Source organism: Bos javanicus, chromosome 7 (genome assembly GCF_032452875.1).
Source record: "Bos javanicus breed banteng chromosome 7, ARS-OSU_banteng_1.0, whole genome shotgun sequence".
NCBI classification, from domain to species: Eukaryota; Metazoa; Chordata; class Mammalia; order Artiodactyla; family Bovidae; genus Bos; species Bos javanicus.
The window spans coordinates 83,306,846-84,460,278 of NC_083874.1; the positions used below are offsets into that span (position 1 = coordinate 83,306,846).

Sequence of the window (1,153,433 nt, forward strand, 5' to 3'; positions counted from 1 at the left end):
GAGCAAATGTCTTAATTTCATAGCTGCTGTCACTGTCTGCAGTGATTTTGGAGCCCAAGAAAATAAAATCTGTTACTGTTTCAACTTTTTTCCCATTTATTTGCCATGAACTGATGGGTGGGGCAGGATGCCATGATCTTACTGTTTTGAATGTTGAACTTTAAGCCAGCTTTTTCACTCTCCTTTTTCACCCTTATCAAGAGGCTCTGTAGTTCTTCTTCACTTTCTGCCATTAGAGTGGTATCATCTGCATATCTGAGGTTGTTGATATCTTTCCTGACAATCTTTATTCCAGCTTGTGAGTCTTCCAGCTCAGAATTTTGCATCATGTACTCTGCATATAAGCTAAATAAACAGGGTGACAATATACAGCCTTGCTGTAATCCTTTCCTAATTTGGAACCAGTCCCTGGTTGCATGTCCAGTTCTAACTGTTGCTTCTTGACCTGCATACAGATTTCTCAAGAGACAAGTAAGGTGGTCGGGTATTGCCATCTCTTTAAGAATTTTCCACAGTTTGTTGTGATCCACACAGTCAAAGGCTTTAGTGTAGTCAATGAAGCAGAAATAGATGTTTTTTGGAATTCCCTTGATTTTTCTATGACCCAGCAGATGTTGCTAATTTGATCTCTGGTTCCTCTGCCTTTTCTAAATCCAGCTTGTACATTTGGAACTTCTTGGTTCATGTACTATTGAAGCCTAGCTTAAAGGATTTTGAACATTACCTTGCTAGCATTTGAAATGAGAGCAATTGTACAGCAGTGTGAACATTCTTTGGCATTGCCTTTCTTTGGAGTTCTAATGAAAACTGACCTGTTCCTGTTTTGTGGCCACTGCTAAGTTTTCCAAATTTGCTGGAATATTGAGTGCAGAACTTTGATAGCATCATCTTTTAGAATTTGAAACAGCTCAGCTGGAATTCCATCACCCCTACTAGCTTTCTATGTAATAATGCTTCCTAAGGTCCACTTGACTTTGCACTCCTGTATGTCTGGCTCTAGGTGAGTGACAATACCATCAGGGTTATCTTGGTCATTAAGATCTTTTTTGTATAGTGCTTCTGTGTATTCTTGCCATCACTTCTTAATCTCTCCTGCTTCTGTTAGGTCCTTACCATTTCTGTCCTTTGTTGTGCCCGTCATTGCATGAAATGTTCCTTTGGTATCTCCAATTTTGAAGAGATTGCTAGTCTTTCCCAATCCTTTGCACTTGCAAAGATAGAAGTCTGTCTTATCTCTCCTTGCTATTCTCTGGAACTCTGCATTCAGATGGGTATATCTTTCCCTTTCTCCTTTGCCTTTTACTTGTCTTCTTTTCACAGCAGTTTATAAGGCCTTCTCAGACAACCACTTTGCCTTCTTGCATTTCTTTTTAATGTGGAGGGTTTTGGCCACCACCTCCTGTACAATGCTATGAACCTCCATCCATAGTTCTTCAGGTCTACCAGATCTAATCCCTTGAATCTATTCATCACCTCCACTGTAAAATCATAAGGGATTTGATTTATGTCATACCTGAATGATCTAGTGGCTTTCTTCAGTTTAAGTCTGAATTTTGCAATAAAGAGCTCATGAGCTCATGATCTGAGCCTCAGTCAGCTACAGTTTTATTTCTGCTGATTGTAGAGAGCTTTTCCATCTTCATCTCCAACGAATATAAGCAATCTGATTTCGGTATTGACCATCTGGTGATGTCCATGTGTAGAGTCATCTCTTGTGTTGTTGGAAGAGGGTGTTTGCTATGACCAGCACATTCTGGCAAAACTCTGTTAGCTTTGTCCTGTTTAATTTTGTACTGCAAGACCAAACTTGCCTGTCACTACAGGTATCTCTTGACTTTCTACTTTTGAATTCCAATCCCCTATGATGAAAACCACCCTTTTTTTGTTGGTAGTTCTAGAAGGTCTTGTAGGTCTTCATAGAGCCATTCAGTTTCAGCTTCTTTGGCAGCAGTGGTTGGGGCATAGACTTGGATTACTGTGATGCTTTGCCTTAGAAACAAATGATTTGCCTTAGAAACAAACTGAGGTCATTTTTTCAATTTTGAGATTGCACCCAAATACTGCATTTTGGACTCTTGCTGACTATGAGGGCTACTCCATTTCTTCTAAGGGATTCTTGCCAACAGTAGTAGATATAATGGCCATCTGAATTAAATTTGTCCATTCCTGTCCATTTTAGTTCACTGATTCCTAATACAATAGATTCTCAAATCAATACATCCCAGTCAACATACATTTAAATAATTTTAAATGTTAAAAAAGCTCATGAATTGGATTTAAATATGATATATGTGGCCTAAAACAGCAGAAATTATGAAAAAAACAGACAAATGAGTCCATATGGCACAAATTAGAAAAAAAGGAAAACATTAAGAAAGCATTATAAAAAAGATAGAAATTATTTAAAAAGTAAATGTAAGTAAAAATAATACAATTATAAATGCAAATGGGAGATTAGACTGTAAAATAAAATCCTAAATGACATACTTAAAGAAATGCAAAACGATTAAGTATTGAAGCACTTAAAAAGCATATATAATGCATTCAAGTTGTAAGAAGGCCTTGGTCTCCAATCAATGTTGCATGGCAGCCTGAATAGGAGGGAATTTTGGGCAGAAAGGATACATGTATGTTCATGGCTGAGTCCCTTCGCTATATACCTGAAACTGTCACAACATTGTTAATTGGCTATACTCCAGTATAAAATGAAAAGCTTAAGAAAACAAACAACTTTGATCATAAGTAAAAAGGAAAAAGATGGCATTGGTTACAATAATTATATCAGCAATGAATTAAAAGCAAAAGGCACAAAATAGAATAAAGGTCTCTTTTTTATATTTTAAATTACATAATTTATATAAAAGATTAAGTGATATGAATCACCCCTTAAATAAAATCTTGTTGAATTATATAAAGCAACAATTTGTAAATGTAAGGAGAAATTGAAAGAAATAAAGAGTTAAAAATATCATGTAGTATTTGACAAAAATAATGATGCATGTGCTCTGAATGAAAGAATACAATTTATTTAAATATATTAAAACATATGCTTTACAATGGAAATGAAGCTTCTTTACCAGTGGCTATTAATTTGCCATGGCAAAAATGGACATGCTAATAAATTCCTGAGAAGAGATATTGTATGATTTATATTCCCTATGTTAAATGCTTGACTTTATATCAGAAAATTGCAGCAACAAATTAACATTAAAGATATAATCATTTAGAAATCTTAAAATAATTTACATAGTATTTGTTGGTTCAAAGTAGAAAGACAAGTACAGTATAGAATATTAGAAAATCAGTAACCATAATAAGGTATATAGAATCTGGCCAAGGGAGTAACTCAGAAGAAAATTCATGGATTAATAACTGTATAGAGCTAACTAAAAAAGCAGGAAAGAGTTGCACTATAAAATAAGACCATAAAATAGTTGCCCTATAAAATAGGACCATAAAATAAGAAAATAAGGAAATGAGAAATATGGTTAGATATACTTTTCTAGAAAAATATAAATTACCAGAATAAACTGAAAGAAGGTACAACTACATTAAAAAGGGTGGAACTCATTCTTACCCCAAACTTGCCTAAAAGGAACATCTCTTGATCCATTCTAAAAACCAAATTTAGGGCTTTCCTAGTGGCTCAGTGGTAAAGAATCCGCTTGCCAATGCAGGAGACACAGGTTTGATCCCTGCTCTGGGAAGATCCCACATGACTGGGAACAACTAAGCCCACGCGACATAATATTGAGCCTATGCTCTAGGGCCTAGGAGCCACAGCTACTGAAGCCCGTGTGCCCTGGAGCCTGTGCTTTGCAACGAGAGAAGTCACAGCAAGAAGAAGCCCTCACACTGCAACTGAAAATAGCCCCTGCTCTCCGTAACTATAGAAAAGCCTGCACAGTAACAAAGACCCAGCACAGCCAAAAATAAATAAAAAGAAGAAATTTTTTTAAAAGAAGAAAAAATCGAATGTGTTCTATTATTACTCTGACACCACCCTTATGGCAGAAAGTGAAGAGGAACTCAAAAGCCTCTTGATGAAAGTGAAAGTGGAGAGTGAAAAACTTGGCGTAAAGCTCAACATTCAGAAAACGAAAATCATGGCATCCGGTCCCACCACTTCATGGGAAATAGATGGGGAAACAGTGGAAACAGTGTCAGACTTTATTTTTCTGGGCTCCAAAATCACTGCAGATGGTGACTGCAGCCATGAAATTAAAAGATGCTTACTCCTTGGAAGGAAAGTTATGACCAACCTAGATAGCATATTCAAAAGCAGAGACATTACTTTGCCAACAAAGTTTCATCTAGTCAAGGCTATGGTTTTTCCAGTGGTCATGTATGGATGTGAGAGTTGGACTGTGAAGAAGGCTGAGTGCCGAAGATTTGATGCTTTTGAACTGTGGTGTTGGAGAAGACTCTTGAGAGTCCCTTGGACTGCAAGGAGATCCAACCAATCCATTCTGAAGGAGATCAGCCCTGGGATTTCTTTGGAAGGAATGATGCTAAAGCTGAAACTCCAGAACTTTGGCCACCTTATGCGAAGAGTTGACTCATTGGAAAAGATTCTGATGCTGGGAGGGATTGGGGGCAGGAGGAGAAGGGGACGATAGAGGATGAGATGGCTGGATGGCATCACCAACTCGATGGACATGGGTTTGAGTGAACTCCAGGAGTTGGTGATGGACAGGGAGGCCTGGTGTGCTGCGATTCATGGGGTTGCAAAGAGTCGGACACAACTGAGCAACTGAACTGAACTGATAATGCCATTCTAACAAGAGGATGGGAAAGAATGTAACTATGTAGGTGCAGTAGATGGTTTCCATCCATGACTAGTCAATATGGAGCAGACTGCTCTTGTAGAAATGTGTCTCCAAATGATGCACAGTTCTCCATTATAAGAGAAACATTTTACTTTGAAAGACCAGCCACTCCTAAAAGGCATGAACCAGTAAGGCCCTTACACGTGGGTGAATTTGTCCAGTTGCTTTGCTCCACATGACAAGAGAAGTGAGCCCAAATGGACTGTTTAATATGGTCTGCGGAACACATCTTTGAATTGGCTTTCACTCCTTTCCTATTTCTTCAGTTCCTCTGCCCTTCATTCGTTCTCCCTGAATCACTTCCAAAACAATCCCCCACACGGAGGGGATTGTAGACACCACTTTCAGGAGAACCCAAGTTAAAACTTGAGAGATGGTGACATACTGAAAGGAAAGATGAAATTGTGTTTTACTGGAGACTAGCTTTTTCTGTGGATGCTAGAAATGACTGCAGAGTAAATGTTTAATGACCTAAATTTATACCATGTAGAATCCTACTACTTTGGGTAGATAGAGTGGATCATAAGAGGGAAAGAATATTCCTTTCTATTTCATTTTGCTTTCACTCGTTACTATTATATAACAAAACTAATTTGAAAGTCCCTTTACATATCCATAAATAAACTTTCCTTATGAGAAAACACTCCCCTCAAATTTTTAAGACTAAATCATGCCTGATGTTGGTAATACATGTGAGCTTTACTGGTCTTTAAATACATATACTTTTTTCAAAAGCCTTAAATTTAGAATAAAAAATTTAAAAAACAAATTTCAGGAAAGTCAGGGATACAATGACAGAATCTCTGCATGAAAACCCTTTGGCATTGTTTCAAAAATTTTTTAACTTATCATTCAACAAGAGAAAGTCTGTTTAACACCCTCTGTACTTTCAGAGAAATTAACACTTCAGCAGATGTCAAGGATGCTTTTTTTTTTTTCTCTTTAAGTGACGGCCTTGTTCAGATTCAAGCTTTAGAGCAGTTTTTCTAAATGCACATCCATAAAACATTTATGGACTATAATGAAGATCTATTGTAGGAAATGTCTAAATTACCAGTTTGGGGAAGGGGAGGAAAAATTAATAGCAAAGGGAAGAAATAGACGAATGCCTCTGATTGACATGATTGTTCATTGTTCTTTTCACTCCTCAAATTAGAGCTTTCTTTATAGCCGGCTATAAATACCTATTCCTATTTTATAATGTATGTGCTCCCATTCCATGGGTGACCAAAAGGAGTTTTTCCTGTTGACTGTGAACTGTCCGTCTTGCTGACAGTGCTGGAAATGAACCGCCTTGCAGACGTGAGACAGATTATCAATCCTGGGGAGAGTAATCTGTTCAGAATTGAGGGGCCCCATTGCTCTGAGATTGGTCTGGATGTGTACGATTATGAAGTCAATCCTGAGAGAGAAGATCTAGAACCTGGGGAGGAAAAATAAGCACAAAGCTGGAGATAAACAGAAACAGTGGTAGGCTCTGACCTGGAATGATACTTTAGATGAACTCTTACATTCTTCCTTTCTTCAGTGTGAAGAGATTTTGCAGTTTTATGGCATAAATTGTCAAGTCTCCAATTTGGCTATGGGGAAAAGTGAAAAAATAATTGACTAGAATTTACCCTCAGATTTACCCTTTTTATTTTCTCCCTTGTGGGTCAAAGTAGTTACGTATAAACCTTAACTAATTGTTTAGGGGTTAGAGATATCATACCGGAGAAGGCAATGGCACCCACTCCAGTACTCTTGCCTAGAAAATCCCATTGGCAGAGGAGCCTGGTGGGCTGCAGTCCATGGGGTCTCTAGAGTCGGACACGACTGAGCGACTTCACTTTCACTTTTAACTTTCATGCATTGGAGAAGGAAATGGCAACCCACTCCAGTGTTCTTGCCTGGAGAATCCCAGGGACGGGGAAGCCTGGTGGGCTGCAGTCCATGGGGTCACACAGAGTCGGACATGACTGAAGCGACTTAGCAGCAGCAGCAGCAGCAGCAGAGACATCATACAGGGCTTCCCTGTAGCTCAGCTGGTGAAGAATCTGCCTGCAATGCAGGAGACCCCTGTTTGATTCCTGGGTGGGGAAGATCGGCTGGTGAAGGAATAGGCTACTTACTCCAGTATTCTTGGGCTTCCCTGGTGGCTCAGCTGGTAAAGGATCCTCCTGCAATGTGGGAGACCTGGGTTCGATCCCTGAGTTGGGAAGATCCCCTGGAGAAGGAAATGGCTACACCCTCCAGTATTCTGGCCTGGAGAATTCCATGGGCTGTATGGTCCATGGGGCACAAAGAGTGGGACACGACTGAGCAACTTGCAGTTTTCTTTCTTTTCTTTGGAGAAGGAAATGTGTACCCACTCCAGTATCCTTGCCTGGAAAATCCCATGAGCAAAGGGGCCTGACAGGCTACAGTCCGTGGGGTTGCAAAGAGTTGGACATGACTGAGAGACTAACACTTTCACTTCAGAGATATTAATGATTAATCACCAGTGGGCTCCTGGTGACTCAGACAGTAAGGAATCTGCCTACAATGCGGGAGACCAGGGTTCAATCCCAAGGTAAGGAAGATCCTCTGGAGAAGGGAATGGCAAACCACTTCAGTATTCTTGCCTGGAGAATCCCATGGACAGAGCAACCTGGCAGGCTACAGTCCATGGGGTCGCAGAGAGTCAGGACACAACCACGTGACTAACACTTTCACTTCAGAGATACCAATGATTAATCACCAGTGGGCCCAGAAATAAAACCTGTTCTAGGATCCACACTCTATTCTAATTTTCCTTTGGTTGGAGGGAGGGCACACCAAGAGTACAAATTAAAATTTTTGTTCCATAAGGGAAAACAATATCCAAGAACCAAATTGTTTGTCTTTGATCATCAAAAATAGTATCTCCAGCTGCTCAAGTTCCATTATGAATTTCCCTCATAACAAAAAGGCTATGGAGGGCAAGGTGTTAAACATACCCTAGGATATAGGTGACATTATCCTGCAGAGTAGTAAGTGCCTGCCATGTCTCTTCTAGATTGCCAGAAAGCACTTTATAAGAAGAGTCTGGTGGTACTTTCAAAACTCTTTACCAACTGCAATGTTTGAGACTTCCTTTTCTTACTTTTATATTTACAGATAAAAATCTAACCAGCCTGGCAGTTTTCTAGTTAATCTGATTATTTGGGACAGCCAGATTAAATAATTCAGTTCCCAGCTGGAGTATGATTGACCTGAATGACCTGGTTTGGCAGTTTGCAATTCTCCAATTGACACACATATTGCCAAATCTCCACTTCATGGCAGTTTTGCAGTGTCTGGAGCCACAGTTTTAAGCATCGATCCCATGAGACCTAAGCTGGCTCTTGCTGCTAATGGGTTTAATTACACACATGTTGCCTGCTCACAGCCTCTTTTATTGCCCCAAATCCAGTTACAGAACTAGACAAGAGACAGTAGGGGAGTCAGAGAACCAGGGTTAGATGGCATTTTGAAAGGTTGGGCAAGGTCATGCCTTTATAATGAAGGAGGAGCAGGAATATCTCAGGAATTCCTGAGGAGGAGAACTGATACTTATTCTCTCCTCAGCCTCATTGGGGACTTGAGTTAAAGCAACCAACAGACACACATGGCATCTGCAGTGACTGAGAGTGAGTTCCGTGCAGGCTTCACCTGATTGGATTGAGCGTTTCTCAGGAATCCTATGAGGGTTTTCGCTTGCAGAGTTCTGGCGAGACAGCAGGGCTGCCCAAGAGCCCCACCCTTCTGGCATGTTCTGTTTGGCAGGGCCGCCTACCTGAGTGGCCCTGAGCCCAGGCTGAGTGGCCAGAGCCACCCAGCCTGGCTGTGGAGACGGGCAGAGTCTGCAAGTCAGCAAAGCCCTGGTTCCAGACATTTTTGGTCATTGATTTAATTTCTGCTTTCAAAAATATCCCTGAAGCAAGCAGTGAGCAGTGCATAAGAGATCTTGTGTCTTTTTTTCCCCCTCCTTCTATATTAACTATGTCTAATTAAGAGGCATTTCCCCCCCATGAGCTTAGTTTCAAGTAGAACACTCCATAGGGAAATACAGTTGTGACATAAAATTGCTGCAGAAACTGAATTGGAGGAATCAAGTCACAAGATGAGCTTTTACCTCAAGAATTTTCTTCACCGCCATCCTTGGCACTGAAAACCACCCAGGTACACACCACATAAAGAGGCATATTTATAAAGATTGAATTGTCACTAACTTAAGCATCAAAAATGACAGTGCAATTCTAAAAAATTCTAATCTTATAGCCAAGGTAAAAATCATCTAATATCTTTACCTAAAATACAACAGAAATAGGCATACATATGTGTAAATGTAAAGTTTAAAGTAATATGTAAAATGTTGAAACAAGATAAAAAAATAAATTATTTTAAATTACAGCCAAACTTGACTTACACATTGGAAGATTTCTAAACGGAACATTTTATTGAGGAGAAACAGTGGTTGTCAGAGATATTTTAGATAAGATTTTATTTTTATTTATTAAAAAGATTTCAGAACATCTTACTTACATGGGAGAAGAGGTAGGAACTAACTGATTTTTAGGAGCCCCTTGTAAATCTATAACTCAATAGTCTCAGTTCTGATAGTCTGCCTGCCATGTGTAGTTGGGAGACTAAAACACAAAAGTGCATGCTAGTCTCTGACTACTCTTTAATTCACTCTTTAATATTAAGACTGGAAAAGGAAATGGCAACCCACTCCAGTCTTCTTGCCTGGAAAATCCCATGGACAGAGGAGCCTGGTGGGCTACAGTCCATAGGGTCACAAAGAGTCGGACATGACTGAGAGACTTCACTTTTACTTTTAATATTAAGAAAGTCCTTCTTGGACTCATTCAAGGGCATTCAGTTGTTATTGCTTAGTCGCTAAGTCATGTCTGACTCTTTTGTGACCCCATAGACTATAGCCCGCCAGGCTCCTCTGTCCATGGGATTTCCCAGGCAAGAATACAGGAGCGAGTGGCCATTTCCTTCTCCAGGGGATCTTCGTAACACAGGGGTCAAACCAATGTTTTTTTTTTTATTTATTTATTTATTTATTTTTTTCACTTTTCACTTTCTTTTTTTTTTTTAATTTTATTTTATTTTTAAACTTTACATAATTGTATTAGTTTTGCCAAATATCAAAATGAATCCACCACAGGTATACATGTGTTCCCCATCCTGAACCCTCCTCCCTCCTCCCTCCCCATACCATCCCTCTGGGTCGTCCCAGTGCACTAGCCCCAAGCATCCAGTATCGTGCATCGAACCTGGACTGGCAACTCGTTTCTTACATGATATTTTACATGTTACAATGTCATTCTCCCAAATCTTCCCACCCTCTCCCTCTCCCACAGAGTCCATAAGACTGTTCTATACATCAGTGTCTCTTTTGCTGTCTCGTACACAGGGTTATTGTTACCATCTTTCTAAATTCCATATATATGCGTTAGAATACTGTATTTATGTTTTTCCTTCTGGCTTACTTCACTCTGTATAATAGGCTCCAGTTTCATCCACCTCATTAGAACTGATTCAAATGTATTCTTTTTAATGGCTGAGTAATACTCCATTGTGTATATGTACCACTGCTTTCTTATCCATTCATCTGCTGATGGACATCTAGGTTGCTTCCATGTCTTGGCTATTATAAACAGTGCTGCGATGAACATTGGGGTACACGTGTCTCTTTCCCTTCTGGTTTCCTCAGTGTGTATGCCCAGCAGTGGGGTTGCTGGATCATAAGGCAGTTCTATTTCCAGTTTTTTAAGGAATCTCCACACTGTTCTCCATAGTGGCTGTACTAGTTTGCATTCCCACCAACAGTGTAAGAGGGTTCCCTTTTCTCCACACCCTCTCCAGCATTTATTATTTGTAGACTTTTGGATCGCAGCCATTCTGACTGGTGTGAAATGGTACCTCATAGTGGTTTTGATTTGCATTTCTCTGATAATGAGTGATGTTGAGCATCTTTTCATGTGTTTGTTAGCCATCTGTATGTCTTTTTTGGAGAAATGTCTATTTAGTTCTTTGGCCCATTTTTTGATTGGGTCGTTTATTTTTATGGAGTTGAGCTGTAGGAGTTGCTTGTATATTTTTGAGATTAGTTGTTTGTCGGTTGCTTCATTTGCTATTATTTTCTCCCATTCTGAAGGCTGTCTTTTCACCTTGCTAATAGTTTCCTTTGATGTGCAGAAGCTTTTAAGGTTAATTAGGTCCCATTTGTTTATTTTTGTTTTTATTTCCAATATTCTGGGAGGTGGGTCATAGAGGATCCTGCTGTGATGTATGTCAGAGAGTGTTTTGCCTATGTTCTCCTCTAGGAGTTTTATAGTTTCTGGTCTTACGTTTAGATCTTTAATCCATTTTGAGTTTATTTTTGTGTATGGTGTTAGAAAGTGGTCCAGTTTCATTCTTTTACAAGTGGTTGACCAGATTTCCCAGCACCACTTGTTAAAGAGGTTGTCTTTAATCCATTGTATATTCTTGCCTCCTTTGTCGAAGATAAGGTGTCCATATGTGCGTGGATTTATCTCTGGGCTTTCTATTTTATTCCATTGATCAATATTTCTGTCTTTGTGCCAGTACCATACTGTCTTGATAACTGTGGCTTTGTAGTAGAGCCTGAAGTCAGGTAGGTTGATTCCTCCAGTTCCATTCTTCTTTCTCAAGATCGCTTTGGCTATTCGAGGTTTTTTGTATTTCCATACAAATTGTGAAATTATTTGTTCTAGCTCTGTGAAGAATACTGTTGGTAGCTTGATAGGGATTGCGTTGAATCTATAAATTGCTTTGGGTAGTATACTCATTTTCACTATATTGATTCTTCCAATCCATGAACATGGTATATTTCTCCATCTATTAGTGTCCTCTTTGATTTCTTTCACCAGTGTTTTATACTTTTCTATTATAGGTCTTTAGTTTCTTTAGGTAGATATATTCCTAAGTATTTTATTCTTTCTGTTGCAAAGGTGAATGTAATTGTTTCCTTATTTTCTCTTTCTGTTTTCTCATTATTAGTGTATAGGAATGCAAGGGATTTCTGTGTGTTGATTTTATATCCTGCAACTTTACTGTAGTCATTGATTAGTTCTAGTAATTTTCTGGTGGAGTCTTTAGGGTTTTCTATGTAGAGGATCATGTCATCTGCAAATAGTGAGAGTTTTACTTCTTCTTTTCCAATTTGGATTCCTTTTATTTCTTTTTCTGCTCTGATTGCTGTGGCCAAAACTTCCAAAACTATGTTGAATAGTAATGGTGAAAGTGGGCACACTTGTCTTGTTCCTGACTTTAGAGGAAATGCTTTCAATTTTTCACCATTGAGGATAATGTTTGCTGTGGGTTTGTCATATATAGCTTTTATTATGTTGAGGTATGTTTCTTCTATTCCTGCTTTCTGGAGAGTTTTTATCATAAATGCGTGTTGAATTTTGTCAAAGGCTTTCTCTGCATCTATTGAGATAATCATATGGTTTTTATTTTTCAATTTGTTAATGTGGTGTATTACATTGATTGATTTGCGGATATTGAAGAATCCTTGCATCCCTGGGATAAAGCCCACTTGATCATGGTGTATGATCTTTTTAATGTGTTGTTGGATTCTGATTGCTAGAATTTTGTTAAGGATTTTTGCATCTATGTTCATCAGTGATATTGGCCTGTAGTTTTCTAGTTTTCTTTTTTTGTGGGATCTTTGTCAGGTTTTGGTATTAGGGTGATGGTGGCTTCATAGAATGAGTTTGGAAGTTTACCTTCCTCTGCAATTTTCTGGAAGAGTTTGAGCAGGATAGGTGTTAGCTCTTCTCTAAATTTTTGGTAGAATTCAGCTGTGAAGCCGTCTGGACCTGGGCTTTTGTTTGCTGGAAGATTTTTGATTACAGTTTCAATTTCCATGCTTGTGATGGGTCTGTTAAGATTTTCTATTTCTTCCTGGTCCAGTTTTGGAAAGTTGTACTTTTCTAAGAATTTTTCCATTTCTTCCACGTTGTCCATTTTATTGGCATATAATTGTTGATAGTACTCTCTTATGATCCTTTGTATTTCTGTGTTGTCTGTTGTGATCTCTCCATTTTCGTTTCTAATTTTGTTGATTTGATTTTTCTCCCTTTGTTTCTTGATGAGTCTGGCTAATGGTTTGTCAATTTTATTTATCCTTTCAAAGAACCAGCTTTTGGTTTTGTTGATTTTTGCTATGGTCTCTTTTGTTTCTTTTGCATTTATTTCTGCTCTAATTTTTAAGATTTCTTTCCTTCTACTAACCCTGGGGTTCTTCATTTCTTCCTTTTCTAGTTGCTTTAGGTGTAGAGTTAGGTTATTTATTTGACTTTTTTCTTGTTTCTTGAGGTGTGCCTGTATTGCTATGAACTTTCCCCTTAGGACTGCTTTTACTGTGTCCCACAGGTTTTGGGTTGTTGTGTTTTCATTTTCATTCATTTCTATGCAAATTTTGATTTCTTTTTTGATTTCTTCTGTGATTTGTTGGTTATTCAGCAGCGTGTTGTTCAGCCTCCATATGTTGGAATTTTTAATAGTTTTTCTCCTGTAATTGAGATCTAATCTTACTGCATTGTGGTCAGAAAAAATGCTTGGAATGATTTCTATCTTTTTGAATTTACCAAGGCTAGCTTTATGGCCCAGGATGTGATCTATCCTGGAGAAGGTTCCATGTGCGCTTGAGAAAAAGGTAAAATTCATTGTTTTGGGATGAAATGACCTATAGATATCAATTAGGTCTAACTGGTCTATTGTATCGTTTAAAGTTTGTGTTTCCTTGTTAATTTTCTGTTTAGTTGATCTATCCATAGGTGTAAGTGGGGTATTAAAGTCTCCCACTATTATTGTGTTATTGTTAATTTCTCCTTTCATACTTGTTAGCATTTGTCTTACGTACTGTGGTGCTCCCGTGTTGGGTGCATATATATTTATAATTGTTATATCTTCTTCTTGGATTGATCCTTTGATCATTATGTAGTGACCTTCTTTGTCTCTTTTCACAGCCTTTGTTTTAAAGTCTATTTTATCTGATATGAGTATTGCTACTCCTGCTTTCTTTTGGTCCCTATTTGCATGGAAAATCTTTTTCCAGCCCTTCACTTTCAGTCTGTATGTGTCCCCTGTTTTGAGGTGGGTCTCTTGTAGACAACATATGTAGGGGTCTTGTTTTTGTATCCATTCAGCCAGTCTTTGTCTTTTGGTTGGGGCATTCAACCCATTTACGTTTAAGGTAATTACTGATAAGTATGTTCCCATTGCCATTTACTTTATTGTTTTGGGTTCGAGTTTATACACCATTTTTGTGTTTCCTGTCTAGAGAATATCCTTTAGTATTTGTTGGAGAGCTGGTTTGGTAGTGCAGAATTCTCTCAGCTTTTGCTTGTCTGAAAAGCTTTTGATTTCTCCTTCATACTTGAATGAGATCCTTGCTGGGTACAATAATCTGGGCTGTAGGTTATTTTCTTTCATCATTTTAAGTATGTCTTGCCATTCCCTCCTGGCTTGAAGAGTTTCTATTGAAAGATCAGCTGTTATCCTTATGGGAATTCCCTTGTGTGTTATTTGTTGTTTTTCCCTTGCTGCTTTTAATATTTGTTCTTTGTGTTTGATCTTTGTTAATTTGATTAATATGTGTCTTGGGGTGTTTCTCCTTGGGTTTATCCTGTTTGGTACTCTCTGGGTTTCTTGGACTTGGGTGATTATTTCCTTCCCCATTTTAGGGAAGTTTTCCACTATTATCTCCTCAAGTATTTTCTCATGGTCTTTCTTTTTGTCTTCTTCTTCTGGAACCCCTATGATTCGAATGTTGTAGCATTTAATATTGTCCTGGAGGTCTCTGAGATTGTCCTCATTTCTTTTAATTCGTTTTTCTTTTATCCTCTCTGATTCATTTATTTCTACCATTCTATCTTCTAATTCACTAATCCTGTCTTCTGCCTCTGTTATTCTACTATTTGTTGCCTCCAGAGTGTTTTTAATTTCACTTATTGCATTATTCATTATATATTGACTCTTTTTTATTTCTTCTAGGTCCTTGTTAAACCTTTCTTGCATCTTCTCAATCCTTGTCTCCAGGCTATTTATCTGTGATTCCATTTTAGTTTCAAGATTTTGGATCAATTTCACTATCATTATTCGGAATTCTTTATCAGGTAGATTCCCTATCTCTTCCTCTTTTGTTTGGTTTGGTGGGCATTTATCCTGTTCCTTTATCTGCTGAGTATTCCTCTGTCTCTTCATCTTGTTTAAATTGCTGAGTTTGGGGTGTCCTTTCTGTATTCTGGCAGTTTGTGGAGTTCTCTTTATTGTGGTGTTTCCTCACTGTGTGTGGGTTTGTACAGGTGGCTTGTCAAGGTTTCCTGGTTAGGGAAGCTTGTGTCGGTGTTCTGGTGGGTGGAGCTGTATTTCTTCTCTCTGGAGTGCAATGAAATGTCCAGTAATGAGTTATGAGATGTCTATAGTTTTGGGGTGACTTTGGGCAGCCTGTATCTTGAAGCTCAGGGCTGTGTTCCTTTGTTGCTTGAGAATTTGCTTGGTATGTCTTGCCCTGGAACTTATTGGCCCTTGTGTGGTGCTTGGTTTCAGTGTCGGTATGGAGGCATTTGATGAGCTCCTGTGAATGAATGTTCCTTGGAGTCAGGAGTTCCCTGGAGTCAGGGTTTGGACTTAAGTCTCCTGCTTCCGATTATCGGTCTTATTTTTACAGTAGTTTCAAAACTTCTCCTTCTATACAGCACCATTGATAAAACATCTACATTAAAGATGATAAGTTTCTCTACAGTGAGGGTCACTCAGAGAGGTTCACAGGGTTACATGGAGAAGAGAAGAGGGAGGAGGGAGTTAGAGGTGACCCAAATGAGATGAGGTGAATCAATAGTGGAGAGAGTGGGCTAGCCAGTAGTCACTTCCTTATGTGCACTCCACAACTGGACCACTCAGAGATGTTCACGGGGTTATACAGAGAAGAGAAGAAGGAGGAAGGTAACAGAGGTGGCCAGAAGGATAAAAGGGGGGAATGAAAAGGAGGGAGACAGATCCAGCCAGTAATCAGTTCCCTAAGTGTTCTCCACCGTCTGGAACACACAGAAATTCACAGAGTTGGGTAGAGTAGAGAGGGGTTAGGGAGGAGACACAGGCGACCTGGTGGAGAAAAAGGAGGGTCCAAAGGGAGAGAGAGCAGTCAAGCCAGTAATCTCACTCCCTAGTGAAAAATGCGTCCTGAAGATTGGGTCCTTAAAGGTACAAAATTGGTAACAAATACATAAAAGCAAAAATTAAAAATCTAGAGTAGAGTTTGGAATTTCAAAAATACGATGTTAAAGAAAAGAAGAAGGAAAAGAAAGAGAGAAAAAACGAACAAACAAAAACAAACAAGGTCGCGAAAATTATAAAGAAAGTACAGGTACAAAATTGATAACTAATACCAGAAAGCAAAAATTAAAAATCTAGAGTAGAGTTTGGAATTTCAAAAATACAATGTTAAAAAAAAAAAAAAAGAAGAAGAAAAATAAGGAGAGAAAACAAACAAACAAATACGAACAATGTCACAAAAATTATAAAGAAAATACAGGTACAAAATTGATATCAAATACCAAAAAGCATAAATTAAAAATCTAGAGTAAAGTTTGGAATTTCAGATATACAATGTTATATAAAAGAAGAAGAGAAAGAAACAGAGAAGAAGAAAAAAAAAAAGTCACAGAAATTATATAAAAAAAAACTATAGGTACAAAATTGATAACATATACCAAAAAGCGAAAATTAAAAATCTAGAGTAGAGTTTGGAATTTCAAAAATACAATGTTAAAGAAAAGAAGAAAAAAACAAAAACAAACAAACAAAAAAAACAAGGTCAAAAAATTATAAAATATATATATATGAAGTTTGCTGAAGAAGAAAAAAATAGGGTCTCTTTTTTTTTTTTTTGCAAAGTAATAGGTTATAAAAGTGAAAATTAAAGGAACAATAGAGGACTTAAAAATTTTTTTTTTTTAATTAAAAAAAAAAAAGAAAGAATGATCGTAAAAATAATAAAAATATATCTAGGACTTTTTTTTTTTTTTTTGTGGGTGTTGTGGGTTCAGTTCATTTTTGGCTAGTTCCTTGGTCAGATTTATATTTCTCAAGATCTATAGGCCCCTTCCTATGTAGTCCGTAGTAACCACAGGGTTTTGATCTATTGCCTGTAGCTTCCAAGGCGTTTCCCTCTGTTATATCTTCTTCTGTTTGCTAGTCTCTTCAGTATCTGGTTTCCGCCCTGACTCAAAGGGCACGGTGGAGGATACTTTTTTTTTTTTTTTTTTAGGCTTACTTGTTCAGTCGCGTTGTGGGGAGGGAGGGAGGGAAGCTGCAAACAAATAACACTGGCGTGGGCTCGCAGTGCCTCAGCCACCCTGGGTCTGCCCCTGCTCACGGCGCGTGTAGCCTCCCTGTCCACACTGCTCGGACTCTAGGTTGTTCCGCCGGGAACAATCCGAGGCTGGCCCTGGGCTGCATGCACCTCCCAGGTCCAAGCCGTTCAGGTTCAGGCACTCGGGTAGTCCTCAGAGGCGCAGACTCAGTTGGGCCTGCGTTTTGTGCTCTTCCCAGGTCCGAGCGCCAATTTGCTCTTCCCAGGCGAGCGCCAATGCTGCGACTTATCGCCTCCCCGCCACTCGGTTATCTGGATGTAAAACCGGCGCACCTTCTCAGGCAGATGTTGACCGTCCAGACCCCCAAGAAGTTTTAGTTAGCAAAGAAGCCTGCTTACAATTTTATAGATAATGTCTCTCTGGGGCTGCGATTGCCCCCTTCCGGCTCTGGCTGCCTGTCACCGGAGGGGGAAGGTCTGCAGCCGGCTATCTCTGTTCAGTCCTTTGTTCCGTGCGCGGGCCTGGCGGTCTTAGGTTCGGGCTGGCTTTTCGCGTGGTAGGTATCCCACAGTCTGGTTTGCTAGCCCAAATTATTTCGCTCAGATAGCGCTCAGGGTATTCAGGCCAGATTCTTACTCTCAGCGATGCAGCCCACGCCGCGCCTCCCTGCCCAGCCCCGGTTTGCTAATGGCGGATGCAGGCGTCTGCGCTGCTTCTCTGCTGGGGGAGTTACCGTAGGGCTCGCAATCTGCGAGTTTTAAATTGTTTATTTATTTTTTCTCCCTGTTATGTTGCCCTCTGTGCTTCCAAAGCTGGGCACAGATTCGGCAGTGAGAAGGTTTCCTGATGTTTGGAAACTTCTCTCTTTTTAAGATTCCCTTCCCGGGACGGAACTCCGTCCCTCCCTCTTTTGTCTCTTTTTTTTTTGTTTTTAATATTTTTTCCTACCTCCTTTCGAAGAGTTGGGTTGCTTTTCTGGGTGCCTGATGTCCTCTGCCGGCATTCAAAAGTTGTTTTGTGGAATTTACTCGACGTTTAAATGCTCTTTTGATGAATTTGTGGGGGAGAAAGTGTTCTCCCCGTCCTACTCCTCCGCCATCTTGGCTCCTCCCCCCCAAACCCATGTTTCATGCATTGGCAGGCAGATTCTTTACCACTGAGCCATCAGGGAAGCTCAATACTTAAGTTCAAAGCAATACCAAGAATTGGCAGTTATAGTGGCATTTTAGTGGCAGGGGCACCCCACTCCAGTACTCTTGCCGGGAAAATCCCATGGATGGAGGAGCCTGGTGGGCTACAGTCCATGAGGTCGCTAAGAGTCGAACACGACTCAGCGACTTCACTTTCACCTTTCACTTTCATGCACTGGAGAAGGAAATGGCAACCCACTCCAGTATTCTTGCCTGGAGAATCCCAGGGACGGGGGAGCCTGGTGGGCTGCCATCTATGGGGTCGCACAGAGTTGGACATGACTGAAGCGACTTAGCAGCAGCAGCAGGGTATACAGATCCTGTATTTCACTATAATTATCTTTTCTCTTTCTCTGCATCCTCCTTCCTCCATCTAGTCTGGAAGCAATTTTGTGAACGCATCATCATAAGGATAGTCATTCTTGACAGGATTTGAGTTTGGATTTCAAGTCTTGGAAGGATTCTTGGATTGTTAAACAAGGCCAAGAAGCATGTTGTTTGGTGCAGGAGGGGAGGGGGCTCTAAACACCTGAATGTGTTAGAATGCCATCTGTGTCTTTAAGATGCCCATTGAGAAAGGTCCTGGGAGTGGGAATTACCTAGTAAATATCACTCCAGTGAAAGGCTTTGGGAAAGATGACCTAAGCGGTCCCAGAAATAATTCTCTTTCTGACTGATATATCTGTCCCATCCATCAGGTTTCCAAATAGACCTTGTCACTGCTGTCAGATTGCTGGTTCTCTGTGGAATATCAATAACTTAATTTTTTGAATTCTTTTTACCCATCTCTGTGTTTTCCACAGACCTCTGGAATGTTGGTCAACATGGCATCGGTTGTATACACTTACAGAGACTCAGTAGCTTCCTGAACTTTATTTGCATCTTATTCTTTCTCAATGGATTTTGGCAAAAGACAAAGAAAAGTTCATGGAAACAGGGAAAAACTGGGCTTGAAGGGTATTGAGGACAGAGATATTGTGAACTAACTTTAGATACAGAACAAGACACTGTTATTTAATGTTCAGTCTGAAATATGCCAGAATACAGAAACTCATTTTCATTGGATTGTTATTTTATCAAAATCAGACAAAATGAGATTGTCGGAAGCTCTGCATTGTCCTAGTAATTGCCTGTGCCATCTGTACTGTGATTCTTAGCGATGGGTTCTTATTATTAAGCAAAGGGTATGTTAAATGCCCAGAAGGTCTCCATATTCTATGGATATGTTGTTTTAAAAAGCATGCTTTTATTCTGACAAATAGGAAAACAGAAATTATATAAGAACATAGCCAAAACCAGCAAAAGTTACATTAACCCTACCTGCACTGTCATTGATCTTCATCTTGTCAACGCTCATATTCCAGTATATTCCTTTTGCTATTTTATAATCAGATGGGCTCTCATAGGTGCAATTCCCAGGGGTGGGTACCATTGCTAATATGTCTAAGTAGTCTTGGTGTGAAGTGGGCCCAAAGTACAACCCTATAAACTTACATTCTCCTGGGGATAAAGGTGAGGTGCTTGCCACCAACAGTCGGAATCTGTGTCACTGTCCTCTCCAAGTTACTCTCTTGGGCCAGCTTCAGGCAAAGATGTGAAAGAAGTAAAATGTGCCCCTGGTGCTCTAAGTCTTCTCATTTCCATTCTTCTGCACTCGTCAGCATTCACTCTGCTTCGTGTCTTAACCTTGTCAGAATTTTGCTCTCAGAAAAAGAGCTCCTTGAAATCTTTTTAAGTCTTAGTATGAAATTCTTTGTGTCACCTCTCCCAGGGCGACTTGAATGTTAGTTTCTAATGCTGATTATAGAATGAGATGCTCTTCCCCATCTGAGTCATTCCATGCATCTCTGGGCAGATTAGGAAGAGATTCTGGAGGGACACCAAAGAAAGCCTTCTCAGCACTGTGATATATATCTTGACTTCACACACACACACACACACACACAATGAAAGAAGACATTAACAGCCATCACCTCCCCATCTTGTGTTAGAGGGTACAGTTATAGTCATTTGTAGGTTTCTCACTAAATTCTGTACTATAAGTAAGGAAGACTCAAGTGAGAGATCAAGTGATTTTGTCAAGGTTACACAGTTAGTCAATACAAGATCCAGGATAAAAAACCTCAGCCAATGCCCAATCTCCTTTCTCTGTATATTCTAATCATTTTTGTTGATTTGAGTGTGTACTGAAAGAGAGGCATTTTCTGGGCTTAAATGCATATAAAACTATGGGAGAAACCAAGTGACAAAAATATAAAATCTTCTCAGAAATCCCAGGGGGAAGCCAGATTGATTTTAATGTCTGAAGTCTTCATTCATTTTTTACCATTTCTAAAGAGACACGTCATCTATCATCTTTGTTTCATCTCTTGCTTTGGTTAACGAATGGTGTTGCTCTTTGATTACTGACTGATCTCTCATAACTTCTGTGCTGTGAGGCATGAAACATTTCAGATCACAAAACATGGCATTCTCACTATGGAGTAACTAAATATTTATTTCCCTCGAAATGTTCAGCAGGATCTGGGTGGTTTTTTTTGTGCATTTTCTTACATTCCCTCTTTTGTTAATTTCATTACTGTCACCATTTTGTCATAAAATTCTTTTCTTGAAGATCACACACAAAACTAATTCAGTGTTCTTTCATCAGTGCTACTGCCTTCTCTATTCCCAATGAGTGTCGTGTCGTTAGGTGGACTTAAAAGAACTCAGAACAGGTAGGAAGCCCTTGATAATGAAACTTCTCAATGTCTGACACTCCTACATTTACTGCTTCTAAACCACCTATGCCTATCCCAACAAGGAGAAGCTAGAAACACAATTTCATACTTTAATTATTGCTGTATTAAGCAAAGAGTATTTTAAGATAATGGTTGACTTGCATTAGCAATGCAGTGAAAACAATGTTTCATTTATTTAGCAAGTATTATTGGCCTCCTGTATTACATATGCCAGGCATTGTTTTGAGGCTAAAAGGAAACACCGAAGAGCAATAGATGCAGCCCTGCTCTATGGACTGGTTGGGAAAAGCGATATTAGTCAAATGAGAGTGCAAAAGAATGTAAGATTATGAACAAAGATATGTGCTAGAAAGGAGGGGAGAGAGGGAGATGGAAAGGGAGGGGCTTTCTATGTAGCAAAGGAACCTGGCCTAGAACATGAGGAGGTAAGGCGAAGCTTCTAGCGTTCATAGGAGGCAGTGGGATGAAAAAGAGCTTTATAAACAGAATGGTAAGATCAAAGGCCTGGTGTTTACAAGGAAAGTGGAGAATTTAGAGAGAAGGCAGTTTGGCCTGAGTGCATAGACAACGTGAGAGAGTGGTGATTAAGGAGACTAGGGAGATAAGCAGGTAACAGGCCTAGTGGACACTGAGGCTGTGCTTGGGATGCAGTTGTTCTGTTTATCAGCTATGGGAAGCTACTGTGGGATTTTAAGCTTGGGGGATAATGTAATTGGTTGGCTTTGTATTTGAAAAGATTCCTTTCTGCTCCTGGCAGACTTTGAGTTTGGTGAAAGGGAAATCAGTGATCAATTTTCTTCTCTAGTGTCCAATTATTATTTATGATTTTATCATTAAGGAAGAGAAAACTGAGAAACATGTTCTATAATGCCATCAGTGAATTTCTTTCTTTCTTTCTCCCCTCCCTCCCTTTCCTACCCTCTCCCCTTTTTCCCTCCCTTCCTTTCTCCCCCCATCTTTCCTTTCTTCCTTCTTCCCTTCTTCCCTTCTTGAATTAATGCTATTAATTAATACTTCTTGAATTAAGGCTGGCTTATTCAAATAGAAAAAAGCTCTTTGGAGAAGGCATCGCTAAGCTTCACTTATAAAGATGTATAGAAAATTTTAAATTCTCATACAGTGCATGAAGAAAGACTGATTATAATAATCAATGGCCAAGTACAGGTTTATAAGCTAGGAAAAAATGTATTTCTCATATGAAAATAATGTACAGGGAAGACATGATATGCTTCCATATGTACAAAGATATTTTAATCATTTTTGGAGTGTTCTTCTAAGAAATGTGGCTGTTTTTAGAGAAACAGGAAATCTCTTTACCCAGGGAGAAGTACACCAAAGCATACTGGACAGATGGTTATGATATTTCTCTTAGTGTGAAAGGAAGCTCGTATTTGATTGACCGATTCATTCACTAAATAACACATTCTTATGGATGTCCACCCTGTGTTAGATACTGGTTCAAGAGATATACTAGAGAATAAGAGATAGCTGCTCTTCTTATGAGGCTTTTATTTTGGGTGGAGTACATATTAAATAATCAAGGAAATACATGGTATGTTAAATGGTATAAACCAAAGAAAAGCAGGGAGGGGGTGGAATAAGATATCATGAACGGTACTTGCAAATATGTATATGCTACCATAAGGTTTTTTCTCAGTATGCATGTACATACACATATGTATACGTACATATACTTGTAAATACTTGTTTTTGTACAAATTCGTATGGAGAGAAATATCTCACTGATGAGGTGGCACTTGAATCAGTCAAAATACTGACACCCTGAATGAAAGAAAATCAGAGAAATCTCTTTAAAAATTTTTGCTCCACCAACTGGTGAAAGACACACCAGTTCAGCTGCTGAGTTGTGTCCTACTCTTTGCAACCCCATGGACTACAACACGCCAGGCTTCCCTGTCCTTCACTACTTCCTGGAGTTTTCTCAAACTCATGTCCATCAAGTCAGTGATGCCATCCAACCATCTCATCCTCTGTCATCTCCTTCTCCTCCTCCCTTCAATGTTTCCCAGCATCAGGGTCTTTTCCAATGAATCAGTTCTTCCCATCAGGTGACCAAAGTATTGGAGCTTCAGCTTCAACATCAGTCCTTCCAAAGAATATTCAGGGTTGATTTTCTTTAGGGTTGATCTAAAGGCAGTTTAGATCAATTGGGCTCTTTGATCTCCTTGCAGTCCAAGGGACTTTCAAGAGTCTTCTCCAACCCCACAGTTCAAAAGCATCAATTCTTTGGCTCTCAGCTTTCTTTATGGTCCAACTCTCACATCCATACCTCACTACTGGAAACCAAAGTTTTGACTATACAGACCTTTGTTGGTAAAGTCTCTGGTTTTTAATATGCTGTCTAGATTTGTCATAGCTTTTCTTCTAAGGAGAAAGCATCTTAATTTCATGGCTGCAGTCACAATCTGCAGTGATTTTGGAGCCCCCCCAAATAAAGTCTCTCACTGTATCTGTTGTTTCCCCATCTATTCGCCATGAAGTGATGGCACCAGATCTTCAATTATCTATATGTTGAGTTTTAAGCCAGCTTATTCATTCTCCTCTTTCACTTCATCAAGAGGCTCTTTTGTTCCTCTGCACTTTCTGCCATTAGGGTGGTGTCATCTGCATATCTGAGGTTATTGATATTTCTTCTGGCAATCTTGATTCCAGCTTGTGCTTTCAGTCCAGCATTTTGCATGATGTACTTTGCACATAAGTTAAATAAGCAAGGTGAAAATATACAGCCTTGATGTACTTCTTTCCCAATTTGGAACCAGTCAGTTGTTCCATGTCCAGTTCTAACTGTTGCTTCTTGACCTGCATACAGGTTTCTCAGGAGGTAAGATGGTCAGGTATTCTCATCTCTTGAAGAATGTTCCACAGTTTGTTGTGATCCACACAGTCAAAGACTTTAGAGTAGTTAATGAAGCAGAAATAGATGTTCTTCTGGAATTCTCTTGCTTTTTCATGATATAACGGATTTTGGCAATTTGATCTCTGGTTCCTCTGCCTTTTCTAAATCTAGCTTGAACATCTGGAAGTTCTCGATTCACCTACTGTTGAAGCCTGAGTTCAGTTCAGTCACTCAATCATGTCCAACTCTTTGTGACCCCATGAACCACAGGATGCCAGGCCTCCCTGTCCATTACCAACCCCTAGAGTCCACCTAAACCCATGTCCATTGAGTTGGTGATGCCATCCAAGCATCTCATCCTCTGTCGTCCCCTTCTCCTCCTGCCCCCAATCTTTCCCAGCATCAGAGTCTTTTCAAATGAGTCAGCTCTTCATGTCAGGTGGCCAAAGTGTTGGAGTTTCAGCTTCAGCATCAGTCCTTCCAATGAACACCCAGGACTGATCTCCTTGAGGATGGACTGGTTGGATCTCCTTGCAGTCCAAGGGACTCTCAAGAGTCTTCTCCAACACCACAGTTCAAAAGCATCAATTCTTTGGCACTCAGCTTTCTTTATAGTCCAACTCTCACATCCATACATGACCACTGGAAAAACCATAGCCTTGACTAGATGGACCTTTGTTGGCAAAGTAATGTCTCTGCTTTTGAATATGCTGTCTAGGTTGGTCATAACTTTCCTTCCAAGGAGTAAGTGTCTTTTAATTTCATGCCTGCAATCACCATCTGCAGTGATTTTGGAACCCAGAAAAATAAAGTCAGCCACTGTTTCCCATCTATTTGACATGAAGTGATGGGACCGGATGCCATGATCTTAGTTTTCTGAATGTTGAGCTTTAAGCCAACTTTTTCACTCTCCTCTTTCACTTTCATCAAGAGGCTCTTCAGTTCTTCTTCATTTTTCTGACATAATGGTGGTGTCATCTGCATATCTGAGGTCATTGATATTTCTCCCTGCAATCTTGATTCCAGCTTGGAGAATTTTGAGCATTACTATGCTAGCATGTGAGATGATTGCAATTGTGCAGTAGTTTGAACATTATTTGGCATTGCCCTTCTTTCGGATTGGAATGAAAACTGACCTCTTCCAGTCCTGCGGCCACTGCTGTGTTTTCCAAATTTGCTGGCATATTGAGTGTAGCACTTTCACAACATCATCTTTTAGGATTTGAAATAGCTCAGCTGGAATTCCATCAGTTCCACTAGCTTTGTTCGTAGTGATGCTTCCTAAGGCCCACTTGACTTTGCACTGCAGAAGTCTGGCTCTAGGTGAGTGATCACACCATCGTGGTTATCTGGATCATTAAGATCTTTTTAGTATAGTTCTTCTGTGTATTCTTGCCACCTCATCTTAATAACTTCTGCTTCTGTTAAGTTCATACCATTTCTGTCCTTTATTGTGTCCATCTTTGCATGCAATATTGTCTTAGTATCTCTTAATTTTCTTGAGATCTCTAGTCTTTTCCATTCTGATGTTTTCCTCTATTTCTTTGAACTGACACTGAGAAAGGCTTTCTTATTTCTCCTTGCTGTTCTTTGGAACTCTGCATTCTGATGGATCTGTCTTTCCTTTTCTACTTAGCCTTTTACTTCTCTTCTTTTCTCAGCTGTTTGTAAGGCCTCTTCAGACAGTTATTTTACCTTTTTGTGTCTTCTTCTTGGGGATGGTTTTGATCAGCGCCTCCTGTATAATGTTATGAAAGGCACATAGAGTCATCTTGTTTTTTTTTAAACATCATGCTAAAGTGGATCATTGGTGTGTGATATTGGAGCATCACACCACTGCAACCTCACCTCCACTGCCACACTGTCTTCTGCTTTATTCTTAATTCCTTATGGCTGATCTACTTCTGGCTCTGTCTGGAGTGCCTGCTATTTGATGATTATGGATGCTGTGAAGAGCATGGTTGGGAAAAGATCCACTTCATTTGCAATACAATTTAATTATAAAAGAACTTTTTAAACTAATGTTTTCTTGCTAATTCCTTTCTCAAACTTGGTCTCTCTCTTTTGTTTAGCAGATGTGTTTTCATTACATACCCATTTGGCAATTTTGAAACAAGTTCACAACAGAGCCCATTTTCTAAACAAATCTGCACAAATATGCAAACTGTGAACTTGACATTCAGCTTTACAGCTGCAACAACTGAAGGATAGATAGTTTTGTTAGGAATTACCATCATGAGTTGAAGATTAAAATTCCCTTTCAGGGCAGTATCACCAAACACTATTACTTATCTTGATATCTGGAAACAAAATGGTATATTTATTTTTAATAGAAATGACTTCAAAGTATTTAAGAATCTATTTCTTCAATTCAATAGTCTGAAAATATGTCATGTCTAAGCACATTTTAAAAATCACTTTCATGTAAATACTTTCAAGTTGTAAGTCTGTCATTGGCCATAATATTGCATAGAATTTTAAAACATGGATCAGATTGCTGAAAGCACACATATGGGGTTGTATTACAAGCTGTATGTTCTATGTTAATAAATGAACTCATGGATAAAAGTAATATGACTGAAATACTAATCTGAAATTTCCATGTGGGATATCAGCATAAGGAAGCAAAATTACAAAATGAATGTGGCAGGACATGCACACCTGGTATTCAAATCTTCTGATTTGGAACAAGCAAGTATTCAAGAAATGCTTTATCACAAGGGCCCCAATTCATCTTGCAGACCCTTAAGATTCACAAACACATGCAAATAAATTGCCCACTCACCATGGTGATGATATTTGTTTATCACCCCCAATTTAATTCTTTTATTTTAAAAAAGCATGTGGAAGGGCCTTCCTGGTGATCAGACAGTAAACAATCTGCCTGCAATGCAGGAGAACTAGGTTCAGTCCCTGGGTCCAGAATATCCCTTGGAGAAGGAATGGCTACCCACTCCAGTGTTCTTGCCTGTAGAATTCCATGGACAGAGGAGCCTGGCAGGTTACAGTCCATGGGTCTCAAAGAGTTAGACACAACTAGTCCATGAGTCTTAAAGAGTCACACATGACTAAGTGACTATCATTTTCATGAAAGTTTTACATTATTTTTTGAACTAGCACAGAACTAACTGAGGGACAATTCAAGAACCTACATGAACTTACTGATATGATTTAAATACTTTTATTCTTTTGTGGAATTCTGAATAACATGATATAGAAAGTTTGAGTTAAGAACAGCTGTTATACCCACCAAAGTGATCACTGTATTGTTTTTCCCCCAAGAATAACATGCAGGAATTAAAATTGAAAAAAAAGAAAAAGAAAAACAGTTGTTAAACATGGTCTGACTTAGAGTCATGACTAAAAAAAGTAAATTCCCTCAAGGATTTACGAAAGATAAATTATGAAAGATAATTCACATATAGAAAGACAATTCACACATAAACATCTTCCCCCTGTCCTTCTATAACCTAGAAATGAAAGGTAAGGTTACTGATACCTAGAGAGTAAGGATATGAGAGGAAAGTACTGAATATAGTTTTTGAATTATATGTAAAATTATGTAGGTGTTTGACTCTTGGAAAGTCACTTTCCCTTCTCATTCATAGGGTCCATAATAGTGAGTTAATGATTAATTACTAGGTTTTCCAAAAATTTTGTTGTTGTTCAGTCACTCAGTCATGTCCGATTCTTTGCAACTCCATGGACGACAGCATGCCAGGCTTCCCTGTCCTTCACTATTTCCTGGAATTTGCTCAAAATCATGTCCATTGAGTCAGTGATACCATCCAACCGTCTCATCCTCTGTCGTCCCCTTCTCCTCCTGCCTTCAATTTTTACCAGCATCAGGATCTTTTCCAGTGAGTTGGCTCTTCCTATTAGATGGCCAAAGTATTGGAGGTTCAGCTTCAGCATCAGTCCTTCCAATGACTATTCAGAGTTGATTTCCTTTAGGATTGACGCGTTTCATCTCCTTGCAGTCCAAGGGACTCTCAAGAGTCTTCTCAAGCACCACAGTTCCAAAGCATCAGTTCTTCAGTGCTCAGCCTTTTTTATGTCCAACTCTCATATCCATATATGATTACTGGAAAAACCGTAACTTTGACTATATGGACCTTTATCAGCAAAATAATGTCTCTGCTTTTTAATTTGCTGTCGAGGTCGGTCATAGCTTTTCCTCAAGGGAGCAGGCATCTTTTAATTTCATGGTTGCAGTCACCATCTTTAGTGATTTGGAGTCCAGGAAAATCATGTCTGTCCCTGTTTCCACTGTTTCCCTTTCTATTTGCCACGAAGTGATGGGACCAGATGCCTTGATATTCATTTTTTGAATGTTGAGTTTTAAGTCTACTTTTCCACTCTCCTCTTTCACCTTCATCAAGAGACTCTTTAATTCCTCTTTGCTTTCTGCTGTTAGGGTGGTGTCATCTGCATATATGAGGTTATTGATATTTCTCCCTGATATCTTGATTCCAGCTTGTGCTTCATCCAGTCTGGCATTTCCCATGATGTACTCTGCATAGAAATTAAATAAGCAGGGTGAAAATATACAGCGTTGATATACTCCTTTCTCAATTTGGAACAGGTCCATTGTTCTTTGTCCAGTTCTAACTGTTGCTTCTTGACCTGCATACAGGTTTCTCAGGAGGTAAGGTGGTCAGGTATTCCCATCTCTTTAAAAATTTTCCACAGTTTGTTGTGGTCCACACAGTCAAAGGCTTTAGCATAATCTGTGAAGCACAATACATGTTCTTCTGGAATTTTCTTGCCTTTTTAATGATCCAACAGATATTGGCAATTTGATCTTGGGTTCCTCTGGCTTTTCTAAATCCAGCTTGTATATCTTGAAATTCTTGGTTCACATACTTGTACATCTGGAAGTTCTTGGTCCTAGATTGAAGGATTTTGAGCATTATCTTGCTAGCATGTGAAGTGAGTGCAACTGTATTATAGTTTGAACATTCTTTGGCATTGCCTTTCTTTGGGATTGGAATGAAAACTGACCTTTTCCAGTTCTGTGGCCACTGCTGAGTTTTCCAAATTAGCTGGCATATTGAGTACAGCACTTTCACAGCATCATCTTTTAGGATTTGAAATAGCTCAGATGGAATTCCATCACCTCCACTAGCTTTGTTCATAGTAATGCTTCCTAAGATCCACTTGACTTTGCACTCCAGTGTGTCTGGGTCTAGGTGAGTGATCACACCATTGTGGTTATCTGGATCATTAACATCTTTTTTGTATAGTCTGTGTATTCTTGCCACCTCTTTTTAATATCTTCTGCTTCTGTTAGGTCCATCCTATTTCTGTCCTTTATTGTGCCCATCTTTGCATGAAATATTCCCTTGGTATCTCCAATTTTCTTTTCTTTTTTTTTTTTTTTACTTTTATTTTATTTTATTTTTTATTTTTATTTTTTTTTTATTTTTAAAATTAAAAAAATTTCAGGTATACACGTGCTCCCCATCCTGAACCCTCCTCCCTCCCCCTCCCCATACCATCCCCCTGGGCCGTCCCAGCGCACCAGCCCCAAGCATCCAGCATCGTGCACTGAACCTGGACTGGCATCTCGTTTCATACATGACATTTCACGTGTTTCAATGCCATTCTCCCAAAACTTCCCACCCTCTCCCTCTCCCACAGAGTCCATAAGACTGTTCTATACATCAGTGTCTCTTTTGCTGTCTCGTATACAGGGTTATCATTACCATCTTTCTAAATTCCATATATATGCGTTAGTATACTGTATTTATGTTTTTCCTTTCTTGACCCATCTTTGCATGAAATATCCCCTTGGTATCTCCAATTTTCTTGAAGAGATCTCTAGTCTTTCCCATTTTGGTGTTTTCCTCTATTTCTTTGCATTGATCACTGAGGAAGGCTTTCTTATCTGTCCTTGCTATACTTTGGAACTCTGCATTTAGAGGGGTATATCTTTCATTTTCTCCTTTGCCTTTCACTTCTCTTCATTTCTCAGCTATTTGTAAGGCCTCCTCAGACAACCATTTTGCCTTCTTGCATTTCTTTTTCTTGGGAATGGTCTTGATCACTGCTTCCTATACAATATCACACACCTCTGTCCATAGTTCTTCAGACAGTCTATCAGATCCAATCCCTTGAATCTATTTGTCACTTCCTCTATATAATCATAAGGGATTTGATTTAGGTCATACCTGAATGGCCTAGTGATTTTCTCTACTTTCTTCAATTTAGGTCTGAATTTTCAATAAGGGGTTCATGATCTGAGGTACAGTCAGCTCATGGTCTTATTTTTGCTGATTGTATAGAGCTTTTCCATCTTTGGCTACAAAGAATATAATCAATCAGATTTTGGTATTGACCATCTGGTGATGTCCATGTGTAAAACCAAAGATTTTAATGCTAGCTATGGTGGTGGTTTAGTTGCTAAGTCATGTCTGACTTTTGTGACCCCACAGACTATAGCCTGTCAGAGTCCTCTGTCTATGGGATTCTCCAGACAAGGATATTGCAGTGGGTTGCCATTTCCTTCTCCAGGGGATCGTCCTGACCCAAGAATAGGATCTCCTGCATGCAGGCAGATTCTTTACCAACTGATCTATGAGAGAAACCTCTATGGTTAGCTATAGAAGATAGCAAATACTAATTTAGCCCCGGGTCATAAATTTCCTTTTCAAATTCAGTTACTTTAAGGTTTAATTCTATCTACCTGTGTTTGATCCCTGGGTCAGGAAGATCCCCTGGAGAAGGGAATTGTTACATACTCCAGTATTCTTGCCTGGAGAATTCCATGGACAGAGGAGCCTGGTAGGCTGCAGTTCATGTGGTCACAGAGCCACACATAACTGAGTGACTAACACTCATTTTTTCAGTTTTAATTCTATCATTACTTTGCCAACAAAGGGCCGTTTAGTCAAGGCTATGGTTTTTGCAGTGGTCATGTATGGATGCGAGAGATGGACTGTGAAGAAAGCTGAGTGCCAAAGAATTGATGCTTTTGAACTGTGGTGTTGGAGAAGACTCTTGAGAGTCCCCTTGGACTGCAAGGAGATCCAACCAGTCCATTCTAAAGGAGATCAGCCCTGGGTGCTCTTTGGAAGGAATGATGTTAAAGCTGAAACTCCAATACTTTGGCCACCTCATGCGAAGAGTCGACTCATTGGAAAAGACTCTGATGCTGGGAGGGATTGGGGGCAGGAGGAGAAGGGGATGACAGAGAAGGAGATGGCTGGATGGCATCACTGACTCTACGGACGTGAGTTTGAGTGAAATCCAGGAGATGGTGATGGACAGGGAGGCCTGGCGTGCTGCAATTCATGGGGTCGCAAAGGGTCGGACATGACTGAGCAACTGAACTGAACTGAATCTGAAATGAATCTTGCACTTGAGTGTGATATCATGTTCATAGGGAAAAAAATGTCTCAAAATAAAATATAAAATACATACCACAGATAATTCAGTAAAATGTGATTGAGGAAAATCTAAAGCAATAGCATTTCAGGATTGATCTTGGACCTTTAAGAACACTGTCCCACAAATTATGTGTATGCATTAAACCTTAACCAACATTCATTAGCAAAAGGCACATAAATTCATGTAATCTCTTTTTTAAGCTCTCTGTCCTTCTAGGGGCTCAATTTGTATAAATAATTAATCATCAGTTCGTATAAATTAAAACACACACCCAGCCAAGAACAGACTGAAGAAGGCAGCTGGACACTCATACTACATCTGCGTTGCTTTTGCCATATGTTGCTTTGGTTGAAGCATATAAAGAATCTATCTTCACAGAGATATATTGTTGGAAAAGCAGCCTTTAATAGCCTTTCCAATTGTGGATATTCTTCTTTGATACCATACCAATACTTGACATATGGTGGTTTCTTTAAGATTAGTTGCCGTGTAGAATTTGAAATCCTATCAATGAGCTTTTTTATACTATGTAATATTAAAACCCATAGGTCTGTCTTGCATTTTGAATACCAGTTACACATGTACGATTGATTTTGTAACATCATACGTTTGTGACTTGGAAAATATTGGTTTATTGAGTTACATAGATTTTTCGAATGTTGATATAATTTACAAAGTCAAAAAATCATATCATTTATATCCCACCAATCCTATCAGAAATGTCTAAGTTTGGGGACACTTTCAAGTTCACCATGGTAAATACAGTTTTTCAAAATAAATTTGCACTTGGCAATCTTATTCTATTACTTGCAACAAATATTAGGAGTTGCTTTTCTGAACTGATGGATTCACATCATTCATTTTTGGGAAAAAAAGACCCCAAGTACTCATATGTGTAGCCATAATTTTTCTTCAGTTGTTCTTTAAAATAAAAATGGTATTCTGCCAAAAATAAAGGAAGAAAGATGGGAAAGAATTTGCGTAAGTGTTTTACCTAGAGATCATTGTCATATTTCTTTGTGCAGTAAAAGTGCTTTATGTGTATTTTATATTCAGTTATAAAGAATATTTAAAAAGATATTTACTTAAGAACAGGACCTTAATAAATAAAATTCATTTTATTTATCAAGGACCTTAAGTAAAACTGACTTTTTGAGAACTAGAAGTACATACAACTAGAGAATACACTGACCATTATTAAAGTTTGGCCTGCTGCCCTGATTTGTGTCAAATATCAGTAGATTTATTTACAGTTGCTTTTGCAATATCAGTGCAAATGTCAGCACAACAAAAATAAAAATAACCTTGTTTTATTATAGAAATAGCTTTTATCTTTCAGATACCCTCGAATGTTCTGGGGGACTAAGAGCTCCACAGAACACACTTTAAGAACTGCTTATTGTTCTATATCAATGATTCTTACCTTTGTTTTGTTCTTAGAGTAGAAACAAATCATATAGTATTGAGAAATTGATTAAAAAATTATAGTGATAATAGTAACTGCCATCTATTTAGCACATCTACTGTGGCAAGTATATACTAAATATCTTAGATGCATTATCTTATATAATCTGTACTGGAAAACAGAGATGTTTTATTGTGCCCATTTTATAAAAGAGAAAATTGATAAACTTAAAAGGTTAAGTAGTTTTCCAAGATCACATAACTTGTAACTTGCAGGATCGAGAATAGAATGTTGGAATTTCTGATGTAAACCCTAGCTACTCTTAACCATTAGGTCAATTCATTTTTCAGTAGATGTACATATTTAAATATAAATTTAAGGTGATTCAGAGACCCAAAGAAGTCAATTCATATAAACAGTTGTTGTTCTGGAATCTAGATCACTTTATAAAACTTCCAAGGAAGACTTCCTAAGATGCTTTCCATGGAACAACATCCTTTACACTTTTCCTACAGAAAATTTCAATTTTTGTTTTATCCATTCATTCCCATTTCTTCGTCACTTTCCACTCTTTGAAAATTTAGTCCCCCATTCAATACAGCTTTACTTTTAAAACTTTGGTGTAGAACATTGACCATGTCCTCTTTAAAGCTTAAGTCCTTTTTGAAACTGATGGAATTTCAGTAGTTCACACTCACTCCAGACCTTCATATCACTCTAGATTAATCAGGCATAACTGACTTCCTTTTCCAGAAGTGTGTTATTTTCTTTCAGATGCTAAGCCTTTGGGAACAGGAACTTGTTTCATCCCTATATTGTTTCCTGTGTGACATCATTGGTGCTACTCCTGATTAGTAAGACGGGGTGATAAGGGGGTGTCCCCTGACAGGAATTGATAACCCAGCAATGTCTGTTCATTTCCTAGTTGAGTTGATACTTCCCTCTCAGATAACAAGGTCTCGAATCTGTGGGAACTCTTCTTCCCGAGTGGTAACCAAGAGCATAGTGAATAACTGACATCAAGGCGGAAAGAGTTTGACTGATCACCAAATGTAGCAAATGCTAGCTGTGTGAATGCTGCATCTCCCCAGCGCTTAGTTCCCACGCACTTACTGCAGGCACGGTGTTAGAAGCTGGAAAGCGACAGTGAATAAGACAGCAGGTTCCTGCCCTCACGAGACTTGCTGTCTATGGGAGAAGTCAAATAGTCAGCGTGCAATTAGACACATACATGACTGTTCTCTACAAGCAAATATTTTAGTGGAGTTCTTACCCTTGCTTGGTTGTAGGGGGAAAAAAATCTCAGCAAAGAGGAAAATCTTCCTTTGGAATCAGGACCTGATAAAACCACCTATCTGGTTTCAAAATCAGCCTCTGCTGTGGGCAGCAACTTGCTGGCATACAAAACCTCTTCCTGACCATTCCAGGCCTTCCTTTACTTGGAATGACTGTGCCCTCGGGCTCCTCTGTCTTCAGTTTTCCAGACAGAGCAAACCAGCCCTTCTGTTGTATCCTCTGGCATGGAGTAAACCAGAAAGCACAAGCTTTCGTTCCAAGGAGTCAGAATTCAAGACGCTTGTGTTTGAAGGCCAGCTCTTCTCTACCTACAGTGTGATACTAGACTAGTTTCATAAACTCTCCAAGGTTCAAGTTTCTCAAACTAGATTATAGGATAGGTCGACTGTGTACATTGGTGAAGTAACCTGGCACATAGTAAATGCTCAGAGTTTATTGGCTAATAATATATTAGTGATTGCATTCATTCTTTGACAGCACTTCCTGAATCTGTATGTGAGTACTCAAAAGCCTCAATGACAGCACTTCTCAATCTGCTCTGACATCTACCATGGCTTCCGTCTCACTCAAAGTCAAAGTCATTCGAATGACCTATAGTAGGCCTCTAAGCGGGCTTCCCTGGTGACCCAGTGGTAAAGAATCTGTCTGCCAATACAGGAGATGTGGGTTTGATCCCTGGGTTGAGAAGATGCCCTGATAAGAATGGCAACCCACTCCAGTGTTCTTGTTTGGGAAATCTCATGAACAGAGGAGCCTGGTGGGCTACAGTTCTTGGGGTTGCAAAGAGTCAGACACGACTTAGCAACTAAGCAACACCAACAGGGCTCTAGGTAATCTGTCTTCTTTCACATCTCTGGCCTCACCTCTTGTTACTTTTTCTCTCCCTCCCTTTCCTCCAGCTACACAGGCTTCCATGTTGTTTTACATTTCAGCAGTTTCTGTCTTTGATCCTTTGCATTCCTTGACTTTTCCTGGCCTGATCTTCTCAGGGATCTTCCATCTTTTCAGTGAAGCACCACCTGCCCCAGTCAGCTACCATTGCTCTACTCCTCTTAATGTTAATCCTTAGCTCATTTCCTTGCTTCATTTTTCTTTATAGCACTTACTATGCCTGTGCATCTTATTTCTTACCTAATCCCTATATTAAAATAGCCTTATGAAGTAGACATTTATGACTTTCATTCACCACCCAAATCCTGAGCACCTAGAACAGTGCCTGCGTCGAGTAGGTGCTCAGTAACTGTCGCTGAAAGACAAAAGAAGTGGTTTTCTTCCCTTTCCTTGAACCCCTTCATAGTTTCATTTGTAGGAGATATTTAGCAAACACCAGTTTAATTTATGCAAATAAATTGTGGTGAATGAACTGAATTAGCAGGTTACCTAGTCAATTTTTACCTTTAAAGATGAATATGAAAGATGCTTTCCTGTGTGAACAAGTCTTTCTACTCTATGGAACTATGGGTTTTCACTGCTCATACCAGAATCATTTTCAGAAATACCTTATGAAAGTATTTATTATCCAATGCTTCCCCCTCCCCATAACCAGAACACTCTATAACTCAAAAGTATAAAAAATATTTATATGACATTCAAGTGTGTTTGTTTTGTTTTGTTTTTGAGCCTGGAGTCTTGAAAAATGTAGAACTTTATATTTGCAGTTGTGAAATTTTCATTTCTGAATAATAATTTTTCATCAAAACGTTTTAATCGCTCATGACCAGTTTTTACTCCAAGAGGCAGTATCATATTTATAAGGGCTTCAAACACATAATTAATTCTAAAGCAGTATCAGGTTGCAGCCAACTCTTACAGGAGTTGGCTTTACTGTCACTTCACTGTTATTACCATGTAAAAATCAAGTCTATAGCTAGGTTGCTGTTTGCTTCTTTCTCAGTTTCTCAGTAGTTTGAGCAAATTATGTAATACTATTTTTAAAATATTCACTCTCAGATGTATCCATTCAAAACATATCTTTCAGTCTTAAAGGCATCAGTTTTTTATCTTAATTTTATTATTGGAAGCCTTTTCTTCCCTTGTAGCTCAGCCGATAAAGAATCCACCTGCAATGAGGAAGACCTGGGTTCAATCCCTGGGTTGGGAAGATCCCCTGGAGAAGGGAAAGGTTACCCACTCCAGTATTCCGGCCTGGAGAATTCCATGGACTATAGTTCATGGGGTAGCAAAAGAGTCAGACACGACTGAGCGACTTTCACTTTCACTTGCAGAATATAGGTGATGTATGTATACATTGCAAAGAGCTCCAGAAATAAAATACATGGCTAAAAAAGATGAACACATATTGGTGGAGTATAAGACTCTTTGACAGGAGGAGAAGTGAGTAAGTAGAATGTTAGTGATGCTTAGACAATAGCTACTCTAAAAAAATACATATTACAGCTCTCTAATACTTAATTATTAAAGAGACTACAGAGATTAATGGTAAGGGAACTTGGGAAGAAACCAAATTAATTTTCTATCATGTTTTATTATCATTATGAATTTTTGATCACTGAAGAAGAACATACTTATTTTACTGATTTAGTATTATAATTCCAAATGTAAAATGAGTTATTAAATATAAGTTATAAGTATGAGGGTAAGAAATTACAAAATTTAAATGACTATAATTTTGAAGGAAAAAGCGAGAAAAGCAGAAATGAGCCTCCATTTGCTCTGGGGAATTTGCAAACATGGGTGTTCTGAACCCACTCACAAATCTCTCTTCTTTGATGCTCTTTCCTTTTCTACAGATCCTTTGGTGGCAGAAATGGCTCATGACTTTCTGAAAAGCAGCTCTCCAGCCAAATTCTGTCTGCTGGGCCTGAAACTGAACTTTAAGGGTGATATATGAAGGCTGACTTTCTCATCAGGGCTGAGGTTAGATCTGTGGGTTCCAACTAGTCAGGCATGTCAAGAAAGACTGCATATATCTTGTGTATGCCAGGTTGAGTTTTATCTGGTTTGTTCTATAGTTATTGTCATGATTGTTACCTAATTATACTTGAGCAGTTGTATGCAGGACTTTTTTCATATTAGTAAACCAGAGACTATACTAGCAAGGGTGAACTTTACATGTATATTTTATTTTCCCATCATAATTTTATCATCTATTGGAGACAAGAAAATATATTCCAGGGAAAATGGCCATCCACTTTACTGGCTATGAAACTGTATACAAATTATTCTCTCTGGGACTCAGTTTTCTCATTTGTAAAATGGGAAATGTTAAGGTGATTGTGAAGATAAAATGATTTCATAAATGGAACACACTTAGAATTATGCCTGGCTTATAATGCACTCCTTAGAAGGAAAGTTATGACCAACCTAGACAGCATATTCAAAAGCAGAGACATTACTTTGCCAACAAAGGTCCGTCTAGTCAAGGCTATGGTTTTTCCAGTGGTCATGTATGGATGTGAGAGTTGGACTGTGAAGAAAGCTGAGCTCCGAAGAATTGATGCTTTTAAACTGCGGTGTTGGAGAAGACTCTTGAGAGTCCCTTGGACTGCAAGGAGATCCAACCAGTCCATTCTAAAGGAGATCAGCCCTGGGTGTTCATTGGAAGGACTGATGTTGAAGCTGAAACTCCAATACTTTGGTCACCTGACTCAAAGAGCTGACTCATTTGAAAAGACCCTGATGCTGGGAAAGATTGGGGGGAGGAGGAGAAAGGGAAGACAGAGGATGAGATGGTTGGATGGCATCACTGACTCAATGGACATGAGTTTGAGTAAACTCTGGGAGTTGGTGATGGGCAGGGAGGCCTGGAGTGCTGCAGTCCATGGGGTTGCAAAGAGTCAGATATGACTGAGTGACTGAACTGAACTATAGTATATGCTTAATGAGCATCAGCCATTTTAGTGTTGGGGGAGGGGTTTAATTTTTGGTTTAATGAAATTGCTCTGCAATATAACATCCCAGGTAGTAGCACTGCTATTGGTCAAATGCTGCAAGTGAACATTTTTTGGAAATAAAATTATGCATGCCAACCCACTCCAGTATTCTTGCCTGCAGAATCCCCATGGACATAGAAGTCTGGCAGGCTACAGTCCATGGGGTAGCAAAGAGTTGGACATGACTGAGCAACTAAGCACATCCGTACGTACTGCTTCTCTAACCAAATCCAGGTCTTTAACTTTATTTCTGGTCACTACCATCACATTTTAGTGAACAAGTCTAGAATCTAGGGCATACTTCATTCTTTACTAGAAGAACTTCAGGCATTTCATGTAGATAAGTGATTCTCAAATATCAGCATGCTTGTGGAATACTTGTTAAAACACTAATCATTGAGCCCTATTCCCAAGGTTTCTGACTCATTCCCCTAGGGTATTGTCCAAGAATTTGCCTTCCTATCAAGTTCCCAGGTGGTACTGATACTATTGATACATGGACACACTTGGAGAATCAAAATGCAATGGTACACTTTTTTAGGTGTCTTATAATTCTTTTTGTTGTTGTTCAGTCACCCGGTTGTATCTGACTCTTTGTGATCCCATGGACTGCAGGCCTCCCTGTCCCTCACCATCTCCCGAAACTTATAATGCCATCCAGCCATCTTATCCTCTGATGCTCTCTTATTCTTCTGCCTTCAGTCTTTCCCAGCATCAGGGACTTTTCCAGTGAGTCAGCTGTTCGCATCAGATGACCAAAATACTGGAGCTTAAGCTTCAGCATCAGTCCTTCCAGTGAGTATTCAGGGTTGACCAGTTTGATCTCCTTGCAGTCCAAGGGACTTTCAGGAGTCTTCTCCAGTATCACAGTTTGAAAGCGTCAATTCTTTGGCTCTCTGGCTTCTTTATGGTCCAGCTCTCACAACTGCATGTGAACACTGGGAAGACCATAGCCTTGACTATATGGACTTTTGTCAGCAGAGTAGTGTCTCTGCTCTTCAACTCTGTCTAGGTTGGTCATAACTTTCCTGCCAAGAAGCAATCATCTTCTGATTTCATGGCTGCAGTCACCATCCACAGTGATTTTAGAGCCCAAGAAGAGGAAATTTGTCTCTGCTTTCATCTTTTCCCCTTCTTTTTCCCATGAAGTAATGGGGCCAGATGCCATGATCTTAGTTTTTTTTAATGTTTAGTTTTAAGCCAGCTCTTTTGCTCTCCTTCACCCTCATCAAAAGGCTCTTTGGTTCCCCATTGTTTTCTGCCATTAGAGTGGTATCATCTGCATATCTGAGGTTGTTCATGTTGGTCCCAACTATCTTGATTCCAGCTTGGAGCTCCTCCAGCCCAGCATTTCTCATGATGTGCTCAGCGTATAGGTTAAACCACAGGGTGATAGCAGACAGTCCACTTGTACTCCTTTCTGTATTCGTCCTTAATCTCTGTGTTTGTCTTTACTTGTTTACATATCAGATCAGATCAGATCAGTCACTCAGTCATGTCCGACTCTTTGTGACCCCATGAATCGCAGCACGCCAGGCCTCCCTGTCCATCACCAGCTCCTGGAGTTCACTCAGACTCATGTCCATCAAGTCAGCGATGCCATCCAGCCATCTCATCCTCTGTCGTCCCCTTCTCCTCCTGCCCCCAGTCCCTCCCAGCATCAGAGTCTTTTCCAATGAGTCAACTCTAAGCATGAGGTGGCCAAAGTACTGGAGTTTCAGCTTTAGCATCATTCCTTCCAAAGAAATCCCAGGGCTGATCTCCTTCAGAATGGACTGGTTGGATCTCCTTGCAGTCCAAGGGACTCTCAAGAGCCTTCTCCAACACCACAGTTCAAAAGCATCAATTCCTTGGCACTTAGCCTTCTTCACAGTCCAACTCTCACATCCATACATGACCACAGGAAAAACCATAGCCTTGATTAGATGAACCTTTGTTGGCAAAGTAATGTCTCTGCTTTTGAATATGCTATCTAGGTTGGTCATAACTTTCCTTCCAAGGAGTAAGCGTCTTTTAATTTCATGGCTGCAGTCACCATCTGCAGTGATTTTGGAGCCCCCCAAAATAAAGTCTGACACTGTTTCCACTGTTCCCTCATCTATTTCCCATGAAGTGGTGGGACCAGATGCCATGATCTTTGTTTTCTGAATGTTGAGCTTTAAGCCAACTTTTTCACTCTCCACTTTCACTTTCATCAAGAGGCTTTGTAGTTCCTCTTCACTTTCTGCCATAAGGGTGGTGTCATCTGCATATCTGAGGTTATTGATGTTTCTCCCGGCAATCTTGATTCCAGCTTGTGTTTCTTCCAGCCCAGGGTTTCTCATGATGTACTCTGCATATAAGTTAAATAAACAGGGTGAAAATATACAGCCTTGATGTACTCCCTTTCCTATTTGGAACCAGTCTGTTGTTCCATGTCCAGTTCTAACTGTTGCTTCCTGACCTGCATACAAATTTCTCAAGAGGCAGATCAGGTGGTCTGGTAGTCCCATCTCTTTCAGAATTTTCCACAGTTTACTGTGATCCACACAGTCAAAGGCTTTGGCATAGTCAATAAAGCAGAAATAGATGATTTTCTGGAACTCTCTTGCTTTTTCCATGATCCAGTGGATGTTGGCAATTTGACCTCTGGTTCCTCTGCCTTTTCTAAAACCAGCTTGAACATCAGGAAGTTCACAGTTCACATATTGCTGAAGCCTGGCTTGGAGAATTTTGAGCATTACTTTACTAGCATGTGAGATGAGTGCAATTGTGCAGTAGTTTGAGCATTCTTTGGCATTGGCTTTCTTTGGGATTGGGATGAAAACTGACCTTTTCCAGTCCTATGGCCACTGCTGAGTTTTCCAAATTTGCTGGCATATTGAGTGCAACACTTTCACAGCATCATCTTTCAGGATTTGGAATAGCTCCAGTGGAATTCCATCACCTCCACTAGCTTTGTTTGTAGTGATGCTTTCTAAGGCCCACTTGACTTCACATTCCAGGATGTCTGGCTCTAGGTCAGTGATCATACCATCATGATTATCTGGGTCATGAAGATCTTTTTTGTACAGTTCCTCTGTGTATTCTTGCCATCTCTTCTTAATATCTTCTGATGTGTTAGGTCCATACCATTTCTGTCCTTTATCGAGCTCATCTTTGCATGAAATGTTCCTTTGTTATCTCTGATTTTCCTGAAGAGATCTCTAGTCTTTCCCATTCTGTTGTTTTCCTCTATTTCTTTGCATTGATCTCTGAGGAAGGCTTTCTTACCTCTTCTTGCTATTCTTTGGAACTCTTCATTCAGATGTTTATATCTTTTCTTTTCTCCTGTGCTTTTCGCTTCTCTTCTTTTCACAGCTATTTGTAAGCCCTCCCCAGACAGCCATTTTGCTTTTTTGCATTTCTTTTCCATGGGGATGGTCTTGATCCCTGTCTCCTGTACAATGTCATGAACCTCAGTCCATAGTTCATCAGGCACTCTATCTATCAGATTTAGTCCCTTAAATCTATTTCTTACTTCCACTGTATAATCATAAGGGATTTGATTTAGGTCATACCTGAATGGTCTAGTGGTTTTCCCTACTTTCTTCTATTGAAATCTGAATTTGGCAATAAGGAGTTCATATAGACCTCTTGATTTCAGGTTTCAAATTAGAAACTGGTGAAAGCTAGGTCCTGAAAGCATTGAAAGAGAAGCAATAACAGAAAATCACAGAAGATGACAGAAATTTTGACAAAATGGCATTCTTTACACTTTTAATATTGTGTTTTAAAAATCATATTATATTTACTTTCCCTTTAATAGCTGCTTTGAAAAATCTTACAGAGATTTCCTCTTATACCTATCTTGTGGATTACAGGGCCACCATTTCTAGTCCTGTGGAGCAGCACAAGATTTAAGTAATAAGAATAATTAACTCTGAGCATTTCTCTCTAAAAAGGTAACAGAATATTTTGCTTTATTAATCTCCTTTCATTTGCTTTTCTTTTGAGAATCCACATTGCCTAGCAAATCAGGTTTGGAATGTAATGTGATGTAGGACATATTAGACCCAATATATGAGTGGCAATTCTGTTTTTTCATAGCTATTTTCTAAGCTTTTGTGGCATATAAGAACATTATTAAGAGGAATGGCAACATCTCAGTTCTAAGAGTACTTAAAAAAAAAAAAATCAGCCCTGGATGAGTACTTTTGGGGCTGAACATTACAATCTCAAGATGAGTCACAATGTTCTTGTTTTTTGAAAGTATTAAAAAAAAAAAAAAAAAAACCGTAGATAAAATTCAGTGAATGTTGGGCCATTTGAAATGAGCAGTTGATGGGTGATAGAAGGATCCAATCAGCTAATCATGGCAGTATCTAGAGACTGTGTCTTTTTACAGTTTGCTATTTTAAGAAATATCTTTTAAGAAATAGCCATTAATACAAACTACAAACAAAGCACGTTCGAGTCCAAGGATATACTTTCTTATTTAACACCACAGACCTTTCCTTAAAGGATGTATGAGTTTCCATTACACCTGTAACTAAATTTAACCTTATATTGGAAATACTTCACCTTGTTGGGTATACACATTTTAAAAAGAAACACTCATTTTAATTTAAGATATCTAATTTATTGTATTTAACCCAGTGTTAATACACAGCGACTCAGGAGATCTTCTCCCAAACACCTCAGTCAGGAGGCCATTTGTAAGACATCCAAAGACAAGCGACCACAGGCATGAGGCCTGGGAAGGGGGTTTGAAATAGCAGCCAAAGAAAACTGTATCTTGTTAAAGGGGCGTGTTACTTAGAAACAAAGCTGCCCTTTGGAAAAGTGTAGGTTTGGAATGTTTCCAACATTGGGGTGATGCTAAGCAAAATAAGAGTTAAAATGGAGTCCTTCAACCTTGCTGTCTCATGATTTTGGAAGTTAAGCATCAGGCTGTCCACCGGAGATGCCATTTTAGGACTGGAACAGAGAAGCAGCGGAAAGGAAAGCAGAGCACTTTGCTGAGACAGGATGTGCCTGCGTGCGAGCTCCCAACAGCTGTGTCCTCAAAGAGGATAAATGAGGGCATATTCACTCATTAATCAACGGAGAGGGATCACACACACAGAAAAAGGCTTCAACTGAGTTGCTCGGATGTTTTGGTCTTTAAGCGCAATCTAATTGCCTGGAAATGTGCCCACAATTCTTAGAGACGGCCCTGGGCTCCTCTCATTGTGAGTCCGGTCCAAATAGCAAGAGCCAGCTCCCAAAATTCTGTCTACATCTGGAGCCTCAGATCTCAACACACTCAGCTGCTCTCCCTGATTCTGCCAGAAACAAAGTGGCAACCTGGTTTGAAGTGGCTGGAGAGATAGGGCTGGGAATGAAGGGGTGGAGCATGCCATCTCTTTCAGAATAGTCTTAATGACTTAGTTGGGTTCCTCTTGGGTTTTTGTTTTACATCCCATGTAGCTTTCCTTCCTACAGGAGAGGTCGAAGATGCCACATTTAATGCTTGTCAATGAGACATTGAGAGTCTGCTTACAGCTGAGTTCCCTATGAGCCCAAGAGAAGAGCTATTTCCAGTTTGGAGTGAGTTATAAGACGAAGCTGTGCTGTGGGATCTAGACAGCAATTCTTCACAGCAAGACTTTACTATTTAAAGAGGAACTCGGAGACACTTTGATTTGCTATGCTGTGAGGGGCCCTAGATTAAGTTTCTGATCTCATTCTTTGTTTTCCCTAAGAGAAAAAAGGAGGCCAGAGAGGGGGAATCACTTACAGAGGTTACTCAGTCGTGGATCCAAGACTAGTTCCCCAGGGCTGTGGTTCTCAGCTACAGTGCTTCAGTTTGAAGTGAATTTCCAGATTATTCATATTCAAACGGGAGAACCAAAATACATTCTGAAGTGAAAGATAAAGGTTTCTTCACAGAACACTGGCTTGCTTCGTCTTCATTAGGAATAGTCAAGTACTAAATATTAATTATTTACAGTGTATATTTTAAAAAGAGAAGGAATGATTAAGGCAAATATCTTGTAGGTATAGTGAAGAAGTAACAATATTTTAGAAAGACTTAAATTTAGAATAGATTAATTAATACTCTGAATTTTATATCCTACTTAAGCAAGATGTGGACAGGGGGGTTTGGTTGGGGACTGAGAAGAAGCAAGACTTTATTATTAAAATCCCCTCACCTTTTTGCATTCATCCACTTTCCTTCAGCTCTCTAAACATGGCATGCTGCTGCTGCTGCTAAGTTACTTCAGTCATGTCCGACTCTGTGTGACCCCATAGACGAGAGCCCACCAGGCTCCCCCGTCCCTGGGATTCTCCAGGCAAGAACACTGGAGTGGGTTGCCATTTCCTTCTCCAATGCATAAAAGTGAAAAGTGAAAGGCAAGTCACTCAGTCCTGTCTGACTCTTAGCGACCCCATGGACTGCAGCCTACCAGGCTCCTCTGTCCATGGGATTTTCCAGGCAAGAGTACTGGAGTGGGGTGACATTGCCTTCTCCATCAAACATGGCATAGGTGTTCTTTTTTAAATTTTTATTGAAATATAGTTGATTTATAATATTGCGTTAGTTTCAAGTGTACAGCAAAGCAATTCAGTTATACAGTATATGTAAATCTATTCTTTTTTCAGATTCTTTTCCCAGATAGGTTCTTTAAAAAGTGTTCTTATATCCTCTACCCTATATGGGCAAGTACAAGAGGTAGGGTTGAATCTCCAAGCTTTGGTCAAGCTGGGTAAGTGTCTGCTGAGGCATACGTGTTTTGCTGAGCCTTACAAAGACCCTTCCTGGGAGGAAGCCAGCCCCAAAACTTAAACAGCAAGATAATAACAAACAAGGAGTTGTTAACAAACTTCTAAAAGAAACACTGTGTATATAACAGGAAAGACAGGAGAGATTCTGCCTTTGTAGATTCTAATGTGACAGGTCTAATCACGCTAGGACCACAGCCTTGTCTATCTCAGTGAAACTAAGCCATGCCCGTGGGGCAACCCAAGGTGGGCGGGTTATGGTGGAGAGATTTGACAGAATGTGGTCCACTGGAGAAGGGAATGGCAAACCACTTCAGTATTCTTGCCTTGAGAACCCCATGAACAGTATGAAAAGGCAAAATGATAGGATACTGAAAGAGGAACTTCCCAGGTTAGTAGGCGCCCAATATGCTACTGGAGATCAGTGGAGAAATAACTCCAGAAAGAATGAAGGGATGGAGCCAAAGCAAAAACAATACCCAGCTGTGGGTGTGACTGGTGATAAAAGCAACGTCCGATGCTGTAAAGAGCAACATTGCATAGGAATCTGGAATGTCAGGTCCATGAATCAAGGCAAATTGGAAGTGGTCAAACAAGAGATGGCAAGAGTGAATGTCGACATTCTAGGAATCAGTGAACTGAAATGGACTGGAATGGGTGAATTTAACTTAGATGACCATTATATCCACTACTGTGGGCAGGAATCCCTCAGAAGAACAAGAGAGTCTGAAATGCAGTACTTGGATGCAATCTCAAAAACGACAGAATGATCTCTGTTCGTTTCCAAGGCAAACCATTCAATATCACAGTAATCCAAGTCTATGCCCCAACCAGTAATGCTGAAGAAGCTGAAGGTGAATGGTTTTATGAAGACCTACAAGACCTTTTAGAACTAAAACCAAAAAAAGATGTCCTTTTCATTATAGGGGATTGGAATGCAAAAGTAGGAAGTCCAGAAACACCTGAGTAACAGGCAAATTTGGCCTTGGAATACGGAATGAAGCAGGGCAAAGACTAATAGAGTTTTGCCAAGAAAATGCACTGGTCATAACAAACACCCTCTTCCAACAACACAGGAGAAGACTCTACACATGGACATCACCAGATGGTCAACACCGAAATCAGATTGATTATATTCTTTGCAGCCAAAGATGGAGAAGCTCTATACAGTCAGCAAAAACAAGACCAGGAGCTGACTGTGGCTCAGACCATGAACTCCTTATTGCCAAATTCAGACTTAAATGGAAGAAAGTAGGGAAAACCACTAGACCATTCAGGTATGACCTAAATCAAATCCCTTCTGATTTGTTGACCATGATGGCTACTCCATTTCTTCTGAGGGATTCCTGCCCACAGTAGTGGATATAATCCCTTATGATTATAGAGTGGAAGTAAGAAATAGATTTAAGGGCCTAGATCTGATAGATAGAGTGCCTGAGGAACTATGGAACAAGGTGCGTGACACTGTACAGGAGACAGGGATCAAGATCATCCCCATGGAAAACAAATGCAAAAAAGCAAAATGGCTGTCTGGGTAGGCCTTACAAATAGCTGTGAAAAGAAGAGATCAGATCATATCAGTCGCTGAGTCGTATCCGACTCTTTGCAACCCCATGAATCGCAGCACGCCAGGCCTCCCTGTCCATCACCAACTCCCGGAGTTCACTCAGACTCATGTCCATAGAGTCAGTGATGCCATCCAGCCATCTCATCCTCTGTCGTCCCCTTCTCCTCCTGCCCCCAATCCCTCCCAGCATCAGAGTCTTTTCCAATGAGGCAACTCTTCGCATGAGATGGCCAAAGTTCTGGAGTTTCAGCTTTAGCATCATTCCTTCCAAAGAAATCCCAGGGCTGATCTCCTTCAGAATGGACTGGTTGGATCTCCTTGCAGTCCAAGGGACTCTCAAGAGTCTTCTCCAACACCACAGTCAAAAGCACCAATTCTTCAGCGCTCAGCCTTCTTCACAGTCCAACTCTCACATCCATACATGACCACAGGAAAAACCATAGCCTTGACTAGACAAACCTTTGTTGCCAAAGTAATGTCTCTGCTTTTGAATATGCTATCTAGGTTGGTCATAACTTTCCTTCCAAGGAGTAAGCGTCTTTTAATTTCATGGCTGCAGTCACCATCTGCAGTGATTTTGAAGCCCAGAAAAATAAAGTCTGACACTGTTTCCACTGTTTCCCCATCTATTTCCCATGAAGTGTTGGGACTGGATGCCATGATCTTTGTTTTCTGAATGTTGAGCTTTACGCCAATTTTTTCACTCTCCACTTTCACTTTCATCAAGAGGCTTTTTAGTTCCTCTTCACTTTCTGCCATAAGGGTGGTGTCATCTGCATATCTGAGGTGATTGATATTTCTCCTGGCAATCTTGATTCCAGCTTGTGTTTCTTCCAGTCCAGCATTTCTCATGATGTACTCTGCATATTTGTTAAATAAGCAAGGTGACAATATTCAGCCTTGACAAACTCCTTTGCCTATTTGGAACCAGTCTGTTGTTCCATGTCCAGTTCTAACTGTTGCTTCCTGACCTGCATACAAATTTCTCAAGAGGCAGATCAGGTGGTCTGGTATTCCCATCTCTTTCAGAATTTTCCACAGTTTATTGTGATCCACACAGTCAAAGGCTTTGGCATAGTCAATAAAGCAGAAATAGATGTTTTTCTGGAACTCTCTTGCTTTTTCCATGATCCAGTGGATGTTGGCAATTTGATCTCTGGTTCCTCTGCCTTTTCTAAAACCAGCTTGAACATCAGGAAGTTCACGGTTCACATATTGCTGAAGCCTGGCTTGGAGAATTTTGAGCATGACTTTACTAGCGTGTGAGATGAGTGCAATTGTGCAGTAGTTTGAGCATTCTTTGGCATTGGCTTTCTTTGGGATTGGAATGAAAACTGACCTTTTCCAGTCCTGTGGCCACTGCTGAGTTTTCCAAATTTGCTGGCATATTGAGTGCAGCACTTTCACAGCATCATCTTTCAGGATTTGGAATAGGGAAAAGCAAAGGAGAAAAGGAAAGATATAAGCATCTCAATATAGAGTTCCAAAGAATAGCAAGAAGAGATAAGAAAGCCTTCCTCAGAGATCAATGCAAAGAAAAAGAGGAAAACAACAGAATGGGAAAGACTAGAGATCTCTTCAGGAAAATCAGAGATACCAAGGGAACCTTTCATGCAAAGATGGGCACGATAAAGGACAGAAATGGTATGGACCTAACAGAAGCAGAAGATATTAAGAAGAGGTGGCAAGAATACACAGAACTATACAAAAAAGATCTTCATGACCCAGATAATCACGATGGTATGATCACTGACCTAGAGCCAGACATCCTGGAATGTGAAGTCAAGTGGGCCTTAGAAAGCATCACTACGAACAAAGCTAGTGGAGGTGATGGAATTCCAGTTGAGCTATTTCAAATCCTGAAAGATGATGCTAATCTTGGATCAGTGCAGTCAGCTCACTAATCTGACTGCTGCACTGACCCAAGAAAAGATTAAGTATATATAGGCATATATGTGGAAATCTACTGTCTTAAGGGGGCCTGTTTTTCTCCAAGGTTGTTCAGATTAGTTATCTCTCTTTTTCAGGGTTTTAAAAAAATTTATTTGATTTATTTTAATTGGAGGCTAATTAATTTACAATATTGTAGTGGTTTTTGACAAACATTGACATGAATCAGCCATGAGTGTATGGTGTACATGTGTTTCCCATCCTGAACCCCCCTCCCACCTCCCTCCCTATCCCATCCCTCAGGGTCATCCCAGTGCACCAGCCCTGAGCACCCTGTCTCATGCATGGAACCTGGATTGCGATCTACTCCACATATGATAATATACATGTTTCAATGCTACCCTCGCAAATCATCCCACCTTTGCCTTCTCCTACAGAGTCCAAAAGACTGTTCTTTACACCTGTGTCTCTTTTGCTGTCTCGCATATGGGGTCATTGTTACCATCTTTCTAAGTTCCATATATATACATTAGTGGATCTTCCCTGGTGGCTCAGATGGTAAAACATCTACCTACAACACAGAAAACCTGGGTTCGATCCCTGGGATGGGAAGATCCCCTGGAGAAGGAAATGGCAAACCACTCCAGAACTCTTGCCTGGAAAACCCCATGGACAGAGGAGCCTGGTAGGCTACAGTCCATGAGGTCGCAAAGAGTTGACACGACTGAGCAACTTCACTTCACATACTTGTATACATGCAAAGTTAGTATACTGTATTGGTGTTTTTCTTTCTGACTTACCTCACTCTGTATAATAGGCTCCAGTTTCATCCACCTCATTAGAACTGATTCAAATGCATTCTTTTTAATGGCCGAATAATATTCCATTGTGTATACCTACCACAGCTTTCTTATCCATTCGTCTACTGATGGACATCTAGGCTGCTTCCATGTCCTGGCTATTGTATCTCTTAAACGGCTGGGGCAAGAAATTCTGGAGATTGGCCAGAGGTTGGGACTGGCTGGGAGCTGGTTGTAATCAACCTTAATGTCCATTTTTTTTCCTGCAGGTGAGAGAGTTCTTTGTTTTGCATAGAATGGTGGGGAGGACCTGGAGGGGAGTTTTAACTCCAGGCTATTGTGAGCTGTGTAACTTTCCTTCAGGAGGAGTTAGGGCTGAATCAGAAAGTACCACTTCACTCAGCAAGCAGGTCTTGTACCAAACTTTGAATTTGGGAAGAAAAGTGTCTTTATGAATTCTCATTTTTTATGCATCTCTGTAATATTTAGTAGTAATAACTTACTGCCTATCCTAAAATACTTTAATACAGATACTTCTTTTGTTCAAAAATAAACTCATGTTCATTGTAAAACTCTGTTACATTATAAGCCTTCCTGCTATTAGCCATATGAATACATTTTCAGAACCATGCCCAGGTAGGGGCTCATGGGGGAGGCTGCCCATGGTTCAGGCTATCAGGGATTCATTGTCTGGGGAGAATTTAAGAGCAAAAGTAAAACCTTTAGTGAATCTGCTTTTTATTAACACTATTTGCCCAAAATCCAAAGAATGTCAGTAATAAAATATTCTTCCTCTCCAGAGACACTCATTCCCAGTGTCTTGCACTTTCTATACTACTGTTTTTCTTTCAACAGAATTGGATCATTCTATATTTTTTCAGTGTTCAATGAGCCTTGAACATTTTCTTTTATCACTAATCAATATCCTTCTAGGGCTTCCAAGGTGGCACTAGTGGTAAATAACCCACCTGCCAATGCAGAAGACATTAAGAGATGAGGGTTCGATCTCTGAATTGGCAAGATCCCTGGAAAAGGAAATGGCAACCTGCTCCAGTATTCTTGCCTGGGAATTCCCATGGATAGAAGAGCCTGGCTGGTTACTCCATGGGGTTGCAGAGTCTGACACACAGAGTCTGGCACAACACAATATCCTTCTATATTATAAATTTTGTATTTGCCTATCATGTCATCATTTACTTACACAATCCCATGTTTTTGATTAATATAGACTGCTTCTAATAATTATTTCATATTTAATTACTTGTATTTTAAAAACGTAACTATCGACTTAAAATGCATGGGGAAAATTTGAATTTTTATATTAATTTTTAACATTTATTTTTAATTGGGAGATTTGTTGTGTTAGTTTCTGCTATGTAACAGTGTGAAACAGCTATAAGTATACATATATCCCCTCCCTCTTGAACCTCCTTGCCACACTCCCATTCCACCCCTCTAGGCTGTCACAGAGCACCAGGCTGAACTTACTGTGTTATATAGCAACCTTCCAACTAGCTCTTTATACATGAGCATACATACTCATGTACACACATACATACTGCTAAGTCACTTCAATCGTGTCCGATTCTGTGCGACCCCATAGATGGCAGCCCACCAGGTTCCCCCGTCCCTGGGATTCTCCAGGCAAGAACACTGGAGTGGGTTACCATTTCCTTCTCCGATGCATGAAAGTGAAAAGTGAAAGTGAAGTCACTCAGTCGTGTCTGACCCTCAGTGACCCCATGGACTGCAGCCTTCCAGGCTCCTCTGTCCATGGGATTTTCCAGGCAAGAGTGCTGGAGTGGGGTGCCATTAGCATCTCTTATACATGGTAATGGATATGTTTCTTTTCTTTTTAAATTAGAGGAACACTGCTTTACAGCATTATGCTGATTTCTGCCGAGAAACAAAGGAAATTAGTTATAATTGGCAGTGTATTTGTTTCAGTGTTATTCTCAATTTGTTCCATCCGCTCCCTCCCCCACTGTGTCCACAAGTCTGTTCTTTCCATTTGCACCTCTATTCCTGCCCTGCAAACAGATTCATCAGTAATATTTTTATAGATTCCTTGCATATGTATTAATATATGACATTTGTTTTTCTCTTTCTGTCTTACTTCGCTCTATATAACAGGCTCTAGGTTCATCCACCTCAGTTCAACTGACTCAAATTTGTTCCTTTTATGGCTGAGTAGTATTCCATTGGATATATGCACCACACCTTCTTTATTCATTCATCTGTCATTGGACATATAGATTGCTTCTATGTCCTGGCTATTGTGAATAGTGCTCAATGAACATTGAGGGTGTTGTTGTTCAGTTGCTCAGTTGTGTCTGACTCTTTGTGACCCCAGGGACCACAGCATGCCAGGCTTTCCTGTCCTTCACCATCTCCCAGAGCTTCCTCAAACCCATGTCCATTGAGTTGGTGGTGTTGTCTAACCATCCTCTGTCATCCCCTTCTCCTCCTGTCTTCAATCTTTCCCAGCAACAGGGTCTTTTCCAATGAGTCAATTCTTCCCATCAGGTGGCCAAAGTATTGGAGTTTCAGCTTCAGCACCAGTCCTTCCAATGAATATTCAGGACTGATTTCCTTTAGGAGGGACTGATTAGATCTCCTTGCAGTCCAAGGGACTCTCAAGAGTCTTCTCCAACACCACAGTTCAAAAGCATCAATTCTTTGGTGTTCAGTTTTCTTTATAGTCCAACTGTGACATCCTTATTCCTTAAATTTTATTTCTTTTTTGATCTCTCCTAACAGAGATTCTTGAGTTTCCACTTACTGTAGTCCAACTCTCACATCTGTACACAACTAGTGGAAAAAACATTGCTTTGACCAGATGGACCTTTATTGGCAAAGTAATGTCTCTGCTTTCTAATATGCTGTCTAGGTTGGTCATAGCTTTTATTCCAAGGAGCAAGTGTCTTTTAATTTCATGTCTGCAGTCACTATCTGCAGTGATTTTGGAGCCCAGGAAAATAAAGTCTGTCCCTGTTTCCATTGTTTCTCCAACTATTTGCCATGAAATGATGGGACTGGATGCCATAATCTTCATTTTTTTTTTTTTATTATGTTGAGGTATGTTCCTTCTATTCCTGCTTTCTGGAGAGTTTTTATCATAAATGGGTGTTGAATTTTGTCAAAGGCTTTCTCTGCATCTATTGAGATAATCATATGGTTTTTGTTTTTCAATTTGTTAATGTGGTGTATTACATTGATTGATTTGCAGATATTGAAGAATCCTTGCATCCCTGGGATAAAGCCCACTTGGTCATGGTGTATGATCTTTTTAATGTGTTGTTGGATTCTGATTGCTAGAATTTTGTTTAGGATTTTTGCATCTATGTTCATCAGTGATATTGGCCTGTAGTTTTCTTTTTTTGTGGGATCTTTGTCAGGTTTTGGTATTAGGGTGATGGTGGCCTCATAGAATGAGTTTGGAAGTTTACCTTCCTCTGCAATTTTCTGGAAGAGTTTGAGCAGGATAGGTGTTAGCTCTTCTCTAAATTTTTGGTAGAATTCAGCTGTGAAGCCGTCTGGACCTGGGCTTTTGTTTGCTGGAAGATTTTTGATTACAGTTTCAATTTCCGTGCTTGTGATGGGTCTGTTAAGGTTTTCTATTTCTTCCTGGTCGAGTTTTGGAAAGTTGTACTTTTCTAAGAATTTGTCCATTTCTTCCTCGTTGTCCATTTTATTGGCATATAATTGTTGATAATAGTCTCTTATGATCCTTTGTATTTCTGTGTTGTCTGTTGTGATCTCTCCATTTTCGTTTCTAATTTTGTTGATTTGATTTTTCTCCCTTTGTTTCTTGATGAGTCTGGCTAATGGTTTGTCAATTTTATTTATCCTTTCAAAGAACCAGCTTTTGGCTTTGTTGATTTTTGCTATGGTCTCTTTTGTTTCTTTTGCATTTATTTCTGCTCTAATTTTTAAGATTTCTTTCCTTCTACTAACCCTGGGGTTCTTCATTTCTTCCTTTTCTAGTTGCTTTAGGTGTAGAGTTAGGTTATTTATTTGACTTTTTTCTTGTTTCTTGAGGTGTGCCTGTATTGCTATGAACTTTCCCCTTAGGACTGCTTTTACTGTGTCCCACAGGTTTTGGGTTGTTGTGTTTTCATTTTCATTCATTTCTATGCAAATTTTGATTTCTTTTTTGATTTCTTCTGTGATTTGTTGGTTATTCAGCAGCGTGTTGTTCAGCCTCCATATGTTGGAATTTTTAATAGTTTTTCTCCTGTAATTGAGATCTAATCTTACTGCATTGTGGTCAGAAAAGATGCTTGGAATGATTTCTATTTTTTTGAATTTACCAAGGCTAGCTTTATGGCCCTGGATGTGATCTATCCTGGAGAAGGTTCCATGTGCGCTTGAGAAAAAGGTGAAATTCATTGTTTTGGGATGAAATGTCCTATAGATATCAATTAGGTCTAACTGGTCTATTGTATCATTTAAAGTTTGTGTTTCCTTGTTAATTTTCTGTTTAGTTGATCTATCCATAGGTGTTAGTGGGGTATTAAAGTCTCCCACTATTATTGTGTTATTGTTAATTTCTCCTTTCATACTTGTTAGCATTTGTCTTACATACTGCGGTGCTCCCGTGTTGGGTGCATATATATTTATAATTGTTATATCTTCTTGGATTGATCCTTTGATCATTATGTATTCATTTTTTGAATATTGAGTTTTAAGCCAGCTTTTTCACTCTCCTCTTTCACCTTTATCAAGAGGCTCTTTGGTCCCTTTTTGCCTTCTGCCACTAGGATGGTGTCATCTTCATATCTGAGGTTATTGATATTTCTCCCAGCTATCTTGATTCCAGCTTGTGCTTCCTCCAGCCCAGCATTTTGCATGACATACTCTGCATATAAGTTAAATAAGTAGGGTGACAATTTACAGCCTTGACATAACTTCTTTCCCATTTTGGAACCAATCCATTGTTCCACGTCCAGTTCTAACTGTTGCTTCTTGACCTACATACAGGTTTCGCGGAGGCAGGTAAGGTGGTTTGGTATTCCCATCTCTTTAAGAATTTTTCAGGTTGTTGTGATCCACACAACCAAAGGCTTTATTCTAATCAGTGAAGCAGTAAATGTTTTTCTGGAATTCTCTGCTTTTTCTATGATCCAACCTTCACCATCTCTTGGAGCTTCCTCAAACTCGTATCCATTGAGTCAGTGGTGCCGATGTTGGCAATTTGATCTCTGGTTCCTCTGCCTTTTTTAAATCCAGCTTGAATATCTGGAAGCTCTTGGTTCACGTAGTTTTGAAGCCTAGCTTGGAGAATTTTGAGCATTACTTTGCTAGAGTGTGAAATGAGTGCAATTGTGCAGTAGTTTGAACATTATTTGGCATTTCCTTTCTTTGAGGTACATACATCTTTTTCAAGTATAGTTTTCTCAGGGTATATGCCCAGTAGTGGGATTGCTGGGTCATATGGTAGTTTTATTCCTCATTTTTTAAGGAAACTCCATGCTGTACTCCACAGTGGCTATTTCAGTTTACATTCCCACCACTAGTGCAAGAGGGTTTCTGTTTCTTCACATGCCTTCAGCATTTATTGTTTGTAGATTTTTTGATGATGGCTCTTCTGACTGGTGTGAGATATACTGCGTTGTATTTTTGATTTGCATTTTTCTAACATTGGCAATGTTGAACACATTTTCAAGTGTTTATTGGCCATCTGTATGTCTTCTGTGGATAAATGACTGTTTAGGTCTTCTGTCCATTTTGTGACTGGATTGTTTGTTTTTCTGATATTGAACTATATGAACTGCTTATAGATTTTGGAGATTAATCCTTTGTCAGTTGCTTCATTTGCAATTATTTTTCTCCCATTCTGAGGGTTGTCTTTTCATCTTGTTTATAGTTTCTTTGCCATGCAAAAACTTTTAAGTTGCATTAGCTCCCATTTGTTAGTTTTTGTTTTTATTTCCATTACTCTAGATGGTGGGTCAAAGAGGATCTTGCTGCACTTAATGTCAAAGAGTGCTCTGCCTATACTTTCCTCTTAGAGTTTTATAGTTTCTGGCCTTACATTTAGATAAGACTTTTAATAATGAGAAAATTTCTTTAGATAGTTTTACTACTGACAATCCTACAGCAGCATAAGACAATAGGCATTCCCCAATAGCTGTGCCAACACTAGAATTTGTCTCACAACAAAGCAACATAAAAACATAAATAAAGACTTGATCAGTTTGGTAAATTGGTGATTGCATTTGATTGTGTTGTAACTTATTTTACTTTGACTAGTTGTGAGGCTGATTATTTTGGTATATTTATTATTTTTAATTATGCTCTTATAGTCATCCTCTTAACGTCCTCAAATGATCTTGCCCCTCTTTTGAACTGTGTATATTTGTGTTCACACATTCATAAAAATCTGTGTAGGTTAGGAGCATTACTGTCTATTTGTGTATGCTGCCAATATTTCTATAAAGTTTATCATTTGTTTACTGATTTTAAGTCTGAAATTTTGGGTTAACTAAAAATTTTTAAATTTAATACTATTGTATTCTATCCTTAATAACATCCAAAATCAGCAGTGGAAAGGTCAGTTTTCATTCCAATCCCAAAGAAAGGCAATGCCAAATAATGTTCAAACTACCACACAATTGCACTCATCTCACATGATAGCAAAGTAAGGCTCAAAATCCTCCAAGCTAGGCTTCAACGGTTGATGAACCGTGAACTTCCAGATGTTCAAGCTGGATTTAGGAAAGGCAGAGGAACCAGAGATCAAATTGCCAGCATCCATTGGATCATCAAAAAAGCAAGAGAGTTCCAGAAAAATGTCTACTTCTGTTTTATTGACTGTGTAGATCACAACAAACTGTGGAAAATTCTTCAAGATATGTGAATACCATACCACCTTACCTTCCTCCTGAGAAATCTGTATGCAGGTCAAGAAGCTACAGTTAGAACTGGAACAATAGACGGTTCCAAATTGGGAAAGGAGTATGTCAAGGCTGTATATTGTCAGCCTGCTTATTATCCCTGTTGGGATTCCCTGGTGGCTCAGATGGTAAAGCGTCTGCCTGCAATGCGGGAGGCCTGGGTTCGATCCCTGGGACCCTGGGTCGGGAAAATCCCCTGGAGAAGGAAATGGCAACCCACTCCAGTACTCTTGCTTAGAAAATTCCATGGATGGAGGAGCCTGGTGGGCTTCAGTCCATGGGGTCACAAAGAGTTAGACATGACTGAGTGACTTCATTTTGGGTAGAATTATTATTGCTAGTTCTATCTTCCAAATTCTGTATTTTTCCTTTGCTTTGACCTACTGCTTCTTAATTTATTATTAACAGTTATTTTTGTTTGTTATTTGGATTCCTATTAATCCCTTGTGGATTGGAACACATTATCAATAATTTTTATATTTTGAAAAGCCAGAGAAAAGTATATGTGTTTATATTTATAAATTTCTTATATTTCAGACAGTTTAACTTCATTTATGTTGCTATTTTATTAGGTGGCATATAAATGTAAATGATTATTGTATATTTGTTGAGAACTGTGTCTCTCAGCAATATAAAATAGTGAATTTCTATCTCATTTAATATTTGTCCTTGAACTTGTTTTGTAGGCTGTTTATATCACGGCTTTCTGTTTATTTGCATTTTCTTATAATCCTGTGTTCCCTCTTTTATTTTGACTCTTTTACCTACTTTTATCTTAGATGCTTCTCATATGAAAAGTGTTTTTATATTAGAGGAAAATTGTTAATTTAAAATCCAAATAGACTAAAACAGCATCTGTCTTTAGGAACTTAGGGAGGATATGGGAACAGGTGATGGACTAATTCATATTCAGGGAGGAAAGCAAAATCTCTGATTCCCTTGCATTTACATAGGCTTATAGAACAGTCAAAATGAATAGTGAAATTTCAAAGCCTATTCTTCTGGATTGCTAAAAGGTGAGACCCAGAGTAAAAGAGCTATTTGAATAGTGATATTAATAGAGTCTGGAAAAGCAAAGGCAGGATGGAAGACTATTTGTGGTTCAAAAGCTAGATAGATTGCCCTGTTTAATGTAGGGAGCTTAGCTGAGTTTTCTGTAAGTATAATAGTGAAGAGTTCTTGGAAATCTGAGGGACCTTGTGATATGCAAGGCGTCTTGAGAACAAAAGAATATGCAATAAACAGATGTGTTGGGGCCCTGCCATGGTCCCAAAGCTTCAGTGATGTCTGCAACCCACACCATTGCTTATCTAGGGAGCTGGACATGGGGAAAACCCAGGAGGGAGGCAGGAGTAAAAGCTGGAGAGATAGGAGGTTAGATGCAAGTGAGATTTAGAGTTTAGAAGTTAAAGACCTTGACTCAAGCAAAAGCTACAAGAACATATCAACTCAGAACATTGATCTTCCTATAAACTGTGAGGTGATACAATGACTATTTCTTTTAATCTCATAGAGCATATGATCTCACCTGATGTCTGGGTTACATATATTTAAAATTTTTGTTTAAGCTAGACTGGCCATCTTTACCTTTTAATAGGAAGCATAATCTACTTATATTAATCATCTTATTTGATATATTTGTGTTTATTACCATCACATTTATATATATTGGGCCTATATTTTAACTTAAAATATCAAATAGTTTTCAGAATGGATACATGGACAGTTGCATATTTTTAAAGCACCTAACTAAAAATGTCTTTATAACTTTTTTACATGAAGAGAATCAAGAATGGAAAAATAAATCTTGGGTTAAATTTTTTTATTATTGTTGTTTACTTTTCAGAACTCAATAAACATTGCTTGATTGCCTTCTGGAGTTAGTGTTGGGAAGGAGATATCTAAATTCAATTTGAATTTTGTTCTTTTGAGCTTCCCTGGTAACACAGCTGGTAAAGAATCTGCCTGCAATGCAGGAGACCCCAGTTTAATTCCTGGCTCGGGAAGATCTGCTAGAGAAGGGATAGGCTACCCACTCCAGTATCCTTGGGCTTCCGTAGTGGCTCAGCTGGTGAAGCCAGCTACAGTCCACCTACAATGCAGGAAATGTGGATTTGATCCCTGGGTTGGAAAGATCCCCTAGAGAAGGGAAATATGATGCAACCCAGTATTCTGGCCTGGAGAATTCCATGGACTGTATAGTCCTTGAGGAGTCGGACAGGACTGAGTGACTTTCACTTTCACTTTTGTAGATTATCTGCTTTCCTATATAGTAGTTGAGTGTCTTCTACCCCTCAATTTTGTGAAATATAAGTCATAACTAGGATATATTACTGTATTAACTCTTTTCATTATTTGTATCTTATTTTTGTCCAGTCCTTTAGATAAAGACTTTGTCTTTCTTTAGCTTAAACCTTTTTTTTTTTTTTTTAAATTTCATCTATTACTAATCTTGGAATTAAGTTTTTTTTAAAGTTCTGGGATGTCTCATATAGGTTGGATTCTCTGACTCTTTCCTCTGTACCTAACACATTTCATGACACTATTTTTATCTTTTTGTCTTTCTTTTCTGAATTCAGGGTAGATTTCTTAAGTTCATCTCCTACCACACTAAAGTAAATATGCAAAACCCAATGTACTGTTCACTCTCATTGTCAAGGCTCAGAATGCAAGTAAGTAGGAAGCATATTTTCTGTAGAGACTTTAAAAACAATAATAAAATCAAGTTAAATCACTTTTCTTTATCATTATGTGGTAGGAACTGTAATAGTGCTTGCTTAGGGTACAGATTATGTCTCTAATCCTAATAGGACTACATATTTATGCACTAAAATAGTCATTATAAGAATTAACAAACAGATCATTAATTATGTCAATTCTGCTTTTCTACGTGGCCAATTGAGTTTTGTTTTTGTTTAGAATTTAAATCAATGAACTGCTGGTATGATATTTTTAATTGGTAAGTGAAAATTTTAGCTTATAAGTAAAACATTTTATTGCACTTAAATAGTAATAAATATATAAATTCTAAAAATAAAATGCTATTCTTTTAAATGATAATTAAAAAGTAGCGACAATGATTACTTGTTACTACATGATTGTGGTTTTTGTCATATAGAGGAAGGAGATTTTAAAACATGATCTGATTTTGTCATCAAATATGCTAGTCATGTCACTGCCAACCATGGTGATATCAGCTTTTTTCAGTAGCTCACTCTATGAGGAATTTTGATCAATTAGCTTTTCTCTTTGAAACCCTATTAACATTGACAATCTGCTTGCTGTGGCCATCTGGTCTACCCAGTCTCCTTTCTCTCCCTGCACTCTGATGCTGTATAAGTGAAAAAGTCTCCTACCCTTGTTTCCTAGAAAAGCTGAATTTTTGCAGGTCTCTATGCCTCTTTTTTGAGAGTCGGACACGACTGAGTGACTTCACTTTCACTTTTCACTTCCATGCACTGGAGAAGGAAATGGCAACCCACTCCAGTGTTCTTGCCTGGAGAATCCCAGGGACAGGAGAGCCTGGTGGGCTGCCATCTATGGGGTGGCACAGAGTCGGACACAACTGAAGTGACTTAGCAACAGCAGCATGCCTCTTTTAGTGCAGTCCTGTCTCCACTTCCTCTTGAAGAAATTCATCAAAGCTTTCAACTCTTTAAAAAAATTGTATTTATGTATTTTTGGCTGTGCTGGGGTTTGTTGCTGTGTGCAGTATTTCTCTAGTTGCAGCAAGGAGGGGCTACTCTAGTTGTGGTGTGCAGGCTGCTCGCTGCAGTGGCTTCTCTCGTTGTGGTACATTGTCTCTAGCACGCAGGCTTCAGTAGTTGCGGTGCACGGGCTTAGTTGCTCCATGGCACGTGGGATCTTCCCAGACCAGGGTCAAACCGAGATCCCTTGCATAACAGGGCCAGTTCTTAACCACTGGACCACCACGGAAGTCCCCAACCTTGGATGGAACCCTTTCTACTTTCCAAATGGGTAGGAATTTTTCTGCATTTTGCTTTCTATTTCCATATACACAGAAAATATGAGGAAAATGTGAGAATGGTGGGGGCCATCTATGCTCCTGTCATTATCTTTCCCTCAGTTTTCTGCTGCTTATTGATTTAAATCCCCCCTACTCTTACTCTCATTAAATGCATTTCTGGAAGAGGCGTTAATAAGCAGGCATTGTGTGTGTGTACACGCAAGTATGTGTGATAGTGTGCATGTATGTGTATATGGATTAATTTTAAAGACTTACAGCTGTTAGAAGAAAGCTCTTGAGTAATCCTGTAATTACAGTGCACTGCATAGTTTAATGAAACCATACGGTTTTTTTCTTTCTTTTAAAGGAGTTAATGTAAGAATCTGAATAAGTGTACTGTTACAACAATTTCTCGACAGAAATTTTAAAGTTTATACATGCTTGCATTCATAAAAGAGGAGACCCAGAAAACCACTTTGACTAGTTCAGGAAATATAAACTTTATTTTCTCAAAGAGAACACCCACAGTAGCTTATGGAGGTAGTAGAACAGCTTAAGAATTACTGTTTTGAAGCTGAAAGTTCAGCATCAGTTTAGGGAATTGTGGTATCCCTAAGACTTTAAAACTCTTTATTTCTAGCCTATATATTTCAGAGCTGGTGTTTTTCTACTCTTAGATTTATCCAATATAATGGACTTTTGATGAAACTGATTCTACAGAATGTGACCAAATAACTGGCTTCTGAGGGAAGGCTAACAAGTCCCTATATTGGCAGCAAGTACAGCAAGGGTATAAAACACCTAGAAAATGTTAGTGGAATTTAAACAATTCAGGACTAGGCTAGAAATCTAGGATTAATAGGTAGAATCCTGTTGTTGAAATAGTATTATTTGCCAAGATTAATAGTTAATTCAGTGAAAAATTAGTATCTATGATGTATAAGAGTTAAGTCCATATAGAAGGAAGACAGAAGGCTATTTCATAATAGCAAATTTTTAAATGAGAATAGTACCCTGGGGGCAAAAGCGAGGTACCTATGTGCGTGGGGTTGGGGAGGAGGAGAAGACATATCAAATTTTGACTCCTTCTGGAGTCTCTCTAGTTCACCTTCTGAGTATAAGCCTCATTCCAATGCCACCACTTCATATATATGTCTGTTTTCTTGGGCTCCAAAATCACTGAGGACAGTGACTGCAGCCATTAAATTAAAAGATGCTTGTGAAAGTTTGCCTCTATGATCCAAACCGTGAATGATGTGATTCCTGGCCTCTGGTGGAGAGGAATTCAATCCGGGGCCAGAGACAAGGTTTGATCACTCAGAGCTTTTGTGTAATATTAAGTTCTATTAAAGTATAAAAGAGAGAGAGAAAGTTTCTGACATAGACATCAGAAGGGGACAGAAAGAATGCCCCCTTGCTAGTTTTTAGCATGGAGTTATATACCTATTAGCAAGCTACTAATTAGAGAAAGGAAATGCCTCAAAGCTGAGAGTTTCACCAAGCCTTCCACCCACAACATGCATTTTGAGATAGCTTGCATAAGGTGAGTCATCCCTGGCCATAAAACAATTGACATGAATCTTGAAGAAAGGCAGTTTTCTAAGCAAATACATAGTTCATTAACATAGCTTAAGAAAATATTTCCATATGGAAAAATGCAGTGGTTAGCTCAAGGTTTGAGATAAAGGTAAGTTCAGGTGGAACCAGGTGTCGCCATGGCAACACAGGATTAGAAGAGAAAAGAAAAAAAAAATTGAAAAACGCCTGCCACTTGCTGTTTATTTTTTCCTGCCACCTGGGGACCTCTGACCTCCCTACTGAGGCTATTAACACCCTCTCTTGCTCCTTGGAAGAAAAGCTATGACAAACCTACTGCATATTAAAAAGTAGAGATATCACTTTGCTGACGAAAGTCCATATAGTTGAGCTAAGGTTTTTCCAGTAGTCATGTACAATTGTGAGAGTTGGGCCATAAAAAAGGCTGAGCACTGAAGAACTGATGCTTTCAAACTGTGGTGCTGGAAAAGACTCTTGAGAGTCCCTTGGACTGCAAGCAGATCAAACCAGTCAACCCTAAAGGAAATCAACCCGGAATATTCATTGGAAGAACTGATACTAAAGCTCCAGTAATTTGGCCCCCTGATGCAGAGAGCTGACTCGTTGGAAAAGATCCTGATGCTGGGAAAGATTGAGGTCAGGAGGAGCAGGGGATGACAGAGGATGAGATGGTTGGATGGCATCTTTGACTCGATGGACATGGGTTTGAGCAAACCCTGGGAGATGGTGAAGGACAGGGAAGCCTGGTGTGCCGTAGTCCATGAGGTCACAAAGAGTCGAACGCAACTGAGCAACTGAACAACAGGGTTCTATTTTTGATAAACTGTGGATCATTTCCTAAACACACGTTTCATTTCATAGCACTCTTTCTTTGTGTATGCTAATCCCTCTCTTGGAATGCTTTTCCTATTCTTGCTTGCCTGAATAACCCTCCTCATGTATTAGGGCCCACTTCACATGTGCCCTGTTCCATGAAGCTTTCTCATCAACTATAAGTAAACAGAATAAGTTGCTAGGATCCCTGTGCCCAGTCCCTCACATTCACCGAGCCTAGCATTTTGTTTCCACCAGCACCTACCACATTGTTCATAATGTTTGTTTTTTTCGTGTATCTTCCTACTAGACTGCATGGTCCTTGAGGACTGAACAGTGTCATGCATCTTTGCATTTTCATTATCTTATATAGGGCTTGCTTCTTAGTAGAAGCTCATATATGTTAAATGCATGAAGGAGTGAAGGAAACACCCCTATAATGTTAGATTTACCTCCATAACAAAGACTTAATTTTTCTAAGAATGGTGAACATAGAATTGTATTTATATTATTCAGGAAAAAAAAAAACTTCAAGTGCTATGCTGCTTCCTTTGGGAGATGGGCTTTCTAGAACAATGGAAAATTAGAGATACTGATATTGTTCAAGGGTACCTAGGTACTAGGGCTTCCCTGGTGGCTCAGTGGTAAAAAAAAAAAAAAAAATCTGCCTGCCAATGCAAGAGATGGAAATTCTATCCCTGGGCTGAGAAGATCCCCTAGAGAAGGAAATGGTAACCCACTCCAGTATTCTTGTCTGGAAAATCCCATGGACAGAGGAACTTGGTTATAGTCCATGGCATCACAGAACAGTCATACATGACTTAGTTACTGAACGATAGCAACCTGAGTACTGACAATGCTTTCTCCTTATAGACGAGAAACTCCCTGTTTTATGCTGTTTGTATGTGGAACAGGATATTTATGAATAGTCCCTTCTAAAGAAGAATATAGATCATTGGTAAAAGTTTTTGTGGATTGGGGATGAAAAAAGACTAAGGGCACTGGCATAACACTTTTTGCTTCATTCTTAACACTTACAGACACCTAAAAGGCTAACCTGGAAGCTCCAGAGGAGGGACAGAAAAACCACACTGTGTGCTATTTCTGCAGCATCTTCTCTAATGCCACGTACACATCTTCATAACTTACAAATTCATAGCAAGTGTACATGTAAGATCTTTCCCTGCCATCTGTGATCCACCTGCAGTGATGCAAATTATTTATACTGGATTGTGTTGATCACTCTCATTAGTACTGCACTTATCAAAGATTGTCTATACAAACAGAAATATCCTTGATTTCATAGAGAAACTCCTTGGGTCCCCAGTTAAGTTTTAATGGAAGTGAACTTAGAGTGAGTGTTAGTCACTCAGTCATGTCTGATTCTTTGTGACCCCATGGACTGTGGCTCACCAGGCTCCTCTGTCCATGGAATTCTCCAGGCAAGAATACTGGAGTGGGTAGCCTTTCCCTTCTCCAGGTGATCTTCCTGATCCACAGATTGAACCCAGGTCTCCTACATTATAGGCAGATTCTTCACCATCTGAGCACCAGGAAAGCCCATAATGAATTTACTTTACACTTAATATGTATCTGTGTAAATCAGCATCTACTTTTTGGGTATTCACAAACATGCTTGTTGCTTAATTAAGATGATATTCTGAGTCAAAATAACACAGCTACCCATGACCTAATTGATTTATCTACTCGTGAGCTCATCTTCTTGATGCTTTCATGCATCCTTTGTATGATAGTTCCTATTTCTAAAATTGGTTGCAGTTTAAGTGGAATGTTTCAAAATCTGACTCTGCCTTGAACAATTCTATCTATAGTAGCTAGTTATAGAGAATTACGTCAGCACTTCTTAATTGTTGCACTAAGAAACACTTGGGTGTCTACAATTCCATGATATTATGCTGAGATACTGATTTCTTTAATCCCAAGCATAGCCAGAAAGAAAACACACACACACACATGGAATGGTACTTCTGGCCACAAGCAATCCTCAACTTTGATTCCAATCTGCTGGTCAAATGTCATCTTTTTTCTTGTCTGTGCCATCATGTGAGAAATGAAGAGGCACTGAATTGTAGCATGTCGATATAAAAAAATCCACAAGGTGTATCTGCAAGAGAACTATAGAGATGCTGAGAGGATCATGGAATAGTGGTTGGGAGCCTGTACTTGATGTGCTATGTGAGTTTGAATCCCTGGTCTCTTCTTTACTAGTTAGTTGTGTGGAATTAGACAAATTACTTAGCTTCTCTATGCTTCACTTTTCTTATCTGTAAAAAGGAGATAATAACAGAACCTAGCGTACTGGACTGAGAAGATAAATTAATATAGCCAGAGTGCTTAGAACATGCCTGATATACAGTCAAGGTGATGAAAGTATTTACTGTTATGATTTATTTTCTTGTTGAGGAATAAGTTCAATTATCATATAACTGGAAGGAAAATTTGTCTCTTGTGCTTAGTATACCATCATTAAGATGCATTCATCTCCAATACACCATAAATAAGTATAATATGTTTATAGGTATTCATGTAAAATACATAGCATTAAGGGCTTCCCTTAATATTCTCATACTCTCATTGACATCATTTTGCAAACAGAAATTGCTTATTCTAGAAGAGTCGTATAAAAATTCAAAAAATTTTTTCTTGGGCCATACAAATGACTTATTAATTAGATATATGGCAGGGATGAAAAATATGCTGATGAATAGCAATAGTTTGTTGGCCAGATAATTAGGCTCACCAGAGTGTTTTACTAGGAAAAACTGGTGGAGCATACAGGACACCAGAAGCCCCATCATTCCTAAAAGGGCAATCAGGTTGATGGATCAGCGCATCTGCTTGGTAGAAGAACAGACTTTTCTTCGATAGATTAGCACAAAATAGAGCTAAATTTGTGATTTAATTGACTCAAACTATAAAGTTTCATACATAAAATTAGGCCAAAAGTGATGGTTATAAGATTCCTTTTAAAACTGTAGGTGGTGCATGTGTAATTTTTTAAATTTGTAATTAAAATTGACAAGGATTTAATATTTCAACAGCATCTTCATTTGTGGTACCCTAAGATTTGCAGTATATGTTGATACAGTTCAGGAATCTTTTTATCTATGCTACTGCGTGCGTGCTAAGTCACTTCAGCCGTGTCCGAATCTGCAACCCTGTGCACTGCAGCCTGCCAGGTGCCTCTGTGCATGGGATTCTCCAGGCAAGAATACTGGAGTGGGTTGCTGTGCCCTCCTCCAGGGGATCTTCCCAACCCAGGGGTCGAATCTGCATCTCTTACATCTCCTTCATTGGCAGGCAGGTTCTTTACCACTAGCGCCACCTGGGAAGCCCATCTATGCTATTATGTTTGAGGAATACCAAGAAAGATTTTTTTTTTTCATTTCATACTATCAACTCAGTGCTTCAGTTCATTTCCATCCAACACACATCTGATAACTGCTTCCTCTCTGAAAATTAAGTCTACCCGTTAACTAACATTGCAATCAAACCATAAATTAATCATGTAGTTTATTCACCCCCCTGCTGCCATCATCCCCCAATAGCAACTTAGATGCCTCTGAGAGTATGTTGACTATGGAAGTGCACAAAATGGCATCTTAATGACCTGAAAGAGCTAATACCCTTCTGTAAGTGCCTTGCTAAATATCACAGAGTGACTTGGACGCTGGGGAAGCTTGGCTCATTATTCCACTGTGCTGAGCTAAATCATTTGGGTTCTCTTTATTTGCTGTTGGCCTTTCTCTTTGCCTCTCTCTGCTCATGCATAAAGGATATTGATTTAAATAAAAGATACTGTAAACATGCACTTTGTTAGGGAAATCTGACTATGCAAGTATAATTTCAAAGGTCAGAGTTCTAACAATGCTTGATTTACATTAATTTGTGCTTGAGGAAAATGCCTACTTGACTAAAAGAAGAAAAGAAAAAGAATTTTATTCACACATATTGCCCTGTGTTTTTCTATCATGTTTTCCAGAGCTGATCAAAGAGGAAAATCATATTTACTGGAAAGATCCCACACTTGGGATCACTCAATGTAGCAGAATAGATTAAACCTCTGGGAGAAATATATAGTCTGAATGTAAGTCTGAAAGAATTTGGGACCTCCATCCTAAAATGATTGCCATAGTGAAATAAAAAATTTGTATTTTTAAAGATTATTTTACAGCTTTTTCTAGGACAACGTAATTGTTTAATTCTGTAAAGGTATTTTCCATAAAGGTCTATCTTTACTGACATGGAAAAATAGAAAAGAAATTTAAAAAGATGATTATATGCTGTGTGAACTGCAAAAATGGCAAATAATTTAACTATTTTGCATACTTCAGTAGCAAATCTGCCTTTCAATGCCCTTATTTTTCTACATAAATTCACTTTTTAGTGCTGATTTGCTTGTATTAAAATGTACTTCTATTAATATGGTTAATAAGTATTTTTTAGAGTGCTGTTCCTTTTAAAGTATTTTCAGAATTTTTAATTTACCATTTTATTACTTTATTCTGTGTAGCTTTAAAATATTTATTTATGGCTGCCCTGGATCTTCATTGCTATGCAGGCTTTCTCTGGTTGCGATGGGCAGGGGCTACCCTCTAGTTGGAGCCTGCGGTCTTCTCATTGCGGCAGCTTCTATTGCTGGAGAGCACAGGCTCAAGGCACGTGGGCCTCAGCTGTTGAAGCGCGTGGGCTCAATAATCGGCGGTGCGCTGTTTCTAGAGCTCAGGCTCAGCAGTTGTGGTGCACAGGCTTAGTTGCTCCACGGCATGTGGGATCTTCCCGGACCAGGGATCGAACCTACATTGCAAGGTGAATTCTTAACCACTGGACCATCAGGGAAGCTCCTATTCTGTGTATTTAAAAGATAAACAGGAATTAAAACTTTGTAAGTTAATGATCAAATGCACAATAATATCAGAAACATAAAATCCCCCTATGTAGTATCATGTATTTTTTTTTTAACTTAGGGTTTGTTTGCTGTTATTGCTGGATTTGTTGTTGTTGTTTGATGCCAGATTTAGTTCCAATTTGCAGATTTACTTCTTACTAGATAAATTGTGAAAGGGAGGTGACAAGTACCACCTTATACATTGTTGAGGAACTTGCTGATAATAAAGTGATCGTTTAGTGATCATTTTATTGTGTTCACTCTCCTTGCAAAGTATTAAAGACAATACTGTTCCTTTTCATCCTTATAACAAACCTTTAAGGTAGACAGTGAGATTGTTATATTTACTGATGAAAAATGAGAAGTTAAGAGAAGTGAGGTAATATTCAAGATCAGATACCTAACAAATTGCAGAAACAGGATTGGAATCTTGGAATCTGATTTACACACACACAAAAGCTTAACGACTGAATTGTATTGTTCCTAGGGATGTAGGAACAATACATTTCTACATTCTAGGGATGTAGAAAATCATCTGGAATCTGAAAGAGTAATAATTGATTACTATATTTAAATATTTGCTATTGCTTTGATATTCAATAAGAGATGGTTGTATCCTCAGAATTCAAAGTTATAATATAATACTGAAGTTAATGAGTTTTTACTTATCTTGGTAGTTGAAATTTTAGACCTACAATTGACTTAGCTTATTGTTACATTAATTATCTTTGGTGGCATTTATTTTTCTCTGCTTGAATTCTGACTTTAAGACCAGTACTTCTCTTCATTGTCAGATCCTCTGAAATTATATATACTTTTGACAGATTTATAATCCTTCAGCTGTCAGATGCTAATTGTAGTATAGAGAGTCCATTTTGTTTCTATTTGAGGTATATGCAAGTCATGTATCTTTCCATGCCCATAAGATTTCCTTAGGCTTCCTGACCTAGTTCATGAAGCCTTTCATTCATGAGTAGTATTTGCCACCCCAATTTATATCTCTGCATTTCTGCTGCTGCTGCTTTTTTCATTGACTCCATACTCATTTCCTCCCATAAAACTCCTACAGTACAGAATATACATAATATAATTTTTATGTTGCTGTAATATTACATTACCATTTGCTTCTGTCTCCACATGTTGCTAAAATCTTCAATAACTTTGCCCAGGAGGAGGATATTAGTGCTCAGATAGTTCATATAAAATGTTTTCTGAATATTCTTAATTGTTATTCAAGTATTTTCAGTCATTTTGTTCCAAGGCGGGCATAACACTTTGTTTCGTGTTATAGCTTATTTTTCCTTTATAAAAGCCCAGAGTATTGTGCACAGATAATGGAATCATGATGAAGTTTTGTAAACTTGACGTGTGCTTGTTGTTTTCAAATGAGTGAAAGCTATTCTGTCTTAGGGATATTCCTGAGTATCCTTGTAAGACTGAAATGAATGGTCATTGCTAGTTCTATTGCTCCTTAAACTACTGTATCTTGAATTTTTTCTGGAATAGAGAGCTGGGAACAAAGGTCAAAAGACTGTTTAATCTCTGTAATGACATTATTCAAATCCATTATGTTATACACCATTACACACCAAAAGTTCATTCATTAAAATACACATGCCTGAAAAACATAATTGGAACAAACTGTATTACATGCATAGATATATATCTCGTTCGTGTTGTAAATACTTGTGTATACATAAACATGGGCTTCCCATGTGGCACAGTGGCAAAGAATCTGCTTGCCAATGTAGGAGATTCAAGAGACTTAGGTTCGATCCCTGGATTGAAAAGATTCCCTGGAGTAGGAAATGGCAATCCATTTGAGTACTCTTACCTGGAAAATCCCTTGGACAGAGGAGTCTGGCAGAGTTGGCGGGGTACAGTCCATGGGGTTGCTAAGAGTTGGACATGACTTAGCATACACACACACACACACACATAATATGTATATATTTTTCACATATGTATATATATACAATCATATAAATTCTACAGAAATAATATTACTGTGTATATTACACTAGAAAATATATATAATTCAGTTGAGTAGTTCCTTTCATCAAAAAGAACTAGATAATTAACTGTTTTTATTTGGCTTCAGTTATGTGGATAATAGCTCTAGTTTTCCATTTCTGTCTGTGCATTTGTATATGTGTGCATCTGTGGAGTCAATTTATTTAATACAATAAAACCTCACTGAACAAAGTTTTTCTAGGTCATCTTTTCAATTATATCAATGCAACAGAATGTATTTTGAGCATTCACTATGATACTGGGTAGTTCTCTCTCCTTTTAAGAGTGAGAACCTGAGAAATAGATCCATGTCCCTCAATATCACATATTTCTTAACTACTTATATTAAGCATTTGGGTTTAACTGTATCACCATCCCCATAGTTTAAAAATTATAACAAAGGCCCAGTCAAATAGTCACCAAACTTTAGAGTTGTAGTGAACTCTATGGATTGTTTAAACCAGATTCTTTATTTTATGTGTTTTAAAAGGAGCTTTGTATGTGTGTGTATTATAAAAATATAAAATTTAAAAAATTAGAACAAAATGCTTGATATTAAAAGATGGGAATTTTTAACTTTCAGAATTTTCTGTGACATTTTAATGAGAAAGTAAAAATTATCCTTTACTTAATTTTAAAGTTTCTCTTTGCACTTTTATAATAGCATCCCTCCCTGGGAAAGAATCTTCTAAAATGTTCTGGAGTAGCCTCTATGGGATAATGGTTTATAAATACATTTTAGTTAGTTCAGTGGTAATTAGTGACACATGAGTGAAGAACCATATTTTAAGTTCATGGATACTGAGCTTAGTGAATGATGTTTTGCTTTATAAGAGTCTGTTGGGGGCTGTTATGAATAATAATGAGGAAAGAACATATATTTGCATCTGTAGTGAATGCCCCCTGGCAGCAAGGCCTTGAGAATCCTCAGTGTCCATGTCCGGCTGCCTGAGTGACACTCCAGACTACCCTCCCCAGCGCAACAAAGCTGCAATCTGCGTATTGCTTCAAGGATCATTACCTTTTTGACACCACTTTCATTGCTTCTTTCATTCTAAATTTCTCTGAGAATGAGTTTTATTCATTCTATAACTATAACACATCTAGTCTTGACACTTTTTATCAGTAATTACAAAAGAAGCAGAGACTGGAATTTGGAGCAATTCAGATATCGTCTAACTCAAGTGTAACTCTTGCTTTTGGAGAATTCCCTGTCTGAATTAGGACCAGCGCACTTTCCTGCTTTGTACACTAAGGCCTAAGGAGAGTATCTGCTCCAAATCCCCTCATTAAGGCAACCGTTTCTAAACCAACACCTTTCCCATCCTTCTCTGTGCTCTTTCCCTGCTTATGTTCGTTCTACCATACATCACTCCCTGACACACTGTTTAATTATTAATTCTCTCATTTTCCAGTGGAAAGTAAGCTTCATAAAAACAGAATTTTACCTATTTTACTCACCTTTGTATCTATAGTTCTAGAACACTGGCTGACACATTATTGTTGGATGAATGAAAAATAATGAATTATAAGAACTTTGAAGCTGGTTATATATATTCTTATGGTTCACAATTCCAAAATAGATTTCAGCATTTATTCCTACACTAATTGAATTCTGACTATGTGCTTAGGCATTATGACAAGTGAAGATGAATAAGATAGAATTCTTGCCCACATAGAACTTACTGACTCATGTGCTGTGCTTAGTCGCTCAGTTGTGTCCAACTCTTTGTGACCCCATGGACTGTGGCCCTCCAGGCTCCTCTGTCCATGAGGTTTCTCTAGGCAAGAATACCGGAGTGGGTTTCCATGCCCTCCTCCAGGGGATCTTCTCAACCCAGGATCGAACCTAGGTCTCCCACATTGCAGGTGGATATTCTTTACCATTTGAGCCACCAGGAAAGTCCAAGAATACAGGAGTGGGTAGCCTATCCCTTCTCCAGGGCATCTTTCTGACCCAGGAATTGAACTGGGCTCTCCTGCAATGCAGGTAGATTCTTTACCAGCTGAGCTACCAGGGAAGCCCTACTGTAGACTCATAGGGTGTTCTATTAATCTGATTTTCTGAGAATGGATTTTAAGGCTGCATAATTGGAAGAGTTTCCTTTACCTATAAAGTAAGGAGCTCAATTTGAATGTCATGAAAGATACTTAATACTAATCCCAGAATAGAGTTATTTTTATGAATTAAGCCATTGTTTATGTCAGGCAGTGTTGAATGCAAACATGTTAGCAAGGGGTGGTAATTTATTAATGCAATGACTCTTACGTAGTACATTTTCTTTACAATTTTTTATTGAACTTACTTCTGTACCAGGTGAGTCTATATCTATAATCACAAAAATACTTAGAAGTGGCACTGGAGAAGATCAGGTTTATGGAAGGCACAGGCTAAGGACTGAGAGAAGTCTAGGTGGAGCACAGAGTTTTGTCAGGAGTCTCACTCTTACCACGGATGAGGACCTGGGCTAAGCAGGGAAAAGTATGAGGCCAGAGCACCTGGTAGGCAGGCATTAAAGGGAAGGGACATTTATGAAATATCATCAAACTGTATGGTAAATTCAGATATTAGAAGTCATCCAGATCAAACCTGCATCTTTAAAAAAAAATTATCTGTTTTAATTGAATGAAAGATGATTTATAGTGCTTTGAAAGAAAGAGAGTGAAAGTGAAGTCGCTCAGTCGTGTCCGAGTCTTTGCGACCCGATGGACTGTAGCCTACCAGGCTCCTCCCTCCATGGGATTCTCCAGGCAAGAGTACTGGAGTGGGTTGCCATTTTCTGTCTGAATTATAGTGCTTTACAATTTTCAAAAATTTCACACACACAATTTGATATAATCCCATAATAACCCTTTTTTAATCCCCTACTTCTATATTACTCCCCCTTCCCTTTCCCCCACTGAGAACCTCTAGTTTGTTCTCTATATCCATGAGTCTTCTTTAAAAACAATTTTTTATTCACTAGTTTGTTGTATTTCTTTTTAGATTCTATATACAAGTGCTATCATACAGTATTTGTCTTTCTCTGATTTATTTCAATTAATTTCACTAGCATGATGCACTCCAAATCATCCATGTTGCTGCAAATGGCAAAATTTCATTCTTTTTTATAGCTGAGTCATATTCCATTGTATATGTGTGTGTGTGTGTATATATATGTTTGTGTATATATATATGTATATACATATATATATATACACACACACACCTACCTCTTTTTTATCCATTCATGTTGATGGCCACTTTAATCGCTTCCTTTCCTTGGCAATTATAAATAATGCTACTATGAACATTAGGGTGCATGCATCTTTTCCAATTAGTGTATCTGTTTTTGTCAGATATATATCCAGGAATGGAATTGCTGGGTCATATAATTGCTTCCCTGGTGGCTCAGATGGTAAAGAATCTGCCTGCAATGCAAGAGACCTAGCTTCAATCCCTGGGTTGGTAAGATCCCTGGAGAAGTAAATGGGAACCCATTCCAGTATTCTTACCTGGAGAATTCCATGGACAGAGGAGCCTGGCAGGCTACAGTCCCTGGGGTCACAAAGAGTCAGACATGATTGAGTGACTAACAACTTTCACTTTCTTTCATAATAGTTCTATTTTTAGCTTTTTAAGAAACCTCTATACTGTTTTCCACAGTGGCTGTACCAATTTACATTTGCACCAACAGTGTAGGAAGGTTGTCTTTTCTCCACACCCTCACCAATATTTGTTATTTCTTTTCTTTCTGGTGACAGGCATTGTGAAAGATGTGAGGTGATATCTCATTGTGGTTTTGATTTGCGTTTGGCTGATGATTAGCAGTGTTGAGCATCTTTTCATGTGCCTGCTGGACATCTTTGGATTTTTCCTCTTTGGAAAAATGTCTACTCAGTTCTTTTGTCCAATTTTTAATTGAGTTGTTTGTTTTTTGATGTTGAGTTCTATTAGCTATTTATATAGTTGGATATTAACTCCTTATCAGTCATATCATTTGAAAATATCTTTTCTCATTCAGTAGATTGTCTTAATTTTGTTTTTGGTTTCCTTTGCTGTGAAAAAGTTTGTAAGTTTAATTTGATCTTTTTTTTTTTTTTGCTTTCATTTCCATTTATTCTACAAGAGGGATCAAAAAATTTTTTGCTACAATTTATGTCAATGAGTATTCTGCCTGTTTTCCTCTAGGAATCTTATAGTATCTGGCCATAAATGTATGTCTTTATTCCATTTTATTTTTGTATATAGTGTTAGAGAATGTTCTAGTTTCATTTTTTTTACAAGTAACTGTCAAGTTTTCCCAGCATCATTTATTGAAGACACTGTCTTTTCTCCATTGTTTATTCCTGCCTTTTTTGACATCAATACCCCACTCCAGTACTCTTGCCTGGAAAATCCCATGGATGGAGGAGCCTGGTAGGCTGCAGTCCATTGGGTCGCAAAGACTCGGACACGACTGAGCGACTTCACTTTGACTTTTCACTTTCATGCATTGGAGAAGGAAATGGCAACCCACTCCAGTGTTCTTGCCTGGAGAATCCCAGTGACAGAGGAGCCTGGTGGGCTGCTGTCTCTGGGGTCGCATAGAGTCGGACAGGACTGAAGCGACTTAGCAGCAGTAGCAGCAGTTGACCATAAGTGTGTGGGTTTATTACTGGAATGTCTATCCGGCTCCATTGATCTATGTGTGTGTGTTTGTGACAGTACTGCACTGTTTTAATTACTGTAGCTTTGGAATATAGCCTTAAGACAGGGCATGTGATTCCTCCAGCACTGCTATTTGGCTATTTGGGGGTCTTTTGTGTTTCCATACAAATTTTTCTATTATTTGTTCTAGTTCTATGAAAAATGGCATTGATAATTTGATAGGGGTCACATTGAATCTGTAGATTGCCTTGGGTAGTATGGTCATTTTGAGAATATTAATTCGATTTGCATATGGTCAGTTGAGTATGTGATTGCTATGGTTTTATGATCATTCAACATCCACTTTTTCTTTTGGTAGTAAGTACTGACTGTGTTTAAGGATCTGCCTTTCTTATATCCCCAGCACTTGTGGCATAGTGAGTACCAGACTCCAGGGGTGGCGTATGAGACGTCAGCCTAACCCGATCAGAATAAACCATCTCCCTGAACACAGTGACGTCTTACCATGACTCATGCTGCGTGACTCAAGTGACACTTCGCTACTTCCAGTCTTTTTCTGGTCCCATGAGGAAGTTTTCTTTATTTCTAGTGGACTCAGACTTGAAAGATGAAAGACCAAAGCTGCTTCAAGCGTCTTGAAGGTAGAAGTCTGTTGTGACAGGTAGAGGCAATTTGTGACTGGAGCCAAGGTTGAGGGCTTGAAGAGGGGGAGGGAGGACACAGCCTGGTGCCATTGTTGGAAGCCCTGTGCCAGACAGTGTTTGGAATAGAACAATGCCTCCTGGGCTTCCCAGTTTCCTCAGCTATTGAGCTTCTTTTTCCCCCTCTTTTTCTTTTTTATCCATGCTTGGATTAAAGATTGGGTTTGTTTGGTTTTTGCAATGTAAATGTCCTCACTGACACAGTGGTGGATTTCTAGTTTAGTTCTTACTTGTTTGGTGTTTTTGTGTGTTTTTTGAACCCTGACATAAAGAGGCATATAGGTGAATGTATCTGTGTAGTACAATTTGGTGGGACTAGTTTTAATTCTAATGATATGACCACAAAAATATTAGTATAGTACAGAGGTTAATAATACCAAGTTTGGAGTAGAAAACTAAGTTCCAGTCTTCTTTCTAGTTCTGAGATCTTCAGTAATTTCCTGAAACTCACTTCTTTTGTGTCTTTTAGACACACAGTGGAAATAATGGTTATCCTTGCATGGTGGGCTCACTGTGAAGATTAAGTGAGACTATATGCCTATAGCATTTTACAGAGCCCAGCATGTGGTAAACAATCACAGTTGTGTTATGGAGATTGATATTATGTTGTGCTAACAACTGCTTAGTCATTGCTAAGGAAATGATACATTGCAAAGAGATTGTTTTAATTTGGGATCAGAAGAATTTGACTGTATTCTCTCCTTCAAAGATTTCATTTTTAAAGTCTCATTCTGCTCCTTTTTCAATTTTGTAAACTTTATTTAGGCAATTATTTTTTAAGCTCTCATTTTTTCATATTTTTCTCAAAAGATCTTTTTGGGATTTTATTTCCATCCTTGATTTCCTTCTGCATAGCTAGATATTTAATGGACAGCCTGCCTGCTAATAAAACATACTCAGAGAAACTATGCCTAATCCATTTATTTTTATTTACAATTGTTTTTATACACTCTCTAAAGATGCTACTTGCAAGTTTTATTTTGAGATCCCAGTCATTTTTTGGTCTAATAAATACCATTTTACGTTTCTGAAACATATGTTAGAGTAGATAGAGAAACAGATCTTTCCTGTGTTTTCAATTATGCTATCTTCACAAAGTAATGGTAAAACTTCTTTTGGATTGATAGAACAATTTTATGTATATATTTTTGCATTGAAAGTTTATCTTCATTTTTGGTAATTACACTATTCAGGGGTTTGAAATTCTCTGATTATGTATTAACTATCTCTCATTTTGTGTTAGCATGTACCGGAAGCATGATTTTAAATTAGAATGGATCACATGCTGAGAAAAATGGGATAACCCAGGCAGTGAGAACTTAATAAGTTTAGTAACCTGGGACTTTCCTTGTAGTCTCCTTACTGGGTGATTAATGAGGAGCTGTGTACGTAAGATAATCCTAAGGCAAGATTTTCCAAATTACATTTTTTTGTTCTATATAATAAAATTTTGAGTGTGTGATGTTTTCTCATATCCTAGCAAAACTCCAATATGGAGAATTATTTTGAAGAAAATGATATTATTTATAGGTCTTCAAACAAAACAGCTTCTACTGTACTCTAGGGTCTGAGCTCCTAGGATCTAAACAAAAGTCTGCAACTGATTTAGAATCAAGAAATTTTTAAGAGCATATGCAAACCAATGGACCTAGCAGCGCTTCTATCAACCACTGTCTTGAGTGTGCCATTTGGGTAAAAGCCCATTAAATGTTCTTATCAATGGTACATGAAAATATAATTTTTTAGGATAAAGAATTCTCTTAATGTGATTCAGTAGCTTGAATGATATAGATTTTTATGAATTTTGTGCAATCTAGTTTGGGAATTAAAATGGTGATATCTATAGTTGATAGATTTATCCTCTAGTGAATTTCTCATTAGCAAAAAAGGATTGTCTGAAAGACAAAAGTATACTTAAGTAGTCTGGTTTCTTCCTGCAGCCAGAGTAAGTTGATCAGTCTGGAGTCTTAACTACAGAAAATAAAATGCATTCTAGATGGTTTAAACTCAAGGGATTATTATGGCTCGTATAATCATTGGTAGACCTGATGAAAGAGATGCTCAGAATGTTCAGGAATAGATTCCCAAACTGTAGAGCAGAGCTGGACTGCAGATGGATCATGTAACTCTTCAAGAACCTGTTGAATGAGGAAGTTGTTACCACATCTGTTAACTCCAGCCCCCTGAACTTGTCACTATGTGCACCAGAAAACTTTATGCCATACATCCTACTCCTCCTATGAAACAGCTTCCCTGGGATTCCGTCTGATTGACAGAACCTAAATTGTCTGTACTGTTAGCTGCAAAGGAATCTGGGAAATCTAGCCTTTAGCCTTCAAGCCAATGCAGATGGAAAGGGATGTAGAAGCAGGTGGGAATGACTGCTGAGTGAGCCAGCTACAGTGTTTGCTATGTGTAGCCTGGAAGTGCACATGTTTTAACAGTTAAAAAATCTGATGTGTGATAGCCTTAAAAGCAGATTACATTACAGAAAAGTGTAGGTTGTAAATATCTGACGATTTGGCTGAGGCACATAGAAGGAAGGGAAAGAGATTGGAAGGAACAGGAAGAGTTTACAGGAGCCATGATTCTAAGATCAGACAGATTCACGTTGGTGAGATCTTGAGGTTCTTGTCTCCTTTTACCCCTATCTCTGCCCTGCTTTCTTCATGGGCAGTTGCTTACATGAAACATCTTCTTGCCTTACCTTTTTACCTTGCTCATTCAACCTCTTAGCAGAGGACCAAAGCCACCTGTGAGCGAGGAATAGTTTTCTCTGTGGCCCTTTCATTTTCTGTACAACTAACACCAAATGCACCATTAAATGCATCGTCATTCTCCTACCATCACCACTATACAAGAAGAGGGCTAAACTAGTTCCTTACGAGAGGTATCCACTCTGTGCATTTGGATCTCTCTTTGCACAGCCTGGGGATGTTACCAGGAATGTCTGCTTGGGGAATGCTAAAAAATTGGCAGAATCTGGCATTGCTTCAACTACAGGGTCTGAAATGTGAGATTTTAGCCCACATCTTATGGCCCCGCACCAAGCTCTCAATTCCCCAGCCCTGACCAATTAGCTGTTTCTTTCCTCTCCTCGAGTGGCAGCATCTGCACAGTCTTCAAGATGAGAAGCATCTAATTTTTCATTTTTCCTGCAACTCAGACCCAAAGCCTAGTGCACAGCTGAGCCCATCAGCAAGCTATGTGTTTGAGTGGCAAATTGGGGTGTGCGTACCCCTTTCTGAGCTGTTTTGCAACCTCTCTCTTGTCATGATGCACACTGGGTCCATTGTCTGTGGCTCTCTACAGGCAAGGCTGAATTTTGAAAGCACAGAGTTCTATTAGAGCTTCCTCTTGATGCTCTTTTGATTCTGATTATCTTTAAGATGAGTGACTGAGATATTATGATCAAGATGAGGAAAACCCACAGTCTTTCCCCTCCCAACACTGAAATTATCAGGAGACATTTTCTTTTGGCTTCATTGGAGTGTGGAACAAGAATTTTCAAAGAATTACCTAGTAGCTCTTAGTAGAGGGTTTCTGAGCATTTTTGTTTCCCTTGTAAAACAGACAAACTAGTAGGAACACTTTGTCGATTGTTATTTCAAAAATTCTGAATCCTCTGTGAATTTTTTTTGTAAGATGCTAGACATTATCAAAGGTCTACAAAATAGGCTGTTACCTTGCCCACACGGATGACCTTGTCCTTTTAAACAATTTAGCACAGTTGGCTGGGTGAGTCAATCCTATTTATGTCTGCTCTTTGGGAGAAAGTAAATGGTCATTTGAGTCTACTAGAGGACAATAGTTATCTTCTAATAGGGACAGGCAATATTAAGTGTTGGCTTTAATTGTGGAAGTGTCAACTGTATGTCAATTGGATAAATGCTTTACCAAGTGAAAGGAAAGTTCAGATGGTTAGAAATGTTTTCTTTTTTAGACTCATAGTCTTCAAGTTAATAAAATTTAAATTCAATAAGTAGTTTTCCACATGAATGTAATTCTGAAAACATTTGTCTAACGCTTGACTTATCTCTAATGGTATTTATAACAAATATGCATTCATTAAAACATATTGCAACAATAATTTTTTGTGTGTCAATATTAACAGAGTTTCTTTTGAAATGAATACTCTTTGTAGAGGAAGGTTGGAGGTTTTATTTGCTGTAGTAGGATGTCATCGATGTAGTAAAAAGCATACAGGGTTGAAATTCTGAACCCTTTTGTTTTGGGGAAATTTGGGCTAACATTCTGCTTCTGTCTTGTCATAGGTACTATAAGGATAATTATGGAGAAATTAAAAATTTATTGGAAGATTAAATACAGTCATTGATTTACTCAATAGCAATTTATTGGGTACCCACTCTGTGCCAGGCACTAAACTATTATTCCAAAACAAAACTCACTACTGCCATGAAGAAGTTGTAATCTAGACTATGAAAAAGCACTTTGGGTGTATAAAAGATGTTAAACAAATACTTGTAGTTACTACTAAAAATGTAAAGATGGAGTAGTTATCTATTCTGTCTTTGAGCTAAAATATTCAATACTCTCGTCTTAAACAGTAACTTGTCAATGTTAGATCAGTTTAAGCAGTGTGTTCTCTCAAAGAGAATCTCTACTTTTCCGAGACTCTATCACAAATAATTATAATAATAGTATCTAATTCCAACTCTTTCATGTGACTTAAGCAAAACCTTTATTATCTCACCAGTATCTAATTTCCAAGAAGACAACTCACTAGTTTTACTAGTCATAGACGGATTAATCTTTATAGTGCCGGAAGCATATACAAATTTGCGAGTTCTCTTTAGAAAAGAGAATCTAATATCAAAAATACAAAATTAGGTTCAAATTAATATAGATTTAAAATAAAATGATAAATAAAATTACATATATGTAAAAAGCCATCAGATACCATAAATGTCACAAAATTCAAAAGTAATGCTTTATTAGTTAATTTTTTCTAAAAGTTAAGATAATTTTCCTTATAATTTTGGCAGCCTAGTCCTTAATCAGGCTTCCCAGGTGGCACTAGTGGTAAAGAACCCACCTGCCAGTGCAGGAGACATAAGAGATCGGATTCGACCCCTGTGTCAGGAAGATCCCCTGGAGGGGAGAGCATGGCAACCCACTCCAGTATTCTTGCCTGGAGAATCCCATGGACAGAGGAGCCTGGTGACCTACAGTCCATAGGTTGCAAAGAGTCAGACATGACTGAGAGCGACCTCTCAAGCACATGCACATTCCTTGATCACCTATCCATATGACAATAATTTTCTAACACCACTTTCTATAGAGATAATAGAATTCAATCTTTTATCAAACATGGATAATTGAAATCTTCTCTTTGTAAAAATGTTTCTTTCAGCTTCAGCTGAAGCTCTCAACTGATGATGTCATATACATTTTTAGGATTTCTATCAAATTTGGGGAAACTTCTATCAAATGTCTTTTATACATGAATTATGCAGTTTGGAAGAATTTTCTCTGGTCCAGTCCATTTCAAGCTGCCTTTCTCTTTGACTGCTGGTAGCTTCCAGGCATTAAAATAGAAGTTGATATTCTAATCCAATTTCAGGTCTTACATGCATATCATGGAGCTGGATGAGTAGGCATAACTAGGGTAAATGTGTTCCTAAAATTGTTCCTACATTGGTCAGTAATAACTTAAACATGTGTGAAGTGTGAAGTCGCTCAGTCGTGTCTGACTTTTGCGACCCCGTGGACTGTAGCCCGCCAGGCTCCTCTATCCATGGGATTCTTCAGGCAAGAATACTGGAGTGGGTTGCCATTTCCTTCTCCAGGGGATCTTCCCAACCCAGGGATCGAACCCAGGTCTCCTGCATAGCAGGCAGACGCTTTATCCTCTGAGCCACCAGGGAAGCCCATATTAAGCCCACAACTTAATCATATGTGGAAATAAATGAAACTATATATATCTTACTAAACCCAAGCTAAACATATTTTCAATTCAACATTCCCCTAACTGTGCTTCCCAAATCCCTATGACGTCTCCCACATGAATGGAAGGGAAGCAAAATGGAAATAAGTGTAGAATGAGATACACGTAGTTATATGTACAGCATCCTATGTTTTTAAATATTAAAAAAAGTGCAAACGATCCTGTGAACATATTGCTGGAACTCCTCCAAGAACTGTGGAAGCGGCCTCTGCAAATGAAAGTGTCCAAGATTATGCTTCATTATTTCATGGTAAAGTTTCCTTTGTATCTAGCATATCTCTTTCCTTATAGAGCAGAAAATGTATCAGATGACTGTTACCCTTGCAGTAGTATTATTTAATATAAAATGGTAGTATTTTAATGTGAGAGTCATGTAGTTCCATTTTCCTGAGTAGGGCCTTTATTTCAAATACTGTCTTTATCAGCTGTTGATTTGCTTTGAACCATTTGTTCTTAATTTATTCACACGGATAACCAGTGGATGTCACCTATGCGATGTAGTGTACTGACCTTGCAGAAGATGAGAGGTAGAGAAGAGTTACTGCCCTTCAGGGGTGGTGGGCAGGTTTTTAATAGAGAGTGCACAGTTAGTAAACTGATACTCTAATTCCTTGGAATTCCAGCTTTTCTCTGATATTTTACAAAATAATGCAGAAAAATCTCTGCTTCCCCAAATGTCTCTTAGTTTTGTATGTTTCTTTCTCAAAGCCACAGTAGTACATTTCTAATATTCTCCAACACTCTCTAATATCCTCTATTTTTAAGTGGATAAGCCACTTCCTACCACCATTATGCAGATTCCAGAGGCTGTCTCTCTCTGCTCCGTGTAGCTTTATAATTAGATGTTTACAGTCATGTCCTTTGGCAGAGATTGATGATGGACAAAAATCTTTGAACATTGCCAATGGTCTTGAAATGCTGTCTCATTACTAGATACATGGGGCTACCAAAGCACCTCATTTCCTTGTGATGTTTCTTTCTAACATTCTCCCCATGGTAAAGATATTTCCTTGCACACTTGCTTTAGATGTTATCATAATCATTCTATGTCTTCTGGCATGTGAGTTGGTGAAACAGAGATGCTGAGTGATAAAATGTTGATAATTTCTATCAAGTATCATTGTATTTCATTTCTGATATCCTGTTCTTGCAGGGGGGCTATTTATTTTTGTTAGTTTAGTTATTTGTGTGGAATAGTGTCATGCATGTGAATAGATTTTCTTTTTGGGGCCACGCCTTGCAGCTTATGGGATCTTAGTTCCCTAACCAGGGATCAGGCCTGGGCATAGGGTAATAAAAGTGCCAAGTCCTAACCACTGGACCACGAGGAAAGTGTGTGTCAGTTGCTCAGTCGTGTTTGACTCTGCGACCCCACGGACTGTAGCCCACAAGGCTCCTCTTGTGGAGCCTCGAGATTCTCAAGGCAAGAATACTGGAGTGGGTTGCCATGAGATTCTCCAGGCAAGAATACTGGAGTGGGTTGCCATTTCCTTCTCTAGGACCACCAGGAAATTCCCACATTTTCTTTTTCTTAAAGAAGAGTACTTCAGTTAAGAACTATTCTATTCATCTGAAGAACTAACATTCTGCAGAAAGAGAATCAGAGGCCTAGGATGAACTTGGGAGGGCCCTCTTGTACTGGGCCAGGATTATCGTCTAATTAATCAAGATAGATTAAAAACAGTATTTTGTGTTTAAAGAAAGCATCTGAACAATTTTTCTAGTTACCCATTCCAGTTTTAAACAATTCTCACTCTTAGGCAGTCGTTTCATTTATAATAAAATGACCCAGTAGTGAATTTTGGAAAGGAATACAGGTGGCTTATAACATGAGTTCTCCAAAGGGTACCATGAATTAAAACAATGATATTGAGGCTTGGAGTTTTGAAAACCTCCAATAGCTAACAGGGGAAATGAGGTAAAGAATTCAGCTTTGCAAAGGATTCCTATTAAGACCCTGAAAACACAAATTTATAAAAATTCACTGAGTCTCTCTACAAAAGGCAACTATAATTCTGTTTCTCAGAAGTGACTTCTTCCTCGTTCAAATCTCTCTGCTGTCCTTTGGTGAAATGTTTTCTTTTGTATGCACTTATTTTTTCATTCAATATACTTTTTCATGATCCCCAATAGTGTTCATGGGCTTCCCTGATGGCTCAGATGGTAAAGCATCTGCCTGCAATGTGGGAGACCTGGGTTTGATTCCTGGGTCAGGAAGATCCCCTGGAGAAGGAAATGACAACTCACTCCAGTACTCTTGCCTGGAAAATTCCATGGACGGAGAAGCCTAGTAGGTTACAGTCCATTGGGTCGCAAAGAGTTGCACACGACTGAACAACTTCACTTCAATGGTGTTCAAGACAAAACATTAAGGATCAAGAGATAAGCAAAGGTCCACAGCCCCTGACCTCTAGGAACACTGTCTAGGAAATGATAGACATGACATTGGGTATAGGATTGTTATGGGGGAGTTAGGCCCAAACTGGTTGAAGCCTATCAAAAGGTACCACTATATAAGGGAGAAATTGCAGGAGTTCTACCCACCCTTACTATAGTGGCATTTTGAAGCGGCTTTTCACATTAGAAAATAAAATACCAACCTCCCCAAAGAGTATGTTCCATTACATCTCTGAAGTCTAGAACAATCAAAATCTAGTAAATGGATACCTGAATGAGGAGGCTCACGAAAGTGATGCCCTCCAGACAAACTTGTTTTCAGAATTAGATTTCTCAACTAACTGACTTACAGGAAGTAAATTCTTGGTAGTGTTACAACGAATTGTTGATCGTTTCTTCAATTTATCAACACTTCAGAAATACTGAGATCCAGTCTCAAAGTACTTATCTGTGCAAGCAAGAACAATTAATTATGCAAAACATAGATTCTAGAATCCATTTAAAATTAGTCTGATCAGTAGATAATGAATGGGAGTAGAAACTTCAATAATGTTTTTAGGCATTCTGAGTGAGATTGAAACAGACTTGAAACTGTACATAGAATAGTAATTCTCACTTTTTTTATATCATAGATGAAGGATGGATCCTCTTACAAAAATGCACATGCACAATTTTAGGGGTTTCATTGAAACCTTTTAAATGGAGTTTCCATCAGTTTTTTCAGACCCTTTCCTTGTTTTGGACTAGCTTGCTAGTACTTCTTTCATCAAGAAACCATATGCCATATAATTACTGTTGGAATACAAGAAACACTTGAGAATAATGACATCATGCAGCTAAATATTTCTGTTTCCTGAAGCTTTGGGGTTGGCCTTAATAAGATCAACTTCTACATTTCCAATGTGCTTTCTTCCCGAGGCTTGGTCAAAGCTTGCCCTGGCTATCTGAATAGCCTCTTAGCTGTTTAATTTGTCACTCTCCCCATACCTCCCACCCCTCTGCCACATTAGCTGTCAGAGTGATTGGGCCAAAACATGCGTCTCATGATTGAAAACCTTCACTGGCTCCTGAAACCCATATATTGAAGCCCTGCATCATGGAATTGAAAACCTTAATCATTTCTCCCTGGATATCTCTCCAGCCTCATGGCCCCCTGTTCCATCTTCTACTTCTTTATCAGATGCTTGTTACATTCCATTATGGTAAAATCCCCCAAAACTGTCATAGCTTATACCTCCATTCTTTGCCTTTTTGCTTGAAATCTACTTTCATCTCTTGCTCTCCTGTGAACTATTTCTCATTCTATAAAATTCAATGCAGAGGTCAGTTCACCTGAGGAAACCCTCCCAGGCAGCGCCAATCACTTTCCCTCTGATTCATGGTATTGTGAACAGAATTCTACTGATGCTTTCATCATATCATATTTAAATCTTTGCTCATTTATTTGAATCACCACTAGATTCTTGTGAGCATTAATTTTTTGGTTTTATAGCCCAGTACCATAGTCAGCACGCTGGGCAAGGTAACTGAATTGAGAAATACAGTGTCATTCTTCTGACATTTTAAAAAATCCATTTATTTTTAGGCATAACTATTTTGTTGGCAGAAGAAAGGACTAGTAACACTTTAGTTAGTTGTCTATTACTGCATTAAAATATTAATAGTAACATAGAAACAGTTTTAAAATCGTCCAAAAGCCAGTGATGTAAAGCGGGTCCTTAGAAGAGAAAATCATGGATAATGTATTGGTAAAGCCAGCCCTAAAATATGGGCAGAAAGAGCAGGAAAAACACATAACATACACATGAGTGCAATAAATTGACACATTTATTGGTGCAATAAATTGACAAATATTTCTAAATATCACTTGGAAGTTGACCAAAACTCCCAAGATCAATTTAAAGTGTAGAAAGTTGGGGAATGAATGGCATGACTTTTATCTCATAGAATAGCAGAATTGACCTACTAAGCTGGCAAATAAATCATTTCAAAATAATTTTTGAGGCATTTGGTAATTTAGTTTTAATTAGTAACTATCCACATGTAGAATTAGATCAGCATTATTATCCTAATTTTAAAGACCAGTCTTTGTCTTCTAAGTATTTATTTATTCATCCTATATTATTGGTTTAAAAGGGCATTTTTTCCTTGAAATATAGCAGTTACTTAAAAAAAACTTTTTACTCATAAAAAGTTATTCTTGGTATTGTTGGGTAAATATCTTTATAATACTATAATTACAGGACAGATACTGATTAATTTTGTAGTTAATTGAATCTTTATTTTGACCTTTTCATGTTTCCTTGAAATATTTTTCTTTAAGCATTATTATTATTAAATAATAAAATATTCCATTATTTTAAGGATAACAACATACCAGTTTACTCAAAATTTTAGTACAAATCACAAAACAACCAGAGAAGAAGAAATGTTATGCTGGTGCATTAGAAAGGCACTTGTTTCTATTTTGTTTTTAACATTAATCTTGTTATATTTTCTCAATATGTTATTATTTGACTCAAAAACTGCCTAAATATATTGCTACATATAGAATTGATACTTTCTAAAATGTGAATTGGATAAATCTGCTGTTTCAACTAGAAATAATCTTAGTGATGATAATAAAATATGATTATAGAATAAATATGAGGAAAGTGAAAGAATAGGACTTGTGGAGGTTTTACTGACTAGGAGAGCAGGTTAACTTTTGGAATGAAGCATCAAAATAATTATTAGCTCCAGTGATTTAAGTATGTGTGTATACAAATGTATGTATATAGGGGTATGTAAGTATATGTGTGATTCCATAATTTTATATGTACAAATAGTATCTATATATTATACATAAATATTTATATAATATAATACACACAAATGATCTACTTTATATAATAATATATTAATATCAGTATTGATACATATTTTATATATTATATATATATATATAATGTGTATATACATAATATCCCTAAGCCCGAGGCCAAGGGCGGCGGGTGGGAGGAGCTACCCCACGCCCCCACGCCCAAGGAAAGTGGAGAGTGAAAAAGCTGGCTTAAAGTTCAACATTCAGAAAATGAAGATCATGGCATCCAGTCCCATCACATGGGAAATAGATGGGGAAACAGTGGAAACAGTGTCAGACTTTATTTTTCTGGGCTCCAAAATCACTGCAGATGGTGACTGCAGCCATGAAATTAAAAGACGCTTACTCCTTGGAAGGAAAGTTATGACCAACCTAGATAGCATATTCAAAAGCAGAGACATTACTTTGCCAACAAAGGTCTGTCTAGTCAAGGCTATGGTTTTTCCTGTGGTCATGTATGGATGTGAGAGTTGGACTGTGAAGAAGGCTGAACACCGAAGAATTGATGCTTTTGAACTGTGGTTTTGGAGAAGACTCTTGAGAGTCCCTTGGACTGCAAGGAGATCCAACCAGTCCATTCTGAAGGAGATCAGCCCTGGGATTTCTTTGGAAGAAATGATGCTAAAGCTGAAACTCCAGTACTTTGGCCACCTCATGCAAAGAGTTGCCTCATTGGAAAAGACTCTGATGTCTCTGATCCCTCCCCAATGGGAGGGACTGGGGGCAAGAGGAGAAGGGGACGACAGAGGATGAGATGGCTGGATTGCATCACTGACTCGATGACGTGAGTCTCAGTGAACTCCAGGAGTTGGTGTTGGACAGGGAGGCCTGGCGTGCTGGGATTCATGGGGTCACAAAGAGTCGGACACGACTGAGGGACTTTCTGATCTGATTTGATATACATAATATAAAGCAACAAAATATCAAGATATTTACATATTTAAATATCTTGTTTCATTTATATATACACACATATTTATATTTGTTTATTTATATCCAAAAAGATAAATAGTGGAGTCTTTAAACTTTATGAGTGGAAGCTGTTTTTCAAAAGTTAAAGAAATCAAAGCATGGTTTTATGTCTTTAAATAATGCACCTGGACTGCAGTTACTTGATTTATCAGCTTCAGTAGTCTTTATTGATCTCTTGCTGCAAAATGTGGGCCAATCACCTTTATCTACCTTCCTTCCACTACTCCATCTCCCCCCTCCCCTGTTTTTTTTTGGTGGCTATTTAAATTATTTCTACATTTCCAAATTCCTATGGTTATGCTTTGATTTGCCCTTAGAAGAATGACTCAAATCAGAAGCTGCTTTGAGTTTACTTTACATGCATTTTTCTCATATTAGACAATATTTTCTCCCAGAGGGAGAGAAAAATCTATTGCTTATAGTGAAAACAGGTAAAATTCATGAAACAAAATAAATGAAATTAAACAGGGCAACAGCTTATTAAAAAGCCAGGTTCTTATAGGCCTCTGGAAACATCAGTGTTACTGACCTATAAAGTATTTATTTACTCTGTGAAAGGCCGCATGTCCTTCGTCCTCTGAGGGTGGGTTGTCAACCAATATATCTTTGAACCGTTACTATTTTGAAGGAGTCACCAAGTTATTATCCTTTCAGTGTCTTCTCTATATAGATTGACAGCTAGGCAGACAGCAAGGGTGTAAACCCATGTTTCTTAAAGTGAAATAGTTTGTAGGGAATTCTAGGTCACTCTAATTACTATCACTCTAACTTACACATAATGGCAGGTTGCTTTTTGATTCAGAGTCTGATGGTGTGAAGGGATTTGAAAGATGAAACAAGCTTTTAATCCAGTGTGTTCACAGAAGGTTGAATTGACAATCACATGGGCAGAAGCAGGGGCAAGCTTTGAGTCAAACTGAGAGAAATAATCCATTTAATTTCCATTTTCCCATAATTATGATTGTCATGCTGATTAATCACAGACCATGTCGTGAGTATCTCAAGATTTCTGGACAGGTAAAATTAGAATAATGCCTTTGATCAAAAACTGTGTGTTAATGCTTATAAACGGAATTGGTCCTCTTGGACTGTCTCTTGTCACACAGGAAGAAGGTTCCTGCTTGATCCTCTTGAGCCCTGTTTTGTTGGAGCATCTGCTTCCATTGGCACTGACAGGAGCACTTACCTGAGGGAGCCCCACTTTTCACTTTCCCTTCTAATTATTATTCAGAATGTTTCCACCCTTCTCTTAGCTACCTGCATTGGGGCAAAGCTGTGTTCAGTGATTTCTCCAGAGATGAAACTCAGCTGGCAACTTACCATAGACAACACAGATGTGACAAGAAGTTATCTAAGAATTCAAAACTATGAACAAGAAAAAATGTATACCCAAGCAGCTTAAGCAAAGAGGTAATCCACGTAAATATCTTTCCTGATGCTTCAAAGACCTCGCAGAGAAGGAGTTTTTATTATCTTGCATACACTGGGTACTTAAACTTTGCATCTTGATACTACTAATAATTGTTGTAGCTCTGTCTCTTTAGAAAGAAATATGATATAATAATTGTAGCTGGCTAGCTGCTGAATTGAGTGGCTGTGCAAATTTTCTTAGCTGGTTATTCATTGTTCCTTAAAGTTAACTGCACATAGAATAACCTGGGAGGTTTGAAATATGGATGCCTGGATCCCATCTTCAGAAATTCTAATTTACATGGGCCAGTGTATAGCCTGAGCACTGGAACTTTTAAAACCTCCCAGGTCGTATGTACAAGGTTGAAAATCATTGTTTGAATTGTATTAGCTCACATGTACCGAGTGCTTATTTTGTTCTGGCTCTATGTTAAACACATTACCCATGGCATCTTGTTTGCTCAGCAAAATTACACTTTGAAGTTGCAAATAGTATCTCCAATTTACAGATGAGGACTCTAAACTCAGACAGGCCAAGTAAATTTCCCTATGTCATGTTCCTGGTGGGTAGTAAAGAAAGGATTTGAACCATGTCTGCCCACAGTACTATAGAGCTGACCATCCTCATTGGTGGAAGTTGTGAGGCCAAGGTAGAACAAATGGCTTATGACATATTATTGGGCTTCCCTTGTAGCTCGACTGGTAAAGAATCCACCTGCAATGTGGGAGACCTGCGTTTGATCCCTGGGTTGGGAAGATCCCCTGGAGAAGGGAAAGGCTACCCATTCCAGCACTCTGGCCAGAAGAATTCCATGGACTGCATAGTCCATGGGGTCGCAAAGGGTTGGACATGACTGAGCGACTTTCACTTCACTTCACTATTAATAGTTTAGGGAGGCACTAGACTTGACGACTGCTTCAGAATCCTGGCATTCTGTGTGAGCCTTTTCCCAGTCCTTCCAGGGAAAAGTCTGAGAAATGATGGTTCTGAATCCTGTTGAAAACTGGTGACAAAGACAACCTTTGTGCTATATACTCCTAAGTACAAGCTCAGGGTGTAATCCTGTCCCAAGGGTTTGGAGGCAGCTCTTAGGGTACCCATCTTGGCAGTATTGGGACCTGATCCTGCCCCATCATTTGAGCCCCTTTCTCTTAAGAGTTGATTGTGCTCAGCTCTGCCTGTGTTTCCTCTGCATCCAGTGATATCACATTGGTAGTCTGAAGTTGGCCATCTTGGAGTTCTTAATTTTTTAAATCAACTTTTATTTTAGGGTAGTTTCAGATGAGCAGAAAAGTTGCAAAGATAAAACATGGATTTCTCCCACCAAGGGGAGAATTTGGGTTGGGGTTTTGACATCACAGAAATCAGCAAATACTAAAATCAGGACGTCATCTCTGTTCCCACTCATCACCCTCCAGCTCATTTTTTTAAATTGGAATATAGTAGATTTACAATATTATGTTAGCTTTAGGTATGTAGCACAGTGATTCAATTATACATATATATGTATATAGTGAAAGAAAGTGAAAGTTGCTCCGTTGTCTCTGACTCTTTGTGACACCATGGACTGTAACCTGCCAGACTCCTCTGTCCATGGAACTTTCCAGGCCAGAATAGTGGAGTAGGTACTGTTCCCTTCTCCAGGGGATCTTCCCAACCCAGGGATTGAACCCAGGTCACCCACAATGTGGGCAGGTTCTTTATAGTCTGAGACACCAGGGAATCCCATATATGTATATTTAAATCTATTCTTTCCCTGTATAGATTATTACAAAATATTATTACAAAATATAGTTTCTTGTGCTATACAGTAGGTCCTTGTTGGTTATCTATTTTATATATAGTAGTGTGCATATGTTAATCCTAAACTCCAAATTTATTTCTTCCTTTCCTGTCAGAAACCATGTTTGTTTTCTATGTCTGTGGGTCTTTCTATTTTGTAAATAAGTTCATTAGTATCCTCTTTTTTTTTTTAAGATACCACATTAAGTGAGGAAATGGAAACCCACTCCAGTACTCTTGCCTGGAAAATCCATGGACAGAGGAGCCTGGTAGGCTACAGTCCATAGGGTCGCAAAGAGTCGGACACAACTGAGCGACTTTACTTACTTTAAGTGATATCATATGATATTCGGTTTTCTCTGTCTCATTTACTTCACTTAGAATGATAATCTCTATGTCCATCCACGTTGCTACAAATGGCACTATTCCATTCCTTTTTTAAGGCTGAGTAACATTCCATTGCATGTATACACCACATTTTCTTTATCCATTCATCTGCTGATGGACATTTAGGTTGCTTCTATGTCTTGGCTATTGTAAATGGTGCTGCAGTGAACACTGAGGTGCATGTATCTTTTCAAGTTAAAGTTTTCTCCAGCTGTATGACTTGGAGTAGGATTGCAGAATCATATTTTCAGTTTTTAAAGGAACCTCCATACTGTCCTCCACAGTGGTCACACTAATTTGCATTCCCCCCAACAGTACAGCAGAGTCCCCTTTCTCCACCCTCTCTCAAGCATTTACTATTTGCAGACCTTTTGCTGATAGCCATGCTGACCAGTGTGAAGTGGTGCCTCACTGTAGTTTCCGTTTGGTTTGCTCTAATAATGAGCAATGTTGAACATATTTCTATGTGCCTGTTGGCCATCTGGATGCCTTCTTTGGAGAAATTTCTGTTTCGGTCTTCTGCCCATCTTTTGATCCTCCAGGCAAGTTTCTAAACATTTAGCAGCAATCTCCTGCTTACGCATCCAAAGATGCTTACAAAGGGTATTAACATTTCTGCCTGGAAAAGTTAAGCTTTCACTTAGCGCTTATTTTCAATTATTCCCTGACTTTTGGTTTTGGTAAGATTCTACTATAAAAATTTTCAAATGTAAGAGATAGGTGCCCAAAGGTTGAAAGATAGAATGCAGTGCTCTTTCCTTCTGATAAATTTTAAGTGATGTTGAACATGATGAAAAAAACAAAATAATGCCTCTGTTTTATATTTAACACGTCTCAAGGGAACCACTAGATAAACTTGATCAAAAACTTCCGTAGAGGCCTGACCTCAGCTCAACCTAAAGTTATAGGTACGAATGTATTATAATGCTTTCATTTTTTATGTAGTACTTCAGTTCAGTCTCCTAGTCATGTTAGACTCTTTGTGATCCCATGGACTGCAGCATGCCAGGCTTCCCTATTCATCACCAACTCCAAGACCTTGCTCAAACACATGTCCATTGAGTCCATGATGCCATCTGTTGTTCCCTTCTGCTCCTGCATTAAATCTTTCCCAGTATCAGGGTCTTTTCCAATGAGTCACTTCTTGCATCAGGTGGCCAAAGTATTGGAGTTTCAGCTTCAGCATCAGTCCTTCCAATGGATATTCAGGACTGATATCCTTCAGGGTTGACTGGTTGGATCTCCTTGCAGTCCAAGGGACTCTCAAGAGGCTTCTCCAATACCACAGTTCAAAAGCATCAATTCTTTGGTGCTCAGCTTTCTTTAGGGTTCAACTCTCAAATCCATACATGACTACTGGAAAAACCATAGCTTTGACTAGATGGACTTTGTCAGCAGAGTAATGTCTTTGCTTTTTAATATGCTGTCTAGATTTGTCATAGCCTTTCTTCCAAGGAGCAAGTGTCTTTTAATTTCATGGCTCAGTCCCCATTTGCAGTGATTTTGGAGCCCAAGAAAATAAAGTCTCTCATTGTTTCCACTGTTTCCCCATCTATTTGCCATGAAGTGATGGGATCGGATGCCATGATCCTTGTTTTATGAATGTTGAATTTTAAGCCAACCTTTTCACACTCCTCTTTCACTTTTATCAGAAGGCTCTTTAGTTCCTCTTCACTTTCTGCCATAAGGGTGGTGTCATCTGCATATCTGAGTTGATTGATATTTCTCCCTGATATCTTGATTCCAACTTGTGCTTCATCCAGAAGAGCATTTTGTATGATGTACTCTGCACATAAGTAAAATAAGGTGACAATATACAGCCTTGAGGTACTTCTTTTTCAATTTGGAATCTGTCCATTGTCCCATGTCCAGTTATAACTGTTGCTTCTAGACCTGCATAGAGATTTCTCAGGAGATAGGTAAGGTGGTCTGGTATTCCCATCTCTTGAAGAGTTAAAGGCTTTAGTGTAGTCAGTGAAACAGAAATAGATGTTTTTCTGAGATTCTCTTGCTTTTTCGATGATCCTACAGTTTTTGGCAATTTGATCTCTGGTTCGTCTGCCTTTTCTAAATCCAGCTTGAACATCTGGAAATTCTTGGCTCAGGTACTGTTGAAGCCTGGCTTGGAGAATTTTGAGCATTACTTTGCTAGCATGTGAGATGAGTGTAATTGTGCAGTAGTTTGAACATTCTTTGATATTGCCTTTCTTTGGGATTGGAGTCCTATGGCCACTGCTGAGTTCTCCAAATTTTCTGGCATACTGAGTGCATCACTTTCACAGCATCATCTTTTAGGATTTGAAATAGCTCAGTTGGAATTCCATCACCTCCACTAGCTTTGTAGTGATGCTTCCTAAGGCCCACTTGACTGTGCACTCCAGCATTACCAAAATAGAATTTTCATTGCAACACAATATAGAAATTTGTTTCATAATTACTTCGTTATAATTTAGTATTTCTAAGTTTCTGTCCTGGAGACTTTATGACTGAATCTAGTATATTAAGGGTTTTCAGAAAGAGTTTCTATTTAAAATACAAAAGAATACCCACCAGTTATAAAAGCCATATTGCATGCAATATCACTGTGAACTTAGCTAAATCAGACTCCTCAAAGACAAAACCATTTCTCACTTCAAAATAATGTTTCATCCCTACTCCAGTGAAGAATGATCCTTCTGCCTTCTAATTTATTGCTACTTCCTGCAATCACCAATCTATTCACTTGGCACTTAACACCAAAAGATTTGTCTGGACAAAGTTGCTTTTCAGGTTTCTTAAGACAGGTTCTGTCTTTTTGCAAATTTCTTGCTTTGATATTCATCTTAGGATACATGTTATTTTTTTCACTTACAGTAACTTCTTAAAATCTCCAATTCTATAGTATTCTTTGGTTTTGGGGAGAGTGTACAGGTTTTCTTTCCAGCATCTGTTTGATGATATCTCCTCATACATGTTTCCTCTTTGTAACTATGTAGTCACTGAGCCAGAGTTGACTTCAAGGTTGAGTGACCCATATGATGAGATGGGACCCTGTGTTCAAAAGGACCTTGTCATTGTTTGTTATTTAGTAACTCAGTTGTGTCTGACTCTTTGTGACCCCATGTTCTGCAGCACACCAGGTCTCCCTGTCTTTCACTGTCTCCAGTTTGCTCAGCCTCTTGTCCATTGAGCCAATGATGCCATCCAACCATCTCACCCTCTGTCATCATCCCCTTCTCCTCCTGCCCTCGATCTTTCTGAGCATCAGGGTCTTTTCCAATGAGTTGGCTCTTCATATCAAGTGGCCAAAATATTGGAGCTTCAGCTTCAGCATCATTCCTTCCAATGAATATTCAGGATTGATTTCCTTTAAGATTGACTGGCTTGATCTCCCTGCTGTCCAAGGAACTTTCAAGAGTCTTTTCCAGCACGGCAGTTTGAAAGCATCAATTCTTCAGTGCTCAGCCTTCTTTATGGTCCAACTCTCACATCCATATATGACTACTGGAAAAGTGGTACCTTTGACTATACGGATCTTTGCTGGCAAAGTGATGTCCCTGCTTTTTATACACTGTCTAGGTTTGTCATAGCGTTTCTTCCAAGGAGCAAGAGCCTTAATTTCATGGCTACAGACACTGTCCACAGTGATTTGGGGACCCAAGAAAATAAAGCCTGTCACTGTTTCCATTGATCCCCCATCTATTTGCCATGAAGTGATGGGACTTGATGCCATGGGCTTAGTTTTTTGAATGTTGAGTTTTAAGCCAGATGGACCTCACACTTTGTTTAATGCTCTACTGTTGTGTCTTAAAATTCTTCGTAATTTTTGGACACTGAGTCCTGAATTTTATCAGTGCTAGACCTGTAAACTAGGGGACCATTTCTGCATCCAACTGTTCATTGCTGGAGGACATTGACTACCTCTTTCATTTCTTTATAATACTCATTGCTTCAGTTCAGTTTAGTTCAGTCGCTCAGTCGTGTTCGACTCTTTGTGACCCCATGAATAGCAGCACGCCAGCCCTCCCTGTCCATCACCAACTCCCGGAGTTCATGCAAACTCACATCCATCGAGTCGGTGATGCCATCCAGCCATCTCATCCTCTGTCGTCCCCTTTTCCTCCTGCCCCCAATCCCTCCCAGCATCAGAGTCTTTTCCAATGACTCAACTCTTCCCATGAGGTGGCCAAAGTACTGGATTTTCAGCTTTAGCATCATTCCTTCCAAAGAATACCCAGGGCTGATCTCCTTTAGAATGGACTAGTTAGATCTCCTTCCAATCCAAGGGACTCTCAAGAGTCTTCTCCAAAACCACAGTTCAAAAGCATCAATTCTTCAGCGCTCGGCTTTCTTCACAGTCCAACTCTCACATCCATACATGACCACTGGAAAAACCATAGCCTTGACTGATCTGATCTGATCTCTGACTAGACAGACCTTTGTTGGCAAAGTAATGTCTCTGCTTTTGAATATGCTATCTAGGTTGGTCATAACTTTCCTTCCAAGGAGTAAGCATCTTTTAATTTCATGGCTGCAATCACCATCTGCAGTGAGTTTAGAGCCCCTAAAAATAAAGTCAGCCACTGTTTCTCCATCTATTTCCCATGAAGTGATGGGACCAGATGCCACAGCATGTATTTATTACTTATTAGATTAGATCTTTTCTGATTGTATGGAAAAGATTCCCTGCTGATCCTTTCTGATTCCACCCAAAAAGATAGAGGGTGGGGGTATATACAATGTGTTTGAATGTATAATAGAATGTTTTCACAGTGCTAATAGCTTTTACTGTATAATTAAATGATTTGATGTTAGGCATAGAAAAGGAGACTTGTGAAATAAATAGACATTATCTTACAAGGTGACTAACATTAAAGACCATTTTTTTTAACACTAAAAAGTTAATGTTTTAGGTTTTGTGTATAATGTTGGTAATAATAATTTTTGCTAAAAATATTTATAACATCAGGAAAAATCCAACTGAGATTCCTTGTCTCATTTTCACTTAAGCCTGAAGGTATTAAAAACACCAGTTGGCAAATGTAGGTTTTGAACAATCAATTAGCAAAGTTAAACCCTTTATTTAATGTTTCATGAAAATTTTTTAAAAAAGATTTTTATCAGAGACTCAAACTGAGCTATACAACTCAGTGGGAAACCTTAGTCAGTTCATTTTTGTGTTATGTTATTTTCCTTCATTAGGTAAATGAATATTGAAGAATAAAATAAGGAGCAAGAAAATGGTCTTAGGTCTGTACCTCGAAAAAGCAACAAAAGATCCACCAGCCATTTAAGTGCAGACTCTAATAAAATTGGAGATTTAGATTATAGTATTTTCATGTTTGAATGTACAAGTGGTAAGCATGCATGACATGTAAATAGAAATGCTTACTGCAGTTTACTGCTGCTGAGTCGCCTCAGTCGTGTCCGACTCTGTGCGACCCCATAGACGGCAACCCACCAGGCTCCCCCGTCCCTGGGATTCTCCAGGCAAGAATACTAGAGTGGGTTGCCATTTCCTTCTCCAATGCATGAAAGTGAAAAGTGAAAGTGAAGTCGCTCAGTCGTGTCCAACTCTTAGCGACCCCATGGACTATAGCCTACCAGGCTCCTCCGTCCATGGGATTTTCCAGGCACGAGTACTGGAGTGGGGTGCCTTTGCCTTCTCCACTGCAGTTTAATATAGTTTCTCAAATACTGAGGTGTGATCCAAGCAGTTTTATTTATGCATATATATATATATATATTAATAAAACACATCTCACTTTTATGATGGAGAATAGCATAACTGAATGAAGGGAAGTACTTGATGATATATAATATTGTTGCAATAGTGTTCTGGTTCTGCTGCTGCTCAGTCATGTCTTACTCTGAGACCCCATGTACTGTGGCCCTCCAGGCTCCTCTGTCCATGGAATTCTCCAGGTAAGAATACTGGAGTGGGTTGCCTTTCCCTTTTCCAAGGGTTGTTCCCAACCTAGGGATCGAACCTCCGTCCTTTGTGTCTCCTGCATTGGCAGACAGATTCTTTACCACTAGCGCCACCTATATATTAATAAAATATATTATTGTTGCAATAGTGTACTGACTTCCTTTTTAAATTTTATTTATTTCTGGCTGTGCTGGGTCTTCATTGTTGTGCAGGATTTTCCTCTGGTTGTGGCGAGGGTGGGGCAACTCTCCAGTTGCGGTGCACTGGCTTCTCATGGCAATGGCTTCTCTCTTGCAGAGCACAGGCTCTCACACGTGTGGTTTTCAGTAGCTGCACCTCCTGTCCTCTAGAGCACAGACTCAATAGTTGTGCTGCACAGGCGCAATTGCTCTGTGGCATGTGGGGTCTTCCCTGACCAGGGATCAAACCAGTGTCTCCTGCATTGGCAGGCAGTGAGCCACCAGGGAAGTGTATGTATAGACTTCTTAACATGGATAATAATGCTGTTTTATGTTTGGAAAATGAATAAACTAACAATCTTTGTTATCTACTGATTTAATTTAGCCTCCCCTGAAATCATGTAACTGAAGAAAATTAGACTGCATTACATTTTAAAGACAGAGGTGATATATGCATAACAGTAAACACTATAGGGACAAAAAAAAAAGGCATTACATTAGTGACTATTATTGTAATATTGAAAGCTTGCCCTTTCTGGCAGAGCAGGTAGTTTTCTTCTGAAAATCCAAGCTACCCTTTGTTATTTTTATCTATTTGAGTTCCATGCTGAGAAATATTACAGGGTAAGTGTTCAACAGTAAGCATTATACTAATGATTTCTACCTAGATGGGTACTTTGCCTAAAAAGAAAGCATTTGTTTGCTCTGAAATTTTGAGATTTTAAGAATTAAATCAGATGCATCATTCCTGGTAAGTGGATTAAAAGAGGCAGCACTCTGAGTTTTTAAAAGTTAAGGAAAAATTATAAGCTAATTTTTGGTTTAAATGTGAGAGAGCTCTCATATGGAAACATGTAAAATGTATCAAAAAATAGTGACGTTAGAAACAACTTAGTTGAAAATCCTCCCCCCCTCAATATTACATTCTGTTTTAAATAAGTTAGTATTCATACATACATTCATTTATTTGGTAGACTGTAACTCCTAGTGGCAGGGCTAATGTCTGTACAATTTTTGCATATATTTACTAAGGATACATTTGTGAAAGGAACTGTAGAATTTTTTCATATTTTCCATTGTGGTTTATTATACAATATTGAATATAGTTGTCTGTGCTCTACAGTAGGACCTTGTAGTTAATCCATTCTATATACAATAGTTGGCATCTGCTAATCCCAAACTCCCAATCCCTCCCTCTCCCTTGGCAACCACAAGTCTGTTTTCTATGTCTATGGGCCTGTTTCTGTTTTGTAGATAGGCTCATTTGTGTCATATTTAAGATTCCACATATAAGTGATATCATATGGTATTTGTCTTTCTCTTTTTAACTTAACTTACTATGGTAATCTCTAGGTTCATCCATGTTGTTCCAAATGGCATAATTTCATTCTTTTTTTTTTTTTAATGTCTGAAGGAATTGTTGAATTATTATAGATGTGGTAAAAACTGATAGCCTGATGAAGCAACTATACAAATCACCCAAGAGAAAAATCAAAACCATTGACAATGTGTGAAAATGATATAAACAGAAATGCTGAAATATTCATTTTGGCCTTCAACAGACACATTATTATATGAAATGCAGTAAATGAAACTGTTGGATTTCTCTCTTTCACTGAGAAGTCTCTTCAAAAAAAAAAAAAAAGATTCCTCAAACTCCCCTTTGTTAGGAACCCCAAGAGACTAGCTCCTTCAGTAAATCTAATCCCTTGGACTACACCTAATTTGCATGTCAAGTACGCTTTTCCATAGTCATACATCTACAATTTATATCCCCTGAATATTTTTCTTGGAAGTTCATAGGATGTTGAATTTCAAATCGTATCTGTGATATCTACATTTAATTTCCAGAAGTCACACAAAATTAGGCTCAAAAGTAATAAATTGGCCGCATGAGTGGGAATCTTGCTAATTCTCAGGGAAAGCTGATCCCTGCTAGGGCAGAAGTGGAGGCCAGGCAGGCAATAGCCAGGCTCACTTCCTTCCGAGCTCAGGGATAAGCTATCTCACCCTGCAGAGCGAGAAAGCAAGAAACCTGAAGGCCGGAATTTGGGAAATGTTATGTGAAATCTGAAAACAGGCTTCCCATGAAATGTAACATTTTCTCATTAAACTAATGATTGGAGAACAGCTGTTGACTTTAATTCAGTGAGCTTTGGGGCTTTCTCTTATTGCAGCTTTCATAATGTACAAGTGTTAGTGGAAGGATAAAGTCTGGGGCCTGCAATTAGGTGACCTGAATTCAGTTCCCTTTCCAGCACTAATAGGCTCTGTGATCTTCATCAAGACTTTCCCCTGTCATGCTTCATTTCTACTTATGAAAGACAGTAAGAAGTTATCTTTTCGATATTTTGTAATTTTTGTCATTATATTGAAAGGGAAACAGATACTTTAATTAGATACGTTCTTGTCTTTTTTTTCTAATTGATTCATTCTCTACCTCAAGACGTGTGTACACACACACACACACACACACGCAAATACATATCTTGTGGCTAAATGGAAAATATTTGTGGGTAACCCTCTAGGCAAAGGTACTTCAGTGTTAAACATCTAAAATGTCTTTGTGCAAGTCTTCATGCGAGTTTCTTTCTTGTCACAGTGAGTTTATTTTATTTTGCAGTTCATATTACCTGCTCTGTATTTATAGGTATATATTGTACACACCCTTTGGTTAAAATCTCAGCTTACAGATTATTTTTGCTCACATCAAAGGGTCCATTAATTTGTTTTGGTTCATAAAAGTCTGCATTTAGTTCATAGGAAAAAGTTCATAGGAAATATTTAAAGAATGTAACTTTTAGAATTAAATGTACTCTGAGAAAAAGGTAGGGTGTCAATAGATCCTTTTCCTGTGGTTACACAATGACTTTCTTTTCTGAAAATATTAAATTATTTATAGAAATGATTTAATGATTTTAAACAGCACACATTTTATTTCTGTTAATGATAAAACAGTATGTGAAAGAACCTGGATACCCCATGTATTTATTTATATTATTTATTAAACGCAATTTGGGTTCAAAGTGATATGGTAAACTGGAGAACTCCTCAGAATTCATATGTTACAGATGGTAAACGTGGAGGGTCTTTAAGCTCCCTGGTTACTGGATTTAAAGTCTAATCTCCTGACTTAAAGTGTTTCTATTCAAAAGAATTCAGTGGACTCTACTATTCCAAATACTTGGCTTCTTGTTGTGGTATAAATCACCTTTTTCCATTTTCTTGGGATTCACAAAACTTTGTGCAGTGTTGAAATAGTAAGTGCACTTATCCAACTACAAAACTTTCAAGCTAAAGAAAAAAATACTGGATTTGAGAAAACCATAATTCAAAAAGACACATGTACCCCAATATTCACTGAAGCACTGTTTACAATTGCCAACCCAATAAAGCAACCTAAATGTCCATTGACAGATGAATGGGTAAAGAAGATGTGGTTCATGTATACAATGAAATATTACTCAGCCATAAAAACGAAAGTGATTCATTTGTAGTGATGTGGAAGAACCTAGACTCTGTCATACGGAGTGAAGTAAGTCAGAAAACCAAATATTGTATATTGACACATATATATGGAATCTGGAAGGATGGTATTGATGAACCTATTTGTAGGGCAGGTATAGACACACAGACGTAGGGAAGAGACTTAGGAATGCAGATGGGTAAGGAGAGGGTAGGACAAGCTGAGAGAATAGCATTGACATGTATATACTACCATGTGTATTAATAAAATACTTAGCTAGTGGGAAGCTACTGTATAATACAAGGAACTCAGCTTGGTGCTTTCTGATGACCTAGCGGAGCGGGATGGGGGCAGTAGGAGGGAAGCTCGAGAGAAATGGTTATATGTATGCATGGAGCTGATTCAGGTTGTTATACAGCAGCATTTAGAGCAATTATAACGCACTGTACAGCAATGATACTCCAATTTCAAACCTTTTTTTTTTTTTAAAGGGTTGCAGTAAGACCAAAACTACCATGAAAAAAATGGAACCTATTATCAAAAGGTAGGATGTGGCATTTGGCCAATGCTTATAGAAGTCAATGGTCTTATGTTCTTGCCAGCCTGAAGCAGCTGGTTTCATAGAATGATGAAATGGTGTTTTGAAGACTCAGTTAAAACACCAGCTAGTTGGAAATACCTTGCAGAACTGGGGCCAGGGTCTCTAGAAGGTTGTATATGCTTTGAATCAGCATCCAATATCTGGTGGTGTTTCTTTCATAACCAAGATTCACAGGTCTGGTAATCAAGGAGTGGAAATGAAAGCAGTACCATTCACTAATACCCTGAAAGTGAAAAGTGGAAGTGAAAATTGATTAGTCCATCTGACTCTTTGTGACCCCAAGGACTATACAGTCCATGGAATTCTCCAGGCCAGGATACTGGAGTGGGTCATATTTCCCTTCTCCAGGGGATCTTCCCAACCCAGGTCTCCCGCATTGCAGGAGGATTCTTTACCAGCTGAGCCTTAAGGGATGCCCAAGAATACTGGAGTGAGTAGCCTATCCCTTCTGCAGGGGATCTTCCCGACCCAGGAATCAAAGCAGGGTCTCCTGCATTGCAGGCAGATTCTTTACTAACTGAGCTATAGTGACACACTACTAGTATTTTTTTCTTGTTTCTGTAACTTTATGCTCTGCTGGCCTACTGATCTTAGTTCCAAAGGAAAGATGCTTCCACCAACAAGAGTCCATTGAATTGGAATTTATGACTGTCATCTGATTACACTGGGCTTCTCACTTCTTTGAATCAACAGGGAAAGAACAGTGTTACTCTGTTGGCTAGGATAATTGATCATGACTACCACAGGAAAAGGGCTTCTCTGATAGCTCAGTTGGTAAAGAATCTGCCTGCAATGTAGGAGACCCTGGGTCAATTCCTGGGTCAGAAAGATCTGCTGGAGAAGGGATAGGCTACCTACTCCAGTATTCTTGGGCTTCCCTTGTTGCTCAGCTGGTAAAAAATCCACCTGCAATGCAGGAGACCTGGGTTGCCTGGGTTCAACCCCTGGGTTGGGAAGATGCCCTGAGAAGGGAAAGGCTACCCACTCCAGTATTCTGGCCTGAAGAATACCATGGGATAGCAAAGAGTTGGACATGACTAAGTGACTTTCACTTCACCACAGGAAAATTGGAGTACTACTCTACAATGGAAGTAAGAAAGAATAAGTCTGGAATACAGGAGATCCTTTAGAGTATCTCTTGGTAATACCATGGACTTGTGAATAAAACCAATGAAAAACTACAACTCAATTCAGGCAAGATTGTTAATGTCCTAGATCCTTCAGGTATGAATTTTGGGGTCATCACACTGAGAGAAAATTACAATGAGAAAAAGTACTTGCAGGAAGCAAAGGGAATAGAGATTGGGTAGTGGAAGGAGGTTATAAGTAGTGTTTATAACCGCATGATCAGTTACAGAAATGAGGACTGTGATTTTCATGAATATTTCTTTCTTATTTTGTTGTAAATATGTTTGTGTATATACACACACAGAATAAGCAAATGCATTTGTCTTCTTCCTCTTTAAAATCTCTTTATCATTTAACAAATACTATGACACAAATGTATTCACTTTGTATCATGATGTTTAAGTTTTATTAGTTTTACATCATAGTACTTAAGTTATGAGATATCAAGGAGAAACTAAACATTACTTAAGTGTTTTATCTCCTCTCACGAGGAAAAGTTCAATGTGTTTTCATCTGCCTTCAGGATACCTGTATCGTGTTCAGTGGAAGTATGATGACCACGCTTTTGTCTTTATTCAAAGACTAAGTGTGGCTTAAGAAGATGTGTTTAGATGCCAAGTTGACAAAGGGTGAACTTGTGATGGTTAATTTTATGGATCAACTTGGCTAGGCCACAGTACCCATATATTTGTTCAAACATTATTCTAGATACTTCTGTGGTATTTTTAGATAGGATTAATGTTTAAGTTAATAGATTTTGAATAAACCTTCAAAACATGGGTGGACCTCATCCAATCACTTGAAGGTCTTAATAGAAAATGACTGGCTTCCCTGCAAGAAAAGGGAATTCTTCCAGAAGAATGAGCTTGAACTGTGACATTGACTCTTCCCTGGGCTGCAGTCTGTCTGCCTAATCTGCAGATCTGGGACTTGCCAAGTCCCCACAATTACATGAGCCAATTCCCTAAAATAAATTTCTCTCTCTATATACATACTTCCTGTTCTGTTTCTATGGAGAACCCTGACACCTTAAAAACCAATAATAACAATTTGCTGTAATATAATGGAGTTCCACTAGAATTAACTAATATAGTGGAGTTCCACCAGAATTAAGTTCAATGAAGGCAGGGGTCTCTCTTTATTATTATTACTTTGAATGAAAGATTCTTTCAATTATATAGTGCTTTAAAACTTTCAAAAGTTTCCAATACGTGATTTTGTATAATCCCTTAATGTTGCTGTTGTTGTTCAGTCACTTGGTTGTGTCTGATTCTTTGCGACCCCATGGAGTGCAGCACATCAGGCTTCTCTGTCCTTTACCATATCCTGGAGCTTTCTAGCTCCTTTTTAAATCCCCTTTCCCTGTTGGCTCAGTGGTAAAGAATCCACCTGCCAAAGCGGGAGATCCAGGTTTGATTCCTAGGTTAGGAAGTTCTCCTTGAGAAGGAAATGGAAGCCCCCTCCAGTATTCTTGCTGGGCAATCCCATGGACGGAGGAGCCTTGCGGGCTACAGTCCATCCTGCAGTGGCAAAAGAGTCGGACACTCCTGAGTGACTAAACAACAGTAACAACAGCCCTTATATTGCCGCTCTCCCTTCCCTCTTCCTACTGGTAGCCACTGGTTTGTTCTCTATATCTGTGAGTCTGCTTCTGTTTTGTTCACTAGTTTGTTGTAGTTTTTGGATTACACATAAAAGTGATATACAGTATTTGTCTTTCTCTGTCTGATTTATTTCACCTAGCATGATGCTCTTCAAGTCTGTCCACATTGCTTCAAATGTCAAAATTTTATTCATTTTATAACTGGGTAGTATTCCATTGGGTGTGTGTGTGTGTGTACACACATATATACATACCACCTATTCTTTATCCATTCATATGTCCATGGTCACTTTTGTTGCTTCCTTACCTTGGCAATTGTAGAAATGCTGCTATGAACATTGGGGTGCACTCATCTTTCCAGATTAATGCTTCTGTTTTTGTTGGCTATATAATTAAGAATGGAAGTGTTGGTCATATGGTAGTTCCATTTTTAAGTTTTTTGAGAAACTTACATACTGTTTTCCAGGGGCTCCCCAGGTGATGCTAGTGGTATAGAACTTGCCTGCCAGTGCTGGAGATGGGTTTGATCACTGGGTTGGGAAGATCCCTTGGAGAAGGAAATGGCATCCCACTCCAGTATTCTTGCATGGAGAATCCCATGGACAGAGGAGACTGGCAGGCTATGTCCATATGGTCACAAAGAGTCAGACACGACTGAAGTGACTTAGCCTACTGTTTTCCACCAGTGGCTGTACCAATTTACACCTTTACCAACAGTGTAGGAGGGTTCCCTTTTCTCCACATCCTCGTCAACATTTGTTATTTGTGCTCTTTTTGATGATAGTCATTCTGACAGGTGTCAGGTGGTATCTCATTGTGGTTTTGATTTGCACTTCCCTAATGATTAGGGATGTTGAACATCTTCTCATGTGTCTGTTGGCTGTCTGCATTTCCTCTTTGGAAGAATGTCCATTTAGTTCTTCTCCCCATTTTTTAATCAAGTTGTTTGTTTTTTGATGTTGACTTCTATTAGCTATTTGTATCAATATATGTGGGATGTTAATCCTTTAGCATTCGTATTATCTGAAAATATCTCTCATTCAGTAGGTTGTCTGTCATTTTTTCAGTGGTTTCTTTTGCTGTGCAAAAGGTTGTTAGTTTAATCAGGTCCCATTTGTTCAGTTTTGTTTTTGTTTCCATTACTGTAGGAGATGGATCCAAAAAATTATTGCTGCAATTTATGTCAAGGAATTTTTTGCCTATGTTTTCCTCTAGGAGTTTTATAGTATTTGATCTTACATTTAGGTCTTTATTACATTTTGAGTTTGTTTGTATGTGGTGTTAGTGCTTAGTCACTCAGCCATGTCCAACTCTTTGCGACCCCTTGGACTACAGCCTGCTAGGCTCCTCTGTCCATGGGGAATCTCCAGGCAAGAATACTGGAGGCGGTTGCCATGCCCTTCTCCAGGGGTTCTTCCCAACCTAAGTATCAAACCCAGGTCTCCCACATTGCAGGTGGATTCTTTACTGACTGAGCCACCAGGGAAGCCCACATGGTATTAGAGAATATTCTAATTTCATTCTTTTACAAATAGCTATCCTGTTTTTTGAGCACCATTTATTGAAAAGACTGTCTTTTCTTCATTGTAGACTCTTGCCTCCTTTGTTGTAGATTAATTGACCACAAGTGAGTGGGTTTATTTCTGGGCTTTCTATCCTATTGTATTAATTTATGTGTCTATTTTTGTGCCAGGGCAATACTGTTTCAATTACTGTAGCTTTGTAATATAGTCTAAAGTGAGCAGGTGTGATTCCTCTAGCTCTGCTTTTCTTTCTCAAGATGGTTGTGCTATTTGGGGTCTTTTGCGTTTTCATACAAGTTGTGAAATTATTTGTTCTGTGAAATTGTGAAATTTTGTTCTGTGAAAAACGTCACTGGTATTTTCATAGAGGTTACACTGAATCTGTAGATTGCCTTTGATACTATGGTCATTTTAACAATATTGATTCTTCCAATCCAAGAATGTGGTATGTCTTTCCATCTCTTTTTGACATCTTCAATTTTTCATCAACATTTTTCAGTTTTCAAAGTACAGGTCTTTTGCCTCCTTTGGTAGGTTTACTCCTAGGTATTTGTTTCTTTTTGATGCAGTGATAAATAGAATTGTTTCCTTATTTTCTCTTTGTGATATTTCATTGTTAGTGTATAAAAATGGAGCACATTTCTGTATATTGTTTTTTGTCCTGCAAATTTACCAAATTCATTGATGAGCTCTGGTAGTTTTCTGGGCTTCCCAGGTGGTATTGGGGTAAAGAATCTGCCTGCCAATGCAGGAGACCTGGGTTCAATCCCTGGATCAGGCTGATCCCCTAGAGTAGGAAATGACAACTCCTTCAGTATTCTTGCCTGGAAAATTCCATGGACAGAGGGGCCTGTTGGGCTACAGTGCCTGGGGTCACAAAGAGTCAGATATAACAGCACACGCCATCTGCACACACACACACGGCACAGTAGTTTTCTGGTGGTATCTTTAGAATTTTCTACGTATTGTGTCATGTCATCTGCAAATAGTGACAGTTTTACTTTTTCCTTTTCAGTTTGGATTCCTTTTATTTCTTTTTCTTCTCTGATTTCTGTGGCAAGGAATTATAAAACTATATTGAATAAAAGTGGTGAAAGTGGACATTCTTCTCTCATTCCTGATCTTAGAGGAAATGCTTTCAGCTTTTCACTAGTGAGTATGATGTTAGCTGTGAGTTTTTAACATATGGCCTTTATTATGTTGCAATATATTCCCTCTGTGCCCACATACTGGGAAATCTTTATCATAAATTAATGCTGAACTTTATCAAAACTTTTTCTGCACCTACTGAAATGAGCATATGTTCTTTATTCTTCAATTTACTAGTATGGTATTCACATCAATTGAATTGTGGATGTTGGTATCACATCCCAAGGCAGGGGTTTCTTGATCTCTGCTCTCTCTACCACTCAAAATATTGCCCAGGAAGTCAATATATACTGTTTAATTAATGAATGATAAGTTTTCAGAGGGATAATCATTTGGTAAATGAAAAACTACAAAGTTTATGAAGGGATTAATCAAACCTGTTAAATACTTAAAGTTTGGATTTGATGATGATTGATAGTCATTGATAGAGAGATGGCCTTAGAGGAATAGTAGAGACAGAAGGCAGTTTAACATTGATTTAGGACTTGGTTAAGAAATTGCTACAAATGTATATCTTTCAAAGAATTTGGTAATAGCGGTTCTTTCTCTGTATATGTTTGTATCTCTCTCTTTCTCACATACAGATATGCATACATAAAGTAACAGGTGGGCCATAGCAAATTTTCTTAAAAATTAAGGGAGTTCAGTAGACAAAATTAAAGACTGTAGTGGAAGAATGATTCACACTTGTTGGGAGTAATACTTAAGAAGAGCTTTAAAATATAGGTTTACTCACTAGCTAGCTGTTTGACCTTTGGCAAGTCCATTTGCTGTGCTGAGACTCTGCTTATTCATCCATAGAATAAATATAATGATTTCTACCTCACAGGATATAACTGGGGACTAAAACACAGCAGAGTTCCCAGAATGTTTAATTGGTGAGTGTAGCAGTTTTAAAACTTGGCGATAAATTCTCTAACACTCCTTGAGATGTTCTACCCACTTGAATCTGGTTTGAACAATAGGGTATCAAAACTGATGATGTGCTATTTCTGACACTAGGTCAAAAAATGCTAGACAGCTTCTGCCTTGTGCTGTTGCAATACTGAACCATCATGTAAGAAATCTGACTACCCTGAATCTACCTGTTGTGCTGGAGAAGGCCGTGTGCAGGCACTCCAGCGACAGTGCTAGCTAAGTCCAGTCTACTGCCAAGATGGGCTCAGATGGAGCTGGATGCAGATGGCAGGGAGCTGTCATAACCCCAGTCTTCTCTGTTCTGAGTGAAGGGCCTTTCATGGGGCTGAGGAAAGAGGAAAATGGTAAAGGTTTTAGATTTAGACCACTACTGTTGGGCACAGGAGAGGGAACTGCCTAAGCAGAGGCAAAGACATTACTGAACAACACTGCATTATGAGTCCACAAGGAATTTTAGATGGAGAATCTGTCATGGCAGCAAACTACAGCACTGTCACTTCCCTCTAGGGTGATATCAACCAAATACAGACTCTGAAGAGGAAATGCTTGTGCTTGGTTGAAGGCTAGATAGTTGCAGGATCAGTGTGCTGGAAGTATGTGGTAAGACAGGCGAAATGAAAAGAAATTCAATCAAGTTTCTATCTACTTCGTGCCAGGCACTCAATACGTATTGACATACAAGTCAAGAATGCTGGGGAGGCAAGGTCTAGATTAGTGAGGGTGAACTCCCTCAGTCTTGGGAAGGAAGGTTTGAATGAGAACAGAGAGCAATTGTAGGAGAGTGAGGCAGTGAGAGATCCTGACAAGTTGGAGACGATGGTGAGAGAGTGAGATTCTAAAGTTTAAAATATCAAAGAAATACTGTATCTTCTTGGTGACAAGGTCTTGAAAGTTGAGAAGCTGTCTTTAATGAACTAAAGGAAAGGGTAGACAAAAGGGATTCAAAGAACAGGGAGGCTAGACATATTTGTCCCATCCTTCTGGACCTTCAATCTGCCTGACATAAAGATAAGATGACTGCTACGGACTAACTATCTGTGTCACCTCAAAATTCACACGTTGACATCCTAAGCACTGTGATGGTATTAGAGGCTTAGCCTTTGAGAGGCAAGTGATTAGGTCATGAGAATGGCATTCTCGTGAATGGGATTTTTCTTTCATAAGAAGAGATCCAAGGGAGCTTGCTCCACTCCATCTCTGCTTTCCATTGTATGAGAATGCCAGAGACAAAATTCTGCAAGGCCTGATGAGGATGCTCTTCCTCACCAGACACTACAAGTGCCAACATCTTCATCTTGGAGTTTTGTGCCTCTAGAACTGTGAGAAATGTTTATTATTTAAGCTTCCCAATGTATGGTATATTTGTTACAGCAGCTTCAGCTGGCTAAGACTATGACTTTAAGGGTAAGCCTTGAAGGATGAATAGGATGCTTCCATATATATTTTTTATAACAGTGAGGAAGGATATAATAGTCACAGGGAACAGATTCAATAGAAAATCAGAGATAAAAGCCCAACTAAGTGCTTCCATGGTGGCTCAGATGGTAAAGAATCTGCCTGCACTGCATTAGAGCCCAGTTCTATCTATCACTGGGTTGGGAAGATCCCCTGAAGAAGAGAATGGCAATCCACTCCAGTATGCTTGTCTGGGAAATCCCAAGGACAGAGGAGCCTGGTGGGCTACAGACCACGGGGTTGCAAAGAGTCGGACACGACTGAGCGACTAACACGCTTTCACTCAACTGTATTCAAATAGTATTAACAATGAGGCTGCTTGATTTAGTGATTAGATAAGCTATGAGCCAAATTAGCCCAGCTGTTTTCTTAGATAGTGGCAACAGGAAGTGTTTGCACAGGGCTAAGTGGGGTTAAGCTCTATATGAGGCAGAAGACCCCTCTGAGTGTCAGCTTTTCAATGAATTTAGTAATATTAGATGTCTAAAAATGATCATTTCTGTTTCTGACACTAAAATAACTCACTTAATTGTGACTGTAAACACATTGGTTATAAAAATATACACGAAGTGTGTGGAAAGCTATGTGAAAGTATATAACCCCTGTAATATAACTATGTTCTAAATTCTGATGCTCATACACACATAGAGGGCAAAAGAAATCCTGACTTCTAGCCAAATGACATTACCAGTGAAACTTGAACGAACGTGCTTAATTGAGATTTTAGGAGCCATCAGACAGCTGGACAAAGGTTGTACTTTTCCCTCTATCCAACCAAGAACGTGAACGACGGGCTTTATGAGTTCATCATTCATAGTGCATTGTACTGTCAGTCTGAAAAATAACAGTTGAGCTAGAATCGCTCTGTAGAATGAAGATCCCCGAAGGCAATGCGTGCGGAAATCCTACCACTAATTACTGCCTGTGCTGAACACGCTCATCAAGCAAGCCCAAGCCCTGCATGCTGCTTTAGGCTCAGGAGGGCACTGTGATTCTGAGCACAGAGGGCAGCCAGTGAGCTCCCAGTGACCAAAGGGTATGTCAGTTAACATGGATCATGAGAGAATTGCCTAAAGTAGCTGTTCTCAGGCTGCTGCTCAGCGGAGCAATTCAGTAAAGCAGACAGAAGCCATGCTTTCGGCATCGCTTGTCTTGATCCCAGATATGCCGGCTGCTGAGTCTCTCTGAGGTCTGGCCTGCATCGCTGCCTTCCTCTTCGCTGTTTCTACAGTCACTGCTTTAATTAAATTCATCAGCCCTCATCGAGGCTATGTGATGTTCTGATGGATCTCCTCCTTCCCTCCAAATACTCTACTCACTTTTAAAAAGTATGTTTCTCAAACACAAGTTGATTATTTCATTTATTTAAAGGTGAGGTTGCTATTTAGCTGAAGAATCCTTCTTTGGGTCCAAGGATGTGACTAGATTGTGTCCAAAGGGACACGAATTGATGAGCGCATGTTCCAGCCTATAGACTTGGAAAGGGCTATGTCTTTGTTCACGCCTGTCACGTTTCCCTCCCAGGGTGCATATATGATCTTGGGGGCTGGATCAAGCATTTTAGGACAGCTATTCAAGATGCCAGAGCAACAAGATCCAAGAGGTCTGGAACTCCAAAAGCCCTATGCCGCCCTGTCAGCACTGGCTTGCTTATGCTTGGATCGCTGTGTGAGAGAGAAATAAACTTTCAGATTGTTTAAGACACTATTAATTTGGCCCTTACTGTGGCAGTAAAACCTACATTCTAAGACACTTTGTTTCAAAAGCTCTCCAGGGCTTGAAGGTAAGTCCCTCTCTCTAGGGAGGACATTTAGTATCTAGGTTCAACCCACCTTTGCAATTTAATTCCCTGCCACTTGTCCTGTGCTCAGTCGCTTCAGTCCTGTCCAAACTTTTTGTGACTCTGTGGACTGTAGCCTGCCAGGCTCCTCTGTCCATGGGATTATCCAGACAAGAATACTGGAGGGGGCTGCCATTTCCTTCTCCAGGGGATCTTCCCAACCTAGGGTTTCAAACCCATATCTCTTTCATCCCCTGCATTGGCAGGCAGGTTCTTTACCAACTGTGCCACCCGGAAAGCCTATGGATACACTCCTCTAGCCAAATTAGTCCTCTCTGTCTACCACACATACCTTTATTTAGTGGTTTGACACATGTTGTTCCCTCTTTTCCCCACTTACAAAAAAGCTTCTCATTCACCTTTCAGATTCTGAAGGGATGTGCTGCTTTCTTGGGTTTCTTGCAATGATTTTTCCTGGCAGATTTAATTTCTTCTTCCTCAGGGCTTCTAGAGCACCGTGTGTGTGTGTTTGAGAAAACGACAGTCATATACTCATTTCCTATAGTTTCTTGAGTTATTTGTGTTTATCTTCCTCACTAGGAATTATTCCGTTACAGTGTTATTGGCCAGAATTGGACGACACCCCAGTCCTCCAGCTTCAGTCTTGTCACAGCAAAGTAAACAGTGAATGATCAGAATGGACACAAACCTGAGCCATCTGTCTCTCATGAGGAGTGGAACCCTGAGTGGAATTGACATTCTGTTTGCAAGGAGGAATGGAGTGATGGTTTGGAAGTACTTTTTTTTTTTTTTTCTCCAATGAGTATGTTTTTGACAATGGTAGGGAGACTGGGAAATTGAACAGCATGGGGCAGATGCCTTGGATTACTGGATTCAAGCTGGAAAAACAGTCCCTGACAAACTACAGTCATTATTGTGTATTTCTAGAACTTTGAAAGATAAGGAGGAAATCTGCAGAGTAGCCCCCCTAAGGGATAGGAAGGGAATTGGGCCATTGCAGTCCCTGAAGACAGGCTTTTCTTGTTTCTCTGGTTGTGGAGATGTCTTCCTTAGTATCCAACATCAACAACTGCCTTTTGACACTGAGATTCTGACATGTCTGACTAGGACAGTCCCAGTTGGTGTGGAGTGCAAAAAGTCACAGCTGGTGCATTTGGTTTAATCTGCTTTACCCTGGTCTCAGCCTTAAACAAAGAATTGTTTAACCTCCTCCACTCTCAACATTTGTAAATGAAAAATCTATGCATCTTAGCATCTTTAATTTCTGTGGAAAAACACTCTGCTCTCAGGTGTACCCCAAGTGTCCAAGCTCTGTGAGATGGATCTATGGACAAGACGTTAATGAATTCTAGTTATATTAAACCAGGAGACATTGGAAAGATAATGCACATGTTTAAAGTTACAAATGATTTTGAAAATAAGCCAGTGGTATAATATTGTTCTTGTCTTCCCCTCCACCACCTCATTGCAATATCTTAATAAGCTTTGTAGAGTAGAGAAAGCCTAAGTTTGAAAAGAAAGAAAGGAAGGTAGTCACTTAAATATAATGGTTGAGAACTTGGGTTCTGAAGTCAGAGTGTATGGGTGGATGGCTTGGTTTCATTGTACAATACAGAGAAGGAAATGGCAACCCACTCCAGTATTCTTGCCTAGAGAATCCTGTGGACAGAGAAGCCTGGTGGGCTGCCATCTATGGGGTCACACACAGTTGGACATGACTGAAGCGACTTAGCAGCAGCAGCGACTTAGCAGCAGCAGCAGCAGCACTGTACAATAGAAGGCTACTTAAACCTGCTGTACCTTTAGCTTTCTTATGTTTAACCTGGAGATGATGTTACTGTCACCTCATAGGTCTTCTTTAAGAATTAAATGAGCTAAATATATAAGATCTTCCTTTAGTACTGGCACGTAACTAGTACAATAAATATTAGAGCTATCTATGACTATTTTATGTAGCATTCATTTGTCAATTAATACTCCTTTTCCTTGATCTCTTAACAGCCTGAGATGCTGGACTGTTTCAAACATCATATCATATTGCTTGCATTGGTGACCTTATAAAAAGAGAATGTCAAGAATTTAATATCTTCTTTTCTAGGATACTAAAACATGAGTTGGTAGGATATAAGTTGATGTCTCAGTAATGACTCCAGATTGGATTTAGAAAAAAAGAGTGTCATTATATTGGTTCTTGTGAAAGTGTGAATCAGACTGCATATGATGGAATTTTGTAGGTAGACGTTTGGAGGTGGTAGTGGATAAAAATCATAAATGTGGGGGAGGAGAAGGGTTTTTAAAATTAACCCACACAGCATTTTTGGCACATAACTTTCTTTTGGCCACCCCTGAGACAGTGTGAGGGTTTGAAGTGGATTTATGCCCAAATTCTTCAAGGCATAATTTAAAAGATTTTAAGCAAAATGTGCTGCCACAATGAACACACACTCTATGCTTTATGAATGGCCTGTTTATTGCTGTGGTTCCACACAACTGGAAGAAACTGGTCTAAACTAGTCAAATTCATGCAGAGTCACGGGCTTGTGCTCTAAATCTATCCCTCACTTCTAAATCCACTTTCAACTACTGTAATGTGTAGATATTGCAATGAAATATACTGGGTTGTGCACCTTCTAAACGACTCCCTGTCTCTCACTGTTTAATGTGGAGCCTGAAGGAATTTCTGCTTCCCAGGCTGCAGTGTGTTCTTCCGCCCGTGCAGGTCTGGCTGCAGGAAATAGCAGCTCAATCTTTGAAGCAAAGACTTTTCCTCTGCCTCTCCGAGTAAATAGCCCAGGAGAGCTTCCTCACTCCAAGGAAGTCGAGATAAGTGTGTGATAGGAAGGGAGAGAGCTGTCTTTGTGTCTGTCAGAATGGCACCCGGAGGAAGGCAGCTGGTCTGCTGAGTGATAAGGTTAAGGTTACAGAGGCAGAGATAAAAAGCCTGCTTGGTCAAAAAGCATTACAAACCAAACGATTACCAACAGGAGTTTTTAGCATTACACGCCAAGCCTGTTTCTGAACAAAATGACGGTCTGTTCTGTTTTTTTTTTTTTTGAGGGGATGTGAGACGTATACATCACTAAGTGGAAGAAATGCAGGACACACACGCACACTGTCTCTCTCTCTCTACTGGCTTTACTAGCTGTAGGTGGCTGACTCCTTCCCCAATGCAACACTTTAAGAAATCATTGCGAAGGACCAGAATAGATGGGACAGAGGATTTTATTGCTTGAAGCAGGAACTTGTATTGCCGGCGTTGGTGGTGGTAGTGCTGGTGTTGGTGTTAGAAGTCAGGCAGCGCTAGGAGTAAAACACCCAAATGTAAGAGCTGTGGCAAGCAGTACGAACTCAGTACCCTTACCTGCATAATATGAAATGATACTATCACCTTGACCTGGCTCCTTTCACACTGGGTGTAAAACAGTCCCTCATACCCCATGGATGGGGTTGCCATCCTTCCTCACCCTCATGTATGCTGGAATAACGAGTGAAATGACTAACTCTGCCTACAAGAGACCTGGCAAAATATATGCCGCAATACAGGGGCCTTAAAGGGAAATCCCTATTACTTTCCAGTTTTAAAGAACAAATAGAACTTTTCTCTCTTGCTAGTTTCCTTCCTTGAGGTGTGATTTCAACCCTTATGTTTTTTCCATACCTCCAAGCAACAGTCCCTAGTGGAGCAAGAACTCCTGAACAAGAGCTTGTATTTTGTTGACTCCTTGCCAAGTCAGATCGGTCTTACTGAGCAAGGCCATCAGGGGGAGCTCTCTGAGCTTCTGTGAGTCTGGGAGAAAGACAAGGCAAGACTTGTTCAAGGTCACAGAGTTGCAGGACCAATAATTTCTGCATGCAGGGACCACAAAGGGCTTCCCTGGGGCTCAGCTGGTGAAGAAGGCATCTGCAATATGGGAGACCTGGGTTCGAGCCCTGGCTTGGGAAGATCCCCTGGAGAAGGGAACGGCTACCCACTCCAGTATTCTGGCCTGGAGAGTTCCACGTATAGTCCATGCGGTCCACAGAGTCAGACACGACTGAGCGACTTTCACTTTCAGGGACAACAAAGACCACCCTTCCCTTCCTACCCAGTAGGTTTGCTGGGTAGAAAAAGAAGCAGCCCAGCAGAAATGAGGACCTGGTCAGCATTTAAAAGGAAATGCGTACAGAGGAATGCTTGATGGTTGGATGAGGAGGAGATTTTTGAGTAGAGAACAGTGGGCATTCCTGTTAGCTGCAGGCATAGTTTGTAGGAATCTAGACCTGTAAACATGGATGAGAGAGGCCCCAGCAAAGACTCTAGCTTCAAGGGTGGAGTCAGCATCTAGTGGTGGCCTACTGATGGAATAAGTACCGGAGGTGATTAAAAAACAAAGGATATTTTTGTTGCCTCCTTTACAGGGTTTGTTGGGGGCAGAGTGGAAGAGCAGCTGCGATGATACTAATGCAGAAGACCAGGTTAATTGGTTTTCAGAATGATGGAGGAAATGGCAGATGACACAAGATGATAGAAAAGGGGGAGATGTATATATGAACCCTTTCATGAACCTCTGTGAGCCAGAAAGCAGAGATCTGAAGAAACCAGAAGTTCCAGAGATGTTGCTCCCAGTGGGGGAGTCAGATTTACTGTTCTGAGGCCCAATTAAAACCCTGTCATCTAGGATGACTTGGGAAAGTGTGTTTGGTTTACACACAGCCATCTAACAGTATCTCTCCATCCCATCACAAAGACATTTAGAGCTTCAGATATCACTTTCCATCTCCAATATGTCCAATTTTATGATTTCCCCACCCACAGCCTGAACTGTATTTTTGTTGATAAAACAAAAATGCAAAAAAGCAAGAGAAAGCAAATACAAGGCGTAGCTTTTTTCTCTCTCAGATTCCGCAGAGAGAATCCCACCAGCGATGCCACATTTACCGGTCACCGCCCTGTAGTAATACTGTCTCCTAGAGTCTCCTACGAAAATGATTTCTCGAGAACTTTCCATGAGGCTAAGCGCTGGCCTTCTGCCCGGCAGAGTGAATGACAGGCTCGTCAGTGGCGGCTCTGACCTCAAGTTCTGGCTGGCACAGCCCAGGTGCCCCGACATTAGGGAGACGCCACCGAGATGCTCACACTGCTGCTCTGTGAATAGCTCCTTGCAGTTATGGTTGTTGCTCCTGGAACAAGCTGGATTGAAGGAGTTCTGTGTGCAGCAGGCTTTGCCAGACTGTGGGCTGCATGCGACTTTTTATTCCCCCCTTTGGTATGTTCAACTTGACGGTTGTATTTTGACCTCCTTGTTGGAAACAATGGGACAGTTGGGGCACATTAATGACTCTTTTCAAAAAACATGTTTTCTAAACTGAATTTGGAGATTTACGGCTTCAGATGAGTGAAACAGTTCCAAGTGTTATTTGCTTTTTCAGCTCAACCAGCTATTTCTGAATTTATAAGTACTTAGAAGAATTTCAGAATAAGAAAGAAGTCCAGGAGGAAAGAGAGGCTCACAAATGGAGAGAAAGGGGAAAGAGAGAAATAGATAAAAAACAGGGAAAGAGAGTACAGTGAAAAGAAATTACTTGTGGAAATATTTCAAAGGTCAGAGTGGTTTTTTCTTCTTTTAGTTTATCTTCATTTATTTATCAATTCCCACTGCCTTAAACTGTAACTACAACAGTGATAATCATTTGTTTTAGTAAATACGAATAACTTCTACAGCTTCTACCTGCAGAAAATAACTATTAAGAATTTTCATATGTATTTCAAACTACTTAAGCTTACATATAGTTACTAAATATAGGATTCCTGCCAATTGTGTTTAAAATCTTCAAATGAAGAAAAAAATCATTGTGCTTTAATTCAATAAAGCTTCAAAGTGCGGGGCCTTTATCTGTCTGCAGGTTACTCAGCTCTTTCATTTTACTGGTAGGGAGGCTGAAGTCAGACAGGTTTAGTGTATTTTTGTTTATGCATGTGGCTCAGTGATATAAAAAGTATTAACTGATAGGTTTCTTCCTCACAGGCCTTCATATTTTTAATCATTGTCTTCTCTCAATTCTTTAATTTCAAGTAAAAGGAGAAAAGCCAGAGTCTAGGGGTCACTCACAACATCTGAGACTCCCCAAGCTCCTTGGAGCTTAGAGGGAAAGGGCAGAGGGAAGAATGGCCCTTTTGGAGCAGGTCTGTCTCCCCTTCGGTAATGGGATGCTCAAGAGCAGAAAGGACCCGTGACTCCCATCAGTCCAGAAGGCTGGGAGTTGGCGGCCTCACAGAGTGCTTATACCACATTGTCTAGACTAGAGGCGGCTGAATGAGCATGCAGAGCTGCTCTGAGGAAAGTTGCATGTCTTCCTCTCTAAAGACAATCTCAGGAGAAGCTGTATTCATTCTTTCATTCATTCAACAAACTTCCAGAGAATAGACATGTGTGCAGGGCTGAGATTCAGGAGCACATAAAAGTCTTCATGGAGCCCAGTATCCTAGTGAACCATCTCAGTCACCCAAAGAAGGGCCCGTGTCAGCTTAGGCAGAGGACAGTGGTTTGAGAAGTAAAGAGCAGTAACTTATAGCATGATGGAGAAGCAAGAGGCCCAGTGGAAAAAGGCCACCCCCATGGATGACAACAGAGATGCCATCAATGAGATAGGATGATTCTCTATATTCCACCAGATGCCAGACAAGGAGGAGACCTGGGTATTCCCTGTCCCACTCACTCCTGTAAACTTCTAAATACCCTGAAGCTTAAGCTTCATCTCAGGCAGGAGAAAATTAGTACATTTGCTGAGAAATCAGTAAATTCATAAAATAACTTAAAATTACTGAAGTAACTTAGTTTTATTGGAAATGACTAAAGTACTTTCTTTCTTTCTTTTTTTTTGGAGGGAGGCCTTAGATGAAATACAAAGAACAGCATTTTGTACACCTAAGTTTGTGGTCTCTGAAAAGTAAGCCTGCTACAGTGACAAGAGCAAAAATCACATCCAAAAAACAAATTTACTGAGTGTGTGTTTATGTGTGTGTGTGTGTGTATGCATATATCTATACATTTATATATCTATATATATATTTCCAGGGGAAAAAGTCCTAGAAAGCTGCCCAAAGAAGATCTGATATCTAAACTCAGGACTGTCTAATTTCCAAACCTGAGATTTCTTTTTTATTTTTTCTTGGTAGGGGAAAACATAGGTTTATTAATTATTTGCACACATCGATGCCTTGGATTTACTAAAGAAGGAATAGCCACCAGAAAGAAAAATTTGGCACTTGTCAACAGATGCTGCTCCTGTACGAAGTCTGGTGCACTCCCAAGGGATAGATTTCCTCCCCAAGGGGATCTTTCCTACTCAGGGATCGAACCCAGGTCTCCTGCACTGCAGGCAGATTCTTTGCTGTTTGAGTCACCAGGGAAGCCCCCAGATAGATTTAGGTTTGTGGCTCAGATGGTAAAGAATTCACCTTCAGTGCAGGAGACTCAAGTTCAATTCCTAGATCGAGAAGTGCCCTTGGAGAAGGGAATGGCCACCCACTCCAGTATTCTTCAACTTACCTGGTGGATCTGATGGTTAAGAATCCACCTTCAAAGCAGGAGACCCAGGTTTGATCCCTGGTTGGGAAGATTCACTTAGAGAAGAGAATAGCTACCCAATCCAGTGTTCTTGCCTAGAAAATTCCATGGACAGAGGAGATTGTCAGCTACAGTCTATGAGATTGAAAAGAGTTGGACAAGACTGAGCAACTAACACTTAGGTTTGTAAATTTCTTGGTCAGCTGCTCAGTCATGTCCGATTCTTTGTGACCTCATGGACTGCAGCACGCCAGGCTTCCGCGTCTTACACCATCTAACACAGCGTGGTAAAACTCATGTCTATTGAGTCGGTGATGCCATCCAACCATCTCATCCTGTTGTCCCCTTCACCGCCTGCCTTTAGTCTTTCCCAGCATCAGGTCTTTTCCAATGGGTCAGCACTTCGCATCAGGTGGCCAAAGTATTGGAGTTTCAGCTTCAGCAACTTTCCTTCCAATGAATATTCAGGACTGATTTCCTTTAGGATGGACTGGTTGGATCTCCTTGCAGTCCAAGGGACTCTCAAGAGTCTTCTCCAACACCATACTTCAGAAGCATCAATTCTTTAGCACTCAGCCTTCTTTATAGTCCAACTCTCACATCCATACATGACTACTGGAAAAAGCATAGCTTTGGCTACACAGACATTTGTCAGCAAAGTAATGTCTCTCCTTTTTAATATGCTGTCTAAGTTTGTCATAACTTATCTTCCAAGGAGTAAGCGTCTTTTAATTTCATGGCTGCAGTCACCATCCACAGTGATTCTGGAGCCCAAGAAAATAGACTGTCACTGTTTCCATTGTCTCCCCATCTATTTGCCATGAAGTAATGGGACCAGATGCCATGATCTTTGTTTTTTTGGATGTTGAGTTTTAAGCCTGTTTCATGCTCCTCTTTCACTTTCATCAAGAGGCTCTTTAATTCATTTTCATTTTCTGCCATAAGGGTGGTATCATCTGCATATCTGAGGTTATTGATATTTCTCCTGGAAATCTTTATTCCAGTTTGTGCTTCATTCAGCCCGGCATTTTGCATGATGTACTCTGACTATAAGTTAAATAAGCAGGGTGACAATGTACAGGCTTGACATACTCTTTTCCCAATTTGGAACTAGTCCATTCTTTCATGTCCAAGTCTAACCATTGCTTCTTGACCTGTGTACAGGTTTCTCAGGAGGCAGGTCAGGTGGTCTGGTGTTCTCATCTCTTGAAGAATTTTCCATAGTTTGTTGTGAGCCACACAGTCCAGGGCTTTAGCAAAGTCAATGAAGCAGAAATAGATGTTTTTCTAGAATTATTTTGCTTTTTCTATGATCCAATGGATATCAGCAATTTGATCTCTGGTTCCTCTGCCTTTCCTTAATCCAACTTGAACATACAGGAGTTCACGTACTGTGCAGCCTCACTTGGAGTATTACTTTTCTAGCATGTGAAATGAGAGCAATTGTGCAGTAGTTTGAACATTCTTTGGCTTTGCCTTTGGGATTGGGATGAAAACTGACCTTTTCCAGTCCTGTGGCCACTGCTGAGTTTTCCAAATTTGCTGGCATAGTGAATACAGCATTTCAACAGCATCATCTTTTAGGGTCTAAAGTAGCTCAACTGGAATTCCATCACCTCCACTAGCTTTGTTCGTAGTGACACTTTGTACAGTCCCCTTGACTTCACATTCCAGATGTCTGGCTCTAGGTGAGTGATCACACCTTCCTGGATAACCAGGTCATTAAGATCTTTTTTGTATAGTTCTTCTGTGTATTCTTGCCACCTCTTGTTTAATATCTTCTGTTAGGTCCATATTGTTTCTGTCCTTCATTGTGCCTACCTTTGCATGAAATGTTTCCTTGGTGTCTCTAATTTTCTTGAAGAGATCTCTAGTTTTTCCCATTCTATTGTTTTCCTCTATTTCTTTGCATTGTTCACTTAGGAAGGCTTTCTTATTTCTCCTTGCTATTCTTTGGAACTCTGCATTCAGATGGGTTTATCTTTTCCTTTTCTCCTTCACCTTTCACTTTTCTTTTCTTGGCTATTTGTAAGGCCTCCTCAGACAACCATTTTGCCTTTCTGTATTTCTTTTTCTTGAATTCTGACTTAAATTGAAGAATGTAGAGAAAACCTCTAGGTCATTCAGGTATGACCTAAATCAAATCCCTTACGATTATATAGTGGAAGTGACTAATAGATTCAAGGGTCTATATGCCTGAAAACCTATGGACGGAGGTTTGTAACACTGTACAGGAGGCAGTGATCAAACCATCCCCGAGAAAAGGAAACATAAAAAGGTTTGAAAATAGAATTTTACAATTTAAAACACCAAACTTGCAATGTGCTAATGATATTGAAGTTTTTATATTTCTATTCCTTGAATACTGTCAATGCTTGAGCCTGAATACTTTTTGGGGAGATAAAATAGTTAGCAGAGGTAAGAATATAATTCTTAAAGTGAAAGTGTTAGTCGCTCAGTGGTGCCTCACTCTTTGAAATCCCATGTACTGTAGCCTGCCAGGCTCCTCTGTCCAAGGGATTCTCCAGGCAAGAATGCTGGAGTGGGTAGCTATTCCTTTCTCCAGAGGATCTTACTGACCCAGGGATCGAACCTAAGTATGCTGCATTGCAGGCAGATTCTTTACTGTCTGAGCAACCAGGGAAGCACTATAACTCTCAAATGGATAAGTAATGTTATTGAAAATTAACATGTAGAACTGAACCATTCCAGTGGAATGAATCTATCCTAATAAATATTCTTTAAGCTAATGTAAATTTCAGCTGAACCAGAGTTATTATTTCAGGGCTTGATATTGTGGTAGGGGCCAATTACACTTTTATTTAGGCAGCATTATATAAATTCTGAAAAAACCAAAGGGTATGCCAACAGAAAGAAATATGACTTGTATAGAGAAACCATTACTTTTCTTTTCCTATGATTGTGAGGAATAAATTTGTTTAAACCAGAAGCTAACTTAGGAGACATGTGTTTTTAATATTTCAAGAATTTTTTTAGAATATAAATCAGTGAGTCTCATGCCCTATTAATTATGGAAGTGTTCTAATAAAAGTTTTTGTGGAATCACCTAGCAATTCAAATTTGCAAAAACAACACTCTGCCTTTCATTCCATGTTTCTTGGTAATATGCAATATAAATATAAACTATAATATAAATGTGTGGATATTTGGTTTTATTTGCATTCTTAAATAAAATTTTGATTAAAATATTCCAATAAACGTGCTTTGAAGGAAAAAGTAACTGAAATATTTTATAGATAGAATGAAAGGTAAATATTGAGAGATTCAATATTTTACCAGCTATAAGCATATTCTTCAGGAAGGGTCAGTAATAAAGGTCTCAGGCACTTAATCAAGGTGCAATTTAAATCAATGCAATAAAAAAGCTTTTACATATGGAGGGGTGCAATTTGCATCAGTTCTGCTCCAAATTCTACCATTATTATTAGCAAGCTCTCTGAGTTCAGTAGAATGTCAGCTAGTTTATGTGGTTCTTCAAGTCCAAGCCACACTGAGTAGACACTTAATTGTTGTTTAGTCGCCAAGTCAAGTCTGATTCTCTGTGACCCCATGGACTGTAGCATACCAGGCTTCCCTGTCCACCACTATCTCCCGGAGTTTGCTCAAACTCATGTCCATTGAGTCAGGGATGCTACCTAACCATCTCATCTGCTGCCCTCTTCTCCTTTTGCCTTAACTCTTTCCCAACATCAGGGTCTTTTCCAATGAGCTGACTCTTTGCATCAGGTGGCCACAGTATTGGAACTTTAACTTCAGCATCAGTCCTTCCAGTGAATATTCAGGGTTGATTTGCTTTAGAATTGACTGGTTTGATCCCCTTGCTGTCCAAGGGACTCTCAAGAGTCTTCTCCAGCACCACAATTCGAACCCATCAGCCTTCTTTATGGTCCAGCTCTCACGTCTGCACATGAGTACTGGAAAAAACCATAGCTTTGACTATATGGATCTTTGACAGCAAGGTGATGTCTCTGCTTATTAATAGGCTATCTAGGTTTGTTTAGAAAGAATAATGGAGTGGGTAGCAATTCCCTCTGGAGAAGGCAATGACACCCCACTCCAGTACTCTTGCCTGGAAAATCCCATGGATGGAGGAGCCTGGAAGGTTGCAGACCATGGGGTCGCTAAGAGTCAGACACGACTGAGCGATTTCACTTTCACTTTTCAGTTTCATGCACTGGAGAAGGACATGGTGACCCACTCCAGTGTTCTTGCCTGGAGAATCCCAGGGACGGGGGAGCCTGGTGGGCTGCCATCTATGGGGTCGCATAGAGTCTGGCACGACTGAAGTGACTTAGCAGAGCAGAGAGCAATTCCCTCTGCAGGGCATCTTCCCAACCTAGGGATCAAACCTGGGGCTCCTGCATTGCAGACAGATTCTTTACCATGTTAGCCACCAGGGAAGCCCCAGACACTTAGCAGTAACTTATTTAATGAATAAAGAGGTTTCTAGAATCTTTTTTTGTTTATTTTTCTGTCCAATATATGACTTATCTGATATTCTTACTATAACTATTCTAGCTTTTTAAAATGGTGTGTATACAGCAGGCTTTTTTTTTTTTTACTATTATATATTATATTGAAGTGTAGTTGATTTACAGTGTTTTAGGTATACAGGAAAATGATTCACTTATGAAAATATATATAGTTCAGAATATTTTACAATGTGGCAAGATATTAAATCTAATTCCCTGTACTCTTCAGTATGTCTTTGTTGGTTATCCATTTTATATGTTCAGTTCAGTTTGCAAAGAGTCAGACACAACTGAGCAACTTTTACTTTCACTTTTCGGTTCAGTTCAGTGGTGCAGTTGTGTCTGACTCTTTGTGACCCCATGGACTGAAGCACAACAGGCTTCCTTGTACATCACCAACTCCCAGAGCTTGCTCAAGCTCATGTCTATCGAGTCAGTAATGCCATCCAACCATCTCATCCTCTGTCACCCCCTTCTCCTCCTGCCCTCAATCTTTCCCAGCATCAGAGTATTTTCCAGTGAGTCAGTTCTTCACATCAGGTGGCCAAAGTATTAGAGTTTCGGTTTCAGCATCAGTTATTCCAATGAATATTCAGGACTGATTTCCTTTAGGATTGACTGGTTGGATCTCCCTGCAGTCCAAGGGACTCTCAAGAGTCTTCCACAGCACCACAGCTCAAAAGCATCAATTCTTTGGTGCTCAGCTTTCTTTATGGTCCAATTCTGATATCCAAACATGACTACTGTAAAACTCATAGCTTTGACTACACCAGACATTTGTCAGCAAAGTAATGTTTCTGCTTTTTAATATGCTATCTAGGTTGGTCATAGCTTTTCCTCCAAGGAGCAAGAATCTTTTAATTTCATGGCTGCAGTCACCATGTGCAGTGATTTGGGAGCCCAAGAAAAATAAAGTCTGTCACTGTTTCCATTGTTTCCTCATCTATTTGCCATGAAGTGATGGGACCGGATGCCATGATGTTAGTTTTTTGAATGCTGAGTTTTAAGCCAGCATTTTCACTCTCCTCTTTCACTTTCATCAAGAGGCTCTTTAGTTCTTCTTCACTTTCTGCCATAAGAGTGGTGTCATCTGCATATCTGAGGTTATTGATATTTCTCCCTGATATCTTGATTCCAGCTTGTGCTTCATCCAGCCTGGCATTTTGCATGATGTACTCTGCATATAAGTTAAATAAGCAGGGCAACAATATATAGCCTTGACATACTCCTTTCTCAATTTGGAACCAGTCCATTGTTCCATGTCCAGTTCTAACTGTTGCTTCTTCACCTGCACACAGATTTCTCAGGAGGTAGGTCAGGTGGTTTGGTACTCCCATCTCTTTCAGAATTTTCCACAGTTTGTTGTGATCCACACAAAGACTTTGGCATAGTCAACAAAGCAGAAATAGATGGTTTTCTGGAACTTTCTTGCTTTTTCAATATTCCAACAGATGTTGGCAATTTGATCTCTGGTTCTTCTGCCTTCTCTACATCCAGCTTGAACATCTGGAAGCTCATGGTTCATGTACTACTGAAGCCTGGCTTGGAGAATTTTGAGCACTGCTTTGCTAGCATGTGAGATGAGTGCAATTGTGCAGTAGTTTGAACATTCTTTGGCACTGACTTTCTTTGGGTTTGGAATGAAAACTGACCATTTCCAATCTGTGGCCACTTCTGAGTTTTCCAAGGTAGCTGGCATAATGAGTACATCACTTTGACAGCATCATCTTTTAGGATTTGAACTAGTTCAGCTGGAATTCCATCACTTCCACTAGCTTTGTTTGTAATGATGTTTCCTAAGGCCCACTTGACTTCAGAACCCAAGATGTCTGACTCTAGTTGAGTGATCACATCATCATGGCCATCTGGGTCATTGAGATCTTTTTGTATAGTTCTTTGTGTATTCTTGCTGCCTTTAAAAAAAAAATCTTCTGCTTTACTCCTAATATCCCCTCACTTTTCCCCTTTGGTAATCATAAGTTTGTTTTCTGTCTGTGAGTCTATTTCTGTTTTGTAAATAAGTTTATTTGTATCATTCTTTTTTGATTCCACATATAAATGATAAATGTCTTTCTCTGATTTACTTTAGGATGATAATCTCTGTGTTCATTCATGCAAATGGCATTATTTTATTACTTTTTATGGCTGAGTCTGGCACCCCACTCCAGTACTCTTGCCTGGAAAATCCCATGGATGGAGGAGCCTGGTAGGCCGCAGTCCATGGGGTCGCGACTTCACTTTCACTTTCACTTTTCACTTTCTTGCATTGGAGAAGGAAATGGCAACCCACTCCAGTGTTCTTGCCTGGAGAATCCCGGGGACGATGGAGCCTGGTAGGCTGCCGACTATGGGGTCACACAGAGTCAGACACAACTTAGTCGGAAGCGACTTAGCAGCAGTAGCATTCCCAGGTGGTGCTAGTGGTAAAGAACCTATCTGCCAATTCAGGAGACATAGGAGATATGAGTTTGGTTTCTGGGTCAGGAAGATCCCCTAGAGGAGGGCTTGGCAACGCACTCCAGTATTCTTGCCTGGAGAATCCGATAGACAGAGGAGCCTGGTGGGTTGCCGTCCATAGGGTCACAAAGAGTCGACACAAATGAAGTAACTTAGTATACACACAAGCACTATTTCATTTTATGTGTGTTTGTGGGTATGTGTGTGTATAAGTTTCACTTGTGACTCAGATGGTAAAGAATCTGCCTGCAATGTGGGAGACCCAGGTATACACTACATCTTCTTTATCCATTCATTAGCTGAGGGACATATAGGTTGCTTCAATGTCTTAGCTATTGTAAATAGCTGTTATGCATGCTGAGGTGCGTGTATCTCTTTGATACATGCCCAGGGATTGCATGGTAGCTCTATTTTTAGTTCTTTAAGAACCTCCATACTGTTTTCCATAGTCATGCACCAGTGTACATTCCCAGCAACAGTGTCAAAGAGTTATCTTTTCTCCACACCTTCTACAGCATTTATTATTTGTAGACTTTTTGTTGATGGTCAGAATGACCATCAGGTGTGAGGTGGTACCTCATTAGAGTTTTCATTTGTATTTCTGCAATATTAGCAGTGTGGAGAATCTTTTCATGTGCTTGTTGGCCATCTGGATGGCCACCCCTTTGAAGAAATGTCTATTTAGGTCTTATGCTCATTTTTTAGATTGGGTTGTTTTTCAATATTGAGCTGTATGAACTGTTTGTATATTTTGAAGATTAAACACGTCAGTTGCACTACTTTCAAATAGTTTCTCTCATTCCATAGCTGGTCTTTTCATTTTGTTTATGGTTTCCTTTGCTGTGAAAAAGCATTTAAGTTTAATTAGGCCCAATTTTGCTTTTATTTCCTTTACTCTAGGTTGTTGTTGTTGTTCAGTCACTCAGTTGTATCCAACTCTTTGTGACCCGAGGAATGCAGTACACCAGGCTTCCCTGTCCTTCAGTATCTCCTGCAGTTTGAAAAATTCATATCCATTGGATTGATGACGCCATCCAACCATATCATCCTCTCACCCCCTTCTCCTCCTGCCCTCAGTCTTTCCCAGCATCCGGGTCTTTTCCCGTGAGTCAGATTTTCACATCAAGTGGCCAAAGTATTGGAGTTTCAGCTTCAGCATCAGTCCTTCCAATGAATATTCAGGACTGATTTCCTTTCAGTTCAGTTCAGTTCAGTTACTCAGTCTGTCCAACTCTTTGCTATCCCATGAATCGCAGCACGCCAGACCTCCCTGTCCATCACCAACTCCCAGAGTTCACTCAGACTCACATCCATCGAGTCAGTGATGCCATCCAGCCATCTCATCCTCTGTCATCCCCTTCTCCTCCTGCCCCCAATCCTTCCCAGCATTAGAGTCTTTTCCAATGAGTCAACTCTTCGCATGAGGTGGCCAAAGTACTGGAGTTTCAGCTTTAGCATCATTCCTTCCAAAGAAATCCCAGGGCTGATCTCCTTCAGAATGGACTGATTGGATCTCCTTGCAGTCCAAGGGACTCTCAAGAGTCTTCTCCAACACCACAGTTCAAAAGCATCAATTCTTCAGTGCTAAACCTTCTATATAATCCAACTCTATATAATCCAACTTCTATATAATCCAACTCACATCCATGCATGACTACTGGAGAAACCATAGCTTTGACTATATGGAGCTTAGTTAGCAAAGTAATGTCTCTACTTTTTAATATGCTGTCTAGATTTGTCATAACTCTTCTTCCAAGGAGCAAGTGTCTTTTAATTTCATGGCTGTATTCACCATCTGCAGTGATTTTGGAGCCCAAGAAAATAAAGACTGTCAATGTTTCTGTTGTTTCCCCATCTATTTGCCGTGAAGTGATGGGACTGGATGCCATGATCTTCATTTTTTGAATGTTGAGTTTTAAGCTTGTTTCACTCTCCTCTTTTACTTTCATCAAGAGGCTCTTTAGTTCATCTTCATTTTCTGCCATAAGGGTGGTGTCATCTGCACATCTGAGGTTACTGATATTTCTCCCAGCAATTTTGATTCCAGCTTCTGCTTCATTCAGCTCTGCATTTCCCATAATGTACTCTGAATATAAGTTAAATCAGCAGGGTGACAATATATACCTTGAAGTACTCCTTTCCCAATTTGGAATCAGTCCATTGTTCCCTGTCCAGTTCTAACTATTGCTTCTTGACCTGCATACAGTTTTCTCAGGAGACAGGCAAGGTAGTCTGGTATTCCTATCTCTCGAAGAATATTCCTCAGTTTGTTGTGATCACATAGTCCAAGATTTTAGCATAGTGGGTGAAGCAGTAGTAGATGTTTTTCTGGAACTCTCTTGCTTTTTCTATGATCCAGTGGATGTTGGCAATTTGATCTTTGATTCCTGTCTTATGTAAATACAGCTTGAAGATCTGGAAGTTCTTGGTTCACGTACTGTTGAAGACTCGCTTGGAGAATTTTGAGCATTACTTTGCTAGGCGTGTGAGATAAGTGCAATGTTTGGTAGTTTAAACATTCTTTTTCATTGCCTTTCTTTGGCATTGGAATGAAAACTGACCTTTTCCAGTCCTGTGGCCACTGCTGAGCTTTCCAAATTTGCTGGCATATTAAGTGCAGCACTTTCACAGCATCATCTTCTGGGATTTGAAATTGCTCAACTGGAATTCCATCACTTCCACTAGCTTTGTTCATAGTGATGCTTCCTAAGGCCCACTTGACTTCACATTCCAGGATGTCTGTCTCTAGGTGAATGATCACCCTTTCATGGTTATCCAGATCATTAAGATCTTTTTCATATAGCTCTATTGTGTATTTTTGCCACTGCTTGTTAATATCTTTTGCTTCTGTTAGGTCCATACCACTTCTGTCCTTTATTGTGTCTATCTTTGCATGAAATGTTCCCTTAGTATCTCCCGATTGTCTACAAGAGATCTGTAGTCTTTTCCATTCTACTGTTTTCCTCTATTTCTTTACATAGTTCACTTAGGAACGTTTTCTTATCTTTCCTTGCTATTCTTTGGAACTCTGCATTCAGATGGGTATATCTTTGATTTTCTCCTTTGCCTTTCACTTCTCTTTTCTTAGCTCTTTGTAAGCCCTCTCAGACAACCGTTTTGCCTTTTTACATTTCTTTTTCATGGGGATATTTTTGATCACTACCTCCTGTACAATGTTACCAACCTCCATCCGTAGTTCTTCAGGCACTCTGTCTATCAGATATAATCCCTTGAATCTATTTGTCACTTCCACTGTATAATCATAAAGGATTTGATTTAGGTCATACCTGAATGGTCTAGAGGTTTTCCCTACATTCTTCAATTTAAGTCTGAATTTTGCAATAAGGAGCTCATGATCCGAGCCACAGTTAGCTCCAGGTCTTGTTTTTGCTGACTGTATAGAGCTTCTCCATCCTCTCCTGCAAAGAATATAAACAGTCTGATTTTGGTACTGACCATCTTGTGATGTCCATGTGTAGAGTTGTCTCTTTGTGTTGTTGAAAGGTGTTTCTATGACCAATGTGTTCTCTTGGCAAAACTCTGTTATCCTTTGCCTTGCTTCATCTTGTACTCCAAGGCCAAACTTGCCTGTTGTTCCAGGTATCTCTTGACTTCCTACTTGCATTCCAGTCCCTTATGATAAAAAGGATGAAAGGGACTTTTTTTTTTTTTGGTGTTCTAGAAGATCTTGTAGGTCTTCATAGAACTGTTCAACTTGAGCTTCTTTGGCATTAATGATTGGGGCATAGACTTGGATCACTGTGATATTGAACAGAGATCATTCTGTCATTTTTGAGACTGCACCCAATACTGCATTTCATACTATGAAGGCCACTCCATTTTTTCTAAGGTATTCTTGCCCACAGTAGTAGACATAATGGTGATTGATCTGAATTTCACTGTAGGAGATTAATCCAAAAGCTTTTGCTGCAAGGTATACCTATGTTTTGCTCTATGAGTTTTATACTATTTGATCTTACATTTAGGTATTTTTAAAATTTATTTATTTTAATTAGAGGCTAATTACTTTACAATATTGTATTGGTTTTGCCATACATCAACATGAATCCGCCACAGGTGTACACGTGTTCCCCATCCTGAACCCCCTCCCCACCTCCCTCCCCATACTGTCCCTCTGGGTCATCCCAGTGCACCAGCCCCAAGCATCCTGTATCTTGCATCAAAACTGGACTGGCGATTCATTTCTTATATGATATTATACATGTTTCAATGCCATTCTCCCAAATCATCCCCCGCCCGTTCCCCTCCTCCCCACCCAGAGTCCAAAAGACTGTTCTATACATCTGTGTCTCTTTTGCTGTCTCCCATACAGGGTTATTGTTACCATCTTTCTAAATTCCATATATATGCGTTAGTATACTGTATTTGTGCTTTTCTTTCTGGCTTACTTCACTCTGCATAATCGGCTGCATTTAGGTATTTAATACATTTTATCTTTTGTGTATGGTATTAGACAATGTTCTAATTTCATTCTTTTACATGCAGTTGTCCAGTTTTCCCAGCAGCACTGCTAAAGAGCCTATCTTTTCTCCACTCTATTTTCTTGCCTTCTTTGTTCCAGATTAATTGACCATAAGTGTGTGGGCTTATTTCTGGGCTTTCTGTCCTATTCCACTGACCCGTGTGTCTCTTTTTTCATATCAGTATCATACTCTTGTGATCCCTGTAGTCTTGTAGTGAAGTCTGAAGCCAGAAAAGGTGATTACTCTAGCTCTGTTCTTCTTTTGTAATATTGTTTTGGCTATTTGGGGTCTTTTGTTTTTCCATAACAATTTTAAAATTATTCTGTGCCATGTTGATGTATGGCAAAAATCACCACAATGTTGTCAAGTAATTATCCTTCAATTAAAATAAATAAATAGGGACTGCATTGAATCTGTAGATTGCTTTGGGTACTATGGCCATTTTAACAATAGTGATTCTTCCAATCCAAGAACACAGTATACCTTTCCATCTATTTGTGTGATCTTCAATTTCTTTTATTTGTATCTTATAGCTTTCAGAGTATAGGTCTTTTGCCTCTGTAGTTAGGTTTATTTCTAGGTATTTCATTCTTTTTGATGTGATGGTAAGTGGGACTGTTTCCTTAATTTCTCTGACATTTCTTTGTTAGTGTATAGAAATGCAACAGATTTATGTATATTAAATTTATATCCTGCAACTTTACTGAATTAATTAATGAGCCCTAGTAGTATTCTGGTGGTGTCTTTAGGATTTTCTCTGGGCAGTTGTCATTTCATCTGCAAACATTTGATAGTTTACTTCTTCCTTTCCAATTTGGATTCCCTTTTTTTCTTCTCTGATTGCTGTGGCAAGGACTTGGAAAATTATGTTAAATAAAAGTGTCAAAAGCAGGCATCCTTGTCTTGTTTGAGATTTAGAAGCTATGCTTTCAGCTTTTCCTCACCATTGAGTATGATGCTAGCTGTAGGCCTGCTGTATATGGCTGTTACTGTGTTGAGGTAGTGAAAGTGGAGAGTGAAAAAGTTGGCTTAAAGCTCAACATTCAGAAAACGAAGATCATGGCATCCAGTCCCATCACTTCATGGGAAATAGATGGGGAAACAGGGGAAACAGTGTCAGACTTTATTTTTCGGGGCTCCAAAATCACTGCAGATGGTGACTGCAGCCATGAAATTAAAAGACGCTTACTCCTTGGAAGGAAAGTTCTGACCAACCTAGATAGCATATTCAAAAGCAGAGACATTACTTTGCCAACAAAGGTCCGTCTAGTCAAGGCTATGGTTTTTCCTGTGGTCATGTATGGATGTGAGAGTTGGACTGTGAAGAAGGCTGAGCACCAAAGAATTGATGCTTTTGAACTGTGGTGTTGGAGAAGACTCTTGAGAGTCCCTTGGACTGCAAGAAGATCCAACTAGTCCATTCTGAAGGAGATCAGCCCTGGGATTTCTTTGGAAGGAATGATGCTAAAGCTGAAACTCCAGTACTTTGGCCACCTCATGCAAAGAGTTGCCTCATTGGAAAAGACTCTGATGCTGGGAGGGATTGGGGGAAAGAGGAGAAGGGGATGACAGAGGATGAGATGGCTGGATGGCATCACTGATTCGACGGACGTGAGTCTGAGTGAACTCTGGGAGTTGGTGATGGACAGGGAGGCCTGGCGTGCTGCGATTCATGGAGCCGCAAAGAGTCGGACATGACTGAGGGACTGATCTGATCTGATGTTCTCTAGTCCCACTTTCTGGAGAGATTTTATCATAAATGGATGTTGAATTTTATCAAAAGCTTTTTCTGTACCTATTGAGATAATAGGTTGATTTTTTATTCAATTTTTTTAATGTTGTGTGTCACACTGATATTTGTGGATATTGAAAAATCCTTGCATCCCTGGGATAAATGCCACATAATTATGGTGCATGATAAATACATATGTATTTTATGTATTTATAAAGTACATGAAACATTATACTATGTTTTAATGTATTCCAACATAGGAGGAACTCAATATAGAAGGCAAATATTAACAGACATAAAGGAGGAATCAACTGAAATACAATAAACCTAGGGAACTTTAAAACCCCATATCATCCAGATTATTCCAGAAAATCAATAAGGAAACACCAGCCTTAAATAACACATTAGACTATGACATTTTCTTCTGAAAATTTTAGTCCATACTGATTCCTCCAGTATATTTTTCATTTCATTTATTGTATTCATCTCTGATTGTTTATTACAGTTTCTGATTAAAAACTCTAACTTCTTGCTCTGTACATCCATTCTTCTCCCAAGTTCTTTGATAATCTTTACAATCATTAATCTGAAATCTTTCTTGGGTAGATTGCCTATCTTCCCTTAGTCCTTCTGGGATTTTATCTTGTTCCTTTTTCTAAAATATTTGCCTCTGCTGCCTTATTTTATCTAAGTTTCTATTCATATTTTTATGTATGAGGCAGGTTAGTTACATTTCTCAACTTTGGAGAAGTGGCCTTCCATAGGAGACGTCCTATGCATCCTAGCAGTTCACTTCCCTCTCGTCACCCAAGCAGTATGCTCCATGGAGTTGCGTGGGTCCTTCTGTTGTGGTTAACTGACTATGTGGGTGGTCTGGTAGGCTTGGTTGGCCCATAGTCCAGTTGGTTGCCAGGCCCTGCCTTCTGTGGATGCTGCTGGTTGCTGTTTAGTGGGTCCTGGTCATGAGATATCTGGTTGTAGAGCCCTAGTGGCTCTGGAACTAGTGCTGGCTCACCGGAGGATGGAATCAGAGTTCCTAAGATTCTGGGGTTTGTGCCTACTGGCAGGCAGAGCTGCTTCCTGGAGTCTGGCTGCAGGGCCCACAGGTCTCTGGGCTCATTTCAGACTCTTGGTTTTGGGGGTGCAGTGTTCCTGACACTGTTGGCTTTGGAGTCCTGGGTATCATGAAAGTTGTGTTGGCCAGCTAGTGGGCAAGGCCGGGGCCCAGCTAGTCCCAGGATGGGGTCTAGCTTGCTGTTGGCAGGCTCAGTCTGCAGGTTGTTGGGATCATAATTTTTGTGCTTCTTGTGTGCCCTAGTGGGTGATATTGGTCTAATGGCTGCAGCTTCCTCTTGGGGAGGGATGGTCCCTGCTCATTGGTGAGTAAAGCTGGGCCTTAGCCTTCTGATGGGCAGGACTGGGTCTCGGGGCATGTCTAGAGGCAGCTGTGAACTCAAGAAGTCTTTATGAAGGCTGTCTGCTGATGGGTGGGCCATCTACCCATCCAGTTAAGTTTTTTGGCCTGAGGCATCCCAGCGCTGGCACCTACAATCTGTTGGGTGGGGCCAGGTCTTGGTGCTGATAAGCCAAGATGGCAGCCACGAACAGCACCATTCATGTGTTTGAATGCTCCCCAAAATGCCTGCCGCCATTGTGTAAGTCCCTAGGGTAAGCCACAGCCTCCTCCCTAGCTCACCGGGAGACTCTCCAAGACCAGCAGATAGGTCTGGCCTCCCTGGTCAGGCTCCTAGCAGATTGTTCCTTTTTTCTGGGATCTGGTGCACTTGGATGTTGTGATGCCCTTTGAGTGAAGTCTCTCCCCCAGTCCAATGAGGCTCCTGCAGTTAAGCCCCACTGGTCCTCAAAGCCAAATGTTCTGGGGGGCTTGTCCTCCCTGTGCTGGACCCTGGGCTGGGGATCCTGATGTGGGGCTCAGAACTCTCACTCCTGTGGGAGAACCTCTGCAATATAATCACTCTCCAGTTTGTAGGGCGCCCACCTGGTGGGTGTGGGATTTGATTATATCACAGGTCTGTCCCTCCTACCCATCTCCTTGTAGTTCCTTCTTTATGTCTTGAGTTACAGAAAGTCTCTTCTGGTAGTTTGTAGTCTTTTTCATCAATAGTTGTTCCGCAGATAGTTGTGGTTTTCATTTGCTCATGAGAGGAGGTAAACTCAGGGTCTTTCTACTCTGCCATTGTGAAAGTGAAAGTTGCTCAGTCATATCCAACTCTTTGCATGTCATGGACTATACAATGCATGGAATTCTCCAGGCCAGAATACTGGAGTTGGTAGTTTTTCCCTTCTCCAGGGGATCTTCCCAACCCAGGGATCAAACCAGGGCCTCCTGCATTGCAGGCGTATTCTTCACCAACTGAGCTATCAAAGAAGCCATTGTGACCACTCCCTTATTCTAGCCATTTTTAAATTCAGGAATAAGTGTTAGGAAAACAGGACCTCCAAACTCAATTTAGGTGCAACTTGTGATCTAAAACACAGAGGAGAGGAAACTGAAGCAAAATCTGGAATTTTCACTTTTATGCTTAAGATTATGCTGGGGTGTCATCCCATGGACTGTAGCCTGCCAGGCTCCTCTGTCCATGGAATTCTCCAGGTAAGAATACTGGAGTGGGTTGCCCTTCCTTTCTCCAGAGGAAATATGTAGAATATGCTAAACATATTACAAAAATGTAAGATAATAACAGTCTCCTATACTGGAAGATTGGCTTAATAGAAGTGGTAGTCAGGCACTGAAACTAATCAAGCCTCTACCCTCGGAATATAAGATGCTTATTAAAATTGGCAAAGGCACCTCTTGCGGGAATGTGATACACACAAAGGCACTTTGTGTGGACAGGTCTTCCTCAGGGTTTGAGCTTGCCAAATGGGAAAGAGGCTAGATACCAGCCTTCACTCATATCTCTTGGCCTGTCTCCTTTGTGCATGGCACAATCTATTTGGCCATACACAGATGTTGTGGACATAAATTTCACACTTGATATTTTTATGAGTCCTTTTGCCTTTAGTAGACTCTAAATAAATTTCTTAGATGAGAGAGTGCCTGCAGCACAGGTTTCAAATCATTATTTACCGTGAAAATGGTTTTGAAAAAAGAAAATAGGAATACATATATGACAATGTGTATAATAAGGAAAAGAATATTGGCCCAAAACCAAGACTCAGAATAACTTAACGTGCAGAAATGCATTAGAGATAATCAGGTACTCATATTAGACTACAGATTGAATATCTTTCAGGCTTATAGGTGCTACTGTTAAATAAGCCTACTAAAAGCATAAACAAGATAAGGATCATAAATAATCTTTTCATTATAGTCAATGTACCTTATCCAGTCTAACATTTTCAGAAGATTATTTAAAATATTGAGTAGGTTTAAAGAAAACGTTAAAGAGAAGTGAAAGGGAAAAAACAAGGTAGTCACAAAAGACCATAACTACCAGTTTTCTGATTTTAGAGAAATATATGATTTCAGCTTTACCAAGGATATAATTCAAATATTGGGGTTAAGATTCATTAGTCATTAAAACTATTAAGAACTCACTTCAGTTCAGTTCAGTCGCTCAGTCGTGTCTGACTCTTTGCGACCCCATGAATTGCAGCACGCCAGGCCTCCCTGTCCATCACCAACTCCTGGAGTTCACTCAGACTCCTGTCCATCGAGTCAGTGATGCCATCAAGCCATCTCATCCTCTGTCGTCCCCTTCTCCTCCTGCCCCCAATCCCTCCCAGCATCAGAGTCTTTTCCAATGAGTCAACTCTTCGCATGAGGTGGCCAAAATAACTCACTTAGGTTATACTGTTTTTTCTTGAACACATTTAGATATTGGATGAATACAACCTAGGGAATTAAACATTTAAACAACCAGAGTTAATGGTCCCTTAGTTCCAGTTGTCTAAGATTCTTTCAGCTTATCCTGCTTCACTGATGAAACATTGACAGAGAATTGACTATTTAAATCAAGTTATAGAAATTTCATTACTAATTACATGAAGTTGCACAGGGTTATTAGTCACTGGTTAAGCCCCTAATTCTACTAATTGAAAAATCATCAGGGAATGAAAAAGATAATGCCTTCTATTTATTGTTAAGATGTCGGTTCCTTAAATTGGGTTAGTAGACATACTTTATTTTCTAAGATGTTGTTCACTACTTAGCTTCTCTTCTGATCAAGCAACTCACAGATATTGGGTACTAGAACTCAAGAAGAGGTGGTTTTATGTTTTATTTATTTTTTTTGAATGTTATTTGGAATTCTTTTTAAAAATTGAAAATATCTGTGGATTCTGTTTATATATTGAAAGCTATTCTCAAAATTTTCTTAAATACAAATGTTTTGATTATTACATTAACAGTCTCATGCATTACACATGAAGACAGGCCATTATTGTGCCTTGGCATAGTAGATACTTTGACATTTGGGGCTTATTATTCTCCTTTTAAAAAACCGATGCTATCAAATATCTCACAGTAGTCATTAGCTGTTCATCATTTGACGATTTTTCCTCATATATTCATGTGACGATCAACACCTCATCCACTAATGAATTATTTCAAAAACCTTACAAGTTAATACTAGTATCTTCAATTATTCAGGACACTATGAGAAGTTGCAAAGTAATGACAGCTGTCTGGAGGCAAATCATTGCTGTTGTTAAGTACTAGTGTGTAATGAAATGCATTTTCAACAGCCTCAGACTTGGGCATTACAGTGGGAAGGAGATGTCATCAGATCTCGGTGCAGATCAGAGAGCGGTGTACCTTGGGCAAATCTCTTAACCTCTTTTAGCTTCTCTTTCTCCTCTTCTACAAAGGAAATGTTAATCAGTTCTTCCTAGAATTGTCATGAATAGTCAATTATAGTTTTCAGGGGCCATGAATATTAAAGTGGACAGTTCTGATGTCATTTCAGATGTTCCTCCCCCCTGCCCAGGGTGCTTTGCCTCACATACTTCCTTTACTTGTGTGAGTGCTCGTGTTCTGTGTTCTCTTTGCTTTTGAGCATATTTATGTCACAGCACCAACTGTGACTGTTGGGTTCCTTGTCTCCCCCACACCCCCACCCTCCAGACTATGAGCTCCTGAAGGTCAGAGTCTTTTCATCTTTGTATTTTTAGAAACTTACATCATTCTTAAATTTCTCTTAAAGAAGGATTTTTTAAAATGGTTGGTTAATCTTTTCTTAATATTGATTTAGTAGTTTCCATAGCATTATTTATGAAAGAAAAAAAAGTTTTTATATCTCCAGTGAAAGATTTCAATAGCTTACAGGTTGTGAAATACAGCCTAATGCTACCATTTGGAGGTATAAGTATTTTTGATACTAGGTTTAGGTAGGAAAACTCTCAAGCACAGAATGATAAGTTTCTGAAAGACAGGCTTAAAAAGTTAGATTAAGGGTATTGGCAGGGATCAGATTATGGACTTTTAAGCCAGAGAAGTTTTAAAGTCCATTTTAAATATAGAAAAATCCTTAAAAAAAAGAAAACCAAGCATCAATATCTTTTTGCAGAAACAAATTGATATATAAATCAGCAGTATATTTAGCCCCTCAAGTGCCAAGTCTCCACTTGCAGCCTCTGCTCATGCTACAAACCCACCTTTGAGCTGTACTCAACACCTGGGTACATCTTCCCTAGCAGAATAAACAATGAAATAGAAGAGAGACAAATTTATTAAAGTATTTTAAGGGGAAAAGGACAAAGGGTTTTGCCCACCATATAGGAAAACTTGACACAATTTTCTGTGTAATATCTTTATTTGTTTTCTTAGCATCTCTTAGACCTCCAGCACCACATGCCTTCTCTGTCTCCAGCCAGGCCCTAAAAGCCTCCTGTTGATAGGATCCATCTAAACCTGACTCTAAACTCACATTCAGCCCCGAGCATACCTGGCAGCCAGGAGATGCCACCCATTTAGAAGGCTATTCAGGGACCATACGGCAGTGGTTTTCAAACTTCAACTGCTATATAAGAGGAAGAAAAATAATGAGCATGGTGATCAGGAACAGGTATATACACAGGATTATAACTGAAATAATAATGCTTTGTGAAAGAACTTTAACAATGCAGTCATTCTGCTCCCCCACCCGCCCTGTAATGTATTTACTTAAAAAGTCAAATACTGGGCCTAACCCACCAATTTATCTTCATTGGAAATCTGAAAAACATTTTACTATTGTTTAGAAGTCCACATCCCCAGCAGATTATCCAGGTATTTATACCACTAAAACCAGATTCCTTTTTGGGATGTGTCTTAGTCCATTAAGGCTGCCATAACAAAACGTAGGATAGGTAACTTATAAACAACAGAAGTTCATTGCTCATAGTTCTGGAGGCTGCTAAGTCCAAGTTCAAGATACCAGCATGGTCACTTTCTGGTGAGGGTCAGCTTCCAAGTTCACGCTAGTGTTTCACTTGGTAGAAGGGGCGGGGAACTCTAACCAGGCTCTTTTATAAGGGTACTAGGCCCGTTCATGAGGGTTCCACTCTCATGACCTAATGCCGTACACCAAAGTCTTCACCTGCTATACCATCACATTTGGGGGTGAGGAGTCCAACATACGGACTTCTGATCACAGCAGGATGCTTCTACTGTTTTTTTAAAAAATATCTGTCATTATCTAAGAAACTTGAGAACTGAGGAAATTAAACTCTTGGAGTTGATTCTTTAGTGCTTACTTTGTAATATACCGTCTTTAACCTCTGTTCAATTCTTTCCCAGGCTGAGGTGGAAACCACTATTAGCCTTGAGAAGTGCTGTATGAATTCTCTCTGCCACAGGTGCTGGGCCGCTATGGTTGTCTTCCTGAAAGGCAAGTCTTTTTTTTTTTTAATTTTATCTTTAAAATTCTAAAAAGTGGGAAAATTATAAAATATGGGTAAAGCTATGTTTAATTGGTCACTTAAGTAATTTATCACCAAAAGCACTCCTTCTCTCTCAGGCATGGAGACTACTCCCAGTTGTCTTCCTGTTAATCCTCTATAGCGTTTTGGCCTGATGCCTAGGGAAGTTTCCCAAAGCCGCTCCCACAGAGGCTGTGGGGGACACATTGTTTGAATGCACCACCGGTCTCACTGCCTCTACTTCTTTCCCAGGTGGCAGCAGGTTGAGCTTATGTTGCCATTCATCATCATTATTAACACATTTATATGTGAGCATATGTATGGTTCTATGGGGATTTTACATAAATATGGAAAATATGGAAGAGTGTGGTTCATACCCTTGAGGACGGTAAAATAAAATTAAATTAGTCAATCACCATATGCAATGCTTAATCATGTCATGTGGTGACCGTTTGCTGACACTCTATGCCATATTTCCACAGCATTAGTGTTTTCAAATGGCTCAATCAACTCCTGCCAAGATATGCAAAAACAACTAACTGAGGAGTGTTTTCCAAAAATGTTTTCCCATTTCTGCTACCAAATTCACCTAACAGAAATAACTCTGAGTAAGTGCTCCTTGCCTACTGTGGAAAATACTTTATTTGGTGGAAGTGTTGAAACATCCAATGTGAATTATAGCCTCTTACGGTGGCGGTAGAGTCAAGGAATCCAAGCTCCATTTCAAAACCAATGGAAAAATTGCTACCTACACTTGGTATTCTTTCTTTGTAAAGACAAATGACAATGCATTCTCTTTCAAGGTCAGATATTTCTCAGCTAGCAAAGTGGTTTAATCCTCCACTGGATTCTTTTGCATCTCAAAGGAACCTTTGTGACAATATTTTTCATAAATAACATACTACCTCTATTGTTAATATTATTTCAAACTAGCATTTGGGAAGAGAGAGAGGGTATGGCATTTCTAACAGTAAAAATTAATGTTTCTTTACCAAAATATTAAAATCATGTACTCAAAGCTGAAGTGTTGGTTGTTTTAAAATTTTATGTTATATAGAGGGAATATTTTCCATTCATGAAGCTATTCTTAGTAGATTTTTCAAGTCAAACTTCAGTATGATCAGACTTTCTGCCCTGAAAATGTTCTTGAACCAGTAATTTCAAAAGTCTCATAGTAGAAAATTTTCTGTTGAATAATTATTCTGTTATCACAGAATTTTATAAGATATGCTATGCTACGCTAAGTCACTTCAGTCGTGTCTGACTCTATGCGACCCCATAGACGGCAGCCCACCAGGCTCCCCGTCCCTGGGATTCTCCAGACAAGAACACTGGAGTGGGCTGCCATTTCCTTCTCCAATGCATGAAAGTGAAAAGTGAAAGTGAAGTTGCTCAGTCGTGTCTGACTCTTAGCAGCCCCATGGACTGTAGCCTAACAGGCTCCTCCGTCCATGGGATTTTCCAAGAAAGAGTACTGGAGTGGGGTGCCATTGCATTCTCCGTTATAAGGTATAGATGTTGAATTTTACCCTCTATAGATGTTGTCGTAATTTTTATTGGCCTTATTGAAAAATATGTATAATTGCTTATATTTGAACACATTGGGTTTGTGAAAATCAGGCAAGCAATGGAACCCCACTGAACCATTCATATTAAAATGCAGTTAAATAGGAACATGTATGGATACATAAACATATATAATAAGCTAGTATGTAACTATCAGATTCATTGAAGCTGATAGTTCATTCATTAAAGTTGAGACTAAGGAGTCAATGTTTAATATCTCAAGTTTTTTTCCCCCTAAATTTTTTGAATCTTAAAATATCTAAAAAGTAGGAAGTTCTCAGACTATTTACCAGTGACTTTCAGAGAAGGTGAAACAGGGTTTATGAAGAATCCAAGTGTTATGATTTTCTTTAAGCGGAAGCTAGAGTTACACAGATAGATATATTAATAGCATTTGTATGATAGCTTACTATTGACTAGATCTCTTCATTATATGCCTGAGAATCATGTACTTAAAACCAATAGAAATACCAGCAATAGCATCTGCTTACCAGTGGACAGATCAATCCTGGAGCACAAGACTTTAATTATGCATGAGGCAAAAAAAAATGACTTTGGGTTATTAGTATTCCAATAAAATTTCCACAGCTAAAAGCAGGAGAAATGCACAAATTTTAATAATTTTGGAAAGGCCAATTTGGCAGATATCAATGTACATTTGAAGGCTATTTTGATTTCCTTTTTCTGTACTTCTTTAATTTTCCTGTACAAAGAGAAAGTAAACCAGCATGTAGTTAAGAGTAGTGCGTATTCACATTCAGACAATTTGTGTGTTCTTACAAATGTGTTTGATTACAACTGCTTCAATAGTATCCCAGATTTTCAAAAGTTTATTTTAACTTTGAAGACTAGACAAGGTCATACTGATTTTACAACATCCTACATGATTTAAGTAAGTATATATTACAAAGAAAAAACCCAACATTGGAATATTACACAGCTTGAAAGTTTGCAAAGGTTATTTGTATCTTACTTATTTCTGTACTTACTGACACATCAGACGCCAGCAATGAATATTATATTTCATATTTTGTTGATTAGCAAAGATACAATCATTAGTACCTTAAGTCTTCAAAATTCACATAAACCTTTATGAAGCCATTCAGAAAGAGAAAGTCAACCCTAAAACTAGAATTAGTGATTATGATAAATGCTTTTAATAAGATATACTGGAAATGTTTAAAATTATAATTTAATAGATTATAAAATTAGCATGTTAGAGTTACTCATGGTGAAGGCTAGGTGATCTTCTGTGCCTTGTGCTTATGAGGTTTTACTTGTTTTACTGTGAATTTAAACAGAATAAATCTGCTTCACTTTAATGTCATTGATAGAAATTACACAAAAGCTATATACTACCTCACAATACATATCTACAGGGAATCTCTTTATTGTCATTAATCTGGGGCATTGTGGGTTAAAGAGATATTCCATGTTGGTGAAAAGCATATACAGAAGAGAGAAAATGCACAAAAGCCATTTCTATGTATTTCTAATAAAAGGTAGCAACATTTTAGCAAACTCTTTGAAAATATTTTTTTTTGAAAAAACTACCAATAAAATAAAACATCATAAGAAGCAATGAATAATTCTGAGAAAGTAAATCATTGCAAAAAATTACTCATAACTTTAAAAATACACTCTGTAGAGAATCAAGAATTGTGCATAACCTACAAGGGAGAGTTCGGCGGGACAGTAAATCTTTAAAGACATAAGGGCCGTTGGCTACAGAGTAAATGTGTATATACCTTTGACCCAAAGTATTTATTTGTGATATGATCTTACAATTTAGTAAACTAAATATAGTTACATTCCTAATTTAAAGCTATCCTAAGAAGATGTTATTGATGACATGGCAGCGCTTTTTCTTTAATATGCTAAAAACTGATCACCATTTCAGATGCTTCAAATTAACAATTTTACAATAAGAGTCTGAAGTAGAAAGCATGTAGGCATAGGACAAATATGTGGCCAGCCAGTCCTAATTTTGCTTTTATTAAAAATGCCATTATGATTGACTTTCTCTTTATAAATCATCACTATGATTGAAGACCACTCTATATATACATCATCAAGAAATTGCTGTTAACACATAGACAGACAAGACAGTAACAGTCTAGTGGGTTTTGTAACGCAGCACAAATAATAACGAAAAAAAAAAAAAACAACTTAGTGTTGCACAGGACCTCAAAGCTTTGTACACATACCATACTTTCTTTTCCAGAACCCTTAATTTAAAACTCCAATAATTCCGTGTCTAAGCCTTAATAAAACAAACACTGGTAAAGCTTATAAATTAGATGTTGAGGACTTTCATGGAGGCAGTGAGAACTTTAATTTGTGAGAATGTCAATGAAACCTCCATTATCAATAACAAATCGTTATGATAATTGCTTATTTTTTCAGGACCTTTGAAGCAAAATAAATAGAAATCAATTTTTACCTTGAAAATGGTTGACTACTTTGCCATTAGTAAGTACTTTTCTCCTCACAAATATCTACACATTGTGCTTTCCTGAGAAACCATCACCAGTTTCAAACCTCAATAAAATTCTAGTTTCACAGGAAATGCAGAAATGAACAAAGAAATGACGAGTATGCTTGGCCAAGTTATGCAGTACTATGTCAATATTTGCTAAATTTTTTTTAAAATAGACAAATAATTATTCTATTATTTTAAAGTGAAGATAAGACTATTCGTAAATACCATCAAAACAAAGATTTAAATTTTGCTTTAAAGAAACATAATGGGATTTTGCTGTTTATTTTGCAAGATGATAGTACTGGGGTCTTTAATTAAGGAAGTATTTGAAGATTACATAGCTATAGCTTCCTTCAAAAACAAAAGAATTGCAGATTTAATCTACTGATATTAAATATGCTCAATCTACTGATACTCAATCCTGTTTCACATGTATACGTGTGTGTGTGTATATGGGCACATATATATATATATACACAAGCATACTTTTTTAGGCAAAAAATAGGACAAAAATCAACTGGGAAAAATATGAACTTATTCAGGCAGTATATAATATATAGAATATAGAATAGCACAGAAAGTAAGATCATATAATCTCTGATTAGAAATAAAAGTCAAATGAAAATTATAATATCAATTAGTACTGCATGTTACAGATTCATCTTCAAAATTCGATTACAAACACTGACAGTGTTTGGTAGGCACCGGGAAATACTTAGGATAATATAGACTCATTACAGAAGGACAAAACTTATTGCTAACATTGCAGTATTCTTTTTATAAGTTCAGTATTGATCATGAAAGCTCTGACAACTCTTGCTTTTATTTGATAACTATAAGATTGTTTTACCCTTGCTATCAAGAGTGCTACTTTCTTTGCCTAATGCATTTCAACCAGTATAAATAAGAAAACAATGAAAAAACGAATTCACAGTTAATGTGATGTTGCTTAAGGAATTTAAATGATAAAAATCAAATTAAACCATTGAAAAGGCAGGCTTAGACCTCCTTAAGAAGACAGTTAGTGGCCTACCATAATTTGAGCACTTTTCATGAAAAATCCTGTTCAGTTTCCTATAGATTTTGCAGAGTTCATTCCATGGAGATACTTCAGGAAAATAGAGAGGAGGCCTGTGACGTGTCTTCACTCTTCCTCTGTGCAGCCCAACAGCTCCGATCTCAGTGTGATCCTCCCGTACCAGGACCAAGGAAGGATCCTTATGTGCCGTGCATAGATGGGAGGATCAATGACGTTTTTTCTGTGAGTATCATTGTCAAAATTGCCCTGGAAAACCTAGTAAAGAAGAACAGACTATTAATCATTTGGCCTTCCTTTTCTTGGGAGTTATTTTTATTATTTTCTTGTTTGGATTTCCCCCCGCCACATGTGAGGTCTGATAACCATGTTTTTTAAAACACACTGCTGCTGCTTTCTTAATGATCATTTTAAAACTGAATGGGCGATGCATGAGCTTCCCAGGTGATGCTAGTGGTAAAGAACCCGCCTGCCAGTGCAGAAGTCAGAGACGCAGGTTTGGTCCCTGGGTGGGGAAGATCCCCTGGAGGAGGGCACAGCAACCCACTCCAGTATTCTTGCCTGCAGAATTCCATGGACAGAGGAACCTAGAAGGTTACAGTCCGTACAGTTGCAAAGGAACCTAGAGGGCTACAGTCCATAGGGTTGAAAAGAGTCAGACATGACTGAAGCAACCTGCATGCAACACAGGCAAGGAATATTTAAAGAGTTCAATAAGTTGAAGATTGGTTTTCTGAAGCAGGAATACATAGATTTATCATTTTTATGTGTTTTAAAAAGATCTTTTTTTTTTTTTTAATGCAACAGATATTTATTTTTTGCTTCTGGCACAGGCTATTGGTCAGGCAGCTTGCTGAAGGTGGTCTCTTCTAAAGAGTGATTCAGAGATCCAGGCTGTTGCAAATTTTAGCTAGCATCTGAAAAATGCAGCATTCACATTCACAATGGGCAACAGGAAAGAGTTGTGAGATTATACAGGGTGTTTTTAAAAAAACCCAAGGTATGGAAGCAGCTTAAATCATTTCTGGATACATTGCATTGACCTTAACTAATTATATGACCTCAGCCAAATTGCAAAGGATGTTGGGAAATGGAGAGGAGCACGTGGATATCTGGTGCACAAAATGGTCTCTATCACAGTGTCATTTGTTCATTTCTCCCCTAGAGAACAAAATCAACCCAGTATCAAGAGATAACTCCAATCAATGCTATTTTTAAAATACTTTTTTTTTTTTGCCTTCTGTATTAATTCCTAGATCCATACAATACTCTTGAGATCACTGTGACCTATAGTGTCCTGATACAGGGCATTGCATGACTTTGTTCCAAAGATTTTTGAACTTTGTATGTCTATTTTTCTCCCAGAAGTCTTTTATAATAGTAAACTTTGAGATGTGCTTGCTTCAGAAAGAAACAAAACAAAATTAGCAGCTGGTTGGTAGAGCATGGAGTAGTGGTACGTGGCGTGAATAACTGAGGTTTTCCCATGTGCTTACTTGTGCTGTGAGCACTTGGAAATTGAAAAGGAAAAGTTACAATGGACACCACAGTAATACAAAATGTCAACTGCAAATTGGCACTGGCCAAGAGCATCGCCAACGACTGAACAGCAAGGGCATTTGCCATCGGCCTCTGCAGAGACTGAATCCTGTGCTGCTGAGCTGTTGACCTTCAACACCCGCTGAGGGAGTTCAGGGTGGGGAGAGGCACTCTGCGCTCCAGGGACTCTGGTGGCACAGGTCTTTGGATTGTTGAATATTTTCAGGAACAGATTTTATGACCCCAATCCTGGTACCTCCTCATATCTAGAAAAGCACGAAGTCCCTTCAAGATGACATCAGCTCCTCCCGACTAGCAGAAAACCTTTTGTAAAATGAGTGCTTAATGGTACTGAACTCCACCTTCACCAAAACCTTAACGATGACCTTCCCTCACTGTGTCTTTGGAGCAGTCTCTCAGAAATCTCTGAGGTGCTGCTTCCCAGGCTGCAGTCCTCATTTTGCCCCAAAGAAAACTTAACTCCTAACTCTCAAGTGGTCAAATTTTTAGTCGACAGTATGACAACCGCTAAAATGACCCAGAGTGGAATTCCTTCCTTCGTCTGAACCCCGTGAAGAACTGGAACTTTGGTACCAGCTGCGGCACCCTGAGCCCATCTACCTCCTCAGGGAATGCAGATGAACTTGGGTAAGTCTCTTCTGGTTCTTGAATCTCCTGTATTGGTTGAGATTCTGAGTTTTATTTGGTGGTGGAGCAGGTAACCTGCCCCCTCCCAGTTGGAAAGATACTGGGGGTGGGTGAAACATTCAGGGCATAGCCACCCAAGAGCTAGACATTGAGTTGGGCTCGGTTGGAAGACCACGAGAAATTTCCACCCAGTGGAAAGGTACTGGGTGGGGCTCCCGCTGACAGATGCCAGGGGAATTACCCACCCAGTGGAAAGGTACTGGCGGTGGGGGCTGGATTGAAAAAGATCAAGGAGTACCTGGGTCTTGGCTGAACGATGCCGAGGTTGCTCCGTTGTATGGGACTGAGTGGTTTTGTTGAGTGGTTCGGTAAGAGGCAGATCTGACACTTTTCCTCAAATCAACTGCCTTTATAGAATTTGTCAGGATAAAAGCGAGGAGAATATATGAGAGCTTTGCTCTGAAGAAAAGTGATAATACTCCTCCCGGCAGGTTTCGGTGTTCTCAGGTGACAGAAATTTACCGGAGTGCTGGCTGCCTAGTCCTCCTCCCATGCAGTGGTCCCACAGGGAAATCCACTCATTAATTAAAATACTTGCTCACCCCAGGGTCGCAGATAAAAACTGGCCAGTCAGCGACCTGAGAAGCCATGGTGGTCTTAGATTGCCAGAGGCAGAATCTGAGCCACGTAAGACGGGCTGAAATGACTCTGGGGTGACTCCTGAAGGAGTTAAGCTCACAAGCAGCACACAGGCCCACTACACAATTTCACTAGTGATTTTTATCCCTGACAAACTCAACTTAATATGGGAAACAAAATGTCTCAAAAACAGAAAACAGGGGCATCAGAAAGCCCACCTCTGACTTACACTCCAGCCAGATTCATGTACAGTACGTGCAGAACTCATACTTGCAAGTACCTACTTAGTTGGAGAAATTATACTAAAAGAGATCTCAACCTAAAATGGCCAAAATGGGGCTCTTTTGATATTCCAAAATTGATATTTTTCATGCATGATTAGAAAAGGCCAGCCATGCTTGCTTTTATTGGTTATCTAGAAGTTTCTAAAAGAGGAAACAATACAGTAACTTCTTTGTAGGAAACAAACAAGAAATTGCTTGAAGTTATATCAGAGCTAAAAAATGGCTGCTAGCACTGACGCCGGAGAAGGTAATGGCACCCCACTCCAGTACTCTTGCCTGGAAAATCCCATGGGCGGAGGAGCCTGGTAGGCTGCAGTCCATGGGGTCGCTAAGAGTTGGACACGACTGAGCAACTTCACTTTTCACTTTCCTGCATTGGAGAAGGAAATGGCAACCCACTCCAGTGTTCTTGCCTGGAGAATCCCAGGGACGGGGGAGCCTGGTGGGCTGCTGTCTATGGGGTCGCACAGAGTCGGACACGACTGAAGTGACTTAGCAAGCACTGACTCTGCCAAGTTGCAGGTCTAGTGCGACTGGGAAGTCACATTTGACATTTATGCCACTTGATTTCTGGGCATCACTTTGCTTTCTGCTTTATTTAGAGTGTGACTCCCAGCTGGTAAGGTGCTGGTTTGGTTTTGTTGGTTTGGTTTGAACACACAGACATCTGGTACAAACTGCTCAAGCTAATATGGGAAGACCTTCTTCTAAGGTTCTACACTCCACCTGGGTACCCCTTGGAAAAAATGTTTTAAATGACTTGTCAACCTACAGCTACGATCCAAAGACAAGGAAAATGGCCTAAAAATATTAGATCTTTATTGACACAGGATAGGAAAATGGATCGAAGTTCCCTTATGTCCAGGACTTTCTCCTATAATCAACAGCCTGGGTCTGATCAAATTAAGACCCCCTACTTCCCCATAGGGACACTCCCAGCTGAGGCTAATCTTGTTATTGGCCCTTGTTATCAGGGTCAATTTGAGCACTATCTATCTGAATCTTGGCTATAAAACTATGACCATGGCAAAATATGATTTTTGACAGTGTATTGAAGACTTCAGAGAAAGTTTGAAGAAAAAAAAAATCTCTTTAAGAATTCTTGCCCTAAGGAATGAACTCTTCTTATGCATTGAGACCAGAGGCCTCTGGATCATTTATCTAGTGCAGTCATGTTAGTTGTTCAGTGGTGTCCGACTCTTTGCCTGCCAGGCTCCTCTGTCCATAGAATTCTCCAGGCAAGAATACTGGAGTGGGTTGCCATTTCCTCCTCCAGAGGATCTTCTGGACCAGGGATCCCATATTGCAGGCAGATTCTTTACCATCTGAGCCACCAGGGAAGCCCTTATCTTATCTAAACAATCTCTAATTCTTGAAACCAAAAGAGAAAAGGGATCAAAGCCTTTAAAAAATCTTCTTATTCCAACTGTTGTTAACAAGTAGTGAGTTTTGTATTGTGATATCTGATTTATAACTAAGTTTGGAAAACAAAGCTGAGATCTCTTTTGTGTCTATTTGGACATATGTCTGCTTATGGTCTCAGTGTGTGTCTTTGTTTTTGGATAAGATTGCTGAGATTGGTTTGTAAATAAGCTCTAATTGGCCTAAAGAAAAGTAAGCACTTACAAATCAAACAATTCTAAATATAAGAGAAATTAAACCTAAATGAATTTCAGGTTCATGTGAATTGGGAAATATTCAGTATTAAATACCTGGTATTATTGTTTGTTTGTTGACCTAATATAGACATTTCTAAGAGTCATTAACATGAAGCATATTTTCATTGTGCCTAGGTTTAATACGTTAAATATTATTATATCTGTTACAAGTTTGTCAGCAAGGAAAAGTACCTTGAGTGAGGAAACTTCAGAAAATAATGTAAATGATATATGAGCTTTTAGACAAACTCTATTAAGAATAATTACACTTTAGTAATGTCTGTCTAAAATAGTTTCTCCAGATTAAGGTAACTTGAATTTGTAAGGGTTGTGCTAAACTAAGTGTTGGAAGTCTATTGAATAGCTAGATCATTTCCAAATAAAATAAGATTTTGAAATATTTATTACTGAACATTAATTTTCTTTTACAGAGAAACTAAGGAGATTTGGGACTCTTAATGAATAATGTTTTGTGTCATCCTAAGATGTTCTCTGTAAGAAATCAAATGTTTTTAGAAATTGTCACTGGTATTTATGCTTACCAATCTATAGAATGCTAATATAAGGGTCAGTTCTTGTTTGCTTAAGGAAAGTAGGATGTGTAGTTTTCAGTAAAGAAGGTATGAGGAATGGAATTGCATTTTTTGAGGGAAAAGGAAGTAGGTCTGATTTACAGGTGGCTGTTTCAGAATGGGAGAACAGAGTAACCGATACAGAAAGTGATAAGGTTTGTGGAAAGTGGACCCTGAGAAAAGAGTTTTGTGCATGGTTAGCAGCACACCTCAGTCAGTAAAGAACCTGCCTGCAATTCAGGAGACCTGGGTTCGATTCCTGGGTCAGGAAGATCCCCTGGAGAAGGAAATAGCAACCCACTCCAGTATTCTTGCCTGGAGAATCCCACTGACAGAGGAGCCTGGCAGGTTACAGTCCATGGAGTCGCAAGAATCGGACACGACTGAGTGACTTTCACTACTACTACTAGGACTAAGTTTAAAATTAATTTAATTAAGTTTACCTTTAAATGAATTTAAATGCAAGCTGGTACAAAAACTTGAATTTGGTTTTTTCTCTCTGTTAAGGGCACATACTTTCTTCAGATGTTGAACTGCCTCTGATAATAGAGAATCAGTTCTATATTGCCTCTGAAATCCTTTATTGTTACTTTGACTAAGTGAATAGCTATTGTTTCACAATGACCTTTAATCCTATCTGACTGAGTGTTCTAAACCTTTTTGACATTTGTTGACAAAACTTCCTAAATCATTCTAATATAGCACTTTTGACTTCTAGCTACCTTTGGGATGCTTCAGGGGGCCCCTGAAACATCCTTGAAGAGATATGACACTAATTAGGTTCATTTTGTATGCAGAATTACATGGGAAGTATTGTCAAGTCAGTCCTTAAAGAATCTGCCTACAATGCAGTTGACCTGGGTTCAATCCCTGGGTTGGGAAGATGCCCTGGAGAAGGGAAAGGTTACCCACTCCTGTATTCTTGCCTGGAGAATCCCCATGGACAGAGGAGCTTGGCAGGCTACATACAGTTCATGGGGTTGCAAAGATTCGGACATGACTGAGTGACTAAGCACACAACACACACTGTCAAGTGAGTAATAAATCTTGGCTTATATTGTATGGTAAATGTTACTAATATAGATATCCTAGAAACTATATGGAGTTCTTAAAATTCCGATATGTTTGGGTAAAATGTTATCAGTCATAATTCTAGTTAGTATCATAGCATATCATAGTATCCGATATGTCTGGGTAAAATGTCAGTCATAATTCTAGTTAGTATCATAGCATCTAGTTAGTATCTAGTTAGTATCTAGTTAATATCATAGAGTTCTTAAAATTCTGATATGTCTGGGTAAAATGTTATCAGTCATAATTCTAGTTAGTATCATAGTATCTTCAAGAAGCTTCTAGAAAGGACTTTTAGATAAATACAAGTTTATGAACTGGGTAAAAAATGAAAGGATTCTAATGGAACACTGATAACTTCACAGAGGTTAACAAAAGGACTGAATGAACTGGCAAATATGTTTATAACTTTTATGGTTTCTATCATAAAAATTATTGGTTTGAGTCTATGTTTTCCAGGTGTAAGAAAAACCTTCCCCTCAGACTATTATGGCAGTACTTTCAAAAAACTTCCCTGGTGGCTCAGACAGTAAAGTGTCTGTCTACAATGTGGGAGACCTGGGTTCGATCCCTGGGTCGGGAAGATCCCCTGGAGAAGGAAATGGCAATCCACTCCAGTACTATTGCTTGGAAAATCCCATGGACAGAGGAGCCTGGTAGGCTACAGTCCATGGGGTCGCAAAGAGTCGGACACGACTGAGTGACTTCACTTTCACTTTCTTTCAAAAAACTATACTTTATAAACAAATTGAAACATTTATTTTTTTCTATCTGGCCCGTCCAGGGATTGTAAACCAAGAGTTTCCAATAACTTTATCAGATCAGTCAGGAAGGTTATCTCACAAACAGGTACAGAAATCTCAAGGAATTCTGGAGACCTTGAGAAAGGGTGGACTTCACTGTTAGGCAAAATCTGTGATAAGCCTTTGGTGTGACTTTCCTAGCCCTGAAAGGTTTTATTTTAAAAGTTCAGTGTGAGACTCTATGAAAGTTTCAGCAAAAAGTCTATGATCAATTATGATTATATAAATAATCAGGCCAAATTTATTGAGACCAAACTGATTTCACAAACAGGTCTATTGGTTATATTTGGTAAAAATGAAAATGATTTTAGGGAGAAAAAGATATTTCAATGAATGTTAAATCCCAGTTTGTTAATGGAGGTCTGTATCTACTAAGACTCATTTATTGAATAGTTCTTTTCTGTTAGGGTATTTTAATGTAAAATTTAATTGAATTATTAAAGAACATTCTAAGTTTATTTCTGAAGCTTAGCCCAGTAATCTATCTGGATGATAATCAGATGCCTCATGAACTGCAACCAAGACTGGAAAAAGACGTAATTTAAGAAACTATCTTTAACGTGGATGGAAAAATCTTTTTATCAGGTACTCTCTTAACTGTCTCATGCACAGTGAAACTGAAGGGAAACTGACTCTTGGATTAACTCCTACTTCCAAAGGCCCCTACACTGGACTGGTCTATAGAGAGGCCTGCTGACCTCAAACTCACCTTAAAATGATGCTCAGAGGAAACTGCACTATACTGGGATGAGAAGAAAACGACATCAGAAGTAGACAGCTTGCCCAAGATGCTAGACCTGATTTGTATGATCATTTATAATGTTTTTTGTTTTTTTTTTTTAATTTCTTGGATCTTGGCATATCCATCAAAATGTTTTCTATCATGGACATGATTCTATGCTAGTTTACAACTCAATCCAATTGTTGGGTTGTGGCCAGTTACTTGTGTCTAGTATTTCTGGGTTGCCTTGGTAGATTTCTCCCCTCCAGGGTTCTGATTGGATACCCACTAGGAAAATACCACTTTATTTTAGAAGAGTGTTCAGGCTTTTTCTGTCTATTTATATTACTAGATGAGATCCTCTCACCAGGCCAATTAATAATACCTGCTCTGACCTTGGCCATTTATTTAAGTTTTCTCTTAGGGTCATTCAAACTCAATCAGAGTGATAAGCTAAGTCTCAACCAAAACACTGTAACTTCTTGTCTAGTAAAAGGAAAACTCCCATAATTATGGGATGGATCTATATGGTTGACACCAAGCTATCATCATTTAAGTTTAAAAGCTCCTCTACGTTGGGAACAATTAAATCATGATCAACCTAGTAATATTACAAAACTAGGCTGGGTACTTTATGAACTATGCCTATTATTACCCTTAGAAAGAGGATTTGTGGGGTGGTTCAAACAGTAAAGAGTCTGCCTGCAAGGCAGGAGACCTGGGTTCAATTCCTGGGTCAAGAAGATCCCCTGGAGAAGGAAATGGCTACCCACTCCATGGACAGAGGAGCCTGGTGGGCTACAATCCATGGGGTCACAAGGAGTTGGCACGACTGAGTGACTAACACACACAGGCTGGGTATTTTATGAACCATGCCTGTTATTACCCTTAGAGACAGTGATTGGTATGGAACTCAGTGGATTTGTGGTACTAATTTATGGCCTTGGTATCTACAGAGATGGATTAGAAGGTGTAGCCATGAACTTAAGGTTATACACGTTAACAAATTAGAGGTAATCTCAACCAATCTACCATTGATATGAGTCTAATGGATCAAAAGATTTGTATTCTACTGATATGACCATTTAGCAGCTTTTTTTTTTTTTTAATGTGTGTCTGTGCCTTCAATGAGATTGGAGGATGTAATTGGCCATATCGAGGCGAGCCTTAACAACTTTCACTCAACAAGCTTTAAATGATGGTAACCAGGCTATTAGCCTATTGAACTCTGAGGTCTGCATAATGAGAAAGGCAGTGCTACGAAACTGCATGTCCCTTGACGTCCTTTCGGCACCTCAGGGGGCACCTGTGCCACAATTCAAACTGAACGTTGTGTTTTCATACCTGATGAATCCTTTAATGTAACACATTTGATGAACCATATGAAAAATCAGATTTCTGCCTTAAGTGACCATTTCCCTGGTCTTGATCTTAAAACAAAAAACTGGTTTGGTGTGGGAGGCTCATGGCTGAAATATTTACAATTCCACTAATGTTATTAATTTGCATTTTGCCTGTTTTATAAGATTATTGTCTTGTATTACCGAGTGTATGACTGAGCCTCCAACAAAAATAATGATGACTAGACTTAAAGCAGTTGATCGAATGTATACTTTGATATGTGATCAATGATTGTAATAACTCTAGATTATTAATGATTACACAAGTAATGATTGTGTAACTCTAGATATGGGAAGATGCAACGAGAGGGAATATTTTCCTGGACCATAACTAGAAGACAGGTGTCCAGAGATCTGTAACTCTTAAGACTTAGGCCACTCAATGTGCTATTACTGGACTATCAGCAAAAAACCTTCTTCAGAACTGGGAATGAACTGTTCTGGGAATATGGGACAAGATGGTCATGAAATGCCTCCCCAAATATGGTTGAATTTATGACCACAAGGGGGCCCTGTCAACTACAAATTGGCACTTGCCAAGAGCACTGCCAATGATTGAAAAACAAGGGCATTTGCTATCTGCCTCTGTGGAGACTGAACCCTGTGCTGCTGAGCTGTTGACCTTCAACACCCACTGAGGGAGTTCAGGGTGGAGTGAGGCACTCTGTGCTCCAGGGAATCTGGTGGGACAGGTCTTTGGATAGTTGGATATTTTCAGGAACAGATTTTATGACCCCAATCCTTGCACTGTTATTTTTGAACTGTGGTATTGAAGAAGACTCTTGAGAGTCTCCTGGACTGCAAGGAGATCCAACCACTCCATCCTAAAGGAAATCAGTCCTGAACATTCATTGGAAGGACTGATGCTGAAATGGAAACTCCAATACTTCAGCCACCTGATGCAAAGAACCAACTCACTGGAAGAGACCCTGATGCTGGGAAAGATTGAAGGAGGGAGGAGAACGGGATGACAGAAGATGAGATGGCTGGATGGCATCACTGACTCAATGGACATGAGTTTGACCAAGCTCTGGGAGTTGGTGATGGACAGGAAAGCCTGGTGTGCTGCAGTCCATGGGGTTGCAGAGTTGGACACAACTGAGTGACTGAACTGAATCCTTGCATCTCCTCATATCTAGAAAAGCACTAAATCCCTTCATAATGACATCAGATCCTCATGACTGACTAGCAGAAAACCTTTTGTAAAATGAGTGCTTAATGGTATCCACTCCTCCTTCACCAAAACCTTATATATTGATGGTCCCCCACTGCATCTTTGGAACAGTTTCTAAGAACTATTTGAGGTGCTGCCTCCCAGGCTTCAGTCTTCCTGTTGCCCCAAAGAAAACTTGCATCTCTCAAGTTGTGCATCTTCTTTAGTCAACAAAAGGATTGTAAGATACTACTACAAGCAACTGTATGCCAACAAAATGGACATTCTGGAATAAATGGATAAATTCTTAGAAACATATAATCTCCCAAAACTGAACCAGGAAGAAATAGAAAATATACACAAATACCAAAATTGAAACTGGGATTAAAAACCTCCCAACAAAAAGTTCCAAAACCAGACAGTTTCACAGGCAAATTCTATCAAACATTTAGAGAAGAGTTAAGAGCTAGCTTTCTGAAACTATTCAAAAAAATTGAAGAGGAAAGAACACTCCCCAAATGCATTCTATGAGGTTACTATCACCCTGATACCAAAACCAAAGATACCACAAAAAAAGGACATTACAGGTCAATATCACTGATAAATATATATGCAAAAATCTTCAATAAATACTAGCAAACCAAATCCAACAACACATTAAAAGAACATACACCATGATCAAGTGGGATTTATCCCAGGGATGCAACAAGTCAATATATACAAATGAATCAGTGTGATACACCACACTGACAATTGAAGAATAAAAACCATGTGATCATCTCAATAGATGCAAAAAAGCTTTTGACAGACTTCAACACCCATTTATGATAAAAACTCTCTACAAAGTAGGTATAGGGCAAACATATCTGAACATAATAAAGGGCATAAAAAGGGCATGAAAAATTTCAAACTTAATAGGGTAAAGGTGAAAACATTTCCTTTTTTCAAAAAGGTCAAAAAGAAGAATAGGATGTCCACTCTCACCACTTTTATTATATACAGCTCTGGAAGCCCTAGCCATGGCACAGAGAAAAAAAAATGAAGGAATCCAAATTGAAAAAGAAGTAAAACTGTTTGTTTTTGAAGTCACTGTTTGGTGATGACATGACACTGTACACAGGGAATCCTAAAGATGCTACCAGAAAACTACTAGATCTCATCAACAAATACAGTAACGTTATAGGACACACAAAAATCGGATGCATTTCTATACACTAACAATCAAAAGTTAGTAATCAATCAAAAGAAAGATAAATTAAGGAAGCATTTACCATTGCAACAAAAAGAATAAAATACCTATGAAGGAATCTGCCTAAGGAGACAAAAGACCTGTATAAGACAACTGTAAGACACTGATGAAAGAAATAGAAGATGACAGAAACAGATGGAAAGATTAAACCAAGTTCTTGGATTGGAAGAATCAGTAGTGTCAAAATGACTACACTATGCCAGGCAATCTATAGATTCCATGCAATCCCTATCAAATTACCAATGTCATTTTTGCAAAACTAGGTAAAAAATTTTAAATTTGTATGGAGACACAAAAGACCCTGAATAGCCAAAGCAATCCTGAGGAAGAAAAGTGAAGCTGGAGGAATCAGGCTCCCTGACTTCAGACTATGCTACTCAAGTACTGTAATCAAAATAGTATGATATTGGCATAAAAACAGGAATATAGATCAATGGAATAGGATAGAAATAACCCCCCACATCTGTGGTCAGTTAAACTATAAAAAAGGACAGGAGTTTGCAATGGAGAAAAAATAATCAATCTCTTTATAAATGGTGCTGGGAGAACTAGATAGCTACATGTTAAAAAATGAAATTAGAACATTATCTAACACCACACACAAAAATGAACTCAAAATGGATTAAAGCCCTAAATGTAAAACTGGATATACTATAAAACCCTAAGAAAACATAGGCTATATATATATATATATTTTCCTATAGTAATAGAAATAAAAATAAATAGACCCTCATTAACTCAAAACCTTTTGCACATCAAACCATAAACAAAATACAACCCACAGGATAGGAAAAATATTTGCAAATCAGGGAACAGAAAAGAGATATTAATCTCAAAAAATAATAAAAAGCCCATGCAACTATGTCAAAAAAACAACCCAAACAAAAAATGGGAAGAAGATGTGATAGACATTTCTATAAAAAAGATATACAGATGGCGAGGAGGCACATGAAAAGATGCTCAACATTGCTAATTATTGGAGAAAAGCAAATCAAATCTACACTGAGCTATCACCTCTCAGCACTCAGTATGGCCTTCATCAAAATGTCTGCAAACTCTAAAGGCTGCAAAGGGTGGCAAGAAAAGGGAATCCTCTTACACTGTTGGTGGGAATATAAATTGGTATAGGTACCAATGGAGAACATTATGCTGCCAAGTCGCTTCAGTCGTGTCCGACTCTGTGCGACCCCATGGACTGCAGCCTACCAGGCTTTTCTGTCCCTGGGATTCTCCAGGCAAGAACACTGGAGTGGGTTGCCATTTCCTTCTCCAATGCATGAAAGTGAAAAGTGAAAGTGAAGTCACTCAGTCCTGTCTGACTCTTAGCGACCCCATGGACTGCAGCCTACCAGGCTCCTCTATCCATGGGATTTTCCGGGCAACAGTACTGGAGTGGGGTACCATTGCCTTCTCCCGGAGAACATTATGGAGGTTCCTTAAAAAAAACAAACATTGAGGTGCCATATAATCCAGAAATCCCACTCCTGGGCATATCCAGAGAAAACCATGATTTGAAAGGATACATGTACCCCATTGTTAATTGCAGCATTGTTTACAATTGCCAAGACAAGGAAGCAATCTAAATATTCACCGTTAGACAAATGGATAAAGGAGATATCGTACATATATACAACGGAATGTTACTCAGCCACTAAAGAATGAAATCTTGTCATCTGAAGCGACATGGTTGGACTTGGGGATTACCAAACTAAGTGAAGTAAGTCAGACAAATATCGTATATCACTTATATATGGATTCTAAAAAAATGTTACAAATGAACTTATTTAGAAAACAGATTCAAAGAATTAAAGAAAGAACCTATGGTTACTAGGGGGTAGGGTAGTTGGGAGGGACAATTTGGGAGATTTGGATTGACATATATATGCTGCTATATTTAAAACAGATAACCAATAAGGACATACTGTATAGCACAAGGAATTCTGCTTAATATACTGTAATAACCTAAATGGGAAAAGAACTTGAAGAAGGATAGATACATTTATATGTATAACAGAATCACTTTTCTGTACACCCAAAACTAACACAGCAGTATTAATCAACTGCACTCCAATATAGTTGGAGTTGCTAATAAACTATACTCCAGTACCAACAAAGCCAGCGGATGTGATGGAATTCCCGCTGAGCAATTTCAACTCCTAAAAGATGATGCTGTTAAAGGGCTACACTCAACTGACTGGTTCCAAATTGGGAAAGGAATACATCAAGACTGCATATCGTCACCCTGCTTATTTAACTTATATACAGAGTATACCATGCGAAATGCTGGGTTGGATGAAGCACAAGCTGAAATCGAGATTAATAGGAGGTATAACAATAACCTCAGATATGCAGATGACACCACCCTTATGGCAGAAATCGAAGAGGAACAAAAGAGCTTCTTGATGAAAGTGAAAGAGGACAGTGAAAAAGCTCTTTGTGTCACCAGGGAGATTCTTTAATTCCCTGTACCTCAGTTTCTTCATGCAAAGATGGGTACAATAAAGGACAGAAATGGTATGGACCTAATAGAATCAGAAAATATTAAGAAGAGGTGGCAAGAATACACAGAAGAACTGTACAAAAAAGATCTTTATGACCCAGATAATCATGATATGGTGTGATCACTCACCTAGAGCCAGACATCCTGGAGTGTGAAGTCAAGTGAGCCTTAGGAAGGATCACTACGAACAAAGCCAGTGGAGGTGATGGAAATTCCAGCTGAGCTATTTCAAATCCTAAAAGATGATGCTGTTAAAGTGCTGCACTCAACATGCCAGCAAATTTGCAAAGCTCAGCAGTGGTCCACAGCACTGGAAATGGTCGGTTTTCACTCCAATGCCAAAGAAAGTTTAAACTACCACACAATTGCACTCATCTCCTGCGCTAGCAAAGTAATGCTCAAAGTTCTCCAAGCAAGGCTTCAACAGTACATGATCTGAAAACGTCCAGATATTCAAGCTGGATTTAGAGAAGGCAGAGGAACCAGAGATCAAATTGCCAACATCTGTTGGATTCTAGAAAAAGCAAGGGAATTCCGGAAGAACATCTACCTCTGTTTCACTGACTACGCTAAAGCCTTTAACTGTGTGGATCATAAACTGTGAAAAACTCTTAAAGAGACTGGAGTTCCAGACCATCTTTCATGCCTTCTGAGTAGCCTATGTGCAGGTCAAGAGGCAAAAGTTAGATCTGGACATGGAACATTGGACTGGTTCCAAATTGGGAAAGGAGTACATCAAGGCTATATACTGTCATCCTGCTTATTGAACTTATATGCAGAGTATATCATGCAAATGCCAGGCTGGGTGAAGCACAAGTTGGAGTCAAGATGGCTAGGAGAAATATCAAAAATCTCAGATATGCAGATGACACTGCTCTAATACAGAAAGCGAAGAGAAACTAAAGAGCCTGTTTGATGAAAGTGAAAGAGGAGAGTGGAAAAGTTGGCTTAAAATTCAACATTCAAAAAACTAGGATCCAGGCATCCAGTCCCATCACTTCATGGCAAATAGCAGGGGAAAAAAGTGGAAACAGTGACAGATTTTATTTTCTGGGGCTCCAAAATCACTGTGCATAGTGACTGCAGTAACGAAATTGAAAGATGCTTGCTCCTTGGAAGAGAAACTATGACCAACCTAGACAGCATATTAAAAAACATAGTTATATCACTTTGCCCACAAAGGTCTGTAGAGTCAAAGCTATGGTTTTTCCAGTAGTCATGAATGGATAAAAGATTGGACCATAAAGAAGGCTGAGCACCGAAGATCTGACGCTTTTGAATTGTGTTGCTCAAGAAGACTCTTAAGTATTCCTTGGGCAGCAAAGAGATCAAACCAATAAATCCTAAAGGAAATCAGCCCTGAATATTCACTGGAAGGACTGATGCTGACGCTACAATACTTTGGCCACGTGATGTGAACAGCTGACTCATTGGAAAAGATCGTATTTCTGGGAAAGACTGAGAGCAGGAGGAGAAGGAGGCAACATAAAATGAGATGATTGGATGACATCACCGACTCAAAGGACAGGAGTTTGAACAAACTTTGGGAGATTGTGGTGGACAGGGAAGTCTGGAATGCTGCAGCCCATGGGGTCACAAAGAGACACAACTATGTGATTGAACAACAAAACTCCAATATAAAATGAAATTTAAAACTGCAGTTAATAAAAGTAAGCATATAAAACATTGGGGAAAAATAAAAAGAAAGTTCCAGAGAATAGTAAGGAGAGATAAGAAGGCCTTCTTAAATGAACAATGCAAAGAGATATAGGAAAACAATGGAATGTGAAAGTCCAGAGAGCTCTTCAAAAAATTGGAGCTATCAAGGGAATATTTCATGCCATGACAAAGGACAGAAATGATAAGGACCCAACAGAAGAGAATAAGAATAGGTGGCAAGAATACATAGAAGAACTATACAAGAAAGCTCTTAATGACCCCCATAATCACCATGGTGTGGTCACACACCTAAAGCCAGATATCCTGGAGTGTGAAGTCAGGTGGGCCTTAGGAAGCATTGCTATGAACAAAGCTAGTGAAGTGATGGAATTCCAGCTGAGCTTTTTAAAATTCTAAAAGATGATGCTGTGAAAGTGCTGAACTGAATATGCCAGCAAATATGGAAAACACAGCAGTGACCACAGGACAGGAAAAGGTCAGTTTTCATTTCAATCCCAAAGAAGGGCAATGCCAAAGAATGTTCAAACTACCATAAAATTATGCTCATTTGATATGCTAGTAAGGTTAAGTTCAAAATCCTTCAAGCTAGCCTTCAGTAATACGTGAACTGATAACTTCCAGATATACAAGCTGGGTTTAGAGAAGGCATAGCAATCAGAAATCAAATTGCCAACATTTGTTGGATCATGGAGAAAGTAAGGGAGTTGCAGAAAAACATCTGCTTCACTGACTATGCGAAAGCCTTTGTGTGGATCACAACAAACTGTGGAAAATTCTTAAATAGATGGGAATACCAGACCACCTTACCTGTCTCCTGAGAAACTTGTATGCAGGTCAAGAAGCAACAGTTAGAACTGGACAATGAACGATGGAATGGTTCAAAATTGGGAAAGGAGTACATCAAAGCTGTATACTGTTACCTTGCTAATTTAATTTGTATGCAAATTACAATATGTTTGAAGTGCAAGTTGGACGAATCACAAGCTGTAATCACGATTGCTGGGAAAAATCAACAACCTCAGATATGTGGAGGACACCACCCTAATGGCATAAAGTGAAGAGGAACTAAGGAGTCTCTTGATGAAGGTGAAAGAGGAGAGTGAAAAGCTGGCTAGAAACTCAACGTTCAAAAAGCTAAGATCATGGCATCCAGTCTCATTACTTCATGGCAAGTATATGGGGATAAGTGGAAGTAGTGACAGATTTTATTTTTTTGTTCTCCAAAATTACTGTGGACAGTGACTGCAGTCATGAAATTAAAAAACGCTTGCTCCTTGGAAGGACAGTTATGACCAACGGCGACAGAGAATTAAAAAGCAGAGACATCACTTTGCCACAATGTTGCTGGTGCAGTCTGTGGGGTTGCAAAGAGTTGGACAGGACTTAGCAACTCAACAGTAACAGCAAACAAGGCATGGGAAAATAAAAAAGAAACAAGAAAACCAAAACACTGAGATCCTGATAGGAATGGCATTAAATTATAAATTACTTTTAGAGACATTAATGTATTTGTAATATTTAATTTCACTTGAAGATTTTATCGTGTTTAACCTATAGATTATGAATATTTATTATTAAAGTAATTTCTAACCATTGTATATTTATATTTTTGTCCGAATTCAACTAGGGTAGTGAAAATCGCTTCAAAATTTTCTCTCTTAGTTTCACAAGGCTTCTTACAATTAGAAGATAATTTTTAGCTTGCTAGAGATCAAAAGATAACTACATATCCAATGAAAGACTTGAAAATAAAAGTCCCCAAAGGAAAAAAAAAGAAAAGAAATTCCATTATCTCTTGCCAGAGTATTTAACCCATATCTTTTAACAATTATGAAATTAAAGGGAATGTTTTACAAATGGCCTTCTCCAGTTGGTTCAGTCTCACATGGTCACAAAAAGTCCCCAGGAAAGAGGAAAATAAAGATATTCTTCTTGATAGCACTAAGAGAGTGTGACACTGATTAATTCCATGAAAATATTATGTGCCACTGACAGTGAATCCAAAGTGCCATCCCCATCTTGTGGGGGAATAACTTTTCAATGCAACGCAAACTATATCTCAAAGGCTGTTTTTGAATAAATATTTGCTGAAGAAAGGAATACTGAACTGTGCCAAGTCTAGCATTCTGACATATCTGAATCCATGTTTAGTACAAATTGTATCCTCAGCAATGTTCTGGCCTACACTGACCAAAAAGGAACTAGTTTTGGACTGAAATGTGTTACTAATAGCAATGTCTCTGTTAGCGAAAGTTCACATGTATAGGATATACCACATAAACACTCACAAAAACATCTTGAGAAATATCATTGTAACGGCAGAAAATAAGAGTACATTCTGTGGTTTCCCGACTTTCTCTCTGACATATGGTGTTGGGATCAATGCTTCACTGAGACTGTGGTGTTACAATTTAATAGAAATTCTAAAATCCAATTTCATAGCCCTGCTAGTAAACTTAATGCATATCTTTGGAATAATAGAGTTTAAATTCATTAACTTTCATTGCAAGATCTGCAATAGTCCAAAATATAATGTTATACCACTTCTTGGGAAGGAAATACAGGAAGAAATAATTTTCTTTTAAATCGCTGGTTTTCAGCACAAGTTTCAATAAGGAACTAGCAACCCACAAAGCAGTAGCTGAATTATTAGTTTTACTTATCTCTTTACACATAATAGAGAACACCTAGAGGGAAACTACAGCAACTCTGAAATTGCATACAGCTATGACATTTCCAATTTAATGTGTGAAAGTTATGGACACTTGAATGCCCATTAAAAAATAATTAAAAACCAAAAATGCTCACCAAAAAACAGCCTATATCTGTATTGTTAGGCCCTCAGTGGTGTCTGACTCTTTGCAACCCTGTGGACTGTAGACTACCAGGCTCCTCTGTCCATGGAATTCTCCAGGCAAGAATACTGGAGTGGGTAGCCATTCCCTTCTCCAAGGGGTATTCCCCACCCAGGGATTGAACCCTTGGACTCCCACATTGCAGGTAAATTCTTTACCATCTGAGCCACCAGGAAAAACCAAGATATAAAAGTACTAACAGTATTATTTTGCTTTCAGAGTCCTCTCAGTGATGATACAGCACGTGACACAAGGCATACATTTGCAAATTCTAGCACTGACATCTTGTGCTTGCTGTGCAAACATGTGGCACATGTGCTGTTTTCTTGTCTCAAGCACGAGGAAGATCCTGCTAAATAATGCTATTTCAGTGTGTTACCTGGCAAAGGAATGCACACTCAGTATTTTCAGTTAACTAGAAGTTCTTAGAAAGAGTTTGTACCTATTTGCAATAGTCATGACATGGAAGCAATCAATCTGAATGTCCATTGACAGAGGAATGGCTAAAGATGTGTGTGTGTATACACACACACACACATAATGGATACCCACTCTAATATTCTTCTCCAGATCAGAATACTGGAGTGGATAGCCTTTCCCTTCTCCAGGGGATCTTCCCAACCCAGGGATCGAACCCAGGTCTCTCACATTGCAGGTGGATTCTTTACCAGCTGAGCCACAAGGGAAGTGCGTCAAGGAGTATGTGAAGGCTGTGTGTTGTCACCCTGCTGATTTAATTTTTATGCAGAATACTTATATGCAGAGTGCATCATGTGAAATGCAGGGATGGATGAAGCACAAGTGGTAATCAAGATTGCTGGGAGAAATATCAATAACCTCAGATATGCAGATGACACCACACTTAGGCAGAAAGTGAAGAAGAACTAAAGAGCTTCTTGATGACAGTGAAAGAAGAGAGTGAAAAAGTTGGCTTAAAACTCAACATTCAGAAAAGTAAGATCATGGCATCAGGTCCCATTACTTCATGGCAAATAGATGGGGAAACAATGGAAACAGTGACAGATTTTATTTTTTGAGGAGGCTCCAAAATCACTGCAGATGGTGACTGCAGCCATGAAAGTAAAAGACGCTTGCTCCTTGGAAGAAAAGCTATGACCAACCTAGACAGCATATTAAAAAGCAGACGTTACTTTGTGAACAAAGGTCCATCTACTCAAAGCTATGGTTTTTCCAGTAGTCGTGTATGGATGTGCGAGTTGGACTATAAAGAAGGCTGAGTGCTGAAGAATTGATGCTTTTGAACTGTGGTGTTGGAAAAGACTCTTGAGAGTCCCTTGGACTGCAAGGAGATCCAACCAGTCCATTGTAAAGGAAATCAGTCCTGAATATTCATTGGAAAGACTGATGCTGAAATGGAAACTCCAATATTTTGGCCACCTGATGCGATGAACTGACTATTAGAAAAGACCCTGATGCTGGGCAAGATGGAAGGCGTGAGGAGAAGGGGGTGACAGAGGATGAGATGGTTGGATGGCATCACCGACTCAATGGACATGAGTTTGAGTAAGCTACAGGAGTTGGTGACAGACAGGCAAGCTTGGCATGCAGCAATCCATGGGGTCACAAAGAGTTGGACCTGACTGAGTGACTGAACTGAGAGATTATTAGGCACAAAAGCCAAATATAATATGACATCACTTGTATGTGGAATCTAACAAGTGATACAAATGAACTTATTTTCAAAACATAAACAGACTCACAGACTTTGAAAACAAGCTTTAAGTTACCAAAGGCGAATGAGGGGGGAGGGATAAAATTAGGAGTTTGGGATTAACAGATACACACTACTGTATATAAAATAACCAGTAAGGACCTACTGTCCATCAGAGTACTACATTCACCCTGTTGTAACAATTTATAAGGGAAAAGAATCTGAAAAAAAAATTATGTGTATGTATAAAGAAAGTAGATGGCAACCCACTCCAGTTTTCTTGCCTGGAGACTCACCCTGGACAGAGGAGCCTGGCGGGCTACAGTCCATAGGATTACAAAGAGCTGGACACAACTGAAAGACTTAGTGCACAGATAACTGAATCACTTTGCTGTTCACCTGAAACTAACACACACTGTAAATCAATTACACTTCAGTTTTTAAAAATTGAATATGAGTATGCACAAGTTTCAGGTTTGGGAGAGGGCTTAATTAGCTGGTAATAAGTTTGCTGAGATACTCAAACATGATCTGCTTAGGAGTCTATTAGGTTTTCCCAACACATGGGGCCTGGAGATAAAGGCACTCAGGGTACTTCGGAGAGGCTTCCACAATAACAAACCAAGAGAAGATAAGAAAGCAAATAATGAAACTGCTTCAGTGTGACTGAAATCTTGGATTTGGTTTTCTTATGTCAACTCTCCTGTGATACTAGATAAAATTCAAATCGGATTCTAGTGAGGATTCAAATCTCAACACAGAGAGACTATCAGATAAAATAAAACAAATGTTGCTGGAAGCAACACTTCTTTGTAAGATAAGACTTGTCATTCTTTGGTAGGGAAACTGGTGTGTGTAGGCCAGGGTTGTTGTTGGTTAGTCACTAAGTTGTGTCAGGATTCTTTTGTGACCCCATGGACTATAGCCCACCAGGCTTCTCCGTCCATGAGATTTTCCAGGCAAGGATACTATAGTGTGTTGCAACTGGCTCCTCTGGGGGTCTTTTTGACCCAGGGATTGAACCCGTGTCTCCTGCATTGGCAGATGAATTCTTTACCACGGAGCTACTAGGGAAGTCCCTTCGGGCAGAGCAGTTGTCATGGATAGGAGGCTGCCAAGCAGCACAGAGTAAGGCAAGGTTATCCTCCTACTAGTCAGAGAGCTGAGGCACATATCAGCTTCTCTTAGCAGTCATGTGCTATGACTCTGCCTCTCATAAATACCATGGATTCCTCTGGGGATTTCTTGTACATACTACTTATTTACTAAGTCATTGGGTTTGTAAAGATGTACTTTTTATTTGTCTTAAACCTAACTCATTAAAAGTTTTAAAGAGATTCTCATTGTCCTAACCTTTTGGAATTTACATTCACATCATCCAAATAGCAAGTGGTTTTAAGCATTTTTCTATAGTGTCCCTGAGCTCTTCAAGGCTAACAGGCCAGTGTTTTAGCAAGGTCTCCAGTGACCATTGTTTTATCCCTGTTGGCCTTCTGGTTATCCCCCTCTAGGTGTCTTTATTTCTCTTCTGATATGCGGAGACTAGAACCATATTTGGGATTCCAGATATTTTGGAAATAAAAGGGATGAATCAAGCTTTCTCAAGTTTCCTCTATTTTTTGCATTTGCCTTGTTAATATTGTCAAACAAAGCGTTGACTAGATTGAGTATACCTGTATAGTGATCGGATGTCTTTAAAGGAGAAAGGGCAAAGATAAAAACCCATTTCCCTATGGCAGCATGTGTGTGTATGTGCATACTGAGAGCAGGGGTGCAAAAACTAATAATTCTTTTCCTAGCGTGTGTGCATGCTAACTCACATCAGTCACGTCTGACTCTTTGCAACCCTATGGACTGTAGCTCACCAGGCTCCTCTGTCCATGGGATCCTCCAGGCAAGAATAATGGAGTGGGTTGCCCTGTCCTTCTCTAAGGGATCTTCCAGACCCAGGGATTGAACCTACCTCTCTTGCATGGCAGGCAGGTTCTCTGCTACTAGCGCTACCTGGGAAATCCTTTCTTAGCATACATATTTCAATTATTTGTCCTTTCATCCAAAGTGCATAAAAAAAAGTTGGGAAAAAAACATCTTTTCCACCTCTGATCCCTGAGACAGACTGTTTTTATGGAATTCTATCCATCCAATGAGAGATTCTGAGACTTGGAAGAGAGGGCATAGATATGCTAGTGCCAACTTCCTTCTCTAACATTTCTAATGTGGAACTTGCAACTTCCTTCTCTAACATTTCTAACGAGGAACTTTCAGCTTATCCATGAAACCCTCAGTATAATAGAGCAGCCAGCCCCTCCCAGCAGGAAGCTTGTACAGCCTATTGTCCTCATCCATCAGAAGGCAGACAGAATGAAACCCACAATCACAGAAAACTAACAAAAATGATCACATTCATCACAACTTTGCATAATTTAATGAAACTATGAGACATACTGTGTAGGGCCACCCAAGACGATGGGTCATGGTGGAGAGTTTTGACAAAATGTGGTCCATTGGAGAAAGGAATGGCAAACCACTTCAGCAGTCTTGCCTTGAGAAGCCAATGAACAGTATGAAAAGGCAAAAAGATATAACACTGAAAGATGAACCCCCCAGGTCAGTAGGTATCCAATATGCTACTGGAGAAGAGTGGAGAATAGCTCCAGAAGGAATGAAGAAACTGAGCCAAAGCACAAAGTACTCCCAGTTGTGGATGTGTCTGGAAGTGAAGGTAAACTCTGATGCTGTAAAGAATAGCACTGCAGAGGAACCTGGAATGTTACATCATGAAGCAAGATAAATTGGAAATGGTCAAACAGGAGACAGCAAGAGTGAACACTGACATTTTAGGAGCCAGTGAACTAAAATGGATGGGAATGGGCAAATTTAATTCAGATGACCATTATATCTACTACTGTGGGCAAGAATCCCTTAGAAGAAATGGAGCAGCCCTCATAGTCAATAAAAGAGTCCAAAATGCAGTACTTGGGTGCAATCTCAAAAATGACAGAATGATCTTGGTTCATTTCCAAGGCAAGCCATTCAATATCACAGTAATCCAAGTCTATGCCCCAACCAATGAAGCCAAAGAAACTGAAGTTGAACGGTTCTATGAAGACCTGTAGGACCTTCTAGAACTAACACCAAAAAAAGATGTCCTTTTCATCACAGAGGACTGGAATGCAAAAGTGGGAAGTCAAGAGATACCTGAAGTAATAGGCCAATTTGGCCTTGGAGTACAAAATGAAGCAGGGCAAAGACTAACAGAGTTTTGCTAACAAAACACACTGGTCATAGCAAACACCCTGTTCCAACAACACAAGAGACAACTTTATTACATGGACATCACCAGATGGTCAATAGTGAAATCAGATTGATTATATTTTCTGCAGCCGAAGATGGAGAAGCTCTATACAGTCAGCAAAAACAAGACCTGGAGCTGACTGTGGCTCAGCTCATGAACACTTTATTGCAAAATCCAGACTTGAAGAAAGTAGGGGAAACCACTAGTCCATTCAGGTATGACCTACATCAAATCCCTTACAATTATACAGTGGAGGTGACAAATAGATTCAAAGGATTATATGTGATAGAGGCAGAAAAACTATAGATGGAGGTTTATGACATTGTACAGGAGACAGGGATCAACACCATCCCCAAGAAAAGAAATGCAAAAGGGCAAAACGGTTGTCTGAGGAAGCCTTACAAATAGCTGAAAAAAGAAGAGACATGAAAGACAAGAAAGAAAAGGAAAGATACACGCATCTGAATGCAGATTTCCAAAGAATAGCAAGGAGAGATAAGAAAAAGCCATCTTAAGTGAGCAATGCCAAAAATAGAGGAAAAACAATAGAATGGGAAAGACTAGAGATCTCTTAAAGAAAATTAGAGATACAAAAGGAACATTTCATGCAAAGATGGGCACAATAAAGGACAGAAATGCTACAGACCTAACAGAAGCAAAAGATACTAAGAAGAGGTGGTAAGAATACACAGAAGAACTATACAAAAAAAGGTCTTAATGACCCAGATAACCATGAGAGTGTGATCACTCACCTACAGCCAGATCCTGGAGTGTGAAGTCAATTGGGTCTTAGGAAGCATTACTAAGAACACAGCTACTGGAGGTGATGGAATTCCAGCTGAACTATTTCAAATCCTAAAAGATGGTGCTGTGAAAGTGCTGCACTCAATATGCCAGCAAATTTGGAAAACTCAGCAGTGGCCACAGGACTGGAAAAGGTCAGTTTTCATTCCAATTTCAAAGAAGGGCAATGCCAAAGAATGTTCAAACTACTACACAATTGCACTCATTTCACATGCTAGCAAGGTAATGCTCAAAATCCTTCAAGCTAGGCTTCAACAGTATGTGAACTGTGAACTTCCAGATGTTCACATTGGATTTAGAAAAGGCAGAAATCAGAGCTGAAATTGCCAACATTAGCTGGATCACAGAAAAAGCAAAGGAATTCCAGATAAACTTCTGCTTCATTGACTATGCTAAAACCTTGGACTGTGTGGATCACAATAAACTGTGGGAAATTCTTAAAGATGATATAGCATGGGATGTGGTATGGGAATACCACGACACCTTTCCTGCTTTCTGAGAAACCTGTATGCAGATAAAGCAGCAGCAGTTAGAACTGGACATGGAACAATAGACTGATTCCAAATTGGGAAAGGAGTACATCAAGGCTGTATATTACACCTTGCTTATTGAACTATATGCAGAGTACATCATGAGAAATACCAGGCTTGAAGTTCAAGAGGGAATCAAGATTGCCAGAGAAATATCAATAACCTCAGATACACAGATGACACCACTCTAATGGCAGAAAATGAAGAGGAACTAAGCAGCCTTTTGATGAAGGTGAAAGAGCTGAGTAAAAAAAACTCAACATTCAAAAAACTAAGATCATGGCATCCAGTCCCATCACTTCATGGCAAATAGATTAGGAAAAAATAGAAACAGTGACAGACTTTATTTTCTTGGATTCCAAAAGCACTGTGGGTGGTGTTGCAGCCATGAAGTTAAAAGACGCTTGCTCCTTGGAAGAAAAGCCATGACAAACCTAGACAGTGTGTTAAAAAGCAGAGACATCATTTTGCTGACAAAGGTCTATGTAGTCAAAGCTATGGTTTTACAGTAGTCATGTATGGGGGTGAGAGATAGACCATAAAGAAGACTGAGCACTGAAGAGTTGATGCTTTTGGACTGTGATGCTGGAGTAGACTCCTGATAAAACACTGGACAATAATAGGATCAAAGAAGTCAATCCTAAAGGAAATCAACCCTGTATATTTTTTGAAAGGACTGATCACCTGACCTGCTTCTTGAGAAACCTATATGCAGGTAAGGAAGCAACAGTTAGAACTGGACATGGAAAAACACACTGGTTCCAAATAGGAAACGGAGTAGGTCAAGGCTGTATATTGTTACCCTGATTATTTAACCTATATGCAGAGTACATCATAAGAAACACTGGGCTGGAATCAAGATTGCCAGGAGAAATACCAATAACCTCAGATATGCAGATGACACCACCCTTCGGGCAGAAAGTGAAGAGGAACTAAAAAGCCTCTTGATGAAAGAGGAGAGTGAAAAAGTTGGCTTATAGCTCAACATTCAGAAAACGAAGATCATGGCATCCAGTCCCATCACTTCATGGCAAATAGATGAGGAAACAGTGGAAACAGTGTCAGACTTTATTTTTGGGGGCTCCAAAATCACTGCAGATGGTGATTGCAGCCATGAAATTAAAAGATACTTACTCCTTGGAAGGAAAGTTATGACCAACCTAGACAGCATATTCAAAAGCAGAGACACTACTTTGCCAACAAAGATCCGTCTAGTCAAGGCTATGGTTTTTCCAGTGGTCATGTATGGATATGAGAGTTGGACTGTGAAGAAAGCTGAGCGCCGAAGAATTGATGCTTTTGAACTGTGGTGTTGGAGAAGACTCTTGAGAGTCCCTTGGACTGCAAGGAGATCCAACCAGTCCATTCTAAAGGAGATCAGTCCTGGGTGTTCATTGGAAGGACTGATGCTGAGGTTGAAACTCCAATACTTTGGCCACCTGATGCGAAGAGTTGACTCTTTGAAAAGATCCTGATGCTGGGAGGGATTAGGGGCAGGAGGAGAAGGGGACGACAGAAGATGAGATGGCTGGATGGCATCACCGACTCAATAGACATGAGTTTCGGTAAACTCTGGGAGTTGGTGATGGACAGGGAGGCCTGGCGTGCTGCAATTCATGGGGTCGCAAAGAGTCGGACACGACTGAGCAACTGAACTGAACTGAACTAATACTGAAGTTCGAATACTTTGACCACCTGATGCGAACAGCCAACTCACTTAAAAAGATCCTGATTCTAGGAAAGATTGAGGGCAAGAAGAGAAGGGAGTGACAGAGGATAAGATGGTTGGAGTTTATCATTGATTCTTTGGACATGATTTTAAGGAAACATTGGGAGATTGTGATGGACAGGGAAGCCTGGCGTGCTGCAGGCCATGGGTCACAAAGAGTTGGACACGACTGAAGGAGTGAACAACAGCAACATGTATTTAGACACTTTGAAAATCTCTTCTCATTAGGCTGAAATATGACTCTTTCCAACATCCATCTCTCATTGTAGGGTTTTATTCTCAGTAGGCATAGAAATCTAGCTATCAAAAGAAAACACTGTTGACATATTTAACAATAACAAAACACAAGCCTTTCAAACTCAGATTCAATGCTTCTGGCTAAATATTCATGGTTCCTTAAAAAAATTCCACAAGTTAGATGATTTTCAGACTTAACTTAATTATGTTCCATTGGATATCCCCTGGCTTAATTGTGATTCTGTTAAAGTGTGGTATTTGCTTGGACATAGTACATAGTTATTATGCCAATGGCTCAAAAAATAGAGCATACCTTTGTTGTAGATACAATGGTTCTATCAAAATAGCCTAAGATTTAAAATTATTATATTACATTTTGGGTCATGATTGATTGTTTATGGTCAAATAAACTCTGAACTTTTTCATAAAATTTTTCTAAAGCCAGGGCTTCCCCAATTTCTTGCTTATAAAATGGATTTATAGTACTTTTAGAAATTTACATTTAGCCTGATTTCATTTCATTGAACTCATGGCCTTTTAAAATTAGCAATTCCTAGTTAAAATTATGATCTATTTAAAAAGTTGTGGAAACAGTGGATATTAGATAATCTGTTTTATAAAAATGTCTTTTTATAAAGTAACCATTTATATATTATGTGAAAATAAAATTTGACTTTTGTGACTAACATAAAGGACTTATATTTACTATAGTTCAGCATCATAAAACTTATTTTTATATACCTAGCATCAAGATACTTGAATTTTTTGACTTAGAAATTTCAGAGTTACAACTTGAATCGATGCCTTAAGTGATTTAAAGTCTTAAGAAAAATTTCAGTGAATTAGTATGCACAAATGACATTAAAACTAATATTTATCCATATGTATAGTGTTTATAGGAGGCTTTATTTCTTTCTGATTCTGTGACTAGGTTGTTAATATTCTTTAGGCTAAGCTGCATTGTAAGTTATGTCCTGCTCTGTGTTATATTGGAGCATTCCAAAAATCAAAACCTTTTATTAAAAAAGCAAACTAAAAGCTGTGTTACAATGTATAGAATTTTTTTTTTTTAAGTTTCAGTGAGTGGCATAAATCTAAATTACGTTTAAAGAAGTCTTACTGGAAGTTTTATATTTTGTTAAACTTCTGTTAGTGATTCAAAATAAAAAGTTTGAAACTAATGTTTGGTTCTTTTATCCAACATAGACTCTAGCTATTATTCAGTGAATTCAATTTTCTAGGAAAATTTACCAGTACCCTGAAACCATTTCATGATTGAATGGCTGGTATATCATTCTTGATGGTTTTCTCTGCAATCAATTCCACTAAACCAATGAAACTCTGTAACAAAATTAGTCTAAATATAAGTACATTCTTTCAGATGTAATAAGGAAACAAGAAACAAGTTTCCAGGTAAATTCCAATATTCTAGGACATGTTCCTTGGAAAATAGTTCATATTGATAATTGCATTCTAAGAAGTACACCGAAGGTGGGAGAGGGAAGAAGGGGAAGGCTTTTGTTGGAAACAGTAGATTGTGTTAGCAAAAGTCTACATACACTGTCACAAAAGAATAAGCTAGGAGATGAGTCGTCACTATGGTACATCCCAACAATGTTGAAGCAAAAATCCTCATTAGCAGAAAGGAATAGGAAGCTGTCAAATTGTCTTTTAATCGAAAGCATCTTGAATAAAATTATGGCTCTCCAAAAAGTGCAGATGAAGTAATTGCCATAGCCAACAAAAACAAGTTAATGTCAGATCAGAACAACAGAAATGTCAGGAGTAGAACATTTCTGTAGAGTTCAGGATGTGTTGAATCTAATGTCATCATAGTTCTTGCAGATACATGTCATTGCAGTGAGGGGTGTACAGTTCATACAACTTTGTGTGATATGAGTGTGCAGTGAAAAATTAAGTTTATCAAGATTGCTGGGAGAAATATCAATAACCTCAGGTATGCAGATGACACCACCCTTATGGCAGAAAGTGAAGAGGAACTAAAAAGCCTCTTGATGAAAGTGAAAGTGGAGAGTGAAAAAGTTGGCTTAAAGCTCAACATTCAGAAAACGAAGATCATGGTATCTGGTCCCATCACTTCATGGCAAATAGATGGGGAAAGAGTGGAAACAGTGTCAGACTTTATTTTGGGGGCTCCAAAATCACTGCAGATGGTGATTGCAGCCATGAAATCAAAAGATACTTACTCCTTGGAAGGAAAGTTATGACCAGCCTAGATGGCATATTCAAAAGCAGAGACATTACTTTGCCAACAAAGGTCTGTCTAGTCAAGGCTATGACCAGATAGTGGTCATGTATGGATGAGAGAGTTAGACTGTGAAGAAAGCTGAGTGCTGAAGAATTGATGCTTTTGAACTGTGGTGTTGGAGAAGACTCTTGAGAGTCCCTTGGACTGCAAGGAGATCCAACCAGTCCATCCTCAAGGAGATCAGTCCTGGGTGTTCATTGGAAGGACTGATGCTGAAGCTGAAACTCCAATACTTTGGCCAACTCATGCGAAGAGTTGACTCATTGGAAAAGATCCTGATGCTGGGAGGGATTGGGGGCAGGAGGAGAAGGGGATGACAGAGGATGAGATGGCTGTATGGCTTCACCGACTCGATGGACTTGAGTTTGGGTGAACTCCGGGAGTTGGTGATGGACAGGGAGGTCTGATGTGCTGCGATTCATGCAAAGAGTCAGACACGACTGAACGACTGAACTGAAGTGAAGGTGAAGTGGGGGCGTTACATTTTGCCCTCAGCTCCTGGGATGATAATCTCCATAAACCCCCTGGAAAATCCTACATGATAAAAGTGTCCTTGTGTGTACATGGGGGTCTTGAGTCACACAAGACAGCCCATGATAACAATGTGATGAATGGTGGGGGCTTTGTGTCACCTTGACCACCAGACGCTGGATACTGAAGTCAGCCATGCAAGTGGTCAATGACATCTACATGATTAAACTTCAATAAAAACTCTAACCATCAAGGCTGAGGTTCTCTTCCCTAGTTGGCGACACATGATTGTTGAGAGGAATTACTACTGTCTGAAGTTCCACCGAGTGAGCAAATGAGAGCTCGTGTTCAGAACCCTCGTGGATTCTGCTCCAGATGCCTCTTTGCTTGGCCCTGTCGTCCCCTTCTCCTCCTGCCCCCAATCCCTCCCAGCATCAGGGTCTTTTCCAATGAGTCAACTTTCGCATGAGGTGGCCAAAGTATTGGAGTTTCAGCTTCAGCATCAGTCCTTCCAATGAACACCCAGGACTGATCTCCTTTATTATTTTTTTAACCTATTTTTATTTTTATCTATATCCTTTAACTATCATAAACTGTAACTATGAATATAAGAGTTTCAGATGAATTCTGTATCTTTCTAGTGAATCATCAAATGGAAGATGGTCTTTGAGATCTCAGAACTCTCAACTGATACCAGGATTGAGGGTGAATTTGAGAACTCACAACGTTGCACTGAGTAATTGGTGTTCAAATGTTACAGGTTCCACAAGGCTTTTTGATATTTGCAACATTCACTTTTCTAAAAGAATTGCGTCCAACACTTCCTCAACATCATATGCCAAGCCTGTGACATATACTCAGGCTTCAAAATTGTGAACTTTTTTTTCCAGATTCTTTGAATAAATCCTGACATGACAGGCTACTAAAATATACTTACTGTGGTCCTGAGTACACTTTCTAAATCCTCTACTCTTAGTTTCTACTCTTTGTTTTATTCTAATTTCTAGATGATATTAATTCTTATGGACAAAAGCTTAATAAATAAAACAACTATGTCTTTAATATCATTTCTTCAAAGGTTTATATATTCTTTGGAGAGTACTACTTTGGCCTTCTATGGGGATTAATTTGAAATTCCCTGTGAAACTATAGTCAGGTTTTCTGAAAACTACAGAGCATGGTGACATATATAAATAAATCTGTACCATATTTCATATTTGATATCAATTTTTATAACTTTCAAAATGTTGTTTTGTTCCATAAACCCTTTAAAAAATATGGCTTGAGATTTCCTTGCTTTTCAAAACCCTCAATGAAATTATATGAGGTTTTCAAACTGCTTATCAAAAGATTTAACTTTAAAGGTCCAATTATAGAACATTTTTGTTTGATAGGGAAAGTGAAAAGAAAAATGTGGGGATAAGTTCAATGTCTTTCTTCCACCAGTACATGACTCATTTTAAACCATTAAAATGAATATATGCATTCTCTGAGAAAATAATTTCCACCCCATGGTTGCTCGCAGGAGATTTCCTGTGATTCTGAAGTTTCCTCTCTTTTGTAATTATGTCCTAGTAAGTCTTTGGCTAGATGGAATGTTAACATTACATTGAACCAATACTGTTTTGCTTCATCCTCCTGGTTATATTTAGATCGCTGATTTTATCCCAAGAAATTTTTTACTCAACCACAAACTTGATGTTCACTTAGATCTCTTGAGGCATTGTTTGTGCTCTATTGTTCTTTCTCGTTAGACATTTGTTTTCAAAATGTACCAATGTGAGATTCAAATAATAATTGGCCTCAAAATGCAAATATGTTGTCTTTTTTCCTCCTACCTTGACAATAAAGAGACTTTTATTGCTTTTAAAATCATCACACAGTCTTCTTCATTTTCTACAATTCATGTGAATGCTGTTGGCTGATAGTTAATTCTTGATTGAGAAAGAGAGTTGTGATATGTTGCTAGAATTCCTCCTATCCTGAGTACTCTGGGAGTTTCAAGTATTGGGAAATGAGGAAATGGCACATCTTTGGGAGTATTTTTGAGAATTTTTAACTGTTGGCCTCTCATAGAAGGGCTCAAATGACTCAAATTGGCATGAGAATAAGGGATATAATGTTCCACTGTTACCTCTGTATTACTGGCAAGCAAGAATAGGTTATCCTGTGATTCTCTAGTCTACTATGAGAATGACAAATTGAGCTAAAGAATTGCTAAAGAAAATAAACAAATGGGACTTCATCAAGCTAAAAAACTTGCATAGCAAAGGAAACTATAAGCAAAACAAAAAGACAACCTACAAAATGGGAGAAAATAGTTGGAAATAATGCTACTGACAAGGGATTAATTTCCAAAATATACAAACAGTTCATAAAACTGAAAAAAACCCACAAACAACCCAATAAAAAAAATGGGCAGAAGACCTAAATAGACATAGATATGTCTCCAAAGATGACATACAGATGGCCAAAAAACACATGAAAAGATGTTCAACATCACTAATTATTAGAGAAAACAAATCAAAACTACAATGATGCAGCAGGTCACACCGGTCAGAAGGGCCATCATCAAAAAGTCCAGAAACAATAAATGCTGGAGAGAGTGTGGAGAAAAGGGAATACTTCTACATTGTTGGTGGGAATACAAATTAGTGTCACCACTGTGGAGAACAGTATAAGGTTCCTTAAACTAAAAATAGAGCCACCATATCCAAGAGTCCTACTCCTAGACATATATCTGCACAAAACACTAATTCAAAAATATACATGCATCTTAATGCTTATAGCAGTGCTATTTATAATAGCCAAGTCATGGAAGCAACCCAACTGTCCATTAGCAGATGAATGGATACACACACATGCGCACACAGGGATATACTCAGCCATAAGAAAGAATGAAATAATGTCATTTGCAGCCACATTGACGGACCTAGAGATTATCATACTAAGTGGAGTCAGCTAGCATCCTCAGTTGCTTCAGTCACGTTCGACTCTTTGCGACCCTGTGGACTATAGCCCACCAGGCTCCTCTGTCCATGGGGTTCTCTAAGCAAGAATACTGGAGTGGGTTGCCACTTCCTACTGCAGGGGATCTTCCTGACCCAGGGGTCAAATCTGTGTCTCTTACATTTCCTGCATTGGCAGGCAGGTTCTTTACCACTAGTATTATCTGGGAAGATCCAAGTTAGGCAGAGAAGGCCAAATATAATATAATATCACTTATATGTGGAATCTTAAAAAAAAAGACACATATGAACTTATTTACAAAATAGAAACAGACTCATAGACTTTGAAAACAAACATGATTACCAAAAGAGGAGCACTAAATTAGCAGTTTGGGATTAACATATATACACCACTATATATAAAACAATAAAATAATCAACAAGGACCTACTGTATAGCATAGGGAACTCTAAATATTCTGTAATAACTTATATGTGGAAAGAAATTGAAAAAAGAATGGATGTATGTATATGTATATCTGAATCCCTTTGTACACCTGAAATTAACCCCACATTTTTAAGTCAACTATAATAAAAAATAAAAGCTAAAAAAAGAAAAGAAACATGCACCTAAATGCTTATAGAAGCACTATTTACCATAGCCAAGACATGGAACCAATCTAATTGTTCATTGACAGATGAATGGATAAACAAGATAAGGCATATAGATACAATGGTCTATAACTCAACCATAAATAAGAATGAAATAATGCCATCTGCAGCAACATGGGTGGTCCTAGAGATTATCATACTAAAGGAGTAAGTCAGAAAGATAAATATGCTATCACCTAGATGTGGAATCTTAAAAAAGTGATACAAATGATCTATTTACAAAACAGAAACAGACCCATAGACATAGAGAACAAACATAGTTACCAAAGGAGAAAGGTGAGGGAGGGATAAATTAGGAGTTTGGGATTAGCAGGTAAATACCCCTATATGTATGAGTAGTGGCTCAGAGGTTAAAGCGTCTGCCCATAATGCGGGAGACCTGGGTTCGATCCCTGGGTTGGGAAGATCCCCTGGAGAAGGAAGTGGCAACCCACTCCAGTATTCTTGCCTGGAGAATCTCATGGACGGAGGAGTCTGGTGGGCTACAGTCCACAGGGTCGAAAAGAGTCGGACACGACTGAGCGAGCGATTTAACTGTTTTTTTTAACCACTATATATAAAAAGGATAACCAACAAGATCTTACTGTACATCACAGTAGGAGATATCTACTTCAATATCTTGTAATTAACCATAATGGAGCAGAAAAGGAACTGCTAAGATTCAACTCAGGCTTCCCTGGTGGCTCGGTGGGAAAGAATCTGTCTACCAATGCAGGAAATGCGGGTTCAATCCCTCGGTCAGAAAGATACCCTGGAGAAGCAACCCACTCCAGTATTCTTGTCTGGGAAATCCCACGAACAGCAGAACCTGGCAGGCTACAGCCTATGGGGTTGCAAAAAGGTCGGACATGACTTAGTGGCTAAACAACAACAAAGATTCAACCCAACCTGAGAAAAGGGGGAATGGGCCTGGAGACCAAATTCCACCTCCATTCCTTCTGTGGTTTTCTAGCATAACCTTTGCACCAAGTAGCTGGAGACCTGACAGCTTGAAAAGAGCCAGAACTCCTCTGAGAAATCACATGACTTTTATTAATAGGTGTTGACCTTGGAAAAAGATGCAGAGAAAAACCAAAGTAAAAGTTCTAACTCTGTTGACTGTTACCTTCCTTCCCCTCAACTGACTGGCATTTTGCATGTTCACTCTAAAAGTCAGTAGGTAGGACACACCACCATATTAACTTCTTTTTATGATGAAAATCTCCTTAAGTAACAAGAATATCCCAGGAAATATATCACATAGGATTATTGCCTATAAAGATTTATGAAACATAAAATATGACATTCTAAATTGTTGCTATATATTTAACCTATCTGCTTTCTAGCCACTGGGATCTTGATTGTCATAAGAAATATTCCAATAGGGGGGAATAAAAAAGAACTGGGGGAAAAAAATCTCTGCTTTTCAAAGATCTCTCTTTCCCATTCTCTATAAAAATACAGAACATTCTGTCTCTCTTTTGAAGCTCAGTGCTCATCTCTCAGAATTTCCTAAATGACACCAGTCATTTTGCATTTTAACAGAACAATCTATGCTATGATTTCAATCCCTTCATAGAAAATATCAAAATGATGTAGCAGTAGAGAAATTGGTATCTGATAATTTTCACCCCACATTAGGAACCTTTTAATCACCGTGTGTCTCTTTGAAAAGTTTCACCTATCTTGGTCAGAAATGACTTCGTACAGAGCTACATGCATGAGAACAGCAGTGATTTAGGCATTCGGCCATGTGTCTTCTTAGCCAAAATAGTACTGAGGAGAAAAGAGTGTTAGGGAGAAGGAGAAGATAATCCTGGATATGGATGAGGAGGTGGCAGAGGGGAATCTCAGAGCTGAAGCAGAGTGTGGGTGTGGGTGAGGTGTGGTTTGTGTGTGGGTGCATGTGTGTTTAGGCACAGAAATAAGGCCTTTTCCTTTCTCCTCTCTTCTGTGTATTCTCAGGAGACCATCTGGTCTAGCTGAGAAATTGGAAGATCTTTAATGGAGACAAGGCTGCAAGATATAAATTATGGGATATACTTATACTAAAATTGCACTGTTTATCTGAAATGCTAATTAACAGATGCCCTGTTGTCTAACTTCCAACCTGGGTCTCCTGCACTGCAGGCAGATTCTTTACCGTCCGAGCCACCAGGGAAGCCCCTGTATTTTATTTGCTAAATCTGGCAACCCAGGGAATCCTGGCCCTGAGTTGAGCAGATACAAACTCTGTTTTGATCTGAACTGACTCCCGAGTCTTTTTATCTCAGTGATGTAAGGGTTTACTGATTATTAAAAATATATTCGATATTAGGAAGGAAAGTCAACTTTGCTATTATAGTGATGAACTATCAAAAAGAAGAAAAAATGGTACAATATTGTATGTAAAAGTAACATTTTTACTCACTCAGGAGGAATGCCTTTTATTATTAACATTTCATTTATCTGTATGAAATTAATTTTGCTTCTAGTTTTATTGGAAAGTAGGAAATTAATTCCTATGTTTGGTCTCTTGGGGTATAGCGATCTGTTCACAGTTATAGAAAATGTGGGAGGAATGCCCTTTCATGCAGGTATAATTCCTGGATTAATCTTTTATTTTTTAAAGATATATTTAAATCAGTTTTGTGCCTCAGATTATATCAGAAGCTTTTAATGATGAGAAATGCATTGCCTCTTTAATAAAGACCCCAAGGGGTTTTGCACAGACATGCATCTCAAGAGTGCACAGTACATATTAGTATGTTTTCTCTTTGAGTTCTAACAAAAGGAAGTACATGAGAGTCACTGCCAAATGGGTCCTTTTATAGGGTGGTGGTAGAGTCAGAAATTCTTTTATGGTTTCCCATAAACATAGACCTGTAGCAGGTATTGTTTATTCTCTGTCAGATTTAAACTATGACAAAATAGACATAAATGTTAATTCATTTTAAAAGGATTAGAGACTTAGTTGCTCGACATATTGTAGTTGATGGTGTGATGGAGGCTAGGAAACTGGCATGTGCATTGTGTACAGTGTCCCTGAGGAATTATTACCTTCAATATTCATTGTTTGGTAATTATTTAGAAATGAAATGGATTCATATTTTTGCTGTATTTTAGTCAAAGGTCAATGCATAGTCCTCACAACCAAAATAATGACATGGTTTCTGTCTTATATTGATCAAGTACTCATTTTCATAGTAGGAGGAATGAAAACTACCAGATTCATATTAAATAGAATTTTGTAATTTTTCTAGTAAAAAATAATAAAAAATTTTTCGCAGTTAGGTTCTCTTGTTTTAATCAGGTTCATCACCTTTTTATGAATAATAATACATGAATTTTTAACAATTTATTAAAGTTTGATGGCCTTGACCATTCTATTGGGAACCTATCACCATTCAACACATATATTTTTTCTTTTGTTGAAATTTAGTAAATTCACAGCACTCAAAAACAGTTTGCCTTTTGCCTCTCCTCCAAAAAATAATGTTTATGTCTTACAAATAACAATGAAAACACAATCATACACAATCTATAGGATGCAGCAAAAGCAGTTTCTAGGAGGGAATTTCATAGTGATAGAGGACTTCTTCAAAAAACAAGAAAAACTTAAGTAAACAACCCAACATATCACCTAAAAGAATTAGAAAAAGGACAAACGAAACTTAAAGTCAGCAGAAAGAAGGCAATAATAAAGATCAGAGAGAAATAAATAGAGATTTAAAAACCAACAGAAAAAATCAATAAAAACAAGAACTGGTTCTTTGAAAGGGTAAACAAAATTGGCAAAGTTCTGGTGAGTCTCACTAATAAGAAAAGAAATAACCCAAATAAACAAAATAGGAAATGAAAAAGGAGAAATAAGGACTGATACCACAGGAATGCAAACAAATAAACAACAAAAAAAGAGAATACAATGGACAATTTATATGAGAACAAATTTGACAATCCAGAAGAAATATACAAGATTTTAGAAACATACACTCCATCAGAACTGAATCAAGAAGAAACCGATAAAGTGAACAGACTGATAGCTAGAAGTAAACTAGAATCTGTAATTAAAAACTCCCTAAAATTAAAAGTCCAGGACCAGATGATTTCACAGGCAAATTCTACCAAATATACAAATAATTTATGCTGATCTTTCTCAAAAGTCTTCCAAAAGACTGATGAGGAAGTGGAGGAAACATTCCCAAAGACATTCTATGAAGCCACCATCATCCCGATACCAAAACCAGACAGACATTACCAAAAACTCAAATTACATGCCAATATCTTTGATGAATATAGATGTAAAATTCTCAATAAAACTATTAGCAAACTGAATCCAATAACACATAAAAAAGATTATATGCCATGACCAAGTTGGATTCATCCCCGGTTCACAAGGATGGTTCAAGATATACAAATTAATGTGATATACCACATCAATAAAAGTAAAAACAAAAACCACATGATCATTTCAATAGGTACAGAAAAAGCATTTGATAAAATTCATCATCTGTTCATCATAGAAACTCTTACTAAAGTGGGTATAGTGGGAACCTTATCTCAACCTAATAAAAGCTCTTTATGACAAACCCACCACCAATATAATACCTTGATGAAACTGAAAGCTTTCCTGCTAAAATCTTGAATAAGACATGAATGCTCACTCTCACCACTTCTATTCAACATAGTATTGGAAGTCCTAGCCACAGAAAACAGTCAAGAAAAAAGTAAAAGGGATCTAAATTGGAAAGGAAGAGGTAAAAGTGTCTTTTTATGCAGATGAAATATGATACTGTATATAGAAAACCATAAGGACTCCACACAAAAACTACTAGAATTGATAAGTGAATTCAGCCAGGTAGAAAGATACAAGATTAACATACAGCAGTCTATTGCAATTCTTTACAATAATCTGAAAGGAAATATAAAAAAAAAAACCCTTTTAAAATCATATGCAAAAAAATAAAATAATTTGAATAAACCTGATCAAGAAGGTGAAAGACTTATATGCTAAGAAATATAAAACATTTATAAAAAATTGGAGATGATTCAAAGAAATGGAAAAATATCCTATGCTCTTGAATTGGAAGAATTAATTTTGTTAAAATGGCCATACTATCCAAAGCTATTTATGGATTTAATGTGCTCCATATCAAATTACCCATGACATTTTTTGCAGAGCTAGAACAAATAATCCTAAAATTTATATGGAACCATAAAAGACACAGAATTGCTAAAGCAATCTTGAGGAAACAGAACAAAGCAGGAGGCATAACCCCAACCAGACTTCAGACAATACTACAAAGCTACTCAAAAACAGTAATAAAATCAGCATGATTTTGACACAAAATTAACATATGGGTCAATGGAACAGAATAGAGAGCCTAGAAATAAACCCACACACCTATGGTTAATTAATCTTTGACAAGGGAGGCCAGAATATACAATGGTGAAAAGACTGTTCTCTTTAGCAAGTGATTTTGGGAAAGCTGGACAGCCACATTAAATCAGTGAAGTTAGAACATACCCTCCAAACCATACATAAAAATAAAGTTGAAATGGCTTAAAGACTTAAATATGAGACATGACAGCATAAAATTCCTAGCAGAGAATATATATTCTCTGACATAAACTGTTCTTATGTCAGTTTCTCAAGGCAATATAATTAGACAAAAATAAACAAATGGGAACCTAATAAAATTTAAAAGCTTTTGCACAGCAAAGGAAAGGATAAACAAAATGAAAAGACAATCTACAGACTAGGAGAAAATATTTACAAATGATGCAACCAACAAAGGATTAATTTCCAAAATATATAATTGAATAACAAAAATATAAACAACCTAATAGAAAAATGGGCAGAAAACCTAAAGAGATACATCTCCAAATAAGACATACACATGGCTAGCATGCACAAGAGATGTTCAACACTGCTATTTATTAGCAAAAAGCAAATCAAAACCATTAAAACATCTACAAATAAAAATGTTGGAGAGAGTGTGGAGAAAATGGAACTCTCCCATGCTGTTAGTGGGAATGTGTGTTGGTGCAGCCACTATGGAGGACATTATGGAGATTACTCAAAAAACTAAAAATAGAGTTGCCATACAATCCATCAACTCCACACCTGGGCATATATCCAGACAAAACTCTAATTCAAAGAGTTACATGCACCACTATGTTCATAGCAACACTATTCACAATAGCCAAGACAGGGAAAAAGCTGTGTTCACCGGCAGAGGAATGGAAAAGGTGTTTCACACACACCCATATATATGCAATATTACTGGAATATATATTATATATATGGAGTATTACTGGAATATATATTATATATATGGAATATTACTGGAATATATAGTATATATATGTGGAATATTACTGAGCAACAGAATATTACTCAGCCATGAAAAAGAATGAAATAGTACCGTTTTCAGCAACATAGATGAACCTAGAGATGATCATACTAAGTGAAGTAAGTCAGAGTAAGAAAGACATCTTTGATATCACTTTTATGTGGAATCTAAACTATGACACAAAGGAACCTATCTACAAAATAGAAACAGTCTCATAGACATAGAGAACAAACATATTTGTCGAGGGGGAGGGCCCTATGGTAGGGATTTGCATTGGGAGTTTGGAGTTAGCAGATGCAAACTATTGTATATAGAATGGATGGATACACAGCATGGTCCCACTACAGAGCACAGGGAACTATATTCAATATCCTGTCATAGACCATGATGGAAAAGAATATAAAAAATAGTGTATGTAAATATAAAAAAATTAGATTAAAAATAAGATACAAGAATATTTTTTATAGCACCGGGAACATAGCCAATATTTTTAATAACTTAAAATGGAGTATAATCTATAAAAAATCAAATCACTATGTTGTACATGTGAAATTTTAAAATATATATATATTTTTATGTCTTAATATTTTTTCCTGTATTTATTTTTTAAATTAAAATTTATTTTAATTTTTTTAAATTTTATTTTATTTTTTAACTTTACAATATTGTATTGGTTTTGCCATATATCAACATGCATCCACCACAGGTATACATGTGTTCCCCATCCTGGACCCTCCTCCCTCCTCCCTCCCCATACCATCCCTCTGGGTTGTCCCAGTGCACCAGCCCCAAGCATCCATTATCATGCATCGGATCTGGACTGGTGACTCGTTTCATATATGATATTATACATGTTTCAATGCCATTCTCCCAAATCATCCCACCCTCTCCCTTTCCCACAGAGTCCAAAAGACTGTTCTATACATCAGTGTCTCTTTTGCTGTCTTGTATACAGGGTTATTGTTACCATCTTTCTAAATTCCATATATATGCGTTAGTATACTGTATTGGTGTTTTTCTTTCTGGCTTAATGGCTGCAATCCATTATTTTAATTTTTTAACTGATGCATAGGCTCATAGTTGGTCTAACATTTGATAGTCCTCACAGTAGTAATCCAAGAATGAACTAAACAAAAAGTAATTCTTTTCCATTAAAAAATATCTTTCTTATGCAACTGTGCCTCATAATACAGAAGTCAAACATGACTATGAGATATTCAGAATTTTCAGTGAGGAAATTTTTATTAATTTTTGGTGAGTGATGGTGGATTAGAAAGACAAAAATCATGAAATTTTAAGTTGTATGGTATTTGAGTATTGGGATAAGTAAGACCATAAAGCCAGTAATCATTAAAAAATATTATTTTTTACTGATGAACATTTTACTTGAATAACTACATAACATATTGCCTGGCTTTTCACACCTTTTGTTTTTATTCATGCAGAAACATCTGTTGACTAGAAAGACTATATTGTTTCAGACTTTAAATTTTTTTAAATAAAGAAGTTGAGTTTTATACATACATGAGACATATATAATTAACACAAAGAACAAACATATTCGTTCCTCATTCCTGCATTTCTCGGTATTGTTTTCTCTTTTCCCTATAAACTTCCCTATAAACTGATAATGATGTTCTCCAGCATCTGTGCTGGGATGTTACCTGTCACTAAATATGAGTCATAGTGGCAGGGATGTTTTTCCTCCTCTAGCCCACTCCCAAATTGGTGAGTTTTATCGATCTTGTACCTGATGTTTGATTGCTTTTTTTCCCCTTCTATTATCTGATGATACGTCCTTAGAGGAGCACTCTGCTTTCCCTTTTTGTTTTAAATGAACATTAAAACTCCAAATGTCTTCTGAGATATTTAAACACTTCACTGGCCAGAATTAACCATATATTTTATATTGCTAGTTTTTAATATTATACAATGTGAACTGACATACAAAACAGTTTTTTTTTGCAACTTCAAAATTGATCCATGAAGAAAGACAGTTAGGTTTCTAATTCTGTCTCCAAATAAACCTAATGTCTTTTCAAAATTAACGAGCACCTTACGATACACTGGCTCGTGACTACTCCGTGGCTGCTCTGTCACTCCAGCTTGGCTTTTACTTCTAACAGACAGGTAGTTACTTGACTGTACACTTGTAGTTCTTTAAGTTACTAACTAACCCTCTCCCTGTTCACCTCCATCCCATAAGCCCCATTTCCTATTCCTTTCTCTTCTGCTCTTAAACTCTTCACATCACCCTAGGTTCAGGAACAAACATCTTGGAGTAGGCAGACCATCTGGAGCCTGCGTTAAACATGGAAATGGAAATAGAGGTCTTTTTACAGATGATCCAGCCCTTTTGCCTCTGGACTTGCATCTGGGCTTTGGCCTTGTTTCTGACCCCAATCTCCCACATCACAACTGACTTTAAGTGAGTCCCCATTATGTTCTTTATGTACCATGAACAACTGCTTTCACAGTGCTAACTGGTGAAAATATGCTACTTTCTGAATTTAAATTTGTTCACTATGGCTGCCCTTTCCAATCCAACAGGCAGATCTTGCTCTACAAACAACATCCCCTTTGATGAATCAGTTCTTTACTGGAATGCTTTCTGAGATGTGGTCTTCTTGGTCAGTGACCTAAGCAAAATTTACAGGGATACCATATTTTTGGCATGATTTTTAAAAGCTATATAAGGAATTGGGTTTCCCAGGTGGTGCTAATGGTAAGAATCTGTCTCTCAATGCAGGAAGCACAAGAGATTCAGGTTTGATCCCTGGGTCTGGAAGAACCTCTGGATTAGGAATTGGCAACCCACTCCAGTATTCTTGCCTGGAAAATCCTATGGACAGAGGAGCCTGGAAGGCTACAGTCCATGGGGTCACAAAGAGTCGGACATGACTGAGCACACATCACATACACATAAGGAATTAAGAAGAGGTGGCAAGGATACACAGAAGAACTATACAAAAAAGGTCTTAATGACCCAGATAAACACGATGGTGTGGACACTCACCTAGAGCCAGACATCATGTAGTGGGAAGTCAAGTGGGCCTTAGGAAGCATTACTAAGAATAAAGCTAGTGGAAGTGATGGAATTCCAGCTCAGCCATCTCAAATCCTAAAAGATGATGCTGTGAAAGTGCTGCCAGCAATAAGCCATCAAATTTGGAAAACTCAGCAGTGGCCACAGGACTGGAAAAAGTCAATTTTCATTCCAATACCAAAGAAGGGTGACATCAAAGAATGTTCAAATTACTATACAATTGTGCTCGTTTCACATGCTAGCAAAGTAATACTCAATTTTGAAGCCTAGGCTTTAGTAGTTCATGAACCAAGAACTTCCAGATGTGCAAGCTGATTTAGAAAAGGTAGAAGAACCAGAGATCAAATTGCCAACATTTGAAGGATCACAAAGAAAGCAAGGAAATTCTAGAAAAACATTTATTTCTGCTTCATTGACTATCCTAAAGCCTTTATTGTGTGGATCACAACAAACTGGAAAATTCTTAAAGAGATGGGAATACTACACCATCTGATCTGTCTCCTGAGAAACCTGTATGCAGGTCAAGAAGCAACAGTTAAAACCAGACATGGAACAATAGACTGCTTCAAAACTGGGAAAGGAATACATCAAGGCTGTATATTGTCACTCTGTCTATTTAACTTATATACAGAGTACATCATGCAAAATGCCAGGATGGATTAATCACAAACTGGAATCTAGACTGCAGGGGAAAATAGCAATGACCTCAGATATGTAGATGATGCCACTCTAATGGCAGAAAGTGAAGAGGAAATAAAGAGTCTCTTGATGAGGGTGAAAAAGGAGAGTAAAAAAGCAGGCTTAAAACTCAACATTCAAAATCTAAGATCATGGCATCAGATTACATCACTTCATGGCAAACAGAAGAGGAAAAAGTGGGAATGGTATCTGGTTTTATTTTCTTGGGCTCCAACATTACTGTGGATAGTGACTGCAGCCACAAAATTAAAAGATGCTTGCTCCTTGGAAGAAAAGGTGTGACAAATCGAGACAGCATATTAAAAAGCAGAGAAATCACTTTGCTGACAAGACAAATATCCATATAGTCAAAGCTATGATTTTTCCAGTAGTCATGTATGGATGTGAGAGTTGGACCATAATGAAGGCTGAGTGCAAAAGAATTGATGCTTTTGAATTTTGGTGCTGAAGAAGACTCTTGAGAGTCCCCTGAACATCAAGGAGAACAAACTGCTGCTGCTACTGCTGCTGCTAAGTCGCTTCAGTCGTGTCCATGCTAAAGAAAATCAACCCTGAATATTCACTGGAGGAATTGATGCTAAAGCCAAAACTCCAATACTTTGGCCATCTGATGTGAACAGCTGAATCACTGTAAAAGATCCTGATGCTGGGAAAGATTGAGGGCAGGTGTAGAAGGGGGCAACAGAGGATGAGGTGGTTGGATGACATCACCAACTCAGTGGACAAAGTTTGAGCAAACTCTGGAAGATGGTGAAGGACAGGTAAGCCTGGTGTGCTGCAGTTCATGGGGTCACAAAGAGTCAGACACAACTTTGTGAATGAACAACAACAACAAGGAATTACAGAGCTTCCTTGAATTTTACAGTTAGTGTATATGTTGAAATAACTGAACTGTTTATCTTTTAACCCCTTAATTCCATGCAGTTTTTATGGCGTTAAAATTGGAATTGTAACATTAACTATTACCTCCCTCTATCTACATGCAGGTCAGGGAGCAACAGTTAGAACTGGACATGGAACAACAGACTGGTTCCAAATAGGAAAAGGAGTACATCAAGGCTGTGTATTGTCACCCTGCTTATTTAACTTATATACAGAGTACATCATGAGAAACCCTGGGCTGGAAGAAGCACAAGCTGGAATCAAGATTGCCAGGAGAAATATCAATAACCTCAGATACGCAGATGACACCACCCTTAGGGCAAAAAGTGAAGAGGAACTCAAAAGCCCCTTGATGAAAGTGAAAGTAGAGAGTGAAAAAGTTGGCTTAAAGCTCAACATTCAGAAAACGAAGATTATAGCATCTGGTCCCATCACTTCATGGGAAATAGATGGGGAAACAGTGTCAGACTTTATTTTTTTGGTCTCCAAAATCACTGCAGATGGTGACTGCAGCCATGAAATTAAAAGACACTTACTCCTTGGAAGGAAAGTTATGACCAACCTAGACAGCATATTCAAAAGCAGAGACATTACTTTGCCAACAAAGGTTCGTCTAGTCAAGGCTATGGTTTTTCCAGTGGCCATGTATGGATGTGAGAGTTGGACTGTGAAGAAAGCTGAGCACCGAAGAATTGATGCTTTTGAACTGTGGTATTGGAGAAGATTCTTGAGAGTCCCTTGGACTGCAAGGAGATCTAACCAGTCTATCCTAAAGGAGATCAGTCCTGGGTGTTCATTGGAAGGACTGATGCTGAAGCTGAAACTCCAGTACTTTGGCCACCTGATGCGAAGAGTTGACTCATTGCAAAGGACCCTGATGCTGGGAGGGATTGGGGGCAGGAGGAGAAGGGGACGACAGGATGAGATGGCTGGATGGCATCACTGACTCGATGGACATGAGTTTGGGTGAACTCCGGGAGTTGGTGATGGACAGGGAGGCCTGGCGTGCTGTGATTCATGGGGTTGCAAAGAGTCGGACATGACTGAGCGACTGAACTGAACTGATCTACATCTACTTCTGGGCAGAGATATTTAATACAATTTAAAATTTAAAAGTGTGAGCTCATCATTGAACTTTATATTCTGCCAGAATTTGAATATTCTCAGGTGGTGTCCTAAGTTTCAAAATCCTATAACACCCCCATTTATGTGAACATAGGCAATTTTGTATTCTTTATACCAACTATATAGTAGTTGGGTCCCATAATATTGAATTACAACAAGGCAAGAAAGCAGATAAAATTGTAAATAACAGCTGATACCAGATGGTGTTTATTTAAATAACACTGTCCTTAAATTCAGACAACGCTGAAACTATATCCTTGTCTCTTTAACTTCCAATTAAGTCACTCACCAGATCCCTGAGTAAGTACACTACTGTGTCTATATCACGAATCTCTAGCAAATAGGGGCACAAGTCACTTGCTATTTTTAAATTCAAGTGTTTTGTGGGAAGTCAATTAATTCCTGGAAATCAGCTTTTCTTTTCCTTCCTGCCTTGTTTGAATACAGCAAGAGGACTCTGAATGAATGAGACGAAGGGTGTCCATGCAAGATGGAGAGATTGCCCTTGATCTTGCTATTCCAAAACATGTAGCTGGTCCTCCTTGAAAGACTAATTCACCCCTTTCATTTTCTCCTGCTAGCATCCTCCCCATTGATTGCCCCTGAGGATTCCTTTTATTTACTTCCTAGTGAAATGAAGCAGGACCTTCTTTTCCTTACTCCGCATGTCCTCTGCCTGCTTTTTCCTGTGGAAAAACTTTAGCCCAAGACTAAGTTTAATCAGAGGTGAACCAATACAGGAACAAAGGGAAACAGTCAAAAGAGACCAAATACTAATAACGTTGTCGTTAATTATAGCCCTTTAGTTCCTTCTCAAGGGCTATAGATAATATTGAGCTATATCTTATGAGCTGTCTTTGAGATGCTGAAACTCGCACTAGCCATGACATAAGCTGCCACAATTCCAAGAATTGGCCTCAAGGAAATGAGAACAAACCAAACGCAGAACTGAAGATTAACTGTACCTAAAATAATCAAGATGATGCTGGTCAGGCCACCAATGACCAATTTCAAGTCAACTGTCAAGAGCTGACTATTGTTTCTACATGTAGCCTCCTCCCTCAGTCTAGAAAAGCTCTTGTCCTCTGATTGTCAGGGCAGGAGTTGGCCTTTGGACCAGCATTAAAAATACAGCAAACTTTCCTTTCCATCAGCTTTGCCTCTTTACTGTTTGTTTTTTTTTTTTTTTTTCAGTGGCAAGCAGCTGGACTCCACTTTTGGTTGCATTTAGGCATTCTTCAGGTTCTAAATTTCTGGTCCAAATCAAATTTCAAAAGAGCAGCATGGGTACTGACTGCGGGAATGATGTCTTCTTCAGTTTGCTTCACTGATGAGCTGGACTTTCAAGGCTTTAAGTATTCAAATTTAATTCCAGCTACCTGGGAGTGCTAGCATCAGCAGGAAAGAGAGCATGCCCTGCGGCATTTGTAATTACTCTCGGATTTGAATATACTCTCCGGTACAGATTTGCAGGCTTTATTAATAAGGACTGTTGTGCTGTTGCTTCTCTTTTTCACACTGAGTTGAGAAAAGAAAGGCAAGAGGGACGGACCAGGAATTTTTTTTCTTCTTCCTATTGGAGAGTCACAAACTTTTTGAAATGGACATCTGTGCTACTTGTTTCCTAGAGTTGTTTTATCAGATAATACACTGGGTAGAGGGTATTTTGGTTCTTCAAAATAAGCTGAATGAATCAAAGTTTTTCCATCTTTCCTGAGTTCCTTATTAGGCTGAGAGTTCTTTGAGCCACTGTGTCATATTCAGACATCCACCCCCCGCCACCTTACATATGGCATGGAGGTGACAATAATTGCAGAACATATATTTCACATTCTTCTAGATGCTTTCCCACAAAATCTGTATTCCTAACTGCTTAAATATATTTAAATGTAAAATTGTTTAAAACTAGTACCTGTTACTTTCTGGTGTTCGTAAGAGAACTGGTAAACATATCAAAATCTAAACCTGCTTTTGGAAGCACCAATTCATATTGATTTCTACTGACAAATTAAAGGCCAAACAAAGTCCTAAGGAATAAGTTCCATTCTCATTAGAAAAATACAAAACTGCATTTAGTTCTGAAAGCTTAATTTGAGTTTTGGTATTGATTAGAGTCATCTTTGCTTATTATTTAAATTAGCTTAGGCTTCTGTAAACATTTAAATTCCCAGAGCCTCCCTGCAGAGTATGAGGCAGAGCCCAGAAAACTGTGTTTCTTAACTAGCTCTCCCATGAGTGTTATAATCAGGAAATTTTGATAACTACTGAATTAGAGAGTTCGCCAAGTTGCAGAATAGTTCTTGATGACTATGCAGAATTCATCTTTTTAAGAACCAACAAAAAGCAGGGTTTTGGATTTTCTTTTACAGAAAACCCAGAATGAAGTTGAAGTTTTTTAACTTATGTTTTTTAAAAAAAGTGTAATTTCAGGGGAGAGACAAAATAGACTATTACCAGCATTTTTTCCTTCTCCCAAAGAAGAAAGCTCCCATGGTGTAAATTCAAGTTTACTTAAAAACCATATTATGACTAATACATTGGTTGAGAAAACCAATTTTCATTTCTACTTTTTCCATAGAAGTACTCTTCCTGAAATTTATTATTATGTTATTTTGGCTTCTAACCTTAAAAATTAAATACAGAAAGTGTCTGTCAAATTTTGCAATTTTCCTGCTAAAATTTGCAGTAAAACAGCTCCAAGAGTACAAAAACAAATGTCACTTTCATGAGAGCAAAGGAACATTTGACTTTTAAATGAAAGAATCTGAATCCATGTTGGAAAGAAATACAAAATTAAATGTTAGAAAATATTGTAGACTAGAAAGAAAAAATATTGATAAGAATGTAGGGATTGTACTGAGAGAAGTATTATCACATGCTCCATAGCAAAAGATTTAATGTAGAATTTTGTTCAAAAATAGAATACTAAAGTCAATTCTTAAGAAAGCTCAGAGAAGGTAATGAGAAAGTGACATTTTAATGATGAGAACAAGGCATCTCTGTTTCTGCAAGGAACTTTTGTTGTATATGTACACACATACACATATATACACAGGCACATTCATGCATATATTTAGATACTCCTATACATATACAGGAGAAGGCAATGGCACCCCACTCCAGTACTCTTGCCTGGAAAATCCCATGGATGGAGGAGCCTGGTGGGCTGCAGTCCATGGGGTGACTAAGAATTGGACACGAGTGAGCGACTTCACTTTCACTTTTCACTTGCAAGCATTGGAGAAGGAAATGGCAACCCACTCCAGTGTTCTTGCCTGGAGAATCCCAGGGACGGGGGAGCCTGATGGGCTGCCATCTATGGGGTTGTGCAGAGTGGGACAGGACTGAAGTGACTTAGCAGCATACATATACATCGAATTGATTGAACTGAAAGTCGCTTAGTCATGTCCAAATCTTTGTGACCCCATGGACTGTCCATGGAATTCTCCAGGCCAGAATACTGGAGTGGGTAGCCTTTCCCTTCTCCAGGGTATCTCCCCAACCCAGGGACTGAACCCAGGTCTACTCGCATTACAGGTGGATTCTTTACCAGCTGGGGCACCACGGAAGCCCACTCCAGTACTCCTGCCTGGAAAATCCCATGGACGGAGGAGCCTGGTAGGCTGCAGTCCATGGGGTCGCAAAGAGTAGGACACGACTGAGTGACTTCACTTTCTTTCTTTCTATACATGTACATAATTTTTCCTTGTCATTGTTTTCCTGACATTAATCCTGTTTCTAGATCTACATTAGATTTCCTCATCCATAGCCCCCAAAATTGATTAGAGGAAGTGTTGGGTAAAAACAGAAAACAAGATAGGTAACTTTTGTGAATATTTCCTTTGAAATGTGCATATATAAAACATTTCACAGGCATATGTTTTGCCGTGAAACATTCATTTATTATATTTATTTGAATGAAAGCTTGTGGTTGAATTTATACTTGTAAGAAATGAATTTATTGAAGACCTTTTCCTCTTATGGCAAGTAACCACAGAAAACAAGATACAAATAATAAGAATCAAGAGAAGATGGTTTATTCAACTTCAGAAAAGTTAATTGCTGAGTTGTGTAGGACCTCTTGAAAGAAGAAAAAGAACACTTCTATAAATATATGAAACTATACTTAATTTCCTAGTATTAATAGTAATACCAACACAAAACACAACTACTTGGAAATATATATATATACACACACACATACATATAAATATAAAAACATACTTTGATTGGTGTGTGTGTGTGTGTAAGATGCCTGTATTTCCAAGTGCTAAAAGAACACATGCAATCCATTTTCTCATTTATTTTATAAAATTGCTTTCTCTGTAGGAATGGAGATGTTTATGCCCTATACTTCCTTCTTATACATAAGGTATGTTTTTATTATGACAGTAACTGCAGCATTCTTATGTTCATTGGTTTACCGGTGCTAGTTGCTTCCTTTGGTAATAAATAGTGAACTTATTAAGGTTTTTCTTCAATGTACCAATCTATAATATTAAAAACAGAACAGCTAAATCTAATTTTAAAACTACCAGTTACATTGGCTGAGTTTAGCCAGCTGTCATATTTATATGTATATTACAAACTAAAACAATCACTAAAAAAAAAAAAAGTTACGGCAAATAAGTCAACAAATGAAACACAATGGAATCACTAAAAAAATTCAATTAATTCAAAAGAAGGCTGAAAACAGGAAAAAAAAATGAAAGAAAAGATGAGACACATAGGAAATAAATAAGAAGATGAGATTTAAACCCAATCACTTCAATACTCATATCAAGCACAAATGGTCTAAATGCTCCATTTAAAAGCAGAGATAGTTGAATTGGAAAAAAGGAAAAAATCTTATACTGGATAGAAAAAATGCATTTTAAATACAAAGCAGAAATAGTTAATAGCAAAAAGATGGAGAAAAACATATACCAATGCAGTACTAATCAAAAGGAAGCTAGAGTATCCCTACGGATAGAAGCAAAGCAGGTTTCAAAGCAGAAATACCACGGGGAATTAGGAAGGTCCTATTCTAATGATAAAAGTTATTTGATTAAAAACACATTACAACCCTAATGATTCATATATTTTTTTAAATAGACTTTCAAAATACATGAAGTAAATACCAATATAACTGCCAGGAGAAATAGAGAAATCAACAATTAAGGTTGAAGATTTTCACATTACTGTCTCTGTTACTAATAGTACAAGTAGATAGAAAATCAGTAAGGATATAGGAAACCTGAACAACACTATCAAATTACTTGGCCAACTTGACACCAAAATTTTATGTACATTTTAGACTGAGATAATGAAATAAAATGAATTCATACACATATGTCCAATATATAAATTAATGAAATTAAAAAATTACTCACAAATAATAATTAAATCATATGCTTAATATAAATGGAGATAATGAAATACTTCATGAGCACATTGGTTTACACCTCTTCCCTAAATCGGACTACATAAGGATTTTAATATTACAGATATATGCTTTTCAGTAAATATTGCATGGATTATAGATGAGAACACTTACCTTAAAAATAATTTTAAGAACTGCATAATTTATGAAAAATTACACCTTACAGAATATATTTTCACTCTTTACACATAAAAATGCCTACTGTAAAAGGTGAAAATGGGAATTGAAAGTTATTTGTTATAAATTATAGCAGATATTTGTCTACACATAAAAAATTTGAAGACATTTTACAAAATATTCAATATTCATTCAATTGAAGATGCCTCTGATTATAAAACATGCCATTATTTTATATTCTTCTAGAAAATAATAAGCTTCCAATTAAATTGTGATATTGAGATACACCGATTTCTGAGATGTTAAAGCTCAAAATATGTGTGTTTTCTGAGATGTTAAGTGAATGTGTCTATCCTGAGATGCTAAATGGGCATGTTCTGAGATATTAAAAGGTAAGTAATTGTGGTTTTTGTAATCTAAAACTAAAAACACATCTCCCCTAAAATGAATTTCCTGTTAACTAAATTCAGACTTTGTAGACCCATTGAAACAGCCACTCTGGTCTTAGTATTTCTGGGAAAATTAAATTTTCTACCTTGGATATTTGAAGAGAGAAAGATATTCCCAACCTTTTTATTGGTAACAAACAACAGTCAGGAAATAAAGGTGTTACAGAAAATGGAAAAAATCATTATTAACACAGAAATGCTGAACTTGAATGAAAGTGTATTATATTTCCCCCCACATCACTGAACTAAGATATTTCATTTCTACTGATGTTTTCAGAAAGCTATATTTCTTTGCACAAAAACTCTAAGCAACAAATTCAATTTCATTAATGTAAGGCCATATTTTAACATCTGATCCAATTAACTATTGATAGTTTCCTTGAGCACTTTCATTCTCCAAGGTCCCAAAGACATTCAGACCATCAAATGCTATGAAAAGATGTTCAACACACTAAGAACTTTTTGAAAAATAATTAGAGACTTTACGGTGCAGTTTAGGTGCACAAATATATGTTGATTATTTTAATATTAAAACATTTTACGGCTCAAAAAATTAAATCTACAAATTAAAACACAATCAAAGAAACTGAACGAGAAACAATGAATTAGTAATCAAATCTGTTCACTTCTAATTATAATTCTACAATCCCTAATTATCAAAATAATCAAGGAAATTAAAAATGTTAAACAATTTGCTCCTCCACTTCTGCATGTCCCAAATCACCAGAATGACTTACCTTATCTTTTCTTTGCTTTTCATCCTGGTATACGGTCCAGTGTTCTCCATCATTGCTGTAAGCTAGTTTGTAGGAGCCTACAAACTGCACATGACCAAAATCTTTAGCTCCTTGTGTGATAATGCCAGTCACTTTGGTAGGGACTAGAAGATCCACCTACAAAAAAGAAAAGACATCATTTAAATGCCACAATAGAGTCTATCATAAATTTGTAATTCTTTTGAACTCAGGAGATTAAGAAACATATATACTAAAGCCAAAAATCCACTTGATTATTTGTATTTTGAAATAGATGACTGAGTCTATTATTGGCTTGTAATTTTGATTATGCCAGTGGGTAAAACTAGTTTAAAATTTGAACAACTACTCTGAGCAGTCATTTCATTCTACCATTTAATTTTATATTACGTTGATTCATCTAGCATGTGGTTTTTGTGTAACTGAGATAGTACAAAACTGGCAAGGCTGACCTTCTTGAGATTGATCATTTTCTCTCAGAGTTTGTGCTTATAATTCAATTTTCTGACTTTACTGGACACTTCAGTAATAATAAACACAAAATTGTAGTTGGTCACTTCAGTAATAATAAAAATAAAATTGTAGTTGTGATCACATCACAAAATATTTGATGTTTTATAATTAAACTTAAAAAAAAAATCAACCCCATTTCCACGAATTTTAATTGGTTCAGTAATAAATAACTTAATAATAGCAATCATGTGAAATGCCAGGCTGGATAAATGACAAACTGGAATCAAGATTACCAGGAGAAATATCAGCATCCTCATAATGCAGATGATATCACTCTAATGGTAGAAAGCAAAGAGGAGCTAAAGAGTCTCTTGGTGAGGGTGAAAAGAGGAGAGTGAAAAAGCTGGCTTAAGAGTCAATACTTGAAAAACTTAAGATCATGGCACCCAGTCCTATCACTTCATGGCAAATAGAAGGGGAAAAAGTAGGAGTGACAGATTTTAGTTTCTTGGACGCCAAAACCACTACAGATGGTGACTGCAGACATGCAGTTAAAAGACATTTGCTCCTTGGAAGGAAGGCTATGACAAACCTAGACAGCATATTAAAAAGCAGAGAAGTCACAAAGGCCCATATTGTCAAAGCTAATGGTTTTTCCAGGAGTCCCGTACGAATGTGAGAGTCGGTCCATAAAGAAGGCTAAGTGCTAAAGAACTGGTGTTTTTGAATTGTGGTGCTAGAGAAGACTCTTGAGAGTCCCTCGGACTTGTGCGGGGATCAAACCAGTAAATCCTAAAGGAAATCAACCCTGACTATTCATTGGGAGGACTGTTGCTAACGCTGAAGCTCTAATACTTTGGCCACCTGACGGGAAGAGCTGGGAAGAGCCGATTCACTGGAAAAGACCGTGATGCTGGGGAAGATTGAAGGCAAAAGGAGAGGAGGGTGGCAGAGTATGAGATGGTTGGATGGCATCACTGACTCAATAGATGTGAATCTGAGCAAACTCCAGGAGATAGGGTAGGACAGAAGAGCCTGGACTGCTACAGCTCATGGGGTTGTAAAGAGTTGGACACAACTTAGTAACTGAACGACAACAAATAGTAATCACTGTCCACTGAAAATCATCTTTTAGAAAGTTACAATCCTAAAACTGTTGAGGAAGTCAAGTGTTCTTTAAAAATGAGAGAGAATTAAAATATGCTTCGATGGCATGTGGGATCTGTACTCATAATGTGTTCACTGTTGCAAAATATTTATTAAAGGGCTTAAGACTCATTGTGACTTAGTAAACATTAAAGTCTTCAAATGCAACACTGAAATGTAAAAGATAGGGGTGATTTTCATCAAAGAAGACTACATAACACTGAATAGTTTAGTTTTCCCCTTTTTGTTCTCTATTTCATGCATCTCTTCTTATATCTTATGATGCTAATTAACAGAAAAATTATAGGAAACTTTGTTTCCATGTGGACAATTCTTATAAGACCTTTACCATTTGTTGTCTTAATGTTCTTTGATCTATAGCTTCCTATATTCCTACAATAGCCTACTACTTCTTCCTGCTTCCTATGACTAAGTACTGTGGCACATCCTTGATCTTATCTTCTTCAACTGTCATCATTCCACGTGTGACCTCAGTGGCTTTCAACCACTCTGACCTCCTGTTTCTATTTCAGTTTCTGCATTCTGAGAGATGTATAGAGCCACAAATAGACAGTCATGGGTCAGACAAAGGCCATGGCTAAGAAGAGGGGACTAAGGAGAATGCACTGAATAGACCATATTTAGTGACATAGATGCTTACCAAGAAGGATATGAAAAAGTTCCCAGTGTTTCCTGGTTTAGGAATATATTTCTAAAAATTCACATGGGCTTTTTGCCCACTTTTTGGAACATTCATTAATGACATCAGGCTCAAATTGCACAATGGATTAAGACAGAAAACCACCTAATGCTGCCTTAAAGTATTCTAGAAAGTTTATAAAAAATATAAAATATTTGTTGTTGCTGTTTTCCAAATAATATGTTATGTCACCTAAAACATCTTGTGTGTCCTGCAGCAAAGAAGGATGGAAAATTATGATATCCTGGGAAGGAGAACTGTTGCTGCCTCATGCTATGCTAAATGCTTTGTGGTATGTCTTCAGTGACTCCTCTGAACATTCTTGTATGGTAGGGTATCATATCCACTTTAGTGAGAACAGATGCCTATGGAGCTAACATGACATGTGATCCAAAGATCAGCGGTCAGTAAAGGGAGGACCCCAAATTCATACCTGTCTTTCTGAGTCGAAGTTCTACCACATGCATGGACTCTCATGCAATGATCTCATTGAATTCTCTTTCTCAGAAATTTATGAAGAGTCTCAAAAGCTTTCTTGCCACACTCATCAAGCATAAAGGCACTCTAAGCTTCAAACAAAAAACAATTCAGGCTTTACAATATTAGGAGAGCCTGTCTTTAAACTTTCATTTCCTCTCTGTTCTTTAGCTGTCTGAATGGATTGCTATTGCAATCCTAAATCCAAATCTAATTGCACAGAAACATATAGGCAGAGTGGCTGGTCTTCAAAGTGCTCTTAATATTGCTGACAATAAATGAAAAAAAAAAGATCTTACAGTACTCTGAGTCACTGTGTTGTCATCAAGGCTGTAAACACACAAGAACTCAAACTGTCACAAGAATAAAAACACCTCCAGTGGAGTTTTCAGTGCCTAAATGTCTGTTAAGTCCTGAGCTAAGATGACGCAGTGAGGAATCTTGTAGCATCTTTTGCAGTGGTATTTCTTAAAGTCACGGTTTCCTGCTGGGTGGAGATGTTTTCTCCTTAAATTGTGTGTCTTGGCTCTTTCTAACAGATCTGTTTTTCTTCCAGTCTAACTGCTCCCCTTCTCAGCTTTTTTTTTTTTTTTTCTGATCAAGAAATGTTTTTCTTTTTTGTTCCAGTGAAGTCAACTCCTCAGATTTAAATAGTCAGCAATCTGTTTCAAGCTGGATTTTGTCCTAAAATTTGTTACATTATAAACTTAGAATACCAGGCCTAAGCAAACCTTCTTTCTGCATAAAAATAACCAGCATCCCACACTTCACATGAGGTTGCTGCAACAGGGATGTACAGATTTTACTCGGAGACATTGCAAGGATATATCACTCTTGTGTTCCTCATGCAGGGTGATTCCAGAGAAGCCCTCTATTTTGTACCTATGCCTATCCCTGGCCCAGGACCACTCTGCCCTCTCACAGAGTGTTTGAGCTAAAGTTGTACTCCAAACATGCTTCTGCTATTTTAGATCCTCACCTCCCAAGGCTTGGCTGAGATACAACAAGTTATTTAGGGCACTAAGCTGGCACATGTGTAGGCTGGCACTGCACTTCATGTCCAAATCTGTGTTAAAAGTGCCTAATGTGTAATGGTCTCTTAATACAGTTTTGCTGGACTGAGCTGGAACTGCTTCCTAAGTATGTTCAATGGACAAAATCAACCCATGGCTAAGGATGTTGCAGAGCATCACAGCAGGAAATGTTAGCTGCTTTTCTCTTGTTTCTCTATACAACATTACTGGTCAAGGAAATATCATTATAGCTGAAGTAACAATTTTTACTGGGGGTGCAACTAGTTAAAAATCTGCTCCAATCTTCAGGAATGTGATTGTGAGACCCAGTCTATTCTAGCAGAACTGAATGGCCTGGGTTCATGAACAGCCACTACCCTTACTAGTTATATGTCTTTGGCAAGCTCCTTTACCTCTATACAGTTCAATGTCTTCATGTGAAAAAATGAGAACAGCCCTGTTATTAGTATTTTACAGATATTATGAGGATTAGATGAGTTAATATGTGTACAAAACAATATATAGGACATAATAATGGTATAAAAAACTTGGTTAACAGTAAAACAATAAGTAATTCTGGGGGAAGAATCTAATATTACTCTCTGAGTACCTGTTAGAAATATAAATATGGAAACAGGGAAACTAGGTTCCCAGCAACTTTTTTATCATAGCACATTTTAGTCACTTTCTCAGGATGTACACAAAGATAGTCATTTCATTTTTCTTAAAGTAAAGAAAATATTACGTAACTACAATTCACATTTATGGGTGAAATGATTAACTAAGAATAAGATAATTTATGAAATATTGTACTTCTCTTTTTAAATACTAAGATCATGTTATAATAAGGAAATGGTCTCACTGTTTGCAGATGACATGTTACTATACAGAGAAAATCCTAAAGATGTTATCAAAAAACTATTAGAGCTCATCAATGAATTCAGTAAAGTTGCAGGATACAAGCTTAATACATAGAAATCTGCTGCATTTCTATACAATAACAATCAAAAATCAGAAAAAGACATTAAGGAAAAAATTCCATTTATCATTGCATCAAAAAGAATAGAGTACTTAGGAATAGATGTACCTAAAGGAGGTAAAAGATCTGTACTATGAAAACTATAAGCTACTGATAAAAAAAAAAAATCAATGCCACAAACAGATGGAATGATATACCATGTTCTTGGCTGGAAGAATCAATACTGTCAAAATGACTATACTATCCAAGGCAATCTATATATTCAATGCAATTCCTATCAAATTACGAAGGGCATTTTCCACACAACTAGAACAAAAAATTTTTTTAATTTGTATGGAAAAACAAAAGATCCCACATAGTCAAAGCAACCCAAGGAAACAAAAATGGAGCTGGAGGAGTTAGGCTCCCTGACTTCAGACTATAAAGCTGTATTCACCAAAACAGTACAGAACTAGAACAAAAACAGCAATATAGATCAATGGAACAGGACAGAAGGTCCACAAATTAACTCACACACCTATAGCCAATCAATCTAAAACAAAAGAGGCAAGAATATACAATGGAGAAGACATGGACTCTTCAATAAATGGAATTGGGAAAACTGGACATCTACATGTAAGAGAATGGAATTAGAACACTCCCTAACAACACACACAAAATCAACTCAAAATGGATTGAAAACCTAAATATAAGCCTGGATGCTAGGCAGAACACTCTGATATAAATCACAACAAAATCTTTGATCCATTTCCTAGACTAATAACAATAAAAACAAAAATAAACAAATGTGACCTAATTAAACTTAAAAGCTTTTGTCAGCAAAGGAAATCATAAACAAAAAGACAACTCACAGAACCGGAAAAAAATATTTGCAAATGAGGTAACCATAGAGGAATCAGTCTCCAAAATATATAAACAGCTCATGCAGCTCAATATAAAATAACCCACTAAATCAAAAAAATGGGCAGAAGATCTACATAGACATTTCTCCAAAGAAGACATGCATATGGCCAAAAAACACATGAAAGATGCTCAGCATCATTAATTATTAGAGAAATGCCAAATGAAAACTATAATGAAGTATCACTTCACTCTGTTTTAAAATGTGCTGTGCTTAGTCACTCAGTCCTGTCGAACTCTGCAACCCCATGGACTGTAGCCCACCAGGCTTCTCTATCCATGGGATTCTCCAGGCAAGAGTGGGTTATCATGCCCTCCTCCAGGGATCTTCCCAACCCAAGCATCGAACCCAGGTCTCCTTCATGGCCATCATCAAAAAGTCTTCAAATAATAATTGCTGGTATATATGGAATTTAGAAAGATGGTAACGATAACCCTGTATGCGAGACAGCAAAAGAGACACAGATGTATAGAACAGTCTTTTGGACTCTGTGGGAGAGAGAGAGAGGGGGGGTGGGATGATTTGGGAGAATGGCATTGAAACATGTATAATATCATATATGAAACGAATCGCCAGTCCAGGTTCGATGCAGGATACTGGATGCTTGGGGCTGGTGCACTGGGATGACCCAGAGGGATGGTACGGGGAAGGAGGTGGGAGGGGGGGTTCAGGATGGGGAGCACGTGTACACCCATGGCAGATTCATGTTGATGTATGGCAAAACCAATACAATATTGTAAAGTAATTAGCCTCCAATTAAAATAAATAAATTTATATTAAAAAACAAAAACAAACAAAAAAATACAATTAAATTAAAAAAATAATAATAATTGCTGGGAAGAGTGTGGAGAGAAAGGAACCATCCTACATTGTTGGTAGGAATGTAAATTGGTACAACCACTATAGAGAACAATATGGAGGTTCCTCAAAAAACTAAAAATAGAGCTACCTTATGATCCATCAATCCCATTCTTGAGAATATACTTGGAGGAAACTAATTTTAAAAGACAGAAACAACTTGATGCTCATAGCAGCACTATTTACAATAGCCAATATAAGGAAGCAACCTAAATGTCCATCAATAGAAGAATGGATAAAGATGTGGTACATATTATTATATTATGACATATTACTTAGCCATAAAAAGGACTGAAATAATGCCATTTGCAGCAACATGGATGGATCTAGAGATTATCATACTATGTAAGTCAAAGACAAATATCATATGATATCACTTATATGTGGGATCTTAAAAAACTGACACAAATGACTTATTTATAAAACAGAAATGGACTTATACAGAAAACAAACCAATGTTCCCAAAGGGAAAATGGTGGGGGAGGGATACATTTGGGATTAACATATACATACTATTATAGCATATATAAATAGATAACCAACAAGGACCTACTGTTTAGCATAGAGAACTATATTCAATCTCTTGTAATAACCTATAATGGAAAACAATCTGAGAAAAGAAGATGCACATTTGAATCATCTTGCTGTACACCTGAAACATTGTAAATCAATTATATCTCAATAAAAAGATGAAACAACCAACATTATAAATATTTGGAGGTAATAAAATAATATTACAAGGGCTGAATCTAATACCCTTATATTAATTTACTTAATGATATATAAATAAAAATAACTTAATTTTCTGTATTTTTGATGAGAATTTTGTAATATTCTATATAAATTTTGTTTTGAATTGTTTTGAAAAATTTTTCTCAAACAATTATAGTTATAAGTAACTAAAACTGACATCAAGTTAATAGGTAATCTATTTCCCAATTTCTCTAAAACCTATGTCAGAAAGATTAACACATTTCTGAAGAGAAATGTAAAACTTTGAACATTAGTAGTGAAAATAATCATATTTTTCTGATTGGGTTATTTAAGTGACTTTATGCTGAGTTCCTAAAAAATAAGACCACACTGAAAAGTAGAATGAACATATCTTCTTTATTTACCTCTCAAGCCTGATTTTGGTTAGGATGGGAACTTTGACTTATTCTATGAACCACTCAGGGTGGTGACTAATTGAATTACTCTGTAATTGATAGAGTAATTATTAATATATTAATGGAGACTTAAACAAGTCTTTGATCAAATAGCATGCTGATAAGTGTTTTTTAAATACCTTAATTATAGCAGTGCCAAAGCCCAAATGAAGTAGAAAACAAAGAAAATGGCCAGTAAATGATATGCATGTAACTTAGAAAACAATAACATAACTTTCAAGTAAGAATTGAAATAGTTTTTTATCCAGTGCTTTTTGAAAGTGCAATGAAAGGACAGCCTATGTACAAACCTGCATCTTTTTATAAAGGTAAAGATTTAATGAACTGGCATGTACTTCAGTAGTCAGAATTTGGTTGGTTGTTGACTTAAAAGAGCTGTTGAATATATATCTTTGACAACTACTTTACTGAATATAATCTTATCAAAGGCATTTGTGTTTTGTATAACCATTACATATCTTAGATACTGACATTTACAAGCACAAAACATCTATACACAAATATGTGTGTCAATATGTATATTTATAGAAATCTCCTTGTTCTGTAACAAATAAATGAAAATCATGAGAATTCTGAAAATAAAAACATCCACAGCATACAGTATGTTGCAATGGCAAATCACATTTCATATCTTCAATATTTAGAGGCCCATGAAAAGTAGGAAGGTTGACAGAAAACACAATATTTTTATGTACCATGCTTGCTGAAGGAACTGTGCATTTTATGTTGATATCAGACTTTGCCATTCCCACAATTTGTAAATCATCCATAGAGTCCTGTACATCATGTTGTTTCATGAGATCATGCAAGCCTTAATTCTAGACTTTTTGGTCTTAACTGAGTATGTGCATGTTTTATCGTGGTTGATTTTTAGGCTAAAACAGCAACAATGCAAAGAAAACCTAGATGTAATTTTCTCTCCTTGTCCTTACAAAAGAAAGTAGAAAGGGGTATGGCCTCTTAGGAATCAGGATGAGGTAAATGCTGGAAATTGCTTTGGGAAAATGTAACATCAACGGCTGAAAAACAGCCTGGGTCAGCATGTTGCCCTGAAGTGATTGGAGGGGAATGGGCGGGTGATGGCTCCGCAGGAAGAGAACTGCCTGCAGATTACAAGGTTAAGAGCCATTGAAACAGAAAGTGGACTGCTCTAAAGCACAACATTAAAAAAATATATATATCTTTTGTACACACTGTACATATCACATAGGTAACAAGGAAACAAATTATTCCCGTTCAAATGCATAGTCAGTAACATTGTCAACATTTTATTTGTATAAAAAGGATAAGCTCAATTCTGGTGGAAATGGCAGGCAAGGCTATCTAACTCATCAGAACTCCAGTCACCACAAATTATAGTTGTCTTCTTGGAGAGCCTCATTAGAAGCCATGGTTATAGAGTCCCTCTCTGAATTTGCATGAAATCAACATGCTTTATTTCTTTATATTAATACATTTATGGTAAAGTGTCTTATCTGTATTCTTCTGCTGTTATTGACATTATTTTTGATTTATTTTGTTTAGAGGCGGAAGTAGAAGCAGCTCATATATACTTGAATTTCATCTCATTAAGATTTTCTTTATGTCTCAATACTAATTTATTATTTATTCTCTTTAACATAGTTTCCAAGGTCTTTTGAGCTTATTAAGCGGAAAAATATAAAACTGGGTGCTGAATGCTGATAAAATCTGAATACTAGCTGATGAACATATTTTAATTAAGCCCCAAAGTGCAATATGACCTGAAATATCTCTAATGAAGTCCCAAACCTGTTAGGTATACGCCTAACAAGTTATAATGATACAGCTCAAGAATAGGGTACATAACTTTCACAAAATGTTCTTGACTGCATGTGAACAATAAGATACTCATACTTCCTTCTTTCTAAAGTTGACATATTATTTAAGGGACTCCTGTATACATGCCTGTCTAGAACAAGTGTTCATTTCTTTGTGCAGTCAGCTCCAAACAATCATATGTGTAATCACATATGATTACATTCTTTAAGACTATTCATGCACTATATTTTCTATTATTATAAAATGGCTCATAAACCACAATCTTAAATTAGGTATGGAATTAGTGAATCCCCTGGAACAAACTTACTATACTAAACTTGCTTAATTTTTTTCTATATGTATTAAAGATTTTTAAAACTCTCCAGGTTATACCTCACTTCTCTGAAAGCCCACTTACAGATTTAAGTGAAGACTTTCATAAGATAGTCCCTGTGGTTGAATATCTCTGTAATAATACTAATTAATATCCCATCTGAGACTTCAGGCACAAAATTTCTGACATTTTAAACATAACATGAAAAAAAATGAAATAAACAGAAAGTTGGGGTATAACTCCTTCTTATTGGATATAAGTGCTTAAGGATCTGGAAATCTAAAGATATTTTAATGAAATTCAAGCACCAATTTAAAAGAAAAGAGGTATCATATAGAAATTATTAGAATAACACTAAAAATACAATTTTAGAAAGTTATTCATAGTGGAAACAGCAGGGAAGTATAAAAACAAAAGCTTAAAAAAAAAGCTGTTCATCTTCATAGACAACTCACAAGATCAGTCTCTTTATCTTGTGGCTTGTCATCCTTAAACAGGTTATTTTGACATGTTTTTCCCGTAACAGAGAAATCTGGTATATTTCAAGAAATGCTGAAATACCTGTTTATGGATCAGAATATAAGCTTTGACCCATCTTTATGGGAAACAGTATCACTACAAGCCCAACACAAATGACTTTTCCAAATCTTCCTTTAGGGGACACTTGGGACAGAGCTCACAAATAGAATTTACTACACTTTAAATGGTTCTAGGTACTTTTACCATAGGAATCTTTGATGTAGACATCTTTGCCACAGATACTTTTGCACGTAACTAATTGGTTATAAGGCAATTTTACCATAAAAGATAAAAAATAACCTAAAATAAAACTGGGACATTATAAAACACATAAACACTAAGCATGAAGAATTAATAACAAAACTAAAATGACTTTAAAATGAAATAGAGAATATTTGAATACACTTAAAATGGGGCTTCCCAGCCCATTCCCAGGTGGCATTAGTGATAGACAACCTGCCTGCCAATGCAGGAGATGCAGGAGACGTGGGTTCAGTCCCTGGGTCGGGAAGATCCCCTGGAGTAGGAAATGGCAACCCATTCCAGTATTCTTGCCTGGAGAATCCCATGGACAGAGGTGCCTGGTGGGCTACAGTCCACGGGCTTGCAAAGAGTCAGACATGGTTGAGTGACTAACACTTTCAACACTTTTAAAATGTGTATAGATTCATAGCTACACACATTTTGAAAGTATTGAAAGTGTTAATCTGACTCTTTGTGACCCCATGGACTGTAGCCTACCAGGTTTCACCATCCATGGGATTTTCCAGGCAAGAATACTGGAGTGGGTTGCTATTTCCTTCTCCAGGAGATCTTCCTGACTCAGGGATTGAACCCGGGTCTCCCTCATTGTAGGTATTGTTCAGTTCAGTTCAGTTCAGTCGCTCAGTCGTGTCTGACTCTTTGCGACCCCATGAATTGCAGCACGCCAGGCCTCCCTGTCTATCACCAACTCCCGAAGTTCACTCAAACTCATGTCCATCGAGTCGGTGATGCCATCTAGCCATCTCATCCTCTGTCATCCCCTTCTCCTCCTGCCCCCAATCCCTCCCAGCATCAGAGTCTTTTCCAATGAGTCAACTCTTCGCATGAGGTGGCCAAAGTACTGGAGTTTCAGCTTTAGCATCATTCCTTCCAAAGAACACCCAGGGCTGATCTCCTTTAGAGTGGACTGGTTGGATCTTCTTGCAGTCCAAAGGACGTTCAAGAGTCTTCTCCAACACCAGAGTTCAAAAGCATCAATTCTTCAGTGCTGAGCTTTCTTCATAGTCCAACTCTCACATCCATACATGACTACTGGAAAAACCATAGCCTTGACTAGATGCTTTACCATCTGAGCCACCAGGGAAGTCATTAGATTCATAGCAATACTGCTGTTGCTGCTGCTAAGTCGCTTCAGTCGTGTCCGATTCTATGCAACCCCATAGGTGGCAGCCCACCAGGCTCCCCTGTCCCTGGGATTCTCCAGGCAAGAACACTGGAGTGGGTTGCCATTTCCTTCTCCAAGGCATGAAAGTTAAAAGTCAAAATGAAGTCACTCAGTCGTGTCTGACTCTTAGCGACCCCATGGACTGCAGCCTATCAGGCTCCTCTGTCCATGGGATTTTCCAGGCAAGAGTACTGGAGTGGGTCGCCACTGCCTTCTCCCATAGCAATACTATACATAACATATTCTTTTTTTGCAGGTTGTACCTATTCTTGTCCTCAAAGTTTTGCATTCATTGAAACATCTTTTTTTTTTTTTTTGCTTGTTGATTACTTTGTTGGGCATCACACTAGTTTTTTTTTTTTTGCTAGACTTTCTTCCTTCATTAAGATAGTATTTGTTTCCATACTAGGATACATATTTGTGTGAGTTAGTATCATATTATGAAAGATTCAGCATTGTTGTTGGTTCTTGACATCCTGTTATATGTCTATTGATATTCCAAAGTTCTGTGGGAAGTGTCAACTCTGCACCTTCCAGGCCTTTGACTCTGGCCACTTCCTGCTCCTACGCAAAGTATTTCAAAATAACCAACTCTTGGGGCATGTCCTCATATGTCTGTTTAATAAAGCCATCAACAATGTCACTATCCAGAAAAAATACTAATTCATTTCAACCAGTTGAAAGCAAATTGTCAAAACAAAACTATAACCAGTTATTTCATGGTCAAACTGCCTGATGAAAAATTAGTTATGCAGTTAAAATGTGGCAAAAAATGCTTATAGCAAAGATACAGCAAAAAAGCTATGGAGAAAATACTGGATATGCTTTTTAATACCATCTGTTCTGAAAAAGCATGACCTTGTAATGCATTGCCTCAAACTCTTTTGTAGAGTAACATTTTCTTTAACAAGTAACATCAAGTGGCATAAAAGATCAGGTAGAAATTATACTTTAAAAGCAAGATATGTCACTGCTGTTGGAGAGATTGGAAGTTAAATTATGAAGAACCATTCTGATATAACATATTATTTTAACTTGCAGATCAAAACAACATCTTGTATTTTCAAGATGGAAATTATAATTAAAAGTAAGCCAACAAAAGGGATTTCCCTGGCAGTCCAGTGGTTAAGAATCTGTGCTTCCACTCAGGGAACACAGGTTTGATCCCTGTGAGGGGAACTAAAATCTCACATGCCTCGCAGTGAGCTCTGACGTGGCTCCCGCCCCCCAGCCACAAAAAGTAATCCAACAATAAAAACATAGACATTGAAACAACGTATCTAATGCTTCTTTAGTGAGAATGCTTTGTGGTATTGCTTTTTTAAAGATATATTTGATTATATTAAGGACTTTTCCTCCTGTGACTTGTTTCAGAATTTAAAAGTCATGAATAGGTGATGAATTGTATCAAATTATTGTCTGTTCATATTGAGACGATTATACATACGTCTCCTTTAATAAGGAGTCCTGAACCCAATCAACCTAAGAATCAGACACTGACAGGACCTATATGCGCATTTTCCACTGTTTTCTTGCTTCTTTGGAACATGTTTACTAGTCATACATTTTCCATTATTTCCTTACTTTTTCAAGCACAGTTTTACTAGATACGAATGGACCTCTAAATAATATTTAGTTCTAAGTGTTTTAAAAATTCATAAAGGAGAGACATACAGTGATATTTTGGGACTTGTCTTTTTCATTCAATATTATATTACTAAATTTATCAATATGTTTGTTTATAAGGCATATTTACTTTAATGACTCTGTAGTATTCCACATGCACATATAAGTCAATACATCTACCTAGTCTATGGATATGAGTATTTAACTATTTCCAGTTTTGTTTTTTAAAATCAGTGCTATGAGACTCACAGATACAGAGAACAAACTACCAATGGTTACCAGTGAAAAGAGGGAGGGGAGGGGACATACAGGGATGGGGGAGTGGGAGGTACAGTTCTTGGGTGTAATAGAGGCTACAAGGATGCATTTTACAACACAGGGAATATAGTCTATATTTTTTAGTAACTGGAAATGGAGTAACCATTAAAATTATTAAAAAATAGAAAAAATCAATGGTATTAACGTTCTTGTACTTGTTTCCTGGTGTATATAGTACTCAGAATATTTTAGTGATGATACTTATGCAGAGTACATCACATGATATGCTGGGCTGGATGAATCACAAGCTGAAATCAAGATTGCCAGGAGAAATATCAACAACCTCAGATATGCAGATGATATCATTCTAATAGCAGAAAGTGAAAGGGAACTAAAGAGCCTCTTGATGATGGTGAAAGAGGAGAGTGAAAAAGCTGGCTTAAAATTCAACATCCAGATAACTAAGATCATGCCATCTGGTCCCATCACTTCATGGAAGATAAGGGGAAAGTGGAAGCAGTGACAGACTACTTTCTTGGGCTTCAAAATCCCTGTACATGGTGACAGTAGCCATGAAATTAAAAGATGCTTGCTTCTTGGAAGAAAAGCTATGACAAACTTAAAGTATTACAAAGCACAGATATCACTTTGCTAACAATGGTCTGTATAGTCAAAGCTATAGTTTTTCCAGTAGTTATGTACAGATGTGAGAGATGGACCATAAAATAGCCTGAGTGCTAAAGAATTGATGCCTTTGAATTGTTTTGGTGGAGAAGACTCTTGAGAGTCCCTTTGATGGCGAGATTAAACCAGTCATTCCTAAAGGAAATCAACCCTGAATATTCATTGGAAGGACTGATGCTGAAGCTAAAGCTCCAATAGTTTGGCCATTGGATGTAAAGAGCCAACTCATTGGAAAGGCCCTGATGCATGGAAAGTCTGAAGGCAAAAGGAGTAGGGGATGGCAGAGGATAAGATGGTTAGATAGCATCATCAATTCATGAAATTGAGCAAACTCCAGGAGATGGTGAAGGACTGAGGAGCCTGGCTGGAGAGCCTGGCATGCTGCAGTCCATGGGATCACAAAGAGTCAGACAGACAAAGCTACTGAATGACAACAATAGCAAACTACAAAGAGATTTTTTGGTTGTAGAGTGCACGAATGTGCAATTTTATAAATTTACTTAGCAATTTCCAAAATGATTTTATCAGCAAGATATATACATTTTCCACTTTCAATTTCCTATCTTGGTGAGTAACATTAGATTTTTTTAGGAAGATCATTTTATGCATTTCTTTGATAAATTCTTTTTTATTAGTAAACATATTTAAACCTTGATGGATTCAATTTAGTAATGTTCTATTGCTTTTTACATTCTTGCATCTTACAAGTGAGATTCTAAATCATTTTCTTTCCTGTACTTTTCCCCAGTTTTAGTATCAGGAAACCATGATTTTATAAAATAATTTGGGAAGCCTTTTTCTTGTATTTTAGAATAGTTCATGTGACACAGAAGGTATATGTTTTTGAAAACTGTAAAGTCTGGCTTGACATCCATAATGATGGTAAGTCTATTGAAGGATTCTTTGCTTTCCCTCTCTCTTTTCTGTGCCATACAGGTTTCCAGTTTTCTTTGAGTAAATATATTTTGATAATGTACCTTTTGCTATAAATATGTGTGTGTATATATACACACACACACATATAATATCTCTATATATGAAGTAAATATGGTATGATGCTAACTATGGTTAGATTTAGGCATTGTATTATTCTCTGTACATGACTGAAATATTTAAAAATTTAAAAAACACAGTAGTCCCTGGGGAAGGACTTAAGTCATCCTTGATTTTACATCTTAAGAAGAATGGAGATGAAGGCTAGCATAGACTCTGCTAAGCTATCTCATTTTCAGTAATATGACATGATGTGTTCCATTTTGCAATATACATTCAAAACATTTTCAATCTTCAAATGAAAAAAATATCATATTTAAGAAACTTCTAACAACAAAAGAGTCCGAAATGCAGTACTTGGATGCAATCTCAAAAACGACAGAATGATCTCTGTTCATTTCCAAGGCAAACCATTCAATATCACAGTAATCCAAGTCTACGCCCCAACCAGTAATGCTGAAGAAGCTGAAGTTGAACAGTTCTATGAAGACCTATAAGACCTTTTAGAACTAACACCCAAAAAGGATATCCTTTTCATTATAGAGGACTGGAATGCAAAGGTAGGAAGTCAAGAAATACCTGGAATAACAGGCAAATTTGGCCTTGGAATACGGAATGAAGCAGGGCAAAGACTAATAGAGTTTTGCCAAGAAAATGCACTAGTCATAGCAAACACCCTCTTCCAACAACACAAGAAAAGACTCTATACATGGACATCACCAGATGGTCAACACCGAAATCAGATTGATGATATTCTTTGCAGCCGAAGAAGGAGAAGCTCTATACAGTCAACAAAAACAAGACCAGGAGCTGACTGTGGCTCAGACCATGAACTCCTTATTGCCAAATTCAGACTGAAACTGAAGAAAGTAGGGAAAACCACTAGACCATTCAGGTATGACCTAAATCAAATCCCTTATGATTATACAGTGAAAGTGAGAAATAGATTTAAGGGCCTAGATCTGATAGATAGAGTGCCTGATGAATTATGGACGGAGATTCGTGACATTGTACAGGAGACAGGGATCAAGACCATCCCCATGGAAAAGAAATGCAAAAAAACAAAATGGCTGTCTGGGGAGGTCTTACATTTAGCTGTGAAAAGAAGAGAAGCGAAAAGCAAAGGAGAAAAGGAAAGATATAAACATCTGAATGCAGAGTTCCAAAGAATAGCAAGAAGAGATAAGAAAGCTTTCCTCAGCAATCAATGCAAAGAAATAGAGGAAAACAACAGAATGGGAAAGACTAGAGATCTCTTCAAGAAAATTAGAGATACCAAGGGAACAATTTCATGCAAAGATGGGCTCGATAAAGGACAGAAATGGTAGGGACCTAACAGAAGCAGAAGATATTAAGACGAGGTGGCAAGCATACACAGAAGAACTATACAAAAAAGATCTTCACAACCCAGATAATCACGATGGTGTGATCACTCACCTAGATCCAGACATCCTGGAATGTGAAGTCAAGTGGGCCTTAGAAAGCATCACTACGAACAAAGCTAGTGGAGGTGATGGAATTCCAGTTGAGCTATTTCAAATCCTGGAAGATGATGCTGTGAAAGTGCTGCACTCAATATGCCAGCAAATGTGGAAAACTCAGCAGTGGCCACAGGACTGGAAAAGGTCAGTTTTCATTCCAATCTCAAAGAAAGGCAATGCCAAAGAATGCTCAAACTACCGCACAATTGTACTCATCTCATACGCTAGTAAAGTAATGCTCAAAATTCTCCAAGCCAGGCTTCAGCAATACGTGAACTGTGAAATCCAGATGTTCAAGCTGGATTTAGAAAAGGCAGAGGAACCAGAGATCAAATTGCCAACATCCGCTGGACCATGGAAAAAGCAAGAGAGTTACAGAAAAACATCTATTTCTGCTTTATTGACTATGCCAAAGCCTTTGACTGTGTGGATCACAATAAACTGTGGAAAATTCTGAAAGAGATGGGAATACCAGACCACCTGACCTGCCTCTTGAGAAACCTATATGCAGGTCAGGAAGCAACAGTTAGAACTGGACATGGAACAACGGACTGGTTCCAGATAGGAAAAGGAGTACGTCAAGGCTGTATATTGTCACCCTGCTTATTTAACTTCTATGCAGAGTACATCATGAGAAATGCTGGGCTGGAAGAAGCACAAGCTGGAATCAAGATTGCTGGGAGAAATATCAATAACTTCAGATATGCAGATGACACCATCCTTATGGCAGAAAGTGAAGAGGAACTCAAAAGCCCTTGATTAAAATGAAAGTGGAGAGTGAAAAAGTTGTCTTAAAGCTCAACATTCAGAAAACTAAGATCATGGCATCCGGTCCCATCACTTCATGGTAAATAGATGGGGAAAGAGTGTCAGACTTTATTTTTCTGGGCTCCAAAATCACTGCAGATGGTGACTGCAGCCATGAAATTAAAAGATGCTTATGACCAACCTAGACAGCATATTGAAAAGCAGAGATATTACATTGCCAACAAAGGTCCGTCTAGTCAAGACTATGGTTTTTCCAGTGGTCATGTATGAATATGAGAGTTGGACTGTGAAGAAAGCTGAGCACTGACGAATTGATGCTTTTGAACTGTGGTGTTGGAGAAGACTCTTGAGAGTCCCTTGGACTGCAAGGAGATCCAACCAGTCCATTCTAAAGGAGATCAGCCCTGGGATTTCTTTGGAAGGAATGATGCTAAAGCTGAAACTCCAGTACTTTGGCCACCTCATGCAAAGAGTTGACTCATTGGAAAAGACTCTGATGCTGGGAAGGATTGGGGGCAGGAGGAGAAGGGGACGACAGAGGATGAGATGGCTGGATGGCATCACCGACTCGATGGACATGAGTCTGAGTGAACTCTGGGAGTTGGTGATGGACAGGGAGGCCTGGCGTGTTGCGATTCATGGGGTTGCAAAGAGTCAGACATGACTGAGCGACTGAACTGAATATTTTTAAAGAAATTCTGCTTGCCTAACATAAGTCTAGATCTAATAAAAGCTAGTATACTTGTGTTTAAAAATCAAAGCTCTTTATTTTATTTTTTGGCATTTCACATAACTTCTTTTCATTACTGCAACCATACCACGAACATTGAGCCATTTGTTTTAAAGAAAGATTTTCTTCTGTTAGATGAATTCATTTTGTATAATTAGTTTTCATGTTTCTAGATTTTTGCTGCCTTTGGCATATGACAGCTATAGCAAATCAGGTAAATATGAAATAACAATAAAATCTGAAATATTTCATAAATTATATTAAAATTTATGTTTCATAATGATAGATAAGTAAAGTCAATAAAATTGTCTTTCATAAAATTTACTATTTTCTTATTATAAGTTTTATGGAAAACAAAACTTAACACACAAACCTTAAAGATTTTTAAAACCATGTATAACAGTAACAAACTTTAATGAAAGTAATTAAAAAGTATTTATTGCCTTCCTAACATGTACTGCCACACCTCTCCCAACCCAGCTTTTCTTATATGTGTGATGCTTAGTACAAAACTAGATGCTCAACAAATTTTGTTTTTCTCAGTAGTGAATAAGATACAAAATTAGTACATCAACACACCAAAATTAATACACTGACATTTGACATTCACGTGAAACTTGAATAAAAGGGGCTCTAAGCCTTTTTTCAATCCAGTCTATGTTGTTCAGCTGATCCCTCCATCATAGTAGATACCTCACTGTGTTCACAATAATCTGTTTATGGATGTTTGTCGTCTACTAGATTTTGCACTCCTTAGGGTCCTCCAATCATGGTTTTTAGTCATCCTTGCATCTTCCAAGTTTATTGCGTGGTCTGCATATGTTAGGTATCTAAGAACATGCTTATTAGATGGTAAACAGATAAAATGGAAAGAAATTGGGTCAGGAACATAGACTGGGTTCATTTTTAAAATACAGCAGAGTCAATTTTTCTTCAGAGATTAGCAGCAAGGAAAAACGATGTGTAAATATGTAAGGAAATGTTGTGGGAAGAAACAGACTTTCCTGAAAGAGAAATTTTAAGACATAGTATTAAGAATTTCATGTTTATAGTCCTTGGCACTGTGAATTCGGCAGCAGTGCCAAACTTTGGCAGGAAAAAAATGAATGAGAATGACTCTAATGCTTTGTCAGTAATGCAGAATGAAGGAAAGGTCTCTAGAATCAAAGAGTGGGAGTGAGAATGGAAAGCCCAGGGACAATCTGATAGGTGAAAGGACAGGGTCTCTCTTGCTTTTTTGCACTGTTCATTCAATTTAATCAGAGCTTTCATCAAGGTAACGAGCACCAAAATGACAGCCAATGACAGCCCTCAGGAATAAGAGTGAGTTAACACATCTAGCTCAGAAGTAGGTAGGTAAAGATGTGGGGACACGTAGGAGAAAATAGTAGAATATCAAGCCCACTGTCATTTTGCCAAGTAAGTTTCAGAATCAGGAGGCTAAGTGAAGCAGTATGGGTTGGATTCTCTTGCAAGGGCTGGAAAGATGGACTCTGCAAATGTGAACTCCACGTTGACTAAAGAGGCTGGATCAGAGGGATAATAAACACCAGGACAATGAAAAGAGGTGAAGTCAGGCCAGTTGGTCCCAAATGTCTTGGGAGACAGCATGTTAAGTGTGGCTGATGGAATTTTGGGGACCCAAGGGTGAGAAAAAACAAGAGACCTGTGGCAGAAAGTTGCAGATCTCAGAGAAGTCCAACAATAAGTTCTATGTAAGCAGTACTATACAAGAAGAGTGAAAGAAGGGGTATCAAATGGGGACTGCCAGGGGCTTTGCAGAGGTCTGGTAGGAAACCACAGGTAAAGTTCCAAACACTGTATATCGTGGAGCAAAGACAGGGGCATAAGACTGTGTCCCCTCAGTGACTGGATTCTCTTCTTAGGGACTATTGGTGAGGCTAACTTTGATAAGGGCTGGAATATCATGCAGAGAATCAACTGAAAGGGCAAAGAGAATTCTTGTCCAAAGCTGCATACGGCATGAGAGAGGAATAGCTGCATATGACCCAGAGTTCATTTGACAGGGTTTTATATGTCCATTGTCTGGGAATAAGATAAACTCCAAAGAATGGGACTCTCAGGGATACTACTGTGATTATGCATGAACTGCCTTCAATTGTGGGGGCCGGAGTACACAGAAGTAAAATGGCAGAGAGGTCATTACACTGATGAACTCCATCCAGATCAATGAGGAGCAGAGGGTCCTGAAAAGTGCTGTTCCAGATGTCATCTGTGCTTCCACCTGTTCCCTGGCATCAATGGCAACCCCTTTGCAACCAGACAGCTTCTAAGCTGCCCATGACAGACTGCACATTATGATGAATCCACACGGGTCACACATCACAGTGCTAAGCAACGATGTACGCACACACGAACATACACAGAAAGACTATGGTTTCTACAATTTTAAAATTTCATTGATTTACTCCTCAAACATTTCTTTGCTCCATCTCCTTCCATTCCAGATTAAGTAAAAGGAAGAATGCAGGAGACTGGGAAGGATCTCTCTGCTTGCTGTCTGCAGATTCTTTTTCATGCTAAGGTATATTATATTCCCTCTTATGCTGATTACTCTGGAAAAAATAATCAGAAATAAATATAATAAAAATCTCTCATAATCAATATAAGGCACTGCACTAGTTTTCTGTTCTGGCATAATTTTTTCTACAATTTAGCAAGTCTCAGTGTGGCATACCCACTAGGAAAAATGGAAGGTATTTTTTGATTGGACAAAATATTCCTTAAGAATAATTCCCATTGTTTTTTTTTACTCTTTGTTGTAAATATGAAGTATGGCCTTTCAGTGATAGGATTTAATTGAATTTAATTGTAATGTCTATATGTTGGTGCTGTGCCCAGAAATCTTTGGGAAATGAATAATTTTTGTATACCAAAGCAATAAATAAAGGTCATACACTCTCTGCTCTAAAATGTCTTGCTTATTCTTGTTTCTGAAATCAAGTTTGGGTTAAAGTAAAAAATACTTTACCTTTTTGAAATAAATAAACTGACCCTGATTTTATGTTTGCTTGAAGTGTCTTGATTGTTTTTTGTATTTCACTTGTCCAGTGTCTGGGCTTCCCTGGTGGCTCAGAGGTTAAAGCGTCTGCCTGGAATGCAGGAGACATGAGTTCGATCCCTGGGTTTGGGAAGATCCCCTGGAGAAGGAAATGGCAACCCATTGCAGTACTCTTGCCTGGAGAATCCCATGGAGGGAGGAGCCTGGTAGGTTACAGTTCATGGGGTCGCAAAGAGTCGGACAAGACTGAGTAACTTCACTTTCACTTCACTGCTGCTGCTGCTAAGTCGCTTCGGTCGTGTCCGACCCTGTGCGACCCCATAGACGGCAGCCCACCAGGCTCCCCGTCCCTGGGATTCTCCAGGCAAGAACACTGGAGTGGGTTGCCATTTCCTTCTCCAATGCAAGAAAGTGAAAAGTGAAAGTGAAGTCGCTCAGTCGTGTCCGACTCCTCGCGACCCCATGGACTGCAGCCTACCAGGCTCCTCCGTCCATGGGATTTTCCAGGCAAGAGTACTGGAGTGGGTTGCCATTGCCTTCTCCGCGTCACTTCACTAGTGCTAGGTAAAAAAAAAAAAAGTTTAATTCTTTACTTTAAAATTCAGTACATTAACTCATGCGCTTTTAAATCTGCTCTTAACAGTTTTTTGTATAGTCGTGTATTATTATTTTATACATAATACATGAATAAAAATATATATCTTATATCTTATATACTATATACCATATTATTATATATGATATGTATTATAGACACAATATATATTATATTATATACATACTAAGATCTGACTTGTTTTCAGTTACCATGATGTTAGAATTGATGCATTTAAAAACTTTCAGGGTCAATTAAGGTTCACAGTGAAACATAAAACTTCATATTAAAAACTATAGGGCTGAAATGCAGAACATGAAAATAAAATCTGGAAACATTATTCATGCTTATTGGAAAAAACTTAAAGGCTCATAAGTGCCCTGGTTTAAAAATATGCATGTAAAGTGCTCATTATTTCTTTTGACCTAAAAAATAAGTGTTATTCCTCAGTCATCTCCACCTCTCTGTGATCCTATGGACTGTAGCCCACCAGGTTTCTCTGTCCATGAGATTTTCTAGGCAAGAATACTAGAATGGGTAGCCATTCCCTTCTCCAGGGGATCTTCCTGAACTAGGGCTCGAACCCAGGTCTCCTGCATTATAGCAGACTCTATTATCTGAGCCACCGGGGAAACCAGCAAACTACTCCAACGATTAAAAAAAAACAAAACAGAACACAATTATTTGTATAACAGATCAGTCATCAAGTACTCACTAATACTTGTAACATTGTTATATTTTTATGAACTGGTAAAATTCCAAGTAACCAAGACATAGCTGATATAACAAAGTTATCTCATCAGATGGTTTATAACATAGAATTAAAGTTTGATGATATGGATTTGAATTTTTAATCTGCTGTATACTAGCTTGGTAACTTTATGTAAGTTAATTAACCTCCTTGAATACACTTGTAAAATGAGACATATAGTTTAAAGGATTTTCAAGTTTCTTTTTATTAGAAAATCTCTGACTCCCAATGCTACATGTTAATCAAAAATAACCACTTCTATTAAATTTCATCTTCTACTCTATTTATCCAACATTGATCCAATATTTATTGAGTGCCTACTATGTGAAGCACTCCGGTGACTAAAATTCCCTTGCGGAGCTCTGGTGTTATAGGAGAAGCAGACTTGGATTGCATAGATTACAGCAGGGGTACTTAGCAGCAGCAGCAGCATGGACCCCTTGAGGCAGGGGAACGAAGTGCCGGGAGCTGCGGGCAGCCAGTGGAGCAGAGGTGAGCCTGAATGTTGAAGGATGCTTATGAGTTAGACAGCGAGAAAAGGAGGGAGGGACATTCCAGACAAGGAAAGGTATACTTGCAAATGTATGGTATCTTCAAAGAATTTTCTGTGTTTACAGAAGGAGGAGGATTTTCTTGTGGCTAGAATATATGGCAGAAGAACCTTAGGAAAGGAGGCTGGAATGGAAGGTTTGAACAATTGTGAAGGGCTTTTCTTAGTCACCTGCCATGGTTAGTAAATGAAGAAATGTATAGCCTATACAGAATTTAGATTTTAACTTTAATGTGCTCTTTTAAAAAGGAAAGACACTTAAGATTTTATCATGTACTCTACTTGAACAAAACCTTTAACATCTCTGGATTTTAGGTTCTTGGTAAAATGCTTAACCCTACCATTCAACACTACATTTCTGCTTTTCAAACTTCTTAGGTCTATCTCTAAATTTGGGCAGTCTCCAGCTATCAATTTTCATATAAATCACTCCATTTTCAAATGGCATTTTTTTCTTCTTGTTTAGTGTTCAAGAGCATAAAATCTATTGCCAATACATAGCTTGTGAGGCCAGTGAGCAATTCAGTAGCATTGTATACCTTTGGGGAAAAAACACCATATATTTATATAGTATGATGCAAATTGAAATCTTTTGACTTAGCCAGGTTACCAAATAGTATTCTATCTTTAATTTCTGGTGACATTTGTATGCTGACTTTTTCATGTTTATTATTTGTCAAAATACACAGCCAATTTTTCATCTAGGGAGAAATTTCCTATAACACCTTTTAGGTATGCTAGAAAAGAAAGCTGCTAAAAATCAATTTTCCATTTCTGAAAAGTGCAGATCCTTTGTGTATATGTGGCTTATATTTCAAAGTATTCGCTTCTTACAGCTTAATCTTTTCAATGGTCACTGCAACTATGCCTCATTAACCACATAGATGTCCAGTATAAGCAGACTCATCACTTGTATCCAAACTTCCACATTTTTGTTATAGTCTCTGAGGAGGAAACAATTACATATTTAACAAAGAATCTGGAAAGAGTAATGTAACACATTCTTTTGCATATTTCTTTGGGTTAAAATTTTTTTGTTTTACAGCTCCTATCAGGGATACATACCTAAGTATCATTATATATATTACACATAACTTATTATATATAACAATTAACTATACATCATATAGTTTATTATGAAAAATCTCAAATGACATTTGTTATAATGTAACCAATGTCTGGAGAAGGCAATGGCACCCCATTTCAGTACTCTTGCCTGGAAAATCCCATGGATGGAGGAGCCTGGTGGACTGCAGTCCATGGGGTCGCTGAGGGTCGGACACGACTGAGCGACTTCACTTTCACTTTTCACTTTCTTGCATTGGAGAAGGAAATGGCAACCCACTCCAGTGTTCTTGCCTGGAGAATCCCAGGGACGGGGGAGCCTGGTGGGCTGCCGTCTATGGGGTCGCACAAAGTCGGACATGACTGAAGCGACTTAGCAGCAGCAGCAGCAACCAATGTCTACTAGAAAGCAAAATAGACCCTGGGCTGGGGTCCCAAACTGGATCCCCGTGAATCTCTCAGGACCTCTCTTGGGTACAGTGGTGTCTTCTGACTACACAGGATACACCTGTCTGCAACTTGCCTTTTCCCACTGAAAATGACCCTCCTTGTTTAGATATTACCATTTCAAATCCACACTAAAATTGATCATGAGGCTATCCTTGTAAGTTCTTTCTCATATTTGAGGGCAAAAGTAATGGCAGCGTTACGTACGGCAGCCAAAATCAACACATTTGTGTGTTGACATTTCAAGTGATTTATGTGCTTATCAGACTGCTCAATAAAACAATGCATAATTACCAAACCTACTGACACATAAAAGAACTAATGATATTTTCTTGACACAGGCGCCTTCTTTTTAAAAGGTAAATGCAATTCAATCAGTTTATGTTTATTAAACTTAAGTATATTTCTATCTTAATGACTAATTAAAATTACGTTCCCATAAGAGCGAGAGGAAAACAGCCCTTCTTTCCGTTTTCCTCTGGATTCGGTGCCTGTCCCATTTTTCAAAGAGCTCATCTGTTCTTTGGAGAAGGAAATGGCAACCCACTCCAGTGTCCTTGCCTGGAGAATCCCAGGGATGGGGGAGCCTGGAGGGATGCCGTCTATGGGGTCGCACAGAGTCGGACACGACTGAAGCGACGCAGCAGCTTAGCAGCATCTGTTCTAGTCAGGAAATACATGGAAGAGCTTTCTCTGTAGAGCTGCAGGCTGCATTTAGCCTGCATTTACTGGCATCTTAGTCATTTTTGGCCTGGGTATCCCTGGATAGGGCTTTTCTGGTGGCCCAGATGGTAAAGAATCCACCTGCAATGCAGGAAACCAGGGTTCAATCCTTAAGTCAGGAAGATCCCCTGGAGAAGGCAATGGCAACCCACTCCAGTACTCTTGCCTGGAAAATCCCATGGATGGAGGAGCCTGGTAGGCTGCAGTCCATGGGGTCGCAAAGAGTCAGACACGACTGAGCGACTTCACTTTCAATTTTCACTTCCATGCATTGGAGAAGGAAATGGCAACCCACTCCAGTGTTCTTGCCTGGAGAATCCCAGGGACGGGGGAGCCTGGTGGGCTGCCATCTATGGGGTTGCACAGAGTCAGACACGACTGAAGCAACTTAGCAGCACCAGTAGCAGCAGGGTTCATATCAGCTGCCTCTGACCTCTTCATCTAATTGCTCTTAGGGTCGAGTGAGATACGAAAATATTTCTCTAAAAGTAAAATTCTGTACCAAGATGTATTTTTTAATATCTTCCTTTTATCAATACATTTAGTCAAAAATATGTTTGTTCCTAAAGAGCAATATAAGCTGAGGTTCCTAGAAATAAAATGACATCAATTTAAAATCCAACATAAAGATGTAATAAGTAGCAAGAGCAGCTGTATTATGACCACCAAGGATGACATTTCTTAAGTTGAGGTTAAAAGCCAACATCACTACTTGTAGGAGTGGTCAGCTTTTCACATTGAGAATCCTCTGAGAAGGGGTATTTTTAAGTCATTGGAAGAAGATTTTTAAGAGAAAATGAAATCGAATATTAAGGTTTTGATTCACAGATTGATTTAGGGTTACAAAGTAAACTTCAGATTGCTTCCTTCCACTTCCATGTGGTTCAGGATAGTTGAATCCCTAGCAGTGCAGTACCAGTTCTCCCTTAGGTCCCTAAACACTAGGACCTGAGATTGTGGGGAAACAGAAATTCTCTTATTTTAACAAATGTTGAGCAGAGAGAAGCAGCAGCTCCTTACCATTTGCTTTTCCTCTTCCAGCTATAAGAAAACATTAGTGCCATTAGATAAAGATCTAGGATCTCACCACCTTCCTTTGTGCTCCTCTGCCCCACACCCCGGAGAAGGTGATGGCACCCCACTCCAGTACTCTTGCCTGGAAAATCCCATGGACAGAGGAGCCTGGTAGGCTGCAGTCCACGGGGTCGTGAAGAGTCGGACACGACTGAGCGACTGAGCAGCAGCAGCAGCAGCAGCAGCCCCACACCCTGTGTGAGGGGTGCCTTTGTTGCCATTGTCCAAACATGAGGCTTCACTACCAGGTCTGTGAAATAGAGATGGCTCCTACACAGAGCAGATATATTGCCTGGAGGAAGGTGCTGATTTCTTCCCTTGCTGATACTGTCTTAAAATTTGTATTACTCCTTATGTTTCAGGAAGGGGAGTTGGAATGTCCCTGATGATTATTTTGAGCCTTTACAGAGTGTGCTTTGGAATTAGTCCTTTGTGTGAAAGGAGACAGAGGATGCAGGGGGTACTGGATGTCTAAAGAGATAAATGGATCTTGTAAGAGGTGTGTGATGAAAGTATGGACTTTAGGTGTGGCAGATGGGTAGTTGGGGTGGCCCCGTGATTTTCATCCTCCCTGCTGTCCACACTGTTGCACACTTCCCTCCACAGAGTGCAGGCAAGACCTGAGGCTTGCTTCTAACCAACAGAATAACACAATGACTATGAGATTTCAGTTTCTGTTCACATTACATTATTTAAGACTCAGCAGACTTCAGCTAGAGTTTCTTTCTAGTAGCTTCATAAATTGAGAGACCATGTTGAGAAATTTACTTGGCAGGAAACTGTGGGTTACCTCTAGGAGAATGTGACCTCCAGCAACTACAGGTGTCCTCTAGGACATACATGAGGGTGGCCTTCAGCTGACAGCCAGAAAACCACTTGAGCCCTCATACGGCAACAAGGAAATGAATTCTGACAACAATTCGAATTGGCTTGGGAGCAGATTTTTCCCCAGTCAAGCTTCTAGACATGAATACAGCCCAACTGACACCTCAATTGCATTCTTCTGAGTCCTTGAGAAGAGGACCCAGCTACTAGACTCCTGACCACAGAAATATGACCAAATAAATATGCACTGTTTTAGTTTGTAATAATTGGATACACAGCAACAGAAAATGAATACACCAAATAACAGGAAGAAGTAAGAAAGATGACTTGGCGAAATGATTAGATGTCAAGTAATGAAGAAAAAGACGAAAGCAATAGTTTAACTGAAGGTCACAGGGCAGCAAGGGGAATGGATAGCATGACTGTTCTGTATTATTTACGAAGAGTAAAGACCTGCATTTGTGAATGTAATGTGAAGCACTGCTGTACAGCCTACCTTTGGAAGGCAAAGCCATTTCAACGTATCCTGTATTTTTCAGATTCTGAATCTTTTCTTCCTATTAAACATTTATATTGCTTGCTTCTTTAGTGCTATCTCTGTATTGCATATTTCATTTCATGGCTTTGTTTAGAATCTCTATAGCAACTGGTCTACTCCCACTTCCTTTCCTTACCTAGTTGAACTGCTAAAACTCTACTTTTCCTAATAACATAAATAGTGAGATTTGACATTGTAAAAGTCTCTTTTATTAAGGGTAAGAGTACAATGAAGTAGTTAAATCTCTTTTTAATTAGGAAAAGCTAGATGTACTTTCTGGTAACCAATCACTCTGTCTTACTGTATTTGCCTCATCGATTCACCATCTGCTTCCAAATTTCATCCAACAACATGTTTTTCTTCTTTGATCACACCTCTTATTTTCTCACTTTTATTTAAATTCACATGAACCTTATGAAAGTTAACACGTTCATGCTCTCAGCACTGCACATATAATCAGTCTCTTGGCCACTCATTGCCAATTAATCTTGAGTTAAACATGAGTTAAGCAGCACAAGGAACACAGTATCTGGACAACTTGGTGATGATGGCACTGGGGGTGGTGCGGGGTGAGGGGAAACAGGGTTATTTATAGTTGCACTCACAGTTACAGATAACATGTCTCATGTTTTGGCAGGATGCTGACATATACTTTGACTATCTTACATGCTTATTACAGGCAGAAGGTGAGGTTTCCTTACTGCCATATTTTCCCCTGCTGTCTTGGCCAAAGGAGCTTATCTCTCCAGACTTCCCCATGTCAAATTGTGAGTATACTCATATTCCCTGCTGCAGTGAATCTATTCGTCATCCACATTTGGCAAATTTGTGAATTCACATAATTTCCATTTTATGCTCTGCAATCTATTAGTTGGACTTTGGAGGTTTCACAAAGCTTAGCAGGTGCAACACACAGGGATTCAATGATATAAGAATGATGGTAAGATGATAAGTGCTATTGTACAGTGCTATATTTCTAGATGGCAATTCACAGCATGGACCCATAAAAGTATCTAAAGGTAGACTGTGTGTAACTCCAAGCCAGTTCATAGCAACAAAGGATGGAAAGAATGTGATAACTGTGTTCAGAAGTCCACTTTATAATTTTTTTTAAAAAAATCTATATTTATTCCATAGACATAAAATCATGATGATCAGCCGTTGAGAGCCAGAAAGAATCCAGCCTCAAAGGACATCTGAAAGCAAGACAGCCCTGTTGCCATCAGTGTGGGTTTCCAGGCTGCCTTGGGCTATGTCTGCTGTTGTAAAGACTTTTTAAGATACTCATTAAAAAGAACCAAACAAAAAATACTGATTTGACCATTGTCAAGTCAATTTAGATAATATGCTCCATAAGTAAGTAAGTAAGTGAAGTCACTCAGTCGTGTCTGACTCTTTGCAACCCCATGGACTGTAGCCTACCAGGCTTCTCTGTCCATGGGATTTTCCAGGCAATAGTACTAGAGTGGACTGCCATTTCCTTCTCCAGCAGATCTTCTGACCCAGGGATTGAACCCAGGTCTCCCGCATTGTAGACAGACACCTTACCGTCTGAGCCACCAGGGAAGTCCTATATGCTCCATGAGACTTCATAAGTAAGACTGAACACACTCCTAATTCTTAAAAGTATCTTCATAATACATGATCTTACAATGATCATTTCAATCAGATTTAAAACATTGCTGTCTAGGCACTGGTTAACAAATTAGCAAGGAAGAGATAGAGGCAAATAAAATAACAGAAATTTTTACAAGCACTCAATACTTAAAATATGCTTATATTCAAGTTATTAATGTAAGTTCATAGCCAATTTCAGTTTTAAGGTACTTTATCAATGATGACACTGTGATATATACACACATTTCAGGGTTTTTTCATTATTCAGTTATTTTAACAAAGTACAGCCTGGAAAAATGAAAGGTGTTTTACATAAATCTATTTATTTTTAATGGAATAGAACACTTATTACTCTATACCAACTATTATTGTTAGTATGTTTGGTGTTAGTCTCTCAGTGGTGTTCAACTCTTTGCGACCCCATGGACTGTACCCTACCAGGCTCCCATGTCCATGGAATTCTCCAGGCCAGAACACTGGACTGGGTAGCTGTTCCCTTACTCCAGGGGATCTTCCCAATCCAGGGATTGAACCCAGGTCTCCCACATTGCAGGCAGATTCTTTACCAGATGAGCCACAAGGGAAGCCCAAGAATACTGGAGTGGGAGCCTATACCTTCTCCAGCAGATCTTCCCAACCCAGGAATCGAACCGGGGTCTCCTGCATTGCAGATGCATTCTTTACCAACTGAGCTATGAGGGAAGCCATCTTCTCTTTTGGATTAGTAATGTACAAATATAAAGGTTTAAAATTTTGGTGCAGATTAAGTGCCTACCCAGATCAACTACTGCTGAAGTATCTGTGGAAGTCCCGGTTGCTGTTTTGGAAGATTCAACTAAATAAGAGAATATCATAAAGAGTCACTAATTTGAAACATTAGAATGAATAATTTCAGTGAGGAAGGAATATAAGAGACCAAGTGCTGAAAAACTGCCCTTTAAGCAAAACTTTAATTATAATAAAGTAATATTTCTTGCCTTTATAAAAGGCATGGTTTCCTTTGTTGGAGAAAAAGGTTTCACAGCCATAATATTATCTGAAAAATTGTATGAGTAAAACCAAATCAAAGTAATGTGACAAAATGATGTTTTATTATAAACCACACCTATTCTCCTCCATTCCTCTTTACATTAAGAAACCCCAGGGGTGCACTACTTTCTCCAACCTGCATCCTTACCCTTCCATTCTGTAAATGACATCCTTTAATCTTATTAAGGGAAAAATGGAGAGAATCTTCAGAGCTTATTGAATCACCTTGTCTACATGCCATAAAACCTTCTTAAATTCTAAACCAGTGGTATCCAAGTATGTCAAATTTTTAATTAATCCCAGTAGGGAATAAATTTCTTTGAAAACCAATATGAGGAATGATTTCTTTGCATATGATTTAGGTTATACCTTGTTTTTTGGGCTTCCCTAGTGGCTCAGTTGGTAAAAGTCCACCTGTAATGCAGGAGACCTGGGTTCGATCCCTGGGTTGGGAAGATCCCCTGGAGAAGGGAATGGCTATCCACTCCAGCATTCTGGCCTGGAGAATTCCATGAATTATTCCATGGGGTCAGAAGAGTCAGACACAACTGAGCGATGTTCACTTTCGCTTTCACACTTTGTTTTTGCAAACATAATCTTCATGGAACCTGGGTCTGCAAAATGGTGAGTGTTGGCCTATTCAGAGGGACTGAGGACGGGAGCAAGGCTTCCCTTAACTCACTTGTTGAGTCTTCCCGCTGCCCTCTAGTACCCACTCTGAACCCAATAACTCCACAGCAGTCCAGAGTTCTGAGGCATGTGTACTATGCTTGGTCACTGAGTCGTGTCCAAGTCTTTGTGACCCCATGGACTGTAGCCTGCCAGGCTCATCTGCCATAGGGATCCTCCAGGCAAGAATACTGGAGAGGGTTGCATACTCTCCACCAGGGGATTTTCCCAACCCAGGGATCTATTTCTGACATATTCTGTTATTGCTCATATTGTGCCCTTCCCCTCTGATTCAATTATTGACCACTTTACTTGCTAAAGAACTTCCTTGGTGGCTCAAATGGTAAAGCGTCTGCCTATAATGCGAGAGACCGGGCTTTGATCCCTGGGTTGGGAAGATCCTCTGGAGAAGGAAATGACAACCCACTCTAGTACTCTGGCCTAGAGAATCCCTAGGATGGAGGAGCGTGGTAGACTACAGTCCATGGGGTTGCAAAGAGTTGGATACGACTGAGCGACTTCAGTTTCACTTTACTTCCTAAAGCTTTCTGGGACTGTGCGCAGTTACCTTAAGGAGACCATAGCAACTGTGTTTTACAACATGGTTACTTTAAATTAGGACACAATTGGAAACCTTGCAAATTAGCTCTCTCCATCATTTTGTATTTAAGTACTTAGTGCCTCCTTTATGGAGCACATAGTCTTAGATCATCCCATAGAGCTAGGAGTTTTAAACCTAATGTATAAGATACTTTCAGATATCCACATTCTTTTTCAATAACTATATGCCTGCTATACTTAAATTATCAGTAGACTACATCAAATGGAAGAGATTTTGATTACTTTATCAAGTGACTTTTTGGAAAGGCATTTGCAACTGACCTTCTAGAAAACCACTGAGGACAATTTCACAAGACATCCCCCCCCCCCATTTCAATTATTCTACCATTTCAGGTTATCCTGCAAAAGTTTTTGTTTGGCAAAATATAGTTCATTTTAAAAGTTAACAACAAATGTAAATTGCATTAAAAGCACCCATTTAATAACATTTCTTTTTCCTATACTGGCTGACAGAAAGAAAGTTCTGAATAAAATCTTAAATTTGGAGTTTGGTAATTGTTATAGACTCTTTTTTGGCTGGCATTTTATGAGGAAAAAATCCCACTGTTTACCAACACCATATTGCTTAGTTCTTTCCAAATTACTTTTTGCCTGGAGAGAAAACCTGGATCTACTGGATGTATTTCCACCTAAATTATGTGCAGAGAAAAACATTTCTCATTTTGTTTTTCAAGGAAACTTGTTTCTCATTGGAATGACTTAAAATTTGGCCTAATTAGGAAAAATAATTGTTTGTAAAACTCTGTATTCCACAATTTCTAACTCTTTACCTATCTCATTTTTTCCTTTATATCCTATTTATGTGGACTGTTGGTAGGTGAAAAATATGGTCTCTTCCATTGCAGGAGCAATTGGAATTAAATACACATACACACACACACACACACACAGAATTTGGGATGTCTTTTCCCTTTTTTTTATAGAAGTAGTTTTACTTTTAATACCTGCTTACTGATAAAAGATATAATGTGAAAAGAAGCATTTAGGAATCCAGTGACACTTTTAAATGCATTTTAATTCCTAACTGCAATATCTATACATATTTTCTTAATCTTGACAATACTTAATGTGTTATAAATTCCAAGTACTCTAGCAAACCCTCTGGGCCTCCTCTCTCCTCTCTTGTTCCCTAATAATAGGCTTATAGGACTCTAAGAGTTACTACATTTGTATATAACACATGTTTCAGGGCAGAAGGGTGAGGAGCTAAGGGAAGTTATTTATTCCACAGATGTAATTTTCTATAGTGTCCCTGCACCAGTATCTGGCAAACAATTGATGAACCATTCACAAAGTTATTTCTACATCAGTCTAAAAAGTAGAATTATCTGGCAATAATCATTAAAACTGCTGAGCTGTTCCATGCTAAAAATAAATGTCGAATCTAGGAAGTTGAAACTTTAATCCATTTTCATATACTCTTAAAATTTTTAATAAAACCCAAACTCTGTAACACTTATCACATAATCACTTTAAGGATTAAAAAATATCATAATCTTGGCTGATGAGTCATTTTAATGGTCAGTGAAATCTATATGCTATCTGGGATCTTACTTAGTGGATATGTCTCAATTTCTGCTTTATTACATTCCATTACCATGTTTTATTCATTTGCGTATTCCTCTCCAGCTCAAAATATCCAACTGAGAACAGAAAATGCTTTAACTTTTATGAAGGATCATTTCCCTCCTACTCAGTAAGCAAGGCTATGAGTCTGATTATGTTCTTGACAAAAGTATTTTTATCTATAATGAGCTAAGACAATGGGTACCCTAAATTTACCTTGGCTTCTGTAATTGATCAATTAGTAAGCATAAAGTATAGCCCCTATGTTCATATTTTCCTCTGACCTGTTTATGAGTAATCTTAAGCTTCTCTCATTTCAGTAGTCAAATTTAATGATCCCTGATAAACCTAAAGATATTTTGAGATGAATAATCTAGATGAAAAGAGGGCAAGGTATTTCTGATTAACTTGAGTAGTTTCTACAAGCATGTCAGCCAACATATTATGTAAGTGACATCAGACAAGTGTAAACCTTTCTAATAATATTGGACACAAAGTGATTAAGTAGTAAAATCCCATACTACAGTAATGAATAAGAATTCTCATGATGTCTATATTTCTGAATAATTATAGCTGTGTTTTCTACTCTGGTATTCAAATAGAATCTACTCTGACAGAAAGGATCTCAAGTACCTCTCCTCTCATCCCAATATTATGTGTAAGAATATAGAACAGGAGAGAGAACATGTCTATCAGAGCAGCACAAAACACCCATGGTGCCAGAAAATGCATGCATCGTAGAGAATGAGAGTATTCTCTAACCGAGAGCCAGCCCTGCAGATGATGAAGGAGAAAAGCAGACACAGCAGCAGTAGTGGAAGGAGCAATATCAGTATGGGACATGCTGTAGCACAGCCAGAATGTTTGGGATATACTGTGATGTATGATGACACTGTTGGTCCATTTGATTGTGGTAACATTATAATAAACTTCCCTGGTGGCTCAGATGATAAAGCGTCTGTCTACAATGCGGGAGACCCAGGTTCGATCCCTGGGTTGGGAAGATCCCCTGGAGAAGGAAATGGCAACCCACTCCAGGACTATTGCCTGGAAAATCCCACAGACAGAGGAGCCTGGTAGGCTACAGTCCATGGGGTCACAAAGAGTCAGACACGACTTAGCGACTTCACTATAATAAAGAGGCACTAACAACAAAGGGCCATGAGCGCTGTGATACATGGGAATACTCCACATGTTATAACAAAAGAAGCTTTCCAATCTTGAAAGGTCAGGCAATCACCCAGAATGAGTGATCTCTGAAGTGAGTTCCAGAACTTTCCTAGTCAGAGTGTCATCTACCAGACTGTTGCCATCATCCAGAAGTGATTGTTAGAAATACAGTATCTTGTGCCCAGCTTGGATGCACTGAACAAATCTGTATTTTAACTAGATCTCCAGGTGATTTGTATGCACACGAAAGTTTGAGAAGCACTTTCCTGGAAGACAACTTGTGAGCAGTCAAGTGAACAGGCAGGAAGACAGGCTTCTAGGCAGAGAAAACAACATGGGCAAAGGGCAGGAGGGAGGAAGAACCTGTCCTGTGCCAGGGAAGGTAGGCATGACCGTGATGCTGGGAAAGATTGAGGGCAAGAGGTGAAGGGGGCGACAGAGGATGATATGGCTGGATGACATCATCAACTCAATAATCATGAGTTTGAACAAACTCTGGGAGATAGGGAAGGACAGGGAAGGCTGGCATGTTGAAGTCCATAGGGCTCCAAAGAGTTGGACATGGCTGAGTGACGGAACAACAGCAACTGGCTAGTATGGGCGGAAGGCAGAGTTTAATGGGAGGGCCACTGGATATGAGGCAGGAGAAATCTGCAGAGGTTGGATAATGATAGATAAATAGCATTGCATACATATAAGCTGGGATTTCTACAAGATAATGGTCAAAGGATTGGCTATGTATTGGCTATGTATTTTAGTAGAATCCCTTCAGCTGTTAATATGGAGAACTTTTTGACAGAGAGCAAATATTGAAGCAGGGAGACCACTTAGGAGCCTGCTGTAGAAGTTAAAGGGAAAAAGGATAATTACTTTAGACAGTGGCCATGAGGGTAGAAAAAAGTGCACACATATATGGGATGTTGCTGCTGCTGCTGCTAAGTCACTTCAGTCATGTCCAGCTCTGTGCGACCCCATGGACTGCAGGCCACCAGGCTCCGCCATTCCTGGGATTCTCCAGGCAAGAACACTTGTGTGGGTTGCCATTATATGGGATAGTAATATGAAAAATCTGAATAGACTCAGTGACTAAGTGAATACAGAGAACTGAGGGGAGGCGGTGAGTGTGAGCAAAGGGAAAACCACAGAAACTGCTAGCTTTCTGGTTTGAGTATTGTTGGCAGCCCCAATCCCTGAAAATAAGGACTGAATTTGGATGGAAAAGGTAAGCAACTTGTCAAGCATGTTGAATTTGAAATATCTGTAGGGCATAGAAGGACACTATCTAGTTAATAGATGGCTCTGTGGGTCTAGAGCTATAAATTTGGGAGTCATCAAAATAGAGTTGTTATCAAAGGATTATATCCACACAGAGGAAGCATGTAGTTTGAATAGCAGAGAAAACAGAAAGAGTATTGAGCAATAGAAAGAATATCCCTAAAAACATACCTGAAAGGATTATCCAGAAGGTTAGGAGAAAAAGAACATAGTATTATTTCCACAACAAGAAGGAACTTCCTAACTATGTCAAATGTAAAATCTTGATTGCTGATATGATCTTGCTGAAAAGCAGTCTCAAGGAAGTGATGGGGCAGAAGAGTGAGTAGGGGGTGAGAGGACTGTTAAAAAAAATGAAGATAATGAATAGTTAGCTGACTATCAGTGGAAATGGAGAGACGGGATATTCCGGAGTCACATGTTAAAAGGCCAGGATTGTTAAATAGACATATCTGAACTCAGTGGGCACACTCAGGTTGCCTATCTTTTTGTTTCATTTTCAACTTCTTCCCAAAGCAGAAAAAATAAACACAGCCACTTTCCTGATAAAAATCTGCCTAATGAGGCTTCTTTCCATTTGCATTTGTTCATGTTATACAAATATCATAACTGGGAAATTATTGCAGTGATCATCATTAACCTGATGATCATTTGATTTAGGGCCAAGAACAGATGGAGCCAATGGGATCTCCTGATATTCTTTCTGAATTTGGAAGATTCTGACTGCAATATGAAGAGATGGCATTTTCACTCCCTGGGCCTTATTAAGCCCTTGTTTTGAATAATAAGTATCTTTAACACATTGAAGTCACTATCAATCTGTGATATGATTATCTGAGGACATAATCTGAGCATACTAACATTATTGTCAGGTTATTAAGCAAAATTCCAGGTAGATTAATGTTTCATTTAATGAGGCTAACATTTGAGTTAAGAACTTGTGAGATTAATGACACTGAGAAATGTCAAGACTAAAAAATACTGTCGTGCATAGGCTGTTGCACAAACATCAAAGAGATGGCTGGAGACTGGGAGGTTTCTAGGAACTGCTGAAAACTATGACTAGAATCAGACACTTGAATTGATGAGAAGGGAGAACTTTCTACTGACCAGGAAGGATGGGGGTTAATGCCACATGCAGTCTTTTTATACAGTATTGGCCCTGGCCCAGATGGCAGCTGACAGCCACCAGTTCAGGCACAGGGTCGAGTTCTTTGCTAAGTTCTTTATTTCATGGACAATTCATTAGTCTGCATAATTACTGCTATTCCGAAAAGGCAAGAACTAAGCATAGTCAGGGGCTCCCCTGGTGGCTCAGGTGTTAGGAAATCTGCCTGCAATGCAGGAGACCAGGGTTCAATCCTGGGTAGGGAAAATACCCTGGAGAAGGAAATAGCTACCCACTCCAGTATTCTTGCCTGGAGAATTCCACAGATGGGGGAGCCTAGTAGGCTATAGTCCATGGGTTGCAAAGAGTAGGACACAACTGTGTGACTAACACACACACACACACACACACACACACACACAAGCATAGTGACATAGTGACTGAAGAACAACAAAGCATAATGAGGTTAGGCAGCTCCTGCAAGTCACACAGTGAGCAGATGGCCCACCTTGGACTCAGGGAGTCTGGCAGATGCTGAGACTCATGCTTGTAACAGTGAGGTTCCTGCCTCTCAGAAGCCCATCAACTACTTATTTTTTAGGTGCATGGTTGGTTGGTTTGAAATATAAGCTTAACGTCCAAACTTTTCATTTCTCCCTCTTTCTCAATATTAGAGTATGTCTTTCTGAGTAATTTCTGTATCAAAGTAGCCTTTTTCTACAATAAATTCACAGGAAATTCTAAGATTTCTGTTGGAGTAGAGTTGATTTACAATGTTGCATTGATTTCAGGTGTACCAGCAAACTGAATCAGTTATACATATTACATATGTCCACTCTTTTTTTTTTTGTTTTGATTCTTTTTCATTATAGGCCAGCCATTACAGATTACTGAGTAGAGTTCCCTATGCTATACAGTAGGCTCTTATTAGTTATCTCTTTTGTATATAGTAGTGTGATATAGGGGCTTCTCTGGTGGCTCAGATAGTAAAGAATCTGCCAGCAATACAGGAGACCTGGGTTCAATCCCTGGGTAGGGAAGGTTCCCTGGAGAAGGAAACAGCTACTTGCCTGGAGAATCCCATGGACAGAAAAGCCTGGTGGGCTAGTCCATGGGGTCGCAAAGAGTCTGACACACCCGAGTGACTAAGCACTCACTCAGTGTGTAGACTTCAGTCCCAGTCTCCCAATTTATCCGTTCTCTTATCTCCTGGTAACCATAAGTTTGTTTTCTATGTCCGTGACTCTACTTCTGTTTCATAAATAAGTTCATCTGTACCCTTTTCTTTAGATTCCACATATAAGTGATCTCATATGATATTTGTCTTTCTGTGCCTGTCTTACCTCCCTCAGTTGTTTAGTCACTAAGTCAGAATTGTATTGTGACCCCCTGGACTGGAGCCCACCAGGTTCCTCTGTCCATGGGATTTCCCAGGCATGAATACTGCAGTGGGTTTCCATTTCCTTCTCCAGGGGATCTTCCCTGGAGATCAACTGCATCTCTTGCTTTGCAGGAGAATTCTTTACCATGGAGCCACTAGGAAAGCCCACTTCACTCAGTACTCAAATGCAATTCTTAATCAGCAGTCTGGGGACTTTGTAACAATCATTCTTTCTCATTCTTTGTAACATTTTGCTTGTACTTTTCACTCATACTATGACAGGCTGCTCATTTTCTCTAGCTTTGTCTTCATTACTGGACTATATTCTACTCTCCTTCAAAGGTATTAGTAATTCTTCCTGATTACCTTTCCAGGACAGGTTCCATTTCCTTCAAAATTTAAATGTGTGGTTGTAGTTGGTTTCACAAGTGTAAGGTACATTATCTTTCATATTCTCATCTAGTTTCACAGTTATTATTTAATGTTGGTAATGCTGTGTACAGCCGTGTTTTTCCATTTACAAAGCATAGGCGTTATCTCAAGTATTCTTTTTCATTTGCACGTAGTGCCAATTCTCTTGTTCTTTTTGCATCAACTATATCTGGGATCTGTGAGCGTTGGTAGTTTTATAAAGGGACGTCTAAGAGGTAGTTCACACTTATATTCAGTCACATTCTCTCCTGCAGGAGAGAATTTCAGATATGCTTGAAGCCTAACACAGCCAGGAGTGCTTCTGAGGAAACAGACCTAGACTTCAGTCAAAAGGAATCCATCCCAGCGAGCAGGTGGAACATAACAAGAGTGCCTAAAACAGTGTCGGGGGGCATGTGTGGTATGGAAGGCAGCATACCTGCACAAAAATGACTTCCCATCACACCTCAGGGTGGGAGGTTTCCTCTAAGCCCCAGGGAAAACTCTGGGGCCCTGGGAGAGCCAAGTCTCTTGACTATAGCTTGCTGTGGTATCCACTGTCTCGTTTAATACTGCCTTTGCCATTAACGACACTTCATGTCATCTGTATCTTTAAACTTCTTTAGTCAGCTTACATCACTGTCCACTACAGACCCACAAAATCCTATACTTGCTCTTCTTCTAATCTTCCCTATCTTGGTAATCAACCAAAAACCTAAAAATCATACTTAATTTTTCTTTGCCCTCAAATCCCACAATCATTCTATCAAATCTTGTAAGTCCACCTTCAAACTTTAATCTGAGACTGTCCATTTCTCCTTACCTCCACCACTGTCAGCTCAAAACCCTTTCTCACCTGAATATTGTACTGTTCTCTTAGATGGTCCTAAGTAGTCTCACTGCTTTTAATCTTGTCTTTCTCTTGTCAGTCCTCTTCATAGCTGCCAATACCATCTTTGGCAACCATACATGGCTCAGATTCCTTCCACCTAGTTTAAAGTCTCCAGTGACTTCTTATCACACATAAAGCGGGTGGCCTTGTTTGGTCTGGACCCTGTCTACCTCTCCAACCACAACCACACATATTCCTGATCTGGTCATACTGCTCTGGCCAGTATTCTTCTTCCATCTGCTCTACTACATCCAGTTTATTCCTGCCTTACAGCCTTAGCCATTGCTAGTAGCCTTAGCTATTCTTCCCATGAATTTCCTTTGCAAGGCTTGCTTCCTCACTTCACTTAAGTATCTATTCTAACTTCAGGTCTTTAGAGAGGTGGCCCTTCTGACTATCCTATCTAAGCTATTACTTTACTTCCATGCAAGCACACACTTACATATATGCCCTCACTCAATTCTACTGATTTTGCCCTGTTTGGGGTTTACTTTATGGACTATTTCACTACCCAGCATTATCACTAATTTACATTCTTTGTTGACTGGCATCCTCTCCACTATAGTATATGTACCATGAGAGCAGGGATTTTGTTCCTTTCAGTTTTCCCTTGATTCCCAGTGCTTAGCATGAAGTCCAGCACATGAAATACACTCAGCAAATGTCAGTTGAACAAACTGTAATTGTTTACATCTATCCTTACAAGAAGAGATGAAATGGTAGGCCTGATAGGGAGGCTTCACTTAAGAGTCAGCAGGATAGATGGTAGAAGAGGTTGTAATCTGGAGTTAGACAGACTTGGACTGGCTAGAAGAGCAAGTCTGCCCTTAACTAGACAACTGTGTGATTTTAGGCAAGTTACTTACTCTCTTAAACCTGTGTTTTTTGTTTTTGTTTTTTTTTTTCTTTCACTTTTGACTTGTAAATAGCAATGATGAGGCTTATTTTTCATAGTTTTTGTAAAGACCAGAGATAACTTCTATGGAAATCCTACCTTTCTGCCTACCAGTGCAGTTGGTTAATTCCTACAGGACTTTTACCAGTCAGGATACACAGAGCAAGTGTCCCAACAATGACCTCATTCTGAATTCAAGTGACACATACCAATTCAATAAAACAAACTGTTTGATTTAAACAAATGTTCATGCTCACATTAGAAATGCAGTCCAAAGGCATTGGGAATAATGCCTGTTTAATATTGACTGTAACAAGGCTTTTTTAAACCTTGCATTTAAAAAAATTACACAGATTTTGAGCACAGTGGACCAACTTCCCACTGAATCAAAAATATTCCATTTGTAATTATAAACATGGTTTCTCAATTTGCTTTTCTCCATGGTTTAAAATACATTTTAAAATTATAATTACTTTATCCTAACCTATTGAAAAAGATGATAAAGTAATCAAAGAAATTCCAAATCCTTCCAGATATGATTTAATCTTTTTTTCCCCCTGACTGAAGAAGCCAAGCTTATTACTCCACAATAGCTTTCATTTTCTGTGACTCTAACTGAATATATAAAATCTATTAGGTACATTTCCATTTATATGAAGACTTTACTGTGTTCAGATAAAATGTGCACTTCCAATCTTACTAGAGTTTCCTCCTAATTAAAGAACATATGGCTTGCAGATTTAAACAATTTAAAAATGCTTTAAATTGCTTTACAAATATAATTTTTAAATAATAAGGAAATCTTTCTATGCTTTCCGGGAAATGATTTTTAACTTATTATGCTTATTTTATTTCTAGGAACAGAAGCTTAAAAAGTACATCTTCTATTTTAAAAGAATCTCATACACAAGTATAATATACATTAAGGGAACTTCAAAATTAAGTTTCAGACCTTTAATCCAAAAACAATAAGGGACACTGTTTATTATAAAAAGTACCATTTTCTTATGAAATCACAGTTGAAATACTAAACATGGTTTATGATTTATAGAAAGGATATTAACAGCTGGAATGGCCGATAGTTTAGTTTTTAAACAAGATGAAAAGACAGCCTTAAGAATGTGAGAAAATATTTGCAAATGAAGCAACTAACAAGGGATTATTCTCCAAAACATACAAACAGTTCACACAGCTCAATATCAAAAAAACAAACAACCCAATCAAAAAATGGGCAAAAGACCTAAATAGACATTTCTCCGAAGAAGACTACAGATGGCCAAGAGGCACATGAAAAGATGTTCAGCCATCACTAATTATTAGATAAAACGCAAAACTACAATAAGGGATCACCTCATACCAGTCAGAATAGCCATCATCAAAAAAAAAAAAAACCTACAAACAATAAATTCTGGAGAGGGTATGGAGAAAATGGAACTCTCTTATACTGTTGGTGGGAATGTAACTTGATACAGCCACTATGGAGTATGGTGTGAAGGTTTCTTTAAAAAGAACAATCATATGACTCAGCAATCCCACTCGTGGGCATATACCTGGAGAAAACCATAATTCCAAAAGATACGTGTAGCTTAATGTTCACTGCAGCTCTATTTACATGGACAGGACAATGGAAGTAACCTAATTGTTCACTGATGGAGGAATAGATAAAGAAGCTGTGGTACATACACACAATGGAATAGTACTCAGCCATAGAAAGCAATGAAACTGTGTCATTTGCAGAGATGTGGATGGACCTAGAGACTGTCATAGAGAGCTAACTAAATCAGAAAGAGAAAAACAAATATTATATATTAATGCATATATGTGGAATCTAGAAAAATGGTACAGATGAATCTATTTGCAAAGCAGAAACAGAGTTACAGATGTAGAGAACAAACTTATGGACACCAATGGGAGTGGAGGAGAGTGGGATAAAATGGGAGATTGGGACATATGTGTACTACTGTGAATAAAACAGATAACTAATGAGAACCTACTGTATAGCAAAGGGAGATCTACTCGATGTTCTGTGGTGACCTAATTGAGAAGGAAATCCTAAAAAAAGTGGATATATGTATACATATAGCTGATTCACTTTGCTGTACAGCAAAAACTAACACAACATTGTAAAGAAATTATACTCTAGTAATCTTTTTAAAAAAGAATTCTTTAAACATGAAGACTGAAACTATCTGATATTTACCAAAAGGCTTCCAAAATATTATGCTGCCAAGAACAGAGATTCTTCCTTGTGGGCAGTGATTATTAATATATTAAATGAAGAAATGTTGAGGTATATCAGATAAACATGTAATTCCCTTATTCACTCCTTCTTTCATTCATTTAACAAATATTTACTGAGTGCCAATCACATGGTAAGTTTGGTTCTGAAGGCTGGTATTCAGTAATGAAGAAAGAAAAATGTGTTGTGTAGAAGAATATGTTCATATCGAAGCTTAAAGTACATCCTCAACCCAAATCAAATGATGTAGTATGTACAAATACATCTTCCAGAAGAAGATATTTTGTAAATATAACCTGCTTTCCAGAGAATAACGCTTAAGTGGAATTAACAAAATGCAGAAGTCCCAAATCAATCTGGTTGAAAGTTGGCCAAGATGATAATATTGCATCATACTGATTTAATTATAGTACATCAAAAGCTATTTTGTTGTTTCTATTTGGCTATTTTTGAGACTTGATGTACCTAAAGATCAGTCATATCTCAGATACTGTTTTTGTTTTTCTAAGCTTCAAAATCTGGACCTTGATAATTGGACAGTTCTGTAAACCTACTCGTATAACACTTCATTTGTGTACAAGAATCTTGCCTTCATTATACGTAACAGGATTTTTCAAGGTGCTAATTTCTCTATTCTTCTGAAATCACATAGCTGACATATCAGTTGTCTAGAACCGTTGAGTCACTTTAGAAAAGTCTTTGATCACATTTGTGACTAAAAAGTAGACTCTCTAATGAAGTATAAAGTGAAATGAAATGCTGCTTTAACAAGAATCCAAAAGAAAAAAAAAAAGAAAAACTAGTTAACAACCTAGCTAACTAATCAAGGAAATTCCTTTCTCTATCTGTGGGTCAGTTGGCTGAGGGTTTTGGCTAACTGAAGATCAGATCAGGAGCTCTGGATAACAAAATAATACCAGAAATTGACATGCCCTGCATCTTGGCCACAGTAAGATCTGCAGCTAAAAACAGGACAGAGTGCAGAGCGACCTCTGTACCATTGAGCAGTTTTGTAGACTTGCTACTTCTGATGATTAAAATGAATTGCTCTTCTTTTATAGATAAATGCCATGGGTCAGTTCGATGAGGTGAGGAGGGATTTTACTATGTGGTACACTCAGGACCCAACAGGGTAGAGCTAGTGACTGCTTCATAAGCGTGGCTTTCTAAGAAGTGAAAAAGACTCTTTCTGAGTGAAGTGATTCTGAAGGGAGAAATTAAGTTGAAGGGAAAATCAGGTATATCACAATACTACACTGGCATGTTAGAACTAGATAAATGATACAAGTCATCTACTCCAAATGAGGAATGGGTAAAACTACTACTTAATAGGTAGCATAATTCAGACTGATATGCTAGACTCTGGTTCTTAAGACAATATTTTAGCATTTCAGTTTAGAATTTACTCCTGTTTCTTTTCTAAGTATAGCTCAGCCATTTTTCCCCCAAAGATTGCAAATAAGGACTTGGAATTACCTAAATAAAAATATTTGATTCCTAAAATGAAAAATTAAAAAAAAAAACAGTATTTTTATCCCCAAAATGCATAGTTTCCTAACAAAATTCTCAGTATGGTACGAAGAAAATCAGTTGGCCTAGATGAAGCAAATAATAATGAATATTATCAAGGTACAGTGCGAAATATCACAAGAGTACATACATAGGAACATGGTTGCCTGGTGTTGAAATAGAGTGAGGAAAATAAAGTTTTCATCAGCAGTAAAAACTCACGGAACTTCAAAAAGATGAACCAGGCTGAGAAGCTTCTAAGAAGTGAAAAGATTCATATGAATAACAGAAGTTCTCTTCGGAAGTAAATGTTAAAATTGTGGCAACAGCCTTGAGAGTTTTCATTTAGAATTACAGCTTTTCTGGAAACCGCATTTCTCCTCTACTTTTGTCATCTCACAAATCTGTTTATTACCATGTGTGTTACAGTTCGCAGAGCAAATTTGTTCTAAATGGCGTGTGATGAGATTTGTAGCCAAAGGAGGACATTTAAGCCAAAGTTTAGCATAAGACTAGTTTATCTTCATGCACACCAAAACCCTGGTTAGCTCTAATGAAGCTCATCTCATTTATTTCCCTTTATCTTAAGTCTTTTCTGATCCCACTGTTATGAAATGTGTGGAAATGAATGTTCTGAATTTATATTCCCTATTGTGTTTTACATTTGACAGGTGCTGCAATTCATCTAGTTCAACAGATATTCAGTGTAAAGACTTTGTATTAAGAATAGATGAGATAACAGATGATTTAAAAATCCTAAGATTATTAGAGCTGAAAAGGTTTCAGATTATTTGTCCAATCTTCTTATTTAAAAAAGAACCTGCTGAAGATTTCTGTACTGGTTAGTAGAGCTAAGCCTAAAACAGGGGCCCCTTGAATTCTGATCTATCTTGCTTTATACTACACTTTAGCAGGCCAGAATCCTTGAACTTCTGAAGCTTATTATTTTGTAAAGATAATAAACCTTTTTACAGTTGACTGAAGGAAAAGTAGAAATACAAGATCCTACCGGGGCTCAAAATATTATATCGGGAATAAAGGAAACTTCAAGTAAACACAAAGGGCATTGTGGAAGTTATTACAGTAAAGGAGTGGTGTGTGACACATGTAATCCATTTGTGGAAAAGTTATCTGTTCTACTTGGACTGCTATACTTCTAGCTGAAGGCTACTCAACTGCAGTTATATAAACAAAGAGTACATCAAGATGGGTAGTGGTCATAGAGAGAGCCAACAGAGGAGTCTTAAAACTACCCTAAACATTTCTATATAAAAAGCCAAATGTAATCCTCTCAACAGTCCTCCGAAGGAGCTAGCAGATACCTTCTTTAAAAAATTATAAACAAACAGATGAGGAAACACTACCTAAAGAGATGAATTTGGCTGTCTAGAGTCAAAGCTTTTGTGGGAGAAGGTGAATGCATAACTAGACCATTCTGTTCAAATATGTTCTTTCTCAGGAAAACTGGGTGGGCTTGGGGGGCAGGAAATCCAGGCCTGTCACCTTGTCATTCAAGCCTGCTTAAAGTTATCTAAAACTTTACTTTTATGGAAACAAGCTGTGTGGGAACTCTGCAGAAGTTCAGCTTCCACACAGGTTAGTTGTCCTCAGGTAGTACTGGATGTGGCCATTGGAAGACCCAGGCTTGATTCTTTTTTTTTTTTTAATTAAATTTTATTGTATTTAACTTTACAATATTGTATTGCTTTTGCCATATATCAAAATGAATCTGCCACAGGTATACATGTGTTCCCCATCCTGAACCCTCCTCCCTCCTCCCTCCCCATACCATCCCTCTGGGTCGTCCCAGTGCACCAGCCCCAAGCATCCAGTATCCTGCATCGAACCTGGACTGGCGACTCATCGATTCTTTCCTTTATTACTTAGTAGCTCTGTAACATTAGACTTCATCCTTAATCATTGTGAGTCTCACTTTCCTCATGTACAAAATGATGAGGGCAGGAAGGATGACAGTATCTGCTCAACATCTTTCACAGCGTTTTTACGAGGATCAACGCAGAAAGTGCTCAAAAAATCTACTGATGTTCTTCCTTTCATCGATGCCATTACACGCAATTAAGTTCTATCATCAAGGTTCACGGTATTCTTTTTGTAAATCTAAAGTGCTGTACAAATAGAAAGTATGACATGATGTTTCAGGCTGCTATGTAGAACTTTGCTACTGATGAACCTGTTCTTCCATTTGTTATTCAGTATGGTCCATAGAAAGGTTCAGTGAGAGTAATTATGATATTTATTAACTTTTCAGAAGCTTTCACTTTATAAACCTATAAAAAACACTCTGTGATTTCATAAGGATCACAACCTCTGAATTATTTTTTTTTATTTCACAAAGTTGGAAGCATCTTTTATAAGCAGCTATGTTTATTCTTGTGGAAATCTGTGAGGGTCAAAATCATACTTAAATGTAGGGTTTCACTCAACAGTTTAGGAATAGAGACACATTGTGACATGCTAGTGTAAATTTCAAGCTTCTTTTTAAAATTTTGTTTTTAAAACAAATGTGTAACATATGTGGGAATTGCATTCATTGGACAGGAAATATATAATGAACCATGCTTTTGGAAAAAATGGTGGGGAAAATGTCATACTGGGTAATAGGACATCAAATAAAAAACAGTACAAAGTGAATTCATTCTGTTATTTTCTTTTCAATGGTTACTTATTCTGTCATTTGTTAGTATTGATTATAAATTGTGTCACTTCCAAAAAAGGCTCCATATAAATCCAGAGGAACAAATAACACATTCTCAAAGATTTGTTTTACTCCATTCTGAGTCACCATAGACATCATCTTTCTCTGACCATCATATGAAAAGCTGTCCATGGGAGGATAAATCATTGACTTAACTGTGCATATATTAGCCTTACTCTTTCGGAAAGTGAAAGTGTTAGTCGCTCAGTCATGTCTGACTCTACGTGACCCCATGCTTTGTCACCTGCCAGGCTCCTCTGTCCATGGAATTCTTCAGGCAAGAATACTGGAGTGGGTTGCCTTTGCTTTCTCCAGGGGATCTTCCCAACCCAGAGATCAAACCTGGGTCTCCCACATTGCAGGCAGGTTCTTTACCATCCAAACCCGTCAGGGAAGCCCTTACTCTTTTATGTCCAACAAAATCCCTCCTTTTCTGTGAAGTCCATAGTTATCACTTTCTTTTGGGATTTTTATGGCATGGTTATCTAAAGTATGCAATTGGCAATCAGCATAAGTAACCTGCACTGTTTTGTATCTCACTGAGTATAAATTCTCACTCTACATTTAGATATGAGACTCTTACATCGAATACTTCTTATAACCGTTTAATACAGCATCTGCTTTATTAGGCAACCGTACAAATCCTTGTTGAGATTCATGAAGCAATGATGGCTTAGAAAATCTCCTGGTATTTTAACCCCTATTTCCCCAAGCAGACTAATTCCTTTAAAGACAAAAGCAGTGTTTGGTTCCTCTAATCTCTCTGGGTGTAACACACTGGTAGGTTAGAGAGCCATGAATAAAATGTTCCATCTCTTCACCGCTGTCCTAACTCTCACATTTGTCCTTGTGCTCAACCTTGTTCTATTCCCAAGAATCATAAAGTACCATCAGCACCTGATTCTTCTCACTCACTCCTTATGATGGCCTCTGTCTTCAGCTGGAGTTAGTTGGGGATGCTCATAAAACTCCCCATTCAAAGAACTGTCAAGGTCTTCTGAGGCTAGCCTTTCTCCAGTAGTGTTAGAAACTTCCTAACTTTGTAATTACAAAACTTTGAATCTCCAAAAGGCAAAGGGAAACTCTGTCCCTGGGGCTGGTTAGAATGTACACTGCAAAGATTCTCATTTCACTCTTAAAATGTAGAAGACGGATATAACACAGGGAGTCCAACATACTTTCCTTGGGTTTTTAAGTAATTACGAGTGAAGGGTTGGATATGCAAGACCTATTTTCATCTGATTTGCTAGCAACATAAATTTCAATGAGAAACCTAAAGTAGGCTAATCATGCTGGTTCTAGCTGAAACTTTGATTCTGTTCCTGACTTCTTAGAACTTGTGTTAGTCAAGCTTTCCAGTAAGACCTTCTTGGGAGGTCCTGGGGCTGCTTTGCAGAGCAATTGACTGGCAAAAGTGCTTTGTAACCAAGGGCTCCTTGGCCAAATCAGTGTGGGGAACACGGCAATTAACAGCCCTTCTCCAATATTCATAATGAGTATTAGTGTATCAAACTGTAGATTTAACTTTGAGCAAAAAAGATGCTTTCCTTTTATAATCTCATGTATTTCCTTCAGCATTAGCTTTCTAAGGATAATGCTTTGTAAAATGCTGTTTCAGTACAATATACAATATACCATATACCGTTCAATATAGAGAGGGGCATTTAGGTGCTTCCAACAGGTTTTAACCTCATTTGAGCCTTATACTCAGATATCAATTGCTTTAATAATTTAAGAGACTTGAATGGATAGGGAATGACTCAAATTTATATGCACCCAAAGGAAATATGGATTAAGAAGATTGCTTTCTTATGGGCCATTTCTCCAGAGATAGTTTGCTGAATTAAGGAATAAAATGTCAGGTCAAACTCATTTCTTATTACAATCTAGCATTCTAAATGGCAGCCACTGAGATAAGTCCAGAGGGGGTTATATTTATAAGGGAACAGGTTTATTGACTACTTTAAATCAATTCTTTGCATCTCTTCAACTTTTAGAGGGATACTTTTTACAGGGTTAAAATGATCACTCTCTTTTAAAGAAACCTTGACCCTCAATATGGTTAACTTTGCAATGAGATGCAGTAAGTCAGTTACACACACACACACACACAGAGCACATATAAGATGATAGCTGACCCAGTGATTGACCTAGCTATAAAGCTAACTACTTCTGTCAGCAAAATCAGTATAGGAAAGGTCTAAATAAACACATAATCATATTCCCTACCAAAACAGTTATATTAGAGAAATACTGTTCTAATTCTTTTACTTTACCAAAATACTATCTAAGGATATCAGTAAACAGTCATGGTGTAAATGCTAACAATGTCTAATTTTAGGTGGAATAAGGAAAAAAAATACTTGTATTTTTAAAAACAGTTAAAAAGTAAGTCAAGGAGAAAAAAGTGTTATTATGGGATTATATGGAATCATTTAAGCAGACCTTAAATGAACAATGCAGAGAAGTAGAGACAAACAATAGAATGGGAAAAACTGGAGATGTCTTCAAGAAAATTAAAGATATCAAGGGAATATTTCATGGAAGGACAGGTACAATAAAGGACAGAAACAGTTGGGAACTAACAGAAGCCAAAGAGATTAAGAAATGGTAGCAAGAATACACCAAAGAACTATACAAAAAAAGATCTCAATGACCTGGATAACCATGATCATATGGTCACTCACCTAGAGGTTGAGATTCTGGAGTTTGAATTCAAGTGGGCCTTAGGAAGCATTACTATGAACAAAGCTAGTGGAGGAGACGGAATTCCAGCTGAGCTATTTCAAATTCTAAAAGATGATGCTGTTAAAGTGCTGCAGTCAATATGTCAGAACATTTGGAAAACTCAGCAATGGCCACAGGACTGGAAAAGGTCAGTTTTCATTCTAATCACAAAGAAGAGAAATGCAAAAAACATTCAAACTACCCTACAATTGTGTTCATTTCACATGCTAGGAAGGTTATGTCAAAATCCGTCAAGCTAGGCTTCAGCAGTATATGACCTGAGAACTTCCAGATGCACAAGCTGGATTTAGAAAAGGCAGAGGAACCAGGGATCAAATTGCCAACATTTGCTGGATCACAGAAAAAGCAAGAGTTCCAGAAAAAGGAAGGAAGGAAGGATCCAATTCTGCTCCACTGACTACGCTAAATCCTTTGATTATGTGGCTCACAACAAACTGAAAAGTTCTGAAAGGAATGGGAATACCAGACCACCTTACCTGTCTCTTGAGAAGACTGTATGCAGGTCTGTATTGCAAAAGCAATAGTTAGAACCAGACATGAAACCATGGACTGGTTCAAAATTGGGAAAGGAGTATAACAGGGCTGAATGTTGTCACCCTGTCTATTTAACTTCTATGCAGAGTACCTCATACAAAATACAGGGCTGGATGAATCACAAACTAAAAGCAAGAGAGCAGAGGGAAATATAAACAACTTCAGAAATGCAGATGATATCACTTTAATGGCAGAAAGTGAAGAGGAACAAAAGAGCCTGTTGATGAGGGTGAAAGAGAAGAATGAAAAATCTGGCATAAAACTCAACATTCAAGGAACTAAGATCACAGTATCCAGTCCTATCACTTCATGGCAAATACAAGAGGAAAAAGTGGAAGCAGTGACAAATGTTATTTTGTTGGGTTCAAAAAATCACTATGGACAGTGACTGCAGCCATTAAGTTAAAGATTGCTTGCTCCTTGCAAGAAAAACTATGAGAAACCTAGACAACATATTAAAAAGCAGACATCACTTTGCTGACAAAGGTCTGTTTAGTCAATTCTATGGTTATTCCAGTAGTCATGTATGGATGTGAGAGTTGGATCATAAGGAAGGCTGAACCCTGAAAAACTGGTGCTTTTGAACTGTGGTGCTGGAGAAGACTCTTGAGAGTCCCTTGGACTGTAAGGATGATCAAACCAGTCAATCCTAAGGAAAATCAACCCTGAATATTCTTTGGAATGACTGATGCTGAAGCTGAAGCCCCAATACTTTGGCCACCTGATGTGAAGAACTGACTAATTTGAAAAGACCCTGATGCTGAAGGGAAATACTGAAGGCAAAAGGAGAAGAGGGCAGTAGAGGATGAGATGGTTAGATAGCATCACTGATTCAATGGACATGAATTTGAGCAAACTTCCAGAGACAGTGAAGGACAGGGAAGCCTGGCATGTTGCAGTCCACAGACACAACTTAGCAACTGAACAAACAACAACAACATGAAACCATTTGTGTGAAACTTTTGAAAACTATGGAGCATTATGGAATTTAAGGAATCATTCAATAAAAATACACATTAAAATATTTTTAAAAATTTAAAGAACAGTCTAGTACAAAGTAAGTGTATTTAAAGGTAATAAAATTGCAAGAGAAGATAAGTAGATTTTAAAAATGAGCTAAAGAAACATCTGACATATTCATTCTTTATATCCTAAGACTTCATAAATTGTAGAAACTATTTATGCTGTTTATATCATGCAGTAATGTATAGAGTGGAACATTAAGCACCTTTTGCAAATATATGTTTATTTTAGTCATTTATGAATTTAAGAACAAATAGATATTGGATAGCACAAATTGAGTCCAAATATTAATGTATCATAAAATCTTGTCCTTTGGAATAAGATATGAGTAGCTATTAAGTAATATTTTGATGTAAATATTCCTACTGATTTAACAATTTCAAGATTGCACAAAACGTTTAAGCTACATGCCTGCATTTTGTCTCACAAAGCTTGTAATAACATGTTTAATGTAAATGCAAATTATGTAGTTGACTATTTAGATTATATTCAAATTTGAAGCTGAAGAGATGTGTTCTTTAGAAGAAACAGTTGGGTGTCAAGGTTCCTATTAACCTGTCTCATGAGGACTTTCTTCTTTATGGTATACTGTGGAACCAATTACTAGCTAACATAGGGCAAAATGACAAATCATCCCATTATCAACCAAATGAGAAAAACTTGAAAACTTATTTCAATATTTAAATCACTTGCAAGATTACAGTTCAAATGACACAACAGCATTGCTCAATTTAAACTTACATCTTTCTGTAAAGCTGAAAAGCAGATTAAACTTGAATAATTAAATTTAATGTTTTCATTTATATGGGGTGCATTAAAATTTTACTTGTTTTGAGCTGTTAATGATGGCCTATAACCCAATTTCCAGGATTTAGAGATTATTTCCACCCAGATTAGCCTCAGTGTTTGTACCAAGCAAACCTTCTAAGAGCAATGCAAAATTTGTAACTACACTTCACTCTTAACTGGCCTGAGTCGGGCATGCTATAACTAAGATTCTTCATGGTATATGGTTCTCAAAGATATTGTAGCCATTTTCTGAGAAATATCCCCTTTCAGTTAATTTTCAATCACTTTTAAATACAATATAGTCCTTTAACATTACTCTTTTTAGCTTACTTTAAATCAAACATTATTTAAGATTGCGAAGAAAAATGTTATAATAAACTTTCCTTAACATCAGCATTTCATTTGCTTTTTCTTTCTGTCCTGTAATACCTAAAAATTCAATCACTTATTCATTCACTTAATGTCTATGTGCTAAGCACCCACCACATATAATACCCTGAGACAGGCACTTTTCAGGGCATAGATGTTGAAGTTCAGAACCCGGTCCCTTCGTAGTTTATTGCAATGTGATATAACATAAGGCAGCATGGAAAAATCTGCAGTAGGAAGAAAGAGTCTGAACAGGGAATCAGAATCTGTGGTTTTTTGATTGTGAAAACTGCTACTTTCTAGCTCAGTGATACTTTGAGCTCTAAGTAGCTGAAAAACTCAATCCATAATGGTTTAAATATATCGTGAAATTTATTATTTCACATAACATGAGATGTTAAAATAGGGGTGCTCCAGGGTTGGTTAATTGAGGGGCTCATTAGTATCCCCAAAGACACAAGTTCTTCCTAATTTTTCTACCCCACCTTCTTGAGAATATTGATGTTATTCCTCCAACTAGCTTCCTTCAATATCCCAGGATGGCTGCCACGACTACATACCGTATCAAATGCCGACACAACATTCAACATCCATTATTCAGCAAAAGCCATGTTTACTAAAGAGGAGGAGCCGTCCCTTTCTTTGTAACCGTGTGCAAAAGACTGGGCTCTTGCCATCGTGAGTTTACTCCGTGTCCCTTGCACCCTGTGCTACTTCACTCAACCTGTGTTAATCATATTTTCTCAAAAAATTAGGGCTCAGCACTGGCTCATTAGTTTGCCTGATGAAGATATAAATTTGATTCCACAAGAAATTCTAGTACAGTACCTTTCTACTCAAAGTGAGATCCCTGAACCAGTATGACATGGCATCACCTGAGAGCTGGTTAGAACTGCAGAGTATCCAGCCTCACTCCAAGACATACTGATGCAGAATCTGCCTTTTAACAGGATGCCCAGGTGATTCATTTGCACACACTGATGCACAGCATCAGTCTTGCAGAATATAAGATTTCTGGACTCTTAAAGATGTTTTGAATCCAAGTATTTTATCTAACATTGATGTTTTCATAACAAAGCATTTTCTTAATTGGCTTTGAGCCAATTAAGCTTTGGCTTAAGCAATTAAATTGCTTTGAGCCAATTTAATTCTTTAATCAATTTTCTTTTCAGAGAAAATGTTTCTATTCTGTATTTTTTTCAAATTATTTTATTGGATCAATTCTTCTCTAAATAAAATTTACAACAAATTCAATCACTTATCTTTTGTTTTTCATATAAAATTATAGTATTTAACCTACTGCCACTGTGTCTTTTTTTGTGTGTATGGGGGGCACATTTCTACTAAATCCAATTTTACTTCCTTAAATTGATCAATTCCAACCTTTTCTTCAGAAATACTTGATTAGTCTATTAATATTTAGTTAATACAAAACTTAGCACAAATATTACTATATTTGGTTTCAGCCACAGCTAATTTTATTTTTATTTGATTATTTATAACTGTAATTTTCTTTATGAAAAGAAAAAATCATCTCTGAATGCTTATCTTCAAACCAGTTAAATAGCTGCAGCTATCCTGATATGTTGTCTATTAAGGACTTAAATGAATAAAAGAGGTCTCAACATTCAGGTTCAAAATTGTTAGCTCTGATATCATTTGAACTGAAAATAGATTATATTCATTTATTTTTGTACAATATAAAGACATTATCATATAGAATAGCATGTGTTGGTTACTATATAAGTATCCACAATAAAGATCCTACTGGAATATAATCTCCTAAAGAATAAGGTCTATGTCACATCCATATTTATTCCCCTAGAAGAATCTGTGGTACAAGTGTTCAAAATAATTGTTGAATTAGGAATAATAAATATGTCAATCTTCAAACACATACTATGAGAATTCAGAGAAGGAAAACTTCCTCTTATCTTGGTTGTAGGAAACTTTTTTTAAATTTAATTTTATTTAAGTTTATAATATTGTATTGGTTTTGCCATATATCAAAATGAATCCACCACAGGTATACATGTGTTCCCCATCCTGAACCCTCCTCCCTCCTCCCTCCCTGTACCATCCCTCTGGGTTGTCCCAGTGCACCAGCCCCAAGCATCCAGTATCGTGCATCGAACCTGGACTGGGGACTCGTTTCATATATGATATTATACATGTTTCAATGCCATTCTCCCAAATCATCTCACCCTCTCCCTCTCCCATACTTTGATGCATTATTGGTATTCTTTCTACAAGGTAAAGCATAATCCAAAAATGGAGGTGGAAAATGTCCAGAGCTCTGGAACACTGTCCATTTTGATTAAGTGTAAAACATTCATGAACTAGTATTAGAATGTGAATTTGGACAGATGGAAAGACTTTGAGAGGCTGAACATTCTGATCAGTGAGATAATCTGATAGTCAAGTGCATACTAGATGGATATAGAAAGTGCGGAGTCTGGTGAGAAGAAAGTATTAAAAAAAAAAACTGGAGAAATTAGTGTAGAGACTGAGGCAGTGGAGGTAATAAGAGCATGAACCTAGAAAACAGGACTGGAGTGGAATAAAGGATAGATCCTGAAGACACTTTGTAGCATTGCTGTCCATTGCCTTTGACTCTCTTCCCTTTTCATGACATATTCTTCTTGAGGAATTTAACCCTCTGTGAAGTTATTCTCTAGGAGCTTTCAAATTCTAGTTGGTTCTCTCTTCAACTGTGGACACCATTTTAATTACTTTAGTCTAATTCCTGGGCATTTTCACTACCATATTTTCTATGAACCTGGTGTCCCAAAGAATAATCCTCCATGTTTGTTCCCAAACTAAGATCTGCTTTCTTGGTAACCACCTTATGACACATAAAAACAATTTCTTGAAGGACTCCCAATTTTACCCCTTAATTTGCTATTCCAGTTTTCTCCCTGCTTGTTCCCACTCCTACCGCCAACAGCCAAGGGCTTATTATTTTCCACTTACCTTTATAATATTTTAATTATAAAATATTTTTATATTTTCTATAAGACAAATGTCTTATAGAAAAGACATTTATATGTCTCCCTGAAATATAACCATGTCACTCTTTGACTTAAAATCTGTCAATGGTTTGTAAGTCTTATCTTTGGGAAATGTAGTGAGTTATATTGGAAAGAGCAATATGATTTAGAATCGAACATGTAAACCTAAACCTTGATTCTACTAAATATTAGTCATGTGGCCTTGAGCGAGTTATATATCTGGTCCTCAGTTTCAAAAACTGTCCTTATAAGAATATCCTGAAAATAAAAAAAAAGTATAAATAAAAAGCTTAGCACAGTACATAATAGGCACTGGATACACACACATACACACACACAAGAAAATTACCATTGAAAATAAATAATAATAAATTATAAAATATTCTGGGAAAAACCAAGAATGAATATTTTCTTAGCCTAATATGGCAAAATATCAATTACCTAATGAAGAAGCAATGAAGTTGACGTTAAGATCAATATTAATTGTTTAGGAAAACACAATTCAACTATAGAAGTACCTATTTTCAGTGAATCTTGACTCATGTTACAATAAAGTCATACATAAAGAAACCCTCTTTGATATGTTAGTTATTGGCCTCTCAACCAAGTAAATATGTCCTGAAAAAATCCTGGTGTCCTATATAAGCATATTGGGTTGGCTTTACTGCTTCTGGATTCGTGTTCAGGTTAAGTATTAGACTTCTTTGGTGACTTAGATGGCAAAGAATCCACCTGCAATGCAAGAGACCCGGGTTCAATCCCTAGGTCAGGAAGATCCCCTGGAGAAGAGAATGGCTACCCTCTCCAGTATTCTTGCCTGGAGAATCCCATGGGCAGAGGAGCCTGGTGGGCTACAGTTCATGGGATTGCAAAGAGTTAGACATGACTGAGCAACTTAACACACTTATGTATTGATACCATTTCTATCTGGGCATGCCATTTGGTAACTGATGGCGTGGGGGAAATGACAAGATATGGCCAGCATTAGAAGCAAAGAGAATTAGCAGTGATGGAGAAGTTGAGGAAGTAAATGGGACTAAATTTTTCTTCTGATAGTGGAGGGAAAAGAAATAGAGGATTATACTTTGACTTTATGTTTCCAGAACTAAGAGATACTTAAGTTTTTTTCTAGATAATGGGTAGGAAGAAGTGAGAGACTCAACCTGTAGTACAGAGGCATATAACTAAAGTATCAAGTGAGTTAGGAGAGGGTGTAATCAGAGGATTACTTGATAAAGGATCCTTGACTATAAAAAGAATACTTGATAAAGTAAGCCTTGATAAGAAGGAAGAGTCCTCTTCTATTGAAATGGAAAGAAAAAGGGTCAAAGATTCATATTATTGAGATAAATTTGTGGTCATGAGTGATTTCCAATCTTGTTTGCACATTAACATGAGGGAGCTTCAGTAAAATGACAACAGGGCACTACTCTGGGATTCTGACCTAATACATCAGGACAGATATTGGGTATGGGAATTTTTTTTAAGCTCCCATATGACTTTAATGTGCAACCAAGGCTGAGGTCTACAGTTGCCATGATGTAGAGGAGATAAAATGGAAGGGAAATGATAGCAGGAGATATCATTTATTTTATCTCAGTAGCTATGAAGAAAGTGCAGTTTTTTTGCAGGATGAGGGAAGTGTTTACCAGATGGGGACAGGGAAACTATTGAAGGTTGTATGAAAGCTTCCATTTTATCATATTACTCCTTCTGTCTACATCTGTCTGTGGTAAGTGTTACTTAAAGACATCAAGAACACACCCTACAATGAAGAGGAGCTTCATGGAACCATCCATCTGCTATTAAATTTCCAAGGTGGTGTTCAGTAAAAGTGGGTGGGCATGGCTGGTTTAGAAGAAGAGATGGCACAAGGTGGCATATTTTTTCATCCACATTAATGGAAAACCCAAGAAGGAAAAGATTACATTAAAAAAATCCCCAAATAAAACAAGGTCACTATAAAGAATATATATGTGTGTAGATTATAGTTGCAGTACATATTATGAATTTATACTTTCAATTAACTTATAATTCTGACACATAAAACATCTAATATAGGAGAGCTCAATTAGGCAAATCTGATACATAAAAATACACACAAAAAAGCAATGGACAATTTACTGGAAAATTTTAAACTTCAAAAAATGTTTCCAAAGGTTTCCAATAGTCCTATATGTACATATGTATGTATATACATACATGCACATATATAGTTCCACATATATATATACTCACTCAGAGGCTTTAAATATATATATATACAACATAGCTTATGTATAATTTTAAATTTGAGTAAATTATTTCCATCTGTTTTGAAGTTCCAAACGGAGACACATACTTATATCTCATGAGAAATAACAGAAATAAAAGCACAGAAATAAGCTACTGTAACGTTTTCACCAAAAGAGAGTATTCAATTTTACTAAGACCAAGTTGATATTTATCACAGGTATATCTTTGAGAATTGCTTTGCCAGCCTGCAGTTACTTGGAACAGGAAACAAAATCTTACAGTTTTATGTTGGGGCTGGCACCCCACTCCAGTACTCTTGCCTGGAAAATCCCATGGATGGAGGAGCCTGGAAGGCTGCAGTCCATGGGGTTGCTGAGGGTCGGACACAACTGAGCGATTTCACTTTCACTTTTCACTTTCATGCATTGGAGAAGGAAATGGCAACCCACTCCAGTGTTCTTGCCTGGAGCATCCCAGGGACGGGGGAGCCTAGTGGGCTGCCATCTATGGGGTCGCACAGAGTCAGACACGACTGAAGTGACTTAGCAGCAGCATGCTTCCCTAGTGGCTCAGATGGTAAAGCGTCTGTCTGCAATGCAGGAGACCTGGGTTAGATCCCTGGCCTGGAGAAGGAAATGGCAACCTATTCCAGTACTCTTGCCTGGAAAATTCCATGGACCGCGGAGCCTGGTAGGCTACAGTCCATGGGGTTGCAAAGAGTCGGACACGACTGACCGACTTCACTTTCACTTTTCACTTTCATACTAACAACACGGGCTTCCCTTGTGGCTCAGCTGGTAAGGAATCTGCCCGCAATGTGGGAGACCTGGGTTTGATCCCTGGGTTGGGAAGATCCCCTGGAGAACGGAAAGGTTACCTACTCCAGCATTCTGGCCTGGAGAATTCCATGGACTGTATGTATAGTCCATGGGGTCGCAAAGAATCGGACACGACTGAGCGACTTCCATTTTCACATACAAACAACACAAATAACTCCTCTCATCTCTTTCCTGAAAGAAATGCAATATACTCCAACGGTGTGATAATACTGAAAGAACGATAAGAAAACCTTCTCTAGTACTGGGTTGCATTAATTCAAGTCTGTATCTGTTACAAACTCAGAGGCAGGGACACCATCACAGGGCACTCTGTCCTTCTCACTCCATACTAACTAGAACATTTATGGAGAAATGTGATCAGTTCTGAGGACCATATTTTAAAGGGGATATTTTCTCAAATCTTGTAATAGCCTAAAACAGAAGAGAATGTTAATAAAAGAATATATGTATACATATATTCTCTATATATAAAAAACCAAATCACTTTATTGTACACCTGAACCTAAGACAACATACATCAACTATATTTCAATACAAACCTAAAAAATATTAAAAAAAAATGAGTTATTAAATTTAAAACAACTGTATGGAGAGAAAGACAAATGAGTTGGCTAGGATGACCATACTTTATTTACAATGTAAAGGTTAGAAAGTGGCTAGAAATTCACCAAAGTTTTTATTAAAGGAAGGGAAACTTATTAATTATAAAAATTTATCACTGGAGGGAATTCCCTATAACTGGAATTACCTAGGCACAGGTTCAATGTTTGTATGTCTATAAAGGCTATGTTAAAAAAATTCTAAACATCAAGTCTGATTCATCACATCTGATTTTTCACCTGGATGACCTTGTCTCTTTCTAAATCTATAATGTAATTATTAGGAAAAGAGACACATGCAGTAGTAACCAGTTTAAGGTACAAAGGTATTTGGGTTTTTCTGTTTTAAGTATTTTAAATGTCTTATATGTGAAACCCTCTATGTTTACACACATATTTGCATATCTAAATGTAAGTAATATTCTTTTAAAAATTACATTTAAAAATTACATTTCTCAGGAAGCTCAAACCATTTATCTGCAAATTTTTTTTTTTTTTACTTCCAACCTTGTAACCTCTACTTCATAAGCATTAAACATAAGGTTAAATGGATTTCCCTAAGGAACAGAGGCATCAAGAGTTGTTCTAAAAATATCTTATGTACTAAGCAAAGCAGTTTTCTAAGACTTAGCTGGGATATGATAAATAGCACAAGAACATGTGCTTTGGATTTTTGATTATTCTTAGGTCTGTATTTATATATTTATAATATACAAGGGTTTATAGGATATTCAATTTAACATTTATTTTAAAGCACCTCCCAGCCTATGTTGTGATGCTATGGATTTCCAGCTTCTGGGGTTTGGTTTTATCATGAACAAGGCAGCGTCTTCTCCCCTCTCTCGGCTCTATCCACACAGGGACACTACAGTACCAATTCTGATTTCTGGAGTAGAAGAGTCATAGGTGGCCTATACAACTGGGGAGCAGCCAGGGCCCCCAAGATGTGGCAGTCTGCCCCTGTGGACCCTGCCTTCTTGCGCTTCTCATACAATCCCAACCATTGTTCTACTTGTCCCAAATCTTGTCACTTCAAAAAATCCTGCCACAGATGGACCAGTTTCAGTAATTGTCTTCGTTTGCTAGGGCTGCTGTAACAAAGAAACACCTATGATTAGATGCCATAAAAAAGAGAAATTAACTTTCTTATAATCCTGGAGGCTAGAAGTTTGAGATGAAGATGTTGGCAGATGGCCGACTTTTCCGTGTCTTCATGTGGTCTTTCCTCTGTGTATGCCTATGTCCTAATTTCCTCTTCTCATAAAGACACCAGTCATATTTGATTAGGATTTTTACATATGACCTCATTTCAATTAAGAGTCCCTATCTCCTAATGTGGTCACATTCTAATGTACTAGAAGTTAGGACTTCTAATATAAATCTGTGAAGCTTCCCTGGTGGCTCAGAGAGCAAAGAATCTGACTGCAATGCAGGAGGCACAGATTCGATGACTGAGTTGGGGAGATCCTCTGGAGAAGAGAATGAATACTCACACCAGTATTCTTGTTTGGAGAATTCCATGGACTGAGGAACTAGAAACAGTATTAAAAGGCAGAAACTTTGCCAACAAAGTTCCACCTAGTCAAGCTATTCTTTTTCCAACATTATGTGCCGGTGTGATAATTGGACCATAAAGAAGCCTGAGTAATGAAGAATTGATGCTTTCGAACTGTGGGGCTGGATAAGACTCTTGAGAGTCCCTTGAACTGCAAGGAGATCAAACCAGTTTATCCTAAAGGAAATCAACCCTGAATTTTCATTGGAAGGAGTGATGCTGAAGTTGAAGCTCTAAAACTTTGGCCACCTGATGAGAAGAGCCAACTCATTGGAAAAGACTCTGATGCTGGGGAAGATTGAGGGCAAGAAGAGATGGGGACAACAGAAGATGAGATTGTTGGATGGTACCACTGACTCAATGGACATGAGTTTGCACAAACTCCAGGAGATAGCAAAGGACAGGGAAGCCTGGCATGCTTCAGTCAAAGGGGTCACAAAGAGTCAGACACAATTTAGTGATTAAACAACAACATATTAATCTGTGGGTGGGGGAGACACAATTCAGTACATAACAATCACTTAAAAAAATAATAACGCATTTACTAAGCTGATCTTTTTGTATGAAATACTTGCTTGACACATTTGTTTTCTTTTTTTTGACACACTTTTCAAGTTTTGATTAGATGTCTTTGCATTATGGAATTTTGCTAAATTAAAGATAACTGTTCAGTTCAGTTCAGTCGCTCAGTCATGTCCAACTCTTTGTGACCCCATGAATCGCAGCATGCCAGGCCTCCCTGCCCATCACCAGCTCCTGGAGTTCACCCGGACTCACGTCCATGGAGTCAGTGATGCCATCCAGCCATCTCATCCTCTGTCGTCCCCTTCTCCTCCTGCCCCCAATCCCTCCCAGCATCAGAGTCTTTTCCAATGAGTCAACTCTTCGCATGAGGTGGCCAAAGTACTGAGTTTCAGGCAAATGTCTGGTTACTATTTGAAATTGTGATTTAGTTGGTATCTACCTATTGACCACTTATTACCAGAGAAGTTCTAACTAGAGATGACACAAACTATTTTCAACAACTTAAAATATTACAAAGAAATTTCAGTTGTAATTTCAGATTTGCAGGACTTATTAGGCCAAAATTTTATTAAAGTTTGTTGATGTGCCCCATAAACCATAAGAGGAAGAATTGTAAAGCAGTATTTGAAAACTGTATTTCTTCTTTACATATGGAGAAATCAGTGATTTCTTTTTCTTATGAAAGAACTTCTTAGAAAAGAATTCATGTAAGACTGCTAAATGACTTTCCTATTTAATTAAAAAATAAAGTTTTATCTGAAGTGGATTAAACAAAACCACTATTTAATTAAACCAAAAACCTTTAAGAGGATCATTTCAGTAAGATCAATTAGCAGTCTGTTCCATATTGAACATGATTAGAAAGACAATTCTTGTAATCCATTGGCATAACCTTTAAAATATGCTTGCCCTTTACAACATATCTATATGGTATTTCTTTAAAATCCACACAGTTAAATAGAAAAAAATTATATACTAAGTTCAATGTTAGTTTTCATTTTAAAATTAAAATCATTCTAATAATCATTTGAATAGAATTCAAAATAGAACTAAGAAATCTTATTTGACAATTGGTACTTTGATTAATTGAGAATTCTCCATGAAAAATCCATTCCCATATGTGGGTGGGGAGGGGGGGTAAGAGTTAAACCTTAGACTAAGGAACTGCAATATTGAGCAAATACAACCAGAATTTGAATTTACACATTCCCTTTTTAAAACTGAAGAGTTTTCAGTCAGGGTTTCTGAAACATTTACTTTAAATTTCTGAGTCACACAGATTAAATAGACAGAGCAAGATTTTATTAGTGCCAATAATAATTTGAAAAGAAATCTTTTATTTTAAGTATTTGTATGAAATAGTCAGGAGAACTTCAAGAAACAGAAAAGCCATACTGCAGTGGCCTCTGAGGCCTGTTGCCCTGTAGTACAGTGATTGTTAATGAAAATTTTTAAAGGATGCCCTACACTGTCAATACTTATGTCAACAACAGTGTTGATACTGTCATACAAACAGTATGACACTGTTCCAAATATATGCAGCTTTTGCCTTAGAAATAGTTTGAAATATGCTTTAAGACAGCTAGGTAAGTAGTTAAGAGTGTGTTTGAACATAACACTCAACAATGCTCAGGGGGACTTCGTGACCCTTCAGAGGGGTCTGGCCTTGGGCACGCTCACTGGGGAAAGCCAAGACACCAAACAAGGTAGAGTTTTAGAACGCTCAGCTCTGAACAGCTCCTAGTTCCATAGGTCATATTTTTAGGTCTTTTAGGGCAACAGCCCCAGCATATGCTGATACCTTCTTAAAAAATTTTTTGGCTTATTTCCAAATTGATCTAAAGCAACCTACACGATTAATTCAAAGTTATTAAAATATTAATCAGGTGGCATGTGACACCTAGATAAGATTTGGAGGGAAACAATGTGTCTAGATCTTTGATATAATTTCCTGTGACCTACCAGTTACCTCCAGACAGTTGCACTTCTGTAAGATATACTAAAATAGTGATCTGAACTCTGAGTTGTACTGGGACTACATTTTAACATAGTAGTCAAACCAAAAGGGGTCTGTTCTCTTAACCTGTATGGCTATCTTTCTGACACAAGAACAAAATTTTCCTCTCTCCCTGAACACTCCTTTCTGGAGGGGAAGCTCTTCTGGGAGGGAAGAGGCTTGCTGGCTCAGTCCATGCCACTCTCCACCCAGAAGAACACAGGGCAAGTTTCCGAATCCACTGAAAAGAGTCTAGGTTGCACTGTTGAACATAAAAGCCGTGTGCAGCTACTGCATGGAATTAGAAGACCAGAAATTTGATAGTTATAAAGGTTTCAGCATTTAAATTTACTCATTCTAAAAGAGCAATTTGTTATGTATTTTCTAAATAGTTTAATCAATTTTACTAAAATTAGAGGAGCCACGCATCGCAGGTGCATAATTACACTTGCCATTAAACACAAACACAGATGCACACAGGAAAATTAGATGCAATCATTTCATTGAGAAAAGAATGGCGCTTGTTTCCCATTTTTCATTTTTGATTCACAAAATGAAAATAAACTTTGTTTTTTTCTTAAAGACCAATGGGCATATTGTACCCAGTATTTTAATTTTCCCCCCACACTTTAGTGTGAATTAATGATCACTGTCATTCTAAAAGTAATGGAAAGAAACTTTAGCAAATTTTAGGCCAGGCCTCCTTCATTACATTCATGGTAATCATTACCCCATCATAATCAACTCTATAAGTTAGACACCACAAAAAGCAAATGTGCCTTCAAGCAATCTAGAATGGCCCTTGTTATAATTTTGTCCACTGGATATCCATGTGGGGAAAAGGCATTACTTATGTGCCAGGTGGTTTGGGAACGACTTTCCTATATGTCCTCTCATTTTACCTCCACAAAATTCCCTTAAAATAAGGATGGCCTCATTTTGAGGATGAGGAGCTCTGGGGTGGTGAATTCATTTGCTCTGTTAATAAAGATAGTAAGAAGCAGAGCTAGAATTTGAACCACAGTACTTGGAAACTATTCTGGCATTTTACCTCCTCACCAGTCAATAAATCCTCAGAAGACAAAGCCTTCTGCAGCCTTGATAAGATTGGCCACACCACTGATATTTTGAAGTCCCAGCATGTTAAGTCCTGCTGGCTGAGTGAGTGACCCCTCCCAGTACCAGATCTTTCACAGGACAAAAGTCATGGTGATTTATTTTTCTATGATGTTGCTATTTATCAGAGACTATAAGACGATACTGATGTTTCTAAATTGGGCTTATGAAATTAGAATGAATTTCTCAAACCAATATGACCTTAGGAATGTCTAAACTGAATCCTACATCAGAATTCTCATCAATATTTAATTCATTTGAGCATCTGTATAAATAAAGTGCTTTATTCTAGACTTCATGCAACTTAAGGGGGAACAGGGAGCAAAGTTCACCCTCATGCTGAAATAATTTTTAAATCTCAACAAAGCTATGATGATTAATTCAGCTTTCTTATGCTAGAATCATGATGTGAATTCTCTTCTCCAACTCTTATTATAGAAACTTTTCAGTTTTAAAATTAAATGGCATGTTTTTAATTTTTCCTAGCTAGAGGATTAAGAAATAAACCAGCTACATTAAAAAAAAATGATGATAATCCTTTAAATTAAGTTAATGCATAATAAATATTTATGTATTTCTTGAAATGGGGTCATTTATTAGTATAACTATTCCATTAAGCATCTTGAATTCATTATACTTTTATGCTATCACCTTATGGAAAATTATATGCAGAGATTACATAGGGTAACATATACAAAGTTTCATTTAAACTGTTAGCAACTAAACTTCTTTCAGTTTCTCATGCCTTCTTTCACCTCGAGCATTACACATATTGTTCTTTCTGGAACATTTTTTTTTTTATTCCACCTCCCTACTCCTACTTGCAGGTACAATTAACTCTTGCTTCTATTCTAGGTCTCAGCTCAAACACATTCACAGGATGTCTTCCCTGATCCCCACGCCAGAGCAGATTTCCACTGTATGTTCTCATGGTCTTCTATTTTCTCAGAATAGTCCTTTTTCTTTTCTTTCTTGTATATAGCTCCGTCTTTACGAGCTATAAACTTCGTAAGAGCACAAAACTTGTTTTTTTTCTTCACCTCTGTATCCCCAGAGTTTGGGGCTAGAAGTCATTCAATAGGTATCTGCTGAACGAGTGGGTGATACTGAGTAATACTGTAAAAAAGTACATATTTTTGTTTAAAAATCTCATAAGGTAGCATGATGAAAATTATTGAAATGAGAACCAGTGATCATCAATGTTTGGGTCATTCCCTCCTGAGTAGCCTGAACTGAAGCTTCTGGATAATGATGTTAAATATCCAGGAGACTTCTCTCTCCTGGACTGGCAACTTGGAACACAACCTATGGCTCCTGGGAGAGGTTTGTGTACAATGTGATCAAATCTTTGTTTCTGTGGAGGATCATTCTGGGTTTGGTCTGAATCAGATAGTATCTTAAGGCACAATTGTGGTACTTTTCCTCCCTGGATACCAGACACGTATCAATAAGAGAGGTAGGCTTTTATTTTTTTTTCCCATTTCTGTGATAATATACCTCTATTTTAAAAATAAGGACTCCAGAAGAGGCAGGTCACCTCCCAAGGGATTTCTCTACTTCTTCATTCATTTTAAGGCTAACTTTTCTAAACGCCTCATTTTAAGACATTTCTTTGGAGTCATACCTTATTGCCAAGGCCAATGAATCTTAGACAGGTGGGGATTTTAAGGAGATATGCATTCAACATCAATAAGGGGAAGGTTCTAAAAGCAACTAAAGACTCAAGGGACTATAGTAAAATGTGATGCAAAATTATAAAATCTTAGTTCTGTGAGAGAACTTATCTCATTTGGAGCTGCTTGAGAGGTACTGTTCATGTCTCCATTTTCTTTGTGATTCTATGTGTATTTGGTATATTAGTGTATATGTATTTGGTTCAGTGGTAGAAAAATAATAAGCCTCATTTATTTGACTTTCACTAGGAAATAACTGCTGCTTCTAATTTATCTTGGAGCCATTGAAAAGTAGGTAAACTTTCAAAATTATAAAGGAAATGATAAGAAGTATGATAGATTTCTTTAATATGTTTTGCATTTATTTGATCCATTAAAAAACCCACCTTGGAAATAAATTTGTGTTCTATATAAACACACTTTAGTATATTAAAAAAAACTCAAAGAAAAAAACTTCCTAAAGAGATTCTGTACTTTCTATATTTAAGGCTAATTACCATTTTAATTCATACTATTATTTATACATTAAATTTTTCAAGTGCTGTAGTTTCCAGTTGTATTTTTTTCTTCAAGACCTGAATAATAGGCAGAACAACTCTTTCTACTTTATCCTATAGACCTCCAAAGCCAACAAACAAAAATGATCCCAAGACAATCTAGTAGACAGACTTTTCTACTTAAGGACTTTCAACATGAATTTTTCTTAAATATTGGCCATCCTCTCATTTGTTAGTGTGGCTTGGCAGATAGAAAAAGTGTCCCTTTAAATGCACAGTGAGCTCAAGAAAGAGCAAAGCATGTTGGGATTTTCTTCTCCACTCAGAGAACTGCTCTTGGATTGGTTCTCCATATGTGGCAGGTCAGGACGGTCTGTATCTGGCCTGTCTCTCAGTTTCACACCTGAGGGTGGAATGGTGGCTCCAAGGAATTGGTGACTCCAAGGTGGCTGACTCCAGTTTCTCCTGAAAGACTCTCTTAGTAATCATTTTGTCATACGTTATGGTGTGCTTCCTCTACAAAAGCAGATTAAAGAAATGTCTCCTACTCTGTCTCTACCTTCTCTGGCACAATTCCAACAAGGTGCTTCCCTTTTTATCGAAAAGTTCTGGCCTCTTCCCTGAAGAACTCAGCTGTGATGAGTAAATGCATGACTATATTGGTAGCTCCTATGACACATGCTAGGTTAGCCTGGGATTACCCCTCAAAGGAAGAGAGACTTCCTGGAAGGAAAGATAGGTTGATAAAACAATGGATAATCTCACAAAGTGGGTGAGGGAGAGGAGATTTATGGCATTTTTCCAGATAGTTAAATAGAACTATTGTGGGAAAACTCAGGAGTCTAAGCAAATTTTGAAAAACATAAAATAATCTGAATGAAAGCTAGAGACGCAAAGTACCCTGAATTTCTTCCTTAATTTGTCTTGTGATTAAATATAATACAGCCACAGGATATGGGATCAAAGTTGGTTCCACTACTGCTAACCTCTAGGGTTTCTGCTTTAATGCTGAAGCAGAGGCAGGGAAGAGAACACACAGAGGGCACTTAGCCTGTTCTAAGCACCTTGAATTGTGTCTTATATTGCTAGTATCTCATGGTCATTGTTAGAAATATCTGTTATTGTGCTATCCAAATGAAAGAATTACCAAAAATCCATGAGAACATTAATTCTGTAATCCCATTAGACCTAAATATATATTTCATACTCAGCTAACTCAGTCTTCCAACAAGCCTGTGGAATGGGCATTTACTAAATTTCTCAAATGAACAACTTGATGCTGGAGGCGGGGAGGGATATTATTTCCTCATTCAGGGGATCAAGAGTCAGGTTCTAAGGACAGTGTATTTTTATAATATGAACTCACTGAACAAAAAATCTTTGAGTATTTTAGACACCATCTAGTGGTAATTTCTATAAACTATAGATACAATATTCTAAATGTCACCAAGAGTTAGTCACTCAGGGGCATTTCTAACAACTTACACCTATTTCCAAGATGAAAACTATTATGCTGAGTCCTTATATATTTGAAAGAGACTGACTTCCAGAATTTATTGCTTTGTTCTATGTGTGGATCTCTAAGGGTTCATCTTATCCCCCAAAATCCACTAAATGTAGAAGAGTCAGAAAAAAGAATAGCTTCTTTTTGTCCATAACAAAATATGGATTAATAATTTTGAAGTAGAAGTCAATTTAAGCATATTTTTCTTGGGTTTAATAAAGTATTGGATTTCTAATATCTATTCATCTGGTATATAGGCACAATGAAAAACAATTATAGATAAGCAATTAATTTAAAACATTATCTATTGACTAAATCATCACTATATCAATATAACAACTTAGTTTTGTCAGAGAGTAGAGATTCCAAGGGAAAGGAGGCAAAGGCAGATTGAAAATATGGCTGTTGAATGAATGAATACAGGATGTCCAGTTAAATTTTAAGTTCAGATCAACAACACTGGGTCTCTCTCAGTGTGTGTGTGTAAATATGCCCCTTGCAATATTGGGACATCCTTATATTAAACAATTATTCATTACATATTCTTAACTAAGCATTCTAGATTTTTTCTGTATTGGGCAACCTTAAAGAAGGTGCCATATAATAGTTTCACTGGTAACTGATTCATTCTGATTAATAAAGCAACTAATACTTTTAAGTGCTTATTTTCAATTTGTTAATTAACTTATTCCTTAACAGCCCTATAAGATACTATTGTTACTAGTTTAGAAAATGAACTAGTGAGACAATAACCGGTAGAGTCACTTGTCCATAGTTACATTATTAGTTAGTGGCACAGTATGAACCCAGATAGTTCTACTATAGAGGTTACCATCTGAACATTACAAAGTACCTTTTCTTATAGAATACATCAATTAATTTAAAATTAACTCTATAAATGACACAAACATTGACAGGTTTTGAAAATATTATTCAACAGACTTTCAATAAGCACCTTCTCTAAATAAGGCCAAGAGTTGACTCATTGGAAAGGACCCTGATGCTGGGAGGGATTGGGGGCAGGAGCAAAAGGGGACGACAGAGGATGAGATGGCTGGATGGCATCACCAACTCAATGGACACGAGTTTGGGTGAACTCCAGGGGATGGTGATGGACAGGGAGGCCTGGTGTGCTGCGATTCATGGGGTCGCAAAGAGTTGGACACGACTGAGCGACTGAACTGAACTGAACTGAGACAAAAACAGTAAACTTAACACTCTATCTTCATTGAATATATTTTACTCTCTTCAAATTTTGCTTCAGAAATTGATAATGTTTCATGGTCACTGTTAGGAATATCTGTTATTGCACTCTACATACCAAAGGATCAATTAAGAAAAATCTGTGATAACACCATAGTAATTCCATAAATCCACAATTCCACAAACTAGACCTTTATTCTTTCTTTTTTTCTGTCTTTCTTGCTTTCTTTCTGGCTTTCTATCCATCAACCTACCTACCTATCACCTACTTACCTACCTACCTTCAGATCTAATGACCTACCTAACTTTCATAGCCAGAAGATACAGAAACCAATACGAATCTTATTCTCAGATTTTAGATCTGGTTCTATGTAAGTATGTTTGATACAACTTATTTCTTATCAGTTCAGTTCAGTTGCTCAGTCATGTCCAACTCTTTGCGACCCCATGGACTATAGCATGCCAGGCTTCCTTGTACATCACCAACTCCCAGAACTTGCTCAGACTCATGTCCATTGAGTAGGTGATGCCATCCAACCATCTCATCCTCTGTCATCTCCTTCTTCTCCTGCCTTCAATCTTTCCCAGCATCAGGATCTTTCCCAATGAGTCAGTTCTTCACATCAGGTGGGCAAAGTATTGAAGTTTCGGCTTTAGCATCAGCCCTTCCAGTGAACACCCAGGACTGATCTCCTTTAGGATGGACTGGTTGGATCTCTTTGCAGTCCAAGGGACTCTCAAGAGTCTTCTCCAACATCACAGTTCAAAAGCATCAATTATTTGGTGCTCAGCTTTCTTTACAGTCCAACTCTCACATCCATACATAACTACTGGGAAAACCATAGCTTTGAGTAGATGGACCTTTTTGGCAAAGTAATGTCTCTGCTTTTTATTTCCTATAGAGTTAGGAGAAATGGCTTTGACACCAACATGCAAGAATATACAAGCAGCTGGTGGTATGCTTTTTCCCTCTCAGGACTTTAAAGATTTGTTGTTGGATTCATTCATTTAATAAAAGTCAGAGAATACAAAGCTGAATTTTTGAACTCTGAATTCTGGTATCATGACATTTTCTTAATTAGAAGTATCTGATACTCTGTTCCTAAACTGCAATTAGATACATAATAAAATAATAACATATGTAAGCAAGGCCCATTCAAATGGTAGATGCTAAACAAATATGTTTATCCAGTCAGACCATAAATTACTAATTCCATTTATCTCCTGTTAGACTAAGTGCAAGAATCCCTTGATATATATCCCAAAATATATATATGCTCATTCTAGACTGAAAAACATCAGAGTCTTTGGGGATGGCATTTGGGAATTCACATTTTCAGCTAACTCATGTCACTTGATTCTGATGCAGGAGGTCTCCAAACCACAATTTGAGAAAATGACTTTGACACTAACATGCAAGAAGATATAAGCAGCTGGTGGTATGCTTTTTCCCACTGAGGACTTTAAAGCTGCTTTATTTTTAGAATTTCCCCTATTTTCCATTATGGTGCTCTGAGGCAGCTGTATACATACATACATACATACATGCACACACACACACACACACACACACACACACACATATATATATATATATAGAGAGAGAGTTATATTCGAAGTACTCTTAGATCCATTCTCTTGTAAATACGACTCCTCCCACACCATCAGGCATATGCCTAACAGAACAGATGGGTGCTGTGTTACTCATGAAGGGCCATCAAATCCCAGAGCTAATTTTGGGGATAAAAAATCCACAGTGCTTCTCATGAAAGAAACAAAGGCTGGGCCTCAAACAGGTGACAGGACATTGGGAGAAGGGAGAAAGGTGACTCAGAGTTTAACTGGAAAAACAGTTACTCAATTGTCCTTGCTTTTATTCATTTATCTTAAGCCCTTTTAATCATATTTGGTTTGTTAACTAAGCTACACATAAAATGGTAATGATAATCACACAATTTCACAATGATAATTAATACCATTTTGAATGCAATTTACAAATTCTTATTTTTAATTTTAAAACTATAGATATCATATAAACAAGTACTAATTAATGACTATAAGTAAATTCTCTTGGTTTCTTCTTATGTTGGATAATTTTGGACAAAATGCTTTTTATCTGCTGTTAGCTTTCTCTATCAAATGCCACTGAGCATGTAGAAGAGAAAATATATGGGACAGTAGAAATCATATTCAAACAGACTGTGGTCTGAATTCTTAAGTGAGGAAAATCTCCAAGGAACTTATTTATAAAATAACAATGCTTTCATAGTTCTGAGTTCGTGTTGCTCAACAGAGGTGAATGCTAAACATGTCTATTATGTGTGTTTTGTGCCTGATTTTACTGTAAAACAGTGATTATTCTAATAAGAATACTATGTTAAAATTTAATGTAGGTCAGTTACAAAAGTCTCTCTCATTGGAATAAAGAGATAAAACTTCATACTATGAACACAGAGAAGGCAAAACCAAAGGCTATGAACATTTGCAGGAGGACCAACTTTATAGTTTATTGATTTAAAGATAGGTTCCAATGAAAATCTTTTGTCATCTTAAGTGAGAGGCAAACAGAGATTTAACGATAATTACCAAATGCACCTTTCAACAAATCAGAATTTTTTATTTTTTTTTTCCATTTTCTTTCTTTATTTTTCTCTGGTTTTATTTTTTATTTTTTTTATTTTTTTAAATTTTATTTTATTTTTAAACTTTACATAATTGTATTAGTTTTGCCAAATATCAAAATGAATCCGCCACAGGTATACATGTGTTCCCCATCCTGAACCCTCCTCCCTCCTCCCTCCCCATACCATCCCTCTGGGTCGTCCCAGTGCACTAGCCCCAAGCATCCAGTATTGTGCATCGAACCTGGACTGGCAACTCGTTTCATACATGATATTATACATGTTTCAATGCCATTCTCCCAAATCTTCCGACCCTCTCCCTCTCCCACAGAGTCCATAAGACTGTTCTATACATCAGTGTCTCTTTTGCTGTCTCGTACACCGGGTTATTGTTACCATCTTTCTAAATTCCATATATATGCGTTAGTATACTGTATTTGTGTTTTTCCTTCTGGCTTACTTCACTCTGTATAATAGGCTCCAGTTTCATCCACCTCATTAGAACTGATTCAAATGTATTCTTTTTAATGGCTGAGTAATACTCCATTGCGTATATGTACCATTGCTTTCTTATTCATTCATCTGCTGATGGATATCTAGGTTGCTTCCATGTCCTGGCTATTATAAACAGTGCTGCGATGAACACTGGGGTACACGTGTCTCTTTCCCTTCTGGTTTCCTCAGTGTGTATGCCCAGCAGTGGGATTGCTGGATCATAAGGCAGTTCTATTTCCAGTTTTTTAAGGAATCTCCACGCTGTTCTCCATAGTGGCTGTACTAGTTTGCATTCCCACCAACAGTGTAAGAGGGTTCCCTTTTCTCCACACCCTCTCCAGCATTTATTATTTGTAGACTTTTGGATCGCAGCCATTCTGACTGGTGTGAAATGGTACCTCATAGTGGTTTTGATTTGCATTTCTCTGATAATGAGTGATGTTGAGCATCTTTTCATGTGTCTGTTAATAGATGGAGAAATATACCATGTTCATGGATTGGAAGAATCAATATAGTGAAAATGAGTACAGTACCCAAAGCAATTTATAGATTCAATGCAATCCCTATCAAGCTACCAACAGTATTCTTCACAGAGCTAGAACAAATAATTTCACAATTTGTATGGAAATACGAAAAACCTCGAATAGCCAAAGCGATCTTGAGAAAGAAAAATGGAACTGGAGGAATCAACCTACCTGACTTCAGGCTCTACTACAAAGCCACAGTTATCAAGACAGTATGGTACTGGCACAAAGACAGAAATATTGATCAATGGAATAAAATAGAAAGCCCAGAGATAAATCCACGCACATATGGACACCTTATCTTTGACAAAGGAGGCAAGAATATACAATGGATTAAAGACAATCTCTTTAACAAGTGGTGCTGGGAAATCTGGTCAACCACTTGTAAAAGAATGAAACTAGACCACTTTCTAACACCTTACACAAAAATAAACTCAAAATGGATTAAAGATCTAAATGTAAGACCAGAAACTATAAAACTCCTAGAGGAGAACATAGGCAAAACACTCTCTGACATACATCACAGCAGGATCCTCTATGACCCACCTCCCAGAATATTGGAAATAAAATCAAAAATAAACAAATGGGACCTAATTAACCTTAAAAGCTTCTGCACATCAAAGGAAACTATTAGCAAGGTGAAAAGACAGCCTTCAGAATGGGAGAAAATAATAGCAAATGAAGCAACTGACAAACAACTAATCTCAAAAATATACAAGCAACTCCTACAGCTCAACTCCAGAAAAATAAACGACCCAATCAAAAAATGGGCCAGAGAACTAAATAGACATTTCTCCAAAGAAGAATTTTTTATTTTTACTATTTGAGTTGACAAATAAATATCTGTGTGCTGTTGTAAACTCCACTTGTTAGTAAGCCCACTAACACATAGGAACTGTTTCTTAAGAGGCAAAACTGTTCCTATGTTACTTGATGCTCTTGGAGTGGTCAATGTATAGAGACTGTTTTATTCATGACATGGGTTGACTACACTTCAGATACACCAGGGTCGACTTTAGCTTATATACAACATTCTTTCTGATGAGAAAATGAAAATGCTCTGAATCCATTTAGGCAATTTTACAGGCTTGGTTTGACCATACAATTGCACTTACTTAACCTGCTAGTAAGGTTATGCTCAAAATTCTTCAAGCTAGGCTTCAGCAGTATGTGAACTGAGAACTTCTAGATATAAGCTGGGTTTAGAAAAGGCAGAGAAACCAGAGATCAAATTGTCAACATTAGTTGGATCATAGAGAAATCAAGGGAGTTCCAGAAAAATGTATACTTCACTGATTATGAGAAAGTCTTTGACTGTGTGGATCACAACAAATGGAAAAATTCTTAATAAGGTGGGAATACCACAACACCTTACCTGCCTCTTGAGAAACCTATATGTAGGTAAAGAAGCAAAAGTTAGAACCGGGCATGGAACAACTGACTGGTTCCAAACTGGGAAAGGAGTACGACAAGACTGTATATTGTCACCCTGCTTATTTAACTTATATGCAGAGTACATCATGGGAAATGTCAGGTTGGATGAATCACAACTTGGAATCAAGATTTCCAGGAGAAATATCAACAAATTCATATATGCAGATGATACCATTCTATGGCTGAAAATGAAGAGGAACTAAGGAGCCTTTTGATGAGGGTGAAAGAAGAGAGTGAAAATGATAGCTTAAAAATAAACATTCTAAAAACTAAGAAAAGGAATCTCATTTGTTCTAAAGTATACACATTTTCAGAATGAAAGAGTGATATACATTATCCTAATTTCATCAGTTCATAATCAGACTGAGAAAGAGAGGACCTTTTAGAAACTCCAGGTCTATAGCTGAGAAGACTGGATTCTGGTAGGGGAACTATTTGAAGAAAAGAAGCATCTGGAGAAATAGAAATCTTGAGTGCCAGGACCAGAAGCTAAGAGAGCGAAGACTGAAATCAGCTAGGACAGCAAGATGGCCCAGTGAGAGCCAGGGCAGGGCTGAAACTCCACAAAGATGAGAATGAGATGATGATAAACAGGCAATCAGCCTTCAGAGGGCAGGCTGGAGCTGGAATGCAAGACCTAAGAGAAGATAAAGCAAATCACAAGAACCCAGGAGAGCTCAGATGAGAAGAGGGTACAAGAAGGTTTCACAGAGGGGAGCAGGGAGGCCAAACGGAGGGAGTAGCACTGGATAACTTGACAGACCTGGGCGAAGAGCATAAGTGATGCGTTACGAAGTCAAAATTCTGGTTGGCTTGATAATGGCCAAGAAAATTGATGTCTATTTTCCTCTGAAAAATACAGTAGCTCCAGAAAGTGATTAACTGGAAGCTAATTAATTGGTTGGCAGATATGTCAGGCACATCCTAAAGGATATGAGGGAATATTCTAACCAAAGGCTAACACTAAAAGGGGCATGGTTAGGTGGACCTACACTTTCCAGGAGACATATTGTGCCAAAGAACTAAAATAGCAGCATTAAACAGAGACGCTAGAAACTTAAAAGTCACTTCACTAGGGCATGTTTTCCTCATTGAAATGCTAATAGTGAAAGAGAAAAATGAATGTAATATTTTCTATAAATACATTTATGTTGACAATAGCTAGCAAATAAATACTTCACAAATGAAAGACACCTTACTCATGAATGTAAATGAAAACTCAATAACCTATTCATCATAGCACCATTGACTTTGAAGAAAAATGACAAAGATCTCTAGGATAAACCAAAGTAATCAGGCCAGATGGCCTTAACTACAATCAAGAGTGTTGGGTAGAGAAGCTTTGTCTAAGATGTGGCATGTGCACAAACAATACACCACCGAGTTATAGGAAGAAAAAGCTAGAATTTGCATATTTCCTATCTGCTTCATCTTAGAAGAAAAAAAGAAAAAGAAAATTTGTAGATATTTAATGTGTGGGTTCAATGTTTAGTAACACCATAAGGGATATACTATTTTTATAGTACCAAACCACAAATGTAGAGAGCAAGCTGGATGCACAGAGGTACCAGAAGCTCTCCTTCAAGAAAGCCGTAGCCAGAGCTTCCTAAACCAACACACATTCCCTGAAAACAGGAGTCCCCACACTCACTTAAACGGTTTACCAGAGTGTGGTAAAAGTCACTGCATGAGCTTCCTGCTGTACTGAGTTCCCCTTGTACTGCTGACTGACTGCTTAGTCTTTAGCAAGTCTCTGAGAGTCTCTGTAGCCTCATAAAACAGAAATAGCTTAGTCACTGAGAAGGCTGCTCTAAAGACAAAATGAGATCGCCGATTAAAGTTGATTCCTATTTTATCTGAAAGGCTTTACAAATGTTCATCTTACTTGAAACAGTATTCCCAAGTTCTAAATTTTACTCATTGGCATATTTTCAACTCATATTTTTAGAGGAAAATGATTACTATTCTTGTAACTATATTTTGCTACTATAAAGATAGCTAATAGCTACAAATTAAAATTCATTTGCACACAAAGGAATCAGAAGTCATTCGGTTCTCATTATCATAAAAACATGAATGGGCCTGCTGTGCACATACAATTCTTTTAAATCCTGCTGTTCAGTTTTGCAGTGGTTTCAAATATGGCTCCTAAGCAGATGCATCCAACTTCCTACATTTCTGTTTATTGCTTTTGGAATGTTGAATCCATGACAATAGAGCTTCAGTAATCATACCTGAAGGCAGACGCAATGCTGGATATTTCTTTCAATTCTTTGTACCTGTTATAATAGGTATCTCAAAAATATTTATTTGAATTAAAAAAAAAATTATGAAGCCATTTAGAATAACCTCTGAACCAAAGGTTCTGAACAAAGGCTCTGAACAAAGCCGACAAACAATTTTTAGGTACAATTAAGGCTTGCTTTCCAAAACTGCACCCTGCCCTCAATCTCGTCTACTCCTCCCATCACCCGAACTATTGCTTTGTGTATTTCTCATGATGTGCTATATGTAAATGCTAATACATTAGTACTTCATAATGTCTTAATATGCCTCATTGCCTTGTCTTAGGGAATTCTTTTCTTTCAAGCTGTTCAAAGAGAGATATAACACAAAGAAATTACTACAAATGAGGATGGATGGAAACGTAGGGGCAATATCTGGAGTACTGAGTAGATATAATATGCATAACAGGGCTTCCCAGGTGAGGCTAGTGGTAAAGAACCTGCCTGCCAATGCAGGAGACTGAAGAGATTCAGGTTCAATCCTTGGGTCAAAAAGATCCCCTGGAATCTTTTTGGAATCTTTTTGAAAAGATACCCTGGAATGGGTATGGCACCCCATTCCAGTATTCTTGCCTGAAGAACCCCACAGACAGAGGAGCCTGGCAGGCTATGGTCCATAGCATCACAGAGTCACACGACTGAAGCGACTTAGCATGCGTGCACACAATATGAATAATACAAAGTTAACTTTTAAAAAGATTAATTTATGGCTATACTATAATACTAATTATATGATGTCTCTTTATTAACTTCACCAGAAATTCTCTGGGAGGCTTGGTAATTTTCTGACTACTTTGGATTTGGCCAATCATCATTTAGATACCAGAATCTTAGTGATGTAAGAGTTTTTTTTTTTTTTTTAAAGGAAAGGCTGCCTGAGAGATTATCTTTTTTGTAATATCTACAGTTTAGGAAAAGAGCAAAAGCTGATCCCATAGTATTGATGTGATTTGTCAGCCTTCGAAATCAGATTTTTGGCATTCAAATTATGCACTCAGTATAAATACACTGATGTTGATAGCACTTTCTTTTGCCATAAAAGTATTTTCTGTATACATACCCTACTCAATTGTGCTTTCCTCATCAAAAGTGGTTCCCCCCCAACCTTGGACTTCCCTGGTGGTCCAGTGGTTAAGAATCTGCCTGCCAATGCAGGGGACATGGGTTTGATCCCTGGTCTGGGAAGATCCCACATCCTAACTAAGGGACAATTAAGCCCATGCACCACACCTACTGACCCTGTGCTCGAGAGCCCAGAGGCTACAACTACTGAGCCCTCGCATCACTGCTACTGAAGTCCATACACCCTAGAGCCTGTGCTCTGCAACAAGAGAAGCCACTACAATCAGAAGACCATGCACCACAAGTACAGAGCAGCCCCCACCCACCACAACTAGAGAAAGTCCACGTGCAGCAACAAGGACCTAGTGCAGCCAAAAATAAATGAATAAGTCTTTAAAAAAAAGAATTTCTTTCCTAATTGGATTGTGGAGATTTCCTTTGATATTATAAAATTATAAACACATTTAAAGGTGAATTTATAGTCCAAGCAAAGTATAGCCCTCCTTTGATTCATTTCATGCACTCCAAAATACATTACCATTTATGAAAAATAGAAGATGTTTTATAATCCTACATAAATTGTTTCATTATTCGATCTCTTTAGATCTGCTTTATAACTGAACACTTCATGCAGGCTTACTGTTTCTTATATATGAAATATTGAAAGAGTGAATCAGAAATCAGAATATTCCTTCTTCTTGCCAAATGTTTTCCAGTGGCTTAGAGGCCCCTTGATCTTCAAAAATCTTTCCTTTAGCTCTTTTCTACATGAATTGTCCAGAAGGCAAGGGAAGTTAATGGCTTGAAAAAAGTTAATAAATTTTATGGCTACAACACTCCCTTTTAAAAATATGAAATGGATTAAATTAAATAAGGCTTATTTAATTTGAAGACCAAAATTCAATTGCTTTCTTACACATTTCCCTGAAATTAGTATTGAAATGAAACTGTGTAGGGTTAGCTGCAATTCTGACAAAGGTCAGCATTAAAGTATGCAGTCTAACAACTCTATTAATTCTATAATTTGGTTGAAATAATATGCAAACTACCTTAAATTAGCAAATGTCTCACGAAACAGAACAAAAGGTCATTTCTTAAGTGACATTGTGACATTTTTCTTCCTATTAGTCATTTATATTATGCTACTCTTTATGAAATCTGAAAAATTTTTAATAGATTCAACTACAGATGGTGAGTTATCCATTTTCTTTAGTCACCACCAATAAATAGGGCAATGAGTACATACACAGAAAATTTATGAGGTCTTATTCAAAAGAAGTTTTTAATCAATGCAAGTTAGTTCATAGTGTTCTTTGTTTAGATGTATCTACTACAGCAAGATATTTCTTCACAATTTTGAAGATTATCAACAATAATACACCTACTCCTGATAGAATGTCACTAAACATCAACCTCATGCTGAATTTTAATCACTTTGTATAATCTGAGCATAAACAAAAGGGAATTTACTCAATCTTTTGAAAACATCCTGAAAATGAACTTTAAAAGCATGCAGCCATTCTAAAAAGGGCATGATTTCAGTATAGAACATTGCTAAATGACATAGTGTTCTTTTTAAGTTAGTAATAATATTATTACTGCTCTCAGGTAAAGAATCTGAAAAATAGCTGATGCTGCCTAGGTAAAAATATTTATAATTTTTTCTTGCCAATGCAAATGTATATAATTTATCAACATTGCTCAGTCTGTAACTGAAGTAATGATATTTCCATTTCATAGTTTTATTGGAAATTTCCTTTTGGAAGAAGCAAAAATACATATGCATATCTTTCTGCTTGGTTATAATTGGTGTCAGATGATGTTCTGTTTTATCAAAAGCCACCAGAAAGAGAAAGAAGGAACGGGTGGCTGAGTACTCACTACGTGCTTCCTCTTTTCTGTTATTTGTCTTATTTAATCCATGTTAAAACCCAACAAAACTTCTGGGGTTTTGCTTAGAAAATAACATAGGAAATAACAGCTTGATTCTAAAAGATGTCTGTAAATTCAATTTGCTTAAAATGCCACTTTATCTTATGGGCTTCCCTGGTGGCTCAGATGGTAAAGAATCTGCCTGAAATGCAGGAGACTTTGGATTGGGAAGATCCCCTGGAGAAGGGAATGGCTACCCACTCTAGTATTCTTGCCTGGAGAATTCCATGGACTGAGGGGCCTGGTTTGATTCTAAAAGATCTCTGTAAATTCAATTTGTTTAAAATGTCACTTTATCTGAAAACAGGGTTTAAAATCTAATGTAACCATGTGTTAAGAATGTTCAACTCCAAGTCAGGAATGATTGCATTATGACCTTTCAACTTAGGTATAGTAAGACTTTACAAGGAGGTCTTAGAATTTAACCTTTGTAGGATTCTGGAAAACACACTGATAGAATTTCCTACTTAAAGCTTAAGAGACCATCAAACATATCAAGAGATGGGATAATGGTTTTTCAGAGGTCTGAGAAATGCCTCTCACCTAGGGCTGCCTGTGGACTTAACATATTTTTACCGTGTTCATACAGAAATATTATGATGATTACAAGATTAACAGTAGTTCAAGGAAGCAAATCAATTAGGTAAGATCACTCCAAATAAATCCCACAAAAACATTTGGCTGAGGAATTGCTGAGATTCTGACTTTAGAGAAGAGACAAGAAGCAACATTAGAGTAATAATAAGAATAAATATTAAAGTGATATTTGAATACATAAGAATTTCTTAAAAGAATGCATAAGTATTCCTTAAAATATATCACAATTGGGCATAAAGGGTTTTTGAGGATTCATTTTCAATTGTATTTCCAGATAATATATGATTAAGTTTTGGAAAAAACTACAAAACTTAAATAAAACTCTCATTATTAGAGGGTTACATGTATAGTTGGCATATAAAATAATTTAAAAAATTAGCAGGAGATCAATAATGAAGGAAGAGAATTTAAATTACCATCATAGTTTATCTTCTGAAGAGCTGTTTCTCTAAAGCAATGCATCTTAGTTAAGATTACAGATAAAATTTATAAATTCAGAAGCCCTAAATAAGGATAAAAATTGACTGTACACCAAAGATTTAAAAAATATCACCCTATACATTATCTATGAAAATATTAATCCTATTTCCAACAAAGATACAAGTATAACAATGTACAGTTGAACAGATTCTACTCTCTTGAGGAGAAAGCACTAAAAATAGTTACAGTGCTGGAGCATTTTCTTGCATGATGTCAAAAAAGAAAAAAATAAGCAAAGATGTCAATTTCCCTTGCCTTGGAGATTCTGAATATGTTTTGCCACAACAAAAGAATAGACATACTGAAAGAATTGGTCCTTGAATTGACAGAAAATCTGTCACCAACAGAATGAATCAATTTCAGCATGCAAGTGACTTTAAGAAGACAGATGAAAAGTCATCTTAAAAAAGTGATGGATGAAGGTTTGCACTGAACATTACACCCTGATTCATGTACGTAAAAATACTTGTTTTATCTTTCTAAAGAAATTTTCCATTGGCAATACCCTTAAGTGGTTATTTCTAGAGTCTACCAGTCTTTTTGAATTACTTATGGGGTGTAAAATATTATATTTCACATGGCATTATGATTCACAAACATTAGCCATACCCAGTGAATCTGAGATATGACTGGTATGTTTTCAATTTTAAAAGTATTATATAGTGACAAAGAACAAGTTAAACTTCACCATTCAAGTCTAACAAATGGAAAGGAAATTCTCCATGGTCTCTTCTAATTAAGAACTTGAAAAGTTCACAAAAGCTATCCACTTCCTTTAGTAAAAAGGTTGGAATTTTAATATGATCTTTTAGATTTACTTTTCAAATATTACTCAAAATTTTGAGGATATTAGCAGTTGGTCTCAAACTGGGGATCAAATTATATGCGTTTTAAGTACAAATCAATAACTTAAATAATTCTTTGATGGATTAATTCATTCTTTCATTCAGCAGTACTTATCGTGAGAATGTAAAGTGATACAGCCACAGTGGAAAACAATACAGAGGTTCCTTAAGGAACTAAACACAGGGTTATAATATGATCCTGTGATCCTACTCCTGGGCATCAGCTGGGGAAAACTATACTTCAAAAAGACACCTGCACCCCAATGTTCACTGCAGCACTATTAACATTTACAACAGCCAAGACATTGAAACACCTAAATATCCAGCTACAGATGAATGGATAAAGAAGATGCTGCATACATATACAATGGAAAATATTCAGCCATGAACAATAATGAAGTGATGCCATTTGCAGCAACATGGATGGCCCTCAAGATTATCATACTAAGTGAAGTAAGCCAGGCAGAGAAGGACAAATATCATATGCTATCACTTACACAGACCCAGACATAGAAAACAAACCTATGGTTACCAAAAGGGAAAAGGGATGGGGAAAGGATAAATTAGGAGGTTGAAATTAATATATACACACTGTTATATATAAAAAGATGACCCACAAGGACCTACTGTATGGCACAGGGAACTATCCTCAATATTTTGTAATAACCTATAAGGGAAAAGAATCTAAAAATGTATATATATATATATATATATATATATCTTAAATATATATATGTAAGATTGAATCATTGTGCTGTACACATGAAACCATCACAATATTATAAATCAATTATACTTTAAGAAGACAAAAACAGTATTTACTGAGTGCCTACCACATGTCAGATGTTGTGACAGGTTATTTAGTTAGGTACTGGACAACAGGTTGAGAAAGTAGAAAAAAGACAAATGTGGTTCCATCTGCCCTGAGCAAGTAAAGCAGCACAAAAACACAATTTCCAGTGGATTGTGATAATGGACCGTGAAGAGAATTACAGGGGACACAGTATGTCCAGGAGACAATTTAAGCCAGATGTGGTATGGGATGGAGCTGGCAGCGAAGCCTGCCAGAGAAAAGCACATCTACAGAAAAGCGAAACTACAGTTGAAGTATTTAACAAACAGAGGGCTGAGATTTTGTGGGCAGAGGTGCTCTTTTCATTCTTTTTTCTCCAGGAAGACGATGTTTATAAAGGATGGGGAAGAGAGAGATAGTGTTGTTTAGTTTGAGAAACTGAAGCAAAATTAGAAGGGTGGTGAGAGATGAATTGAGGCCAAATCACAAACAGATTTTTAGGCTATCTTAAGGAAGCGTCCCTTTATTCTGTGGCTGATAGAGAACAACTGAAGGGTTTAAAAAAGGAGTAAAAGAATCACATTTACACTTCAGAAAAAATTCACACGGATGGCAATCTTGGAAACAGGTTTTTAGAGAGTAAGGCCAGAAGACAGAAGGCTGGTTAGGAGGCTTCTGCAAAAACCCAGGTGAAAGAGGGCAGTGGCCTAGATCTTGGAAGTAGCAGTGGGGATGATGAGAAGTAATAGAATGTTAAAGCAGTTGAATCCATTCCAGTAGTTGAAATAACCAGTTCTTGCTAAATTAGTTAAGGTGAGTGTATGGAGTTGGTGAGAGTGAGGTTGTTAGGAAGATACCAACCTGGAAGGGTGGCCTGGGGAAGGACAGTGGGAAGAACCAGCTAAAAGGATGAAGATAAACAAACTGTGGTGTCATCCAAACCAAATAAGAACAATGGCTGATGAAACAGGTGATGTCTTAGGAATGCAAACTGTGTTGCTCGCTTCTGTACCATCACTATTTATCACGCTCTGTGATGCTTCACAGGGGCATCACACACATTTATCAAGTGAATTATTTCATTTAGTAGTATTGCTACTTATACACAAGGACATAAGACTGGGTTGTGGGATGATAAATATTTAGTGTTTTATATAGGTATATAAAACCTACCTTCAAAAAGCTCAAAGAATAGGAAAAGGAGAAAGACATACATAATTATGTATAGTATATGGTAATGTGAGACCTTAATAAAGCTTCAGATCAATAAAGATCCAGACAGAATGTCACAGGACAGTAAAGAACAAAAATAAGAATAGGGAAAAAGTAAGAGTAGGGAAAAAGTAAGGTCAAGAAAGAAGAGATTGTGAGAAATTTCAGGTGATTTGGTAAGTATAATTTCATATGTGCAGATTTGGTTTGATGAGAGGTGAGATTTGCCATTGTAATTGTTTTCGCTATTTCCAGAAATACAATGAATTACAACTTTGAAACTCATAAATGCAGCATAAAAATCAGTAAGAGGAGAACTCATCTTTCTTAAATAAAATGAGCTCATGATGGAATTAAGCTGTCTTCTTTGCCACAGAAGACATTAACAAATTTGTGCCTACCTAAAAGTACTCCACAAATAAGTGCATTTCAAGAAGGTTGTTTTAAAAAGCACTGACTGTAACCTTGCCTCATTTGCAAATGATAAACACACTCTGCAATGTCTATGCTTTCCTTCTATAAGCAAGCACTCTTATGAGAATGTAATCAAATCACTCCACTGCTTAGCAACCACAGGTAAAGGGCTAATAAGCCATGAGTCATGATTCTATGGGAACAATCTGCAGGTCAGTGGCATGATTTCAAGGTGGTTTGGCTTTCTGCTGTGATGCTTTCAAACCAATATTGACACAGAGCATTAGAAGAGATGAGAGTTAAAATGCAAATGATCACATAATCAATTGAATTGACCTGTACATGGTGTGATTTGGTTCACTCTGCTGCCTCAATCTGACAGTAGCATCTGTACATCAACATCAGCGTAAAAACAATACATGAAAATGAATTCATAAGGAATTTTTGTTTTACCCATTTAGTTAAGCCAAACAGGAAGACACATTTAAATTAGCATGAAGGTAATGACTCCTACAGACACCTAACTAACAGGAAATCTTAGAAGGAAGAAAGACAGTGGGTTGTGAGATTTTTAGAAAATATTACCTGTAGCCACTGTGATTGGTCATTGTGGCCGGAGGTCCAGGCATTCACTTTGCCCTGCTTGTCCAGCCGGGCTTTCCTTGGTTCCCAAGTGAACATGTCCATATTGAGAGTTCTGAAGATGCTGGAGGCAGTGATCTGATAGTCTTGTATATGTCCTGATTTCATCCCCAGAGGCTCAGAACAGCCTGGAAGAAAATGAGAAGGGTGCCATGAGAAAAATAATTTATCACCCTGAAAGTCTGCAGCATTCATTTTAGATAGGCAAGAGAAGATTAAGCATAATGCTATTCATTCCCCCAAAGAGAGAGCATCTAAAGTAAAAAAAAAAAAAAAAAAGGCTATAATCTGAAACAAAATCGAAAAACAAGATAGCCAATTCAAACTATTCTGTCTGAATATATTTTGGAAAAATTGAAAACAAGACAGACAATTCAAACTACTTTTCTCTGATATATGATTTTGCAAAATGAAAACAATGTTGAAATGCTCTCTCCTATCTCATTACTGATAGTCTCATAACGGGTCCCTGGTTCTCAACAGCTTCATTTTGTCCTTAAAACTGGAACATTTTATCAGAAAATATATTTGGTTTTCTTTTATCTGTTTCTATAACACTGCAAATGAAAATTCTCCCAGGACAATGTCATTTTCACAAACTGCTCCGATGTTATATTCTAAACTGGACAGTATTTTATTTTCCAAGAAACCTGTTAATCATTATCAGTGACTCTTATAGTACCAATATGGCCTCTTCTGGAAGGTAAGAAGCTCTTATTTATTCAGTGTTTACCATGTGCCCTGCAGTGTGCTAGTATAAAATTTAATAGGTAACAGAAGAAATGAGCTAATTCTAGCAAAAACCATGACTGGACAGCCTTTTCATACATTTTTGTGTTTCAATCATACTCAATAACTTTTAGTAGTGGATATTTTTTGAAGATTCTCAAATCTGCCACATATATTTTCAAGTGTGACGTGGTGTGAAATTTGGGTTTGTCTGTTTTTGAAAAATCTAGTCTGTGTGTGTACATATACACAGAATTTAGTAATCTTGAATTACAACTCTGACAAAATTACATTCATGAACCTTGTAAAATGCAGTGTGATTATATGATTACATTAGACAGCAGTTGAGTCTTCATTTGTAAAATTTTACGTTTTGGCCAAAGAACACACAAGGTAGTGTGATCATCAAGAAAACCAAGATAAAATAGGAGACTGATCAATGCCATCTCTTCACACTCAACTGGTGCTTGACTTACTAGATGTGTTGCCTTGTACCTATTACTAAACCTGTTTGTGCCTCAGTCTTATCATCAGTAAAATGGTGATAATAATAAGTTCAGTTCAGTTGCTCACATATGTCCAATTCTTTGTGACCCCATAGACTGTAGGACACAAGGCCTCCCTGTCCATTACCAACTCCCAGAGCTTGCTCAAACTCACATACATTGAGTCGGTATTGCCATCCAACAATCTCATCCTCTGTCATCCCCTTTTCCTCCTGCCTTCAATCTTTCCCAGCATCAGGGTCTTTTCCAATGAGTCAGCCCTTTGCATCAGGTGGCCAAAGTATTAGAGCTTCAGCTTCAGTATCAGTCCTTCCATGAGTATTCAGGACTGATTTCCTTTAGGATTCACTGGTTGGATCTCCTTGCAGTCCAAGGAATCTCAAAAATCGTCTCCAACAACACAGGTCAAAAGCATCAATTCTTTGGTGCTCAGCTTTGTTTATGGTCAAACTCTCACATCCATTGATGACTACTGGAAAAATCATAGCTTTCACTAGACAGAACTTTGTCAGCAAAGTAATGTCTATGCTTTTTAATATGCTGTCTAGGTTGGTCATAGCTTTTCTTCCAAGGAGTAAGCGTCTTTTAATTTCATGGCTGCAGTCACCATCTGCAGTGATTTTGGAGCCCAGAAAAATAAAGTCAGCTACTGTTTCCACTGTTTCCCCATCTATTTGCCATAAAGTGATGGGACCAGATGGCATGATCTTGGTTTTCTGAATATTGAGTTTTTTTTTTTTGAATATTGAGTTTTAAGCCAACTTTTTCACTCTCCTCTTGCACTATCATCAAGAGGCTCTTTAGTTCCTCTTCACTTTCTTCCTTAAGGGTTGTATCATCTGCGTATCTGGGGTGATTGATATTTCTTCCAGCAATCTTGATTCCAGTTTGTGCTTCATCCAGCCGGGCATTTTGCATGATGTACTCTGCCTATAAGTTAAATAAGCAGGGTGACAATATACAGCCTTGATGTACTCCTTTCCCCATTTGGAACCAGTCTTTTGCTTCATGTCTGGTTCTAACTGTTGTTTCTTGACCTGCATACAGATTTCTCAGGAGGCAGGTAAGGTGATCTGGTATTCTTATCTCTTTAAGAATTTTCCACAGTTTTTGTGATCAACAGAGTCCAAGGATTAGCGTAGTCAATGAAGTAGAAGTAGATGTTTTTCTGGCATTCTCTTGCTTTTTCAATGATCCAATGGATATTGGTAATTTGATCTCTGGTTCCTCTGCCTTTTCTAAATCCAGTTTGAACATCTGGAAGTTCTCAGTTCACATACTATTGAAGACTAGCCTGGAAAATTTTGAGCATTATTTTGTTAGCGTGTGAGATGAGTGAAACTGTGTGGTAGTTTGAGCATTCTTTGGCCTTGCCTTTCTTTGGGATTGGAATGAAAGCAGATCTTTTCCAGTCCTCTGGCCACTGCTGAGTTTTCCATATTCGCTGGCATATTGAGTGCAGCATTTTCACAGCATTGTCTTTTAGGATTTGAAATAGCTCAGCTCGAATTTCATCACCTCCACTAGCTTTGTTTGTAGTGATGCTTTCTAAGGCTCACTTGACTTCGTACTCCAGGATGTCTGGTTCTAGGTGAGTAATCACACCAGTGTGATTATTTGGGTCATTAAGATATTTTTGTATAGTCTTCTGCGTATTCTTGTCACCTCTTCTTAATATCTTCTGCTTCATTTAGGTCCATACCATTTCTGTCCTTTTCTGTTCCCATTTTGCATGCAATGTTCCCTTTTGTATCTCTAATTTTCTTGAGGAGATCTTTAGTCTTTCCCGTTCTATTGCTTTCCTCTATTTCTTTGCTTTGATCACTTAAGAAGGCTTTCTTATCTCTCCTTGATATTCTTTGGAACTCTGCATTCAGATGGATATACTTTCCTTTTTTCTTTCACCTTCGGCTTCTCTACTTTTCTCATCAATTTATAAGGCCTCCTTAGACAGCCATTTTGCTTTTCTGCATTTCTTTTTTGGGGGGATGGTTTCAATCAATGCATCCTGTACAATCTTATGAACCTCCACCCATAGTTCTTCAGGCATTCTATCTATCACATCAAATTGCTTGAATCTATTTGTCACTTCAACTGTGTAATCATAAGGGATTTGATTTAGGTCATACCTGAATGGTCTAGTGGTTTTCCCTACTTTTTCAATTTAAATCTAAATTTTGCAATAAGAAGTTCATGATCTGAGCTACAGTCAGCTCACAGTCTAGTTTTTTCTGATACTATAGAGCTTCTCCATCTTCAGCTGCGAAGAATATTATCAATCTGATTTTGTTATTGACCATCTGGTGATGTCCAAGTGTAGTCATCTCTTTTGTTGTTGGAAGAAGGTTCTTGCTCTGACCAGTGTGTTCTCTTGGCAAAACTCTGTTACCTTTGTCTTGTTCATTTTGTACTCCAAGGCCAAACTTGCCTGTTACTCCAGGGATGTCTTGACTTCCTACTTTTACATTCCAGTCCCCTATGATGAAAAGGACACCTTTTTTTGTTCGAAGTTTAGAAGGTCTTTTAGGTTGCCACTGAACTGTTCAGCTTCTTTGGCATTAGTATTTGGGGCATGAAAAGTGAAAGCCACTCAGCTCAGTTCAGTTCAGTTCAGTTGCTCAGTGTGTCCGACTCTTTGTGACCTCATGAATGCGGCATGCCAGGCCTCCCTGTCCATCACCAACTTCCGGAGTTTATCCAAACTCATGTCCATTGAGTTGGTGATGCCATCCAACCATCTCATCCTCCCTCATCCCCTTTTCCTCCTGCCCTCAATCTTTCTCAGAAAGCTACTCAGTCGTTTCCAACTCTTTGCAACCCTATGGACTATACAGTCCAGGGAATTCTCAGGCCAGAATACTGGAGTTTGTAGCCTTTTCCTTCTCCAGGGGATCTTCCCAACCCAGGGATCGAACCTAGGTCTCCCGCATTGCAGGCAGATTCTTTACCACAAAGGAAGCCCAAGAATACTGGAGTGGGTAGCCTATACCTTCTCCAGGAATTGAACTTGGATCTCCTGCATTGCAGGTTGATTCTTTACCAACTGAGTTATCAGGGAAGATTTGGGGCATAGACTTGGATTACTGTGATATTGAATGGCTTGCCCTGTAAGAGAAGAGAAATCATTCTTTCATTTTTGAGATTGCACCCAAGTTCTGCATTTGGACTTTTTGTTGACTAAGAGGGCTACTCCATTTCTTCTAAGGGATTCTTGCCCACAGTTGTAGATGTAATGGTCATCTGAATTAAATTCGCCCATTTTGGTCCATTTTAGTTCACTGAATTCTAAAATGTTGATGTTCATTCTTGACATATCCTGTTTGACCACTTCCAATTTACCTTGATTCATCGATCTAACATTCCAGGTTCCTATGCAGTATTGTTCTTTACAGCACTGGACTTTACTTCCATCACCAGTTACATCTACAACTGGCTGTCATTTTTGCTTTGGCTCAGCCCCTTCATTCTTTCTGGAGTTATTTCTCTACTCTTCTCCAGTAGTATATTGGGCACATACCCATCTGGGGAGTTCATCTTTCAGTGTTATATCTTTTTGCCTTTTCATACTGTTCATGAAATTCTCAAGGCAAAAATAATGAAGCGGTTTGCCATTCCCTTCTCCAGTGGACCATGTTTTGTCAGAACTGCACAATGACCCATCTGTCTTGGGTAGCCCTACACAGCATGGCTCATAGTTTCATTGAGTTAGACAAGGCTGTGATCCATGTGATCAGTTTGGTTAGTTTTTTTTGATTGTGGTTTTCATTCTGTCTGTACTCTGATGGATAAGGATAATAGGCTTGTGGATGTTTCTTGATTGGAGGGGTAATATTAAAAATGACCTCAAAGAAGTATTTTTAAAAAGTAGTTAATCAACTATTTAGAAACAGTGCTGGCATGTAGCTAGCATTCAGCAAATGTTAGCTAATTTATTATTTCCATAAAATTCATCACAACAGGTGACAATGTTACATCCACAAGTCAGCATATCAGTGGGTATTAAAGAATATATTATGACTGACTGCAGTTTCTAATGGAGAAGGCAATGGCACCCCACTCCAGTACTCTTGCCTGGAAAATCCCATGGACGGAGGAGCCTGGTAGGCTGCAGTCCATGGGGTCGCTAAGAGTCGGACACGACTGAGTGACTTCCCTTTCACTTTTCACTTTCATGCATTGGAGAAGGAAATGGCAACCCACTCCAGTGTTCTTGCCTGGAGAATCCCAGGGACGGGGGAGCCTGGTGGGCTGCCATCTATGGGGTCACACAGAGTTGGACATGACTGATGCGACTTAGCAGCAGCAGCAGCAGCGGTTTCTAAAACTAAGTATTTTAAGTGAAATCTAAGAGTGGTGGCTTAACTCTTCTTTGATAAAACTAATTCTTAACTACAATTACTTGCTTTCTGTTCCATTCAATCTAAATCAGTTTTTCCTTCTTGAGGCTCTTCCATGTTTGTCTTCACCTGTACCTTCTAGGAAACTCCTATCTATGCAAAATGACAAAAACTGACACACAGGTTCAGCCAATTGGATGTCTAGCTCAGTTCTTGCTGCCATAGGAAACCTATACCCCAGGTCTCATAAATATTTCTAGATCCTAAATATAAATGCTAGAAAAGAAAAAAATTCATGACCAACTGCTAATATCCTCAAAAATTCATGACAGATCTCAAAGATTCCAGAAAGTTCTAAAGTCTTAGTAGCATGCTGCTTGTCTTCAAGCAGTTCTAAATTAACATGCGTTCTCTGTATTATGACTGATAATAATCAGTCAGTCTGATTTCTGACTCATTCATCTATCATCACCACCAACTCTCTGTCCTCCTCCTACCTTGCCACTGGAACTTTGTACAACTGCTTCCTTGGCTTTTGGAAGAGACACAAGTGAAAGGAAACATATTTGTTTTTCTCCTTTTGTGATATAACACAGTACTTGATGTGTTGGATAGAAAAGGAGCACCTTTACTTTGACCACTGCTGCTCAGCCACAGAATTCATTTCATTGCCCACTTTATTGTCCACCACTTAGCCCACAGGAGGTGCTGAATAATTTGCTCAAAGAATGAATGAATGATTATTCCTCTACTAATTATGATCATGATCCATTTCATTCTAAGCATCTGAAGTCACATCTCTTTCAGAGAATATTGGGGAATTCTCTTTTTTAAGTGTCTGGGAAATGATTAACTGCTATTTCCCACCCTGAGAGATCTTATAACAGTTTATTGACTCCTATAAGGCAGCCTAGGTTTTACACTGTTGCACGGAACTGTAGGAAACAGTTTGGTATATTATGCTACTGTTTATTGCCAAGTGTTATAGCTAGCCTCTCTTGCCAATTTACCTCATACCATGAATTTCCCTTCTCATCCATAATATTTTATACATATAAATTAACTTTTTCACCAGAATGGACAATGTGTATCCATGTTATGGATAATAGTTGAACAGAATAAAGTATTAACAACACAACTGATTATTTTTACAGTTAAGGTGCCCTAGCTTTTATAAACATTCCTCAAGAGATATTATTCCCTGCATACACTTTTAATATCAATTTGTGGGGTCAGGAGATGGGGTATGACTTCTTTCTGAAAATGTAAAAATGTAAAGGGTCAGGTATAATCTCTTGTCAAACTTGAAAGTAAAACATATTCATATCTTAAGGGTATAAACTGCGCCATGTGTGAGACTGGCCTTCATGAATCAAAAGACTGAAAAATTGGGGAAGGCGATGTTCACCAACTAAAAGCATAGAACTTGCAGCAGACTTCATTGCACGAGGGCTTCCTCCTGATTGCTTTATGATGAATGAGCTCAGGATGATGCTGGCCCGTGATGATGCAGTGACACGCAAAATAAACACTGTGCAGCAATAATTCCGCAGAGATTTACGGGTAGTCAGCAAGCTTGCTCGAATTACCAAAATGGGGAAAACATCCCTATCGTGATAATTAATGGTACTAAATCTGCACCACGGATTGCTTCATAAAGGAAACCCATATATAGCATGAAAGTGTGATTCTTAAAATAGATTCACTCATCTGCCCAAATGCCCCTAATTCCTTTGAATGTAAAGGGTTCATTTAAAGTTTGGTTGTTTTGAACAATCACTTGCATTTCCTTCTAAACCATTCCCTTTCTTAAAATCACATATAAACCCAAGAAGGTAAATAAAACATGCATTTTAACCATTATATGCAACCTTTTGAAATGAATAAAATGCTCTCAGTTGTCTCTTTGCAGGGATGTGTTCTAATTTTTAACTAAATGGTCTATAAATATGCAAGTCTCTCATACTTGGAGGTTGTACTAAAAAGTGGGACACAAAAGGATATTTAGTGTTCTCAAAAACACAGTAATTTCAACAAAATTTCAGGCCATAGTGACAAAAAGAGTTGTAAGTGTTGATGACAGAAATATAAGAACCATCACCAAAAATACAGCACAGTGAAATGCCTGGGCAAGATTTTCTGTTTAGTTCAGAATCTACCTAGATTGAAAGTGAACAACTAAGAGACCCAGTCATAAAGTCTTCATTTTTATATCCAGTCTTGAAGCTCCAGGAGGACTAGAATTATTTAAATTTGAGTCCTTCGGTAGTTATCTTTGTGCTTAAAAACCACTTTTTGAGTAATAGGTAAGTTGCTAGATAATAACGATCTAGGAATTCATAGTAGCAATCTTGGTTTTTAAAGTATTGTCTCCTAGGAAACAATGATAAATTTACATGTTTTGGAAAACCTAAAGAAAAAAAAAAGACGAAACTAAACGCTTATGGTAGATGTACAAACAAAAAGCTTACTTTTCTATGCTGTATAGTCTAAATGTAACTGCAATTTATGAGGTCAGGCAGATTCCAATTTTCACTGAAATTTTGTCATAAAACATAAATCATAGTTGCTATTAAAATTAAAAAGACACATTTAAACCTGACAAGAGTTTCCAGTAAAAATTTGTTGTATTTTCTTTGACCACTAAAAGAAACACATTGCCCCTTCTACATTAATCCCATTCTGTAGTGTGTTTTAGAACTTCTTTCTCTTTTACCCTCTCTCTCTTGCTCCTTCTCACTGAACTAAGCCCTAGACATTTTGTAGCAAAAATGAATATCTATGAATATTGAAAAACTGCAAGCTAGCAACACACTACATACAATTGTGCTTTGTTTTCCTTTAAAGAGAGTACAAAAATAGATAATACGAGACTCACCTGACAGTTCACATCCAAGAAGTTCCATTCTCAAAGTGCAATGCCTTCGACAAACTTGGGGGTAGAGTCTCACATACTGAGCTTTTATGGGGGGTGTGAAAGAGTTAGCATAGGGTGTGTTGTTATCAACGTTTCCATGGAATACCTATATAAAGAAATAACAGAATTTAAAATTATTCATTGCAGCTTTTTTTAAAAAAAAAAAAAACCCTATTTTCAAATATTGACTCTATATCCTACCCAACCAAGTCCCTCAAAGATTGGACTAAATAATTTAGAGGTCTGGAGCTTTTAGAGAGCACCTTGCCATCAGGGCTTCCCTTATGGCTCAGCTGGTAAAGAATCCGCCTGCAGTGCGGGAGACCTGGGTTCGATGCCTGGGTTGGGAAGATCCCCTGGAGAAGGGAAAGGCTACCCACTCCAGTATTCTGGCCTGGAGAATTCCATGGACTATCCAGTCTATGGTGTCGCAAAGAGTTGGACATGACTAAGCAACTTTCACTTACTTTGCCATCAGAAGCAAATCTAAAATCTATAGATAGAATCCTCATTAAAGCTATAAACCACTGTAACCTATGGCTTAATCTATACCCTATTATGTTGGCTTATCAATTTAAGTCCAGTCCTTTAGAATGGAATGCTTCTAAAGGGAAATGCCTCCTCAACTTAGTCCGGGATCTGGGTCTATCTATTCATTTTGCTACTTAGTAATTATGTATGTTGTTTTAGGAACCAGCCTTCAATGTTATTTCCTGATCACTTAGTTTCTCTAAAGAGAAGTCGCTCAGTCGCGTCCGACTTTTCACGACCCCATGGACTGCAGCCTACCAGGCTCCTCTGTCCATGGGATTTTCCAGGCAAGAGTACTGAAGTGGGTTGTCATTTCCTTCTCCAAGCTGTGATCAAATTCATGATGCTTTAGGGTGTGAGTCCTCAAGTCCCAGATCATTGGATAAGAGACTCATATTTCTTTATATATATATCTCCAGTGAAAAACCAATTTATCTTTAAAATTTAAATGCTAAAATGTGTTATTTTTAATTCCTTTAAATCTCATTTTACTTTATCTTTTATATAACATAGTAATCAAAAAACCTATTTAAGAAGTTAATTTAAAAAATCTTTCATAAAATTTATCAGTCTATTTTAATGATTCAGTTTTAAATGGAATGAGCTACATTGCTGCTTTTTAAAATTAGAAATTTGTGTTAAAATTAATAAAAAATTTGGAAATATATGAAAGGGCAAAGGAGATACTGAATATCATTATGGAAGATGCACACTGATATATATTCCTCTAAAATACTTTATTCTGCAGAATAACAAAAATTTCTTCCAATATTAAGATATTAAGTATAGAAAGATATTTATCTTTTCTATAACTCGGTGTTTCTCTTTAAAAATTTTATTTTTTCTTTAACAGTTTTGATCTGTATTTATTTAAGGAGAAGGATGATCTGTCAAAGCAATAAAATGAAATTTAAAGCTGACTGTTGTTAAAATAAAACTTAACTGTCATGCACAGGACCATGCTAACCTTGTGATAAAGTGTTTATTGTCCCACCAATTAAAATCTGAGGAAGATTTATATGGTCGCTACTATACACTGATAATTTGGGATAACTCCTTACCCTCTCCACACACCACTGGTCCTATTTAAAAAGTCATAAATTTATTTTCAACAACATAAGACTACTTTTGAATATTCAGTAGTCACTTGGTAATAGATTACATATGACAGGTTATGTTCAATAAGCATGACATGGAAGTCTTACCATGTCTTCATTGGTGCCTTTCGCTTTGTACATTGTCCAAGTTTTTCCATCATTACTATATGCTATTTTGTAGGATTTGATATACTCTGGACTTCCAATCCTCTTGGCTCCTTGAGTAATCACACCAGTAACTCTCATTTTTCTCTGTAAATTTATCTGAGGAGACAAAGCAAAATCAACTATAATTTCCCTGCTTTCAGATAACAATGCTTACAGTGTCACATTTGCAAATGGAACATTTTTATTTATTAGTGAAGATTGAAAATAGTATAAATCAAGCCTATATCAAGTTTAGCTTCAAAATGCCTTTCTCTAATGGTATACTTTTCATTTTTAAAGTAAAGCAATATATATGAACAAGTTTTAAAAAGGGTAATGTGTCCCCAAAATATAAGTATTGAAAGCATTTGGTGATTATGATATGTAAGTGTGAGTTAGCAAAGTGAAAAATGAGCATATTATCTTCTCAAAATAACCTCAATGATGTTACCATGAAACTAATACCAAAATAACTGTTAATGTGCCTCAATTGCTTAAACTTCAAGAAATTCCCTTAAAATAAAACATGCAAATCCCTGAGATCTTTGAGTGTTAGAATAAAAAAAAGGTAAAGATAACAATGATGGCAAGAAACAAATGCAAAAGTATCTTCAGTTTCTGAATCTTTATATTGTAATTTCTGCTTGTGTTAAGTACACACTCGTCATGGAGAGTTTTCACCAAATACTTTCCATTATATGGAGATGTTCTAACTGATGTTTTCTCTCCATATTTTCTCCCCATTCCAAGTCATAATACAACAGTTTGCTACAGCATAATTATCTCCTAAGAAGTTTTTCAACATTTTTCTCATATTTAAGTATAAATTTCCTTTCAATACAACATAATAATTCATTAAATACTACCATGCAAGAAAAATATTTTCTACATATATGACAAACATTAAAAATTGTTACATTCACTTTAAAATGCCTTTATGATGTCTATAAAATCTCAAGTTCAGTAGAAAGGTAATGTTTTAATGATCTTGACAAATTGCTATAAGGCTCTCCTCTCTTAATTATTAATATTAATAATAACATAGTATAAGAGATTTAAATTGGTGTAATTCAGAGACCATTTCCAGAGAAATCAGGAAATCTTCACATTCATGTAAGTGGTAAGGGCTTTCTACTCTCTGACAGGACTATAAGAGTTAACATATGAAATGGCAGAGGTTGTGCATGAAGAAACCAGCTCCTCTATAATCATTTGTTTTTAATATGTACATTCATGTCATATATTTAAAAAGTCAAAAATTGGAACTACAAAAGCAATCCCTGGAGTTTGCACCCCAGACAAACACTGCAACTCAGTTAAGTTCAGTCGCTTAGTCCTGTCCGACTCTTTGTGACCACATGGAATACAGCACGCCAGGCCTCCCTGTCCATCACCAAATCCCAGAGTTTACTCAAGCTCATGTCCATTGAGTTGGTGATGCCATCCAACCATCTCATCCTCTGTCATACCCTTCTCCTCTTCTCCATCTTTCACAGCATCAAGGCCTTTTCAAATGAGTCAGCTCTTCGCATCAGGTGGCCAAAGTATTGGAGTTTCAGCTTCAACATCAGTCCTTCCAATGAACATTCAGGACTGATTTCCTTTAGGATGGACTGGTTGGATCTCCTTGCAGTCCAAGGGACTCTCAAGAGTCTTCTCCAACACCACAGTTCAAAACCATCAATTCTTCGGTGCTCAGCTTTCTTTATAGTCCAAGACTCACATTCATATATGACTACTGGAAAAACCATAGCCTTGACTGAACAGGCTTTTGTTAGCAAAATAATGTCTCTGCTTTTTAATATGCTATCTAGGTTGGTCAAAACCTTCCTTCCAAGGAGTAAGCGTCTTTTAATTTCATGGCTGCAATCACCATATGTAGTGATTTTGGAACCCCAAAAAATAAAATCAGCCACTATTTCCACTGTTTCCCTGTCTATTTGCCATGAAGTGATTGGACTGGATGCCATGATCTTAGTTTTTTGAATGTTGAGCTTTAAGCCAAATTTTTCACTCTCCTCTTTCATTTTCATCAAGAGGCTCTTTAGTTCTTCTCACTTTCTGCCATAAGTGTGGTGTCATCTGCATATCTGAGGTTATTGATATTTCTCCTGGCAATCTTGATTCCAGCTTGTGCTTCTTCCAGCCCAGCATTTCTCATGATGTACTCTGCATATAAGTTAAATAGCAGGGTGACGATATACAGCCTTGATGTACTCCTGTCCCGATTTCTAACTGTTGCTTCTAACTGTTGCTTCTTGACCTGCATACAGATTTCTCAGGAGGCAAGTCAGCTGGTCTGGTATTCCCATCTCTTTCAGAATTTTCCAGTTTATTGTGATCCACACAGTCAAAGGATTTGGCATAGTCAATAAAGCAGAAATAGATGTCTCCTGGAACTCTCTTGCTTTTTCGGTGATTCGGCTGATGTTGGCAATTTGACCTCTGGTTCCTCTGCCTTTTCTAAAACCAGCTTAAACATCAGGAAGTTCACGGTTCATGTATTGCTGAAGCCTGGCTTGGAGAATTTTGAGCATTAATTTCCTAGTGTGTGAGATGAGTGCAATTGTGTGGTAGTTTGAGCATTCTTTGGCATTGCCTTTCTTTGGGATTGGAATGAAAACTGACCTTTTCCAGTCCTGTGGCCACTGCTGAGTTTTCCACATTTGCTGGCATATTGAGTGCAGCACTTTCACAGCATCATCTTTCAGGATTTGAAAGAGCGCAACTGGAATTCCATCACCTCCACTAGCTTTGTTCGTAGTGATGCTTTCTAAGGCCCACTTGACTTCACATTCCAGGAATCTGGCTCTAGGTGAGTGATTACACCATCATGATTATCTTGGTCATGTAGATCTTTTTTGTACAGTTCTTCACTGTATTCTTGCCACCTCTTCTTAATATCTTCTGCTTCTGTTAGGTCCCTACCATTTCTGTCCTTTATTGAACCCACCTTTGCATGAAATGTTCCCTTGGTATCTCTAATATTCTTGAAGAGATCTCTAATCTTTCCCATTTTATTATTTTCCTCTATTTCTTTGCACTGGTCACTGAGGAAGGCTTTCTTATCTCTCTTTGTTATTCTTCGGAACTCTGCATTCAAATGGGTATATCTTTCCTTTTCTCCTTTGCCTTTCGCCTCTCTTCTTTTTACAGCTATTTATGATGCCTCCTCAGACAGCCACTTGCTTTTTTGCATTTCTTTTTCTTGGGGATAGTCTTGCTCCCTGTCTCCTGTACAATATCACGAACCTCCATCCATAGTTCTTCAGGCACTCTGTCTATCAGATCTAGTCCCTTAAATCTATTTCTCACTTCCACTGTATAATCATGAGGGATTTGTTTTAGTCATATCTGAATGGTCTAGTGTTTTTCCCTACTTCTTCAATTTAAGTCTGAATTTGGCAATAAGGAGTTCATGATCTGAGCCACAGTCAGCTCCCGGTCTTGTTTTCACTTCTCCATTTTTGGCTGCAAATAATATAATCAATCTGATTTCAGTGTTGGCCATCTGGTGATGTCCATGTGTAGAGTTTTCTCTTGTGTTGTTGGAAGAGGGCATTTGCTACGACCAGTGCATTCTCTTGGCAAAACTCTTAGCCTTTGCCCTGCTTCATTCTGTACTCCAAGGCCAAATTTGCCTGCTACTCCAGGTGTTTCTTGAATTCCTACTTTTGCATTCCAGTCCCCTATAATGCAAAGGACATCTTTTTGGGGTGTTTGAAAAGTCTACAATCTTTTATTTCCCTGGATTTATGGATTTTAAGGGACTTCCTAGGTGGCGCTAGTGGTAAAGAACCTACCTGTCAATGTAGGAGGAGACATAAGACACAGGTTCTATCCTTGGGTGTGAAACATTCTTTGGAGAAGGAAATGGCAACCCACTCCAATATTCTTGCCTGGAGAATCCCAAGGACAGAGAAGCCTGGCAGGCTACAGTCCACAGGGGTCACAAAGTGTCAGACGTGACTGAAGCGACTTAGTACAGCACAGCACATAGACTTTAAAGGTGTTAATATGTTAAGGGAAAGCCTGAATCCTTCATGTAGTCAGTGTCCTTTCAAGCTTCTGAAAGTTTGCTAACGTGGCACAGTCCACTTTCCTCTCTATTCTGAGTTTCTCTAAATCTCATTTTCTATCTCAGATTGTTCTTCCCCAACTAATATTCACAAAATGATTCTGTCTTTGTTATTGTTGTTCTTTTGTTCAGTCATGATGGACCCTTTGCAACCCCATGGACTGCACCATGCCAGGCTTCCCTGTCCTTCACCATCTTCCGGAGCTTGCTCAAACTCATGTCCAGTGAGTTGGTGATGCCATCCAACCATCTCATCCTCTGTCATTCCCTTCTACTCCTGCCTTCAATCTCTCCCAGCAGGGGCTTTGTCTTACTCGATTCTCTGTCTTACTTGTTTATAAAGAAAATCCAGAAATTGGATGAGCTAAAGAACTGGGGTGAATGGTCCCCAGCCTCTGATATGTGAGCATGCCCATCTTTCACTCCTGTAATATAAACCTATAAACGATATTTTTCTTATTAATTTCTGGGCCTGTGGGTCCTTTTTTCTCCAACAGGGCCAAGTGAGTTGACTCATATATCCAATTTTGCTTTTCTCATTTTAGTACTTAAGACATCAAAATTACTGACATGAATACATTTTATGTCTCATTTTTGTTTGGAGGTACAAATAAGAGAATATTCCCCATCAAGGTAAATTTTGCTTATTACTCTTTAATCTCAGTTAGTTCTCTAAAGATTGATTTGGGAATTTTAATTGCTAGATTTGTTAAAGGTAAGCTCCAAAAGAGACTATCTTAACGTATTAGGTAAATGAGCACAACGCTGTGAAAGAGCCATATTCATCCACTATCTTCATTTTTCAAATGGAGAGTCTTCATAGTCTAAATCTTTCTAATATATATAACAAACACTGGACACTATGAATAAAGGGTCCTCCCGTTTTGCAAGCCAAATTCCACTTGAAAGTGCTGAACATTGCTTTTTCAATTATCTTTTATCTTGTTTCAATTATCTTGTTTACACCTTCTTGTAGTTGGTCAAATTATCTCTGCTAGAGTTTCAGCTGATGAGCTGTTGACTAATTTTTCTGAAGCTTAAATTGAGTAACAATCAAAAAATGAAAATCTGAGTACATATTTCGAAGGCATGGCAGAAACGCTGTTTTAAAAGATTCTTATTTGCTTTAATATTTATAAGCTCTGAATATATATCTCAAGGGGCTGGAACTCCAGAGAGTAAAGCAGCACCCTCCTTGGGTTGTATCTGTTTTAAGTAGTTGAAAGTAAAGGTGTTAATTGCTCAGTCATGTCCAATTCTTTGTGACCCCATGGACTGTACCAAGCTCCTCTGTCATGGAATTCTCCTTTCATATACTAAACACTTTAAGTAGCTATTTGTAATTAAATTTCAGTACTGTTTTCATCAAATAAAAAATAAAAACCAAAAAGTGATTCACAGAATACTGGTTCAGGGATTATTAGCAATTATTAAGTTTTAGGCTTTTGAGTTCCCCTTTATCTAGCACTATTAAGCTTGAAATAATAAGAAAATCATATATAAAAGAGCTATGATTTCACTGTCATGGTTATATTCAAATTTAAATACCAGGAATTTATATTACTGTAAGAAATAAACTAAGCCTTGGAAGAAGGTTATCACCTGATTTTAGAAATATCTCTACCACAAAACTTATTGCAAGCAATTCCCTTTCATCCTACTCCAACATTATTTACGGGGTTTTGTGATTCTTTGTAAAATAACATTGGCTAGAAAGTGATCTGATTTCTACTTTGTCTTTTTCTGCCTTTATGAAGGTCTAAATATAATAAGGGAGAAGGCAATGGCACCCCACTCCAGTACTGTTGCCGGAAAATCCCATGGATGGAGGAGCCTGGTAGGCTGCAGTACACGGGGTCGCTAAGAGTCAGACACGACTGAGCAACTTCACTTTCACTTTCCACTTTCATGCATCAGAGAAGGAAATGGCAACCCACTCCAGTGTTCTTGCCTGGAGAATCCCATGGATGGAGAAGCCTGGTAGGCTGCAGTCCATGGGGTCGAACAGAGTCGGACACGACTAAAGCGACTTAGCAGGAGCAAATATAAAAAAGAATGGGGATTGCATCAGAAATTCCAAATTACTCCCTGTGACTTTGATAGACATTTGGATATGCAATAAAATATTTTCATTTATTTATCTTGTTTCAGAGAAATTATTTTTCCACTAGGTGGTAGGTACACTGCATGTCCTTAAAAAATAAAAGTATTTACATTCTAAGGTATTTTGAGTGAACTGCTTTCCCTGTATTAATGTAAATATTAAGAAACATAATATGGACCTAGAATGCCTAGAATCCAGGCAAAGCCCAGGCAGAAGACAAAAAAAGACTGAGTTTCAGCCCTGGTTTTTCCACTTCTCACCAATATAATCTTCAACAGCTTGTCTAAGCTTCCTGAAATTTAATTTCTTCCCCAGTAAAAGGAATTTTAATAGAATTCTTATGTGTGAAAATTATATGATAGAATGCATGCAGAAATTTAGTAACACCTGCCACTCAGAAAGCTCTGTAGTTGCTTTTTTTGGGTTGATTTTTAGTTTTTTTTGTTCTTTAAATGAAAAGGAGCATTCCTTTTCCATGTTCGTCCCTTATGTGATCTGATAATCATAATAACCATATTTTAAAAATATGAAATCAACTTCCAAAGCTATGTGCTAATAAGACATTCAGGGCTATTATGTTTACATGTGTGTGCCTGTATGTGTGTGTGTGTGTAAATCTAACCATTAGATTCAACATGGGGGAAAGGGAGAAATCAATGAGTTCCTCATAAGATGGCAAACTACCGTGGGCTTCTAGCTCTCTCTGCTGAATCCAGCATCAAATATATTCTAGGACAGAAAGCCTTCTGAGACTGATCAAACTCTAACACAAAAAACCCTGGGAAACCCTCAGGAATCTTTGAGACTTTAATGCATGTTTGTGTGTCTGGGGTGTGCACAGAGGAAATCCAGGAGCCAATTATGATGAAAATAGGTAACTGAGGGGAGAGCTTTCTAGATGTGCCATTTCTCATTCTCATTTTGTTTGCCTGGCTCCTCCCCATTTTCCCCATTTCCAGCCTATTGCCTATGGGAGGCCAGGTGAGAATGAGGAGCCCACAGTCACTAAAAGACCTGATTGCTTCACCTTCTGCACCACACTCCTTGTCCACAGATTAAGAAAGTAAAACAGAGGGATGGGGGTCTTAGTAAAAGCAATATCTGGAGTAGACAAGGTCTTCTGCAGGGAGAAGTCAGATTTTAGTTGAATACAGCCATAACCAATTCACCCGGAGTAATGAAGCTAGGGCATGGGTTTCACCTTTCCCACCAGGTATATCACTAGCCAAGATATTAATAAAAAATAACTCTCTCAGGAACAGAAGAAGAAAAAAAGAACTAATATAGAAAAAAATAATTTAAAAGTGGCAAGTTAAGACTTCACATTAAAAAAAAAATCTCTAAGATAAAGAAGTTTTTGGAACACAGGACAGAAACAAGTATATAAATAAAAACCAATTGGAAATAATGAGAATAAAAAATATAAAGTAAAATGAAGTTTAAAATGAAGCTGAACAAGTTTCCATTGGGGCTACTTCAAGCAAAGAGTCACAGTTGAATAAGACAGTAGCGAGCAGAAAGACAGGTTATGAAATCCTTTCTAAACAGCAATGGGATGGAATAAAGATATTGTTCATATTGGCAGATGGTATAAAAATTTACTTTGAAAATTCAAGAGAAATTAATAATAATGAAGATTAAAAACTTCTGCCAGTTTGCTTAATATAAGATTCACATTTAATTCATCTGTATCAGTAATTATCAAAGGAAAATATAACACAAATAATTAAAATAGCATGATCCTGGCACATGCAAAGGCAGCCTGATCAATAAAACAGAAGAGAAAATCAGTAAATAGATCCCAGTATGTAAGGAAATTTTGCATACGAAATAAACAATACTCAAATTAGTGGATAAAATGAGCAAAGGATTTCATTAGTTGAGATCTAAGGAAATACCTATGAATACTAAATATGAAAGATACTCAATCTTACTCATATAAATCAAATTAAATCTACCCCAACTTACTAAAATTCACCTTTCACAAGAGCAGAAAGCAAAAAAAAAATTATACGGTATAGCAAAAGTATAAAGAAATAGGCAAGCATATACATTCATGGTGAGAGTATAAACAACACAGTCTTTTATCAAGGACAATCTATGACTTGACACAAAATGACAAATGCATATTTTCTTAAAATCACCAATTTCATTCTAGGAATGTTGGCTACAAGTATAATCAGACATAGGCAAAATGATGTAGGTACCAAGTTGTTCTCTGTGTACAAAGTTGTCCCCTGCAGTGTTATATATAACACAATTTCAAACAATTTAAAATGTCTATAGGTGTCTAAGCCATTTTATTATGGAGAAGTCCAGAAAATGAATACAATTCAGTTGTAAGACAAAAGAATAGGAATGAAGGAGAGGAAGCGGACAAAGAGAGAGGAGAGAGAGATCTTGGGATACAATTTAAGAAATTACTACTTTCAAGTTTTGGTGTTCTACCAAAGCAGATCTACAATTATCTGGAAACTGCATGAAAAAAGAAAGTAAGGACAATGTGTACTGCATACTCCTCTTCACTATAAAGGGCAAATAGCATGCATATTTTCTTGTATATAATTATAATTATATAGCAAAACCAAGAAACTGCCTAACAATAGTTTCAAATGGAGGTAAACAGATATCTTGAAGAGAGAGAAGTAGGAAGAATTTTTATTATAATCTTTTGTGTCTTTTGAAACTTCTAATGTGTAGGTGTCTTACCTATTCAAAATACACATACAATTAAAGTGAAAAAAATGATAAGATGCTGTTTATAATACCAAAATAATTATAAAATACCTAGAAATTTACCTCAAAAATAATTAATATGATCTTAGGAGAATATTTTTTAACTAGATCTTATAGAATACCAGTATAAATTTTAATGGATGAAATAATACAATAAATTTATTCTTTCAACTCTGTAAATTTGCCATAAAAATTCTATTCTAAAAACCTATACTTTTTTATTTTGAATGATACATTGACAAACTTCCATTAATAGCAAAATGAATCTTCGAAAAGAAGTAATAAAATGGGAGAAGTCTGCTATGTATTAAGAATTCCAGGACCATGTGAAATAAAAGTAATGTGGTACTAGCAATAGGAATACCCAGACCATCTTACCTGTCTCATGAGAAACCTGTATGCGGGTCAAGAAGCAACAGTTAGAACCCTGTATGGAACAACTGACTGGTTCAAGATGGCGAAAGGAGTACGACGGGGCGGTCTGCTGTCACACTGTTTGTTTAATCTATATGCTGAGCATATTGAGAAATGCCAGCTGGATGAGTTACAAGCTGGAATCAAGACAGGTGGGAGAAACATCAACAACCTCAGATAGGCAGATGACATCACTCTAATGACAGAAAGCAAAGAGGAACTAAAGAGCCTCTTGATGAGGGTGAAGGAGGAGAGTGAAAGAGCTGGTTAAAACTAAACATTAAAAAAATGAGATCATGGCATCCAGCCCCATCAGTTCATGGCAAATAGAAGGGGAAAAGGCGGAAGCAGTGACAGATTTCCTCTTCTTGGGCTCTAAAATCACTGCGGATGGTGACTTCAGCCATGAAATTAGACGGCAATTGCCTCTTGGCAGGAAAGCTAGGACAAACCTAAACAATGTATTGAAAAGCAGAGACAAAAGGTCCATGTAGTCAAGGCTATGGGCTTCCCCATGGTCACGTAGAGTTGTGAGAGCTGAACCGTAAAGAAGGTGGAGCACCGAAGAATTGATGCCTTTGAACTGTGGTGCTGGAGAAGACTCCTGAGAGTCCCTTGGACAGCAAGGAGATCAAGTCAGTCAATCTAAAAGGAAATCAACCCTGAATACTGGCTGGAAGGACTGACACTGAAGATGAAGTTGCAGTATTTTGGTCATCTGATGTGAATAACTGACTAACTGGAAAAGTCCTATTTGCTGGGAAAGATTGAGGGCAGAAAGAGAAGAGAGCAGTCAGAGGATGAGATGGTTGGATGGTATCATCGATGCAATGGATATGAACGTGGGCAAACTTCAGGAGATGGTGAGGGACAGGGAAGCCTGGCATGCTGCAGTCCATGGGGTCGCAAAGAGTCCAACATGACTGGGCAACTGAACAACAGCAGCACACAGGTAGGAAAAAATACATGTGAATTGGAAGGGGGATCCAGAAAGAGACTAAATATATATTTACCCTTGAGACAGCATTACAAGTCAGTGGGGAAAGGATAGATTATTTAGTAAATGGTGCTGGGAAAATTGATTCTCTATGTAGAGAAAAATGAAGTTGGATTGGAATGTACTAAAGACAGAATGTGAAAAGTAACACTATTCATCTAATAGGAGAAAATGTAGAAACATATTTTTATGACCCTAAAGTTAAAGACAAATGTTCTTTTAAGAAGACCAGAAAAGTACAAAATGTGAAGGAAAAATGAAATTGCCTCCAAAAAGAAATTAAAGGTTTCTATTCAACTGAGTACATCACAGGGAAGGTTAAGAGAAAGGTGACAGCCTTTGATATTTGTAATGTCAAAAACTGGCAGGTTATTTAGTGCACTGGTTCTCATACTTTGAGATCTCAAGACTCCTTTACTCTTAAAAAGTATTGAGGGCCCTAAAAAGCAAATGCACTCACATCTGATACTTGGGATACATAACACACACACACACTCACACATATAAAAATGCTTATTGTATTAAAAATGAAAATAACACATTTCAGAAATATTTGATTTTTAAAGAACTATTATAATCATAATAATTTATTAATCAAATATTACAGTTAGCAAACCAATTACATCTTAACATAAGCTTCATAATATCATAAAATTGTCCAAAGCCAAAATTCTACTGAGTTGTGTTCATTTTACATTTTTTTTAAAATGTCTTCAGTATCTGACTTAAGAGAAGATAAGTAGGTTCTCATATTTGCTTCTATATCAAGTGGACTACAAAATATTCTTTGCCTGAAGTATGTGAGGAAAATCTAGCTTCACATAGATATCTAGTTGGAAAAAGAAGGAGCATTTTAATAACTTTTCCAGATAAGTGTTCGTATTCTTTGCTACCGTATCACAACTTGACAAAAAACAGTTTCTTAAATGTTAGCTCTAGTGTGTAATCTAAAATCTCCCAGGAAAATTCTCATATTCATCATGTTAAGACCCATTGGCTTATTCTGCACTTTGAATGGACCTTTATTACCCATGCATTTTGGTTTTGTAACATCATGCATTGGTCATTTGGAAAATACAGACTCACTGAGCTATGTGGACTCTTTAAAAGATTACACACTTTATTATTATATAATATCAAAAAAGGCATGTTTGTTACTATCACTACCAATTTCATTAAAAAATCTTAAAATATTGGAAGCTCTCAAGTTCATGCCGGCAATTACACTTTTTCCAAACTTCTAATTTCCCCTTGAAATTTCAAGCTTTATCTAGCAACACATACTGTCACCTGTTTTCCCTAATATGGCAAGGCTACTTGAGTTCATTTTCAAGAAGATATCTGCCAAATCTCCAGTTGCGAATAGTCATGGTTTGTTAGTTGTTCTTTGAAGTAAACCTGATGTTCAAAAAAGGAGGCGGTGGTTCAGCTTGCAAATCACACAATCTCCCAAGTACGACTCCTGAAGATTATCGCTACACTTCAGTACCCAGCAGAAGTGCTCTCCCTGTGAGACCCATATCATCACACAGAATATTAAAGATACAGCCAGCACTGGCATTTAATAAAATTAATGGTCATTACTGTTTCATGAAGGACATTCTTAATTGAGCTTGATCTTTCTTTTCTCTTTTTCTCCAGCATGTGCCTGATGAAGGTGACTATAAAGACTATTAGTACAGTTTGATGCTACTGTTTTGATTTGTGCTAAAGTTCTAGCAGTTTACTCACCACTTTTTTTGTGGCATTAGTACCAATGTTAGTATAGTGAAGATGTTGAAGAAAATCTTATAATTATTATGGAAATAGCATTGACCTGTGAACCTTCTGAACAGATCTTTGGGGATCTCTGCCTCCACGTGTACTGCAAGTTCAGTTGAGAACTACTGGTGTGAAATATACAAGGGGTTATTACAAACACACACACACACGTACAAACTCCAAAGAGATGGAGAAACCAACAGAAAATGGAGCAAAGTATATTAATAGGCAATTCAGATAGTTAACTTTCACTATTAAGTAAATGCAAACTAAATGAAAAGCAATTTATAACTAACAATGAATGTATAGCCAAAATGGCAAAACAAAAAACATGAGCTAATATCAAGTATTACTGAAGCATTCCTCTGTTGATCAAATGGCATAGTTACTTCAATCCATTAGTTGTTAGTAAAAATTAATCAACTTATTCCTGAGCATTCTCCCCACCTCAAATTTCTCTGTTGGTAATCAAGAGCTGAAACTCCAGTACTTTGGCCACCTCATGCGAAGAGTTGACTCATTGGAAAAGACTGTGATGCTGGGAGGGATTGGGGGCAGGAGGAGAAGGGGACGACAGAGGATGAGATGGCTGGATGGCATCACTGACTCGATGGACGTGAGTCTGAGTGAACTCCAGGAGTTGGTGATGGACAGGGAGGCCTGGCGTGCTGCGATTCATGGGGTCGCAAAGAGTCGGACATGACTGAGCAACTGAACTGAACTGAACTGAATCAATGAGAAATGCATACACATATTTATTGTAGATCTTTTTTATGATAGCAAAGGATAGCAGCTGAAATGACTCATTTCTAGAGGAATAGAGATTTTTAATATAAAATGTGTGCACATACATATGTCCGTGTGTGCTCTTACACACATTCACAAAAGCATTCTTTCTGACATCTGGAAGTAATTAACTAGATTCACATATAGTGGATTGGCAAAAAGTTGGTCAGGTTTTTCTGTACAGGAAAATAATAGTGTTAATAGCTTTTCCGTATAGAAAAACTCGAATCAATATTTTGGGCAACCCAATAGCTATCTAAAAACATAATTATAGATCAATGGAACAGGATAGAAAATCCAAAAATAAACCCACGCAACTATGGTCAAATAATATATGAAAAAGGAGGCAAGACTATACAATGTTGGAAAGACAATTTCTTCAACAAATGGTGTTGAGAAAACTGGACAGCTACATGAAAAAAATGAAATCAGACCCTTCTTTAGCACCAAACACAAAAATGAGCTCAAAATGGATTACAGACCATAATGTGAGACCAGATACATGAGGAAATGTGAGATTTCCTCTTGGAGGAAAACAAAGGCAGAACACTGTCTGACATAAATTGCAGCAATGTCTTCATTGATTCATCTCCCAGGAATGGAAATAAAAACAAAAATAAATTGGATCCACTTAAACCCAAAAACTTTTTCATAGCAAAGAAAACAATAAACAAAATGAAAAGACAAATCACAGATTGGGAAAACAAAATTTGTAAATGATGTGACCAATAAGGTATTAGTTTCCAAAGTTTACAAACAGCTCATTATGCTTAACAGTGTCGAAACAAACCACCCAATGAAAAAATGGGCAGAAGACCTAAATAGACATTTCTCCAAAGATGACATACAGATGTCCAAGAGGCACATGAAAAGATATTCAACATCACTAATTATTAGAGAAATGCAAGTCAAAACTACAATGAGATATGAAGTCACACCTCCCAGAATGGCTACCATCAAAAAATCCACAAGCAATAAATGTTTGATAGGGTGTGGAGGTAGGAACTAAACTGTTGTTGGGAATGTAAATTGATATAGCCACTATGGAGAACAGTATGGAGGTTCCTTAAAAAACTAAAAATAGAGCTACCATGTATCACTGCAATCCCATTCCTGGGCATGTATCTGGAGAAAAACATGACTGGAAAGGATCCATGCACCCGTGTTCATTGCAGCACTACTTACAATAGCCAAGACAAGGAAGCAAATTAAGTGTCCTTTGACAGAGGAATGGATAAAGAAGATGTGGTACATGGATTCAACGGAATATTACTCATCCATTAAAAAGAATGAAATAATGCCATTTGTAGCAACATGGATGGGCCTACGATTGTCATAGTGAATGAAGTAAGTCATATGCAGGAGAAATATTGTATGACATCCCTTACATGTGGAATCTAACAAGAAATTTTACAAAATAACTTACAAAAGAGAAAGAGACTCACAGACTTAAGAGAATGAACTTACAGTTACCAGGAGGAAGGATAGGGTGAAGGGTTAGTTAGGGAGTTCGGGATGGACATATACCCACTGCTATATTTAAAATGGATAACCCATAGGATCTACAGTATAGCACATGGAACTCGGCTCATTATTATGTGGCAGTCTGGATGGAAGGGGAGTTTGGGAGAGAATAGATATATGTATTTGTATGGCTGAGTCCCTTTGCTGTTCACCTGAATCTATCACAACATTGTTAATCAGCTATGCCCCGATACAAAATACAAAGTTTTAAAAAAAGCATGTAAAAAACAGAAATATGCACAATAGCATTTATATATTTAAAAAACATATACAACATAACACAACATAACCACGAACTTTTCAATAAATCACTTGTGCAAATCAACACAGGAAGGGTAAAATGAAAGGTTACACACCATCTCTTCTAGGTTGAATTTCTGTAAGAGAAGAGGAATGAGAGAAGATGGGGAATGAGTAACGATGCCAGGAAAGAAGGAGATTCATCCTGAAATCAGTGCTTGCAAATGATATTCTAAGGGTGGAAGGGATACTGGTGCTTCTCATTTCCCCTTCTGTTCTCAAGGAAAAGAACAGAATGTCATATGAAGCTGAAGCATATGAATACTTTGGCCACCTGATGCAAAGAGTCGACTTATTGGAAAAGACCTTGATGCTGGGAAAGACTGAAGGCAAAGGGGAAGAGGGCTGCAGAGGATGAGATGGGGAGGTAGCATCACTGACTTAATGGACATGAATTTGAGCAAAGTCTGGGAGATAGGCAAGGACAGGGAAACCTAGCATGGAGCAGTCCATGGGCTCACAAACAGTCAGGCAGGACTTAGTGACTGAACACTGAGTAATGGCCATCTGATGTAACAGTACATACAAAAGTATTTTCTGATACTCATTCTCTAGTATAAAATACAGTGCCATAAGCATTTCAAACATAATAACACACTTAGAAGTATTTACAGTTGTCAATCTTAGGCAAAGGCTAGTATTAAATAAGCAATTAGCTTTAAGAATAGCTTTATGAATAGTTAATTGCTTTTTTTCTTTTTCTACCTCAAGCTAGAAGTTCTGATATGCCTAAATAATGCATTCCAGTGTGAGTTTGACCGGTACTGGGTATTACTACATAAAAACAATATGAACATAAAATGCAAATAAACAACAGTTTGCCAAAAGGAACTACTTTCTACTTAACTGAAAAAGAAGATTTCAGTATCTAAAATTTTGTAATATTTGGGAAGTGGAAGAGGAAAATTTTTTAGAAGAAACTCTAGGAAACATTTGCCAATTAAAGATTTATAAAAGATAAAGTGAGACATATTAAAAATTTAAGAGTTTATCTGATCAAACATTGATTGGAATGGGGTAGCACCAAATCAGATGTAAGAATGTTCCACAAACAGGAGCTTAGCGGAGACTTAGAGAAGAGGGGAAAGTAAAACAATTATTTGATTAGCTATAGCTTAAGCAGTTGCATCATTTGGGAAAATCTATTTGGTTGTTTGTGATTGGTTGTACTTAGGTTTCCATTTTTTAACCTTGAGGAATTTATAGGCTTAGGTTTGTGTTTGCTTATGTAGGCTGCTAAGGTATTAAAGTCAACTCAATCTAAAATGTACAAACAGCTCATACAACTCAATAAAAAAAAAAAAAAACCAAACAATCCAATAAAAAAATGGGCATAAAACCTGAATACACAGAAAATACACAAATGGTTAACAGGACATGAAAAGATGGTCAACATCACTAATTATCAGAGAAATGCAAATCAAAACTACAATGAGATATCACCTCTAACCTGTCAGAATGGCAATCATCAAAATGTCTAAGAAAAACAAATGTTGGCAAGGATATGGAGAAAAGGGAGCCCTTGTACACTATTAATGGGAATGTAAATTGGTACAGTCACCATGGAAAACAATATGAAGGTTCCTCAGAAAACTAAAAATAGAGTCAGCATTTCCACTCTTGGGTACATATCTGGAAAAAATGAAAATACTACTTTGAAAAGATCCATGCACCATAATGTTCATAGCAGAACTTTTTATAATAGCCAGGACATGAAAGTAACCCAAGTGTCCATCAACAGACAAAAGGATAAAGATGTGACATATACATATATGAACATTATTCAGCCATAAAAAGAATACTTTGCCATTTGCAGCAACATGGATGGATCTAGAGAATACTGGGCTTAGGAAATTCTCAGACAGAGAAAGACAAATTCTAAGTATTTTAACTTATATGTATAACCTAAAACATAAAACAAATGTTCATATATATTAAAACAGAAACAGACTCACAGATACAGAAAACAAACGAGTAGTTACCAGTGGGGGGAAGGAAGGAAGGGCACATTAGGGGTATGGAAATAAGAAATAAAAACGATTATGTATTAAAAATGCAACAAGGATATACTGCATAAACACAGTGAATTATGGCAATTATCTTATAATAACTTTTAATGGCATATAAACTATAAAAATTCAGAAATGCTATTCTGGACACCCGAAACTAATATAATGTTGTAAACTCTACTAAAAAAGTCAACTCAGATCAATGGTCTCCTGTTTAGTTAATTTACTAAGATCAATTAATAAGAAAAATAAATGCTTGATTCATAACTTATTAGTAGGAAAATGATGTTAAAATCATGTTAAAATCACTTCAGTTCAGTTCAGTCACCCAGTCGTGTCTGACTCTTCGCGACCCCACGAATCGAAGCATGCCAGGCCTCCCTGTCCATCACCAACTCCCAGACTTTACTCAAACTCATGTCCATTGAGTCGGTGATGCCATCCAGCCATCTCATCCTCTGTCGTCCCCTTCTCCTCCTGCCCCCAATCCCTCCCAGCATCAGGGTCTTTGCCAATGAGTAAACTTTTCACATGAGGTGGCCAAAGTATTGGAGTTTCAACCTCAGCATCAGCCCTTCCAATGAACACCCAGGACTGATCTCCTTTAGGATGGACCAGTTGGATCTCCTTGCAGTCCAAGGGACTCTCAAGAGTCTTCTCCAACACCACAGTTCAAAAGCATCAATTCTTTGGTGCTCAGCTTTCTTCACAGTCCAACTCTCACATCCATACATGACCACTGGAAAAACCATAGCCTTGACTAGATGGACCTTTGTTGGCAAAGTAATGTCTCTGCTTTTTAATAGGCTATCTAGGTTGGTCATAACTTTCCTTCCAAGGAGTAAGCACGTAGGGGTTGTTTATCTCATGATTGTTGGAACACACAAAAAATCAGTAGTCTGTGATTTGCTATTAAAAAAAAAATGAAGATTTGAAGGTTAGATAACATATTCCATTGCTTGCTTGCTTAGTCCTGTCTGACTCTTTGCGACCCTATGGATGGCAGCATTCCAGGCTTCCCTGTCCTTCACCATCTCCCAGAGCTTGCTCAAACTCATGTCCACTAAGTCGGTGATGCTGTCCAACCGTCTCATTCTCTGATGTCCCCTTCTCCTCCTGCTTTCAATGATTCCCAGCACAGGGTCTTTTTCAATGAATCGGCTTTTTGTATCAGGTGGCCAAAGTATTGGAGCTTCAGCTTCAGCATCAGTCCTTCCAGTGAATATTGAGGATAGATTTCCTGTAGGATTAATTGGTTTGATCTCCTTGCTCTCCAACGGACTCTCAAAAGTCTTCTCTAACATGACCGTTCCAAAGCATCTATTCTTCAGCACTCAGGTTTCTTTATCGCCCAACTCTCATATCCGTACACGACTACTGGAAAAACCATAGCTTTGACTATACGGACCTCTGTCAGCAAAGTGATGTCTCTGCTTTTTAATACATGGTCTAGGTTTGTCATAACTTTGCAAGGAGCAAGCACCTTTTAATTTGATGGCCATGGTCACCATTCGCAGTGATTTTGGAGCCTAAGAAAATAAAGTCTGTCACTGTTCCCATTGTATCTCCCTCTATTTGCCATGAGGTGGTGGGACCAGGTGCCATAAGCTTAGTTTTATGAATGCTGAGTTTTAAGCCAGCGTTTTCACTCTCTTCTTTCACCTTCATCAAGAGGCTCTTTAGTTCCTCTTCACTTTCTGCCATAAGGGTGGTATCATCTTTATATCTGAGGTTATTGATATTTCTCCTGGCAATACCAATGTTTTAATAATTTTCAAAAAATTTATTTAAATTGACCACTTAGTGCTAATGAATATTTTTAATTCCTAATTTTTCTTTTCTGAGTGATGAGGGTTATGGATTAGCATTTAAATATTAAAAGTATCAAGTAAAAGATTAAGTAATAAAATAATCTGCCAAACAGGATAAGGTTGATATATCAGAGCTGATAAAACATAACTTGAGAAATTTGCTGCAATTGTGTATTAGCTATGCACATACTCAAGCTTGAACTAAAAGAAAAGTATACATTTCTTAAGGAAATAATAACCTATTTAAATGTTTTTTTTCTTTTAATCAGTTTTGATTAAGTAACCTAATAATTAGTTCTGAAGCCCCAGACAAGAGGATTCCTAAATTACCCTCCACTGTTCTGAATGCTGGTCAACCTGTGATGTGGGTTCAATTAACCCAACTGTCTTCCTTGAAGAAAAGATGGGGAAAGCACACATATGAATAAGTTTTAAAGACTATAATCTCTTTATGACTCTTTGCACCTGGTAAAATTTCCCTTCAAAGTGGAACACCCTATTCACTAAATGGTCTGAAACAGAAGCAATACACCATCATGGGTGTAATCTGGTAGTTGTTCCAAGAGTCCTGGCGTAACAGTTTTCTCTGAATTTCCACCTGTTTCTGAAGGGCTTTCAGTGTATTTCACTCTTCTCCACTTTCTTGGTACTTGCTGTGGTTAGAGTCTCTTAACACCCTCCAGTATTTATATTCAGGAATGAACTGAAATGTGTATATTTTGTTCAAAGACTTCAATCTGTATACTCAATTAGATGTAATAGTATGTATTAAGATAGTAGTACTCCAGAACTCTCATAAATCAAGTTTTATGGTCGGAGGTATAGACTTTAATTCTTGTGCTCTGAGCTTTAGATTTTTGTATTTTTCCTGGTTACACTAGAACAAGAATGAAAGTAGTCATTGTTTGTAAAAAAGCCTGGCAATTTGAATAGATTCAGTAAAAAGATGGGAGGAAGGAAGGAGCGAAAGACAGAAGGGAGGAGAAAAATAGAAACTTCAATGAAAGAACATGAGGATGAAAACAGATGAATAAAAAGAGAAAAAGATAATAGTGCACGAGTAGAGACACGACTGAAGCGACTTAGCAGCAGCAGAAACATTCATCTCAATAAAGATACCTTAGAAACAATAAAAATAAGGTTACTTTCCTAATCTATATATTTTCAAGGAAGCCCGAGGTGATACCAAAAAGGAAAAACAAATCCTGGATGCCCAAGCACACAAGCAGTGGGTGTGCCATGAAGGGGAGAAGAAAGAGCGGGGCTAAGGTTGGGGGCCTGGGCTTGCTAAAGTTCCTAAAGGTGGCCAGTGTCAGCAGCGACAGCTCTTAGGTGGAGGTAAGGAGGGCAATCACCTGCTCCACCAAGAAAAGAAGGGCGAGAAGGAGAAATTAGCATGTTGAAACATTTTAATAAATTTATCAATTAAAAAAGTAAATAAATCAGGCAGATATTAGGAGAGGTGCCTTACTTCTAACAGCTGGCTCAGAAGCGAGGTGGGGGGCGGATTTCACTTTAGGGTCCACTTTAGGGTTCTCTGCTTCAATCACCTCACTGAGCACACTTCAAAGCCAGTGTGACTGAAGACAGTGCTAACGGAATCAGAAAAGAAAAACTAAAGACAGGATCTCTAGGTACTTTAAGTATGCTGCTACTGCTGCTAAGTCGCTTCAGTTGTGTCCAACTCTGTGCGACCCCATAGACAGCAGCCGACCAGGCTCCCCGTCCCTGGGATTCTCCAAGCAAGAACACTGGAGTGGGTTGCCATTTCCTTCTCCAATGCATGAAAGTGAAACATGAAAGTGAAGTTGCTCAGTCATGTCTGACTCTTAGTGACCCCATGGATTGCAGCCTACCAGCTCCTCTGTCCATGGGATTTTCCAGGCAAGAGTACTGGAGTGGGGTGCCATTGCCTTCTCTGACTTTAAGTATGCTGCTGCTGCAGCTAAGTCGCTCAGTCGTGTCTAACTCTCAGCGACCCCATGGACTATAGCCCACCAGGCTCCTCCGTCCATGGGATTTTTCCAGGCAAGGGTACTGGAGTGGGGTGCCATTGCCTTCTCCAACTTTAAGTATAGTCTTAGCTAAATCTGAGATTCCCTGATACTCATATCCTTATCCAGGACGATGAAGGGTTGGCAGGGAGAGAAGAATGCGTTATTCCCCTTGTTCTCTCTTTTTTCTTATTTAAGTGTGGTGGTGTCACACACAATCACCAACATGTCAACAGAAGACTTTCTGAGGTTTGCTCTGAGAAAACCCAATACTTTTCTATTCATGAAGATATTATTGGTTGTGGCAGTAAGTGCCCTGATATTTAAAATGTGGACATGGGATCAATTAATCATCAAGACAGAAACAAATATCACATAATAAAAACTTAAAGGGTACTTCTGGTGAGCCAAATAGTATGATACTCTTTATCTTCATGTAGTGAAGGAAAAAGTCTAAGCAAACATATGCTCTAGCTAACAGAATGGCCTATTTTCTAGGATATTATTGTCTAGCATTGGGCGATATGAATGAATTAACCAGAAAGAGAAATCAGAGGGCTAAACAGAAAGAGTGGAAATCTCTGGGACACAGACGCAGCAGCCATCACCAAATAATTACTTAGTGTTCTATAGTTCTTGTGTTCTTCTGGCTTTATTTTAATCTAAATAAGTACAATCTTCCATCTGTGTTTCAAAAATAAAATTAAATAATTTTAGAAATTAAATTTCATTGTCACCATGGAATATATCAGCAAATGTTCTAAACAATAACCAAACAGACTTAATGTTTCATGGCTTTTTTTAGACCTTAACTTCGAGATTCAAAAACTCTGTTTAAACAGACAAACCAAACAGTGCTTGGCTATTTTTCCTTATTACTAAATTGTTACTCCATACCTAGAGGTGGCTTCTAGGAATGTAATTACCTGAGATAACCAGATTATCTAATTTCAGACATGCTGAAAGCAAGTGTTTCGCATTGAGTCCAAAATCAGACTCACACTGGCAACATTCCATAGTCTCTTAAAGTGTTGCCTGATACAAAAGATTCATTGCACTCTATAATGTCTCCCTAGAAGAAGCAAGTAATGTCTTTTAATCCTGCCACCTGTTTCTACACTTTTATAGGAAGGATTCGTTTGTAATTTGCATTGCAGTTTTACAAAAATTATGGGTACCACACTTAAATATCTAATTATTTTAAAATAAGGGACTTCCCTGGTGGCTCAGACCATTAAGAATCTCCCTGCAATGCGCGAGACCTGGGTTCGATCCCCGGGTTGGGAAGATCTCCTGGAGGAGGGCATGGCAACCCACTCCAGTATTCTTGCCTGGAGAATCCCCACGGACAGAGGAGCCAGGCAGGCTATAGTCCATCAGGTTGCAAAGAGTTGGACACCACAGAGCGACTAAGCACATTTTTAAATAAAATATGAAAGATAAAATGCTCAAAGCTATTTGGACACTGTGAATCCTTTTATGAGCAAACAAATCCTGAAATTTGAACTCAGCTTTTCCACAGCAACTGAAATCTGGGACTGAACTTATTGAGCCTGAACCTCTTATTAGGTTTTGGGAGAAAGACAGTAATATGGGAACACTGGAAAGATAGGAAGCAAAGAGCAGCAAAAGCCTGTAACTGGAAGCCCTGTACTGTATGTCTTTAAGATATGCAGACAGGCCCCTCCTTTCTAGGTGATGACCAGTGATAAGAACTGCTATGACTCAAAACTTGCTGCCTCCACCAAAAGATATCAGAAGGAACAACAAGAACTCTTGTTTCTTCGGGGTGGGAGAAGATCATTGTACTTAAGACGTTTGTCTTCTGAAAACCCATGCTATAAAGCTGGTTGTGCCACAGAACTTCCTAACATGACCTTATGCAAGGTTTTTAACCATTCTGAAACAGAATTTCTTTATCCATACAATGGTGAAGAGATGCTATCCAACTCACAGCTTTGACTGAGTATTAAAGGTGATGTTGACTCTTAGGTGTCTAGCATCTTTAGGGATTCAACGATTGTCTGCTATCATTACCATTCTTTCCAGAAAAGAAGAAAGCTGAATTTCTCATTTACAAACATAGGAAAACAACAAAAAGAAGAAAATGATTCTTTACTTCACACTGATCAGGCATATTAGACTTCCTTTCCTTAACTTCTACTTTTCAAAGTGCTTTTACACATGTTATACTATTTCTTTGCTTTTTTTTTTTAATCTGCCCTAAGAAATGGTGTGATCACTGACCTAGAGCCAGACATCCTGGAATGTGAAGTCAAGTGGGCCTTAGAAAGCAACACTATGAACAAAGCTAGTGGAGGTGATGGAATTCCAGTTGAACTATTTCAAATCCTGAAAGAGGATGCTGTGAAAGTGCTGCACTCAATATGCCAGCAAATTTGGAAAACTCAGCAGTGGCCACAGGACTGGAAAAGGTCAGTTTTCATTCCAATCTCAAAGAAAGGCAATGCCAAAGAATGCTCAAACTACCGCACAATTGCACTCATCTCACACGCTAGTAAAGTCATGCTCAAAATTCTTCAAGCCAGGCTTCAGCAACACATGAACCGTGAACTTCCTGATGTTCCAGCTGGTTTTAGAAAAGGCAGAGGAACCAGAGATCAAATTGCCAACATCTGCTGGATCATGGAAAAAGCAAGAGAGTTCCAGAAAAACATCTATTTCTGCTTTATTGACTATGCCAAAGCCTTGGACTGTGTGGATCACAATAAACTGTGGAAAATTCTGAAAGAGATAGGAATACCAGACCACCTGATCTGCCTCTTGAGAAATTTGTATGCAGGTCAGGAAGCAACAGTTAGAACTGGACATGGAACAACAGACTGGTTCCATTAGGAGGCTGTATATTATCACCCTGCTTATTTAACTTATATGCAGAGAACATCATGAGAAACGCTGGATTGGAAGAAAAACAAGCTGGAATCAAATATGCAGATGACACCACCCTTATGGCAGAAAGTGAAGAGGAACTAAAAAGCCTCTTGATGAAAGTGAAAGTGGAGAGTGAAAAAGTTGGCTTAAAGCTCAACATTCAGAAAACGAAGATCACGGCATCTGGTCCCATCACTTCATGCAAACAGATGGGGAAACAGTGGAAACAATGTCAGACTTTATTTTTTTGGGCTCCAAAATCACTGCAGATGGTGATTGCAGCCATGAAATTAAAAGACACTTACTCCATGGAAGGAAAGTTATGACCAACCTAGATAGCATATTCCAAAGCAGAGACATTACTTTGCCAACAAAGGTCCGTCTAGTCAAGGCTATGGTTTTTCCTGTGGTCATGTATGGATGTGAGAGTTGGACTGTGAAGAAGGCTGAGCGCCGAAGAATTGATGCTTTTGAACTGTGGTGTTGGAGAAGACTCTTGAGACTCCCTTGGACTGCAAGGAGATCCAACCAGTCCATTCTGAAGGAGATCAGTCCTGGGATTTCTTTGGAAGGATTGATGCTAAAGCTGAAACTCCAGTACTTTGGCCACCTCACGCAAAGAATTGACTCACTGGAAAAGACTCTGATGCTGGGAGGGGTCGGGGGCAGGAGGAAAAGGGGACAACAGAGGATGAGATGGCTGGATGGCATCACTGACTCGATGGATGTGAGTCTGAGTGAAGTCCGGGAGTTGGTGATGGACAGGGAGGCCTGGCGTGCTGCGATTCATTGGGTTGCAAAGAGTCGGACACAACTGAGTGACTGAACTGAACTGAACTGAAGAAATAAAGTGGATAATTCTGGTCTTTTGTATGGGTCAACGGGAAAGATGATGGGGGAATTTTGGTCATCTCTGCTTCCTGAGAAGGAGAAGAACACAAAAAGAGCAAAGGCAAGCACATAAAAAATTCTACTCCCCACACAACACTCTTGTCCAATATCAACTCAACTCCTTGATAAAGTAGAAAGGTAATACTTCTACATGTTTTCAAAGAAACACAGATCTGCCATTATCTAAAAAAATTCTGCACAGCAAAATATTAAAATATTTGAAATTTAGGAGGAAAAAATAGCATATATTTCAATATTTTAAAATGATAATTTTGTTGAATAGATGTTGGCAGTCAAAAAATCTTCAAAAAATGTAATGACTATATCATTTGGAAACTTTTATTTCCTCTTCCTCTAACTAAATACTATAATTCAACTTGATCTAACATTTTCAAAACTTTGAAGAATAAATTATTTTTAAATCGAAGAATATCATTCTTTTATTTTTGTGCTTTCATTAGAGTGTGACACGAATTAAGAAAATAAATAATTTTTAATGGTCAAGAGCTATACATACTAATTACTGACCAAATGTCTTCGTACAAAATTATACCCATAACTCTAGGTTTACAGTTAATTTTATAACCAATTATTCTAAGATTCATATGATTTTAAAACTGATATAAAATTTCTGATAATGGAATACTATAATTATGTTATTAGGACATTCAAAATTAGGCTCACTATGTTGCACTTGATTTTTTTTTTTTTTTTTGGTGTCTTGAACTGTAGACTTTCTCCAATCCTAAATCACTTCTTTGTTTTCAAACCTTCAGCAGTTCATCCTTTACCACCAAATTAAACAGGCACATTTTTCACTCTGGCATGCACTAATTCCTACCAGGTCATCACAACTTATATTTTCAGCTGCACTTCTAATTACTTAATAGATTTAATTTGTCCCATATGTCTATAATTTACAGATATGATGACAGAGACAGCGGAATATAGAAAGACAGAAAAGCTATTTGCACATGTAATCTAAAGAGAAAAAAAATACAATTAACTGTAATTCAAAGTAGAATGTTTCAAATAATAATGGAAGAAATGCCTTGTCATGGACATAGAGAAAATATCAATTAATAGTGACCAGAAACAGAAAATTAAGGTCTAGAAAGGTCAAGTGGCCTGCCCAAGGTCATATGCTGGGATTGAATGGTCATCTCAGACTCAGAGGAGAGCAAGTGAGATGGTGGAGCACCACTAAACTTATGAGGGTCTGGTGAGGCTGGACAAAAAGGTAATTTTTCTGTTGCCATGTTTGTCTATATGGAAGGTCTCTTTCATCTATTGGAGCAGTCTGAAATCATACCTGGTCTTTGAGTCTCATCATAAATAGCTTCCTTTGCACTGACACAATACTTAAAAATTATTATTGGGACACTAATATATTCTGCCTTGGAAGTGATATTAAATATGTTATTTGCAGACTCATATTAAGTATAATTTGGTTCAGATGTGAGTGACAAAACCCAAGTTAATTAATAGTGGCTTAAATGAAAAAGCACTTGGCTTCTCCCTTGTGTAAATGTGTGACGAGGCAGAAGGGACAGACACAGCATGGCCCCGGGGGCCCTTGTCTTGTTGTCACCGAATATAACCCCGATCTCATGGTCCAAGATGGCAGCCTCTGAGTTCTGGCAGCAGGATGCAGGAAGAGATGAAGAAGGGGAGAAGGGGGCATGTGGGCACAGTCTCTCAAGGAAGATTCACAAAAACCACCATGTGATACATCTACTGATATGCTGTAAGCCATTTTTTAATCACATGGCCAGATCGAGTGGAAAGGCAAGCTGGAAATATAGCCTAAAAGGCTATACTTTTATATAGAATATACAGAATATTACACTGAATAAGATAATCTTATACAGAATAAGACTATATTCTGAGGTTAAATATGCTTATTAGCTAGTTATCCTCTTGCTATGGAAGCAAGTGAATAGGATGTTGTGAGACAACTAAAAGTCTTGGCTACAACTTTAAATAAATGAGTGAGAATGTACACGTAGCAATCACTTGCTGTATGGTCAATATGTGACAACATTCATCATATAATACTCACAACAATCCTAAAAGCTACTCTATTTTTGTTTCCACTTTATATATAAAGAAGTTGTAGCTTACAGTGGTTAAGTAATTTTGCCCAGAGTGACAGTGGCCAGTTGAATCTAGAACTGCTGGTCTTGAACAACATATTGCTTTACCACAGAAAAAGACTCTTATGCAAGTGTGTTTTGTTTTACTATAAGATATTATGGAAAAACCCAAATAAACATTTTGGCCAACCCAATATTAGATTTACAGGTAATGTGGCTTATCTTCACTTACTTGTTAATTCATTTAATAAATGTTTATTGAGCAAATAAAAACTGTTCCAGGTCTTGGGAATACCAGAAGAATTATGATAGCATATTTTATCTTATTTATTAACGGTTTAGTCACTGCGATTGGTAAGAATACAAAGTGTCCCAACCCTCATGCAGCTTACCTAATAAAATAGCCTCCTGTATAGTCTTTAATTATAAGCAGCAACCAAAAAAGAATAAGAAGTTGTAAGAACATAGATTAGGAGAACAAAATCTCGGCTGGGGTGAAGAGCTGAGTCAGGGAAGGCCTCCTTGAGAAAGTTGCCTCCGGAAGAGCAACTGACATATGTGAAATGCTCCATGTATATACTGAATTAATCAATTTATTAATGAAAAGGGAGATCAGTTCAGAAGATATCTTTTCTAAGCTTGGAAAACAGAAGGGAGGACCCTTCTAAGTACCCATGTGGCTGTAACTCAGAGTAGATTCTCCCACTTCCCAGAGCACATGGTTGATTTCAATTACTCATTGCATTAAATCAAACAGCAGCTTTGTTTCCCCTCTCAAATGTCCAGGCAATGAAGTAAAAATTTTCGGCATAAGATCACCTAACACGTGTTATTTACTTAAAAAAGCTCCACACAGGATCAGAAAACCTGTCTATTGCTCACATGGTTTTCTGAAAATAGGAGTTGCTCAATAAATACTGATTCATCGACAGCAGATTCAAAAAAAAGGAAAGCATTCTAAAAAATTTGTAACAGTACTCTTCTTTCAACGTTTACATACATCTTTTCAAATCTGGGTTAATGCTCCTAAGAAAAGCACAGTTAAGACCCATCAGCAATATCACAATGTCTTACTTGTTTTGTTTTGCAAGATAATCACATTTCAGTTTAAGAGCTTCTTGAAAGCTACCCTTATGGAAAAATACTGGCTTAGGTTGGGCTCCTGCTAGGAAAACTAAGATAGAAAAATTTACATCTGCATTTGAAACTCAGCACTCTCTCTCTTAGCAGTGCTAATGATAGTAACTAAGGTGACTGAGCTTAACATTGCTTTTTTTTTTAATCTGAAGAATGAAAACATAGCCTATTATTATGAACTGAGAGAAAAATACTTCAGATATATTGAAAAATTAAATATATAATATAAACAAGAAATCTGGGAGCCCATTTGCAGGGAACAAAAGGAAAACTGTTGTTTTTTTTTTCCCAAGAGCCAAAATCATAGCAAAATAAAATAACCTATGGGAAATAGATGGGGAAACAGTGTCAGACTTTATTTTTGGGGGCTCCAAAATCACTGCAGATGGTGACTGCAGCCATGAAATTAGAAGATGCTTACTCCTTGGAAGGAAAGTTATGACCAACCTAGATAGCATATTCAAAAGCAGAGACATTACTTTGCCAACAAAGGTTCGTCTAGTCAAGGCTATGGTTTTTCCAGTGGTCATGTATGGATGTGAGAGTTGGACTGTGAAGAAAGCTGAGTGCCAAAGAACTGATGCTTTTGAACTGTGGTGTTGGAGAAGACTCTTGAGAATCCCTTGGACTGCAAGGAGGTCCAACCAGTCCATTCTAAAGGATATCAGTCCTGGGTGTTCTTTGGAAGGAATGATGCTGAAGCTGAAACTCCAGGACTTTGGCCACCTCATGGGAAGAGTTGACTCATTGGAAAAGATCCTGATGCTGGGAGGGATTGGGGGCAGGAGGAGAAGGGGACGACAGAGGATGAGATGGCTGGATGGCATCACCGACTCAATGGACGTGAGTTTGAGTGAACTCCGGGAGTCGGTGATGGACAGGGAGGCCTGGTGTGCTGCAGTTCACGGGGTTGCAAAGAATCAGACACGACTGATCGACTGAACTGATAAGTTTATGGTGTGGACTTCCCTGATGGTTTATCGGGTTAAGAATCTGCCTGCAATGAAGGAGAGACAGGAGACTCAGGTTCGATTCCTGAGTCGGGAAGATCCCCTGGAGGAGGAAATAGCAACCCACTCCAGTATTCTTGCCTGGAGAATCCCATGGACAGAGGAGCCTGGCAGGCTTCAGCCCAAAGGGTTGCAAAGAGTCGGACACAACTTACTGAGCACACAGGCTTACTAAGTATATCAATGTTAGGTGGAAACAGCCACTATTTTAATTAAATATATCAATTTGGGGAAAACAGCAGCAGCCACAGCAATATTGAAAACAAATTCATGGATAAAATGTAACCAACATGTGCAGTACAAAAAATGAAATGTCCTGAAAAAGGTGTTAATGTAGAATGGATTACACTTATTTCCAAGCTCAATTTTCAGTTCTTTGCTTCCTCAGGGTGCAGTGGTGTTCCCAAGTAAGCTATGGGCTTATAAACTATTTTGATGGAAACGGAAATAGGAGAGCAAGGCACCTTTACCTCTGTTGGAGGACACTCTCTAGAGGTCTCCTCTGTTCCCTCAAATATCTATTGCAACTCCCCGTGGACACCACCTAACCTCCCATTCCAGCAGGCCCAGGCTTGCGACTCAAAGTAGTCAGTGGTAAAAAGAAAGACGGTCACACAGGGGTGGTGTCCCCTTGACCCGTTTCTATTCTTTATACAGAACAAACACTTTTTCAACTTCATGCTGGACACTTACTTTCTCAAGGCAAATCACCCAGAATACATCCAGCATTTTCTATGCATAACTTCTATATTTCTGTTCATGGTACCAAAATCATGCTCAAGCTCAAAACCCTGGAATTTAATTTTTCTTACTTTTTTCCTTCCCCCCCTCCCATAACAGACAATCAATTGTCAGTGATGCACTCTCAAACCCTCTTACAATCTGATTATTATTTTTATTTCAATAGCTGCTAGTCTCATTCAAGTTCTTCTCTGGGCAGTTAGCCATAAAAGCCTCTTAACTGGTGTGCCTGCTCTTAGATTTGCCTCTGCGTTAAATATAACATTTATTCCATAAAATTTTACTAAACACCTCATCAGCTCAGACTTTGTGTTGCATACTCATAATATACACCACGGACATCCACCTTCCTGAACTAGTTCTGACAGTTTTTGTAACGTGCTGAAAACCCTTCAGTAACCATCTTAAATGTCTCCTTCATCTAACATTGATGTAGTTCACATTCTGGTATCTCTTTATCATTGCAGACTTTTATCCTTTCATTCCACACCTCCCTCCCTCCTTCTCCCCTGCCGCCAGCTCCGTCCCCAATATATACCTATCTTTTCACTATAGTAAACCAGTCCCTATAGTACCCTGAGTTCCCTCCATCTCTCTTGTGACTATATTCATTCTATTTCATCCATCTGAAATAACCTCTTTAATGTTATCCTCAAAAATGGTGAGTATGGTAAATTCACCTTCAATAATTAAAATGTAAATGGCTTTTTGATGTTTTTATTATACTCTGGTTGCATAGAAAATAAGTATTTCTTCCTTAAAGACTTCTAAGACCCAGCTGAGGATTTAAAAATAAAACATTTAAAGCCTGGTCTTCCAGGGATGTGGATTTTTTATGATCCTTTTACTATTTAATTATGACTTAATTATTGAAGGTCTCCTGTCATGGGCAAAAATCCTTTGAAAACAATTAAGCATTACTATTTCCAGTTCATGGAAAAATGGGGATTCCACTTAAGGCAGACAACTGATACAGGCAGGTTAATAATAAAATATTACCAAAGCAGCTTAAGTAGTTAGGTCTTAGAATCGGGATGTGTTGACGCCATCCATTACTTTAAAATATCCCACACTATTGTCTCATTTGGAAGAGCAATATGCTGTTCTCCAACATCTTAATTTATTTAATTGATTTGCTTCTAATAGTGAAAGGGGCATATCCAAGGATAAGTGTGTTTCTCCTGCCAGATTGTGAGTTCCATTAGGGTAGCAATTATTACTTTTCCCCTAAGATCACCAATATCACAGTCCACCTGAAGTGTCTGCTCATTATGTAATCCCCTGGGTCTAACTCTGACCTATTAATTCAGAAACTCTAAGGATGGGGACCATATTAAAAAAAACAAAAAACAAAAAAAACAAAAAACCTCTCCAGGTAATTTATAAGTAGTTGAAGTTTGAAAACCACTGCCCTAGGCTAGAGAACTTCTTGCTTACAGGAAGATTATAAATGTTATAAAATACAATAGCTACTTTATAAAGCCTTAAGAAAATCCAAGATTCTCCCATACCCACTACCAGTGCCCACTCTCCTCCTCCAAAAGAAAAAAAAAGGAAAAGAGCACTTTTAAGAGCTTTCAAAGTAAGAACAGTGCCGAGGTTAGGATAGTTTAGCTCTGGCTCACCCACAAGCTGCCTGCATTTAAATCCGAACTATGCAATTTACTAGATTAATCAATTTGGATAATGTACCTTTCTGTGCCTAGATTTCCCTATCTGACTAATGGGGTTAATAACAATACGAACTGCATGGAATTATGGACTCAACGCATGCCAAGTAGTTGAAACAGCACATAGTGCTAGCTCTCAGATTAAAGTTAATACATAATGGTGTGGATAGTGAACTCAGCTGGACTAAGTAAAAGTGAACAGAGTAACTTTTTCTGCACTTAAATCTAACCACATTCAGTTAAACCACCACCAAATTCCACAGGTTGAAATGGTTTCAAATTAATTACTGTCTCAAGAAAAATAAAAGCTTTCAGAATTAGGCCAGGTGGCTTGGTACTCTGTCACATTTTCAACACAAGGAGGTTTTCAGTGAGGCCTTGGGGCAGAACAAATTTGTTCAGTGTCTGCAGTGGAAATAAGGGATTCCTTCAGCTCAATCCAAATAGTAACCCCATGAGTTCCCAGACGATAAACATAATGAGACAATCACACCTTTAGCTCAGAATCTCACTTTTCCCCTTGCTTCTCTGCATTTCCCACCCCTGAGGACTCAGGACAGACTGCCAGCAGACCTTCAATGCCCTTGCAGGAGGAGCTGCTGCCATCCTTTCAGGATGAACTGCCTCGGAGGCAGTAGCTGACACTGATTCCTAAGCAAAATTTCCCATGGGCAGGTGTCATAAGCAGGTTTAACACCTCTGGTTGAAGTCGGATTCACATTCACATTCACAGCAGACTCATGTTCATGAGTGCGCGTAGCAATATCTGAGAAAAGTTACAAGAAACTCTAAAAGACAATAGGAACTCAGAATGTTGTCTCCTTTAGTCCTAAATGTCAGAAGTTGAGATATAGTCCAGAGGCTGCCCAGATGGTCATGTGAAGAGATTTGAAGAAGGAACCAGAGTAAGTTTGCCATGAAGGTGATCAAGGAAGACTGGAAAACCAATTAAAGAGAGATTAAACTTTGAATGTTTTGTTTTTCCATGACAAGAGCAAGTTATTTTCAATCAGTTCAGATGATTTCCATTTTAATCTACCAGTATCATAAACTAAAAAATCACTCTGGTAACATTCATGAGACAATGGGAACTAAATGAACCATCTCAACCTTTGTAATAGGGAAGGTAAGTTGGAAATGTTCTCCTTGTACCAAAAATGTAGAGCAAGTACATATCATGAAAAAGTATTTTATACAAGAGTAGTTTACTGAATTATCTACTAAGATTTTATCAGATGCTAAAAATTGTGTTAAAACAACTCCCTATCACTCTTCATATTCTATATTTTATGAATAATAGTAATAGATTTAGTTGCTTTTTTCTAACATTCAGGTAAGGGTGAAAATGTCATAGCATAAGTTAGGGAAATACTAATATTTTAAATGTTTTCCTGTGGTCAATTAATCTTAGAGAGGATATGGCTATTTTAACAACCGTGATGTCTAAAGTTTCAAACTCTGATGGTGCAATTATAACAAGCATTTTGCAAGAAGCTAAACAAACCTTTAATTTGTAACATTTCAGGAACAAACCATAAACAGGATAGGAGAACATGAAAATTCTGGTGTTTGGTATTCAGAGTTTAATTAGCAGACTTCCTGGCAAACACCTTACAAATATTACCGCTGCCCACTTAAAGTTGCATATAAGAGGGGTTTGCTGTGATTACAGAAGAAAGAATGGGCCACTGCGATTACAGGAAGCTTGATTCCTCTGCTGTCCAGATGGGTGAGGGATTTCTTAAACTGTAGAGAGATACAGTACACTCTGCACCAGCGGGAGCATGTTCAGAAGACATAATTCACATTTAAGTACACACAGCTGAACACAATGAGCTAGGTCCTTTGGACATTCCCAGTACCACTCAGAGCAGTTTAATTACCATGTGAAAACAACCACTCTTTCTCTGCTGTCTATTCTGTTCAATAGTCTCTGTTCTTCTATAAATCAATTGTCTGTATCTATCCATCCAATATAGTTTTTATTTTTTTAATCAAGGTGCTATGAAATAAACTTAAATCAGGTATAATACTCTCAAGTGATATAAGAGAAAAGTAGACAAAAACCCTTTTATGTTAAATATGAGTCACTATGATTGTAATAAATCAATAACCTTAGATATGCAGATGACACCACCCTTATGGCAGAAAGTGAAGAGGAACTAAAAAGCCTCTTGATGAAAGTGAAAGTGGAGAGTGAAAAAGTTGGCTTAAAGCTCAACATTCTGAAAATGAAGATCACGGCATCTGGTCCCATCACTTCATGGGAAATAGATGGGGAAACAGTGGAAACAGTGTCAGACTTTATTTTTCTGGGCTCCAAAATCACTGCAGATGGTGACTGCAGCCATGAAATTAAAAGACGCTTACTCCTTGGAAGGAAAGTTATGACCAACCTAGATAGCATATTGAAAAACAGAGACATTACTTTGCTAACAAAGGTTCGTCTAGTCAAGGCTATGGTTTTTCCCGTGGTCATGTATGGATGTGAGAGTTGGACTGTGAAGAAAGCTGAGCACCGAAGAATTGATGCTTTTTAACTGTGGTGTTGGAGAAGACTCTGGAGAGTCCCTTGGAATGCAAGGAGATCCACCCAGTCCATTCTGAAGGAGATCAGCCCTGGGATTTCTTTGGAAGGGATGATGCTAAAGCTGAAACTCCAGTACCTTGGCCACCTCATGCGAAGAGTTGACTCATTGGAAAAGACTCTGATGCTGGGAGGGATTGGGGGCAGGAGGAGAAAGGGACGACAGAGGATGAGATGGCTGGATGGCATCACTGACTCAATGGACGTGAGTCTGGGTGAACTCCGGGAGTTGGTGATGGACAGGGAGGCCTGGCGTGCTGCGATTCATGGGGTCACAAAGAGTCGGACACGACTGAGCGACTGAACTGAACTGATGACTGTAATGTATACTTATCAGGGTGGGAGAAAAGGACAGTGAAGTCACTTCTGGCTTTAGAGATAAAAAACAGGAATTCTAGGAATCACTTTATAGACAAGGCAGTAAAGGAGTTGAATCTAAAGAAGACTGGTAGATGGTCAATAGAAGAACCAAGAAGTGTATGTGCCTAATCACAGAAGCATCAAACAGCCAGGTAAAGCTGAGCAACAGCAAGAAATCCAGGTCAATGAGTCTTGGGTGCTGAAAGAGAGGGAGTAGCTTAGAGGAAAGAGAATCTGATGCACCTTCTTTTATATTAGAGAACAATTTCTACCTGGTTAGTCATCTATTCCATACCTCAGAGAATCTGGAATTAAGATTCAGATTACATCCTTTAAAGCAAATAAGCAAGCAATATGCATTACTATTAGTATAAATGAGGTAAATGACCAAAAATTACTGTATTATTTTTCAGTATAGATAAGTCATTTTTGCGTAATGCTAAGTGCCTTTTTGTTTTTAAAAATTAACATTAAAAAAAAAACACATACAACTATGTGTGGAAGCTCACTTCTAATAAACAACTTAAAGGAAAGTAGTAATTTTCCATACAGGATTACTGTCTTTTTAAAGAAAGATGATTAGAAGCAATGTATGAATGTCTAGATGTGATTAACCTTATAGAGACATATAGTATGGATGGGAGTATATCTGAGGACATAGCTTTTTTTTCCCAGGAAAAAACAGGATAAAGGCATTTTACTTGAATGAAGAAGTAGTAAAGACATGTTAAATTCTGTGTAATTCAGGTTCTGTAACTAGGAAACATCCTGAAAATGAAAAAAAAAATTTTTTTTACTTCTTAAATTCTGTGATTCTAAAAATGGTTTTTGTGTCTCAAGGAGCTCCAGGTGCCTATAAGTACCAAAAAAGTCTTTACACACATTATATATAGGCTTTGTAAAGGAAATAGATGATTACCCTATTTTTTGCAACATTTGTGAATCTGGTTCACAAAGTTTTAAAAAATCCCCACTGCGTATGCAATTCATATTCTAGAAATGTGAATTTGTAACATAACATGTGTTCACATAAGTCTGTTAGGCCCATGTATTCCACATTATTATTTTGTTTAAAATGTAAAAGGCAGATGGTCTTGCTTTCGGGTATTTAAAATTTTCTAACAGAGCAGAATCTCATAGTCATTTAGGGACATTAACTTTGGAAAATACTTAAAAACTTTATGACTAATGAATAATGACTACTGATGAATTGCTGCAAAGGTGGGATAAACTTCTGACTAGAATATACAAGATGGTTCTGCTTCCCTCTAGTTTAGAAACTTTTCATGGGTCACATAATTCCTACTACGTTTCCTCATTTTTATTCACTGTTCTTTCCTCTCCTCCACCTCTACACTTTAGCACTACTTGCAGTTTCAAAAACAAAGTGCCCAGATCATCAAGCAAAAGTGTCCTTTGCATTTTATTTATTTTTAATATCTTGGGCAGTACAAATCCGGGCTTTATAAACTGCTAAGACATGCTTTTACAGTGCAGTCTGAGGATGACCTGCAATAAATGGGACTGTGGGACAATTCAGAAGTTTCTGTGATTCCTGTGCCCACTAAAGTTTGAGAAATAACTACCCTCCACCAAGCTCTGTGGCATACAGAAAAGGAACATATTAAGATCATATTCACATTTTCTAAGGGGTAATGAATTACTTAAAATAGAAAGATCAAAATCTATTTTTCTCAGTGATTAAATAGTAGCACTGAAACAGTTACTGTTACATTAACTTTCAAAGGAAAATTATGGCCTTTCCTTGGTATGTCTGAACATAGTAAGTCACTTCAGCCATGTTTGATTCCTTGCAAGCCTATGAACTGTAGCCTACCAGGCTCCTCTGTGCATGGAATTTCCCAGGCTAGAATACTGGAGTGGGTTGCCATGCCCTCCTCCAGGGGATCATCCCAACCCAGGGACTAAAGTTGGGTCTCCTGCATTGGCAGGCAGGTTCATTACTGCCAGTGCCACCTGGGAAGCCCTTTCCTTGGTATAGCCATCAAATAGATCAGCATGTAATAATAGAGCCATGCAATATATATATAATGGGAATTTCCTTTTGTATTCTATAATTACACTAAGCTAGTTTTTAGCTTCACAAAAGTTCTATTAAAAATAGACTGTCTAGATAAAATAAAATATTATGGTTCAAATAAAATGGTTAGCAGATGATGTAACACCGGGGCTACACATGTTACATTATTATGTTTACTCTATTTACTTTCCTATATCTTAGATACAGAGCATTGTGAAGGCAAGTAGTATTGTTTTTCTAGTGCCCAGTGAAAAATAGACCACAGAGCAGACATTCATTTAGTAAATGTCTGGTGAATGGATGAATAAATAAATGACTGAAAATCCAATATGCATGCATCCCAGAAAGAACATGTACAAACAAAAATCACTTTAGAAATTAAAAGAAGAAAACAATAAAACATATTTTACTACATGTATCTGTAAAAAAGAAAAGGAAAATAATAGGAATGGAAAATATTTATCTTTTAAAATAATAATCATCCTGACTAATCTGATTCAATAAGCAAAGTTCCCAGAGGTTTAGATAAGCTTTTAATTTTTGCACAATAATACAAGGCATATTTCTATAATTGTTTAGAGTTATTATTTCTAACATATCAGTCAAAAGGGAAATTGATATTCCAGGATGCTAATGAATGAGTTAATGATTAAGATGGTGGTTATTTATTACTTGGGGAAAAAAATCTAGGTGAGGAAATAAAGGTCAGAAAAACTTGAAAAGAAAAACAAGATTTTTCTTTAACTGTATTTACTGGACTTACTCCTACAATTCAGAACCAATTATGAACACTGTGGTACTATTCATAATTGCATACTGAGTGTGTAAATTTAAAAATGGCAACTTTAATTTTCATTTCATCAGTATAAGGGAGAAAATGAAATTGAATACTAATTAGTATATGTGTCTTATACACCTAAAAGATTAGGGGACTACTGTGCTCATTATAAGTTTAAGAAAGTACTCAAATGCTTCATTTGAATGACTGAATATAAATAAAAGAATAAAGTGACAAGGGAAATTAATAATGCTCAAACAAAGAAAATCTGTGATATGATTACACTTCCTAGAGCCTCTTAGATATGGTTGTTCTTTAAGAAAAGAGACATATTTTTCTTTGGAAAAATAACTTAGAAAATGAGGTGTTATTAAAGACCATAATAATTCTCTGAATACAATAATGAAATATGTATTGAAAAGCAATAGTGAGTTTTCAGTTTTCCTCCCGTTATATGCAAGATTTCCTTATCTAATATAAACCCTTTTAATTAACTTTTACTGTTTTTATATAAGAGTTCATTATCATCTTCATAGAAAAAGCAGGAGAACTCCAGAAAAATACCCATTTCTGCTTTAATGACTATGACAAAGCCTTTGACTGTGTGGATCACAACAAACGGTGGAATATTCTTCAAGAGATAGAAATACCAGATGTCCTTACCTGCCTCCTGAGAAATCTGTATGCAGACCAAAAAGCAACAGTTAGAACTGGATATGAAACAACAGACTGGTTCCAAATTGGGAAAGGAGTATGTCAAGGCTGTATTTTGTTACCCTGCTTATTTAACTTATATGCAGAGTACATCATAAGAAATGCTGGGCTGGATGAAGCACAAGCCGGAATCAAGACTGCCAGGAGAAATATCAATAACCTCAGATATGGAGATGACACCACCCTTATGGCAGAAAACGAAGAGGAACTAAAGAGCCTCTTGATGAAAGTGAAAGAGGAGAGTGAAAAAACTGGCTTACAACTCAACAGTTAAAAAACTAAGATCATGGCATCCGGTCACATCACTACATGGCAAATAGATGGGGAAACAATAGTAACGGTGACAGACTATTTTCTTGGCTCCAAAATCACTGCAGATGGTAACTGCAGCCATGAAATTAAAAGACGCTTGCTCCTTGGAATGGAGAAGGCAATGGCACCCCACTCCAGTACTCTTGCCTGGAAAACCCCATGGATGAAGGAGCCTGGTGGGCTGCCGTCTATGGGGTCGCACAGAGTTGGACACGACTGAAGTGACTTAGCAGCAGCAGCAGCAGCTCCTTGGAAGAAAAACTACGACCAACCTAGACAGCATATTCAAAAGCAGAAACATTACTTTGCAGACAAAGGTCCGTGTAGTCAAAGCTATGGTTTTTCCAGTAGTCACGTGTAGATGTGAGAGTTGGACCATAAAGAAAGCTGAGCGCCAAAGAATTGATGCTTTTGAACTGTGGTGTTGGAGAAGACTCTTGAGAGTCCCTTGAACAGCAAAGAGATCCAACCAGTCCATCCTAAAGGAAATTAGTCCTGAATATTCCTTGGAAGGACTGATGCTGAAGCTGAAGCTCTAATACTTTGGCTATGTGATGTGAAGAACTGACTCATTGGAAAATACCCTGATGCTGGGAAAGATTGAGGGCAGGAGGAGAAGGGGACAACAGAGGATGAGATGGTTGGATGGCATCACCAACTTGAATGACAAGAGTTTGAGCAAGTTCCAGGCTTGGTGAAGGACAGGGAAGCCTGGCATCCTGCAGTCCATGGGGTCACAAAGAGTTGGACACAACTGAGTACTGAACTAAACTGAACTGATCATCTTCACAACAAAAGCAAAATAATAATAATAACCATAGTTAAAATAGCAATAGACTGCCTTTATATATAAAAAGAAGTATTTAATTATTCTACTTAAATTGATGAAGTTATGTTTAATCTAAGATTGAACTCTTTGCTCTCTTTCACTGAGGTTATTTCTACCTATAATCTGTGGGAGAAAGAAAGTTTAAAATTCATATTCTGAAAGACAGAATAATGAGTAGTGTTAAGTAGGCAACAAACTGTGACAAAGTGAAGTGAAAAATCAGGACCTACAACAATCCTAAGGTATTTCTCAGAGAAAAAGAAACTGCAAAAGTATGTTATTTATGGTTTATTGAAACAATCACTGATGCGCAGGAACATAACCTGCCCAAGAGAAACTGATGCAAACTTGTGACATCATCTCTCAATTGCTCTGCAATTTCTGCTATGAATCTTAATTTCTAAGGTTTTATAACGACCTCAATTCTGTAAATGCATTTCATAAGGTCAACTTAAAAAACAGTCTCTGGGATGATTTTTAGCAAATAGAATATAGGCATTTTTGTTGTTATGTGTTTATTTGAAACTTAATTGGAACTTCATTAGTCTACAATCAAAATTGTACAGAGGTGCCATTTCTACTATTTGGAATTTTCTCCTCCCATGTGGCAATACATTAGAAAAATCATGTGTAACTAAGGAAGCAATTTCTGCAAATGTATGCAAATTAAATTCATAAAACCAAACAAGAATATCAGATAATCACATGGAGCCATATAGATAAAAGAAATGTATATAGAATGAGTAAAATTCATAAGAAATCTGAAGAAAGATATATCTAAAGGAGACTTTGGCCCTGTTTGAAAGTATAGAAATCATATTACTTGGCTGTAAATTAATCTCTGTTTCTATTAACTCCCTGTAAAGCAACCTCTATCTTTTGTCACCTAATAATGTTACATCATACATCCCCATCTTAAAAATTACCTCTGACTCAAAATATGCAGTCAAAACGTAGAAGAGATCAGCTGTCTAAACAAACCCTATTCCAATTCTGTGGTGCACTGAACCCACACGTGCAGTTCCCCCAGCAACCTAAACACAGGTCATGATTTGCTATATGGCACTGCCCAGATTCTCATGTGGCATCTTGGATCATCCTGTTTCCTTGGTGTCTAGTCTTTACTGAAAAGCATCTTCCAAGGTTTGTCTCAGAAGCTGTCTTCCCATGAGCCTTTCTCATGATAATTAATACCTTCTTCCTCTGTCTGACCTCAGTGTGCACTGGATTTCCCGTCTTTTTAGCACACCTCAATGAATTGTTAAAGGTTATTAACATGTGCCACACCAACAGAGGTATAAGCTTTCACAGAAATCATGGCTTGAGCACCTTTTCTGTCTCCGAATATGCAGTTTTCCTGTCTCACTTCAGTTAAGGGCTCAAAAGGTATTAAGCAGATAATATATAAGACGCAGGCATTACTCCCATCCATCACACTTTTTGGAAATCATTTAATTTCCATTAAATTTTCTCACATTTAAAAACATGGCTGATGATAATTAATGATAGAGTATGAATTGAAACACACCCAGTTATTGAAAGAGGGTGCTGAAGACATTTGAGATATTATATTCCATTGTATAATTTATATATACACATATGGAACCACTAATAAGACAGAGAAGGAAAAGACACCATTTTTATACTCCTGAAGTACCAAAAATTGCTACTAAGCGTTAACACAGTACTGATGGACACATGGCATATGTAAAATCCTCTCTTTGACATGTACCTTCAGAGAGAGATATTTGCAACTCAAGGTCATTTTAACATTTTTAACTCTCTTCATTCACTTTCCAAAGGAATATTCACATTTCCCACAGTTTCAGGATTTATAGTCAGTTTGGACTCTAGCTAAATCATCCTTTCTTCTGTGACCATGAAGAAAAGTCACATGTTAGACACTATCTTCTTTCTGAAATGACTCTAGCCATTCCTTGGCAGAAACCCTGTCCCATCCCATCTGTTACCTGAATCCATGGCCATCTGTCATTTTCTGCAGCTGTCCAGGCATTTATAAGTCCCTTCTTATTCAGACGTGCATAGTAGGGATACCACTTCTGGAGTCCAAAAAGAGCTCGGTGGGTAGATGAAGCTGTGATTTGCTGATTTGAAATGATTCCCCCTTCAATTCCCAATGGGCCAGAGCATTCTAGGAACAAATTAGAGGAAAAATGTGAAGGTATCAGAAATAACATATCCAAATGTGGCTGTTAGATTTGATAGAAGATTTTTAAAAGTGATTTTAACTTGGACCGTCATGTGATTCAAGCCCCTCACATTTAACAGGTTTGTTACAGATCACAACATGAAGTGATTCTTGCTCCTCCCGCCACGCTCTTCTTTCTTTGCTGTGAATGTGGCATCTGAACAGACATGTCCCTTCTGCACTGCTATTCTGTGTTATACACTGCCATCCTTTGTTGATCACATCAACAAAAAGGGCAATGTCCTTAGAAGGTCTATCTCGTATTTTGTATTTCCATTAGCACACCTCACAAATCATAATTTATCAAAAAATATCCATTGGTCCATTATTTCTTGACTAGGCTACATCTGAGTTTGGTATTAAAATAATTTTCATACTGACTTAGCATTTCTCACACTATAACTTTTTCAGTTATATTTTTATAATGGCTGGCAGTTATGCTTTCAAAAAAAGGGTGATGTGTAAACCTTTTAAAACATTTTAAACTATTATAATAATAACATGATATGCTATAAATAACAGGAAATACGTAGACAAATTATTTTTATAGAGTAAGCAGGTAAGCACTCAGACATTAATATAGAGCAGTATAAATACCACTCAGTAAATCAATATATTAAAATATTTACATTTCTAATTTTAATTCAAAATACACAACTCTATCAATAGGGATTCTGCACATATATTTTAGCATTTTTCTTTATTTTTGTTAAATTTGTAAATTGGAATTCAAGATACATTTACTAATAAATACTTAAAATACTAAGATTAAAGCATAATATACTCAAAATAATAGGTCCTCAGATACTTAAGGTATTTAGATTTTAAAATCAGAAACAAAAGTAAATTGATGTAAAAATAATATATGTACTCAAAAATTTTTAAATTAAAAAATAAAAATAATATATGTACTATATATATAATATACATTTGAATTTAATTATTTACTAAAAATTCACCAGACAGTACACTTATTTCTTATTCAGTTTTTAAAATTAAGAATAAGTAATATTATCATGAAAAGCAATACCTAGTTTTCTTAATTTCAATAACATATACTATACTCAACTTATTGAAAAATTAGGTTTGTATAATAAAATGATAGTTCTATTATAAAATATACTATAATGATATACTAGAATTCTTGAAAATATGAAAGGAGTACACTTCTATTATTAAACCTTAGTGCATATAAGTCAACTTAGTCATTGCTACCAAGGATATTTTAGATTTTAATTACTACTGAAGTCTAACAATTGTTAGTAATTATATATTTACATTCAGATTGAGGATGCAAATATGAAAGGAAGAATTCTGCCACCAGACTACAATATTTTAAAAAGTTACAAGGAAAAAAATTAAAAAAAAAAATAAAAAGTTACAAGGATGATTCTCACTGGTATCCATTTTTTTTCACTAAGCATAAATGTTTCTTTTTTCTATTCCAAGCTCAGATAATAAGTAGTTCAAAGGACATTACTTAGAAACATTTTCCCAATGAATTTAAAACCTTTAAACACTTTTATAAAAACAAAACTTGTGGATAAGTAATCATCTTAATCAATTGTTATTAGTATATATGACATTAATATAGCAAAAATTGCATCTTTGTGATTGATAGCTGACAAATTATTCGCTTGCTGAGTTAGACAGTTTAGATATTTTCTAAAGCATTGTATTTAGAACTCTAGCACTTTATAAAGGTGCACTATATCACTTTGAAGTCATTTAATTAAGAAGCCATTCATTTTTAGAATCACACCATTAGGAATCACAGATAATAATCTGATTTTCACATTCCTAAAAAAATTAACATTGAAAACTCAAATATTGAGTCTTTGGATTCTTGCTCTGCTTTGCATTTCAAACTTAAAGATCTTTACAGATTTCATAAAAGCACTAAGTAACTTTCATGATGACACTTTGATTTTAAGCAACTGCAGGAGGCTGGGTTTTTAAGAATGTTGCCATTAAAAAGAGTCTCAAGGATGCTTGTCCTTGATTTGCACAATGTTTGGATGGAAAAGTACAGCAGGCAGGGAGGCCATTTATTGTAGGCCAGTCAGTGGAATGGCAGAGCCAGAGAGTCAGCTTTGATTAATTAAACTGCAAGATAGCCTTAGAAACAACTCTGTACCATTTAGTTGTTTACTTCTAAAGACCTTATGCAGAATTGGATGTCCTCACCGAATTTGTAACCATTAAAAAAAAAATTAGACCTCAAACCACACTATTCAGCCTGTCCACTTTGTCAGTCCTCTTAACCTCCCCTTACTAGCAACCATATCAGCAAACAATGGCTATGAACTGCTACCTTATCATATAGGCCAAACACCAATGAGCAATTTAAAAAGATATTTGCATTTATTTACGGTGCCATAGGCTCCCAATTTTGTCATGTCCTCAACAGTCATACATTCAAATAAAATAGAATTAAAAAATATATAGACATGCTGTATATATATATAGTATTTCACAGCTTACAAAATACTTTCTCCTGAGCTGTATCAGTGCTGTGAGGTCAAAACCGATGAATTTTTCTTTTCTCAGCCCTCAAGTCCACAAGTTCTTTTAGAATGAACTTTTGTAACATTTACTTACATACTATACTTTATGTGGCCCTTGACTCTGGTGGGGTAGTGCAGTTCTTGAGCAAAACATGAATGTGTGAAGTATCAGCTTAATTCCTTAAAAATGGAATGATCTTCAGTTTTTCTCATTTCAAACATTGTGGTTATGGTGACATTGAGTCTACCAGCTGTGAGGTAATGAAAGATAAATGGTGTGTTCCCTTTGTAACCGTAAATTGTTAATAATGAGCTTGGTTCTACAAGGTCACTTGCACGTCTCTCCTTAGAGACGAGGCCATTGCAGCCTTTTAGCTCCTGTGGAGCTGACACCGATTCTTATACTGCTGCATTCTTAGATGCTCACAGTAGCTTGGCTTGTACACAAGAAGAGCTCAGGAAATATTGCTGAATACTGGTATTTGGTGCTTTTATTCCTAGACAGTAACCTAATAAGCAAATCTCAGTTTTATGCTTTATTTCACACGGGGAAGTTGTCACAACAGCAGCTTTTTCTTCACTAATCATTTGGACCACAATCAAATGGATGTCATCATAATAAAAGGTTCAAAATCCAATTTCCTTTTGCCTGTGCCATCCACTTCCCCGATGTCCTATTAAATACAACAGTTATAAAAACTAATGAAGGAGTTGCAATTCAGAATGCAAATGATTACACACCTAAGATGAAGTGACCTTAAGCTGTGAACAATAAGATGATTAAAAGAAAGATAACGTGGAGATATATGCTATCACCATCCATACATGAGGGAAGGACATGAAATCATTCTTGATGAAAAACTATACTAGATGAGCATTTTGAAGTTTGAAAAGTGCATCCACATGTGTTTCCTCACACAATCAACATAACAGTTCAAGGAAAAAAGGTTATCACACACATTTCATAAATGAGGAAACCAGTGAGGAGGGAAGGTAAACTCATAAAAGGTAAGTCTGGAATTTAAGCCAAATGTTCCTGCAGAAACAGAAAATAATATCAATTGATAAAGTGAAGAGTTCAGTAATTCTTTAAAAGCTGATACTGAATTGTTTTTCTTCTGTTGTTATTTTACATGGGGATGTGTGTACATGTACTAGGAATAGAGGATAGGAGAATTAGCATGAAGGAATCATGTAGAGTATTACTAGTGGGACTCAGGATATGACAGGGCTTTCACAAACTGGGGAGCATTAAAAGAGTAGGCAACAGTCTGTGACAGTGAGTCACAGAAATAAATATTGAGGCATCATGGTGGTCTGTGTCCCTTTACAAGTGCTAAAAAAAAATTGACCCGCTACCATTATTGATCTATAGATTGCCTACCTAATTTGGATAGGTTTACTCAGTCCTGACTAATTCATTGACCTCTTATTATGTGCCCATCTACCCAGCAATATATCTATCTATTCATCCATCCATCCATTCTCCATTCATTAAATTCAATTTTGAAAACTGCATATTAATTAAAGGCCTTCTATATCCAGGCACTTTTCCAGGCAGTGGAGATACAAGGATGAATAAGGCAGAAAAAGCCTCAGCTCTTGAGGTCCATATTCTAGTGGAGAGACCAATTCTAAATAAACACTTAAATAAACAAGGAAATACCTAAAAAAGTGGTAAGTGAAGAAAAAAGAGGGTGAACCAGGTGGAGGTGTGAGATGATCAAAGACAGGCTTCCTGAGAGATGACATACATCTGATCTCTTAAGTGAGAAGCAGGAATTGGCTACTGCACTCGATTTATGGTACTGGTTTTCTGAAGGAGCTTTCAGCCCAATGGGAGAGACACATATAGAAACAAACAAACAAAAAATAAAATCGATATAACATGGCAGATGCTGTGATGTTGGATGTACAGGATTCCCTGGGAGATGGGAGAGGGAATTATAATCCAGCCTGGGCTTCATGGAATAGCGTAGGGATTAACATAGTGTAGAAGAAAGGGAGGGCAGACAGAGAAATAGGAAACAACCTGGTGTGACTAGGGACGTGAAGGCAGATCAGTGTTATTAGAGCAAGATGGGTTGGTGAGAGGTTAAAGGATGGGGTAAAGAAGCAGAGACAGATTATTTTTCTGGAAATCTTGCTGAAAAAAAAAAACTGATTCTATTAGCGATGGGGAATTTTTGAAGGATTTTAACTATGGTGATATTGTCACTTAGCAAAAATGATTTAAGAGGTGCCAAAACTAGGGCCAAGTAGCAAACTACTACTACGGTCCAGGTGAAAATGATGCAGGTCTGAAAGAACAATGGAAAAGAAGAAGAGTTCAAAGCATATTCAGAAATCCAAATCGAGAAACAGTGTTACAGTGTTAGTCATTCAGTCATGTCTGAATCTTTGCAACCCCATGGACTATAGCCTGCCAAGATCCTCTGTCCATGGGATTTCCCAGGAAGAATATGGAGTGAGTATCCATTCCCTTTTCCAGGGGATCTTCCTGACCCAGGCATCAAACCTGGGTCTCCTGCACTGCAGGCAGATTCTTGACTGTCTAATTAGATGTAGAATGGAGGAGAAAAATGGAGTTATCTTTGAGGGTGACAGACAGTAAGTAGCAGATAGCAGTTCCCAGTTGAGGGATTGGTGATGTCTCACAAATAACACCTTTAAATCTAATTCCTTCCTTAAAATGTTATCAAAAATTATTCTTGCTGCTGGACTGCATTTGAGAGGATCTGACTTAATCCCACTTGCTATTACTATGCAGAACACCACAGGCTACATTCACATCAACCAGGCTCCAGGGACAGTTTTGAAAATTGAAAACCTGTTTCTATGCTGAGGCCACACCCAGAACTTCCCTGCCTCACAGCTCATCCATGCGTGTATATCTGCTGTCCCACAAAATGCAGAGCCCCTCATACACCAGGGTTATATCTCACATGGTATCCAGCAGCAAGCCTCATTCTCAGCAGAAAACTGATCTCAAATAAATACATAAGGCAAATAAACAGTAATAATTACAACCAATATTATAGCATTTTAGTTGTATAATTTACTTTTAAATTAAGAACAATTATTTCACCTAGTATCTCAAGAGTACACCAATATTGAGGCCTTTAGTTGTTTAAACATTGAGCAAAGAGGAAGAACATCTTTTCCACTAAAAAAAAAAAAAAGGACTGATAATCAAGTAGGTTACTTCTGTTTCTCAACTTGTTGCCACCCAACAACCAGGTATCTCTGAAACTGTCTACTGTTATGCCTTGAGTAGGGTTTTCCCAGGTGGCTCAGTGGTAAAGATGCAGGAGATGCAGGTCCAATCCCTGGGTCAGAAAGATCCCCTCGAGTAGGAAATACCAACCCACTTCAGCATTCTTGCCTAAAATTCCATAGAGGGAGCAGCCTGGTGGGCTGCGGTCCATAGCGTCACACAGAGTCAGACACGACTGAGCACACACGCACACACACCTACAGTGTGCCAAGTGGCAATTTGATCACTGCCGAATATGGCGGTAGAACATGGTGGTCTATTGTTTGTGACCATTAGACCTTGTTTATGTATCTTTGGTCCCGTGTTTGCTTTCGTCAGATTCAACAGTAATCCTAAACTAATGAGTCCGATCAACATCAATGACCAGGGGCTTTCAGGTGGCGTTTACATAATCAGTTAAATAATCAGTTTGCTGGAATGGTCTGAGTGGCCTGGAAATGCCTCCTGCCCCGAGGTCCTGCCATTCAGATGGACAGGGTAAGTGAGTGATGTCGCCTGGCAGGGGGTGCTCAGGCAGCTGGGCCAGCCGGGCCAAGCCTCACACGTTCTCCCCAGAGCCACTTTTCCGCCTTTGCCAAGTCCAGGTGCAAATAAAACCGCTTCAACGTGAAGCCTTTCTCACTCTGCAAACTCATTCTCTGGAGTGCGGTATAGGATGGCATCTGCATTTTATTGATCTTGCAGCTGACAGGGAAGCCGTACTTCAAGATGCCTCACATCTTGTTCCTGAGTGTGCTGGTTAAGCCTTTCAAATAAGGGGGATGCTTGGCTGCATCCATAACACAAACGCACTGCTTTCATTTGCTCTATCTCAACATCCAGACATCTTCAGAAGGAAAGGATTTCAAATTAAAGCCACGTTAGAAACAAATCTTTAAACATCGCCAGTCCTCTCCTTCTCTGAGCATCTCATCTTATAGGAGTGTGGATCCTCTGCTGTGCTTAGCATAGCACGATAATTGTGCTGAACAAGAGCGCTGGCGAAGGAATTACGGATGACCTCCAATACTGCGGAAACAGATGCTGATTCAAGCAGAAACTTCTCTCTGTGCCACTTGGACCACAGCCTTTCTTTTATTCCTAGGGTTTGTTCTATTTTGAGAGTTGTCTTGAGACTAGGTTCTAAATTGGTGAGAGAGATCAAGGCCACTATTTCTCAGTGGCTCAGGGTTGAAAGGAAGCCTTAAAATTTTTGCTTGTGAGTTTTCCAATATTGAAAATAATAGAGTATAGTTCTTAATAGAAAGGGGAAATTCTTTAGTGGCCATGTATCACAATATCAGTCTTCGAGACTGAAGAAAATTAGCATTTATCAAGAATAAGCAGCCCATCCGATGCAAAGAAGTAGAGTTTTCTCTAAGGTGCATATGCATTTTATGTGAATTCCAAATAAGCTTAACTTATTTGGAATTTAAGTTAAATTTATATTTAAGCCCCCTCCATCCTCACCCCAGCCATCCCACACACTTGCTGGTTTTTCTCAGCTTATCATTTTTCAGGGGTTGGGAAGTGGTTTCAGAGGCAAGTGGACAAGGGACCGAGCAACCTCATTGAAGTAGAAGAAAAGTTGCTCTCAGAAATAAGGTTTGGATACACTAGCTTGGAGGTAGGAGAGCAGGGAGATGGGGAAGGAGCTCCCTGGAGGTGGTGAGAGAACGTAAAGGTAGACCCACACAACACAGCCCTCCCATCACTCACAAATCACCTCGGAGCACCCGTAGGGATTAGCCAGCCTCACCTCATCGCGCTGAGAGTGATCATCCTAAAAGGACTTAGAGTGAAAAATCCCATTTGGGGATGTTTGCTTCTCTCCACACTTAGAGAATGCTTCGGGACATAGATTTCACATATGGCCACAGTAACCTTGCTTAAGGAAGCCAGTACTTGCAAAAATCATCAAAATAGTTTCTCCAGATTAGTTAAGCTTATTTGGAATTCACATAAAATGCATGTGCACCTTAGAGAAAACTCTACTTCTATGCATCGGATGGGCTACTTACTCTTGATAAATGCTAATTTTCTTCAGTCTTGAAGACTGATTCTGTGATATATGGCCACTAAAGAGTTTCCCCTTTCTATTAAGAACTATACTCTATTATTTTCAATAGCAGAAAGCTCAGAGGTGCCTGAGATAAATGATGAGGAACAACTATTTATGCACTTTTTTTTCCTCTTGGACAATAAACTTCTTAATGGTAGAAACCATGCCTTTTGCATTATGTATGTTTTCAAAGCACTCAGCCCAGTGCCTTACAATTGGCAGTTCTCAATACTATGGGTTATATCATAAATTAAAACTAATTCACTGCTGTTTTGGAATTACTTTTCTTCCTTTCTTGAAACTAAATTTATCCTCCAAACATAGATATTATCACTCTAAGGATTCCACATACTAGGTGGGCATTAAAATCAGAAATACTTTTGGTATGCTGGACCCACTTGAAATACATCAGAATTAACTATTGGAGGTAGGGGAAATATGTTTGGAATGAAAATCAGCCTTCATAAAGTTACAAATTCAATTATCAGCCATCTAGCTATTTTCCTATAAAATATGGTTATGCTTTTCTTCACTTTGTATTATCTCAAATCAATTATGATGTAATCTCAGTTAAATTAATTGCTTTAAATTCAGGAAAAATTAAACTCATGAATAAGCTAAATTAGAATAGGAAATTGTCCATTAATATTTCCCCAAGCTAATTTTTTGAGCATATTGATGCCGAATGATAGTGTTATTTAAATAGCAGGGTCTACGGACACTAGTATTCAAAAGCCAAAATTTGTATCAAGATAATTTACAGAAGTCAATTAAATCTAATATTATCATCCTCTCACAGTTAACAGGCATTGCCATAGGATGATCAAAGAGCACATTTTAGTTTGTGTAAGATGTATTCTCTCAGAAGAGAAAAGCACACGTGCTTTTCAAGCACTGAGTGCATTTTTGCAGCCAGGCAAGATTTTAGTAACTTGTACTCAGGCTTCCACTTACACTGCACAATTCATCTTCTACCGACTATGAAGATAACAACATGGTTTGATGAAATATTTGTCTGTAGACTCAAAAGCCCTGCAATTCAAAAACCCGCAGGTATACCTACACTTGCCTTCTGACAAAACATATCTGCACAGGAAGAGCTAAAAAGGGGTATAATGGCAAGGTAAATGCTAAAGGTGGGATTCAGTTGCTTCAGGAAACAGGAGTCGAATACTAAGTGTAAATATTCAAGCACTGCCATGCAAAAGACACTTTCCCACACTTACAAGGTATTTACATCTTTTAGGTGTCTTTGATAAATGTCTACCATGGTAAGTATTGCAAGGAATTGCCTCTGATGTTTGGTTATAGAGCAATATGACTGGCATGTCAAACACAGATTTTTATTTGAGAGAGAAATCACTGTCCCAAATCCAATTATCAGCTACCTAGGCATTTTTTTCTGTACAATGCAGCTTTGCTTTTCTTTGTGCTGGATGTTATCTCAGGTCAAGTATGAAGTCTCAGTGTTCCAGAGGTCAAAAGAAACTAAGCTGGAAAAGAACAAACGGGAAGCTACTGCAGATGTTAGGTACAGCCCAACAAGCCCTCTCTAAGGCTAGCACTCCTTGAGAAGTTGGTGGGACGAAGGCTCGGGGGCAAAATGGAGCCTGGAAGACAACAGAGGCTGATTTGATTATTTGAATTCTAGAACTATCTATTGATACATGTATATTAACTCCTGAAATATCTATATAAATAGATATACTATATAAATGGAGAACTCATATAGTCAGAGAGATATGAGAGTGGAAAAGGGAACTATAAGTTCTCACAAGTAATTTTCAAGTCTGCTCTCCACATCACAGCATCAGCTTTGTTGTTTTTCCTCTTTCCAAACTAAATCAAAGAGTATATCTTGTACTTCTGTTGTGGTCCAGTGGTTAAAGAATCCACCTGCCAAAGCAGGGGACACAGGTTTGATTCCTGGTCTGCAAGGATTCCACATGCCACGGGGCAGCGAAGCCCATGCACCACAACTACTGAGCCCACGTGCGACAACTACGGAAGCCCAAGTGCCCCAGAGCCTGCGCTTCACAAGAGAAGCCACTATAATGAGCAGCTCGTGCCCCCTAACTAGAAAGCAGCCCCGGTTCAAGGCAAATAGAGAAAGCCCACACAGCAACGAAGAGCTAGGGCAGCCAAAAATAAATTAATTTTTAAAAAGTTAATCTTTTGTCACTATTTCCAGGATAGAACTGAGACAGAAGATGAATTCTTGATTGATTCTAGGAATTGATTCTAGGAATCAAACATTCCTAGAGACTATCACAAATGCTTTGCATAGAGTATTTGCCATGACTTTGGATATCTGAAAGGGAAAATCCAACATAGAATTTATAATAAAACAAAAGTAAAGCTATGGAAACAAAGGATGAATTATGAATTTTATAGAAAGAGCATTCTAGGAGAAGTTAATAGAGTACCATTTTGTTATAAATCTGTATAAGTTAAGCCAGCCTTTCATACATTATTTCTTATATGAGATTCATATGAGATCAGTTTTATAATGCAAGGAATATAGGTCAGCCTATTAAAATAGGGAATTTACCTTTGCTTCTTTTCAAAGCTACTATATATAATAATAAAGTAGACCTTGATGTTTTGTTATGTTCGGGTTAAATGTTCATTTTTGTCAGACAGTATTTGTAGAAGAAACAGCTAAATAGTGTATTGTGCTGTGTGCTGAGTTGCTCAATCATGTCTGACTTTTTAAGACCCCATGGACTGAAGCCTGCCAGTATCCTCTGTCCATGGGGATTCTCCAGGCAAGAATACTGGAGTGGGTTGCCATGCCCTCCTCCAGTGGATCTTCCCAACCTAGGGATCAAACCTAGGTCTGTTACCTAATAATGCACACTAGTAATATACCTAATAATGGGAAAGGTTGAAGGCAAAAGGAGAAGAGGTGGCAGAGGATGAGATGGTTAGATATCATCACCAATTCTACAGACATGAATTTGAGCAAACTCTGGGAGATAGTGGAGGACAGAGGAGCCTTGCATGCTTCAGTCCATGGTGTCACAAAGAGTCGAATACGACTCGGCAACCGAACAACAACAAATAATGACACATATATTTCCGACAAGTAAGGTATTAAAAATCTTACATCTAGATTTAGATATTCAGGTGCTGGAAAAGGTATAGAATATTAGCTATGTTCAACAATATATTCATATACTTTATGATACACTGCTATTTTCTGGTATGTTCAAACAGAATACATGATTGTTATGTAGTCTAACCTAAATGATTAAGTAAATAGATATGCTTCTTATAAACTAATAAACTTCTTAAAACTTAAAAATAGATGTCAAATATAAAGTTTTAAACTACAAATAATCCTGTGATTGCCCATTACAAGTTTCAAATTTTGAAAAGGTAGTCAAAACTAGAATTTTATGCTTTTTCTTAAGCTTTTAATAAAAGAGGACTTAATGTTTCTCTTACTTTGGAATGAGGTAAAAGACTAGCTTCTCCAGAGGCTTTTATCTTACCATCTTATTCATGCTGAATTGCTCACCACCCTAGTTATATATTTACAAGATTAACCAGGAATCAGGTAAAGGTCAACACATCACAAACATAAAGCATAGCCATTAACCCAAAGCCATTAACACTTCCCTTGTGGCTTAAAAGGTAAAGTATTTGCCTGCAATGCCTGAGACCTGGGTTTAATCCCTGGGTCGGGAAGATCCACTGGAGAAGGTTATGGTAACCCATTCCAATATTCTTGCCTAGAGAATCCCATGGACTAAGGAGCCTCATGGGATCACAAAGAGTTGGACACGACTAAGTGACTAACACTTTCACTTTCATTAAACCAAAATGAAGATGGAAGAATTATTATCATTGCTAAAAATTCCTGTAAATTATGCAGAAAGTGATTTTCACTCTTAGGAGTTCTTCACTTTAGTCAAATGTCTCAAAAAATACTAAAAGCAGTTATTTTGCAACTTAACAACCATTAGGACACAACAGGATATAGCTACTATTATTAATATACAAGAATGATAAATTACACAAAATAGAACAAGGGATATAAATTTCACCTTGTATTATTAGGAAAAATATTTCATTAGTTGAATATTTTTCTTCAATCACCCAAAACCTGTTTAGATACATAAAAAGAAATATTATGAACTATAAATATTAAGTGAACTATAAATTGCTCAGGGGTTATTACAGTGTTTTCTTTGTGCCTTAGTTCTTTCAAACATTATTTGCTCAGCTAAACCAAAATTGAAAAAAATAAAAAGAAAATAGAAACATTCATTTTGTATTAATAGATATAAAGGTCTACAGTTTCATAGGATCATACAATTTTCAAATGTAGGTAATTTGGGAAATAAGGTAACAATTAAGTGTCATATACTGCTGACATAATGTATGTAGAGTGACTTATTGAGTCTTGGCCACTTTCTAGTATATCAGTTCATCAAGACTGTTTTCACTGTAATTTTGGTGGAGGGTATGAATGAAAATGCAGTTCCAGATATTTATATTTTTAAAAACATTTGGGTGATAATAATGTATAGCAAAGTATGGAAACTGTGAGTTAATCATCTGTATTATTGGGAAAAGAAGATCCACCTTAGATTTGTTTCATAGACTAGAAACAATATATCGTAACACATAGTAAATCATATGACAATTAATATGCCCTTAATGAATAGCAGTTCCTTATACTGTAATTGTTATTTTATTGTTGTTATAAAGCAAAAGTTAGAATTAAAAGTTATGGGTAGGAGAGACTGACTAACTATGACTATCTGAATACTGAAGATTGAAAAATATATTGCCATTTCAGCCAGGTTTTCCAAGTATTCACTTCTTATTCAGGAAATAAAAGAAGAGTATAACATCTACTCCCATTTCCCCACAAATATTCTTAATAAAAATTAAATACATACATAAGCACAATTATTAATCATGAAGAGTCACTGAAAATGTTCCAAAATGTCATGCCACTTGGCATTTCCTTAATATCATATTCATCATCAGATAATTCTGTCACCAAAGCATTCAAATTGTTATATAAATCTCTGCCTAGGGGAAATATACACTATAGCTTCTTATAATGAATGAAAACGAAATGGTTCCCCACAGTATATTGCCAGACTCACTGGATATAAAAATAACTAATTAAATAATCTCTTTTTAAAATAGGTCTGTGACTGGCAGGCACTTTTTTTCATTGTGGTACAAAACAGGGATTTCTCCTCTGGAAAAATCTCATATTAATACTTTGATAAAGTAGATTATAACTCTGAAAAGTGCCTTTATAATAAAGTTTTTTTTTTCCCAATTTAATATCCGAGTAATCTTATCTTTAGGTTGGATGGAGATAACGTTTTAGCTGGCAGCAATTTTGCTGCAGTAATCAAAGAAATCTCATTTCCTCAAGTCCATAACTGACAGTAAAGCAACAAACCATTTCCCCCCAAATTGAATAGTACCTGATTTCTAAATCTTCAGCATAACCGTTTTTGTTTCATCATGACTTATTTTTCCAATCAATGTGAGAAGTTAATATTCACTGTTTAGGATTTCCAAAGACATAAAGTGGATGTATTAGAAGAAAAATCGTGAAATGCCCCCTTAGTACCTAGCCAACTCTGTTTTGATCTGATTTTCAGACACAAGAAAACCACGCACGAGTGCTGGTTTCTTGTGTGTGTGTGTGTGTGTTAGTCGCTCAGTCATGTCTGACCCTTGCTACCCCATGGACTGTGGCCACCAGGGCTCTCTGTCCACGAAATTCTCCAGGCAAGAACTGGAGTGGATTGCCATTCCCTTCTCCAGAGGAACTCCCAACCCAGGGATTGACCCCTGGTCTTCTGCCTTGCAGGCAGATTCTTTACCATTCGAGGTGTTAAATAAGCAAAGTAAAATGAAGAGTCAGTTTCAGAAGAAACTTCTTTGCTCTAAATGTATGGATTTTTTTCTCTCATAGACATTCTTGAAGAATAAAAATGAAGCCTGAATATATTTATTGCAAAGAGAACATGTCAAGTATTTCAGCCTCAAAATAACCCCATGGAGGCTAATTTCATTCTCAATTTTCAATGAGGCAAATGAGGCTCAGAGAGGTTGAATAACTCCTAAATCCACAGAGGAAAGATTTGGCCCTAGGTGTTTTGGTTACCAAAGGGTCATGACAAACACCACGGCATGATATGATGTTTTGGGGACATTTCTGTTTGCTGCACTGTGTTAAGAGTGTGGAGAAGAGATGAGAAGGGACAAGCAGTTCCATCATATTTATAAAGACAAGGAGTAAAATAGCTCACTCTATGTTCTTCATCACTGTTTCTGTCATGGCGTATAGGCTGAAGGGTCAACACTGATAGTTATTCATCTAACATTTAAAAAAAGATTTTGAATGTTCAATGAGCAAAGCAGAGGCATGACATTTCATTCTCTAGTCTTAAGGTTCAAGTGATGCTAATTTAAAGTTACCATCATTTGATAGCTAGATATCCATAGAAAAGGACTGTGGTGAATGTCTTACCTCAAGGATTTCTACAACTTTATTTTTCTTCTCTCTTGCTTTTTATTTTCTTTCTGTAATACATGAACTGCTTTTATATATTCACTTGCGAGAAAGTCAGTTACAATAAGGGTGTTCTTCTCTGTTTAACAAAATACTTCTGCCTAAATTACGGAGGCAACTATTTTCAATGTTAATATCTTCAAACAAGAAATTCGCAAATGCATAAGTATCACATTAGTCTATATATACAATTTATAGTAGCAGTATTAGTGGCTCAGTTGTGTCTTATTCTTTGTGACCCCACAGACTGGCCAACCAGACTCCTCTGTCCATGGAATTCTCCAGGCAAGAATACTGGAGTGGGTTGCCATTCCCTTCTCCAGGGGATCTTCCCAACCCAGGGATCAAACCCGGGTTTCCAGCATTGCAGGCAGATTCTTTACCATCTGAGCTACAGGGAAGCCCATATAATTTACACATAGTTTACATATAGTTTATGTATATAATCTCCAAAATTCATATCATTACTTTATCAAGAACTTTATGTTCTAACCCCAGGATTGCTTTTATAGTAGCTGTTAAGCTTTGTTTTTAAAGCTTTGTATTTTAGGTGCACAATAATTGTTAGAAAAATAAACAGACACTGATTATACATTCAGGTACCCATGAACTTGTATTTCCCCAGTGTATTTCCCCTTCCTTTCATATTCAATTTATTGTATATCCAAGATTCAGTATCTGTGATAGCAGATTAAAAAGTATGAAGAAAATAAATCAATTGATTATATTTACTCCACATACCTTACAATTACTTTAAAATTCAGTTTCAACTCTTCTAATTTCTCACAAGCATGCTGTGGGCTATGCTTAGTCTCTCAGTTGTTCTGAATAGTTGTGACCCCATGGACAGCAGCCCGTCAGGTTCCTCTGACCAAGGGGATTCTCCAGGCAGGGATACCAGAGTGGGTTGCCATTTCCTCCTCCAGGGGATCTTCCCAACCTGGGGATCCAACCCAGGTCTCCTGCATTGTGGGCAGATTCTTTACCGACTGAGCCACCAGGGAAGCCCAAGCATAGCTATTTAATAATGTGAATTATTAACTGAAACACAATTTTTACAGTATTTAATTACTATCAATACTCTTTGGCTAAGGTGGAATACTAAAAACAAAATTCATTTCACCCAGTAATAAAAGCAGGGAAAGAAATGCAAAAAAGCAAAATGGCTGTCTGGGGAGGCCTTACAAATAGTTGTGAAAAGAAGAGAAGCAAAAAGCAAAGGAGAAAAGGAAAGATATAAACATCTGAATGCAGAGTTCCAAAGAATAGCAAGAAGAGATAAGAAAGCCTTCTTCAGCAATCAATGCAAAGAAATAGAGGAAAACAACAGAATGGGAAAGACTAGAGATCTCTTCAAGAAAATCAGAGATACCAAGGGAACATTTCATGCAAAGATGGGCTCAATAAAGGACAGAAATGGTATGGACCTAACAGAAGCAGAAGATATTAAGAAGAGATGGCAAGAATACACAGAAGAACTGTACAAAAAAGATCTTCACGACCAAGATAATCACGATGGTGTGATCACTGACCTAGAGCCAGACATCCTGGAATGTGCAGTAAAGTGGGCCTTAGAAAGCATCACTACGAACAAAGCTAGTGGAGGTGATGGAATTCCAGTTGAGCTATTCCAAATCCTGAAAGATGACGCTGTGAAAGTACTGCACTCAATATGCCAGCAAATTTGGAAAACTCAGCAGTGGCCACAAGACAGGAAAAGGTCAGTTTTCATTCCAATCCCAAAGAAAGCCAATGCCAAAGAATGCTCAAACTACCGCATAATTGCACTCATCTCACACACTAGTAAGGTAATACTTAAAATTCTCCAAGCCAGGCTTCAGCAATATGTGAACCGTGAACTTCCTGATGTTCAAGCTGGTTTTAGAAAAGGCAGAGGAACCAGAGATCAAATTGCCAACATCTGCTGGATCATGGAAAAAGCAAGAGAGTTCCAGAAAAACATCTATTTCTGCTTTAGTGACTATGCCAAAGCCTTGGACTGTGTGGATCACAATAAACTATGAAAATTCTGAAAGAGATGGGAATACCAGACCATCTGATTTGCCTCTTGAGAAATTTGTATGCAGGTCAGGAAGCAACAGTTAGAACTGGACATGGAACAACAGACTGGTTCCAAATAGGAAAAGGAGTTCGTCAAGGCTGTATATTGTCACCCTGTTTATTTAACTTATATGCAGAGTACATCATGAGAAACGCTGGACTGGAAGAAACACGAGCTGGAATCAAGATTGCCAGGAGAAATATCAGTAACCTCAGATATGCAGATGACATCACCCTTATGGCAGAAAGTGAAGAGGAACTCAAAAGCCTCTTGATGACAGTGAAAGTGGAGAGTGAAAAAGTTGGCTTAAAGCTCAACACTCAGAAAACAAAGATCATGGCATCCGGTCCCATCACTTCATGGGAAATAGACGGGGAAGCAGTGGAAACAGTGTCAGAGTTTATTTTTCTGGGCTCCAAAATCAATGCAGATGGTGACTGCAGCCATGAAATTAAAAGACGCTTACTCCTTGGAAGGAGAGTTATGACCAACCTAGACAGCATATTCAAAAGCAGAGACATTACTTTGGCAACAAAGGTTCGTCTAGTCAAGGCTATGGCTTTTCCTGTGGTCATGTATGGATGTGAGAGTTGGACTGTGAAGAAAGCTGAGCGCCGAAGAATTGATGCTTTTGAACTGTGGTGTTGGAGAAGACTCTTGAGAGTCCCTTGGACTGCAAGGAGATCCAACCAGTCCATTCTGAAGGAGATCAGCCCTGGGATTTCTTTGGAAGGAATGATGCTAAAGCTGAAACTCCAGTACTTTGGCCACGTCATGCTAAGAGTTGACTCATTGGAAAAGACTCTGATGCTCGGAGGGATTGGGGGCAAGAGGAGAAGGGGACGACAGAGGATGAAATGGCTGGATGGCATCACTGACTCGATGGATGTGAGTCTCAGTGAACTCCAGGAGTTGGTGATGGACAGGGAGGCCTGGCGTGCTGCAATTCATGGAGTCACAAAGAGTCGGACATGACTTAGTGACTGATCTGATCTGATAGACAATTTACCTGGCTACCCAGCTCCTGGAATTTCAAAAAACTGTATGTACTATTATATTCTTGGGAGTAGAGAGGCTATGAGTAGAATGTAAAGTGGTCATTCCTTTTTACTTATATGCTGTTAATATGTGTAAGACCACAGCCATGACATTTTCCAATATTTTTTCTTTTTTAAAATTTAGTTTAAATTTGGATTACATGTTTCCAGTGATCTGTTCATTATGTTTCAGTAAGTGATAGTCTGCTTCCCCTTCTTATGTTAATCAGTATAGATGAGGGTATCTCTATTTTACTCTCATTCTCTCAAGAAATCTTAGCCACTCAATTGCCTGGGTTTGTCAAATGTCTAAGGTATCTATACAGGGATTTTAGCTGTTATAGAGATTAGGAAAGAAAATACATTGTAAAAGCAATGTCTATTCTTGAAAAACTTTAGCTCTGACATGGGATTTGACCAACTAGACACATGTGAGACACACTGTAGAAATAATGAAGCAAAAATAAATAAAAGTTATATGGGTAGCCTTTGATAATATACTATAACTTGTAGACTTAAACACAGTATTTCAGAGGGAAAAAATTATTAATAAAACATTAACTTTGTATTTTCCTAATGTTCCTTTATAGTCATATATGTAACTCTATAATCAGAAAAAAATGTGTTTTTTTTTTAAACATTAAAAGGTAATTAAAACAAGTGAAATTTAAACAGTTTTTCAAGTTAGATTATCAGAGATGTTGCTAAGTGCACAGAGATAGTCACTAGAATCTCCTTGATAATTGTGCCTAGAAAAAGATAATTAAACTGTTTTCTAACTAAAGTAGGAGTGCGTGTGTGATAGAGAGAGAGGAATGTTGTATAATGATCTTTTTTGGTCTTGAATTATTCAAAACACATTTCCATATATGCAAAGGGTAATGTGTGGGTAAGAACTGGCTTATACAGATGTGGCCTGATGTAAATAATAGTAAAGTACTCATACAATGGGAAATACAAATGAACAGCATGAATTTATGCATCATTTGCTTTAGTGTTAATACATATTTTTATTCTATTGATTTAAAATCATTACTTGCTTAGCTTAGCTTAGCTATAAATGCTTGCTTGTGGTACATTTTTTTGGAATGGTTATGTTACCAAAATTTCTGTTTTGTTATTAATTTAGTAGACTTCAGCGAGTCAAAGATCCCATTATTATATACTATTAACATATCAATAATTTTAAGATGCCTCCCAAAATGAGAGATGTTAATATGTTTCAAATATAAAGGCATACATTTTAGAATTGTGGAAATGAGGAAATGTCCACGATGCATGTTTATGTTTTCTGTTAGAGGTGCATGTTTTAATTTTTTTCTGGACAATTCCTTATGCTCATATTACTGGTATTAGTAGTGGCTTCCCTGGTGGCTCAGATGGTAAAGCATCTGCTGTCAATGCAGGAGACCTGGGTTCAATCCCTGGTCAGGAAGATCCCCTGAAAAAAGGAACAGCAACCACTCCAGCACTCTTGCCTGGAAAATCCCATGGACAGAGGAGCCTGATAGGTTACAGTCCATGGAGTTGCAAAGAGTCGGACACGACTGAGCAACTTCACTTCACTGGTATTAGGCAATTAGGCAAACCTATAACTGATACAGTTAAACCAGAACTACAAATATTCTCTCTTCTAGGTCATATTAGAAACCAAAATCTGAGGGCTTATTGCCAGACTGGGAAAATGACATATTTTTTCTATTAAATTGTCTTATCCATTTTATTCAATAGAATTTTATACAATACTCTGTAATATTTTCAAGCAACAATGTGCCACTATCCTTAGAATATTAAACAAAAATTGTTTTACTTTTCGTGACTAGATCAAACACTAGAATATAGTTAGTAGTTCTGTGGGGAATTTGTAGTATTCTGCATAATGAATGAAGTCATTTAAGCCCCTATGACAAAATCCACCTGACTGCTCAAAAGGTTAAATGTGTATAAAAAAGCTGCTATTTTGCTATGCTAGAAAGAAGAGTTAAAAGACACTAAATGAATTGTTTTTCCTTCTCAGATACAATTGTAAGCTTATTGCTTTTTTTGTGTTGTAAGTAACCTTTTCATGTGCAATCCACAGCACTATTTATTATTCATTAAAGAAGCTACCTCGACTAAAATATTGCTATAATTGAAGAATATTCAATAAATGGAAATTCATCATGAGTATGAAAGGAAGCAGGGTAAAAACAGGGAAAAGCAAAAGTTCTATGAGAATCCATGTGACGTGGAAACAGGAACAAAAATAGAATGAGAAAGTAAGACAAAGGTCCAAGTAGTCCACAAGCCTTCTTTATAGTTTTGGTTCACATATAATCTTGAAAACAGCCTTCTTACAAAGATGAATTGAATGACTATATTTTTCCTATAATCAAAAAAAGTCAGAAAAAATTACATCAGAGTAATGTTTCAAAAGTCTTAATGTCAATGACTATGTGTTCTATATTTTGATAGTTGTCTTAGCGTCTAACATAATGCCATCGTCACAGTCCTGTTGCAAAAGATCTAGGTTGTTAGATGTCTAGTCATCTCCACCTTTTTATTCCAGTTCAGCACTTACAGATCTGTGCAAACTTATCCTCCTTAAAGAAAGAAGGCCAAATAAATGATGGAATCATATGAGTCTTAGAAGTGTAGACTGCTTAAAATAACTCTAGGTACACATAAACTATGAATTAAGAAGTAAATTCCAAAATAGACTTAATTATGTACTTAGTGACAATACGCTGATGCTTTGAAACTGATGTGATCACCAGTTAAAAATATTACTTAGTAGACTGGCATTCTTTTTTTCTCACATAATGAGCAATCCACATTTTACTCTGTATTTGATGCTATGATTCTAGACAACTGGCAATTTTTTGTTAACTCATACACAAGCTGTATTCTTCTAAAGCAACTATATATATATGTCAAATTCTAAATTGACTATAAAATAACTAATAACTAAATGATTTTAAAATTTTACACAGATTATAATTGGTCTTAAGAAAATTGGAAAGGCCCTGGTTAAAAAGTAGATTGGATGCTTTCAACTTCAGACTGTAGTCCCTGGGCAGGAGGGATGTTCTTGAGTGTATCTCTTTTTTTGTCTTTTAAATATGGATTAATATCCATATCTAACTTCAAATATATCACTTCTCTATAGGATTAGCAAACTTTCTGAACCTGCATTGTTGGTGCGAAGCAGCAATGCATTCAATAATAACTCTGCTGTTAAAACGCCTGTAAACACAATGACAAAAATGTGGCTTAACAGTATCATCTTCTGCTATTTTACTTATATTTTTTATACATGGAGTTAGAGAACCAAACTCAGAAGCATGGCTAGAAATGGACATTCAATGAAAATGGATCATTAGTAGATTTCATTTCCTAAAGCTTCGTGAATATTATCCCAGAGGATAAAATATCTTTTGAAACCAAAAAGCCAGTAACTCAAGATTCTGAATCTTCTCTGCACTATGGATACTTTCATCAGTCTTGTGACGCCTAGAGGCCCTTCTCAGAATAATAATGCTTTTCAGTTCACGAAATGAAATAAACAGAAGCACAAAGTAATTATCAAAATATTTTAAAATGTGTGATATAATAACATGCACGCTCATCTATTAAAATGTTAAATAACAGAGGTGGTGGCAGGACCACTAGAGTCTCTTATTAGTGAAAACTGTAAATGGTATTTTCAGTGATGTACAACAAGATAATGTGGTATGAAAATAACCGTGGTTTCTGTTAGTGACAAAGTCATTGGTGCTGCTAATGCAATGATTCATTGTTGTCTACATCTGTAATGGATGGAAATTCTAAGTTTCAGAGAGCTATTAGGAAAAAAGAAACATACAATTTTTGTTTCCTCATCAAAAAACATAGACACCCTGAATTCTAGCTATCCCTGAGGGTCCTGTAGCCTTGGTCAAAAACTTCACATTAAGCACTTAAAGGGGATGGGGCTAAGAGCATCCTTTATATAAATCCCTGTAGGAAAGTGCTCATGTTTTGTTATACTGAAAGCTATTAACAATGGTAGAATTGAGGAATAATTCTAATGGGAAAGGAAAAGGCATTATCAAGTTACTGCTGAGTGGATATGAAGCAACATTTATATATGAAATAGCCAGGTTATGGATGTTCAAAAAAATTGTGTGTCTTCCTGAGTGTACCAAAAAATATAAATTGAATTTTATTTTGAACAAACTACCACAAATATCCTTGGATTTCTTGGAGCTAGGAGGCACGGTTTCAACTCTTTGGTGTTTTGTAGTTAGATAATAGTGCTGAGTATTTATAGGCTCCCTTATATAACTATATTCTATTCACTTTTCTTGTCAGAATAGTTTATTTTCTGTCCCTGCTCCTGTTTTCCTTGAATTTTAGTATTGAATTTACTGACTTTGCTCTGGCTCTACTTCTTTTTATAGAACCATATTCCTCCAGTTCAATTTATTTTTAAGTTGGATACTTTATGTGTCCATTCCCTTTAGAGCTCTAAAAAGAATGTGTATTATTGACCAGATAAAGCTATTAAAGTAACTATCATGAAACTTATTTTTAGGTCCTTGGCCACCTTAATGGCTCTTTGGGGTTTAAGATATGCTCAAAGTTGAGCATTCCATACCCTGGGAGGAGCAGTCTGTGGCTATTATTTCTTCCTCAACACCTGTTCCATATGGAAGAGGTGAAATTTGGCATTCTCTCTACCACCCACCACACTTATTTCAGGACTATTAATGATACAGGATCTAAATTTTTTTCAAAAGTGTCTTTTCTTAGGTATCCATCTCCCTGACCAGCTCTTATTCTGGAAACAGTATTTTCTTTGCCCTCTCTACATCTTTATTCTCTACTTCTCTGATGACTCTCTTTTTGTCCCTTTGCAGATAGAATTGCTTTATGTTAAATCTATGTTAGCAATCTTGTACTCTTTATTTTTTTTAATTTCTCCTTTGGCACTAATATTAAACCTTACCACTTCTCTATTCTCATCTGATTCTTGAATCTGAGTCTGTGTTACAAGTGATTCCTTGAGTTATCATTCACATTTTTATAACTGCCAGTCCTAGCTTACCATGATGTGCCAGTTGCACCTACCATTCAATATGACTATGCAGGAAAGAAATTTGTTGGAATCCTCTCCTTCAGGTGAAGAAAAATGCTTTGAAGATGAAACTCAAAACATATACGAGGCTCTTTGTGCTACATGCTGCTGGAAGGTATCACTTCCAAGGGTGTGGATGTAGCTGACAACTGCAGCCAGCGGCATGCCAGGGGTTGCTGTCCCACCCAACTCAGCTCCATGGTTGCCAGTAAAATTTTATTGGTACTATTTGAAACCCTTTGGATTTCAGGAAATCCTGGAAAACTTTGCACATTTGATAAAAGATTAGATATCATCTATGTTCTTTTCTTTCTCCTGAGAAAAGTGTCTCTGCTATTCAGTGAATTTGATTAAAAAAAAACAAACAAACAGTGATTTATGCCTGTAATTTTCCCATGATGAAATAACCATTTCAGCCTCACTCTGATAATCAGACCCCAAATTTCACCTAAGCACCCCAAAATGCCATGGTACACATGTAAAGAATAATGACTAGCCCACAAATTACATCTTAACCATGTTTCAACTTGCAAGTCATAGAATGACTTCTTTTCTAGTAGTTTTCCTATAGGAGATTTTTGTCTATAGTGCCATATTTTATTTGAGTTCTTTTTTTTTTTTTCAAGGGTAAGGATGGGGTGATAATTGAAAAGATTGATATTTACGGTCTGAGAAAAATGTGGTATTTCTCAATCATATATTACAGTTTTAAATGCTACAAAGATGACATCACATTATCCCGTTGCCAAACTCTCTTGATCTCTGCATACTTTATCTGCCTTTTTAGAGATAGGGATATATTAGAATGAGTTTCAGTTTGGAGAATAAATGCAAAATTAATTTTGATCCCTGAACATATGCTATTAAGTGCATAATGGGAATGTTACATAATTTGAAAAACAATAAAGTCTTCTTGAATGTTTCAGTAATTATTTGTAATGAAATACAAAACTGTCAGGTAATGAGAATCTGATTCAATTTGTTAGATGTATTTAGTAAGTCCTAGGGGATCTATTTGAGCATTCTGCAGATATTTTTACATCTTTCTTTTATTCGATTATCACTTTAAGGTACAGCAGGTGAACTTTCAAAGTGTGACATCTCTGTACAAAATTGTTGGGCAACATTTGGAAAAATATACCCAGAGGCATCTGATTGAAAATGGAACTTCTGTGTCAGACACATAAAATCCAATTTGGTTTTGTCATTAAGTCAATTTTTTGTGTTTATTGTTGCAAAGACTTCATCCTGCAGTAATGTCGGAGTCATTTCTTCCCTTGAGGGCTATTGATATACTTGTACAGTATTCTGGATTTTTTGTACTTATTGTCAGGTCTTTGTAAAGAATGTGAGAAACTAAGTTAAATAATTATCCATGTTCAAGTATTTATAGTTATGGTTACTTCCATTTATATCGCTATATATTTATGGGTAGATTTTAAATATTGTGTATCTTGGATTTAACAATATACAATTAATCTTAAATATAAAACTTTCACCAACCCATAGTTACTTTTTCCTTTTTTTTAATGTTCACAGAAGGTGAGAGCCTAAGGTAAGCTGCCCTTTTCCTGTCCTATTGGAGTTCTGAATTAATTCCTATTCTATGTATTCAAGGAAAGTAACCTTACGTTGATATTAGGCAATGATTTCAAAGGCAAAAAGCACTGCTAAAGCACCATTTCAAAATTCTAAAACAGAGCAGACTTTTTTAATCTGGAATAAAACTAGATTTAGCATTAATGATTATTATTCTTTGCTTTTCATTGATTTCTTGCTATACATACAAAAGCTAAAGTCTATTTTGTTGTTTTAAAAATCCCTTGTGGGCACACAAAATAGTTTGTGAGATGATTATCATAATCCTTAAATATTTTTTCCATCAGCTGGTCTTAACCCCGTATTGTCAAAGCTTAAAAGGCAAATGATCATCCTAAAAACCTCATCAGATGATTATTACACAGCAATCATAACTCATCCACTTAATATTTGTCTTCATATTAAACAAAGAGCCTGTTTATCCTTGAGCATATTGTCCTTCTTGTGAAATCCTCATTTCGAGAGCCTGCCCTCTGTTTGGTACCTACTATTATGCTCCTCTGGCCTCAGTTCAAATGTTATTTCCTTAAACTTCCCCAAACAGAACAGGTGCTCCATCATGGCTCCCTCTTCATTCACAGTGCTCAGGATGTTTTGTAATCAGCTATTATGTAATTCTTGCTTTTCTTTCCCATTAATCTGCATACTCCACAAGAACAGGAACTGAATTTAACCGCTATTGTTGCTCCAGCTGTAGTGGGTGGCTACTGCTGGATCTAGGTTGGTGAATGAATTAATTCATACATTTTCTGAAAATTCTGTACATAGTTAAGAAAAAAAATCAATAAATATCTGTGGCTAGTTTATTTACTGAACACCTAGTTGAATACTTTCACTATAATACTCGACTTACACAATTTTCTTATTAAATTTATGTGTCTTAATTCTCATTTTCATTTCTTTATAAACACATTATTTTTAAAACTCTATATTTTAATCAGAATCTCTTATATTTTGCCTTTGGATCTATGTAATATCTGGATATAGCAGACTAGGAATTTACTGTTATATAGGATAAAACTATAATCTCTGACCATCTATATTAGATAAGAAAATACTGGAATTATTTGCTCCACTGTTTCTGTTCACCATTCACTAAAGTACCTGATCGAATAACAGCGGCATCTTAACAATAATTGCAAACAAAAAAACATAAAGAAAAGAAATTTGGTATTTGTGGTTCAGAGTATGTTATGATGTCATATTTTTCAAAAACTAAAGCAACTCTTATCCCCTATAATGGTTTTGGTTGAATTAATAATATTTGTTTATTAAAAATTCTGCTAATGTCATTGCTGCTACTGCTAAGTCACTTCAGTTGTGTCTGACTCTGTGCGACCCCATAGACCACAGCCCACCAGGCTACCCTGTCCCTGGGATTCTCCAGGCAAGAACACTGGAGTGGGTTGCCATTTCCTTCTCCAATGCATGAATGTGAAGAGTGAAAGTGAAGGCAATGGCACCCCACTCCAGTACTCTTGCCTGGAAAATCCCATGGACGGAGGAGCCTGGGAGGCTGCAGTCCATGGGGTCGCTAAGAGTCGGACACGACTGAGCGACTTCACTTTCACTCTTCACTGCTAATGTCACTGGATTTCCTAAATTAATGTACTTGTAAAACATGGTATGCAATGCATTAAAAATCTGACTTCTATACATTTTGTTCTCAATACACACAGTCAATTGCTAAAGATAGGTAGTACTTTAAAATTAAAAAAAAAATTATAACAAGAAAAAGGGGACTAAACTAGCATTAACTTTTTTTTAAGTAATTCAAAATCATTGTGTCTATTTATTTACACAATTATTTGCTTATCTACAACATGTATTGACCTATGTAGTTTACTAAATAGTTTATATATGCTCCTAATTTTAATCTAGTCATCAATTTAAACCAAAAAGTGCTATTCATTCTATTTATAGATGAAGAATCTATATGCTATTCAGACATAGAGTTATAAAGGTAACAAGCCAGAATCTAAACCTCAATTCTACAAAGAGAAAAAGGCAGAGTTTAAACCTCAATTCTATTTGAATTCAAAGCCTATGTTCTTTCCTCTTACTCTGCAGCCACTTGTCAAGGCCACTCGAGTGAAAGTGTTCTTAAAGTGTACTGTGTAGTAAACAGTGTTCCTTTCACCCGCCAAAGGGCAGGATCGATCATGCTTGGGAGGACAGGCTATGCAGATGCAATAAGACCAGGATCTGAACTTTACTAGCCATGTGAACCTACACAAATTATTTCATCTCTCAGGAGCTCAGTTTTTTCTATAAAATGGAGCCAATGATAAACAGAATCTACAACAGAGAGTGTTAAGAGGACCAAATAAGTTGTTATTTAAAGTACTTAGAAGAGTGCTTGGCTCATAGTAAAATTAAAATCAACATTATCATATAACAATTGGTGACAAAATTTTAAGATAAGTTGACAGTTTTTATTTACAAGTTTGTCTTTCAAAAGCAATAATTAATTGTTGAGCATATAATAATGGAGATGACATTATTCACTTATCAAATGTTTTATCAATTTTAACAGCATAAGTCTTCACTTATAATTCAAGTGTACTTGGCAGCATACATTGATTTCAAAAGAAAAAACACATATATACATCTATCTAGCATATGTTTGTGTATTTGTAAATACTAGTTCATTTATAATGAAGGCTTAAAGAGTTACAGCTGCTCAAAAGTGAAGATACAGAAATATTAATCTATAGTTTTCAAACTCTATTCACATGTATCATTACCTTTTGCCCTTATTAGTTTATAGATGGAATTCCTAAAGTACTATAGAATTATCTAGATTATTTCACTAAATTAAAAAAAAAAAAACTGAATAATTTTGACTTTTAGAAACATCACTTTCTCCTCAGTTGAAGATTTTAGTTTTGATTTTTAATAAAATGCTCTGAAATCCTCCAAGTCATAATACTTTCTGGCATAATAGTTTGGGGATGCTGTATTATAAGGGCTCCCTTGGTGACTATTTTAATTTCCAGAAATAGTATCAGTAATGGAAATGAATTTGAGTGCCATTCCTGAAGTTTAATCATGTCACATTTAAACACCCAGAAGGGAACTGTATACGGTTACTGTCAGCCACATAAGCCCCCCAGATGAAAATAATAAAAGTTATTTTTAGATAGTTAACTAAAGTGCTATCAATTTCCATTGAATTTACTTTAAACATCATGTTCTGTTAATCCTACATGACAAAGCATATCTATTCTCCTGAGAACAGGTTTCTCATTCCAGTTCATCATCCTTGTCCTTTGAAGATGTTTATAAAAATGGCCATGTGAACACTTGAATTTATTTAAAAGAAACAAGGGAATATAAATTAGAACTTAAATTGGAAGAATATCTGTAATACTGTAATAGGTATTAAGTGTGTGCTCAGTCGCTTTAGTCAGGTCTGACTCTTTGAGATCCCATGGACTGTAGCCCATCAGGCTCTTCTGTCCATGGGATTTTCCCAGCAAGAATTCTGGAGTGGGTTGCCATTTCCTCCTCCAGGGACTCTTCCCAACCCAGGGATCGAACTCAGGTCTCCTGCAGCTCCTGCATTACAGGCGGGTTTTTTTTTTTTCAACCACTGAGCTACCAGGGAAGCCCCGTTAGGTGCTATGGGAACATCTTAAAAATTTTCACATATCAATCAAAAGTAGCTCCAATTAAAATAAAAATAATCAAAGTTAATCAAATGCCCTGTGGTAAAAAGAAAAAGATAAAACTAAAAAATAATTGAGATCTTTCAAAGTCAATGACAAGCTCTATGAATCATAACTGGAAATCTAAACTGAAATTATATAAATCAGATGTATAATTGCCTTAACTCACCCACAGATATTAGGAAATAATCAGTGTTAAAATTATAAGTACATTCTTTGCCAAGTATTAAAACACTTGTTAACATATGAACTAATTATATTGTTACAGAAAATGTTTAACAGGTGACTGATACACATAATTAAGCATTATCTTATAATAGACCTAGATATAAATTTATTCCTTACAAACTAAAAGTACTTAATAGCTGTATTAATTAAAGATATACATTATGAAAAATAATTCACATAACAATTTAAAAAATAATATTAAACTCTCATCTCAACATAAATGCCTTGCCTTTAATTATTTAAATGAAAATGAATGAATAAATGAATTTATACTTAGGTTTTTAAAATGTAGGATATCATTAATATTAAAAATATTTCATTTAATTACACTGAAAATCAGTCATAATAAATTGCTTAAAATTGAAAGTATGGTAAAAATGAGGAAAAGGCAAAGAAAAAGCTAAGGACTGAAAAAAAAAATCTTTTGATGATAAGCATATAGATATCAAGATCAGTCTCTCTACACAGTGAGAAATGCAACCTCCAAAATTACCACTTTTATATTTTGATATAAGGCTTGCTAGTAGTAGTAGCAGCTGATAAGATCATAGTATCATATGCCTGCTGATTATTTGAAATGAGTGAGAAGTAAATAAGTGATCTCAGATAAACTATCAAGATGCCTGCATGCAGAAATGGCCTAAAATGAGAAACTCTTATTTCAAGTTCATTTGCATACTGCTGCTGCTAAGTCACTTCAGTCGTGTCCGACTCTGTTTGACTCCATAGACGGCAGCCCATCAAGCTCCCGCGTCCCTGGGATTCTCCAGGCAAGAACACTGGAGTGGGTTGCCATGTCCTTCTCTAATGCATGAAAGTGAAAAGTGAAAATGAAGTCGCTCAGTCGTGTCTGACCCTCAGCGACCCCATGGACTGTAGCCCACCAGGCTCCTCCGTCCATACATAACCCCATTGCAAAATATACCAGATCTCAATAACCCATCAGTACAATTAAGAAGGAAGTAGATATCTGTCAACTATACTTCAATATAAAATCAAAATTTTAAAAAGGCAGAAGTGGTACAAGTGAGGCAAATGTAAGTGCAGGAGCCCCAGTGAGACTGAAGACAATTTAAATGTGAACAGAAGGACAACAGCATTTTGGTATGGACGCCCTCTAACCCTTCCCTCCCCCACCCCCTCACCCCCGCACCCCTACACCAGTTCCCTGCCTTGCCAAGCACTTAATCTCCATCATTCTCTCTTCCCTCTCTCACATGAAATATCTGCTGAAACAAATGGCTTGTCTCCCATTATTGCAGGTATAAACTGACCTTGTGGTATTCCTACAGGACAGCATACAAAGCCTGAAGAAAGTTTATCAATCTTAACTTCAGAGTGGACGTGAGCAAATTGGTTATAATCTCTGTAATGTCAACTCCCAAGATCCTAAACTCAATCAACTGGGAGCTGGCACTAGCTGTAACCTGCAGGTACTTCTATATTCCGTGTAGTCAGGGGATGGTCTAAGTTTTCAGTGTGTAGCACTAAATCATCACTGTGGCAAGGTGCACTTTCTTACTCTGGATTTTCTAAACATTATAAAAAGCCACACAAAAAAGCAAAACCATATATCCTCAGGATCAAAGACAATGGGAAGAATCAGAATCCTTATTACATATTCTTATAAATCAATGCTATAAAAACAAATACCCCAAGAGGAACATATTTTACAGTGTACCTTACGTGACCCTTTTTGATCCCTGTCAAGGCACAGAGATGAAGGAAACAGCAGAATGTCAGAGAATATGATAGATAATGGGAGGCACCTCACTGTCACATTCATGTCAGAAAGCAGTCTGGATTTACATATAGATATTATATAGAGACAAAACCAAGTCAAAGAAAAACAAAATTTTGTTAAATACAGTAGCAAAAACTAATTGGAAGACGCTAGATGCAAGCTGGGGGCAATTAAGCTCGAAGCCTATTTTGATACATCCTTCTTAATCTATCAGGTTTCTTTCTTTTCAGGGGTACTTTCACATGTGGTGACTTCAGTAATTGCTAATGGAGAGATGCACAAGCTTTAGTCATCGGTTTCACTTTCTAGCTCACATCCTTCCTTTTTCAATGGGTGGAGGTGACGGAATTCCACCTGAGCTATTTCAAATTGTAGTGTGGAAGAAGACTCTTGAGAGTCCCTTGAAGAGTAAGGAGATCAAACCAGTCAATTCTAAAGGAAATCAACCCTGAATATTCATTGGAAGGACTGATGATGAAGCTCCAATACTTTGGCCACCTAATGGGAAGATCTGACTCATTAAAAATCACCCTGATGCTGGGAAATACTGAGGGCAAGAGGAGAAGAGGGTGACAGAGGACGAGATGATTGCATGTCATTAGTGACTCAACGGACTGAGTTGGAGCAAACTCCGGGAGACAGGGAAGGACAGGGAAGCCTGGTGTGCTATATAGTTCATGGGACAAAGAGTCCGACACGGCTTAGTTACTGAACAACAATAACAGGCAACCAACTGGCTGTCTAGTTGCTCCTTGATCAATACAGGTGGCAAAGGCTCACTAGGCAGTATATTCAGGTCCCATGAACCACATGTTCATGCAAGAGCTGGGCCTGGGTGGGCCAAGGACTACTTGAAACTGAATTTAACTTAGTGGGAGGTTAGTTAAACTCTTTGTAGGAAGGTTGCTAGGTTAGTTGCCTGGATGGCTATGGTTTATTCAGAATAATCTGCTTACTCAGACTCTCCTTTCCTTCCATTCATCCATGCTTGAACCTCCCTTTATTAACTTGTTCTCCGTGTCCTTCTCCAATTATTTTTATTTTTTAACTAGTTTTATTTATTTATGGCTGTGCTTAGTCCTCACTGCTGTGCAGGCTTTTCTCTTTTTGTGGCCGTGGGGGCTACTCTCTAGCTGCAAGGAGCAGGCTTCTCATTGCGGTTCCTTCTCTTGTCGTGGAGCAAGGCTCTAGGGCCTATGAGTACATATGTAGTTGCGGCTCCAGAGATTGTGAGCACAGGATCAATAGCTGTGGCACACGAGCTTAGTTGGCTTCACGGCCTGTGGGATCTTCCCGAATCAGGGATTGAACCGGTGTCTCCTGCATTGTCAGGTGGATTCTTTACCACTGAGCCTCCAGAGAAGCACCCTCCAATTATTTTCAAGCTTAGAAAAATTTTGCTCAATCTCAAGTATTTCTTTGATATTAACAACTTCATCATTTTCATGAAGATTTTCAGGACTAGGGTGATGAGAATCCCCAGATCATTTTGTTTAAATACATAACCCAAATTAATTCTTCAATAACTTTCCTTGTTTTATTTTATAAATTACCATTGTCAATGGGAATAAAGAGAGGGAAAGTGAGAAATAAAATTGTTACTCTGGCTAAAGAGAAAGAGAAGAGAAAGAGGGAGAGAGGGATGGAGTGAGTGAGTGTGTGTGTGTGTGGGTGGATGTGTGTGTATAAGAGAGTAGAGGTGGAAGGTGCTTTCAAGTTTACCATGTTCAGCTCTATCCACAGAGACATCTTGATTTAGAGAAAAATATACAGAATTTGGAATCTTGAGACCTGATTCTAGATTCCTTCCAGTTCTGCTTTTGACACTAACTTTGAGAGCCTGGGAAAACCACAAAGCCCACGTGTCTTAGTTTCCATGTCTGAATTCTCATCTGCATTTGCATTCCCAACTTGCATATGTTACAATGCTCTAACATCATTATATACATCAAAGCCATAGCACTATGAAGTTCTATAAATGTCCAACAATTAATAAACTACACCACTACTGTTCTCATTAGCAAGTATTTGTGCCCAATTCTGATCTCCTTCCACCAACTATAATCCCGTTATTACCTCTCCCTACTTTTTGTTTGTTTTCGGAAAGGTGGGATGCTCTGTGCTTCATGGTAAACACTTCAGGCAAATTATTGTCCTATAATTTGATCCATCACTTCAAGACCTTACAGACTTAGGCTTCCAAGAAGACAAATAAATGGCCTATCTTACTAATAGATAGGCCACCTTAACATGAATCCTCATTAATCTCTACCTTTTATTTGTGACCAAGGTTCTCTGTTTAGAATGCTCTGAATTTATTGTTTGAACCAGAATAACCAGCCTGGGAGGAAATTAGGTCCTATATATACTCAAAAGCCAAAATGAGGCTCATAAAAGTGATGCACTTGTGTCTTTACGGAACTGTTGAGCTCCTTTGAGGTCACAAGGTATCCACTATCCCTACCACTCGCATCCCTATCATGCTCCGAGACCCATCCAGGAGTATATATGTACACTAACAACATTTGATTGTTATCATATTTGATAACAACAAATATCAATTGTTATCATATTTGGTAACAACAAATATGAAATGCACATTTCAATATATTATAAACCCCAGAAGCAATTACTGATTTTGACCCAAATTCCATAATAAGTGAAAGTGATGCAAACAGAGGATATATATACATATATAGATATTCATATATATGTGACTACTTACTGTACTGACAATTTCTTCCCATGAATTCTCCTGGGCACTCACAGGAATAGTTAGCAACAAGGTCTGTACATATCCCACCATTTTTGCAGGGCTCAGCTTCGCATTCATTTATATCTGAGGAAAATAGGAAGAAGAGAGAAAGAGAATTATTGGTGAAAAAAGATAGATTTTTAGAAGGTTTTAGGCATTTCAAGTAAGAGAAGCTCTAAATAATGTCATGTGCATATGTCTTGTCAAAAATATAAATGGTGCTTACAATAGACAATTTGTTAACAATCAAACGAAGTCAAGTTCAAATGGAATTGAGAATCCAAACCCAACAGAACTAAAACACTCTCTAATCCTGAAAATAAATATGACTAGTTGGGGAAATATTCAGTGTGTCCTTAAAATTAAATCAAACAAATTAACCCTGATCGAGAAATGAATTGGTATCACTTACAAGATCTAGACACCTCCCCAGCAGCAACCACTGCCAATTAACACTGTCTCATTTCATCTTAATTCATTAAAATTCTCACTGACAGAGATGTTTTAGTTTCTAAATAGTTCGCCTTTGATGAATGCGATGAGAAGCAAATTAGAGTTAATAGCTAAAGCTTGTTACATGCAAAATATAATAAATGTAAATGACGATCATTTCCTAATTTCATTCAAGGGTTTCTAAAGTTAGGATGACTAACGGGATTTACCTTTGATATACTATTATTATACCTGATGAAAAATCATATGATATATAAAACATTCAGCAAATTATACTAAATTCCATGCTAATTTTGGATAACAGGGACAATAAATGGGATTTTGAAAAAAAAAAAAAAACGGAATAATGATGAACTCAGTGAAGTATCAATCACCGATATTTGCACATCATTTCCTCTAAGCACAGCCCCGAGTTTGGCTCTGTGGGAACTAGTAAAGTAATTGGAGGATGTACACGGCTCTGACTGCTTTCCCTTCTATCATCTGTTTCAATTGAACACCTGCTCTGCTCCTATTCCCACAACCGCTTCTTACATACCTAAATGCTCTTCCTTAGGAATCGTCTTTCTGTGGGCCTTTCCCTCTCACAGTCAATCCGTGAACTTTACAAATGCAGGACCTGTCCAGTACTGTTTTCTGTACCCCCCAAAATGCCACACATTATCTAGAACACCACTAGTACCCAGTAAGTATTGCTTCATCAAATATCTCACAAAATAGTGGTGCAATCTGAAGAAAATTATTTCAGACGTGTAATATGCCTTCTGATAAACATATCAAAAGCTGTTCTAAAGTTCTGGGTTTTCACGGTGCTTAAAACAATATGATCATAAATTACCCTCTCAATATTAAACAAGGACAAAATATTAGAAAACTTCTAGTTTTCCTTTTCCTTTAACGTCTTTCTTATAAACAGGATCTCCTCCTGGAAGCAGATTCGTTCACCCTCTCATTCTCAGATTATGGCAAAGTTTGGTCTAAATTTCTTTAGGCAGGTGACCACTTTATAAAATATTTCTGGTCCTTTTTTGGTTTCTGGTCAACTGTTACATCTTGAGAGTAGACATAATTCATGACTGTGTTCAGAAATAATCCAAATCATTTAAACCACAGTGGAGTGCTCAATCATGTGTGACTCTTTGCTAGTTCAAGGACTGCAGGGCACCAGGCTTCCGTGTCCATGGGATTCTCTAGACAAGAATACCGGAGTGGGTTGCCATTTCCTACTCCAAGGGATCTTCCCAACCCAGGGTGGCAGGAGGAGTTTTTACCAGCTGAGCCACCTGGGAATCCCATTTTAAGCAAATATAACATCAAATAATAGGATTAAATCAGAATCTGATCATTCTAAGAAACAGCTGTGTACTATAAAATATAATAGACTCAAATTTTTGACACTAAAACCTCCATGAGAGGAAGAAGGAAGGAAGGAAAGTACTAAAGGAAGAATATGTCATTTATTCATTTTCTCACCTGATGAAATATTTAGCTCTTTTTTCCCTCAAAAATTCGTCTAATCTTTATTTATATGGGATGAACATGAAACATATTTTCATTAAATTTTGAAAGTGGCACAGAAATCACTGTGTTATTTATTTTCTTACCTGCTCAGTACAAGGTAGGGGCAATAACTGGCTACTTTGGAACATGCCTAATGTGTCTTTGCCTACATCATATCTATGGCAATTTGTTTCAGGTGAGGTATGTCAGTGGCCAATAAAAAGTTAAATCATCAGGTCTTAAAGAATACATTGCCTTATTTTGTAAAGTTAGACATAAAAAAGTATTCTTATTATATATATGTATATATATCTATGTGTGTGTGTGTGTGTATATATATATATATACACACTGAGGTGATACTGAGTATTAATATCTGAAAAAGACCACATAAGGGGAATAAAATTTGATCTTGGACTTGAGGGGAAGTCAGTTAGGATTAATAAAAACAGGATGAAGACGGCATTGTATTAACATTGCCAAGCAGGGATCCAGAATGAGTCACGACTTTGAAGAGGAGTGTTCATGGTGTGATGGTGTGTTCAAGCACACAAACAGCAGTTTGTCTGGAGCAGAGAGTGGGAAGGAGGGTGCTATAAACCAAGTATGGGATGTAGGTAGGGGCCAGATTATCATGAATGCCCAGTGTCAGCTAAGGGAGACAGGCTTTCTCTTTGGCACTGAAGACGTGGAACTGGCTGGGAAGGTAGCTTCTGTACCCTGGTTTCCTAGAAAGACCTAGAAAAGCCATATGTGGAATGGACTTAAAGAAATGAATGCAGGAAGGCTGTATAGGGACCCACCCAGGATTTGAAGCTAAGGGATACAACATACATTTTAATTCTCATGTAAGAGAATTACCTTACCTGAGCATTTCTCGTTTCAGTATTGACCTATATTACAAGTATAATCAAACTCAGCTCTTGAGGCTTTGAAATGTTAAGAAGAAGGAAGTCTTCACAGGTGATGATATGCAACCAATCAAGAGTTATTATATATCCTTTTAGGATATGTATGCACCATTTTTCTTTGCTTCCTCATTTCTTCTATGTTTTTAAACAATAAGTAGTGCTTTACACTGGAGAAGGCAATGGCAACCCACTCCAGTCCTCTTGCCTGGAAAATCCCATGGGCAGAGGAGCCTGGTAGGCTGCAGTCCATGGGGTCGGGAAGAGTCAAACACGACTGAGCGACTTCTCTTTGACTTTTCACTTTCATGCATTGGAGAAGGAAATGGCAACCCACTCCAGTGTTCTTGGCTGGAGAATCCCAGGGACGGGGGAGCCTGGTGGGCTGCTGTCTATGGGGTCGCACAGAGTCGGACATGACTGAAGCGACTTAGCAGCAGCAGCAACAGTACTTTACACAGGAGAATGTGAATTTAATTGAAATTAATCAACTTTTGAATTTCTATGTACTTGTTCATCAGACTGGGTCTACTGTCACCAACAATTAAGTTGAAATTAACAACATTTGTTTCTAAAAATACAGTTATACCTTTACCCAGGGGTTAACTCGAGGTGGAATGAACTGAAATTGCATTTGTGGAAGAGAAAATGCTTTCTAGCCATTATTCAGTTTTTGATTTAAAAAAAATGACCTTTTACTGTTTATGCATTTTTTAGATAAAAATGACTACTTTAACCTAAATTCATAAAATTAAAAACACTATATTGAGTTTAATACTTTAATAAAGTAGCAAAATAAGTAAAACATTTCTATGTACACACCTAGTAACATGTAAGCTCAGATAACAGATGCAAATTACACAGGAGCTTTTATATATCAATATAATGTAAGAGTTCTTACAGCAGTGAAGGCTATTTGCACAGTGATTAACACTGAAAGCAATCTAAATGGAAACAGACCTCAATTTGGATAAATCATGTTTAATTAAAGACTGGATATAAATGTTCACAGAATATAATGTAATGAAATGAAAGTTAAACTCCTTTGTAATAAATCACATACATCTCTCTTTGTCATAGATCATGCCATTACCATTTCCAGAAAAAAGTCCTCATATCTTGGGCTCCAAAATCACCGTGGACTGTGACTGCAAGCATGACATTAAAAGATGCTTGCTGCTTGGGAGGAAAGCTATGACAAACTTAGACAGTGTATTTAAAAGCAGAGACATCATTTTGCTGACAAAGGTCCATATAGTCAAAGCTATGGTTTTTCTAGTTGTCAGGTCTGGATGTGAGAGTTGGACCATAAAGAAGGCTGAGCATCAAGAATTGATGCTTCTGAATTGTGGTGTTAGAGAAGACTCTTGAGAGTCCCTTGGACAGCAAGGAGATCAAACCAGTCAATCCTAAAGGAAATCAACTCTAAATATTCATTGGGAGGACTGATGTTGAAGTTGAACCTTCAATACTTCGGCCACCTGAAGGAAGAGCTGACTCATTGGAAAAGGCTCTGATGCTGGGAAAGACTGAAGGCAAAAGGAGAAGGGGGCAGAGGCAGAAGATGAGATGGATATGGCATCACAGACTCAATGGACATGAATTTGAGCAAACCCCAGGAGACAATGAAGGATAGGAAAGCCTGGCCTGCTGCAGTCCATGGGGTCGCAAAGAGTCAGATATGAAGTAGCAACTGAACAACAATGAATTTCAAATACACTGAGATATTCTAAAGTATTTTATAACTAAGAAAATTTTGATATAGCAATTCTATATAAAAGTAGGAATTTCTATATTTGGTTATTTTAATAGTTCATTTATAATTATAACTTTTTGAGTTTTTTAGTTCTATGACTGCTCCCCTGAGAACTGTTCTTAAAAGTAGCATCATTCAAAGCTAGATTTTATAACAACACATCTAGCTGAATCCTGATTCCTCACTGAAAACATTAAACTTTGCTGCCTACTCTCTAGCTGACTGAAGGAAAGTGGAAAGAGTTGAGCACAAATTCCCAGATATAAACTCATGGTGCATGTGTGTGAAGAAATTAAAAAGCAAAGCAAAGGAAGGGGAGAAATAGATGAGAGAGTAGATAGTTGATCACAAGAGCATGCATATCTTTTAAACAAAAAGTACTCTTCAAGGGTTTCCAGACCCCTTTTCTGTTGTAAATACAGAAACTCATTAGTATTATATGCAAAACTTAGTTTCTCTATCTTTACTATTATTTTGCCCTTAACCCACCTTACACAGATTTGGAAAGGAATGCTGCAGTCTTTCCTCTTAGGCTTGGCTTTTTGCTAACAGAAATACTGTAAACCCATGCATTCTCTGGCGGTGTCACTGTAAAGAAGTCTAGTAATTGCAAAACACATATATTCATTGTGATCATTCTGAGTACTCACGAACTTGCACACATCTGCATCATGAGAAGTGCTCAGTTACTTCAAGTCTTTTTTTTTCTTGATCTCTGTTAGACCCATCACTGTGCAAAATATAGCCCCAAGCCCATGAAACTGACTTCAAAGTAGTAGGTTAGCACAGAGTTTTTAAAATCAAAATTATATTGGATTGGTCACAAAGTTCATTTGGGCTTTTCCATAACTTACAGAAAAACCCAAATTAACTTTTTGGGCAACCCAATATTTGCTAGTTCCTTTATCTGTGTCTTCAAAAAACAATGACTTCTCTGGGCATGAGTCTCGCTACAGAAATGCTGCTGCTTCTTCTCAGATAATTATATTTAAATAATCTGTAATCCCATTCTTCGTTATAGACTCCACCAACTGGCCAGAGATGAAGTGGAGATTTCTGAAGTCTAATTTTCTAGGACGTCCAGTGGAAACTTTCAAAATGAATTGACTAAATAATTAATTAATTAGTTTTCAAACTGACTCCCATTTGCAACATGCAGAATAGAAATGACTGTACATTGCACACGTGGGCCATGGGAGTGCCAGCTTACCCTTACTTCTCTCCAGAGCTCCCGAGGTGGGCACCATCTAGCCCAGTCGTTCAACTACATTTACTTTGCCAACTTGGCCTGGAATATTTTCAATACTGACCATCATTTAGACTAGGACATCCACTCCTTTTTAGGACAGAAATCCATGTAACCTCCTCTTGAGTGGAGGAAAAAGACAACTTAATTCACTCCGGAAATGACCTCCTTTTGATCCCCAAGTATATTCAGGTCCCATGAGTATTAAGAAAGAGCAACTGATTGTCAGGCTGAGCACCCTAATTTTGATATATTAAAAGGATACCATAATTAAGCCCTTTTTTTCTTCTCAAAGACATAATTCCTTGGCTCCCTTATTCCCTTCCCTCAGGTTGTCTTTTTTCCTGCAATATTGTTATTGACTGTTAATTAGCCAGCAAGAGCTTATTTTCAAGAGTCTGCTCTTTTTGATCCTTAACAACCTATCTTCCCTGGGCTCCCCATTAGCAATTAAATAGTCTCCAGACCTCCTGTGAGTGACTGTCTTTTAAAATTTGACCTTTTATATTTTTTTTCTTATCTAAAGACTACGGTTATTCAATTTCTCTTTTAAGGCTGAATAAATTATGATGAATTTCTAGGAATTCTGTCCTCCCACTCAGATACTGAATTAAATTAAGTTATAATCAGAATAATCTATAGGATTCCCCAATCATTTCTAGGACAAGACAGTATATTTTTAATTATGTGTGCTTGAATGCTGTTTTGATCCGGCCTTTTGCTATATTGCTAGCAATTCCTTTTAAAATAGCAAATTAAAATGAGCCTTCTTCAATCAGAACATATCACACACAAACCTTTTATAATAATTTACTGATAACTTTCATTACCAAGAACAACAGTGTAAAAAAATATCCAAGAGGTATTTACCCATCACCACTTACTAACAAAGATAGTATTCTATGCTCATCTGTATGGCATCCTGAAACTTATTTGGGGACCTCAATTTTGATGCAAAAACCTCTGCTACTGGTAACCAGGTAGAGCCCAATTCTCTAGAATGTTTTCATATAAAATTATTTCAGTAAGGCTTTATTTGTCTTAATCAGATATTTGGCCAGCAAGATAAGACAGCCATTCCAAGATACTTATAAAGCCAAAACCAGGGAATATGGAAGAAGGCTTGAGGGAGGGGTAATCAAGAGGATGATACAACTCAAATATTAGAGGCCTTGAAGAAATTCATTTAAAGAGCTATATGAAAAACACAGTAGATGCCAAAATGAACCAATGTCTCTGGTAAAATTTTTTTACCAAAGAGCAAACCATTGCAACGAACATTACCTTGGGGACACGTGGCATAGTAAGCTGACCTGCAATAAATATTTGCTGATTGGTAAGAAAGAACTGAGAATATTAGAGACCTGGGGAATCTCCATGTGTACTAGGACAGTGAGTTCCTTGGTTGGGGCAGATGTACCAGCTTATTTCTAAAGGAGTTCTATTAAGGAAAATGGATTTAGAGCAATGCTTCCTTTAAAAGTTAGAACTTTAAAATACACCAGATACAAAGCTACCCCACTAGAGATTCTAATTTAAATGGACTTGAGTGGAATGAAGGCATATTTATGTTATACACTTTATTGTTATACAGTCAGCCTAAGATTCTAAGGGTAACCGGGGTTGACAGTGCATAGAACCTCTGTGCATAAGCCCATCTATCCATCCACCCATCCTCAGTTCTCTGCTAGGTTCCAAGAATGCAAAGATTAATATATCATGGTCCCTTACTTTCCTCAAGGCTCTTATAGTACAGTGTGTGTGTGTGTGTGTGTGTGTGTTAGTCGCTCAGTCGTGTCCAATTCTTTGCAACCCCATGGATTTGTCCACGGGATTCTCTAGGTAAGAGTACTGGAGTGGGTTGCCATGATTAGACAGACAAAGTGACAAGTGCTCTAAAAAATGGATGCTAAGTTTCTCAAAGAAATTTCAAATATCAATAACTAAATTACTCTAGCAGACTAGACAATGTTGAGTTAGAGAGGAGTCTGACTGTGGAAAACACTTCTGAGTTATGTCAAGTTACAACTAATTACTCTGCAAGTTATTTTTCTAAAATAATAAGCATCTTATTATTCTGCATATCTAATAGTGACTCCTCATTGTCCTATAGTTCTTTGCTCAAAGTATAAAACTTATATATGTTTCCCAATTTCCTATTTTTATTATGTGTGATATAATTTGTATATTTTTGCATATTCATAATGGTCTATCCAAAATTAATTACTCTATTCTGTCAGATGCATGTTAAATTAGTTTGCTAGCAGTTCTCTCAATTTTAGTGGTTAATACTAAGGTTCAACTGTTTTGGATTTTTTTTTCTATAGTGAGCTATCAAAAATCCATAACTGGCTAAATGAGTTGGGATTCACATGGGAAGCACAACTACAATTCACATGGCTGCTTTTCACCCACCCATTCACTCACTCACTCATTCATTGATTCATTAAAACTCTGGTGAGCACCTTCCATGAATCAGATTCTAAAATATATCATAGGATACATCAGGGAATAGGGATAGCTCTAAGAGGTCTCACCTCCTATAAGTCTATTCAGAGAGATAATTATAATAAAATGTGTGCTACATATCATTATGTACAAAATGTACTGTGATCACAGATGAGGCAACAGCTTTCTCTAGAGGAGATGTGGAAGAAGGCAATATTTGGTTCGTGTTTAAAGGATCAGCAGGAGATTTTTAGATGTGTTACAGTGGGAAGGAACATAAAAGGACACAATGTTTTCAGTGAGAACTGAGCACTTTCAAATGTCTGGATATGCACAGGGACTACATGTGTGGAACTGCTAGGGATGGTGGTGACTAGCTAGTCTGGGACTAGATTTCTACACCCTTACAAATCAAGTTAAGGAGTTTGAACTTTAGTCCTTGGATACTGGAAAGTTAATAGAGAATTTAAGAAGAGTGGAAAAGGGAGCAGGGATTCAATAGATCTGTGGTTTAAAAAGCTCATTCACTCTAGAATTTCATTACTGGTAACATTTGGAAAAATAATTAAAAAACTTGGAAGGGAAATTTAAATTGACTATATCACTCAGACCATACATATAACATGAGAACTAAAGCATTCATTTTTAAACATTAAGTTTGATTTTAAATGCATGCTGCTGCTGCTGCTAAGTCGCTCCAGTCGTGTCCGACTCTGTGTGACCCCATAGACGGCAGCCCACCAGGCTCTGCCGTCCCTGGGATTCTCCAGGCAAGAACACTGGAGCGGGTTGCCATTTCCTTCTCCAATGCATGAAAGTGAAAAGTGAAAGTGAAGTCGCTCAGTCGTGTCCAACTCTTAGCGACCCCATGGACTGCAGCCTACCAGGCTCCTCTGTCCATGGGATTTTCCAGACAAGAGTACTGGAGTGGGGTGCCATTGCCTTCTCCTTTAAATGCATAGAGACTTCCTAATATTTAGGGTTGCCAGATCCAGCAAATAAAAATGCAAGATGTCCATGCAATATCTGACTCATAGCTTATCAAAAAAAATTTTTATCTGCAATTCAAATTCACCTTGCCATCCTATATTTTATTTGGATATCCTACTTGCATTGTCAACTAGAATACGATCTCTCCGTATTTTCTTTCTTTCCTTTTAAATAAGCACTTTAATTTCAGCAATATGGCCATGCTTTCCATTTTGTATATTCAGCAGACCCTAAGGAAAAGTAGCTGAAGTAGAAAATCATTATTGACAAATGAGTCCTCCTCAGGCTTTTGCTCAAACTAAAATTTATTGCTTGAATTCAGCAAAGCAGTTCAAAATCTTTAGAATTTACCTGTATGTAAGCTTCAGTGTATTATTTATATAGTTATACTTGTATATATACTTCAGCTATGTAAGAGCCAAAGAAACCCACTTCTAAATAGACAAGCAGTTGGGGATTTCAGAAATAAAATATTAAGATATTCATTAAGCCAAAATCACTTAAGAATTTGAGAAAAATTACTAGGATGAATAAAAGAAGTGGGAGAAAATTTGAACTCTTATCAGAAAATTAATTCAAAACAGTTTGGAATATAGAATATGCATGAAACCGTAACCACTTATTTCACTACATATACAAGTTGTAAGTAGAGAGTTTAACACTGATATATCATTTTAAGACATATTTTTATCAAGAGAAGTTTTATTTATTTTTTTTCAAGAGAAGTTTTAAAGGAGTAAACTGAAACCAGGTTGAATTATTTTTCTCTTCAATGACAGTAATAAGCAACAGCGACAGACAGTAACTTATACTAAAAATGATGAGCCACTAAAAGCATACAAGCAATGCCACATTTAAATAACAGGCACTGACTCGATGATGTGAGTCTGAGTGAACTCCGGGAGTTGGTGATGGAGAGGGAGGCCTGGCGTGCCTCGATTCATGGGGTCGCAAAGAGTCAGACATGACTGAGCGACTGATCTGATCTGATCTGATCTGATACACAGTTATATTTTGAATACATAGAAACTTTAGCTCTAGAATTAATTTCTTAAAAATAACTGCAATTTTTATAAAGTATGTACAAACAGTACTATGGGATGACAACCTATTGACAAAAATTAGCAAATTCAACCACTTGTACTATGAGCCAAACATTGTTTTAAGCATTTTGTATTTATTATCACGCCTTCTGAGCTACTTACTATTATCATGAGTTTTCCAGATGAGTTACTTGAGACATTGAAAATATAAAACACTAGCCTAGAGTCACACATATGGTAAAACTGAGATTAAAACCCAGATAATTTGTCTTCAGAATCTGTACTATTCACCAGTTAACTTCACCACCACTAGGAAATATGAAAGTCTTTCACCTTCACTTCATGGTTGCTTTCAAGGCACCACTCTACCTGCTGAGGAGGGCAGAAAAGTCATACTACCTAGTCCTTGATCTACAAATGTAGTGGGATTCCCAGTGGTTCAGTGGTAAAGAATCTATCTGCCAATGCAGGAGACATGGGAGATGCGGGTTCAATCTCTGGCTGGAGAAGATGCCCTAGAGGAGGATATGGCAACCCACTCCACTGTTCTCGCCTGAAGAATCCCATGCTGCTGCTGCTAAGTCACTTCAGTCGTGTCCGACTCTGTGCGACCCCATAGACGGCAGCCCACCAGGCCCCACCATCCCTGGGATTCTCCAGACAAGAACACTGGAGTGGGTTGCCATTTCCTCCTCCAATGCATGAAAGTGAAAAGTGAAGATGAAGTTGCCCAGTCGTGTCCGACTCTTCGCAACCCCATGGACTGCAGCCTTCCAGGCTCCTCCATCCATGGGATTTTCCAGGCAAGAGTACTGGAGTGGGTTGCCATTGCCTTCTCTGGAAGAATCCCATAGACAACCACAAATCCCATAGAAATCCCATAGACTGAATAGGGACAGAGTAGTATTAGTATTGCCACTCTAGGCCAAAGACTCCAGTACTAAAATCTTAGTTTGGAATTCTTTTCCCTAATTCTTTTTTTCCTTTTAGTAATTTTTTCATACTCTTAGTTTAGGCTTAATAGGCATCCGTTTTAATTTTATTCCTGAAATTCACATCATTGTCTATTTAGAAATGGACATTTTTGGCTCTTACATTCTTTGATACTTGCCTTTTAACCTTACATTCTGATGAAAAGAATACATTTTTTTGTTTCTTTAGAGAGGACATGGATCTATTTTATACCTGTAGAGTTGGAATTTTTATTTTTCAAAGGAGATAATTCACAGTTTTAAAAATCTTTGTTTGCAAGATAACACACACACAGATAAATACACAGAGCAATAGAGTTAAATGAGTTATTGTTAAGACAATCTGTGCAACAGTCACCAAGGTCAAACACAAGAATAATGCCAGCACTTCAGAGCCTTCCTTTGTCCTTCCATTCACAACTTCCTCTCCATCCTCACAAACATAACTGATTTCCTGCTTATTATGGCAATACCAGCCTCACTCTGTATGGTTTAGAGTTTTGTTGCCTAAATCAGATCAGATCAGATCAGTCGCTCAGTTGCGTCCGACTCTTTGCGACCCCATGAATCGCAGCACGCCAGGCCTCCCTGTCCATCACCAACTCCCGGGGTTCACTCAGACTCAACGTCCATCCAGTCAGTGATGCCATCCAGCCATCTCATCCTCTGTCGTCCCCTTCTCCTCTTGCCCCCAATCCCTTCCAGCATCAGAGTCTTTTCCAATGAGTCATCTCTTCGCAGGAGGTGGCCAAAGTACTGGAGTTTCAGCTTCAGCATCATTCCTTCCAAAGAAAACCCAGGGCTGATCTCCTTCAGAATGAACTGGTTGGATCTTCTTGCAGTCCAAGGGACTCTCAAGAGTCTTCTCCAACACCACAGTTCAAAAGCATCAATTCTTCAGTGCTCAGCCTTCTTCACAGTCCAACTCTCACATCCATACATGACCACAGGAAAAACCATAGCCTTGACTAGACAGACCTTTGTCGGCAAAGTAATGTCTCTGCTTTTGAATATGCTATCTAGGTTGGTCATAACTTTCCTTCCAAGGAGTAAGCGTCTTTTAATTTCATGGCTGCAGTCACCGTCTGTAGTGGTTTTGGAGCCCAGAAAAATAAAGTCTGACACTGTTTCCACTGTTTCCCCATCTATTTCCCATGAAGTGATGGGACCGGATGCCATCATCTTTGTTTTCTGAATGTTGAGCTTTAAGCCAACTTTTTCTCTCTCCACTTGCACTTTCATCAAGAGGCTTTTGAGTTCCTCTTCACTTTCTGCCATAAGGGTGGTGTCATCTGCATATCTGAGGTTATTGATATTTCTCCCGGCAATCTTGATTCCAGCTTGTGTTTCTTCCAGTCCAGTGTTTCTCATGGTGTACTCTGCATATAAGTTAAATAAATAGGGTGACAATATACAGCTTTGACAAACTCCTTTTCCTATTTGGAACCAGTCTGTTGTTCCATGTCCAGTTCTAACTGTTGCTTCCTGACCTGCATACAAATTTCTCAAGAGGCAGATCAGGTGGTCTGGTATTCCCATCTCTTTCAGAATTTTCCACAGTTTTTTGTGATCCACAGAGTCAAAGGCTTTGGCATAGTCACTAAAGCAGAAATAGATGCTTTTCTGGAACTCTCTTGCTTTTTCCATGATCCAGCGGATGTTGGCAATTTGATCTCTGGTTCCTCTGCCTTTTCTAAAACCAGCTTGAACATCAGGAAGTTCAGGGTTCACATATTGCTGAAGCCTGGCTTGGAGAATTTTGAGCATTACTTTACTAGCGTGTGAGATGAGTGCAATTGTGCGGTAGTTGGAGCATTCTTTGGCATTGCCTTTCTTTGGGATTGGAATGAAAACTGACCTTTTCCAGTCCTGTGGCCACTGCTGAGTTTTCCACATTTGCTGGCATATTGAGTGCAGCACTTTCACAGCATCATCTTTCAGGATTTGGAATAGCTCAACTGGAATTCCATCACCTCCACTAGCTTTGTTCGTAGTGATGCTTTCAAAGGCCCACTTGACTTCACATTCCAGGATGTCTGGCTCTAGGTCAGTGATCACACCATCGTGATTATCTTGGTCGTGAAGATCTTTTTGTACAGTTCTTCTGTGTATTCTTGCCATCTCTTCTTAATATCTTCTGCTTCTGTTAGGTCCATACCATTTCTGTCCTTTATCGAGCCCATCTTTGCATGAAATGTTCCTTTGGTATCTCTGATTTTCCTGAAGAGATCCCTAGTCTTTCCCATACACATTACTCAATAGTACCTTTTACTTTTGCCTTATCGTGTATTTGAAATTTATATTAGAAAAAAGAAATCATTCAATATGTACTCTTTTGTTTGAAGCTTCATTCACAATGGTTCTACAGGCAGTTGCAGTGAGTTCATTTTCACTGCTTTATGATATTTCACTGTAATCATATGACAATGCATTTTTCCGTTCTATTGTTCATGGCACTTATGTTATTAAAAATAAAAGCATCCATGAGTGCACTTGTACATAAGTATATTGAACTTTCTCTGGATATACCTAGGAATGAAACAGCCGAGTCATTTATATACTTTGGTAGATAATGCCAAAATGGTTTTTAAGTGGTTGCACCAACTTGCACTTTGATCAGCAACTTAATTCATAATATTTTGAAGATACAATACATATGAAACTTGCATTTAATCACTTGTTTCATATACAAGTTGTAAGTAGAAGGGCTTAATACCAATATATCATTTTAAGATATTTTATCAAGAGATTTTTTAAAGGGAGTAAATTAAAACTTTCAACTCACCAGGCTGAATTATTTTCTCTTCAATGACCATGATTATTTTTTTTAACAACTGACAGTAACTTATACTAAAAATGAAGAAGCAATGAAAGCATATAGGCCATATCACAATTAAATAACAGGCAGTGATACACAGTCACATCTTATATATGAAGAAAAATAATTTCACTTAACTCTAGAATAATTTCTTAAAAATAACTATAAATCAGTCTCATCTACATATATATGTAGACTCAGGTAATAAAATAAGAATAGTTCTGACTTTTACATTTTATTTATTTTTTTAATTAATTAAATTTTGTTTATTATAAATTTATTTATTTTAATTGGAAGCTAATTAATTTACAATATTGTACTGGTTTTGCCATATATCAACATGAATCTACCACGGGTGTACATGTTTTCCCCATCCTGAACCCCCTCCCACCTCCCTCCCCATACCATCTCTCTGGGTCATCCCAGTGCACCAGCCCCAAACATCTTGTATCATGTATCAAACCTGGACTGGCAATTAATTTCATATATGATATTATACATGTTTCAATGCCATTCTCCCAAATCATTCCACCCTCTCCCTCTCCCAGAGTCCAAAAGACTTAATATCTTTGAAATTTTATATCATAGGCATAGTTAAAAATAATGAAGTCTATTATACTTTAAAGCTGCTCTATGGATTAAATGATGTAATTTATGGGAAAATATCAACTTTAAGGACCAAAAAATAACTGTCTACAGTATTATAATATGGGCTAATTGATATTTCTATCATTCAGTTGAATGTTTGTTTATCATGTTGCTGGATAAAAAACATAGGTATATTTTTAATGAGACTTTCTGTACACAGATACTTCTACTTTTGGGGTTATCATCAGGGTAAATAAATAGGTAGCAATTTAAAAAATGTTCTACAGAAGAGCAGCCCTTCCCTGGAGAGGCATGAAAGAGTATTTATCCCCACAACTGCAAAGCCCATAGGAATTTTGATCCACTGAATGGGGCAATTTAACAGACACCCTCAATATACTTCTTTCTAAAATGTTGCCATTTACTATTTTTAAAACTAGTACATTGACTCTCCATACATCAGGTCTAAGAGATCACCAAGCTCTGTATCTGATAGACATATGTTAATGGCTGGTAGAGAACATTCCTTTCAAAATTCTTAGGCATTTCAGTTTCCATCAGAGTAAAACAACTGGGTGGCTCAGTTCAGTTCAGTTCAGTCGCTCAGTCGTGTCTGACTCTTTGCAACCCCATGAATCGCAGCTCGCCAGGCCTCCCTGTCCATCACCAACTCCCGGAGTTCACCCAGACTCATGTCCATTGGGTCAGTGATGCCATCCAGCCATCTCATCCTCTGTCGTCCCCTTCTCCTCCTGCCCCCAATCCCTCCCAGCATCAGAGTCTTTCCCGATGAGTCAACTCTTCGCATGAGGTGGCCAAAGTACTGGAGTTTCAGCTTCAGCATCATTCCCTCCAAAGAAATCCCAGGGCTGATCTCCTTCAGAATGGACTGGTTGGATCTCCTTGCAGTCCAAGGGACTCTCAAGAGTCTTCTCCAACTCTACAGTTCAAAAGCATGGGTGGCTAGATTACCTCAATTCCAGGACCTCAACTGCCTAATTATAGGAGGTTTCCTGGCTTCCTGGCAGAGCTGGAGGCAACACAACATGGTCCACACTCAAGGCCACCATGGAAGTTTCTGCCTCAGCAGCTGACTCACTCTTCAATGCCAAGTGTGCCTACAAGCCTCTAATCTTTATATTTTATTTTTTCTCCCATATTTATTGTTAAGGATGCCAAATCAGCATATTTTATTCATTAAAGCGATAATGCACTGGGATTCAAGAGAAATCTTGCTTCTGGCCAAGGCAGAGTATAGGAATGAGAAGTGCCCTTCTGCCTTAAACAACCAAAAAAATAAAACAGACAAAACAAATGAGACAACAGTTTTCAAGACACTTGACATTAGGAGAAAAAGGGTAGTAACAAACCAGGTGAGTTCTACAAGTGCCCAAGTTGACTGCCTTAAGAGAGATTCCAAGCCATGGCACACTGAAGAAGAATCCAGGTGGAACCTGGCCAAGTCCATGAATTAAAAAGAGGAAGATGAGTCTGGAGAGCCCAGGAGGCTGGAGTTTGCAAAACAAAGTGGCTATACAGAGGCAGCCCTCAGGGACCTGCAGAGCATGTCCTGAATCCTGCCGTGCTCCCTCAGGGGTTCAGCAGAGCGTGGAGCAACCCATGCAAGTGAAGAAAATACTGAGGAAGAAACCATCCAAATGGCCCAGCATGAGTGTGTGCTCAGTCACTCAGTCATGTCAGACTTTGTGACCCCATGAACTGTAGCCCACCAGGCTCCTCTGTCCACAGGATTCTCCAGGCAAGAATACTGGAGTGGGTTGCCATTTCCTTCTCCAGGGGATCTTCCTGCCTCAAGGATCAAACCTGCATCTCTTAAATCTCCTGCGTTGGCAGGAGGAATTTTTACCACCTGGACCAGAGGGAGCAATACTTGGGGATAACACTGGCCAGGAAAACTACCAATTCCCCCCAATTAGACTGGGAAACAAACTAATTCCTGGGGCCCGAGCAGAGAGGCACTGAGTTAATTATTCCTGCATTAAACATCTTACTGGTTCCACCTAACAAATTTCAGAAGACTCAGAAGAATAAAACCATTTTCGGGTAATTTAACCTTGTTTATGAAAGTTCAAGAAGATAGACAGGAGTACAGATTATCTAGCAGTCAACATGGTAAAATTCATATCAGGAATCCAGTCAGGGTTAACAAACGTGAAAAAGTAGGTAACAAGCATATGAAAACTGTGATAACTGTGCTACTTATATTGGAAATGTTGAGTACAGACATGGAAAATATAAAGAGACCCAAATTGAACTTCTAGAGATGAAAACTACAACGTGAGATGAAAAATACACTAGAAGGAAATAAAGCAAATTAGATACTTCAGAAGAAAACATCTATTATATCTTAAATATTTACTGAAACTATACAGAGTAAAAAACAGACAGGAAAAGAACCTGGACATCATGAGCTGTGTGTGGGACACACACGAATAGGTAGCCTAAAATAGATGTAATTGGAATCCCTGAAAAGAATGGGCAGAAAAATATTTGAATATATAATTTTTCCAAATATGATGAAAACTATATCTGCAGATCCCGGCACCAGAAATGCCAAACACCAGAAATATGAGGAAAACTAGACAAAGACTCAACATGATTACAAAAGATGTAAAAGTAATTCTGTAGATGTCATCTTTTCAGGAGATAATTCTGGAACAACTATTTAAATAACTACATGACAATTACAGACAGATAAATAAAACAGATCCATATCATACACTACATGCAAAAATTAATTCTAATTATAGACTTTAGAATAAAACCTAAACCTCTAAAAAATTATAGGAGAAAGTCTCTTGGGATTCAGTTTTAGGCAAAGATTTCTCAGACATAACATCAAAAGTATGAGCCACCAACATTGATAAATTGTACTCAAACAAAAATTATAAAGGTACATTTTTCAAAATATATTTTAGGAAGTAAGCCACAGATTGGGAGAATATATTTGCAAATCTAACATCTGATGAAGTAACTGTATGCAGAATATATAAGGAACTCTCAAGAATCAATACTAAGAAAACAAATGACAACAAATGGACAAAGGATTTCAACTTCAGAAAAAAAAATATGAATGGAAAAACATAAGATGTTTGATATCATGTGCCAATGCAGCTGCAGCTAAGTCGCTTCAATCATGTCCAACTCTGTGCGACCCCATAGATGGCAGCCCACCAGGCTCCCCCATCCCTGGAATTCTCCAGGCAAGAACACTGGAGTGGGTTGCCATTCCTTCTCCAATGCATGAAAGTGAAAAGTGAAAGTGAAGTCGCTCAGTCATGTCCGACTCTTAGCGACCCCATGGACTGAAGCCTACCAGGCTCCTCCATCCATGGGATTTGCCAGGCAAGAGTACTGGAGTGGGGTGCCATTGCCTTCTCCATCATGTGTCAATACAGAAATCCAAATTAAAACAAAAAGTTATCACTACACAATTTTTACAATGACTAAAACGAAAAAGACCGACCATAACAAGTATTAATGAATATGTACAGGAATTGAACTCTTATATACTGCTGGTCAGAATGTAAAATAATACAATCAGTTGGGAAAATAGTTTGACAGTTTCTCCGATATTTAAACGTGTATTTACCATATGGTCCAGTCCGTCCTCTCCTAGATATTGACCCAAGATAAGTAAAAAGTCATGTCCAAATGAAGACATGTATAAATATTCACAGTTGCTTTATTTGTAACAGACAAAAATTAGAAACAACCCAATGCCCATCAAACAGTGAACAGCTCAAATGATTATAATTTATAGCCATACAATTGAGTACTACTCAGCAATAGAGAAGAATGAACCACTGGCACAAGCAACAACATGAAATGTTCTCCAAATAATTATGATGAAAGAAAACAATCCAAAAAGTACATTTATTTTTGACTCTATATAACTTTCCAGAAATGCAATCTAATCTATAGAGACAGAAAGAAAATCAATAGTTCTCTGGGATGAAACTGGAAGGACAGATGAGAAGGATTATAATGGGGAGGGAGAAACTTCTGAGGGTGATGGAAGTGTTCAAAATCTTTATTAAGATGGTTGTTTCACTGAAAATAGAACTGCCATATGACCCAGCAATCCCACTGGTAGGCATGCACATCGAGGAAATCAGAATTGAAAGAGACACATGTACCCCGATGTTCACTGCAGCACTGTTTACAATAGCTAGGACATGGAAGCAACCTAGATGTCCATTGGCAGACAAATGGATAAGGAAGTTGTGGTACATATACACAATGGAATATTACTCAGCTATGAAAAGGAACACATTTGAGTCACTTCTAATGAGGTGGATGAAACTGGAGTCTATTATACAGAGTGAAGTAAATTAGAAAGAGAAACACCAATACAGTATATTAATGCAAATATATGGACTTTAGAAAGGATGATCCTATATGCAAGTCAGCAAAAGAGACACAGATGTAAAGAACAAACTTTTGGACTCTGTGAGAGAAGGCGAGGGTGGGATGATTTGACAGAATAACATTGAAACATGTGTATTACCATATGTAAAATAGATGACCAGTGCAAGACTGATGCATGAGCAGGGCACTCAAAGTTGGTGGTCTGGGAAAACCCAGAGGGATGGGGTAGGCAGGGGATGTGGGTAGGGGGTTCAAGGTGGAGGGGCACATGTGCACCCATGGCTGATATTTATCAATATATGGCAAAACCCACCACAACACTGTAAAGTAATTATACTCCAATTAAAAAAATAAATTAATTTTAACAAGACGGTGGTTTCACAGATGCATATACATGTCGAAATTTTATTACACTGTATATTTTAAATATGTGTATTTTATTGTATGGCAAGGATGCCTCAACAAAGATATTGAAGAGAGTGATTATGTCAGGTTCTTTCTATAATCTACTTATTTACCATCTGTGGGTTTAGTTGTACACAGACATATGCATCCATGCACACACAGACTGTGTCACAATAACAGACCCAAAAAATTAATGAGGGACATCAGCCTTCTGAAATTCACATAGAGATGGCTTGTTTTCTTTTACACTTACACTTCAAACTGAGAGCCATGTAGCCCAAATGAAATGAGGCAGACCTTATTGGGAAGACTGAGTAGTTTAATAAAACATACTAATAGAAGGAGCTGTATTCATAAAAATGACAAAAATACTAATTTTTTCACAGTGGTTCACCTCCTGCTTTGCAGGTTATTTTCATCACTCAAGAAAGGCTTTGCAGGAAGCCTTAAATGAAGATGAATGGGAAAAAAGTAACATAACTGCAAGATTTTCTATTGCTCATATATTTTTGGTTTCAGATTGGATTTATTTCTGATATGGCTGACTGTCAGAAAACCGAAGATTATTAAACTATAACTGAGGTTTCCCATACCTTCACTAATAGTTCTTATTTCCCAGAAATTTTTTTGCACTAAGTTCATAGAGTATATTGATGTGTATGTATCCTGGACTCTTAGGATCTATTTAAGAGGTTGGAATTTTCATATAAAAAGAATGAAATGCATTTCTTTAGTTTTCTTTGCTCCTATATGAGATGTATGACTTTAAACACACAGGTACACATGCATATTTAAAAGGTGACTTTTATTATTAATTCATTTTAATATACAGTAAGATGGAAATCTCAGTGCTATTAATTACTTACTATGTAATTTCCCATTGTAAAAGTAAGCCTTCAGGGCAACAATTTTCATCATCTGCAATGAACCTGATTAAAATAATTGGCTATTTCCATAACAAGTGCTTTAACAAGTGATCCTATGTCAAAGAGGACCTGGTCTGATTAGAAACTGCATTGTTGCATTATGCTATTATCAGATTAATGTAAATAGAGCTTAGTTCCTTTTAATAAAATCCAATGACTTGTGAATTGGACTATCAGTTAACAGTAAGCATAAGTGTAACCCCATCTCCTTAATTTAGCTGTCTAATTTGGCCCTGAGTATAATGACTTTAATTTACACAGCAAAATGTACTTCCCCACCCTTGTTAAATCTCCATCAGTGTTTCAGAGAATAAAGGAAGAGAAGTGAAGATGAGAAGCTAAAGGCAAAGGAGATAAGGAAAGCTATATCCATCTGAATGTAGAGTTCCAAAGAATAACAAGGAGAGATAAGAAAGCCTTCCTAAGTGATCAATGCAAAGAAATAGGAAAGAGTAGAATGCAAAAGACTAGAGATCTCTCCAAGAAAACTAGAGATACAAAGGGAACATTTCATGCAAAGATGGGCACAATAATTAGTACAGAAATGGTATGGACCTAACTGAAGCAGAAGATATTAAGAAGAGGTGGCAGGAAGATGCAGAAGAACTATCCATAAAAGACCTTCATAGTCCAGATAACCACTACAGTGTGATCACTAACCTAGAGCCAGACATCCTGGAATGCAAAGTCAAGTGGGCCTAAGGAAGCATCACTATGAACAAAGCTAGTGGAGGTGATGGAATTCCAGTTGAGCTGTTTTAAATCCTAAAAGATGATGCTGCTGTGAAAGTGCTGCACCCAGCATGCCAGCAAATCTGGAAAACTCAGCAGTGGCCATAGGACTGGAAAAGGTCCTATGTAAAAAAGGCAAATGCCAAAGAATATTTAAACTACCACACAACTGCACTCATCTCACATGTTAGCAAAGTAATGCTCAAAATTCTCCAAGCCAGGCTTCCACAGTCAGTGAACTGTGAACTTCGAGATGTTCAAGCTGATAAAGAAAAGACAGAGGAACTGGAGATCAAATGGCCAACATCTGGTGGATCATAGAAAAAGCAAGAGAGTTTCAGAAAAACATTACTTCTACTTTATTGACTACACTAAAACCTTGATTGTGTCAATCACAACAAACTGGAAAATTCTTCAAGAGATGGGAATACCAAACCCCTTATCTGCCTCCTGAGAAATCTGTATGCAGGTCAAAAAGCAACAGTCAGAACCAGACATGGAACAATAGGCAGGTTCCAAATTAGGAAAGGAGTACACCAGGCTGTATATGGTCACTCTGCTTATTTAACTTATATGCAGAGTACATCATGGGAAACACTGGGCTAGATGAGCACAAGCTGGAATCAAGATTGACAGGAGAAATATCAATAACCTCAGATATGCAGAGGACACCACACTTAAGGCAGAAAGCGAAAAACTAAAGAGCCTCTTGATGAAAGTGAAAGAGGAGAGTGACAAAGCTGGTTTAAAACTCAACATTCAAAAAACAAAGATCATGACATCCAGTTCCATCATTTCATGGCAAATAGATGGGGAAACAATGGAAACAGTGAGAGACTTTATTTTCTTGGGTTCCAAAATCGCCACCAATGGTGACTGCAGTCATGAAATTAAAAGATGCTTGCTCCTCAGAAGTAACACTATGACAAACCTAGATAGCATATTAAAAAGCAGAGACATGACTTTGCTGACAGAGGTCCATCTAATCAAAGCTATGGTTTTTTCCAGCAGTTATGTATGGATAAGAGAGTTGGACCATAAAGAAAGCTGGATGCCGAAGAATTAATGCTTTTGAACTCTGGTGTTGGGGAAGACTCTTGAGGGTCCCTTGGATAGAAAGAAGATTATACCAGTCAATCCTAAAAGAAATCAGTCCTGAACATTCATTGGAAGGACTGATGCTGAAATCTCCAAATCTTTGGCCACCTGATGAGAAGAACTGACTCATTGGAAAAGACCATGATTCTGGGAAAGATTGAAGGCAGAAGAAGAAGGGATGACAGAGGATGAGATGGTTGGATGGCATCACTAACTCATGGACATGAGTTTGAGCAAGCTCCAGGAGCTGGTGATTGATAGCCTGGCGTGCTGCAGTGCATGGGGTCACAAACAGTCAGACATGACTAAGCGACTGAACTGAACTTTTGTGGTTTGAATTAAATGTACTTCAGAAATGAAGTTAATATTTTCCCAAAGTAGAATCCATCTATAAGATACTACAATAATTAAAGTGCTTTGATTACTTTATCAGAGGTAAATAACAACCAAAATCAATTGATGAATCTATTATGCTGAATATACAAATGTATTTTTGAAATCTGTAGACCTCTTTATAAGTATTACCACTAAAGTATACTAAATTCATATTTTAAAGAAACATAGAGGTCATTATAATTACACACATTACACACTTATTTTTATCTTCTTACACACTTATTTTTATCTTATTACACAGTTATTTTTATTATACACATATAATTTTATGGATGTATAATTTTTTAGTTTCTGGATTTTATTCTATCTGATTCATTATCAATAATAATTCCTTTTACAAATGAGTAAATTATCTTCCAAAACTACCTCCTATTATCCTCCGTGCCTTCTGAATTTTCTTAATTGCTTTCCTCCTTCTACTGATTACCATTACAGTCTGAACCAGCATATTTAAACCTGCTATTTGTTCATAAACTTTAGACATCATTCTTAAAATCCCTTTCCTTCCTTTAGAGTCTCACTATTTATTCCACTACCAAAATTTTATTTCTGTTTTTCCAACACATTCTGTTCTATCATGGTTAAGTGTGTTAGTGAATGAAAGCTACAGTTAAGTCTGGGTAACAATCACAAACCTCCATAGCACACAATATGTATATTTATTTCCCTAACATTCAAGTGTCAGTGAGTGCTTGTGGCGTCAGGAGATCTCAGGTGGGCTCCACAGAGGAGCTTGGCTTTGACCTAAAGATACTGCCATGCTCAGCTCCTCACTGACATTTGTGCTGAAGTCTGCTCCCTTTGTGACCGTTCTGAGATCCAAACTAAAGGTATAGCAGCTATCTTTTGACCTCATCCATGTGACATCAGAAGTTCAAAAATAAAAGTGAAACATGCAAGACTTCTTAAGGCCTAGGCTCAGAAGTGGCTCGCTGGCATTTCCCTTCATTCAGTTGCTCAAACCAAATCACATCTCCAAACTCAGTCAAGGAATGAGAGACATATATTCCTCCTTCACAGGAAGATGCAAAGTTACATATGACAAAGGGTGAGAATATACGGAGGGACGAAGAACAGTGGCAATATCATCTGCTGTATACGAATTCTCCAAAGTCTTGTGTATAATTAATTGTAAGAAATGGGAAATGAAGAGCATTTACACAATTGCACAACAATATAAATATAATTTACTATAGAACCAAGTAGAGGAATGTTACTGTTCTTTATTAAAAATATAACACATTATGGAGGACGTTCTAGCATCACTGTCAAATGGACTTCCTTTGATACATTCCGTCAATTGTTTAAAATCATGTCACATTTAGATGCTTCATATTAACAGAGTGTTTATTTTTCTTTCATATTTTTTCTGTAATAATTGTTTTTCTTGTTGTGAGAAGTATACAGGTATTCAACATATGACCACAGTCTTTCTCTATTTTGACTGAAATTTATTCCCATGTTTCTTGAAGAGATTTTGGTGGGATCTTCTGATTTCTTGTTCTGAGTTGGGCTGCTTGCTTTCTGGGGATGCTGCGAGCTCCTTCCTGGGGTTTCTTTTTCTTGCCCCCCTTTCCTTCCTTCTGTACTTTCTTGGACACTAAGTTTCTTTTCCATATTCACTTTTCATTGCCAATATCTTCAGGTAAACACTTCCACGATGGCTTAGTGGTCAAGAAATCTGCCTGCAATGCAGGAGATGTGGGTTCAATCCTTGGGTCAGGAAGATCCCCTGGAAGAGGAAATGGCAACCTGCTCCAGCATTCTTGCCTGGAAAATTCCATGGACAGAGGAGACTGGAGGCTACAGTCCATGGGGTCACAGTCAGACATGACTGAGCTACTGAGCATATCTTCAGGCAATGTTCATGAACGAAGTTAAGAAAAACATTATTTTGAGCCTTTTTCTTATTGTCCCCACACCTAAATAAAATATAGCTGGTAAGAGAAGTCTAAATTCAAATTCATGTATTCCCGGAAATGTAAAGGTACATTCATTCCTTCATTGAATTCTAATAAAACTGCTGCTGTCTGGGAAGTTTGAAGTCAATGAAATTTTTGCTTCTTTAGGGTTAGCATGTTACCTCTCTTAGGGATTTTGGGATTTTCTCTATATCCAAATTTCACTATGATTTATCTGGATATATCTTGCTTTGTGTTCATTGCTTTGGTATTGATAAACTTATTTCAATATGAAGTATTAAACGTTTTTGCCTACAATTCCTCCATTTCCCCTGGATCTCCAAAATTGGTCCTATGTTCAATTTCTTAAATTGACTCTCCATGTTTGCTGAACATACATCTCATTTTTGTATTTCTTTATATTTTCATCTAAGCCTTGGAAGATTTCTCCAACTTTACTTTTCTTCTGTACTAATTTCTTTTAGTCTTATTTTCATATCCATTAGCTTTTTCATTTTTGTTTTATGAAGACCATTTTTTCTTTATGTTTCTAATTAAGATGTATTAAAATGTTCTCTCTGACCCATGAATCAGGCTTGCTTCATCTAGTACCCGTTACTCTATGTGTTCGTTTTGGATCTTCCGTTTTGCATAGTTGACTTCAGTGATTGACTACTGTTCAGAATGAAAACTATACTGATGAATATGTTTAACTTGTATGGTTTCTTCAGTCTCTATCAGTTTATTTCACCCATCTTCTCTCCTGCACGGAGGGACTGATTGGAAACTCTTACCACATGGAATGTAAGGGAGTAGGTCCCAAGGTCCCCTCCATTTACAAAATGAAAAAGGTTTAATCAGTAACAGCTACTTCCAAGCTTTCCTCAAGGAAACTCTGATTAAGGGTTTTTGACAGCAGTCTCCCACTGTCAGCCTCAGAAATCATGCCTTGTATACAGGGGGCGGGAAATGAAAAGTTCACTGGGGCTGCTGTTGTAAAGAGTGTTAATGAATGAACCTTGTTTCTGTCCACTCATTTCTCTGCACCAGATGACTCCCCTTGGCTCCTAGTTTGTTCTCTTCCACTAAAAGAAAAATAGCCATTGACACTATTTCAGACTTTTTGAGATCAAGGATTTAGATTCTTGGTTCCCTTCTCTAATAATGCTATTCTGTCTCATTCCATCATCTAAAAATATTTAAAATTACTGCATGCTTAGAGTTCTACCTCACTATTTTTATACCATTAAAATCCTATCCCTCAAAAAGTCTTCACTGTCACTTCCATGAGATTTGAGGACTTGAGAATAAAGGGATGGTAATATTGTCACCCTGCTTATTTAACTTATATGCAGAGTAAATCATGCGAAATGCCAGGCTGGAAGCACAAGCTGGAATCAATATTGCCAGGAGAAATATCAACAACCTTAGATATGTAGATACCACTCTAATGGCAGAAAGCAAAGAGGAAATAAAAAGCCTCTTGATGAGGATGAAAGAGGAGAGAGAAAAAGCTAGCTTAAAATTCAATATTCAAAAAATGAAGATTATGGCATCTGGTCCCATCTCTTCATGGCAAATAGAAGGGGAAAAGTGGAAGCACTGACAGATTTTCTATTTTGGGCTCCAAATTCACTGCACATGGTGGCTGCAGCCATGAAATTCAACATGCTTGCTCCTTAGAGGGAAAGCTATGAAAAACCTATACAGCATATTAAAAAGCAGAGATAATAACTTTGATGACAAAAATCTGTATAGCTAAATCTATAGTTTTTCCAGTAGTCATGTACAGATGTTAGAGTTGAACCATAAAGAAGGCTGAGCATTGAAAAATTGATGCTTTCAAATTGTGGTGCTGGAGAAGGCTGCAAGGAGATCAAACCAGTCATTCCTAAATGAAATCAACCCTGAATATTAATTGGAAGGACTGATGCTGAAGCTGAAGCTCTAATATCTTAAGAGTCAATTCATTGGAAAAGACCCTGAAGCTGGGAAAGACTGAAGGCAGAGGAGAAGAGGGTGGCAGAGGATGAGATGGTTGGACAGCATCACCAAATCAATGGACAAGAACATGGGCAAACTCCAGGAGATAGTGAGGGACAGGGAGGCCTGGTGTGCTGCAGACAGTAAGTTCAGTCCCAGAGACTGATTACGGAAGCTTCAGAAGTTATCCTTTTTTTTTTTTTTTTCAAATCTAGCATCCACTAGATAAAATCTTCCTCTAACATAGATTCATTTGAGACACCAGAGTACTATTAGCACATGTCAGAGACAGAAAGAAAAGGAAAACATAGCTGGACTTCCCCCTTCTCCAGTGCCATCCTTAATAATAATTTTATGCCAAAAATTTATCATGATTCATAATTGTTTCTATAGGTTTTCCTTACACAAAGAAAAAATAGAGAATTCTTAATAAAGCTCTAAAAATATCTGTTACCATTTGATTCTAATAAAACTCTAGAGTATTTGACAAAAATATCAATATAACACTTTGGTTCTCCCTTTAAAACGGAGTGGTGAATTTACTCACATCATTGATTCTAAAACAGCTTTACATACAATCCAGATGTAAAATAAGGTGCCCAGTAAATAAGATTCAGACTATCATGAAGAATCAATATGGAGAAAGGTGTTGGTGATTCTGGTAGAAAAGACACTTGAGGTTTTTAAATTTTCTAGTTTTATCTAGCAATTCACAAAAAGAGACGATCTTAAGGGTTTTACCAATTTACTTCTTAACTGTCAAAGTAAATACTGCTCTCTGTGTTCACTCCCTATCCCTCACAGTTTCTGGAATTATTTACTTAAGCTCTATTTTCTTGAATATTCACATTCTGCACAATCAACATAATATTAAAAATACAAAGCCTGGTTCTATGCTTTCCTAAAATCAATTTCTTGGACACTTTCCCATTCTGCCTACATAATATAACTCAGTATTCCTGACAAACTGTGATATCTGTAAGGAAGCCTGTGGAGAGAATGATCTTAAAAATGATGATGAGGTATTTTTAATTCTTCTGCATTCTTTTCAGTAAATTTGCTTTTTCCTTATAATTACTTCTTATTAAGATGTGTTCTAAATTATAACAAGTAGCATATAGAAAGCTAAATGCATAAGTTACTAAATGCATAAATATTCAGAAGAGGTAATTACAATAAAACAGTACTTCAGTTTTACAATACTGCATATTTTGGTGACAAATCAAACTGGTATATGTTTCTGAAACTTTCTAGACCACACTAGCTAGAATATATTACTGAACAAAGAAGTGTCACTATAATGAAGCAACATGCTGCATATAATTAAAGTATTAGAATAGTACACAGACTATTTTAATAGTACACAGACAAAACTGTTAGGCACAACAAGCTTCATTACATACGAGGAAAGAGAAAAAAGAATATGATTGCAAAACCATATATCCTAATAAGTACAATTAAAATTAATTGAAATCTGACTGGTTTATAAATCTATCAATTATACTGGACAGAGTCAAGTAACTTTTGGCATTCTCATTTCTCTATTTTTATCTAGCAATTCACAAAAAGAGGCAACTTTAAGGGTTTTACCAATTTACTTCTTAACTCTCAAAGTGAACACTGCTCTGATATTTTAAAGAACAGTATCAGCATTGAAGAAATTAAAGTGAATACTGGGAAAATAATTATCCAATTCCCACTAGGAAAACACACAAAAGTTCAGCTGCATTCATACATATCCAAATATGTCAGCTTTTTTGCAGAGACATGCTTTGAATTATCCTACAAAATAAAATACCTTAGAGATGAAAGAGCATTCAGAACAACAACACAAATACACTGATGACTAAAACACAATTTTAAAGCACCTCCAGCATACATAAGATATATTCCAGTTACATTGTACATAGTCCTACCTTATCATGAACTAAGTTTTGTATCTATTTCCTATTTATCCCTTAATTACATGGTAAAATTGGATAGTTAAAAATAGAAGAAGACATAAATAGAGAAACCTTTGTTTTTTATGCCCTAAAACATTTCATGTTAAGATGTGCAGAAAAACAAATTATTTATGATAAACTCTCAATTCTCTATAAAAAGGTGTTTATTTTTATTTTTGAAACATTCAGGTCAAGAAATACAATTGTGCCACTCCATGTTTTTGTGTTTCAGTGTCATTCTCAGTATACTGAATATTGATCTAATAATAATACTCTATTACCCCAAATATCTAGTCATTTTATATCACCCAAACTAATTTATTATGGAACTCATAAAATTATCCCCTGTAGTGCCTATAACAAAGGAACAAACAGAACAATAAAAAGAAACAATGTACATTTTTATTATATTTTAATGATATCCCCATTGCTCATATATGTACAACCAAGTGGAAATATTTTAGCCACAGGCATCTCTAGAGATTCACTTTTTAAACTTCCATTCACAAAACAAGTTAAAAGGCAACTATCTATCCATTATAAATAACAGGGCATTTATGAGTTAGCTCATCTTATATCATTGTATGAAAACTAGGGTGGAGACATTGTTACAAGTACTGCATTTCTCCTAGGGCTGCATAAATCCCTCTGAATGAAGTTTTATATTGTTTCCATAATCCTAGACTACAAATGGATAAGTAGAAAATGGCTTCTTTGAGGTTAGCTAGAAGCAGAGGAAATAGGTTAACATAAATATAAGACAATCATTTGTTTTACAAGTTGAAACATACATGAGTTCATCTGTCATATTTTTTCCAAAAAATTTAAATATTCTTCAATCCTTTCTAAATATAACCTCAAAACTCTTAATCATATGTCTCTACCAGTAAAATTTTAATTGTGGTATCTCCTTTCAATAAATATATAGTTAAGTGTTTGTAAATTATATACAAGTATTAAAAATGAATATATGTTTGCATATAATGTAGGCAGGAAATACAAATTTTAAAAAGAGTGAGAAAGTTTGCAACACAATTTTTAAAGCATCATCCTAATTGTGATGGCTTCATATCATCATTAATATCTCAAAACATGGTATTTACTTGGAGTGAATTCATCAACAAGAATACTAGATACAAAATATATATACTGGTGATAACTTTGACCTGGGGGCCAATGTCCTGTTGGCTATAACTGCTGCTGCTGCTGCTGCTAAGTCGCCTCAGTCGTGTCCGACTCTGTGAGACCCCATAGATGGCAGCCCACCAGGCTCCCCCATCCCTGGGATTCTCCAGACAAGAAAACTGGAGTGGGTTGCCATTTCCTTCTCCAATGCATGAAAGTGACAAGTGAAAGTGACGTCGCTCAGTCGTGTCCGACTCTTAGCAACCCCATGGACTGCAGCCCACCAGGCTCCTCTGTCCATGGGATTTTCCAGGCAAGAGTACTGGAGTGGGGTGCCATTGCCTTCTCCGTCTCTGTAGATTTCTTTTTAGGTCAATTGTAGATTTGGTGAGGGTTAATTTAACTGCAACTACATAACACAGGCAGCCACACTGTGGTAATGGTGTGCTGCTTTGTACAACTCCTACCGTCCCTCAGAACCTCTGCACTGGTGTCCCTCTGACAGAAAAACCCAGTGAGGTACCTCTGTCAATCCATGTGGTAAACAGCAGTATGATTAACATATAAAAGTAAACATAAGCTATCTAACTTTCTTTGCTCTTATCAAAGGAGTGTCTCTTGCACTTTTCTAGGGTATATGCACCTCAGTGTGGAAACAACTACACTACGGATAAAGGTATAGGAAGATGGATCTGGGGATTTAACACAGGTCCATTTGTTTTTAATCACAAAGCCTTGCTCAGCTACCCATGGCTTCTAGAGAATAACTAATGGTTAACAGAATTTGATTTTTGCTATTTCAATTCTTTCTAATATAATGAAGAATTCCCAACTTTAGAAAAAAAAAAAAGCTTATTTTGTTTGTTTGTTTCCCTTTGGCTAATTTCAGGACAATTGCCTTTTCAAAAACTGGGTTTGGTATGACTAATGTACTCAAGTCTCCGTACTTTGGACAGATGCTATGATCACAGAGTGTAAGAGAATGATCTACACAAATTAAAAAAAAAAAAAAAACATGAAAACTGCATTCTTCATTAACCAAAAGATTCCTAGTATGTAAGATTTAAGAAAAAATAAAAACAGCCTTTGAAAGTTTAAAACATCCTTTACCTAACACTAAATATTTATTTCTGCCTATCACTGAATCAAATCTTGAAACAGCTTCCATAGTTTTTCTGGTTACTTATGAATAATAAAACTATCCTTAGTTTTTAAGTGAAAGCCAATTGAGTCTGACTCTGTGACCCATGAAGCCTGCCAGGCTTCTCTGTCCATGGAATTCTCTAGGCAAGAATACTGGAGTGGGGATTGACCCTGGGTCTCCTACATTGCAGGTAGATTCTTTACCATCTGAGCCACCAGAGAAGTCCTATCCTTAGCTTACTTTGAATTAATAAACAAATAGCTCACTTATATTTTACATATTAAAATAAGTCTACTGATAATTATATTTGATTTGGAAATTTCTTCCCCAGCTTAGCCTTACCTTAGGCTGGTAAAATTGCAGTGGGGAAGGAGCAGGCCCTCCCTTAATATTTTCAGAATCTCTCACACATCTAACTATTTTCAAAATTAAAAGAAGTTTAATAAATCATATGTAAATTTAATAAATCATAGATTAAATAAGTGTATATATATACACATATATATTCTCCTACATTTGTAACAATGTGGAAGACTAGGTTTGAATCGAGACTCAGATGCTTCAGACCATAAAACAAAGGGAGGACCCTGGGGAAAAGGACTTCCAACCCACTCTTCTCCATGGCTACCCCAGTGTGAACACTCAAGTTCTGCCTCTATTCCAGTAAACAGATACCCAATGGCCTGTCACTGAGCTGAGGGGTACACACACTAGAGACACAGTCCATTCGTTCCAGGGCAGATAAGGGAGAAGAGGCCTGCACAGGTCTCGAAAGTATGTTAGGCGCCTTTTGAAAGAGTATTCTGGAATCCCGAGTGTGAGCATGGTCCAGGAGAGGGGAATCTGTCTCCAGGTGAGCATGCTCCTTGTGCCCACTGATTCGTTGCCCCACAGAGAGGGCTGATGCCAGAGGAAGACGAGAGCAAGGTCTCCAGGGTGAGGTCCAGAGCAGGGGACCCTCGTGGCAGGGTCAAGGAAGCAACTGGGAAGGGACTTAGGGACCTCCTCTCTCTCATTCCAACTCATCCTCTACTCTTTAGCTGTATTTCAGCCTCTCCAGTTTCAGAGTAGATGAAAGTCTTCCTTGATATTCAAATTGAAATGAGGCACTGGTGACCCTGGATGTGGCAGATATATGGTTGTAGGCTCGTTCTCTTGTGGGGCAATTCTGGGAGTCCTTTGAAAACATCTCATCACTGAGAATTCCCTGCCTCTCGCTTGCCTTCTCTGATGGGTCAGCATGCTTTGCCCCTCAGTTTCCTGTGGGCTACCATGTAGGTGGGTCAGAGGGCTGCTCAGGGTTTTCTACTTAGGTTCCAATTCTTTTAAGATAGCATGGCTGCTTGGTTTGGGGTCATATCTGACCCACAAGAAATCCACACATATCCTTGCCCTACCATTTTCTACAAGTGCAATCTACTCCTGAAAAAACACCTTGGGTTTGCACCATAACACATAGGGGTAGCTTTGGTTACTAGCCTCTTGTCTTTGAAACTCTCCAGGCAGGCATTAAATCACCAGTATGTACATGTATATGAGAAATCAGTACAAAAGAAGACAAAAAAAATATTATATTCCTGCCTGATCTCCCAGTGTCTCTCTTTTTCTTTACTAGTGATAAGGGACTTAATATCCATTATGCTTTTTTTAAAAGGAACTATTTGGAGGAAAAAAGATTGTCTGCTTTTAAAATCTTCCAAGGCTCATGCGTTCTGTATTTGAGAAAGTTTTAAAAATGAAAGTGGGAAAAGAAAGCTGAACCTCAACCAGTAATTCTATTTTCAAACGACAGAACCAAATCATATCCAAAGTCCCTGAAAAACAGAAAATGACCAAAAGGTTCATTTCAAATACACTCGCTGAACCGTTTGAGAATGGCAGGCCATAAACTATATAGCAGAAAGATAGCTGGCAAGAAATATTTTTCTTAAATTCAATCTCTCTGAATAGGAAAGAAAAAGATTATATTCTCAGATAAAAATGTCATTTATATTCTTACAAGACCACACTTAAATAGAAATTGAAATAAGTTGTGTTTCCTATGAGTTTAAAATAGCAATTAAAAAACAAAAGTCCACTAAGACTTAAACTACCCCAAGGAAAGAAGACAATTTCACAACTGTTTTTGATATATGACTATCAACACACAATTTATTAAATACCTTATATGACTTTATAAGTTAAAAAAGTAATTGACAGTACAGGAACTTACCTAAGAAGACTTAAAAGATTTACCAGTTTAATCCTGAGAGAACAATCAGCAATCCTGAGTCAATCTGTCTCTATCAGTTAGGGCAATGTTGATAGTAATGCATTAACATGGAGAAGGAAATGGCAACCCACTCCAGTATTCTTGCCTGGAGATTTCCATGGACAGAGGAAGCCTGGTGGGCTACAGTCCATGGGGTCACAAAGAGTTGGACAAGACTGAATGACTTCACTTACTTACTTTTACATTAACATGGGCATTATGGTATCTTTTACTGAGAGAAAAATGCATGTGGCAAGTTTTACCAAAAAAAAAAAAAAAAAATTCACAGGCGTAGACTTGAAGATATATAAAGAACTTCAACTTAAATGAAGACACAGAAAATGATTCTAGAATACGCTAGCCATATTGTCACCAAAATAATACTTCATTCATTTCTAAGTGGACTCCATTGCTTCTCTATTCAAATATGCTAAATCATTTATACATAGCTTCTTAGAAATTTGGAGTAATTGTTCTGTCTCTAAAAAGACTGATTTGGAGCTGGCCATGAGGGATTTATCTTTATTGTTATACATGCTGTGCTGTGATGTTCTCATTATATATGCAGAACCATTTGGGAAGCATTTTGAAAAAATATTTATTTTTAATATATACCCTGCTTTTCTACAACGCAGTTGAAAAAGCCTGCAATAAAATCTCTACAAATCAAGATAGTTAAAAATAAAAATAGATATCCCAAACTATCCAGTAGACTGAGAGCAACAGGAACTTAGGATGGATACTTACTGGATTTGAACATTAAGTTTGTCTAAGCCACCCAAGCAAAACAGCTTTAATAGCTTTCAGTATCAGATAAGATGGAGCATCTCTGTACCTCAGAAAAGAGAAATATATACTTCCCTGCATTTATATAAAATGTTTAAATAAAAAATTGATGTCCTCATATTCATTCATTCAACAAATATTTATTGTACACCTATGTGTACATTGCAAGATACAAAGGATAAATGGATAAAACAGACATATAATATTAAAGAGACATATAACTGCCAGATAAGGGCAAATAACCCCAACAGGTCTAGTGCAAGAGACAAAACAATTGCCATCATCTCTGTTGTAATACCATGGTTTTCTTAATGTTCCTATTTTAGTAGTCAAAGAATAAGCAAGGGTTTACTGAGCTCTTACTAGTCAGTCATTTCTTCGTTAATTTATCAACTACATTTTGAGTACCTACAACATTCAACGTTCAATTCTAGGCTGTGATCAGGAATCAAGGATAACTCAGGTGTGAAGTGTCTTTAAGCTACCTAGCAAGATGAGAAATACACAAATCAATACAAAGCAAGGTAGACAGAATAAGAAAAAGAGCTATGCGAGGTGGGGCGGGGCGGGCTTTCTTGCTTAAGGAAGGAGTGGGAATCATGGAAGTGCTTCTAGAAGGTCTGGGGCTGGTATTACAGACAAGTCTATGGGGGGAAGGGCTCCGGGCACAGACAGCACACCAGCAAAGGCAGTGAGATAGGCAGTTAAGGAACGTGAAGGATGAATGGCAAGTGGCTCACTTTGATTGATGCATTTGGCGAATAAAGGGGAACATGGAAATAAAGTAGGGAAATGAGTTCAGGGTTAGATTTCAGCAATAGAAGAGGTTTAGCTTATGGAGCTGGTGCCCCTAACTGTGCCTCTTGTGGTGAAAAGCTGGCAAAGGAAACACACAGCTGGACTTGCCCTCAAGGACTTCATAAACTAATGTGTGTGCAGAAAGGCAAATACAAGATGTTTGCATCTAATTATTTTCATGTCCTTTGCTTCTACCACCTAACGTATAAAGAAAGCTCTCTAAAGAAAGCAACGGCCACAGCTCTGGGAAGGGCACATATTTGGAGCCATCTGATCTGTGACAGAATCACCTTTCCCTGGGCATATCTTTTATGTGTGACTAGTGTTCTCAGGACCCATTTCTCCCACAAGGGTAACTCTTGTGGCGCGTTCCTCTCTAAGCGCTGCTGGAGCCTGCCTTGTAATATTACTCTTGAAGGATTCACTGCCTGGGCTGCAAAAACACAGCTCATAAAGCTCTTTAGTTCAGTCTGAAGAGCTGGAACATTAAAGCAAATACAACAGGGAAAAGGCTGCTCTGGACCAAGCTGCTGAGAAGGTAGAGGAAGAAAAGCGGCTCCAAGAAAAAGAGTATGCGGACTGTAAACCACGAATAATGGCGATGCCTCCAGAAGCAGAAGTGGCAAATGACCCTCTAGGTAATCTTGATGGAAAGCATCACTCATTACTCCCTCCCCTCTCAGACAGAGGAGGTCACCAGAGGCAGGGCAACGTTAACATGATCACTGTTTCCAGGAGAACTGTAAATACTGAATTGATGCTCACACACAAGTAGGCATTGGTGGATGTTCATCCTTGTGTGTATTTGCATTAAAACATGTATATGTGCAGGGCTTCCCTGGTGGCTCAGATGGTAAAGAATCTCCCTGCAATGCGGGAGACCTGGGTTCAGTCCCTGGGTTGGGAAGTTCCCCTGGAGGTAGGGCATGGCAACCCACTCCAGCATTCTTGCCTGGACAATCCCCATGGACAGAGGAGCCTGGTGGCCTACAGTCCATAGGGTTTCAGAGTCAGACATGACTGAGTGACTAAGCACATATGCAGATGCAAAGGATCCCTGAAATAACTTTCCATCTCATCCTACCCTTGTTTCCTTCATATTTCCCATTCCTTTGGCAATAACTTCCTCGCCTTCTGAATCTCTACCTCATTTTTTTATTTTTTAATCTGTCCCCTCTCCTTTGCTTACAGAGTCAACTCTCCATCTAAGCTTTAATAGTCACTCTCACTCCCATATCTTCACAGTATTAAAAAAGTTTTTTTAATTATATAACAGTTATCAACTGAATTGACAATCAAAGCACTGACAATCTCTTGGCCATCTGTAAAGGGAGGAAAAAATGGACAGTTTTCTCAAACTTATTTGGCCATAGGACTCTTGTTTGATGACAACTTATTTTTTTGTTATCTTTCTCCACACTAATTTCACAAGCCATTGAAGGCAAACACTGACTTTTAGGGTTAATCTTTGGTCTTGCACAGACCTCAGCATCACGGATGACAGAGAATTAGATGATACATTAATGGGGTAACAGACAAACGGTTTAATATTCACTTACTTGTTTAATGAGTATTTACTGAGTACCTACTATGAACTTTTTAGGCATAGGGAGCAGAGTAAAAAGTAAACAAATCAAGTCCTTGCTCTTAGGAAGCTTATGTTTTAGAGGAGATTAAAAACGATAAAAAATAAATATAAAATATGTCAGGAGGCGAGGAGTGCTAAAAAATAAAGAGGAGTAAAAAGGTTGGAGAGAAGAGGTGGCGAGGAAGTTTTTATAAAATTACATTTTATTCAGGGTAGTTGCAGAAGGGCACTCTGATGAATTACCACTTGTGCAAAGATCTAATCTAAAAGAGAAAGGGAAAGAGTCTTGTAATTCTTCAGGAAGGAGAGGGCAGGTAAGTGAACAGAGAGGCAAAGACCCCAGACTGGAAGCAGGCTTGGCATGTTTGAGGGCAGCAGCGACAGTGTGACCCCTGCTGAATCAGCACTATGGAGGATGGCTGGGGTCAAGGCCAGAGATGGCTGGGAAGAGAATGCACCAATCTCTTTGGGTCGATGCAGCACTTTGGATTTTACTCCAAGTACACTGGGAAACCCTGGAGGGCTTTATACACAGAAACGACGTAGTGTGAATTGCGTTTTACCTGGAGCACTCTAGATGTTGTTTTGAAAAGAGACTAGGGACAAGTGTAGAGACAGCACAATCATTAAGAGTATTTTCTAGTGGATAATGGTGCCTTAGGGAAGAAGTGAAGGTGGAAAGAGGTGATCAGAATCTCATATACAGTCTAAGTAAGTGCAGAGCACACAGAAGACATTGAGTACAGACGACTCATCTAAGGAGCTTTAATGGAAAGCTGACAAATGGAACCAAAGTACTAAAAAGTACTCTCCCTTCCTCTTTTTCTTCCTCTCCTTCTATTTCTCTGTCTCTATCACTGTGTCTGTGTATCTCTCTCTCTTTTCCCCTTCCTTTCTCCCTACCTTTCACCCTACCTACTGGGAAGGTATACACTCTCTATTACAAGATTTCACTTTTTAAATTGAGGCCTTTAACCTTCCTATTCTCTCTGTTGCAAAATCCGCTCAGATAAAATCAGTATTTATTTTAGTACCAATTTATTCTATAATGACTAAAGAAAAAGTATTTCAAAAACTACTCAGAAATAATAATGAGAATTTATAAACATACATACTTCTAATTGTCCACAACACTTTTACATCTGTTAAATTGTCTGGGCATCATTAACCTGGACCTAAAGGTAGGCAAAGGGCCCAGTTATTTCTATTTTACAAAGGAAGAAACTAAGGCTTAGCATAATCATTATTTCAAATTGATATGACTTGTTAATAACATAGAAAGAATTTAAATTTGAGTCTCTCCTACATTTAAGTTCTTAACCTCCTTAACAATCATGCTTTTGTTATTCAAATAAACTATACTCTTTTCATTTTACAAGAGTCAAAAGCAATTCCTTTACCTACCACTGAAAGAGTCTTTGTCAATATTGTTGGGGGAACAATACCCATTTAGAAATGCTTCAGTTTAAGATGCATCTTATAAAATGATTAAAACTTTCAGAATATCTAAGAACAATTTACTTCCAAGGAATATATTGCCTCAAATTTCTATAAACTGTAGCATGATTGCAAAATCAATTTGGAATCACTAAAGCAAAATCGATCAAGTTATATGCTAAAACTGATGTCAGAAAATATCCACTCAAAGCAATTCTGATTTCCGGATTTCCCATTAAAATGCAAATAATGTCTTCTTTTTCAAAATCATATATTTTAGTATGTAATTATACTTGTCTTGACTTATGTATTACTTCTGTTATAATGTTTTCCTTAAAATATATTGTACTATATTATTAAGACTCAGCTAATGTGAAAGATAAAGTGATCATTGCTGCTGTTTAGTTGCTAAGTCATATCCAACTCTTTTGCGACCCCGTGGACTGTAGCCCACCAGGATCCTCTGTCCATGGGATTTCCCAGGCAAGAATACTAGAGAAAGTTGTCATTTCCTTCTCCAGGAGATCTTCCTGACTCAGGGATTGAACCCACACCTCCAGCACTGGGAGGTAGATTCTTTACCACTGAGCCACCAGGAAAGTCCCCATTGATTATATATGCATATGCATATGTGTATATAATACTTTTTTTAAAATTCCTAATATTTTTAATTAATTGACACACTTCTAATTAACTACATGAGTTGAGGAGATCACAAATGACATTTTAAAAGATTTTGAACTGAATGAAAATTAAAACATAGCATCTCAAAATTGGTGGGATAGAACTTAGAAGAAAATTTATAGCAGTAACTGTGTACATTAGAAAAGAAGAAAGTTCTCAAATAAGTTATCTAAAATTTCCTCCTAAATAAGCTAGAAAAAGAAGTGTAATCCAAATGATAAGAAGAAAGTAAATAATAAGGATAAGACCAGAAATCAATGAAATAGAAAACAGAGAAATTTTTTGAACCTAAGAAATATGTCCTTTCTTAAGATCAATTTTAAAAACTGATGAATCCGATAATACGTTTTTTGTTTAAAATTCTAGATTCTGTCTTAATGATACTGTTAAAGGCCAGAAACAAACATCATTAACAAGGCATAATGAAAAATATAACCATATATTATACTGGCAAGTTCATGACATGAAATTAAGTACAAACAATAATTAAAATGCCATTTAAATTAGTTAGAAACCAAGTATTTACAACCTCAGTGTCAGCCACTTGAAATAATTTTCCAAATCTGATTGTTGTTCAGCTCCTCTCAACTCCTCATTACCACCTCAGTCCTAACCACCAACATCTTGCCTCCAACAAAGCCTGTTCTTCACCAGTGGTCAGAGTCATTCTCCAAACAAATGAATTAATGTACTCTTTTAATCTCAACCCTCCAAAGATTTTTTCCATAATTTCAATACCACAAAAAGTCTAGTCTATGGCTCAAAAGGCGCTACCCTGATCTAGCACCAGTCCAGTGCTGCCTTTCTGCCTCCCCTTCTCATCATTCATTGTGCTCCAAGAACACACCCCTCTTAGGACCAAGCACTTGCTACTCCCTCTGGTTTACTTGGCTGACCCCCGAGTTCATCATACTCAAGTATCACTTTCTGGGAGAAAATTTTGGCCATGCTCTAAAATATCACTCAAAAACCTCTGCTCTTTAGACCTTATCCTTATAATATATATCATTGCTGTTGTTGACATTACATGTTACTATACATTACTATGGAGAAGGCAATGGCACCCCACTCTAGTACTCTTGCTTGGAGAATCCCATGGATGGAGGAGCCTGGTAGGCTGCAGTCCATGGGGTTGCTAAGAGTCAGACACTACTGAGCAACTTCACTTTCACTTTTCACTTTCATGCATTGGAGAAGGAAATGGCAACCCACTCCAGTGTTTTTACCTGGAGAATCCCAGGGATGGGGGAGCCTGGTGGGCTGCTGTCTATGGGGTTGCACAGAGTCGGACACGACTGAAGTGACTTAGCAACAGCATACATTACTATATATTATATAATATATATTTTATAATTAAACTTCTATTAAAATAATTAAAGATTCAAATGTATTTATAAAAAATCATGCAGAAAATACTGTGTACATTTTACTCAGTTCTCCACAATGGCTAACAATTTACAAAGCTGTAATATAAAAGCACAATTAAAATATTCAGATTTTACCAGTTTTACTTAATACGCATTTGTGTGTGTGTGTGTGTGTGTGTGTATATAAAAGTAATTCTGCACAATTTTATCACATAGGTAGGTGTGTGTATCTATCATTCTATTCAATACATAGAATAGTTCCAACACTGCAAGGATACCTCATGCTGTCCTTTTAAGACCACCTCACTTTCCTCTATTCCCTCCCTAACTTGAAAATCTATTCTCCTTTTCCAAAATTTTGTCATTTCAAAATGTTATATTTGGAATCATCCTATAGGTATCCTCTTGGAATTGGCATTTTCCCCCACTCAGCTTAATTTCCAAGAGATTTACTTAAGTTGTGTTTATCAACTGTTCCTTCCTTTTCATTTCTGAATACTAAGCATTTCATGGTATGCATATACCAGTTTAGCCATTCACCTATTGAAGGATATCTGGGCCAATTTAAGGTTTTGGTTATTACCAATAAAGCTGCTATGAATATGCACATACAGACATTTGTGTGAATTTAAGGTTTCATCCACTGATCTCCAGTAGCATATTGGGCACCTACCGACTTGGGGAGTTCATCTTTCAGTGTCCTATCTTTTTGCCTTTTCATACTGTTCATGGGGTTTTCAGGTCAGGAATACTCAAGTGGTTTGCCATTCCCTTCTCCAGTGGACCACATTTTGTCAGAACTCTCCACCATGACCCGTCCGTCTTGGGTGGCCCTACATGGCATGGCTCATAGTTTCATTAAGTTAGACCAGGCTGTGGTCCATGTGATTAGATTGGTTCTGCTGCTGCTGCTAAGTTGCTTTAGTCGAGTCCAACTCTGTGCAACCCCATAGATGGCAGCCCACCAGGCTCCCCCATCCCTGGGATTCTCCAGGCAAGAACACTGGAGTGGGTTGCCATTTCCTTCTCCAATGCATGAAAGTGAAAAGTCAAAGTGAAGTCGCTCAGTTGTGTCTGACTCTTTGCGACTCCATGGACTGCAGCCTTCCAGGCTCCTCCATCCATGGGATTCTCCAAGCAAGAGTACTAGAGTGGGGTGCCATATCCTTCTCCAGACTGAGGGGGATACTGGATGGCAATTAGATGGAGAAACAGTGGAAACAGTGGCTGACTTTATTTTTCTGGGCTCCAAAATCACTGCAGATGGTGACTGCAGCCATAAAACAAAAAGACGCTTGCTCCTTGGAAGAAAAGTTATGACCAACCTAGACAGCATATTGAAAAGCAGAGACATTATTTTGCCAACAAAGGTCCATCTAGTCAAGGCTATGGTTTTTTCAGTAGTCATGTATGGATGTGAGAGTTGGACCATAAAGAAAGCTGAGTGCCAAAGAATTGATGCTTTTGAACAGTGGTGTTGGAGAAGACTTTTGAGAGTCCCTTGGACTGCAAGGAGATCCAATCAGTCCATCCTAAAGGAAATTAGTCCTGAATATTCACTGGAAGGACTGATGCTGAAGCTGAAACTCCAATACTCTGGCCACCTGATGCTAAGAGCTGACTCATTGGAAAAGACCCTGATGCTGGGAAAGATTGAGGGCAGGAGGAGAAGGGGATGACAGAGGACGAGATGGTTGGATGGCATGACCAACTTAATGGACATGAGTCTGAATAAACTCCAGGAGTTGGTGATAAGACAGGGAGGCCTGGCATGCTGCAGTCCATGCGGTTGCAAAGAGTCGGATATGACTGACCGACTGAACTGAACTGAAGGTTTCATCTCTCTGGGATAAATGCTCAGAAGTACAACTACTGAGCCATATGGTAAATGCCTATATTCTATTTTTTTAATTATTTTTTTTTCCTATTAGAATGGAAGTCCTATGACACCAGGGACTTGGTTATTTCAGTATCTTCTCCTTGTTCCTGGTACACAGCACCTGTGAAACCCTTATAGTTTCCTGGGTGTTAGGACTGTCTTTTGTTCTAATGAGGCAAGACTAGGTGGTCCCTTGGATGACGGATGATTACATAAACACCAAACTATGATTAGAAGCTTGATATTTTTAGCATTGCCCTCCGTGCTGGGACAAGGGCTGAAAGTAGAATTAATGACCGAGCATGCTGACATGAGGAAGCCCCCATAAAAATCCCCAAGGTTCAGGGCTCAGAGAACTTCCAGTTTGGGGAACATATCTAACTGGGAAGGTGACATAGCCCAATTTACAGAGAGAAGCTGCTGTGCTCAGGGCCCTCATAGACCTCGCCCATATATCTCTTCACCTAGTCTTTCGCCTGTATCCTTTATCACACCCTCTAATAATTTTGCTTACATACTTAATGCTTGCTTACATTGACTCATTAGGAATGAGTACCAGCTCTGTGGCTCTGCCGTCAGTTTCACCTTGAGAATCTCACTAGAGGGTTGGCTGCTTTTTCCTCTGGTGACCCAGGCACCAGAAACTGCACGTGGTCTGAGGAACCATGGTCTGATCTTATTTAACATACGTTGGTTCAAAATTTACGGTTTCCTGACAATCAAATTTCTTTTAATAGGTAACAGGAAAAGCTGTTTATCTGTCACTTAGAGATTTTCAAATATTTTGAGTTTGATAATATCTGAATATTTCATGGCAAAATTAATGTTGATGTAAGCAAGTGTGTTCCTGAGATCTGTGCAAATTAAGAGAACTATAAGAGGGAACATCACATTTGCAGCAAAATTCGACAGAAGTTGTTGCAACCTGGAGACCTACTACGTTCCACTGGTATCTGGAGTGGGGTGGGGGCAGTCTTGTGGTACCGAGCTCTCAACCTGTGGGATCTGACGATATCTTCAGATACACAAGGATAACAATCACCACCGCTTGAGATGAACAGAACAAAACTGTTGGTTGCCAGAGGCAGCGGGGTGGAGGAGAGGGTGAAATGTATCAAGGGAGGGTCAAAAGATAAATAAATGCTGGGGATGTCATGCAGAGCATGATGGCTACAGTTTTAATGCTGTATTCCATATTTAAAGGTTGCTAAGAGTAGATTAGCATCCCCCTGGAGAAGGAAATGGCAACCCACTCCAGTACTCTTGCCTGGAGAATCCCATGGATGGAGGAGCCTGGTGGGCTACAGTCCATGGGATCGCAAAGAGTCGGACATGACTGAGTGACTTCCCTTCCCTTTAAGAGTAGGTTTCAAAAGTTTTCATCACAAGAAAAAAAATGGTGTATACCTGATATGAATATACTGTTATCCATCCATTGTATCTCAATTAAAAATAGAAAGAAAGGAGCAGTTAGGGCAGGAGGTTGAGTGGTTACGTCCATAAAGAGACGTGTGAGGCTGTGGGAAAAGTCCTGTGACCCTCCAGTCCCAGGGAACATGGTCGAACCCAATGTCCTTAAAATGGCTCATCTCGGTCTGACGGTTCCTCAGACCGTGTGCAGTTTCAGGTACCCGGGTTGCCAGAGGAAAAAGCAGCTGGCCCCTTAGCAACATTTTAAAGGCGGAACCAGTGGCAAAGCCAGGGAGCTTGTACTCGTTCCTAAGCATGTGGCAGCCTGAAGAATAGTAAGTAAGCTTTCAGAAATCACTTGTCAAATCCATAAATAAACAAACTCCTAGCCTGAGTGAGGAAGAATTCAGGGGCGAGTGAGGCCCCACCGGGGCAAATGCCATTGGAAAAGGGTAGTTAAGGGCAACAGGAATTCAGAAATCAAAGTTAACATCCTTATAAGCTGACAGGCCTGGGAAATTTGGATTGCATGCAACAGATTTCTTTTTGAAGCTGTATTTGTGGTACTATCTCTATTACTAGAGAGATTCTTTATAAAATCATAAGTGAATCTGTTTTAGGTCACATCTATTAGCATAAATACATCACCTTCATGAGTCTAATCTTTCTGGCAAATTTTGCTTAACAGATTTTTGTTCAGAATTATGGTTTCCTGACAATCAAATTTCTTTCAATAGTTAACAGGAAAAAAATGTTTGACTGTCATATAAAGTAGTGATTTTCAAATATTTTGAATTCAATAATATCTGAAAATTTCATGGCAAAAAATCCCAGATTATGTCTATATTTGAATAGTGTTTCAGTGCAAATATCTATTGCATTTCTCTGCCAGGACAGTGCTCTTTGTGAGTCTTCTAAAAAGACTAAAAACAAGAAAATGAAAATGCCTTGGAACTCTGACTACTGCAGATGGATTAAGGGATAACATATTTTAAGAACAGTAAGTTAATGTCTTCCTTTGGCCTGATTCTTTCAATCAGTTGAGGGTTCTTGCTGTAAGATGATTTTCTATATATTAAGTAAAAGTTGAAAGACAAAAATTCAGTAAGGTTGCCTGATTATCCATTTACTGTGCAGGTATATTTGTTTATCCTAAACTCTGTTTCTTTTTGAGTATTCCTCTGCCTGGTATCTTTAAGACATAGTAATTCTTCACAGTATGGTTCTAGAACACTGATTCCCAGACTTGGCTGCACATTAGAATCATCTTGGGAGGTTTTTAAAACTCCTAATGCCTAGACCATACCCCAGACCAATTAAATCAGAATCTCTGGGGTGGAAGTCAGGCATCAGTATTTTTCATAAGTCCCCAGGTGAGTCTAATGTGCAACCAAGGTGAGAACCAGTGTTCTAGAATCATTTGTGTCAGTTTCACTAGGGTAATTGTTAATAGACAGACCTGGGTACAAAATTACTTCTATTAAACTGGAATCTCTATGGATGAGCAAGAGGAATTTGAATATATTTCTGTACTCCTTGACGATTCATATGCACACTGAGTTTTGCAAACCTTTGGCTTATTGAGTTAAGGGGCTAACGTTGACTTGTGAAGTCCTCAGTGAACAGAAAAATCTGAATTCTCAATCTGTAGTCAGAACTCTTTTGGGGTTGGAGGCAAGTCGATTTTGGAAGTTTACTTAGAGGTCTTTATCTAGCATTGTAATTCTATAGCTTGCAGGTGTCAGTAATATCTTCAGGTTAAGTTTCCACACAGTTTTGAAGTGAATACTTTATTAGGACAAATTGATCCTCTAGTGGGCAAGCTAAAATAAAGAGGCCATGAAGCTAAAATTAGAAAGAGTAATTTAACAAAATAATAATTACCTATTAGAATTAAGGATGTAAGAGGAATTTAAAATAGAAAAGGATAAAGCTTCAATTCAGCCTTCCCCCTGAGCCACAACTCATTTTTTTACAATTGAAAAAACTTTAAGAGAAGGGAAAAATTAAAGACCAATAGGACAAAGCATTATATTTTAAAATATTCATCCATTTGGAATATGCTACCCTTTAAGATATGTAAAGTATGTTCTAAAACTTCTCATATGGTTCTAACAAATATCCTACTTAGTGAAGCAGGACAAAAGATGATCAATTCTACTTTTTATAGACATGTTATTTCCGGCACCTAATACAGTATGAAGTTCTCTGTGTCTATTGAGTTGAACTGAATCATAAGAAAGCTGAAGCAAAGAAACATTAAATGCTGAGTCTTCATAAATTGATCAAAATAAAACTGCATCAGAAACCCAGGTCTAATCCAGAATTCTCTCCCTGAAAACAAGCTTCTTCCCAAACAATATGGAAATTACAGGTCATTCTTTTAGCCAGTAGTCCTGAAGCTTGATTCACTTAAGGATCATATGGAAGCTTTTACCTGTATCCGGGATATCGACCAAAGACTGTGATTCAATAGAGCTGAAGAGGGATGAGGTTGTGTTTGTTTAACAAGCACTACCTGTCAGAAACCATATGTAATTGCCAAATATGTAATTAATCCAGTTAACAATGATTGTCAAGACAGCAAATACCATTGCTAATTCTGAGAAAAGTGAAACATATGTTAAAAAAGTAAAATGACTCAGGTCACCAATAAGTATCTGTTGAATGTATGAATCTACTAGTCAATAGTATAAAATTAAGACCAAACTGGCTTACAACATTTTGCATAACATACAAAGAGGAAAAGGCTTCCCTGGTGGCTCAGCAGTAGAGAATTCACCTGCAACTCAGGAGCCACAGGAGATGTGGGTTCAATTCCAAGTTCAGGAAGATCTTCTGGAGGAGGACATGGCAACCCACTCCAGTATTCTTGCCTGGAGAATCCCACGGACAGGCTACAGTCCATAGGGTTGCAAAGAGTCAGACACAACAGAATCTACTTAGCACACATACACAAAGAGGAAAGTTTTAGATTCTGTGGTGTTTTCTGGTCAACTTCCTCAGTTTGAAAAGGGATTCAAGATTATATTGAGCTAATCTGATAACAAGGGCCTGCTTTAACTTTTCTTTTTTTTTTTAGGGCTTGGTGGGCACCTAGATCAACTCTTCTTCCTCAAAAAATAGGAACCAAGAAAACATGTTTTTTTTTTTTTAATTTTATTTTATTTTTAAACTTTACTATATTGTATTAGTTTTGCCAAATATCAAAATGAATCCGCCACAGGTATACCTGTGTTCCCCATCCTGAACCCTCCTCCCTCCTCCCTCCCCATACCCTCCCTCTGTTCTTTTAAAAGAAACTCAAGGTTTCAAAGCTGTGCACAGGTACGGACGAATTCAGAGAATGCCTTCAGTGGTAAGATGGGCAAAGTATTCTGAGAATAAAGAAAGAGTTCTCCCCTAAGGCATTAGATTTATAACTAGGCAACAAGTAAAATATGATTACTTCTAGCCAGACCAAAATGCAGTTCTCACCAGAAAAGTGCTTGCTTAAAAATGTCTTCCAAAATTTCAACTTCTAGACATTCTGGTATTCATTTTATCCTATAATTTACATCTTATAATTTACACACACACACATATACATACAAACATAAATATATATATACACACATGCATATATATGTATATGTAAACGTTAACATATGATATTTTAAAAACATAATTTGACAATTCTATATTAAAAACCAATATTAATCAATATGTCTTCTAAAGTTATAACCTCACGCTATTTTCATTATCAAAAAAGCATTTGTAATGGCTAAAATACAAAACGCTGACAACAAGCAATGCTTGAGAGAGAAGGAAGCTCTCAATCGTTGCTGACAAGCATACAAAATATCACAGCCTCTGTGGAAGGCAAGAGGGCAGTTTCTGACAAAACTAAATGCACTCTTACCATAAGAATTGCACTCCTAGGTCTTTAGTCAAGGAAAGACATGAAAACTCAAGTCCACACAAAAACCTGCATATGAATGTATACAGCAGCTTTATTCGTAATTGCCAAAAGGAGAATAACTATTAATAAAGTGTGCTTTAATAGGTGAATGAATGAACACACTGTAGTACATCCATAAAGTGGAATAGTCACTGGTTAAAAGCAAAAGAGCTATCAAGTCACAAAAGAAAATGGAGGAAACTTAAATACGTATTGCTAAGTAAAACAAGTTAGTCTGAAAAGCCTACATACTATACGATTCCAGCTACACACTGTAGAATTCCAACTGTGTGGCGTTTTGGAAAAGGCAAGATAACAGAGTTAAAAAAAAAAAAAAAATGAGTGATTGCCAGGGGTTTGGAGTAAGGAGAGAGGAATGAATAAACAGAGCACAGAGATTTTTAGGTTAGTGAAACTATTCTGTATAAGGCTTTGGAGGACACATGGTATGCATTTTTTAAAATCCATAGAACTGTACAATACAAACAGAAAATCCTAATGTAAACTATGGACTTTACTTAATATATTAATATCCATTCATCAATTTCAACAAAGTATTAAAAAGTGTTAATCACTCAGTTGTTGCTGACTCTTTGTGCCTGCATGAACTGCAGTCTGCCAGGCTCTTCTGTCCAGGGAATTCTCTAGGCAAGAATACAGGAATGGGTTACCATGCCTTTCTCCAGGGGATCTTCCCAATCCAGGGTTCGAACCTGAGTCTCCTGCATTGTAGGCAGATTCTTTACCATCTGAGCCACCGGGGAAGCCAAAAAGGAATTTGGGAGGGCTTCCCCAGTGGCTCAGATGGTTAAGTGTCTGCCTATAACATGGGAGACTGGGTTCAATCCCTGGGTTGGGAAGATCTCCTGGAGAAGGAAATGGCAACCCACTCCAGTATTCTTGCCTGGAAAATCCCATGGACAGAGGAACCTGGTAGGCTACAGTCCATGGGGTCGCAAAGAGTCAGACACAACTGAGTGATATTTACTTTACTTTATAGGGAAAGTGAAGAGGAACTAAAAAGCCTCTTGATGAAAGTGAAAGAGGAGAGTGAAAAAGTTGGCTTAAAGCTCAACATTCAGAAAACGAAGATCATGGCATCCGGTCCCATCACTTCATGGGAAATAGATGGGGAAACAGTGGAAATAGTGTCAGACTATTTTTTTGGGCTCCAAAATCACTGCAGATGGTGATTGTAGCCATGAAATTAAAAGACGCTTACTCCTTAGAAGGAAAGTTGTGACCAACCTAGATAGCATATTCAAAAGCAGAGACATTACTTTGCCAACAAAGGTCCGTCCAGTCAAGGCTATGGTTTTTCCTGTGGTCATGTATGGATGTGAGAGTTGGACTGTGAAGAAAGCTGAGTGCCAAAGATTGGATGCTTTTGAACTGTGGTGTTGGAGAAGACTCTTGAGAGTCCCTTGGACTGCAAGGAGATCCAACCAGTCCATTCTGAAAGAGATCAGCCCTGGGATTTCTTTGGAAGGAATGATGCTGAAGCTGAAACTCCAGTACTTTGGCCACCTCATGTGAAGAGTTGACTCACTGGAAAAGACTTTGATGCTGGGAGGGATGAGGGGCAAGAGGAGAAGGGGACGACAGAGGATGAGATGGCTGGATGGCATCACTGACTCAATGGACATGAGTCTGAGTGAAGTCCAGGAGTTGGTGATGGACAGGGTGGCCTGGCATGCTGCGATTCATGGGGTCGCAAAGAGTCGGACACGACTGAGCGACTGAACTGATGGGGATCAAACCTGTATCTTCTCCATTGCAGGTGAATTCTTTTTGGACTGAGCCACCAAGCAAAACCTCATGGCTCAAATATACCATATTAATGTAAGAATTTAGTATCAGAGAAGACTACAGAGGAGGAGGGATATTTGGGAACTCTCTGTACTCTCTGCTCAGATTTTCTGCAAATCTAGAACTGTTCTTAAAGCCAAAATCTAATTTAAAAAAGATGCATATATAATATTAATGCTAGCTCTAGAAACCTTTCTTCTAATTTGTAACACAGTGACAAAATAGTTGCTACACTAAACTATGTATTTCTTACTCCTGTATCATAAAACTTAAAATTCTTCAGCTATTAAGCTATATTCCCAAAGACATTTATTTCACAATCTGTCACACAGAACTAAATTAATAAGCCCTCCTATATATGGATGTCTGAAGAATTGTTTTCAATTGTTTTCCCAAATGAAATGTTCGTATTATGTTGGTCCATCTTTCATTTTCATTGATTTTCAATATAGCTTTTATTAGCCAAAACATAATAAATATTTTGCCTATAATGCATGGTTATGTAACTGAAAGCAGAATTGCTACCTTAACGTACAAGATGACCAGGTTTAGCTATTGAAAGTCTTGTGCAGTATTTCTCAAGCTTCAACATGTGTGGGAATCAACTGGGGATGGGATCATTTTGAAATACAGTTTCTGATTTAGTTGGTGTGAGGTGGCACCTGGCAATCTTCATTCCCAAGAAGCTTCCAGGCAATGCTGACGCATGACTACACTTTGAATAGCAAAGTTCTAGGCCATAAAACTCTTACCACTGTGAAAAACACACTTAATACCCTAGCAGTTCTTGCAAGGAAGTAAAGAGTTGCTTTGTTTGTTTGTCTGTTTATCCCACTTGAAAAAGCTCTCAGGGATTCCAGCACTTCTAAATTTGCTTTCCCAATATATAATCCATTTCAATTTTATCTATAACCTATGTACAGCTCTATACAGTCAGCAAAAAACAAGACCAGGAGCTGACTGTGGCTCAGACCATGAACTCCTTATTGCCAAATTCAGACTTAAATTGAAGAAAGTAGGGAAAACCACTAGACCATTCAGGTATGATCTAAATCAAATCCCTTATGATTATACAGTGGAAGTGAGAAATAGATTTAAGCGCCTAGATCTGATAGATAGAGTGCCTGATGAACTATGGAATGAGGTTTGTGACACTGTACAGGAGACAGGGATCAAGACCATCCCCATGGAAAAGAAATGCAAAAAAGCAAAATGGCTGTATGGGGAGGCCTTACAAATAGCTGTGAAAAGAAGAGAAGCGAAAAGCAAAGGAGAAAAGGAAACATATATAAACATCTGAATGCAGAGTTCCAAAGAATAGCAAGGAGAGATAAGAAAGCCTTCCTCAGTGATCAATGCAAAGAAATAGAGGAAAACAACAGAATGGGAAAGACTAGGGATCTCTTCAAGAAAATCAGAGATACCAAAGGAACATTTTATGCAAAGATGGGCTCGATAAAGGACAGAAATGGTATGGACCTAACAGAAGCAGAAAACATTAAGAAGAGATGGCAAGAATACACAGAAGAACTGTACAAAAAAGATCTTCACGACCCAGATAATCATGATGGTGTGATCACTCACCTAGAGCCAGACATCCTGGAATGTGCAGTAAAGTGGGCCTTAGAAAGCATCACTACAAACAAAGCTAGTGGAGGTAATAGAATTCCAGTTGAGCTATTCCAAATCCTGAAAGATGATGCTGTGAAAGTGCTGCACTCAATATGCCAGCAAATTTGGAAAACTCAGCAGTGGCCAGAGGACTGGAAAAGGTCAATTTTCATTCCAATCCCAAAGAAAGGCAAGGCCAAAGAATGCTCAAACTACTGCACAATTGCACTCATCTCACACGCTAGGAAAGTAATGCTCAAAATTCTCCAAGCCAGGCTTCAGCAATATGTGAACCGTAAACTTCCAGATGTTCAAGCTGGTTTTAGAAAAGGCAGAGGAACCAGAGGTCAAATTGCCAACATTTGCTGGATCATCGAAAAAGCAAGAGAGTTCCAGAAAAGCATCTATTTCTGCTTTATTGACTATGCCAAAGCCTTTGACTGTGTGCATCACAATAAACTGTGGAAAATTCTGAAAGAGATGGGAATACCAGACCACCTGATCTGCCTCTTGAGAAATGTGTATGCAGGTCAGGAAGCAACAGTTAGAACTGGACATGGAACAACAGACTGGTTCCAAATAGGAAAAGGAGTTCGTCAAGGCTGTATATTGTCACCCTGTTTATTTAACTTATATGCAGAGTACACCATGAGAAACGCTGGACTGGAAGAAACACAAGCTGGAATCAAGATTGCCCAGAGAAATATCAATAACCTCAGATATGCAGATGACACCACCCGTATGGTAGAAAGTGAAGAGGAACTCAAAAGCTTCTTGATGAAAGTGAAAGTGGAGAGTGAAAAAGTTGGCTTAAAGCTCAACATTCAGAAAACGAAGATCATGGCATCCGGTCCCATCACTTCATGGGAAATAGATGGGGAAACAGTGGAAACAGTGTCAGACTTTATTTTTCTGGGCTCCAAAATCACTGCAGATGGTGACTGTAGCCATGAAATTAAAAGACGCTTACTCCTTGGAAGGAAAGTTATGACCAACCTAGATAGCATATTCAAAAGCAGAGACATTACTTTGCCAACAAAGATTGGTCTAGTCAAGGCTATGGTTTTTCCTGTGGTCATGTATGGTTGTGAGAGTTGGACTGTGAAGAAGGCTGAGCGCCGAAGAATTGATGCTTTTGAACTGTGGTGTTGGAGAAGACTCTTGAGAGTCCCTTGGACTGCATGGAGATCCAACCACTCCGTTCTGAAGGAGATCGGCCCAGGATTTCTCTGGAAGGAATGATGCTGAAGCTGAAACTCCAGTACTTTGGCCACCTCATGGGAAGAGTTGACTTATTGGAAAAGACTCTGATGCTGGGAGGGATTGGGGGCAAGAGGAGAAGGGGACGACAGAGGATGAGATGGCTGGATGGTATCACTGACTCGTTGGACGTGAGTCTGAGTGAACTCCGGGAGTTGGTGATGGACAGGGAGGCCTGGCATGCTGCGATTCATGGGGTCACAAAGGGTCAGACACAACTGAGCGACTGATCTGATCTGATGGACAGTAAGCAAGCTACCATTTAACCATAATATTCTTCTATCCTGTATGAACCAAAGATCATTTATTTCTAGTTTGACTCCTGTATTTCTATGTCTTTAAGCACAGAAAGGTCAAGTGACTGGCTCCACTTATCCAGTAACTTAGAGATCAGGTCTCAAATCCAGGTCTCTGATTCCAAATCCAGTCCTTTTCCCCTCCATTCTCTGCTGCTTCTAATAATGACACACTTCAGAGAAGAGGCACCAGTTTGTTTAGCTCACAAAATCCCAGTTCTAAATTGAATTCCTCAGCCTCCAGTTTCCCATAAACCTTAAGCATGTGTTTAAGGTCTTACAGGACCTGAGTCTTGAAACATAAGGTATTGATCAGAGGGAGGGGAATGAGGGGATGGCAAGTGGCCTAGAGTGGGCAATGAATACATGAGCCAGGAATACTACAGTGATGATTAAGACCATGGTATGAGGAATGAGTTAGGAAAAATTGAGTCTGTCAGCCAGAGCCAGATTTTCAACCACCAGCAAAAAATTATAGAGTGCACCCTGGCTCTGAGACTTTAGGAACATTGTGTACTTCTCTGGAGACTTGCAAGGGCCAGGAACATGTGGAAATTCTGTAGAGGCCTGTTATAATACAGCTTATTATAAAATGTACACTGCGTGTAACTGGGTTCAGTCACCAACAAGGAATGAGAAGCTGGGGATTTTTCTCAGGCTGAGTTCAAAGTCACCATGGCTGATTTTTCCTTGTTATAGAATCACTGCTCAGGATTTACACATGCCTATCACAAAACATCTCTGGAAAGACAGGGATTTGAGCCCAGAATGTTGACTGCCTTGACATTCACCTGTTCACCTAAAGAGGATATTACTTATCCTACTTATTTCCAAAGATTTGTGACCTAGTGTCAGAGCAGTATCCAGAGTTTCCTCAGTCTGGCCACCCCACCTGAGCCCCTCAATTAAGGGCTGCCTGCATGGAGCACACACACCACAGCAGAATGCCCCCTTGAAATGAGAACAAAGTTTTCATAATGGGATATTGCCCAGTGTCTAGAGGCAGGGTTTGCACCTAAGGGCATAACATCTGAACTATTTTTTTTTTTTCCCTATGCAATAGGCTTCTAAGACAAAGAGGGTGAGAGTATAAAAATGCTAACATGTGAGATGGAAGAAACTGGCTTATAGAAAGGACAGAGTGGGCAGTTTTCTCTTTTAGGTATCTTCTCTGAACCCAAACAGAAAAATGTCTGGGAAGCTTGAGGACTGTAGCTTTAGGACACATGTGAAAGAAAGACATAGATATCAGATCAATATAAAAGCAGCATTTTGCAAGTATGGCTGAGCGACAGTGAAAAGGGCTGATAGAAGATTGCTAGCCTCCCACACCCTTGGGAGAATAGAAACAGTCTAGGGATAAGTCCTCAGCTGGGGATATGGTGTATCCAGTGGGAAAGAAGCAGGCTCAAAGATTCTATCATTCTACTGCAAACAAGAATGATAATGACTTGCATACTTTGCAATCAATGATAATAAAAGCACAAAGACCGTGGATGACTTACTGTGCTGACAGTGAATCCCATTAAATCCTCGGGGACATTTACAAACATAGCCTATGAATGTATCTCCTCGGTACGCTTCACTTATTTCGCAGGTTCCTCCATTATGGCATGGATTAGGAGTGCAGGGACCTGAAAGACAGAAAGCAATATTGCTGCATGATACATATGCTTTAAAGTAGACACTGGGTGAACATTTTGCAATTAACAATTTTACAGAGAAAGTGTTCTGGATATTAGTGCTACAGGAAATGCAGAAGCTGTGAGGGCTCTGGAGACCAACGGCCTGGGCTTGAATACTGGTTTCACCACTTTCTAGCCATGTGGCCTTGGATGATTTATTTAACCTCTCTTTACCTCAGTATCATCTTCTGTGAAATGTCAATACTATAATAATACAATCTACCTCAAAAGGCAATGACAGAGACGAAAAGAATTCATACATATAAAATAGCCTGAACACATACATATCAAACATTCAAAAAGTATTAGCACTAAGTAAAACATTGCTACTAAGGTTCCAGATTATAAAATCTCCTCTGCATGTTTAAAATGCAATGCTGCTAAGTCACTTCAGTCGTGTCCGACTCTGTTCAACCCCATAGACGGCAGCCCACCAGGCTCCCCTATCCCTGGGATTCTCCAGACAAGAACACTGGAGTGGGTTGCCATTTCCTTCTCCAGTTTAAAATGCAATACTGAATGGCAATTTCTAGAGTTAAGAACATGCAAGAGCTCTTGTGCCCTGCTGGTGAAAGTAGCATAAACTTAAAAGTCATTGTAACTACATAGGCCAAGTGAAGTGGATGGTTGGTTGCAATACTTTTATTGACTATTTTGAGTTTGTGGTGGGGCATACTTCAAGAGAACTTCAATTTTTGCCAATGAATAGGAAGTAGCTCATTGAAAGCTGCAAAGATAGAGAAGAGACAGAGAGTTATTTTTGAGCCTTGAAAAAGTAACTTCACCAGAATGACTGGTACCTGGTACCTCTATTGAGGTACCAATACCTCAATTGGTACCTCTATTGAGAGTCAATAGAAGTGTGGTGCTCCACCTCTGGGATTGCACAGCTGAATCAGTTCTGCCTGAACCTGGACTCCTCTACTACACATTCTTGCCCCTGGGGTACTCCTTTGCTATGGCTGAGATTTTTTTCAACTGGCATAGCATTTAAGAATACTGTTTTCTTTGCAATAATCCTTCTGTCCTTTCCTTACTTCAGAGTCCACAGGCTTGTGTCAGTCTGAAGGCTCATCCTAACTACTCTTGCGCTTTCTCCCTCTTGTCCATCAGTTATTCCCCCTAATAAACCTTTGCCTCTCTAATTCTGTTTAATAGCTGGTTTCTTGGAGGATGCTGAATGACTCATGGCAGAATCCACACTGGATGTTGTGAAGAAGAGACAAGTTGAAGGAAGAAAAAGCTCTCCCTGGGAGATGAAGAGAGATCAAGCTAACTATATAGCATTGTCTAATTTTTGTCCCCCCTTTTTTTTAAATTGGAAAAACTAGAATATATTTATATGAAACAAAAATCTCTGAAAGGACAGTTAAAATGTACACACTAGAAAAAGAAAGCAAGTGTTATTAAACTAAGTATCTGACTCTGTATGTAGAGATGAATTCCAGAGTCCTGGAGGGCATAGGAGAAGAAGAGAAGCCAGTGGTTTTTCCCAGGGACGGGGGAGCCTGGTGGGCTGCCGTCTATGGGGTCGCACAGAGTTGGACACGACTGAAGTGACTTAGCAGCAGCAGCAGAGAGAAGGTAACAGTGTTGGCAGGAGAATGGTGATAACTTGAGCCAACTGGTGGGGGCTCCATCAGACAAGGCTATAACAGAGAACAACAGTGAACGGCTACTCAAGTGTGGGTCAATACCCTTTAACATCTTAATGACAGAAAAGGAAATTCACCATCATCACAAAGTTAACAACAGGAAGCCCTTAAGAGTTTGGGCAATGCTATCCTGGAATATTCTATAATTCTATTACCTCCTCCTGCAGCTCTTTGATAGTGTTTCTTACAGTTTAACATTCCATGACAGTCAATAATTATATAACCTAATAAACATATGCATGAAATAGGCAACAATATGACAACTATGCTGTCAAGATCTTTGTATGGCTGACTTTCAAAAAGTGCAAAGAAATCAATGGGTCCATAATTTTCTTCAGATATCTCCATACCAATTAAAAATAAAACAGTTATTCAAGTAGGCAGTCTTGTGCCTTGCAGTACTGGTCAACTACACCAACTAACACCTGCCCTTGAGATGGTATGTTGTCAATGACTGAGACAAGAAGAAGGTGCAACACCAGGGACCATTTTCTCCCATCACCAAGAGATGCAAACCATGCTATAGAAACCTTTCCCCCTCTTCTTTCTCACTTTCTAATTCTTCCCTCCTCTCAAATTAATTAACGTTAACAATGCCAGACAAGTTACAAATTACTTTCAGATAAATAATCTCATTTATTCCTCCCAGCAACTAGAAGAGGTTGTTGTCTATATTATTCTCTTTTACCTTTTTTTAAAAACCGTAGGTCAGAAATTTTAGATAATATTTCTCAAATGAACATTACAAATGAAGCATTCGGTCTCAAGCCAAGAATCTGTGACTCTAAAACCTACATTCTTTACAGAATCAGTCAAATGGGGAAGGGAGAATAAAGTAAAAGTGATATTAGAACTTTGACTCATCAGTTCACTCACTCAAAATACAAAAATACATGACAGGTTTTTTAATTAACTGATAACTGATAGCCATGCATGTAATTGCTAAAAAAAAAAAAAATTATAACCTAAGAATATTTGTGAAAGTGAAAGTCACTCAGTCATGTCTGACTCTTTGTGATCCCATGGACTATTCAGTCCATGGAATTCTCCAGGACAGAATACTGGAGAGGGTAGCTTTTCCCTTCTCCAGGGGATCTTCCCAACCCAGAGATCAAATCCAGGTCTCCTGCATTGAAGGTGGATTCTTTACCAGCTGAACCATAAGGGACGCCCAAGAAATATATAATTTTAAACAAATAAGGAGTGTTAGAGATCATCTAATCCAATCTTTAAATTTTGCAGATAAGGAAACAAGCCTAAAAAGAATTCAGGATTTCTCAAAAATAAAAACAAAAACCTCAACTAATATGGGGAAAACTGAGTTTGAGGAATTCCCTCTAGTAGGAAAAAACTTTTTAAAAACAAAATTGATAAAGCTTTTCTGGCCCAACAGGAGAGCGATGTGATTTCTATCAGAAAGAAAAGAAATATTTCTCATGTTCCCTTCTATTGAAACCCTGGAGAAGGTAATGGCTACCCACTCCAGTATTCTTGCCTGGAGAATTCTATGGACAGAGGAGCCTGGTAGACTACAGTCCATGGAGTTGCAAAAAGTCAGACATGACCGTGCAACTAACACTTGCACTTTCTACTTATAATGCTGAGGGAGGGATAAAAAACAAACAACTGAAATAGTAAGGCCAATGCCAGTCCTTGGGAGCAGTTAAAGACACGATTACGAGGGAAGTGGTCAACAGAAGTCACTTGGAAGAACAAGGAGCAAATATGAGCCTGGAAGGGATAATTACATTTAATCAAGGCTTCTACATCTCTGGAAAAGTAAAACTTGGCTGAGGAGGAGTCAGCAGCTCTGCCTTATAAAGGAAGGATTTAGGAATGGATGGGGGCAATCCCGGAGGGGAGACCCTGCAAACAGAACTGGAAGTCAACTTCAAGGGGCAAGGGGGTATGCTCATAGAAGTATGCTATGAGGCTGTAATATGGGAAGAAATGTGGCTAGTAAGAAACTACCATGCCTAAAATTCAGTTTTGTTTGTAAAGCTACTATGTGACCTGTCTTTGTGGGACTATCTAAGTCTGCTAGACACACAGACCTATGTATGGAATTGGGGGAAGTCAGAGGGAAAGGGCTGTTCCATTCATCAGGCTCATCCTGGCAGAATGGAAGAAGAGTTGCAGCACATGATCCCAAGGGAACTCAAGAATCCAGTGGATACAGGAACCTGAAAACTGAGCTGACAGCTATCTAGTCTTAGACACTCTATAGATATTTCCTGGGGGCACAGGCAAAGTCTATCAAGTAATCCTGGTGTAGCCTCTGGAATTCCCCAAAGATAGGAGTTAGAGAATTGGAGCTCATTTTATTTATATCCGCAGAGATAGCATTGACCTCAGCTGACATCTTGGTTTCAGAGAAAGATTACTTGTAACAAAGGCTGTTTGCTACTGTTATTTTTCCTACTCCAAGAAATTCAGTGATTTTCATTTATATGACAAAGATGACATAAAGCAAAGGTGGCAAGCATTTAACCTTTTAAGAGTGCTTTATATGCTAGGCAACATGAAATACATAGTATTCTTTACAATACTTTGTTAAGAACATATCTTTTTTCTTTAAGCAAAAAAAAAAAAAAAAAAAACAGGCTTACTCAGAAAGGTTAAGTGTGAGTCTAACCACAAAAGTCAAGATTTTTTTTTTTAACACATTCTGCTTGACTACAAACCTAAGTCCTTCCCATTAAGCTACACTTCCTGCCCAGTTACAGATCTGTAGATGAATACAGTCAATCTTGATAGATGCTTCCAGAATTTAGCAAGTACTCACTAAGGCCAAACCCTTCCAAAACCTTCCTAAATGGAAATATTTTCAGCAAATTGGTCAGAGTGTATTAGATATCATGAATATAGAGAGTCTCTGCCATGCTAACAATACTCCACTTTAGCTGTGTTTGAAATCAGCTGTCAAACATGAGTATTTATTTCCCTGCTGCTGCTGCTAAATCGCGTTGGTTGTGTCCGACTCTGTGCAACCCCATAGATGGCAGCCAACCAGGCTCCACCGTCCCTGGGATTCTCCAGGCAAGAACACTGGAGTAGGTTGCCATTGCCTTCTCCGATTTCCCCACTATTTCGTGATGTATTTGGTATGTGTATACTGCTGCTTACACTGTGAAGAAACTGACCCTGACCAACATATAGATTTCTTTCCTTTTTCTATTTTGTCCCTAACAACTGTACTGTGAAACTGATGTTATAAGCCTTGTACATACTCTTCTGGAGAAGGAAATGACAACCCACTCCAGTGTTCTTGCCAGAAAAGTCCCATGGACAGAAGAGCCCAGTGGGCTATGGTCCATGGGGTTGCACAGAGTCGGACACGACTGAGTGACTGAGCATGTGTGTGCACGCATGCACACACACACATATACTCTTTTGGAAAACTCATGACAGAGTGTTGAAATGACTGCTTACGTGGCATGTTCCCCCATTAGACCCTTAATTCTCTGCGGTAAGTCATGGTTGGCACACAGTAGGTTTACAATATATCTTTAATAAAAAGGGTGTGGCAATAATGAGTGATAACCACCATATCTTTTGCCTAACCCCATTCAAGCTTATAAGATTTATAAGTTATAAATACCTTTTGGCATTTCAATTGGTAATTAAGATAGTCTAACTTTTCTACACTTTCTAAGGTTCAAATTCTTTAAATTTATATATCTAATATGGTATAAGCTTGTAGAGTATCACAGGTGTGATATTATTATATCCCTAAATGTACAATGATTGCACATATCTTAATTCTTTAGCAAATACATAATTGAGAAATACGTGACATTATACAATCCTATCAATAGTGTTTTGGCCTCCTAACTGAACAATTCCTGTGTAAATAAAGACATTCACTTGAAGCATTAGCAAGATGAAATAATCAGAATATAAGTTAGTACAGAAAGATGATAAATGTAGCCCAAGGTTTCAACTCACCAAATGTTCATGTAGCCAAAAATTTTTGTGTTTGATGTTAATCAGTGACAATTAAAATGTGTCAAGAGTTTGCAGGTGTCTTTCTCCAAATGATAAGCGGACTAATCATATGAGAACTAAAGATTCTAGGAAACTTCTGTCTGTTTTGTGTTTTTTTCCTCATCATCTAACAATCTTCTCTATTTTGATACTGGAAGTAAGTAGGTATCATTTTAAGGTGTTCACACACTTATACATAATGATCATCACATATAGCATTTACATTGCTCTCATACTGTGAGAAGAAACTGACCCTAACCTTGTTCAGCATAAAAGTGTTTTTCTTTATTTTTCCTTATTTCAGCATAATATTCATTTATTAGGTATCTATTATGTGCTGTATACTCAGCTACTTATTTGTGATACATGTTTTAAGTGGAGTTACGATTGTCAGCTGCTACAAGAGGAAGCTAACAACTCAAGAAAATATTTACTTATCCAGGTTATAAGGTAATTTTAATGACTATCTTCTACTGTCTATGTACTGTGCTCAGTATTAATATTTTTTGTTTATGTAATAGTTTCTGAAAAATTAATTATATAATTCTCTTAGTGATATATTAACAAATGTTTGTAATATTACCACATCATAATTTTTGCTGCCAAAATTTTGGAATATTTAGGGCACCTGATAACATTTTTTAATAACATGTCAGCACTAATCTATAGCTGATACATAATTTTGAAAACAATTTAATAGTAGAGCAAATTCTGAAAACAAATGAGTCTTACTGAACCACTCAGAGCTTATTAAAACAAGTGTGATCTCAATTCCTTCTTACTTCAAAAATTTGCTTCTTTTTGTATCACAGGTATACAGAAGAAGTATCCAGAGTGGTGGTTATGAGCCTCAGTTCTGATTAGTATTCATAAAAGTTGAAATGATCTGATAGATAACAATATTTGATAATATCACTCTTAACAATAAAAGTATAAGTGGACTTTCAAGATACAAGAGGCATCAGGGAGTTTTAAAATCAGTAATGCTGTAATACTTTTGTAGGTAATCTTTAAGTAACTCCTAACACAATGGGGACAGCATATGATCAATATTAATGAACAACTGAAGTCAACAGCATGCTCTCCAGGCATTTTTATGCAAGCTCATATAAATATGTCAACAAGATTAATCACTCACAAAAGCAATAGATCTATATGTGCTTTTCTACTTTTCTGCATTGACCTTCTCCCAATTCCAACTATAGAGAGTTGAAGTGATTTCCATATATGTAGGACAGTTAGTTTTTCCACACATTTAGAGACTATGCCCCAAATCATTAATTCTGTATAGTGTGAAAACAGATTATTACAAAGTAAATAGGGTAACACTCTCCTGTGACAAGGTATACATAGATGCAGTCAATTTTACAAATTATGTTTCCAAACATTGGCATCTAGATATTAAAAATGAATGCACATTTTGGATTATATAATAAGGAAATACCAATAGGGTCATAAAAAGAGCATTGTTTCAGTATTTATTCTAGCAGTACAACCAAATAGGAACAGTTATGACCCAAAAGTTCACTCCAAATTCCTGTCTTAAAAACATGCTAAAATCATATCATAGCGTTGCTTTTACATTTAATGAGGTCTGAACATTTTGGTAGTTTCCATTTGGAGTCATTGTCACTCTATAACTAGTTGAAAAAGAAGAAATTATTCTGGTAATATTCACATGATTGATGCTTTCAAATCATTTTTGACACTAGTTGCTTCTTCTCCTTCTTCCTCCTGGTTTCTCCTCCTCCTCTCTTTTAAATGTAAACTATAAAATCAGCCGTTTGAGGGAAAAAAAAAAAAACTGTCTATATTTTCTGGGTATTTTGTATGCATTCAGAAAGGTAAATTATAGTTAATCCAAACCATTCCATTTAAGGGGAGAATCAGCAAAATGAACAAATTGTTCCTCAAACATAAAATATTTGAAAAGATTATGAAAATTGCAATCTGGAGCTAAAGAGAGATTTTTTTAAAATACCCTACTGATAAACTTTCTTCTCAAGGATTAATATTGGCCTCTCTTTATATATATCTGTCCAAAGGAAAACACTGATACAACTAGTGATCAGAACAGGTTTAGGGACCCTGTACTTGTTTCCATGAGCTACTCTATCAAGTTACTGCAAACTTGGTAGCTTCAAAGAACAGTTATTTATTTTGTCTGAAGTCAACGTGTCAGGAGGGCCATAATCCCTCTGGAGACTAGGCAGACTCCCTCCTGTCTCTCCAGCTTCTGTTGGCTCTTGGAGTTCCTTGGACTATAGCAGCGTAACTCCAATCTCTGCCTCCATCCTTCAGGGCCCATCCAAATCCAGGATAATTTCATCTCAAAATCCTTAACTACTTACATTTGCAAAGCCTCTGTGATGGCTAAATTGTATCCCTGCCCCCCAGTTCACATGGTGAAGCCTTAACCTCCAGAACCTCAGAACATAACTGCATTTGGGAATAAGGATGAAAGAAGGCCATATATATGGGCTGTAACCCAATCCAATCTCCCATCTAAGAAGTCAAAATCTGGACACACACAAGAGATATCAGTGATGAACCATCACCAGAGGAAAGGTCACGTGAGGACAAAGTCAGAAGGTGACTATGACAACTCAGGAAGAAAGGCTCAGGAGAAACCAAGCCTGCCAACACCTTCATCTTGCACTTTGAAAACTGTGAGGAAATACATTCTATTGTTGAAGCCACCCACGCTGTGGTATTTTGTTTTTAGCAGTCCTAGCAAACTAACACAGGCTCAGTTTTTAAATAAGGTCACATTCTGAGATTCGTGGCAGACAGGAATTTTGGAGAGGTGCTCTTCAAACCACTACAGTCCCCAAGTAGTTTCTTCTTGTGGCAAAGAAGTTGATTAAGGAAACCCTCATCTAATGTTAGAGTTGGTTGACAAAGCACTCACATTTATTAACAACTACCAGCTTAGCTAAAACTAATTTCATTTTGCTCTCATCACACAGTGTGGTAAAAAGTTTTGAGGATTTTGGAGATCAGGAAAGCAGTTTAATTTTTTAGCAGTCCCAAGAAGGAGCGCAGAAGTGGCTGTTTAGATGGCATCAGGGAGGAACTGTCACTGCAAGATAGAAGGAAGTACTGAAGAAAGAATTAAGATTTCTTGCAGTTACTCTTTATCCATTTAATCTAGTTTAGAGTTGGGCCTGCCAATGGCAGTACACAGTGAGTCAATACTCAGAGAAAGCCATTATACACATTATTTCCATGTTGTTGTTGTTCAGCCACTAAGTCATGTCTGACTCTGCGACCCCATGGACTAGAGCATGTTAGGCTCCTCTGTTCTCCACTATTTCCTGAAGTTTGCTCATATTCATGTTCATTGAGTTGGTAATGCTCTCTAACCATCTCATCCTCTACCACCCCCTTCTCCTTTTGCCTTCAATCTTTCCCAGTATCCCAGGGTCTTTTCCAATGACTCAGCTCTTTGCATCTTGCAGCCAAAGTACTGGAGCTTCAGCTTCAGCACCAATCCTTCCGATGAATACTCAGGGTTGATTTCCTTTAGGATTGACTGGTTTAATCTCCTTGCAGTCCAAGGGACTCTCAAGAGTCTTCTCCAGCCCAAACTCAAAAACATCAATTCAAATCAATTATTTCTATAAATACATGTAATCATTTGTATAACAATATCTGTTATGTTCTCTTTTCTCAATAGATATGATTAAATATTAATATTAATATGGATTTTAAAAATTATTAACAAAATAGAGCTAAAGGATCTATCGTTTGCAAAGCGATGACTGTTACTATAGCTCCAACTAACATTTTTCCCCTGTCCATTTATCCCCTGTTCATCCTGCACTGATGCCAAAATAAACTTCCTAAACCCACCACCAGCTCAGAATGCTTTATAACTCACACAGATATCTGTCTCTTTAGGTTGTAGTCACAATGCATATATATATATATATATATATATATATATATATATAAATTCTTCAAAACATGCTATTTTAGGACATCTTTACTTAATAATACTTACTTTCTGATTGATTATGTGATGTTATCCTTAACAGAACATATATAGTGAATACAAGACAAAAGATAATTTGCCCTTTTATTTTCTTTCTAAAATAAAAGACATCAATTTTGGCTTACTATGCCTATGAACATAAACCATAGTATACAGAATCCTTTTATAAACGATAGAATGTCCTAGGAAATTAAGTAATGATTATTATTGTTGAAGTTAGTAACAGAAGACCTAAGTGTACCTTGAAATCTTGGGTTAACAGGATAAACATTTTTAAAATCTAAAGGAAACATGGGTATCTAAAGCATGGATGATCATGATGATCAGTGTTATGCTTTCCTTTTCTTTCCATGGCCAACAGAGTAAGAGAGTGAAACTTCCCCAAAGACTTTAGGACCCATAAATGCAATCCAATCTAAGTGAAAAAAACCTGACATTCAATACTTTTTTGAACCATAGAGGGGAAAAAAAATCCCTTTCTGCTTCTAGTGATTGTAGTAAACCAGCTCTGAGTAATGCCCAGAAATCGTACTAATTTCTAATTACTTAAAAAGCCCTTAAAAATCACGGAGCTGTTTCCAAGTAGAAGTCTGCAAATCACTTGTCTGAAAAGTGCATCTGTCAGAATGCACATACCATGCATTGCAAAATACAATTCGAGCTCCAGAATACACATTAGCAGGTGGTAGAAAGTGGTAAGACATCATTCAAGTTTGCCGTTAGCCACTTTGGTTTGTTTCCTCTTCTATGTGTCACTAGGACAGGGCATGGAGAAAAGACAGAGACCAAGGTATTTCCATTATAAGCAAATATCTGAGCCCAGGTTTCAGAAGCATCAAGCAATCTCGCTGTTTTACATGGTGTCTCTAAGCAGCTACAAAATTTCCATGTTCTCCATCAATCTTCCTCTGACAGCTCTTCACCTTCTTCTTCTATTGAACTTGCTGCCTGTACTATGTGATTAACATCTCACTGTATACTGCTTCCTTCTCTAATTATTTTATGCATCTCTCTTGTCTCCCCGATGAGGTTATAAACGGTTCTTGCACAGGAATGCCTACGCCTTGTATTTTTTTATACCCCCACAGACTCTGATAAAGTACTAGATTCTCTAATGCTGCTTCGTAAATACATGATGGAAAATTATTAATAATTTTAGGAATAACAGCATATAATCTAAACTACATTTCATAGTCTATAACAAAAACCTAAAGTTTAGAGGTTGGATGCATTTTCATTTGTAGCTCTTTCTCATCCACAGCAGGTTGCGACAACCCAATTTTAAGCCTGGAGCCAAGTTCAATTTTCTCTGCTGAAGGCTGTGGTAATTTGTAGAATACCAGACTGCAGATAATCTTATACATAGGTATTAAAAGTAGGTGCACTCTTTCTACAAAACTACAGCTCTTTCTTTTGAAATCTAGCAGAGCAATTTTGATTTTAAAGCCAATGACAGAAGGTAGAGGAAAGGATTTCTATTTTCTCTTTCAGAATCTGGCCTCTGTGACTGCCATGTTAATCATGAGGCAGTGAGAGCCCTGTAGCTCAGGCATCCAGAGCACTAAGATGGGAAGGGTGCCTACCCAGACTTCATAGCTGAGGACATTGAAACACAGCTGGACAGGCAAGTTACTGTTTGAATGGCCTCCTTAGGTCTCGTATGTGACTTCTTTGTGGCAGACAAGAAACCATGAAACAAAGCAGGCATGGATACCAGCCAGCTGGCCATCTGTTTCTTCACCCACTGTGATAATTTAGTCTTGTAGAATTTTGTTAAGTGAACATTAAGTAATGACCATGTCAAACAGAGTGCATAATGAATGCTTCTTAATCACTGGATAAAAGCTTAGGGGAAGCTTGCCCAAACACTGAAAAGGTCACCGATACAAACCAAGAATTAAAAACAAGAGAGCAATGAAACTGATGCAGAACAGCAATAATTAACTTCTTTTCCAGTTTCACTTCTGATCATATGGAATCTATGTCACATGGAAGATGGGGGTCTCATAAGGAAGCTGGGTAATAGTGTCATAGTTCCTAATTCCCAGTATACATGTGTCAAACTCAGGAATAAATTTTTAAATGAATAAAACATGTGAGGAGATTTATCATTCTGACTCAAGCTGAAGGCACCAGGGTTATAGCTATTAACACCAAACTTCTCCAAATAATTCCCTGGATTAAAATCAAGAATTCTGGAAAATATTTTCTGTGTTGTTTTCTATAAAGATCAACTGAAATATCTCATTCTGAGAAAGTTTTTTTTTTTTTTTTGTCTCATAAACAATACCTACAAAGTCATCAAGTTTTTTAATCCCCCCAGTGGAATGATGTACTCGATTAACTGTATTATTGGGATGGTCGGTCTCCTACTGCCTGGAATTCTGAAGTTCATAAGTTTACACTAATCTTAGATAGTCAGTGTTACCGCCACTATTCATGAAAAGGAATCAGAATGTTTTACTTGGTTAAGTTACTATCCTATCACCTAAAGAAGACAATATCTGTTCCTAAGAATCTGCTTATATGGTTCCCCAGCTCAGAATGCCTTTCTTCACCCCACTGTCTCCTCCAAATCTCCCCTTCCTTCCAAGACCTTCCAAAGTTTCGTATTCTCCACTCAGCAGTGGACACAGGATGGGAATAGGTCAGTTTTCATTTTTAAAATCGGAGGAGGGCAATGCCAAATAATGTTCAAACTATCGTACAATTGCGCTCATTTCACATGCTAGCAAAGTGATGCTCAAAATCCTTCAAACTAGGCTTCAACAGTAGGTGAAGCCTCAACTGAGAACTTCAAGATATACAAACTGGATTTAGAAAGGCAGAGGAACCAGAGATCAAACTGCCAACATTCATTGGATTATGGAGAAGGCAAAGGCAGTCCAGAAAAACGTCTACTTCTGCTTCACTAACTACGCTGAAGCTTTTGACTGTGTGGATCACAACAAACTGGAAAATTTTTAGAGAGATGGGAGTACCAGAACACCTTACATATCTCTTAAGAAATCTGTATACGGGTCAAGAAGCAACAGAACTGGACATGGAAAAACTGACTGGTTCCAAATTTGGCAAGGAGTACGACAAGGCTGCATATTGCCATTCTGCTTATTTAACTTAAATGCAGAGCACATCATGCAAAATGCCAGAGTGGATGAACCACAAGCTGGAATGAAGATTGGCTGGGAGAAACATCAATAACCTCAGATATGCAGATGATAATATAATGGCAGAAAGTGAAGAGGAACTAAAGAGTCTCTTGACAAGGGTGAAAGAGGATAGTGAAAAAGCTGGCTTAAAATTCAACATTAAAAACAAAGCTAAGATGATGGCATCTGGTCCCATCACTTCATTGCAAATAGAAAAAGTGGAAGCAGTGACAGATTTTATTTTCTTAGGCTCCAAAATCACTATAGACAATTACTTCAACCATTAAATATAAAAAGACACTTGCTCCTTGGAAGGAGAATTATAACAAACCTAGACAGTGTATTTGGCTTCCCTGATAGCTCAGTTGGTTAAGAATCCACCTGCAATGCAGGAGACTCCAGTTCGGTTCCTGGTTTGGGAAGATCCCCTGGAGAAGGGATAGGCTACCCACTCCAGTATTCTTGGTCTTCCCCTTGTGGCTCAGTTGGTAAAGAATTGGCCTGCAATGTGGGAGACCTGGGTTCGATCCCTGGGTTGGGACGATCTCCTGGAGAAGGGAAAGGCTACCCACTCCAGTATTCTGGTCTGGAGAATTCCATGTACTACAGTCCATGGGGTCACAAAGAGTCAGACATGACTGAGTGACTTTCATTTTTACAGACAGTGTATTAAAAAGCAAAGATATCACTTTGCCAACAAAGGTCTATACACTCAAAGGTATGGTTTTTCCAGTAGTCATGTATGAATGTGAGAACTGGACCATAAAGAAGGTTGATCACTGAAAAATTGATGCTTTAAAATTGTGGTGCTGGAGAAGACACAAGAGTCTTTTGGACAGCAAGGATATTAAACCAGTCAGTACTAAAGGAAATCAAACATGACTATTCATTGAAAGGACTGGCTTTGAAGCTCCAATACTTAGGCCACTTGATGCAAAGAGCTGATTCATTGGAAAAAGAACCTTATACTGGGAAAGACTGAAGGCAAAAGGAGAAGGGGGCAGCACAGGATGAGATGGTTAGATAGCATCACCGACTCAATGGACATGACTTTGAGTAAACTCCAGGAGATACAGAGGTGGCTGGTATGCTGTAGTCCATGGGATCACAGAGAGTTAAACAAGATTTAGCTACTGAACAACAATAGCACACACCAAATACTTGCTGGATGAATGAGAAACGTTCACAATTTTATGAACTGAATATACTGGCAAAGTATGTTAGGGATTTAAGTGACATTATTTCATACCCAGAGGACATTCTGGTTGATTCCTCCACTTATCTAGGGAGTCAATTTCATATAAACTAAAGTTGGATAAACTGTTGATACTCTGCTCTATAAGAGTAACACATTCTTTGGCAATATCAATTCCTTTTAGACTTCACAAGAGGAAAAGAAAAAAAACATGGAGAACAAAAACAATGATAAGAAAATGAAGGTAGGAAAAACATGTTGAGAAAAAATATATGTTGAAAAAAGTTTCAGATTTACCTAAAGTCCTTTGGCTGGTTTTTTTTTTTTTTTAATTTTATTTAATTTTAATTTTATTTTATTTTTAAACTTTACAATATTGTATTGGTTTTGCCAAATTTGTTTTTCCTTGATCTATCTCCCTGGTGCTACTCTCAATGCTATACCGTCATTTCACTGACTTTATAAATCCTTTTATTTGACTATACATCTAAAACTGGTTTCTATCAGATCATTCTGACAAGAGAATCTCATTTAAACTGCTACACTATTAGGCTGAGAAAACCTCTATCAAGACTTGCCCATAGGGATAAGCAGTGTGTGGGTGAAAAAAACCAGAAAGCCATTTAAAAAATAATAACATCACACTTTATGTAAAGTAATTGTCTGCTGGCTTCCTAGTAGACATGAAAATGTAGGTGGTAGTTAAATATTTGAAAACTCTAGAAATCCACTTAAAAATGTGTATAACAATTTATTATCATTGCAAAGCCAATTAAAAATGTTGAGCTATTAAACACAATTCAGTTTCCAAGCCAGGAGAGAAAATTCTAAATGTATTCAGCACATATTTGCATTACTATAAAAATCTATATTTCTACTTTTCCAGTATTATGCATTTAAATTTGTAAATTCCATGTTGCATTAATCACATGAATATAGATGGGTAATTTTAGAGAGGTACAGTAATCACTGTATTCTCTATAAAAGAAATCATTCCTTCTGACAATTTTGTGGTGAATTTTGCTAAAAACTGACTATTGGTTCATAAAATAGCAAGGCTTCCTTCACAAAAGTTATTAGATGTTTAAGCCCTTCTCAGCTTTATCAAAATAATAAAAAAAAAACTGTTAAGTACTACACTTTAATAGCACAGTCTTTGGACTCTGACACTGTACTTAATACTACATAGAATATGGCCATATAACCATTAAAAGAAATGGCAGTATTCCAAGTTTGACTCCACCTTAATATTTATAGTGTTTTCATGATTCAAATAAAGTATGCTGATTAAAATGATCAGGATGTCCCCACCTGGATGGACAAAGCAGCTGAGGTTCACATCTTCAGTATAAAATACCTCAACTTATTTCTGCCTGTTATCCTTTATTTCCAACACAATTTCTGTTAAATGAAATATCATAGTACAAAGAAATTATATACAGTATAGAAGATTTTAGTCAATCAATGAATACCTTAAATAATTAATTAGAGAAGTTCTTGCCAACATGCTACTTAAATATGGGTTTCCTTGGTGGCTCAGTACAAAGAATCTGCCTGCAATGTGGGAGACCTGGGTTCAATCCCTGGGTCAGGAAGATCCCCTGGAGGAGGACATGGCAATCCAATCCAGTATTCTTGCCTGGAGAATCCCATGGACAGAAGAGCCTGGTGGACTGCAGTCCCTGGGGTCACAAAGAGTAGGACACGACAGAAGCAGCTAAGCTAAGCACCTCACCTATTTAAATATTATATGTTAAATATAGTATATCTGAAATTTATATTCAGTAGCTCATTCTTTAAGATCAGCATATCAAATATAAAAGATTTTGAGAGTAATCAATAGTTTACAAGAAGTGACTGAATGTGTAACTGCCCTTTGGTAAATGCGGTATGACTTTCAGTCTGATTTTTCCTACATAAAGCCTTTTAAAATAATTTATGGGTCTAATTGAAGTAGGTCACAAACAGTAAAGAGATTTATGACTGTTGACTCAACACCTGAAAAAACAGTTGTAAATGTACAGACATTGTAATTTCCAAAGAAGCAACTAAATGACATCTTCACATCATTGTACAAGATAGAATGGAACTATGATAGGAAGAGCACATTGAATTCTAATGAAGATTATCAAGCAGCAAAATTGTCTCTAACATGGGTATTCAAGGATAACCATATTGTTCAAGATTAAATTTCTCTTAGATGTGGACTCAGGCTCACTCTCATAACTGTAGTAGGAACCTTATTACACTGTTTTAATATTTTTCTGGATAAAATAATTTTGACCACAATTTAGTTCATAGAACTGTAGACAAGGGTTCCAAGTTTTCCTTGATCTATGTGCCAGAGGGGAACCTGAATCAAGAATCTTAGCTCTTTACAGAGAAACTACCTTAGTCCACCTCTGGGCTAAAATGCACAATCTTTGATTCAGACACAGGTTCATCAGGCCTCTCAACTTCCCTAAGAGGATGTCCTTCTCAACTCTGCCTATGTTGCCCCTTGGAACGTAAAAGACATATATGCCTTTACCCTGCAGCCAAACTCATTAGGAAATGCTATTGATTCTACCTGCAAAATATAACGGAGTGACTATAAAGCCAGGGAACACAGATAAATACAAGAAATGATACATTAATATTACACTGCAAAACAATGAAAAAAATTGTGTTCACACAGCCCCTGTTGCTGTATTGCACAAAATGATGTTACCTGTTTACTACTCAAAACTGCAAGTCGTACCTTCAGGCCCAATATTCCTATTTCTCCCTTACTGTGATCTGGTTTTCTTAAAAGCATTTGCCACCTTCTAATAGAACTTGTTTATTTTACCTCTTTCTCTTCCCCATTCCCTCCTTCTCTATTATTTGGAGGGAATTATTCTCTATTATTTCGTTTATTAGCTCTGTGAAGACACAGAACTTTGTTTTCATCACTGGCTTATCTCAAGTGTCTGGGAATGATGTACTCAGAGTACCTTTGTTGACTGAATATGTCTTTGTATTTAAGTGGCTAACTTTTCCAAGTGTTTGTCAGGAAATAGAACGTTAAACTAAATACTGATCAAAGCTGGATTTAGCCCTGCATTACATCAGAAAGGCCATTTTTCATAAAGGCAATGGCAACCCACTCCAGTACTCTTGCCTGGAAAATTCCATGGACAGAGGGGCCTGGTAGGCTGCAGTCCATGGGATCACTAGGAGTTGGACATGACTGAGCGACTTCACTTTGACTTTTCACTTTCATGCATTGGAGGAGGAAATGGCAACCCACTCCAGTGTTCTTGCCTGGAGAATCCCAGGGACGGAGAGCCTGGTGGGCTGCCGTCTATGGGGTCGCACACCAAGTCGGATACAACTGAAGCGACTTTGCAGCAGCAGCAGGATCATTTAGATAAACACAAAAAGTGTTTTTATAGAATTGCTTTTGCTGTAACCCCACTGACCTACATGAAAACCAAACTAAATGATTCAAACCAAAACTTTCGGAAAAAAAGAAAAGAACACCCTGTTTTATTCATTGGAGTCATGTTATCAAGGATCTGAGGTGCAGAATCTCTGAACTTGAGACCAAGAAGAGTTTTGTTTTTCATGAGCAACAAATTCAGTTATTTCTTATGAAAAATTTGAATTTATAACAGCATTCAGTCATCAGAAACTTATTAAGCAGCTGCTATGCGACAGACACTAGGTATTGTGAACAATATCAAAAACAGCCCATGGTCTCAAGAATCCTGTATGCCAAAGAAGATTACAGGGAAGTAAACAGAAAACTTCAATACAATGAATTAAGTGCTAATGTATGGCAAGTACTGAGAGTTCTGGGAGAATGTAAGAGAAATACCCAATTCAATAATGGAAACTCAGTTTTGAGATCCTAGAATAATGAACACTTAAAACTGGGATCCACAGGATGAATAGGAATAGGCTAATAAGGAAAGTAGTGTATAGCCCTTCTGGCGTAGGAGGGCTTTCTCAAGCATGAATACTCAAAGTAAAAAAAAAGAAAAAGAATAATAGGTAATTTGAAGAAATGAAACAAATGCAGAGTCATTGCAGTCCAAAGTTTAATAGGGAATGGTAGGAGAAAAAGTCAGAGAGATTAGCAGAGCCTGATTATGACAAACCTCACAAGCCTACTTAGGGATTTAGACTTTATCCTGAAGGTAATGGGAAGTTGAGTGTTTTAAGCAAAGAATGACTTTAAGCAAAGAATGACTTTAAGCAAAGAATGTCTGATCAGATGCACACAAATTGAATGTGTAGGATTAGCTACTTGATAGAGTTATTGAGGGATGGTTTCTATTTCCTCTACAAAGTATATCTGTCTCAATACTAGAAAAGATATGGCCTGCAGCCACTATGTAAAACAGTACGGAGGTTCCTCATAAAACTAAAAATAGAGTTGTCATATGATCCAGCAATTTCACACCTGGGCACATACTCAGACAAAACCATAATTTGAAAAGATGCATGCACCCCTATGTTCACAGCAGCACTATTTACAATAGCAAGACATGGAAAAGGCCTAAATGTCCATCAACAGACAAATGGAATAAAAAAAGATGCAGTACACACACACACACTCACACACACACACACACACACACACACACAATGGAATACTACTCAGCCATAAAGAAGAATGAAATAATGCCACTGGCGGCAACATGAATGCACCTAGAGATTATCACACTAAGCGAAGTAGGTCAGAAAGAGAAAGACAAATGTATGATATCATTAAATGTGGGATCAAAAATATGACACATATGAACACATCTATGAAACAGAAATAGATTCACAGACAGAGAGAACAGACCTGCAGTTGCCAAGGAGGAGAGGGGTGGGGAAGGGAGGTACTGGAGTTTGGGATTAACGGATGCAAACTATTATTTACAGGATGGATAAACACTAAGGTTACACTGTATAGCACAGGAAACTATATTCAATATACTCAGATAAACCATAATGGAAAAGAATATATATATATTTATATACACACATACACACACGTGTGTGTGTGTTTAATTAAGTCATTGTGCTATACAACAAAAACTGACAGAATACTAAATCAATTATATACTTCAATAAAACTAAAAAATGATAACGGGTGGTAGTGTGACACAAAAGGTAGCAGAAACACTTTAAACAGCAATTGGCGGAGCTTAGGAAATATCTGATGAGGCAGTCTGAGTATCTGTAGGAAGTACTGATGCTCAGCTGCTGTTGAAGACTAGGAAACTGTAATGGTGGCACTCTCTGAAAGACGTGACATTTCTTCTTCTGTGCTTAGTAGAGAACGATGATGATACCACTAATCCAAAACTAGAAGCTTTCTAGTTGTATGCAAGGAATGGCAAGCAAAGAAAACAAAAAGTATGTGCAAGAGAGTGGTTTTGATGATGGAACTTGTGGTCTTTGCTAGGAAAAGGAGGGTGATCAGGTTCTAAGGAGCTGAACAAGAATGCTAGCATAACACAGGGATTGGAGGTGTGAAGTCAAAGGAAAGGTGCAGTTTAAGAATTAAATAAATTCTGCATCTGAAAAAAAAACAAGGCAGTTCTAAGTCACATAATAAATGTATATGTACACTTTGAATACGCATTTATAAAGTGCTGCTGCTGCTGCTAAATTACATCAGTCGTGTCTGACTCTGTGTGACTCCCATAGACGGCAGCCCACCAGGCTCCCAAATCCCTGGGATTCTCAAGGCAAGAACACTGGAGTGGGTTGCCATTTCTTTCTCCAATGCATGAAAGTGAAAAGTGAAAGTGAAGTTGCTCAGTCGTTTCCGACTCTTTGCAACCCCATGGACTGCTACCTACCAGGCTCCTCCGCCCATGGGATTTTCCAGGCAAGAGTACTGGAGTGGGTTGCCATTGCCTTCTCTGTTATAAAGTGCTAGAGACTTGTTAAAGATTACCAACACATTGAGCTATTCTTGACTTGATCAGAATGAATAAAAGAGAATTAGCATGAAAGCAACACTTTGTGTAACACCATGTCATTCAAGGTTATTCATGTCTTGTCTGCCTACCACCTAAGCTTGTCCAATGACAAGCAGCAGAAAGTACCAACCTTTTGGAGACACTGTGTTAAGATAAAGACATGTCTGCGAAGACGTCCAGCATGTCATGGAATTTGTGTGCCATGGAATGTTAAGTCGCTTCAGTCGTGTCCGACTCTGTGTGACCCCATAGATGGCAGCCCACCAGGTTCCCCCGTCCCTGGGATTCTCCAGGCAAGAACACTGGAGTGGGTTGCCATTTCCTTCTTCAATGCATGAAAGAGAAAAGTGAAAGTGAAGTCGCTCAGTCATGTCTGACTCTTAGCGACCCCATGGACTGCAGCCCACCAGGCTCCTCTGTCCATGGATTTTCCAGGCAAGAGTACTGGAGTGGGGTGCCATTGCTTTCTCCATGTGCCATGGAATAGGGCTTTTTAATTTTAAGAACAAGGTGACAGCAGAAATTTGGATGTGAGCAGAGTAACCAGAGCTGTATGAGAACATGGACTAGTGAAGATCACCAGCCAGAAGGCTTCGATTTTAGGAGTCATCAAAATATTAAGGTTTCTGAGACGGAATGAGATTGCCAACTGTGAAGATTTCCAGAATAATTAATTCCCAGCAGTAACTTACTCAATGCAGAGACCCAGAATTCTATTTAAAGAGTAAACTGCAAGTTGATTTCGCTTCTGAATAAGTCTTTGGTGGTTAGTGATGAGATCGTCCAGTGTGTCAGGATCTTTTATATGTTGAAAACAGCAGCCCTTAAGGAGGATGTTTAGAACCAAATTCATGGCTCACTTCTATCATGCAGAGCTATGCTAAGAGTCTGCAAATCCTTTAGACACAGATCTTTCCCCAGTTTCATCTTATTGACTGCTTTCATGTTTTTCCCTTTGTCACATATAACCAGAACAATCACCCTCACTTTCTAACCATTTTTGGAAAAAAGAGATGGAAAACCCTAATACTGCATATATTAAAAGTTGAAACATCAAAGGAAGACAATAGGCTCCAAAATGTAAAGCAGCCCCCAATAAACACCTCTTAGCTAGGAATTGTTTTTGCCTGGCAGTGCTTTCTAATGTTGATCTCTTATACTTGAGTAGGTCTCTGCCATTACCTGAAGCATGAGATCTTCAATGGGAGGATTGAACAAGGCAGCAGATTTCAGAGCAAGAGAGGTTTTGTGTGTGTGTGTGTGTGTGTGTGTGTGTGTGTGAGTAGTTTTGTTGTTGTCATTATGTCCTTTTTATTTCTTCCAGGGAGCCTCAAATCTCCAGTAAAATTTTTGCAACAGAAAGCTTTTTGTGTTGGTAGGACTGAAGAGGGTTTAGTGGTGGAAGTAAACGCAAATGCTCAATTCCTCCTATCCAGTTCAGTTCAGTTCAAGTGGCTCAGTCATGTCCGACTCTTTGTGACCCCATGAATCGCAACACGCCAGGCCTCCCTGTCCCTCACCAACTCCTGGAGTTCACTCAGACTCACGTCCATCGAGTCAATGATGCCATCCAGCCATCTCATCCTCTGTCATCCCCTTCTCCTCTTGCCCCCAATCCCTCCCAGCATCAGAGTCTATGAATACTAATTACCAAATATGTATCACTTGTATCTTGTGGAGATATCAGCCGAACAATTAGGGGTATAAGAATCCCTTGGACTGCGAGGAGATTAAACAGGTCAGTCCTAAAGGAAATCAATCCTGATTATTCATTGGAAGGACTGATGCTGAAGCTGAAGCTCCAATACTTTGGCCAGCTGATGCGAAAAACTGACTCATTGGAAATGCCCCTGGTACTGGGAAAGATTGAAGGCAGGAAGAGAAGGGGATGACAGAGTATGAGATGGTTAGATGGCATCACTGATTCAATGGACATGAATTTGAGCAAACTCCAGGAGATGGTGAAGAACAGGGAGACCTGGCATGCTTTGTCCATGGGGTTGCAAAGAATCGGACACAACTGAGCGACTAAACAAGAATCAGGAGTATGACCCAAGAGCAAGAAAGGCAAACGTTTCCTTCCATTCTTTGTAAATATACAGATAACTAAACCTGCTAACAAATATTTGCTAACAGGAGAAGGCTTATCTATAAATATTTTTAGTGGTATATTTCTAGTTTAGGACTATTTCTGGTAAACAAATCTATAATCTATGAATTTATAAGGCACAGTTTCATGGCAAATGTTATATAAGCTAGTCAACTATATGAAGATTGACTATTATCTAAACACCCATGTACACGTGATAATCCATGTCCATACACAGAGACCCAATTGTTTTCCAGGGTCAGATATCATGTGTCCAGTGCAGAAAAGAAGGATCTAGGGAGCTGTCCTCAATGTCCTCAATCTCTCTGCTTCACTTGTGCCTCTTGACTGCTTCTATCATTGAAATTGCTAGTAACCTTTGACATTGGCTAAGGTCTCTTGACTTGTCTAAGGCTGATTTAACAATCCAATCTTTTGAAGTAACTCTATACTTACTCAACCTTTCTAGAAAAGTTGTATAGACTAAAAGTGAAATGCTTGAAAAAATTCAAATGCCCATAAGTTTAGGAATAGTTAAGCAGCCCTCAGTATAATTATGAAGTATAATAGAAATCTGCCAGTTTAAAATATGAAAACTTAGTTACATGATAAAATCTACATAAATTATGTTAAATGCAAAAACACAGTTTATGCTACAACAAATGATCCTAAAAAGTCATGTTTAAGAAGAGAGTGAAATAGAAGGTGCCTTGGATGGTCTATGTCTGACAGAGACATTGGTAATGTCATTGAGAAAGGTAAGACATGAGAGCAGAGAGGGAAAAAAGTTAAGAACATTTTTGAAGAAAAAAAATTTTGCTGATAAGTCATTAAATGTGTCTAGATGATATCTGAAAATGGAAATACGAAATTCAAGAGTGAGGCCACGTTTATAGAAAAGAAGAGAAAGCAAACTCCCATATTTTATGAGCTGGGTATCCCCCTGGATCTTTTACATATATTTTCAATTAATAATTGAAAGTTTCATCACTGCACTGAAAAAACTGAATCACTAAGATGCTTAGCTACCCAGATTTGGGAGTATTTTCCATATAGGAACTAATAGAAGCCTGGGAGAGATTACAGCAAAAGGGATAATGAGACAGTAAAAACTATATAGACAGGTCAAAGAAATGGCACACTAAATAAAAAGCGAACATTTTTAAAGTCAAACTAACATACAGGGTCACTGAGGTCAAAGAGAAAATGTCAACAGGTAAAAGACTGTTGCTCATGTAGAATGCTTCAGAGAAAACTAACTACATTCATTATCTTCAAACTACTGAATTATGTTTCAAAAAGATTAACTTACAAGATGCAAAAGCTGAAAAGTGTTCGGGTTTTAATATATTAATATTATGCAGAACATTAAGGTGAATGAATCTCAAAGACGGGGTGTTTTATGAGCATTACACCTCATGTTTGTCTAAATTAAAATCTAGGGAATTACGTAAATACTACCACTAGGAATACTTTTTATCTCTTTAGATAAAATTTCTAGCAAAGATGACCCAACAGATGTTGAACGAACCCCTTAACAGGCTTGAATCATACAGGTAAATTAATTCCACAAATTTCTCTCAAAGGGAATCTGAATCTCAGTGCTGATTTGGATGTGCCAACAGCACATGTTCCTGACAGTTCATAATGCTTCATGAGATGCCTGGGAACCTCTGGATTGGATGAATATTCAAAGTGATCTTCAGGGAAATCCTAAATGAGAATGCACTCCAATAATTGAATGGAAAGGTCACATAGGTGAGTGACCATTACAAAATCTGTAACATAATGGAACCATTGTATTCTCACAAGTGGTAGTTAGGAACTTTAGGTCAAGGATTTATTGCATTTCTACACTTACAAGAAGATAATACAAATAAAAAGTGTTCACATTTCTCTAAGGAAAAAAATATACTCTTTTGTATGAAACTTAAGACAAAACACTTGTATTTCTAATATCAACTTTCTTAGAAAAGAGGCAAATTTCAAGTAAGTGAAGCACACACCTGTAGTTACATTTTTTAAAAAACATTTAGATTGTTACAGGCTTTTGCCAATTCCTTAGATTGAAAAGAGAATTTTTATAGATACTGGAATCTACTATTAGAAAAAAATGCTTTGATTTACCTGTTTGCTCCACTTTAGTTGCTTTGTAGTTTTATTACTTTTATTCTAAACTAGATAGTAAAAACAAAACATCAAACATGATTTTACTTTAGTAAAGAACATTTACAGCATCTTGGGGACTCTTGGTAAATAAACCGAATCATTATTATTATAAAATTTATTTAAAATATTTCATTAGAAAATCATTAGTTGTCCAAGGACAAATTATACATTTGTATAGTTCTATTAGTCAAATTCATTTTCATATACTTCAGGGAGGAATATCTACTATCTACTGTATATCTTCTGAGAGTAACAATACAGAATACAACTGACTTTAAAATTAAAATATTTTGAATACTATCTATCCTAATTATATTTGGTAGAGAATTTATTTCCTTTATTTTCATCAAAAAGTAGGTTAAAAAAAAGTGACTAAATTTTCTCAATCAAGATAATATATTTTTATAACAAGGTTTAGCCCTTTCTTTAATTAAAAAACTCTTCATTTTTTCTTCAATTCTATCATAAAATCTGCATGAATCTCTATTAAGCCCCTAGTTTTAGTCATTATGTAATTATTTTCTGTCTCTAGGTCTACATGCAACCTGTTCTTCCCTTGTTGGCTTGAGTTCCAATTAACTTGCAAATTCAGCAGGCCTCTTACAACTGAGACATCAATATCCTTCAAAGATTCTTCTGCTCTTCTTTTGAAGTAGCATATTAGTGGTCTCAAGGTAGCTCTTAAAATCCTCTCTTTTCTATTGTGACCATTTATAAGCACAAGTTAATTGGCCCAAGGCCAACTATCAAAAAATGGCTATGTGACCTGAAAGGGAAATGTTACTTTTGTATGGTTTTTTAAATGCAGTGTGTCCTATAAGAAGTTTTAATAATTAATATAGTAAATTTCTACATGGTCATGTATTTGTACCTGTGTCCCACTTTTATTGCAGGAGGGATTTTGAATAGCTCCAAAATAATGTAAAATAAACTAGAAACATTCAGTAAGTAACAAAAAATAAAAATGAGCAGTGATGCAACAAAGGAGCAAGAAAGCCAATGAATTAAGCTGTTTTACTGGAAAGACTCTATCTCTTTCACAGAGGCAATTGAAGAAGTGTAACAGTCATGATATTTAAAATCTTATAAAGAAGCTGTGTCCACTTGAAGAACTTGATTCCAATAACACATGGTGAACAGTAAGGCTATTCTCAAATTCTATCAATCATAGGGTAGAGAAGTTGGCAGTGCCATAAACAACTCAGCAACAGAAATACATGCATTTATTGGGTATCCTGGTCACTGATAAATAAAGTGGAAGAAATTCCATTAGAATGTTTTCCTGACACATTTTTCACAGCAATCTACTGTGATTGCTCTTCTGCTCTATCCCTCAAGTTACTCAACATGATGATTTCCCAAGGGTCGTTTCCACATCACACTGAGAAATTTGGTTCTTGTTACCTAAATCTAGAAAGAGCTTAGACTCTTGTCCAAGCACATTCTAATTTACCTTTTATTGCCACTCCTTTCAAAGAATATCTTCTAGGTATAAAAAATACAGTAACTTAACAATAAGATTTATTATAGTTAAAATTATCATGAAAGTAAAATTTTAAATAGTAACAATTTAAAAGTTTCTATATTTATTACAGTAAGGTTAAGCTTTGGCTCCCAAATTGAAAAAAAAAAAAAAAAAATGAATTTAAAGAAAAAGACTGCTCTCATTTGCCACAGTAAATATTTGCTTTCTATTTAAAACAGATTACCCATATCAAGATGATTTTGTTCTGCTGATAAATAATAAAACTAAAATAAAAATAAGGTAAAGTTTAATTTTATGTTTTCTCATTATGTATTACTTTAACTATGCTGAATGAATAAAATAAATGCATTTCAGTTTTCTAAAATCTGGGGCTCTGCTTTCCTTTTTCTTGCTTTTACAAATTAATGAATTCAGCATTAAAGTTGAAGAAATTATAAAACACCAAGTAATTATAAAAGCGTGTAAACATATTTAAGAAGAAATTTGTGAATAATACTTTTCTTTAAAATGAACAGGAGATACTTTATAATGTGGTTAAAAATTGCAAATCTGTTTTTTTTCCTCTTCTGCAGACATTTCTAAATACATCTGTTTAAATTAACTATATTATATCTATTATATAATTTTTTTGTTTTACCTAGTACCCACTTCATGGAACATACAGAGTTTTCAGTGATACTGAAGTTAGCTCCACCTTTACTGAATTATAATGGACTTTGACCACGTCTATAGCGTTGGGACGGAGAAGGCAATGGCACCCCATTCCAGTACTCTTGCCTGGAAAATCCCATGGATGGAGAAGTCTGGTGGGCTGCAGTTCATGGGGTCACTAAGAGTCGGACATGACTGAGCAACTTCCCTTTCACATTTCACTTTCATGCATTGGAGCAGGAAATGGCAACCCACTCCAGTGTTCTTGCCTGGAGAATCCCAGGGATGGCAGAGCCTGGTGGGCTGCTGTCTCTGGGGTTGCACAGAGTCAGACATGACTGAAGCAACTTGGCAGCAGCAGCAGCAGCATAGGGTTGGGAAGACTGCCTGGAGAAGGGAAAGGCTACACACTTCAGTAGTCTGGCCTGGAGCATTCCATGGACTATATAGTCCATGGGGGTCACAAAGAGTTGGACAGACTGATCGACTTTCACTTTCATAGGCTTTATGAATGTTCTCTGTGCTGCTTTATTGAGTCAATTATGATTTCATCATTATACTTTTATGATCAAATTTTAATCCAGGAAATAAAATATATTAGCGGTGCAAGAATAAATAGTCTATCCATTCTTGCAAAAATCTTTCATTGAACATTAATATGTTCATTTACTTAAAATTTTCCGGTCCAAAAAGAGGACAACCTAATTCACTGTACCTTTATCTTACCACATTTACTTTAGCTGTTGAAGTAAGTTGAATGGTGTCCCCTAAAAAGCAATGTCAGGGATCAAATCCTAGAATCTCTGAATACTATGTTATTTGAAAAAAAAGGTCTTTCCAGATGTAATTAAAGTTAAGGATCTTGAGAGGAGACCATCGTATATCACATGGGTAGGTCTTAAATCCAATGGCAAGTGTCCATATAACACACAGAAGAGAAGCCACAGACAGGACAGGAAAAGAGGATGCTAATAAGGAGGAAGAGATTGAAGTGATGTGGCCACAACCACAGGAGCCAAGGAATGCTGACACCCACCATGACCAAGAAGAGGAAAGGGAGGGTTATCCCCTAGAGCACTCAGAGGCACTCTGGCCCTCATGTCACCTTGGTTTCAGAACTCTGGCCTCCACAACTGTAAGAGAATAAATGTGTGTTGTTTTAAGCCAATGAGGTAATAGTAATTTGTTATAGAACTCTGGAAAACTAATATAGCTGTAGTCTAAGTGATTAAGCAAAGATCGAAATCAAGAAATGTGACTGACATAACTGTAATTTATACCAATCCAAGGGGATATAATTATCACATAGCTTGCATATTTTGTATATTTGCAAAGCACCGTGATCAGTTAATTTCTTTCTCTCTTTTTGCTTTATGATCCTAAGGGGTGAGAATAATGGTATGTATCTTGATCACAACACAGATATTGAACCCTAACCCTGTCTTAATCATTGCTGGGAATAAAATACAAGGATGAGTCACAGTCAAGCCTGAGTCACCGGTTCAGGGGGTGAAGCAATTCCAATGAACATCTAGTACATAATAAATAAACTCAAATCCCTGTAAGAATAGAAACTATTATATCCCCGACCTCTATTCCATACATGCTTTTATACTCACAGAAACACGGTATATTTGAAAGGTAGTAACGATGGCTTCCCAGATGGCTCTGTGGTAAAGAAACTGCCTGTGAGGCAGGAGACCCGGGTTCGATCCCTAGGTCAGCAAGATCCCCCAGAGAAGGAAACAGCTACCCACTCCAGTACTGTTGCCTGGAGAGTTCCATGAACAGAGGAGCTGGTGGGCTACACTCCATGGGGAAGTAAAGAGTTGGACACAACTAAGTGACTAACACTTTAATGAAGACGCTCTGATCTCAGAGAATGGACTCCTTCCCCAGTCATGCTAATCGCAGTTACCTGCTACAAAGAATATTCCCAGCAGATACACAAATTGAGATTTTGGAAAAGAGACATCAGTGTAGGTTGCAGCAGATGAGAAACACAGGACCTGAGATAAGTGTGAAAAGAGGGACAGGTTCTGGGGATATAAAAGGGAAAGGAAAGTATGCCCTCGACAGAAAACCATGAACTAAAGCTTTGAAGTGAGACTGAGCGCAGCATGTATGACTTGGAAGAGCAGTGACTATTTGTCTCCTAGGGAGAAGAAACACGGGTGTGACGGGTCATAAAAGCTAGGCACAAGTTTCATGGAGTGAAATGAAAGAATGTTTTTAGGAGACCAGCTTTCACTGGTTCCCTCATTTTCAGAGTAAGAATAAAATTAGTGTGAAGCAATAGTTCTGTCTCTCTGTCTCCGGCCATCCGCAAAAGTGTTAAGGAGTACAGAAATCTAATGATATATATACAGGAAATTGAAAAAAAAAAACAGTCTGAAAACTCAATTTCCTTAAAAATATGCTAATCTCCTTCTTCTGTAACTCTATTAATCTTGAAGGTTAGACAACTTACTTGAGCATTCTGCTTATAAAGTATCAGATCAAAGAATGGCATATCATAAGAACTCAACATGGATCAGAATTCTCAGTGGTTTCTTGATGATACTATAAATAAACCTTACTGCAAAACAAAGTGTTTGAATAGGTAAAGATGCTAAATGTTAAAATTCTGGGCAAGGGGGACTTCCCTCGTGGTCCAGTGGCTAAAATTCCAAGCTCCCAATGTAGGGAGCCCAGGTTTGATCCCTGGTCAGGAAACAAGAGTCCTCATACCACAGCTGAACACCCCTTGTGCCACAAATAAGACCAAGTGCAGCAAAATAAATAAACACACACATATTTTAAATCCTGGGGGGAAGTCCCTATTTATTCACTTGCTGATCATTCTTATTTTCGTTTGTTCATATTCATCGTTTACTACCTGCACAACTCCTCCCACACATTTCTAAACACTAAGTTATGGAATGAAACAGATTTCACAGGGCTTCCGTCTTAGACAGGTATCACAATGTCTTTTAAAAATCTAAATGCTTAGTACAAACTTTTACTTGATTTGAACAATGGTTTTTATTTTTGAGAACTGGATTGTTCATTCTTTTTCAACAGTCTCTAGTAAGTTCTCAAAACATATGATTTACCTTAGATAAGAAACACTGGATATTTTCTCATTTGAGATTTATGTTTAGACTAGCAGAAAATTAGATGCAAAGTATGGAATGGATCTCTAAATCTTTGCTAATTCTACCAGTTGAAGATCTGTATTGGATTAAAAATTAGAAAAAAAAAAAAAAGGTGTATCCCAAGGACACTATATCCAGGTACTATTCAAAGGCTTAAAAAGTCTCCCACCCACACAACTTGGAAAATAAAATTACTTGAAATCATGTCTGTGAGCTTATTAATGAGACTTGCACTGATAACAATGCAATAAGAAGGAAGTCATTGTACCAAAAAAACAAAACAAAAAACTACAGGCCCTTTTTTATTTCCCTTGGAGTTCAAACCCTGGAAACCAGTGGCCCAGCCCACAACCTTCCTGCTGCCTCCCTGACCTCTACCCATGCCTGGCTCTAGACAGTGGTTATTATCAGGTTTGAGGCTTCTTAACATTACTGCTGCAGGGTCCATTCAGTAATTACTAACAATCACTAAATTATTGGCTTTGTTAGGATACCATGCTCAAAGAACTACTAAACAAAATGTATTTTATTCTACTGCAATGAAAACAGAAAAACAAAAATCCATGTAATGACTTTTAACTATTGATTTAAGACCTTTAGAGCATCTTTAGGGCTTTCCAGGTGGCACAGTGGTAAAGAAGCCACCTGCCAGTGCAGGGGATGAGGGAGACCTAGGTTTGATCCCTGGGCTGGGAAGATCCCCTGGAGAAGGAAATGGCAATTCACTCCAGTATTCCTGCCTGAAAAATTTCATGCACAGAGGAGCCTGGAGGGCTATAGTCCACGAGGTCTCAAAGAGTTGGACATGGTTGAGGATGCACATATGCATGCAAAACATCCTTAAGATTCTCATTAAGGTATTAATGCTATCCTTTTATTTATTTCTTAAGTTGGGAACTATGTCTATCATCATTCCTCTTTATATCATACAGGGAAGAACGGTGTATGGTCTTGGGTTAACAATGCTTTAAAATCAGCATAACTTAATTTATTTTTTTATCCAATCTTAAAACAAATATTTATTAGGCATCACCATCCCCGTGGAAAAGAAATGCAAAAAAGCAAAATGGCTGTCTGGGGAGGCCTTACAAATAGCTGTGAAAAGAAGAGAAGTGAAAAGCAAAGGAGAAAAGGAAAGATATAAACGTCTGAATGCAGAGTTCCAAAGAATAGCAAAAAGAGATAAGAAAGCCTTCTTCAGTGATCAATGCAAAGAAATAGAGGAAAACAACAGAATGGGAAAGACTAGAGATCTCTTCAAGAAAATCAGAGATACCAAGGGAACATTTCATGCAAAGATGGGCTCGATAAAGGACAGAAATGGTATGGACCTAACAGAAGCAGAAGATATTAAGAAGAGATGGCAAAAATACACAGGAGAACTGTACAAAAAAGATCTTCACAACCAAGATAATCACGATGGTGTGATCACTGACCTAGAGCCAGACATCCTGGAATGTGAAGTCAAGTGGGCCTTAGAAAGCATCACTACAAACAAAGCTAGTGGAGGTGATGGAATTCCAGTTGAGCTATTCCAAATCCTGAAAGATGATGCTGTGAAAGTGCTGCACTCAATATGCCAGCAAATGTGGAAAACTCAGCAGTGGCCACAGGACTGGAAAAGGTCAGTTTTCATTCCAATCCCAAAGAAAGGCAAGGCCAAAGAATGCTCAAACTACCGCACAATTGCACTCATCTCACTCGCTAGTAAAGTAATGCTTAAAATTCTCCAAGCCAGGCTTCAGCAATATGTGAACCGTGAACTTCCAGATATTCAAGCTGGTTTTAGAAAAGGCAGAGGAACCAGAGATCAAATTGCCAACATCTGCTGGATCATGGAAAAAGCAAGAGAGTTCCAGAAAAGCATCTATTTCTGCTTTATTGACTATGCCAAAGCCTTTGACTTTGTGGATCACAATAAACTGTGGAAAATTCTGAAAGAGATGGGAATACCAGACCTGCCTCTTGAGAAATTTGTATGCAGGTCAGGAAGCAATAGTTAGAACTGGACATGGAACAACAGACTGGTTCCAAATAGGAAATGGGAATACCAGATCTGCCTCTTGAGAAATTTGTATGCAGGTCAGGAAGCAATAGTTAGAACTGGACATGGAACAACAGACTGGTTCCAAATAGGAAAAGGAGTTCGTCAAGGCTGTACATTGTCACCCTGTTTATTTAACTTATATGCAGAGTACATCATGAGAAACTCTGGACTGGAAGAAACACAAGCTGAAATCAAGATTGCCGGGAGAAATATCAATAACCTCAGATATGCAGATGACACCACCCTTATGGCAGAAAGTGAAGAGGAACTAAAAAGCTTCTTGATGAAAGTGAAAGCGGAGAGTGAAAAAGTTGGCTTAAAGCTCAACATTCAGAAAACAAAGATGATGGCATCCGGTCCCATCACTTCATGTGAAATAGATGGGGAACCAGTGGAAACAGTGACAGACTTTATTTTGGGGGGCTCCAAAATCACTGTGGATGGTGATTGCAGCCATGAAATTAGAAGACGCTTACTCCTTGGAAGGAAAGTTATGACCAACCTAGATAGCATATTCAAAAGCAGAGACATTACTTTGCCAACAAAGGTTTGTCTAGTCAAGGCTATGGTTTTTCCTGTGGTCATGTATGGATGTGAGAATTGGACTGTGAAGAAGGCTGAGCGCCAAAGAATTGAAGCTTTTGAACTGTGGTGTTGGAGAAGACTCTTGAGAGTCCCTTGGACTGCAAGGAGATCCAACCAGTCCATTCTGAAGGAGATCAGCCCTGGGCTTTCTTTGGAAGGAAATGATGCTAAAGCTGAAACTCCAGTACTTTGGCCACCTCATGCGAAGAAATGACTCATTGGAAAAGACTCTGATGCTGGGAGGGATTGGGGGCAGGAGGAGAAGGGGACGACAGAGGATGAGATGGCTGGATGGCATCACTGACTCGATGGACATGAGTCTGAGTGAAGTCCAGGAGTTGGTGATGGACAGGGAGGCCTGGTGTGCTGCGATTCATGGGGTCACAAAGAGTCGGACACAACTGAGCTACTGATCTGATCTGATATACCAAACAATTATTCTAGCAGCTAGGCATTTAGTATTGAATAAAAGAGATAAAAAAATCCCCTCCCTCAGGGAGTTTATATTCAGGCTAGAGAGAAAAATAAGCAAAATACATAAACCTTGCAGACAGTGCTAATGTTAAAAATTAAGCAAAGCAGGGGATCATGACAAGGTGAGGTGTGACCAGTTTAGAGAAAAAAAGGTCTTTCTGAAAAGGCATTTTTAGGTCAAGACATGAAGGATACGCCGGAGGAGTCATGCAGATAACTTTTAGGAGAAGCTGTCTGATAATGGGTCTGTGAGTGCAAAACCCTGCCCAAGACAGTGCGTGCTCAGGCCTTGTGTCTGTTATATGGAAAATAGAGGACAGGATAACTACAGAGAAAATGCAGCCAGGGAGTTAATGAAGGGTGCAAATTACATCCAGTTTCAATCCTAAATCTACTGGAGGGTTGAATGAGAGGTTCTAAAGTAGCCTAAGGTTGAAGAGTGATGGGATCTCATGGCCTGGTAGGAGATTCACGCAGCCTCTCTGTTGAGAATGAACTGCAGAGGGGCGGAGGGAACCAAGAAGAGACTCACTTAGAAGGCTACGACGTGATAGACCAAGTGTTGTTGGACAAGGGTTATCGTATATGAGATGGCAAGAAGTGATTATGTGCAGTATACTTTTTGAAGGAGAGGATAAAAGGGTCTGGTGAGAAAAGAATGTAGTGGGAATCTTTAGGGTTGACCCTGATGATTTTGGATTGAGCCATGGACATGGAGAAGATTATAAGAGCAACTAGATTGAGGCAGAATGTTTTTTGAAAATGCAAATATTCAATAGGGGTGAAGGTAGGCAAGAGGATTTTAATTTTGCTATTTTATTATTTTTAAAATGTCTACCAGGTCCATAAATGACTAAGGTAATCAGATTATCATTTAAAATAATAGCCAAAATTTTGCACATTATTAGGTACAGCTTTATAATATAGTTCATTCGGGTTTTCTATAAGATGGTATGGAAAACCCAAATGAACTTTCTGGCCAGCCTTATATATGCATGACAAAAAAAAAAGAAATTGAATAACTATTACTTTCACAGCTGAAAGAAATGGTATATGTGATCCTTACAGCAAGCCTTTTATTAATCCATTTTATAGACAATGAAAATGAAACCTATAAAAGGAAAATACTTCATAGGTAGGAGGCAGCTATTTCTAACTGAATAAAAGGCAGTTTGCTACAACAGAGTAAGTATAAGTTTCTCCAGACAAACCTGAATTGAATCCTCCTTTTGTTAGTTGCTTACTGTGTAACCTTGGACATATTTCTTTAGGCTTTAAAATTAATTCAGTGCTTTCCCCTTTAAAAGGAATATATATATCTGTACATATGTGTATATGTATATATATACATATACACATGTATTTAAATAGGAATATTTAATTATCTGTCTTCTTTTATTGTGAAAATTAAATTAAATATTGCGCATAAAACACTCAGCACATTGCCTGACAAATAATCATAATCAAAATAACAACAATAATATGGGAAACAACACTGATGATAATGAATGTAAAAGCAACAGCTTAGAATCCCTGTGCTTATTATGGGGTAGATGTCATATAGTAACTCTTTAAAGTACCGTGTTTTATCCTTATAGCAAATCTTTAAGAAGATAGCTATCGGTCTGAAGATAAAAACACCTAAAGGCACAGGCTTAGGCCTTTAGGTCCATAGGTTTTACCCTGCCCATCATGAATAGGAAAATTCAATGCCTTCCTGAGCCAACAAATTTCTGGAATATTAAATTAATACTTCTTCAATGCTCTATTTGTAATAAACTTTGAGGTGAAACTTGGGACAACAACAACAAAAAAGACAGGGACAATTGGAGAAGGCCTTAGAGATAAATACAGTCATAGCAAGGAAGACTAGAAATTAAATAAGGCTTGAAGTCCAAGTGCACACAGATAGTGGGACAACATGCATTGGTCTATTTTCCTGAAGCACATAGGTTAAAAATTAAAATATTTTGTGTTTATATAACTTTTACTCATTTTTGGTGATGCTTCAATTTTGTCTGTCAACTTGGGCTAGACTGGGGCACCCAGCTGCTTGGTCAAATACTAACCTAGATACTGTTGTGGAAGTATTTTGTCAATGTGATTAACATCTGCAATCAGTTGGCTTTAAATAAAGCAGATTACCCTCCATAATATGAGTGGACTTCAACCAATCAGCTCAAGGCCTTGACACCAAAAACAGATTTCTCTGTGAAGAAAAACTTTGCCTCAAGACAAACAGAAATCCTGTCAGAGTCTTCAGCTGGCCTGCCTTATAGATTTCAAACTTGACAGCCCCACAAGCACAGGAGCCAGTTCCTTAATATAAATCTCTGTATTGTATATACTTATATATATTATATATCCTTTTGATTCTGCTTCTCCAGAAAACACTGACTGATACACTTTTCCTTTCCATTGATATATCTTTATTATTATTTTTGTTTACCTTAATAAAATATCAAATATAAAATAAGAAAAATACTATCTACATATAATAGAAATTTAAATAACTATTTTTCTCACAATTCAACACCACTATCAAGTATTTATCAACAAAAAACACATTTTTTTAATTAAAAAAAGAAGCAAGCATTATTTGGCCTTTTCATCACTGTCTTAGTGAATTGACCATAGCTAAATTTTTAGAAGCAATTACTTCTTTCCTATTCCACTGAGAATCTAAAAATAATGACTTCTTGCTATTCTTTAAAGATTGCAGCAGAAAACATTTTAGTTTTTAATATGTAAGCCATTCGCTTCTCCAGGGGATCTTCCTGACCCAGGGAATGAACCCGGGTCTCCTGCATTGCAGGCAGATTCTTTACAGTCTGAGTCACCAGGAAAGCCCATAAGCCTACTTAGTATGTATCTATGAGCAAAGTATATACTTGATAAAATAATTAGTAAGCTTCCTTTACACACTGGAGGGAAAATAGGCATGCCTGTATAAAAGAGGAGAAAATGTGTAGCAAACATAAAGTGAAACAAAAAAGGATGTACAACTTTACTGTAGATTTCCAAGGAAATAAGTGCTAAGATCAAAATGAAAAAGAACTCATGTTCATTAGAGAATAATATGGTTAGATATCACTCCTTTTAAAATGCCGAAGTTGTAGAATAATTGAGCATAATCTGCCGTGCAGAATTAAATTCTACAAGAAAACAGAGAGGAGATCTAGAAGAATCTGCACCACAATTAAGAAAATCAGAAAGTCCACCATAAACAGAAGTAATGCTTTTGTTAGACTAAAATTGAGCATTTCAAAAGTTAGAGAAAACTACCTAATCACTGGGTCCTGTGGTTAGCTTCCATTTATATATATATATATATATATATAAATGGATATTTAAAAAGTCCGTTTGCAATGCAGGAGACTTAGATTCGATCCCTGGGTTGGGAAGATCCCCAGGAGAAGGGAAAGGCTACCCACTCCAGTACTCTGGCCTAGAGAATTCCATGGATTGTATAGTCCACGGGGTTGCAAATAGACACTACTGAGCGACTTTCATTTTCACTTTCATGTATACATATATATGTGTGTGTGTATATTTGTTTTAAACTATATATATACATATATAAAGTTTGTTTATAAAATTATGAATATATATTTATAATATACAACTATATTAAATCTTTATTACTGCTAAGGTGGTTCAGTGGTAAGGAATTCTCCTGCCAATGCAGGAGATCCAGGAGACATGGGTTCCATCCCTGGACTGGGAAGATCCCCTGGAGGAGGAAATGGTAACCCTCTCCAGTTTTTTGCCCAGAGAATCTCATGGACAGACGCGCCTGGATGGCTACAGTCCTCGGGGTGGCAAAGAACTGGTCGTGACTAAACAGCTGAGCATGCAGCACTGCACTTCCTCAGTGGCCAAACTGATCATTTAAAAGATTAAACATATTAAAAGATTTAGAAGGAACTAGTAACAATGATGAAGCTCTGGTGTGCTGAATTACCACTGCCTCCACCTCTGATGGGCATCACAAAGGTCATAAGAAGTCTATTATAAACTATTATATCCAGGCAATTATCTCTATCATTACCACCATTTGGAATCAGATGTTAATAGGCCACAAATACAGATGTACATTTAAGTAAATGATGAAATTTTAACTTTATAAATATATGAAAAACAGTATGGCATTTACAGAGTAGTGTTTTAATAAAGCTGATTGCTAAAAAGATTTTCCTTCTACATTCATCTAAAAATTCCATTTTTTCTAATATTTTTATTATATGCGCTAATTCAGTATTAATATTTATTTTAATATTCAAAACTTACTCTCTTTCTTTGATATTAAAAAACTGACATATGACAATTAAAGCAATTAAGAATCTTCCCTTAGGCAAGAGAAGAAGGAAAAAAAGAAAAAAAATCAAGTTTTGCTTTTGAGTTGTTATGAATAAAAAGCTAACTTGCAGCTGATTAATTTTAGCCACTGATTTATCATACAGCTATAAGACCTCAGCTGTGTCATTTTCTGACTGATTGATCCCATTCAGTAATATTTTCTATTTCCAGTCTTCTTAATTTTTATAATGATTTAATTAATTAATGAGAAGAGGTATTAAGAATACACACAAGAACTATACAAAAAAATCTTAATGACATAGATAAACATGATGGTGTGATCATTCACCTAAAGCTAGACATCTGGGAGTGCAAAGTCAAGTGAGCCTTAAGCAGCATCACTAGATGGTACTGGATGTGATGAAATTCCAGCTGAGCTATTTCAAATCCTAAAAGAGGATGCTGTTAAATGCTGCATTCAATACTCCAGCAAAATGTGGAAAACTCAGCAGTGGCCACAGGACTGGAAAAGGTCAGTTTTCATTCCAATTCCAAAGAAGGGAAATACCAAAGAATGTTCAAACTACCGCACAATTGTGCTCATTTCACATGCTAGCAAAGTAATGCTCGAAATTCTCCAATCTAGGACTAGTACGTGAACAGAGAACTTCCAGATGTCCAAGATGTATTTAGAAAAGGCAGAGGAACCAGAAATAAAATTGCCAATATCTGTCAGCTCATAGAAAAAGCAAGACAATTCCAGAAAAACATCTACTTCTCTTTCACTGATAACATTAAAGTCTTTGACTTTGTTGATCACAACAAACTGGAAAATTCTTAAAGAGATGGGAATACCAGATCACTTTACCTGCTTCCTGAGAAACCTGTATGCAGGTCAAGAAGTAACAGTTAGAACCAGACGTGGAACAACCATCTAGTTCAAAATTGGGAAAGAAATACGCCAAGGCTGTATATTGTCACCCTGCTTATTTAACTTATATGCAGAGAACATCATGGAAATGTTGGGCTGGAAAAATCACAAGCTTCTGGAATCAAGACTGCTGGGAAAAAAATCAATAACCCAGATATGCAGATAACACCACCCTTATGGCAGAAAGCAAAGAGAAAATAAAGAGCTTCTTGATGAAGGTGAAAGAGGAGAGTGAAAAAGCTGGCTTAAAACAACATTCAAAACAAAAAAAAAATCATGGCATCCAGTCCCATCAGTTCAGTTCAGTTCAGTCACTCAGTCATGTCCGACTCTTTGTGACCCCATGGACTGCCGCATGCCAGGCCTCCCTGTCCATCACCAACTCCTGGAGTTTACTCAAACTCATGTCCATTGAGTCAGTGATGCCATCCAACCATCTCATCCTTTGCCATCCCCTTCTCCTCCCGCCTTCAATCTTTACCAGCATCAGGGTCTTTTCCAATGAGTCAGTTAGTTCTTTGCATCAGGTGGCCAAAGAATTGGCATTTCAGCTTCAACATCAGTCCTTCCAATGAACATTCAGGACTGACTTCCTTTAGGATGGACTGGTTTAATCTCCTTGCAGTCCCAGGGACTCTTAAGAGTCTTCTCCAATACCACAGTACAGAAGCATCAATTCTCCAGTCCCATCAATTCATGGTAAATAGATGGGGAGACTATGGAAACAGTGACAGACTTTATTTTTTGGGGCTCCAAAATCACTGCAGATGGTAAATGCAGCCATGAAATTAAAAGACACTTGCTCCTAGGAAGAAAAGCTATGACAAACCTAGAGAGCATATCAAAAAGCAGAGACATTACTTTGCCCACAAAGGTCTGCATAGTCAAAGCCATGATTTTTTTCAGTAGTCATGTATGGATGTGAGATCTGGACCATAAAGAAGGCTGAGCGTCAAAGAATTGATGTTTTGGAAATGTTGTGTTGGAGAAGACTCTTGAGAGTCCCTTGGACTGCAAGGACATCAAAACAGTCAATCCTAAAGGAAATCAGTCCTGAATATTCATTGGAGAGACTGATGCTGAGGCTGAAGCTCCAATACTGTGGCCACCTTAAATGAAGTGCTGACTCATTTGAGAAGACCCTGATGCTGAGAAAGATTCAAAGCAGGAGGAGAAGGGGATGACAGAGGACGAAATGGTTGGATGGCATCACCAACTCAATGGACTGAGTTTGAGCAAACTCTGGGAGATGGTGAAGGAGAGGGAAGCCTGGTGTGCTGCCATCCATGGGGTTGCAAAGAGTTAGACATGACTGTGTGACTGAACAACAACAAGAATTGATTTGATGAATAAATGATATTTCTAGAGAGGTAAAATAATAGCTTCTATGTCAAAACAAAGAAAAATGAAATTTATACGACAGCAAGCTGAATTTGATAGATTTATAGTTAATAAATTAAATTTATATAGATTAGTTCATTTGCAGCAGTTAATTTTCTAATGTAAATGTCTTAATTTCTTAAAAGACACAGACAAAGGCATTAGTGTAATCAATTTATCAAGTCTCTCCTTATTATGAAATTTAATAAAAGATAAATGAAAATTGGATTTGTGCAACATGGGAGAAGCATCCACTGACTTAACTTTATTAAAGAGCATTATTAAAGTTATAAACTGATCTGTATTTTACACCTAAGATACAAACACACACAGACACTCTTAATATTTGGGCATCTTCGTTTTGAAGGTCTATTTTTCAGACCACTGTGTGGCGAATAGAGCAACACAGTTCTGAGACTATAAAAGAGAATAACTGATATTGCAATAGCTGGAGGATATTTTGAAAGAGAGTTACCAAAATTATTTGAGGAACAGCAATATAATTGGAGTACATATATCACCTCTTAATATGAGTCATTTGGAGTTACAGTATCTGTTATGGTTGCTCCAAAAATATGAATCTCATTAGTTTATAATTAGATCTTGGGATATAACCTAGTTTGACAGAATTTCTTATATAGTTCATTTGTGTTTTTATACTCAACTATAAGATGTTTAAATACCTGAAGATAAGATTCAACAAAGATAAATAAAAAGAAACTTCTGGTAGTTACAGAACCAGGTGTTAGGTGAAACTGCCCTAGTAACTCAGATGCTACAAATATGTTGCTCTGGGCTAATGCATCCCATCTGAACATTTGGAGATAAAAATAATGAACAAATGGATGCTCCATAGTCAATATGGGGATACATCCCCATGAGGAGTAATGCAGATGTGACTTTTTTTTTTTTTGCATCCCCTCTATAACTCAACACACACACAAAAGCTGTTACTAGGCACTTGCTTTTTGCATGGCAATTTAGAGGTTCAAATAAAGAGATAATTAGGTGTATTTGAAAAAAGATGAAAGAAACAGTGAAATATAAAAATATTGTAAATAGAATTATATGGGGAGAGAGTGGAGGGACTAGTTGTCTGTTTTAATGCTGCAGTCATAGTAATTCTAAATATAAGGCAAACAAAATATGCTCTATTGTAAAGAGAAAAGCCCAGATCATTTTGTAGAATTAGAACACAAGTAACACACTCTGTAATATCTCATTAATTTTCTCAGAGTTATAATGTCTCTATTTTTATACTGTTAGTCCAGACAGAAATCTATTATTTCTCTAAAATATATTCTGGACAATGAGAATTTATCATGATTATTGAATTATAATTGATCAGTTCTGTGTACTTTTGGGGTAATAACTTAGATTTATTATATAAATCTCTACCTTGTAAATATTTAATAAATAGTATCATTCAGTCACAGTGTCCACTAGGCCCCTGTATATTTAGATAAGCCATACACATTTTTTTAAATAATAATTTTAACTTATAATTCATATTTTAACATCTAGTGATCAGGAACCTGTGATGCTCTGGCAGCAACAAACACCTCCATTTACTTTATTATTTCTTCTACTTTTGAATTTTGAAGAGTAGCAGGTCTCCTACTAGAAATATCTGAATTATTTAATTTAAAGAAACTAAAGTATGTATTTTAAAAAGTCACTGTCCAATTATACTGTGAATCGGAAGGAAGAATGTGAAACTGATAAAGATATCATATGGGGACATATAAAAGTTTAATCGAGGTACAATTACTATGTCAAACAAATGACTGGGCTTCACTGATAATTTCAATAGAATGAAGAAATAACAGGAAAGAAAGACAAAGAAGGATCACAAAGGATAAATTAAACAAGTCTGAACCTGGAAAAGATCATTCTAGATAAACTCTGTTGGCAGGAGATGAAAGCAAAAACAGAGATTATTATTAATCTATTAAATATATTATTCATAATATTTTTAAATAGACATATTTTGATAAAATAGACACATGAATAGAATAATAAATATTTAATTTAGAAAATTATTGAAAAAATTAGGGGCAAGTAGTAGCAACAAAAGACTAAACAATCGCAATCCACTTTCCACAATTATTCATAGTCTTTATGAAATCAGGCCTTTACTAACCTAATACTGCATCAAAAGTTTTAATAGAACTACGCAATTATATTTTATATTATACAGTTTGATAAAATTAAAGGAATAACATTTGTTTCCCAGTGGCAGTTCAATGTAAAAGGAATGTCTGCTTTATTAAATGCAAATCTTCTTAATGTAATATTCATGTGAAATTATTTAAGACATTACTTAAGAATACATTTGTTCTATTCTAATTGTCTATGCTAAAATCACACAAAAAAACCTGGTCATATCAGAAAAAAAATAGTTTTAAAGCATAATTTAAAGTCTATGTTGTTCAGATCACTCTAAAGTTAAATATTTGTGCAGGAGAAGTATTTAGTTGCTTTTACAAAAGAATTTCTTAATAAGCATAGAAAGTATTAAATTAATTTAAAACAAGAAAATTATTCCAAGAAATATTTATATTTTAAGTATTATTTACATTGTTACAATTAATCTTCATCATGCAAAAATAATAATTATTTTGCAAAGTCACCAAAATTGCTTGGCAGGCAACATAACAAGGAATGGGGTATAAGAATATTAGAGGAATGAGAAATTCCTGGGCTAGAAAGCATGGGCTCACAAGGACTGGTATTCACAGAAAGAAAAGATTCAATTGAGGCTGAGAAACAGTCTTTGAGCAGCCCTGTCAACACTAAAGCCTCAAGTTAGGGTAAAAAATTCAGAAACCAGGCAGTGGAAACTCATAACAACACGGAAGTCTGCTACTGACTCATATGATTCGGTTGCTCCTAAAAATATGCTACATAATACTGACTAGAGTAGGAGAAAATTATAGAGAGTTCTTATCCAAATCAGGTTACAAACTATCTAGCAATATTATGAAAACGAAACATTAATTGAGAATTTACCTTATTCTGTGATTCCATTTCAAAACAGTGATAATGAACATCATGCAATACGGTATTTTTGAAGTTTACCAAAGATATTTGTAAGATGTCTATTTCACTTTATTCTATTGAATTTTGACTTTTTGAACTACTTTTACAGGTAAAAATCCCTACCCAGTTTTAGAAGAAGGTAGAAATCAAGAAGTTTCTCACCAACTGAAATGTTGTCTCTGAATTGAAAAGACCCTATCTTGTACCCAAGTTCCAAATAACAGGGCTACATTTCACATTTCCTGTAAAGTCAAGTCCCATTTGTGTCCATTATTTTCAGTAACCATTTCCTGCTCATATCTCTCAGGCCTAACTTCCTAAAACTGCCTAAGACAGACTCTGGTGCAAAGGTCTCATCTTTCTCTTCCAACCGGGCTCTGATCCCTCCATCTTAAGACTTCATTCCTTTTTCCTGATGTTGCTGTCTGCTAGCCCGGGCCTTTTATTACTTGCTAACCAGATTGGCTGTGGTGCTGACTTTCTTCTTATAAACGTACCGTTGGCATTCTTCACAGATTTTAGTTCAGATCTCAGCCTTTACTTGATAAATGCTGATCAGACAAATGAGGAGCAATGTCATGAAGCCAAATTTCAGTATCATTAAGTTATAACTACAGAAATTAGTTTCTTAAAAAAAGTGAGTATTTGAAGCAACAACATAATTTTTATCCTTAAACTTATATGAATATCATGTTCAACATCAGTCAAATATGTGATAATGCAATATTCTATCATGGTAAGTCATATTTATGAAAGTATGTTTTACCACTTTCCTCTTTTCCCTTTCAGTCTCATTTTATTATTTTTCTGCATTTTATCATTTCAGTTTCTCTCCCCATTTTATTACTTATTGGCACTTTTCTCAATGTTTTAATATTCCAATTTTCCTTATTCTTTCATACTGATGTGTTCTGTGTTATGATTTCCACTGTGACAGTTCATTTTTAATTATTTTCTCTTTTTACTTTAAACTCATAACAATGTCATTTAGTCTGGGATAGCATAATGGATTCAAGAAATAAAGTATATTAAACTGTGCCAGGTTTCTGGTTGAAACCTGGACAAATACATCTCTATTAAAGGTCTTAAATTAAATAGGAATAATTTTTATAGCATAGAAACTTTACCTGCTGAAGTTGGCTCTTCATCATCTGATGCTATGATAGAGGAAAAGAGATGGGGGGGTGGAGTAGGGGGAAAGAGAGGTGGGAATGATGTGAGAGGGAGAGAGAAGGGGAGAAAGAGAGAAATTGAGATTGAACATAAATATATCTCACATTTCTAAATAATAAATAAAAGTCTCTGACTTGAAAATTTGTGTCGTACATTAGAAATTTGTCATTAGATAATTAGATAAACAGATACACATATTAAATTAACAGCTAAGTACACCCATATTTTAAATAAGCATTAGAAAAGCCATTCAGTTATTTAAATTTGAATTTTCTGTCCTTTTGCAAACAAGGTTGATTTTTTTTTTAGTCTGAGTGCAAATTATATTATAAATAATATTGTTTAAAATATAAATTATATGTTACATATGAATACCCCAACCATCACCACTTCATGGAAATTTTCTATTAGCAAAGAGGAATTGAAAGGTATTGTTAACTGTCAAAAATTTTGCTTCACGAGGTAGAAATTATTAAAAAAAATAGGAATTATTAAACCTTAGAGTAACTTAGAATCATTCTGAGTGTTGGTTAAACACAGAGATTCAATCTTTCTCTCACCCCATGACATTCACACACAACTACACTCAACTCATGTGTATCACACACTTCAAGATTCAGTAGTGGTGGTTCTGTGGTGAAACCACAGGATCCTGCAATTTAAAGGTTGATCCCAAGTGATTCTGACACAAGTGTTCTACCGCACATACACGGATAAGCATGGATATTACAAAAAGAGAGATCACATAATGAAAACAACTTTCTGCTAAAGCAGTGGTTCATAACTCCACATCTATACAAGATGCCAAACTCCGGGCCCCATTTCAAACCAATTAAGCCAGGGTCTCTTTCAATGGTAGTAATTTGGAGCCTGAATTGAGATAAGACTAGGTAATATCATTATAATGTATTGATTATATTGGAGCTATAACTCAAATTGTTAATCATTTTGATTTGTTCTTTAAAAGGGAGACATTTTTGAGAACAGCACAACTCCAGGGGTAATAATTAACTGTGTGTTTGTGGGGGATGGAGCTGCAAGAGAGAAGCAGCTTCACAATTTTGCCTAGAATTCACGGTTCACCTTTACACTAACAGACATGCTCTGTGAGAAGATATTTCTGCTTTGTGCACAAGTGTAACTTAACCAAAATATTACTGTTGAATTATATTACTCTAGCCAATACTACTTCATTGGATTTATGAAGTTTTAAACTAAAAATTTACTCAGCTGAATTGCTTATAAAAGAGCTTTGTTCCCAGGTGATTCGTTCATCAAGGTACCTCTGTCTAACTAGGGAGAGTTCTGCACTCTTTCCCGTTAGGGTTACATCTGCATAGAGAACACATAAGACAAGCTTACTTTGTGCCCTGACAGTATTTTTCTCTCACACTGCTTGGCTTGTCTCCTTGCCACCAGGAAAAAAAAAAAAAATTCGAGAGTGCAAACACACTTGGCACGCATGGTGTAGAGAACAGAAATTTTTAAAAGCTTTTTGCTGCTTTATCATGTCCCAAACATATCACAACATGTTCAAAGAGGAAAACCTTCAGTAGCTTCCAGGAATCCCCTTTTAGGAAAATACCACAGGGGCTTAAAGAAGTGTTGACCTTTATGGGTCATTGTTAGTAAAAGTCTGGAGATTCAAAAGGAACAACCACCAAAAAAAAAAAAGTTTATAGCAGGTCACTTTGTGTGTGTGAACTGAATTTATAAAAGAAACAAGGAGATGAAGTATACTCTTATTTGATAGATGAAGGGACAGAGGTTCCTAGTGACAGAACATTTTGTCTAAGGTCAATTTGAATTTGAACTCATGTGATTTGAAAACCACTTTTTCCACTGTGCCTTCAGAGATCAGATTAGTTGCTCAGTTGTGTCCAACTCCTTGCGACCCCATGAATTGCAGCACGTCAGGCCTCCCTGTCCGTCACCAACTCCCAGAGTTCACTCAGACTCACATCCATCGAGTCAGTGATGCCATCCAGCCATCTCATCCTCTGTCATCCCCTTCTCCTCCTGCCCCCAATCCCTCCCAGCATCAGAGTCTTTTCCAATGAGTCAATTCTTTGCATGAGGTGGCCAAAGTACTGGAGTTCAGCATTAGCATCATTCCTTCCAAAGAAATCCTAGGGCTGATCTCCTTCAGAATGGACTGGTTGGATCTCCTTGCAGTCCAAGGGACTCTCAAGAGTCTTCTCCAACACCACAGTTCAAAAACATCAATTCTTCAGCACTCAGCCTTCTTCACAGTCTAACTCTCACATCCATACATGACTACAGGAAAAACCATAGCCTTGACTAGATGAATCTTTGTTGGCAAAGTAATGTCTCTGCTTTTGAATATGCTATCTAGGTTGGTCATACCTTTCCTTCCAAGGAGTAAGCGTCTTTTAATTTCATGGCTACAGTCACCATCTGTAGTGATTTTGGAGTCCCCAAAAATAAAGTCTGACACTGTTTCCACTGTTTCCCTATCTATTTCCCATGAAGTGATGGGACTGGATGCCATGATCTTTGTTTTCTGAATGTTGAGCTCGAAGCCAACTTTTTCACTCTCCACTTTCACTTTCATCAAGAAGCTTTTGAGTTCCTCTTCACTTTCTACCATAAGGGTGGTGTCATTTGCATATCTGAGGTTATTGATATTTCTCTCGGCAATCTTGATTCCAGCTTGTGTTTCTTCCAGTCCAGCATTTCTCATGATGTACTCTGCATATAAGTTAAATAAGCAGGGTGACAATATACAGCCTTGACGAACTCCTTTTCCTATTTGGAACCAGTCTGTTGTTCCATGTCCAGTTCTAACTGTTGCTTCTTGACCTGCATACAAATTTCTCAAGAGGCAGATCAGGTGGTCTGGTATTCCCATCTCTTTCAGAATTTTCCACAGTTTATTGTGATGCACACAGTCAAAGGCGTTGGCATAGTCAATAAAGCAGAAATAGATGCTTTTCTGGAACTCTCTTGCTTTTTCCATGATCCAGTGGATGTTGGCAATTTGATCTCTGGTTCCTCTGCTTTTTCTAAAACCAGCTTGAACATATTGCTGAAGCCTGGCGTGGAGAATTTTGAGCATTACACTGTGCCTTACTTTCTCACAAACTGCTGATTCAGTATCCACCAAAATAGAAAAGTAAAAAGGAGATGGAATCAAGAAATAAGGATTGGTTATAACTATGATAACATTTCTTGGTCTTAGCCTAAGGGAAAAAAACAAAAACTGGATATAAGGGCTGCAAGAGAAATCCCTTTAAGAAATGAAGTGCTGCTTTAGAAACTCCCTTACAATCCAGGGATTGGCAGAGGCAGCTTAGAGTCTGCTTAGATGGTTAAACAAAACATCCTAAGCCTGTAATACCTAAGAAAGAAGATCAGAAGTACTAAGATTTTACTTCTTCATTATATACGGAGAAGCAAGAAATTTTAGGAAAGAACTAGCCAGTACAGAAATAAAGACAATTCTGAACTTACAGGAGTAATAGCAATTAGTCCTAAAACCAAAGCTTCTGGGGCAAGCAGTGCACTAACCTACACTTGAGACTATAATACCTGAAAGAAGGTTTGTAACAAATTAACAATATTAGAATCAGCAGGTCCACAAGTCCGCATACAATTGTATTTCCAGGAAACATCTCTATAGTTGTGGTTTCTCCTAACGTGCAGATTAACTATATTCATATTGCTAACTATATTCATACTATTAACCAATATGCATATTATTAAAAAAACCTGTATACTCACAAAGTCACACAAGGGTTAGGATTGGTATTAATTCACTGTTTCAGTTATCGCTAGCAAAGAAGGCTTTGTAGACTAACTCATTACCAAAAAAAGCACCATGAACTATAAGCAGATGGCAGCAAGAGCCCCAGGAGTACAACCAAAACTCTAAATGGACATTAGTGGTGTATTTAGTGACATTTAAGTGAAATTAAGGATCACAGGAGTAATCTCATGATATCCAATGATTCCTTACTATTTTTATTTGCTTCTTGGAATTCATGAATCAGCAAATCAAATACAAACATACATGTTTGTGTCACATGCAAGTTCCTGTAATCCTGGAAATTAAAAACACGTGCACCAAGAAAACTCAAAACTAAAAACTCTGTATTGTTCTCCCTGGTGACAATGTAGATGAATGTATTGAAATTATGGTAATAGTAGGAAAACAGAGAGTGAATGTATACATTTAATATAGAGAAGCTAACCCAGCATGTGGACCACAGTCAGCTCTGGAAAATTCTTAAAGATACGGGAATACCAGATCACCTGACCTGCCTCCTGAGAATCTGTATGCAGGTCAAGGAAGCAACAGTTAGAACTGGACACGGACTGGTTCCAAATAGGAAAAGGAGTACGTCAAGGCTGTATATTGTCACCCTGCTTATTTAACTTATATGCAGAGTACATCATGAGAAACGCTGGGTTGGATGAAGCACAAGCTGAGATCAAGATTGCAAGGAGAAATATTAATAACCTCAGATACGCAGATGACACCACCCTTATGGCAGAAAGTGAAGAACTAAAGAGCCTCTTGATGACAGTGAAAGAGGAGAGTGAAAATGTTGGCTTAAAGCTCAACATTCAGAAAACTAAAATCATGGCATCTGGTCCTATCACTTCATGGCAAATAGATGGGCAAACAGTGGAAACAATGACAGACTTTATTCTTTGGGGCTCCAAAATCACTACAGATGGTGACTGCAGCCATGAAATTAAAAGATGCTTATTCCTTGGAAGGAAAGTCATGACCAACCTAGACAGCATATTAAAAAGCAGAGAGATATTACTTTGCCAACAAAGGTCCATCTAGTCAAAGTTATGGTTTTTCCAGTAGTCATGTATGGATGTGAGAGTTGGACTATAAGAAAGCTGAGTGCTGAAGAACTGATGCTTTTGAACTGTGGTGTTGAAGACTTTTGAGAGGCCCACAGACTGCAAGGAGATCCAACCAGTCCATCCTAAAGGAGATCAGTCCTGAATTGTAAGGACTGATTCTGAAGCTGAAACTCCAATATTTGGCTACCTGATGTGAAGAACTGACTCATCTGAAGAGACCCTGATGCTGGGAAAGATTGAAGGCAGGAGGACAAGGGGATGACAGAGGATGAGATGGTTGGATGGCATCACCGACTCAATGGACATGAGTTTGAGTTAACTCCGGGAGTTGGTGATGGACAGGGAAGCCTGGTGTGCTGCAGTCCATGTGGTCGCAAAGAGTCAGACACGACTGAGCGACTGAACTGAACTGAACTGAAACCAGTGTGGTCCTCTCATTGCCCATAACAGAATCATCTGGGATTCTGTTAAAATGTTTTAGAGGATTTGACATTTGGGTGTTTGGATTTGAATTGTGGCTAATAGCCTAAGTTTTTACATTTTTAGAAAACTCATCATGTGCCTGTTATGAACACTAAGTTTGAGAATTATGGCTCTACCCATAAAGTTTGTGGCAGAGCAATGGGTTCAGTTGTTGGAAGTCCTGAAGTAAATTAGCAGGCTTGCAGAAACCCCTCTTCAGTGTACACTGTGGTTGCTTCAGCAGCTTTCAATACTTTCTCTTGCAATACGTTCAGGTTTATTTGGCTTTCTCACTATCAGAGTCTTGGGGGTGATGACTCGCCCTTCAAATTTAGAAAGAAAAGTCTGTATCTCAGAACAAAGTAAATATTTTCCCTTTTCCTGCCCACAGTTATTTGTCTAAGTAAGTATATGATCCATTTGGGGACAGTAATATGTGAGGACAGGTTTGTGTTTGGGCAAGAAGCAGCTCTTGGAATTTACTTCCTTCTGAGAAAGTGTCTGCTAATAACCCTCTCTCTCTCACCTCTTCAGATACAGACAAGCAAGTCTATGGCCCCAGAGGCAAATTGACAGACATCTTGCAACCAAGATGGAAGCTGGCTTTAGAAAGAAGACAATTGTCAAGACTAAGTAGACAAACAAAAGGAAATTAGATTATAGATGATATTATTGAGCCATTGAATCATACGCTAATCTCACTCTAGACTTCTAGCTCTGAGGAAAAATACTAGCACTTTATTGTTTATATAGTTTTAGTTGAGCTTTCTCTTATTTTCCAGTAATAGCACTCTACTGCAATGGTACATAGTTTTGCTATTCCCATTTAAACTATATTTGAATGCCTAAGAAATTAATTGTCTCTGAAGGAGGCAACAAAGCTCCGTCTATCAAGGCTATGGTTTTTCCAGTAGTCAAGTATAGATGTGAGAGTTGGACTATAAAGAAAGCTGAGTGCCAAAGAATTGATGCTTTTGAACTGTGGTGTTGAAGAAGACTGTTGAGAGTCCCTTGGACTGCAAGGAGATCCAACCAGTCCATCCTAAAGGAGATCAGTCCTGAGTGTTCATTGGAAGGACTGATGTTGAAGCTGAAACTCCAATACTTTGGCCACCTGATGCAAAGAACTGACTCATTTGAAAAGATCCTGATGCTGGGAAAGATTGAAGTCAGAGAAGGGGACGACAGACGATGATATAGTTGGATGGCATCACCAACTCAATGGACGTGAATTTGAGTAAATTCCGATATTTGGTGATGGACAGGGAGGCCTGGCATGCTGCAGTCCATGGGGCTACAGAGTCGGATACAACTGAGCAACTGAACTGAACTGAGGGAGGCAAGACTGGAAATATATACAGTTCAGGACTGTACCTCAGAGGACAGGTGGGCTTTCCACAAATTTTAATTTGTCCATGGAGCTTACCACCATATTTTGATACAATGAATCTATTTCTCTAATTTCAAAGTTGCTCACAAATTTTCAGAGCAGTCTGGCAGTGATCATGTTCATGAACTGAGCTGGTGCTTGATCAAAGAAGAGTGCATTCTACAGTTTTTTCTTCCCTTCCTTCTTTCCCTTCTCCTTCCCTTTCTCCTTTGCTCATAGGATCAACTGTCAAGTACAATAACTATCCACTGAGCCGTGTATTGCTCTGATATACACGTGCTATTAAAACACACATACTTCTTCACTGGACCAGCTGTAATTTCTATGTGGTCTCAACAATTCTTATATCTCCTGTTTTGTTTTTTTTTTTGGTTGCTGTTGTTTTGTGTTTGTCTTATTCTTGGGTGTCTTAAGTATACTTTCAAAACATAGAAATTCTACCCATTTAGAGCAATCAAATACACAGCATGGCTCACCATCAAATTGGAAAAGCTCACTATGAAATATATAAAATACACTTCTTCGCATATGATAATTTATTTTACAAGATGTTACTCAGTTCATATTGATTTATGGATCATTTTGTCTGCTATACTATATAACTAGTTAATTATGCACTGAACATGCTTTGCAAATATAGAATTACCTATGCAATCCATTATTTCCATGAGCAAAGCAACAAGAAATACGTATTTCTGTATTTTCACAACATCTTAGAATGCTTTTACTCAACTGCAGTGATGCAAAAATAACAATGATGTTATGTATGCATGATTATTCACGCCTGCCCAGATGTTAAATGCTATAAATGTGTGTGTGTACGTGTGTGTGGGTGTGATTACTAAGGAAAAGTAGAGTAAACTACAATTTAAAATTTGTGAATTCAGTCATTTAAGTAAGTTGTGGAGCTGCCTCTGGAAGTATGCAGAGAAGTATTTAGAGGAAGGTTTTGGTTTATAAAATCTTTGTTTTATTGTTTGTTGATTTGCTTGTTTTTGGCCAATGGCCCAATGAGGAAGTGCCTCAGGACTTAAAGTTGTTATTACCAACTCCTTCTTTGTGAAAGTATGAAGAGAAGTGTTAATCTCTCCTGGCCAAAGACTTCAGGCAGCATACTGCGTGCTCAATTCCCCACCCTGAGAACTGCAGAATACCTAGGCCACAGTGAGGTGCTCCTTTCTATGCAGTAGACACTGCATAGAAAAGGTTCAGAAAATTACAAAGTCACCTCTATTCTATCAGTCTTCTACATGAAATTTGATCTTGTGCTAGATTTGGAGGATGGCATTTATTTGAATACAGTTAATATGTGCATAGTCAATAAAGCAGAAATAGATGTTTTTCTGGAACTCTCTTGCTTTTTCCTTGATCCAGCGGATGTTGGCAACTTGATCTCTGGTTCCTCTGCCTTTTCTAAAACCAGCTTGAACATCTGGAAGTTCATGGTTCACGTATTGCTGAAGCCTGGCTTGGAGAATCTTGAGCATTACTTTACTAGGGTGTGAGATGAGTGCAATTGTGCGGTAGTTTGAGCATTCTTTGGCATTGGCTTTCTTTGGGATTGGAATGAAAACTGACCTTTTCCAGTCCTGTGGCCACTGCTGAGTTTTCCACATTTGCTGGCATATTGAGTGCAGCACTTTCACAGCATCATCTTTCAGGATTTGGAATAGCTCAACTGGAATTCCATCACCTCCACTAGCTTTGTTTGTAGTGATGCTTTCAAAGGCCCACTTGACTTCACATTCCAGGATGTCTGGATCTAGGTGAGTGATCATACCATCGTGAATATCTTGGTTGTGAAGATCTTTTTTGTACAGTTCTTCTGTGTATTTTTGCCACCTCTTCTTAATATCTTTTGCTTCTGTTAGTTCCATACCATTTCTGTCCTTTATCGAGCCCATCTTTGCATGAAATGTTCCCTTGGTATCTCTAATTTTCTTGGAGAGATCTCTAGTCTTCCCCATTCTTGTTTTCCTCTATTTCTTTGCATTGATCGCTGAGGAAGGCTTTCTTATCTCTTCTTGCTATTCTTTGGAACTCTGCATTCAGATGCTTATATCTTTCCTTTTCTCCTTTGCTTTTCACTTCTCTTCTTTTCATAGCTATTTGTAAGGCCTCCCCAGACAGCCATTTTGCTTTTTTTGCATTTCTTTTCCATGGGGATGGTCTTGATCCCTGTCTCCTGTACAATGTCACGAACCTCAGTCCATAGTTCATCAGGCACTCTATCTATCAGATCTAGTCCCTTAAATCTATTTCTCACTTCCACTATATAATCATAAGGGATTTGATTTAGGTCATACCTGAATGGTCTAGAAGCAACAGTTAGAACTGGACATGGAACAACAGACTGGTTCCAAATAGGAAAAGGATTAAGTCAAGGCTGTATATTGTCACCCTGCTTATTTAACTTATATGCAGAATACATCATGAGAAACGCTGGACTGGAAGAAACACAAGCTGGAATCAAGATTGCCAGGAGAAATATCAATAACCTCAGATATGCAGATGACACCACCCTTATGGCAGAAAGTGAAGAGGAACTCAAAAGCCTCTTGATAAAAGTGAAAGAGGAGAGTGAAAAAGTTGGCTTAAAGCTCAACATTCAGAAAACAAAGAACATGGCATCTGGTCCCATCACTTCATGGGAAATAGATGGGGAAACAGTGGAAACAGTGTCAGACTTTATTTTTTTGGGCTCCAAAATCACTGCAGATGGTGACTGCAGCCATGAAATTAAAAGACACTTACTCCTTGGAAGAAAAATGATGACCAACCTAGATATCATATTCAAAAGCAGAGACATTACTTTGCCAACAAAGGTCCGTCTTGTCAAAGCTATGGTTTTTCCTGTGGTCATGTATGGATGTAAGAGTTGGACTATAAAAAAGCTGAGCACTGAAGAATTGATGCTTTTGAACTGTGGTGTTGGAGAAGACTCTTGAGAGTCCCTTGGACTGCAAGGAGATCCAACCAGTCCATTCTAAAGGAGATCAGCCATGGGTGTTCTTTGGAAGGAATGATGCTAAAGCTGAAACTCCAGTACTTTGGCCACCTCATTGGAAAAGACTCTGATGCTGGGAGGGACTGGGGTCAGGAGGAAAAGGGGACGACAGAGGATGAGATGGCTGGATGGCATCACTGATTTGATGGATGTGAGTTTGAGTGAACTCTGGGAGTTGGTGATGGACAGGGAGGCCTGGAGTGCTGTGATTCATGGGGTTGCAAAGAGTCGGACACGCAAATGAGCGACTGAACTGAACTGAACAATGTGCAATACATAAAACATAATTATCTACACGTGTGGTTAGCATGTTTACTAGTCTCTGCCATTAGATTGGGAGTTTCATGAGGGCAAGGATGTGCCTCTTTTGCTCACCCTTACAACTATAGTTTTTAGACTAGTACCTATAACACAGCAAGGCTCAAATGTTTGTCAAAAGAAAGAAAGAAATTATGAATAAATACTTAATTCAGTCTTCCATGTTACTCAATAAAATTTAGCTACTTCATTATGTTACATTAGTAGGCTTACCAAAGAGAAAGTATTAAATGTCATCTATATTTTAGTTAGATAAAGTTATATGTGCATGCATGTGTGCTCATTTGCTTCATTCATGTTCAAATCTTTGTAACTCAATGGTCTGTAGCCTGTCAGGCTCCTCTGTTCATTGGGATTCTCCAGGCAAGAATGCTGGAATGGGTTGCCATGCCCTCCTCCAAGGGATTTCCTGACCCAGGGATCGAACCAGTGTCTCTTACTGTCTCTGGCATTGGCAGGCAGGTTCTTTACCACTAGCACCACCTGGGAAGCCCCAGAGCTATATGTAATTATATATAATAACTTGTATCATTAAATATAGTCATATAAGTCAGATTTTCTTTCTTGGGGCAGGAGAGAAAAGGAATAATAATTGAAAATACAATGCTCTAATAACCATTTGATCATCTCATGAAAATACAAATCTGTGATTTTAAATTAAAAAGCACCAAACTATAGCTTATTAATTTAATAGATTCATTAAAATAGAAACACCAAATTCACTCTATAAAGTTTAGTAGTAATAGAGCTCACATGAGTTTTATAAGCTACTTATATAGTGAATCATCTTAACAGCAATTAGCAATGCATTTGTGATTTCTCAGTTTAGAAAGAGGTACAAATGGGGAAAATAATAAAGAGTGAATGAAAGCTTTGGTTTCATTTTTTTCCTACTGAGTAAAAAATAGAAAACATGTAATTTACAAAGTATTCCCAGAGTACTGGGTAGCAGAAAGTAAGTAGACTATATTCATATCCCAGGTAGTATTAAAGAGACTTTGGGGACATAATTAGGACACATTTTGCTACTTAAAGGAATCACTAAAAAGATCTTTAAGCTAGGTGATTTGACATTATAAAAGCCTATAATTCAATATTTCATGTATCTATACAACTGTCCTCAAATATCCTTTGTTTATTCAATGTGCCCTCCCTCATATTTGAGTTCATCTCATCACTGTAGACTGAATGCAAATCTTACCACCCTCAATTCTTTAGTATTTATTTCAGTTTTCAGACTTAGTTGCGTCTTTAAAGCTCCCACTAGCTTTTAAACTATAACTTAAAGGCAGTTCTAATCAAAATGGCAATGGTGTTTTTCAGTCTTGGTCCTGAGCTGGGCATTTTCCATGATCCTTCTTTTGAGGGGAGCAATTAGGTTTTAATTTTCTACAGTGCACATTATTAGTACTAAGCAAATATTTCTGGAAAGCTATCCAGTTTTAGAGATGAGAAAATGAAGTCCAGTTAGTGACTGGGAGTCATGTAAAAAGCAAATCGGAAATTAAACCTACAGTAGCCTAAGAAAATTCATGAACCAATAGAAGAAACTTGTGAAGGATAAAGCAGATCTGGAGTTAATATAAATGACTGGTCACATTTATCAACTTTCAATAAAATTAATTCATAATTGTTTAAAATTTTAATACAGGAGAGGGGGGAATAGGCCTGGAAAGAAGAATGCTGTTTAATGTGACAGGAAAGTCATGCAGGTGAGGTCATTTGCTTATCATATGTGAATTTCAGATGGTTACAGAATCTATATTGTTCTTTTTCACAGCAACTGACAGAAGGAAGCTAATATCACCAGGCTCATGTTCTATGGATTTCTGCTTTATTTATGTGTGGGCAACCACTCACTTCAACCTCAGTTCACTCCTATAATTCTGGACAAATGAGCTAATCTAAAATGTAAATCTATTAAAACCTAAAGAACCAAAAAAGTAACAGATAAGTCAGTAAGACTAGGACAAATCTCACAGAAACATCCACTTAAGGAAACCACAGAATCGTTGTACATAAAATGTTAATGTCAGAAGAGATTTTATGATTAAGGAGTTGGCAAACAAACAAAAAAAAGAATTGTTATAATAGGTTAAGATTTGCATTATAAGATAAAAATGTATTCATTAAATTATCTAAATTATCAACTAAAAACTCAACAGAAACTTCACTTTAAAGTAAAAATAATGAAATATCAGATTATATATATAAATATATGTCAGTTAAGTTGCTCAGTTGTGTCCAACTCTTTGCAACCCCATGAACCACAGCATGCCAGGCCTCCGTGTCCATCACCAACTCCCAGAGTTTACCCAAACTCATGTCCATTCTGTCAGTGATGCCATCCAACCATCTCATCCTCTGTCATCCACTTCTCCTTTTGCTGTCAATCTTTCCCAGTATCAGGGTCTTTTCAAATGAGTCAGCTCTTGTAATTATGATTAAATATTTATATCATAAAAGTAAAAAGAGGATTATGTAATAATATGATATTCCTTAACTTGCTTTCATTAATATATTGCACAATCTTTTTTATGAAAATATAAAGTAGTATTTTATTTTATGGATAAATCATGGTTTATTTAACTGAGTCTCCACTGAATAAGGGACTTCTGAGGTGGCGCTAGTGGTAAAGAATCTGCCTGCCAATGTAGGAGATTCAAGAGACATGGGTTCAATCCCTGGGTTAGAAAGGTAACCCTCTCCAGTATTCTGGCCTGGAAAATTCCATGGACAGAGGAGCCTGGAAGGCTATCATCCATGGGGCCACAGAGAGTCAGACACATCTAAGCAACTAAACACACATGCAGCACTAGTGAATGACACTTGGATGGATTTACAGTTTTTCTCTTAGAAATACTACTTCAGTGAATAATCAGACTCCATTTGAATGGTGGTAGAACCATAAAACAAAAATCAGTTCAGTTCAGTTCAGTCACTCAGTCGTGTCCAACCCTTTGTGACTCCATGGACTGTAGCACACCAGGCCTCCCTGTCTATCACCAACTCCTGGAATTTACTCAAACTCATATCCATTGAGTCAGTGATGCCATCCAACCACCTCATCCTCTGTTATCCCCTTCTCCTCCCACCTTCAATCTTTCCCAGCATCAGGGTCTTTTCAAATGAGTCACTCAAAGAACTGACTGACTTTGGCCATCAGGTGGCCAAAGTATGGAGTTTCAGCTTCAATGCCAGTCCTTCCAATGAACACTCAGGACTGATCTCCTTTAGGATGGACTGGTTGGATCTCCTTGCAGTCCACAGGACTCTCAAGAGTCTTCTTCAACACCACAGTTCAAAAGCATCAATTCTTCAGAGCTCAGCTTTCTGAGCAAAATAAATGAGCAAATAATTTCATTAAATAAATAAGAGCCCATAAGCTTAATCACAATATAAATTATTAACTTCTTGTAAATAAGGCTTTTAAAGGAGCCTCTTTTATGCTGTCAGCCTATCTTTAGTTACCTGCTTCTTAAAAATACTGGACAATATTATATTTGTATTTGTACTTCTTCCCATTAAAGTTACTCCCTTGGATTCGAGTTACTGTTAATGGAGATTAAGTAAAAGTTGCCGTGACCTATGCCCAAACAGCACAAAACACAGGCAAAGCAATGCCTTGAGCTCTGGGCTTGAGGAAATGAAGCTGTGGAGGAACAAATTTCCCTGACTATCACCATCACCTCAATCGGGCTATGGAGGGCTGTATACTGAATATAATATCCTTACACTAAATAATATAAAACTTCAGTGTTTAGTAAACTTAATGGTTACTGAAAACAGAAAATGACCTTATTACAAAATATTGGCATATAATGTGTGTGTGTGTGCACGCACAAGCAAGTATTTACCTCGCTACAGTTATGTCAAATATGACATTTATACCACTAATGAAATTTGAGAAGCCTTTTTAGTAAAATATCATTCGTTTTTCACTACTCATAAAGAGGAATTCAGAAATTTTATGATGGCTTTGAAATGACAGGCTCCCAAAATACAGATCCACACATCTGGCTTAATTAAAATATCTTTGAAACTCAAAAGATGAAGGGAATAAAACAGTGGAAGGTGTAACTTAAAAAGAACTGAGCTATCTCTGGTGGATCTACCTGTTTCTCTTTGGTCAAGGGGAATTATTTTTTTCATGTAGTTTGAACTCATCCCAAGGACACTAACTAGAAGAGATAAAGTACAGTCTCTGCTTGCCTGTACAGAACTTGATTAATCTAATGTGCCACTGACTTACTCAGCAGTGAGTTAATGACTGCTATAGAGAATTTTTTCTTGCCTGTTAAAACAGAAGCTAAAATTAAATGTTTTCTCTTCAGACTCGTTAGGACCTTCTTTAAAAGAAAATAGTCAGTGTATCCACATTTAGGTGTTAATCAAATGACATTGACAATGTAATTTCCCTGTCTTCAAAACTTGGCTCCCTGGGCTGAATTTTTCCTTAATTGGAATGTCTTTAAGGAACTCAAGTGATAAAAAAGTGGACAGGTCTAACTTTGAGACAATGAAAATGAATAAAGATACAGGTATTCATGGGGAGCCCAAGCCCCATTCCTGTTATCTTTGAGGTAATTTTCAAGCTGTGAATGCACACTATTAACTTCTATTTTTCCAAACCAACAAGAAACAGTCTAGGAAACAGCCTGTTCAGATAACAGGATGTAAAGAACTTCACATAAAAGTTTAAATCCAAACCAAAATTAAAGATCATTTAGTCTAACTTGCCAACAAAAATCTCAAAGTTGCTTCAAAACTTCTAGTGGCAGGGAACTCTAAACTCACAAAGAAACATGTCACATCACTCTCCCAAAGATAGCCTCTGGAAAACAAAGGAATAATGGGTCTTTCTTTGACATACCAGCCTTTCAAATATTTGAAGACAACTATATAATTCTCTTAACTGAGACAAACATCTCCACTTAATTTCATAATCATAACATGCAACCTGGCCATCCTTTTTTGTTAACTATTTCTTGATAAATTAAAATGTATCAAGGTCTTTCAAAATGTAGCAACAAAAAAGAAATCTTACAGCAACAAGAATTGATGTCCAGGTGAGATCTAACTAGCACAAAATGCAATGGCATTATTACCTGACTTTTTTAGGCTACTGAAAGAATTAACTTCCATTCCATCCTTCGTCCTGGGCATCCCTAATAGGTCAGTTGGTAAAGAATGCACCTGCGATGCAGGAGACCCCAGTTCAATTCCTGAATCGGGAAGATTCGCTAGAGAAGGGATAGGCTACCCACTCCAGTATTCTTGGGCTTCCCTTGTGGCTCAGCTGGTAAAGAAGCCACCTGCAATGTGGGAGACCTGGGTTTGATCCCTGGGTGGGTTGGGAAGATCTCCTGGAGAAGGGAAAGACTACCCACTTGAGTATTCTGGCCTGGAGAATTCCATGGATTGTATAGTCCATGGGGTCCCAAAGAGTCAGACACAATTGAGAGACTTTCACTTCACTTCACTTCCCTCCTTCCTCCAGCCCCATCTTATAGACCAATAGCTAGAATGCTGGGGACAGCTAATCATATCTCCCTCCCATCGGAGGGCAAGCTTAAGCAGAAAAAAGAGAAAGGAGAAAATCATGACTGTCAAGAAAGAATAGACTGGCTTGCAGGCAATGCTAAAAGTACCTTATAAAAAGGAAAATTTGCAAAAGTTTAACATCAAGCAAAGCCTTAAAGGTATTTTTCCAATCTTTCACTTTCTCTCCAGCAAAAATATCCAGCTTGCATATATTTCATATGTAGCTGATGAAGTTCACAGACAGGAAAAACAAACATTTTCGGCATTGAAACGGTTTCCTTAGTGACCAGGACTAGGTATTCATCCAGGTGGATATAAATATTTTGTGGTTTCTCATGGGATTTTTCCATCTGTCAACTGACATTTTTAGTCATAGAAGGGTCTCTTGAAAACTATTTTTGAACCTTTATGCTTGTTTCTTTCAGCAGTTATTTCTGGTTAGAAATTCTAAGTTAGAAATTAGCACTGATTTCAGTCAATAAGCCACACTGAGCCTTTTCCAAATCAACTACCTATTATACTAAGTCTTATTGAAAACAATCACAACAGTTAATGAATTTGAAAAAGAGACTTATCTTGGAGGCAGAAAAAAAAATGTAATGGAAAAAACAGTACAATTTAATCCTAAAAAAAAAAAAAAAAGCCTGAGGTACTACTTAAAAATTATCACAAGTTTTGTTAAGAGTTTTGTATTGTTTTGTTTTTGTGTTTGTATGCTTCAATTATATCAGGAAAAGAGATTACAGAATCATGTTCCTGGGATAATACTGTTAATAATGCTGAAATCTCTATTATAGAAATAGTTCAATAGGATCGACTAAAAGCCCTATACAGCATAGAGCCAAACCACTATCCTGTCTGGCTCTTCATCATCTCCACAAACCCCACACAGTCTAGAAAAGCACTCCCGCTAATTCTTCCAGAAGGTTCCCAGGCTTCTTATCTTTGTGCTTTTTATCACCTGGAAGAGACTGCTAGGCTACAGAACATGGAGTCACAAAGAGTCAGACAGGACTTGGGTGAATAAACAACAAACTTTGCTGAAAATGTGTCTACCAAATAATTTTACTGGTAAAGTGCACTTCTATCCCATCCCATCTCAAAAGCCTTCTCACCCATCAAATTTGATCCCTGGGACTGGAACTAACCTTTCCTCCTCCTGATACCCACAGTATTTTTTTTCTCTCCTCTTAGGATAATTATTTTCTGCATTGTGTAATGACTATTGATGTGTGTGTTTTGTAGTCTTTCCCAAATGTATCTCAAAGTCAAGCTCTTTATCTTGGGGGCATAGACAAAGAGGAGAGTATACCCTGGGGTGAGGAACAGCTTTCCAGAGATGCTCTGTAATAATCATTAAATGGAAGATTCTAGTTTTCTTTCTGCTCTGTGATTCTATCTTTATGCAAAGCCACAGAGAGCTTATTGTTGATGTATCACATCTAAGAACCTAATATTAATATGTTGTCATAAATTCTAACTTCATATTTATTATCCCTTTACAGGATTTCCATTTTGTAATCTTATAAAAAAACAAATTCATAAGTTATTTGCTGTAAGCATAAGGAAAGCTCTATTCCGGAAAGGCCAATTCCTAATTATGCAAACATTATTTACATTACTCATAATTTTCAAATAATAAAACATAGGGGTCTCTTTTTTCCCATAATAAGTGAGGTGATTTGTCAAATTATACACTGAGGAAAAGAAAATTTTGAAAAATTAAAAGCTGACAGCTAAATTGCCCCCAGTTTGCATATTGAAGCACAAGCAGAAAAAATCCTGACATAAAACTAATAGGTCAGGATTTATTGGACATTTCAACAATGTTATTAATGACTGAAATGATGGAAGAATATTCAGGGACTTCAAAGTTTGATTTCTGCATGTAATGTTTGAATTGTCTATAAGGTTTAATTATATTTATTTACTTATTTTTATAACTCCTACCTAGCTTTTATTACAAATCAGGAATAATCCTAAGAACCTGACATATATAAATCACTTAATTTGAACAAAATCTCTTTGAAGTTGATACTAGTTATTACCCAGATTTTACAGATAAGGAACAAAGGCATCAATAGGTTAAACAACTTGGTCAAAGTAACAGAGACAATAAATAGAAGAGTTAGACTGAATTCAGTCTGGATGAGCTCTTGATCAAAATATCATGATACAATTATTTACAGAATGTGTTTCTACAGAATTCCAAGAGCATGGTCAGCATGAAAACACTGGAATTACAGGTTTTACTATTATTATTATTATTGCTATTGTATCTCTAGGTTCTCTCAGTGTTGCCTCTTGAGAAATCTGTGTGGAGGTCAGGAAGGAACAGTTAGAACTGGACATGGAACAACAGACAGGTTCCAAATAGGAAAAGGAGTATGTCAAGGCTGTATATTGTCACCCTGCTTATTTAACAGAGTACATCATGAGAAATGCTGGGCTGGATGAAGCACAAGCTGGAATCAAGATTGCTGGGAGAAATATCAATAACCTGAGATATGCAGATGACACCACCCTTATGGCAAAAAGTGAAGAGGAACTAAAAAGCCTCTTGGTGAAAGTGAAAGAGGAAAGTGGAAAAGTTGGCTTAAAGCTCAACATTCAGAAAACTAAGATCATGGCATCCGGTCCCATCACTTCATGGCAAATAGATGGAGAAACAGTGGAAACAGTGTCAGACTTTATTTTCTGGGGCTTCAAAATCACTGCAGATGGTGATTGCAGCCATGAAATTAAAAGATGCTTACTCCTTGGAAGGAAAGTTATGACCAACCTAGATAGCATATTAAAAAGCAGGGACATAACTTTGCCAATAACAGTCCATCTAGTCAAGGCTATGGTTTTTCCAGTAGTCATGTATGGATGTGAGAGTTGGACTATAAAAGAAAGCTGAGTGCCAAAGAATTGATGCTTTTGAACTGTGGTGTTGGAGAAGACTCTTGAGAGTCCCTTGGACAGCAAGGAGATCCAACCAGTCCATCCTAAAGGAGATCAGTCCTGGGTATTCATTGGAAGGACTGATGTTGAAGCTGAAACTCCAATACTTTGGCCACTTGATGTGATGAACTGACTCATTTGAAAAGACCCTGATGCTGGGAAAGATTGAAGGTGAGAGGAGAAGGGGACAACAGAGGATGAGATGGTTGGATTGTATGACCAACTCAATGGACATGAGTTTGAGTTAACTCCGGGAGTTGGTGATGGACAGGGAGGCCTGGCATGCTGCAGTCCATGGAATCTCAAAGAGCTGGACACGACTAAGTGACTGAATTGAACTGATCCATCAGCATATGTGTAATAGGTACACTTTAATTTGGATGCAAACACTGGACTGTGGAAACAGGCTGGAACAAAATTTCAGGTTGATTACTTGCATGTGTCTTTGAACAGGAATCTATGACCTTGGTATGCCTTAACTGTTTATTTCAATATTATTGCAAGAATAATACATAGATTAGCCTTTTAATGGATAGAGCACTCTAAAAGCACTATTAAAGGGGAAAAGGGTGAAAGAAAAGAATGTTCTTGGCATTATGGTGATTGGTAAACTGCTTAAATGCTCAACTTCAACATTTAATACATGGCCTGATACCCAGAATGATTATGAGGCGAGCCTTACGCCAGAAATTTTAAATCAACAAACCATTGTGGTGATAATATAGCTCAACCTCCCTAGCTGAATAATTAATGGAAGCTGACGAAGGTCTAAGCATGTTCTGTGATGAACCTTGATTTATGCCATTCAGTCAATTCCATTGACTGAAAGAGAGATGAGTTGACATAAACATATGTCTTGTTGAAAATATTTAGCAGCTACTGTGTTGATGAGTAGCAGTAATGAGTTCTATACCCAATTGCTGTCTAGGATTTGGATGAAGCATTTGGGGATCTGATTTCTCAATTAAAATGTTACCAGGCAAAGACACTGTGGGGGTTTACCAACGTGCCATGCAAAGAAGGTGCTAATTCTTACTTAAAATTTGCTATATTTTAGAAGGATTAGTACTTAAGAAAACACCCTTATCTGTGGTTCTTTTCCTGAGAAACTAAAATTGTGTCCGCCCTACTTTATTTTACAAGCTTTGATAAAAATAAAGATAACAGTAAATACTGATTATTTTCCATTTCAAATCATAGTTTAGTGAATTTTATACTTTCTTAGGGAAAAATTAAATATATTCTGAAAAGGATTTGGCTCAATTCTCTTTCATTATATGACTCATTTAAAAATTATGTGTTGTCACTATACTCCAAGTATGGATTACAGAATTTGCTTCCACATAAATACTTTGATATATGCTGAACAATAAATTTTCCATGAGTACAAGTTGTCTTGATGCGTCACCCAGTTTTCCTATGGCTTCAGGGACTGTGGCCAAATAAGCCTTCAAACACAGTGACATCTACTTGAAGCACCCTGAGAAAAGATTCATGCCTTCTATTTCATTGTAGTAATCATTATGTTTTACCCTATCAGTTCCTTGTAACAAAAAGTATGATTCTAGCACATCAGTTCAGTTCAGTTCAGTCGCTCAGTCGTGTCCAACTCTTTGCGACCCCATGAATCGCAGCACACCAGGCCTCCCTGTCCATCACCAACTCCCGGAGTTCACTCAAACTCACGTCCATTGAGTTGTTGTTGCCATCCAGCCATCTCATCCTCTGTCATCCCCTTCTCCTCCTGCCCCCAATCCCTCCCAGCATCAGAGTCTTTTCCAATGAGTCAACTCTTCGCATGAGGTGGCCAAAGTACTGGAGCTTCAGCTTTAGTATCATTCCCTCCAAAGGACACCCAGGGCTGATCTCCTTCAGAATAGGTGCCAATATTTGTTGATCAATCTAATTCACTAATATTAAATACTACAGAGAGTTCAAATAGTTTTAAAGAAATATCAACCTATCAAAATACAGATTTCAGTGAATCTTTAATGCTTCATCACTTTCTCCTCATTCTACCTTCTATGTAATTAATGCTAAGTGGGAGAGGACAGCAAACGTCTGTCATTCATCTAACAGCCTTTCACTTTCCACTAGAAACATACCTATCTTTCCCCTATTTTGTACCTTTATCGAACCTTCTTAGGTTTTCCTTCCTTAATCATTCTAAGTCTGTTCCATGCTCTAGATGCTCTGGAGCCATTTTTAAGATTTCTTTGATAAAATACCTCTCCTTCTCTCCTTGGTCTTATTTTTAGAGAATAGCCTTTTCCTAACAGTTTTTTTTTTTTTTTTTTTACCAGTCTAACTGAATTGGTAAAAAGTTTCACTATTTTATATGAATATTTATAGTTTGCCCTTTTTAAAGATAAATTGTTAAAACAAGGACTATTAAAAAAGTTCTTTTAAAATGATTTATGGCCTTATTTAACTGTTTAAGTAAAAAGTAGAAGGGGATGTAGCCTTCGTGTGTGTATGTTAGTCACTCAGTTGTGTCCAACTCTTTGCAACCCCACAGACAGCAGCTGCCAGGCCACTCTGTCCGTGGATTCTCCAGGCAAGAATACTGGAGTGGGTTGCCATTTCCTATCCCGGTAGCCTTCATATGGTATTTAAAAAATATATTTGATAGGACAACAATCTCTTCTTTAATAAGTATATTTTTCTCCTCCTATTATACAAATAACTCCAAATCCACATTATGATTAAATAAATCTAAGCCCATTAAGCTTTCTTTTCACCAAAAACCCATCATGGTAACTGTTTACCTTCCCTATATAATACTCATGATAGTAAAGTTCTCAAATAACTATTATCCCAACCATTTACTTTTAAGAATTTAGTCTAAGGAGACAGTGGTGAACATACATACACACACACACACAATTTAGTTAGAAGAATATTTACCAAAATGTTGATAATAGAAGTTTATATGGAACTTATATGTCAAAACATAGGGGCTGGCTGAATAAAATGAAAGTAGATGATGGAATGTTAGCTGGATATTTTAATGTCAGGAAAGAATTTTTAATGAAATGGAAAGATATTAATTTCATATCTTAAGTAAAAAGGAGTGATCAAAGAATATGCTACATATAGTATAAGTTTTATGCACATGCATGCATACACATATAGACAATTTTATATAAAGATGTCAATTTAATTTGCCATCACTCTTTATATCACAGTAATAAGTGTTCTAGGTGGCTCAGTGGTAAACAATCTGCCTACCAATGCAGGATACACAGGAGACATGGATTCAGTCCCCAGTTTGGGAAGATCTCCTGGATTAGGAAATAGCAACCCACTCCAGCATTCTTGCTTGGGAAATCCTATAGACAGGGGAGCCTGGTGGGCTACAATTCAAGGGGTCAGAAAAGGGTCAGACACTACTTAGTGACTAAACAACAAATCCCAAGATAAAAGCTGTTCACTTTTTTCCTGTTAATGGCATTTAGCAACTCAACCTAAAGATAATTACATTTTCATTTTCTTGTTTCTATTGTAATTATAGGAATAATATTTTGTTTATTTTTTAGCAATATATCAATTTCCTTGAAATAACAGAATCTTAACACCTTGTCACAGTTGGTTAATGGCAATATTATTTTTTAATAACTTGCTTTGTTTGGGATACCACGGGTTGATGAGTAGTTAATTTAATTGAAAGGAAACAAACAATAGTAATGATTGTTAAAATCAAGCAATAGATTGATGGTAAAAATCCCTGAAGATAAAAGCAAGTAACAACATGCTGGCATGCATGCTCACTCACTCAGTCGTGTCCAACTCTTTGCAACCCCATGGACTGTAACCTGCCAGACCCCTGTCCATGGGATTTCCCAGGCAAGAATACAGAAGTGGGTGGCCACTTTCTCCTGCAGGACATCTTTCTGACCCAGGGATTGAATCTGGATCTCCTGAGTCTCCTGTATTGGCAGAAAGATTCTTTACCACTGAGATACCTGTAACAGCACTGGTAAGTCCAAGAAATGGAACAGAAGGTTTTAAAGATTGTTGGATATGTTTTAACTATTTTATAAGTCATTTGTTAGTTTCCTATATATCTCTTTTCAATTAAATTGGAAGATAATTTTTTTTCCAGAGGTTAATGCTAAATTTTTCATTTAGCCTATCACTTAAAAATAGTAATTTTCATAAATATGGAGAATTGTACATATTGGTAGTGCTCACAAATCCATTTGGAATCTGAATAAAAGGAAAAATTAATGTCACTAAAAATGTTCATGCTTCTAATTTCTTCAATGTATTTTCCTAGATTAAACAGAAAATAATCAAGCTTTGCCTTTGAACGAATTTTGTACTTTTTCCTCCCTTATAAAAAATAGAGGACTGTTTTCATAAAAATTAGTGTTATAAATTTTTTGTATTCATAGCTTCTAACATGAAAATAAATATCCAGAAACATATCTACATGCTTATCAACTTTTTGCTGCAGTCCATGGGGTCGCAAAGAGTCAAGACACAACTGAGCGACTGGACTGAACTGTAACAACTTTTTGTACTGTTAATAAAAAAGTAAAAAGATCAAATGAAAAAACAGCAAACTAACACTTCAAGGTAAATTGTAGAACTGGCTATAAGTTCTTCTTTTTGCATTCTCACCTTTGCAGTGCTGTGCTGTGCTGTGCTTAGTCACTCAGTCGAGTCCGACTCTTTGCAACCCCATGGACTACAGCCTGCCAGGCTCTTCTGTCCATGGGATTCTCCAGGCAAGAAAACTGGGGTGGGTTGCCATGCCCTCCTCCAGGGGATCTTCCCAACCCAGGGACTGAACCCAGGTCTCTCGCATTGCAGGTAGATTCTTTACCATCTGAGCCACCAGGGAAGCCCTGCCTTAGAAAAATAGAAATCCTCCCAACAAAGCTATGCTTAGTTAATGTGACACGGGCTAAGATTTGGTAAGTGCTTGTAATTGGGATTTGACCTCTCTCACTGCTTTTGGGACCTTTCCATGACCACTATGTAAGGAAGCTTGAACACACCAACCCATCCAAGCCATCTTCTTCCACTAGGCAGGACCTGTTAACTAGGACACCACTTATACAACTCACAGAATTGTGAGATGAAGTTATTGTTTAAACCCACTAAATTTGGGATTTGTTAAGCAGAAAAAGCTTAATGATACATATCTATCACTTCATTCACGAGGTATTTATTTCTAACTAATGGGAAGAGTATACTTAGGGAAAAAAAGAGACTGGTTTAAATGGTATGTATCAAGAAAAAGAATTTATACACTGTCTTTTCTTAAAAATAAAAGCCTTACCAACACATTGACACTCATCTTTTGGCTGGCCAAGAGAGGATTTCTGTGTTTGATATTTTCTGAAGTTCTTTGGAGTTATATTGATATATATGTTTTCTGAAGTTAGTATAAAATTGGGTTTGGAATTGCAAGTTAACAAACTCTAATCATTATAATTAACAGTAAACACGAACAATTTTAAAATTAATAAGCTGGTTTATATGCTGTTATAGAAATTTACATGTATATATAACAAAATTATTTTCTGTAATATATGCAAAATAAGTAGCAAAACATTTCCCTTAAATTATTAATTCTGTCATCTTAACTGCAAAATTCTGTTTGTATGAATACATACTTAATCATTTTTATTATCAAAAAATTAACTAAACATAACTCTGAAAATAAATCCCTTTGACTCTCACTGACTGAGAAATTTCTAAGCTATCACGCATGGCTAGCAGCTTTTGAGAAAAGATTTTAGTGTACGCAGAAGAGCTCTCATTATGATAATTTCAAGAAATATGGATTTAATCATGAATTATCCTTCCTTAATCCAAGAAGTAATCTTAAGGAGAAAAACTGATAACTACTCAGAATTTCATGTAATACATGAATAATTTAACTTAAATTTACCAAATCTCTATCTCATTTGGTAACCAAAGTTCACAAATCTAAAAATAGCCTCACTCTCCCCAAGAGATCTACTTAAAGCTTGTTAATATTCTGATATTTCATGATCACTAACAAGAAGTCTTTTAGACAGAGTCAGTCAGTCTTGGCTACACTATTTGAAATTCTGACACTGATCACCTTCTAAAAGATAAATATGAATGTGGCTACGCATGGAGCAAGATGTGCCGTGGAAATTGGTAGTTTTTTCTTTTAAATTTTTATGAAATACTTTGTGTTTTGGAGGCAAATGTACTAATTTCTCATAATGAAATGCAAGTAGAAGGACAGATTATCAGTGAAGGCCGCAAATTTAAAAGAACCTGAACTCATGTTAGAAAATGAATACCGACTACCAAAAGGAAATGAGTTTTGATGGAGTACTACAGAAGAGGACAGAAGACATAATGGGATAAAGCATCTTCATGTTTATTGCTTTTTTTCCTAAATGAGAAAATCTGATCAGAAGCCAGTAAAATGACTGAGAGAATAAAGAGGAAGAACAAGAAATGAAATGATATGCTAACTTTGTTACCCTGAACCGAACAGAACACAGTAACTTTGTTACCCTGAACTCTCAGGAACACAGGTACTTTGAATTCTAAAAGTAATGATAGATTTTACATTACTATCAAATTCCAATGTTTACATCCTTTGTTTTCAGACTGATAGTTTTAATAGGTTAAATGTATGCTAAATATTATTGACATATCTACACAGGTCATTCAATATAGTTTATTCTTAGTAAAATACAAGCTTGGGTTGTATATCATATTCCTGAATCATAAAGACATCACAGTTCATCTTAAAAGAAAACCCCCCTTACCTAAATTTCTCTTTAGTTACTGTCCTCACTCTCCCATCCATAAAATGAGGACATCAGCTCCTCTCTCGGTTTAAACATCAACCTCTCAATCTTTCCTAATGGTCTGACCAAAACATATATCTACTCTTATTCCAGCTCACACTTGTCTTTATTTTTTAATAGAGCTTACCATGGTAAGTGTAGTAATTTACTGTCTAGATCCCCTCTAGACTAGAAGATTTGTGACATCTTTTTTTAACAGTTATATTCTCACTGCCTGGAAGAGAATCTGGCACAGAGTATACGCTCAATAAATATTTGATGGATGGACAAAAAATTGAATAAATTGATGGATGTTTAATATAGTCATTTTCTAAAATTAAGGACTACTTTTTAGAGTAGTTTTAGGTTCACAGAAAAACAGAGGAAGGTACAGAGATTTCCCATATAGTCTCCGACCCCACACATGCATAACAACCCCCATTATCACCACTCCCCACTGAAGTGGTACATTTGCTGCAACTGATTAACTTACATTTACCCATCATAGCAGTTCACAGGGTCCCAAAGAGTTGGACACGACTGAGTGACTGAACTGAACTAAACCCATCATAATCATCCAAAGTCTATAGGTTACATTAGAATTCACACTTGGTGTTGTATATTACATGAGTTAGGACAAATGTATAATAACATGTATCTATCATATACTACAATATCATACAGATTATTTTCATAACCTAAAATCTTCCTTACTCTGTCTATTCATCCCTATCACCCTTCCCCAGCATCCACTGATCTAACTGTCTCCAGTTTTGGCTTTCCCAGAAGGTCACATAATTGGATTCATACAGTATGTAGCCTTTCAGTCTGGTTCCTTTCACTTACTCATATGCATTTAAGGATCCTCCATGTCTTTTCATGACTTCATAGCTCATTTTTTAAAGACCTGAATAATATTTCCGTATTTTAAAACATATCTGGGAATACAGGGGAACTTCCTCAACTTGATAAAGACTATCTATAAAAAACTTACAATACCAGCATACTTAATGATGAAAACCTCAAAGCTTTTCCATTAATGCTTTTTAAAAGCATTAAAAGAAATGCTTTTTAAAATATTTACCCCAGTTTATCTATTCACCTACTGAAGGACATCTTGGTTGCTTCCAAGTTTTGGCAAATATGGATAAGGTTGCTATAAGTATCTGTGTGCAGGGTTCGTGTGGACTTGTTTTCAACTTCTTTTGGCAAATACCAAGGAACATGATAGCTGGATCATACGGTAAGAGTATATTTTGTTTTGTAAAAAAAACTGCCAAAGTATTTTCCAAAGTGTCTGTAACATTTTGCATTCTCATCAATAATGAATGAAAGTTTCTACTGCTCTATGTGCTTTCTAGCACGTAGTATTCCAGCGTTCAGTATTGTCAATGTTTTAGATTTTGGTTATTCTGAGAGGTGTGGAGTGGCATCTCATTGTTTTAATTTGCATTTCCTTGACAACACATGATGTGGAATATATTTTCATATGTTTATCTGTTTTCTATACATCTTCTTTCTTCCCAATCTTTGTCCTTCCTTTACTTGTCCTACTGCATTAGATTGCACTTTTAGTACAAGATTAGAACAGAGTGATGATACAGGTCATCCTTGCCTTGTTTCTGATCTTAGTAGGAAAGCTTTGAATTCCTCAACATTAAGTATGATGGTAACTTGTAGGTTTTTTTGTTTTAATAAATATTATTTATCAGGTAGAGGAAGTTGCCTTGTATTCCTGGCTACTTTATAAAAAAAAAAAATTTCCTCTAAATCTTCTGTGTGCCACAATTGATTCCAGCAAAATTGATCTTGGCAAGACCATCCATAAGTCATATGTAATCAATGTAAATGTTTGCCTTGGTCAACTTCTCCACAATATTTGGGCATTGCTGATCACTCATTCCTGTCTGCTCTTAACTTTGGCAGCACAACCCTTTCCTGGTTTATCTTCTGTCTCCCTAACCACTCTTTCTCGGGCTTCTTTACAGATTTTACTTTCTCTTCCTATTGCTTAATTCTTGGTCCTCTCATTTCACAAGTTGTTCTGCTTCTGGACAGACTCATACACACCATGAGCTTAAATAACTATCTGAATAATTATGACTTCCATACCTGTTCCTGCTGTCTTTACTAATATCTAGCAGGTTCCTCCAATTCAGTAAATGAAATATTTGTTTTCTGCCTTCCAATCCTTTGTATCCTCAACATTCACTGTCTCAGTAAATGGCACCAAGTTCCCCAGGCATCAGAAATTTGAGCTGTTTCTTCTTTATTCCTCCCTTTATGCAAACCCCTTTTATTCAATAACCCCATAAGTCATGAATAATTATATATTGCATCCTTTAAATACTTTAATACTTTAATTGAATACCTCAAATACTTTAATACTTACTGACTCTCTCCTTTTCATCCTGTTCCTGACCCAGGCTAAGATCATCAAGTCTGACCTGGTTTCTGCTGCAGCTTACAAATTGTCTCCTAACTTACTCTGCTATGATTTTTTTTTCCATATTGCAATAGCAGTGATCTCCTAAAAGCACAAATCCTCTCCATTACTCTTAAAACGAAGTTCAAATTCCTTAGAACATCACTCAACACTGCAGAATCTGCCACTATCACCACTGCCAGACTCATAGCTTTCGGCCTGGTAGATTAAAATTATTATTTGGAAATATGTCAAAATACGATTTTTTTTCAGGTAGGCATGTGTTCTCTGACACCAGCTTAAAAGAGGACACCTGCTTTATATTCTTATGGCTCCATCTAGTTCTCCCATCACAAAGTCCATCATATTTATTTACTTTTTTATTTATCTGATTTCCAAGCTAAGCAGCAATTCCTGTAAATTTTGTTCACCAATGCATCTCTGCCATTAGGTAACTTTTCTACTTCGTCAGTGCTTAGTAAATATTTGTTTAAGAATAAGTGAAAGCTAAAATTTTATTTTGTTGAAGTCAATCACATTGTCCCCCTTAATTACATTGATATACTATGTAATCAAGTAAAATTTATATTTGTTACTAATTCACCAAATTATTCTGAAAGCAGAGAGTGGAGAACTATACCACAGAATTCAGGTGCTTTAATAAGTCCCAAGATTTCCATATATGAATGCCAGAGTATTCACTAGCAATAGATAATTTTCTATGAAGTAAATGTGTCAGCGTTTGGCTCAAAACTCCACAGTGCCATCCAGGAATGTGAGTAGGTAGTTGGGAAGTAATTTGGGGTTTAACCACATGGTGCTCTGTCTACAAGTCCCCTGGAGAGGGTGGCAGCATCCAGTGAGCATCTGTGCGAACACTGGGAAACCTGGCTGAAGTCTGCAAGTCAGAGGACCCTAACTAGACTTTCTTCCCCTTTCCTTTGCTCATAGAGATGCTTTCCTATTGCCTTTTGCGGAGATCAGAAGTGAGTTTTCATAACTCTTAAGAGGCTGAGAACATTGTGTGTGTGTGTGTGTCTGTATAAGGGATATGTGTGTGGGGAAAGGAGCAGACACAGAGATGGGAAGTGACAGAGATAAAATAATGATATTGGAGTATACAGCTAGATCAAGAATTAAGTCCAAAGAAAAGCAATACTGTCTAGTAAGTGAAGTTCACAAATCTAATAAGTTAATTTCTCCAAACTGCCACAGGTAGTATAGAAATGTAAGTGATGTGAAGATTGACTGCAAACAGGGTGAAGTGTTTTGTGCTTATCTGACACTACATGCTTTTAGAGGCACGAGAGAAAGTACAAAAATGGATGAGGCTCTCTTTGAAATAAGTAGCATCAAGAAATTAGGTTTGAGGTAAAATCAAAATGCAATTTTTAACAAAATGCAATTTTTATCTCTGAGAGTAGCATATGTTTGAAATTCCCCCCCATATACTGCAATAAAGTATATTTTGATTGTAGAATAAAGAGTAATAATAATGTTTAAACTTAGATCAAAGCACATGTGTTTTAAGCTAATATAGACCAGATTGTTTTCTATTCATTGCAAATGTAAGGCAATTTAGAACTTCATATCGGAGAAGGCAATGGCACCTCACTCCAGTACTCTTGCCTGGAAAATCCCATGGATGGAGGAGCCTGGTAGGCTGCAGTCCATGGGGTCGCTAAGAGTCGGACATGACTGAGTGACTTCACTTTCACTTTTCACTTTCATGCATTGGAGAAGGAAATGGCAACCCACTCCAGTGTTCTTGCCTGGAGAATCCCAGGGACGCGGGAGCCTGGTAGGCTGCCGTCTATGGGGTCATACAGAGTCGCACATGACTGAAGTGACTTAGCAGAACTTCATATAATCACAAAATGTATATGGTTCAAAAGGTTAACAGAAAGCTTAGACATCTCTATCTTTGGGAGGATTAATGTAAAAGCAAAACTACAGCGGTGCTGACAGTTCAAATCATTTGTCTTTTAAGACAGCACATTAAAATACCTAGAGCTTTTGAGGGATTTTTTTTTTTGGACAAAATCCTAGTACACTCTATTCTTCTGCATCAGCACTACCCAACAGCAGGGAAACAACAGTAATGGGCCAAAAATGTTCCAGAGAAGTAGTAGACTTTTTAAATTAAAAAGGCAAGGTGGTCTTTAATGATCTAATGTTCATATATTTTGTAGCAATTGCTGCTGTTTAGTTGTTCAGTCGTGTCAGCTCTTTGCAACTTCATGGGCTGTAGCCCACCAGCTTCCACTGCCCTTTGGATTTTCCAGGCAAGAATACTGGAGTGAGTTGCCATTTCCTTCTCTGAGGGACCTTCACAACCCAGGGACCAAACCCGTGTCTCCTGTATTGGCAGGAGGATTCTTTACCACTGAGCCACGAAGAAAACCCAATAATTGGTTTTAAAGTCATGAAAAAAATAAGGTAGGCTGGATATTAAAGATATTCCTATTAACTATTTTTATTCCATACATATTTAGTATTCCCTGATTATATGCAAGAGTTAAGAAAGAGGTGGAAGAAATGTGGGGGCTTCCCGAATAGCACAGTGGTACAGAATCCGCCTGCCATGCAGGAGCTGCAAGAGACACGAGTTTGATCCCTGGGTTGGAAAGATCACCTGGAATAGGAATGACAACCCACTTCAGGCTTGTTGCTGGGAAAACTCAACGGACAAAGGAGCTTGGCAGGCTACAATCCCCAGGGTTGCAAAGAGCTGGACACAACTGAAAGGCTGAGTACATAGACATACAAAAGAAATATTAGGCACTTTAGTAACAGAGAATAATGAATCTAAGTAAACTTTAATTATATAAGCATTTGATTTTTAAAAGTCTCATTGAACTATGAGGAATATGGCAGTATGTTTAGTTTTTAAACTACTGTAGCCTATAGTATTGGAGAAGGCAATGGCACCCCACTCCAGTACTCTTGCCTGGAAAATCCTATGGACGGAGGAGCCTGGTAGGCTGCAGTCCATGGGGTCGCTAGGAGTCAGACACGACTGAATGACTTCACTTTCACTTTTCACTTTCACGCACTGGAGAAGGAAATGGCAACCCACTCCAGTGTTCTTGCCTGGAGAATCCCAGGGACAGGGGAGCCTGGTGGGCTGCCATCTATGGGGTCACACAGAGTCAGACATGACTGAAGCGACTTAGCAGCAGCAGCAGCCTATAGTATCATTCTGATAAAATGACAAATGTTGTTTAAAAATATGGCCCAAAGTATTCAAGTATTTATTTCAAAATTCTATAAAGATACATATCCATATAGTCAAAGCTCTGGTTGTCCAGTGTCATGCACAAATGTGAGAGTTGGACCATAAAGAAGGCTGAGAACTGAAGAACTGATACCTTCAAATTGTGGTGCTGGAGAAGACTCTTGAGAATTCCTTGCACAGCAAGGAGAGCAAACCAATTAATACTAGAGGAAATCAACCTGGGATATTCACTGGAAGTACTGATGCTGAAACTGAAGCTTCAATACTTCGGCCACTTGATGCAAAGAGCCAACCCACTGGAAAAGATCCTGATGCTGGGAAAGGTTGAGGGCAAAAGGAGAAGGGGGTGACAGAGGATGAGATGGTTGGATGACATCATTGACTCAATGGACATGAGTTTGAGCAAACTTGCGTAGATACTGAAAGGCAGGGAAGTTTGGCATGCTGCTGTCAATGGGACTGCAGAGTCAGACACGGTTTAGTAACTGAACAACTGGCTTCTTAATTATTAAAACACATTTGCCTCTTCGATTCCAGATTTGACTTTTATAAAGCAGCAACCAAAACATTATATACTACAAATCTAAGGCACTGCTGATTTGGGGTCAGTGGACTCAAAATATAACACTAAATTTTAAGTTTATTCATATATTTTTTAGGAATACTTATGACTCTATTCTCAGAGATATAGACTTTTGTGAGGAAAGATTCCTCATATTAAACCCTGAAATTCACTCTACATACTTGGAGACTTGTCAAAGTAGTTAAAATTTGTATTCCTATAACACTGCATCAAATCCCCTAAACTAGTAGCAAGTTAATAAAAGCTTTAAAAGAGAATTGTCTTTGAAATGAATCAAATGAGCATAGTATCTGTTAGCAATAACATAATTAACTTTTTCAAATATACTACATTCTTATCAATGTAACATAAAAAATACAAGTGAGATACACTTGTACTTTAAAAAGTAAAGCACACTAAAATGCAATAGGTAGTAGCCAAAAATGGCTAGTTAGTGGTTTTATTTAATTATTCTTTCTTTCATTCATTCAACCAACAGTTATTGGGTTCCCATTGCACATTAACTATAGGTGCGTTAGATACAATGATAAGTAAACACACTGATCCCTTACTATAGACACAATTACTTCTCTTCTTCAAAACTATTTTTAAAATGCTATGAAAACTTCTGAGTTTCAAAGTTTATGCTGGTTGACTGAGCTTTAATCCAGTACATAATTTAGTTTTCCTATATTGAACAGATACAGTCTACTTTTTTATTCTTAGTATTGACATGAAAAAGACAATTTTTTTCCAAATGTAACCATGATATTACTTTTAATCAGAAGAAAAAATATCTATATAAATTTACATAGTGCTAAATTATTTAAAGTACCATTACCTTCTCAGTGGGGAGTAATTTTGAAATTATGGAAGCTATCCTGAATCCATAATGATATACGCCAGTGAAGTACTTCACACATGAAAACATTTTGAAATGTGATCACTGACTGATATTTACCAAGCATGTTTTTGAAACTCTGAAGAACAATCCAGCTGGAATAATTTTTCTTTCATCATATATTTATAGTCTTAGAAAAATAACGATTAAAACAGCTGTAAAATGTTGATGAATATTTTCAGGCACTAAAATAAGTTCTATTTTACTTACAGTGACTATTTAACTTGACGAAATTGACTTGGGAATTACTTTCCAGTGAAAATAAAATTTAAATGTATATTAATATTAGAAAGATAAGAAATTTATTATATTCAAGTAGTACTTGTAGTACTTTTAAATTATAATGTTAATCACTAAGTCATATTTTTAAATTATTTGTGAGCACTACAAATAATAATATAATTTATTAAATAAAAATGTTAAAATTGAGAGACCAACAGAAGATTACACTAATTAGCAACACACAGCAATCTTATACAGAGCACCCATAACGCACCGATCTCCAAATGTGTCAGTCATTCATGAAAACAACAATGATAGCTATTGAAATGCTTAAATCTTGCACTTACCAACCTCCACAACACTAGAACAGTTGGGACCTGTGAAGCCATCTGGACACTTGCAGGAAAAGGAACCATCAGACAATCCTGGCAAGCAGATACCTCCATTTTCACAAGGATTGGGATCACAAATATCACCTGAGAAATAAAAAAACAGATATTGACTGTTTTTGCCTTAGACACTAAACTGTATTATTTCATAACTCCCACTCATCTTCCTTTGGTAACATCACAATACTTTATATAGACTTACAGATAAGGTAGGCAAGACCCATTTGAAACCATGTGCTTCTAAAAGAAATGGTCTGTCACAAGGTTAAAATTAAAATTTTCAATTCAAACATTGCATACTAGATTGCATACTAAAAGCAAGTAATGTACTTTGGAATTCTTTCATTATGTGTAAATGAAATATTTTCTAGCTTGTTAAAGATTAACCAAAATGTCTGCAGTTGACTGGTCTGCTAATTACTCCTATAAATAACCTATCTATATCCGCACATTTTGCTTGATAACTTTGCAAGTTCTCTCAGTAAAGGGGGTGCTTATTTCTTGATGTCTAGAGTCTGGGCTTATCCATGTGACTTGCTTTAGCCAGTAGGGTGTTAAGAGACTTAAAGTCAGTTGATATTTGATAAAACATTTTAATCATTCTGCTTCTTTTTTGGAACTCTGCCATAGCCCTGAGAGTAAATTCAGCCTAGCCTGCTCAAGAGAACTGAGAGGAAATATGCAAGGAAAGAGAAATAACCTGTGCAGTAACCAAAACCAAAAACACGTGGCACGGCTTTAACACAGGTAGCGGATGGAATCTGGAAAAGCACTGAAAGAATGGCCACAGGAGGCTAGAAAAATGGGTTCTCTGTGCTATATAGAGATGCAGTTGGTAAGACTATCACCTGAGGAAACTCTGGTGAAAGAAAATGTACCTAATAAACTTCTGTATATGAGTAATGGCATTTGTAGGCAGAATGTAAAAGTGTCACTTGATTTAATAACTGTATTTTATAAGGTATGATAAGAAAGAGACATGCTAAATAAAGAACTGATGAGTTTGAAAGTAAAGGAATAGGGAGGCACCAGGACTTATGATAGAAAACAAAACAATTTCTCAACCCCAGCTTCTCAAACCAGTGGAAGATCAAATCCAGAGCTTTGTCAGAAAGACATGGCTTCAGCATAAATATCAAATGAAGGCTGTAGCTACAAGACCTTTGTGAAAACATTTCATGTAACTCAGGTGCAGCCTGAAAGAATCTCTCAGCTAAATAGAAAGAGATTCTAGAAATCTTAAGGATATTATCCCTGAGCAGCCTGACAGATCCACAGTAGTGCTGATTAGGTATGGAGTGATAAACAGGCTTCAGAGAATCACGGGTGTGGCTTTGCAAAGAGCATGTGAATCAGATTCAGAAAAGCCCATACAACTTCTAAAGGAGCTTTATAGGTAAAGGTGCCATCTCCTGGAATAAAGGGGAATGAAGCTTTTAAAAATTAAAAAAAAAAAAAAAAGCAGCGGGGCCCCAACTTCCTTAGTACTTGGTATTTCGAAGAACTTTATTCCCCTGCAGAAGTTTTCTCATGAATGATTTCATCTTTTCTCCAGACTAACTGCTCTAAAACTTTACAAAAAAGGAAAATGGAGGTTAAGATATTTGTGAAATTTATAAAGCAGGTCATTAGCTATACTAACATGATAGACTAAAATACTACATTAGCACTGGATAAGATATTAGAAAAAGAGTCCTGAAATAAGTTAATAAATGAAAGAATATGCTTTGGGATTACCATAGAATTTAGCATGGCTGAACCCTGGAGTATTTGCTTGGTAATGACTGAAAAAGTATAAATATGTCAGGTCAGGGGAGATTAAAAAGTGACATCACCAATTATCAGTTGAGGAGACAACAAATGTTTTTAATATGTATTTTAAAGCTTTAACATGGTCAGATATATTTTAAGAAGACTATTCTGGCAGCATTATCTATCAAGTGCATTTGAAAGTGATGAATGGTAAAGATATTTCAATAGATTATTTATTTATCTCTTTATGTATCTAGCTAGTGAGCCATTCAACTATTCCTCCATTTGTCCATCCAACTATCTATTCTTTGAGTACCTATTTAATGATAGGCACCAAGTGGTAACATAAGAGACATATATAAAGAGTCCTTATGATCAACAAGTACAGATCCCACTACAGGAGATGAAAAAGATGGAAACAATTAAAGCACATGGTAATAAGAACTATGATTAGTATACATGATCCAAATCATAGGAACACAGGAGACTTCTAAATGGATCCGGTGCTGTTCAGTGATGCAGAAGAAAAGAAGGTACATGCTTAACATCCCAGGAAAAGAAAATAACATATATGAAGGAAAAAGATCACTACACATCCCAGGAACTTCAAATAGGCTACTATAATTAAAGCACAGAAGAGTATGATGAATAGAAAGAAATGAGTAGAAAGAAACGTTAGCATGGTCATCTAGATAGATGCCTTGTATGCTGTACCCCAAATTCTGAAGGTTTTCTGTCGGCACTGAAAAATCATAAAAGGACTTTACATATGAGCAAGTATATGATCACATTGGTGTTATGGAATGCTGACTTAGGCAACATTGTGTTGAATCAGATGGGGGACTAAGCATGAATCTTCTGAGGTAGTCCCATAAAAAATGACGACTTCCTTAACTCTCTTTAGAGGTAGCCAGGGACAAGGAAAGCAATGTAAGCGTCATTTAAACCCAATCCAGTTAATAAATGCTAGCTAATAAGATAGGAAATGATAGTCCCCCCAAATTACTACCTCCCCCATTAGAAACAAGGGGAGATTGTCTAGAAAGTAAATTACTAGTTTAAAAGTGTGATCCTGCTTGTCTTTCTTCAGTGTGAGCAAAGAAGCACAGCTTTGTACAGTCGGACTAACAACACTGCCATCTGCTCACTCTGTACATTGCATAAAGATGAGTATTAACACCGAAGCTTTTTTTTTGATAAGACATCAGTCATATTTCTGTGCACTGTGAATACTACGAAAGAGAAGTTCTACATTCCCCAGACGAGGATCTGTTGTTGCAGCAATGTCAACAGATCAAGGAACATTGTGGATGTTTATATTGATGTATTTACACTGACAAGCGTGATCTCCACAGGAGAAAGGCAAGGCATGAACAGTGTCCTACAGGCTCACGAGAATACAGGCTATATTTATACATTTACCCAAAACCCAGATCCCTCATTCTCATCCCTCTCACTCCTACAGCCAGTTTCCTTTATGTGAGCTCACCCAGAGTCGCATGAGACCACGACGTCGGGTCCCTTTGGTTGACCCACCATCACACAAAGCTTTGTTGTCCTAAGAAACCTTTCTTAGTACTTGTGCTGCCCTTTCTAAGTGATAATACTTAATCTAGTTGATTTTCTACTGGCGTGTCTGCCAGTCATATGATGCTTCTGTGGTCACAGTGAGACAGGATGGTCTGTTTACCTCTCATAGCTCGTAGATGCCAGCTGCTCTTCAGCTGACCTGTTTTCTCTTTTGTACTTCTTGTTCTTTCTGCTTATTACTTATTTCTAAGATGTTAATATTGTAAAAACCCATATTTTATCACCATTATTGATATCTACTCAGTGTCTTTCTGAAACATAGAAAAGAGGTAATAGATTTGACCAAATTGTGCCAGTAGAACTAAGAGGACATTGTGACCAAACTGATGTGTGGGTTGAGGGAGAGCAAAAAATCTGGACTGATTTCCAGAGCTCTTGCCTGTACGACTGTAAGGCCATCTTTCATAAGGAAATATAATGGATTCATTGTTAAAGGAATTATTGTGTTTAAGAAGTCTGCAGAGTATCCAAAATGAAAATGTCCTATAAAGGTATTGAATGATCAGATATGAAATCGGACAGCGTTTGATAAAACATGGATTGTTAAGCATGGATGTGAATACTAGAATCCAGTGAGAGTCATTAAAGGGAGGGGAGGGGAGCAGAGCAAAGGGGAAAGGAGAGGGGAAGAGAAGTCCTTGGGCACACTAACAAATAAATGAGAATAAAGAGGGAAGATTCTTCGAGAGAGAAAGAGGAAAAAAATAGTGATAGGCCTCTTCCACAACAGTATGTATATCCAGTCTATTCACTTAGGGTCTAATATGTTAAGGACTGCCTGAGATTAATTAAAGGCCCTCACATGTAGCTGTGATAGATGGATAATGTCAGCAAAAAAAAAAAAAAAAGAAAGTTTAGATGGGCACAACAGAATCCAAACACAATTAGGGTGATAGCTGCTGCTGCTAAACCACTTCAGTCGTGTCTGACTCTGTGCAACCCCATAGACGGCAGCCTACCAGGCTCCTCTGTCCCTGGGATTCTCCAGGCAAGAACACAGGAGTGGGTTGCCATTTCCTTCTTCAATGCATGAAAGTGAAAAGTGAAAGCGAAGTCCCTCAGTCATGTCTGATTCTTCACAACCCCATGGACTGAAGCCTACCAGGCTCCTCCATCCATGGGATTTTCCAGGTAAGAGTGCTGGAGTGGGGTGCCATTGCCTTCTCCTAGGGTGATTAGAGGATATGCTATGTACTTGTTTCCCCACACCTAATTATTAATAGCACCCTTGTGTCAGCTGGGTTCTCCATGAAGACAAAGAGTATAGCAAGTTTATTAAGAAGTAACACCCAAGAAAAAATGAGGAAGAAGCAGAAAAGGGCTGGGAAAGCTTTGTGATGCAGATCTGACACCTGTGAAAAGAAATGGGTGGTGGTGGGGAGCAGGGAGGTCACTGAAGGAAGACTGAGCCTAGGAGTCTCAGTCTATAATGCAGAATTGACAAAGTCTTAGCTAATCTACCTGGGAGCTCCAGAGCAAAGATTATACTTTAGAGGAATCCCCCAAAGGCAGAAATGACCAGACACTTGCTCAGTTTTTGGCAGGAGGAGGCCCAGGCAGAGCAGGGCTCTAAGGCTCTAATGGGATCATGAAGAAAGTGCTACCAAAGAAAGTCGGTGGAAGCTAAGTGCATTCATTCTTTGCAGCCAAACAGCTTGTTCTTTCTTGAAAGGATATTGGAAGCCATGCACCTTCATGTGTACCAAAGTCCTCTTTCACCCTCAAAGCTGTCCTGGTTTGGATAAGTTACATAGTTACTTTGGTCAAAACCAAGGTATCTTAGCTTTCTTTCTTTTATCTACACCCGCTATCTCAGTAGGCTGATACCTTCAGTTGAGTTCAGTTGCTCAGTCATGTATGACTCTGTGATCCCATGGACTGCAGCATGCCAGGCCTCCCTGTCCATCACTCCAGGAGCTCAAACTCATGTCCATTGAGTTGGTGATGCCATCCAACCATCTCATCCTCTGTAGTACCCTTCTCCTCCCGCCTTCAATCTTTCCCAGCATCAGGGTCTTTTCAAATGAGTCAGCTCTTTGCATCAGATGGCCAAAGTACTGGAGCTTCAGCTTCAACATCAGTCCTTCCAATGAATATTCAGGACTGATTTCCTTTAGGATGGACTGGTTGGATCTCCTTGCAGTCCGAGGGACTCTCAAGAGTCTTCTCCAACACCGCTTTTCAAAAGCATCAATTCTTCAGCACTCAGCTTTCTTTATAGTCCAACTCTCACATCCATATATGACTACTGGATAAACCATAGCCTTGACTAGACGGACTTTTGTTGGCAAAGTAATGTCTCTGCTTTTTAATGTCTCTGCTGTCTAGGTTGGTCATAGCTTTCCCTCCAAGGAGTAAGTGTCTTTTAATTTTAAGGCTGATACCTTAAGTAGAAACCAACCCTTTCTGGCTAAAATTTCAAGTCTAATTCAAATGTACTTCAGGGACTTCTGATTCTCTGTCATTTCAATTAATCTGAAAAAGCATCAGCTTAAGAATCCTGATTAAAATGCAACTGACTTCTGGATTTCAAGTTAGTGCTTTGTTGTCTCTTTGCCTCCCAGTGGATGCGCTGGTAGAGTCTTTTAAAACTAAGATGGCAACTGGTACAAGAAGACAGGCTCAGGAACGGAAAACAGGACAATACACGCCTTCATGGTTCTTTATTTCACTGTCAGGTTCCTAAAATATACCTCTGCAGATTGTAATCTGTGTGCAGTGTTACACCTTGATGTTTCGTGGCTGGCTGGCCTCACCTGCTTTAGATTAGGACAGATGTGTTTAATTTGAATCTAACTATGTTTTACGATTCCATCTGCAGTTTATGGCAGACTCAGGCAAATTAAGCTGATGCCGATTTTCCTTTTGGCAATCGAATGCAGCAATTATTTTCCCCAGGGGCAAGAAATCATTGCAGGCTAAATTTAACTTCCCATTTGCCTGCTCTCTCCCCCCACTCTCCAGAGTTCTGTTTGGACTGGGACCATCCTGACTGTGCTCTGTGTCCTCCTCATTCTTCTCACTGACCCACCACCTGTTGCCAGTCACCTCCTGTTCAAAATGATTTAGGGATGTCTTATTTCACTTTATTATCAATTGCCTGATCTTTTAGCCAAAATCACAAAGTGTGTATGAATCTATAAAATCCAGCACTGCAGAAGACAGTGCAGAAAAGAAGAAAAAAAAAGCACTATAATTTGTACCATTATGACTGTGGTTGTGTTTTTCTGTGGGCTCAGTATACAGCCATGCAACTTGTGATGTAGGGAAAAGGAGAAAATTCTATGTTAGCACTAACCTGGGAATTAGGTGGACAGAACAGCCAATTTGCCTCATTGATATGTAACTATCTGATGGTTTATGCACTGAGTTTTCTTTACATATTACTGCTTATCTCCAGTTTACAAATCAGAGAACCCCAACTCAGTTATCATGTATTGATACTCCAGGAACCAAACATTAGACACTGGGAATGTTGCCTAGATGAAGACACATATGAATCCTGCACTCCTGAAATTCATAGTATAGTGGAGGGGATGCACATAAGAAACTGACAAATAAGCAAGGTATTGTCCACTGTAACAAAAACCATGCTGGGGTGGGGGAAAGGTAAGAGGAGGACAACCTGATGAGAAAGGCAGTGAATGTAACTAGTTACGGGTGCCTCTTGAGCTGAAGCTGAACATTAGCCAGTCATGTTAAAACCTAAGAGTCTTCTAAGCAGAGGGGATAGCAAGTGTGTGGCCTGAGTGATAGGCAAGAGAGTGATGAATTCAAGCAATACGAAGGAGGCCAGAGTGTCCAGAATACAGTGATAAAGTGTCACTAAGTGGTTTTTGTCAGCAACAGAGTTTTAGCAGGAACCAAGTTATAACTAACGCCCCACATTTGATTCTCTGTCCTTAGGATAATCAAGGACATTTCTTCTAAGCCTACTCTTACTATATTATCAAACATCTACTGAAAATATATTATTGTATTTCAATTTTTTAGATATTAATATAGGTACACAGTACTGTGTTAACATAATGTTGTAAATATATGAATAATTTATTTGGATGAATGCATGCATCTCCATTTCCTTGGCTCCTTTAGCAATCCAAGAAGCCACCTACAATATATCTGTACCTTCATCCCTGCCCTCTCATTTCTGAAAGAAAATTTGTATACAGATGCAATATTAAAAATAAAAAAGTAGTAACATATCTCTAAAGCATATAGCTATACTAACACAAGATATTAATATTAATTTCTTCAACATCTCTGCAAACTAAATGTAAAAACTGTCACAGTACATATTTATATGTGGTTAAGTAAATGGAGACTATATTTTGTTTTACTTTGGATCTTTTTTAATGGAATTATAATTGACAAATAATATTATATAGTTTCAAGTGAACAACAAACATGGTGATTTAGTATTTTCATACACTACAAAATGATCACCACAAGTCTAGTTACCACATGTCCCCACACAGAGTTATTATAATGTTACTGACTATATTCCCAGTACTGTAATATTACTTCCCTGTGACTCTTTTATTTTATAGCTAGAAGTTTGTACCTCTTAATCCCCTTCACACTTTTCACCCATCTTCCAACCCTCTCCCCTCTGGCAACCACCAGTTTCTGTTTCTGTTCTATTTATTCACTTGTTTTTGTTTCTTTGGCTGTACTATGGGAATTGTGGGATTTTAGTTCCCTGAGCAGGGATCGAACCCCGACCTTAGTAGTGACAGCTCAGAGTCCTAATCACTAGACCACCAAGGAATTCCCCTTGTTCATTTGTTCCAGTCTTTAGATCTACATTTTAGTGAAATCATATTATATTTGTATGTCTCTGTCTGACTTATTTCACTTAGCTTAATACCCTCTAGGTCCAAGTTTACATGATCAATTAATCTATGACAAAGGAGGCAAGGGTATTCACTGGGGGAAAAACAGTCTCTTCAATAAACAGTGTTGGGAAAACTGGACAGCTACATAGAAAATAATGAAATGACTACTTCCTTACACTATACATAAAAAATAAATTTAAAATGGATTAAAGATTTAAATGCAAGACCTGGAACTATAAAACTCCAAGAATAAAATAGGCTCTAGGCCCTTTGACACCATTCTTAGCACAATTTTGGGGGTTATGTCTCCTTAGGCAAGGGCGACAAAAACACAAATAAACAAATGGGACTACATCCGTGTAAAAAGCTTCTGCACAGCAAAGGAAACCATCAACAAAATGAAAAGGCCAACCTACTGAATGGGAGAAGGTATTTACAAATGATATATCTGATAAGGAGTTGATACCCTAAATACATAAAGAACTCATACAACTTAATATCAAAAACAAAAAACAAACAACCTGATTAAAAAACAGACAGGGACCTGAGTAGACATTTTACCAAAAAAAGACATGCAGAAGGCCAACAGGCACTTGAAAAGGTGCTCAACATCCCTAATCACCAGAGAAATGCAAATCAGAACCACAGTGAGATACAAGAGAACATTTAAATTCATGTTCTACAACCAGGACAACCTCATCTTCCGTTGATTGCTCTCCACTGAACTTGGCAGCTATACTATCACTTCATTTAAAACTGAAAGAAAACAAAAGCTTTGTCTTCAACTGCACAAGTTAGAATTTGAACCAACCTGTAAACAGAGTACTTGGCAAAATGAGCCACTTCTCATACACAAGTGAGCAATAACTCTAGTTAAAATGAGATAAAGTTCAGGAGAATTTGCATAGTCAACCTGGTAAAACTCACAAATGTTAGCACCCTTATGACTTACTGCCAGTGAAATTGTACAGAACAAAATAAATGTCACTTCTGAATCAACAGTAGGACTGAATTTACTTTGGTGTCTCTTGAGAGACCATTTATGCTGAATACTGCAATTTCATTTGTTTCATACTCTAATGAATTTGATGCACAGACTTTTATTTTAAAGTCTTTCTTTGCAAGCTAAAGCTTAAAGAATGTGGACAGTTTAAAAAACAAAACAAAACACAGTTCAAAAGGTTTGATGTGATTGCTAGCTTCACTTGTGCTTTAAAAACAAATTTTAGTTGATGTTTCAGACCATCCTGCAATTTGGAAGAGAAAGAAATAAGATTAAAAAAAAATAAGAATATTCGTGTTGAGAGGATCTGTCATTTCACTGGAAAAATCATGTAACGCACTTGTAATAAAAGAAAAATTAACACCTTGATGTCCACAGGACTCCCAAATGACCACGTGCAGCTACGGAAGACACAAATCTAATGAAAGAACAAGGAAACTTTGTAGACTCACTCAGGGCTACACTAAAGCTAATTTAAAGCAGGATGTTTCTTAGTTGTTTTTGGTGTTTAGTCTCTAAGTCCTGTCTGACACTGCACCCCCCTGGACTTGTGGCATAGGCCCCTAGGCTCCTCTGTCCATGGGATTTCCCAGGCAAGAATATCAGAGTGGATTGTCATTTCTTTCTCCAGGGGATCTTCCCAACCCAAGGACTGAACCCACATCTCCTGCATTGCAGGCAGGGGAAGTCCTTCTTAGCTGTTAGCCAGTGGTTTATCCCACTATTTTTAAAGATAGTTTTTTCTTCTTAGATAACTTTTTAAATGTGAGAGAAATATAGTACTGAAGATAGTTAGACGGAAATCAGCAATAATTTTGAGTGTTGACTATTTGAATTTTACATCCTTTACCACACAGCTTCAATCAAGGCTAATTGCATGAAAATATAAAAATATTTTGGGCTCTACATTTTGAAAAAGGCTTTTGGCATATTTTGTATTTTAAAACACTCTAGAGAGTCCCTTAAAATAACAAAATCTAGAGTTTTTAGAATTGAAAGGGACATTAGAGATGATCTAACCCAGTGGTTCTCAAACTTTGCTGAATATTAGAATCACAGGGGAGTTTTTAAAATTCCTGATGCCCAGTCCAATTAAGTCAGAATCACTGGGGTTGGAAAATAGACTTCTGCATTTCTTAAAGCTCATCCAAACTTTTCAACTTATTAAAGAAGGAACACAAATAAAAGAATGTGAGGAAGGAAAGAAAGGAGGAAGGAAGAAAGTTTGTATTTCCTGTTTTCAACTGAGAGGAAGGCAAAAGAGAAGAGAATTTATTAGACTAGCTTTCTTGGTAGTTCAGAATGAGTTATGAAAAAAAATACCTGCAGGAAGTCAGAATCAGCAAATTGAAAATAAAGGCACACAGCATGTTAGGGAGAGCAGAACAGATACTACTTACTACTAACATATATTGAATTTCCATAGAATAATTAGCTGGAACTTTATAAATCACCAGCTAATTCAACCATATCATAGAATTCCCAAGTATTTTTTGACTATATTATTTCTACCTGTGAAGAATATTCATCAAGTTAATATTAACTGAAGCCCATTTACATGACATTGAGAGATAACTGCTGCACATATTATGGGACCCCTGATAGACAATCACCTGCTCTTTATAGAGTCTAACAAAAGACATAGATAAGTTGACAGGTGGTTATCAGAGCATGTTAGGTCTATGAGAAGGGAAACTCCTGGTGCCAAAGGATCATGAAAGAGCTGCATCAAACTCTGCCCTGTGAGTTAGGAAGCTCTCCCAGGGCAAGTGATCTTCAATTCAAAACAAGAGGATTAATGGAAAGCAGCCAGGCAAAGGGATGGCCCAGAGATCCCCTGCAGAGGGGAACACATGTGCAAATGTAGGGAGCAGAGCCAGAGCCCTGCTTAAGAAACAGGATGAAACTCATTTTAGCTAGACAGAAGAGAGAACAGAAATGCAGAGGCAAGACTGAAGAACAGGCATTGCCCAGGGTGTGCAGTGTCTTTAAGACACTCCTAAGGAGTCTGAGATTTCCCTGGTTGCTCAGATGGTAAAGCATCTGCCTACAATGCAGGAAATCCAGGTTCAGTCCCTGAGTCGGGAAGATCTGGAGAAGGAAATGGCAACCCACTCCAGTATTCTTGCCTGGAAAATCCCATGGATGGAGGAACATGGTCGGCTACAGTCCACGGGGTTGCAAAGAGTCGGACACGACTGGACGACTTCACTTTCTTAAGGAGTCTGGGCATTCCTGAGCATAAAGGACAGCCATTTAGGGGTCTAATCCGAAGGGTGACATGATAGTTCACCCTGGAAGCAATGTGGAGAATGGATTACAGGAAGTAAAGTCCAAGACAGACCAGTGAGGAAGTGGCAAATTTTAGTATGGCACGAGGGACTGCTGACTTGCCTTGGAGTACTAATGGAGAGAAGTGGATCCCAAAAGACATATGGAGAGAGGAAATTCATAGAGCCAACGGGATGGCTGAAAAGAAAGAGAAGAACTAAGGATGAAACTCATAAATTAAAATTTAACAAAAAACTCTGCCTTTCATTTTGATAGAAAACATGGTCTAAGGAGCAAGTGTGGTGATGGTGATGAAGGGGAGTGAAGATTTCTGTTTTGGAAATGCTTGGACAAAAATGTCTATAGCCATTCACTTGGAGATATTCAGTGAGAAGATAATTTTATCTATTTGAACCTGTGGAGAAAGATTCAGTTTAGAGATCGAGCAATTAGCATAAAGTCTATCTTTTAAATCATGGAAATACAAACACCAATTCTCAGAGGTGTTTCTGGAAACATGATCTAGAAGTAGATACATGTTTCTACCTTGTAATGGAGAAGGAAATGGCAACCCACTCCAGTATTCTTGCCTGGAGAATCCCCATAGACAGCCCATAGGGTCACAAAGAATTGGACATGACTGAGTGACTAAGCACGGCACACCTTGTAAACTCTCTTAATGTGGAATCATTTCAACTTATTCACCAAATTCTCCCCATGGCAAAGACTGGCGTCTGATCATTTTATTCAAATAAAATGCTATCAAAATGAAAATTGTGTGGGAGAGAGTTGGAAATGTATTTAAAATGGCAGAAACCTGATAAATGTTTTGGCGTTGATGGGAGGCAGCTATCAGAACAGAAGTTAAAGGGACAGTAGAGAAGGAAATGCTCAGAAGGTTTGAAAATCACTCAGTTGTGTCTCACTCTTTGTGACCCCATGGACTATACAATCCATGGAATTCTCCAGATCAGAATACTGGAGTGGGTAGCCTTTCCCTTCTCCAGGGGATCTTCCTGAACCAGAAATTGAACTGGGGTCTCCTGCATTACAGGTGGATTCTTTACCAACTGAGCTATGAGGGAACACTGTGAAGGATGGGCTTCAGATATATATGGAAGGAATCACCTTTGGCACGAGGAGGGATCTGATATAATACAACCTGGATGTCTATATGTTTACAGATGCTTAAGCAAATTGAGGGAGTTTTCTGGTGTCTTCTCTGTGTAGCAGGGCTGCTGAAAATATGATGGGATCATAGGCTTGAGAAGAGTAGAACGTAAGTAATATGTACTTGCAGTAAATAGAAGGTTGCTGCCTGGAAAGCATAGGAAAAAGCCCGAGGGAAAGGAGTAGGGCCCAGCTGGGCTTGGAGTCAAGAACTGACACCAGCAACACGTACCCAACCTTGTTATCTGGTTAGAGGACAATAGCTAGTGCTCAGGCAGGAAGAAGACCCTGACCCAGGTTTGTTGTGTTACCAGACAGGTGTGATGGAGGTCAACAAAAGAGTGACACCTGACTGCTTTGGATTTTTTAATGCATAAATAAGATAGCTTATTATGTGTTATGCTCTAAAATCATATATTTTTCTAATTATGAAAAAATCCTATACCCAGTGAGTTGTTCTTTCAGAGACTATCATAGTTCTTCAGTTGACAGCAAAGGACAAACTAAAAGATAGAATTTGGCTGCTGTATATAAATAATGCAGTACATCATGATGATAACACTTAGTCCATCAATCCTTGTCAAGAACGCAACTCACAGTGACTTTACAAAAACAATCAGCTGCTACAAAGAAGATGAAATCCAGTGCCATATGCAATGGTGGAAGATTCACATTGCCTTCTTTTTTAGACCTTAGACTGTGAATTATTTCGTTTCTAAATGTAAAGCTGCACAGCCACAATAGAAACATAATCTCCAAGGAAAATGAGTAGAAAAACAATTGGCTATATTGATGACTTATTAAGCATAGTGACTCAAGAAACACCAGGACATTTTATCAATCATCACATTACTCATTTAATTATGTTTTTCAGGTAAAAAGGGTATGTAATGCTAAAACTAGAGAAAAAATTTGCAAAGTCTAATTTTGTGTTTTATTTAGAATCTTCTTTTTAAAAGTCATAATTTAAGACAGCAGTAAAATAACAGTTTCAAACTCCAGCATACAAAAGTTGAAGCAATATATTTCACTGTTTTAAGGGCAGCCCTGACTATTTATTGCTAGAACGTTTAAAGTAGTCAATTGTTTCATTAAATAACATGTTTATAAACTGTGCCACTGAACCTGACTATATATGTTCCTCCGTTTGGTGCGTGGAGGAAAGAAATCACAAAAATTAAAACTAGTCTTTTTTCAGCTAAAAATAAGCAATCGAGACACCTATCTAATTTACAGAATGTAAGTCATATTTTACAAGTCTGATTTAGATCTTGATTAAATTTTATAAAAAATGAATGATTTCATATTTATCTTTTACAGTAATATTTTCACATGAAAGCAACACTTTATAGAATAGCTGCCGGATACTCTAATTTCAGGTAATCTCTAACATTTCAGAATTTATGTCATTTATCCAAAGATAAAACAATCTTAGAAGAAACATAAATTACTTTGATAGGCCACTGTCTGTAGATAGCTTCCTGATAAACAATTTGATATATTTATTTGCTTGGTTAAATTTTCATATATCCTTTGATTCTATCATTACATAATTCAGCCAATGTTAGAACATTTCATTATTGTATAGTAATATTAATATTTTCGTGATTATGTACCAAACACTATACTAAATGCTTTATGGGTATTATATCATTTAATCTTCATAATATGCCTATGATAAACTTTGCTGATATTGTTAATAAGCCTCATTTTATTTATGAAAAACTGAAATTTACTGATGTTCCAAAATGTAAAGGCATAGAATAACAAGGGCAAAATAAAATTCACATGTAGTCAGCATGGCTTCAGGAATAAGAAACTAGGAATGTTGGAATGATTTCCTTTGCCCCTGTTTTCCTTCACCTTTCTGCTTCAAATTCTTTATTTTTTAAAAGTTCTTTTCATTCTCTGACTACAGGTCAGTTATTTAGTATTATTATGTATTGTCTACCTTCTCATCTTTGGATAATTACAGCCTCTTGGAAAATTAAGTGGATGAATAACATATGAATCATTGTTTGAGTCAATGATAGCAAGTACTAGAATAATACCTGGTTCACAGTAGGATATATACACACACATACAAATATATGCATATATATGGGGAAAGAGTATCATATTCATATTTGAATGAACTTATATATAAGTTCTATTAGCACAAGAAACACAATGATGACAATTATTTGAAAATAATAAAACACTTGCAATAGAAATAAAGCCTTTAGAAAACTGAGGTAGCATATCTCACCAGCAATTTGGCTAGAAAGAGGTAAAATCCAGGTAACATTTCACACGCTGATAGCACTGTCCTTCTGTTGTTGCAGTCTGTATTGCATACAAACATGAACACAAAAGGTTTTTTTCCTTAGACTTTAAGTTAATAACAACATCTTCATTTTATTGATCACTTACTGTGATCCAAACACCTTCATTTTCAGAAAAAAAAAATCAAAACAATTGCCTATATTCAGAGCATGTGAATTCTGGCAACAGAATTAAATCAAGAACCTGAACTATTAATTGCCACTTTTTAGCATTATGCTAAAATTCAACATTTTTCCTAATTCTAAAAACAGTATATATTCTAGGGGAAAAAAAATCAAGAGACACATGCAAAACAGGGAAACTGGACCCCTTCTCTGCATTTCATTCTTGAACCCTAGCAGTAGCCACTGTAGTGAAGTTCGCTCAGTCGTATTCAACTTTTTGCAACCCCTTAGACTGCAGCCTGCCAGGTTCCTCTGTCCATGGAATTCTCCAAGGAAGAACACTGGAGTAGGTTGCCATTCCCTTCTCCAGGGGATCTTCCCAACCCAGGGATCAAACCCAGGTCTCCAGCATTGCAGGCAGATTCTTTACCATCTGAGCCACCAGGAAAGCCCACTGTTACCTCATTCTTTTGTATCCTCTGTGAAATTTACAAATCAGTTGCAAGAGGGCATCAGAGGGCAGACGCACTGAAACCATACTCACAGAAAACTAGTCAATCTAATCACACTGGGACCACAGCCTTGTCTAATTCAACGAAACTAAGCCATGCCCTTTGGGGCCGCCCAAGACGGGTGGGCATGTTGAAGAGGTCTGACAGAATGTAGTCCACTGAAGAAGGGAATGGCAAACCACTTCAGTATTCTCGCCTTGAGAAGTGCATGAACAGTATGAAAAGGCAAAATGATAGGATACTGAAAGAGGAACTCCCCAGGTTGGTAGGTAACCAATATGCTACTGGAGATCAGTAGAGAAGTAACTCCAGAAAGAATGAAGTGATGCAGCCAAAGCAAAAACAATACCAATTGCGGATGTGACTGGTGATAGAAGCAAGGTCCGATGCTGTAAAGAGCAATATTGCATAGGAACCTGGAATGTTAGGTCCATGAATCAAGGCAAACTGGAAATGGTCAAATAGGAGATAGCAAGAGTGATCGTCGACATTCTAAGAATCAGCAAACTAAAATGGACTGGAATGGGTGCATTTAATTCAGATGACCATTATATCTACTACTGAGGGCAGGAATCCCTTAGAAGAAATGGAGTAGCTATCATGGTCAACAAAAGAGTCCGAAATGCAGTACTTGGATGCAATCTCAAAAACGACAGAATGATCTCTGTTCGTTTCCAAGGAAAAGCATTCAATATCACAGTAATCCAAGTCTATGCCCCAACCAGTAATGCTGAAGAACATGAACAGTTCTATGAAGACCTACAAGACCTTTTAGAACTAATACCCAAAAAAGATGTCCTTTTCATTATAGGGGACTGGAACGCAAAAGTAGGAAGTCAAGAAACACCAGGAGTAACAGGCAAATTTAGCCTTGGAATATGGAATGAAGCAGGGCAAAGGCTAATAGAGTTTTGCCAAGAGAATGCACTGGTCATAGCAAACACCTTCTTCCAACAACACAAGAGAAGACTCTACACATGGCCATCACCAGATGGTCAACACCGAAATCAGAATGATGATATTCTTTTTTCTTTTTTTCATAATGATTTCATTTATTTGTTCTGTACATATCTGATTAACAGGCACTAATTTTGTTGATGGAAACAAGAGAACTCTATTGTTATATACAGATTAGAAATGTAAACACTTAGCATTTCCCACACCAACTGACTTCACAAATTACTTTGAATGTTATTTCTTTTTTTTTATTTTATTTTATTTTTAAACTTTACATAATTGTATTAGTTTTGCCAAATATCAAAATGAATCCACCACAGGTATACATGTGTTCCCCATCCTGAACCCTCCTCCCTCCTCCCTCCCCATACCATCCTTCTGGGTCGTCCCAGTGCACTAGCCCCAAGCATCCAGTATCGTGCATCGAACCTGGACTGGCAACTCGTTTCTTACATGATATTTTACATGTTTCAATGTCATTCTCCCAAATCTTCCCACCCTTTCCCTCTCCCACAGAGTCCATAAGACTGTTCTATACATCAGTGTCTCTTTTGCTGTCTCGTACACTGGGTTATTGTTACCATCTTTCTAAATTCCATATATATGCATTAGTATACTATATTTATGTTTTTCCTTCTGGCTTACTTCACTCTGTATAATAGGCTCCAGTTTCATCCACCTCATTAGAACTGATTCAAATGTATTCTTTTTAATGGCTGAGTAATACTCCATTGTGTATATGTACCACAGCTTTCTTTATCCATTCATCTGCTGATGGGCATCTAGGTTGCTTCCATGTCCTGGCTATTATAAACAGTGCTGCGATGAACATTGGGGTACACGTGTCTCTTTCCCTTCTGGTTTCCTCAGTGTGTATGCCCAGCAGTGGGATTGCTGGATCATAAGGCAGTTCTATTTCCAGTTTTTTAAGGAATCTCCACACTGTTCTCCATAGTGGCTGTACTAGTTTGCATTCCCACCAACAGTGTAAGAGGGCTCCCTTTTCTCCACACCCTGTCCAGCATTTATTATTCTTTGCAGCCAAAGATGGAGATGCTCCATACAGTCAGCAAAAACAAGATGGGGAGCTGACTGTGGCTCAGATCATGAACTCCTTATTACCAAATTCAGACTTAAATTGAAGAAAGTAGGGAAAACCACTAGACCATTCAGGTATGACCTAAATCAAATCCCTTATGATTATACAGTGGAAGTGAGAAATCTATTTAAGGGACTAGATCTGATAGATAGAGTGCCTGATGAACTATGGACGGAGGTTCATGACATTGTACAGGAGACAGGGATCAAGACCATCCCCATGGAAAAGAAATGCAAAAAAGCAAAATGGCTGGCTGGGGAGGCCCTACAAATAGCTGTGAAAAGAAGATAAGTGAAAAGTAAAGGAGAAAAGGAAAGATATAAACATCTGAAAGCAGAGTTCCAAAGAATAGCAAGAAGAGATAAGAAAGCCTTCCTCAGCGATCAATGCAAAGAAATAGAGGAAAACAACAGAATGGAAAAGACTAGAGATCTCTTCAAGAAAATTAGAAATACCAAGGGAATATTTCATGCAAAGATGGGCTCGATAAAGGACAGAAATGGTATGGACCTAACAGAAGCAGAAGATACTAAGAAGAGGTGGCAAAAATACACAGAAGAACTGTACAAAAAAGATCTTCATGACCCAGATAATCACGATGGTGTGATCACTCACCTAGAGCTAGACATCCTGAAATGCGAAGTCAAGTGGGCCTTAGAAAGCATCACTATGAACAAAGCTAGTGGAGGTGATGGAATTCCAGTTGAGCTATTTCAAATCCTGAAAGATGATGCTGTGAAAGTGCTACACTCAATATGCCAGCAAATTTGGAAAACTCAGCAGTGGCCAGAGGACTGGAAAAGGTCAGTTTTCATTCCAATCCCAAAGAAAGGCAAGGCCAAAGAATGCTCAAACTACTGCACAATTGCACTCATCTCACACGCTAGTAAAGTAATGCTCAAAATTCTCCAAGCCAGGCTTCAGCAATGCGTGAATCGTGAACTTCCAGATGCTCAAGCTGGTTTTACAAAAGGCAGAGGAACCAGAAATCAAATTGCCAACATCCACTGGATCATCAAAAAAGCAAGAGAGTTCCACAAAAACATCTATTTCTTCTTTATTGACTATGCCAAAGCCTTTGGCTCTGTGGATCACAATAAACTGTGGAAAATTCTGAAAGAGATGGGAATACCAGACCACCTGACCTGTCTCTTGAGAAATCTATATGCAGGTCAGGAAGAAACAGTTAGAACTGGACATGGAACAACAGACTGGTTCCAAATAGGACAAGGAGTATGTCAAGGCTGTATACTGTCACCCTGCTTATTTAACTTATATGCAGAGTACATCATGAGTAACGCTGGGCTAGATGAAGCACAAGCTGGAATCAAGATTGCCGGGAGAAATATCAATCACCTCAGATATGCAGATGACACCACCCTTATGGCAGAAAGTGAAGAAGAACTAAAGAGCCTCTTGATGAAAGTGAATGAGGAGAGTGAAAAGTTGGCTTAAAGCTCAACATTCAGAAAACTAAGATCATGGCATCTGGTCCCATCACTTCATGGGAAATAGATGGGGAAACAGTGACAGACTTTATTTTGGGGGGCTTCAAAATAAAGACTGCAGATGGTGACTGCAGCCATGAAATTAAAAGACACTTACTCCTTGGAAGGAAAGTTATGAACAACATAGATAACATATTCAAAAGCAGAAGACATTACTTTGCCATTAAAGGTCTGTCTAGTCAAGGCTATGGGTTTTCCAGTGGTCATGTATGGATGTGAGAGCTGGACTGTGAAGAAACTGAGCACCGAAGAATTGATGCTTTTGAATTGTGGTGTTGGAGAAGACTCTTGAGAATCCCTTGGACTGCAAGGAGATCCAACCAGTCCATTCTAAAGGAGATCAGTCCTGGGTGTGCTTTGGAAGGAATGATGCTGAAGCTGAAACTCCAGTACTTTGGCCACCTCATGTGATGAGTTGACACATTGGAAAAAACTCTGATGCTGGGAGGGTTTTGGGGCAAGAGGAAAAGGGGACGACAGAGGATGAGATGGCTTGTTGGCATCACCAACTCGATGGACCTGAGTTTGAGTGAACTCTGCGTGTTGGTGATGGACAGGGAGGCCTGGCATACTGCAATTCATGGGGTCGCAAAGAGTTGGACACGACTGAGTGAGTGAACTGAACTCTTACGTTTGTTTTACACAAATACACATAAATGGTGCCTTACTGGTAATATAACCTTAGAAGTAACTGTTTGCTTCAGAAAATTTTATTTACCTTGCCTAAGATCCTTTCAATAATATTATCCCAATCTAGAATATCACTATTAGTATATTACTCTTCTTTAAGGTTCATGTCACTGGGCTGGGACTGTTTGCAAATTAACCTACATTATCATAAGCATTATATATATATATATATATATATATATGATTTCAATTCCTCCATAATATGAGCAATTTAGAACTTAGTTCCAACAAAATAAAAACTCTGAGTTTTGTTACATGAGAAGAAAAAAATAAAGGATGATCTGCTTAACTGTATAACTGTTCTAAAAGATACACAAACATAGAGGCTCTTTAATTCTATTCTTAAAATGGACCACAAAGTGAGATTGTTGTTGGCAATTTTTTTCCCAGACCCAGGGTTAGGAAACTCAAGAGGCATGTCAGTACACACTAAAGGGTCTTCAAAAGACCTACCTTCCATCCTTACCCTCTTCTCCCTAACCTTGAGGTTGGAGTAACTCTTTACAGGAGATCATAAAATTTGTAAGCATAGAGTAAATTCATAAATGCTGTTGGATCATTTCAAAATCCTATGTTAAATGAAAAAGCAAGAAATATTCTATAAGCTCTTTCTAGAGTTGGAGAGAAGAAAAGAAAGATCTGGAAAGGTATATGCAAAGAGATCAAGAATAGCCATCTCTAGATAGGGAGTAATCAGAATATTTAAATAGTCTTCATTGTGTTTATTTTGTAATGTTTCCTAAAATTTTGTGCAGTGCTTTTTTGAAATAAGAAAAAAATCTACTTAAAAAATTCATAACATTTAAAAATCCAATTAGCAGCTAGGTAGAAGCAGAAATGATAACTACCAAGGTTGAACTGAAAGAAACAGAGGTTAGTGAGCATTATGATGGGTCATTATGATGTTTAGTGATCATATTTACTTAGTGCTAAAATGTGCTCTTTAGGAACTCAGCTTATTCTCATCAACCATATGACATGCATACTAATACCAACATACTACTATTATCAATCACTTTGTGATTAGAAACAAATAGTGAATAAAAAGTAAGTTTACATAACTCACTTGAAATTCCACATCTAATATAGAATAACACCTATACTCAACCCCATGAAATCAGATTTCTCATTCTTTGATCTAGAACCCGACAAGGAATGAAGTAACATTCACAGAGTAAGCAACCATAAAAATATTATCGAAATGTAATTAGTGGTCTAGATCACTTATACAGCCCAATTCTGAAAAAAATATCTTAGGCATTCATTAATTCCTTGAGTCATTCAAAAATGTTTCATCAGGTCCCTGTTATATTCAGGGCTTCCCTGGTGGCTCAGTGGTAAAGAATCTGCCTGCAATGTGGGAGACCTGGGTTTGATTCCTGGGTTGGGAAGATCCCCTGGAGAAGGGAATAGCTACCTACTCCAATCTTCTGGCCTGGAAAATTCCATGGGCTGTATAGTTATGGGGTTTCAAAGAGTCGGACACGACTGAGCGATTTTCACTTCACTATTATATTCAAAGCAGAGGGCTAATTAATATGAGTTAAACTACAAACTTATGACACAGTCCTGTGCTGTGCTTAGATGCACAGTCCTGTGCTTTGCTTAGTCACCAACTCTTTGTGACCCCGTGGACTATAGCCTGCCAGGCTCCTCTATCCATGGGATTCTCCAGGGAAGAATACCAGAGTGGGTTGCGATGCCTTCCTCCAAGATATCTTCCCAATCCAGGGATCAAACCCAGGTCTCCTGCATTGCAGGCAGTTTCTTTACCATCTGAGCCACAGGGAAGCCCATGACACAGTCCTGGTCTTACCTAATTTATTCTTCAAATTTTATCTAGACAACTTAAAATTCACCTTTTCTGGATCTTCCTAAAAGAAGAGAAATAGAAAAAATTGACTGTTTGAAAGCATCACATTATTAACATGAAATTAGAATGTTCCTTTAACTGTCACTTAAAATAAAAAAGAGACATAGTTTATCACAGAAAGAAGACTAATGCTTATGTTCAGAGGATCCCTCATGAATGATTAATATGCCTTTGATTTTTCCATGAAGCCACTAGTTACTGATGTAAGCTTATAAGCTACTGCGATTTACTTTACTTCTGGAAAGAGAATCTATTTTATGTTCATTTCAAATCCCTTATCATGTTTCTCACTTTGATTAATATAATTATGTCTCAAGCTTTTTAATGTAATTACTTAATTACTAAATTATCCATTTCTAATACTATTGGGAGTAAAGTTCAATTTTAGTAACTTTATTGGCATGATAAAATCTAGAAGTATTTCCAGGGTCAATGCAGACACTCTTCAGGCAGGATGTCATAATTCACAGCAGTCGAAGAAATTACACACTGCATCCTCAATTGAGGAATTATTCATATTTGGATACTCCACTACCACCATTTTCTCAGAAGATTTTTCTTGGAACTTTCTTTCTTCCTTTAATTTTTTTTTTTAATTTAGTTTTGTTTATAATAAAAGGAAGGGAAGAAAGGAAGGAGGAAAAGAGGGAGAGAGGGTGAGAGAGAAAGAGGGAAGGCTGGAGAAATAAAGATATCCTGGAACTACTTACAATTTCTACAGATCCTATTGTTTAAGGGCATGGAGTCAAAAGTTCAAGAAACATCCAGGTGCATGGCAGTGATAGTACCTGAAGGGGTGGCTTCTGAGTGCAGGGTGACTCTACCTCTCCCCTCTTCAGTTCTCTTGCCTTTGCTTGTCTGTAGTCCCTGGCCATGTATCAGAAGGGTCTCTCTCACAGTGCCAAGGAGACAAAAAGCAGTAATAAGATGTGAAACCCCATGCTATGAGATTCAGAAGAACAGAATATCTGAGAAGCACTTTTTGCTAAAGAACAAGAGGATTTCTTTTCCAGAAAATTCCAGTAGTGGAAAGTTCCCCACTACTTACTGGTCTTAAATGTATGCACACAGTACATATTTCGGATTTGATTCCTATATTTAGGGGAACACTTTCTGATGATATCCTTAATCATAATTCCTGAATCCATCACTCAGTCACAGAAGAGGAGTCTCTCTTTTTTTTTTCTTTTGAACCATCAAGCCCACTTAAGAAAAGGCAGAACATGAATATGCTAATAAGCCCAGCCATACTCCTGGGGTCAAGCTTAGCTTTCCTGTTATTTGGGCAACTCTTCTTACATCTGTTTTCACAAGTAAAAAATGGGGTTCATAATAGTAAGTACCTGACAATGTAGTTGTGAGAACTAAATAGGTTGATATTCATAAAATTCTAAAAAATAATTCAAAAATACTAACATTTAACAGGTAGTACTTTAGTTAACAGATTCATAAAACCTATTTGAATAGAGAGAGACACAACGTTCCCTAAAAATACTCAAACACACTTTGTTTCACAGTTACCTGTTAGCACAAATTACAAGCCTGGCATTTTTTAAAATGTCTATTTTGACTTCATCAAGGTTTCAATGATAATCCTCACATACAGTGAGTTTTCATGGTAAATAGTCTCATGGCACAGCCTTCTTTCATGCCTCTAAATAGTTCCACAAAACCATCTCATTTTTTCCCAGATCTTTATAATGTGGAAAGAGGTTATATCAACTAGTTTCAGATCAGTTCAGTTCAGTCGCTCAGTCGTGTCCGACTCTTTGCGACCCCATGAACCACACCACACCAGGCCTCCCTGTCCATCAACAACTCCCGGAGTCCACACAAACCCATGTCCATTGAGTCGGTGATGCCATCCAACCATCTCATCCTCTGTTGTCCTCTTCTCCTTCTGCCCTCAATCTTTCCCAGCATCAGGGTCTTTTCCCATGAGTCAGCTCTTCGCATCAGGTGGCCAAAGTATTGGAGTTTCAGCTTCAACATCAGTCCTTCCAATGAACACTCAGGACTGATCTCCTTTAGGATGGACTGGTTGGGTCTCCTTGCAGTCTAAGGGACTCTCAAGAGTCTTCTCCAACACCACAGTTCAAAAGCATCAATTCTTCGGCACTCAGCTTTCTTTTTTTTTTTTTTTCAGCTTTCTTTATAGTCCAATTATAAAATCCATACTTGACTACTGGAAAAACCACAGCCTTGACTAGATGGACCTTTGTTGACAAAGTAATGTCTCTGCTTTTTCATATAATGTCTAGGTTGTTCATAATTTTCCTTCCAAGGAGTAAGGGTCTTTTAATTTCATGGCTGCAATCACCATCTGCAGTGATTTTGGAGCCCAGGAATATAAACTCTGATACTGTTTCCACTGTTTCCCCATCTACTCACCATGAAGTGATGGGACCGGATGCCATGGTCTTAGTTTTCTGAATGTTGAGCTTTAAGCCAACTTTTCACTCTCCTCATTCACTTTCATCAAGAGGCTCTTTAGTTCCTTCACTTTCTGCCATAAGGGTGGTGTCATCTGCATATCTGAGGTTATTGATATTTCTCCCGGCAATCTTGATTCCAGCTTGTGATTCATCCAGCCCAGTGTTACTCATGATGTACTCTGCATATAAGTTTAATAAGCAGGGTGACAATATGCTATGCAGTTCCCTTGACCGATACTGACTCCTTCTTCCTATTTGGAACCAGTCTGTTGTTCCATGCCCAGTTCTAACTGTTGCTTCCTGACCTGCATATAGATTTCTCAAGAGACAGGTCAGGTGGTCTGGTATTCCCATCTCTTTCAGAATTTTCCACAGTTTATTGTGACCCACACAGTCAAAGGCTTTGGCATAGTCAATAAAGCAGAAATAGATGCTTTTGTGGAAATCTCTTGCTTTTTTGATGATCCAGTGGATGTTGGCAATTTGATTTCTGGTTCCTCTGCCTTTTCTAAAACCAGCTTGAACATCTGGAAGTTCACGGTTCATGTATTGCTGAAGCCTGGCTTGGAGAATTTTGAGCATTCCTTTACTATCGTGTGAGATGAGTGCAATTGTGCAGTAGCTTGAGCTTCTTTGACATTGCCTTTTTCTAGGATTGGAATGAAAACTGACCTTTTCCAGTCCTGTGGCCACTGCTGAGTTTTCCACATTTGCTCCCATATTCAGTGCAGCACTTTCACAGCATCATCTTTCAGGATTTGGAATAGCTCAACTGGAATTCCATCACCTCCACTAGCTTTGTTCGTAGTGATGCTTTCTAAGGCCCACTTGACTTCACACTCCAGGATGTCTGGCTCTAGGTGAGTGATCACACCATTGTGACTATCTGGGTTGTGAAGATTTTTTGGATAGTCCTTATGTGTATTCTTGCCACCTCTCCTTAATATCTTCTGCTTCTGTTAGGTCCATACCATTTCTGTCCTTTATTGTGCCCATATTTGCATGAAATGTTCCCTTGGTATCTCTAATTTTCTTGAAGAGATGTCTAGTCTTTCCCATTCTATTGTTTTCCTCTATTTCTTTGCACTGATCACTGAGGAAGGCTTTCTTATCTCTCCTTGCTGTTCTTTGGGACTCTGCATTCAAATGGGTATATTTTTCTTTTTCTCCTTTGTTTTTCGCTTCTCTTCTTTTCATAGCTATTTGTAAGGCCTCCTCAGACAGCCATTTTGCTTTTTTGCATTTCTTTTTCTTGAGGATGGTCTTGATACAAATATTAAGAGGTTTTTAAGTAGTGCACAAAGAATATTTTATCTATTGATTTTAATATGCCTTAGAAAAAATAAAATTGATATATGAATTCTACCTTATTAATATCATTGGTAACTTTCAGTTAAATGTGATGATTTTGTAAAATATTAAAGAATAAATGATGGTAAATAGATAAAGTAATAGTTAAATGATGGTAAATACATACAGTAAAAATTCTGGCTATCATAACAATAGTTGATTTGTGATAATACTACACAACACTGAAAATCAACAGCAGTAAGAAGAACTACTACTACTACACCACACACACACACACACACATACATACACACACACACAGAAAGACCTTCAGAGGACAAGAGTCATCAAGGGCAAGAGGACAAGAATGGTAACAAGAAGCATAATTATAAGGCAATAATACACTGCATTTTATACCAAATTAATTTTTGAGCATATGATCGTAAACATATTTTAATCTCACAAACAACCTTTTGATTTAGTACAGAATATATCAATAAAATTTCAGAGATAAAGAAGACCTCAGAGACTATATGATCTATCTCCCTTATTTTTTTAATGAATAAAGTTAAGTCTAGAAATGTAGTCATGTACCACCCAGCCAAGTATTTGCACATTTGGAATTAAAATCTTAATCTCCTGATCCCTAAACCAGCATTTGGTTGTTTTACTGTACCACCCCATCTACCCTATACCTATTCTTATTTTAGGGAAGGGAAAACGTAGACTCTGGTGCTAATGAGTAACCAGAACCCAGTTTTGATGTCAGGCTCATGCTTCTACTACCCGCTACACTATGAGGTTGAGAATATAATAAAATCCACTCTCCAATTTGCATTCAATAGAGATTTCTTTTGTCAAATATGCAAAATGATTGACTATCATAGAAGTCTTACACCAGTTTTTGATTTCCTAATCTAACCACTCATTTAAAATATAGTTGGTTCATTTAGCAGCACAAGAAGGAAACTGGAAGCATCTATATAAATTACATACTCTTAGCAATCACTCTCAATTATGTGTAACTTATAATTTGTTTCTTGGTTTCACTTACAAACTGAATTCCGTTGAATGTTTTCCCATTTATTCCCAACTGAACTGATTTTGGTGTGTGCTATCTGTTAGATATTAAAAGAATACTCCCAAACATTTTTATTTTTATTCCAAAGGCAATCTAAAGAATTGGAGGTGATGATCTAGAATATTTGTAGTACTAATAAGTGGTTAAAGAAGCATCCTTATTCACAGACAGTGGATATGAGAGAATTGTAACAACTAGGCAAATATTTCAACTGAGTCCCTTGAGGGAGGTGGTGAATGATTTTGACAAATGCATGCTAAAAAACAAAGATCTAATAGGTAAAATGCAAGAGTCAATCTTAAGCATCAAAATTTTTCTTGTCAAACACAACTATTAATTCTAGCTCAGGGTCTCATTATGGCAAGACGGAACTACTTTTTATTCATTGGATTTATATATTTGCTGCAGGGAGGTTTCCTGCTTTGCATTTTTTATGCATGAATATTCGGTAAGTTTCTCCCTGTATTAGTGGAATCTCACTTTCTTGCTACCCTGAGCCTTTCGAAACAAGCCACAAGTCATTCACAGCTTTCCTTTATAAACCTGTTTGAGCCTTTACAGGCTGGTCCTTTGCTATCTCACCCTATTGCATATTACTATTTTATTGGAAGATTATCATAATCATTTGTTTGTAAAACGTTTGGTTTGTTTGTTATACAGGGAACCCAAAAAGAAGAAATATGGCTCTCTAGTTCCAATCGTTTTTGAACTCTACAGTGTGAAGGTGTACCATTTACACTCAAATGAATTTTAGAAAATATCTACATTTTCTTGCTTATGAATTTTCAACACAAACTCAATACGAGTTTTCAGAATTCTCAGTTCTGGTTGTTAACCCTTGTTAATGTCTAAGTGAGCTTTAATTGCTTCTCTGTAACTTTATACTCCTTCCCTTCATAATCTGTCACTATGACTTTATTTGTTTTTTGATCTGTTTATTTTGCTTATCAGTGTCTTCATTTCTCCTTGGCATTAGTTTGCTGCTATACTTTTGACTTTATGTTCAAGCCAAATAGTGTTGGTTTTATTACATAGTGTATTCTAAGAATAAACTGAGTCAAAAACAATTTTAATCATTTAAACTTTTAAAGCATATAACTTAAAATAATCACAACTTTTTAATTCTCTAACCTTGGTCCATTAATACCTGTAGTGTATAAAACACTTCTTCTGATATAAAGTAAGCCACTTTTAAAATTAAAAAGATGTCATGTGTTATTTAATTAAAGTTTCAATTATTGATCACTTGCTATTTTGTTATACAAAGAATGAGATTTATTTGTGAAAATATTACCATTTATTTATCTTTACTTTCATATACACAGTTACTGAAAGCAAAGGAAAAAAGGAAAGATATAAGCATCTGAATGCAGAGTTCCAAAGAATAGCAAGAAGAGATAAGAAAGCCTTCCTCAGCAATCAATGCAAAGAAATAGAGGAAAACAACAGAATGGGAAAGACTAGAGATCTCTTCAGGAAAATTAGAGAAACCAAGGGAACATTTCATGCAAAGATGGGCTCGATAAAGGACAGAAATGGTATGGACCTAACAGAAAAAAAAAAGATATTAAGAAGAGGTGGCAAGAATACACAGAAGAACTGTACAAAAAAGATCTTTACGACCCAGATAATCATGATGGTATGATCACTCACCTAGAGCCAGACATCCAGGAGTGTGAAGTCAAGTGGGCCTTAGAAAGCATCACTATGAACAAAGCTAGTGGAGGTGATGGAATTCCAGTTGAGCTATTCCAAATCCTGAAAGATGATGCTGTGAAAGTGCTGCACTCAATATGGCAGCAAATGTGGAAAACTCAGCAGTGACCACAGGACTGGAAAAGGTCAGTTTTCATTCCAATCCCAAAGAAAGGCAAGGCCAAAGAATGCTCAAACTACTGCACAATTGCACTCATCTCACACGCTAGTAAAGTAATGCTCAAAATTCTCCAAGCCAGGCTTCAGCAATACATGAACCGTGAACTTCCAGATATTCAAGCTGGTTTTAGAAAAGGTAGAGGAACAAGAGATCAAATTACCAACATCTTCTGGATCATCGAAAAAGCAAGAGAGTTCCAGAAAAGCATCTATTTCTGCTTTATTGACTATGCCAAAGCCTTTGACTGTGTAGATCACAATAAACTGTGAAAAATTCTGAAAGAGATGGGAATACCAGACCACCTGATCTGCCTCTTGAGAAATTTGTATGCAGGTCAGGAAGCAACAGTTAGAACTGGACATGGAACAACAGACTGGTTCCAAACAGGAAAAGGAGTACTTCAAGGCTGTATATTGTCACCCTGCTTATTAACTTATATGCAGAATACATCATGAGAAACGCTGGGCTGGAAGAAGCACAAGCTGGAATCAAGATTGCCGGGAGAAATATCAATCACCTCAGATGTGCAGATGACACCACCCTTATGGTAGAAAGTGAAGAGGAACTAAAAAGCCTCTTGATGAAAGTGAAAGTGGAGAGTGAAAAGTTGGCTTAAAGCTCAACTTTCAGAAAACTAAGATCATCTCTTCATGGCAAATAGATGGGGAAACAGTGGAATCAGTGACAGACTTTATTTTGGGGGGCTCCAAAATCACTGTGGATGGTGATTGCAGCCATGAAATTAGAAGACGCTTACTCCTTGGAAGGAAAGTTATGACCAACCTAGATAGCATATTCAAAAGCAGAGACATTACTTTGCCAACAAAGGTCTGTCTAGTCAAGGCTATGGTTTTTCCAGTGGTCATGTATGGATGTGAGAGTTGGACTGTGAAGAAAGCTGAGTGCTGAGGAATTGATGCCTTTGAATTGTGGTGTTGGAGAAGACTCTTGAGGGTCGCTTGGACTGCAAGGAGATCCAACCAGTCCATTCTAAAGGAGATCAGTCCTGGGTGTTCTTTGGAAGGAACGATGCTGAAGCTGAAACTCCAGTACTTTGGCCACCTCATGCGAAGTGTTGACTCACTGGAAAAGTCTCTGATGCTCGGAGGGATTGGGGGCAGGAGGAGAAGGGGACAACAGAGGATGAGATGGCTGGGTGGCATCACCGACTCGATGGACATGAGTTTGAGTGAACTCTGGGAGTTGGTAATGGACAGGGCGGCCTGGCGTGCTGCGATTCATGGGGTTGCAAAGAGTCAGATACGACTGAGTGACTGAACTGAACTGAACTGAAAGCTATTAAGACCAGTGTTTCAAATCTCTTATATGTTTACTTCTTAATAGTTCATAAAATATAGTTCAGCATAACTGGCATAATTTTAAAATTCATTCATTCATTCTTCATTCCACATATATATTTTAAGAATCTGTTGTACCTAATACAGTGAAATAGTAATTTATAATATCACAGGTATAGTTTCTAACATTAACATATGGAAACTTGTAATATGTTTTCCTGAAAACACTGAACTAATAGAAACCAAATTAAAATTGATTCTTTTAATTTAAAAATCAGTTTCAGTACATAAAATTGAACCTCTTATTTTCGAAGTTAATTCACATCATAATGTATTTATTGAAAACAATGTATGCCATTCTATCTGTACTATACCCTTGAAGTATTATCGCTGAATATTCAACCTTTTAATGTTTCCATCACTGTGACTAGAATTCTAATAATACCTGTTTGTATATAGCATATATGCCCCCAAATAACTCGAAGCACTTACACAAATCTTTTTTTCCCCTAATAGTTGATATCAATCACATAGTCTAGCTTGTTTTGATTTTAGGTTAAAAAAAAAAAAACACTATATGCAGATAGACAGAAAAGGGAATGTCTAAGAATGTTCTTATATAAAATGAGTAGATGGAAGGCAAGAAAGTTTAGTACAAGTTGAAGAGGATGGATGGATAATATAACAGGATGTGCGGCCCTCTTGTGTCTCACAAAGTGCTTCATTCATTCATTTAACCACTGCCTCTGTTCCTACCTAGAGTGTATGCACTTGAACATATGGATTGAGTCTACTAAATTTTTTTCCAACATCAGCTTTTACACTAGAGACTCAGAAATTATCTAGACTTTCACAGAATCAGATCGGTAAAATTACTTTCTCAAAGACACAAACTTCCACATAAAGGCTGAAAATTCTGATCTTTTCATTTTCATCCTTTCAACACAGATTAGCACACTGGGTCCTACCATGTCCCCAATACTATGACAGAGATAAGGGATGAGAAACACTGCCTGATGCCCCCAACACCAAGGAAAAGGGCCCTTAACACATCCGTGAGTGCACTGTTATTTCCTAAATTCTAACCCTGTTTCAAAGAGACCAAAATTCTTCATGGAAAGAAACAGCACAGTGCAGAATGTCAGTACATATTTGCCTTGCCCGAGTGACTTTATCCTAAACAAATGCAGATCTGCCCACTGTTTTTTGGGAGAGCGGTGATTTCCATCCTTCTCCTGGAGTTTTCCTTGATGTCTCTGAGGGAGGCACCAGTAATTGTCCCTGCCCAGGGACAGTTGAGAGGGGACAACTGCTCTGCTCCTCTTGAGAGTCCGCAAAGGGCAGTATTTCATAACACAAGGGCTATAGGCTCTAAGAACCAGATCGACCTCTTTCACATCTCAGCTCTACTACTTTTAGCCTTGTCACCTTGATAAAACCTTCTCTGCCTCAGTTTCTTTTTCATTCTTAAAATGAAAGTCTTAGCTGGGATTATAGAATAGTGCATATAAAGCAACTAGCAGAATGCCTAGTGCATGAGCAGCATTCAACGACTATAAATTCCCTGTTCCCCTTCTTCTGATGAAAGAAAAATTATTCAAATCCTGCACTAAAATAAAGTTTATTAAGCCCAACTCCCTCCAGTGAGAAGAAATCATTTAAATACATGCAGAGTAATCACATCAAAACACTCTTAACTATGAGTAAACACAATCAATAAAAGAAAACCAATACTCTCCTTTGAAAAGTTCCCTCAGCATCCCACTGGCATGCTAAAAACTGTTTTCTTATATTTTCCTTAGGAATCTTTCCACATAGATTAGCGTAAACTCTGCAATCTGCATTCTACATATGCATTCTCTATCTGTAGGCAACGGTATTTACAGAGATTACTAACACTGTGTTCTCTTAAACCCACAATGGCTGCTGCTTTGTGAACAGATTATGCTATACTGTGCCTATCTTAAAACTGTTCCTTTTTATATTTGTAGTCAGCGCTACTCTTTACAGAATCTTTTGCTCTTTGCAACCCTGCCAGCCTCTCTGATTCCACTTTCGGGTGGATGATTTGGTCTGCAAGGATCCCTGCCCTTCACCGCTGCTCTGTCTTGCTCTCCTTGTTCCTCACGTGACTTGCTGCACACGGAGAAATCCCAGGGCTGAAGCTTCTTTCAGATATTTCTCCTGCCCTTTCTGCTGACAAGGTACATTCTCTTTTCCAACTTCCATTCCAAAATTGTTGGAATATTCCACTGCTGTATCTCTCCTCAGACACCCAGGAATTCTGTACTGAAATAAGCATTCGTTTGCTGCCAGTGGACTGATACACTCCAGGACTTAATCCCCAGGGTCTCCTTCCTGCTATTTAATGTACCACTGCTCAAGATTTGATGCTGTCCAGTTGCCACAGAAGACTGAAAGCTGCACATTCTCATTGTTTTATGGCACTTGACACTTTGGCCACATTGCTTTTCGTTCTTCCCGCATGACTGGGATCATCGAAGTACAATGGTTGTAAGGGAAAGGCAAAAATGTGATGTTTTTGTTGCTTCTCTCTCTACAAATGCCTGGCAGAGAACTGTTTGCCTGTGGCATCCAGGATTCATGTCCTTGTTATTTTGCTCTTCCCTTTCCTTCATCTTTACTGAGTAGTAAGGAGTGTCATTTACCAATGTCACGAGGGATAACAGTAACATCTCCCGAGAATCCCACCAGACATAATGAGAATGTAAAGTCCAAATAGGAGGTACTGTGCTGCAGAGAAACGGAGCTCTGGTTCACAACGCATGCACGCGTGCTAAGTTGTTTCAGCTGTGTCCGACTCTTTGCGACCCCATGAACTGTAGCCTGCCAGGCTCCTCTGTCTATGGGATTCTCCAGGCAAGAATTCTAGAGTGGGTTGCCATGCCCTTCTCCAGGGCATCTTCCTGACCCAGGGACCAAACCTGTGTCTCTTATGTCTCCTGCAATGGCAGGCACTGTCCCACGAGTGCCATTTTCCATTCTTTACCACTAGTGCCACCTTGGAAGTCCCTGGTTCACAGATGGGTGTTCAAATGCTGACTCCACCAAATATGAGAGGTATAACCCTGCACCCATTCATTACTTTCTCTAGGGTTCAGGTTCACCTCCTTGAAACTGATATTGCTAAATAAGATAATGACCATCCAGTAGGCATCCATTCGATGGTGACTGCTCTTTTACTAAAAGACTCTTTCTCTACATGTTTTCTCTTCAATGTCATGCTACCTGTCTGTATACCTTTTTCTTGGTAGACTGTATTCTTAACCACTATTACATAATGATTGTTGTCTTTTCTTCACTTGTGAGGTATTATTTGCAAATATATTTTTCTATCACTTTTCACATCATTATTGTCAGCCGTACATTATGGTTAAGAATATCAGCCCTGGAATTCTGCCCTCATTACAGACTGACTGTGGATTTGGGGAAGTTGCTTAAAATTTGTGCTTCAGTGATCTTTTCTGTGAAAGAAAAAATATCCAAAGATTTAATTCACAAGTGACACTGTGAGAGAAAAATGACTTCACGTTCACAAAGCCCTTAGAACAGTGGCTGCCACACAGTAAGTGTTCAATAAATGACCACTCTCATCAACCGCTAACTTCCCATGATCTAGTTAATAGACTTGGTACATTTCCTGAAGTGCTGAAGTGTAATATTTATTTTTTTCTTATCACTTGATTCTCATTCCATTCTAATTCTTACCTTCACTGTGGTCATTAGAATTCAAATCTGACTTTCATGAGTTATGGTATTTTATGCATAGGCTACCATCTAAATGATTACAAAATGGAAAAAGAAGACTCCAAATAGAGGAGGATGGTGTCTATATTATATGACATCACTTCATCCCCAAATACATCATTCACTTGGCGTTTAATGCCTTTTGCAACCCAAATTCCCTGTCAGTAATGGACAGTCCACTATAAAGCCCATTAGGTCTCACTTAAATGACTTTCATTTTCATCTCACTCTAATATTGTAATAAAAACACTCAGCAAACCTATCTAATCAGAGGTTTAAAATGTTAAATATATGACTTGTGGGCGAAATCTGCGATCACAGTGTGGAAATGGTTTGGTCTTTCTCTCCATGAGCAGTTGTATGTACTGCCCTGACTCCAGCTTGCTCTCTTCTAGCTATGACAACCACTCTCCTGAACTGGCTGTGCTAACAATAACCTGTAACTTCAGGCAGTTCAGGTTCTTTTTTCAAATTATGAAACATTTCAGGAAAACAGAAAAATGTGATTAGTACAATCAACACCCACATATCTATCTACCACCTGATTTTGCCAAAGTTTAACATTTTCATCTGTTTTATGTTTTTCTTTTTAAAGAAAAGCATTAAAGCAAAGCATTAAAGACATGATGGTAAGTTTATATTTACCTTTATTCTATTTCCTTGCCCATTCTAAAGAGGAAACTATTAATATAATTGCATATTTATCATTTTAATATATGATTTATACACCTGCTAGATAAGTATGGATCCACACAAATCTAGAGTTTTCTAATACTCTCTTAACTTTATATATAGTATTATACTAAATGTACCCTTTCACATTCTTTTTCCTTAAATCTGTTTTTGAAATTTATCCACAGAACTCCAATTAGTACATTTTAATTGCTTTATTGTGTTCTATTGTGTACATATATGTGAAGAGTTGACTCATTGGAAAAGACTCTGATGCTGGGAGGGGTTGGGGGCAGGAGGAGAAGGGGAAGACAGAGGATGAGATGGCTGGATGGCATCACCAACTCGATGGACGTGAGTCTGAGTGAACTCCGGGAGTTGGTGATGGACAGGGAGGCCTGGAGTGCTGCAATTCATGGGGTCGCAAAGAGTCGGACACGACTGAGTGACTGAACTGAACTGAACTGAATACTGGAATGCGTTTACGTTTTCTCCTGTTGATGGATATTTAGGATTTAGGATTTTTCAGTTTGTTTTGCTTTTGCTGTTATATTTTAGTATGTTTCTCCTGAAGCACTGTGCAAAACAATGTCTTTTGGATATATATCTAGAGGCAGAGTTATCGGGTCAAATGATATGCATGTACTGCACCCCACTCCAGTACTCTTGCCTGGAAAATCCCATGGATGGAGGAGCCTGGTGGGCTGCACCCCATGGGGTCGCTAAGAGTCGGATACGACTGAGCAACTTCACCTTCACTTCTTACTTTCATGCATTGGAGAAGGAAATGGCAACCCACTCCAGTGTTCTTCCCTGGAGAATCCCAGGGACAGGGGAGCCTGGTGGGCTACAGTCTATGGAGTCGCACGGAGTTGGACACAACTGAAGTGACTTAGCAGCAGCAGCAGCAGCAGCAGCAGACTATTTACAAGCTACTCTGCCAGGCAGCACGCCTACATTCCCACCATCAGTGCGCATCTCCACTACTCCACATTCTTGCCATCACTTGGTGCTGTTGGACTGTTTATTCTCTACAAACTGACAGGTATAATATCGCCTCTCTTTATTGCTCTAGTTTGTATTTTCCTTATTACTGTTCAGTTTTCTTTTACTTAAATTGAGGAAACAGACATCTAAAGTATCCAATATTGATATTAAGTGACCGACTCTCCATGATGTATTTTCCAGTGTGTTTCTTACATTTTTTGAAAAACTACAACATACTGATTATTTTTTTCAATTAATTTGTTCTTGGGATTACCTAATCAAATGCCATGTAGGAAAGATAAAAGGGTGCAAATAAACTGTGTCTATTTTTTTTTCTTTTCTTTTTTTTTTTTTTGAGTTTATTTATTTATTTATTTTTTTTAAATTTCAGGTATACACGTGCTCCCCATCCTGAACCCTCCTCCCTCCTCCCTCCCCATACCATCCCCCTGGGCCGTCCCAGCGCACCAGCCCCAAGCATCCAGCATCGTGCACTGAACCTGGACTGGCATCTCGTTTCATACATGACATTTCACATGTTTCAATGCCATTCTCCCAAATCTTCCCACCCTCTCCCTCTCCCACAGAGTCCATAAGACTGTTCTATACATCAGTGTCTCTTTTGCTGTCTCGTATACAGGGTTATCGTTACCATCTTTCTAAATTCCATATATATGCATTAGTATACTATATTTATGTTTTTCCTTCTGGCTTACTTCACTCTGTATAATAGGCTCCAGTTTCATCCACCTCATTAGAACTGATTCAAATGTATTCTTTTTAATGGCTGAGTAATACTCCATTGTGTATATGTACCATTGCTTTCTTATCCATTCATCTGCTGATGGACATCTAGGTTGCTTCCATGTCCTGGCTATTATAAACAGTGCTGCCATGAACATTGGGGTACACGTGTCTCTTTCCCTTCTGGTTTCCTCAGTGTGTATGCCCAGCAGTGGGATTGCTGGATCATAAGGCAGTTCTATTTCCAGTTTTTTAAGGAATCTCCACACTGTTCTCCATAGTGGCTGTACTAGTTTGCATTCCCACCAACAGTGTAAGAGGGTTCCCTTTTCTCCACACCCTCTCCAGCATTTATTATTTGTAGACTTTTGGATCGCAGCCATTCTGACTGGTGTGAAATGGTACCTCACAGTGGTTTTGATTTGCATTTCTCTGATAATGAGTGATGTTGAGCATCTTTTCATGTGTTTGTTAGCCATCTGTATGTCTTCTTTGGAGAAATGTCTATTTAGATCTTTGGTCCATTTTTTGATTGGGTCATTTATTTTTCTGGAGTTGAGCTGTAGGAGTTGCTTGTATATTTTTGAGATTAGTTGTTTGTCGGTTGCTTCGTTTGCTATTATTTTCTCCCATTCTGAAGGCTGTCTTTTCACCTTGCTAATAGTTTCCTTTGATGTGCAGAAGCTTTTAAGTTTAATTAGGTCCCATTTGTTTATTTTTGCTTTTATTTCCAATATTCTGGGAGGTGGGTCATAGAAGATCCTGCTGTGATGTATGTCAGAGAGTGTTTTGCCTATGTTCTCCTCTAGGAGTTTTATAGTTTCTGGTCTTACGTTGAGATCTTTAATCCATTTTGAGTTTATTTTTGTATATGGTGTTAGAAAGTGTTCTAGTTTCATTCTTTTACAAGTGGTTGACCAGATTTCCCAGCACCACTTGTTAAAGAGATTGTCTTTAATCCACTGTATATTCTTGCCTCCTTTGTCAAAGATAAGGTGTCCATATGTGCGTGGATTTATCTTTGATACCTAATCAAATGCCATGTAGGAAAGATAAAAGGGTGCAAATAAACTGTGTCTATTTATTTTAGTTCTTATTTATTTTAAATCTACACTTAACTGTGGAAGAAGATAAGCTAGTAAAATTCTATATTGGGCTGTTATGTTCAGTATTCACTTACAATAACAATTATGGAATATAAGAAACGTATTAGAGAATTAACTATAAATGCACATTATGTGGGGCTACAGGTTCTCTCTAACTATGTCATCTCATGTGGTTATTTAATAAATAGCTGCTGATGATACAATAATCGTAACATGATGATAATCATTATAATAATTATAAGATTCGTCACCTATTCTTGTTTATATTCTGATAGTTAGAAACTGCTGTGATTATGGCTGACTGCTCTTTTCAAATAAACAAGTTTCTTCACCCTAGCTCTGCTTTTCTCCCAGGAGAACAGACTGAGATAACTCCACTCTGTTAAGGTATCATTAGTACAAGGACTCCTATTTTTACAGCCAAGTATAGCCATAGGTTTACCTTCAAAAGCCATTTGAGAGTAAACCAGGCTACAGTTTAAAAATCGTTCAGAGGTGCACCATTCACTTTAAAAGAAAAATGTCAATTATTTAGAATTACACACAAATTATTATACATTTCTGGCCATATTGAACTACACACTTGGCCTTCGCAAATCTTTCTCAATCTCTCACCATTTAGCAACAAAAGCATTATCTCTTGCATAAACACCGTTTACATATATTCCTAGTGTCCTAGCACATATTCCTAGATTTCTTGCTACGACTCTGGCCATTGTTTTTTGTCATTTTTTTGTCAACTGACTATCCCAATTCATCTATCTCTATGCCACCAACTTTATCATATTCAAAATTGAACATGGGCTCCCTCTAACTGCCCCCAAAGCCTTCAGTGATGAGCACAACCACGGACTCAACCGCACAAGACAGGGCTGTGTACAGGTGCTCTCTCCTCACTTCCAGCAGTCAGTCCTTTCATCTTCTGCCTTTTAAATCACCTTGCAATCCACTCCCTTTTCTTCGCCTCCACTCCCAACTCCATCATCACACCTCTGCACTTCCCATACTGCCTTGCTAAGAATCCTCACCCTTGCGCTTTCCAGTCTTCATGTCTTAACTATGGACTGACCTCCCAAATCAGAGCCCCTTCCCCTGACCTCCTCTCACACCTGTTCCTCCCAGAAGCCCCCTGGCACGTCTCGCACGGCTTCACTGCCATAGCCATATCCTTCCTCTGTGTCCTGGTCCTTCCCCACTAGACCCCATCATCTCTGAAGACAAGGCCTATCCTGCATCTCTTTATCGCTGGCACCTAGAATACACAGTGCCATCATCATGTCCAAAAACCATTTGGTAAAAGAACTGGTGACAATAAGTCTAATGAGATGGACATGATAAAGGAAAGTAGTCTTAGGCTGCTTTTCCTCTTTTGTTGTTTTTGACGAGAAGACATTTCTGCCTCATATAAAAATAATTCTACCTTCTAAAAGTCTTTAAATAGTTTTGTCCTAACATTATAATTAAAAGCATTGGAATAGAAACAAAAGTCTTAAGGAATTCAGACCAAAAACCAATTACAGGAGACAGATGCCATAGCTTATTGCTGTAATGCTACCTTTATATTCTGTGCAAAAAAAAAAAAAAATGCTGTTCCATTCCTTCCTGAAAGATATATTTTTTGATTAGTTGCTAAGTATCAGTTACCATCCAGAAGACAATGGAAAAAAATCTATAAAAACTATTATTTTCAGTGACATTCTGTGTACCAGAGAAAGCTCTGTGATGGGCTGAAATTCAGTTTAACAAACAAACCAAACAACTGTCTCAAGAAGTCAATATCTACAAGAGTGTTTCTAAACATGCCTGTGAGTGAGTCTACGGTAAACAGCACTATGATGAGAGTATATACAGAGACTACATATATAATCTGTGTAACAATGAAATTGAGTATTTCTGAATAAATAGGCTCCTTTTAAATGTCAAAAAAATCATGAACTCTCACATAATCGAAATTGCACTCCTAAGGTTCATTGGTTATGAAAAAGCTTAATAACAAAAAAGCTACTACTAATTAAGTAAACTAAATACAAATCTTCTAATCCCGATAGTCCCCATATATCTTTCAAAATAATAGTGTGTGTTTGTGAACTTAGTATCAAATGTTACTTTGCCTCCAAAGAGACTTGCTAATCTGAAACCAACTGAGAGCTACTGATACCTTCTATATAGGCATTACTGGTTAGAAAGCAAGGATCATTTCTAGCTGACTTAAAATCCTTTGTGCCTGAAACAGTGTCTGGAAGGACACCATAATGAAAAAATAATCTTAAGTTGGACTGAGGCTTCTAGGTTGTTGAAAATAAATTCCACATGTAGTTACTAAGATGCTTGGATCCAGTTGGTATGCATTACTGCACTTTCCATGATAGCCTCTGCTTTCGCCATGGATTTAATGAAGGGAAGTGACGGACTGTGGAAGGCGTCAGATAGAAAGGCTTTACAGGAGAAGTGTCAGGGTGACTGTTCTGTCAGTGGCATGCGGGATCCAGTGGCACTGATTAATTTCAGTGCCGGCACTTTATATGGAAATGGGAAGACACAAAGAGCACAACATTGTAACTATATTGTACATGGAGTCCTTTTTACCTGTCTGAACATAATTGCTGGCAGCCAGAATCTCAACCTATATGATTCCATGGGAATTTTTTTCATGGATTTTCCTAAGATGAAACTTTTGTCCTGTATCCTTAAATTCTTGTTTTAGCTTTAGGCTTTATAGTCAGACTGCATAAATATTCTTGAGCTGTGCTTTGAGAAGCCAAGCTCTCCAGAGAATAGCACAGGCAGTAGACTGCAGTTTAGGATGTTAAAACTGTTTTTAATTCTGTGATATCATGTATTTTCACACACACACACAGAAAAACTGATATGTGTTTAGCTTGCTGCACTTCCCATTCTATACTTTTAGAGGGGATTGTAAGGTATAACAGTCTATCCCTGATTTAAAAGAGAAAGAGAAAAGATATCCAGATGAAGGAACAGAAGATTTATTAATGAAAATAGAATAAATAAAATGCTCTTTAAAGTATAAAAAAAAGACAATTCAGCAATAAATCTTGCAGTACAGGCTGATAGGCTGTGCTTAAGATCTTATCAAGCTTGTATTAAAGGAATTTAGGAGACAACCACACTGGATCAAGACAATATATTTAACATCTGTTCTTCGAGTGCTTGTTTTATTTTGATAAATATAAGCTAAAAATGCACAATAGCAGGCATTTAGTTGGATTCTCTATACAAATTACTCTTTATTGCCCTTTTGTATATTTTATAACATTAAGTTAAATATGGCAATCAAATACATAGAATAACGTAGCATCTATGTGTTCTCTCTGAAGATTTCAGATGCAGTGCTTTCTCTATTCATGCTGTTTCTCCTGCCCATATAAAACAAAGCCCTGCCCTTCAGGTTAGAATCAATTAGGCTGATCCTCAGCTATTCCTTGGTCTGGGTTCCCAGTGGGGCAGCCCGCAGGTGGTACTTGCTCTCCTCCCTGGGCTTTCAGGATAAACTCTGGAACTCTGGCCACGCTTCATGCCCTGCACAGTAAGCCAGCCGTGCTAGTGTGTAAGGCTGAAGAGGATTGTAAGAATCCTACTTCATGATGAAGATCACATTTTATCAGTATGCTGGAGAGGGGTAACTTTCTTGCTCTACCCCTCTTGAATTCTTGTGCCAGGACTAATAAAAAATGGCACAAGGCAGATTAATAGGAGGGAAAAAAGTTTTAATTCACGCACATGGAGTTGCCACAGAAATGGGATCTAAGAAGTGGCCACAGCAGGCAGATTTTATGCTTTTGAGGCAAATAAAAATCTGTAAGGAACTGACAGGACAAAGAAACTGGGGTTTGGGGTGCCCAACTGGTAAAGAATCTAAACAGAGTTTGGGCTTGGGGCAGGAAATTAGACAAGTAACAAGGTTGTTTATATAGGATTCTATCATCAGCCATAAGGGTGTCCTTCTAATTCCAGACACAGCAAGTACACATTTGACCTGAGAGATTTATTTCCTGTTTTCAGGGACACAACAGAGTCAGAGTCAGTCACCCTCTAGCACTGATCATTTCTTAAATAACTTTAATTCAAAATAATCAATATGTCATTGAGGCACATTTTGGGGTTGCCAAATCTGGGCCCCGACAAATACTCTTTTGAAAACAACCCTCTACCTAAGATGTCTATAACTGAAGACTATTCCTGGGAATAAGAGTAAGACGGACCCATAACAGGAGATATAGAGACTTTTGGTTGGTGATGATTCACATAATATTGTTGAAAGGTTTAATACAGGCATATGTTTTATAAATTGTAGAGTTTTACTGATTTCAAACCTGTGTTTTTCAACTTGCCTTATTTCATAAGGTATACATAGTAATCTACACTCCAAAGACGAATGTGCTATTTTGATCCATTATACAAGCTTAGTTTATGGTACATGAGACTATTCTAAATGGAAAGCTTACTATTAAGAATACAAGTTGATGTTTGACTTCCAAGGGTGTTGGTCTTATCCATGGTACACCTTTAGGTCATCATTAAAAGAACTAACAGGAACAAAAATGAAGAAAACACTACTGCTTTTCAGATTCTGAATATTTAGGATATTTAATTTGGAGGTCAGATCACCACATTTGCCAAATGATTTCCAATGTTGTTTGAAATTCAGGCTTAATTAATAGGGATCAAAGTCTAAGAATGCCTGCATCCTAAAAGGATACACATACAGGACAGACCATACAGATTTCTGCATGGTCATATGGGGAAATGATGTGAACCATTTAAAATCATAAACACTAAGTAATGCAACTGTCAATTCTTAGTTTTTATCTTACTTGACCAGTAATAGCCTTTGACATAGTTGAACCCTGTCTCCTCTGTAAACTATTTTCTTCACTTAGATTTCAGTATGCTTCTTTGTCCTGGTTTTCCTCCTACTTCTCTGACCATTTCTTCTTTTCAGGCTCCTTCTCTTCGTCTCCAGCTATTAATTTTAGAGCATTGCAGGGCTGTCCTTGGACTTTTTGTCTTTTTTTATCTACATACACTCCCTTTGTGATTTCATCCAATCTCCTGGCTTTCAATACCACCTATAGACTGATGACTCAACATTTTTACCTCCAACTTGATACATTCCATTAGACTCCAGACATAAAATTACAAACTCACTTGGATGACTAATGGGCATCTTAAATTTAACATGTCCAAGCTCTTGATCATCTCCCTCAAATCTACTTTTCCTACTGTCTTTCTCATCTCAGTTAATGTCAATTCACTCTTCCAGTTGCTCAGGCCAAAAGCCTTAGAGGCATTCATGACTCATTACTTTCTCTCATACCCATAGACTCTCTGTCAGCAATTTCTGTCGGCTCTATCTTCAAATTACATTAAGATTTGACCACAACTCCGCTCCTCCACTGCTAACACTCAAATTCAAGCTGTAATCATCTTTTGTCTGGATTATTGCAATAAACTCCTAACTGGTGTTTTTTTTTTTTTTTTTCTTTCACCCTTGCCCCTTTCAGTATGTTCTCACATGTCAGCAAGAATGATTTTGTTAAAACATGGCAGATCATGTTACCCCTCTACTCAAACTCCTCAGTGTTAAGGATATATTTGAAAACTTTAGCAGGGAATATAACATTGCCCTGACACATTGAAATAGATGCCTGCATCACCCTAGTAAAATGAGCCTAACATCCAATCCCAATATGGGTGTGGGGGACCCCTATGCCAACAAGCGATTCTCAGACACCAGCTGGGTGTCCTAAAACTCTATCCTGACACTATCCACTTAGAGATAACTTCAGATCTCACAGGTTAAGGGTTCAGTCCTACCAGACTGTCCCCCTGGCCAACCATATGTTGTTGGTTGGCTTCAGATGCCAGCCACAAGCCCACAAACTGACTTGCTATTATAGGTCAGAGGTTCCAATGACCCTGTCTCTGGGTTCTATTAATTTGCCAGAATGGCTCACACAGTTCAGAGAAACACTTTACTATGTTACTGTTTTATTATAAAAGGATATAACTCAGATACAGCCAGATGAAAGAGATGCAAAGACAAGATATGGGAAAAGGGGCAGAGTTTCCGTGACCTCATGGAGTGTACCATTCTCCCCCCAGCATCCACATCTTCACCACCCCAGAACCTCCCCTAACTTCTGTGTTTTTATAAGGGCTTCATTATATAGGCAAGGACTATTAAGTCACTGGTCGTTGGCAACCGATTCTACTTTCAGCCCCTCACTGCCACTTGGATGTGGATCTAATCTGAAAGCCCTAACCCTCTCATCATATGGTTGGCTCCCGTAACAACCAGTTTCCATCTTTAGGTTACCTAAGAATTTTCCAAAAGTCACCTCATTACCATAACAAAAGATACTTTGGTTGCTCTTATCACAGGAAATTTCAAGGTCTAGCAGTTCCCTTCTCCAGGGGATCTTCCAAACCCAAGGATCAAACCCAGGTCTCTTATACTGCAGGTGGATTCTTTATCAGCTGAGACACTAGGGAAGCCCAAGAACATTGGGGTGGGCAATCTATCCCTTTTCCAGTGGATCTTCCTGACCCAGGAATTGAACTGGGGTCTCCTGCATTGAAGGTGAATTCTTTACCAACTGAGCAACCAGGGAATCCCTTCAGAAACATAACAAAGACCAAATATGTATTTCTTATTATAACCCACAAGATTATACATACCGATGAGTCCAGAGTGAAAAATGAGCCAGGTGTTTTCTCAGTAAAACAGAAGAACTTCTGCCCATTCTTGCCTCCCCCCACTTTCTCTTGCAATCTGCTTTGAGCTTCAGGATAACTCAATTCATTATAATCAGCTAATCACCTCTCAACCTATTCCTGAATTACTACCCATCTCTTGGTTTCTTTGGCTCTAGGGGTGCCCTCTTTCACAACTGCCCATCTTATCTTTTTGGCAAAAACTGTCAATGCTTCCTTAGTTCCAAACCACTGAAAAAGGTAACAAACTCACTTTGCTCTTCAATATTTCATTGCTTGATCCTGCCCTCCCCCTTCCAAATTTATTACCCATATCTCCCTAGCCTACTATCTTAGACTTATTACACTTTTTACCTTCCTATAAATAAAAATATCACCTGTAAAAAAATAAATAAATAAATACTATACTCCAATGGCTTCCCAGATGATTGTTATCTTTCTGACCTCTACTCCCAATCCTCTTTCTCCTCATCTCTTGGTTTGCTTCAACTCATGACCCCTTTCTATTTCTCAAATATTTCAGCCTTAAGATCTTTGCATCTAAAAAACTTCCCTCTGTTAAGAATGCTCATGTTCCAAGCATCAGAAGCTCTTGTTTCTTTACCTTATTTAAGTCTTTGCTCAGATATTACCTTTGTAAAGTCCTCCCCTGAGTCCTCAACCTAAATTGTTGAATTCATTGCCCCCAAATCTGGACATTTCCTTTATAATACTTATCACCAACTATGATACTACTAATTTTACTTAAACATTTTGTTTATGGTCTCTCTTTTCCACTACAATGAATTCTCACAAAGGGAGGGCTTTTTTGGTTTGTTTGTTTTGTTTTGTTTTGCTTTTACTATTATGCCCATTACTTATAACCAGACTACATACAATATGTGCTCTAGAATATTCAATTCAGTTCAGTCCCTCAGTCGTGTCCTACTCTTTGTGACCCCATGGACTGTAGCACACCAGGCTTCCCTGTCCATCACCAACTCCCAGAGCTTGCTCACACTACCTAATTTTAAAATCAAGTATGACTGAATAAAATTAGGAATGACTGAATAAATCAATAAATCGAATAAATCAATAAATCAAGTAAATCAATAAATTTGAAATGTACAGAGCTAAGAAATATAGATCAAGTTTTGGGGATTGTGACTAAAACATCCCTGCACTATCTGTATTTTAACAATATTTCTATTTTTTCCAGGCAATCTACAAAACTCAAGCATTAACATCCTCCAGATTTCTAAATGGAGCTGAGCAGCTAAAAATAAACAAAGATAATACGTTTTGCCATGTAAACTTTGACTTTTGGTTTTAATGTTACATATTTAACATTCTGTTTCTTTATCTAAATAAATTTACTTAAACTTGGCCATTAACAATAATAGAGCATTTTGTGAAATACTTCTTCCTTTAAATTAGTAAAAGAGCTTAGCTAGGTAAACAGGTTACTCTTTGAGTTTTCTGTACTATGTGTTCTTTCCAGAACCTATCTTTTTCCATCTCCTCATTGGTGAGAGTTGCCAGCCCTTGGTTCTCTGTTCTTTGAATTTTCTCTTCATTAGCTACTTGTGGTCAGCACTGAAAGAGTTTATGAAGCGAGTTCTTTCAGTGACATGCTCAAATTGTCAAATACACTTCCTCCCCTATGAATCATTCAGTCACTTCTTCACTCCTTGAAAGCTGTTAATCAGCCTCCAGTTCCTCACCTTATTTTTAAGGTCCTTATTTTTAAGGACCATTTGGTTGTGAATCTCATGGGTATTCCGCAGTCCCTATATTTTCTGACTTCTGTCAGCAACTAACACAACTGACCACTCTCTGATTTGTGGAACATCTTTCTCTTGATAGCATTCACTTCCTTTTATCCTTCCATCCCTCTATTCTCTCTAGGCTATTCTTTCTGATACTACTTCCTTATCAGAAACAGATAGGTTTATTGAAGTTATTACTAATCATTTCAGTCACCTCCAACTTCTACGCACTAAAACACAGTGAGGAAATTAAAACCTTAATATATGAACTGTATACTCTTCCAGGAAAATATCCTCACTGTTCAACATAAGAAATGCCATTTTATTAATAATACCTTCTGCCTAATGAAAAGAATTAAACATAAACTTCTGCTGTCTTCTAAATAATATACTGTATAAGATATGCTCGTGGGTCTCTTGGATCCCCTGTCAGGAACAAAACACTCATTTTTCCCCAGTTAGGAGTACTTGCTCCTACAAGCTTCAAAGTTAGTTCCTCCTTGCCTGGAGAAGGGAACTGCCTCACAGGGCCTCACTGGAGCCACCACCCGCTTCCCGAAGACTACATATCCAGGGACTTGTTGGTGCTGGAGTACAGAAGCACAGACCTTGGGTTCGCTACCAGACACCTTGGAAGGGCCTTCCCAGGTTTAGAGCTGCCCATGGTACCACCTGAGACTTCTTTCACAATCTCATCATGGGCAACCTCTCCTTCTACTCATTTCTGCTCCCCTCATTCCCTGCAAGTATTCTCCCTTCAAGCAAATCTCCAATCAGAGTCAGCTGTCTGGGGAGTCCCATCTGGATATGCAGCATCTCTAATACTAGGATATTGAGTGTCTGTGCTATTTCAAGTAGCTCAGCTTCAATCCTTGAACAGACTGCTCACTGAACACTTGCTATTTTGGCTTTCCTCTGACTGCAACATTTAAACTAAAATATCCTCTGGAAGGGAACATTATAACCGGGATAGCTTGCTCATATTATAAACTGCCTGATAAGCCAATTTAAAATTCAATATATGGTACCAAAAAAAAAAAAAAGGCAAGGTAATATCTGTCCAACAGTGAGGCTATGTGACATTTAGAATCATACAAGTTACTTGGTAGCTGCTTGTAGAATTGAACAGAACAAGAGGAGAGAAAAGAACTCATAGCTTTATATTCAACTAAATCAATTAGGAGTTACTGTTTCTCCTTACTAAATTGATTTTCATTATCTTACCAGAATGTTAGACAAATGATAAGAGAAATTTAATTATATCTTAGCTCTATTTACATACACACACACACACATACACACACACACACAAACTGCTTGGTTCAAGTATAGTGAATGAATATTTGAATAAAGGAATCATTTCACTTTTTAAGACAGAGGTTATCAGATTGAATTTATGGAAATCCATTTCTAAAATCCTTCCTTGTGAAAAGGGAAGAAAGCAAAAAAAACTCTGAAAGATAGAAAATAATGACATTTTGACGCACATATATTACTTAAAGAAAAACAATATAAATATTAAAGATGGAACTTCAGACAAAATTCTACACAAGGACTGTAAAAGAAGTGACAATACACCAAGAAGTTAGAACATTCATTATAATGTACACACATAAACACATAGCCCATGTATATAGAAAATAATAATTGAAAAAATGCATAGCATAAAATACAGAAGAAATTTAATTATATTTTATAGTCCTTTCTCCATACATGAAATACATATATTATTGCTCTACTTGGATATAATTTTAAAAAAGCTCAGAAGAGATACTAGAATTTTACTGTCTAATGCGGTAGAAGTGACAGTATGTGAATTTAAAGTTAAAAATAAAATTACAAATACGAACTCAGATCTTCACATTAGCCACATTTTAAATGCTCAATCAGCCATGGGGCTGTTTAGTGGCTGCTGCTGCTGCTGCTAATAAGTCACTTCAGTCGAGTCCAACTCTGTGAGACCCCATAGAAAGCAGCCCACCAGGCTCCCCCGTCCCTGGGGTTCTCCAGGCAAGAACACTGGAGTGAGTTGCCATTTCCTTCTCCAATGCATGAAGTGAAAAGTCAAAGTGAAGTCGCTCAGTCGTGTCCAACTCTTCACGACCCCATGGACTGCAGCCCAACAGGCTCCTCCATCCATGGGATTTTCCAGGCAAGAGTACTGGAGTGGGTGGCCATTGCCTTCTCCATTGAGTGCCTACCTTATTGTATTCATCAACCATAGAACATTGCCATACTCACAAAAGTTCTATTGAGTTGGGCTCTGCTAGAGTGGAACTCCAGTGTTCTTGCCTAGAAAATCCAGGGACGGAGGAGCCTGGTGGGCTGCCGTCTATGGGGTTGCACAGAGTCAGACACGACTGAAGTGACTTAGCAGCAGCAGCAGAGTGGAAATCAAACTTTCAACAGAGAATAGGGGTTGGAGAGAACACTGAAAACAAATTTCCTTTGCACTGTCACCTAAATATTTATTTAAAAAAACCATATTCATGGACTGTGCAGCTAAAATAACTTTTGAATAGGAATCATCACTGCTCACCGAACTGATAACTTCCATGAATGATTCTATGCATGGTAATGTCTTAGATGTTTATAGAAATTTTGACCTACATCACAATATGTAACAGCAGGAAAAACATTACACAGACCAGACAAGTGCCTAACAAGATTCTTACTGTTACAGTAAAGCAGAATCAAAAACTGTGCATCCTGATATGGGGTACTTGGGGCCCAATTGTGCCTCCCCAGATCCATAAGTCTCAACCCCCAGGACCTGAGCATGTGACTCCATTTGGATATATGGTCTCTAAAGAGGAAAATAAGCTAAAATGAGGTCATGAAGATGAACCTAGTCTAGTATAACTGGTGTCCTTATAGTAAGAGAAAATGTGCATGCATTCTTGCTAAGTCCCTTCAGTTGTGTCCGACTCTGTGTGACCCTATGGACTGTAGCCCGCCAGGCTCCTCCATGGGATGAGGATCCATGGGATTCTCCAGGCAAGAATACTGGAGTGGGTGGCCATGCCCTCCTCCAACCCAGGGATTGAACCCATGTTTCCTATGTCTCCTGCATTGGCAGGCGGGTTTTTTTTTTTTTTTTTTTTTTTTACCACTAGCGCCACCAGGCAAGTGTAGACACAGAAATAAATGTACAGAAGGAAGACTATGTAAAGATACGGAGAGAAGACAGTCATCCACAAGAGATAGAACGAGGTCTCCGGAGAGGCCACCCTTGCTGACACCTAGATCACAAATTTCTAGCCTGCAGAGCTGTGAGAAAATACATTTCTGCCATTTAGGCCATGTAATCTATGGTACTTTGCTACGCCAGCCTTTATAAACCCATACATCAAGCTTGGCATCTTTCTGCTATGCCATGCTCTCTCTCCTACCTGTTCACCAACAGCATTTGTGAACATTAATGTGGTGATCATATTATTTAGGAAAAAATGTTCAAAATTAATAACTTTCAAAATTTAGACCCTGTATTCTCAATAAAATACTACAAGGCACTTGGAGTTTCAGAATCCATCTCACGCTGAATAGAATGTAGTGTTCTGCAGCCAAGAAAGCATTCAGTCTTTATTAAAGCGTTTCCTGTTCAGTTCTCTCAGCTGTGTGCAGAAGAGGACAAAAGCGTGGCACAGATTTGCACAGCATATTGTCAAGTCAACAACAATGATACAAACTCTTCATGGCCAAAGGGCAGCTATCTGTGCTTATCGCCAACGACTGATGATAAAAGAAAGGAGTACACTACACTTGCATCTTCACTATTTAAAAATACTTCTGAAAATACCCTACCATTAAAATATTTGGCTCTCAGGCTATATACTCTTAGTGATTTCACAGGCTAATGAATATATCAGATGTTAGAAACTTATGTATGTTGATTAAACCAAAGGCTATTGCTAACAACACAATTTTAACTGTTGGTATATTTGCTTAATAAACACAAAGCACTTTACCAAGTCAATTAATGTTATTTTTAATTTTTATAACAATCCTATAAGCTAACACTATCATTGTAACCAAGAGGATTCTACGGGGCCTTCCTAGGACAGACACCTCCTCTCAGGTTCTCTGTCCTCTTGTTTGTTAAAAAGCTATAGTCTGCCAGGCATCCCCGGCTCAAGAATTAATGACTGAAAGAACGTGAACATGTAGTGATGAAAGTAGCAGTTGGGAGAGGAGAACTGGTAAGAATTTATAAACAGTCACAGAATCTTTATTTCCTCCCTGAAGTACCTACATAACAGTATCAGAGATGCACATTTCCTGAATTGTTTCATAGATGCTAAAACCCCCACTAAAGGGAAGAAGTGAACTGCTTAATGACCATGTACAGGCCCACAGCCCCCAAGACCTACGGGTACCTGAGGATGATAATGTTAACCCCTCTGACACTGCCCTCCAACCTCACCATCAACCATCATAGAAGTGTGCATGAGTGATCACACATCCTGTGACTCCCCTCCCTCACCTTGCTTTTAAACATGCTTCACTGAAACTCATCAGGGAGTTTGGGTTTTTTTGTGCGTGAGCTGCTCCCAACTCTGGTACCTTACAATAAACTCTGTACTTTCTTTCACCACAACCTGGAATTAGTAGATTGTCTTGAGTCTGTGGGCGAATTGACTCAAGGCTGGTTTAGTATCACTATTACTCAGTTATACAGAGGAACCTGAGGTGCAGTGATGTTGAAAAACCTTCTCAAGGTTTCTGAAGCACAGCCAGGGTTTCAACCCAGGTTCTCCAGCTCCAGAGTCTGTGCTCTTAACCACTGTGCTTTCATTTGCAAATGGTTCTGCTACATTGCTACAGTCCTTGGGGTCTCAGAATAGGACAGGATTTAGCAACTAAACAACAACTGCTATACTTGCTTTCAAGGACAGACTCACTCATGCATGGGAAAAATAAACTATTGTCAAATTCAATCCATATGTGTCCCAGTGATATTTTACATAAAGGGAAAATTTAAAAGTAGTACTATAGTCTTTAAGGATACTGTAATGTATCCAAACAAGTTGTAATGTTGTAAAGAAATCAAGAAAAGTGATTACTATACAAATAAAGAAAACATTTACTTTGCCAATTGGGAAGAACAAGGGAGGGAAGAGCTGTGCTTAGAAAGGGACATCAGAGGTAGTATCTCAGGGCTAGAGATTGTTAGGTGATGGTTACATAAATTTAATTAGGGGCTTTCCTGATGGCTCATCTTTGCATGAAATGTTCCCCTGGTATCTCTAATTTTCTTGAAGAGATGTCTAGTCTTTCCCATTCTATTGCTTTCCTGTATTTCTTTGCACTGATCACTGAGGAAGGTTATCTTATCACTCCATGCAATTCCTTGGAACTGTGAATTCAAATGGGTATATCTTTCTTTTTCTCCTTTGCCTTTAGATTCTCTTCTTTGCTCAGTCTTGAATATGGTATGGACCTAACAGAAGCAGAAGATATTATGAAGAGGTGATAAGAATACACAGAAGAACCTTACAAAAAAGATCTTCATGACCCAGATAACCACAATGGTGTGATCACTCGCCTAGCCAGACATCCTGGATGTGAAGTCAAGTGGGCCTTAGGAAGCATCACTATGAACAAAGCTAGTGGAGGTGATGGAAATTCAGTTGGGCTATTTCAAATCCTAAAAGATGATGCTGTTAAAGTGGTACACTCAATATGCCAGCAAATTTGGAAAAAGCACTGGCCACAGGACTGGAAAAGGTCAGTTTTCATTCCAATCCCAAAGAAAGGCAATGCCAAAGAATGCTCAAACTACCTCACAATTGTACTCATCTCACGTTAGCAAAGTAATATTCAAAATTCTCCATCCAGGCTTCAACAGTATGTGAACAGTGAAATTCCAGATGTTTAAGCTGGATTTAGAAAAGGCAGAACAACCAGAGATCAAATAGCCAACATCCATTGGATCATCGAAAAAGTAAGAGAGTTCCAGAAAAACATCTACTTCTGCTGTATTGACAATACCAAAGCCTTTGACTGTGTGGATCACAATAAACTGGAAAATTCTGAAAGAGATGGGAATACTAGACCACGTGACCTGCCTCCTGAGAAATCTGTATGCAGGTCAAGAAGCAACAGTTAGAACTGGATATGAAACAACAGACTGGTTCCAAATTGGGAAAGAAGTACGTCAAGACTGTATATTTTAACCCTGCTTATTTAACTTATATGCAGAGTACATCATGTGAAATGCTGGGCTGGATGTAGCACAAGCTGGAATCAAGTTTGCCAGAAAAATATCAATAACCTCAGATATGCAGATGACACTACCCTTATGGCAGAAAGCAAAGAACTAAAGATCCTCTTAATGAAAGTGAAAGAGGAGAGTGAAAAAGTTGGTTTAAAGCTCAACGTTCAGAAAACTAAGATCGTGGCATCTGGTCCCATCACTTTGTGGCAAATAAATGGGAAACAATGGAAACAATGAGAGACTTCATTTTCTCGGGATCCAAAATCACTGCAAATGGTGACTGTAGCCATGAAATTAAAAGACACTTGCTCCTTGGAAGAAAAACTATGACCAACCTAGACAGCATATTAAAAAGCAGAAACATTACTTTGCCAACAAAGGTCAAAGCTATGATTTTTCCAGTAGTCATGTATCAATGTGAGAGTTAGACTATTAAGAAAGCTGAGCACCAAAGAATTGATGCTGTAGAACTGTGGTGTTGGAGAAGACTCTTGAGAGTCCCTTGGACTGCAGGGAGATCCAACCAGTCCATCCTAATGGAAATCAATCCTGAATATTCATTGGAAGGACTGATGCTGAAGCTGAAACTTCAATACTTTGGCCACTTGATACAAAGAACTGACTCATTGGAAAAGACCCTGACGGTGGGAAAGATTGAAGGCAGGAGGAGAAGGCGATGATAGAGGTTAAGGTGGTTGGATGACATCACCGATTGATGGACATGAGTTTGAATAAGCTCCGGGAGTTGGTGATGGACAAAGAGGCCTGGTGTGCTGCAGTCACCAAGAGCTGGACATGACTGAACCACCGAACTGAACTGAATTGATGGTTCAAATGGTAAAGAATCTACCAGCAATGTGGGAGATCCAGGTTCGATACCTCGGTCAGGAAGATCCCCTGGAGAAGGGAATGGCAATCCACTCCAGTATTCTTGCCTGAAGAATTTAATGGACAGAGGAGCCTGGTGGGCTACAGTCCATGGTCTTGTAAACAGTCAGACATGACTGAGTAACACTTTCACATGAATTTTCTCTTTTAAACAGTTTATTCATCCCAATGTATATTTGTTTTTATTCACTTTTCTGCTTCTATATTTTTTTTACAATAAAACCTTTATAATAAACAGACATACAAATATATCTTTTGCATTTGTTGGAAACAGAAGAATGTTGTATATCCCATCTGAAAGTGTTTATATGAAACACATGAAGTATCGCAGCATGTAAAATATAAGTCAAAATTACATACTGTAAGGTAATAGATTCCTTTCAAGAACTGCAGTGTACCATAATGCCCATAAAACTGACCCATCATCAGAAAGAAATACTGTGAGAAATTTCAACTAGCCATATATACTATGCAAATATTCATAATAAATAAAATGTTTTGATGCTAATTTATCATCAGGGTTTAATCTTTTGGCATATGTATACAAACATACATGTATATATCTCATGTGTGTGAGCATGCTCAGAGTACTATACTAATTCAAGGAATTCTTATTACCAAAAAAAAAAAAAAAAACCACCCTGCAAAACATTTTTATTACCTGAAAGCATTCACATTATGTGAAAGCATTTTTAAAAAGTCAAGTGGATTTTCCAGTTAGGAAATATATTAGCCAACATTTATTGGTTAATCTTTATTGAGTACTTACTAGATGTCAGGTGGTATGGTTAACACATTATGTGTATTACCTCTCTAAACCTCAATAATGAAGCAACTATCATTATTATCCTCATCTTACAGATCTTAGAGGTTAAAAACCTGAACAGGTTATACTGCCAGTACATGTTAATTAAGGATCTAGACAAGAGAAGACTTTCAAGGCATCTCATTATTTCACAGAAGCAATGGCAAAATTGAAATGTGCCAGTATATTGAACAGAAAATACATTAAGATGTAATGCATTTTAATATTTATACAGTTCAATAAAGTGTAAGTTTATGTGGAACACTTATCTAGCTCCCATAGATGTTACACAAGGAATTTAGTACAACAATGGTGGCCAGGAAAGAAAAAGGCAGAAGACACAAGAGTCGTGAGAAAATGGAAACTTCAGTATTTTTTTTCTATTCCTATGCCACACATCCATCATAACATAGAGGAAATTAAAGAAAAATATTATCATTTATATAAATTTAAAAATAACAACTCTGTAAGCATGAACATATAGGTGTGTGTTTTAATCTGTATATTTAACTAGAATGTCACTTGAGGAAAGATGTTACCCCACGCTAAAGCAATGTTAGATCACATTCATGTTCTAAGAATATGAACCACCAAAGGAAATCATCTAAAGTAATTCAGACAGTAGTATTTATGCATAATGATAAATTTAACAATTATTACTAAAGCAACAGGAAAGTCTGTCAATATAACAGTGGGCTATTAAAACATGTGTGTGTGCTTAGTTGCTCAGTTGTGTCTGACTCTTTGCGACCTCACGGACTGTGGCTCACCAGGTTCTTCCATGCATGGGGATTCTCCAGGCAAGAATACTGGAGGGGCTTCTATGTCCTCCTCCAGGGGATCTTCCCAACCCAAGGATCAAAACCAGGTGTCCCTCATTGCAGGCAGATTCTTTACCATCCAAGCCACCAGGGAAGCCCATGAATACTAATACTGGAGTGGGTAGCCTATCCCTTTCCCAGGAGATCTTCCTGATCCAGGAATCAAACCTGGGTCTCCTGCATTGTAGGAGGATTCTTTACCAGCTGAGCTACAAGGGAAGCCCCAAATTAGAGCATATCTAACCATAAAGATTAACTAAATTGTTAAGACTTTATAGGTTCTTTTGAATATTCAACAAAGGTTTCACATGTAAAGTAGGAAGAAGGCAGACCTACTTTTCCTAAATTTAATGACTAACTGTTGGAAAGCTACAGAATTCATTGCTTCATTTTAAAAATAGCAATAAGAAAAATAAGGATATGGCCCTTACTTGTGAAAGATACACCTACACGTTTTCCTAAATTACTTATAATACAATAAGGCAAATTGATATTCACTCCCATTGTTTATTATACAAAAAAAAAAAAATGGGTTGAATTACTCCTCTGTGTTTCTTAACTGGTATACAAACACGACTTACTATATTGTAATAGAAACGTTTTGAATGTCCAAAGACTGTAGCTGTGTGAAAAATGACTCGGGATATCAGCAATCATATAAAGAGGAAGATTTGTCATAGGCATTAACAGAAGTTAGTGTATCTTTATTTCAAAGTTGGGTTTTATCAATTTTCTACCTGGGCCACATTTTCAAAAAGTAAGAAAGAAGTAAAGTAAACCCCTTCTAATCTTAGTTCTCCTCATTTGTAATATAAGGATAATCAAAATTACCACCTCAATTTGTTATAAGGATAAATTGATACTACACAGAAAGCAAGAAACTTTGTATGTGACACATAGTAGGCAATTGATATCAGTCAGTTACCTTCTTTCCTCCAACTCTAGCAAGCAGTAGTCACAGAAAAGACACTAAACTCTTACCACCTTTCTTTCTCTAGGGCATTCATCATCCTTTCTACATAAGTTTGGGAGCTCCAGGCAGTATAGTTCAGACTAGCTAAGTAGGTCCCTTATTACTTTGTATCAAAGTTTAGCTAGATATTTTAGTGATTTTTATGGATACAATTTATATTCTAGAATAAATGTTTTCTATTCTGTATTCCCCACTGGATCAAGGAGAGTGACACACAGTCAATGAACATTAAACCCATATTCTGAAATGAAAATGAAACTGTATCTGTATCTGAAGAGCACAAGGTATTTATTCCTTATTTTGAGAAACTTAATGTGTTTTTAAACCGATGAAACTAATCATACAAGTTAATTTTTATGTCATCTAAGATTTAAACAAAAGTTAAGTTTAGGTGGTTTTATTAAATACAGCAAGGGGCTTAAGGGAAACTTGATACCACCATGTGACGTGTGCCCACTGTAATTCACTGTAATAGAACAACTGGCTACCAGACTCTAAAGAAACTGTTAGCATGAAGGTCACATATAACTTCCAAGTTGTGAAAGCAATGTTCACCTCTTCATCTTCCACTCGAACTGAATGTAGCTGACCTATACATCCTCTTGAAACCACTCTCCTCTCATGGCTGCCACTCTCCACGGGCTCCTCTCTCGTCTCACTGAAAACTGATTCTCAGTCTTTTCGATTGGGGCCCCACTAGGTTCAGCCTTATTACTGCTTCTTCACCAACTACCTCATTCTCTGGAAACCTTGTAGAGCCTCATTGCAAGCTGCCTAGTTGTCGCAATAGCATCCAAATCCATTGTGGCAGAGGGGAGGCATAACCAGCAGTTAAAGTCTTTAACAAATGTCTGGAAAACTTATACTGAGAAATTCAATACTGAGAGGGACAACTTAGTTCAGAATATCCTGTTAACAAGTTGTAGTGGAGGCAGGGAAGATCCACCTTGAATCCACTAACAGGGAGTGGAAAGACAGGTACAATCTTCATCACATGTGGTAGAACTTCAGTTCCAAAGTTGCTGAACTGGTGGGGAAAGACCTACATTTTCTAAAAGTACATAAGCCAACATGAGAAGGAGCTAAAGCAGGTGAAAGTGGTGATGTCAAGAACAGTAGGAGACAGCTGGGTGGCTAGGCTAGGCTAAGTCACTTCAGTCGTGTCCGACTCTGTGTGACCCCATAGACGGCAGCCTATCAGGCTCCCCCATCCCTGGGATTCTCCAGGCAAGAACACTGGAATGGGTTGCCATTTCCTTCTCCAATGCATGAAAGTGAAAAGTGAAAGGGAAGTCGATCAGTCGTGTCCAACTCTTAGCGACCCCATGGACTGCAGCCTACCAGGCTCCTCCGTCCATGGGATTTTCCAGGCAAGAGTACTGGAGTGGGGTGCCATTGCCTTCTCCGAGCTGGGTGGCAGGGGATTGCTATTTCCTCTGTGAGGACTTTGGCATCATTTGATATATTTTTAAAACAATACACGTTATTAATTAGGTATATATATTTCATACATATATGCGTACTCACATATATATATGTGTGTATGTATATATATATGCACACAGTTGTCTCAAGATCCCCATTCCCTATATATTTCTACATAAATTTATATATTAAGGCTGATCCAATAATTCTACCTCCTTATATTCATTTTTTTCTATAGCCAAAAATATTTCATCTATCTTTTGAATCTCGCCTCCATTTTCCCAATATACATTTAACTGGATTCATATGGAATTGTTTCATCCTTATGATTATAAGTATTGCTTTCTGCTGTTCCAAGTAGTCTCCATTTATTATATTTATATTCATGTACAAAGCTCAGTTTTTCTTAGAGTTAGCAATTGCATTTAAAAATTTTTCATGTGCTTAGTGATCTTTGTGTGTAGTACCTCCATATCAATTACATCTCTGGATAGGGAGTCAACATAAATAATAAGCTAATCACAATAACCCTATATTTTTGTCTATAGAGCAGTCATTATTAACCAATACATTTGGAACATTCTATATATAATAACATTGGAAATTTATGTTACCACACTATATATCTCTATCAATCTTTTTGAAAGTCTACCCTTTTGGTCTAAACTTATTTCTCAGTGTTTTGGTTTTCTACTGTTGTCATAAAAAATTACCACACTTAATGGCTCAAAACGACAAAGATTTATTATGTTAGAGTTCTGCAGGTTCTAAGTCTGACATATTTCTCACTGGATTAAAATCAAAGCATCAGCAGGATTGCAATCTGTGCTGGAGGCTAAAGAGAAGAATTTCTTTGATGCAGTTTCCAGCTTCTACAAGCTGCCTACATATTTTGGCTCTTGGCCCCCTTCCTCTATCTTCAAAGTCAGCAACACTGCACCTCTCTGACTATTCTGTTGTTACATCTTCCTATCTTCTGAACCAGCTAGGGAAGGCTCTTTGATTTTAAAGGCCCATGTGATTCGGTTTGGTCCACCTGGATATTCCAGGATAGTCTCCTCATCACAAGGTCCTCACCTTAATCACACCTGCAAAATGCCAAGGAACACAGTACATTCACAGATCCCACAGGTTAGGAAGGATGTAGGCATTTCTGGGAGGCCATTATCCTGCCTTCCACATCAAGTATGTATTACCTACGCAATCTTACCAGTGAAAGCTCTTAGCAATGGATATGCTGTATGAGTTAAGGAATTATTTTATTTCCTGGCTTAAATGTCTATAATTTCAAATTGGCTATGATTACTGGGCTTCCCTCATAGTTCAGTCAGTGAAGAATCTGCCTGCAATGCAGGAGACCCGGCTTTGATCCCTGGGTCAAGAAGATCCCCTGGAGAAGGAAATAGCAACCCACTCCAGTATTCTTGCCTGGAGAACCCCCATGGACAGAAGAGCCTGGCAGGCTACAGTCCATGCAGTCGCAAGAGTTAGACACGATTTAGCAGCTAAATCGCCATATAGAAGATAAATGTATATCCTAACAAAAAACACAGAAATATATGCCTAAGAAATATTTGTTAATTAAGAGTGAACATACAGTATAGGGAATATAGTCAATAAAGTCATTACTAATGTAGCATTTTTGTTTTTGTTTACAAATAGTAACAAAATTAATTGTGGTGACCATTTTGTAATATATAGAAATATCAAATGACATATGTTGTATACCAGAAATTAACATAGTTCTTTGGTCAATTATACTCCAAAAACAAACTCATAGATGAAAAGATCAGATTTATGGTTACCAGAGGTGGTGAATGGGTAGAGAGGGAACTGGATATAGGTGATCAAAAGATATAAACTTCCAATCATAAGATAAATAAGTAGTAGGGATGTAATTACAACATGATTAGTACAATTAATGCTGCCATATATTATATATGAAAATTGTTAAAAGAGTAAGCCCTAAGAGTTCTAATCACAAGAAAAAAAATTTTTTTGGTAAAACCTAGCATAGAACTAGGAGGTATACTGACTCCAAGCCAATCCTCATACAAGTTCAGTAGCACACAAATACACACATACACGTCTCATAAAGTATTTTAGAAATTGTACAGAATCATATGGAATCAGAAGAAAAAACTCAGATCAAACTCTGGAAATAAAATGAATCCAACACCAAGAACTACAAAAGATAGTAATTAAGACGGGACAAATTTTAGATTTGCCAATCTCAAAATACTCCTGTTAAATCAACTCATATGTAATACAGAATACTCTTATCTTTGTAAGCTTTCGTATCTGCTTGCTGTAGGGGGCTGAGTACAGAAATAGAAGAGTCAGATCCTTTCCTGCTAAAATATGTCAGCCTCCATCTTGTCATATAAATCACAATTATCATTACTTTAAGCAAAGCCTGTCACACTGGTAGTAAAGAATGAAGCTACAACTATAAATCATCAAGTTGCAGGCCACTGTGACTTATGGCTTGTGAAGCAATCATTAATCAAATAAATTCTACATTTTAAAAAATCAGCAAGACTAAACTCTTTTGTGATGATCTTTGTGGATCCTTTCATGGAGTGTCTCTAATTCTTTAGCACTGACTGGTCCAAAGCAGATAAAGAGAATTTAAGGAAGACGATGAAAAAGTAACAGGAATTCTAACTGCTAATTCGCCTGGTGTCCAGATGTGTGTGTATCTGTGTGTGATTCCCCCCCAGCCCCCGACTAGAGATGCCATAGTTTTCATCACGGTATCAAAGTAGTTTGAGACATAGGAAGTTAAGAGCCATTCTAAGATGAAATTAAATAGCTGGAAAGCCAACAATAGAACAGTTATTTTGTAACATTTGTCTCTATCAAAAGTATTGATTATATAGAAAAGATATTTTCATAATATCTATCGTAAAAATCAGTCTTTTAATGCAATTATAAATCTGACTGGTAACTTCCTGAGAGATTTAGTATTAATTGTATAGCATTCACTTTAATCATGTGTGTGCTCAGTTATCCAGTTGTGTCCAACAGTTTGCAACCCCATGGACTTGAGCCGACCAGGCACCTCTGTCCAGGGGTCTTCCCAGGCAAGAATACTGGAGTGAGTTGCCATTTCCTTCTCCAGGGAATCTTCCCCACCCAGGGATCAAAACCCATGTCTCCTGCACTGCAGGTGGATTCTTTAGCTGACTCCAATGCAGTTAAGAAGCTCCTAAATGAGCCATCTCAGAGACACAGATGGTTTCTTTTCTATAGAGAATTTCTCTACCTACACTCTGGGTCTCATCTCTTGGCACATCTGCCAGACTTTTATTCTGCAATGATTGCCTCCAGCACCTTTAATTATTCTTTTTATCATGAACCTTTTAAGTTTTTATTTGGGCCCACATCTTTCTTAACCTTAAAAATGAGGGACTATACAGAAGCCACATAATTCATTTAGTTTCTCTATTAATATCTTTAAAATAGTGATCTCTACAGTTTTCACTTCAATGCCCCATCTCAGCCCCTTTGAGTGGAACAAAATCACTTAATTATCCATTAATTTACTGAATTCCAGGGACAGGCTAGACACAGTGCTTATTAAAGCTCTCTCCACCATAGTCTGTGGTATGAGCCACAGCATCTCTAAAAGCAAGTGAAAAACACTGGTATTTTTCTGTGAAGCAATTTTCTGATCAAATCATGACAATCTCTTTCAGGACAGTGTGGACCACTGAACAGTTGTGTACTGCACAGCTCTAGAGGTGCCATATATAAGGATGTTAATGGTGGCAGCTGCAACTGTATAATGTATGGGCCTTGGACTGTTTCAGTCTTGCGGCTCTATTACGTAAATTCTGTCTTTCATGGGTCCTGCTTAAACTGGTCTATGTGTCTTTATCCACACAATCCTGTTCTCTTAAAAAGAAGTGAATAACAAAACATGCCATCTAGCTCCTATCCCTGAGTCATTGGCTATAACCTTTGTGCACCCTCAAGGTGAACCTGTGTACTTTTGCTCTAAGTTGCCATTTTCCCATTTCTTTCTGGTAAACACACTCTGCTTTCTTTCTTAGCTGTTTGGCCAGAATCCTCCCCACCTCTGTTTCCTTTCATTATGTACAACATCTAAGGAATGGCGACAGTGTATTTGCAAATACTTTCTGTTGCTTTTGTCCTGACTTCACAGTCATTGCATTCAACTAAGAAAACTAGAGAACCAGGAATCACTTTCAAGTTAAACACATTACTCACCCTAGCCTTGCTCTCCTAACTTGCCTTATAGCTGTCCACCACTAATTTAGTTGTTAACATCCATGTGGGCACATAAAAAATAGTTAATATTTTCATTGTACTATATATTTTATTGAATATATTTAATTAACATTAAATATATTGTTAATATATTATTTTATTATATGCCTAAAGTTAATAATTAAACATAGTTAAATATTTATTAGGTATAAACTCGCTTTAATAGTTACCACTGAATTTTTACAGTACAGCAAATTGTAAGATGACAATTTTAAATTCTTTCTATTCTTCCATCTCTCAAATACAACTTCCCTAATGCAATAAGTGTGTGTTTGTGTGTACGTGTGCATATGTATGTCTGTTTGAAATAAAATGGATCGTGCCATTTAAACTGTTTTGCAACTAGCTTTTCCACTCAACAATACATCTTGGGCAACTTTTCACGATAACCTATATAAATCTATCACTATGTTTTTAATGGTTGCAGAGTAATGCATTCATATGGTGTACAAACCATAATTTATGTAAAAATCTGACCGCAAACGCTTTTAGAAAAATCTGCTATAACTGTAAATATATGAAGATATGCAGAAGTCGATGGTCCAGTAAACAATATAGCTCATCTTTAATGTTTTCACCATTGAGTAACAGGGATGTTTTCTAGGTAAAAACCGAATTTGTCACAGAATATCTAGTTTTAACATAATGTAACAGGCCTGACTACATTTTTTGGTATATGTCAACGAACTGACAAGAATGTCAAATTTAGGATTTTCAACTCAAAGTCACCTAGGGTGCACCAAAATTGTGTTAGTTAGAATATGGAACCTTCTCAATGTGCTATAGGACATCTAGGGCATTTCTGTCATTTAACTGACATGCATGACAGACTACAAAATGTTGAATGCCAGCTCGCATTTTGTAGTTCTGAACAGGCAGCCTCTATTCCACTGTTCCTGCTTTAGTGAAGTTGACATAAGAATACTAGGGAAAACCTTATTTTATGTATCCTAAATGAAAATTTGAAGCCAACCTTAGAACAAATTGTTATAAAGATCAATTAAGTGTGCAAGGTGAAATTATGCTTTGAATATCATATTGAGGATTTGATGAGTGATTTGCATTGTTTTGAGATAAGCTCATTGAAATCCATTAATTAGTTATATATCTTTATGACTAAATCTTCAAAAATTACTTTAATATAAGCAAATCTAAGCAGCCAAAAAATACAACCAACGAATATAAGGCAAGAAATCCCAGGATGATGAAAACTATCGTTTGAAAAAAAAAAAGCCCACATTTTGTCTTGTAACACATTTTAGAAATGTGTCAGAAATGAAGATCTCACTCTTTGAAAAAAAAATAAAGAAAAATAGTCTTCAACAATATAATGTGATATAATGCCAGGTGTTGGAGAAGACTCTTGAGAGTCCCTTGGACTGCAAGGAGATCCAACCAGTCCATTCTGAAGGAGATCAGCCCTGGGATTTCTTTGGAAGGAATGATGCTAAAGCTGAAACTCCAGTACTTTGGCCACCTCATGGGAAGAGTTGACTCATTGGAAAAGACTCTGATGCTGGGAGGGATTGGGGGCAAGAGGAGAAGGGGACGACAGAGGATGAGGTGGCTGGATGGCATCACTGACTCGATGGACTTGAGTCTGAGTGAACTCCAGGAGTTGGTGATGGACAGGGAGGCCCAGCGTGCTGCGATTCATGGGGTCGCAAAGAGTCGGACACAACTGAGCGACTGATCTGATCTGAGAGGAAAATATTTTAATGTAAATTTAATGTGGCTAAAAATAAATCCAAAGCATAGATACTGGCTGAAAATGTTTTGGAAAAGACTCTGATGCTTGGAGGGATTTGGGGGTTAGGAGGAGAAGGGGACGACAGCCTGGGGTGCTGCAATTCAAGGGGTCGCAAAGAGTCGGACGCGACTGAGCGACTGGACTGAACTGAGAATGTTTTGGATAAACCAACATAAAAACACATGGTATTTAAGAAGGTGAATAAAATTAAGCAGTCAGAAAATAAATCTAGGACTACCAGATTTAGAGTTTAAGCAGTAACTAAATAATCCTGACTTCACCATTCTTTAGGAATAGAAAAGATACATTTAAATGCTATTAACATGTTTAAAATTCTAGTAATTTCCCCATGGGTACATATGCAAACACATATTAAATATGTCCTTCCTTTTGTATGGTAAAACTGCTTCTTTGGACCACCTTGCAACTATTTTCTGTGTCAATGTTGTACATAATTTGTTCTACGAAATTTAGCTCTTAACGGTTATTGTGAAGCACTCCCAAAGGCTCATATTAGCTCAGCTGCCCCATATCCCAGGAGTCTTTTTAAATGTAGACTGTAATCAACTTGCTAAGTGAAGCAAGGTCTCTCAAAAACCCTCGGCAGAGCTTGATTTGGTGCTATGATGGACAAATCCAAGCTGTGAGTTCTATTACTCATTACTTACAAAATAACTTCAAAATACACTGTCTATAGTTTTCTTTTGTCTTCTGTCCTTCAAATTCTATGATCTGTGAACTTGAGCACAATCCTCTTCAGATTTATTTAAGCAATAGAGTTTTCTTCTGTTTCATGATGAAAATTGTTTTCTAACTTTATATTTTTAGACAAAACATCAAAGCAAGCTCAGGATGTTATCTTAGGAATAATCACCAGGCACAAGCGTGTCCTTGTCTTTATACATTTCTTCCACTGTTGGGAGAAAAGGATTAGTTGCCATATAAAACGTTCATTAGTTGGGTTGAGCAATGGCTAGAAATATTGAAGGAAGACCAATCACAATAGCAGAAAATGCATTTGGAACTGTATTCGATAGTCAAAGTTTCATTAATATTGGAAATAGTGGTATATATGAACTAATTGAAGTCTAATGCTCATAATAATCTTCTAAAGTTAGGACACAATTGACTGAAATCAGCACACTGGTAAATATTACTATTATAAATAACAATGATTTTACTCTCATTTCTAACCTTCTACAAACTAAACAGACTCTTCCTTGAGATCTGAAATTATGGCAAATGGGTGAAGAGCATTCTACAGTCAAACTGTCTACAACCCTGTCTTGACCAATATAGCTTAGATGGTTTCAAAAAAAATTAGAGCTCAGTGAGACAGTTAGTCCTCAATCATGAATCAAGTGCTAAACACAAATCCATGTCTAATGAAAGCAGTTCTTTCCCAGTGCTTCTGCTTTATTATTTTGTGGTGTCAAAGTTGGTGGTGAAACTTTTGGAGCTAGAAGGTACATGTCCTGAACAAGTAATTTCCTGAGAAGATTTAATCATCGGTGGGATGTTATGTTGCTCTTTTAAGTCATATTTTCCAAACTGAGTTAGTGATTATGTACAAGGTTCCAAACTCCAGCATCTCTACTCATCTGCCATATGACCTTACAAAAAACATTTTACCTCCTTGTGCCTTAGTTTCCCTATATGTAATAGAAGAGTGATAATAGGACCACTTCAGAGGAGGTTTCTGAAAAATAAATGAGATGACTCATGTAAAATACTTTATATAATACTTAACACCTAATAAATAGTAAGAGCTAATTTTATTCATATACTCTTCTAGAAGCATCAATTAAGTATCTATCTCTTACGTCGTACATACTAAGGATCAAAAAAAAAGACATAAATAACATGATCATAACAGATTTGTTCAGTTCAGTCGCTTAGTCATGTCTGACTCTTTGCGACCCCGTGAATCGCAGCACACCAGGCCTCCCTGTCCATCAAAAACTCCTGGAGTTCACTCAAACTCATGTCCATCGAGTCAGTGATACCATCCAGCCATCTCATCCTCTGTCGTCCCCTTCTCCTCTTGCCTCCAATCCCTCCCAGCATCAGAGTCTTTTCCAATGAGTCAACTCTTCGCATGAGGTTGCCAAAGTATTGGAGTTTCAGCTTTAGCATCAGTCCTTCCAATGAACACCCAGGGCTGATCTCCTTTAGAATAGACTGGTTGGATCTCCTTGCAGTCCAAGGGACTCTCAAGAGTCTTCTCCAACACCACAGTTCAAAAGCATCAGTTCTTCGGTGCTCAGCTTTCTTCACAGTCCAACTCTCACACCCATATGTGACCACTGGAAAAATCATAGCCTTGACTAGACAGACCTTTGTTGGCAAAGTAATGTCTCTGCTTTTTAATATGCTATCTAGGTTGATCTAATTAAAAAACAAGAAGAAATATGATAACACATTTTAAAAGCAGAAGATAAATCCAAAAAGAGTGACAGGAGAAAAGTGGGGTTAGTCAAAAACAGTTTCACAGAATAAGCAGATCCCATATGGGTCTTATTGCAAAAATCAGACCTAAATTGAAGAAATTATGGAAAATCACTAGGCTGTTCAGGTATGACCTAAATCAAATCCCTTACAATTTGGAAGTAGAAGTGTAGATTCAAGAGATTAGATCTGATAGACAGAGTACCAGAAGAACTATGGACAGAGGTTCATAACATTGTACAGGAGACTGTGATATAAATTATGCCCAAGTAAAAGAAATGAAAAAGGGAAAAATGGTTCTCTGAGGAGGCCTTATAAATATCTGTGAAAAGAAGAGAAGCAAAAGGCAAAGGAGAAAAGGCAAAATATACCCATCTGAATGCAGAGTTCCAAATAACAACAAGGAGAGATAAGAAAGCCTTCCTAAGTGAACAATGCAAAGAAATAGAGAAAAACAACAGAATGGGAAAGATTAGAGATCTCTTCAGTAAAATTGGAGATACCAAGGGAACATTTCACAGTAAAGGACAGAAATGGTATGGACCTAACAGAAGCAGAAGATATTAAGAAGAGGTGGCAAGAATACACAGAAGAACTGAACAAAACAGATCTTCGTGACCCAGATAACCACAATGGTGTGATTGATCCCTCTCCTAGAGCCAGACATTCTGGAGAGTGAAGTCAAGTGGGCCATAGGAAGCATGTCTATGAACAAAGCTGATGGAGGTGATGGAATTCCAGCTGAGCTATTTGAAATCCTAAAAGACCATGCTGTGAAAGTGCTGCACTCAATATGCCAACAAATATGGAAAACTCAGCAATGGCCACAGGACTGGAAAATGTATGTCTGTTTTCATTCCAATCCCAAAGAAGAGCAATGCCAAAGAATGTTCAAAGTACTGCACAATTGCACTCATTTCACATGCTAGTAAGGTAACATAAAAATCTTTCAAGCTAGGGTTCGACTGGATGTGAACCAAAAAATTTCAAATGTACAAAATGGATTTAGAAAAGGGAGGGGAATCAGAGATCAAATTTCCAACATCTGTTGGATCATAGAAAAGCAAGGGGATTCCAGAAAAATATCTACTTCTGCTTCACTGACTATGCTAAAGCTGTTGGCTATGTGGATTACAACAAACAGGAAAGTTCTTAAAGAGATGGTAATACCAGACCACCTTACCTGCCTCCTGAGAAACTTGCATATAGGTGAAGAAGCAACATTTAGAACTGCACATGGAACAATGGGCTGGTTCCAAACTGGGAAAGGAATATGTCAAGGCTGTATAATGTCACCCTGCTTATTTAACCTATACCAGAGCACATCATGTGAAATGTCTGGCTGGATGTAGCTCAAGCTGGAATCAAAATTGCCGAAAAAATATCAATAACCTCATGTATACAGATGACACTATCCTAATGGGAGAAAACAAAGAGGAATTAAAGAGCCTCTTGATGAAAGTAAAGAGGAGAGTGGAAAAGCTGGCTTAAAAGTCAACATTTAAAAAACAAAGATCATGGCATCTAGTCCCATCACTTCATGGCAAATAGATGGGGAAACAATGGAAACAGTGACAGACTTAGTTTTCTTGGGCTCCAAAATCACTGCCAATGGTGACTGCAGCCATGAAATTAAAAGACATGTGCTCTTTGAAAGAAAAGCTATGACAAACCTAGACAGCATATTAAAATGCAGAGACATCACTTTGCTGACAAAGGTCTATTAGTCAAAGTTATGTTTTTTCCAGTAGTCATGTATGGATGTGAGAGTTGGACCATAAAGAAAGATGAGCAGAGGAACTGGTGCGTTTGAACTGTGGTTCGAAAGAAGACTGTTGGGAGTCCCTTGGACAGCAAGGAGTTCAGATCAGTCAAGCCTAAAGGAAATCAACCCTGAACATTCATTGGAAGGACTGATGCTGAAGCTCCAATACTTTGGCCACCTGATGTGAAGAGCCAACTCGTTGGAAAGACCCGGATGCTGGGAAAAATCAAAGGCAAGAGGAGAAGGGGATGACAGAGGATGAGATGGTTGGGTTGTATCACTGATTCAATGGGCAAAAGTTTGAGCAAACTCTGGGGGACAGTGAAGAACAGGGAAGCCTGGCATGCTGCAGGCATGGGATAGCAGTCAGATACGACTGAGGGACTAAAGAAGAACAATCTGTGTCTTGTGTTTAATGACACCTGCAGATTAAAAGACAATTGGGAATGATGTTCTAGGCGAGAGACCAAAAGGAAAAGTCAGAGAAAAGAAAATTAACAACATGATATGAATGAGACCAGGGCTGAGGTAATGTGAATAAGGAAAAATAAATAGAATGCACAAAAATAGAGGGGATGTTTGAGAAGAGGTCCCACAAAACAGAGAAGTCATTTGCAGAAATGTCATATAAGCTACAGTTAGGAAAGAGGCATTTAGATTAGCCCTATCCATTTATATACACATGAGCAATAAAAAAAAAATCATTATAGCTTCATGAAGAGGAAAATAACTTGTCCAAAATCATGTTTTAGAAAGGTTATGTCAGCAGCTGTAGGCTGCATGCTCTGGGTTGAGGAAACATGGTAAGCACAGGTGGCAGTTGAAGCTTCGAGAGTAAATGAACTCTCTCTGAGGGAGTTATTAGAGGTAAAAAAAAAAGCAGAGGGCAAGGCTGAACTTAAGTCCACATTTAACTAGAGCCTGTACAGGAAAGAGAGAGATAAAAAATATAGGAGGAGAGATGAGAAGGTGCAGTACATAAAAAGTTTAGTTTCTAGTGCACAAAGCAGTAAGAAATGGAGGAGAATACAAATTAGGAGGGGGGAAAAAGCCAAATGTGAGTTTGAAAAGTGTGGCTAGGGTAGAAAATGAAAACAGGCAGTTTGAGGCCAAAAGTTTGTGGGATTCTTTCATTATTTTTTCACCCACCAAAAAATTTCAAACCATCATGACTAGATCTATATTTCACAACAATAATTCTGGAAAACAGTATAAAGGAAATACTGGAGGCAGAGGAGATCAAAGGCAGGGAGACAAGCTCAGGGTCACCTGGAATACTCAATGTGAGAAGAGTAGACACAGGAATGAAGAGGAGATGAATTTAAGAGACAGCTGTGATGTTGCATCAGTCTGACCTAATGGTCTCCTGGCTCTGGCCACCATTACTAATAAATGATCCAGCCTGGGTCGACATAAGAGAGATTACAAAGAATTTTCTAAATGCTGAGGGTGAGGGGCCTGTAGGATATTGGTAGGCAGGTATAAATGTGTATCTGGAATGCAGAAGAGAAAAGCAGAAGCTGTATACAACTGTAAAGCTCAAGGTGATCTGTACACGTTCATGAATAGTCCTAACGTCTCTCGTGCTCACTTCCCAAATGAGGCCTGTTCCTAACCATCTGCAGAGCATCGAAACTAGTGGCACTTTAATTGCAGTTGCTTTTTATATGATAGGTATATACCCTCTGTTGTATTTTAAGTTAATTCAGTTTCATTGAGAATTATTTCCTCTGGCGGGTATAAAAATAATTTTAGGACTTGTTTGTGGCTAGCATTTTTTAGAAATATTGAAAATGATAAAAAGCAAATTATTTAGGATTCTGGTTTTATAAAACATAAACATTTGCTCTTCTATCAATATATGAGTCATAATATTGGATGCAAGACAAAAAATAACTTATGCAAATAATATCATTTGTATAAAGAGATCAATCTATTTGATATATATTTGATAGTAATTTTTATAAATTAATTTGACACTTCTTTTTGTAGTACTATATTTTTCAAATAAAGACTCTTCAGGAGATTCAATATAAACTTTTGATCATGCAATTAAGCAAAACTATATCATTAGTCACTCAGTCAATTCATCTTAAACCCAGGAAAATAGTCTGCATAATTGTTTATGTAGACTAAGTGATTTTTATCAGACATGCATAAAAGATGATGCTGTTAAAGTGCTGCACTCAATATGCCAGCAAATTTGGAAAACTCAGCAGTAGCAACAGGACTGGAAAAGGTCAGTTTTCATTCCAATCCCAAAGAAGGGCAATGCCAAACAATGTTCAAACTACTGCACAATTGCACTCATTTCACATGCTTGCAAGGTTGTGCTCAAGATCCTTCAAGCTAGGCTTCAACAGGACATAAACCGAGAACTTCCAGATATGCAAGCTGGATTTATAAAAGGCAGAGGAACCAGAGATCAGATTGCCAACATCCACTGGATCATAGAAAAAGCAAGAGAATTCCAGAAAAACATCTTCTTCTGCTTCATTGACTATGCTAAAGCCTTTTGCTATGTGGATCACAATAAGCTGTGGAAAATTCTTAAAGATGGGAATACCAGACCGCCTTACCTGCCTTCTGAGAAACCTGTATGCAGGTCAAGAAGCAACTGTTAGAACTGGACATGGAACAACGGACTGGTTCCAAATTGGGAAAGGAATACGTCAAGATTGTATACTGTCACCCTGCTTATTTAACTTATATGCAGAGTAAGTTGATGCAAAATACAGAGCTCAGTGAAGCTCAAGCTGGAAAAAGATTGCCGGGAGAAATATCAATAACCTCAAATAATGCATATGACACCACCTTAATGGCAGAAAGTAAAGAGGAACTAAAGAGCCTCTGGATGAAGATGAAAGAGGAGAGTGAAAACGCTTGCTTTAGACTAGCATTCAAAAAGCTAAAATCATGGCATCTTGTCCCATCACTTTATGGCAAAAGATGGGGAAAAAAATGGAAATAGTGACAAACTTTATTTTCTCAGGCTACAAAACCACTGCGGATGGTGACTTCAGCCATAAGTGGAAAGATGCTTGCTCCTTGGAAAAAGAGCTATGACAAAACTAGACAGCATATCAAAATGCAGAGACATCACTTTGTTGACAAAGGTCTGTATAGGCAAAGCTATGGTTTTTCCAGTAGTCATGTATGGATGTGGACCGGAAAGAAGGCTGAGCACTGAAGAATTGATGCTTTTGAACTGTGGTGTTGGAGAAGACACTTGAGAGTCTCTTGGACTGCAGGGAGATCAAATCAGTCAATCCTAAAGGGAATCAGTCCTGAATATTCATTGGAAGGACTGATGCTGAAGCTGAACCTCCATTACTTGGGCCACCTGATGTGAAGAATCAACTCATTAAAAAAGACCCTGATGATGGGAAAGATTGAGGGAAGAAGGTTAAGGGGACAACAGAGGACAAGATGGTTGGATGGCATCACCGATTCAATGGACATGAGTTTGAGCAAGCTCCAGGAGATGGTGAAGGATCGGGAAGCCTGGCATGCTGCAGTCCATGGGATCACAAAGAGTTGGACATGCCTGAAAGACTGAACAACAATAAAAAGGCCTACATTCCCCTCCCTCCCAGCTTTTCCTATTAAGATGCTATTGAAACCTGAATTCTAAAGCCATTTCTTTGAGTCATCTTTTTCTTCCCCCAAGTATCTCCCATGTATGCATGAGGCATACAAGTTAATAAATTTCTGTTTTTCTCTTGTTAATCTATCTTTCAGCAGAGGGGTCTCAGCTAAGAACTCTGAAGGGTAAAGGGAAAATTATTTTCTGCTCCCACACTAGTCATTTAACCTTTCTGATATTCTATTTCTTTTTTTCTACAATGTATATATAATATCTTCCTAGAAGAATATTTTGACATTAAGTAGATGGTGATTCATGAGAAGGCAATGGCACCCCACTCCAGTACTCTTGCCTAGAAAATCCCATGGATGGAGGAGCCTGGTGGGCTGCAGTCCATGGGGTCACTAAGAGTCGGACACGACTGAGCGACTTTACTTTCACTTTTAACTGTCATGCATTGGAGAAGGAAATGGCAACCCACTCCAGTGTTCTTGCCTGGTGAATCCCAGGGACGGGGGAGCCTGGTAGGCTGCCATCTATGGGGTCACACAGAGTCGGACACGACTGAAGTGACAGCAGCAACAGCAGCAGATGGTGATTCGGGAGAGAGAAGTAGACTTCCCAGTACATTTCAGCAGTTTCCAGATTACACACTAGTCACCTGAAAAGTTTTCTAAAATCCCAATGCTCAGGCCACAACTCAGACCAATTAAATCAGAATCTCTAGGGGTTGGACTTAGGTACCAATATTTTTAAAACTCTCATGTGAGTCCAATTTTGTAACCAAACTATAGATACTTGTGCAAGATGCATATAGCAAAGGTATAAAGAACCTAGGGCAGATATAATTTAGTGGGGTTCAGGAGTTGAGAAACTAAAGGAAAACCACAGTGGGAACTAGAAGAGAATCAGATTTAGGACAAAGTAATCTGAGATGCACAGACCACAGGAAAGGGAGGACGGTAGTGACTCCAATGACAAATCTCTGCCATCATAACTGTGACTTGCTCTACTAGGTCTCTACAGTATCAGAAACATCTGCTTTATCTTCACGCCCAATTTGCTTTATCTTTTTCCTTCTTAATTTAGTGTTTGACTTTCGTATAATAAATGCATGAAACAAAAAGTCTATTTTAAGTTATGGAGAACCATTCATTAATACAGATGTACAGAAATATAAGTTAAAAGGTTTTGCTAGATTTCAAAAATTTCACCATGCTAAAATTATGAGGCCAATTTACCTTTGCAGGAAAGAACATCAATCTTCCTCCAAAAACACTCTGAAGATAAAATGGCATCATTTAATCATTTCCACTATCTCCTATTCTATAAAATGAAATATTCAAAATATATAAAATACAAATTTTCTATGACGTCCCCAAAAATGACATTATAGAATATAAATTTTTGAAAAGTTTTCAAAAGACAATAAACTTTAAAATCCACTAATTTAATGAATATGTATGCTTATGCCATTTTGTAAATAAATAAGTCTCAGGAATCAAAGAAGTCTCTAAAAACTTATATTCTAACCTCGTCATTTCAAGTAGTTCAAACAACTTAATTTAAAATACAAATAACTTTTCAATTTTGTGCTTTTATGGTAGTCGTAATGAGGAATGTGAGGTGAGGTTACATTGTGAATTAAAATATTCACAATACATGGTTTTTCTTATTGCAATTTTTCTTTTTATTTACCTCCAATTTAACAGTATATATGACCATGACTAGAAGGATAAAAGGTGAACAGATCTATTTCCAGTAAATTTGATCATCTAATACCAATAACCATATTTCTCAATGATTGAGATAATTGCCTGGATTCAACTCTGCCCTTTGATACTTATGTATAGATGATCTAAACTCTCATATGTGAGCTATTTCAAAACTACTGTAATTATGAAAATTTTATAACTATAGCAGTTTAGAGTTGGAGCAATCCAGAAAAATCATACAGCTCATTCAACTCCTACTTCTTCAGAATAAGAAACCGAGAATTAGATAATTTAAATCATAACCAATTAGTTATAGACCTAATTAGCACCTTGGTCTCATGATTACCAAGTCTAGAGTTTTCATTTGTTTATTTTCTGCTATACCATGATATTTCCTTTCATGCTAGAACTCTTTTTAAAAAGATTAAAACACATTGCTGATTTCAGTGTATCTGTGATATGAACTATATCAAGCAGCTAATTAAAGCAATGTAATGTAACTGATACTTTTGAAAAAATTGTCTGTAACTGAATCTCTTTTTAAGATCAGTAAATAAACTATACTGATTGAAAGAATTATTTTAAGAACTCTTCAGAAAATTACTTTGCTATCTGAAATTAAAAATGTGGAGCAGCAGGCACTGGCATCACTTGTCATAAAGGTAGAAACTCTGGCCCCATGCCAAATCCAATTAATCAGTATCTGCATTCTAACCAGAGCCCTAGAAACTTAGATATCCACAGAAGTTTGAAAAATATGGCAGCCAGCTCTGGCCCCACCCAGGGAAAGGGACAGTAAATGCAATCTAGGCAGCAGCAGGAATTTTGAAGAACCAGAAATAGCAGTTGATATCTGCAGACTTTATGAAAATCTCTCATCTGAGGCTGAATTAGAATTGAGCCTAAGTCTCTTGCTGCCAGACCATCTGATAAATCCTATGCAATACTGACCGCCTCTAGGGAGATCCATCCCTTCTTACTGACTGTAAAGGCAGGCAAAGCAAACCAAAACCTCAAACTGCTGCGAACATTCTTGATTCTAAGCCATCTCACACCAAATACAGAAGGGGGGAAAAAAAAAGAAAGAATAAAAGAATTTTCATCAAGATTTCTTCCCTACAAGAAAGCTAAGACAAAAAGAAGAAAAGCTAAGACAAAAATATATGCAGTTTTCCCTCAGTATTCATTAGAGATTAGTTCCAGGACCTTCAAAGATACCAAAATCCGCAAATCCTTCATATACTATGGCGAAGTGTAGCAGGCAGACCGGCAACTACACCATTTCTTGTGGGTCTGAGGTTTGCTGAAGTTTAGGTCAAGAACCCATATCCAGAAAGGAATTCTCTGCTATTCTACTTTACTGAAAATTTTTCTCAAAAATATTATATATGTATATATGTATATAAATATATATTCATTTATAACTGAATGTTATTCAATTGCTTATAATTTTAAAAGTGAACAATTTTAAAAGTTTGAGCCAGATTATATGCATGGGATATTATATATATTCTTCATTTGATGTTAGCAGTGCTCTTTGTGTATCCTTAGATCAACTATAAGTTGTACACATATGGCATATACTTAATATTTTATCTGCTTACTCAATTATTATCAATTATTAGGATTTGAGGTTTAAAATCTGCCTTGACAGTAGATCCGTCAATTTATCCCTTTTTAATTTTGGATTTACATATTTTAAACTATTATTGGTTGACATAAGATCACTGACGTTGAAGCTGAAACTCCAATATTTTGGCCACTTGATGCGAAGAACTGACTCATTTGAAAAGACCCTGATGCTGGGAAAGATTGAAGGCGGGAGGAGAAGGGGATGGCAGAGGATGAGATGGTTGGATGGCATCACTGACTCAATCAACATGAGTTTGAGTTAACTCCAGGAGTTGGCAATGGACAGGGAAGCCTGGTGTGCTGCAGTCCACGGGGTCACAAAGATTTGGACACGACTGAGCGACTGAACTGAACTGAACTAAGATCAGAAAAGATACATGACACTAGAGATTTAAAATTTTATCAATATGTAAAAGGGTTATCCCTTTTAATCACTATAGTGCTTTTTGAAGTCTTTTATAGTTGTTCAGTTGCTCAGTCATGTCAGACTCTCTGAAACCCCACAGAGTGCAGCATGCCAGGTTTCCCTGTCCTTCACAATCTCCTGGAGTTTGCTCAAACTCGCGTCCATTGAGTCGTTGATGTCATCCAACCATCTTGCCCTCTGTTGTCCCCTTGTCCTCCTGGCCTTCACTCTTTCCTAGCATCAGGGTCTTTTCTAAATGAGTCAGCACTATTTTCTCTAATTAAAAAATTGCTTCATTTTGGTATTCGCCCAATATATCTTTTTCCTTATTTTACTCTCAACATTTCGTATCTTTATAAATATACGGTCTGTACATGTTTTGCTTTATTATTTCATTTGGCAACCTTTTCTTTGAACTAGAGTCCATTCATCTTGACAGATCACCGATATATTTGGACTAATTCTACAATCTTACCTTGTGTTTTTAATTTGCCCTGCTTTTACTTAGGCATATTTTTTTCCTCTCATTTGTACCCACTGAAATTTTCTCTACCTTCACTCTCAGTCCATTCACTCTCATTGTTGGAATATATATTTTCTTTCCTTTTAGTTATTATTCTTTAGTTGTTGCCTTATTTTGACTTGAAACTAAATTTGAAAATCCATCTTTCATTTAATCTAATGTGTTAGGTTAATATTTTTTTCCTTTCTCAGACTAATACAAGGATCTTTATTCACCTCTAGATTTAAGTGCAATTTCTAGCCAAGGCTTTGTTTGTAACTTGAGTTTTCTATCCTGAAAGAAATTGTATGTTATGATTTTATACAATCAGCATTTACCTATATTTTTCTCTGTGTTTACCTTTTTTATTTGCTCACTATTCCTTTGCACAGACTTTCCTATGATTATGCTCCCTCCTCTGGAAGTATAAATAATTTAACATCCTTCTGGTCTGTTAGTATTGAATTTTCTCAATTTCTGTTTTTCTGAAAATACTTTTATTTGTCTTCATTTTTGAATGGTGACTTTAAAGGATATAATTTTAAGTTACAAATACTCTTATCTTTCATAAAATATGATTCACTATCTTCAGCTTCAACTATTCCATTAAAAATTAAAGTCAATCTAATCTTTTGGCCATCTGTATTTTCTTTGGCTACTGATAAGATTTGTTTCTAGCATTTTATAGTGTCACTATGCTGTATTTCAATGTCGATTATTCTTAATTTTGTTTTTGCTTTCATGTCCTTTGCATCCAAAATCCTTCATAATTCTAGAAAGTAATTCAGCTACATTTATATGCTATGCTGTTTCTTGATTATTTTCTAAATTTTCTTCTTCAGAGAGTTCAACTAGACATATGTTGCTACTTACTTGTCCTTCATTCTTAACTTCCAAATTTTCATCTCATTTTCTCTTTGTTCTGCAATCTAGATAATTTCTTTAGATATATTGTCTTGTATCCTGAATATTTTGTGTCTACTTTTTAGCTTTTCTGTTCAATGAGTCCATTTCTTAAAATTAAGTTCAATTATTATATTTTTCATTTCCATAAGTTCAATTTATATAGCTGGCCAATTTTTATAGTCATTGGTGTTTTTGTCACAGTTTCAACTCCATCTTTTTTGGTTGGTTTGTTTAAAGAGATTAAAGATATTTATATTTGCATAATATAATTACATAACTACATACATAATAAAATGCACAGTCTGTGCAAACTTGATTCCACATTTTTAAAACTTTTTCATTGTAGCTTATTTCTCAGAATATTTAGTGTTATTTTGTTTGTTTTTTAATTCATGTTCTTGGAAGCTTTTTTCTATAAGGACATTTGCTGCTGTTTTTTAGTTGCTAAATCTTGTCCAGTTATTTTCTGACCCCATGGACTATAGTGTGCCAGGCTCCTCTGTCCATGGGGTTTTCCAGGCAAGAATATTGGAAGTGGGTTGCCATTTCCTTTTCCAGGGGATCTTTTAACCCAGGGAGTGAATCTGTATCTACTGCATTGGAGGATTCTTTACCAATGAGACACAGGAGAAGCCCATGAGAACACTTCGAGTTGTGCATTTCATATTTTTGCCCTACAGAGTAGTTTTGCATTTCCTTCAGTTACATACTTTGGACACCAGCTTCTCAAGACCACTTCATGTCAATGTATGGCAAAACCAATACAAAATTGTAAAGCAATTAGCCTCTAATTAAAATAAATAAATTAAAAAAATAAATTTTAAAGTTGCAGTTTTCAGAACCATACAGCTAGTATGAATGGAGTCCCCATGCCTAATGAAGGGGGCCTAGTATTAGGAATTCTCTGGGAGACACTTTATTTTTATTACTTTAACATATTTCACTAAGGGGAAAGATTAAGAAAGCTGGGTTTTTTCTACTTTCTCCCATTGAAAGCGTAACCCTAATTCATCTCAGTTTTCTATGAGGGTAGCGTGTGGAGGTCTTACCAGCACACAAAGCACTCCAAAAATGCTGGGAGGTCATGTGTATGTATTTATTAAATGAATAAATGGATGTTGCGCAAAGAGAATTTATAATATTAACTTCACCATTTCAATAACATTTACTAATGTTCTTTAGAAGTACCATTTCCTTTGGTTTCATGAGGGTGGAAAAGGAGCCAATAATGAATAATTTTTTTTAAAAAGATAAGTAATAGAAAATTTTCTGAAATGTAATTGGAGAAGGGTGTCACGTGCATTTAAACATTTCAGCCTTCCTCAGTAATCTTCTTGTATAGAACTAGAAGTTTTAAATATAGAACAAGAAGTTTTAAATATAGAACATATTTCTTCAAGCTGTGTCTTAAGATGAAATCAATCCAAGCATATAAGACTTTGTGAACATTTATGCCATGGTGATATTGGCTGTACAGAAAATCCCTCCCACACCTACTGCCTGCCTCTCCTCCATCTCTATGCTCTGACTTTTTAGAAAGATGTGATTACTGCCCTAAGAGAATGAGCTGTAATAGCCTCAAGGGAATAAATCTTTGCATATCCCCACTGAGCAGTGCAATTCATCTAACAACAGATGCTTCTGAAGTCTTTTGATTTCTGAAACTTGAATCAGGATTCATTTTGATATTTGGCAAAACTAATACAATTATGTAAAGTTTAAAAATAAAATAAAATTGGAAGAATAAAAAAAAAAAAAAAGAAAAAATAAAAATAAAAAATAAAAACCTCAACTCATGTAATATTTATACACAAAAAAAAAAAAAAATATTTCTGAAATGGATACATGATCCCTATATGCCTTGGATTTCTTCATGTATATTACAAACGCACCTACAGAAATACAAAGTTCACCCCCATATCTCCTTACCATGTCTCTGCTTCAGTGAGAAAATGACAAATTTCTCCAGCTCAAAGAACACCAGGATTCAGCTGAGATAAAACGCCTCATATCATCCCATCAGTAAAAGAAGTGCAGTACCCTGAATGAAGTAAAATTCAAGTAACTGTCGGTGGTTCATTTTATCTCTCACTGCATCTGGAAGATTAGTTCAGTTGGGAAAAGGAGACGAGGCAGATGCTTGCAAAGTTTCTTACAAACACTTGAAATTTTCCTCAGGGAACGTTCAACTTCGCTGTCTATTTGACCCTTCAGAGAGAGATCACCCTCTAAAGGAACTATGGTTCTTTGCCACAGTCATACTGGTGCCAGAAAGCAGGCAGCTCTGAACTTCTCTCATTACTTGTGAAATTCACTATCTGCATACTAAATGAATTTATGCTAAGTATCCTTGTTCTGCACATTTCCTCCTTATAATAAATGAAAGTGTATAGCTTCTTTGAGAACAGGAAAACTGCTATTTGGTTTCTTCATTTTTTTTTCTCTCTTCAGTTAACAACAGAGACAAAGTCATGAAAAGGAAAATGACCGTTGTCTTTTTTCTCTTCCATGATGACCGCTTTGCTTAACAACCTAAATGACCTACCAACCAGCTGAATATTATCAACATCCCATATGAAAAAGAAGACAGGAAAACTGAAGTAAAAGTTGGGCAATTTCCATTAAATGTGTTCAGTTCAGTCGCTCAGTCGTGTCTGACTCTTTACAACCCCATGAATCGCAGCACGCCAGGCCTCCCTGACCATCACCAACTCCCGGAGTTCACCCAGGCTCACGTCCATCAAGTCAGTGATGCCATCCAGCCTGTTTTTCTGTAATATTAATATTTATCTTGAATATTCATGATAAATACTTCAGCTGTATTTCTGAATGTTGTAAATGCTTGAAATAAACTCTTTAGAGACCTTACTATGACTCTATCTGTGCCTATGACACAGTGATAGCCATGAAAGGCTTCCAGAATTGAATAGCACTTCTGACTGCATTTCACAACACTGTGCCAGGTATTAATTTATGTAATTTTCTTGAAAGTTAGCATATTGATTGCACTTCATATTGTCTATATTGCTTGTCTCTATTTATCCACTTGATTTTCTGCTGCTACCTCAAATTAGTAAGTTATTATTGGTATTATTCTGCTTCTTCATTTTACTGTATAAAAATCACCATTTTTATATAAATGCTAAAGATAGTTTAAAATATAGGTGGCTCAGATGGTAATGCATCTCCCTGCAATGCGGGAGACCCAAGTTTGAATCCTGAGTTGGGAACATCTCCCAGAGAAGGGAATGGCTACCCAGTCCAGTATGTTTGCCTGGAGAACCCCATGGACAGAGGGGCCTGATGGGTTAGAGTCCATGGGGTAGCAAAGAGTCAGGCATGACTGAGAGAAGAACACTTTACTGCATAAACTTATCACCATTTATATATTAATGCTAAAGACAGTTTAAAACAAATACTATAATAGCACTTTTCAAAGCATTTACATATATAGTACTCACAACAATATTGACAAATAAAAGAGATATTATTTCCTTTGCACAAAAGGAAAAAGAGAGACTTAGAATTATCAGGTGGCTTGTTCAAAATTACACAATGTATATTTTTATACACATTACCTACAGATTTTTAGAAGCCATTTCTATCTAAATACCTAGATATCCGATTACTTACAGTTGTCATTATAAAGTCAGAATATAATTTTCCAGAGACATATATTATAGGTAATTATTAATTGCTAATATTAACCTGCAAATAACTAATTCATTCCAAGTAAATGTAAAATACAAGTGTGATAAACAGAGAGACTACAATTTTCAGAAAAACTCTCATATTCTCCTGGAATAACTAGTTGTTCTTTCAATACAAAAACAAAGATTTCATTCTAAAATGGACCTTGTAATGCTTGAAACTCAGAACTGCAGCAGAGTACATCCTACTTTCAGTCAGATGAAGATAAACAAGTATGAGACAGACAGACCAACACAGGCAGGTCACAGCACATACTATACTGAATTGCCAGAAAAGCTTCCTTAGGGTACAACTTGTCACATCACTGTTTAAGTACTCAAATAATTTATATAACACACTTTCAGGATAGTTAATTTCAATGTTTAAACTAGTGCACTCTATAGTTTCTATGTATGTACATATTCTTATCCTTAAAGTCAGGAAACTCATTTTATGAAAATAAAGATGGAATTGTTAGTGTATGTAGTTTTAGCACAGAATTAGTATAAATACAGCTAGCTCTTGAAATCATACTTGACATATTATTTTAAAATACGTTAAAGATAAGCCTTTTACGGATAGTCATGTCTATTCCCCTCAGAACAAAATGAAAAGAACAAAATTTTTAAAATATTATTCTTATTAGCAGGATCATTCCTCACATTCAACTGTCTTCCTTTATCTGTCTTTAATGAACAGAATAAATAAAAATATCATCTAGATGAAGGTAGAGACATAAAACATGTGGTCGACATTTACAACAGAGATCAATTACCAATAAAACTCCCTAGTTCTTTTTGTTTTATTTATAATCCAGCTTCTCAGTTCTCCTTATCTTTTAAGCAGAGAGCCCCACTAAGAAGGTTCCTGGGGGCTGCTTGCATGACTGTGGTAAAGCTCACCTGGCCTGAGTCATGCAGCTGCCTTCGGCTAAAAGCAATAAAGAGCAAGGTTGACTCCATGCTTCTAGAATACTGTGAGGCAATAAAAAAAAATATCAGGAAGAGGTTGGCATTCCAGCCCTTAAGCAACTTCTCTGTTATTTTATTTCACTGTTTCCTCACTAGTATTTATCTTCAAAAGATTTTTTTTTAAATCAGAACAGTTATATAAACGTTCCTCTCTATACTATTTTTCTTTAACAGTGCATCCCACTCCCTCCTCGGGTACAGGGACTATTTTTTTTTTTTAATTCATACACATACTCAGAAATGGAACAATGGATTCTCAACACTTGATAAAAAGAGAAGTAAAATTATTATATAAACTCCTCAAATTACTGAATTATTCACTTATAGAGTTAGGGGCTGTGCTCTGCTCAGTCGTGTCTGACTCTTTGCAGTCCCATGAACTGTAGCCCACCAGGCTCCTCTGTCCATGGGATTTTCCAAGAATTCTGGAATGGGTTGCCATTTTCTACTCCAGGGGATCTTCTTGATCCAGGGATAGAACCAGTGTCTCTTAACCCCTGTGTTGGCAGGTGCGTTCTTTACCACTGTGCCACCTGGGAAGCCCTGGAGTTATGGGGCAAACGGGAAAGTATGAGACTAACTACATCTGCCACTAAGAAACTCACTGAAAGCCCCTCCAGTCAATCCAGTGGATGGATATTGTTTGACTGATAAAAGAGAAAATCTAATATGAGATTCTTCTAAGGAAATAAAGTATATGTAGTACTGCAATGGTTGATTTCCTAAATCTGGTTAAAGCTGAAAGCCATTATAGAGACTCTCAAGATAAAGTTCCGATTATAGAATTTTAACTCAGTGCAAGATTCCATGACTGGAAGAAGCTATTTTCCTTGCTACACTTAACAGGACACCTCTCTCGGCAGGCATGAAGAAGACATGATTGGGAGAGACATAAAGTCCTGAGAAACGAGGACCCAGGGCAGTATTGCTGTATATCTATTTTGTGTTTGTCATGGATTCAATCAAAAATATAATGGCACAGGTATAGCTTCAGTAAGTAACTTCACAGTTCCTCAAAAGGCTATGAGGAACACAAAGAGCTTCTTATGGTGAAGATCACCTTGAACATCCCATTAGCCTACTGTAGAATGAGGCTGAAACCTGACAGTCTACAGCCATCATACTGCATTGAGGACAAGGATAATCAGTATATGTTAAATGCAGGTCTGCACATTCACACACCAATGATGTAGGCAGGTAGGGAGTTAAGTAGGCAGTCAGGTAGGAGTGAGGGCGGAGCAGAAAAAGAGAGAGAGGTGTGAATGAAAATGAGAAGAGTTGAGAAGTGTAGAGGGACAGAGGGAAAGGAGGGTGATCAATAAGAAAAGGGGAAATGTGATAAAATTAAACAATAAAAATACTTGCAAAAGGAGATACAGATTTATGCTAAAGCTCAAGGATAATCTTCTGCTGACATATGATTACATAATTTGGTGTTTCTCCTTACTTTATATTGCGAATTAGTACATGTTAATAATTAACTTTTTATATTTAAGTTGCAAAAAATATGGCTGATGATCAAGAGCTGAAGCGATAAAAAGAATTTAGCAATTAAGCTCTGCATTTATGCCCAGTCTCATTTCTTCTATTCAACATACTATTGGCAAACCTAGCAGCAGCAATCAGACAAGAAAAAAATTAGGAGGTATCCAGATAGGAAGGGAAGAGGTAAAATGTCATTATATGCAAATTATTTGATACTTTATATAGAAAACCCTGAAGACTCCACAGAAAAACTACTATAACTGATAAATTCAGCAAGATGGCAGGGTACAAGATTAATATAAAGAAACCAGTTGTATTTCTTTACACCAATAATGAAATATCAGAAAGGGAATGTAAAAAAATATATACCTTTTAAAATCACAACCCCCAAATAAACTTCATCAATGAGTTGAAGGGCTTATAAAATGATAACTATAAAGTGTTAATAAAGCAAAGTGAAGAAGATTCAAAGAAATGAAAAGATATCCCATGCTGCTGGTTTGGAAGAATATTGTTAAAATGGCTATACTACCCAAAGCAATCTACAAATTTAATTTGATCCCTATCAATTTATCCAAGACTTTTTTCACAGAACTAGAATAAATGATACTAAAATTCATTTAGAACCATACACCCAGAATTGCCAAAGAAATCCTGAAGAAAAAGAATAGGAGGCATAACTCTCTCAGACTTTAGACAATACTACAAAGCTACAGTAATCAAAACACCATGATATTGACACAAAAACAGACATATGGATCAATGGAACAGAACAGACAGCCCAGAAATAGACCCACATACCACATAGACACCACATACCCAATACAGTCAATAAACCTTTAACAAAGCAGGATAGATTATATAATGGGGAAAATACAGTTTCTTCAGCAAGTGTTGTTGGTAAAGTTGGACAACCTCGTGTAAATCAGTTAAATTAGAACATACCCTTTCACCATACACAAAAATAAACTGAAAGTGGTTAAAAGACTTAAACTAAAACACTACACCATAAAACTCCTAGAAGAGAACACAGGCAAAATATTCTCTGATAGAAATCATACTGATGTTTTCTCTAGCCAGTCTCCTAAAGCAATAGAAATAAAAACAAAATAAACAAATGGGATCAAATCACACTTGCAGGTTTTTGCACAACAAAGGAAACCATGAACAAAATGCAAAGACCACCTGTAGAATCGGAGAAAACATTTGCAAGTGATGTGACAAAGGACTTAATCTCCAAAATATACAAACAGCTCATACAACTCAATAAGAACAAAAAAACAAATCAATACAAAAATGGGCAGAAAACCTAAATAGACATTTTTCCAAAGACATATAGATGGCCAATAGGCATATAATAAAGATGCTCAAAATCACTAATTATTCAGTTCAGTTCTGTTCAGTCGCTCAGTCGTGTCTGACTCTTTGCGACCCCATGAATCATAGCACACCAGGCCTCCCTGTCCATCACCAACTCCCAGAGTTCACTCAAACTCAAGTCCATCGAGTCGATGATGCCATCCAGCCATCTCATCCTCTGTTGTCCCCTTCTCCTCCTGCCCCCAATCCCCCCAACATCAGGGAGAGATTTTCCAATGAGTCAACTCTTCACATGAGGTGGCCAAAGTATTGGAGTTTCAGCCTCAGCATCAGTCCTTCCAATGAACACCTAGGACTGGTCTCCTTTAGAATGGACTGGTTGGATCTCCTTGCAGTCCAAGGGTCTCTCAGGAGTCTTCTCCAACAACACAGTTCAAAAGCATCAATTCTTTGGCACTCAGCTTTTTTCACAGTCCAACTCTCATATCCATCCATGACCACTGGAAAAACCATAGCCTTGACTAGACAGACCTTTGTTGGCAAAGTAATATCTCTGCTTTTGAATATGCTATCTAGGTTGGTCAAAACTTTCCTTCCAAGGAGCAAGTGTCTTTTAATCTCATGGCTGCAATCACCATCTGCAGTGATTTTGAAGCCCAGAAAAATAAAGTCTGACATTGTTTCCACTGTTTCCCCATCTATTTCCCATCTTACTTTCCCACAAGAAAGTAAGTTCTTGTGGCCACTGTGGAAAACAGTATAGGATTTCCTCAGAAGACTAAAAATAAAATTACCATATGATCCAAGAATCCCATTCCTAGGCATATATTCAGAAAAAAGCTAAAACTCAAAAAGATACATGCACCCCCAACTTCGTAACAGCACTATTCATAACAGTGAAGATATAGAACAATGAAGTTTCCAAATAGGAGGATAGTTGGATAAATAAAACGTGGTATGTGTGGATACACACCCACACACATACCTACACACACAATATGGAATGCTACTCAGCCAAAAAAATGAATGAAATAATAACATTTGCAGCAATATGGATGTAACTAGAGATTATCCCACTAAATCAAGTAAGTCAGAAAGAGAAAGACAAATAGCATATAATATCACTTCAATATGGAATCTAAAGATTGATATAAATGAACCTCTCTATGAAACAAAAACACACTCATGGACATAGAGAACAGACTGGTTGCCAAATGGAGGGGTTTGGGGGAGGGATAGAGTGGGAGGTTTGGGTTACCAAATGCAAGCTTTTACATATGATGAATAAACAACAAGGTCCTTCTATATAGCACAGAGAACTATATTCAATATCCTAATATAAACCATAATGGGAAATAATATTTTTAAAAGAATGTATATATGTATAATTGAATCATTTTGCTATATTGCAAAAGTTAACACAATATCATAAATAACTATACTTCAATTAAAAAAAAAACTATACATTTCACTTGCTTAAATGCCAAAATTTCCTCTGACTTGACAATTAACATAATTTGGCTTTTGAAATTAGGGTTGAAAGGAATTCAGTTTTTGATAGAGAAGAAAGTTAAGATAAAAAGTGATTTAAGTAAAATATTAATCAAGATTTCAACTAATAAATACATGCATTAACACATTCTGTTTTTTAACTTCAGAGGCACAAACTAATAATGAACTAGATAGACAGAATAAAACAGAATCGGCACAATGCTCTTAAGTCCTCATCCTTTTAGAAAGGAATAAGATAAATATATTTTTATAAATAGAAATAAATACTGTTTCTATAGGAACTTTTGAAGATAAATTATTACATGCTTTCAGAAACCATTAAAATTCAATAGTGAAATAATTATAAACTTAGAATATCACTAAATAATATATTACTTATATACACAAATTGAAATTCATGTATGATAAGTAAGATAATAAAAAAAAATCCACAGCTTCCTAGGGAGGGACAAAAGGAAATATTTTCTCCCACTTTATACCATGGGTATAAGATTAACCTTTCATTGAGAAATATTTTAGAAAAGTAGTTCTGAGAAATGATAAAGTAATTATGATTTCCATAACAACAAACACAAAGATCAAAAGTATAAACATAATAGAAGAGTTACTTCACATTGAAAGATTGTTTCTGCACCAAAAAGTAAATAGAAACTAATTTTTTTTAGGGCATTATCTTATGATAAAATTTTGCTTTTCATTTTTTGTTTTTCAATTTTTGAAGCTTCTACTCTTCATTATTCAATAGGATCACAAACCTCAGGTTAAATGAATAATAAAATACTATACTAATGTCCATAAATATTATACCGATATATTCTATTTCCTATAATAACATACAGAATAGGAAAAAGGTATCAACACATAATTCTCCCTCAAACACTGATTAAGAAACATCAGTAATTTATCAGATTCAAAGTTCTTACTTGGAAGAATTTCTTAATGCTGCCTGATGGAAGACAAAGAAACCAAAGATACCTGGGATATAACCTTTAGGTGTTCAGGGAAATGGAGCAACTGCCATGACTTAAAAAGTGCAATAATTAAACAGTATGTTTCTTCCTGACTGGGAGAATAGAAGCAATATCAGTAGACACTGAATTTCTTTCATCTTTTCATGTAAGAATGGTGTTCTTGTACAGTGGCCATGTGGGATGAATAAAATATTTTATCCTTCAAATAGTGCAACCAAAAAGAGGGAAGATATTTTTTTTTCCTACAGTACAAGAAGCCAAGTTCTACCACCTTCTTCACTGTAAATTTACCAAAACATCCCCATTCAGAATTTGTTAACAATGTGCCCCAATTCACTCTGCCTTTTCAATCTTTGGTTTTCAATTTCCTCCCTGCCCTTTCAGTTATATACTTATTAATTTGAGAAATATTTATTTTATGCGCTGGGAAAAAATAGTGAAAATATACCTGGTTCCTACATCCATTGAGTTTGAAGTCTCATTATAATGAAATCTCAATCTTTTGTAATGAGACCCTTACAGGTTTTGAAAATTTATTTAGATTTATTTATCTTTTGCCTCAAGTATCATTTTCTAAGACTTCCCTGGTGGCTTAGATGGTAAAGCATCTGTCTACAATGTTGGAGACCCGGGTTCGATCGCTGGGTTAGGAAGATCCCCTGGAGAAGGAAATGGCGACCCACTCCAAGACTATTGCCTGGAAAATCCTATGGACAGAGGAGCCTGGTAGGCTATAGTCCATGGGGTTGCGAAGAGCTGGACACAACTGAGCGACTTCACTATATCATCTTCTAAATGTATTCCTAAAAATGATCTCTTCTTTATTAATAAAATTTTATTGAGGCAACACTGGTTTAAAACATTATGTATGTTTCACATACACAACATTATAATTTGACTCTGTACTATACTGTGTGCTCACCAAGAAAAGTCTAGCTTCCATCCATCACCATACTATTGATCCCCTTTCCCATTTCCTCTCTACATTTCACCTCTCCAATTCCCCTCCAGGAATCACCAATCTGTTCTTATATTTATGTTTTTGTTCATTTATTTTGGCCTTTTTTTATTCCCCATTTGAGTGAAAATACACAATATTTGTCTCTGACTTCTTTCACTTGGCATAATATCCTCAAGGTCCATCCGTACTGTCACAACTTACAAGATTTAACCCTTTTTATGGCCAAGCAGTACTGCATTGTTTATTTATACAGTAAGTCCTCTATAGTCGAAGTTCTGTTCCAAGAGTGCATTGGTAAGTCCAGTTTGTTCACAAGTCCAACAAAGTTAGTCTGTGTCCCCAAATCATACAATTAGCTATGTAATATTGTACTATAATAGGTTTATAATAGTTTTCACACAAATATATAAAACATAAACAAAAAATAAAGATAACATTTTCAATCTTCTTGTACAGTATTCTAAAAAGTACAGTAGTATGTTATTCTTTTCATTGCAATGGTGAATGGAATTGTTTCCTTAATTTCTCTATTTTCTCATTATTAGTGTATAGGAATGCAAGGGATTTCTGTGTGTTGATTTTATATCCTGCAACTTTACTATATTCATAGATTACTACAACCCAGCAATCCCACTGCTGGACATACACACTGAGGAAACCAGAATTGAAAGAGACATGTGTATCCCAGTGATCATTGCAGCACTGTTTTTAATAGCCAGGACATGGAAGCAACCTAGATGTCCATCAGCAGATGAATGGATAAGAAAGCTGTGGTACATATACACAATGGAGTATTACTCAGCCATTAAAAAGAATACATTTGAATCAGTTCTAATGAGGTGGATGAAACTGGAGCCTATTATACAGAGTGAAGTAAACCAGAAAGAAAAACACCAATACAGTATCCTAATGCATATATATGGAATTTAGAAAGATGGTAATGACAACCCTGTATGCGAGACAGCAAAAGAGACACAGATGTATAGAACAGTCTTTTGGACTCTGTGGGAGAGGGAGGGGGGGATGAGTACAGCAGTACCAGCTACATCACTGCTGCTTTTACGCTTGCTTCTGGATATTCTTGAATAAAGACACTTCACTACTGTACTCTACGGTACTGAAAGTGAAGTACACAGAAGCACAGCCACTTGCAGAGGAGGCATGCAGAGGAGGCACTTGTAGAGGTGACAGTATATGCGAGACACACGAACTAACGTATGTGATTGAGCATACAAGCACAAGTTTGTATCTTCAAAAGTTTGCAACTTCAAGGTTTGTATGTAGAATACTTGCTGTATATACAGATATCACATGCTAATCTATTCATGTTGGGCACTTAGGTTGCTTCCACATCTTGGTGATTGCAAACAACACACTGATGAACATGGGGAGCATGTCTTTCCAAATTAGTATTTTCATATTCTTTGGATAAATACTCATCGGTGGAAAACCTGAATCAGATGGTAGTTCTATTCTTAATTTGAGGAATCTCCATATTGTTTTCCATACTAGCTGTACCAGTTTACATCCCCACCAACATTCTCTCTAACACTTGGTATTTCTTATCCTTTTGATAATGGTCATTCTGACAGGTATGAGGGGATAGCTCATTGCAGTTTTACTTTGCATTTCCCTCATGATTAATGATGTTAAACATCATTTCATGTCCTGTTGGCCATCTGCATGTCTTCTTTGGAAAAAATTCTATTCACATCCCCTGCCCATTTTTTAACAGGATTGTTTTTTGTTAAGTCATATAAGTTCTTTACATATTTCAGACATTAACTTATCATATATAAGATTTGAAAATATCTCATTCTTTTGTTGATGGTTTCCTTTGTTGTGTAGAAGTTTCTTTTGTTTGTTTGTTTGATCTAATCCCATTTGTCTATTTTTGGTTTTGTTCCCCTTGCCTGAGGAAACATACCCAAAAAGATATTGCTAAAACCAATGTCAAAGACAGCACTATCTTTCTTCTAGGCGTTTTATGGTTCCAGGAATTACATTCACATTTTTAATCCATTTTGAGTTAATTTTTATATATGGTATAAAATAGTGGTCTAGTTCATTCTTTGGTATGTGGTTGTCTAGTTTCCCTAATACCATTTATTGAAGAAACATTTCTTTCTCCATTGTATTTTCTTGGGATTTTTGTTGTGAATTAGTTGTCTATGTAAGCGTGGATTTATTTCTGGTATCTCAATTCTGCTTCATAATCTAAATGTCTGTTTTTCTGCCAATCCAATCATCTCTTCTTTTAAATTCTCCCTCAACAGATACTGGTCATTTGTTTCTTACGATTCTAACTAACCACCGATTAGTATTTGATTCACATGCCTTTTTTGTGCAATAACATTTTAAACTAAATTGGAGTCAGAGGACTAAAATGCTTTCCTGCTTTACTTTCCATGTCAGAAAAAATAACTGGCAGATAAAATTAATATAAATTTACATAAAGTAATTCTCACTACTTTTCATTGTAATATTAATTCTTGGTTCTCTCTGTTATACCAAAATTAAGGAGAGGTCTTGTAATTTCCTGGTAAGTGAATTTCACAGGGAGAACTTCCTAAGTACAAATACCAGCAATATATCAGCTCTATGAGGTGTTTGGAGTGAGGAGTTATGATTAAAAGACACGCCACAGGGGAGGAGTACCTTAAGGAAAGTGCATTGTGTAATCACAGCCTGGTCCTTAGCATTTATTGACTCTGTAAGCACAAAGTCATTCACCACTCATAGTCTCAACGTAAAAGGAGCTTTGGGCAAAATATTAATCTTCCACCTTAACACAAAGTCAAGTAATCATGAGTTCATTCTCTGAGATACGGTTGTCCAGCATAGCACGTCAATTAAGAGTTGGACTCACTCTGAAGAGTTGAATCTTGTTCCCGCTCTCACTAAATGGTTGCAAACAAAATGGTTTTGCCTTCTCTAAACTTCAGTTTTTTTTTTTCCCCAGAAAAATGAGAATAATAATGTTACCTACCTCGGAGAGGGGCTTCCCTCATAGGTAATCAGTTGGTTAAGAATCTACCTGCAATGCAAGAGACCCAGGTTCAATTCCTGAGTCCAGAAGATCCCCTGGAGAAGGAAGTGGCAACCCACTCCAGTATTCTTGCCTGGAAAATCCCATGGACAGAGGAGCCTGGCAAGCTACAGTCCATGGGGTCAAAAGAGTCGGACACGACTGAGAGACTAAACCACCACCACCATCTCAGAGAGAGTTTGAGCATTAATGAGAAGATGCATGTATAATGCAACTTTGAATTCATAAGTAAGCCCCTGGTAACTAACAGCCCTTACCATCCTCACATGACACATTTCCAGTGACTATGGTGGGGGCTGATTCGTTTGGGGATATTTTACCTCCAGAATCTGTTAAACTGGACATTTTCAGATATATTTATACTATAAACAGTAACTTTCTTGCAGTATAAAACTATCTAGCATGTACAAAATTACTTCACTGTAAAAACAGTATCAGTGACTGGCACCTAGATGTTGAACCACCAGCAGTCATAACTGGCTGATCCTCAGGAAGATTTAATAGGTAAAGTAAATGATGTGACATTTAGTGATCAACATGGATCAATTTAAGAAATAAATGATGTTTTTTTAAAAAGTTGAATCCATGACAAAAGTCCTCCTGAGTGGGAGAAAATAGAACATGGGTGAGGAAGAAATCAAGTTATGTTATGCAAAAAATCTTAACAGATGAATGTGCAGAAATAACCCTAATTTTACCTGCCTTGCAAGACCTAAGTGAATCATCCAGTCAGCCCAGCCACTGGGGCAATGGGACTTCTACTTTAATCCAGTTGAGTTCTCCGATGAAGCTTATCTCTGGACTCAGGGATGCGGTAACTCACAAAAGCTAACTGGCTCGTGTCTTTCCTCCTCTGAAGTACCAGCTAAAGCTTGGCATCTTTAAAGTGATGCTATAGTAAAGGACAACCTAATGGTAGTGGTTCCTTGCACCAGTTTACCTTGTACATATTATTTACTATCTTCTTTCATTTTATATTCATACACAAGAGGCTTTGACTTGATCTTTTGTCTTCCTTTCTTATAAGAATAGTGTATTTGAAAGCAAAGCAGGAGTACAATTTACAGTTTCTTATTTCATTTTTCTGGCAATTATGCAATTCTAACAAAAGCTAGATATCCTTTTTTAAAAGGAATCTCATTTTCTTGATAATTCTAAATATAATAATAGTATTTCACCAAATCCTTCAGAGTAATTTTTTTAGTCTTTTAGTTTACACATTGATAATTTTCATTTCTATTATTCCCTATCACTTAAGTCACTTTTAATTTTATGCCCTTCATTTGTGATTTTTGTCTATATCTTCTTTTGGCAGAGCCATCATATGTTCAGTCAGAATTTTCTTGTCTATTATACACAGTCCATTCTCCACAGTCCATTCTAGACAATCTCTTTGTCTATATTACAAAGTTCTTCAAATGTTGCAAGTGTTCACCTTTCTTCCTCTCATAAGGGTTTTGCAGTTTAATTTGTCCCTGCTTTCTAGACCTGCTCCTCATTCCTCTTTCTGACCTCCTGTCACTAGAATCTCGTTTCTTCTTTTCATTTTCTTTTTACTAGCATCATTATATCCCCTGATTTACCCCCAAGATATGTCTTATTTTATGATATGGTATCTATTTGTACTGGAAGGGAAGCCCCAACCCAGACACAGGCTGTGTTAAGTACTGCCATTCCTTAGAAAACATGTGCAGAACAGCTATTTTGAGTCATCCCTTAAATAATAGTCTAAAGATATTTAAAAATAGAAAACAAATAACTAACAACTTGGCTTCTAACTCAAAGCATGCAGAATCAAATGGAGACCACAACTTGTAAATAAATAATTATAATACCAGTGGTATTAACTGTTACAAACAAGAATGTAGTGTGTGGGACGGAAGTGGAGGAAAGGGGAAGGGAATATTTGAACTGACTTTGATATACAAAAAGAAGCCTTAATGAATGGGTATGAAATCACAGGAATTGGGAGTGCAGCATTTGAGATAGTGGGACCAGCACATTCAAAAGTAAAGAAGGAAAAAACAACCAACCAACAAAGAAGTGTGAAAAACAGCTTCATGTGTCTAAGTCTTTGTGTAGTTGAAGAACATGAAGATAGCAGATGAGACTGGAAAAGTCAGTGGGGATCAGTAAAGTCACATATGTGATGCTTACGACTGAGATTTATCCCTATGCACTATGGTCTGTCATGGTAGGATTTCATGAAGAGGGGATAGCTGTACTGTGAAGGCACAGTATGGAGACTGGATTAATGGGATTGAAACATGATTCAGCATTAAGGAGCCAGTCATCATAGCAATGCACAGAAGACATAATAAGAGTCTGAACCAAGGTGCTGACAGTCATGATAGAAATAAGGTGAAATATAACTAGTTTTTAAAGAAAGGGCATGGAAAGTTTTTAAAGGAAGGGCATGACAGGGAGGGGAGAGAGAGAGTGGAAAAGGTGGTTCATAAAGAATCCTCGGACTCAGGCTTGATTCACAAAGTGGATAATGGTTTCTTTAATGTAGATATATTTAATCCATAATTAAGTTGCATGCGTGCTTGCTGAGTCACTTCAGTCATGTCTGACTTTTGAGACCCTATGGACTGTAGCCCACCAGGTTCCTCTGTCCATGGGATTCTCCAGTCTAGAATACTGGAGTGGGTTGTCTGTCCTCTCCTCCAGTGGACCTTTCTGACCCAGGGATCGAACCTGCATGTCCTGTGTTTCCTGCATTGCAGGTGGATTCTTTGTCACTTAGCCACCAGGGAAGCCCATAATTAAGCTGAGAGAATACTAAATATCACTTTAAAAAATATCAATGTTCTGTAGCTTTATTTCTCTGGTGCTGGAGAAGACTCCTGAGAGTCCCTTGGACAGAGAGGAGATCAAACCAGTCAATTGTAAAGGAAGTCAACCCTGAATACTCATTGGAAGGACTGCTGCTGAACCTAAAGCTCCAATACTTTGACAATCTAATGTGAACAGCTAACTCATTGGAAAAGTCCCTGATGCTGGGAAAGATTAAGGGCAAAAGGAGAAGAGGGCATCAGAGGATGAGATGGCTGGACGGCATCAATGATGCAATGGACATGAACCTGGGCAAGCTCCAGGAGATGGTGAAGGACAGGGAGGCCTGGTGTGCTGTAGTCCATGGGGTCGCAAAGAGGCAGAAACGACTGGGTGCCTGAACAACATAATACAATTAAAGTTTCAAAACAAAATGCAAGAACATATCATCCCTATTGTACCTTGAAGTGAAACAATATCTCAAAACTCTAAGATAAACGGGAAAAAAAAAATCTTTGAAGTTTAAGGAACTTGCTCAATGTCACTTGCTAATAAATAACAGGGCAGGAATCCAACCAAGTTGTTGCCTAGGTTGGGGTAGGTCCTTTAATCATAGGGACTCCATACAGTTTCACAGGTTGTTAATGGCACAAGAGTGCCAGAACAAGCAACCAGATGAGGGTTGAATTCCAGCCTATGTTCCACTGGCTTAGTCCTGTGCACTGACCCAAGCCTGCATACAACACTTTAAAGAGGTGTCCTTTCCTCACTCGTAGAAAAGTCCTCTGAGAACCGAGCTGTGTACCCTGAGAACTCTGTCTTCTTGGAGGGGTGGATTGTTTCAACTTGCACAAAGGTACCAAAGACACCTACGGTCTTGAGGCGGCTCATAACCCATTGCATTTTAAGAACATTCTCTACCTAGGTGTACATTGATCTGCTTTGGCAAACAGTACCGGGAAACTATCCCCAAACTGGCAGCAAGCAGGGAGTGGATAGGATTTATTCTGAATTTATATATAACAGACTTTGGGGTTGGAAATTTCCTGCATTTGGTTATAAATGGTAGCTACATCTCCAATTAGAGACCAAAGGCAACTAATAATAAAATTGTTGTTTTTCTAGTATGACTGCAATTAATTACCTCATATACATATGGTAAGTGTGTATATGTATGTGCATATATACACACACACTAGTGGAAAAAGTAGTGAGATGCCACACTGAGGGCTTGGCTCTAGAGCACATACAACATAGATTATGATTCGGATATTACAAAGAATAGAACCCCCTTTTCTGGCACTAGATAGATTTTATTTTATATCACCTGCAAATTTGTGACTCAATGACTATATTCAGGCTGACCTTCAATATTTTACATAACTATTTTTGGTCATGGTAAATGGTGAATCATAATCAGAAAAGTAATTTCCATAATGATGCAAATATTTCATTTTTACTATAGAACTATAATATTCAATTCCATACTGAATTAGAAATCATAATGATATGCATCACTATGCAAAGGTCATGAAGTTGTCCTTTTTTGTACCATAATAAAGTATGAGGCTGTTATTCATCAACTTGAAAAGACTATATTTTCCTTTCTTGTTGCATCAATCATCCATGCTTCTCTGAAGTTTCTTAACTATTAAATACTAATCTACATACTTAGATGTATACATATAATGGTCAAATTATTGGATACAGAAGCATATTTAGAAAGGTGACTCTAGATTTATGTTAATAAAATTATTTTCTTCCCTGATAATATTGGGTTGGCCAAAAAGTTCATTTGGGTTTTTCTATAAGATCTTACTACTCAGGCAAGAATCTTCATAACCAACTATCAGTTGAAGTTAGGCACTAATGCTGAAGAGGATAAGGAATAAGGAGATCATCTCATAAGAAGCCCATTTCTGAATGAATACAGTTGGCCCTGTAACTTTCTTTGGCTAACAGAATGCAAGAAGATGTGAGACAAGCAAAAATGTTAAAATGTCCTTTTGCAGTTTGGTTAGTTTCTTGCATTCCTATCATTTGTCACAAGAAGACATTCCATGAAAAATATGAACATATTAAATAAACATGAATTCAAGCTGGAACCTGCAGTCAAGCTAAGAAACCCTAAGGTAGGAATGGAAGCTACCCTTTGGGACCTAGTCTAGATATAAATACCAATTGCTCTGCAGACATGTAAGAGTACTGGCACAAAAACAGACGCACAGATCAATGGAAAAAAATAAAGAGCCCAGAAAGGAACCCACACTTACATGAACAATTAGTCTATGACAAAGGATGCAAGAATATACAATGAGGGGAATACAGCCTCTTCAACAAATGGTAATGGGAAAACTAGACACCTACATTAAAAAAGAATCAAACTGAAATACTTTTTAATACCATCTGTAAAATTAAACTCAAAATAGATTAAAGACTTGAAGATTGAAGACTTAAAGGTAAGATCTGAAGGTAAGATCTGAAACATAAATTTCTAGAAAAAAACATAGGCAGCATGCTCTTCAACATTGGTCTCAGTAATTTATTGGATATGTCTCCTCAGGCAAGGGAAATAAAAGCCAAAATAAACAATGAGACTCTCTCAAACTAAAAAGTTATCAACAAAACAAAAAAGCCACCTACTGAATTGGAAAAGATATTTGCAAAGGACATATCTGATAAGGGGTTAAATCCAAAATATACAAAGTACTCATACAACTCAACAACAGTAAAATAAACAATGAGATTTTAAAAAATGGGCAAAGGACCTGAAAAAAACTTTTTTTTTTTTTTTTTCAAAAAAGGCAATATATGACCTGCAGCCTACCAGGCTCCTCCTTCCATGGGATTTTCCAGGCAAGAGTACTGGAGTGGGGTGCCACTGCCTTCTCCCAAAACAGAGCTGAGCCTCACAGAAACCAAGGGAAAGTAAAAAAAAAAAAAAAGTTTCAGGTTAAAAGAAAAAACAAGTGATTCAAACATTTATATAAGGCTTGTTAAGTATCTCCATACTTTTCTTCAAGGTAACTTTGAACAACTTTTAATGTCATTTATTGTACAGTTCAGAAATCTCACACCATCACCTCAAATCTTCTGAGACTAGACTCTTAAAAAAAAAATTTGATGACCAGAGCAAACTAATATAAGCTGACAGGGGATAGGCCAGAAAATCCCATTTCAGCTAATTATTTTTTTACATTTTTAAGTTTCTAGTGGCTGATGAAGTTTTGAAAATGTCCTTTTGCCACTGGCCTATGAGCATATTTCATATGAAAAATCCAACAGAGCATTTAAATATAATATCCCCCTGCTATGTATCCAAATGTCCCTGTTGTAACAAAGAAATTTAATCCAAATATTATAGCTTATTTTAACACAGTTTCTTTCTCCCTAGAAGCTCAGTCCGCATTAACCACATCAACAATGCATGCTTTTTCCTTATACCATCCTTATCTATTTAATAAAAATAACAGTCTTCCTCCCATTTTTAAATGAGGAATGTTTATAATCGCCCTGTGCTCTCTTTTGGCCCTGAAGGGTGAATTGATTTCTTTCCTTTGAAAGAAATTTTATCAATAAAATTTATGAAACACCATTACTCAGCTTCCTAGAAATAAATACGCCTTTCTTTCATCTATTCTTTGAACACAGAACAAGTCAAATCTTTGTATGATGAATTATCTATCCTTTATGATTGCTCAGTATTACATCTCAGTCTTAAGTTTAAATACTGACTTAGAATCAAGCTGTCTGGCACAACATTACGCCTCATTTTTCATTGTTTCCTCATTTCAGAAACTTTCCAACTTCTAGAGCTGAGAGCAATCTTAGAAATCATCTATCCAAACATTTATAATCAAGTTTCCTTTCAAATTTTGAAAGCAATTTTTCTATTGAAAGGGTATTTTCACTGAACTCCTTAGATGTTAAGTTCTACTTATATGAGAACTACTTATACATGAGTTCTATTTATACATCCTCCCTATTCAAAGAACCTTACTGTCCTGAAGCAAGGTGTTGAAAGTTAGGTGTAGTAAAGTTAGGGCTGTAATTCTTCACTTATTCTCTGTCCAAATTCATTTCCACTTTCTCATGAATTACATCAAATCTTCATGATTCCAAATCATAATTTTCTACATTTTCAAAACTCAGATTCATGGTAAATATGTTAATGGCTACAATGAAGGAACAACCAAATATTTGCCTGGTCTTTATTTTCTTTAGAGAGAAACATAAAGAGCTATTCAGAAGTCATTTAAATTTTACTCAATTAAAATTTGAGATGTGTACTGTCTTTGCCTACTAATAAAAGTTGGAAACTTTCATTTGATAAAATTCATCACTTGAAATAACTTATTTTTCTTTTAACTTTGAGTTCTCAGTACATATAAAATATTGAAAAAAAAATGTGCTTGGCATAACGTCTATTCTTGGCTATGTTCCTGAACTGCTGTAATAATGGGTCAGGTCGTTAAGTCCTTTAAAACTGAAGTAAAAATAGTCTACTGACATTCATGTTATGTTGTTAATGAAATGCTATCTTTCTTTTTGGAGGAGAAATAAAATTGTCTAGTTTTATCTATTTTAAGACGGGCCAACTCATCTGTCCTGGGACAGGAAGTACACTTGGATTTACTTTAATTTTTAGAAAATTGTGATAATGAACAAGTGATATAATATTTCCATAGAAACTTCTTACTACCTTAGAACTTCAGAAAACTCACCAAAATAAACCATTAAGGTATACCATATAGATCACATGAGTAGCTGTAAATTTACTTATGCTTTGTCCACAGGAGATGAAGAATCACAGATCAATCTCTGTGGACTGTGGTTTGCCTCTAACCCATAATCTCTAGTAGGATCCTTTGGCTTGGAACAGAACCTGGGAAAGAAATAGGGGTGTCTTCTCTCTGATGGGAAATGCTCTCAAGTCAGTCCTAAAGGCCTAAGGCCTTAGGCCTGCATCAGTGATGCAGCCAAAGCTCAGGAAAGTTTCAAACTGAGGTCCCACCAGGATTCTAACATGAAACTCTTCCATATTTGGGAAAATAGAGCAATATATATTAGATGAATGCTCCTCATTTTTGAGGAGCATTGATTCTATTTAAAGAAGTTCTATTTAAATGATTATATTTAAACAAGTGTAGCCCATCTACATCTGAAAGTGGCTACTTGTAGTAGAGGCTCTTCAACTGTGGAAGAGGAGTCAGCATTTGGAATTTAAAAGGGGAGGTGGGGTTACATCCAAAATACACACGTATTTTGTTCCAATTTTTAGTGTGAAAATTCATTTTAATATATTTTGTTATAATTGACACACTGTAAAACGCCTATTCATATATTTTGCTATTATAAGGAAACAAATCACAAGTATTTGAAAATTTGACCTATAAGACTGAGTAATGTTTTACGACTGCGCTGCCCAACAGTATCTACTAGCCGCGTGTGACTACTGAGCACATGAAATGCGGCCAGTGTGACTGAAGAACTAAATTTTTAATTTTATGCTAAATTTAGCAACCTGGATATGTGATTCTCCTCTTTTAAATATAACTTTATGAAACAAATACATATAAAGTATTTTTGATGAAAAATTAGCATCTAAATTGAGATGCACTGTTATTGTAAATATAGCCCTGATTATACCTAGAATAAAGCATAGAATGTAATACATATCATTAATAATTTTATACTGTAAAGTTTTTAAATGAGAATTTTTTTTAATTAGCCTCCAATTAAAATAAATGAGAATATTCTTGATGTACTGGGTTAATTCTTGTGGTATAATTCACAAAGTTGTAAAATATTTAAAGTACACAATGTGGTGATTTGATATATATACATTTGAAAAGATTCACACCCTCTCCCGTCCCCCAGTGTTAATCAGCACATCTATCACTACACATATTTACTTTTTGTTTTGTTCTGATGAGAATATTTCAGTTCTAAGAAATTTCAGTTATACAATGCAGTGTTGTCAACTACAGTCACCGTGAAACCATATTATTAAAATTAACTTACCCATTTCTTTTTGTGTTTTTTAATGTAGTTACTAAAAATTTTAAATTACACACATGTGGTTTGCATTACATTTACATTAAATAGAATTTCTTTGAACAATCATAAATCACGACAGTGTCAAATGCTAGGGCTGTTGATTTAAACACTTTATGTTGCTTCAGAATTACAATATCATTTTCAACCTATCAGTCATATTACTTACACTTAAAGTTACTTAAAGTAAACTGGTGGTGCCATTCTAAAAACTCTTGGATTGCTTATGAAGCATTTTAAGAGGATTATGTATTTTCACATAAGTATTTGAATGACCAAGTTGTTATTCTCTCATCTTTTCCTGTGGCTCATTTTCTTGGCCCACACAGATAATACTCTGCAGCCTCTACAATATAAATCTATTCTGTAACATTTCCCATTTCACCTCAGAGGAAATACCTAACCACTGAAATCTTTCTGTAATTATGTTATTGGGTAACACACGCCACTAATTCTCTTGCCATGGAAAGAGAATCGTACTAAAAAGAGACATCTGAAACACATTTTCTGCCAAGGAAATGTCATTTGAGTTCACCTACTTGCAAAAAGAAAGAACTACTCAAATATCCTTTGCAGTATCTGTTATTCTTGGGGTAATTTTTAATGAGACAAATAAACAGCAATGATTAAAAAAGCTGGATACTAAAAAGTCAGATACTCTCTAAATCTAAGAGCTATCACTGCAGTTTAAGAATTAAAGTAGCACTAAGGCTCTCCGAATATAATGTTGCCAAAAGCTGATTTTGAGTTATCACGTAAAAAATGTCTACAAGCTGTAAATCTCCCACAGATGGTCTACTTTAAAAAGTATATATCACAATATTATTAATTGTCCCATAATTAGATGGGACTCAGGATGGTACCGGGGCTTCCCAGGTGGCTCAGCGAAAAAGAACCTGCCTGTCAATGCAGAAGACTTTAGAGACTCAGGTGCAATCCCTGGGTCGGGAAGATCCCCTGGAGGAAGAAATATCAACCCGCTCAAGTATTCTTGCCAGGAAAATACCTTGGTCAGAGGAGCCTGGTGGGCTATAGTCTATGGGGTTGCAAAGAGTCAGACGTGACTTAGTGACTACAGATGCATGAATGCACGCAACATGGTACAGAAAGAGATAATGTGTTTAAGTTTTATTTTTAATTTATATGGATACATGAATAAAGGCCAGAGGGAAAAAATCATTAGGTACTGCAAATATACACACAAAATTAACCAAGCATTTTGCAAAGTTTTCCAAAAAAGAAACAGTCATATGTAAGTCCAAAAAAAGAAAAAAAGCTACTAAAGGCTGGTTCAAAACCTCTAAAAATAGGTACAGATTGAAGAATCTCACTCAGCAGATCCCTGTGCAACCACAGCAATGTTTCCTAAACTACTGAAGCTGATGATTTAGGAAAACTGCTGGAAAAAGTTCAAAAAGAAAAATGTCTATTTTAAAAGCTGATGCTTATACCAATTTTATTTACTCTATTAAGTGCACTAACTTTATTCTCTATTATTCTCTTTATTCTATTATTATCTTAAATCTTTACTTCAAGGTCATCAAACTTTTTCTTAAGAAAAGCCAGATAATGAATATTTTAGACTTGAGGGTCATACTATCTTTGTTGATACTACTTAACTCTGCTGCTATAGTGCAAAAACAGCCAGAGACAATACATAAACCAATGGGCTTGGCTGTGTTCCTATAAATTTTTATTTACAAAAACAGGCTGTGGGGCTGATTTAACCTGAGGGCTGTAGTTGAGGGATCTCTGCTCTGTATCTTTGAACCACTGCTCTTGGGTGCTAAGTCACTTCAGTAGCGTCCAACTCTTTGTGACCCTGTGGGCTATAGACCACCAGGTTCCTCTGTCCATGGGATTCTGCAGGCGAGAATACTGGAGTGGGTTGCCATGCCCTCCTCCAGGGGATCCTCCCAACCCAGGGACTGCATCTGTGTCTCTAAAGTCTCCTGCATTGGCAGGCGGCTTCTTTACCACTAGTGCCACCTGGGAAGCTGATCTTGGCTAATTTAATTTTGCTTATCCTGGTATTTTCATAAGTATTCTCCTTAAGTAGATGAGTATAAAAGGACATGTTTGATATGCCTACTTGTCTTCTATTCCTTTTCTTCTGTTAATAGCCCCCTGATGTTCTTTGGGAAAGTCCTCTCTCTACTAATCTCCATTGTTTTAAGCGGTTGTTTGGGTAACTCAGGGATGATACAGTGAAACAAGAACACCAAAGCCAGTGATATTTATTGCGGGACTTCTGTGAAATTTTTCAGAGACAGAGCTCATCCCTTTTCTACCAGGGTTGAAACTAATAAGCTGTGTGTTTAGAGCCACTGGTAACCATTCTGCTTCTGTATAGGAAGAGCCTATCTGAGGATGAAACCAACACAGAAGCAAAGGATGCCTGAGGGCATTATTTAAATCCCTGAATCCAGCTGTTTGTGAAGCCAGAATGTTTCAATTATGAGACAATGCTCTCTCTCTTGTGTGTGTGTGTTGGGGGGGGGGGGGGGCGGGGCAGGGGAGGATGCTGGAGCTGGTTTAAATTCATATCTGGCTTTTGAATACAAGAACTACTAACAAAATACATTGAGAAATTGTAGTATCTGAAGGGTTCTAAGCTAAGCTCTGAAACTTATGCTGCATAGGTAACCCCTGACTTCTTTGATAACTTCAAAATGTCATAGAGGGTAACAAAATGTCCCTTTGTCTACAGTTCTGTCCTAGGCAACATTAAATATATATGAATGGAAGGAAAACAGTAAAAAATGTAAATGTATTCAGATCCTATCAATACAAAGTTCTATTTTTATCTGTTCTCTTATCAGAAAACACCTCATATTGCTTTGAAAGTACAGATCTTGTATCATGAGGCAGAGGACAGAAACTGAATATGTATAAGAAGAAAGAAATGCTACCCTCCATTTGGAAGTAGCTAATTGACATTTCCAGGAATACTTGCCTTTAATTTGATTATAATGCATTGTGCTCACATCAATAATTACAGTAACTCAAACTAAATGCCCATGACTTTTCATGGATCTTCTTTACCTAAATATACATAACCATATTTGGGCTTTTCCCCTATCATATCAGATACAATCTATTAGCTTCTAAAGACAGAGTTGGATTAAGATTACTTTAGGAAAAAAATTTTAGTAAACATTAAGATCCAATATGTAATAGGAATAATTATTTAATTTGAATGCATATGTTGTACTTGTCAGTCTTATAATCATCTTTATAGTCACTGTCTCTCCCAGTATTAAATTGCAGTTTCCTGGAAGGTAGATATGCGTCTCACTAGTTTAGACTCTGCAGGGCTACTGTAGTTTCTTCCATGTTGAAAGGAGTCAGTATCTACTCAACTGAATTACTTTTCTCTATAAAATACATTTAAAATATTTGCTCCCATCTATATCTGAAAGATTTGGAATGCTAACATTACCACTTTGCATGAATGAGATAAAGCCTTTTTCTGGCTCCTGTCAGTATGCTGTAATCCCATTCAGGTTCCCCAGAGATAAACTCTGACACAAGGTTCAAGCCCAGGAAGCAATGGTGAGGGAGTGGGGAAAAGTGCTTCTTAAGCTGCTGCAGAGGGTGACTTGGGTTAAATTCTATGAGGGAAAACTCTGGAAAAGATGGAAAATGCACTTCAGAGATGTATGCCATTTGGAGAAGAGAGCCAGGCTATTTATACACTAACTTCCTGCAATTATTGCTTGAAGATTAATCCACAGGGGTGTTCATTCCCTATCATTTCTACTCTACCTGTTTCAGAAAAAGCCTTTAGGCATGGAAATAGAATGGCAGCTGGACATCATCCCGTGCACCCCAAAATGCAGAGCCTGAGTATTTAGGTGGGGTATCAATAGCATCTGCTACATCCATCTTATCTTTCTCTCTTTCCACTTTCCCTGTGCAATATTATTTTAAATAACCATTTGTTCAAACTTCCTTATTCAAAAACCTTCAGTGATTCTGTCCTTTAATTTACCAAAATCTAAAATCTCTCACCTGATTTTCCTTTCTTTTTGTTTCTTTGGGTTCTTATGTAGCAAAACCAAACCAAAAACTATCCACACATACAAAAAATTTATCCATGGTGATGCTCACGGCTAGGTGGATTAAAGATGCACAAACTGAAATATATTAACAATTTCCAAATATGCTAATAAGTTTATCTCTCTGACTCTGGTACCCAGAAAACTCACCAACGCATAGAAGGGCATCAATGTCTATTGAAGATATAAGTATCCTAAAATTTTCACAGGATTTCAAGTACCACACCTCAACTCCTATTTGATATTCACAAGAGATTAATAAAACTTAGTCTTGAAATAACAAAAATAATATTCATAAAGTAACAGCATGCTATTATCTAGCTTTTTTAAAAAACAGTGAGCTAGAATTGTCTTTAAAGGGCTGCCATAGTATGCATCACTTAAATTTACAAACGAAAGTACTCCATGAGCAGATGTCCTGCTTCTGATTGGAATGTTCACTCTTTTCTCTTATTCTAGCCCAGCTTTGTTCAAGAGAAATAGAAAGCAAGCTACATATGCAATTTTAACTTTTCTGGTAGCCACTTTAAAAAGAGGAGAGACACATGAAAATTAATTTAAATAAAACTATCATTTGAATAGGTAGTAAATATAAAATTAAATGAGTTATTTTACTTTTTGTGTTTTAACTCTTTAAAATACAGTGTGCATTTTACATTCACTGCACATATTAATTCAGACTAGCCCCATTTCCAATAATCAACAGTCATCTGTGACTAAACACTGCTGCCTTGAACAGCACAGAAATAGCCTTTATCAGCTGAAGCATCCACACCATCCCTTTTTATCCTTTAAACTAGCTCTTTGGGGTATTAAAAAGGTGTTCACAGATTAGCAAGGACAGGTGGTTCTGGGGAGCCCTATGATTTCCTCAGTGGTATTTGCATATTTTTATCTATCTTGACTTTTCTCAGGATTGTTGAGACAGTAACTTTGCAGCATTCTTGTTTTGCAGACATTACTTTGCCAACAAAGGTCCGTCTAGTCAAGGCTATGGTTTTTCCAGTAGTCATGTATGGATGTGAGAGTTGGACTGTGAAGAAGGCTGAGCGTCGAAGAATTGATGCTTTTGAACTGTGGTGTTGGAGAAGACTCTTGAGAGTCCCTTGGACTGCAAGGAGATCCAACCAGTCCATTCTGAAGGAGATTAGCCCTGGGATTTCTTTGGAAGGAATGATGCTAAAGCTGAAACTCCAATACTTTGGCCACCTCATGTGAAGAGTTGACTCATTGGAAAAAACTCTGATGCTGGGAGGGATTGGGGACAGGAGGAGAAGGGGACAACAGAGGATGAGATGGCTGGATGGCATCACTGACTCGATGGACGTGAGTGTGAGTGAACTCCCGGAGTTGGTGATGGACAGGGAGGCCTGGCGTGCTGCAATTCATGGGGTCGCAGAGAGTCGGACACAACTGAGCGACTGAACTGAACTGTTTTGCAGTATTATTTGACTCAAAATATATCCATCCACAATCTTTGGCATCATTTTAAGACCTCTTGTTGACAAAAGCTGTGCTGTGGCCCTAGGTATGTTCCTAATCAGGTGTGTGCCTATTTTTCATCCCTGTAGGCAATAGCTAGTGCAGGCAACCAATATAATAGGCTTTCCATCCTATAACTCTGCCAGGGCTCATGTCCTTTCTTGTTGAAGCTCTTGTTTTCCCATTTGTCAAATGGAGGTAACACTTACTTAATAGAGATGCTGTTAAGAGTAAATTATATCCTGTTTACTCCATATTGAACCTGAGTTACATTTAACAATTATTTAATGCAACTTTCCTCATCTACAAAATGAGGATTGGATTTGAACCAGAATGCTCACCAAGATTCCTTCCACTCAATATCCAGTGAAATGTATTAAACCTTGGCATGTGGCTAACAGAAGTAAATCTAAAGAGAACTCACCCCCTCATCTCCCACCACAGCGGAGGGTAGGTTAGTTTTGTTTCCCCAATGGCTGTACAAAGACAGCCTGGGTTCAGGGCAGGCCCAGGAGTCCCTGCAGCAGGCCTAACTGGGAAGAGTAATTCTTAGAGGCAGAAGAGTCAGGGGGACAGTCAACATATTTAACAACTGGTGAAACATGAATACCAAAGAATCGGAAAAGTTGTTGCGACTGATCAAAAGGAAGGGCAGCTGCACGTCACCAAGCAGGGGGACCGCAGTGGTATCTCCCAGAGAGGCGAGCACTGGCAGGGAGGCAGGCTGCGAGTGAGGGTTTGAGCTCTGAGCACTTACTTAATGTGCGCTTTTGGGTAAGTAACCTAAACTCATCAAGTGGCAGTTTCTTCGTCTATAAAATGAGGTGTATTATCCAAGAGGTCCCTCATCCAAGGATAATTAGTTCTAGGATAAAGGGATTTTAAATGAATATACTTAAATAGTACCACAAATATCTTAATGCTACAGCAAAAATCATTTTAATTGGGGCTTATCTTGAGCTAAAAATCTATGAAAATAAGTTTATTTTATATATAGCAAAACCAAGTTATAATTGTTCTAGTGCTCAAAACAAGTAATTAATTAAGAATTGATGGGGGTGCTGGGTTACTTTTCCCTCCAAATTTGGAGAATATGATCACGTATTTTTTACATCAGTGATAACTCTGACAGTGCAACCATAAAGAAGGTGATACGAAAAACACTTTTTTAAGTAATCACCAGTTAGTCCAAGGATTTCTCTTAATTCTTTCTATTTGTATCATTTTCAATTGAAGCCCTGTTGCTGTGGGTTAGCATTCTATTTTATATTATTCAGTATTTCCTATATCTGATAACTGGTTAGTAAATGACAATATTCAAGTTCAAGCTGCTATGTTAACCACAGAGTGCTGTTAAAATGAATACTAATTTTATTAGTCATCTCGTCACCAGCTGCTGTCTTCTCCTCTAAAATTATATTTTCCTGCAAAACTGTACAACTCGGGGCATGCGCATAGTATATACTTGCTTAATCAGGACCTGGTAGATGAATCACTTTTGACTGTAGTGAAAGCCGAATGAAAGAAGGTCAACTAAAATACAGCAGGTACATGACAAAAGCCGAAGCCTTGTCTAGTTTCCATTTAACCTCAGTGATCATGAAGTTGGAGTAGGACACTGGAAACAGAGCCATGCTGGGGCCTCTTGCCTTGCCCTTTCCATGGTAACAATGCTTAGAGACCAAGAATGGAAATATGTTTCTAACTTCCAGTGACTCCACTAAAAATCATTTTTACATGTCCAGTTATTCAATGATAATTAAATAACTACCATATAAAAGGCATTTAAAATAATTTTATATCTTCTTAGGTTTACATGTATTACAATTCCCCACATATGTATAACTGAAATACATTCAAGACATAATTTGGTATAGAATCCCATCTTGTATCTTATATAAATTTAGTATCTTCACATTCATCTTCATTTCCTTATGATAATTTTTATAACACTGAACTACCTCTAGATTAATGTTTGCCTCATATTTTTTAAGCACCTCATTAAAAATCACCTATCACATTTTGTTAAAATGTACCCTGGATATATAGACCTCTGTATGAAAAGAAAAATGCTCTCAAATTTCAGCAGATGGCCAATTTATCTCAGGCAATATTAAACATAACTTTATTTTAGTACTGTGAAGTTATATAGAAAACTTCTAATTTTTAACAAAGATACAGAAGTATTAGAAAGTATAATTTCTCCTCAAAATTAAGAAAAAGGGACACACTCTTGGGATAAAATTGTATCCCCATTCATCACTACAATTAAGTTTTCTAAATGAACTCATAGACATATTTTTAAACACACTGTTCTCTAAATTAGTTTCTAATCCAGACAATTCATTCTATGAATGTTTTAAAAGTCTTAATGAATTACATAAAAATCATTTGAAAATATATTGTTCTCAGGATTCAGGATGTCTTCACAAGAATGGTGATAAGGAAGAAACGACCAAGATTATATAAATGGGAGAGAGGCTCTTGCATCAGTGTATTAATTTCCTATTGCGGTTGTGACAAATTACCACAAAGTTAATGATTTAAGACAAAATAAATTTATCCTACCTACAGTCTGAAAGATAGAAATATAAATGGGCTTCATTGGACTGAAATCAAGGTATTAGCAGGACTGTGCTCCTTTTTTGAGGTTTTCGGGGAGAATCTGGTATCTTGCCTTATCCAGCTGCTAGAAGCTACCCCATATTCCTTGACTGGTGTGGCCCCCTTCCATCCTCAAAGTTAGAAGGCCAGTCAATTTTTTTTATAATCATCACTTCAACTCTGAATCAATCATCACAGCTCATTCTCTGAATTTCTTGCCTCCCTCTTTCCCTTGAGGGACCCCTCATAACTACCTAAGATCCAACAGATAATCCAGGGTAATGTCCCCATATCAAGATCCTTAATTTATTCATATTTGCAAAGTTCCTTTCTCACAGATTCAAGGAAGCAGGACCTGAACACCTTTGGGAGACCATTATTCTGCTACCACATCAGACACATTGCTATTACTTCCTCTCCCATATAATCTTATACCTAACTGGTCACAAAAGGCAAAGGAGAAAAGGGAAGATGTATCCATCTGAATGCAGAGTTCCCAAGAATAGCAAGGAGTGATAAGAAAGCCTTCCTAACTGAACAATGCAAAGAAACAGAGGAAACAATAGAATGGGAAAGACTAGAGATCTCTTCAAGAAAATTAGAAATACCAAGGGGAAATTTCATGCAAAGATGGGTACAATAAAGGATAGAAATGGTATGGACCAAACAGAAGCAGAAGATATTAAGAAGAGGTGGCAAGAACACAGAACTATACAAAAACTACACATCATGAATGGATGTGAGAGTTGAACCATAAAGAAAGCTGAGCACTGAAGAACTGATGGTTTTTAACTGTGGTGTTGGAGAAGACTCTTGAGAGTCCCATGGACTGCAAGGAGATCAAAACAATCCATCCTAAAGGAGATCAGTCCTAAATATTCATTGTCAGGACTGATACTGAAGCTCCAATATTTTGGCGACCTGATGCAAAGAATTGACTCATTAGAAAAGACTCTGATGCTGGGAAAGATTGAAGGCAGGAGGAGAAGGGGACAGAGGACAAGATGGATGGATGGCATTGCTGACTCAATGGACAATAGTTTAAGCAAGCTCCAGGAGATGGTGAAGGACAGAGAAGCCTAGCCTGCTGCAGTCCATGGGGTCTCAAAGAGTAAGACACGACTGACTGACTGACTGACTGAACAACCACAACAACAAACTGGTCACACTTATTTTCTTCTAAGTATTCATCATATCAATGATTCTGGAATTGACTCTCCAGATATCATTTATTTGGTTTTTCTGACTTTGAAAAAAACAATCTTTCTGATGTCAGTTCCCACTTTTAGTTGCAGCCCCCGTCCATCCTAAAGGAGATCAGTCCTGAATATTCATTGGAAGGACTGATGCTGAAGCTGAAGCTCCAATACTTTGGTCACCTGATGCAAAAAGCTGACTCACTTGAAAAAAACCCTGATGCTGGGAAAGATTGAGGGCAAGAGGAGAAGGGGACGACAGAGGATGAGATGGTTGGATGGCATCACCGACTCAATGGACACGGGTTTGGGTGGACTCCAGGAGTTGGTGATGGACAGGGAGGCCTGGTGTGCTGCGGTTCATGGGGTCGCAAAGAGTCGGACACGACTGAACTACTTCCACCCCTACTCCCTACTCCAGGACTTTCATCAGGTTCTTCTCTTTCTGAGAGTAAATGGAAGCACAGGAACACTGGTCAAGTATTCACACATTTCTTCCTCTCCAGGGCTGCTGACTCAGTCATAGAGCCACAGGGAAGCAGAATTCACATAAAAACCCAGACTAACCACAAAAATCCTCCATGCTGCCAAGGAACATTCCGTACAAGCATCAACTCTGGTATACCCAGGAAACTCATAATTTGGCGGTTTATAGGCCAGTTCCACTGAATGCATTACAAATAGAGATTGTGTTCTGGAAATATACCTAGCCTTCCAGTAGTCATGTATGGATGTGAGAGTTGGACTGTGAAGAAAGCTGAGCACCGAAGAATTGATGCTTTTGAACTGTGGTATTGGAGAAGACTCTTGAGAGTCCCTTGGACTGCAAGGAGATCCAACCAGTACATTCTGAAGGAAATCAGCCCTGGGTGTTCTTTGGAAGGAATGATGCTAAAGCTGAAACTCCAATACTTTGGCCACCTCATGCAAAGAGTTGACTCATTGGAAAAAACTCTGATGCTGGGAGGGATTGGGGGCAGGAGGAGAAGGGGACGACAGAGGATGAGATGGCTGGATGGCATCACTGACTCGATGGACGTGAGTCTGAGTGAACTCCGGGAGTTGGTGTTGGACAGGGAGGCCTGGCGTGCTGCGATTCATGGGGTTACAAAGAGTCAGACACGACTGAGCAACTGAACTGAACTGAACTGAACTGAACTCTAATTATTTGATGCATCTTCCTTTCTCATTAGACCCTAAGTGGGGCAGCTTTCTCTAATTATATGTAAAGCATAAGGTCACAGAAAAGTGTTGCTGATAATTATAAATATCTATAATAATGTGATGTGAGCAAACTCTAAAAGAGCATAAAGTTCCCTTTTGAAATTGCTTTCATGTATTGTACTATAATATACTAAAGTGCCTAAACGGTAGTTTGGGGGTAAATTAAGGTTATATACATTTTCTAGAAGTAAAACATCTTTCGATATCAAACCTAGTAAACTAGTTAAAGCTGAGTTTGGGGACCAAAGTGAATCATTGCATGAAAAAAAGATGGTTCTCATTTTATCCTATGGCTTTAAAGGCAATTTCAAAAGGAGTTTAAGACACTATTTGAATAACTATGGCATCATTTGGAAAAAAGGAATAAACATCTCGGGGTGATTACCTTGAAGGAGAACACTCATCTAGGTATGAGAATTTGGGTTTATAAAGAACTGCCATTTTAAGGTTTCTGCTGCTCTGCCCCAGACAAGTTAGCATTTTGCATTTTTTAGCTTGTGGTTTCAGTCCAAGATGACTCAAATATGAAGAATGAAATTTTTATCAACCATTTGATTAAGACGTTACCAGGCATGTCTGCCTTTATATCATTATCATAAAATGTGCAAGGAGGCTATACTCAACACAGTAAGAATTTGGATTAATGTCCTCTCCCGTGCCCAACTTTTACCCAGAATTTGATCACATAAGAATTTAAATAGATACATGATATGATACACTGCTAATCATTAAACTTAAAAGATGGAGAAGGAAATTGCAACCCACTCTAGTATTCTTGATTGGAAAATCTCATGGACAGAGGAGCCTGGCGGGCAACAGTCCATGGGGTCGCAAAGAGCCAGACCCAAGAGCAACTGAACAACAATGGCCCTCAGGTAAATGGCTCAGGCATATTATGGCTGCAGTTTTAAACATGTTCATAATCCCCTAAGAACTTGGAAAACTGAAAAATAAAATTGCCAACTGCTAGTTATATTATAAAATCCCAATAGACAGAAAAGGGGCTTCCCTGGTGGCTCAGACAGTAAAGAATCTGCCTGCAAGGCAGGAGACCCTGGTTCAGTATCTAGGTCAGGAAGATCTCCTGGAGAAGGGAATGGCTACCCACTCCAGTATTCTTGCCTGCAGAATTCCATGGACAGAGGAGCCTGGTAGGCTACAGTCCATGAGGTCACAAAGAGTCAGACACAATTGAGAGACTAAAACTTATACTTTCCACAGAGAGAAAAGATTGACTTTCCAGGACAGCAACAGTTGATATGGACATAATGGAATGTATACTCATCCAAAGAAAGACTGTCAGAGTGTGTTGGTAGATGAGCAGGACTGGGGGAAAGAGGTTATTCAGCAGTTAGAGCATCCAAACCCGAGACAAAGAGGCCTACCTTGGCTAACCGTGGCATCGTCCATCCAAGCACTGAGCAGGAGAATGCAACACAGACCGTGGAACAGGCGTGTCTCTGCTGCGGTCAGATGATCTTAGACTCAGACTGTTAAACATTCAAGTTGTTCAACTAACTCTTCTTTTCTAAATCCCCAATAAATAAGCAGTAAATGGCAAGAAGTCTTCTGTATCGTTTTGTATCCTCAGTGATAATTACGATTATGGAATTAAAAATTTATATTCTGATATAATGGTTTTAAAAATTATATTTCCTATATATATAGAGGAAATGAATCTATCCTGAGTGCAGTGACCAGACCATGTTTCTAGGACTGAAACACCATTGTTACTACTATCTAAGCCTGAATGAACACCGAGTCAAAGCAGCTCAAGACCTGGGTGAGTTGAAGATTCACAAGAGGCAAAATGATATAAACTGAATTGAAAAGTAAGGGAAGGCAAGATGAGGGTTAACAGAGGGAAAAGGCGAGATTTTATAAGGTCAAAGAACAGGTGTTACAGGTGCAACTGAGTAATTCAGACTCTAATTGCTTTCCAACAGTTTGGACCCTACAGAAATGTGTGAGAAACTATAGGAACAACTATTTGTACAACATTCTCTGAATTCAATTATTTCAGCAGGAATCCCACTAATTTACTTACAGACCGAAGTTTGATAAATTAAAGCCAAGGTGTTTGAAGCCTGGGAATAAATTCATGGCCCTCAAAAGCATCTCCTAATGTGAAGTGAGTAGATAAATGGAATGCCCTTTATCAGTCATTTCCTATTAAATTAGTAAAGAAGGAATAAGTAAAGCCATCACTTGTGTAGGCTATAACCTCCAGAATCGTAATTACCTAAATGAGAACCTCAGTAAACACTGAAAGGAAAAAAGACCTTAGCAAATTTCAAAGCAGGGCTTGGTAAAGATCTGAGGAATTTTATCACAGATCCACACAGCAAAAGGTAGTCTTTTAAAACAATTTTATTTCACTGTACTCATATATGGTATATCTAAATCATGGGAGGAGACTGGATATAAATCTGCTTCTAATAATGGCCTCTCAAGCAAAAAGAATGAAATCCCTTTTCCAATAACTCAGTCTAGCATTTAATTATCATATGAAGTGCAAAAAAATTTACTTGAGGAGTGGCTTACAGTTATATAGCAAGATTGTTCTAGGAATGTTTTTTCATAAAATATTTTCAAACGTGCGGGAAAAGTGACAACGGTGAGGGGCTCAAAATCATGTATCTCGCCTTTCAGCATAGCTTTGGTCCGCTTTCCTAAGTCAGTTCTGCAAAACAAGCGGGGATAGAAAAGACAGACAACTGATGGGTTTTGCTTAACTTGTTTCAAAGAAAATCACATTAGTTTGGACTTGGTTCAAGAGATTCAGTCAAAGCAAAAGCTTTCTGGTGATAACACCCTTCTGGGACAAGGTCATCAACACACACACACACAATCTTAAAGCTTCTAAAGCAGGATGAAGCCTCTGCCCAACAGCTTCCTGCCTTGGGAACCTGACTATTCTGTATAAAGCTATAAATAACTAAACTACCATTATCTTTATAAATAGAAGAAGCACTTACTTAACCAAGGTGGCTAAAGTGCAATCTTTATTTCTAGGAGAATAAAATTATCACAGGTACTCTTACCTTCTCTGATGTCATCAACTATTCAGTGTTTTAAAGGTTTTGTTTTTGAGCTTTAAACTGGTGTAATGCTATGAATCTCAGTTTATTTTTCTGGAAACTTACATATTTATATACTTTAGTTTTAAAAAAGACTTCATTATTGGGAAGGCTGGTTTTCCTCCTAACAGCATAGTCATGTTATACAAGTATTAATAAAATGGTTTTCAATTTGTCTATACAGTATATTCTATGTGTAAAGTGCTTTTCTAAGTACTGTGAGGCTTACTATGGTGCTGAATGAGTTCCACTTTTAATACTTAATTTCCATTTTAAAACAAAGTAAGCATGAGTCATCAATGTAAAAATGGTTTCTATTTTATAAAACCTTACAAAAGTAAAAGGAATGAGTCCTTTTGTTACATATGGATCCACACAGATATATGAATGAACAAATAAAACATTTTAATTGGTTGGAAGATATAATATTGTTAATATGTCCCTTCTTGTCAAGGCAATCTACAAATTTAATGCAATTTTAATCAAAATCCTAGCAAGCTTTTTTGAAGAAATTGACAATCCTAAAATTTAGATAAAGTACAAAAGATAGAGAATAAAGTAAATTTAGAAGAATTACATAAATTCAAGCCTTACTATATGGCTAAAGTAATCCAGGCACCCTGGTAGTGGTGTAAAGATAAGAGATTAAAGACACAGAATAGACACAACTATGCAGCAAGTCAATTCAAAGGAGAAAGCAGTCTTTCCAACAAATGAAGATAAATAATTGATCTCTCTATGGAAAACAAACCTCAATCTATACCTCACGATACATACAAAAATTAAGAAGGATAATAACCCTGAATATAAAAATCAGAAATATGGGATTTCTAGAGGGAAAGAATAAACAATATATTTGTGACACTTGACCAGGCAAAGACCTTTTAGAACATTAGAAACACTCTAAAATAAAAATGTTGATAAAATGCACTTCATCAAAATCAGTAAGTTCAACATCAAAACACACTAGTAAGAAATGACTATGAAGTCACAGACTAAGAAAACACATTTGCTATATATATCTTGCAAAGTAATCATATCCAGGATATATACAGAACTTCTACAGGTCAACTTTAAAATTCCCAAACAACAACAAAAAGTAGTATTTGCAAAATATTGAACAATTTGCCAAAGATATATGAATATCAAGAAACTCCTATGTCCTCAAATCCTAAGGCATTAAGAAGTACACATTTAAAATATAGTGAGGTACTATTTCTTATCAACTGGAATAGCTACAATTAAAAGAATAATACAGTTGACCCTTGAACAGCAGGAGTTTAAACTGTGAGGGTCACTTTTAGGTGGAGAGTTAATGACCCTAAACCTTTCATTGTTCATCAACTGTAGAACAAATTTTGGTGAGGACATGGGAATAATTGGACCCTTCACACATATGGGAGAGCAAAATGATACAAGTACTTTAGAGATCTGTCAAGTAGGTTTTCATCAAGTTAACACATATCAGCCTATGACTTAACAATTCTATTCCTAGAGAATATCTAGGAATAGATATTCTATTCCTAGAGAATATCTTAACAATTCTAGACTTAACAATTCTATTCCTAGAGAATATCCAGGAATAGATATTCCTAGAGAATATCCTAGAGAACATCCAAGAGAAATGAAATCCATGTCTATAAAAAAAGTGTATAATATTTTCAGATTACCTTATGCATAATAGCTAAAAACAGGAAACAACTCAATTGTCCAACAACTAGAAAACAAATTGTGCTATAAATGTATGAATTATTATTCAAGAAAAAGAAGGACTTCCTCTCTCTCTCTCAGTCACTCTCTCTTCTGCTCCTAACAATAGTTTGAAGTCTAAAACCAGACAAAGTTAATCTATGGTGACAGAAATAAAATACAGATGATGGAGAGAGGCAGGTAAGGATGGAATTTGGTTGGACATATAGCATGGGAGAATTTTCTAGGATTATGGAAACAGTCTATATCATGTTTTAGTTAGTGATTAAATGAGCACATACAATTTTGAAAATTCACTGAACTAGATATTTCAGGTTATTATGCTTTTTTGCATATCAAAATGCCTCTAAAATTTATAGTACCTTTCTGGTGGCTCATGGTAAAGAATCTGCCTGCAATGCAAGAGACCTGGGTTAGATCCCTGGGTCAGGAAGATCCCTGGTGAAGGAAATGGCAACCCACTCCAGTATTCTTGCCTGGAGAATCCCATGGACAGAACAGCTTGGTGGGCTACAGTCCATTGGGGTCGCAAGAATTAGATACGACTGAGCAACGAACACTTAAACACTGTTACTGCAAATATATCAGCAATTTTCATAAACCCAAAGAACCAACATTGACCATCCCAACATAATAAGTCTAATAACGTAAACTAGAAGTCACAAATACTCTGGTTATACAAGAGTTTTCTGTATGCTGCTCCATAGCAGTCTGAGTAACAACACCGTCCAATAACATCCTATGTAGATACATAACAAAATGAACTTAATGTAGGATATATATAAGCCAACTTCCCAAATGAGCATAATGCCAAAAGAATTAAGTATTAACTATAAACATGTATTAGTAGGTTTCCTGGAGTGCCTTCCATTTAATTTCTGGATTATCAGCTTTAAAAGCATATATCAATATACCTTGTTGCTTTACTACATACCATGATTATTACTCCAACAAAAGAAACAACAGTGTTTAAATTCCTGAAGAGAAACCAAATTATTCAATTCATTTTACTTTAATTTCCTTTTGTATGAATCAGGGAACCAGCAAACCATGTGAATAAGCTCTAAATTGTTAAATTGTATCTTCCTCAGAGTCAGTATTTTCCTATGACTTCTGGAAAAAAACAAAGGGTTGATTCAAGCTACACCTAATAAATGTTATGGAGTGATGGTTTATATTCCTCATATTGCCAAATGACACAAATATTAAGTTCTCTATAAAGCAGCTACATATTAAAATGCATACTTTCAGACTGATATACCAACATAAATGAGTCCAAGAAGTCATCGTTAAACTTTGCATGCTCCAGCTGCCTGGGCTAATCTTTGCTCCTAATAATTGCTTTCAAAAACAATTGATCCTGGAAGAGTTCATGCCTCTTCCTATCCCAAAGTCAATTGACTGAATTTATAACACAGTCCCAATTAAAGTTATATCAGCAATCTGAAAACTCCAACCCTAGATTGTAAACTATTCAGCTGCTGTAATAACATTTAATATTTCAAAGTAATCTTGAATTATGAAGAACATAAAACTAAATAATCTGTTTAAAATAATGAAGAATTGTTACTTCAAACTGATCTATACCACTTGCCAAAGCATATACAGAAATTATTTCTAGTAATAATTTTGCTTATTTTTGTTTTCCTATTTGTAAAGTTGAATTCTGAATATATGTATTTTTTATTTTTTTATTTTTATTTTTTTTTAACATAAGACCTTTGTTTATGAAAAGGTGTACAGAAAATGTCCTGGTTTTGATAAAGGTAAAATTGATGGAATGTTGAGCTGACTCTATCTTTTACTTTGAGAAATGTGTAACTCAGAGTATAAAAGTTCCTTTTGAAAATAAAGCTGCGGATCCCACTTCACCAGAGCTCTGGTCTCTGTGTCTTTCTTTGTTTTTTTTTTTTCTCTCTCTCTCTCCCTTTTTTTTCAGGCAGACTCCATGGAGCACAAAGGCCCTCTGAGTTCACTTTTTTGCCTGGGCTTCTAAGACCCGATTGGGAAGGCGCTCTGTGTCTTCACCCCACTGAGAATGCGCCTGAGGCCTCCGTGAACAGAGCAATTCCGTATCAGGGGCTTTATTGGCTTTCTGTGTAAACCAAGGAATATATATGAATATATTTTATTTTTTAAGTAATCATCATGTGAACTCTACAATGAACTAAATAAGTCATTCATTAGGGATTTTATTCTTCTAACTTATTTAATACTTTCCTTTATAATAAAGGATTAAACATTTACATACATATAATAAACATTTACAGTTACTAGGGGAAAAATTCCAATAATGTGATTGTACTTTGGTATCGAAATCTAAGTTAATTCTTGTATTGAAAAGTATAATCAAGAAACTGCTAATTCAAAAATAAGCTGAGGTTTATGATCCATATATAATTTTTAAAATGAGCTTTTTAAAAAGCAAAATAAAGCATATTTCTTTAAAAAAACAATTTAATAACACTAGCTAAAATATTTTAAATAGTGTTACTGCTACTATTCTTAAGGAAATTTTTATTAAGCTATTTTTGTGGACTGGCATTAGGACTGAAAGAAGTTGAAGTTTTAGGTAGCAAAACACAGCAGAAGAAAAGATGACCCTGATTCCTTTGGAGGTGGCAATTTTGTCAGGAGGGTGACAGAATTACATAACTTTTTAATTCTCTGCATTTGCATGAACAAAACATAATTTTTGCAAACATTTTAATGCTATATATGTGAATAAATTAGAAAATATTGTACTCAAAAAACAGGTCAGACGGCCTAGTATATGAGTTATGTCAAAACTTCAAGAAACAGAAAATTCCTATAGAACATTTAAAGTGCTCCACAAGACAGAAACTTCTCTTAATTCTGCATATCTACTAGTGCCCCAAAACCAAGCTTGGTAAATACAGTTCAAAATATAACTTATAAAGATCGATGTAAACATCCCAACTAAACTATTACCAGACCATATTCAGATATATCTCTAAATAATTATACACAGTAGCACAAACATATTACAAAGCTACAATAACTAAAACCATGTGTCACTGTCACATTAATGTAGCAACCCAGTAAATATGTCTCTGAACTGATGCAAATATATACTATCATTTAGCATAATACATGCTTCATTTTCCAACAGCTGTTTTAAGTCATGTTGGGACACACAGATAACCACTGGTGGGGAAAACAAATGGCAATTCTTACACATTCATATATGATAACAAAAGCAGAATTCATAAAGGAAAATAAAATGTATTTTACAAAATGAACTTGCTTTAACTGTTGCATAATAAATGTAACAAATATAAAGAAATGAAACTTGAGACAATATACTTGCAACATATAAGTCACTTCCTTAATATCTTTGAAGTCAAGCTTGACATAAATACCCTACGTAAAAATGAAATTCACTGTTGAAATACCTACCTCCTCCTTTTAACCTCCAAGACAATTTCCTTAGTTGATTCTCTGTTTCTCTCCATTAGAACGTAAACTCTAGTGGACAGGAATTTTTGTTCACTGTAATTCCAACACCCAGAACAGTTCTCGGTGTCCACCTCTACTCAATAAAGTTATTGAATAAATTATAAAACTAGTAGATTGATATTTATTGAAACAAGTCCCTAAATATATACTGAAGTGTCACCATTAAAACTTTTCTTCAATGAGCATATACTTTAAAGTTCAAAAATAATTAAAACTTCAAAACAAAGGAGTTAACTACCCTTCAAAAAACAAAGCCAAAGTTTCTTTCTTATCACATAAAAAGGAGCAAAGCAATAGATTTTATAAATTTTATTCTACATAATCCTTTGCCATTATATCTTTTATAGACATATATGCCATTTTCAGAGCTTTGAGACTGCGAGTGGAAATCACACAATTACTGGGGTCACAAACATACAAACTGTTTCAGAACCACTGAGGCATTTAAGAGAGGCAGCAGTATAGTTGCCCAAAGATGAATAAAGAGCAGTTTGCAGTGATATAAATATTGTCATGGCACAAGCAACTCTAAACAGAGCTATTTCAGAGGCTCTGGGCTCCTGGACAGACACAGCACCCAGGCTGTCTTTTCCTCTCTGCCAAGCACATCTGGGTTCACAGGTGTCGCTGTGTGGTGGGATGAGGAAAAGGATAGGCTTGGAGGAAAGTCATTGCTGGTAGAACTCATGGGAGTGATCGCCAGGATACTGGGCAATTAGCAGATTAAAGAGCTACCTGCAGCTCCTTCCCCTGACAAGGAAAACCACCAAGTACTTTGCCTTGTTGCACATACTTTTCTCGTCAATTTTTGATAATAAAATGACAGTCTGAAGCTTACTATCTTCCATATTCAATGACTATGTTATTGCAATTTGATAATTTAAGGTAAAACCCAAATCTTGATTTTAAAGTGTTTATAAGTTAGACAGCTGTGGAAACAAGTAGGTAATTTACTTAGTCAGCTCTCAGCGTTTGCCAGTACTTGTGTATTTATTGCTTTCTAAGAGTGTATCACTCGTGTCATAAATCACACGTCACTGCATCGGTGTGTCAAGTAGATAAGAATTTATTAAATGAGTTAATGGGTCTATCAAAGGAACACTTTTTTTTAACCCAGAGAAAGATTTATACATGAGCAGCATTGTTTATCTCCATATTTTTCACTCATCCATGTACGCCATTCAGGCAACAAATATTGAGTACCTACTCTATACAAGGCATCATGTTTGCAGGTAGATATACACATTAATAGCTTTCCTGGTGGTTCAGATGGTAAAGAGTCTGCCTGCAGCATGGGAGACCGGGATTCGATTCCTGGGTCGGGACAATCCCCTGGAGAAGGAAATGGCAAACCACTCCAGTATTCTTGCCTGGAAAATCCCATGGATGGAGGGGCCTGGAAGTCTACAGCCCAAGGGGTCCCAAAGGGTCAGACATGACTGAGAAACTTCACTTTCACTTTTCATATACATTAATATTCTTCCACCCTGATGGAGCTTGCAAGAATACATTACAAACAAGAGAGAAAAACAAATAAGCGAACAAGCAAGTGATTATATAATATGATTTTTGAAAAATGCTGTAATTTCAAAAAAGATCAGGTAATAGAAACTGACAGGAATATAGTGTGTGTGTGTGTGTGTGTGTGTGTGTGTGTGTGTGTGCTGAAGCCTCAGTTACTTGGAGAAAACTATCAGAAAGATTCTCTGAGGTTGTGCAGTTTAAGCTGAGGAATGATCTGGGAACAGAAAATGGCAGCATATCAGAGGACATAGCTAGAAATAAATAAAGCAATAGGAAAAATACAGGAATAGAGACAGATGATGGTTTCAAGAAGATAATGAATAATTTACAGACCCAAAAATAAATAAATATGCAAAAAAAGCTAAGGATGGGAATTTGTACATTGCATTATTATTTAGCTGATATGTACATGATATTAAAACAGCAATAAATAGCAGAATAATATAATTTGCAGGGAAGAAATCAGATTATTCTGAGATTCTGTGGGCAGAGAATGCATCATATAGTAGTAATGATCATTATACTGAATACAGAATGAAGAAAAATATAAAGCAAAACTCCAGTGAAGGCTAACACAAAACAAAATTATGAAATAAAAAAGGCATAGATAGAAAAACTTAACCAGCAAAACAATCGTATTTGCACAATTAAAAACTACAGACTAATGTGGGTGGCATTATTTTAGGAAGCACATCCCTAGAATTCTCTTTTGAGACTTTGGCAAGCCTGTTGCATAAATATGTAGGCTACTTGGACAGATTCCAAATGAAACAACTAAAATGATGAAAGGAATGGCTTACAAGGACAGATTAAAGGAAAAATATGTACGACTTTAGCATGTCAGAAACTCGAGAAGGAACATCATGGTTGACAAATACCTGAAATATAAATTTGAGAAAAAGGAATTCTTTATGGACAAGGTTGCAAAATTATGAGCATGTTACAAAGAGAAAAAAACTTCCCATAGTAATAATGCTGTTTTCCAGTAAGAACCATTTGAACAAATAATCTGAGATGGTCAAGGATTAAGGCACCATGCACACAGAGACATTATACCCTGTAGCCTGAACTCTGCAGACCTCAAAATATGCACAGGCCTGAATAGGACAAAGTAGGTCAGGGCATAACTGCAGACATCTTATGCAGCTGTGCTTTAAATTTAGAAGGGATCCTTCCTTGGATTTAAGGCTTTTCTCTGTAATTTTGCTAAAGTGAGAAGAATCCTGGATTTGGGTCTGCAAAACCTAGTTGTGAGTGCTTATCACTCCGAATAGAATTATTCTGTCTATATCTTTATCTGTCAATGGGGATAATAATCATCCCCTGAATTTTTGTGAGGCTTAAAGGAGCTGTTGCATATGAAAACATATTCAATGTGCTTAAAAGCATAGCTCTTAGTGAACATATCGATTATTTTAATGAGCTCAATGTGTCAAAAAGCGTAGGATGAAGACTGTCAAAGAGCATGATGCCTCAGCTCAGTTCATTTCAGTCGCTCAGTCGTGTCCGACTCTTTGTGACCCCATGAATCGCAGCACTCCAGGCCTCCCTGTCCATCACCAACTCCCCGAGTTCACTCAAACTCATGTGCATTGAGTCGGTGATGCCATCCAGCCATCTCATCCTCTGTCATCCCCTTCTCCTCCTGCCCCCAATCCCTCCCAGCATCAGGGCCTTTTCCAATGAGTCAACTCTTTGCATGAGGTGGCCAAAGTATTGGAGTTTCAGCCTCAGCATCAGTCCTTCCAATGAACACCCAGGACTGGTCTCCTTTAGGATGGACTGGTTGTATCTCCTTGAAGTCCAAGGGACTCTCAAGAGTCTTCTCCAACACCACAGTTCAAAAGCATCAATTCTTCGGCACTCAGCTTTCTTCACAGTCCAACTCTCACATCTATACATGACCACTGGAAAAACCATAGCCTTGACTGCTGCTGCTGCTAAGTCACTTCAGTCATGTCGACTCTGTGCGACCCCATAGACAGTAGCCCACCAGGCTCCCCTGTCCCTGGGATTCTCCAAGAAAGAACACTGGGGTGGGTTGCCATTTCCTTCTCCAATTCATGAAAGTGAAAAGTGAAAGTGAAGTCCCTCAGTCGTGTCCAACTCTTAGCGACTCCATGGACTGCAGCCTACCAGGCTCCTCCGTCCATGGGATTTTCTAGGCAAGAGTACTGGAGTGGGGTGCCATTGCCTTCTCTGATAGCCTTGACTAGGACTAGGCTATTACATCTGCCTCCCTGCTCAAGAGGAAATCATCTCTCCTCTGAGTCATTATTTACTCTGCAGCCCTCTTACATGGTTACCATTCTCTCTCCCATGGCTTCTAGACATGAGATGTGGCCTGGGTCCCTCAATACAACTCATGGCTCCTCAGTGCAACATCCTAAACATTCTCCCATTCCCCTCAAACAACAGCAATAAAAAACCTATCCAGTTTCAGTTTCATGCCAAAGACCTCTATTCTCCAATATTACCCCCCATTATAGTTATCTCTTGATATCTGTACCACATTCTCTCAATCCTTAAAGGTTTGTGTCCCTAGTTCACTCTCCTTGCCTCCAAAATATTTCTCCTGGTATAATTTTTTTTGGAATGTTGGTACCTACATACATGATTTTTCCAAATGCTTTGATTATTTTCCTTCAGAAATCTTATCCTTTTACTCTCCTTCAATCATAACTCCTATGGTCATACTTTCAAATTTATACTAATAATTATCGATAATTAATTACAGTAGAATTACTACAATCACCTGATCATTTTATTCCTCATATTATCACTTTCTATGTTTCTTACTCATTCCCCTTTGGACCCACAGCTTAGCCTTTCAAATTTGCCAGGATTTCCAGTGGATCCTATCACTTCTTGACAGAACTCCAGTTTTCTCGTGGCCAGAGAGGGGAAAGGGACTTTGGAAATTACCATAGCCTGAGATTTCATGAAGCAAAAACAATGAAAGTATTTGGGCTGAAAAATTCCCAAATGGTTGAGTATCTCTTGAAATGGATAACCACAAAGAATAGGCTGAAAAAGGAGAGAGATAAGCAGGACTGAAAATTAGAGCAATGATCAGAGTGAGTTCAGTGGGAATGAAGGACAAGGAGAGGTAAAAAGAGAGAAAATTCTAGTAAAAAATGGAATGTCTGAGAAATTTCAAGTTCTGTTAAATGAGCAAATCACATGATGACAAAGTCTAATGAACAGCATTGCCAGCAGGTACCTAAAAATGGAGATGGGAATATTTAATGTTGGGAACTTCCAGGAAGTTTAACAACAGAATGTTAAAAGAGTCACAAGCTTATAGGGGCCAAATGATAAAGAAGAAGCCTTTGAGGAAGTTCAGGATGTTGTCATAGTTAGTAATTGGATCCAAAGAGAAAAGGAAATGTTATATACTGATGGAAAGGAAGTGCTAATGTTGTACTGAGAGGCAGTAAGAATATTTTCTGAAAAACCAAGTAGTACATCAACTCCTTCTCATCTTGTGAGTTTAAGAACTGAAGAAAAAACAAAAAATAAAAACCACCAACTATAACTACCTCGAGCAAAATGGGACAGCAGAAGACAGTAAAAAAAAAAAAAAAATTAAGTTGGAATCAGAACACACAGAATCAAGTTCAAACTTTATTATTGGCTGCTTGAATTACAAGACATGTTGAATGTGATGTGACTTTCTTGAACTTCATGTTCCTTATCCATTAAATGACATTAAGAATGTTCTGCTTATGTCCCCTAAAATAGATACAGGAAATGCTTATGAAATTTAAACTATTGTTTTATTATTATTATTTTAGGGGAATATAATAATAAATCATGAATGGTCTATTTCAACTATAAAATACTGTACATATGTACAGAAGAAGATATTAACAAAGTGATCTCATATTAGATGATGTAATTTTCATTAGTTTGTAAAATATTTAAAGTAAATACAATTCCAGTTTTAAAAAATAAATCATATTTTGGTTAAATAACTCGAAATCATAAAATATAATTTTCTAGCTGATATGGTTTGAGCACCATTTGGTGCTTTTGTTTGGCTACAATTTCTAGATGGGATTACACAGAAATAAAATTAAATGAGAATGGGATGTAAAGCAAATAAAATACCTTCATTAAACTGCATAAATGAAAACCTAATTAACCTCTAAAATCTCTATGCCCTACATTATGTATCTGTTAACCTTTAAAATCATTTTGTCCTACACGACATATCTGAAAATTATAGGGAAAGCATGCTCTCACCATATCAAATTGAGTAACAATGGAGAAATGGAATCCTAGAAAACCAAGTAAATTATAAAAGTCAAGTTGAAGTAAAATTGAGTGGCAAGATTTTGAAGAAAATGCATTTTGAATCACTTCTCAACTTCTCTTTAATTCCTGTCTTCCCTATTCATACGAGTGATGAATTTTTCTGAAAGACATATTAACTCCTTCTGACCAAGTATACGCCAACCTTTATTTCTGAAGATGAAGAGATGTACTTTTGTTTTACCGAATTAAATTTGAAAATTTAAAAAGTATTGTCCTAAGAAGGTAAATATAATTTGTCCCTTCCAAAATATCCACCAGTTAAACAGAAACTGGACATGATGTGTGTGTTCTACAAATAAGAAAATCCCTTAATACACCATTTCCATGACATAGAGGATGTGTGACTTATTGAAATACAGCAGAGCCCAGTATTTAAGAAAGCAGGCTCTAGATTTAAACTGGTTATATTTCTAGAGATACTTAGTAGATTGTTTATTTGGGAGATTATTTAACCTCTCTGTATCTCTGTTTTCTCATTCATATGTAAATAATAATACGAGTCACTTCATAGAATCCTTGTGAGAATCAAAGATGGTACTTAGAACATGGGAGCACATAACAAGTATTAAATAAATGTTAGATTTACTAACTATACTAAATAAAAATATCAAATGTCCCTTGTTAATTTATCTAGCAAGATGCTTAGACATGAAAGAAAAAAAGATGAATAAACAAATAGGAAAGACAGTGTGGATATTAGAGTTCAATTAATATTTGAAGCCAAACATGTGAGAAGAAAGGGGTATTAGAGATGTGAGCACAGATAAGATTGGTGCCTATAAATGGGAGACTGCTTTACATTACTGGGAGGGGTTCTGCAAAATATTTCCAATAAAAATATTCTTCAGTGTTCCCACTTGACTGTTTCAGTCTTCTTTGCTCAAGAGTCATGAGCCTATTTGACTTGGGCGGTGTTCACATGATCTCCAGTGGCAGTAAGATATAAATGGTCATCCTAACCTCAGTACAAGAAGAGGATTATTGTGCATTCCCAAAATACATGCCTTTATCAAATACCAAGCATAAACCTAAAAGAATGCATGGTGTCCTGACCCACCTAGAGACTACTTTCAATCATAAACAAAATCATTTAACAAGAGATTAAAACTTTGGCCTTTCCATCTATGGAATGTTACACTATAGAAAATTATTTTTAAAGAGACTGATCAGTTTGATACAGACCTGTTTTAGAAAATGGAAAGAGTAAGGCTTAGCTCTAGAGTCAATTTTCTTTCTCCATAGTAACAATCACATACAAAAGTGCTTTAGTACTTAAAAAGCCTTCACTTAAATTCTTGAACTTAAATCCTCCATTCTACTTCATGCACTATTAAATCTTCTGTGGAACAAATCCTACATGGCTACTGTCATCATCATAATGCATATGGTAAAACAGATAGCAGTATATTTTCTTCGAAAATATAACCAAATAATTGCCTGACATCTTATCTGCATTCTGATATCTACTTCTTTTCCACAAAATTGAGTCCTGTATTTGATAATTTGTACCTTCATTCATTACTTTAGGAGAAATGCAATCAATATATATATATAAGAACATAATCTCTGAAATGATGGGAAAACAAAGTTTCAAACCAGCATATTCTTCAGATATGTCTCTTTTACCTTTAAACAGGTTTTCAAGCTTAAACATTTTGGACAAAATCTCTTCAATAATACACACATCTCAGTGCCTCTGTACCCTCCAAATGTTGAACATATGGGTAGTGAGTCTTTCCCTAGTATACAAGATCAGTAGCTGCTTCAACTAGGGCTATATTCTCTGCCAGGGTAGACTTAGCCCCTCCCCCAAATAAAGGTTCCTAGTTTCTTACACTGTAAGGAAGCCTTGCTTTTACATATACTTTGTTCAATCTCCTCTTTGTCTAGTAGCTGTCATGTTTTATTGCTCTGATTAAGCCTGACTTATTACCTCATATGTCTTTAATTTTGGGGATTCAGTTTATAGTGAGCCTGGGAACCAAGAGAATAGACTCTTCTATATGATTTAAGGCAGAAATGCAATTATCTGTTTTAAGTGGTTAGGAGTTTTTGATGTTTTCTCCTAGGTTCTCAGCTCTGTGCTACAAGTAAAGCAAGAGACTTCTCTACAAGTTGGGTGGATATAAACTATTAACCAGTTGACAGTTTTAAGCAGGACACTCAGATTAAATCAAGGTATAAAATCCTGCTGCTGCTGCTACTGCTGCTGCGTCGCTCCAGTCGTGTCCGATTCTGTGCGACCCCATAGACGGCAGCCCACCAGGCTCCCCCATCCTTGGGATTCTCCAGGCAAGAACACTGGAGTGGGTTCCCATTTCCTTCTCCAATGCATGAAAGTGAAAAGTGAAAGTGAAGTCGTTCAGTCATGTCCAACTTTTAGCAACCCCATGGACTGTAGACCACCAGGCTCCTCCATCCATGGGATTTTCCAGGTAAGAGTACTGGAGTGGGGTGCCATTACCTTCTCCGTAAAATCCTGAGTTGCTCCATAATTCAGATCCTAATTTATTTCCATTTATGTTTTAAACCTCAGGAGTTAGTAGTAGCAGCTTTACATTATCATATTTTTTTTGTTCCTCACAAGAAAGCAAACTGCAAATGCCACAATGTGTTAGAGATTTGCAACTTTTTAATAATGATGACAAGGTGTATAGTGGATGCTGTGCCCTAGTGCTAACCAGCAAAGAAATGTTGGGAAAGGGGTTATTTGAGGAGGTCTCTGTCACAGAAAGGATATACCACTGGAGACAGACTACTTGGCATGATATCAGTGACTTCATAAAAAAACTGAGAGAATTTGTATAATAGAAATGGTGCAATGGTGAATCTGTTTTAATACTGTTAAATACTGTATTACTGTTTAATACTGTTTTAAGGGTTATATCAGCAGATGCTAGAACTAACCTTTGAGGAAAGGTTATTCACTAAGGACCAATTAGAAATAAACAATGTCAAGTCACTGACAGATACTGAAACACAATAGTCACATACACAAGGATTAATACGTCTGAAACAGGTAATAATAAAACTTTATCATGTCATTTATTCTTTTTTGGCCACATGGCTTATTTTGAAACTTGCAAGTTCCAGGAAACATATACTTTAAAACTGTGACAAAAAGAATAAGTGGTAATCTCTTTCGGGACTATAGATCTGCACATATAAATAGTTGAATATAAGATCAGATCAGATCAGTCGCTCAGTCGTGTTCGACTCTTTGCGACCCCATGAATCGCAGCACACCAGGCCTCCCTGTCCATCACCAACTCCCGGAGTTCACTGAGACTCACGAATATACATCCACATAAATCAGCAGAACAGCGTTTCCATGTATAAAATTTACAGTGGATATAGAAAGTAAGCTTAAAAGTATTCCAAACATTTCAGTAATAATCGCTTTACTAAAAGTGCCTCTTAGCTCTAAGTACATTTCCTTGTAAGTTACTCAGGAAACCCCTGAAAAATAAAGGTTCAATCTTGACATATATTTATTTCTGTGTGGTCGTTAGAACTACTCTGCCTCCAAGTTAAAGTCCTGTGGTACAAGCAATAAGTCCTTATAACTCACTTTCCCTCTCTTTCTCAGGGGAGCAATGAAAACTAATAACATCAGTTTCACAGAAAGTAGAAAATCACTTTATGTGGATTTGCAGATAAGCATTTATTCCTTTACTCCCCTTGACCTGCATCCCTCCTTTAAAAATATCTCCATTGATTATCCTGACACCTGCTGGCAAGGGCACAGTGCATCCCAGTCTACTTTTCCCTTAAACAATTCCCACAAAGCAGAGATTGTTTAGAGGTATTTTCAGTAACAATTAAGTGGCAATTCATTCAGTTTAAGTACTTAACTTCTAGCATTATCATGTAACCATGAGAAAATTTTCAATAATCTATTTCACATAGCCAACTACTTAAGTTTTTATATATAAATACAGGTTTCTTTCATTAACCAAAAGATGGTAATCATTACATGGGCTGTGACTTAAAAAACAAAAACATGCTAGACATCTTCCTTAAAACACAGATAAGAACTGAATAATACAAACAGCTTGGCTTTGGTTTTCTATGATTTTTTTTAACATAATAAAGTCAGCTTGCAAACTATTTGGGGAATAAAATCAAACTCACATAAAGTCATAGGAGTAAAGTGATTAGCTATGAGAGAATCCATACCATTAATTACATAGTTGCAAAATTTGCTGTTTCTCATCTGATTGAATTGAGTTCTGAAGCCCACACTATTTTTGTGGGTTTCTTTATTTGGCAAGGAATATAATGAACTTACTACATCATAAATGATACTCAAAGCTGTTTGCACCTGCAAGTATATTCAATAAACAACAAATATCAGAATTAACCTTCTTAGTCTTTAGGAAACTTTCAAGTCAGTCAGGTTTTCACAACTGGATACAAGTGATAACATATATAGGCCATCCCACTATCAAACCCTTCAAAAGATGAAAAGTTTTCAAAATAAATTACCTAATTAAAATTTGTATCTTTAATATCAGAGAAAATAAGAGTTTGGACTACTAATTTAGAATCTAAAAATTGTCAAATTTGTACTTTGTCATGACTTTGAGTAACCAGGCTTTTTTAGTTTAGTCATGTATATTTTAACCCTTTGCATTGCTATCATTTTCTGAGAAGGAAAAGTCATATATCTAGCATTAAAGGCAAGTTTTAGTAAAATGTTTATTAAAAATACCCAACATCCTGAATACACATTTTATATAAACACTGATGATAAGATATTTGAGAAAAATAAGAGAGTTTTAATTCAGAGAAGAGTTTAGAAGTAAAAGACATTTGCCTGGTTTTGAAGATCTTTGTAAGTTCAAGACCACAGAAGGGAGAATAGACCGTTTCAATTTTGTAACCCTTAATTTGTATTTTTATATAATTATGTATTTTATGTGTCTTCCCCAAACTATATAAATTTAAAACAAAATGCATTTCATCTCTAAGAAAATATTTTAAAATAATCAGAAAAAAATTGTTTAAGATAGGGGTGGGGGGGTGGGGGGATGTGTTTTGGATCATAACAGAGGTCAAGGCTTTGCACTGATCTTCACTTAGTTATTATGTTTAATTTAGTATTTCAAAATTATTTTTAAATGTTTCACTTAGATCTGAAGTTAGCATTTAAAGTATAAAATTAATGAGCGTGTAAATCAGGTAATGAAGACACTAATGTGTAATAATTTTTAAAAGTACACAAATCTGTTATTCCAGCAAAGACAGTTATTAGCAATTATAGAAGCATGGGTGTTTTTTACTTGGAATGAGATTATTCAAGTATTAATTGATCCCCATGTAGAATTAACTAAAAACCACCACTGATTAAAAAAGCAAATGCAAGTGCCAATGATTCATAGTATTTAGGACATGTCTAGACATTTTTAGAAAGTGCTATTTGCTTAAAGACTTCAGACACAAACTGCAAGCACAGGGACAGATTGCATAAGATATCACGTGCTTGCTGCAACTGTATGCATGTATTGGATTTTTTAGAGCAACCCATAACGATGAATAATTTAAGAGTTAATAAAATATTCAATCTGACTGATCCATGGGTTTAATTTTAAAATAAAAATGACTAATAAAAAGAATTACATGTCCTTATTAAATCTTAGTCATTAATGCACATAAATTGCAACCCACACAGGGAACCAATTCATAAAAGGTATACAGTAGGCAAACTGTGTCTGGGGAGGTGGGGTGGGGGCAGCGCAAGGGAAATTCTCATCATTAACACTGGCTTCAATAAGTTTGTTCAAAGTTTAATTGTTGGGAGCTGTCATGCAAGATGCACTCTGCCTTTTTGCAGGCTAAGGGAGAATAAATTAGAGAGATGCAAGTTTAACAAAAAGAGCTCAGGGAAAGCAGTCCATTTCTTTCCTACAGCCCTCTATCCCTTTCCCCACAGGTTGACTGGAATAAAAAGAGAAATCTACCGAAGAACGTGGAGTATACAGTGCCGAAGCATTGTTTAGGAGCCGGAAAGAGAGCCCAGGCATAACACCGAGGTTGGACTGCCTGGCAGAGTAAGCTCCCTAGGCGCGGGAAGATTTAGGTGCAGACCTGGGATACTCTCACGATGCCCCAGGTCTCCTGCAACCAGACCTAGGGAGGCAAGCGCGGCCCCCACGCTAGACGCACTTTCTCCTCCTCCACCCACTCAGCCCTCCACCTCCACGCGGGTGCCGGACTGATGGTGGAGGCGATGTTGGCATGGAGTAGGTGCCCGTGTGTGCGTGAGTGTGTGATTTTCGGTTTGGGTGGGAACGCAGGCAGGGAAGGAAGGTGGAGATGGGAGTGCCTGCTGTTTTCCCTTCCATTCCCGCTAAGGGATCAAAGTGCAGGAGGAATCCAGAGGGGAAATGAGAGAAAGGAGAAATCTCGGTAGCGGGAGTACTGCCTTTTTCATATCGATGAGAGACTCCGCAGCACAACTACAGAGCCATTACCATTCCTTAACCTTCAGTGGAGTGGCTGCCTCTGCCGGATAAGTGGAAGGGCACGTTGTAAACGCCAGCGAGGCACACACCTACATACACCTACACGCTGGGGAAAATAGCCACATTCTGGGGGAAGAAGGGAGCAGGGAAGCCCCCCTCCCCCCAGGAAAGGTTCGACCTGGATAGCTACTAGCTGGCATTGAGGGCATCTGGCCAGAAACACCCAGATTCTTGGGCAAATTGTAGCCCAAGAGTTCACAATTTTCCTGTGAAACAGACGGACGGGCGCACGGATAAATGGTGTAGAATATTCATGCAGTGTCTAATATTAAATGGATCAGAGTCAATGCATGTTTTAATCCAGCTACCTTTTGGAGAGGCACAGCATTTTAAACCCTGTACTGCACTCAGCTCTCCGCTTGAAGCAGCCTGCGGTCCGTTTCATTACCCACGGAACACTTAGAGGGGGCCGCCTGCATAAGTGGGCGCAGAAGGGACTCAGGTCCACCTCCGAGGACCCACCCAGGGTCCCTGATGATCCCCCTGGCTCTTTCCAGGCAGCTAACTTCAACCCCAAAGCTAGCGGAGATGGAGCCAGAATGACTTGTACTGACAAGACATCCTTCCCAGGGACCTGGAAGCCGGCTACGCAACTCAGCAGGAGAGTCCTCAAAGTCTTGTATTTTATTTTTTTTAACAGACTGGTTTATTTCATGCAAGTCATGAAAACCACCACCAGACCAGCTCTTACAACTTTTCCGCTCTTGGGCGGGGGCGCCAGGGCTGTCTTGCAATGCACGATTCCTTATTACCAAGAGTTAGGCTTATACCAGGAGGAAATGCTGAGCAAAGCTCGGGGCCTTTGGGGTTACAGGAGAGGCGGGTTCCGGGGTTTTTTCTATTATTGATGCAGCACGTCCAGGATGGAGAAACCGGAGCAAGCCGAATGGACTTGTCAGACCCGTCTCCACCGCACCCATGGCCCAAACTCCCAGCACCAGGTTCGGATTTGCAAACTGCTCAGCGTGGGCCTGGCAGTAAGAGCACCGCACCCTGGAGGCGGACAGCCCGGTGGGTCTCCAGCCTCTTCCCCTTTCAACTACTCAGCGCCCGGGGCGAGCTAGCTTCTCTGGCTCCCCAGCGAAAGCCCCGCCTGGCGCCTGCATCCGGCATCACCCACAGGGATCTGGGAGGGTTTGCTTGGCGACTGTAAGCTGTGCAAAATTTCTCTCCCGCCTCCCCATCTTTCCTAGATCTCATCTGGGTACCCCACACCCCCTTCCCAGCTCAGCCTCACCAACACTCCGCTCTGACTTTGCAAAGCACTTTTCCCGGGCACCCAACATAGGGTGCACAGCCTCCTCCGGGCCGCCCACTGGGCTAGCCACTCCGGGCGCGCCCCCGGACCGCCTCCAGCCCCCTTCGCGGTGTCTCCCAGGGGGACTCACCACCTGTCCCGCCGCCAGCCCCTGGCCCTTTGCCTCACCTCTGCAGAACTGAGGGACGCTGAGGCTGAGCCCAAGCAGAAGCCAAGCAGCCACCGAGTGCTTCATGATCCCGTCTCTTGGACGTGACCCCGATGGTCAAGGGTCTTGGCGGAGGGTAGTGTCGCCGAGGTGGCACCGCAGGGCAGCGGCAGACCCCACCCCGATAGAGGATTCAAGAAGATGTCTTCTTCCCGCAGCGTCTCCTGAAACAAATTGTCGGAGAGGACGAGAAAGAGGGGTGACCCAAGAGAGGAACGTTGCTTCCCCTATTGCCTGCGCTCCGGTGGCGCCGGGAGGTGGGCGAGCTCCGAGGAGTGGCCGGCGGGCTCAGCCTCTGCGGCGGGTGGGTCCCGGCCGAGGCACGGCGGGTGGGGCGGGGCGCTGGGTCCCCCGCGCCCGCGGACCCGCAGACGGTGCGCTCGGCTCCAGTCGCTGCGGCCGGCGGCTGGGCTGCCGAGTTGGAGAACAATGAAGCGTGAGCTGGCGGGGAGCTAGCAAGCCGGAGCGCACTGTGTACAAACAGAGGCGGCGTGCGTGCGAGCCTGAGCCTCACAAGTGCCCGCCCGCCCAGAGCGCCCCTACCCCCCGCCCCTTCCTTCTTACTCCCTCCACCAGCCTCCCCCTCTTCTCCCCACTCCTCCTGTCTCTCTTTCTTTTTCTTCTCTGTCTCAGAGGTGGCTCCTTCTGCTGGAAGAGAAGAGGGAGACAACTGCAGCCACACCCTGGCACCTGCCACCACCTCTGAAGTTCCTACAGTGCCTGTATCTTCTGCATCCACGCCAGGGACTCCCCGGCTTCAGGAGAAGCACACTCAGAGTCTGAGATGCCCCTGGTTTCCAGCCTGGACTTTATAATGAACCACATTAAGGAATCCCCTGAAGTCCCCGTTCGCAGTCTAGCCGGGAAAAGAAGTTAAGAGGTTTGGAAAAGTGGCTCTCTTTGGGGCACAAAGCTGCTTGAGAGATGAACGCTGGCAAAGGGATCTGTCCCAGATTCTCAGGAAGCACAACCTCGTCAGCAGGCAGACTTTCATCAGCTTAGACAGTGGGGATGGTCTACTACTGATCTGCCCACCCTTCAGTTGGCTCTAGGGTTGAGGAGAGAGGCTTGTGGGCTCCTGTGTAAACCGGAACAAAAAGGTGAAGGCACAGAGCAAGTGAGTGCCAGACACATCTCCTTAAGCAGGACATCTGTTTCAGAGGAGAAATAGTGGGGCAAGTTTGGGGATCATGTAAGGAAATAAAAGACAAGGACAAGATTCTTGAAGCATCACTATGGGAGATCACATTTCTTTGCTACCCACCAAAAACAACAGAAATCGACTGGCATTTGCAGTCAAAGTGGCTGAACCAAAATACAGCCCATGGCTTACAATAGTGCTCACTTCTCTATTTTCCATTTAAACTATTTGCTTAGGGTATACGGACTCAGCTCCAGCAATTGCAGGTACCAAAATGAAAGTCTCAAAAAAAAAAATTGGTTTTTTCCCCCCCCTTCTAAAGAGGGGGGTAGGGAGAGAGACAGAAAACACATACAGAAAAATTGAAAGAAACATTCTTGAAGGAAGGATTTTTGAAAATGCACTAAGAAAAAGATAGCAGAGGACAACTGGTCATGCAGCTTCATCTCCTTTTGCTTCCTTGAGGCCTTTAAACTTCAATTTCTACCTTCCTTGGGAATCTGAAGTGAGATCAAGGATGCAAGACTGATGGAAAAGTAACATTGCATACTGCTACAGAGAAGTTAAAGTATTATCCCACTGGCAAACAAACAAAAACTATGGTAACAACAAATAAAGTGAAAACAAGGTTTGTTCAGATCTCATGTTTGGTGGGAAGTACAAGAACATTTTCTTAAAAATGATTTTGCTAAAGGAAAGAGAGAGAATCATTTATTTACAGTCTGCTTTCTTGCTGAAAGCCATACATGTTAGAGCAAGGTGCCACTGTCAGAGCTGCCACAAAGCAGCTGTAAACAATCACATTTCAACTTTCTGGCTCATTACTGTTACTTAATTTTGAAAGTACGCTATGAGTCATGTGGTGATATGTCCATTATAAATTATCTATCTCTGTGACTCTTTGGAATGAGATGTTTAATATTAGTTTTAAGGTTTTATTCCTAAAACATAGTGCTAAATCTCAAATATATATATATATATATATATATATATATATATATATATATATGCACATACAGATATATAACCAACAAGGATCTATTGCACAGGGAATTTGACTCAATATTCTGTCAATCTGTAAAAGAATGTATATATGTATATGTATAACTGAATCACTTTGCTATATAACTGAGACTAATATAAATCAACTCTGCTCAAGTAAAATTAAAATAAATTAATAGCAAAATAAAATTAGAAACTAGTGACTTTGTGATGAGGTATTAAAGGAAAAAAGTATGCTAAAAGTTTTGTTTACTTTCCTATTTATTCTGTTTATTTTCACTTTTCTGATAATATATGACCTCAATAGGAATGTTAGGAAATTAAATAATTTTTTGGCAACAGTGTACATTACTACAATTTTATCTTTCTTTGGTTTTAGTTCTTTAAAAAAAAAAAAAAAAGCTCCAGGACAGCATAAAACTACATTAAAATGCATATTCTATAGTCAAATGCCTGGAATTGTGACTATAAATGCCATTCTTATTACCTAGTAGTCGACTTGTAAAATGTTTCCAGTTTAGTATCTCTACTTTCTTAAGTCCCATTTCTAATTGAAATTTGATATATAGTCTTAGAGTCTTATCTTCATACTTCCCAGTACACAGCTACCCCTTTTTTTCCCACTTACTGATAATGCTCACGTACTAATAAGCCTTTTTTTGGAAAATTCCAGGCACTTTACCTAACTTACATTTACAGGACTCATTTCACTCTTACTAGGCTTATATACAGCCTCTTCAGAAGTGGAATATAAGAAATGTTAAAGGATCACAAGAAACAGACATTTTATAAAAGGAAAAGGCAAGTTAAAAGGGCAAAATTGTTATGAATTTTTACCTTACATCAAGTGCTAAGGGACCTTTACTAATCATATACAGTCTAACCTATAGTTTTATAGCTTCTTCAAATATATGCCTAGAGCACCAAAAATGAATCTATATATCACTTGAAGACAGCAAGTCCCAAAATATTTTCTGCAGACTTATTTTCCCCAAGATGCTAATGGGAAAAAAAAAAAAGTTTCATAGTCAAATAATTTTGGGCAACATCACCTATCAAAGCAGTTCTTAAAGATTTCGTGGTGAATGTTAGCATATTAAAAACTTTGAGAAGTTCTGTGATTAAGAAACTTTTTCAAAAGTGTTAATCCACCATTCTGTAAGCTTTTTTTTTTTTTTTAACTAAGGAAAGCTTTTTCTCTGAACACCTGTTAACATATTTTATTTAACGCCACAATGAAAACAACTCAAGAAACGTTGTCTGAAAATAAAGCAGGAAAAAGTATCAGGAAAACAAACAAAAAAGGGACTGTGGAACGTTTACTTGTTTTCAAGACCTATTCTTATTGGCTCTCTCTTTACATTCTGGAGCAGAACATTTCTGAATTGGAATACTGTCTCTCTCTTTAACTCTTTAAACATAGGTAAGCCAATTAATTGCCAAGTCTCAATATTCTCATCTGTTAAATGGATTTGGTAAGAGTATCGAACTCATAGGGGTAAATTACTGATTGCAAAAGGGCCAAGGCCAGTAGTGGGCACACATTGCTGATGACGACGTGAGGGAGACAAAATCCCAAACAAAATCCCAAACTTTTGTATGTGATTTTCCTCAATAGCTGATTGTCTCAATTTTCATCCCTCACCCCCATTAAATTATCTGGAAAATTTTTAACTCATATTTTAATTGACCAAGCAGCAAATAACATAAAAGTAGCATTTTGTATTCCTGTAATTACTGAATGATATTTATAAATAAACTAGATTTGGGAAGAGTCAAACTATTTGATCAAATTATACTCAGTACTATTAATGTTTAAAACCATTTTGTGCTTAAACACTTTGTTTTGCATTTTGAAACATCTATTTTCTTTAATATCCAAAATGACTCTGGCGTTAAATCTCAACATTGTGGGATCAAAAGCAGAAAACCCAGTCAAGGCCACCTGAACTTCTGACTTACAGAACTGTGAGCTAATAAACTGGTGTTTTAAAACTGCTTAATTTGTGGTAACTTTTAAGCAGCAAGGGAAAAGTAATACAATAAATCACTATCATCATCCCTTTTTTAGAGAGAAGGGATACAGCACAGCTTGGTTAAGTAAATTGTCTATGGTCTCAAGTTAGAGTTGGTTTGAATGGAGGAACCACTTTACTGGCAGCAATTATAGAGGGTCAGCTGTATGCTCAGCACTAATGCATCTTTAATTCTAGTGCTTCACTAAGTCATCCCAAAAGCACTTATGAAGTAAATATTATTATAATTTCTACTTAACAGCTGAAGATACCATGGATCAAAATTTCTAAGCGATTTGCCCAAGATTAAGGTGGCAATGAGGAATGGAGGCAGGAGCCATGATCTGAGCCCTGGTTTGCTTCCAGGAACATTTTTCATAACCATTGTGTTGTAGCATCTATTTTAGTCACTGTTCTAACTTATTTCATTCATTTATATTTTCAATTTAAGTGGCTATAACTGTAATCGTCATTTTTTAGTATAGTCTGCAACCTCTTTGACCTTGATTTATCATTGTAGAGCATACTTTGAGTGTAGAGTTTCAAGTACATTTTAAAATTCTCTAAAATATTTGCATAACTCATAACATTTTTTCATTGCTCTCCATAAATACCACACTAATTCTTTCCTCCAAGCTCCTCCTGTTGTCCCCATTTGAAAGGAATTCTTACAAATTCTGCTAGCTGAATTCCTGTCTCCCTGTCAGACTTCCCAAATTATTCCAGCACCACAGAACCATGATTCCTTAGAGTTAACACTTCTTGTTTTTCTCTAGTTGTCTCATTGTTATTAGCCTTACCGTTTCAAATAATTACAAACGGATCTTGCTATAAAGATAACTATACTCCTTGGAGATAACTGAATATGTTTTAAACTTCTTCTTATGAACACTAAAAGCAGAATAATTTATAAAACTACATATTTTATGCCAAATTAAGAGTTCCTAGTCTTTCCCTGCTTAGTTCCCTGATGGATGCTCTTTCCAGAACATATGCAGTGTCATTACACAGGAGTGAGCCTTTGACTTTAGGGTCTGACCCTAGTAAGAGAAATCTGTTGTGCTTCTTATTCCTTCCCTCATGTTTCCTGTTCAACCTATTGAATGACTTAGTTTTAGGTCCTTAAAATATTTTTTTTTAATAATTAACACATGCACACACATGTAGTTAATACGTGTAGTCCCTTGGACGGCACAGTCAATCCTAAAGGAGATCAACCCTGAATATTCATTGGAAGGACTGACGCTGAAGCTGAAGCTCCAATACTTTGGCGGCCCATGCCAAGAGCCAACTCATTGGAAAAGACCCTGATGCTGGGGAAGATTGAAGCAAAAGGAAAAGAGGGTGACAGATGAAGAGATGGTTGGATAATGAACATGAGTTTGAACAAACTCCAGAAGATAGCAGAGGCTAGGGAAGCCTGGTGTGCCACAGTCCATGGGGTCACAGGGTCAGACACAATTTAGCAACTGAACAAACAATAACATGCACACAACTAAAGCTCAAAGGTCCATGTGGGTGTACAGGGATACAGAGGTTTCCTTCTTGATGACATTCCCTGGTTACAGAGGGTTGCTGCCACAGGGCCAACAGCTGTAGCTAGTAGCTATTGCTGTGTACTTTTCAAAAGATATACATATATACACATTTACACATACAAACACACACCTTTGCACAAGTGTGTTTACAGTGTATGTGTACACACACTGTTCACAATATTGTTACTTATACAATAATATTGCTAAATTATACAAACATTATGCCTCTTGCTTCTTTTCACCAAAAAACATTATATATTTCTGAAATTGCATCAAGGACAGGCAAAATATTTGTGTAACAGAAATCCTTTCGGATAGATATTTGTTTCAAATCTTTCCTGACTGCAAGCAATGCTGCAGTGAATGCACATTTTGCACACATGTGCACTACATGCATGTGTGTTAGAATAGACTGCTTGAAGTGACATCGTTGGTTGAAGGAATAGACTGCTTGAAGTGGCATCATTGGTTGAAGGAATAGACTGCTTGAAGTGGCATTGCTGGTTGAAGGTGCATGCATTTAACTTGTGGTAGACATTGCCATACTGCCATTCATAAAAGATGCATGAATTCATCCTTCCACCTATAATGCTTCAGAAACATCTTGGCTGATACAATGTACTTACAATTTGTGGCCTTGTCGATCTTGCAGATAAAAACATGGTATCTCAAGATTTTGAACATTTTTTATTAGGAGTGATTTGAGCAACTTTTCATATATTTAAAAATAATTCATATTTTCTTTATGTTACCTACATTTCATGTGTCTTACCCTTTTTTCCTACTGGGCTGCTGACCTTTTTCTTGATTTGTAAGAGCTCTGCATATAAAAAGGAGGTTAGCCCACTGTGTGTCATATTTATGTCAAACAATTTATCCAGCTAGTTTATAGCTGTTTTGTTTGATTTTGCTGTGCTAAAATGTTTTATATTTGTAATGATGAAATTTAACCATCTTTGCTTTATGATTTCTAGGTTTGATTTTTTGCTGAGATAGACTCGCATTATTCTGAGTTTATACACATATAAACATATAATATGTTCTCATATATTTTGTATAATAATTTTATGGATATTATATTTTCATATGGGTATTTACATTTCTTACCCAGCTGAAATTTATTTTTTTGTGGAAAAGGGTAGTGTAGAGCTTACTTATTTTACAGAAAACTACTACTTTTATAAAAGCCATTTATTGAATAAATTCCTGTCTTCTTTACTGATATGAGATGCCAACTCAATCAACCAGTCATATATATTTGGTTCTACTGACTGCTTTTACACATTGTTCCATTGGATTATCTATCCATGTGCCAAGACCACATCCTTAATTATGTTTATTTAAAGCATTTTTGATAACTGATAGAGCAAATAACTTCATCTACTTCATTTAAAAAAATATTTCCTAATACTATACATATATTTGTCCCCATAAAGACTTTAAAATGAGCTTGTCTAGATGAAATGAGAGAATATGCATATTTATCATTTTATTATTGCTATCTATATATCCACGTTTTAAGTTCCCCTTGTTAGGTTTCTATGTATGTCTTTTATCGTTTTATGTACCTATTCAAACAAGGGGTTTTTTTCAGTTACGTTTTGTAACTAGTTATTTATAAGAAGGTTATTTGTGTGTGTGTGTGTACTTATACTCAGTCACTTTATCAATGTCTTCTACTGTTTTTTACTTGCTTTACTCTTTTACAGTTTTTTTAGTTGATTCTCTTTCAGATATACAGTTATATCATCTGAAAATAATATTAGTTTTACCCCCCTCATATCTTCATATGTCTTTTCCCCACGAAACTGTTACAGCTGCTGCAAAACAAATCTAAATAAATGGACACACTTGTACTGTTCCTGACTCTTATGGACCATTCTAGTGACCTTGTGTGGCAGAGCATATGGCCTCTGGTTTCCTGGGTCCAGGGCAGTTGGTATAGTTATTTTATATACCAGTCTTTGCTCAAAAAATATCTTTAAGGAGTGAATTACTGTCAGTGTAGACAGGAAGTAAGTTTTCATAAATATACAGGATAGGTTTAAAAAAAAAAAACAAAAACTCTTTTTTTGCCAGAAAGAAAGGCTTGTGAAGATTTGATAGGATTGGATGCTGTAAACTTTGAGGTTGCCTTTGACAGGCTCCTGGAATGCAATGTCTTTTGATGTAAAATGAAATGATAAAAACTTCTTTCATGCCCACCATATTCATAGCTATTTAAATATACGATTACCTGGGGGAAAATGATATTGTAACAGTCCAAAGGACAATTTTAGACTATTGCCTCTTTTATCTGGTTTTCATCGACTTTCCCTCTCTTTTTCTCCAAATGGGTATTTGTTTAAAATACACAAAACTTCTGGTTTGACACATCAAGCATAGTAATTAGACCAAAGCTAAATGAAACTCAAAGAAAAATGCTTCTGTCTCCATAAACGATGAATGTCTAAGATTTTAGACTTTCCTGGTTCCAAAAGACTATGACTTAAGGAGAAAAGTCTCCAATAAAAAATTTTTGCAATCACTGCTTCATCTAAAAAATTCAAAGAAATACATTTTAATATATGGTATATTGGCAAATGCAGATTGAAATACCATTTGTTTCTTCAGCCATGGGGAGAATAACACTTAACATCATATGTTTCATTGACATTGATTCTGTTACTTCTAAAGATAAAATACTCCTAGCACATTCCCTAACACAGTAATTTTAAATAATTTACTAAAGTAAAATAAAATTTATGCATGTTCATATGACAGCTCTAATTTTTCTTAAATTATTATTGTATTAATATTATATGAAATATTTGATTAAATGTTTTCAACTCATACTTTTCCCAAACTTAAACAAAACCATAATATCTGTATTAAATTGGAAGATGAAGGAAATATGGCCCTCACTGTGAAGAAAATTATAACATCTTGACCTTATGCCTTTGAGAGTGAGCAGAACAAAATAGTAATTTGAAACCAAGAGATTTTTAATAAGGTTTTGAACACACTATGGCAGCATGCCTTTTTGTTGTATTTGATGATCTTGGGGACTTTAATTCATAGAGAAGCTTTCATTTTTCTAGAACAAAATCATAAAGCATATATAAAAACAACTATGAAGCAAAACTTCACCATTGTCTTGCTAAATCCTTTGAGAATTCAGGGATTTATAGTCAGATTCTAATCATTATCTTTTTCTTAAGCATATACAGGAATGCAACTTGACTTGTAATACAATTTATGGTTTAAAATATAATGAAGTAGATATTTTGAACTGAAAAGTTACAGTTGATATAGTAAAAACCCATTGCAATGTGGGCCTTCAGTTACCTAATCATCAATATAAAAATCAAAGTTTCCCATTTATTTAGTGGAATTATTATTTATGATTTTATTTTAAGGAATAAATTCCTGACTATTTTCTATTTAATAATGTAATGAAAAAATTAGCATGAATTTGAAAGTAGAGATTATAAAGCAATCTAAAAATCAGGTTGTTTTTTTTTTCAATGATGAGTTTAGAGGATACCTTAGATTGTTTCAAATTAGAGATGAGTAAATTAAGCATGCATTAAAATGGAAGGTTGCCAAAGGTTTTAAAATTGTATTTGTCTATTTTCAAAAATAAAATTAATAGGGATATTTATGTGTAACCTAGTTTCTGGTCTTCCTATTTATGAGTAGGCTACAACATAATAGTGTGTAGGGGAAGGGGTGGAAATGTTTCTAGTATTGCCTATGACGATGTGACTCAGCATCAGCTGAAAATATCTTTGTATTATTTTAACATTTTCCTTTCCTATATTAAATAATGTGTCACTCTGGGCTATGGCTCAAGCTGGTGACTCAGTTCTGCCTGAGACACTGCCTGGGGAACCTTAAGCAATGACTGAAAATGCCCAGAAGTTGTCCCTTTGGAAGAGCCTTTGTTCTGATAACTTCAGTGCATATACTATTGATCCACAACTTTTAGTCAGTTTACTTAAAGGAAATTGCTAAACCCTTTAATATTTTTAACCATAGCAAAATATTTTCTTGTTTTATCTGCTTTATATTCTACTTATATTTGGATTATAATATTTCCTTTAGCTTTTTTACTTCTTCAAATGCAGAAGAATAATCTTAGGGGTTTTCTGAATAGCTTACATCACTAACAAGGGGGTGGGTAGCTCTTTTGCTTTCAATTAGTTCTGCAGAATCCTTTCTAATGCTAAAACAGCTCTCCTTTTTCAGTCCCAGATGGCACCTTTGCCCTAAAAGGCAGTCTTGTGGAGGAGGTGGGCTGCATGGAGCTTAAATCACTGCTTTTGGCAGTGGCTAAGGACTCCTTCCTATGGGAGTAATAACCACCATCTCACAGACAGCCCAGGATAACGGCTAGATTATTGCTGCTTTCTAAAGTATAAGATCGCTCAGTCCTTAATAAACAAATCTATGAATCAAAGATAACTCCTGACAGTAACCAAGCCTTATATTCAGCCCACAGTATGGGGCAAAATGGAAATTGGAAATCTTTATAATTCCTTTTATATTATTCACTTCATCTAGCACCTCCAGACAAATCTAAATAACTCTTAGTAGTATGAATTTCCAGTGGCATTCTAGCCTGACTACAGTGTTCAGTTCAGTTCTGCGCAAATGTAAGCAATGGATACAAGTTTGTCATAAGCTGGGCGGTCTCTGTCTCTTGCAGGAATCTCCTAAGTACCTGAAGCTGAGAAGGAAGATATATCCTACCTCTTTGTATAAGCCTTTAAAAGGAGTAGTGATTCCTTCCCTTAGTCCATTTAAACAATTTTGTGGTTAAGAGGTCTAACAAAGAAAGTTACATTCTAGGTTGATTTTGTCTCTTCTTTGAAGCCAAAGTAGAAAAGGAAGGGAAGGAGGTGGTGAGGGGGAGGAAATGTGTCAGTGTCTTCCCAGGAAGGACAGTGAGAAGTGTTCCTCTCCAAGGCTAAGGGTATCCTCACAGATAATCCCTGATATCTGGATAAATGGAGCTCAGAGTGCACATTAGAATGCAAGCGGCTGCTGATGGGATCGGGTGAGGGTGGGTAGGTAGTGGGTGGGGATAGTTCTAGAAGGGCCTGAAGCAGAACACTCAACAGAAGTTAGGAAACAAAACACCTGGATAACACATTACAGGAAGCTGAGGCCTCAGCAACCATGACAGAAGAAATGTTTTTAAAAAATTAAGAAGTGGGCATTTGTCTGCTTTTTACCTGCATCTTAAAAATGTAAGATTTTTTAAATTATTTTCTGTTTATTATATTTCATTCTACAGAAAAATTCTTGCAAGCAGGAGTGTTGGTTGTCTAGAATAATTTATTTTCCTAAATTTTATTTCACCATCAATATGTCCAGAGAAGTTTGATTATCTCAGAGGAAAAAAATATATACAGAGAGAGAAAGAGCCAAATGTACTATGTATGTTTGTCTTCAGATGAACAGGGAGCTATTTTTGCATTGACCAGCTCCCTCATAAAATTAGACCAACATATTGAGTCTAAATGGTATACATTATTTTCTTAATTTGAAACATCATCTAGTAACATTTTTATCAATTACATTTCCTGATCAGTCTGTTTCTTTGATCCATCTGCCAAGGTTGACTCATGTCACTTGGTACTATTTTCCTCTTCACTTACTCTGAGCTCTTAACTTTTTTCAGGAGTTTGAGTGGTCTCTCATTCCCCTCCAGTTAATTTCCCTTGCATCAGCAATGAAATCTACTTGAAGGATGTTCAATCATTCATCTACTCTTTAATATGTTCTAAAAAAATAATAATCATTTATTACATAGTATATCTCAGACATTTCTAGCAGTTCCTTATAAATCACTAAATTTAAAGCCTGTGAAATGCTAAGATGGTCTTTTGTTGACTTAGTGTTACTGTGCAGCCCAAACCTTCCACTAGCCAATAGTCTTGACTAAATTCTCCAGAATACACCTCCACACTCCAGGAGCACACCCCTATCACTGATCAGCCAAAACCACACCGTCACTGGAATTCAACGGAACTGGAACCTATTCTTCTCCAGACACCAGTGACAGCACACAATTTTATAAGGAAAACAAAGCCCAGGTTAATCCTGATGTCTTTTCTGTGACCATCTATCTAATCTATCATTTAAAATAAAAATTCCCTGTATGCCCACCATGCTGAAGGAGGCACACACAAGAGTGAAAATAGACCTAAGAGAACATAGTGAGTAGAGATGGCAAAGTGGAAAGGGTATCTCAGTCTAAAGGAGGCGGCAGCTGCCCACGGCAGTCAGTTGCGGCCTTGGCAATTATGGGCCCAGGATAACCAGAATGCAAGTTTTCAAAACCTAATGTTTAATATGAAATGTCCCAATTTTTAATATACAGGTATACCTCAACTTTTCTGCAAATCAAATAAAGTAAGCATACTCCTAGCATTGAATATTTTTGAAAATAAAACTTGATCAGTGTGCTAACTAGCTTTTTGATCAAACCATATAAAATAGAAAAATTTAGGTCAATATTGTAATCTAATTTTTGAATAAGTAAAAGAAAATAAGGAAAATATGAAAGAAGTTAGTGACAAATGTCCTCGTCTACACAAAGATGAAACTAAAAACTTCTGTATATAAAAAAAAATAATAAAAACAAGTAAAAGGCAAATATCAAAGCATAAAAATATTGTGCTGACTGACCATCATACCACCAGTGGGAATGTTAATTCTTTCTAACTCCTAAGAAGCAATTTGACAATATAGATGAGGGATTTAAAATATAAGTTTTGACCCAGTAAAATAAGAATTCTAAGAATTTATCCTAAGGAATTAATTTAATATAGTTTTATATATGATTATAGTTCAGTTAAAAGAGTAGTCGTAGTGTAGTGTTTCAGTCATGTCTCTCTTTGTGACCCCATGGACTGTAGCCCACCAAGCTCCTCTGTCCATGGGATTCTCCAGGCAAGAATATTGGAGTGGATTGCCATTTTCTTCTCCAGGGAATCTTCCTGACCCAGAGATAGAAACCAGTGTCTCCTGCATTGCAGGCAAATTCTTTACCACCTGAGCTACAGGGAAGTAGTTATTATTGAATGTTTATTAGATGAAGTATAATGTATATCACTTTATTATATCAAGTTACAATGTCCAGTGAGGGCTTCCCTAATACCTCAGTTGGTAAAGAATCCGCCTGCAAGGCAGGAGACCCTGGTTCAATTTCTGGGTTGGGAAGATCTGCTGGAGAAAGGAAAGGCTACCCACTCCAGTATTCTTGGGCTTCTCTTGTAGCTTCGGTGGTAAAGAATTCTCCTGCAAGTCCATGGGCTCACAAGAGTTGGACACGATTGAGGGATTTTCACACACTAAACTTGAAGTAATGTAGTTTTATACTTTTCATAACAATGATTTTTACTAATTTTTAAGACATTTATGTAAATTTTGTTTCTATCTAGATTTTATTAAATGCTAGAAAACATCACCCATAAATCACCTTTGTTTCTTAATAACTGCTAACATTTTAGAATTTCTTTTGAGAATATATCCTAAATGTTTATGAACAGAGTATATTAATATGTATACATTACATTTCTCTTTTTCCTTTTCTTTTTTTCCTCTCATTAAGCCTTAAACAACGTATCATAAATATATTTATTGTTCATTACATATTTAAATGTAATTTTAAATGGTTATATGTGTGAATATTTTCATTTAGAAAGATCAAGATGTTTTTATATCTTAAAAGCTAAGATAAAACACAAAGTTTCAAAGATCACAAAATAAAACATAAACATAGCCTGACACATGTCTTATATTCTGTCACTTCTTTTGGATGTATACTTTTTTGATCATTTTTTAATTTAAAATCAGTTTTAAAATATGAGTTTCCACAGAGAATGAAAAAGATTGATTTTTTTCTCTAGCATGATCAAAAATAATAAATGAATAATTTTGTTAGCTTTCTTTGTATGTCCCAACTCATTCAGTAATGTCAACATTTACAGAATGGTATTAAATTTTGCAAAACTTTCTTTTATAAACAAGGAATTTCAGGAATATTCCACAGACTGGATCTCTGAATTTGTATTTGTCAAACTGTGTTTCTCTTTCACTATCTACATACAATTGGTGCTGGTAATTTCTATAGGGCTTATCCCTGTTATCTTTTCACGGTCTGAGTTAGTCAGGCCGGGAAGTTGTGGTAGTATTCAAGGAGTTATTGCTTTGAAACAACAGTAAGTGTTTATTACTACAAATAAAAGTGACTGCAAATCATATAAATACACGCCATTAAACTCAAAATAAATGTGTCCTAAACTCAGCTTTTTCATAATCACATTCCCCAATTCCCATGGTTCCTCCAGTGCCACCTCCCTCATAAAAGAAGGTGCTGACAAACTGGGAATTGGACTGGAAATATAAACGGCTAAATATTTTTCTTTTTCAAAATTTTCAAAAGCATATGACCATATGAACACAATGCCTGCATCCTCTCAATACCTTGGACGGAGATGGTACAAATGAAAGTCCCTGAAACTTAAGCTTCATTGGCATCAAGGTAAATCTGCCTTGAGAACTGTGAACAATCTGTTCTTCCTCAGAATAGTCAGTTGCTCAATAATCTGTGGAGTAACTTGTGTTTTCTATTACCAACTTGGAAAGGAAAGGTAGAGTAAGTGCCAACTGATGCTAGAAACCCTAGTTCATGATGGGCATCATAGAAACCAACCAAACTGCTTGTGAGAGGTAAGCACATCTTATTCTAGAGAGGGGGAAACTTAATCCTTTTATTCATGAGAGCCATGTTTCTAAAAGTTCATGTTAATACTAACAGGATAATTAAATGTAAACATTTGATTGATTAATTAAATAAGAATACTTCCAGCAATAATATGCATGTAATTCTTAATATGGTATAATAGAAAAATATCCATTAAAACAAAAGTATCCATTAATACAGAAAATAATTCAGTGATCAAAATGCAATTTTCAAAATTGTATACAATATGACATACTTTTTATAAAAAATGTGTTCATAGCTATTACTTCTTTAAAGAATTAGTAAAGGTTATCCCTAAGCATGTCATTGTGGGTATTTTAAATTTTAATTAAAAAAATAAAATCCTACACAGACTGCTTTTTGAAATGTTGCAAAGTTATAAAATCATTTTTATTTAAAAAGCAATAAAATATATGATGCTTTGTATGTAAGCCACAGAATAATATGAAGGTTTCAAGTAATAGAAAAGCATTTTGGTTCACATAAAACACTTTTTATTCAGGGCTTATTTTTATATCAGTTATTTGACTCTATCATCAGTCATACAGCATTTCTGTGCTGCCTGACAAGCCCATGGGTTTTGTACTTTTCTTGAACTAAATCTCAATGAAGCAGTGATAATCTGAGGCTTGCCTGCTATATTGTAAAATCCCTCTGTGCTTTTAATAAAGGTGTCATCTATACTCTACCTAAAGTATGTGTCAAGAGTGGTAAATAATACTCTTTTTAAACACAGAATAACATATTTATTAATTAATTACTTGAGCTAATTATTTATATAACTATAAATATATTTTTATGATAACATATTAAGCATTTCTATGAACCACTTATTCTACTGTGAAGAATATACCAAGGATTCCAGTAAAATTTATTTTCCCTATTTTCGAAGATAAGGAGAAGTGGTAAACTTTGAAATTAAAAGGCAAGTGGATAGTATAAATAAAATAGAGTGGAGCTAGTGTAATTCTCTGATTATATATTTTACAGTCCATGTTGTGTTTAGGAACACAATGTTACTAATCTTTGAGATATTGCAGCCAGTGTGGCCTGCAGAGTTTAGCAGTTCAATTTATCTTATCGTTAATATGGATTTGTGGGCTCTTAAGCCTATCAGCTATCCTATGAAAAGGTCCTCCTTTGCTACTTCTATTTGTCATTAAATTCTTGTTTTCAATCCATCAGCACACTTTTCACTGACTTCTTATTTTGTTAAAGCAAGACTGAGGAAAAGGGCAAGGAGGTAAGAATCACAACCTGCCCTTCAAAAGCTCACAGTCTGTGTGTAGATGGAGGAGCTGTGACATGTGAACACCAGGAATTTACAAACACTAGTTCAACAATAAATACTGAGGATTTTTTTGTTGTCGTTGTCATCATTCTAGTGCTTATTTATGTGTTTTTGCCGAGAGTAAAATATATGGTTTAAGTGTGTCCAGAGACGAGAGAGGAGATAAGGTAGTGAGTAGCATACTGTGTGTGTCTATAATATAGTTGGTGGTATAGACTAAACATAGAAACCAGAAGGAAACAGCAAGTTCTGGAAGACTTGGAAATGAATTTGTTACTGCAAATGTTTGATTGAGACTGACCTACTGAAACCTCAAAAACTCATTTGAACATGTATCAGTTAGCATTAGTATCTTTAACTCGCAGAAAACCAAAAACTAAACCTACATGGGGATTTCTTGTTTATATGATTAAACTTTAGGGATCTTTCACACCCCACACAGAGCTGGATTCAGGGATGAAAGATGGTACAAGCACTGACTTTTCCCCACCTCTTGGGTCTGCCTGTCACTACTATTGGCACCAGTCAGACAAATGTATTCTATGTGGGGGAGAAATGGCCACAGAATTTTCAGCTTAGTATCATCCCAGGGCATAGTACATGCAGAAAGAAAGAAAATGAAATGTACTGGCATGGCTGTGACCTGGATCACATACATGTCTCTGAGATAGAAATGGAACCAGTTCCACTAAGGCACATGGACTGAAAGTGGGGTCAGGTTGCTCCCTAAAAGGAAGTTTAAAAAATTCCTTGAAATAGTCTTTAAATTTGCAAAAAGTGGTAGGTTCCCATTTCAATGGGCATCGTGGGCCTTCATCTTTAATACTTTATAATTCATACAGTTGAATGCTTTGTATGAACATATGGGGAAATGGTTATATGGTGGGCAAAGTATTTAAATGCTACTTAAGAAGAGGATTTCAGGACTTCCCTGGTGGTGCAATGGATAGGAATCTGCCTGCCAATGCTGGGGACATGGGTTCGATCCCTGGTCCAGGAAGATTCCATATGCTGTGGAGGATTAAGCCCATGCACCACAACTACTGAACCTGCACTCTAGGGCCTGTGAACCAAAACGACTAAGCCCATGTGTCCTAACTACTGAAGCTCATGGACCTAGAGCCCGTGCCTCACAAGAGAAGCCAGTGCAATGAGAAGCCCACACATCACAACAGAGAGTAGCGCCCACTCTCTGTAACAAGAGAAAGCCCACACAAAGCAAGGAAGACCCAGCATAGCCCAAAAAGAAAAGGAGAGGACTTCAGTGTTAGGAAAGGACTGTTAGGAAATACGTTCAAAGGCAAAACTATTTTTTAAAAATCTGTGGAGAAATTTAACACTAAATATAAGAACTTTTTAATACTGCTTAATCATTTCACCTAACACATTCATATCTTGAAATTAATTTTAAGGTAAAAATTAGTCAAGCACAGATGAATATATACATGTTTATTGTACACTGCCACTATGCCAAAGGAAAATTCTGAAAGAGATGGGAATACCAGACCACCTGATCTGCCTCTTGAGAAACCTGTATGCAGGTCAGGAAGCAAAAGTTAGAACTGGACGTGGAACAACAGACTGGTTCCAAATAGGAAAAGGAGTACGTCAAGGCTGTATATTGTCACCCTACTTATTTAACTTATATGCAGAGTAGTACATCATGAGAAACACTGGGCTGGAGGAAGCACAAGCTGGAATTAAGATTGTCGGGAGAAATATCAATAACCTGAGATATGCAGATGACATCACCCTTATGGCAGAAAGTGAAGAAGAACTAAAAGAGCCTCTTGATGAAAGTGAAAGAGGAGAGTGAAAAAGTTGGCTTATCGCTCAACATTCAGAAAACTAAGATCATGGCATCCAGTCCCATCACTTGATGGCAAATAGATTGGGAAACAGTGGAAACAGTGTCAGACTTTATTTTTCTAGGCTCCAAAATCATTGCAGATATGATTGCAGCCATGAGATTAAAAGACGCTTACTCCTTGGAAGGAAAGTTGTGACCAACCTAGACAGCATATTAAAAAGCAGAGACATTACTTTGCCAACAAATGTCCATCTAGTCAAGGCTATGGTTTTTCCAGTGGTCATGTATGGATGTGAGATTTGAACTATAAAGAAAGCTGAGCACAGAAGAATTGATGCTTTTGAACTGTAGTGTTGGAAAAGACTCTTGAGAGTCCCTTGGACTGCAAGGAGATCCAACCAGTCCATCCTAAATGCGACAAGTCCTGGGAGTTCATTGGAAGGATTGATGTTGAAACTGATACTCTAATACTTTGGCCACCTGATGCAAAGAACTGACTCATGGAAAAGACCCTGATGCTGGGAAAGATTGAGGGCAGGAGGAAAAGGGGATGACAGAGGATGAGATGGTGGATGGCATCACTGACTCAATGGACATGGGTTTGGGTGAACTCCGGGAGTTGATGATGGACAGGGAGGCCTGGCGTGCTGTTTCATGGAGTCTCAAAGAGTCAGACACGACTGAGCGACTGAACTTAACTGAATACAAAAAATGGGAAAAATAATCAAATGATGAATAAAAAATTAATTTTCTTATACCCATATAGTAAAATATTTTGAACTCACAATTATAATTTGTGTTAGTTTATATGTAATATTACATGAAATAAATCAGGTTAAAAAAAAGAGCATATGTACTGTGATTATACATACAAACACTTAGAGAATTAGATGCATATATGCCAAGAAATTAAAAAAAAAACAATTATATCTCAGTTATAAGATTGAAGGCAATTTTTCCTTTGGCTTTCCTGTAGTTTTTTCTTGTAAAATAAAAAAAAAATGTTATTTTTTTTTCCACTTTATTTTTTTTTTTTTTTATTTTTTAAACTTTACAATATTGTATTAGTTTTGCCAAATATTGAAATGAATCTGCCACAATTGTAGGAAGAGGGATTGGGAAAATTTCCTCACTTTTTATTTACAAAGTAAAAACAACTTTAATGACAGAAAAATTTAGTTTTATCTTAAAATATGAAAAATATGGTATTTTATTCTCAAAAAGAAAAATGATTTGGCCTCTTGTGAATGCTTGTGTATGTATGTGTATACAAATATCATGCATGCGTAACTCTCCATTTTTAAAAACTTTCAGATTTTATGTTATATTTTTTTTAATCCAAATACAAACATTTTCTTCCCATGACCAAATCACTGAATTACATAAGTAGTATATAAAATAATAGAGCACTGCCATTGTGCTTTAGAAATTTAACTGTATGAATGAGGAAAAAGACCTTGTAATTTCCAAGTAAAAAGAATTACTAGTATCAAAAGACTTTCAGTCATACATAGGTCATTTTGAAATCCGACACTTCATGTCAGCATAAGACGACTCGGAAAGGTTTACCATAGGATAGTGCTAACATCTTGCAGAGGAAAGCACGCTGGCATGGAAAATAAATACAACTATCCAATTCAGACAAATCTTGTTTTAAAAGGAAAATATAATTTACAATGGTGTTTGAAAGAATCACAGGATTTCAAATTTGAAGCAAGGCAAGTTTTAGAGAACTTCCAGTTTTGGCTCTGTGTTTTATAAATATGAAAAACTAGATACTATGACACTATGACTATAGCTCAGTGAGGGAAAATCCAAGACCAGGTCATCTGACTCACAAAGCCTCGATCTTGCCGCCCTGCTACACTCCTAAAGCCACCAGAAATGAGCCCAGTACTCATCAGAGTTTCCTCAGTTGCAGGTCTGGAAAAACAATGATTTGTCTTGTGGTGTCAAGGAAAGGGTAAGAATCTGAGTCAAACAAGCTGATCTTTCCTCACAATTTAGTAAGGACATAAAACTTCAGCATGTTAAACTCTCTGAGTCTTGCTATTTTTATCTCTTAAATGGAATAAAAAATATTTACATAAAAGTGTTTGTGAGGCTTGTAAGTTTGGGAGGTAATATTTATGAAGAGTCTAGTATCCACCAGGTTTTGATCAGACAGTTCTATTGATTCTCTTTTAATCTTGTTATGCTATCTTGCTCAGGATTAAAACTGATCAATCTCTCATGGTTTTAGGAATACTGATAAGGTAGTTGCCTTCAGTATTCTACTTTAGATGATTCTTACAAAAATTTTTGTCCAGGACACAAGATGTTAATTCTTAAGTCTCTATTTTTTGTATTTAGTCACTCTCTTTATTTTATTCAAGAGAATCTGATTTTTTAATACAATGAGAAGGAAAGTTTTGCTGATCAATATAAGTAATGGAATGACTAAGGAATTCTGTAAGCCATGTTTTTATCTATATTTTCAGAATGTATATTTGACTGTTCTGAGTATTTCTTTCATTAGATATTAGATCTTATAATCATTTAAATAAGCTTGATTTTCTGTTTATACTTCATTCAGACAGTTTAAGGTGTATGTTTCACTGTCATTTAAATATGCACATAAAATAATAACCTTTTTCCTTCAGAGGTTTTTGTTGTTGTTCTAAATTAACAGCTCTGACTAACTACTGATAAATTATTGCTCAAGAAAAAGCTATTTTAAGATATCCATTTGAGCAGTAAAGTTTAGCATGAAACTGTGATAATCTCAGGCCCTAATCACCACCTCAAGGGGTGTATATATCCCATTAGCATCAAGGGAATAAGCCAAAACCTCAAAGAGACCTAACAAATATGATACCTAACCCAAAGGGCATTTCCAGCAATCCAGGGAACTATAAGAAATCTCTTTGATTACCATGATTATCAAGGTTTGCAAAAACCATAAGAATAACCACTGGCTTCAAAAGATCCTTTCTACACAGAAGAGGAAGAAGTACTTGATAGGATAAAGATAGCTCTTGTTTCCATTGTGGACAGATCATTCTAGAAAGGGCTTAAGTGAGAAATACTAAAAAGAAGTTACCAGAAACAGATTTCACTTATGTAAAAGGAAGATTTTAATATTCAGAGCTGTGCAAAGCTGCAGAGGAGATGGTGAGTTCCTTCTCACACAGTCTTTATGAAAGGATTGATATACTTAAACATGCCCCATTACTTCCCTAAAATATGAAAATATCCTTATTCATATTACTGCAAAGCAAACATGACAAAGTATAGTTTTTGACAATGATACTTTGATACATTTAAAATCTTATTATGAGATTAACACTAATTTCCAACATTAAAATATAAAGTTGTTTAACTTGCATTTTAAAAATCAACTATTGATTCAGGATTTAAAAGCAAATAGCTTTATGTTTACCTGTGCAATGATCTTTAAAATGATGATCCTTACAGGTGCTTCTCCTTACACTGTTTCAAATTAAAATAACATCATATCCTACTATTGAATCAACTAAAACAATTATAAGATTTTAATTAATTTCTTAGATCATTCTTCTGCAGTGACGTCACTAATATTAAATCAAGTGCATGTCATTATCTATCTGTATCTCACATGCAAGCATACACATATGCTCTACAATTGAGTTACTGAATAAATATGAGTAATTCTCCTAGAGAAGGGATATATGATGAATTAGAATTGCAGTTCATGCTTATTTAAGATTTCTAGGGAAAGTCTATCAAAAAGTTTAAAATAGTAGTGATAATGATATATTTATAAGTATTGATAAATTGATATTTATATGCCCTTTATTTAAATCTTTACATATGTTGCTTACAGGAGGTATCTTTTGTTTCTTTTATTACATAAAAGAGGTAAGAAATCAAGAGTGGATTGTGGAAGGAAATTGGCATCCCCATAAAGGATACATATTAAAAGATGGATAAAACTGTTGCTCTACTTAAAAGGTTTAAATCTGGATAATTCATTTAATTACTATGGGCTATAGTACTCCCATTTATGAATTAGAAATGGATGGAGGGGCCTGGTGGGCTACTATCCATGGGGTTGCCAAGAGTCAGATATGACGTAGAGACTGAGAACAGCACAACAAACCACCAAAAAAGACTACTATGTTTATTGTGACAATTCAATACATATTATGTGAAAGTCTGCTTGGTAATAAAGATATAATGTTTAAAAAACAAAGGGACAAAGCAAAATGAACAGCAACAAAACAGCCATCTTTCCAATTTCATGGAACTTTCCTTTATTGGGTTCTATGACTTTAGTATTTTGGCTTTACTGAGATATAGCTAAAATATGATGCTGTGAAAATGCTGTATTCAACATGTCAGAAAATTTGGAAAACTCAGTAGTGGGCACAGGACTAGAAAAGGTCAGTTTTCATTCCAATCCCAAACAAAGGCAATGCCAAAGAATGTTCAACTGCATGATTGCATACATTTCACAAGCTAGCAAAGTAATGCTCAAAACTCTCCAAGCCAGGCTTCAACAGTACATGATCCAAGAACTTCTAGATGTTCAAACTGGATTTAGAAAAGGCAGAGGAACCAGAGATCAAATTGCCAACGTACTGTGGATCATAGAAAAAGCAAGATAATTCCATAAAAACATCTACTTCTTCTTCATTGACTATGCTAAAAGCCTTTGACTGTGTGGATCACAACAAACTGTGGAAAATTCTCAAAGAGATGGGAACATCAGACCATCTTACATGCCTCCTGAAAAACTTGTACGCAGGTCAAGAAGCAACAGTTAGAACCAGACATAGAACAATGGACTTATTCAAAATTGGGAAAGGAAAACATCAAGGCTGTATATTGTCACCCTGATTATTTAACTTCTATGAAGAGTACATCATGTGAAATCCTGGGCTGGATGAAGCACAAGCCGGAATCAAGATTGCTGGGAGAAATATCAATAACCTCAGATATGCAGATGACCCCACCCTTATGGCAGAAAGTGAAGAGGAACTAAAGAGCCTCTTGATGAATGTGAAAAAGAAGAGTGAAAAAACTGGCTTAAAGCTCAACATTCAAAAAAGAAAGATCATGGTATGTGGTCCCATCACTTCATGGCAAATAGATTGGGCTGCAATCGAAACAGTGAGAGACTTTACTTACCTGGGCTCCCAAATCACTGGGGATGGTGACTGCAGACATGAAATTAAAAGGCTCTTGCTCCTTGAAAGAAAAGTTATGACAAACCTAAACAGCACATTAAAAAGCAGAGGCATTGCTTTGCTAACAAAGGTCTGTCTAGTCAAAGTTATGGTTTTTCCAGTAGTCATGTATGGATGTGAGAGTTGGACCATAAAGAAAGCTGAGCACCAAAGAATTCAACTGTGGTGTTGGAAAAGACTCTTGAGAGTCCCTTGGATTGCAAGGAGATCAAACCCGTCAATCCTAAAGGGAATCAGTCCCGAATATTCATTGGAAGGACTGATGCTCAAGTTGAAGCTCCAATCCTTTGGCCACCTTATACGAAGAACTGACTCACTGAAAAAGACCATGATGCTGAGAAAGATTGAAGGCAGGAGGAGAAGGGGACGACAGAGGATGAGACAGTTGGATGGCATCACCGACTTGATGGACATGAGTTTGAGCAAGCTCCAGGAGTTGGTCATACACGGGGAAGCCTGGCATGCTGCAGTCCATGGGGTTGCAAAGAGGCAGACACAACTGAGTAACTCAACTAAACTGAACTGAGATATAACTGATATATAATATTGCATAAGGTGTACAATATGGGTAATTTGACTCATATTTATGGCAAAGAGATTATCACGATTGTTAGTTAAGACTTCTATTCCCCCACATTATTACTACTTTGTGTGTGTGTGACAAGAACATATGATTTACTCTCTGTGACTTTAATGCCTATAATAGGGTACTGTGAACTTTACTCACCATGAAGTACATTAAATCCCCAGAATTATTCATCTCATAGCTAAAGTCCATACCATCTGACCAACATCTCATTTCTCCAGGCTCCTGGGGACCAACTGGAAACCACAATTATACCCTCTATTTCTATGACCTTGTCTTCTTTATTGCACAAGTGAGATCATATAGTATTTCTCTTTGTCTGACTTTTTTCACTTAGGGTAATGCCATCAAGGTCCATTAATGTTGCCTTCAATGGCAAGATTTCCTTCTCCCCCTTCCTTCATACACAACACATTATTAAAAAATTTACAAACAGTCTACAAATAATAAATGCTGGAGAGGATGTGCATACAAGGAAATACTCCTATACTGTTGGCAGGAATGTAAACTGGTGCAGCCACCATGGAAAGTGTGGAGGTTCCTTAAAAACTAGAACTATAGCTACAATATGATTCTGCAATCTCACTCCTGCACATATATCTGGAGAAAGAGCCATAATTCAAAAAGGCGCATGCACTCCAATGTTCATTGTAGCACTACTTACAGTAGCCAAGACATGGAAGCAACTTAAATGTCCACTGACAGATGAGTGGATGAAGAACATGTGTAAATATATACCTAAGATGGAATATTACTCAGTCATAAAAAAGAATGAAATAGTGCCATTTGTAGCAACATGGATGGGCCTAGAGATTATCATACAAAGTGAAGTAAGCATACAGAGAAAAACATATGATACTGCTTATGTGTGGAATTTGGAAAAAAATGATATAAATAGATTCACAGACATAAAAAAAAATAACTTATGCTTACCAAAGGGGAAAAGACCAAGGGATAAATTAGAAGTTTGAGATTAATATAGATGCCATTCCTGTATATAAAATAGATAACCAACAAGGGCCTGCTCTATAGCACAGGCAACTATACTCACAATTTGGTAATAAGCTATAAGGGAGAAGAATCTGAAAATAATATATATGTACATATATATGTGTGTGTGTATATATATATAACTGAATAACTTTGCTGTAAACCCAACACTAACACAATATTGTAAATCAAATATACTTCAATAAAAATAAAGCAGATATTTCAAAGCTTCCTCAAATAAGGAAACAGAGACATGGAATGAGTCAAGATTTCAGTTATCACATACTGCAATAATTTTCTGACCCTTTGACAACTGTAATAGGAAAGCTTACATTAAGGCAGAGAAGTTTATTTTGATAGAATCTAATACTTTCCTTTATGAAGATTCTAGGTCCTTCGTGATTTAATCCAGTGAATGGTGATTCCTGCAAATATGTTTTCATAAAAACCTATTAATATTTAACTAGTGTTTTCTGGAGACACTGACTCACAATTTACTTCTTTCTAAAGTGAATGCTCTTTTCTCATGGATATTAACAGAACATGATAGAACGACTTTCACTTTCAATTTTCCAAACATTTTGAAGGCTGCTCCATGGGGGCACCATCGAGACTCTGAATCTCTAAGGCCTAGGTGCAATCTCATTTATCATTGTATTCCTGGGGCGAACATTTTGCACTTCTGTGGTAGAAGGAGATTATTCATTAGATGTTAGCCTGCTCAATGAATGATCAGAGGATAATGGTTAAATCTAAATATTTATAATCCAGATTCCTGGTAGCTGTGTGATTCTGAGTTGAAATGATCTGCCTCCTCCTTACATCTTTCTCAAAATGTAACGAGAAAAATACTGAAAGGCTCACTTTGCCCAGGCAAGGTGAAATATGTTACATGATTTCCTTTGAATAAAAACCAGTAAGGGGAAAAATTAGTTTTTAAAACATATGTACTGATTTTGTTTATCAAAATTGTGACATGTGAATATGTTGTTGGAGGAGTCCGAGTAGAAAATGGGAGAAAAGTACTTCTAAGCTATAACACTTACATCAGAGTGTTAAAATTATCTGCTAAAAGTCTGAAATGGATTAAAGGAAAATCCAATATTATTCCAGCACTGCAGCAGTTTCCACTGCCATGCTTTCTGTCTCAGGATTTCTGGGCTGTTATGCCTCCACTGTTTGGGCCATATTTTGTTTCTATTAGGAGAGAACACAAGGGTATCCTGGATGAAAAGAAAGGGGAATTTTCTAGTGCCCATTATCTTCAACTGCCCTTTGGCTTCAAAAATGATTTCCCCTCTGGATAGGTTAAAAAATTTTTTTTCAAAACATATTGATTTGAAAAAGCACTTTGTGGTTTACTTGTAGAAAATGCACTTAGTACTAATAGCATGTTTGTTCCTTGCCCCTGATGTTACAGAAACAGGTCATTGTTCTTTCTCAGAAATAAAGACAGGGATATTTTTATTTTGGAAGAGACTATATATTTTCCCCCATATATTTATATTTATTTTGAGGCCTACTGTCTTTAAATTAGGCTTCAAAATATCCTTCAAAATTCAAAATTAAAAATAAATAAAAGAACAATAGTAATTCTAATGAAACATCAGTTCAGTTCAGTTCAGTCGCTCAGTCGTGTCCGACTCTTTGCGACCCCATGAATCGCAGCACGCCAGGCCTCCCTGTCCATCACCGACTCCCGGAGTTCACTCACACTCACGTCCATCGAGTCAGTGATGCCATCCAGCCATCTCATCCTCTGTCGTCCCCTTCTCCTCCTGCCCCCAATCCCTCCCAGCATCAGAGTCTTTTCCAATGAGTCAACTCTTCGCATGAAGTGGCCAAAGTACTGGAGTTTCTGATTAGGTATAATTCACAAGAGTAACAAAATATATGCAAATTATATTCAGATTGGAACATAAGCTAACTGAAGTATGCATTCAAGGTTTCTTCAATGATGTATAAAGTTTATCAATTTAGACTACTGCCAAACATAATAATACAAAAATATATAGCAGGCAAATATTAGATATGAGCTATGGTTGTTACATGATTAATTTTGCTGTTTGTGAGAACTGTATAGAAGAAATCTCTGAGTTAGGTATTCAAATACATAAAATAAAGCAAAGGTATTCTGAATTGCCATTTTCTGAAATAATACTTGTCAAGGTTTCTCAGTACGATGTTATAAATGACCACGCAAGATATATTCCTTAATCAAAATGACTAAGAAATCCAGAAGTATTCAATATAATTACAGCTGTCCCTTTTCCTTCCTCCCTTGGATTATTCCATTCTGAAGGAATTAGGTGGACAAAGTTGGCTTTCATATGACAGTTAAGGCTGGCATAGGGTCAGCCCAACCCAGGCAAAATGATTGCCCTGCTGGAGGCAGCATGCTGGCCCTGAAACGTCCAGAAAGAGGAAAGATTTTTGTATTGTATTATACTTGCAACTCTTCTGTGAGTTTGAGATAGCTTTTTTTTTAATTATGCAAAAATATAATTACAGAAGTTTGTGCTTGCTAAACAGAGACACAATAAAAATCAGTCAGATTGAAAAGTTGCAAATAATTATCTAAAGTGTAGATTGGATATGTCCAATAAAACTTCTCAACAAATTAGTTTGTTGTTTCTTTTCCAAAGAAGCCTATGTGTTCAAATACTTTTTTAGATTCTGTGATGATAGAAATCCTTATTTATCCTGAATTTTTATGTATCACTGAGCAATAGGTAAATACCTCAGTGAATAATGACGGACTGAAAATTACAAACTAGTAACTTCCAATATGCAATGAAATTAAGTAACACTACTCAGAAATGCAGTTGCAGCACAATCTTAAGGAAAAAATCTAATCACAACCTTAAAATTATAGTCATGCCTCTTAGACAGTCTTATTTTCTTTGTCACTTTGTATTTTGTATGTAAAAATAAAACTGTTAGAACAATTAATAACTTAAGAAATGGGTTGAATGAAGTCACTGTAGTATGAGTTGATGGTCTTTGATGAACTACAGAAATCAGCATTTAGTGTGGATACTATTGTCTTGACTTTATAGAGACACAGCATCATACATCTATCTCAGCATTTACTTGAGTAAATATGAGTAAATACAGCTCTATAATCTTTTTAAAAATAATGTATCAATGTATCAGGAGTCTACTTACCCAACCTTTTGTTATTGACCTATTTGTGGATTTTATGTTTTTCAGAGAGTTAAAGTGGACTTTTTTTGTATGCAACGACTGGTAAGAAGCTTAATAAACTCATTTTAACAAGTGATTTTAGTTTTATCATTCGTGTAAAGTTTTTTCAACTTAGAATAACAATGGATAAATTAAACTCTGTATTAAGCATGGTAGCTCAGTTGGTAAAGAATATGCCTGCAATGCAGGAGACCCAGGTTGATCCCTGGGGGAAGATCCCATGGACTAGGAAATGGCAACCCACTCCAGTACTCCTGTCTGGAGAATTCCACAGACAGAGTCTGGTGGGCTAAAGTCCATAGCATCACAAAGAGTTGGACGTGACTGAGCAACTAACACTTTCACATATAAGACACCATGGACTTGAACAGCGTATATGTGGACTATAATGAATGGAGAGTTTTCAGTTGTTTACATTTTCTGTAATTCTTCGCTTAGTAAGTATTTTGTTTTAGCAAATATGAAATGTTTTTCCTCACACTGTCACAAGAGAGAATATTTTTCTACCCCAAAGATTTGGTTTGGTTATATGATTTCTTTAGTCTGTGGAATGTTAATGGATGTGACACAAGTAAATGTGTGAAAAACGTTTTGAGGTTGCTTTCTTGGCTTCAGCCTTCTGCAGTAAGAACATGCCTCACATAGTTGCTGGCCAAAGAAAGATGCGAGTCTTGTAAGGCAGATAGGAATACACATCTCCTTTCTCTAGAGATGGTGATAACATTAAAATAAACTTCTTTATCAAGAAGCACAATAGTGTACAAGTATCATAGGGAGAAAGAGAAAAATCTACAATGGCGAAGACAGCAAAGGCATAGTAAAGAGTTAAGGTCAGAGAAAAATATGAATTTGTGTTTAAGCACATTTATCTATGAATCAGTAAACAATATTCCTATAGGTCAAGTCTTTCTGTTGAATGATAAGAATTTAATGAGATTGTGATTTAAGATACTTACTGAATCAAATTAAGATTTAATGTACCTAAATAGGCCTCTAAGTGTTGATTAAAAAGCAGGGAATGTGCAGATAAACAATATACAGAGATTTCCCTGGTGGTCCAGTGCTTAAGAATCCACCTTCCAACACAGGGGACACAGGTTCAATCCCTGCTTGGGGAACTAAGATCCCATATGCCGCGGGACAACTAAGCCTGTGTGCCACAGTTAGAGAAGCCCATGTGCCACAGTTACTGAATCCATGCACTCCAAGGTCTGTGTTCTGCAACCAGAGAAGGCACCATAAGGAGAAGCCCATGTGCACCTCAGCAAAGACCCAGTGCAGCCAAAACAAACACACAAACAAACAAAACAAGTATATACTATCCCTTCATTTAACGAACTGCTGACACTAGCTGTTTAATATTTTATACAATTTACACATTATTATAATAGTCGAAATCTCATTAAAATTTTCTTTTAGCTTTCATACTTTGTGAAAGCTGCAACTATTTCTAAGAACTCAACAGGTAAATAATTAAGCTTTTGTCTGTGTACAGATGCTAAGTTACTGTTGAGACAGAGATATGTGTAAGGGATATCTCATCTCATTCAGCTCCCTTGCTCTATATCACTATACTCAATGCTTTTACAACTTGATATTATTGCCTCAGAAAAATTCATTCTGATATACCAGCATAGATACTACAATGTCACCTAATAAGTAGTTTTATGCTGAGCAGTTGCAGAAAAACATTACTACATAATCCAATGTAACATTATATTCCAATATATTTGTGTGTGCTCAGTTGCTCAGTGGTGTCCAAGTCTTTGCAACCCTATGGACTGTAGCCTGCCAGGCTCCATGGTCCATGGAATTTTTCAGGCAAGAATACTGGGAGTGGGTTCCCATTTCCTCCTCCAGGGTATCTTCCCAATCCAGGGATTGAATCCATGTCTCCAGCATTGGCAGGTGGATTCTTTACCACTGAGCCACCTGGGAAGACCCATATTCTAATATAACAAAGTATAAAAAATTATATTGAAATTGATGGCCCTTCATTCCTTTATACATCTAACAGTATTAACATTGTTGATGCTGATTTAGGTGTTTACATAATCCATATAATTATTCTAACTCTCCACTTCAATTGTCTATTAGAAACCTAATTAAACTGCAAATGGAAGGGGATGCACATTGACACTAAACAGTAAAACTCTGCTCAAAAAACTAAAATAATTATATGTGATATTAAAATTTAATATAAATATTGTATTATTCCATTATCAAATTACAACTTAACTGAGTGTGGATTGAATTTAATGAGTTGAAGTACAGGGTTTCTTTGCAAACTTATTTTCAACAATTACTGAGTAATAGTATATTTCAATAAATATAATCTTTGCACTGTAGTGTAAGTTCTCAATTTTTCATGTCTTCACCCTGCTTGCAGGCTTTTCTCCAACTTTTAAAGGTTTTCCTCTATCATTCATTTTGCTTTTTTGGTAAATTTTTAAATATTATAAATTTTCTTGTAGAACACTGACAAATATTAATAAATAAAAATCACTTTATTAATTAAATTCACAAATATATTACTCAATTTTAATTTTCATTGATTTTGTGATGGCTTTAAATTAAATTTATTCATTCATTTGCTGAATAGTTATTGACTGCCTTTTATGCATTAGGCATCGTATTAGGCAATAGAGCAAAATGCTGAGCAAAAATATGTAACATTTTATTCTCATGGAACTTAAAATCAAGGTAAGGACAGATATGAGCCTAAAACTTACACAAATGAATAAAAAACTGTGCGTTGTGATGAGTGCCACAAAGGAAAATACATGGGAAATTATGAACCGTTTGACTTCAATTTGGGAAGTTAGGGAAATTTTTCATGAAGTGACAGGTCAGCTGAACTTTAAAGAAAAATCTGATTTCAGCAAGTCACAAGAGGAGAGGATGTAGCATAAGCACAGATTTCCTATGGCAGAAGAAATTGTTGGGATCCAGGTCATAGAAGGGATGGTGTAACTACTACTTTTGTTTGTCTTTAATGAGAATATTTCCAACCATAAACCCAATAAAAAAACTGGTGTTATGCTGGAGTTGTAGTATATAGCTGGTATCTTCTACAAAGTCAGAATTACACAGCATGGGAATTACCTCAATCAGAAGACTCATTTCTCTGAGGTATTTCTCTGATTCTGGCTTTGTATGGAAGACAGAATCTTTGAAGTATACAATTGTGTATCCGGTGTTTATTGCCAGAACAATGCTGCATAGCAAACTGCCCCCAACATTCTGTGACTTAGAATAGTTATACCATACATGTAGCTCACAAATATGCAGGTAGGCTAGGTACCTCTTTTGACCTTAATTGGGCCTCTCATGGGTCCTTTCTCAAGAAGTCTCTTACAGTCTTGACTGGCTTATTTACACGTTCATCAACTGGTGTAGAGTGGCCTCAAATGGGACAACTGAGGAGATTCAGGTCTGTACCAGCTGGCTTATCTTAAAGCAGAAGAATAAGAAAGGAAGTAAGAATGCACAATTCCTTTCCCAAGCCTCCAATTTTTGCAAATTTGCTACTTTCTCATTGGCCAAAGCAAGTTACATGGCCAGGAACACTCAGTATGGAAGGCCATTAGCAAAGCATGAGTGAAAAGAGGGATGAAAAATTGAGGGTATTAATTCAAGCAATCAACCATTGGTGGCATCTTGAGCAACAACTGTGATATCAGGAAAACAGGAGTACTCTTACTTTCGGAGAGTTTTCTAATAGGCTTCAGAGGCTGACAAAGAAACTCAAGATCAGAGTGCAGAAAGCCAAGGCCAGCAAGGTGAGAGTTGGAGCTAGATGGGTTGGCCTTATGGTAGTCCTTATTTATGAATTCAATTTTATTTTTCCTGAATGAATGAATGAATAATTAGCTTTTCTATTGTTATTGTTCAGTCACTAAGTCATGTCCAACTCTTTGCAACTCCATGGACTGCAGCACACCAGGCTTCCCTGTCCTTCACTCTCTCCCACAGTTTGCTCAAACTCTCATCAATTGCATTGGTGAGAAAAATAAAGTGACAAATCTACAGAGACAAAAAATGAGTTTCTTTGGGATGAAATTTTCTAAGAGTAACACTGAAATTTAACTAACAATTTTAATAAAACAAAAATTACCAGTCCAGGTTCGATGCATGATACTGGATGCTTGGGGCTGGTGCACTGGGACAACCCAGAGGGATGGAACGGGGAGGGAGGAGGGGAGGGTTTCAGGATGGGGAACACATATATACCTGTGGCAGATTCATGTTGAAGTATGGCAAAACCAATACAATATTGTAAAGTAATTAATCTCCAATTAAAATAAGTTTATTTAAAAAAAAAGTAGGTGGGCACTGGGTGTGATTAAAAAACAAACAAACAAACAAAAAAAGCTCATTCTGTTACTAGGTAATTCTACAACTTCAGTTCAGTTCAGTTGCTCAGTCATGTCCGACTCTTTGCGACCACATGAACCTCAGCACATCAGGCCTCCCTGTCCATCACCAACTCCCAAAGTCCACCCAAGCCCATGTCCATTGTGTTGGTGATGCCATCCAACCATCTCATCCTCTGTCGCCCCCTTCTCCTCCTGCCTTCACTCTTTCCCAGCATCAGAATCTTTGCAAATGAGTCAGCTCTCCGCATCAGGTGGCCAAAGTATTGGAGTTTCAGCCTCAAAATCAGTCCCTCCAATGAATACCCAGGACTGATCTCCTTTAGGATGGACTGGTTGGATCTCCTTGCAGTCCAAGGGACTCTCAAGAGTCTTCTCCAACACCACAGTTCAAAAGCATCAATTCTTCAGTGCTCAGCTTTCTTCACAGTCCAACTCTCATATCCATACGTGACCACTGGAAAAACCATAGCCTTGACTAGATGCACCTTTGTTGACAAAGTAATGTCTCTGCTTTTTAATATGCTGACTAGGTTGGTCATAACTTTCCTTCCAAGGAGTAAGTGTGGTTTAATCTCATGGCTGCAATCACCATCTGCAATGATTTTGGAGTCCATAAAAATAAAGTCTGTCACTGTTTCCACTGTTTCCCCATATTCGCCATGAAGTGATGGGACCAGATGCCATGATCTTCGTTTTCTGAATGTTGAGCGTTAAGCCAACTTTTTCACTCTCCTCTTTCACTTTCATCAAGAGGCTTTTGAGTTCCTCTTCACTTTCTGCCATAAGGGTGGTGTCATCTGCATATCTGAGGTTATTGATATTTCTCCCAGCAATCTTGATTCCAGTTTGTGATTCCTCCAGCCCAGCATTTCTCATGATGTACTCTTCATAGAAGTTAAATAAGCAGGGTGACAATATACAGCCTTGACGTACTCCTTTTCCGATCTGGAACCAGTCTGTTGTTCCACGTCCAGTTCTAACTCTTGCTTCCTGACCTGCATACAGATTTCTCAAGAGGGAGGTCAGGTGGCCTGGTATTCCCATCTCTTTCAGAATTTTCCACAGTTTATTATGACCCACACAGTCAAAGGCTTTGGCATAGTCAATAAAGCAGAAATATAAGTTTTTCTGTAACTCTTGCTTTATTCGATGATCCAGTGGATGTTGGCAATTTGATCTCTGATTCCTCTGCCTTTTCTAAAACCAGCTTGAACATCTGGAAGTTCACAGTTCACATATTGCTGAAGCCTGGCTTGGAGAATTTTGAGCATTACTTTACTAGTATGTGAGATGAGTGCAATTGTGCAACTTAACATATAAGTTAAGTATACTTTCTAATTTGTTGATGTTTTTAAATGGAAAATGATTTCCATACTCATTTCAGTGCAAAAGTTGATTTGTGTATTAAAATTTAATTGTTTCTGTTTTTTGTTTTAGTGTTTAAGATGAAATATATTTTTTACATGGCTTATGTTTCTTTTAGTTTTCCTAGAGTGTACTCTTCCAATTTAATATTCTTTTGATTCTTATCCTTTACAATGTTTACTTTGATCCAAATTTGGTAAATTTTTAAAGTATGATACACATGCAGAAAAGTATGCAAAATATATGTGGACAACTCACTTCAGAAACTGAACTTAACTGCGTAAGGAACACTTAGATCAAGAAATAGGATATTATCAGCACTTCAGACATTCCGCATCTATTCTCTCCCATGTACTACCCCTCCCCTCCCCAAAGACAATCTCTGTTCTGATTTCAATCACTATAAATTAGTTTTTCTTTTTTGAACTCTATATGTTGTTGCTTACTTGTGAAGTCTTATCTGACTCTTTCCAACCCCATGGACTGTAGCCTGCCAGGCTCCTCTGTCAGTGGGATTTCCCAGGCAAGAATACTGAAGTGGGTTTCCATTTACCTCCAGGGGTCTTCCCAACCCAGGGATTGGACCCACATCTCTGGCATTGGCGGGCAGATAGTTTATTGCTGAGCCACCAGGAAGCCCCAAACTCTATATAAGTAGAATTATACAGTCTAATTTATCTTGATCAACTTTGTGATTGTGAGGTTAACTGCATGTAGCAGCATTTTATTGATTCAAATTGCTAGATAGAATACTAAATATGAAAACACTATAATTTATGTATTCCATTACTGATGATGTTTGGTTATTTCTAGTTTTGTGGCTAGAACAAAATGGCACAGTATTGGTAATTCTGTACACGCCTTTTAGTACATACATGTGCGTATTTTAAATAGTTATATACTTATGAGTAATACTTACAAGTGCTGTGTTTATGCCTATCAATACATAAATAAGAGAATCTGGGGATATACCTAGGATATGTACCTAGAAGAACTGGGAAAACAAAATGTTAGTTCACCTTTACTAGATAATGCCAAATAGTTTTTCAGAGGGCTTGCACCGATTTTCATGTCCTCCACCAATATGAGATTTTTATTGCTCCAGATAACTCTCAAATACAAGCACTATTGTTATATTAGTCATTAATTAATTTTATACATTCTGATATCTATGTAGTTGAATATCATTGTGGATGGTTTCATAATTCCCTGTCAGGTAAACAGGTTAAACACCTTTAATTTGTTTTTCTGGCCACTTAGATATCCTCTTTTTTGAAGCACATCTTTAAGTTGTATTTTGCTTTTAGACTGCCCATTTTTTAGTGACTATTTATTCTGTATTGTCTTTTTTTTACAGATTTTTTTAAAATGTGTTCTATCTATGAATCTTTCATTGGATATTTGTATTATGAGTATCTTTTTCCCAGCCTGTGGTTGCATTTTCATTCTTTTATTGGGATCTTTTGATGAACAGAAGTTCTTAATTTTAATGAAGTCCAATTCCTCATTATTTTATGTTTAGTGTCTATTGTCTCCTATGTAAAATATTATTATTTATTTAGTATCTTAGAGCTACTCAATATTTTTCCTTTAAAAGTTTAATTTTTCACCAGATTTAAAATTGATCTGGAATTTACTGGATTTTCTGTGTATATAATCAGGTTTCAATAAATGGATACATTTATTCATTCCTTTTGACTAATTTTTTTTTTCTTCTTTAATTGTACTGGCTAGGACCTCTGGCAAAATTATAAATAAAAGTAGGAATAATAGTAATCCTTTTTCTTTCCTAGTCTCAATGAAGAAATTTTACATTTTATATCTCTTTCTAATTTGCTTAAATATAAGATCATAAATGATAGAAAATTTAAAATGCCTTTTATACATTCATTGAGATAATATGTGGTTTTGTTGTTTTATTTATGACATTATGGATTATAATTAAAATTGTCATACTCATTAATTTTTGAATTTTAAACAAATTTTGCTTTTCTGAAGTAAATAGACCCTCTATAATATATTACTAGATCTGTATTATGGTTTCCAGAGAAAATAGAACACCCACATGCACACACACACACATCCTCTCTCTCTCTGGATACATACATACACGCAAACACATGCATGAAGAAAAAAAAATATTGATTATGAAACCTACTTCAGTTGTTTAGATAACACCACCCTTATGGCAGAAAGCGAAGAAGAACTAAAGAGCCTCTTGATGAAAGTGAAAGAGGAGAGTGAAAAAGTTGGCTTAAAACTTGACGTTCAGAAAGCTAAGACCATGGCATCTGGTCCCATCACTTCATGGCAAATAGATGGGAAAATAGTGGAAACAGTGGCAGACTTTATTTTGGGGGCTCCAAAATCACTGCAGACGGTGACTGCAGCCATGAAATTAAGAGACTCTTATTCCTTGGAAGGAAAGTTATGACCAACCTAGATAGCATATTCAAAAGCAGAGAGACATTACTTTGCCAACAAAGGTCCATCTAGTCAAAGCTGTGGTTTTTCCAGTAGTCATGTATGGATGTGAGAGTTGGACTATAAAGAAAGGTGAGTGCCCAAGAATTGATGCTTTTGAACTGTGGTGTTGGAGAAGACTCTTGAGAGTCCCTTGGACAGCAAGGAGATCCAACCGGCCCATCCTAAAGGAGATCAGTCCTGAGTGTTCATTGGAAGGACTGATGTTGAAGCTGAAACTCCAATACTTTGGCCACCTGATGCAAGAGCTGACTTATTTGAAAAGACCCTGATGCTGGGAAAGATTGAAGGCAGGAGGAGAAGGGAATGACAGAGGATGGGATAGTTGGATGGCATCACCAACTCAATGGAGATGAGTGTGAGTAAACTCTGGGAGCTGGTGATGGACAGGGCGGCCTGGCATGCTGCAGCCCATGGGGTTGCGAAGAGTCGGACACGACTGAGTGAATGAACTGAACTCCTTAAAAATCAACTTGCCTATGACATTTCCTGTAAAGTTCATCAAGTTTATTGATACAATTTTTCCAGGCTTCAGTGTATGAAATTCAGTGATACCCATCTATTGTTAGCACCAAAGAAATTAATTCACAAATCTAAGAGTTCATAATATTTTAAAAAATGTCTTTATCCTGTACCATCATGACATCTCTAAAAGTAAGGTGACCTGATGTAAGGATACTTCTAAGGTGACTTATTTCATTTCTACATACCTTTTAATCTTGGTAATCCTTTTTGGAACAGTGGCAGTTTGTAGCAATCATAGATCATTTGTTTCTTTGTCCTGCTATTCTGAGCCAGCTCCACATCCCCTAATGAAACCATTCAATTATTTCCCAAGATATATCTTCCTTTTCATTAAGAAAGACATTCTGCACATCCATCTTTGTTTTCTCAACATTATTTCAGCCTATCACTTATTAAAGTAAAAAAATAAATAAAAACATTTTTAAGCAACTCATCTGTTTTTCTTTAGAATTTTACACAAAACTCATTCCACATGTTTCTCAATTTTCCTTCAATTCACAACTGAAAAAGAAATTGGTATTTTTGATACAAATTTTTTAAAACTACGATAGAAGGTATAGGTTTTTTCCTTAGATTATAATGAATAGCAATGTTGATAGAGGTGTAGTCTTTTTGCTTCAGTTCAGTTCAGTTCAGTCGCTCAGTCGTGTCCGACTCTTTGCGACCCCGTGAATCGCAGCACACCAGGCCTCCCTGTCCATCACCAACTCTCGCAGTTCACTCAAACTCATGTCCATAGAGTCAGTGATGCCATCCAGCCATCTCATCCTCTGTCATCCCCTTCTCCTCCTGCCCCCAATCCCTCCCAGCATCAGAGTCTTTTCTAATGAGTCATCTCTTCGCATGAGGTGGCCAAGTACTGGAGTTTCAGCTTCAGCATCATTCCCTCCAAAGAAATCCCAGGGCTGATTTGCTTAGATTATAATAAATAGCAATGTTGATTAATTCAAGCCCATTTCATGTTGAATCTGCATAATTTAGTTCATTAAAAATATGTACTGATCACAACTATTTTATAAGCACTTGAAATAATAAATAATATATGGTAAATAATAAATGGTCTCTGTCCAAGTTTATTTTATCCAGATGATACAAGTATGAAAAATATAAAAACATATTAACTGTTGTAAACTATTAAAAATAGAAAACTAGAGAGATATAATGAAATCAGAAAATGAATAATATTCCTAATAATTTTGGTAGCTAATACTTTTACATCAATTGTACAAAATTGCTGGTAAAATGGTTAGTAATTCTATATTAGCCAAATAGATGACCTCACTCTTTATTTTCTTCTCTTTGGCTCTCTTGTGAGGAGTATATAGTCATAATCCTTTTTTCAGCTTTTAGGAGGGAATTAACACATCCACTAAATTTCTAATCCATGAGCTTTTTTCCCAAAGTTCTAAAAATATCAAACATTTAGCTCATGTTTTTATAGAAATTAGAAATTAACTTTGAGCAGCTGCATTTTTCCCCACATATTTCAAATTTGCTTTATATACTTCAAAATTAACAGACACTTTACTTCTCAGCATCTCAGTGAAGGAAAGGAGAATAAATTAAAGTTCTGTTGTAGTAATTTCTCTTGACTGAAACTATTGTAAGATCATAGTTTTATACAGAAGGAACTACTTAAAACCACCTCAAGGTCATAATTTGTTATATTCTTTATTCATACACATTGACTTCCTTTCAGCTTTAAGGGGATGAGTAAAATCTTATTTCAACAGAAAATAAGAACTTTATAAAAGACAGAGCTGCAGTTCTTTCCTGAGAGGTAGGTGTGAAGAAAAAAAAAAAAAAGGCAGATAAATATACATAAACAGGAGAGGACTGACGAGGAAATAAAAATCTAGAATCTCCCAGGTAATTACTGCAGACATGTTAATTCATTTAATATAGAATGTGATCCTTCCAAGTAGGTATTTCAATGCTTAATTTTTAGCTCACACTCACATCCTGACCAAGAAAGCAGCCTTTTATTTACACAAGAACTTGTTATAGTTTTGTCAGACATTGGGAGATGTCTGCTTTCTTGCATTGCAAAGGTCTTCATCTTCTAGGTTACTGAAGACAAATTATTCTCAAGCTGTTTCTCAGTAGTTCCAGCCCCTGAAAATGACTAAAATATAAGCCTAATTTTTTCCTATTATCCTAACAGTTGTCTTAGACTGTACCTTGTAGTGATATCAAAGCCAATGCCAGTACAACACCAGCATCATTAAGAACAGAAATACCACTATAAACACAAACACCAATGCCAACTGTATCAATACAGTCATAATACCAATGCTTCTAATTTATTTCACATCAAGAACAATGCTAGTGTATTCTATCAGCATTAAATTCCCACAATAAATATACAATGCAATTATTAGTATTCTTATTTTAAGATGGGGAAACTGGGCCCCAGAGAGGTCAACTAATTTGCTCAGTGTTTTAGAGTTAGCAAAGTGGCAGAGTCAGAACTGGTTCTCAAGTCTGTTACTGTAACAAATATAATACATACAGTAAGACTTTTTCATCCCAGTTCTAAACATTTCATATTGATAGCATATTCTCCATTTCCTCCCACCCATGCAGGGTATCTTCTTAAAATTGTACAGATGTAAACTTCCTTTCAGATTTCAGAAAGAAATGAGCATAATCACTAATTTGAATTTTTCAATCAAATTGCAGAAATACACATTACTGATTGATCTTTTAACAATATGTGAAATTTGCTAGTGTAGTCCCTTGTTAAGATTCCCCTACAGGGAGCTTTCCTGGTGGTCCAATGGTTAAGAATCTGTCTGCTCAATTGGGGACATAAGCTTGATCCCCAGTCCAGAAAGATCCCACATGCTGTGGAGCAACTACTGAAGCCTATGCACCCTAGAGCCTGTGCTCTGCAACAAGAGAGGCCATGGCAATGAGAAGTCCTTGCACTGCAACTGGAGAGTAGCAACTAGAGAAAGCCCGCACACAGCAAGGAAGACCCAGCACAGCCAAAAATAAAAAAATAAATCTTAAAAAAAAAGTTTCATTGGGCCTCAGTTCTTCAGCCATAGTTGAAGAAATTATGCAAATATTTTTGAAAAACACTTTCATACTTAGATGGTTAGCACTGGGACTTAGGAGCAGAAGGGCATTCTGGCAATCTGCCAACACATCCAGCTGGGAACCCTCCCATCTGTCATGATTCCCAATCACTATAGTGATGCAGCATCATCATTCCAGGCAGACTTTTGTTCACATCATTCAGCACAGTCAATGGATTTGGTTATTTCCTCTCAATTCATTTCCCACCTTCTAGGCTTTTAAATGTTCAAAATCTCCACTTTGAAAAAAAAAAAATTCAGGTGTCCTTATAGTTCCCCATGACCTTTAATACATTCTCTGAATGCAACAGAGAACACCAATGGTATACGGACTGATTTCCTTTATTTATCTTCTATTAACCTTTCATAACATACAAGGGAGAAAAAAATAAAGGATTCCCAGGTTCATGGACAACTAGACACTGAGAAGATCAAATCAATGCGGGAACCTCGTATTTGGTTATTTTAAATAGCCATCTACTCTAGCATGGTCACATTACAATCTCTGCTCTCATTTTCTAACTAATCATCCTACTGTTCTAATTCCATCTGACAATTGGAAGTAGTTTGTCTTTTCAGTTATTTCCCAACTTAACTAAGTAACAACTGAAATATTCTTTTTGGGTTTGCTCTCCTTTTATCAGCATCCCATTTCTCTGATTTTACATTCCAACTCTTCAAAAGAGTTGTTTATTCTATCTCCACTTTTTAAATAACTCACGTTCAATGCTCAAAATTCTCAACCAGGATGACATTGCCTATACCCTACTTTACTCTTTTTTCCCCATGATACTACTTCTCACTCATAATTTACTGGATAATCTATTCATTTTAATACTTATTGGTAAAAAAATATTTCTCTCTCCTCACTAGATATAAGTTTGACACAGAGATCTGCCCCTCAGATATTTTAATACAAGTATCTAGAATAGGGACTTGTATAAATTATCATTCAGTTAATATTTGACAAGTATTGAATGACCCAGGATCTTATCCATTTCTTTCATTCATGAAAAAATTTTAAATCATATTTTGTTAATATGTTACTATTTAATCTACAAAGTATGGATATAATCAATAATAAATAAAATATTAAATTCTTTGGTGGTAATTACAAGAAAAACATTGAGCCCAAGATGGAAGAGTTGGTGCAGAGTCTGATAGCTAATAAAGGTTGTCACACAGTAGTAGACACGGATTGGTAAGATTAAGATTTGATGAGGGGGTTCTATAGATGGAAAGCATCTCAGGTATCAGAAATAGCATAAGTAAATGTAGAGCAGTGGAAATGAATGTGACATTCATGAAGACAATGAAAAGGCAGGATTGGAGAGCAAATGTTAGGCAGAGCAGAGATAATGTTAGATAGCTAGGGAAGAGCAGAATGTGAAGAACTGTGGAGTCTGACCAAACACTTTGATTTTGGGGGAAAAATAAAAGAGCAAATAAGCTCTTGATTATGGAAGTGGAAAGACAAAAGACATGTTTTAGAAAGATTAAGCACTGCCATCACTTGCTATTTGTAACTGGGCGTGTGTGTGGGGTACTAATATTAAGTGCAATTAATACAACATTTTTAGTAACTACTTTATGTCAGGGTCTGTCCTGTTTGCTTTACATATTTCATTTAGCAAGAAAGTTTAATGCCATAGGACAATGTTACTTTGTAAAGTAAATTGACCTCCTCCTACAAGCAAAATTAGTTCTCTTTTCATAACATATTACATTGCAGATATGGTCTCTTTATTTTTCAGATATATCTCAATGTTTTCTGAAATTGCTCTGAATATACTGATAACTGTACTGAAATCACACCTGTGTTTTCTTTATGTCAACCAGAATAGCTGCTCAAGTACCCTATATTTGAAGCATCTAATATGTACCCTGTAAAAATAATTTAGTTTGCACTATGCTTGTATATATTTATGTGAATATGCATATATAAATACAATGAAAAAGTGTATCTATTTCAGTATATTACATATTTAAAACATGTCAATAATAACAGAGTTGCAAGACTGAGTTATTAAGGACCGGCCAAATTTTTATGCAATATTTCACATATCCATTTTATACACTTGATACATAGTTAATTGGATTATGTTACTGTGTAACAGGACTTCTGCATAGGAACTCAATAGTGGCAATCATAGAAAAAAGTAGAATGACACTGTATCAGTTGATCACTAAGGTCTCTCTTCTTCTAAAAATTTTCACTGTACTTTTAAAATATTTGGGAGAAATGATTTTTTTAGTCACATCACTATAATTTTTGGTGGTTTATTAAAATAAGAACTATAACATTCGCCCTTGTTAGAATTTTGAGTCAGAAAATATAATACTTTCCTCTATGTCCTCTAAAAACAGTGCAGGAGATGTTAGACATAAAGAAAATGTTCCTGGCAGTGTGAGCTGTTAAACTTTGGAATAAGTTATAACAGGGGAAGGTTAGAGGACTTTAACAATGAGATCAATCATCATCTTAATATCACAGCATAAAAGCACATAAGAAATGTCACTCAAGTTCAAACCAGTGTCTATCCAGATGCTACCACATAAATACCTGAAATGTAGTAGTTTCCTTTCCTAATATTCAACTTTAAAGAATATAACTCAAGTATCATTAGTTTCACTTCACACAGTTCTTGAGGAGTGAATTTAATCCACCTTATTCATTTCTTTAACCAGCATAATCTCTTTTAAGATATCAGGAGAATTTTCCTTATTAATTTTCCTATTTAGCCATTTAGGCTTTGTGGGAGGGTTCAGAGTTAACTAATTTCAACAAATTAGTTAATTCATCTGATAAATATAATTTGATATATTATTAGAGTTTTTAACATAAAAGAAATTGAAGTGTGCACCCTGTAAACTCATTATAAATGGCATATTTTCAATCTGATCTCTGTGTCAGTTAAGGAATGCTGATTCTTGACTGGTAAAATCTTAACTGAGAATCCTTTAACCATCTGAGCCACCAAGGAAACCCACAAATGAACTTATTTACAAAGTTCAGTTGTGAGAAAAAAGATCCATAAAAAGTAGCCAACCAAGACAGGGAATTATTTTCAAAAGAATATACAAAAATACACTGAAGTACGGAAATGGCATAACAAGTCCATTGTATCATTAGGACTCTGGATTCTTCCACTCTTCCACTTAACCTTCTGTAGGATGTACTACATATGTGTCCCATAGTTATAAGAGAGCAGCAAAAGGTCCACCCTTCCTATTTGCATTCTAGGAATCCAGAAGCAATAAGGCAAAGGGCAAAGACCACCCAAAGATGGAAGCAAAAAGGCAAAGGATAAAGAGCACTCAAATAATGGGAAAAAATACTTGCAAATAATTAAACTGAAAAGGTATTAATCTCCAAAAATACAAGCAGCTCATGAGATTCTATATAAAATAAATTAAAAATCCAACCAAAAAATGGGCAGAAAACCTAAGTAGACATTTCTTCTAAAAAGACATACAGATGGCCAAGAGGCACATGAAAAAATGCTCGACATCACTAATTATTATAGAAATTGAAATCAAAATTACAGTGAGATATAACCCCATATCTATCAGAACTGGCTATCATCAAGTCTACAAACAAGTCCCTACAAGAATAGGGAACACTCAGGAGGTGTCCAGTTTACTCAGGAGCTTGAAACTAGCCTAGCTGGGTATGAGACATTGGGCTCCCCTCAAGATAATGATGAAGACAGTGCCTTTGATCTGAAGAGCAGTTAAAATTTCCAGATACTGGAGGCTCACACCATGACACTGGCCCCCCACTCTGCCCTCAGCAGATGCTCCAGGAGTACTTGGGGGCCAAACCTTCCCACCTCATGGACAGTAGCACCTCTTAGAGATCAAGGCCTGAGCCTTTGGAGTGGAAGCACTGACTCCAAGACCCTAGATTACCAGAGAATTAACCCTGCTGCTGCTGCTGCTGCTAAGTCACTTCAGTCGTGTCCGACTCTGTGAGACCCATAGACGGCAGCCCACTAGGCTCCGCCGTCCCTGGGATTCTCCAGGCAAGAACACTGGAGTGGGGTGCCATTTCCTTCTCCAATGCATGAAAGTGGAAAGTGAAAGTGAAGTCGCTCAGTCGTGTCTGACTCTTCACAATCCCAAGGACTGCAACCTACCAAGGCTTCTCTGTCCGTGGGAGTTTCCAGGCAACAGTACTGGAGTGGGTTGCCATTGCCTTCTCCAAACTAACCCTAGTGAGTATCAAATAATGATAGGATTATCATTATTATCACATTATCACAGAAAGGAAAGGACTTGAATACAAGACCCAGCATCATCCAACCACCAGTAGCACCCTGTGCAGGATGCCTCACCTAAACAACAAACAAAACAAAAATACAAACCCAATCATCAGCAGACAGGATTATCACCTCACTCAGCCTTGCCCATCAGAGGAAAAACAAATAAACAAAAACTCAGCACAAATCTCACTCTATAGGAAGCTTACACAAACCACTGGACCAAACTTCAGAGGGCAGAAACCAAAAGGAAGAAAGAATTCAACCTTGAAGCCTGGGAAAAGGAGACCTCAAACACAATAAGTTAAAAAATAATAATAATGAAAAAGTAGTGAAATACTACACAAATGAATGAATAAGCTAGAAACAACGAAGTCCAAATAAATGAAGAGGTAATAGGCAAACTACCTGAAAAAGAATTCAGGATAATGATAGTAAAGGTGATGAAAAAGCTTGGAAACAAAATGGAGAAAATGCAAGAATCAATTAACAAAGACACAGAAGAACTAAAGAATAAATATACAGAGAAAAACAACACAATTGCTGAAATTAAAAATACTCTAGATGAAATCAGTAGCAGAATATCTGAAGCAGAAGAACGAATTAGTGGGCTGGAAAGTAAAATGGTGGAAATAACTTCTGAAGAGCAGAATAAAGTAAGAAGAATGAAAAGAACTGAGGACAGTCTCAAAGATGTCTGGAACAATATCAAACACACCAACACTCAAAGTATAGGGGTTCAAGAAAAAGAAGTGTATGAGAAAATTTTTGAAGAGATTAGAGTTGAAAATTTCCCCAATATGGAAAAAGAAATAGTTAATCAAGTCCAAGAGGCACAGAGTCTCTTATCTTTACAAGATAAACCCAAGGAGAAACATACCAAGACACATACTAATCAAACTAACAAAGACTAAACACAAAGAAAGAATATTAAAAGCATCCAGGGAAAAGCAACAAGTAACATACAAGAGAAACCCCATAAGTTGAACAGCTGATCTTTCAGCAGAAACTCTGCAGGCCAGAAGGGAATGGCAGGATATATTTGAGGTACTGAAAGGGAAAGATTTACAAACAAGATTACTGTACCCAGCAAGGATTTCATTCAAAATTGATGGAGAAATAAAAAGCTTTTCAGACAAACAAAAGTTAAGAGAATTCAGTACCACCAAACCAGCTTTACAACAAAGGTTAAAGGGAATTAAACAGTTAAGAAATATAAGAGAAGAAAAAAAATCTACAAAATCAACCCCACACAATTAAGAAAATAACAATAGAAGCATATATATCAATAGTTACTTTAAATGCAAATGGATTAAATGCTCCAACAAAAAGACACAGGCTGGCTGAATGGATACAAAAACAAGACTCATATATATGTTGTCCATGAGAAACCCATTTTAGACCTAAAGACAAATATAGACTGAAAGTGAGAGGATGGAAAAATATATTCCATGCAAATTGGAAACAAAAGAAAGCTGGAGTAGCAATCCTCATGTCAGATTATGCACCCAACCTAGGAGCATCTCAATCATAAGAAAAACACTAACAGACATAAAAGGAGAAATCGACAGTAACACAATAATAGTAGGAGACTTTAACACCCCACTCACACCAATGGACAGATCATCAAAACAGAAAATTAATAAGGAAACACAAGTCTTAAATGATGCATTAGATGATCTAGATCTCATTGCTATCTCCAGGATAGTCCATCCAAATGCAGAAGAATACACCTTCTTCTCAAGTGTACATGGAACAGTCTCTGGGATCTACCACATCTTCGGTCACAAATCAAACCTCAGTAAATTTAAGAAAATTGAAGTCATACCAAGCATCTTCTTCAACCACAAAGCTATGAGATTAGATATTAATTACAAGAAAAAAAAAAAAACTGTAAGAAACACAAACACATGGAGATTAAACGATACATTTCTAAATAACCAACAGGTTACTGATGAAGTCATAAGGGACATTTAAAAATTTCCAGAAACAAATGACAATGAAAACACAGCTCAAAACCTATGGGATCCACCAAAAGCAGTTCTAAGAGGGAAGTTTACAGCAATAAAATCCTACCTCAAGAAACAAGAAAAACATCGAAGAGACAACCTAACTTTGCACCTAAAACAACTGGAAAAAGAGGAACAAAAAACCACCAAAATTAGTAGAAGGAAAGAAATCATAAAGATCTTAACAGAAAAAAATGAAAAAGAAATGAAAGAAGCAATAGTAAAGATTAATAAAACTAAAAGGTGGTTCTTTGAGAAAATAAACAAAATTGACAAACCTTTAGCCAGACTCATCAAGGAAAACAGAGAGAAGAATCAAATCAACAAAATTAGAAATGAAAAAGGAGAGGTTACAATAGACAATGCAGAAATACAAAGGCTTATAAGAGACTATTATGAACAACTATATGGCAGTAAAATGGATAACTTGGAAAAAATGGACAGATTCTTAGAAAAGTTCAATCTTCCAAGACTGAACCAGGAAGAAATAGAAATTATCAACAATCCAATTACAAGCACTGAAATTGAAACTGTGATCAAAAATCTCCCCCAAAACAAAAGCCCAGGACCAGATAGCTTCACAGGAGAATTCTATCAAACATTTAGAGAAGAGCTAATGACTATCTTTCTAAAACTCTTTCAAAAAATTGCAGAGGAAAGAACACTTCCAAACTCATTTTATGAGGCCACCATCAGATCAGATCAGATCAGTCACTCAGTCGTGTCTGACTCTTTGCGACCCCATGAATCACAGCACACCAGGCCTCCCTGTCCATCACCAACTCCCAGAGTTCACTAAGACTCACGTCCATCGAGTCAGTGATGCCATCCAGCCATCTCATCCTCTGTTGTCCCCTTCTCCACCTGCCCTCAATCCCCACCAGCATCAGAGTCTTTTCCAATGAGTCAACTCTTTGCATGAGGTGGCCAAAGTACTGGAGTTTCAGCTTTAGCATCATTCCTTCCAAAGAAATCCCAGGCTGATCTCCTTCAGAATGGACTGGTTGGATCTCCTTGCAGTCAAGGACTCTCAAAGTCTTCCCAACACCACAGTTCAAAAGCATCAATTCTTCAGTGCTCAGCCTTCTTCACAGTCCAACTCTCACATCCATACATGACCACAGGAAAAACCATAGCCTTGACTAGACGAACCTTTGTTGGCAGACGAACCTTTGTTGGCAAATGCTATCTAGATTGGTCATAACTTTCCTTCAAGGAGTAAGCGTCTTTTAATTTCATGGCTGCAGTCACCATCTGTAGTGATTTTGGAGCCCAGAAAAATAAAGTCTGACACTGTTTCCACTGTTTCCCCATCTATTTCCCATGAAGTAGTGGGACCGGATGCCATGATCTTCGTTTTCTGAATGTTGAGCTTTAAGCCAACTTTTTCACTCTCCACTTTCACTCTCATCAAGAGGCCTTTGAGTTCCTCTTCACTTTTTGCCATAAGGGTGGTGTCATCTGCATATCTGAGGTTATTGATACTTCTCCTGGCAATCTTGATTCCAGCTTGTGTTTCTTCCAGCCCAGCATTTCTCATGATGTACTCTCCATAGAAGTTAAATAAACAGGGTGACAATATACGCCTTGACGTACCCCTTTTCCTATTTGGAACCAGTCTGTTGTTCCATGTCCTGTTCTAACTGTTGCTTCCTGACCTGCATACAAATTTCTCAGAGGCAGATCAGGTGTTCTGGTATTCCCATCTCTTTCAGAATTTTCCACAGTTTATTGTGATCCACACAGTCAAAGGCTTTGGAGGCCACCATCACCCTGACACCAAAACCAGACAAAGATGACACAAAAAAAGAAAACTACAGGCCAATATCACTGATGAACATAGATGCAAAAATCCTCAACAAAATTTTAGCAAAAAGAATTCAGCAACACATCAAAAAGCTCATACACCATGATCAAGTTTGGTTTATTCAGGAATGCAAGGATTCTTCAATAAATGCAAATCAATGTGATACACCATATTAAAAAATTGAAAGATAAAAACCATATGACCATCTCAATAGATGCAGAAAAAGCCATTGACAAAATTCAGCACCCATTTATGATTAAAACTCTTCAAGTAATGGGCACAGAAAGAACCTACTTTGACATAGTAAAGTCCATATATGATAAGCCTACAGCAAACATTATTCTCAATGGTGGAAAACTGAAAGCATTCCTCCTAAGATCAGGAGCAACACAAGGGTGTCCACTTTCACCACTATTATTCAACATAGTTCTAAAAATCCTAGCTACAGAAATTGGAGAAGAAAAAGAAATAAAAGGAATCCAGATCAGAAAAGAAGCAGTAAAACTCACTGTTTGCAGATGACATGATACTGTACACAGAAAACTCTAAAGATAGTATCCAAAAATTACTAGAGCTAATCAGTGAATTTAGCAAAGTTGCAGGATACAAAATCAATACACAGAAATCACTTGCATTTCTATATACTAACAATGAAAAATCAGAAAGAGTAGTTAAGGCATCAATCCCATTCACTATTGCAACAAAAAGAATTAAATATCTAGGAATAAACTAACCTAAGGAGGCAAAAGATCTGTACACAGAAAATTATAAGAAACTAAGTAAAGAAATTAAAGATGGCATAAAAAGATGGAGAGATATTCCTTGTTCATGGACAGAAAGAATCAATATTGTGAAAATGACTACAAAATGCAATTTACAGATTCAATGTGATCCCTATCAAATCACCAATGACATTTTTCATGCAACTAGAACAAAAAATTTCACAATTCACATGGAAACACAAAAGACCCCGAATAGCCAAAGCAGTCCTGAGAAAGAATTGAGCTGGAGGAATCAACCTTTCTGACTTCAGATTATACTACAATGCTACAGTCATCAAGACGGTATAGCACTGGCACAAAAACAGAAATAGACCAATGGAACAAGATAGAAAGCCCAGAAATAAACCCATGCACCTACAGGTACCTTATTTTTGACAAAGGAGGCAAGAATATACAATGGGACAAAGACAGCCTCTTCAATAAATGGTGCTGGAAAAACTGGACAGCTACATGTAAAAGAATGAAATTAGAACACTTCCTAACACCATGCTGCTGCTGCTGCTAAGTCGCTTCAGTCGTGTCCGACTCTGTGCGACCCCATAGACGGCAGCCCACCAGGCTCCCCCGTCCCTGGGATTCTCCAGGCAAGAACACTGAAGTGGGTTGCCATTTCCTTCTCCAATGCATGAAAATGAAAAGTGAAATTGAAGTCACTGAGTCGTGTCCGACTCTTAGCGACCCCATGGACTGCGGCCCACCAGGGTCCTCCGTCCATGGGATTTTCCAGGCAAGAGTACTGGAGTGGGGTGCCACTGCCTTCTCCGTCCTAACACCATACACAAAGATAAACTCAAAATATATCAAAGACCTAAATGTAGGACCAGAAACCATAAAACTCTTAGACGAAAACATAGGCACAACACTCGATGACATAAATCAAAGCAAGATCCTCTATGACCCACCTCCTAGAGTAATGGAGATAAAAACAAAAGTAAGCAAGTGGTACATGATTAAACTTCAAAGCTTTTACACAGCAAACGAAGCTATAAGTAAGGTGAAAAGACAACCCTCAGAACGGGAGAAAATAATATCATATGAAACAACTGACAAAGGATTAATTTCCATAATGTACAAGCAGCTCATACAACTCAATACCAGAAAAACAAACAACTGAATCAAAAAGTGGGAAAAAGACCTAAAAAGACATTTCTCCAAAGAAGACATACATACACACACATGAAAAGATGCTCACCATCACTCATTATTAGAGAAATACAAATCAAAACTACAATGAAATATCACCTCACACCAGTCAAAATGGTCATCATCAAAAAGGCTACAAACAACAAATGCTGGAGAGTGTGTGGAGAAAAGGGAACACCCTTGCAGAGTTTGTGGGAATGTAAATTGATATAGCCAGTATGGAAGACGGTATGGAGATTCCTTAAGAAACTAGGCATAAAATCACCATATGACCCAGCAATTCGACTCCTAGGCATATACCCCGAGGAAACCAAAATTGAAAGAGACACATGTATCCCATTGTTCATTGCAGCACTATTTACAATAGCTAGAACATGGAAGTAACCTAGATGTCCATCGACAGATGAATGGATAAAGAAGTGGTGGTACATGTACACGATGGAATATTATTCAGCCATAAAAGGAATGTATTTCAGTTGTAATGAAGTAGATGAACCTAGAGCCTATTATACAGAGTGAAGTAAGTCAGAAAGAGAAAGATAAATGTCATATTCTAACACATATATATGGAATCTACAAAAATGGTACTGAAGAATTTATTTAGAGGGCAGCAATGGAGAAACAGACATAGAGAATAGAGTTATGGACATGGGGAGTGGGGAGGAGAGGGTGAGATGTATGGAACAAGTAACCTGAAAACTTACATTACCATATGTAAAATAGATAGTCAATGGGGATTTGCTGTGTGGCTCAGGGAACTCAAACAGGGGCTCTGTATCAACCTAGAGAGGTGGGATGGAGAGGAAGTTGGGAGGGAATTTCAAAAGGGAGGGGATATATGTATATCTATGGCGACTTACGGAGAAGGCAATGGCACCCCACTCCAGTACTCTTGCCTGAGAATCCCATGGATGGAGGAGCTTGGTAGGCTGTAGTCCATGGGGTCGCTAAGAGTCGGATACGACTGAGCAACTTCCCTTTCACTTTTCACTTTCATGCATTGGAGAAGGAAATGGCAACCCACTCCAGGGTTCTTGCCTGGAGAATCCCAGGGACAGGGGAGCCTGGTGGGCTGCCGTCTATGGGGTCGCACAGAGTCGGACACGACTGAAGTGACTTAGTAGCAGCATGGCTGATTCATGTTGAGTTTTGACAGAAAACAAAAAAATTCTGTAAAGCAATTATCCTTGAACAAAAAAATAATAAACAGAAAATTGAACCCTCTTACACTATTGGTGGGAGTGCAAATTGTACAGTCACTATGGAGAACAGTGTGGAGTTTCCTCAGAAAACTAAAGCTAGAGCTACCATATAATTCAGTGATCCCACTCATGGGCATATGCTCCAGAGAAATACATGGTTTGAAAGGATACATATACCTCAGTGTTCATTGCAGCACTATTTACAATAGCTATGACATGGAGAAACCCAAATGTCCACTGACAGATGAATGAGCGAAGAACATGTGGTACATATATATGCTGGAATATTTCACAGCTATTAAAAAAGAATGAAATATGCCACTTGCAGCAACATGGATGGATCTGTAGATGATCATACTAAGTAAAGTAAGGCAGAGAAAGACAAACATCATATGATACCGTTTGCATGTGGAATATTAAAAAAATGATAAAATGAATTTATTTGCAAAATAGAAACAGACTCACAGACTTAGAGAAAGAACTTATGATAACCAGTGGGGAAGAGTAGGTAGATAGATCTAGAGTTTGGGATTGACACGAACACACTGCTATATTTAAAACAGATACCACCTGACCTGCCTCTTGAGAAACCTGTATGCAGGTCAGGAAACAACAGTTAGAACTTGACATGGAACAACAGACGGGTTCCAAACAGGAAAAGGAGTACGTCAAGGCTGTATATTGTCACCCTGCTTATTTAACTGAACTCCCTGTAATAACCTAACTTGGAAAAGAATTTGAAAAATAATTTGTACACCTATATGGTGGTGCTAGTGGTAAAGAATCCACCTGCCAATCCAGGAGATCCAGGTTCAATCCCTGGGTTGGGAAGACTCCCTGGAGAAGGAAAAAACAACCCACTCCCATGGCGTATCCAATGGACAGTGGAGCCTGGCAGGCTACAGTCCATAGCGTTGCAAGAAGTAGGACACAACTCAATGACAGCATGAAGCACGCACATGTATAACTGGATGACTTTGCTGTTTACCTGAAAGGAGTACAACATTGTTAATCAACTATTGTACTGATCAGTGTGCTCAGTCGTGTCAGACTATTTTGCAACCTCATGGACTGTAGTTCACCAGGCACCTCTATCTGTGGGATTTCCCAGGCAAGAATACTGGAGTGGGTTGCCATTTCCTCCTCCAGGGATCTTCCCAGCCCAGGGATCAAATCTGTGCCTTTTACATTGCATCTCCTGTATTATAGGTGAATTCTTTGCTGCTGAGCCACCAGGGAAGTCTGTTTATCAACTATATTCCAATATAGAATAAAATTAAAGAAAAAACTGCCTGCCAGACATTAGCCTCCTTTAAAAGAATGTTTGTCTATAGCACACCCAACAATTTGACCAGAATACAATCACATGGACACCTGTACTAGGTGGTTGGGAAATATCATTACTAATTGGAGAATATTTCTTCCCTAACAAATCAGAGTCCCTTTGAGAAGAAAGCAAAATAATGAATATTAGATGAGGTCCATGGCACATTCCTTATATTCACATGCTATGCTCATTACATTGAACTTTCTCATTATTCTCACACAAAATTTCTATTTTCATATTTCTTTACTTTTGCTTATTCTTTTCTACTTATTCCCTCTGACTAAAATATGTTCACCCTGTTCACTACCAGTTGAAATCTTAACTGTTTTCAAAAGCACATCTCAGAAAGTCCCTTTTTTATGAAACAATTTCACCTTCTTCTGCAAAATTTATTATTCTCTCCTTTACATAGTCTCCTAAAGATTTTCTTCTTCTTATATTGTGCTTATACAGACTAATTTGAATTTTAAGTTTTACACCTTGTATTCCTTTAGGATATATTTTTCTAGCTGCTTTTTTAAAAAACGAAGTTAAAGTGCACATAAGAAAAATCTACCACCTTAACTATTTTCAAGTGTATAGGTCAGTGGTATTAAGTACATTCATATTGTGCAGCCATCATCATCATCCATTCTGTTAACTCTTGTAAATCTGAAACTCTATACCTAGTCAACAATAATTCCCCCTTCTCCTCTCTCCTGGGATTCCCTGGTGGCTCAGACGGTAAAGCGTCTGCCCGCAATGTGGGAGACCTGGGTTCAATCCCTTGTCCGGAAAGATCCCCTGGAGAAGGAAATGGCAACCCATTCCAGTACTCTTCCCTAGAAAATTCAGTGGATGGAGGAGCCTGGTGGGCTACAGTCCATGGGGTTGCAAAGAGTCAGACACAACTGAACGACTTCACTTTCTTTCTCCTCTCTCCAGCACCTAGATATCACCAGTCTACTTTCTGTCTCTATATTTTTGACTAATCTAAGTACTTCATATAAGTAGAACCATACAGTATTTGTCTTTTTGTGACTGGTTTATTTCACTTAGCAGAATGTCCTCAAGGTACATCCAAGTTGTAGCAGCATGTGTCAGAATTTCCTTCCTTTAGGATATTTTTAACTCTTAGAGATCAAAGACCCATTCTATTTATTCTTGTGTTACATATCAATGCCTACCTATAAAAGGTACAAAATGGAATATTTCCTGCCCAGTCAATAAACAAGGATGCCACAGCCATCCATGATTCCAGTCCTCCAAATGTGAATTTCTGAGTCCAGGAAGAACAATGTCTGCTATCCAGCAGCCACCAAACCACTGCTATGAGCTGCTGCCACTCCCTATGGTGAGCAAAGAACTAAGGATATGAAAAATCAAATTGTAGGATGCTGGCCCCAGATAGCTGAGATGCATATAAAAGGAATGATTTCAGTAAGGCCAGACTCTTGTATCTTCCCATACATAGAAAAGCACTACATTCCTTAGCTTGAGATATCTGGTTTTCCTTAATTAACAATAATCTTTTGATGTTCAGATTACCTGTCTCTTTCTGCAAACTTCCAGATAACTTGACTCCTCCCTCTGTCTCCTCGGTACAGTTCTCTCAGGGTTACTTGCGATGCAATCTCTTGGGCTTAAAGTCCCAAAAATTCCCACCAAAGAAAGCATAACTCTCAGTTTTTAGGTTGTTACTACTTTTTAAGTTGACATAGTTATTCAATGTATTTACTGAGTTAAACATATAGATCTCAGTTTAAATATTTTATTCAGGCAGATAACCCATTTTCATAAAAAATATAAGAAAAAAAAAAGAAATTGGGACTGGCTTGACAAAGAGATTATCACATTTATATAAAGGGCAGGGGGAATTATCTCTGAGTTGTGCTAAAGGTTTACACTAAATATATATATTCCCTATTGCCTTTGAAGGCGGAAACAGACAGAACAGGCTCCATCTTGAAAGCAGGACTCCATATTTGGCCAGACTGTGGACTTTGAGCTATATGTCCAGTATCTATGGAAACGACATACTAACTGGAAAACCAGACCACCCGGATACAAGAGCCCCAGGGCTCGTACCTAGACTCTCCATCACCTAAAAGAATACCCTAATTATCTGTGTAACCCAATAGAATCATACATTCTATTATGTTTATTGGGGTATGACCACAGGCCTACTGATAATTGTCCACTGTTAACTACCTAGGCTTAAGGCATATGAATCACCGGTTAACTTTGATTGTATCTTTCTTTTCCTTTGTTCAGACTAGTTTCAGGGAATTTGGGGAGGTGGGTTTGGGCACGTACACTTAGGGTATATAAGGTTTTCACAAAAACTGGTTGGGGGTCCTTGGCTAAGAGGAGACTCTGCCTTGGGCCCACCAGTGTAATAAACTACACTCCACTATCTGCATTGTCCTTCTGAGTGAGTTTGTTTCCTGGAACATGTGACTACAACATCTTGACCCTTTTGCTCTTAATGTTTTTCATTTGTCATTGATGTGGCAGTTCCTCAACTATACTCTTTATTCATATCTTTTTCAATCTGCTTCAATTTGACATCTTTTTTTGTCCATAAATATGTACAATTCTCTAATAGTGAAACCAAAACCATTTTTTCTTGATCTTAATTTGTTCTTTATCTACATGTATTTTAAATCTTATGTTTATTAATTCCTCTGGTTATTTTCAGTTTCCCTTCCAGATCTAGTCTTCATCATTTTCCACTATTGAAGGTATTAAATCAATGAATTCCCAAGGCTTCAGGTATCCCTTAGATCTGGCAAAGAGGAAACTGGAGGAAAAGGGATATAAAAAATGGAATATTCATTCTTCCACCGTCCTCCTTGGGATGTTAGTTTAGGCCCTTGACTAAAAGTCATTGCTCCTTTCAGGACATCTGGATTCCTGTAAGTATTCTATCCTCCCATCCTTAAAATTGAGTGGTGACAGTTTAGCCATGGTTCCTCCCAACTCTGCTCTCAATATTGTAATCATTTCCTTTATAAACTGAGAAACGGACTATTTCCTGCCATATCAGCAAACAAAGGATATCCCATCATCAGAGATTGTAGGCCTGTATGGTGAGCTGGTGAGCACTGAGGGAACTCAGGAAGGAAAGAATACCTGGCAGCTAACAGCCATCAGACTTCAGCCACTCCCATGGTGAGCCCTGAGGAAACACAGGTATTGGCCCCAGACAGCTGAGGTGCATATCAAAGGAATGATTTCAGTGAGCCAGGACTCTAGTGTCTTTCCATACAAAGAAAAGTGCCATATTCCTTAACTTGAGATATCTGGCTTTCTTTAAATTAAAATAATCATGTACTATTCATCATTCAGAAACAACTGTATTATGTATGTATTACAGTTTTCAAAAAACATATACATATTTTAATGTTAATAGGGCTAATCATTAAAATTAAAAAATATTCATGATGAAAAGTACAATTTTATAATAAAAAACACTGAACTTAGAGCTAGTTAAAATAGAAGTATTGTCCTTAATTATAGATGAAAATGTATGTTTTTTAAAATAAAACATTGTTTTTATACTGTCAACATTTTAGAAAAGATGGTATAGCTGAAGAGCTTCTTTCATCCTTTTGTGTATCATCACATTTGGTCATGATCCCTGGTCTTTGAAATAAATAGTCAGGTTTATTTAAAGTTTATTTAATTCTTTTTTGTTTCCCCCTTAGTGCCATTGACAAATTGAAAATTCTTGCCATATCTTTAAATATTTTTGCTGAACTATTTTCATTAAAAATGAGTATTTGTATTTCTGGAAGGCAAAGGCTATTGTGTGGAAGATATTTCTTCAATTCTTTGAGTATACAATTAATAAATGACTATTGATTGAAATAAAAAGAACAATAATCATCTGACGTTCAGACTATCTGTCCTGTGATGCAAAACTTCTATATACCCTGGCTCCCCACTCACCTCCTCAGAGGAATTCTCTCAGGGTTACTTGAGATGCTGTATCCCAGGACTGAAGTCTTATTAAAAATTCCCTCCAAATAAAACATAAATCTCAACTTTTCGGCTGTGAACAAAACAAACTCTTTTAAATCATGATGGGAACCAACTCTACCCACTTTCTCACCATAAATTCCTTCCTTTAAAGCTGTACATTCTGGATTACCTTCTTTTCTCTCCTTTTAGGAAAATCATTTATTGCTACTTGACAGTGAGGACAGAACTCTTGTTGCAGCCACGTGTTCTGGGAAACAAACTCACTTAGAAGGACAATGCAGATAGTAGAGTGCAGTTTATTCCACCAGCAGGCCCAAGGCAGAGTCTCATCTTAGCCAAGGATCCCAACCAGTTTTTGTGAAAACCTTATATACCCTAAGCATATGTGCCTAAACAAACCTCCCCAAAACTCCTTGAAACTAGTCTGAACAAAGGAAAAAGATACAATCAAAGTTAACCCGTGATTCATAAGCCTTAAGCCTAGGTAGTTAACAGTGGACAATTATCAATAGGCTTGTGGTCATATCCCAATACGCATAATAGAATGTATAATTCTATTGGGTTACACAGATAATTAGGGTATTCTTTTAGGCAATGGAGAACCCTGGGGCTCTTCCTTCTGGGGGCCTGGTTTTCCAGTTGGTATGTCCTTTCCATAGATACTGGGCTCAAAGTCCAGTCCGGCCCAAGATGGAGTCCTGCTTTCAAGATAGAGCCTGTTCTGTTTCCTCCTTCACTCTGAAGATTTATTCCAAGGTAAGTCCCCTTCCCTTTAGAGAAACAGTGCTCCTTGGAAGGTCTGTGAGAGAGGAGGTGGATGAAAACCTTGGATAAGGCCATAAGTATATGCATAAGATAAGTGGAAGATTAAGCCTTTTTATTATTCATCAGAGGAAAGCAGTGTAACATTGTCAAGTGATTTAAAACAATTTAAAGTTTTTACACTAATATATTTGAATCAGATGCAAGCATTTTCATATATTTGTTTACTGAAAACAATGTACAAAATGAGAGTTGTGAATTGAGTTTTATTTGGGGCAAAATGAGGACTATAGCCCAGGAGAGATTTCAGATAGCTCTGAGAAACTGCTCCAGAGAGGTAGCGGGTAAGGTCAGTATTAATATATATGTGATTTTGGTGAAGGGGGAGTACATGCAATTAAGCACATATTTTTTGCATAAGGTTACTACTGCTAGTCATGAGGAACAGACATAACCATGAAGGATTTTACTGCTTTTCTAGATATTAAGGGATGCAGGACAGGCTCATAAAATTGTCTCCTAAAAATAACTATTAATAACTATCTGAAGGTATTTTCTGCCATTTTTTCCCCCCAGAGCACAGACTGCCTCATTTCTGATCTCCACCCTACTCCTTTTGGAGGGTGTTGAAGGTCAGCAGCTGAAGTGGCTCATAATTTAATCCCTGTAGAGGTAGATGACAAGTGTCAATTTGTAGGTGACATATTCTATGAGCACATACTTCAAAAAATAGTGCTTGGTTATACTATATATTACCAAGATAGATCAATGGAGGAATTATAAACTTTATTAAAATAAGTATCATTCAATCTTATTAACTATGGAGTAATATTTACCCTGGAGCCCTGACAAAATTTACAACTGTAGGTAAATTATATACAGTACCTAAAAAATGTAAGAGTTAATTACCTTAGATAATACCACATAAATGTTTCATTAGCTTAAATTCTAATGCAATTTTAAATTCTACTGAATTTTCTTACTTACATAATGTAACAAACTAATCACCAAGAAGAAAAATATAAAACATTAACTTGCTATTAATTTTATGACACATTATTTGATGGTACTAGATGTTAAAACTAAATTAATAGATAACTTTAATGGTATTTAGCCAAATTATTCTATATCTCTAACTGGTTTTTAGAAAAACAGTGAAACTAATATAAAAGTAAATTAGAATTTTGAACTGCCTTTGATTTTACTACATATATATGGTCAATGGAAAAGATAAGCAGAAGACAAAAAAAAAAAGACTAAATTTTAAAATCCTCTTTTCATGTGTATCCCCAAAATAATAGTTTCAAGCTAATTGACAGCAGTTTGCCTTTAACTATTGGTATTTTCACCTGGTCCCTCATTTCTCTTATTCTCTCTTTTGAAAGCTACATGTGGACTGTGCCTTCGGAATAATACCTGAAAGAATGTTAATTGTAGTTATGCTTGGGCGGTAGGTTTTCAATGGTTTTATTATTTTCCTTTTTGTTCATTTGTATTTCTAATTTTATCTGCAAAGAATATATGTTCCCTGGAAAATTAAAATAGAAATAATCCAAACCTCTAATATGTTAATTTTTAAAATATCTTATCATAATATTACATATAATATATATTATATATACATGCAAATAAGTCAGAACTAGATGGGACATGAGCTGTCTCTTCCTATTAAAGTCAATGTTTCAGTTTCATCGATTTTAGAATACACTTGAATTTAACTTGATTCAATTTAGAACACACTGCTGAGTACCTATTATGTGCCCTACGTTCCCCGCTAAGCTCTGAACAAGGATGAGGAGATGTAGTCTCTACCTTAAAGATATAATGAACTGCAGTACAAAGTCACAGGTAAAAGAAGTCACCAGGGTTGTACCAACTAAAGCAGAGAAGGGTCTATAATTTTCAACTTTTTTCAGGTGAAGGATTTCAGCAAGAGAGCAATATTGTTCAGAATCTTTAAGGATGAGTAAAATCTTAGCATATGAAAGGATAGAACACTGGAGAAAGAAAGTGAGGATTTTTAATTTGGAAAAAGAACATTCAGATGGCAGCACATTTCAGTGCCCTTCAAATGTGAGGATGACTATTATATGGAAGAGAATACAGATACATTCCATGTGGCTTTAGCCAGCAGGACCAGGATACATTTTTCTTTTATTGGTCATTGTTAGTTGTCTGTGATTTATGTCAGTGCCCTGAGAAAAATACAAAACTTACAGGCACAATACTGTTAATGAAGAAAATATGAGCTATTTATGAAGATCACTTTTTTGACATGTTTCAAGGAATGAACTTTGCTCTCAATAGGGAGGTTTCCTTTACATATCTATGTAAATTAAGCCAAGATGCTTTGGTTTACTATGTTTATTAAGAGTATGCATCTTTGCTCTTAGTTTCATGTGCAATGGAACATGATGTCAATTGTCTGTAACATTATGGGGTGTAAATGGATGAGGAAAACAAGAACACTGAAAATTGTTATTGAGTAAAATCTACTGAACAATTTAAGTCAATAAATGTAAAGGCAGTCTGGCAGGTTGTTCTTTTTCTGCTATTTTCAAGGAACTTAATAGTGAAATCAGAGGCAGAAACTGTCAAAAGTAGAGATGAGAAAGTTTACTACAGTGAGAAATCAACTACAGAAGTTTATCTTGTGTTATGATATTCACAAATAGATGAAAGTTTAAATACTATAAAAAGTTTAGAGTTATGGACCTAAGCTTGAAAGTGGGAACTGGGTAAGCTGCTGATTTGTGAGCTTCCATTTGTGCCTCTTAGAGTTGAAAAGAAGAAAAAAAGAGTCTACTTGGAAATAAGAAAGAACTCTACAAGTAAGCTGATCCCAGGGGAACAAAGTGCTTGGTTTGAATGGAATGTATTTAGTATGCTTTTGCTTTTATTTGTCTTTTGACAGAAAGATTTCACAGTCCGCAGTTTAGGAGACATAAAATGAAATAATAGAGCTCTTGGAGAAGGGAATACTTCCTTCAAAATCAATAACAAATAAGCATAATTATTGAACTTGGATATGTTAGAATTTTATTAGAATGCAGTGCTATGAATTATTTTGATTGAAGATCAACTTTTATGTTTTGCAAATCTCAAACTATGATAGAAAATATCCGAGAAAGATGGACAGACATAATTAAAGTTGCTGTTAGCTAATGTTATTGGCATAACTGTGATTAAATATCCTGAATATTCAAACACATATGTATTTTATAAATTTTGGCAAAGAACAACTTCTGGTACTGTTGTAGGCACTAAAAAAGATGAGATAAAGAATAAAATAGTAGATGTTGAAGGGCAGTAGCATAGTTGTAGAGGGCATCAGAGATTACACTGAATTCATTCAACAGTTACATATGGGCTGCTATATTCCCAGGCTAACCTGGTGGCTCACTGGTAAAGGACTCGCCTGCCAATTCAGGAGACGCGGGTTTAGCACCTGGGTCAGGAAGATCCCTTGGAGAAAGAAATGGCAACGCACTCCAGTATTCTTGCCTGGGAAGTCCCATGGACAGAGAAGCCTGGTGGGCTATGGTCCATGGGTTGTAAAGAGTTTGACATGACTTATCAAGTAAACAACAACAAGCTATATTCCCATTATTGTTCTTGGTGCTGGGGACAGAGTTAGAAGTAGCACAAACAAAAGAAACAGAACAAATGATCATTATAAAACTTATTGCTAAGGGAAGAGTCAGAGTACATGTAAAGAACTTAAGTTGATGGCAAGAGGATAAAAAAAGTCTCAGAATTCTATTTCTATTTGCTCAGTGAAATATGAATGAAGATAATAAGTACAGAGGATGGGAGAAGACTTGATAGTTTGAGAGCAGAATAGAAAGCATGAAGTACTCATCTAGGAGAGGGTAGTAGATTGGCTAGAAGCACTAAAGACCTCTTAAGGTCTGTGATCAAAGACAGACTTTTGACATGTTTGTATGTATTTCTTCAAGCAGACATGGAATACAAAGTTAGATTAAACCAGAATTGGGATTATTCTATGAAAATACTATAGAAAGAGATAAAGAAAGGTGTAGAGGGTCTATGCACAGGAGTAATAATAATGAATGGTGTGAAATTTAAGCCAGATAAGGAAGAGGTTGAGGAATAATAGGGTTGAGAAGGAATATAAAGATGAGTTGGAGGTTTTGATGGAGTCAAAGAATTATTGTAATCAGGATACTAGAGAGAGTGAACTGAAAGATAAAAAATGTTGTAAATGGAGAGCTAGATAGTTTACATGGAGAGCATGGAGTTCGAGAGTCTGACTGTGAAAATGAATTGACTGAGGGAAGGAGAAGAACAGTATCATTTTTAATGGGCAAGTCAAGGTAGTCAAGGCTAGTAATTTGCCAGGGTCAGCTACAGAGAGGATGAAATAATCAGAAAATATTCGCACTGATCCTAGGTCATACTTTGAGAGAACATAACGTAAATCTGTAATGTTCACATAACTTTACTCATTATTCCTTTTTCTTAAAATCAAAGCACATAAAACTATTCTAACACGCTAGGCATTCAAATCTATTAATATACATGCATATACATATGGAAAGATCTCAAATAATAGGAAGTGCTCTTTTTCTTGAGCCAAGTCTAATATCAGCAAATGGACACAAGCAAAGGGAAAATCATTCTGATTCTGGAAAGTCTGTATTAGGTTAGCCAAAAAGTTCCTTTGAGTTTTTCCATAAGATGTTAATGGAAAAACCTAAACTGACTTTTAGGCCAACCTAATGGATTATGAAAGTGAAAATGTTAGTCACTCAGTCATGTCCGACTCTTTGCAACCTTATGGACTGTAGCCCACTAGGCTCCTCTGTCCATGGAATGCTCCAGGCAAGGACACCGTAGTGGGTAGACATTCCCTTCTAAAGAGCATCTTCCTGACCCAGGGATCAAACCCAGGTCTCCAACATTGCAAGCAGGTTCTTTACTGGCTGAGCTACCAGGAAATGTAATAGATTATATTATAGTAACTCTTTATTCTGGATTTTCTTGAAGATTATTATATGGAAGAAAGTACAGCACACAACCCTCATCAAAACTTCCTAAAACTTCTACTAAGTGATTTTTTGTCCATTCAATTTTCCCTAACGTATTTTCCCATCTATGCTAATATGCTTCTCTGTCTTAACAGTCTCCACTGTGTGGTCACCTTGATGAAGCTATAAGGCAATCAGGAGTTTCTGGTATTTCTGCCATTTGCATCTTTCCCACTTTATGTAGTGCAGATTATACATTTTATTTAAAAGGCATGAGAGGAAAAAGTTATAAGCTCTTATACTTTCATTTATTTAGGCTCTATCAAATGTCTTTATGTATACCTAATATGCATAAATATTTATTTGTATGAGTCAGAGAGTGAGAGCTTATTTAAAGACATGAGATGTAGTGATTTACCTCAATTGTTGAGAATCAGAACTGTGGGGGAGGAAAACTTTAAATGATAGATCTTCACAGGTTGCATATTCAGGTAAGTTTGGGAACATGACTGTAAATAAATGAATGAGGAATCGAGTTTGACATTTGCATGATGAAATATGAAGCACATTTTCAATAATTTCAGTGATCCCCTAAATATCATTCAGAAATGTTAGCCGACCTAAATTTCCATTTGGCTAATGACTTTCTCGGCAAAGCATATGACAAGCTGTCACTGCCATAACTCTAGTAATACATCAATAAATTCCACCTTTCTGAGTTTTTATATATTTATACCTAAAGCAATAGAAAAATCCCTGGGTGGAATAGAAATTGACACAATTTCTTACAGACCCAAGAGAGAATATTAATCTTTGAAACATTCATGTATTTGAATATAATGCAAAATGCAGGGCTGTAGATATCTTTTAATAAAAACATTTAGCTGTATCCTGTGGTAAAAAAAAACCCTCATTTATTATTTTGGGGTATAAACAAAATAACCTTCACAAGTCTGTAACAAAGGTTCTCTCTTAAAATACTTGCAAAACAAAAGGATTTCAACAGGCAGGCGTTCTCTCCAACCCCCTACCTCCCACTCCTAACCCCCACCAAACACAATTAAACTCCTAGCAAATAATACTAATGTGTTTCTCCCATACTTGCTTTGATTTTTCAAAGGGAAACTATTGACAAGAAATAGACAAGAGAAAAACATTATGAAATGCATATTTAAATTTAATAACTCCAATGCTGTGAATTGAAATTCTCATCAATTTATATACTTGAACAGCTATTAGCTCATAATTAAGTGTTCTGATCAGTGAATGACATAAGATCAATTTAAATTGATCTTTCATAAATGGTTTGGCATTTACATGGAAAATCAGTGCTAAATAGGTAAGGGTCTATTGCTGTAGGCAGAAATTACCTGATTTCAAGAAAATGAAGCAGCACAATAAGGGAGTTCAAGCAAAAAAAGGAGAGATACTGGTAGGTGCATACCATATGACCCAGAGGTGTAAAAAGAAGCTGGTTCTCTCTAGGGTCTAGAGTTATGCGATTGCCATACATTCACATCTTCTCTTTTCCTCAGGTACACCTCTGCAACCACATCTCAGGCTACATAGTCTCTCCTCTCTGCTAAACTTTACACACCTACTTCTTTTACTCTCTCTTAGACCATCTCCTTTAGCTTTACTCACAAATGGCCCCACACATGGCTGTCCCAAGGCTTTCAACCAGCTTCTAGTTCAAGGGCTGGAGAGAGTCAAACTAGATACCTGAGTTGCAAATTCAGCAGCTTTATCAGGTGAGCACCCCAGAACCAATGAACTAGACATGGATAGGGGTACATAGAGGAGTGAAGGTGGGAGGTCACATTGCAAGCACACTCTCTCAGAATGGCACAAAGCAAGTGGCATAAAAGATTAAAAATTTCATCTATTTGCTATTTTGCAGTGGTCCAGAAAGTCCCTTAGCCCATATACCTTTCCAGTTTCCTATAGAACTCCCCAGAATTCCTATGCAAAAATAAGTTCCTTTTTTGGGAATGCATAGTCTGTTAGAAATTCAAAAATCTTAGGGAAAGATTACATGTGATAAAACAGAACTGAAAAATACATGTTAATTTGAAGGAACTGAGTCATCTGCTTGTAATAGCTATAACTTCAAAGAACCTGAGATATCATCTAATCTGACTCCTTGTCTTATAGGCAAGAGAAGTAGGTACAGAAGTTTAAGGGCTTGCCAAAATCCATGTGGTTGGATATTTTTTTAAAGGTCAAGGCTATAGTCTAGTTTTATTAACTCCAAATCCAACATTACTTCTACTGTACCAAAATGTTTCCTTTTCAGCAATTCAGTTTGACCAGTGTACCAAGGAAATTGAAATTTTGTTGTATTTCAGCAACCGCATTAGTTTTCTATTGTTACTATAACAAAGCACAACAAATGTGTGACTTAAAACACAAATTTACTATCTTGCAGTTTTGGAAATCAGAAGTCTGCTATGGGTCTCACTGGACTAAAATCAAGGTGTCAGCAGGGCTGTGCTCCTTTACGGAGGCACTAGGGAAGAACTCATTTCCTTGCCTTTCCTAGCTTCTAAAGGCTGTCCACACAGTGTCTGAAAGCCCCTTCCATCTTCAAAGCCAGCAATATCAGGTTGAATTATTTTACATCTAAACACTCCAGTCTCTATACTCATCCTTTTATCTCCTTCTCATCCTCTTCCCATTTTAAAGACTATTGTGATTATATTGAGCCCACCCAGATAAACCAGGAAAATCTTCCTATTTTAAGGTCAAGTGTGTAGTAACCTTAATTCTATCTGAGACACTAATTCCCCTTTTTTATACAATCAAATGTACTTGCAGATTTGGGGCATTAAGACATGAAATTTTTGGTGAGGGGTGGGGTGGGGAATGAGGGCCCTATTATTCTTCCTCAGAGGAGATGATCCTTGAAATGCGTCAGAGAGATGCAGAGATACTGGGGAATGCATGGGTTGTCTGGAAGAGAGTTTCCTTGGTCTCTGCCATATTTGCCATCTGGATCCTCTTTTGATCTTCTAAATTTTCTCTATCATTTTAGCCCCACATCCTTCTACTGCACCTCCTAAATATAGGCAGTTCTCAAGATTCAATTTCAAGCCATATATTAAGTTACATCTTTTAGAAAATTTACCTAGTTTCAAAAAAAAAAAAATAATAAACTAATATCAGTAGCAGAAAGTGAGGAAGAACTAAAGAGCCTCTTGATGAAAGTGAAAGAAGAGAGTGAAAAAGTTGGCTTATAGCTCAATATTCAGAAAACTAAAATCATGGCATCTGGTCCCATCACTTCATGGCAAATAGATGGGGAAACAGTGTCAGACTTTATTTTGGGGGGCTCCAAAATCACTGCAGATGGTGACTGCAGCCACGAAATTAAAAGATGCTTACTCTTTGGAAGAAAAGTTGTGACCAACCTAGACAACATATTGTAAAGCAGAGACATTACTTTGCCAACAAAGGTCCGTCTAGTCAACGCTATGGTTTCCCCAGTGGTCACGTATGGATGTGAGAATTGGACTATAAAGAAAACTGAGTTCCGAAGAATTGATGCTTTTGAACTGTGGTGTCAGAGAAGACTCTTGAGAGTCCCTTGAACTGCAAGGAGATCCAACCAGTCCATCCTAAAGGAGATCAGTCCTGGGTGTTCATTGGAAGGACTGATGTTGAAGCTGAAACTCCAATACTTGTGGCTACCTGATGCAGAGAGCTGACTCATTTGAAAAGATCCTGATGCTGGGAAAGATTGAGGGCAAGAGGAGAAGGGGACGACAGAGGATGAGATGGTTAGATGTCATCACTGACTCAATGGACATGGGTTTGGTGAACTCCGGGATTTGGTGATGGACAGGGAGGCCTGGTGTACTGCAGTTCATGGGGTCACAAAGAGTCGGACATGACTGAGTGACTAAACTGAACTGAATATCAGTAGGTCCTTCTACAGACTTATATAGTCAGTCATTAAATCCCCTTTATATTACTTCTCATTGCTAACAATTTCCTTTTTAAAATTTTATTTATTTATTTTTAATTGAAGGATAATTGCTTTACAGTAATGTGTTGGTTTCTGCCAAACATCAACGTGAATCAGCCATAGGTATACATATAGGTATACACATGTCGCCTCCCTCTTCATTCTCCCTCCCACCTTACTCCCCATCCCACCCCTCTAGGTTGTTTCAGAGCCCCAGTTTGATTTCCCTGAGTCATATGGCAAGTTCCCATTGGCTTTCCATTTTACATAAAATAATGATAGTTTCCATGTTTCTCTCTCCATACATCCCACCCTCTCCTTCCTTACAATTTCTTATTTCAACCCACTGACTCTGATTCTCTCAAATTATTTGTGGGGAAAATTAATATCCCTATTTGTTCAAAGGGAAAAACAGAAAGATAATTGCTCTGGTGACTTCATATAACCTAGAGCAACAAGACAGTGACATGTTGAGAATAGAGTTCAGTTCTTCAATTTTCAATTCATGTTTCCTACAAAGCATAACTCAGCAACCAGGAAAAAAAATCCCATATGATTTAAACATTCTTCTTTGAATTGAAATAGTTTTTCTTTCCAACATCAACACCTTCGCCACAGGATATTCTGTGAACTGAAAAGAAAGACTCTGTGCTAAAGCTGTGTCATGCTAACACTGCAGCAGGCATATTAGCTTCTCGTTGGAGAACTATTTAACTTGAATAGAATCTGAGCAGTTACAATGGTAGAAAGATTTTATATAGCAGTTATTTTTCTATTAATGAAAGCTCTACTACCTTTAAGATCTGAAAAGGCAAGACCTCTGCCATTAAAAAAAAAATCACAGTTATATGAAAGACATATTCACAAGCAGTTAGCAAATACTGCATTGGCTTTTTTACATGATACTAGGCCACAGGAGAAGTGCATGATGAGAACAGGGAGTTGACAGGCTGTATAAGTTGAAGATAATAGAAAATAATACTATTAAATGAATGCATGATTAACCATGAAGTATATAAATATTTTTCATGTTAAAGTTTATTTTGGAAAGAATTGAAATTTCAATAAAGAAAATAAGATTGAAAGGAAATGGCCAAAATTTTAGCTAAAATTTAATGAACAATTATTTTGCTCAAAGGTGATTAAAGTTGCAGTTCTAAAACAGGAAATCCATACATAATTTGCTATCAAGTTTGAAAGGACCCTATCAATGTATCATTTGTCTACTAAGAAGAGGTGAAGGTGTTTCTTTTCATCCTGAAAGGATCCACAGTAGTTTTTAAGGGTTGCATTTTTATGCACAGAATAGCATGCTCCTCTGTGTAAGTGGATAGACTTGCAACACCCACGATAGGGTGACCACATTTTAAATTGCTTTAAATGAGATAATAATTTGTTGTGCCACGACTTTGGCATTTCAACAGGTGGCTAAGGTCTGGTTGAATTATAAAGTTTAAGTTGAGTTATTTATATTTTTCATTAACATGGATAGACACCTGAAGTTGACATACAAATTTGAACTCTACCATTCATTCATAACAATGTATTGAGTGTGTTTATTCTGTTCTATTGCCAGGTTCCAGAGAGCTAAAAACAGATAAAATGCTGTGCAGCAGAAAACATATGTATGAATAATTAGTAATGAAAAACTAAGGGATAGGCATATATAACCTGAATCTCTAAAACAAATACCTTGTAGAAGGTGAAGAGTCGGGTAAGAGCATTCTCATAATAAGAAATTTCATTTTAAGATCCACGAAGACAGAAAACAAGGTCATGTCGGCAGAGAACTACAAGCAGCTCAATGTAGCTGGATTGTAAAGTTCAAGCAGAGAAGAGTGAAGATATGTCTGGAGAGTTGAAATGGTCCAGGTCAAGGTAAGTTAGTTGTGGCATACAAGGTGGTCTGAATTTCATCCTATAGAGATTAGAAATCCATTGAAGAGTTTAAGTGAGAGCTTCTGTTTTAAACGAGCTCCTGGCAGTGGCTTCCCTGATGGCTCAGAGAGGAAAGAGTCTGCCTGCAATGCAGGAGACCCAGGTTCAATCCTTGGGTTGGGAAAATCCCCTGGGGAAGGAAATGGCAAACTACTCCAGTATTCTTGCCTGGAAAATCTCATGGACAGAAAAGCCTGGTGGTCTACAGCCTATGGGGCCGCAAAGAGTCAGACAGCACTGAAGTGACTTAGCAAGCATGCACCCTGGCAGTGGGGTGGAGAACAGAGTTGATAGTCTTAGAAGCAGGGAAAGTAGAGAGTTAAGAGAATGTTGAAGAGGTGCAGGAGAGGGATGTTTTGAACATCAACAAGGGCAGTGATACTGGTGGAAAAGAGGTAGGAAAACTTTAAAGACATATTTAGGAGACAAAACTGCCGAGACAGGGGGCAAACTGCCAATACTAGCAGACTGTGGGGCAGAGACAGAAGAATCAAGAGTAATTATTCTTGGGTTTTTCACTTGAGTGACTGCTAGATGGTGTAGTATCAACTTAATTAGATGATAATAATAATAATAATAAAAAGATGACATTCAAGAGAAAAAGGGCAAATGAGAGGGAGAGAGGAGGGAATCTTTCTACTGATCACTGCACTTGCAGGCAAATTTACTCATTTTCCATCAGTAGATGCTGAATGTTAATGTAGTGACATCAGAAGGTGTTCATTATCTTTGAAGAATTTTAATACAGAACATGCATTCTCAACTACATTAGCATATTTATTATTTTGATTTTCACTGTGGAATACTATAGCATTTTATTAGAATTTCATCTATTCAATTTTTCTTTGTAAATGAAAATAGGATAAGCTTGAACATTTGTAGAGAAAAAAGATAGTGAATAAGACTCATTTTTTAGGCATTCCTTCATTCTGTCCCGCGGTTAACCTTTAAGACATAATTTTAAAAGTTTCAGGATATTTACCATGGATCCCTAAGCTTATTAATGAGTTAAAAATTTGTCAGTTGTAATTAATTTAATCCATGGAATTATGGATTAAATAGATAGCTCAATCTGCCCAGCTGGTTCATGTTCACTCTGAAATTAATGTTTATACTTCTTAGACTTGGTCATTACTTCATCAGCAAGATGCAGTGGTAAAAGCCAACCCAAACAAAACCAAGCAAAAGAAAAAAGTCATCTAACAAAAAACAGTACCTCATAATGACCTTCATTTCATCTTCAAGTAGCAAAGACTTGATGGTTTGTTAGACTATGAAAAGGATTTCAAAGTCTGCCTACATGAAAATAAGAAAGACCTGTGTCCTATTAACTGATACTGAAAACATATACTTTGGACTGTAAGGAGATCCAACCAGTCCATCCTAAAGGAGATCAGTCCTGGGTGTTCATTGGAAGGACTGATGCTAAAGCTGAAACTCCAGTATGTTGGCCACCTCATGCAAAGAGTTGACTCATTGGAAAAGACTCTGATGCTGGGAGGGATTGGGGGCAGGAGGAGAAGGGGACGACAGAGGATTAGATGGCTGGATGGCATCACCGACTCGATGGATGTGAGTTTGGGTAAACGCCGGGAGCAGGTGATGGACAGGGAGACCTGGCGTGCTGCGGTTCATGGGGTTGCAAAGAGTCAGACACTACTAAGTGAATGAACTGAACTGAAAACATAAAACACTTTTGTCCATTTTCCCTCATTAAAATAATATTACAAGATTTATAAATATTATATCACATAATGCTAGAAAGATCTGATGACAAAACATTTCCAACACTAAAATAAAATACCTCTAGATTTCTCACATTTCTGGGTCTCCAAAAACTAAAAATTCCTTAATATACATTTATAACACTATACTCTGTAGAATTATACTTGCAGGACAAAAGTTAGGAAGTAATTTATACCATTATTTGTTACATATATAATGCCCATGAATTTTAGTGTTTATTTTCACTAAAAGGAATTACCTATAGGTTGGCACAAAGGTAGACCTTAGGAACAAAGACCTTTTAAACTTTCAGGTTATTTTATTTCTTCATAAATTATTATGACTACAACGGACTAGATGATACCCAAGTGACCTAAAAGATGTGCTTCCCTAAGCACTTAGAGAGTACTATACTTTGGCAGTGGGAATATCTGACATTTTATGTTTAATCAATTACAACAAAGAGTGCTTTTTATATTCACTGCTGATTTTGCTAAATATTCTTAGGATACTACTTAAATCTCAAAGGAATGAATGCCACCCACTGGAAATCATTAAACTACTTAATCGAAAAGGATTTAACACCACTGAGTAATTAGAAACATGGTCTGTCTATACAAGTACACCTTGCCAAGGCAGTTTAGTGGAAGACTGGTTTAACTTCTTAGTATGTTCCAAGTTGGTACTTGGTCACCAATATCAGAGTGATGTTTGAAATTCAGTCTAGAAACATGTAACCTCCAGTTATTTTTTGTAAAGTTGTTGTTGTTCAGTTGCTAAGTTGTGTCTGATTCTTTATGACCCCATGTACTGCAGCACACCAGGCTTCCTTGTCCTTCACTATCTCGCAGAATTGGCTCAAATTCATGTCCATGGAGTTGGTGGTGCCATGCAACTATATCATCCTTCATCACCCCCTTATCCTCCCTTTCAATCTTTCCTAACATCAGGGTCTTTTCCAGTGAGTCAGGCCTTTGTGTAAGGTGGCCAAAGTATTGGAGCTTCAGCGTCAGCAGCAGTCCTTTCAATGAATATTCAGGGTTGATTTCCTTTAGGATTGACTACTTTGATATTTTGCTGTCCAAGGGACTCTCAAGTGTCTTCTCCAGCACCACTGTTTGAAAGCATCAATTCTTCACTGCTCAGCCTTATTTATGGTCCAACTCCCACATCCATACATGACTACTGGAAAAACCAGAGCTTTGACTAGAAGAACTTTTGTCAGCAAAGTGATATCTTTACTTTTTAATATGCTGTCAAGGTTTGTCATAGCTTTTCTACCAAGAAGCAAGCATCTTTTAATTTCATGGCAGAAGTCACCATCCACGATGATTTTGGAGCCCAGAAAAGAAAATCTGTCACTGCTTCCACTTTCCCTTTCTATTTGCCATAAAGTGATGGGACCAGATGCCACAATTCTAGTTTTTTGAATGTTGAGTTTCAAGTCAGCTTTTTCACTCTTCTCTTTTACCCTCATCAAGAGGCTCTTTAGTTCCTCTTCTCTTTCTGCCATTAGAGCATATCATCTGCATATCTGAGATTTTTAGTGTTTCTCCTGGAAAGCTTGATTTTATAAAGTAGGTCATAATTTTTTTTCAGACTTTTTAGCCAGTTATTACTTTGTCTTTGTAATAATTTTATTCAACATTGCTTCCCCCCCCGCCCCGAACTGGTTTTAACATGTTATTCCATAGCTGTTTGAAAGCAGTTAAACTAAGATTTTCCCCAGGAATAGGCGATAACAATTTTAATACTACCATGAGAAGATATAATGGGGTAACAGTCAACAAGGCCAACCTCCCTCTAATAATACTATAAGAATGAAATTCATTTAAATGAGTGTCTTCTGGGAAAAACTTGGTAGAATCATTCTAAAATACTTCTAGCATAAGAAAGAACATATACTTGACATTTTCCTAGTTACCAAAGGGCCAGATTAGAAAATATTTGTTTCAATTGAGGGATTTTTCAAGGTTATGATATTGCCCACCAAACATCAAAACATGAGATGCACAAGACTCTGAAAAAAATTCAGTAACTTTCATTTTTACATTCAGTAGTGAGTTCCTGGGGAAATAAGTGAATGTCCTTGACACTGTAGTATGGTTATTTTCTGCTGCTCTAGGCATTTTGCTGAACACTATTTTTGCCTGTATGGGCATGTAGTCATAAACAGTGCCAGGGAATGGTGAAATGTGTACATGAACTCATTTGGTCTTATTTACAGTAAGAATTCAGAAAACATAGGACTCATGATTCAAATGAAAGCTCATTGCTTTTTATGTGTTTAAATAATTGAATGTGGTTGTTTTAAAAATTAGAGTGGAATAAATTTGGAGCAAAAACATTTTTTGACTTATGAGTAATGCTTGATTTTACTTGAAACTAAATTATTAGATTTGAAATACAGTGTATTATGGAATTCCAGTTTATTATTTCTTCAGAGAAATATATTTCCATTTTAATAAGAAAATCAATACATTTGAATCATGGAATTTTAACAACATTAAAGTCAAAAATGTATTATGGTTCATAATCCCAGTTTTCACATATAAATGTATAATAATTATAAAAAAATATACGAATATTCAGTGAAAGGATAAGGTCCTTGTGATGGAAACGTGCTATGTTATGATTCATTACTGGGAGACAACACAAAATGTAAAACATATCTCATCAATTGAGTCTTTAATACATATATTATTAGAAAAAGTTAGGAATCTTTTTGTCATGTTCATTTCATAGCCATAAATCTGATTTCAGTAGACACAGAAAATGGTCTCACATGAGGTTCCAAAGTTCATGCTGAGAACAATGCTTATGAAAACCTTTATTTGGCTGTTCAAATTATTCCTGAGCCTGTTATTCACAAATTGAAGTGAATATTTTATATGAAATAGGAATGCTAATGCTTCAAAGGACTATGTCATTTGACTATATATCCCTTGTCTGTCACAGAGTAGGATCTCTGTAAATGCTCACCAGATCAATAGCTGATTTTATGCACATGTCCTTAAGTATTTACAATTCATATCCTTATATTATCTTATTAGCTATGTAAAATGCCTTGGCACATTATGCATTAGATATAAAACTAGAATTGTGAAAATTCTTTTATGTAATAAATTTGGTCATTTTTATATCTATAACTTAGCTAACATAATTTGACAAGACATAATGATATATCCCTGCCATGTACAGCTAGCCAGAGGTTTTGACAGCCATATTGTCATCCCCACATATACATTAGGAGACACTATGTTAATGACCTGTTTTCCCATTACTGCTGCTGCTGCTGCTGCTAAGTCGCTTCAGTCATATCCAACTCTGTGCAACCCCATAGACGGCAGCCTACCAGGCTCCCCGTCCCTGGGATTCTCCAGGCAAGAACTGGAGTGGGTGTTTTCCCACTGATGGGCAGTAATTCCTATAAACCAAAGTAATTTCTAAATAATCTAGGTGTTTATTAGGTAACGCAGTAATGGAAAATATAAGTAGGTTTAGGGTTTTTAGGACTCATATCCCTGGTGATGAGAACTCAATACAAACACAGAGTGAAACTTATTAAACTCATAAAATTTAAACATGAAATAAACTGACATATTATCTTGCTTGATTTGTATTTATCATCATTGTAGTAAAGAAGTAGAATACTTTTAGTGTTTTGACATTTCACCACCATTACACTCCTCACAGGGTTTTGTTTCTCATATGATATGGTCATTGTAACTCAACACAATAAAATGTAGTCACTAAGGTGAGGACAAAAGATTACACAATTTTTACCATAACTGTAAGTAATAGTATCCTGAAATTTAGAAAGAGAGCTAAGAAAGTGTCAACCTCAAACTCTATGTCAGCGAGAGAGTAAATTAACCTCCTTAGCCTCAGTTCCATTATGTACTGAGCAGGATTAGGAAAGATACTTCTAATATTTATTTATATTCTAAACATCTGTGGCATTTAACACATTTATTATGATTACCATTATCACTATTTTCATCATCTTTTTTTAAACTAAAAGCTCTAAGAATTTATATATATATATATACACACACACACACACACACACATACATTTTCTCTGCTCGAAGTTGATATCTAGTAGTATGTTCTACATGCTAAAATGTGCCACACTACAAGACCAAAAATGTTAGAACCTAGTAGGTAGGTAAACTTCCAAGTTTTTTTCCTAAAACTTTTGTACTTTTAAAAACAATTTTTATACCCTTGAAGTAACGTAGAATGAAAGTTGTGTTACATGTTGGTTCTCAAACATTTCAACAGCATACTTCTTTTCTAAAAAGTAAAAAGTAAAATGTAGAGGTGGAACATCATTTTAGAATCATTATCTTTTATGTTATGCATGTGTGTGTGTGTGTGTGAGACAATAAAGGCCTGCCAGTTACTAACTGAAAGATTGGATAATTCGGTTCTGGAGACTCAGATTCTTCATTTGTAAAATGACGTAAATAATGCTTTACTCGTGGTGTAGCTGTGAAGATTAAATGAGACAATGCTTGTGTGGGTTTTACAACTCAACATAACAGCAATAATTACAAATGAAATAGGTGATTAGCTCTGGTGAAACATACATTGTGGGTGTTGGTCACTCAGTCGAGTCTGACTTTTTGTGACCCTATGGACTATAGCCTGCCAGGCTCCTCTGTGCATGGGATTCTCCAGGCAAGAATGCTGGAGTGGGTTGCCGTTTCCTCCTCCAGGGGTTCTTTCTGACCCAGAGAATGAAGCTGGGTCCACCACATTGAGGGCAGATTCTTTACCATCTGAGCCACCAGGGAAACCTAAAACATACATTGACGTGACCAAAGTCCTGCTCTAAGCTTTATTCTTGTTCCCTTCTGGGCATCATTAACAGTTCAGAAGATGCATTCTAAATACTTTCTCCTCCTCATTCCTGCATTAAATAGAGGTTTTATCTACAATCAGGAAACAGTGGTTCAGATAAATGATAAGTATTTTCCTTATGATATGCAAGATTTTTCCCTACTGTCTCATTAAGACATAGAATCAGGATCATTTCCTTGATTACAAAAGCCCACATTAGAGCAGCTTTAGGTTATAGCTCAACACTCAAAATGACTCCTGTCTCATAGGTAATGACTGATAATGATGGGTGGTATTCTCTAAATCCTAACAAGTACTAAGGGGTGGAGGCTAACATTTGCTATGGGACTCCATGGAGCATCAGAAAGCCCAGGATTGTCTGCTCCCATTTTTCAATCTTAGGAAGTAACCCAAGTTTCATTAGGGCAAAAAGAAACCTGGGTTTGGGATAGCTGACAAGTTCCTGTTCTTCATTATCTGAAAGCATTCCTCCTTATTATCTGAAAGACTAACAACCAGAATGATATCCAGGGTTAAAGTGCTCACATGTTAATTGAGGGAATAAAACATGGGAATGTTTTATGTGACAACCTGGCATTATACTAGGCAAATGAAAATTACTGTGTCTAGCACTGTGGATGAAGCTGTAGGTCATCCACAAAGCTAAACATAAGAGGCTTGGATGGATATAGCTTGATCCCATCAAGATGGTCTACAGGTGAGCAAGGAAACTCTTTTTCTGGAATGGCAGAGGTGACTGAGTCATATATACTTCTCATCTTCCAAATAGGCTACTCTGGACCTAATCACAACTTTTCCAAAACTGACACATGCTACTGTCATTCCAATATCCCAGAAAATCTCAACCAATTATGGCTCCAGGCTCAAAGCTTGAAATTTTCAATCTATATCCATTTTAGATGCAGCTATTTGAATATGCCTCATTTTGCTCCAGAGATATATGGAAGATGAGCTGTCTTGCTCCTAGACCCCAACAGATAATTGAGAAGCAGGAATAAACAAATTACAAAAATACTGCCATTTGGGGAGAGAGGTGGACAAAAGAATATTGCATCACTGGTCTATGCCATTCAGAAATCCAGTGAGACAAATGTTATCAGCCCTATCCATTCTAAGAACAAGAAATATTTTTTGGTAAAGATCTAGTTCTGATCCCTGGAAATCACTTCTCCAGTCCAATATTTTGAATGATTTCAGCTCTATTTTTTTTTTAATTTCTTTATTGTTGTCTCCAGAATCCCCCCTCCCCAATTGGCAGATAATTGCTTTCCAATTTTGTGTTACTTTTTCCCATAAAACAACGTGAATCAGCCATAAGTATACATATGTCTGCTCCCTTTTGAACCTCCCTTCTACCCTCCAAACCCATCCTACTCCTCTAGGTTGTCACAGAACATCGGGTTGAAATTTCTCCCTTTTGATAACCTCTCGCTTCTACTAGATCTGAGGATTTTTCCTAGTCTGCTTCTTGATAAGGGAAACATAGGGGCCCAAAGGTCTCTTCTCCTTTAACTGCCTCAGCCAGTCCCCTTTCTTCTATGCAGGCAGTGCTTTTGCTAGTACAACTCTGTTAAAAACTTGTGATTTCCAATAATTATTTTTGTACAGATTTTGTTCACTAAAAGCAATACTCTCAATCCCATCTACTTTGATGAGGCATTGTCAGGCTGCTGGAAAGGTCTTAGAAACTCTTAGAAACACTTTTTTCTAGTTGAGAAGATCAATAAACACTATCTGAATTCTTTCAAGTGTCTTTAAAAAGGGGTCTTACAGTCATATCCCTGATTTAGTTACTGCCCCAGATCTTGTTTATCTGAAGAGTATTTTATCATTTGAAGAAGATATATACATATATATAAATATATATGTATATATCTTATATATATATATATATATATATATATATATATAACAGTTTTTATTTTCCAACCCAGCTTCAGGCAAGTTTGGCAATGTTCTTTTGTCCACTGCACTTCCCAAACAAGAGTCCTTATGTAGTTTGTTCTTGTTTGGTTGGCTGTTGACTGAAGTAAGGGGGACATCTGCGCGAGGCTTTCACATGCTCCAGTAAGCTAATTCTGGCCTTGTTTACATGGTGATGTCACGGTTCCAATTGAGAATAGAAAGGAGCAAGGTGTCAGAACTGGTGCCTGGTCACTTCTTCCACATTCTAATGGAAGGAATATCATATTATTACATAATCCTCTTTTTACTTTAATGATATAAATATTTAATCATAATTACAAGAGCTGACTGATTGGAGAAGACTCTGATGCTGGGAAAGATTGGGGGCAGGAGGAGAAGGGGATGACAGAGGGTGAGATGGTTGGATGGCATTACCGACTCGATGGACATTGGTTTGGGTGGACTCCAGGAGTTGGCAATGGACAGGGAGGCCTGGTGTGCTGTGGTTCATGGATCCACTTAGGATCTATAATTTTTGTAGTTACTTAGGATCTATAATTTTTGTTCTACAATTTATCTTTTTTTTTTTTTTTAAAAAAAATACCAAAGACTAAAAAGTACCAAAGAGCAGGCAAAGTACCAAAATACCCAAAAACATTTCATTTGTAATGATTTTCTTATTTGGCAAGCAAGCCAACATTTCAGCTAACCCTCTCATCACATTCCACTAGGTTCTAGAAGGCAATAGTCGAGTCAGACACGACTAAGCAACTGAACTGAAATAAGGCATTAGAAATGGCAAAAGCAAAATATCACGTGCATAAAAATATTTAAAATTAGACCCTTCCAAGACAATAACAACTGTGACTTTTAGATTATTGGAGTCAAACGAAATTTTCAGAGAGCAAAAGTAAATTAAAAAAAAAAACTCCAAAGAAATATTGTTATCAGAATGGCTTCAGATTTTGATATCTGAAGCACATCTTGATACTGAATTAGCTTCAGAAAACATTTTCAAGAGATAACAGCAATGTGTAGAACACTATGTATAGTTAGCCACTATTATGTAAAGAAAAATACACAGTCACATCTGCATATATGAAGACAAATATGTATACATATATATGCATATACACATGTTTGTTATACACATATGTATATACATTTCTGTTTCTTATTTCTATAATATCTCCAAAATAATTTTTTAAATATTGGTAAAACTGGTAACCTCTGAGGAAAAATATGGGTGCATGTGGACTAAAGATGGAAGGAGCACATTTTTAACTATAAAATTTTATACTCTTTGCTCTAGTACCATGTCTAGTTGCTAACTCAAAAATTAATACAAAAATAAATAACTTCCAGCAAAATGAGACAATTATACAAAATTGTAACTCTGCTGGAGAACTGAGTCCTCACTCTGTTCTGCACTCTGTCTGATGGTTTCAGTTTAGTTCAGTCGCTCAGTCGTGTCCTACTCTTTGTGACCCCATGAATCGCAGCACGCCAGGCCTCCCTGTCCATCACCAACTCCCAGAGTTCACCCAGACTCACATCCATCAAGTCAGTGATGCCATCCAGCCATCTCATCCTCTGTCGTCCCCTTCTCCTCCTGCCCCCAATCCCTCCCAGCATCAGTCTTTTCCAATGAGTCAACTCTTCACATGAGGTGGCCAAAGTACTGGAGTTTCAGCTTTAGCATCATTCTTTCCAAAGAACACCCAGGGCTGATCTCCTTCAGAATGGACTGGTTGGATCTCCTTGCAGTCCAAGGGACTCTCAAGAATTTTCTCCAACACCACAGTTCAAAAGCATCAATTCTTCGGCACTCAGCCTTCTTCACAGTCCAACTCTCACATCCATCCATGACCACAGGAAAAACCATAGCCTTGACTAGACAAATCTTTGTTGGCAAAGTAATGTCTCTGCTTTTGAATATGCTATCTAGGTTGGTCAGAACTTTCCTTCCAAGGAGTAAGCATCTTTTAATTTCATGGCTGCAGTCACCATCTGCAGTGATTTTGGAGCCCAGAACAATAAAGTCTGACACTGTTTCCACTGTTTCCCCATCTATTTGCCATGAAGTGATGGGACCAGATGCCATGATCTTGGTTTTCTGAATGTTGAGCTTTAAGCCAACTTTTTCACTCTCCATTTTCACTTTCATCAAGAGGCTTTTTAGTTCCTCTTCACTTTCTGCCATAAGGGCGATGTCATCTACATGTCTGAGGTTATTGATATTTCTCCCAGCAATCTTGATTCCAGCTTGTGTTTCTTCCAGTCCAGCGTTTCTCATGATGTAGTCTGCATATAAGTTAAATAAACAGGGTGACACTATACAGCCTTGACGAACTCCTTTTCCTATTTGGAACCAGTCTGTTGTTCCATGTCCTGTTCTAACTGCTGCTTCCTGACCTGCATACAGATTTCTCAGTAGGCAGATCAGGTGGTCTGGTATTCCCATCTCTTTCAGAATTTTCCACAGTTTATTGTGATCCACACAGTCAAAGGCTTTGGCATAGTCAATAAAGCAGAAATAGATGTTTTTCTGGAACTCTCTTGCTTTTTCCAGGATCCAGCAGATGTTGGCAATTTGATCTCTGGTTCCTCTGCCTTTTCTAAAACCAGCTTGAACATCAGGAAATTCATGGTTCACATATTGCTGAAGCCTGGCTTGGAGAATTTTGAGCATTACTTTACTAGTGTGTGAGATGAGTGCAATTGTACGTTAGTTTGAGCATTCTTTGGCCTTGCCTTTCTTTGGGATTGGAATGAAAACTGACCTTTTTCAGTCCTGTGGCCACTCCTGAGTTTTCCAAATTTGCTGGCAGATTGAGTGCCCCACTTTCACAGCATCATCTTTCAGGATTTGAAATAGCTCAACTGGAATTCCATCACCTCCACTAGCTTTGTTCATAGTGATGCTTTCTAAGGCCCACTTGACTTCACATTCCAGGATGTCTGGCTCTAGGTCAGTGATCACACCATCGTGATTATCTGGGTCATGAAGATCTTTTTTGTACAGTTCTTCTGTGTATTCTTGCCACCTCTTCTTAATATCTTCTGCTTCTGTTAGGTCCATACCATTTCTGTCCTTTATCGAGCCCATCTTTGCATGAAATGTTCCTTTGGTATCTCTGATTTTCTTGAAGAGATCCCTAGTGTTTCCCATTCTGTTGTTTTCCTCTATTTCTTTGCATTGATTGCTGAAGAAGGCTTTCTTATCTCTTCTTGCTATTCTTTGGAACTGCAGTTAAAATGACATCACCACTTTATGGGCCTCAGTTTTCTCATCTGGGGCTCAATAACATTTTACCTAATAATTATGTCTCCTGCACTAACAAGTAGGTTCTTTACCACTCCAGACACTAAACAGAGGTGTATAGAGTGAATGACTGAATGGAAATTGTCTCAATTATTACTAGAAAAAATTCCCAGGAGTCGGACATTTTAGGCAGAGTCTGAAGCTCGTTAAGCTGTTAATATACAACTGTGCTCTCATTAGAAGTGCAGTATATCAAAGTGCTCACCCTGTTTGAACAGTCAGGAAAGTAAGGTTCTCACTTAGACAGAAGCTGTTATTTGTACGTCTCATCTCCTCTCCCTCAGTGGCTGTAGTGATACATATTTAGTCCTGAACTTATTTGTGATTAGATTCCAGACATCATTATTCCAATTAGCATCCTTTTCTCCAGAGAATAAGGGACAGGCTGACTCATATTGTTACAATTTACAACCTGAAAAATTTCAGATTCTGAAGAGAAAACCTAAACCAATTTGTCAAAAGAAAATCTGATTTGTTTGTTAGAGCTGGAAATCATTATCTTATATATTTATAATAGACATCTATTTCTGACTCAAACTGAAAACGTATAACCCACCATAATTTGATTGTGTGGAGGCTTAAGAAACATTTACCATTTTAACTGATTAATCAATAAAAATATATATATTTCAAGAAATAGATCTAAAAACTAATTAAATGCTCATATGCTCTATAACAGCTTTTCTGTGGGTGACATTTGTGATAATTAGTTTTTCATTTCATATAATTTTGCAAAAATTTATGAAAGCTACATTCAAAAGTTATAGTTTTACAGGGAAATAACCTTGAAATTGAAAAATGTCATTAATTTTAAGGTTGAAAAAGTTTTGTATAGTTGGTCTTAAACCATCTCAAGTTTTCTATATATTTCAGTAGAGGAGAAACCCATACTATAAACTTTCCCAAGCTGACATTAAAATAGAAGAAGAACTAAAAATGTACATGCACATTCATTCATTTATTCAAAAGCTCCTTAGTTAAGTACAGGCACTATATTCGGTGTGTGGGATTTTAAAATACGGATTACACATTAATTTTTCTTCGGTCTTGATATATCTCTATATATATGAACTGAAATAAATACAAGCTAAATTTTTAGCTTTAAAAAATGTTTTTTTTTAAATCATGCAAATCTAAACTGCATATCCAAGATAATTCAACAAATTTGCTCAGGGAAAAAACTATTGAACACACACTACTATATATATTGCTAACTAGACTGGTAAAATGCAAATCCATTTCTTAGTCTCCCTATTTTCCAGCAAGTCATTCATTAAAACCTTCATTTTAGAACTGTTTCAGACACTGGACATACAGCAGTAAGCAAAATGAACACAAGTTGCCATCTTCATCTAATCTCCTATCAAACTTCAAAACATAGAGTCAATAAAGGAATAACATTGAAAACATAGGGCTTCCTTGGCTGGGTGAACTTGCACATTGCCCAGAACTAAGAAGAGGATAAATAAAAGGTCAATGTGCTTTGTCTGGGCTATCAGTAAGCTGCAGGTTACAATTAAGCAATTGCTATAATCATCAGAGGCTTAGGTCCTTGGTAAAGAATCTGCCTACCAAGCAGGAGATGTGGATTTGATCACTGGGTTGAGAAGGTCCCCTGGAGAAGGAAATGACAAACCACTCCAGTGTTCTTGCCTGGAGAATTCCATGGACAGAGGATCTTGGCAGGCTATAATCCATGGGGTCACACAAGAGTCAGACAGAACTTAGCGACTAAACAACATGGTCACCAAAACTTCATGCCATTGCCACCTCACTCATTCTCAACCCTCCAAATCACTTTATCTGAAGCAGTACTGTTCATCCCCACCACTCATCCCTGCTTTGCCCCACCCGTTGTCATCCATTGTTCAATTGCTCAGGCAGGTCCAACTCTGAGACCCCATGGACTGCAGCATGCCAGGCTTCCCCATCCTTCACCGTCTCCCAGAGCTTGCTCAAACTCATGTCCATTAAGTCGGTGATGCCACCCAACTATCTTATCCTCTGTCATCCTCTTCTCCTCCTGCCTTCCATCTTTCCCAACATTAGAGTCTTTTCTAATTATTCTATTCTTTCCATCAGGTGGCCAAAGTATTGGAGCTTCAGCTTCATCATCAGTCCTTCCAATGAACATTCAAGATTGATCTCCTTTAGGATTGCCTGGTTTGATCTCTTTGCCGTCCAAGGAACTCAGGACTCTTCAACACCACAGTTCAAAAGCATCAGTTCTTCAGTGCTAAACCTTCTTTATGGTCCAGCTCTCACAACCATACATGACGACTGAAAAAACCACAGCTTTGACTTATAGGGGCCTTTGCTCCACCTAGGTCCTCTTTTAATCACAAGCCCCTGTTTACATCCTTTACTGGATATAAACTTTCACAATCCATCCTTATCTTTTTGTTGTTTTTGTTCAGTTGCTCAGTCCTGTCAGACTCTATCCTTATCTTGAATTCTTAGTTAATTTCCATCTCTCCCAAAGAGAAGGTAAACTCTATGAGGTCAAGGTCCTTATCTCTCTTGTTCACTGTTGCCAAGCACACTCCCTGACATATAAAAGAATCTCAGTAAAGGATGAATGAAACAAACTATGAAACATTTAGGAGATACACATAATAGATGGTGTAGAGGCCTGGAGGTAGTGAGTGAACTCAGCTGACGTACAGAGAATAGATAAATCCGGTCAATGTTAATGCAATGGAAGGGGAGATTATAATCTTTTGCCAAGAAAATATTTTGAACCCATAATAGTTTCTGCTTAAGACCCAACCTGATTAGGTATCCTACACTTAATTTCTGTGAGACTCTGCCTTTCTTGCTCCATATAGATCTCTACATTTTATCTTTAGCAACCTGGATAAGTCTCTCTTGAGTAAAATCTTCTAACCAATCTACTGGTAATATACCTTACTTGATTCATGCATTGCTCCTTGAGAGACCAGTGTCACAACATCTGTGACACAGGTTAACTTTCAAAAATCCTCCCTTCAGAGAATTGGCATCATTTTCTTAACAGTATTAAACCAGTATGAAATGCAATTATTCTGCTATTGCTAAGTCACTTCAGTCGTGCCCGACTCTGTGCGGCCCCATAGACGACAGCCCACCAGGCTCCCCCATCCCTGGGATTCTCCAGGCAAGAACACTGGAGTGGGTTGCCATTTCCTTCTCCAGCAATTATTCTAGTTATATGAAAAAGTCTATCCTAGCTTAGTAATTCCAAATCAGTTCAGGCTATGTTGATTATCTTGTGTGTGATCTGAAGACATCAGAATATTTCCTGATAGTAATGTATATCAACATCATAAAACCACAATATCCAAGGTGGGCCACAGTCATCAGCAAGAGAAAGCAATTTAATGACATATAAAAAGATTTTTGGCTGAATTGAGTTATTCTTGTCTGACAGCCAGTTCTAGTTATGAGGTTTAAACTCTAAGGAATTTGAAGATTTATTATTTTAGAGATTACCTACACTCTCCGTGGCCACAGAGTAGCTGAAGATTACTCCATTTTAGAGATAACACGTTCTAATTTTTATATTCAGCTACTAGAAATGGAGTATTTTATCAAGTGCTCTACTTTCTAGTGGAACTTCTTAGCATCTGCTGCACTGAGGGCTAAACATTCCACTCAGAAAACACTGAAGCTATTTTTGGATTTACATACACTTCAGAAAAATTTGCCCTAAGTTCATTTCTTAAGAATGATTGGAGGATTTGTGAAACTTGTAACTTGCATATAATTTCACAGATTAATTTTTATAAGCAAGTAGTGTAGATAAATAAAATTGGATTAGTATTTTCATTTATAAAACTTAAAAATCTTTCATAAATAACTGAAAAACTCTCCATTGAACAGTCTTTATTTCTGGAGACCCAGCATCATGCAAAAATAAATGGTAAGCTGTTGGACATGTTGGTTCTAATTGGGGCAGACGTGGAGGCTGTAACTGGGTGAAATGAAACTTCTTTTCCAAATGTGGGTTTGCCAGGGGTATCTTCTCCCTCTGGCAGGACAAGAAGCAATGTCTTTATCATCTCCCACACTGGTACTTGCACTGGTCCTTCCTAAAGTCACTGTTGATGCCTCTTATCTATCTCAGACTAAGTTTTCTCTTGGGTTCTGGAGTCAATCCACCCTTGCCTTCTTAGAAACATTGATTTTGCAATAATATTCTCTCTATGAAATTTTCCTCTCAAAAACCTCATCCTTAAAGAACTTATATTTGATCTTAACAGAATTAACCGGGTAACATTTTGAATTATTTTAGAAATGTAAAATGACTTAACTATAAGTATCTTTGTATAAATAACCAGCAGTATCTTCCAACCTAAACATGAACAAAACCCCTACTGGTCCAGGATATACAAATAGTATACACTAGAAACTGTTTAATAGCCAGTTTTCCAGGGGGTTGGGGAAGAGGATGCCAGCTTATAACATTTTTCAAAATTCATGATATAAATGCTCTCACTCTGGTTGATTTCAAGTTATCACTAAACATGGAATTGGAATGAAATGCACAAGAGCACACTGTTATTTTTCCACCATATAAACATCGTAGATATAAATAATCTAAAGGGTATATACTATAGAAGAATTGTATTCCCCCAAAATCATATATTGAAGTCTTAATCCCTGAAAAGATGGGAAGATAAGTACATGCACCTGATCTTTTAAGGGAGGTCACCGTTACCTTCATTACCTCCACCATAGTTTGGCCCAGGACTGAGCAATTGAACTGAACTGAAATAGCAGGGAGGGAACACAGCTCCACCCATCAACAGAAAATTGGATTAAAGATATACTGAGCATGGCCCCGCCCATCAGAACAAGACCCAGTTTCCCCCTAAGTCAGTCTCTCCCACCAGGAAGCTTCCATAAGCCTCTTGTCCTTCTCCATTGGAGGGCAGATAGACTGAAAACCACAGAAAGCTAATCAATCTAATCACATGGACCACAGCCTTGTCTAACTCAATGAAACTATGAGCCCTGCCGTGTAGGGTCACCCAAGATGGACAGGTCATGGTGGAGAGTTCTGACAAAATGTGGTCCACTGGAGAAGAGAATGGCAAACCACTTCAGTATTCCTGCCTTAAGACCCCATGAACAGTATGAAGAAGCAAAAAGACAGGACACTTAAAGATGAACTTCCCAGGCCGGTAGGTGCCCAATATGCACAAATATGCCCAATTTCTCCAGATCCGTGGAGAAATAACTCCAGAAAGAATGAAGAGATGGAGCCAAAGCAAAAACAACACCCAGTTGTGGATGTGACTGGTGATGGAAGAAAGGTCTGATGCTGTAAAGAGCAATACTGCATAGGAACCTAGAATGCTAGGTCCGTGAATCAAAGCAAATTGGAAGTGGTCAAACAGGAGATGGCAAGAGTGAACGTCAACATTTTAGGAATCAGCAAACTAAAATAGACTGGAATGGGTGAATTTAACTCAGATGACCATTATATCTACTACCGTGGTTGGGAATCCCTTGGAAGAAATGGAGTAGCCTTCATGGTCGACAAGAGAGTCTGAAATGCCGTACTTGGATGCAATTCCAAAAATGACAGAATGATCTCTGTTCATCTCCAAGGCAAACCATTCAATATCACGGTAATCCAAGTCTATACCCCAACCAGTAATGCTGAAGAAGCTAAAGTAAATGGTTCTATGAAGATCTACAAGTCCTTTTAGAACTAACACTCAAAAAAGATGTGCATTTCATTATAGGGGACTGGAATGCAAAAGTGGGAAGTCAAGAAACACCTGGAGTAACAGGCAAATTTGACCTTGGAGTACAGAATGAAATAGGGCAAAGGCTAATAGAGTTTTGCCAAGAGAACACACTGGTCATAGCAAACACCCTCTTCCAACAATACAAGAGAAGACTCTACACATGGACATCAACAGATGGTCAACACTGAAATCAGATGGATTATATTCTTTGCAGCCAAAGATGGAGAAGCTCTATACAGTCAGCAAAAACAAGACCAGGAGTTGACTGTGGCTCAGATCATGAACTTCTTATTGCTAAATTCAGACTTAAATTGAAGAAAGTAGGGAAAACCTATAGACCATTCAGGTATGACTTAAATAAAATCCCTAACAATTATACAGTGGAAGTGAGAAATAGATTTAAGGGACTAGATCTGAAGGACAGAGTGCTTGACAAACTATTGGTGGAGGTTCGTGACACTGTGCAGGAGACAGGGATCAAGACCATCCCCAAGAAAAAAAAATGCAAAAAGGCAAAATGGCTGCCTTAGGAGGCCTTATGTAAGGCCTATTTGAGAAGCTATTTGAATGGCTGTAAAAGAAGAGAAGCAAAAAGCAAAGGAGAAAAGGAAAGATATATCCATTTGAATGCAGAGTTCCAAAGAAGAGCAAGGAAAGATAAGAAAGCCTTCCTCAGTGATTAGTGCAAAGAAACAGAGGAAAACAATAGAATGGGAAAGACTAGAGATCTCTTCAAGAAAATTAGAGATACTAAGGGAACATTTCATGCAAAAATGGGCTCAATAAAGGACAGAAATGCTATGGACATAACAGAAGCAGAAGATATTAAGAAGTGGTGGCAAGAATACACAGAAGAACAGTACAAAAAAGATCTTCATGACCCAGATAATCAATCATGATGGTGTGATCACTCAGGTAGAGCCAGACATCCTGGAATGCAAAGTCAAGTGGGCCTTAGGAAGCATCACTATGAACAAAGCTAGTGGAGGTGATGGAATTCCAGCTGAGCTATTTCAAATCCTAAAAGATGATAATGCAATAGTGCTGCACTCAAAATGCCAGCAAATCTGGAAAACTCAGCAGTGACCACAGGACTGGAAAAGGTCAGTTTTCATTCCAATTCCAAAGAAAGGCAATGCCAAAGAATGCTCAAACTACCGCACAATTGCACTCATCTCACACGCTAGCAAAGTAATGCTCAAAATTCTCCAAGCCAGGCTTCAACAATGCGTGAACCGTGAACTTCCAGATGTTCAAGCCGGTTTTAGAAAATGCAGAGGAACCAGAGATCAAATTGCCAACATCTGCTGGATCATGGAAAAAGCAAGAGAGTTTCAGAAAAACATCTATTTCTGCTTTATTGACTATGCCAAAGCCTTTGACTGTGTAGATCACCATAAACTGTGGAAAATTATGAAACAGATGGGAATACCAGACCACCTGACCTGCCTCCTGAGAAATCTGTATGCAGGTCAGGAAGCAACAGCTAGAACTGGACAGGGAACCACAGACGGGTTCCAAATAGGAAAAGGAGTATGTGAAGGCTGTATACTGTCACCCTGCTTATTTAATTTATATGCAGAGTACATCATGAGAAACGCTGGCTTGGATGAAGCACAAGCTGGAATCAAGATTGCCGGGAGAAATATCAATAACCTCAGATATGCAGAAGACACCACCCTTATGGCAGAAAGTGAAGAAGAACTAAAGAGCCTCTTGTCGAAAGTGAAAGAGGAGAATGAAAAAGTTGGCTTAAAGCTCAACATTCATAAAACTAAGATCATGGCATCTGGTCCCATCACTTCATGGCAAATAGATGGAGAAACAGTGGAACAGGTAGCAGAATTTATTTATTTTTTTTGGTCTCCAAAATCCCTGCAGATGGTGACTACAGCCAGGAAATTAAAAGACACTTACTCCTTGGAAGGAAAGTTCTGACCAACCTAGATAGCATATTCAAAAGCAGAGACATTATTTTGCCAACAAAGGTCTGTCTAGTCAAGTCTATGGTTTTTCCAGTGGTCATGTATGGATGTGAGAGTTGGACTATAAAGAAAGCTGAGTGCTGAAAAACTGATGCTTTTGAACTGTAGTGTTGGAAAAGACTCTTGAGAGTCCCTTGGACTGCAAGGAGATCCAACCAGTCCATCCTAAAGGAGATCAGTCCTGGGTGTTCATTGGAAGGACTGATGTTGAAGCTGAAACTCCAATATGTTGGCCACCTGATGTGAAGACCTGACTCATTTGAAAAGACCCTGATGCTGGGAAAGATTGAGGGCAGGAGGAGAAGGGGACGACAGAGGATGAGATGGTTGGATGGCATCACTGACTCAATGGGTTTGGGTGAACTCCGGGAGTTGGTGATGGACAGGGAGGCCTGGCGTGCTGCAGTTCAAGGGGTCACAAAGAGTCGGACATGACTGACTGACTGAACTGAACTGAACTGAATCTAGACAGCATATTAAAAAGCAGAGACATTACTTTGTCAACAAAGATCCGTCTAGTCAAGGCTATGGTTTTTCCAGTAATTATGTATGGATGTGAGATTTGGATCATAAATAAAGCTAAGTGCTGACGAATTGAACTGTGGTGTTGGAGAAGATTGTTGAGAGTTTCTTGGACTGCAAGGAGATGAAACCAGTCAATCCTAAAGGGAATCAGTCCTGAATATTCATTGGAAGGACTGATGTCAAAGCTGAAACTCCAATAATTTTGCCACATGATGTGGAGATCTGACTCATTTGAAAAGACCTTGATGCTGGGAAAGATTGAAGGTGGGAGGAGAAGGGGAAAACAGAGGATAAGATGGTTGGATGGCATCACTGACTCAGTTGGCATGAGTTTGAGTAAACTCTGGAAGTTGGTGATGGACAGGGAGGCCTGGCATGCTTCAGTTTATGGGGTAGCAAAGAGTCAGACATGACTGAACTGAAGATGGTATTAGGAGGCAGGGCCTTTGGAAGGTAATTAGCTTTAGATGAGACAATGAGGGTTGGGCCCCCGTGATAGGATTAGTGTGCTTTATAAGGAAGAAAAGAGAACAGAATTCCCTCTCTTTGTCCTATGAAGATACAATAAGAAGACAAGCTAGGATAGGGCTCTCAGTGAAGGTTTCAGAACTTCACTAATCCTTGAGGCCCTCTTCAAACCCCACCCTTTCATTCTCTATAACAAACCTGGCACATCTGCATGGAAGGACTAAGTCAACCAAGAATATATCATCCTTTTTCACAGTGCCTAGTACTGTGCCCTGCAGAGTAAATGACTCTGAAAACAATGTGTACATTGTCTTCAAAGAATTTACAAGGAAATAACTCATAGGCATGTGAATTAACCTAAACAAATCATTAGCTTTCTGAGAATCAGCATCCTCATTCATCCTAGTGAGGTCTACTTCAGGGATGAACTAGGATTACTGTTTGAAAATGGAGCAGAGAGGGTTGCGGAAGCTGATCAGTATAACCATTAAACATATTTTTTAAAGCCTGTAAGTTTCTATTTGATAAAATATGGTTGATCATTTTGCTCAGCAGATAGGAAAAAATTATTAATTGTAGCTTTCACATCCGTAGATGAATGTTTCTTCAAGATTTTTATGGAAACACCAAGAAATGAAAAATTAATAAGAATATAATATGATAAACTTGGCAATAAAACTATGCTCTTGCTAAATAAAAAGAAAAAAAAAAAAAAGCAGTAAAGAAGGACCACTGCAAAATTCTGGGAAATATCAATGACTATTATCAAGAACTCATTAACTAAAAGCTATTGACTCGGTTTGGAACTGTCCAGGCATTCAGAAAATTAAAGAAAAAAGGTTTGATTACTCTATGGAAAGCTATTAAAGAAAATAAAGACTAAAAGTGAAAGTTTTAGATGTTTGGTAGAATAGCAGTAAATAATATAATAGATTATAATGGTTACCAGTTAAAAGCAAGTACTAGTTAAAAGTAAGTAGCAAATAAGGACCCAGATCACACTGGAGATGAATCAGTGATGGAGCGGCATTTCTGAAGGGAATACAAGCCATCGCACAGGCTCCCCATGAGCATGTGGTATTCAGTGCTGGCTGTGGAAGCTCTCAGGGACTGGAGGCAGACATTTCTGAAACAGGTAAGCTACTAAGTGCAGCAATTCGATGAAAAGATTTTGACATCAAAGCAGCCTACTTCATACCATATTTTGACATCCTCTGCCTCAGAAAAGGATCAACATTTAGAAATTTCTGTCTTAGAGAACTCTCAGGCACTGAGAAGCATCTAGAAGGAGATCAATCCAAGACTGAGTTATTAGCAAGTCTTGTAACATATGGCGAGAAAGCCAGAGTAAAGTAAATACTGATAACCTTTATTTTCTAGGCAGACTTAATTGAAATATTATGACTAGTGTATTATAGTTTACATAGACTTGTCTCAAATCATGGTTCAATTCATCATAACTTGCTATAACAATTCTTTAAAAGTTATACCATTTTTAAATGATAACTGATTTCTTTGTAGCACAACTGACCCTTGAACAACACAGGGGTTATGGGTGCCGACTCTGCAGCACTGAAGAATCCAGATATCACTTCTAATTGGCCCTTCCTGGGAACGTGGTGCCTCAGGATCAGAGGTTCAACCAACCACAGATCATGTAGTGCTGAGGTATTTACTAGTGGAAAAAATGCACATACAATGGACCCAAAGAGTTCAAACCCATGCTGTTAAAGGGTCAATTATATAAGATTTCTTTCACTTCAGAACACATCAAATAAATATGCTTTAATATTAATGATTCAATACTATGCTTTTAGGCAAAAACAGTTTGTACCAATTAAATTGATACTACTTTTCTAATCAGAAAAGCTCACAAGGAACAAAACTTGTGTCCCATGTTTGCTGCTGCTGCTGCTAAGTCATTTCCGTCATGTCCGACTGTGCAACCCCATAGACGGCAGCCCACCAGGCTCCCCCGTCCCTGGGATTCTCCAGGCAAGAACACTGGAGTGGGTTGCCATTTCCTTCTCCGATGCATGAAAGTGAAAAGTGAAAGTGAAATCGCTCAGTCGTGTCTGACTCTTAGCGACCCCATGGACTGCAGCCTACCAGGCTCCTCCATCCATGGGATTTTCCAGGCGAGAGTACTGGAGTGGGGTGCCACTGCCTTCTCTGTCCCATGTTTGGGTGAACCCAAATGGTTTGCTATGTATAGTTAAACCATACATGCCATTGGAGAAGGAATGAACACAAGGAGAGGCAAGGAACACATCTTCCTTGCCTGATATTTTCAAAATATTTTGGTGTCTTAATTGGGTTGGAAAGCATCACAATACAATCTCATTAAAATTAATGATTTTTTTTTTTTCTAAAATCAACTCAGATTGAAGATTTTAACCTAAGATCTAAAACCATAAAACTCCTGAACAATAACACAGAGGGTAAGCTCTTATTTGTCTTGGTGAATAATTTTTTGTGCTTAAAACCAAAAGCAAAGGCAACAAAAGAAAAAGAAAAAATCACCAAGTGGGACCACATCAAACCAGAAGGCTGCCGCACAGCGAAGGGCACCACTGACCAAATGAAAAGGTGAACCTAAGGAATGGGAGAAAAAATGAAAATAATACCCAATAAAGGGTTAATATTCAAAACACACTAGAAATGTCAACAACTCAGTAGATTAAAACCAAACAATATAATTTAAAAATGTGCAGAGACTGAAAAGACATTTTTTCAAAGAAGATACACAAATGACCAACAGGTACATTACAGATATACATTATAACTAATCATCATGGAAATGAAAATCAAAACTACAAAGAGAAGGCACGTCACACCTGTTGGAGTGGCTATTATCAAGAATTCAGGAAAAAAGTGTTGGTGAGAATGAGAAGAAAAGGGAGCCCTTGTGCACTGCTGGTGAGACTATAAGTTGGTGCAGTCACTATGCAAATAACACAAAGGTTCCCCAGAAATTAACAATCAAACTACCATATGATTCATACAATCCATTTCTGGGCATTTGACTGAAAGAAACAAAAGCACTAACCTGAAAAGATATCTCACCCCATGTTCATAGCAGCATTATCTGCAATAGCCAAAATGGAAACAATCAAACTGCCCACTGATGGATAAATGAATAAAGAAAAAAATGCCACAGACACACAAATATTATCCAGCCATAAAAAAGAATGAAATCCTGCCATATGAGACAGCATGGATGGATTCTGCGGGTATTATGTTAAGTGAAATAAGTCAGAGAAAGACAAATATTGTATGATCTCACTTATATGGGGAATCTAAAAAATCCTCATAGATAGAAAGAACAGATTGGTGAGGGTACAGCAAGGTGACAATAGTTAACAACACTCTATTTTGAAAGTTGCTAACAGAGTGGATCTTTTTTTTTTTTTTTTTTTTTTGGTTTTTTCTCCAATTTTATTTTATTTTTAAACTTTACATAATTGTATTAGTTTTGCCAAATATCAAATGAATCCGCCACAGGTATACATGTGTTCCCCATCCCGAACCCTCCTCCCTCCTCCTCCCCATACCATCCTCTGGCCGTCCCAGTGCACCAGCCCCAAGCATCCAGCATCATGCATCGAACCTGACTGGCAACTCATTTCCCATGATACTTTACATGTTTCATTGCCATTCTCCAAATCTTCCCACCCTCTCCCTCTCCCACAGAGTCCATGAGACCGTTCTATACATCAGTGTCTCTTTGCTGTCTCGTACACCGGGTTATTGTTACCATCTTCTAAATTCCATATATATGCGTTAGTATACTGTATTTATGTTTTCCTTCTGGCTTACTTCACTCTGTATAATAGGCTCCAGTTTCATCCACCTCATTAGAACTGATTCAAATGTATTCTTTTTAATGGCTGAGTAATATTCCATTGTGTATATGTACCACAGCTTTCTTATCCATTCATCTGCTGAATCCCTATCAAGCTACCAACAGTATTCTTCACAGAGCTAGAACAAATAATTTCACAATTTGTATGGAAATACAAAAACCTCGAATAGCCAAAGCGATCTTGAGAAAGAAGAATGGAACTGGAGGAATCAACCTACCTGACTTCAGGCTCTACTACAAAGCCACAGTTATCAAGACAGTATGGTACTGGCACAAAGACAAATATTGATCAATGGAATAAAATAGAAAGCCCAGAGATAAATCCACGCACATATGGACACCTTATCTTTGACAAAGGAGGCAAGAATATACAATGGATTAAAGACAATCTCTTTAACAAGTGGTGCTGGGAAATCTGGTCAACCACTTGTAAAAGAATGAAACTGGACCACTTTCTAACACCATATACAAAAATAAACTCAAAATGGATTAAAGATCTAAACGTAAGACCAGAAACTATAAAACTCCTAGAGGAGAACATAGGCAAAACACTCTCCGACATACATCACAGCAGGATCCTCTATGACCCACCTCCCAGAATATTGGAAATAAAAGCAAAAATAAACAAATGGGACCTAATTAACCTTAAAAGCTTTTGCACATCTATCATTTTGCTATACATATACATACAGAGTAAATCAGTATATTTTTTGCATAAAATGAATACAATGTTATATGTCGATTGTATCTCAAACTGGATGTGGGGTGGGGGAAGTTAAGGTACCTATTTCTGAACACTGACTTGAGTTCTAGGTTGTATATTACACCTTCATGAATATATTTTTGAAATACAAAATACATAAAGATAAAAAATACATAAAATAGAGATATTACTTCAAGAGATAACAAATCGCTCTTAGTAGATTTGTAGGTGGGTAATGTAGGTATAATTTTATTACTGTTGAGAAATGGATTATTCTTTAAATTCATGAAAACAGTTTTTCTTCCTTCTCTCTTTGCTCCTTTCCTTTCCTTCTTACTTGCCTTTGAGCCTTCCTCCCTCCTTCCATCTTCTGGTCTCATCTCCCTTCCTTCCTCTCTCAGTCCTTCCATTCACTCTCTCTTGTTATTTCCTTTTCTCCTTTCCTTCTCTTATCTTCCCTTCCCTCCCTCACTCCCCATCTTCTTCTATCCCATTTCCAGTCAGATAATGTCGCCATGAAGCATTTCTTTGGTGCTGCATGCTGGTCATGAGGATCCTGAGGCGAATAAGACAGACACAGTCTCTATCCAAGTGAAGCTCACAGGCTTGAGGCAGGGAATGGAGGAAAGCATCAAAAAATAATCAAAATATAGTTGTTCAATTACTAAAACAGAGGAAGCTATTTAGGAACTTGTAATAGAGGATCTGATCTAGACTAGGGTTCAGAAAATTCTTTTCCTGAGGTCAAAATCGTTTAACACATAGAGATATGATCATAAACAGCTAAATTAATTGTATTGATTCTGTCTGAGATTACAATTTTATATCAGATCATTTAATATGACTTTAAAGTAGTCATTTCTGCAGAACATTAGACTTAGGGTTATTTTAAGGTATATTCAAATATTTGGTTTATATTAAAATTAAGGCTTTAAAAAACAAAACTAATTTTATTTTTCAGAAAGTATGATTATTTTATATCTATTTTTATTCTGAAAACACATGTAAAATATCAATGAAGAAATAATACTTGACTTAAAAACATCCAGCTTACACAAAAGGAATATTTTTAGAAATATATCCTGTTGCATAATTCAAAAATACTTTAAAAGTTGGCTTTGGAATATCAAAATTGTCATACTTAGAATAACCTCATTATGTTGTTGAGTGAGTCACAGATATTATTACAACTGGAAAAACTGAAGAACAAGTGATTTTTCTCAGTATAGCAAGTCAGTACAGTATACATCAAATACTTAGCCTGTTATCTCAATGTAATCAATCCCACAGGACATTTAAATTGGTGGGTCCAGTTGAAATGGAATTGTTTGAAATGAATGTATTTGAAGAAATTATATTTCACAGTTTGAGGAATTTTGAAATGAAAGAAAACTCAAGTTTAGCCTCATAGAAGAAAATCAGGATGTGACTTGAACCTACTGGATAGAGAACTACAATATATTATTGGCTACGTATTCCTGCATTAAAAAAAAAAATTCTGTTTTTTGATTTGGGTCTTAATTATGTATTAAAAACTTGATTATTTAATTTTACTGTTTGAACTGGGGAAGAGTAAGCAGTGTTGAAGGTGAAAGGAATGGCTACTTAATGACAATGCAGGGAATATGAAAATTCATCTGCAATTGTTTTCTCCCTATATAAATGCAAAGAGGACACAAGTGAATGTTTATTTTAGTATCAGAGATAACAGCTATAGATAAGTCTATTGGTTTTCTACTACTATGTAACAGATGACCACAAACTTACTGGTTTTAGTTTCCTAAGGTTTGAAGTCTGAGCAGACTTTTTTGGTCTACTACTCAGGGTTTCACCAGGCTGAAATCAAGTTGTCAGCCAGGCCTGTGATCTCATCTAAAGTTTCAGGTTCTCTTTCAAGCTCACTGGCTGTTGGCAGAACACAGTTCCTTGAAGCTACAGGACTGAGGCCCTCAGCTCCTACCCAAGTTTGACTGTTCCCTGTCTCCACAACTTGGCATTTTACTTCTTCAAGACCAAGGGGAAAAAGACACTTATTTTAAATCTCTTCTGTTGTTGACCTCCAGAGATATTTTTTGTAGGGTATTCTTAGCTGGGAAACCCCATAGACAGAGGAGCCTGGTGGGCTAGAGTCCATGGGGTCATAAGAGTTGGACTGAGTAACTATTATATGACAACAGCTGATTAGGAGAGGACCACCAGGATAACCTCTTTTTTGATTAACTTAAGGTCAGTTGTTTAAGGACATTCATTATTTCTGCAAAATTCTTTCCCTTTCTCCATGTAAACTTTTCATAATAGCAATATTTCATCATATTCACACTGGGCCCACCCACACTTAAGTGAAGTGGCTTATGCAGGGCATGTACACTGGGGGGTCAGTATCCAGGAGGCCAGTAGAATGCTCTGCCTACCACAAGAATCTTCCCCAAGGTGACTGCAACCTATATCATTTTCAGCTTATGACACATAGAAGGAATACAGCCAGGAGAGAATCCATACTGTTTCAAAGTAACTATACAACAGGTAACATGTCTCTAAAAAAAAAAAAAAAAATTAGGTAAAGTGTCTGTCTACAATGCGGGGGACCCGGGTTCAGTCCCTGGGTTGGGAAGATCCCCTAGAGAAGGAAATGGCAATCCACTCCAGTACTATTGCCTGGAAAATCCCATGGACAGAGGAGCCTGGTAGGCTACAGTCCACAGGGTCGCAAAGAGTCGGACATGACTAAGCGACTTCACTTTCACTTTCACAGAAATATAAATTAATCACTTTTCATATACCTTTAAAAAGTTCAAAATGCACTGAAACATTATGCATATATTTTTGGTATAAAAATATAAATTCTATTTTATGAGAAGGTATTTATGTGTTGTATCACATGCTTATTTTAAATTAGCCACATTATTAGTGAATTGAATTTCTGAATTAGATTTGGCAATAAAGCTGCTCCTACATTTTGCCTTCATTGTGCCATATTAGGAAAACCCTTTCACACTGGTAAGCTTTCAGAATAGGAAGGAAGACAGAAAACTGACATGTACAATGCCCTCAAATTAGGCTGTTCCCAAAGTCATCTATCACTTCATCTTAGGCAGCTTACCTCCCATTTGCTAGAAATCATTGTATGCAATTTTGCACTTTTCATTTGAAATATTCTGACATCTGTATTTTTTATATGAATATAATTTTACATTTAAAACATCTTACTGCCTTGGATCTCAATGTAGAACATATTTTTATAAAATGTACATTCAATAAAAATAAACATTAAAAATCTCACAACTATTGAAATTATACAGAAAGAAACTAACAAGCCAATAATATGTACAATCTTGAGAAATTAAGCCAATAATATATATAATCTTGAGAATTAGAAATGTTCCCTGGCATCCATACACAAATAGAGCATCAGAGCTTTCTGTTCATGTGTTGTATTACACAGAATATATAACTTCTTAGCTGCTCACTTCTTAAAGACATAAAACAAGCAAAGCATTAAAAAACAAATTGAGTCTTTCCTTAAGAATATATAATAGTAATTTTAGAAAAAAAAAGTTTTCCTAGTATCTATTCATCTACTTTTACAGTAATTTATGTAGTTGTAGACTTCCCTGGTGGCTCAGACGGTGAAGTGTCTGCCTACAATGCGGGAGACCCAGGTTCAATCCCTGGGTCGGGAAGATCTCCTGGAGAAGGAAATGGCAACCCACTCCAGTATTCTTGCCTGGAAAATCCCATGGACCGAGGAGCTTGGTTGGCTACTGTCCATGGGGTCGCAAAGAGTCGGACACGACTGAGCGACTTCACTTTCACTATCACTATAGTGACTCCTAACATCCCTAGGACCCACTCCAGTGTTCTTACCTGGAGAATCCCAGGGACGGGGGAGCCTGGTGGGCTGCCATCTATGGGGTCGCACAGAGTTGGACACGACTGAAGCGACTTAGCAGCAGCAGCAGCAACATCCCTAGGAGACTTGTACCAGATCAAGTCTTATTTAGGGGGTCTTCCATAATACCCCTTTTAATAGTATTTATTGAAATGCATATGAATTTATTTTAGGCCCTGATGCTGTCTCAGTTCAGGCATTGGAATCAGACAAAATTAAAGGTGATCCTTTACTTTTGTCGAGCCAGTGACCTTGGCCTATAATTTAATCTCTCTGAAGCCAGTTTCTTCAGCTCTGAAGTCAGACATATAGAAATAATCAATGAAAAATGGTTAACATAATGTCTGAGACAAATTATGATCTGAGGAAATAGCAGTTAATACTGCTATTATTAGAATATGACCATCCTACATGTTCTGATAATCAAAGTGAATTTTTGGCTTCAATTTTTGCTCTTGCTTTATGAAGCATTGGAAAAGAATGTAACAGTGGTTTAAGCAAAACAGTGCAAGAATTCATGCTCTTGTGTAATGCATAACTGGCTAAACAAATGAAAGGACTGTGTTTATTTGACCATCTGCATATCGGCCCCATACTGACCATATTCTACATTGTTTTTGTGATTTGGGAAAATGGGCATCATTCAGTGCTTTGTGTTAAGAACTGGAAGAAAAATTACATTATGTCAACATAACCCATTCCCAATTTCAGACCATTTTATTTTGGTAGTATCTGTCTTTTCCTCTTAAGTTTGAGGAAACATAATAAAAACCCTAAACAAAAATTGTGGTGCATGTAGTTGAGGAGTTGATACAATTTATGTCATTACTTCAAAAAAAAAAAAAAAAGCAATCCTGTATCCAGGAAAGAGATTATATCGATTTTGCCAGATTTTTAACTCCTGGGGATATTGTTGACATTCTCAGTCTGCCATAGTTCATCAGAACATGATGTGTCTTTAGCAAAGACAGATGTCTGCCCGACCTTCTGCACTAAATGCTGATCTCTGCTTTGTGTAACTCCTGCCAAGCACTTGATGTTCACACAGAAGTCAATGATCACTGTCATTTTGGTGCCAAAATTTCCTTTATGCAAAAACACTCATAACTAGAGTTTCTGAAATGAATATACTATGTTCTGGTCATCACTACAGCTAACTATTTTATATTTACTCAGTGAAACAATTAAAAAAAAATACTACTCCTTTATACCTTGAGACTGCTCAGGTCAACCAAAAGAAACAAAATTACATTACTGAGATAATGCTAGGAGAGTGGGCTAGTTGCATTGTTGACTTGGTCACTATGTTTTCATTGAAGGTCTACTTTATTTACAGATGTTCTTAAGGAAACTGGGAAACAAATGGGGCTTATCTTTGAAAAACTTAAAATTCTGTTCAGAAATTTATAATCTAGAGTCTACAGAAAACACTAATTTAAAATCAGTACCCTCCATCCAAATTATCCATTTTTGTTTAAATTGCATTCTGTTCCTTCAGTCTTCAGGCTTTATTTTTAGGCCTTTTCAGTTGTATGACCCTAGTCGGTTCACTAATCCATTTAAGCTTCAGTTTCCTTGTTTGTAAAATATTAAATGTAAATATTTAATTTCCTTGTTTGTAAATATTAAAGTAGTTGTTACCTCAAGAATTTTTCTGAGGGAAAATATGATGACTAATAATCATTACTATCTGGTAGAGACAAAAAGCTAAGCACTAGGAATCAGAATCGGAGAAGGCAATGGCACCCCACTCCAGTACTCTTGCCTGGAAAATCCTATGGACGGAGCAGCCTGGTAGGCTGCAGTCCATGGGGTTGCGAAGAGTTAGACACGACTGAGCGACTTCACTTTCACATTTCACTTTCATGCACTGGAGAAGGAAATAGCAACCCACTCCAGTGTTCTTGCCTGGAGAATCCCAGGGACGGGGAGCCTGGTGGGCTGCCGTCTATGGGGTTGCACAGAGTCGGACATGACTGAAGCGACTTAGCAGCAGCAGCAGGAATCAGAATAATAATTATGGTTGTCTGAATAATAATCACGATTTAGCAGCAGCAGCAGGAATCAGAATAATAATTATGGTTGTCTGAATAATAATCACAACAATAAAAAGTTACAATGATAGTTTTTGTTTGTTGTTCATGATTGAGTTTCACTGCAATGCTAACACTTCAGAACAAATATCACATGTAATTATAGACACAGGATAACAAAATCTTGGTATTTGCTTGGACATATGAGATCAAACACTGCAATACTACTAGCTTCACAGATGAGGATACTGATGTCCAGAAAGGCCATGTAACTTGCTTGTTAGGGGTGGGGAGCCTAGCTCTTTTTCTGCATTATTCTGTGTTACAGTTATAACTTAAAAATGACTGAACACTTATTAGGTCTAAGGAATGCACTAAAAGTACCAATATTATTACATTTATTATTAATTTTCACAGCAATCTTATGATGCCTATATGTTAACTGCTGTTATCTCTATTTATATCCATGGAGAAACTATGGCTTCTCTGCTGTGGGTAGTGAATCCTGGGTATGAACATATTTAACCAAACTCTAATACCCAGATATATGACCACTTTGCCATGTGGATGAATTTGTACATATGTCTGTCTGTATGTGTGTGTGTTTAATTATACAAATGAAATGCATGAGTTAAAAACACATATGTGGTGATTTTTATAGATTTTCATCGCTGTTTTTTCACCCCTCTTCCTTAGGTTTAAAGAGTATACATTTTAATTTTTTAAAATCTTACAATGTTCATTTGTAGTAATGGTTCAGAATATGAGAAATTAGATGATTTAGGGGAAGGAATTCAGAAAATGTTCAGATGACCTTCAAGTTAATATCTTCAAAACAAGAAGAAAAAGAAAATTGACCTAAATAAATAAATCTGGGATAGTATCCAGGAGGAAGAAGTCCATATTATTTAATTAAGAATAAGAGGAAGAAAAATTAAGCAGAGCCAAACAAAACAAAAACCAAGAAATGGTACAGATACGCAATTGAAAAAGGGTGGTTTCTTCTATACAACAGGTTAAATGAATTTTAAAAGTAGTGTTTTAACAAAAGGCAAACATGGCATAGCATTATTTTGACAAGGATGTAATATATGAGTTTAGTATTAAATGTTCTATAATCTATAGTCTACATTTGTGCCTGCATGCGTGCTCAGTCATGTCTGACTCTCTCCAACCCCAAGGATTGTAACTCACCAGGCTCCTCTGGGATTTTCCATGGGATTTTCCAGGCAAGAATACTGGAGTGGGTTGTCATTTCCTTTTCCATATATTCTACATTAGTCAATCACTAATACTGAAGGCTGGAAGATAATCCTCTATGGAGCTTATGAATTTCTGAACATTTTACAAACAGCACTGAGTGCCATTATTCTAGAATATTTTTTCAAGGCAACATTCTATAGCACAAAGCACTGAAGAGAAAGGTAGATAGTACCTCCCTCCGGTATAATATTCAGGTTCTTAAAACTGAGATTTCCTCTCCTGTAATACAATCCACTGTATATGCAAGTGTCACTTGACTTTTTGTCTATAACTCTGGCTTCCAGGTGGCTCAGTATGTATGTCAACACAGGAGACGTGGCTCAATCCCCGAGTCAGGAAGATCTCGAAAAGGAAATGGCAACCCAATATAGTATTCTTGCCTGGAAAGTCCCACAGACAGAGGAGCCTAGTAGAGGAGTACGGTCCATAAGGCTGCAAAAGAATAGGGCACATTTAGAAACTAAACACAACTGGGAATTTGCACTTGAAAAATGGACATCAAATGCACCCATGCTCAATGTTTCATGCTGTGTTGAGAGAAAAAAATTCTTCTGTCCTTCGATCTATGAATCTCGTGTCTTCTACCAACATTCAAGAAACTGAGACATTTTAGCTTGCACATAGAGTAAGATGTCAGACTTCTCACCATTCTTGACATTAAAGTTTCTCAAATAATGTCAACTGACTGTTGCATAGGCCCCTTTGGTTCTGTCCAACTGAATTAGACATTTATTTTCTCCACAAAAAAGTTTTGGAGATGGGTTTCTCATTTACTCTTAACATTCTTTACATTTTCCCCTTTGGGGGGATATTTATTTAAATATATTTCTTAAAGGCCTTCACTTTGGGGAATTCCCTGGTGGTCCAGTGGTTAGGGCAGCACAGGTTCATTGCTGAGGGCACTGGTTCAATCCCTGGTCTGGGAACTAAGATCCGTCAAACCACATAGAGTGGCCAAGAAATACACTAAAGGCCCTTGCTTTCATTCTCCTTCCATTATGTCACTTCAGTTATGTTCCCTGAGTTCTGCCTTTTTAACAAAATAATATTCGGATACTTATATGCTACATCAGTTCAGTTCAGTCATTCAGCTGCGTCCGATTCTTTGTGACTCCATGGACTGTAGCACATAGGGGATTTCACCTATGTGCTACATAGGAGAAACTATCAGTGTGTGTATGGAATCCTTCACACTGTTTATATATATATAAGCGTTGTTGAAAGTCCCACATCTGCAGTATAATAATTTCTACTTTTTGTGACATTAACACTTTTTAGTTCCCAGATATAGACAAAGAACTTGAAAGGAAGTGATTTCTTCATACTCATTCAGAAAATTTGAAAGAGAATCTTTGTTAAAATTCCAGCTGTGTATCAGTCTAGGTCAGTAGCTGCTAGATTTGGTATATCTGAAGCGTGTGAAAGTCAGGATAGGACAAAACTGCTAAAACCTTTGCCTTGTCACTTCATTTCAGAATCTATTTGTCTTTCATGATCATGAACAACTGAATTGTTTTCCCTAGAAATTGCAGAAAACTTATTGTATGGATGCTAAAACTTTATTAGCTAATAAAATTTCATCTGGTGAAATTATAAATTATAATATAAGTGGCTGAAAGTGCATGTTATTCTACATGACTAGCTAAAATGTCATCAGTAAACATTAATGGAACATTACTTGTAACATGCTCTATGCCAGGCACTATACAGTAAATTAAAAGAAAAATAATTAAGCCAGTGTGTTTCTCAGTCAACTACATGAGAGAAACAAGGATTAGCCAAGCCAGTCACAGAATGTTAACATGAAAACGTTCAGCCTGGAGTGACTTTTAGGCATTCTACTCTAGGAGGATCTTAATTCACAAGATGAAATGAAACACATATGTCTCTATCTTTAAGTAGCCAAGACACATCTGTGTCTTCTGAGCTATCAAATTACTTATCATATTTCTTTTCTCTCTCTAAAAAAATGTGCTTTTATCATTTAGTAGTGACTTAAAAAATATATGCTGAATAAGCACAGTGGTGGCAATTTTTATGAGAGTATATAGTAAAGGGCCTGATGCCCATAGAAGTGCCTTGTCGAGGGATCTAGGATGTCATTAAATTTTCTCTGTTCTCTCATTAGGAATTATGATTGCATGTAAAGGTAAGAGTTAGTAGAAGAAAACAGTAGATGCACAAATTCAAATGTCACTATCATTTGACAGATTCTAGTCAACGGGAAGGGACCTTGAGATCAGTTATTCAAACTACAGTAGTGAGCAGGACACTGGATGATATCTTAGATGCAGTTGATACAAAAAAAAATGCAAGAGAAAAATAAACACAAAATAATAAAAGCTAATTAGAATCTTCTGAAAATGTGATGACATACCTTCACCCATTAAAAAAAAAAAAAAACAAATAGTCATAATGGAAGCTGCTATTCTTACATGAGAGATCCTATATTCCCTAACGATTTAGGATTGAAGATTTGAGTTCCTGCCAAAATATGAAAGATTTCCAAATAGGAGCTTTCACTCCTTATGAAGTCTATTTTCCTTTTCTAAGTTAAAAACAAGTATTTTTATCATATGCTTTTAAATCTTGCAAAGTAAAATTTATTTATTTATTTTTTTATTTCCTGATTACCATGCATACTCTGGAATTCTGTATCCTTCAAAGACTGTAAATTATTCTCCTGGCTCTGTAAAAGTCTTTAGGATTTGATTAACTGTCACCTTTTATGTTCATAATTCTTCTTTAGGTTACTGAAGTTCTCTTGAAAAGAATCTATCTCAATATATCTCTGAGTAGGTCTCAAATTTAGGATTTGGAAATCCAAATTTAACAGAGAGAAATCATCTTTCAGAAGCTTACCGAACCAAGGATCCTTTAAAAATATTTTCTTAACATTTTGGGGAAGCTATCTATACCACTTTACTTTGAATAGTCTGATTTTCCATGGCTCAAGAGGGAAAAACAGATATAAATATGGCTATAGAAAGGCAGCAGGAAATGGAGGTTAGTGTCTCTTTCCCAACATGTGTGTACAGAAGGTAATAAAAGACAAGTCCAGGAATCACTGATGCCTGCCAATTTGTAGCTAATTTTTGAGCAAAGGGGTTTTAAAACCCACATTGCCATCCATCACAGCTCCCTCTCTTGACATTTTTCTATAAACTGCTCTTGTGGAGTTCCCTTTAAGGAAGTCACTGCCCTCCTCTTCCCTAGTGCAGGGAAAGTGGGCTAAAGAGTAATTTAATTTGCTGAAGTTGACTTGAATTCTTTCTTACCAAAATGCTCCTTTAGGATCAAATGAAAGCACTCAAAATCTTATTTGTAGACTTTACTCATCTGAGGTTGCTGTCTTGAGGACCGCTGAACCAAATTTTCAGTTGCTTTAATTAAGCCTATTTTGTTCCACAGTTAGGAGAAATGGGGTTTCTTTTCTGTGGGGCTGATGAGGTGTATTCCTCTTCTTGTCAGGCTTCTGTGTTGATAATAAGCTTCAGAGTTGGAAATCTTTTCCATGTGTTTCTAGTTTGGGATCTTAGCAAACTGTCCCTCTGGTCTGGTAGGAAGCTGTTATACATTATTGAAAGATCTTTTGTATGAGTTAGAATTACTTCACCAAATTTAAATTATGGTATTCAGAATTCATCCTTGCCATATGGAGCAGTGTTATAAAATATATTGATCTATGTCACTGGATGTACATCATTTCAGAAACTGATCGGTCCCTTCTGTTGTGTTTAAAACATTGAGAGGAGCACCCCTTATTCTCTTACATGTTACGAGTCATAGTTTTAGATTTTATTTTCACCTATATCTTAATATAAACATTTTATATGCATGCTTCCTTTACACATACATACACATATATGTGAGTATACAGAAAAAACTCCAGAAAACATGTAAAAATATAATGAGTGCATTCATTGATCTAAAACATATACTAAATGTAAAACACATCTATATCCAAACTTCAGAAAAAGTCAAGATACTCAAATGACTGAAAACCTGTAGTATTTCTCTTCTTTTTCTAACCCCCACAAAATTAAGGAACACCTGCTGCGTTCAGAGAACCTTTCCTTCTTTATAAAAAGCTTTATAAAAGGGCAAGACACAAAGATAAGAACTGTTTGATTCTACATAAATGGTTGTCCTGTGGGGATCAAAGTCTTGTCCAGACCCAAAGCCCCAGGCATCTATCCACGTTACAAAACTCCAATGAGTTGGCTGTAGAGAAGCAACACTTTTGAAGGCTGCAAGAGTCGCCTTGAAGTAGAGGAAATGTTTCTCTTCTGAATCACCTCCTTAGAATGTTTTGTTCTCATTTTTTTTTTCGGTCTCCCAAATTTTAGTGCTCTCCGCCACTTTAAGCGCATGTTTGCTCATGTGCGAACTACTTGTCCAAGCCCTACTAAGACTAGGATTAACGCGTTGAAAGTGAAAGTGAAAGTCGCTCAGTCCTGCGTGGGTAGTCTTTCCCTTCTCCAGGGGATCTTCCCAACGCAGGGACTGAACCCAGGTCTCCCACATTGAGGGCGGATTCTTTACCAGCTGAGCCATTAACACAAGGGAAGCCCATTAACACATTAAGGACATGAAAATCTTTGTCTCTACTAGGGCTTAGAAACTATATCTATTTAAATTGCTATCATTTCAAATGCTCTGAGAACCATACATCTTGATGTAACTACTAGAATTCTATTTTAGAATGGTTAGATTAAAAATAAAGTATCTCTGTAAGGCGGGGGATTGGGGGGAACTGCAAGAAATGAATGAATCTCTTCAGTGATTCAGGGAAAACAAACAAACAAACAAAAATCAAACAGAACTGAAAAGTTATGAACTGGTTCTTTCAGGAAAACTAATAAAATGGTGAAATCATTGGAAAATACATTTAAGAAACCAAAAATCACAACATAAAATTTGAAATATCGAAGGTAATACAGTAAGAGATGTAAAGATTTTACTAAAAAAACAGAGATCGTTGTTATTTAATTACTAAGTTGTTTCCAACACTTTTATAACCCCATGGGCTATAGACCACCAGGCCCTCTGTCCATGGAATTTTCCAAGCAAGAATACTGGAGTGGGTTGCTATTTCCTTCTCCAGGGGATCTTCCCAGATCAAGGATTGAGCCTGTGTCTCTTGCATTGGCAGGCAGATTCTTTACCATTGAGCCACCAGGTTACATTTGACTGCTGGGACTGATAAGCCTTGTTAGTTTGCTTTATATTTACACTAGATCAAACATCACAAGTCTGAAATGAATGGGAGGAAGGAGAATCAAAGCTGTTGCAGAGTTACCAGAGAGGTAAGTACAGACTAACACACAGGCAACATCCCTGCCAAGGGAAGATGATGCCAAACTAGTGCTCTGCTTTATAAGATACACAGGTAGGAAAGGAAGCTAGTCTCTTGGGTATACATTTTGGTAGGGGGAGCTGGAAAACTAGCAGGATATTCCAATGCAATGAAATAAACATGACACTGGTGGTAGGTGGGGAGGAGGAGAAGGAGTTGGGAACAGGGAGGTACTAGAATGAATCTGCTCATGGCTGCCTTGTCGTGGCACTGGAGCCAGGGAAGAGGAGCGATGAGACTTGAAGAGGTAAGCAGAGCCTAGAGGGTGAAGCAGCATCACAAAAAATGGTCATCTCTACTTTTCTTTTTATCTTGAAGCCGTCTTTCTGGGGCTCATTGATCTTTTATAGCATGATATGGGCTATGACAATGCTTACCCCAGTTACTCAGTGGTAACCTAAGTTTTTAACCAGTACAATCACACTCCATAATCCACACTTGTAATCATTATGCTCTGATGTTGCTTTCAAATGATGTGTGAGACTACTGAGTCAATATCTAGAATAATCTGTGGAGTTGACACCCACTAACCAGTAGTTTTAATCCTTTCAGTGCATATTTGAGTGAATAGTTTAATATGGCTGAACAATAGCACCTAGAAGAAGAAGGCCTGGACCACATTAGTATCAAATATGTTTGCTGCATGAATAAATATACCTTCCAAAATAAAATATAATTTATAGCTAGCAAGCAAAAATATCATCAATACTAGGATATAATTTGATTTTTTTACACAGATATTAAAGAACTCTTAAGAAAATTGAAGGTAGCAACTCATATATGTGGAATATGAATAAAACTGGTATAGATCATCTAACTTATTTACAAAGCAGAAATAGAAACACAGACTTGGAAAACAAACATATGGACACCAAATAGGAAGGGTTCTGTGAGAGGATGAATTAGGAGATTGGGATTCCATATATACACTAATGATATGGATAAAATAGATAACTAATGAGAACCTACTGTAGCATAAGGAATTCTACTCAGTGCTCTGTGGTGCCATAGTAGTAGTAGTTAATTGCTCAATTGTGTCTGACTCTTTATGACTCTATGGACTGGAGCTCACCAGGTTCTTCTGTCCATGGGATTCTCCAGGCAAGAATACTGGAGTGGATTGCCATTCCCTTCTCCAGAGGATCTTCCTGACCCAGGGATTGAACCCGGGTCTCCTGCATTGCAGGCAGATTCTTTACCATTTGAGCTACGGGGAAGTCCTTTGGAGCTACAGAGAAGTCCTGTGGTGACATAAATGGGAAGGAAATCCAAAAAAAGGGGGATATATGTATATGTATAGCCGACTCACTTTGCTATACAGTAGAAACTAACACAACATTGTAAATCAGCTATACTCCTATAAAAAATTTTAAAGAAGAAAATGAAGATAGCAAAGAGTAAAGCTCTAATTTTCTCATCTCTTGTTCATACATTTATTTTTTTTTTAACTTAATTTTGCCTAATACTTTAAACTAGAAGTTTAAGTTCTTTCTCTATTGGTTAGTTAGTGCTCAGTACCTAAACTATTATTGATCCTTACTTTATGCAATACCTTTAGATATTATTTTAGATATATAACAATCAGAATGCCTGGGTTTAATCCTAGCTCTACTATTGAGAACTGGGTATTTATCAGACTAAGGGCAGAGCAGTACACTCATGGGAAAATTCACTGGAAGGCAAGATGGTATATATATGAGAGGCAGACATTTTGGGGAGACATATTTCAATGGTTCTTTCTTATTCTGCATGTCTCATAAGCAGAGACTAACTGTTATGTTCCACAGTATCTTTTCAAGTGTGCTTGTTTATAATGAACAATACTAGAATTTAGAGTGCCTCCCTCTGGACAAGAGTGAAAGAAAAGGAAGTCAGCAAAATAAAATCAAAGTCCCTTTCTAGAGTTAAGTCCAAGCAGGTTATCTTATCATTGCTCATAAAATAGCAGATTTTCTAGGTCAAGGTTTCTCAGCGGTAACACAGTTGGGTGTGCAGGGTACCCATCGACATAAACATGAAAGTCACACTATTTGCCATGTAATACATAACAAAGTCTTTTGTCTCTGACCCAGAAAACTTGTGTCTTGACAGCATCAGTGAAGCTGTAGAAGACTAACTCATTTGTTTGCAAGCAGGGTAAAATATTAGGGCTTTCACAGTTATTTCCTGGACCTTCACTAAAATTATTAGACTACTTCTCTATATTCTAATTGAAAAATCGAAAGGAACTTGGAATAGTCCTACTTAGGATTGTTGAGAGGATTAAAGTGAAGTGAAGTAAGTGTTTAACTTTTTGCAACCCCATGGACTATACAGTCCAGGCAAGAATACTGGAGTGGGTAGCCATTCCTTTCTCCATGAGATCTTCCCAACCCAGGGATTAAACCCAGGTCTCCCGCCTTGCAGGCAGATTCTTTACCGCTGAGCCACAAAGGAAGCTGAGATGATAAATTTAAATGGCCTAGTCTAGTGTGTACCACATAGTAACACTTAACAAAGATTAGCTAGTATTACCTAATACTTAAACATGTGTGCTGTGTGCTCAGTCATGTCCGGCTCTTTGCAATTCCATGGACTATAACCCACTAGGTTTTTCTGTCCATGGGATTTTCCAGGCAAGAATACTGGAGTGGACTGCCATTTCCTCCTCTAGGAATACTTATACATCATGAGCTGATAGTGCTTAAAGTAATTAGGGATGTGTGACTGACAACAACCTATTCCGGTCAAAATGAAAAAGAAAAGTCCCTTCCTTCCTCACTATGTTTGTTTTCCTCCATGGGCACTTTCCCTATACTATCTTGGATTTTCCTGTTTATTTCACTTCAGCTTAATAAACATTTATTTGAACAGCATTGGGAATACTCAGTTATAGAGTTTATGACACTGAGTACAGCAGATAGCAAACTGTTCACCCTCATGCGACCTCCCTTAAATCAATTTTTAATAATTATGTTTAAAAAGTCAAAGCCAAACAAAACACTCATTCACCCTTGGTAAGTGCAAGAGCCAAGTACACCTTGAACTATGCATACATATTCAATAACTGATTTGAAATCAGAATGTCCTCATGCCTCTCTAGCCTATAGGTCCAATCAGGTCACACTAATCTAAATTCCCAAATATTGCTGGCTTGTTCTCCACATAATTTGAGGAAATAAATGTCTACTTCAACATCTCTCCCAGTTGTTTCTGGGAGTCTCTAGAATATGTCTAAGGGGAATCAGAAAGACCTCTGTGCCGGTCTCTGTTCTTTTGCAGAAGTGCTCTGCTGGGTGTGCCAGTGGCTGGTGATGGGCACTGCTGTCCCTTCTGTGGCAGTACCTCTTCCCCCATGGCAGATACTCTGACCCCTGAGCTGACAAAGCTATGCAGATGCCTGAGGCAGAGTGGGGTTGTTTTCAAGTTGTATATGTTGGACATGGTATGCTAAAGCTGGTGCAGCCACAGGACAAAACGAGAACAAGCCTACAAGGAAAAAGTTGATTATAGTCACGGGTCCCAAAGAAGGGAGTCAATGCATGCTACTTAGGGCCACGGGGAATGGCACTAGCATAGGACAGGAGGCAGCAGGGAAGGAGCAGGAGGAGCTCAGCCCATGGCCTGTATTGAGGGTTCCATAGGCAGAGTAAGGCAAGGCAGGGTCAACAGTTTAGCACAGGCTAATTTGAATAATTTCAGATAACTTGGGCTAGATGGGTCTTTAGTTGCCTGGAAACTGGCCCTGGGCTGATGAAGACAAGAACATCACCTCCTAGGGTGCACATGCCAGAGCAAGGAGATATGGTGCTAGACAGGTTAGTTTGCATATCAAAGGTATGTTCCCCACTGGGTCCTTTTCTATATCTAAGAATTGCCTAGCCAGCAGGGACAGTTGTTGCTCAGCAAGAAAAGTTAGTTTTTGTTTTATGATGTCAAAATGTCATAGCATAGAGGAAAAAAAAAAAAAAACTACATACTATATGGGGAGAAAAGGAACATTTCTCAATTCTGGATTATATATGTCAGCATCTAGGCTCAGAATCGGCACTTTTGTGTCAAAACTCTGTGTCTGTTCTGAAAACTGTTTTAACTTCTGCCTTACTCCTCCCCTCTGTGTCCAGACTTGGTCCCTGGGAGTCTGCTGAGGGAAGGCTTTCTATTATTTATCATTTTCCTTCTTCTGTGAACTATTACCAACATCACAAAAACGTTGAAAGCTCTATTCCCAACATCTATGTTGTCTACCACAAATACAGATATTTTGAGCACAGCACTTTCTCAGATTAACTTCTTAGGGCTATTATTTGGTTGTTAAATTTCAGGTAGAGAGGATCACCTTCCTTGTATTTTTCTAACCCATCACTTACAAACCCATCAATTCTTTTTTCAGAGCCCCATGAATTGTCAAGTATTCTAATTAATACTTGAATAATTCATAAGTGATTATTTTAATTCTTAAAGATACAGAAAGATATGACATCTAATCAGTTCTCAGTCTTACTATTTGGGTGTCAGAATACATTGGTCTTGACCTTTGTGCTCACCATATACGGATAGATCCTGAACACTGCACACAATTCTTCTCTGGTCAAGGCACCTCCTCAGCCTCAAACAAAGGTGTAGCTCTCAACATACAGACTGCTTAGTTCCCACAAACAGTCTCTCTCTCTCTCTGTTTCCCCAGTCTTCTATAAGGACATCGACTGGCTCCAGAAACATCACCTCTGGAAAAGACCCAGAACACAAATTAACTCCCCTGATTATCCTACCTCTTCATCCCTCATCCCTCACTCTTTCCAGTGCCTTAATTTTATGGTCAACTCTCAGAATACAAAGAGTTTAATTTACGTCTCTTTCTTGCCAAGCTTTCTAAGGAAGCCTGCTGCTGCTGCTGCTAAGTCGCCTCAGTCATGTCTGACTCTATGCGACCCCATAGATGGCAGCCCACCAGGCTCCCCCATCCCTGGGATTCTCCAGGCAAGAACACTGGAGTGGGTTGCCATTTCCTTCTCCAAGATAGTTTTCTGGCAATTCTTTCACTAGAAAGAAGAAAAACTACAACTTTAATCTTTGGCAGGGACGCCTCTGTTAGAGTACTTGATACACAAGCACACCTTGAACACCAGTTGAGCCTCAGTCTCAACTCTGACTAAATATTTATCAATGTTCACCATTCTATGGTCATTCGGCATTTGAAGGAAATTAGAAAGGTGGATTTGAAAAACAAAATTCAAATGGTCTGTTTGTTATACCTGAACACGAAAACAACTTACTGTGAAAAATATATACCTAGTAAAACATCTTCATAAAAAAGAGGTAAGATTAAGCTCATGTTGTTTGGGAAGTTAATGAAAAAACACCTGTTTTTAGAAGTCTATTGTATGAGAATTTTCTCTCTAGATAATAAAAAACTTGGTGATATATATTATTTAAGAGACTTAAAAAAAATTTTAACAGGTAACAACTTTTTAATGCTAAGTAAAATACTTTCAAATAATAGCTTGGGAGATTTTGTTTGTTTAAATGAACTCTAAGTACTTCCTGAAGATTTATTTTCTGAAGTTGTAGGAAATATTGATTATATTCTTTTCCTCCTTGCATCTCACAGTATTTTATTCTATTTTAATTTTTATCTACTTTCAGACTTGACTAACATTAGAGAATAAAGGATTATTAGATGGTAGTGCCTTTGTAATAACACTATTAACTTGGGAATAAATTCTGGGATGACACTGACTTATGATCTCAGACTCAATTATCTCACTGACCCCCCTGGGCTACATCCCCTTTCAGCAAAGGATCTGTGCTGACCTTTATTATGTCTATCATGGATACAAAGAATGAATTTCTCAAAGCACAAGATCAGAATTGTTCTGTACAAATATAGGAGAATGGCTAACATTTCAAGGTAAATTTATGTATACTCTAAATATACATTTAAACCATAAAATAGCAGTCACTACATCACTTTAATAATGAGGAGATGTTTAAAAATCATTACCATAATGTAAAATAAGTTGCTCCAGTATTTACTGACTTATATTTTCATGTTAAATAAATGAAGTTCAGTTCAATTCAGTCGTTCAGTCGTGTCTGACTCTTTGCGACCCCATGAATCGCAGCATGCCAGGCCTCCCTGTTCATCACCAACTCCCGGAATTTACTCAAACTAATGTCCAATTAGTTGGTGATGCCATCCAGCCATCTCATCGTCTGTCGTCCACTTCTCCTCCTGCCCCCAACCCCTTCCAACATCAGGGTCTTTTCCAATGAGTCAACATGTTGCATGAGGTGGCCAAAGTATTGGAGTTTCAGCTTTAGCATCAGTCCTTCCAATGAACACCCAGGACTGATCTCCTTTAGAATGGACTGGTTGGATCTCCTTGCACTCCCAGGGACTCTCAAGAGTCTTCTCCAACATCACAGTTTAAAAGCATCAATTCTTCAGCACTCAGCCTTCTTCATCGTCGAACTCTCACATCCATCCATGACCACTGGAAAAACCATAGCCTTGACTAGGCAGACCTTTGTTAGCAAAGTAATATGTCTGCTTTTTAATATGCTATCTAGGTTGGTCATAACTTTCCTTCCAAGGAGTAAGCGTCTTTTAATTTCATGGCTGCAATCACCATCTGCAGTGAGTTCGGAGCCCCCCAAAATAGTCTAACACTGTCTCCACTGTTTCCCCATCTATTTCCCATGAAGTGATGGGACCAGATGCCATGATCTTAGTTTTCTGAATGTTGAGCTTTAAGCCAACTTTTTACTCTCCTCTTTCACTTTCATCAAGAGGCCTTTTAGTTCCTCTTCACTTTCTGCCATAAGGGTGGTGTCATCTGCATATCTGAGGTTATTGATATTTCTCCCAGCAATCTTGATTCCAGCTTGTGCTTCCTCTAGCCCAGCATTTCTCATGAGGTACTCTGCATATAAGTTAAATAAGGAGGGTGACAATATACAGCCTTGACGTACTCCTTTTCCTATTTGGAACCAGTCTGTTTTTCCATGTCCAGTTTTAACTGTTGCTTTCTGACCTGCATATAGGTTTCTCAAGAGGCAGGTCAGGTGTTCTGGTATTCCCATCTCTTTCAGAATTTCCTACAGTTTGTTGTGATCCACAGTCAAAGGCTTTGGCATAGTCAATAAAGCAGAAATAGATGTTTTTCTGAAACTCTCTTGCTTTTTCCATGATCCAGCAGATGTTGGCAATTTGATCTCTGGTTCTTCTGCCTTTTCTAAAACCAGCTTGAACATCTGGAAGTTCACGGTTCACATATTGCTGAAGCCTGGCTTGGAGAATTTTGAGCATTACTTTACTAGCGTATGAGATGAGTGCAATTGTGCGGTAGTTTGAGCATTCTTCGGCATTGCCTTTCTTTGTGATTGGAATGAAAACTGACCTTTTCCCGTCCTGTGGCCACTGCTGAGTTTTCTAAACTTGCTGGCATATTGACTGCAGCACTTTCACAGCATCATCTTTTAGGAGTTACCCATTTAAATAAAGTCTTAATCACTGCTTAAGATAAATACACTTGACTTTTATTAAAATAATCATAAAGATACAGAACAGAGCAATCCTTGGTAGTATAAGCACAAAGCTAGGGCTGACGGTCAGCCTTTTGGCTAACTTTGTGAGGACTTTCCATTAGTTATAAGCAGATTAACTCTAACATACGTAGACTTGGAACAAGAATATAAATGAAGACTCCCAGACATGTGCTGGACGAATTCCAAAAATGCCCTCTATTTTCCACCCCTCCTGTATTCTTACCCTGTGATCGGAATTTGTAGCTCGTTTCATTAAGTAGAATGTCTTCTTCTACCATTTGCACTTGTGCTGACCTTGTGACTTGTTTGTGTCAATAAAGTGAATGGAAATAGTATGTAGGTAGTTGTGAGACTAAACTTTATAAGACCTTGCATACATCTGCTTTTTCTATTCAAACTCTGATACCACCAGCCAGCATGGGCTCCCAGAACAGAGTTTACCATCATTTTAAGCTAACCAGACCCCAGTCAAGGAGCTAGGTGACTATCTAGATAGTTCATTAGAATTGTCTAACCAACCCATAGATCCAAATTTCCAAGGATTACTTACATGTAAGCATTTTAGGATCTCAATTACTAAATTTCCTTACATTTTTAAAAGTTATAACATTTTTCAATGTTACAGAAAAAGTAGATAAGTAATAAACATTCTTGATGATGTTGTATTATTTCTAAACTGGCCATATGATACAGAATATTTTTTCAGACAGTTTTCAGATAGTTTCATCGATTTAAAAAGATGAATTATAAATGTGGTGAAATGTTTTACAACAAATTGAGTTATAGTTTTAAGATACTTAAAGAGACTAATGATTTTTTGATTTGATGCATTTATTTCCTAGGTAGTGTGGCTGTTATATAGCTCAACTAAAACAACAGTATGTAGTATATTCTTCAGTGACTTAAAAATGCTGACAAATGGAGCAACATCAGAAAATTTATTGTGTTATAAACAAGCATGTATTTGAAGCATCAAATATATGCTTGAGATGATACAGATATAATTTAATCACTTGTATATAAATCTTCCTTTGAATCCTTACCTAGTTCACAATTTGCTATTAGCAAATTATATTAATAAATTCAATTCATTCAGATTTGACGAACTCTTCTTATTCTGTTTCCTAAGTGTATCATCATAAGCATTTCTAACATTGAACAAAGTGAAATTCAAACAACAATTTCTTTCAAAAATATTTTTCTAACAAAATATGACAGTGATATGTAATCATTTGCCTAAAGATTATAATTTTATAGTAAAAATCTATGATATCTATTATCTTTCTAAGTATTAATGTGATGACAAGTGAGAGCATGCTATTAATAAACTACTTTTATGATGCATGATAGAAATCTTTGGTTTTTTTAACATACTAACATTGATGCTATGACTCATTTATTGTGCACATTGTACTTTAGACTATATTTTAATTTTTAAATTGAAATGCAGGTCAACACCATTAAACTCAAAGTAACATTTGATGTTTTTCCTTTAACATAGTATGATCTATAAAATTTTATTTGCATTAAAATAAGTGAACTATTGAACTTGACTAAGCACATCGTATTTAGTACTGGGAGCCATAAATCAAAAGGGTTTCAGGTAATCTAAAACACTTCAAGTAAGGAAAAAATATTGGAAGGATGAAAGTCTGGAACCTCTGTTATACTAAGACTCATAATCAGGGCTGTTTAGCAAGGAAAAGAAATCTTCAGGGCTATCATATGGAAGAGGAATTATAACTCTTCTAAATAGCACCATTAGATAAAATATATTGGGTTGACCAAAAGTTTGTTTGTTCACCTTTTTCCACTACACTGTATGGAAAAATGTGAACAAACTTTTTGGCCAACCCAACAAAATAAACCAAAGCATACTGCTAAGAAACAGCATAGGAAAATTTATTGTTGGTCTAATTTAAAGATAAATTGAATTTCTTTGAGAATGTAAGCATCGGATTTGTGAGGGAGTTGAGAGTAAACATAACGAAAAAAGTGTGAAGGCCTTGAAAGTCCGTTCCAAAACTTACAGTCTGCTGTAACAATGATCAGAAAACCTATGCACAATTATATGCACAATTTAATCACCACTGAAGGTATTAATACTTAATTTAAACCATCTTGTAGGTTAATAATGGAAAGTCACAACGTTACCATGTTTTTAACATTGAGAAACATACGGCTTAACTAATCCAAATCTTTCATGTAAAAGACAAGGAATGTAAAGCAAAGATATATGACACTACAACTTGCTAAGGAGTTCTGTGTAGTCAGAGTGAGTGTACAGCTCATGTTCGTAAGCAATGGTATGCTAGTAGAGTGATTAAGAGCACTAGAATTGGTGTAAAAGAAGACCTGTGATACCACATTAAATTTTGATATCTTGAATAAATTACGTAATTTTTCTAAACCTTAGTTTCTACTTCTGTAAATTTAGAATTGGAGAAAAGAAAGTTCTTATGACTCTTTCTATGAATGTATGGAGGGATAAATAACAAGAAACATGATGTAGTAGAGAAAAATATTAAAAGGATTATTTCTTAATTCCCAATTAACTGCATTAGTTTCTGGAGCTTTATAAAATATTTCTGTGTTACTCTTTCTGCTTCTCTAGTACTTCCCTACATTGGTATAAAATGGGCTTAGATGGTAAAGACGAAGTGGCTCAGGTGGTAAAGACTCTGCCTGCAATGCAGGAGCCCTGGGTTCGATCCCTGTGTTGGGAAGATTCCCTGAAAAAGGGAAGGGCTACTCACTCCAGGATACTTACCTGGAGAATACTGGCATAAAATACTAGTATAAAATATTGGTACACAAAGCATGGAATCAAAATAGGCGGAAGAAACATCAACAATCTCAAATATGCAGATGATAACACTCTAATGCCTGAGAGCAAAGAGGAACTAAAGAGCCTCTAGATAAAGGTGAAGGAGGAGAGTGAAAAAGCCAGCTTAAAACTACATATTAAAAAAAAAAAAAAAAGATCATGGCATTTGGCCCCACTACTTCATGGCAAATAGAAGGGGAAAAGGTAGAAACAGTGTCAGAGTTCCTCTTCTTGGGCTCTAAAATCACTGTGGATGGTGACTGCACCCATGAAATCAGAAGGTGATTGCTTTCTGTCAGGAATGTGATGGCAACCCAAGACAATGTGTTGAAAAGCAGGGACATTACTCTGCCGACAAAGGTCTGCATAGTCAAGGCTATGGTCTTCCCAGTGGTCACTTAGAGTTATGAGAACTGGACCATAAAGAAGGCAGAGCGTCAAAGAATTGATGCCTTTGAACTGTGCTTCTGGAGGAGACTCCTGAGAGTCCCTTGGACAGGTAGGAGTTCAAACCAGTCGATCTTAAGAGAATCAACATTAATACTCAATGGAAGGACTGATGCTGAAGTTGAAGCTACAGTATTTCAGTCATATAATGTTAACAGCCAACTCATTGAAAAAGTCCTTGATGCTGGGAATAATTGAGGGCAGAAGGATAAGAGGGCATCAGAGGATGAGATGGTTGGATGGCATCACTGATGCAATGGACATGAACTTGGGCAAACTTTGGGAGATGGTGAGGGACAGGGAGGCCTGGCATGCTGCTGTCCATGGGGTTGCAAAGAGTTGGACATGACTGTGCAACTGAGCAACTACTCAAAGCATAGCTTTTTTTCTCTAATGTTTGTACATCTTCATTGAATTTTTATTGTTTTTAGGCTTGCTGAAACTTTAGATAAAGTTTAAGCTTAACATTTAATGTAATTTACTAATTTTATTTAATAACTTTAATACTAATATATTTTTAGAATTCTTTTGTAAGCTTCAGCAAACTATTTTCTTGCTTTTTGTTCTATATCTCAATTATTTCTAATAATAAATATCACTGAAGTTTGAATGTATGTATCATAAATACTATAAAATAATAAAATAATAATATATTTTGGAGACTTCTAATCATACCAAAAGTTATTTTCAATAAAACAGCATGCTTGGGAATATACTATTTATGATTTCTCTAAAAACTCAGCAAATGCTGTAAAATAACAGAAAAAATTTGATATTGAACTAACTAAAATTGTATTTCAGATAGACTTTGGCATCGTAGACTAATTCTATGTGACTTGAATTCTTGGTGGTAAAACCCACATATTCTTTTTCAGTAAACTGCAAATGTCACACAGGTAAGGCTTTAATTTGGACCACCTGTGAATAATAATTCATTTAAAAATATTTAATGATTCAAACATGCCTGCATATCAATGCAGTACATGATTTAGTCTAATATTACATCAATATTTTTGACTTCTCTGGAAGCATTAACCTTTCAAAGCAGAGGTATTTCTAATAGCTCTTCCCAGAAGAATACTTAAAGTTCCTCCATGATTTGAATTTACTATGAAATGGCTATGTGCTGGTGCTTGGACAAGTAATGATATTTCATGCATACAGAAGAATCAAGCATTGGGCTTCCCTAAAACAACCAAGTTCACTGCTAACCCCTGAGGCATGCCTGACAATACCCTCTATTCTATTATTTTTACTAGAACTATTCCTCTCAAAACTTTATCCATTATGGTGGTGGTTTAGTCACTTAAGTCATGTCTGACTCTCGTGACCTCATGGACTGTAGCCTGTCAGCTTCCTCCATCCATGGGATTCTCCAGGCAAGAATACTGGAGTGGGTTGCCATTTCCTTCTCCAGGGGATCTTCCTGACCTGGGAATCAAACCCAGGTCTCCTGCATTGCAGGCAGATCCTTTACCAACTGAGCTACATTATACTTTTCTTTAATAAAGAAAAATATTATTGAACTCTCCAAAGTTATTTATAACCTTGAAATGATATTTGCCTTGTCACTTAAAAAGAGCCTTTGAATGTTATTTAATATTGTCAGTGTGCCAACATCAGGAACTTGATATTTCTTTAGTTCGTTTGATTTGCCTTTACTCTTGCTAATGAAATAAGCAGCTTTGTGAAAATGAAAGTCATTTTAAGAACTACTTTCAGAAAAGGAATGCTTATATTTTCAATTACACTAAAGAGATGTATTCACATACACAGTGATTTAAAGTAGCAAAATAGCTACTGATTTAGCAGTGCATCTTCTAAAGATTTAATAGCATTTTTAACCAAGGAATATACAAATATCCACCCTGATTTTCCACGCTAGTGAAAGGTAAATATCTTATTGATAATAAAATATATGAAATTGTCTTGGATGAAAATTACTGTAGCCAAAATAAAATAACAAGCACCTCAGTTACATAGCTATTCCTCTATCCAAAGTGAAGTAAAATTTCAAAGGATCTTCTAATTATTTTTTTAAGAGCCTCCATAATGTTTTCCATGTTGGTTGCACCAATTTATATTCCCACCAACAGTGTATGTTCTTAGCAATACTGTTTTGAATAGGTCTCCTCAAGTAAGGGCAACAAAAGTAAAACGTACACATTCACACACACGTGTGTACACACACGTGTGTGCACACACACTGAAATATTACTCAGCTATAAACAATAAAATTCTGCTGTTTGCATCAGTGTGGATGGACCTAGAGAAGTAAGTCAAATACTATTATGATATCACTTTTATATGGAATCTAAAAAGTAGTACAAATGAATATATATAAAAAACATATGTAGTCTCACAGATACAGAAAACAAACTGGTAGCTACTAAAAGGAGAAGGAAGAAATAGAAGGGCAAATTTGGGGTATGGGATTAAGAGATACAAACTACCATCTATAAAACAGATAAGCAACAAGGATATCTTGCATAATACAGTTATAATCATTCTTAATGCATTACAACCATGAACTTCCAGATGTTCAAGCTGGTTTTGGAAAAGGCAGAGGAACCAGAGATCAAATTGCCAACATCCATGGATCATCAAAAAAGGAAGAGAATTCCAGAAAAACATCGATTTCTGCTTTATTGACTACGCCAAAGCCTTTGACTGTGTGGATCACAATAAACTGTGGAAAATTCTGAAAGAGATGGGCATTCCAGACCACCTGACCTGCCTCTTGAGAAACTGATATGCAGGTCAGGAAGCAAAAGTTAGAACTGGACATGGAACAACAGACTGGTTCCAAATAGGAAAAGGAGTACGTCAAGGCTGTATATTGTCACCCTGCTTATTTAACTTATATGCAGAGTACCTCATGAGAAACGCTGGGCTGGAGGAAGCACAAGCTGGAATCAAGATTGCCGGAAGAAATATCAATAACCTCAGATATGCAGATGACACCACCCTTATGGCAGAAAGTGAAGAGGAACTAAAAGGCCTCATGATGAAAGTGAAAGAGGAGAGTGAAAAAGTTGGCTTAAAGCTCAACATTCAGAAAACTAAGATGAGCTTTCGTTAATAATCATTGAATTAGATTGATTATTTCAATAAGGGTTAGAGAAGGTGATTTTTCTATCATTCTTTTTATCTTTAATACCTGGAGTTCTTCTATGTTATGTTGATAGTTTCCTTCATCAACTAATTTATCACCTTGAAATAAAGTACTTCAAGAAAGGTAGGATCATTGATTCTTTGCCTAAAATACAAAATAGGTAAAGAGAATGTATAGATGGCTTCATTTGGTTACTAATTTGATATGTACCCTTGGAGAGAATTAAATGCATATATTTATGTTTAAATATGTAGATAAACACATACTTGTTTTCACCTAAAGGACTGGTTTTTCAAAATATGCTCTGTGAATCACCCCTAGGAATCCATGAGGACTTAAATGCCATTTTATGTAATGTGGGAGATCACTGGTTTTGTCATATGAAACCCATCTCCTTTTCTGAATTGTTTTTAGATTTCTGCACCTGCTATTAACTGTGCATCTCTCCTGTACCTTAAGTTGAAACATTCCAAACGTGAATGTCTAGGGAGATCAGTCATCATTCTCAGCCTTTTTATGCTGAATCACTCATACAGGGTGAATAGCTATATGAACCAACATGACAATTCCCATTTAACAAATCACTTATAAATAGACTGTGCAGACAATAGCGTAAATCGAAGTTAAAATGTCTGGCTGAGTGAATGAAGTCAGACCAAAAAGAAAAGAAATACTTTTGTATACATTCCTAGAAAATACAAACTAGTCCAGTGATATTAAGCAGACCAGTGATTGCCTCGAGGTGGTGAAAGAAGACAGGAAACTTAATGGGGATGAATATGTTTACTATCTTGATTGCTCACTAACTTAATGGTTTTACAGTTTTATTCACGTTTAAATTTCCCATATGGGATACTTTAAATATGTGAAATTTGAGGCATGTTATTTAATCCCAATAAAGTTTTTTTTTTTTAATAGGTTATGAAAGTGGAGACTAATCTGAAGAAAAGACTGACACTCCAGTGTTTTATAAGGATGTAAATATTATTAGACTTAAAAAAGGAGAAGGATTTGATGTATAGGGTGCTACGTTAGGAAATCAGTGTAAAATTAGGAATCCCAATGGGACAATTTTAGAAGCTTAAAAGTAGTACAAGAACATTTGCCTACCAAACCATTTTTTTAATTAATGTATATTATAATCAAGTCCAGTCAATGACAAAGAAGAGAAGACTAAAGCATAGAAACAGTATAAAGAGACACACAAGGGAATATAGAGGGACAATAAAAGCTAAACTTGGAAAGAGAAATATGGAGAGAAAGAAAAAAAGAAATACAGGCTTGGAAGAAAGGCCAAACAGGAAACTTTATCAACTCTGGTTCCTGCCACCATATTGCTCATCTGGTCAAAAAGTGGTAATTCCTGAACTATCAGTGAGCTTTATGGGAGTTTGAAGTAGTCCTTTCTGTAATAAGATTCTCTTAGTTTATTTTCACTTACTTATTTTTATTTACTTTTAGCATAATTCTAAAACAATTGCATGTATATGAAGGACAGACTTGGTTTTCTGAAATACATCTCAAAGGGAAACATTTTAAATAAATATACCCTATGTTGTCAAGTGATATATACAGGTCAGTGTCAGCTTACAAGAACCCAATGTCATTATCTGGCTATGTTACAAGGGAAAGGTTGGCTCATTCACTAATCTTCCTTTCTTTTTTTTAATAAGAAAATTGATCTCTTATCTGAACAATTATTATAGTACATTACCATTAACAGTAAATGAAGATCTAAAAACACTAGTGATGAACCAGGAATTTACAGAAATGATTCTGTAATTGAAGATTGTTTCTAGGACTATATACTTACAGCTTCTTATAAGGGAATGACTATGCTGCTGCTGCTGCTGCTGCTGCTGCTGCTAAGTCGCTTCAGTCGTGTCCGACTCTGTGTGACCCCATAGACAGCAGCCCACCAGGCTCCCTCATCCCTGGGATTCTCCAGACAAGAACACTGGAGTGGGTTGCCATTGACTTCTCCAATGCATGAAAGTGAAAAGTGAAAGTGAAGTCGCTCAGTCGTGTCTGACCCTCAGCGACCCCATGGACTGCAGCCTTCCAGGCTCCTCCGTCCATGGGATTTTCCAGGCAAGAGTACTGGAGTGGGGTGCCATTGCCTTCTCCGAAGGGAATGACTATATAAAGAGCTAAAGTTATTTTCATTTATGTAATTCTTAAACTGTTGCATGAAGCAGTAGAAAATTCGGGGGTAATGCTGGTATGATGAAAGGATTAAATCCAGCATATAAGCATCAAAATAATAATGTTTAGTGTATGTAAAAAATTGGATGTAGATGCAATCAGTCACATACATACACACACAAAAAGCACAAATCATGATGTCCAGAGATGACAGAGGCTCAACCAAGATGGCAGGTTAGATCATAAATGGTTTGCAGTTATGGAGAAGCAGTAGCAAGGAGATCATGAATTGACATGACTTCAATGTGAAATACAAAGTCTCATCTAAGGTTTCAATTTTGTTTGGATCTAGCACAGACTCTGAAGATAGCTGTTTATGAGTCATTAGATGTAACAGTTATGGGGAGAGTTTGGCCATGGAATTTGGCATATTCTGTAAAGCAGACACAGAAGTCTGATAGTATAGAAGCGAACAGAATATAAAGTAAGAACTATCTTTAAGGCAAATTAATGGTCTTTAGAATGTTCTTATTTCAATGATACACCATTATTTATATGGCACTTCCATGATGTTATCGAACAGTGAATAGTCACTGATAATTTTTTAAAAGATTTCCACAGTAATTATATTATCTAAACTTACTCTTTCATGTTTCAGATGAGGACTCTGGAGCTTAGGTGGGTGTACTTGGACTAACATCAGATAACTAATTAGTAGTAGATTCAGGCTTAAAATAGGGATTTATGTTTATACCAGCAACCATGTTCCAATCTTTTGGCAGTAAGAAAACTGTAAATAAATAAACTCCAGATGAAGTTACACCTTTGGCCTTCATGCAAGGTACATTTATTTCCAAATGGCAGTATAATTGAGGTGTCATATATATGCTGAGGAGGGCATGGCAATCCACTCCAGTATTCTTGCCTGGAGAATCCCATGGACAGAGGAGCCTGGAGGGCTACAGTCCATGGGGTCACAAAGAGTCAGACACAACTGAGCGACTAAGCACACATATATGCTAGGGATGTGGGGCATAATTTTGTTGCTAGAAAACTATTAAATCCTAAAAACTATTAAAGTGTTTTATGATTTTTTGCAGGGGCATTATATGCACAGGATTCAATGCCAGTTAGAAATACTCATTCTTAATTCCAAGGTGACTCCAGTCCTATACTGCTAGGGATAAAAAAGGCTAATACCATTTTATTATCCACTTTCCAGGTGGTACTAGTGGTAAAGAAGCTTCCTGTCGATACAGGAGATGCAAGAGATGCAAGTTTGATCATTGGGTCAGAAAGAGCTCCTGAAAGAGAAAATGGCAACCCACTCCAGTATTCTTGCTGAGAAAACCTTTGGACAGAGAAGCCTGGTGGGCTACAGTCCATGGGGTCACAAGAGTTTGATGTGACTGATCATGCATGCAACACATGTCTAACATATTTTGCAATATTTATTTTTTTCCCCTGAAGTTATATCCAAATCATGAAACCAATACATTTTTGGGCCAGATTATTCAGAAACCAAGACAATTTTACTTCAATTGTTAGCAGAAGAAAATACCAGCATATCTTAAGATATAATCTGACACTTGCTCACTATTTCACTGTATCTAAAGCTGAAGTGAAGTGAAGAGAAAGTCGCTCATTCATGTCCGACTCTTTGCAACCCTATGGACTATACAGTTCATGAAATTTTCCAGGCCAGAATATTGGAGTAAGTAACCTTTCACTTCTCCAGGGGATCTTCCCAACCCAGGGATCGAACCCAGGTCTCCTGCATTGCAGGTGGATCCTTTACCAGCTGAACCAAAAGGGAAGCCCCAGAATACTGATGTGGGTAGCCTGTCACTTTGCCAGTGGATCTTCCCAACCCAGGAATCAAACTAGGGCCTCCTCCATTGCAGGCATATTCTTTACCAACTGAGCTATCAGCTGCTGCTGCTGCTGCTAAGTCGCTTCAGTTGTGTCCGACTCTGTGTGACCCTATAGACGGTAGCCCACTAGGCTCCCCCGTCCCTGGGATTCTCCAGGCAAGAACACTGGAGTGGGTTGCTATTTCCTTCTCCAATGCATGAAAGTGAAAAGTGAAAGGGAAGTCGCTCAGTTGTGTCCAACTCTTAGCGACCCCATGGACTGCAGCCCACCAGGCTCCTCCGTCTATGGGAGTTTCCAGGCAAGAGTACTGGAGTGCGTTGCCATTGCCTTCTCCGGAGCTATCAGGGAAGCCCATATAAAGCTAGTTCTTATATACCTTTGTGAGGTAAGATATATTTTAAAACATCATAAATGTAAGGTCTAAAGTAGTGGCAGTGAGTTCTAACAAATAATTATATGGCTCTCTGTCCTTATCTTTAGTTCATCCTGAACAATCATTCTTTCTAGAATTAATTTATAGTATTCATCTAAAGTTTCTTCCACTTGATGTCAAGCTTTCTTGAGAACTGAAACAATTTTCTTCTTATAAAAGGTTGTACTGAAATGTATCCCACTTTAGCTTACATTCAATTTTTCCATTATTTGACCTGGACCTGAATGTACTTAATGAATCTTGAGTAGAAAAATTCTTATATATGACTATCTTGATTAACCTGATCTTTCAGCAAAGTATTGCACAAATTGAAACCACACTCCAATATGTAGTATACTTGAAACTTGAGTTGGTTATTCAATTACTGTTTACTGGGAAAAAAAAAAAACACAGTAAGTTACTTTAGGCTAAAATGTGACTTAAAGCATAAATCATAGTCCCTCTTAGTCTTGCTTTTGTCAAATTCATATCTACATCTTAGGACATAGTTTGTGCCCCTGCTCTTACATTACTTTTACTTTTTTCTTGGCTTATGAGTGTTTACATTATACATATTTTCTAATTGTTTCTCCAGTTTGTCTCAAGATCACTCACATCCTCATTGTGTGTGTGTGTGTGTGTGCATGCATGCACACACATGTGCACACTTGCACACTCATGTGAGAGTACTGGTGAGGGAAGCCCATTTGACAATGAAAACGGGTTTAGATATAGAAAGATGGGCTATAATAGTCTACTTCTGTGATTGGCATCAGTCACTGATTATATAAAGTATCACACAAAGTGGCTATTCATCTGTTTTACCCTTAGGATCTACTCGACCCATTGCTATAGATGCTTGTGGGTCAACACACGCTAACTGTCACTTTAATCTCACTGTTCAATAGTGAAACTGCATCTACCTTGTAGCGTATAGCTGTGAGTTCAAAACTAGCCTCTCCCATCCTGCTTCACCATTAGACTTTGATATTCATTAATAATAGGAGCAACGCTGCCATCACTACCAGCCCCTGGAGGTTACCTTCTACTGAGCATCTCAGGGCTGTTGGGACCACCATACCCCTAGTACATTTCTCACTTCCTACATTTCTTCTTCTCTTAGTGAAGGCAGTGTCCTCTCGCAACTCCTAAGAAACAGAGTGAAACAATAGTTTCCATTCTAATGTCTCCATATCCCAAAGCCTTATGATGAGGAAGTTAAAATATGTGAGAAAGAAAAGAAAATAATATTGAGTAATAAGAACAATAAATTGAATTAAAATATGTTACATATAGGTGTAGTTGAAGAGCTACTTCAGATTGGATGATCAGATAAATTTCTTAGATCAACTTAATCCGAGCATTGAATGAAATAAAGGAGGCAACCTTTTAAAATTAATGAAAAAAGTTTTAAGAAAATTCCTAGTCTGTAGATTCAGTTCATATGTCTTTCCTTACCTTCAAATTTTTATTTTCAATGCCTTCTGGAGTTTTTCACAATGATCTCAAATATAACTAACAAAAATCTGAATCAATAATACCGCCTCCCCTACCAATAATCTTGTTTGCTGTAATATGTTCCTAGATAATTACCACAAACGCTGGCTTAAAACAATCAAAATGTATTCTCTCATGGTTCCAGAGGTTAGAGCTCCAAAATCAAATTGTTGCCAGGTCTGGCCCCTGCAGGAAGCTCTGAGAAAGAATTCACTCCATGCTTCTTTCCACATCTTGGCCGTTGCCATCAACGTGTGCACACAGCCTGCTTTCCTGTGCATGTCTCTGTGTGTCCTATCGTTTTTGAGGATATCAGTCATTGGATTTAGGGGCCACTCCAATATACTATGGGGCTTATCTTAACTTGCTATCTGCAAAGACTCTACTTCCAAATGATATCACATTCACAGATTTCAGAGGTCAGGACTTCAATATACCTTTTGGGGTAACACAGTTCAACCCACCACACTTGCCATCCTGTATCCCCAGTATTAGTCATAGAATACCTTAATTCATCGCTCTCCACATTTAGTCACCAAACATTCTCAAGTGTTTTTTTAATATTTATTGAATATATCTAATTTTTACTGCACCTTATATCACTTTAACTTGGTTCTTCATTATTTTTAAAGCCTTCCAAAATAGCATTTCAAAACATCTCTCTGCCACTAATATCATCTTCTCTCCCTCATCCAGTCTTTCTAAATTCATTCTACAGCCAGAGTGTTTTAGAATCCAAAGAAGTCTAACTTAGTTGAATCATGTCAATATCCTATTAAAAAACATTAAAGTCTTCCCTTTGCCATCATTTTTTAAAAAATGCACATGTGTGTGTATAAGCAAAAAAAAAAAAAATACAAAAGATCATAAAAATAATTTTTAAATATGTTTTTAGGGTAATAATTAAATTTTGCCTTTGAGTTTAGTAAGACCTTCATTCATTATGTCTTATGCACACTGCAGTTTGGGCGGCTACTGACTATCTGAATCCCATTTTTCTCACTTGTTAAATGGAGCTAAAATAATTGGTTAAGCAGAATTATAAAACTGTAATGAAGAACAGGGGCTTACTCCAATTCCTGGCACACCGTGAAAGCCTAGGATACAGAACTACCATCCACTACCTCTCCAGGTCCTTCTCCAAACCTAGTATACAGTGAGGTTAATATCTTAGGTCTCAGGTGATTTCTGTGACTTTGTAATAAAGGGTAAGATAAACTTTCTCAGAGTAGGAGCTGTATCATAAACTGATACTAATTATAAGGGTTTTACGTGCTTTCATTGAAGTGCTCTGCAATTTTGACTTTTATAGAACAGTCTTTTGGACTCTGTGGGAGAGGTGGGGGGATGATTTGGGAGAATGGCATTAAAACATGTATAATATCATATAAGAAAAAAATAAATGGACTTTGGGATCCTTAGAACACTTAAATAGTTACTCATGAACAAAACAAACATTTCATGCCAATCTCTTCTTTCTCTTTGCCTGGTGTGCCCATTCAGTGGAATGTTTTCCATTTTCAACTTTGTACAATCTACTCCCAAGCTTCTTGACCTTTTCACTTGACTTGCAAAGCTGCTTAACTTCCCATCTTCAGTGGGTTAATTTCTTAACACTCTTTAATCCTACTGGACACAGGTATCAGCTCTACCAGGAAGCTGAGTCTGACTCCTTAGTCCTAATGAGAGTTTCTCCTTTGTGCATACTCCTGTCACAGCATTTATCAATGTCAACAGCAGTTGTCCTTCTCCATTTCTGTCTGCTTCAACCATTTCTGTCTGCTTCTATATGCTATCAGCTCTTGAAAGCAGGGACCACATCTCATGCTGTGTCTATCCACCAGTACCTAGCCTAGTGCTGTTCTTGCAGGAGGTGAAAAGATGAGATTGTTTCTTGACAGTAGTGATTTATCTACCCCTTGAATGAATATACATTTATATTACTAGAACTAAGTCCCATAGAAGCCCTGACATCATATATTGAGTTTACTGTTGTATTCTCAAGTTTAAAGCAGAGATGGACATACAGTTAACGCTGAATAAATACTTGACTGTTGAATGATAAGAGAAGCATTTCATTTAAATTAGCAAAAAAGGAAAGGTTTTTATCAGAACACTTCACTCTTGCTCTAAACTGTAAGCATGTGTATTCCAAATACAGAAAGAAAACTGTAGAGCTCTGTTGGGGAATAATGTCTGTTACTTGGCATAATGTAAAGACACTTTCTTGGCATTCAGGAGATCTGGCTCCTCTCTCTCAGAGTGGTCACATACCTATGCACTTGGGACTGAGTCTTTCATTTTCTTTAGGTCTCAGTTTCCTCCTTTGAAAAGTGAAGGTTTTGGATTATTATCTACCTCTAAGGCCTCTTCTATGCTGAAATTCTTTCATTTTTGAATATCAAGCCTTATCTAGATAAATCTATGACTCCATAGCATTTTTCATGAAGATATAAGTGAGGGGAATTGACCTATATAGCCCTTGTATTAAAAATAAATCACTTTGCTTTGACAATTTGCACTACTGTGTCCTAATTAGAAGACATTTTCATCTGAAATGATGGAATTCTGCCCATTTCCCTGTTATCTGTTCAAAAATATACAGTATTATTAAAGTATTAAAACTAAATATGCCAAATTTATGTTATTATTACAAAATATTAATGTTTCATCACTGGGAAAGATACAGAGGCAATCAGTTAAATCCTTACCCTTTACAGATTGAAGAATGGGGACACAAAGGCTATATATGGCTGTCCCAAGTGACCATGGGGTTATTTCAGGGCAGCAAAGTATGAGAAATTCAGTCCTCCTAATTCTTTAAGAAGTGCTCTTTCTTCTACCTGAGGTTTTACTATCTTGGAAGTACTAATTGATAATTTCACCAAGGAAAGAGAAGCAGATACAGACACTCATGAGCACCTCCAACATCCACCTAGATGTGGTACCAGCATCTATTCCTGGATAATACATGTTCTGACTTCATTCCTATCACCATGGGAGGACTCTCCTTGTTCAACTAGGGAGTTGCTAAACACAATTCCTCTAACTGTGCCTAAGATCCCTTTCCCTCTGGCCTACTCAAAGATGTTATTCAAAAGCATCAATTTGTAAAAGATCCTTTCTATTAGCATACAAATATGCTGTTATTTTTCTCATGTTGGAAAAAAAAATATTTGTTTGATCACAGTTTCTCTGCCCTCTGATCTCTGTCTCTCTCTCTGATCCCTTTTATAGCAAAACTTCCTAAAATTGACTCCACAGCTGCTTTTCTTCAACTTCTCTTCACCCTTGCTCTTTGAAATTTATTCCTTCCCAGCTGAAGCTGTCGCTAAGGTAAATGCTGTTCTGCTGCTGCTGCTAAGTCGGGTCAGGCATGTCTGACTATGTGCGACCCCACAGATGGCAACCCACCAGGCTCCTCTGTCCCCGGGATTCTCCAGGCAAGAATACTGGAGTGGGTTGCCATTTCCTTCTCCAAATGCTGTTCTGAACATGGCCAAATCCAATGGTCAGTTCTCACTTCTCATCTTACTTGTCCAGTTCAGTTCAGTCACTCAGTCATGTTCGACTCCCTGCGACCCCATGAATCGCAGCACGCCAGGCCTCCCTGTCCATCACCATCTCCAGGAGTTCACTCAAACTCACGCCCATCGAGTCAGGGATGCCATCCAGCCATCTCATCCTCTGTCATCACCTTTTCCTCCTGCCCCTAATCCCTCCCAGCATCAGAGTCTTTTCCAATGAGTCAACTCTTCACATGAGGTGGCCAAAGTACTGGAGTTTCAGCTTTAGCATCATTCCTTCCAAAGAAATCCCAGGGCTCATCTCCTTCAGAATGGACTGTTTGGATATCTTTGCAGTCCAAGGGACTCTCCAGATTCTTCTCCAACACCACAGTTCAAAAGCATCAATTCTTCGGTGCTCAGCTTTCTTCACAGTCCAACTCTCCTATCCATACATGACCACTGGAAAAACCATAGCCTGACTAGACGGACCTTTTTTGGCAAAGTAATGTCTCTGCTTTTTAATATGCTATCTAGATTGGTCATAACCTTTCTTCCAAGGAGTAAGCATGTTTTAATTTCATGGCTTCAGTCATCATCTGCAGTGATTTTGGAGCCCCCCAAAATAAAGTCTGACACTATTTCCACTGTTTCTCCATATATTTCCCATGAAGTGATGGGACCTGATGCCATGATCTTCATTTTCTGAATGTTGAGCTTTAAGCCAACTTTTTCACTCTCCACTTTCACTTTCATCAAGAGGCTTTTTAGTTCCTCTTCACTTTCTGCCATAAGGGTGGTGTCATCTACTTGTCCAAGGTACCAGCATTTGATCGTCTATCACACCTTCTCTTCTTTGAAATGCACCAAGGACACCATATTCTAATGGTTTTCTATCTCTTTTATCTATACTACCCAGAATCCTTTGCCATCTTCTGCTTGTACTCCAAACTCTGATTACTGTTGTCCCAAAGTCTGGAGGTGGAGGGGAACATGTGACAAGCAATGACAGCAGATTTCTAGAGCCGAAAATCACCCTCAACTGATAGTTAGCAACCAAATGGAGACTTCAAACCTACTGTAGCAAGAAACTGAATTCTGCCAATGATGCTACAAGGCTTGCAAGCAGATTCTTCTACAGTCATGAGAGAAGAATTCAGCTAAGTTGATACTTCGTAAAGGTTCAGTTCAGTTGCTCAGTTGTGTCTGACTTTTTGTGACCCCATGAATCACAGCACGCCAGGCCTCCCTGTCCATCACCAACTCCTGGAGTCCACCCAAATCCATTGTGAAGGTTAATTTTGTGTATTAACTTGATTGGACCAGGGGATGCCCAGGTTGCTGGTAAAACATTTCTGGGTGTGCCTGTGAAGGTGTTTCTGGCAGAGATTCATTTTGAATTGATGAGCTGAGTAAAGCAGACCTTTCTCACTTACATGAGTGGGCACCATCCTATCAACTGAGGGCCTCCATGGAACAGAAGGCAGAGGAAGGGCCAGTTCCTTTTCTCTGAGCTGAGACGTCCATCTTCTCTTGCCCTCAGACATCAGTGCTCTTTGCCCTTGGCCTTCAAACTATTATCAGACCTACACCATCAGTTCCCTGCGTTCTCAGGCCTTTGAGGTTGAACTGAATTATACCATAGACTTTCCTGGTTCTCTGGCTCCAGTCAGCAAACTGAGATGTCTCAGCCTCCATGATCATGTGAGCCAATTCCCATAAAAAAAAAAATCTCCTTTATATGTGTGTATGTAATCATACACACCTTAGTTCAGCTTTGAGAATCAATGCAGAAAACTCAGGCACACCACGCCTGGACTTCTCATCTGGAGAACTATAAGCTAATAAATAGTTACTTTAACTCGCTATGTTCATGGTAATTTTTTAAGCTGCAGTAGTAAACTAAAATAGCACTCAATAAATATGTGCCGAATAAATAACATTGCATTTTATCAGTATAAGTCTTTCAAATAATTGGTATTGTGCCAGGAATACTGATTTTATATTATATAAATAATTTCTCTACTTTCTGAAACATCTCTTTTTGTTTCAGATCAAATGTGTAGTATTATAGTTTCACAACATTAAAAAAAGGGCTACTTGGTAAAATTAGAGATCCACTCAGTACTATGTTATCTTGGACTTTTAGGATTAAATTATGGTTATACTTTCATTAAAGTTTTTGTTAGTTATGTGTTTAAATCTTGAAATTTAATCTGTAAAGATGGGCTTAGATTTTTAGCCTTTTTACAGTTCTGAGGTCAAATGTATTTTTTTTCTCCCCTTCACACCGCTGGATACTAATGCCAGCTGTTCCGTTTTTACTTTGGGTGATCACAATTTGAAAATGATTGAGCATGGCAAATTAGAGAGCATATGCATAATAGGTTTTCACCTAGCACTTACGTTTCAAATTTCCATCTATTTTGCACAGTCTCACTAACAGGCAAGTGTTACATTTTAATCACACTTTCTGACACAAGCTTTTCTCTTTTCTATTGAAAAATAAATTAGATCATCTTCCCATCTGCATACCCTATAATAAAGACTAAGTGATATCTTACTGCTTGATATTAATTTGATATGAAAACCATCACTCTTTTATGTTTTTAATTTTCATAAAAAATTTTGGCTTAATACATAGTTTTAGAAATGTTTCACATTAACGGGTAAATAAAAAGATCAACTAGAGAATAGACTTAAATATTCATATCATATGTAAAAGTTAAGATAAAATGTGATAGTAGGTAGCTGAATTTTTTTCATTATTTTCTAGAGAGTGAAAAATATATTGTCATTTGTTTAGTTTCTCTTCTGGTTGTCATCTGTTAGTAAACAAAAATATAATGATGCTAGGAATTTAAAAATAAAAAGGTTCATGCTGGAGACACCATGCTGAGACAGAGGCAGTGTGGATTTTATTTCTTAAATAAATTGATAGCGCCGTTTTAGTCCATTAACATTTCTTATAAACTGTTGTTCAGTTTTCTCTTGACTACATAAAAGAACAATGTAAATGGCTATCTCTGGATAAATATTACTACTCAGTAGGTAACTATGAAACACGTATCCCCTTTTTTCATATTAAATATGTAGTAAACCTGCAGAACATGAAACTAAAAGGAACCAGCAATTTTTTCCTTAGTGTTGATTAAAAAATAAAAGTAGCAGAAAACTTAATTCTAAAAAGACTGTTTGCTCAATTGCACTAAAACCTTATGTGATTTTGCCTATGAGTAAATGCTATAAAAAGTAGAAAAATGGAAGGTCATAGATTTTGCTCTCAACTAGAGCAACCAGTTCAGTTCAGTTGCTCAGTCATATTTGACTCTTTGTTACCCCACAGACTGCAGCACACCAGGCTTTCCTGTCTATCACCAACTCCCGGAGCTTGCTCAAACTCATCGAGTAGGTGATGCCATCCAACCATCTCATCCACTGTTGTCTCCTTTTCCTCCTGCTTTCAATCTTTCCCAGCATCAGGGTCTTTTCAAATAAGTCAGTTCTTCCCATCAGGTGGCCAAAGTATTGGAGTTTCAGCTTCAGCATCAGTCCTTCCAATGAATATTCAGGACTGATTTCCTTTAGGATGGACTGGTTGGATCTCCTTGCTTCCAAGGAACTCTCAAGAGTCTTCTCTAACACGAATTCTTTACCAACTGATCTATCAGAGAAGCCCAACTAGAGCAATAATTTATGTTAATACATGCATTATGAGGACTTGCTCTATGCCTGACTTCACTATATTTTTCCCTCCTTCATTTTCCCTGGAAAAACACTTTCTTCTCTTCCAATGTGCTCTTTCTCCATGTCTTTTAGCAAATTACCTCAAATCCTTTGATTAGAATGGGAAAAGGAAACACCATCTTTACTCCTGCTGGGCAAGCAATGAAACTAATGAGCTATCCCAATTATCAGAATAAACATATGACAAAGTTTAAACATTTTGCTTATGATTTTTTTTTTCCTCCATGGGTTGCTGCTGCTAAGTTATCCATCTTAAGACAAATTTAAAATACTCAGCAATTTATTATAAAAGAGGAGAACTTTCTACTTGCTCTTTAAAGTTGGGTTTTGGGGGGTACTTTTATGTGTTTCTGCTTTGGGCCAATAATTAAAAACTCAGAATATGAGAGGAGGAGATACTACCAACTATTTTTAAAATTTGGATTAAAAAATTAAATGCATTCAAAGAAAGTGTGAAAACCATGCTATAACCAGTTAACAAGTATAAAAACGGAAAGAAGCTAAAATTTGGGGAATTGAGACACTGTCTCACTTTCTTGATCAACAGATAAAGGTTGGAAAAATGATATTGAGTTTTATGGCATTCTAAAGGAGATCAGCCCTGGGATTTCTTTGGAAGGAATGATGCTAAAGGTGAAACTCTAGTACTTTGGCCACCTCATGCGAAGAGTTGACTCATTGGAAAAGACTCTGATGCTGGGAGGGATTAGGGGCAGGAGGAGAAGGGGACGACAGAGGATGAGATGGCTGGATGGCATCACCAACTCGATGGAAGTGAGTTTGAGTGAACTCTGGGAGTTGGTGATGGACAGGGAGGCCTGGTGTGCTGCGATTCATGGGATCTCAAAGAGTCGGACATGACTGAGAGACTAAATTGAACTGAACTGAAACCCTATGACTTGTCTAATCAGTTTATCCTTCTGACATTTTAATATGTTGAAAAAGTGAACTTCTTTAACTCATTTTTTTTTTCTTTACAGCTTAAAGACATTCTTCAAGGCATCTTTGTTATTGTGTCTCTGTAATAGTAAAAGTGAAATAAAAATAAATCGAAATCAAGTCAAAAGGCATCATTCTGCAAAAGAACAAACTTTGAGATGTCTTTGTAGCTATACTATAAACTTCTGAATGTACCTAGAGCCAATAAAGAGGAAAAGTATCTCTAGAAGTTCAAGGCTCCAGAATCATGCTCAGACAGTCTGGCTGAATTTATATGAAGCAGAAACTGCACAGAGTTATAGGAATCATTACAGGGTAAACTCTATTAGTCCTTTAGCTGAAACAAGTCACGAGACAAAAATATAATGTGGACCAGGGAGGGAGGTTGAATGAGTAAAGATGTATTGTTTGTGGAAAGCAGATGGTGGAATTTGAGAAACTAAGAAAGGCTGAATAGATATGTGGACAGGTCATAATGCTTTTTTCTTGGGAAAATGAAAAACTGCTCATAGGCTCCTTTCAGGCAAACCTTAAGATCAGAAATTTCTTGTGTGTTCTCCCACAGGCTTTTGAAAGTACCTCTTGCTTCAGAAGCTCAATTTATAGTAGATAAATAATCCCATATTTTAATTTTTAATTTGATTAATGAAATTTTCCTATTTGAGGAAAACAGTGGGCTTTCCATGGGAAGTAATAGAGGCATTACATCATCTCATTAAAAAAGAAAACAAAGCAATAATAGCAACAAGCTTTTAAATTGTTTCCCAGAATGCCAAGCTACAGTGCACAGAGAAAATAGGAGATAGGACGTTGAAGAGATGTGTTTTGAGGATACCACCAAACAACGAAAGATTCTTGGATAACACTTATTTTAATTAATTTCCTCAAACTTTCTGCTAAATCACTTTTTCTTCTGAAGAGTTTTTTTTTCCAGTTGATGCTCTTTTCTCAACCACAACTCCTGGCATAAATTTCCATCATCGAAATTTGATCTTACTCATATTCTCTTTTAGCACTTCTCAGAAGTGTAATTATTTTTCACATGACCGTATCTCTTACAAGATTGTGTATGTATTTGAGAGGAAGTGACTTTATTTTATTTATATCTCTGTCCTCATTGCCTGAGTTATGCTAGTCACATTGCAGGTATTTAGTAGTTAAGCAGTAAATGAATGATTACCAGTACAAAAAAGCATCTGTCATCCCAAATTTGAGTAAGACCTACCAGTTTATATGTAAAAGCTTAGTCTCGCAGGACATTCTAATTTATTTTTTAACCAAAAATATAGGTGGTTTGAGATAAAATTTTAATAACTTCCAGAAACCTTGGATGCTTATCAAAACTCCATGAAATCTTTAGAGATTCACTTATCACTTAATTGATAAATTTAAAATCTTCCCCAATCTGTTCTTTATTGTTTAACACACATAGAAATAGCTGTGTAAATCCTAAAAGGTAAATTTATCATTGACTTCTGAAATGCCTATTTCTGATTACATGCTTTAATTTTGTCATATGGTTTACTTAAAGAATTCACAAGAATATTTTTAGAATGGCTAGAAAAGGCCCATCATACTTAAATTGTCTTAATGTTAATTATAATGAACTCTTTACATTTTAGAAAATATAATTTTAGGGTCTATCAACTGATTGAAATTTAATTATCTTTCATAAAATGACTGGCATGCATTCATGTCAGAAAGAATATTAATGTTTATCAAACTAAAAGCCTAAGAATTTAAAACTAAGCTATTACTCTGTGTAAATTTATAGCCAGGTTACCTGAAAGGTCAATTATGCATTTATGTGCCTTGGCGCTTATTCCTGGAATCAATGTGATTCTTTACCCTGAAGAAATTTTATTTATCATGAAAGGAAAAGCAAAATAAAAATATTCTTCAGGAAATCAGAGTAGCTACTACATTGTAACTGATGATTGCATTTCTGCACATCAGGATCAGGCAGCCATATTTGTAGATACTGGTTTTGCCATCACCTGGAAAATCCCATGGGTGGAGGAGCCTGCTAGGCTGCAGTCCATGGGGTCACTAGGAGTCGGACACGACTGAGCGACTTCACTTTCATTTTTCACTTTCATGCACTGGAGAAGGAAATGGCAACCCACTCCAGTGTTCTTGCCTGGAGAATCCCAGGGACAGGGGAGCCTGGTGAGCTGCTGTCTATGGGGTCGCACAGATTCGGACACGACTGAAGTGACTTAGCAGCAGCAGCAGCAGTTAACCCTCTGTGATTCAGTATCTTGATCTACAAAGTTAAAGACAAAATGTTTGCTGAACTGTTGTGGATACTAAAGGATCAGAATATAATGTTGGATGTTATTACTACTTTACCAGCTACCTTTCCCACCCCCCACCCCGCCCCCCCGCCACCTTCCTCTCTTCTACTTTGCCAAATCTGCTTTCAATTTTCTTCTTACTTTTCATGTTTTCTTTCTGAATACTTCCTTGGGTTTGATGGTGATCCTATTATGCATTGCCACTCCCCTCCAAAAATAAATTGAAGTTAAATGCTTATTCAAAATAAGATACAAAATTGAAATGAAAAACAAAAGGCCTGATTTTCTGTTTCTTTGTTCATCTCCCTAATTGCAAGATCTCTGTCTCTTTCCCTCCTCCTTCCCTTTTACAAGCAACTTTAATTAGGAAACAAGATGAATGTATGAAGTAACAAATTTAAAATTAAGGAAGATTTAACAAAATCTTTGAACTAAATATTTAAGGAAATCAAGAACTATCTTCAAATTTTAACGTTTATATTGCAGGAAAAATGGCCAAACCAATGCCAAAGAAATAGGTGGACTCAATATAAAAAATGAATTCATACAGTGAAGAATCCAGCAAGGAATAAAGCTTTATTTGGGAAAAGCAATATCACAAAACAGAACTTTAGCCTTGTCATTTTAGCCCTTGTCATGCTAGTCTTGAAGTACTTCCAGAGTGTTTCTTTTCCTCCTTATCCAAATACTGCCATGTCCAATTCAGAGAGCAGTTTATTCTCAATCTGTCATTCCCTATCTGTGCTTCTGGTCCATGGTTAGATCCAACATTAGAGAGGCCATATTTAAGCATAAGAAACAAACAAAGTATGTATTTCAAAATTACATGAAAGAAGGATCCTTAGAAATTGCAGCTTTCCTCTATATTACAGTAGTTATATTGGCATATCTTCTTAACCGGATTAAACCCTCAGGAAGGCAATCAAACTCTGCTGGGTGAGGTTATGGAAAAGTTCCAGAACTGTGTCAACTGAATGTTATTAGACATTTGGGATGGCTATTCTCAGGAAACCCCAGTGAGATTAGAACACTAATTATATTCATTTTAACTAATCAGAATTCCATCTTGGAAAAATGCTTTGCCGATCTCCACTATCCAAAGTCATACTATAAAATCTTTCCAGTGACACAGAATATTAACTTCTCCTATATTTACTATAATGGTTGGTTGCTGACACTCTACTTATACTTTTTGGAGAAATTTTTTTATTGTGTATCTTATTATTAGCCTCATGATAAAAGTAGAAAATGGTAAAACATACAGAACAATAACTCAAATATTATGAAATGATACACTTGTGTAAATATCTCTTTAAGAGAATTAAAGGCAGTGGGGAGGACAGTGAGTGCTTTGAAGAGAGGATGTAGTTAGCCTTTCAACTAAATACACTGCTTCATACACTGACTTTGTCAGAGTTAGCACATCAGAGCAGAATCAGACACTTTAACCTGTTCTGTTATTTTTACCGCTTTTAGATCTCTACAATTGTACACTTGGCCAAATATAAAAGGTGAAAAATAATAGACCATTGACCCTCCAAACCTTTAACTATAAATTTGAAGTATAAGCAAAGGTCAATAGCAGTTTCTTTAGGCTTACGGAAAATTCTTGAAAAGTTCAAAAGATGTCAGGATGGAAAATATGTGAGTTCCTATTTCACTGAATTTACTGTGGTTCAGTAAAAGTTGCATTCCTGGGGGTTTCTGAAAGGCTGGAGTCCCTCTCATTAAAAAATTTAGGGATTAAAATTTGAAAACCATTGTAATGTAAAATTGTATATTTATGGGAGGAAAAAAAGCTGCGAAAGTTGAGCACTATACATTTATGATCCTGTTTTATATTGACATTTGTGTGAGATATTATTACCATTTTCAGATGAGAAAAGAGAAATGGGCGTATATTTTACAGAAATGGGGTCCAAAATACAGATCTAAGAAAACATGACAGAGTCTGAAATCAAGATGGGAAATGAGGATAGGAGGCTGTGAAAGAGGCACTCAGCAAGGTCATTCAAAGCAGAGAATGTTCTCAATGGATAAGCACACAAGTTCCACCAAAGAAAAATTTTCATGAACAAGGCAATGGAAAAATTCAAGTCTTTGAGACAGATTATTTTGTCTAAGTATATTTTAAAATTTGACACCCACAACTTTTGAAAGCAAAAATTATATATGTTTCTTTGGGGCAACAGCTGTAAGATGCCAACCCATGCTTTATGTCCAACAGATGGGAGGCACATGGGAACCCAGAACCCTTCAGGCATTCGCACCATAGCCCCTGGCCTACTGTACCGGGTCAGCCAACATAGGTGCCTCCAAGGAGAATCCCCTGCTTCCAGGTTGAGCACCCCACTCCTAACTGCTCTCCCCAAGGCGCCTGCCAGTTCTGGTCTCCAGACTAGGAGAACCTGCTCTAGACCTTGACAGCTCAGCAGGGGCAGTTGTGGCATGAGCACTGCTGTGGGGACAGCAGCAAGGACCTTCACTCACTCCCATGACCTGCAGCACCACCATTTATGCTCCACACCCGCCTCTGCTGCTGCTTCAGCATCTGAAGGCAGCTCTTCTAGTGAAACAACCATAGGGCTCCCAGATCCCAGAGCAGTTGAAGATTTATGTATAATCCAAGATATATGGTAACTGATTCATTCTTACATTCAGCAGATAGCAATTTTTCACTCTCTGCAGCTGTTCTACAATTTTTAGCAAATATTGTTGTCAGTAGGCTTTCCTCCCCGTGTCCAACCACATTCTATTTCATGAAAATTTAAAGTGAAATCCTTAATATCTATCCTTCATAAAGACTGGAAAAACTCACTAAACATAAATACTCCCAATCTTTCCATATATGATGATGTATACTGATAAAACAATTCACTTTTATTTTTTTAGTTTTTGTGCATCTGTATTTAGTCTTAAGATTCCACAGCTTTTAATTTTAGTCAATGAAGTTTTTCAAACAGTTAGCAGTTGACATGATTTCTTTCTTTTCAATAATAATATTTTATAATATATATTGACTTACCTTTCAAAGTAGTAATATTCTATCATGATCATTTAAATATATGCTTAACTCCTGATGAGTCAGGCTCATTTTGCTAAAAACTTATAAATAATGCCAATTTTTAGAATTCATTTTCTCTAACCTCAAAATAGCACTAGCATTCACTTTACTTTGCAGGAAAGTCAACCTGCTCTGGAAAGAAAAAATATTAACCAAGTTCAGTAGCTTCAGCTACTGCTCTGCTATAGCAAGGCTTCATGTACTACAAATTTAAAATTCTATAAAATCACAAAAGACCTCAACTAGTCAGAGTGATATGGAAAAAGAACAAAATAAGAGGAGCCACACATCTTAATTTCAAACTATATTACAAGTTATAGTAAACAGTATGATATTGGCATAAATACAGATACATTAATCAACAGAACAGAAATAGAGAGTCCAGGAAAAAAAATATGAAAAATCAATTAAATTATGTCAAAGGAGTCGTGGATATAAAATAGGAAAGGGACAGTCTCTTTAATAAATAATATTGGGAAAACAGGATGCCACATGCAGACTGGATCACCATGTTATTTCACATACAACAATCAACTTAAAATGCAGTAAAGACTAAAATGTAAGACCTAAAACCATAAAACTTTTTGAAGAAAGCATAGATAGTGAGATCTTTGACACTGGACTTGGTGATAATTTTTTAGATTTGACACAAAAAGCAAAAAGTATACATGTGAGACTATATCAAACTAAAAAGCTTCTGCATAGCAAAGGAAACAATCAACAAAATTAAAGGCAACCCACAGAAAGAGATAAAGTATTTGCAAATCTTATATGTGAAAAGAGGTTTCTAAAATATATAAAGAACTCATATAACTGAATATAAAAAAACAATCTGATTAATGAATGAGTAGAGAAACAGAATAGATATTTTTCCAAAAAAGAAATCCACATGACCAAATGGGACACAAAAAAGTGCTCAACATCACTAACCATCAGGGAAAGGCAAGTCAAAGCCACAATGACGCCTTGCCTCCCTCCTGGTGAAATGACTGTCATCAAAAGCACAAGAGACAGCATGTGTTGATGATGACATGGAGAAATAGGAAGCTCTGTGCATTGTGGGTAGGAATGTAAACTGGTATAGCTACTATGGAAAGCAGTATGGAAGTTTCTTAAAAAGTTAAAAACAGAACTACCATATGATCCAGAAATTTTACTTCTCAGCATATATCCAAAGGCAATGAAAACAGGACATAGAAAAGATGTCTGCGCTCCCACGTTCACTGTGGTATTACTTATAAGTATCAAGATATGGAAACAGCATAAGTGCCATCAATGGAAGAATGAATAATGAAGATGTCACACACGCTCTCATGCGCGTGCACACGCGCACACACACACACAAAAACACAGAAATATTATTCAGCTATGAGAAAGAAAGAAATCATGCCATTTGAGCCTGTGAAGGTCGGAGAAGGCAATGGCACCCCACTCCAGTACTCTTGCCTGGAAATCCCATGGGCGGAGGAGCCTGGTAGGCTGCAGTCCATGGGGTCGCTGAGTCGGACATGACTGAGCGACTTCCCTTTCACTTTTCACGTTCATGAGTTGGAGAAGGAAATGGCAACCCACTCCAGTGTTCTTGCCTGGAGAATCCCAGGGATGGGAGAGCCTGGTGGGCTGCCGTCTATGGGGTCGCACAGATTCAGACACGACTGAAGTGACTTAGCAGCAGCAGCAGGTGGACCTTGAGGGTATTATGCTAAATGATATAGCCAGTCAGAGAAAGACACATGCTGCCTGGTGTCACTTACTTGTGGAATCTAATACAAAGTCAAACTCATTGAAACAAAGAGTAGAAAAATGGTTATAAGAGCTGAGGGGAGTGAGAAATAGGACAAATGTTGGTAAAACGGTATAAACTTTCAGTTATAAGATGAATAAGGTCTGCGGATCTAACATAAAAATGGTGATTATAGTTAATAACATTTACTGTAAATTAGAACACTGCTAAGAGTAGAACTTAAATGTCCTCACCAAAAATAAAAAATAAAAAAATTGAAAATGTAGTTCTGTTCAATTTGGTGACATTGAGTGTATCAATTTTCTGTTGCCACTTAGCAAATTGCTACATGGTCATCTAGAGGTTCAAATAGGGAAGTATCTGTTTTTAGGCTCATTCAGGTTTGTAGTAGAATTAATTTAATCGCAGCTGTATGACTGAGGGCTCTGGTTTCTTTCCGGCCCTCTCGGGTCCTGGAGGTTGCCCTCCTGCCACAGAATCTTATTTCTGGGCAGTTTCCAATGTGGCTTCCTGCTTTGTCAAGGCCAAGAGGGGAATCTCTGGCTCTAGTATGCTAAAACAGTATTTTATGTAAAAAGAAATATTTTTTTAACATATTCTATTGTCTAGACTCAAGTCACAGATCCTCCTGTACTCTGGATGAAGGGATCATATAAGGGCATGACTCTTGTGGGGTTCATCTTGGGGGTAGCTGTCGTATCTTTCCAATCTCATGATTAAATGTCCCAGTGTAATCACTTGAAAACTAAGCATATATTAATGTATCTCATGAGATATTTTTATATTAAAATATGCATCCCCAAATGGTTTAAGAGATATTAGAGAATGTCTGTTCTCACTAATATTGATATTTTTAGCTATTTGAATACAAGTATTCCTAATTGATTTACTGCATTTCATACAAATAATATTCCAGTTAGCTTACAATTCTTTTCCTTCTCTTCTGTTTTTCTTTTTTTCACTCTTATGGGCTCAGTAAATTAACTCATAATGTTCTCCATTTTGCATTTATTCATATCCTGAGGCCTTCTCTTTTTGTAACAAAATGTATTTTTGATCTTCAGGGATGGTTTCATCTACAATCCTTATATCTGTGTTTCCTTACAAAAAGGGAGAGAGAGGGAGCTAGCTAGTGCTAGCAACTGCGGCATTCAGAATAACAAAGACAGGCATTGAAAGGCTGGGCTGGATTGACATCAGTAGCAAAAACAAAGCATTATTTATGAGGCCTGCCTGGCTACAATTTTCCAGTGGTAATTTTTATTCCCTGACTCATTCCTCTTTTAGCATACACATTTAATAAAAACATTATGGAACAAAACCCAAAAGCCATCTGATGCCAAAGCACTCTTAAGTATTGCTTAGCATGATGAAAAATGCTGTAAGAACAAATCGTTGTGACTAGGATATTAATGGGGCAAGCCATAGCTTCAAAGTGGCTGCAGGTATAGATTTTGGTACACCAGGTAAACAAAGTAGCAGCATTTGCCTTTGAAAGCTACACCTTTATCTAATCGCCAGGCTAAAGCTTCCCCCACTTTGGAGTAAAACTATAGTGCTAGTATTTGGGAGCATTATCACAATGGACCAGACAGCTGAGGTAATGATGTAACCAGGGTTACTGAATAATTCACTGCATGCATTAGCAAGAAGATTATATAGTTAATCAACCCACATACTTCCTGAGTCCTTATTAAATGCAAGACACCCAGGGACAAAATCACCTATAATCAAATGAGATGATGCAAATGATAGCACAATATACATTGCATCTCCATTAAAATGTGAGTTATGACTATTTAAAATAGTATAAATTATTTTTACCTTGTTTTACAGCTGGGCCCCCAAAATGGCAAGACAGTGCTTTTATCTACTCTGTTGGGATTGACCCAGAGTTATCTGGATTGAAGTACATTATGCTTAAAATCAAGCATACTGGGAATGGGGTCAAAAGGTTAATGGTGATGGGTACTAACTAAATGTATTGCAATAATCATTTCACAACATATATAAATCAAACCATTATGTTGTGCATCCTCAAACTGTACACTGGTAGATGTGAATTATATCTCATTAGAACCAGAAAATTAGTTAACAGAGAGCAAGTCAGATTCTTAGGAAGGTGGTCCCAAAACTCCATTATTTTCACTATATATAAGTAGTAAGATCAAGAGTCTTGGCTCCTCATTAAATACATGGACTGACTTGGAGAGAAAAGAGTGCATTTGTGGATGCCCAATATTCCAGACGAACCTAATTTATTAACCAGGGCTCTAAATTAGAGATGTTTTTCTTCTATGCTCAGTTGTGTCCAACTCTTTGCGACCCCATGGACTACACAGTCCATGGAATTCCCAGGCCAGAATATCAGGTTGGGTAGCCTTTCCCTTCTCCAGGGGATCTTCCCAATCCAGGGATCGAACCCAGGTCTCCTGCACTGCAGGTTTATTCTTTACCAGCTGAACCACCAGGGAGCATCACAGAGTTGGACATGATTGAGCAACAGAATTGAACTTCTGTACAAAGTGTTATAGACCCCCAAACCATCATGTTATTACCACACATACCTCTGATTATAAATGCAGAGCTTGGCATAATATTGGCACATTTTATACATAAAGACATTGAGAAATGGCTTTTATACATTTCCCAGTTATGAAAGGAAAGTTATAATTTAGCCTTAAGTCAATTTCCCTTCTTTGGGCTCTAGGCTTTTTTTTTTTTTTCTTATTTTCAATTTCTTTATCATTTACTGAGCAGCTTTTGTTATTGTGCATTTCTCTTCCACAAATAGAGCCCTGAATTCAAGGCACTAATCCAAGTTACTTATTAAGTGGATTTTGATTACATATAATTCAGTGCTATCTCTTTGACTTGTCAAGTTTGGTATTGCCTTCAGCTGGAGTCAGTCAGTCAGTCAGTTCAGTGGCTCAGTCATCTCCAACTCTTTGCGACCCCATGAACTGCAGTATGCCAGGCCTCCCTGTCCATCACCAACTCCTGGAGTTTACTCAAACTCATGTCCATTGAGTCGGTGATGCAATCCAACCATCTCATCCTCTGTTGTCCCCTTCTCCTCCTGCCTTCAATCTTTCCCAGCATCAGGGTCTTCTCAAATGAGTCAGTTCTTCCTATCAGGTGGCCAAAGTATTGGAGTTTCAGCTTCAGCATCAGTCATTCCAATGAATATTCAGGACTGATTTCCTTTAGGATTGACTGGTTGGATCTCCTTGCAGTCCAAGGGACTCTCAAGAGTCTTCTCCAACACCACAGTTCAAAAGTATTAATCCTTTGGCTGGAGGGCATGTATTAATACAAGATTTTTCTTTGGCCTTTCTGCTTTGCAATTAGCAGCAGTAATATCTGACCATAGACAACCAACAGCCCTCAACCCAGATGGCTTCTGATGCTGCCTTCATATTCTTTAGTGAAGGAGGGTGAGACTTTTCAAACAATTACAATATCCTTTCAATCTGCAGGTTGCCATTTTGATGCTAATGTAGTTTAGATCTCAAAGAATATTTAAATTGCTCAACAGATGCAGTCTCCTGACATTTGTCTTCAATTCAAAGGGAGTTTCAAATTTAAAGGCACATAAAATGGTCTTCTTGCAGTGAAGGCTCTTGCTTCTATACTTACCAGTTAGAATTTCATGTATAAAAGAAAAGTTAATGTGTCTTTACTTTAAATTAATTTTCACCTTCTTTAAATTTTTTTCAATCTAATAATCAAGATACCACTTTTTAGCATTTTTATTTTATTTTATATTTTTGTAATATAGAAAAGCCTGAAGCCTAATTAATAGGTTCCTGTAAATTCTATGTAAACCTAGCATACTCCTGGCAAAAGCAGATAGGTAATGAGGTTCAACCCTTCAAAACAGCCTCATAGAACCCAACAATCCACCTGTCCAGAGACCACTTGGCCAACTTTTTACAACAAACCTTTAAAATCCAAAGTAGCTTTGGCTGGATGGAGAGAGTCCTACAACATGAGTGAACCCACAATTATTTGGAACTTTTCTCAGTGGTACCCTGCTGTTTGGAAAGTTCTTGATCAAGAGCTTTAGATGTTAGATATCACAGGAAGAGAGACACTAAGTTCAGACAGAGGCAAATATCACCAACCTCAGTGAGTACACAAAAGAATTAAAATTTAGGAAGAAATGAACTTGCCTAGAGGCGTTTTATTAAAAGTTAATGTATAGCTTGATGAAACATTTTGTTAAGTTCTTCTATAGTGTAGTGAAGGAATATATAGGATTGTTGAGCAGTACCCCACTGGCCTAAAAGTCTGTGCTTGCCCTGCTTCAAGACTGAAGAAAGAACCTGGAGTCAGCAACAGAGCCATCAGTGGTTTAATGGACAGGGAATATTTTTATTCCCTGACTCATTCCTCTTGAGCATACACATTTAATAAAATGTTATGGAAGAAAACATCAAACAAAGGTTAACCGTTTTCATTTTTCTATATGCCAGCAATGAACAAGTGGAATCTGAATTTAAAAACATGTCATTTACATTAGCAGCCCCCGAGATGAAATACTTAGGTTTAAATCTAACAAGGTATGTATAAAATCTACATGAGGAAAACTACAAAAGCCTGAAGAAGGAAATTTTTTAAAAATCTAAATAAATGGAGAAATATTCTATGTTCATAAATAGGAAGGCTTAATAATGTCAAAATATCAGTTATTCTCAAAGTGATCTACAGATTCAATCCAATCCCAATCAAAATTCCTTCAAGTTACTTTATGGATAATGACAAACCTTCTAGAGTTTATATGAAGAGGCAAAAGACCTTGAATAGCCAACACAATACTGAAAGAACAAAACTGGAAGCTGTCACTACTTGACTTCAAGACTTACTATTAAGCTATGGTAATTAACACAGTGTGATATTGGTAAAAGAACAAATGGGCTGATGGAACAGAGTACAGAGCCCAGCAATAGACTCCCATAAATATAGTCAACTGATCTTTGACAAAGAAGCAAAGACAATATAACGGAGCAAAGATCATGTTTTCCACGAATGGCGCTAAAACAACTAGAAAATGAATCCAGACACAGAGCTTATACCTTTCACAAAGACTAGCTCTAAATGGATCACAGACCAAAATGTAAAATGTAGAACTAAAGATAATACAGGACAAATTCTAGATGACCTGGAGAATGGGCATAACTTTGAAAATACATCAACGGTATACCCTGTGAAATAAATAATTCATAATCTAGACTTCATTAAAAGTAACACTTCTGGTTTGCAAAAGACAATTTTGAAAGAATGAAAAGACAAGCCAGACTATGAAATAATATTGACAAAGACACATATGATAAAGAATATTACTCAAAATGCACAAGTAACTTTTAAAACTCTTTAATAAGAATATAAATGACTTGGCTTAAACATGGGCAAACCCTAAACAGACATCTCACCAAAAAAGATGCATGAATGACAAATAAGCACATGAAAAGGAACTACACATCATATGTCATTAAGCTCATTAAAAAAAAAAAAAAGATACTGCTACATACCTATTATAATGGCCAACTTCTGGAACATTGGTATCACAAAATGCTGGTGAAGATATGGAACAAAAGGAACTTTGATTCATCGTTGGTGGAGATGCAAAATGGTATAGCCACTTTGGAGGACACTTTTGTAGTTTCCTATAAAAGTAAATACACCCTTTACCATACAATTCATTAATTTCACTCTGGTATTTACCCCAAAAAGTTGAAAAATTTATCTTCTCAAAAATCTGCACATGGATGTTTACAGCAACTCTATTCATAAATGCCAATACTTGGAAGCAACCAAGATGTCCTTCAGTAGGCAAGTGGATAAATGAAGTGTGGTATGAAAGACACAAAGGAAACTTAAATGTGTATTAGTAAGTGAAAGAAGCTAACCTGAAAGGCTGCATACTGTATGATTATGATCTGACATCCTGGAAAAGGCAAAACTAGAGAGGCATAGAAAGATCAGTGGTTGCTAGTGGTTATGGGCCTGGGAAGGAACTGACTAGAGCACACACGGTTTTAGGGCGGTGAAAATACTCTTTATAATACTATAATGATAGACACACATTATTACCATCTTGCCAAACTGACAGGATGCACAATACCATGAGCTAAAGCTGAGATAAACTACGAACTTTGGGTGCTTATGATATGTCAATGTATGTACCTCAGTTGGGATTAATGTACCACCCTGGGGGATGTTGATCATTGGGGAGGCTGTGCATGCATGGGCATGTGGGATATACAGGAAACCCCTGTATATTTGCCTCAATTTTGTTGTAAACCCTAAATTGCTCAAAAACTAAGGCCTTAAGAAAGAAAAAAATATATTCAAGGAAAATAACACACAGTATGTGTCCTTACAAAAATTTGTGATCTAACTGTAGAAATATATTGTGACCATGAGACGTTAAATAACAAATATAGAAAACGTGATGTATGATATTTCATGCTTAATGAGTCCAGAAAGAGTTGTGAGTTAAGAACAAGGAAATTTCTGTATGAGATGGATTTGCTCAGGAAGATTCAATGGAAAAGAAGAGATTGAAGTCAATTCTTGAAGGATAGCTTGGTTAAAGAAAAAGGAGAATGAGGAGCCTGGATTAGAGATTAGGTTATAAATGACATATCATTCTTTAAAGTAGTGTCCCTGACCTTCCTGTTCCGGGATTAATATATGAGTTTGCTGTTCTTAAAATGACTGATGAAATATTGTTTTAACCCACTGTGGACAATCTTTATAAGACAGTGCTATGTTTAAAAATAAATTTGATGAATACTTTGTTGATTTCATGATAAAACACCATTATAAAGGAAGTTCTATATTGAAGTTTGCCTACTCCATTTTAGTTCAACAATAAAAGACAGGACATTGATTTAATGTAAACATCATAATATTATTTTCTTGAAATTCAAAAATATCATATAAAGGAAACAAAAAAAAAACAAGCAAAAAATATTTGTAACAGATAGCAATTTCTTGAAACTACCTGGTTTTACTTATTAATGCTTATAGAAAACCTAGTACATAGAGGACACATAAAAATCTTTTTCTAGCTTTAAAAACAATTCAACTAATTTAAGTCTCATCTCACATTAAGCATTAGTTCAGTTCAGTTGCTCAGGCATGTCTGACTCTTTGCGATCCCATGTACTGCAGCACGCCAGTCTTCCATGTCCATCAGGGAAGCCAGAGTTTACTGAAATTCATGTTCATTGAGTCAGTGATGCCATCCAACCATCTCATCCTCTGTCATCCCCTTCTCCTCCTGCCTTCAATCTTTCCCAGCATCAGGGTCTTCTCAAATGAGTCAGTTCTTCCTATCAGGTGGCCAAAGTATGGGAGTTTCATCTTCAGCATCAGTCCTTCCAAAGAATATTCAGGACTGATTTCCTTTAGGATGGACTGGTTGGATCTCCTTGCTGTCCAAGGGACTCTCAAGAGTCTTCTCCAACACCACAGTTCAAAAGCATCAATTAGTCAGCGCTCAGCTCTCTTTATGAAGAAGGCAATGGCAACCCACTGCAGTACTCTTGCCTGGAAAATCCCATGGATGGAGGAGCCTGGTAGGCTACAATCCATGGGGTCACAAAGAGTTGCACATGACTGAGTGACTTCATTTTCACTTTTCACTTTCATGCACTGGAGAAGGAAATGGCAACCCACTCCAGTAGTCTTGCCTAGAGAATCCCAGGGATGGGAGCCTGGTGGGTTGCCATCTATGGGTCACACAGAGTCAGACACGACTGACGTGACTTAGCAGCAGCAGCAGCTCTTTTCATAGTCCAACTCTCACATCCATGCATGACTACTGGAAAAACCATAGCTTTGACTAGACAGATGTTTGTTGGCAAAGTAATGTCTCTGCTTTTTAATATGCTATCTAGGTTGGTCATAACTTTTATTCAAAGTAGCAAACATCTATTAATTTAATTTCACTGCAGTCACCATCTGCAGTGATTTTGGAGCCCAACAAAATAATATCTGTCACTGTTTCCATTGTTTCCCCATCTATTTGCCATGAAGTGATGGGACTGGATGCCATGATCTTACTTTTCTGAATGTTGAGTTTTAAGCCAATTTTTTCACACTCCTCTTTCACTTTCATCAAGAGGCTCTTTAGTTCTTCTTCACTTTCTGCCATAAGGGTGGTGTCGTCTGCATATCTGAGATTATTCATATTTCTCCTGGCAATCTTGATTCCACTTGTGCTACATCCAGTCTAGCATTTCTCATGGTGTACTCTGCATATAAGTTAAAGAAGCATGGTGACAATATACAGCCTTGACATACTCCTTTCCCAATGATTTGGAACCAGTCTGTTGTTCCATGTCCAGTTCTAACTGTTGCCTCTTGACCTGCATACAGATTTCTCAGTAGGCAGATCAGGTGGTCTGGTATTCCCATCTCTTTCAGAATTTTCCACAGTTTATTGTGATCCACACAGTCAAAGGCTTTGGCATAGTCAATAAAGCAGAAGTAGTTGTTTTTCTGGAACTCTCTTGCTTTTTCCATGATCCAGCGGATGTTGGCATAGTTTTTTTCTTTTTTTACATTTTGGATGATGATCCTTACATAATGAGTTGATAAATTATGGGCAAAAAATTAATTTTGAATGCAATAATTTTGTGTATATAAATGTATAACCTACAGCATGTTTTGATTATGGAATGGGGCTTAATTTTCTTTTGGAGTTAATTATATAAATTACAGATAAATTCATCACATATATTGTCATCTCATCATATTTTAAAATTTCATAAGTTATTTCTTTTAAATAATCAGCCAAATGATTTTTTTAAATTGACATGACAGTATATTGCTAACAACTTGTTCAATTTAAAAGGTTAGAAATTCATTATTAAAAATCTGAGATAATTCTGCATTAACTCTATACTGATTTTGACAGCTTTTCAGTAACATGATATGGCAGTAAAATTAATATAAATCACACCTTAATGTTATTTTTAAAAGCCCTAAGCCTATAAGCCTATCTTTTGAATAACAGACATTTCTATAAATTGCTCATGTATCATTAAGGCACAGAGCTAAGTTATACAGACTATGATAAAAGTGTGATGTAAATCTCAAGTTACATTCACTTATTCACCGATGCAGTCATGTCTTGGTCTTCTAGTTTTGTTTAATGCCTTTCACCCTTTGGTGACTTTCACATAGGGAATGATACTCCCTCCCCTAAAATTTCTCTCTGAAACACTCTACTTTCAGAACACATTATTTCGTCTTTTCAGTTCACTTTCTGTAAAGCATGCCCTTTTCCCATGTTAAAGTTCTACATCATCGTAGAGGCTACAAGTCCATGAATCCCACCACCTACTGTCAATTTGCTCCTTCGTCAATTGCCTCCCTGCTGCTGCTGCTGCTAAGTTGCTTCAGTCATGTCCGACTCTGTGCAACTCCAGAGATGGCTGCCCACCAGGCTCCCCTGTCCCTGGGATTCTCCAGGCAAGAACACTGGAGTGGGTTGCCATTTCCTTCTCCAATGCATGAAAGTGAAAAGTGAAAGTGAAGTCGCTCAGTTGTGTCCGACTCTTCACGACCCCATGGACTGCAGCTTACCAGGTTCCTCCGTCCATGGGATTTTTCAGGCAAGAGTACTGGAGTGGGGGTGCCATTGCCTTCTCCACTATTGCCTCCCTATCCTACCTAAATTTCTTGATCCATATAACCACACTCTTGCAAACACCTTCTGCCCTCTGCTTTCTTCTTGCCTGGACCCATGAACTGAATATCTGGTGAAAACCAATCAGTCCTAGACTAAACAAAACAAACCCCCACAACTGGGGAGGTTGGTTTCAGTATAAATATACCTTCATCTCCTTAATACTACTCAAGTTTTCTCCTCTCTACCATTGCCACCAACTTCTCTTTCCCTATTGTCTACCTCCATACTTTGTTATGGCCCTCCTTAATCTTTGGCCAGTTTTCATGATGTGTTCTGTAAAATGTAAAATCACTTTCTACCACTCCCAAGGTTAAAAGGCTATAAGAGTTGTCAGTTCCCCTTAAGTAGTGTCCTAAATTCTTTAAGGAAATTTAAGTACTCTACATTACACAGCTCTTTCGTCTGTCTTTTCTTCTTCTCTTAGGCTGTCTTTTTCTTCAGCACACTTACTTCATATGTCCTTTCACTCCCTTAAATCTTCTCACTGGGGGCCTTACTCATTTCTGCAGTTAGACTGCTGGACAGCCTCTTTTCATTTTCAGGTAGGCCTTCCCTAGTCTCCTAATCTGAGATAGATTCTTCAGGACTATCTCTCAAAGCATCTTTTCTTCTAATCATTTTTCACCATGTGTAGCTACAGTTTTACATTTTCCTTTGCTTACTCTGTGCATCTCCCAGTAAAATCTATGACCCAGCCAGCAGGGCACCTTACCATATGCCCACTGTATAGCAGAATATCTGGAACACAGACATTACCTCATAAGTATTGGTTAAAGGTGAAAAACTGAAACTGTAAATGAAGTGTGCTGTTGGTTGACAAATACAGCAATTTGAGAACACCGCATTTTCAATACTTGTACATAGCTGAGAAAAAATCCATTAGGATTTCTTAAATTACCAATGGATTAACATGTTTTTTAGAAGTTCTATCGATATATGATTTAAGTCTAATAAAATGAACTAATTGTTTTAACTTTTTCAACACAGATATCGTGCAATCACCAATTTATATATTCCTGAAAGAAAGAAAGAAAGTGAAATCGCTCAGTCGTGTCCAACTCTTTGCGACCCCATGGACACCAGGCTCCTCCGTCCATGGGATTATCCAGGCAAGAGTACTGGAGTGGGTTGCCATTTTTAATATGGTTCTAAACCAACTTTACTATACAGAGGTAGAAACCAACAGCCATGGAATTTAAGTGACTCTCCAAAAGCCATGCAACCAAGTAAGTGGCAGAACTGCTAACAGGATCTGAATATAAACTGTAAATCTTCCTTTTTAATAAACTATAATGTAAAAATCTTCCAAACGTTTAGGTTTTACCTAGCTACTTATTTAAAGTATGATGACAGAGGATTTTAATAAGACCCTAAGGTATTGAGTTATTGTGGTTCATATGTTCTAATGGTATCTAAATAACACTTTTCAGCTCCGTGGAACACAGTGTTGCTTTTCTGTAATTGGTTTTCAGTGAGCCTGTATTATTAGTATATCTGTATTATTCAGTTCTCTTTGTTAGTACTCCACACAGAGGTTTCCTATACAATTGATACATGTTTACTCACAAGCACACTGATATTTAAGCCCTCTCTAGCTATGACTTTAAATTTTGTTAAACTGCATTTAGTTCTTGATTGAAGGCTCTGGAGATAAGATCAGATCTGTCAACTTGACTGCATCCTCAAGACCTCCAGAAGAGGGTTTTATAGGGGAAATAGAAACAGACAAGAAGTATAAGTTGAACCTCTGTTACCCAATGTAATAAAATAAGAAGAATTTGTTTTGATCACATTTCTTTCTAAATTGTGTTCAAATATGCCTCCTTCTCCAGTCCAGTAGTGGTTAATACATCCAGACAGTAAGTGTTATTTGGCCTGTTTCCTTATCACTACATTTTCCAAAATATCTCCTGTCCTTGTCTCACTGTTTCTTCTTTCCAAGACACATCTTTCAGTTAACTCACAAAGATATTGAGACTTCAACAGAACAACTGTCAGAGAATGTTTCCAACTAGGCAGGTTCATTCAATTAAAATAAAGTGAGCTGTATTTCATCGGAATAGGTAATGTTGTAGAGTTCCAAGGTAGAGATAATTGCATCCACAGATCATGCTGCTTTTATTTATGGTTTTATTAAATTGTAGTGCTTATTACCATGTACAAGTCTATAATCCACACTCATTCTGTTTTCTTTTTATTTTTCTTTGTTCCTAAAGAATAATATGCCTCTATATCCAATTCTAACTTCTCATTCATTGGCTGTTTTATATGTCTTTCCCTTTTAGTTTATAATTCTTTCTACTCAGTGGAACTTTTATACAGAGATTCGTGAAAGCATTAGCAGGAGCTATTTATAGCTCTTGTCTCTGAATGTAAAAAAGGTGCAAATACAGTTCTCACTACAGTAAGTCTGGCTTTTTTCATGTAATGCCTATCATATTCTAAATCTTTTGATCTGTAAGTGATATGAATCTCAATGTTCAAGCCTTGTTACCTTGGGCAAGTCAACATTTAAACCTCAATTTCTTTAGGGAATACCAATACTGGTCCTATCTAATCCATAAATTATTGTGAAGCTCAAATACATTTTTAGTAGAAGTAATTTATAATAGAGATAAAATGAAATTCTGCTATTTTGCTATTATTATGTTGTTATTTGCTATATTATAGACAGAAATACAGATATCTAACTGTTCTCTAGTGGTAAATCTCCAAAGGATTTTAGTGGTTTTGCAAAGTCTTCCTTAGCATCTCTTCTATTCAAGGAAATGCCAGTATAGAGCTCACAGTTGAAGGTAAGGGTTTTGAATTTCTAACTTAAGTAAAATATAATTAAACTATAATTTTGAAAAGTCAGATTGTTATAAACAATGCAAAATTTTAGCATGTAACTTAAAACAGGTACTGCATTTTAATTTTCTCAAGTCAATTTTCATCTATGCTATTTTAAGTCTCTGAACTCTTCTCTAAGCTGGCTTTCAAGAATTTAGCATTAATATTTGTTTGATGGCTTTAATATTATTAGGGCCACAAGAATCTCATCTATTTCAAGCCCTATTGCTCAAGCACCAGAATTTATGTTATTTTAAAATCATTCTGTTAAGTTGCTTAAACATTTTTATATTAATTTGTGGGTATTTGACTCATAAAATTCAACTGGAATTAATAATAATTTAAACAATTTTAAAAAATGTAAATTATACATATTTTTGAAGCTTTTCTCTAAATATTCAATTTTATTTTGCAAATACATTGGAGATTAATGCAAGCATTTTTCAGAAGAAAAAAAAAATTCAGCCCTTTCAGGCTCTAACAGAGCTGCTGATAAATTAGTTTGGTTAGTGGCTCCATAGATTTCTAACCTAACATCCTAAAATCAATTAAATTCAGAAGAGACTTAGTCCATCAAAAGTGGTTGGTGAGCTCTAACAAGGAGAGGTTCACTGTTCTCATCCGATTTACTGATAACCCTTAGTAACACTAGCTGTGGGGCAAACTGACATCGTTTCCGTGTATAACAGTTCTTATATTTGGCTGTCAGTTAGAACTTCCTAAAGAGCTTTGGGGAAAAAAATGAAAAAAAAAAATGTGCTCAGTCCATGCCTTGGACCAACTGTGTCAGATCTGAGAAGGTGTGACCTGTGCTTGGGGATGAAATGGCAACCCACTCCAGTATTCTTGCCTGGAGAATCCTGGGGACAGAGGAGACTGTTGGGCTGCTGTCCTTAGGGTCACACAGAGTTGGACGCGACTGAAGCGACTTAGCATGCATGCATGCATTGGAGAAGGAAATGGCAATCCACTCCAGTATTCTTGCCTGGAGAATCCCAGGGACAGAGGCACCTGGTGGGCTGCCATCTATGGGGTTGCACAGAGTCGGACACGACTGAAGCGACTTAGCAGCAGCAAGCCTATGATGATAACTTCTGTTTAGAAATATTTGATCATCTTTATTAGATAATTCAAAGGAGTTAGTATTAAGTTTGTAAGAATTATTAAGTATGTAAGTTTGTAGTATTAAGTTTGTAAGGTGTAATAATGGCATTGCAATTGTAAAAGAAAACATCCTTATTTCTTTCAGAAATGTACAGGAGTGAAATGACATGGTGTCACTCTCTGGAATTAATTCCTAAAACATTTTAGCAAAGAATAACAGAGAAGAAAGGTGATCAATAAAGGAAACATTGCAAAATCTTTGTAATTGGTGAATCCAGGTGTTTGGCATATTAGACTGATAGATTATATTGTTGTTTCTGTGAATTTTAGCATATCTAAATATAAAAAGTGTATTGTTGATCCTCATTATTTGCGGATTCAATATTTGCTCACTTGCCACAACATACTTTTAACACCAAAAGCAATTCTCCTGGGACTTTGCTATCATTTACAGATTTGCACATTGTTGAAAAATTTTAGTTCCTCAACAGCACACTTTCTCAGCTGGGTGTAAACAAGATGATGCTCTGCTATCTTGATTCAGCTCTCATATCAATGGTTTTTATGCTATTTAGTGCCATGTTTACCACATTTTTGTGTTTTTGTTGATGATTTCGCTGTTGAAAATATTCCCTAAGTGTATTGCTGAAGTGCTGGCTAGTATTCCTAAGTGTAAGAAGGTTGTGAGGTGCATTATGGAAAAAAAAAATATATATATATATGCTAAACAGACAAACTTTGTTTAGTCATAAGTTAGTGCTGTTAGTCTGGAATTCAATGTTAAGTAACAATACATATTAGACAAGCCTTCTTTAAACATATAAAACATGGTTATGTATTGTTGTACTGAGGAAACAAATGTATGGCTTACATGGCCCTAATCCTGTTTCACCCTAAGAACAATTGTTTACTATTTACTAATTTAGTGTTTGTGGTGAATTTATAGAACATAACTACCTTGAGTAAGGACTGACTGTATATATCAAGTGCCTAGACTACTTACTCACTCAAAAATTTTTGAACTGTCCAAGGAGTCAACAGAAAATGTAAACTAGCACAGTTTATTATGGTATTATTGACATCACTAATAGGAGTTAAAGGTACAGAGGGAAGTCAAAATGGCTTGGGGTGTATGATGATCCCAGGCCAGAAAATGGGACAGACATTACTATTCTTTCCCCATCACTGTCCATATACAATCCCATCACTAATTTCTCTGGACATCATCGGACAAATAGTGTCTCCACAATCCATCATTTCCTCTATCATCACTTCTGGACTGCCTGAATAATTTCCTAAACATTCTTCTCATCTACAATAGTGTCTTCCTCACATTCATTCTAGTGACAAAGGCTATCATGATGCACTACCTAAAACTGCCACCCTAGTTAACATCATTCAGTGACTCCAAGGGACGCACGAGGATTCTTAACTTCAGTCCAAGAATGATGTTCAGGAGACCAGGAGCCCATGAAACCGTATGCAAAATGCTAAAACTCTTCTAAGTGTCTCCTGTCCCAACTGGAGAGGATATACCACTTTTTATAATATCTGCAAGAAGTCTGATCACATATCATTACCAAAAATATAATTTCCCAACACTCTTAACAAAGTCTAGAATGACTTTCATAACCTCATTCCTTGCTACCTGTTTAGACTTGTCTCTTATCGTGCCTTGTTTATGCTGCAGCAGCAGTAAACTTGCTTGTGGTCCCCAGCACATACCATGGCTGTGCTCATGATAATCACACTGGAATGATTTTTGATTGCACATTACTACACATTACTTGGTTATGTCCTCTTCATTCTTAAGGACACCCTTATTTAAAATTTGAAAGTAGATTAGATGGGCTAAAATAAGTAATAAAAAATCAGTGTATCTGAGCAGAGTGGGAGAGGATGCAGTGGTATAAAACGATGTCAGAACGCCAGAAGTACTGAGGAGCCAGATTATGTGGAGTTTTGTAAACTGGTCTGGAAAGTTTGGGTTTTATTCCTGTGTGATGGAAAGTCATTAGAGAGTTATAATAAGGGAGTCCAAGGTGAACTGATCCCAAAGTTTGAGAACATCATTCTGATGTATAGAGAATAGACTGTAGGTAAAGTGATGGGCTGAAGTAACAAGATAGACTAGGAGGATATTGAAAAAATCCATTCAAAATGATGGTAATTTAGCAAGGATGGTAGTAGCAGAAAGATGGAAAGAAGTCCCTTTCTGAATTTAGACTGGGGTACGTTTTGGAGGTCAAGTTGTCAAGGGATACTGATGAACAGGACATACTATATGTGGGGAAATGGAAAGACTCTTAGGTTTTTGACTCTAGTAATTGGATGGAGGATTGTACCATTTATTAGGGGACAAAAGAAGAAAGGAAACATGACTCCCAGTATTCTTGCCTGGACTATTTAGTGGATAGTAATAAGCATGACATAGATAAGTAACCCATAACGAAGGACAGGTTTTCTATGGGGCAGATTGTGTTTATATTTAAACATGTTCTGTTTTAGATATCTGTGAATGTCTAGTTTGGGAACTCTAACTCTAACTCTAGGGAAGTTTTGTTTTCAAAGAAAAATTAGGGAAATTTGCTCTAAAAGCAGTATTTTTACCCTGATGATGTTTATGAAATAACTCTGTGGACATAATAAACTATTATGGAGGTTTTGAACCCATCCTGAGAAAGATTCATATTTAATCAGATTTATCCATAAAGTCCTTCAGACTTCTTTCTTATTGAGCTTTTATGAGTGTTGATGGTAAGGATTTATATACACCTTGAGTCATTACAATTAATCCATTTTAAGCCATTGACCTTCTGTAATAAATCCTTAACAAAATCCTTTAGATGTTATAGGCTGTAATTTTAAAATCTTGATAATGAAAGAGGACAAACAGCTAGAATTTGGAATCTTGAAAAAAGATGATAGAATTTGGCCTTTCATTTTTTTTTTTCTTACAATAAATGTGGAATACATACTTTGATTTACCATTGCCTCAACAGTATGCATTATGACTCAAATTCAGTTACCTCATAGGATAATACCTTTTTCAGTTTTTTCTTTTCTCTACTCCTTGGGTTAAAGTTGCTACATTATGTGTCATTTTGACAGTGCTTTGACTCCCTTCTTAGCAGCCAGGTATGAAATCCAGACGTGCTATTGACATTTCCAGTTGGATGTCTAAAAGAAGCTCAAGCTTCCCTTGGTCCACACAAGCTCCTGCTTACTCCTTGTAGTTACTACCATCATTTTCTCCCCCATAGGTGCCTCCATTCACTTACTTAAACTTGCTTAAAGTCACTCACTGAAAAGCCCTGGCTGACTTCTCATTTCCAACCATCAGTATCTGCAATTCTGGTCTTGAAGACTATTTCCTCCAACTGAAGAAACTCACTATGAAGCCAAGACTGCTGCAGAATCACCATCCAACCAGTGACTAGGTGTGGATAAATGCCTCCACTTTCTCACTGTCAAGGCAGGATATTTCAGAGTTACCTATAGTGCTCTGTCCTGACAGTGCAGGAGACAAGAGATGCAGGTTCAATCCCTGGGTTGGGAAGATACCCTGGAGAAGGAATTGGCAACGCACTCCAAAATTCTTGCCTGGGAAATTCCATCAACAGAGGAACCTGGCAAGTTACAGTCTATGAGGCTGCAAAAGAGTTGGACACGACTTAGTGACTGAACAACAACGAAATCAAGCTGACTTCAGACATTCTTTGTCATCATCTAGCTTAACAGAACACCCACAGTGGCAGCCTTCTTTATTTCACCTCCACTGTCCCTATTTTTGTTCTTGAAATTTCCCAAAAAGACGATTTGCATTCAAATGATCATGAATTAAGGGAGTGCCTACGGAGATGTTTCCCTACAAACCCACTATTCTTGGAGTCTTTCCTGTGTCAGTCAATGACAACTCCAATTCCACCAGTTGCTGGGCCAAAGAGCAAGGTGTCATTAATTCTCCTTTCTACATACCTCAAATTGGCTTAATCAGAAAAGTCTTGTAGCATCTGTTTTAAACATATCTAGAATTTGACCAATCATCTCTACCCTTAGTGACTATCAGCCTGCTTGCACTGCCTACAAAAGTACCACAGATGAGTGGCTTAAACGGCAGATATTTATTTTCTTACAGTTGTGGAAGTTGGAAGACTGAGATCAAGATGCAGGTAGGGACATTTTTTTCTGAGGCCTCTCTCTTTGGCTTGCCTTTTTACTGTGTCCTCTTCTCTATGAACTCACATCACTGTTGCTTTTTGGGTGTCCTTATTTCCTCTTACAAGGACACCAGTCACACTGGTTTAGGGTCCACCCTAACTGTCTCATTTTAACTTAACTGTCTCTTGGAAGGTCTTATCTCCCAACAGAATCATGTTGTGAAGTACTGGGGAGCAGGGTTTCAACATATGAATTTTAGAGGGACTCAATTCAGCCTGAAACAGTGACCCAATTTTGCTGAAGACATCATCTTTTTCTGCCTAGAAAAGCAATCTCCTCTTAACTGTCTGCCCTACTTATGCCCTTTCTTACGGTCAGTTCTCAATACAACAGCCAGAATTTTCCCATTAGCACTCTACTCAGAACTGTCTACCGGCTTTTCATCTGACCTAGAATAAAATTCTGTGACAAGCAAAATCTACACTGGCCCAGGTTCTTTCATCTCCTGACATCACACTCTATTATTCCAGTCTGCATTCCAACACTCGTCCAGAACACTGACCTCCTTGTTACTTGAGCAATCTTGGCTATTCCCACCTTAGGGCCCTTCCATGTTATTCCCTTTACCTAAAATTATATTCCTGCAATATATGTATGGCTATATAAATTCCTCCCTGCAGGTCTTTACTCAAATCTCATCTTAGGGAGGCCTGTCCTGGTCACGATACAAAAAATCTCAATCCCTCCCTGACACTTCCTGGTTTTCATTATCCTTAGCACTTATCTTCTGGAATATTATATATTTTACTGCTTTATTTTCTCTCTCATTAAGTTATAAAGCTTCTTGAGGGCTGGAATATTTTTTAATTCAGTCTCGATACTTCAAGACCTAGAGCAACAGTTAGAACTGGACATGGAACAACAGATTGGTTCCAAATCGGGAAAGGAGTACGTCAAGGCTGCATATTGTAACCCTGTTTATTTAACTTATATGCAGAGTACATCATGAGAAATGCTGACTGGAAGAAGCACAAGCTAGAATCAAGACTGCCGGGAGAAATATCAATAACCTCAGATATGCAGATGACACCACCCTTATGGCAGAAAGTGAAGAGGAACTAATGAGCCTCTTGATGAAAGTGAAAGAGGAAAGTGAAAATGTTGGCTTAAAGCTCAACATTCAAAAACTAAGATCATGGCATCCAGTCCCATAACTTCATGGCAAATAGATGGGGAAACAATGGAAACAGTGGCTAACTTTATTTTGGGGGGCTTCAAAATCACTGCAGATGATTGCATGGTGATGGCAGCCATGAAATTTAAAGACACTTACTCCTTGGAAGAAAAGTTATGACCAACCTAGACAGCATATTGAAAAGCAGAGACATTACTTTGCCAACAAAGGGCCATCTAGTCAAGGCTATGGTTTTTCCAGTGGTCATGTATGGATGTGAGAGTTGGACTATAAAGAGAGCTGAGTGCCGATGAATTGATGCTTTTGAACTGTGGTGTTGGAGAAGACTCTTGAGAGTCCCTTGGACTGTAAGGAGATCCAACCAGTCCATCATAAATGAGATCAGTCCTGGGTGTTCATTGGAAGGACTGATATTGAAGCTGAAACTCCAATACTTTGACCACCTGATGTGAAGAGCTGACCTATGTAAAGACCCTGATGCTGGGAAAGATTAAAGGTGGGAGGAGAAAGTGACGATAGAGGATGAGATGACTGGATAGCATCACAGACTCAATGGACATGAGTTTGAGTAATCTCCCGGAGTTTGTGATGCACAGGGAGGCCTGGCATGCTGCGGTCCATGGGGGTCACAAAAAGTTGAACACGATTGATCCACTGAACTGAACTGAACTGAATCAAGGAAGAGATGAAACAGAACAGTCCTCTGTCTATAATATCATGTATGAAACGAGTTGCCAGTCCAGGTTTGATGCACGATACTGGATGCTTGGGGCTGGTGCACTGGGACAACCCAGAGGGATGGTATGGAGAGGGAGGAGGGAGGAGGGTTCAGGATGGGGAACAAATGTATACCTGTGTCGGATTCATTTTGATATTTGGCAAAACTAATACAATATTGTAAAGTTTCACACAGAAATCCCTTGCATTCCTATACACTAATAATGAGAAAACTGAAAGAGAAATTAAGGAAACAATTCCATTCACCATTGCAACGGAAAGAATAAAATACTTAGGAATATATCTACCTAAAGAAACTAAAGACCTATATATAGAAAACTATAAAACACTGGTGAAAGAAATCAAAGAGGACACTAATAGATGGAGAAATATACCATGTTCATGGATTGGAAGAATCAATATAGTGAAAATGAGTATACTCCCCAAAGCAATTTATAGATTCAACGCAATCCCTATCAAGCTACCAAGAGTATTCTTCACAGAGCTAGAACAAATAATTTCACAATTTGTATGGAAATACAAAAAACCTCGAATAGCCAAAGCGATCTTGAGAAAGAAGAATGGAACTGGAGGAATCAACTTACCTGACTTCAGGCTCTACTACAAAGCCACAGTTATCAAGACAGTATGGTACTGGCACAAAGACAGAAATATTGATCAATGGAATAAAATAGAAAGCCCAGAGATAAATCCACGCACATATGGACACCTTATCTTCGACAAAGGAGGCAAGAATATACAATGGATTAAAGACAATCTCTTTAACAAGTGGTGCTGGGAAATCTGGTCAACCACTTGTAAAAGAATGAAATTGGACCACTTTCTAACACCATACACAAAAATAAACTCAAAATGGATTAAAGATCTAAACGTAAGACCAGAAACTATAAAACTCCTAGAGGAGAACATAGGCAAAACACTCTCTGACATACATCACAGCAGGATCCTCTATGACCCACCTCCCAGAATATTGGAAACAAAAGCAAAAATAAACAAATGGGACCTAATTAACCTTAAAAGCTTCTGCACATCAAAGGAAACTATTAGCAAGGTGAAAAGACAGCCTTCAGAATGGGAGAAAATAATAGCAAATGAAGCAACCGACAAACAACTAATCTCAAAAATATACAAGCAACTCCTACAGCTCAACTCCAGAAAAATAAACGACCCAATCAAAAAATGGGCCAAAGAACTAAATAGACATTTCTCCAAAAAAGACATACAGATGGCTAACAAACACATGAAAAGATGCTCAACATCACTCATTATCAGAGAAATGCAAATCAAAACCACTATGAGGTACCATTTCACACCAGTCAGAATGGCCGCGATCCAAAAGTCTACAAATAATAAATGCTGGAGAGGGTGTGGAGAAAAGGGAACCCTCTTACACTGTTGGTGGGAATGCAAACTAGTACAGCCACTATGGAGAACAGTGTGGAGATTCCTTAAAAAACTGGAAATAGAACTGCCTTATGATCCAGCAACCCCACTGCTGGGCATACACACTGAGGAAACCAGAAGGGAAAGAGACACGTGTACCCCAATGTTCATCGCAGCACTGTTTATAATAGCCAAGACATGGAAGCAACCTAGATGTCCATCAGCAGATGAATGGGTAAGAAAGCTGTGGTACATATACACAATGGAGTATTACTCAGCCATTAAAAAGAATACATTTGAATCAGTTCTAATGAGGTGGATGAAACTGGAGCCTATTATACAGAGTGAAGTAAGCCAGAAGGAAAAACATAAATACAGTATACTAACGCATATATATGGAATTTAGAAAGATGGTAACAATAACCCGGTGTACGAGACAGCAAAAGAGACACTGATGTATAGAACAGTCTTATGGACTCTGTGGGAGAGGGAGAGGGTGGGAAGATGTGGGAGAATGGCAATGAAACATGTAAAATATCATGTAAGAAACGAGTTGCCAGTCCAGGTTCGATGCATGATGCTGGATGCTTGGGGCTGGTGCACTGGGACGGCCCAGACGGATGGTATGGGGAGGGAGGAGGGAGGAGGGTTCGGGATGGGGAACACATGTATACCTGTGGCGGATTCATTTTGATATTTGGCAAAACTAATACAGTTATGTAAAGTTTAAAAATAAAATAAAATTGGAAGAATAAAAAAAAAACAAACAAACAAACAAAAAAAAAAACAAAAAAACAAAAAAAATAAAAATAAAATAAAATTAAAAAAAAAGAAAAAAAATAAAATAAAATAAAAAATAAATAAACAAAATTTTAGTCAATATCATCACAATACTAAAATAAAATAAAATAAAACCAGCCCTAATATGATGCTTTGAAACTTTCTTCAAAGGCCCATATTGTGTCTTACCTTTATTCTAGCTTTGCATGATCAATATCCAGTTTATTATAAGAAGAATAGCATAGGGAAAAGCAACCATAGTAAGTTTATGGTATTCCTACAGTTGGAAGGAGTACACATTATGGAAAAGGAACTTTTTAAACTAAGGGCAATTCTATACTTACAAATATAGATTTCTTAATACATGGTTTGCTATCCTAGTGAGAAGTGAGCTTGATTTTCTTTCTGGGTATATGTCTTGTGTGGGGAGAGTGTAGACTAACTAGAGGAAAAAGACTTAAACTCAGCGTATGATTATCTCAGGCCCAATGTTTCCTCACAGGCACATAATAATTGCTGTTAGCAATGTACTTTTCTAAAGTTTAAAGCTATAGCATAAGTAAAATAAATGTTTATAGATATCAGACCTTACAGCTAGTGAAATTGAAACAAACATTCTTAAGTCGCTCCTTAGAGATGCACACAATTAATTGAAGACAGATAATTGCATGTGTAATGGCTTCTTGTACACTAAGTACCTGTTTACAAATCAAATTATTCAATTTGGAGTCTCCAGTGTGTGCTGCCTATGCTCGATTAACCCCTTATGGCTATGCATAAACACCTAGTTTGTGAAGATGGGGCCTTAATAATATCTTTAAGATCATTTAGATTATAATTTAAATGTAAATCTGTGAAGTAAAAATCTATGATCAGTTCCTAAGTAAAGAAATGTAACATGTCAAGCATTATTCTGAGTCATTTGCTATTATTGTTTGAGGCTCAGAGGTTTATTTGTAAAACTTGTGTTTAAATAAGTCCTCCTTTCAAGGGACATCCCCCTGTAAAGAGATAATTAAAACATGCTTTATAAAAATCTGAAAAGGCAGTTTTCTAAAAGCATTTGAGAGCCTTAACCAAGTTCCTTTAAGAAAACTTTTTCTAAGCATGAAAATTAGGTGCATTAGAATTATTCATGTAATCATTCCTTCACATGAATCATATGGCACACAATATGGAAACAGCCATGGAAATGCACAGAGAGAAAGACGACGTGATTCCTGCACACGACACATGATTAAATGCATCGGATCCATGACACTAACGCTTTAGGAGGGATGGACATGCTGCTGAGCTCAAACCCTGGTGTTACACAGGCCCTAAAACCAGCTCCATACCTCAGGAAACAAGCAAACAATATTTATGTCATCATGTTTAGCCTTAGTCTTCTCATCTATAAAGGCAGAGCAACCTAGTACCTCGCTCAGGTAGTAACATGAGAACAGAATGCTTAGCACATTCTAGAAACTCACAGAAAAGCAAAATCTACTGATAAGTTAAGAAAAAAAGTTTTTTCTATTTTTCCATGACTTAATATCTATCATCTTTATAGATAGGTAAAACTAGATTAAAAAAAAAAAAAACTCATAATGGGTAATTAATGCCATAGGAAAAGCATGATTCTTTTGCAGAGAGGGAATAAAAAACAGGGTTAAGATTATGATTCATATAGTGAAGTTAGATTGTTCCCTTGAAGGTTATGTGAACATATGGCTAAACAAACAGCAGAATAAGAGGGTAAGAGGTCAAACTGTAGAAAGTATGCAGTGGATTAAAAAAAAGAAAATTACATTTGCTACTGTTTTAAATATTTGAAGCTGTTTTATAGATTTGAGTTTCAGACCAAAAAAAAAAAAAAAACAAAAAACAAGCCTTTGATAGGAAGAATATGAAAAACACAGGAATAAAAAATAATTTGAGGGTTTTTTTTTAAATTTCTATTTTGTATCAGACTTTCCAACTTGAAGAAAAAGTTCAAATCATTCTTTTCTCCAAGTAAAAACAAAGGAAAATCATTATAGAGCGCTTGAGATGAAAATAGAGCACACACTATTTTTATATTGTTCTTTAAATAGGTTCTGTTCAATAAAAGAATTTAGTTTGCTTTTTAGTGGCAGTAAATACAAATAGATATCGCTGGTATTAGTTCTCCCAGGTGTAGGAGACTTGATAGGAGACTGTTAATTTCTTGAACATTACCGTTTTTAGTATTCATTTTGGTGACTGAAAACTGAATGTTTGAATTGGGTTCAGTTTGTTAGGAATCTATACTCATTTTACTTGGCTTCTGAAATATAATTGGATTATATGTGAGACTTACAGGCTCAGGAAAAACAAAGCATTTATGTGGTTCATTTGCACTTTTGTTTCATCTCTCTCCCGTTTCTAACCTTCCTTCTCTTCTCCTTTCCTTGTTACCTTCCCCTCTCTCTCCCCTTCCCCTACTTTTATTTATTTATTTATTTTTGCTTATTTCCAAAGACGGATAAACAGTGTTTCCTATTTATACTGTTTTCTTAAAAGGAAGAAATGTCTGAAAAAGTTATTTTTCATTACCGACAACTTTTTCCCAAGATGATTTGACTACCCATGTTTAATATCTACAGTAAATTAAGTTCAAATAGAAAAGACTGAATCTTTTATTACAAAATGACTGTGGACTGCCTAACTCTAATTGCCTATGTCCCTGTTTTTGTGGTTAGATAGGGAACATACAGTGAAAAATAACCATACACGCATTGCATGCTTTGTACTGATCTTTGGGAATTACACTTCTGATGGTAATTGCATGTTTCCAGCAGTGATCCAAGGCATTAGGCTTCTGTGCCCCTTATGCTTCACATCCTTTCCTGATTCTAACAGACAGCCTTTTTCCATGTTCAGCAGTCTATCTCTTTCTCGTAAATGCCTTGGGTGGTAAACTGAAGTGTATGCTAAACAGTTAATGCTAGAAAAGGATAGGACTGTAACTCCACTGGATGTAAGAGGATTCATGAAAATATTACAGATTGATCAAGTATTCATTATTGGAAAGATGATATTATTTTATAGTAACTATTCAAAACACTAGGCGGTTGGCTTTATTTCTGTCTGAGATAGTGGAAAATAAATGGGAAAAGAATCTCATTCACTCCATCTGTCTCATTTAGCACCCATTGTATCCCTTTGTAGTATAATTCAAAAATGTTACTTAGAACATAGTGGTAATGGAGAATAAAAGAGTACATTTGAGAAAATTGAGGCATAAAACTGGCAAATAACTATCTTAAAAATATTGTGAAAGGAAAAAATGGATACTTGCAGAAAATTTATATTGGCAGAGCAACATTTCTTTTAAAATGTGGTTCAGCTTCCTAGACACAGAAAAATGTGACTTGTTGCCAAAGGTCCTATTATTAATAAATACAAGAAAATCTGCAGAAGCACAGAGTAATGGCAAGTGTCTTCAGTTCTCTGAAACAGCGTGGCATCACAGAATCTGACTGTTGCTCTTTTTCTTTTTTTGCTTTCTTAAAGAAAATGTGATACTGGAAATTCCTTATATTTCACCATCAGTTCTGCCAGTGAATATGTAAAGCAACAATATTCCTTGCACTAACATGAAGACAAAATATAATCAAGATATCTAACCTACAGATGTCATCTTATTTACTAAATGTAATGGATTTTTTTAATATCCTACCAAAATTAAGAAATAAAGTCTAACATTTTTAATGTTTAGCTACCACTTATCATTGTGTATCAGAATTTCTTAGTCCTAGGATTTATTTTGTAACATGACAATATTCTGTGTTCATCTTTATTTGGAAGTAATATCTGTCTTAGGGACTTCCCTGGTGGCTCAGTTGGTAAAGCGTCTGTCTATAATGTGGGAGACCCAGGTTCGATCCCTGGGTCGGGAAGATCCCCTGGAGAAGGAAATGGCAATCCACTCCAGTACTACTGCTTGGAAAATCCCATGGACAGAGGAGCCTGGCTACGATCTATGGGGTTGCAGAGTTGGACACGACTGAGTGACTTCACTTTCACCTTCAATATCTGTTTTAAGTGAAAGTATTTAGATGGGAAACAGTGGAAACAGTGTCAGACTTCATTTTTCTGGGCTCCAAAATCACTACAGATGGTGACTGCAGCCATGAAATTAAAAAACGCTTACTCCTTGGAAGGAAAGTTATGACCTAGATAGCATATTCAAAAGCAGAGACATTACTTTGCCAACAAATGTTCGTCCAGTCAAGGCTATGGTTTTTCCTGTGGTCATGTATGGATGTGAGATTTGGACTGTGAAGAAGGCTGAGCGCTGAAGAATTGATGCTTTTGAACTGTGGTGTTGGAGAAGACTCTTGAGAGTCCCTTGGACTGCAAGGAGATCCAGCCAGTTCATTCTGAAAGAGATCAGCCCTGGGATTTCTTTGGAAGCAATGATACTAAAGCTGAAACTCCAGTACTTTGGCCACCTCATGCGAAGAGTTGACTCATTGGAAAAAGACTCTGATGCTGGGAGGGATTGGGGGCAGGAGGAGAAGGGGACGACAGAGGATGAGATGGCTGGATGGCATCACTGACTCGATGGAAGTGAGTGTGAGTGAACTCTGGGAGTTGGTGATGGACAGGGAGGCCTGGCGTGCTGCAATTCATGAGGTTGCAAAGAGTCGGACACGACTGAGTGACTGATCTGATCTGATTTTCAATACACAAATAATAGGGCATGTGCTCTATGTTTCTACATACAAAATAATGCACCGTAAGGAATGAGAGCTGGAGATATGTTGACAGAATTAGAGAAATCCTAGTTTTGTATAAGTTCTGAGAAAAGTCCTATTAGGAAAGATTTTCTATAACTTTAGTGTTCTCAGTAAAGCAATGTATTTACTATCTACCCTTCCAGATCTACAAATACAGTTATATCATTCTAAACTAAATTTATCAGAAAAAATAAAAAATAGGGCATTTTGGTTTATTATTTTAGTGAATAAACTTGCTACATGTTAAATGATTTTTCACATATTAGATATACAACAGAAGTCAGTATTAAAATTATAATATGAAAGGTAAAACTTGTATCAAAAATCATAGTTTAAGCTATGGGAGAGTTTGATGGGTAATTATTGTAAACAATAATTATCCTGTTATAATTTAAATAGCTGAAGAACATGAGAATGTTTACTCAGCTATTATATGAGACACAGCATGTAAAGATTAACTTTAGTAGAACTAATGTGATCAGTAATTTACTGTTGTTATTATGTCTGTGGGCTTCTCTTGTGGCTCAGCTGGTAAAGACTCTGCCTGCAATGTGGAAGACCTGGGTTCAATCCCTGGGTTGGGAAGATTCCCTGGAGAAGGGAAAGGCTACCCACTTCAGTATTCTGGCCTGGAGAATTCCATGGACTGTACAGTCCATAGAGTCACAAACAGTCAGACATGATTGAGCAACTTTCACTTCACATTATGTCTATAGAATTAAACAACAAAAAATAACATTTTTCAAAGGAATATATAAATGTTTGTTTTTGGATATACTAGTATTGGGACTTCCCTGGTGGCTCAGAGGGTAAAGAATGAGATCTGGGTTCGATCTGGGGTTGGGAAGATATCCTGGAGAAGAACATGGCAATCCATTTCCAGTATTCTGGCCTGAAGAATCCCATGGACAGAGGAGCCTGGAGGGCTTCAGTCCATGGGGTCACATAGAGTTGGACATGACTCAGCAACTAAGTACTATACTAATATAGACTTTCTCTAATATTAATTACGAAGTTTAATTTTTTTTTCATTTTTGCAATTGTCTTTTTTATTGAAGTATATTTGACTTACAATATTGTATTAGTTTTACAACATAGAGATTCAATCTTTTTATGGATTATAATTCATATAGAGTTATTATAAAATATTCACTATGTTCCCTGTGCTGAATACTACATTCTCATAGCTTATTTTATACCTAATAGTTTGCGTCTATTAGTCCCCTGCACCGAACTGGCTGCTCTCCTCACTTTTCTTCCCACTGATAACCACTAGTTTGCTTTTTGTATCTCTGAGTCTGTTTCTGTTTTGTTACATTCATTACTTTATTTTTTAGATTCCATATAGAAGTTAAAATATATAGTATCTCTCTTTCTCTTTCTAACTTATTTCATGGAGCATAAAACCCTTGAGGTCCATCCACATTGTTGCAAATGGCAAAATTTCATTCCTTTCTTACGACAGAATAACATTCTACTGTGTGTATATATATACAGAACACCTTCTTATTCACTTACCTATTGATGGACACTTAGATTGCTTCTATATCTTGGTTATTACAAACAATGTTGCTATGAACACTGGGGTGCATATATCTTGTCAACTTAAGGTATGTACTCAGGATTTAAAGTGCTGGCTTATAAAATAGTTCTATTTAAACCAGTTTACACTTCCACCAAATGTAAACTAGAGTCCCTTTTCTCCAGATCCTCACCAACACTTGTTGGTTCTTTTCTTTTTGACACTAGCCATCTGACAACTGGGAGCTGAAATCTCACTCTGGTTTTGTTTTGCATTTCCCTGATGATCAGTAACGTTGAGCATCTTATCATGTGCTTATTAGCCATCTGCGTGCTTTTTCAGAAAGATGTCCGTTCAGGTCCTCTGCCCATTTTCGAAAAAAAAATCTTTTAATTGAATTGTATGCTTTATTTCTATTTCTTTGCTTCTATTTCTGTGCTATTCTATTACTTTCCCAAGTTCTGTTAGCATTTTTATTCTATAGCTTTGAACTCTCTATCAGGTAAATTATTGACCTCAGTTTCATCAGGGGTTTTGAATGTGGCTTTATCTTTCTTTATTAGAAACATACTCCTCTGTCATCGTAAATCGTTTGACTCTGTTTATTTCAATGAAATTAGGGAAAACAGTCATGTATCCCCAAGTCCTTATGTGGGAGCATGTCTATGCAGTTGATGTATGCCTAGTGACTTTGGTGGAGAGCTGGGTCTGCGGTGAGCACAGGCTGTCTTCTAGGGACTGCTATCAGCCACCACGGATGGGAGCCAGGGCTGGAGTCACAAGGGTGAGCTCCAGAGCCAGCTCTGAGCTGGGACTTCTCTTAGGCTCAAGGTGGTCAGAACTCTATAGGAAGTGGAGGCTGGGCTTGAGGGGGTGGAGCAGGAGCCATGAGGGCGCTGGGCTTTTCCCAGCATGAAGGAAGTCTCCTCCTTGGTTGGGAGCATGGCCCAGTCTGTGGGCTTGGAGCCATACTTCTGAGGTGACTCCACTTCCTCCCCTGGTATGTATGCCCCCTTAGTTACAGGTGGGCTCGGAGCTCTTGGAGCTGCACTTTTGTGGAGGCTTTGCTTTCCCCAAGTGCATGGACACCAGAGAACTGGTGGTCTCCAGCTTGGGGGGAGCAGTGCAGAGCATGAGGGGCTAGAGTGGGAGTCCAGTGTAAGCAGGAGAATGCACTGGGGTGGTCCTGGAAAGCTGGCCAAGTACAGGACCATTTTCAATCACCTGCCCCTGTGCTGAGACTGGAGGCAAATAAGTGTGTGTACAAACTTCTCAAAGTACAGTCTCAGTTTCCTAAGGTCCTCCAGTATGACATACTGGATTTCAAACCAGCTAAGGGGCCCAATGTCCTGGTGTCAGGGTCCAGGGTTGCTGCACCTAATATGAGGTGTGGATCCCTTGTTTGTTAGGGAGGATTCTGTGATAAAGCCTTCTTCTTCTGAGTCACTTGTTAGGGCTGTGGGTCCTGAGCAGAATTGCTTCTCATTCCCCCACCCCTACCAGATTCTATTTGGTTCTTTCTTTACAGATTTGCTTGTAGATGAGACATTTTCCTAGTTTTCTGATCATTCTCTGAAAGAGTTGCTCTCTATACACAGCTTTGATTTTGATGTATTCCTGGGGGGAGGTGAGTTCAGGGTCTCTCTTATCTGACATCTTGACCCTACCTCAGTTCAGTTCAGTCGCTCAGTTGTGTCCGACTCTTTGCGACCCCATGAACTTCAGCATGCCAGGCCTCCCTGTCCATCACCAACTCCCAGAGTTTACCAAAATTCATGTCCGCTGAGTCGGTGATGCCATCCAACCATCTCATCCTCTGTCGTCTCCTTTTCCTCCTGCCCTCAATCTTTCCCAGCATCAGGGTCTTTTCAAACGAGTCAGCTCTTCATATCAGGTGGCCAAAGTATTGGAGATTCAGCTTCAAGATTAGTCCTTCCAATGAACACCCAGGACTGATCTCTTTTAGGATGGACTGGTTGGATCTCCTTGTAGTCCAAGGGACTCTGAAGAGTCTTCTCCAACACCACAGTTCAAAAGCATCAATTCTTCAGTGCTCAGCCCATTTTATAGTCCAACTCTCACATCCACACATGACTACCGAAAAAACCATAGCCTTGACTAGACAGACTTTTGTGGACAAAGTAATGTCTCTACTTTTTAATATGGTGTCTAGGTTGGTCATAACTTTCCTTCCAAGGAGTAAGCGTCTTTTAATTTCATGGCTGCAATCACCATCTGAGGTGATTCTGGAGCCCCAAAAAATAAAGTCTGACACTGTTTACACTGATTCCCCATCTATTTGCCATGAAGTGATGGGACCAGATGCCATGATCTTAGTTTTCTTAATGTTGAGCTTTAAGCCAACTTTTTCACTCTCCTCTTTCACTTTCATCAAGAGGATCTTTTGTTCTTCTTTACTTTTTGCCATAAGGGTGGTGTCATCTGCATATCTGAGGTTATTGATATTTCTCCCAGCAATCTTGTTCCAGCTTGTGCTTCTTCCAGCCCAGCGTTTCTCATGATGTACTCTGCATAGAAGTTAAATAATCAGGGTGACAATATATAGCCTTGACAAACTCCTTTTCCTATTTGGAACCAGTCTGTTGTTTCACATCCAGATCTAACTGTTGCTTCCTTACAGATTTCTCAAGAGGCAGGTCGGGTGGTCTGGTATTCCCATCTCTTTCAGAGTTTTCCACAGTTTATTGTGATCCACACAGTCAAAGGCTTTGTCATAGTCAATAAAGCATAAATAGATGTTTTTCTGGAACTCTCTTGCTTTTTCCATGATGCCACAGATTTTGGCAATTTGATCTCTGGTTCCTCTGCCTTTTCTAAAACCAGCTTGAACATCTGGAAGTTCATGGCTCATGTATTGTTGAAGCCTGACTTGGAGAATTTTGAGCATTACTTTACTAGCGTGTGAGATGAGTGCAACTGTGCGGTAGTTTGAGCATTCCTTGATATTGCCTTTCTTTGGGACTGGAATGAAAACTGACCTTTTCCAGTCCCGTGGCCACTGCTGAGTTTTCCAAATTTGCTGACATAGTGAGTGCATCACTTTCAAAGCATTATCTTTTAGGATTTGAAAGAGCTCAACTGGAATTCCATTACCTCCACTAGCTTTGTTCATAGTGATGCTTCCTAAGGCCCACTTGACTTCACATTCCAGGATGTCTGGCTCTAGGTGAGTGGTCACACCATCGTGATTATCTGGGTCATGAAAATCTTTTTGTATAGTTCTTTTGTGTACCTCTATTTTTCATTTTTTAAAACAAATGATTTTGTTCTTATATAATTTTTTTTTTTAATTTGGGGAAGATTTGTATTCAGATATGTCCATTATTTTCTACATCATGCTTTCAAATGGATGAGATTCTTCTTACTGATCTTTCTTCCACTGATTCAAATTTTGCCTCAGACCCCAAACTGGTTATGAAAATAAAACCACTATTCACCGACCCTGAATATTCACTGGAAGGACTGATGCTGAAGCTCCAATATTTTGCCCACCTAATGTGAAGAACCAACTCATTGGAAAGACCCTGATGCTAGGAATGACTGAAAGCAGGAGGAGAAGAACACAGCAGAGGATGAGATGGTTGCATGGCATCACCTACTCAAAGGACATGAATTTGAGCAAACTTTGGGAGATAGTGGAGGGCAGGGAAGTCAGGCATGCTGCAGTCCATGGGTTTGCAGAGTCAGACAAACTTAGCAACTGAATAGCAACAATTCACCAATTATTTAAGTAATGATTCTGCTTTTCTCTTTCTATTTTAGGTTCTTTAGCCATGATTTGTAGAGCAAACAATGCTGAAGATTTAGGAGAGAAGTATGCTTTGTGCCTAATGAAGAAAAATTCAATGAGGTGGGCTTGTAAGATGAAAACATTTTGAGAAAAGTAATAGTGTTATCTTGTTCCCTGACTGTACCTAATGGGTTTACAGTGAACACACTCTTCTGTATTAATATATTCTCTCCATGTCATTCTTCGTCTATTCTGCCAACATAAAAGTGCCACCATTTTTAATATCACTTCCTCCAAATTTTTTACCTTTTAGTTTATAACATCTGGAAAACAACATAATTCTTTAACATATCAATAATTTTTTTTGAAGATTAATAATCCTCTCTTATTTTCCAGAGAAAATGCAGAGGTTAATTGCATTCTAAATATTTCTATGAGTCATGAAACAACATGATAACACTGAAGCCTTAACAGAGTATGAGTAAAATGAATATAATATCTTTAAAGTATCTTTAAGGTATGACCTCTTCATTACCATTATTTATCAAAAGCAACAGTGATGGGTAAACAAGCGTATAAAAAACAAAGTGTGAAAATGGTTTTTGAGAAATACTCTGCAAACATGTTAGAAACAGAGGTGTAGAGATGAAAGTATAAGTCTGTTTTTAATTGGAATAAACATATTGACAATATTATAAGAGTAGCTAGCTAGCTAATTTATGCTCTTCAGAATCTGAGATAGATCAGAGGAAAGCATTAGGAGCAAAAATTCTCTGCCCATAGATTTTCTAAGGAAGTGATTCCCAACCTTATAAACACCAGGGACCAGTTTCGGGGAAGAACTTTTCCACAGATGGGGTGGGGAGGGTAGGAAAGTGGGGGGTGTTGTTCCAGGATGATTCAGCTGAACAGTGGGAAGCTGTAAATGAATAGAAACGTTCCTTTGCCCTCTGCTCACTTCCTGCTGTGTGGCCCAATTCCTAACAGGTCACAGGATTTGAGGACCCCTGTTCAAGAGGGTACAAAGAAACATTTAAAATTTGTATGTGTGCATTATTGGATTTGTTATTTTATTTCCACTCTGGGTTTTCAGAATTTTTCACTTATCATTACATTCTAATTCACTGTTTCTTATATTTGAAAAAAATATACTTATCACTTTTAAAGGTATAATATCATGAATCCATAGTACTGACATAAAACACTTAAATTACAATGGTACTTACAATAGCATTTAAAATGGTAGAAAAATAAAATCAGATGTAAGACCTTTATGCTTATAGCTCTTACAAATTATAAAGTCAAACCGTTTTATAAATTAAAGATAAACTATAAAAACAATAGAATTCAAATTAACAATGTAGATTTTATTTGACAAATGTTTTACTAAAATTGCCTTTCAAGATGTAAATAGTAGCTTTTAGGCACTGGCTCATCCAAACTGTACTAAAATTTTCAACTTCAAACTACACTAAGATTTTCATATGTAGAGCAGTGACACTATTTATTATTCTCTTGGTGTGAGTTGTGTTACTGTGTCCACTCTTTTGTTCCCCCTCTTAAGCTTGTGCCATAGTGCTATTATTGCCAACTCAATCACATAATAAATACCAATGTAGTCTCTTAAATACAGTGATATTTGGTATTAGGCATGTAGATGATCCAATATATACTAAAAACCTATTTTTTAGGGATTTTTAAAAAATTGAATACTCAAGGATATCCAAAATATGCTTGGAAAACTTCGGAGAACCTCAGAACTCAGTGGAAGAATATCAAATCAGTTATAAACAAATTATTGAAAAACATATTTAAAGAAATTACCACCCATCAGACTAAATATGCATCACAGAAAATACACAATGTCACAAAAAATAAAACAAACTATAAAAACAAACAAAATTCTCCAAACAAAGAAGAAATGTAGTGGGGTGGGGGGAGTTTGAAAGAATGAGAAATCAGAATGCATAAAAATGAAAACTATGAAACTGCAGATACAACACAGATCCTTTTATTTTCTTCCCTTCAGATCAGATCAGATCAGTCGCTCAGTCGTGTCCAACTCTGCGACCTCGGAGAAAGGGAAATAAAAGGTAGTGTTCATTTCAGGGATAAGGCTGGAAGGAAGTTGGAGTCAAACTGAAGGTGGGCTATGGTTCGGACCTAATGCAGAGTGACTAGAGCTCAAAGAAAAGTGCTCTAGTTAATTCAGAACTTAAGACAAAGTGGAAAGAAAATGTTCAAAATTATTTTGGGGAGATTCAGGTTTTTTTGGCAGCCAAGTCTTTGTCTTTGATGTGAATTGACTTGTATCTAAACTTGGGATGATTTTCATTCTCCTTTATTTTCCTATTTTTAGTACCACAAAGCAGAATTTCCCTATTTTTGCCAACAGAAAAAGAGCTGCCCTGCAGGAGAGAAGGAAGGACCTTAACTATATGATCTTACTGCAGAGAAGTAGGACTACAGCAGAAGTAGAGCCTTGCTGGTGTCCTGCAGGAGAGTTACCTCTGTAGTAGCCCAGGTTGGTGCTATTCTTCTGTGGCTACTGAAATGCTAATTCGGCTGTGGTTTAACACAAAAGGTTTGTAGTAACATCAGCATATATTTCAACTGAAATCTTTTTATGACTTCTCCAAATGTGAATATTAGGTTGACATTTCAATTGATATTACAATTAAAACAAATTCAACTGTCAAACATTTCACTGGACAACTCTATTCCCAAACTGCATTTAAATTGAAGTAAAATGTAAAGTAATAATACAAACTTATGAAATATTTATGTCTTATATTTGCTATGTGCAAACTTCTAAAAATAGATTCTTTATTTACCTGTTTCAATAAATTTCCTGTTTATGAAACTAAAAGCAATAACCAAAATAATAGGATGTAATTATCATACTTGTGTTTCCTCCCTGTGTGTTTGCTTTAATATATTTAACATAGATGTAATCTATGTCCTTTGAATTTTCCTGGTTCCCATGAAAAATATATCACCAGTAGCTTTCATTTCATTCTATGGTATATCAACCATAACTACAACTAACTTTTACCACTGAATTTCACTATAAAAATTAGATTAAAAGAGAAACAATGAAATATTGAAGAGCAAAACAAATACAAGATATAACCACTCAGATACCATTATTGTTAACATTTTTACTTATGCTTTTTAGAATTTCATTTTCCTAGAGATATGTGTATATATCTATTGTTGTTTAGTTGCTAAGTCATGTCTGACTCTTTTGCGACTCCGTGAACTGTAGCCCACCAGGATCCTCTGTCCATGGGATTTCCTAGGCAAGAATACCAGAGTAGGGTGTCATTTTATTCTCCAGGGAATCTTCCCAACCCAGGGATTGAACCTGTGTCTCCTGCTTGGCAGGTGAATTCTTTACCACTGAGCCACCTGGGAAGCCCACGTGTATTATATGCATACTTATAAAAAAAAATTCACTAGTTTCCCTAAAATACTCCCTGGACTCTCACTGATTCATGCTCATGGTATCCTTTTGAAAGCACCCACGATGCTCTGCCTGAGAGCTTTTCTCTTCCCCAGGGAACAGTTCTTAGCTAATAATAATGGGAATTAAAAGAGGAAGAGCTCAGCTTTCTTGAAATTCAGATGCAGTATCTTTAAGATATTGTGGTGGCTCACTCCTGTGAGATTCAGAACTCTTCTAAAGAACAAAGCCTGGAGAATTTGCCATTAGTCTGACAGAGCTCAGTGAGTTTCTTCTCACCCAATCTTCTTTCCTCCTCTGCACCGTGGTCCGAGGGCTCTCCCTTCTAATTCCTCCTTCTCCCCTTTATTCCTCATAGATGTTTCCCTGATTAAATCTCATTTATATCAAATCCTATCGTGGCTGCCTTAAAAAACCTAAAACAAAGGTAATGCCAGCAGTAGTTAGAGGAAACAAAAGGTAAGATAGAATTTGGAGATTGGCCAACCAATCATCCTATGGCCAAAGAGGCGGCCACTGGCATGGCAAGGACACCATTAAGCCAAACTATAGATGCCACCAGGGCACTCTGGACTCCTGGTGAAAAAAGGAGCCACCATCTCGGCCAGAGTAATAGATGCACCTAAGCGTGAGGTGGAAGAGCTGCTTTTATACAGCTGGGGCAGGTAAAATATTTATGAATCCTGGGTGATCTATATGTGCTTCTTGGTACCCTCAGGCCTATTTTAACTATGAATGAACATTTGCAACAATTGTGGCTCAAGAAGTCAAAATTGCTAAGGGCTCAAGCCCTCAGGAATGAAGTTTTGGGTAACAACACAAGGTTAGTCATCCAAATCTTTCAAGGTAATAACTGAGAGTGAGGGTGTCTTAGAGAGGAAAGTGGAGGTGAGGATGAGTATGACTCAAGAACCCACGGCAGACTGCTAGAGCTGGCTTCAACAATCCTTCTCTTCTAAGCTTCTCTTCAAGAAAAGAGGGCCACAGCAACCGTGATGAAGTTATTCTTTGAACTTACACTGAGAACTGGCTCTGTGCAGGGCAATGAACGGACTGCAGAAAATACATTTCTCAGATCTTATGCTCCAGGGATGAGAGCTGACCAACAGTTCTGACTGCTACCTTCCTGAATCCAACATGGCTTTTATACTGCAGCCATACTTCCCTAGGGCTGCTCTAAGCACATGACTGAGCATGGTGGGTTACTAATGTCAGCCCTTTTGAAATCACTGATGACACTTCTAATGAGTAGTACTTTCAATGTACTGAAACTCAGACTTTTACTGCTGTTTGAGACTTTTTCCGTTCAAATTATCTTTGTTTTCCCTTTTCCTTTCATAGGTATCTTACCACCACTGTATTCCAAATGTTCTCCCTGCCTATTCTTTCTCCTTCACTTTTATCCTTCATGGGGATTTCTCCAATAAATTCATTGCCCATTTTGATCTCAACTTCTCAGAAAAACCACAAATTTGTCCCATACTCTCCTAGAGGGTCCCAGGAGGAAGTGAGCTTAGTTGTCCACAAATAATATTGACTTACACATTAACATAACCTGCTCTGAATTCTTTCCATTCACTGTTTAATATCCTTCTTCCTCACTCAGTCTTTCTCAAAATTAAATTAATGAGATGGTTTTAAAGTAAATCTACAGTGTCCAAGACTCCTGTCAAGTGGTGGAGCCCAAGTCTTCTCTCCTTGAGGGTAAGCTGGAATTAATAACACAGGTCTGATGAAGAGAATGTAGCAGAAATGATGGTCTGATCTGCTAACAGCCAGAAAGAAACCAAGCCTCCTGCCAAGAGCTATGTATTTGAGACCTTCTAGAAGTGGTCCTCTCAGTTATGTCCTCAGAAGACAGAGCTGACATCCTGACTGCAACCTCAGGAAAGATTCTGAGTCAGAACTCCCCATCTAAGCCATCTCTGTACTCTTGACTCTCAGGAATAGTGTGAGATAATAAATGTTTGTTGTTTAAGATGCTATGTTTTAAGGTAACTTGTTACATAACGTATAAGTAATACACACTTAAACTTAATACATATATTCAAATCCTTATCTCAAGATTCATTTCTGGAGGAATATACACATGTATACACACACTCACATACACAGGTGTACGTGGGTTTCTCAAATAAATAAACCACTTAGTATCAAGGGTTTATTTTTCACTACCATATTTTGAGTTATTCCAAAAATGTCTATGTATATTTCATTATTATTACTCACTCCATAGTGTTCCAGTTAAATTTCACATGTTTTAAGCATGTTCTTTTTTATGAGAAATTGAAGATGTTTCTCATTTTTAGGCTCTTGTATACTTATAAAACCCCACTCCAGTACTCTTGCCTGGAAAATCCCATGGACGGAGGAGCCTGGAAGGCTGCAGTCCATGGGGTCGCTGAGGGTCGGACACGACTGATCGACTTCACTTTCACTTTTCACTTTCATGCATTGGAGAAGGAAATGGCAACCCACTCCAGTGTTCTTGCCTGGAGAATCCCAGGGATGGGGGAGCCTGGTGGGCTGCCGTCTATGGGGTTGCACAGAGTCGGACACAACTTAAGCGACTTAGCAGCAGCAGCAGCAGCATACTTATAAAAAATGAATATACTAGTTGATATATAACTAGTGATTGAAAATATAAAACATTTAAATCACTTGTGCCTTATTCTGTGACATAATTCATAATTACAGTCATCTAGCAACTATAATTAGAGCAAAGGACAGATGGTAAAGGTTTAAAAGGATGTATTTTTTTAAATTATGTAGGCTGACAAATAATTTATCTCCATCACAAGTGTCCGTTCATTAGCTACTCCACTGAGACAGGGTCAATGAAATTTTAAGATGGATAGATAGAATTAGTAACTCCAGTGTCTAAACAGAGAGTATACATCTACTATTAAAGGGGCAGCAAAAAATGCATGATCAATTGCTAAAGTTTTAGTTTTATCTCACATATGATAAAACTTTCCAAGTAGTCACAGGATTTCTTCTTTTTCTACCAAGAGTAATAAAAGATAAATTAATAATGTAAATAATATTCTGGATATATGTCAATTTCTCCCATTGTGTGTGGCTCCTCTGCTTGAAAGTAGATCCATTGCAAATAATATTAAACTCAAAGGAATTTTATTGTGAGATTATTGGAGAAGCTTCTGGAAATGGAAGAACTCACTAGACATGGAAGACATCAAAAGACAAAGGCTTCAGTAACATCAGTTTTTAATTTCTTGACTTTGTTTTCTAAATGTAGGTAGACTTGCTCTACTTTTTGATCTATAGCACTTGTAAGCAACAGTAAACCAAAAATAACAAAAAAAAATTAACTCAGTAACCAGTTATTGAGTACATACTAAGAGCCACGCCTTCTATGTTATGCTTTGTAATCCTCACAGGAGCCCAGAGAGGAGGAAATGACAATTCACTCCAGTATTCTTGTCTGGAGAATCCTATGGACAGAGGAGCCTGGTTGGTTACAGTCTATAGGGTCACAATGAATTGGACACAACTGCTGCTGCTGCTGCTAAGTCACTTCAGTCGTGTCCGACTCTGTGCAACCCCAGAGATGGCAGCCCACCAGGCTCCCCCATCCCTGGGATTCTCCAGGCAAGAACACTGGAGTAGGTTGCAATTTCCTTCTCCAACTCATGAACGTGAAAAGTGAAAGGGAAGTCGCTCAGTCATGTCCGACTCTTCACGACCCATTGGACTGCAGCCCACCAGGCTCCTCCATCCATGGAATTTTCCAGGCAAGAGTACTGGAGTGGGGTGTCATTGCCTTCTCCGTGGACACAACTGAGCATGCCCTAACACATTGAAAAAAGTGCCCCAAAGAATAATAACTAAACCAGTAGTTACATATTTACTGACTTGACTTTCTGAGTACCAAGTTCACATTCATAAGGAATGTACTGTTGGCCTCAGTGTGGATGCCATCCCCACATCTAATCCAGTTCACTATACCTGGAGGATTGGACCGCGTTGTGCTCAAATTGCATTTCCTCTTTAAACAAAAAGGATAATGGGAGGAGTACAAGCCTTTGCTAGAAGTACAATAAGTGTGGTAATATAAGGACTAGCATATTAAACAAATGAGAAAATATGACCAAATACGAAATTTTTGCTTGATTTGGAAGAGTCAATGAGGGCACCTATTTTGGTTTTCAGTGAGAATTAGTAAAAACAAAAAGAGCACTGAGTCTTTTTAAAAAAGAAATACACTCTTATCCAAGAAATACAATGATAGTAATTTTAATTTTACAATATTTTAAGATGAATACTCGAAAATCAGGAGATATTCTGTGCTATGGATCAATTTTAAATTACATTTTAGGGTGGGAGGGCAGAATTCTGTGTAATATTAAACATTCTTGAGGGTTACATTTGATGCTGAATAGAGCACCTGTGCCAGGATTTAGTGTAAATCTATGACTTGGTAGAAAGTTCAGGAAGGATTATAGTGAGAGGTGAGTAAAGCATATTTTATAGCCACTTACATAAATATCTGTCCTCAAGACTTTAAAGTGGTGTGAGTTGTGTGTCAATACAGTCATGTACTCTCCCAATATTTCCCTAGTATCTAAAAGAGCATAAAATTGTTAGTCTAGGTAAGGATTATATTTTGCCCACCAATAGATAAAAAATGGTGATTAGCAAAGTTAATTATTATATAGAAAACTAAAAATTGACCCAGATTGTTTATTGGTTTAGTATTTTCCTGATGTCTTTCTTCCCTGACAATGGCTAACTTTATTCAGTATGTAATGAAATTTAGTAACAGTGTACAGATTTAATTAACCTAGCTACGATTATTCTTTTTTTGAGATAGGAGAAAAATCCTAACATTCCAGACATAGTCAAGATAGCCCCAAATTGAAAAACAAATGAAGACAACTTTCAAAAATAAAGGGAATTTGGAAAGCATAATAACTTAAAATGGAAAAAAAAGAGTTAAAAAAATTTTTTTTGTCATTCTTTCTTCCAGTTTTGAGGGTCAAGTTAAAAGCTGTATACTGTAGAACTACTATTTATACCTAAACCTGTGTAATCTCAATACATTTATTTTACTTACAATAAAAACAGAATATGATTTCAGACTCAAATATGATACAAAAATTATATTTTTAAGTACCAGAGCATACACTGCATATAGTAATTTATTTGACATCTGACTGAGTCAATTTTAAACTATGGGTATGTGTAAAGATTAGAGCTTTGTCTTCTCAGAGTTTCCTCCAGGTTCTCCTAAAATTGCACCCAAGGTAGCACTACCTTTTTTTCCCCCTGTGAGTCTTCTATTGATTTTCATCCTTCAATTGTGAATTCTTTTTATGTGTGTCCTAGTCTTCAAGTGTTATCTGATTCCTACAGTATTAATTATCTATGCTGCGTTACAAATTACACCCAAATTTAGCAGCTTCAAACAGCATACATTTATAATCTCACACTTTCTATGTGTCAGGAATCTGGCACAAATCCTCTAATTCAAGGTCTGAGGAAGTTGCAATCAAATTTTTGCCTTGGGACAAATTCACCTCAAGGTTCAGTAGAACCTTGAGAATCCTTTTTCAAGCTCACTTAATGTTAGTGGGCAGGATTTCATTGGTTTGCAGGCTGCTGACTGAAATCCTCAGTTGTTTGCAGAAACTATCCAGTGGCCTTCTTTATCACAGCAAACACTTGAGAAAAATGAGATAAAGAATATCAGGAAAATGAAAGTCAAAGTATTTTATAACTGAATATTAGATATGACATTCCATTACTTTTGCAGTATTCTACTTATCAAGAAGAAAATCACTAGGTCTATCAAACATTCAAACTATTTTACAAAGGTTTAATAATCAAAAGAGTGTGGTATTGGCATAAACACAGATGCATAGAAAAAACAAACAGAGCTGAAAGTCCATAATTAAACCCATACTTACATGGCCCACTAGTTTATGCAAAGAAACGAGCACTCAGCAGGGGAAAGACAGCCTCTTAAAAAATGGTGTTGGGAAAAAAAAAAAAATGATGTTGGAAAAACTGGTCAGACATATGTAAGATAGTGAAACTAAACCCCTAGCTTGCACCATACACAATAATAAACTCACAAATGCTTTAAATATTTGAATGTAAGACCAGAAATCAAAGAACTAGAAGGAAACATAGGTAGCATACTCACTGAGACTGGTCTTTGACATCAAAGGCTAAGGCAACACAATCAAACACAAACAAGTGGAACTGCATCAAATTAAAAAGTTTCTGTATGGCAAATGAAACCATGAACAAAGTGAAAGGGCTGCCTGTGGAATGAGACAATATTTGAGAATCATATATCTGATAAGCAGTTAATTTCTAAATTAGATGAAGGACTCCTACAACTCAGTAGATTAAAAAAACAAGCAATCCAATTAAAAATGGGCAATGGAAGTGAATAGACATTTTCTGAAGATATGAATGACCAAAAGATACATGAGAAGATGCTCAATGTCACAAAATATTGTGTAAATGTAAATTAAAACCACAGTGAGACATCACATCACACCTCGAAGAATAAGTATTCAGTTCGGTTCAGTCCAGTCACTCAGTCGTGTCTGACTCTTTGTGACCCCATGAATCGCAGCACGCCAGGCCTCCCTGTCCATCACCAACTCCTGGAGTTCACTCAAACTCACATCCATCGAGTCGGTGATGCCATCTGGCCATCTCATCCTCTGTCGTCCCATCTCCTCCTGCCACCAATCCCTCCCAGCATCAGAGTCTTTTCCAATGAGTCAACTCTTCCCATGAGGTGGCCAAAGTACTGGAGTTACAGCTTTAGCATCATTCCTTCCAAAGAAATCCCAGGGCTGATCTCCTTCAGAATGGACTGGTTGGATCTCCTTGCAGTCCAAGGGACTCTCAAGAGTCTTCTCCAACACCACAGTTCAAAAGCATAAATTCGGCGCTCAGCCTTCTTCACAGTCCAACTCTCACATCCATACACGACCACTGGAAAAACCATAGCCTTGACTAGATGGACCTTTGGCAAAGTAATGTCTCTGCTTTTGAATATGCTATCTAGGTTGGTCATAACTTTCCTTCCAAGGAGTAAGTGTCTTTTAATTTCATGGCTGCAGTCACCATCTGCAGTGATTTTGGAGCCCAGAAAAATAAAGTCTGACACTGTTTCCACTGTTTCCCCATCTATTTCCCATGAAGTGATGGGACAGGATGCCATGATCTTCGTTTTCTGAATGTTGAGCTTTAAGCCAACTTTTTCACTCTCAACTTTCACTTTCAGCAAGAGGCTTTTGAGTTCCTCTTCACTTTCTGCCATAAGGGTGGTGTCATCTGCATATCTCAGGTTATTGATATTTCTCCCGGCAATCTTGATTTCAGCTTGTGTTTCTTCCAGTCCAGCATTTCTCATGATGTACTCTGCATAGAAGTTAAATAAGCAGGGTGACAATATACAGCCTTGATGAACTCTTTTTTCTATTTGGAACCAGTCTGTTGTTCCATGTCCAGTTCTAACTCTTACTTCCTGACCTGCATACAGATTTCTCAAGAGGCAGGTCAGGTGGTCTGGTATTCCCATGTCTTTCAGAATTTTCCACAGTTTATTGTGATCCACACAATCAAAGGCTTTGGCATAGTCAATAAAGCAGAAATAGATGTTTTTCTGGAACTCTCTTGCTTTTTCCAGGATCCAGCAGATGTTGGCAATTTGATCTCTGGTTCCTCTGCCTTTTCTAAAACCAGCTGGAACATCAGGAAGTTCACGGTTCATGTATTGCTCAAGCCTGGCTTGGAGAATTTTGAGCATAACTTTACTAGCGTGTGAGATGAGTGCAGCTGTGCGGTAGTTTGAGCATTAAGTCATGGTGAAGATGTGGAAACAAGTCAACCCTGTGCACTGTGTTACACAAGCGGGAATGTAAGTGGGAATCAAATGGGTACAGCTATTATGTGAACAATGTGCAGGTTTCTCAAAACAACAACCACTTTATCGTACCACTGAGCAATTCCACTTTTGGGTATTTATCCAAAAGAAATGAAATCATGGTCTTGAAGAGATCTGTACCCCAATGTAAAGTGCATCATTATTTAAAATACCAAGATATGGAAACAAGCAAAGTGTCCATTGACAAATGAACGGATAAAGAAAATATGGTATATACATAAAAGAGAATAATATCCAGCCATTAAAAAAATAGGAATCTGAAAAAAATAAAAATGAAAAAAATAAGAAGGGAGTCTTGCCATTTGTAACAACATGGGTAGGTATTAGGAGTTTAATATTTACTGAAATCATTCAGACCGAAAAAAACAAATACTATATGATATCATGAGAAATCTAAAAACAATAACAACAACAAAACCAAAATAGAATTCACAGATACAAAAAACAGATTGGTAGTTTCCAGACACAAGGGGTGGGAGTGAGAAAAACAGGTGAAGTTGGGTCAAATGACACAAATCACCACTTATAAGACAAACACACACTGGGGATGATCTCTACACTTGACAATACTGTATGTACATTTGGAAGTTACTAAGACATCCTTTTCATTATAGGGGACTGGAATGCAAAAGTGGGAAGTCAAGAAACACCTGGAGTTAACAGTCAAATTTAGCCTTGGAGTACAGAATGAAGCAGGGCAAAGGCTAATAGAGATCTGCCAAGATCTGCACTGGTCATAGCAAACACCCTCTTCCAACAAAACAAGAGAAGACTCTACACACCAACATCACCAGACAGTCAACGCCAAAATCAGATTGATTATATTCTTTGCAGCCAAAGATGGAGAAATCCTATACAGTCAGCAAAAACAAGACGGGGAGCTGGCTGTGGCTCAGATCATGAACTCCTTATTGCCAAATTCACACTTAAATTGAAGAAAGTAGGGGAAACCACTAGACCATTCAAGTATGACCTAAATCAGATCCCTTATGACTATACAGTGGAAGTGAGAAATAGATTTAAGGGACTAGGTATGATAGACAGAGGGCCTGATGAACTATGGACGGAGGTTCATGACATTGTATAGGAGAGAGGGATCAAGCCCATCTCCAAGAAAAAGAATGCAAGAAAGCAAAATGGCTGTCTGAGGAGGCCTTACAAATAGCTGTGAAAGAAGAGAAGCAAAAAGCAAAGGAGAAAAGGAAAGATATACCCATTTGAATGCAGAATTCCAAAGAAAAGCAAGGAGAGATAAGAAAGCCTTCCTCAGCAATCGATGCAAAGAAATAGAGTAAAACAAAGTAAAACAACAGAGTGGGAAAGACTAGAGATCTCTTCAAGAAAATTAGAGATACCAAGGGAACATTTCATGCAAAGATGGGCTCAATAAAATACAGAAATGGTAGGGACCTAACAGAAGCAGAAGATATTAAGAAGAGGTGGCAAGAATATACAGATGAACTGTACAAAAAAGAGCTTCATGACCCAGATAATCACGATGATGTGATCACTCACCTACAGCCAGACACCCTGGAATGTGAAGTCAAGTGAGCCTTAGGAAGCATCAGTATGAACAAAGCTAGTGGAGATGATGGAATTCCAGTTGAGCTATTTCAAGTCTTGAAAGATGATGCTGTGAAAGTGCTGCACTCAATATGCCAGCAAATTTGGAAAAGTTAGCAGTGGCCACAGGACTGGAAAATGTCAGTTTTCATTTCAATCCCAAAGAAAGGCAATGCCAAAGAATGCTCAAACTACCGCACAGTTGCATTCATCTCACACGCTAGCGAAGTAATGCTCAAAATTCTCCAAGCCAGGCTTCAACACGATGTAGAGGCTGGTTTTAGAAAAGTCAGAGGAACCAGAGATCAAATTGCCAACACATGCTGGATCATTAAAAAAATCAAGAGAGCTCCAGAACAACATTTATTTCCGCTTTGTTGACTATGCCAATGCTTTTGACTGTGTGGATCACAATAAACTGTGGAAAATTCTTCAAGAGATGGGAATACTGGACTGCCTGATCGGCCTCTTGAGAAATCTGTATGCAGGTCAGGAAGCAACAGTTAGAACTGGACATGGAATAACGGACTGGTTCAAAATTGGGAAAGGCGTATGACAAAGCTGTATATTTTCACCTTGTTTATTTAACTTTTATGCAGTGTATATCATGTGGATTGCTGGGCTGATGAATCACAAGCTGGAATCAAGACTGCCAGGAAAATATCAACAGCCTCACATATGCAGATGATACCACTCTAATGGCAGAAAGCAAAGAGGGATTAAAGAGCCTCTTGATTACAGTGAAAGAAGAAAGTGAAAAAGCTGGCTTAAAACTCAGCATTCAAAAAACTAAGATCATGGTATCCAGTCCCATCACTTCATTGCAAATAGATGAGGAAAAAGTGGAAGCAGTGACAGATTTTACTTTCTTCAGCTCCAATATCACTGCAGATGATGGTGACTGCAGCCATGAAATCAAAAGATGCTTGCTCCTTGGAAGAGAAACTATAGCAAACCTAGACCACATATTAGAAAGCAGAGATATCACTTTGCTGACAAAGATCCATATAGCCAAAGCTTTGTTTTTTCCAGTAGTCATGTATGGATGTGAGAGTTGGGCCATAAAGAAGGCTGCTGCTACTGCTGCTGCTAAGTCGCTTCAGTCGTGTCCGACTCTGTGCGACCCCGTAGACGGCAGCCCACCAGGCTCCCCCATCCCTGGGATTCTCCAGGCAAGAACACTGGAGTGGGTTGCCATTTTCTTCTCCAAAGCACGAAAGTGAAAAGTGAAAGTGAAGTCACTGAGTTGTGTCCAACTCTCAGTGACCCCATGGACTGCAGCCTACCAGGCTCCTCTGACCATGGGATTTTCCAGGCAAGAGTACTGGAGTAGGGTGCCATTGCCTTCTCCAAAAGAAGGCTGAGTACCAAAAGAATTGTTTTTTTTTGGATTGTGGTGCTGGAGAAGACTCTTGAGAGTCCCTTGGATTACAAGAAGATCAAACCTGTCGATCCTAAAGGAAATCAACTGTGAATATTCATTAGGATGACTGATGCTGAAGCTCTAATACTTTGGCTACCTGATACAAAGTGTCAACTCATTGGAAAATGAGTTTTCCTGTTGCTGGGAAAGATTGAACACCAAAGGAGAAGAGGGCAGCAGAGAATGAAATGGTTGGTTAGATAACATATCCGACTCAATGGACATGAGTTTAAGCAAACTCCAAGAGCTAGTGAAAGACATGGGAGCCTGGTGTGCTAGAGTCAATGAGGTCTCAAAAAGTCAGACATGACTTAGTGGCTGAACTACAGCAACAAAAATATTAAAAGTTTACATCATACACATGCATAAATGTTTGTAACTATGTGTAATGATGAATGTTAACCAAACTTATTAATCATCTTCCAACATATACACATATCAAATAACTACGTTGTACACCTAAAACTAACACAATGAATGTCATGTCCATTCTATCCCATATTTTACAGTTTTTTAAAAATTACCAGAGTTTACTTATATTCCTTACCCTGTTTAATTTTACCAGCTTACATAACTGTAATTATTAAGAACTGCTACTGCTGCTGCTAAGTCGCTTCAGTCGTGTCCGACTGAGCAACCCCACAGATGGCAGCCCACCAGGCTCCCCCATCCCTGGGATTCTCCATGCAAGAACAGTGGAGTGGGTTGCCATTTCTTTCTCCAATGCATGAAAGTGAAAAGTGAAAGTGAAGTCGCTCAGTCGTGTCCAACTCTCCTCGACCCCATGGACTGCAGCCTTCCAGGCTCCTCCGTCTGTGGGATTTTCCAGGCAAGAGTACTGGAGTGGGGTGCCACTGCCTTCTCCAATTATTAAGAACAGGAAATTTCTATTCATTCATGATTAGTAAATAAACCACAGACCATATTCCAATATCATGTATTTTTCATCTACAATACTGTCCTTATTATCCCCAGATCCTATTGAGCATCCTGCATTGTATTTAATCATTATTTCTCCACCTACAAAAAGTGAAGCTGTCCTGAGCTACCCAAATACCCTAAAATATAGAAACAGTAATTTCATTTAATGAATAAGCAATGGAAAAGCTTCAGTAAGATTCCATGTGTAATTTATGATGAGAAGGAAAGATGACAAAGAGTAGAATAGCATCCCAATGAGCAATAAAAAATATATCAGAAAACTTGTTCTTAGATTAGATGGGAACAATAACTAAAATTTCAAAATGATAAAAAACTATCTTAAGAATAATAGGAACATATTAATGACAGGATACATTCTCTCAACCTAGGATCAAGTAAGTGAAACAATTTTATAGTAAGCTTGCAGAACACCTAAAAACAAAATTAGTGAAGTAGATTTACAGATACGTAGCTGATTTTGAAAATGGACAATATCATCTATTTTTAAGTATATATGGCACATTTTAAAAAATGGATATTTTAAGTTTTAATAACAGCTTTGTCCTGTGTCAATTTAGCTAAGCTGGAACTACAGTGCCCTTTCCTTGATGGTTCTAGGTTAGGATTTGTTGTGTAGTTGCTTAGTCTTGTTCGACTCTTTCATGACTGAATGGACTGTAGCCCACCATGCTCTTCTGTCCATGGGATTTTCCAGGCAAGATTACTGGAGTCAGTTGCCATATCCTTCTCCAGGGGATATTCCTGACCCAGGGATGGAACCCACGTCTCCTGCATTGGCAGGCAGATTCTTTACCACTGAGCCACCTGGGATGCTCCCAGGTTAGGATTAGCCACAAGAAAACTTTTCCTAGAGGTGGAATAAGGAATTGAAATGGCAGCCATGCTTTCTCTCAGATCAGCATTGCTCAAGAACTGGTTGGGATGTGCTGGCTCCTTTTCTTTTATTGGGGTAGCTAGGGGCTGGGTCATTAACTCTTCTAATTCACACTGGTTATGCTACTTCCTTTAGTTTTGCTGATTTCTGGACCAGTGTGTATACAGGTCTTTGGCAAAGTGCATCACCATCTCCATAGTTGACCTGCATCATCAAAGTGATGCAGAAGCAGGGACAGACATGTTGGTTCAGCATAGAGAGTAAGTTCTAGTTCATTCTTAAGTTTCTGACTCATCCTCATGAACTTCAGTGTCACTGACACTCGCCTACTGCAATTCTATGTTCCCTTCTGGACTTTACCCACCACTGGACACAGGCACCCAGACTTACATCACCTCCTATTTACTTAAGTTCTAATCTACATAACAAATACATTTTATCACTCCTAATCGCTCTTTGTCAGATATCATTTTCCAAAAATGACTTTTAACAATATTCCCCATCGCAGATGCCCTTTGAGAATCTTGTTACTGGATTATATTTCCCCCTCTTCTTCAAACTGGGAGAGGTCTTGGCTACTGCCTCAACCAGTAAAATAGGATGGCAGGGACCCCTGAAACTTGATCAGAGAAAGTGATAAGAGCTTCTGCTGACTCTCTTAGGATGCTTGATCTTGGAATCCAGGCAACCTGTTGTGAGCAAGTCTAGGCGACAGAGAAAGCCATACGAGAAGAATCAAGACCTCTGTCCTTCAGTCCAAACTGTATTTTCAGCCCTATCCTGCACCAAATTGCCAACCATGTTAGCAACTCATCTTGGAAGTACATCCTTCAGTTCTCAATTGAGCAACCCTAGATAAGGCTGAACTGAACAGAGATGTGCCATCCCAACCGAGCCCTGCTTGAATTGCAGATTTCATGAGAAAAGCAAATGATTATAGTTGTTTTAAGCCACTAGGTTTTAGAGTAGTTTGTTGCACAAGAATAGATGATGAGACTGTCATTTGCTATTGCCCTAACAAATCAGCCTGCAATTCTCTTTTATCTGTTTTATGCCATGGTTGAATAATCCTATGATTCCAGTAAGCTTTAGATCTTTCTGCTCCTCACCAAAAGATGCATTAATAGGCAAATTGAAAATGCTCAATAGCAAAAGATGCCATGGTTTAGGTGGCAAGGCATGTTAATTGTTTTGTACCTTACTTCTCTCCCTGATGCCCTTATTACTGGGTCCTCTTAGAATACATGGAAGACTGGGAGGGATTTGAGGAACTTACTCCTTTTCTGGAGTCAGTCTGCATTCAGGAAATGTCAGCCAGCACCTGATCCTTCTGATGGTTATAGGAGCAGTCTCTTGGGCAAACTGGAGCCATAAATATTTTCATTTCACCCAATTTCATTTCATTTCACCAACAGATCCAAATTCATTTCACCAACAGAAATCCTAGGGGTTTCTGTCATGTCTTTCAGTAGCAGCTTGGCAAAAGTTAGAAGCCCTTTTTTGAGATCCAAATTTATCAACTAATGGTTTAATAAGTGATATCAATATTTCTATTCAGAAGAAATATGGAAAAAATGAGGAAATGTTTCATCATTTATGCTGTTTTCTAGAAAATAACAAAGACTATAATGCTAAATAAACAAATTATTTCAGTGATCAAAATTACTGTTTTCTTTGATAATGTTATTACCACCTGTTTTTAACAAGCATCACTCTAGATAATGGGAGCGACCTATGGGAATCAAAAAAGATACAAAACATAGTCACACAGAATTTATTTTCAATAAAACTTGGGGTATTGAGCATGTACATTGCCATATTTGATTATTTGGTTAGATCATTTCAGATTTGAAGTAAGCAAAATAAAGGTTGGGTGCTTTGTATATTTTTATTCTCTTTCCATAGTTCATCTTTCAGTATCCACTTGAACTTTCCCCACAAAAGTCCCTATTGGCATTATAGTATATGTTATTCTTAAATAGTATCAAATTAATAAGGTTGCTGTGTAAACCAAAACACATTATACTGTTTATCATTTTTATGCTAAGTCAGTAGAAAATTTTAAATTTGCCTGGGATTTAATTTAACTGGGATTCACAGAAATCTTGCTGGGAGACTCAGAACGTTAGTCAATACTTTATTCATCTCAACTCATAAGGTTTTAATTTAGTTATTTTTCCTACTTATTTTTCCCCTTAGTCAGGAATTAGAATTTCTGAGAAGTCTTTCTTCTAAGCTCCTGAAAAATCTTCCCTAATAGTACAGTACTGAGTTGACCCACTGTTAATTCAAAGCAGGTCCTGGGCATGTTGCCTTGACTTGAAGGTTGTGGTTGGAAATCATTCCATGGATGTTTCTAAATGCTTCCACTGTATATTATATAACACAGGCAGAACATTTGTGGAGGCTGAGGCCAAGAGGCAAGAGACAGCCTGTTACCAACCTCAGACTCTAACTACTCATTTCTCTCTCTGTGTATTTATACTTGATACATAATTACAATAACAATTTTATAAGCTATATCCCTGGAAGGTAAAGATTCACAATTTTCTTCCTTATAGAGAGAATAGAACTGTTATTGGAGGAATCTTTTGTTTCAGACTTTGTAATAAAATGGTAGAGGAGAGAACTGAATGTAAATATAAATAGGATATGGACTGGCTTTTGAGAAATTAACAGCCAAATGAGGGAGAAAGATACACAGCATGGTATACCATGAGAGGAGTTCAAATAGAGAACAGAACATTCTGTGGAAGAAGGAAAAACCAAGAATTACATATTAATACAAGAACAAAGCTATCAGAGAAGGAAGAGGAGAGGAATTACCCCATTATAAAAGAAAAAAAATGCTGAATAGAAAACAAATCTATTTTCTAAGGGTAAGCAGTTGAAATTGGGTTGTAGAATATGGATACATAACCACAGAACAAACTGACCTCATATTCAGTTTGAAATTTGAGTCCAGTGATTTTCTCGATTTGTGTCATATGCATTAAAATTTCAACATCTTATTTTTAAAAAAGCAGGTCGTTAGCTTTCTTTCAACAGCTTCACAGGCCTCTCTATTTTTCTAGTGTTCAGTTCTGTGATTCCCTGAACTTCAAATTTATTTCTGTCAAGTGTGATTTTCTTTACTACACCAGATATCTTAATTGACGTTTTATAGGTGCAAGAAAAAATCAGTGGCTCTGTTCCCACTGCAGAGTCCTAAAGGTATTATTTACCACAATGAGCACACAGTTATCTTGTCAACAACTCCCATGTCTGTACTGTTTGGAGAAAGAGTATGGGGGTGGGGAGGAATATACCTAACTTCATTGGCAATAAATCAGGATATAGAATACAGAAAACATCACTCAAACAGACCAAACATTAATATTCTGACACAGAATTAGAAATTAAGCTGAAACAGAAAATGTGATTTGAGTAACACTTTTCACCAGAGAGCAACTTCACAAGTAGCTGTCAGGAGGCTGACAGAAGTTCATCAGTAAGTGCACAGTTGTGAATTCACTTTCCCAACAGGTCCATGAATCTTTATACAGAATCTTTATTCACGTCGTTTATACACACTACAAAACGCTAATAGTAGACATCTATTTTAGGATTGGGATCAAAGTTAAAAAGTTGCACAACTGATGTGACATATTCACATGATTGGCTTTGTCAGAAATGCATCTGGAAATGTAGCAACTCAATAGCCTCATTGTCATTTGCAGTAATCCAGATACAGAGTCTGTCAGTGGAAAACTTTCCCCAGCGTGTGGCAGCATCATCACTGCTCTACTGGATTATTTTACTATGGAGTGCAGAAATGTTTACCTTTCTTCTTATATTCTGAATGGTAAACTGTATGATCATAAGACACATGTTTTTCTAGTAACCAAGAATTTTAAGACCATGAGAAAATACAATGGAATATAAGGATATGAGGTTCTAATATGGATATTTATGAAAAAATGGTGATACGTCAGCAGGACCATCAGTTATACAAATGAGCAAGGGAAGTAACATCACACTGACAAAACACATAAAGAACACTGGGTTCCATTTTTTGAAATAATTGGCCTACTATAGAAGTAAAAATTAGTGAATACAATCAACATTCCCACATTCTGGGTTTAGGCTTTTATATTTGAACATGACTTTATACATTCATTATTGTTTATGAATTCATAAGCAATTATGTTTATACTTCTGAAATTTATTATTATGAATTTCTAGTCATCTTATTTCTCCAGTATAGGGACTAATTTGTCATCAAATGTTTTGTGATCCAGAGAAGGTTATTGACTTCCTTAAGATTGCATAGAAAATAAGGCATATTGATGGCAAAAAATTATGTGAAGCAATAGTCCATATCATGTTACTATAAAATTTCATATTAAAAAGAGATATCACTACATGCATATTAGAGTGGCTAAAATTTAAAACACTGACAATACTAAATGCTGGTCAGGTAAATTTTTTCTCTAGCTAATTTTTTCATATTCTTATCATATATTCAAGTAGATTTTTTTTTAATACCCAATTTCAACTGCTTACCCTTTAATACTGAAAAGGATTCTCAGTTTGTTACTGGAAGCTGTGGTGTTTAATTCTAATAAAAACCTTTATTTCTATAAACAGTAAACTTCACTCTCAATTTCACTGGATCCATTCTTACTTTTCATGTATAGTTACTTAGAGTAGGTAAGATGTAATCAAAGTCACTGAGATTTCAGTTAACTTGAAAATCAAAGTTGCTTAAAACATTAAGGTGTATCAATTTTTTTCTGTACTTAATAAAGAATGATCTCTGTTCATTTTCAAGGCAAACCATTCAATATCATGGTAATCCAAGTCTATGCCCCAACTAGTAATGCTGAAGAAGCTGAAGTTGAACAGTTCTATGAAGACCTACAAGACCTTCTAGAACTAACACCCCCAAAAGATGTCCTTTTCATTATCAGGGACTGGAATGCAAAAGTAGTAAGTCAAGAAACACCTGGAGTAACAGGCAAATTTAGCCTTGGAGTAAAGAATGAAGCAGGGCAAAGGCTAATGGAGTTCTGCAAAGAGAATGCACTGGTCATAGCAAACATGATCTTCCAACAACACAAGAGAAGACTCTACACATGGACATCACCAGATAGTCAAAACCAAAATCATTGATTATATTCTTTGCAGTCAAAGATGGAGAAGCTTTATACAGTCAGCAAAAACAAGACTGGGTGCTGACTGTGGCTCGGCTCATGAACTCCTTATTGACAAATTCAGACTGGAATTGAAAAAACTGGAGAAAACCACTAGACCATTCAGGTATGACATAAATAAAACCCCTTATGACTATACAGTGGAAGTGAGAGATAGATTTAAGGGACTAGATCTGATAGACAGAGTGCCTGATGAACTATGGATAGAGGTTCATTACATTGTACAGGAGACAGGAATCAAGACCATCCCCAAGAAAAAGAAATTCAAAAAAGCAAAATGGCTGTCTGAGGAGGCCTTACAAATAGCTGTGGATAGAAGGGAAGCGAAAAGCAAAGGAGAAAAGGAAAGATATACCCATTTGAATGCAGAGTCACAAAGAATAGCACAGAGAGATAAGAAAGACTTTGTCAGTGATCAATGCAAAGAAATAGAGGAAAACAATAGAATGGGAAAGACTAGAGATCTCTTCAAGAAAATTAGAGATACCAAGGGAACATTTCATGCAAAGATGGGCTCAATAAAGGACAGAAATGGTAGGGACCTAACAGAAGCAGAAGATATTAAGAAGAGGTGGCAAGAATACACAGAAGAACTGTACAAAAAGATCTTCATGACCCAGATAATCATGATGGTGTGATCACTCACCAGAGTCAGACATCCTGAAATGTGGAGTCAAGTGGGCCTTAGAAAGCATCTCTATGAAGAAAGCTAGTGGAGGTGATGGAATACCAGTTGAGCTATTTCAAATCCTGAAAGATGACACTGTGAAAGTGCTGCACTCAATATTCCAGCAAATTTGGAAAACTCAGCCCTGGCCACAGGACTGGAAAAGGTCAGTTTTCATTCCAATCCCAAAGAAAGGCAATGCCAAAGAATGCTCAAACTACCACACAACTGTACTCATCTCACATGCTAGTAAAGTAATACTTAAAATTCTCCAAGCCAGGCTTTAGCAATATGTGAACCGTGAACTTCCAGATGTTCAAGCTGGTTTTAGAAAAGGCAGAGGAACCAGAGATCAAATTGCCAACATCTGCTGGATCCTGGAAAAAGCAAGAGAGTTCCAGAAAAAGATCTATTTCTGCTTTATTGACTCTGTCAAAGCCTTTGACTGTGTGGATCACCATAAACTGTGGAAAATTCTGAAAGAGATGGGAATACCAGACCACTTGACCTGGTTCTTGAGAAACCTGTATCAGGTCAGGAAGGACCAGTTAGACCTGGACATGGAACAACAGACTGGTTCCAAATAGGAAAAGGATTATGTCAAGGCTGTATATTGTCACCCTGCTTATTGAGCTTATATGCAGAGTACATTGAGAATGCTGGGCTGGAAGAAGCACAAGCTGGAATCAAGATTGCCAGGAGAAATATCAATAACCTCAGATATGCAGGTGACACCACCCTTATGGCAGAAAGTGAAGAAGAACAAAAGAGCCTCTTGATGAAAGTGAAAGAGGAGAGTGAAAAAGTTGGTTTAAAGCTCAACATTCAGAAAACGAAGATCATGGCATCCGGTCCCATCACTTCATGGGAAGTAAATGGGGAAACAGTGGAAATAGTGGCTGACTTTATTTTTCTGGGCTCCAAAATCACTGCAAATGGTGATTGCAGCCATGAAATTAAAAGACGCTTGCTCCTTGGAAGGAAAGTTATGACCAACCTAGATAGCATATTCAAAAGCAGAGACATTACTTTGTCAACAAAGGTCCATCTAGTCAAGGCTACGGTTTGTCCAGTGGTCATGAACGGATGTGAGAATTCGACTATAAAGAAAGCTGAGTGCTGAAGAATTGATGCTTTTGAATTGTGGTGTTGGAGAAGACTCCTGAGAGTCCCTTGGACTGCAAGGAGATCCAACAAGTCCATCCTAAGGGAGATTGATCAGTGCTGGGTGTTCACTGGAAGGACTGATGTTGAAGCTGAAACTCCAATACTTTGGCCACCTGATGTGAAGAGCTGACTCATTTGAAAAGACCCTGATGCTGGGAAATATTGAGGCCAGGAGGAGAAGGGGACAACGGAGGATGAGATGGCTGGATGGCATCACCGGCTCAATGGACATGGATTTGGGTGAACTCCAGGAGTTGGTGATGGACAGGGAGGCCTTGGGTGCTGCGGTTCATGGGGTCGCAAAGAGTCGGACAGGACTGAGTGACTGAACTGAACTGAAGTAGGGTACCACTAAATGAGACGGCTGATGAATAATAATTGTTAACAGCTTGAATGTTAACATGGGGGGAAATGTTCCTATTAAGTATACATGTATGAATCATTTTAATTTTCCACTCTTTTACTGTGAGACTGTAAAGTCAAAGATCTTGAAACTTTCATTTTATTTTATTCTCAGGCTGCCTTTAATCTTATTACGTTAACTCCTGAGATACACCACACGTACAACTAACGAACATGTTACACGTTTTTTATGTCATAGTACGCAACTGGAAGAGACAATCAACAATAGCTTGTCCCTAAGGATGTAAATCTGGTGTTTTACATGAATGAGTTCACATGATGTCCTAAGGGTGCCTAGAAGTGAATACTTTTTGAGGCCATCCTTTTAGAAATAGTCTGATTTGCTTATTCTGTAACTGCTGATTCCATTTAGATACAATCATGAAATAAACCATGGCTATTTTGCTGCTCAGTGGTCTAGTTTTCCAAAATCAAACTGTCTTCTTTCTACATCCTGAACAAATGGAACTATCATGGCTTGTCAGCTGAATTTCAGTAATCCTTGTGGTGGTGATGACATTTCACGCAAAAGTTTATGATTTTTGAAATGTAAGTCACATTCCTAAAGGAAAAGTTACAAATAAAGCATTTACAAGATATACTTAGCATACGGGACTAAGAAACAAAGATGTGTTCCAAGCATTTCAAATTTGAGGTTTATTTTCTAATGCACTAAATGACAAATTTGTTTTTACTCAGATATGGGATAATCTATATTTTCACATATTCCTATTAAAGCCATTGTGTGATTTATTATTTATGCCAACAATGCAAGTTTCTGTAAAGCATACAGCTGAGGAAAAGAACTTAATGTTTTTCACACAAAAGACTAAATGCCTCAGAAACTTTCTTTTGAATAATATGAAGAGTAAGAAAAAGTCTCAGATCCTGCTTAAAATTCTAACTTGGAAACGGAGTTGCTATTGTCTTGATGTTCTTTACTCTTGATTTGGACTGCTGCTGCTACTGCTGCTAAGTCACTTCAGTCGTGTCCAAGTCTGTGTGACCCCATAGACGGTAGCCCACCAGGCTCCCTGTCCCTGGGATTCTCCAGGCAAGAACACTGGAGTGGGTCTCCATTTCCTTCTCCAATGCATGAAAGTGAAAAGTGAAAGTGAAGTCGCTCAGTCATGTTCGACCCTTAGCGACCCCACGGACTGCAGCCTACCAGGCTCCTTTTAGGAATGTGGCTATGTGTTCCAGTTCAAAGGAACATGTCAGAAAATTGAGGGCTAACGATCAGTAGAGAAAGCTTAGAGCAGGGTTAGGAGTCTACATTATGCCCCCATCCTGGTGCTGGGCCTATTGTGTCTATCACAGGCTGATTTCCATAATGAAAAATAGTCATATTTGGTAATTTGCTTTTTCCTGGAAGCATTTCAAGTTCTGATACACTCTTAATTTTCCCATAAGGGAACTGATACAAACTCAGGTGTCAATATGATGGGCACAGGCTTTTATCACCCTTCCTGCCTTCAAAAATGTGCATTACAAAATTTTTGTACACATATCTTTGCTATTGAATACCTCTGATAATGAGAGACTGAGTATTGCCGGGGCCTAGCAGTGACTGCCAAGAATGCTGGTAGATAATTTTCACTTTAATTAAGTATTCATTGTTTGTTACTTAGCATAGTATGTTTCTTGTGTGAAAAATTTTGTCTCTAAGTGCAATTCTAAGACATATCAAATATCAAACAAATCAAAAGTTCCTTCCAAAGCGTGTGCGCGCTCTCTCTCTCCTCTCTCTCTCTCACACACACATGTACAAACTTCTTGCGTAGACTGGCTCAAGAACTTGGGAAATAACATCGATGGAATGACGTGTAAGATACTTCTGAGTGGAGAAATACATGACATGCTTAGGGGTTACGTATGTCTTAGATGACCAACACAGGAAAAAAACTGCATCAAAATCTTAGGTCTCAAGTTGTTTCTTTCCTAGGGAATAAATGCTAGGGATTTATTATCCTTCACATCATTTTTTTTGAAGGAAACAAAAATCATTCCTTAAAATTTCCTTTTAAGGCAGAATCTATATTTATAAAAAACTAAAGTCAGACCTCAGTTTTGCCACAACTGAACAGATATTAAAGCTAAACTAGCCTGGAAAATCCCATAGATGGAGGAGCCTGGTGGGCTACAGTCCATGGGGTCACTAGAGTCAGACACGACTGAACGACTTCACTTTCACTTTTCACTTTCATGCATTGGGGAAGGAAATGGCAACCCACTCCAGCGTTCTTGCCTGGAGAATCCCAGGGATGGGGAAGCCTGGTGGGCTGCCGTCTCTGGGGTCACACAGAGTCGGACACGACTGAAGCGACTTAGCAGCAGCAGCAGCAGTCCATGATTTACCACAAAATACTTAATTCTACTTACAGAGTTTAATGGTACTTTTTTCTAACTCAGCTATTAAAGTAGAAACTTTATAAACTTGAAGTCTGACTGCATTTCAAAGTGCATATTTTATTTTTTTTCTTTTTCACAATTTTATTAAATAATCTTTATTCTGCTAGGTAGACTTTAGAACAATTTTATCTACCTTTTTTTTAGGATTATTTTTTTTTTTGGAAGGATAATTGCTTTACAGAATTTTGTTGTTTTCTGTCAAACCTCAACATGAATCAGCCATAGGTATACATATATCCCCTGCCTTTTGAAGCTTCCTTCCATCTTTCACCCCACTCCACCCCTGTAGGTTGATACAGATCCCCTGAGTTTCCTGAGCCATACAGCAAATTCCCATTGGCTATCTATTTTACATATGGTAATGTAAGTTTCCATGTTACTCTTTCCATGTATCTCACCCTCTCCTCCCTTCTCCCCATGTCCATAAGTCTATTCTCTATGTCTGTTTCTCCACTGCTGCCCTGTAAGTAAATTCTTCAGTACCATTTTTCTAGATTCCATATTATGAGTTAGAATATGATATTTATCTTTCTCTTTCTGACTTACTTCACTCTGTATAATAGGTTCTGGGCTCATCCACCTGATTAGGACTGACTCAAAGGCATTCCTTTTATGGGTGAGTAATATTCCATTGTGTATATGCACCACAACTTCTTTACCCATTCATCTGTCGGTGGACATCTAGGTTGCTTCCATGTTCTAGCTATTGTAAATAGGGCCGCAATGAACACTGGGATACATGTGTCTTTTTCAATTTTGTTTTCCTCAGGGTATATGTCTAGGAGTGGGATTGCTGTGTCATATGGTGGTTTTATTCCTAGTTTTTTAAGGAATCTCTATGCTGTCTTCCATAGTGGCTGTATCAACTTACATTCCCACCAACAGTCCAAGAGCATTCCCTTTTCTCCACATCCTTTCCAAAATTTATTGTTTGTAGACTTTTTGATGATGGCCATTCTGACCAGTGTGAGGTGATATCTCACTGTAGTTTTGATTTGCATTTCTCTAATAATGAGTGATGTTGAGCATCTTTTCATATGTTTGTTAGCCATAAGTATAACACCCATAAGCATATACACCCATAAGCAAAGTCAAAACATTCCAACTAAAATACAGTAGATTGATCTGGCAAACAAAGGAAATAAAAAATTATATTTAGCGGTTAAGAACAAAACTAACTAGAGCACAAACTGGAAAACTAAAGCAAGGTGCCAACTGGGGAATAAAGCAATGAAAATGAAACTAACAAATATGTCGAGAGGAAAGGAAAGAAAGAAAAGAAAGAATAAATATGCAAAGTTAAATAGAGGTAGATAAATAAGATTTATATATAGTAGAGATTAACTGCAAAGGGAAAAGAAAAGTAGGAAAAGCAAACAAAGGAACAAATGTACAAAAATAATATGTTTAAAAAACTAAAAATTAAAATTAAAAAAAAGAGAGAGAAAAAGAAGAAAGCTCCACAGAACTGCAAAAGCCCAACATAGAGGCAGAGATTTATAACAACAAAAAAAATGTGACTGAGGAAAAAAAAAAAGCTCAAAAGCTTAATTTGATTTCATAGTGCCAATAAAATTGACAACTACAACAGAGGGGGAAAAAAAGAAAAAAATCCAAAAGAATCTACAGAACAAGTCAAAACATAAGAATAATAAATGTTTTTCTTGAGTCACTGCTGTCAGAGTCCTTTCCCTCACTGGGAGTCACAGTCCTCCTCACCTCTCACCTCTCTGACTGACCCCTGACCTGTTGTGGGAGCAGCTCAGATTCTAATCTGTTTCCACTCTTGTGTGTTCTTGCCTCCTGTGACATCTATCAGAACTAGTATGTTTTCTTTTGTGGGAGTTCTCAGTGTCTTTTTATATATTCCACGTAGAGTCTGCCTAGTTGATCGTATGGATTTAATCTGCAGCATGTACAGCTGGTGGGAAGGTTTTGGGTCTTCTTCCTTAGCCACACTGCCCCTGGGTTTCAACTGTTGTTTTATTTCCACCTCTGCATGTGGGTTGACCACTGGGGTTTGCTCCTGAGGGTGAGCTGGAGGACTTGGGTTTGTCCCTATGAGGGCCAGGTGTGGAGGTAGTGCAGTTGCTTGGGTTGCAGGGGGTTCTGGCAGCACTAGGTACTCAGGGGAGTTGGCAGCTAGGGCAACAAGAAATATAGTGCTCTAGAAGGGCATGACAACCAATATTGGCCAATAAGTTCCAGTATTTTTGCCTGAACACCCTCTGACAGAGAAGCCTGGTAGGCCACAGTCTACAGGGTTGCAAAGAGTTGGATATGACCAAAGCGACCCTGCACACATAGATACAAGACTTGTTTTGCCTGTGGTGACTCTGTCCCGGTGAGAGTTGAGCATGAACGTGGCACAACTGCTTGGCTTGTGGGGACCCTGGTGGCGCCAAGTGTGTAGCGACACAGACTGCCTCCACCGCAGGAGTTACGGTCCTATCAGAGTCTTTTTCTAGCCTCTTGTAGCTGGCATTCAGAAGCCCCTTTGGCCAGTCTTTCTCCATAGCTCCATCCATTCAGGCACTTAAAGGGCTCCCTTGCTTCAGGCACACAGAGGGGCCGCCCCTGACTGGGGTCCTACTTATAAATTGGCACATCAGACACTTAAAGGAGCATCCTGGGTGGGGTCCTACTCCGTAGTTCAGTGTGTCAGAGGTTTGATGGGCCAGCCTCTCTATTGTTCAGCTGCTGATGCAGGTGTGTGGGGAGAGAGAGGCTATGGTGATGGCTCCAACCTTTACGCATGACTCAGCAGTATCGTCTTGCTTCCTTGGCTGCCTGGCTCTCCTCCACAGGCTTTCCCACCACAATCTCCTCCCTCACATCCCCTCCATCAGTCTCTCCACAGTCGATAGCAGCCCTTGCCCTAGAATTGCTCCACAATCCCTAAACTCAAGCTCCCAACCACTGCGCCTTCTAGGGGACCCTTGTCCCTGTCGGGGGTATGTATGGTTGCTGGAAGGACTGCCTGGTTCTCATTCCATTTAGGCTTCCACAGATCAGCTGTTTCACTCTCAGCCTTAAACGTTTCTCCTCTGACTCAGACAGTTGCCCCGCTGTGGGGATCAGAACCCTGCTTCAGTTCCCCCACCCACCGAGGGTAGATCCAGGCCTACTAATGCTCCTGTTTTTCTCCCTAGTTCCTTCATCCTTCCGATTTTGGTTGGTTCTGTATATTCTTTCCCACTGGTCAGGTACTCCTGTCTACTCTCAGCTGGTGTTCTCCAAGCACTTCTGTGTCTGCAGGTGTATTCCTGATGTATCCGTGGAGAGAGATGTACTCCATGTCCACCTACTCCTCCCCTCTCTTGTTCTCTATATTTTATTTTTAATAAACAACCACACATGAATGCATATCTTGTAAAATCTTAGTATCAATACAGCTGAAGTGTCCTATGACCATTTACCCCTAAATCCAGTCCCCCTCTCCATATTAAATTTAGATTAAAAACATTTAATAATAAAACAGAAAGCATGGTGGTAAGTTTGAGGGAAAAAATACACTTTGTGTATCTAGGCAAGTGTGAATTCAAAGCCTGTTTTTATATCTCTAAGCTATGTTTTCTAGGGCAAATATCTTGGGTTGTCTGGGTTTCAATGCCCTTAAGTATAAAATGCAGGGTAGGTACAGATTTTTAGAAACAATGTGTTAGCTATCTGCAATGTACTAGGTGCTAAATAAATTGTTAAATAAGACACCACAAACACAAAAGTATTAAAAATTTAAAGACATAGTGAAAAATCAGATTCTAAACTGAAAGCGAAGAAACACAGGCTTAGTAAGATTATTTAGACATTCTCAACCAAGAAACTAGAGATGAGTTTTCCTGATGCCGTATCTACAGAATAAATTCCAGAGGTGGTAGATCAAATACCTCCAAGGTACATGTGTGCTCACTCTGACAGAGAACCTCTGGAGCAAAAGCCAGGAACAATGTGAATAAAACAAAACACTTCATACCCCAAACAAAGCAAAGCCAAAGAAAACAAAATTTCACTTACAATTCTCAAAGTGCAAACTTTAAGTCAGTACCAAAATAGAACTTCCAAAATAGAACTTCTAGTCTTAGTCTCGGAGAAGGCAATGGCACCCCACTCCAGTACTCTTGCCTGGAAAATCCCATGGACAGAGGAGCCTGGTAGGCTGCAGTCCATGGGGTCGCTAAGAGTCGGACAGGACTGAGCAACTTCACTTTCCATTTTCGCTTTCATGCATTGGAGAAGGAAATGGCAACCCACTCCAGTGTTCTTGCCTGGAGAATCCCAGGGATGGGGAAGCCTGATGGGCTGCCATCTCAGGGGTCACACAGAGTCGGACACGACTGAAGCGACTTAGCAGTAGCAGTAGCAGCAGCAGCAGCAGCAGCAGCCTTAATCTATCATTTTAGAAAAAAAAAAGGAATCAAACTATAAACTCTCAAACTATGATAAAATTAAAAACTATATGGATTTAGTAAACTCAAGTTAACCCTATACTGACTGCTATATTTTAAAAATATTTTTGCTAAAATGAATTTGGTAATAAAAACACATCATCCCAAATATGTTTAAAGGTAACATAAACCTCCCTGAATGTATGGTGCTAAGCTTATGGCTCAAGTGTCAAAATCATGAATGTATCTATGGCCCAGGTATGTATGATATCCTGTGAGAGCAGCATCTGAGAGCTGGCATTTCTGACAGTACCAAACCTGTGAGCAGTCCCTCAACATTTGTAATATTAGGAACATTTTGAAGCCACTGCTTCAACACTGAAGCCTGTATGCTTGCAAATGTAGAGTGTATAAGCTTTGGAAACATTACTTATTCTGAGAGGAGGCTGGATAGGGGGGACTTGAAAGAGAAGAGGAATCATTTCAAAGTTTGTAAAAAATCATTGATGAGAATAAAAGGATTTAGGTAGAGAATCCTTTGCCTTTTAAATGTAACATGATAGACTTTATAAAACCAAACTGAGAACCAGGCAAGCTTTCAATTCCAAAGGGAAAGAAGAAAACCAGAGGGTATGAGATGAATAAATGTTCTAAAAAGAAGAAAGAATAAACTTGGTGTTGGAGAAATAAATGTTTGGCTCCTTTGAAAGAACTGGTTAATTTCTAAGAAAATAAAATAAAATGAAAGCATAACAAGCTGGTAGAAAGTAGCTGAAATGAAAAGACCATATTTGTCATGACTCAAATATTATGTAGATATTTTAATATACCATCTAATTTTCATCCCATGTGTACAAGAATTATGACACATCCTATTTTCCAGAATACATCTTAAATTAGAATGAACTTTAAAATATATTAAATGAGTAGCACAATCATTCTGTAAGGGGTTGTTCATATTATTGCAACACTAGCTCATCAGTTGGATTTCCATATTTTACATATTCCTTTACTATAACTAAGAATTAGAAAAAATCAATTATGTCCTCATTTTCCTCTCAATTTAAGACTGACATTTAATATTTAATGACAGGCATCATACCCAAATCTTATATAATCAGAAATAGAAAAGCTTCAAAATGTTTATCAGTGCAAATGTTAAATTTGAACAAATATTGCAATGTGCTTTATGAAATGTTATCAAAATAATTAAAAACATATGTGCTTCCAATGCAGAACTTAAAACCAATAGGAAAGTTTAACTTATTTTCTTCTTTTACTGATGGATTGTAGGAATTTGGTAAAAACAGATTTTTTCAATGTTATGCTAATGTATTTTTGAGTCTATTTTAAATAAAAAGATAAAAAGTATGAAAAACATTTATAAAAGGGGAACTAGGAAGCTTATTAAATATTTATGAAGGTCTTATAATAGATATTTATTTTAAAGTTTAACTAAATATGATGCCATTCTCTATTTTTATCAGTCCTTTGTTTATATTGAATAAGAACCTATATATAGACAGACTTCTTTATCTAGGTATTTCCCACATGTTCCCAATATTTTAAAAAGTCTCCTTTACCCCATTAAATTGATTTTAATTATTATATAATTGTCAGAGTATTTAAAAACTTTTATCAAACCAACAAGGTTTGGCTAGGAAACACTGCACTGACTACTGAGATTTATAGGATATTGATATTTTCTGGCACTCTTTAAAGAACATATTGAAATTCCTCCAAGCCCTCAAATAACACATCATCCAGGCTATTAGCAGATTTTTTTTTTCAGTTTTGTTTGTATTTTCAAGAAACATTAGTAGCGGCATGATGTTTTGGAAAAAGTGTGAGCCAAAGAATTGATGTGTTAGTTGGAAGTGCAAGTAGAAACTTTTTTGGGTTGGTTATCCCCTATCTCAGCTTAGATTTTTACTTACTGTCCCTGTTATTTATTTCTTATTTATTTTGGGGGCAGAAGCATTTCTATGCACTGCCTCCATGGCCAGAAGGAACAGCTGGCATTTGCTATTCTTGAAAGAGATGCCAAGGATAGAAATACGTGGGTAACTGGCAGTGTGGAGGACTCTGAAATCTGTCTCAGCAGCTGTCACTGCGACGGGCACAGTACAAATACGCAAAACGTTGCTCTTTGCTGCCAAGGCCGTCTGTACTTTTGGCAGCGTATCCTCAACAGTTCTGAATGTTGTGTGCCTGCCTTCAAGGCAGTGGCACTGTGTGCGTTAATATGTAGAAAGATACTGGATCTTTCATTTCATGGCATGTTTGCCCAAGGGAAACAAAGGGAAGGCGTTGCTATCTTTGTTTCCCTGGCTTCATGAATATCCTTTCATTTGATTTGGTTTCATGGTCAAGTAAATTTTAAGAAATCTGCTGGTGGTTTTGAAAATTTTGTGGTCCTTAAGAAAACATAACTTGAAAAAGGGAAGCCAAATTCCTAGGTACAGATCCACCAGGTGGCTCAGTTGTCTAAAGGTAATTTCACATTTATTGCTTCCTATCTACAATATAACTTCAAAAATATATTTTGCGAACTTAAAAGACCATCAAGTGGAGAATGTAAATGACTTAACTCTTACATCCTGTCTTTTTAAAGTACTTCTGCAATCTTTGCAACATATCTATGCTGCTGTTCAAGTTGCTAAGTCATGTCCAACTCTTTGTGACACCATGAACTGTAGCACGCCAGGCTCCTCTGGCCTCCACTATCTCCCGGAGTTTGCTCACATTCATGTCCATTGAGCTGGTGATGCTATATGACCACCTCATCCTCTACTGCCCCCTTCTCTTTTTGCCTTCAATCTTTTCCAGCATTAGGATTTATAGATGATTAGTGTATATTTTGGCAAATAAGGTAAGGAAAAAGGTAGATAAGAATAATTCCATTATATAAGCAAAAGATTAAACTTAAATGGATTAGGGGCAATTAGTTTACCCAAGTGGTAACTACTATAAATAAACATTTTATACACCCTACCACTTTAAATGGAAGGTAACATTGGTTGGTCCAATAAAAGCTAAAACTCGTTAACATGTATCTGGGTGTGAAGCTAAACACAGAAAAAGTCTTGACCCTGATGGGCTTTCCCCCACCCTCAATCGATTCTTGCCCCAATTTCCCTTTGCAGTGGCACGCTTCTCCAGAAAAACCATCTTCCTTTCTACTGCTGCACGTTCATTGCACCTTCCTGCCTCCTGGCCTGTGTTTTCCCTCACATGTAACTCTTTTCTCTTTCCCCATATACACCTAACAAACGAGAGACCCTTTTGCTATACTCTACCCTAAATGCCAGTAGCTGGTGGAAGCCTGAGTAAGATGCTCTAATACACATTTATTGGGCCTTTAGTCTTGAATAGGAAACATTTAAATTGCATTATATGAGGTATTAAGAGAGATTCATATTTAACAGAAATGACACAGCCTTGACTTTAAATGGCACATTGATTAGGGAAGCAGACAGTGAGAGAGTTTGGGTGACAAGATATCTACAACTGTGACCAGAGTTCAACAACGATGACAATAAAAAAAAAAAAAAAGGACTGGACCAAAGCAGAAACTGAATGGCAATGCTCTCAAGGTCTCAGCCACCCCAGTGGGGGCTGTGGAGGGGGTGTGCCAGTGTAAACTCATGTCGGCTGTGCCTTCATACCACTGCCTCTCCCACACATCTGGGGAGGGCACAGCATTCAGCCAGCTGAGTCTCTGCAACAGAGGCAGGTTCTGAGGAGCTGACAGAAATCCTTGACTATGAAATGTTATTGTATATTTTTGACAGCAAGGTAGTAGAGTGACATATCACAAGATCTTCTGACTTCATACATACATATATATATATACACACACATATATATAAAATACAACTAAGTGCTATTAAAGCACTTGTATCTTAGTTTATTGGCAACATTGTTTTTTCTTCTAACTGGTGTAATATTATTTGTCACAGTTCATTGTTGTTCAGTCGCTCAGCCCTATCTGACTCTGCGATACCATGGACTGCAGCACGCCCGGCTTCCCTGTTCTTCACTATTTCCTGTAGTTTGCTCAAACTCATGTCCATTGAGTCGATGATTCCATCCAATCATCTCATCCTCTGTCGTCCCCTTCACACTTAACAATATTTTAAAATGGAATTTATTTTTAGAGCAGTTCTAGTTTTATACCAAAATTGAGTGTAAAGTACAATGTTCCCATATATCCCTTCCTGCCTGTTTCCATTTCTCTTTCACACACACACACACACACACACACACACACAACCTCTCTATCCACATCCAGCACCAATGTGGTACATTTGTTACAATATTTGTTACATTCACACATCATCACCCAGAGTCTATAGTCTATACTAAGGTTCACTTGTGCTGTATAATCGTTACTATGGGTTTGAATACATTTAAAATTATATGTACCTACTATAGAGGGCTTCCCTGGTGGCTCAGGCGGTAAAGCGTCTGCCTGCAATGCGGGAGACCCGGGTTCAATCCCTGGGTTGGGAAGATCCCCTGGAGAAGGAAATGGCAACCCACTCTAGTACTCTTGCCTGGAAAATTCCATGGACTGAGAAGCCTGGTAGGCTACAGTCCATGGGATCACAAAGAGTCAGACATGACTGAGTGACTTCACTTTACTATTATAGTATCACACAGAACTGTTTCATTGCTCTAAAAATGTTCAGTTCACTCACTCAGTCGTGTCCGACTCTTAGTGACCCCATGGACTGCAGCACACCTGGCCTCCCTGTCCATCACCAACGAGCAGAGATTGCTCAAATTCATGTCCATCAAGTCAGTGATGCCATCCAACCATCTCATCCTCTGTCATCCCCTTCTCTCCTGCCTTCAATCTTTACCAGCATCAGGATCTTTTCCAATGAGTCAGTTCTTCACGTCAGGTGACCCAAGTAGTGGAGTTTCAGCTTTAGCACCAGTCCTTCCAATGAATATTCAGGACTGATTTCCTTTAGGATTGACTGGTTGGATCTCCTTGCAACCCAAGGGACTCTCAAGAGTCCTCTCCAAAAATCTCCTAAAAATCTTAGGCTTTGCTGATCCATTCCTTCCTTTCCTCTAATCTTTGGCAATCATTGTTCTTGACTGTATCCATAGTTCAGCCTTTTCTAGAATGTCATACAACTGGAATCATAAAATACGTAGGTTTTTCAGGTTTTCTTTCACTTAATATGTATTTAGAATTCCTTGCTGTCTTTTTATGGCTTGCTAATTCATTTTATTTTAGCACTGAATAACATCCCATTGTCTGCATGTGCCAAACTTTATTTAATCACTCCATTGTTGATGGAAATCTTGGCTGCTTATGTTTTAGAAATAATAAAACTGCTATACATTCCATGCGCACCACCCATATCAAGATTTATTTTTAACTTTTACTACTTTTTTCTTTGAAGTTATCATTTGGTTAGAAGTTGACAAATATTTTGAAGAAAAATTGCACTCCTCTTTGGTCTTTTAATTTCATATATTATTTAATACAGTATAAATTCATGGATGTTTTTATATATTTTAACTCATTCAGTTAAATTTATTAATGTTTTATATATTTTTAGATAATTCAAAGACTATAGAAAGCTCTGTCTCTGACATGCTCCTTTTCCTGATTAACATGTCCTTTTAATCAATACCATAGTTCTATCATTTTATCTTAAGATATTAGCCATTATAATTGCTATGTTTTGTAGTCCACATATAGTTAGATTTATCCAAGCATTTACCCCTTTCTTTACTTGCGATATTTTTCTTGCACAGCAGAACTTCCTTTTATATTACTTTCCGACTCCTTGCAAAGCACACTTTTGAAGTTTTTAAATGAGTTTCATTGCTGTTAAAATTTTCTACATTCTGGGATTAAATGATTTCTATTTCACTCAAAAATGCTTAAAGATTTTTTTGAAATTTTTTACAGTGGACATTTAGTCTTGGCATTTTGAAAATTTATTCTACTGTCATCTTATTTCTGTTTTTGCTCTTGTGAACAACTAACTCTTAATAGATTTATCATTTGCCTCTAGCCAATTTTAACATCTTTTCTTTGTCTTTGGTGGCTAGTTTAAAAATCATATATAAATGTGAACATGTATTTTTACTGATTCTTTTTGGCATTCATTGTATTTGCTGATTTTGAGTGCATGTCTCTCAACAGAAAATGTTAAGATATTACTTCTAAAATATTTGCTTTCCCTCATTTGTTGTATCTCATCTATCTTCCAAGTTTTGTAAGTCCTCTATCTTTGGACACTGGTTTTGGACATGTATTCTAGAGAATTTCTTCAGTTCTTACAGTAGTTCATTAATTTTCTCATAAAATATAAATAAAATATATTCAGAATTTCTAATTTAAATAATTATATACATGTTTTCAAATCAGTGATTGATTTCATAATTTTAAAACTTTCTTATCCTGATCACATTTTCTAATTATTTTAAAATACTGGTAAATTTATTTTGCACTGTGTATCCCAGACTTTCAATTCTTACTAATTCTTGCCAAAATGTTGTGTCATCCAACCAAAAAATTAGAAAAATTAATAAACAAATAGAATTGTTTTAATACTAGTAAGAAAAGTACAAACTGAAACTGTATTTCAATAGGTACTCTTAAATGTTTTTACTTTTAGTATGCTCCTATGATTAATAGTGGGTTAGAATGATTATAAATTATAAGGTGAACAATTAAAAAGGTACCTTGAAAAGTGACATGCAGATTCTAATTGAAATTTAATGCATAAATATTTCTGTATACATAGAGAGAAAATTACTATCCTATGTGTACCAAAAATATATTTCAGTGTAAAGGTGGTTCTTTTTATTTTATATAGATTTATATATAACTTATGTATTTTTACTTGTGAAAAAGCAAACTATATGTTTTAAAAAGCACTTATCTTCCCTAGTCAGCTAAAGACAGTACAGTAGAAACATATATACTTAATATATTTACTATATTTAATATAATAAATCAATGGATTAGCCCATGTGCATAGTGCTTCAGAAAAGATAAAAATGGTCCCTGCTCATCAAAGAGTTTATATTCAGTGACAAGACAACATACCAAAGAGGAGACAGAGCAAAAGACTGAGCAGATTTGTTGAAATGTACGGCAGTATTTTCTCTTAAGCCTGCTACAACCAACGAACAGAGGGAAGTCAGTTAAACTCTATGTAATCGTCCTCATTTGTCAATGTCATTACTGTCCCACCTAAGTCAAGCTGTTGCCAGATAAAACTCAGTCACACACAAAGAAGTGCCTCACACACACACACAAATGTATTAAGTGGATGCATTACTAACACTCTTCTGGCTGAGAAGTGATTTAAGTGTTGCTTTGTGTCTCAGATAGTGAACCGGAGTTAAAATTACTCTTTTAAAATAACCTTATAAATATATGTGGAAAGGATAATAGAGGACTGGTGGGTAGTCTCACTCTTCTCTAGTCAAAGACTGAAAGTCTTATTTCCAAAGCTGTCTTGATTTTTTTTTTTTTTTAACTACAAAGGAAACTGGAGAAGACAAATAATCCACATAATTTCTGGGAAAACAGTGTCTACTCTCTAAAACCACAGGTGACTAGGTAGGTAGTTTTTTTTTTTTTTTTTGGCTTGGGAAAAGTTGTACCACACCACAACTCATGGTCTTTAGGGACACTAAAGCTTCCTGTAAGAAAAGGGTCGATAGATTCCCACTTTCTTTCTTCAGTTTCATGGTCATTGATATATTTCTAGTGACTGTCAAGGAAGGTCTTTACTGACACTGATGAGCAGAAAAGGGTACAAAATTTCCACTATGTGAAGGACTGGAAGGACTGATACTGAAGCCTAAGCTCCAATATTTTGGCCCCCTGATGCAAAGAACTGACTCATTGGAAAAGATCCTGATGCTCTGAAAGATTGAAGGCAGGAGAAGGGGATGACAGAGGGTGAGATGGTTGGATGGCATCACTGACTTGATGGACATGCATTTGAGCAGCTCCAGGAGTTGGTGTTGGACAGGGAAGCCTGGCGTGCTGCAGTCCATGGGGTCACAAAGAGTCAGACACAATTGAGTGACTGAACAACAACAAATGTGAAAGGCTGTGAATGGACTTTGTTGAGGACCAGAGCTCAATATGTGCTTGACTGTCATGGGAAAGGGCATTATGGTAAGCATGACATTTGGTTAACTCCTGAAATATTTCCCAAAAACTATGAGTAATAAACATTTTTGATTATTTAATAACTCCAACATATTTCACTATGTGTTATGAATTATACATAAGTTCAGCTGTCCCTTAGTATCTCTGGGGGATTGGTTCCAATATTTCCAATGGATAGCAAAATCTGCAGATGCTCAAGTTCCTTATATAAAATGATATAGTGCAGTTGGTCCTTGCTATCCCTGTGCTGTACACCTGCCACTAGGGAGGGTCAACTATATGTATCTACAAACTACGTTCCAAGAACTCACATGCTAGAAAAAAACAGTAAGCTACATATGTTAATAATTATATTATGAAGCTAACACTGATACACACTAAACTTACTCATTTTATACAAGCAGAAGATAGGTTTTACTTCTATTACTTGAAATTGAGAAAGATTTTGCAGAAAGATTCAAAGATGAGATGTCAACTTACTAGAACTTTAAAGCATAAAATGTAAAAGGTGGATAGAGTCTCATGATACAGAGACATAGGACAAGGCATTTATGATCAAAAACCATAGATATCTGACAAGAGAGAAAATAGAAAACAATGGATCTGGGTAGCAATGGGCAGTAATTTTGTATTCTAATTTTTTTAGTTTTTAAAAAGTTTTTTTTTCTTTTTCTATTAAAGTTCTTTTTGTTCCTTTTTCATTGGAGGATGACTGCTTCACAATATTGTGTTGGCTTCTGTCATACAACAATATATACATATATCTCCTCCACAAGTATACATATGTCTCCTCCCTCCTGAACCTTCTCCCCACCACCTCCGCATCCCACCCCTGTAGGTGGTCACAGAGCATCGATTGAACTACCTGTGCCGACAGCAGCTTGGCACTGGCTATCTACGCCACATATGGTAATGTATACAGGTCAATGCTACTCTCAGTTTGGTCCACCTTCTCCTTCTTCCCCTGCTGTGTCCAAAGTCTGTTCTCTATGTCCGTGTCTTTGAGTTTCCATCCCAAGGAGGTAGTACAATTAGAAACATGGATTAAAAAAAAAAAAAAAGAAAAAAAGAGTAGAGAAGTGGGTGTGAATGAGGAGCTGTGTTAAAAGCTCACTTTGGAACCTGTTAAAATACATGCTGGCAAGATATCCTGGTAGAACGGCATATAAGGCAGGTTGAAATGTGAAGCTCGATTGTTAGAAATATATCAGAACTTTATGGAAGTTATTCTCAGCAGAAGTGACTATTGAAGTCATTGAGGATTTTGTATTTTAAAACTACTTCCCTAACCTTCAAAGTTCTCTAGGAGTTTCATTTTCTAGACTTATGACCCAAGGTGGGGGCGGGAAATTGAAGTATATTAAATTCTGTAGGCAATTTTTATGTGTTTTAATAGAAATTAGGGTCTTTCCTAATTAAGACTATTATTTAAATTCTTCTGTTCAGTTTTTAATTTTATAGATGTTATCATCTTTATATATGCTACCAATATAACAATAAATAGTCACTCTAAAGTATATTATTAAAAACAAATTATGTCTTCAAATTAGGAAAGACATAGCTTTCTTTTGAGAGTATACTTTATTTTTAACTGAGCAACTTTCTTTTTTGCATACACATAATTTGTGTTCATTTTGTACTTCTGTACTAGACTTCAGTTAAAATTTTACTCACAATAAGGCTCATTTTATTTAAGTTACTTATTTAATCCAGATTGACGTGTGTGCCCAAGAAGCCCTTTCCAAATAATGGGAACGTGTCTTTAGTTTAACCTAGATCAAGTGCTTGTATTTTAAAACTCATGTGAATAGGTTTCATAGCAATTACCTGCAATCTGCCCCTGAGCTTTTGACATTAAACAATTAAGCTCTATTTCTTGACTTTCAAATAGTGTATTCACTATCCCACTCCATATTTGATAAGTTGATTAATGAATCACCAGAGCAATTTCAATCTTGTCAAAATAACGAAGAATTCACACTATTTGTTCTTACTAACTACATTTAAAATCTTAATTCAGGCTCTGAGGCAGAACTTAACCTTGGGGACTCTAAAGAAAGAAGCAGACTGGGAGAGAGAAGGGTAGGTGCTTCCAGAAAAGTTCTAGAGGTCATGATGAGGGAGAAGTAGGTGTGGGCAGACCCAAAGAGCTCACGGTATTGTACCTAATTCTTTTTTTAGCTTCATGGTTAAATTATACAATAACTTTTGACTACTGAAATGCTATAAAAATATTTGGTTCAGAAATGTTTCATTCCATTTTTCCAAATGCAAAGAACTCTTTTAATGATTTTGTTTGGACATCAGATGCTACATTCCTCTAGGAACCAATTATTCTGCCTGAAACATTTGTTTGCTGTCATGTAGACATGGGTTAGGTGACAGAAATCACAGACTTTCAATAGACTAGCAGAGGGAGAAGAAGAAAAAAAAAAAAAACAACTTTAAAGAGCCTTAGGGGCAAACATAGAAACAACCCACATGGAAAAATTGAACCAATGATGAAAAATGCCTCTTTTGATATTTTACAGAGGCAAATAAAATGTGGAAATAACATTGCTCAAAATAAAATTTCTTTTGTAGTTGTATGAAACTACTTCTATATAGGATTACATACTGTGTGAGGTGAAAAGTAAAAAAGAATCTATAGCAAATGTTTTACCATGGAGTCAGATTTTCTGATATCACATATGATCAGATACAGTGCCACTATTCTGGGAACAAATGAAGTTTTTAGATCATAAACATCAAAAAGTCACCTAAACCTAAAATATTTAAAATCCTAATGAATGTCAAACATGATTTTATAGAATCCTAAAGTTACTATGGGCTAGTGCCTTTCTTTGGTGCCTTGGATTCACAGGAAGGTCAATCTTCTATAGCTCACTATAATGTCACTATAGTCACTAGCCAATCTTTCTCTTCCTCTTCAAATATATTGAGGTAAACTTCCATGTCTCAAGTGTTACTGTTAGTTGCTCAGTCATGTCCAGCACTTTGTGACCCCATGACTGTAATCCACCAGGCTCCTCTGTCCATGGAATTCTCCAGGGAAGAATACTGGAAGGGCTGCCATGCCCTTCTCCCGGGGATTTTCCCTATTCAAGGATCAAAAAGCTGGGTCTCCCACATTGGAGCCAGATTCTTTACCATCTGAGCCACCAGGGAAGTCTTTCCATGTACCAGGGTTACCATAATTTATCCTTACAAAGTCGTACCCATTGCTGTCTCTCTCTCTCCAACACTTTGGCATCCAAATATTCAATTAAATGGAAACCACTCACTCAGTTCCTACCATGAACACATTTTGACCAGACCAATTTTTTTCTATCTGTCCTCTAGTTAACTCCAAACTTCTAGTTGTACTAGTTCACTAGTCGCTAAACTTGCCCTTTGGCACAATTCTTGTCCTTTGCTCCTTACTCTGCACGGCCATTTTTTCTGTGATGAGTCTTTCTACCCCTTTTATCTTCTGTAAACCAAGGAACGTATTACAAGGGAGCAAACACTTCCCGCTTTACCTCTTCAGTTCAGTCGCTCAGTCGTGTCCAACTCTGCGACCCCATGAACTGCAGCACGCCAGGCCTCCCTGGCCATCACAAACTCTCAGAGTTCACTAAGACTCACGTCCATTGAGTCAGTGATGCCATCCAGCCATCTCATCCTCTGTCGTCCCCTCCTCCTCCTGCCACCAATCCCTCCCAGCATCAGGGTCTTTTCCAATGAGTCAACTCCTCGCATGAGGTGGCCAAAGTACTGGAGTTGCAGCTTTAGCATCATTCCTTCCAATAAACACCCAGGACTGATCTGCTTCAGAATGGACTGGTTGGATCTCCTTGCAGTCCAAGGGACTCTCAAGAGTCTTTTCCAACACCACTGTTCAAAACCATCAATTCTTCGGCGCTCAGCCCTCTTCACAATCCAACTCTGCCATCCATACATGACCACAGGGAAAACCATAGCCTTGACTAGACGAACCTTTGTTGGCAAAGTAATGTCTCTGCTTTTGAATATGCTATCTAGGTTGGTCATAACTTTCCTTCCAAGGAGTAAGTGTCTTTTAATTTCATGGCTGCAGTCACCATCTGCAGTGATTATGGAGCCCCAAAAATAAAGTCTGACACTGTTTCCACTGTTTCCCCATTTATTTCCCATGAAGTGATGGGACCAGATGCCATGATCTTCTTTTTCTGAATGTTGAGCTTTAAGCCAACTTTTTCCACTCTAAACTTTCACTTTCATCAAGAGGCTCTTTAGTTCCTCTTCACTTTCTGCCATAAGGGTGGTGTCATCTGCATATCTCAGGTTATTAATATTTCTCCCGGCAATCTTGATTCCAGCTTGTGTTTCTTCCAGTCGAGTGTTTCTCATGATGTACTCTGCATATAAGTTAAATAAGCAGGGTGACAATATACAGCCTTGACGGACTCCTTTTTCTATTTGGAACCAGTCTGTTGTTCCATGTCCAGTTCTGATTGTTGCTTCCTGACCTCCATACAGATTTCTCAAGCGGCAAGTCAGGTGGTCTGGTATTCCCATGTCTTTCAGAATTTTCCACAGTTTATTGTGATCCACACAGTCAAAGGCTTTGTCATAGTCAATAAAGCAGAAATAGATGTTTTTCTGGAACTCTCTTGCTTTTTCCAGGATCCAGCAGATGTTGGCAATTTGATCTCTGGTTCCTCTGCCTTTTCTAAAACCAGCTTGAACATCAGGAAGTTCACAGCTCACATATTGCTGAAGCCTGGCTTGGAGAATTTTGAGCATTACTTTACTAGCATGTGAGATGAGTGCAATTGTGTGGTAGTTTGAGCATTCTTTGGCATTGCCTTTCTCTGGGATTGGAATGAAAACTGACTTTTTACAGTCCTGTGGCCACTGCTGAGTTTTCCAAATTTGCTGGCATTTTGAGTGCAGCACTTTCATAGCATCATCTTTCAGGATTTGAAATAGCTCAACTGGAATTCCATCACCTCCACTAGCTTTGTTTGTAGTGATGCTCTAAGGCCCACTTGACTTCACATTCCAGGATGTCTGGCTCTAGGTGAGTGATCACACCATTGTCATTATCTGGGTCATGAAGAGCTTTTTTGTACAATTCTTCTGTGTATTCTTGCCACCTCTTCTTAATATCTTCTGTTTCTGTTAGGTCCATACCATTTCTGTCCTTTATCAAGCCCATCTTTGCATGAAATGTTCCCTTGGTATCTCTAATTTTCTTGAAGAGATCTCTAGTCTTTCCCATTCTGTTGTTTTCCTCTATTTCTTTGCATTGGTCGCTGAGGAAGGCTTTCTTATCTCTCCTTTCTATTCTTTGGAATTCTGCATTCAGATGCTTATATCTTTCCTTTTCTCCTTTGCTTTTTTTTTTAATTTTATTTTTAAACTTTACATAATTGTATTAGTTTTGCCAAATATCAAAATGAATCCGCCACAGGTATACATGTGTTCCCCATCCTGAACCCTCCTCCCTCCTCCCTCCCCATACCATCCCTCTGGGCCGTCCCAGTGCACTAGCCCCAAGCATCCATCACTTCTCTTCTTTTCACAGCTATTTGTAAGGCCTCCCCGGACAGCCATTTTGCTTTTTTGCATTTCTTTTCCATGGGGATGGTCTTGATCCCTGTCTCCTGTACAATGTCACAAACCTCATTCCATAGTTCATCAGGCAGTCTATCTATCAGATCTAGGCCCTTAAATCTATTTCTCACTTCCACTATATAATCATAAGGGATTTTATTTAGGTCATACCTGAATGGTCTAGTGGTTTTCCCTACTTTCTTCAATTTAATCTGAATTTGGCAATAAGGAGTTCATGATCTGAGCCACAGTCAGCTCCTGGTCTTGTTTTTGTTGACTATATAGAGCTTCTCCATCTTTGGCTGCAAAGAATATAATCCATCTGATGTCAGTGTTGACCATCTGGCGATCTCCATATGTAGAGTCTTCTCTTGTGTTGTTGGAAGAGGGTGTTTGCTATGACCCGTGCATTTTCTTGGCAAAACTCTATTAGTCTTTGCCCTGCTTCATTCTGTATTCCAAGGCCAAATTTGCCTGTTATTCCAGGTGTTTCTTGACTTCCTACTTTTGCATTCCAGTCCCCTATAATGAAAAGGACATCTTTTTTGGGTGTTAGTTCTAAAAGTTCTTATGGGTCTTCATAGAACCATTCAACTTCAGCTTCTTCAGCATTACTGGTTGGGGCATAGACTTGGATTACTGTGATATTAAATGGTTTGCCTTGGAAATGAAGAGGGATCATTCTGTCATTTTTGAGATTGCATCCAAGTACTGCATTTCAAACTCTTTTGTTGACCATGATGGCTATTCCATTTCTTCTGAGGGATTCCTGCCCGCAGTAGTAGATATAATGGTCATCTGAGTTAAATTCACCCATTCCAGTCCATTTTAGTTCGCTGATTCCTAGAATGTCAACATTCACTCTGTCCATTTCTTGTTTGACCACTTCCAATTTGCCTTGATTCATGGACCTGACATTCCAGGTTCCTATGCAATATTGCTCTTTACAGCATCGGACCTCGCTTCTATCACCAATCACATCCACAGCTGGGTATTGTTTTTGCTTTGGCTCCATCCCTTCATTCTTTCTGGAGTTATTTCTCCACTCATCTCCAGTAGCATATTGGGCACCTACTGACCTGGGGAGTTCCTCTTTCAATATCCTATCATTTTGCCTTTTCATACTGTTCATGGGATTCTCAAGGCAAGAATACTGAAGTGGTTTGCCATTCCCTTCTCCAGTGGACCACATTCTGTCAGATCTCTCCACCATGACCCACCTGTTGGGTTGCCCCATGGGCATGGCTTAGTTTCATTGAGTTAGACAAGGCTGTGGTCCTAGTGTGATTAGATTGACTAGAAGAAGGCAGTGGCACCCCACTCCAGTACTCTTGCCTGGAAAATCCCATGGACGGAGGAGCCTGGAAGGCTGCAGTCCATGGGATCGCTGAGGGTCGCACACGACTGAGCGACTTCACTTTCACTTTTCACTTTCATGCATTGGAGAAGGAAATGGCAACCCACTCCAATGTTCTTGCCTGGAGAATCCCAGGGATGGGGGAGTCTGGTGGGCTGTTGTCTATGGGGTCACATGGAATCGGACACAACTGAAGTGACTTAGCAGCAGCAGCAGCAGTTTTCTGTGAGTATGGTTTTAGTGTTTCTGCCCTCTGATGCCCTCTTGCAACACCTACCATCTTACTTGGGTTTCCCTTACCTTGGGCGTGGGGTATCTCTTCACGGCTGCTCCAGCAAAGCGCAGCCACTGCTCCTTACCTTGGATGAAGGGTATCGCTTCACCTCCTACCCTCGGAGAATGACATTTCTTTACCAGAAATATTCTTTCCATTATTTATTTCATATTTCCTTGTCTGAAATATATAATGTCTTCCAAAATGCCACTTCCCTGTAGAAATTTCCCAAGAGAGGGTTAATCTCTTATGGCGTGAGTTTCCAAAAGAGAAGGCAAACGAGCCTCGTCCCTGCTCACCAGTTCTAGTTCCCTGCTCTGTTTTCTTAGTTACTCAAGGAGGCATATATTTGAGGTCCTAGGTTCTATCACAGAGTAAGAATATACATTTTAGAGCAAAAACATCAGAGGTTTCTTCCCATAGGCATCACCATTTTTCTTAATTTCTTCAACGCTCCTCTACCTGCCTCCCTATAGCACTTAGGTTTCCCTTTTCTCTTTCTCCGTTACTGTCTCAGTTTTGGTAGATCATTCACACTAACGGCAAGTTGTGCACTTTGATGGATCAAGTTATTTGACTAAAATTCCTCATCATTCTTTCAAAAAGACTCAGAATCCAAGATCTCATTTTACGTTCCCCATTACCACATACTGATAAAATCGATTTTAACTATTAAAATTATTGTTCAAAAAATATTTAGAACATTCCTTATCTGTCAAATATCGGCCTTTTCCAGGGTTGGCCACCTCCAACACTTCAATGCTGGAAGTCATACATACTTCCTTATTGCACTTTTACTATTACATTTTGCTAATGACTAAATGCTCCCCAGGGAGCTACCTGGTCTGAGCCACCAGGGAAGTCCAGATCCTTACTACGTCTCAGCTATTCTTTCTTTCTTATTTTCTCCCAACTGTATTCTCCACAAGTGACTGCTTGAAATCTTTTCTGACAGTACTTAGGTGTGGAATCAGGGTCCACAGGTTCTCCATCTTTCTTACTCTTTTTTCACAGACAGTTATTTCCTCATAGATAATTGAGGGTATGCTTTCATTAATTCCAGCAATCAGAAACCCGTCCACAGTGTCTTACAATATCTGTGTATCATCACTGAATCATTTCTTATCTCTTCTCCAAAGCGAAGCGGGCACTCCTGCCTATTACAGTCTCACTCGTATGCCTTGCCCCACATCCTCTTTTTTCCCCTCTATGCTTTTATGTGACCTTTTTCAAGATGAATGCACTGTAGAGGTTGAGAACACGGGCTCTGGCGCCAGACTGCCTGAATTCAAATACTCATGCTGCACTGTATTAACCACAAGAACAGTTATAAAACCTTCATTAGCATCGGGATCCTCATCTGTAAAAGGGAAGGGATAACAACAATACTTCTCTTATAGAGTTGCTGTAATAAATGAGATAATATATCTAAGATGTTTCTATCAGTGGTGACCAAACTGATATATATTTTCTACCACTATAAAAATATTTTTAATTCCAGCACTTTCAATGATTGTACTCTTCCAGCTTCTTTACTACAACCCACTAAAATAGACAAATCACTTATTTTAAAATAGAATTTTCTGTAGCTGGCAAATTTACTTGAAATAAAATGACTTGTCATAAAACATTTAACAAGATTGGTGCATTTCATTTTCTGGATTCACCACAAATATAATATACAATGTTTCTAGATCAATATATGGAAATCAGAGTATTTTAAAAGTATTATTAAATAATGGCATGACTGCTTTATTTAATCTAAGCATTAATAGTTATAATGAGTAGAAATATGTTGTAGTCTTCCTCTTGATGCTTTGATATTAAAATGCCATTAAAGAATATTCACATGTATTTACCATATCTATAAATATTTCAATGAGACTTTGAAAAATGTCTTTCATTTTTGGTTATTAGAAACAGAAAAAGTATTCCTTTTAGTTCAAATTTTATATTCCTCTGTTCTGCCTATGATAAGACACATTATTTCTTGAATTCTGATTGAAGCACATGAGCTTGTCTGTTAATTCCAACTGGGTATATGGCACCTAGGCTCTATCTTGCATTTGGTGCTGGTATCTGGCTATGATGTTCCGAGGAGACCTCATAGGGATGATTTTCAGAGTTAGATGATTCTATAGGGCACCCAAGTCATTTAGAAGAATGCTTTTGTAGTTTGTTTCCATGCTTACATTTTAAAAACCTAAGGAACATGTGGATAAGTGAACATTAGATATGCAAGGTAATGTATGAATATAAATGTAAAGAATATTGGAAAGCAAAAATTTTCCTATTGTGAAACTTTGCAATGGCTTAAGACATATAAGTAAAAGTTTAAAGCTTTAAAAGATCATTTGCAATTCACATTGAAGCCTATAGCTCTATTGCAGGCATTTTAAAAGGTTGTGTGCATCAGGGTAGAAAAAGAAATTGCTTTAATCTAAATATGGTCTTGCTACAACCGTCTGGGACAAAAATATGAAATTGGATTCTCATACATTCAGTATTTACAACCCTAGTTGCACTTTTTCAAAAGTATATAGGGATTACATGTTTAAGAATCATGAATCACAAAAATAATATGTTATGACAAGAAAAAGTCATGGTGAATAGTTTTAATATCTAATGAGATTTGTCTTTAAACTATTCAATAAATTCTTTATTTAAACCTAAGCTAATTAAAAAGAAAAACCCTTTTAGCAAAGTTTTGGCCTAGATGTACATGAAAGTTTCCCTTAAGAAGTAAATAATAGAACTCACAAACTCAGACGCATATTTTTCTTTTTTAAAAGAAATTTAAATTCTTACAGTGAGCTGCATTCAAATGTAATGAAAACTGGCAACTAATTGTAGTAGAATAAAATGCATGTCAAATTTAATTGTCTTCAGTAATTCAGTTTTATTAATTTGTAATTGAATTAGAGTTTAATATTTGGGGAACTTTTTTTTCCTGTGGAATAATTCTAAACTGATCTGTTCTTATGCAATTTCCTGAGTGGAGACCTTTTTTAAATGTCAAAAAACAGATGATAATAATAATAATAGTAATAATACTTAAGAAGAAATATCATTTCCTATGGCTTGGATAATGGCACCTTAATCGACTTTAAAATCTTATCAAGATAATTGCCATAAACATATTCCTTAAAAAGGAAGTGACTTTTACTTATCTATTTACTTATCCTGCAGTCTAAAGAACACTGGCATTTTATCAGGTGTACTATATAGTATCTGGTTATTTTGAGCTTGTTGAGATTATGCTTTTTTTAAAGTTGTCAAATTTATTTTATTTCCGCAGTTTAAAATATTTATGACATGCTTTAGCTTTTGGTATACAATAAAGTCTTTCTGGTTCACTTATGTATCAGAGGTTTTCACAATGTGTTATGGAGACTAAAATATTTAGATAATGATGATGATAGCCCATGACATTCTACAGACATTATATTAGGTTGGTGCAAAAATAATTGCATTGCAAATGCAATTTTGCATCGCAAAACCAAAAAAGGTTTTGCATTGCACTTTGCCATATAATATTGGGATACATTCTTAAATAAATGTGGTTATGGTATATATCATTTTAATACAAATTTCTCGCTTTATTTTTTTGCTAATGACATTACTTGCTGTTTATTTTATATTTATGTTATATTAGGGAAATAATGTTAGACAAAAAGCAAATTCAAGCAATTTTCTAATTTTGAGTTCAAATGGGTTGTAAAGCAGCAGAGATGGCTCGCAACATCAACAACACATTTGGCCCAGGAACTAATAACAAAAATACAATGCAGTGGGTTCAAGAAAATTTTCAAAGGCAACTAGAGCCTTGAGGATGAGGAGCACAGTGGCTGGCCATTGGAAATTGATGGTGGCTAACTGAGAGCATCATCAAAGCTGATCCTCTTATACAAGAAGATGCTGAAAAACTCAACATTGACTGTTCTATGCTCACTCAGCATTTGAAGCAAATTGGGAAGTGAAAAAGTTCTGTAAGTGGGTGCCTCATGAGCTGATCAAACATCAAAAAAAATTTTCATTTTGAAGTGTTATCCTCTCTTATTCTATGCAACAACTATGAATCATTTCTCAATCAGATTGTGATGTGCAATGACAAGTGGGTTTTATAAAACAACCAGTGATGACCAGCTCAGAGTTTGGACAGATAAGCAGCTCCAAAGCCAAACTTGTACCTAAAAAAGTCATGGTTACTGTTTGGTGGTCTGCTGCTGGTCTGATCCACTAGAGCTTTCTGAATTCTGGTGAAACCATTACACGCGACAGGGATGCTAGGCAAATTGATGAGATGCACCAAAACCCGCAATGCCTGTAGCCGGCATTGATCAACAGGATGGGCCTAACGCATCTCCATACCACCACCAAACACACATCGCACAACCAACATTTCAAAAGTTAAAGTATGTAAAGGAAATAAAAAGTGTGATTAAAATATCACCTCACATCTGTCACAATAGCCATCAAAAAAATTACAAACACAATGGAACAAAATAGAAAGCCCAGAGATAAATCCATGCACATATGGACACCTTATCTTTGACAAAGGAGGCAAGAATATACAATGGAGAAAAGACAATCTCTTTAATAAGTGGTGCTGGGAAAACTGGTCAACCACTTGTAAAAGAATGAAAATAGAACGCTTTTTACACCATAAACAAAAATAAACTCAAAATGGATTAAAGATCTAAATGTAAGACCAGAAACTAAAACTCCTAGAGGAGAATATAGGCAAAACACTCTCCAACAAAAATCACAGCAGGATCCTCTATGACCCACCTCCCAGAATATTGGAAATAAAAGCAAAAATAAACAAATGGGACCTAATTAAAATTAAAAGCTTTTGCACAACAAAGGAAACTATAAGCAAGGTGAAAAGATAGCCTTCAGAATGGAATAGCAAATGAAGCAACTGACAAACAACTAATTTCAAAAAAATATATAAGCAACTCCTGCAGCTCAATTCCAGAAAAATAAACGACCCAATCAAAAAATGGGCCAAAGAACTAAATAGACATTTCTCCAAAGAAGACATACATATGGCTAACAAACACATGAAAAGATGCTCAACATCACTCATTATCAGAGAAATGCAGATCAAAACTACAGTGAGGTAGCATTTCACGTCAGTCAGAATGGCTGTGATCCAAAAGGCTACAGGCAATAAATGCTGGAGAGGGTGTGGAGAAAAGGGAACCCTCTTACACTGTTGGTGGGAATGCAAACTAGTATAGCCACTATGGAGAACAGTGTGGAGATTCCTTAAAAAACTGGAAATAGAACTGTCTTATGATCCAGCAATCCCACTACTGGGCATACACACTGAGGAAACCAGAAGGGAAAGAGACACGTGTACCCCAATGTTCATCGCAGCACTGTTCATAATAGCCAGGACATGGAAGCAATCTAGATGTCCATCAGCAGATGAATGGATAAGAAAGCTGTGGTACATATACACAATGGAGTATTACTCAGCCATTAAAAAGAATACATTTGAATCAGTTCTAATGAGGTGGATGAAACTGGAGCCTATTATACAGAGTGAAGTAAGCCAGAAAGAAAAACACCAATACAGTATACTAATGCATATATATGGAATTTAGAAAGATGGTAACGATAACCCTGTATGTGAGACAGCAAAAGAGCCACAGATGTGTAGAACAGTCTTTTGGACTCTGTGGGAGATGGTAAGGGTGGGATGATTTGGGAGAATGGCATTGAAACATGTATAATATCATATGTGAAACAAATCACCAGTCCAGGTTCAATGCATGATACAGGATGCTCGGGGCTGGTGCACTCAGATGACCCAGAGGGATGGTATGGGGAAGGAGGTGGGAGGGGGGTTCAGGATGGGGAACACGTGTACACCTGTGGCAGATTCATGCTGATGTATGGCAAAACCAGTACAATATTGTAAATTAATTAGCCTCCAATTAAAATAAATAAATTTATATTAAAAAAAATAAAAATAAAAACAGAAAAGGACATTCAGCTCATTAGGAGGAAATGAGTATTACCAAATGGGTTTCTGATGCTTAAGAATAAATTTATTCTGTTTTTTTTTTAAGGAATGGAATATTAAAATGCCAGAAGAGCCAGTGAATTTTTCATGAATCTGTAGACTAATAAAAAAAAAAACTAATCTGTTTAAAAAAAAATTACTAACAATAAATGCTAGAGGCAGTGTGGAGAAAAGGGAAACCTCTTGCACAGTTGGGTATGTAAATTGATACAGACATGATAGAAGATAGTATGGAGGTTCCTTAAAAGATTAGGAATAAAACCACCATGTGACCCAGCACTTCTAGGAGTATACACTGAGATAAGCACAGGGATGGTAGGGGGAGGGAGGAGGGAGGAGAGTTTAAGGATGGGGAACACATGTATACCTGTGGTGGATTCATTTCGATATTTGGCAAAACTAATACAATTTTGTAAAGTTTAAAAATAAAATAAAATTTAAAAAAAAATAGAAAAAGACACATGTAACCTAATGTTCACTGCAGTTCTATTTTCAATAGCTAAGAAGTGGAAGCAACCTAAATATCTATCATCAGGATAAATAAACTGTGGTATACATATATATACACACACACACACACACACACAAATACACACACACACATACACATATATACAATGGAATATTACTCAGCCATAAAAAGGAACACATTTGAGTCAGCTCAAATGAGGTGAATGAACCTAGAGCCTATTATACAGAGTGAAGTAAGCCAGAAAGAGAAAAATATTGTATATTAACACAAATATATAGACCCTAGAAAGATGGTACTGATGAACCTATTTGCAAGCAGAAATGGAGATTCAGACACAGAGAACAGGCTTATGGACACAAGAGAGGAAGGAGAGGGTGGGATGAATGGAGAGAGTACGATGGAAACATATACACTACCATATGTAAAATAGACAGCCAGTGGGAATTTGCCATATGACTCAGGGAACTCAAACTGGGGCTCTGTGAAAACCTAGGGTGGTGGGATGGGGTGGGAGGTGGGGGTGGTTCAAGAGGGAGGGGGGCATACCTATGGCTGACTCATGCTGATGTATGGCAGAAACCAACACAATATTGTAAATCAATTTTCCTGCAATTAAACATGTTTGATTTTTTTTTTTAATTTCAAATTGGGCTATGAAGTTTTGCCTCATCCACCATATTCACCTGACCTCTTGCCAACCAACTACCACTTCTTCAATAATCTTCATAACTTTTTGCAGGCAAAATGCTTCCACAACCAGCAAGAAGAAGAAAATGCTTTCCAAGAGTTCACAGAATCCTGAAGCATGGATTTTTAAGCTACGGGAATAAAAAACTTTTTCCTCATTGGCAAAAACGTATTGATGATAATAATTTCTATTTTGATTAACGAAGATGTCTTTGAGCCTAGTTATAATGATTTAAAATTCATGGTCCAAAATCACAATTACTTTTTCACCAACTTAATCGCACTGAGCACTTTATCACCGCCCACCTGTACAGAGGGAAGTGCGATTCCTGCAGTTCCTAAGTGGGAAGAAAGTATAATGGAAGTAATCAGGTTATCTAAGCATTCTAGTATTAATAGGTCTTTTATAAACACTTTCAGTAAATAAATCTATTCTGTAAATTCAGTAACATATTCTGTGAATTCATTGATTCAATGTACGGATTATATTGGTGTCTGAACTTTTAATATGAACGTTGTTGAAGCAGATAAGGTAAATACTACTTCCTTGTCATTTTTTTTCCCAAATGATTTTTGTGTGTGTGTGTGTGATACTGAAGTTGGCATTTATTTAATCAGTAAGGCTACTGGTCCTGCCATTTTAGGGCACAGGTGAGAAAGCATACATAAGATAATTTCGGGAGGTATGTCCTTGATGCTAGCCACAAAGGGTCTCCTTTGGTTAGGTTACAACTTTCTTAATGAGAAAAGATGACTCACTCTTTCCTATCCTTTTATTTTTCTGCCTTTTGGCATAGCACTGTTATAACAAATACTCCCCCCATATTCTTTGGGGTTCTAATATCCATCTCCATATAATATTAGTGAGCTTTTGTGGATACTGGGTTAGTAATGATTGTTTTAAGGCTTGAGGAATAAATCCTGATATGGAAAGTTGTTGTTCAGTTGCTAAGTCATGCCCAACTCTTTGTGACCCCATGAACTGCAGTACAGCAGGCTTCCCTGTCCTTCATTATCTCCTGGAGTTTGCTCAAACTCATGCCCTTTGAGTCATTCATGTCATCCAACCATCTCATCCTCAGTTACTTCTTTGTTCTCTTGCCCTCTATCTTTCCCATCATCGGGGTCTATATTATTGCTGATGACTGATTGACCTTCCATTAGAAACCAGTGGCCTTTATGATACGAATCTGAGAATCACAGGGAAGCCACACACCTAACTAAAATACACCCATTTCTCCTGCTTAAATTGTGAAATTGCAGAACAAGACCATTCCTATTAATCATGTACATTTGAAAAGCTTTAAAATTGAAACATCTCTGGTAACACACTTCTTCTCAATTTATATTAAATGTTAGTATGTGAAATCACAGGAAAAGAGACAAGGAAAGCCAAATGACACCAATTTCACAATATTAAAGAATGGACGGTAAAGAAGGAATAAAAAGATTGAAATCAATCTATGTCTTTAAAATATGAAAAATACGGTAAGCAGATGAGACATCCGCTATTTCTTTTTTTGCTGTGCTTTGAGTTTAGGACAACTGGTTGATTTTCTGCAGTTGTTAAATAACTTGCCTTTTTAAATGATAAATCCCTTTAGGCTTCCTTTTCCTTGATCAGACCTTTAGCACAACCTTGACAGCCAGTTGAGAACACTGGTTTGAAATTCTACTCTTCTACAAGCAGTAACCCAGTTACTAGATTGATGTGTGGAAATGTATAGATTGGAAACTATTAAAATTTGTCATTGGCCTAATGTTGAGTGGCTGATCAAAGTCAACAAGGGAGAAAAATACATCTCTGAATGAAAGGAGAACATTTTAAAAATATAAGACATATCTTGCAAATATTTACAACACAGCATTGTAATAATCTGCTTTTCCCCCTTCTTTCCTCTTTTCTTCGTCCCTCCCATTATCTCTCACTTTCTGTCTCCTCCTCTGTGTACAGAGTCACTCAGTCCTGTCCGACTCGTTTAGACCCAGTGGACTGTATTCTACTAGGCTCCTCTGACCATGGAATTCTCCAGGTAAGAAAACTGGAGGGGGTAGCCTTTCCCTTCTCCAGGGGATCTTCCCAACCCAGGGATCAAATCTGGGTCTCCTGTATTGCAGGCGGATTCTTTACCATCTGAGCCACCAGGGAAGCCCTCCTTTGTTTTTCTGCAAAAACAATGTCACAGCGTACTGTAATTTCCTTTCACAGAAGCAATAGGGAACTATTAAATGGCAACTCAAAACAGCTGAGAAGTTGTTTCCATTGAGGTTTTTTGATTTTTTTTTTTTTCCTTGCTGACAGGAACATGCCAAGAGAAGGTATCAAAATAATCTAGGCAGCAGACACTGATCTGCTATTCTGATGGTTAATTAGTGGATTGGGTAACGACAGGAAGTGTGTAATAATTATGATATATAAAAATTAAGCTTATTATGTTCCTTACCTATTATTTAAGCTACAGCACGTGGCTCTAATGAGTGCAATGTGTAGAGAGCTACATTTCTAAGCATAATAAATAGGAATCAAATGCAGTTATTCTTGACTTTTCACAGAGTTGTGCTGAGAACATGTGTTTAGCTGGTGAAGCTCTGCTGAGTGTTTTTTGTTTGGGGGCACTATAGCTTCCATTATTAGGTTTTAGATTATAGCTCACTTTGAATTTAAACTCTTGAGAATAATAATGGCTACTGCCATCAAGATAATCTACAAGTGACAGTAATTTTAATGCTCCTCTTCCTGGTTACAGTTTGCATTAGAGTTCCCGGCAATGTAGTTAAGAGTGTAATCTCTGATTTTCTTTTTATTTATGTTCTTGGAAAAACGTTGAATGTTTAGAGGACTTACACGGCATTCCTAGTTATGTAGTGAGCTTATTTCTATAATTTAGAGCTAAAGAGAAAAAAAAAATTATCCTTTCCCTTTCCCTACTCCACCCAGAGTTTTTTACTTCTTGTTCAAAGATAAATAATGGAATGTTTGAGCCACCCCATGATATTATAGTAGTAAATGTTTATATCTTAAAACAAAAAAGAATTCCCTCTTTTAAACAAATTGTCTGTAGGACACCTAGGTCTTCCCCGGTGGTACGAGTGGTAAAGAACCTGCCTGCCAATGCAGGAGACTTAAGAGACCCAGGTTCAACCCTTGGATCAGCAAGGTCCCAGGCAGGAGGGCATGGCAACCCACACCAGTATTCTTACCTGGAGAATCCCACAGACAGAAGCCTGGTAGGCTCTGGTCCCTAGGGTTGCAAAGAATTGCACATGACTAAAGCGATTATGTATGTATGTATGAATAAATGTATGTACAGGAGATCTAGGAGGCAATTTCTTTTGATCTGAAAATTTAGGAATCTCGTGCTTCATCCCTATGAGTAAATAAAATATGTTTGGAGAATGAAAATCGCTGCTTTCCTCCCGCCTCTCCTAGCCATTATTAATGATGTTGGAATCAGGAAATATCTGATTTCAGTACTTTGTTGGCTAAAACAAGTGGTTTGTTAGAATATGAGACATTTTATGCCCAATACATTTGCAAATTAAATAAACATGAAAAAATGGTTTAAAAAGATTATAAAGGAAAGTGGGTTTTTAAAAGTTCCAATTTTAACAAAACAAATCCCTACTAATTGTATCATTTGAGTCACTGGTGAAGCCACTAGTGTAGGTGATGATTCAGAAGCTTCATAAAGTGAATATTCAAAGTAAGCACAATTGGACTTTGGCCTGTAGTTAGAAGAAGATTAACTCCCCGAAGAGAAATAGAGAGATAAAAGAAATGATGGGCCTGGTTTGACCAAAAATATTAAGGATGGAAGATGAAAGGACAATCTTAGGAGATATCTAGTACTAAAGTATTCTAAATAGGCCATCACCATCTCACTTTGTGTGTGTGTGTGTGTATATATATATATTTTTTTTAATTTAGCTGCCTTTTTAAAAATACAAAATCATCCATGGTCATTTGGCAGGAACACAGGTGTGGAGAGATAGCACTTCATTTACTGGAGCTGAAAGTAAAGAAGAGCTTTGAAATACAGCCAGCTTAACTATGCACTGCTAATAATTTTTAGCATTTTCTGAATTTTTAGACACTCTCCTCTCATGGCCTCACTTCCTCCCATCTTAATACATATGTAAGTATATATGGTTATATAAGTTATATATATATATATATATGCATCACTGATATAATGTATATACTATATATTATAGTCATGTATAATATATACATGAATATTATATGTTAATGAAATACATATGCCCTTACATATAGTTATATATGCATTATATATACAATATATATTAAGATTAACATAGCTTCAAAATCTTATCTCATTATACATGGAGTATTTCAGCTTGTATTTGTTTTAGAGTATTTTAAATGTTAATAGTGTTAAATTTCCATATAAAATGATTTAATGCTGTTGACATTTAACAATGTTTTCTAACATGAAATTTAGTCAGAATACTGGATTCCAAGTCAAATTTGTTTCTTAATGTGATTTTGTAAGTATACAAGCATTCTTATAAGTCTATTTAAAATATATTACCACTTCATAAAAGAATAAAATAAAGATAATTTTAAAATTTAAATAAATTATGAGCACATGCATGCATGTATTGAGAGAGAAGGATGAAATACAGAAAAAGGCTAAAAGAAAGTACGAGTGAAAAGGGAAAAAAGTTCAGCTTATAAAACCTATTACTGAGAGAAGAATCATAATCAATTTTTTAAACTTAAAAACAGTTTGAGTTTTAAGGTATGACAAATGTTTCTTATGTACTTATTATCTCTAACACATAAGATCAATTTTTGACTTGCATGAGTAATTTGAATGATCTGCTTGAGGGACAGTTTGACTAATAGAGAGAAAGTGTTCTGAAACTTAATTTTAAAAAATTCAATGAGCTCTCTGAAGTTGTTAATGGGCCATGGCAAAACATGGTTGAGAATCTGAAAATATGTACTGGTTTTGCTCACTGATTCCTAGTAAAGAGAAGCTTTAGAATATTTTAAAAGATTTTATAATGGAAAATTTTAATTAAAACCTAACACAAATCACTTTTGGTAAAGTTGAGTTCATTTAAAATGTAAATGAATACAAAATGTCCCCAGATACTTTAAGCTATAAATAACAAATGACTTCTCATAAATGAATAATTTATATGTATATAAACATATCTTTTAAAAATGCTTTTCTGGTTACTTCTAGCTGACTTAAAAATCTAGACAAATATATGTGATGTTAGAGCAATTAGCAAAAAAAGTAAAATCAATTTAGCTATTTTGAGAACATAATAAATTTGTTACTTTAAATACTTTAAAAGTCAACCTACAGATTATATCTTGAGCATGTTAAGCAATCATAAATAATCTCTTATGATAAAAAGATACAGATATTTGATCTCTTTCAATGGAAAGCATAACAATACATCAATACAGTAACATAATTAAGTTTTCAGATTTAGTGCTACAGTAGTTTTCTGTGTTATCCAAAGTTCACAGGATTTACTAAGTCTTAGACCAAGACATCTTAACAGGATTCTGGCCAGAAATCTATGTTACTTAAACATGTATTTCGTTTGACAGTGAAAAAGATATATAATAAAGCTAGATGTGTGGATTCTATGTCAAATACACTTAACCTAATTAATGCCCACCATGTGCACAGACCAATGGCCTGGATGCTACATATCTCTTTTCTCCACTTAACCAAGGTCATAATCACCTTTTAAAACTAATCTTAAATATTACATTTCCACAAGCATTATTTAATGGCCCAAAGTTTATTAAACACATTTTCTGGGCTTTCTTGGCACTCTGTCCACCTTTTGCATAACATTTGCACAATGATTTAATTTGTTTGACTTTAGTATCTGTCTCCTCACTTGACAGTTAAGCCCACTGATAGGAAAATAATCTAATACACAAACTTAGCAAATGTATAAATGGGTGATCAAATGAAATAATATCTCATGACATTAGGAGAACCATTCATTCTGTCTTCTGAAAATCATCTCCCTCAGAATTCTGAGTCACATAAGAAAGTCAATAATTGTGATGTTCGTCCTAACAGATCAAAGTTTGTGCCTCTGAACCACCACTAATTTAAATACATAGAGGCTAGGTCTGATTGCCTAATGTTTTGAGCCAGTATTTACCTACATCTTCTAATGTACAGTTGTGGTGGTTTCGTCACTAAGTCGTGTCTGACTCTTGTGACCCCATGGACTATAGCCTGCCAGGCTCCTCTGCCCTTTGGATTTTCCAGGCAAGAATACTGGAGTGGATTGCCATTTCTTTCTCCAGGAGATCTTCCCAAACCAGGAATCAAACCTGGGTCTCCTGCATTGCAGGCAGATTCTTTACTGACTGAGCTGTGAGGGAAGCCCTAATGTACAGCGGTATGTATGATTTATATATATGGAAATATGTGGCCCCATGGTTCTATGTGTTGGCTGGGAAGTTTTATCCTTTGGTTTTGTCTAGATTCACTCAGGTGAACATGTCTGACAGTTAATACTGCCTGCTGGCTAGGGCACCTGTGTCTCCTCCACAGGGTCTCTTAGGTCCTATAGGCTCGGCTGTTTTTCTTACATAGAGGTCTCAACAGAGCGCTATAGGAACTCAGTGTTGTCCCTATATCCCATGCAGCTGGTCAGAGAAATTCCCAACACAAGCCTAGATTTAAAGGGTGGAGATAACAGATATCATGTCTTTATGAGATGTGGCTATGTTTTCAATCCACTAAAGGATTCTGTTAGTCACTTAGTGGTTTCCAATACCTGATGTCACATTCATTCTCTTAAGTTTGGCTGCTACTCATGCAGAGAGTAGAACCCTATCATTTGCTGTCACTGTGCTTACTTTTCCCCATGAAGTTTCTCTTATTGACTTCCAAGAATAATTTGTCATGACCAAGTCACATTCTGCTACTTTCATAAGTCTGGTTATTCTACTACCCATAGAAAAATGAAGCTACGTCAAAACAGTTACGAGTATTTTCAATGAGTAAAACAATGTATTTCTAAACACTGTCTCATATGATTATGAGAAAATGAAAAAAAAAATCCAAAATAATAGCATAAAACATTTGGAATAGGATGCCAATAGGTTTGTTTTTTTTTTTCCCTCCTTTTTGTCTCATGATTTCCCCTAAGAACCAAAAGTAAAGAAAACAGGACCTATTCTTCTTGGACCATTATTCTAAAGACAGCTCCGAGGGATTGCCAGATGATTCTTCTAAATTTATTAATACTAGGACATTGCCAATCCTGTTCTCCTCATACTCAGTAACCAAGCCAGTCTATAAAAGAAACCTGAGGCAGCCATTCAGTAAAGTGGAGGTACTCAGGAGCACTGTTTTGTGGACCAGGTAGCTAGTGCTCTTTATCAGGAAAGCACATTTAGCAGAGGGTAGGGGGGAGTAAGGAGGAGGCTCTAAAAGAACCAAAAGGTGAGGCTAGGCCCAGCTAGAAGAGATTGCCTGGGCACTTTGAGCTTTCCATAGAGTTGACAAACAGAGGCATATTTCTGGGCTCCCACTGGATGGGAGCTCAGTGGAAGAATTATTGAGAACTTGGACTGTATGTGAGTGCTAAGACTGACACCTTTTCGCCTAAAAAATTCTGGAAGTCCAGGGTTGCCTAGTGTGCTTATTAAAGGGAAGGGAAAGTGAAAAAGTAGCAAAAGGGGAACAGCCTGCACTCCCACTACGTGATTTCCCCTTGGGCTAGGTGGATGGTTTGAAAGGAAACCAAGATTGAGCCAACTTAAAACTACCCCACTCAAAAGAGTAATTTTTTTTTTTTTTTTTTAGAATAAAGGAACTTCTACAGTAGGAGGCTCTGGGTACATTGCTGAGAGCAGGACAGAAGGAGGTTGAAAAAGGTTAGGAAATTTCACAAATCAAGACCCACAGGAATTTGATGGGCCCATAGAAGTAGCTTACATGAGGAATGGCATTGGAACATCTACCATAAAGGGGGCATCCATGGCCATATTTTAGCAGTATGAGTGTTATAAACGTCTTGCTTGATACTGAACTTAGTTTCTCTATTTCAACAGAATCTCAATTTCCTGACTTTTCAACGTTTATGCTGCTTAACACCTGCTGTATTTTTTAAGAAATGGCCACTAACACATTTTACTAAGACGTAACTTAGGGCGAGTTTGTCTCCCAGTTAAAGAAAATAACTTGACACTATCGAACTGAATAAACGGAACAATATGGCCGCTCCCATATGAGGGTCAAAGGTTATAATTTTATTCTTCTCTTTTATTTTGAAAGTCAATACCTTTACAAGGAGTTACTACAGATACAACAGCATAAATCTAAACACTGGGCCATAGGCTGGTGATAAAAATAGATTATGACATTTACAGAATAAAATTTCTCCAGCTTTTCACTCAAAAGTGTACTCCATCTTTAGATGGATTATGCAAGCAAGCACAGTTCCAGTAATAACAAACCTCCCTTCCAGGAGCCATTTCAGAAAGCATGAAGGATATTATCTCCCATTGTCAGGGTGATCCAGGACAAAAGGTAGAGATGTAAATTTGGAATTACTGTGGACCTTTTCTATAGTTAGTTTCCCCACTTTTCTTCCTCTTCTTGCTTATCTCTCATGCCCACACTGTGTCATGTGTAATTCATTCCTCTGTTGTCCCCTTCCTTAATGCTGCTTTTTAGATGCCCAGATAAGCGCTGTGAGCAACCTTACTCCCTTCTCTTTGTCCAAACACCAAATTCTCTATTATACCACTCAGTGTTGCCCCACCAACCATGAAATCTCAGACCCTCTGCTCCTGGCATGGACTTAGGCATTTTAATGCTCATGACAATACACTATGCTTGATAAGCTCACACTTAAAGAAACACAAATAATGGTCTATTCAGAGGTAAACACATAAAGTATTTCGATACCCCCAGGGACCATTTACTGCATTTTAACAACATATCTGCCTGTCAAAGCAGGAGACCTGGGTTTGATCCTTGGGTCAGGAAGATCTTCTGGAGAAGAAAATGGCAACCCACTGCAGTAGTCTTGCCTGGGAAATCCCATGGACAGAGGAGCCTGATGGGCTACAGTTGATAGGGTCCTAAAATAATCGGATAAGACTTAGCCATTAAACAAAAACAACATATAATGATTCCCATAATTTTTTTCCTGTTTCAAGATGTTTTTACATATTCATTGAGATATAATTGACAAACAATAATTACAAAAATTTCTAATTTTATCACCAAGTAAAGAAATACACAGCCACAGGGTTTTTCTGTAAAAAAAAACAGATTCACAAGTGGCAGATTAGCCCTCATGGTAGAGGAGCTCTGACCCTGGACTCCAGCTCTCAAGAGCTGAGTGTTCATGTCCTGACTTGATTCATAAAAGTTAAGAGTAAGAGTCTGCCTTGAGGGAGCTTGCATTTCTAATTTAATGGGTGATAAAAGAGAGAAGAGCTGGAGATACTAAATTTTATTGTAGGACAGTTGTTACTATGTGTATTTAATCCACAGAATTTTTAATTCAAATGGATCTGGGAGGTCACTGAGTCCAACCCTCTTAAGTATGACTCCTCGTAACAAAATTACTAGACAGTGGTAATTTGATCCTGCTTGACTAACTCCGCTAATATAACTAACTAAATTTGTGAGGAAGCTTGTTCAATAATTAAAGCTTTGTAACTATTCAGAATCCTTTATATGAGATCAGTCTACTTCAGTGTAACTTTTACTCAGTTCTCTCTCTCTCCCTGCCCCTCACACACTCACCTCTTACTCATAGACCTTCAAAAGGTTGTTATGGTCTTTGTAATTAACCAAGTCACTCTCTGCATTAGAAAATGACTATCTTTCCAAGAAATGGTAGCAATGGCAATATAGAATGTGATCAGCAATTGGCACTGTGCATGACTTGTTACCTGATGTGTGCTGTGCTTAGTCACTCAGCCTGTCCAACTCTTTTCGACCCCATGGACTGTAGCCCACCAGGCTCTTCTGTCCATGGGAATTCTCCAGGCAAAAATACTGGAGTGGGTTGCCATGCCCTCCTCAAAGGGTTCTTCCCAACCCAGGGATAAAACCCAGGTCTTCAGCATTGCAGGTGGATTCTTCACCATCTGTGTCATCAGGGAAGCCCAAGAATACTACAGTGGATAGCCTATCCCTTCTCCAGGGGATCTTCTCAACCCAGGAATCAAATCGGGGTCTCCCTCATTACAGGCCGATACTTTACCAGCTGGGCAATCAGGGAAGCCCTGGCTTGTTATATATAATACCTAAAATTTCATTGTACCAGTTAAAGAAACTAAAGTACAGAGAAGCCAACAACCTGCTCAGGATCACACATAACACAACTCAATGTTGGTTTCAAGATTTAATTCCAGGTATTCTTCTCTGGTGGCTCAGACGGTAAAGCGTCTGCCTGCAGTGCGGGAGACCCAAGTTCAATCCTTGGGTTGGGAAGATCCCCTGGAGAAGGAAATGGTGACCCACTCCAGTACTCTTGCCTGAAAATGTCCATGGACTGAGGAGCCTGGTAGGCTACAGTCCATGGGGTCACAAAGAGTCGGACATGATTGAATGACTTCACTCATTCATTCTATCTCCATGGCAAGTACTCTCAACTACTTCATCTTGCTGACAAAAAATATATATATATATATATATATATATATATATATTAATTAAGACTTTTTATTTCCTTGAAAATTAACTCAAAATTCAAAAATTGGGAAAATTAAAATAAAAATGAAAAATAAGAGTCCATAATAAATGATTAGGGAAATACAACTAGTATACGAGACAGCGAAAGAGACACTGATGTATAGAACAGTCTTTTGGACTCAGTGGGAGAGGGAGAGGGTGGGATGATTTGGGAGAATGGCATTGAAACATGTATAATATCATATATGAAATGAGTCGCCAGTCCAGGTTCGATGCATGATACTGGATGCTTGGGGCTGGTGCACTGGGACAACCCAGAGGGATGGTATGGGGAGGGAGGAGGGAGGAGGGTTCAAGATGGGGAACACATGTATACCTGTGGCGGATTCATTTTGATATATGGCAAAACCAATACAATATTGTAAAGTTAAAAAATAAAATTAAATTAAAAAAATTAAAAATTAAAAAAAATAAAATTAATTGATACACATGCTACTCCACAATGGAATAATATTAATAAAATATTGTTGTTGTTGTTGATTTGCTATTTCCTGTCCAAGTTTTTACGACCCCATAGACTGTAGCCTGCCAGGCTCTTCTGTCCAGGGAATTTCCAGGTAAGAATACTGGAGTAGGTTACCATTTCCTTCTCCAGGGGATCATCCAGACCCAGTGATCAAACCAGCATCTCCTGTACTGGCGAGCAAGATTCTTCATCACTGAGCCAGCCACCAGGGAAGACTCTTCCCCCAAATATGCTGAACTCAAAAAGAGAAGAATGAAATTTGGGTAACGATCAATCCAGCCAAAGGGTAAGTTACCACCTTTTTTTTTTCCACAAGGAAAAGAAAAGGTTACATTATCTCAAAACAGTAACTTCCTTATATTGGGACACTGGTTACAATTCAATTCTGATACATACATATTTCTTGAAAGTGAAAGTCACACAGTTGTGTCTGACTCTTTGTGACCCTATGGACTATAAACTCCATGGAAATCTCCAGGCCAGAATACTGGAGTGGGTAGCCTTTCCTTCTCCAGGGGATCTTCCCAACCCAGGGATGGAACCCAGGTCTCCTGCATTGTAGGCAGATTCTTTACCCGCTAAGCCACAAGGGAAACCCAATATATTCTGACCACTGATAAGCAACTTATATGAAATTATTGTCTAATCAATGTTTCACTATAAAGCTACTATTTTAACCAATTAAAAAAAAAAAACACAAAACTCCATTATGGTGACATTTCCAGAAGTATTAACTTAGCAACAAGTCATCTGTATGTCATTTATCAAACTGAAAGGAAGAAGATAGTACATCCCAATTTTTACTTATTTAAAAGAGATTTAATTCAATAATTTGACTCCTATTTGAAAACCACATTTTCCTCCTCAGCACTGGACAGCACTGAGGTGAAAACAGTGTTCATGATCCTTGACTTTCCTTTAAAGGAAAGCATTATGGAATTTCAGCAGTGAACATTATCCAGTCCCTACTCAAATGCTGTCTCTAGGAATATGTGAAAGTATTGTGTAAAAGGCAAGAAGAAATTCCAGTCTTGAACATTTCACTCCAACAACTTGGTCAGACCAGCTGCCCCATCATTGAGTAGAATGCTCACCAGTACCCTTGTCACTGCTATTGCTAAATCTTATGTCCTGTGTTGTATCCAAATAAATGCACAGAAGACATTTGTATAGATAAATTAGTGTTAAGAATTAAAAACTCTCATCACTACTTTTTAACGTATTCTTAATAAACTCAGTAGCTTCTGAATCAATTTCACTTCCGGAAGCAAAATATACACAAACATCAATCAGCTTATGTAGAAACCTACCAAAATTGAAACAAAAATTACATAGATTTGACAAATGAGATTAGCTTAATTAGCTATTGACTTTAAGCCTTAGCAACCTTCTCAGCAGGCTTCCTCATCTGAATCACAGAACATGGGTCATTTTCTCAACATAGAATTCATTATATACTGTGTAATGAGACCAGTGTCTTCTGAAACTGCCACTAGAAGAAACTAGGATATTCTTAAAAGATACTCTTTGATCATCTTTGCTATATGCAGATGAGTTAAAATTTTCGCTTTAAGGGTTAACAATAAAATTAAACTAGGTGTCAACCTAACAGCAGTTTTTGTCTGGGAAGATGAAATGTTATTTTTCTTTTTTTTTTTTCTATTATGCTTTCATTTTTCTGAAAGTCTTGTAAAATAACATTTGTATAATTATCCCCATATAGAATGAATGGTCTCTGGGTCCATGAAATATATGTAAAACTGCTTATGCCAAACCACAAACCTAGGTGATAGCCTAAAACTGGGTTTTTAAAATAACAAGAATAGAGTATATGCCAGATTTTTCCCCTGATAAATAATCTTAGCCATTATTTCTTGACAATCAATCACTAATTATGTTAGTAGCACTTCTCCTGGTGACTAAATCTTACTCAATGTATAAAATTAATGTCTCTAGAAGCTGCATTAGAATTTTCATGTGGTCATGTCACTGATAATTAAGAGGAAGTTAACAGCTTACTACATGAGGATACCACCTGGTAATTCCATCAGCCAAAAATACTGCATTTTAAAAAATTTTCATTATCCTCCTTATCTCCTATCCTAATTCCATCAGTAACATCAACATTCTAAAACACCCACTGGTTCCAAACACTGGAACCTTCTTTGCTTATTCTCTTTCACTTGTATTTCTAACCACAGTGTCTGACACGGAGTTCCTCGCCAAGCCTTTTTCAGTTATGTTTACACTGGTAACTCTCATCAGTGCCCTCTCATCACTATTCTCAATGCGGTTAACTCACTCCAATTATTTCTAGACTATTCTAATGACTGTCTCATGTTCTTTCTGCCCAATCAGCCAACCCTCTGTTCAAAAACTACTGAAAGAAAGCACCAACTGCCCTCTATTGTAGACAGGAATGATACTGATAATTAAACTCTGAAATGAAGATTACTCTGTGAAGTTTCTACATTTTTCTGAATGCAAATAATTTAATTGCCTATTATAGCAATTTGTTGTTTTATCTCTTCAGCTTATTATTAAAATACCTATTAGGTTTTTTTTTCTAATTTGTTTATAATCATTCATGAATTATATTTCCTTTATATTTCCCTAAATTTGGTTTGATAGATGAGTAAAGACATGAAATCACCACAGATCTATGGTGAACTCTTCATGTTAAAAACAGGGAGTAATAGTACCTATCTCACAGTATAATTGTAAGGATTAAATGAGCTAATATATATAAACTGCTAAAACAGTGCATGTCACAGATCCTTTCTCAGGATAACATAAAAATAAGATAATATTACAAAATATTTGTTAGGGTCTATGTATCATTTACTTGAGCCATAGCTGGCACTTACTTTCTGCCTGTCCCTTTGCACTCAGTCCTCTAATCTTCAGTCTCAGAGTTATTTTCAAATGATTCTTTGTGATTCCATTCTACTTGCAACCTGATTTACAAGTCCCACGTCTGTAGAAAATGCCATGATATTTCAATTTGTTCCACTTAATGAATTTGTTGCACACTAGGAAACCTATACCAATCATTCTTTTATGATATAAATTTGCATAGAAAGGAGATGTCCATGTCAGTCTTTTGAAGGTTGTGGGCTTCACCCTGTTTATTAATGGAACAATGTCAAGAAATAAATTTTAAAGCAGTATTATCTCTGTCCTTTTGTCCCTTGTTGTTGTTTGTAGAATTTTAAATGCATACTATGTAAGCTGAAAGAAAAAATATATCATAGGGAAATGAGGTTTTTCAGTAAATACATACACTACTTTTAGAACTCACCAACATTAAGTATCTTGCTCATATCAACCAGAAATACTTATTTGATAACTTCCTTACATTTAGGTAAGTGTACTAGTAGCAACCAACCAGTCCATTCTGAAGGAGATTAGCCCTGGGTGTTCTTTGGAAGGAATGATGCTGAAGCTGAGACTCCAGTACTTTGGCCACCTCATGCGAAGAGTTGACTCATTGGAAAAGACTCTGATGCTGGGAGGGATTGGGGGCAGGAGGAGAAGGGGACGACAGAGGATGAGATGGCTGGATGGCATCACTGACTCGATGGACGTGAGTCTGTGTGAACTCCGGGAGTTGGTGATGGACAGGGAGGCCTGGCGTGCTGTGATTCATGGGGTCGCAAAGAGTCGGACACGACTGAGCGACTGAACTGAACTGAACTAAACTGAACTAGTAGCATAGACTGGTTAGGAGAACAGAGTTATTCTGTATTTATAAGCTTACTAGACACCATGCTGTCAGCTTCTACAACCATTTTATTTTATCTCATAACATGACTCAGAGTTGATATTTATATTGCCAATTTAATGAAGAGGAATGTGATAGTTGGAGAAATTTTATGACCCTCCTGAGGTAGTATGTTCAGGATCTGAGATTGATTCTTCTGCCTACAGAATTAAGTTCCTTCCAAAACATCAAAACAATTGGATTTATTGAAGATTTCAAAATAAGGGACATTATTATCAAAGAACCAGTTTCCTTATAACCCTTCCTCACTACATGCATTTGCCCATTCATATCCTTTGTCTAATTATCTTAATAGAATTTTAGATTTTTAGTCTATATTGACATGCCTTTCTACTTGGAAACAGTTGACAAAATAACATCTACATCAGAAATTCACAATGCAATTGAAAACCCTAAAGCCTAATATAATGAGATTTACATGGCAATGGCACCCCACTCCAGTACTCTTGCCTGGAAAATCCCATGGATGGAGGAGCCTGGTAGGCTGCAGTCCATGGGGTCGCGAAGAGTCGGACATGACTGAACAACTTCCCTTTCACTTTTCACTTTCATGCATTGGAGAAGGAAATGGCAACCCACTCCAGTGTTCTTGCCTGAAGAATCCCAGGGATGGGGGAGCCTGGTGGGCTGCCATCTATGGGGTCACACAGAGTCGGACATGACTGAAGTGACTTAGCAGCAGCAGCAGCAGAGAAGCGAACCTTTCATAGGGTATGACTTTAGAAGTAAACAAAGGTCATCTGATATTTCATAATTAAAATTTATACTTTCATCAACATCAAAGTGAAACTCTCCCTGTATTTGGCAAATATTTAAAGAATTTTTCTTTAATTTTTACATTAATATAAATTCAGAGTAGACTCTGATAAGAGGCTGAAGGGTAAAAGCCCAAGGAAACAGGACATTTGAAGACTAAGAAGGCTAAGGTTGTGCCTTGGATAGAGAAGTTAACCAAAATGGCTACTCAAGAAACCCAAATGAATGCCACCACTTAAGACAGCCTCCTACGGAAAAGAATGGAAACTAAGTGATGACTAGATGATAAATGTCACATTTCTATGATTCTAAGAAATCTCCATTTAATAACAACCTTTCAGAAGTGATGTGCCACAACTGTGAAAATGTTAAAATAGGCAACTCAGTGGTGGAGTGGAGAGAAGCCCTATTTTTAAAATATATAACTGTCTTAAAAAGGATCATGGTAGACAGTGTGAAACTCAGGTTAAAACTCTTTTTTCCTGGCCCTTTTAATATATTTGTAAACACCCAACTCCTACATTAACTCTGTCTCCCCTTTAAAATACATAAAGTGATTCATATTTTCTTTACTAAACCTGATTGATGTAGTGCTTGATACTTAACATGTTCTCTAGGGACAAGTAGTATTCAGTTGCTTTACATGAAAAAATGATATACTGTACCAGAATTCCACAGCATAAGATGGCTAATGAATTTCTTAGATTATCTTACCTAGTCACCTGCAATGAAGTGCCTATTAAAGACAAAATAGTCATGAACCAAGGGGCTGTTGCAACAACAGATCATTAGAGTAGGAATGGTGGTTACAAGTGCTGTGGGATGGCCCAGAAATTTTTGACTGCACTAGAAATGTACAGAAAGAAAATGTCCTGAGTGGGGTTTAAATTCTTGGCTTTAAATACACAGAGGTCCAAGGAATTACTATTACTATATGGACATAATCTCTTATCATTGTAGTCAGAGAAACTGATGTAGCTGGAAATCAGACACTGATTTCATTCATACTCTTCCAAGGTTTCCTATGTGAAATTTAATGTATTAACTGGGAGTGACTAAAGCTCTCAGAAATGAAATGAATGAAACACTGGGTTAATTAAGATGAATATATACAGAAGATATTTCAAAACCAGCGAATTATCTGGCATCAGAAGCAGTCTCTCACTCTCTATCCCTCAGGTCTACAATCTTCTAAGGCTGGCCTGACTTGTCTTAAGGTTCCAAAATCATTATACCCAACATAACTAGGTTGTAAACAAATTCTGTTTTCCTTAATGCTTATTCTGTACTGTATCTCATTTCTTCCACATTTTAAACTAAAATCAGATACTAGCATGATTAAAAAAGCAAAGGCTTCAACACCCAAAGAGTTGTTTTCGGCTGTGACAGCTATATTAGAATTCTGGAGGACACATGTGCATCCTAAAAATGTTGCACTAGGAGATGAGGCCACAGCAGCTTGTAGTCGTGACTTTGGTTGGTAAGTTAACTGAAATTTGAATCTAACTATGGCTTGTCAGGATAACTAACGTTGGTGAGAATGTGGAGAAAGGGGAACCCTTGCATGCTGTTGGTGAGAAATGTAAATTGGTGTAACCACTGTGGAAAACAGTATGGAAGTTTCTGAAAAAACTAAAGATAGTACTACTTTAGGACCCAGTGATCCCACTTCTGGATGTATGTCTGGGCAGGGTCGGGGGAGAATAGAAACACGAATTCAAAAAGATACCTGTATCCCAAAGTTTACTGCAGCATCATTTTTCATTGCCAGGATATGGAAGCAACCTAACTGTCTACCAACAGATGAATGAAGAAGTAAATACATACAAATGCACACACACACTCATACACATACACAATGGAATACTACCGAGCCAGAAAAAGGATGAAATTTTGCCATTTACAGCAAGATTGATGGACTTAGAGGCCATGCTATGTGGAATAAGTCACACAGAGAAAGATAAGCACTGCATGATATCACTTATATATGGAGTCAAAATAATACAGTGAACCAGTAGATGTAGCAACAACAACAAAAACAACCAGTCTCACAGGTAAAGAACTAGTAGCACCAATGGGGAGAGGGAAGGAGGAAGGAACAATATAGCAGAAGGGAATCAAAAGGTACAAACTATTCATTATAAAATAAGGTACAAGGATATGTTGTACAAAAGGGAAATACAGCCAACTATCTCATATACCCAAAGTTCATAATATTGCACAGCAATATACTTCTATAGTAGAAAAAAAATGGAAAAAACCTAACTGTGGCTATAATAAATGGATCTGAAATCTAAAAATTCATGTTTACTGTGAATGAAGAGGTCAAAAGTTTAGGTAGCAGGAATGCAATCCACCTTTCCATCATCTATTTATTTCCTGAGAAGGTTAAAAGGACATTTATTTTGCCAAAGCACTTAAAAAAAAAAACCTCACCGGTAATGGGTTCACTAGCATCCTTGACTAGCACCATAGTGTCGGTCCTCTAGTTGGCATCTCTATTTCATTGTGCATGAGAGACTCTAGAATGTCAGAAGACAAATGGCAGCTTAACTACCAGCAGAAATGTGCATATTATTTTTATAATAGATATTACAACAGGAAACAAAATTCAAATGGCGATATCAATAAGGATAGTTGAGGTAGATAAGTAATCTGAAAATTTTAAGGGAATGTATGTTTCCTCATACTGCTACACTTAATAATTAATTCATAAAATTGTTGCTTTCTGTCTTTCTGATTTAGAGGTTTTCTGCATTAGGGGTGTTAGTACTCAAGAGTGAGGCCAACAACATAACAACAATTGTTCTACCTGGTCTTTTTGGACTTCCCTATGCTTCTGAATCCAGAGATTGATTCTTTAAAAGTACTAATAGTAATGTCAGGGTGGGGATATTTTTTCTACCAGAGAAAAATGCCATTACTGCGACATATGGGAGCAGGGGAGAAGATCATGTGTATTTCTTAAGCAGTTTTCTGGAAGATCCCTCATATGTTCAGAGTCAGTGTCAAATTTAGTGCAAGGCAGTCACAGTGTAGTGACACCAGGTGCTCATACTGAGAGGGTAACAGGCAGGAAGGCTAGGGGTCCCAAACAGAGGAAATTGGCTGCAAGTGTCAGATGTTATTTTCTCTCTCTCTGAAGGAGCAGGAGGAAACAAACTACAAGTGTCTGATTTGTTTTTCCCCTTCTCTATACAAAATTAAAAGGAGGTGTCTCTTAAAATTCTGTGTTGCCACGACGACACCTGGCTCCACCAGACCTTTTCTCAAGCCTTGAGCTAACCAGGGCATTTTTCTTATGGAAATGTTTTTCTTAAGCTATGTTAATGAACTATGTATTTACCCTTGGCTCTGTCTTTCTTCAGCAGTGGCAACAGGTCTGGAAAAGGTCAGTTTTCATTCCAGTCCCTAAGAAAGGCAATGCCAAAGAATGTCCAAACTGCTGCACAATTGCACTCATCTCACATTCTAGTAAAGTAATGCTCAAAATTCTCCAAGCCAGGCTTTAACAATACGTGACCTGTGAACTTCCAGATGTTCAAGCTGGTTTTAGAAAGGGCAGAGGAACCAGAAATCAAATTGCCAACATCCACTGGATCATAGAAAAGCAAGAGAATTCCAGAAAAACATCTACTCCTGCTTTACGGACAACGCCAAAGTCTTTGACTGTGTGGATCACAATAAACTCAATAAACTGTGTAAAATTCTGAAAGAGATGGGAATACCAGACCACCTGACCTGCCTCTTGAGAAATCTGTATGCAGGTCAAGAAGCAACAGTTAGAACTGGACATGGAACAACAGACTGGTTCCAAATGGGGAAAGGAGTATGTCAAGGCTGTATACTGTCACCCTGCTTATTTAAATTCTTTGCAGAGTACATCATGAGAGACGCTGGGCTGGAAGAAGCACAAGCTGGAATCAAGACTGCTGGGAGAAATATCAATAACCTCAGATATGCAGATGACACCACCCTTATGGCAGAAAGTGAAGAAGAACTAAAGAGCCTCTTGATGAAAGTGAAAGAGGAGAGTGAAAAAGTTGCCTTAAATTTCAACATTCAGAAAACTAAGATCATGGCATCTGGTCCCATCACTTCATGGCAAATAGGTGGAGAAACAGTGGAAACTGGCAGACTTTATTTTTTTGGTATCCAAAATCACTGCAGATGGTGACTGCAGCTGTGAAATTAAAAGACGCTTACTCCTTAGGGGAAAAGTTATGACCAACCCAGACAGTGTATTAAAAAGATGTATTACTTTGCCAACAAAGGTCCGTCTAGTCAAGGGTATGGTTTTTCCAGTAGTCATGTATGGATGTGAGAGTTGGACTTTGAAGAAAGCTGAGCACTGAAGAATTGATGCTTTTGAACTGTGGTGTTGGAGAAGACTCTTGAGAGTCCCTTGGATTGCAAGGAGATCCAACCAGTCCATTCTAAAGGAAATCAGTCCTAATATTCATTGGGAGGACCGATGTGAAGCTGAAATGCCAATACTTTGGCCACCCGATGTGAAGAAGTGACTCATTGGAAAAGACCCTGATGCTGGAGAAGACTGAAGACAGGAGGAAAAGGGGACGACAGAGAATGAGATGATTGGATGGCATCACCGACTCAATGGACATGAGTTTGAGTAAACTCTGGGAGTTGGTGATGGACAGGGAGGCCTGGTGTGCTGCAGTCTATGGGGTCGCAAAGAGTCGGACACGACTGAGCTACTAAACTGAACTGTGTTTCTTCAAGTCTTTCAGCTTAAGACTCAGAACAGATGAAGGCTCAACAAACCAGTTGTTTTACTCATACATTGTTCTCCCAATCTGTGTTAATGAATCTATATATTTACTTGGAAAGCTGCCTTTCTTCAAGATTCGTGTCAATCATTATATGGCCTGAGATGACTCACCTGGTGCCAATGTTATCTCAAAACGAATGCTGTGAGGGGCCTTTTGCCACTCTCAATTTTGAGACATTTCCTTTCTCTAATTAACAGCTTGCTGATAGGTATATAACATACTGCTAAAGGCTAGCAGTGGGGTACTCTTTGTGACCCCTTCTGATGTCTATGTCAGAAGCTTTCTATATCTCTTTTCTACTTTAATAAAACTTTATTACATAAAAGCTCTGAGTAATCAAGCCTGGTCACTGGCCCCTGACTAAATTCCTCTACTCTGGGAAGCCAAGAATCCCAACATCTTTCATGGCTCAGCAATAATCTTTCAATACATCTATCAGTTCAGTTCACTTCAGTCTCTCAGTTGTGTCAGACTCTTCATGACCCCATGGACTGCAGCACACCAGAACTCCCTGTCCGTCAGCAACTCCCAGAGCCTACTCAAACTCAAGTCCATTGAGTTGGTGATGCCATCCAACCATTTCATCCTCTGTCATCCCCTTTTCCTCCCGCCTGGCATTTTGCATGATGTACCCTGAATAAAAGTTAAATAAGCAGGGTGAGAGAATATAGCCTTGCTGTACTGCTTTCCCAGTTTTGAACCAGTCTGTTGTTCTATGTCTGGTTTCAACTGTTGCTTCTTGACCTGCATATAGGTTTCTCAGGAGACAGGTAAGGTAGTTTGGTATTCCCATCTCTTTAAGAATTTTCCAGAGTTTGTGGTAATTCATACAGTTGAAGGCTTTAGCATAGTCAATGAAGCAAAAATAGATGCTTTTTGAATTCAGACCCATTAATGTTCTTTGTATTCTATTGCTTAAGAGGAAATAATTAAAGACAGTGCCCATACAGTATATAAAGCCACTAGAGGTGGAGGGGAATAAAATTGTTAAATATATTAAATTGGCAGAAACAAGGAAGGAAAGAAAAAAATCAAGGGAGAAAACAGCAAGAAACAAAACATTGTTATAAAAGTCCTCATGTTTCAAAATGGCTTGAGAGCATATCCAGAATTGCCATATATAACATTCATCTTCTACCCCTTTTTTGTCCCCTTCATCTGCATCTAGAACCTCAACTGATCAAATTCTCTACATCATAGTCTACCAATTTGTTCATTCTTAAGAAGTATGAGTGCTTGATATCTTTCCAATTTGTTAATTCTATAGATGTTCAAGCTGAATTTAGAAAAGGCAAAGGAACCAGATCAAATTGCCAGTATCTGTTGAATCATCAAAAACGCAAAAAAATTCCAGAAAATGTCTACTCCTGCTTTATTTACTATGCCAAAGCCCTTGACTGTGTGGATCACAACAAACTGTAGAACATTCTTAGAGAGATGGGAATACCAGACCACCTGACCTGCCTCTTGAGAAATCTGTATGCAGATCAGGAAGCAACAGTTAGAACTGGACATGGAACAACAGACTGGTTCCAAATGGGGAAAGGAGTATGTCAAGGCTGTATACTGTCACCCTGCTTATTTAAATTCTTTGCAGAGTACATCATGAGAGACGCTGGGCTGGAAGAAGCACAAGCTGGAATCAAGACTGCTGGGAGAAATATCAATAACCTCAGATATGCAGATGACACCACCCTTATGGCAGAAAGTGAAGAGGAACTAAAAAGCCTCTTGATGAAAGTGAAAGAGGAGAGTGAAAAAGTTGGCTTAAAACTCAACATTCAGAAAACTAAGATCATGGCATCTCGTCCCATCACTTCATGGCAAATAGATGGGGAAAAAGCAGAAAAAGTGATAGACTTTACTTTATTGGGCTCCAAAATCACTGTGGATGGTGACTGCAGCCATGAAATTAAAAGACACTTGCTTCTTGGAAGAAAAGCTATGACAAAACTAGTCAGCATATTAAAAATCAGAGACATCACTTTACCAACAAATGTTCATATAGTCAAAGCTATGGTTTTATCAGTAGTCATGTATGGATGTGAAAGTTGGACCATAAAGTAGGTTGAGTGCTGAAGATGCTTTCGAACTGTGGTGTTAGAGAAGACTCTTGAGAGTCTCTTGGACAGCAAGGAGATCAGACCAGTCAGTCCTAAAGGAAATCAACTCTGAAAATTCATTGGATGGACTGATTCTGAAGCTCCAATACTTTGGCCATCTGATGCAGAGTGGAATCATTGGAAAAACCTTGATGCTGGGAAAAATTGAGTGTAGGAGGAAAAGGGAGTGATGGAGGATGAGATGGTTGGATGGCTTCACTGACTCCGTGGATATTGAGTTTGAGCCAACTCCAGGAGATCGTGAATGACAGGGAAGCCTGTTGGGCTGCAGTCCATTGGGTTGCAAAGAGTTGGACACGTCTTAGTGACTGAACCAGAACGATGAACAACAATGTGTCTGAATAGAAGAGGATGAACATCAGCCAGAAAAGAATAAATTTGTTATTGGAAATTTGTGTACACCATTTTGGGGAAATAGATTATATTTTTGTTTGGTGATAAATAATTTCTTACTTTAGGTTAGAATATGTGGTTATTGCTATGGTTGTAGTTTGGAAGCTTAAGTCAATGTAATCTTCCTAGTGTATTAATTCTGTAGAATTTGCAATAATTCCTAAGGATCAGTTTAGGGCTCACTTCTTCATTCTGTCCAATGGATGTGTAAGTACATAATTTCCTGTATGAAATCTCTCTCTGCCTAGAACAAGTAGGGCAGTTTTCTTATGTTGAAACTTAGTTAATGCAGAGGTAGACTTTATTTAATGAAAATCCCTATTTTTCTATAGAACTTCTAAATAGATTTCAATATGAAAAAAAATGTGTTTTGAAAATAGTTTAGCAGTAGGAACTATAGAAATATTATTTACTCTGAAAAATGCTAAGAAAATAATTTGAATTCCTAGGTAATTTACAGAATAGAGATGACAGAAGAAATGAATTAGTGAAATGGTACAAAGATACAGCAACAATTTAGAGTGAAATGAGCTAAAAAATAAATATTTATAGTGGAGGGATGACTGAAGGAACAAGAGGCTTCTTTATCATCTGCAATAACTTTTTAAAAAAGCATTCTTATGACCACTGTTATTTACCCCCTTGCTTGAAAATAAAAAATAACTTCACTGAAGTCTATTCTATTGACAAATGCCCTGTGAATCTCAACTTAAGACATTGAGATAAAACTTAAAATTTGCACCTTGTTGATACAGAATGGAACAAAGAACTTTCAAGATGGGGATGTAATACACAACTTTTCTGATGCAGGAGGAGCCTTAGAACTTGAAGTGATTAAAAGAATATAGTCCCCTCTAGTAATTTATAGAAATCTTGGCCAAAATTTAAACTTCTATAGGACATGGAAAGATGAATTCAGAATGATACATATACATATTTGTAAACTTTTATCTACTCTAAATTCTTCTGCTCTCTGTCCCTTAGATAAAGATCTTCATAAAAATCTTCCAGTGAGAAAGAGCATTTAAATTGGTTAAAACAAATGTCCTATTGTCTTGTGCGTGTTAGTCGCTCAGTTGTGTCCAACTCTTTGCGACCCCCTGGACTGTAGGCCACCAGGCTCCTCTGGCCGTGTGATTCTCCAGGTGAGAACACTGGAGTGTGTTGCCATCCCCTGCTCCAGTCCTATTGTCTTAGCATTGATCAAACAAACATAAATATTTAAGAGGTAAGTATTCATTCTTTAACTCATGGATTCACACGTAAGCATTTTTGGATATCCATTTCTCTCCTAACTGTGAATATACAGTGGAATAGGACAGAACTCTAGTATCTATAGGTTCTACTGCTTACATAGAGGAGTAAATAGGCAATTTTAATACTGGAGAAACAACTAAGACACAGGTCAATGCAGAATATGGGAGGAAAACCAAGGAGGAGGTATGATCCAGCCTCTTAATGAGGATGATGCTGAAATATCTTGAACACTGAGAAAGTCACCCAAGTATAGAGCAGGGGAGGAGACCACTCTCTGTCACTCTCTGTCAACCAGACAGAACAGTGTTTGACAATTGCACAGGGTTGGTATGGCTGGAGAACAAGGTCAAAGGCAAAAGCTAACGGGTTGCTACAGAGGAACCTGGAGAATATAGAAGGAATCAGACAATGAAAGACTTTGGATTTCATTCATAAAGCAATAGTAAACAATCAAGGATTTAAATGAGGGTGACTAGGCTGTTATATGAAAAAATGCCTTGAAATGTATAAGATCAGGAACAATTAGGCCAGTAAATAATATACTATAATAACTCAAGTGTCAATAATAAGGGCATGAAATTAAGTAGGCCACTGATGATGAAGGTGGTTACCAATTCTAGAGTCATTAAGAAAATAAAGTAGACTGGGCATAATGATATACAAGGGTGGAAAAGAAAGCAAAAAGCCAAGGATAAATCCTAGATTTCTGTCTTGTAGTTAATAGTCAATGCAAAGATAGTATAATAAATATGAAGTCATTAAAGCAAAAAAACACAACTTTTTGGTCTTAATGAATTTTGAAATTATCCGTTACACTGGACTAAAACATTAAACATAAAGATTTTGTGTCCTTAGGGCTGGGAAAACATTTCATGGTAAATTAGCATGCAAACAATTACAGCTGCCTCATCTTTTTAAATACTTAATCCCAGCAGGCAAGTGTGTTTGCATGTATAATAAATGTCCCCTCCCATCAAATCGTTTTCTATATGGAGCCTAGTCCAGTTTTATTAGAGACAGATTATTTGCAGCTAAATGAGTTATCAGTGTGCCAGTATCACATGCAACCACTAAAAGAACAGCAGATGTAAGTATGTAACAATTATTTAATGTGTAAGTACATCTGACATAAAAAGATCCATTCACATATCCACTCATTCTCAGGGTTCATAGTTGGTAAATGGTCTCCACATTATTGCAAGATTCTGAATCAAAATAATTTAATCAAAATAGATTCTGATGAGAAAATGGCCAATAAATAGAGTAGGATTTACCTCTTAGAAGTCCCAGGTAGAGTAGACAAGAAGCCATTTATACTCCTTTTTCTAGATAATGATGTTTCAGAAGAAAATAATTCAATGTTTTGGAGATGTTAAAACTCAAAATGGCTTAAAGACTTAAACATAAGACACGGCACCATAAAACTTCTAGAAGTGAACACAGGGAAAACATTCTCTGACATCAATCACACCAGTGTTTTCTTAGGTCACTCTCCAAACGCAATATAAATAAAAGTAAAAATAAATAAATGGGACATAATCAAACATAAGCTTTTTCACAGCAAAGGAAACCATAAGCAAAATGAAAAGACAACCTATGAATTAGAAGAAAATATTAGCGAACAGTATAACTGACAAGGGCTTAATCTCCAAACATCAGCTCATATAATTCAATAACAATAACAACAATGACAATACAAAAACACCCCAAACAACACAAACAAAATTGAGAAGATCTAAACAGACATTTCTCCAAAGACGACACACAGATGACTAAGAAGGACATGAAAAGATGCTCAGCATCTCTGATTATTAGAGAAATGTACATCAAAACTACAATGAGGTATTACCTCACGCTGGTCAGAATTGCCATCAGAAAAAAGTCTACAAATAATAAATGCTGGAGAGGGTATGGAAAAAAGGGAAACCTCCTATACCATTGATGGGAATATAAATTGGTACAGCCACTACAGAGGACACTATGGAGGTAACACAAATAGGTATGGATTATCCAGCAGTTCCACTTCTGGGTACATATCTGGAGAAAACTCTAATTTGAAAATATGCTTTCATTTCAATATTCATAGCAGCACTATTTACATTAGTCAAGACACAGAAGCAACCTAAATGTCCAGTGACAGAGGAATAGATCAGAAATGTGGTACACATATGCAGTGGGACGTTACTGAGCCATAAAATGAATAGATTATTGCTTCTGTAGCGACATGGATGGACCTAGAGACTATCACACTATGTGAGACAGAGAAAGACAAATATTATATACTTACATAAATCTAAAAATAATATGAATGAACTTATTTACAAAATTAAGACAGACTCATAGACAAACTTATGTTTAGCAAAGCAGAAATGAGTGGGAGAAGAATAAATTAGGAGTATGGATTTAAAAGGTAAATACCATTATGTTTAGAATATATAAAAACTAGGGCTTACTATCTAGCACAGAGAACAATATTCAACATCTTGTAATAACCTATAATGGAAAAGAATCTGAAAAACAATATATATGTTTAACTGAATCACTCTGCTGTACACCTGAAACTAATTACATTATTGTAAATCAACTGTAGTCCAGTAAAAGAAAAAATCTTTATACCTTTATGAAGTATTAGAAAAAGCTGAAGTTAACTAGAATTTCTACCTAGTTCCTCTTATACTGTAGTTCTATGGATTATTAATGAATAATAATACATTTGATTTACAGTTCAATCACTGGTCTTGTGAAATTTGACATGATAAAATGGCTTGCTTCTGCTCCATCAAGTTTTCTTCAGGGCTCAACAGAATAAAGTATGTTGAGCTATTCAGTGGATTACACCATGAAGATGAGTGGCCATCGTTAGTGGTGGCAATGATTTATACAAAAAAAGAGGGCTAATACTTAGGAAAGAGGAAAATTAATCCCTCTAAGAGTCCCTTAGACTGCAAGGAGATCAAACAAATCAATCCTAAAGGAAATCAACACTGAATATTCATTGGAAAGACTAATGCTGAAGCTCTAATACTGTGGCCACCTGATGCGAAAAGATGACTCACTGGAAAAGATCCTGATGCTGGGAAAGACTGAAGGCAAAAGAAGGAGGAGGTGGCTGAGGATGAGTTGGTTAGGCAGCATCACCACCTCAATGGACATGAATTTTAGCGAACTCCAGGACATAGTGGAGGACAGAGGAGCCTGGCAAGCTACAGTCCATGGAGCGGCAAAGAGTTGGACATGACTTAGCAACTGAACAACAGCAACATATTGTCTTGTAAGTTAGTGGACACTGCATTTAGAAAAGAAACCATAGATATTAGGGTGACACATTCAATGAACATTCTTCCAAGCCAGGAGTTTAGTGCTAAGAATTCATGAAGAAAATAAATTCTCTATGGCTTAGTAGTTTGTTATAAAAGTAAAATAACATAGCCAATGATTAAAATCAAAAGTTTAAGTGTGAAGAAGACACTCATGAAGGTCATAAGAACCCAGGTAATGAGACATTTGACATTCAACGGGCAGATGAATGAGCAGGGAGTTTCACAAGGATTGAAAACTTGAGCAATATCTTAGAAAATGTGATACAAAATCTCCTAATTTATAGAAGTATAGCCTTTTTTCATAGATAGGCAGATTTAATTGACATTTAAAGAAGTTTGTGCAAACAGTGAGTAAATGAGAAAAAACTTGAGAATGATAGTTACCCTAAAGACGACCTGTATTATTAATGCTTGGTTCCTCAATTTTCCCCTCAATTTAAATATTCAGTTCAGTTCAGTTGCTCAGTCGTGTCTGACTCTTTGTGACCCCATGAATTGCAGCACGGCAGGCCTCCCTGTCCATCACCAACTCCCGAAGTTCACTCAGACTCACGTCCATCGAGTCAGTGATGCCATCCAGCCATCTCATCCTCTGTTGTCCCCTTCTCCTCCTGCCCCCAATCCCTCCCAGCATCAGAGTCTTTTCCAATGAGTCAAACCTTCGCATGAGGTGGCCAAAGTACTGGAGTTTTAGCTTTAGCATCACTCCTTCCAAGGAAATCCAGGGCTGATCTCCTTCAGAATGGACTGGTTGAATTTCCTTGCAGTCCAAGGGACTCTCAAGAGTCTTCTCCAACACCACACTTCAAAAGCATCAATTCTTCAGTGCTTAGCTTTCTTCACAGTCCAACTCTCTCATCCATACATGACCACTGGAAAAACCATAGCCTTGACTAGACGGACCTTTGTTGGCAAAGTATGCTATCTGGGTTGGTCACAACTTTCCTTCCAAGGAGTAAGCATCTTTTAATTTCATGGCTGCAGTCACCATCTGCAGTGATTTTGGAGCCCCCCAAAATAGTCTGACACTGTTTCCATTGTTTCCCCATCTATTTCCCATGAAGTGATGGGACCAGATGCCATGATCTTCGTTTTTTGTACAGTTCTTCTGTGTATTCTTGCCACCTCTTCTTAATATCTTCTGCTCCTGTTAGGTCCATACCATTTCTGTCCTTTATCAAGCCCATCTTTGCATGAAATGTTCCCCTGGTATCTCTAATTTTCTTGAAGAGATCTCTAGTCTTTCCCATTCTGTTGTTTTCCTCTATTTCTTTGCATTGATCACTGAGGAAGGCTTTCTTATCTCTTCTTACTCAGGACTTAAAGAGCAGCCAAACCTGCCATTATGTTATACTTGATACTCTCTCATTTTTTTGGTGGGGGAGGGCATCCAAATCTTTGCTTTGACCTTCTGTTTTCATGTTCTTTTATTATTAAGTCTTCTCAGAGCCTAGCTGTTTCTCTGACTTGGAGTTCATTTTATCATTATACCTATTAGGCCTTTTTATTCACATCTGTCAGGTGGTTTATTATGTATTTGTTTCAGATCTTTATATCACCCTGCTGAAAACTGCAATTTGCTTCCAAACTTACTCATTTTGTACTGTGTCTCTTAATTGAATTGTTACTTTTCTCTCAATTATTCTAGCAAAAATCTTTACACTGGATTTTCTTCTCTCCATTAGCCCTGAAACACCTTTAGAAGTGTAAGATTTTCCCTCCTAAATCTCCTTCCAAATTTATCCTCATCTTGATTCTCACTGCCATTGCTTTAATTTAGGTCATCATAATCTTTCATTTAAAGAATTGGAATAATGAATTAGTATTACTTGACATCATTTTCACTTATAAGCCACCGCCTCTTCTTCCACAAGGTTGATCTTAATAAAAGTTGATATGCTATTCTGTCTCTAGCTTGAAATCCTGGATTGACTCTCACTTATTTGCTTAAGTGATAAGTTTCTTAGCATCTTACACCAGGTCCAGGTCATATATAAACTGGCCATTGTATTTCCTTGCCAATGTTAGATCAAAACGTATCTTTGCCCTGGGCCCCACTGCAGTTCGTTCTCTATCAAACTTAAAATATACACCATTTCCTTCTTTGCCTTTTAGTGTACACACACTCCGACAGGGCACTTTTATTTATCACCTTGGGTTGGATTATCATTTCTCTGCTGACGACTCCCAAATCTCTATCTCCCTCTGATACTTATTTCCTGGGCTACAGACAAGGATATCCAACTCAAATGTTTATTTCTTCTAAAGTGTACCACAGACATCTCAAACCCAACATTTCCAACAAACTGGATTTATAGTCTTCATCCACAAATTCACTGCATATAGCACTTTTAAGAAAGTGTAGTTATTTTAGGGAAATAGACATATTATGGCAAGACTTCATCTTATACATGTAGAAGCAGGCTCAGGAAGTTTAATTTGTCATGACGCCTGGTATTTCAAACAGCCTACACTCTAACTAGATTTAATAAAAAAGGGCATGAATTATGTCCTGTAGCTGAAAGCACAGAGTCAAATCATGCAGGGCTCAAACCATCACTTCAGTCTATTAGTCCTATTTTCTCCATTTCTTGATTTCTACATTTCAGTTTAGAGTTTTTCTGTGTTGCCTCCTTTCTCACACAGGTTTTTCCTTTTGGGGGTAATATGACAGCCAAACATTTTAGATTTGCATCCTATAGTTTCAGCAGCCATGAGATAAAAATAGAGTTTTTCTTTCCTAATGGTTGAAAACAATCTCCCATGGAGAATGTTGAATGTGTACCCCTTTCTGAAACAAATCACTGTGAGCACAGGGATGGGTTCTGGTGAGATATGTGCTATTCCATGAGCTATAAGATGGAACTCCAGTGGAACCAGAGATTGAGTAAGTGTTTGGGGTCATCTAAGAAACAGGAATGGGGAATGATGACATCACTCACAGATGGAGAGATTGATGTGAAGCAGGTAAAAGCAATTGGAGAAGGAAATGGCAACCCACTCTAGTGTTCTTGCCTGGAGAATCCCAGGGCCGGGGAGCCTGGTGGGTTGCCATCTATGGGGTTGCACAGAGTCGGACACAACTGAAGTGACTTAGCAGCAGCAGCAGGCAAAAGCAATTACTTGTTCATAGTTACTCAGCAAATAAGTAGCCAGGCAAGGACCGAAACTTAGGCTACTTAGTTCCCACAGTAATATTTTTTTTTTTTTTTATGTGCTACAATGAATATTGTCAGCTGTAACTTAGCAACTGGAGACAGAGAAATGAAGACACAGTCCCTCTTTCTAGGGAATAGTAAATCTTATACCATAGGTCAGGAGTTTGTAACCATTTCATCAATAATTTATAGTGTTACTTCCTAAGAAAGGTCCAGTTTAAAAAGCCTTATAAATGGCATTTATTTTGTACTGCTTGCATATATGTGTCTTACTGAAATAGTGCATTACATTTTATTACTCAGAAAATTTACCTTGGTTGAAGATCGCCCTATTTAGTGAAGAATACCAAAGGCTGGTGAATGGGGACATTGCTTCTTCATATGAGATAGGTGCCTACCCTCGTTTTTGCTGTGCCTCCCATGCTTGCTTTTTATGTTCCAGAAGCATACAAATGTTCTCACCCCACTAGCCATCAGCCAGAATGTGGTATAATGAACTAATTTACAACAGTGTACTGTTGATCATTGGGGTTGTTCACAAATGGGCTGTTCCTTCTCCTTCTGGGTAGATGTACACTTTGCAAACATTTTAAGGTGATACATGGTCATGGGACTCACTCTGGCTGACCAATTGTGAGTTGGAGGCATCAACCACTCCTTGAAGGAATTTTGAAAGCCAGTGTTCAGTCCAGTGTCTTCGCTTTTCCTGCACCAGTAGTCATGGAAAAACACATGAGGAGACGGAGTTTCCTTCAACTTCCATCCTTAAATGAATATAATGGCTAAAGCTGACTGCCAACCCACATCAGACTTGTAGCAGGGGAAACGTGTGTGTGTGTGTGTGTGTGTTTAGCCACTGAGATGTTAGGGGTTGTCTATTACTACAGTATAACACAGCCTATTCTGATTGAATCAAGTGCATTCATTAAATCACTCAGGTATGTACCCGTGTCCCAAGGTGTTTACAGTGTTAGAAAATGCCTGGAGAGACAATCAAAAGAAAAGAACATTAATTGTGAATTTTTGGAATTTGAGAGGACTAAAGAATATTCATATTTGAAGGGTTTCACATTAGGTAAATACTCTCCTCCTTGCTAGCAAACAAAAGAAAACTAAAGAAAAATAGTCATAGAACTTGAATCTGGAAAGAGAGGCCTAGGAATTTCATTTATTTTTCTCTGAAGCAAATAATACATGGAGACATACCTACTATTTTGAAATTAAAATATGGAAGCTACCAAATGTAAGGGGCTGTCATTTACAGTTACTTCTAATTTATTAACATCCAGAACATTAAAAAATAAAGTTCTGAGTCCCTGTACTTCTGTTCAAAATTCTGTCTGGAAAGAAAGAACATGATAAACTGCCCTTGAAATTCTGTGAAAGGGAAATAAAACTTTATTATCTCTTTCTAAAGTTAGTTAGGGAAGGTTTTTCAGCTTGTCATAGGAAGCGGGGGAAAGGCTGAAGTTAATGAGCTGCGTGCACTGTGATGGGCTTCTTTGAAAGAAGCTGTGCTTTCCATAGTGAAGTCATCAGAAAAAAAGAACCAGCATGGCAGCAGGAAGCATCATAATTAATAAGAAGCCCACAACACAATGCTGTTCAATCTAACATGACTACTACGTACTGTAGACAATAACAGCATGAGTCTTCATTTACAATGCAATTTATCACTTTTTTTCCCTCCAGAAAATGAAATGAGATCAATTTCTCCAGAAGCTTCAAATACTGCAGAACAAAATAAAATGCATAGGAAAAAAAATAGTTTAAGAGATGTGGAGACAAGTTAGAGATTTAATCTCTGTACCCGGGATGCAGTAGACAGTGGAAATCCCATTTACCATCTGTGACTGAATATTCTGATGCCAAACTTCTAATCTCAGTAGTACCTTTAAGTGGCCTGTGGCTTATTACCTAAAGGTCTGGGAATTATAAATTTCCTTTAATGGCTTGGTAATGGAGGTAAAAGATTGCTTTAAATATCTCTTGAGGGAATCACTGATTAATCAAGAGGAAAGTTTGCATTCCTCAAATTTTCATTCTGAGACTATGGGAAGGAAAGAGCTCTAGCTTTTGCAACCTTTATTCAGGTGCCCTGGTCCATTTTCTTCTTATAATACTAATTTCTTTTTCTATACACCTTTATAAGCAACTGAGTCCTGAGGATAAATTTTACTCTAAAAGTAGGAATCAAAGAGACATAAATTGCAGCAACACATTTTTTGATGAAAGTAATGAAAATAAAAACAAAAATAAACAAATGAGACCTAATTAAAGTTAAAAGCTTTTGAAGAGCAAAGGAAACCAACAAAATAAAAAGAAAACTCACAGAAAGGGAGAAAATATTCACAAACAAAGAAACCTACAAAGGATTCATCTTCAAAATATACAAACAGCTCATGCAGCAAAAGTTAAAACACACACACACACACACACACCAATCAAAAAAGTGAGCGGAAGATCTAAATAGACATTTCCCCAAAAATAATATAGATGACCAACAGGTATATGAAAAGATGGTCAACATCACTAATTATTAGTGAAATGCAAATCAAAACTACAGTGAGGTATCACCTTACACCAGTCAGAATGGCCATCACCAAAAAATCTACAAACAAATGCTGGAAAGGGTGTGGAGAAAAGGGAACTCTCCTACACTGTCGGTGTGAATGTAAACCGGTACACAACAAACTGTGGAAAATTTTTCAAGAGATGGGAATACCAGTTCACCTTACTTGTCTCCTGAGAAACCTGTATGCAGAACAAGAAACAGTAGTTAGAACTTGACATGGAACTAGTCCGGTTCAAAATTGAGAAAGCAGTTCATTGAGACTGTGTATTGTTACCTTGCTTATTTAAGTACTATGCAGAGTACATCATGCAAAATGCTGGGCTGGATGACTCACAAGTTGGAATCGAGATTGCCTGGAGAAATATCAACAACCTTAGATACACAAACGATACCACTTTAATGGCAGAAAGCAAAGAGGAACTAAAGAGCCCCTTGATGAAGGTGAAGAGGGGAGTAGAAAAAGCTGGCTTAAAATTCAATATTTAAAAAACAAAGATCATGGCATCTGGTCCCAACACTTCAGGCAAATGGATGGGTAAAAAGTAGAAACAGTGACAGATTTTATTTTTTTGGGCTCCAAAATCACTGCAGATGGAGCCATCTGTCACTGCAGATGACTGTAGCCATGAAATTAAAAAAAAAAAAAAAAAGCTTGTTCCTTGGAAGAAAAGCTATGACAAACCTAGACAGGAATTAAAAAGCAGAGACATCACTTTGCCAACAAGTCAAAGCTATGGTTTTTCCAATAGTCTTGTATGGATGTGAGAACTGGACCATAAAGAAGGCGGAGCACCAAAGAATTGATGCTTTCAAACCATGGTGCTGGATAAAAAACTTGAGAGTCCCTTGGACAGCAAGATCAAACCAGTCAATACTAAAGGAAATCATCACTGACTATTCACTGAAAGGACTGATGCTGAAGCTCCAATATGTTGGCCACTTGATGCAAAGAGCTGACTTATTGGAAAAGACCCTGATGCTGGGAAAGATCAAGGGCAGGAAGAGAAGGGGATGACAGAGAATGAGATGATTGGATGGCATTACTGACTCAATGGACATGAGTTTGAGCAAACTGAGAGACATAGAGAAGGACAGGGAAGCCTGGCATGCTGCAGTTCATGGGGTCATGAATTAGTGACTGAAAAATAACAACAGCCACCATGGAGAACAGTATGGAGGTTCCTTAAAAAATCCAATACTAGAGCTACCATATGACCTTGCAATCCAGGTCCTGGGCATAGGTCCAGAGAAAACCACAATTTGAAAAGATACAAGCACTCCAATCCAATGTTCACTACAATACTGATTACAATAGCCAGGGAATGGAAGCAACCTAAATGTCAATCAACAGAGGAATTGATACAGAAGATCTGGTTCTTTTATAATGGAATATTATTCAGCTAGAAAAAAAATAATTCCATAGTATAATAATGAAGTATAATAAATCAGACATAGAAAGACAAATATCATATGATATCACTGATGTGTGGAATCTAAAAAAAAATGGTACAAATGAACCTATTCACAAAACAGAAATTGAATCACAAATGTAGAAGGCAAACTTATGGTTTCCAAGTTTGGGGAAGGATAACTTGGGGGACTGAGATTGACATGTACACTCTGCTATATACAAAAGAGAAAACTAATAAAATTCTACTGTATAGCACAGGGCACTTTATTCAATACTCTGTAATGACCTGTACAGGAATAGAATCTAAAAAATAGTAGACATATATATATATGTCTAGGTGACTCACTTTGCTATACAGCAGAAACTAACATCACTGTAAATCAACTATACTCCAATTAAAAACAAATAAAAGATTAAGAAAAATACATTGTGGATTTCAAGCTATTTCAAAGTTTGTTTTTGTTCTATATAAAATAAATAGGTAAAGACACAATAAAATTGATTTAAAATGATGTTATTCAATTTATTAATAAGTATTAACACTAATTGGAGAAGATGATGGCACCCCACTGCAGTACTCTTGCCTGGAAAATCCTATGGATGGAGGAGCCTGGTGGGCTGCAGTCCATGGAGTTGCTAAGGGTCAGACACAACTGAGCGACTTCACTTTCACTTTTCACTTTCCTGCATTGGAGAAGGAAATGGCAACCCACTCCAGTGTTCTTGCCTGGAGAATCCAAGGGACGGGGGAGCCTGGTGGGCTGCCGTCTGTGGGGTCGCACAGAGTCGGACACGACTGAAGCAACTTAGCAGTAGCAGCAGCATTAACACTAATTGACTTATCTAACATTAACATCACAAAATGATCAACACCAAAATCAGATTGATTATATTCTTTGCAGCCAAAGATGGAGAAGCTCTATACAGTCAGCAAAAACAAGACCAGGAGCTGACTGTGGCTAACATCATGAACTCTTTATTGCCAAATTCAGACTTAAATTGAAGAAAGTAGGGAAAACCACTAGACCATTCAGGTATGACCTAAATCAAATCCTTTATGATTATCCAGTGGAAGTGAGAAATAGATTTCAGGGCCTAGATCTGATAGATAGAGTGCCTGATGAACTATGGACGGAGGTTCATGACATTGTACAGGAGACAGGGAGCAAGACCACCCCCAAGAAAGAGAAATCAAAAAAAGCAAAATGGCTGTCTGAGGAGGCCTTATAAATAGCTGTGAAAAGAAGAGAAGCAAAAAGCAAAGGAGAAAAGGAAAGATATAAGCATCTCAATGCAGAGTTCCAAAGAATAGCAAGGAGAGATAAGAAAGCCTTCCTCAGCAATCAATGCAAAGAAATAGAGGAAAGCAACAGAATAGGAAAGACCAGAGATCTCTTCAAGAAAATCAGAGATACCAAGGGAACATTTCATGCAAAGATGGGCTCAATAAAGGACAGAAATGGTATGGACCTAACAGAAACAGAGGATGTTTAGAAGAGGTGGCAAGTATACACAAAAGAACTGTACAAAAAAGATCTTCATGCTCCAGATAATCACGATGGTGTGATCACTCACCTAGAGCTAGACATCCTGGAATGTGAAGTCAAGTGGGCCTTAGTAAGTATCACTACGAACAAAGCTAGTGGAGGTGATGGAATTCCAGTTGAGCTATTTCAAATCCTGAAAGATGATGCTGTGAAAGTGCTACACTCAATATGCCAACAAATTTGGAAAACTCAGCAGTGGCCACAGGACTGGAAAAGGTCAGTTTTCATTCCAATCTCAAAGAAAGGCAATGCTAAAGAATGCTCAAACTACTGCACAATTGTACTCGTCTCACACGCTAGTAAAGTCATGTTCAAAATTCTCCAAGCCAGGCTTTAGCAATACGTGAACCGTGAACTTCCTGATGTTCAAGCTGGTTTTAGAAAAGGCAGAAGAACCAGAGATCAAATTGCCAACATCCACTGGATCATGGAAAAAGGAAGAGAGTTCCAGAAAAACATCTATTTCTGTTTTATTGACTATGCCAAAGTCTTTGACTGTGTATTATAATAAACTGTGGAAAATTCTGAAAGAGATGGGAATACCAGACAACCTGACCTGCCTCTTGAGAAACCTACGTGTAGGTCAGAAAGCAACAGTTAGAACTGGACATGGAACAACAGACTGGTTCCAAATAGGAAAAGGATTATGTCAAGGCTGTATACTGTCACCCTGCTTATTTAACTTATATGCAGAGTACATCATTAGAAACGCTGGGCTGGAAGAACACAAGCTGGAATCAAGATTGCCAGGAGAAATATCAATAACCTCAGATATGCAGATGACACCACCCTTATGGCAGAAAGTGAAGAAGAACTAAAGAGCCTCTTGATGAAAATGAAAGAGGAGAGTGAAAAAGTTGTTTTAAAGCTCAACATTCAAAAAGGAAGATCATGGCATCTGGTCCCATCACTTCGTGGCAAATAGATGGGGAAACAGTGGAAACAGTGTCAGACTTTATTTTCTTGGGCTCCAAAATCAGCGCAGATGTTGACTGCAGCCATGAAATTAAAAGACACTTACGCATTGGAAGGAAAGTTATGACCAACCTAGATAGCATATTCAAAAGCAGAGACATTACTTTGCCAACACAGGTCCATCTAGTTAAGGCTATGGTTTTTCCTGTGGTCACGTATGGATGTCAGAGTTGGACTGTGAAGAGGGCTGAGCGCTGTGAATTGATGCTTTTGAACACAGTTCAAAAGACACTCTTGAGAGTCCCTTAGACTGCAAGGAGATCTAACCAGTCCATCCTAAAGGAGATCAGTCCTGGGTGTTCTTTGGAAGGACTGATGCTAAGGCTGAAACTCCAGTACCTTGGCCACCTGATGCGAAGAGTTGACTCATTGGAAAAGACTCTGATACTGGGAGGGATTGGGGGCAGGAGGAGAAGGGGATGACAGAGGATGAGATGGCTGGATGGCATCACCGACTCGATGGACGAGAGTTTGGGTGAACTCTGGGAGTTGGTGATGGACAGGGAGGCGTGGCGTGCTGCATTTCATGGGGTCGCGAAGAGTCGGACACGACTGTGCGACTGAACTTAACAACTGAACAGGGAACTGATGCCGGGAGAGAATAAGAAAGATTTTCTCAGAAGCACTGACTCCCAATATGAACTTTTAGAGGTTCACTTTTATGTTAAAAAGTTTCACAGCACAGATTGTATATGAAATCTATGTGCAAATGGAATTTTTTTTAATGCCCAGAACGTGAGAGGAAGCTTCAAATGCTAATAAATTATATTTATAGTTGTCAATAAGCATTAGAAAGGTAGGAGGTCAGAGAAAGTATGATTTTTAAATACATTTTAAATTTTCTCATTGTCTATGTTTTCAGAAATAATTGTTTTTAAGAGTTCCTTTTTACAAAATTTTTCTCAAGAAGAAAATTAAAGATTTCTAAAACTCTGTCAACTCGAGTCGCCAGTCCAGGTTCGATGCAGGATACTGGATGCTTGGGGCTGGTGCACTGGGACGACCCAGAGGGATGGTATGGGGAGGCAGGAGGGAGGAGGGTTCAGGATGGGGAACACATGTATACCTGTGGTGGATTCATTTCGATATTTGGCAAAACCAATACAATATTGTAAAGTTTAAAAATAAAATAAAATTTAAAAAAAGAAAAAAAATTAAGTTAAAAGCATTAAAAAAAATAATAAATTACAAATTTCAAATTACTTCCAGGAAAGCTATATATACAATTTATAGTCTGAAATAATGAATTTATAAATATTTTTCTTGGTAAATTTGATATAGTTCAGTTTAACAAATTTGCTACTTATTTTTCCAATTACAGTTTTTTTTTCATGTACCTGATACTGATTTTTAAAAAATTTTGAGTGCATGTATGTGTAAAATTAAGTTACTTGTCTATGCTTTTCATTTTGCTTTTATATATAGTTTCGTATTTCCAGATTATTAGCCATTTCTATTTTGCATGTGAAACAAAATGACTAAGGGTGTTTCAGTGATTTTTCTAAGCAACTGAATATGCTGTAATGAGGCATTTGGGTCCTCAATGTACATGATACAAAACTTATGATGCACTTATGTCTTTCTTATTTGAGTTTCCTTTAGATGTTAATCTTTGTACCACATATTTTACAGTGAGATGAATATATTATTATTTTCAGTTTATATTAATTACTGGATATTTCAAGAAATCAATGATACTGAATTAAGGGGAAATAAGTACAGGCTTTACATATAAAAATAATTTTTTAAAAATTAAAAAATTAAAAAAAAATTCCCTCCTTATTCCTTTTTAGGGTACAGTTCAGTAGTGTTATGTATATTCACATTGTTATGAAACAGAGCTCCAGCACTTTATAAATTTGAAACTATATCCAATAAACAACTCTCCCTACCTTTCTTCGTCGCCTTAGCCTCTAGTAACCACCATTCTACTTCCTGCTTCTATGAAGTTGACCACTTTAATACTTCAGGTAAATGGAAGTATACACTGTCATTTTGTGACTCGCTTATTTCACTTAAAATAATGTCTCAAGGTTCAACCTGTTGTAGCATGTGACAGGTTTTTCCTTTTTGTCTGAATAATATTCCATTGTGTGTATATACCACATTAGATGGGGAAACAGTGGAAACAGCGTCAGACTATTTTTCTGGGCTCCAAAATCACTGCAGATGGTGACTGCAGCCATGAAATTAAAAGATGCTTACTCCTTGGAAGGAAAGTTATGACCAACCTAGACAGCATATTCAAAAGCAGAGACATTACTTTGCCAAAAAAGATCCGTGTAGTCAAGGCTATGGTTTTTCCTGTGGTCATGTATGGATGTGAGAGTTGGAGTGTGAAGAAAGCTGAGTGCCAAAGAATTGATGCTTTTGAACTGTGGTGTTGGAGAAGACTCTTGAGAGTCTCTTGGACTGCAAGGAGATCCAACCAGTCCATTCTGAAGGAGATCAGCCCTGGGATTTCTTTGGAAGGAATGCTGCTAAAGCTGAAACTCCAGTACTTTGGCCACCTCATGCAAAGAGTTGACTCATTGGAAAAGACTCTGCTGCTGGGAGGGATTGGGGGAAGGAGGAGAAGGGGATGACAGAGGATGAGATGGCTGGATGGCATCACTGACTCGATGGACGTGAGTCTGAGTGAACTCCGGGAGTTGGTGATGGATGGGGAGGCCTGGCGTGCTGCGCTTCATAGGGTCGCAAAGAGTCGGACACGAGTGAGCAACTGGACTAACTGAACTGAATTCAATCTGTAGATCACTTTGGGTACTATTAACCATATTACATCTTCCAATTTATGCAAAAGCAATGTCTTCTTTCAGTAATTTTTTCACTTCAGTATACAAGTCTTTTACTTCCTTGGTCATATTTATTCCTAAGTATTTTATTCTTTCTCATATTATTGTAAATAAAATTATTTTCTTAATTTTCCTTTCAGACTGTTCATTATTAGTGTATAGAAGTTCAACTGACTTGTGTGTTAATTTTGTGTTTTGCAACTTTGCTGAATTTATTATTTCTAGTAGGTTTTTTCCTTTGGCCAGCTCATTAGGGATTCCTACATATAAGATCAAGCTATCTATGAAAAAATAATTTTACTCCTTAAAAACAGTATTTTTAAAAACAAAGTTCAAAATTATATGAATTTTACACTCATTGCCTTCTTTAAAATAATTGAGATGGCCCTAATAGGTCTAAGAAATAAAAGAAAAATATACTTGGAAATATAAGACCATTACTAATTCTGGGTAGCTAATCTATATAATTGGTTTCTACTTTCAAGTATTTTATATAGGTATTAATCTCCTAATCTATTAACTACTTTATAGTTACTGTAATTGCTTAATCTAGTATGCAAAATAATATTTTAGTGTGTGCTTAATAGTTACTGACAGTTTTAATCAAAATTCCTGAAGTTCTCAATTTTCAGAAAAGAAGTAAAAAGGAAGTTTGAACAACATTAATCTTGACAAAGTGGAGAGCCACTATATATGTACCTTTCATATATTAATATAAATTGTCAATTCTATAAACCCTGTATTAGTGAGAATAGTCCTTTATTACCCCTACTCCTATGGTCTAAATTATATATTGGTAATTTGACTTGTACATGTGATACAACTTTATTGATATACTACTACATGAATGAAGAATGGATTAATATACTATCATATGAAACAAAATTAAGGCATTTATCTATGGCTAGGAATTTACTTTTCTTTCCCAAACCATACAGTTTTTGAAAGATTTGACCAGTTGTTTTAATTATCTGGGTTATAATTAAATCAATATTAATGGAAGTTAGGCAAGAGTGATAAGATTCCTTCACTACAGAATAATGTAAGATTATACAATCTCACTTATAATTCTTGCCTGGGAAATCTCATGGACAGAGGAGCCTGGCAGGCTATTAATCCACGGGGTCGCAAAGAGTTGGACATGACCAAGTGACTTAGCAAACATATACAAACAATCTTCACAATCCATGATTGAAGAGCTATTATATTCAGAGTGTTGGTGATACTATAGGAGTCTGAAAACTCTGTATTCCAGTTGGAGTTCCCTGGTGGTCTAGTGGTTAAGAATCTACCTGCCAATGAAGGGGACACGGGTTCAGTCTGTGGTCTGAGAAGATCCCACATGCTGCAGGACTAAGCCCATGCACCACAGCTACTGAGCCCTTGCTCTAGGACCTGTGAGCTATGGCTACTGAGCCCATGTGCCAAAACTGCTGAAGTACGAGTGCCCTAGAGCCTGTGCTCTGCAGTAAGAGAAGCCATCACAATGAAAAGCCCAGGCACCACAGCTAAAGAAAGACTGTGAGCAGCAATGAAGATGCCATGCGGTCATAAATATTTTTTTAAAGACATATGTTGAAAGCTTTAAAAATCACATTTATTAGAACAAAGCATAAATTCCAATAAAAGGTCATTGTATGTTTTCTAGCATACAGTAGTATTATGATTCATACCAGTGTACTCCTGGAATGCCTTTAAAATATAATTTTGTTTGTTTTTTTTTTGGCTGCACCAGTGGCATGGCATGAAAGATCTTAGTTTCCCAGCCAGGGACCAAACCAGTGCCTCATGAAATGGAAGTGTGGATTCTTCACCACTGCACCACCAGGAAAGTCCCCAAATATTTCCTGGAAATATATTTACTGATGGTTTCATCTACTTATACAGATCTGAAAACAGTTGAAAACCAGAATAACAGAATTCAGATCAATTTTCTACAAAATGAAAAATTTTACATATACTTACATGCATCATTTCTTTCTGTTGAGGACTGACCTTACCCCAGATATTTAATTTGGGTTTCATAGCCCTAAATTTTTGTTCCGTAACATATGTCAAAGCATCAGTCCTAATGATGACTTCAAATTAAAAACAAATATGATGGTGGTGAGGCCCCAAGAAATCAAATGTTAGTAATAGGTGGATCCTGTCTAAATTTACATGAATTTTGACATTTATACAATAACTGAATATTCCTATGTGTATATATTCACAAATATATTATTTTTCATTTCATATTTAAATTTGGAATTAGGCAGATAAATTTGTTCTTTCAATATGTGTCATAGTATATTTTAGCAGTAGTCATTGTTCTTATGATTTTCATATAGTATACTCCACAGACTGAAAGAGGAGCACAGCATGAGCGATCAGTCATCTACTCTCTAGTTTCATTTTAGTAAAACTTTAATGCTTAACAGAGGATAAGATCATTAGACGGTATCACTGACTCAATGGACGTTATCTGAGCAAACTCCGGGAGATAGAGAAGGACAGGGAAGCATGGCATGCTGCAGTCCATGCAGTCACAAAGAGTTGGACAAAACTTAGCAACTGAACAACAATGATGCTTAACACAGACTCTGTAGTATTTAATAACACATTTATATATTCATTCATAAATCCAGTATTCCTATGACAAGCGTACTGAATACTCATAATATGCCAGGAGTTATACAAGTTTCTTGATTTTAGGACATACACAATAATTTAACCCCTGCCTTCAGAGTTTATAGTCTAGTGACAGAGAAAGAGATACTTGGTAGAGAGGTTTGATGACAGTGTTTTTATTAATTATATGGTGGAAATTAATCCAGCACACAGTAGAAGAACAAAGCAGGTACCAGCGGTATTTGCTGGGGGGATGGGAGGTAAAAAGACCCTGCAGTATCCTCCTCAGGACAGAGAAAAAATACACTGCAGGGCATTCTCAGCAGCATCTGCAACAGACCTAATTACTAGTTCACAGTATTCACTTTTTTTTTTCCATGCCCTTCAGTGTTAGCTGGTAGCATAAAACCAGAACTCAATTTGATAAAAGCAATTATATGAAACAGTCAAATGGTGTAACACAAATTCAAGGCTTTTCAATGGTCTAGCCTGATCCAAGGATAAAGTGGAGTTTATTAAATGGGACAGATGAGCTAACTGAATATTGTTGTGTATCACAAGAGTTAGAGCAAATTCTATCTCATGCGGAACATCCTCCCAGTGGTAGGGGATGTATTGTCATCACTGATTAACATCATCTATGCTTTGTCTGTGTGGAACATGAAAGCTTCCGTTTATAAGTAAAACTCTTATCTCCTAAGTTCCCTCTCATCCATACTCTAGGAAATATAAACATTTCTAGCATTTTGTCTGCTTTCAATAATATATATAAAAAAATTCTATCTTGGTTAGGAAAAACCTATGCTCCCCATGCAGTCTCATTATAGTGCAGTGCCAGGGAGGACTCCCCCTCATAAAATTCCAAAGCCTTTAAAAGAGCCAATTGGTAGTGCACAGACAGAAATGCCTAAGACCAAGGAACAGTGTCAAAAAATCAACTCTGAATTCATTCTAAGTGAACTATAGCTATAAATCTTAGTATAATGAAAGTGTTGAAAAGTAAGGAAAATATTATTGTAGCTTTAACAAGCCTATCTGTTTACTCACTTTAATCAGCGTATCACTGCCAAGCATTGTGCCAAGTGCCATGAATTTTGGTACAAACAGGAAGACATTGAGCTCACACTGTATTGGGTGGAACAGTCAATACTAAACAATCAACAAAAATAAACATGATCTTCATGATGACCACGGGAGAAATGCTGACTAAAATTACAGCAAGTAGAACATATATTCAAATATCTGTGCAAGTGTTAACTGATCACTTGAATAAAGATTCCCAAGTTTCTAGCTTTTAATTCATTTTACGTTAAGCCTAATTTTGTTCAGGCCCAAAAACCTGCAGGTCACCAGTAACTTGCATGACTGAAAAAAAGACTTTCATTATCTCTTTTAGCGTGACAGGGGAAAAACATCAGCTGAAACTGTTTTCTTTGAAGTTGCTTCAGGCCAAACAGGCACTAATAGGTAATAAGACTTTACATGAGTTCTTGAAACAAACTCATTGAAAGATGACTACATTCCACTCTAGGACTTGTTTCCTAGGTAGTCTGCAAAGCAGAAGTCTGGATTTTAAAAGATTATCATTCTGAAATTGAGTCCAGTGGTATTAGTAATGTCGCTTATTTCAATTAAAGTAAGATATGAATTCATTTTTATTTTTATTTCACCACTTTCTTGGTGATTCTTCAGTGAACTCAAATTGTTAATTTAAGTTTTATTGCACAAAGTGATACATCTACCAGTGTTTCAGTACCAATATACATTTTTTTTCATTTTCAAAGTTGATTTTACACAGATTCTCTAACTAAAAAAATAAATGTATAATTTCTCTTTTGTATGTGAATTTTACCAACATGAGTAGGACCTGTTCCCTGATTTATTATGTATGAGCCCATTTTGTTCTTGTACTACCCACACAGGAGCAATTTCTGTGCTTCATAATTGAGCAGTAAGACATTGACAGTAAGTGCCTTCCTCTGTCTCCATAGAATATTTACAGGAGTAAAGGCTGAAGTACAAGTGATTTCAACCATCAAAGCAGTGTGATAATCTCAAACAAAAAAATGCTTGTAGTCTCTTAATGATATTAAAAATTCAAATAATAAAAATGGAATCATTTGCAACTAGTGGATCCATTCAGTAGGTATTAATTTGGGGATGCTGTTCTTGGCCACAAATCAGAAAATTCCATTTGTGTCAAGAGTCCTGAAGCTATTCCACAACAAGTTAGTTATTTCTCTATTGACATGCTTTAAGAAAATGGCTTAGTTCTGCAATTTGCTTGATAGTAAGACTATGCAAATATGTCCCAGGAGGATACAGTAATTTCGAATAAAGAAAGAAATCTCGTTGATTATTTGCTTGTTTCCAGAATCAGAAGCTGGAGAATGAGACTCAGTCTCTGATAGAAAACACCCCATTTAAATCTTTCTTTTACTTATTCCTGAGGTACAAAAGTCCTTACTTGTCATTACTCTTTGAAGTAAAATATCTAAAGTGAACTCATACAATGTTCTACATGTAGTCACTATCAGCAGTCATCGGATGGGACAGAGATCTGAAGCCACGGTGCTTCACTGTCCCCGAAAGAACCCAAAAGCAAATGATTTGAGACTACTTACACAACTTAAAGAAATATGAGATTATTCCACAGTAGATAAAAATATCAAGTCAAAAAAGTCTGAGTGTTTCTCATGATATCTCCATGAAAAAATAAATGTTAGCAGAAATCTTTTTTCAATTAACTGCATGGTTGGCTTTCACAGAACTAGAAATGTGCAAGATTGAGAGAGCTTAATCATGGGAGAAGGAGAGGGTAGGACAAATTGAGAAAGCAGCATTGAGATATATACTATCATGTGTAAAACAGATAACTGGCTGGAAGCTGCTGTATATTACAGGGAGCCCAGCCTGGTGCTCTGGGACGGGGGATGGGGTCCAAGAGGGAGGGAATATATGTGTGTACATAGGTGTGTGTGTGTGTGTGTGTGTGTGTATATATATATATATATATATATGACTGATTGACATTGCTGTACAATAGAGACCGGCACAACATTGTAAAGTAACTATCCTCCAATTAAAAAAAAAATAATCATCATTACATAGTTGGCACTAATTAAAATGTTACTAAATCTATGAGAAGTTTGAGGCCCTGAGTCAGCTGGCTCCTTCAGGAAAGGCCAAGGATAACATTCTTCTTTTTATGAACACAAAAAACATGTATGATGCAGACAGTGAATATCAAACACATCACTTTTACTGAGGAAACTAAGATATAAGGCAAGTTTCCCTTTGGCATTTGCAGAGCTTTGGACAAAACATAAATATAGAACCTTATATACCTAAAACTTTAAGAATTATGAATGAAGCCACAGATTTTAAGTAAAGCATGTTTTATCCTTCTTTCTGGACAATATATAACTGTCAAAATAATCTTTTAACATCTATAGTTTTAAGATGAATTAACCTTGGTAAAATATTCTAAATAAGTGAATTTAATGATTATCACACATGTATTCTGGTGCTGTCTGATGAATGATAGAAACAATTCATATTTTTGTTTCATAGGTCCACTAAACTGGGATATTTTCTTTAATTTCAGAAAATATGTAATTCCTGCTTTAATTAAGATTTCCGTGTAACTTGTACTTGGTTGAGAATAATGACAATTAGAAAATATTTGATTATATAGATCTCAGATTTTTAATATTTCAGTATGATAAAACACTCTGAAAACAGAAACTTGAAGTATCTAAAATTAACATAATTATACTTAGATTTGGAAAGAAAATTCATTTTACGATGAATGTTAAGGGCTCAGTTCTACAAGATTATTGGACATTATAAAGTTTAAGTATCACAACAAGCTTCTACATCATAAATTAATTATTAAATAAAACAAATATTAATATGAAAAAATGAGCATAATTTACAGTTTACAGAAACTATAATTTGCTGTTAACAATCATTGATCATTTCTATAAATTTTATCGTGCATCTTGATAAAAGTAATCAAATCACCTTAATATCATTTCATTGATATATTTTGTGTCTGTAACGTGCATGTAAGATCAAATTTGATATGCTTTCCTTTGTCAAGATATTTCGTCTTTAATTCAGAATATGTTATACTAAATCTATAAATTGTTCCAAAATGTGTCATCATTATAGGCACAATTGAGGCATGACTCCCATAAGCAATTTAAACTAAATGCAATATATGGCACATTCACACATATAGAGTATACTTCTGCATTTGCAGACAGAGTCCCAAGAAAGCCAATGCCATTGTTATAAATTTGTAGCTAATAATATTTGTAATTATTTTAAATAATTGAGTTTTAAAGTTACTTTTTAACTAAATTTAATTGTATTCGATACAAAGTAGCTTTCAGTTCCATTGTTTAATATTCATCTAGTGACCAATGTAGAGACTGGCATCATTCTTTAAACATGTTACACCCAGACCTACATAAATACAAATTTAAGAATAATATAAATTAATAATATCAAACATTCCTTAACCATCATGTGCTACTATTGAGAATGTACATTCATTTGTTGTATTGAATATCTTTAAAATAATGGGAGAAAGCCAAGAAAAATGGACACTCAATACTAATAGAAAATGATACTTCCTTGTGGAAGAGGTTACTGCAATCATACTCTGTGAAAGAAGGAATATGACAAGTTCAGTTCAGTTGTTCAGTCGTGTCCGACTCTGCGACCCCATGGACTATAGCACAACAGGCTTCCCTGTCCATACCAACTACCAGAGCTTACTCAAACTGATGTCCATAGAGTCGGTGATGCCATCCAACTGTCTCATCCTCTGTCATCTCCATCTCCTCCCACCTTCAATGTTTCCCAGCATCAGGGTCTTTTCCAAGTTCTTCACATCAGATGGCCAAAGTACTGGTGTTTTAGCTTCAAGATCAGTCCTCCCAATGAATATTCAGGACTGATTTCCTTTAGCATGGACTGGTTGGATCTCCATGTGGTCCAAGGGACTCTCAAGAGTCTTCTCCAATACCACAGTTCAAAAGCATCAATTCTTCGGCACTCAGCTTTGTTTATAGTCCAGCTCTCACATCCATACATGACCACTGGAAAAACCATAGCCTTGACTAGACAGAACTTTGCTGGCCAAGTAAAGTCCCTGCTTTTTAATCTGCTATCTAGGTTGGACATAGATTTTCTTGCAAGGAGCAAGTGTCTTTTAATTTCATGGCTTCAGTCACTATCTGCAGTGATTTTGGAGCTCCAAAACATAAAGTCTCTCATTGTTGCCATTGTTTCCCTATTTATTTGCCATGAAGTGATGGGGCCGGATGCCATGATCTCAGTTTTCTGAATGCTGAGTTTTAAGCCAATTTTTTCATTATCCTCTTTCACTTTCATCAAGAGGCTCTTTAGTTCTTCACTTTATAAGGCTGGTGTCATCTGCATATCTGAGGTTATTGATATTTCTCCCAGCAATCTTCATTCCAGCTTGTGCTTCATCCAGCCCAGCATTTCTCATGATGTACTCTGCATATAAGTTAAATAAGCAGGGTTACAAGATACAGCCTTGATGTACTCCTTTCCCTATTTGGAAGCAGTCTGTTGTTCCATGTCCAGTTCTAACTGTTGCTTCCTACCTGTATACAGATTTCTGAGGACACAGGTCAGGTGGTCTGGTATTCCTATCTCTTTAAGAATTTTCCAGTCTGTTGTGATCCACACAGTCAAAGGCTTTGGCATAGTCAACAACACAGAAGTAGGTGTTTTTCTGGAACTCTCTTGCTTTTTCAATGATCCAACGGATGTTGGCAATTAGATCCCTGGTTCCTCAATCTTTTCTAAAACCAGCTGAAACATCTGGAAGTTCACAGTTCACATACTGTCGAAGCCTCACTTGGCGAATTTTGAGCATTACTTTGCTAGTGTGTAAAATGAGTGTAATTGTGCAGTAGTTTGGACATTCTTTGGCAATGCCCTGCTTTGGGATTGTAATGAAAACTGACCTTTTCCAGTCCTGTGGCCACTGCTGAGCTTTCCAAATTTGCTTACACATTGGGTGCAGCACTTTCACAGCATCATCTTTCAGGATTTGAAATAGCTCAACTGGAATTCCATCACCTCCACTAGCTTTGTTCGTAGTGATGCTTCCTAAGGCCCACTTGACTTCATATTCCAGGAGTTCTGGCTCTAGGTGAGTGATTACATCATTGTGGTTATCTGGGTCATGAAGATCTTTTTTGTATAGTTCTTCTGTGTATTCTTGCCACCTCTTAATATCTTCTGCTTCTGTTAGGTCCATACCATTTCTGTCCTTTATCAAGCCCATCTTTGCATGAAATGTTCCCTTGGTATCTCTTAATATTCTTGAAGAGATCTCTAGTATTTCCCATTCTATTATTTTCTTCTGCACTGATCACTGAGGAAGGCTTTCTTATCTCTCTTTGCTATGACAATTTAGTCTGTCTTTTATCCATGCACTTAGCCCATTCACGTTCTCCCTAGGCCCTAAAGCAGTGTCCACCTCCAATTTTGCAGAGGCACAACTGGCACATCTTCACCTCATTTGAATGTTTGACTTGTAATTTAAGACACAGGATAGGAGATGCAGTGAAATGTTTCTGGGTTTCTCTGAGGCATTTAAATACCTCTGATATGGTAGACCAAGAAGGGTCTAAAAGTAAAACTTCTCAGGAAAGGGATTTAATTTCTCACAGCCAATTAGTATTATAGTTTACCTGGGCAGAAACTTTTTTTTTTTTTTGTAATACTGTGACCTTTAATCTCCAGTGTAAAGCTTATATAAAGATATTTTAGTAAACCTTCCTAAATTTATCACTCACAGAAAGTATGAGATAAGAATCACAATAAACCTCACAGTGACTCTGTCTAAAAGTAGACTAGAAATTATATTTTATGACTCAGGAAAAATCAAAGTACTATGGTAATTAAAATTAGCATTTCATCTATTATTGGTGTTACACAGTACTAACAAAAAACATAAAACAAAAGAAGAATTATGGGAGGAAAGGCCAGTGAACTGCAGTCAAGAAACCTTGATTTAATTTCAGATTTATAACTGGCTACTTAAACGTTCTAGTTTTCTAAGGCAAAACAAATAAGAAAACATGAAATTTAAGATTTTTTAAAAGCACTAGAAATCTATGAATGTTTTATAGTTTATGGTTGGCAAGTTTAACAAGTAAATGTAAAGAAGAAACACTACTGACATTACTGACATACATATTGGCAGAGATTTTTCTCTTCAAAAAAAAAAAAAGGAAAAAACAAAGATCTGCTATGCCGCTTCTTCCAGAAGTGTGGCTTCCCAAATGAGGTCCCCAGATAGTGCATCATGAACATTATGTGAGAGTTTGTTAGAAAAGCAAATTCTCAAGTTTGACAACCACTGCTCCAGAACCACTGCAGAATCTTCTCCAGACCCATTCAGATTTAAAACAAAACAAAAACAAAAAAATTAAAGAGAAAGTGATAGAACCGAAGTGAATGAATTTGGCAGATGTTTAAGTTAAAGTTGTGAGTTAAGTTTTTTTTTTTTTTAAATATTAAGTACCTTCCTGTTAACAGAAATAACTAATCCTTTAGGTGATTCAAAATGTGTTTACATTGACCCTCATATCACCAAAAACCAAGATGTGGGAGAGTGAAAGCAAAAGGAAAGCAGAGGCCTGGAGAGCTTAAATACAAAAAGAGGACCAGTACTCTTCAACCATTCTGGGGCTTCCCTGGTGGTTCAGACAGTAAAGAATCTGCCTTCAATGCAGGAAACCAGGGTTTGATCCCCCGGAGAAGGGACTGGCTACCTACTCCAATATTTTTGCCTGGAGAATTCCATGGACAGAGAAACCTGGTGGGCTACACTCCCGGGGGTCACAAAGAGTCAGACTCAACCGAATGACTAACACACTCTTCAACCATTCTAGGAATAACAGGTAAATAAAGCATCCAACATTACTTTTAAAGAAAGCAGTATTTTCAGAGAAATTAATGACTATATTTTCAACAGCAGAACTTGAAGAAATTGCATAAATAAAGGGCAAGAGGTAGGTGGTCAATATTCTAAGGCAAGAGGCAGGTATCCAGGACATAAGACTTCCAAGGAGGACAGGCTTACCAATCCCTAGACTCTGGAAGGAAACCACCTGGACCACCCCCTCTTGAATTTCCTCACTTCAGTTCACCAATAGGTCACTGGAGAAAAACTAGCTACTGATACTGAAAATCATGGTGTGTCATGTGCAGAATGTATAGGAAACTTATTTTACCATGTTTTTACTCATTCAATGCTAATTGGGAAACATTTTGTAAAAGCCACAGATACATAAATACATATCTAGATATGTTATTCATAAATAGATGAATTGGGTGGATCCTACCTGACTATTTTATTTCACAGAGTGCATGAATAGAGTACTGTAACAAGGCTTATTTCTTTCTTTCATGCTGCATGCTACACTGGCATCATAGTAGAAGAAAAGAACATGTAAGAAATGTATTTATGCATTGAACACTAAGAATAGAAAGATATTACAATAGAGAACTTTTAAGAAACACAAGAATTAAAAATTCTGGAATACATCAGTATGCCAATTATGAAACTGATTAGAGCCATTTATTCCAAAACTTAGTGTTATTAAAAACTAGGTAATCTTAAAAACTAATTCAGAAAACAAAATGAGAAATATAGGATGGAAACATTAGAAAGGAAGCTGTAAATATATAGGCATAAGTTCAGTCGCTCAGTCATGTCCGAATCTTCGTGACCCCATGAATCACAGCACACCAGGCCTCCCTGTCCATCACCAACTCCCGGAGTTCACCCAGACTCACGTCCATCGAGTCAGTGATGCCATCCAGCCATCTCATCCTCTGTCGTCCCCTTCTCCTCCTGCCCCCAATCCCTCCCAGCATCAGAGTCTTTTCCAATGAGTCAACCTTTCGCATGAGGTGGCCAAAGTATTGGAGTTTCAGCTTTAGCATCATTCCCTCCAAAGAAATCCCAGGGTTGATCTCCTTCAGAATGAACTGGTTGGATCTCCTTGCAGTCCAAGGGTCTCTCAAGAGTCTTTTCCAACACCACAGTTCAAAAGCATCAATTCTTCGGCACTCAGCCTTCTTCACAGTCCCACTCTCACATCCATACATGACCACAGGAAAAACCATAGCCTTGACTAGACGGACCTTTGTTGGCAAAGTAATGTCTCTGCTTTTGAATGTGCTATGCTATTTAGGCATAAGTTAGTTTTTAACAAAAAAAGTTAGTAGAGGTAAGCTGCAGAAAGATATTTCTACTTTTTCAAGTATATAAATAAATTGTTATTATTTCATCATTTCCTTTTATTATTAAAAGTCCTATCAAACCAGATTTCTTTATAATAAGCATTTCTCCAGATCCAAATTACTGGTTAAAAGCATTTAATTGTTCATTGATATTTAACTCTGCATCTAAGTATTACACATTATTTGAAAGTCAGTTAATGACAAGCAAAATGTTTCATACAACCAAGATTCTATATACCTATATTTGGGTTGAAAATAAAGCCTATCAGTGATGATGGTTTTTGTTTGATCTTATACAGCTCCATAGTCATCATTTTGTAAAAACAATATTCAAATTCAGAGTAATGATAAATGCTTTGTCACTTATCAGGCTTTCTACTATTACCTATAAACACATAGAGGAAGGATTTCAAGTAATTTCTTTTAAACTACAGTTTATCATTGCAATTGTCCTCAAAATAAAACAGACATTAAAAAGATATCAGAGGACTTCTGGTTTCCTGTCTGGCATGTAAGAAGCTTGGAAGTTGTTACTCTGTTTTAACAAGTAAAACGTTGAACAAACTGAAAAATCAACAACTCTTTTTAGATCTCTAAGAAAAGTGAGGTCATAGCATACTCACTGCACATCCCCAACCCCCTAAATTGGAGAGACAGACAGGCAGACACAGAGATCACAACTTACCAAAGCAGAAACATTGGAGTAGAAATCTCTCTGGAAGTCAGTGCCAGGTAGGAAAATTAAACTGCTACCGACTAATTGTTAGATGCTCAGTGTGTGTGGGCAGCACTGAGAGTAAAAAAATAAAAATTCCAGGAGGATCCAGTCATTGGGAGGACAGCACAGTTTTTTGAGTTTTACATCTATAAACTTGACCCAAATTCTCACAATGAGTATCAGAGAAAAATTCACTCATGCTTCCAGCAGAGGAGAGGAAAAGTAAATGTTTTGGAAAACATCAGAGTTCTCTGTTCTTACCAAGGCTTTCCCTCAGGAGAAACTATTTAACCAAAGCCTGACCTGCTGGGATTTTATCAGAGCCTAATTATCTTAAGGGATGGGAAATGCTCAACTCCAGCCCACTCTCTCTCTCTTGTCCCATCTAATGGGCCAGAGGAGGGGATGAATTGAGAATGCTTGTAAAGTTCACAGTCCAGAGGCATAGGCTGACCAAAAGATTGAAACCTAATGCATAATGGTAATACAAAAACGATAAGAAAGAGAAAGAAACAAAATACATATTCCAAACAATAATGACTGATAATTTCCTCAAATTAATGTAAGACATCAAAATACAGATTCAGGAAACTCAGAGAACATCAAGCATAAATGCCAGAGAAAGCCATTTAGGCATATTATTTTACAACAACACAGAATCAAAGACGAAAAATTCTTGGAGGCAAAAAAAAAAAAAAAAACCTCCTTCGTGTAGAAGAACAAAGATAAAAATTGCATTCAACTTCTCCTTAGAAGCCACACAAGCTAGGAGAGCAGGATGAAATATTATGATTTAGAGGAAAAACCTGCTAACCTAAAATTATGTACCCTATGAAAACATTCTTTGAAAGTGAAGTAAAAACAAGGACTATTTTAAAAGAAAATGTTTTGCTAGTAGACTTGTCTCAAAAGAATTGTTAAAAGCTCTGTAGTAAAAAGCAAACTATATGTTGGAAAGTGAGAACTATGTAAAGCAAGGAAGAACAATGAAGAAGCAATAAATGAAGGCAAAAGAAAAATTTATTTTTCTCAATTGGTTTAAGAGTTAAAGGTTCATTTGAAACAATAATAGCCATAATATATTTGACTGTAAAACACTTAATGATTTATTCACTCCTGGATCCTTATGCATAAGTGGAATGAACGGCAGCAGTGGCACAAGAGATAGGCAGAAGAACTGGGGCTGTTTTGTTTGTATAAGGTACTTGTTCTACCCATGAAGCAATGTAGTGTCATTTAGAAGTTAATTTCAAGTAGTTGTATGTATACAGCAAACTCTAGGTCAACAAATAAAAAAAGTATAATTGCTATTCTAAGACAAGAGAAAAATGGAATTATCAAATGTTCAATCAAAAAACTTACAAAAGATAAAGAATGGACAGAAAACAATGGAAAACAAAACAGTAACAAACACAGTAGATTGTAATCCAACTGTGTTAATAATTACTGAATATAATGGTCTATATGCATCAGATTTTTAAGAGTGGATCAAAACCCCAAAATTCCAGCTATATGTAGTCTACAAGAAACTCACTTTAAATATAAAGACATATTGATTTAAAGTAAAGGGATAGGGAATTCCCTGATGATTCAGCAGTTAAGACTGTGTTTTCTATGCATGGGGCATGGGTTCAATCCCTGGTTGGGAAATAAGATCCCACATGCTGAGTGGAATGGCCAAAAGAATAAAAAGAAATAAAGGGATAGAGAAAGATATTCCATGCTAATACTAATCAAATGAATGCAGGAAGAGAATACCTGATTCATTTCAGATGCAGCAAACTTCAGAGTAAGTAAAGTTATCAGGGATAGATAAAGGCAATACATGAATGCAATAGGATCAACTCCCTAAAACAGAATAATTCTTACATGCATTATAGTATGCATATAACTATAAAACAAATTGGGGCAAAAAAATGAACTGCAAGAAGAAATAGATGAGTCCACTACTACAGTTAGAGACTTCAATATCTGTCCGTCAGAAACTAACCCGTCTAGTAGACATAAAGTCAGTAAAAGCATAGTTGAATTCAACATCAATCAATTGCATATAACAGACATGTATAGCATACCTGATCCAATAACAGCAGAATACACACATTCTTCTCAAACTCATTTGGAACATTCACCAAGACAGACTACATTCCAGGCCATAATTTTTTTTTTTAATTTTAAGAGTATGAATCATACAATGCCTGCTCTCAAAACACAAGGAAATTATAACTGACCCTTTAACAACATGGGTTTGAATTGCACAGACCCTCATACCATCTGCCATTGGTTGAATTTGAGAATGCAGAAAGTGAACTACAAAGTTTTACATGCATTTAACTTTCAAGAGAGTTGAGACCTCTAACTCCTATTTTGTTTAAGGGTTAATCATAAACTAGAAAACAGTAACAGAAAAATAGCTAGAAAATCCCATTTTTTTGAGATGAAATAAACAACTTCTATTTAGCACATGGATCAATATAAGAAATTTCAAAATATTTTGAACTAAATAAAATAAAGTTAATCAATGTGTGGGATGCAGTAAAAAGCAGTGCTTACTGGGGAATTTATGATATTAAATGCTTATCTTAGGAAAGAAGAAAATAATAATCAAACTTTCTACCTTAGAAAACTAGAAAAAGAACAGATTAAGGAAGATTAAAGCAGAAATCACTGAAATTTAAAAGAAAAAAATCAACAAAAGCTAAAATCGATACTTTGAAATGATCAATAAAGATGATGTTCCTCTACCCATGCTAAAAAGTAAACAGAAGTCAGAAAAATTACTATCAGAAATAAGCAGACAAGACTATAGAACCTATGTACATTGAAAGTGAAAGTAACTCAGTCCTGTCCAACTCTTTGCAACCCCATGCAGTCCATGGAATTCTCTAGGCCAGAATACTGGAGTAGGCAGCCTTTCCCCTCTTCAGAGGATCTTCCCAATCCAGGGATGGAACCCAAGTCTCCTGCATTGCAGGCAGATTCTTTACCAGCTGAGCTATCAGGGAAGCCCACATTAAGGGAATAGAAAAGGAATACTATACAGCAATTCTATGCACACAAATTTGATACATAAATAGACACATTCCTTGCAGTACATAATCTGCAAAAACCCACACAATAAACTCTGAATAGACCTATATTCATTAAAGAAATTAAATCAGTAATTAATAACCTTCAAATTCAGAAAGTACCTGATGGGTTCACAGCTAAATTTTAAGAAATATTTAAGGAAAACATTCTACTAACACTCTAAAACTACTTTAACAAGACAGAGAGAGAAAATACTTTCTCATTCATTCTATGAGGCCCGCAGTGTCCTAATACCAAAACTAATAAAATACAAGAAAAGAAAACTATAGACCAATTTCTCTCATGAACATAGATACAAAAACCATCAATAAAATTTTAGCAAATTGAATTCAGCAAGGAAAAAATTAAACACAACAACAAAGAGGGATTTATCCATGTATGCAAGTTTGGTTCAACATTGAAAAGTCAATTAAAGATATTCATCACCACAACAAGCAAAAGAAGAAATCCCATGATTATATCAATAGTACTATAGAAAACTTTTGACAAAATTCAACATCCATTCATGCTAGAAATTCTCAGAAAAACATAAAGAGAGGAAAAATTTTTAACTTGATAGTGACTATCTACAAAACATGCAGCTAAACATACTCATTGATGAAAAATAAAAAGCTTTCCAATAAGATTAGAAAAAAGCATATCCCCTGTCCTAATTTATTTTCAATATAGTGCTTTAAGTCCCATGCAATAACACAGGAAAAGGGTTCAGGATGAAGGTACAGAGCATGGACAGAAATAAATAAAACTGTCTTTATTCACAGATGACATGACTGACTATATTAGATTATATCTGAAAGAAAAAACTAAACCTCCTGAAAGAAGCGGTTATAGCGAGGTGCAAGATTCAAGATCAGTATGTAAAAGGTCATCTCCTTTCTATGTACCTGCAGTGAACAAGTGGGATTTGAAATTAAAAATACTACTTACAGTGTGCTATGTACTTAATCACTTAATTATGTCACTTAGTTATGACTCTTTGTGACCCCATAGCCTGTAACCTGCCATGCTCCTCTGTCCATGGAATTTTCCAGTCGGGAATATTGGAGTGTGTTGCCATTTCCTAGTCCAGGGGATCTTGCTGACCCAGGGATTAAACCTACACCTCCTTGAGTCTTCTGCATTGGCAGGTGAGTTCTTTACCACAGTGCCACCTGTGAAGCCCTACTATTTACATTCAGTTCAGTCGCTCAGTCGTGTCTGACTCTTGGAGACTCCATGGACTGCAGTACATCAGGCCTCCCTATCCATCACAAATTCCAAGTTCATTGAAACTCATGTCCATTGAGTCGGTGATGCCATCCAACCATCTCATCTTCTGTCATCCCCTTCTTCTCCTGCCCTCAATCTTTCCCAGCATCAGGGTCTTTTCAAGCGAGTCAGCTCTTTGCATCAAGTGGCCAAAGTATTGGAGTTTCAGCTTCAATATCAGTCTTTCCAATGAATATTAAGGACCAATTTCCTTTAGGATGGACTGGTAGGATCTCCTTGCAGTCCAAGAGACTCACAAGAGTCTTCTCCAACACTACCTGGTTGGAACTCGTTGCAGTCCAAGGGATTCTCAAGAGTCTTCTCCAACACCACAGTTCAGAAGCATCAATTATTTGGTGCTCAGCTTTGTTTAGAGTCCACTTCTCACATCCATACATGACTACTGGAAAAACAAAAGTCTTGACTAGACAGACTTTGTTGACTTTGCCTCTGTTGGCAAAGTAATGTCTCTGCTTTTTAATGTGCTGTCTAGTTGGTCATAACTTTCCTGTCAAGGAGAAAGCATCTTTTAATTTCATGGCTGCAGTCACCATCTGCAGTGATTTTGGGTCCAGAAAAATAAAGTCTGCCACTGTTTCCACTGTTTCCGCATCTATTTGCCATTAAGTGATGGGACCGGATGCCATGATCTTCGTTTTCTGAATGTTGAGCTTTAAGCCAACTTTTTCACTCTCCACTTTCACTTTCATCAAGAGGCTTTTTAGTTCTTCACTTTCTGCCACAAGGGTGGTGTCATCTACATATCTGAGGTTATTGATATTGTTCCTGGCAATCTTGATTCCAGTTTGTGCTTCTTCCAGCCCAGCGTTTCTCATGATGTACTCTGCATATAAGTTAAACAAGCAGGCTGACAATATATAGCCTTGACATACTCCTTTTCCTATTTGGAAGCAGTCTGTTGTTCCATGTCCAGTTCTAACTGTTGCTTCTTGACTTGCATACAGGTTTCTTAACAGGCAGATTAGGTGGTCTGGTAGTCCCATTTCTTTCAGAATTCTCCATAGTTTGTTGTGATCCACACAGTCAAAGGCTTTGGAATAGTCGATAAAGCAGAAATAGATGTTTTTTTTGAACTCTCTTACTTTTTAGATGATCCAGTGGATGTTGGTAATTTGGTCTCTGGCTCCTCTGCCTTTTCTAAAACTAGCTTGAACATCTGGAATTTCATGGTTCACATATTGTTGAAGCCTAGCTTGGAGAATTTTAAGCATTACTTTACTAGTGTGTGAGATGAGTGAAACTGTGTGGTAGTTTGAACATTCTTTGGCATTGCCTTTCTTTGGGATTGGGATGAAACTGACCTTTTCCAGTCCTATGGCCACTGCTGAGTTTTCCAAATTTTCTGGCATATTGAGTGCAGCACATTCACAGCATCATCTTTCAGGATTTGAACTAGCTCAACTGGAATTCCATCACCTCCACTAGCTGTGTTCGTGGTGATGCTCTCTAAGGCCCACTTGACTTCACATTACAGGATGTCTGGCTCCAGCTGAATGATCACATATTTGTAATTATCTGAGTCATGAAGATGTTTACTATTTACATTAGCACAGCCCCAAATGAGTATATATGAATCTAACAAATATGTACAAATTCTACATAAGAAAAACTAAAAATCTCTGATGAATCAAGTAAATGAAGAACTGAAGGAACAGAGACATATTCCATATTCATAGATAGGAAGACTCAGTGCAGTTAATATGTCAGCTTCTCTTAATATTATCTACAGATTCAATTCAATCCCTATCAAAATTTGAAGTTAATTAATGGACATCAAAGTGAACCTGCAGTCTATATGAAAAAGCCAAAGGCCCAAAAGAGCCACCATGATACTGAAGAAAAAGAACAAATTTGGAGGAATGCATCTCCCTGACTTCATGATTTAGTATAAGACTATAGTAATCAAGACTGTGTGAAAGCAGTCAAGGAACAAACAGATCAATCAGTAAAACAGAATAGATAGCCCAGAAGTCAACTCACACAAAAACACTCATTTGATATTTGACTAAGAAGAAAAGTCAATAAAATGGAGCAAAGATAATCTTTTCAACAAATGGTGCTAGCAAAACTGATCATCCACATGTGAAAAAATAAATCTAAATGCAGAACTTACACTCCAAACAAAATAAACTACACATGGATCACAGATCTAAATATAAAATGCAAATCTATAGAGCTCCTGGAAGATAACATAGGAGAAAATTTAGTTAACTTTGGGTTTGGTGATAACTTTTTAGACACAACATAAGTGCACAATCAATGAAAGAAAATACTGATATGCTAGACTTTGTTAGAACTAAAATTCTCTGCTCTAGAAAAGAGACTGTCAAGAGAATAAATGGATAAGCCACAGACTGTGAAAAAGTATTTGTAATGATATATGATAGAGGATAACTATCCAAAATATACATAGAACCCTTAAAAAACAACAGTAAGAAAAAACAACCTGATTAAATAATAGGCCAAAGGCTTTAAATGACACTTCAAAGATATGCTGCTGCTGCTGCTGCTGCTAAGTTGCTTCAGTTGTGTCTGACTCTGTGCGACCCCATAGACAGCAGCCCACCAGGCTTCCCCGTCCCTGGGATTCTCCAGGCAAGAACACTGGAGTGGATTGCCATTTCCTTCTCCAATGCAGGGAAGTGAAAGTGAAAGTGAAGTCGCTCAGTCGTGTCCAACTCTTAGCAACCCCCTGGACTGTAGCTCACCAGGCTCCTCCATCCATGGGATTTTCCAGGCAAGCGTACTGGAGTGGGGTGCCATTGCCTTCTTCAAAGATATACACAAGGCAATTGAGCATATGAAAATGTTACACATGTTATCAGGGAAATGAAATGCAAACAATGAATTGCCTCTCCAAACCCATTAGAATGGCCATAATCTGGAACACTGATAACACCAAATGCTTGTGAGGATGTAGAACAACAAACTATCATTCACTGCTTGTGGGAATGGAAAATAGTATATCCTCTTTGGAAGACAGTTTCCTACAATATTAAGCATACTCATTCCATATGTTCCAGTAATTGTGCCTCTTGGTATTTACCCAAAGGAGTTGACAACGTATGTCCACATAAAAACACGCACGTGGTTATGTATAACAACTTTATTCAGTATTGCAAAACTTGGAAACAAACCAGAAGTCCATTAGTATGCTATGCTAAGTCACTTCAGTTGTGTCTGACTCTGTGTGACCCCATAGACGGCAGCCCACCAGGCTCCCCCATCCCTGGGATTCTCCAGGGAAGAACACTGGAGTGGGTTGCCATTTCCTTCTCCAATGCAGGAAAGTGAAAAGTGAAAGTGAAGTCGCTCAGTCGTGTCCAACTCTTAGCGACCCCCTGGACTGCAGCTCACCAGGCTCCTCCGTCCATGGGATTTTCCAGGCAAGCGTACTGGAGTGGGGTGCCATTGCCTTCTCATTAGTAGGTGAACACATAACTAAATAGTGATACATCCTAATGGTGGAATTCAGCACTAAAAACAAAACAACAATAAAGAATTATCAAGCAGGAAAAAACACAAAGGAAGTTTAAATGGTTATTACTAAGTAAAAGAAGCCAATATAAAAAGGCTACACATTGTATGATTCCAACTATATGATATTCTGGAAAAAGAAAAACTATGAAAACAATAAAAAGAACAATCAACCGTTGCTAGAGGTTGGGGAAAAAGCAGAAGTCAAAGTCATTCAGTCCTATCCGACTCTTTGTGACTTCATGGACTATATGGTCCATGGAATTCTCTCGGCCAGAATACTGGAGTGGGTAGCCCTTCCCTTCTCCAGGGGATCCTCCCAATCCAGGATTGAACCCAGCTCTCCAGCATTGCAGGTGAACTCTCTTTACCAGCTGAGCTACCAGGGGAAGAGGTTAGTGGGGAGAGAGAAAGGAGTAAGAGTAGTACAGAGAATTTTGGGGGCAGTGAAACTACTCTGATAACATAATGGTGGCTACATGCTATTATTTATCCAAGTCCACAGAATACGCAACACCAAGAGTGAACTTTAACTGTGGGCATTGCACGATCATGACGTGTTTAATGTAGGTTTATCAGCTGTAACAAACGTACCTTTCAGTTCAGTTCAGTCATTCAGTCGTGTCTGACTCTTTGTGACCCCATGAACCATAGCACGCCAGGCCTTCCTGTCCATCACCAACTCCCAGAGTCCACCCAAACCCATGTCCATTGAGTCAGGTGATGCCATCCAACCATCTCATCCTCTGTCATCCCCTTTTCCTCCTGCCCCCAATCTTTCCCAGCATCAGGGTCTTTTCAAATGAATCAGCTCTTCACATCAGATGGCCAAAGTATTGGAGTTTTGGGGGGTGGATATTGAAAAGGGGGATGATGGGCTTGTGTGAAAGGCTTCCCAGGTGGCTCAGTGCCACTGCCAGAGATATGGGTTCGATCCCTGTGTCAGGAAGATCCTCTGGAGAAGGAAAGGACAACCAATTTCAGTGTTCTTGCCTGGAAAACCCCATGGATAGAGAAGCCTGGCAGTCCACAAGGTTGCAAGAGAGTTGGACAGGACTTAGTGACTAAACAACAAACACATGTGTGTAGGCAGGGTATATATGGGAAGTCTGTGTATCTTTTGGTCAATTTTGCTGTGAACCTAAAACTGCTCTAGAAAGTATATTTTTCAAAATGTTATCAAAGTACTAGGTGTACCAGCAAAAACAGCATTAACTACTTTTCTTTGAGAAGGAGTAGGATATGTTTCAAACCCATCTGAACTCTATATAAATGTAGAAAACTGTATCTGAATTGCAGAAATACAAGTAATGTGAATGCAATATTGCAACAGAACAAGTGATGAAAGTATATCATTTACTAGGGAGTTTTTAATTTCTTTACTCTTAAAACCATGGCTAAAAACATAATACTTCCTATATTAGTAGTGACACACTTGCTATTATCAGTCATCAAAAATGAAGTGTGTCTTGATATTGTTCTGCATTACTGAGATTAATCCACATTACTGATTCTTGTTTGGAATTCCTTTGGAATGATGGTGATATAACACAGGTGTGTATTTGTGACTTGAAACAAAGTGATACCTTTTGTCCCACTATATCAAAGCATGAAAAGTTTGTCTACTTGGGTACTTTGACATTATTTCTTTTAAATTTTTTCATAGTTACCATAGTTTCTATAATATATATTATTTTATGTGAAAAATTTTAGATAATTTCAATTTATAGGCAAATAATTTGAGAAAGTATTGCAGTTCTTCTTAAAAAATCATAGTTAAATGTGACTATGACATTAAATATGTATCTTTATCGCCAAATATATATGTTAGTTGCTCAGTTGTGTTCAACTCTTTACAACCCCAGAGACTGCCAGGCTTCTCCATGGAAGAATACTGGAGTGGGTTTCCATTCCCTTCTCCAAGGTATCTTCCCAACCCAGGTATGGAAACTGGGTCTCCCACACTGCAGGCAGATTCCTTACCGTCTTAGCCACCAGAAATCCCTGGTTATATGCTATGCTATGCTATACTAAGTCACTTCAGTCGTGTCCGACTCTGTGCGACCCCATAGACGGCAGCCCACCAGGCTCCCCCGTCCCTGGGACCCTCCAGGCAAGAACACTGGAGTGGGTTGCCATTTCCTTCTCCAATGCATGAAAGTGAAAAGTGAAAGGGAAGTCACTTAGTCGTGCCCGACTCTTAGCGACCCCATGAATTGCAGCCTAACAGGCTCCTCCGTCCATGGGATTTTCCAGGCAAGAGTACTGGAGTGGGGTGCCATTGCCTTCTCTGCCCTGGTTATATACTAGAGATAAATCTCCAATATATCTGCCCCATTCCTCATACAATGGGGATTCAATGTATATGTTACAAATTAAACATACAAACCAAGTTATGTAATTTTTATATAACCCTAGAGTAAACATATTCTGGATAATAAGACAGACAATAGCTATGGGAGCTTTAGATACATTGTTTTCTGGCACCACAATAGACAAAGGAGAAACTATTGGCTCTAAACTCTAAAGCAGTCAGAGGTAATTGTCATGACTAACAAAGGAAACGTTTGCACATTTTCTCCTTTTTTTTGCAGCTCTCAGAAATAATGGGTTTGAATAGAGGTCTAGATATGAATATATTTTTAGATTTAAAAAGCAGAATCCTTACCTCCTTCACTGGTTTATTTGATATATTCTTTGTTGTGGCAGGATTCACATGTTTTAACTTATAAAACATGTCCTTGAAGCTAGGATTCAGAAAGCTGGCTTACAAAACAAATGAGTGCTTGGGATCAAGTTAATCCATGGCCTGATTACTGCTGCTGGTAATGTTTATTGTACAACCATGTCTAGACTTTGGTTTCTGGCATAAATTAACTTCTAATCTCTCCCGTTATAGACTGAATAAAGACAGCAATGTTATGTTCATTTGTTTCATTGTGAAGTTCTTATTTTTATAAAAATGAATTTTTTCACAAATAGAAGTAATATGAAAGCTATTATAATAAAGAAACCAAATCAATCTTCAATTCAAGATGGTGTAATCAATGTCATATTCCCTTGGAAATCTCAGTTTTACAATACTTTGTCTCTAATTGCTTTTGCTGGTAATTTCAGAAGTTTAAACTTGTAAATTAGAATTGCTTGACAAGCCCCAAACTCCAATACTGAGCTCATCAGCATCTATCCAACTTGGAATAAGTCTCGCTCTGAAATGGTTAGGAAACTCTTGTTCTTTAAAACACACCAAGGAAAAAGCATTTACAAGTGAAAGAAGAATGAAATTACTCAACATTTTTCTTCAGGACAAACTAATGACCCATTTTATTGTTCTAAATGTTTAAAATGTAATTAATATGGCAAAAATATAGTCAATCAAGTGGAGCAAGATATTGTAATAATATATACATTTCTAACCAAAAATATACTTTTTAGATAGTAGACACAGAAGTTTGAACACACTTTAGGGAAATGACAACAAGCTATGAAGTGTGCAAATCCAGATAAATGTATTGGATTTTCATTCTGAGTGGAAAGCTTAGTATTAATGACAAAGGAAGATGAAGAAAGAAAGACTCAGAATAAGCAAAAGGTCCAGAAGCTCTATGGAGAATAATAAAAGGACACACACAACCGAAAGGAATAGGAGGGATTCTTAAATTAGTTCTGGTAGCCAGACTACCAGAATTTACCAGATTCTTCCATCATGACCAATACAGTGATTGACTTGAGGTCCTTTTAAGCCCTTATATTTAGTGTCCAAAACAAACAAGTAAAAAAAAGAATTATTTCCTTTAAATATTCTATTAATAAATGGTACTCTCCAGGGATGCCTTTTGATGATCAAGGATATATATTTTTTTCTTATGTAGAGACACATTTTCATATTAAATTATACATTTTGACTGGGATGCCCTGTTCTGTCTCAATATACAGAGTGCAAGTGATGAGAAAGAAAGTAATTGGTTTCCTAACTATGTTCTACCAGCAAGCAATGACATTTTAATCTTAGCTTAATACATTAAATGTGGATTTTAAGATTATTTTGAATATTATTTCATCCAGAGTCCTCAGTGCCTAAGTCCAAATGAACATCTCAAACAAGAATATCAGATACACAGGCATATCTTTGTAGAGTAGGAAGGCAATTTTTTTCAAACATACTCTGCTTACAGAGAGACGGGAATCCCAAAATCTTTGAAAAGTAGCTAGCTATTTTGGATTCTTTCAAGGTCAATGCAGTATGCTTATGAGGGAAATCACTGAAGTAGAAATTGGAAAGATGATCAGCATAGAGAAAGGTTGACATTTTAACCAGTTGAGAATGCCTGTGTATAACCTTACTAGGCCACACTAATTGATTAAAATGTCTAGAAAGATCACTTACTGGGAGTGATGACAGAAAATTGGTGGCTAGAAAGGGGATACATGTATGTATCCAACCACAGTTCACTCCCCGAGCAAAAGCATGAGATTTAGGGTCCCTACCTGAATATCTTTCCAGAACGATATAAAACTTCCCATGGTAACATCAATTTTAAATTTCTATTTCTGAGTCAAGCTATTCTGCATGTAAATATACATATGTTTTTAAAGATTAAAAACATCCAGTGAAAAAGGAGACTGTTGGAAAGATTATCAAGATTACCTTGAACTGCGGGGCACCCTCACAGAATTTTCATGTCCAGGCTTCCTCTGATTTAAGACACCTTTCACAGGTAAGGATCTTGCAAATGGGGTTTCTATTTCTCCACAGAACAGCCTCTGTAAATTTCCTGGGGACTCCAGCAAGTTAATCTCTGCTGTTGCTGTTTTGTGGTAGGCCTCTCAAGTCCTAGATAGGTAATCTAGGATGATTCATTCTCCTCCAGCTTTCACACATTCTGTTTGTGATGAATGTCCAAGAAATGCATTGATGCTCTGCCCTGATAATAAAGCTTTTGGACTGGTTTTGCAAATCTTTTACTTGAACCAAAGGAACACGTTATACTCAAGTGCCAGAAAGCATCACAGTCAAATTAGATTGTCTAGAGCTGGAAAGCAATTTTTGCCAGTAAGATATAGGCTGACATAAATGAGCTGAAAGACAAATGAAGACATGCATGTTTTCTGTTTGAGGTGTATATTAACAGTTTTGATGTAGTGTTTTCTTTGTGCAGCTTTAAAAATGGATTTTTGTGTGTGTGTGGTTTTAATCTAAGTTAAGGTTGGGAGGACCTAAGGCATATAAAAACAAAACATTTGGGTAATTGAGTAATATTCAGACAAGCCCTAGCAATGAATAAAGTGGTGAAATTTAGTCAGATCTGTGAAGAAGTAGAATAAATCTTCAAGGCTTTCCTTATAAATATTCATTTACACAGACTACATCAAGTACTTTGTATGTTCATGTGTCTGCATATCTATCTAATGCCAAAAGTTCACTAGCTAACTTCCATAAAACAAAAACTAGTTAATCTCCATAGGACATAAACCATGAGGTAATTCCTCCCTCAACTTTAAATTCTGTTCATTTTTAGGTAGCCATTTGTATTACCCCAATAATATATGTGTTTGTGACCCTGGGAATGTAGTAAGTTCTGTTTATGTTGCCATTCTTGCTTAAAGTTTATTAAACATTTAGTATGTGCATGTTATGTGAAGATTGAAGGATACAAGTAACCGAAACAGAAATGGAGCCTAACATTTAAGATGTCATAAATGAAAAGGGAGTCTGATAAAAGTAACAGCGCATCAACAATGCAAAGTAGAACTTAAAAAAACAAATGCAAGAGAAACCCCCCCCAAAAGGCACCGCACAATTTCTTAAGAAAGTGAGATTTATACCTGGGGAAGTAAAATAATTTAAACCATTTAAATATTATTTGAACATGCTGATACTTCTGAGTCATTTAAAAAACCATTCAAGTTAGATCTGTACAATTCTTTAAATGAATGCTTTATAAATGCTTATCAATATACTTCAATTGACAAGTCAAATTTTGGACTGTGTTTCGAGTTTATGTTAGAAAGAGGGAAGTTTTATGACGGAATTGAACATCCTTAATTTTGAGTTAAAACAGTTAGAAAAGATTCCATTCCACCTTTTCTTATATCAAGGATTATTCCTTTAATACTAAAAACATTGTGATTTAAACAATTAAGTATGGGACTTGTTGCATTATTGGGTCATCTTGTCTCATGACTTTATTCTTTTTGTTGATAAACTTTGTACTGCTCAAAAGATACAATTTAAGATTAACACAAAAATTAATTCAAAAGATGATGTATTGGTGTCTTTACTTTCTTCACTAAGTGGAAATGTCTTTTGTGTAAAACACTAATTCCACAAAACATTATACGTTGCTTGCTAATGGAAAGCTGCGAGGAAGCTGTTTAATCCTGGAGTTTGATCATCTCAGTTTACAGCATTAAAATGAGGTAATTTTTTTTTTTGGCTATCATTCCGTAATAGTTCATTAATGTAAAATAATTAAGTGAAATATCTGTTTGAATTAGGCAGATGAATATTGCTTAGTTTGAATTACAAACAACAAAATTCTTGATTTTAAGAAACAATGCAGATAAGTAAGAAAGCTAATGGGCAACTCCATTCAGATAAAAGGGGAAGGTCACTCCAGGACACTCCTACGCCTTAATTTACACAAATTATTTTTGAATTTAATGACTGAAACCTCTATGAAGCTCTTCAGTATATTTGCACATGTATTCACATAAATGAGTAAAAGAAATAAGTTATATCTATTTTCAATTCAGTTTCAGTATTTGACTGACTTATTATATTGATGTCCTGGATATATTTTTGGTTATATTTTCACATTATCATCACATTTTAGACTCAAATAAGAAATGGTTCCCAGTTCAACATAATTTCATGTATACACACACACATATATATGTGTGTGTATATGTACGTGTACTTATATGAAGCCTCATGTATGAAACAGTATATAAAACACTTATGTTCAACAGTATAATTTTGTTCTCAAAAAGAGTCTAAATTTATAAAAATAACTTTTTCTGCAAAAGTTTATTATGAACCCATATGAAACTACATGGGTTTTGCAGAAAGATTAGATATGGCTTTTCTCTCAAAGGGTAGAGCAATGCATCTTATCGATGGAAAAAGAGATAAGGTCTCCTTTAATCTAATTTCTCATTTCAGCAAACCTATATGCCATTTTTAAAACTTTATGCCTCAATTCCCCACTCAGGTTATAGACTATTTCCATAATCAGAAAATTCTTACATGCTCTTTTTCAGTCTCCACAGCCTCCACTCTCTAGACAATCACTGTCTTGTTTTCTATCATCATGTATCCGTTTTTAGTTTTGCTTCATTTAGAACTTCATATAAATAGAACTGTACACTGTACTGACTTCCTTTGTCAACACGATGGTTTTAATATCCATCTATGAAACTCCAGTACTTTGGCCACCTCATGCGAAGAGTTGACTCATTGGAAAAGACTCTGATGCTGGGAGGGATTGAGGGCAGGAGGAGAAGGGGACAACAGAGGATAAGATGTCTGGATGGCATCACTGACTTGATGGACGTGAGTCTGGGTGAACTCCGGGAGTTGGTGATGGACAGGAGGCCTGGCGTGCTGCGATTCATGGGGTCACAGAGAGTCAGACACGACTGAGCCACTGATCTGATCTGATCTGATGTTTTACGTGTCAGTTGTTCATTCCCATTTACTGTTGAGAAGTATTCAACTGCATGACAAAATTACAAATTGATCGATCCTTTTCCTGTTACTGAACATTTGGATTGTTTTCTGTTTTTAGCTATAAAGCCACTATGAACCTTTTGTAATATTTTTTCATTACTCATTGATAATTAATGAACATAATTGCTAAGTCATAACTGTATGTTGACACCTTAAAGAAAATGTTATATTGTGGTATCCCATGGTTTTAATTTCCATTTTCCTGATGATTAATGCTACTAAAAACCTTTTCATATGCTTACATGCCTTCATTTGTATGTGTCTTTTTAAAAGTATCTGTTTATGTCTTTGGCTTTTAGGGGGACAGGGGAGCTGTTGGAGTTGTTGATCATTTTATTATTGAGTTATAAGCATTCTTTATATATCCCAATGCAACTGCTACCATGTCAAATCACAATGGTTATTTTCTTCCCTTTACGGCTTGCATTTTCATTTTCCTCTGTGGTATTTTTATGAACAGAAAATTTAAATTAAGTATAATTAGCCTTTTGTTTTTCTTCTATGTTTCTTTTCTTTAAGCCTTTTCTAACTCTAAGGTTGTAAAAGTATGCTGTTTATTTCAGAAACTTGACAATTTATTCTTCACATTTCTGTTTATAATACATCTCAAATTAAAAATGTACGGTGTGAGGCAGACATTAAGATTCATTTTATTCCTTTAGGGATGTCCAGCTGTGAACATGAAAACAAAAATTCTTAATTTTTTATTTAGTGCATGTGTTGGGGAAAAAAAAAATCAACTTACTGAATGTTCAATCTACTTCTGCATTATGTTTTGTTACCTTGGTCTTACTATGTAATCTTACATTAATTTCATATTCCCTTGATTTCTGTAGCTTTATAATAGGTCTTAAAATCAGATACTGTACCTTCCAACTAATAAATGTACACACCCAAATACACTAGTTCCAAATCCACTGGCACCATGTTATAGACCATAACTTCTGTTAGATTATTTGTGGTGGTTATTGTTGAAAAGCTGACTATAAAAGAGGATTTTAAAATTTCATAAGAAAGAAATATCTCCAAAGATATGAACTGCCAGACAAGCACATTAGAATTATGCATGGCTCAATTAAAAATAACAGTTTGAGTAATTATAATAGATCCAAGTAGAGGCTGCTTCAGTTAATCACAGCAAAACTAATTATGATATAAGAAGAAGAAAGATGTTCTTCTAAGAACAATACCACCAGAGGTAATTCCATCATTCTGAATTCTAAAATGATTCCCTTTCCTGGCTCTCGGTCCTGTATTCACATATCTAACTTTTTCCAAAACTCCTACATTTTTTCCCTATCTCACAAATTTAACTTTCCACCCACCTCCATGTCTGTTTCTTATTCTTTAAATAGAAATATGATTAAATCATTCATGCTTTAAAAAAGATGGTACAATCTAAACTCTTAATAAAAGTCCCAAACACTTCTGTCCTCACTATACTATCTTATCTCTTCCCTCCTCACAATTGTGTTTTTTGAAGTATAAATTTACATTCATATCATCTACATAAGGCCCACTTGACTTCACATTCCAGGATGTCTGGCTCTAGATGAGTGATCACACCATTGTGATTATCTGGGTCGTGAAGATCTTTTTTGTACAGTTCTTCTGTGTATTCTTGCACCTCTTCTTAATATCTTCTGCTTCTGTTAGGTCCATACCATTTCTGTCCTTTATTGAGCCCATCTTTGCATGAAATGTTCCCTTGTTATCTCTAATTTTCTTGAGATCTCTAGTCTTTCCCATTCTATTATTTTCCTCTATTTCTTTGCATTGATCACTGAGGAAGGCTTTCTTACCTGTCCTTGCTGTTCTTTGGAACTCTGCATTCAAATGGGTATACCTTTCCTTTTCTCCTTTGCTTTTCACTTCTCTTCTTTTCACAGCTATTTGTAAGGCCTCCCCGGATAGCCATTTTGCTTTTTTGCATTTCTCTTTCTTGGGGATGGTCTTGCTCCCAGTCTCCTGTACAATGTCACGAACCTCCGTCCATAGTTCATCAGGTACTCTGTCTATCAGATCTAGCCCCTTAAATCTATTTCTCACTTACACTGTAAAACCGTAAGGGATTTGATTTAGGTCATACCTGAATGGTCTAGTGGTTTTCCCTACTTTTTTCAACTTAAGTGTGAATTTGGCAATAAGGAGTTCATGATCTGAGCCACAGGCAGCTCCTGGTCTTGTTTTTGTTGCTGTATAGAACTTCTCCACCTTTGGCTGCAAAGAATATAATCAACGTGATTTCGGTGTTGACCATCTGGTGATGTCCATGTGTAGAGACTAATCTTGTGTTGTTGGAAGACAGTGTTTGCTATGACCAGTGTGTTCTCTTGGCAAAACTCTATTAGCCTTTGCCCTGCTTCATTCTGTACTCCAATGCCAAATGTGTCTGTTGCTCCAGGTGTTTCTTGACTTCCTACTTTTGCATTCCAGTCCCCAGTAATGAAAAGGACATCTTTTTTGGGTGTTAGTTCTAGAAGTTCTTGTAGGTCTTCATAAAACCATTCTACTTCAGCTTCTTCAGCATTACTGGCTGGGGCATATACTTGGATGACTGTCATATTGAATGCTTTGCCTTGGAAACAAACAGAGGTCATTCTGTCATTTAGGAGATTGCATCCAAGTACTGCATTTTGGACTCTTTGTTGACTATGATGGCTACTCCATTTCTTCTAAGGGATTCTTGCCCACAGTAGCAGATATAATGGTTATCTGAGTTAAATTCACCCATTCCAGTCCGTTTTAGTTTGCTGATTCCTAAAACGTTAATTTTACTCTTGGCATCTCCTGTTTGACCACTTCCAATTTGCCTTGATTCATGGACCTAACATTCCAGGTCCTTATGCAATATTTCTCTTTACAGCATTGGACCTCGCTTCCATCACCAGTCACATTCACAACTGGTTACTGTTTTTGCTTTGGCTCTGTCTCTTCATTCTTTTTGGAGTTATTTCTCCACTGGTCTCCAGTAGCTAGTGGAGGTGATGGGATTCTAGTTGAGCTATTTCAAATCCTGAAAGATGATGCTGTGAAAGAACTGCACTCAATATGCCAGCAAATTTGGAAAACTCAGCAGTGGCCACAGGACTGGAAAAGGTCAGTTTTCATTCCAATCACAAAGGCAATGCCAAAAAATGCTCTAACTACTACACAATTGCACTCATTTCACATACTAGTCAAGTAATGTTCAAAATTCTCCAAACAAGGCTTCAATGGTACGTGAACTGTGAACTTCCAGATGTTCAAGCTAGATTTAGAAAAGGCAGAGGAACCAGAGATCAAATTGCCAACACCTGCTGGGTCATCAAAAAAGCAAGAGAGTTCCAGAAAACCATCTACTTCTGCTTTATTGACTATGCCAAAGCCTTTGACTGTGTGGATCACAATAAACTGTGGAAAATTCTCAAAGAGATGGGAATACCAAATCACTTGACCTGCCTCTTGAGAAATTTGTATGCAGGTCAGGAAGCAACAGTTAGAACTGGACATGGAACAACAGACTGGTTCCAAATAGGAAAAGGAGTATGTCAAGGCTGTATATTGTCACCCTGCTTATTTAAGTTATATGCAGGGTACATCATGAGAAATGCTGGGCTGGAAGAAGCACAAGCTGGAATCAAGACTGCCAGGAGAAATATCAATAACCTCAGATATGCAGATGACACCACATTTATGGCAAAAAGTGAAGAACTAAAGAGCCTCTTGATGAAAGTGAAAGAGGAGAGTGAAAAAGTTGGCTTAAAGCTCAACATTCAGAAAACTAAGTTCATGGCATCTGGCCCCATCACTTCATGGCAAAGAGATGAGGAAACAGTGGAAACAGTGACAGATTATATTTTTGGGCCCCAAAATAACTGCAGATGGTGACTGCAGCCACGAAATTAAAAGATGCTTTCTCCTTGACAGGAAAGTTATGACTAACCTAGACAGCATATTAAAAAGGAGAAACATTACTTTGCCAACAAAGGTCCATCTAGTCAAAGCTATGGCTCTTCCAGTAGTCATGTATGGATGTGAGAGTTCGACCATAAAGAAACCTGAGCACTGAAGAATTGATGCTTTTGAACTGTGGTGTTGAAGAAGACTTGAGAGTCCCTTGGACTCCATCCTAAAGGAGGTAAGTCCTGAGGGTTCATTGGAAGGACTGATGTTGAAGCTGACATTCCAATATTTTGGCTACCTGATGCAAAGAGCTGATTCATTGGAAAAGACCCTGATGCTGGGAAAAATTGAAGGCGGGAGAAGAAAGGGACAACAGAGGATGAGATGGTTGCATGGCATCACTGACTCCATGAACATGAGTTTGGGTAAACTCCGGGAGTTGGTGATGGACACGGAAGCCTGACATGCTGCAGTCATGGGGTTGCAAAGAGTTGGACAAGACTGAGTGACTGAACTATGTACATAAGCATAAGTCCCCATCTTATTCTGATACACTGTCCAACGTCTCTCTCTTCCTTTGGCTAATTGATTCTACTTTATTCTAGGTTTCCTTATTTCTCTTTCTGTTCCTCCTCTTCTCATCTTGCACCCCCAATTACTTGATTTTCTATTAAATCAAGTGCTTTGGAAATAAAAATACATGAAATTGATTCTGAACAGGCAGTGAATGAGTGATTTGGAAAAATTTATGCCTGGATTTAAAGTAGTAGTTGAAACATATCAATAAATAACAGAGGTCTTTTTAAAACAGATAATAAAGTACATGAAATAAATGAGTTCAAAAAATTATTATAAACTGATAAAAAATATTTAAGTCTCCTGTGAAAGAGATTTAGTATATCTTTCCAAAAAGTTAAACTTTAAGAATTGGAATTTTTAAATTAATGAGTCTAGAACATCATTAATTTAACATGCTTATGGACTCTTGAGAATAGGGTCTAAATTTTAAACACAGATTTTTGTCAATTTAACATACTAAACTTATTCAATCATTTAGCAAACATTTCATCAGAGTATAGCTGGTCCATGAATTTTATAATTGCAAATCAAAAATTAATGAAGTATAGTCTTGCTTTCAATAAGTTCACACTCTAATGGAGAACCAAGAAGTTAAATGTTTAATATTGCATATTTAATATTACATATCAACTTTACATAATTTACTTGTGTCAATGTCTCAAGTGCTACAACAGATGTGGAGTACATTGGAGGTAAACCACATTTGCCAATTGCTAACGGAAAAAAAAATGAACTAGTTCTTGATGGAAAATTAGCTTTATTCTAACCCATTAGAAGGCCAAACAGCTATCAAAGCAGAGGATGTAGACATATGCATTTACATAAAAGAGAAAGGCAAGGAAGCAGATCTATAAAAATGCCTGAACACTGATAAAGTACTGGAGTTTGGTTGATTATCAATGCAAGAGAGATATATGTATGTATATGATTCAGAAGAGTCAGGAGATGATGGTAGGGAATGTAGATTACTATTAAATTGAAAAGGATTACATAAATTAAGAATTTAAAAGTATATCATCTAATTTATTGATATTTAATCAAGCAAAGAACTATAAAGCTTAAAGATTTGATTTTTTGGTAGGAGGATGGGATGAAAATTCTGATAGGAATATAGAAAACTGAAATTACAAAACAAAAACATTCAGATTCAAATAAGGCACATGTTTAAGGAATGTCTACTCAAAATCACTGCAGATGGTGACTGCAGCCATGAAATTAAAAAGACGGTTACTCCTTGGAAGGAAAGTTATGTCCAACCTAGATAGCATATTCAAAAGCAGAGACATTACTTTGCCAACAAAGGTCCATCTAGTCAAGGCTATGGTTTTTCCAGTGGTCATGTATGGATGTGAGAGTTGGACTGTGAAGAAGGCTGAGAGCCAAAGAATTGATGCTTTTGAACTGTGGTGTTGGAGAAGACTCTTGAGAGTCCCTTGGACTGCAAGGAGATCCAACCAGTCCATTCTGAAGGAGATCAGCCCTGGGATTTCTTTGGAAGGAATGCTGGTAAAGCTGAAACTCCAGTACTTTGGCCACCTCATGTGAAGAGTTGACTCATTGGAAAAGACTCTGATGCTGGGAGGGATTGGGGGCAGGAGGAGAAGGGGACGACAGAGGATGAGATGGCTGGATGGTATCACTGACTCGATGGACATGAGTCTGAGTGAACTTCGGGAGTTGGTGATGGACAGGGAGGCCTGGCGTGCTGCGATTCATGGGGTCGAAAAAGTCGGACACGACTGAGCGACTTAACTGAACTGAACTCAGAGTCCTGCCTTTAAATATGTTACCTAGGGCCTTAGGGAGTTTAACTATTTCTTTAAGGCCATGTACTTCTCGAAAAGACTTAAGTTAGGAGGTATTTTTAATACCAAGGTAAGAATATTAGCAAATTAAACTAAAACAGTGAAAGTGGACATACAGTAGGGGGGTTTCTGTCAAATGGTTCTGAGATACACTGACATCTGATTTGATGGAATTGATTAGATACATGTGATAAGAAAAACAAGAATGGGGGTTGGGAATTCATCTAGAAGGTCCAAGCCACTGGTATTCCTGGAAGGGTCTCTGAACTTATTTTTTAACATTTTCCATACCTGTTTCATTCTGGCAATGCTGTCCCACTGTTTCACAAATATACTTCCATTTCAAGTGCTCTATAGGAACTGTTGTTTGGAATTCTCTTTCCAGAGTTACTCAGTACGCATTCCTCAGTATCATTCAGGTCTCTGCTTCTATGTCACTTCATCTGAGACCTCTGTCACCATGTCACATAAAATAGCACCTCCATGACTTCCCTGGTGGCTCAGACAGTAAAGCATCTGCCTACAATGTGGGAGACCTGGGTTCAATCCCTGGGTCAGGAAGATCTCCTGGAGAAGGAAATGGCAACCGACTCCAGTATTCTTGCCTGGAAAATCCCGTGGACGGAGGAGCCTGGTGGGCTACAAGTCCAAGGAGTTGCAAAGAGTCGGACATGACTGAGTGACTTCGCTTTCACTTTTCACTTTTACATGCCTCTGTCACAGTGCTCTGTCTTACCTTTCTGTGTATCCCTAAGCTTTTGAACTGTGGTGTTGGAGAAGACTCTTGAGAGTCCCTTGGACTGCAAGGAGATCCAACCAGTCCATTCTAAAGGACATCAGTCCTGGGTGTTCTTCGGAAGGACTGATGCTAAAGCTGAAACTCCAATACTTTGGCCACCTCATGCGAAGAGTTGACTCATTGGAAAAGACTGTGATGCTGGGAGGGATTGGGGGCAGGAGGAGAAGGGGACGACAGAGGATGAGATAGCTGGATGGCATCACTGACTAGATGGACTTGAGTTTGAGTGAACTCCAAGAGTTGGTGATGGATAGGGAGGCCTGGCGTGTTGCAATTCATGGGACTGCAAAGAGTCGGACACAACTGAGTGACTGAACTAAACTGAAGCATAGTTTGGTACAAGGTTGATGTTTAGTAAACATTTGGTTAATTGATAAACAATTCCAAAACAAAGGTACAAAAAAGGTTATAATTTTAAGAACAAAGGGAATGAATTTAAAATGTTGGCATTTCAAGTACCTTTACAGGCTTGTGAAGTCACTCAGTCATGTCCGATTCTTTGCGACCCTGTGGACTGTGGCCTACCAAGCTTCTCCATCCATGGGATTCTCCAGGCAAGAATACTGGAGTGGGTTACCGTTTCCTTCTCCAGGGGATCTTCCCCACCCAGGGATCAAACCCGGGTCTCCCGCATTGGAGGCAGATGCTTTAACCTCTGAGCCACCAGGGAAGCCTTAAAGGGAGGTAATTTGGGGACAGAGGATGTTTTCTACTTGCAACAGAAATAACACATACAATACAGGCAGCCACATACTTGAAAGTCCCAGTCAAAATGCTTGTTGTATATTCTATTTGAAAAGCAAATCATCTAAATCTATGAAAGATCTTTGAAAAAAATCTACCTTGAATCATAAAATCAAGATTCTGGGGTTCATTCTTAGTATGATTTCAGTTTATTTTTTTTACTGGAGCATGGTTGATTTATAATGTTAGTTTCTGGTATATAGCAAAGTGATTCAGTTTCATATATATATTAATATACATATATATATATAATTTTCCATTATGGGTTATTACAGGATATTTGATATAGTTTCCTGTCCTTGTTGTTTATCTATTTAATATATAGAAATTTGTATTTGTGCACATCTCCTGTTGCGACTCAAGCCTTGAGGCTCTCTTTGTGCAGCCAACACCAGGCCTCCCCTCATGTCTGTAATAAAAGTCTGAATTTCAGCACGCAGTCCCCCAGGGTACCAGAAGATGTGCATCTCAGGCTAGGGAGTATAGGGAGTTGGCTAGGACCCTCTGTGCTGATCTCTCTCTGCTCTCCCTGACGCAAGCCAGCTTCCAAACTTTTCTCTGATCCTCTGAAGTTCCCTTTCTGTCTCAGCTAATCTCCCCATCAGTGAAAGAGCTCCGCAAGGAGAGGGAGTATTTCCACTTTCACAACTCCCTCCTAGGGACACAGGTGTAGTCCCGATCCTATTTAACAAAATTCTTTCATCCTACCCAGTTACGTGATGACCTTTCTAGCAATTTCGGTTGCCTGCGATACGGCAAGCATTCAGCTGGTATTCTGAGGATTACTCTACATGCAGATTTATTTTAGATGTATCTGTAGAAGGAGGTGAGTTCCATGTCCCATTCTGCTATCTTGATGTGTCCTCATTCAGCATTATTTCTAATATAATCATTGCAACATAAAATGGTCCTTCTACTGATTTATATGACAAGTCAAAATTGTAGCTTCAATCTGGGTCTCCTTAAACTTACATTTTTTGTTAAGAAATGTTCTTAAATTAAAATGATTCCTATGAATTTTCCATGAAATATGGATAGATTTGATATCACTTTTTAAATAACCCTAAGACTTACTCAGTTTTCTAAACATATCTGATTTGTGTTAAACCACTGACCTCAACAGTACAGATGCCAAACTGTGTTGTGAATAAAAGATACAATGCAGTGGTTTATTATGAGGGGCAATTAGCCAGAATTTTACAATTTCATATTAGACTGTGGGCTGAAACAAAAAACCTCTTCTAAGAAATGAAAGAAATAGGACTGATGGAAAAGTTTTAGAAAGGAAATCACCATAAAAATTGAGACAATGCCTGCAAAATCTGTTATGAATTTTGATGTATCATTTATAGTGCAAATGCTTTCTAAAAAGCCATCAATAAGAATGCTTTTGAGAGCCTATGTACTCTATATTGGATATATTTTCAAATTTAAGATACACAAATTGAACCTGGTTTTATATGGTACATTTGAACATATATAGCAAATCTACTTTCTGGAAACACCCTGAATATGCAAATACTGTTATATTAATTTAGTGTTCAAAGTGAAAGTCAGTTTTATAACATGAAAATAAATCTTTATATAAGGCTATAGATTTAAGAGTAAACTTAAGTCATCTTGTTGGAAAAAGAAAAGATGTGTGGAGTAAATCTAATTATTAAAAAGTTCTAGGAACTCATTCTAATCAGTACAAAATATTTGTTTTCTTTACATAGCCAAAATCATATGAGAAGATTTTAAGAAATAGTAAATTAACTTGTATAGTTTACACTGAGTATTTGCAACAACTTGGTAGTAAAACATTAACAGAAACTTTTTATGAGCCGAGGATGTAATGAATACCATCACAGGACAGAGAACAGTTCAGAAATTAGAAAAGAGGGCTGGAGAGAAAATTAAATAGGCTATGTATTAATCCTGAATCATTCAATTATTCACCTATTAAATTCAACATACCATCTAATGTAAGTATAATGACTTCATAGTTTTCACAGACCTGCCACATACTAGTTCTACTTTCTTGGAAAGAATTTAGATTATATATTTGAATATTTCATTGAGACACTTCTACTTCTGACCATGATGTAGTAATTATAATTGGACTTGCCTTTCCACCATAAATAACTACAAAACTGCATAAAATATACTTTTAGGTAACCGTTTTCAGACATTGGATAATAAGAAATAGAGGACTGAAATTTCTGAGTGAAAGAGGACACAAGAAATTAGTTTAAGGTATGTTTGAAGAATGCCAAATAATGGAGGTTGGTTAGAGCTTATAGCTAATGATGAGACTGTGAGATTGGAGATTGATTGAATACCCTCATTATTTTGTGTGAAGTAGCACAAATTCACAGAATATCAGATAAGTCCATATTCAAAGGTAAACAAATAATTTGCAATGCCAAAATTAAAGGATGTTGGCATTACTGTCGCTAACACTTTATGCAGTTTGCAATGCTATTTCATTAGCACAGATAGCACAAAAAATAGAAAATATTTTCTATTAGCACAGAGTCAATTGTCTATGGGCTGTATAAATATATATATATATACACACACACACATATATATTTGGCAGTTTCATACTTAGACTGCTCATTGGGAGAGTCATCTGGCACTTTTGTAAGTAAGCAGGCTTTAAATTCAAAAAATGATCAAATAAAATGGCTACAGTTTAAATTGTGGTTTCCAGAATATTGCACAACTGGCTTATATAGGTTGCAATACAAAGACTAAGAACTAGATTCTAAGAACTATACACATCCACATCCATTAACAATTTCTGATTCTTGCATTACAGGAAGCAGTTGGCATGGGAAGAATGCTCTGGAATAACGGACATCACTATACCAGTGTGTCCATAGCACACATTACTGTGCTCAGATGGTGGCTCAGATGGTAAAGAATTTGCTTGCAGTGCAGGTTCAATCCCTGAGTTGGGAAGATCCCCTGGAGAAGGGAATGGCAACCCACTCCAGTATTCTTGCCTGGAAAACTCCATGGGCAGAGGATCCTGGCAGGCTACAGTCTGTGGGGTCACAAAGAGTTCAACATAACTCGGCAACTTTCAGAGTGTGACTGAAAAATTTCAAGTGTGACTAACACACTTTCATGCTTAGGTAAAAAAGAGGGGTTCTTGCCCCTCTTTGGTAATTATGTAGCTTGAACAAGCATTGTAATTGCTTTTGAAAAAAAGTCTTCTTCATTTCACAAACACTTAGGAGAACATGCATACCTACTAACACACACCCATACTAAACACAGATTACCTTGCAAATAAGAAATATTTGATATTCATTTTAAAATTTACTTATAAGTACAACAAACCTTTATTTTTTCATCCTCTATAAGGAGAAAAACCTAGTATCATTTTTATTTTGTTACAATTAAAACCAAGTTCAACACTATCAGTTTATTTTTTTAAAACTTATATTTTGTACCAGGCATTACCACAATTAACAAAATATCAATCCCTGTACTCAAGACAGTCAGAGTCTTCAGAAGAAGAGAGATGCCATCCAAAGTGAAGAGTAGTAAGAGAGGGCTCAGTAAAGATCTGGAAGGGCATCTAGCTAAGTGAAATGTCCTTTTGTGTGTCAAATCTGAACATTTTTGTCCTTAACACAGAACATAATTTCTAAAAGCAAAATGTGAAATTGATTGAACATTTTTCCATACATCTTCCAGCCTGGGAAATAAAATATTATTCAATTTAGTTCAGGCATATATTATCAACATGAAATATTGTTTCAAAGAAAAATAAAACACTATTGTTAAGTGATATTTCTACATAAAGCATTTCAATTGATGTTTCATGTTAATTAGTGGTAGATGGATAGACGTTCTGCTTTCATTAAAGCAGCTTTCTCTTGAATGTGACTTTGACTTTACAAAATGGTACATGAAATTCTTCTTGTCTGTACTTTGCAAATTGCGAACAAAAAGTTATAGACTTTAATCCATATTTATGCAGGGCCATTTTGTTCAGAATATTTCACTAGTACCAAGAAAATATGTAAGTTTGATAAGCTAAAGCTAGCATATGATCCACCTAATGTTGTTTATAAGGTCATCAAAATTCCAACCGGAATTTCTTTTAAAAGGGGTAGGGCAGGATACAAGATATTGGATGAATGAAGAATTGGGAGGACTCGTACACACCAATCACTGTGGAGGAAGAGAAATGACTTTTATAATTGTTACTGCTAAAATGTAGATATATCATAAATTGGAGAGCCAGGGCTGAGGTCGTGGCCACAGTTGACGAGGCTGAGTCAAGGTGCAGCTGGCCCCAGATGGAGTCAGAGCAGCCTGGCCTTTGACCTCAAGAGGCAACTAGAGGTTTTAACTACCTCAGTGTGCAAGCTTTTCTTTCCGTTCAGTCTAAGCAGGAGCTCCTACTACAAGAGAGGGAGATCCAATCCGATGAGAAAGAGGAATTTATCTGATCATTGCTATATTCAGTCGAACTCAAAGTCCTTGGTCCCAGAATTCTAATTACTGATGCCTTCATTGAAATAAAGGATCCCAACAAAATTACAGAAATAAGTTTCTGGACTTCACCGTTTATTGCCAATATTGAGTATGAACTTGCTGCTAGTATTTATGAGTATAAATCTTAAGTAAAATCACAGGACTATCCATCAGATATATTCAAGGTTGTTCAAAACCTTAGTATTGATTCTAGGAAGTTAGATTCAGCACTTGTCATTTCAACAAGATACTGAACAGTCTTACAACATAATTCATCAGCCTTTACTTCTTGTCCTAAATAAATGAAAATATGACTATTTTGGACTAGCTGTACTTCCTAACCCGCCCTAAGTGAAAGTCACTCAGTGGTGTGACAGTCCATGGAATTCTCTAGGCCAGAATACTGGAGTGGGTAGCCTTTCCCTTCTCCAGTGGATCTTCCCAACCCAGGAATCAAACTCAGGTCTCCTGCATTGTGAGCAGATTCTTTACCAGCTGAGCCACAAGGGTAGCCCACCCTAAACTGGGACGAAGACTTTAAGTACCGTCACTGAAGTTCTCTCGTCTTTCTCCTGCAGACCCTTTAGAAACAATCCGTGCCATGCCAGTTTGCCCCAGACGGTTCTTAGAATCACATGTGAGTGATTCTGGGATAGGTGATGAGCATTCACTCTAACTTATAAACATCCATCTCCTCCGTCTTAATCTGGTTTTATCTTTAAATTACTGCTGATGCCCAAAGTGGAAAGTCTGTTCACAAAGTTCTTTAAATTTTCTATTTTCCCCCCTGAGACTAGGACATGATGGCTGGTACTCCTGAGCTTGCCAGGACCCATTGCTGCAAACATTGAAGTTGAAACAAGTTGAAAACTCCATCATTAATACTGTGCTTATCAGCAACAGAATAATTGTTACCACCAAGCTGTGATGCCTTTTGGTATTCAGTATTTATTGAAATTTTAAATAGAGAGATCTTTTGGTTCAAAGAACCCTGATTACTGGGTTTGACTTGATTCTGTTAGACCTATTTGGGAACAATGCTGAAGTAGATAAACAATCTTTTCAAATGATCCTTCACTAGTTTAAATCAAACTTTAGCTGCTAAGTCCTTCTTCTATATAAACTCCCAGCCTACGGTTATCAATGGTTCATTAAGGAATGCGTACTATACATATCAAAGTCTAAAGCTGGGATCACAAAGACTGGCTATATAGCCTCATAAGTTTAATAGAGACTACTGAAGACAATTTCATATTATTGAACAAGGGGAAAATGGCTCTATCTCAAAGGGGCATTTTGCTCTTTCATGCTAAAATTCAAAATACAGTTGGTTTCTACATAGTGACTATTGAGCTAATGTTTAGGTAAACTTTCTTTCAATTACTGAGAGATCAAACTTAAACAGATAAATTATTGACTAGAGAAGCATAGATGATTTGAAAATGTATAACGCTTGTCTACTTAAGGAGTGTAAATGCTAAGTAGGAACAGTTCCTTCCTCTAGTAAATGATAATGATATTCAGCTAATTTCTTTTCAAAATTTGTATCTATTTAGATCTGAAATGCCTTATTGGAAAAGCATTAGAGGCTGCAGCTGCTAAACAGAAAGTTATTCAGAAGGCCAGGATAATGATATCTGTTTTCCAATCTCTGAAAAGAACTGACTTGAATGTAAAATGTGGGGTATTGTGTTTAATTAGAAATCATTGACATCACTCCCAAAAGAAGGTGCTTCTCCTCAATGAGAGGGGTCATAGTAGAATATAAACTAGGTATTTTACAAATGCTGGTTGGGTAGCTAACCCAGTTTTGCTTTTCTGGATCATCTGGAAGAGCTCATTAAATGGTAAGCTTCACATATTATGCTGTGCATGACTTCTGAAATGCTGGAAAATTAAATCCTGGTGGCTCACTGCTCGTCCACCCCATTTGATACTGTGGTCTTGGCTTGGAGTGGCTGATATAAGTCAGCACCTTGACAGATAAATGGCATTTGTTTAATTTAAATGACACTCGTCATGCTGCCTTTTGTTCTAAAGCACTATGAGGTTAATTGAGCAGATATGAAAAATTAGCCAGGCTAAAATTGCTTCTGCTCTAAATCAGAATTATTAATCCACTGGCCTTAATTTAGAGCCTCTCTATTTTCTTTGATAGACTGTATCATGCAGACTGTTCAAGGGAGAAATGCTAGTGATAACAACCTAGTTTTTAAATTTTATGTGACCAGGAATTTCAGCACAATCAAATTGAACAGATTTCAAATTCTCACCATGGAAATGTGGCTTTTTTATCTAACTTATTTATGCCATTATATGGTAAAGAAAGTGTGAAAGTAGGTCTTATCAGCAACTTTTAATTTGCAAGTTTGCTTATGACCTTCAAAACCATTTCACACTAAACATAATCTAAGATTTCATGAATACACAGCGCCTTTCCATTTTATGTAGATAACAATGTGTTGAAGACTTCGTATCTTATAGCAAAGTAATTAAGGCCACATCCATTGTGTTTCCATATAGTAAGTAATTACAGAGGTGATTGGAACATTCCTGTAGAGGATTAGCTTAATTTATCAAGCAGTGATTCTTGCGGAATAAATAAGCAGAGACACCCTTCAGCTAAACTGTCTTCCCTTCTCTACCTACAGAATATGAATGGGATGAAAGGGATAATTTAATACAGTAATGAAGTCCATGCCCTTCAGTTAAGAGTGATTCCCAAAGCTTCCAAAGGTTCAAAGTGGGGACCACCAGGGAATATTTGGAGCCTATGGGGAGACAGTACCATTTCCTACTTCAACTCATCCATACAAATCTACTTCTTTCCATTCTAAATTGTCTGTGCCCAGTTCCCATATACAGTTAAGGCATATTTTATATATGATTTAGGTATTGACTTTGGATGTTCATAGTCACAATTACACTTCGAAATTCCTTAAATTTGTCAGATATAACCTTTGAGTGCTCAAAAGCATTATTTTCTCATTTTGTTAATGTTATCAGTTATTTTTATTAATAGTAATTTATTTTACAGCTGCACTTCATTTCACATGTATACTGTATTTCAAAAATACATTGTCTGTGTACATATTTTTATCATTATCCATAGTTAAGGGTATTCTTGCAGACAAGAACTGCAGCATTTAATTTGTTTGCAACAAGTGGGCTTTCCTGGCAGTTCAGATGGTAAAGAATCTGCCTGCAATGCAGGAGACCTGAGTTCAACCCCTGGGTTGAGAAGATCCCCTGGAGAAGGAAATGGCAACTCATTCCAGTAGTCTTGCCTGAGAAATCCCAAGGACAGAGGAGCCTGGTGGGCTACAGACCATGGAGTTACAAAGAGTCAGATAAGACTTAGCAACTAAACAACACAGTAACACAGGGACCTCCTTCCTGTTAAATCCCTAGTACAAAACAGAATTCAATTTTAGCCATGGAATTTAGCTGTGAACATGACTAGGGACAGATACACTAATCAAGCCAAATAAGCAAAAATACACAGTGAACTTTGTCTACAGATGCCATGTGATATTAGCAATTACCCACACCCTGGTGACTCAGATGGTAAAGAATCTGCCTCAAATGTGGGACAACTGGACAACCCTGGGTCCAGAGGAGCTTGGTGGACTATGATGCATGGAGTCAGACATGACTGAGTGACTAACACAGGCAATATTCCTACAAGGACAGGAGGCTTCTTTGAAGCTACCTGTATGAATTTACACAGAATTTTTGAATAAATGGGGGCAAAAGAGAACACTAAGGGAACGGAAAAGATTAAATGTAAAAGTATCTTTTCTGTATGAAAATTACCTCTATAAATGTTAATTTCTATATTTGTTGGAAGACAAGAAAAAATAACAAAATTAAAAAAAAAAAAGCTTCACCTTCTCTGAAGATTTACTTTAATTTTGTTAATGATTTGCCTGGAGAGCCAATAAGCTCAATAAATCATTTTTTGTTCAATTCTGGTTAACTTTGTTTTTCCTGATTCATGATCCAAGTTTAGACAATATATTCCAGGCATCAGAAAATATCAGTACTGTCTAGCAGAGTGAAAACTGTGACAGTATAGAATTTTACCTTCTGTTTTTAACATACTTACATTTCCTTATTTAACAAAATAAATTCAAGCCAGTGATCCAGTTCAATATATTAGATCAACTTTAGAACTTCATTAGGTATCAACAGGGAATTTGTTGAGCCTCTAGACTTTAAAGTCTTCTATCCTAACAAATTCAATGGCATACATTCTTATGTATACTAAGATAGGAGAGAACCAAACAATTCTTATAAAGGTAATTTTAAAAATTATGCATTCTGAACAAAAATAAATCCAATCATATGGAAGGACTAGGATTATCTGTAACTGTAGAAACATGCATCGGATATGAACTGCTTGTGAGTAGAGATAATTTGGCTTCTTTAAATTGCAGAATCTTTATGTACACAGACAATAAGCAGTTAGATGATATAACACAAGATTCTACATACAGGAAAAAAGTCAGCTAGATAAACACACAACAGAAAATATCTGGAGGTTTGGAGGGGAAAAACAAAGAATTCAGTATAATACTCCTGAAAGAAACAAGAGTATAGTTGAATAAAAGGTAAGTATTTCCAAGAAAGAAAAGGTTCTTGGAAAGAATGATTCAATAAGAATTGCATTTCTTCCTGGATGCTAGGTAATTTTATTTAAAAAAATCCCTTGTAAGAATAAATATGCCATGAAAACACTGAAGAGTATCAGTGGAAGCAGGTTGAACAATGTTACATTACAGTATTTTACAATACATTAAAGTATATTATTTGTTGTTGCTGTTTAGTTGCTAAGTTGTGTCTGACTTTTTGCGACCTCATGGACTGTAGCCTGTCAGGCTCCTCTGTCCATGGGGACTCTCCAGGCATGAATACTGGAGAGGGTTGCCATTTCCTTCTCTGGATCTTCATGACCCTGGGATGGAACCCGCATCTACTGCATTGCAGTGGATTCTTTACTGCTGAGACACAAGGAAAGTCCAAAGTACATTTTATGGCTCTATAAATTAAAAAGGTATTCTTATAAATTAAAAAAAAACACAGAGAAATGTTACACTAAAAGTATTCAAAAACAGATCTAAATGTATAAGGAAATTGATGATAAAGGTGAGGAAAAGGTCATTTTAATAAAGTGCTGAGACAACTGTACATCCAGATGGAAAAATATAAGATTGTGTTAAATCCTGTCATCCAATAGTTATCAATATATAATGCATATTAAATCAAAACAAAACTAGCCAAGTACCATATACTGGTCTATTGGAGAAGCAAAAGAAACTTTTCTATGACCTAAAGTTCAGAGTCTATTAAAAAAAAGCTAGTTAGATTTAGCTAATCAAAATATAAACTCATTCATTAAAAAAGTAGAATGAAAAATGACCAAAAAATGCACTTGCACTTATACTGGAAAGGATTGATAGCCTTATTATACAAAATGTTTCAAAACATTGAAATAAACAACCAATAAAAAATGAGCAAAACATATAAATTCAGTGAACAGAATAAGAAACACAAATATCCCCAAGAATAAGAAAAGATACTCAATCTAGTTCATATGTATTATACATATACAAGTGAAACATGCATTGATATGCCACTTCTCACCTGTCAAATTCAGAACATTTTAAATTTTGATAACATAATAAGCTTCTAAGACTGTTTCATAAGGAAACAAACTCTCTCAAATAGTTGGTAGAAATGCAATATTTTGAAATCACCATTGTGTTGGCAATATCTAGCTAAATTATACATGAACCTGACTTCTGGGAATCTAATATACAATGGCAAAAATATGAAATGTTGTATGCACATGGCTATTCATTTTTGCATCATTCATGGGAACAAAGACAAGTAACAAAATGACAACAAAAATGTTACCGCTGCACAATAGAGTTCCATGCTTATTTTAAATGGATATGCAAGGAAGATCTTACAGGGTAAGCACAGATTGTGTAAAAAGACTCAGGGAAATAAAATTATAAATATGCCCACAGTTGCTTATATTTCTAAGAAGAAATAGTAAAAGAATAAGCCAAAAACTATTAAAGACAGCCATATGTAGGAGAAAAAACATGAAGAGGATAAATGAAAGAAATTCAAGTTTTCTGAAATTCCATTTTTTATAATTTTGACATGAGAAACAATGAGAATGCTTTATAAAACTCAAAACAAACTTTTAAAAAAATCCTACAATTTAAAAACAAATGGGGATTAAACTGTATATTAAGTTTGTGGCATAATTGCCCAGGGACTATTTATTACAAGAGATTTTAAAACACCACAGTTTGACAGTTCCAAGTGAAATAATCCTAAGAAAAGAATATAAACAAAGAAACACTAAACTGTTTTCAATGCTATTATTGACATAAGTAGTCTTAGTATTTCTATTAAATGGTATTTCTATAAGACGTTAAAATTAAAAAGTACAGAATTAGTAAATGGCAAGAACCAAGATATATTAAAGAAAATAACCAAGCAACTTATTTGGTTTTTCTCATATGAGCTGTATTTTAGATTTATGAAATGTAGTTGATAAAGTTATTCTTTATTAAAAGAACAAAGTCCAGTTAATAAATAGAGAGGAAATGAAAAGACAAACTAAACACTAACTCATTTTTTTTTAAGATGACTAAATTTGGGACAATCAGACATCTAGGTACTCCTGGTGTTGACCTGAAGCCATCAGACTGCCAGGTATCTCTTTGGCAAAAATGGGCTTATTCTGGATTAGCAGAGAATTATAATTTGGGGTCAAAGGCAAGCCATATGCATGTACTTTCAGAGCAAGAGGAGGAAAATGTGTTTATATAGAGGAAAAGGAAATTGGGAGGGCTGCTGCTGCTGCTATGTCACTTCAGTCGTGTCCGACTCTGTGCGACCCCCACAGACAGCAGCCCACCAGGCTCCCCCGTCCCTGGGATTCTCCAGGCAAGAACACTGGAGTGGGTTGCCATTTCCTTCTCCAATGCATGAAAGTGAAAAGTGAAAGTGAAGTCGCTCAGTCGTGTCCGACTCTTAGCGACCCCATGGACTGCAGCCTTCCAGGCTCCTTCTGCCCATGGGATTTTCCAGGCAAGAGTACTGGAGTGGGGTGCTGTTGCCTTCTCTGATTGGGAGGGCTACAGTCAGCAAAGAGGCCATGGCTTTTCATTGGCTGAGTCCTTGCCAGGAAAGAGAAGTCTTTTCTTCTGCTGGTCTTTGATATCCTCATAGTACATGGCAGGTCCCCTTTCTGGTCTCTGAGCACTACTTATTGAGGTTTCTGTTTGGTTATTTTTTACACTGATATGATAACATTAAGTATGCATAACCAGTTAAGGTATATTATTAATTACTATGCTTGCTAAAAATTCAACTTGAATTTTATGGTACCATTAGACTGATATACAATTTAGAGGCAACCCAGGATGCTAAAGAAATGTGTTAAATGATCCCATTAGAAAGGAACTGGTCAACCCAGAATGTGGGGAAGTCTACAGAGCAAGTCTTCAACAAATAATGCTATGAAAAATAATTGAGCATAAACACATCACAGATTAAAAGAAATTTAAGGGACACATGAATGAAATGCAATATGTGGACATGATGTAGGTCCTGTTTTGATCAAACCAAACTTAAAAATTTTTTGAGAGACAACCAGGAATATTTTGACAGGCTAGGTATCAACTAACATTGAAGAATTACTACTAATATTAATTTGGATAAATGTGATAATGTGTTGTTTAAAGAAATCCTTAAGTTTTAGAGATACCACATAGTGATGTATTTAAGGGAGAAATGGTATGTCAGGAGTTGTTTAAAAATACTGAAGCAAAAAATACAGGAAATAGATAAAAGACTAGTCAACACTGACACGTTGAAGCTAGGTGTTTATGACTAGTTTATTATCCTGTTTATCTCATTTTTAATATTTGACCATTTCTACTTTATTACGAAAGTGTTCAAATATATATAACAAAAACAGGGCCACTATATGCTATCATTTCAGGCCAGTGACTATTTGGAAACAATAGAGCCAGTAGAACAACAGAATATGCTTCTGTTTAAAAAGCAAAAATAAGCACATGAGAAAGCATTGGGTTCTATCTCCATGAGGAAGTTATTTTGAAACATGCTAAAGAAAGATTATTCTGCAAAGAAAGCCATGATGCAGGAAGTGGAGGCAGACCACTGACCATGGACAGGTTACTCTGGGAAACAGAAACAAACCATGTGGGCCCAATATATGCTTCCTGCCAAGTCTAATGAAGACAAAGGGTATAAACATATGAAAACAAATATGGACAGCCCTCTCTTAATGTCTATATTAGTCCCACTTTTATTTTTGGATACGTTTCACAATGAACAGAATTTTCCCATGTTATTCTAACTGATTATTAATGAATCACCAGTATATCTACATTATCATATGTCAGGTACATAGTTACAAATACATTTAATTTTTACAACACAATTTCATATACACACACACACACACACACACATATATATATATATATATATGTATTCCCTGAAAAAAAATCACATGAAAACAAATGAAGCTTGATTTATACCTTTCAAGTAGGTCTGCTTATTGATCTAAGTTTTAGCTGTTAATATTAACACTGATAAAATTAATGGATTTTTAAAACTTCCCCTTCTTTTTAACAAAATACAATCCACCTATATAAATCAACAGGCCCAAAGTGGATTATGCTTATGCCAAGTTCCACATCACCAAACTAAGACTTAATTATAGTTTCAACTCTCCAAAAAACCCAGTCAATCAAGAATCACCTGACCAGGGCTTCCCTGGTGGCTCAGTGGTAAAGAAGCCTCCTGCCAACGCAGGAGACCCGTGTTCCATCCCTGGCCCAGGAATAGTCCACACGCCACAGAGCAACTAAGTCTGTGCACCACAACTTTTGAGCCTGTCCTCTAGAGCCAGGGAGTGCAACCACTGGACCCACATCCTGCAGCTACTGAACCGCGGGTGCCCTGCAGCCTGTGCTCCATAACAGGAGAAGCCCCTGCAACGAGAAGGCCACACACCGCAACTAGAGTGTAGACTCCAGCTGTTGCAAATAAATAAAAGCAGCCCTTCGATGAAGACCCACTACAGCCAAAAATAAATAAATAAATAAAAATCACCTCATCAGCTCTGGTTATATAATCTGCCTGAGAGATCCTCACCATCCTCTAAAGAAAAATAACTTTGCAGTAACTAACCTTTTCTTATTTTGTGTAGTATAACTTGCTTGTTCCTGTTCCTTTTGCACAGTTCCTTGGAGCTTCTTTCTTTCTGCTAGATTGAATGCTGCCCCATTTGAAATGGCTTTTGCTTAAATAAACTCTAAATGTTTAATATATGCCTCTGCCTCAGTTTATCTTTTTAAAGTATTATATGGTAGATCAGCTACTTTGCATTTTATTGATGTTTCTGGGAACACATTGCAGAATAGGGACCAATCGTAACAAACTTGGAGGCACTAATATTTCCAATAGGAGATGTATTATTGTAACTTGTCACACAATTTTATTATTTGTTATAACTTTTATATATCATGATAACAGACAATGTAGTAGAAAAATTTCATATTTTCTGTTCTTAAAACATTTTCTCCTATTGATGATACATTTCCAAATTAGTTGAATATCTTAAGTTACATGCCATTTCTACATAGATTATGTACAAAGGATATGGCATGAATATGTTCTCTAGAATTTAGATCAAAAAAACTCTTAACACTCCATTTGAAATTTTTCTTCCATTTACATCTTGTATTTTTTTTTAATGCTCTCCTTTCCAATGTATTTATCCCTAATATTGGAGAAGGAAGTGGCAACCCACTCCAGTGTTCTTGCCTGGAGAATCCCGGGGACAGAGGGGGACAGTGGGCTGCTGTCTATAGGGTCGAGCAGAGTCGGACATGACTGAAGCGACTTAGCAGCAGCAGCAGCACCCCTAATATGGCATTTAAAGCTTCATGTTTTTCTGCACTCTCACACGGCAGAACTTACTCTACCCTAAACTACCTTAACTACCCTAAAATAGTGATTCTTGGACTAAAGTTTCAACCATTTTAGGGTTCTGCATGGCCCCTTTAAGGACTTCCAAATGAAGAGCAGAAATAACCACAATGCTCTCCAATCTTAACTCCACCTACTCCTGTATCAATCTTAGCTTTTGTGCTTTCACCAATATTTCTTGCATTTCTTTATGAGTTCATTTCAATGAGGGTTCTGCTGTTAAAAGTCACACCCAGTAAAATTTTCACACAGATTACTTCAGAACTATTGTACTGTTGACCGGGAAGTTTTAACATTTACCCTGTAGCTATTTTTTGAGACTCTATTCTTTGCTAAGCATTTTGCTAAGCATTTAGGTAGGTCAGAAGTCTACCTTGACCTTGAGACCAAAGGCCAGTAAGAGGAGACAGTTGTACTCAGCAGAGGGAATTTTAGACTTACAAAGAAAAAGGCAGAGGAGGAAAAAAAGAAATTTAGACCCAATGAAGCTGATGGAGAAAAACAATTCAGATAAAAAAATGCTGATAATTTTTCCTTCCATGAAATTCAAGAGCCTTTTGCAGGGAAGTATGAAGGGGAATTGAGACTACAGTCTTCTCAGCCTGTCTCAGTCCGCTTGAGCATTTTGAGTCCACCATGAGCATTTTGCAATGGTGAGGTGCTTCAATTGTTTAGACATAGCATTGTTTTCCAAAGCATGCACCTCTATCATATCAAATGCACAATTCAGAATGAACAATGCATTCTGACTTTAGGGAAAGTTTGCCATGTTCGAGTTAAGAAAACGTTTCCTGGAAGACAGTGTATTAATTAATTACCAACTTCAGAGATGATTTTTAAGATTTAAGAAATTATCAAGTGTCATTTTCACTTTATGCACTTTTATGCACAGTCTTTAAAACAAACTCCACTGTGTATGGTAATGGAAGCCATAATGAAGTGTCACCAGATGGAGGTTGATCTCACTCTAGAGAAGACTCAGAAGGTGAGGACTTACTCTGGAAGTGGATGTAACCGTGGAGGTCATGGCATGTTAGAAAGGAGAAAAACAACTTCAGGGGCCGTGAAATACACATCCGAGAAAAAGTGGCATGGATAGTAGGCAGTAGTGTGGCAGTTCACTTTCGTTAATAGCACCGGGCTCTTGGAGGGAAAGTAAAAACACCCCTACTGTCTAGTTGGCTCCCTTCCTTTTTCCTTTTTAATGTGGTCTCCCCTTCCTCTCATGGAAAGTGAAGAGTGCAAGTGGATAACAATCCAAAAGGGGAAATTTTCTCAAGAGATACATGGCTTTGGAGCCATGCCAAACAGCGTTGAAAAACTCATCCCAAAACCATGCCTGGTGTTAACAGAAACTTGTAACCAACAGAAATGTGACCTCCTGTCTCCTTACTTGGCTGCATTTAGAAATAAACTGTTGTAAACTTTGGCATCTCAACATTTGGTTTGCTGCACCTGATTTTTGGAATGAGTTTAATTCAATCCAAACCTTTGATCTTCAGCAGTAAAAAGAACCGTTCTCTGCAGATAGCTTGCCATGAGATTCAGAAACTAAAGTCCCCTGTCAACCAACAAAAGGGTAAAGGCTCCAGTTCCACTGTGATTTGACAATGTGTAAAAATTGCCCACCACAAGCTGAAATCAGCTTTTCACATTTACATCTTACAGGAGATAGTACCTTCCCTAACCCTTTAAAAATGTATTAATGTGCAGTGAAGCTGCCTAAATACCAGTTCAGTATTTCAAATGTAAGATCAGGACAGTAATTATGGCTTGTTGCATAGAATGTAAAAAATTCTACAGCAAATTAATAGACATTTCAGTTTCCAAAGCGACACCATCACTTTTGTGTTTGTGCACCCTGGCTGGCGATACTATTGAATGCACTCCCAATACAGATGGAAATGGTGAACTGAACAAAATACACTATTAAGTGAGAGAACCTTGACAATTTAATGCTGCATGTTACAAAACACTTAAAGCACACATTTCTTCTATTGGAAAAAATATCATCTTCATGGGACTTACAATGTCATAATCAGAAAAGTCTTATTACTCTTCTAAGTCAGAAAAAAATAAGATGCAATAAAACAGAAAATGAACCATGAATCATGAGCAGCTTGTCTCTTTGGTTCTACAGTAAAGAGGTCAGCACACAGGTGAAGTGAGAAAATACAAATCATTTATTGGCTTAATGCATAGCTTTTCTTGCTAAGCAGATTAGTTTCCTTAAACTGATGTCTGGCATCAGATGTATGCAGCTCAGTAGTAGTCTGTGTGGGATACTGCACTCAGAGAAGGGAGCTAGTTAGCTCAGATGATGACTCAGAACATCTCTTCTGCAATTGCATATAGTTTTGACTGAAAAGTTATGCTCATCAAGAGCCTAACTCAACCAGCAAAAGATCAGAACAACTGGAAGAGGGTGTTCACATGAGAAATCAATGTTTAAAATCAAGAAAGCAGGCAGATGAAGATTAGCACAGACAAATTAGCTAAGGGAAAAGCCTGAGGAAATATGAAGGATGAAGAGTTTTTCCTCTGGTTACACATGTTCTTGGACAAGGAGAAAATATTAGTTTATATACAGCTTATTCAGAGATCAGGACTCATACTGTGTTATCATAAAGCAAATATATCTTCTCCACACTTGTAAAAATCTATTTGGTAGGGATACATTTTTCCTGCTTCGGAATAAAACCTCTACCTAGACTTAAAGCTTATTTGCTTGCTCTTAAATCACAAGAAACCCTCAGGTCATTTTAGTTCTTCAAAAAAACAAAAAACAAAAGTGTTGTAGTTATCACTTCCAGCCCAGTAAACAAAATTCTGAAAATTTTCAGAGATAATTCATTCTATCAAGTCTGGTATAGTCTGGAAATGGGAAAGTAAGCAAAAAGACAAACTTAGCTTTTCCTGAGATTCCAACTTTGTAAGGGAAAGAAAAGGTCCTCCTTATACTAGTACTGGTTTGAATAGCTAGCTGCACTGTTTGCTCAGTGGGACTTAAGTATGTTTAAAGCTGATTTCTTTTTCTTTTTTTTCTTCTGGAATGCTATCACTAGTAGGCTATTCTCATCATCCCAGAAGAAAGAGAAAACTGACACCTCTCCTACCTCACCCCCCTCCATGATGGCAAGGAAAGTTGAAATTCTGTCTCCAATACAACTCTATCATGATCACAAGTGTTTAGAGCCAAGAAGCATGAAAGGAATTTAGACACTCCTTTTGTATGTCCTGAATTGATGATCCTGAACCTCAATTTGGGCTGTGGGAGTATGTGTCATGTTATTGTAATGAGGCAAGCAGGTCCTCTCGGCATACACTGAAACTGCTCATTACCAATAAAACACTTATCACCTTCTCATCTGATTTTGTTTAAAGATCCTTCTTAAAATACATATACTTTGACTACATAGGGACATCACTTACATTTATTTCCCTTTAGATATTTCTGCTTTTATTATCTGTCCCAATACTGCAGTGATGAATTCAAGTTCCTTCTCTGTTCTGCAAAATGCCTGCAGCAAACCACTGGTAAGAGACTCTTATGAAAATACTTTCTACAGCTGAGGTCAGAGTGGCTTTTGAGACCTTCCTTAACTTAGAGGGAAACATACAAACAAAATCTTTCAAGGCGATTATTACCTGGGAGATTCCCCCCACTAGTGTGTTAAGTTGTTTCTTATCTTCTTCTACCAGATACCACCTTTTTGAAAAAGTTGAGACTAACATTTTTCCTCCGTGCATTGCTTAGGCTTTGCTCCTCTTTTATTATGATTGCTTTTACGGTTTCCCTTCAGGTATGTGCAGAATACATAACTTGTTTTCAAATTCTCTAAGATATAGAGAAATATTGACTCAGAAGAAGTATCAAATTATCAATCTATGTTATTTATGGGAAAAAAAAGAGAAATATCCCGATCCCTCAGTCATTCCTCACTTCACTGCAATTTATGTTCTGTTGATACAAATTACAGAAACTGCTCTCACCATCACCACCACCTTGACCTTTCTGAATCTTATCCTTCTTGTCTCCTGTATGCCCTTTTGGCCATTTGACTCATCCCCCCAACCATTCTTTTGGTTCCACACCATATTCATATATTCTTTCATATGCTCTAACATACACACCATGCACAAGCCCATACACACACACATTTCTGGCAGTTCTCTTTAGTCATATGAACTAGGTGCTTCCCCTCTGCTCACCGTGCAATGTTGCTTTTTCTCTTCAATCCATGGAAAGTAATAAATAAAAGTCCTATGTATTCTTCATCCATACCCGTTGCATCAATTACCACATTTACAGCAATTAACTCCTGGGGTGCTCTGTGGAGTGGTATTTCCAAATTCTAATTTAGTAAGCTTTCTTGACTATAGAGATGAAAAAGAATAAATGCTACATTTCTCAGAGCCCCTTGCAGCTAGATATATGGATATGACTTAGGGTTTATTGGGAGAAGGCAATGGCAACCCACTCCAGTACTCTTGCCTGGAAAATCCCATGGATGGAGAAGCCTGGTAGGCTGCAGTCCGTGGGGTCGCCAAGAGTCGGATACGACTGAGCGTCTTCACTTTCACTTTTATGCATTGGAGAAGGAAATGGCAACCCCCTCCGGTGTTCTTGCCTGGAGAATCCCAGGGACTCAAGAGCCTGGTGGGCCGCCGTCTATGGGTCACACAGAGGTGGACACGACTGAAGCGACTTAGCAACAGCAGCATGAATGGATGAATACACTTAGGATCTCAAAAGACTGAAAGCAGGTGTGTTAGCTTCTCTTCTTTAACAAATTATTTAAGCTTAGTGGCTTAAACCTCAAAGAGATGGATAAATTCCTAAAAATATACAATCCACTATGACTGAGTCATGAAGAAATAGAAAATATGAACATACCAATCATGAGTAAGGGGACTGAATCAATAATCAAAAACCTCCCAACAAATAAAACACCAGGACAAGACGGCTTTGTTGGTGAATTTCCTCTAACATTCAAAGAATTAATCTCAACCCTTCTCAAATTCTTCCCTCCTCTCCCAAAAAAACAGGAATGAAGGGGAACACTCAACTCATATTAGGACAGCAACGCATGTTAATACCAAAACCAAACAAGGGAGGCACAAGAAAATTACATGCCAATATCCCTGATAAACACAGATACAAACAGCCTTAACAAAATGTCAGTAAACTGATTCCAACAAACTTAGTGGCTTAACACTAATTTGTACACTCATTTCACAGCAGCATTATGCAAAATACTCATACTCAAAAGACAGAAGCAACTCATGCTTCCATCAAAGAATGAATATGTAAATGAAATATAGTATATATGTACAGTGGAATATTATTCAGTCTAAAAAATTAAAGAATTTCAGACACCACAATAGGCATAAACTTTAAAGAGGTTATGCCACGTGAAATAAGCCAGTCACAAAAGACAAATACTATATATAATTTCACCTACATGAGATAACCAAAGCAGTTAAATTCGTAGAGACAAAATAGAATGGTACTTATCAGGGGTTGGAGGGAGCGAGGGAATGGGGGAATCATTTTTTAACAGGTATAAAACTTCAATTTGTAAGACAAAATTAGTTCTGGAGATTGGACGAAAATTATACTGTGAATATACTTAATGAACTGTATGTACAATTAGTAACAGTTAAAATGGTGAACTTCATGTTTTGTATATTTAACACAATTAGAAACTTTAAAAAAATTAAACATATTTCAAACACACACAAAATAAAATAAAACACCCAATTTTATTTTTTCTTACCTTAGAGTACCATCGGTTGGAAGTCCAACATGGGTCTCAATGGAAACAAATCGAGGTGTCAGTAGGGGCTGTATTTCTGCTGGAGAACATTTCTTCTAGAAAGAGTTCTGTTCCCTGGTTTCTGGCTGCCTTCCTCCATCTTAAAGCCAGCAACAGGTGGACTGAATCCTCCTCATGCTGAATCTCTGATTCACTGCAGCTGGAAAGGGTTCTCTCTGCTTGTAACAACTCACGAGATTAGATTGCCATTGGTTCACAAACTGGGGAGTTCCTGGGAAAATCTAAAACCCATCGCTGAACATCAAGGACAAGAGACTGAAGAAAGAAGCAGATCGCTGCAGACTGAGGGATGGCAGTTTTAATAAGCAAGAGAACTTACATAGGAGGCTTGTCTTGAATGGCTGCAAGAAGAAATGTCCGATTCCGCCTGCTAGACTCTGAAAGGTTTATTTAAAAGCCTTAAGGGGGTTCAGTCATGAATTCAGTCCAGATGTGAAACTGTGGGTTATCATTAGTTGAATCCATTTCACCTATACCTGCTTCATTAATAAAAGTGATTTTTAAGACTTGTGCATCCTCCAAGTGGCACATAGTCCTAACAGTAAGATGTTTGTCAGAGCTGTTTTCCAGGAACTTGAAGTCAGCTCTGTCTAGTTCTAGCTGAGCTGGTAGAGCATGGAGAGGCCCAGTCCTGAACCTTTGGATGCCAGAGGGTTGAAAACTCCAACCCCAGAGCGTGCAAAGCGCCTTCTGCTAAACTCCTTGAAAAGGGCTGAGGCCTGTAGCCTCCTTACGCCTGCGCAGAAGGAGGAATGCTCATTGCTGCATCTTTTTCCAATCACATTTCCCCACGCCCCCTATGCCTCATACTGCAGAGTGGCTTTATCTCAAAAGTACCCCAAGCCCCTTGCATTCAGGGAGACTTAAGAATTGTTCTCCCATTTCCCTGCTTAGTTGCCTTGAAAATAACCCTATATTTGCTGCAAAACTTGGCGTCTCAGCCTTTTATCTTGCTTCACATCAGGGAATGGTTCAGTATCACATGATCTCAACAACTCTTTACCCTCTTAAGTCTGTGTTCCTGAAACAGCTCCTGGAGTGAAAATGATGAGCAAAACATACACTCCAAGAATAGGAGATGGGGTGAGGAAGTTCTGATTGCCAGGGTCTGGCTCTCAGATCAGTCAGCAGTCACGTAGGGAACCTCCTCTAACAATTGGGCCCACCTGGATAATCAGGACAATCTATCCATCTCACCAAGGTCCATACCCTTAATTACAATCTGAAAAGCCCTTTTTGCCATGTTAGGTAACAGGCCGAGCTTCCCCGGTTATCGTTCAGCTTCTCACAGTAAGTTAGGAGGCAGACTATGTAATAAGCATGTGTTTTTGCTGCCATGAGTGGTATTTCCTCTTCATAGTTTTGTAGTCAGTATCTTAGAGGCAGCTCTTTAATCATGGCATAGGTAGTAATTTTTTTTCTTTTTATTAGCCATAGCAAAAATCACCTCTTGACTCAGCAGATGCTTGATTATGGCTGAGTCATTTCCCCTAGAAGTCCAGGCCTGAGTCTGTTCCTTCAGACAGTTTGTCAGTAGACATGAAATCTAAAATAACTTGTAATAAATCTTTTTCTACAAAAATCTGCAAGGTTGAATTAATTATCTGAAACTGAACCCTGGTTAGTTTAACTTCCACATCTATATTACAGAGAACTTACTGAAAAACATCAAATGTCCACTTACCTGTTGGATAACTACTCCTGTGAAATCCTCAGGGATTTCAAAAATCAGCATACAAAAAGCTAAATACATAATTGTACCCTCATATTCAGACCCATTTCTTGTTCCCTATAACAGTTAAAGCTTTGATTTGAGTTCTCAGTTGAAACTTTGGGAATCACCCAAGAACGAACTACTTTTAAAAAATCTCTCATATTCATTTAAGATTCAAATAGTATTGAACCCTTTTCTCCATATCTCTCAAATGCATACCTGCCTGTTTATTCTTACTGTTCATGTTTCATCACCTCTTAACTAGATCACTATAAACATATTAACCAATCTCTCAATCACTATAGGCTCCTTTTTGCCCATCTTGATTAAGATATAATTGACCTATAACACTGTCAGTTTAAGATGTATTACAATGTGATGACTTGATATCAGTGGTAAAATGATTACCACAATAAGATTAGGTAACACATGCATCAATCTATTACCTCACAGTTATGTTTGCATGTGTGTGTGTGTATGTCTCTGTGTGTGTAGGGGTAAGAACTTTTAAGATCAATTCCCTTAGCAATTTTCAAATAATGAATACAATATTATCAACTATAATTACCATGCTGTTCATTATGTCCCCAGAACTTACTCATCTTATGATTGGAAGTTTGTACTCTGTAATCAGCTTTACCCATTTTCCTCACTTTCCTGGTGGCTCAGATGGTAAAGAATCTGCCTGCAATGGGGGAGACCTGGGTTCAATCCCTGGGCTGGGAAGATCCGCTGGAGGAGGCATGGCAAGTCACTCCAGTATGGTTGCCTGGAGAATCTCCATGGACAGAGAAGCCTGGAAGGCTACAGTCCATGAGGTCCCAAAGACTCAAACACGACTGAGTGACCAAGCACAGCACAAAATCACCAATCTGCTCTTTGCAACCACCGATCTACCAATCTACTCTGTTTCTATGAGTTTGGATGTTTTATGTTCTACATACAAGGAAGATCATACACTCTTTATCTTTCCTTTCAAATTTCATTTAACATAATGTCCTCAAGGTCCATGCATGTTGTCACAAATGGCAGGATTTCCTTTTTTAAATATGACTGGATGTGCACATACACACAATTTTCTTTATTCATCTGCTGAAGGACACTTAGGTTGTTTCCATGGTTTGGCCATTGCAAATAATGCTGTGATGAACATGAGGTTGCAGATAACCTTTTCATTCTTATTAAGATACTTATTTATTTTGGATATACTTAGAAGTGAGACTGATGGATCATACAGGAATTATATTTTTAATTGTTTGAGGAAATTCCATACTGTACCAGTCTGCATTCCTGCTAACAGGTTACACCCTCTGCAGCATTTTTTATCTCTTGACTTTTTGATAACAGCCACTCTATCAGGTGTCAGGTAATATTTCACTGTGGTTTTGATTTGCAATTCCCTGATGATTAGTGATGTTGAACACCTTTTCAGGTACTTGGCCATTTGTACATTTCATGTACTTGTCTTCTTTGGAAGAATGTCTTTCCAGGTATTTTGTCCATTTTGAAATCAGATTTTTTTTTTTTGCTATTGAGCTGTATAAGTTCCCTAAATATTTTGGATATTTACCTCTTTAGATATGTGATTTTCAAATATTTTCTGTCATCCCACAAGTTGCCTTTTAATTTTGTTGATGGTTTTCTTTGCTGTACAGATGCTTTTTAGATCGATATAGTCCCATTTGTTGATGTTTGCTTTATTTGTCTTTGCATTGTGAGTCATTTCTTCCAAGGAGTAGTTGTCAAGGAGCTTTCCCCCTATGTTTTCTTCAGAGCTCCCACAAAAGGCTCTTTCTGAAGTGTGTATTAGATTATATGGCTCCTTGGTCAGAATCTTCTAAAAAGCATTAATTCTGTGTGCCTGTACTAACTTATCCACCTGTAACTTACTGGTTAACTTTTCCTGACTTCTATTTTTCAACATGCAGCCCCTGCTCAAACCACTTTAAACTACCGTGTTCCTGAAACTACCATGTTCCCTCCTTTTTTAAGATAGGCTTTCATTTTTATTCAAAATGCCCCCTGTATTTGAAACTCTATGAACTCACACATGATTTAACACACTAACTAATTTTCAGGCCTCACATTCTTAATCTCTGATGTACATCAGAATCTATTTCTTTTTTGGAGAGGGTGGTTTGTTTTAATTAACTTGAGCCAAGGCATAAGTCCTGCAGTTTTTCACTCAATTGTTTTACGCACAGGAAATCACTTCATTATTAAGAAATATTCCAAAAATGTTTCTGATACACAGTTATAACAGAGAATAAATGTCATAGTGGTTCAATAGATCATATTTCAGAGTCAGACAGATTTAAGGGATTGGACAGCTTGCCTTGAGTAGACGGGTCACATCACTATCAAAAGTTCAATTCATTTTTTTCATCTGCAAAAGGAGAAAAGTAACCCCTATACCACAAGTTTGTCTAAGAATTTGCACTATCATTATAATTATCACAAATACTGAATATTTTTAAGGATTCTACAGATTTAAGTATATGACCTTCTTCTGATTTTTCAATACGACCCAGAGTATATCTCTTAACTTTGCACAACATAAATAAAATTAACCGTATCTTGACTTTCTAAATAGTGAGCTGTTTGTGAAAACACTTTTTTACTTAGAACTATTTTAGATTTACAAAAAATTGAGAAGATAGTATAGAGGTTTCCTATGTGTCTTGCACTCAGTTTCAGTTCAGTTCAGTTCAGTCGCTCAGTCGTGTCCGACTCTTCGCGACCCCATGAATCGCAGCACGCCAGGCCTCCCTGTCCATCACCAACTCCCGGAGTTCACACAGACTCACGTCCATCGAGTCAGACTCAACCATCTCCTCTGTCGTCCCCTTCTCCTCCTGCCCCCAATCCCTCCCAGCATCACAGTGTTTTCCAATGAGTCAACTCTTCGCATGAGGTGGCCAAAGTACTGGAGTTTCAGCTTTAGCATCAGTCCTTCCAAAGAACACCCAGGGCTGATCTCCTTCAGAATGGACTGATTGGCACTCAATTTACCTTCCTATTAACACACTGGTATGATGCATTTATTACAATTAGTGATTCATAATTGATACATTATTTTTGTCTGTTGTTGGAAAAACAGAATGGGAAAGATTACATACGTCTTCAAGAAAATCTGAGATTTCAAGGGAACATTTCATGCAAAGATGGGCACAATAAAGGACAGAAAAGGCAAGGACCTAACAGAAACAGAAGATATTAAGCAGTGGCAAGAATACATAGAACTGTACAAAAGAAAACCTTAATGATCTGGATAACCATGATGGTGTGGGCACTCAACTAGAGCCAGACATCCTTCAGTGGGAAGTGAACTGGGCCTTAGGAAGCATTAATACAAACAAAGTTAGTGAAGGTGAAGGAATTCCAGCTGAGCTATTTAAAATCCTAAAAGATGATGCTGTTAAAGTGCTGCACTCAATATGCCAGCAAATTTGGAAGACTCAGCAGTGTCCACAGGACTGGAAAAGGTCAGGTCATATTCCAATCTCAAAGAAAGGCAATTCCAAAGAATGTTCAAACTACCACACAACTGCACTCATTTAACATGATAGCAAGGAAATGCTCAAAATATTCAATCTAGGTTTTCACAGTACCTGAACTGAGAATTTTCACATGTGGAAGCTGGATTCAGAAAAGGCAGAGGAACCAGAGATCAATTGTCAACATCCATTGGATCATAGAAAAACCAAGGAAATTTCAAAGAAAATGCTTCACTGACTAGGCTAATGTTTTTGACTGTGTGGATCACAACAAACTATGGGAACTTCTTAAAGAAATGGGAATACCATTTCCTTTCCTTACCTAAAACAGACCACCTTACCTGTCTCCTGAGAAACCTGTGTGCAGGAAAAGAAGCACCAGTTAGAACCGAACATGGAACAACAGATTGATTCAAAATTGGGAAAGGAGTACATTAAGGCTGTATAATGTCATTCTGCTTATTTAGCTTATATGCAGAATACATCATACAAAATGCTGGGCTGGATGAATCACAAGCTGGAATCAAGATTGCCTGGAGAAATATCAATGACCCCATTCACTAAGCCTTTTCATTCATTTTGTGATGTACTTACATCACATTCAGTAGTCCATCCTTGAATCACCTCAAATATTAATTTTTTTAAAAAATTTTGCATGCAGTATGGTTAATGCTCTATGATGGAAAATACTATGCTTAAGGTCTTGTATCCAGTATTATAAGATCATGAAAAATAGTTTCACCACCATAAAAACTTGCCTATTTATCTATTCAACCTTCCTACATTCAGTTCAGTCAGTCAGTCATGTCCGAATCTTTGGGACCCCATGGACTGCAAAAGCCAGGCTTCCATGTTCCCATCACCAGCTTCTGGAGCTTGGTCAAATTCAGGTCTATTAAGTCAGTGATGCCATTCAACCATCTCATCCTATGTTGTCCCCTTCTCCTCCCACCTTCAATCTTTCCCAGCATCAGTGTCATTTCAAATGAGTCAGTTCTTTGCATCAGGTGTCTAAAGTATTGGAGTTTCAGCTTCAGCATAAGTCCTTCCAATGAATATTCAGGGCTGATTTCCTTTAGGATGGACTGGTTGGATCTCCTTGCAGTCCAAGGGACTCTCAAGAGTCTTCTCCAACACCACAATTCAAAAGCATTAATTCTTCAGCACTCAGCTTTCTTTATAGTCCAACTCTCCTGGCAATTTGATTCCAGCTTGAATTTTTACAGTAACTAATGCTTTCCATTTTCCAGAATGTAATTGGTATGATATATTATATAGCATTTTAGGCTAGATTATTTCACTTAACAATGTGCACTAAAGAAGCTTCCATGATTTTCCATGATTTTCACTGCTTGACAACCAACTCATTTTTATCGCAGAATACAATATATCTGCATGGATGAATCAAACTTTTAAAAGCTTTTTGAAGGACATCTTTTGCTTTCAATTTTTTGTGACTGTAAAGAAAGTTGCTGACACATTCACAAAGAGTTTTCTGTGTGGAAACATTCTCAAATCATTTGGATCTAGGAGTACAATTGTTGGAGCATATGCTAAAACTCTTTAGTTAGTAAAAAACTACTACTTTGTCTTCCAATGTCATTATGCCATTTTTTTTTTCCACCAGCAAGAAATGAGAACTCCTGTGGTGTGGCTCTGCATCCTCTTTCGCTATTGATGTTTTCATATTAAAAAATATATTAACCATTTTAACAGTCAGAAAGTAATATTTTATCTTAATTTGCAGTTTCTTAATTAAATATGATGTTGAGCATCACTTTTCATATGCTGACTTGTCATCCACATATTTTCTTGTTAAGGTGCTTATTCAGATCTTTTGCCTGTTTTCAAATTGGGGTGTTTTCTTATTGAGTTTTTTTTTTTTTCAAATACCTAATACTAGCCTTCTAAATTTGTTCTGCAAATATTTTATTCCATATTTAGCTAATATACTGATTCCCTTCACAGGGTATTTTATGGAACATAAGTTTTTATTTTAATAAAACACAACTTTTATTTTTATTTGATGGATCAGGTTTTTGATGTTATACCTAAAAAGTTGACAATAAACCCAAGTTCACCTAGTTTTTCTCATATTTTCTTCTAGAAGTTAGAAGTTTATAATTTTATATTTTTAATTGAGATTTATGATCTCCTTGGAGAGATTTTGAGTTAATTTTAATAAAAGAGTAAGCTCTATGTGTAGGTGTGCTTGTTTTTTATATAGACACAATTTTTTTCTACCACCATTTGTTGAAAAATTACCCTTTTTCAATAAACTTATTTTTCTCCTTTGTGATAAATCAGTTAACTACATGTCATTTTTCTTTTTCTGGGTTCTCTTTTCTCTTTCATTGACCCATGTGTCTATTATTTTGCCAGTACTATACTGTCAGGATTACTGTAGCTTTATATTATGTCACGAAATCTGGTGGCACTGTCAATACCTATAAAATACTATACCAACATTTTGATTGGAATTTCAGTGACCTAAAGATAATTTCAGAAAACAATAAAAACAAGAAAATTGAGTCTTCTCTCAAATAACACAGATCATCTGTCCATTTATTTGGGTCTCCTTTAATTTCTTTCATTCAAGTTTTGTAGGTTACACATATAAATTGTGTAAATACTTTACTAGACTTATACAGAAATATTTCATTTTTGGTGATAGTTGTGCTAATTTTAAATTTCATATTTTAATTTACAATTTCTCTTTACAGAAAACCAATTAACCTTTATATATTGATCTATCCTATGGTTTTGTTTTATTCCTATAGTCACTCATTATTTCCAGGAATTTTTGTTTTTATTTTTAATGTTGTTGATTCTTTAAAATTTTCTAAAGCCAATCATATCATAGAATCTAAAGCCAATCATATCATAGAATTTTCTATATAGCCAATCATATCATATTTCAAAGGCAAAATATCTGAGAATAATATAAATAATAAGCAATTGAAATGATGCAACGAGACTACAGATGATATGCACTGTCAGACACAGACCTTACAATGACTATTCTAGTCAATTCAAGGAGATAAAAGATATATTGATAATTTAGTTAGATACCCAGAAATATTTTTAAAAATCAAATTAAAATTATATAAATAAATAAAGGTAGAGCTGGAGAAGGCAATGGCACCCCATTCCAGTACTCTTGCCTGGAAAATCCCATGGATGGAGGAGCCTGGTGGGCTGCAGTCCATGGGGTTGCTAAGAGTTGGACACGACTGAGAGACTTCACTTTCCCTTTTCACTTTCATGCATTGGAGAAGGAAATGGCAACCCACTCCAGTGTTCTTGCTTGGAGAATCCCAGGGACGGGGGAGCCTGGTGGGCTGCTGTCTCTGGGGTCGCTCAGAGTTGGACATGACTGAAGCGATTTGGCAGCAGGGGCGTCAGAGCTAAGCAAGTGCTGTAACAAGATTAGACATAGTTGAAAAGGAAATTCAGAAGATAAATGATAACTCAGTATGAAATATACTGAATGAGGATTGAAGGGAATAAAAGCTTTAAAAATATCCAACACATACTAAGATAGACATAGAGAAGACTGTGGGAAAACCCACCCTCTCTGCAATTGGAAGACTTGAAAAGAGAGAGGGAAAGATAACATGGCAGGCCTGTCGACAGGATAACAAAGCAGAACTATGTCTGCGAAGCTTGCCATACCAAAATACCACAGACTGTGTGCATTAAACAAAAAACTTCTCCCAGTTTGGAGGCTAAACTGGAAAATCAAGCTGCTAGCAGAGTTGGTTTCTCCTGAAGTCTCTTTACCTTGGCTTGCAGATGGCCATCTTGTCCCTTGTCCTCACATGGCCTTTTCTCTGTGTTCATGCATTTCTGGGGACTTTTCCTCTTTAAGGACTCCAGACCTATTGAATTAAGGCTCCACCCTCATGACTTCCTTTAGCCTTAATTACCTTCCAGAGGCCCTGTATCCAAATATTGTCACACTGTGAGGTTTGAGATTTAGGTATGAATTTTGGTGGAGATCAGTACAATCCATAACATGAACTTTCCAAATTTGTTAAAAAAATAAACAAAAATATTCAATGTAATATACATAAGCATTCAACCAGATGGTAGTTTTAATTCAATTATATGATAATATTTAAATATAGATGGAGTGAAGAATTCAGTGAAGAAACAAAGACTGTAGGCTCTATGTAAGACTATAATCAAACAATGTGCTATTTATAAGAAAGAAAACACAATATTACAGAAAATGTAGAAGGGCAGGAAAGAGTTTACTCACATATACTAACCAAAAGAAGGTGATGAAGCTATTGTTTTTATCGAAACAGAATTTTAAAAATTAATAAAAGTACATCACATTTAAAAGTGGACACTTGATATTGATAAAGAAGAATGAAGTTCAAAAGGGAGTATATAATATATATGCATATGTATGGCTGATTCATTGTGCTATACAGTAGAAACTAATAGAACATTGTAAAGCAAATACATGATAATAAAAATTAGTTAAAAAAAGAATGAAATCCAGAGAAACAAAACACAGTTTAAAAAGTATATATATATTTTAGTAGACATATTTGAAAAAGAGGTATAAACTTTGAACAGCCATATTAATAAATTATTTAATTCACACATGATTATATTAACTTGAAAATATAATTATATAACAATCTGCATGTTATGATATATATTAATTTCTACATATACATTTCTGTGCCCAACAGCAAAACATACATGTTTTTGAAATATAGAAGAGACTATGTGCTAGTATATTTAAGCAAAATTTAAAAGACTAATTCATATAGAATATATTTTCTAAATGCATTGCCAGTAGCCTAGATGCAAATTTCCCATATGTTTAGAAATATAAAAATATACTTTTAAACAACATACGGGTCAAAAAAGAAGTCACAGTGGCAATTAGAAAATGTTTTCAGCTAAATGATAATCAGTTCAATTCAGTTGCTCAGTCATGTCTGACTCTTTGCAATCCCATGGATTGCAGCAGCCAGCCTTCCCTGTCTACCACCAACTCCCAGAGCTTGCTCAAATTCATGTCCATTGAGTTGGTGATGCCATCCAGCCATCTCATCCTCTATCGTCCCCTTCTCCTCCTGCCCCCAAACCCTCCCAGCATCAGAGTCTTTTCCAATGAGTCAACTCTTTCACATGAGGTGACCTAACTATTGGAGTCAGCTTTAGCATCAGTCCTTCCAATGAACACCCACGACTGATCTCCTTTAGAATGGACTGGTTGGATCTCCTTGCAGTCCAAGGGACTCTCAAGAGTCTTCTCCAACACCACACTTCAAAAGCATTAATTCTTTGGCACTCAGCTTTCTTCACAGTCCAACTCTCATATCCATACATGACCACTGGAAAAACCATAGCCTTGACCAGATGGACCTTTGTTGGCAAAGTAATGTCTCTGCTTTTTAATATGCTATCTAGGTTGGTCATAACTTTCCTTCCAGGCTTGCTGCTGCTGCTGCTAAGTCATTCCAGTCGTGTCCGACTCTGTGCAACCCCATAGATGGCAGGCCACCAGGCTTTCCCGTCCCTGGGATTCTCCAGGCAAGAACACTGGAGTGGGTTGCCATTTCCTTCTCCAATGCATGAAAGTGAAAAGTGAAAGTGAAGTCGCTCAGTCATGTCTGACTCTAGTGACCCCATGGACTGCAGCCTACCAGGCTCCTCCGTCCATGGGATTTTCAAGGCAAAAGTACTGGAGTGGGGTGCCATTGCCTTCTCCGCCTTCCAGGCTTATCATATTGCAATTAGTTAGGAAAGGAGAACCTAACCCAATGGTGTATGAGAATTGATTTGTATCAAAATCAGCATTGCAGCACAGACAGAAAGGATCCATTCTTTTAATAAATGGTGTTAGGAAAATTGGAAATTCAAATGGGAGGAAAATGAGATTTCCAAGAGACAAAACATCCGGATTTCAATTCTAATTACATTGTAGACATTTAAGAGAATTTAAACATTAACGTTCCTAGAAGATAAAACAGGAAAACATCATTATTGACTATGAATGACAAAGAATTCTTAAAAATGAGAGGAATAGTACTTACTATAAAGAAAATGTAGCTTATTTTGATGATATGAAAACCCAGAATTCATCTCATCAGAAACACAATTAGAGACAAAAGGCAACCCAGAGAGTGGGAGAAGATATATGGAAAACATGTAAAAAATAAAGAATATTAAAAAAAAAATGAGAATAAAATTTGAACATTCATTTTAACAGATACCCAGTGTCCAAGGCACTTTGAGGAAGGATATGCTCAATGTATAAGAATTACAAGAAAATCTGCTCATATTGTCCATAATCTAAAATATATAAATTAAAACCAAAACCAGATGGCTAACCATTAAAAAATATTGATAGCTCAAAGGGTTGGTGCAATGTAGCACATTGGACATACATGTGCACTACTGATGGGAGTGAAAAGCAGTATAACTAATTTGGAAAACAGATCGGAATCATCTAATAAAGCTGAAGTTCCATATATTCTATGCAAAAGTTATTGTAATCCTAGAATTTAACAAAAAGAATTATGATAATATTTTCTAATTGGCACAACAGAAATGTTCATAATTTGTTTTTTATACTAGAACTCAAAAAGGAAACAATCTGATGCCCAACAGGAATAGAACATATAAACAAAATGTTATAATGAAAACATTAGCATTAAATGAAAGATTTGGATGAATGTCACAAAACACTTTCTAAGTGAAAGAAAATAAACTCAAAGGATTTCACTTATATCGGTTTTAAAACCAGCAATGTGATTTGTACTCATTGTGGTCATGTGTTCAAGAGTGAAAGCATAGAAAATAAGGCAAAAGTTGCCTACAAAATTCAAGATACTGATCTTTCTTGGTAGGGAAGAAGTCTTAATTTGAAAATGACTGGAGCAAAGGATTGCTAGAAATATGCTATCTTTTGACCTCAGTAAAAATTATACAAGTGCTCACTTTATGATAACTATTGATCTTTATATTTATATTTTATGCACTTTTAAAATTGTGCAGTATATTACACATTATAGAAACTTTGTTGTTGTTCAGCTATAGCTCGCTATGCTCCTCTGTCCATGCATTTCCCAGGCAAGGATACTAGAGTGGGTTGCCATTCCCTTCTCCAGTGAACCCTCCTGACCCAGAGGGTTGCATCTTCTTCTTGGTAGGCAGATTCTTTATCACAGAACCACCTGGTAAGCACAAATAAAGTTTTGTTGTTCAGTCACTAAGTCCTGCCCAACTCTTTGTGACCCCATGAACTGAAGCACACTGTTTAGGAATTCAACTGGGGATTTCCAAGATGCATAAAGGTCAAAAGAAAAGAAACTACAGGAAAAAAAAGTAAAGTTGGAAAAAAAATGAACTTCAAGAAATGACAATGATGATATAATTTTAAACATAGCTCCAATAATAACTTAAAAACTGGGACATAGATCCTAAAGAACCATCCAGCAGCACAGTAAGATAGACATGAACATTATGTAAAAAAAGATTGGGAGTCAAAGAGGGTCCTGCAGGAGGTACAGGAAAGACATTAGGAAAGAAAAATATTAACAGAGAAGTTTTCAGAACTAATTAATAAAGGACATTATTCTTTCATCTCAGGAATCTCAGCGAATCCCAAGGCATTAAATAAAAAAGAATCCATATGTAGACAAATCATGAAGGCTCAGAAAACAACAGATGAAGAAAATATGAATTTTAAAAGAAAATATAAATACAAAATGTAAGGGAGCTTCTTATATTTATATCTATATCCAATTAAGCTTTCAGTTATAATTTCTTAATGTCTCATTAAACAAGTCAAGCCTATTTGGTAAACTTATGAAGAAATGAAATACCAGCTAAAATAAGATTATCCTATTTTCTAGGCCTCCAGCAAACAACAATAACATAACAAAACAAAAGAAAGTTACAACAACTTGGCTTCATTCCTTCTTTATAAGAAAACTTGTTGAGCTTTCTCTTGAATTGATGTACAATATTTACTTCTGTTGCTGACTCCAGCACTTTGTTCCATCTCATTAATTCAAGAAGTAAGAAACATCAAGGAACATCAGGAACATCATTAATCCAAAGACCATTTCTGGCTATGCCTAAGTGAAGCTATTACAGATATTTCAAGATCTGACTAAAATAGTTATTAAAAAGCCTAACCACTATGTCTCAATTTATTTTCCTAGATAATTGTACCATCTTTGTTTTGGGTCATGGGTTGATACATGTCTTTGGGTTTCATACGCCACATTTTTTTTCAGGCCAAGGTGAAAAGAAACTTTAAGCCACAATCAGAAACACAAAATTAAAAAAAAAAAAAAAGAAACACAAAATTTTTCAAGCTAAGTTTGAATCCTTTCATGTATCATAATGTAGTTCTAGGAGAAGATATGCTTACATGGCATCATCTGAGAGCCTGGTGTATCTTTCCTCTGTCTTCTATAGTCTATTTTAAAGGAGAAGCTTAAGTATTCCTCTACATTCTCTTTTTTAAGAATTGCAATTATATATGACTAAGAAATTCAATACTGCACTCATATCACATATGTGAGCAAACAGCATAATCTTTATGAATACTTTTTATCTCAGTGCATGCTACTTTCTGCTTTCATATAACTTTCTCTCCATTTGTAATTTTTCATTTAAATGTGTGATTGTTTCATTACTACCTCTCTTATGCACAAAACTAACTGGTTTTTCATTACTACCTGTCTTCCACATAAAATGGACAAGTCCTGTGAGGGCAGTGACCTGACCTAGGTACTTCTCCACTGCAGCCAAATAAGTACCGTAATCCCCAGCACGTAGTAAATATCTGACAAATGTGTAATGAACAGAAACAAACCAAATACATTGATAGGAAAATAATTTTGTAATGTTTTCTTTTATTCTGAATCTTTTTGTTTCTATCAGTTTAATGGTTTATTTATTTATTTTTTAATTTAATTTAATTTTTAAACTTTACATAATTGTATTAGTTTTGCCAAATATCAAAATGAATCCATCACAGGTATACATGTGTTCCCCATCCTGAACCCTCCTCCCTCCTCCCTCTCCATACCATCCCTCTGGGTCGTCCCAGTGCACTAGCCCCAAGCATCCAGTATCGAACCTGGACTGGCATCTCGTTTCATACATGATATTTTACATGTTTCAATGCCATTCTCCCAAATCTTCCCACCCTCTCCCTCTCCCACAGAGTCCATAAGACTATTCTATACATCAGTGTCTCTTTTGCTGTCTCGTATACAGGGTTATTGTTATCATCTTTCTAAATTCCATATATATGCGTTAGTATACTGTATTGGTGTTTTTCCTTCTGGCTTACTTCACTCTGTATAATAGGCTCCAGTTTCATCCACCTCATTAGAACTAATTCAAATGAATTCTTTTTAATGGCTGAGTAATACTCCATTGTGTATATGTACCATAGCTTTCTTATCCATTCATCTGCTGATGGACATCTAGGTTGCTTCCATGTCCTGGCTGTTATAAACAGTGCTGCGATGAACATTGGGGTTCACGTGTCTCTTTCCCTTCTGGTTTCCTCAGTGTGTATGCCCAGCAGTGGGATTGCTGGGTCATAAGGCAGTTCTATTTCCAGTTTTTTAAGGAATCTCCACACTGTTCTCCATAGTGGCTGTACTAGTTTGCATTTCCACCAACAGTGTAAGAGGGTTCCCTTTTCTCCACATCCTCTCCAGCATTTATTATTTGTAGACTTTTGGATTGCAGCCATTCTGACTGGTGTGAAATGGTACCTCATAGTGGTCTTGATTTGCATTTCTCTGATAATGAGTGATAAAACACTGGTGAAAGAAATCAAAGAGGACACTAATAGATGGAGAAATATACCATGTTCATGGATTGGAAGAATCAATATAGTGAAAATGAGTATACTACCCAAAGCAATTTATAGATTCAATGCAATCCCTATCAGGCTACCAACAGTATTCTTCACAGAGCTAGAACAAATAATTTCACAATTTGTATGGAAATACAAAAAACCTCGAATAGCCAAAGTGATCTTGAGAAAGAAGAATGGAACTGGAGGAATCAACCTACCTGACTTCAGGCTCTACTACAAAGCCACAGTTATCAAGACAGTATGGTACTGGCACAAACACAGAAATATAGATCAATGGAACAAAATAGAAAGCCCAGAGATAAATCCACACACATATGGACACCTTATCTTTGACAAAGGAGGCAAGAATATACAATGGATTAAAGACAATCTCTTTAACAAGTGGTGCTGGGAAATCTGGTCAACCACTTGTAAAAGAATGAAACTAGAACACTTTCTAACACCATACACAAAAATAAACTCAAAATGGATTAAAGATCTAAACATAAGACTAGAAACTATAAAACTCCTAGAGGAGAACATAGGCAAAACACTCTCTGACATACATCACAGCAGGATCCTCTATGACCCACTTCCGAGAATATTGGAAATAAAAGCAAAAATAAACAAATGGGACCTAATTAACCTTAAAAGCTTCTGCACATCAAAGGAAACTATTAGCAAGGTGAAAAGACAGCCTTCAGAATGGGAGAAAATAATAGCAAATGAAGCAACGGACAAACAACTCATCTCAAAAATATACAAGCAACTCCTACAGCTCAACTCCAGAAAAATAAATGACCCAATCAAAAAATGGGCCAAAGAACTAAACAGACATTTCTCCAAAGAAGACATACAGATGGCTAACAAACACATGAAAAGATGCTCAACACCACTCATTATCAGAGAAATGCAAATCAAGACCACTATGAGGTAATGGTTTAATTTAAAAAGGTGGCATAGGAATATATACAGTTGCACCTACACATAAACACACACTTATATACATACACATATCTTCTAAATTATCAGATGAGGAAGGAGTTGAAAATAAATAGGTCTAACATAATGGTTCTTTCTCTTCAGTTATCAGAGCACACTGATATAGGAGCTAAATGTATCCCTTTTCTATTTCTTTTCTTACATGACTCAAGGGTTAAGGATTTCTGGGGAATCACCTAGAACTATATAAGTTATATTATAAACTAGACAGAGTTTTTTATTTTTGGTTGATACTAGGTAATCAGCCCCATTAAAACAGAATGGATTATTGTATTCCTAAACTTAGATCCAGTATTTTGTCTTGTTCTTTAGGAATTCTTAGAGCAGCTGTAAATGCCATCTTGTATTTTCCCAAATCTTCATCATAAAAATCACTGAAGCTCACTTCCCACCTAGCACTGTATAGACCCTGCATTTGTAATATGGTTCATAGATCCATCTTGCTCTGCATCAAAGCGATCAAAGGCGCTTTGAATCTGGAGGCAGCATGCTGCAGAAGAAAGAGAAACATCAGCTGCAGTTGTTGTAAGACCTTGAGTTCATTTCTAGCTTTGACCTTCAGAAGCTATTATAAGTATATGTATTCTCCTAATGTTTCTGATCCTGGGATTTTTTTATTAGCAAATGGTGATAATTCAATATTAAGAAACTTAACACATAATTTATTAATAATTACATGCTATATATATATGCAAGTTATTGTTCAGAGAACTCATTTTCTGAAAACATTAGAATGACTAATTATTAGCTATGTTGAAGACTTATAAAATGCAATAAAAGAATAGTGTCATCTGGAAAGAAGCATTGAAAATAGGAAGAAGAATATTACAAAAACAAGGCTTGCTTGATAACATTTATAACAAAAATTACAAAACTGACTTGTTACAAAAATATCATGGTAGTATAGTCTTGTATTATTTTACAATGGGACTGATTACACTCTTTTTGAAGGCAAGAGACTTTCTGTTATTTCTCATCATGAAAGTGAAGGTTGCTCAGTTTTGTCCAACTCTGTGACACCATGGACTGTAACCCACCAGGCTTCTCTGTCTATTGAATTCTCCAGGCAAGAATATAGCAGTGGGTAGCCATTTCCTTCTCCAGGGGATCTTCCCAACCCCAGGATTGAACCTGGGTCTCCTGCACTGCAGGCAGATTCTTTGCCATCTGAGCCACCAGGGAAGCCCACTACCCATTTTATAATATGCAAATATTTTAACAAAATTACAGAGCTTATACCATAGTGCTGCTGCTGCTAAGTTGCTTCAGTCATGTCCAACTCTGTGTGACCCCACAGATGGCAGCCCACCAGGCCCCGCCGTCCCTGGGATTCTCCAGGCAAGAACACTGGAGTGGGTTGCCATTTCCTCCTCCAGTGCATGAAAGTGAAAAGTGAAAGTGAAGTCGCTCAGTCGTGACTGACTCTTAGCGACCCCCATGGGCTGCAGCCTACAAGACTCCTCCATCCATGGGATTTTCCAGGCAAGAGTACTGGAGTGGGGTGCTATTGCCTTCTCCCACAGAACATTGAATTCCAAACCTTTTTGTAAACTAATAAAATAACTGAGATGGACGGAATCCGTGGCTTTCTTTAGGGTCTCATAAATAGTCTTAATCAGAATAACATCAAAACTTGTCATTCCCTCTAGCACACTAGTACATGTATCACTGATTTCTCAAGGTCTAGTTTCCTTCCATTCTCCAACCCCTATTTAAAACAAACAAGCAAACAAATTCCGTCACTAAAAGGATATTATGCAAAATTCCAGTAACTGAGCCTTTCTGAAGTTTAGAATTTTCTTTCAATAGAAGTACCTACATTTCTATGTAGTCCTTGTGCTTTTACTATTAATCATGACAATTGTATAGCCTGGTATTTGATCTGTACCACTGAGAAGAGAGAAAAGTGTGTGACTGTGACTGCTGGAAGATTTTGCATGCAGCCTGTGGTATGAAAGGACAGGAATAGGTTTGAAATCCTCAAAAAAAAAAAAAAAGGTTAAAAATCCAGAAGTGGGTAGAGACTTTGGAATTTGCCAGTGGACCCCACTAGTTTAGTATTTATAATCCAATCTGCTGCAGTTCATGAGGCAGAAGAGTGAAAAACATGGGACTCTGCTTAAGGCTAAAAATAAAAGAGTGCTTCATTCTGACTTACAAGAATTATAGGCCAATAAAACTAATGTGAGAAATATCATTTTAAAATTGAATAAATGTTCATCTATGAGTTTGATCTTGTTTTGCAAAATAGATTTGAAATTTTTGGCCACTTGTATTTACTTTTATTCTTTACAGTATATTTATTTGATGCTGGGAAGTGTGAAATGATCATCAAACTAGTCATCAAATTTAATGGATGTTGGATAATTAAAGACAATTTCATTTGGCACTGACAAATTGCTCAGGAATGATGCTCAAAGATGGTACTGTATCACTCCTGAGGGGTACTCTTTAGAAATATAAAATTTATTTTGCATATTTTCCAGTAAGGTATTTTAATAATGAGAATTGTTACCTCTTTATATAAAGAATGATCCAGCTCCAATGCAAAATGAGAATGGAGTGACTTGGATATTCTGTGATCATTTCTACATTCCCATTAAAAAATTGATTTCATATTCTTATAATTAATAGATTTTACTAAAATAAAGAAAATATTTTAAACTCATAATTTCCTATTATTTAACTATATTTTACTATAGTATTTGATCTTGGAGTTACAACTCTCACATCAGCCTGGTGAAAATACCATACAATGGTTTGTCACTGTATACCTCTTCTCAAATTTACATTCTGGGATATCATGTTGGTGTCATGAAATTGGTCACGGCAGGAGTGTCTACAACATAGAAATTGTCAAGTGCTATAAATGAGTGGTTGATTTGTTAACTGACCATCATCACTTGCTTTAAAAAGCTGATGAAAAAAATTAAGTGATGAAAATAAAACAAAATGGCATTGTATTTATGGTTGCCATGTTAATAGCACAAAAATTGGAAGATATTTTTCCCAATATTCCAAAATTATCAACTGATTTACAAACAAATTACTCATATTGACCAATGAGAGACTTTCTAACCTGATGTGTTGTCACTGTTTCACTTTTGTCTTTCTGAAAATATCAACAAGTAATGATATCAGGATTATGCTTGTTTGTCAGTGATACGAGTGAAATTGATCAGTAATTGAATGTTTACATATAACCTGATTTTGAGGCACTACTATTGGTAAAAGAATTATTAAACAGTAGATTTCGGAAGAAACAACAATTCAATCTGACATTATAAGTGTACAGAATTTTATTTTAAATTGTATATTTTACTGTTATTTGTAGATTATTTCATGTTTCTTATATTAACAAACTTTATAATAAACAAATATAAGTATGTACACAAACTATTTTTTTTTCCAGAGACCCAAATTTGAAACATTTAGAAGCTCAAATAGCAAGTCTTAATAATAGATAATGTGATGCTATGCTGAGTTTTTGTTTTTATCATGGTGAAATGGGAGCTTTTGTAAAGTTTGGAAAAAGGGATTAAAAAGATCAAATAGTTTGATAGAAATCTGCTTTTGTTTGGAGAACACACTGATGATTATCACTTAGCATCATTAACCTCTGATTTTTTGATAGGAACATAGGACTTCAGAAAAAAAAAAGCACATTTTCTAACAATGATTGTGGTAATCCATGCCTATGTGAGTAAATTCTGGCTAATAAGTTGTGGATGAAAGTAATGAACACACCATTCAGATTATAATCTTAAAACAGGAGAAGTGTACTATGTTTCTGTTTTACAGATGAGAAAATGGAGACTGTTGAGTTTAAGTAGCCTGTCAAATGTCATACAATTAATAAACAATAAAAACTCTTTTATGTGGATGGCTTCTCTGTAGAGTCTCTGTTTAAAGCCACTGTTTGTTGTTAAGTCACTCAGTCATGTCCAACTCTTGTGACTCCATGGAATGCAGCACACCAGGATTCCCTGTGGTTCAACATCTCCTGGAGTTTGCTCAAACTCATATCCATTGAATCAGTGATGCCATTCAACCATCTCATCCTCTGTTGTCCCCTTCTCCTCCTGCCTTCAATCTTTCCCAGCATCAGGGTCTTTTTCAATGAGTTGACTCTTCACATTAGGTGGCCAAAGTACTGGAGCTTCAAGTTTAGCATCAGTCCTTCCAATGAATATTCAGGGTTGATTTCCTTCAGGATTGACTGGTTTGATCTCCTTGCAGTCCAAGGAACTCTCAAGAGTCTTCTCCAGCATCAGTTTGAAGGCATCGATCCTTAGGCGCTCAGCCTTTTTTATTGTCCAGCTTTCATATCCATACATGACTACTGGAAAAACCAAAGCTTTGACTATATGGGCCATTGTAGGCAAAGTAATGTATCTGTTTTTTAATATGTTGTCTAGGTTGGTCATTGCTTTTCTTTCAAGGAGCAAGTGTCTTTTTAAATTAAATTAAATTAAATTATGGCTGCTGTCACCATCTGCAGTGATTTTGGAGCCCAAGAAAATAAGGTCTGTCACTGTTGCCATTGTTTTCCCATCTATTTGCCATGAAGTAATGGGACCGGATGCCATAATCTTAGTTTTTTGAATGTTGAGTTTTAAGTCAGCTTTTTCACGCTCCTCTTTCACCGTCATCAACATGCTCTTTAGTTCCTCTTTGCTTTCTTTCTGCCATAAGGGTGGTGTCATCTGCATATTTGTGGTTATTGATATTTCTCCCCACAATCTTGATTCCAGCTTTTGCTTCATCTAGCCCAGCATTTTGCTATAAATTAAATTTATAGCAAATTAAATTCATAATATAATTTGCTATAAAAATTTATAGCAAATTTTTTGCTATAAATGAAATATAAATCAAATAAACCAGGTAACAATATACAGCCTTATGTACTCCTTTCCCAATTCAGTCCATTGTTCCATGCCCGGTTCTAACTGGTGCTTCTTGAGCTGCCTTCAGGTTTCACAGGAGGCCAGTAAGGTGGTCTGGTATTCCCATCTCTTTAAGAATATTCCACGGTCTGTTGTGATATTCACATTCAAAGCCTTTAGATTTGATCTCTGGTTCCTCTACCTTTTCTAAATCCAGCTTGTATGTCTGAAAGTTCTTGGTCCATGTACTGTTAAAGCCTCTCTTGGAGGATTTTGAGTGTTATTTTGCTAGCATGTGAAAGGAGTGCAATTGTGCAGTAGTTTGAACATTCTTTGACATTGCCCTTCTTTGGGATTAGAGTAAAAACTAACATTTTCCAGTCCTGTAGCCACTGCTGAGTGTTCCAAGTTTGCTGGCATATTCAGTGCAGCACTTTCACAGCATCATCTTTTAGGATTTGAAATAGCTCAGCTAGAATTCCATCATGTCCATTAGCTTTGTTTGCAGTGATGTTTCCTAAGGACCACTTGACTTTGGACTCCAGGATGTCTGGCTTTAGGTGAGTGACCACACTATTGTGGTTATCTGGGTCATTAAGATCTTTTTTTGTATAGTACTTCTGTGTATTCTGCCACCTTGTTTTAATATCTTCTGCTTTGGTCCATACTGTCCTTTATTATGCCACTTTTGCATGAAATATTCCCATGGTATCTCTAATTTTCTTAGAGATCTCTAGTCTTTCCCATTGCATTATTTTCATATATTTCTTTACATTGTTCACTTAAAATTAGTTGGTGATTTAAATTTCTAGCATATGTTTTAAGCAGTAAATACAATTTTATTAAAAGTCAAATGGGTGGGGTAAATGGACAATGGATGACTTGTTCTGTGGATTGGAGACTGTTGCAAGGTCTGCAGAATTATTTGTCTTATAAAATACCTTTGCATGTGTATTTGTGGGTGTGTATTTGTACACATACATATATGTTTGTAGGTACACATGTATACATGCATATCTTATGCATCAGTAATAAACTTGAAATTTTAAATATATATATATACTTAAGTGAGTATTTTTGGTTTAGCCTACATTAAATGATTTAAAAACTACCAGAATACTTAGCTGTTTTCCTCCAAACTCCCCCCCAAATTAGAAGAAATCATGCATCTTGATTTCTTAAATGATAAATAAGGGTCTCTGAATTCCAAGTCCATTGCACTTTCTTTCTGTAGCCTCAGCATAATCACTGCCAACAGTTTCAAAATATGAACTATTTCAAGAAACTGTTTTATAAAACCTGTCAATGACTTAATTTGCAGATAAGGTGAAACCAGGAGAGCAGCAAAAACTGACAACATTTCTGAAAGTACACTGTATTGTTATAAAGTGCCAAAGTCTTTGGCTTAAAAAACATGTTAGGAGGAAGTTTTAAAATTACTACTGCTATCCTACTTTAATTTATTTTAATGTGCACCTCTCTGTTGCCACAAATGTTTTGAGTAGGTAGGCATTACTTGACAAGCCTATTTTAGCATCAGAATAGCAATGAAGAATAGGTTATGTCAAACAGAAAGTTACGGAAAGCACCCTGTTTTGTAAAACTTCAAATTGGATGGAGAAATTTGAGGGAAGAAGAGTTCAATATTTCTTTAAAGCACTGAAACTGTTTTTATTGAATCATTGAAAAAGTAGAGCACAGACCCTATGAAATACAGTGATGGTAAAATCTGTGAATTCCTAAGAAAGGTGGAAAGCAATTTTTTCAACACAGGGCTGTTATGGTGCAGAATTCAAAGAGTTGGCTCTGAGATCAGATCCCACTAAAATCCTGGATTAGTCCCATTTTGGTCATGAGAAATTGAGCAAATTGCTTACAAAAATCTAAGCATCATTTAGGTAATTTTAAGAATTAAACTGCAAATGAAATATTTAACAGAGTTACCAACACGTAGCAGAAGAACCTCCCATAATGAAGAGTGATATCAAAACCAAAAATTTGATGTGGTAGAATGAAAGAGTTCCTGTTAAGTTTACTAAGAAATAAAGAAATTCTTCAAGAAGTAGTAATAGTTGAGGAACTTAAAATACCTAATGATACAAGGCACACTTTATTTCAGGATGCTGTTTGGTTTCACACACAGAACTCCCTAAAAATTCAAAAGCCAACTGCCCTAGTAATCACTGTAGCTGAATCATAAAGTGTATTCTCTAGACATGTCTTATTAAATGGTCTGAATAAACATAAATGGCTACCAGACTAAGTTTCGTTCTACATGCAACTGCAGATGAAATGGAAATTTAAATTATTTATTAAAATTGAACTCTACTCACACTTCCATATGTCCTTATGGGTAATGAACTGAAAGTCAGAAAAAGGTGTCATCCTCATACATGAATGAATTTATCCAGGGCAATGTTTCCAGTTTCTTTAGCGCATCAAGGTTTTGAATGAAAGAACTCAAGGATCACAGAAATGGGGATAAGGTAAACATTTGGGGATGTTATCCTTACAGGCAACTTCAATTTGAGTGAACATATTTCTCTTTGTGATTTTATATATATCATTTGTCTCTGACTTTTCTATTTAGAAAGTTATCACAAAGATATTATAATTTATTTTTCTCTAGCAATTGCAAACTTTGTGTAAATATGCAGGTATGTGTACACATATATACACACATATGGAAATTAGGAAGAATGTCAATAAAGAATAAGTCAAAACTAACAAGAATCCATTCGAATGCAAGGAAAATTATATTTAAAAATCAACTAAAACTGACTCGATGGACGTGAGTCTGAGTGAACTCCAGGAGTTGGTGATGGATGGGGAGGCCTGGCGTGCTGCGATTCATGGGGTCGCAAAGAGTGGGACACGACTGAGTGACTGATCTGATCTGAAAATAAATAATAAATGCATTCATCTCACACAAGAAGCAAGATGGAGAAAACCCAACATTGGCGCAGTGGATTAAGTTCTTGGCATCCAGGTCCTTTCCTTTTCCTACTGTGTTACCTTTGACACGTGACTCTCAATTTTTTTATGATCTGAAGCTAGCCACTAACTTTCAGAGATCAGCTCTCTAATCCAGACAAGAGGAAGTGGGAAAGATAAATGAGCAGAGGGCTGGGGGTTGGGTGGAATTTTCCAGCTGATTCCACCTACCTTTAAAATGAGTTTTTGAAATCCCACCAAGAAACTTCAGCTTATAGCTACTTTTAGAACTGGGTGGCAACCCACTCCAATATTTTTGCTTGGAGAATCCCATGGACAAAGGAGCCTGGCAGGCTACAGTCCATGGGGTCGTAAGAGTCAGACATGACTTAGCAATTAAACCACCACCACCGCCTTGACTATGCCAGCTGCAAAATCACAGGTAGGTTCATGTTTTGGCATTTTACAACATTAAAAAAGAGGAATACAGGGAGACCTGGGCTGTGGGTGATTTTGTATAACTAATCATCACACCTGCCACAGTAAATTGTTAATTTAGATGCTTCAAAATTACAGAATTTTAAATTACTTATTCCTTGAAAATTGGAATGAATTATTTTATATTAGTTTAGCCAAGACTACTACAATTCAGACATTGAGTAAGAACATAAAATTAAATGAAAAGAAGAAAACAAAGACATTTCCTTGTATTTAGAGAGATCCTCTCATTTTCAAGGGAATTTGAAACAAACATTTAATATTTGTCAAATAAAATCATTGTAATATACTTTTTGAAAATTAAAAAAAGTTATTTTCTTGATTATTTCAATAACTCTATAAGCTAAAGAAAGTTCTTAACTCTTGTCATTGAACATTAAAGAATTACCTTAATTTTTTATTGTAATTAAAACTATATACATTTAATAGTGTAGAAATATTAAATGATCCGTTGCTTCCAATACTTTTCATAGCTGAAAAGTCCTACCTGTGGACCTCTCCAATAACAAATAATTTCAAAATCCCTCTTTCAATCACTCAGAATGATTACTAAGTCTTTGAGATCTCTGTCAGACACCCTGGGTCACAAATAGTAAACCCCCTGCTAGCATTTACTATTTTTGGCATTATATTCAAAGTCTACAAATTGAGGAAATAGGCATTATTTTATACTTTTTTTCTCATCTGCTCTTTGCATTACTAAATAAATTGAATATATTATGGGAAATATGGTAGGGAAAAGTTAGTCAATATGTCTAATTGTTTAGAATTTAAAAAAAACCAACAACTTTGATAACCTCTATTAGATTTGATGAAAAAAAATAGCCTCTAAACTGCTAGGCAGGTCAGGGGAGAGGTTTGTGCTGCTTCTGAGAGGGCGCAGGGAGCCAAGTGAGAACAGAATGAGAATAAAAGATTTCGAGAGGCACTGAATAACTGATACCTTGAGATGAGCGCTGGGTCCTCTCAGTTACAACTTAAGATTTGAAATACTTGGTGTGACTGGAACTCTAAGGAAGATTGGCTGAAGGAGTTTTGCACATAGTAGTTAAGTGAGAGGAAGAGAAAAACTACTAATGGCAGCAGAAGCCAAAAGTACAGGTAAACTTCCACTCATATTTATAATAAATGGCACATTTGAAGAAAACTGATTTTGCAATTTGAAGTTTTACTTTAGTAGTAATTAATTTCATTATCTTTATCTGAAGATAATACAACTGTTCAGAGCAACAAAAATGGGTTCTGTTTGTTGAAAGACTTTTTTTCACTAATTTAGATTAAATTAAATAGGATGATTTGTAGCACTTTATCAACCCCAGACTTTCACAGGCTTCAGTATCAGATCTAAAATTTAGAATTATTATAGGAAATATATGCTGCAAAGTAAAGAAGTTCATTCTCTTAGTTAAATTAAAAGTAGCATGGCTCCTCTAAAATGTCCATGTTGTAATTCTTGGAACCTGTGAATATGTTAACTTTAAAGGATTGTACAGATGTGGATAAATTAAGGATATTGTGATGACTTAATTTTGTGGGGCTCCAAAATCACTGCAGATGGTAAATGCAGCCATGAAATTAAAATACGCTTGCTCCTTGGAAGAAAAGCTATGAGCAACCTAGACAGCATATTAAAAAGCAGAGGCATTACTTTGCCAACAAAGATCTATCTAGTCAAAGCTATGGTTTTTCTAGTAGTCATGTATGGATGTAAGAGTTGGACTATAAAGAAACCACAGAGCTGAAGAATTGATGCTTTTGAAGTGTGGTGCTGGAGAAGACTCTTGAGAGTCCCTTGGACTGCAAGGAGATCCAACCAGTCCATCCTAAAGGAAATCAGTTCTGAATTTTCATTGGAAGGACTGATGCTGAAGCTGAAACTGAGAGAGTCAGTTCTTAGGCAGGTTGATAGGGAGTCTAGGGGTCCCCAGGGAAAGAGAGGTCTGGAATTCTCAAGGAGGAAGAAAGGACAAACTTTTTTTCTTTCTCCATATTCCTTAGGATTATATAACAATAATGTATCCTGCCTAAGGACAGTCTTTGGATTCAACCTTCTGTTATCTTAAAATGTAAATTATGGGAGTAGACCTGGTCTTTACAAGGATGTATCTTGCCTGAGGACAGTGTTATCTTAAAATGTAAATTATGGGAGTAGGTCTGATGAGGTCTTTACAACCTCCAGACATTCTTTGGATTATATAACCTCATTGTTAATACTAGCAAGCGGGTACTCTTTCTGCCCCCTTCTGATGCCTATGTCAGAAGCTTTCTCTATCTCCTGTATACTTTAATAAAACTTTATTATACAAAAGCTCTGAGCAATCAAGCCTCGTCTCTGGCCCCGGATTGAATTCTTCTCCTCCGGGGGCCAAGAATCCCGGTGTATTCACGTGATTCAACAACAACCTTTCAAAACTCTGATACTTTGGCCACCTGATGTGAAGAACTGACTCATTGGAAAAGATCCTGATGCTGCGAAAGATTGAAGACAGGAGAAGAAGAGGATGACAGAGGATGAGATGGTTGGATGGTATCACCGACTCAATGGACATGAGTTTGAGCAAGCTCCAGGAGTTGGTGATGGACAGGGAAGCCTGGTGTGTTGCAGTCCATGGAGTCGCAAAGAGCTGGACACGACTGTGCATCTGAAGTGAACTGAAGCTACTAAGTTTGTGGCAATTTGTTACAGCAGTAGAATACCCATAATATTTTGAGTCTTTATAAAATAGTAAAAATTCATTACTATGTGTGGTGCATCTTAAATTCCAAAGTTTATTTGCTTTCTTCCCAAGGCTGCTGCTGCTGCTACTGCTGCTAAGTCACTTCAGTCGTGTCTGACTCTGTGTGACCCCATAGACGGCAGCCCACCAGGCTGCCCCATCCCTGGGATTCTCCAGGCAAGAACACTGGAGTGGGTTGCCATTTCCTTCTCTAATGCAGGAAAGTGAAAAGTGAAAGTGAAGTCGCTCAGTAGTGCCCAACTCGTAGCGACCCCATGGACTGCAGACCACCTGGCTCCCCTGTCCATGGGATTTTCCAGGCAAGAGTACTGGAGTGGGTTGCCATTTCCTTCTCCAGGGGATCTTCCCAACCTAGGGATCGAACCCGGGTCTCTCGCATTGTAGGCAGACACTTTACCCTCTGAGCCACAGGGAAGCACAAGGCTAGGTGCTCTTAAATCGTGCAACATTTAAATAAAGGATTTGCTTACTACTCTAACATGTAGAGTAGACTTTATTATCAAGATGTGGCACATTATTAGCATTTCCTTTCTGGAGAAATTGAATCTTTTCCTAATTTCTACTTCTTGTTTTCCTAGAACTACCACAGCTTCTTCATCATTACTGCTGCTGGGCATGGGTCTGTAGGAAGGATTATTTCATATTTTTATGGATAAGCTAAATACAGGTTTATTGTATTCTAAAGGTCACTGCACAATTATTGGGGTTACTAATTGACTTTAATTTTTTATGGGACTTTCAGAAACTTTTAGTATATTTCAGTCTGGATGTGCTATAAAAATGATTTAACAATTGGCAGTTCAAAAGTCTTAAAGAAAACACTGCCTGGACAAAAAACGCTGGTGAACTGTGAAATGTCTCATCAAGCCTAGGCTTCACCTAGGCTGTGAGGAGGTGTTTCTAGCTTACAGAAAAACTCTGTGATAGAAATATATATAAAGCAAAGGAACAGTATACATGGCTGTAACTTTGAGGGGAAAACAAGGTGCTTTGGTTATTTTACTTCTGCCATTTGTCTGTCTTTAAATAAACTGAAAATGTAACAGAGGAACTACACTATAATTTAATGTACTATATAAGGCATTATTTATTGATAGAACATAGAAGTAGCAAAATTATATTACTTCAAAATTTATTCTATAAAATTATTTCAATTTTTGCTAGCCTCTACCCATCTTATTTTTACTCAACAGTTTTTGTTTATTGTTTATAGACTTCAGCAGGAGTTCTATACATTATTTTTTTATTCAAGACAAGAGATATAAACAGTGAGTGGCAATTCAGACAAGCCTGAAGACCCCTGAGACTACTCTGCTACTATTCTTAACATGTCTAAGTCCCTGTGACAGTGACTATAAAGAACCGAGTTTATAAAAGGTCACATTTCAGCTTACAAAAAAATGTACAAATTTTTCAAGTGGCTAAGAAACTATTCATATTCCCTATATACCTATTTTTCCCTTTGTGTTACATTTGATGTTTAATTCAACTTGCTATTTCCCTTTGAGGTGAAATTTGATTTCATTTGGCAACATTTCAAAATCATGGCTTGGTATTTGATCAATAAATCAGGTATTTATTTCACTAGTATATATCAATTATACGTACATTTTCGACTTCCCTGATGGCTCAGCTGGTAAAGAATTTGCCTGCATTGTGGAAGACCTGGGTTTGATCCCTTGGTTGGGAAGACCCCCTGGGAAAGGGAAAGGCTACCCCCTCCAGTATTTTGGCCTGGAGATTTCCATGGACTGTCGACTCTTTGCAACCCCAAGGCCTATACAGTCCATGGAATTTTCCAGGCCAGAATACTGGAATGGGTAGCCTTTCCCTTCTCCAGGGGATCTTCCCAATCCAGGGATTGAACCCAGGTCTCCCGCATTGCAAGTGGATTCTTTACCAGCTGAGCCACCAGGGAAGCCCTAGTGTACTGGAAGGGGTAGCCTATCACTTCTCCAGGGGAATTTCCCAACCTAGGAATCGAACCAGGGTCTCCTGCATTTCAGGCAGGTTCTTACCAGCTGCACTACCAGGGAAGCCCATTTTATGTGTGTATATATGTGTGTATATATATATATATATATATATGTATATGTGTGTATATGTGTATACATAGATACGTTACATACATGCATGAGTTATTAACATAATGTATTTCAAGATAACTAAGTCCAAAGGCCATATGTTCATATAAGCAAACTTATAAATTTACAAATATATTAGTTTTATCAATGAACTACAAGTCTATAATACTATATATGGCAATAATTTCTAAATGATATTCCCTAATAATTTTCAATTATAGAAATTAAATTATGTAAGTACTAACAGTATTTTTCTGCTACTCTCTCAGTAATGTAGAGATTGCAAAAATTAAATATTCTAATTTTCCAGGGCCAGAATCATGTTAGCAATTCACTATAAGCTCTGTAGCAAGAATAAACTCTCCCTTTTCTGACTGAAAGCAACCACAATGTTTGCATTTTCTATTTTTTGGAGAGGTAAACTGAATTGTTGTTTTTCAGTTGCTAAGTCATGTTCAACTTTTTTATGAACCCATGGATTGTAGTCCACCAGGCTCCTCTGTCCATGTGACTTCCCAGGCAAGAATACTGGAGTGGGTTGCCATTTCCTTCTCCAGGGGATTTTCCCAGCCCAGACCTGCATCTCCTGTATTGACAGGCAGATTCTTTACCACTGAACCACTAGGGAAGCCCCTTTTAGGCACATGTGTTATTATTATTCAGTATTATGATATAAACCAATGTAAAAGGGGTGATGGAGTTTATATGAGCAATTATACAAATAAAAGTATGTATGTCTGGTCATGAAAAAGAAATTGTTGATGAAAATGTTCATGAATGAAAGAAATGATACTTTCTAAATTTCATTTTTTTCTAAATTTGAAAATCATTTTATTTGCAACACTACATTCAACAGCCTGTGAAGCAGATGTCATTATCTGACTTCATAGAGAGGTTAAATGCATTTTCTCAATTCAGTGGACCAGTAATTGGAGAAGTATAAACTTTAAAACTGTATTACACTGGTCCTAAGCGCAGTTTTCTTTCTGGCCTTATGCTTTAATGGAAACTGGGTTCCACTTTTACTTGACTTTCCTCCATATTAGCCACAACCCCCCAGCCCCCACCCTCACCCTGCCAGGAATCGACTCTTATTTTAGGAATAAAATTAATAAGAATAGGCTTACTGAAAAGTCAGGAGTCTAAATGTTTAGACACTATCCTTTCTCTTTTCAAAGTCTTTGTTGTCTCTTTCAAAGAATCTTTACTAGTGAATTCACTCCCTTTGTGTGAGTGCCTAAAACAAAATCAAATAAAACTGAATACAACATTTCTTCTTAAATTGGTTTGCTGAGACACAACTACAAGAGCTCAACAGGTGTGCTTAGCCAAATTGTGTAGTAACTTAGATTATCATTAAAATATCATCAGAAAATTTCCTATTCTGTGCTGATTTGTTTACTTGAATCCATGAAGATAAAGGCCTGAAATGCATCTGCTACATCAGTTCAGTTCAGTTACTCAGTTGTGTCTCACTCTTTGTAATCCCATGGACTGCAGCACTCAAGGCTTCTCTGTCCATCATCCAGTCTCGGAGCATGCTCAAACTCATGTCCGCCGAACTGATGATGCCATCCAACCGTCTCATCCTCTGTCATCCCTTTCTCCTCCTGCCTTCAATCTTTCCCAGCATCAGAGTCTTTTCTAATAATTCAGTTCTTCACATTAGGTGGCCAAAGTATTGGAGCTTCAGCTTCAGCATCAGTCCTTCCAATGAACATTCAGGACTGATTTCCTTTAGGACTGACATTGTCTGGGGCCAGATAATAAGGTTCTGGTCATAGGTATGTAGATGGAAGTGATACATATTACTTTCAAGTTTGGCATGCAGGACTCCCCCATGTCTGATCCTCCCATGTGCCAGCTGGTTATTGGTGGATAAGGTGATCTTGGAAGATAATATTCAAGAAGACAGAACCCTTTTAACTTTGGGTCCTTAATGACAAGTGAGACAGAAGACCCTTTCCCTTTTTATCAACCAATAATAGGATATATATGAACTAGAAATAAAATTTTACTATGTAAAACCACCCAGATTTGAAGGTGTTTCTATCATAATAGCTAGTAAACCTTAATTGTGCATGTATCAAATTGGAATTGCTGGATTTTATTTTTCTTTAAACAGTGTATCAATTGGATTCTAAAACATCATGTCCTTATTTGTCCCCTGTATCTATTATGTCTTGGTTGTATTAAAAAGCCTACTATATTTTGTGAATTTCAACTACTGGAATGCCACTGTATTCAATCCTTGAACAAAAATTCCCCAAGTGATCTCATCTAAGATTTTAACCATCTGTATGATTTTGACTCCCGGATTTTTATCTCCAGTCTTAATCTTTCTGCTAAACTCCAGATTAATATGCAAAATTTTATTAATCTTATCCACTGGTATATTTGGCAGGCTTCTCAAAAGAGTATATTCAAAAAAAGATAAAGATAAGAAAAAACATCTCTCTCCCTCCCACATCATTTCTCATATACCCACACCTGATCGATTATTCTCTGCTTCAAGAAATAACATCCCAATTCACCTACTGATTCAGAGGAAAACCTCAGAAACTCTTCTTGATTAATGTCTTTCCCTCACATCATGTATCAACTTTTAGAAACTTGTGTTACCTCATTCTTTAAAATTCATCCTGCAAATGAAATGCATGTACACATGATATGTATCAGATATATATACGGGACAGTATCAACACACTAGAAAGTGTCTTTGGGTTTTTTCCTATTCAATATCCTCCTGAAAAAATTAGTATTATTATTTTGACTTTTATTACCTTTTGCCTGTACTTGTTTTTTATGCTTTTTAAACTTTCCTGAGGTTTAAGTTAGTGCACTAAACTGAATATATTTATACAGTTTGATTAGATTAGACACATGAATACACTGTGAAATGATCACCTTAACCAAGATAACAAATACTTGCATAACCCAGTTTTATCTGTTTTGAACCCTAAACGAAAAGAATAATGCAGTGTGTTTACTTTGGGGAAAAAATGTGCTTTCTTTCGTTTGTTGCTATATCTACTAGAATCACCCTCCCCTTGTTCTAAGTGTACCTGTATTTTTGTTTAAAGAATTAAATTTCTGTATAGCATTCCACTGTGTGAATAGACAATTATGTATTTATACATTCTATTGTTGTGAAATACTTAGTTTTCTATCTATGGCTATTATGAGTAAAGTTGTTATCTAGTTTGCTAACCATGTCTTTTAGTGGGTGGAAATATGAATTCAATTCTCCTGGGAATATAATTAAAACTGAAATTACATCATGGGGAGCTATAGATTCAGTTGTATTGAAACTGATGCACACTTTCCCAAAGTTATTTTAATGATTTACATGCTCACCAGTAATTTAAGAGTTATTCCACATGCTTGCAATTTTATCAGTTCAGTTCAGTTCAGTTCAGTTGCTCAGTCCTGTCCGACTCTTTGCGACCCCATGAATCGCAGCACACCAGGCCTCCGTGTCCATCACCACCTCCCGGGGTTTATCCAAACTCATGTCCATCGAGTCAGTGATGACATCCAGCTATCTCATCCTCTGTTGTTCCCCTCTCCTCCTGACCTCAATCCCTCCCAGTGTCAGGGTCTTTTCCAATAAGTCAACTCTTTGCATGAGGTGGCCAAAGTATTGGAGTTTCAACTTCAGCATCATCCTTCCAATGAACACGCAGGACTGATCTCCTTTAGGATGGACTGGTTGGATCTCCTTGCAGGCCAAGGGACTCTCAAGAGTTTCCTCCAACATCACAGTTCAAAAGCATCAATTCTTCAGCGCTCAGCTTTCTTTATAGTCCAACTGTCAATCCATACATGACCACTGGAAAAATCATAGCCTTGACTAGACATAATTTTGTTGGCAGAGTAATGTCTCTGCTTTTTAATACGCTATCTAGGTAGGTCATAACTTTCCTTCCAAGGAGTAAGCATCTTTTAATTTCATGGCTGCAGTTACCATCTGCAGTGATTTTGGAGCCCCCAAAAATAAAGTCTGACACTGTTTCCACTGTTTCCCAATTTTTTCTCATGAAGTAATGGGACCAGATGGCATGATCTTAGTATCCTGAATATTGAGCTTTAAGCCAACTTTTTCACTCTCCTCATTCACTTTCATCAAGAGGCTTTTTAGTTCCTCTTTACTCTCTGCAATGAGCGTGGTGTCATCTGCATATCTGAGGTTATTGATATTTCTCCCAGAAATCTTGATTCCAGCTTGTGTTTCTTCCAGTCCAGCATTTCTCATGATGTATTCTGCACATAAGTTAAATAAGCAGGGTGACAATATACAGCCTTGATGCACTCCTTTTCCTATTTGGAACCAGTCTGTTGTTCCACGTCCAGTTCTAACTGTTGCTTCCTGACCTGCATACAGATTTATCAAGAGGCAGGTCAGGTGGTCTGGTATTCCCATCTCTTTCAGAATTTTCCACAGTTTATTGTGATCCACATGGTCAAAGGCTTTGGCATAGTCAATAAAGCACAAATAGATGGTTTTCTGGAACTCTCTTGTTTTTTGGATGATCCGGCAGATGCTGGCAATTGGATCTCTGGTTCCTCTGCCTTTTTTAACACCAGCTTGAACATCTGGAAGTTCACGGTTCACGTATTGCTGAAGCCTAGCTTGGAGAATTTGAGCATTCCTTTACTTGCGTGTGAGATGAGTGCAATTGTGCGGTACTTTGAGCATTCTTTGGCATTGCTTTTCTTTGGGATTGGAATGAAAACTGACCTTTTCCAGTCCTGTGGCCACTGCTGAGTTTTCCAAATTTGTTGGCATATTGAGTGCAGCACTTTCACAGTATCATCTTTCAGGATTTGAAATAGCTCAACTGGAATTCCATCACCTCCACTAGCTTTGTTCGTAGTGATACTTACTAAGGCCCACTTGACTTCACATTCCAGGATGTCTGGCTCTAGGTCAGTGATCACACAATTGTGATTATCTGGGTCATGAAATTCTTTTTTGTACAGTTCTTTTGTGTATTCTTGCCACCTCTTCTTAATATCTTCTGCTTCTGTTAGGTTCATACCATTTCTGTCCTTTATTGAGCCCATCTTTGCATGAAATGTTCCCTTGGTCTCTCTAATTTTCTTGAAGAGATCTCTTGTATTTCCCATTCTGTTGTTTTCCTCTATTTCTTTCCATTGCTGAGGAAGGCTTTCTTATCTCACCTTGCTATTCTTTGAACTTTGCATTCAGATGCTTATATCTTTCCTTTTCTCCTTTGCTTTTCGCTTCTCTTCTTTTCACAGCTATTTGTAAGGCCTCCACAGACAACTGTTTTGCTATTTTGCATTTCTTTTCCATGGGGATGGTCTTGATCCCTGTCTCCTGTACAATATCATGAACCTCCGTCCATAGTTCATCAGGCACTCTCTATCAGATCTAGTCCCTTAAATTTATTTCTCACTTCCACTGTACAATCATAAGGGATTTGATTTAGGTCATACCTGAATGGTCTAGTGGTTTTCCCTACTTTCTTCAATTTAAGTCTGAATTTGGCAATAAGGAGTTCATGATCTGAGCCACAGCCAGCTCCTGGTCTTGTTTTTGTGACTGTATAGAGCTTCTCCATCTTTGGCTGCAAAGAATATAATCCATCTGATTTCAGTGTTGATCATCTGGTGATGTCCATGTGTAGAGTCTTCTCTTGTGTTGTTGGAAGAGGGTGTTTGCTATGATCAGTGCATTTTCTTGGCAAAACTCTATTAGTCTTTGCCCTGCTTCATTCCGTATTCCAAGGCCAAATTTGCCTGTTACTCCAGGTGTTTCTTGACTTCCTACTTTTACATTCCAGTCCCCTATAATGAAAAGCACATCTTTTTTGGGTGTTAGTTCTAAAAGGTCTTGTAGGTCTTCATAGAACCATTCAACTTCAGCTTCTTCAGCATTACTGGTTGGGGCATAGACTTGGATTACTGTGATATTGAACGGTTTGCCTTGGAAACGAACAGAGATCATTCTGTCGTTTTTTAGATTGTATCCAAGTACTGTATTTCGTAGTAATCACTTAGTGATACTATAAGTACCACTAAAGACTCCCTTGATGCCTCATATATTGCAATCATTTTTTTTTCCATTCCCAAATATATGTTCTCTGCCTCATATCCTGCAATAATTTTTTTCCCATTCCCAAATACATGTTCTCTAATGATGATCTAGATTATGTTCTAATTTAACTTGGTAATCTTAACATCTGATGAGAACACCAAAAATCTCATCTCAATGTTAGTCGTTTAGTCATATCCTACCCTTTGCAATCCCATGGACCTATCCCATGGATAGGTTGCCAGGCTCCTCTGTCCAGGGAATTCTCCAGGGAAGAATACTGGAGTGGGTAGCCATTCCCTGTTCCAGGGAACCTTCCTGACACTGCGATCTAACCTGTGTCTCCTGCATTGCAGAAAGATTTTTTACCATCTGAGCCACCACATAAAAATCTCATCAAACTAATTCTATTAATACCCAGCTTCTTTCATTGATGCAACTTCCACCAAGGACTTACCACACATGATTATGTCTCAGAAGGGAGCGTTAGCCACTGGTTATTAAACACAGGAACCCTGGAGACACTTAAGTGAGAAAACTCAATCATAGTAGCTTTTTTGACTATTCATTTCCCACACCTCTGAACTTATTTAGAATTACAGAATCTTCATTCTTCTCTCAGGTGAAGAAATACAGGGGCCATGCTTAACTGTTTGTATTGCTTTTCATTTTATACTCTTCCTACACCAGATGTCTACTGACAAGATGACCAGGAAAAACATGAATCCCAATCTGTTATCATGGGGACTATTTCCAGATAATGTCTCAGTAATCAATAACTAGTAGTCAACACTAGCTGTGCATTAAAAACCACATGAGGATCTTTTAAATTATATCAGATATTTGCTGCAGCAAATTCTTGAATAAGTAAGTTTTGTGGTGGAGGTTCTATTCAATATTGTTAATTACTGAGGCTGCAGTCAAGGATGTGAACCATTGTAAAAAAGGTAAATTCTGTTAGAATTAAGGGTCTCTGTTCAATATGCTATCAAAGTAAATATATCCTACTTTTTGTTCCTGTTTTCTTCCTCTCCACTCAATAAGCAAGCTTCTAGAATCATTCATGTTCTTTCACACTCTGTTCTTCACAATTTTTGGCTCTGTTCCTTTGTCCTGAGTTACTATAGTCCCCTTTATCTGGAATTCTCCTGCTGTTAACTCTGGAATTCCTAGTCAGTGAGCAGTTAACTACCCTCCACCACTAACTCTTTTGAAAATATACGTGTTTTAAATGGAGTGTGACCGCTCATGTGGACACCACTTGGTTCACTGCCACACTTAATTTGCTGTGAAGTGAGTTTCTTGATCACTTCAGTTTGTGGATTATCTTGATGGTGGATGAGACTTTCTGGAGGTCCATGGATAGTAGTTTTGACAGAAGTACTTCATGTAGGAATGGCAAATCTGTGCACAGAGTGAGCGTGTATTTCAGTAAGAACAAAGCGTTGCACCATTCTGATGAAAGTGATCCCAAAGCAATTAATCAACCACTAGGTAACTGGTTGATCACCCCAGGGATTGTGCCATATTAAGAACTCAGTATTAGTCTCTGCTGCTGGTAGATTGGTCAGTTAGTAGTGACTGCTGCCAGGTTGGCCTTGGTGAGTGAAACTCCATGTCACTGAATCCATGTATTGCCTCTATACCATGTTCAGAAGCCCACTGGGCAATAACAGGAATGACTGGGGAAAGAGGCTGGAAAGTGATAAGAACTAGCTACTCCAAACATATTGGTATTATAGAGCTGTCTGATTATTTGTACTCATTCAAAAATTGGGGAGCCTAATCAAATGCGTAAAGAGCCTAAAGAAATGGAATAGGATGTTTACTTTTTCTTCCCTTATTACTTTTATGGGAGGGGTGTGAATTTATTAGTTCTTTGAGTATTGGCAGCTGACAGAGGCCTGTGTTCTCTTGACTCAGTGAGGTAAAGAATGGCTAACAAAGTGGAAAATGGCTGGAAGAAGAGAGGTGGATAAGCTCATATTTGAATGAGAAACCAGAATATCTATATACTGATTTAGACAGCTTTAAGGGAAATGATTTTTCACTATGTAAAAATGACCCCAGAGTTTAAGAAATTGGACATTCATGTATCAAAATAGTTCAAATAAAACTATCTACTCTTTCACAATTATGAAAATGAAAAGACAAACCACATATTGGGAGAAAATATTTGAAATGTTAAATTTGATAAAGAACTTGCTTCTAGATTATTGAAAATCTTACAGCTTGACAGTAAGAAAACCAACAATCACATTTAAAAGTAGGCAAAATATTTAATAGATAGCTGACAAAGTATATATATTTGCCCAATATGCACCCAATAAAATGTTTAACATCATTATACATCAGAGACATGCAAATTAAAAGCACAGTGATACCATTACACACCCATGAGAATGTAGGAAAGTGAAGAGTCTGACAGCACAAAGTGTTGGTAAGGATTTGGAGCAAATGGAAATTTCATATCCTGTTGATGGCAATATAAAAATGGTGTAATAATTTTAGAATTTTATTTAGCAGCACCTTAAAATCTTAAACATATACCTAACTTATGGCTCAGCCATTCACTTAAGTATTTACCAAAGATAATAAAAATGTATATTAATGCAAAGATGGGTAGATGAATAAACAGATAAATAGCTGCTGTAATTACAATAACTCAAAGTTGGCAATAAATCAAATATCTAGTAATAGATAACTTGCAACTTATTTTATCTCAATAAAATTGAGTTAAAAAATTTCCTAGAATACATTCTAGCTTGTTCTGAATTGAAGTGAAGTGAAAGTCAAGTTTAACCCATATCCCAGCAAAAGTGAGAGAAGAGTGTACATTATTCCCCGCCACCCCAAGTTTCTTTTAAAATATTTTGTAATGACAAATGTACATGCATAATAGTCTCCCTGCCTATATTCAGACCACATACATGCTAGAATAGGTAAAAACTTTTTTACATATCAGTTGGGTTGATGTTTGCATAATTCAGAACATGGACTCAGTTTAATCATATCCCAACATATAACTGTGCAAGAAGCTCTAAGAACTCAATTCATATGTGAGATAATATCTATGCCCAAGCTACAAAGAGCTGAAATGACTGAAATGTCAATTTACCTATGTCTAATAACTTGTTTTTATGCACAGTGAGATTCCTATTAAATCCTTTTTCTAAAAGAAGTTAGATTTTGGCACAACAATTTCCTGCTGCTTTTTCATATGGCTCACTTTCCTCCACCATTATAGTTGAAACTGCATCATTACTGTTGCAGAACATGAACTTATGATATGTGATGATGCTTTGAGGTAGAAGCACTGCAGATGAGAGCTGAAAGTCATAATACTTCCTTATCCTTGTCTTCTATTTGGGGACTGAATATATTCTTTCTATTTTCCCCTCCATTTATATGTGGCTATAAAAGACCTCTGTGTTTCGGGCTTGGATCTTTATTTTTTTCCTATTATAATTGAAAATACTATATTTTCATTTCTATTTCATTTCTAAGGCTGCTGTCTGCTGTAAAAATTCAGGGTTAAATTTTAGGTTGTATACAGAATTTTTTCACAGACTATAGAATGAAATAGTATCAGTATTTTACATGACAAATAGTGATTCCTTCATAGCTTTCTTGAGAGGAAGGTGAATTTCCATAAAGGGAGAAATACCAGAGAAAATTTCAATAAAGGCCACATCAGAAAATAGAATTGATACCTATAATAAATCCCACCTTCAGTACTCCAGCACCAAACAATGTCTTGACCGAAGCTGGAAGGAATATTACCAACATGCTCTAGTGTATAATAATTTTGGTATTTTCCCTCCATATACAGCACTAAAATTCTACTAGTATTTAAAATTGTACCTTATATATATTCCATTGTAAAAGATAGTCTGGTATGAGATTTTAAAAAAGTTAAATAAGCAAGATTTTATGTTCTTTGCATTGACAAAACAAAAACATTACTAGAATTATTAGCTATTTGATTTGCATGTAAACAACTTTCCTAACAGAATTCCTTTATTTTTTAAATTTCATGTGTCAAATTAGTAGAAGTACAACTTTCTCAATGGATAGCTTTTAGAATAGGTAACATATATTAAGCGCTTATCAGAGAAATATACTTTTAATTAGTAATTAATATACCTGAAATTTGTATAATCTAATAAAGAACAAATGCATTTTTATAAACTGAAGGACATGAACATCTGTGAAGGACATGTAGACCGGATTGTTATCAATTATTATAATCTAAATTAATCCTGAATCAGATAATTTCACACTGCTATTATTAACATTATTTATAGATGTTGAAACTCAGGCTTAAAGAGAGTGATTAACTTGGACAGGATCACAGAGTTTGTAAGTGGCAGACTAGAACTGAAATCTAGGTCTATCTGACACCAGGACTTAGGACCTTTGGTGACAAGTTTTATATCCAAAGCTTAATTTGTCCATGGAAATTACATCTATGCTCACAAAAGAATTAATTTTATTCTTCAGTTTTACCAGTGTGTGCTTCATCTTCAGGTCATGGACTACCTTTTTTATTTAAACAACATAACAGTTGACAATGATAAGCTCACATCATTGCTTATTTGAATCTGTGTAAAACATTTTAAAGAAATTATTTTATTAGCTACCTTACTTTTTTTTGTTGTTTTGCTTAAAAAAAAAGATAACCAAGATTTACACAAGGGAATCTCCCAGAACAATGCTACACAAGATGAATTGCTACAGCTGGGATGCAAATCGAATTCATGTTACGCAGAGTTCAAACAGGCTTTGAACAACTAAGGCCTCATTGCCTCAGACAGTGACCCACTGAAAAGGTTGCTCCCTTCTCAGTTGCTCAGATAAGACTCCCTTTTCTTATTTCTGCAACAACAATATATCCAAACACATGTTTGAAATTCTGCTAACATAGGTGTAAAGAGTGTGGGACAGGTCAGGGCAGACAGACCTGGGGTGAGTTCCACCTCCCACATCAGCAAGATAACTCACTAGAGAGAGTACAACCAGCTTTTCTACATCCTAGTTTCCATCATGATCTCTATTTCCTTCCATTTCACATTTGCTTATACCCCATATGTATTTTTTACTTTCTTTCAAGGACAACAACTTCTAGACTTTTAGACCTTTCATCTTGGAGCTTATGAAATTTTGGTTGATATATTAACTCTGATTTCCCTATATTAATGGCTATCATTTCAGAGTACTTGAAATTTGCCAGGCTCTTTGGTGAGAGTATGTTCTTCACTATTTAATATTATCCTACCAAATACTCTAACAGGCAGGTACAATGATCATTCTCATTTTTTTAGATGTGGAAACTCAGGCCTTCAATTCATTAGTTTTTCCAAGGTCTCACAGATTCCATGTGGTGGGGTCTCTATTTAACCTGAGATCCTCTGAGTCTTCATTTTTAATGACTACAAACTACATATGCTCAATGCTCTCCTTTATATGTTATGTTCTACAAAAGCTTGGATTTATAGTCTGGGATAGTGCTATTTATGTTTAGATTCTGTACTTAAAGTTTTAGCTTTCGATATTCTGGCAGTGTAGCTAGTGAGAGAACAGAGCTCTGCGTGAACGTTTGGGATGATACAGAGAAGGCTACTTTACTTATGAGAAGTGTTGGAAAGGTTCCAGGTATTTATCACCTTTCCCTGACCTCTAGAAGAGGAGTGGCTAATTCAGTTAACTATACTTTTTACTCTTGTCCAATCTGTTTGCTGTAATTTAGGATTAGTCCATTTTGATAGTAAGACAGGCCATAGCTAAATCGATTTTCAAACAGTGTTCTCTTGTTTGGCTAGTTGTAACTATCTGATACAATGAACAGACAAAGTACATAATGTTTACTTCTTGGAGGTTGAAAATATAATTAATATAGATATGGCTAAAAGAAAATTATTAAGAACGCACTAATGTATTTTCCTCATCTGTCACTTGACATTTACAAGGGTCAGATGATGCACAGATGTTGCCATTTCCATGTTTTTCTCCAATATTACACATAGATTCCTGAAACTGAATTCATATTTATAAGATAGCACTTGTTGCTATTGTTCAGTTGCCAGGTCATGTCCAACTCCTTGCAACCCCATGGACTGCAGCATCCCAGACTTCCCTGCCTTTCACTATCTCCCAGAGTTTACTCAAATTCATGTCCATTGAGTCGGTGATGCTATCTAACAGAGATTTAAAAAGAAATCCTTAAAGATCCCTTCTTGTTTAAAGGAGAGTTAGTAATGATTTTATCTTATTTAAATGAAAGTTACATGCCTGAAAGCACAACCAATATGAAGCAGATTTAACTCCACTGATATTACAGGTCACCTACAGACACTCAGGTGTGTGTACGAAAGCTAAAGACAAGATAATTAATTCAAAGGTATATATTTGGAAAAGGGCCCAAGTGAGATGCCTACAAATTAAACATTTGGCAAAATTCCTTAGATAAATGGAAAAGGTCATTTTGGAAAATTTGGTTTGGTGGATTTTAACAGCTATATAAATTGTAATTGCAATTTAAACAACCTCTCATGCCATTCTAGAAAGAGCTTAACCTACTTAACCTGCCACCCCTCTGTGCTTACCAGTAAGACACAGATATGATTTTATGAGCTGCTGGAGAAATTTTCCCATTACTTGATTCCACTATCTCTGTTACATGTAATTGACTTGAAAGTTAAATATGACCCATGGGTCTGTGAAAAACAAACAAACAAAACTTAATACTTAAATGATGGGTCTTAATTCCAAGTGTACTTATGAAAGAAAAAGCGAATAGATATATAATCACTAAAAAGTTAATTTTTTCATACTAATATTCTATGTTTGTTTTTTAGAAAATATGAAGGCAACATGTATTTTCAGGATAAATTTTATGTATGTGAAAATAGGTATTTCAATAGTTTTACATGAGTTACAACTTGGAAAAATAAAGGTTATATTTCTTTTCCATTAGGAAATTCAAAAGCATTCTTTTGGAAAAAATACAGTAAATTTCATTCAAAAGTGTGAAGCCAAAATAAACATAAGCAATGCATGTCAGTTCTTAATCTACACCATAAATTACATTTCAAATGTGTCAAAAAATCATAAATTTACAGACACTTTAAGACAGATATGGGATTACTCAGCGGAATAGCAAAATATAAAAGTAGCCCTTCTGTCCTTATTTGACAGTTTGGCTAATTTCAAATTTAAGTATCATAATAAATTACACTATTATGGTCTCTTTTTTCCTTTTAATTTTATTTGAGAATGAAAAATCATTTTTTCAAAAGATACTGTGGCCATATTTCCCACATTGACTTTTTCATTAATTTGAAGTATGCTCCAAATGTATTATAATAGACAAGTAGTGTAGAATGCTGAGCTAAAACTGTTTGAAAAAATATAAATACAATGAATAAAAAAGAAATCAGTATTTTTTTCAGTCATAAAGAAATAAATCATAACGAATCAACTCAATATATAATGTCTTTTTAGCCAGGAATTAACATCCAATTTAAAGTTGTCTTGTTCAATAATGAATTTACATTTCTAAGTGGATGCTACATATAGTAAATCCAATGTTCAAGAAAATAGCTTTCCCTGTAATATTTAAAATTAAACAGTATTAAAATGTATATTTTCTCAGCTCTTTATTTGCCCTTGAAATATTTTTTTTAGATTAGAATAGACTAATAAGGGAAATTTTAGAAAAGACACTGAAAATCTCTACTGTATTTTTACATACCTTCAATAGTTATTTAGTTAGAGCATTTAAAACCATTAAAATGCCATGCTTCAAAAAATGTCAAAATAGGACATGTTTCATAATAATAATGACTTTCATTTTACCAAGATTGTCTGCATTTTAGTTTTCATTATTTATTTAAAAAATAAAAATAAAAACACTAGCATTTGCATTAAATTTTATGGCTTTCATATAATTCTAATACTTTCACTAGCGATTTTTTTCACTAGTAATTCTTATCTTGGTTTAACATATGGGAAATTTGAGGCTCAAAAAATTTCACTCAAATATTAATGAAAATGAACTGGAACTCAAACCCTGTCTCCTGAGAAACCTGTATGCAGGTCAATCAACAGTTAGAACCAGACATGGAACAATGGCCTGGTTCCAGAATGGGCAAGTAGTATGTCAAGGCTGTATACTGTCACTCTGCTTATTTAACTTCTGTGCTGAGTACATCATGCAAAATTCTGGGCTGGATAAATCACAAGGTGGAATCAAGACTGCCGAGAGAAATATCAACAACCTCAGATATGAAGGTGATACCATTCTAATGGTAGAAAGTGAAGAGAACTAAAGAGCTGCTTGATAAAGAGAAAGAAGAGAGTGAAAAAGCTGGCTTGAAACTCAACATTCAAAAACTAAGATCATCGCATCTGGTCTCATCATTTCATGGCAAATAGATTGGGAAAAAAGTGGAAGTAGTGATAGGTTTTATTTTCTTGGGCTCCAATATCTCTGCACATGGTGACTGCAGCCATGAAATTAAGAGTTGCTCTTTGGCAGGAAATCTATGAAAAACCAAGACAGAATATTAAAAAGCAGAGATATCACTTTGCCAACAAAGGTCTGTGCAGTTAAACCTATGTTTTTACCAGTAGTCATGTAGGGATGTGAGGATTTGTCCATAAAGAAGGCTGAGCACCAAAAAATTGATGCTTTTGAACTGTGCTGCTGGAGAAGACTGTTGAGAACCCCTTGGACTGCAATATCAAACCAGTCAACCCTAAAGGAAATGAACCCTGAATATGCACTGGAAGGACTGATGCTGAAGCTGAAACTCCAATACTTTGGCTAGCTGATGCAAAGAACCGACTTGTGGGGGGAAAAAAACCAAAACACCAAAAAACCCTGATGCTGGGAAAGACTGAAGGTAAATGGAGAAGGGGGAGGCAGAGGATGAGATTGTAAGCATCATTGACTCAAAAGACTTGAATTTCAGCAAACTCTGAGAAATAGTGTAGGACAGAGGAGCCTGGCATGCTGCAATCAATGGGGTCACAACAAGTCAGTTATGACTTAGTGATTGAACAACAATAGCAACAAAGAGCCCAGGCTCAGACTTAAGATGGGTAGAGGAAAAATTTTTTCCTCTGATATAGTATTCAAGACATCTTTTTAAAAGATGCTTACTCAATTGATTATTCCCCCCAATTAGATCTCTTTAGAAGACCAATAAAACCATAAACAGAGTTTAAATTGAATTAGTTCTGTATATGGAAGAGGGATTTGGATAATTAAAGTTAATAAATTATGACAGGCAAAAATAAACACAAGCACAGAAATTTAACTAATGCCAGTAAGGACCATATTAACTATCTGACAAAATGTCATATGCATGTTACTTATGTAGATGGATAAAATAACAGCACAACATATATGGATCATGCCACTTAAATCTTTGGAGAAGGAAATGGCAACCCACTCCAGTGTTCTCACCTGGAGAATCCCATGGACGGAGAAGCATGGTAGGCTGCAGTCCATGGGGTCGTACAGAGTTGGACACGACTGAAGTGACTTAGCAGCAGCAGCACTTAAATCTTAAGTGCCATGAATGCAGTTATTCCTTAAAGCAAGAATAATTTTAGTTCAGGAAAGCAGGAAAAAAAAAATGACTTACAGAAAGATAAAGAAAGCCAAATATTCTTCACAACTCAAATATCTAAGCTTACGTAGGAACTTAAGTTTAAGGCTGGTACTGACTCCCTGGTGCATTGTGAATGGATGAGCCAAATCCTTAGAGATGCTACATTTTTGACATTTCATTAACCACAGATCTTTTCCTTCTTTTCAGGAGAGCCAAGTACCAGTTACATATTCCCATGACTCATTTCAAAGTAAGTCAGAGGTGACAGGGTGCCTTAGTCAAGTAATTCCCTTGTCAATAACATAAATTCTAATTAGATGTGGTCCAACAATTTCTTATGGGATATAGAAAAGACTGAACCATGTATTTTCTCTCAGAATCAGAAAAAAATAAAACATTTTTGAAGTTTATTTCAAGACAAGTGATTAGTTTTATTCAGCCCCTCTGTGCCATTTATCTTTGCCCACCGCAGCTTCATTGGAGGCTTACCCAGTAGTGCCATGGAATGTTCCTGACTTAAGGTTCTATGAACTTTTAGATATTCAGTGAGATCTTGTGTTGAGTTCTCTTAGGACTCCAGAAAATGTAAAACTATTTTTTTAAAGATACTTATCAGTGAGTGTACCAAACACAGCCCTTAGAGACTAAGAGCCTGCCTGGGCCAATTCCAATTTTTAATGCTCCCTGGTAATTTGAAAATAAATGAAGTGTGAAGATAAAGTTATAAAAATTTTTAATATTTTAAATTTAATTAGTTAAATGTAAACAAACAATATACAATGACGTAAATGTAACCATATTACATTTGAGGTTCTTCTTTTTTGTTTGTTTGTTTTTTATTTTTTTTCCCCTATTTATTTTCTAATTTTATTTTATTTTTAAACTTTACATAATTGTATTAGTTTTGCCAAATATCAAAATGAATCCACCACAGGTATACATGTGTTCCCCATCCCGAACCCTCCTCCCTCCTCCCTCCCCATACCATCCCTCTGGGCCGTCCCAGTGCACCAGCCCCAAGCATCCAGCATCATGCATCGAACCTGGACTGCCAGTCCAGGTTCGATGCATGAGGTTCTTCTTGAATAAACCATATGAGACTTAGGCCAAAAGGACTTTCTGGTCTCTAAATAAAGTAGTCTTGATATGAATCTCCTAAAATACTCAAGGGATTGAAAAAAGACAAAGTGTAGCTCCTACAAATGAGTATTTTTTAAAAGAATACTCATCTAAATTCAGGTAGTTCAGTGTGAAAGTAACAGTAGAAACTGCAGGGAGAGTGACTGGGGGTGATTATTGGTACTATTACTTATAGCTGTGTGAACTTGTGTTCTGTTTCCTCTTTTGTATAATAGAAATATTATTACTTATTTCATAGGGTTAATGTAAGGATTAGATGACTTAATATACACAAAGTGCTTAGGAAAATTCCTTAGCATATATATTTTTTTGTTTCTAAATAAATTTAAAAAAATAGCATTGTTACGTTGTCTTAGCTTCTGTAACAAACTCCCAAAGTTTCAGTGGTTTGAGTTCATGTGATTGTGTTTATCACAAACCCATGTGAGTTTGGAGACTTTATTAAAAAATCCTGCTCAATGTAGTTAAACAGGGATCCAGGCCACTTTAATTTTGTGGGTCTCTCATCCTGATGTAGCTCCCAGGCATTTAACTGGCCAACAGATAAATTAAGAGAGTGTGTAGAAAGTCCCTTGGGATGTTTTATGAGAGTGCGCAATTCTACCCATATTCCACTAGCCAGTCCTTAGTGACATGGCCCTGATCAAGTAGAGCAAAGGCTGCAAACTGTATTCTTTCTGTATACCTGGGGCAAGGAACAGGGTTGATTCACACCTGACAAACAAAGAACGTACACTGAAACTATAACATTAAGTTTTTATCTACCTCAAAAGAGTTTGGAAAAACAGCACAATGGCACTTAACATTCATAAAGAATTTCAATTATTTATGGCTTCCACATTCTTTTTTTCCAATAAAGATGTGGAAGTCAGTTATTTAAAGATGGATAAGTATTATTGACAATTATTTACCTTTTAAATCCACTGGAAATTATTGTTAGGTTGACTATGTAAAATGAACTATCTTCAGTATGTATTTGAAGTATGTTTTTCCTTTGGACAGACCAAGTTCCTTCCTTTTCTCCTTGTTTGTTTTATGACCCTAAAAACCAATTTTCTCTAAAGGTCATTTTACCTCTAAATATTTCTTAAATCCATATACTTCATTCCACTTATTTGGCATAATTTGAGATCAAATTATCATTTTTCTTGCCTGGACGGTTCCATTGACTTCTGAATTGATCACCTTATATCTACCTTTGTCTGTTTCCAATTTATTTACTGCAGCCATTTGATTTTATCACCTAAATATTTTTACAATCAGTCCATTTCTTTGAGTCAGCTCCCCCAAACACTAATTTAACTGACTCACACATTTCTTTCGGTGACATTCTCTTACCTGGTCTCTACCATATAAATCACCCTTCATTTCTAGGACATGTTGGGATGCTTCCTGTCCTAGGGCTTTAGTAAAAGCTGTTCCTTACATACAAAGATTCTTCCTTCATACATTGGTTCAGTTCAGTTCAGTTCAGCCCGTTATGGAATTCCTACTCTGCGTCAGATCTCAGAGATTGCTTCTTCAAAGACGCAGTGACCTCCTAGACTATGTATCATTTTGTTTACTTTCTCATGGAACCTCTGACTCTTATTCATAGTACTCCTTTATAATAATTAATAAATGGTGCAATTAGATATCTATTATCTGTCCTTTACGTAAATGTTGTCTGTAAGACTGTATTGATCAGAACACTATCTCTAGCACTTGGCAATATGCATTACAAAGAGCAGACACTTAATACTTACTCAACAAATGTGGCTGATTTTAACCCTGCATCACCAAATACTTTCATTCATTATCAGTTTATGTTTGATTTCTTACAGTATACTAAGAACTGTGCTGCATGTCATAGATTCAAATTTAACTGAACAGTCTTCGAGTTGCTGATAATGCAGTGGAGGGGCCAAGAGTAATGAAAGATAATAAAATGTAATAAATATTTGGGTACAAATTTCATGAGTAAACAAAAGAACATTTATAATTTTTCTTTTTTAATGAGGGAATTTTCAAGAAGAGATAATATTTTAGCATTCTTCCCTTTGGATCTTGACATCTACCAAATCGGGGAGGGCAAGTACATGCATAAAGCCCTATGAACTTAAATTCCAAAGGCGCAGCTGGTTAATGAAAGAAATCTTTCTGAGAAAAAGAGAGTTCTATATTGATGAAAACTTTACTGATTGCAAGGAAGAGAAACATACCATGTAAATGAGACATCCATTATAGAAGTACAAAGAGAAACCATGGACAGAATAATTATTCAGTATGTAATAAATATAACGTTAAAAACTTTTGACCCCATGCTTTATTTATACATTAAAGTAAATATCATGCAAATGTTATCTCAAATCAACTAGGTTTCCATAAAAGTGAAAACCAAAAAAATCCTCAATAAAGAGAATTCTGAACTATAATTTATCCTATTTGTCTTGATTAACTGATCTATTTTATTGTTTTTATATCTAAATCTTTTAATTGGAAAAATCTCTCATCCAAAGATTTTCTTCATCGTTTGATATTCCAAATTGAACCACAGCTAATTCCTCATTGTGAATTCTATGTCTCAACAATCTTATATTCCCAGTTTTATATACTAAACAAGAAACAAAATTTTATTTATTGTATTTTGTTTCTGCATAAGGATGACTGATGATGATTTCAGAGTCTGGATTCATATTTTATTTATTCATTCTATTAATTTTATGTATTTATTCTATTTACTCTCTCATTTATTTATGCTTTACACAGTACCTCCTATCTACCAGGCATTGATTTATTAGCAATAAGACAGAGAATAGTATTGTTTAATAACTGTGACCCAGATAACTCTTCAGTTACCAGTGCTATTTAATCTATCCCTTAATTGAAAATATGAAGAGAAAACTTAGAATCGCCAATGATTTAAAGTGAAAAACAAAGAAGGTGGCTCAGAGGTAAACAATCTGCCTGCCAACACAGGAGATGTGGGTTCGGTCCCTGGGCTGGAAGATCCCCTGGAGGAGGAAATGGGCAACTCACTCCAGTATTCTTGCCTGGGAAATTCCATAGACAGAGGAGTCTAGCAGGCTAGAGTCCATGGGGTCACAAATAGTTGGACGTGACTGAGCACATACACATAGGAACCAAATATCTGAAACAGAAGAACTTACTAACAAATAACATACTCAATGCAGGAAAGAGAAAACCACTCATTAATAAAATAAATATCTTTGAAGGGATAATACATCCATTAAAAGATATAAGACACTTTCCATTTTTGATTCTATAGGAAATCAGATAAGCTGAAAATACTCTAGTTATAATCCCATAATAGTCCATAAAATATTAAAAACATGTTGATATTGTATAGCTTAGCTGTCAGGGCAGTAAGGGAAGATTATAGGTATAGATTTTTTCCAAAAGAAAGAAAACCAAAAAAATCACAGTGGTTAAGCACATGCTTTGATAGTGGTGGCAGTGGAAGTGAGAGTATGTGGGAAGGTTGGGGGAGATTGCTTATCTCTTTAAACAAAAGATTATTTATCTTTTATTTTATTTTGCTATAATTTTAGAATCACAGAAAATTTCCAAGAATGGTGCATATAATTCCCCAAAACTCTTCTTTGAGATTCTCAAAGTGTTGAAATTTACTTACCCATAATTTCTCATTTTTCAACATTTGTCTTTTTCTTCATCTGCACCCATTTTAGAGGCATGATTTGAAGATCATTTACCAAAATTAATTGAAAAAGTAATGAACAAATTGTTAAATTAACAAAAATCTCATAAAACACAACTAAGAAAAGATGAAGAAAGAATTAGAAAATACCCTAAATTCAAATAGATATGTTATATATAAACAATCCTCAACTAATTTATCTCAATCTTCCTCCTCCTGAAAGACATTTTAAAATGAAAAGACTGTCACTTTGGAAACAAGTAACCAAAGCTTTAAACACCTAGATATTAGATATCTGATAACACAGAGAATTACTCCATCTCAGAACTGTGGGAAAAAAATTCACAATAATTAGTTTTGCATATGTATGTGACTGTTAAACGGAATTAAGTGTTCTACATCATGTGTATCTACAGAATCATTTCTACTATCTTTGGGGTACAATAAGCATGAAACATAATCACCAATGTATTATTAAGAAAGAAATAATATCTCTATTCAATTATTAATTTAGGAAAGATGAGTGCATGTACAAAGTAAGAAATTGTTGCTCAAATTTTACTTTTGATTTCGTTATCATCAATGCTTTCACTAGTTTAAGATCATTTATCAGCTTATAAGGGCTTCCCAGGTGGCTCAGTGGTAAAGAATCCACTTGCCAATGCAGAAGATACAGGAGAAACAGGTTAGATCCCTGACCTGGAAAGATCCCCTGGAGCAGGAAATGGCAACCCACTCCAGTACTTTTTCCCGGGAAATCCCATGGACAGAGGAGACTGGTGGGCTGCAGTCCATGGGGTCACAAAGAGTTGGACAGACTGAGCATACACACACACACACACATCAACTTACAAACATCTCTTGGGACCTACCCTTTGGAACAACATGTCTTCTGAAATTGTTCACTATGATTATTTGCTTCTTATACAGAATTCATGCTAACATAATTGCCTTAAAAAAAATGCCTCTTTAACCATAGGGACTACCTTAGCAAGAATAGCTATTTGCTTATCTTCACACATCTGCATATGAATCTATCTTAAGTTCTCTTCTATTGTTTACATATTCCGGAAAATGTATTAGATTAGAGCTTTATCATTCACTTGTCACCCACAAACTAAGTTATCTAACAGATTCTAGCCACTGTTTTATGCTATCTTATGTTCATGATTTCTTTGTCTCTCTCTAGGTGATGATTCTAAAAATAATTGAAAATATGTTTCTAATATTGTTCTGTCTTCCCTGGTGGCTCAGATGATAAAGCGTCTGTCTACAATGTGGGAGACCCGGGTTTGATCCCTGGGTTGGGATGAACCCCTGCAGAAGGAAATGGCAATCCACTCCAGGACTATTGCCTGGAAAATCCCATGGACAGAGGAGCCTGGTAGGCTACAGTCCATGGGGTCGCAAAGAGTCGGACACGACTGAACGGAACTGAACTGAATATTGTTCTACTTATTTAAAAAATCCAAAATTGTAAAGTAAAAGCTTAGAATTATAGTTCTAGAAGCAATGTCTCTGTTTTTGGTGTGCTGGAGTTAGGCCTAAGCTGGAGGAGTGCAGTTAATTATGCAAGTGGTTTCCAAAACTGAGTATAGCTTATATTATGCAAGTAAATTTCAATAAAACTTGCATTCAGTAGAAAAACATTAAAATATTCATTCAATTCATTTTACCTAGAAATACACTATCTGAATTTCAACATCATGCTAATATTGCAGTTAGGCCTGTAAATTCTACAAATATATATCTGCAATTTTCTGAGACTGAATTCTAGCTGAAGAGTGGACACCATTTATTTATTTATTTATTTATTTATTTATTTTTGGCTATATAGCACATAGAAATTACAGTTACCCTTTAGCGAAACAGAACATCCTAGTTTGAATAAAGAATTTTAAATGCTCTATCAGAAGATATTTATATGAAAACTATATATTTTAAGTATAAAAGCAGTTTCCAGAAATCTCTTCTATCAATTTCCTATGGCTGCTATAACACATTCCCAGAAATGGAAGCTTAAAACAAGGGGAATTTGTTAAGTCACCATTCTGAAATCTAAAGTCAGTATCACTGGGCCAAATCAAGCTTCAGAGGAGATTCCATCCCTTACCTCATTTAACTTCGAGTAGCTACCATATTCCTTGCCTTGTGGTCCCATCACTCAAATTTCAGCCTCTGTTGTCATATTGCTTTCTCTTTCATCGGTCAAATCTTCCTCTGTCTCCCTTCTATAAAGAGACAAGTGGTTGTATTTAAGGTCTAGAAAGTGAAGTTGCTCAGTCATGTCTGACTCTTTGCGACCCCATGGACTGTAGCCTACCAGGCTCCTCTGTCCATGGGATTTTCCAAGCAATAGTACTGGAGTGGATTGACATTTCCTTCTCCAGGGGATCTTCCCGACCCAGGGATCGAACCCAGGTCTCCCGCATTGTAGACAGACGCTTTACCGTCTGAGCCACCAGGGAAGTTTTTTATTTAAGGTCTAGTAGGCTAATGAAGGATAATTTCCCCATCTAAAGATACTTTTTTGTCACATCTGCAAAATTTGTCAGAGTCACAGGATTCAGGCATCTAGAATATAGCTATATTTGGCGGGGGGCATTATTCAGCCTACCACATCCCTTTATATCAACCTTCAGATTTTTCAAAGTCAAAGCCTCATACATATATGGTGACTAAAGTACTTATTTAACTCAAAGCTTTTTAATGAATTTTGAGTCATAATGTAATTTCCCAGAATCTAGAGCTGTGCTAGGTAATATTCTTCTATGAGTTTTAAATAGTTTAAGTTATAGAGTGTTCTGTGTCTGAGAATGGTTTCTTCTAGCATCTCTGACAACAGTACCATCTTTTCTCCTAAACTAGATACCTAAGACATTTCCTTTTCCTTCCCTGCCCTCCACTCTTCCCTAATCCCAAATTCCAATCCACCACTTGTCCTTGATGACATTGACACTAAATATCTTTCAAATTTTCCCATTTTTTCCTCTACTCCCCTCAATTTCACTCTCCACCCTGCAGTTAGAATTATCATTTCAAAGCACAAAGGTGATAATTACGTGACAAATCCATTCTCTGATTTGGGGTCAAAGGTCAAAATTCTTAACATAGTCAAAAAGACTACTTTTCAAATATAGCTAGCACCACCCTCCCCATAGTTTTCTTCAATTCAGTCCACAGCTGTGTGCTGGGGGGACTTCTACTGAAGGTCAGTGACCACATGATCAACCTAGTGATAATTATTAAGCTAGAGAAGGCAAAGCCCCAGGGTACCTCTGAGCTCAGCTAAGACTTTTATATTTGAATAGAATGAAGTTATCACACTCTGATTTAAAAACACTCTGTTCTGAGATGAGTTAATGGAATAGAGAAGACAAACCATCACAGAAGGAAGTGAAGATGCTAGAAAAGAGTAGTAATGATGGATTCCTGAATCAGAGAGGGAGATCACCTTGTGTACCTGACTTTGCTCTTCCAGAAGAGCAACTCTACTATTCTTTAGGGTATTGGATTCTATGAAATCTTGTTGAAATCAAATTTCTATTTTTATAGTCTTTTTCCATTTATTCTGCAATTTGAATGGGTATTTGTTTATTAAAACCAAAACATCAGTGGGTTGGCCAAAAGATTCACGTTTAAAAAGACAGGACATCTGTGGTCAAGTACATGGATTAATGAGAACAAAATCTTCTTTTTAAGGTAAAAAGAGCTCAATTTCCCATTACACATATCTAAATAATGCTACAGTTAGAAATATTAAGATAAAGGACTTAGAGATCATCTTATAAAATAACTATAGAAGTGATATGCAAAATCTTAAACATAATTTTTTTTTTTTTTGGTAAAAAGTGAAAGAATGTGGTTGTGTCCAACTCTTTGTGATCCCATGGACTGTATAGTCCATGGAATTCTCCAGGTCAGAATACTGGAATGAGTAGCTCTTCAATTTTCTAGAAGATCTTCCAGATATAGGAATCTAAGCAGGGTCTCCTGCATTGCAGGCAGATTTTGCACCAACTGAGCTATCAGGGAAGCCCCCTTCCCTTTTTGGGGGGTAGATATGTACTATATCTCATATACTGGAACACTGGAAGCATTCAGTATATAATAATTGTTTTTGTTAACACGTTAATGATGCTGATAATTACATCTTTCCTGATCTTAGTTAATTTAACTAATCAGGACAGGATGCTAATGAGGTTATGGCTATAGATCTTAGAGTTAGCCCTGTTCAGTTCAGTTCAGTTCAGTCACTCAGTCGTGTTCCATTTAAGCGAACACAGATTAACTTTTTATCTCAGTAAGTCACCACTGCTGTGTATCATTAACTGAAATAGCAACTAAAATGTGATAATATTATACATCTGAAAAATGACTACCTCAGAAAAAAACATTTCAAATCTTATACTTTACTTACTGCTGCTGCTGCTGCTAAGTTGCTTCAGTTGTGTCCGACTCTGTGCAACTCCACAGAGGCAGCCCACCAGGCTCCCCCGTCCCTGGGATTCTCCAGGCAAGAACACTGGAGTGGGTCTCCATTTCCTTCTCCAATGCATGAAAGTGAAAAGTGAAAGTGAAGTCGCTCAGTCGTGTCCGACCCTCAGCGACCCCATGGACTGCAGCCTACCAGGCTCCTCCATCCATGGGATTTTCCAGGCAAGAGTACTGGAGTGGGGTGCCATTGCCTTCTCTGATAAACAAGTATAGATATTATATATTATATACATTATTTAATTTTATCAAAATATAGATGGAATTGTAGGCAGAATCTCTTAAGAAATTTATCAAGCATGTATGCTTGCTCTAAGATTATTTTTAGCTTAGTATGAAAGTTTTCTAAAACAAAAATTGTGCACTTAGATGTCAAATCATTTCAAAATACATTTAACAGAGTCCCAACACTCCAATATTGGTGAGCCAGGCTTGAAAGCTGAGAATATTTAAACTTCTTGTAAATCTTTCTTGAAAGGTCCAAGGGCCTAATTCTATCATTAAAAGGTCTATCTCTTTGAATGTCAATCTTTTATCTCATTAAAAACAAATGTGTATGTATACTCACATCTATAGGCACACTAACACATATATAGATATAACTTTCTATTGAATGGCATATATAGGTATAGTTTTCTATTGGATGACTGTTAATTTCATCCATTTTCATTTAATTGGTATGACCTTTTAAAGCTTCGTGGTGATTGTATAGTTTGCATATTTTGTCAACCCACTAGTTACCCAATTTATTAGAGATCAGTGAAAGTAGTGATAATTCACAATTCTACAATCACCCATCTACAGTCACTGTAAAAAATTAGTGAGCTTTCTTAAACATACAATGTATATTTTCACATGCACTTAGACATTAAACACATATCTAGGTACTCACATCGGAGAAGGCAATGGCACCCCACTCCAGTACTCTTGCCTGGAAAATCCCATGGACGGAGGGGCCTGGTAGGCTGCAGTCCATGGGGTCGCTAAGAGTCGGACACGACTGAGCGACTTCACTTTCACTTTTCACTTTCATGCATTGGAGAAGGAAATGGCAACCCACTCCAGTGTTCTTGCCTGGAGAATCCCAGGGACGGGGGAGCCTGGTGGGCTGCCGTCTGTGGAGTCGCACAGAGTCGGACATGACTGAAGCGACTTAGCAGCAGCAGCAGCAGCAGGTACTCACATATACATCAATTCATTAAACTTTGATAATTGTACATTATTCTTTAATTTTAAAGAGTTTGCTCCTTTAAATAGCTTATTATTTTGATGAATGGATTTTTTAAATAAACAGTTTTAAATTTAAAAAGAAAAGAATCTTTTCAAATAAAAGTTTGAGAGATTTATAAATAACAATGTCAACAACTCCCTACCAAATTGTCTAGTTAAAACATTTATTTATGAGAAAGAGGTTCCACAGAAGAATAAGGGGAAAGAAAAATTCAACTAATACAATCCATAAAACTCAGTGTGGAGTCTATTAGGGCTTGAAGACTTTTTACCAGTTTAAAAAATGAAGCAGATGTTTCAGTGAACAGGAGATGATAAAGAGAATACTAAAAATATGCATCAGCACAGCTGCATCTGTGTCATTTTTCTGACCAGGAATTTTTGAGAAAATTAAGCCAATTTTGATTTTTCACTTGCTTTAATTAAGTCCTCTGTAGTTGTGACACTGAATTCAAATTTGTAAATCATAAACATGGGACTTAGGTGCCGATCTGAAATAGAAGTGATAACTCAGATTTTATAAATTAATTGATTAACCAAACATACAAAATGGACAAAATCAGCATAATGATGAAAGAAATAAAATTGTGAAAGAGGGTCTCTTGAATTTTTAAAATTATTGCCCTCTAGTTTCCTGAATGTAATGAATGACTTAAAAATTCATCTTGAAATGAGTGCATTCTTAGTTGTCATAAAAATGTTCCTTATTAATCATTCCTTTTAAAATTTCTCCTGAAAGATTACATTGAATTAAAGACATAGAAGTGCTAATTTGTTGCATTTATAGAAATTCATTACCATAATAAGTCACCATAACTTTATGCTTATAGACATCTATGCTATATATGAAGCACACACCTAAGCTATTCCATTAAGCATATGCAAATATAATATTTTCTCATATTAGTTCAAACAATTAGTAGAAAAGAGTTAAAAGTATGTCTTGTGATTAAAATTATTTAGCATCAGATAATGATTTCAGTGTAATTTTTCATTTTAATGCATGCTTTTGTAGATAAAATATTATAAAATTATTAGAAACTAGTCTAAAGGAGTGTGTAATACAATTGGTAGAAGCAAACCAAAGGATTTAAAATTTTCTATCTAAATAAATATTCATTTATAATGAATTTGATTAAATTGCTTGAAATAAAAATAAACATATGTTAAGCAATAAATTCCCTAATGTAAATCATATGACCTAGAAGAGTTAGACGGGAGAAAACAATGAAAACCCACTCCAGTATTCTTGCCTGGAAAATCCCATGGACGGAGGAGCCTGGTAGGCTGCAGTCCATGGGGTCACGAAGAGTCGGACATGACTGAGAGACTTCACTTTCACTTTTCACTTTCATGCATTGGAGAAGGAAACGGCAACCCACTCCAGTGTTCTTGCCTGGAGAATCCCAGGGACAGGGGAGCCTGGTGGGCTGCCGTCTATGGGGTCGCACAGAGTCAGACAGGACTGAAGTGACTTAGCAGCAGCAAAAGAGCTAGACAGATAAAAATACATCACTTATAAAGTATGATTAGATCTACAATTCCTAATCCAAACTCTAGGGGCAGGATATATTCCAGAGTTGGGATTGTGTCTGAATTTTTTAAAGGTAACATTTAGCTTGTATCTTTATTATGCTAACAGTGGGGCCTGGAACAGTTCCCCCTATTCAGATATGTAAACAAAATATGTAAACAATATATCTGATTCATACAAGAAAAAAATCAATAAATAATCATACATCAGTATAGATCTATTTGTCATTATACGAAAACCTTTTGGTTATCAAGGCTTTTTGGATGAGGGATTTTCAATATATATTACAAAACATACTAATTTCCCCATACATGGATTTGCTTTATGTTGGTTTTCTAAACAATGTAAATGTACGTGGGCCCAGCCCTTTGACTCTATAACCATGAGTATTTAACGCTGTTTTATGATCAAGGTGGTATTTGGACTATTCCAACCTCTTTATCACTATTAAAATATAAGAAACTTCATTAAGCAGTTCTGAGAATATGAAGAATACAATGAGGTGAAGGAAAAGACTCCCTCTTTCAAGAGAGACAACCAAACTAAGGCAGAACTTGATCAGTCACATTTACATGTATTTATATTTCTATCATCTCAAAAATACTACATTTCTTACCTGGAGTAGCTTTCCTATATCTTCAACTATTTTATTGAATTTGTTGGTATTATATCTTTTGTTAATGATCACATGTTTCTGTGAACATAACTATACAGCCTACTCTCAAGTGTTTCTCAATGTGTAGGTTGAATAAAATGCCTTCCATTTTCCCTCATTACATAATCTTATTCCAGATATGAGCAGTCCTGGTAAGAAAAGTACTTTTTTTTCCCTGTCTGGCCTGTTCTCAGAGGAGTAAAACATCCAAAACACATTCATTTAGGTGAGTAAAATACAAGAGAAAAAAAAAAAAAAAAGCTGTGTTATTATAGGTTAATCTCAGTATTCTCAAATTTGGGTAGCAAAGAATAGACCAAAATACATGATAGTCACCGACAGCAGTATATGATATTGCTTGAAGCAGTATATTTTTATTATGGGATTCAGGAGGGGTAGATGAATAAGAGGACTCACAAAGACAGGGTACCTATGTCTAGTTAGAATAAGAGATTGACCATGATATTTCCAAGAGGTTACAGAACAGGAGAGGATTAACAGTTTGTCTGAGCCAAATTCCTTGCAGAGATTATGAGTCTCAGAAATTTCAGTCCTTTTTCTTCTTGGCATATTCCCAGAGTTCTGTGAACATTTAAGCTAGAAAACTACCCAAATACTTGCTTTTGTGCCAGAGTATCCTCCAAATATATATCACCAAATCCCAATTTTTCCAGTTCTCATTGGATCTGCATCTGTCTGGGTGATCATCTTTCAGAGTCAAAGTAAATTAATCCTGCAGCATATTTCTTCTGTATTTGGGATAGCTTTATGGAGCAGTAATGTTAATAGTTGGCACTCCTTTTCTGCAAGCCTCACTGCAACCTCTAAGTATTCTAATTTCATAGATGAGAAAACAGAAGCTTTAAAAGCTAAGTAACATGACTTCGATCACGCAAACTTATAAATGGTGAAGTAGGCGCTTGAAGCCAGATTCTCTGATGCCAATCTCTTTCCATAATTCCATGGATGATTAAAATGGTACATTTTGGTGAGGAGAGTCTTTCATTTGTTTAAATTGGGGAAAAGTCTCAGATACGGTTTTCTTCCATCTCTGCTGAACAATCAATCAATAATTACTGGCTTGACTATAATTATGGACCTAAACCAAAAAGACTTATGAGGAATCTCTGTGCCCAGTTCCTGAAACTTTACTGGATTCTTTATTTTCTCCAACGCACATGTATTTATGCACTATTTCTAAACCTTGGCTTTAAAGAAATATCTTTCAACCTGATAAATTTTAGAATCTTACTACTAACTGGTATAAAATGAACGTCAGTCTTGAAATCTCTTTTTCACTTGGAAAAGATGGTCTCACTCTGCATTGCAAAAAAGGGAGAGAGCAAATGAAGAGAGACAGTTTAATTCTATCAATAAGGGGGAAGGTAGTTGTATGAATCTCAAAAGAAGAGATAAACATGTTTGAAAATTGCTTGAATCAGTTAAACATATATTGTTATCAACACTAAAGCATATCTTCCACTAGAAAAATAGTAGGTGTAACTGAATTGCTTTTAAATGACTTTCAATGATTCTTTTTTGAGATGAGGCATTAGAATAATTTTATTATAATTTCACAAAATTTTATTTTCATTTGTTTTGTCTTCCTGTCAGTTAGAGGTGACTGATGAAAAGACTGTGAAGCAGAGTAATTTTTGCTATTGAAATTGAGAGTTTCTCAGGGATTAGCTAGGCTTCTGTAGTTAGAACTTTGATCTCTATTTTTAAAATTTTAAGATATTTCTTAAAATCAGAAGGCTTGAGATTCATAATACTTCTATTAAGCAATAAGATGGTGAAATTATGAGGTCAAAGATTTTAAATGGATAAAAATAAATATGTTGGGAAAATTTTATAAAAATAGATTATAATAAATGGAAAAAAAGAATTATTGTTTTAAATATAAAAATGTTTTTATAACATTAAGGAACATTATGAAATTATTGGGAATTTATCTGTATTTATTGTTTAATTTAGATTTAGACCTGTAGGCCACTTGGATTGTGTTCAGAGAATTTCCTAGAATCCCTTTTATTAAAAATGCAATTGCCCTAAAGGGAAAATAAAAGCCTAAATCATCTAGTATGTACTTAATTTTTATGCTTGATATAGATAGTCTACTGGTTCATACAAGTCATATTGGTAAGATAGCTATTTCAGGATAAGACAAATGTCAACTGAAGTACCCTCTTTCATGTATTTTTAAGATCTGCATGATTCCTGTCATCTCCATGTTTTGAAGTCTACAGTAAGAAGTTGGCATCACTTTCTTATTGTCACCACTGGCTTTGGTTACTTTATGGACCATCTTACCATTCTTAACAGTTTGCTCCTCTTAGGGTCACACTGTCTAGATGTGAAACATGGCCTACTTTACTTAATTTACACACTATAATTAAAATAATAAGCAAGCAAACAGAAAATAAAACTAATATATAATTGTTTCCATTTTAGGTCTGGAAAAACCAATATGGGTGTATTCACAAGAACATTAAAGCATAAATTTTAAATACTGAAAAGCATAGTTTTTACAAATTTTATTGACCACTATTCAAAAGTCTAGTCAAAGCTATGGTTTTTCCAGTAGTCATGTATGGCTGTAAGAGTTGGACTATAAAGAAAGCTGAGTGCTGAAGATTTGATGCTTTTGAACTGAGGTGTTGGAAAAGACCCTTGAGAGTCCCTTGACTGCAAGGAGATTCAGCCAGTTCATCCTAAAGGAAATCAGTCCTTAATATTCATTGGAAGGACTGATGCTGAAGCTGAAACTCCAATCCTTTGGCCACCTGATGTGAGGAACGGACTCACTGGAAAAGATCCTGATGCTTGGAAAGATTGAAGGTGGGAGGAGAAGGGGATGACAGAGGATGAGATGGTTGGATGGCATCACCTATTCAATGGACATGAGTTTGAGTAAACTCTGGGAGCTGGTGATGGACAGAGAAGCCTGTGTGCTGCAGCCCATGGGGTCACAAAGAGTTGGACACAACTGAGTGACTGAACTGAACTGATTCAAAAGTTCTTGGATTCCACCATATTTATTGGATTTATCTATAGTACTCTCATTCTGTTTATTCAATATATTATTGGGAAAAAAAAAAAAAAAAAACTTCTTTCCAAATGGAACTATAATTGTTGTTGTTCACTTGCTAAATCATGTCCGACTCTTTGCAATCCCATGTACTGTAGCACACCAGGCTCCTTTGCCCTCCACTATCTCCTGGAGTTTGCTCAATCTCAGGTCCATTAAGTCAGTGATGCCATCCAACCAGCTCATCCTCTTTGCCTCCTTTTCCTCTTGCTCTCAGTCTTTGCCATCATCAGGGTCTTTTCCAAAGAGTCAACTTTTCGTATCAGGTGGCCAGATTTTTGGAGCTCAGCTTCAATATTAGTCCTTTCAATGAGTATTTAGGTTAATTTCTTCCAGGCAACTTCCCTGGTGACTCAGATGGTAAAGTGTCTGCCTACAATGCAGGGGACCTGGGTTTGATCCCTGGGTGAGGAAGATCCCCTGGAGAATGAAATGGCTACCCACTCCAGTATTCTTGCCTGGAAAATTCCATGGAAGGAGGAGCCTGGTAGCCTACAGTCCATGGGGTTGCAAAGAGTTGGACACGACTGAGTGACTTCACTTTCTTTCTGTGTTCCTTTAGGGTTGACTGATTTGATCCCCTTGCAGTCTAAGAGACTCTCAAGAGTCTTTTCTAGCACCACAATTAGAAACCATAAATTCTTTGGTGCTCAGCCTTCTTTATGATCTAACTCTCACATCAACACATGACTACTGGAAAAAGCAAAGTTTTGACTATACAGATCTTTGTTGGCAAATGATGTCTCTGCTTTTTAATACACTGTCTAGGTTTGTCATATCTTTCTTTCTAAGTAGGGTCTTTTAATTTCAGGGCTGCAGTCACCATCCACAGTGATTCTGGAGCCCAAGAAAATAAAATCTATAATTGCTTTCACTTTTCTCCCCTTCATGGATCACAGCCTTGTTGTGGTAATGGGGCTTGCATAACTCATTGTAGCTATGAGCCATGCCACACAAGGCTACCTAAGGTAGACGAGACATAGTGAAGAGTTCTGACAAAATGTGGTCCACTGGAGGAGGAAATGGCAACCCACTCCAGCATTCTTTCCATGAGAACTCCATAAACAATATAAAATGGGACTATAGTGCTAGGTAATTACATAATACTTTTATTGCTATTATATTTCATAATAATTCTAAAATATAACTATATAATCATTATTAAAATTAAGTTGCTGCTGCTGCTTCTGCTAAGTCACTTCAGTCGTGTCCAACTCTGTGCGACCCCATAGACGGCAGCCCACCAGGCTCCCCTGTCCCTGGGATTCTCCAGGCAAGAACACTGGAGTGGGTTGCTGTTTCCTTCTCCAAAAAATTAAGTTACATGTTTTCAAATAGCTTTCATTTTTCTTTAGTAACCTTTTATGGATCCTGCAAAAGCTGTCTCTGCTCCCCAAATATGATGTTTTGTTGTGCTAATCGTTCAGGCATGTCTGACTTTTTGCGATCCGGTGGACTATAGCCGCCCAGGTTCCTCAGTCTATGGAATTGTCCAGGCAAGAATATTGGGGTGGATTGCCATTCCATTCTTCATAAATATGCTGTAGACATGACAAAATGCATTAATTTTTATAGTTAAAATATCACGCAGATAAAATATATTCTCTTCAACAAGCTTTATGAGGATGGCCCAGGCTGTGTATCAAATAACAGTGAACAATGAACATAGTATCTTTACCACGTGGTCCAGGAAGAACGTAAGTAAATAGAAAGTAAATGCTTTCTATCTTCCAGAGGGGATGCGTGCATGTTATGACGTGGTGTAGTATTCGTTATGCTATGTTATATTACATACTGTGCTATAATACACGATGCTATACTGTGCTGTATGTTATGCTATGCTATTCTATGCATTACACTGTATTACACTATGATATCTCTTTTTCCTAGATGTTTGTTTTCCAATTCTATGAAGCCCTCTTTAGGTGCATTGCTTGGCCTAATGTTATGAATTTGGAATGAGTTTTGAGGTATAGAGAGACTGGGAACGGGTTCACTCCAGGGCACTATTTCTGCACCATTCCCCTGTGACTCAGTCCTGTCACTCCCTTGGCTTCCAGTTGGTGGTGACTTGCATTCAGGTGCATCCATAGGGGGATGTTACTTATCTTTCCTCATAGGATGCTAACTCCTCAAACTCAATCTCAAGTCTAGTACAGTATTCTAGAGCTGGGTTTACCATGCCAGACAAAATTTCTATGCATTAGACAAAGTCTCTGGTAGGCTAAGGGAAACTGAGAGACAAACAGCTGTTATTTCCCCCATATTGTCAGTGTGAGGGATTACCTGCATGCTCAGTTGCTCATTCATGTCTGACTCTTTGCGACCCCATGGACTGTAATCCACCAGGCTTCTCTGTCCATGGAATTTTTCAGGCAAGAATGCTGGAGTGGGTTGCCATTTTATACTCCAGAAAATTGCATCCCAAATATGAAGCAATTCCTGACCCAGGGGTTGAAGCTGTGTATCTTGTAATTCCTGAATTGGCAGGTAGATTCTTTATCCCTGGGTTACCTGGGAAGCCCATAAGGGATTATGCCTGAAAGGAAATCAGGCTGACTAGGCAGCATATATTTCTATACACAAATACTAAGAAATTTGATTATTACTTTGGTTCTTTTAGGCCCTCAGTCAAAGCTTCCTGTTTCCTTTTGAGGTGGTTGTCATTACTCTTTCCTATCCTGTACTCAGCACCTCCAAATAAGATTGAACTTTTGCTTGACTGGGGCCAAATGTTCAGAATAGTGAAAGCAAATAGATCTAAAATGCCATTTATAGTAAATGCACCATTATTACATATACCATTCAATGAAGAGGAAAATCTCTGCTAATTTAACACTGATACTATATTTTATATCACTTAGAGTTTTTATTTTATTCTACTGAAATACCTCTTTGTATATATTACACTTGTGAAATCATAAAAAGAATATTTAAGTGAAATAATTGATTAAATGACTCTAAAACTACAACTTCTTTCCATTCAGGGTCTAACTTTTTGATCTGGAAACACCAGTGCATTTTTTCCCATGTAAAATCATGCTTGGTGGCTACACAAGCATTAATGATTCATTGTTTCTTGAAAAATGCTACAGTAGTTTCTGTATGCTTATTGTCCAAGCAGCTAACAGTATTTTATAATTTTTCATACACAGGGGCAGGCAGTAACAACTTCCAAGCCTACCTGTTCCTGAATGACAATAGTTATGTCATCTAAATTCGGATATGTTAAAATTTGAAGGAAAAGAAAAGAATCCCTGAAATAATGCAACTACATGTTAGCTGGAAACTTCAGATTCTCAACCACCATAGCTAAAGGGTAGGAATGTCTGCTTCTAAACATTCAGGATTCAGCTCCAGAAGCACTCCTGACCCAGTACTGTCACATTTGCAGTAGTCAATGGAAAACAATGCCACATGTCACTGAGTGGCATAGGTGGGTTTCCCTGGTGCTTCAGTGGGACAGAATCGACTTGCAATGTAGGAGACCCAGGTTTTATCCCTGGGCTGGGAAGATCTTCTGGAGAAGGAAATGGCAACCAACTACATTATTCTTGCCAGGAAAATCTCATGGACAGAGGAGCCTGGCAGGCTACAGTCCATGGCACCACAAAGGATTTGGAAACCAGTTAGCAACTAAAGAAGTAAAGCACAGAGGTGTATTTTGTCTGGGAAATTTTGCTTCGTATGACCATAACAAGAAGATGAGCCTTTCTAATTCCTTTTGGTCCTGGATTTTTCCCCAACAAGCACTTCTCACCTACGTCTGGGAACATTTCCTGAAAAAAGGTCGTGTATAATTCACTGGGTGAAGGAGTATGTGGGACCACAACCTGCTATAGTCCTAAGCATTCTTGGATACCCTCCTTGCTACATACACACAGTCACAATCATTTCAGACTTCCATATTTCATGGAGAGGTTTATCAACATTATAGAAAGTTATTTTTTGTTCGTGAGTCAACTGCCTACAAAGGTAGCAAGCTAAGAGGTTAGTAATGAACAAAATACCCTATGACAAAGTATCCTAGAGAAGGGGATCTGTCACACATATTCAAAATAACTTCCCAAGTCTGAATACTAGAAGTTAAACATGGTCCCTCTTTCCCCTGATTTCTTCAGAGAGCATTTGCATATGTTCAGTTCAGTTCAGGGGCTCAGTCGTGTCTGACTCTTTGTGACCCCATGGACTGCTGCATGCCAGGCTTCTCTGTCCATCACCAATTCCCAGAGCTTGCTCAAACTCATATCCATTGAGTCAGCAATGCCAACCAGCCATCTCATCCTCTGTCATACCCTTCTCCTTCTGCCTTCAATCTTTCCCAGCATCAGGGTCTTTTCCAATGAGTCCGTTCTTCCCATCAGGTGGCCAAAGTATTGGGGCTTCAGCTTCAGCATCAGTCCTTCCAAAGAATATTCAGGACTGCTTTCCTTTAGGAGGGACTGGTTGGGTCTCCTTGCAGTTCAAATAACTCTCAGGAGTTTTCACCAAGACCACAGTTCAAAAGCATCAATTCTTCAGCGCTCAGCTTTCTTTATGATCTAACTGTCACATCCATACATAACTACTGGAAAAACCATAGCTTTGACTAGACAGACCTTTGTTGGCAGAATAATGTCTGCTTTTTAATGTGCTGTCTAGGTTGATCTAGCTTTTCTTCCAAGGAGCAAGCATCTTTTTATTTCATGGCTCCAGTCACCATCTGCAGTGATTTTGGAGCCCTCCAAAACAAAGTCTCTCACTGTTTCCATTGTTTCCCCATCTATGTGCCATGAAGTGATAGAACCAGATGCCATGATCTTAGTTTTCTGAATGCTGAGTTTTAAGCCAACTTTTTCACTCTCCTCTTTCACTTTCATCAAAAGGCTCTTTAGTTCTTCTTCGCTGTCTGCCATAAGGGTGGTGTCATCTAGTATCTGAGGTTACTGACATTTCTCCTGGCAATCTTGATTCCAACTTCTGTTTCATCCAGCCTGGCATTTCACATGATGTACTCTGCATAAATGTTAAATTAAGTTAAATAAGCGGTGTGGCAATATACAGCCTTGACATACTCCTTTCCTGATTTGAAACCAGTCTGTGTTCCATGTCCAATTCTAACTGTTCCTTCTTGACCTGCATACAGGTTTCTCAGGAGGCAGGTAAGATGGTACGGTATTCCTATCTCTTGAAGCATTTTCCACAGTTTGTTGTTATACACACAGTCAAAGACTTTAGCACAGTCAATAAAGTAGAAGTAGACATTTTTCTGAAACTCTTTTGCTTTTTTGATGATCCAACGGATGTTGGCAATTAGATCTCTGGTTCCTCTGCCTTTGAACATCTGGAAGTTCATGTTTCACATACTTTTGAAGCCTGACTTGGATAATTTTGAGCATTACTTTTCTAGCGTATGAGATGACTGCAATTATGTGGTAGTTTGAACATTCTTTGGCATTGCTTTTCTTTGTGATTGGAATGAAAACTGACCTTTTCATGTGTGCAGTCAAATGAAGGAAACTGTCAAAATTTAACAACTTAATTTAAATATTTTTCATTATCATTTATCCTGAGCATTTTCCAGGAGTCAGGCTCTAATCTGCTTCTAAGCTGCTTGACCCTGCTTGACTCACTCTGTGTTCCATGAACTGTTTTCTTCTTCCTCTTCTGCTCTCTTTTACTATTAATTTTTATTTTTTGCCCAGAGAAGTTTCATGATCTTATCTGCTTCCTCAAATCATATTTTCAGTCTTCAAAGGGCTTAAGGAGGTAGAAAATATTCAAATAGAAATCAAGGCCATGCATAATTTCAAAGACTTCATGCAAGGGTTAGGCCTGACTTGATTAGAAATTTTAAGTACAGACAAAAATCAAGAGTCAGTAAGAAATTTGATGCAGGAAGTCAGAAGAAGAAGTAACAGAACCATGGGGGAGAGCTCTGCCTCATTCACTTAAGGAAACTAGTTAGCTTTAGCCAGTCCAACTTTAGCTTTATGCATTTCTCCTCCACTCTCACATTCTTGCTTCTGTCATCACTCCTTAATGGTAAAGCAGCTAGAACCCAACATCAATTTATCAGTCAGGCTGCATTAGGAAACATCTTTTTAGCTCTGATTTCCTAAGCTCCACTTCCAGAGGTGTGTCTTAATAGATGTTAGAGTTTATGCTGTGAATATATAATAATTTTATTTATTTTAAGGTTTTTTAGCTGACTTAGTGATCATCCAGACTAGTAAATTAATTACTACACTTAAAATGGTTTGATTCAATTACATGATCTAACATCCAGAATACATTCTGAAGAATAAAACATATTTTCCAGGAAGGAATAAGTTACAATGAAAGCTTAAAATTTGAAAGGAAGGGCCAAAGGGAGGAGCCATGATGAGGGCATTTGGAGATATCCAATTTACCATACAGGGAAAGGATACCTACAGGATAAGGGAAAGTAAAATTTAGGATATAGAGGTTGTTCCAAATGGACAGGACTAGGAGAGTAGCAAATAAAGTTTCTCATATTTGCTGTTTGGTTTAGGTTCTTCCTGGAAAATACAAGCATTTGCATACGTTGGAATATCGTTTCATCGCACTGTTTAAAATGCTAGAGGTAAAGGGAGTGAACCCAGGGGATGGGGGACCTAAGCAAGAGGGAGACTTGATTAGAACTTGTCTGTTGCTTGCGCTGTGTGATGCCCACACATCTGAAGAAAATGAAGCATTTTCTCTGATTAACCATGTATATTTCTGAAAAGATTGGCAGTTCTTAGTTCTTGGTTCAAGTTCCTTGGTTTAGGGGAATTACATCCTTGTAAATTTTGAACTCAGGTTCCCTTTAAGAAATGTTTTTGTCTCCTTGATATCCAATAGTGCTTGTCATATATTCGTGTCTAACAACTACCTTTTGCATGTGTGAATGACTGAATAAATGATTGGATGTAAAGCAAGCTCGTTCTGAGGAAGAAAAGAAGGAAGAAAGAGTTTTACTCTCCCATTAAGTTCTCTAGAGTTCTTTGAATGGTCAAGGCCAGATTTCTTATGTCATGTCTTGATGTACCCTTTGAATCATAAATTAAATAAAGTACCTAATTTTTTTCCATTAAGTCTTTTGCACATATCAAGATTTTTTTTTCCATTTTATGGAATATTAATAACAATAGTAGTATTAGTTACAGCTAATAATTGTACATTACTGTAATTCAATTATTTGCAAGAGCCAAAAAATCATCTCTTACTTTGGCTATGTCACCTGCAGAGACAATTTCTTTGTGATAGAATGCTGTAGAAGGTTCCATTCTCTCCTCCATATATCTCCATATATCTCCTAGAGGAACTGAGGTCAACCTTTGTGAAATAATATTCCTTCAGAGTACTGACCATTTCCAAGAAATTTAAAACAGAAACTTTCTCCATAATGGAACTTCCCAACTGAGTTCTCCTTCTGCTTAACCACAGTTTGGCTACATCCTCTACTGAGAACTCAGTCATATTTCTAGAAACTGCCTTATTTTCAGAAAACACCTTGCTTGTTATTATACACTTGACTCCATTCATTTTAGCCATGATGAATCATTTACTCTTTGGGTAGGCCCAGTAATAACATCAGGAATCATTGCTGGGAAATCTAGAATATAAAATAACCTAGCTACCTGGTAAGAAGGACTTTAGGGTAAGTACATGAATGTGAATGCAAAATTTAATTCTATTCATAAATCAATATATATATCTAAAGCAAATTTTATTTCTTCCTTAAATTTGTTCTGCTTAATTTTGTGTTGTCTATATTTCTGATTCTATACCAAAAATAATTACAACATTGAGATAGTAAAGTATTTTATTTGGAGTAATGGCCTCCTCAATTCCAAATAACTTTTATGCACCAAAGAAGTAATTTTCCTCTTAAAGTAGACTTTAGGGGAGATAGTCCTGCTAACTACATATCCCAAACAATTTATGATATATAGGTTAATGCCATTATGACTGACCAATGACTTACTGTTTAAATAGTTAACCTATATGCCCTAACAGGTCATGTTTGTCAATCCAGTAATACTAACCAAGAAGTCTAGTATTTAATATTGCTCTTTCTTAACATTTCTAGTACAGAATACAGGTTCTTATGCCTGTTTCTAAACAGGCCTGGTCATTCTGTGAGGGCGTCAAGACTCATGAACCTTTAACAATGCTTATGTTTCTGTGATTATGCTATAATCCATCTTGCCTAGTACCTCTTCTGGAATATTTGGGGTTCTTTTATATTGTTTATGTTACAAATTGAGCCAAATGGCCATTAGAACAAATACCAATCATCTAGAATAAAGAAATCTGAGAAGGTCACTTTACTCGTTTGTCCCTTCTTACCTGCCAAGTGGCCTGATAGCACTCCTCATCCTTCCTAGGCCCCCACTGAACCAAGCAGCCCTGCTTTGCCCATCACTTTCCTATTTTTTGCCTTGCCATCTGTTCTGCTTTGATGTGACTGTTAATAATCGGTGTGACCTAAGTGATGACACCATTAATTTAGAGATTCGAGGGCATCTGCACTCTTTTGCTGCTACCTTTTGACATTCTTCATCAAGTTGACTGCTGCTACCATGCTCATTTCTCCTCTGAATTCAAGACACATACAATACATTGTCTCATATATATTTCTACTTGGACATTTAAGAGATGTTTTAGAGATTATTTTAGAATCTTGATTTCTTTTCCCCCAACAATCTTCTCCCAAAATATTTACTAAAGCAGTGAATGGTAACTATATGCTTCCCATCACCTCGGTCACAAACTTTGAAGTCATGACTGTCTCTCTCTCACATAATTCACATCCAACTGATCAATATATATTGGTATATCAATTCTCTGAAAATTATACAAGATATGTCCATTTCTCACTTTTCCACAGCTGTTACCCTTGTCCTAGCCACCAACACTCTTCATTTAGATTATTACAATATGCACCTAGTTGACAATCCTATCTCAATACATCATTCAGAGTGATTCTGCAAAATTGTTAAAGAAGATAATTTTATGACTCTTCTCAAAACCCATCACTACACATCTTAGGTCAAGAGCAGTAAAAGGTCACAGAGTCCAGTGTTCATGGGCTAAATGCTGGATCCCAGGTGTGCTGTTACCTCTCCTTCACCTAATTGTTCTGTCATTTTCAAGTCCCAGTGCACCAATTTCATACTTTTATCTTCCTCACTGTTTAACTCTCTCTCTCTTTTATAGTTCAGCATGCAGTAAAAAGACACCTCTAGGTTTCCTGCCTAGGCTCCAACATTTCCCCATGCAGCCATCCATGCGGAACAGGAACTTGGACATCCCAGGGTGCCGTGCCCCCTATCTCGCTGTCTACCACATTCAAGCAAGGGGTTCCTAGGTGACACTAGGGTTTTGAGTTTAGCCAGTCTGGAATCCCACCAGGAATTGCTTGAAAAAGCTGTGGCAGCCCTGGAGGGGACTAAGTAGCCTCTGTGACTATTAACAATCTGTTAAAAAGCAGGGGGCCAAATTGTTTGTAAAGATGATGTGTATGGAGATACAAACAGGGTTCTTTAGGCAGGTGACAACTGAATTTGTATTAAAGATTTCCTTGTTGATTGTTCCAAAACCAAACTGTTAGAGGCAGCTATTATGGCAGAAACCAAGCTTGTTTAGATTGAAACCCCTACACATCCTGGCCTGAAGATGACTGACTGAAACCTGTGCACATACTGTCCTTAAACTTGGAGACATTATTTTAATCAGTGATAACACATTTATGTCAACATATTTCCAGTGGCCTTATGGGCTTAGTGTCACTTAATCCTCTGTTTCTTACAAAATTCTCTTGGAGCAGTTCCATCTCCTGTTGACTGTTACCCCCACAATAAAGGCCTGAAGACTCTATAAGTCCGTATGGAGAAGCATTTTGAAAATGGAATGGCAGTTGCTCAATTTCTACAGTCAGATCCTTCGGTAGAAAAGGTTATTTATCCTGGGCTGCCCTCTCATCCTCAGCATGAGTTGGCAAAGCATCGATTCACAGGTCACCCAGAGATGATCGCCTTTTATATCAAGGGTTCCTTCAACATACTGATACTTTCCTCAAGAACCTTAAGTTATTTATTCTGTCTGAGAGCTCAGGGGGAATATGAAAGTCTTGCTGAGCTTTCAGCATTCATGACCCATGCATCAGCGGCTAAGAGTGAAGTCCCTGGAATAAGTGACACACTGATTCTACTCTCTATAGACTTAGAGAATAAACAAGACCTACTAGACAATCCAGATCAAGTTTTGAAGGCAGCAAACCCTCCAAATGCAAGTTACAACTAGCATTCCATAACTGCTATCCAAAGTCACTTCCAGAGAAAAACTAATCTTCCACATAATTGAACGGACCATTAATGAGTCTTTACAGAATTTTCAAGTGAAAATTTTAAGGTACCTCATTACCTTTCACACCTTCATCCCTCTTAAAATGTTTCCTCTTTCCCTTGCAAGCAATGCGCCACTTGGGGCCTTTACATTTACTTTTTAATCCAACTCAAATATTTTTCTCCATTACATTCAAGTATCTCCATTACATTCATTCATATCTGCATTTGTGAAAAGACATTGACCAAGTAAGACAAGATAGTAGAGTAGGAAAAACCTGAGCTTGCCTTTTGTCATGAAAAAACAAAAAAAGTACATATAGAACATTTTCATCTCTAAGAATGAGCTGAAAACTAATAGAAAAGATTTTCTGCAAGTACAGATAAAAAGAAAGCCACGAGAGATGGGGTAAGAGTATGGAGAAACAATCTGGCTGGGACGCACACCCCAAGCACTGTGTTCAACAAACAGGAGGAATGTTGCAACTGCGAGTGACAGGCCTCTGAGTTCCACCTTGAGGTCTTCAGCCATGCGGAAACCTGCAGTGGGAAGAAGAGCCCCTGTAATGTTTAGCTTTGGAAACCACAGGGCTTATAACTGGGAGAACTAGAGTCTGTTCTTTAAAGGCACATACAAAGTCTCAAACACTCTAAATCCCAGAGCAGAGGTAGCATTTTTCAGAAGTACATGGGTCATAAGTGAAGGAGATTGACTAATTTTAGGGCTACTGAAAAAGGAAGGGATCTGTTGAAACATTCTCTGGTTACATATGAACTAGCAGGTGCTGTTTTTGTTTTTGTTTTTTTTGGTTGGGGGTGCATTCTCTTCCTAGCTGACTTGATGCTTCAGTTCAGTTCAGTTCAGTCGCTCAGTCATGTCCGACTCTTTGAGACCCCATGAATTGCAGCACACCAGGCCTCCCTGTCCATTACCAACTGCCGTAGTCTACCCAAACCCATGTCCATCGGGTCCGTGGTGCCATCCAACCATCTCATCCTCTGTTGTCCCCTTCTCCTCCTGCCCTCAATCTTTCCCAGCATCAGTCTTTTCCAGTGAGTCAGCTCTTCGCATCAGGTGGCCAAAGAATTGGAAATTCAGCTTCAACATCAGTCCTTCCAATGAACACACAGGACTGATCTTCTTTAGGATGGACTAGTTGGATCTCCTTGCAGTCCAAGGGACTCTCAAGAGTCTTCTCCAACACCACAGTTCAAAAGCATCAATGATTCAGTGCTCAGTTTTCTTTATAGTCCAACTCTCACATCCATACATGACTACTGGAAAAACTAGAGCTTTGACTAGATGGACCTTTGCTGACAAAGTAATGTCTCTGCTTTTTAATACGCTGTCTAGATTGGTCATAACTTGCCTTCCAAGGAGTAAGCGTCTTTTAATTTCATGGCTGCAATCACCATCTGCAGTGATTTAGGAGCCCCCCAAAATAAAACTGTCACTGTTTCCACTGTTTCCCCATCTATTTGCCATGAAGTGATGGGACCAGATACCATGATCTTAGTTTTCTGAATGTTGAGCTAAGTCAATGTTTTCACTTTCCTCTTTCACTTTCATCAAGAGGTTCTTTAGTACTGTACTTTCTGCCATAAGTGTGGTGTCATCTGCATATCTGAGGTTATTGATATTTCTCCTGGCAATCTTGATTCCAGCTTGTGCTTCCTCCAGCCCAGCATTTCTCATGATGTACTCTGCATATAAGTTAAATAAGCAGGGTGACAATATACAGCCTTGACATACTCCTTTCCCTATTTGGAACCAGTCTGTTGTTCCATGTCCAGTTCTAACTGTTGCCCCCTGATTTGCATACAGATTTCTCAAGAGGCAAGTCAGGTGGTCTGGGATTCCCATCTCTTTGAGAATTTTCCACAGTTTATTGTGATCCACACAGTCAAAGGCTTTGGCATAGTCAATAAAGCAGAAATAGATGTTTTTTCTGGAACTCTCTTACTTTTTTGATAATCCAGAGACATAAGATGAGCAACTGCTGTTGGAAAAACTGTTCTGATGGACTTGCCAGACAGAGGGTTGATACAAACTCTCAATTTATAAAAACAAAGAAACAACAAGAGAGCAACAACAGAGCAACAGTTGTCTGCAAAGCACAGTAAAGGAAAGCATGATAAAAAGAAGTATGTCTGTGATACATACAGGAAAAATTTTTACTCTATATTTCTGGTTTGAATATTATTTCTTACTCATAAGCATGATTTTTTCTCTTCCATTCCTATTTTAACATTCATCTATTTGTTCTGGTGCTGAATGTCAAACTTTAAATCTGTTGCACAGCATGAGCTTTTATAATAAACCCCTTTTTAAAAGGATGTGGACAACCATAAATTTGCCCATAAATGAAAAGTACTGGATTAAATAATATTAGCCTAGCATTCCTTAGTATATTATCCAGAAAGATGAAGGAGTGACCTATCTCAATGGACAGAGGTGAATATATTATTTTGCTAGTGTGAAATTTGGTATGTTCTCCATTGGTTGCCTACTGCTAAGCACAGATAATACCACATAGCTCTTCAATAAAGAGGTGAAGAATAAACCACAGATCCTCTCATTGTTCAGGCTCTCCTGACTGCTAGAGATTAACAGGTTAGATCAGTTCTCTGTTGTAGGCATGGTTGACTTTAATCATCACATTTGGCTTCAGTTAACTTTGAATTTCTGAACCAAGAAAAGTGAAAATAGAAGAGAGAAAAAATCAAATAAATATTTAAAAGCAAACAAAAACAGGGAAGCATAGTGAATGAAAATGCCATGAAAAAGTCAAGGCTATGGCCTTCTTAGTGGTCATGTAAGGTTGTGAGCACTGGACAATAAAGAAGGCACAGAGCCAAAGAATTGATGACTTCAAACTATGGTGCTGGAAAAGACTGACAGGCCCTTGGACAGCAAAGAGATCAAACCAGTCAATCAGAAGGGAAATCAACCCTGAATACTGATTGGAAGGAATGATACTGAAGTTGAAATTCCAGTATTTTAGTCACCTGATGTGAAGAGCTGAATCTTTGGAAAAGTCCCTGATGCTGGGAAAGACTGAGGGAAGAAGAAGAATAGGGTGTCAGAGGGATGAGATGGATGGATGCCATCACCAATGCAAAGGACATGAACTTGGGCAAACTGTGGGAGATGGTGAGCGATGGGGAGGCCTGGAGTGCTGCAGTACATGGTGTCCCTAAGAGTTGGATACAACAGAATGACTGAACAAAAACAACATAATCCTCCTACAAGGGAGTTTAGTTCAATTCAGTTGCTCAGTCATGTCCAACTCTTTGTGAATCCATGGACTGCAGCACGCCAGGCTTCCCTGTCCATCATTAACTCCTGGAGCTTGCGCAAACTCATGCCCAGAGTTGGTGATGGCATCCACCATCATATCCTCTGTAATTACCTTTTCCTCCTGCCTTCAATCTTTCCCAGCATTAGGGTCTTTTCAAATGAGTCCGTTCTATCAGGTGGCCAAAGTATTGGAGTTTCAGCTTCAGCATCAGTCCTTCCAATGAATATTCAGGACTGATTTCCTTTAGGATGGACTGGTTGGATCTCCTTGCTGTCCCAGGTACTCTCAAGAGTCTTCCCCAACACCACAGTTCAAAAGCATCAAGTCTTTGGCACTCAGCTTTCTTTATAGTCCAACCCTCACATACATACATGAGTACTGGAAAAACAATAGCTTTGACTAGACGGACTTTTGTTGGTAAAGTAATGTCTCTGCTTTTTAATAAGATGTCTAGGTTGGTCATAGCTTTTCTTCCAAGGAGAAAGCATCTTTTAATTTCATGTCTCCAGGAACCATCTGCTGTGGTTTTGGATAACAAATAAAGTCTCTCACTGTTTCCATTGTTTCCCCCTGTTTTGCCAGGAAGTGATGGGACCGGATGCCATGATCTTAATTTTCTGAATGTTGCGTTTTAAGCCTATAGTTTCACTCTCCTCTTTAACTTTCATCAAGAGGCTCTTTAGTTCTTCTTCACTTTCTGCCATAAGGGTGGTATCATCTGCATATCTGAGGTTATTGATAATTCTCCCATCTATCATGATTCCAGCTTGTGCTTCATCCAGCCTGGCATTTCACATGATGTACTCTGCATATAAGTTAAATAAGCAGGGTGACAGTATACAGCATTGACATACTCCTTTTCTGATTTGGAACCAGTCTGTTGTTCCATGTCCAGTTCTAACTGTTGCTTCTTGACCTGATACAGGTTTCTAAGGAGGCATGTAAGGTGGTTTGGTATTCCCATCCCTTGAAGAATTTTCAGCTGTTTGTTGTGATCCACACAGTCAAAGGCTTTGGCATAGTCATAAAGTAGAAGTAGATGATTTTATGGAACTCTCTTGCTTTTTTGATGATCCAAAAGATGTTGTCAATTAGATCTCTGGTTCCTCTGCCTTTTCTAAATCCAGCTTAAACATCTGGAAGTTCACGGTTCACGTACTGTTGAAGCCTGCTTTGGGGAATTTTGAGCATTACTTTGCTAGTCTGTGAGTTGAGTGAAATTGTGCGGTAGTTGGACCATTCTTTGGCATTGCCTTTCTTTGGAACTGGAATGAAAACTGACCTTTTCCAGTCCTGTGACCACTGCTGAATTTTCCAAATTTTCTGGCATACTGAGTGCAGAATTTTCTGGCATACTGAGTGCAGAATTTTCACAGCATCATCTTTTAGGATTTGAAATAGCTCAACTGGAATTCCATCACCTCCACTAGCTTTGTTCATAGTGATGCTTCCTAAGGCCAATTTGACTTCGCATTCCAGGATGTCTGGCTCTAGGTGAGTGATCACATCATCATGGTTATCTGGGTTATTAAGATCGATTTTGTAGTTCTTCTGTGTATTTTTGCCACCTCTTCTTAGTATCATCTGCTTCTATTAGGTCCATACCATTTCTGTCTTTTATTGTGCCCATCTTTGAATGAAATATTCCTTTGGAATCTCTAGTTTTCTTGAAGAGATCTCTAGTCTTTCCCATTCTGTTGTTTTCCTCTATTTCTTTGCACTGATCACTGAGGAAGGCTTTCTTATCTCTCCCTGCTATTATTTGGAACTCTGCATTCAAATGGGTATATATCTTTCCTTCTGTTCTTTGCCTTTAGCTTCTCTTGTTTTCTAAGCTATTTGTAAGGCCTCCCCAGACAACCATTTTGCCTTTTTGCATTTCTTTTTCTTGAGGATGCTCTTGATCACTGCCTCCTGTACAATGTCATGAACCTCCATCCATGGTTCTTCAGGTACTCTGTCTATCAGATCTAATCTCTTGAATTGATTTGTCACTCCCACTGTATTCAATTCAAGTCTGATTTTGTCTTAACTAGTTTATGATCTGAGCCATAGTATGCTCCTGATCTTATTTCTTCTGACTGTATAGAGCTTCTCCATCTTTGGCTAAAAATAATATAATCAATTTGATTTTGGTATTGACCATCTGGTAGTGTCCATGTGTAGAGTCTTCACTTGTGTTGTTGGAAGAAGGTGTTTGCTATGACCAGTGCATTCTCTTGGCAAAACTCTGTTAGCCTTTGCCCTGCTTCATTCTGTACTCCAAGGCCAAATTTGCCTGTTACTCCAGGTTTCTCTTGACCTTTTACTTTTATAATCTGCTGCTGCTGCTGAGTTGCTTCAGTTGTGTCTGAATCTGTGCGACCCCATAGATGGCAGCCCACCAGGCCTCCCTGTCCCTGGGATTCTCCAGGCAAGAACACTGGAGTGGGTTGCCATTTCCTTCTCCAATGCATGAAAGTGAAAAGTGAAAAGTGAAAGTTAAGTCACTCAGTCGTGTCCGATTCTAGCGACCCCATTGACTGCAGCCCACTAGGCTCCTCTGTCCATGGGATTTTCTAGGCAAAAGTACTGGAGTGGGGTGCCATTGCCTTCTCCGTTTATAATCTAGTCCCCTACAATGAAAAGGACATCTATTTCGGGTGTTAGTTCTAGAAGGTCTTGTAGGTCTTCCTTGAACCACTTAACTTCAGCTTCTACAGCATTACTGATTGGGGCATAGGCTTGGATTACTGTGATATTGAATAGTTTTCCTTGGAAACCAACAGAGATCATTCTGTTGTTTTTGAAACTGCACACAAGTATTACATTTTGGACTCCTATGTTGACTATGAAGACTACTACATTTCTTCTAAGGGATTCTTACCCACAGTAGTAGCTATAATGATATCTGAGTTAAATTCGCCCATTCTGTCCATTTTAGTTCCTAAAATATCGATGTTCATTTTTGCTGTCTCCTGTTTGACCACTTCCAATTTGCTTTGGTTCTTGGACTTAACTTTCCAGGTTCCTATGCAATATTGTTCTTTACAGCATTGGACTTCAAATCCATCACCAGTCACATCCACAACTGAACACTGTTTTCACTCCATTTCTTCATTCTTTCTGGAGTTATTTCTCCACTCTTCTCCAGTAGCATATTGGGCACCTACCGACCTGGGGAATTCATCTTTCAGTGTCATATATATTTGTCTTTTCATACTATTCATGGGGTTCTCAAGGCAAGAATGCTGAAGTGGTTTGCCACTGCCTTCTCCAGTGGACCTTGTTTTGTTAGAACACTTCACTATGACCTGTCTATCTTGGGTGGCCCTACACAGTATTGGTAATAGTTTCATAGAGTTAGACAAGGCTGTGGTCCATGTGATCAGTTTGAGTGATTCTGTGATTGTGGTTTTCATACTGTCTGCCCTCTGGTGGATAAGGATAACAGGTTTATGGAAGCTTCCTGATGGGAGAGAATGACTGTGGGGGAAATTGAGACTTGTTCTGATGGTTGGGGCCAAGCTCAGTAAATCTTTAATCCAATTTTATGTTGATCGATGGTGCTGTGTTCTCTCCCTGTTGTTTGACCTAAGACCAAACTATGGTGGAGGTAATGAAGATAATGGCGAACTCCTTTAAAAGGTCCCATACACACACTGCTGCATTCAGTGCCCCCCACCCTGCAGCAGTGCCCCCCATGCTGACCCACGCCTCCACCAGAGACTCCTGGACAGTCACAGGCAACTCTGGGTCAGTCTCTCATGGGGTCACTGCTCTTTTCTCCTGGGTCCTGGTGTGCACATGGTTTTGTTTGTGTTCTCCAAGAGTCTGTTTCCTCAGTCCTATGTAAATTCTGATGGCTCTATTGGGGCTATTGGCGACCTCCTCCAAGAAGGCTTATGCCACACCCAGATCTGTTGCAACCAGAGCCCCTGCCCATGTGACAGCCCATGCTGACCCATACCTCTACAGGAGACAGTCAAACACTCAAAGGCAGGTCTGATCTCAGTTTCTATGGGATCTCCTGGTGTGCACAAGGTTTTGTTTGAGCCCTCTGAGCATTTCTGGTGGGTTGCAGTTTGATTCTAAATGTGATTTTTCCCCTCCTACCATCTTGCTGGGGCTTCTCCTTTGTCCCTGAACATGGGATATCTTTTTTTTTTTTTTTTTGGTGAGATCCAACATTCTCCAGTTGATGACTGTTCAGCAGTGAGTTATAATTTTGGAGTTCTCGCAGGAGAAGATGAGTGCACTTTCTTCTACTCAGCAATCTGGGAGTTCAAACAGTGGGGAATAAAAAAATCTTTCACAGTACATAATGAAAGAAAAACCTGGAAAATACATAAAATCTGTAGATAATACATGAATAATAGGTAACCAATTGCTGGAAGAACTCAGATGTGAAATAATAATAGATCATATTTATATTTTGCATTTTACTCTACCCAGGCTTAATATACATAATTACATTTGATACATCCATCTTAAAAGGAGATTTTTTAATGTACACTTAATAGGTAATGAAATTGAAATTAGGTTAAATCTTGCTCATGTTATTACCTTGACACAAATAATAGGTAATCTTGTTACATATTTGGTTGTTTTGATATTTGTAATAGTCTTGCTACTTCTTCTATTTTGTTATTTGTATCCACATGAAACAATAAAAAAAGTGAATATCCATGGGATGCTTTAAAGTGAGTAAATCTGAAGTGATTGATAATGAATGGTTTGTATTCTTTTTTTTCTTTGGCCATGGGGTTGTACTTTATAAAAGCAAAAATTAATCTAGGTTCTTTGATTCCTTTTTTGTAAAAGCAAAAATTGGCCTTACTGCAAAGTTGTGTTGGATGGTAAGTAAGCTATTGTAGAATGAAAGTTATGACAAGATTATGTAATTGTCATTTAATATATAGACTCAAAATATCAGTTTAAGACAATAATAAACATGTTTAAGTGTTGATTAAAATGAATTTTCTATAGGGATAAAATTGCTATTTGCATAACAAGTAGGTAGTGGCACAAAGAAGGTAAATACATAATTACCACTATAGATTTTTATCCTCACACCAATTTTCTAGTCTTAAGTCATTTACTTGAGTACTCATTTATTTATTCATTCACTTAACACTGTTTTAATAATTACTTGGGTCAGTGAGAAAAACTTCCTGTGTTTTAAGAAATCAAAATCATGTGGTGGAGGTGGAAATAAATGCAAGTAATTGCTCAAGAGTGTGATAAGTGCTAAAGCATGTGTTTGCAAAAGATTAAAATAACACTTATGATGTGACTTCATATTTGTGACATTTTGGCCAAACAGAAAGTTAAAGAAGACTGTGAACATGGTAGGATGTTCTAGAGAGAAAGATGCAGAGATGGGGGTGGAGAACAGAGGTGAGAGAATATTCTTCAGAGTGGAAGGAGGAATAAAGCCCAAATGTATGTATCCTCTGCAGTTTTCTGAGTTGAACCTTACCAACTTGAAACTGTATATCAGCAAATCTTACATTGCATTATTGGTTCTGCTTTATTCCTTACTTTCAAATGCTAGAATAAAAGTCCATGCTTAAGAAATCTCTAACTAGAAGTTAAATATGTGCTGTGCTGTGCTGTGCTGTGTTGCTCAGTTGCATCCAACTCTTTACCACCCCATGGACTGCAGCCTGCCAGGCTCTTCTGTCCATGGGGATTCTCCAGGCAAGAATACTAGAATGGGTTGCCATGCCCTTCTCCAGGACATCTTCCCAACCCAGGGATCCAACCCTGATCTTCCACCTTGCAGGCAGGTTCTTTATCATCTGAGTCACCAGGGAAGCCCAGAAGCTAAATGAAAGGCACTGGAAAGACAAATAGGGTCAACCACAACAGGGCTTCCAATGTGGAAGAGTCAAGTTTTCTCTTCAGTCAAGGAAGCTGGTAATCGTGGAAGAGCCTAGAATAAGCAAGAACCACATCTGCTGCATAAGATCAATGCCATTTTAAAAAGCAACAGGAAAAATTGAGCTGAGTTGCACCACCCGCTGTGATTCCAACACTCCCGCTGCTCAGTTCTTCTCAAGTGAAGCTTTGACAGTTTTATAGAAACTTTTATTTGTTTGGTAGTATCTAAAGAAGGCTGTTTTGGGCTGCCAAATGAAACGATCAAAATGACGTGGTTATTGCCTTGCTTCAGACTTACATTCACTGATTCACTGTAGTTTTTCTACTTCTGGAAATAGTAAACTGCAAAATACTTGACTTCTGTTAACAATTTATTAATGATATAAATGTCATACAAAATATATGGTATTATTGTATGACTTGCAACTGTGTTTTTACTCAATCTGAATAAAAAATAAACATGGTTGAGTATACCTGTACATATCTAGAAAGACTTGTATGCATGTTTGTAAGTGTATGTATATATATGTGTGCACATAATATAACTATACGTAATGTCACTTGTGTTAAATTTGTGAAGATAATTATCTTGTGGACAAAACCAAAACAGAAACCAAAGAACAATAAAAAGTTAGTTAGAGAACCCAGCTGAAGACATGCATTTCTATAGATTAAGAAATGCTAGTGGTAAAGACCCCACCTGCCAATGCAGGTAGACACGAGAGACAGGGTTTTGATCCCTGGATCAGGAAGACCCCCTGGAGGAGGGCATGGCAATCCACTACAGTATTCTTGCCTGAGAATCCCATGGACAGAGGATCCTAGAAGGCTTCCTTCAAATTAAAAAATATCTTTACAATAAATCCATTCATTTTTTTGTTGTTAAAAACATAGATGGCCTAATTGTAAAATCTAAAACATGAATATATATTGCTTTCTTTCATTAAAAAAAAAGAAATGCTTCAGTTTGTAAATTTTCTACTTAATGCTTTATATTAAAAGAGAGACAAGTGGTGCTGGGAAAACTGGTCAACAACTTGTAAAAAAATGAAACTAGAACACTTTCTAACACCATACACAAAAGTAAACTCAAAATGCATTAAAGATATAAACATAAAGCCAGAAACCATAAAACTCCTAGAGGAAAACATAGGCAAAACGCTCTCCAACATAAATCACAGCAGGATCCTCTACGACCCACCTCCCAGAATATTGGAAATAAAAGCAAAAATAAACAAATGGGACCTAATTAAAATTAAAAGCTTTTGCACAACAAAGGAAACTATAAGCAAGGTGAAAAGACAGCCTTCAGAATGGGAAAAATAATAGCAAATGAAACAACTGACAAAGAATTAATCTCAAAAATATATAAGGAATTCTTGCAGCTCAATTCCAGAAAAATAAATGACCCAATCAAAAAATGGGCCAAAGAACTAAACAGACGTTTCTCCAAAGAAGACATACAGATGGCTAACAAACACATGAGAAGATGCTCAACATCACTAATTATAGGAGAAATGCAAATCAAAACTACAATGAGGTACCATTTCATGCCAGTCAGAATGGCTGCTATCCAAAAGTCTACAAGCAATAAATGCTGGAGAGGGTGTGAAGAAAAGGGAACTCTCTTACACTGTTGGTCAGAATGCAAACTAACCACTATGGAGGACAATGTGGAGATTCCTTAAAAAAACTGGAAAAAGAACTGCCATACAACTCAGCAATCCCACTGCTGGGCATACACACTGAGGAAACCAGAATTGAAAGAGATATGTGTACTTCAGTGTTCATCACAGCACTGTTTATAATAGCCAGGACATGGAAGCAACCTAGATGTCCATCAGCAGATGAATAGATAAGAAAGCAGTGGTACATATACACAATGGAATATTACTGAATACATCTGAATCAGTTCTAATGAGGCAGATGAAACTGGAGCCTATGATACAGAGTGATGTAAGCCAGAAAGAAAAACACCAATACAGTATACTAATGCATATATATGGAATTTAGAAAATTGGTAATGATAACCCTGTATGCGAGACAGCAAAAGAGACACAGATGTATAGGTCAGTCTTTTGGACTCTGTGGGAGAGGGCGAGGGTGGGATGGTTTGGGAGAATGGCATTGAAACATGTATATTATATGTGAAACAGATCGCCAGTCCAGGTTCGATGCATGATACAGGGTGCTCCGGACTGGTGCACTGGGATGACCCAGACGGATGGAATGGGGAGGGAGGTGGGAGAGGGGTTCAGGATGGGAAACACATGTACCCCCATGGCGGATTCATGTCAATATATGACAAAACCAATACAATATTGTAAAGTAATTAGCCTCCAAATACATAAATAAAGTGGAAAAAAAAAAAGACAGACTTGCTTGAGTCTTAACTTTAATCATATATGCACTCAATTTTTTTCTTCTCTGAATTATTTTCTTCAATTTTGATTATTGATATGCACTCTAAACACATAGATCTTCACAATTATGCAAACTGACTTAACAAAAAAGCAATCAAAGTGTAGTTTCATAATGACTAAAGAATTATATGCTGCTGCTACTGCTAAGTCACTTGAGTCGTGTCCGACTCTGTGCGACCCCATAGGTGGAAGCTCACCAAGCTCCCCCGTCCCTGGGATTCTCCAGGCAAGAACACTGGAGTGGGTTGCCATTTCCTTCTCCAATGCATGAAAGTGAAAAGTGAAATGGAAGTCACTCAGTTGTGTCCGACTCTTAGCGACCCCATGGACTGCAGCCTACCAGGCTCCTCCGTCCATGGGATTTTCCAGGCAAGAGTACTGGAATGGGGTGCCATTAACTTCTCCGAAATAATTATATAGTAATTCATCAAATCTGTTAATTATTACAGATTTGGTTCAAGGTTTCCATTTATTTGATTCAATATTAGTATTATGTCAAAATAATAATTCTGGTTATAGTATAATAATAATAATAATGATAATGTTTTGTTTCATGCTTTCTTCATTATTAATTGGCAACTAAAATGCCTTGATTGAACTTTAATGGAAATTTTGTTTTATTTAATAAATAATTACAATGATGGAATTTAAATTTTATAGCAAGCAGGTCAGATAACATATGTTATACCAAAGTTCAGTAAATGAATCTAACATACAGAAGAAGGATGCATTGGCTTTATTTTACCAACAACTATAATAGTTACTATGCCAGTATGGCTCAGACGGTAAGCAATCTGCCTGCAATGTAGGAGACCCGGGTTCCATCCCTGGGTTGGGAAGATCCCCTGGATAAGGGAATGGAAATCCACTCCAGTATTCTTGCTGGAAGAATTCTATGTACAGAGGAGCCTGGCAGGTTACAGTCCATGGGATCACAAGGAGTCAGACACGACTGAGTGACTAACACTATAACCATAGGTCAGAAATGTCAATTGAGTTCTCTATTAAGCAAAGTTTTATTATTATACAAATATTTTCTTTATTTCCATTTATGGATTGAAATAGAATTAATTTGAGGGCAAGGGACTTAGTCATTTTAGTCACAGTTTCTTGGATTAGCTTGGTTAAACTCCATAATGTGGTGTGGATAACATGTGGAAATAACATATTTTAACACATACAGTGAAAAATTTATATATTTCAGTGTACAATAAAATTAAACATTTAACTATATGGATTCAAGCTATGTACATGCATTCAGTTTTTTTTTGACATTTAAAATTTAAAATCTTGCACAGTTAAAAATTTTATCACTGATAGTCTGAATGCTTAATATAATCAAGTGAATTTTAATAAAATAATTGAAGTCAAAAATATTTCCACTAAATTACCTATATAACTTCATATTGTATTGGTTTTATCTTGACCAACCCTTTTTTTCCCATAATAATCTTACATTAAAAAAATGCTACATATTAGAATATGGAATTTATAGAGAATTAAGTGCATAAGTGATGAATTCAATGAAGGCTTCCCCTAAATTATACCTCTCACAGGTAAAATAATTGGTATTTTCATGGAAATTACCTCAATTATACATTTTAATTTGAATAAAGTGGAGGTTAAATTCTATACTTAACATTGATAGATTTATTTGTAAATGTAAAAATGTAAAAATAAATTTGAAAGTGATTATTTTTGTATTTTATTCTGTTCAAAATATACACAAAAATATACACAGATATTTTAGAGTCCACAATTCAACACTTCTAGCATCTGAGTGAGGTGTAAATCCATAATTGATGAGAGAGACTCTGCCATTTTATACAACTGTGACCCTCTGACTGTGTTTCTCCCCAAGGGTAGCTTACTGGAAGGGGGGAAAGGGATGTAAAAACAGGAGCAGTGGAAAACAGGGAAGAGAAAACTCAAGGCAATAATGTGGGAAACACTTGGGAGTCAGAAAAACTAGCTCTGAGTGCAGTTTTACCTAATATGTGTGTGAGCTTTATTAAGTTATTTAGCCTTGAGAATGTTGATTTTCTCGTCTGTAAAATGCAGAAACTAATATAACCTCCAGTTATTATATGTTTTTAATACAGTAATTTATATGAATGGCCTACTCTAAAGCCAGGTATATTTCATTAAATGGTTGATTTCTTTTCGTTTTTCTCTTCCTCTCTTCTTTCCTTTTCTTTATCCACTCTTCTTCTTCCTCCTTTACCTCTGTCTCTTCTTTCTTATTTTTCCTTCTATCATCATCATTATCAAGAAGGGTAGAGAAGGGAAAGACAAATAGCAGCTGCTGAGGTTCACAGTTTAATGAAAAATGAGATGTTAGGCAATCATCTATGATGATTTTGTTTTGTGCTATGATGATATACTCTATTGAATTTGGGGGTAGGTTACAAACTGATAAATTACACTGCTTACATCTATGCTCAATAATGTTACCTGAGTCAAAACAGATAGGATAAAGGTTAACAAGGAAAATGATCAGTGCTCCTCAGATGTTAAAGAATGAGCAAGTTACTTATAAAGAATGCACAGTTCAGATTGTATCAAAGTATTCAAAAATATTACTTAAAATAAGTTGATCTTATTCCCTATTGAACATTTTATGACTTAGGTGTGGTAAATTAAGGTAATGAATCTGTGTTAATTATTTAGTCATTTTTTTTCTTTTTAAGAAGTATGCTGTTAAACAGTATCTCCTTAGTTTTCTTAGTTCAATATACCTAAGATAAATTTAATCACTTTGTTTATGCTCCTCCCGGCCACAACTCCTGGCCTTGGGCGTGGGTTGCTCCTCCCGGCTGCCGCCACTGGTCTCGGGAGTGGGGGCGTGGGGTAGCTCCTCGGATGCGGGGTAGCTCCTCTTGGCGTTCCCATGTCCAAGGAGCTGTGGCAGCACGGGCACAGGAGGGCCTAGAGGAGCTATCCCACGTTGAAGGTCAGAAAGGGTGGCAGTGAGGAGATACCCCTCGTCCAAGATAAGGAGCAATGGCTGTGCTTTGCTGGAGCAGCCCTGAAGAGATACTCAAGGTAAGAGAAACCCAAGTAAGACGGTAGGTCTTGCAAGAGGGCATCAGAGGGCAAACACACTGAAACCATACTGACAGAAAACTAGTCAAACTAATCACACTAGGACCACAGCCTTGTCTAACTCAATGAAACTAAGCCATGCCCATGGGGCAAACCAAGATGGGCGGGTCATGGTGGAGAGATCTGACAGAATGTGGTCCACTGGAGAAGGGAATGGCAAACCACTTCAGTATTCTTGCCTTGAGAACCCCATGAACAGTATGAAAAGGCAAAATGAGAGGATACTGAAAGAGGAACTCCCCAGGTCAGTAGGTGCCCAATATGCTACTGGAGATCAGTGGAGAAATAACTCCAGAAAGAAGGAAGGGATGGAGCCAAAGCAAAAACAATATCCAGCTGTGGATGTGACTGGTGATAGAAGCAAGGTCCGATGCTGTAAAGAGCAATATTGCATAGGAACCTGGAATGTCACGTCCATGAATCAAGGCAAATTGGAAGTGGTCAAAAAAGAGATGGCAAGAGTGAATGTCGACATTCTAGGAATCAGCGAACTGAAATGGACTGGAATGGGTGAATTTAACTCAGATGACCATTCTATCTACTACTGCAGGCAGGAATCCCTCAGAAGAAATGGAGTAGCCATCATGGTCAACAAAAGAGTCCGAAAGCAGTACTTGGATACAATCTCAAAAACGACAGAATGATCTCTGTTCATTTCCAAGGCAAACCATTCAATATCACAGTAATCCAAGTCTATGCCCCAACCAGTAAAGCTGAAGAAGCTAAAGTTGAACGGTTCTATGAAGACCTACAAGACCTTTTAGAAGTAACACCCAAAAAAGATGTCCTTTTCATTATAGGGGACTGGAATGCAAAAGTAGGAAGTCAAGAAACACCTGGAGTAACAGGGAAATTTGGCTTTGGAATACAGAATGAAGGAGGGCAAAGACTAATAGACTTTTGCCAAGAAAATGCACTGGTAATAACAAACACCCTCTTCCAACAACACAGGAGAAGACTCTATACATGGACATCACCAGATGGTCAACACCGAAACCAGATTGATTATATTCTTTGCAGCTAAAGACGGAGAAGCTCTATACAGTCAGCAAAAATAAGACCACGAGCTGGCTGTGGCTCAGACCATGAACTCCTTATTGCCAAATTCAGACTTAAATGGAAGAAAGTAGGGAAAACCACTAGACCATTCAGGTATGACCTAAATCAAATCCCTTATGATTATACAGTGGAAGTGAGAAATAGATTTAAGGGCCTAGATCTGATAGATAGAATGCCTGATGAACTATGGAATGAGGTTCATGACATTGTACAGGAGACAGGGATCAAGACCATCCCCATGGAAAAGAAATGCAAAAAAGCAAAATGGCTGTCTGGGGAGGCTAACAAATAGCTGTGAAAAGAAGAGAAGTGAAAAGCAAAGGAGAAAAGGAAACATATAAACATCTGAATGCAGCGTTCCAAAGAATAGCAAGAAGAGATAAGAAAGCCTTCAGTGATCAATGCAAAGAAATAGAGGAAAACAACAGAATGGGAAAGACTAGAGATCTCGTCAAGAAAATCAGAGATACCAAAGGAACATTTCATGCAAAGATGGGCTCGATAAAGGACAGAAATGGTATGGACCTAACAGAAGCAGAAGACATTAAGAAGAGATGGCAAGAATACACAGAAGAACTGTACAAAATAGATCTTCACGACCCAGATGGTGTGATCACTGACCTAGAGCCAGATATCCTAGAATGTGAAGTCAAGTGGGCCTTGGAAAGCATCACTACGAACAAAGCTAGTGGAGGTGATGGAATTCCAGTTGAGCTATTCCAAATCCTGAAAGATGATGCTGTGAAAGTGCTACACTCAATATGCCAGCAAATTTGGAAAACTCAGCAGTGGCCACAGGACTGGAAACGGTCAGTTTTCATTCCAATCCCAAAGAAAGGCAATGCCAAAGAATGCTCAAACTACCGCAGAATTGCACTCATCTCACACACTAGTAAAGTAAAGCTCATAATTCTCCAAGCCAGGCTTCAGTAATATGTGAACCGTGAACTTCCTGATGTTCAAGCTGGTTTTAGAAAAGGCAGAGGAACCAGAGATCAAATTGCCAACATTCTCTGGATCATGGAAAAAGCAAGAGAGTTTCAGAAAAACATCTATTTCTGCTTTATTGACTATGCCAAAGCCTTTGACTGTGTGTATCACAATAAACTGTGGAAAATTCTGAACGAGATGGGAATACCAGACTACCTGATCTGCCTCTTGATAAATCTGTATGCAGGTCAGGAAGCAACAGTTAGAACTGGACATGAAACAACAGACTGCTTCCAAATAAGAAAAGGAGTTCGTCAAGGCTGTATATTGTCACCCTGTTTATTTAACTTATATGCAGAGTACATCATGAGAAACACTGGACTGGAAGAAACACAAGCTGGAATCAAGATTGCCGGGAGAAATATCAGTAACCTCGGATATGCAGATGACACCACCCTTATGGCAGAAAGTGAAGAGGAACTCAAAAGCCTCTTGATGAAAGTGAAAGTGGAGAGTGAAAAAGTTGGCTTAAAGCTCAACATTAAGAAAACTAAGGTCATGGCATCCAGTCCCATCACTTCATGGCAAATAGATGGGGAAACAGTGGAAACAGTGTCAGACTTTATTTTTCTGGGCTCCAAAATCACTGCAGATGGTGACTGCAGCCATGAAATTAAAAGACGCTTACTCCTTGGAAGGAAAGTTATGACCAATCTAGATAGCATATTCAAAAGCAGAGACATTACTTTGCCAACAAAGGTTCGTCTAGTCAAGGCTATGGTTTTTCCAGTAGTCATGTATGGATGTGAGAGTTGGACTATAAAGAAAGTTGAGCACCGAATAATTGATGCTTTTGAACTGTGGTGTTGGAGAAGACTCTAGAGAGTCCCTTGGACTGTAAGGAGATCCAACCAGTCCATCCTAAAGGAGATCAGTCTTGGGTGTTCATTGAAAGGACTCATGCTAAAGCTGAAACTCCAATACTTTGGCCACCTGATGCGAAGAGCTGACTCTTTGGAAAAGACCCTGATGCTGGGAAAGATTGAGGGCAGGAGGAGAAGGGGATGACAGAGGATAAGATAGTTGGATAGCATCACTGACTCAATGGACACGGATTTGGGTAGACTCTGGGAGTTGGTGGTGGACAGGGAGGCCTGGTGTGCTGTGGTCCATGGGGTCACAAACGGACATGCCTGAGAGACTGAACTGAACTGAGTAGCTAAGTTGTGTCTGACTCTGCAATCCTATGGACTGCAGCTCATCAGTCTTCCATGTTCTTCATTATACCCCAGAGTTTTCTGAAACTCATATCCCTTGAGTTGGTGATGCCATTCAAACATTTCATCCTCTGTCACCCTCTTCTGCTTCCTTCAACTATACCCAGCATCAAGGTCTTTTCCAAATGAATGGGCTCTTTGCACCAGGTGGCCAAAATATTGGAGCCTCAGCTACAGCATCAGGCCTTCCAATGAACATTCAGAACTGATTTCTTTTAGGATTGACTGGTTTGATCTCCCTGCAGTCCAAGGGATTCTTAAAAGTCTTCTCCAACAGCATAATTTGAAAACATCAAGTCTTCAGTGCTCAGTCTTCTTTATGGTCCAGCTCTCACATCCAACCATGACTACTGGAAAAATTATAGCTTTCACTATATGGACTTTGGTCTGCAAAGTGATGTCTTTGCTTTTTAATATGCTCTCTAGGTTTGTCAGAGCTTTTCTTCCAAGGAGTAAGCATTTTAATTTCATGGCTGCAGTCACCATCTGAAGTGATTTTGGAGTCCAAGGAAAGAAAATCTGTCACTGCTTCCACTTTTTCCCCTTCTATTTGCCACGAAGTGATGGGACAAGATCTTAATTTTGTGAACGTTGAGTTTTAAGCCAGCTTTTCCTCTCTCCTCTTTAACCCTCATCAACATGCTCTTTAGTTCCTCTTCAATTTCTGCCATTAGAGGAGTGGTATCATCTACATAACTTGTTGATATGATATTAACATACATACATGTTGATATTTCTCCTGGCAATCTTGATTCAGCTTGTGATTCATCCAGCCTGGTATTTCATATGATGTACTCTGGATAAAAGTTAAATAAACTGGGCGACTATATACAGCCTTATCATATTTCTTTCCCAATTTTGAACCAGTCAGTTGTTCCATATGGAGTTCTAACTATTGCTTCTTGATCTATATACATGTTTCTCAGGAGACAGGGAAGGTGGTCTGGTACTTGCATCTCTTCTAGAATTTTCTACAGTTTGTTGTGACCTACACAGTCAAAGGTTTTAGTGTTGTCAATAAAGAGCAGCAGATATCTCTTTCTGGAATTGTCTTGTTTTCTCTATTATTCAGTGAATGTTAGCAATTTGAACTCTGGTTCCTCTGCCTTTTCTAAACCCAACTTGAGTATCTCAAGATGTATTTTCAGACAATAGACATTGTCTGAAAGGAAGGAAGGAAAGGAAAGGAAGACATTGTCTTCCTTCAGTAACAAATGAGTTTAATATGCCTATAAGCTTCCATACTACAATCGTTAAGCAAATGTTTAATACTCTACAACTTTAGCAAAATTTTTATTTTATTTAAAAATCTAATCATTTTCATGATTGTTTTCCTTGCTTAAAAGAGAAATTATTCTAAAAAAATTGAGTGTGTTTTTAAATTATTAATATCAAAGTGTGCTTTAGAAATGCAACCACAGTAATAGGTCCAGACAGCATGTCTCTTGGTACTAACAGTGCTTTACTTTCAGGTTAAGAAAATGAAAAATATTGATTCTTCAAAGCCATGCTAGTGTAGAAAAGGTCAGATATTGACCCTTTGTATTTTGAAACTTTTTATTTTGTGTTCTATATGTGGCCTATTTCTGTAAACATCTATAGATAGGAAATAATCCATTTACAAATTCCACTTTGGCTTGAGGTTCAGTAAGCTTTACATGATGCTAAAAAAAATTATTTGCTTGACCATAACCATATCTGTGTCAGTTAAAAGAGTTATAATATCAAAATGTTGACAAAATAAAATTGAGAATGACTAAAATGTAAAGATTTATCAATGAATCATTGTCAAATAATACCAACAAATTCTATAATAATAATTTGTACCCAATTATGAGTAACACTTTTATTTATATTGATTTTTTGTTATGTTAATATTTCAGAGGGCTATTTTGGTCATTTTCAGATAATAAAAATTCCCCATACAAAAGTTTTATCTCAGTGATTGAAGAGTCCTTTTCTCTGACAGGTAAATGACTTGCTTTTTTGGTACTTTCTGGATATGATGGTGCATCTCTATCTACTTATACTGACATTGATTAACCTAGTAAGAAAATCACCTTGTGTTATGATTCTTTTCAAAATGACCTAATAGGACTTTCTCCTGATGTCTGCATGTGGTCCATAGGAAAACATATCTATCTTTCTCCTATTTCCACTATTCTGTTCCCATACTCCAGTCTAGCTGATGTGTGGGCTGTGCACTTTTCAAGGGTAAATCAGATATCAGTCAACTGTGGTTCCCCAACCACAATGAACATTTGTTAACTTTTCCAGGGGGTTTTTCAAGTGACTTGGCTTCACCCATTGGAGGAAGTAAAGGATATTTTCATAATACTCCAGCAACATTCTCCACGCAAATCATATCTTTCTTTGTTCAGTTCAACACATCAAAAATTGTATACCATTGAGGTAGATAATTTGGCAAGGGTTTGAAAGATGAAAAACATTAAAAATAACCATACAGCTTTTTTCACAACCTAGCCTGTACTTCTATATTGTAAAAGTACTTGTCTCCTATTATCTTGCTCTTTAATCCTATTTTTAACTGTTAATTCAGCAAAGCTTGCTCCCTGTTTGGGATGTGGTTTCAAGTTTTGATTGAATAGACAAGAAGGAGAAGTCCAGATGCCTTAGTGATCAGGCCCTGCCCAGCCAATGGGTAAATAAATAGACAGTGGCCCCCTTTCTGATCTGATCTCCCATCCTGCCCTGCACATTCTTACCCCTCAGAGTGGAACCTCTCTCCCAAATTTAGAGAAAGGCTGACTTTCATTGGCTGTTTGCTTTGGAAAACTCAAATAAAGCAGAGCATCATTATTATTACAGACACTATTACTTTTTTTCCTTTAACAGACAAATTTTAGTAATGCCGGGGATCAAAACATTTCAGTGGCTGGGTCATGGTGACCAGTACAAAATAACCTCTAAATTGCTTATTCAAAAAAACTACCTCCGAATATATTCAGTTTGTCTCTGAGTTCATGAAAGTGTGATAGAAGGAAAAAGAAAATTCTTTTGAAGATTTCCATATAATTTAGTCTAATAATTGACATGTCCACATCCTCCACCTTTCTATGACATTTCCTTTTTCTCAAATCACACTCAGAATCTTTATTGATTGAAAAACAGAACTTGAAAAAAATTAAAAATAATAAGTTTAGATGTTTTAATATTAAATATAAATCAATGCTAATCTGGTTATGGTTCTATCTATAGAGCCAAAAATCATAAATACAGGACGGAGTCAAAATATTGGGGTTCCAAATCCCATGTGAATTTCTACATATGCAAAGGCATTTATTCTCCATGTGCTTTAGCTATGTGTTACTAATTTATTACTGCTTCACAAATTACCTGGAAACATTCTTGTTTAAAACAATGAATATGACCCTGCTGTTTCGAGGATGAGGGATTTAGGCAACGCTGAACTGGGTTTTCTGTGTAGGTTTTCTCATGTGGCTACAGTAAAAGTGTTGGCTGGGACTGCAGTCATTTCAAGGTTTGATTGAGAGAGGGTCCGCTTCCAAGATCAGTCACATGCCTTTTGATAGACATCAAGTCCTCAGTGGCTGTTGGCTATAGATAGCAGTTCCCTGATGCTAGGATCTCTCTATAGGGCATCTGACAAGACAAGAACAGTATATAGCAAGAGAAGTGACATCCTATCATTTTTACCATATTCTATTCTTTAGAAGTGAGTTATTAGGTCTAGATTTCACACAAGTGCAGACAGTTATCCAAGCTTATGAAAACTAGGAGGTCAGTTATCAAACAGCACATGAATTTTTAGATGTTCTTTACCATGGTTAAGGGATTCTCTTGTACCTCAGTCAGTAAAGAATCTGCCTGCAATGCAGGAGACCTGGGTTCAATTCCAGGGTTGAAAGATCTGCTGAAGAAGGAAATGGTAACTCCTTCCGGTATTTTTGCTTGGGAAATGCTATGGACAGAGGAGCCTGGCAGGCTACGGTCCATGGCATTACAAGAGTGAGACACGACTTTGCCAGATAATCAGATAACCACCAGATAAACAGAAAACCACCAGATAACCACCATCATATCAGATCAGATCAGATCAGTCACTCAGTCGTGTCCAACTCTTTGCGACCCATGAATCGCAGCACGCCAGGCCTCCCTGTCCATCACCAACTCCCGGAGTTCACTCAGACTCACGTCCATCGAGTCAGTGATGCCATCCAGCCATCTCATCCTCTGTCGTCCCCTTCTCCTCCTGCTCACAATCCCTCCCAGCATCAGAGTCTTTTCCAATGAGTCAACTCTTTGCATGAGGTATACAAGTACTGGGGTTTCAGCTTTAGCATCATTCCTTCCAAACAAATCCCAGGGCTGATCTCCTTCAGAGTGGACTGGTTGGATCTCCTTGCAGTCCAAGGGACTCTCAAGAGTCTTCTCCAACACTACAGTTCAAAAGCATCAATTCTTTGGTGCTCAGCCTTCTTCACAGTCCAACTCTCACATCCATACATGACCACAGGAAAAACCATAGCCTTGACTAGATGAACCTTTGTTGGCAAAGTAATGTCTCTGCTTTTGAATATGCTATCTAGGTCAGTCATAACTTCCCTTCCAAGGAGTAAGCATCTTTTAATTTCATGGCTGCAGTCACCATCTGCAGTGATTTTGGAGTCCAGAACAATAAAGTCTGACACTGTTTCCACTGTTTCCCCATCTATTGCCATGAAGTGGTGGGACCGGATGCCATGATCTTCGTTTTCTGAATGTTGAGCTTTAAGCCAACTTTTTCACTCTCCTCTTTCACTTTCATCAAGAGACTCTTTAGTTCTTCTTCACTTTCTGCCATAAGGGTGGTGTCATCTACGTATCTGAGGTTATTGATATTTCTCCCAGCAATCTTGATTCCAGCTTGTGTTTCTTCCAGTCCAGCATTTCTCATGAGGTACTCTGCATATAAGTTAAATAAACAGAGTGACAATATAGAGCCTTGACGAACTCCTTTTCCTATTTGGAACCAGTCTGTTGTTCCATGTCCAGTTCTAACTGTTGCTTCCTGACCTGCATACAAATTTCTCAAGAGGCAGATCAGGTGGTCTGGTATTCCCATCTCTTTCAGAATTTTCCACATTTTATTGTGATACACATAGTCATAGGCATTGGCATAGTCAATAAAGCAGAAATAGATGTTTTTCTTGAACTCTCTTGCTTTTTCTATGATGCAGCGGATGTTAGCAATTTGATCTCTGGTTCCTCTGCCTTTTCTAAAACCAGCTTGAACATCAGGAAGTTCACGGTTCACATTTGCTGAAGCCTGGCTTGGAGAATTATGAGCTTTACTTTACTAGCGTGTGAGATGAGTGCAATTGTGCGGTAGTTTGAGCATTCTCTGGCATTGCCTTTCTTTGGGATTGGAATGAAAACTGACCTTTTCCAGTCCTGTGGCCACTGCTGAGTTTTCCAAATTTCCTGGCATATTGAGTGCAGCACTTTCACAGCACCATCTTTCAGGATTTGGAATAGCTCAACTGGAATTCCATCACCTCCACTAGCTTTGTTCGTAGTGATGCTTTCCAAGGCCCACTTGACTTCACATTCCACGATGTCTGCCTCTAGGTCAGTGACCACACCATCCTGATTATCTGGCTCATGAAGATCTATTTTGTACAGTTCTTCTCTGTATTCTTGCCACCTCTTCTTAATGTCTTCTGCTTCTGTTAGGTCCATACCATTTCTTTCCTTTATCGAGCTCATCTTTGCATGAAATGTTCCTTTGGTATCTCTGATTTTCTTGAAGAGTTCCCTACTCTTTCCCATTCTACTGTTTTCCTCTATTTCTTTGCATTGATCGCTGAAGAAGGCTTTCTTATCTCTTCTTGCTATTCTTTGGAACGCTGCATTCAGATGTTTATATGTTTCCTTTTCTCCTTTGCTTTTCACTTCTCTTCTTTTCACAGCTATTTGTAAGGCCTCCACAGACAGCCATTTTGCTTTTTTGCATTTCTTTTCTATGGGAATGGTCTTGATCCCTGTCTCCTGTACAATGTCATGAACCTCATTCCATAGTTCATCAGGCATTCTATCTATCAGATCTAGTCCCTTAAATCTATTTCTCACTTCCACTGTATAATTATAAGGGATTTGATTTAGGTCATACCTGAATGGTCTAGTGGTTTTCCCTACTTTCTTCCATTTAAGTCTGAATTTGGCAATAAGGAGTTCATGGTCTGAGCCACAGTCAGCTCCCGGTTTTGTTTTTGCTGACTGTATAGAGCTTCTCCATCTTTGGCTGCAAAGAATATAATCAATCTGATTTCGGTGTTGACCATCTGGTGGTGTCCATGTATAGAGTCTTCTCCTGTGTTGTTGGAAGTGGGTGTCTGTTATGACCAGTGCATTTTCTTGGCAAAACTCTATTAGTCTTTGCCCTGCTTCATTCCGTATTCCAAGGCCAAATTTGCCTGTTACTCCAGGTGTTTTTGACTTCCTACTTTTGCATTCCAGTCCCCTATAATGAAAAGGACATCTTTTTTGGGTGTTAGTTCTAAAAGGTCTTGTAGGTCTTCATAGAACCGTTCAACTTCAGCTTCTTCAGCATTACTGGTTGGGGCATAGACTTGGATTACTCTGATATTGAATGGTTTGCCTTCAAAACGAACAGAGTTCATTCTGTCGGTTTTGAGATTGCATCCAAGTACTGCTTTCGGACTGTTTTGTTGACTATGATGGCCACTCCATTTCTTCTGAGGGATTCCTGCCTACAGTAGTAGATAGAATGGTCATCTGAGTTAAATTCACCCATTCCAGTCCATTTCAGTTCGCTGATTCCTAGAATGTCAACATTCACTCTTGCCATCTCTTGTTTGACCACTTCCAATTTGCCTTGATTCATGGATGTGACATTCCAGGTTCCTATGCAATATTGCTCTTTACAGCATCAGACCTTGCTTCTATCACCAGTCACATCCACAGCTGGGTATTGTGTTTGCTTTGGCCCATCCCTTAACTCTTTCTGGAGTTATTTCTCCACTGATCTCCAGTAGCATATTGGGCACCTACTGACCTGGGGAGTTTCTCTTTCAATATCCTATCATTTTGCCTTTTCATACTGTTCATGGGGTTCTCAAGGCAAGAATACTGAAGTGGTTTGCCATTCCCTTCTCCAGTGGACCACAAAAACACCATGGCTAAACATTTATCATCTATAAGCCTCCAGAAGAGTAGTATATATTTTTATACAGCAATGGACCATTTAGGAAGCACTACAAGCTATTTAGTTCCAAAGTTGCATAGACTGTGTGTTGAAATTCTATCTAGAATGTAATTATTAAATTAGCTCTCCTTGTCCATTAAGATGAGGATATATGAGATGATTGAATTTATGTGGAAAGACTTTCCATTAAAAAAATAACTTATAGAAACACCTTACCATTTATGATGCAGAAATTTTATTAAAATTTTCATATCCTCAAACAATGCATTAAAATCATTTGCTGATTTACCACATTTCACTAAACAAAACAAATAGAAAAAAAAAATGAAATGTTCCTATTGCTGCTGCAATAGATTACCACAAAGTTAGTGGCTTAAAAAATCACAAATTTATTATCTCAGTTTTAGAGGTCATAAGTTAAAAGAGAGTCACTGGGTTAAAATCAAGGGTTTGGCAAGACTGTACTCTTTTCTGAAGACTCTAGGCTAGAATCTGTTTATGATTGTTTTCCCCTTTCAGCTCCCAGAAGTTGCCTGCACACCTTGACTGGTGCCCCTCCTCCATCTTAGAAGCAGCAGTGACTGGTTGGATCTTCCTCACATTGCAACATACTGATGCTCTCATACCTCTCTCTTTCACTTATAGACCTTCAGATTTTAGTAGTCCTACCTAGATAACCCTAGATAATAGCCTCATCTGAAGTTCTGCTGAATAGTAAACTTAATTCCATCTGCAATTTTAACCTATCCTTGCCATATAACATAATATAGGCTCTGGGAATTAGCATGTAAACCACTGTAGAGGCTATTATTCTGCCCACCATACTTTGAAATGTTGGATTTAATTAAAGCAAGTATATATTTATACATTTTAATATGTATAGTACATTATACGATTATTGTAGTAACTTCAGAGCGATGCATGCTTGTTGCATAAATAAATCAATACATATTCACCAGCTGAAATTGTTATGTCTGCTGTGAAAGAAAGTGAAAGTGAAAGTCGCTCAGTTGTGTCCAACTCTGTGACCCCATGGACTATACTGTCGATGGAATTCTGTAGGCCAGAATATTGGAGTGGGTAGCCTTTCCCTTCTCCAGGGCATCTTTCCAACCCAAGAATTGAACCCAGGTCTCCTGCATTGCAGGTGGATTCTTTACCAGCGGAGCCACAAGGAAAGTCCAAATCTCCATCTCTTCTGCTTCCAATTTACCTTTTATATTTTGTCAGAAATAAATTTTCAAGATTTATATATGATTATAATAGTCATCTACATAAATTTATCATGTCACTCTATTTATTATAAATTCCTGAGCATGGCATTTGGGGCTTTTCATAATTTAACTTGAAGCTATTTTTCCACACTCTCTCATAATTACTCCCCTGGATATGTCTGCTATATAAAGTCAAAAGAGGCTGAGTCTCCTAGGTTGATGAAGAGAAGAGAGACACAGGTACTGGACACTTCCTACTGAAAGTCATCTTGGCTTGGACTTCTCTTTGATTGCATTTTCTCAGACTTCCACAATTTCCAAATTATGTTTTCTTTGTTCTTAGAGTACAGTGGCAACAGGCACCATGTAAGAAGATATAAAGATAGGAAAATGATAACCAGAGGAAGAATGAAAGGAGAAGTACAAAGTCTAGTAAATAAACTTCTTTTCCCCATTACTAAAATTGTGTTACCTATTTCAGTGAAGGTTTCACACACAGTTGTTAGAAACCTGAATTCATCTCTATTGTTTAACCTCCCTCATCTTCTAATCCAATCCTTTTCAGTTCAGTTAAGTTGCTTAGTCATGTCTGACTCTTTGCGACCCCATGAATTGCAGCACACCAGGCCTCCCTGTCTATCACCATCTCCCAGAGATCACTCAAACTCACGTCCATCGAGTCGGTGATGCCATCCAGCCATCTCATCCTCTGTCGCCCCCTTCTCCTCCTGCCTCCAATCCCTCCCAGCATCAGAGTCTTTTACAATGAGTCAACTCTTCACATGAGGTGGCCAAAGTACCGGAGTTTCAGCTTTAGCATCATTCCTTCCAAACAACACCCAGGGCTGATCTCCTTTAGGATGGACTGGTTGGATCTCCTTGCAGTCCAAGGGACTCTCAAGAGTCTTCTCCAACACCACAGTTCAAAAGCATCAATTCTTCGGCATTCAGCTTTCTTCATAGTCCAACTCTCACATCCATACATGACCACAGGAAAAACCATAGACTAGATGGACCTTTGTTGGCAAAGTAATGTCTCTGCTTTTGAATATGCTATCTAGGTTGGTCATAACTTTCCTTCCAAGAAGTAAGCGTCTTTTAATTTCATGGCTGCAGTCACCATCTGCAGTGATTTTGGAGCCCCAAAAATAAAGTCTGACACTGTTTCCCCATCTATTTGCCATGAAGTAATGGGACCAGATGCCATGATCTTAGTTTTCTGAATGTTGAGCTTTAAGCCAACTTTTTCACTCTCCTCTTTCACTTTCATCAAGAGGCTTTTTAGTTCCTCTTCACTTTCTGCCATAAGGGTGATGCCATCTGCATATCAGGAGACGGCAATGGCACCCCACTCTGGTACTCTTGCCTGGATACTCCCATGGATGCAGGAGCCTGGTGGGCTGCAGTCCATGGGGTCACTAAGAGTTGGACACGACTGAGTGACTTTACTTTCACTTTTCACTTTCATGTATTGGAGAAGGAAATGGCAACCCACTCCAGTGTTCTGGCCTGGAGAATCCCAGGGACGGGGGAGCCTGGTGGGCTGCCATCTATGGGGTCGCACAGAGTCGGACACGACTGAAGCGACTTAGCAGCAGCAGCAGCAGCATCTGCATATCTGAGATTATTGATATTTCTCCTGGCAATCTTGATTCCAGCTTGCGCTTCTTCCAGCCCAGTGTTTCTCATGATGTACTGTGCATATTTAAGTCATATCAATTCCACCGCTTTACCACCATCTTCACTTTCAAGGCATACTCAGATGTCTTCAGTTCATAATCCATAACCTCTGTCTCTTCCTCTTCCAATTTACCTTTTATATTTATTTTGTCAGAAATAAATTTTCAAGATTTACATATGATTATAATAATCTTCACATAGATTTATCATGACAGTCTATTTATTATAAATTCCTGAGTGTGTCAGTTTGGGTTTTTCATAATTTAATTTGCAGCTATTTTTCCACACTCTTTTTTAATTACTTCCCTGGATATACCTAATATTCTAATATTCCCAACTCATTTGTAGTTTGCATAGCATATGTCTTTATTCAAAGCTGCTATTAGGTATGTCCTTCTTCTTTCCTGCTTCTTTGGTTCCTATAATTACCCAGGAAAACTCTGTGAATTCTCCCATGTCCCTTGAAGTGAAGTGAAGTTGCTCAGTCATGTCTGACTCTTTGCGATCCCATGGACTGTAGCCTACCAGGCTCCTCCATACACGGAATTTTCCAGGAAAGAGTACCCTTACCAGTATCCAATCCAACGTAAGTGAAATTGGTACCTGTCTTGCTATTGCACCTACATTTATTTTAAATCTCTATTAAAACAATATCCTTTCCCCTTCCCATTTTTCCATTTAGGACAAAATGTGTGCAAGTTGGTACTTAACTATTTTGTATTAAGAGCCCCAGGTTTGAACTGAGGTGATACTGATCATGTGTATACTTACCACAAGTGTGGATATCTAAAATTATGTTCTACCTGGAAGAAAAGGGTGCTAAGTAGTGGAAAGAATTTCTCACTGAGGCTTGTTATACAAATGTATAGAGCAATGTGTTGCATATTTTCAAGATTTTTCGTCTCTTCGTCATTCTCCTCAAAGTAGTCTCAAGCTGTCCTCTTTTGGGGACAGATACTCCTCTTAAAGCTGGAGACTGTCATCCTCAGTGTGAGGTAGCTTTCTAGTGCAGATCTTATAAATGTGCATATAAATGAATTAAATTAAAAACAAAATACCTCAACCTGACTATGCTTTAATGCTTTTCTCCCAGATGTGCACTGACCCATTACTTACAGCAAACTTACACTATAAATCCTCACAATTACATATCCGTAGGGATTTTTTGAATCAGATTTCACTTGAATAATTTTAATAGACTCCTGGGGGCAAAAGAGATGGAAAATTTCATGTTCATCCAGAGACTAGATTATATCAATTATTATTATGCTGCTTGATTCTCCTGCTACAAGTCTTCCCTCTGTGACCATTTTTATTACATAATAGTAATTACTATTATTTGTTAATTTGCTGAGTTCTAAGTGCCCTATTGGAGAAGGAAATAGCAACCCACTCCAGTATTCTTGCCTGGAGAATTCCATGGACAGAAGAGCCTTGGCAGGCTACAGTCCATGGGGTCCCAAAGAGTCAGACATGATTAAGCAACTAACACACACACACCTACAAGTGTGCTCTATAGTACAGTACACAAATCAAAGGACTCACTATTTCTTTTCAGGGTTTTGCAATGTAAGTCATTGAGTTCAATATTTAGTCTTTGGTGTTATTGTATATACATACAAATACAAAAACATACACTCTACAAATATGAACTACACCCATATGTATAGGCACACACACAGAAATGTCAATAAGTGAAGGGATTACCTTTGCAGATAACCAGAATGGTACGATCACTCACCTAGAGCTAGATATCCTGGAATGCAAAGTCCAGTGGGCCTTAGGAAGCATCACTACAAACAAAGCTAGTGGAGGTGATGGAATTCCAGCTGACCTATTTCAAATCCTGAAAGATGATGCTGTGAAAGTGCTGCACTCAATATGTCAGCAAATTTGGAAAGCTCAGCAGTGGTCACAGGACTGGAGAAAGGTCAGTTTTCATTCCAATCCCAAAGAAAGGCAATATCAAAGAATGTTCAGACTACTGCACAATTACACTCATCTCATACGCTAGCAAAGTAATGCTCAAAATCCTCCAGGCCAGGCTTCAATAGTACGTGAACTGTGAACTTCCAGATGTTCAAGCTGGATTTAGAAAAGGCAGAGGAACCAGAGATCAAATCGCTAACATCTGTTGGATCATGCAAAAAGCCAGAGAGTTCCAGAAAAACATCTACTTTTACTTTATTGACTATGCCAAAGCCTTTGACTGTGTGGATCACCATAAACTGTGGAAAATTCTGAAAGAGATGGGAATACTTACCTGGGAATACCAGACCACCTTACCTGCCTCCTGAGAAATCTGTATGCAGGTCACAAAGTAACAGTTAGAACTGAACATGGAACAACAGACTGGCTCAAATTCGGGAAAGGAGTACTCAAGGCTGTATATTGTCACCTTGCTTATTTAACTTATATGCAGAGTGCATCATGCAAATTGCCCAGCTGGATAAAGCACAAGCTGGAATCAAGATTGCCAGGAAAAATATTAAAAAACTCAGATACGCAGACACTACCCTTATGGAAGAAAGTGAAGAACTAAAGAGCCTCTTGATGAAAGTGAAAGAGGAGAGTGAAGAGGTTGGCTTAAAACTCAACATTCAGAAAACTAAGATGAAGACATCTGGTCCCATCACTTCATGGCAAATAGATGGGAAAACAGGAAAGAGTGAGAGGATTTATTTTCTTGGGCTCCAAAATCACTGCAGATGTTGACTGAAGCCATGAAATTTCTTCTCCTCAGAAGAAAAGCTATGACCAACCTAGACAGCTTATTAAAAAGCAGAGACATTACTTTACCAACAAAGGTCTGTGTAGTCAAAGCTGTAGTTTTTCCAGTAGTCATGTATGGATGTGAGATTGGACTATAAAGAAAGCTGAGCGCTGTGAAAGAGAGTCATGGCACCACTGCTTCATATTCCCAATATGCAATCTCGTGTATAAGCAATCTCCTCTGATAGCTCAACACTAGAAAACAACTCAAAGGTTTTAGTAGATCATTGAAAAGGAACAATAAATCTGAATTTCATGGAATCTCGATCTATGTTGAATCACCCTGTTAGAGGACCAGTGCATGTATGAATGGTAGACCAAGATTGTATGCCACTTGGCAGAGCTTTTACACCTCAATACATTAGTGCACGAGCTCAAGACTGGTGTATCTGTCCCACGATATACTTTATTTTCCCAATGATTAATAGATTCAAATAGACTTTATTTCTGCTAGATTAAGTGTGAGGCAAATAGGAGAAGCAGCAGGCCAAATGACTATAAGAACAGATGGAGACAGAAAGAAAGTGCATCACCCGACTGGTAACTGTAAAAGCCAGACAGACCGCCCCCCCACCCCGCCAACCAAGCTTTTTCTGCTAGAGTTTCCTCAACTAAAATCCATCCTGTCTGAGGCCTGACTTCGTGACTACTGAGATATTGTGCTATACTGACCTAATTCCCCCAGATTAGTACCATATGCCCTAAATACTTGAGGTAATCTGAATATGTCTTTCCTATTTACGACATGAAGAGCTAAAGGCAGGAAAGGCAACAGGTGAGAGGTTGAGACAGAAGAAAAAAGGGGGTGAAGATTCTTGTTGCTTATCTATTTATACATAGTAGTTTATATCTCTTAATCTCATACCTCTATTTGGCCCCTGCCTCCTTTTCCACACTGGTATCTACTAGTTTATCTGTGAGTCAGTTTTTGTTTTATATATATATATATATATATATATATATATGCTGCTGCTGCTGCTAAGTCGCTTCAGTCGTGTCCGACTCTGTGCGACCCCATAGACGGCAGCCCACCAGGCTCTCCGGTCCCTGGGATTCTCAAAGCAAGAACACTGGAGTGGGTTGCCATTTCCTTCTCCAATGCATGAAAGTGGAAAATGAAAACTGAAAGTGAAATCGCTTAGTCGTGTCCGACTCTTAGCGACCTCATGGACTGTAGCCCACCAGGCTCCTCCATCCATGGGATTTTCCAGGCAAGAGTACTGGAGTGGGGTGCCATTGCCTTCTCTGATATCTCTCTCTCTCTCTCTATATATATATATATCGATATATATATATATCAATATTTTTTTCTTAAATATAACTATATGCTTATTATTTTTAATAAGAATAAGTATATGCTTATTTCTCTAAGCATAGTACTTTCTAGGTCCATCCATCTTGTTACAAATGCCAGAATTTCATTTATCTCTTGATGAACATGTGGGTTGCTTCCATGTCTAGCTTATTGTAAATAATGCTGCTATGGACATCAGAGTGCATGTATCTTTTTTGATTTAGTGTGTTTTCGTTTTTTTTTTTTTCCTCCCATATATACTCAGGAATGAAATTGCTGGATTATATGGTAATGCTGGATTTTCAGTTTTGTGAGAAACCTTCACACTGTTTCAGTTCAGTTCAGTCGCTCAGTCGTGTCCGACTCTTTGCAACCCCATGAATTGCAGCACGCCAGGCCTCCCTGTCCATCATCAACCCCTGGAGTTTACTCAGACTCACGTCCATGGAGTCAGTGATGCCATCCAGCCATCTCATCCTCTGTTGTCCCCTTCTCCTCCTGCCCCCAATCCCTCCCAGCATCAGAGTCTTTTCCAATGAGTCAACTCTTTGCATCAGGTAGCCAAAGTATTGGAGTTTCAGCCTCAGCATCAGTCCTTCCAATGAACACCTAGGACTGATCTCCTTTAGGATGGACTGGTTGGATCTCCTTGCAGTCCAAGGGACTCTCAAGAGTCTTCTCAAATACCACAGTTCAAAAGCATCTATTCTTTGGCACTCAGCTTTCTTCACAGTCCAACTCTCACACCCATACATGACCACAGGAAAAACCATAGACTTGAGTAGACAGACCTTTGTTGGGAAAGTAATGTCTCTGCTTTTGAATATGCTATCTAGGTTAGTCACACTGTTTACCACAGTGTAATTTGGTTGCACCAATTGACATTCCTACTAACAGTGTAGGAGGGTTCCATTTTCTCCGCAACCTTGCTATCATTTGTTATTTGGGACTTTTTTGATGATAGCCATTCTGACAGGTATAAGGTGGTTTTGACTTGGATTTCTCTGATTATTTGTGATGTTCGGTATCTTTTTACATGCTTGTTGTTCAACTGCATTTCCTCTTGTAAAAATATCTATTTTTATTCAAATTTTTTGATGTTGATTTCTATGAGCTTTTATACATGTTAGATATTAATCTCTTATCCATTCTATTATTTGCAAATACTTCTCCTATTCAGTAGATTCTCTTTTTGTTTTGTTGATGATTTCCTTTGCTATGCAAAAACTTTTAAGTTTAATTAAGTTTCATTTGTTTATTTTTGTTTTTATTTCCTTTACTTTAGGAAATAGATCAGAAAATACTGCTTTGATTTATATCAAAGAATGTTCTGCTTCTAGGAGTTTTATAGTATATAGTTTTTATTACATTTTGAGTTTGTTTTTGTATATGTGGCTATAAAGTTTTCTAATTTCATTCTTTTACATGCAGCTGTCTGGTTTTCCGGCACCACTTATTGAAAAGCCTGTGTTTTCTCCATTTTTTATTCTTGTTCCTTTGTTGTAGATTGATTGACCATAAGTGTGTGGGTTTTTTTCTGGGCCATCTATCCTGTTCCACTGATCTTTGTGCTTGTTTTTATGCCATTGCCATACTGCTTTAAATACTATAGCTTATTAGTATATTCTGAAGTCAGGGAACATGATTCCTCCAGTTCTGTTCCTCATTCTCAAGACTGTTTTGGTTTTTTGGTGTCTTCTGTGCTTCTGTCCAAATTTAAATTTCTTTTGTTCCAGTTTTATAGAAAATGGCATTGTTATTTTGACAGAGATTGCAGTGAATCTGTGGATTCTCTTGGGTAATATGGTCACTTTAATAATGTTGATTCTTCCAATCCAAAAACACAATATATCTTTCCTTCTGTTTGTGTCATCTTCAATATTTTCATTGGTGTCTTATGGTTCTTGGAGTATAGGTATTCTGCCTCCTTAGGTAGGTTTATTCCTAGGTACTTTATTCTTTTGATGCAGTGATAAATAGGATTGTTTTCTTATTCTTCTGATGTATCATTGTTGGTGTATAGAAATACAACAGATGTCTGTGTATTAATTTTGTATCAAATTCATTGATGAGTCCTAGTAGTTTTCTGGTGGTGTCTTTAGCATTTTATGTATATAGTATCATGTCATCTACAAACAGTGACAGATTTATTTCTTCCTTTCAGATGTGGATTCCTTTTATTTCTTTTTCTTGTCTGATTTATTTATTTATTTATTTTTTGCTGTGGTTAGAACCTCTAAAACTATGTTGGATAAAAGGCTATTTTTAATAGAAGATGATAAAGACATTTAAATTTTCTACAGTGATATTGATTTGTTTTTCCACTGCGTATTTCAAATATTATAATATGAATTTCTAGAAACATTTATTTCATGAAGATCTGAAATTTTTCGGAATAACGCCAATAATGTTATTTCAGTCAAGCATTCATTTAACCAATATTTATTGTGTATCTATCAAATGTCATATTCTGCTCTAAATACTCAGGATTTATCACTGAAAAACACATTTGAAGATATCTTCCTTATGGGTTTTCATTTTTAGTAGAAAAGTTGTGAATAATGAACAATCAATCAATCAATCAATCAACTACATAGTACCTCAGAATGTAGTGTGTTATGACAAAAAAGTAGAATAGTGCACAGTAAAAGGGTAGCATTACTACTATTTTATAAAGAAATACAGATGAAGAAAGTACTAACAAAAGAGACATGTTGACCATTATGTTAATGATTATTACTAGCATTCATCATATGCTCTACATGTAATACATTTATGCTCAAAGTTGATTAGAACAAATTACTACATTAAAATCTAGTTGTATAAGTACATATATCCATTGAAAAGTGTACCCATTAAAAATAATCACAGAATGATCCTAGTTTCTAAGTATACTTATTAAAGAGAAAATTACAGCTAGTCTAACTGAAATGCAAAAAACTATATGAGTGAATAATGAGCTATGGATTTTGTACTTTTGACCAGAATCAAATTTAATTACATTTTATATAAATTACCTTTTTATATAAAGGCATTTTATTGGGTTGGCTCAAAAGTTGGCCAAATCCAAACAAACATTTTGGCCAACTCAATATAACTGACTTATTTTAATAATTTGAATGTTATTTAGTTACTTCAGATTTTACATAATTCAAGTAGCTTCAACACATCTTTCTAACAATAACAATAAAAAGAATTCCAAACAATATTTCTAGGAAATAAATACATAAAAAACATAATATAATTACACATATTTAAAATTTGGTGGTAAGTTTCATTTATCAATTCTTCTTGATACATTGAGTAAGCCACAACTTACTCCAACCACAGTAGCATCCCTATAAGAAGTTATTAATATTTGGTATATATAAATTTAAAATAGACAAATTTATACTAATAGTTATTTTAAAACATTTATTACCAAATAGCTTCCTTTGCCACTGCACTCCCAGTAGGACAAAATATCAAAGGGTAGCTTAATAAAAAGAGATTGCTGAGAGCAGCTGTATGTGATATGACTGACCTCCATTTGATGTAACTGGCGATTTCTTTAATGCAAAGTACTTAGAATTACACAGCAAGTGATTTTGTTTCTTTTCTATTGTGGGCAGTAAACGTTCCTACTTTGATTACTGTTGCAATCTTAAAGACATATTCAAACTCCTAAGAAAACAATGTCAATAACTAAAAGCACAATTCTCTTTTACAATAGCAAGTTACATACTATACCTAAGAACAGTTAACATGATTAAAACAATATTTAAAATTTACTTTGGCCCAAGATCACTTTCTTTATTCAAGAATTTCCGACAAATTCTCCATGAAAACTTGTTTTTTATTCTTTCAATTCAATGCTTATAAAATGGCAGCAGAATTCTAGAAGACATATATTATATTCAAAATAAATATTTTAAAAGGTATAAATGTATATTTCATATGCCTTAATGACTACATGAAGACATTTCTTTGGTAGTATTTGGCATTCACATCATATAGCCATGCTCCATGTATTATTTAAACATTTTAAAATTACAGTTAGTTAATTTCTGTTCTAAGACATTTTGTTTTATTTAAGAGCTGAGAGTATTTCAAAACTCAAGAAATGTTACTGTGAGCTAAATCACTGATATAAAGTTGCTTATATATATATATATATATATGGATATGTGGATATATATTCCTATGGAATAATTTTGTGTTTTTTATATAGGGCATTACTGGAAGTATGACAAATATTAAAAAAAACATAAATTATATATTTGAGATAAAGAAAAAATAGATTATTTTGCAGTTACTTTGTATTAAAACTGAACTTTCAAAGAACAATATCCAAATACTTCTTTTTTGTTTCAAATAAATCTATCCATTCATAAAACAATAGTTGAAGAAAATGTAGAGATTCTTAATCAAATTGGCATGAGTACATTCATCAAGAACGTATTTTATTAAATCAGTAGTTATGACAGTAGAATAAAAATGAAATTTTCAGACACATTAACTATAATGAAATTGTTAGAGGCAATATATTCTCACAGCAGTCTATATCCTTTTTTTTTTTTTTAACATATGAAAATGTTTTCCCTTTTGGAAAGTCTTCCTACTTACTAGAGTTGTTAATACATTAGTGTTAAAAAGCATGACAATGCCAGCTTTTACTTCTCTTTGTATTGTTTTAAACTTAGTTACTAACATTGATTCAACACTGAACACATTAAAAAAAGCTTTTATTTGACATCAGGTATTGGTTCTAGAAAATTTTCTTTGCAACTTCACCTGATTTGTTTCTGAATAAAGACAACAGTAACAATAACACTCATAAACACATGCAAAGCAGCCTGCCCATAGGCTAAGTATCTATATGTAATATTTTAGTCATCATGACAACCTTGTTAGGCAGATATTATTATTGAAGTGGAAATGAAAATATGATTGTGTTAAATAACTTTCCAGTGTTGCATAACCTATAGATGAAGTTAGGGAACTTGAATTCAAATCTTTTGAATTGCATCAACTAATTTCTTACAATATTTTGAATTTTCTATCACAGAAACAGAAGTATAGATCAATTGAACAATGTAGAAAGCCCAGAGATAAATCCATATACCTATGGTCACATAATCTATGACAAAGGTGAGACTATACAATGGAGAAAAGATAATCTCTTCAATAAGTGGTCCAGGGAAGATTGGACAGCTACACTTAAAAGAATGAAATCAGAACACTTCCTAACAGCACACACAAAATAAACTCAAAGTGGATTAATGACTTAAATATAAGGCTAGACACTAGAATAAACTCTAGGAGGAAATCATATGCAGAATACTCTGTGACATAAATCATAGAAAATCTTTTCTGACCCACCACCTAAGTAATGGAAATGAAGAGAAAAGTGAACAATTGGGATCTAATTAAACTTAAGCAATTTTACCCAGAAAACAAAACCATAAACAAAACAAAAAGACAATCCTCAGAATGAGGAAAATATTTGCAAACAAAGCAAATGACAAGGGATTAATCTCCAAAATATACAAACTGCTCAAACAGTTCAATATTAAACAAGTGAACAACCTCGTCAAAAACTAGGTGGAAGAGCTAAACAGACACTTCTCCAAGGAAGACATACAGATGGCCAACACACACAAGAAAAATGCTCAATATCACTATTAGAGAGATACAAAACAAAATTACAATATCATACAAAAATACAGTATTGTGTGTGTGTGCTCAGTCACTCAGTTGGGTCCGACTCTTTGCGATTCCATGGACTATAGCCCTCCAGGCTCCTGCTGCTGCTAAGTCACTTCAGTCATGTCTGACTCTGTGCAACCCCATAGACGGCAGCCCACAAGGCTCCCCCATCCCTGGGACTCTCCAGGCAAGAACACTGAAGTGGGTTGCCATTTCCTTCTCCAATGCATGAAAGTGAAAAGTGAAAGTGAAGTCGCTCAGTTGTGTCCGACTCTTAGTGACCCCAAGGACTGCAGCCTACCATGCTCCTCCATCCATGGGATTTTCCAGGCAAGAGTACTGGAGTGGGTTGCCATTGCCTTCTCCAGGCTTCTAGGCCCATGGAATTTTCCAGGCAAGAATACTGGAATTAATTGACATTATAATTGAATATTATGATTTAATATTACCCAGCATGAAAAGGAACAAAATTGTGTCATTTATAGACATGTGGATGGACCTAGAGACTGTCATACAGAGTGAATGAAATCAGGAAGACAAAAAACTATATTAATGCATATATGTGGAATCTAGAAAAATGGTATATAAATAGATACATACACTCAGAGAACAAACATATGGATACCAAGGGGGAAAGCAGGGGAGTGAGATGGATTGGGAGATTGTGGTTGGCATATATACATTACTACACATACAATAGATAACTAAGGAGAACCTACAGTATAGCCACAGAGAACTGTACATGGCACTCTGTGGTGACCTAAATGGGAAGAAATCCAAAGAAGAGAGGACATATGTATATCAGTTCAGTTCAGTCGCTCGGTCTTATCAGATTCTTTGCAACCCCATGTATTGCAGCACGCCAGGCCTCCCTGTCCATCACCATCTCCCGGAGCTCAATCAAACTCATGTCTATCGAGTTGGTGATGCCATCCAGCCATCTCATCCTCTGTCGTCCCCTTCTCCTCCTGCCCCCAATCCCTCCTAGCATCAGAGTCTTTTCCAGTGAGTCAACTCTTCACATGAGGTGGCCAAAGTACTGGAGTTTCAGCTTTAGCATCATTCCTTCCAAAGAAATCCCAGGGAGGAGGAGCCAAGATGGCGGAGGAGTAGGACGGGGAGAACACTTTCTCCCCCACAAATTCATCAAAAGAGCATTTAAACGTCGAGTAAATTCCACAAAACAACTTCTGAATGCCGGCAGAGGACATCAGGCACCCAGAAAAGCAACCCAACTCTTCGAAAGGAGGTAGGAAAAAATATTAAAAACAAAAAAAAAGAGAGAGAGGGAGGGACGGAGTTCCGTCCCGGAAGGGAATCTTAAAAGAGAGAAGTTTCCAAACATCAGGAAACCTTCTCACTGCCGAATCTGTGCCGAGCTTTGGAAGCACAGAGGGCAACATAACAGGGAGAAAAAAATAAATAAACAATTTAAAACTCGCAGATTGCGAGCCCTACGGTAACTCCCCCAGCAGAGAAGCAGCGCAGACGCCTGCATCCGCCATTAGCGAATCGGGGCTGGGCAGGGAGGCGCGGCGTGGGCTGCATCGCTGAGAGTAAGAATCTGGCCTGAATACCCTGAGCGCTATCTGAGCGAAATAATTTGGGCTAGCAAACCAGACTGTGGGATACCTACCACGCGAAAAGCCAGCCCTAACCTAAGACCGCCAGGCCCGCGCACGGAACAAAGGACTGAACAGAGATAGCCGGCTGCAGATCTTCCCCCTCCGGTGACAGGCAGCCAGAGCCGGAAGGGGGCAATCGCAGCCCCAGAGAGACATTATCTATAAAATTGTAAGCAGGCTTCTTTGCTAACTAAAACTTCTTGGGGGTCTGGACGGTCAACATCTGCCTGAGAAGGTGCGCCGGTTTTACATCCAGATAACCGAGTGGCGGGGAGGCAATAAGTCGCAGCATTGGCGCTCGCCTGGGAAGAGCAAATTGGCGCTCAGACCTGGGAAGAGTACAAAACGCAGGCCCAACTGAGTCTGCGCCTCTGAGGACTACCCGAGTGCCTGAACCTGAGCGGCTTGGACCTGGGAGGTGCATGCAGCCCAGGGCCAGCCTCGGATTGTTCCCGGCGGAACAACCTAGAGTCTGAGCAGTGTGGACAGGGAGGCTACACGCGCCGTGAGCGGGGGCAGACCCAGGGTGGCTGAGGCACTGCGAGCCCACGCCAGTGTTATTTGTTTGCACCCTCCCTCCCTCCCTCCCCACAGCGCGACTGAACAAGTAAGCAAAAAAAAAAAAAAAAAAAGTGTCCTCCACCGTGCCCTTTGAGTCAGGGCGGAAACCAGATACTGAAGAGACTAGCAAACAGAAGAAGATATAACAGAGGGAAACGCCTTGGAAGCTACAGGCAATAGATCAAAACCCTGTGGTTACTACGGACTACATAGGAAGGGGCCTATAGATCTTGAGAAATATAAATCTGACCAAGGAACTAGCCAAAAATGAACTGAACCCACAACACCCACAAAAAAAGAAACAAAAAGTCCTAGATATATTTTTATTATTTTTACGATCATTCTTCTTTTTTTTTTTTTTTAAGAGAAAAAAAAAATTTTAAGTCCTCTATTGTTCCTTTAATTTTCACTTTTATAACCTATTACTTTGCAAAAAAAAAAAAAAAGACCCTATTTTTTTCTTCTTCAGCAAACTTCATATATATATATTTTATAATTTTTTGACCTTGTTTTTTTTGTTGTTGGTTTTTGTTTTTTTCTTCTTTTCTTTAACATTGTATTTTTGAAATTCCAAACTCTACTCTAGATTTTTAATTTTCGCTTTTTGGTATATGTTATCAATTTTGTACCTATAGTTTTTTTATATAATTTCTGTGATTTTTTTTTTTTCTTCTTCTCTGTTTCTTTCTCTTCTTCTTTTATATAACATTGTATATCTGAAATTCCAAACTTTACTCTAAATTTTCAATTTATGCTTTTTGGTATTTGATATCAATTTTGTACTGTATTTTCTTTATAATTTTTGTGACATTGTTCGTATTTGTTTGTTTGTTTTCTCTCTTTATTTTTCTTCTTCTTTTTTTTTTTTTTTAACATTGTATTTTTGAAATACCAAACTCTACTCTAGATTTTTAATTTTTGCTTTCTGGTATTAGTTATCAATTTGTACCTGTACTTTCTTTATAATTTTCACGACCTTGTTTGTTTTTGTTTGTTCATTTTTTCTCTCTTTCTTTCCTTCTTCTTTTCTTTAACATCGTATTTTTGAAATTCCAAACTATACTCTAGATTTTTAATTTTCGCTCTCTGGTATTAGTTATCAATTTTGTACCTGTACTTTCTTTATAATTTTTGCGACCTTGTTTGTTTTTGTTTGTTCGTTCTTTCTCTCTTTCTTTCCTTCTTCTTTTCTTTAACATCGTATTTTTGAAATTCCAAACTCTACTCTAGATTTTAATTTTTGCTTTTATGTATTTGTTACCAATTTTGTACCTTTAAGACCCAATCTTCAGGACCCATTTTTCCTAGGAGTGAGATTACTGGCTTGACTGCTCTCTCTCCCTTTGGACCTCCTTTTCTCCACCAGGTCGCCTGTGTCTCCTCCCTAACCTCTCTACTCTACCCAACTCTGTGAATTTGAGTGTTCCAGACGGTGGAGAACACTTAGGGAACTGATTACTGGCTGGATCTGTCTCCTCCTTTCATTCCCCCTTTTATCCTTCTGGCCACCTTTGTTACTTCCTCCTTCTTCTCTTCTCTGTATAACCCCGTGAACATCTCTGAGTGGTCCAGTTGTGGAGTGCACATAAGGAAGTGACTACTGGCTAGCCCACTCTCTCCACTATTGATTCACCTCATCTCATTTGGGTCACCTCTAACTCCCTCCTCCCTCTTCTCTTCTCCATGTAACCCTGTGAACCTCTCTGAGTGACCCTCACTGTAGAGAAACTTATCATCTTTAATGTAGATGTTTATCAATGGTGCTGTATAGAAGGAGAAGTTTTGAAACTACTGTAAAAATAAGACCGATAATCGGAAGCAGGAGACTTAAGTCCAAACCCTGACTCCAGGGAACTCCTGACTCCAAGGAACATTCATTCACAGGAGCTCATCAAATGCCTCCATACCGACACTGAAACCAAGCACCACACAAGGGCCAATAAGTTCCAGGGCAAGACATACCAAGCAAATTCTCCAGCAACAAAGGAACACAGTCCTGAGCTTCAAGATACAGGCTGCCCAAAGTCACCCCAAAACTATAGACATCTCATAACTCATTACTGGACATTTCATTGCACTCCAGAGAGAAGAAATACAGCTCCACCCACCAGAACACCGACACAAGCTTCCCTAACCAGGAAACCTTGACAAGCCACCTGCACAAACCCACACACAGTGAGGAAACGCCATAATAAAGAGAACTCCACAAACTGCCAGAATACAGAAAGGACACCCCAAACTCAGCAATTTAACAAGATGAAGAGACAGAGGAATACTCAGCAGATAAAGGAACAGGATAAATGCCCACCAACCAAACAAAAGAGGAAGAGATAGGAATCTACCTGATAAAGAATTCGAATAATGATAGTGAAATTGATCCAAAATCTTGAAACTAAAATGGAATCACAGATAAATAGCCTGGAGACAAGGATTGAGAAGATGCAAGAAAGGTTTAACAAGACCTAGAAGAAATAAAAAGAGTCAATATATAATGAATAATGCAATAAGTGAAATTAAAAACACTCTGGAGGCAACAAAAGTAGAATAACAGAGGCAGAAGACAGGATTAGTGAATTAGAAGATAGAATGGTAGAAATAAATGAATCAGAGAGGATAAAGAAAAACGAATTAAAAGAAATGAGGACAATCTCAGAGACCTCCAGGACAATATTAAACGCTACAACATTCGAATCATAGGGGTTCCAGAAGAAGAAGACAAAAGAAAGACCATGAGAAAATACTTGAGGAGATAATAGTGGAAAACTTCCTAAAATGGGGAAGGAAATAATCACCAAGTCCAAGAAACCCAGAGAGTACCAAACAGGATAAACCCAAGGAGAAACACCCAAGACACATATTAATCAAATTAACAAAGATCAACACAAAGAGCAAATATTAAAAGCAGCAAGGGAAAAACAACAAATAACACACAAGGGAATTCCATAAGGATAACAGCTGATCTTTCAATAGAAACTCTTCAAGCCAGGAGGGAATGGCAAGACATACTTAAATGATGAAAGAAAATAACCTACAGCCCAGATTATTGTACCCAGCAAGGATCTCATTCAAGCATGAAGGAGAAATCAAAGCTTTTCAGACAAGCAAAAGCTGAGAGAATTCTGCACCACCAAACCAGCTCTCAACAAATACTAAAGGATATTCTCTAGACAGAAACACAAAAAGTGTATAAACTCGAACCCAAAACAATAAAGTAAATGGCAACGGGAACATACTTATCAGTAATTACCTTAAATGTAAATGGTTGAATGCCCCAACCAAAAGACAAAGACTGGCTGAATGGATACAAAAACAAGACCCCTACATATGTTGTCACAAGAGACCCACCTCAAACAGGGGACACATACAGACTGAAAGTGAAGGGCTGGAAAAGATTTTCCATGCAAATAGGGACAAAAGAAAGCAGGAGTAGCAATACTCATATCAGATAAAATAGACTTTAAAACAAAGGCGGTGAAAAGAGACAAAGAAGGTCACTACATAATGATCAAAGGATCAATCCAAGAAGAAGATATAACAATTATAAACATATATGCACCCAACACGGGAGCACCACAGTACGTAAGACAAATGCTAACAAGTATGAAAGAGAAATTAACAATAACACAATAATAGTGGGAGACTTTAATACCCCACTTACACCTATGGATAGATCAACTAAACAGAAAATTAACAAGGAAACACAAACTTTAAACGATACAATAGACCAGTTAGACCTAATTGATATCTATAGGTCATTTCATCCCAAAACAATGAATTTCACCTTTTCTCAAGCGCACATGGAACCTTCTCCAGGATAGATCACATCCTGGGCCATAAAGCTAGCCTTGGTAAATTCAAAAAATGAAATCATTCCAAGCATTTTTTCTGACCACAATGCAGAAGATTAGATCTCAATTACAGGAGAAAAACTATTAAAATTCCAACATATGGAGCTGAACAACACGCTGCTGAATAACCAACAAATCACAGAAGAAATCAAAAAAGAAATCAAAATTTGCATAGAAACGAATGAAAATGAAAACACAACAACCCAAAACCTGTGGGACACGGTAAAAGCAGTCCTAAGGGGAAAGTTCATAGCAATACAGGCACACCTCAAGAAACAGAAAAAGTCAAATAAATAACCTAACTCTACACCTAAAGCAACTAGAAAAGGAAGAAATGAAGAACCCCAGGTTAGTAGAAGGAAAGAAATCTTAAAATTAGAGCAGAAATAAATGCAAAAGAAACAAAAGAGACCATAGCAAAATCAACAAAACCAAAAGCTGGTTCTTTGAAAGGATAAATAAAATTGACAAACCATTAGCCAGACTCATCAAGAAACAAAGGGAGAAAAATCAAATCAACAAAATTAGAAACGAAAATGGAGAGATCACAACAGACAACACAGAAATACAAAGGATCATAAGAGACTACTATCAACAATTATATGCCAATAAAATGGACAACGTGGAAGAAATGGACAAATTCTTAGAAAAGTACAACTTTCCAAAACTGGACCAGGAAGAAATAGAAAATCTTAACAGACCCATCACAAGCATGGAAATTGAAACTGTAATCAAAAATCTTCCAGCAAACAAAAGCCCCGGTCCAGACGGCTTCACAGCTGAATTCTACCAAAAATTTAGAGAAGAGCTAACACCTATCCTGCTCAAACTCTTCCAGAAAATTGCAGAGGAAGGTAAACTTCCAAACTCATTCTATGAGGCCACCATCACCCTAATACCAAAACCTGACAAAGATCCCACAAAAAAAGAAAACTACAGGCCAATATCACTGATGAACATAGATGCAAAAATCCTTAACAAAATTCTAGCAATCAGAATCCAACAACACATTAAAAAGATCATACACCATGATCAAGTGGGCTTTATCCCAGGGATGCAAGGATTCTTCAATATCCGCAAATCAATCAATGTAATACACCACATTAACAAATTGAAAAATAAAAACCATATGATTATCTCAATAGATGCAGAGAAAGCCTTTGACAAAATTCAACATCCATTTATGATAAAAACTCTCCAGAAAGCAGAATAGAAGGAACATACCTCAACATAATAAAAGCTATATATGACAAACCCACTGCAAACATTATCCTCAATGGTGAAAAATTGAAAGCATTTCCTCTAAAGTCAGGAACAAGACAAGGGTGCCCACTTTCACCATTACTATTCAACATAGTTTTGGAAGTTTTGGCCACAGCAATCAGAGCAGAAAAAGAAATAAAGGAATCCAAATTGGAAAAGAAGAAGTAAAACTCTCACTATTTGCAGATGACATGATCCTCTACATAGAAAACCCTAAAGAGTCCACCAGAAAATTACTAGAAATAATCAATGACTACAGTAAAGTTGCAGGATATAAAATCAACACACAGAAATCCCTTGCATTCCTATACACTAATAATGAGAAAACAGAAAGAGAAATTAAGGAAACAATTCCATTCACCATTGCAACGGAAAGAATAAAATACTTAGGAATATATCTACCTAAAGAAACTAAAGACCTATATATAGAAAACTATAAAACACTGGTGAAAGAAATCAAAGAGGACACTAATAGATGGAGAAATATACCATGTTCATGGATTGGAAGAATCAATATAGTGAAAATGAGTATACTACCCAAAGCAATTTATAGATTCAACGCAATCCCTATCAAGCTACCAACAGTATTCTTCACAGAGCTAGAACAAATAATTTCACAATTGTATGGAAATACAAAAACCTCGAATAGCCAAAGCGATCTTGAGAAAGAAGAATGGAACTGGAGGAATCAACTTACCTGACTTCAGGCTCTACTACAAAGCCACAGTTATCAAGACAGTATGGTACTGGCACAAAGACAGAAATATTGATCAATGGAATAAAATAGAAAGCCCAGAGATAAACCACGCACATATGGACACCTTATCTTCGACAAAGGAGGCAGAATATACAATGGATTAAAGACAATCTCTTTAACAAGTGGTGCTGGGAAATCTGGTCAACCACTTGTAAAAGAATGAAACTGGACCACTTTCTAACACCATACACAAAAATAAACTCAAAATGGATTAAAGATCTAAACGTAAGACCAGAACTATAAAACCCTAGAGGAGACATAGGCAAAACACTCTCCGACATACATCACAGCAGGATCCTCTATGACCCACCTCCCAGAATATTGGAAATAAAAGCAAAATAAACAAATGGGACCTAATTAACCTTAAGCTTCTGCACATCAAAGGAAACTATTAGCAAGGTGAAAAGACAGCCTTCAGAATGGGAGAAAATAATAGCAAATGAAGCAACCGACAAACAACTAATCTCAAAAATATACAAGCAACTCCTACAGCTCAACTCCAGAAAAATAAACGACCCAATCAAAAAATGGGCCAAAGAACTAAATAGACATTTCTCCAAAAAAGACATACAGATGGCTAACAAACACATGAAAAGATGCTCAACATCACTCATTATCAGAGAAATGCAAATCAAAACCACTATGAGGTACCATTTCACACCAGTCAGAATGGCTGCGATCCAAAAGTCTACAAATAATAAATGCTGGAGAGGGTGTGGAGAAAAGGGAACCCTCTTACACTGTTGGTGGGAATGCAAACTAGTACAGCCACTATGGAGAACAGTGTGGAGATTCCTTAAAAAACTGGAAATAGAACTGCCTTATGACCCAGCAATCCCACTGCTGGGCATACACCCTGAGGAAACCAGAAGGGAAAGAGACACGTGTACTCCAATGTTCATCGCAGCACTGTTTACAATAGCCAAGACGTGGAAGCAACCTAGATGTCCATCAGCAGATGAATGGATAAGAAAGCTGTGGTACATATACACAATGGAGTATTACTCAGCCATTAAAAAGAATACATTTGAATCAGTTCTAATGAGGTGGATGAAACTGGAGCCTTTACAGAGTGAAGTAAGCCAGAAGGAAAAACATAAATACAGTATACTAACGCATATATATGATTTGAAGATAGTAACAACAACCCGTGTACGAGACAGCAAAAGAGACACTGATGTATAGAACAGTCTTATGGACTCTGTGGGAGAGGGAGAGGGTGGGAAGATGTGGGAGAATGGCAATGAAACATGCAAAATATCATGTAGGAAACGAGTTGCCAGTCCAGGTTCGATGGATGATGCTGGATGCTTGGGGCTGGTGCACTGGGACGGCCCAGAGGGATGGTATGGGGAGGGAGGAGGGAGGAGGGTTCGGGATGGGGAACACATGTATACCTGTGGCGGATTCATTTTGATATTTGGCAAAACTAATACAATTATGTAAAGTTTAAAAATAAAATAAAATTGAAGAACAAAAAAAAATAAAAAAGGAAGACAGGAATTAAGTAAGTAAATGCGTGAATAAGGTGACTTGGAACAGTGATAAATGTCATGGGAAGAATGAAAGGGGGTAGAGTGATTATGAGTGAGGCTGGGGTACAAGAAGCTGAGGAAGTCACATTTAACTAGACCTAAATGATCATAAGGGCTAACTAGGCAAAGACTTGGGGAAAGGAATTACTAACCAAAAAAAAAAAAAACAGCTTAAATTTGCTTAAAGAAAGAAGGTGGCTGAACCTATACACTCACATACAGAACAAGAACATTTATGAATGTATAACTGAATCACTTTGCTGTACATGAGAAACTAACACCACATGATAAATCAACTATACTTCAATAAAATATTTTTTAAAAAACTTTTACATAGAAAAAAAAAAAAAAAAAAAAGAAATCCCAGGACTGATCTCCTTCAGAATGGACTGGTTGGATCTCCTTGCAGTCCAAGGGACTCTCAGGAGACTTCTCCAACACCACAGTTCAAAAGCATCAATCCTTTGGTGCTCAGCTTTCTTCACAGTCCAAATCTCACATTCATACATGACCACAGGAAAAACCATAGCCCATATATTTTTTTTCAGGCTTCCCTTGTGGCTTAATTGGTAAATAATATACCTGCAATGCGGGAGACCTGGGTTCAATCCCTGGGTTGGGAAGATCCCCTGGAGAAGGGAAAGGCTACCCACTCCAGTATTCTGGCCTGAAGAATTCCATGGACTGTATAGTCCATGGAGTTGCAAAGAGTGGGACACGACTGAGCAACTTTCACTCATGGGTGTTTCACTTTTCTGTATAGCAGAAACTGACAGAGCAGTGTAAAGCAATTGTACTCTAATAAAGAAAATAAACATTGTTTTGAATCTACCTTTATAAAAGCAAGTATCAATTCAGTTTGGTTGCCCAGTTATGTCCAACTCTTTGAGACCCCATGAACTGCAGCATGCCAGGCATCCCGGCCCATCACTAACTCCTGGAGTTTACTCAAATTCATGTCCATTCAGTCAGTGAAGCCATCCAACCATCTCATCCTATGTTGTTCACTTCTCCTCCTGCCTTCAATCTTTCCCAGCATCAGCGTCTTTACAAATGAGTCAGCTCTTCACCTCAGGTGGCCAAAGTATTGGAGATTCAGCTTCAACATCAGTCCTTCCAGTAAACACCCAGGGCTGATCTCCTTTAGGATGGATTGGTTGTATCTCCTTTCAGTCCAAGGGACTCTCAAGAGTCTTCTCCAACATCACAGTCCAAAAGCATCAATTTTTTGGCACTCAGCTTACTTTATAGTCCAACTCTCACATCCATACATGACTAAGGGAAAAACCATAGCCTTAAATAGGTGGACCTTTGTTGACAAAGTAATGTGTCTGCTTTTTAATATGCTATTTAGATTGGTCATAACTTTCCTTCCAAGGAGTAAGTGTCTTTTAATTTCATGGCTGCAGTCAACATCTGCAGTGATTTTGGAGTAAAAAAAAAATAGTCTGCCACTGTTTCCATTGTTTCCCCATCTATTTGCCATGAAGTGATGGGACAGGATTCTATGACCTTCTGAATGTTGAACTTTAAGCCAACTTTTTCACTCTCCTCTTTCACTTTCATCAAGAGCCTCTTTAGTTCTTCTTCACTTTCCACCATAAGGGTGGTGTCAGCTGCATATCTGATATTTCTCCCAGAAATCTTGATTCCAGCTTGTGCTTCCTCCAGCCTAGCACTTCTCATGATTTACTCTGCATAAGTTAAAAAAGCAGGGTGACAATATACAGCCTTGATGTACTCCTTTCCCTATTTGGAACCAGTCTGTTGTTCCATGTCCAGTTCTAACTGTTACTTCCTGACCTGCATACAGATTTCTCAAGAGGCAGGTCAGGTGGTCTGGGATTTCCATCTCTTTCAGAATTTTCCACAGTTTATTGTGATCCATGCAGTCAAAGTCTCTGGCATAGTCAATAAAGCAGAAATAGATGATTTTCTGGAACTCTCTTGCTTTTTTGATAATCCAGTGGATGTTGGCAATTTGATCTCTGGTTCCTCTGCCTTTTCTAACACCAGCTTGGAAGTTCACGGTTCACGTATTGCTGAAGCCTGGCTTGGAGAATTTTGAGCATTACTTTACTAGTGTGTGAAATGAGTGCAACTGTGCGGTAGTTTGAGCATTCTTTGGCATTGCCTTTCTTTGGGATTGGAATGAAAACTGACCTTTTCCAGTCCTGTGGCCACTGCTGAGTTTTCCAAATTTGCTGACATATTGATTGCAGCACTTTCACAGCATCTTCTTTCAGGATTTGAAATAGCTCAGCTGGAATTCTATCACCTCTACTAGCTTTGTTCAAGTAAGCAAATATAAGTGACCAAATAGATCACCGAATACCTACCATGTGCAAAGTCATTCATTTCACATAGATTCCACATCACTAGCAACATGTGATATCAATAGTTGATATTGGGGCTTAAATTAAAATTCAAATCATCTGTAACACTCCTAAAATATTTATTAAATAACTCAAAACTCGTTACATTCGTTTTTATTAATCAAAACTGGATTTAATATTTTGGTAGGCTTGACTAGGCAGAAAATATATTTATCATAAAAAGACAACCTATCCTAAATATATTCATCATTTGGAATGAACACATATTCATTAATCAAAATGTGTTTAATCTATGTAAAAACTGCCTCACATTGGAGGATATAAAGCACCATTATTTTGAAAAAGTGTCTATGACTGTTCTGTAGGTTTAATTACAAATCATAATATTGCTAATGGTGTCATTTTAATCATTATGTGTTAAATTAATATTTATGAATTAAATATATATGTGAATCACATAAAATATTTAATCCTTAGTTTATTTGATTTATTCATTGACTCATTAGAAAAATATCTATTCTTTTCTATGTCAGGAAGATCCACTGGAGAAGGAATAGGCTATCCACTCCGGCACTCTTGAGCTTCCTTTGTGGCTCAGTTGTTAAAGAATCTGCCTGCAATGAGGGAGACCTGGGTTCAATCTCTGGGTTGGGAAGATCCCCCAAAGAAGGGAAAGGCTACCCACTCCAGTATTCTGGCCTGGAGAATTCCATGGACTGTATAGTCCATGGGGTTGCAAAGAGTCAGACATGACTAAGTAACTTTCACTTTCACTCTTTCCTATCATTACTCTATCTGCTGGGATATATTATGAAAAACAAAAATAGACTTGCTCCTCATCTTGTAAAATTTATGCTTTAATATGTGAGTCAGGCAATCAACAGGTAAAGCATGAAATAAAAATATAAATATGGTACATCTTTAGAAATCAATGGGTTGTCTGTGAAGGTCTCTCAAAGAAACTGACATTTTGAGGAGAACTAAAGGTCACAACCAGGCAAAGAGTGGTGGTAAATTTATTTCAGGGAATATTAATGTCCAAAGGTTCCAAAGTGAAAAAGAGCTTAACATGTTCTAGGATTGACAGAAGGCCAGTGTAATGTTTCACAGGGAGAAAGATGAAACACGGTATGAGACATGCTAGAGGAGAAAGACAGGAGCCTGCCATGTTGAGACTCATAGGCCAGAGGAAGTGGTGTGAACAGAAGACACTGATAGGTTGCTAAGAGGGGAATTATACACTCTGATTTATACAGTGTAAAGATAACTCCAGGTCCTTTGTAGGAAATGGATTGAGAGGAATGGGTAAAAGTGGGGAGAGGATGAGACCAGTTCAGTCTATTATGATCGTTCATCACATAAAATGATGATGCTTGGACAAGTGTGGAGCTAAGAAAGTTATCAAGAACTGGACACATTTGAGCAAAAACCTGCCTAGCTTTCTGGATCAAGTTTTTGATTTAATAATAATAATACAAACAACAAAACCTTAAGCTCTGCTTAGGGAAGGAAGATCAAGGGAAATTCTGCTTGTCTCGGTATCCCATGACACATGCTGCTGAGACTAAGTGATTGTTCATATTAAATGAGTACTTTTGCTCAGTAGCTATTGAGAGTGTCTGCAGTAGTATGAGAGGCAGGCTAGGAGGAGGAGGTGGGGGGCTGCCCTGTTTGGCACCGGGCCCTGTTGTTGCTGAGGCTCCTGTTTGTCTCTGAGGCTCAGATCCCACCAGGCCTCTTGAGTGCTCTAACAGTTACAACTCCTAATAGTTAGAAAAGAAACATCTGGGGTGAGATGCAAAACGAAATGAGAAGTCCGTTTCTGAATAAAATTAAATGACTATTATGGCTACTGAAAAAGAGAGAAAAATTCAACAAACTCATTTCCTTTGAGTTTCACTAGATGATGCTCTTGCAGATTTTCTTCCATCCCTCTAATGCTCCTTTTCAGTTTCCTTTGAAGGTCTTTTCATTTTCACTCTAGCTCTAAATATTAAAAGTCTAGCTCTCAACTTTAGTTACACAACACTTTTGACCTAGGCCCTCTTAGGGCAAAGCCTTCATTTCCAAGCCTTCAAATATTTATGTGATAAATGTAATATATTTCATTCATAAGCATCTGAGTTCCAAATCAGTTTATCCTAGCTCTTAACACTGCCTTCTTAGCAACATCTCTAATACAATATATTTAAAACCAAATTCTTGCTCTTCCTTACACTGGAGTGTTCTAGTGAAACTTCAAGCCCCGCTAAGTTTCAATTAAAGCCAGATATATTCATTTAAATCTTAAGACTTCCCTCTCTACTGCTTGTCCAACTCCCTTACTCAAAACTTGCCATCCATCTGGTCTGATTTCTGATCTCTAATGCGTCAAGCACTTTCATAATTCAGAGCCCCTTGAATACTGTATTCTCTGCCAAGGATCATCTCTTCCTCCTCATTCTTGCTTCATCTTTGATGAAGGTTAATTTCTACTCAGTGTCTAGAAGGAACCATAAATATCACCTTATCAAAAAGGTCTTATGCCATATCCCCCCTCAATCTACATTTTTCTCTTACATTTTCCCAAAGCAGTCCCCATCCATTTTCTTGCAAAACATTTGTCATTGTCGGTCATGATACTTTTGTCATTATATTTTGTTTAAAATAATCTTAACCTCTAGACCATATACTACACAACAGCATCAATCTTACCTATTTTACTAACTACTATATTCTTGGGACCTACAGCTACTGCTAAAGGTCTGTACTTCAAAGGTAAGTGCCATAAGAATTACTACTTTAGTTTGTTTGCAGTATAGAAAAAAAAAACTTCTTTAAAGAATAATTTCTAATAAAATAAGTTAAAATTAACTATCTTTTTAGTTAATAAAAGTAAAAAAGCACCTTCAAAACATATTGAACAAATTGAACTGCAGCAATAAAACATTATATTGTGTGATTAATGCAGTTTCTGGAGTTTTAGTCAATTTTTTAAAAAAGATTTCACCTGGAAGAGGAGTTATTAAAAAAATTACACAAATGTTACAGCCATTGCCTTTTCTCACTTTTATTCTTGCAAATATTTGAATTACTTTCACTGATATGTGCCTGAGCAAATGGCTGTTCACTACTGATATGCCATTTCTTTTGTGGTATAGTTTATTGGTTTGAAATTAAGAATTGGTTATTTAAAAATTTTCAAGAACACAGAAATTCCTAAAATCTGGAAATCTGGGCATTGTAGTAGGTTGAGATAATCTTAGGCAATTACTAAATTTACTATTCAACAGATTAAACCTTTTTAAATAGAAGAATATAAAAATAAAATACAGACAAAATATGGAGAATATTTACTAAACAGGTTATTTATTTTATTTTATTTTATTTTATTTTTTTTAGTTTTATTTTATTTTTAAACTTTACATAATTGTATTAGTTTTGCCAAATATCAAAATGAATCCACCACAGGTATACATGTGTTCCCCATCCTGAACCCTCCTCCCTCCTCCCTCCCCATACCATCCCTCTGGGTCGTCCCAGTGCACTAGCCCCAAGCATCCAGTATCGTGCATCGAACCTGGACTGGCAGCTCGTTTCTTACATGATATTTTACATGTTTCAATGCCATTCTCCCAAATCTTCCCACCCTCTCCCTCTCCCACAGAGTCCATAAGACTGTTCTATACATAAAACAGGTTATTTTAAACAATTCTAATTTTTTCCTAAAATTATACAACACAATTTTATTTAAATACATTATTTAAATAGTTTCTAAAATTTGTTGAAATTTTTACCATACTAATAATTTTTAATGATTTATGATTATTATCTAACACCTTATAATTTAAAGAACAACCTATAGTATTTAAGATGGTAAATATTATTTTCTTTTAGGAAGTTCTTCACTTATTTGTTGATTTATTTTACTCTTTTAAGTAACTGAAAGTGAATTTTATGGAAGTCCAAAATCAGATATGCAAAACTCAGTAGGTAAGAACATAAGATATTCAGAGCAACATTTTCTCATCAGTTTATATTTTGTTCTTTTTATTATGCACACTTAAAACTGCATGAACTCTGCCTTTCTTTGTAGTAATATGAAAATGTGGATGGGAGAATCTCTACTACACTGATAATTAAATGATTGTGGCTATGTGATTCCTTGTAATTTCTTCTATACTTTACTCTTTAGACGATTTATTTGTAACCAGAGAAGTTTCACAAAATATAGTTATCTGTAAAACGTTCAAAGATCCTTCATCCTTTCCAACATGTCAGGAAAATCAGCCTTGAAAAGACAAAGATAAAACTTCCAAGATCTAGCTAAGCGCCCTACTATTGTTTTCTCCTCTTCTCCTCCTGTTTTCCTGAAAATTAAAATCAAGTTGCTGTGTCTGCAAAGCAGTTCTCCAGATGTCTCCAAGACTAAGTGAAAAATGACAGATGAAGCATAAAAATGGAAAAGGCTTGACAAAAATGAGCCAGGTTGAACTCAATGTAGTGTGTACAGTCTTGCCTTAATTTTCTTACCAACACCTGTTAGTATCGATATAAATGATAAAACTCAGATCATTAGTCTTAAAATGAAATTCTATTAAAGATAATATCACACAGTGTAGCTTTTTTTTTTAATGCTCACTCATCTAGTTTCAGTAGTGCTAAGCCATTAAAAAATAATCTTAAAGGTCTGTACAAGCTGAGCCATGGGTATTTGTTTTTTCTAAAATCTTAAATATACACTCTTAAATAGTGGGGGAGATGAATAATAAAGGCTTCCTGCAGTTAAGAAAATAAACAATTACAACTGCCACTACATCAAAAGTGATCACAGTTTTCTTAGAAAGGGAGAAAGAAGACAGAAACACCCTAGAGAATTTTCCAACTCTTATTTAGCCATGGATAAATGTTATAAAGAAAAAATCCAGGGACTGTGGTCCAGTTATCAAAACATATAATCAACATCCAAAAAAATCCATTCTTCTCTTTTTCATAGGATTATTTATTTTATAATTTGAAATAAATTGTAAAAGCTTACTCAGTTAAACATATTTGACATGTTATTTTCTCTTTCTAATAAGTTGCTAGTTTATTTCTCCTAAAGCAAATTCTTTGAAGTAATTGATATTAATATTTTATTATATTTTCTATTAGCTAATATTTGAATTCTTTATATTTAGCCCCTGCCTTTTCTATTCTCTTTGACTGAATTGTTTTTCCTCAATCCCTGCATGCTGTCTCTTTCTTGACAATAGGTCTTCCTTATCACCTTATCCATATTACACCCTTCCCATAACTCATTATACTTTTCCCATTGTTTTCCTTATAACAGGTCACCAGTTAAAAAATAACTACTTGTTAGTTATTTTCTGTCTTCTCTCTTACAAGAATATCTTGGCCAAAATACAAAGAACTTGCCTCTTTGAAATGCTACAGCCTTTTTACAGATAGTAGGCACTTAAATCCTCAGGGCCACTAAAGCTGTTGGTATAAAGATGGTGCTTAATAAGTCTTATTTGAAACTGAAAGAAAATAAGAATTAAGAAAGCATGAAGAAAAGAAGGAAGGAAGAGAAGAAGAAGTGCAATGAAAGAGTTAAGCAATAACCTTTTATTTTTTGGCCACATGGCTTGTGGGATTTCAGTTCCCTGACTAGGGATTGAAGCCAGACCACAGCAATGAAAGCTCCAAGTACTAACCACTGGGCCACCAAAGAAATTCCAATAACTTTAAATGTAGTGGATCTACTTACAAAGGTTTATTCCAAAGAAATAAGTAAAAATAACACTTATTTACAAGGTACAGTTTATTTTTCTAATTAATTTTTAAATGTTGGTGTAGTTGGTTTATGACATTATATTAGTTTCAAGTAACTCAGTGATTCAAATTTTTTATAGATTATACTCCATTTAATTCCTGTGCTGTACAGCATATCCTTGTCATTTATTAATTTATTACTTACTTTTATTGGAATATAATTAGCAATGATGTGTTAATTATAGGTGTATGGCTAAGTGATTTAGTTATAACCATATAAGTGTCTAGTTTTTTTCAAATTATTTTCTTATATAGGTTATTACAGAATATTGAGTCAAGTTCCTTGTGCTATACATTAGGTTCTTATTGGTTATCTATTTTTCAAAAAGTGTGCACCTGTCAATCCCAAATTCCAAATCTATCCCTCTGCCCAACTATTCTCCCCCTCTGCCCCACAGTAACCGTAAGTTTTCTAGATCTGTGAGTCTTTATCTATTCTGTAATTGAGTTCATTTGTATCATATTTTTCAATTCTGCTATAAGTGATATCATACAACATTTGTCTTTGTCTGACTTACTTCCCTTAATATAATATTCTATTTTCATTCATAAGGCTTGTTTTTGAACTTTCCAATGTGCCAGCTTTTTTTCTATTCTTTAAACATATAATTATTACAAAGAAAATCCAATATTTTTCTTTGATGCACAGTCTATGAATTCAACTAATTTATGAATTGTGTAATAGCCACCACTACTAGAATTACAACAGTTCCATCACTGTTAGAATTACAGAATGGTCCCGTCACCCTTAAAAATCCCTCAGGCGGCCCCACTGTAGTCAAACCCTCTCACCACCACTAAGGCTTAGAAACCACCTATCTGTTCTCCTTCCTTACAGTTTCTCCTTTTAAAGGATATAGTATCAATCGGTTAATACAAAATGTAACTATTTGAGGCTTGACTTTGATGTAGCATTATGAGTTTGAGACTCATTCACAGTTGTGTTTTTACTCACAGTTGGTTTCATTTTATTAACATGTAGAATTTCACCAATGGATATGTAAGAATATGTTTTATTGAAGGATGTATTGGCTGATTCCAGTTTTTGGCAAATATAAATAAAGCTGAAAAAACATTTTCCAGACAAGTTTTTATGTTAGCATAAATTTTAACTTTCTCAAGGTAAAAAAAAAAAAATAGAATAGATCTTCCATATTGAATACTGAATGCATGCTCAAGTTTATAAGTAATTGCCAAAGTGTTTACTTTGTATTGTTTTGCATTCAGTTCAGTTCAGTCGCTCAGTCATGTCTGACTCTTTGTGATCCCATGGATCCCAGCATGCCAGGCCTCCCTGTCCATCACCAACTCCCGGAGTTCACTCAGGTGTTCCCCATCCTGAACCCTCCTCCCTCCTCCCTCCCCATACCATCCCTCTGGGTCATCCCAGTGCACCAGCCTCAAGCATCCAGTATTGTGCATCGAACCTGGACTAGCGACTCGTTTCATACATGATATTATACATGTTTCAATGCCATTCTCCCAAATCATCCCACCCTCTCCCTCTGCAACAGAGTCCATAAGACTGTTCTATACATCAGTGTCTCTTTTGCTGTCTTGTATACAGGGTTATTGTTACCATCTTTCTAAATTCCACATATATGCGTTAGTATACTGTATTGGTATTTTTCTTTCTGGCTTACTTCACTCTGTATAATAGGCTCCAGTTTCATCCACCTCATTAGAACTGATTCAAATGTATTCTTTTTAATGGCTGAGTAATACTCCATTGTGTATACGTACCACTGCTTTCTTATCCATTCATCTGCTGATGGACATCTAGGTTGCTTCCATGTCCTGGCTATTATAAACAGTGCTGCGATGAACATTGGGGTACACATGTCTCTTTCCCTTCTGGTTTCCTCAGTGTGTATGCCCAGCAGTGGGATTGCTGGATCATAAGGCAGTTCTATTTCCAGTTTTTTAAGGAATCTCCACACTGTTCTCCATAGTGGCTGTACTAGTTTGCATTCCCACCAACAGTGTAAGAGGATTCCCTTTTCTCCACACCCTCTCCAGCATTTATTGCTTGTAGACTTTTGGATTGCAGCCATTCTGACTGGTGTGAAATAGTACCTCATAGTGGTTTTGATTTGCATTTCTCTGATAATGAGTGATGTTGAGCATCTTAAACAGTCTCCGACATACATCACAGCAGGATCCTCTATGACCCACCTCCCAGAATATTGGAAATAAAAGCAAAAATAAACAAATGGGACCTAATTAAACTTAAAAGCTTCTGCACAACAAAGGAAACTATTAGCGAGGTGAAAAGACAGCCTTTAGAATGGGAGAAAATAATAGCAAATGAAGCAACTGACAAACAACTAATCTCAAAAATATACAAGCAACTCCTACAGCTCAACTCCAGAAAAATAAACGACCCAATCAAAAAATGGGCCAAAGAACTAAATAGACATTTCTCCAAAGAAGACATACAGATGCCTTGAGATTCTTAAATGGTGTCTTGGCATAGCAAACATTTTAAATATTGATTAAATTCTACTTGCCATTTTATTATTTTACTGATACTGCATTTGGTATGACATCTATAACCTCTTTGCCTAACCCAATTTCATGAAAATGTTTCAAGTTTTCCTCAAAATGTTTAGCAGTTTTACGTTTTATAATTCAACCTGTCAAACTCTGAAATTTTTTGTATTATACCTGAGGTATAGCTCAAGGTGAATTTAAAATAATATGTAAATCTCCAAGTGTGTTCATTTGCTTAAAAGCCCATTATTTTTTCTATTAATTGACTTTACAGATTTGTTAAAACTCAATTGTCCACATGCTTGTGTCTATTTCCTGAAATCTGTTATAGATCTATATGCCTATCATTCTGCAAATACTACATTTTCTTACTAATACAGCTTTATTTTAAATATCAAAATTGGGAAATATGAGTCCTACAACTTCTTTTCTTTTCCAAAAGCGACAGAGATATTCATGTTTTTTGCCTTGCCATATACATTTTGGAGTATCTACAGAAATAATGGGACATTTTTTTGAAATTGCATTTTGGGAAAATTGACACTTGGTTGGGTGAGTCTTTCAATTATTTGGTGTCTTTATTTATTTATTTTTTCTTTAGCATTTTGTAGTTATCAGCATGGAAACCAAGCACATGTTTTAATAGATTTATACCAGCAAACTTCATTTTTTGGATCAGTTTAAGGTAATCTTTTAAAAATAATTTCCAATTGTTGGTTATTAATATAAATATTGTTGAATTTGGTAGCCTGACTTATTATACTCATTTATTAATTTTACGGATTTGATTTAGGTCATACCTGAATGGTCTAGTGGTTTTCCCTACTTTTTGAAATTTAAGTCTGAATTTCACAATAAGGAGTTCATGATCTGAGCTACAGTCAGCTCCCAGTCTTGTTTTTGGTGACTGTATAGACCTTCTCTGTCTTCAATTGCCAAGAATATAATCAATCTGATTTTGGTATTGACCATCTGGTTATGTCCACGTGTAGAGTCTTCTCTTGTGCTGTTGGAAGAGGGTGCTTGCTATGACCCATGCATTTCTTGACAAAACTCTACTAGCGTTTGCCCTGCTTCATTCTGTACTCCAAGGCCAAATTTGCCTGTTACTCCAGGTATTTCTTGACTTCTTACTTTTACATTCCAGTCCCCTATAATGAAAAGGACATCTTTTTTGGCTATTAGTTCTAGAAGGTCTTGTAGGTCTTCATAGAACCGTTCAACTTCAGCTTCTTCAGCATTACTGGTCAGGGCATATACTTGGATTACTGTGATATTGAAAGTTTTGCCTTGGAAATGAACAGAGTTCATTCTGTTGTTTTTGAGATTGCACCCAAGTACTGCATTTCAGACTCTTTTGTTTAATATGAAGGCTACTCCATTTCTTTTAAGGGATTCCTCACCATAGTAGTAGATATAATGGTCATCTGAATTAAATTCGCCCACTCCAATACATTTTAGTTAACATTATTCTTTACAGCATTAGACTTTACTTCCATCACCAGTCACATCCACAACTTGGTGTTCTGCTTTGGCTCCATCTCTTCATTCTTTCTGGAGCTATTTCTCCACTCTCCTTCAGTAGCATATTGGGTACCCACTGACCTGGGGAGTTCATCTTTCAGGCTCATATCCTTTTGCCTTTTTATATTCTTCATGGGGTTCTCAAGGCAAGAATACTGAGGTGGTTTGCCATTTCCTTCTCCAGTGGACCATGTTTTGTTATAACTCTCCACCATGACATGTCCTTCTTGGGTGGACCTACTCAGCATGGCTTATGGTTTCACTGAGTTAGACAAAGCTGTGATCCATGTCATCAGCTTGGTTATTTTTCTGTGATTGTGGTTTTCATTTTGTATGACCTCTGATGGATAAGGATAAGAAGCTTGTGGAAGCTCCTTGATGGGAGGAACTGGTGGTGGGGGAATCTGGGCCTTATTCTGATGGGCAGGGCCGTTCTTAGTAAATATTTAATCCAATTTTCTGTTGATGGGCAGGGCTGTGTTCCCACCCTGTTGTTTGGCCTGCAGCCACACTATGGTAGGGGTAATGGCCCTAATGGTGATCACCTTTAAAAGGACTTATGCCAGCACTGTTGTATTCAGTGCCCCTTTCAGACGGAAGGCCTCTGTTGAGCCATGCCTCTTCCAGAGACTCCTGGACACTAACAGGCAAGCCTGGCTCAGTCTCTTGTGGAATCACTGCTCCTTTCTCCTGGGTCCTGGTGTGCACAAGGGTTTGTTTGTGCCTTCTCAGAGTCTGTTTCCCTGTCCTGTGGAAGTTCCATAATCAAATCCCACTGGCCTCCAAAGTCAAATTCTCTGGGGGTTATTAGTCCCTTTGCTGGATTCTCAGGTTGGGAAATCTATTGTGGGTCCTAGAATTTTTGTAACAGTATGTGAAATTCTTTGGTATAATTGTTCTGCAGTTTGTGTGTTGTCTGCTCAGTGACTCTATGGTGGAACTAATGGCAACCTCCTCCAAGAGGACTTATACACATGGTGTGCCTTCCAGGTCTGCTGAAGCCAGAGCCTCCTCCCTATGAGGCCACTGCAGGAGACATTCAAACACTCAAAAACAGGTCTCGGTCAGTCTCTGTGGAGTCTCTGGGTCCTGGTGTGCACAAGGTTTTGTTTAAGCCCTCGGAGGTTTCTGGTGGGTATGGGGTTTTGATTCTAAACATGATCCGCCCTTCTTACAGTCTTGTTGGGGCTTCTCCTTTGCCCTTGGATGTGGAGTATCTTTTTTTTGGTGAGACCAAACATTATCCTGTTGGTAGTTGTTTAGCAGCAAGGTGCAATTTTGGAGATCTCACAGAAGAAGATGAGTGCATGTTTTTCTACTCCACTGTCTTAGACTAAGTCTGGTTCCAAACAGGGAAAGGAGGAAAACAAGGCTGTATATTGTCACCCTTCCTATTTAACTCATATGCAGAGTATATCATGCAAAACGCCAGGCTAGATGAAGCACAAACTGGACTCAAGATTGCCAGGAAAAATATCAATAACCTCAGATATGCAGATGATGCTACCCTTATGTCAGAAAGTGAAAAGGAACTGAAGAGTCTCTTGATGAAAGTGAAAATATGATGCTGTTAAAGTGCTACACTCAATATGTTTTTAATTTACAACACTCAGCAGAGGCCACAGGATGGGAAAAAGTCAGTTTTCATTCCATTCCCAAAGAAAGGCAATGCCAAAGAATGTTCAAACCTCCACACAATTGCATTCATCTCACAAGCTCACAAAGTAATGTTCAAAATTCTCCAAGCCAAGCTTCAACAGTACCGTGAACCATGAAATTCCAGATGTTCAAGCTGGATTTAGAAAAGGCAGAGGAAACAGAGATCAAATTGCCAATATCTGTCAGATCATTGAAAAAGCAAGAGATTTCCAGAAAAAAAACATCTACTTCTACATTATAGACTATGCCAAAGCCTTTGACTGTGTGGACCACAACAAACTCTGGAAAATGTTTAAAGAGATGGGGATACCAGACCACCTGACTTGCCTCCTGACATACCTGAGAAATCTGTATGCAGGTCAGGAAGCAACAATTAGAACTGGACATGAAACAACAGACTGGTTCTAAATAGGGAAAGGGGTATGTCAAGGCTGTTTATTGTCACCCTGCTATTTAACTAATATGCAGAGTACATTATACAAAATGCTGGACTGCATAAAGCACAGACTGGAATCAAGATAGATGGGAGAAATATCAATGACCTCAGATATGCAGATTACACCATGCTTTTGGCAGAAAGTGAAGAAGAACTAAAGAGCCTCTTGATGAAAGTGCAAGAGGAGAGTGAAAAGGTTGGCTTAAAATTTAACATTCAAAAAACTAAGATCATGGCATCCAGTCCCATCACTTTATGGCAAATAGATGGGGAAACAATAGAAAAAGTGACCGACTTTACTTTGGGAGGCTCCAAAATCACTGCAGATGGTGACTGCAGCCATGAAATTAAAATATGCTTGCTCCTCGAAGAAAGGCTATGACCAACCTAGAAATATGAAAAAGCAGAGACATTATGAAAAGCAGAGCATATGAAAAAGCAGAGACATTACTTTGACAACAAAAGTCCATTTAGTCAAAGCTATGGTTTTTCCAGTAGTCATGTATGGATATGAGAGTTTTACTATAAAGGAGATGAAGAATTGATGCTTTTGAACTGTGGTGCTGCAGAAGACTTGAGAGTTCCTTGGACATCAAGGAATTCAAACCAGTCAATCCTCAAGTAAATCCATCCTGAATATTCCTTGGAAGGATTGACTCTGAAGCTGAAACGCCAATACTTTGGCCATCTGAGGTAAAGAACTGACTCATTGGAAAAGACCCTGATGCTGGTAAAGATTGAAAGCAGGAGATGTGGATGACAGAGGACGGGATGGTTGGATGGCATCACTGACTCGATGGACGTGAGTTCTAGTAAGCTCTGGGAGTGGTGATGGACAGGGAAGCCTGGAGTGTTGCAGTCCATGGGAGTCGCAAAGAGTCAGACATGACTGAGAGACTGAACTGACAGAATATTTTAAGAGCTCTTTGGTAGAATTCTTGAAATTTTCAATTTGGAAAATCATATCTGTAAAGGTAGGAATTTTTCCTTCCTTTACAAATGGTGATGTGCTTTTCCTTATTGCAACGGCCAGGACTGTATTAATAGTCCTGAATAATAGCAATGAGAGTGCATATCCTTGCCTTGTTCATGATCCTAGAGTAAAAGCATTTAGTTTTTCAACCCTGAATGCTATTTTTCAGTTCAGTTCATTTAAGTCGCTCAGTCGTGTCCGACTCTTTGCTACCCCATGAATCGCAGCACACCAGGCCTCCCTATCCATCACCATCTCCCAGAGTTCATTCAAACTCACATCCATTGAGTTGGTTATGCCATCCAGCCATCTCATCCTCTGTCGCTCCCTTCTCCTCCTGCCCCCAATCCCTCCCAGCATCAGAGTCTTTTCCAATGAGTCAACTCTTCGCATGAGGTGGCCAAAGTACTGGAGTTTCAGCTTTAGCATCAGTCCTTCCAAAGAACACCCAGGGCTGATCTCCTTTAGAATGGACTGATTGGATCTCCTTGCAGTCCAAGGGACTCTCAAGAGTCTTCTCCAACACTACAGTTCAAAAGCATCAATTGTTCCATGCTCAGCTTTCTTGACAGTCCAAATCTCTCATCCATACATGACCACTAGAAAAACCATAGCCTTGACTAGATGGACCTTTGTTGGCAAAGTAATGTCTCTGCTTTTGAATATGCTATCTAGGTTGGTCATAACTTTTCTTCCAAGGAGTAAGCGTCTTTTAATTTCATGGCTGCAATCACCATCAGCAGTGATTTTGGAGCCCCCCAAAATAAAGTCTGACACTGTTTCCACTGTTTCCCCATCTATTTCCCATGAAGTGATGGGACCAGATAGATGTTATTTTTAGGTTTTTGCTAATGTCCTTCAACAGTTTCAGAAATACTTTTCTCCTCCCAGTCTATGAAGTGTTTTATCTTAACAGATGTTTTCATCAAATACTTCTGCATCATTTGTTATGGCCATATTTTTAATAATTATTTTCATTCTATTGAAATTATGGATTGCACTGATTATTTTTTGAAACTTGATAGGCCTTTTACTATCTGGATAATCCTCATTTAGTGGTCGTTGATTTCATGTATTGCTGGTTTAATTTGTTGATATATTGTAAGGATTTAGTTCCTCTTTTCCTAAAGGGTACTCATTTATTGTTCTCTTTCCTTCAATAGCTTTGGATGACTTTGGTATCAGGGTAACACTGACCTCATATAAGGACTGGGAAGAGTTTCTTTCTCATTTATTTTTTGAAAGTGATTTTTTAGAACCATCACTGATTAAAAAAAAAAAAAACTTTGCAGAATTTGCAATCAAAATAGTGATTTTCTTTTCCAGATGGTATTTAATTTTGAAATAAAATTTTTTACAGATACAGAACTATTCAGGTTATATGTTTAACCTTGGGTGGGTATTGGTATTACTGAATTTAAAGGAATTGTTGGTCGATTTAATCTACATTGTTGAGTCTATGGACATGGAGTTTTTAACAGTATTCTCCTTCTGATATTCATAATATTCCTTTTCATAACAGTGGGCTATACAGAGATAGTCTCTCTTTCATTACCATAATTATAATGTCTCTTGTCTCCTTGTTGTATTTGTTGATCAACTTGGCTAGAGTTTCCCAATTATATTAATCTTTTCAATGAGCTAGCTCTTGTATTTATTGATTTTCTGTACTGTTCTTAATTTTCTGTATCATTGATTTCTGCTTTTTATTATTACTTTTATTTTCCATTTGTTTGGGAAATATTTTGTTCTAGTGTCTGAAAACAGAACGTTAGATTGATCATTCTTAATTTCTAATATAAGCAAGTTAATGCTATAAATGTTCTTACAAAATATTTTAGCTGCAACTCACACATTTTGGTATGTGTACTTTTATTTTGTCCACTTTAAACTATTTCTAATTTTCTTGAGATTTTCCTTTTACCAGTGTATTACTTATGTGTCTTATTTACTTTCCAAGTGATTTTGAAGCTTTCTTTATATTTTTACATTATTTGTTTTTACTTTTTTATGGTCAGGGAACATAATCGTTAAGGTTTGTTTCACGAACAAGGATAAACTTGACAACATCCCACGTATACTTCAAAATACTATATAGTTTATTTGATAACATAAAATTATATAATTATCAAGAGTTCAAATCTGTTGACTCAAATTTTATCTCTTTGTTTTCTATCTAATGATCTACTATTTGAAATATAGTATTGAAGTATACTACTGTGACTATGGATTTTCTCTTTCCTCCTTTCAGTTTTATCAGTTTTGCTTCACATGTTTTGAAGTTCTCTTGTTAGGTTTATACATATTAAATTTTATATATCTTCTTGGAGAAATGATCCTTTTCTTTTGTGCAGTGCCAAGGAAAATCCACTTTTATGAAGTCTACATTGCTTGATGTAAATATGGCCATTACTGCTACTTCTTTTTGATTAATATTTACATGGTATATATAGTTTTCTGTCCTTTTAAATTAACCTATCTATAGCATTAACTTTAAAGTGGGGAACAACAAGAACCTGCTGCATAGCACAGGGAACTATGCTTAATATCCTGTAATCATCTATAGCAGAAAAGACTCTGAATCTGAATACACACATACACACACACACACTCTGTGTTAGTTGCTCACTTGTGTCGACTCTTTGTGACCACATGGAGTGTAGCCCACCAGGCTCCTCTATTTGTGCAATTCTCCAAGCAAAAATACTGGAGTGGGTTACCATTTCTTACTTCAGGGATCTTCCTAACTCAGAAATCAAACCCAGGTCTTCTGCACTGCAGGCAGATTCTTTACCATCTGATCTATCAAGGAAGCCTATATATATATATATATATAGTCGCTCAGTCGTGTCCGACTCTTTGTGACCCCGTGAATCGCAGCACGCCAGGCCTCCCTGTCCATCACCAACTCCCGGAGTTCACTCAGACTCAGGTACATCGAGTCAGTGATGCCATCCAGCCATCTCATCCTCTGTCGTCCCCTTCTTCTCCTGCCCCCAATCCCTCCCAGCATCACAGTCTTTTCCAATGAGTCAACTCGTCAAATGAGGTGGCCAAAGTACTGGAGTTTCAGCTTTAGCATCATTCCTTCCAAAGAAATCCCAGGGCTGATCTCCTTCAGAATGGACTGGTTGGATCTCCTTGCAGTCCAAGGGACTCTCAAGAGTCTTCTCCAACACCACGGTTCAAAAGCATCAATTCTTCGGTGCACAGCCTTCTGTACAGTCCAACTCTGACATCCATACATGACCACAGGAAAAACCATAGCCTTGACTAGACTTGATATATATATATATATGGCTTCAGTTATACATAACTTTGCTATACACTTGAAATATTGTAAATTACTAGTATTTAAATTAAAAAGTTAAAAAATAATAAAGTGTGTTTCTTTTTTTTATTTTACTTGTTGATTTTATTTTATTTTTTTAATTTTATTTTATTTTTAAACTTTACATAATTGTATTAGTTTTTCCAAATATCAAAATGAATCCACCACAGGTGTTTCTTACATACAGCTGCAGTTATATCGCTTTTGTTTGTCTAATAAATAATCCCTATCTTTTGACTGGATTGTATGGGCCACTTACATTTAATTTAATTATTGATATATTGAATTTATAACCACTCACCTCAAAGTATCAAAAGTTATTTTGAATATGAGGTGCAGAAATTGAGGTTATCCCCTGCTACTTCTAATATAATTCTTAAAAATAGTAATGGCACTGTGGATTAAATACTGGTCAGAATCATCAGGCAGAGAATAATATACCCAGAAGCCAGTTAAATTAAGATGCTTATAACAGTTTAAAAGAGCCACACCAAGGAATTAATTTTTGAGGGGAAGGCTTCAGGAACTTCTTTTAAGTCCTATATGGGAGATATGAGAGAGAAAAAAATATAGAAAATACACCACCGTTGTATTTGTATTTTGTGATCTGGTTTCTTTCCTCAATCGACCTGCTACAAGATGCTCTATATTTTCTCTATGGACCCACGGAAGAGACAAAGTACAGCAAAGTCACACCATCTTAGAACAATATCAGATACATATGAAAATCTACTTATATAACTGAAATGTAAATGCCAAAACTTATAAATAGAAGCCTTTAGATAAATGACTTTGGGGTATAAGCATTTAATAGAATAATATGTACTATCCTTGAAAAGTTATAGAAGAACATTTAATCACTGCTAAAATGCTTACCCTCTTCAAACAACACAAGAGAAGACTCTATACATGGACATCACCAGATGGTCAACACCGAAATCAGACTGATTATATTCTTTGCAGCCAAAGATGGAGAAACTCTATGCAGTCAGCAAAAACAAGACCAGGAGCTGACTATGGCTCAGATCATGAACTCCTTATTGCCAAATTCAGACTCAAATTGAAGAAAGTAGGGAAAACCACTAGACCATTCAGGTATGACCTAAATCAAATCCCTTATGATTATACAGTGCAAGTGAGAAATAGACAGAAGGGACTAGATCTGATAGAGTCCCTGATGAACTATGGACGGAGGTTCGTGACATTGTACAGGAGACAGGGATCAAGACCATCCCCATGGAAAAGGAACGCCAGAAAGCAAAATGGCTGTCTGAGGAGGCCTTACAAATAGCTGTGAAAAGAAGAGAAGCGAAAAGCAAAGGAGAAAAGGAAACATATAAACATCTGAATGCAGAGTTCCAACGAACAGCAAGAAGAGATAAGAAAGCCTAGCACAGCGATCAATGCAAAGAAATAGAGGTAAACTACAGCATGGGAAAGACTAGAGATCTCTTCAAGAAAATTAGAGATACCAAGGGAACATTTCATGCAAAGATGGGCTCAATAAAGGACAGAAATTGTATGGACCTAACAGAAGCAGAAGATATTAAGAAGAGGTGGCAAGAATACACAGAAGAACTGTACAAAAAAGATCTTCATGACCCAGATAATCACGATGGTGTGATCACTGACCTAGAGCCAGACATCCTGGAATGTGAAGTCAAGTGGGCCTTAGAAAGCATCACTACGAACAAAACTAGTAGAGGTGATGGAATTCCAGTTGAGCTATTTCAAATCCTGAAAGATGATGCTGTGAAAGTGCTGCACTCAATATGCCAGCAAATTTGGAAAACTCAGCCCTGGCCACAGAACTGGAAACGGTCAGTTTTCATTCCAATCCCAAAGAAAGGCAATGCCAGAGAATGCTCAAACTACCGCACAATTGCACTCATCTCACATGCTAGTAAAGTAATGCTCAAAATTCTCCAAGCCAGGCTTCAGCAATATGTGAACCATGAACTTCCAGATGTTCAAGCTGGTTTTAGAAAAGGCAGAGGAACCAGAGATCAAATTGCCAACATCCGCTGGATCATCAAAAAAGCAAGAGAGTTCCAGAAAAACATGTATTTCTGCTTTATTGACTATGCCAAAGCCTTTGACTGTGTGGATCACAATAAACTGTGGAAAATTCTGAAAGAGCTGGGAATTACAGACACACTGACCTGCCTCTTGATAAATCTGTATGCAGGTCAGGAAGCAACAGTTATAACTGGACATGAAACAACAAGTTGGTTCCATATAGGAAAAGGAGTACATCAAGGTTGTATAGTGTCACCCTGCTTTTTTAACTTATATGCAGAGTACATCATGAGAAACACTGGGCTGGAAGAAGCACAAGCTGGAATCAAGATTGCCGGGAGAAATATCAATAACCTGAGATATGCAGATGACACCACCCTTATGGCAGAAAGTGAAGAGGAACTAAAAAGCCTCTTGATGAAAGTGAAAGAGGAGAATGAAAAAGTTGGCTTAAAGCTCAACATTCAGAAAATGAAGATTGTGGCATCTGGTCTCATCACTTCATGGGAAATAGATGGGGAAACAGTGGAAACAGTGTCAGACTTTATTTTGATGGGCTCCAAAATCACTGCAGATGGTGATCACAACCGTGAAATTAAAAGACACTTACTCCTTGGAAGGAAAGTTATGAACAACCTAGACAGCATATTCAAAAGCAGAGACATTACTTTGCCAACAAAGGTCCGTCTAGTCAAGGCTATGGTTTTTTCAGTCGTTATGTATGGATGTGAGAGTTGGACTATAAAGAAAGCTGAGTGCCAAAGAATTGATGCTTTTGAACTGTGGTGTTGGAGAAGACTCTAGAGATTCCCTTGGACTGCAAGGAGATCTAACCAGTCCATTCTAAAGGAGATCAGTCCTGGGTGTTCATTGGAAGGACTGATATTAAAGCTGAAACTCCAATACTCTGGCCACCTGATGCAGAGAGCTGACTCATCGGGAAAGACCCTGATGCTGGGAAAGATTGAGGGCATAAGGAGAAGGGGACAACAGAGCATGAGATGGTTGGATGGTATCACCAACTCGATGGACATGGGTTTGGGTGAACTCTGGGAGTTGGTGATGGACAGGGAGTCCTGGCGTGCTGCGATTCATGGGGTTGCAAAGAGTTGGACACGACTGAGTTACTGAACTGAACTAAATAAAAATATTAGAGTAGTAAATTGGCAAATACAGAATCTGCAAGTACTGGAGGATAACTGCATTTCAAATTACAGAGCTAAACATATTTTAGAAAGTAAAAAATTAGACTAGAGGTTGCTGTGTATGGACATCTCAGTGTCATTCAATGTACTGAAGTGTGAGTGGCCCTTTCTGAAAATGTGTTGTACATACTTAGCATAATTACACACAGTTACTATGGCACTGTGTATTCCAGAAAGTGCATGGTACATACTGAGGCTGTACTTGTATCTCCTAAATTGAAAGCATCAGACAGATTTCCTGCTGTGGGGATTGCTGACATACAAAGATGAAGCAACAAGTTATGGCATATTCATAAAAAATCACATATGCAGTATTTTGGAATGTGGTCAGGAAACAAAACTAACACTTGAGAAAAAGTCAAAGGAAATCCTAGCCAATTTATGTGGTCCAGGGATAATTGCTTTTTAAAATGAGCTATAAAACTATTACTAAAAAGCTCTTTTTCAATGTTTAAATTGTTTAAAGTTATTAAAAAGTGATTAGTACTGAATAGATATTAATGAACTGTGGCAACTGTGGTTTAATCTTAGAAACTAAAAGGTAAGCAACATATGTCCATATTTTACAGACTAAATTAAGCAATGAGATGTGTTTTTCTAAGATCCTTGTCACTTTCAAGTAGATACTTGTTACAAGGAAATAAAATTTGAGTAAGAGAAATGACATTCAATTAGTGGACATATTTATGTTGTAAATGAAGGCTTGGAAAAAGGAAAAGAAACACAACTTTTATATTTGGTTTAGAGAACTAACTATATGAAATAGAAAAAATGTCTCCAGGGTAAATCAGTGATGCTTTATAATCAGTTATTGATGGCAGCATGGCTACAATAAGATAGGAAAGAAGTTTAAGAAAGCAGTTATTAAAATAAAGCTTATGTTGGAGACCAGTGAATTTATCCACTTAATTTATTACAACCCAGGTGAATAAGGGAAATTATGATTTGCTCTTTTAAAAAGGGCCTTAAGTGCTTAGTAACATTTTGGTGAAACACTCTTCTATAATAGATTAAATTAGCTACAAGCCCCTGGTTTATTACTGGCAATTATCCTACTATTGCTTGCAAAACCTACCTGTAGGTAATTGCATAACTGTTATAAGACAACAGCCTTCTTATAGATCAATATCCCATTTTTATGCCTGATTTTCAGCTGCTGGGTAGGTGTAATTAATTAAGCTCAGTGTCACATAATTTTATTTAATGAATTTAAAACAGGACATCTTCAGGTCACAGAGAATAGACAGTGATTTCACAATTTAAAAGTTAGCATTAATGCATTTTGGTTAATATATTAAAAATAGTAATAGCAAGAAGTCATCCTTTTTTAGATAACCTACCCATTCTTAACCAAGTGAAAAGAAAATGTTCTCAATATATGTTTATTTCAAATGCTAGGCCACCAATTTCAAAATGGTGATAATTATATATCTGTGTCTGTACTTATCTGAACTGCTGCTGCTGCTGCTAAGTCTCTTCAGTTGTGTCCGACTCTGTGCGACCCCAGAGACAGCAGCCCAACAGGCTCCACCGTCCCTGGGATTCTCCAGGCAAGAACACTGGAGTGGGTTGCCATTTCCTTCTCCAATGCATGAAAGTGAAAAGTGAAAGTGAAGTTGCTCAGTCATGTCTGACTTATCGACCTGGTGGACTATAGCCTACCAGGCTCTTCTGTCCATGGGATTTTCCAGGCAAGAGTACTGGAGTGGGATGCCATTGCCTTCTCTGATCTGAACTGCTAAAAGAACTCAAATTTTTCAATTTATATTTATTCTTCTTAGTTAAAACCAATGTGGGTGTTTATTTTATATCTACATTGTGTAACTCTTAATAATGCAGTCTTATAATTTGAAATTTTGCAAATATAATTTCTACCTGTCTGGAAAGGTAGTTTAATATGGAGGAATTTTATACAGGATCATTTAATAGCAGAAAAAACTATTGTGATTTTATTTTGTGGATTGTGTCCTTAGATTTCAGAACTAAATATAGCAGAAAAAACTATTGTGATTTTATTTTGTGGATTGTGTCCTTAGATTTCAGAACTAAATATAGCAGAAAAAACTATTGTGATTTTATTTTGTGGATTGTGTCCTTAGATTTCAGAACTAAATCTTAATGTTTACTTAAACTAAAGCATACCTGTGTTCAGAACATGAGGTGAGGCCTCTTGATGAAAGGTCACAATGGCAACCAGAGCTTATAATAGCGCTTACAGCTGCTGGCTGGGTTTCAAGCAGGGCCGCATTATGGACAGCCTTTATATTAGATTTATTTTTTAAAATCAGATATCCAAATAGTTAAAATTTTCAATAAGTCTTCCAAAAAATGAGGCTACTAAGTCCTTGGGGTTGGATCTTTTAAAAATATTTAATAAATCCAGGTAATCTTACATCAGACTTTTTGTCAATTAACAGTGCCTAATCCTGCCAATGCAGGAGACACAGCACACATGGGTTCAATTGCTGGGTCGGGAAGATCCCTGGAGGAGGAAATGGCAACCCACTCCAGTATTCTTGACCCCATGGACAGAGGATACTGGCGGGCTACAATCTATGGGGTCACAAAGAGTCAGACATGACTGAGCACATAATTTGAAATATAGTTAAGCCTGAATTAATGGAAACTAAGCTATGGAATTTTTTTTAAAAAGGATCTGGTTTTATTACTGTTCTGTTCTTCGAACAATGGTAATCATTGTATCTATTGACACAAGAGTAAATGGGATAGGGCTTGAATTGGATGTAATGTTGCTAAGACATTATGATTGTTTAAAATAGTCTGTTCTTCAAAAAGTAGGCTTAGTAATTTTTATAGGATTTTTATAAAAAAAATTAATTTGCATGGTGTCCTTGTTTCCTCAAATAATAACAGGTATGATATTATCTAAAACAGTGTTTTAGTCATTATCACAGCTGTGTCAAATAATATAGCAAGTCAGCCACTTCTAAGAGCTTCATATTTTTCACTTATTTAATACTCACAGGAATGCCATAAGATAGGCACTACAATTCATTTTACAGTTGACATTCATTTTACAATTGAAGAAACTGAGGCACGGAATGATTAAATAACTTTCCCAAGGTCTAAGAGCTAATTGGTGGGTATTTCAAAACAAAAACACATACTGCCTGGCTTTAGAGCTCATGCTTTTTATCTACACAACCTCTCCCAAATGGTTAGTGATATTGTTAGTAAATTTTAGATTCTGGGCAAGAATTGGACTTCTATTTTTATACTTTTTGTCCTAGCTCACTTTCATATATGACACTTACATAAATAATGTCCTGAAAATTGGTAAATCTTAAACTATTCAGATGAAGAGCCTTCCCTATAAATGTGATGCAATCCAGACAATTTTCACAAGAAAAATCTGTAAATACACACCTAAATATGGGCATTCACATCACATTTTTTTCATACAATGTAAGGTGGTTCCCAAGCTGCTGAGGCTTTCTCATAGACCTCAGATTTAAAAAAAAAAAAAAAAAAAATCTCTTCCCTATCACTTACTACACTGTGTTTTTATTTAAAATTTTGTTATTTATGGGTATTTGCATTCAATTTAATTTTTTCAAAACAATTCATTAACATCTTGACCTCTCTTATGTACAGGTTTTTGTTTGTTTGGTGCTCTGCCTAAGAATTGGGATAGCGGAATGAGGCACTGGAGTCCCAGGTACACTTGCCAAACTTTCAAAGTATCAGTAGTTTTTATTGTGTCCACTAAATGCAATGAGATCTGACTTCTCAGATCCCCTGGCTCTCTGCATATTATTAATCATGTGAACACAAACAGATTAAGTGTATTCCAAATTTATCCCTTACACAATATATTAAGAACTCAATGATTAGTTATTACTCCAAAATTTTTCATCCTAAAGCAATAAAGTATTAAATAAAAATGAACTCATTTCATAAAATAATATTTTCACAAAGGAATTTAGATATTTAAGATGGCAAGTGATATATTTTATTTTAATGTATTCTCAGTTTCAGAAAAGAAAAAATCTACATAATATACTAGATATGACATTACCCATGTTTCAGATATAATATTTCTAATGCTCACTAAGGCTACCTGCAGCCATGAAATTAAGACATGTGCCCCTTGGAAGGAGAAGTATGATAAACCTAGACAGCATATTAAAAGGCAGAGAGATCACTTTGCCAACAAAAGTCTGTAATGTCAAAGCTATGGTTTTTCCAGCAGTTATGTATGGGTGTGAGAGTTGGCCCATAAATAAGGATGAGGCTGAAGAATTGAGGCTTCCAAATTGTGGTGCTGGAGAAGACTCTTGAGTCCCTTGGGTAGCAAGGACATCAAATCAGTCAATTCTAAAGAAAATAAACCCTGAATATTCATTGGAAGGACTGATGCTGAAGCTCCAACACTTTGGCCACCTGATGTGAAGAGCCAATTCATTAGAAAAGACCGTGATGCTGGAAAAGATTGAAAGCAGGAGGAGAAGAGGGCAATAGAGGATGAAATGGTGGGATGGCATCATTAACTCTATGTACATGAATCTGAGCAAACTCTGGGAGATGGCAAAGGACAGGGAAGCCTGGCGTGCTGTAGTCTATGGGGTCGCAGAGTCGGACATGTCTTAGGGACTGAACAACAACAACAATTATCTATGTATATGTCCTAAGGTACTTCAGTTGTGTCCAGATCTTTGCGACTCTATGGACTGTAGCCTGCCAGGCTCCTCTGTTCATAGGATTCTCCAGGCAAGAATACTGGAGTGGGTTGCCAATCTCTCATCCAGGGGATCTTCCTGACCCAAGGATTGAACCCGCATCTCTTATGTCGCCTGCATTGGCAGCGTTTTTTACCACTAGTGCTACCTGGGAAGTCCCACTTATAACGCCTATTAATAACTCTTGATCATCTCCACTTCTGCCTTCATCTATGAAATGTCTGTAACAAACCAGCTGGCCTGTTACTGAGCCTTAAGCACATAGTCTTTTGTTCATGACATGCCGTCTTTAAATACAGATCCTGTTTCAAGCTTTCTACCTCATTATCCATGTACATGAGTCTGAATTTTTCATAAAAATATTATTCTATGACAGAAATTTGAACAAAATAAAATGAAATCAGAAGTCTTGGAGACAGAGTAAAATATTAGATGATGGGGGGACCCCTAGTCTTGGTGAGGTTATTATAGATGGAAGATCTGAAGAGCCGATGGAACAGTTTGAGGGATCTGAAACTTGAGGCACAGACACCTGGGGTTTAGCTTGGGACAAACAAGGAGAAAAGTGCTGTAGTTGTTTCAAATACAAAGGTTCAATGAATCATTTTTAATGGTATGCACTCATTTGATAGTATTAGAGTTATGGTTATACAACAAGATTGCTATGGAGTATCTTTAATAGTTATTTAAAGAAAATGGTGGCATTAAAGCTTAATGCTCAGTAACAGTGCCAGTGGTTTGTTACAGACATTTCATAGTTGAACAGCAAGAGTGGAGATGATCAAGAGTTATTCATAGCTCTTGTAGTTATTTATAACTGTAGGATGTAAACTCAGGAATAACATTCCCTGAGCTTAAAAGGATAGTAAAAACTTATGAAGTAATCAGAGATTTTATGTAACTTGGAAAAGCCACCAAAATATTAAGTATCAGAAAACTAATACAACTTAAATGTGAATTATGAATCTCAGAAGCTCTGGATTTATTATAACAGGTATATAATTTATATTCTTGGGACTACTAGGGATACTTATTTGTGTATATTCATCAACACGCCTATATTTATTATGAATCCAAGTCTATTTAGAATGTTTCCATAAATAAGATGTGATAGTGAGTAAGAGAGTGAAGAGAGAAGAAAAAGACAGAGGGAAGGAAGGGGAAGAAGAGGGAAGGGGCAGACAGCACAACCATCAGCTGAAAATAGATAGAACTTCTTTGATATTATACATGATTTTATGAAGTAATGTTTGTTTTTTATGCACTTATTCATACATCAGATGTTTACTGATGGCTCTGCAAATGATCTAAAATTTCCCTGACTATATCATTTATGTTTGAACTCACATCATTTGTTTTTTTCTGAAGAAACTGGTTATTAGAATTTATTTAAAAGTTTCTGATCACTTTATATAAAGAAAACCATTTAACTGTAAAAGCCATATGTAAAAGCATATTTTATGTGGTAGCTGGTAGTGTTGTGGTTTGATCTAAAACAAAAATTTGAGAGGAAAGAATTGTGTCATTTCTGAATGGAAGCTCGAAGAATAGACAGGTGCTTCACAAGATGTTTTCCCTGTCACAAGACTGGTGATGTCCCACATGAGGGCTGCTTCTTCAGTCAAGGTGTCAATCTGAAGGCATGGATTCATGCAGCAGGCCCATAGATGACACATGATGGGCATATTGCTTTAGGGAGAAATAAACCTTGGTTGTTGTAAACCATTGAGATGTGGGAGAAATGTGTACAGTAGTCTAACTTAGCTAAAATTGATATATTCATTTCTCAATGTTTGAAAAAAGTTAAACTTCTTTTTAGGCCATACAAATGATTGATTAAGTTACTAAGCAATGGCCAAATATTATCTGACGAGTTTTCCTTACACTAATCTTAAAATAATTTCTAACTGATTATAAAAGGAATCCCAAAACATTTACTGCCTTGAGATTGCTGGCCATCTTAAACACTACAGACTAGCCACTGTTACAAATATACAAGATGTTCTTTTCATCTTGACAAGTGAATATAGACAGAGTTAAATGAAGGGGCAGATGATAAAGGGGGAAAAACACAGTGGAATCAGAGAATATAAAAGGAATCAATAAGAAAATAAACACTGCTTCACACATTTGATGATGGCTCACTAAGACAAAAATTATATAAGTAAATATTTTATGCATCTATAGAATCTTATGTAAATTTTGTTTGCATTCATTTTTATGATAAACTTATAAACATGCTTACATATTTGCCTGAGAAACAAACAGATCACATTATATCCTGAGGAAACAGTGTCTAAATAAACTGGAGTTATTTTGAAAGTATAAAAAGCAGAAAAATTTTCAGAGAGGTGGGAGTTGAGTTTTGGATCCACAGCAATGTATGCTGCTGCTGCTGCTAAATCGCTTCAGTCATGTCCGACTCTGTGCGACCCCATAGACGGCAGCCCACCAGGCTCCCCCGTCCCTGGGATTCTCCAGGCAAGAACACTGGAGTGGGTTGCCATTCCTTCTCCAATGCATGAAAGTGAAAAGTGAAAGTGAAGTCGCTCAGTCGTGTCTGACTCTAAGTGACCCCATGGACTGCAGCCTACCAGGCTCCTCCGTCCATGGGATTTTCCAGGCAAGATTACTGGAGTGGGGTGCCAATGTATGGATGATAATAAAAACATTAGAGCAAGTGCAAATTTTGCAGAACTCACTATTCTGATAAATCTTACTCTGCTAAACTTGGATCATTTTTGAGAGAACCATACACCTTGGGCTACTATGAATAGTTAAATAAATTCATATATTTATTATATATGAATATATATATAAAATAAATAAAATTACTAAAAGTCAATATGCAGAATTAAAAATACATTTTTTAAGTGTACGATGGCATCTTCTGAATTCCTAAAAAATTTTCTGAACATTTTATCATAAGTACATATTTTGTTTTGCATTGGATAAGTGCTGGATTAAAAAAGTCCACCCTTATAAATTATGAGTGATAGATTTAGTTTTACTTGATTGAGTGGATCTAAGAGGTTCAAAATTGCCATTTTCTTTTTGACCAACTTTGAAGATGATTAATTATTTTGTAGCATATATTTTTATTGAGAAAGTTAAATTACATTTCTTTTTTACATTTTAATGTTTTCATACATCAATATTTGCACTATTTTTAAATTGATAACATAATCTGGAATAATATAATATAAAGCTATGCAGAGGTTTGCAGGAAATGTCAGGATATACCATAGTTCATATAGCAAGATACCACCAATATTATTTTGAAGTTACAATACTTCAACTTGAAGCTATGACTCTATGGTATCACTGGTAAATGGCCTTTGAACTAAAGTAAAAAGCATAGAAAAATGAGTCATGACAGAGCTAATTTAGATATTTTCACATGGTTAAACTCCATTTTCAAGCTAACTAAAGGGCTTCCCAAGAGGCACTAATGATAAAGAACCCGCCTGAGAATGCAAAAGGCTTAAGAAACGCAGGTTTGATCCCTGGGTCAAGAAAATTCCCTGGAGGAGTACATGGCAAATCAGTACTCCAGTATTCTTGCCTGTAAAATCCCATGGACAGAGGATCCTAGAGGGCTACGGTCCGTAGGGTCACAAAGAGTCAGACACGACTGAAGTAACAGCACGCAATGTAACTAAGAATAGGACCCAACAGATGGTGAAACTTGTACTTCTGCCTAATGGGATATCACCAGCCACATCTTTAAACTTTAAGGACCATTTCAGGTCACTGCTTAGGATATGGACTCTGACAGACTGACCCTGGTCAGGTACTGAAAAGGAAAAGTACAAATAAACAATTGAAGGGACAGTAAACTATAAGTCATTCTATTCTCAGATACCCTTAGAGTTAACTTCAACATTGCTGGAAAATGAAGTTTGATGGAAGACAGAAGTGTCATATTATTGGCATGGAAATGTATGCATTTCTTTATTAAACATATTAGAGGTCTAACTCTCTCTGCCACATGTTACAGCATAGTAAGTAAAGATTATAGGTGCCATCTGTGGAGACCCTAATTTATTTTCTTTTAGATGTACATTTTCATTCACTGAAGTGCTAAACCACACAATACCCATCAAAAATTGTCTATGAAAATATATATTTTACACACTAAAATAGCATAAAAATTTAAAATAAACCTATTTTACATTTTTTCTCTTAGTACATATTGATAGGTAAATGAGATAGGTTATTAACAGCATTTATAGGATATAAATTTATACTAATTCAATATTATTCAATATACATGTGAATAAATGCTAATTTATACTTAAAAATTATCTTTACTACTCCTTTAAGAACTAAATATATCACCACACAAACACTGTTTTTAAATTGCCAGCATCAATGGATCATCTGATAATTTGTAAATATTTTTGTAAGCTTCTTGTGCACCTGAGGACAAACTATCTGAAAAATGAAAAAGTAGTTTTCACGAAAACATTGCTTTCATTCTGTAAAACCTAAAGCAGTGATGTGGAATAAGAGGTAACTGACACATTTCCATATATCATTTTTATTACATAGACACTATTTCCAAAATAAATTATGTCCAGATTGGAGGTGATTTAACACATTAAATTATCTTCCAGCTGAGCACACACACACTGGCCTTTCTAAAATTGTTTGTTTTGTGTCATATGGATAGATAAAGGCACAACTGATAAGGATATTTCAGCTAGTAGTAGCCTATGCTTTACTACCAGTGTGTAAAATGACAATACTCATAATCCCCAAATTATCCCTCATTACCTATTCTGAGACACAGCCAGGCCAACAACTGCAATTACCTAGAAAGATTAACTGTATTTAATTGTTCACTCAAGTGGAGTCCCAATTCTGCCCTGAAGGTTGTCATGTGAAATTCCCAGCTGATCCTGTGTTTAAGTGAAATGTTCTGTTCTGTGATTTCATGCCAGCTAAGGCACAAATGGATATTTTCACTATAATGATAGAGATGGACCATGCTTTCCTCCCTGGTGATTTGAAATTGTAAAGGCTATTAAATTCCTTTTTCTTAATTGTCCTATTTAGCTTCCCTGTGGAAGGACAATGTAGCCTAATACAGGCCAGTCGTCAATGAAAAGCATGTAACTTGAACAAAAGATAATTTATAAGCTGCATTTGGCAAAATATGGTATTAGTCATTACTTTAGGTTCTGCTCAACTATCAATGATTACAGGAAAGGGGGGGGGTGCCTGAGAAAAAGAACATATGTAAGTAAGTATAGTAGTTTGTATGAAATGTAGATATTGAATTTTCTAAGCTTGTCAAGAAGAGATTTCACCAAAGAATGTACAGAATGTTGTTCAGAAAGGACACTATGTCTGAAATGTACTGCATAAAGGAATGAAGAGAAGAAAGATATCAGTAAGTATGTGGGTATATTTGAACAAACACTGGCTAAATACAGCAAAAGTAATAAAGCTATATAGGGTTAAATAATATAAAATTAACATAGTTAATAACTATAGCATATAAAATAGATACGGCTACAATTGAAATTAATGTATTTTTTTTTAAATTTTATTTTATTTTTAAACTTTACAATATTGTATTGTTTTGCCAAATATCGAAATGAATCCACCACAGGTATACCTGTTTTCCCCATCCTGAAATTAATGTATTTTTAGAGGGGACGCTTGAAAGATAAATGATTTTAGATGATTAACATTGTAAGAGGGGCAAAGATTAAATGCTAACATTTAGATTTTGACCATTTACATTTTCTATGATAAATAATACATCATGAGAAATGCTGGACTGGAAGAAACACAAGCTAAGCTGGAATCAAGATTGCCGGGAGAAATATCAATAACCTCAGATATGCAGATGACAGCACCCTTATGGCAGAAAGTGAAGAGGAACTAAAAAGCCTCTTGATGAAAGTGAAAGTGGAGAGTGAAAAAGTTGGTTTACAGCTCAACATTCAGAAAACGAAGATCATGGCATCTGGTCCCATCACTTCATGGGAAATAGATGGGGAAACAGTGGAAACTGTATCAGACTTTATTTTTCTGGGCTCCAAAATCACTGCAGATAGTGACTGCAGCCATGAAATTAAAAGACGCTTACTCTTGGAAGGAAAGTTATGAACAACCTAGATAGCATATTCAAAAGCAGAGACATTACTTTGCCAACAAAGGTTCGTCTAGTCAAGGCTATGGTTTTTCCTGTGGTCATATATGGATGTGATAGTTGGAATGTGAAGAAGGCTGAGCACCAAAGAATTGATGCTTTTGAACTGTGGTGTTGGAGAAGACTCTTGAGAGTCCCTTGGACTGCAAGGAAATCCAATCAGTCCATTCTGAAGGAGATCAGCCCTGGGATTTCTTTGGAAGGAATGATGCTAAAGCTGAAACTCCAGTACTTTGGCCACCTCATGCGAAGAGTTGACTCATTGGAAAAGACTGATGCTGGGAGGGATTGGGGGCAAGAGGAGAAGGGGACGACAGAGGATGAGATGGCTGGATTGCATCACTGACTCAATGGATATGAGTCTCAGTGAACTCTGGGAGTTGGTGTTGGACAGGGAGGCCTGGCGTGCTGCGATTCATGGGGTCGCAAAGAGTCGGACACGACTGAGCGACTGATCTGATCTGATCTGATGACAAATAATAAATAAATAGAATATACATATAACTCATAACATAGTTAAAAAACCATAGAATGCTACCATAAAATTATTCAAAATAAAAGAACGAAGGAATAGAGAAAATAAAGACACACAAAGCCAAAGTAAATGGAAATCACAGAAAAGTTATGGTATAAAGAAAATAAAAATCCTCTAGTTATAGAAAAATAATGTGTAGAAATAGAGTAAAAAGAAAAATCCAGCAATGTATTATTTACTAAAACCTATATTTAACACAAGAATAAAACAGTTGGAAGTAAAAGGATGGAAAACAGTTTATACCAGACAAAACTTTCCAAATTAAAATTTTTAACCTTGATAAAACATTAGATTTTACACTACCCAAAAAATTAAAAAGGATATGCTGGAATCTGGCCTATTTTGCCTTGGATCCATTTCCCACTCTTTCCAGCTATTCCCATTGATACAGGGGTTCTGGCTCTTGCAGGCTCCCTGTCATCTGACCAAAGAGCAGCATTAGCAAGAGACTGTACCGGGTAGGAAGGGAAGTCAGTGTGCTTCAACCCATCTCTCAGTGAGCTGGGACCTGTGTCCAGTGGTTCCTCCCTTGTCTGTATTTGAAAGGGCTGAACAAATCTTCCCTGTTCCTGGCTTAGTTGCCTCAGGTCCTTCCCTCTTTCCTCCAGTCTAGCAAGCATAGCAGTGGCCTCCTGCTGCTGCTACTTTTTCAGCTGTGTTAACATTCCATGTTGAACTCCCAACTCTCCTGGGTCATTTAATATTGGGCTTTCAATTCCTTCTGTTTGAAGCACTTCTTGCAGTTTCTGTTTTCCTTATTAGATTCTGACTTCATATTAAGGATCACCTTATGATGATGACAGATTTTTTTCACGAAAAATGCATAATGACTATAATTTGGTATACACCTAATACCATAACTTCAAAAGAAATGAAATAAAAATTGATGTAATCACTAATAGGAAAAAATATGCCAGTTCAGTATGCCAGGAGATTTCAATATACCCCAAGCAAAGTTTCTCCTCAATCACAATATTCTCCCAAGCTTACATTACAGCAATTCCTATTTCTAAGCAAACTGTATTTGGGACATCAATTAGAAAGCAATTTGTTCACATGCACAGTTTTCATTTGTGCTACTCATCCTCTCTTTTAAGCATGTCTAGAATGCCTACCATATCATTTACAAGGTGCCTGTGTGAGAAAGAAAAATAAAAAACCATAAGCATCTCCACTTTGGTGGGAATACAATCAAATTACATCATCATGAAATAGAATCAATATATTGGTAGGGATATGCATAATGTGCCATAGGAGAGAAATTGCTGATGAAGGAAATTAAAATCAGGTCTTGAAAAATAAAATGAATTTGTGAGAGGAGGAAGTCAAAAACATATCGCTGATTATTTTCTTAAATATTCAGTCTTGACAGGGCTGTCTGCTGACACCCTGTTTGTTTAACCTAAATGCTGAGTACATCATGAGAAATGCTGGGCTGGATGAGTTACAAGTTGAAATCAATATATGCAGGAGAAACAGCGACCTTAGATATGTGGATGATACCACTCTACCTTAGATATGTGGATGATACCACTTTAAAGGCAGAAAGTGAAGTGGAACTAAAGAGCCTCTTGATGAGAGTGAAGGAGGAGAGTGAAAGAGCTGACTTAAAACTAAAAAAAAAACCCCAAAAAACTAAGATCACGGCATGTGGTCCCGTCACTTCATGGCAAACAGAAGGGGACAAGATGGAAGTAGTGACAAATTTCCTCTTCTTGGGCTCTAAAATCACTGCAGGTGGTGACTGCAGTCATGAAGTCAGAAGATGATTGCATCTTGGCAGTAAAGCTATGACAAACCAAGACCATGTGTTAAAAAGCAGAGACATGATTCTGTGGACAAAGGTCCATATAGTCAAGGCTATTGTATTTCTACTGGTCGTGTATGGTTGTGAGAGTTGGACCGTAAAGGAGAACACCAAAGAATTGATGCCTTCGAGCTGCAGTGGTGGAGAAGACCCCTGAAAGTCCCTTGGACAGCAAGGAGATCAAACCAGTCAATTGTAAGGGAATTCATCCCTGAATACTTGTTGGAAGGACTGATGCTAAAGCTGAAGCTCCAGTACTTTGGTCATCTGATGTGAACAGCAGACTTATTGGAAAAATCCCTGATGCTGGGAAAGATTGAAGGCAGAAGGAGAAGAGGGCATCAGAGGATGAGATGGCTGGATGGCATCACCGATGCAATGGACATGAACTTAGGCAAACTTCGGGAGATGATGAGGGACAGAGAGGCCTGGCGTGCTCAGTCCATGAGGTCAGAAAGAGTGGGACACAACTGGGTGACTGAAGAACAGCGCCATTCGGTCTTACATGTATCATGCCAACCACAGTTTCTGGTACAGAGCATATATAATTTTTAAAGTATACAGGTTGCATTTATGGAACTCATAGTTCATCAGGGAACTTGAGAAGACTCAGGAAGAAGGGGAAGCTAAGAAAAGTTTCCTGAGAGAGGTGCTGAATGATAAAGTTTTTGAAAATTTCTTTTGAGTGTTTACCAGAAGAATGAGGACATTAGAGAAAGTGGACAAGGATGAAAATGCCATTTCAAATGGTGAGAAAATACATCTATGACCGAAAATTACTTTTTCCATTTCTTTTCTTAAAAAAAAAAAAAAATCTCTCCTTTTTCTCTACCACTCTTGCAAACAGAATCCATCAGATCAGATGAGTCACTCAGTCGTGTCCGACTCTTTGCGACCCCATGAATCGCAGCACGCCAGGCCTCCCTGTCCATCACCAACTCCTGGAGTTCACTGAGACTCATGTCCATCAAGTCAGTGATGCCATCCAGCCATCTCATCCTCTATTGTCCCCTTCTCCTGCCCCCAATCCCTCCTAGCATCAGAGTCTTTTCCAGTGAGTCAACTCTTCGCATGAGGTGGCCAAAGTACTGGAGTTTCAGCTTCAGCATCATTCCTTCCAAAGAACACCCAGGGCTGATCTCCTTCAGAATGGACTGGTTGGATCTCCTTGCAGTCCAAGGGACTCTCAACAGTCTTCTCCAACACCACAGTTCAAAAGCATCAATTCTTCGGCACTCAGCCTCCTTCTCAGTCCAACTCTCACATCCATACATGACCACAGGAAAAACCATAGCCTTGACTAGATGAACCTTTGTTGGCAAAGTAATGTCTCTGCTTTTGAATATGCTATCTAGGTTGGTCGTAACTTTTCTTCCAAGGAGTAAGTGTCTTTTAATTTCATGGCTGCAGAATCCATACTTGTAAGCAAAAGTTGCCCACTGTGAGATTGCTATTTCTGCAGCTCTAGAGAATACTATTTTAAACATATTGATGTTCTCAAAAGAGAGGAGACAAAGATTATGCTTCATATTTGTACTTTGTATAAAATACTGTCAATTAGGAAGATATCCTTCCAGATTAACATGTGTTTTTGTATTTCTGTTTGATTATTATTCCTTAAAGTAAAAGGAAAATAAAAGTGAACTTCCTAAACTCCTCTCAAGATAAATTGTTAGTTTAAGATGACTTTATTTACTGATTTTTCTAGAAGAAACTGTGAAGAAGTAAGAATCTATTTCCTTAAGGCAGAATTTTCTTCCTATTTTATGTGTCTCTCTTCAATTTTCAGTTAGGCCATCAAGTATTTCTTTGGCTCCTTCACAGTTTCTGAGTCTCTGCTTTGGAAAAACTAGAAATATCAATCATTGCATAAGTTGCACATTAAAGCCTTTGCTTCCTTTAACACAAGCAAAAAGTTTTGCAGAATTTCAGGAAGCATTTTTGTTGGTCTGGAGTTCTATAGATCATACCATATAAATAGAAATGAATAACACCATTTCATGAGATAAAACTAAGTTATTTTTCCCACCAATAATTTTGCTTCTTCCCTGAAATGAAATCTTAGGGGTAAAGGACTCCTTATAAATAAAAGAGCCAATATAACTCTCATCACAATTTTGCTTTCGTTTCTCATTTTCTCTGAATTTTGATGCTGTCTGGAATTCCTGAATATCCTAAAATAAAAATATTGAATTTTAAATACCCTATGACCCACATAGAAATAAACAATAAATTCCAAGAGGGCCAGAGATACCCTATACAAAAGTGGAATAGAGGATCTCACAATTTCCAAAAAATATAAAGTTTTAGAAATCAAGTCTATCTTTTAGTACCACTGGCAGTCAGTGGCCTAATTTGGTAATAAACTTGTCTACAGTTGAGATGAATATTTGCTTGCTTTCAAGTTATTATTGTGAACTTTCAATTTTTGAATTGTTTCACTTCCAAAAATACATCTTTATGTACTCTAACTAATTCCTTCTACTACTTTATAGAGTCTACTAATTCCTTCTACCAAGAAGCTCTAGGCGTATCTTCATGCACATACGTAGAGTTATCTTTGTACTAAAAGTTCCAAAGATGTCAAATTACTCCCCCAAATTTCAAGATTACCAAAGCAATAGCATTTATTTTAAAATTCATACTTTCAAACATACCCTCCAACTCTGGGGTCTCAAAATACTATTCCCTAGAAAGAAATTACCACTCACACCTTTTACAAAGGGTTGTATCAAAGTTTGCTATATTGCATTTTCCTTATACTTCATGAGAAATAGTTTTAATCAAATAGTAAGCTTAAAATTATTTCATAGTTTTTCAAAGAATCTTGACATTTCAAGTTTTTGAGACTCCTGCTTTTTTTCAAATCTGACCTTTTCTACCTAAATATCATATTTTTGCATTGCATTTTGATAACTCAATATGTTTTTAAATGAACGTTGTGTGCTTTCCACTTGAAAGTATACAGAACAACATGGCAAGAGCAAGTTCCATTTTTAATTTAAATTATTTTCATGGCATTGAGCAGATTTTAACCTTTAAAACAGCCTGGATGCAATTCTGATTAATGCCTCACTCTTTAGTCTGGTGATTCAGTGGAGATGAACTCCATCCCCTACAGCAGTGGTGAACTTCCCTTATCTGATACAGTTGAGAAAAATATAATAATAGTATTTCCAGGCCATATTTCCTTTCATTTAACATGAAACATTATTACTGATATCCATGGTTCAGGGATACAGTAACTGTCTAATGGAATTCATAGAACATCAAGAAGAAAATCGATCTTCTATTAGACAGTAAGATATTAATATATAGGAATATCTGTGATTTTCAGCATGAATCCTTACCCCTTACATTTGTATAGTATTTTAGAGTTCCCCGAGAACATTCATATACCTTAAATTACAAAAAGAATCATGAATTACATATTATCATATTGTTTTATACATATATATATATTATACATATACAAGTATGTGTGTGATGAGTCACTTCAGTCATGTCCAACTATTTGTGACCCCATGGACTGCAGACTGCAAGGCTCCTTTGCCCATGGGATTCTCCAGGCAAGAATACTGGTGTGGGCTACTGGCCAACAAACTGTGGAAAATTCTTATATGGATAGTAATACCAGATCACCTTACCTGCCTCCTGAGAAACCTGTATGCAGGAGAAGAAGCAACAAGTAGAACCAGAGATGGAACAGTGATGTAGTTCAAAACTGGGAAAGAAGTACATGAAGGCTGTATATTGTTACCCTGCTTATTTAACTTAGATGCAGAGTACATCATGCAAAATTCCAGGCTGGATGAATCACAAGCTGGAATCAAGATTGACAGGAGAAATATTAACAACCTCAGATATGGAGATGATACCACTCTAATGGCAGAAAGTAAGAGGAACTAAAGAGTATTTTGATAAAGCTGAAAGAAGAGACTGAAAAGTTAGCTTAAAACTGAGCATTCAAAAAATGAAGATCATGGCATCTGATCCATCATTTCATGGCAGATACATGAGGAGAAAAAAAATGGAAACCGTGGCAGATTTTATTTTCTTGTGCTCAAAAATCACTGTAGACAGTGACTGCAACCATAAAATTAAAAGACCTTTGCACCCTGGAAAAAAAGCTCTGACAAATTCTAGATAGCATGCTGAAAAGCGCAGACGTTAAGAGATTAAGACATTGCAAACAAAGGTTCATATAATCAAACCTGTGGTTTTTCCACTAGTCATGTACAAATGTGAGAGCTGGACCATAAAGAAGGTTGTGTTAAAGAAGTGATGCTTTTGAACTTTGGTGCTGGAGAAGACTCTTGAGAGTTCCTTGGACAGCAAGAAGATCAAACCAGTCTATCCTGAATGAAATCAACACTGAATATTCATTGGAAGGACTAATGCTGAAGCTGAAGCTCCAATACTTTGGCCACCTGATGTGAAGACCCAACACATTGGAAAAGACCCTGATGCTGGGAAAGACTGAGGGCAAGAGGAGAAGGGCACAAAGAAAATGAGATGGTTAGACAGCTTCAATGACTAAATGGACACGAGTTTGAGCAAACTCTGGGAGACTGTGAAGCACAGGGAATCCTGGTGTGCTTAGTCCATAGGTTCACAAAGAGTCAGACATGACTTAGTGCCTGAATGACAACAACAACATATTATTTTGAGTAAATACAATCAGAACCAAGAAGTATGTGACACAATATAATTGGAAAAATTAACTCATGTTACAGTGCTGGAATCATGTATTTATATTCTCTGATAAAATTAAGTCTGATATACCATAGATATTAATTCTACTATTGAAGAATAAGGAAAGCTTTTTTCACAAATAAGAAAAGAATTTTTAAGAATATATATGAAAGTATAGTTTTTTTCAGTTTTTATTGGGTTCCTTTGCATAAGTATTTCTAGACTATAATCCTCTAGTCACTAGTGAAAGGACTCTAGTTTGTGCTCTGGTGCCATCGGTCTGCCCATAATTCTTTACTCCAAACACACGAGCAGATTTCTCCCTTAATTCTACAAAACTTTGCTTAGCCCAAGTTGTAATTCTAAACCAAACTTTAGTGAAAGATTGGAGATAGCAAGAAGAAATTATAGCTCTGAAAAGAAAATGTTAGCAACAGACAGGGGCCATAAATTCTCCTGGACACCAAAAACGATGGGTCCTCACACAGTGAGTATTTTTGGCTCTTTCTTGCCTTATTGCCCATTCTCCTACTGTCAGATGGCAAGGGCCAGTTTATTTCCCTCAATGGTGATGTTTGAACCTGAATTCTACCTTCATCTTCTCAGATTATGGCGGTGATGGAGGAAAATATTATTTTCCACTCCCAGGCTCTTGCCTACCTCCAATCAAAATCTCAATAAAATTGGAAATGCAAACAATCTACGAATTAAGATAAACTTTTAAATTATTGTGCAGAGGAATTTAGCCTAAATCACTCCATAAGAGCTTGCAACTGGACTTTTGCAAAAACAAAATGCACATTAATGCTTTCCATTAAATCAATAAAAAAAAAAAAAACTGTTTTTGCCTAATACAAGATTAACAACTACTGCTGACAACTTTAAAATACTGTTTTTTTCCCTTTTGTGGCAGTGACTGAAAGCTTATCACCAAATTCATTACCTTTGGTTTGGTCACTATTAACCACTCTGCTTTGCATGTAGGTGTAGAATGTGTTAACCAAAAAATTGTGGGGAAAAGTTAAAAACCCTACTTCTAGACCATACCCATGAAAATCTTTCATGTATCATCATCCATGCTTTTCCCCTGTGTGGATTCATGTACAGGAGCATAGCAACCCTGAGGCCTCAAACAACAGTATATCAAAATCAGCCCTTGGAGGAGTCTCCTGTCAGGAGCAAGGGTCCCAGACTGAATAGTAAAATTCTTGTGTTAAATGATGTAAATTTATTTTAATAGTGTATTTCCTTAATTATTGCATCTGTTTTCCACCCTTTTAAGTTTCAAAAACATAGGGTCTTTCCTCAAACAATGCTTACATTGCTTCCTTTCCCAGATTCTTTGGGAGAGAAGCTGGTGCAAAGATTTAGGTCCCAGTCCTTCATGAATAGGATCATTCCTTCCCATGGTTGTAGGAGGTTCTCCCTGCTGGGTTTTGGTAAAGCTGGATGAACTAGGTGACCTCAAATTGCACCAATGCTGGTGATTCACCTGCTCTGTGCCTATGATCCTTGGCTAAGTATTGATTAGTAACAGGAAACCACAACAAGCTATGGATCTGGGCTCTCATAGTTTTTGGCTTCGGCTCTCACACTCCCCAAAGGACATGGCTCCTCCTCAAGTTCTTCCTCATTCTCATGAGTTTCCTTCAGATTTTTTCTTTCACTTTTAGTGGTTTTTTCTGTTGCTGAAAATATGCATTTCACTTTAGTTCTTGGACTTTTAAGAGCTATATGCACCAAGAAACCTCATCCCTATTTTACTGTTCTGTCCTTTTTAAGGAAGAAAGATAATGCATCATGCCCCAGATTGCATCACCTGATATTGGATAAATTGAAAATATAAACCCCATTTCTTAGTTTCTGGTAAAAGATGAGAATACCCTGGTTAAGGGACAAAGATGTTATTTAATTATTAAACATTAACTATAATAATGTAAAACAGTCAAAGGCAAGAGTTCACATTAACTTAGTGATATTTACTGTAAGTGAAAGACAGGCAAAATGCGCGAAAAAGCAAGGCTGGAGACACACGAGACACACACCATTCTCCAAACTGCAACAACCAAATAACTGATCCTGCCCCTTTCTCAAGCTGTCCTCCTTTCTCTTATTAACCTCAAAGCCTCTCAAAAGAATGTTTTTCTAGTTGAATTTATTTTCTGATTATTTGTTCACATAACTCTTTAATCGTCTCATGTAGATTTGGTGAAGAGTCAAGTATTCTGTGGAACAGAAGTCCTACAGATCTGTGTTTGCATCTAAATCCTGCTACTGAACAAATGACTAAACCAGTAACTCAATGCCTCTAAGCTGCCAGTCCTCACAGGCAAAGTGGATATGGTAATATTTAACCTTTATGGTTATTATGATAATAAAATAAGATACATGTAGATAAATTAGTTGCCACAATTTTTGCTACAGGTAAACAATAAATGGTGTTATTATTTATCAAATACAATCTCCTTCCTCAGTCTTTTTCCTCTTGACTTCTCAGAAATATCAACAATAGTGAATGCCTTAAATCTATCCCCTTTCTGGGAATTCACTGTATATCTCCTTGAATGCCAGTTGGGAAACACTTATTTAAACAATAAGAAATACAGGCTTTTCTATGATATTCAACTTCTTCCATGAGCCTTACTTAACTATTGTTTTCAAAATTATTTCCAAAAATGTTCTTCATGAACTTTCACTCCAGTCCAACTAAATACATTGGATTTTCCAGATACACACCTCTAGTCTTATAGATTATTTTCATTTCATCATTTTAATACCTTTGTTTGAAATTATTTTCTGTTTCATCACTGCTATATTTTCCATAATCTGAGAGGAAATCCTATACTTTTTTTAAGAAGCCCAGAATTTAACTGTATCAGAGAATATTACTGTGCATTATTAATTGCAATCATAAGTGACTGAATCATTATACAACTGTCCCTTTTCAAACTTTTAAAAATTTTATGGAAACTAACATAACATCTTGCATATTAACTAATATTTTAATTTGAGAATTATAAATATGCTTGGAACTAGAAAAATTTGATTTGCACTTTCTCTAAGCAACAAATATCAGAATTCTGATATGGGCAGTTGTTTTTCAACAGAGATGACACAAATTAATCCAGGAAGTGACATTTCCTAAGACATGTTTTATGCTTAGCTTGTCACTGGTAATTGAAACAGAAGGTAGACTGGTTTTAAACTTTCTTGATAGGATATCATTTTACTGTTGTTTCCCAATTTTTGCTTCTGTTCTAGTTTTCAAACAGTTCATGGATCAGATGAAAAAACAAAGTTTAGCTGGAAAAATAGTGTGGATTAGTTAATGTACCAGAAGTAATACAACAAATAGAGAATCTGTGATAGTGAAACCTGTAATTTCTAAAGCACTTTTAACCTTCTCCTCTTAACTTGAGGTATCTTGAGCACATTTTCTAAAGACAAGCACAAATAATTTTATGTCTCTTTTTATGTGTCTTTAGAATATATAAATACTATAATAAAATTATCAACTAGATGTTAATAAAGCTTTTCTATCAAGATTGCCAGGAGAAATATCAATAATGCCAGATATGCAGATGACATCACCCTTACGGCAGAAAGTGAAGAGGAACTCAAAAGCCTCTTGATGAAAGCGAAAGAGGACAGTGAAAAAGTTGGCTTAAAGCTTGGCATTCAGAAAACGAAGATCATGGCGTCTGGTCCCATCACTTCATGGCAAATAGATGGGGAAACAGTGGAAACAGTGTCAGATTTTATTTTTGGGGGCTCCAAAATCACTGAAGATAGTGAATGCAGCCATGAAATTAAAAGACGCTTACTGCTTGGAAGAAAAGTTATGACCAACCTAGATAGCATATTGAAAAGCAGAGACATGACTTTGCCAACAAAGGTCTGTCTAGTCACGGCTATGGTTTTTCCAGTGGTCATGTATGGATGTGAGAGCTGGACTGTGAAGAAAGCTGAGCATGGAACAATTGATGCTTTTGAACTGTGGTGTTGGAGAAGACTCTTGAGAGTCCCTTGGACTGCAAGGAGTTCAAACCAGTTCATTCTAAAGGAGATCAGCTCTGGGTGTTCTTTGGAAGGAATGACACTAAAGCTGAAACTCCAGTACTTTGGCCACCTCATGCGAAGAGTTGACTCATTGGAAAAGACTCTGATGCTGGGAGGAATTGGGGGCAGGAGGAAAAGGGGATGACAGAGAATGAGATGGCTGGATGGCATCACTGACTCGATGGACGTGAGCTTGAGTGAACTCCGGAAGATGGTGAGGGACAGGGAGGCCTGGCGTGCTGCGATTCATGGGGTTGCTAATAGTCGGACACCACTGAGCGACTGAACTGAACTGAACTGAAACTACAAATTACCTATATATGTATGATCTCTAAAGTTCAATAATTTACCAGAATAATTTATAACCATAATAAAGTCCCTCAGTTGTGTCTGACCATTTGCAACACATGGAGTATAAATTCCATGGAATTCTCCAGGCCAGAATACTGGAGGGGGTAGTATTTCCCTTTTAAAGTGGATCTTCCCAACCCAGTGATAGAACACAGGTCTCCTGCATTGCAGGTGGATTCTTTACCAGCTGAGCCACCAGGAAAGCCCAAGAATAATGGAGTGGGCAGTCTTTCCATTCTCCAGTGGATCTTCCCAACCCAGGAATTGAACTGGGATCTCCTGCATTGCAGACAGATTATTTACCAATTGAGCTATGAGGGAAGCCCCATAAAGACTATAAAGAAATTATCAACTAGATGGTAATAAACCTTTCTAAATTGCAAGTTAAATATATATGTATGATTTCTAGAATTCAATAAATGAAAACATTTACCAGAATAATTTATAATTGCAATCTATTTTCCAAGGGTATCTATGTTAAAAGTCTCTACTAAAACATCCTATTAACTTTTTAAAAGGTTTTTTTCTACATGTTTGTGTTATCTAAATTATCATCCTTTTTTCAGTGATCAAATGAGATAAATTTTCTTGATGGGACATATAAGTTCAGGTGATCTGACAAACAGATTTCAATATGGAGGAAAAAACTCAGATTCATTAGGCAAGAATAATTTGCATGGGCAAATTAAAAGGACAAGAATGGAGGTTGTGTTGGGATAGCTATCAAACCACAATGTAGCTCTGACCTTTGTGCAAGGAAGAGGGAAGGAAGGAAAGTGGGGAGGAGTGTCTTAAACTGCAGTGCAGTCCCAGTGTGTCTAGCAAGCCTGAAGGGGAATCTTCAAGGCTAAGTTGCCTTGCAGAGGAATCCCGTATCTCCTAGGAATGAGGCTGTCTAGTATCCCTGCCATGCTCAGTCATGAGCATGGGTAAAATATTTCAACTCAGACATGCAGATGGGTCTCAAAATCCAGAATACTAGGATTTAATCAACTATGCTTTTCTATGTCAAAGATTTGAAAAAAAAAAATTATGACAGCTATAGAACTCAAATTTAAAACCTTAAAGAAAAATAATAAATTATACCTAAATTTGTCCTTAAGTGAGGGGTTATGTGAAAGCACTGTCTCATTATGTGGGGATTGTTGTTAATGACTTGTATACATTTACTGGGTTTATTAAAATGTCTCATTATTTTTCCATAGAAAGTACAGTAATTTGTTTAATACAAATGGATATTTAATGCCTAACTTTGAGGGCAACCAAAAAAGGTTTGGATAATCACTCTCATAAACCATAGCAACTGGTGGAAGAAATTTAAAGGATAGATTGAAATAGAAATACAAAGAATCAAAAAGTGACTATTACAAGCAACTATATGCCAATAAAATGGACAACCTGAAAGAAATGGATAAATTCTTATAAAGGTAAAACCTTCCAATAATGAACCTGGAAGAAATAGAAAGTATGAACAGATCAATCATAAGTACTAAAATTGAAACCATGATTAAAACTCTTCCAATAAGCAAAAAGGCCAGGACCATATGGTTTCACAGGCAGAATTCATCAAACATTTAGAGAAGAGTTAACACCTACTCTTCTGAAACTCTTCCAAAAAACTAGAGACAAAGGAACACTCTCAAGAACATTCTAAAAGGCAACCATTTTCCTGATACTGAAACCAGACAAAAACACCACAAAAATAGAAAATCACATGCTATTATCACTGATGAACATAGACAAAAATATTCTCAACAAAATACTAGCAAACCAAATCCAACAACATATTATAAACATCATACACCATGATCAAGTGGGATTTATACTGGAGAGGAAAACGTTCTTCAATATATGCAAATAAATCAATGTAATACACCATATTGGCAAATTGATCATCTCAGTAGATGGAAAAAAGCTTTTGAGAAAATTCAATACTCTTTTAAGAATAAAACTATCCAGAAAGTGGGCATAGAGGGAAGTTACCTCAACATAATAAAAGTCATATATGACAAACCAAAAAAGCATAAGAGTTCAGAAAAACATCTGCTTTATTGACTATGCCAAAGCATTTGACTGTGTGGATCACAACAAACTATGGAAAATTCTTAAAGAGATGGGAATACCAGATCACTTGACCTGCTTCCTGAGAAATCTGTATACAGGTCAAGAAGCAACAGTCAGAATAGGACATGGAACAATAAACTGGTTCCAAACTGAGAAAGAAGTATGTCAAAGCTGTATATTTTCTGCTTACGGAATTTATATGCAGAGTACATTGTGAAAAACGCTGAGCTGGATGAAGCACAAGCTAGAATCAAGATTGCTGGGAGAAATATCAGTAATCTCAGCTATGCAGCCCCACACATCAACAGAAAATTGGATTAAAGATTTACTGAACATGGCCCCGCCCATCAGAACAAGACACAATTTCCCCTTCAGTCAGTCTCTCTCATCAGGAAGCTTCCATAAGCCTCTTACTCTTCTCCATCAGACAGCAGAAAGACTGAAAACCACAATCAGAGGAAACCAACCAACCTGATCACATGGACCATGGCCTGGTTTAACTCAATGAAACTATGAGGCACACCATGTAGGGCCACCCAAGATAGATGGGTCATGGTGGAGAGTTCTGAAAACGTGGTCCACTGGTGAAAGGAATGGCAAACCACTTCAGTATTCTTGCCTTGAGAATCCCATGAACAGTATGAAAAGGCAAAAAGATAGGAAGGACACTGAAAGATGAACTCCCTAGGTCAGTAGATGCCCAATATGCTACTGGAGATCAATGGAGAAATAACTCCAAAAAAAATGAAGAGACAGAGCCAAAGCAAAAACAATACCCCATTGTGGATGTGACTGGTGATGGAAGCAAGGTCTGATGCTATAAAGAGCAAAATTGCATAGCAACCTGGAATGTTAGGTCCATGAATCAAGGCAAATTGAAAGTGGTAAAACAGATGGCAAGAGTGAACATAGACATCCTAGGAATCAGAGAACTAAAATGTTCTGCAATGGGTGAATTTAACTCAGATGACCATTACATCTACTACTGTGGGCAAGGTACCTTAGAAGAAATGGAGTAGCCATCATGAAGTCAGCAAAAGAGTCCAAAATGCAGTACTTGGATGCAATCTCCTAAATGACAGAATGACCTCTGTTTGTTTCCAAGGCGAATCATTCAATATCACAGTAATCCAAGTCTATGCTCCGACCAGTAATGCTGAAGAAGCTGAAGTTGAACAGTTCTATGAAGACGTAAAAGACCTTCTAGAACTAACACTTCCAAAAAGATGTTCTTTTCATTATCAGATCAGATCAGATCAGTCACTCAGTCGTGTCTGACTCTTTGCGACCCCATGAATCGCAGCACGCCAGGCCTCCCTGTACATCACCAACTCCCGGAGTTCACTCACACTCACATCCATCAAGTCAGTGATGCCATCCAGCCATCTCATCCTCTGTCGTCCCCTTCTCCTCCTGCCCCCAATCCCTCCCAGCATCAGAGTCTTTTCCAATGAGTCAACTCTTCGCATGAGGTGGCCAAAGTACTGGAGTTTCAGCTTTAGCATCATTCCTTCCAATGAAATCCCAGGGCTGATCTCCTTCAGATTGGACTGGTTGGATCTCCTTGCAGTCCAAGGGACTCTCAAGAGTCTTCTCCAACACCACAGTTCAAAAGCATCAATTCTTCGGCGCTCAGCCTTCTTCACAGTCCAACTCTCACATCCATACATGGCCACAGGAAAAACCATAGCCGTGACTAGACAGACCTTTCTTGGCAAAATAATGTCTCTGCTTTTCAATATGCTCTCTAGGTTGGTCATAACTTTCCTTCCAAGGAGTAAGCGTCTTTTGACTTCATGGCTGCAGTCACCATCTGCAGTGATTTTGGAGCCCAGAAAAATAAAGTCTGACACTGTTTCCACTGTTTCCCCATTTATTTCCCATGAAGTGGTGGGACCGGATGCCATGATATTAGGTTTCTGAATGTTGAGCTTTAAGCCAACTTTTTCACTCTCCACTTTCACTTTGATCAAGAGGCTTTTGAGTTCCTCTTCACTTTCTGCCATAAGGGTGCTGTCATCTGCATATCTGAGGTTATTGATATTTCTCCCAGCAATCTTGATTCCAGCTTGTGCTTCTTCCGGTCCAGCATTTCTCATGATGTTATCTGCATAGAAGTTAAATAAACAGGGTGACAATATACAGCCTTGATGAACTCCTTTTCCTATTTGGAACCAGTCTGTTGTTCCATGTCCAGTTCTAACTGTTGCTTCCAGACCTGCATACAAATTTCTCAAGAGGCAGATCAGGTTGTCTGGTATTCCCATCTCTTTCAGAATTTTCCACAGTTTATTGTGATCCACACAGTCAAAGGTTTTGGCATAGTCACCGAAATCAGATTGATTATATTCTTTTATCCAAAGATGGAGAAGCTGTATACAGTCAGCAAAAACAAGACCAGGAGCTGACTGTGGCTCAGATCATGAACTACTTATTGCCAAATTCAGACTTAAATTTAAGAAAGTAGGGAAAACCACTAGACCATTCAGGTATGACCTAAATCAAATCCCTTATGATTATACAGTGGAAGTGAGAAATAGATTTAAGGGCCTAGATCTGATAGATAGAGTGCTTGATGAACTATGGAATGAGGTTTGTGACATTGTACAGGAGACAGACAGGGATCAAGACCATCCCCATGGAAAAGAAATGCAAAAAAGCAAAATGGCTTTCTGGGGAGGCCTTACAAATAGCTGTGAAAAGAAGAGAAGTGAAAAGCAAAGGAGAAAAGGAAAGATACAAACATCTGAATGCAGAGTTCCAAAGAATAGCAAGAAGAGATAAGAAAGCCTTCTTCAGTGATCAATGCAAAGAAATAGAGGAAAACAACAGAATAGGAAAGACTAGGGATCTCTTCAAGAAAATCAGAGATACCAAAGGAACATTTCATGCAAAGATGAGCTCGATAAAGAACAGAAATGGTATGGACCTAACAGAAGCAGAAGATATTAAGAGGAGATGGCAAGAATACACAGAAGAACAGTACAAAAAAGATCTTCATGACCCAGATAATCACGATGGTGTGATCACTGATCTAGAGCCAGACATCCTGGAATATGAAGTCAAGTGGGCCTTAGAAAGCATCACTATGAACAAAGCTAGTGGAGGTGATGGAATTCCAGTTGAGCTATTCCAAATCCTGAAAGATGATGCTGTGAAAGTGCTGCACTCAGTATACCAGCAAATTTGGAAAACTCAGCAGTGGCCACAGGACTGGAAAAGGTCAGTTTTCATTCCAATCCCAAAGAAAGGCAATGCCAAAGAATGCTCAAACTACCGCACAATTGCACTCATCTCACACACTAGTAAAGTAATGCTCAAAATTCTCCAAGCCAGGCTTCAGCAATATGTGAACCATGAAATTCCTGATGTTCAAGCTGGTTTTAGAAAAGGCAGAGGAACCAGAGATCAAATTGCCAACATCCGCTGGATCATGGAAAAAGCAAGAGAGTTCAAGAAAAACATCTATTTCTGCTTTATTGACTATGCCAAAGCCAAAGCCTTTTCATTATAGGGGACTGGAATGCAAAAGTAGGAAGTCAAGAAATACTTGCAGTAATAGGCAAATTTAGCCTTGGAGTACAGAATGAAGCAGGCTAACAGAGTTTTGCCAAGAGAATGCACTGGTCATAGCAAGCACCCTCTTCCAAAATCACAAGAGAAGACTCTATACATGGACATCACCAGATGGTCAATACAAAATCAGATTGATTATATTCTTTGTAGCCAAATATGGAGAAGCTTTATACAGTCATAAAAAAGACCAGGAGATGACTGTGGCTCAGGTCATGAACTCTTATTGCCAAATTCAGACTTAAATTGAAGAAAGTAGGGAAAAGCATTGGACCATTCAGGTATGACCTAAACTAAAACCTTTACTTTTATACAGTGAAAGTGACAAATAGATTGAAGGGATTAGATCTTATATACATAGTGTCTGAAGAACTATGGATGGAAGTTCATAAGATTGTACAAGAGGCAGCAATGAAGATCATCCCCAAGAGGAAAAAATGCAAAAAGGCAAAATGGTTGTCTGAGGAGGCCTTAAAAATAGCTGTGAAAAGAAGAGAAGTGAAAGGCAAAGGAGAAATGGAAAGATATACCCATTTGAATGCAGAGTTCCAAAGAATAGCAAGGAGAGATAAGAAAGCCTTCCACAGTGATCAACACAAAGAAATAGAGGAAAACAATAGAATGGGAAAGTCTAGAGATCTCTTCAAAAAATTAGAGATACTAAGGGAACATTTCATACAAAGATGAACACAATAAAGGACAGAAATGGTATGATCCTAACGGAAGCAGAAGATATTAAGGAGAGGTGGCGAGAATACATAGAAGAACTATACAAAATGATATTTGTGACCCAGATAATCACGATGGTGTGATCATTCATCTAGAGCCAGACATCCTGGAATGCGAAGTTAAAGCAGGCCTTAGGAAGCATCCTACAAACAAAGCTAGTGGAGGTGATGGAATTCCAGTTGAGCTATTTCAAATCCTGAAAGATGATACTGTGAAAGTGATGCACTCAATATGCCAGCAAATTTGGAAAACTTAGCAGTGGCCACAAGACTGGAAAAGGTCAGTTTTTCATTCCAATCTCAAAGAAAGGCAATGACAAAGAATGTTCAAATTATCACAGTTGCACTCAACTCACACACTAGCAAAGTAATGCTCAAATTCTCCAATCCAGACTTCAACAGTATGTGAACCGTGAAGTTTCAGATGTTCATGTTGTATTTAGAGGAACCAGAGATCAAATTGCAAACATCCTTTGGATCATCTAAAAAGCAAGAGAGTTCCAGAAAAACATCTACTTCTGCTTTACTGACTATGTCAAAGCCTTTGACAGTGTGGACCACAACAAACTCTGGAAAATTCTTAAAGAGATGAAATACCAGACCACCTGACCTGCCTCTTGAGAAACATGTATGCAGGTCAGGAAGCAACAGTTATAACTCGACATGGAACAACAGACTGGCTCCAAATAGGAAAAGGAGTACGTCAAGGCTGTATATTGTCACTCTGCTTATTTAACTTATATGCTGAGTACATCATGAGAAACGCTGGGCTGCATGAAGCTGGAATCAAAGTTGCCGGGAGAAATAATAACCTCAGATATGCAGATTACATCACCCTTATGGCATAAAGTGAAGAAGAACTAAAAAGCCTCTTGATGAAAGTGAAAGAGGAGAGTGAAAAAGTTGGCTTAAAACTCAACGCTCAGAAAACTAAGATCATGGCATCCAGTCCCATCACTTCATGGCAAATAGATGGCCAAACAGTGGAAACAGTGTCAGACTTTATTTTTGGGGGCTCCAAAATCCCTGCAGATGCTGACTGCAGCCATGAAATTAAAAGACACCAGCTCCCTGGAAGAAAATCTATGACCAACCTAGACAGCATATTAAAAAGCAGAGACTTCACTTTGCCAACAAAAGTTCATCTAGTCAAAGCTATGGTTTTTCCAGTAGTCATGTATAGATGTGAGAGTTGGACAATAAAGAAAGCTGAGCACCAAAGAATTGATGATTTTATACTGTGGTCTTGGAGAAGACCCTTAGAGTACCTAGGACTGCAAGGAGATCCAACCAGTCATTCCTAAAGGAAATCAGTCCTGAATATTCATTGGAAGGACTCATGCTGAAGCTGAAACTCCAATACTTTGGCCACTTTGGGAAGTTGTTTGGGAAGAACTCACTTACTGGAAAAGACCCTGATGCTAGAAAGATTGAGGGCGTGAGGAGAAGGGGAGCAAAGAGGATGAGATGGTTGGATGGCATCACCGACTCGATGGACATGAGTTTGAGTAAGCTCTGGCAGTTCGTGATGAACAGGGAAGCCTGGTGTGCTGCAGTCCATAGGGTCGCAAATATCAGACACAACTGAGTGACTGAACTGAACTGAACTGATGACAAACCAGTAGCAAACATCATTCTTAATGGTGAAAAACTGAAAGCATTTCCTCTAAGATCTGGAACAAGACAAGAATGTCCTCTCTTGCCACTCTTATTCAACTTTGTTTTGAAAGTTTTGCCTTGGCAATCAGAGAAGAGAAATATATAAAATCAATTCAAATTGGAAAAGAAGTAAAACTGTCATGGTTTGAAGATGACAATCATGACACTACACATAGAAAACCATATGCATGCTTCCAAGAAACCATCAGAGTTCTTCAAAGAATTTAGTAAAGTTTCCAGTACAAAACTAAAACACAGAAATCTCTCGCATTCTTATACACTAACAACCAGTGATCAGGAAGACAAATTAAGGAAACATTTACCATCACATCAAAAAGAATAAAATGCCTAGGAATAAATATGCCTAAGGAGGTGACATTTTAAATGCTGATTGATCAAATTTTATGAACTATCACTGCAGATCAGGAGTATATACGAGAAAAAAAAAATAGACTAATATAAGACCACTTTATCATGAAAACCATGAATATTTTATTGCTCATAATTTACCTTTTTAAGACTTTTCCCAATTTTTTTTTATATTTTAAAATTTATTTTTAGTTGAAGGATAATTGCTTTACAATATGTGTTGGTTTTTGCCATACATTAAAATGAATCAGCCATAGGAATACATATGTCCCTTGCCTCTTGAAACTCTGCTCTATGCTCCCACTGCATCCCATGTGTCTAGGTTGTTAAGAGCCCCAATTTGAGTTCCCTGTTAAAGTGAAAATTGTTATAATGATGGAAAGACAATGAACTAGGCAAGGAGTAAAAAGGTTGATTTTTTGCACTATGGAAATAACTTTGGGCACAATATCTATTGTACTGACCCTTGTATTCATACATATCACAGATGCTCCCAAACATGTTTCAGTACTAGTAAACAGGTTGGAAGTGTCTTCTACTTTGATAAAATGTGTATATAAATCAAGGATGGAGCAAATTGTCAATGAACCTTAAAGATGAAAATTTTATAATGTAAATTTGGGACAAGATTAAAAGAGAAAGGTAGTAATATCATGAGTTCCTATACAGATCTCCTTTCCATCCTTTGTTAACAAACCGGACAATCTTAAAAGAAATTAATTGAATTTCAAGTGGAAACACTTTAGTTTGATAAATGCCATTTTATATATAAGTGTATTTACTAATAATAACTGGGATTTACTAAGATTTAGGTAAAGAGTTGACTCATTGGAAAAGACTCTGATGCTGGGAGGGATTGGGGGCAGGAGGAGGAGGGGACGACAGAGGATGAGATGGCTGGATGGCATCACTGACTCGATGGACGTGAGTCTGAGTGAACTCCGGGAGTTGGTGATGGACAGGGAGGCCTGGTGTGCTGCGATTCATGGGGTCGCAAAGAGTCGGACATGACTGAGCGACTGAACTGAACTGAACTGAGGTAGAGACCAGCATGCCCTAATCACTTTACATGTATTTTCTGGTTCAATACTTAAAATATTATATTATTTTGTCCATCTGGGGGAGGTGAGGAGACTGAAATACAGAGGATGTTTAATGCCTTGCCAAAGATCTTGTTAGTAGGAACAAAACAATCTGTCTAGGGCTTATATGTCTGAACACTTATTTTATGTCTCATTTGTTCCCCTACAGGGTAGATGTCTAAAATGAAATTATGCAATCAGTATCTGTGCCATTGATTTTAAAAAGAATTTGTGTAACTTTAAAGAATTTGTGTGTTTATGTGGCACAGCAGTGGTATTCCTGAATTTGGTAAGAGAACATACAAAATGGACTTAAGACTTTTAAGGTTCTAAATGCTATAAATTTACTTCATTCAGTGGCATGCTGCTATTGAATTTTTGCTCAGTCGTTAAGTCACGTCCAGCTCTTTGAGACCCCATGAACTACTGCATGCCAGGCTTCCCTTTCCATCACTATCTCCCTGAGTTTGCTCAAACTAATGTCCATTGAGTCAGTGATGCCATCTAACCACCTCATCCTCTGTTGCCTCCTTCTCCCCTTGCCCTCCATTTTTCCTAGCATCAGGGTCCAGTTTATCATCTGGAATAATGACTGTGGAGTAAAACAGAGTGTATTAGAGTCCACTCAGCAAGTTAGTTCCTTATGTCTCTCTGGCCTCTGACTTACTTGGAAAAATGGTTTAAAAAAAAAAAAAAAGAAGAAGAAAAAGAAAATGCTGCTGAAGGATTTCAGAATGAGGTAATGAGTCATCACCAGAACAGAGAAATAGGCCTCAAAATGCAATGTCTTTTCTAGTGAGTCAGTTCTTTGTATCAGGTGGCCAAAGTATTGAAGTTTCAGCTTCAGCATCAGTCCTTCCAATGAATATGAATACAAAAACACAAATAGAAAACACGTTGAAGTAAAATCACAACTTGCTTAATCAATGCTATTATTGCTGAAGCAATGCTATTGAGCTTCATTAGTCATATTTTATAAATTTTAAAAGTCTTTGGCACATATGTATTAGAATGGCCAAAATTTGGAACACTGACAAAACCAAATGCTGGCAAGGATGCGAGCAACAGTAACTCTCACTCATGGCTAGTAGGAATGCAAATTGATACATACAGTCACTTTGGAAAACAGTTTGGTGGTTTCTTAAAAAAAACTAAATATACTTTTATCCAAAGTAATTGGAAACTCAGGCTCAAACAAAAATCTTCACATGGTTGTGTATAGCATCTTTATTCACAATTGCCAAAATTTGTAATTAACTGAGATATCCTTGGGTAGGTGAATGATAAACTACATTTTATATTTCAAAATGGAATATTGCTCAGCAAAAAAAAAAAAAAAAGAATTATCAAGCCAGGAAAAGAAACACAGCAGCCTTAAACTGATATTACTAAGTGGAAGAAGCCAATCTGGAAAGGCTAATACTGTATGAATTCAATTATATGACATCTAGAAAAGGCAAAACTATACAGACAGTAAGATTAAAGTTTGCCCGGAGTTAAGGGGAAAAAAAGGGATAAAGACCAGAGCACAGACGTTTTTTAGGGCAGTGAAACTATTCTTTATGATACCATATATTGGATATATTTCACTAAATGTTTGTTCAAACCCATAGAATGTACTACACCAAGAGTAAATCCTATTGTAAATTTTGGAATTTGGATGATTATGATGTGTCAATGTAGGTTATATCAATCATAATAGCTGTACCATTCTGGTGGGGATCTTGATAATGGGAGGGATACGTATGTATTGGGACAGGAAGTATACAGGAAATCTCTAAACACCCTCCTATCAATTTTATTGAGAACTTGCTTAAAAAAAAAAAAACAAAAAAACTCTTTTCTTAAAAGAAAAGCTTTTGGAAACAAGTGCATTCATGTAGTACAAAGGAACAGCTACTGCTCTTGCCTTCTCTCTGTTTTGCAGAATCTCTTCTTATCCCTCAGCATTTTCATAATTCCTACAGTTCTCTCTCTGTCAGATACAGTTTCTTACCATTAACAAGTTTCAATCTGGTTCTTTTCTTCCTACCTTGCTATAATGCTGGTTAATTAGAATTTGGATTTGATAAGCTAAGGCAGGAGCACAAGAATAAAAGAAAGAGACGTGAGAAAGGGAGAAGAAGGAAGAGAAAGGCATCACCATTGGAGGATGCTAAACCTGCCTGTTGCTGACTCAGTTCTCTGGGGCTGAATAAATATGAAAAGAACTTGATTTATATTTCTCTTGCTCTTTCTGCTGATGATGAACCTCTTCATTCATTTTCTCTAACTGGAGGCTCTCAACAACCTTGAACAGCAACAAAGAAAAGATAAGAGGAACAACCTCTTCTAACTACTGCAGCTTAAGTCCCAAGATCCACATTCTGTTAGAATTCCTCTTAATATTATTTTTTTATGTACTTAATTTCTTAAACAGAAACTTAAGAACATTCACATGGGGTCCTAATGACCATATTTTAAAATACTAAATACATTTTATAGATTTTAAACTCAAAAACTGTGAGCAGCATTGTCAAACACAATTGGTTTCCAGGTTGAGAAAGATTGCAGCTACATTACACACACACATACACTTTCTGATTGGGCTGTGTCTTATTTATGTGATGTAATCTAGCCCATTATCTTGCATCTAAGGTTCTCTGATCCTAATATCTTGGAAGAAAAAAAATCAAGTATGAACTTGAAGATAAAAAATAAAGATTCCTGGTCTTATAACTTTTTTACTTAAAATAGCTGATAAGTAATCATGATTTGAAAGTTGCTTCTCTTCATATCTGTTTTATCTTTTAAGAAAAAATATAAGAAAGTTTACAGGGAAAAAATTTACAGAATACACAATCTTGGTGAGATTTCATGAACAGAAGCTCTAGTTGGATATGAGGAAACGTATCCAAGAGGAAGAACCCATTCCCCACTAGAAGACGCCCTCTACAACACACACACACACACACACACACACACACATCCTCCCCAGCAGAACCACAACCTGGACACTGCTCACAGTTTAAGAAAGAAGCTAGTCATTTGGTGGGGAAATTTTCACATACTAATACACTTGGCAAGAAATAGGAAGGGGATACAACTGAAGGTTTGTTCTCTAGTATATTGCTAGTGAATGGTGGATTATTTCACTAAGTGAAATTTTTCTAGGACTTGATTCTCAGAGAAATAACCCAGCTTAAAGGAACCAAAGGAAAAATGTATTACAGGATTATATACTATTTGAGCTGGGAAGAAACATAGCAATCAGCTTCTATTTAACAGATAAGAAAACTGACATGCAAAGATATCAATTAATCCATGTATTCATTTTTAATTCTTACAAATATGAATGCTTAAAAGATAAATACACTCAATTTAATAAAAATTAAAAACTGTGCCATATACAAATGCAAAATCAAAACAAAAGTTGAAAGATATATAACAAGTGATTCAAATATTGACAACTTATAAAAAAATAAATGCTTTCCTTATTACACAAAGAAGGGCTTCAAATCATAATAGAGAGATGAAGAGTTCTGTTGGAAATGAAGCATAGGACAAGAGCACACAGCTAAAACAAATAATTCACTCATGAAAAACTATCTACTTATTATTAAATAAATGAAAATTAAATACTAAGAAATACCTTTGTTAATCTATCAAATGCAAGCTGTTTAAAAGTTGGATAGCACCCACGGTTAAAGGGTGGTCAGAAAGCATAATCAGTGGTGAGCTGGAGACAGATTTTCTGGTTCATGAGAGCTGATTTTGCTCATTTTTGCCCAGATCTGAACAGAGTGACATCATGTTGGTGCTTTGAAAGTGGCATTGGCTAGAAGAAGTTTACCATGGAATTTGTCCGTCATTATCAATAATTTTTTGGCATTTTTTAAAGCCAGAAAACCCAGCATACTGTGAGCATATATAGTATGAGCACTATGTGTACTCAATACTTTAAAATGAGAATAAAACTGATACATCTTCATAAAAGGGCTACATATAAATGTGTAACCAAATTTTTAATGTATATATACTGACTCAGTCATTTCATTTTAATGAATTCATACTTAAAATGCTTTTAGACAGATGTCTACAAATGAATTTGACCATGTTTCCATTTTTGTAAAAGACAAAAAGAATTAGAAATAACCTAGATGGCCAGGGATACAAACAAACACAAAAAATTATGAAAATATAGAATCTGGGAAAATTTTGTCTCTATTTATAAAAAGAGTAAAAAGTGTTACATATATAAAAGTATAACAAAGATTATCTAAAACTGAAAAACTAGTTACTAGCAGTAGCTATAGTTTAATTTCTTGTGTTAATAAAATTGAGCAGCAGAAAGGAAATAAGATATTTGAAAGGGTACAAAAATGTATTATCATTACTTGCCTTTAGAATGTGGGACTGTCAGGAGAAAAAATATATATACATTCATGTATCTTTTATTTTTCTAATACATAGAATTTTATACACCCATATATATCTGTTTATATATATCTAATACCATATCGTCTTAATCTGTAGACTATATAAATGTATGTTCATATACATAATATATAGGAAATATTCCTCACATACTGATTTAAATTTTTAATTTTATAAAAAATCATTTTTTATTAATACCTTTTCCCTTTTTCAATTGGAATATAACTGCTTTACAATGTTGTGTTAATTTCTGCTATACAACAGCATAAATTAGCTGCCTGCACACACATACATATGGGCTTCCTGGGGTAGCTCAGCTGTTAAAGAATCTGCCTGCAATACAGGGGATCCTGGTTCGATTCCTGGGTTGGGAAGTTACTCTAGGGAAGGGATAGGCTACCTAATCCAATATTCTTGGGCTTCCCTGGTGGCTCAGTGGCAAAGAATCTGCTTTCCAATGCAGTAGGCATGGGTTTGATTCCTGATCCAGGAAGATTTCCATGGAGAAGGAAATGGAAATCCACTTCAGTATTTTTGCCTGGGAATTGCCATGGACAGAGGAGCCTTGCAGGGTACAGTCCATAGGGCAGCAAAGAAGTGAGACACAACTGCACAACAATACACGTAACCCCTCCCTTTTGAGCCAACACCTCAACTTCCCACCAAACATCATTTGTTAAAGGAAAATACTGTTTTAAATAAGATTAATAATTAAATAAGATGATGGCCTAGACTTTGAGTAAAGTATTATTTCCATGCCTATTTGCTTTAGTGTGATTGCTCAGTAGGGACTGGAGGTGAGGTCACCCTGCCAACAGAGTTTACTCTGAAGGCAGAGCCAATTTTACTCTCAATCAATCCGGGTAAATAAATATGAAGCACTTAGAAAGCTCAGAAGGCTGGTCTTAGATGGAATATAGAGAAGTTTATCTTCTCTCTTAACAGAGACTTTGCAGTGGGGTGGAAGGGGTGGTTTACTGAACTTGTCCTGAGCAGAAGGGTATAATTAAATTGGTATATTTATGTTTTGCTAGTGATAGTATAAACAATTACAACACTTTGGCAAAGCACTTGGTAATATTCACTAGAAAAAAGAAATTTTATTGCTAGTTGATCCAGAACTTTTATTTCTAGCATATTCCCTCAGAATATTAAGAAATATTCTGAAACAAGGAAGAAGCTAAGGTACAAAGATATTCGATTATAGCATTGCTGCTGCTGCTAAGTTGCTTCAGTCATGTACGACTCTGTGCGACCCCATAGAAGGCAGCCCACCAGGCTCTCCCATCCCTGGGATTCTCCAGGCAAGAACACTGAAGTGGGTTGCCATTTCCTTCTCCAATGCATGAAAGTGAAAAGTGAAAGTGAAGTCGCTCAGTCATGTCCGACTCTTAGTGACCTCATGGACTGCAGCCTACCAGGCTCCTCCGTCCATGGGATTTTCCAGGCAATAGTACTAGAGAAGGTTGCCATTGCCTTCTCCATTATAGCATTATTACCTACTTTAATGAAAAAAAGCAGCAGAATTTAACTGTTTAACAATGAAGGAATTCTAAACAAAATGAAGCATATATAATCATGGAATAAAATTTAGTAAATAGAAATATCAGTATAAAGAACTTAATAACATGGTACTTGATAGTTCTTGTATGTCTTGATGGTTTTTCTAACTCCACTTGAGGAAGGTGAACAAATCTAACCCTTAACTAGTGTTGCCTAACTCATAAAATGGTACCATCATATGTTGTTGTGTTAAGTCACTTCAGTCATGTCTGACTCTTTGTGACCCCGTGGACTATAGTCTGCCAGGCCCCTCTGTCCATAGGATTCTCCAGGCAATAATACTGGAATGTGTTGCCATGCCCTCCTCCAGGAAATCATGCTGACCCAGGAACTGACCCATGTCTCTTGTGTCTCCTGACTGGTAGGCAGGCTCTTTACCATTAGCACCACCTGGGACGCCCATACCATGTGATGAACAGATGTGTAGGAGCTAAGTTGTTAAAAGAGCTCCCCTGAAGCTCATATGGTAAAGAATCTGCCTGCAATGCAGGAGACCTGGGTTGAAACCCTGGGTTGGAAAGATCCTCTGTAGAAGGGAATGGCAACTGAGCGACTAAGCACATAAGATGTTAAAAGACCAGTTGAGAAATGTAAAATAGTTTAAGTGAGAAATGTTGATAGTATGGACATGGGATCCTTTAATGGACTGGAAAGTGAAAGTGGAGAGTGAAAAAGTTGGCTTAAAGCTCAACATTCAGAAAACGAAGATCATGGCATCCAGTCCCATCACTTCATGGGAAATAGATGGGGAAACAGTGAAAACAGTGTCAGACTTTATTTTTTGGGGCTCCAAAGTAACTGCAGATGGTTACTGCAGCCATGAAATTAAGAGATGCTTGCTCCTTGGAAGGAAAGTTATGACCAACCTAGACAGCATATTCAAAAGCAGAGACATTACTTTGCCAACAAAGGTCCATCTAGTCAAGGCTATGGTTTTTCCTGTGGTCATGTATGGATGTGAGAGTTGGACTGTGAAGAAGGCTGAGTGCCAAAGAATTGATGCTTTTGGAGAAGACTCTTGAGAGTCCCTTGGACTGCAAGGAGATCCAACCAGTCCATTCTGAAGGAGATCAGCCCTGGGATTTCTTTGGAAGGAATGATGCTAAAGCTGAAACTCCAGTACTTTGGCCACCTCATGCGAAGAGTTGACTCATTCTGATGCTGGGAGGTATTGGGGGCAGGAGGAGAAGGGGACGACAGAGGATGAGATGGCTGGATGGCATCACTGACTCGATGGACGTGAGTCTGTGTGAACTCCGGGAGTTGGTGATGGACAGGGAGGCCTGGCGTGCTGTGATTCATGGGGTCGCAAAAAGTCGGACACGACTGAGCAACTGAACTGAACTGAACTGAATGGACCGGAACCTGGTGGTCTGGAGTTGACGATAAGAAAGTGAAAGAGAAAAAGGCTAATATTCCCTGGTTTATGCAGAGAACGAATAAAGCCCTTGACACAGGGCTTGCATCGCTCATGAAGGCACATGGCGCCCTCTCGAGGGGGTGAAGGCACAGTGCACCTTTTTAAGGGGGTCTTAGAAGCCTGGGCAGGAGAGTGAGCACGACGGGTTTCTATGCTCCAGAGAATTAGCCAGGGGGAGAGAGAGAGAGAAAGAACGAACGAAAGAAAGATAGACACAGGGACCCAAGCTCTGATGGAACAAAGGCATTTTAATAGCAGAAATGCAGGCTTATATAGCTTTAGTAAGATGCTTACTCAGCTATTACACAGGATGAAATTTTATCAATAGTCACAATATGGATAGTCTAATACATACAAGGTCGCTGACGCTGAAAACAGTCACTGAAGGGAGTTACTGAAAGGAATCCAAGCAGATGCCATTTCTCATGATCTCAGTCCTGAGAGCTGCATGCAGCACTACCCGTTCTTGGCATAAAAACTGATAAGGAACAGAGAATTTATGAGAAACAACACGTAGGAATCCTCCTGTTAAACATTCCCTGACAGTATTATCTATCTATCTATATGCATGTGTGCTAAGTCACTTCAGTCATGTCTGACTCTTTGTGATCTCATGGGCCAGGCTCTTCTGTCCGCAATATTCTCCAGGAAAGAATACTTGAATAGCTTGCCATGCCTTACTCCAGGGGACCTTCCCAACTGGGGATTAAGCTCACCGTTCTACGTCTTTTGCATTGGCAGCAGGTTCTTTGCCACTAGCACACGTGGGAAGCCCCTATATATATTGCCCATACTATCACCATTTCTCACCTGAAATATTTTAAGTTTCTCAACTGTTCTTTTAACATCGTAGCTCCTACAAATCTGTTTATAATATGTAGTCAAAATAGCTTTTCAAAACAAAAATTTGATAAAATTTCATTGTATTTTATTCTTTGAATTAAAACAAATACATAACTAACAAATATAATCATCATATTTCCTGCTACCAGGGATTCGATTGAGGTTGTTTTGTCATTTTAACCTGCATAATTTTAACCTAATTATCAGTTCACCCTTCAGCAAGAGTTTACAGAGGAAAAATCACATTTTGGCTAGGACATATCACAATACCTTTGGGCACCTAGCACAACTCCAATATTACAACTGTTTGTAGGAATTTCATATCAATGCTTGACTTCCATACTAGTCTGTCAGTCTCATGAGAGCTGGGACATTATTTTAGCCTCAACTCCTAGCAGTATATCACAGTATAGTAGGTACTTAAGAATCATTTTTCAATATAGAATGAAAAAAAAAAAAGGAAAAGTAAATACCTTAAAAATTATGTGTGATTTATATGAAAAATTAAAAACTGAAAAGGAAAAAAGCAGGATACAAATAAATTACTAATAGATTTATGTTTTTAAAATAAAGGATTGGATAATGATTTTATATACATTGCAAATCATGACCCAGATAATCACGATGGTGTGATCACTCAACTAGAGCCAGACATCCTGGAATGTGAAGTCAAGTGGGCCTTAGGAAGCATCACTACGAACAACGCTAGTGGAGGTGATGGAATTCCAGTTGAGCTATTCCAAATCCTGAAAGATGATGCTGTGAAAGTGCTGCACTCAATATGCCAGCAAATTTGGAAAACTGAGCAGTGGCCACAGGACTGGAAAAGGTCAGTTTTCATTCCAATCCCAAAGAAAGGCAATGCCAAAGAATGCTCAAACTATTGCACAATTGCACTCATCTCATACGCTAGTAAAGCTCAAAATTCTCTAAGCCAGGCCTCAGCAATATGTGAACCATGAACTTCCAGATGTTCAAACTGGTTTTAGAAAAGGCAGAGGAACCAGAGATCAAATTGCCGACATCCAATGGATCATCAAAGAAGCAAGAGAGTTCCAGAAAAACATGTATTTCTGCTTTATTGACTATGCCAAAGCCTTTGACTGTGTGGATCACAATAAACTGTGGAAAATTCTGAAAGAGATGGGAATACCAGTCCACCTGACCTGTTTCCTGAGAAACCTATATGCAGGTCAGGAAGCAACAGTTAGAACTGGACATGGAACAACAGACTGGTTCCAAATAGGAAGAGGAGTACGTCAAGGCTGTCAATCGTCACCCTGCTTATTTAACTTATATGCAGAGTACCTCATGAGAAATGCTGGGCTGGAAGAGGCACAAGCTGGAATCAAGATTGCCGGGAGAAATATCAATAACCTCAGATATGCAGATGACACCACCCTTATGGCAGAAAGTGAAGAGGAACTAAAAAGCCTCTTGGTGAAAGTGAAAGTGGAGAGTGAAAAAGTTGGCTTGAAGCTCAACATTCAGAAAATGAAGATCATGGACTCTGGTCCCATCACTTCATGGCAAACAGATTGGGAAACAGTGGAAACAATGGCTGAGTTTGTTTTGGGGGGCTCCAAAATCCCTGCAGATGTTGACTGCAGCCATGAAATTAAAATACGCTTACTCCTTGGAAGGAAAGTTATGACCAACCTAGATAGCATATTCAAAAACAGAGACATTGCTTTGCCAAAGGTCCATCTAGTCAAGGCTATGGTTTTTCCAGTGGTCATGTATGGACATGAGAGTTAAACTGTGAAGAAAGCTGAGCGCCGAAGAATTGATGCTTTTGAACTGTGGTGTTGGAGAAGACTCTTGAGAGTCCCTTGGACTGCAAGGAGATCCAATCAGTCCATTCTAAAAAAGATCAGTCCTGGGTGTTCATTGGAAGGACTGATGCTAAAACTCCAATACTTTGGCTACCTCATGCAAAGTGTTGACTCATTGGAAAAGACCCTGATGCTGGGAGGGATTGTGGGCAGGAGGAGAAGGGAACGACAGAGAATGAAATGGCTGGATGGCATCACCGACTCAATGGACATGAGTTTGGGTAAACTCCGGGAGTTGGTGATGGACAGGGAGGCCTGGCGTGCTGCGATTTATGGGGTTGCAAAGAGTCAGACACGACTGAGCGACTGAACTGAACTGAACTGAACTGAGGAAGGGTAACACTAATACTGTTGCTCATATTTATTGTTTTAATACATGTCTGGTGGTACACAATTTATTTATTCCTCATAGCAAAGCTATATATTAAATAACCAAATAGTGAAAGATATATTATTATACCATTGAAGACACTGAGATACGAATTTGTCAAATGAGTGAACTTAAATCACAAAGCTCATAGTGAATCTGGAATCAAATTCAGATTGTCCTGACTCAAGGATCACATTTTTAAGTAGTTTGCTACACTGTCTTTCATAATTAAAGTTTTGATATATAGGTGATGTTGATGCCCATTTTTTCTCTGATTTTCCGTAATGTAGTTATAATAACAATAATAATGAATTAATAATTGCTTTTTCCACCCTTAAGTCAATATTTAGTTTTACTTTTTCTCTCCAAATAAAGTTTCATTATTAAATAAATATTTGACATATATACACTGTTAATGGGGCTTCCTGGGTTGAGCTAGTGGTAAAGAACTCAGCTTCCAAGGCAGGAAATATAAGAGACGCAGATTTGATTTCCAGGTTGAACCCAGAGGAGGGGATGGCAGCCCACTCCAGTATTCTTGCCTGGAGAATCCCATGGACAGAGGAGCCTGCTTACTGTCTATAGGGTGGCAGAGTCAGACACGACTGAAGTGACTTAGCACACACACACACACTATTGATACTGGATAAAACAGATAACTAACAAAAACCTACTACATAGCTCAGTGCTCTGTGCTTACCTAAATGTGAAGGAAATCCAAAAAAGAGGGGATATATGTATACATTAATATATTTTCACTTTGATCCACTGATTCACTTTGCTGCACAGTAGAAATTACTACAACATTGTAAGACAACTATATTTCAATAAAAATTAATTTAAAAGATTGAGTTAAATATTTTAAGCACAAAAAGAAGATATATGGTCCCAGGGCTTTTGTAATCATAATTATGTCACAAAATAAAATTATATGTGAACCAACTTTAATTCAATATGCAACCAATTTGTATGAAAATATATAGTGGAGACATTATTTTCAATTTTAGAAAATTTAGAAGTTAAAGTAGTAATGCATAGTTCATAGTTCATATATTCTGAACTTCTTGGCTGTAGCATGGTTAATGAAGCCTGTAACTATGTACGTGTTTGCATGTGTGTGTGTTTTGGGGGATAGGTGGAAACAGAAGTGTGGGAATATATACATCACTGTTGTAAAATTGTTGACTGACGTTCATTTCAATAGCTATATCAAATTTTTAATACGCTAGAAAATTATGTTCACATTCTTACTGCACACAGTGTAAAATTACACAAAGGTATATAAGGAATGTGCTGCTAATGTTACCAAGTTTGAATTAATGAAGCCAACAGCTCCTTAGGAGCACTACAACCAGCACACTCAATAAGCAAAACTGTAGCTGTCAAGTCTGTGCTGAAAAGAAGTAGGCATGGTTACTGACTTTATTCAGGTATGCACACTTGTTTACATTTCTCTGGGTACTACTTAACTGCACATACTTTGACAAAGCAAAGTAAGTCCCTCTCCTGATGCTGCTGCTGCTGCTGCTAAGTCGCTTCTGTCGTGCCCAACTCTGTGCGACCCCATAGACGGCAGCCCACCAGGCTCCCCCGTCCCTGGGATCTCCAGGCAAGAACACTGGAGCAGGTTGCCATTTCCTTCTCCAATGCATGAAAGTGAAAAGTGAAAGTGAAGTCGCTGAGTCATGTCTGACTCTTAGCGACCCCATGGACTGCAGCCTACCAGGCTCCTCCATCCATGGGATTTTCCAGGCAAGAGTACTGGAGTTGGGTGCCAGACTCAATGGACATGAATTTGAGCAAACTCCAGACAATAGTAGAGGACAAAGGAGCCTGGCATGCTGCAGTCCATGGGGTTGCAGAAAGTCAGACACAACTTAGCAACTAAACAACAACAAAATTTTGGAAACCTGATTTCAGTACCATATGCAAATACTTATCTACTATGCATTTACCCAAAGATTCCACTTAGATATACAAAAAGGAAAAGTAAAATCAAATGATCTGTATTCATTTAAGATACAGATATATGTTCCCATTTGGAATTTTCACTGTGTTCATTATATGAACATAACCTTAAGTTGTTCTAAAAATTACAAATAATTCATAAATATTGCAAAATTTCTAATTTATTTTAAAGAAATTTATATGGTTACATTTTAAAATATCTTTTTAAAAAAGTCACTGTATTTGAGATAGCTTCCTTGGTCTAGTCTTTAAGGTCTTATTCCACTTTTAATGCTTATTTCTTGTTACTGTTGGGTTTTATTTTGCAAATTTATAACTTTTTTTACTTTTAACTAATGATATTTCTATTGTTTTCTGGAGGCTTTTTAGGCAAGGAGAGGATTTAATAATAAAAACTGAGTAAATATCTCTAGGATGAAATGTGCCAATAAAAGAAGCCATTTTTTTGTTTGTTTGTTTGTTTTCACTTCAGTGTGCAGAGAGAGCTGTCTGAATCACACTGTGTTCAGTGAAATCTGCTGAGAAAGGACTTACCAAGCAATATTAATGTTTTACTCAGCCTTTGGGCCATTTATAACAAATAAAGATGAACATCAAAGGTGAGTGCTGTGGTGTGTATAATAAGCAAGCATGAGGAGAGTTTGTTAGCATGAGTCAAAGCCAAAATTACACAGGATGAAATTAAAGATATGGAAGCTACTGCTCACAGGGGACAGAAACCTGTACCATCTGATTTCAACTGTGCTGAAAAAGGGTCACAGAGTTTTTAATAGCTGGGATGAGGTGGATAGAGGAGAAACAGTAGGCCATTTGAGTTTACTAATCTGCCTACCCAAAGGAAAAGTAAACTTTCTTATGTGTTCATGAAAGGAGATCATTTTTATAACTTGGAGCGAGGCAGCCACTGATTTTCAGCTCTTTCTCTCCCTGAGAGACTGAGAGATAAGTCTGGCTGAGGTTCCCTGATGAATACATTTCAAGGGGATGGCTCCCCAGTCCTTGAGGCAATCCTAGGTCGTAAAACTGGCAAAAGGTTTTAAAGTTTTTACATCTCGCTGGGACAAAGGGACAATTCACAATTATATGTTATCTTAAGTAAATCCTCTACAGAAAAAGTCAGGGCTTAGAGTCTGGAAGAAGCCTGTCCACAATTAATCAATCTGAGGGAAATACTACCACTGTCTTAGTTATATGAACTTCGTAAGTCAGGGGAAGGAGAAAATGACATATATCACATTTTTCTCAGACCTATGGTGATGAATGAAGCAAAGACTCATAAGACTTTGGCATTAGCCCACAGTCATATGGCTAGTCCAACTTCACATTCAAAATGCTCTTCCCTTACATGTCTGTGTCTTCTTTTGCTGCTGCTGCTGCTGCTAAGTCGCTTCAGTCGTGTCCGACTCTGTGCGACCCCATAGGCAGCAGCCCACCAGGCTCCCCTGTCCCTGGGATTCTCCAGGCAAGAATACTGGAGTGGGTTGCCATTTCCTTCACCAATGCATGAAAGTGAAAAGTGAAAGTGAAGTCTACTTAGCAGCAAGTTCCTAGAGATTAACTGTCTCCTTTTGGAAAAATATACTGTATTCTTAATTTTATCTGTTTCCAGATTATGTTCACTCTCCTGGTGAAAAGAGGAATAGAACTCACTGGTTTATTTATTTTTCTCTCTATTAAACCTAGCTTTCAGGAGTCAGCATAGCACAGTGGGAAGTGTTCCCATCTACAGGACACACTATTTACACTTGAACATTTTAAGCCAAAAGAACATAACTAATCTTTCCTTTTGCTCAGAAATCAAGAATGGTCTAGTTACTCTTCAGAAGTTCTTCCACTAAAGCCTGAGTCAGAAGAAAACTTGCCAACCACTGAAACAGCACAAGGGTCTCAACATTTTTTGAAGGCTCTTTGCCAAGTACTCACTCAGTCCAACAGTGCATAGCTCGGTGGATCTGACAGGACAAAGAGGATAAACTGCTTGCTATGTTAAAGCAAGCATAAAAATAATGAGCAAAGAAAGTTCATGGATACCATTATGATAGTTGGAGTTAAATAATGTATGACATTAATGGCTTGAATTTAACATAGCTTCCCATTAAAACTTCTTTCCTGGAGGGATCAGGAAACATAATAAATTATGAGGCATGGCAAATAGAAGGGGGGAGAAAAACAAGAAGCAGTGACAGATTTTATTTTCTTGGGCACCAAAATCACTATGGACAGCGATTGCCACCAAGAAATTAAAAGATGCTTGCTCCTTGGAAGGAAAGCTATGCCAAACCTTGACAGTGTATTAAACGGTTGCCACCAAGAAATTAAAAGATGCTTGCTCCTTGGAAGGAAAGCTATGCCAAACCTTGACAGTGTATTAAACGGTTGCCACCAAGAAATTAAAAGATGCTTGCTCCTTGGAAGGAAAGCTATGCCAAACCTTGACAGTGTATTAAACGGCAAAGATATCACTTTGCCAACAAAGGTCCATATAGTCAAAGCTATGGCTTTTCTAATAGTCATGTACAGATGTGAGAGTTGGACCATAAAGTCTGAGTACTGAAGAATTGATGCTTTTGATTTGTGGTGCTGGAGAAGACTTTTGAGGTCCCCTGGAGAGCAGAGAGATCAAACAATCAATCCTAAAGGAAATCAACCCTGGATATTCATTGGAAGGGCTGATGCTGAAGCTGAAGCTCCAAAACTTCGACCAATTGACGCGAAAACCAATTCATTGGAAAAGACTCTGAAGCTGGGGAAGACTGAAGGAAAAAGAAGAGGGCAGCAGAGGATGAGATAGTTAGCATCACTGACTCAATTAACACGAGTTTGAGCAAACTCTGGGAGATAGTGGAGGACAAAGGAGCCTGGTACGCTGCAGTCCATGGGATTGCAAAAGAGTTGAATACAACTTAGTGACTAAATGACAAAACAACTTTGGTACATAAAGCATTAAAAGCTGATAGCTTATATTTACTTTTAATTTGTGAATGGATGAAGTTCTATCAAAACTCTAATGAGTTTCACCCATCCAAATAGAAGCTGAATAATCTTTTAACTTGAATTTTATGACTTTACAACTTCAGTAAACAGTGATTTTAATGTGTAACTTTTTTGTGACACATAACTTTGAATAGTTGTCTTTCTTACTAATTGTATCTTGTGATTTCACAGGTAATCAACAACTGAATATGAAGCATTCTGTATAGTCAAGTGAACTAAACATTTTTTTTTTTAGTTAATTTATTTTTTTACTGAAGGATAATTGCTTTACAGAAGTTTGCCATTTTCTGTCAAACCTCAACATGAATCGGCCATAGGTATACATATATCCTCTTCCTTTTGAACCTCCCTTCATCTCCCTCCCCATCCCAGCCCTCTAGGTTGATACAGAGCCCCTGTCTGAGTTTCCTGAGCCATACAGCAAATTCCCGTGTTACATATAGTAATGTAAGTTTCCATGTTACTTTTCCCATACGTCTCACCCTCTCCTCCCCTCTCCCCATGTCCATAAGTCTGTTCTCTATGTCTGTTTCTCCACTGCTGCCCTTCAGTACCATTTTTCTAGATTCCATATAGGTGTGTTAGAATATGGTATTTATCTTTCTCTATCTGACTCACTTTACCCTGTATAATAGGCTCTAGGTTCATCCACCTCATTAGAACTGACTCAAATGTGTTCCTTTTATGGCTGAGTAGTATTCCATTGTGTATATATATTACAACTTCTTTATCCATTCATTTGTCAATGGACATCTAGGTTGCTTCCATGTCCTAACTATTGTAAATAGTGCTGCAATGAACAATGGGATACATGTGTTTCTTTCAATTTTGGTTTCCTTAGGGTATATGCCTAGGAGTGGGATTGCTGGGTCAGATGGTAGTTTTATTCCTACTTGTTTAAGGAATCTCCATATCATCTTCCATAGTGGCTGTATCAATTTACATTCATTACAAATTACATTACATTCATTACAACAGTGCAAGAGGGTTCCTTTTTCTCCACACCTTTTCCATGATTTATTGTTTGTAGACTTTTTGATGAGGGCCATTCTGACCAGTGTGAGATGATATCTCATTGTAGTACTGATTTGCATTTCTCTAATAATGAGTGATGTTGAGCATCTTTTCATGTGTTTGTTAACTATCTGTACATCTTCTTTAGAGAAATGTCTGTTTAGGTGTTTTTCCCACTTTTTAATTGGGTTGTTTGTCTTTCTGGTATTGAGTTGTCTGAGCTGCTTGTAAATTTTTGCAATTCATTGTTTGTTAGTTGTTTAATTTGCCATTATTTTCTCCCATTATGGTTGTCTTTTCACCTTGCTTATAGCTTCCTTTGCTGTGCAAAAGCTTTTATGTTTAATCAGGTCCCACTTGTTTACTTTTGTTTTTATTTCTGTTACTCTAGATAAGTCATAGTGAAAGTGAAAGTGAAGTCGCTCAGTCGTGTACAACTCTTTGCGATTCCATGGACTGCAGCCCACCAAGCTCCTCTATCCATGGAATTTTCCAGGCAAGAATATTGGAGTGGGTTGCCATTTCCTTCTCCAGGAGATCTTCTCAACCCAGGGGATGAACTCATGTGTTCCGCCTTGCAGGCAGACACTCTACCGTCTGAGCCACAGGGAAGCTTAGATAGGTCATAGAGGATCTTGCTTTGATTTCTGTCATTGAGTGCTCTGCCTATGTTTTTCTCTAACAGTTTTATAGTTTCTGGTCTTTAATCCATTTTGAGTTTATTTTTGTGTACGGTGTTAGGAAGTGTTTTAATTTCATTCCTTTATATGTACTGTCCAGTTTTCCACATGGGTTTATTTTTGGGCTTTCTATCTTGTTCCATTGGTCTATATTTCTGTTTTTGTGTGAGTACCATACCTTCTTAATGACTGTAGCTTTGTGGTATAACCTGAAGTCGGGAAGCTTGATTTTTCCAGCTCCATTCTACTTTCTCAAGACTGCTCTCTCTATTCGGGGTCTTTTGTGTTTTCATATGAATTCTGAAATTTTTTGTTCTAGTTCTGTGAAAAATGCCATTGATAATTTGATAGGGATTGCATTAAATCTGTAGATTGTATTTGGTAGTAGCCACTTTTACAATACTGATTCTTCTTACCCAGAAACATGGAATATCTCTCCATCTGTTTATGTCATCTTTGATTTCTTTCATTAGTGTCTTATAACTTTCTGTGTACAGTTCTTTGTCTTCTTAGGTGAGTTTATTCCTAGATATTTAATTCTTTTTATTGCAATGGTGAATGGGATGGATTCCTAGATTTCTCTGATTTTTCATTGCTAATATAAGATCATGGCATCCAGTCCCATAACTTTATGGGAAATAGATGGGGAAACAGTGGAAACAGTGGATGACTTTATTTTTCTGGTCTCCAAAATCACTACAAATGGTGATTGCAGCCATGAAATTAAAAGACACTTACTCCTTGGAATGAAAGTTATGACCAACCTAGATAGCGTATTAAAAAGCAGACACATTACTTTGCCAACAAAGTTATGTCTAGTCAAGGCTATGGTTTTTCCAGTGGTCATGTATGGCTGTGGGAGTTGGACTATAAAGAAGCTGAGAGCTGAAGAACTGATGCTTTTGAACTGTGGTGTTGGAGAAGATTCTTGAGAGTTCCTTGGATTGCAAGGAGATCCAACCAGTCCATCCTAAAGGAGATCAGTTTTGCACGTTCATTGGAAGGACTGATGTTGAAGCTGAAACTCTGATACTTTGACCACCTGATGCAAAGAGCTGACTCATTGAAAAAGACCCTGATGCTGGGAAAGATTGAGGGCAGGAGGAGAAGGGGATGACAGAGGATGAGATGGTTGCATGGCATCACCAACTCAATGGACATGGGTTTGGGTGGACTCTAGGAGTTGGAGATGGACAGGGAGGCCTGGTGTGCTGAGGCTCATGGAGTCGCAAAGAGTCGGACACAACTGAGCAACTGAACTGAACTAAACTGATATAGAAATTCAAGTGATTTCTGTGTATTGATTTTGTATCCTGCAACTTTGCTAAATTCACTGATTAGTTCTAGTAATTTTCTGATACTGTCTTTAGGGTTTTCTGTGTACAGTATCATGTCATCTGCAAACAGTGAGACCTTTAGTTACTCTTTTCTGATCTGGATAAATTTTATTTCTTTCTCTTCTTTGATTGCTGTAGCTAGGGCTTCTAAAACTATGTTGAATAATAGTGGCAAAAGTGGACTCTCTCAGGAGATCTTACGGGGAATGCTTTTCATTTTTCACCATTGATAATAATGTTTGTTATGGGCTCATCATATGTGGCCTTTATTATGTTAAGGTAGGTTCCTTCTATGCCCATTTTTTGAAGAGTTTTAATCTTAAATAGTCAATCTAATCACACTAGGAACACAGCCTTGTCTAACTCAATGAAACTAAGCCACGCCCGTGGGGCAACCCAAGAGGGGCAGAGATGCAGAGATGCAGGGTCATGGTGCAGAGATCTGACAGAATGTGGTCCACTGGAGAAGGGAATGGCAAACCACTTCAGTATTCTTGCCTTGAGAACCCCATGAACAGTATGAAAAGGCAAAATGATAGGATACTGAAAGAGGAACTCCCCAGGTCAGTAGGTGCCCAATATGCTACTGGAGATCAGTGGAGAAATAACTCCAGAAAGAATGAAGGGATGGAGCCAAAGCAAAAACAATACCCAGCTGTGGATGTGACTGGTGATAGAAGCAAGGTCCGATGCTGTAAAGAGCAAGATTGCATAGGAACCTGGAATGTTAGGTCCATGAAGCAAGGCAAATTGGAAGTGGTCAAACAAGAGATGGTAAGAGTGAATGTCAACATTCTAGGAATCAGCGAACTGAAATGGACTGGAATGGGTGAATTTAACTCAGATGACCATTATATCTATTACGGCGGGCAGGAATCCCTCAGAAGAAATGGAGTAGCCATCATGATCAACAAAAGAGTCCGAAATGCAGTAGTTGGGTGCAATCTCAAAAACGATAGAATGTTCTCTGTTCGTTTCCAAGGCAAGCCATTCAATATCACAGTACTCCAAGTCTTTGCCCCAAACAGTAATGCTGAAGAAGCTGAAGTTGAACGTTTCTATGAAGACCTACAAGACCTTTTAGAAGTAACACCCCAAAAAGATGTCCTTTTCATTATAGGGGACTGGAATGCAAAAGTAGGAAGTCAAGAAACACCTGGAGTAGCAGGCAAATTTGGCCTTGGAATACAGAATGAAGCAGGGCAAAGACTAACAGAGTTTTGCCAAGAAAATGCACTGGTCATAACAAACACCCTCTTCCAACAACACAAGCGAAGACTCTACACATGGACATCACCAGATAGTCAACACCGAAATCAGATTGATTATGTTCTTTGCAGCCAAAGATGGAGAAGCTCTATACAGTCAACAAAAACAAGACCGGGAGCTGACTGTGGCTCAGATCATGAACTCCTTATTACCAAATTCAGGCTTAAACTGAAGAAAGTAGGGGAAACCACTAGACCATTCAGGTATGACCTAAATCAAATCCCTTATGATTATACAGTGGAAGTGAGAAATAGATTTAAGGGCCTAGATCTGATAGATAGAGTGCTTGATGAACTATGGAATGAGGTTTGTGACATTGTACAGGAGACAGACAGGGATCAAGACCATCCCCATGGAAAAGAAATGCAAAAAAGCAAAGTGGCTTTCTGGGGAGGCCTTATAAGTAGCTGTGAAAAGAAGAGAAGGGAAAAGCAAAGGACAAAAGGAAAGATATAAACATCTGAATGCCAGACCACCTGACCTGCCTCTTGAGAAATCTGTATGCAGGTCAGGAAGCAACAGTTAGAACTGGACATGGAACAACAGACTGGCTCCAAATAGGAAAAGGAGTATGTCAAGGCTGTATATTATCACCCTGCTTATTTAACTTATATGCAGAGTACATCATGAGAAACGTTAGACTGGAAGAAACACAAGCTGGAATCAAGATTGCCGGGAGAAATATCAACAACCTCAGATATGCAGATGACACCACCCTTTTGGCAGTAAATGAAGAGGAACTAAAAAGCCTCTTTGATGAAAGTGAAAGTGGAGAGTGAAAAAGTTGGCTTAAAACTCAACATTCAGAAAACAAAGATCATGGCATCTGGTCCCATCACCTCATGGGAAATAGATGGGGAAACACTGCAAACAGTGTCAGACTTTATTTTGGGAGGCTCCAAAATCACTGCAGATGGTGACTGCAGCCATGAAATTAAGAATCTGTCCATTTCTTCCAGGTTATCTATTTAATTGACATATAGTTGCTCATAATAGTCTCTTATAATTCTTTGTATTTCTGCATTGTCTGTTGTAGTTCAGTTCAGTTACTGTAATGTCCAACTCTTTGAGACCCCATGAATTGCAGCACGCCAGGCCTCCCTGTCCATCAACAACTCCCAGAGTTCACTCAAACTCATGTCCATCGAGTCGGTGATGCCATCCAGCCATCTCGTCCTCTGTCGCCCCCTTCTCCTCCTGTCCCCAATCCCTCCCAGCATCAGAGTCTTTTCCAATGAGTCAAATCTTCGCATGAGGTGGCCAAAGTACTGGAGTTTCAGCTTTAGCATCATTCCTTCCAAAGAAATCCCAGGGCTGATCTCCTTCAGAATGGACTGGTTGGATCTCCTTGCAGTCCAAGGGACTCTCAAGAGTCTTCTCCAACCTCACTGTTCAAAACCATCAATTCTTCGGCGCTCAGCTTTCTTCACAGTCCAACTCTCACATCCATACATGACTACTGGAAAAACCATAACCTTGACTAGACAGACCTTTGTTGACAGGGTAATGTCTCTGCTTTTGAATATGCTATCTTGGTTGGTCATAACTTTTCTTCCAAGGAGTAAGCCTCTTTTAATTTCATGGTGGCAATCACCATCTGCAGTGATTTTGGAGCCCTCCAAAAAATAAAGACTGATACTGTTTCCACTGTTTCCCTATCTATTTCCCATGAGGTGATGGGACCAGATGCCATGATCTTTGTTTTCTGCATGTTGAGCTTTAAGCCAACTTTTCACTCTCCTCTTTCACTTTCATCAAGAGGCTTTTTAGTTCCTCTTCATTTACTGCCATAAGGGTGGTGTCATCTGCATATCTGAGGTTATTGATATTTCTCCCGGCAATCTTGATTCCAGCTTGTGTTTCCTCCAGTCCAGCGTTTCTCATGATGTACTCTGCATATAAGTTAAATAAGCAGGGTGACAATATACAGCCTTGACATACTCCTTTTCCTATTTGGAACCAGTCTGTTGTGCCATATCCTGTTCTAACTGTTGCTTCCTGACCTGAATACAGGTTTCTCAAGAGGCAGGTCAGGTGGTCTAGTATTCCTGTCTCTTTCAGAATCTTTCACAGTCTATTGTGATCCATACAGTCAAAGGCTTTGTCATAGTCAATAAAGCAGATATACATGTTTTTCTGGAACTTTCTTGCTTCTTTGATGATCCATCGGATATTGGCAATTTGATCTCTGGTTCCTCTGCTTTTTCTAAAACTAGCTTGAACATCTGGATGTTCACGGTTCACGTATTGCTGAAGCCTGGCTTGGAGAATTATGAGCTTTACTTTACTAGCGTGTGAGATGAGTGCAGTTGTGCGGTAATTTGAGCATTCTTTGGCATTGCCTTTCTTTGGGATTGGAATGAAAACTGACCTTTCCAGTCCTGTGGCCACTGCTGATTTTTCCAAATTTGCTGGCCTATTGAGTGCAGCAGTTTCACAGCATCATCTTTCAGGATTTGAAATAGCTCAAGTGGAGTTCCATCACTTCCTCTAGCTTTGTTCATAGTGATGCTTCCTAAGGCCCTCTTGACTTCATATTTCAGGATGTCTGCCCTAGGTGAGTGATCACACCATCGTGAATTGTTGTTTTCATCTTGGATTGATCCCTTGATCATTATGTAGTGTCCTTCCTTATCTCTTGTATCTTTTTTTTTTTTGAGGTCTATTTTGTCTGTTACGAGGATTGCTACTCCAGCTTTCTTTTGCTTCCCATTTGCATGGAATACATTTTTCCATTCTCTCACTTTTAGTCTATATGTGTCTTGAGGTCTGAAGTGGGTTTCTTGTAGACAGCATATATATGGGTTTTGTTTTTGTATTCATTCAGCCGGTCTGTGTCTTTTGTTTGGAGCATTTACACCATTTACATTCAAAGTAATTATTAATATATATGTTCCTATTGCCATTTTCTAATTGTTTGGGGTTGATTTTGTAGATCTTTTTTCTTCTGTTGTATTTCTTGACTATATGTCCATTTAATATTTGTTGTAAAGTTGGTTTTGTGGTACGAACTATATATTTTTAACCTCTTAGGCACATGAAGCACTTAATCACACAGTATACCTAATGAGTAGGGTAAAATATCTGAACAAGAGTTTATATTATGGCTAAATTTTATATTTTCAAATCTCTTCTGTGTCCATAGTGATTAAGTAAATGTCTGGATAATAAATGGATATTCAAACTTCATATTAATGAATAAAAGAAGGAAATAAAATGAAAATGTATTTATTTAACAGATATTTATTGCACATCCAAGTCTGTCACATTCTCTTCAAAGCACTTTGGGAACTTTGGGGAACAAAACTGGCAGGGTCAATGCTATGTTGCATATTTTGCCATAGATATTATCAAAACTGTGAACAAAGTAATGTTTCTGAGTTTTTAGAATGAATTTCGTGGTCCTATGAAAAATTTGCATTACATACAGGAATGGGAGGCAAGTATGACTTTTATGTGAAAATAAAGAGAAATGTTAAAGGAATTCCTATTATATAAATATGGCTAAGAATTGAATAAATGACTAAGTTTTACAGTCACCAGAGGCATTAAAGAAATAGAATTCTAATAACAGGTAAAGTAGGGTTTAGACAAAAGTAAAAAATATTATATAACTTTTAATCAAAGAAAATTTTCAACACAGTCATAAATTCTTTTATTACCTTCTTCAAATCATTTTAAAATGCTACTTAGTTTTATGTTTACATGCATATGTTTTTGAAGGCTTTTTTTATATTTTTTTTATTACAAAAAGTTAATTTTTATTATTAGTTTGGAGTCAATATTCAATAAGCTTATATTAAAGTATTTGGAAAAAATGTTAAATGTAGCCTTTTATATGAAGAGACTACTCTTAAAACTAGAGCTATCAAAATTTTAATATATTAATTGAATAATCTTTTAAATATCATTTCACCTTCAAAATCTTGGAAGAAATCCAACTTGGCTGTGACGATTATCCATTTTATATATCAGTGCATTCAATTTTAAAATATTTAAAATTCATGTGCATCATAAATTTAAAAGAATATTTCAAATTTATGTGCGTCAGAAATACTGGCCTATAATTTTTCTTTCTTATAACATTCTCATCAGATTTTAAAAAATTAATTTATTTTTTTATGTGGAGGCAAATTACTTTATAATATTGTAGTGGTTTTTGCCATACATTGACATGAATCAGCCATGGGTGTACATGTGTCCCCATCCTGAACCCCCTCCCACCTCCCTCCCCATCCCATCCCTCAGGGTCATCCCCGGCTTTTAGTTCTAACTAGGTTTCTCAGACACAACTGAGCAACTTCACTTTAACTTTTCACTTTCCTGCATTAGAGAAGGAAATGGCAACCCACTCCAGTGTTCTTGCCTGGAGAATCCCAGGGACGGTGGAGCCTGGTGGGCTGCCGTCTATGGGGTCACACAGAGTCGGACACGACTGAAGTGACGTAGCAGTAGCAGCAGTAGGTTTCTCATTCCTAGGTAAGTACTGAGGTAATTAGAGTAATTAGAGTAAAGATAAAAGAATATACTCAGTCTATAATTATATGTAAAATAATTTAAAATTTGTGAAAATATAAAAATAATATATCCTAATATGAAAATAAAATATTGCCCATTCAAGGTGTTTAGTTTATACCTCAAAATAATAAAACATCAACTTGTAAATATCATAAATATAAAACTAAGTCAATGAATTCAAATTCAAACTAGGATTCTTAAATCTGAGCACTAGATAATTATGAAGCTGAGTGCCAAATCTCCATGTAGAATTATAAGTAAATCCTACAGTATAATCTCTGAGTACAGTTTTGATAGAAAATAATTAAAATTGGGTTATCTCAAAGTTTTAGGTGTGTGATAGTGCTTTTGTACACTTATCTCATCTTAATGACAGATAAACCCTAAAATTATCACATTGTCAAAGTTCAATTACTTTTGAAACTCTTTTAAAATCCTGAGTTAACCTAGGCAGACAGCTACAGCTTTGAGTAGCTGGGTAAGCAAAGCCAATTAATTTGCTGTATAATAATAATAATTCTCACTTATAAAATATACCATAAATGGAATGCAATTTAGAGGTTTCTATTGGAATTACATAAATAAATTCTTAATATAGTTTCTGGTAGAAAAAATGGGCCAAGAAAAGGCAACTATTATTAAAATTATTTATATAATCATTATTATTAGTATTTTTATTATCAATTTACTTTTCACAATGCAAACCTTAGGGCAAAGGTATGATGAATTATAACTGATACAAATTGCTTAAAAACATAAGAATTATTAAAGTCACAGGAATTGTTTAAAAATAAGTCATATATTAGCAAGTTTTAATTTACTTATCTTTCTTTAAACCAACCTCATGACTCTGAACCATCCCAGTATTTCTATCACCAAAAATAAATAATAAAAATGAAGAGAATAAAGTCCTTTCTCCTGCAATACACTTGAAAGAAACACTAGAAAATTATTGCATGTGCTTTTACATTTCATCCACCTTTCAAAAAATAACAATTTTAATAGGATCATTCATTTAGATAATTTTTCATGGATTATTCCATCATTTATTTTTTGATTCCAACATATTTCCTGAAAAAGAATATTTTCTGTTTTTATATGAAATAGATTTTTACTGGTCATAATTTTTAACTTTGAGATATGAAAATTAGGCTGTATGCATACTGGAATATTTATAAATACAGAATAGCTAGTAGTAGAATCCCCAGGATTATATTTCCAACTGAAAACCTGTGGATCTTTTTAAAATTAGCAATCATTGATTCAATCAACAATTTAAAGTGAATTCTATGTGATTTACCTTTTACTAGATTTATTACTTTATTATGTATCAGCTTGGAATTAAGGTGCTAGAAGTAACTTAACTTTGGGTTACATTAAGCTAATCCAAGACTTAACTCATAAATCTTGATGGGTAAAAGGATGTTTGGTAATGTTAATCCATAGTTAGTGGTTTTTAATGTCAGGGTTTGAGTCATCTTAAAGTTTATTGGTCAGATTTATATTATTTCTAATGCTATTCATCTAAATTAAAACTTTAGTATCTCTTTTTTATTTCTGTATCATTTTATATTTGTACTTCAAGATATAGAGCAACACCCAATTCCTTCAGGAGAATTCTTTTCATCACACTGCTTATCTCTATGAGTTGAATTGACCTGTTCTTTCATGATACATATCACTTCTGATACCATAAAATTTCAAAGAAATCCCCCTCAAAAATACTAATGGTGATTGGAGTAGGTGTATACTGAATGACTGTATAGTAAGAAATCACCATCAATTTAATTTTTTTAAATTATTTTATAATATTTGGAGATAAGAGAACAGATCTTACTTCCTCCTGCATACAGACTGTGAGATTTGATGTAATCAGAAATATATGAAAAAAAAAAAAAACCCACAAAAACATAATGACAGTGCATCATTTTTTTTTTTTCAGAATTCATATAGTGAATCATTTTGTTACACTGAAGAGTAATAGTCCCACCTGTTTTCACCAGAGATAGTACCTTTTATTAAAATTGTCTGAATTGACTCTAAAAAGTTTGAAAGTTTCTTGATTGTGTTAACTTTATGTTTTTCTTTGATAAACACACATGCATTGGAGTACAAAGAACTAGAAAACAAAATATCTTAGATACAGTTTTTAAAATGGACTGGGATAGATGAATTTAACACAGATGACTATTATACCTACTACTGTGGACAAGAATCACTTAGAAGAAATGGAGTAGCCCTCATAGTCAACAAAAGAGTCTGAAATGAAATACTTGGTTGCAGTCTCAAAAACGACAGAATGATCTCTGTTTGTTTCCAAGGAAAACTATTCAATATCACAGTAACCCAAGTCTATGCCCCAAACACCAATACCAAAGAAGCTGAATTTGAATGATTCTGTGAAGACCTAAAGACATCCTTTAACTATCACACACAAAAAAAACAAAAAACCTTTTTCATCAGAGGAGACTGAATGCAAAAGTAAGAATTTAAAAGATACGTGGAATAACAGGCAGTTTGGCCTCGGAGTATAAAATAAAGCAGGGCAAAGGCTAACAGAGTTTTGCCAAGAGAACACACTGGTCCTAGAAAACACCCTTTTCCAACAACACAAGAGATGACTCTACACATGGACATCACCAGATGGTCAATATTGAAATCTGATTGATTACATTCTTTGCAGCCAAAGATGGAGAAGCTCTATACAGTCAACAAAAACAAAACTGAGAGCTGACTGTGGCTCAGATCATGAACTCCTTATTGTAAAATTCACTAAAATTGAAGAAAGTAGGGAAAACCACTAGACCATCCAGGTATCAGATCAGATCAGATCAGTCACTCAGTTGTGTCCAACTCTTTACCACCCCATGAATCATAGCACGCCAAGCCTCCCTGTCCATCACCAACTCCCGGAGTTCACTCAGACTAACGTCCATCGAGTCAGGGATGCCATCCAGCCATCTCATCCTCTGTCGTCCCCTTCTCCTCCTGCCCCCAATCCCTCCCAGCATCAGAGTCTTTTCCAATGAGTCAAATCTTCGCATGAGGTGGCCAAAGTACTGGAGTTTCAGCTTTAGCATCATTCCTTCCAAAGAAATCCCAGGGCTGATCTCCTTCAGAATGGACTGGTTGGATCTCCTTGCAGTCCAAGGGACTCTCAAGAGTCTTCTCCAACACCACAGTTCAAAAGCATCGATTCTTCAGCGTTCAGCCTGCTTCACAGTCTACCACTCACATCCATACATGACCACAGGAAAAACCATAGCCTTGATTAGACGAACCTTTGTTGGCAAAGTAATGTCTCTGCTTTTGAATATGCTATCTAGGTTGGTCATAACTTTTCTTCCAAGGAGTAAGCGTCTTTTAATTTCATGGCTGCAGTCACCATCTGCAGGGATTTTGGAGTCCAGAAAAATAAAGTCTGACACTGTTTCTACTGTCTCCCCATCTATTTCCCATGAAGTGTTGGGACTGGATGCCATGATCTTTGTTTTCTGAATGTTGAGCTTTAAGCCAACTTTTTCACTCTCCACTTTCACTTTCATCAAGAGGCTTTTGAGTTCCTCTTCACTTTCTTCCATGAGGGTGGTGTCATCTGCATATCTGAGGTTATTGATATTTCTCCCGGCAATCTTGATTCCAGCTTGTGTTTCTTCCAGTCCAGCGTTTCTCATGATGTACTCTGCATACAAGTTAAATAAGCAGGGTGACAATATACAGGCTTGACGAACTCCTTTTCCTATTTGCAACCAGTCTGTTGTTCCATGTCCAGTTCTAACTGTTGCTTCCTGACCTGCATACAAATTTCTCAAGAGGCAGATCAGGTGGTCGGGTATTCCCATCTCTTTCAGAGTTTTCCACATTTTATTGTGATCCACATGGTCAAAGGCTTTGGCATAGTCAATAAAGCAGAAATAGATGTTTTTGTGGAACTCTCTTGCTTTTTCTATGATCCAGCGGATGTTGGCAATTTGATCTCTGGTTCCTCTGCCTTTTCTAAAACCAGCTTGAACATCAGGAAGTTCACGGTTCACATATTGCTGAAGCCTGGCTTGGAGAATTTTGAGTATTATTTTAATAGGTTGTGAGATGAGTGCAATTGTGTGGTAGTTTGAACATTCTTTGGCATTGCCTTTCTTTGGGATTGGAATGAAAACTGACCTTTTCCAGTCCTGTGGCCACTGCTGAGTTTTCCAAATTTGCTGGCATATTGAGTGCATCACTTTCACAGCATCATCTTTCAGGATTTGAAATAGGTCAACCGGAATTCCATCACCTCCACTAGCTTTATTCATCGTGATGCTTTCTAAGGCCCACTTGACTTCACATTCCAGGATGTCTGGCTCTAGATCAGTGATCACACCATCGTGATTATCTGGGTCGTGAAGATCTTTTTTGTACAGTTCTTCTGTTATTCTTGCCATCTCTTGTTAATATCTTCTGCTTCTGTTAGGTCCATACCATTTCTGTTCTTTATCGAGCCCATCTTTGCATGAAATGTTCCTCTGGTATCTCTGATTTTCTTGAAGAGATCCCTAGTCTTTCCCATTCTGTTGTTTTCCTCTATTTCTTTGCATTGATCACTGAAGAAGGCTTTCTTATCTCTTCTTGCTATTTGGAACTCTGCATTCAGATGTTCATATCTTTCCTTTTCTCCTTTGCCTTTCACTTCTCTTCTTTTCACAGCTATTTGTAAGGCCTCCCCAGACAGTCATTTTGCTTTTTTGCATTTCTTTTCTATGGGAATGGTCTTGATCCCTCTCTCCTGTACAATGTCACAAACCTCATTCCATAGTTCATCAGGCACTCTATCTATCAGATCTAGTCCCTTAAATCTATTTCTCACTTCCACTGTATAATCATAAAGGATTTGATTTAGGTCATACCTGAATGGTCTAGTGGTTTTCCCTACTTTCTTCAATTTCAGTCTGAATTTGGCAATAAGGAGTTCATGATCTGAGCCACAGTCAGCTCCTGGTCTTGTTTCTGTTGACTGTATAGAGCTTCTCTATCTTTGGCTGCAAAGAATATAATCAATCTGATTTCGCTGTTGACCATCTGGTGATGTCCATGTGTAGAGTCTTCTCTTGTGTTGTTGGAAGAGGGTGTTTGTTATGACCAGTGCATTTTCTTGGCAAAACTCTATTAGTCTTTGCCCTGCTTCATTCTGTATTCCAAGTCCAAATTTGCCTGTTACTCCAGGTGTTTCTTGACTTCCTACTTTTGCATTCCAGTCCCCTATAATGAAAAGGACATCTTTTTTTGGTGTTAGTTCTAAAAGGTCTTGTAGGTCTTCATAGAACCGTTCAACTTTAGCTTCTTCAGCATTACTGGTTGGGGCATAGACTTGGATTACTGTGATATTGAATGGCTTGCCTTGGAAACTAACAGAGATCATTCTGTCATTTTTGAGATTGCATCCAAGTACTGCATTTCGGACTCTTGTTGACCATGATGACCACTCCATTTCTTCTGAGGGATTGCTGCCCGCAGTAGATATATGCTCATCTGAGTTAAATTCACCCATTTCAGTCCATTTCAGTTCGCTGATTCCTAGAATGTCGACATTCACTCTTGCCATCTCTTGTTTGATCGCTTCCAATTTGCCTTGATTCATGGACCTGACATTCCAGGTTCCTATGCAATATTGCTCTTTACAGCATTGGACCTTGCTTCTATCACCTGTCACATCCACAGCTGGGTATTGTTTTTGCTTTGGCTCCATCCCTTCATTCTTTCTGGAGTTATTTCTCCACTGTCTCTAGTAGCATATTGGGCACCTACTGACCTGGGGAGTTTCTCTTTCAGTATCCTATCATTTCGCCTTTTCATACTGTTCATGGGGTTCTCAAGGCAAGAATACTGAAGTGGTTTGCCATTCCCTTCTCCAGTGGACCACATTCTGTCAAATCTCTCCACCATGACCCTCCCATCTTGGGTTGCCCCATGGGCATGGCTTACTTTCACTGAGTTAGACAAGGCTGTGGTCCTAGTGTGATTAGATTGACTAGTTTTCTGTGAGTATGGTTTCAGTGTGTTTGCCCTCTGATGCCCTCTTGCAACACCTACTGTCTTACTTGGGTTTCTCTTACCTTAGGTGTGGGTTATCTCTTCATGGCTACTCCAGCAAAGCACAGCCATTGCTCCTTACCTTGGACGAGGGGTATCTCCTCACCACCACCCTTCCTGACCTTCAATGTAGGATAGCTCCTCTAGGCCCTCCTGCGCCTGCGCAGCCACATGACCTTACTCAAATACCTTATGATTATATAGTGGAAGTTACAAATAGATTGAAGGAATGAGATAAGATAGAGAGAGTGCCTGAAGAACTATGGGCAGAGGTGCATAACACTGTACAGGAGGCAGTGATCAAAACCATCCCCTAGAAAATGAAATGCAAAAAGGCAAAACGGTTGTCTAAAGAGCCCTTACAAATAGCTCAGAAAAGAACAGAAGTGAAATGCAAAGGAGAAAAGTAAAGATATATCCATCTGCATGCAGAGTTTCAAAGAATAGCAAAGAGAGATAAGAAAGCATTCCTAAGTGATCCATGCAAAGAAATAGAGGAAAATAGAATGTGAAAGACTAGAGATCTCTGCAAGAAAATTAGAGATACCAAGGGAACATTTTATGCAAAGACAGGCACAATAAAGGATAGAAATCGCATGGACCTAACAAAAGCAGAAGATATTAAGAAGAAGTGGCAAGAATACACAGAAGAGCTATGAGAAAAAGATCTTAATGACCTGCATAACCACGATGTGTGATCACTCACCTAGAGCCAGACATCTTGGAGTGTGAAATCACATAGGCCTTAGGAAACATCACTACTAAGAAAGCTAATGGAGGTAATGGAATTCCAGCTGAGCTATTTCAAATCATAAAAACTTGATGCTGTGAAAGTGCTGCAGTAAGTATGCCAGCAAATTTTGAAAACTCAGCAGTGGCCACCGGACTGGAAAAGGGCAGTTTTCTATCCAATTCCAAAGAAAGGCAATGCCAAAGAATGTTCAAACTAATGCACAACTGCACTCATCTAACACATGAGGGGCATAATGCTCAAAATTCTCTGAGCTAGGCTTCAATAGTACATGAACCTTGAAGTTTCAAATGTTCAAGCTGGATTAGAAAAGGCAGAGAAACCAGAGATCAAATTACCATCATCCATTAGACCATCAAAAAAGCAAAAGTTCCAGAAAAACATCTACCTCTGCTTTATTGACTACACTAAAGCCTTTGACTGTGTGGATCAAAACAAAATGTGGAAAATTCTTCAAGAGATGGGAATACCAGACCACCTTACCTGCCTCTTGAGAAACCTGTGTGCAGGTCAAGAAGCCACAGTTAGAACTGGGCATGGAACAATGGACTGGTTCAAAAGTGAGAAAGGAGTACATCAAGGCTGTATATTATCACCCTGCTCATTTAACTTATATGTAGAGTACATTATACAAAATGCCAGGCTGGGTGAAGCACAAAATGGAATCAAGATTGCTGGGAGAAATGTCTAGAACCTCAGATATTCAGATGATCCTGATAGGCCCACATAGGGTCTCACTGATTAGATGGCTCATTATGTTGACCTCACAAACAAAGAATAAAATCACAGTGATCTGTGAGACTAACCAAATTGCCCAAATGGCATTCTATTTTCTCACTCATGCCTATCTTCTCAAAGCTAGGAGACTACCAGATTCCGGACCTCTGGTTATGTGACTACAGGACTCAACTAGAGGCTAAAAATTAACCATCCCTTCATAGAATTTTTCATTGGTGGGGAATAAGAAGGACTCTGTCAGAAAGGGAGGATGCTGGTTCTCCTTAAGAGCCAGCCACTCTCTCTTTTCCCTTAAATAAATTTCCCTTTTCTTGCCTGACTGCCCAGCTAGCTTTCTTTTTCTCTACACTCTCCTTACATTCTGGTGCCAAAACCTGGGAGGGAAGATCCACCGCAACTGGGTGGGCTTCTCTTATGGGCCCACCTCTGGTAGTCCCCTTCCTTGGACCTTGTGGAGAAACAGATGAGCTCTGGGATGGGACTCTCCACTTGCCTTGCTGGACTGACATCCATACACTGGCCCACACTTCATCCATCAGTTACAAGGGTGAGTGAAATCCCATTCCCTCGGATCCTCTCTCTTACATCCTTTCCAAGTCCTAGGGCTAGGCAGGAGAATCCCCATGGCTCTCCAACCCTTGGCCTTGTGTCCCATCTGACTTTGAAATAGGGGACACCCATTTCAAAGCAGACTATTATTACTCTCTGAGAAAGTCCTGAGAACAGGGACACCTTTTCTCTCAGACCTTTCTCCTTGCTTTCTCTTGCCCTTGTCTAACCTCCTTTTCTGGCCACAATGGGAAATTCTCAATCCCAGCCCTCAAAATCTACTCCTCTAGGATAGCTTCTCTGAAACCTAAAAGCTTTGGGCTTCCAAGGGGAGATAAGATCAAAAGGACGCATTTACAATTCTAACACTGTTTGGCCACAATTCAGACCTGATAACAGGTCCCAATGGCCAGAAAACAGAACTCTCAATTTTAATACTCTACAGGACCTCAGTATCTTCTGCCCCCATAATGGCAAGTGGTTAGAAATCCCTTATGTTCGGGCTTTCTTCACTCTTTGCTCTCCACCCTCCCTCTGTGAATCCTGTTCTACTTCTCAAATACTCTTAGCTGACTCTGGGCCACATCCTCCTAATACAATGTCTCCTGATCCCTGTTCAGACTTTTCTTCTTCTTCCTTCAACCCTTCTGACAACAGCCCACCAGCTGTCACTCCCAATCCCCTTGCAGCCACTCCAGATCCAGTTCCACAACCTCCACCTTAGTCCTCTTCTTCCCCCCTCCTTCTCAAGCACAGGCCACCAGGGCAGCTCCCAACCCCTCTCCCCTCCTTATGCCAGAGGCAAGCTCTGAGACCTCAGCCCCACCCTCTACTCCAAGGGTCCCAAGGCTTTACCCTGACCTCCCTAGATCCCCTACCCATACCCTTACCCGGTTTCGGACAACTTTAAAACAGGAAACTTCACCACAGGACTCCATTCCTTTCCTTGCTCCACTCTTCCCTTTGTGGGAAGTACCTGGGACAGAAGACATTGTTCCAGTTCATGTCTCATTCTCCCTCACTGATCTATCTCAGATTGAAAAGCGTCTTGGCTCCTTCTCCTCAAACCCTGATAATTATCTAAAAGAATTCAAGTATCTTACCCAGTCTTACTACTTAAGATATTTACATGATATTTACATCATACTTTCCTCCACTCTTCTCCCAGAAGAAAAGGAAGGAGTATGGCCAGCCTTTCAGGCACATGCATATGAGATACACAGGACAGACTACACTAAGCCCATAGAGGGAATGGCTGTCTCCTGACATGATCCCAACTGGGATTATAAGGCAAGGAGACTTGGGCAAACACCCTGTAATCATATGGTTGCTTGCCTCATTGTGAGTCTTCAAAAGGCAAGGCATAAAGCCATCAACTTTGATAAGCTCTAGGAAATAACTCAAAGACTAGAGGAAAACTCAGCACAATTTCTAGCCAGGTTAACTGAAGCCCTACAAAAATATACAAAATTAGATCCCACTTCAGCCGAGGGCACCATTTTCCTTAACATCCTTTTTATCTCCCAGTCATCCCCAGATATCCAAAAGAAACTATAAAAGGCAGAAGAAGGCCCTCAAACCCTCAATGAGATCTTTTAAATTTAGCCTTTAAGATTTTCAATAACTGGGAAGAACAGGCTAAGTCAGAGAAGGTTCGATGAGATCAGGCCATATACCACCTTTTAGCTACTGCCCTACATGGCTTCAAGCCTCCATCAACCAACAAAGAAAGGAATCCACCCAGGCTGTGCTTCAAATGCAGCAAAGAAGGCCACGGGGCCCACTCATGCTTAAAGCCAAGGCCTCCTCCAGGTCCATCTCCCAGCTGTGGCATAAAGGGACATTGGAAGGTTGACATAATGAGCCATCTTATCAGTGAAACCCCATGTCTGTCTGTCTGTCTGTCTAGTCACTCAGTCATGTCCAACTCTTTGTGACCCCATGGACTGTAGCCTACCAGGCTTCTCCATCCATGGGATTCTCTAGGCAAGAATACTGGAGTGGGTTACCATTTCCTTCTCCAGGGGATCTTCCCAATCCAGGGATCGAACCCAGGTCTCCCGCATTGGAGGCAGACACTTTAACCTCTGAGCCACCAGGGAAGCCCCAAAACCCCATGTAGACCCTATCAAATACCACCTTATGACAGAAAGTGAAGAGAAACTAGAGTCTCTTGATGAAAGTGAAAGAGGAAAGTGAAAAAGCTGGCTTAAAATTCAACATTCAAAAAAGATGATGGCATCTGGCCCAATCACCTCATGGCAAATAGATGGGGAAACAATGGAAATAGTAACAGACTATTATATTTTGGGCTCCAAAATCACTGCAGATGGTGACTGCAGCCATGAAATTAAAAGACGCTTGCTCCTTGGAAGAAAAGCTATGACCAAACTAGACAGCATATTAAAAAGTAGAGACATTAGTTTGCCAACAAAGGTCTGTCTAGTCAAAGCTATGGTTTTTCCAGTAGTCATGTATGCATGTGAAAGTTGAACCATAAAGAAAGCTGAGTGCCAAAGAATTGATGCTTTTGAATTGTGGTGTTGGAAAAGACTCTTGAGAGTTTCTTGGACTGCAAGGAGACCAGTCAATCCTAAAGGAAATCATTGGAAGGAATATTCATTGGAAGAACTGATGCTGAAGCTGAATCTCCGATATTTTGGCCACCTGATGCACAGAACTGACTCATTGGAAAAGACCGTGATGCTGGGAAAGATTGAAGGCAGGAGGAGAAGGGGACGACAGAGGATAAGATGATTGGATGGCATCATTAACTTAATGGATATGAGTTTAAGCAAGCTCTAGGAGTTGGTGATGGACAGGGAAGCCTGGTGTGTCCATGGGGTTGCAAACAGCTGGACATGGCTGAGCAACTGAACTCAACTGATAGGTTTTACATCTGTTTTGGAATATATAGATTTTCTCTGTTTTTGTTAGTAGTGTCCTTCATGATTACCCCATCCCCATGTGTTTATCAGAATGAATTAGCACATGAATGTTAAAGTACAGTTGGTACCTTTTTGTTAGGAAAAGTTAGTTAAGCACGGGAGGTACCCCAATAGATTACTGTTACATCTTACTCACCATACAAAACAAAACTCTCAAACAAATTCTGACTATAAAAGGAGGAATATTTTAGAGATGGTAGTGAAGTATGTAAAAGAAAAGTAAATAGAAGACATATAAATGGGAAATATCAGAGAAGAGTAAAGCAAGTAGTAGGTACAGCAACAGAGTACTAAAAATGATGGTTGCCAAAGACTATAGAACATTTTGATAGGCTGTCTTAAAAAAATATATATATATATATATATATGCTGTCTTAAAAAAAAAAAAAATATATATATATATATAAATACCCCTTGTGTGATTTCACTGGGCCAGTCTCACTACTTACCTCAAATTATACTTTT

The 1,153,433-nt window shown here is 37.4% G+C and overlaps 1 protein-coding gene and 1 pseudogene across 2 annotated transcripts; one reads left to right on the forward strand and one right to left on the reverse strand.

Annotated features, from left to right (window-relative positions):
* Positions 1-139,662: 139,662 nt before the first annotated feature.
* Positions 139,663-624,479, reverse strand: EDIL3 (EGF like repeats and discoidin domains 3). 2 transcript variants are annotated; one of them, XM_061424340.1, is made up of 11 exons: positions 623,949-624,479; positions 492,909-493,037; positions 459,868-459,897; positions 416,343-416,471; positions 362,926-363,039; positions 330,142-330,323; positions 289,561-289,716; positions 287,786-287,930; positions 279,279-279,463; positions 194,781-194,936; positions 139,663-142,849 (listed from the first exon to the last, which is right to left on the reverse strand). In XM_061424340.1, the coding sequence occupies exons 1-11, from the start codon at positions 624,013-624,015 to the stop codon at positions 142,700-142,702; spliced, it is 1,443 nt and encodes a 480-aa protein (XP_061280324.1). In that variant the 5' UTR covers positions 624,016-624,479; the 3' UTR covers positions 139,663-142,699. The 2 variants fall into 2 exon arrangements, with proteins under 2 accessions (XP_061280324.1, XP_061280325.1); XM_061424341.1 differs by lacking the exon at positions 459,868-459,897.
* Positions 624,480-1,008,030: 383,551 nt separating this feature from the next.
* Positions 1,008,031-1,016,792, forward strand: LOC133252161 (cystathionine gamma-lyase-like; annotated as a pseudogene).
* The last annotated feature ends 136,641 nt before the right edge of the window (positions 1,016,793-1,153,433 follow it).

Coding starts and splice junctions, on each gene's coding strand:
- EDIL3 (XM_061424340.1), bottom strand. CDS start 624,015: ATGAAGCACTCGGTGGCTGCTTGGCTTCTGCTTGGGCTCAGCCTCAGC. Junction 493,038..623,948: donor CGTCCCTCAGTTCTGCAGAG/GTGAGGCAAAGG, acceptor TTTATTTCTCAG/GTGATATTTGTGATCCCAAT. Junction 194,937..279,278: donor ACCAATCACAGTGGCTACAG/GTAATATTTTCT, acceptor TCTTTTTTGTAG/GTGGATCTTCTAGTCCCTAC.